Source organism: Rhinolophus hipposideros (genome assembly GCF_964194185.1).
Source record: "Rhinolophus hipposideros genome assembly, chromosome: 2".
In the NCBI taxonomy this organism is placed as follows: Eukaryota; Metazoa; Chordata; class Mammalia; order Chiroptera; family Rhinolophidae; genus Rhinolophus; species Rhinolophus hipposideros.
The window spans coordinates 27,523,352-28,676,784 of NC_138048.1; the positions used below are offsets into that span (position 1 = coordinate 27,523,352).

At 35.4% G+C, this 1,153,433-nt stretch overlaps 4 protein-coding genes and 1 pseudogene across 16 annotated transcripts; 4 read left to right on the forward strand and 1 right to left on the reverse strand.

Moving 5' to 3' along the window:
• Positions 1 to 9,134: 9,134 nt before the first annotated feature.
• On the forward strand, positions 9,135 to 902,719 carry EPHA6 (EPH receptor A6). Its single transcript, XM_081062963.1, is given in 21 exon segments — positions 9,135 to 9,379; positions 9,381 to 9,564; positions 86,959 to 87,023; positions 181,991 to 182,654; positions 377,989 to 378,144; positions 398,900 to 399,235; positions 555,216 to 555,340; positions 595,795 to 595,842; positions 596,256 to 596,418; positions 628,123 to 628,231; positions 632,957 to 633,027; positions 635,994 to 636,119; positions 664,390 to 664,575; positions 718,557 to 718,682; positions 735,007 to 735,068; positions 767,381 to 767,590; positions 862,958 to 863,107; positions 876,340 to 876,533; positions 878,746 to 878,817; positions 888,401 to 888,550; positions 889,534 to 902,719. Coding segments are annotated over 21 exon segments (3,510 nt in total). The 5' UTR covers positions 9,135 to 9,181; the 3' UTR covers positions 889,649 to 902,719.
• LOC308507282 (proton-activated chloride channel-like) lies at positions 815,339 to 816,384 on the forward strand (annotated as a pseudogene). The gene has a single exon. The product of its transcript is annotated as a proton-activated chloride channel-like (transcript).
• A 2,667-nt stretch (positions 902,720 to 905,386) lies between the features above and the next one.
• Positions 905,387 to 943,089, forward strand: ARL6 (ARF like GTPase 6). 7 transcript variants are annotated; one of them, XR_013994832.1, is made up of 10 exons: positions 905,387 to 905,789; positions 905,897 to 905,943; positions 908,854 to 909,003; positions 914,848 to 914,909; positions 915,316 to 915,384; positions 919,378 to 919,472; positions 932,049 to 932,178; positions 936,216 to 936,288; positions 937,879 to 937,965; positions 942,570 to 943,065. XR_013994832.1 is itself a non-coding variant. In XM_081071500.1 (10 exons), exons 3-9 carry the CDS (start codon positions 908,881 to 908,883, stop codon positions 937,941 to 937,943), a joined length of 600 nt encoding a protein of 199 aa, XP_080927626.1. In that variant the 5' UTR covers positions 905,387 to 905,789; positions 905,897 to 905,943; positions 908,854 to 908,880; the 3' UTR covers positions 937,944 to 937,965; positions 942,570 to 943,087. The 7 variants fall into 7 exon arrangements, 5 of the variants coding, with proteins under 5 accessions (XP_080927626.1, XP_080927628.1, XP_080927630.1 ...); XM_081071500.1 differs by having other exon boundaries at positions 936,216 to 936,271; positions 942,570 to 943,087; XM_081071504.1 differs by lacking the exon at positions 905,897 to 905,943 and adding an exon at positions 936,405 to 936,417 and having other exon boundaries at positions 905,394 to 905,789; positions 936,216 to 936,271; positions 942,570 to 942,754.
• An 18,694-nt stretch (positions 943,090 to 961,783) lies between these two features.
• CRYBG3 (crystallin beta-gamma domain containing 3) lies at positions 961,784 to 1,069,607 on the forward strand. 2 transcript variants are annotated; one of them, XM_081077601.1, is made up of 23 exons: positions 961,784 to 962,130; positions 980,389 to 980,455; positions 994,921 to 995,348; positions 1,000,965 to 1,007,163; positions 1,008,763 to 1,008,807; positions 1,009,068 to 1,009,183; positions 1,011,058 to 1,011,205; positions 1,016,024 to 1,016,160; positions 1,017,385 to 1,017,499; positions 1,018,821 to 1,018,856; positions 1,020,972 to 1,021,105; positions 1,024,066 to 1,024,192; positions 1,030,855 to 1,030,997; positions 1,031,105 to 1,031,231; positions 1,032,141 to 1,032,173; positions 1,032,265 to 1,032,318; positions 1,041,859 to 1,041,971; positions 1,045,391 to 1,045,517; positions 1,057,944 to 1,058,083; positions 1,060,729 to 1,060,852; positions 1,065,521 to 1,065,679; positions 1,066,672 to 1,066,831; positions 1,067,620 to 1,069,607. In XM_081077601.1, the coding sequence occupies exons 1-23, from the start codon at positions 961,982 to 961,984 to the stop codon at positions 1,067,706 to 1,067,708; spliced, it is 8,970 nt and encodes a 2,989-aa protein (XP_080933727.1). In that variant the 5' UTR covers positions 961,784 to 961,981; the 3' UTR covers positions 1,067,709 to 1,069,607. The 2 variants fall into 2 exon arrangements, with proteins under 2 accessions (XP_080933727.1, XP_080933728.1); XM_081077602.1 differs by lacking the exon at positions 1,032,265 to 1,032,318.
• RIOX2 (ribosomal oxygenase 2) lies at positions 1,069,284 to 1,094,303 on the reverse strand (the record flags this gene model as incomplete). 5 transcript variants are annotated; one of them, XM_081077628.1, is made up of 10 exons in its annotated part: positions 1,094,228 to 1,094,303; positions 1,089,032 to 1,089,502; positions 1,084,372 to 1,084,491; positions 1,083,124 to 1,083,252; positions 1,078,137 to 1,078,240; positions 1,074,709 to 1,074,811; positions 1,073,857 to 1,074,028; positions 1,071,636 to 1,071,724; positions 1,070,138 to 1,070,224; positions 1,069,284 to 1,069,729 (listed from the first exon to the last, which is right to left on the reverse strand). In XM_081077628.1, exons 2-10 carry the CDS (start codon positions 1,089,461 to 1,089,463, stop codon positions 1,069,571 to 1,069,573), a joined length of 1,395 nt encoding a protein of 464 aa, XP_080933754.1. In that variant the 5' UTR covers positions 1,089,464 to 1,089,502; positions 1,094,228 to 1,094,303. The 5 variants fall into 5 exon arrangements, with proteins under 5 accessions (XP_080933754.1, XP_080933752.1, XP_080933755.1 ...); XM_081077626.1 differs by lacking the exon at positions 1,094,228 to 1,094,303 and adding an exon at positions 1,092,113 to 1,092,206; XM_081077629.1 differs by lacking the exon at positions 1,094,228 to 1,094,303 and adding an exon at positions 1,089,974 to 1,090,082.
• Between the last annotated feature and the right edge of the window lie 59,130 nt (positions 1,094,304 to 1,153,433).

Here is a 1,153,433-nt window from a genome sequence, read left to right on the forward strand (position 1 = left end):
ACTTTCTCTCCCTTTAAAATATATGGACAATCCATCCACTTCCTCCTCACTATACCACTCTAGGACAAACCATTATTATCTCTTTCCAGAATTGCTGCCCAAACCTCTTATTTTTTCTGCACATAGTCTTGCCTGTATTAGAAAGAACAGACAGAGCTCTGTTTAAGATGTAGTATAACCTGCCACTTAGTAGCAAGTAATCTATATGTTTTGGCTTCGTCATTTGTAAAATGTATACAAAAGGTACCTACCTCATAGGGCTGTGATTATTTAGAAACATGTGATAAGCACTTAATACATATTAACTATAGAATGTAAGTTCTATGTGAGCATGCTTTCGTCTGTTTTATTCATCACTTTAATACTCAGTGCCTTAAAAAGCTACTCCATATGGAATGCAAAACATTAATAGCTGAATAAATATGAGCTAGTAGCATTCGGAGACGTGTTAATTAAGAGAAAAAATTTAAGAAAAAAGAGAATAGGTATTCTGCAAGAGTCACAAATGTATAAATGTTGGGCCATGAGAACAAAGAATGAGGTCATTTGGGAACTTAATCATAGTTGGGAAGATTCACTGAAAATATTCCACGACCCGAGCTTAATTTCATAGAATTAGATAAATTTTACCTTCATAGATACACAGATATGCAAACTATATGTGTGCATACTTGCGTACATGTGTGTAAACTTTCTGGGATTACTAGAGAGGCAGCATAGCAATTAATGGCACCGTTTTTGGAGCGAGACTGACTGGGGGTTCATTTCCCTGCTTTATCACTTACTAGCTAGATTACTGCAGGCAACTTTTGTGCTTCAGCTTTCTAATCTATAAAATCGAATAAGAATCATAACTACTTCAAAGTGTTATTTTGAGGATTAATTGAATTCCTACTTGTGATTAGTATTTGTAATTATTATCTGATATTAATATTTGTACTTGGAACAGTGTCTGGCATGCAGTAAATACTATGTAACTCTTTACTAAGTAATACAAAAATTAATACTTTTTACTTCATTGTATTTCCAGATTTATTTAGGAGATGATGACATTTTCATTGGATTCTTTTTTATTACTTTGGTGCTTATGACAAAGTTACAGAAGGATACCATCAAGTGACAAACTTTAGGGAGATATAAATGAAACAGTTGTAAACATATACTCCAGCTTTCTTGTGAACCTTCATAGTCTGAAAAATCTACTATCATGAAAATGGGATCCTGATAATGTTTTTATATGTAAATCGAAAAGTCAAAAAGGTAAACAAAACAAAACAAACAAAAAAGACAAACACTAGAATCTAAATGGAAAAGTCTTGCTGCTTCTTTAACAAATCTCTGGGTAAGAATTAATTTTGGAAACTTCAACTACCATTATTGAGTCCTTCAGGTCACTAATTTTGTGCAACCCAGGCAGTGCAACAGACATAGTGAGCATAGCAGGGTAACAGACATAGTGAGCACAGCAGGGTAACAGACATAGTGAGCACAGCAGGGTAACAGACATAGTGAGCATAGCAGGGTAACAGACATAGTGAGCACAGCAGGGTAACAGACATAGTGAGCACAGCAGGGTAACAGACATAGTGAGCATAGCAGGGTAACAGACATAGTGAGCATAGCAGGGTTGATGACAGCTCCAGAACCATTTTTTTTAATGGCATTATTATGTTTTTTAGGTAGCATCAAAGATTAGACACATTAGGCAAGTAATGCTCTTCAGAATTTAAATATGTTTTAATAATATTCTGAGTTTCTATTAGTGATACTTTTAAAGTCTTCTAACCAACTCAATGTAACATGCAAAAAGCATATCATAGCAGGCTGGCTATGAAGACAGTGTGAACACATGTAGTAGCAGAGTTATTGTTTAAAGTGAGCTTCGTTTTTGCCCATGACAAACATGACTGTGTGTGAAAGAATGTCTATAGTAAGTATAAGCTGTATTTGTAGAAAGTTGTACTGTGTGCACTCCGTGTTTACATAGTTTTCAAATTTCTTATTTTCCCTGATTATCAATGTGGACGTATTGAAAATAAAACTATATATACATATACAAAATATTGTGTTCTCTAATGTGGTAGCCATTGTCCCATATGTAGAGATTTGATTTTAAATTTATTAAAATAAATGGAAACTAAAAATTCAGTTCCTCAGTCACACTAGACACATTCAAATGCTCAAAAACTACATGTGGATGTTGAGTAGTGGCTACTGTATGGAACAGAACAGATATAGGTAGAACATCTCTAACATTGCAGTAAGTCCTATTAGGCATTAATTAGTTCTATTAATATTAATACATACCATTTGTTTTAAATAAATCACATATAACCTTAATATTTTATTTGAAAATTGTACATAGTCTCAATGAGCAAGGAACATTCTTTTTTTCATTGTATAAAAATACTTCAAAAACAATCATGGATACAGTTCATATTTCATATCTATTTCAAACAATGATGCAAAATAAATCAGGAGCAAATAAATCAAGAATTGCAGTTGACTATATTAATACTAATTTAACTCAACCTAACGCTTGTTTGCATTTTTTCATTACTTTGGAAAATTTTATTTTTACCAACAAAAATATCAAAGATATTAAAATAGAATTCCAAATACTATGAAAGTAAGTGCACTTCTAATACTTTGGACCATAAATAGAATGTATCACTGGAATACAAGAGAAGTCTCACATAGGGTCTATAATGGGATTTAGTTCCCTGAGTAGCAAAAAACCATTTTCATACCAGCTCAGAATAGGCACAACATATGTATAATATATATTATTCACATATAATTTATAAAACTATAATGACTCAAGTGTTTATTGATCTTTAACAAGCAGAAATGGGACATCTAGGTACTTTTTTACAGTTGAAATATATAAGTATTAAATTATCCTTTATGAAAAAAGTTAATAATGATGGCAAATTTGACCAAAAAAATATAATTAGTATTAAAACACAATTACTTAGCACATATTTTTTGTGGAGATATAAAAGAAACATGCTCTACTCTTTAAAGACTTTTCAAGGTCCTTGGGAAAATAGGATATGTGAATCAAAGTTAGTCAAGAATTTAAAGAACCATATGTTAATTGTCAAATGCTTGGTATTAGTGAGTTATATAGACTTTTTAATAATCTAATAATTATAAGGCAATATTGAGAAATGTTAATATTCCATGAAAAAATATAAATAGCCATAGTAAAGAAACACACTGTGATTAAAATGCTATAGAACCTCTGACATAAAAGGTAAATATTAAGAATATTAAGTTTTCATTGGGTTGTTATAGATCACTTGGAAATATAATGAGATGTCACTCAAGATTTGTTCTTTTATTTTGTTATAAAGTTCAATATACACCAAAAACAAAAACAAAACTTAAAAAATGCTAACATTGTTCCTGATTTGAAAGTAAACTGAGATATTAAAAACATTTTTATAAAAAAACTTTACCAACAAAATCAAGCTTAAGCAATGGATTAAGGAATCATTTCTCTTCCTCTAGCACTTTTAATGTATCTCTAAATTGACTGGAGTAAACAAACATATTTTGCATTATTTGTATCAAAATAATTAAAATGTTTAGTTCATAATAGTTATTAATATGGATAATGTTAATAAATTTAACATTTAATTATTTGACATACCCAAGTATTTTTATTGCAAAACCTAGCTTTGCTTTTTTCTGAAGCAGGGCATAAAGTATTTTAACACAGGTGTACTATAAGACAAAAAATACCAATCTATTTGCGATAGATTAATTTACACTTGAATAGAAATTAACAGCAGTATTCCTGGTATATTGTTATTCTTATTTGTTATGATGGAGATAATCAGACATATTTCAATATATTATGGTTGTTTTTAAAGACAGTTTTACCTCTATCATAAGCTGCTCCATTTGAATTTTAGAATACGCTCTTTAATGATATTTATTATAATTGAATGAAAACAAAGTTGTTTTAACACAGCTGGTCATTCTGGGGCATGAAAAAACTGAATAATATGTTACTGGTAAAATTGAAATAAATTTAAATATATCATTTTAAAATTTATATAATTTAGCTAAAATTACTTTTTGTGGATAACTAATGCCACACAGACCGTTAAGTAAATATTATTTAAAAATTCCAAGTTATTTGAATCTAGTTGAATTATTAATATTTGGCCTCTGTACATAACCTATAGTATTGTATTTCATGTTAGTAGAAGTCCATACACTAACTTCAGAGAATGAACCAATCTAAGAGTAAGTTTAACTCAAGCAAAAGCGGTAACTGTAGAAATCTATATGCCTTAGAGTGAAAGGATGTGATTCTTTTCCTCTTATGTAACTATAATTATTTGTTACTACATTAGGGGGTCACATAGAATGGTATGTATTGGAAAAATTCATATGTCTGTGCCCTTCAATATAATATAAACTTCTGACTGTTAGGAACTGTTAGGAACTAAGTCCAAATAATCTCTGTACCTTGCCCATAATGCTCAGCACAAATGCACATGAAAATCTCACTTGGTAAATGGTTAATGAATTAAAAAGGTATTAGATAAGATGTCTTCAATAAATTACAAACACACACACTCACATACGTATATAACGTACATAAATGATATGCATATGATATACATATATTTTTCTTTTACTATAAAATACCATCCAACACAACAACAAAGTATACAGTCTCACAGCAAAAGAAACCATAGTACATTTTATGTACTCTCAAATTGATTTCTTTTCCTGTGAGGTTTTTAAGATTTGATACACCAACAATAAAGTAAAATACCCAGCACTGTTTTGAACTTCTTCTTTCAAAAAACAAAAACAAACAAAAAGAGCACATCCTCATATCAAAGAAAAATTTCTGAAGTAAATAATGTGTTTTTTCCCTTGATTGCATATTTTCTTAATGCAAGGGGCCTCAAAATTACTATATTTAACTTTGTGGATTATTTTAAGTTTAGCTGTCCACATGTTAAAACATACAATATAATCTTTTAATTAATTTATATTTTAAAGTTGATAACATTACAACATTGTTTGCAGTGTGTCTCTAAATTTTATATTAACAAAAAGACTTAGACAATTATACCTATTCAAACTACTAAATTAATATTTTAAAACCTCATGTTTTGACATACTTGAGGATAAACATTCTTTTTATGTTTCTTCTACCTTGACCTTAAGTGATGTAAATTACAGATATAAAAGATTAATTTACTCTTTTACCTGAATAAAATACTTAAGACTTTCTCAAGTCTTGAAATATGCTTACTATTAAACAATAATATCCTTTTTTTCTTAAAGGAATTAATTGTAGGTTAATTCCTCCTTTCATTATTTAAAAAGTCTCTCCTCCTTTCATTATTTAAAAAGCAAATAGTATTTGTGAATAGTATTATTTATATTATAAATTAAACCTTAGACTAGTTTCTAGCATCACATATTCTATTTAATAAAAATGTAATCATTCTTACCTGAATCCAGACCACACATATCATGAAGAACAATGGTCTGTGAGAATACAGAAGAATTTTGAACAATATAGTATTGAAAAATGAGACACAAATGTTTTCCTGAATATGGGTATGATTTAAACAGACAAGTGCAGATAAATCTACATGAATATTGCATCTGGTTCATTGAGTGGTTTATAATTTTGAAACTGTCACATGCCAGCAAATATATCAACACTGAAAGAAAATAAAAAAGGAAGTACATTTCTGTTAAGGGCAATTGCTTTTAGCTCACATAAGATAACCATGGCAGTATTTTAAGTAAAAAGTTAGCTTTTAAAAACATTTTTACTCAGATTACCTTTAACTCATCTCTGAATGAAGACACCTAAGCTCGTAAAAAGAGATCAACAAATATTTTATAATAAATACGCATACTAGTATGCTTCTTGTATGTATATGTGTGTATATACATTTGTATGTATATATAACCTAGAACACAATCAAATAGCCACGGTTAATTCTTACAGTCATGGTTTGAAATTGATAATCACGTCAAACCCATGAAATCTCATTATAGACAAAAACTTGATAATTATATTTTAATTCACTGTTTTTGAGATTTTTTACTTGAGGACATTATCTTCTAGACATGCAATAGACAGTATCTAAACATACGAAGCATGTTTTGTTTTAATATTGAGAAACGTCAGATAATTATTTTTTTTTCTTAAAAATCGAAACCAGAATATGACTATCAATGATCTGTTCAGGTAAGTAATACCTTATGTCATACTTGATTATAATTTCTTTAAACAAAGATTGTGAAATGTAGGTAGTGGTGAGGATAGAAACTCAGTTTAATCAAGCTGTTATTGTTACTGTGAAGTAAATAATAGTTTATGTTTCACATATTGTACCATGATTTGTAACTAAGTGTGAATCCTAGACAGGAACCTTAGCTTTTCTGTTTTTCTTTTCCTTCCCCCACCCTTTTTTCTCTCTCTCCCTCCCTCCCTCCCTCCCTTTTCTCTCTCTGTTAGAACCATTCCCTTCTAGCATAATTTTAAAAGAAACTTCTTGGTGCTCTATTTATACTATATTCTCTAAAATACTCAAAATATCACAATTTAAAACTTTGACATTAAAATATTTTTACTCTAGGGTTTTTTTTTAATAACTTCTTTTAAATGGTGTTCCATTTAAAACATCTCCTTGCAAGTCTAGTAGTTAATTTAAAAGCTAGAAGTTTAGAAATGGATTAACATGGTTTCCATTTCTAAGATAATATTACACATTCCTTTAATTTATCAGAATGTAGTATATTTTAGGCATCTAAAAGGAGTGTCTCTTTTGGACACAATTTTTCTCATAGTGAGTTGTTAATGAAGTCTATAACTATTCACTGTAAGTCAATATTTAAAAAATTCAAATTTAATTATAAAAGGTCATGGAAATATATTCTTTGACAATACAGTACATAAAGAGATTATTTTGAATCAAAACATCAGTATAATGAATCACTAAACACATCTAAGAACATTTATTTAGAGATAACGTTTTATATTATAATGTAGCCTTTTAATTTTAATTTGTAAATTGTAAGTTCACTTTGCAAATGCCAATGTGGTCAGTTAACATCTGTAAGAGTGGTAAAATTAGTAACAAAACTCAGATTTTACTCTTTTAAGTACCAACATATAAACTCCATACTTGGTTATCTTGTCAAAAGTGATTTGCATACATTTAAATCGGCGTGGACACCTGTAAAGAGAGCCAGTGTTTGAATTCGTAATGAGAGTGAAAGTACAGTCACCAATAGGAAACCGTCCTCACATTGTTAAAATCACTTGCAGTTTCACATTTCTCTCCCAGCAGCCAAAATAGACGTGGTGCATCTTTTGCTCTCCTTCTCTCTTCGCCTTCAAGTGACTATAATGCAATAATTGAAACCCCTTCAACTACACAGTATGTGACATAAGCATCCAAGGCGGAAACGCGTCGACCGGGAGGGTCTTTTCTCTTCCAGCATTCCCTAAACATGGGACGCTGACCCTTTGCTCTTTCATCTACTACTCTCCCGACTCCTGCCACTGTGCCGTTTCCCGATCCCGAGCCCTTAGCCCACTTTGAAAATATCGTCCCCGCTTTAGAATACCGCTGCTCTCTCTTCTCGGTTCACTTTTTCTCCATTGCCGTACAGATTTTTTTCAAAACATTCCGGTAAATTTTGGGGTGGGCTTTTCAACCTCACTCGACTGTAACAGCCTAAGTTCCTTCAAGAATGAAAATGACGATGATAATAACAGCGAGTGAAATATTACAGGATTCCCTACACTAGCAATACGGGTTCCTCGGCGCGCCCCGAACGCACTCTGTGTAGCCGGAGAGCTTTCGTCCTTCCTTGCGGTCTCCACCTGCGAAGAGTGGAGGCATTTTGTTGTCGACTAACCCCCTCTAGCGCCGAACTGGCAGCAACCGCGCGGGGGCCCCCAGGCTAGCCGAGCCCCGGGCCGGGCAGCGCTCAGCAGCGCTCGCGGCTCCGGCCCTCCCCTCTGCGCCCACCTCCGCGGCGGGGCGAGAGCGCGTGGACCACGGACGCCGAGACCTTCGTGCTGCCCTGCCCTGGGGCCGCGTGGTCCCACCGAGCAGCCAGTCCGCGGCTTCCGACCCGCCCCAGCGAGGGCTGGGAGGGAGTGCGTGCCGCGAGAGGGCGGCTCACGCGCGCGAGCGGTCCGCGCGCCGCTCACTGGGCGCCGCGGTGGATGTAGCCACGCGCAGCTCAGATCTCGGGCTGCTCCGGGAGCGCTGTCCGACGTCGCCACGCCGCGGGCGCTCCGGCATCGCAGCGCCCAGGGAGGCGACGACGCTCGTGACCTCCGCCGCGAAGTCACCGCCGCGCGGAGACCCGGAGACCTCAGTGAAGCCCAGCGCGACGCCCCCGCCCACAACCTGCCTGGTGTGACTCCAGTGCTGCTGGCTCCCTCCCTTCGCTTCGCTAGGACTCGAAGCAGCGGAGGCAGCCACCAAGCTGGGGCGCTCGCTCGGGTGGGCAAGTTTGGCCGACCCGCGCTGATTTGCGGTCCGACGGGTCCGCCGCCACCCAGCTCGCACCGGACGGGGAGCGCTTGCCCACGGCACTCACCCCCTCCAGCGGCGGAGATGTGGAGAGGCCTGGGGGAGGCGGTGGGGACCTGACTCGCCCTAAAATGCTCGGCGCTGCTGGCGCGAAATGGGAAGCAAAGTGCTTGGGGGACTAAGTGCGGCCTCAGAGATAGCCGGAGAGCGGCTGCCAAGGCCGGGGTGCCTCGCAGACGCGGCCGAGTTGGAAGTGTTGGCGGTGCGAGCCCCTGCGGTCGCCATCCAAGCGAGGGGCTAAGGGAACAGTTCGATAGCTCGCCCGGACGAGTCGGGGCCCCTAGGAGCCACGTCATTCGCTTTGCTCGCCCGGCACAGGCCGAGGAAAGTTCCCTTGCCCCCCGCAACACCTCACAGCTGCTGCGCCTCCCTGCTTTAGGCTCTGCGAGTGCCCGCTTCAGTCCGGAGAGGCGCTCCCGCCGCCGCACCTGGTCGTCCCTCCCCCATCCCCGCCGTGAGGCGCCCTCCCCCGCCCTCCGTTCCCCTCCCCCAAACCACAGCCCGAGCTCGCTCCTGCGCGCGCGCTCTCCCGGGCCCTAGTGAATAGTCCTCGCGCGAACGGGACACGGTGGTGGATGCAATTCCGCTCGCCTACCGCCGCCAGGAGCTCCCTGGCGCCGCAGGCAGCGTCCTCCTCCGAAGCAGCTGCGCCTGCACCTGGGCAGCCTGGACCTTCGTGCCCTGCCCTCGGGGCCTCGCGCGGGGGGCGCCCCGGGACACCCCCTGCGGGTCGGGTGGAGGAGGAAGAGGAGGAGGAAGAAGACGTGGACCAGGTCCCCCTCCTCTACACAAAACACCTGGCTGCGCTGCCGTCACTTCTCTTTAAGGGGGAAGAGAAGAGAGCCGGGGAGAGCCATGGGGGGCTGCGAAGTCCGGGAATTTCTTTTGCAATTTGGTTTCTTCTTGCCTCTGCTGACAGCTTGGCCGGGCGACTGCAGTCACGTCTCCAACAACCAAGGTAAGGGACGGGGTGGAGAAGCGGGAGGGGGTGGGAGGAGGCGGGTGCTCTGAGGACTGATGCTCTGAGAACCGGCGCATTGGTCGCCTGCAGGTAACTTCGTCCTGGGGTAGGCTTTTCCGGGCTTCGCCCCACGAGGGGTTCAGGGTGTCTCCTTCACCAGAGCAACCTGTCCACATTGACAGCAGCCGGCGATCTCACCAGCTGAGGTCCTTACTGCTTCCGAAGGTCTTTAAGGGATGCGTGAACATCAGCAACATTTGAGTCCCACCGCTGGCGGACGCGGGACCGCTCTTCGCTGCGCTGCCTCCACGGGAGGCCAGTCTCCGTGGCACAGGCTAAATGGAGACTTCTGGCTCTTGGCGGCCGTTCCTAGCGCTGTAATGTGTGTGTTGGGTCTCCCACACGCCTCAGGAAAGCAGATCGCTCCCGCTCTACCGTGTGGCCAAATGCCAGCCTTTGCCTTCTCCGGTAATTGTCGCCCTTGCCCCATTCAGACCGAACGTACACTTGTTAGAAATTATTCCTAGACTAGATGCCCACAGATCTGTGTTTGTGGTTTCTCTTTCTTGTTGGCACAAGGGAAAGAGGGAGATAATCCTTAAGTGTGAATGGTGAATATCCTAGTTGTGGATATTCCTAAAGTCCAGTCTTTGGCAGATTTTTTTTTTTTTTTTTAGGAAGACTGTTTTTGTAGGTAAAGTGGTAAAATGAATGTGAATAGTGTGTGAAAAGTGAAATCAGGTTTACCAAATGGAATGCACTTAGAATTTTTAAATATTTTCTTTCTTTTTGTTCAAACAATATGAGACAGATCTCAGTGGATTTTTGCTATGATTATTTAAAGATCTATGAAGAAATATAATCAGCATAATCTAAATCCTCTTAAACGAAGCAGCGAACAACCATAAAAGTTTTCTATCATGTACCTGGCTGAATGCTCTCACTGGCAATGTGATGACCACCGATATGTCACCTGTTATGTCACACTTTTCTAAAGACTTCAATTATAGTACTATTTAATATATAAGTCCTCAAAATAATTTCCAGATATAAAAATGGAGATCACATGATACAAAAGTGTGCATTTTTTTTGTGAGGGTGCATTTTGTGTGTGTGTGTGAGAGAGAGAGAAGGCAAGTAAAAACAGCCTTCTTTTTTGTCATTATGACCATTTAATTTTATTTAGAAATATATTATTCAGAATCAATAATTAAGCTCCCTTTTAAACAGTTGGTACTTTTGGCATGTTTCCATAATTATTTGCTTTCTGTTGTTTTTTTTTTTTTTTAACTGCCAGATTTCATTCACAAATGCATATGTAAATTTGGAAATCATACGTACTGGTAATGACTTTGAAGATGTATCACATAAGTGCCCCTTGTAGTCCTGTAGTCTCTTATGGCCTATGGCAAAGGACACCTTCACACAAATCCCTCATTTGTTTTTAAGGGATTGGTGTTAAATATTGAAGAGGTAGTTAACTTAATATACTTCTGTGAAAACAGAAGATTGTTAAAAATGACGTGTAATTATTTACTTGGTGTTTTTACATGGTGAGGAGAGAAAAACAATTTTCAATAACTGGAAAGTCAGATATTTATTTTGCACTTTACCTTAGTATCTGGGATTGCTAAAGAGATATATATACTTTGAGAGTAAAGTTTACCTGACGTATTTGACAGTTCCCATGCAATAGTTTCCCTCAGTCAACATTAATTTATTCATTAAGTGCCTCTGAGACACCAGTAACCACCCTAGAGTCTGTGGATAATAATATTAAATAAAACACATATTTGAACCTGTAAATGACTAAAGTTTCATTCTACCAAAATCTGTCAAGTGTTGAAGTATGGCCTTTCAGATGTTCATGTTAAATTTAAGGGCCTAGAAGAGTTAGTTACTTGTTAATCTGTTGCAGTAATTTTTATTTATCTCTTTTTATGCCTTTACCATACTTTTAAAGGACATTTTACTTAAAATATTTACCAATTATATATAATTTGTGGGTGCTTTATCAATTAGCTTAATTTAATTTTAGTGAATAAGTATTATTCAGTTTACCCATCTGTTAAATAAGGTCATTAAAGATAGTCTACTAAAAGTCTGAATTTGAATTAATATACTAAAAATACGGCTATGTACAAGGTTATAACACTTGGTGTATAACACTTGTATAACATATTACCTAAAGGTTAATTGGGTAAAATTTAGAGGAGTTCTTCAAAAGAAAATTATAGAGAAAATGTGCTCAGATTTTTTTATCTGACATAAATGATTACTTATAAAATGCTTTTCACAGCCTAAATCATAGTGATTAGAAAGTATGCCTTATAATACTTTGGGTAAACTTTCAAATACTGAAATTATCATACTAATGGTTAATAAAATTATCATACTAATAGTTAACTAAATCTCAAACTTCAAAATATTATTTTTATGAACATTTTGGGGATAGTTTCTTAATTTGTAGCTTCATCAATAGGTAATATGAATCAAAATATATCTTACCAATTTTTAAACATTGAAAACATGGGGCTTTACAGAATTATGGTATGTGTATAATATAGAAAGATTAATGTAAAATATAAATTAGATTTCTAACACACATAATAAATATCAGTGATATAATTAATATTTAATTTCAAGGAAATGGTGTTCATTTTCTTAGAAACTTCTCATCTTAAGAGTTATTGGAATTCATGTATTACTGTTAACATTTGTTATTTTATGGAGTGTTGAATTTTATTTTTATATTGCCTTCTGATTAAGGATATTCACACAGTAAAAAATTTAAAGTTATTTATCTATTTTTTACCAAATTAATAAAATCCTCCATGGTTGAAATGAATGCATTTGTCTTCCTACCCCCTCCTAGTTTTCCATACTTAGGCTGAGTAAAATAATGATAATGACAAAAAAGTGAACTGCCTCATTTTTAACATGGTGTTTAACATGGTGCTAAGAGTAACTTCACTATAGAGAGCCATCTTTTCTCTTGTCTTTTAATTGGCTGTGAAACTGTGCACTATAAAGACAAAATAAATCAATTTGACTCTTCCTATTACCCTACCTCCTTGAATTGATCAGAAAGTAGAGTTGCTTCCGATATCACTTCTTCTGTTTAATAAGTTAAAACATGATTTATATTCATATTTCTCTTTATCCATTAATTTTCCCCGTATTTAAGACCACAATTTATTAATTGTTGGAATTTTTATTTAAAAATAACAGATTTTTGCTCTCTCTCTCTCTCTCTCTCTATATATATATATATATATATATATATGTAGTGTATATATATATATACATATATATGTATATATATATACTACATGCATATATATACTATGTATATATATATACTACATGCATAATATACACACACACACACCATGTTTCCCCAAAAATAAGACCTAACTGGAAAATAAGCCGTAGCATGATTTTTCAGGATAACATCTGAACATATGTCCTAATGCATCTTTTGGAGCAAAAATTTATATAAGACCTGGTCTTATTTTCGGGAAACACGGTATATACTTTTATCTCTGAACTGACACTTGGGTGAATATAAAACACAATCTTGTTTCATATGTAAGTAACTGTATATATCAATTATAGTGGTTAGTAGCCACCAGGGGTCCATTTATTCAAAGATTACTCTGCTTTAGCAAATAGTACTGTATAGCCTAAAAAAGTTGATACATCTCTCAGAGTGTGACTCATGTTTCCAAATATCATCAGATACTCAGATAATTCATTAAATCATAATGTGCCTTGGATACAGGAATCTAGAGAGCTCATTTTACTATCAAGATTTTGTAAATTGATCTTTTTTTTCTCTTATTTTTTCCTAGGATATTCAGTGACAAATTAAATAAATAAGCAAAACAAAACTTGTTAGTTTCATTGAATTTATTAATTAAGCTGAATTGAGTATAAAGTCCACTGAGTTGTATGTAAATACAGGTGAACATACTTAAACAGAAAAATATCTGCGTAATAAAATTTATAGCCTAAAATTAGTTGCCATAAGCATTATTCACAAACTGTAATGTTGAATATTGTTTTTATATTTATATAGAGGGAGGAATTGATTTTTTAAGAAAGTTCAAGAGTTAACTTTACTGAAAATATTAAAAATTTTGTTAAATAACAAAAACTGGATGATTTACAAACAGTATCTTTAAAAGACTTTTCACTTTGATACCATTAATTTTCAGGGATAAACTATTCATAGTTCTAAAGGTATAGGGGATTGTAATCACATACCTTCTCGTTAACCATAAGTATAAAAACGACCTAGGACGTAATTTTATTATACATTTACAAATTGAAATGTCATTGAACAGTTAGTTACGATTGGCATTTGAAGTAGAAAGATAAAATGTCATATTATACATTGATCATCTGAGTTTGATCTTGGTTTGGAGTAAGACTATGTCTGAAAACATTTTCTTGCAGAAAAATTATAGTGTTCTTTAAGGATCTCTTCTTCAAAGTATAAGTAACATGAATAAAGCATTTTTTTAAATTAAAGTTTATTGGGGTGACAGTGGTTAGTAAAGTTTCATACGTTTCAAGTGTAGAATTCTGTAATACATCATCTATATATCACATTGTATGTTCACCACACATTATTTGGACTTTCCTAAAAGGAAAAATGTATATCTAATGATAAAAGACAAAATTAATGGTTAGATTACATCCTTTTGCTTTTTTTCATGTTTTCAAACTTTCCTGTAAGGAATTTGTATTGCTGTTTTTCTTACAAAATTAAATATTAAGAAAAATATTAGAGTAGAAATCCTTTTGTTTCTTCACTAATCATTGCTAATATAAACTACAAAAGTGCAAAAGGCTTCATAGATTTCTTGTATTTCATTCTATCAATCCTCTTTCCCTCTCACGGGCACCATATCTCAATTACGCTCTTTCTCTCTTTACACACACAAGTACTTCTGACTATACTCTGTTTGTCCCAAATGGTGAAAGAATAGATTCTATTTTACCCTGTACATCAACCAAACCCCTACACAGTAATAGAAGTTTCTTCGTGTGTTCTTGGCTCAACATCGTGGAACTATAAATATAGTGGAGATCAATACATATAGTTAAGTAATCGAAAATATTTGACTTTAAGGTACACTGTCAATCATGTAATCAAACTAAAGAAGGATTAAATTGTTTGTTCATCTATAGTATCCTTTTTAAAATAAAAATTGCATTAAGGTGTGCAACATATTTTGATATACTGCATCTACAGCATTCTAATCAACTTTTTCATTAGATTGACATTATTTCTTTTAAAACTGGAAATTATATAGCATCTGCTTTTGTCTTATTTTATTGAGTATTGTTTTCTAGAATTTAATATTTAGATGATGGAGAAATAAGGATAAGTAAGGCAGACGTTGTGTATGCCCTCATGGAATTTATTTTTAGTAGGGGAGACTGAGAAAAATGTTAGGTAAAATAAATGATAAAAGTTTTTACAAATGTTGTGGAGGAAACAATAAATGCATTGAACTAGAGAATAACAGGAGGGATCTGCTATTTTAAATGTGGGGAATGCCTATCTGGGGAGTGACATTTAAGCCATGTTCTCAGGGAAGAGAAAGAGCTAATTGTGCAAAGTGAGACAAAGTGTATTTTAGGTAGAGAGAACTGCCTGGGCACTGACTTTGAAGGAAAATGAGTTTGATTCATTTGAAGAACTGAATCCAGTGTAACTGGAACTTACTGAGCAAAGAAGAGAGTAGAACAATGGCAATACAAGGTGTGAAAGATAGCCAGGAGCCAGATCCTACAGAGAAGAAAAAGAGCCATGGTAAGGAGTTGTGTTTTAATATTATTCTAGATAAAATTGGAAGCTGTTGAGAGATTTTAACCAATTTTTATTTTAATAGCACTGTAGCTAGTGAGCAGAGAGATTAGAAGATGGCAAGAGTAGGAGTCTGTTGGAATTGTCCCGGGGAGAGGTTATGGTAGCCTGGCCTAGAGTAGTGGAGGTGTAGGGAAGAAGATGGATTTAAGATACATTTTAGAGGTCGAATTTATGGGACCATCTTATTCTTACAGAGAAATAAATGTAGATATCGAACATTTAAATCATTTTTTTTCAAGGAACCCAAATTTTCTATTACTCCTACTAATAATGGCCTTGCTATATAATTATTGGTAATAGAAAGAGATAGAAGGGATGGGGTAAGTTGCCTGTTTTCTACTTTATTGAGCTCAAACTGATTTAAAATATTTTCATAGTACAGTATTGCTATTTCAAACTGTTGTACATAATGTACAGTCAGATAAACAAATGCAATTTCTTAATGGATTTCTGACTTGAAAACTCACCATTTCAGGGTGAACAATGGTACAGGAGGGTGAGGACATCTTCACAAAGTTATATGGTAAATCCAATAGAATCAAGTTTATAGCTAATAAAGAGCAATATTTGGAAGTTTGGCTTATGCACCAGTTTTATTCATCTTTGTTATAGTCAGGTTATTGTTATTGAAAACCAAAAAATCTGGGTTATAATATGTGTAAAATAGGTCTGTTTTCAGATATTTCCCATGAGTCTTCTTTTTCTCTTTGCATTTGTTTAAATGAAAAGAAACAAAGGTTCAGAAAGCTTATGAGACGAGGGTTTCCAAATTCCCGACATTTTGGAACCTTCAGGAATTGAGAATGGGAAATCGTATTTACTGAGAATTCTCGAGAATTCCCCAAATAATCTTTTTTATTTAATTTTCATGGATCATCTGTAATAATGGCTGTAACAGTAAATGTTAATAAACAGAAAAGCGATAGAGAAGGTGGGGCAACCATGGTTCGTGGCTCCGGGTGCAGTCTCTCAGAGGTTTCAAGAAACTCCTATATGTAAAAGGTCGATGCAAAACTTGAGTAAATAAAATTTCCTAAATGGAAGTCGACGAGAATTTCATGACTAGTGCATCTCTTGCCCTGAGCGCTAAACGGGTCACTACAGTATCATTTTTGCTAGGTTTCTGTTATATTTCAGGTTTTCTCAAAATATAAACAATATAATTAATACAAACTTTGTTAAACCAAACCTTGTAGTATACAGTGAGTTTTTACATGTATTGCACATTGTATTAATATTCCCAATCTCATTTAAGTATTTTATTTATTAAATTAAACATTAATAGAAAACAAAAGCAAATATTATTCATTTGAAAATTTAAAAAGTACTTGAAATAGTTTTTATTTGTCATTTTTAAAATGAAACTTTAACAGACATAGAGCATTAACTACCCTAGCAGACAATCGTGGTCTTCGCTTTGTAACAAATATACTTGATGTGGAAAAATTTCTTTCATATTCTGTAGATATTGGTTCAATTGTTATGAGTGCGTCTAAAAGCATCTTCAAGTTGGGAGTGAGAGAATGCATTGTTTCTTACAAGCTCATTTCCTTCCTTAGAGAAGCAAATATTTTGTCTGCATGCATAGTGCTAGGTTGTGATGCCAAAATTTATATTGCTTTAGTCAATTCACACTTCAGATCAGATTGTGATTTAATGTCAGAACTCTCTGTAAGGACATCCTTTATTTCTTCTCTTGGAACTTCTTCTGCTGTAAATGTTCCTTTTAAAAAGTATTTCTGTTAATGACTTCGCCAATCCTGCAATTTCATTCTTACTTGACAAGGCAAAACAATTCATCCTCTTCCATCTCACGTAGACAACTAACATTGCTCAAGTACTTTGTGAGAGATACAAGATCTCTATTTCTACATTTAACCAATTCAAATTTTATTTCTTTTAAAAGCATAAGGAAAAATTTAAGAAAGACGTATATTGTGCAGTGAATATTTATAGCTAAAAAGTGCCACAAAACATTATGGTATGAGATTGGAAATTATTGTAACATTGGAATCAAATATTAGCAGTGCAAGTTCTTTTTAAATAGACTGACTTACCCACAGCAGCTGAGAGAGCCAAGAACACTCACATACATCACAATTGTCAGCTGCAAACAAACTGTTCAAATGTGGTTGGTATTAACGGCCCTCACTTTGTGGAAATGATTCATCGTGGAGAACAGAAAACAGTTTGTATTTACACAGAGAAATATTTATTTTCACAGCCCAGGATTTGACTACAATGTCATATGAAGGTAAACTACTTTAGGTTTCCTTAGTTAGTTCACCTGAAGATAACTTTATAGTCAAATCCTGGGTTGTGAAAATACATATTTCTCTGTGTAAATACAAACTGTTTTCTGTTCTCCATGATCAAATGTGCTCCGACTTATAAGAGCTAAAATTAGCTGGTCATATGATATCTGATTCTGGTGTCGCATGTGCATGTCTGGTGGCGTGTAACATCGTAACACAGTGTAACTTTAGATAGCGATAAATAGAAAAAAAATATCTCCGGATTCAGGAACGGGAAAGCAAAAAAAGATTCCTGAGAATGGGTGGGAAGGAATTCCTGCCCAGAAACCCTATAAGAGACCCATGAAGTTAGATTTTAGGATATATGGTATTTTTGGTGGCAAGGACGGGGGAAGAAACTGTTCGGTTTTCCAATGAACAACAGAAAATGGCATGTAATTAAAAAAAAAAATCCCTGACCAGTTAATTATCCCTTACTTTCACTTGCCTTTTAATAATTTTATATGACTGCATTTATTAAATATATAGAAACAAAGTCTTAACTTAAGCAACAGTCCTATATACTTAGTGTATATTTAAAAAATTCATACTCTGAGATGCTTCATTTAAACATTTCCAAATATTCTTAAATATATATTCAAACATAGTAAATCTTACAATTTGCTTGAGTGCTTAGAATGTTCTGGAAAATACTATTTTTATGGTTATTTTCAATAAACATTATGGCTTCTTATGAGATACATAATTTCAGTTTTCAATGATTAATATTCTAAAACTGAGTGAAACCATTCATTTTTTTTAACAGATATTTATTGAAGTCCTACTATTTGATAGGAAGTATATTTACCTTATGTAAGGGTTCAAGGAAAACTTTCCCTTCCAGAATATATGATTTAGTGAAGAGTTTCCAGCCTTTTTCCAGATCTGGCAAGAAAACTTTGTTTTCTTAAAATTAGATCCAAAATCAATGAGAAAACCTTAAAAACACATTTGTTAAATATGATAACATATAACAGTATTGAGGATCAACCCTCATAATATAAAACATTTCTGTACCATTTGTTTGAAACTAATATCTATTCATTATATTCTATTTTAAAGTTATTAGATTGGTGCAAAAGTTAATTGCGGTTTTTGCAATTATTTTTAACTTTCTAAACTGCAATTACTTTTGCACCAACCTAATAAGTTCCTCAACATTAAGCATATTAAGCATCTTCTTTGTGTCAGGCATTTGCTACATGCTTAGGCTATAAGAGTGAATTAAACTATAGAGAGGCCAATAAATGTTATTCAAAAAATTATCTCAGACAACTGAAGTTTATTTTTACATATAATGCAGTATCTAAGTAGCTATAAACATACCAAAATGAAAGAAAAGTAGGGATAGGAAAAAAACCTGAATTATGGTACTATTTTTAAAATGAATCTGTTTGGTTAAGGCGTTTTTCTTGTTATGTATAACGATACTCTTTCTTAGATCCTTTAATCTCTGCATTATAGAAGTGTTCATTGATGACAAACAATCTTAGCTAAAAATTTTTAAAAAGAAAATACTGAAAATTTTGTTCCATTCTCCCTCTGGATTTAAAGTATACTCAGATAATATTTATCTTGTGACTGCAAGTGAAAATCGTTCGTAGTCGCCATTAAGTGTTACAGGAAATAGCTGAGCAAAGTAGTAGCTAGCATTGCACAAAATCATTAGAGTTGTATCAGTTTCTAATACTTTGGTCTGCTTGTCAACAATTAGTATAATTCCTGAACAAAAAAACTGAAGAGTGTAATAGCCAGGAAAATTTTAGAATGGAACTTTTAATGAGGAAAGTTCACTGTTACCTTGGCTATTTTTATATGCTCGATTTAATGAGGGAGCAGTCAGAAAGAGATCTCAACTTTTATCCGAAAATGTAACACAACATTTCAGAATTGTTTATTGTTGGAATAGCATATTGCTTAGATAGTTTAAAATAAGTAAAAATTAACATACTCCAATTTTGCTGTTATTTTCATGATGTTATATTAGAGTGAAAAGGTACTGATAGTGCAATAACTTACTGTCTTAATAGTGTTATAGTATAATAACTTCATTTTATAGATTAGAAAAAACTGTAGTTCACTCAGGTTATCAAAATGACAGTTTGGTGTTTTGTTTAATAAAATTTACATATACGAGCCTTTATAATATCCACTAGTTTATAACCAGAAATCTATATATGTATGTGTTGTATTTTAGATTATTCAATATCCCCATTACCCAGTAAAACATAATTAAAATTTAAGAATTTATTGTAAAGGTTAGTATTTTAAAGGTTTAACACGCTTGTTAAAATCAGATTAAACCCTTAAAATCAGATTAAATTGTTAGCCTGTTTCGATTATAAAGTTTTTTTAATTGCAGTGTAACTATAGTTACCTTTAGATTTTTTGTTCATTTTTATTACTTAGATATACACACTTGCATTCTTAATTTATGTGGTTTATTCATATATATTTTCCTAGAATTCTCAAACTATTTCGACAATAAGTGTATATTCATCCAATTTTTAAGTGAAATACATAAATACTATTAAGTTTTTTCATTGTGCTAGGCATAGGAAATACAAAGACAGGTCACGGCCCAGAATTTCTAATAGCTTCAGATTTAACTAATGAGGCTACTTATATGTCAGTGAATAATTAAAACACTAATTTATATATCAAAGTAATATGGATTTAGCTGTTCCATAGATAAGTTCACATCCATGAAATATTGCTTACAGAGATTATAAGAGAAAAGTATTATTTTCAAGGATCTATGAATTGATATATGAAGACACTGAGAGTAAATGTTCATTCAATATACTGGCCATGACCATGACTGCTAGAAATGAAATAAGATGTACCCACCCCAGCCCACCCCTGACTTTACGACAGCATTATGAAATAGAGGAAATACCTGACAGTTAAATACTAACAATATAACAAAAATAAAATGAAGAGAAATGATAGAAAATTTCACAAACAAATAAGAATCTTGAGTTATATATGGGAAATTAAAATGAGTCTCACATTTATCATAATCCATCATCATGAATAAATGAAAATAATAAGAGAATTCAAATGAATGATTGCAGAGACCTCAGTTTTTAAGTCAGTTTTAATTAGTTACTCTGTATTTGAAGATTAAAATTTATTCTGCATATAAATAAAAAATAACTATCCAAGTGAATAATGTTTTAGGTTAGACATAGAACTTTTAAGTAAGTGGTATGACTTGGCTTTTTCATTAAACATTTTGTTAAACTTTTAAAGAAATATTTAATGATGGTGGCTGCTTTTAAACATATATTAACAAAAAATCTAAATTTTAATGGATTATATGTGGTTTTATCTGCTAATTATTTTACCTTTAGATGAAGGTAAATTTGGCAATACCTCTATGGTTTATATTATATGTAACTTAAAAATTAAAAATGTTTCTATAATTTCTTGCCATCTTCTACCATGTTAATTTCTTGTTTATTGTTATTCTCTTTCCTAAACTTATTAAATATTCATTTTTAGCAGTGTTTTATAATTTTGACATTGCTGGTATTCTTTCATCTTTTTCTCAAGAAATTAGGCATTACTGTTTTATAGATCCTGTATTTTATATGTTTGAGAAAGGTGCACATAAAGATAGAAATGGCTGCCAGAACTTGATATTTTTTCAACAGAGAAAAATCCGTAGCAGATTGTCCATGATTAGCTGTTGACATTTAAATTTGTACGTTTACAATGTCAGAAAGCACTGAAAACTATCAATTTAGTTTCTAAATTACAGTGATATTCTTAGTTTCAAATCTATCATTTTATGGTCCTCATCCTTCCCTCACTATAAAGATATATTTTTAAAAATTAATTGAAATAATTACAGATCTTCTGATAAACTGGACTTTAAATGATTGATTAATTGAAAACATTACAGATCTGTCAATAAACCTAATGGATTGCTCATATCTTTGCCTGCATCTAGGTTTGTTGTTGTTATTGTTACGATACCTTAGGTCAAGCATTGTTTCTAATTCATGGAAATAAACATCTTTATGAAATATAAATGTGTTAATATATTTCTCCTTTTTTAATTATGACACAATACCTAGAATATGGTTGTTTATTGCTATGACATAAAAATTATATTAATTCTCTGCCAGACTGTATTATTATAAGTCTTTAAAGTATTTTCTCCCACAGCAAGTGATTTACCTTGGCTGTCAGATTCTGACTTGTTGCCAGACCTTACTAGACTGATATTTTCTTAGGTTTAATATTTTAATTGTAAAAAGTTATGAGTTTATATAACCCCCCCCCCAACCTACTACCCACCCCACACACACGACACTTATGATATGGATCCCATTCTACTAATAGACCACTAGCGTGATTGGAAGTTCTGCTCCTGATGTGGCACCAAATATAGGAAACTATATGTTACCTATAAAACTAAAGGGAAAAAAAACACACTAATTTCCTCTCTAATATATTTGTCACTGATATATTTATTGTCTAGTTCTAAGATTATCCAGTTCATTGCAGTTGCTTTCAGCTTCTGATTTAAAAACTTGCACTTAATTCTATTCTAGTACAAAAGTAGGGAATATTTCATGCAAATTGGCTATTTTAAATTCATATCCTTTAGCTATTCTTAAATTGTAATGATTATGGTTTTTACTTTTCTTGTATCTGAGTTCTTTATATACTGCTTGCATATGTCATGTCAATCCCAAGTATTTCCTCCAAGTTGTCTTTAATATGTTTATTACTGTTTGGATATCAGGATTAGCTTCAGCTTCCAAATTTTCCCACTCATCATTTGTTTCCCCTCTTAAGATTTGCTTCTGAAGACTCATGTACACATTCATCAATAGGCGGTTGGGAAATAAAACACCCCTAATCACTCTAATACTACTTTATATTCCAATAATAAGCTCCTTAGCAAAAGGTCAGTTGTGGAATTACAATAAATGGAGCTTAATCTGAAGTGGGGTTTCATACGTTCCAATTTAAATTTATATCATCCAATCACTTGCCTAATATCTACATGAACAAGCTGATACCATCTGCAGCTTGTAGATGGAAGAGATGAGGAGGGAAAAGTAGGCTCAATCATAGGAACATTAACTCTATGGAAAGACACCATCACAAAAGCATGCGTCTGTGGATTTATTGCAGGTGTGACATTGTCTTGAATCCTCACACACATATACAATCTTCTAATAATGTCTAGCTCTGAAAAAATTATCTTTGGGTGGCAAAAGCTAGAAAGTAGTTGAAAGGAATTGAAGGATTTGAGTAAGAACTAAGGCTGAATCTCAGCTGAGAGCAAGGAAGATTCCTTCTCTCATTTCTCAACACTTAATTTTTTTGGAGAACTTAAAATTTTATGGAATGATGTCTATTGATCTTTTTCTCAGTTAATTTTCAGAGTTTTTTTTTTTTTATATGTAGAAAATCTTTGCACATCCTATTTCCTAGATTTGTTATGACTTCAGATTAATATATCATGCTTCTGAGGATACTATGACAACAAATATTTGTTTTGAAGATGTAAAATATTCTAGAAAGACATTAAGCAAAATGTTGAAAAATATTCATATAGTTGAATCCATTAATTCCACTTTCATGAATTTAAATTCTAGGGAAATGGATAAAGTCAAGCCAAGATTTATATATAGGGATTTTCATCTCAGCTTTATTTTTAAAACTGAAGAATTGGAATCAAAGTAAATGCCCCCAAAGAGATCTTTTTAGAGAAAGTTCTTTTATTTGGAAAATTTTCTTGAATGAGTGCATGTGGCATCAATAGGAGTCCCAAATTCCTCTGTTGTCAGACACTGGGAAAACTTGTTTTGCTACTGAGAGAGAACATAAATGAGATGATAGAAGAACCAGGAACGAGGCTTGCAAGAGGAACAGTCTGATGGAGTTTCTGGGATTGTTTTAGAGCAGCCAAGAGGGCACTTTAGAAATGATGACTGTTGTTCTATTTTGAGTTGTTTGTATGACTGAGATGTTAACTCCCCCCTTCCCCAATGTCACCTGAAAAGTTTATCCAAGTATGTTTTTCTCCAGAAGAATAAGAAGATAGGAAACAGAAGTAAAAATTCTTCCAGGAAAGAAAACCAGTTAGACCACCCCCACAAAAAATTTCCAAAGATATCAGTTTAGCTATTAAGTGAGGTTCTCCCGAGACTGCCCTGTCATCATAGACTGTTAAAGGCATCAGCTAGGTCAAGAATTCTGTTGTCATCTGTTCCTAAAATGAGTTTACAATTCCTTCAGAAGAGGTAACATGGATCTACCGAAAATGACAATATTCATACACAGAATTTCCGGAGGAGAAAAAATTAAAAAGGAAAACAAAAAGAAAAGAAAAGAAAACTAAGAAAAAGAAACATGGTCACATATGTGTGTTCTTTCTCTCTTTCTCTCTTATCAGGAAAACACAGGTCAAATGTGTAAGTGGATTTTAGAGAAGCAAAAGGGAAATTGGTAGCTTTAACAATATGGCACCCTATTACATATGCTTTAAACACACTAGTTTCACTTTCATTTACATGAATACATAAAAAGGCTTGGCCAGCTTTGCTTCTGAAAATGAGCCCTGAAATCAGGTTTGGCCATAGTTTCCAGTCAAAGTGAAAATGGGGAATATCTTAGCAAAAGTGAAAGAGTAGGGCTCTGTCTACCTTCATCTCCTGTTTCATGGATGATAAACACGATCTTATTCCCCCAAACCTCTATATCTCTATCATATTGAGCTTTTCCAAAACACTTTGCAGTGACAGCCCCCAGTCCTTTACTCTCTTTGCTGCCTGATATCCAGCTAAGAGCTGATTTTACATCCTCCCTGATTTTCAGCAACCAGAGGATTAATTTTTATCATATGATATCACTCGCAAGTCAATCTGTAGTAAGGGCATATTTTGAATGACAGCATTTTCAAATTTGGAGGCATTTTAAAAATAGTGACTTATACAAACGGGTTGGGGTTGCCAGGGTCAGGAAATAGATCTCTATATCATCTCATAAACAAAGCTTCAGACTCAGATTATATTTATGGGCTGTATTTTAGAGTTTGAAAGCTATCTTAGCCCAATTCCGTAATGGTTGCAGAAGAAAGCACACTGTGCAATGCAGACCACTTTATTTTAGGCTAATATGTACCTGTAATCTGTTTATTAAGGATACTTTTGCTTTAAAGTTTTAAAAGTTCCTTACTGTAAAAATTTGGGAGAGGGAATGGGATGATTGCTTTCACTTTTGACAAACTAGCTCACGTAGTACAGAGAGGAAGCAACACAGTTACATACAGTCATCTCCTTTGAGTCCAGGCAGTTTGTTTCCTGTCAGTAATCTGTGCTGTCATTGTACAGCAACCATTGTATGATGCTCTTTTCCCAATTAAATTGTATTAGAAATAGCTGAGTTAGAGGGAGTCTCTCCTCTTCAGAAGCGCTCAAAGGAAAAGAGTTGTGGTCATTTGCTTCCTCTCCTGTTCTTGGAAACTACTGATAATTTTTAAACATTTTGGCGTTTAACAATGTGTATTTCTTCTTAAAACTAAATGTATGGCAATCCGTGGCAGTATAAAAGCTGTCATACAATTTCATGGGGAAATACTCAGAAAGGTAGCATCTGCTTCCCGTTCCCTTTTTCTCTATAACATTCTGATCTGATGATTGAAGCTCTGTGTGAAACACTTATGAGTGTAATACATAGGAAATGGAATATATTTGAAATAAATTTTGCATGTTAAGTGCGCATTGTTGAATTCAGTTCAAAATTTAAAAAAAATAGCCTACTTAGCTATTACTATAACTCGTAATACATTTTAGCAGTTATTTCCCCTCTGACCTAATACTATCTGTCTACACACACACACACACACACACACATAATCTGAAACACTAACACTATACTGACACTATATTAATTGCTCTGTAAACGAGTTTGTTTTCACTAGTATGCAGTGGTTCACATAATTTCAAGTATCTCGTTTCAGCGCTATAATTAAAAGAACTGAAATATTAAAGTGTGTGTACATTTTTCTTTTCTACTGTATTCCAAGTTGTATTACATTAAGTATTCCAAATATAACTTGTTTGAGCCTGTAGTTATTAGGAAAATCAGTTCTAATTTAAGTTCAAAATAAATGGGTAGCATCTTTGTGCTTAAAGAGGAAAAACTTCAACATAGTTATGCTCAGCAGTCTTTCCCTTAAATGCATACAGAAAAATGCATTGCATCTCCAGTTGATAGAGAACTTGACATACTAGGAAAAAACAGAGGGAAAAAAAATGCTTTTCAACTGCATATATTAATTTAATTCTATCACTGTTATCTTTTTTATGCCACTTCTCTAAGGTAAGTAAGCAGCATAAATTATTACACTTATTTTACTAATGGAATTTATATGACGTTAAGTTACTTGGAAAAGCTGATAGGACAAATTAATTAGCATAAAAGACCAGAAAGCAGGTCTTAACCCTGTTAGGTCAGTGTATTTTCTAAAGGAGAAAGAGAATTTCAAGTAACTCCTAGATTATTAAAAATGTAAAGATACTAAATTTAAATAGTTTCCTCTATATTAATATTTGAAACTTTCTAAAACACTGAGCGTATATGCCTTATACATAATGGTAATGTTTTAAAATACAGAAGAATTATTTGGGAAAAAAATCTTTATAAAGAAGAACTTTCCTGTACTACACAAATTTATTTTATTAGAAGTTAATACTTATAATTTTAAGTAATAATGTTATTTTTTACATTTTTTATTAGTTTTGGGTATACAAAACAATGCAATAGTTAGACATTTCACCCCTCAATACATTCTTTATATATAATTTTTGAGATTACAAGGTTCTTTATTATGTACTTTTGCTACTCTATTATCTGTTTGTGGACTAAGTTATCTGGTATGTTTAAACTGTTAGACACTGCATAAGCACTCTTATTTTTCTTTCAATTGTTGAAATTCAGTAATATTTTATATGAGTTTCAGGTATATTAGTTTCAGGCATAGTGTTTAGACATTTATATAATTTATGAAGTGATCCCAATTAATCCAGTACCCACCTGGCATTATACATAGTTATTTCAATATTATTGACTATATTCCCTATGCTGTACTTTACATCCCCATGAGTATCTTGTAACTACCAATTTGTACTTAATCCATTTACCTTTTTCGTCTAGGCCATCCAACACCCCCCTCAGCTGGCAACCATCAAAGTGTTCTCTGTGTCTATAAGTCTGTTTCTGTTTTGTTTTTAATTTTGTTCCTTGGGTTCCACATATAAGTGAGATCTTATGGTATTTGTCTCTATCTGTCTGACTTATTTCATTTAGCATAATAAATACCCCCTGGGTGCATCCATATTGTCGCAAATGGTAAGAGTTTTGTTTCCTTTTTGTGGTGTAGTGATTCCATCCTATATATGTATCACATCTTTATCCAGTGATCTATTGATGGGCATTTCACTTGCTTCCATATCTTGACTACTGTAAATCATGCTGCAGTGAACATAGGGATGCATATAGCTTTTCGAATTATTGTTTTGGATTTCTTTAGATAAATACCCAGGAGTGGAATTTCTGGACATAAGGCAGTTCCATTTTTAATTCTTTGAGGAACACCTCCAATCTGTTTTCATAGTGGCTGCATTGATTGCAGTCCTACCAACAGTGCACAAGGGCTCCCTGTTCACATCTTCTCCAATACTTGTTTTTTGATTTATTGATGATAACCATTCTGATGGATGTGAGGTGATATCTCATTGTGGTTTTAATTTGCATTTCTCTGGTGATTAGTGACATTGAGCATCTTTTCATACGTCTATTGGCCATATTTATGTCCTCTTTGGAGAAATGTCCATCAGGTCCTCTGCCCATTTTTTAATTGGATTTGTGTGTGTGTGTGTGTTGAATTGTATGAGTTGTTTATAAATTTTGGGTATTAAGCCCTTATCAGATGTATCATTGTTGAGTATCTTCTCCCACTCATACCAGTCTGGTTGGAGATGACACTTGATATGATTTAAGTCTTCTGAATTATTGAGACTTGTAGCCTAGCGTGTGGTTTGTGTTGGAAAATGTTTCAAGGGCACTTGAAAGGGATTTATATATTCTGCTTTGGGGTGGAATGCTCTAAAAATATCAACTAAATCCATCTGGTCTAATGTGTCATCTAAAGCCACTATTTTCTTGTTAATTGCCTGTCTGGAAGGTCTGCCTATTGTAGTCAATAGGGTGTTAAAGTCCCTAATATGACTGTATTACTGCTGATCTCTCCTTTTAAGTCAGTCAATATTTGCTTTATATAATATATTTATGTGTTCGTACATTGGGTGCATAGATATTTACTAGGATAATATCCATTTATCATTGGATTCCCTTTATCATTATGAAATGTCCTTCGTTTCTTAGTCTGGTCTTTGTTTTAAAGTCTATTTTGTCTGATGTAAGTATGCTACCTCAGCTTCTTTTTTATATCAATATGCATGAAAAACATTTTTCCATTCCTTTACTTTTACTCTATATGTGTCCTTCGATCTGAAGTGGGTCTCTTGTACACAACATATGTATGGGCCTTGTTTTCTCATATATTCAGCTACGCTATGCCTTTTGTTTGGAGCATTTAATCTATTTACATTTAAAGTGGTTATAGATAGATACATAGTTGTTGCCATTTTATTATTCATATTCATGTTCCCCCACCCCCTTCTGCTTAAAGAAGTTTCTTCAACATTTTTTGTAATATTGGCTTTGTGGTGATAAATTCATTTAGGGTTTTTTTTTTTTTTTTTTTTTTTTTTTGGTCTGGGGATCTCTTTATCTCTATTTTAATTTTAAATGGTAGCTTTACTGGGAAGAGTAGACTTGGTTGTAGGTCCTTGCTTTTCATCACTTTGAATATTTCCTGGCAATCCCTTCTGATCTGCAAAGTATCTGTTGAGAAATCATCTAAAAATCTTGTGGGAGTTCCCTTGTAAGTAACTAGTAGTCTTTCTGTTGCTGCTTTTAGGATTCTATCTTTGTCTTAAATTTGGCCCTTTTAATTGTAATGTTTTGGTGTGGGCCTGTTTGGGTTTATCTTGTTTTGGATTCTCTGTACTTCCTGAACTTGTATGTCCGTTTCCTTCATCAAGTTAGGGAAAGTGTCAGTCATTTCTTCCGGTATGTTCTTGGTCTTTTGCTGTCTCTCTCTTGTCATTCTGTGAATGTGAATGTTGTCATGCTTGATGTTGTTCCACAGTTCCCTTACACTATCTTCATTTTTTTGTTGTTGTTGCTCTTTTTTCTTTTTGTTGTTTCAATTGGTTATTTTGCTATGTTGTCTTCTGAATCGCTGATTTCATCCTCTAATCTTATGTTGAATCCTTCTAGTGTAGTCTTCATGTTAGTTATTGTTTCTGACTTTTTTTTATCATTTCTGACTTTTTTTATCATTTCTATGTCTTTTTTTATGCTTTGTTGAAGTTCTATCTAAACTATCTCTTTGTTGAAGTTCTCACTAAATTCCTTGAGCATCCTTAAAACCAGTTTTTGTGTTTTTTTTGTTTTGTTTTTTTAACTCTGTTTTCTGATAGTTTGCTTTCCTTCATTTCATTTAGCTTTTTCTCTGAAGTTTTATTCTGTTCTTTTATTTAGGACAAGTTTCTTTGTTTCCTAATTTTGATTACATCTCTGTGTTCATTTTTATGAATTAGGTAAATCTCTTATGTCTCTCAGTCTTTGCTGAGTGGCCTTATGTAGTGGCCCAGTCGTGCTATCTCCTTGATGACCTACACAGTATGTTCCAGGTATGTCCCTGTAAGGGTTGTGTGTGCCCTCTTGTTGTAGTTGAGCCTTGATTGCTTTTGGCACGTTAGTGAGTGGGATTGATTCTCAGTCTGCATGGATGTGAGGATTTGCCACACCCATAGAGAATGAGCTGTTGCGTGAGGTCTAATTCCACACAGGGGGATTACTCCTAGAGTGCTCATGTGACTGTTGAGACCACCTTTTGGGTATGCCGCTTATGAGGCTAATCAGGTCATGCTCTTTTGTGATCTGAAGGATGCCTTTGGGTGTTTTGATTCTGTGGCCTCTTAGGAGGGGCTCCGGAGCAGGCCAAGGCCAGCTGCTGCCTGTGACCAGCCCGGGGCTATTTGTTAGGAGCTACAAAGTTATGGTTCGTCGTTGCCTGTCTTGGACCTTGAAGTGTATGGTAGAGTGCATTTCAGCTTTGCAAAAGGCCCAGAGTACCCCAAGGCCTGATACTACCTACTGGGTGCACGTAAGGCTCAGTTGCTGAAAGATCTTTGTTTGGTATGCAAGTTGGATAAGGAAGGGCCCCAAGTAGTCACCATGATGGGATGAATATTCACCATGTTAATACAGATTCAGGTTTGGCGCCAGTGTTAAGCGTGGGGCCCTTCATAAAATTGTCAGAGCACATTGAAGTCCTCAGACCCCTGAGAGTTGTCCAGGAAAGACTGTAACATGGGTTGGGGCTGGTTGCTCACCATCAAAATTGCCTTAGACGGTGGCGTGTAACCCATTGCTGGATGTCTGCTGCTGAAAGAGCCTTCTGTGATGAGCAGTGCAGTGCTGGTTGCCTAGCACTGAAAGTGCCTCTGGCTGTGCTGTGCAAGTTGGGTGGGTCTGGGTCTCAGGATTCACCAGAGTGTTGGTAGTGGAGCTCACCAGGCTGATATATTTTCAGATTTGGCCTGGGGGGTAGGGCTCAATACGGGAAGGATAGCAGCCACTTGTAGGTTATATGGGAGGAGAGCTCAACACACCGATAATGGAGGCTGTCCTTCTAGCCCTTGCTCCGAAATCACACTACTCAGTCTTTACCTGTATGCCTCTGGCACCCCTCTACTTGACATCCCTCTGCTGGAGCCTAGGATGAGTGCCTGTGAGCACTTTAAGAGCAGCCTTCTGTCTCACCCAGAAAGATGGAATCCTCACTGATTTTCACAGCCAGGTGTTGTGGGGACTCCTTTCCTGGCACTGGAATCCTGTGCTGGGGATCCCAGTGTAGAGCTGGGACCCCTCACTCTTTAGGAAGGACCTCCACCCCCATGATATCCCTCCCAATGCTTAACTGCTACACACGGGTGTAGGGCCAGTCTGTTTTGCATTTATTCTCCTCTTACCAGTCTGATGTGTCCTCTTCTTTATATCTTTATAGTTCGGTACAGCTAGTCTTCAGATGGTTCTTGAGGTTGATCGTTCTATAATTTAGTTGTAATTTTAATGTGGTCATGAGAGGCGGCAAGTACAGCATTTACCTATTGCCATCTTACCTGGAACCACTGTATAAGCATTCTTGATTAATGAGCAGTAATGACAACATGAGATGTTGTACAGTTTGAATCTTCAGCACCTGACCCTCCTCCATGTGGGCTAGTTTTGATTTTCTTCAATTCTGATCTAGCATAGCAACTATCAAGCATTAGTATCATTAAGAATTGCTGCAGATCTTGTTTAAATGACAGTTTTTGAGTCCCAGTACCAATGAATTGGATATAATGTTTGATTTAATGTTTAGAACTGTTCACTTTTAAGAAACACTCTGCATAATTTAGATGCAGATGGTTTGAGAAGCCCTGACTTAGGGATTCCCATTTGTTTCTTTGTTTACAAGCAGTAGGAATTAAAGGTAGCTAAAATAAAAAGAAAGGAAATTTATAAGATATTGGATGATCTACAAAATCCTAGAGAACCAGTTTTACAAAAGGATGGGAACCTGAGGAAGCATCTGGGATCTAGGCATCAGGAATCAATCATCGGTCTCATTTGGATCAATTTATTTTAAACCCTTTTCTTCCTGAAATTGTGTTACTCCACTAGATATGTCAGTCCTTCAAGAGTGACTCTGATTGACCTAGATTGATTTCATGACTCAGAGTCATGACTCAGAGCCACTGTATTGTAGAGTTGGACCCTTTGATTGACAACCTTACCATATCTGGTCACTATGTGAGACAAGGAATTCCTTAAAAATGCTGTCACTAAAACAGTGGAATGGATAATGGGTATCCAAAACCCAGCACCTCTCGTAATTACTGGATAATATAATCATCTAAATAACTTATTTTAGAATTTTACCCCTTAAAAAGTCAATTACTTGAATATGACTGTCTAATTAGTCTATATTTTTCCTGTTTCAGCCCAGGGGATTTAGGCATCATTTTGCTACCATGGTCAATAGAGTATTAGTAATTTAGGAGGTGTATTATAATAGAATCATGAAGCCAGTCTCCCAAAAGGATAACATATTTGCTTTTACCCAAGTACAATTTGAAACATCTCTTGTTATGATACTACTCTGATTTTGCAGTGCTAAGACAGGAAATATATAGGTGGCCTGAACTTCTAACCTTTTCTTTACAAGAAATTTGACTTTTAGAAAACAGTTTATTATATGTCCAAAATTTCAGTACATTTAAAACATTATACAATATTTTGGTCACTACCATTTGTCTGATTAACGTGAAAATTTGTAACACGAAGTATTGTGGTCAATATTGATCTAACTTCCATACACAATTACTGTACTTAAAAAAAAAATGAAGTGATTCCTAAATTGTAGAGCAAGTTAATATGCTTCAAAGCTTTATATTTTTAAAATACTCAGTAACTGACATTTTTAGGGCATGGATTTTATGATTGCCAATGTTTCATCTTAAAATAATTGCTTTTCTATGTTCCATTTCCCAGAAATAGCTGCCCAAGTGCAGTGGCATAAATTCTGAGTTTTTCACTGCCTACTTTTTGCTAGAGACCATCCTAAGTACTTCAGTGTATTCAATTATGGAATCCTCACAACAACTTGTAAAGTAAATATTACCATTATCATCTTCATTTTATGATTTTAGGTGAGAAAATTAGGACACAAAACAGGTTAAATGACTTACCCACACTAATACTCTGTCACAGTGTTAAAGGGTATTTAGTAAAGTTACAGAGTGTTATGGGTTCAATTGTGTCCCTCCAAAATTTATATGTTTAAGTCCTAACACCCAGTACCTCAGATATGACCTTTTCTTGAAAAACAGGCCATTACAGATGTAATTAGTTAAAATGAGGTTATACTGGAGTAGGCTAGGCTACTAATCCAATATGACTGGTGTCCTGATAAAAGGGAAATTTCCATGTAGACATCCATACAGGGAGACTATTATGTGAAGATGAAGGCAGGTATTGGAGTCATGTATCTACAAGCCATGGATAACCATAGATTTCCAGCAAACCACCAGAAGCTAGGAAAGAGACCAGAACCCGTTTCTCCATTGCAGGTCTCAGAAGGCACCAACCCTGCTGACATCTAGATCTCAGACTTCCAGACCCCAGAACTGTAGGACAATAAACATCTGTTTTTCTAAACCACCCAGTTTGTGGTACCTTGTTTGGGCAGCTCTAGGAAACATAGAGTAAAGATTTGGATGTAGATCTTATGGCTCCAAAGCTTGTAATCTTAACACACTATGTTCTCTCCCTAAAGAATGTGAAAGAGATCTAAACTGAAAAAGATAATCCAGACTAAGAGAGCTAATAACATTTTTTCTGAAGCTCTGAAGTGCCCCTTTGCAAGGATGTTGTATGAGAAAGGAGCCTAAAGTATTACTTTCCTTCAAAACTGACAACAAAAAGGAAACAGAATAACTATGAGTAAATATGGTTTGATAAAAACATGGTCTGAGAATTTAACCATAAATTATAAATTTGTATAGATTACGTTTATTCAAATTTCAAAATATGTGTCTTCCTTAATAAATCTCTAGAGAAAAAAATCTTACAGATGATCTCTGCTGCTCCTGTTTGATGACTGTTTAAAATGATCTCAGTTTGCACAGAACATAACTTTTGCATAAACCGAGGTTTTAAATACTAGTGAATTAAACAGGAAAAAAATGTAGAAGAAAAATAGGACTCTTATTACGCAACGACCATAATGGAGAAATTCTGCATGGCCTTCTGCCCATGGCTTTTTCTAATTAAAATAGACAACTGTGGAATAAAGGAAAAGTCATGCATAACTTACGTTTCTTCTGTTCACAAATTAATGTAAAGAAAGGCAAAATGAGAAAGGACAGTTGGAAGCACGTGGAAAGTACTTAGAAGGTACATTGATACCTCAACTCTGAGATATTAGAAGCAATAATAAGAAGCTCAAGATACCAGAGTTGTTCTGAGTTATCAAGAATAGAGAGGCAAAAGCCTGGACATCCTGGATTTTATTTCCTTAAAACTCTAATAATTAATTAAAAATGAATTAAAGGGAATTGTTTGCTTGGCTTCAAAAGAGGAAATGGTAATTTATAAAGCAGAGATAGCTTACTATTAAAGTTTGGTCAGTACGATGCTTGATTTGTATCTATATTTCTTTAATTTTTACTCTGTTCAGAGCTGTATAATCAAACAGTGCTGGGACTGAATTCCAGTCCTATGCCTCATTAAGATAGAGTTTTGGGGGAAATGGCTTAATATCTTGGCCTTGCTTTAATCGTCTATAAAATAGCAAAAATAACATCTATTCAGTTTTGAGAATTTAGAGATGGAATATATGTAGAAGGGCCTGGCCAAACAACCACAACAATACAGGTAATATTGATCAATTTATTGCTATGTTTAAGGACTTTAGTGTATTATTTTATTCAATCCTTGTATCTGAACTAGGAAGGTCACATTATTCATTCCAATTCAACATTTGAAGAAACTAAGAGAGAGTTTGAGGAATTTGCTCAAGTAGGTTATCTATAGATTTGGAATCAATCCTAGATCCCTACCTTTGAAATAGTACAAACAACTATGAAATATATGACTAGTGGCCCTATATTAAGGATAATAATATGAGTAAACTTAGTTTTTGTTTTTTTTTTGTTTTTAATAAATTTACTGTCTAATAAGTAGAGATAGCCAAATAGGTGGCAATAACTGGTGTAGGTGTGGTGATAGAAATATGAACAGATTACCAAAGCATTCGAAGGGAGAGGTAGTCATGTCTACTTTCAGGCATCGTGTAAGACTATATAGGAAGTGAAACTTGAGCTGAGTTTGAAATGTTAGTAGCTATTCATCAGGTGACTAGTGATTACAAATCATTGCAGATAGAGGGAGTAATAATTACCGGGACATGGAGACCACATGTGATAGCATTGGAGAAGGGAGACTGGTAAATAGTTAGGAAACGGTAAGGACTATCAGGAGGAGTGAGGCAGGATCTCAGAAACAAAAATAGACAGGGGTCAAGATTTGAAGAGTCTTGAATGTCATGCTAAGTGGTTTGCACTTTATCTTGAGAAGCCAGAGGTTCTTAACCCTGGCTGCACATAAAAATCATATTGGGTGTTTTTGAAGAAAATACTCATACTTGGGTTCAACCCAGATCTATCTTTATAAATACATTTTTAGATGAATTTCGAGCATCTCCCCCCTATTCTTATTAAGAGTGTGTTAAGCACGTAGAAGGCCCTCAATAAATATTGGTTGACTGATCTTAGTAGTTAGCTTTTGTTTGCTGTCATAGCCACTTCAGAATTATTTCTAGTTTTTTGGTGAATAATGCGAGGGAAAATTTTAATTTTATTATTGCAAAGTTATATTTTTGTAAGACTGTTCCAGAATAAAAATATGCATTAAGTAAATGATGATCCAGTAGCTATCTATGTGATACGCTGATATATTTATTGATGATTTACTGATAAACAGACAAAGGGTGCGTGATTTGGTGAGCAGCACATTCATATATTCCTCCCCCACCCACACCACGTTAACATTAATATAAGGCACATTGACTGCATTTTTTTCTTTGACACTGAAGCTGATAATCCACTTATTTCCCTATTTCAACTTCTGATATAGTTGAAATTATAATTATCTGTTTTGTTTTTGTTTTTTTGTTTTTGATGATGCTACATGCTGACTTAAAGTTTTTCATTAGTGAGTCAAAGGCAGAAAAGAATAAAATTAGTCTTAAAATGTGATCTGGGAATAAAAAAGAAAAACCATTCAGTGCCAAGTATCAGCAGCTTGTAAGTCACCACTCAGTCCTAATAACAAGTAAAAGGCTGAATAGACTGAAAAATAAACTCTTCTGTAAGAAAGGGGAGGACAAAGGGAAAACTGCTGAACCCAGGCTGAGGGACAGACAGACAAATATAGGGAGTCACTGCTTCCCAGAGCAGAGACTTATAAGCAGAAACAGCCACATGAACCAGTACATTATGTCCAAGTGTCAGAAAAAAAAAAAAAATTACAAGGTATACCAAAATGCAAAACCACAATTTGAAGATTAAGCATCAGAACCCGATATGGCAGAGATTTTGGAATGATCAAATTTGGAATTTAAAATAACTATGATTACTATGCTAAGTACTCTGGTGGTTTAATTAGTCATGATGCAGAAATAGATGGGTAATGCAATCAGAGAGATAGAAATCCTACAAATGAAACAAAAAGAAATACTGGAAATAAAAAAAAAATAGCTAACAGAAGTAAAGAATGCCTTTGATGGACTTACTGGACTGGATATGGATGAGGAAAGAATCTCTGAGATAGAGGATATAAGAATAGAATCCTCAAAAATCAAAAAGCAAAGAGAAGAAAGATTGAAAGAAAAACAAAACAAAACAACAACAACAACAAAAAAAAACAGAAGAGAATACCCAAGGACTATGGAACAACTACAAAAGCTGCAACATACACATAATGGGAATACCAGAAGAAGAAAGTGAGAAAGGAACAGAAGGAATATATGATGCAATATCATTTGAGAATTTCTCCAAATGTTACACTGGACCACAGACGTAGGACGTTCAAAGAACACCAAGCATGATAAATGCCAAACAATAACAATAATAACAACAGTAGTAAGAACAACAACACTTTGGCATATTTTCAAACTACAGAAAAATCAAAGAAAAAATCCTTATAGGAGTCAGATTGGAAGAAAAAAAAATACCTGTAGAGGAACAAAGATAGAATTGTATTTGTCTTCTTCTCACAACATGCAAGCAAGAAGAGTGTGGAGTGAAATATTTATGAAATGTTGAGAGAAAAACACCACAACCTAGAATGCTGTACCTTGTGAAATTTTCCTTCAAAGATGAAGGAGAAACAAAGACATTCTCACACAAACAAAAATTGAGGGAATTTGTTGCCAGTAGACACGCCTTCCAAGAAATTTTAAATAGATTTCTTTAGGGACAAAGAAGATGTTGTAAGTTAGAAATTTGGATCTATGTAAAGTAAGGAAGCACATCAAAGAAGGAATAGTAAAAGTAAAATAAAAAAAACTTTCATTTTTCTCATATTTAATTGATCTAACATAACAGTTTTTTTTCAAAATAATAATGACAATCTATTCTGTATGTATTTTTATGTATGCTCATATGTAAGTGAAATGAATGACAGCAACAATACAAGGGCAGGGGAGGAAGGAGGATTTTGTTGTTGTTGTTGTGATTATAAGGTGCTCACACTACCTACAAAGAGATATAGTTTTATTTGAAAGTGTACTTGCATTAGTTGTAAATGTATATTTAAACTGAAGGGCAACCACTAAAAAAAGTTTTAAAAAGAAGTATAATATATGCTAATAAAGGAGAGTAAATCAAATTACATAAAAGCTTAATTAAAACAACAAAAGGCAGAAAAAGAATGAAGACAATAATAGGAACAAAGAACAAGGGTGTAACAAATAGAAAAGGGTAAAAAATAGTAACAAATATGTTAGATATTAATCCATTTATGTCAATATTCACATTGACTATCAATAGTAATTTGAATGGACTAACTAAAAGATGGAGAAAATAGTGGAGAAAAATATATCATCCTAACACTAAGCAAAAATACATGAGTAGCTAGATTAATTTCAGACAGAAAAGACTTCATAGCAAGGATAGTTATTAAGGATAAAGAAGGGCATTACATAATGAAAAAGGGATCAATTCTCTAAGAAATATAACAATCCATAACATGTATGTCCCTAACAACAGACTTTGTAACTACCAGGAACTGATGGAACTACCAGGAGAAAAATATGAGTATACTACCATAGTTTGAGACTTCAACACCTCTCTATCAGAAATGGACAGATTTATCAGGCAGAAGATCAGTAAGGATATAGTTGAACTCAACAAAACCATCAATCAACAGAATACAGTTGATTTTGATAGACTGTTTCATTCAACAATAGCACGGTATGCATTCTTCTCAAGCTTACATGGACCATTCACCAAGATAGACTGAATTCTGGACCATAAAACACACCTTAACACATTTAAAAGAATAGAAATCATACAGTGTCTGCTTAGACCACAGTGTAATTAAATTACAAATCAATAACAGAAAGATAACTGCAAAATAACAAAATGTGGATAAAAAGAGAGAAGACACTAATTAACAAAATCAGAAATGAAAAAGGGGAAGTTATCACGGACACCACAGAAATACAAAGGATCATCCAAGAACACTATGAAGGACTATATGCCACCAAATTCAATAACCTAGAAGAAACGGACATGTTCTTAGAAACATATAGCCTTCCTAGGCTGAATCACAAAGAACTGGAAAATCTAAATAGACTAAGGAAATTGAATCCCTCATCCGAAAATTTCCCAAAAGCAAAAGTCCAGGATCAGACGGCTTCATTAGTGAATTTTACCAAACATTCAAAGAGGATCTGTCCTACTGTCCAACTTAAACTCTTCCCAAAATACTAAAGAAGCAATAATACTGCCTAATTCATTTTATGAGGCCAACATTACCTTGGTACCAAAACCTGGTAAGGATAACACAAAAAAAGAAAACTACAGACCAATATCTCTGGTGAATACTGATGCAAAAAATCCTAAACTAAATTCTAGCAAATCGAATACAACAATGCATTGAAAAGATTATTCATCATGACCATTGGTTATACATCATAACCAAGTGGGGTTCATCTCAGGGGCACAAGGATGGTTCAACATACACAAATTGATCAATGTGATGCACTACATAAACAAAATAAAGGACAAAAATCATATGATTATACCAATAGATGGAGAACAAGCGTTTAACAAGATACAACATCCATTTATGATTAAAACACTTAATAAAATAGGTATGGAAGGAAAATACCTTAACATAATACAGGACATATATGACAAACCCTCAGATAATATTATAATTAGCGGTGAAAAACTGGAGCCCTTCGCTCTATGTTCAGAAACATGACAGGGCAGTCCCCTTTTACTTCTGCTTTTCAACATAGTATTGGAAGGCCTAGTCATAGCAATCAAGCAAGATAAAGAAAGAAAACACGTCCAAATTGTGAATGAAGTTAAAGTGTCACTTTTTGCAGATAACATGATGCTATATATAGAAAACCCTAAAGACTCTACCGAAAAGCTATTAGAAACAATAAATGAATACAGTAAAGTTGCCTGCTACAACATCAATGTACAAAAGTCCATTGCATTTCTATATCCTAACTATTTCTATATCCTATATCCCAACAATGAAACCCCAAAAAAGAAATTATATATATATATAAAAAAAAAAAAACACCAATTCCTTTTGCAGTTGCAACAAAAGGAATAAAATACTTAGGAATAAACTTAACCAAGAATGTGAAAGACCTATATACTGAAAACTATAAGACATTTTTTAAAGAAATTGAAGAAGACACAGAGAAATGAAGAGACTTTCCTTGTTCATGGATTGGAAGAATCAACATAGTTTAAATGGCTGTATGACCCAAAGCAATATACAGATTTAATGCAATCCCCATCAAAATCTCAATGGCATTTTTTAAAGAAATAGAACAAAACAATCATCACATTTGTTTGGAACCACAAAAAAACCTCAAATAGCCAAAGCCATCCTAAGAAAGACTGAATGCTAAGAACAATGCTGGAGGTATCACACTCCCTGACTTCAGCTTGTACTACAGGGCAGGAATAATCAAAACAGTGTAGTATTGGCAGAAAAACAGACACACAGACCAATGGAACAGAATTGAGAACCAAGAAATAAACCTATATAAATATGGACAGATAATTTTCAACAAAAAAGCCAAAACACACAATGGAGAAAAAGCCTCTTCAATAAATGGTGCTAGAAGAATTGGAAAGCCATGTGCAAAAGAATGAAACTAGGCTGCTATCTGTCACCATCTACCAAATTAACTCAAAATGGATCAAAGACCTAAACATAAGACCTGAAACAATAAAATGCATAGAAGGAAACATAGGCACTAAACTTGTGGACCTTGTGTTCATAAAGGATTTTATGAATTTGACTTCAAAGGCAAGGGAAGTAAAAGCTAAAATAAGTGAATGAGACTGTATCAATCTCAAAACCTTTTATACAGCAAACGAAATAAAGAGGCAGCCAACCGAATGGGAGAACCAACCAAAGGCATGATTTTTGCAAACAACGCCTCTAATAAGGGGCTAATATCCAAAAAATATAAGGAACTCATTGAACTGAACAACAAAAAAATTTAAACAATCCAATTAAAAATGGTCACGAGGACCTGAATATACATTTCTCCAAAGAGGACATACAAATGGCCAATAGACATATGAAACAATGTTCAACATCACTAATCATCAGAGAAATGCAAATAAAAACCACAATGAGATATCACCTCGCCCCAGTCAGAGTGGCTATCATCAACTAGACAAATAGTAAGAAGTGTTGGAGAGGCTGTGGAGAAAAAGAAACTCTCATACACTGTTGGTGGGAATGCAGATCGGTGTAGATGCTATGGAAAACAGTGTGGAGATGCCTCAAAAAATTAAGAATAGAATTGACGTATAACCCAGCAATCCCTTTCCTGGGTATCTACCTTCAAAATCTGAAAACTTGTATCCGTAAAGATATATCTGCTCCGATGTTCATTTCAGCTTTTTTTATGGTGTCCAAGACATGGAAACAACCAAAGTGTCCTTCGATAGATGAATGGATAAAGAAAATGTGGTAGATATACACAATGGAATACTATTCTGCCATAAAAAGGTAAAATAATGCCATTTGCGACAACATGGATGGATCTTGAGATTATGCTAAGCAAAGTAAGTTAGAAAAAGTCGAGAATCATGTAATTTCACCAATATGTGGCATATAAAACTGAAAACAAGAAAGGAACAAGACAAACAAATGAAAAAACAAAAACTCATAAACATAGATAATAGTTTAGTGATTACCAAAGGGTCAGGGGAGGGAGGTGGCAGATGAGGGTAAACTGGATCAAATATATGGTGATGGAAGGAGAACTGACTGTGGGTGGGAAACACACAATGTGCTGTATAGATGATGTATTACAGAATTGTATACCTGAAACCTATGTAACTTTGCTAACAGTTGTCACCCCAATAAACTGTAATTAAAAAAAAAAAAGAATAAAATACCTAGAAAGAAGGCTAACTGAGGAGGTGAAAGGTTTGTACACTGAAGTCTGTAAGATACTGATGAAAGAAATTGAAGAAGACACAAAATCGAAGGATATTCCATATTCATGGATTGACAGAATTAATGTTGTTAAAATCTCCATATTACCCAAAGCAACAGGTTCATTGTAATCCCTATCAAATTTCCAATGGCATTAGTCACAGAAATAGAAAAAAAAATCCTAAAATTAGGATGGAACCACAAAAGATCCTGAGTAGCCAAAACAATCTTTAGAAAGAACAAATCTGGAGGAATCATACTTTCTGATTTCAGACTACATTATGAATAATATAAACAATGTGATATTGGCATAAAAATAGAAACAGAGATTAAAGGAACAGAATTGAGAGCCCAGAAATAATCCATGTATATATGGTCAATTAGTTTACAACAAAGGAGCAAAGAATATACAATGGGAAAAGGGTAGTTTCAATAAATGAGAGGAAAATTAGACAACCACATGTAAAAGGATAAAAGTGGAACTCTTATACTATAAAAAAAAAAAAATCAACTCAACATGGATTAAAGACATAAACATAAAATAGTCAATTATAAAATCCCTAGTAGAAAAAAGTATAGGGGATGACCTTCTTAACAACAGTCAACCACCAGGCAATGATTTTTTGGATTAGATACCAACAGGAAAGGGAAGAAAAGCAAATATAAACAAGTGAAATAAACCAGACAGGGAAAACAAATACTGCATGGTATCACATATATAAAATCTTTTAAAAAGCAAAACTCATAGAAATAGAATGAAGAAAAGTGGTTGCCAGTGTCAGGGGATGGGGAAAAGAGGGAGAGGTTGATAAGAGGGTACAAATTTTCAGCTATGAAATGAATTTGATCTGAGGATCTAATGAATAACATAGTGACTATGGTGGATAACACTGAAATGTATAATTGAAATTTGCTAGGAGAGTAGAGTTTAGATGTTCTCACACACACACACAAAGATAAATATGTGAGGTGGCAGATGTGTTAATTAACCAGATAGGAGAAATCGTTTTACAATGTATACATAAATCATCATGATGTACAATTTACTACATGTCTTACCATTTTGTCAATTATACCTCAGTAAAGCTGAGAAAAAAAAGAAAAAAAAATGTAAGAAACTGAAAACAGAGTAATTGACCTATGGCACAAATTACATGTTAACCTTACAAAGACCTAAGAATAAACCACCTTTATTCAAGAATTATAATATCATACCTTTGCCTCTATATTTCCAAATATATGATATATTTGTATATTATTTCTGAGATGTTCTTTATTCTCTATAATGCAAAAGTTCTAATTGGGAAAAGCTTTATGTTTTTATTACAAAAGTTTTCTCTCTGAATCAAAGTATTTTTATTTAATTTTTAAATTTTAATATTAAAATGTAATGGATAAAATTTTATCTATTTACTTCCAAGTGATATGTTTTTTAAAAAATGGATATTTTTGATATTCTAATCATGGAAAGGTGTCGATAACTGATGTTTTGATTTCTGAATGTAGTGCTGTGGCTTCTTGGTATTATTTGTTTTTATTTGAGAAATTGGATGTATAAAATAGGAATTTAGAAGTAGATGAAAAGCAAGAGATTACTAGGAAAACTCTGTAATTTTGATTTGAGTGAAAGGAGACCAAAAAATATTAGATGACTTGTCCATAGTCAATTAGTAAGTTATTGGCAAAATGAATACTAGAACCATTGCAAGACACTGAAACTATAAGATAGAAAACTGATTTTCATTGATTTTTTTCCCTAAGTGTGGTGAGATAAACTTTGTCATTTCTAAATAGGGATAAACAACTTTGGGAATGCAATTTACACAAAAAATATTGCCAAGAATTTCATAGTATTAAGGGGAAATATATGTCATGATTATTTCTCACACTGTGTAAAATCTATCTTATGTTCTATACAAGGTGTGACAATTAAGTTCGTGAACTTGTTGCAATGATGCTGCTAACCTTTTCTGCTATCAGAGGAGTTATTTATTATGAATTTGTACCAACTGGAAAACAGTTAACCAAGTTTGCTACTTGGAAGTGCTGAAAGGGCTGCATGAAAGAGTTAGACGACCTGAACTTTCCACCAACAATTTATGGCTCCTGCATCATGACAATGCACCTGTTCCCACCGCACTATCTGTGAGGGAGTTTTTAGCCAGGAAACAAATAACTATTGGAACACCCTCCCTACTCACCTGATCTGGCCCCCAATGACTTCTTTCTTTACCTGAAGATAGAGGAAATATTGAAAGGAAGACATTTGATAACATCTATGGTAATACGATGACAGCTCTGATGGCCATTCCAGAAAAAGAGTTCCAAAATTGCTTTGAAGGGTGCACTAGGTGCTGGCATCAGTGCATAGCTTCCCAAGGGGAGTACTTCGAAGGTGACCATAGTGATATTCAGCAATGAGGTATGTAGCACTTTTTCTAGGATGAGTTCACGAACTTAATTGTCAGACCATGTATGATGGAAGTAAATTCTATAAGAAGAAACTCTGAAAAATAGTCTAAATACTATATAATTAAAAACAAAACAAAACAAAAATAACCTGTCAGTGTGTAAGCTATGCAGCACTTAACAAGTAGCTTTAATCTCTGACTTTTTCCATAAACAGGATAGTCATGGATTCCCTTTCTTATTTCCTCAAATAAGAATCACTTTTCTCAATCATGGTTCTGGTGCATGAATAACTACCAGTTAAAACAATTTAGGCAAGTAATATTTAACCTAAATTTTGCTAGTTTATTGAAATCATGGGAAAATATGTAAAACTTAAGGGAGCAAAAACCCTTTCCCAGGCACCAAAAAGACTAATTAAATTGGCTGGCTCTAATTGCTTTTTTTTGTGGCCTTGGGCAAATATTTCAATCTTTTTGAGCAACAGTTTCCTCCTTGATAAAGTGCTGATAATCCTTGAAGTTTTTTTATTTTACAGGTTTGTTGCAATAGAAAATTGTCAAAATGTTTTGAAAATTAAGTGTTGCACAATGGTGTTATTTCCTTACTGTTTCTCAACAATGCTGGATTCTCTTTAAATGTTGTTGATTGAGTCATTTAATCATTCCACATATACTGAACAAACATTAATTGAATTCTAGAAACTATGATTCATGTTTACATTAAAAAGATGACCCATTCTTCCTCCCTTTAAAAAGATGAGCCATTCTGCCTCCCTTTCAAGTCAAGAAGGAGAAAAACAATGGCCGAGGAAAGGGCAGTCGATCAAGTTCTGTTTAGGTATCACTGTGATTGTACTTGTGCACACTTTAGCCCCTCTATAGCATATGACAATGTATCTTAGACTGTGATGCCAGGATAAATATTCTGGTCCTGAGTTATCAAATTCAAATAGGGCAAAGGGGAAAGGAAGTATACTTTTCTGCGTAGACTGTACACACTTGATCAACCCTGGGAGATAGGTACCATGATTGTGACTTTTTCTTTTTTTAAATAAGGAACAGAGAGGTTAAGTAATTTGCCCAAGACCACTCTGATAGGAGAAGAACATAAAAAGCAAACAACAATGTGTGAGGGCATCTAGAATGGGCAATGTAAGACAGGGAGGCAAGAGGAGTTCATGGATACACAGATCAGGAGATAACAATAACTTTCATAATGACTATTATTATATATCAAATAGAAGTGTGTCCTGCACCCTCAAGATGTAATCCAGACTTAGCCTTACCAGAAAACTAAAGATAGAATGACAGGAAATCCTTACATATGAATAATCACTCTAAATGTAAATGGACTGAACTCACCAATAAAAAGGCACAGAGTAGCAGATTGGATCAAAAAACTAAACCCAACCATATGTTGTATCCAAGAGACACATCTCAGCTACAAGGACAAGCATAGACTCAAAGTGAAAGGATGGAAATTGACACTCCAAGTAAATGGTACCCAGAGAAAATCAGGTGTAGCCATAATGATATCAGATGAAACAGACTTCAGAGTGAAAGATAACAAGACACAAAGATGGACGTTTCATAATGGTAAAGGGGACTATACAACAAGAAGACATAACAGTCATCAATATTTATGCCCCCAATCAGGGAGCACCAAAATATACCAAGCAACTACTAACAGAACTAAAGGGAGAAATTGACCAAAACATAATTATACTAGGGGATTAAAATACATCATTGACAGGCATGCATAGATCATACAAACAGAAAATAAATAATGAAATAGCAGCCCTAAATGACACATTAGATGAAATGGACATAATTGACATATATAGAGCACTTCATCCTAAAACATCAGACTATACATTCTTTTCGAGTGTACATGGAACATTTTCAAGGATAGACCATATATTGGGACATAAAATCAGCCTCAGCAAATTTAAGAAGATTGAAAGGATACCAAGCATATTCTCTGATCACAAGGCTTTGAAATTGGATATCAATGGCAAAAAAGAAAGCAGGAAAAAACAAATACATGGAGATTAAACAACATACTTTTAAAGAATGAATGGATCAAAAAAGAAATTAGAGGAGAGATCAAAAGATACATAGAAACAGATGACAATGAAAATATATCCTACCAAAATTTTTGGGAAGCAGCTAAAGCAGTTTTAAGAGGGAAATTTATATCAGTACAGGCCTATCTCAAGAAACAAGAAAAATCCCAAATAAATAACCTCATGTTACACCTTAAAGAACTAGAAAAAGAAGAACAAATGAAACCCAAGGTCAGCAGAAGAAAGGAAGTAACAAAAATCAGAGCAGAACCAAATGAAATAGAGAACAAAAAGACAATAGAAAAAATTAATGTGACAAAGAGCTAGTTCTTTGAAAAGATTAACAAAATTGACAAACCCTTGGCTAGACTCACTAAGATAAGAAGAGAGACACACTAATTAACAAAATCAGAAGTGAAAAAGGTGAAGTTATCACGGACACCACAGAAATACAAAGGATCATCCAAGAATACTATGAAGGACTATATGCCACCAAATTCAATAACCTAGAAGAAATGGACAAGTTCTTAGAAACATATAGCCTTTCTAAACTGAACCATGAAGAACTGGAAAATCAAAACAGACAGATCACCAGTAATGAAATTGAATCAGTCATCCAAAACCTTCCCAAAAGCAAAAGTCCTGGACCAGATAGATGGCTTCACTAGTGAATTCTACCAAACCTTCAAAGAGGGTCTAATACCAATCCTGCTCAAACTCTTCCAAAAAATTGAAGAAGAGACAGTACTCCTTAACTCATTTTATAAGGCAAACATTATCCTGATACCAAAACCTGTTAAGGACAACACAAAAAAGGAAAACTACAGACCAATATCTCTGATGAATACAGATGCAAAAATCCTAAACAACATTCTAGCAAATTGTATACAACAATGCATTAAAAAGATTATTCATCACAACCAAGTGGGATTCATCCCAGGGGCACAAGGATGGTTCAACATCCGCAAATCCATCAATGTGATATATCACATAAACAAAAGAAAGGACAAAAATCATACGATTATATCAATTGATGCAGAAAAAGCATTTGACAAGATACAACATCCGTTTATGATTAAAACACTTAATAAAATAGGTGTAGAAAGAAAATACCTTAACATACTAAAGACCATATATCACAAGCCCTCAGCTAATCTCATAATTAACGGTGCAAAACTGAAGCCCTTTGCTCTACGTTCAGGAACACAACAGGGCTGTCCCCTATCACCTCTGCTTTTCAACATAGTGTTGGAAGTCCTTGCCAGAGCCATCAGGCAAGAGAAAGAAATAAAAGGTATCCAAATTGGGAATGAAGAAGTTAAATTATCACTCTTTGCAGATGACATGATGCTATATATAGGAAACCCTAAAGACTCCACTAAAAAGCTATTAGGAACAATCAGCGAATACAGTAAAGTTGCAGGCTACAAAATCAACGTACAAAACTCCATTGCATTCGTATATACTAACAATGAAATCTCAGAAAAAGAAATACAAAAAACAATTCCTTTTGAAATTGCAGCAAAAAGAATAAAATACCTAGGAATAAACTTAACCAAGGATGTGCAGGATCTACATGCTGAAAACTATAAGACATTTTTGAAAGAAATTGAAGAAGCCACAAAGAAATGGAAAAACATTCCGTGCTCATGGATTGGAAGAATCGACGTAGTTAAAATGGCCATATTACCCAAAGCAATATACAGATTTAATGCAATCCCCATCAAAATCCCAATGGCATTTTTTAAGAAATAGAACAAAAAATCATCAAATTTGTCTGGAACCACAAATGGCCCCGAATAGCCAAAGCAATCAAGAAAAAAGAACAATACTGAAGGTATCACACTCCCTGACTTTAGCTTGTACTACAGGGCTACAATAATGAAAACAGCATGGTATTGGTAGAAAAACAGACACATAGACCAATGGAATAGAATTGAGAACCCAAAAATAAAACCACATAAATATGGACAGATAATTTTTGACAAAGAAGCTAAAAACATACAATGGAGGAAAGACAGCCTCTTCAATAAATGGTGCTGGGAGAATTGGATAGCTACGTGCAAAAGAATGAAACTGGACTGCTGTCACCATGTACCAAAATTAATTCAAAAATGGATCAAAGACTTATGCATAAGACCTGACACAAACTTCATAAAAGAAAACATAGGTGCTAAATTTATGGACCTTGGGTTCAAAGAGCATTTTATGAAGTTGACTCCAAAGGCAATGGAATTAAAAGCTAAAATAAGTGAAAGGGACTATATGAAACTTAAAAGCTTCTGCACAGCAAAAGAAACCATCGACAAAATAAAGAGGCAACCAACTGAATGGGAGAAGCTTCTTGCAAACAGTGACTCCGATAAGGGTCTAATATCCAAAATATACAAGGAACTCATGAAACTCAACAGCAAAAAAGACAAACAACCCAATTGAAAAATGGTTAGAGCACCTGAAGAGACATTTCTCCTAAGAGGGCATACAAATGGCAAATAGACATATGAAAAAATGCTCAACATCACTAATCATCAGAGAAATGCAAATAAAAACCACAATGAGATATCACCTCACCCCAGTCAGAATGGCTATCATCAACAAGACAAATAGCAACAAGCGTTGGAGAGGCTGTGGAGAAAAAGGAACCCTCATACACTGTTGGTGGGAATGCAGACTGGTGCAGCCACTATGGAAGGCAGTGTGGAGTTTCCTCAAAAAATTACACATAGAATTACCATATGACCCAGCAATCGCTCTCCTGGGTATCTACCCAAAAAATCTGAAAACATTTATGCATAAAGACATGTGTGCTCCAATGTTCATTGCAGCTTTGTTTACGGTGGCCAAAACATGGAAACAACAAAATGTCCTTCAATAGATGAATGGATAAAGAAGTTGTGGATATATACACCATGGAATACCATTCAGCGGTAAGAGAAGATGATATAGGAACATTTGTGACAACATGGATGAATCTTGAGAGTATAATGCAAAGTGAAATAAGTCAGACAGAAAAAGCAGAAAACCCTATGATTTCACTGATATGTGGTATATAAACCAAAAACAACAAAAGAACAAGACAAACAAATGAGAAAGAAAAACTCATAGACACAGACAATAGTTTAGTGGTTACCAGAGGGTAAGGCGGGTGGGGGGTCGGAGATGAGGTTAAGTGGGTCAAATATATGGTGATGGAAGTAGAACTGACTCAGGGTGATGAACACACAATCGATTTGTAGATGATGTAATACAGAATTGTACACCTGAAATTTAAGTAATTTTGCTAACAATTGTCACCCCAATAAATTAGAAAAAATATGCAATGTGATATATAGATAACGTATTACAGAATTATATACTTGAAACCTATGTAACTTGGCTAACTATTGTCACCCCAATAAACTTTAATTTATAAAAAGAAAAACAAACAAACCAAAAAGATGTAATCCAGAGATGGATGGAAATAGCTTTTCTAATTAAAGCTCAGACTTCTTGAGCAGATAATGGACAACTATTAAACTAGTAATTATAATTCAATGCAGTAAATATTCTCTAGTAGGAATATGCACAAGATTTCCTGGGTCATGAGAAAGGTGATTTGTCTTACTCTACATGGAGGAATCAGTAAAGGCTTTTCACAGGATTTAATGCTTGTGCAATCTGTGTGTGTGTGTGTAAATATACATAACAAAACTTACTATATTAACCATTTATAAGTGTACATTTAATTTAGTGGTATTAAAGCACATTCGTATTGTTGTGTAACCATCACTCCCATGTATATCCAGAACGTTTAATCTTGCAAAACTGAAACTCTATACTTATTAAACAATAACTCCCCATACCCACTCCTACCAGCGCCTGAGAACCATTTTCTTTCTTTCTTTCCTCAATTTCCCTGTCTCTCTCTCCCTTTTCCCTTTCCCTCCTCCCCCATTCGCTTCCCTTCCCTTCTCTTTCATTCTTTCTTCCTTCCCTTCCTCCCTTCCTTCTTTTTTTCTTTTTTTTTAAGTCACTTCTTTCCCCTGTGCCCCACCCTGTGGTAACCACAATTATATTCTCTTTTTAACATGATTTCAGCTTTATTTTTTCCCCACGTATAAGTGAGACCATGCCATATTTGACTTTCTCTGGCTTATTTTACTTAGTGTAATGTCCTCCAGGTTCATTTATGTTGTTGCACATGGGAGGATTTCCTTCTTTTTAAAGGCTGAATATTATTCCATTGTTCCATTTTCTTTATCCATTTATCCATTGATTGACATTTAGGCTGTTTTCCTATGTTGCCTATTGTGAACAATGCCGCAGTGAACAAAAGAGTGCTGATACCTCTTGGGGATAGTGATTTTATTTTCTTGGAATATATACCCAGATTGGGATTACTAGTTCATAAGGTAGTTATTTTTTTAAGATTTTGAGGAACCTCTATTCTGTTTTCCATAATGGCTGGTCTAATTTACATTTCTACTCAAATGTGTACAAAGGTTGCTTTTTCTCCACATTTTATTATTCTTTGACTTTTTGATAATAACCATTCTAACATATTTGAGGTGATACCTCATTGTGGTTCTGATTTGTATTTCCTGGTGAAAGTGATGTTGAACGTCTTTTGATATGCCTGCTGACCATCTGTATGTCTTTGGAAAAATGTCTATTCAGATCCTTTGCCTATTTTAATTGGATTATTTGATTATTTTTCTATTGAGTTGTAAGAGTTCCTTATATATTTTGGATATTAACCCCTTATTGGATATGTGGTTTGCAAATGATTTGCCCCATTCTATAGGTTGCCTTTCATTTTGTTGATGGGTGTCCTTTGCTGTGCTGAAGATTTTTTGATTGATGTAGTTCTGTTTGTTTATTTTTGCTCTTGTTGCCTGTGCTTTAGGTGTCATATACAAAAAACCATTACCAAGACAAATATGAAGGAGGTGTTCCTCTATGGATTCTTCTAGGAGTTTTATGGTTTCAGGTCTTCTATTTAAGTTGTTTAATCCTCAAGTTGGTTTTTTTGTATGACACAAAATAAGGGTCTAATTTCATTCTTTTGCATGTGAATATTCAGGTTTTTCCAGTGCCATTTACTGAAAAGATTATCTTTTCCCCATTATGTATTCTTGGCACCTTTGTCAAAAGTCAGTTTATGGTGTATATGTGGATTTACTTGTGGGTTTTCTATTCTGTTCCATTGATCTGTGTCTGTTTTTATGTATAGAATCTTGATTGACATTTTTTTATGATGAGGGAGATTCAACGGTAAAGGACACATCCAAAAGACTGAACAGGCCATTCCAAGATACAGAGAAAGTGAAAGAGTTTGGCATTTCTGTAACTAATTTGATACAGATGTCTCTTGGGTAGTGTGGAGGTGGGGGGTAGAAGGAATTGAAAACAGACAAAACATTGAAAAACGAGGTGATCCTGAACTGTTTTTCAGGTCAGCATGTTTTAATAATATTTCACTTTTGTACTTTTCCACTATGATATTATGTCTTTAATACCTTTAAATAATAGTTCATGTAATCATTTTTGGTGTAATGTGACAACTTTGGATAAAGGCATTTTATTTTGGTTATTATACTATTAAAAGTACAATAGAATTAATTTAAAATAAAATAAAAATATAAACAGAATTTCACCTTTTTATGTGATCACATATACTTTTAAGTTAATTATTTTAAGAAATAATTATTTTTCTACAATTCAAAAGTATATTTTAATATACCAATTAAAGTGCATCTAATTGATATGGCATAAAAATCTTAATACTTTAGTACTTGCAATTTATCAAGTTTGCACTACAATTCTTATTGGTTCATTTTTATAATCATATTCTAGTTCTAAATGATGAAATAAATAAGAAGTCAAGCTGCAGTTTCAAGTATTTTATCTGCAAATGACACTTTTTATGTGTTGAAAGCTTCCCCTAAATAAATGGTTAGTTACATACAATCTTACCATATTTTATCTTTTTAAATGTAATTCTACATGAGTATTTTTTATAGTTTCTACTTTAATTGGTGGTCATTTATGGGTAGATGTTTACTACTATGTGACTGAGAATGAGCAATTTCACATGTCTAGTGGAGCCTGACTGAGAAAGGCTGAGTGGTTTATCTCTATAAACTGTCATTAATTTACATCCCTATTGCTTCCATTTTCAAGGGAAAAATTTTAATATTTTTATCTATTGATTTAAAAATACTTATACTAGAAGTCATTATTAAAAGTGTTAATTTGTACACTTAATATTTAGTATGAGATGCAAGGATTTTAGAAGACAATATTTGGGAAATGTTATAATTGATTAGAAACCATTAATTGATTTTAAGAAATGAGAAGTATATAACACAATTAATATTTTAGAATTTTCCTTCTGGAAATGACTAAAATGTTGTGGAGATGAGTCAGTGGTGTCAGTTAAAAAAAAGTTGTTGTCGTAGACTAGAAAAGAGGAAACAATCATTTCTAAGAACCTTGTTAGCTTGATAAAGATTTGGTATCTTGGTCCTAATTGTCAGGTGGATTGTTGATGTGGTAGGTGCTTACTGGGCATTTGTTGCCACGGCAGTGAAACTGTTAGCAGGTGTTAAGTAGGAAAAGCATTAAGTAATCCAGTTTCTTTTTAAAAATGGATTATTCTGACCTCAGATGAACAGTGGTTGGAGAGGGCAAGAGTTGATAATGGGAGAGCAGTGATGACACTATTACCATTATTCAGTGAAAAAAGGAGGGTAACTTGGACTATAGTAGTGGCAATGAGTATTGAAAGAGTAAATAGATTTGAGAGGATCTTACACTAGCCATTCAGTGCTCCAGTTCAGAAATAGTGTGTGACACTTAGCTTAGGACTCATTGGTTCAGCACATCTGGGCCCAACAACAATGGGACAAGAAGTGCAGTTGTGCCATGAGCCCAGAAGTTGGAGATCTGCCTATTTTTCTGAGCAGGAATGATGCCGTCCTTAGTTTTTCCTTCTGGTAACAGAATACCCAACGCATTCTGCTTCTTGTTGGCAGAATACACATTCACCTTGTGGTGGGGAAATTTATTACTACTCTACTCTTGCTCTACTCAGAATAATTCCTTTTCTCTTGACCTGGGAGATTCCACAAAGGTGCTATTGTTTTCATCTTTATTAACAGTGGTCCAGACTGCTCTTTTAGGAAGTTTAAAGAGCCTTTGTTATTCTGGACACTGGACTCATTTTTGTGAGCAAGAGTGTTAACAACAATGTTTTACAGATATGAACAGAAGACAAGGAGAGTAGAATTGATGGGAGAGGGATGACTTGAGGCATGAATTGCATGCTGGTTGACTTGTTTCCTGGGTATACGATAGTGGTGTGATTTTCTTCTTTACTCAGATTTCACTTATTTTTATCGGTGAAGGTGGAATACTGGGAAGGACAGGAAAAATACCAATTCAAAATTAAGGAGATACTGAACCATGATTACTGGATAGTGTCTTGGGGTGGAATGGAAATCAGAATTTTTTAACGTTGAATCATTGGAGTAATTCTTTAGAAAAGAAAGGAGATGTACTTTGTTGGCCTCATTGTAGCAACCAAGGGAGTTAAGAATACTGAATTTATAGAAAAACAACTTTTGTTTCAAAGTTTCAGGGAAACCTATCAGCTATAAAAGTGAAAACAAAAATGATGGTAGTAATTAATACCCTTTGTATAATATTTCTGGCCGTTTTCCAGGCATGTAGTAGGGTGGTATTTTCTACTCGCCTTTGGGTTGGGTGAGACCATGTAGTTAATTCTGTCTAGCGAGTTTAGATTAGAAGAGATGTGTATGTTATATTAAGTACCACTGTAATACTCTCTAGAGGCTTATTTTCCCTCTTCCATGGCAATCAGCATTGATCAGGTTGGTGGCTTCTCATTCAGCTTTGGTTTCTGAGTTATTACCATGAGCAGAGCTTCCCTCCACAGTGGAGCCCGTTGAACTTTTGGAGTTTATTTTCTACAACATAACCAGCATATTTTGGTATACCTAATACCAGTATATATTGGCAAACCTTGTTACCTTTCTAATATATGAGGTAAAAGTTAGTATCATAATGTATGAATTTGAATTTATTTATGAGGGGGGTTTAGTTTTAAATTCTGGCAGCAGTGCCATGGGAATATGGAAGCTGCTACCTGTGCTCCCCCAACCCCACCACCACCATTAATTCTCTCTATGTCTCTTACCATCACTCAGTCAAGATTAAAAAGTGCTGAGCTGGAACATCCCGTTGAGTGCTCTTAGGTGTGGTTCCTGTAATACAGCTGTCAAGAAGCCAAATATCTGCTTTATTTCAGATTCTCTGATGAGTGGAAGCTTCCCATCTATCCTAAGATTTCTCCCTAAAACGATATGGTTCAGGCAGGGGCACTACTCCAGGGCACAAAAATGTCATGTCTGGAAATCTTACACAAAGCATGAGAGAACCAGAAGTATTATCATTCCCATACAGGAAAACGGTAACCTTATCCCAGGCCTCAGCACAAATTAGTGAGGTATGCATCAGCAAGAAACACGACTGTGACTACTAAGCTAAGAATAGGTGTTAGCAGCCCTTTCCCTGGTCTTTTATATGCTGGAAATCAGTGTGGGAGAACAAGGGTTAGAGCTGTCTTCTATGATGAGGAAAGAAATGTAAAGGTGACATAGTTTCTTTACAGATGGTTACAACTGAAAGGTTAGTGTTCTTGGGAAGTATCTCTCCCTTCCCTAACCTTTAATTGTTTCTGTAGCACTGCATTTTAACTGTAACAAGTTTGGATTATTACCTTTTTTTTCTTTAAAACATTATAAATTTCAACTTTATTCTAACATTATTTTAGTAATTACTTCATTACTTAAGGTGATGGGTATTAAGACCTTTATAGATTTATTGCACCTTAACTGGTTTTACTTTCTGTCTTAGAAAATCTTTAATTTTATTCAAGACATAGCCTTCCTAATGTCTTATCCTCTTTCAATATAAGCAGAGATAATTCCCCAGAAAATAAAACCAGCAGTGTCACTTTGTCCATGTTGTAATGTTATAGCTTGTACATCATTATTTATTTAACATCTTGAGGGTGGTTTGTATATATATATTTTTATTGTGAACTTTGCTTTTTGTTTATATTTTATCAGATTTTTTTTTTACATATAGATGCTTTTTAAGTATCTGTGTTAGTTTACCTCCCAGCTATAGTTTTCAATTCAGTGTCTTTAAAATTTGGTGCAATCAGAAAATTTAAGGTGATCGTATGTATTAGAACCCCAATTAAAAAAAACAAGAAATAACAAATAAAAGCGTTTTCTTTATAGAATTCATACTCAGCTTCCAATAAGCATCTCTGGCTATGTGTAAGATTCTCTTTGTGCAAGTCGATACATGTCCTCTCATTTTCAGCTTTTTGTCAAGAGTAGAGCTGTCAGCATACAGAATTCTGGCTGCTCTCATATTTTTATTAATATAAAATTTTGTTTTATATAGAAATATAGTGTCCAGAGGTTGAATTGGACAAAATATTGTTTATCAAGTTGTCGTCGTTATTTCACCTACTGATTAAAGGTTTGTTTGTTTTAAATCTTGCAAGAATATTTCAGGGCTTATTTTTCAGCTAAAAACGAACATTAATGAAAATATTTTGAGCCTTGATAGCTGCGATAGTATGTGAATATATTTGAATATCTGTATGATGTGTATTGTTTGAAACACATGTTTATGTAAATAATGCTCCTAAATGATAGATTGGGAATATTCATAGAATTCTTTTTTTTGGAAGACTCTCTCTCTCTTTATGAATCAATCATTTGAGATCTGTATTTACGGCCTGAATTCCTCATGGAGCATCAGAGCCTTCAGGGAAGAATGAGAAATGATATTGGAGACATCACTAAAATATTTTTAGTGTGAAAATGGCCTCTTTATGGATACAGAAGGAGTTTATGTCCCCATACACTGGGAGGAAGATTCTCTTTGAGCCGGCTAGTTCTTTATTACGCGAACTATCCTTTGCATTGCAGGATATTTAGCAGTATCCCTGGCACTCTTCCCAGTTGTGACAACCAAAATACCTTCATATATTGCTAAATGTATAGAACTCTTCATTTAATCAAATGAGATTTAGGTTAAGTAGGAAGAGAAGGATGTTTGTCAATTTTTTGAGGCAGTTCTGTGAGTGAGACAGCAGTGAACAGGTAGAGTAGTAAAGAAGTTAGATTTTAGACTGCAGAAATCATAAACTTCTTTTCCTAACAAGGGAACTTTGGATGTTAGTGTTAAGAATAAAGGGATTGTTTCGGAATGATTAACAAGGATGCTTATGAATATAATTATCACTGGGCTTGACAGCCAGCTAGAAATGAACTATTTAGAGGGCATATGAATTATTACTTTGAATATACCCTGGAACAGCCTTTGTTTATATGACACCCTGAAGTTTTTTGTTTTTTTTTTTAACAATAATACTTAAAAATAATAAGAAATTTTATTTCTCTTATTGTGTACTTCTCTACACTTTTCATTATTTTTAAAAGAAACTTCAGTAGATGTGCTGTATTTGAATATATTCATATTTATGTAAACTGCACAAAGTGTATTAGAAACATGTAATTCTTTCCCACTAAATCTTTCTTTGCTTGACCTGGATCCATTTGAGTTTCACATGGAGGCACATTTCACCTCCAGGCTAGAGGGTTAGAAGTAACATTGACTTAATAGAAAAGTTTTAGCAGTCTTTAACACAGCAGCAGAGACCTGGTGTTAGGTCTGATTCCAGGCTTCTGTCTTTTTCCTAAGACCAAATTGTAATTTGGTCTAGTGGTGGAAGCTCTGTGTTTGAGTCCTTACTTGTCTCTATAAACTTGGTCCTCACCCAGTGTTTGTGGTGTGCCCTGTGTACCTACAGTTAAACTTGCCATGACTGACCCTTTGACTAGATACACAAATGTGTGTGATACGTTATTTCTTTGCCCTTTCCAGTTATTCATATTTAAATTGAGATTACCCTCTGGATATATGCTACTCTCTCTAATCATGCTCTCTGACATTCACTGTTTTTGCCTCCCAAAGATAAAAATCTTGTTATATCTACTTCGTCTTAGAGACTTCAAAATAATGAAGCATTTGTGAGATTATACAGATTAAATTTACATAGGTATAAGCAAAAATGTGTCTAGAAGATGATCGAGTATTTGGAAAATAATTTTTACTTAAAGGGTTAATTTAAAAAATATATATAGTGATTCTAAGTGATCCTAAGTATCTTTACATAAAACTTGCATTCTTGCTGTACTAAAAACCAACCTGCTATTATTGGTTTGTTCACTTTTTTAAGGTTAAATTTTTGGAATATCTAAGTTATGTTTAGCCAGTTCAGCATTGTGGCACAATTTTGTCTATGAACAATAAAATTGTTATGAAATATAAGAGTGCCAGGTCATGAGGAATAAATAAAAATGAGTAATTTCTGTAAACAATTGCAGGATATAGAATATTGCCCTTTACATAAATAACTGTTACAGAACATGACACATGAAAGAGTGAGAAACAAATAAAAGATTGTATTTTGAAAAAAGGGGTAGAAAACCTGAGAGAGATCAAAACAGGAAGTAACAAAGGGCAATACCAACCGAAATAAAAAGACACCCAAGATTATTCTAGTCTGCATAATTATATTCTAAAGGTTGCTGATCACTAGTTTTTCCAGTATATATATGAGGCCAAATAATTTAGAGATATAAATCATAGACTAATTAAGGGCATCTTTGAACATGTACAGATAAAATAAAGTATATTGTACATTTCATGAAGGTACATTTGTCATGTTCACTATTGTCTTTCCAGCCCTTCGCACAGAAACTAGTATAAATACAAGACAATATTTTTGAATTAATGAGTGAAGTTTTTAAAATGATGAAAGAATAACTTTAAGAAAATAGCTTTTATAATCAAAGAAGAAAATTTCCAGATTTTAATGGATTTCTCCTCTTTAGATAATGTAATTAAATGGCAGCATGTAAAAAAATGTAAGCTATATTTCTCCAAATATACTGTGTAAGAATTCAGGATGCAGTTTGTAAGGAAACTGATTAATTTGGTGAGTAATTGTGTTAGGGTTGGTCTCACTGTGCCTAATTAACTTTCATTCAGCAATACAACTAATGTGCTATAATACAGAGACTTGCTATCTGGATGGAAATGAAAATAAACCCCTCACATCTGTAACTTTGGTGATGTCTCTCTACTGATATTTGTTCATATGTCTTGGTAATTGCCTGCAATAAGTTACCAAATATATTTTTTGTCTTACCTATTTGTTTTGCCTGCCTTAATTTCCTGACAGATATCAATGAATTCTAATAGTGAGTTTCTAATCTTTACCCACAATGAGAAGTAATTTATTAATTATCTCACCTCTTTATCAAGTTTTATTTTATTTGAGTTATAGGAATTGGGAAGCTAGCACATATCTGTTTATTCTTAATAGGTTATAGGTTAAGGAATATGTTTGTATGAAGGGTAATATTCTATAGGGCGCACTGAATTCTGTCGCATCTTATCTGTTCTCCTGATTCTGAACTGGCTGTACTTTGCAGTTCCAATTCTAGGATATACTGTGAATTCCAGGCATATTTAGCGAAACTTGTCATAAGCAGTGGTGATGTATTTGAATGTGTTTGAAATTTGAGTGATGAATTCCCAATGTTTCCCAATATTTGAGAGTAAAATTAGAGTTAGAAAGTTATAACTCAGTGGTTACTTGAAGAAGACAAAATCACAGATCTTACATATATTAAACAATGTTTTTCAAACTGTGTTTTGTGATCTAATAGGGTAATAATTTTTTTTAAATAAAATAAAAGGGAATAAAAATACAAAATTATATCAGAAGTAAGTGTTGTTTTATGAAACTTTGCTTCATTTCTATATTGACTGGTTCCTAATGTAAACTGTATTGTGATTATGAGTATCCAATAAGGTTGAAAGCTGTTGACTCACAGCAGTGATTCTCAAAATGTAGTGCACAGAGAATTTTGTGAGAACTTTTTAAAAAAATAATTGAGAGAGAGAGAGAGAGAGAGAGAGAGAGAATGCTAATTGTCTTTCTCTACCATACAAGATTATGAACAAGTAGAGCTGAGGTGAGGCCCAAGAATGTGCTTTATTAACAAAAATTCCAGATGACTCAAATGCAGGTAGTCTTTGTCACACTTTGAAAATCAGTACTTTTGTGAAAATAGAGGAAGGAGACTATGAGGCTAGAGCTTTCTTCTACGGAAGTAAAGGAAATTATTCTTTATTCTAATTTGTATACTAAAACAAACATATTTGGGAAAACAAGAAATAGAATTAAATCATTAGACAATTTTGTACATTTGATATGTGGAAATGATATACAATATCCTTTAGTGGCTTGAGATATGAAGTTTAATCCAACCAGATTTCTCAGTTAGAATTCTAACTTCAAACAATGAAATTAGAATAAACTAAGAGAGGACTATTTTATTGGATATGGTATAGCAAGCCAGAAATGAAATTTCTTTCTAAATGTCTTTTGGTTACCATTACCCCATCCCATTTCTCCATTGGCAAGGTGGTGATTGAACCTTAGCATAGCTGTAGCTGGAAAAGGACATGATCTTAGTGACTGTTCTTAGACCATGTCCAGACTGTTCTGGGGGCCTCAATGTTTGTTGTTTTGCTTGTAGTCATGGGTGTGTTCGTGGGAATGTGTTGAGTTTTATATCTCACCTGTAAGGTAGCAGCAATCTCTTTTCCTTGATTCTGATGTAGCTTTGTTAGGATGGACCCTACTTCCTGGTTCCTGTCTATCAGAGCATGCCAACTTGTACCTCTCAGAAGCCTGGTTTATCTCTCAGTTTTTCCAAAATCTCAACTAGTAAAGTGAAGGTCTGTTTAGTTTTGCTTCAACTGTTTTATCATGTAATAAGAAACAGTGTTTGATACTAAATATCAAGGAAAAACTATAAACCCAGCCAGATCCCATTAACAAAATTTTATATCTGATTCTTGAAAAATTATTAAGCAAAAATACTCTCAGGAACTAATCCTAAGTAGTCAGTAATTTCTTGCATTTAGCTACCCTCTCACACTTCCTGAAGGGAGATAACTATAAAATAATTTAGGCATTTATCAAACATAGGTTGACACTTTAGTTTTTTTTTTTTTTTTTCTCTTCCAAGATGGTAAGATGTCACAGAAAGAACTCTAAGGAATCCATTGCAATCAAGGTGCATTTTAATATTTTTTTTATTGTGGTTGCACAAAATAGTAAAGCTTCTCTTAAAATGAGAAAATGGACTCTTTTAGAACGGATTGAACATGTCATGCTTAAAAAATAGATAACGTGAGTGTCAACTATAATCCATGAGGTGATGAAAGGTTTAAGCAAAGGCTTCTTGAGATTCCAGGATTATAATCTTTAAGAAAAGATTTATATAAGAAATTATTTTTACTAAGTAGATTAGGGGGTAAACTACATGAAAAAAATGAAATATTTATATATTTTTGGATACCTAGGAATTCTGTAATCTCGTAGGAAGCCAAAATACAGTTCTTCCCATAAAAGATAGATGATAAAGTTATTGCAAATCACTCACAGTATGATTTGGTTGGGTAATATAGAGGTAAGTACAGTAAAAAGAGTTGTTGATTCATTTAGTACACATTATTGATTACTTGTTGGATAGTCTCTGTACCAAATGACAATGTCAAGAACATGGAGAATTTTGTTGGAATATGTCTTATAATGCTCATAGTATATTGGATGTACAAAAACTAGTTGTAGTACTATTAACAGTAGGAAATGTATTCATTCATTCCACATGGGCTTGCAAATAAAAAAATCACTTTTCAAGATGATTTTAAGCTTGCATGTGTATGGGTGAACATTCTTAGGTGTACATATATTTAATTAAATTCCTATTACAAGTCAAATTTTACTATTAGTTTTTAATATACTTTTTTTCCCACCAGTGAAATATTACTAATGAGTATTAAAATCTAAGCAGGTCTGATAATATTCTAGATTGAGTTTTAAATTGTTTTTAATATTTCTACACATCCAATTTTTTGTACGAATACCTAAAAATATATTGAAATAAAGATTTATAAAAACTATTAATGACCATATTGTTATAAAAATATTTAAACCTTCATATTTTAAAAGTTTTATTTGAAAATTTGATTGATACACTTTACCATGCTATATAATACTAAATTATTTTTTAAAAATGCTCAAGATTACTTGATTTGCATTTCTCTGATGGTTAGTGAGGTTGAGCATTTCTTCATATGTCTTCTTGCCTTCTGTATGTCCTTTTTAGAAAAATGTCTCCTCAAGTCCTGTGCCCATTTTTTAATTGGCTGGTTTGTTTTTTTGGAGTTGAGTTGAGTAAGTTTTTTATAGATTTGTGATATTAATCCCTTATCAGATATATCATTAGCAAATATCTTTTCCCATTCAGTAGGATCCGTTTTTGTTTTATTGATGGTTTCCTTTGCTGTGAAAAAACTTTTTAGTTTGATGTAATCCCACATGTTCATTTTTTCTCTTACTTCCCTCGCGCGAGGGGATATATCAGTAAAAATCTTACTCCGGGTAATGTCCATGAAATTTCTTCCTATATTTTCTTCAAGATATTTTATGGTTTCAGATCTTACATTTAAGTCTTTAAGCCATTTTGAATTTATTTTTGTAATGGTGTAAGGAGGTGGTCCAGCTTCATTTTCTTGCATGTGTCTCTCCAGGTTTCCCAACAGCACTTATTGAACAGACTGTCTTTACCCCATCGTACATTCTTGCTTCCATTGTCGTAGATTAGATGGGCATACAGGCATGGATTTACTTCTGGACTCTCTATTCTGTTCCATTGATCTCTGTGTCTATTTTTATGCCAGTACCATGCTGTTTTGATTACTGTAGCCTTGTAGTATAGTTTGAAATCAGGTATCATTATACCTCCCACTTTGTTCTTATTTCTCAAGATTGCTGAGGCTATCCGGGGTCTTTATGGTTCCATATAAATTTCAGGATTATATGTTCTATTTCTGTGAAAAACGTCGTTGGTAGTTTGATAGGAATTGCGTTGAATATGTATATTGCCTTAGGCAGTATGGACATTTTAACTATATTAATTCTTCCTATCCATGAACATGGAATGTGTTTCCATCTATTTATGTCTTCTTTCATTTCTTTCTTCAGTGTCGTATAATTTTCTGAGTACAGATCTTTTACATCTTTGGTTAGATTTATTCCCAGATATTTTATAGTCTTTGGAGCAATTGTAAATGGAATTGTTTTTTTAATTTCTCCTTCTGATATTTTATCATTGGTATATACAAATGCAACTGATTTCCGAATATTAATTTTATATCCTGCTACTTTACTAAATTCATCTATCAGTTCTAATAGTTTCTTGGTGGAGTCTTTAGGGTTCTCTCTATATAGTATCATATCATCTGCATATAGTGATAATTTTACTTCCTCCTTACCAATTTGGATGCCTTTTCTGTTGGTGGGATTGCAGATTAGTGCAGCCACTATGGAAAACAGTATGGAGGTATCTCAGGAATCTGAAGATAGAACTACCCTATGATCCAGTAATTCCACTCCTAGGCATCTACCCGGAGAAATCCAAAACTCCAATTCAAAAATCTGTATGCACTCCTATGTTTATTGCAGCACTTTACACAATAGCCAAGATATGGAAACAACCGAAATGCCCATCGGTCGATGACTGGATTAAGAAGCTGTGGTACATTTATACAATGGAGTATTACGCAGACATAAAGCAAAAAGAAATCTTATCATTTGCAACAACATGGATGGATCTAGAGAACATTATGTTAAGTGAAATAAGTCAGAAAGAGAAAGACAAGTACCATATGATCTCACTTATATGCGGAATCTAAAGAAAAGAATATGTGTATGAACTAATCAGAAACAGTTTTGGGGACACAAAAAACCGAGAGTTGGTAGATGGGCGGGGGGGAGGGTGTTGGGGATGGGAGGGGAGGGTGAAGGGGTTGGGGGGCGGCTGGTGAACACAGGATGGCCTCAGGGTTTTTTGAGAATTACTTTGGGGAACTTATTCAATAGTGTTTGGGGATTTTGTTGGGTGTCCGATGGACATGTGTCCTGTTTGGGAGACCACCTCAGGGATGCTGTGGATGCCTGGTCATGGCATTGTACACCAGAGGCTGGACATTAATGAATGCCAACTATAATTTTATGTGTATAATGTGATGGCTCGGTGTGAGGTCGGGGTGGTGGTGGATGGGGGGAGGGGTGTTCAAGGTGTGAGGGATGTAAAAATAAAATAAAATAAAAAATAAATAAAAAAGAAAAACTGAGGAGCACAGAAATTTAGGAATTCCCCCCAATTAAAAGATGGCAGAACTGGTAGTGAAATTAAAAGCAGTCTGACTGAAATGCCATCATGTTGAACAATAAACAATTGCCTTCTCAAAGTCAAAAAAAAAAAAAAAAGAATTACTTGAAATGGAGTAATTGGTCATGTTTATATCATTAAGAAATAAGATATATGTTATGCCAGACTAGATAGCATTTGTTTTCCTTTTTCTCAGGTCATCTGAATAGCTTTATTCTTTTATTTCTTATACAAATTTACAAAATTAGTAATACAGTTTAGACACATATAAAAATATTGGGGTCCAGACTTAACTGTAATGAATGACCTAACTGTAATTCTGCTTTCTTGTCTAGATAACACAGCTTTTCCCAGAAGAAGTTAAAGAAACGGAAATTTTCTAAGGGAAAATATATGTTTATCGAAAGATAAAGCTTTCTTTTTGAGCAGCCTTCAAAACTGAATAAGACATGAAATTTAGCTTTCGGCAGGCTTAATTCAGATAGTGTGGACCAAATACAAATGTCAATAGCCTCCTGTCATAAGATTTGCTTATTATCTTGGTCCAGTTGTTCAGATTAAGTGTGAAGTATTACAAAACTCAAAAGTAAATACTTAAAAAGTGATGGCTAAAATATTTTTTGTTCAATAGAAATGTGGAAACTCTGACTGGGTATTTGTTCATTTCACACCACAGGAGATAAGGCAGTAAAATGGTACTCCTTATAAAATAACTAAGTTTAAAATCAAATTTCATGCGTTTTTTTTTTATTTCTACAATTCTAAATAAATATTAAGGTTATTATGTGATTTGTTTTATGTTAGGAAAAGATCCACATAAAAATCATGTAAATTTTTATGTCTTGCTGAGTTAATTTTCTTTATAGCTGCTTATTAAAATTTTTTAAATGAAAACCAAGAAAGGACAGGATTCCTGTAAAATCTCACATCTTAGAAATTACTTTCTCTTTTACATGCTTTTTGCATTGCGGGCTACTTCATTTCCCTCTTTCTTAAACTTTCCTTTTCTCTTGTCCTTGGCAAGAGCAGAAAAGCCTTGCATTATAGTTAAGGTATTTTGGTTGTAAAGCAAGACCAGCTGGTATTAAATTCAAATGGTTGTGCCTCTTATAAGCTTTGCTTCCTGGAGTACGTTTGTTTCTTTATCACTTCAGGACTTTGCTTTCTTAACTGGTAAAGTGGAGATAGTAAGAGGAACTTAAAAAAAATAAGTTTGAGAAAAATAGCAAATAAAATAATGCATGTAGAACATGCTTAGCTAAGCGTTTGGCACATAGGACTCATTCAACAAATGTTAGCTAAAATTATTATGTTATAATACAGGATTTTAAAATGTGACTTGTAAATTCTGCTGCCATTTCAAAGCCAACAACAATATATAGGTACAAATAGTTACATATCCTACCATTGGAGATGACCAGGTTCAACTATTATAAGTGATCAAGTTTGGGGAGGTTGAAAGGAATTGCATTTGGGGATGAAGAAGGGATATTTTAGTGCAAGAGACTTTAAAGGGAAAGCTCAAAAGTTAGTATGTGTCCATTGTTAGGGGAGCATAGGATGGTAGGAGACTATGTGGACTGAGATAGGAGAGCAGAGGCAGAGATAGGGCTATACCAGGAGAAAACTCCATAAACTAGTGCCTAGGGGTCAAATATGCATATTTCAATATTCTAAACCTGGGTGATTAAGAAAGAAACTGTTCTAGAACCCTTTAGAAAGAGTGCTGCCTCAAGTGCTTAAATGGTTTCCTGATGGGATGATATAATCTAGGAGCTGAGGAGGGAGTTGAAATTAATTAACTGGAAGAGACACAATTTTCTTCAGAACTGAAGAAAGGAGAAGTTCCTTAATGTGTCCACATAAGGTCTAGTCAGCTTTGACCATCTTCCAATCCCAGGGAGTACAAAAAAACCAGCTCCAGAGTGAATCAGTCATGAAAAACTGTACCACTCTCTACTTAATCACTGTGCTTGACGCTAGTGAGCCAGAAATAATAGTCAGTGGATGGAAGATTGTGAAGAGAATCTAAACATATACCCCTTCCATACTTCTTCCAGGCTTTAAGCAAAATTAAATTGATGGGGAAGTACAAAGTTGTATGCATTTTGAGTTTCGATTATTTTCTTGAACTAAATACTTAAAAATTTTGAAACACAACATGTTATGACTAAAAAGGCATGGTAAAGTAATGTTACCTGCTAGAAATTTCATTGGAGGATGATAAAACTAGCTCACAGAGATTAGTTTGAAGGGAGGATAGCAGAAAGTTAAAATAACAAAATATATACATATAATAAATAATATGAATAAATAAACTTAAATGTAAATAAAGTTAAAGTCCAATTCTTTTAATAAAATCATCACTTAATATAATCTAATATGTATGCCCTTAACAACTATGTGACCTAATTACAGGAGATACATATCTTGATGCCCTCTGGAATCATGAATGCCAGTTACAGAAATGAAATTTTATGGTATAGGAGAAAAAGCAATATACCTCATGAGAGATATGGATGTATGGTCGTAACACTGACTACCTGAATGATCTTTAGTAAGTGTTCTAATATTTCTGGGTCCCATGTTCCTCATCTGTAATATGAAGTTATCTATAATAAGGTAATGGACGGAGAACTGACTCTGGGTGGTGAACTATACACAATGCACTGTAGAGATGATGTATCATAGAATTAGACACTTGAAACCTTTATAATTTTACTAAGCAATGTCACCCCCAATAAATTTAACAAAAAATAATAAAAATAAAAAATATAAATACTGTAAACTGACATATATGGTAAGTTTCCAATAAGAAGCAAACATTGGCTGGACATACTAAATATATTTAGGGGAGGGAGAGTTTACCCTGGACTTGATCAATTGGGAGAATTTTTTATGCCAAGGCTACTGTCACTTCTCATCTGGTCTCTTACAATAATAGCCTTCTGATAAATCATTCAGCTAAGTACTTGAAAAAATAGTTGGTAAACAAACTGACTAAGGTCTGTAGACTTATAAAACGTAGTCTCCTCTGGGAGAGAAGTAATTGGATAGTTACAGTGACATCATGATTTTTGGCTATGGGTGATACATTAATCTAATAAGGAGACTCATTAAATGTGACACTTCCCAACTGTCATATAAAAGAAAAAATTTCCAACAAGAACTGTCGTGTAAACTGAGACCAAGGGTGGGTTGGTAGTTACCAAAATGAAAGAATATTAGTTTGTGAGAAGGCCAAAAGAACTTGATGTTTTTAAGAATGTGAAATAAATTCAGTATTGTCTGCAGCTCTCAGTTGGGGGAAAAAAGCCTTGAGAGATGAATGTCAAGATCCTGTAGGAACATGGAAGCATTCTCACTTGAGAATTGCTCAGAATTTTTGTTGACTTTAGGTAATACTGGAGAAAACATCATCTTCAAGAGGAATACAAGTAAAGAAAGGCTTGGCCAATAAATACATATTGGAAGTTGTGTTTCTTTTTTTTTGAAATTGACCAAATGTTTTAGCTTAGTTTCATCACTACTTATGGTGGTATGGTAGAAACATTTCATTATAATGTATGATACTTTTGAATTGGCCTGGAACAATTGGAGTATTATTCCTACAGAAAACACAAAAATTACACTTCTTGTTAACATGAGTCCAAACTATATCAAAAGGGTGTTCATTGAAGCTTAATCTGGACAGGATGAATTCAAAATTGTTTCCTTAAGTCACTCAGTTTCATAAGTTTGTGTCAGTTTCCTAAATGTTTTCAGCCACCCTGTTTCTCAAGATGTTACTTAGTTTTTGAAGTATCTTGTTCATCTCCAAAAGCATTCCCTAATGCAGAATGGTTTGCTCTCCATCAATCTGACCCATTTTGTTCTATATTTACTTTTGTGCCTGGCACACTTGGGTTTACTAAAAAATAATAGATGGTTGACAGAGGTGATAATGAGGAGGCAAATGACTGTCGGTATTTCTCACTTCAGTACCTTATTTACCTGGGATTGGGGCCTTCGACAGAACTGTTAATATTTATTTAATGGATTTCACTTACAGTTGTTTTATGGAATTCCTTTCAGTCAAGACTATTTTAATGTCATTTTTTTTGTTGTTTTTGCAATTAAGATGACTAGGATATCATTGGCTGAATAAGAGAAGGTATACGAGTAATTGCCTTTGAGTCTATGGTTAGAGTAACCTGCGTCTTGCTCCTCTGCTTAGAAAAGAGAGGACCCTTTTCTCAGTAATAATGAGAAATCTTTACTCCCTAGGGGCTTCCATACTTCCCTACATTAACAATTTGCTCCTTTAAGGCACAAACATGGCATCATAATTTATAATGATGTCCCAGAGCAATACTAGGTATGGGGATTTATTAATATTCTAGCTTATTTTTTGAGGTTTTAATATCTCTAGTCTCTAATAAAAATAGCTTTAATGAAAGTTTGAATTTATATGAAAACCCAACCTAAGAGGAGCTCTACAAAAAGCTATCATTCTGAGCACTTCAAGATGAAAGTGTCAAACCAGTAGGATCCCTATATTTAACTTCAAAGATGTTGTAGCCACTTCTATAGCTCTTTTTAAATGCTTTTTAATACCTTCTGATATTCCTTTCCTTAGCCATTCTCCAACTTCAGTGGCCATGATACATGAACTATTTTGTTTCTCAAGAGCCCCGATTTATTTTATTCTGGGTATATAGTCTGTCTTGTTCACAGTTACTTTTCCTCCTGCATTTGAGCTTATATTTTCAGATTTTTAATATATGTATATATGTATAATTTTTAATATATATGCTTGGTGCAAAAGTAATTGCGGTTTTTTTCAATTATTTTTAACCTTTTAAACTGCAATTACTTTTGCACCAAGCTAATATCTAACTATATATCTATATATAGATTTTTAATATATATAACTATATATAATTATTTAGTTATGTATATGCTGGGGGTGTCAAAAATATACATATAAGTGGACACTTTGGTCAACATTGCTCAAGTAATAGTTCACCTAAATCAGAAGTGTCTGGACACTGATAGTAACCACTTTGAGCACCTCTTGTAATTGCAGAAGTCAAATGTGACTTGTATTCATCTTTTGTTATTGGTATATATTGAGGATTAAAATTTTAATACATTTTTTCCTTTCTTAAAATGTGTATACAGTTTTGGCACCCTCTGTGTACACACACACACACACACACACACACACACACACACAGAGGGTGCCAAAAAATATATATATATCATTTTATATATAAACAGAGGGTGCCAAAAAAAATACACATTTTAAGAAAGGAAAAAAAAAACTGTATTGAAATGGTAATACAATCAATGATGCTAGCATTCATTTGATTAACTCCATCTTTTGAGCGAATATCATGCTACACATTGCTACTGTAATTCAACTTCAAAACGTAATACATAGATAATATCTTTTAAAATGTGTACATTTTTGGCACCCCTGGTATATGTTATATATGTCTGTATATAAAACTAATCTGAAAGAAGATGCCCAAGACTACAAATGTACTTTATTTTATATATATGAAGTTTCCCATAGTAGGTACCCATTGAAATTTCTTTTTTTGAGCACTTGAAGCTCTTGAGTCATTATGATTTCATTTCAACATTTTTTTTCCTTTTCTTCTCATTCCCATATTATCAGGATTTCAGGATTGCTAATGTGGCTTTGCCAGTCCTTTAAGTCTGCCCTGGTGATTTCTTTTGACACAATCTGATAGAAAAGCACAAACTTATTTTATTATTTGTTTAGTTTGGAACATTGAGTTTATAATCATAGGACCTTAACTCCCCTCTCTTCAGTGTCTTCTTCTCAATACTCTGCAGCTACTGCAAGTACACTGTATTTTTTGTTGGTGTGCTCTGAGTTACCATTTTTGACCTTTTGAGCCGTTAGCTAACTGTGGAGTTTTATATATCTAGCTATTCTAAATTCCGTACCTATTGATTTTCATTTTGCTATTCCATTCTGTTATTTATTTTTTTAAATATTTAATATTTGGGAAGATTGCGGGGATTAAAATATCCAGTTCTGACCTTCAAGGGCTTTATTGTCTATGGAAGAACAGTTACACACAAAGAAATACAAAGAAATATATATACATTGTGGTAAAATACAGTAAGATAATTGCTGTTAGTGAAGTCTGTACAAATTTCAGTGGGGCATAAGAGTAAGCATATCTGCATCTTCCAGGGGTAAAGGAAGATTTTATAAGAAATCATACTTAGGCTGAGCCATAAGTAATGATTAGGAGTCTTCTTGTTGGACCAACAGAGTGAGAATAGTCCCAGCAAAAAGGAATAACATGAAATGTGGACAGGTGAGAGGACAAGGTGAGTTTGAAGATTTCCAATATATCAGCGCACTGTAGGGTAGGGATGGGTTACTGCAGATGAAGAAGAAATAGGACAGGTAGATGGGACCAAGCCCAGAAGTGTCTTGTGTGTAATTGAAAGGAATTTGGAGTACATCTTGTAAACCACCAGTTGTCATATTGTGTTTTTGAACATTTTGCTGTAAAATGTTAATGCACATTCAATAGGAAAGAGGTTTTAGTGCCAAAAAAGTGAGGGAATAGTGGGTTAAAAATAATTAAGCAGTGTCTTATTTCATGTTTTTTATAATTCATTATTATTATATAGTTTACATCGTGAATCTAAGAGGAATATAGAAAAAAGTTTACACTATCTCATTACAACTTTTTTTAAGGAAGCTTCCTATTATACTAAAATCTAAATTAGATTCATAGTAATTCTCATTATATACACACACACACAGACATATATATATATATATATATATATATATATATATATATATATATATATTATATTTTGTTTATTTTTTGTTTTTTTACCTTAGATTATAATCACCCTGAAGGTAGGGACTGTGTTATTTTTATTCACCTTTCTACTCAGAACCTGGTATAATGCTCAGTATATATATATTATAAAGAAATAGTGGTACATTTGTAGCAAATATTTTGGGAGAATTTTATAAATGATAAGGGGATCCACTGAGGAATTTTGAGCAGAGTGTTCTTCTAAAAAAATCAGATTTGTAATTTAGGCACATCTTTGAGGCTGCACTGCGGAAGTTAAACAAGTTAAACGAGAGGAACAAGATCAAGACCCGTGTCCACCTGAGAGATGGGATAGGTAAAGAACAGAAAAAAAATGAGAGATTTGGAGATGATTCAGGAAGTTCAGTGGGTTAATTAGGTATTGCAGTTGTAACAGATAAACACAAATTTAGCAGCTTACACAATACAAAGTTCTTCTTAGAGTTTTGTGGTTTAGAAATCTGCATGAGTCTCCGTAGGCTAAAACTGAGGTGTCAGTGGGATTGTGTTCCTTTCTGGAGGCTCTAGGAAAGAATCTATTTCCTTGTCCTTTCCATCTTCTGGAGGCTGCCCACAGTCCTTGGTTTATAATCCTTCCTCCATCTTCAAGCCAGAATGTTGCATCTTTTTGTGCTTTTGTTCTGTAGTTCCATGTACCTCTGATTCCCAATTCTACTTTAAGGACCATTGTTATTATATTGGGTTCACCGGATAATCTAGTATAGTCTTTTTATTTTAAGATAAAATGATTAGCGACCTTAATTCCATCTGCAGCCTTAATTTCCTTTGCCATGTAACAGCATATTCATAGGTTCCTGGGATGAGGACATGAACAACTTTGGAGGGCCATTATTCTGCCTACAACATCCAGTTTACAAACTGATATAGGAGTGAGGGATGAGTCAAGGATCTGATACAGGTTCTTAGTTTGTGCACTTGAGCAGATACTGTTTGTCGGAAACTGAAATAGGGAAATCAGAGATTGGTACCCACTTATGGGAAAATAATGAGCTCAGACACAGCCACGTTAAATTTCAGAGGTAATTGAGAGGAGTGTTGGGTGACGCATAATCTGGACTCTGTCAATAGGAGGCTTCTCACCTCACCCCTGCCTTTGGAAGATACAGTTCTGCCAACTATTCCCACAGTAGGAGCTGTTTCAAGGACATGGCTTTGAGAGAATAAGGTGTTGTTGTGATAATCTGTATGATATATGTCACTGGAACCAGTTGAGGCCTCTATATAAATGTTTAAGATTCTGGTGGATGGGTGTGGAGGTCTAATCTTGAGGTCAAGCCCATTGGCAAGCTTTGTATGTAAGTTCCCTTACTTAAATCAGACCAATTTGAGTGGCCTGCCTTTTTCTTCACTCTCTCCTTGCCCTCCATGTATAAGAGCCAGTTTGCAAACCAGCAAGGGGCCTCTGAATTGTGTCTAAAGCACAGGAGAGAGTAATGTTGGAGATACTGTTTTGGAGATGGACAGCATTGAAATAATAGTTGAAATCTCCAAACTGGTAAATTTTCTCTGACAGGTGTGAAAACAGAGAAAACAGAAAAATTCCTGAAGTATGTACTGATGTGCATCATTCAAAATATGGCAATTTTAGATTATCTGATGAAATAAAGTAAATGAAGCAAGAGAAAACTATTAATATAAAGACAAGTTACTCAGAAACTGTTTACAATTACAATTAAGTGTTGGAGAGGTTGTGGAGAAAAAGGGACCCTCATACACTGTTGGTGGGAATGCAGACTGGTGCAGTCGTTATGGAAGGCAGTGTGGAGGTTGCTCAAAACATTATGAATAGAATTACCATATGACCCAGCAACCCCTCTCCTGGGTATCTACCCAAAAAATCTGAAAACATTTATCCATAAAGATGTATGTGCTCCAATGTTCATTGCAGCTTTATTTATGGTGGCCAAGACATGGAAACAACCACAGTATCCTTCGATAGATGAATGGATAAAGAAGTTGTGGTATATATGCACAATGGAATACTATTTTGCCATAAGAAAAGATGAAATAGTGCCATTTGCGACAAAATGGGTGGATCTTGAGATTATTATGCTAAGTGAAATAAGTCAGACAGAAAAAGTCGAGAACCCTATAATTTCACTGATATGTGGGATATAAAACTGAAAGTAACAAAGGCACAAGACAAAGAAATAAAAACTCATAGATAATACTTTAGTGGTTACCTGAGTGTAAGGGGGGTGGGGTGGTAGATGAGGGTAGAGGGGATCAAATATATGGTGATGGAAGGAGAACTGACTCTGGGTAGTGAACACACAATGTGATATATAGGTGATGTATTACAGAATTGTACACTTGAAGTCTATGTAACTTTATTAACCACTGTTACCCCAATAAACTTTGATAAAATAAAATAAAAGAAATAATGGTTTTTAAGTTTTTAAAATTTTCATTCCTGGTCAATAAAAACAAGGACTGCAGTGGGTTTACCTCTGTAAAGAACCTAAGACAGAAACAATCTGGCCAACCAATTGTGGACTAAATGCCTAAATGTTTAGATTCTTTCCAATATTATACCACTTGGTCAGCAAATGTTGTTCTCCTTCCTTATTTGAAACTACAAAATCAACTCAGTTATTGGGCTTTATTTTATTCACATGTAAGAATCCTTCTTGGAAAAATATATATACTATCTTGTAATTAAAGAGAGTGTACAGATAGAACCAATTTTCTTTAAAATAAATAAAAAATCATGTCTTCCAAAATGTAACTGGTAACAGATAGGCTATAACTGTGGAAACTATAATATGCCTTGTAAATAGTGTTTGAAATGCCAAAGTTGTAGTTGTAAATATGTACATTTGAAAAAGACTTTAAGTAGAAAACTTTTAATTATGTCTTCAGCACTATTCAAAGTTAAGAGCTTTAAAATGGGTAGATAAAATTTGCTATTCCTTAAATAGAAACAGATATAGAGGGTTTAAAAAAGTAAAACAAGGTTACTCCGTTTCAGTAATTTAGTACTTTTCAAGAAATCTTTATAATTTGGTCTCTTGAATGTGTTTTCCTGCAAGGAAGGAGATTCCCTGAGGAGACAAATTATCAGTGAATGAACTGTCCTTTTCATTTATAAATTAGTCTCCTGTAAGCCTGACTGGCAAGAATCAGTCTCCTGAAATATGATTACTTCTCCTAGGAAGGATAAAAATTGAGTTTCTCAGCCATGAAAGCTGAGGATAGAATTTGGATCCTGATGACTTCACTAAAAGAGTTTCTCAACATTTTACATTTCTTACCATAATCCATGTCTTGGGTAATCAATAAATTAAAACTTATCAGTGTCTTATAAAAGCCTGCATCTGCTTTCTTATGATTAATTATACTAGAGAAACCTGTGTTGGATAAAATATTCTTCATTTGCCTAAACGATAAAATGTCATTATCATTTCTATTGCATTTGCTTTATTGCTCAAGATCCTGGTGATAAACACTTTGACAATTAGCCCTTAATGGCTTGTCTTCCCTACAGGGTAATGATGATAATGCCTGTTTTTCGTTTTGTTTTATTTTCTTCTTTATTTTTTTTCTGCCAACAATAAAGCATCCATCTGTCAGTCTTTTCTGTATACTGAAGCCTTGCTGCTCTTGGCACGGCTCACATGTGTAAATGTTTCATTTATGAATCATTCCTCCCCTTGACTCCTCTGCAGTACAGAAATATGCCACAAAAGATCAGCTGTCTTGCAGTTCATGTGCCTCTAAATCTGGAATCATATTTGCTCTGTCATTTCCTCAGTAATTTCCATTTCCAGGAGGAAGTTGTCCTACATAATTCTCATGAATTTATTTTTCAAACAATTATGCTAAAAGCTATTTAATGTGTAAGTGATAGAACTGGTTGTCTTAATATTTTATTTGTCGTCACATTTTTTTCCTGCCCATTTCCTTCGTTGTAGACTTCTGTTGCACAGGCAAATAAATCCTCAGTACAATTCAATTTAGCAATTCAGAAGACAACACACATTCTTTAGGCAGTCAACGATGTTGAAATTATGGTAAAAGGGTTAGAAAATTACATTTTTGCATAAAATATTATTTTGCAGCATCTCCTCAGATGTATATTATTTTATGAACAGATTATCTAGTTTGATGACCTGACAACCTTGTTTTATACGCAACTGACTATAAAGTCTAAGTGTTCATGAACAGTCTAGTTAACTGCTTTACAGAAGAGTTTTCAACTTGGCAACTTGAATCACCTTTTTTGAAGACTATAGGAGTTAAGAGTATGGTGAATATTTCTGAGTAGAATCGGCTGGAGAGAGAGGATGGTAGGAATCTAAGAAAACCACAGCATTGTCCTTAGATCTCTCTTGAGGACTTTAGTAGATAAATTAATAAGAGGAACTAAAAGGGCAAAGAAGAGACAATCATGACCCATCACACTATAATCAAAGTTGTGTTTGTCACTCTTATTTTTATATACTAGGCGAGGCTACCCTAGAAGAATGGCTAACAAAATCAGAGACTGTTGAGAGCCAGATTGGGATCATTACTAAGGTTTAGAGAATTACTTGGTTTAGAGCAGAACAACTCCAAACAATTAATAGGATAAGAATTACGACTTGGCCAAGTTTACTCAAACATGCAATACTAGAGACACATAACAAAAACCAGAAATTAAGTAGAAGAAGATATAATATAAAATGGGGTAATTTCTTTGGACATAAGTTGGAGTTTTATAAATTATCTTTCAGTATATTCCTGTGAGAAATTCCTTATTTGGTGTGATATTAGGTATGCTAGGAGAGAGTCCCAGGTTACTGTCACCTAAAGGATGCTATAATTCAAATTTTACTTGGATAAGTAAATAAATAATGCAAGAAGGAATGGGAGAAATGAGTATTCATAAGCATATTTGTGTGCTGTTTCAGTTCTGATGTTTTCTGGATATGATGGATGCTATCAGTGAGGCAGCAGAAAAGACAGGAGAACTTGAGCGCTGTGCTCTGTCAGAGATGGTGATAGATGTACAGGGTTTGGGCTGAGAGCAGGTAACCCGAGGGCATTTCTTGCGGAAAAAGGGGGTCAGGGTGGAGTTGAGAAGAGGACTCCAAAAGGTACATAAAATGTTTGTTTTTTCAGCATCGATTCTATGTTCAAAACAAATGGCTACTTTGATTATTTTTCCTGAAGACCACTTATTCCTTAACCATATTTCAGAAAGATCACATAAGAATAGCTTTTTGACCTTTTCCATTACAAACTAAGCATGATAGCCATAAATTTCATCCAGTGTCTTCCTCCTCAAAAGAGACTGCACTGATTTTTCAGTAGTTGGTTAGGAATGGTTTTCTCAAGACATGAGTTTCTTGCGCATGATCCTTTCTGTTCACTCCATTCATTCATTCATTTTATTCAAAACACACACACACACACACACACACACACACACACACACACACACCTGCCCCCACATACCCACATGCATACCCTGCCTGACCTTCAGTATCTCATATAATGTTGGCAGAACTAATTTTTAAATTAAAGTAATATTGATAAGTGTGCCTTAATTTGGCCAAAATTTCAATGAACAAAATAATATTGTCTTTTCAAAGTTAATATGTATTTTTTCAAAATTATGACAATGCAATTAAGATTTTTACCTGATATTTTTATTATTTCTGATGACGAAAGCTTGGATTAGAAAAATGCTTACTTCTGATAATATTTACCTCATTTTTTATTTTTATTTCCCACTCTAAGTAAAACTTCTGTCGCCTGACCAATTTAGTAGAAATTTCTTGAATTTAGTATTATTTTGGAGAGTATCCTCCAGGTAGAAAATTGTTTCCCTTCCTGCCTGTTGACTATTGGGATGCATTTCTACAGCCTATTCATTCCTTGGCATTTCCATGGAAACTGAGATAAGTGGGCCAATTACTGACAGTTTGATGGTGATGGTGGTGTGCTATTGGATGTCTGCCCTTCTGGAATAGCAATTTAATTCTACACAGTCTGCTACATAGCTGCAGCCTCTCCTAGGCTGTACCCTCTAAATAAGGGCATTCGAATCGTTCTGCTATTTTTACGTTTGAATAAACTATGGTATGTGGGTGGACACAAAAATCCTATCAGTGGGAGTGCAACTATGACACTAGGTACTCCTTGAGGTAGACATTGTATTTTATAAGCTTTCTAAACCCTGCCAATAGCTAATATGGTCTTAAATATAGCAGGGGTTCAATAAATGTTTGTTGAAATATATCAAAGTGTATTAACGTAAAATCAAGTAACATTTTTTGTGACTCCAAATGTCCTAATGAAACAAGTTAGAAATTATTTTCATTATGTGCATGTAAGTGTAATGGAGGAAAAAACCCACAACATTGTAGGGGAAAATACAAGGGGAAAAAATGATTCTCTTTCACTCATATAATTTTTTCTTAGATTCTAGTAAAATTCATTTTTTCCTTCTCAATGAAAAGCCACTGTTGTTTCTTTCTTATTTTTGTTTTTAATTAAAGTTTATTGGGGTGATAATTGTTAGTAAAGTTTCATAGATTTTAGGTGTACAATTCTGTATTACATCATCTATAAATCCCATTGTTTGTTCACCACCCAGAGTCAGTTCTCCTTCCATCACCATATATTTGATCCCCTTTACCCTCATCCACCACTCTCCTCCCCCCTTACCCTCTGGTAACCACTAAACTACTGTCTGTGTCTATGAGTTTTTGCTTCTTCATTTGTTTGTCTTGTTCTTTTGTTGTTTTCAGATTTATATCCCACATATCAGTGAAATGATACGGTTCTTTGCTTTTTCTGTCTGACTTATTTCGCTCAGCATAATAATCTCAAGATCCATCCATGTTGTCACAAATAGTACTATTTCATATTTTCTTATGGCAGAATAGTATTCCATTGTGTATGTACTCCACAATTTCTTTATCCAATCATCTATCAAAGCAAACTTTGGTTGTTTCCATGTCTTGGACACCGTAAATAAAGCTGCAGTGAACATTGGAGCACATATATCTTTATGGATACATGTTTCCAGATTTTGGGGGTAGATACGCAGGAGAAGAATGACGTATATATGGTCATATTGTAATTCTATTCTTGATTTTTTGAGGAACCTCCACACTGCCTTCCATAGCAGCTGCACCAATATGCATTCCCACCAACAGTGTATATAGGTTCCTTTTTCTCCACAGCCTCTTCAAGAGTTGTTATTTGTCTTGTTGATGATAGCCATTCTAACTGGTATGAGGTGATATCTCATTGTAGTTTTTATTTGCATTTCTCTGATGATTATTGATGTTGAACATTTTTTCATATGTCTGTTGGTCATTTGTATGTCTTCTTTGGAAAAATCCTCTGCATATTTTTAATTGGATTTTTTGTTGTTGTTGAGTTGTGTGAGTTCCTTATATATTTTGGATATTAGTCCCTTATTGGAGTAATTGTTTGCAAAAGTCTTCCCCATTTGGTTGGTTGACTCTTTATTTTGTTGATGGTTTTGTTTGCTGTGCAGAAGGTTTAGAGTTTGATATAGTCTCATTCATTTATTTTAGCTTTTACTTCCCTTGCCTTTGGAGTCAAATTCATAAAATGCCTTTTGAACCCAAGGTCCATAAGTTTCTTCTATGCATTTTGTTGTTTCAGGTCTTATGTTTAGGTCTTTGATCCATTTTGAGTTAATTTGGTAAGTAGTGACAGATAGCAGTCTAGTTTCCCTTTTTGCACGTGGCTTTCCAATTCTCCCAGCACCATTTATTGAAGAGGCTGTCTTTTTCTCCATTGGATGTTTTTGGCTTTTTTGTTGAAAATTATCTGTCCATATTTATGTGGTTTTATTTCTGGGTTCTCAGTTCTATTTCATTGGTCTGTGTGTCTGTTTTTCTGCCAGTACCATATTGTTTGGATTATTGTTGCCCTATCATACAAGTGGAAGTCAGGGAGTATGATACTGCCAGCATTGTTCTTTTTTCTTAGGATTGCTTTAGTTATTCGGAATTTTTCATGGTTCCACACAACTCTGGTGATTTTTTGTTCTATTTCTTTAAAAAATGCCATTGGGATTGCATTAAATCTGTATATTGCTTTGGGTAATATGGCTATTTTAACTATGTTGATTTGTCCAGTCCATGAACATGGAATATCTTTCCATTTCTTTGTGTCTTCAATTTTTTAAAAAATTATTTAAATAAATTAATATAATATAAATTTAAAAAAAAAGTCTTATAGTTTTCAGTATATAAGTCTTTCACATCCTTGGTTAAGTTTATTTCTAGGTATTTTAATGTTATTGTTGCAATTGCAAAGGGATTTGTTTTTTGTTTTGTTCAATTTATTTTTCTGAGATTTCATTACTAGTATATCGCAATGCAATGGACTTTTGATTTTATAGCCGGCAACTTGACTGTATTTGCTTATTGTTTCTAACAGTTTTTTGGTGGAGTCTAGGATTTTCTGTGTATAGCATCATGTCATCTGCAAACAGTGACAATTTGACTTCCTAATTCCCAATTCGGATGCCTTTTATTTCTTTCTCTTGCCTGATTGCTCTGGCTAGGACTTCCAACACTGTTGTTTCATTTTAAAGTAAGGATTTCAATTATGTCTATATTGTTAAAGACGAGATATTTTTTTAAATATTATTACTCAAAGTTAGAAAATGTACTGTGCAGTTTCACTACTTGACATTTGATAACTGACTTCTACAAATAAATTCCAAGGACTGGAAAAAAAAAGTAAAAAAATAAACTAAGGATTTCAAAAATATTTTTAGATTCTTCTTCCGTTACATATAACCGGTTTTGTAGTAAGGTGACCATTATATTGTAAATAAGACTTTCAAATAAGCAGCCGTAATGTCTTTTTACCAGAGCAATAATACCAATTGGTTAAATGAATTTAAAACCTTGAGTTTAGTAATATTCTTAAAAAATTGAAAAGTTTCAAAACCCATGGAAGACAAGTGAGAATTGTAAGAAAGAAAATAACTAGAAAGGCAAGAAGCATCTCTGATGCTGTTTAAGCAATGGAATGGAGATTCAACATTTTGGTCAAATTAGTATATACAATAAATGTTGTGAGTTTCTGTGTGAGATAAGAGAATCATTACATTTATTAAATTATTATAAGACTAGCAAATGTAAGGCTAAAGCCACATAGTCTTTTCTAAGTATAAACTCTGTGTGATTGAAACAAATGGAAATAGTACAGGTCCTAAATGAACTACTTAGCTTATCTGTAGATCAAAGTGCTGAAGATGTCAGATTGGAAGAATTACGTATTGCTGTTATTTAGGAACATGCCAAAATTTCCTTTCCTTTATTTATTTATTTATTTATTTATTTATTTAGTTAGTTATTAAACTCGACTGATAACAGAACAATTAGATGGGGAAAGCACACCTTGTGCAGGGACTCATGGATACGTCTTAATGACCTTGCTCAGATCACTATTGTTTAGTGACCTTGTGATGGATCAGATCCACACCTGAGTTCTCCTTGGGTCTCTGTGGTAAGCCCTCCTGTCTGAGGGAAGGCTTTAGAAATGAACATGTGGCTGAAGTAAGTAAAGCTGTGTGAAGCAGGATAATGCTGTAGAGGTTCTTAGAGCAAAATGGGAAGGTGTGGAGGTGAGGCTGAACACTACTAGTTTTATTTTTAATCAACTATTAACCATTCAGTATTTGGATGATGTTTTCAGGGGAAGTTCTTACTTTATGGTATATCTTGCCTTCTAAATAGTAAACTAAGTTGACTTTTTTTTTGCCCTTTTTCTCTATTTAAGGTGGTAGTGACAAAAAATAATTTCTGGTTATTATAGTTTGTTTTCCATCCGAACTAGAAAAGACTGATAGGTTTTCCAGGAGGGACAGAGACAGAAATATGACCATGCTTTCTGAAAAAAATATATTTTTAGTAGAGTAGGAAGCTGAAGGGTATGAGTTCAGAAGTTCTTGAATTGATTTTCTTTTCTTTTTTTTAATTAAATTTATTGGGGTGACAATTGTTAGTAAATTTACATAGATTTCAGGTGTACAATTCTGTATTACATCATCTGTAAATCCCATTGTGTGTTCACCACCCAGAGTCAGTTCTCCTTCCATCACCATATATTTGATCCCCCTTACCCTCATCTCCCACCCCCCACACCCTTACCCTCTGGTAACCACTAAACTATTGTCTGTGTCTATGAGTTTTTCTTTCTCATTTATTTGTCTTGTTCTTTTGTTGTTTTGGTTTATATACCACATGTCAGTGAAATCATATGGTTCTCTGCTTTTTCTGTCTGACTTATTTCATTTAGTATTATACTCTCAAGATCCATCCATGTTGTCACAAATGTTCCTATATCATCTTTTCTTACCGCCGAATAGTATTCCATGGTGTATATATACCACAACTTCTTTATCCATTCATCTATCGAAGGACATTTTGGTTGTGTCCATGTCTCGGCCACCGTAAACAAAGCTGCAATGAACATTGGAGTACACGTGTCTTAAACATTTAATTTTCTTTTCTAAGCTATACAACATAACTGTGTTCATATTATGTTATCTTTTAAGTAGGATTTCCAAACTCTCATGGTATAGCAATATTAATCATGAATGATACCTATATTAAAACCAAACAACAACAGAAATAAGAAAGCCACAACAAAGCAACGTGCTATAAAAGTATACCTAATGAACAAATATTGACCTGAGTTTTTAGATTAAAGTAGTTTCGTTATTTTTAAGAAGGAGTAATCCTCTCTGGAACATGTTGCCTTAAAAATAATACCAATATACAGAAGGACATACCACTGAAAAACATAATAATCTAACTATTTAAAGCAACATGTTTTATTTTTTAGGAATTAAATATTGATTCTTACTCTATGTGAGAGTAGATACCCATAGTTACAGATATGGAAGTAAAAGCTTTGATATTTGTCATTCAAAAATTATGTCAAAACTAGATTGATGTGGTAACCTGAATGTCATTTTAAATCAGGATCTAAACAAGATGACATTCAAATAGACTCCTGCTAAAATTTATGTATCTATATGTATATATACACACTTGTGTGCATGTTTGTTTATATATCTATACTATTAAGTATTCTCTGATTATATCTGGTCATGATGTCAGAAGTATAATACTCCCTTTGTTTGTTTACTAGGTGTTTAGAGCAATGGGAGGTGGTAGGGTGTGTTATAGTCAGTGGAACATGGAAATAACTATCAAAAGCCTCTACTTACTATGTTGTTATTAAGTGACTTAATAACTTACTTTACTTTTTTGGGCCTTTTTTGTAAAATGAAGGCTCTAAACTGAATGATTTTTATAAAGAAATGCCTTGCCCTTTTTTGTATGAAGCATATTGGAGGCAGTTCCCCAACTTGTGTTTGCTGTTGTCTGAACTTTTAAAGTAACCACAAGATGGCCTCAGGGTTTTCTGAAAATTAATTTGGGGAACGTATTCAATAATGTTGTAAAGATTTTGTTGGGTATCCGATGGACATGCGTCCTATTTGGGAGACCACCTCAGGGATACTGTGGATGCCTGATCATGGCATTGTACACCAGAAGCTAAACATCAATGAATGCCAACTATAATTTTATATGTATAATGTGATGGCTCGGTGTGAGGTCAGAGGGCTAGTGGATGGGGGGAGTGGGGTTCACAGTGTGAGGGATATAAATGATGAACGGCTAAGTATTACCTTGTCGTATACACCTGAAACTAATAAATTAAAAAATATATATTGATAACTCTTTAGACTTAATTCACGTTCTATAAACTTAAATTTTTAGAGTAAAAGTATCATAAAAGAATATGTTTGTTGATTTCTTATTTGTTTAATTTAAAAAAATTATATACAAGTAAAAATCTCATCCTTTTAAAATTGTACAGTTGGAATAAAGATGATCTATTCTATACTATATACCTATATGCTAATTGTTTTAAAACTAATATTCCTTAAATTTACTAAAAGTGATGTAGATAAAGACTTGATGAATTATTCAATGGCAAGATTAATATTGAGCTTTTTTAGTTTTGTTTTTAATTTATTGGGGTGACAGTGGTCAGCTAAACTACATAGGTTTCAAGGGTACAATTTTGTATTACATCAGCTATATCTCACATTGTGTGTTCACCACCCAGAGTCAGTTCTTCTTCCATCACCATATATTTGATCCCCTTTACCCTCTTCTACCATCCCCCTTCGATCATTTTGCTAAGCATCGAGCTTTTTAACCTTAGGTACTCATTACCCTCATATTTAATCTAGTACTATCAACCGTATCTTTATCATTTGATATCTTCCTTTAAAAATACAATGAAGTTTTCTTATAATATCCAAAATAATGAGTAAAGGGAGCACTAATAAATTAAGATATATTTTCAGGAACAGTCATAATGTGCTAGAAATATATTTCTAAAAGTTAATAGGAAAATTGCAGGTAGCTTTAAAAACACATTCCATGCATTATATTGCTTATTAAACAAAATAAACATATTTTCAAAACTTTATTTAGATACCACCAGTCTACCGCTATTTCTATTTGTTTTTGGGTTTATCCAATTTCTCGTTTATTATTATATGAATAAATTATATTTTCAAAGTACTCATTAAATAAATAATAGGTGTTAATCTTGCTCTATTTAAAAACATACCATTAAGTTCAAAATAAAAAAGTATTGACTTTTTACTGAAGTTAATGTTGTTATATATTTTTTTTCTCCTCCTTTTGTTTATAATATTTTTGTACTCTGGTAGGCACAAGATAAGTTTTGTGTAAAGCCAGCAGGAGGAGCTCTCACCTTACTGGGTTCAGTGCAAATGGTGTGCCTGAAAAATCTGAATTTGTGGGGGTTTTATATATGAAACGAATGATAAAATTTAAACATTTATCAAATGAAATAGTATTAAAAATTTCAAAGCCCTCAGTTTTATTTTAATATCAATTTATCATTCACTTGTCTGGAGTGCACATTTGAAATTTTACTTTTTAGGTGAATCTTTAAAAGGTATGATTGCAGCTTAATGAGGAAAATCAAGCAATTATGTAAATCTTGTTTCTTGAAGCTACTAAGAAACAAAAAAGAATCTTCTTAAAGATCTTCAGTGTTGTAGGCATATAGTATGTTCCTTTTTGTTTGTTTTGGAATGAATATACTTTATAGTTTACAAATTATATAAATATTGAGAACCAACCAGCCTAAATATGCCTAAATATTTCTAATTTTTTTTTAGAAAAAACTATATCACCTAATCAATTTGCCGTAATTTCTATATACAATTTATGAAAAAGCAATCTCTGTTGGTGGACTTCAATATACACTGGGGATTTTTTTAACACTCCATAAAAACCTAGATTTAAATGGCATGCTTTGTAGGTAATAACGATAAATTTTCTGTAGAAACCATTGGTGCGAAAAATAGGATAAAAACTTATGAAGATTTAGAATCAGCAAAAGAAATAGTAATGTTTCTCTCCATCTACAAAAATAAAACGAAAACAAATAACAATGTTTTATATTCAAAACTTTAAAAGGTAGAAAGAAAACAGTACTTTATAAAAAGGTTTAGATTTTAAATGTTTTTTTGAAGACATTGTAGCATCAATCTCCTTGGTGGAAATCCAAATCTATTACTTTGTGATTTCAAGAAAAATTACTTAAATTCTGAGACTCAGTTTTCTATCTGTAAATGTGTATTTAAAAAAACAAACAAACAAACAAAAAACAAATTCTAGGACAATGTGGAGATTACTTGAAGAAGAAAATATATAAAAAGTTCTTCCTACATTGCTTATGAATTAGTGTCATTATTTTACCAGCCTGCTAGGGAAATAATGATATATTCCAAAAATATAAATGTGCTAGATGACTAATATTTAGCTTTTGAGTGCCGTAAAGTTGATACTGGTATTACATACTTCTGAATTCTTTTCAGTAGTATATACCAAAAATAAAAAATAGCTTTAATTTGGTAATGAGATAAGCTTATAGTTTTGAATATTTGTTATAACAATATCATCAGCTTTTTTCTCTAATATGTCAAATTATTTTTGTTACACTGAAAGAACTCATATGCTAATATCATTTTGTATATTTGTGTGCATTTTTGTGTATATATATACATATATATATACACAACATAACATATATATGTGTATATATATATATATACATATATATACACAACATAACATATATATATATGTTACCTTCCCTACTGTACTTTCTGTCTGTTATTTCTAGGCTTATTAGAATTGTATGTTGATATGGAGAAAATGAAACTATAAAGAAAGGTTTTTCAAAAGCACTAGCCTTTTATGTCTCCTATTATCTTTTTGTAGCAGCCTTTGGAAATCTTTAGCTAAATATATTAATTCATTAGGATTAGAAAATGGTGTAGCCTAATTCGATCATTCCTTCTTCATGTATTAAATGAAATATTTCACACAAAAAATGAAATGTTACTTCATTAACTATTTATTTAAAAGTAGTTTACATAAAAAAGCAAAATAAATATTTTATTATTTCAGATTATTAACCAGTTTTTAAAATAATAGCATCCTTGTATGGTGGAAAGTTATCAGTAGGTATATTTTATCATCATGAAATTTGGGCATATTTAAAATATTTCAAGCCCTTATAGTCATTAACCTTGTATATGATCAAGTTATTTTTGTTTAGTTGAAGCCAATGAAAGTTGATTCTCTAATCCTTTTGACATGACCTTAGTGGACATTCATATCTTCCCTGTTTTCTGGTAAAAGAGCTATAAAATACCACCAGTGAAGTATGAAAAAAAAAAATGGAACTTGAATCTGATCAAGCCACTTAATATATCTGTTATTTTAAAGAAAATGCAGGAACTGGGGAAACACTGTTCAATGATATCTCATTAGGAAAATCTAGAATGTTGGACAAACAACCTGGTTTTATTCAGGTATATTTAATTTCCAGTAGTGAAAAAGGTAACTAGCTAGCCATTACGGAAGCACATATTAAAACAAGGAGATCCTGCTACACAACAGTTAAAATGCCTTAAACTGGACAATGCCATGTCCTGGTGAGGACGTGGAGCAGTTGGAAAATCATACATTCTGTTAATAAGAATGTAAAACTTCATAGCCATTTTGGAATGTAGTTTGACAGTTGCTTTCAATTTAAGCATTCTCTGTATAACCCAGTAATTCCTATTTACCGTAGAGAAATCAAGCATAGATTCCTAAAAAAAAACTGTAAATGAAAGTCTTTAGTAGCTTTATTTGTAATGTCCCAACTGAAAATAGCCCGCATGTGTATCAACTAGGGAATTCCATGCAGTAGAGTACTTTTCAGCAATAAAAAGAAACTTAACTGATACATGCAACAACATAGATGAGTCTCAAATGTATTATGACGATGTAAAAGAAACCAGGCTCTAAAAGCTACATGCTATATGATTTAATTCATTTGACATTGTGGGAAAGGCAAAACTATTAGGACAGAAATATATGATTTCTATCCTAATAGTTTTCATATTGCCCTGTTAAAAATCATATTGCAAGATGCTGGGTGGGGAAGGATTCACGATAAAGAATCACAAGGGAAATTTGGGGGGCGATGGAAATATTCTATAATTTTATCATGGATGTGGTTAGACGGATGTAGGGGTTTGTCACAATTCATAGAAATGTACACTTAAAATGGGTGAATTTTACTGTAAGTAAATAATACCTCTAACTCTAACTAAAAAAAGACAATAGGGGAACCTACAGATTATGAAGCACCTGTAAATGATTGTGAACTCACTGTAATGTATAGCACTAATTTAGATACTGATATTCTGTTAAAGTTGAGACAATAGGAATATTCAACATTGACTAGATATTTGATGACAGTAAGGCATTACTATTCATAGTAATGGATTAAGATATTGTAGTTATATTAAAAGGAATTTTTATCTTAGAAATACAAACTGAAATTTTTACAAATGAAATAATATGATTACTGGAATTTCCTTCAAAGAAATTTTGTGGTGGGAGAGTAGGTAAATAGGTGTAGATGAAATAATATTGGCCATAAGTTGGTAATTACTGAAGCTGAATGATGAATGCATGAGGGTACATTGTACTGTGTTGTCTTCATGTTAAAATATGTTTGAGAATTTTCCACAATAAAAATTAAGGAATTATAACTCAGTTTTACAAATGTATGTTTAATGAATAGATTTTAACAGCACTGAAAGAAAATTCTCCAACGAATAGAGTTTATTCCAGAAATTTCAGCATGGTTTCATATTGAAAAATCAGTCAAATGTATCACCACGATTCAAATTAGAAAAACCACATCTTTATTTCTTATTTCACATCTGCTGTTTAGTGTATACTAGAATCCTTCCAGTGGACACTAAACAGCAGATGTGAAATAACACACTCCCAATGGCATTTTTTAAAACTACAGATAAAAAACCCACTTTCTTAACTAGATGAAGAGTGAAACTCATGGTGAGAAACCAAAGCATTGTTTCTCAGAGTGTGGTCCACGGCCTGGCATCTGCAGGACTTGGCGGTGGTAGTTTATAAAAGTAAAGATCTCCTGAATCATGAGCCCTGTGCATTTACCTGATGGAAACACTAGAAGAGGGCAAGTGGGATAAAATATATGGTGATGGAAGGAGACTTGATTTTGGGTGAACCCACAATGCAATATATTGATATGTATTATAAAATTAGAATTAGAATTACCTCTGTAATTGTATTAACCAGTGTCATCCCAATAAATTTAATTTAAAAAGACATTAAAATGTTTTTCAATTACCTATTTCATTTAGCATGGTTAAACATAAATTACATATTTTAAAATTGACTTATAAGCACCTCGTGCAGTTTATCATTACTTATTATTCATAATGGTATACACAAATCATTTAAAGTAAGTAATTCAAGTTATTGAAGCTAATGCAATGAATAGTAGTAAGGGTAGTTGACATAACTTTGATAAATAACTGATATATTTTTATATCAATTGTGATATTTATGCAACTTTTTTATTTATTTAATTTCAGTTGTGTTGCTTGATACAACAACTGTGCTGGGAGAGCTAGGATGGAAAACATATCCGTTAAATGGGGTAAGTTTAAATAGCTTTCTAAAATAGATTTTTGTTGTTGTTGTTAGGTGTTTAGGGTCTGTTATAATAGCTGAAGGAATGGTGGATTTTTTATTCTATGTGGTATGCCTTTTCACATATAACTTAAATCCCATAGGAAAGATTAAATACAATGAGAACAGGCAATCAATGGGAATAACATGTAAATATCTTTGCTTTCTTCTAAATTAGTAGTGTTCTTTAATATAGTATTTATATATAGTAATATTAGTGTATCTCTCATATAAATATTTTCTTTAAAAATAAATTTGCATGTTTATATTCAAGATAATTTTCTGTATATATGTAATTAAATTTGGTATCCAGTGAGTGTGCATAAACAAATTTTAGATTATCATAAGTAGATTTTACAGTTACTATCAATTTGGTTTTTATTAGAAACTCTGAGCCTACTAAAGCATTATGTGTTTTTGAAGTTGGCAAAAAAATGCATTATGGTTAGTTTTTTTTTGTTTGTTTTTTGTGTGTTTTTTCTTTTGCTGGGAGTACTTGCTTTTGAAAGGCTTATAAGGATGTGTAATTTACAAAGTACAGTTATTCAGGTACTGACATCATTTTAGCTATGATTAGCCTTGATTTTACATGTGTTTTTATATATTTTGCATCATTTTCACATTACAATGTATTTCTGCTTTTTTTTTTTTTTTTCCAAGTTAAAATAAAGGGTGGTTTGTGAAGCTTTTTACTTTGGTTTTTGTCTACCTAAACAAAATCTTCTATAATGGAGGTAGTTAAATATTTTCAGATATAGTTGGGTTAGCTTTTTTCCTTTTCTTAGAAATTGTATTTTTCTTATTCATCATATTCTTAATTGATATTTTTAAATTTCTTCTTCCATTATATCTACAAATTTAAATCTGAAAGACAACCCAGATTTTATTTTTTAAAATCATTCAAATATTGCTATTTGAATTTGACCTTTTATATTAATAGTTATTTAAGTTATTCATGTTAAACGTGTGTATTCTAATCTAAAAATTCCTATGAAGTGTCAGATCTTCCTGTCTTTGTTTAACAGGCTATTTGGTTTCTTTCTCGTTTTTTTTTTAAGATGTTTGTTTTGTAGACTGGTTTTGTTTTTCCTGAAATTTTTATTTTACTCAAACCATTCATGAGAAATACATGTTTTAAAACTAAGATTATGCTTTAACATTCATTATCTTATTTCCATTGAAACAAATAAACACCAGTATTTGTTGAGTGTATTATGCCACATTTATCACAGCTACTTTCAAGAAGTGAATGAAATTCTTTTTCCTAGAATCCCTTCTAAGATAATACATATCTCCTTTTCTCAGGATGCTGAGTAACGTATAAGAACTTACAAATAATTTACAAGCCCTAATTTTCCATTTTCTGGAAAAAACAAAAAATATTAGAGATCATGTTATCACTGTCCTCATACTGTAATAGCGAAAGAATCATGTGAGGAACAGAAGGATTTATGCCCCTGCTCTAGTGATTGTGGGAGGCCTGATCAGGCTGCATTTCAGAGAAAACTGATAACAAGGCTACCCAAGGACTTACAGATTTGCAAATAAACTTACTGTTATCATTCTTGTGATGATTTTATCATAGTGTTATGAAATGGGGAATTTTTTACTACTTTTGTTGTATTAGTTACAGAGACAGTGGGCAGAATTGTCTAAAAAGCAACTTTTACCTCATGGTTTTCAATTTGCCAGACACTTTACTAAGAATTTTACATTTTCACAGTGGCTCTATAGTGAATGATGGGCTCTAATTCAAAATAAGCTATTTCTGACTGTCAAGCTTGTATCTTTATCATGGCACTGCTAACAGAGAGGAACATTGGAAACTTCATGAAAGGGCATTTACTAATGTGTGACATCTATGTAATTGATTTAGATGTCTCCCCCCACTTGATAAATAAATTGCTAGACTGAGATGCACATTTTGGATGTCAGCCACGCATTAGCTGGAAGAAAAAGAGAAAGAAGAGGGGAAGGAGACTACAATAGAAAAGAAATATGATAGAATAAGGTGGAAAAGGAAAAGATGGTTAAAATCTATTGAGTATTTACCATGTGCTAGGTTTTGTTCAAAGCACATTATTCACATCCGTCCCATAACTCAAGTACAATTTATCCCAACTGAAAGATGTGGAAATTGAGACTAAGGCATATTAAATAAATTTTACAAGGTCACAGAGCTGGGAAGTAGTACAGCAAAATTCTAAGCCAAATATATCCTATTTTTGACACTTATGAGTGGTCATATAGCTAGGTGCTTTTTATTTCTTCTGAAATTCTACCATATAATGACAAAGGCCAATATGGTCAGTATATAGACTTCAGAAGGAAAAACAACACATAGATTTAGGCATAAAAAGTAAATTGAATACTCAATTACCTTGGAATATCACTGTTGGAATAGCCTATATTACTTTTAGATTTCCCCCCAAATAATAATGCATAAATGGTAAGTGTCAGCAGTGGGAATACTTGAAAATAGAAGTGCATGAACATATTTTATGATAGATAGATCACATAAGTACATTTTAAGGAAAATATGCAACTTAAATTTCTCTTTTAATGAAGAGGACAGCTTCCTGACAATAAATGGAGTCTTACTTAATGCTATTTATGGGTTAAAACAAGGAAGGAAATAGTAAGAATGAAGAACTTTGAAAAAAAGGCTGCTATTAATAAATACTGCAAGAATGAAAGTCATATAGGTATTAATACTGGTTAAATCATTTAAAATCTATGGAAACTGTTTATCAGTTTATTACATTTAAACCAGCATGTATTTCTGTATAATAAAGTTGTAGTTATATTTATTTGAAATTGTGTATTTTTTTCAGGTTCTCAGGTTTATTGAGCCATGCTAACTTGAATGGCCATATTTACTCATTTGAATTGCCTTTTTTTCAGGGACACTAATTCAGTTGGTTTTAGAAATATGTCATGGGTAGAAAAGACAACTAGATGATATATTTGTCCATTTTATGATATAAAGTACACTTGGCATTAGTCTAAATAAAATATTGCCTTTGATCTTTTTAATTGATACAATTTTCTTTTTATAAAGAATAGAACTGAAATGTTTTTGAAATTATATAAAGTACTACATAAAATATAAGTGATTTATAGATTTTTAAATTTTACTTAAAATAGCCATTTCATCAGTGGTGTCATGCTGATAGAGTTACAGGAGCAGGCATTCACAGCAAGCCTGTGAACAAAACCATCATTGATTATTGGAGTAGCAGGTGATCACCTCTGGTTAGAGAATATGTAAAGTAGATGAGTAGTCTTGAGCAAATACCTTTTTAGGTTTACAAACATGAAAAGAAAATATATTTTCTGAAATGCTTACTTGTTAAGTCATTTGCACCAACATTTAAAATATATTTTCTTTTCAGCAATGTCCAGATTTCAGTTTAACAATCTTCTATTATCTGTACTTTGTTCCAAGTAACCTTTTAGAGTGCTTAAAACAGCTACCTTAAAAGAGTCTTCTTGCAGTATAGAGATAATTCCACACATCACAAGTCCAAAAAAAGTGTCTTCAGTTAATTTGAATAATATTTTGTGAAATAATAATACAAGGAAGGATTAATTGTGATCAGGGAAAATTGGTAGTAGGATATAATGTATCAGCTCTTTCTTATGAACAGTGAAGGATTCACATACAGGCTGGAAGAGAGGCTAGAAATCACCTTTTCAGCGAAGGAAATGGCTTGAGGAAAAGCACAGAATTCTTAAATGTGTGCATTGTTTTGGAATGATGAGAATCATTTGTGTGGCTAGAGTGGAAGGATGTTGTGGGAAATCAGACTGTGACATAAGCTAAGCCACATTGTGGAAGACTTGGAATTTCAATGTCTCAATTGATCTAGTTGGTTATATCTCAGCCCCAGTAAGTAAAAGGAAAAACTTTCTGGATTCATTTAAATAGACAAAAATTATTGATGCTCTCTTTTATTTAAGGCAGTAATATAGACCCTTGGAAATGAAAGATGCCTTGGAAACTAGATGGGGTGTTCAAAATGTAGATGATATGACATTACAGTCATGTATCACTAAATGACAGGGATATGTTCTGAGAAATGCTTCATTAGGCAATTTGGTCGTCGTGCAAACATCAGAGTGCACTCACACACACCTAGGTGGTACAGCCCACCACACACCTAGGAGGTAAGGTATAGCATATTGCTCCTGCACTACAAGCCCGTACGGCATATGACTGTATTGAATACTATAGGCAGTTGTAACACGGTAAGTATTTGCGGAAAATGGAAAATGTATAGTAAAATACTGTATAAAAAATAAAAAATGCTACACCTATATAGGGCACTTAGTATAAATGGAGCCTCCAGGACTGGAAATTGCTCTGGATGGGTTAGTGATGAGGCTGAGTGACTGTGAAGGCCTACACTGCTGTAGACTTTATAAACACTGTCCCACAAGCCCTCGCTCTGCTTCCTTCCACAGGGTCAGATATAGCACTGCAGCTGTTAATGCTGCTCCATGAACAGAGATGTGGGCTGGATTGATAGGAAATATCCAGAAGAAAGTGACTAATGCGTATATCACCATAATAGTGACTGTCAGGAGGGAGTGAAAGGTGGCCTGAGGATCAGCAGGAATAAAAAATGGAGATGGAGAGAAAAAGGAACACAGGGGATTGTCGTGGCAACGTGGTTTTGGCTACTGCATGTTGGAGCAGTTATCAGATTAAGGAACTCTGTGGTATTCATAAAAAATAGGTTTATATAAAAGCATAAGAAAAAAACAGCTTCACGTAGGGTAGGAATAGAATTGAGGACTCAGTATTTTGACTTTGGAAATTTTTTTTTTTGGTTCCATAGACCGGATCTGACACAAAGGCCTCTCTCTGGCATTGAATTGATGGAAGAAATAAAACTTGTCTATGCTTTACATCATTACAACCTAAAAGTCTTTTCAAAGCACAGGGGCAGGCTGGCTGCACACTACCACAGAAAGCTGTTATTAAAGTGTCAGTGGCACTTAATACTTGTTAAGGAAGCTCGTATATATTCTTGTACAGGATCTCATGTCCTCAACAAAGAAGTTATAGCAGTGTACACTGAAGATCATCAAGGTATGTCTGGGAGGGCTGTAGCACCCTCTGAATATGTAGCACTGAGAGGACAGGCTCCTCTGTGCTGAAACAAGTCAGTGGCTGACTGATTGGGATGTAATCTGTGCACTCAAAATTGAGGTGTTGTGATGAGAGGGGAATCTATTGCCAAGCCCCACAGATATTGGACCCATCAGAAAAGGAAAAAATTCCTCCTAACCACATATTCTTCCATTACATACAGAAAATTCTTCTCTGTTATAATCTGTGGAACTCCTATTGTATACGCAGTCTACAGTTGAACAAAATGCCGTGATGTGGCATATGACTATAGTGATATATTGAGAAATTGAATAATCATGTCTGTATAGAGATTGAAGCTTGGTTTTAGAAAAGAATGAACACATCACAGGATTTGGGTCATAATTCTTTTTAAAAAAAATTAAAGTTGACATTCAATAATGTATTAGTTTCAGGTGTACAACATAGTGGTTATACCTTTATATAATTTATAAATCCTGATCCCACGTGATTAATCTAGTATCCACCTAGCACTATACATTGTTATTACAATATTTTTGACTATATTTCCTATGCTGTACTTTACATCCCCATGACTATTTTGTAACTACCAATTTGTGCTTCGTAATCCCTTCACCTTTTTCACCCACTTCCCTAACCCTTCTCCTCTCTGGCAACTATCAATTTATTCTCTGTGTCTATGTGTCTGTTTCTATTTTATTAGTTTATTTTGTTCTTTAGATTCCACATATGAGATAATATAGTATTTGTCTTTCTCTGTTTGACTTACTTCACTCAGCATAATACCCATTAGGTCCCTCATGTTGCAAATCCTAAGATTTTATTCTATTTTTATGGCCAAGTAATATCCCATTGTATGTATGAACCACTTCTTGTTTATCTAATTGAATATTGATGGGCACATAGATTGCAAATCTGACAGGTATGAAATGATATCTCATTGTGGTTTTAATTTGCATTTCTTTGATGATTAGTGACATTGATCGTCTTTTTTTATGTCTATTAGTAACTTTATGGCTTCCTTGGAGAAATATCTATTCAGGTACTCTACCCACTTTTTTATTGGATTGTCAGTTTTTTGGTGTTGAGTTGTGTGAGTTCTTTATAAACTTTGGATATTAATCCTTGTTGGATATATCGTTGGCAAATATCTTCTCCCATTCAATAGGAGAAGTTTGGCTTTTCATTTTTTATGATGGTTTTCATTGCTGTTCAATAAGTTTTAGTTTGATATCCCATTTGTTCATTTATTTTTTTCTTTTGTTTACCTTGCTTGAGGAGATATATAAAAAAAAATACCACTAAAAGCAATATAAGAGAGTTTACTTGCCTATGTATTCTTCTAGGAGCTTTATGGTTTCTAGTCCTACATTTACATATTTAATCCATTTTGAGTTTATTCTGACATATGATGTAAGAAGGTGGTCTAGTTTCATTTTTTTGCATGTATCTGTCCAGTTTTCCCAACACCATCTATCCCATTTATCCCAGTGTAAATTCTTGCTTTCATTGTCATGGATTAAGTGACCATTGTAGGCATGGATTTGTTTCTGGGCTCTTTATTCTCTGCCACTTATCTATGTGTCTGTTTCTATGCCCAAATCATGCTGTTTTGATTACTATGACCTTGTAGTGTAGCTTGATATTAGGTAGCATGATACTTCGAGTTTTGTTCTTCATTTTCAGGATTGTTGTGGCTATGTGGGATCTTTTTATAGTTCCATATAAATTTTAGGATTATTTGTTTCAGTTCTGTGAAAAATGCCATTGGTATTTTGATAGAGATTTCATTACATCTATATAGATAGCCTCAGGTAGTATGGACATTTTAATGATGTCATTTTTTTTCTTTCTACGAGCATGCTATATGCTTCCCATTATTTATATCTTCTTCAAATTTTTTCAATGTCTTACAGTTTTCTGATTACAGGTCTTTTACTTCCTTGGTGAAATTTATCCCTAGGTCTTTCTTTCTTCCCTTTTTTTATGCAATGGTAAATGGGATTGTTTTCTTAATATTTATTTCTGATAATTTGGTATTGGTGTATAAAAATGCAACTAATTTCTAAATATTAACTTTGAATCCTGTTACATTAGAATTAATTTTTCAGTTTTAATAGTTTTTTGAACTTTAGGGTTTTCTATGTATAGATTTTCACAATTTTTTTTGATTCATAGCATTATTTTTAGCAAAAAAAGTGAAAGATTTTCCTGTCTCATATTTTTTTTAATTCTCCTCTTTTGGCAACTAGTAGGTACTTAAATTTGAAAAGCTCAATTTTAATGTATGCATGGTAAATCTATGCATGTTACAAAGTCATAGTGGACATCGATATAAGCATGCCAATATTCAAAACCAAGTCTTCTTTTCAATAGTGAAGTACACTTTAAAAAACATTGAGAGAAAACTGGATGTTAGGAGAAAAAATGTGCTATTGGATATTAGGACGCATTTTATGTAATCACTACAATTAGAATTTGAAAAATTTAGTGTTTTCCAGATGCCAAATACTGGTTTTAAATAGGGTGTTATTAAATGTATATTATGCATGCTTTGACTTAGATGATTATTAGGGTTTGAATAATGCAAGATCATAAAAAATACATTATTTTATCTTTTAAACGTAGTGAATTGGTATTAGGAAATTTACCCAGAGATATTTAAGAAAATAAGGATATAATTCATTCATGTCTAAATAAAGGCTTTTAGTGTATATTGTGTATGCGATTACTAATTGTTTAATTAAATACTAACATTTAATTTAGATTTAAAATATTATATTCATTATTAATTTAATAGTGATTTTTATAACGAAAACCTAATGACTTTTATAATAAAAGAGGCCTACATTGTAAGTAAACTGAGTAGAAAGATACTTGATTCCATAAGTCACAGCCCATCATTTCTCAATATCATTATTCCGAAGTTGAAACATTAAATATTTATGATAGAGAATGGAACATCTACTAATAATTAATTTCTATTACCGTATTATAAATTATGTGTTTCATATTGTAAGAACCACTTTATCCTAGTAACAGACTTCAGTACTGCATTTTGATTCATTTTATAACACATTAAAAGTATCTAAAACTACATGTATGGGTTTCATTTCTGAAAATACAAAGCTTAATGGTTAATTTTTGGTAAAAATGGATTACTTGAATTATTTTCAAAATTGATATCTAAATAGTTTTTCTTCAGAGAAACTTTATAACCTATGTGGTAGTTTTCTAAATATCCATCATGTTAATTTCAATCATATTGTTTCACATTTCAAAGAAACTGCTTTTCAGTTTAGGAAGTTTCTATTGTCATATTCTGAAACTCAGAGATTCTTTCCTCAGTCATGCCCAGTCTACTAGTAATGAGTCCATCAAAGGCATTCGTTCTTCATTTGTGTTACATTGTTCTTGATGTCTAGCTTTTCTTTTTGATTCTTTCTTAGGATTTCTATCTCTCTGCTTACATTATACATCTGTTTTTGCATGTTGTCTACTTTATCCATTAAAATCCTTGGCATGTTAATCATAGTTTGTTTGTTTTTTTAAATCCTTATCTGATAATTCCAACATTCCTGCCACATTTGACTCTGGTTCTACAGCACCTTCAGACTGTTTTATGCCATTTAGTACACATTGTAATTTTTTTTTATTCAAAAATGGACATGATATCTGGGTAAAACAAACTGTGGTAAATAAATAGTCCTTTAATAATGCAGTGAGCAAGACAGGTAGGGGTAAGGAAAGTGTTCTGTAGTTGTATGATTAGGTCTCAGTCTTTTGGTGAGTCTGTGCTTCCGGAATGTGAACTTCACCAATGTTCACATTTCTTTTCTCCAATGAGGTGGGACAGGATGGCTAGAGGGAGCTGGAATTGGGTATTTCCCTCCCCCTACATGGAAGACTAGAGCTGGTTGGAGCTGGGTATTTTCCTTCCCTCAAGTAGGTTAGGTTCTGATAAAATATTAATAGTTTTTTCTGTGAGGATGCCTTGTTAAGAACAGAAAGCCCTGACATATTTCAAAGTGGTTCCCTTACATTTTCTACTGTCATAGACATCATATAATTAGCTGAAACATTTGTTTTAAACAGTTTTGCAAATTATGATTTTACTCAATTTTCTTTAACCTTCTGTTTTTGTACAATTAACTGAATATTTTTGCTTGCTCTTCATTTCAATCACTATCAGTAGCAGTTGACTTTATTTTCAAGTTCATTTAATCTAAAAAAATGAATCAAGCTTGCATGATTTAGTTTGCATGACATCGCTTTTATTCTTTACGAATCAATAAAGGAAGACTTCAGAGGTCTCCTGTGGAGTGCAGGTTGAGTAGTAGACTATAACACTCCCAGGAGCTCTTGGACATTTAGTTCCACATAATTTGGCTTCACAGGACACCTAATGTCAATTTCTGCCCCAGAATATTCAAATTATGAATGTGTCACGGGTCCACAATAAGAACTGTGCTTAAGCATTTTACATGTTCTTTCATTTAATCCTAGGAATAATCTATATGAAGTAATTACTATTAACACCATTTTATAGATGTAAAAAACTGAATTCAAGAAAAGTTCCATAACCTGCCCAGGTTGTGGTGACAGTAACTACAGGAGCTGGTATTAAAATTGGGTCATCTCAATCCCAAAGCCAGGATTTTTAGCCAGTCAGTGTACTTATAACTATGGACTGATCTTTAACGTTGTAATTGATGTGGTGAAGATGTAAAATGGCCAACAGGTTGTTCAAATGCAGCCTTAATGTGGTTACCATTATGTTAGAATGATAAATTTTGTGTTAAAAAATATGTAGTTATTGCAAAGTGCTGAAAATATTTTCATCTTTGAAGACCAAAAGTTATCCCAAAGCTAATGGTGGTTAATTATTAAGCACAAATGCTTAGTCAGTGGCTAAGAAAATTTTATGCATGTTTAGATTGTTTTGATACTTATTTTTTCTCTTAGAAAGGAAGTAAAGAAATATTCTTTTAGCGTATTTTTCCTGGGTTTATTTTTTCCCCTCATTTTTAATAACTGTCTTAATATATATGTGTGCTACTGACTGTAAGCTAATTAAGTGCAAAGTATGGAGTAGTACAATCCAAAAAATACCCTTATGAAAATAAGTGTACTAAAAATGTTAGAGTGTTTGTTATTCTCACACCATCTTCTAAGTAAATTGACTAGGAGGCTATGTTGTAGTTAGGGCCCTGATGCCCTATTTCCTCAACCATATCTTACTGGGACAAAGGTGGACACCTGATTGTAAGACATCCAGCTCATTGCTGACCAGCTACCTGTCACCCCTAAGATATGATTTTCATACACAGCTACGCTGGTCAGATTCCTCTTTAGGAAATCAAGATTTCTAAGAGCCCAGGGGAATTAGCAATCAGAAACTTTTGCCATAAAAATACACTGAAAGATACACGGAAAATGATTACAGCAGAGGGACTTTAAAAAACCAAAGTCATATGCAAATAAAAGTTTTAAAAGAGCAGGTAAAAAAGCAACCAGTTAGTAGTATGAAGAAAACATAGCACATGCAGAGATAAAGCGATAAGGAAAGGAAAGATTAGGATAGTCAGTACTTTTAGAGCTTACCAGCTTGCTGCTGAACCTCCAGATCAGTTATTAGGTATTCTATTTTTTTAATTAAAGTTTATTGGGGTGACAATGGATAGTAAAGTTACATAGGTTTCAAGTGTATAATTCTGTATTACATCATATCTATATCATATTGTGTGTTCACCACTCTGATTCAGTTCTCCTTCCATCACCATAGGTTTGATCCCATTTACCCTTACTGCTACCCGTTTCCCCAATTATCCTCTGGTAACCACTAAACTACTGTCTGTGTCTATAAGTTTTTGTTTGCTTTATTTGTTTGTCTTTATTTGTTTGTCTTGTTCCTTTGTTGCTTTCAGTTTTATATCCTACATATTAGTGAAATCATACAGTTCTCGACTTTTTCTGTCTGATTTATTTCGCTCAGCATAATAATCTCAAGATTCATCCATGTTGTTGTAAACGTTCCTATTTCATCTTTTCTTACCGCCAAATAGTATTCCATTGTGTATATATACCACAACTTCTTTATCCATTCATCTATCGAAGGACATTTTGGTTGTTTCCATGTCTTGGCCACGGTAAATAAAGCTGCAATGAACATTGGAGCACACATGTCTTTATGGATAAATGGTATCAGATTTTTTGGGTAGATACCCAGGAGAGGGATTGCTGGGTCATATGGTAATTCTATTTGTAATTTTTTGAGGAACCTCCACACTGCCTTCCATAGCGCTGCACCAGTCTGCATTCCCACCAACAGTGTATGAGGGTTCCTTTTTCTCCACAGCCTCTCCAACACTTGTTACTATTTGTCTTGTTGATGATAGCCATTCTAACAGGTATTCTTAAAATGGATTCCCTTTAGCTGAGCTGCCAAATTGTAAAGGCAGATTGTAAACATCGTCGTCATCGTCGTCATTATCATCATCATCATCATAACAGTGATGCAGATTATAAACCTAATGATGATGAGGAGGATGATGATGATGATGATGATGATGGAAAAAGTAAGAGAAGGCAGTGCAATGCTGATCCTATTTTGAGGCACACAAGGAAATATGGAAAGCCAAAGAAGATAGATTTCCTAAAGGAGAACATAGGAACATAAGTCATCCAGAGCTACAGGCCTCTTTTATCAACTCACACACGGGTAAATGACCTCCCCAGAATGCAGGCAGTGTGAGGAAACAGCTGAATGACTAACCATAGTTATTAGAGGCCATGCATTTAAAAATATTTAATAATTTAACACATGAGCAACTATGATTTGTGGCAATTCTCTCTGCTACACTATCTCAGAATATTCCTTCCTTTATAGAATCTTCTGCTAAATAAATAAATAATTAAATATATGTCTGCTTTATTTTTCACCAGTTGAAAGAACATGTGTTGGATAATAATGAAGTTAATTCTATGGTAAGGAAGAGAAGTAAGAGAAAAGCAGGGAACAAAGATTTAAGAAATCAGATGTAAAGTATTTACAGATGTCTGTGAATATGTAATTAGCTTCATATTCTCTGAGCCACTGAAAAATATGTATGCACTTCATTGTATGCACCCTCTGCTGTTATTTAATGTATTGTCTTGGATGGTGTCCTCCCACAAGCATGTGTTTTTGAAAGGTAGAGGTTTATAGGTTTCCTTAAGCCAATTACCCTTGATTTACATAAATCAATTACCCTTCATTTAATCTCTTTATTTTTTACAATGTTACTTATAAAGGTTTAAGTTCCAGTCTCCTATTTTCAAGAGAAGGTTCTAATTTGTTCTTTGAAAATGAACTCACATATTATATAATCTAAGCTAAGATATTGGTTTCATCAGAAAATTCTAATTTTTTTAACTAGAGTCATTAAAAATATTTATAAACCATTTCATTTATAAATGAAACATTCTACATTGAAACCCAAAGCAAGCACATACAAATGCCAAATTATCTTATGAAACTCTAAGTAATTTTTAGTCAAATACTTAATTAGATGAAATATGGAGGAGGGTGCCAAAACAATGTATACACATTTTAAGAAAGGAAAAAAAGTATTAAAATTGTGATACAATGAACGACACTAGCATTCATTTGATTAATGCCATCTTTTATGCAAACGTCATAGTACATATTGCTACCGTGATTCAATTCAACTTCAAAAAGTAATACATAGATAACATCTCTTAAAATGTGTACATTTTTATGGCACCTCCAGTATAGTAGACCAATTATTTTCACAAATTTGTTTTTTTTCTAAGTGATTTACTCACCCTTATGCTATAAAACCAATCGCCAATTCCTGTTCCTAAAGCTTTTGTGAATCAGTTTCTATCACCACTGTATCAGTTTGATTCATCATTTCTTCCCTAAATTACCATGATTGTGTTTAAAATTATCAACAGACATTCAGTGAAACTTTGTTGAATAGCTAAATAGATGTACAAATAACATTACTTTAGATATTTGTTAAAGGCTGTGACTTGCAACACTCATTGGAGCTGGAATAATAGTTTGTTATTAACTTTGGGCAGTCTCGGCTGTAAAAAAAGACTAAATGGTTGTGAAAATTGAACTGTGTTCTTAGCATTGGTCTTGAGTACAGGTAGGAATGTTTATACATTTACTCTCATTTTTGTATTTTAGACAATCCAGTTCATTTTCTCATTACTAATTTTCTTACCAAAACTGAAATTGAAAGGTGAGTGGAAAATGAAATAAAAAGACTGTAAAAGAGTTTATAAGCTATTTAAGCAACACCAGTCAAGACACATTCAAAGAATTAATGAGCGGTTGAGAACAGTTGATTACTTGAATCACAGCTGTGAAATATTAACCCCAGATAGTTATTAATCCTTAACCTTGTTATTAAGATGAAAATAAAAAATAGAACATATGGATTTCAAATGGTTGATAGATGGACTGTAAATTTTAGAGAATTTATACTAACCAGTCAAGCTTTCAAAAAGCATAGGTCAGCATTAAATGTTAAATAGGTTTTTATAAACTGCATCCCAGGCAATTAGTATTTTGAACTAATGTACCATAGTAAACAAAATAGGTTCTTAAAATGCTTTGGTTTTGTTTTACTTTAGCAAAGCAAACCTGTTGTGCCCATAAATGGAATGTTTAACTTAGTCTTCATCTCCCATATAATTAGGTAGCAATGTATACTGAAATATTTCAATGAAATTTAAAAAGTCTTTGAAATAAAAGCATGAAACTGGAATCTAAACACACACACACACACACACACACACACACACACACACACATCCTTTGAATGTTCACCACATTTGCAGATAGAAAATTAAATCTGTGTTGTTGATTTAGATAGCTTGATTTAATAATGTTATTTAATCAAATTATATGCTTACCTTAAATGCAATGCTTTCTGATACACATTAGAAGGGATTTATTTTGAGAATTTCTCTAAGAAATACCCACATTATAAATCTTAACAGTAAAGAAATAGGTACAGTAAATATCTTATATTTTGTATTCTTTGTATTTATAAGCACTATACTAATTACTTGGATGATCCATAAGCCTGGTTTTCCCATAACAGTCCTATTTTATTACGTTGTCCTAGAATAATTATTAATTGTGCCCCCTTTTGTTTTTACAAGTGTCCTTGTTTATACGAAAAATTTTGTAGTCACTATGATATTAGTTCAGGTAATAATATGAACTGCATTACAAATAAACCCCAAATGTATAATAATTCAAACACAGAAGAATATTATTGTCACTCTAGTCTAGTGTATTCCTGGTAGTTAGGAGATCTTCCTCCTCCTCTCAATGGAGAAGATAATCCTCCTTTATAAAAGTTCAGAGTGAGGGTGACACAGAGTACTTTTCCACATATTTCATTGTAAATATGTAAGCCGTTCACATTGCTACACTTAATTAAAAAGGAGGTGGAATATGTAAGTTAGCCTGCGAAAAAGAGGAAATGGATTTTAGCTGAATGGACTACACTACTAGATGTCACCTACGTAATATCAGTTCTCCTTTTTCTCTCATTAACAGAACCCTGATTTTGAGGCAGCAAGGTGTCCAACTAAAAAACCTTACAGTTTCTAGCGTATTTTGCTGGTAGTTGTGACCAAAATACTATGTTTTAGTCAATGAAATGTTAATGGAGGCATTTTGTGGGATCTCCTAAAATGACCTCTTTCAATTATGGGTCAGACTTTTTTGACTGACACATTAGCATTTTGCTAATGCAAATATGTTATCTAGATCCTCAGAGGCCATCTTGAGCCCACAGGTGAATGTGATGATGAGATCATACATTAGGATGATAGAGTTGCCTAGTGTATAACCATTAAAATCATATTTATGCTACAGACTTCCATAACATTGGAATATTGTCCTATATAATATTAAGTGATATAAAGAACAAGACATTTCTAATCTTTATTTTTAAAATCTTTATGCTAGAACAAATAAACATAACAGGAAATAAAACTACATAGTAATGTTTTACTGTAGTTTATGAGAATATGGGAAATTTGGTTTTCTGTTCATTATTCTGTTTTCAAAATTCTCTATAATAAATATACATTTCTGTTAGTAATGGCTTCTCTTTTACAAAATATTGTATGACGATTTTCAATAGCTTTTTAATATTTGAAATCTCTAAGTATCCAATTATGATCAGTTACCAGAAAGAAGGAATAAAATTTGAATGGTGAAAAACATAAAGAATTCACAGATATCGTCTACCTTCTTGTTGGCTTCTGCTCAGTATCTGACATTAATTTCTAGCTCAGAGTAAATAGTCAACAAATATTGATTAAGTGAAAAATTGAGTAACTGATTGAATTGATTGAATTGATTTCATTAATTTTAAATAAGTAATATTATAGATAAATTTACTTAATAATTTTTTGCTGATAAAACAATGTGTTAACACAGTATGTAATAATTCTGACATATTATTTGTTGGATCTAGACCTTATAAGATTATGTTTTCAGTATTTCACTAAAAATCTAAAAAGCAGTTAAAACTTTGCTCATATGAAAGCTATGAATATTGCACTTAAAATGTACTGTTTATATGTCCTTATTTCATTAAAGATCTATTTCCAGCATTTGCTTTTGTTTGTACAAAATTAATAATATAATCCTGGATAGTTTCTTTATCCAATCATCTCTTGATGGCATTTTGGTTTTTTCCATATTGTGACTACTGTGAATAGTGCTGCAATTAACAGGGGTACATATATTTTTTCGAATTAGTGTTTTTTATTTCTTTGGATAAATACCCAGAAGTGGAATTGCTGGGCCATAAGATATTTCCACTTTCAATTATTTGAGGTACTTCCAAACTGTTTTCCATAGTGGTTGCACCAATCTGCAATCGCACCTACAGTGCATTAGGGTTCCCTTTTCTCCACCTCCTCGCCTACACTTGTTGTTTGTTGATTGCCATTCTGACAGGAGTGAGGTGGTTTCTCAGATGGGTACTGGACTTATCAAAGGCATCACTTCATAGACTGTGTAGATGCTTGCTGTACACCTGAAGCTGAAGTAGAATAATATTGTTTGTCAACTATAATTTAAAAATATGTATATATATTTCCTTGTTTCCCCTCCACGGGATGTGGAGTATAGCATAAGGAAGATAGTCAGTGGTATTGTAATAGCTATATAAGATGTCAGAGGGGTAGTAGCTTAGGGTCATCACTTTGTGAGGGTGTAAATGTCTAACTATTATGTTGCTTTGTACACCAGAAACTAATAAAGAAATAATCCTGGATAAAAGGTCAGAGTATAAAAATCAATTTTATTTCTGTATACTATCAACAAATGAAACAAATATTTTAAAGTATAATTTTAATAACATCAAAACCCACAAATACTTAGAAATAAAACTAAGAAATATTTATAGACACACTTTGTATCGGAAACTACAAATAGTCTTTAGGAAAAATTAAAGCAAAAAAAGTCAAAGACCTATAGTAATGGAAAGTATACATGTTCTTGGATTGGACAAATCACTATTGTATAATAATGAATTCTCTCAAAATACCTATAGATTCAGTGAATTCAATGAAAATAAATACCTCATTTAATATTTCTTTGTTTCTTCCCCTTTTAAATAAAAAGCATGGTGAAATTAACCTTACACAAAATTAACCACTTTAAAATAAATCCAGTGACATTTAGTATATTTACTATATTGTGCAACCACCACTTCCAGCTAGTTCCAAAACATTTTCATCACCACAAAAGGAAACCCTATATTCATTAAGCAGTTTATCCTCATTCTCCCTTTCCCCCAGCCTCTGGCAGTGAACAATCTGCTTTCTGTCTGTATGGATTTGCCTATTTGGATATTTCATATGAATGACATCATATAACATATGATCTTTTGTGCCTGGCTTCTTACATTTAGCGTAATGTTTCTGAGTTTTACCAATGTTGTCACATGTACCAGTACTTTATTCATTATTATGGAATAATACTCCATTGTATGTGTATACCATTCATCCATTGATGGACATTCAGGCTGTTTTCACCTTTCAGTCATTAATAGTGCTACTTTGCATATGTATGCATTTTTTGAGTATGTTTTCACCTTTTTTGGGTATATACCTTGTAGTGGAATTACTAGGTCATATGGTAATTCTATGTCTAAGGTTTTGTGGACTGCCAAACTGTTTTTCGCATGGCTGAAGCATTTTACATTCTCACCAGCGATGTCTGAGGGTTCTGATACCTCCACATCCACCCCAAAACTTGTTATTCTCTATTTGTTTTTTTTCTTTTGTGTATGTGGAAATTTTTAAGCCAGTTGTAAAATTTTGTGCAAATTCAAATAGCCAAGGAAATCTGGAAGAACATGATTGTGTCATTTACACCACAAAATTATTATAACGTACGGTGATTAACACAGTCTGATGTTGGTGCATGGTTAGACAAAGTGACTAATAGGACAGACTTGAGAATTTAAACATAGACCCACCATGTATTATATCATCCAATTTATAACAAGGTGACGTTGCAGTAATGTGAGAAAAATACTGTTTTCAATAAATGGCTCTAGGGTCAATTGGATATGGAAAAATGTGTATCTTCATACTTCGCACCATACAAAAAAATGGATTGATGCTCTAGATGTGAAAGACAAAATTATAAAGCTTTTAAAATGAAATTTTCATGAGCTTTGTGTAGGCAGATATTTATTAAACAGGACCCAAAAAGCAATGAACATAAAAATGTAAATTGAGCTACATTAATATTAAGCACTTTTGTTTAGTGAAAGAAACCATTAAGAATTGGAAAAGGCTACTCACAGTTCGGAGAAGATATTTGCAATATAGTCACCTGACAAAGAATTCATATCCAGAATATATATTTTAGAAAAAACATCTACAGACTAACAATAAAAAGACAGATGACATAATAATTGGGCAAAAGACTTGAATGGGTATTAGAGAAAAAAGATAGGCAAATAGTCAATAAGCACATGAAAGGAAGCTCAATTTCTTTGAAACGCATCAAAAATAAAATTTAGGATGGATAGAGGGATTTATAAATATGTGATTTTAAAAAAAAGTATAGTGGGATATTAATTATAGTATCTAAGTGGTAATGCATGAATGTTCATTGTAAAATACTTTGAACTTTTTATGTATTAATTGTTGTAATAGAAATATAAGAAAAATAATAACGATGAAATTTAATATACTGTGTTTCCCCGAAAATAAAACCTAGCCGGACAATCAGCTTATTTTACTATAAAACCAGATCTTTATAATATAAAATAATACAATATAATATAATATAATATAATATTATAATACTAAGTCTTATATTAATTTTTGCTCCAAAAGACGCATTAGAATGGATTGTCCAGTTACGTCTTATTTTCAGGTAAATACGGTGTTAGAAGTCAGCATATTAGTGACTGGAAGATGGCAGAAGTAGGCCTTCTAAGATGTCAGTAATGTTCTGCTTTTGATTTGGGTGATGATCACTTGGGGCTATTCACTGTGAAAATTTTACTTATCTGTTCTCTTAGCCACATACTTGGTTCTTTTCTCTGCAAGAAACTCCTTTGTTTGCTTGTTCTGTGACCTCTAGTTCTGCCTTTGAGAAAGTTTTTCCTCACCCATAATTACAACTCTGATAATTATAATATATTTCTAAAAATCATAGTTTTTATTACAATAAAACTGTAACAACTATTTGTATATGATTTTTTCCCCCTGAAATATTATGAATCTTATTGGGGGAAATAGCTACTTCAATTTTGTGGTAGTTTTTTATTGACTAACAGGATAAAAGGCAGAAACACTGTTCACACTCTTTTTAAAAATATAATCTTGAATGCCTTTTTAAAAAAGGATTCATTCTAATATTTTAAATAGGGGGCTTGCACTTAAAAATTATTCAACTTTAATAAATAAATGAAAAATTTACAAAAACTGAATGGTATCTAAAAGGTCCTTTACCAACAGGCAAGTAAGCAGAATTAATTTCTATCACATGGAATTTCCGGTCAAAGTGATGTCATAATTCCTTGCTTTGGTAGCCCTTCTCTGTTCAACACACAGAAATGATAAAGAAAATGTAAAATTTTTTAAAAAATCGAAATTACCTAACTAGATAAAAACAAGATAAGAGATCCTTGGAATAAAAACTGAACACAATTGCAAAGCAAGAGAGGAGCTGAAGCCATAGGCCTGCTGAGACCTTGATCTGAAAGCAAGTATTGGTGGCTGGTAGTTTGAATTTTTCAGGCAGTGTTAAGAACTAAAATTATTCACATGAGACTTAAGATAGGAGCCAGGCTTACTTGCTTGAAGGCTAATTTACAGGGAAAGTTATTCTTGTGAGATACCTAGATTTTACAGTCCACAGGTGCAGTTTTGGAGCTCCACAGATTGCTTTGGAGTCGAATAGACTTGCCGGTTGCAAGGATATAATTTATTTGGAAATATGTTTTCTTAAAAACACACAGTAAGCTTTGATTAGTTTCTTGTTTGACTAACTGCAGCTAATGATCTTATATATATGTCACATCGTGGAAGGGAGAAAATTCTCTCTCTCTCTCTCTCTCTCTCTCTCTCTCTCTCTCTCTCACACACACACACACACACACACACATCCTCTATGCTTTGGCCTGAGTGTGACACATCTCTTTCTCTAGTGCATGCACTGAAATTACACACATATCCTTAGCTAATATTAATGGGAGACAGATATGTAGGGAAGCTCACAGAATAATTGGTGAGCATTATTGTCTCTGCATCATCTGCTCAGTTCCCAGAATTCACTTTTGATTTGCAGACTCATGGGTTTTTCTGTTTGTTTGTTTTTCCTCTTAAAGTAAAATTCACAACTCTTATTACCTCATGTATTGTTTTCTTCTGTCATAAGACAAATATTGGAACATTTCAGTCTATTCCCTATATTTCTTAATAGATCTTTCATAATTTTAAATTCTTTACCTCCTTGTAGAGATAATCAGGATAAATTATCAGTAATATATTCCAATATATTAATCATTTTTTGCCAGTCTAGTGATTAGTCTGTCTCCTGATTACATACCAATCAAAATATGTGTGTCTGGATATAGATATAGATATAGATATAGATATAGATACAGAGATAGAGATAGAGATAGAGATATATAGATAACATATATACAATATTTCTTATTCTTTTTGCTGTCCTTTTACTTCATATCACTGTTTTTGCCTTCCTCTACTTTTTATTTTTTATAATGGAAGCTATCCCATCATTTATATCATTGACATTTTGAATACATTTATAAACCTTTTCAGATTATATTGTGAAATTATTTTCATCCATGTTTACCTTATTCCACGATTGATTTTATTGGCTCACTTCCCTAGCATGAGATTTCTTCAGCTCTGTTCAATTCTTTGTTGCTAAATTAGAGTAGCATATTGCTCAGCAACTATGTTTGTTGGTTTTTAGCTTTCCTTTGTGTGTCGAAGTGGACACTAAAATGGTGTGAAAAATTAGCCTTCAAGCAAAAATAAGCCTGGCTCCTATTTTAAGTCTCATGTGAATAATTTTAGTTCTTAACCCTGCCTGAAGAATTCAAACTACCAGCCACCAATACTTGCTTTCAGATCAAGGTCTCAGCAGGCCTATGGCTTCAGCTCCTCTCTTGCTTTGCAATTGTGTTCAGTTTTTATTCTAAGGATCTCTTATCTTGTTTTTATCCTGTTAGGTAATTTCGATTTTTTAAAAAATTTTACATTTTCTTTATCATTTCTGTGTGTTGAGCAGAGAAGGGCTATCAAAACAAGGAATTTTAAGTCTCATGTGACATCACTTTGAGCGGAAATTCCATGTGATAGAAATTAATTCTGTTTACTTGCCTATTGGTAAAGGACCTTTTAGATACCATTCAGTTTTTGTAAATTTTTCATTTATTTATTAAGATTGGATAGTTTTTAAGTGCAAGCCACCTATTTAAAATGTTAGAATGAATCCTTCTTTAAAAAGGCATTCAAGATTATATTTTTAAAAAGAGTGTGAACAGTGTTTCTGCCTTTTATCCTGTTAGTCAATAAAAAACTACCACAAAATTGAAGTAGCTATTTCCCCCAATAAGATTCATAATATTTCAGGGGGAAAAATCATATACAAATAGTTGTTACAGTTTTATTGTAATAAAAACTATGATTTTTAGAAATATATTTTATTGCCATTCCCTGCTAAGGTCTTTATAAATACCATTACACTGGTGACAAAGTTTTTTTGTAGAAAAACCAATTGGCATTCTGTGACAATTACCTATTTTATTTTATGTGTTTTATACTGAACTTCAAGTTCTCTCTCTCTCTCTCTTTCTCTCTCTCTCTCTCTCTCTCTCTCTCTCTCTCTCTCCATGTTTATCAAGGTTCTAGATGCTGAGTAGTGATCTTGCCATTTGTGTATTAGCAGAACAAATTTCTCTTACAGCAGTTATTTACTCATTATCTAATTTGCTTTCAAGCAGATCTTGGTAGGTGCTAGCACCAGACCACACTGGATAAAGGCAGAGGGCAAGCTGCCCTTTGCTTCTGATTCTTCAGTTTATACCTAGGAAGTAGAGAGGATGTTAGTCATAAATGCATCTTTCGGTACTTTCAGCCCTGGGCTGACTCTTCTATTCAGAGACTTTCTCTCTGTTTAGAAATGAAGTCTACACTTAGTGTCTTTGAAATATGCTCTTCTGAAGCCTATTCGTTCAATTTAAAACTAAATCTGTATTTTGTCCCTGAGCAGATGTTAACAAATATAATCAGAAATTCTAATGTAGTCACATATATAGAAAGAACAGCATAGTAAAGGGAGGAGAGGTACTAACTAAAATTAAAGTGTCCTTTATATAAGAATTTTTCCAAATAGATTCCAAAATTCATAAATATTTTGTGAGTATGCTGATTGACGATGTGAATGATGTAACAGAAATCTTCACAGCAAATTTCAGTATCTCAATATACATGATTTGGTAATTGCTAGCTTATCTGATGGAAGGTGTAATATGGGAGAGTGAACTAGTCCTCATTAGCGAATTAGCTAATGCTGCCACTTCGTGCTAGTCAATTCTGAAGACAAAACATTTTATCCTTTAATACGCAATCATTTTATCCTAAAACTTTAAGACTTCAAAACCTAAAAATTAATAAAAATGAAAACTATTGATTTTATAATTTTTTTCATTATTTGAGTTTTAAGAAATCAGTGTTGTTGCAGTTACCTGTTTTGAAGTAAATATTGCTAAAGAAAGAAAGCATCTATTGAAACTAATGATACATAATTGCAATTTAACCCTTAACTAGGACAATGCCTAGAAACAAAGTGTGGCCTTTGCATGTTATCATTTTATATTCATTATCCATAGTAATTAGTAGTTTTAATATTAAAATGATTATCTCTGCTTACATATTTTTAATACTTGTAATGTGACTCAAATATTGTTATTGGGAGTCATGCTAAAGACAAGAGTTAGATTTATATTGAAATGGGAAAAACACAGTGGATAGAAGAAATCTGTCATAACATGAACAATAGAAAAGGATAGTTTTACAACCTCAGCAATGCCTCCCTGGCTTCTCACTGCCGCTTACCTCATTTGGGGAGTCAGATTAGTCACTCACAATTTCAAAGGATTCTTCTCTTCCCAGTGTTTTGCTATTCATAAATTATTTAAATATAATCAATGATTTTACAAGCAGTGGATCTCTATGTGTACATGTAATAAGTGAAATTTATGTATAATTTCAATAACCAATTATTTCTAGTTAAATGTACAAACTAACCAGGAATTTTTATATATGATATTAAACACTGTATCATGTATTAGTTTCTTAAAACGGCTGTGACAATTTCCCAATAACAAGTTCCTTCAAACAAGAGGAATTTATGCTCTCACACTTCTGGAGGCCAAAAGTCTGAAATTAAGGTATTGACATTGCCAAACTCCCTCTGAAGACTCTAGGAAAGAATATTTCCTTTCCTCTTCCAAGCTTCTAGTGTTTGCCACCAACCGTGGAATCTTTGGCTTGTAGCTTCATCACTCCACTTTCTGCCACTATCTTCATATGGCTGTCTTTTCTCTGTGTGTTTCTGATCCTTCACATGGTTTTTTTATAAGGACACCAGTAATTGCATTTAGGGTCTACATTAATTCATTCTGACTTCATCTTAACTCGATTACATCTGCAAAGACCCTATTTCAAAATGAAGTCTCATTTGCAGGTTGTAGATGAACGTGAAGTTTGGGGGAACACTATTCAACTCACTGCACGTCAACATATTTTCATTGCAATATAAAAGGTATACTCATGATTTAAAGTAGAGCAATGTGACAATTAAATATGGGTTGATTCAATATGAAGTCAAAACAGTTGTTCAGTGTCTGTCTTTCTTCAAGATTAATATCTGATGTTCTGAGTAAATTCATTCTCATCAAAGAGTTGTTGGAAAGCTAAGGAGAGTTAAACACCCAAGCATTAGTAAAAAAATATTTGATAGTTATGTGCTGGTAATATAATTGCTCTGTTTCTTCTGTCTTTTAATATTTCTTTATCAGCAGTTCTGTTGTCATGGAGGTTGCTGTCTTTAGTGAAATCAAAAAAAATCAGAATTGAAACAAAGTTATTGGGAAAATTTGCATATACATTTTTTTGATCCGAGGATATAATCTTAAATCACAGTTTAAATATGGCCTCCAACAGCCCTTATATAGATCTTGAAAAGTTACTGGATCCATGTAATCATTTTCTATGACTTCTTAGTGATCTTATTGGTGCCTCCCACTGTCAGGCTTTGGTTTGTTTTGTACTATGAATCAATAGCAATTATAGTAAATTAATATCCAAGCTGGTAGCTTTTGGAAATAAAGTGAACACTTTTTAATAATTACTCTGAGACATTAGGTATAAACAGGGCATTCAATCCTGCTAGCTATTAGCAATCTATTGATTTTTTGATTGATAATTGGAATAATTATGCCTCTCACTTAAAAATTATAATTATACTTGTAGATTCAACATAGGGAAAATTAATGATTAGACATAGCTTCTCTCAGTCATGGTTAATGTTTCATAGTTATTGTACGAAGGAGGAGGAAGTGAGATGACTGTAAATTGGTGTTATATGATTTTCATAATCCCACAGAGGGTAGAAACTCATTTGTAATTTCGAGGGAAATGTAAAAGCTACTGTCTATTTAAAATTTCACACGTGACAAATTAAATATTATTCTTGTGCACATGTCTTTTTTTTTATCCCAGGTGCTTGGAGTCCTACAACTGAAATAAAATAATATTGAATGTCATCAGAATATGATTAAAAATATTCTGAAAAGAGAGCTATTTTTTCTTAAAGAAAAAAGCTCCAATAATCTTGATGATACAATTTTTTTTTAAAGGATCAGAATTTTCTTTTTGGGATTCTCAATTTTAAATAATTGCAGATTCAGTTATGTAAGTTCATCTGTTGAGTCTCATTAAGGGATATGTGGAAAGATGTATGTTTCAAAGATATGCTATACAGTATTTATAAGAAAAAGCAAAAAAAGCAAAATAAAAGAGAAAGGAGGAAGAGAGTGAATACAGTGAGCATAAGAATATAGGAAACGAGGAAGGAAAGAGAGGTGGCTTTTGAGGAACCAAGAATGTGGCTACGATAGCAACCATGGAAAGAGATATTTTGTTTGGAAATTCTTTATTATCTACAAAATGTTACTGAAAAAGACGTTTCACAGGGAGAATTTTTGCCACTGGAATAGAGTCTGGCATGTGCCGATGCTGTTAAGCACCCTATTCATCTCTGTCAGTCATGGCCGTTCAAAGGCTGATTTCAAAGAATCGCTTATTATGAGAAGGAGAATATGAGGAAACATTTGAAATAACAAGTGATTAATGGCGTCATTACTGAGTCCCATCACTATTATGCAAAACCTAACAATATTTGTGTAAATGAAGTAGAAGAAAAACCTGGAATATCCATGGATTTCCACATTCTGAATCTTTTACCCCAAATGCATTAATATAACAGGCCACAGGTTGAATATAAACTTGTCTGCCTGGCTGAGTAGGAAATAGTGAATAGTATTGATTCTAACTACACATTTGGCTGGGAATAGAAAATAACTAATATTTCTGTCCCATCAGTTGTGCCATTTGATGTCTAGAGGCAGCATGTTGGGAGTTTTCAAGTGACCACTGATCATCTTCCAACATTCATAGAAATATTAGGCTAGTGCAAAAGTAATTGCAGTTTTTGCAATTATTTTCTTATTGTTGTTGTTGTTTTTTAAGTCTTGTTCATTTATTTTTTAACCGTGCTTTTTATATTATTAGTTTCAAGTGTACAAAACAATCTAATAGCCATTTATACCCCTCACAAAGTGATAACTCCCCTCCCCCAACCTACTACTCCTCTGACATCTTATATAGCTGTTACAGTTCTACCGACTCTATTCCTCATGCTGTAGTTCACATCCTGTGAATATATATATATATATGAAATTATAGTTGACATTCCTTCTTATTCAGCTTCAGTTATTTTCAACCTTTTAAACCGCAATTATTTTTGCACCAACCTAATAGTTGTATTGTAAACTATTTGGATATGTGATCGTATATAATACATTAATTGTGCGTTAATATTTCTGTTCTGCAAAACATCTATTAAGTATGTAAGTTACATAATAACAAAATAAACGTTGGGCATTCTACTGGAAAGTGTTTTTTTATCTATTATGTTTACAAGTAAAGTATAAGGACTTAACACTTCACAATGGTTACGACAGAGAGTAGGATGATAAGGCCACAGTTTCAAAACTTATTGCTAATTTAAAATATCAGAGTATTATAGTGCCAATAGGAAAGACAATAAAAAGATGGGAAAAGACTAGGGACCTCTTAGCATTCCTTAGCGTTTTGTGGGACTGCTGTATTGGGAAGGATGGACACATTTGTAGTTAAATTGAGCAGATATTTGGCAGAAAGTTCTTTCTAAAGCAATGGTGCAGTCTTGTCTAATAGAAAAGCAAAAACCTCCCTAGGTATTGCAAACAGAGGACTTAAAACAGGAAATTGTTTATAACGTGTTAAAAGGACTGACAGAGTAAAATACACATACAGATCAGTAACTGCAGGAAACTATTGCTCCTATGACTGGAGGCAAAAGGACAGTGATTGTCTACAGCCGGTGATGGAGTGCTGCGGTGGCCATTTCTGCTGTTGAAACTACTGACTCTCCATTTTTCAGCAAGCCAGGAGTCACACACCTACTGAGGCTGCAGGGATGTTGGAGCCCACAATCTGGCTGAAGCTCTTGGGCTAATCTATGACATTGCTGGAATCCACATGTCAGTTGCTGCTGCTGCTGCTTTGCCTGGAGCCAGAAAACCAGTGAGGCTGTGCTACGAAGGCTGCTGAACTCCACCCCCTCCCCCCACTCCACTTTGCCAGCCTCTGCTGCCAGAGCCACAAGCAGCATAAGGGAACAAAAATGCCTTTTTTCCTCCTGACTTTAATCTCCCACCCGTGTCTCTCATGGACAATACCTAACTGGAAGTTAGGCAGCAGCAGATTCTGGGATATTGCTGCTACATGTGCTAATTGTATTTTATTCAACAAATACATATTGAGCATCTGCTGTGGGCTAGATACATATTAAGCAGTGGGGACTCAAAAGGGCACAAAACAGACAACGCTTCTGCCTCCATTGTCCTTACATTTTAACAGAGAGAGAAAAAGTAATTACATACATAAGTTACTAAATGTAAAGTGGTGATAAGCACTAAAAAGAAATAAATGAAATAACAAGAGAAGGTATTGATGCTGGAGTTGGGAGGTCTCACTGATATTTGAACAAAACTCTAAAATAATTAAATGCACGGTGAGTCATGTGGATATCAGAGGGAAGAGTGTTCTTGGGAGAGGTATCACTTAGTGCAAAGCCTTTCAGGCTTGGATGATTGACAAGTGGTAGGAAAAATGTGGGAGCCCACAGGCTAAGTTCAAAGGGAGCAAGGGTAAGAGTAGTAGCAGTTGAGGACAAAGTGATGTCATCCCCCTTCCTCCTGCATTAATAACAATTATTAATAACTCATTTAGCTCAGATATTCTGTGGAACCCTTTTTGAGATACTGGTCAAAATGCACAGCAGGAATTTCTAGATATTTGTCATTATTCCATCAGTGGCAATAGTTCTAAATTTGATGTACAAGATAGTAATATGCACAAAACTCCAGCCAAATAAAATTAGCTCTCAAAAAATAAAACTACAATATTTTACAAATTAAAATTATAAGCAGTCAGTAACACTAACAAAAGAGCATTGAAACTAGTGTTCTTGTATATGCTGACAGCACTATATATATTGAAAAGCAAATACCACAAACTATAAAACCAACATGTTTTATGGTGACTTGGGTCTATTAAGGACTCCAAAGTCTTAAGATCTTTCCTGTTTTGTGAATAATTTTGTAGGAATATTTTGTTTTAAAATTCTTTGTGAATTATTTTAAATAGGATATAGAATGTTCTTCCTATGTTTAATGGTTTTTTTTTTTTTCTTGGTTGTAATTTCAATGTTCAGAATTGTTAGTCTGAGCATGCCAATATTCAAGCCATGACACTCGGCTTAATCATTCAGCATCCTGAATTATCTAATAAAGTGTGAAAATACAGATTAAAATAAAATCATATGGAATATTGTTATATCTTTCTACAAAGAAAATAAATACAGAATTAAATTAAAGGTTATTAATGTTATTTAAACCAAACTAAATTTTTCACAATTTTATGGCACTGCATTCTACAATGGTAAAGGTACCTCAACTAAAGTATCTCATGTGTTTTGTCACTTGTAGAAAAAACTTGTAGCTTGTAGCAAAAGCTTGTAGCATGTAGGAAAGAAGACTATTATTTATTCTCATCAGTTTTTTCTGACTATTAGTAGTTCAAAACTCAAAATTATGTCTTATAAAATCTGAATCTTATAGGTCTGCTGAGTATAGATCATATTGAAAAATCATTGAGAAATCCAGTGAATTACCAAAAATGTTAGTTTTTTTCTTTTACAAAAACACCCAGTTATGCAGATTTCATTTACTGAGAAATTGCTAAACATAGCCGCAAGAGAGAGAGGTGGCAGACAGGTAACTTCCATTCCCCCTACTTTTTTCCCCTCTCTCTCTTTTTGTTTTTACTTTTATTTCTGCAGATCCTGCAGTCTCAGATTTCCACTGTGTTCTGAGACCAACACTCTATGTGAAGTGGGTCAAGTGTCAGCCATAATTGGTAAGTTTCACTTAAACAGGGGGTTTAATCTTCCCTGGTTGTCAGTTCCTTTACTCTTGGAACCCTATTATTCATGCTCTAACACCTACTCCACACTGCATTAAAACTCTCTTATCTCACTTATTTATTCAATGAGCATTTGAACACTCTGCCAATGAGGGAACTTGCAGCCCAGCTATTCCAGACATGCCATGTGCCCTGTCATATCTTTCTTTAAGATATCTTTGTGTCTTTCCATCTTTGTCTACAATTTTCAGTTACATCATTCGATCTTTGTCTGTGTTGCTTCTTGGGGTCCATAGAATACATTGTGGCAGCAAAATCCTACCGTTGTTGGCTTAGTACAACCATTGAGTTAGGAGATAAACATTTTTCTCTAGGAAGTTTAGATGAGAGTATGGAAAGATAACAAATTTTGGGTCATTGGAAGTAAGTAGGAGAAACCAGGCCATGGGAAAGAATGGAGATATGAGAGATATGAGAAAGGACACAAGGTTCTACAAGTATTAATATAAATTTATTAGGTCTGGGTTTGTAAGATACTGAAGTTCCAGATGAATGATCCCTGGAATTTGGTTGTAGTGATAAGCAGAGAAAGAGGATGAAATTGGGTACTAATAAAATGGAGATATTAATGAACAAAAGTAGGCCCTGTGTTGGATTTATAAAGGATGACTATCTGCCACTTGGCCTACCCTTGATGAAATATGGAAGGTGATAATTAAAGGATCTGTAGAAATTATAGAAAGGAAAAATAAAATTATAAATAATGTGCTTATCTTTGATTTTGATTATATATCATTTATTAAAATGTTTAGCACTTCTTGAAAATTTTGTTATAGATACCTTGAATGCAAATATTTTAAGATTGATCACTTAAATATTTTAATATATTTTACCTTATTTACTTATTAATATTTACGTGTATCAATTATGTTCAAGGGAGTGATATAGGTACTATTTATTAAATAACCTACTGAAAATTTTTTTTTTGATTTTTTTCAATTATCTGTTCATTATGATCATGGAAAAATTATGAATAAGATTTATTAGCTTCTGGTGCCCTACAGCTATTTCTAGACCTTTATCTATTGTTGGTAACAAGGGAAACATTATTTTGATATTTATTTTCTATTGTTTTATGATTGCCTTATTTTTTATCTGTTGTTTGCATTGCTATTTAATCTTTTGTGTGCATTGATACTCTTAATTTTAGTATCTTTAATATTCAATAAAGATATCAGGTTATAGAGTAGATACAGGGATATTTCATGTCATTGACTTTCTGAGATTAATGATTATTATTGATTTAAAGATATCCAATAGTCCCTCCCCAAGGTAGTGTATTTAGAGTAATTTAACAGAATAATTTACAACGTACCTTGTGGTATGCAACCTTCAGAAAACGTCAAAGTTCAGTACCATTCAAACAAACATTTTTGTTTCCTTTCTTTTCTGAGTCCATGTCACATGTTTATATGTAATTTCTTTCAAAAAGCCAATTTAGTCTTATTTATTTATTTATTTATTTATTTATTTATTTATTTATTTAACAATTCCTATTTTTCCCTATCAATTCAGGAATAAACTGAATAACCACAGAATTTGACAAAATATTTCAGATATATCACTAGAGAATTGACATATCCTATCACCAATGATAGAGTATTGCAAAATGAAATACTTGTATAGTTTTTTAAAATAAGATTGAATTTTATATTGTATGTTTCTCATAATTTTGTATTTGCATAGCTTATTATCTGAGGTCAGTAGGTAGGGTAAAATTATGTTTTTTCATTTTTTCCTATTCATATTTTAGCAATTTTCATTTTATACTCTGAGATAACAATATCTACTCATATCTATTATTAACTGAGCAAGTCAATGAAGTGCAATAAAATCTGTGGGCAACTGGGTACGAGGGTTGGTTGGTTATTAGAGGATCACTATAAAGAGAGAGAAGTATTTGAGTTCTTTTTAAAATTTGACAATAAATAAAATTTGCTTCTGTGTCTTTATAGTTGTAAATCTTTGGTGACTTTGAAAGTGAAAGCTATTTGAGTTTATTTGGAGGCACTTTGAGATGAAAGGATCATCTTAATCTAGTTTTGAGGGGATGGCTTTGTTCACATTAATATACTATGAGCCAGAAATAAAGTTTCAGAGATTTGTAAAAGTAATTGAAGCAGCTGGGAAAGATAAAGAACAGGAGTGAACAGTTTCTTTCGCTTTGTATTGATTCAGTCAGTAAGCAATATAGTTTTGAAGGTTTTAGCAATAGATATAGAGAGGTGTAGATGAATTTGATGGCAGAGGTGATATTTTTTCATGTTCATTTCACTGGTTGTTTTCTTCTATCCATATATTTAAAAAATGAAATAGTTTGGAGAGGTTTTTCAGGACAGAGCTAAATGGCATATTAACTTACTAAAGAATTAGTTTTTAAATTGATATAGTTAGTGTAGATGAGGATTACCTCTCAGATAATTAAGAAAAAAAACATTATTTTAATCTTTATCTAGTCTACTAGATTCATAATTTTTGAATTATTAGTGTTGAAAATTAACAGTGAAAATTTTTGTCATAAAGAAAATATATGAATTTTGTTTCACAAATATTTTTCAATACTTGTTTATTTTTTCTGCTATTTCCCTTTCACTAGTTTTTAAGAATGGCTAATATCCACATATAAGATATTAAACTGACTGTATAAAATATATTGTTTGTAATAAAAATAACAATGTATAGCTGTGCTTTCACTTACTAAATTTATTTATACTTTACCTCTTTCCAGAAGGATATGAGGCCACTGATCATAACACTGTACTTTCTGTGTATATTATTTTATAACTTTGAAACTAACCATAAAATATTTGAAATACTACATTGTAAGAAGCCTTCACAGTGCTATTTATGTTGATGCTACTCATATATGTTTTTGTATAAATGAAGTTGAAAGATATGAGAAATCTCAGTGAACTACATAACTCAGTAGTTATGTGAATAATTGGAATATCGTGGCCTTAAACCTCAATTTTCTTAATGGGCAATTCCGGGTGGGAGTTGGGAATGTTGATTCTGGTGCTGAATTTATGCTCCACCTTGAGCAAGGTCCTGTGGCTCTGGGACTATATTTATTCAATGATACAATGTGGGAGTTGGTCTAGTTGTAATCTAAGCATCTACCCTTCCATCTGGTATCTGTGAATAGTCTATTTATGCTTGTACACTCCCATAAACAGTTTGTTAATTTCTGAGTATGGCCAATTCAACTCTGGATAATTCTGAATGCCAGCAAAGTCCTTCTTCTACTGAGCTAAAATCTGTCTTCCTAAGTTTTGTTCATTCATAAATGTGCTCATTGTGCCCTCCGTATATTCATAGAAATTTTTGATGATATACAGGACTGGACAAGGCATTGTATTATGGTTACATTTTTGAACAACAAAAAATTGTTAATACATTTTTAAATCAGTACCATTTGGACATGGTTATTCAATTAGTAGTAACCAATTAATTGTCCCTGTGGTTCAGCCAACATTTCTGCATTGTGCACAGAAGGACATCACAGGAAATTGAAAGATGCCTTGCAAAATTCTGATCAATTTTGATGGTTGCATTTCCTAGGGAGGAAAGGAGGGAAGGTGGGAGGGGAGGAAGGGAAGGAGACAGGGAGGAAGGGAAGGAAGGAAGGAAGGAAAGAAGGAAAAAAGGAAGGAAGGAAGGAAGGAAGGAAGGAAGGAAGGAAGGAAGGAAGGAAGGAAGGAAGGAAGGAAGGAAAGAAGGAATGAAAGAAGAAAGGGGAAGGAACGGGGGAAGGAGGGAGAGAGAAAGAAGGAAAGGCAGAAGAGTAGAAGGGAGGAAGGACAGAAGGAAGGAATTAATTTACATAGGTAAGAATTTCTCCAAAAGCTTAAACATTTCCATGAAATGTGCTATATCTCTTATGTTTAAAACAATCCTTCTTTGACAATTGGCTATGTTTCATTCCCTCACCTTCTCTATGGTGTGTAGCCAGTGTCTGTTTTCCACTGAAACTGCTTTTATCAACTCTTAAAATTATTAACTTCATGTTGCCAAGTATTTGGGCCATTTTGCATTTTATTTATTCTCTCAGGAAGATTTGATAGAGTTGATCGCTGCCCCTCTCCTCTAGTTTGTAGATGCCTTCACTTGACTTCAAGGTTTTTATATAACATGTATTTTCCTTCTACTTTATTGGCCTTTGCTCTGTCAGTAATGATGGGTGATTCCACCTAGTTGATGACTTAAATAACATTAATTTAGCAGTGTTTATCTTTTTTCTCTAGTGGTCCCTCTGAACTGTCTATCTGACATCACCACTTAGATTTCTCATGGTAACCTCAAAACTCTGTCCATTAAGGATTCATTTCACCCACAATGAATCAAGGATTGATTCATTTCATACACTAAAAATAAAACAAGACAAAACCCCATTTCCCCATTTTCCTAGTCTCAGTAAATTGGAGCTATAATCTACCTAACTGCTTAGGCAGCAACCATAGGAGTCAGCCTTGATTCCTCTCTACCATCAAAATATAGCTTCAGTTTGAACACTTCCTAACATCTTCACCACCACCGTCTTAGTCCAGTCTACTGTCATAGCCTGATAACTGGTCTCTCTTCTTTCTAATTCTTGCCTTGATTTCCCCACAATAACCACAGTGATCCTTTAAAATCATATTATGTCACTGTTTTGCTTAAAACCTTCAGTAGCATCCTTTCACTCTTAGAGCAAAATTCAAAGGACTAAATATACCCTGTAAGGTTCCACGTGACCACGCCGAGCATACCTCTCCAGCCATCATCTACCAATCCCTTGGTTATTCATTTTGCTCCAGCAGTAGTTCTTCTTGCTACTTCTTGAACTCGCCTTTAAACTTGTTATTTCCTCTGTCATAGATGTTCCTTGCTAAAATTTTACATGGCTCCTTCCTACATCATTCAGCTCTTTGCTCTAATGTCACCCAACGTATCTAAAATAACCTTCTGAATCCATCATTCTTTATTCACTTATCCTCCATTCTTTTCACTCTAACACTTGTATATTGTCTGATTCCCCATAACAAAGTAAGCATCTTGAAGTCTGTCTTGTTTACCACGGAATTTCCGGCTCATAGCAGGAACACAGTAATAATTCTGGTTTGAAAGACCATTGCATTTTCTTAAACGATGTCTCATTTCTAGTGTATTTATAATAATTTATGTTTATGTTTATGAGTGCCTTATGAATTGTTTTACTTTGATATATTTACTTAAAATAAAATAATGACATTTCATTCTGTTTTCTGAAAATCAAGCTGTACTTAAGGGGGGGAATTGCTGATAGCTATTACAATGCTAGCCTTATACACATTCAGAAATACATAGAAATACTATTTGTTTAGCTACAATTTTAGAAATTTTTATTAAATCTAACAGGTGTATATTGTAATCATAAAAATTAAATATCATTGTCTATCACCTTGATTGTGGTGATGTGTTCATGGGTGGATACATATTTACAAACTCATCATATTGTGTACATTAAATATGTGCAGTTTTTGGTACATTATTTATGCCTCAGTAAAGCCATTTAAAAATAAATGAAAATTTAAAATGAATATATCAGGCATGAGGTAAATATTTTATTTAAAACGCACTTTTTTGTCATTATAGGTCAGAAAGTGAATTCTGTTTCTATTCATTCAAATTATTTTTTTTTTAATTCAAAGACACTAATACTCCATCTTATTCTTTGCAATTTAATCTTACTTTAATGGAAAAATACAGTCATTTTAAAAATGTTGATGGCCTTAACTTATTAAGAACACTTATTTCAATGGAAGAATTACGGATATATATATATATATATATATATATATATGTATATATGTGTGTATATATATATATACACATATATATATGTGTGTGTGTGTGTATGTATGTATATATGTATGTATATATATATATATATATATATATATATATATATATATATAGCTTCCGAGATCAGAAGAGATCGGGCGCGTTCAGGCTGGTATGGCCGTAGACAAGATACGAGAAATGCACACCAAGTTTAAGAGAGCAGTTATCTTTGAGCATACTTTTGGAATAGAGCAGAGGATATGACCTTTAGTGGTATTTGTAAAATATTACTTTTTTGAAGCAAAAGATATGGAATTAATAAAATCAAGGTTTAACATTTGTTCAAACATGGGGCTGTGCAAATTCTTGTCTGTTTCATATTATTACTTACAACTTTTGATATGTTTTATTAAATACTTTAATAAAAAACTAAACAACTAAACGTAAGAAAATTGATCATGCTGTATCTTTTAAATGAATTTATAACCTGGCAATGGTTGGCTTTATGCATACCTTAAGTAAGTTTGCAGTTAAAGCTAGTACAGATTTTTTTTGTTTGTTTGTTTGTTTTGTTTTAACTCTTTGAAGGATTTTCTCTACCTGTTTCAGTCTCTATATATTTACGTCCTTTTTGTATTTATGACTTTGTTTCTTCTACAGTCACTTGTTTTACTACCTTCTGTTAACTTTCCTTTACTGAATATAGAATGTTGCAATTTATATACCTGGAAAATGGAACACAAGGAATATAAAACAGAAATAAGCCATATTAAATAAATTTAAATACTTTTAGACAGGAATAGAGCATAGTAAATCAAATACACCTAAAAAGGAAAAAAATATGATTTACCTTCAAAAGTTTCTATTCCTTTAACTTCATCATTACTGTCAGTGGTATCAATCTTCTCTTTTTAAGGTTTTTTATTTTGAACCCTTTCAGTCAATCATTAAATATACATAATCAACCCTTTCATAATGCTGTAAGTATACTTTAAAATCCGTTTGACCTAATATATGGTCCCATCATGTTGAAGCGCAGAAAATTACTAGGGAGTCTTCTGAGTATGTCAGGAACCAATTGCCAATCAATAGTGAAAAACAACAGATTTGCCCTTATGGAATGTATAGCGTAGCAGGAGAAAAAGATAAATAAACAGTAAACTCCAATATTATGAGATAAGTGTGTTGATGCAAAAAATAAATAAATAAATAAATAAATAAATAAATAAATAAATAAATACTGGGTGCTATGTAATAACAGAGGAAACACCTACCCTGATCATGGAAGTTAAGAAGAGCTCCGTAGAGGACGTATAATAGCATCTCATGGGAAATCTGAAGCTTCGGTAGGATTCAGCCAGACGAAAAGTGGGAGGCCAAAGTTTTTCAGACATAATCACAAGTCCTTAAGCAAGAGAGAGCACTGTGATTGAAAGGATACATAGTTGAATATGCTAGCGGCAAAGTTTTTGTGAGAGGGAAAAGTAGTGTAAGATGGAGCTGGAGAAGAAGCAAAGAGTTTTGAAAGGCTTTGTGTATTACACATTAAAACTTATGGATTTATTCTAAGGGAGTGACATAATCCAATTCACACTCAGGAAGATTACTGTGGGTGCAGACCCTATGCCATCTTACTATGTATTGTCCACATTAATATTTTTATTAGGGGAGACGTCCCTAACTTCCCTTGCATATGTTCTTTTAGCACTTTGTACTTCTCCTTCAGAGTACATGTTGTAATTATAGTATAATAAATTGTGAGATTAGATGATCAGTGTCTGATTCTCCTCCTGGATCATCATCTCTTAGATAGGAGAGAGAAAACTGTAGATTATTGCTGTATCCTCAGCAAGTGTCTCATCATTGCCTTTTATATAGTATTAGGTGCTCAATAAGTATGTACTGAATGAATAAGCTTTAGAAATCGAATTACTATACATGACATAGTTTTCAAGATTAATAATTAACTAAAGATAACTAAAATTAGTGTAATATCAACCTCTTTTCTTTATTTTCCTTATTCTTAGCTTACTGAATGCATTTAGGCAACTGTTATTGAGGGCTTTCCTATGCCAAGTATTGTGGTAGAAACTAAGGAAGATAAGTGATAGAGTGTGTGAATAATAAATATTTTTAAAAACTAATGGCGAGAGTTCAAGCAGGGTGTATTGTAGAAGTACAATCAGCAATAATAAATATGCAGCTAAAGATACAGATTTCTTCCTCTTATTACAACATTTTTTAAAAGTTTTATCTTTTATGGATCTCTTACATTCCTGAGGCTTTCTGTCAACTTTCAAATGATTTTATTTCATGCCAGAAAGAACTGCCTGAATAAAAGCTTCTTTAAAGTGTAATTACAGACTTGCTGTTAGTAATTTGTTAAAAAGATAAAAACACAGTCCGAAAAGATCCGGAGATTAGATGAATTAGATAAAGCTATTTTTATGCTATTCTTAAAAATCTACTTAATTTTTTGATCAGTGAGAAGTGAGTGCTTCTCTATTTAAGAAAGTGGTAAGTTATATAAAAATAAAATGTTTTTAGCTGGAAAAGTGAATTATTTTAGGCACTGTTAGTAATTATGTTTTCTAAAAAGCCATTCAATTTATGAACAGCCACCATAGATGGTATTGATTGATAAAAGTACCTAACTCAAAGGTGTCTATTTAGAATTTTGGCTTCCAGAGTAATTGTTACACTGAAAATTTTCTAACAAAACTAATTTCAGCTCTTGAAGTCATCGTTTGTCTTTTTAAAAGAATAAGAGTTCCAGAGATCCCAACTGAGTTAAATTTATGAAGAAACTCCTTGGTGATCTTTGACAGAGCTATATGGCAACATGACAGTTTGTTTGATACAAGTTATTATTCAGAAAGAAAAGAAAGTTGAGAGAATCTTTATTTGCCAGGGAAATATGAAGACGTATGCATATCATGAAGTTATTTAGTTTGATTTTGTTTCCCACACATTTCTGTTACTAAAATAAAAATTAAAAGTATGTTTTAACCAAACAGAAACACACTCATAGATACAGAGAACAAACTAATGGTTGCTAGATAGGAGGATGGGGAGCTGGGTGAAAAAGGTGAAGGGAGTAAGAAGTACAGATTGATAGTTACAAAATAGTCAAGGGGAGGAAAAGCACAACATAGAGAATATAGTCAATAATATTGTAAAACTGTGTATAGTATCAGGGAGTACTAGACTGATCAGGAGGATCACTGCATAAATGATACAAATGTCTAACTTCTGTGATGTACACCTGAAATAAATATTAAATAACATTGAATGTCAACTATAACAGTAAAGAAATTATTTAAAAAAAAGAAATAAAACCTAAGTTTCTTGCATTAGACTGGCTTCCTGTCTTTTGGGAGTACAACATAGAAATAAAAGCAAAGTATATTGAAGAAGGTCACCTAAATTCTTTTGTCAGAATGTGAGGAAGTTGTGAGGTAAAAACATCAAATTTCAATTCAGCAAAATTACATATGCAAATAGTGAAAATATTAGTGTCAAGAAGAAACAAAACCTTTAGATAGATAATTCAATTATTTTTTTTGTCAGGAGTATTTAAATATTAAATATGAAAACTGTGTAAAGTACAGCATAGGGAGTATAGTGAATGGTATTGTAATAGCTAGGTATGTACAATGTCAGAGGGGTAGTAGACTTGGGGGCGTTATCACTTTGTGACAGGTGTAAATGTCTAATCAGTATGTTTTGTACATCTGAGATTAATAATAAAATTAAATTAAATCAAACTATGGACTGTATCTAAAAGTTTATAATTATGGGCATACCAAGGCATGGTCTTTTTAAAACTAAAAGCAAGTATGTAAAGAAATATGTCTTCTTTAAATGAAATAAGCAACAAAGTTAAACTTTAATGGCAGCTAACAGTTAAAATTTAATATAAAGAAAATGTCACATATATGCAAATACTTGTTTATCTTATTTTAAAATTTTATATTTCTTTATTCATGTGGGTTGTTTATATTTCTATGATAATAAGAGGTTTCTTTTCTCTAAGTGGTACATAAAGTAATTTAGACTACTCCAATTCATCTATAGTGAAGAAAAGCATTGTTCCCTAATGGGAGATATGGAATTACTGGCTTAATACATAGTAATGGTTAAATTGTTGTTTTTTGGCTAGAATGGGAAGGACAAGGGGAATACATTCCAGGAACACCTGCTGTGTGCCTACTACTTTACATATATTTTGAAATTTAATTCTTACAAAAATTCTTCATTTTCTGTTATTCTCATTTTATAGGTAAGGCAACTGAAGCTTATAAAGTATAAGAAAACATCTTATATAATACCAGAATTTCTCTTCCAGAGGGTCAATATTTGAATAAAAAGGTGTGTCTCTCTCCAATGCATATTCTTCTGTTGATGTTGCCATAGGGGTCTCATCTGATGTTGATAATGGTAACAATTGCAGCAGCAGCAGTAATAATAGCAATCGTAGCACACGTGTATACTGCTTGCCGTGTTCCAGACACTGTCCAGATACATTAATTCTATTTAACTGAAAATTAACACTATGAAATGTGTACTGTTTCTTCCTACTTTCACAGGTGAGAAAAATAATTTGGGATATAGGCGAAACCAGCAATTATAAAGGTGTGTATAGGTTTGTGTGATTCTAGACATGCCTTTGGTGATAGGCAGGCCTTTAATAAATTAAAATTTTATAGCTGGTTTGTATTTCAATGTTGTTTTACATATATGTCATCTTTTAAAATAATTTATTATTTAAATGAAATTAATTGACTCCTGTAAATGTTAGGAAGTATTTAAGTCCCTAAAGAAAGAGAAAACAGAGATATAGATCTCTCCATATCTGTTGATGGGTAAAGAATGATGTGGACATATTTAAACGTTTTGGTTCTAGGGTTACCTAAAAGGCATACTTAAATTTACTTTTTGATTTAGAAGCTGGAGAACAGAGCCATAGGGAACTGATCCACATTGGTTGTCTATAAACAGGTGTCTAACTAGAGATAGACATTGTGATTTTGGTCAGTGTAAAGCAGAAATAAATATTAGCATAATTGATAATTGTCAGTTGTAAATGCAAGGAGTAGTTGGAATCATCTTTTAGGCTTTTCCTGTTTTTGTATCATCTTTACTCCGTTTGGTAATGGTAACATAATAGCATTGTTGCCATTACTTGATAGGTTAATAAAGATCCTACTGTATGTACTGAGGGTCTGAGGGGAAAAGTGTATGTAGGAGTTTTGAAGGAATCATAGAGAAAACAGTGAACCACGGGGAGGACTGAAGAGATATGGACGCTAGTATGGAATGAGGAATGAGTAGGAGATTGAAAGTTCTGTCCTCAAATGGTAGGAACTAAGTTGGCTTTAATATGGCAGGAGGCATTGAAGACTGTCCTTTTGATTAAAAGACTTATTACTACCCGAAGAAACCATTCTTATTATAGTAGATCTACAGAACAGGAGGTCAGTGAGTTTAAAATAATGGACAATCAAGACACACAAGAAGCCACCCAAATTGCAAAGATCCTGATTTCTCAGGATCTTGAATAACTTAAAAAGATTGAATAACTTTAAAAGATTTGCAAAATGAGAAATCAGTATGTTTTATTAATTGATTTGTGTAGTCTTATGCTTAGTAACCTCCCAAAGTATAGAAGTTTAGTATATGTGAATCACTACAATAATTTTTACATTGTAACCAAGTACACACACAAACCTATTTTTAGATAATCATGAAAATAATACTTATTTTAGTTTATATTTTACTTTTTTCTAGTCTCCTTTCCCCTTTCCACTCTCCCTTTTCCATCATCCTCTCCTTTTCCGCTCTTCTTCCCTCTACCTCCACAGTCATTATCCACTAAATTATTTTGAAACCCAGTTTGGCTTGAGATCTGCAGTGAATAGAGCTTGGATCACAACAGATTATGATTTATAGATAGTTATTTCTAAATTTACACATATGCTACAGGTTAAAATAGGTTTGAAGGAAAAAAACAACTAACACCATACTTTTCCAACTGGATGAAATATCATTTTAAATGTACATCCTAAATGTTTTTATACTTAATGTTATTAAAACATAAAGACGTATGCTTTTAAATACATAGCATTAAGATTTCAAGAGCTGTGCTGTAATAAATTGTGAGAAGTTGTAGTATCCGTGATAGTTAATATACAAAGGCATTGCCTAATGGCAAGAATTTCTTCATATTGTTGAGTTCTTTCAGTGATGGAAGGCAGTGTGCAAGGCAGCAGAGAGATGAATAAAAATACTTTAAAAACCCCGCAGTGTACACTTTTATACATTGAGACCTAACTTTATAATGCTTTTTGAAATTGGGATTCAGTAATATTTTAAGTAACTTATGGTTGACTTTAATGTTCTGTTAGCTAAAATAAATACACATTTCACATTTCAAACGTGGGTTTGAAGTGTGTATAATAATAGATGCAGGAAGGTATTACTCCAATTTAGAAAAAAACAGATGATTGAGATATAGTTATGGAATCTAAAAATAACTTAGATAAAACATGTGCTAACAATTCTTTTCAAAGAGGCTTTGAAACAGCATTTTTCTACAGGTTTCCATTAAGAAGGTTCATGTTTGAGCTAATAAAGCAAATGACTAGAGAATTCTACCATACGATTTCAGTTGTACTCTACTAGGAAAAAAATGTTTATGGCTGTAAAACTTTTAAATTACTTATTATTGGTATCACTGAGATACTATGCAGTATGTACCAGGGAAGGTAAACTATTATTAACTATTTTGAAATCTTAAAAAATAATTGAGTATTTTATAGAATTAGCAAAAATTGTCTTGATTTCATGAAATGGTGCTTTCAGAATTATTTAGCATTTTTCAGAGATAGCTTGACTCAATCTATTTTACTAGTCTTTATTCTAATTGAATGAATATTCAGTTGCTTAGTAACATTGATTATTTCTTTTTTAAAAATATTTTGATTCCAGCTTATATTAAAGGATGAGCAAAAAAACCATTGTGATTTGAAAGCATCACATACAAGTTTTGATTCATTATTTTATTTAACATTCTTGTATATTTAAGTTTCTGACTAATAAACAAATTTCTATGGAGACAGGTCTTTTGTGTTTTTTTAATAATACTGCATAATGAATTTAATGTGTCCTGAATTAATGTTTATATTAAATAAATGAGGAAATATTACTTTAACAAAATATCCATGTCACAATTTCTTAATATAAGCCAGCAAATTTTATAGTTAACATAAAACTAAATCTGTTATCTCTCATTCACTATACTACATTATTCATAAATAAAATATGGACCACAATAGAATATATCCATTTGTAATTAGTGTGTAGTTGAAAAAAAGTCTACTTTTTACAATGTTTAAGGATATGTTATATTTTTTTACATTACTATCAACAGTAAATAATTAGATAGTACATTCGAATGCTACTCTGCAAACCAGGTGGAATATGAAATATAACGAACTGCAAACCAGGTGGAATATGAAATATAACGAACTTAAAGTTAATCTTTCTGGGAATGATAAAAGCTCATAGATTCGGGTTTGAGAGCAAAGATTAAATTTATACATCTATACATAAAATATATAATATAAGAAGTTTTAGGAAGAATTCAATTAAAGTTTGTGACAGGATAATAGATTCCATAAAAATTCATAAAAGTACATTAATATTATCTACAAAGGAATGTTGTCTCTTGCTTAAAAATGACTCATTTAGTCACTTCATTTAACTTAGCTTTAGGGAATTCTTTTTTTATATTTATGTCTATTTCGATAAGAGAAACTGTCATCAGTCTATTGAGATGCAGAGATTAAAATTGTCTGCAATAACTTTTAGGTATTGGGTCCTATTTAAAGTTTCATAGATGTAAAAGCCTATGCCTTTGGCCAAAGTAGAAATGTGTGTCCATTTCTAATAATACTTTCCTTCATATTTCTTCATTTGACAAATTACTTTGCTACAAGCTTTTTGTGCTAATAAGTACAGTGGGGAAATTTTTTTCTTTATTTTCCATACAATTTTATTCAAGTGTTATTCTGTTTCATAGAAAAAGAAAAGGAGTGCATAAGATTATAGTACATTTCTAAGTGTAACTCTGTAATTTGTGTTTTCTGTTGTCAGTTTACCAATTTCCCAGTTACTTGATTCAAATAATCATTAAAAATAATTTCTAAAGTTGTAAGCATATGTAAAAGCTAAAATCATAAAACTTCTACCGTGGTCCCCAAAAATAAGACCTAGCCGGACCATCAACTCTAATGCATCTTTTGGAGCAAAAATTAATATAAGACCCCTTATATTACATAAGATGGGGTATTATATTATATTATATTATACCTGATCTTATATAATACTATATAAAACCCGATCTTATATTTATAGTACAATATTTTTTATAGATATTTTTATAAAAATATTTTTTACTATAAAGATCAGGTCTTATATTAATTTTTGCTCCAAAAGATGCATTAGAGATGATGTTCTGGCTAGGTCTTTTTTTCGGTGAAACATGGTAGGAAACAAAAACAACAGGAGACTTCCATGACCTACCAGTAGGCAAAGATCTAATAGAGTACTCAAAATGCTTTCATTACAAATTAAGTTAAGGAAACAAGGAATGGCAAAAGAAGTCTATTTAATATTTTGTTTGTCATCATAACAAGTGATTAGTGGAGGAAAATATAAAAACATTTACCAAAACAGTTTTATGTTTATGTGAGTTTTCTTTGTTAATGACATGTCTTCCTACATCAAAAGATGTTTAAATTTACATTTTAAAATAAAACCAAATTAATTTATGGAAAAAAGTGATTAAGTGATGAAAAGTATCAAGACTTTAAAGGTATAATTCCCATTTACCTATCAGATAAATTAGAAAAATCTCCTTTCATTACACTACACTGAAGAAAAATTAGAAGATAGTAAACACAATGAACACATGCCTTCATTTATTCAGTTCACAACATTCTAAGTGAATACCTATTTAGTGCCAAAGATCTGCTCTTCACGAGTTCTTAAAAGCTAGTGTCAAACTTCTCTTGGTCAATTAAGTTCTATTGACAAAAACAAACAAATAAATTGACAAACATAATTCCATTTATATATCCTTGTGTTGATATGTAGACATTTTTTTTTTGCAATTTAATTATTGCAAAAACCTTTAAGGAAGACTTCCTGTATTTTTATGATTATATGTGTGGTCTATATTATATTTTAGTATGTATATAAATTTCACAATGTATATATATATTGTGTATATATAATGTACATATATATATATATATACATACATATATGTATTATATATATATATATATACACACATATATATATGTATTATATATATGTATATTTGTGTTTTTTAAGGAAGACCTCCCATTTAAAAAAAAATAAAAATACCTCCATAAAATGGTTTCAAATTAAATGAAATTACTTGTTCTCTTCAATGAAAATTTAAATAATTACAACTTACAGACATTGTAGAATAAAAATAACTTGTTTCAATTCTGAATAGAATTTGAGATACTACTTTTATATAGACTTTAAGAGGAAAAATGTTTCCTTTATCCAAAATTTTATGGATTACCAAAGAGCATTGACTTCAAATCATCCTTTGTCCAGAATTCTTATTTTCTTATTTTATTATTATTTTTAAATTAAAGTTTATTGGGGTGACAGTTGTTAGTAAAGTTACATAGATTGTAACTTTACAATCTATAGATTGTAAAGTTACATAGATTGTAACTCAGGTGTACAATTCTGTATTACATCATCGATATATATCACATTGTGTGTTAACCATAATTGTTTAAGGCCATTAGCTGGATAAGAAAAAGAATTATTAATGCTTTTTCTTCTAATTCTTCTAATACATTCTAATAATAGAATGTATTAATTCTAATACAGATATCCAATAATACTGTCTTTGTTTAGACTAATTGTGTTTTACTTTAAGACTAAGGATTACATATATAACTTCAGCTAAATAGGAAAATATACATAATAAAAATTCAGTGGTGACAGTGTTATTATGTGATTTTAACTTTCTTCGTGATTAGCATTACAGTGTGAACACATTACCTTCTAAAAGTGATTAAAATCAACACTTATTTATCTTTCCAGATCATACATAAATGGCTTGAATATTAGTTAACTACATAAATCATTTTACATGTTTAATTGTTGGATTATGTTATTACTTTTTTCACATACACTTATGTTTGGTTAATTTTTTTAAACTTAACAAATGTTCAGAAAAGTAAATGTATCATTTTAAAAATCATGTATTTTTATGATGATTGTTTTTCCCTAACATAGGTTGTTAAAATATTTATGATTGTCATGAATTAACAATGGTAATGTCTAAATACCTTGATAGAGCTCTTTAATGCGAATATGTAGAGAAAGAATAGTAAAATAATTCTTTCTTTTTAGAGAAAGAATAGTAAATAATTTCCAGAGATGACTTTACAATTCATGAAAATGTCCTAACATCTAATGCACTGTGTGTATATTTGTGATAACATGGAAGCCAGATTGATGGAGTTTCTATCGAGCAAGATTGTGAAAATTTAAGTATCAAAAAGAATAATGACTGAAGTTGAAACATATTAAGTATATTACAATCTGTCAGTCTTCCAAGACAGAAAAAAGAGAAGGAAACATGGCTTATATTGATGATAGCAATATCAAACACTTACTTTGAAAATTTGTAATGAAAGAAAAAAATTAAGCATTTGTGCTTTTTTTCCGGTAGGAGCTCTAATTCTAGGTAACTGGATGATCTCAGTTTATGTGTGACAGATCCTCATTTTAGAAAAATACTCCCTATATGAGGAAGGAACAATAGAATTAGAAAAATCACCATTTCCCAGAACTTAATGGAATATTTACTTCAGTAAACACTGTCAAAGGATGTTACAATCACTAGGTGAACTATTTGGGAAAATAGTTGTTCAGATTAAAAAAGAAAGACCAAATGCAACATGTAGACCTTGATTGGCTATGTAAGTAAATTGGAAAATAGACTACATTTTTAGATAACATTAAACAATCAGTGTCAATTTTATTAGGTATGATAATGTTATTATGGTTACTAGAAAACAGTATTTTTCAAAGATGCAGAATAAAGTATTTATAATTAAAATGTTATGATATCTGAAACATTTACACTACAATAATTAAAATAAGACATGTAATGTATTTATAATTAAATCTAAATAATGGCAACTTATGCAACTTTATCATCTCCTGTATCCTTTTCTATTTTAGGGGAAATTTTAAAAAATAAAATCTTTAAAAAGATATTATAAAATGCATATCAATTACTCAGCCTAACGTTTCCATTTTATTGAAAGCTATAAAGAGAACTGTTTTTCTAGTATTTAACATATTTTACATTACTTAAACCACACGAATTAGAAATAATGAAAAAGTGGATGAATCTTCAATAGAATTAATCTGCAGAATGTTGTAGGAGATTAAATTGCCTTAGTATATCTGTACTCTACTAATGGTATATTTAATTATTGGAACTCCAAGTTTCAAAGGTTACGGACCTTTCTGTGTTATTTATCTATTATTAATTTTTTTTAGCTGAACATATTTATGAAAACTTTAAATATGTTTATACTTTTAGATTTCACAATTTGCAACAGACAAATATCTATATAGCAAATAGTCTAATTTCTTAGGATTTTCCTAGCTGTACTTTGATTTTCAAATTTCTCCAAATGAAATTAGTTATAACAGAATTCTCCTGTAAATCTGCAATTTCATTGGCACCTTGCAAGAAGTGGGAAACAGGAGAGATTCAGGATCAAGTAGCAGATCATTATGAAAGTCCGAGACAGTTTAGGACATATGAAATAATTTTGGAAGAGAAAAATTTAGTATGAAATTATAGGAAGACAGAGTAATATGACAATAATTTTAAATTGAAATTAGAGCAATTTTAAATATGTGAAACAACTAATAGTGGATTGAGGAGAAGAGTATAGATACTTGTTTCTATTTTGTGCCACCGTAAACTATACTGTAATGATCATCCTGTCATACAACAGGAAATAACCAGACAACAGTTGTCATTATTTGCAAGAAATGGCTTTAATGCTGTAATGTTTTCTGACAAAATTTTTATAACAGTTGGTGAAAAAGGCTCTGAAGTGAGTTGAGGTGAGTCCATAGTTTATTTTTTATATTTAATATATATACATATTTATTTTATTTTTCAGTTACAGTTGACATACAATATTATATTAGTTTCAGGTGTACAACCAGGTGATTAGACATTTATATAACTTATGAAGTGATAAGTTATCACCCTGATAAGTCTAGTACCCATCTGACACCATACACAGTTATTACAATATTATTGACTATATTCTCTGTGCTGTACTTTACATCCCCATGACTATTTTGTAACTACCAATGTGTACTTCTTAATCCCTTCACCTTTTCCACCCATCCCTCCAACCCTCCTCCCAGCTAACAGCCATCAAAATGTCCTCTGTATCAATTAGTCTGTTTTTGTTTTGTTTGTTCATTTATTTTGTTTATTAGATTCCACATATAAGTGAAATCATATGGCATTTGTCTTTCTCTGTAGGACTTACCCTATTGAGCGCAGTATCTTCTAGGTCCATCCACATTGTTACAGATAGCAAGATTTCATACTTTTTATGGCTGAGTAATATTCCACTGTATGTAGTATGCACCACCTGTTCTTTATTCATCCAGGGATGGACACCAAGGTTGACTGCATATCTTGGATATTTTAAAAAATGCTGCAATGAACATATGGATGCACATGTCTCTTCAAAATAGTGTTTTATATTTCTTCAGATAAATACCAAGAATTGGGATTACTGGGTCTCTTTCTCTACTGTTATTGCCTTTGTTTTAAAGTCCATTTTGTCTGGTATTTGTATTGCTACCCCAGGTTTTTTGTTTGTTTTTCATTTCCATTTTCATGAAACATCTTTTTCCCATTCGATGTGTGTCTTTCAACCTGAAGTGAGTCTCTTGTAGGCAGCATATATAAGGGTTTGGGTTTCTTACCCATTCAGCCACCATATGGTTTTTATTTGGAGCATCTAATCCATTTACATTGAAATTAATTGTCGATAGATATGTAGTTACTGCCATTTTATTGTTTATATATATTATAAATCATCTTCTTCTTTAAAAAATGCCCTTCACATTATTTGTGATACTGGTTTGGTACTTATGAACTCCTTCAGCTTTTTCTTCTCTGAGATGCTCTTTATCTCTCCTTCAATTTTAAATGATAGCTTTGCTGGGTAAATTAATCTTGGTTGTAAGTCGTTGCTTTTCATAACTTTGAATATTTCTTGCCAATCCCTTCTGGCCTACAAAGTTTCTGTCAAGAAATCAGCTCACAGTCTCATGGGAGCTCCCTTTTAGGTATCTAACTGCTTTTCTCTTTCTACTTTTAAGAGTCTCTCTTTATATTTAATCTTTGGCATTTTATTGTGATGTGTCTTGATGTGGGACACTTTGGGTTCATCTTGTTTGGGATTCTCTGCACTTCCTGGACTTGTATGTGTATTTCCTTCATCAGGTTAGGGAAGTTTTTTGTCATTATTTCTTCAAATAGGTTTTCAATTCCTTGCTCTCTCTCCTTCTGGTATGCCCTATAATGTGAATGTTGGTACGCTTGATGTTATCCTGGAAGCCCCTTAAACTCTCCTCATTTTTTTAAAATTATTTTTCTTTTTTGCTGTTTGTTTGGGTGTTTTCTGCTATCTTATTCCAAATCATTGATTTGAACCTCTTTCTTTGTTTGAAAGATTTTATTGGGGAAGGGGAACAGGACTTTATTGGGGAACAGTGTGTATTTCCAGGACTTTTTATTGGGGAACAATAGTATGTTTTTCCCAGGACTCATCAGCTCCATCCAAGTCAAGTTGTTGTCCTTTCAGTCTTAGTTGTGGAGGGCACAGGTCAGCTCCAGGTCCAATTGCCATTGTTAGTTGCAGGGGGTGCAGCCCACCATCCCTTGTGAAAGTCCACTGGCAACCTTGTGGTTGAGAAGACGTGCTCCAACCAACTGAGCCATCTGGGAGCTCCACAGCAGCTCAGCTCAAGGTTCAATCTTAGTTGCAGGGGGCACAGCCCACCATCCCTTGCGTGACTCAAGGAATTGAACTGGCAACCTTGTGGTTGAGAGCCCAGGCTCCAACCAACTGAACATCTGGCCACCCAGGAACTCAACAGCAGCTCATTGACTTCATTCTAGTTGTGGAGGGCGCAACTCGCTGGCCCATGTGGGAATCGAACCAGCAGCCCTGTTGCCCAGAACTTACGCTCTATCCAACTGAGCCACCTGTCCACTTCTGATTTGAACCTCTTCTTCGTCTAATCTACTAATGATTCCCTCTAACGTATTCTTTATTTTACTTACTTATTGTGGCCTTCATTTCTGACTTTTATTTTTTAATGTTTTCTGTTTCCATTTTTATGTTTCCTATCTCTTTTTTGAAGTTCTCACTGAAATCACTGAGCATCCTTATAACCAGTGTTTGGAACTCTGTGCGTGATAGATTACTTGTCTCCATTTTGTTTTGTCCTTTTTCTGGAGCTTTGTTCTTGGGACATGTTTCTTTGTCTCCCCATTTTAGCTACCTCCCTATGTTTTTTTCTATGTATTAGGTAGGGCTGCTATGTCTCCTGTGCTTAGTAGAGTGGCCTTATGTAGGTGTCCTATGGGACACAGTGACAGAGTCTCCCTTGGTCACCTAAGTGGGGGTTCTGCAAGTATGTTCCTTGTGTGGATTATGTTTGCCCCCCTGTTGTAGTTGGGCCTTGGTTGCTGTTTGTACATCAGTGGGAGGTATTGACCCTCAGGCTGCTTGCATGTGAGGACCGGCTGTGACTACAGTGGAGGCACTGTTGTGGAGGGGCTGACCTTACAGAGCAGGATTTTCTTTAGCAAGGGTCTGGGGCCTGCCCAGTCTGTTCTCCAGATGTGTTGTCTGTGGTGGTTCTCTGACATGATCTGAAGCTGGGAGCCGGGTGTGGTATCCCCAGGGGCCCTCCTGGGAAGGGTGCCCCCACAGGCTAAGTTCATCTTTCCCCTGTGCCCTGCCCAGGGCCACTGGGTATAAAGCAATCCAGTAATGTGTTCTACCCACCCTGGTCGTGGAGGTTCCTGGGAGAAGCTAAGCTGTGAACCGAGGCTAGCAGCCACTAGTGACGGGGTTGAGGCTGCTCAACCAGAGGGATGAGGCATGCTGATGTCAGATGCTGTTGTTTGGGTTTGTGAACCTTTGAGAAATTTTAGGAAAGTTCACAGCATTAGCCAGGACAGACCATTTTCATGGCAAAGCCTCTGGAAGTGGCTTGGGTGTGTCTGAAAGTTGGGTGGCTGGGATCTCAGGGAATCACCAGAACGGGACGGACAAATGATGTTAGCCTGGTTGATGGAGAATCAGATATGGTGGCTGCCTGCATCTGTACACCAGGAAGGGGGGAGGGTTTGATGAGGAAACAATGGATTTTGCCAGTACTTTTGTCTGGGAAAAGCTGCTTCTCCAGCCCTCATCCTGAAGCCAGACAATTCAGTTCCTCTCCATATGTCCCTGTCTGCTTTCAAGCTTCTTCCCCAGCACTGGAGCTCAGAGCAAGTGGGTTCATCAGCGAGTAAGTGCATGCTCAGGCCCTTTAAGAGAGATGCCTGTGTCATATACAGCCCTCCATCTCACTCAGCCACAAACCTCGCTGGTTTTTACAGCCAGAAATTATGGGGACTTCTCTGCTGGGCACTGAAACTCTGGACTGGTGAGCCTGGTGTGGGCTGGGACCCCTCGCTTCTCAGGGAGGACCTCTGCATTAGAGATATCCTTTCTGATTTTTTAATCACCACACATGAGTATGGGGACCAGCCTGTTCCACATCTTCAGCCTCCTGCAAGTCTTGATATGGCTTCTTCGTATTTCCTTAGTTATAGGTCTTCTGTTCAGCTATTCAGTCAGTCCTCAGTCATGGTTGTTATGGAGTTAATTGTAATTTTGACGTGGTCATGAGAGGATGCAAGCACAGCATTTACCCACTCTGCCATCTTGACTGGAAATGGGGTGATGTAGAATTTTAATATAGAGAACAAACAAGTTTAAGATTTTTTGCATCGAAAATCACTATACTTACTAATATTTTAGTTATCTGAATATGATAGTGTTTTCTTTTCCCATACCTCCTGCTTCAGCACACACACACACACACACACACACACACACACACACACACACGCTTTCTTTCTCTCACACAAACACACCATCTTGTTTGGTTGTTTGGTTTTCTTGAAGCTGTTAGCATAATTTATATAAATTATTTTTTTAAGAAAGCACTGTTGCAAAATAAAGGTCTAAAGCCAATCACATGAACTTGATAAGGATCAATAATAATTTAGATATTTTCTTCAATAAACCTTAAAAATAAATTTTATTTACATCCAAATAATCTGAAAAATTTCAAGGCTTTTGATACTAATCCCTGCTAGAAGTAGATTGTACAAGGGCAGAGATTTGTATATGCCTTGCTCTAAACTATGTAAAAAATTATTTGTCAAATAACATGAAATTAATAATTACAGTTCCATCAGTACAATATAAGAATATGCTTCACCAAAGATAGTAATTAAAAAAATAATAATGTGAAATCCTACAGTAAGATTGTTTGAAATAATGCAAATATGGGTATTACACATTTGGAAATGGTTAAAATTTATACCACAAGCTCACCCTCATCATTTTATAAACATATCGATGATGCAACCCCACATTTTCTTTGTTTTTGGAACTTGATACACAGGTATATAACATAAATATTGGGTTTTATTATATTAGCCAATTTAATAGACTAAAAATGTTTTGATTTGTAACACTTTGCTGGTTAGTCACTGCAATTGACCATTGGTATTTCTTTTTCTTTAACTGTCTCATCATGCCTTTTACTAACTCTCAGAACTTCTCTATGGCCCATACTTTTTAACTGTTTCTCATGTGTGTTTTTGAACTGCACTACTTCATGAGAGACAGATTCCATATCTTCATCCTACTCTAACACCAAGGTAAAAAAAAAGCAATATCTACAACCACTCCTAAATTAGGAATGGTATGATATGAACAATGATGTTTTAAAATTGTATTTATAAATTGTGCAAAAAAGAAAAGCAACTCATATGCATCACTTGTTCAACTGTAATATTTATACTTTTTAAGAAGTACTTTAAGGTTATGATTGTACTTGTAATTAGATGCCCTATAATTTCAAATAACTTAAATAATTTCTAATATTTTCCAGTATTTAATGCTCTTGGTAATTAATTCGTCACAAACTACTCTTCCAACAACTTTACTACTTTTATAAACCATTTATAAAATAATTCATTTATTTTCAGTTTGGTCCATAACAAATGATTTCTGTAATTAAAATCTCCCAAGTTCAGAGTTGAAAGAAGCATTAGTGTTCTTATTTATTCTGCTTGTAATTTACTGAGCCTCCTGAATCTGTGAGTTTCTCTATGATGAAATTTAGAAAACTTTTTGTCATCATTTTTTCAAATAATGTTTCTGCCCTAATCTCTTTTTCTTCTCTATCTGACACTCCAAAAATATGTATGCAAGGTATCTTCATACTGGTCTTCAGGTCATTGAGATTCTACTCCCTTTTGTTGATTTTTTTTTTTTCTTCTTATAATTTGATGTAGATGATGTCTATTCACCTGTGTTTCAAGTTCACTGATCTTTGTTTTCTGTTTTCTCCAATATGTTTCAATCACATCGAGTGGACTTTTTATTTCACATATTGCATTTGTCAGTTCCACAGTTTCTTCTTGCTTGCTTTGTTTTGTAGTCCTCCTGAATTTTTTTTTTATATCTTCATTCATTAGAGTCATTTTTTCTTGCAGATTTTTTTTTAATTAATTAAATTTATTGGGGTGACAATTGTTAGTAAATTTACATAGAGTTCAGGTGTACAATTCTGTATTACATCATCTATAAATCCCATTGTGTGTTCACCACCCAGAGTCAGTTCTCCTTCCATCACCATATATTTGATCCCCCTTACCCTCATCTCCTTCCCCCCACCCCCTTACCCTTTGGTAACCACTAAACTATTGTCTATGTCTGTGAGTTTTTGTTTCTCATTTGTTTGTCTTGTTCTTTTGTTGTTTTTGGTTTATATATCACATATCAGTGAAATCATAGGGTTCTCTGCTTTTTCTGTCTGATTTATTTCACTTAGCATTATACTCTCAAGATCCATCCATGTTGTCACAAATGCTCCTATATCATCTTTCCTTAACGCCGAATAGTATTCCATTGTGTATATATACCACAACTTCTTTATCCATTCATCTAGCGAAGGACATTTTGGTTGTTTCCATGTCTTGGCCACCGTAAACAAAGCTGCAATGAACATTGGAGTACACGTGTCTCTATAGAGAAATGCTTTCAGATTTTTTGGGTAGATACCCAGGAGAGGGATTGCTGGGTCGTATGGTAATTCTATTCGTAATTTCTTAAGGAACCTCCACACTGCCTTCCATAGCGGCTGCACCAGTCTCTTGCAGATTCTTTAGCAGATTATCATAACTATTTTTAAGTCTGCTCTGCTAATTTCAACATCTGGTTTTCCTATTTGTTTCAATTGACAGATTTTTCTCTTGATACTATGTCACATTTTCCTGTTTCTTCACATGTTTAGTAAATTTTTACTATGGATGATATATTTTAGGGACTCTGGATATTGTAATTTTTCTTTAAAAACTTTTGAGTTTTCTTCTAGCAGACAGTTAAATTACTCGCAGATCACCTTGATTTTTTTCTTTTCTTTCTTTTTTTTTTTTTTGAAGATTTGTTTTAAGGATGTGTTAAGGCTATTTCAGTCTATTATAGTTTTGTACCTAGTTGTACAAACAATCCCTTGTTCTGGAGACAAGTTGTTTATTCCTAAGGCATGGCTTTTCTGGTATTTTAATGGAAACCCAGAGTGTTACAAAACCTCTGTATTTGTAGGGACTTGAGCTGTGAACTGATCTCCCACTACTAAAATCTTTTCTAAGCTCTTTCAGGCCTTCAACTGTTTTCCTCTGGGCTGCTTTTTGTTTTGCTCAGAACAAGAACAGTTTGAGTTAGCTAAGGTTTGAGGAATTTGTATATGCAGTTTTTGGATTTCCCCTGTTCTGGTTCTCCCCAGCTACACCTCCACCCCCAATTTCCAGCTGCTTTGAAAGACAAAAAGTCCAACCTCTGATTCCTCAATAGGGAGGGTGTCAGTAAAGCTGCAACTCTCTGTTTGAGCTGCTACTTTCTCATTCCAGCCACCTCATGTCTACATTATAGATGGAGGAGTGCCCTGAGCATAGATGGGGTATCTAAAATTTGAAATCTCTACCAGTGTGATACTTTTCTTTCAAGGTTCGTACCTCCTTTAGTTTCTGCCTCCCTGAAGTCTCTTCCAGTTTCCTCATCCCCCTCCAAGTTTATTACTATTAGTATTATTAGTAGAAGTCTCAGTCCAACATAAGCTACATACCATTATCAGAAGCTGAAAATACCCCAGTTAGTTTTTTCAAGAATCTTTTTAAAAAAACTGAAAGCTAATCATAACATTTAAAACCTTAGAGTTGTGAAATTTTATTTATCTTTTAAAATTGTTTTTGGGACTCGATGAGGCTATGCTTTGTTTGTTTGTTTGTTTATCTTAGTTTCAGGTGTACAAAACAATGTAATAGTTAGACATTTACACCCCTCACAATGTGATAACCCCCTTCCCCCAATCTGCTACCCCTCTGACATTGTACATAGCTGTTACAATTCCATTGACTATTCCCTGTGCTGTACTCCACATCCTGCGTTTATGTATTGGGGAATATAATCAACAATGTTGTAAAGATTTTGTAAGGTATCCGAGACTATATTTTTGAGGTGTCTCCCTCCCCCTATTTGTCATCTTATCAAGGCTTCAAGTTATTTTACCTTCTGTCAATATTATATGTAGATATTCTTATTCATATCTTTAATTTCTTCTTTTCTGAAGAATTTTGAATGTTTTTATATCATTTAATATCATTTTAATATCATGACATACAACCAAATGAAATTCTTATATATTTTTTCTTTATTTTTAGGTCAGAAAAGCAGTTAATTCATTAGGAGTGCACTGGAGTTATCGATCTAGGATAGAACATCTCCAGTAGGAAAGTCCTAGTGTTCCATAGAGATTGCTGCATATTCCTAAGAGGGTTAAGAAGAGGAGGGGGTTGAGTAGTGTCCTTTCACTCCTGGATTTAAGGACATGGCTAGTTTTGTTAACCCCTGAAAACTTCTCAAAACCAGCAAGCACTTTGTACATATTTTATCCTTGCCCATTCCTGAACTTAAAATATTTGTACTGAGTTGGATTTGGAAATTTACTGAGATACTCCCCGTATTTGTAATGGCAACTCAACGGAAAACGTTGCCATTTTTCTACCATAATTATCTCCCATTGCCACACATTATATTTTTCACTTGAGGTTAATGTTACCTCAAATGTCTGCAGGAGGGATGTCCCATGATGGGTTTTGCTAAAAAATGGAGGCATATAACATATCACTCCTAGTAGTGAAAATGGCATTCCTAAGTTAAAATGGTATTTTAAAGACTGGAATTTTTTTTTCAGTTATAAGAATAAACAATCCAACACAAGTATACATACAACATTTACATCTGATTATGTCAGACTTGCCAAAATTTAGTTCACCAAATGCTTTTTGGCTATTGTAATTTTCTCCTTTTTACCTGCTGCCATGCAGAATTATTTGTATGCTACTATTACATTCAGGATGGTCTCAGAGCCTCCATGTAATTTCACCAGTTTCTTCTGATGATTCTCTGTTGCCCTCCACTCTAGCTGGACTGGGAACTTTAAAATGCTTTAATAACCAGCGAATCGTATTTATTTTATTCTATAATACAGTTTATAATTAACAGTGTTCACGAGCTTGCGCTCATTCTCGTTTCGCTTATCTGAATACTTGAGTATTCAATGCGCTTAGAAAATTTCACCTTTCTCTTAAACTGCAGTTTGACTCTTATACGGTACTACCTTTAAATGCCTAAACTAATTTGATATTTAAAATTTTGCTGATATCAACTAGTATACTGTTCCACAGAGAAAAATGAAGTTGACATTTTTCTCTTGTTACAGCTTCTGTGGCTTCTGAACTCTATATTTAATTACTAAATCATAGAAAATAAAGTTTTCACTAATTTCACCTGTACAACTGTACAACATTCTGGTTTATGTGTCATAACTTTGAAAAGGTTTCTTTTGAACTGTGCTTTTGATCAGCAACAAACTATTCCCTGGTTCTTTTTTCACAGACTGCTTTTTACTGTCTTTTAAATTCTGTTTGCTTGTGCAAAGTGACAATCTGTTGGCCGAAATTTATGAAAATAAAACTAATGTTAATGTTATTGTATGTCTTAACTTTGACATCTTCAAATTTAAAACATATGTTTTAACACTGAATCCTTTATGCACTCTTGTGAACTCTTATGAACTCTTATTTTTGTAGATGAATTGGAAGGATTTCATTTGTTTAAGTTACAACTGATCTTTAGGACATCCTAAATTCTACTTTGTAGACTTATTGTCACATCCAGTAGTCTGGGGCATACTATCAATTCAGCAGGTTTTCTGATTGAATTTTAAATTATTTTCTTTAAATGTCTGCAGTATCATGTTGGTGATCACCTTCAACTTAGAAGTTTCTGTTGTTAAATCATAGTTGTTGTCTTTTTTTTATTTTCTCCACAATATTGCCATAATTATTAAAGAAATTATATTAACATATTTGGGTTTTCTAATATTAGTTGTAAATTATCATTTTCCTAAGTGATAAATTGTCTTTTAGAAACAGTTTTTTAAACATACCTTATTATTTTTTTCTTTTATCTGTGGCTTTGAAATAACCAACTATAGATTTGTAAAATAATTAGGTAAAATATATCAAGCAGAAATAGATATTTCAATTGCTTTTGTGTTTTGTTAAGCAAATACATATTGACTATAATTTTACTGTACATATAACTTTATATGTTATAGTCATATGGAATTGGGATAGGAATATTTGTAAAAATTAATTTATATTATTTATAAACAATGTAAATTATATTATATATAAACAATATAAATTACATTATATTTTAAAATGTTTTCAAATATTAGTGAAGTTTAAATAAAGTTATGAATTTAAAAATGGGCAATTAGGTAAGCAAATAAAATTGATATAAGTATTAACAAATTAAGTACTTAAAAGACTCACATAATTCAAATATCTTTTTCCTAACGGACTACCAGTCCTAAATAAGAAAATACGTGTTATAAGAAAAGAAAATCACTTTACATATGAAGCTGTAAATATTATCTTTGCTCCTAGCATAGTAAAACTTAGTTTTCTTCATTGCTTGTTTTTATATACTAGCATCATAAAGAGTGGTGATACTATTTATAATTTATAATCACTTTTAGTTATAATACAGGTATTCAACTAATACCAGTTCTAAATGTCCACCCAAGCCTGCACAAATGAGCACTTAGAGTAGTAGTTACTGTTTTAGCAACCTCTCCTCCTTAAGTATTTATTACTATGTTCGTTTTCACTAAACCTGAAGACAATACTTTATAGTAACTGCATTTTTATGGATTTTTAGAAAACAACTGCAACTAAATGAATAGTTTTACTAGTTGTCACAGAGTCGATATTGGGAGGAAATCAAGTCAAAACATATATTTTATGTTGTAACTGATTACACATTGAACAAATTAGGGATAATATATATCTGCCAACATACGATCATCTTTTTCATTCAAAGTTAGAATGTAATTAGTGATATTTTTTATTTTTGGTAAACACATACACATAACTTTTATATTATATATATAATATATATACATATAACTAATATATATTATATATATATAACGTATATATGTAAAACAATTCTATATAGTATTCATGGAAATTATTCTTATTTATCTTTATTAAACAGTATATTTCATATTATCTAGACTATATAAAACCATATAATATTTTAATAATTTCGAAAATTCAGGTTATAAGAATAGCACATCAAAAAACTTAGTTCTGAAGCATCATATTTCATTTTGGTAAAGGATACCATCGTAAATATTTCAGTTTTCCTCAGAAATCATTTTTATGTATATGTAATTCTAAGGATGCTTCTGATCTGACTCACATATGCATATATTAAACTATAGCCTTATTTCAGTTAATACAATGTAATTATATTTATCTGGAGGATGTTGTTAATTTTACATGGGAAGACTCATTAGTGAAAATGAATACGTAATGTCGTATCATGTAGCACCTTCACCATGCAACGTTGCTAAAACAGTATGGAAAAATCCTCCTAAGGAAAATTTGATATAGCTTTCCTATGCTTTTCCAGACCTATTTTCAACACTGCTAAAAGGGGGGAAAATTCAAGAAGGCACTGAAGAGACCGCCTCACCAGACCCTGATGTTACTTCTCTGGATGTACATGCTGCAGCTCCATAGGAGCCAGGTTGGAAAAGTTTCTAGGAAAACAACATATTCATTAATAACATATATTTTTAAGTAGAAAGATTCTTCTTTTATGGCAGTTTGTCTTTTTAGGCCCCAGAGTTAAGTATGTTTTACAACATCCATATCTTTAGTTTGAACTTAACATTTGTTTCTTCATTTTTTTTTTAAAGTATCAATGACAAACATCTGGCTTCTCAAAAATATTTTTGAGATGTAATAGCTTTAAAACATGTAAAATTAGCTAATTAAAAGCCGTCCTGGTTCTGTTTTATATACAAACTAAAAATATCAAACTATTATTAATCCATTATAATGATACAGTGTGAAGTTAAATTACTATAAACATTTTTATCAAACTTTTTGAAACTTTTCTGTGTATTCTAATTAAACAGTAATAGTGGTTTCTATAGTGTCCTTTTTTATACTTCATGGCCAAGGAAATGTATATTATTGGTCTTGATTTTAAGTGAAAGTTTAAAAGTAATAAGTATTTATACTATGTTGTTAATTTTATATAACTGGGAAGACTGGAGATAGAGTGAGTTAGTAAAACGACCTTAAATGGGCATTTTTTTTCTAACACTGATCGCATCAGTTCTTAACATTTCATATTAAGCTCAAAGTGCATTGTAATAAAGAAAGGTGATTAATTCTATGAATAGAGTTTACACATAATATTTATGAGTATAAGTAATGCATCTTTTAAAAAACACAGTTGAGACTTTTTAAAGACATAGTTGCCTAGCATAACCAAAGTATATAAACATGAAGAGTGGAAAAATAATTTAATTATGACTACCTAATTTAAGAACTGATAAATGAAGTTAATTAATTTTTAAATTAAAAGAGCTAAGAAAAGCAATTAGGTAATACTGCAGACTTTTTTTTTATTATTCTGAAATAATAGGTACCCAAAAAGTAGGATTTATCTTTGTATATGTATAAGAGCTAATGTTAAAATAATATGTGTCTACATGTCAACTTAAAGTATGGTACTTCTACAGTTTAGGACATCTCTCTGTTTATAATTCTCCTGCTAACTTAAAAAAAAACACACAGTGATCTATACTAAGTTTATAGCTTTATCATATTATTTTTTCAAGGGAAAATGTTTTCATAACACTAAATTACAAACTCCCTGAAAGAAGTGATCACATGTCAATATACCATCCCTGTTTCTGTCTCCTCCACGGTCTAATAAATTGATTTTCAAATAATAATTACTTAGAAAATTTGTTGATAGAACTAATTTAACAAAGTTAGGCTTTAAAAACAAATACGTAGACAAAAAATATGTTTTATTGTTTGAAAATTAGCTATAAGTTCTTAACATTTTGTATTAATTCAGAAGCATTATGAGTTCATCTACCTGGAAACTACAAAGCAACTTTGGCATATGTGGCTACTCTCCTGTTTTAATGGCCTAAGACAATGCTGATTCAAATCAAACTAGAATGGTGGTTCAAATTGTATTGTAAAATTTTAACTTTTTGTTTTCATGTTGCATTGATTAAATACTCAGATTAAATTTTTAGTCATCAGCCTTATTTATACATAAAGTAAATCATGATATAGTGTCTTTACTTTTTATGAGGCAAATTTGGCTGCTTTAAGAGCTTTATAGCATAGTATAGATTAGCAAAACTGAGAAAGACAAGGCAGTAATTTCTAAGAGTAGAAGGGACCAAGGAACAAAATTTTCTTACAGGCTGAGATAGAGAAAAAACAACTCAATCTGTTAATTGGTAAATAATTTGAATTAATGTGTTAAACATTTTTTCAGTGAAGAAGAAAGAGTTAGAATAGCTTTGTGGGTTCATAGTGACAGGTGAAGATAAGCGATACTTCTACAATTATCTGTTCCAAAATGAAGCAAATCTCAAAATAGACCATAAGAACTGATAATAGTCCCTTAGAAACTAATTTTGTCTCATAATAGAGGTTATATTTACATCTATGTGTTTTATATCTGCATATGTCTCTATGTGTGTCTGTGTCTCTATGTGTGTCTGTGTAGTGAATTTAAGATTTGGGAAATTATCACTGAAATTTTAGAAAGACGAATTATGCAAATAAAGATACATATTCTCTGATATTAATAGTGTTATTCTAATGTATCATCATTTGTATTATATACATCAGCATAAAAATTGCTCTAATATATTTTTCACTTTATAGCTACTATGTATTTTTCTATAAAATTTCTTGAAAAATTATCTATCAGTGGTCTCCATTACCTCTCCATGAAAAAGCTGTCTATACTCCCCATTTTCTTTGAGAAAAATCCAGTTGGACTTTTGTCCAAGTGCTCCACCCAACAACTCAATTCAAGGTGATTTGTAACACTCATATTGTCAAAGTCAGAGGTCAATTTTCAGCCTTCACCTTATTTGATTTATCACATGTAATACCTGTTTTTTGAAACAATTAATGTGACTTGGCTTTCATAATATCAATTCATTTTGTTTATTTTCTTACCTCCTCTCTTTCCTTGGCTGGTTTCTCTTCCAGGGATCAATAATTTGACTCACATATATTGCCATTTACTCTCCATATGGTCTTGGTCAGTCTCAAGACTTGAAATATGTTAATAAAACCCAAGTTGATATTCCAGCCTGGACGTATCCTCTCAAGTCACATTTCAACTCCACAATTGTACCTGCTCAGTATGGATGTCTATTGGGCATCTGTCTTATATAATATATCCAAATCTGAATTCATCATCTACTGACCTCAACCTGTTCTTTTGAGTTTCACAAAAGGGAAATCCTAGAATTCTTGTAACTGTAGATAATAATTTGGAGTTATACTTGACTTCACTTTTTCTCAAATTTTGTAATCGATTCAACAGCAAATGTATGTGGCTTTACCTTAAAAAATATACCTTGTTTCCCTGAAAATAAGAAATAGCCAGACCATCACTCTAATGCATCTTTTGGAGCAAAAATTTATATGACTTGGTATTATATTATATTACATTACATTACATTACATTACATTACATTACATTACATTACATTATATTATACCCAGTCTTATAGTAAAATAAGATCAGGTCTTATATTAATTTTTGCTCCAAAAGACTCATTAGAGCTGATTGTCCAGCTAGGTCTTATTTTCGGAAAAACACGGTATTCAGAATTTGATTACCTTTTAACACCATGATTGCAACCACTCTTGTCTGCGGTACCATCATCTTTCCCTAGATTCATAAAATAGACTCCTGAATAGATTTTCCGATCCCTTATCCCCTTAATAGTCTATCCCCCTAATAGTGTGTTTGCCTTTATACAACTGTGCTTTCCAGTATGGAGCCCCAGAGTGGATGGGTTCACTGAAATAGAGTAGTTTTCATTCACTCTGTATTTCATGAATTGTATACGGGTCAAATTAAATGAGCAGCTAACCTGTAAATGACCAAGGCTAATAAAGGTTGTGTAAGTCATATATTGGAGTTATGATATGTACTCAACATACTCTAATAAGTAGCATATATTCCTAGCCGGAAAATATAAAAATATAGGCTTGTATAACTTTGGTCAGGTTATCTAATAATTCCATATTCACTTTCCTCATCTGAAAAACACCTGAAATAATACTTACCTTTGTAGATTTCTTGAGGGTTAAGTAAAAAAATAAATGTAAAGCATTTAGTGCAGCACAAATAAATGTAATTATGGATTAATGTCTCTAATGAAAAGATGAAAAATATATAAATCTATAGTTACCAATAAAATTGATAGAGTTGAGAACTTGAAATACATATTAAAGGCCACATAAAAATGAAGGAGAGCAAGTTTGTAGTCATTAAAATCATTATGGTTCTAATGCACAAGAAATAATATCAGCCCTCAAAATGTGGAGAAGAGAAAATATGGCAAAACTGTAATCAGCATTTTCTCAGTAAAATTCTTCATGGTATTTTAAAACTAAAATCTGTAGGTGTTTTGGATTATTTTTCCTAATCATTTTTGAAAAAATACAAAGGCAAAAATTGGGATTTTTATTTATACATTGGTAATTGTGCATGTCTTTTAAAATACACATATTCACTTAAAAACGGGACTGTTTTAAAGATCAATTGTTTTCATGTACATTTTGTGTGCTTTGTGTGTCCTGTTAGTTATCAAGGACATTTTTTTTCCTCATTATTGCTTGTCAACTACCACATGAAAGAAACTAAGATTCTTGTGACTACTAAATCTATCTTTTGTTACAGTTCATATCAGACCTTAGTGTAATTTTGGATGTTTTAAAATGTATTTCAAAACTTATGGATCAGTACATTCTTTAAACTATAGGAAGATGTAGCAAATTTTATTAATGTTACTTTGTTGCCCTGAAAGTTAGGAGAGATATTAGCCATATCAAAAATCAATTAATTTTAAGAAAAAAATGTTACCAAGTATTTAAAATGTAATTATATTTTAATACAATTTAATTAGACATTTTATATTATAATATAATTTTATGGTGGAAGGAAAATATTAATATTTGGTTAGTGATCTTTTCTCTATTTTCAGACATGCCTCCTTGCACCACAAATTCAAGGAGTTTGTAAGTATATACCAGATCCAAGATAGATGAGAATCTATCCAGGTTTTTTTGAGCAAAACACCTACACCAAATTATAAAGATGGCTTACTGGGTAATAACTAACCAGTATTGAGACACTAGGAAAGTGGAGCTGGGTATAAAAGCTTAAGTAGCCCCAGAGCTGAGCTGATTGGTTTGCTGAAATTAGGTTATCTTCACCCACCCTGCATGCCTCTTTTGACTCTTACGTTCTGAGTGAGTTGGGCATTTGGAAGCCATGACTTGGAGATTTCTGCTATGCTGTTGCCATGTATGGTATTTTGTTGCATGCTTTATAGCCTTTCATAATGCTGAAAGGGGTGTTAGATATAGCCTTGGTATAATAATATTGTATCTGTTGCACTTAATTGTTAATTCAAAAATGAACAATACTGCTGCTTATTTATAGGAACATGCCAGATTCAAGATAAATGAGAATCTGGCCGGGTTACTGTTTGATAGAGAAGGAATTGTAGGTGGTTTTTCACTTCTTTTAAACTTAATTATAATATATAATTTAATTGAAATTATTAAAATGAAAATGATAGCATAAAACAAAAGTAGCTCCTGGTAGTAAAAGGTATGAAATATATAGAAAGGCATTGTAATACATTGTGGATTCAAACCTCTGCTCCATTATTTATTAGCTGTGTAACTTTGGGCACGTTATCTAACCACTGTATACCCGAGGTTCTTTATTGGGAAAGTGTGGTTAATGATAATAAATGACTTCATGGGATTATTTTGACAATTAAGTGAGATATTTTAAGAAAAGTGCATATAACGTGTTATATAATGTTATCTATTAGTATATGAAATTAAACCACTGTATTAATAGTGATTTCCAGGAAATGATATAAGGTGAAAATAGGTAATGAGCTTAATGACTAAAAAACATTTAAAAGAAGGAAAGAGGAATATGGGAAATTTATTTATTTCTAGAAAAGTTTGACAATACAAATACAATTTTAAATTGTATTTATTTCTCTCTCTGCTTTTTCTCTCTCTGCTTTTAAATGTCAGTTTTCACTATTTTTTTTCTTCCTTTTTCCCTCTACTGCTTAAAGTTACTTTTTTGGGGACATCTCATCTATGTTTACCATAATCAGACAGGGCTAGATATTTATCAAATTATTTCCTACGTCCCAGAGCTTTTATGTGAACACCAGCACCATAATCTTTAATAACTACCAGGAAGTCAAGTCTTAACCTTAAATGCTTTATATCTGCTAATTCAACAGTCTAAACATTAAATGCTTTGTGTTCTTCACCTCCCCTAAAATATATCCTTTCCATTCAATGTCTTCTAACTAATGAAGTTCTATTCAGGCAGACCTCAGTTTTAAAATGTCTAGTGACTTGCCATTATATAAAATTTTGGTGTTTAGCAGGCTTTATAGGTTATTGGAAACCTAGTGTGTGCCCACCTTTCCAGCTTCATATTCCTTCTTTCCATCCTATTCCTTATGTTCCAACCACAGCGGACATCTTAGTACCCTATGTGCCTAATTTCTCATGTGCTCCTCTCTACCGACTATGGATTCTCTTCTTTTTCTAATTCTTGGCCTGCTTCAAACTACTCACTCCCTAATTACAATACCAATGTAATGCCTGGTCTGTGAAGCCTAGGACCTCTTAGGCAAGAGTTGGTTAACCTTGGCACTGGTCTGGTTGTCTGTAGTCCTTGTGCAAGATACTGGCAGTATCCTTATTGCTCTTGCTGTACTCAGTTGTGGTTCTCTTATTCATGAATTTACAACTCTGGGAAGTCAAGGACTGTGTCTTTTTTATCAGTTTTTATCTATTAGTTGCTGGAAAAATAACCATGGTCATTGGATTTTTAAATTCAAACAAGTGAACAATGGAAGTTGAACAGAAACAACCAATCATCATTATTCATGGAAGATGGTCTTCCAAAGAAACGCCTTGATAGCTAATTATTTGGCAACTTTCAAACCTCCTGAGTCTATGAAATCATTTTTAAGCATTAATGTTTTAGTGTATATGTCCAAGTTCAACTTTCTGAAGTATATTTTAGTGTTGACTTCTTGACTTTTCCTTTTATTTAATTAAGAACTGCTATCATTGTTGGTAGTGACATTATGATAGTGAAAACAATTTATTTCTTATACTTTAGTTTATTCACTATTTTAAAACTCACTTTCAAGAAAAAAAATACTATGGTGTCATAGTCCGTACATTTATAGCAGTTCAGAAAAAGAAGAGATCCCTATGACCTGGGGTGGTCATGAAAAGTAACATGGTCTCTAGGAAGGAAGACAGATAAGATTTAAAGGGAAGAGTTCACTTACTGTTTCTCAGCAACCTAGGAAAATGATTTACTTGGTTCGAGCTAAAGCAGACAAGATAGGTGAGCCTAATCCTAAAACTTAATCTTTCCTCATCACTCAGGCTGGGTGCTTGTCCCATTGCTCCATTCTTTATCAGGAAATGATCCTCATCATTTAGTATCCCTTAATACACCCATCTAGACAAGAAAGTGAGCTAGTTGTGGTCTAAGATTTCTGTTGAATGGCCTGAAAAGCACTGCTGAACACGGTGACTAGCACTGATAGATATGTTTTCTGAACTTACTTTCTATTAATCAGTGTCAGGGTCCATATTTGAGTTCAGGTTTTTCTGGATTTTTTTATAACCTGTTCTTCTGCCATACATCATGTATTTAGGTTTGCATGCTTTGTTGTATGCCAAATATTTTTTTAAATGAGAAATTGCATTTGGAAATTCAACTTAATATTTATACCATTGAAAAATAATGTATAAGATTTACATTTCTAATTATTAAACCACTATCTCTTGAGAAATAGTATCCAGAAGTTCATTTAGTATTAATATTGAAAATTATATCATTTATCAGAACTCTATTTCTAATTTAAAAACTCATCATACATGTCATCATCTTTTCTTTCTTCCAGTTATGAAGGAATTTTAACATTGCTTTAAAAGTTACAGAAATGATACATGTTAGCAATAAAAAACTCGAATAACACCGAAGGCCATGAAGTAAAATGTAAAAGTTTCCTGCTCCCGCTTCCTTTCTTAGAATTAACTGCTATTTAAACTTGGTATCTATCTTCCAAGTTTTTTAAAAAAATAAAAATGGTCCATTTCTGCACATTTTTATTCAGATTTATTTTATCTCAGTTGACAATATATCATGGGCAACTTTCTATATCAGTATGTGCTGATCTATCTCACATTGCCAATCTTTCTTTCTCATACCCTGTATCCAAATCATTAGCAAGTTCGATCAGGTCAACTTTAAAATATATCTATAGCCATTACATTTGCTACTTCTGTACTAATCTAGGCTCTATCTCCTCTCACTTGGACTGTTAAATAGCATCTTAAGTGTTGCCCCTTCCTCATTTGTCTTCTGCCGCTTATTATCCAGACAGCAAGCACTGGTCTCTTACTACACGACCTTTATTTTTCTCTATAGCAATTTCACTTCTTGTATTTTATTATTTTTTATGTTTCTTTTAACTTATTTTCCTTTAAATAAGCTATCACCTAATAAACGTTCCATGAAAACAGAAACTTCATGTAATATGTTCACTGATATGTAGAACACTGTCTGGCACATAACAGGTTCTTAATAAATATTTAATGAAAGAACTATTGAATCATTTGAATGAATAATGAGCTTATTACCACCCATAACATATTCTAAACTATAGATCAACGACAATTAATCCAGTGACCTATTGTAGATATTTCATTTGTCTCTAATTAGAGATACTGCTCAGTGAACTTGCTTGTGATGTGTTTCTGTAGAACATACTTCTAATACAGTCAGGTGCTGCATAGTGACATTTTGGCCAACGATAGGACTGCAGATGTGACTGTGATTCCATAACATCATAATGGGGTTGAATTTCCTGTAAGAAATGGAACAATATGTAATTCATGAGGAATTATTTTTCTCTGATGGGAGAATATCTGTGGGGTTTGGCAATGGATTCCATCTTGCTCACAGCACCTCAATTTTGAGGGCACAGATTACATCACAGCCAGTCAGCTACGGGCCTGTTTCCATACAGGAACCTGTCCCCTCAGTGCTACATATTCAAAGGGTGATACAGAGCTCCCAGATGTAGCTTGATAGTTTTCAGAATACACAGCTATAACTTCTTTGTCGAGGACCTGAGACCCTGTACAAGCATAAAGGTCCACAGTACCTACTTCAACAAGTATTAAATGCCACTGCAGCGTTAGTAAAACCTAGTAAAACCTTTCTGTGGTAGTGTGCAGCCAGCCTGCCCCTGTGCTTTGGAAATATTTTCAGATTGTAGTGATGTAAAGTATGGACAAGTTTTATTTCTTCCATCAATTCAATGCCAGAAAGAGCCTTTGTGCCAGATCGGGTCAATGGAACCAAAAACAAATTTTCAAAGTCAAACTACTGAGTCCTCAGTTCTCAGTAGCCTCTCTATGTGAAGCTCTTTTTTTTTTATGTTTTTATGTAAACCTATGTTTTTTATGAATTCCACAGAATTCCTTAATCTGATCTCTGCTCCAACATGCAATAGTCAGAACCACGTTGCCACGACAATCCCCTGTGTTCCTTTTTCTCTCCATCTCCATTTTTTATTCCTGCTGATCCTCAGGCCACCTTACACTCCCTCCTGACAGTCACTATTATGGTGATATACGCATTAGTCACTTTTTTCTGGATATTTCCAATCAATCCAGCCCACATCTCTGTTCATGGAGCAGCATTAACAGCTGCAGTGCTCTATCTGACCCTGTGGAAGGAAGCAGAGCGAGGGCTTGTGGGACAGTGTTTATAAAGTCTACAGCAGTGTAGGCCTTCACAGTCACTCAGCCTCATCACTAACCCATCCAGAGCAATTTCCAGTCCTGGAGGCTCCATTTATACTAAGTGCCCTGTATAGGTGTAGCATTTTTTATTTTTTATACAGTATTTTACTATACATTTTCCATGTTTAGATACACAAATATCATCGTGTTACAACTGCCTATAGTATTCAGTACAGTCATATGCTGTACGGGCTTGTAGTGTAGGAGCAATATGCTATACCTTACCTCCTAGGTGTGTGGTAGGCTGTACCACCTAGGTGTGTGTGAGTGCACTCTGATGTTTGCACGACGACCAAATTGCCTAATGACGCATTTCTCAGAACATATCCCTGTCATTAAGCAACACATGATTGTAGTAGAAATAATGTGCCAAAGGGTATAAAAAATTTAATTTTATATGTTTTGACAGGGTTCTGTTCAAAAAGATTGGATCATATGTATCTTTCCAAATACTGAGTGTTTTTATCCTTGGATGTGCTGTATCTTTTATATTTATTCAGGTATCTATGTATTTTTTAATACAGGTGGATACACTTGATATTTATTCATTCTGTTTATGGTTTTTCAATGCCTATGCAAGACGTATTTAAGATATTTAATAATGCACATTTTCCAAGGAGTCAGAAAGAAAACAGGTTTTGGTATGTAAAGAATTTCCACTAAAGTTGTGGAGGTTGGGGTTGGTTGTGTTCAATATTTGCATCAGTATTCCTAGAGTTTTCTTAACTCATTTTTGGTAAATTTCAGAATTAATAGCAAGAAAGGAATATATGACCTAAAAGGATATTATGGTGATGCATCTTCAGAAGCAAGGAGAAATTTTAAAAATACATGTGAGGTTGGTACTTTTTAGTCAATAATCTTTATTTTAACCTTCACAGAAATAATTCAGTGATTTAAAATGATATGTAATGAACAACACTCATCTTATTATCCATGTCAGTAAATCTAATATTTCCCGCTTTCTCACACATTATGCTAATGATTTTTCAGATGAATGCATTTTAATTAAAAAATAGGAGTCACTTGGAAAGTGTTACAAGTAGGAGCAAATACAGACTGCAGTTTGATTTGAAAAATGCTTTGAAGAAATCAGCTGAAGAATAATTTGCTGGTAGCTCTGAGGGATAAAAATGTTTAAAACTCATGTCTTTTTCATAGTTAAGTGAATCCGTTTTCTGTAGCAAATGGAGTAAACATGCCCTCTGCATTTCTGAGCAAATGTTTCTGCAGGTCAGTGTCAAAAGGTTGCTAAGTGGAAAAAATGTTCCATGCTGTAAAAAGAACATAAACATAAGTATTAGAACATTATGTAATACTTGTGAATCTCTTTATATGTGTCTTCCTAAGCCTTCGGAAGAAGTAACAATTCATACACAGAGAGAAGTAGCTTTGAGATTGATAATTAGAAGAAAATGCTCCCCTCTCCTGGAATGTTATTGAGAAACAACTAATAAGAGGCACATAGGTAATAGTAACCAACCCTGCAGAGTGAATCAGAAAGTTTAAGCATGTGAGTATCCAGATAACTATGACCCATTGAGTTGGCTAGACTGCTGTTAACCCAGCATAATTCAAATGCATATAAATAATGTTCTTACCTCAAAGCTAGAAAACAACTACCGGGTTTTTGAGGTTCTGGTAGGAAATTTAAGGGACTCTATCGACATTTTCATTCCTTTTGGTTGAATGTTACGACTTTGGAATAAAAAGAAAGTATGTGAAGTAAACAACAGGTTGCAGACCTTAAAATTCCATAAAAAGGAGTCTTTAACAAGCTAGGAGATACATTTTACAAAGATCTAAATGGATTAATTTGACAGGAGAATTGTCCCTGTGATCAGGAATGCATTAAAATGAAATTCAATAAAAAAAGGAGAAAAAGGTGTCCAGAAAATTCCACAAACCCAGTATAGGAGAGAAAATAAAAGGTATAGAAAATTTGAATCACAGTGATGACAAAAATAAAAATTGGATAAAGTAAAATACCGATGAACTTGACTTTAAGTATATCAACAGAGCAGGAATACGATGCAAAGTGATTTGGAAAATAAGTGAATATTAACAAGGAATCATTGAAAGGAATTTGGATAACAGTAACACAGTGGCATTTGTAGGTCAAAATTTAAGACCCAAAGGGAGCAGAAAGGTGGAAGGATCGAATCAAGAGTTCTGTTTCAACCCTATTTTTGATGACTATTAGACATCTAATAGGTTGAAAAGGCTGTTGTATATATGAGTTTTGAGTTTGGTGGAGGGGTCAATGCTCCAGATAAAAATTTGGAAATTATTGGCATGAGGATGATATTTAAAATTATCAGATTGATTATGATCATGTAGTAGGAGAATGTAGACTTAAAAGAATAGTGGGGATGTCATGATTTTAGTTTCTCCCAGTATCTAATTCCTTTATAAGCAGAATGTCCACATTGCTCTCATGGCCTTTATATCACTCTGTGTAATAAACTTCAGACTTAGTTCCAAATACTACCTGGTCCTCCCACCGACACCCCATCCTGAATCTCATGTTTCTGCATTCATATTTTTTAAAAGAACCTATCTTATTGGCCTACATAAACCTAATAGTTCCTGACAATTAAGTTAGGGGCTTACCTCCCTTCACTAACCCGGATGACATTCTTCTAGGTTAGGGAACATTTTCAATATATACTGCATATTAGATATAATCTATACATTGTACATGTGTTATCTCATTAAATGATTGAAATAACTATGAACTAGGTACTTTTAATTTTATTTCATTGGTTAAATATTGAGGATCAAAATAAATCTCCCAGATCACATAGCTTGTGAATTATGGAGGTAGGATTTGCAAACACGCCTATATAACTCTAAAGTATAAGTGAAGAAGGAAAAGTTGTAAGGATTTAAACCCTGATTTGCTTGCAGCCATGTTTACTTGCATAGAACAAACTTTATATACAGTAAGGTGGACAAAAGCCAATAACAAATGCTGGAGAATAGGACTGAAAATTCTAACATTTGAATTTTAGATTCCATTGCTTCCCAAAGATAAGTTCTATCTCTTTACTTTCTGAAGTACTGTGAATTCCAGTGAATTCCACTTTTTTCTTTAAGATTGTTTAACTTGCACCCAGACCATTTTAAATAACACAGACATGATGTACAACAGAGAAATGATGAATATCATTATTTAATATATTTATTAATATACCATTTAATTAATAATGTAGTTCACATATTGTCAAATTTACCCATTTAAAGTGTACAAGTCAATGATTTTGGTATATTCACAGATTGTGCAACCATCACCACAAAATTTAGAATATGTTAATTACCGCAAAGGGAACCTGTACCCATTAGAAATCCTTCCCCATCCCTTCCCACTTCACCCCACCTGAACCTCCTGCACTAGGCAAACATCAATCTACGTTCTATCTCTATAGATATGAATATTCTGGACATGTCATATAAACGGAATCACAATATATGTGGTTTTGTGACTGGCCTCTTTTACTTACCATGTTTTCTAGAATCATCCATTTTGTTGTATGGATTTCTTTTTAGTCATTTCGCATTTATTTATTTACTGCTTTTTTATTGTTAAATGTTATTCAATTATATGGATATACAACTTTTTATTTATCCATTCATCTATTGGTGGATATTTAGGATGTTTCCACTTGTAGGCTAATATAATAATGCTGCTATGAATATTTATTTACAAGTTTTATATGGAAGTATGTTTTCATTTTTCTGGACTATATACTGAGGAATGAAATATCTGGGTCACATGGTAACTGTTAAACATTTTGAAAAACTGCCTAACTGTTTTCTAAAGTGGCTGTCACTTTACATTCTCACAAGCAATGAGGGGTCCAGTTTCTTTACACTTTTACCAACATTGATTATTGTCTGTAAATGTGTTTATGGCCATTCTAGTGAGTGTGAAGTGATTTCACATTTTGGTTTTGATTTGTGTTTTCCTAATGGTTAACGATTTGAGAGCTTTTCATGTGCGTATTAGCCATTTGTTTATTTTCTTTGGAGAAATTTCTATTCAAATTCTTTGCCCATTTTTTTAAATTGGGTTGTCTTTTTGTTGTCTAGTTGGATGACTTCTTTACATTGGATACAAGTCCCTTATCAGATATATGATTTACAAATAGTTTCTCCCATTCTTTGGGTTATTACTTTCTTCACTATATCATTATCAGCACTGTTGTGAGTGGACATGGCTATCAAAGTAGCAGTCTCACACGTTTGTATCTTTCCATGGTGTCAGAATTATTATAATAAAGCCATTGATCTAGTCCTACTGACTCAGTGTACCGTGGGCATTCACCAAGGCTCTGGCCAGAGAATAGCCATCAGTAGTCGAGGTAGAGCGGTTTCACACAAGAGGATCACACAGTTTTGCAAACAAGAGGGTTAGACAAGGGAAACAGAATCTTACGAAAGAAGGATTGAGAGAGAGAATCCGGTGTTCTAGGCGAGTCCCTTTGTTGCTGGGGTGCATAGTGTTGGGTGTCAGTCTGGGCTGGTGAGATGGTCAAGAGGCGAGGCTTCAAGTGCTCCATCTAGGACAAGTGCAGGTGCAGCGGTCAACTCGTCCTTGAGGCCTGATTGATAAGCCGTCACAGAGCTCTGATTTTATACTCAGGACAGGGTGTGGTGCAGCCATCCGCAGTCCAATAAAACTGTCCAGATGGTCACACTCCACCCTGCGTCTGGGCTTATCTGGTTAGGGCGTTCACTGGGTACGCCTTTCATGTGATGCTCTGACACGACTGTCCATTTTGTGTTCATAATTAATGTTCTATACAAGCACACGCGTTTTTAATTTTGAAGTCAAAGTAGTCTACTTTTTTCTTTTGAAGCTTGTTTCTTCGGGTTCATATCTAAGAAACCATTGACGAGTCCAAAGTCACAAAGGTATACTTCTGTTTTCTTTTAAGATTTTTATAGCTTTAGCTCTTACATTTAAGTCTATGTGTTACTGGTGTAAGCACTCGGTCCTTTTTGCTGATGCAGCAAAGAATTACAGATTAACAAAGCTAAATAAAGCAAGTAAGGTTTAGTGGAATACATTCTAAGGGAAGAACGGGTCAAGTCGAGAGAGACAATGGCCCAGAAAGTTTTGAGGTCTGACGTTTATAGATGGTTTTGGGCCAGCCTGCCTGTGATGTGCTGATTGTGGTCATTTGATTGATGTGTGTGAGTTATATAATCTAGTCCTTTCTGTGCATGTCCTTACCTATAATGCATACAGAAAAACTCATGGGGGTGGGGTTAAAATCACAATGGTAATTTATTGTAATTATATTCTAATGAGGGTAAGGTTAGGCCAAGGTCAGGCTTTGACTTTATACACAAGCGCCCAAAACCTAATTATTCTGGTCAGACTCTACTTCTGTCTTGTCAGGATGTCCTAACCACAAACCTACGTGGCTGGAAAGTCCTGGCGGACGTGGGTGGGTGTGGGTGGTAGACCTACACGGTGCAAAGTACCGGTGGTATTGTCGCCCCTCCTTGCCTGACTTCTGCCTTCTTGCCTGACTTCTGCCTATCAGATGGACAGTTTTACATTAATTTTTGTATACAATGTAAGAAAGGGATCCATATTCATTCTTTTGCATGTAGGTTTACAGTTATCCTGGATGTTATGGTTTTTCTTTTTTTTTCAGTAATAAATACAATACACAGCTCATAAAAACAGGGGGAAAACTCTACTTGGAGAGATTAGGGAAGCTTTATTTAATCTGCGGCATTTGAGAATTGCCTGAAGTGTGAATAGAATATGGATGGGTGAAGAAGTACTAGGGAAGACAATGACAGGCATAGGTGGAAAAGAGAAAGGAATAAGAAAGTGAAAATAATTATTTCGTTTTGGCTGTATAGCATGGTTTGCAGAGAACCTGGAACCTAAATATAAACAGACATTGAGGAAATGGTTTGTTCAAGTGCAAGAAATGTCTTTGGGAGGTGCCTCAGAGTTATACCCACCTGAAGGAAAGTGCACTGTTACATTTGTAAAGCAATTCTCTAGAGTCCTCTTTGGCCTCTTCTGGCATTATGGATAATTTCTTTAAGGGGACTTGTTCTTCAGTTGAGAAGCTTGGGATACGTGAGCTAGTGCAGGGCAGAAAGTGGTCTAGGATAATGACTTCATTGTTAGAGCTGACAGTAGCTTTGATGTCACCTGGTCTTAAAATTCTTTGCTATTTTTAGGTCCAACAGTTCTGTCATTGGTTTCTCACTTCTGGGAACATTATGATCTGTCAGCCAATGCCATAGATCCCTGGGTGTCAATGCCCCCTGGCTGTCATTAGATCTTGGCTGCCTATTTTGGCACCTAGAACAATTACATCCAACTTCCCTCTTACAGTTAAGTGTTGCCATCTGGCCTCCGCTATGTCAAAATCCCATCATTCCTATTGAAACTAGTGAACCAGTTTCATAAGCAGATCCCTAACTCCCCGTTCAAATCTGGACTATAAAAGACAACCAAAGCTCAGTTTTTCAAGATGAGGCTGTTCTCAATAGCACATTCCTTTTTGTTTTCTGGAAGAGTTTGTGTTCAGGGCCATCCCAGGAATGTAGTCAACTGGTGGATTTTCTAGTGTCATTTGCTAAATCTTGTCTAGCATACTCATGTCTCTAAACTTGGACCTCTCATCAAAACTTTGCACATTTTTGCCTCATTTATTCTAGGTTACCATCACCCTCCACCCTCCACCAACCCAATCCCCACTTAAAAGAAGTATCCTAAAAGCCTAGAATGTCTGGCTCCAGGTGTCATTAAATTCTGGGTCATAGGTGAGGGTCCCATATGTATCAACTCTCTTTCATCTGGCCTTTTATTCAGTAGTCCTCAGATCCATTCCCAAGCATAGTTCCGCAATTCCTGCCTGTAGGTATTAGCCTGGGCCTGTAGTTCTTTTGATCATGAATCCCTTCCCTCCCAGCCAAGACAGTATTTCCACAGTTGGTTATACTGAGCATTGACTATAGTTGGCCTAGAATCCTTGAAGGAGATGGAGAGGGAGATCTTGTAGAGGGCAAGCTTCATCTGCTAGACATCTGCCTGAGGTGAGGGCTCTCTCCTTCCTTATCCTGTAAGGAAAAATAGGCTGCCTCTAGCCAGGAGACACGAGCCATTTCTGCAGGCCCACAGGTTTTAGGGAAATCTGGGAATTCAAGTTCTCATATACATATATCTATCACTCTGTATTTTAGGTCTTAGATCCTTCCGCGTCCATGCCTGACTGTAACATAAGAGACTTAAGAGATCCAATAGAGCTGTGAATTTATTCTTCTTTGCAGTTTGCTTCCTTGCACAGTCAGGTCCTGAGCTTAGTTTGCGTCCCTACTGCCTTTCGGTTGCAGGAGACTAATGTTTCCATAAATGCGATTATTTTTTCTTTAAAGCCTTTTATTTGATACCGTGCCCTGAGTTGGGTATTGCCTGAGTTGAGTATGTCATTTTTCATCCTTTAGTGCATTGATGGCTTTTAATAGTAACCACTGTCCTAATAATTACTTTTCCTCCTGCACCGTAACTCTCTCAAGTCCTTGAGGTATTACGTGACCCAAAGCAAACTGTTCACCTTATGCTCTCCCAGTTCACCACAGGTAAGAATGTTAATAAGTGAGCTACTTCAGAATGCCAGGGGTTATCGCTACCCCCACTGATTGCCAGCACTGGACTCCTTGTTGTCACGTGCCCAGTGAGTAATCAGTTTACTGGGGTAATTACTTCTTAGAATCATTTTTTTATACCAACTGTCTTAGTTTTAGTTCCTTTGTAAGCTGATACTGAGACAAGAATTTGAGTTCAGGTAGTGTATTTGGAAGATCCAGGGAGCATGGCTTGGGGAAGAGAAGTTATACAGAAAAAAGATGACATCAGTAAAAGGTGCTTTATTAAGCTAGTTAATACCATGGATCACTGGAGCTTAATCCCACTCACCGGGGCATTCAGGTAAATGGTATAAAACATATGTCTCATACACTAAATTCCATGAGTTATTTATTCAAGGCTTTCCCCCTAGCAAATGTTAATTCCCCAGCACTTGTGACCTGGTCTGTACACAGACAGAGAAGCCTTCTACAATTTAAGGGAATAAAAAAATAGCCAGAGTTGATATTAGAGCCTCCTGAAAGGCTGCAAGAGATGGCAGAGCACTGACAGCATCTGCTGCAGGGAAGAAGTGAAATTAAAGTGAATGTCAGACCATGGAAGGCATTAAATGCCACTCAGGGAAGTTTTTAGACTTGATCATCTCTTGCACAAGAGAGTTGCTCTGAAGTGATATACAGGATAGCCTGGAGAGCAGAGACTGAATTGGGTTGTGCAGTGCAGGGGGTGCGTAACAAGATGAACTTTCTTCTATTTGTAGTTCTGATCAGGACGCGTAGCCGGTTCTAATTACTAAAGCTACTTTTGGAAGGGTTTGCTAAACAGGATAGCATTCTAAGTGTACTTCAGCAATAAAGTTTCATATAAAAAGAGATTCAATTTTCAAAAGAACTGGGAACTTAGAATGCAGGCGATCATTCCAGGGTTACTTTCTGTATTCCATTGTGAAGATTAACAAAAAAACAAATGCTACCCTCACCTTTAAGCTTAAATATCTTGTTTTAGCTAAAACAATTCAGCCTCATTCCATCAGAAGGAGCTTTATGTATGTAGAGGAAATGCCTGCATTTCCTCATCTGCTACACTTGTTCAATCACCTACGTGTGCTCTTTGAATCCTACTTAGTAATTTTCATTCCCGGTAGTAGTTTGTGAAAGACAGGAACAGAAATTAGATGTGTAAGAACAACAACAACAAAAAAAAAAAAAAAAAAAATGAAGAAAGGAGAAAGCACTGAGGACCACTTTTTGGAATAAGCTGAAATCCACTTAGAAACAGAAGAGTAAAAACTGAGAGAAAATGTTGTCATACCTTAATACTAATCTAGTAATATATGCATTAATTTGTCATCTCCACATAGAACATCAGTAGGCAAATTCAAATTAGGCTAACTCAGGTCTTTCTACCCACACACCCTACCAACCCTTGGATACTTCCATTTGTTTCTGCGATTTAAACTTAAAAACTCTCCAACTTTCCAATGGTGAGGTCTTTGTTACTGGGTTAATTATATGTTGGCTTTTTTCTTTCTTTTGGAGGAATTCTCCACCAGTATTCATAGCTGATTGCAACAAATCCAGTGAAAACACTTTTGTAGGGTGAAGCAGATTGTCAGACATATTTTGGTATTGCTGTGCCCACAGTTGAGACAATTTAAGTTCAGTTTCAAAAACCTTATCGTCTGTCATGCAGTACAGTTCTTTCTGTTTTCTCCTGCTTGTTAAACAAAAGCGATGTGCTGATACATGAAGTAGTGAGAAAAAATACTGTGGTTTAAACTGTTGAAAGTCTTAAACTGTTTAAACTCTTACACATGTTTATATAAAGTGAAAAACAACTTCTGTGGTAGTAATCAGTATATATAAATCTCTAGCTTTGGGTAAAATGCCATCATATCCCGAAAATATTATAATCCTGTTTCTCAATTTGCCAAGGTTTTAGAAGGAATCAGACTTTTCCTGTGTGTCATGCGGGGAGGTCTGTGGGGTCTCAGCTCCCGCTCCCCACACAAGAACACAGGATATGGCTAGGCCAAAAAGGAACACCCACGGAGCCATAGGTAGGGAAGTCATACCACCACAGTCTCACTGGAGGCTGGATTCACACGACGTCCGACCTGCTGTCCGCTTTCCTGCCAAGCAACCTATTCTCCTCGACTCCCCTCGACTCACCAACCAGCACAGCCACGGCAGTTATATCAGGGGCCAATTGGCTAACTGGCTACGGCTGACGGCCAACTAGCCACAACCAATGGCCATCTACTACCAGAGTCAGCACCCCCCCACGAGAGGCCAAGAGCCTAGAAACTGCTTTCTGGGACTCTGTCCCCACAATGTGACTCTCTCCTATGGCCCTCTCGCTGATCTCCCAAATTCTAGGATAGTTTATTGACGTATAAGAAGTGAGATTTAGGTAATCTTCCCATTTCACGAGGCTGGAAGAACCAATCATAGCTGCCTTTTAATTCTGGTTGCTTAGTTCAGTGCCACGTTATTATCGTTATTCTATGGAAATACTCTTGTGCTTTATTTATTTAATTTTGCTTTCTACTCACATTCCTCTTCCACCCTAGACAACTATTGTATTGTATTTGAGGTGAAAAATCTTTCATTTGAATATGTTCTTGGACACTGTAAATTGTCTTGTGAATATGTTGTTTTGTTTCCATAAATGATATTGTACCATATATCTAATTTTGATCTTCACTATTTTTTCATTAGCGTAGAGTTTTAATAAATATCTTTGTTGCTGGGTGTACATTTGCTCTTTCAGTACTAACTTCTGTGAATGTAGTATTTTGTTTTTTAGTTCCACTACATTTTACTTACCTCTAGTAACTACTTCTAACCTCCAGGTACAGTTAATCATGTTATGATATTCATATACTTATATATTTCCAGTTATGGACCTGTTGAATATTTCTCTGGGGTCTCTGTATTGGTGAGTGAGTGTGTATGCATGTACATGTCAAAGGATATATGCATGCTTAATTTAAGTACCAGAAGTTTGCCCTCTGTAATAGCTGTGAGAGTCTACTGCCTCTCATCAACAATGTATAAAGCTTTTTACTTGACAATACTTGAAAAGATAGAGCTTTCTCATTTCTGTCAATCTTAACGAGTCTAAAATATTCCAGTACTGTTTCAGTTTCTTTAAGTTTTAATGAGTTTGTGAATCTTTTCATATACTTGTTGGTATGATCCTATATCCTTGAATGCATTTTTATTGGGGTGACTTTTTTTAATAATTGATTTGTAAGAATTCTTTATTTAGTCTAGATATTTTTTTTTCTTTATAGGTGTTTTCACTTCAAAAACTATGTCCAAATCTGTCATTCGTCATTTTTGTCCATCATGTCCTTTATTGAGTAAAAATCTTATTTTTATATACTTACATTCACTGATTATTCAATTTACATTTTGTATTTCAAGTTATTGTTTAAGAAATCTTTCCCCAGCCTTAGATCCCAAAGGTACTTGTTTGTACTATATATTATCTTTACAGTTTTACCTTTTACATTTAGGTCAGTTGCCTTTGGGGATCAACATTCTTATAAGGGATTATGTAGAGATCCAATTTTATTTTTCTTCATATAGTGAGGTGTTTTTTTCTACTGAACAGCTCATCAATTGCATGGTGATTTTGTATACACCCATTATTTTATATTTATACATAAACACGGTTTATTGTTGAAGTCTGTATTCTGTTTAATGATCCATTTTCCTGTTATTGTGCTATTGATAGTATACAAAATTTTATTACTGCGGAATTATAGTACATTGTAATATCAGTAGGGCAAGACTTCACTCTAGGACTTTTATTTTAATGACTTAAATAATTTTGAAATGTTATCCTTTCTTATACATTTTAGAGTAAGTTTACTGAGTTTCCTAAAAACATTGAGCTGGTATTTATACCAGAATTGATTTGAATGTATAGATAAATGTGGGAGAAAAGGACATCTGTACAATATTAAAGTATCCCATCACTATTACAGAGTACAGTATCCCACCTAAGAGCATCAGCTGTGCTTCCACTCATTCAGAATTTGTTTTGAGACCCTTGCAAGGAACCCAGCTAGCAAAACAAAGTTGTGGTTCAAAGAATCCATTCCTAGCATTACAAAGCAGAGTGGACAAGAATTCCTCAAAAACTGAGAGACAATAACTTAATGATGGCTCAGATAAGAATTAACTGTTCTTTACAAGTTTGGTTGAATTTATTTTATTCCTCTGGACTAAGGATTTGGGGCATTTACATTTCTGCTCCCAAGTTAGTTTGAGCCATGTTTTTGTTGCTGTTGCTGTTACTTTTTATAGGGGAGTGATTTGTTGATTTTTGGGTAGTAAATAAAATTGTTATATTTTTATTATCAGAGTATATGAATTTCCTAGAATTTATATATATATATATATATATATATATATATATATATATATATATATCTTAATTATATATATATATGTATATACATTTGTATGTGTACATATGTGTATATATACACACACACATGTTACTATTATTATATAATATTGTTATAACACATGGGTTATATATGTGTAGTTATTAAATAACATAAAATATAAGCATTTTTTCGGAGTGGGAAATGTAGTTAAGTCACTGTTTTGTATCTATTTCTTCACTTAGATATTTTTCTAAACCATTAAATGTTCTTTTAAAATGAATTTTAATGACTAGATAGGATTCTATAATTTTTCTATTCCACAATTATTTTTTTTAACCTTATTACGATAAAATTCTAGAAGTGGAATTACTAGATTAGTGACTTAAGTACCTTCTTAGAATTCTTAAATCTATTGCCAAGTTTTTTTATGATGGTGCTTATCATATGCCAATATTTTTTCTAGGAAGGCAATTTATTCTTCACTTTTTTTTGGATTATTTTGTCTTGTCGTTATCCTTATTAGCAACATGCAGTTGTGTAAAGATTGTTCTTTGGTGTGTGGGTGTGTCTGTTTTAATTGCTGAAAGACCCTTTGTTCTGTCTAAGTACATTGATAGTTTTTTGTATCCAAGTTTGGAAACAGGAGACAGAATAGGGCTGAACACTGAATAGTAAAAGAGATGAATTTTATGTGCTGGAAGAAAATTTGGAACAAAGAGACTGGATCTACAGCTACTATGTGAATTGCAGTTGGATTTTATTATAAAATCTGGGAGTCTTCCTCTTTTAAAAGTGGATGTTAAACAATTATTGTTTAATAACTGACATATATATTTTGTCTTCTGTTAAGAGTTATTATATACCTTCTATTTATATGCTTACAATTTCCCCCCGCTTTTATGATTCACTTTTTAAAAATTTTTTCTATATTTTACTTTACTATATTTCTACTTTTTCAGACATATATATTCATTGATTTTCTTCTATTAACTGATAAACTATTACATTTAACTTAAATTATTACTCAAAAATTAACTATTTTTAGTAAATGTTAGATCCTTCAAATATATGTTAGAAATGATACTGACTTTGAATATATTCTTTTAAATTGTGAGAATTGTATCTGTTTAGGTATACGTAGTTCTTAGCTTAATTCCATGTCCTTTTAATTTTTAGCTGCTTAGGAAATGTTCAGTGTTTTGCTTATTGGATTTATGAATTGTAAACTGGCATAGAAAAAATATGCTCACAGTCATGTTTTAAGCAAATATACTCAAAGCAAATATGTAAGCAAACATACTCAAAGACATAAGCAAACATACCCAAAGACATATATTTTCTATGGATTTTGAGAATATCTTCATATAAAAGTATTTAATAAGTATTTATTTATTAACACCCTCATATTCTTAAGAATATTGGATTAATCAGGAGTATACATGATAATTAATATCCAGTATTTTTTCTGTTACAAAGCATCTAAGCATATAAGTGTAAGTTCATTTGTTCCATATATTTCAGAGCTGAAAGATTTATGTTCTCAACATAAACTTAAAATTCTATGTGATGCATTGCAAGGTTTTTATTACTATGCTAACAGCAATTTTAGTTTATTCTGTGGAATATAATATGTAATATCCAGGGATAGTTTTTTTTTTTTCCTCTTGAAGCTTGAAAGGAAAATGGTTGTTAAGCATTTTTATTTAGTTAATTTCAAATATTTTTTTCCTAAGAAAAGATTAATGAAACTTTTTCCAAAAGTTGTTAGTAATAACAGGGTAAGTTTATTATACTGTCTGGCTTTTTGCACAGCAACGATTGTGTTAAATTCTATTTAAAGGCATGCAAAAAAAATAAAAGCATGCAGTTCTTTTAAACAGTCTTTCAGAAAGCATATAATAGATCTGAACTAATATCAATTAACATTAATAATTAATTAATAAAAATAATAATTTTCTAATATAAATTACTCTAATTTTTCTAAACTAATAATTTTCTAATAATTAATAATTTGTGAGATTAGAAAATTAGACTTTTCTCCTAATCTGTGTAGTAGAAAATTCTCAATTTAGGTCAGCGGTATAGAACTTCTTTTTAACTACACGAATTTGATATTCTAAAATAATTGTTAATAATTGGAAATCAGTACCGCAGAGTTATTTGGAAAGAAAGTGCCTGTGCCTTTGTGATTTTCCCACTGTATATGCACTTACATGCTATCTTTAATAATCATTAAATACAAATATACCATACAAAATTAAATACAAATATTCCATACATAATTAATTAGTGTAACCTATCATAACTTTATTCAAGTCAAACACTCATATATGTCTATCACATGTAATTTAGACCTTTAAGTCAATTAATACAGACACATCTCTGTTAGAAGCTATTGGAGTTTCGGATGATTATTAGATACAGATTTTCACATGTATAATTCTAATGTCAAGCCAGCATTGACCTACCAGGCACCATTCCCATGGAACTGTCCTGGGTAGAGTTATAAGTTTAATTCAGTTGTGAAGGTGTAATATATTTTGAAAAACCAAGCCAAAATAGATCTTCTTGTGAAGTGTTAAATAACATTAATGAGCCAGAACAGAAGCTAAGAAGATTTGTCCAGAATCATCGTACTTTGAATCTCTGCAAATTTATTTTACACGTTACATGTCTGTAATAAGAAAGCGCTCTTCTCCAGATTTCTGGATGAAGATGGTGCTTCTGCCCACATCAGCATTTCATTAAACCATTTCTTGTCGTAGCTGCTATAAATCCTCTGTTATCAGCTCCAGTGGATAATGGACTATCTTTATTTTACTGGCCCTTTCAGCAGCAGTTGATATGCTTAAATACTGTTTCCTTCAATAATCATTTTCTTCTGTGATGTGCATCATACTCTGGGGGCTTGCTTCTTCCAATTTGCATTAACTTGTACAGTTTAAATATTCATTTATTCCATACTTTATGTTTGTAAGAATTACTAATTCATAATTCAATATACTTAAATATACCTTTTAAAGTACAAAGTTAATCAGAGTTAGGGCTATAGAATTTATGAGTAATTAGAGCAAAGATAGATGATCTGACTGGATCAGTAAGTAGTCCTTTTTATATTAAAGTCCTTCTCTATTAAATTATACCTTCTGAGCAGCCTAGATATTATATCGATTGCTCAGTTCACTCTCTCTCCTGATGAAGAGACACGTCTTGATATCATTTTCTTCTCCTCCCTTCATCTTGAAAACACACGCGCACATGCATAGAGAGAGAGAAACAGAGAGAGAGAAAGAGAAAACCTCTCAGTTCTAAACTCAAGTCTTCATCCTAACTTAAAATGTGCACTAATAAAAAATAAAAATACATAAATAATTTAAAAAGGTATGCTAAATAATCCAAAATAAAACATAGTGAGAAAAAGTGAAAAAAATGAAAAATAAAATGTGCACTAGCATAGCGTTTGCAGGCTTCAGTTAAGCCATCTGAGAGGTCCATGTTCAGCTGTTATTATGAATTCTCTAAAATAAGATGATTAGTTTGGGAGATTGTTTAAAGTTTATCTCTCTCAATATTGTGTGATGTTTAGAATCCTGATTTAAGAAGTAGTAAGTTTCCTGTTAATGGAAGCATTCAGAATCATTTTAATCAGAATTCAGTAAATATTAAGAACCAATTACGATCCTAATATTGTATCCCCTCTGGTATGGAGGCTACAATGGTGAATAAAAAACAATGTCCTGCTCTCATTGAGATTACATGCTACTTACATTTATTTTAGTTCAGAGCCTCCGCATGGGCCAATAAGACTTGGCAGATACGTGTGGTGTTGATTCTTCAATGTTCTTTGTACACTTAAGTTAGTTCCCTCCTTTAAATCAGTATCCTCATCCATAAAACAAGGATAGTATGCTTTATTCTATCATACAAGAATGAAATTAAATATGGCTTGTGAGATTATTTTTATATGCTATCTGTATCTGTGAAGTACTGTGGCACCTAGCATGGTATTTATGTTATTGTTGAACATAAGACAGGATTATTAAGGTGAAATTACCATATCTACATTGTAGAAATCCTATTCAAAGATGGTATTTGCAGCATCTTATTCATTGTTTAGGTGAAAATCTCAAGTTTTTATACATATTAGGTATTTTAGACATTCAGAAGATGGACTCTAAGAATTTTTAATCTTCATGAATATATTGTGACAATATTTTTATGAGAAGAATCATTCCTTAATGGAAATTATCCTTCTTGCTGTAATATTTTGATCCTTTTAATAGGATAAATGGACCAAAAGTAATAAATTTATATGTAAAATTTACTTAGTCTCAGCAGTTGTCTTCCCAACTTGACAGCGAGTTCGTACTTTTTTTCATTACTAAATCTTTGTAGTGCTAATAAAAAAGTTTTATGGTTGCCCAAAGTGAGATAGAAATGTATCTACACATGATGCATTTTGCTCCTTTTTTTATTCTCCAAAACTAGTTATTATTTAAATGCAGGGCCTTCACTTTTCTGCTGCAAAAACAGATTTACGTTATTAACTACATGCCTAGAAGCAGAATTCAGAGTGCTAATTTTCTAAGTTTATGTCAGTATATTGACTCAAAGTGAATATTTAAGTCGTGCTGAGGAAAATATCCCATTAGAATAAAAGGCCCCGTTTAACAAGCTTTTCTTTGGTAGAGAATATTTGATGCTTATGATATAAAAATTAGGCCATGACAGCATTGCATAATGAGATGCCTATGTACATTCAATGGATTATATGAGGTAACAGGTAGAATGTTCAGAATAGATCAGATATGTGTAGATTTACCAAATTAGACTTCTCTTCATTCTCAACTATTCTATTTTATCATTCTTAGAATGAAGTTGGATTTTTTTCCCCCCCTGCCTGCCTCCCTTTCTTACTTGCATTTCGTTTACCTTGAGGAATAAGTTACAGCAGCATACTATATAATATGCGGATACTCGGTAACAAGTTATACAAGGGACCTAACTAGGAATTATTCTGTACCTATAGATTTATCATGATTTTGTTGTTTCTTTGTTTTATTTTAATCTATTTTGAATTATCTTTTACTTTTGGGGCAAAATCTGAATAATAATAGGCTATCTCATGTCCCGACCTGCAGGATCAACAACGGAAGACCTGGGGGAGAAATAGGGGCTGGGGGGACAGGGGTACGCGAGAAATGGAGACAAGACAAGAATCTGATCAAGTCTCTCTTTATTGAAGGTAACAGCTTGTATATATAGATTTAGGCACATCAAAGAAACACCTGGTCTCCCAATATGGGGACCGACCAATCAGAGGGTGCTTCGTCATGGCGGGCTGTTTTGAGAAATCGAAAGTTAAACTTAAACAATAGAATCGAAACTTTAAGCTTGGCCCAGGGGCAACCAGGTGCAAACAAGTCCGGGCATGTCTGGGCGGGTCCGGGCAGGCCGGCCCCGGACAGGTCCTCCTTTTTTATTTTGTTTTGAGGAATAGAGAGATGGCCCCTCGGGGACTGCGTCTGTCTTAGGTTGCCAGGATGTGGGGTGAGCAGTGATTCAACCATGAATCTTAGCATTTATGTGACCCTGTCACCAGACATCACCGTGAACCCGACTCCTGGTCTTACCCGTCGTTGACCGTCCAGTCCATCTCACAGGGGAAGGGGGTCTTATCATATATCATTCAATGACAAATATGAGCCACCCTTGTTTCTCATTTCCAAACGGTGGTAATGGACCTGTATGGGTTTGGCCTGGATGGCTTCAATCTGTTGTTTAATGAAGGCTATAAGTTTGTTAAATAAGAAAGGCCCAAGCGAGGCAATCAGCAATAGGGATAGTAACGGGCCCAAAAAGGGGAGGAGATATGGCAATAGTCCATTCAATCCCGTCCATAGTGGATTGGCAGCCAATTCTTTTCTTCTTCGCTCTAGGTCATCTTGCAGCTGTCTGATCTTGTCTCTGACGATCCCGGATTTATTCGCGTAGAAACAGCATTTCTCCTGTAATGCTAAACAGATGCCTCCCTGTTCGGCAGTTAATAGATCTAAACCCCTTCTATTTTGTAAGGTTACTTCTGCTAAGGAATCTACCTGGTCTTGAAGGTCCTGAACGGTACTAGATAAGGTCTGGATATCTGAGATAAGTTGTCTAGATATTTTGGTGTACTGGGTTAAGGAGACCCCCAGGCCAGCAGTCCCAGAGGCTACAGCTGTACTAACTCCCAGGCCTACAAGCAAGGGGATAATTTGTACTGCCCGTTTGGATCTCCCAAACATGTGATCTATGGCTGGAATCGGGACTGGCTCTTCCCCAGGGATGATGTCTATGTCAGGTAGAAGGGAGGCTAATACACATAATCCTGTCCAGTTGCGAGGTAGCTGCGAATAAGCTCTATTGTTTCCACAGACAAAAACTGAACCATTAGGAGCACACAAGGACATAGATATATTGATTGTTTTTATGCAGTTAGTGAAAGCTACGAACCCTACATCAAGCATAAAGGAATCATTAGAGGTGGGGTAACTAAAGCAAGTGGAGTTATAGAACTGGACTGGTTGGACTAAAAGAGGGGCAGTGAGTGGGCAACTGCCGTTTATGGAATAGTTTCCAGGGAGGCTGGGTATGGCAAGGGGAACAGGGTACCCCATCTGCATGCAAAGCCAGCACTCTTCTGCAAGGGCCGAATTAGAGGTGTTAAGCAGATTGTAAATTGTAGTCACACAGCAACCTAGCAGTCTGTCCCCTCCAATCTTTCCTTAGGGAAAGGTGACCCCGCGGGACCGTCCCTCACTGGGGCTGAGTCCACGCCACCCCAAGTCTCCATGTTTGGTCCCTGCAAGCAGGGTCCGCAGTCAAAGACGGGCAAGATCTCTCACGGGAGAAACAACCTAAGCCAGACGGGACCCCCCCTGAGACCCCCATGAGCTAATGTAAAGTTAGGAGGTAGCTGTGCCCCTCCTTTACTGAGAAGCTGCTGACGCATGCCTCAACTGTTGTCCTTTACCCTCAGGTGTAATGGACCCATTAGAACAATAACATCTCGCTCCTCCTGTTAGGCTCATGGGATAATCTTATCTTGTGAGACTTGTATGTACCACACCTTGGTCATTTGGGGGATGGTATGCATCGGTTGCTTTGGGACGATTATGGGATTTGGAATGAAGGATTATTGTGTGGTGTAAGAGTTTCGCAGACCCTGCCCCTTACCAGGGCTAAACCCCTGTCCGGCATTTGTGCAATAACAACTTCATTGGGGCTACACATCATAACTTTCATTTGGGAAAGCAAGTCTCTACCCCAGAGATTGACGGGCAGTTGAGGAATGATGAAGGGCTTTATGAGGCCTGAATTGCCTTCTCTATCCTTCCAAACGAGATATTTGGAACTTTGTCGAGGATTGCTACTTTGTCCAATTCCTCTCAAATTAGTTAATGTCTCTGAGGTGGGCCAATGGGAGGACCAATCCTCTGATCTAATAATACTTACATCAGCCCCTGTGTCTATTAGACCAGTGAAGGGTTTATCATCTAGCCATAATATCAAAGAGGGCTTTTGACTTGTAATTGGTTGTATCCAATAGACATCAGATGACCCAAAACTACCTGTTTCTCTTTTGGGCCGTTGGCTTTTGTGGGCAGTCTTGACCAAAGGCAACAAGACTAGCTGGGCAATTCTTTCCCCACGTGGGATAGAGAGAATATTACTGTCAGCTTTAGCCATGATCTTAATTTCCCCAGTATAATCATTATCAATAACTCCTGGGTAAATTTGGAGGCCTCTCATGGTAACACTGCTCCTTCCTAGAATTAATCCAAATGTTTCAGGTGGTAAGGGGCCATATACGCCTGTGTTTAAGGCTTGTGTTCCCATTTCGGGGGTTAATACTGTGTGGGAGGTGGAACAAAGGTCCAGTCCTGCGCTCCCTGGGGTTGCTCTACTAAGTCCTGAAAAGGATTGTTGGGTGTTGCTGGAACAAAGCTGACTGCCCCATAAGCTTGTTTCGGGGCCTGAGGCTGGCCCCTCCTCCCATTTCCGGACTGCTGTGGCAAAGGCTGACCTTGGGCGTCGGTCTTGGAGTCTTGGATTTACAATCTCGAGCCCAATGTTTTCCCCGCTTGCATCGGGGGCAGAGGCCAGGGAGCTTAGTGGGGACCGTATCAGGGGAAGATTCATTGCTTGATGGGCATTCTTTAGAATAATGACCCAGTTTTCCACACTTGTAACAGCCTCTTTTAGTTTCTGTCTTATTTTTTATGTACTCTGTGACCGATTGGCTGCTAAATGCAGCTGCCATGGCAAGCCCTTGTTGGTAAGAAGGATCAATCTCAGAGCAAATACTAACAAACTCAGTTACATCAGTTGTTCTCTTTTTGAAAGGCCTGATAGCGGCTTGGCAAGCCGGGTTAGCATTTTCAAAAGCCAGCTCTCGGACCAAGTCCATGGCGGCAGCGGTAGTGCCGAGGGACCGCTCTGCCGCAGTCCGTAATCTATCAACGAAATCAGAGAAGGCCTCGTTGGATCCCTGTCTAATCTTAACAAGAGAAACTCCAGCGTTCTCCTTGGAGGGGAGTTTTCTCCAGGCCCTCGTGGCTGCAGATGAGATTTGTGCAAAAAGCCCTGGGTCAGCCTGAAGCTGGGCATTCATGGTGGCATAAATTCCAGTACCAGTGATCATTTCAAAAGTCCAGGGGGTGCCTGCCCAAGCATTGGCTCGGGCTAAATCTCGGCAAAGGTCTTGGAACTCTGTTCTCCACAGGAGGTGATCACGGCCTTTACTAAGGTCTGCCAATCTTGGGGAGTCAGCCATTGTTCAGCAATAGAGTCTAAAATGGTAAGGGTAAAAGGGGCACTGGCACCGTACTGAGAGACGGCTGATTTTAATTCCTTCAGGTGTTGGTAGTTATGTGGTTGGTGGTAGCGTTGGGGCTGTCCCTGAGCATCTTGAGCTTCAACAACCGGGAAGGCGTCGACGCCTCCCAGCGTGCAGGACTGTCTCAAAGATGTTCGAGACAGGGGCATCGGGTGTAGGGGGTACAAAAGGAGGCAGGATGGTGATGGCCTGATTACAGGCTGTAACCTGTCTAGCATTGTTATGGTCTTTTAGATTCATCCCTCTTAGCTGTGCCACTAAGGACTGGCGCCTGGCTTGGAGGCGGACCCTTTCTTCCAAGGCTACAATCTGGGTTTTTAGATCTCGATTAGGATCCATCGGGGCCGCAGGCGGGGCAGAAGCCTCATTGTAGGAGGGAGGGCGGAGCGGCCAGTCAGGGTCATGATTTTTTGCCGCTCTATCAGCCAAATCATCCCAATCTACATCAGAAGGGTCGGGATCTACCTCCCGTGCTAGGAATGTCTGAGGCGATTGCTTATCTCTCCTCTTCTCTTTATTTTGTTGTCTACGGATTTTTGTCTTATGGGAATGTCTCTTTTGTCTTTTTTCATCATCAGAAGAGGAGGAATCCTGTAAGTTTGTTTTAGTCTTGTATGCCCCTGACCTCTTTACTTCCTCCTCTGAATCATTAGCGATAGTCTTTAAAGGGGGGTAAAGTTTGGGTCTAACATCCACTGGCGGGGTATCTTTACTAGGAGGAGGGTTGGCTTTTGCACCCTCTGTATCACTTTCTAAGGAGATCAGGTCTTCCTCGGCCTTGATCGAGGTTTCACCGGGATCGTTTCCGGGGTCCTCCTTTAGCAATTTTTCAGTGTGATGAATAGCGTTTTCAACCTCCGGACAACCTTCCCTTTTTCCTATCATTTCATTAATTAAATTCCAATATGAGAAGGCGGTTACAGGTATTTTTTCAGGTCCAAAGACCTTATAATAATCATTGAGTGCATCCCCTACTCTCCTCTATCGTCTACAGTCAATGGTGCCTTCCTGAGGAAACCAAGGGCATGTCTCCTTAACAAAGTCAAAAAACTTAAAAAGATCCTGACTCTTAACCTTTACTCCTCGCGTCCTGAGCGCATCTTTTACCTGCTTAACATAGACCTCATGATGACTTAATTCCTGTCCCATTTCAGACGCTTATCCTCTTACCTTCTGTCTCGGCGCGGCAGGCTCCCGCGGCGGCAGAACGGTTTACTTTCGATTTGCAGGCCTTCATGAGGCGTCCTCTCCCTCTAGGGATTTTCTCGTACCCAGGCCCCACGTTGGGCGCCACGTTGTCCCGACCTGCAGGATCGACAACGGAAGACCTGGGGGAGAAATAGGGGCTGGGGGGACAGGGGTAAGCGAGAAATGGAGACAAGACAGGAATCTGATCAAGTCTCTCTTTTTTGAAGGTAACAGCTTCTATATATAGATTTAGGCACATCAAAGAAACACCTGGTCTCCCAATATGGGGACCGACCAATCAGAGGGTGCTTCCTCATGGTGGGCTGTTTTGAGAAATCGAAACTTAAACTTAAACAATAGAATGGAAACTTAAGCTTGGCCCAGGGGCAACCAGGTGCAGACGTGTCTGGGCACATCTGGGCGGGTCGGGCAGGCCGGCCCCGGACAATCTCATTGCTTTATTAATTAAGCATATACCAATAAAATTCTAGCCCATTTAACAAGGTGTTTGGTCTTTTGGATTCTATCCCTCTTAAATGATATTTTCTTATATCCTTTTTCCTTTGCATATTTCCCCTTTATCTGTGTATCATAACCATATTTTCAAGAAATAAATACAAAATATTATTTTCACCATGTAATTTATCTCGCTTTTAGATTATAGATGGGATCTGTTACAAATGGAGGCAAAAATAAATTTAAAACAACTAATTTTACTATTAGAGTACATAGTAGTATCGTGTGATTATTTAAAAGGCAGACAGAGTAAAGGGAAGAGAGAAAAGCATGTAACTAGGTACTTACGAATTTAGGAAGCACAAGTAAAGGTAAAAACCAAAATACTTTTCTATAGTTATTTTATTGTTCAATGTTATTTGTGTGCTTCCTTCCCTGGTCCCTATCATCAGCATATTTAACATTGATTTTTTTTTTCTGGATTAACAAACATTTATTTTTAAACTCTGTGCATTTCAAACACAATTTTTTGAAGAAACGTAAAAGAATATCTTTTACATATATAACAAAATGTATACAAATTATTGTTTGGGGAAAGATGAATATGTTGTAACAAAATTAATGCTTTTTTATTATTTTATTTTATTTTATATATTTTTTTATGATTTTAATTTTTTCCCCCTTAAATTAGACAATCTCTGTAGCTGCATAGGGTCCTAAGGTATCTAGGGTGTGATTTTTTTTTTTTTTTATCTTCCTTTTCTCTCTGATGATACAGAGGCGAGCATGTATGTATGAGGATAATTTCTTCTGTTGCTACAAGTTTTCTTAAGGTTTGACCAAAATTTGTGTAAAGTTATCAGGATTTATCACTGCCATTTGAAATTAAAAATAGCTTTCCATCACCCCTTCTATGCTGAGAAAACAGACTGCTATTGTTTTAAAATTTCAAAGATTAAAAAAAAAAATGTTTATATTCCCGTTGAATTCTAAAGATTTTCAAACAGAGGCAGGTATACATTTGAGAGATTTACCTTAGAGCCTTGGGTGTTTGGGTCAATTTACCAGTAAATTATCTGAATATTCTTATCTACAAAGGCTATTTGACTGCCTTTTTCAGTTCTCTGAGAAAAGAAAGCCATATGATTTTGCAATGACTGCTAGTTGCTTTAGGAATTAATTGCCTTGTTCTAACTTTCTAAGCCCAAAAGGAATTCAGCTATTTGGCCTACTTTATTTAGCTCTCTATGGAAACAAAAACTCACTGTGTGTGTGGGTGGGGAAGGGTTTTTAGAGAACCCTTAGGCATAAATGGATTAAGTACTATTCAGAGCTCTTTACACTTCCTATCACTTCTAACAAACATTCCCATTAAATAGCACTCCCCAAGGGATCCATCAGTGGAGAAATATTCTTAGGTGCTGTAAAGCATTAAACTGTATGCATATACTATTGAGAATTTTAGTCCTGTGCCAACTATTTTCCAGTGGGTAAAAGTTCCTGCCCTATTTAAGACAAGTGCGAAATATTCTCCAGTGTGAAATATTTAGATGTATGTAAAGTTTTTAATGGCAGAAATTGCATGATGAAATAATAAAACCTGTCATTATTCTACTATTAAGCTGATGAAGTCTATCAGCTACTTGCTTTTACATAATAGGAACTGAACCTGAAATATTCCAACTCTTCTGTCTCATTTTATTTGACTTTTTTATATTTTAATATAAGATTTAAATACCAATCTATAAAACCAGTCTTTGATGTATAATATAGAAAAGAGCACAGTAAAGAAAAAAAAATACATGTATTAAAAGATAAACTGAAGCATATTAAAATTTTTAAGAGGTTGTTGAGCAAACATCGATTCCAATCAGGCAGCATCAAACCAAAAGTATTAGAATCAGTCTGCTGACAGTAGCTGGGGAAAAGACTGTATAGAGCAGACGTGGAAGTAAAGCAAAGAAATTATGTCGTTTGCTATAGCTTAAACAATTGCCTTATTTGGGATAGTTTAGTTGGCTATTTGTGACCAGTTATTCTTAGATTTTGATTTTTTCAACCTTGATTCATTTATAGGAACTTACATAGAGTTTGCTTATATAGGGTGCAAAGGTATTAGAGTCACCTCAGTCTAACGGCCTCCTTATTTAATGCTTTTGCAGAGTAGAATATCTTACAGACTGTATCTGTTCTTATGGCTAGGAGTAGCAGAACAGCAAGCTTTTTCTGTCCTATGTGCATTTTATGAGTCCTTTTCTTTGGATCAAGGAATGTACATATGAATTACATGTGATGAATGGAAAAGATTTGTCACTTGGAGGATCTTGCGTAATGAAAGCTTTTAGTTAAACAAGAATCAGTTGTCTTCCAAAGGGTTGCCAGGATGAATATCTCATGACCCATATGGGTATTTGTTCTAAGAATATAAATGTTGGATATGGTAGTACATATAGTCGGTGTGGCCACAGGAGGAAAAGCAAGAAATAGACTAGACTTGGAAGGAAGTTTACTATACTCACAATCCATGGGGGCACCACATGCCACATTGTCACAGGGGAATCAGTGTGTTTTGGTCAAGTGGCAGAAGACAGGAGTGAGGGGAAAGCCTGAGCCAGATCCTTTATTGGGGTTTCTGTGGGAAATGCAAGGCAGAGCAAACTGTTTAGGATAGGATAGTTTGAGTGATTCCTGCAGTTTGGGCTGTAAGGGTGATCTCTAGTTGTCTGGCATGACCCTGGGATGATTTAGCACAGTGGAAATATTGGGTTGGGGTATGACTTAGAGAAGGATGTGGTTAGGGCTGGAGACTCTGGATTGATTGGTTTGCATATGAAAGACGTGCTCTAGGCCCAAAGTCCTGCGCTATCTCTAAGAATTGGCTTGTCCTGGAAGGTCCAGTCTCTCCCAGGCCAGCAAGCTGGCTAGCAAAATATAAAAAAAAAAAAAAAAGTCAGAAGGCTTGGTTCCAGTCCTTGGTCTATGCAAAGCTAGGCAATTACTTGATTTCCTAGGTATTAGAATTTTTTTATCAGTAATGTGAAAATGAATATAAAATGAAAGGGCTAATGAGTAAAATAGAAAATGCTTTCTGTTTTACTCATCCAGGCCATAAGAACAGATACAGTTTGCAAGGTATTGTGTTCTGCAGAGCATATATGATTTAATTTTTGCTTTACTGATTTTTTTCTATGTTATATATTGATAAATTATTTTTACATATTGGTATTTTATTTTAATGCCTACAGAAAGTATATATTTAAAAAAAAAAACACGAGCATGAGGAGTCGGAGTATTTTGGGTTCAGTGCCTGTTATGTAAAAGCAAAACTAACTGAATTGACCAACTTAATAGCAGAATTAATGACAGGTTTGATACATATTTTCATCATGCAGTTTCTGCAATTACCAGGTTTATGTATATATAAATATTTCACAGCAGAGGATAAATTATGTGTTTGTTTTAAATAGGGACAAAAACTTTTACCTACTGAATGTATGTGGTACAGGGCTAAAATTTCCCAAATGTGTACATTATATATAATTATATATTATACATACAAATGTGTACATTATATATAATTATATATATATATTATATAATATACATTAATATTAATGAGTATTAATATACTAATAATATATGATATATTATATTTAATATGCATGTATATTTATACATATATGTATAAATATATGTACATATGTGTATAAATATATATTAGTGTTATATATTAATTTCTATTAACTCTTCTCCTTCTGCCTTACTGAATCTTATAATATTTTAAGGTTCAAGTCAAGTTCCTCCTTCTTGGCCAAACCTCTCAAACCACCCTAGTTTATGAGTGTTGCTATCCTTTGAACACTTACTAAGATTCATAGTACGCTAAAATGAAAAGTATTTAAATAGGTAATTTTATGTGATGTTCTCTGAGATTATTGGATCACCTCTGATAAACCAGGGGTGTGTTTGCAAAATTCTATTCACAGAAACTCTCTGTTACTTCTGTAAAATACTCTTTAAATTCCAAGCAATCAACTTACAAATGAAAATTTTAGATACAGAGTATTTTTAAGTTTGCTTTATGGATAATGTAAATTATTTGTGGAAATGTACAGGAGATAATTGACAGTACTTATTGTCACAAGAGTCCTATAGACTGAAGAAAGTAGCCATTCTACATTCACTCCCTCAGTAAGGCCTTCTCTGCACACCCTATTTAAAATCACAACCCTCTTCTCCATTTCCTTGCCTTAATTGTTCCCATTGTACTTTCTACCATATTATGCAAATTACTCATTTACAATTTTTATTTTTATTGTCTCTCCTCAGTCTAAGTAAGAGCCATCAAGGCAGGGAGTTTCTATTCAGCTAATCCACTGCTGCATTCCATGTGTTCAGAACAGTGCCTGATCAATGTTTCTTGACTAAGTCTAAGGTTTATCTAAGTCTATTTTCTATCAAAATAGCCATGTAAATATTTAATTGAATCATAGTAAATATACCTCAATTTGTGGCAAATTGGGTATGAGGACAGATGGGTAACCAGAGTGCATGTGTCATTTGTCTAAGTATTTCATTAGCTAAAGGATGCCATTTTACATTCTTATAGTATGCCAGGAAGCATTTAAATTACTTTACATATATTAATTAATTTATGCCTCACAACAACCCTATGAAATAGGTACATTTTACATTTGAGGAAACTAGAATTTAAATTAAGTGTTTATGTTTTAAGACCAAACACTTTTGGTCATGCAACTAATTAGTAGGAAGGCAAGATGCACCAGGACAGATAGTATGTCCAGAACCCATATACTTAACCAAAAGTTCATGGTTAAAATCTTGCTGCATTATTACTTTGACTTGCTTCATTTGTATCTTTTTTATTAATTTTTCTTGCTAAAGAAGAAAAATTGGGAAGTAATTGTTTCTGTTTTACCACTGTGTTTTATAATCATTTAATTATTATCATTCTTTCTTTTTGCAGTGGGATGCCATTACTGAAATGGATGAGCACAATAGACCCATTCACACATACCAGGTATGCAATGTAATGGAACCAAACCAAAACAATTGGCTTCGTACAAACTGGATCTCCCGTGATGCAGCTCAGAAAATTTATGTGGAAATGAAGTTCACATTGAGGGATTGTAACAGCATCCCATGGGTCTTGGGGACTTGCAAAGAAACATTCAATCTGTACTATGCGGAATCAGATGAGTCCCATGGAATTAAATTCAAGCCAAGCCAGTATACAAAGATCGACACAATTGCTGCTGATGAAAGTTTTACCCAAATGGATTTGGGTGATCGTATCCTCAAACTCAACACTGAAATTCGTGAAGTGGGGCCTGTAGAAAGGAAAGGGTTTTATCTGGCTTTTCAAGACATTGGGGCCTGCATTGCCCTGGTCTCGGTCCGTGTTTTCTACAAGAAGTGCCCCTTCACTGTTCGTAACTTGGCCATGTTTCCTGACACCATCCCAAGGGTTGACTCTTCCTCTTTGGTTGAAGTAAGGGGCTCTTGTGTGAAGAGTGCAGAAGAACGTGACACTCCTAAGCTATATTGTGGAGCTGATGGAGATTGGCTGGTTCCTCTTGGAAGGTGTATCTGCAGTACAGGATATGAAGAAGTTGAGGGTTCTTGCCACGGTAAGAAAAAAACATTCAAATAATTTATTATACATTTAAATTACAGTATTTGTGTGTGTGTGTGTCTGTGTGTTTTAAGTTTAGAACTATACCTTACACATTGTTATGATAATGAAATACCTATAATTTTCAAGATGACACAATGTTTTTTCTTTGTGAATCATTTTATGAGGGCTTAATCTAATAAGCATATACGTTTAAAAATTTTACGTATCTCTGAAAAAGATAATCAATATCAATTGTGTTTGGATTTAGGACTCATAACACAAATATAGAAATATAATTATTGCTTGGTAAATAGTAACATAGTAGAGATAGTTCCCTCTCTGGTTAAATCATTTATAGGTTTGTTTTCTATAGAACATATTGAAGTTGTTGACTTCTTTGTTGATTCTATATTCATATTCACGAAAAAGGATGAGAATAAATGATAAAATTATACATATATATATACATATATGGGTCATGGGTAATGTATGTGCATTTTTAAAGTTTTTATATATTTATAAAACACTTGGGTTCTTTTATGTTGAAAAGTTCACTAGAGCCTCCAATGATGATTATGTTTGGTTATTTGAAAATATTAATATTTGCATGAAAAGTCTGCACTATATTTTTTTATAAAGTATGAGCCAGCTTTCCGCTATTATTTAATCGCTAAAATATGTTTTATTGACGTTTACCAATATAGATTGAATTCAAAATTTGTATTTACTTATAACAAAGACTTAGAATGGAACTAAAATAAGTTACAAATTATCCTTTGGGAGGTCACTAAAATATTTTACATTGGAAAATGCTCTAAAGTAAAATTCACACATATGAGTAATTATTCAATGAGACTGAGGAGAGAGTAAGAGTTTGGGATAAAACATATTAGACATACTAACCATGTAGTTTTATTACATTTTAAATTAGAAGAACTTGGGCATTAATTGGTGAAAATAAAGTTTTAAAAATATTTAAAGAATAATTTTATAATCTAACGATTTATGTGATTAACTATCATTAAATATTTGTAGTTTTTCATATCATTGACCACAGTATGAGAGGTAGTGACAGTCACTGATGCTTAGATATTTTCTTAATATGTTTGTTCTGTGAAATTACATTCTTATATATAAATACCTTACAATTCCTTCCACTGTTTGAAAAATTTGATTTTGGATAAATGATGACTATTATCAGCTTATGAGCTACTGCTAGACTCATCTATTTTTATGGTTTGTTATTTATTTGATTACAGAAATGTGAGTGGGTATAATGCAAATATTCATCATCTTCTTGTAGTGGACGGCAGAAATTGGAAGAATTAAGCTTGAATTCTAAATCTGTGTCTTACTTTGAAATCATAGTTTCCTTATCCAAAAATAAAGTAGTGCTTATAATCAACTAATGGTAATGTACATGAAACACTATTAAAAACAAGCATATATGCCTGGTTCCAAATAATTCAAAAACAATTGCTATTTATAGATACAAGGGGAGTCAGAGTGCATATTGGAGATGTTTTTAGAGATAGGTATCTGGCACTGCCACCAGTCAGTGCCAGAATGTTAGAATATTTAAGGTGTGAGTTTTGGTGTTTTGTTTCATATTGCTCCCTCCTATCTTCTGATAATGATTTTTATCATGAACTCCATTGCCATCTATCAACAAGTTACTTCACAATCAAATCTCTGAATTGCATATAACCTAAACGACAGATTAATTGGAATTTATACGAATACACCATACCTCAAGTAGTAAGGTGACACCATAAATATGTCCTTTTTTTCTTTTAGTCTGCTTTGTTAGAACAATTAATTTATTTAAGCAATTAACATTTTTCAGCACCTATATCTGTTAATTGCTTTGGTAGTTGATAGAGACAAATATAAATAAAGCATATGAGTATGTTTCATTTATCTATCGCTATTGAGACAAAATAGTCCAACACTTACTAGTTTAAAACCACAATGATTTATGATTTCTCAGGGCTCAGCTGGGTAGTTCTTCTGCTTAATGTAGAGTCAACCAAGGTCACTCATGCAGCTGTTTTCAGCTGAAAGCTTGACTGGAGTTGGTATGTTCAAGATGACCTGTCACCTGCCAGGGTCTCTTTCTTTATGGCTTCTCATCATTTAAAAATCTAGTTTAAGGTTGTTACAGTACAATGGCTGCTTCAGAGAGAGTTGGTAACATGACCAGGTATAAAGTGAGTATATGAGGAGACTACACAACGGGTAATATCTGAAAGTATGTTTATAGGGAGCTGCCAGTTTGAGAATATACCACAGTCCACTCTCTAGATTCGCATGATTAATGTCCCTTCTTCATGCACAAAATACCATGCCCTCCCACAGATTTATCCCATATGGCATCGTATTTCAGAGGAGCATCATGGAAGTCAGTCCTGATGTGAATGAAGGTAAAGGTCCTCTTAACCTGGAGAACTAAGAACTGAAAAGAATGAAAAGAATAATAAAAACTAGTAAGTTATTTTTCCTCTCACGCACAGAACACACATGGGACAGGGACAGGAGAATCGTGAAAGATTCTCTCATTCCTAAAGGTGGGTTCACAGCAGTCACTGGTTCCTTGTGATTCTGAAATCCAGCTAGATGTTGTCAGGATCCATTACTGTGGGGCAGGGGGTGTTCTTTGATTGGAGCCCAGTTATGCTGTCTAGGAATGTTCTCTGTGGCTCTTGGCTGCATCACTCTGCCCTCTGAGTCATCCTCCTCTTGTATAAGAACTGCCCAAGTGCTAGTTGCCAGTTTCAACAGCTGAGAAACGTTCTTAATTTGATTCACAACATTCTGAAGTATTTTTTCTATTTTCCAAATTATCACAGACAATATCTTACCGATTGTCCTCTCCCCAAATACATAACATATGTTGACCTTTTAATATCTCCAATAACAATTTCTTTACTTCTCTTCCATCCTCCGCTACTTGCTACCCTTCCAGTCTTTACAGCCTGTTCAGTACAAAAGCAAATGCCATACGTTTACAGCTTTTTATCATAGTGGCACCCCTTGTTTTATACGAATTATTTGCTTACAACCTGGAAATATGGTCTGGGCTAAGTTGGGTGGTTCTTCTGCTGGTCTTACCTGGGGACACTCATGCAATTACCATTATTTGGATGTTTAACAAAGCTGGACATGCAAGATGGCGTCACGCATATGTGGGATATTTGAGACCCTAAGGTTGTTTGCCATGTAAATCCTGTTAACAATTTTAATGTGTTTCACTTAGGAAATTATCCTAATTTTTAAATTTCTTTCTGATATAGCCATTAAAAGTAGCAATTCATCGTAACATTCAAAGGGCTTCACTGTTTGACCTTGTCCTGTTCTTTTCTGACTTTTGCAAATTCTATCTCCTGACTTTATTACTTTTGAACAATCCGTGTATGTTTCATATCTCCTGCTTTTTTTCATATTTTATCTAGCTGCTTGGTGTCCCTAACTTCTTTTTTCTGTGATGGAATTTTATTCCTCCTTCAGAGTCTAGCAAAATGTCATCTATGTGGGTCTTCACAAAGTCAATCGCTCCTGTGTGCTATAATTTGTACTAATTATTTATGTGTCTGTTTCACCAGGGCTGTCAGATAAGAGTATTTAAAAATCATGTGTGTAATGACAGGTAAGAAATTTATTGATGTGAATGATCATAAGACACTCAGTAAAGATAGACACTATTAGTAAACCTATGGAGTGCTCGGTTTCCTTTCATTCCTTGAAATAGGAATGTTTTCTCTGAGAAGGGTTATGGTGTTTTTGATCTACAAAACCTTATTCAATATTTGTTTTTATCCCTCATTTGATGAATCAGGATGTTAAGTTACTGAGAGCAGAATATTATTCCCTGGGGCCATTTAATAACTAATAGTAGGTTGAGAACTAAAGTTTAGCTATTTCTCAAGCTAGTCTTTGTTTACCTTCCATACTTCCCTTCTTTCTCCCCTTCCTCACTTCCTTTCTTTCTCTTTCCATTTAGTATCCTCATTCCATGCCCTTACATTGATGCTTTAACTTCTCCTGCCTGCCAAACAGTGCAAAGCAGCCCTAAGTTAGTGATCGTTAATTAGGCTTTTTTGCCCTGTGTTTATTATCTGGTGTCTGATATGGGCGCTATTAGAACAGTATACACATTGATTCTGAAATTCAGGCTACTGAGAATGATGGAAAAATACATAGATTTTTCTGGCACTTTGTTGTTAGAGATGATAAATAGGAAAATTACAATGAGGTTTTAGGGATGTTCATATTTTATTTGAATGTATTTGAGAATCTTGATCTGCTATGTAACGAAAAATAAATAAACTAGGTTAAAATAGAATAAACATATTTACCCATACTGTCAATATCAAATTAATAATGTATATTTATTTGCATTTAAATAATTTATTGTATGCTGAAGGTTGTACCACCAAATATTTGAACATGTGGTTCCTTTCTCTGCAATATTCTTAAGGTATATCTAGATCCAAATTTTAGAAGCACAATAGAAGGAGACACTCTTGTCTTTGCTATAAATCATGTGTAAATAAACATTAACATTATATTAAGCTGATATGCTAAAATTTAAAACAATTTATGATGAATTAAGTTATTCTATTAAACATAATAAACAGTCCTTTATTCTTGGCTCATATCTCAATTTATTTTTCTTAACTGTTTTTATTTTATTCATGGGTTGATAATTAAAACTATTATACTTAGGCATATCGATGTTATGGACTTAATTTTTAATTTCTTAATTTATTTCACTAAGGGTTTGCATTAAAAAATAACATTGATTTATAAAGCATTAATTTACATCAAATGGTCTTTCACATCATATAGCTATGAATATTTTAACATTATGGGAGAAATAATTGGAAATAATTAGCATGCAATATTAAATGCAATTTTTGTTCAGCTGTGAGTATTGAACTGACATATGAATCCTTAATAAACTTCGCTTGGATATTAATTTGGAATAAATCTCATTAAGGTAGTGGCACTTGTACTCAAAGATATTAGTTAGGGTTTGGGATTTTTGACCTGCTGGGAGTTAAAAAAATATCACATGATAGAATTTAACAAAATAATATTTGGCTATGGAAATTAAACATTGAGAAACATTGAGAATTAAAAAAAAAAAAAAAAAAAACCTTTCCTCTTTCTGGACACATGTTTTTATTTATTTATTTTCTTCTTGTACTGCTTCAAAATTCAGGAGGAAAGAATGGTAGCAAATCTTGGACCACTGCATTATTGTTCACAGAGGTGAATGAGATATACAGGGCCTTGCTGACATAGCTATTGATTTGATGTCCTGAAGAGTGTTGTTATTAAGCTTTCAGGTTCTGTTCTCTGTTGCACTTCAGAAACATTTATGCTCAGTGTTTATGATTTTCTGTCTAATCATGTTATCAGAGATGACTGTGGAAGCAGAGAGGATAAAGAAATTTTGAAACACCAGAATTAACTGGCATTAAATAAGGGACTGAGGATATGATGAAAAGCTGAAAGGTGAAATTGGGATCAGAAAAAAAGGGCAGAGTTACTGGCCCAAATAGTATTTTCACTTGCTAAAGGTTCTCACAAACTAAATATGGACTTTTATAATATAACCTTCAATTCCAAATAAAGCTGCTTTTTTTATGAGGCAATTCCAGATTTTCATTCAGCTTGAGAAGAATATGAAATCTTGGAGGAATAGTCTAAAAATGGGAGGTGTTACTTCCAAGCAAAGCAGAGCAAAGTTAAATAATTATTGTTTGTTTCTTGTCATAAATTTAAAAATAGGTCAAAACATAAACTAGTTTGAAATGATTACTTTTAGTAAATTATTTTAACCAAATTTTAACTTGAATTTTAGTTACTATTTTACTGTCTTGCTGACTTGAAAGCTATAAATCATATTTTGTATGGGCTATGCTTATTTTTTAAAAATATTTTCTTAACACATATATTTTTAAGAGGCGATAAAATTATTCAAAAATTTTATTCTCTTCCCAAACATGACATACCATGGCACCCACTGAAATTGATACCTATCTTGTGAATATTGTCTAGAGTCTTAGTTCTACCTTTTAAAGAAACCAAATTGATAGGCGTATATAGTCAACACATAGATATACCAAGATATATTAACTGTTTATATTTGCTATTTTTCTATCATAATCACCTTTCTTCTAGTTTCAGTATTCCATTTGCTGAAGTATATCCTTTGGTAGATGTTTTGGCAAGGTTCTATAAGTCTTTAAGCTTTTTATTTTGTAGCTATATAAAAATATCTTTATTTTTCCCTCCTTCTTATTTCAACCTCAGCACTAATTTCCACATAAGTTTTCAATTTGACTATACATAGGTAATATTGTACCTCATCTGTTGAGTTGTTTTATCTTCACTAGTTTTTGTTCGTTTTTTTTTTTTTTTTTTTTCATTTCTTATTTGTCATTGTTTTATTTCTGCCTACTCTGTTTCATAATTTACTTTCCTCTTTTAGGGAGGTTATCTTATCTTTATAGATCTTAAAGTCACATTCAAGTTAACTTAGAAAGAAATTGTGTCTAAATTAATCTCCTGGGTGATGTCAGCATCATAGTGAGTGAATCAATCCTTTTGTCTCTCTCCTTTAAATTGCAACCAGTAGGAAATCCATAGCCTAATATAAGATCCTCTGCAGAGCATATCAAGATGCCTGAGAGATCCATGCATCTGTACATCTGAAGGTGGGTGGTTTGGACCTCATGGTGGTAGCAGAACCAGAGGAAGAGTTTCAGTGGAGCCATGATCAGAGATTCCAAGTACCGTGGTGGCACCAACGGCAAGGGGCTTCAGGAACTTGGTGGCACTGGTTAGTCAACAGTGGCAGCTGTGCCTGTGACCTGAGGCTTCAGGAACTGTGGTGGTGCCTAAGACTGGGGACTCCAGGAACAGTCACAATATCAATAACCCCATAATACCAATAGTATCCTACATGTAAATGCAATGAACTCAAAAATGAAAACACACAGAGTTGCTAGATGGAAAACAACAACAACAAAACAAAAACAAAACAAACAAACAAAAAACATGCTTCCTGCAGGAGAGTCATTACAGCTCTAAAGACAAACATAGACTCAAAGTAAAGGGGTGAAAGATTATACTTCAAGTAAACAGTAGCCAAAAGAAAGCAGACAAAAAAGACTTCATGCCAAAAAAAAAGGAAACAAGAGACAGTTGGATACCATATAATGATAAAGGGTACAATCCATCAAGAAGACATACATTTATCAATATTTATGTACCCACCATAGCAACAAAATCTATAAAGCAACTATTAACAGATCAAAATGGAGAAATTCACAGCCACAATAATAGTAGGGGACTTTAGAACCCCACTTACATCAATGGATAGATCAGAGATAAAGTCAACAAGTAGACAGATACCTTAAATGACATGTTAAACCACATGAACCTAATGGATATATGCAGAACATTTCATCCAAAAGCTACAGAATACATAATCTTTTCAAGCATATATGGAACGTTCCCAGGGTTAGATTCTATGTTGGTACACAAAACAAGTCTCAATAAATTTAACAAGATTGAAATCATATCAAGCAACTTTTCTAACCACAACAGGATTAAACTAGAAATCAACTACAAGAAGAAAAATGGAAAAATCCGACATGTGGAGATTAAATAACATGCCAGAGAACAACCATTGGGTCAACAAGGAAATCAAAGAAGAAATAAAAAATATGTGGAGACAAATGAAAATGGCAGCATAGCATATCAAAATCTATGGGATATAGCAATCTATGGGATAAAGCAGTACTAAGAGAGAAGTATAGTAACAATACAGGCCTACTTCAAGAAACAAGAAAAATGTCTAATAATCTTACCTTACACCTAGGGGAACTAGAAATAGAAGAATAAGCAAAGCCCAAAGTCAGTAGAAGGAAGGAAAAAAAATAAAATGAGAGCAGAAATAAATAAAATAGACTAAAAACACAATAAAATGATCAATGAAACTAAGAACGATTTCTTTGGAAAGAGAAACAAAATTGACAAACCTTTAGTTAGTCTAAGAAAAGAGAGAGAGAGAAGGCTCAAATAACTAAAATCAGAAAAGAAAGAGAAGCCACAACACATACCACAGAAATACAAAGTACAATAAGAGACTACTATAAACAGCCATACACTCATTGACAGATTAGAAAAGCTAGAGGAAATTGATAAATTATTATAATTATACAACCTTCTAAAATTGAATCATGAAGAAAAAGAAAATATAAATAGACTGATCACAAAAAGGAGATTGAAACAGTAATTAAAAACCTTCCAAATCAAAAGTCCAGGACAGGACCAGATGGCTTCACTGGTGAATGCTACCAACTATTAAAAGGTTTAATACCTATCCTTCTCAAAAAATTCCCAAAAAATGAAGAGGAAGGATGCTTCTTAATTCATTTTATGAGATCAACATTACCCTAATATCAAAACCAGACAAGAACACTACACAAAAATGAAAATTACAGGCCAGTGTCTCTGGTGACCACAAATGCAAAAATTCTCAGCAAAATATCAACAAACTGAATAGAGCAATGCATTAAAAGGATCATAAGCCATGGTCCAGTTGGATTTGTTCCAGGGATGCAAAGATGGTTCAACATCTACAAATCAATCAGTGTGATATTCCATATTAACAAAATGAAGTATAAAAAATACATGATCACCACAATAGATGAAGAAAAAGCATCTATATAAATATTTGACAATATTCAGTATCCATTTATGATAAAAAGCTCTCAATAAAATCGTTATGGAAGGAAAGTAGCTCAACATAATAAAGGCCATATATGATGAACCCACAGCTAATATTAGATGCAATGGTGAAAAACTGCAAGCTTTTCTCTAAGATCAAGAACAAGAGAGCATGCCTACTCTCACCACTGCTATTTAATGGAGAGTCCTAACTGGAGAAATCAGGTAGGAAAACAAATAAAATGTATCCAAATTGAGAATGAAGATGTAAAACTCACTGTTTGCAGATCATGTGATTTCATAGATAGAAAATTTCAAAGACTCCCAACAAAATCTATTAGAAATAATAAATACAGTAAAGTTGCAGGGTAATAAATCATTATGTAAAAATCAGTTGTGTTCATATATAATAAATTGAAATATCAGAAAGAAAAAATTAAGAAAATCCCATTAACAATTGCAGCAAAAAGAATAACATACCTAGAAATATATTTAACCAAAGAGGTGAAAGACCTGTACACTAAAAACTGTAAGACATCATTGAAAGAAACTGAAAAAAACACAGAATTGGAAAGATATTCCATGCTCATGGATTGAAAAAATTCACATTGTTTAAATGCCCATACCACTCAAAGCAATCTACAGATTCAATTCAATCCCTATCAAAATTACAATGACATTTTTCATAGATATAGAACAAAAAAAAAATCAAAATTTGTATGGAACTACAAAATAACTCGAATAACCAAAGCAATCCTGAGGGGGAAAAAAAAAAAACAAAGCTGGTGGTATCACAATCCCTGATTTCAAAATATACTGCAAAGCTATAGGAACTAAAAACAGTATGGTATTGGCAGAAAAACAGACACACGGATCAATGAAACAGAATCAAGACCCCAGGAATACACCCACACTTTTATGGACAACTAATTTATGACAGAGGAGCCAAGAACACACAGTGGAGAAAGGAAAGTTTGTTCAATATGTCGTGTTTGGAAAAATGGACCTCCTCATGCAAAAGAATGATCCTAGACCACTATTTTACACCATACACAAAAATGAACTAAAAATCAATTAAAGACTTGAATGTTAGACATGAAGTCATAAAATACATAGAAAAAAACATAGGCAGTAAGCTCCTTGACATCAGTCTTAGTGACGATTTTGTGGATTTGACTCCAGGGGCAAGGAAACAAAAGGAAAAATAACAAATGGGACTACATCTAACTAAAAAGCTTTGCACAGTAAAGGAAACCATCACCGAAACAAAGAAGCAACCAACTGGGAAAATATATTTGCAAATCATACAAGAGATGAGGGATTAATATCCAAAATACAGAAAGAAGTTATACATCTTAACACTGAAAAAAAAAAAATAATAAAATAAAATAAATAAATAAATAAATAAATAAATAAATAAATCTCAATTGAAAAATGGGCAGAGAATCTGAATAGATGTTTTTCCAATGAATACATACAGATGGCCAATAGGCACGTTAAAAGATATTCAACATCACTAATTATTAGGGAAATGAAATCAAAACCACAGTGAGATATCACCTCACACTTTTCAGAATGGCTACTATAAAAAAGACAAGAAACAAATGTTGTAGAGGTTATGGGGAAAGGGAACTCTTGTGTGCTCTTAGGAATATAAATTGGTGCAGCCACTATGGAAAAGAGTATGGAGATTTCTCAGAAAATTAAGAATAGAACTACCATATGACCCAGGTATTTTATACCTGGGTATTTATCCAAATAGTACAAAAAACACTATTTCAAAGAATATACCTGTACGCATCCCTGTGTTAACTGCAGCATTATTTACAATAGTCAAGATAGGGAAGCAACGTAACCTAAGTTTCCACCACAGAAGAATGGGTAAAGGAGATGTGGTATATACACATATACATACAGTGAAGTACTACTCAGCCATAAAAAGATGAAATCTCGTCACTTGCAACAACATGGATGGAACTTGAGGGTATTCTGCTAAGTGAAATGTCAGATGAAAAAAGACAAATACTGTATGATTTCACTCATTGTGGAGTATAAAACAAAAACAAAGAGAAAAGAAATGAACAAACAAAGGAACAATGACATAAAAAATCATAGAGGCAGAGAAAGATTGGGAGTTACCAGAGGAAGAGGGTAGAGGAAGAGCGAAATGGGGAAAGGGGATCAATTGTATGGTGATGGATGGAAACTAGACTTTTGGTGGTGAACAAAATGTAGTATATACAGATATTGAATTATAACTGCAGACCTGAAACTTATGTATGTTACAAACCAATGTCACCTCAATAAAACAAAAAATAAATTGATCTACTGATCTTAATATATTGACTATATTTGTAAGCATTAGTGTTGATTGTGTACTTTGGAATTGTAGGCTAACTTGTTTTCTGTTTCTTTGTCTTTTTTTTTTTTAATTTGGAGATTTTGTAGTTGCCTTTATCCTGCTCTTGTAGACAAAATTTAAAATCCCTAATAAGTTTATCAAAAAATTCATGTTAGTATTCCTGGATGACAGGATTTCTAGGGATTCAGAGATCCAGACTTTTTGCATTTAATAAATCAACCATCTCTTAGAGACTTGTACTTTTCTGTGTCCAGCTGAGAGATTGTAAAAGGGGCTGAAGAAGGCAAAATGCTTTTTAACCAACCCAAATCTGAAGACCCATAATTTTCTTTGACACACCAGCAGTAACAACTACTTGTATGAGCACACCTAGCTGCAAATAGTGGTAGGTTGTTGTTAAATGTTCTTCCTGGCTCAGTAGTCACTTTCCAGCTATAATTCTCTATCCTGGAAGAGGAAGCCCCAACTTTTGTACATGTATGGTTATTTATGCAGTAGTCTGCCACATCACCCACAAAACATACTCGTACATGGTCATCCTCATATATAGGGTAATAGAAAATTTTCTCCATCAGGTTCAAATATGTTTTCGATGACCCAAAAACAAAGTGACAGGATATCTACCCCAACACAAAATATGTTTGAAACAATGGTAAAATAAATAGAAAACGCCCATTAAAATAAGAAAAATGATGGGAACCATATGGCCATGAGTGCTCCATAGCAATGATGGGCAGGCATTGTGAAAAACTCAACAGATCTGGACACTGATTCAGTGGGACACTCTTATCCATTGTTCTCAATAACCTTTAGCTCCACTCTCCGTGAGTGTCTTTTATTACTCTTACAATTTCTGAAGTAGTTATTTGTGGCTAAACAGCTTTCATACTTGTTTCATGCTCATCTATTTCAGGGGTTTAATTATCTTTCATATCTATAGGCTCTTTTAGATCAGATTCATGATTTGTTGGCTATGACGTTTCCTAAAAATCATAGTAACTTTTTCCGTTTTTTCATTTCCATGTACCAGAAACTACACATGAGAGTCCACATTCAAAGATCTTTCTTTGGCATAATTGTCAAGTGCATTTTATTTATTAATTTATCAACCTGCCTCTTTATTCACATGCTTTCTTCAGCTTAATGGCAACTAAGTTGATACCATTTTAAATAACAGAGTTCGAGAAGTCTTAGACATAGGTCTAAGTCTTTTTGTTTAAGTAGAATGACTTTATTTTTATTGCTCAAGATTGTTTGTTTGTTTGTTTTAGTTTTTCTCTATTTTATGGTGAAGAAATCATCTTTTCCAATCCTGAAAGCACTAAAGTCCTATACTCTCCTGTTTTGTTTTTTTTCATTATCTTTCAATGCAGCCAGTTATTGCCTGAGCTTATCTGTTTCTGGAAATATGTTGTCGAATACATCAAGTAGCAGTCAACACACAGAAATCAGTACTTGACCTGCCTTGCAAGTTACTGAAGATAATACTTTACCAAGAATGTAACTACTGTATAACATAGGTCTTCATCAGTCCAGTCTCCTGTTACAGTTTTAGAGGTCACCTGCTTCCTGAGTGTTAAGCTAATGCCACATAATTTCGATTTTTGTTTTGGGGGATATACTATAAATGTATAAATATATAAATATATATTTGAGGTAGGATAATATTTAAAGCTGAGAAGACAGATTTTTTTTTTATCAATAGATAAGCTGTAAGTTATATATCAATGTTCCATCAAAGCAGATATAAACTGAACTAATAATGCTAAATTAAACTTTCAAAGAAAAGTTATTTATATATGCAAATTCTATTCTCTTTTCATAGAAGTAAATAGGAATCAACTATTTTGAAGAAGGTATGATTATGTCCATGTAGCATCCACAAAAATCAAAAGAAAACAATCATGATAAACCTTCCACTTGGATAAGATATTGCACATTGAAGATACAATGACAAAACTTTCCCAGAGAAGAAAAGGATCTCACTTTCAATTTTATATGAATACAATATAATAAAAAATATTCTTTTGATATTTCTGTACATAATTCAGATTAAATTATGTTCCAAGTATTATAACAACTATAAATAGTAAAATTATTAAATCACATATCTTAAAAATTGGGAGTAATTTCATATTACAAGGTTTTTTATTATATAGCCACAGCCAGCTTTGGAACTACAGAGGTGCGATTGACTGTTTATCCCCTTATGAACAAAAACGTAATAATTTTCATTTTTAGGATTTCACGTATTTAAGCCCTAGAGAAGTATATTTCAAAGAACAACATAGTTCTAAGGAAAATAGGCATCAAAGGAAAAACCAAAGGAAAAACTTGATACAGAGAAAGGAGTGAGGGAGACAGGGTTGAAGCATAAAGTTTCTGATATAAATATGCTTACCATGTTTATTTTGGTTTAAGATATCTTATTATTATTCTTTGTGAAAAAAGCATTCTTGATTTTATGTCTAAAAACTGTTACAATGATTACCTGAGAGGTCATGATAAACTCAAATACGTATTATGGTGATATTGGGGACATTCATAATATTTTTGACTCCTTTGAGATAATGACTTATGATAAGAATTAAAGAAATTACTGGTGTCCTCAGTTATGCACATGATGGCCTTTTTAAAACGTAGTTCCTTTTTTGTATTTGATGTTTTTCTCTTTTAGCATATATTAATATACCTTGGAAAATTTTAATATTATAAATAGTTCTCCATCATGATTCTGTATGAAAAATAAACTTTGATAACCAGTTACTATTTCCAAGCTGAGCTTAGGACAAACTATCTGTTTTTAGAATGAGTTCCAATATAGTATTACTGAAACTAGTAGTCTCAGTTTTTCAGGGATCCATAGAGTGGTGATAAATTTATAGGGATGGAGATTTCCAGTTGCCAGTTAACTCTATATAAGGACTATCACCATATAAAGAAGCATTTGGCACCAAAATTGATGGGAACTTTGAGAGCACTAAAAAACAAGCTCTGCTTTATCTTTAACAGTACACAAGGAAAAATAATAATTTATTTCCATTATTTGACAGTATCAAAAGTGATGCTATAAAACGTCATGAAAACCTCTTGAAAGATGCAAAACCTGTTTGTTGGAAAGAGATAAACAACCATTGTGTTAGATAGATTGTTTAAATAGGATCACTGTATTTTTTTTAAATGACAAATATCCTTGTTTCTTTGTTTTATTTTTATTCTTGCTTTGAAGGTAACTACTATTCAGGATGTGTCATTTTTTCACCCTACCACAGTGAAAAATCCTATATTCTTTATCTCTATTTTGACCAATTAAATATTTTCAATAAAATTAACTAAAAATATTAATCAGTATAACTTTGAAGTGGCAATAAATATGGATTATATGAGAGCTTCTCTAAGTATTCTCTATTAATTTGCTAATTGCATTATGGCTGAGAGCATACCGTTCTTAAAATCTAATTGTAAATGGATATCTTCACATGTATTTATAGATAGTTAAATGTGAACTATTTTGCCATACACATGAAATACAATATTTAATCATGTGTTTTTCAGAATTATCCTATAAATAAAAAGCATACATTACTTAGATAAATGTTTTTATTCATGATGGTTGCTAAATTTTTCTCAAAATTTCTCTGGCATCTACTGAATCGACCACAAAACTTCTCTATATACTTATTGATGAGATGTTATATTTCTTTTGATGACCCATTTTTGATTCAATAAAGTAAAGGTATTTGGTCTTGTTAGATTATTACTTTAATGTTAAATTATGTATTTTTCTTAAATTTGTTAAAAACTGGCCTGAGGATATTCTATGTAATGCAATGATTTACACATTGGTCATGAGTGATGTAAAGAAGAGTAGAATAATTAGATATACGAGGTGTCATCAAACCTATGGTGAATGTTTAAGTAAAAAAAATATATATTACAGTAAAAGGCACATTGGCATTAATCCCCCTCAAAATACTCCCCCTCACTTCAAGCACACTCATCCCATCATTGTTGCCACTTTCGGAAGTAGTTCTGGGAAGTCCTCTTTCATGAGTGTCTTTAGTTGCACTGTCATGGCTGCCTCGATGTCCTGAACATGTTCACCTTTCATGTTCATTTTGACTTTGGGGAAGAGCCAGAAGTTGCATGGTGCTAGATCCAGTGAATAAGGTGGATGAAGACACACCATAATGTTTTTATTTGACAGAAATTGTCATACCAGAAGTGATGTGTGACATGGAGTCTTTCCGTTGTGATTAGTGAATACTGTGAATGCTGCTGCTGAGTGCCATCCAACAGAAAGGCGGAGATCTTCCATACAGGAAGTGGTGTGTAGAACCTTAGTAACAGTGTGTGACAAGTTTCAACTTATTCGGTACAGTCAGGTGTGAGCTACGATTGAGAGGTGTTTTAAAGTGTGCTGTAAATCATCCTCCATCGTGACAACGCTCCGTATCACACATGCTTCTGATACGGCAATTTCTGTCAAACAAAAACATTATGGTGTGTCCACCTTATCCACCTTATTCACCAGATCTGGCACCGTGCAACTTCTGGCTCTTCCCCCAAAGTCAAAATGATTCAGGACATTGAGGCAGCCATGACAGTGCAACTAAAGACACTCACAAAAGAGGACTTCCAGACCTGCTTCAGAAAGTGACAAGAATGATGGGATAAACAAGGGGGAGTATTTTGAGGGGAATTAATGGCAATGTGTCTTTTACTGTAGTATTTTTTTTTTAATTTAAACATTCACTCTATTGTTTGATCACAACTTGTGTGTGATAAGGAATATAATTTCAAAAGTGTTCAATAGAGGATTTCATATCGATTTATTTTGAGAAACAGATTTTGATTAAAATGTAGAAATATCTGTCAGAAAAGATCATAGTAGAAATTGTAGGGGGTGTGTGTGTGTGTGTGTGTGTGTGTGTGTGTGTGTGTGTGTTTGTGTATTTATTAGAGAACTGTTAGTTCAGTTTTGGCTGTTTGCTTATGGGACCTTTCTCAAGTACTCTGATATTAACTTGTTAATTCTCTCATTATGCAACATCTTTACTAGTTGCCATGGTAGACATTGAAAATGTATTTCTAAAAACTGATAAGTTAATAGTTTACATTCTTTGTGTACAATAATACACATGAGTTAATGGTAAATAAAATCACATTGTCTTTTACTTAGAAATTACAAGATAATAGATTTTGTGTGAGCCATGAGACTTAATTTCAAGTGGGTTCCCATTTTTTTCTCCCTGCATTCAGATTCTATTGAACTTTTGGCAGTGCTATATATGTGTTTATTAACGTGTGCTGTCAGCATAACACACATTTATTTCATATCTGTTACATCCTGGGAAGCTGTCAGTTGCTGAGAATTGTCATGACACCTGCCATACAATACACATAGACTTTGCCACACGTTTAAATAATTGTGCTATTGCTTTTATAAAGGGGCATACACTTACATAGAGCCTATGATTTTATATACTTTGCTTGTTATGTTATAAAATGTATTTAGAATGGGCATTTAAAAAAATTCTCCCAAAGTTGCTGATAATTTTGAACAAGTGTTGTGTTTTTTTTGCAAAGATATTTCTAAAATAAGCAATATATTGTATGTGTTTGAGGTACTAAATAAGAACCTTTCTTTTTAGCTAAAATAATAGTTTCAAATTATAAAGTACGTTCTGTATGCTCTATGTATGCATAGGAGTTTTGGGGATATATATCTTCAATAGTGCTCCTGTATAAATTTATTACTATTGTTTATTGTCATTCATTTGTTTTTATGTTTCTTGCTGCCCTCCCCCCTGTTCATGCCCTTTGAAGAAATCAACTTAAACTAGATGAATATTTATCACGATGTTTACTTATATTTAAGCTTTTTATAGTATACACCAGATTAAACTTCATGTACAATTATGATTATCTTATGCCATTTTTATTATTGTCTTTTAATACATACTGGGGTGCCAAAAGAATATATACAAGTGGAAATTGGTCAACGTTGCTGAAGCAGGAGTTCGCCATAATCAGAAGTGTCAGGACGCTGATGGTAACCACCTTGTAATCGCAGAAATCAGACGTGACTTGTATTCATCTTTTGTTATAGGTATATATTGAGTAGTACAATTTTAATAGTTTTCCTTTCTTAAAATGTGTATACATTTTTTGGCACCTTCTGTATATAGATTACAATTCATCACAACTAAGGATCTGGGAAAAGTGTTTGACATTTAATCTTAAAATATATTTTCAGAATTTCATGGTGACCATTATCATCTATCTTCTTCCTAAGGAGAATCAGTCCACATCATGCTATGATTCACTGTTGGAATAGAGTCTTGCTCTTCAAAAGAAGAACCCTTTCCTCTGTCTCTCTCTCTCTCTTCCTGACCCCTTCCTCCCTTTAACAAATAATTTCCTGGAATAAATATGCAAAAAAATTGACTGGAGGAAATGGAAAAATAATTGCTTAATGTAACTCTTCCACTAAGATTCTCTCTTGTGTATCTGGTATCTTTAGGAAAGGACTATGATCTTTGAACCATAGATATTAATGATCCTTACACAATTTAATGGTTTGCCTGGAAAACATAGCATATTATTATTATACCTACTAATGAAACATTGAATTGAGTCTAGCATTGCATGGGAATTGTCTCTTTCAATGAATATTAGTTTTGTATGTAAGAATTCCTAAAGGAGATAGCAATGCTGTTTTGAGAGAATTTCCTTCAATGTAATAAGAATGAATATTTATTTATTGTCTGATCACCATGGAGGAGGAGCATTTCATGAGAAATGTCTTAATTTTGCTCTGACAGCTTGATTGTTTCCCAGATGGCCAGCATTTCAAATTTGTCTTACATATATTCATAAGCAGATGAAAGTGTTAATTCTAATTAAAATGATGCCAGTTCATTAGTAGGTCAAATGAAGCCTCCAAGGATAAGTAAATTAAACTGAAGATTATTGACAAAAGTTTCATTATTGGAGAAGAAAGTAATTACCAAATCAACTGACCTTTGTTGCTCAATATTTTCTCTCCCTTTCCACAGAAAATTATGAGTTAAAGTCAGAAATTAAAGAAGACAATAGTGTCATACATCAAAAGTATTGTACAAAAAGGCTAACTAGTTGATGAAACCACATATTGTAAGAAAAGCAAGGGTAACATGTTAAATTGGAAAAAATAGTGCAAAGGTTAAAAACTTGAAATGATTTTTTTCCAGCTCTGTCCCTAAAAAGGGCCTGAAAACAGCAGTGGAACTTTTGCCCGTATAATCTGTATACTTTTTGAAAAGATCTGGAGGGCTTAAATTACAGCTAATTCCATTTCTGAATACAGGAGGACTATCAGGATCTGTCTGCATCATCTTAAATGCCAAAACAATGATGCTTTTAGAATAAAAGTGTAAGTGTTGTAAGGACAAAAGAAAAAAAGTCATTAGGGCTTTCCAATCTCCAAGTTGTAACAATTATAATGTCAAAAGAAAAAATATATATAGTTAATTAAAATAAGATGTGTTTGTGAAAGGCTGTGAGCATGTGATAGTACTCAAAAGAAAGAAGGTAAAATAAAACTTTTAGGATGGAAGGGGCTAGGAAGAGCAGTGGACACTGCTGGCAAGGATGGTGTGGTGCTGGAGGGCTGTCCCCACATTCAGAAGGTGAGGCTGCCCCAATACCTTAAGTGGCTCCCAGTGGGTTCACTTGTCTCACAGGAACAATGATTTTTTTTTTTTAATTAGAAACTGAAAATTTGCATTAATAGACCATCTATCAGAAGTGACATTTTATAATTAAAAGAAAGAAAATTAAAGAAATTCAACCCTTTGACATTCCATTTCAGAATGAATTGCCTTTCTTTGGTATACAAGTATTTGCACTACTTGACTATCTTGCAGTTTTTGTCTGTTATTCCCGAAAGTGGGGGAGAGGGCAATACCTCGATTAATCTTAAAGTACAAAAGGAAAATCCCAAAGTGGTGAATGAAATAAACACTGAAGATTTGGGTCTTATTAAAAAGCACCTTATTGTAGGTGTTTCTTGTCTAACAAGTTTCCTGCCTGTGATTGTTCACATAAGAAACACAATGAATTGACAAGAGGCAATGTGAATCCACCAATACTAAAGAAAAAAGAAGTGTCATTACTATTACTGAATAGGGTTAAATTCAATTGTGTACTGTAAAATTTTATAACAGTATTATCTTTGCGTATAGAAAATTTTTCAAATGGTGGTCTTAATTATTGCTACTGGTTGAATAATTATTTCTGCCATTTTATTTTTTTGCTACACTACTATTTAGATTTAATAATTTTTATATTCAGATTATCTTTTATATAGAAATTAAATTGTGCAAGCCACTCATTATGATTTCAAGCAATTAATGCATCTTCCAACAATAAAATCAACACTTCTTATTTTAATTAAGGAAATCTGAATTTTTGGCAATTTTCGTTCAAAGCCATATTTCCCTTATAATCAATATTTTAACAGAATCAATACTTTAAATTTTGCACCCTATGCTTAAATATATTATTGTCATAACTCTTGTTGTGATCACTTGAAGTGATCCTCTTCTGTCCTTTCATTCTTTGTAGATGCATGAAAAATATATTGCCAACAAATATTCCTTGAGTTTTCATAGAGATTAACTCTTTGCTTTATAGAGATTATCACCTAATTAATATGAATATCCCAATTTCATGCAACAAGTAAAGTAGAACTTTAAAGTTATAATAAGGAAGAATTATTTACATTATAAAAGCATTATTTACTCTAAAATGTGTGTAGTTCAGTTAGAAATAAATAAACATAAGACTTAACTATAACAGCTTTATGAAATATAATACAATGAACTGTATTTTAAAGGGTGCCGTTTGCTAAGTTTTGCTGTATGTATATGGCCATGAAATCATCAACACAATCAAGATAATGAACACATTCATTATACCTAAATATTTCCTCATGCACCATTGTAATTTCTCCTTGTCCTTCCTGTAACTAATCAGTGTGGTTCTATACATTAGGCTCTGTATTTTACTTCACATTTTCTAGAATTTTGTATCCCAGGGATCATACAGTATTATGCATTCTTCTTTCTGGCTTCATTAATTCAGCATAATTATTTTGACATTAATCCATGTACTTGCATTCATTACTTTTTTTGTTGAGTTTTCGAACATCATTTGGATATACCACAAGTTGTTTATCTATTCGTTTGTTGATAGTTTGATCATTTTCTGGTTTTGGTTGTTACAAATAAAGTTTCTAAGCATATTCATGTACAATTCCTCAATTGGCCATATGCTTTCATTTCTCTCAGTAAATATTGTGAATGAAATTGCTTGGTCATATGATGACTGTATAATTAAATTTTAAAGAAAATGTCAAGTTGTTTTCCAAAGAAGTTGTTCCATTTTACATTTCCCACCATCAGTATAAAGTTTCAGTGACTCCATATCCTCACCAACGCTTGATGTGGATATTGTTTTTTTTTTTTTTTTTTTTTTAAGATATGCTGAAGCTGTGTAGGGTTATCTTATTGTGGTTTTATTTCTCATTTTTCCAATGTTTTATAATGTTGAACATCTTTTTCATGTGCTTGTTGTTTGGGAAAGTGTCTCTTTAAATCTTTTTGCCCATTTTTAAATGGGTTCTTTGTTTACATATGATTGAGACTTGAGAGTTCTTTATACATTCTCAAAAAAAGTCCTTTATTAAGTATGTGATTTGAACATATTTTCTCCTCATTTTGTGCCTTGCCTTTTCATTTTATTAATAAGATCTTTCAAAAGACAGAAGTTCCTACGTGCAGTCGCATTTTCTTCAGTCAGGAAGTAAATGTCTTCCAACTTTGTTCTTCTTTTTCAACATTGTGTTGGTAGCAATAGTTCTTTTGTATTTCCATAAGAATTTTTGAATCAAGTTGTCAATTCCTACAAAACAAAAAAAAAACACACACACAAAAAAAAACCTACTTGGATTTTGATTGGGATTGAGTTAAATCTGTGAATCACTCCAGGAAAAAAGGACATCCTAGCAATATAAAGTCTTCTAAATTTTTTAATTAAATTTATCTCAGGTGACATTGGTTAGTAAAATTATATATGTATCAAGTGTACATTTCTATAATACATCATCTATGTATTGCATTGTGTGTTCACCACTCAGTCAATTTTCCTTCCATCACCATATATTTCATCCCTTTTCCTTCTTTGAAATCCCCTAACCCCTTTCCCTCTGGAAACCACTAAACTGAGGTCTGTGTTTATGAGACTTTGTTTGTCTTGACAAGTTCATTCGTTGCTTTCTATTCTACCAGGTCTGACAATTAAATTCATGAAATTGTTACACAGATATTGCTAACTTTTTATGATATCAGAGGGATTATTCATTATGAATTTTTACCAACTGGACAGTTAACCAAGTTTACTATTTGAAAGTGCTGAAAAGGCTACATGAAAAAGTTAGACAACCTGAACTTTTCGCCAATAATTCATGGCTCTTGCATCATGACAATGCACCAGCTCACCTGGCACTCTCTGTGAGGGAGTTTTTAGCCAGTAAACATAACTATATTGGAACACCCTCCCTACTCATCTGATCCAGCCCCCCATGACTTCTTTATTTACCTGAAGATAAAGGAATATTGAAAGGAAGATATTTTTATGGCATTCAGGACATCAAGGGTAATATGACCACAGCTCTGATGGCCATTCCAGAAAGAGTTCCAAAATTGCTTTGAAGAGTGGACTAGGCAATGGCATCAGTGCACAGCTTTCCAAGGGGAATACTTCGAAGATATTCAGCATTGAAGTATGCATCACTTTTTCTAGGATGAGTTTGCAAACTTAGTTGTCAGACCTTGTATATCCCACATACAAGTGAAGTCATATAGTTCTCGACTTTTCCTGTCTGTGTTATGTTACTTAGCAGGATAGTCTCGAGATTCACATATGTTGTCACAAGTGGCAGTATTTCATCTTTTCTTATGGCTGAGTAATATTCCATTGTGTATATACTGTGTTTCCCCAAAAATAAGATTTAGCCAGACCATGAGCTCTAATGCGTCTTTTGGAGCAAAAATTAATATAAGACCCAGTCTTATTTTTACTAGAAGACCAGGTCTATAATATAATATAATATAATATAATATAATATAATATAATATAATATAATATAATAAATATAATACTTTGTCTTATATTAATTTTTGCTCCAAAAGACGCATTTGAACTGATGGTCTGGCTAGGTCTTATTTTTGGGGAAACAGGGTATCACATCTTCTTTATCCAGTCATATAGATAGGACACTTTGGTTGTTTCCATGTCTTGGCCACTGTGAATAATACTGCAGTGAACATAGGGGTACCTGTATCTTTACCAATAAGTGTTGTCAGATTTTTTAGATAGATACCCAGAAGAGGGATCGCTGGGCAATATGGTAATTCTATACTTAAATTTTGAGGAAACTCCATTCTGTTTTACATGTGGCTGTACCAATTTACATTCCCACCAGCAGTGTATGTGGGTTCCTTTTGCCCCATAGCTTCTCCAACACTTGATATTACTTGTCTAGTTGGTTATAGCCATTCTGAAAGATGTAAGGTAGTGTCTCATTGTGGTTTTGATTTGCATTTCACTAATAGGTAGTGAAGTTGAGCATTTTGTCTTATGTCTCTTAGCCATTTATATATCTTTTTTGGGAGAAGTTTCTGTTCATGTCCTCTGCCCATGTTTTATTTGGATTGTTTTGTTTGTTTGTTTATGTTGAGTTGTATGAGTTCTTTATATATTTTGGATATTACCCCTTATCAGAGGCATTGTTTACAAATATATTCTCTCATTTGGGTGGATGCCTCCTTTTTTTTTTTTTTTGCTTTGCAGAAGCTTTTTAGTTTGCCATTGTCCCGTTCATTTATTTTAGCTTTTACTCCCCTTGCTTTTGAGGTCAAAGTCATAAAATCCTTTCTGAACCCAAGGTTCATAAGTTTGGTATCTATACTTTCTTCTATATTATTTATTGTTTCAGATCTTATTTTTAGATTTTTGATCCATTTTGAGTTAATTTTGGTATATGGTGACAGATGCCAGTCTACTTTCACTGTTTTCTGCATGGCTTTCCATTTTTCCCAGCACCATTTATTGAAGAGGCTTTTTTTCCTATTCTTCATTGTATGTTTTGGGCTTCTTCATCAAAAATTATCTGCCCATATATATGTGAGTTTATTTTTGGGTTCAGTTTTCTATGTGTCTGGTTTTCTGCCAATACCATGATGTTTTGATTATGTCGTTTTGTAGTATACGTTGAAGTCAGGGAGTATGATAACTCCAGCATTGTCCTTTTTTCTTAGGATTGCTTGGCTGTTTGGGATCTTTTGTGATTCTGTGTAAATCTGATGACTTTTTTTGTTCTGTTTCTTGAAAAAAATGCCAATTTTGATGGAGATTGCATTAAATCTTTATATTGCTTTGGGTTCTGTGGCCATTGTAACTATGCTGATTCTTTCAGTCCATGAACATGGAATATCTTTCCATTTCTTTGTGTCTTTTTCAATTTCTTTTAATAATGTCTTACATCTTTTAGTGTATAGGTCCTTTACATTCTTTGTTAAGTTTATTCCTATATATTTCATTCCATTTGTTGCAATTGCAAAAGGAATTTTTTTTCTTTTTTTTGAAATTTTATTGTTATTATATAGAAATGCAATTGATTTTTATACATTGATTTTGTATCCTGCAACTTTATTTGTTCATTGTCTCTAATAGCTTTTTAGTGGAGTCGTTAGAGTTTTTTATATAAAGAATCATGTCATCTGCAACAAGTGACAATTTAACTTCGTCATTCCCAGTTTAGGTGCCTTTTATTTCTTTCTCTTGCCTGATTGCTCTGTCCAGGACTTCCAATACTATGTTAAATAACAAGAGTGGCAGAGGGCATCCATTTCTTGTTCCTTATTTTAGAGGAAAATACTTCAGTTTATCACCATTAAGTATGATATTAGCTGAGGGTGTTTCATATGTGGCTTTTATTATGTTGAGGTACATGCCCTCTAAACTCATTTTGTTGAGTGTTTTAATCATAAATGGATGTTGTATCTTGTCAAATGCTTTTTCTGCATCTATTGATATGATCATATTATTTTTATCCTTTACTTTGTTTATGTGGTGTATCACATGGTCGATTTGTGTATGTTGGACTGTTTTTGTGCCACGGGGATGAACCTTACTTCGTCATGATGTATAATCTTTTTAATGTACTGTTGTATTTATTTGCTAGTATTTTGTTTAGGATTTTTGCATCTGTGTTCATTAGATATTGGTATGCGGTTTTCTTTTTTTGTTTTATCCTTGCCACATTTTGTTATCAGGATAATGTTGGCCTCAAAATTAGATATGCAGCATTGCCATTTCTTCACTTTTAATAATAGCTTGAGAAGGACAGGTAGTAATTCATCTTTGAATGTCTGGTAGTATTCATAAGGGAAACCATGTGGTTCTGGACTTTTGCCTTGGGAAGGATTTGGATGAGTGTTTTAATTTCCTTACTGTTGATCAGTCTATTTAGATTTTCTGGTTCTTCATGGTTCAGTCTAGGAAGGTTATATATTTCTAAGAACTTGTCTATTTCTTCTAGGTTATTGAATTTTCTGTATATAGTCCTTCATAGTATTCTTGGATGAGCCTTTGTATTTCTGTAGTATCCGTTGTAAGTTCTCCTTTTTCATTTATGATTTTATTTGTGTCTTTTCTCTTTTTTCCTTAGAGTCTTGCCAAGGCTTTGTCAATTTTATTAATCTTTTCAAAGAACAAGCTCTCTTTTATTATTTTTTTCTGCTGTCTTTTTGTTCTCTATTCCATTTAATTCTGCTCTAATTTTTATTATTTCCTTTCTTCTGCTGACTTTGGTTTTCATTTGTTCTTCTTTTCTTAGCTTTTTAAGGTGTAATATCAGGTTATTGATTTGGGTTTTTTTTTGTTTCTTCAGTTAGGCGTGTAATTATATAAATTTCCCTCTTAATATTGCTTCCACATACCAATAATTTTGATACAATGTATTTTCATTTTCATTTGTTTCTATGTATCTTTTGTTCTTGCCTTTTACTTCTTCTTTAACCCAGTCATTCTTTAATAGCATGTTGTGTAATCGCCATGTGCTTGTGGTTTTCTCACTTTTTTTTTTTTTTTGCAATTGACCTCCAATTTCAAAGCATTGTGGTCAGAGAATATGCTTCAGATGATTTCATTCTTCTTAAATTTGTTGAGGCTAGTTTTGTGTTTCAACATATGGTCTATCCTTGAGAATATTCCATGTGCACTAGAAAAGAATGTACAGTCTGTTCTAGGATGAAAGGCTTTGTAATTGTCAATTGTGTCAATTTTGTCTAATGTGTCATTTAATGCTGATATTTCATTATTGATTGTCTGTTTGGGTGATTCATTCATAGCTGTCAGTGGTGTATTTAGGTCCCCTACTATAATTATGGTTTTGTTAATTTCTCCCTTAAGGTCTATAAGTAGTTGCTTTATATATTTTGATGCTCCCTGATTGAGAACATATATATTGATAAGTGTTACGTCTTTTTGTGGTATTGTCCCCTTTATCATTATGAAATGTCCATCTTTGTCTCTTATTACCTTTTTTATCCTGAAGTCTGTTTCATCAGATATAAGTACAGCTACACCCACTTTTCCCTGGATACCATTTGCTTGGAGTACCAATTGCCACCCTTTCATTTTGAGTCTACATTTGTCTTTGTAGTTGAGATGTATTTCTTGGAAGCAGCATATGGTTGGGTTTTCTTTTTTGTTCCAGTCTGCTACTCTCTGCCTTTCTATTAGTGAGTTCAGTCTGGTTACACTTAGGGTGATTATTGGTATATGACTATTCCCCTTTGCAAACTCAGACCTTTACTCTCTCCCCTTTTATAGTTTTGTTGGCATCAGTTATCCCTACTTATGCTGTGAGTTCAATTCTGAGTTGCAGTAGCAAATTGTCTTCTTTTCTTTCTTTATGGTTTTATTTTCCTTACCCTTTAATTATGTTTAAGAGTAAAATACTCTTCTGTAAAGGGGTTCATATTTCCTGCTTCTGTCTATCTGTTAGTAATCTTGCTCACAGGTTTGTATCCTTTTGTCTTTTTCTTTCAGGTAGCATACAATCCTTCAGTATTTCCTGTAATGCAGGCCTGGCAGTGGAAAAGTCCCTCAGCTTCTGTATATCTGAAAAAGTCTTTATTCCTTCTTCATATCTAAAGGATAACTTTGCAGGATATATTCTTTATGGCTGGTAATTTTTCTCTTTCAGTCATTTAAAACGTGATTCCACTCCCTTTTGGCTTGTAGAGTTTATGCTAAAAAGTCTGATGATAATCTAATGGGCTTTCCTTTGTCTTTTTTATTGAGTTTTTCAGATCCAGAATTTCTAATTGGTTCTTTATTGTCTTTTTTCCCTTGGCTGCCTTCAAAATTCTTTCCTTACCATTAATTTTTGACACTTTAAATATAATGTGCCTTTGAGAAGGACATTTAGGATTGAGATAATTAGGTGTTCTGTTTGCTTCTTGGATTTAAGGATCCAGTTCTTTTCATAGGTTTGGAAAGTTGTCATTGACTATTCATGTGAATAGACTTTCTGTGCCTTTCTTTCTCTCTTCTCCTTCTGGTATACCCATTATTCTTATATTGTTCTTTCTAATGGAGTCAGATAGTCCTTGTAGAGTTCTTCCATTTTTTTAAATCTTGCGTCTCTTCTAACATCTGCATCATTCCAGATTTCTGTCTTTGATATCAGTATTCTTTCCTTCATCTGGTCAACTCTATTTCATAAGCTGGCTATTTCATTCTTTGTCTCTTTTATTGAGTTTTTCAGCTCCAGAATTTCTATTTGGTTCTTTTTTTTTTCTTTAAAGTTCAATCTGTTTGGTAAAATATTCATTATGTTAGTTGATTTTATTTCTGAGTTCATTAAACTGCCTGAGTTTTCTTGCATCTTGTTGAGTTTTTTTCAGAACTACAATTTTGAATTCTCTGTCATTTAAGTCATATATGAGGTATGCCCAATAAACATGGTGAATGTTTAAATTAAAAAAAAAAAAAAAATATATATATATATATATATATACATATATATATATATATATATGTATATGTATATGTATATATATTACATTAAAACACATTACCATTAATCCCCTTCAGAACACTCCCTCTCTCTTCAAACACACTTATCCCATTTTTCTTGCCACTTTCTGAAGCAGTTCTGGAAGTCCTCTTTCATGAGTGTCTGTAGTAGTACTGTCATAGCTGCCTCAATGTCTTCAATCGATTCAAAATGTTTATCTTTCATGGTCATTTTGACTTTGGGGAAGAAATCATACGGTACCAGACCCAGTGAATAAGGTGAATGAGGACACACCATAATGTTTTTATTTGACAGAAATTGCCGTACCAGAAGCTATGTGCCACCACATAGCTTTATCACTGCTTCTGCTGTGATAAAAATGCGGTGAATGATGCTGCCGCGTGCCATCCAAAGAAAAGGCAGGGATCTTGAATATGGGAAATGACACGTCGAGCATCAGTAACAATGTGTGACAAGTTTCAATTTGTTCAGTGCAGTCAGTCAGGTGTGAGCTACAGTTAAGAGAAGTTGTGCTTTAAAGTGTGCCATAAATCATCCTCCATCATGAGAATGCTCTGTGTCTCACATAATTTCTGGCACTGCAACTTCTGACAAAAACATTATAGTGTGTCCTCATTCACCTTATTCACTGGATCTGTCACCGTGCAACTTCTGGCTCTTTCCCGAAGTCAAAATGACCATGAAAGGAAAACGTTTTGAATTGATTCAGGACATCGAGGCAGCCATGACAGCACAACTAAAGACCCTCACAAAACAGAACTTCCAGAACTGCTTCAGAAAGTGGCAAGAACAATGAGATAAGTGTGTTCAAAGAGAGGGGGAATATTTTGAGGGGGATTAATGGCAATGTGTCTCTTTTACTGTAATAATTTTTTATTTTTTTTTACACATTCACTGTATTGTTGATCACACATCATAGTACATGTCTTTAAGTTTATTTTCTGGAGACTGTTCATTTTGTTTCTGATCTTCCCTGTTACCTTGATTACTCATGGAAATCAATGCATTATTTCTCTTTCTGACATCTAAGGGGGTCGATTCTGCAGCATGGTGGGCTGCAGCATTTTATTTTCTCTTGAGCTATTCTGGCTTCTCCTGTGATAGGAGATTTCCTTCGGCCATAGTTTGTCCTCTGTGACAGGTAGCCTCAGTCTCAGGGCACCACCCCTGTGGAAGGATGTTGTGGGCGATGGGGTTCTGAGCCCCTGAATTCCCAGTGCTGCCCCTGCAGCCCGATGCAGAGCTGTGCGCCTCAGCAGCCCTGGATGCCCTGCTGGGATCAGGTAGGAAAGATGGGGGCAGAGTGGGCTGGGAGAGGAAGCTGGTGTGTTTGTGATTTTGTTCTCTTCTGAACAATGGGACTGCCAAATGACAGCTTTCTTACCGCTATATCTCCTCCCTCGTCACTGCGATTAGCTGCATTGTGTGTCTGCCCCTCAGAAATTGTCTCTCTAGTTCTCAGGCTGTAGATATTCTGTTGTTTAATCCAACACTGCTACCATGCCTGCTGACTGCTGCGAACACTGGGAGTGTGTGGGAGAAGCAAGCTCTGGTAGTTCAGGGGGAGGCAGCCAGGCTTGCTGGCTTTGTTTTCTACCTGACAATGAGGGCTGTTAGATTGCAATTGTCACACTTCTGTATTTGGTCTTTGACCCCATCACTTGGTTCAGTCGTATTTTATGCTGATCCCTCAGGCAGAAAACCTGGGGCCACAGTACACCTTCCGTCTCAGTCCTCACCTCTCTGGGGACCACAGTGAACTCTGGGCTACGTCCAGTGACCCCCGTCTCTGCACTTTTCCCTTCTCTCCTCCCTTACTCACCCCCATTCGCCCTCTTTCGGATTTTTGAATGCTTATCTTGTAGATGTGTTTGTGTGTTGCATAGGGATTCTTCGTTGAATTATAATTGTTCAATTTCTTGTAAATTCAAGGGTAGCGATCAAGGAGTACCCCTGATGCCGCCATGTTTCTGATGTCTAAGTCTTCTAATTTTAGCTCTTCATATATCTTCTTAATTTCTCTCAGCAATATTTCTTCAGCTTAAGTACTCCAAATATTTTGGAAACTTTTTCTCAAAATATTTAGTATTTTGATACTACAGTAAATACTGTTTTGTTAATAGAGTTCTAACTATTATTCTCATATATAGAAATACAAATAATTTACATATATATATACATATATATATATATATATATATATATCTTTTAATCTTCCTATACTCATTTATTTATTTTGAATATTTATACACAGTCCATAGACATTTTTATTTCCTATTTTTATGTCATCTATGAATAAGAAAAATTTTCTTTCTTTCCAAACTGATATTTGTTTTTATTTCCTTGTTTCATTGTCTGGATCCTTCAGTACAAAGTTGAATAACAGAAATAGTGAGAATACACATGCTTCCTTGCTCCTGATCTTAGAGTGGAAGCATTCAATTTTTCACCATTATGATGTTAGTTGCATTCTTAGGTAAACTCCCTGTTCGTCATGATTTAATATCTTTCACATATATGGTTGCATTCCATTGCCTAAAACTTTTAAATTATTTTTTCCACCTATGTCATGAAAGCTATTCACTTGTAATTTTCTTTACTTTCAATGTCTCTCTATGGTTTTGGTATCATAGTAACACTGCAATATTTGGGAAGTTTTTGTTCAGAATGGGTACTATTTGTTTTTTTAATGTTTGGTAGAATTCGCTCATGAAGCCATACATTCCTATACATTTGCATTATTTCCTTACATGTATGTGTTCATCGTCAGTTAACCAAGTACTTAAAGGAGCCCTCTGAAGACCTTCGAGTTTTTTTCGTTTTTCATCAATCGGTATCCTCTCCAGTTATATATGTGTGTGTGTATAATATGTATGTATATAGATACATACATATTTATAACATTTTTATTTTTCCTAATAAGTTTGTGTCCATTTATCATAGTCATGCACTTGTTTTAATCTGTGTAATGAGAGAAGGGTGAATAGATGTGTGATATTTGAATGTAGGTGTGGCAAATTGAATTACTGGCCCCAGTTCTTCACTTTTCATTATATTCTAGCTCTTTCCTGGTGACTTTGCCATTCTTCCAACTAAAGGGAAAGTGTTTTTCCAGACTCCTTGGCATTGGCTTCTGCAATATGATTTCTATTTTTTGGCTGAAAGAATAAGAGCCTAAGTCACAGTTGCAGTTCTGAGCCTGTGTATCAAGAGGCCAGATTTGGTTTTTGTTTGTTTTCTTGCACCTCTGCCAACACCATCAGAAGAGCTTTTCTAGCATTTGCTAGAGCAGACTGAGCCCAGACTATAATGAGGAGCCAGATCCACAAATTCAAGCAGGGTTACTCTGCCAAGTTTAGGCAAGATCAGGTAACCCCAGCAAAACCCAAGAATAAATACTAGAAGATGAAGAATATTGATATAGCTGAATTCACTGACAATAATAACCTGAATAATGCATACAAAAAGCTAACAAATCTGGTCATTGTATCAAAATGACATCATGTAGCACGTCGTGTAACGCTGGCCAAGCTAGAAAAATATATTGTTTCTAGGGCAGTCCAGTTTACGAGAAACTGAAATGGGCCTGCACAATACCTAAGTCTGTTGGAACATGGATAAAGGGTCATGAAAATGCAGGATGGAGAGACAAAGTGATAACAATGCTTTCAAGGATAGAAACTCAAGAATGATATGATTATGATCATCCATAGGGGTCCTGAAGTGAGAAATGCAAACTCTGTTATCTAGGCTTATGGAGTAAAAGCTCTATGGGGTATCCAGGAGAGTTTTCACAACTACTACTTCTGGCCTGTGGGTCCAGTACAGTAAGTACTTCTAGCCTGTGGGTAAAAAGTTACTTGCAGAATGACGAAAGGTGTTAAGTCCTAACCTTCAGTGCTTTTTTAAAATTGTGTTTATATAATTTGAATATAATCTTCATACAAGTTTGAGCTTCAATCATTGTCAACAATGCTTTTCTTCATTTTAATGAGTCACAAATTATAAAAAAAAAAAAAAACAACCTTTAGTATAGGTATCTAAATCTTGTGGTCCCTGTCTTACTGTTAGAATGAAGACATTTGCAGCCAGAGTTCATAAAGGGAGGTATCTGACACTTTCTTTTCTCATTATCTCATCATGAAGTTCCATAGACCCTACATTCAAAGTTTCCCCCTAATTTCTTGCCTCCTTTTGTCCATCCTCATAGGCGAAGTCTTGCCTGGGATAACCTAATATTTTCACATTTGAACTCCAACAATCCATGTTCCTAGGAGTTATTGGTCTTCTTTTTCATTTTCCGTTGGCTTCATGTTATGTTTAAAATAAAATCTCAACTCATGGTCACGGCCCAGTAGCTCCTCCCTGCCCCGTATTCTAACTCTTGCCTGCTTTTGAAACTTTATCTCCTACATTGGCCATACTTCATGTGCACTCTACTCCTACTCACATCACATTAGTTTTTCAAACTCTCCAAGCTGTTTCCTTCTTTAGGGCCTTTGCATTTCTTCTATATTAAGTATCTCCCTTTCTGTATTAGTCTGCTAGGGCTGCCATAACAAAATACCACAGACTGGCTGGCTTAAGCAACAGTTTATTTTCTCAAAGTTCTAGAGACTAGAAGTCCGAGAACAAGGTTCGAGCAGAGTTGGTTTCTAGTGAGACATCCCTTCCTGGTTTGCAGATGGCCACCTACTTTGTGTCCTCATGTGATCCATCCTCCGTGTACAAGCACTTCTGGAGTCTTCCTCTTATTGTAAGGACACCAGTACTATGGTCTAAGACCCCATCCTTATGATCTCATTTAACCTTAGTAACCTCCATAAAGGCCCTGTCTCCAAATATAGTTATATTCGGGGTTGGACTTCACCTATGATTTTGGGGGGACATAATTCAGTCTGTAACACCTTCTCTCCCTCTCCTACCACTTAGATCATTACATGACTGATGCCTTTTCACTTTTCTGGTCTTATTTCCAGTATCACTTCTTCTAAGACTTCTTCCTTGACTATAGATTATCCCTAGTATAATGGAACTACAGGACTAAGGACGTGTCTAACTCTGCTCACTCATCACCAAGATCACTGTACCCAGACTTGTACTTGGCACATATGAGGCATTGAAAAAACATTCGTTGAATAAAAGCATTCTTCCAGTGTTTCGGTTTATGGGGCATAGTTATATCTGAGTGTGCCACATACTCTTAACAATATATTCCTTGTGCCATTTTTCACAGATACATGTATACACCTGAACTTCACGATCCATGGTGTTATCCAGAAAGATAGACAACAATGATGTCATTCTAGGTATATCACTCAATAGAGTAACTGGCTTATTGAAGAATTACAACCTGTTGTTATTTAAATAAGATATTGTTTTATTTTTTTTCCAACAGTTGCCCCAGCTACTTTATAATAGAATTACCCTCCTTTTTCTCAATTGGGGGTGTTTTCCCTGACATTTTCAGGGAAAACAGTTGTGAACAGATTCTGTAACTTTTCAACCACTTAGGTTATTATTCTATTAATTTTTCATTTTAAAATGTCAATCTCCAATTCCACTCAAAGCTTTTCTACATTTACCATCTGTGCTAACAGCTCTTGTGCTTCAAGAGTACTGGGGGGATGGGAGAGCTTCCAGACAACTCTCTCTCCCATTTCTAGATGCCAGCTTCATCTGCCATGTGACAAAAGTGGACAAATGTATCCATACAGTAGTAAATGAGATTGTAGTCTTCTTTTCGTTAGTTATTACTGCTTCTTAGTTTGACATTCACTCCAGATGTCTTCTGTGTAGCTGGCCTCCAATGCCCATTTTCCTCCTATATGGTATATGTATGCTTTCTTCTGAGAGTTATGTAATTGATGTCTCATTTCTTGGATCACTGAAGAGGCAAATCAAGAGTCACCTTTATTTCTATTATCATTTTATTCTTCATTAAGTGCCACAAAAGACTGCTACTAGGGTGCCTTTTCCTTGTGGTAACTTGCTTGAGTGGGCATTAGCAGGTCAGTTTAAGTCTAGGAGGCTTATTCATATGCACCCCACCCAAGGAAAGTTCATATTCTTATTTTATCAAAGAATGGGAGGAGATCTTATTCATCAGGCCTTCTTATCTCAGCACCACATCTCTCTATTTTGGTCATTATTTTCATATCTGGACAGCATTAAACAATTCATGGATACAATGTCTCATCAACTTTTTAGAAAAGAAACTATATCTGATTTAATAAATTGTAAGAGACATTTTGGGCAACCTTAAATTTATGAGGGATTCTTTTGACCACTTACTTCCTATTACCCCAGAAGACCATTCTCTTTTATCACTCATTATTGCTATGATGACTGGGATTATTGAAAATGGTGAATCCTGATAAACCCTTCCTTGAGTTGGCTGGTCCCAACTGTTAAAGTTTGTGAATTAGGAGTATAGATTACTAGCAATTAATAAATTCAACTTGGGTCTTTGTTGGAATTTCTGGCTGTGGGAAAATTCCCATTCAACATTTAGTTGCAGTAGCATTTTACAGCATAATGTGCTTTACAGTATATACTTACCTAAAATGGGGATTTTATATGAAAAATTATTTCTACTTTTTCTCATTTTCTATTTTTATTTTGTCATTAGTGATTCATATTCTCATTTTGTAAGATTACATTATGTAGAATATTTTCATACTTTTTCCAGCTTTCTAATTTGTAATTTCCATATTAAATAGTTTAAATGTTTTAATTTACATTAAACTTTTGTTTTGCCTTTACTATATTTTTTACAAATTTGAATTTCTTTCTCACAAGGAATTCCTCCCAACTAGAACCTTATTTCAATTTCAAGGATTTTATTCTTATATTACATATTTTTATCTTTATAATTTGCCTTTTAAATTCTATTTTTCATGTTCTCGTTTTACGACTGCATATTTTAACTGTAATATTAGATATACTATAAGCAAAGAAGTCTAAAAACTATCATCAAGGAAAATATATTTTTCAATCTTGTGTTATATAAGCAAAATCTTAGGGTTTTAGGGGTTTTTTTTACAATTTTTATAGTGTTTCTTTCAAAGTTATTTTCTATTTACATTCCATTCTATTTAGATAAAAATTCTTAAATAGAGAAATGTCTCATTTTTTATATTAAGGAGTTATAAAATTCAATTATTCATAAAGACAAATATCTCCCTAAGTAAAGAATAATCTGTAAGATTAGAAGAATTAATCTATTGCAGCATTTACACTTCCTACCCTGAAATTTATTTTTTGTGCATTTTAATGGAGGCAATATTTTGCATTTGAGTACATTACATAGGAAAGTAAACTGTCAGCTTATACCACTGAGAATTCACAGTCTTTCTCCTGTCTCGGTCTCTCTCTCTTCCTCTCTCTGTTAGAGGAATTCTCTTATGAGAATACCTCATGGTCAGTTCATTTCTCATTCTTTTAGAACAGAACTTTGCATATCAAAGCCCTTATACAAATAAACATACACTATGGCATGATAATACTCTGCTATTCTTGTTCTACTGAGACCTATTATAGGAAAATGCAGTAGATTGGAGAAGACAGCCTCGTTTTTCAAATATATACCAGTTTCTTTCAAGTGGCAAAATACTCAAATATTTTCCATATGATTAAATTATTACTTTTTTGAAACTGTTAGAGCCAAAATAAAGTATTGATTCCAGTTGTGGGAAGAAGAGGGGGAGGTGTGATTGTCAGGTCTCTATTGCAGCTTGCTATGATTTCGTATAAAGAACATTGTCATTTTTATGACTATAAACTGGAAGCATGATAAATACATCAACTTTGAGCTTTAGAGTTAGCATACATATCCTGACATATTTTATTTCTAATTGATCTGAAATTCTAGAATAAACATTTTATATTCTCAAACATGAAGAGTGAACAAAGTATGAACTGAACACAGGGATTATTATTACTATTATTATTTTTTTTAGGATCTAAGACTTAAAATGTAAAACCCACAGGAAAATCTAGTCCAGATTTTCAAAATTGAAGAAATTTGCAGGATAAAATTAAATTTCATTTCATCTGCCTTGTCTATGACCCACATGTTATATTCAAAGATACTACCACATTGAATAAGACAGTCTCTGCCATCAAAGAGTTAACATTTGCAAAGCTACTCACTAACTTCTTCCTATCTTCCTATTTTAGTATTAGAGTAAGTGATTCTTGATTCTGATTTATTTGAAAAATTATCATTAAAAACAAACAAAACACTATTTAATACATGCTTTCTGGTTTCTGAAATGACTGCAAAATTACATATATATATGTTTATATATATAATATGTATATATATATACAAATATACATACATATATATACATATGTACGTATATATATGTACATATATGCAAGGAGTTGGTTATGATTTAACTGGAAATGCTGCCTCCATAAGTGTAAATTTTAAGAGGAGGCAGTATGCTTAGTGATGAGGTATGTGGATTCTGGAGTCAGACTAGCTGAGTTCAAAGCTCAGTTCTGCTACTCACAGAGTATCCTGTTCAACCACTGCAACGCGGGAGAAAGCAGTACCTGTGTCATGAGGTTTTTGTGAGGGTTAAATGACATAATGTACATAGAGGATTTAGCATACACCTTTGGCCTTATAAGCATTCACTATGTGAGCTGTTATTCTTATACAAAATTTCAAAAAATGTCTTTTAATAAAAAGTAATTTAAAATCCTACTAGGGAGGAAAGTGAAAAAGAGAGAGTGAGAGATACATTAGATGAATGAGTTGGAACTAAAGAGAGTTGATTAAAATAAAAAAAAAAAAAAGATTTACATTAGTGGTTGAAACAGGACAGAGAAACATACCTACTTCTTACACGTGAAGATATTAATGCTGCCTGAAGAATACTGGTCTCAGTAAAATATTAGCTATTTTTAGTCCATTAATAATTGGCATGAATAATCATTAACAGGTTAATGAAAACTCTGCCTGAAAATACGGGAATCCAGTTGCTTGTTTAATGTACCCAATACTCAACTTTCTAATGCTTTATAATGGTCTCAGTTGCTCTTAGAATTGTGAGGAAATAGCTTCTGTCCCAGAGGTTTACTGCTTTTAAAAAAAGTCTGTTTTTATGAACATCCCTTTGTGGCCATAACTACTATTATGTGGTTAGAGTAAAATATTTGCTAATGACTCATTTCTGTTTCTAATAGTTCTTAATAAAAAAATATATGCAATGTAGACACAAATTTCTTTTCTTTGTAATTACTCCTAATTTCTATATCCTGGTCCCCAAAGTTGAACTTGGTGTCTAGAATTCCTGCTAAAACTGTCAGTGGCCAAATCTTTATTACTATCTAACATTTTAAACATGTTTAGCATCATTTCAGAATTTCGATAAGTTTTATTTTCGTATTCCAAAAGTTGAAACTTAAAATAAAAAAAAAAATTAGAGGATGTAGAGGGTAAGATTAACAATGCTTGATTAGTCCATGGAGGAATGATTGAAGGAACTGGTTTATTTTGAATAGAGATGAGGAAACTGAAGACTAATTAGCTATGAGTATATGGACAATAGAACTAAATTGAAGCTTTTATTCCCTGGTGAATTTGTGGAAATTATTTAACCAATTTAAATAACAGCCTACTTTGCAAGATGAAGGTAATATTTCTTCCTTATGACTGTCAGAAGGTTTAAATGAGACAATATAAATTAAATGTTGAATGTAGAATCTGGTAATAATAGAAGCTCAATAAAAATGTCTTTCTTTTGTCTTCTTTGTAGGTGGTGTGGTCACCATGAATATCAAAATAGGAAATTATAGTTGTGATTCCAAACATTCATAGGCATTATCTTTACTACAGTAGTTAGCTGTGAAGTTGTTCTCTCTGTCTCTCTGTGTCTGTCTGTCTGTCTGTCTGTCTGTCTGTCTGTCTCTCTCTCTCTCTCTCTCTCTCTCTCTCTCTCTCTCTCTCTCTCTCTCTCTCTCTTTCTCCCCAAAGGAAAAATGTTTTTTTGTTGTTTCTTTTCTGGAACAACAACCGTGGTATTCATAATTAAAAGTTGTTTTCAAAAGACCTTATAAAGTGATGATGATGATATTCCAGGTTACTAAAACTGAAAATTTATTTTTAATGTGTCATTTATGGATCTTATTTGATTTTAAGTTATTGAAAAAGGTGTTGTAACAGAAAACAATGTAAGTTAAATGTAATTTCTTATCTAGTAAACACAGCCAATAAATAAAGTAATTATATTCCTATGGATCATAATTAAATGTAAACATTGTCATTTGATAATTTTTTCTAATTCTTAAACTGACAAAAAATTTTCTTGCTTACGTCATTTATCTCAGTCTACATGTCATTTTTTTCTTTTATTATTGAGTGTTATAGACCCATTTAAAAATCAGAAGTGATGACAATGGTTAGTAACATTACAGAGGTTTCAAGTGTACAATTCTCTAATATATCATCTATATATAATATTGTGTGTAGGAAAAATATGGTAACTATGTGAGGGGACATGTGAATTAGGTTAATATAGTAATTATTTCATTATGTATATGTATTCAAATCATGTTGTACACTTTATACAATTTTTTGTTAAAGACAATTTAAAAAAATAAGAATTGATAAAAAATAAAAAATAAGTGAATGAAATATTACAGTTTTATAAAGTAAAAACATAAAGACTGGAAAATTTATTTAGTTCTCATATGTCACAATTGGCAGTTATATTACATTGCACTTTTTGTAAAATAATAATAAAACTCCAGTATGCATGGAACATCATACTTTACTTTTTTTTTAATTGGGGCAGAGGAACAGGATTTTATTGGGGAACAGTGTGTACTTCCAGGACTTTTTTCCAAGTCAAGTTGTTGTCCTTTCAATCTTAGTTTGGAGGGCACAGCTCAGCTCAGGTCCATTTGCCCGTTGCTAGTTGCAGGGGGCGCAGCCCACCATCCCTTGCGGGAGTCCAGGAATCGAACTGACAACCTTGTGGTTGAGAGCCCACTGGCCCATGTGGGAATTGAACCGGCAGCCTTCGGAGGTAGGAGCATGGAGCTCTAACCGCCTGAGCCACCAGACCGGCTGCATACTTCACTTTTTGATTGAATGTAGACCAAAAAATGAGTAAATATTTACTTACTTTTTACATACTCAATTTTCTAAGCATAAATATGAGATCAATTTTATGTGTTTTTTAAATTTTATTCTTATGGCTTCTAACTTAGGATTTAGTTATTATAATAAGAAAAAAAACACATAATTGCATCTTATGTTATTTTTATTTTTTTTTATGTTATTTTTAAAAATGTAAAATTCCATGTGATATCTTTAACAATAGTTTATTTTTATAATGCCAGTTAAAAATGATTTGAAGATAAATGAGAAAAAGGCACAAAATGACATATAAGAGAAATAATGATACTAAATTCTCAAATATCATTATGCTGAATGAAAGAAGTTGGAAAAAGAGTACATACTGAAGTACAATAAAATGAGTGCTGGATATATATAAATTCTTAGAAAAATTTAAACTATTTTCTGACAGTGGTTAATGGCATCTGGGGGGAAAGCAGGGGGGATGAATTCCAAAGAAGCACAGGAACTGGCAGGTTGATGGTAATATTTTATAACATTGTTGTAGTGGTGCTTTCATCACAATTCATCAAGTTGTACAATTGAATTGGATATCTATAGTTCATTTTACAGAAACCATATCTCATCGAAGTTGATTTTTTAAAAAAGAACAAAGACAGTGGTTTCACTTCACTAGTTTTGAAGTAAATAAATATAAGAAAAGATGGAGGTGCTATTTTTTTAACCAGTGGATAAAACAAAACACACATACACATACACACAACCTAACAAGAATGGTATCATTTACATCTAGGAATGATGTGATGACTTTAGCAGTATTATTTGGTATGACTTTTGGATAAGCAATTTGGTAATGCATTTCCAAGGTCATTAAGAATGTCCCTACCTTTTGATATATCAATTCCACTACTGTGAAATTTTTAATGGGATAATCGAGAAAGATAAGGTGGCATACAAAAATACCTTCTTTTCAATGTAGGTTATTTAGTAGTTTTGAATCTTAGCACAGATATTCAGCTGTGCAATAAATATTTCATGTTGTCATTTTCTCCAATCAATCCAAATCTATACTGACAAGGCAGGAATTCAATCTGAGTCATTATTACTGACTTCACTCAATCGTGCCACATTGCTGGAACCTAACTCAATACCCATGAATAAAGGATACCCCTCAAATCATCTATCATTGGTCTCTACTGGATTGCATACCAGGCTGTACTATGCAGGAGCCTGCAACTTTCCTGCCACTCTCTGTGTAAGACACCTGCGGAGAGAATGAGGAGCCCTCTGTCTAGAAGCTAGTCTATTGGCACTCTAAGTGGCCACCCCTTTGGTGTCTTGCCATCATCCAGAGCTATAGCCATTTAATAGGGCTTATAACCCCACCACTTCTATAACCCCTTATAGTCTTCTAATAGTTTTCCTCCCTCTTCTTACCCCTCAAAGTTCTCCTAACCCTTCTTCCCCATTCGGAACATCTGATATAATATTTTCAGTGAGTTTGGCTACTTCTTAGAACTTGGGTGTAGAGATGCGTGTAGTGCCTAGTAATTATTTCCTCATAATTTACTATGATAAATTATTTCAGTGAAGAATTCTCAGCGTACTAAATACCTAGTCAAGGAATGAGTTAGAAAAAAGTACACTTATATAACTCAACAACATAAAAACAATCCAATTAAAAAATGGACAGAGGACCTGAAGAGACATTTCTCCAAAGAGGACTTACAGATGGCCAATAGACACATGAAAAACTGCTCAACATCACTAACCATCAGAGAAATGCAAATAAAAACCACAATGAGATATCACCTCACCCCAGTCAGAATGGCTATCATCAACAAGACAAATAGTAACAAGTATTGGAGAGGCTGTGGAGAAAAAGGAACCCTCATACACTGTTGGTGGGAATGCAGACTGGTGCAGCCGCTATGGAAGGCAGTGTGGAGGTTCCTCAAGAAATTACGAATAGAATTACCATATGACTCAGCAATCGCTCTCCTGGGTATCTACCCCAAAAATCTGAAAACATTTATGCATACAGATATATGTGCTCAGATGTTCATTGCAGCTTTATTTACGGTGTCCAAGACATGGAAACAACCAAAGTGTCCTTTGACAGATGATTAGATAAAGAAGATATGGTATATATACACAATGGAATACTATTCTGCCACAAGAAAAGATGAGTTTTTTACTCCCTGACCTCCAATAAGATGTTAATTTGAACAGAAATAACAAACTAAACCTGCATCTGTTCTTTAAGGAGAGTTTTACAATCTTTGTAATTATCAGCGCCATGCCAATACATTATCACAACTTCAATATTTTCATTTTTATAGACTTAATATATAAAATTATTTTTTGTCTCTGAAAACCCAATTTAGTATACTGTGAATGGTTCACCTAATTTTATAAATAGAAATGTCAGTTTCTATTAGAATCACATTTAATTTCTGCTTAGCAAATATATTCTTTAAAGGGCTTTATCCCTTGTGTTGTCACCTCCAGCAATAAATTATTGTTTTTAAAACATTTAGAATTCAGTTGTATCTGAGCAGATCGCTTTTTTTGGCTTCTCCTTTACCTAATTGCTTAAAATCCTCCAGATTTAGCTATTATTTTCAGTTGATTACTTACACCAGTTGTTTTCAAAGTAGTTTAAGCAACCTACTAAATATAATACACACACAAACACACACACACAGACACACACACACAAGTACTGCTTTTAGGTTCCAAATTGAATTGTGCATGGAACTATAATAAATAAAACAGAGGCAGAGGTCTACTTGTACTACATTTTTAACTTTTCTTGGACTTCAGAACAACTAAGTTTCCTCAAAATGGAGTTTGAAAACTCCATTGGCCATTGTTGTACTATGTGAGTGTTAAAAGAAAGAAATAGAATTATAGTCATATTTTCACATGCAGTTATATTTCCAAAATATAATGCCAGACTTCTGAGAATAATTTAAGAAAAAATGTAAATCATGTTCTTTCTTTTTTAACACACTGTTCCTTGTTTTGCTATCGATTATGATTGAATGTCTACAAAATCCCTTTGGGAACAAGAGAAATAATCTTTATTTGTTTTTTATTAAATTTACTGGGCAACATTGGTTAATAATATTACATAAGTTTCAGAAGTATAAGATTTAGAATATCTACCAATCCCTTAGAAGAAAGAGAAATAATCTTTAGGATAATTCCTTTAGGTTAAAAGCTACACAATTTTCCTCCAAAAAAAGAGCACAAGCACTCCAGCACTGTTCACGGTTATTTTGATGTATTACTCCCGAGTTGTTTTCTCCTTATCTTCTCTTCTTTTTTCTTATGTTATAGCAAGCACCTTACCTTTTGAGCAATTCAAGTTCCTCAGCAAGGGGATAAAATTTATCTTTCGTAGAATACACAGTTGAGAAATAAGCTCTCGTGGTACATAACTTTTATAGCCACTAGGACTTTTTATGTGTTGCCCTTTTATCATCTTCTCTGTCTTAGTAATCCCCCAACTGTATTTTGAAACAGTGATATGCCGCTTCTAGTATTCTAAGAATTACTTGTTTCTTGATACTTTGGTATTTAATTCATGTATCTAGAAATCTTGTGATAACAGCCCTTAAGTTTCCATTTAAAAAAGGAATGGATTTATTTAAAGGGATGGATTGTGTCATAGTGATAAAAAAATCTTCTCTATATATTATTCTATTGGGAATTTAGCCTTCAAAATTAGAGAAATTTTTGTAGCATATTCTGTATTCCAAATAATTTTCTTTATATTTTCAACTCCCTTTCTGTAAAGATGGATGTTTCTTTATTTGCAGTCAGAGATTTTGACTTTTGGAGTTATATCTATTTTTCCCTTCTTTAGTCACTTGTTATATATCTAATTTTTTCTTTATTTGTTACAACAAAATATATGATAGTTCTTTGATTTACTCCTTACTGTATTTCAGTAATTAGGGTGATTTGAAAAATAAAGTGTGAATTATATCATTACATTTATTTATCACTTTCTGAGATATGTTTGCTCTATTTTTCTCATAAGAATTTTGTCCTAGAAATATAATTTTGCAGTGTATATAATTAGATACAAAAATTCATTTTGCCTGTTGTATTGATTAGTAACATAGAGTCTAGTATCAGGCAGACCTGAGTCAAGTCCAAACATGCCACTTCATGGTTTAGGACCTTGAGCAAGACAAAAGTTCTGTGGCTTACGTTTCATCTATTGTATAGGAATAATAATAGTATCTATCCCATCAGGCAATAGAAAGTATTAAATATGAAAATGCCTTCAAAGATTTCAGCACGAGTCATAGGCATGTAGTAAACACCAAAGAGATGCTAGCGAGTATTATCTCCATTATTGATAGGTGATAACTCTTTGTGATGAGAAGAGCAAAATCATTATTAAAAACTGAGTCAGATGTTTTTACATTTTAAGCTTTCTTGTGCTTTTCATGACTAATTTTAAAGGATATCATTGGCAATTAAGTCATTGTTTTTGTCCCCCAGTATGGAGCTTCATTACTTCTCTAAGATCCCCTTTGCATGTACAAAGCAGGATTCAGTGGAGAAAAGGCTTGGTTTGAGAGAGAAAGTCTTGGGGTCCATTCTGGGCAGCAACTTATGCTGGAATTTTTTCCTCAATTAGTCATTTAACTTTCATATTTAATTTCAAAATCATAAGATAGGATGAATAATCATATTAGATGCTTATTTAAGTGAAAAAGTGTATGTAAATACCTGCCTATACTATTTACTGAGCAAGTTCACACATGCCTCAGTTGCTGAGTGTTGGCTGCTAAGGGCTCACAGACGCCCACTTCTCCAAGTGGCCGGGGAAGTCGTATCCCTTGCCAGCCCCTGGAGAAGTCCACAGCCATTGATAGATTAACATGGGGTTTCTCAAGACCAGACTTCTTGCCTGAGTGTAAGAAAAATTTGTTTAATTCATGTTCTATAGTTCGTTGAGAGATTGAGCTAAACCTAGACTCTGAGACTGCATCCTTGCATGGCTTCTTCCACTGTCCTGTCCTCAATCTGTCACATCCCTAGCAAAGACATTCACAATACAAAATATGTGTCTGACTCCTTGTCTTAGGCTTTATTTTTGTAAAACAGACCTAACCAAATATACGTGAAATGCTTTGGCATAATATCAATGTAAACAATTTTGTTTTTGTAACATGACATAATAAACTATCAGGAGGTTTTTAAGAATACCTCCAATTCTGAAATTTCTTTAATAGGCAAAACATTTAAGTTTGTTCATAAAAACAAACAAACAAAAAACTACAGTAGAATCAAACACTATCCAAACAAATGAAATGGTGGATTTCTTTCTTTTTTTTTTTTAATTTAAAGTTTATTAGGGTGACAATGGTTTTTTAATAGTATTTATTAAAGCACCATTATGTGCCAGATTTGTGCTAGTTACTAAGGACAAAATGGTAAGACAGACATTGCCCCTATACTCAAAGACCTTATACTCTCTCTCCCTCCCTCCCTCCCTCCCTCCCTCCCTCCCTCCCTCCCTCCCTCCCTCCCTCTCTCTCTCTCTCTCTCTCTCTCTCTCTCTCTCTGTCTCTCAACACAAAATAGAGAATAACTACAGGTGTAAACTAAGGAAAGACTTTTGATCAGGTGCCACTTTGCCTGAAATCTGACGTATATGAAGGGGCTGCTAAATACCAAAGTACATTAGCAGAGAGAATATCATCTTGTGAACAGGCCTTTATGCAGGTTACATTTGACTTCTGCAAGAGAATCCCAATGTGTCAGGACTTTGGTGAGTAATGGCATGAGTGAGAAGAGATAAAGTTGAAAGTTAAGAAAGGGTGAGGTCACACAGAATTATACTCCTTGCTAGGGAGTTTGGATTTTGCTCTACATGCAGTGGGGTTTGAAACCAACAGCTAAAGGATTCTAAATGCAGGCTGGTGCAAGGGTAGGGAGTGATATGATTTGATTAAAGCACAGTGGATTATAAGGACCAAGAAAGGAAGCAGAAAAACCATTTGACTAGATGAGAGATCACACTGGACAGGACAAGGATAATGGCAGTAAAGAAATGATGAGGTATTTCTGAGATAGTATTTGCAGATGAGTAAATGTGGCAGTTCAGGGGGTAGAAAGTAGAGTTTGTAGGTGGGTGGATTGTTAGGTAAGAGGAGGAAATGGGAGAAATCAAGGATATGATAACAAAAGTTGACGCAGAAAACTGATTTTAGGAGGAAAATAACTTAATTGTGGGCATGTTAAATGTGAAATTGTCACAAGACATTCAAATTGAGATAACTGAGTTTTATGTAATGACCTAGATTCTTGGAAATATTTAATAGTCAACAGCAAAGAGACAGTCTTTAAAACTTTGGAATGGATATGCTCAATTAGCAAGAGTGTAGAGAAAGAGAAGATGGCCTAAGACTCAATAATTCTATAAGTTTTCTCTCCTTCTTTCTTAAATCCTTTCCAGTCTTCTTCCTAAAAAGAAGGAGAGAAAACTTATAGAATAGGATGCCACTGAAGTGGGAAGGGAGACAAAATTCAAACATGTTCAACTATATTGAATGCTGTAACAAGGTCAATTAAAATCAAATTTATGAATGAATATTCCATTGCAATTTGCAACTTATAGGATTCAATCTGATGACTTTAAAATAAAAGTTTGGGATTAGTAGACTTAACCAGTTTGGAACAGATTGAAGAATAAATGGGAGTTGAGGAAGTAAAGATAACATCTATAGAAAAAAATTGTGGAGAAGAGAAATAATTAGTTGAAATAGATTATGGACACCATACTGTATTTTTGTTTGATGTCAAAAAATTTTCAATTTTGAGTATTTTATTCTCAGTTTCAAATATCCTGAAGAAGTAAGATGGTTTTAAAATGCATGTTTATGTAAAATTTAAATGTAGCAGATAGTAAGGAATTAGGAGAAAAAGTGGCACTTTTTTGCTACAAGTTTGCAGCTTTTTATCCTGGCTGTTTTGTTGCAGCCAGGGGACGTTTTGAAGTAACCTGTTAGGCAGTAAGTCCTTGTAATAAAATTGGATATTGATCAAATTTACAGCCTCAAAGTGTGCCCTATACCTTTACACTACTAAGTTCAATAAACTGCAGAAGACAATGAAAAGGAAACATGAAAAAGGAAAGACAACAAAACAACTCACAAGTTGATCTATCATCCAATTGAGACGTACTGTAGACTCCAACGGGAAGGATGGTAGTTAAATGAGAACCACATTTTTTGCTGCTGCCAATATAATAATTAATAATAATAATAATAATAATTCTATTACAAATATATGTATTTGTCAGTGCTGAATTCTTTTTTTTTTGCATTTTTCATTTTGATTTGTAATTTATTTTTTAATATTCCCAATAGGTTTTATTTTTTTAAAGATTATTATTTGGCTAGCATACAATCTTTAAAAGATTTTTATATAGCTAGCATATAATATTATATTAGCTTCAGGTGTACACCATAGTTATCTAACATTTATATACCTAAAGAAGTGATCATCATAAGTCCAGAAACCATCTGACACCTACCACACTATCACAATATATTCCCTATGCCGTACGTTGCAACCCCATGACTTTTTTGTTTTATACCTGGAAATTTGGACCTTTTATTCCCCTTCATCTTTTCTTCCCTTTTTTAATCTTTCAATTACACTTGACATTCAATATTATATTAATTTCAGGTGTACAGCATATGGTTGGACATTTCTATAATTTAAGAAGTGATCCCCCTGACTAGCCTAATACCCGCCTAGCACTATGCATATATTTCCTACGCTGTAGTTTGCATCTCCCTGACTATTTTGTAACTACCAATTTCTACTTCTTAATCCCTTCCGCTTTCTCACCTTGCCCCTCCACCCCCTCCCATCTATCACCCTAATAAATCTAGTACTTACCTGACACCAAACGTAATTATTATATTATTGACTATATCTTTTTTTTTGCTTTGCCCTACATCCCCATAACTACTGCGTAACGACCAATTTATACTTCTTAATCGCTTTTCCTTTTTCATTAACCCCCCTCCCATCTGGTAACCATCAAAATGTTTTCTGTATCTATGAGTTTGGTTCAGTTTTCTTTATTTTGTGTCCACTTGAAAATGGTGGATATAGATCTCCTCTGTGACTGCCTTTATTTTTAATAATTTTCAGATACTATCCATTTGGGTTCAAATCTCAAAGAGTATGGAGAGATACTAATTAAAATATATTCATCATAGAAATGAGCTAATATTATACAATGGGAATTCTGATAAGGACTTTAAATTAATATCCTAAATATGGATCATATTTCATAACATAAAACAACTTTATTATGTCTGAGATTTTATATCAAAGTATGTTGTTAAAGTAAGAAATAAAAGATAATAGATCTTGATTAAGGCGTGCAAGCCATTTTCAATTTATCATGGCCTTTGCTCTTAGGGATAGAAAAGCTTATTATGAATTCTTCTTGTTATGGGAACTTGAACTCCTTGGAGTGTTTTCTGTGTTATTATTTCAACTCTCTTTCTCTGATCAATCCTAATTGATTTTAACATAGCTATAACGATCCAAGGATTCTTGTTCTCCCTGGAGGTGATTCCAGAAATAAAATAATTTAATTCTTTGGCTATGTCAAATCCTTCAGAGATAATTTATTTTATAATCAGTAACACTAGAGAAGTGGTACAGTTGTTTACTATGCAGTGGGGAGCTTAAATTAACCATTTGTTCTGAGTCTTACTTGTATTTCATGTATGCCCACGGATTCAAAATTTTATACATCATTTGTAAATATATTGTACCTATGATGTTTAGAATTTAATGCTGACACTTTTGAAAGAAATAGAACACCAAAAGACCTGTTTATTCACAAATTATAATAACCTTTATTCAGATTACTTGTTCATTTTCTTCCCCCTTTAATTCTTGTTTCCATTTTTGCTTGTTTATAAAAGGTTGAGATGAATAGCATGCTGTATTTAGTTTCTTTTCTTTTCTCTTTACCAAGAATTCTTAGGTAAAAGCACCCAAATACATGATCCCATCACTGTGGGCTTACTTTCTCATTCCTACAATATTACATTCACACCTCTTTTAGAGCGTTTACCTCCCCCCGCTTTTTTTTAATTATAATTGCCACTTGCCCATTAACATATTGAAATCAGAAGATACCCTCCCTGGTCCATGCCAATCCTTGTCCCTCTGATTTAGTGCCTGGGGATTTCAAATGAAACTGAGAATTTTGAGTCTATTGGATATTACTCCTGGAAATCCTGGCTGTTCCCTTCTAATGGTGTATTTGTAATGGTGTAATGTGAATTATATCATTTGGGAGAATTTTTCCTATTTATAACCCAGATACAAACCTCCTAGGAAAGGAGCCCTTGTCTAGGACAGGCTTTCCCCAACCTGCACATAGTTATCTGACTCTCCATGTCTAGGAACTTTCTCTTAGACTGGAAAACCAATGCTAGCTGTTTGTTTCCCTGTGGGTCCATCCTTGGTTCCAGCCATTAGTGAACTCCCTGCTTTCAAGCAGACAAGGTTACTTGACAGGAGAGACTGTGGACTTTTTAAATTTCAAACTAAGCTCCCACTAGAAAAGCGTACACTTTTCAGCATCCAAATATGAGCAGTGAGAATTGACATACTGCCTTGTGTACAATCAGATCAAACTAAAATCTTGACAACCCTTATCATGCACATTCTCTGCAGCAGGCAGTCTAGGGCCTTGTGTGATGGCTTGGCCTGGCAGTGTAGCTCCCTGCCAGCTTCATCTCAGCAGGTGAGCCCTCTGAGCAGGCAGGAAGAAGGAGAGAGCTATAGCTATATAGCTACATATGCTACTATACAGCGAGAGTAGCAGAGGGGCAAAGTGAAGCAACTTCCTGCTGCCATCACTTCTCACTGCTTTGAGAAGTGAGAAGCAGATGAGTACTGCTTTGATCTTGTATTTCATCTTTCTTTTTTTTTTTTGTCTAGCCCAATAACATTGTTCTTTTAAGGTAAAGCAGGCTGGACTTTTATTTTTTGTTTTTGCAATTTTTAAATATGTGGTATTGACCCAAGAGTCTTGCCTTCTGGATATTGTGAGCTAGAGGCAAGATAGCTCAGGCCTTGGTCCTGTGTGAGGGCCAGAGGGAGGTGTGTCTCCACAGAAAAGCCAACGCTTCTTTGGCAGGGACAGCCATTCAGCTTTGTAGACTTAAACCAGAACCGCCTGCTTCCCCCTTTTGGAACTTTGTTAAGCCATATGTCTCTGAGGGATACCCTAACCCTTGAGCAGGAATATAATAGACACTTGTAAAATGTAAAACGTAAGTGGGGGGTCACTCTGTGGAAGACTTTTCCATGAACAAAGGCACATTGCATGCTGATACTCTTCAGCAAGTACTGAGAGCCCTAACGGCCCTTGTACCAAACTGTAGGGGCTACAGTATAGTGCTGCTACATGCAAAGCAGCCTCTTCACTTCACGCCCTCCCTCACGCCTTTAGTTATGAGTCTTTAGCTTATCTGATTCCTCCATGTCCATTGTTTTCTCCAATGTCAGGTTAAGAAACATCTAAAATTTAGCAAGTATAAGACCGAGTATCTTTATTACAAAGTTTATATAAATGTTTCCAAGTTTTTTTTGTTATATATATATACATGGTGACACAAAGAAAATATATCTGTTCAGCACACTGGGATCTACCTTCCGATTTTTTGCTAGAGGTGATTGTTCCAAATGCTGCCCCAGTACTTGCCAAAAGCCTTGGTGGCTGGTGGAATGAGTATCCACGCTGTTTGGGAATCCCTGGTTTATACAAATGTGTATCAGTCAGTTCCTTAGCATGGCACTCGTGCCTTTTCACAAACTATTCACCTATCTCTTCTCTCCCTTCTTTCCCAAGCATCCTACCCTATAGCCACATACAGTCTTTAGTCAATGTAGTTTTAAGCTCCAAACATTTGTAGATGTTCCTTTCCACATGTAGAATACCTGTCCAGTATTTCTTCATCTGGCAAAGTCCTACTTATTATTTAGAATTCAGCCAAATAGCTGTAACTCATCTTTTGCAAAAAGATAGATTACTTTAATTGTGTTTCTTTAGCATTTTACTCATACCACATTGAATTCACATTGAGTGTAATTTTTACATTATTAATCGACCACTCTGAGCAAAAAATGAAATTAGCTTTCAGTTAATCAACTTCTATATGCCAACCAAGTGTGGTGCTTTGTGCTTTCATATACATGATTAAATTAAATCCTCTAAATTCTGTAATTTTGGTTATCTGGAAACCATTTTTACATGACAAAAAGAAAGATATTTACAATCATTTTGCCATTCTCCTAAGGCGAAATATCTGGTAAATAATAAAGCATGGATTTCTTTAGATGTTCTCAAACTTCCCTGGCAATGTCCTTCTCACTAGCACTGTTTTTTTAAACCCAACCTAATATGAAATTTCCTACTAAAATGTCTAATGAATAAAATAAGGAAGGAAGGAAGGAAGGAAGGAAGGAAGGAAGGAAGGAAGGAAGGAAGGAAGGAAGGAAGGAAGGAAAGAAGGAAGGAAGGAAGGAAGGAAGGAAGGAAGGAAAGAAAAAAGGAAGGAAAGAATGAAGGAAGAAAACGATGGAGGAATGAAGGAAAAGAGAAAGAAATCAATGAACGAAACAAACTATAAACCACTGAACAAAAATCTCTGCACTTCTCTGTGATATCGGCTTTTGAGTTGAAAATAATTGTTGGACTATACGTTAGAGCTTAGGGATAGAATAAATAATGAAAATTCGAGTAGACTACAAGAAGTTTGCTGGCCCCAACTTTTTTTTTTCAATTAAAGTATATATATATATATATATATATATATATATATATATATATATATATATATATATATATATATATCAAGGTAAACACCAAGCACTGTCTAATGCAAATAAAAATTGGTAACTCTTTATAAATTATTGAGAAAAGAACTTTTTTCATGTGGATAAACTTATAGAAGAATCCTTTATGTTGTAATTTTATCTAACTTGAATATGTTGAAGTTTAAATACGTAGTTATAGATATATTTCAGTATCTAATATTTTATGAATGGCATTTAATGTATTCCATATCTAAATATGGATGCTAATGTCGTAATAAGTTATGCTATTTTTAAGATTTAAAAATGAATTGACACATAAAATATTTAAAGTGATACCTAAAACATCATGTAGTGAAGATTAAATTCAGTATTGCATAGTTAAAAAATATAGATTCTCTTTCTCAAATCTACCATTTTAAAGAAAAACCTGATACTCATATCTGCACACCTTCTGGAGTTCAATGAAGATTATTTCACTGGCAGATGGCTACATGCAAAGCTAATTACAGTATGATTAAGAAGGATCATAATATCACAAAATGATAAGTTATTATAAATAGAAAAGAACAAAAATCACAGTCAACATTTATCTGATGTAGTGTTTTTAAAAAGGATGTGAAGAACTAACCTGCTTTAACTATTTCATTTTTCTTTGGCTTCCTTGATTTTTTTTCTTCTCAGTAAACAGAAGGTCAAATACTCAATATTATCATAAGAAACACAGAAAAATATAGATAAATCTAGTCTGAAATTCTAAAATGCCAGTTTCATTATTTTCCAATTACAAGGTAAACATAAGAGTTTTTGGAAATTTTATGAATAGAGAATAGCAAAAACAAAAACAGACAAACAAACAAACAAAAAAAAACTATAGTCCCATTACAAAAGATTGTATGCTTTGAATAATTGGAAATATGTGGTTGGACAATTAAGATCGCAAAATCATCCTAGAAAAAGTGCTACATACCCCATTGCTGAATATTGAAGTATCTCCTTGGGAAGCTATGCACCAACGCCAGCACCTGGGCGACTCTTCAAAACAATTTTGGAACTCTTTTTCTAGAATGGCTTTCAGAGCTATCATCATGTTACCCTTGAAGTCCTGAATGTCATCAAAATGTCTTTCTTTCAATATTTCATTTATCTTCAGGTAAGTAAAGAAGTCATTGGGAGCCAGATCAGGTGAATAGGGAGGGTGTTCCAATACAGTTATTTGTTTACTGGCTAAAAACTCCCTCACAGACAGTGCCATGTGAGCTGGTGCATTGCCGTGATGCAAGAGCCATGAATTGTTGACGAAAAGTTCAGGTCGTCTAACTTTTTCATGCAGCCTTTTCAGCACTTCCAAATAGTAAACTTGGTTAACTGTTTGTCCAGTTTGTACAAATTCATAATGAAAATCCCTCTGATATTAAAAAAAATAAAGATTAACAACATTGTTGCAAAAAGTTGGCGTCTTAATTGTCAGACTTCATATTTCTTCAGTAGTTGTGATGATAAAATGATCATGTGCTTGTCAGCAATATTTGATACTCCTTTTCTTGAAACAAGATGGATAAAGATGTAGATACGTGGGTATTTGTAGTGGTAGGAGTTTGTGGACAATCTCTTTTGATTGACTTCATTTTTCCCAATAAAATAAGAAGCAAGGTAACTATCTGAGAGTGATAGGAGGCGGTGATATTGGTGACTTGAAAACAGAGAATGTGAAATAGACATCCAGGAGTCTGGAAATGAATGGACTAGGGAAGCACAGTGTGATTTCTGGGAAGCATTAAAGTCTTCAAGAAACAGAAAATTCCTATTTTATGTAGATTCCTCCACTGATTAAAAAGAGGGCTCTTCCTAACTCATAAAGCTAATATAACCTTACTACCAAATCTACACAGGGTGATATTAGAAAAAAAGAGAAATGAAGCAATTTTCATATTTGAATAAAGACACCACAGTCCTAAAGAAAACAAAAGACTGAGTACAACAGTATGTAAAACATAATGCAACATGACCTAGTTGGATTTATCTCAGATATTCAAGGATATTTTAACAGAAAATCTATTAATGTAATTCATTGCCTTTGCAGGTTAAAGGAGAAATATAATAATCTCAATAGTTGCAGGAAAACCCTTTGATAAGATTCGGCATCTATTCATGATAAAGATTGTTGGCATAGAAGTAATAGAATGGAATATTCTTAACACAATAACAGATTTTTAAATCAAAAACATACTTTATTGTGAAACTCTAGATGCAATGAGAGACTTGACAAAGATATTCTGTAACATTTTGTTCAGCATTTTGCTAGATGCCTACATTGTAAATATAGAAAACATTTAAGAATGGAATTTAAGAAATAAAATTGCTATTATTTAAAGATAGTGTCTATATAGAAAGTCCAATAAAATAGATCAATAACATATACAAATCAATAAGAGGCTCAGTAGTATCACTTTCTTTTTTTATATGTAACTTTTTTTATTAAATTTATTGGGATGACAATGTTAGTGAAATGATATAGATTTTAAGTGTACAACTCTGTATTACATCATCCATATATTACATTGTGTGTTCACCACCCAGAGTCAGTTCTCCATCCATCACCATATATTTGATCCCCCTTACCCTCATCTCCCTCCCCCCACCCCCCTTACCCTCCGGTAACCACTAAACTATTGTCTGTGTCTATGAGGTTTTGTTTATTTGTTTGTTTGCCTTGTTTCTTTGTTGCTTTCAATTTCATATCCCACATAAGTAGAGTCATATGGTTCTCAGCTTTTTCTTTCTGACTTATTTTGGTTAGCATAATAATCTCAAAATCCATTAATTTTGTCGCAAATGGCAGAGTTTCGTCATTACTTATGGTTGAGTAATAATATTTCACTGTATGTACCACATCTTCTTTATCCAGTCAACTATCAAAGGACTCTTTGGTTGTTTCCATGTCTTGGTCACTGTGAAGAATTATTTAATGAACATTGAGGTACATATATCTTATGGATAAATGTTTTCAGATTTCTTAGGTAGATACCCAGGAGAGGTATTGCTGGGTCATATGGTAATTCTATTCTTAATTTTTTTGAGGCATCTCTGTACTGTTTTCTATAGAAGCTATTACATTCCCACCACAGTGTATGAGGATTTCTTTTTCTCCACAGCCTCTCCAACACTTGTTATTACTTGTCTGGTTGATGATAGCCATTATAATGGGTATGAGGTGATATCTCATTGTGGTTTTGATTTGCATTTCCCTAATAGCTAGTGAAGTTGAACATTTTTTCATATATGTGTTGGTCTTTTGTATGTCTTAGAAGAAGTGTCTGTTCAGTTCCTCTGTCAATTTTTTAATTGGGTTGGTTGTTTTATTGTTGTTGAATTGTATGAGTTCTTTATGTATTTTGGATATTAGCCCCTTATTGGAGGTGTTGTTTGTAAATATCTTCTCCCTTTGGTTGGTTGCGTCTTCATTTTGTTGATGGTTTCTTTTGCTGTGCAGAAGTTCTTTTTAGTTTGATATAGTCCCATTTATTTATTTATGCTTTTACTTCCCTTGCCTTTGAGGTCAATTTCATGAAATCCTCTGTGAGCCCCAGGTCATAAGTTTAGTAGCTGTGCTTTCTTGTATGCAGTTTATTGATTCAGGTCTTATGTTTAGTTCTTTTATCCATTTTGAGTTAATTTTGGTGTATGGTGATAGATAGCACTCTAGTTTCATTCTTTTGCATGTAACTATCCAATTTTCCTAGCCCCATTTATTGCAGATTTCTTTTCTCCATTGTTTGTGTTTGGCTCCTTTGTCAAAAATTATTGTCCCGTGTGTGTGTGTGTGTGTGTGTGTGTGTGTGTGTGTGTGTGTGTGTGTGTTTCTGGGTTTCCAATCCTATTCCATTGGTCTGTGTGTCTGTTTTTCTGCCAATGCCTTGCTGTTTTGATTATTGTTGCTTTTGTAGTACAAGCTGAAGTCAGGGAGTATAATACCTCCAGTCTTGTTTTTTTTTCTTAGGATTGCTTTGACTTTTTGGGGTCTTTTGTGATTCCATACAAATCTGATGGCTTTTTGTTCTATATCTTTAAAAAGTGTCTTTTGGATTTTGATGGGGATTACATTAAATCTGTAGATTACTTTAGAAAATATGGCTATTTTAACTATGTTGATTCTTCCAATCTACCAACACAGAATATCTTTCTATTTCTTTGTGTCTTCTTTAATTTCTTTTAAAAATGTCATGGACACTGTAGATGCCTGACCACTGAAGTGTACACCAGAAGCTGAAACTGGATAATAATGAATGTCAACTATAATATATGTATATTATACATATATTATCCTGTATAATATATATCCTGTATGATATATGTGTATATATATGTATATATGTATATATATGTATATTATAACTATAATTATCCTATTATACATATATATATACACACATATATATATATATATATATGTATATATATATATATATATGTGGTCACAGGATGTGGAATACAGCATAGGGATAGAGTCAATGGAATTATAATAGCTATATAGATTTCAGAGGGGTAATAGATTCGGGGAGGGAGGTTATCACTTTTTGAGGGGTGTAAATGTCTATCCATTACATTGTTTTGTACACCTGAAACTAATAAAAAAAAAAAGTCTTATAGTTTTCGGTGTATAGGTCCTTCCCATCCTTTGTTAAGTTTATTTCTACATGTTTTATTCTTTTTGTTGCAATTGCAAAGGAATTGCTTTTTTTTTTTTCATTTTCTAAAATTTTATTGTTAGTATATAGGAATGCAATGGGTTTTTGTATGTTCATTTTGTAAGCAGCACCTTTACTATGTTTGTTTATTGTTTCTAATAGCTTTTTGGTGAAGTCTTTAGGGTTTTCTATATAAAGAATCATGTCATCTGTAAAAAGTGACAGTCTAACTTCGTTCACAATTTGGATGCCTTTTATTTTTTTCTTTTTCCTGATTGCTCTGGTATCACTTTCAATTTTAAAAACCAGTAGTACTTCTACCTACCAACAAGAAACAATTAGAAATTAAAATTGAAAGAATGTAATATAATGTAATATAATATAATATAGTATTATATATAATGTGAATAACAAAATGGCAATGACTATACATCTATCAACAGTTACATTTAATGTAAATGAATTATGCTCCAATAAAAAGATAGGGTGTCTGAATGGATAAGAATACTGCTTACATTTGCTGCTTACAAGAGTCTCACTTCAGATTGAAGGCACAGACTGAAAGTAAAGGAATGGGAAAAAGATATTTCATGAAAATGGAAGTGGGAAAAAAAATCTGGGTTAGCAATACTTATATCAGACAAAGTATACTTTAAAACAAAGGCTATAACAAGAGACAAAGAAGGACCCAATAATCCCACTTCTGGATATTTATCCAAAGAAACCCACAATTCTACCTCGAGGGGACGTGTGCATCCATATGTTCATTGCAGCACTGTTTATGATGGGCAAGATAGGAAGTCTCCCTGGGTTTCTGTTGATGGATGCATGGATAAAGAGGAGGTGGTACATATATACATTGGAATGTTGCTCGGCCATGGAAGGGAATGGGTTTTGCCATCTGTGGCAGCATGGGTGGACCTGGAGAGTATTGTTCTGAGTGGAGTATGTCAGAGAGAGAAAGACAAATACAATGTGGTTTCCCTTATTTGTGGAATATAAAGAACACAATAAACAAAACAGAAACAAGCAGATACAGAGAACATTTTGATAGTTGTCAGGGGATTTGGGGGAGTAGGTGAAAAAGGGAAAGGGATTAAGAAGTACAAACTGGTTGTTATACTGTAGTCATGGGGATATAGGTATAGCACAAGAAATAGAGTCAGTAATATTATAATAACTATGGTGTCAGATGGGTACTAGATTTATCAGGTGACAGATGTGAGGGGCTTGGGAGTCTGGGTGAAAAAGGTGAAGGAATTAAGAAGTACAAATTGATAGTTACAAAATACTCACAGGGATGTAAAGAAAAGTGTAGGGAATATAGTCAATAATACGATAATAAATGTGAACAGTGCCAGGTGGGTACTAGACTAGTCAGGGGGGGTCACTTCTTAAATTATATGAATGTGTAACCACTGTGCTGTACACCTGTAATTAATATAACATAATATTGAATGTCAACTGTAGTTGAAAAAGGGAGGAAAAGCCAAATTTCCAGGTATAAAACAAATAAGTCATGAGATGTAATGTACAGCATAGGGAATATAGTCAATAACATTGTGATAGTGTGGTAGGTGTCAGATGGTTGCTGCACTTATCATGGTGATCATTTCTTTAGGTATATAAATTTTAAATAACTATGGTGTATACCTGAAACTAATACAATATTGTTTGTTAGCTATATATTAATAAAAATCTTAAAAAAAATAAAACCCAAGTTGATAAATATATTGTATTTATTGAAGAGATCCTTCAATTATCAAAATGTAAAAATGTATACCATGAATGTTTACAAACTAACATACGATTTATCTGAATAATTTAGTTCAAAATTTTTATTTATACTTTGACTTGCTTGATCTTGTTTAATAAATTCACATGTACCCTATTATCATATACTCTATTCTTTTAAAATTAAATTTATTGGGGTTACACAGGTTAGTAAAATTATATAGGTTTCAAGTGCACAATTCTGTAATTCATCTATATATTGCATTGTGTTTTCATTCCCCAAAGTCAGTTCTCTTTCTGTCACCATGTATGTGACCGCTTTTACGCTCCTCTACCAGCCCCCCTCCATTCTTTTAAATGTTTGACATGTTTGATTTTCATATTAAATTCCTATCAACCTGGATTTGAATTTGTGTATGGTATGATAAGAGACATAAGGATTTCTTAAACAAGACTCATGAAGATAAACTACAAATAAAAATATTGAACATATTGATTTAACAAGTATATAAATTTCTCTAAGAACATAAGATGCTATTAAACAAGTGAAAATACTGCGCACATTCTGATTTAAGGGATTTGTAGCTCATACCATGTGCCTGAACTCTATAGATAGAAAAACTTTGCAAAGATTATTTTTAAAAATCTTTGGTGCAGTTTTCTAGTATCTAATTGATGTTCGTGAAGTAGTAGAATGGGTTATTAAATTATTGTCTTGCATAACTTTAGTTAAGAGGAAAGAAGTAGTGATCATTGGGAATATAAGTTCATTAAAGGCAAGGCTTATCAAGGTAACTTAATTTTCTTTCTGAAGGAGGTATTGGGGAAATGCTGTAGTTGATGTCAATTTCAGAAAGACATTCGTCAGTCATTCACAATAGTCTTGTAGACAAATGAAGATATAAACAAGCTCTGGGACTATTGAATAATGGATCTGCATCTACTTTAGTGGCATTCTCTAATGTATGTTTCACAGTGCTACTCATAGAAATACATTTTACCTTCATCAATACAGTTGGTAAAATATATAAAATTGTGTTTTTGTAAAAAAAACCAGAATGTAAATATGGAAAATACTAATAATTCAGTAAAACAAGCATAATGCTGCCTAAGGTGAAAATTTATTTTGACAATCCAGATAAAGAGGTTATAAATTAATAGGAATCCTGAGACAAGCAGATTTAATTTTGCTATGGCTGAATCTGCTGAAAGGAGAAACTTATTTTTGGCTGGGAGAATAAAACACTAAGAATGTAAAAACTGAGTAGTGGCTTAATGGAAAAGTACAATAAAAGGGCTTCGTTTTTCAGTCAGTTGGAGATAGGAATCATTGGAGACCTTTAATCAGAGAAGTGTCATGCTCTGCCTTGTATGGTAACAGGATCGCTGTGGCTACTGTGTTGAAAATAGGTAGAAGATAACAGATTGGAAGTTGGAGACCAGTTAAAAGGTTACCAGAATAAGCACCCGGGAGCATTGAAATATTATCCTGGCAATTTATGTTGGAGAAAGTATGGCTATTAATGGGTGATCCAATAAAGCAATTAGGAAGAATACCAGATCTGTGGTAAAGATAATAATGCTGGTGTTGGGTTCAGGCTGAATTTTAAGCGCAGATAGGGCTTTCAAGTGGATTTATTACTCTAGATTTAGAAGTTATCTGCACCTAGAGCTTCTTGGTCAGTATAGAAATTATTTGGAAAATGTGCTCAGTAAAAAAAAAGAAATTTCAAAGGAATTAAAAGAGGAGCATTAGGGGTAAATAAGGGGTAAATATCTTACAGTCATTTGAATACTGTCAGCCAGAAGACAAATCAGATATTTTCTTCTGCTAATCCCCGTGTCCTTTACAAGTGATCTCGAACACTGGACTTGGCCTTAGTCAGGTTTGAGTCAGAGAGCATCACTCTGAGGTTTGGATGAGAACCCTCCAAATAAGTGTTAAATTCAAAGAAAGGAGAGACTCTGAATACAAAAGCAAATATCATGTTCAAGAGATCTTGATTAGCAAGAAGATTTGAAGCAAAAGGTGAGAAGCAAACATGCCACATGTAATTCACGTATCATTTTGTAGCTTGACTCAGTGCCTTATATGCTGTCGGGCTCTGTGTGACCTTGGCAGTAATGTGTCAGAAGGTTAAAAGGCTCAGCCAGTAGTAAGCCTAGGAGCATGTGAAATCCAAAATATGTGTATTATTATAAAATTTCAATTGTATACCAGGTAGGGGATGTTTCCCAAAAAGGGAGTATGTTTCTTCTAGAAGCATTAAAAATTACAGCTAAGGGGTGGCCAGTTAGCTCAGTTGTTTAGAGCGTGGTACTGGTAGCATCAAGGTTGACTGGTCAATCCCCACATAGGCCACTGTGAGCTGTGCCCTCCTTAAAAAGAAAAAGAAAAGAAAAATTACAGTTAAGCTAAAATGCAGGGCTCCATATCATTCATATATATATATATATATATATATATGTATGTATGTATGTATGTATGTATGTATGTATGTATGTATGTAAAGTGGAAATTCAGGCAGGGCTGAGGAATGGATCTCTATATTATTTTCCAATTCTAAAAATATACAGCTATGAAACTGATACTTATTATTTAGAACACAAAGATTGTCTGTGATAGCTGCAGCTTTTTATGATTTTCCCTTTATTTATTTATTTATTTTTGTCTATTTATAACTTCCCATAGCCTTAAACAGGAGAAATTAAGAAGACTGCTGCTCATTTGTTGGATACTCCCCATGCAGAGAACTTTATCATGAAGGCATCAGCATTCTATATTTCAGTCTGACTTTTTAGAAATAAAGTAGACTTAAAAATGTGATCCTCAGCATAACCTTGGAATTCACTCAATAAATTTATGTACTAATATAGAACTTGAATTTACTTAGCTCTGGTATGAAGAATCCTTTTGAATGAGGTTTCTATTGATTGAAAATATGGATCTTGTCAGAAAGAATAAGTTTATCCAGGAAACATGTCCTATGATATTATTTCAGACAGGCTTGTGAGGACCCTTAGAGAATTGTGGAAATTGAAAATGGCAATACCCTACTCGAGGCAATCTGTGAAATAATTAATACGCTATGTGTCATTCATTCATTTATCACTAGATAGCCTGAATAATTTTATTTCTGCTGACAAAATATCTTAAAAACGACCACTGGGACATGTAGAGTTTGGAAAGTGTCACTAGAGAGCTGCCTTTTTTTCTCTAATAGATTGAACAAAAAAATACTTATAGAATCTCCTCTTTAAAGAACTAAGTGTATGAAAAAAAGAATTATAATATGTATATTTATGTGTGGCCCAGGGTTTCTGGTGCTTAAGGCCTAGCCCCTGCCCTCCAGCAATTACTGTTTTGTAGAAAATGTGAATGATGTATATAACAATTATAATACAAGACATATGCTATAGATCATTTAAGTGACATACAGTATTACAGAAGTCTGATTTGCATATCGCCTACATCAGAATAATCTAGAATACTTTTTAAAAATAAAGATCCCTTGGTCCTGCCCAATCGAAAGCCATAAAACCAAAAATTCTGGGTGAGACTTAGGCATCTGTATTTTTTAAAACTCAGGATATTAGATGTGGCACCCCATATTTTTTGATAAGTGCTACAGTATTTCACTAGAGGTAAATCATTTCTAATTATTTGGAATCCAGTGAAGTTCCCTAATCCAGATAGTGGTTCTCAATCTTGGCTTCACAGTGAAGTTAGTTGGAAAGCTTTACTGATGCTTAGGTCTCACCGGCTAGAGAGTCTGATATTGTTCCCGACTGCAGCCTGGGCTTAGGGATTACACAGCCAAACATAGCAGGTGATATGTTCCAAATGTTACAACCTGTTCATAATATCAAACATCTTATACTCTCTCCCCTGGCCACGGTGAACTACTTGGCGACTTCAAAATGATGATGACGATGACAGCGATGGTGGTAATCAAAATAATAGCAATAGTTAACAATTTATTTTATTATTATGCGCTAAGTATTAATTTATTTAATCCTCATGAAAACCCTAGGTAGTAAAATGCTGTTATTATACCCATTCTAATGGGAGAAACAGAGCTAAAGTGACTTGCCTAAGGCCACACAGCTAGTAAAAGACAAAGTTGGGTTTTGAACCCAAGCAGACTGCTCTGTAGTACACACCTGAATGCTGTGTTGCCCATATATGTGTTATTTACGGCCACACTTCTCTCATATCATTGAACTGCCCTATGTGTTTGCCTTGAAAAACCTTGCTCCAGCCTCTTGTATGATAAATGTTTACGATATTCAATTCATAGCTAAAATGTCACTTCTTACAGGATGTTTTCCCAGAGAACTGATATTCCTGTTGTGGCAGTGGTCAGTCTTTTAACTTTTTCTTTTTCTTTTTCTTTAAATTTTTGCTGTGTCCACACTGGTGTATGAGCTCCTTGAGGGAGTAGAGTGTGCTATAGATGTTTTTGTAATTGTCTTAATGTCTGGAATGTAGTAACTATTCAGTACTTGTTGACAAAGTGAATAATTAAATGAAGAAATGCATACTGAATGTATGGGAAAGCAAAAGTGCAATTTTGTTTCATGAGTAAGTTAATGGAATTGACTAAGAGACAAAGCCAAAAACGTGTCAGAAGCAATTATAAAGCTGCTTGATTTTCTGACTTGCAGTTTGGATTTCATGTGAAGATAGTGGGGGATTATTGAAGATTTTAAGAAAGCAAGTGATATGATCCATCTTATTTCCACCAAGAGAACTTAAGTAAACCCAGGGGCACCACCTGGAGATCTGTAAGCAAGGCTTAACATCCCAGATCATCCTGGATACTATCCAGAGAGGATTGCCTCCATCTAACCAAAGACATACTGTGACTTGTGGTAGGGGATGGAAGTGAGGAATATTTGAGGAACGAAGGAATGGTGTGGAGCTCACATCCAGAGGTGAGGTAAGACCATGAAGTATAAAAGGAATTGCAAGGGTAGTAGTTAGGAAGTATAACATACATTATAAGAGAAATAAGAGTAATTCAGAACAGAAGCCAGGAAAGCTGTCCAGGAAAAAGGTCTCCTTTTAGCTGATGCTGGATGAATGGTAAGGGGAGAGCCTGGAGATTCTGGTAACAGGAAAGATTTCCTGGCAACAATGAAAAGAGTGTTTTCTGAAGGTAAACCTGGCAGAGAGTCTAGAGCAAGGGTTGGCAATCTGGAGAGCTAAGAATTTTTACATTTTTAAATGGTAGGAAATGATATTTCATGACATGGGTAAATTATACCAAATTCAAATTTAAGTGACCATACATATGGTTATATTGTGATACAACTATGATCATCCACTTAAGTATTGTTTTATGGCTCCTTTTATTGAACTACAATGGCAGAGATGAGAGTTATGACAGACACATAAGGCCCACAAAGTATAACACGTCTTTCCCCTTGACAGAAAAAAATTGATGAGACTGGAAAAGTTAAAAAGAGATCAATTATGAGACTTATATAAGGTATTACAGTAGCCTCTGAATGAAATAATAGTGATATTTTATCGTGCAGATTTTTCGAGTTGAATCTGTCGAAATTAATATCATTTCAGGGAATAAAAGGCAGGGGTACAAGGCACAAGAGTTAAGAATGGAGTGTTATGATAAGGGCAGGTGTCCTCCACAGTGTGGGCATGCGGGTAAGTCTGGTTTGGACAAGGGCTACGAAGGCACATTTGAGCAGAACTGTGGGACCAAGACGTGAATGCTTTGGAATGGGAATGCATGCCATTGCTAAGGCAGAACCAATGAGTAAGTCAGAATTGGACTTAAAGGAGAGGGTAGGGATCTGTTTCTTTATCACAGTAGGCACTTAAATGATTACTAAATTGACTAAACTAAAACTGACAGGGCAGTCAAGCAATGTCAGAATCCAGGGAGACCATGGAAAATAAGGAACCAAGAAACAGTGCAACAGAGAAAAGCTGTGCAAGAGTGAACACATCCCAAGCAGCCTGGGTTCAGGGTCCTAGCAGCCATCAGCCTTGGTACTGAACTAGTATTTCCTATACAACGTGCATTTGCAAGACACTCAGTGTATTTCTGTGGGATTTTATTTAGACTCCTTACACTAATCTGGTAATGTAGGTTAGACAGAAATTATGCCTTTCATTTTACATTTATCAGAATAGAGAATCATGAGTCTCTCTCTCTCTTCAGGTAAATCTTCAGAGGCAGATTTACCATGTAGCTAATAAAGATTAAGTTTTGGGATCTCTCCTTTTCATGGGTCCCTTCCCAGGCCCTGGTTTCTTTATCTTAAAGGAAACCTCAAACTATGTAATTTCAGGACCAATGAGCTCTTGATCTGCCCTTGCCATTGTTTTTTCTATTGCACCTTGCTGGCCACTCACTGCCTGTGGTAACTTGCGTGGTTAGGTGGTAATCAGTTCCTATGGGGCTTACCCTGCAGACAAGGTAACAACATTGTAAAAAACCAGCAGATGGGAAAAAAGCAGGTAGACAGGGAAAGCAGCAGTTTCTGACATAACTATTTGACAGCCAAAAACAGATGAACTAAACTGCCTGTATCCCTAAGAAGAGACACTTCCTCAAGGCCTACAACTTTAATACTCCTTTAGAATGATTTGTTACATGAAGGTTAAAACTCGGTTTCCAGATTGCCTCTGTTATTCACAGACATGTAATTGTTATGAGGCTACTTAAAATAAATATTAGTGCAGAGAAAAGAATGTTTAGCTTACAACAAATCAGCTTTTCTATTCACTTTTATTTTTCTTTTAAAATAATTTAAGTGCATCATTACAAAATGATATAAAATATGACGAGACAGTCACTGAACAGATTTAAGTGATTTAAATAAACTTAAGTAAGGAGAGGAATAAAAATGTTCACTATGCAAGTATTTATATTATTATGCACCAACATAAGAGTAAAATGTTTGCATTTTACTTTGTGACTATCTTAAATGTAACCAGAATTATCAACAGTCTGCAAGAAATATTTCTTCTAATTACTACTTCAAAAAAATGAAATCCTTTCATTTTCATGATTTTTACCTGATACTTATAATTTTATTTAGCTTACTTTATATGACAAATTTTCATTTTAGTTTCTTTGTGATTTGTTCAAGACAGATATTTTAATCTCCATAAGAATCTATTCACATGTTTCTGTATGTGTATGTCTGTGTGTTTTCGTATGTGTTTAAGCTTCCAGTTTTAACTGTAACTGAGTAGTTGTGGGTTCTTTGCCTTTTTTTATTTCCAATAAAATTTTCCAGGGCAATTGAGACCTTTCCCTCGTCCTCCTATAGCCCTCTTTGGGAAATAATGAGGATGATTCTGTTTAGCTGTGTTTTTGAAACACTGAATTTAAATTGTGTATACTGACATGATTCTAAGTAGTTGAATGGGAACTGGGCCAACATATTTAATTTACTTTCCTCCTACAAAATGTTGCAGACTAACTCTTAAAAAGCATCAAACCAGGGATGCACTCTAGGGCAACCTTCATCAGAGTGAGCCAGATTGCTTATTAAAAATGCAAGTTCCTGTGTCCTAGCCAAAAACTAGTGAACCTGAACCTCTGAGGATATAGACTGGGGATATGCCTTTTCAACAAATTTGCCAAGTTATTCTTGTTCACATTAAAGTTTTAAAACATGTGCTTATATGTAGTCTACCTTATTTAAGTCCCATGAGGGTTGCAAATGTATTATGATGTAGTTGCTAAGAATAAAAGGAGATTCTTCATCCATAAAGAGAACTTGGGGAATCTTAACTTAAAAACCTCTACTAATTAAGATTCATGAGTAGAAATGGTTTATTTATAGAAAGACTTTTGCCTGGGTCATTAATTTTTAGAAAGGTTTATAATCTTTCAAGAATTAGATTCATCTGGAAATACACAGGGTTTGCCGACTGACATTAAAATGAACAGCTGAGTGCTTGCGTGTGGTAAGAGACATTAAGAAAACAGAATGAGTTGTTAGATAAAATGTAATGTTGGGGAAAAACTGTCCTCCAGGCATCTATTTCCTTATAAAGTACTGGAAGATGATTTTTCTTCTGATAACAAATCATATATGCAGATTTTAAGACTATAATTATATTGACTAGCGTTCTCATATTTTTCCCTTAGGACTCCTTTGATTTCTCTATTTTTAAATAAAAATAATACATTTCCTAAGGGTTGGCAATAATGAAACTTGTAGTACTTAAAAATATAGTGAAGGTTAGGAATAGAGCACCTTAGAAAAGTCAGTTTTGCATTTTTAACTTGGGAAAGTTTTGATATGACATAATCAAATATGATAGTTTAATTTGCAAATTTAGTTTTCTATGCAACATAAATATATTCTTGGAACATAATTTTCCTAGTATCAGTAATTTATTTTACTGATACTTTCTTCTGTAAAAGACATTTAATATTATCATAATTAGAATACCACCCTTCCAATACATTAATTATTTAGAGAAAATCGAATCAGTGCTTGATGCAACTATTTGGAAATGCTATTTATCTCATAATGATTGATATCAACAATGAAGTAGACAATGTAGAATCCCAAAACGACCTTAAATCTATTTTAGTTACTGTACAACCCAATATGCCTGGAATAGCTACAGTTTACACCTATTATCCAGGCCTACATATTAATAGTACCCCCTTCACTACTAGTTAACCTGGTTTAGATAATAAATTATCCAAAATTTGTTATCTCCTAAATTTAACATCCTTTTGTAAAAGCCCTTCCTCCCATTTCAACATTTTCACAAACCCTTTCTTTCATCACTATCTCATCATTGGTAGCAGAAACACGGCCACGAGAGATGAGAGGAATGGTCTTCCAATTTGAACTTCCCCCTCATATTGGAGCTGTTTGTGCTCACAAGTCTCATTACTCTTGTTGGTTCCTGGACTCCTGTGTTGTGTACCTTCCCAGAAGTGGGAAAATGTCCAGATAGATATGATGTGGTGCTGGTATTTTGGTAAAAGGAGAATTACTTGGACCTGGACCCAGTCTTCATAGAGCCTTATGTCAGTGGTGCAGACAAATATAAATATAGTGGAAGTATTTTAGAACAGCAATTGAGTACTTACCCTCTAGAATTAAACAGACCTGTATTTGCAACCCAGGATCCTCATTTACTTGCTCTGTGATCTTGGACAACTCATTAAACCTCTCTAAGCTTCAGTTTTGCTGTAAAACAGGTGCATTAAAAGTCCTTCCTGTCTTTCCTTGTATATCTGTGGTGAGGTTTGATTGAGTTAAGACATTAATCACAGTACATTACTTGGGACCTATTATTTTGAGTGTTACTACTACCCCCACAAGTACTGCTGCCATGTTCTTACGTCTTCTAGATAAACTATACACTTCTGATAGGAAAATGTGAGGAAATAGAAGGACAAAAGGGATATATGTGATCAATATCCTTATCTGTTTTCGTGTTCAAAGATAAGAAATTGCAGGACAATGCATAACACATCCATGTATTCAGTCAACAAACACATACATATGAGTTGGAAACAACAAAAAGGAATAGTGGTAAATTGATACTGTAACTTTCAACTAGACACCCAGGATACTTCATCACAATTATTTTTATCTATCCTTCCACTTTTTTCTTCCCCCATATATATCCATATTTATAATAGAAAACTATGATATTGATACTTTATCTCATCCTGCCCAATGGAGGATGTATTAGCCGTAGTCCCTTGTATCAGTTCTATTGCTGACCAACCTACCTGGGTTCATGTAGCTGCATACAGCAGGCACGTCACCTGGAAGCTAAGGAGGCTGGGATAGGGTAGCTGGGGCTTCTTCATGTGGTGTCCATTCCTCAAGAAGACTTTATGTAGCAGTGGCAGTGTTCCAAGAGTGCAAGCCCCGATGTGCAAGGACATTTTAAGCCTTTGCATGGGTCATATTTGATGTCACATTGTTCAAAGCAAATTACATGACCCAGCTCAGAGTCATTGTGTGAGGAAAATACAAAGGGTCAGAGATCATAAGAGTCATTAATAGAAGCACCCAGCTCAACTAGCACATTATAATTATTTTTGAGAGATGGGAAATACCCCTAATATGTGCATAAGAGCAAGATACTTTTGACTACTCTTTATACCTGAGCTAAATATTAATTCTCTCTTCTGCTTCAGGCATGAAAGACCTTTTACCTGTTTTCTTAGAATGGAAGGGAGATTTGAACACGCTTGTAATTTAGCCTTAGTTTAGACCTTGATCTTTTATCATTGATAAACACTAATGTTCTAATGTTTCTATCTTTTTACAAAATATAAGATAAATTATCTACTTCTATTCTGTTCTTCTGCTATACTCATTTTGTACTCATTTTTCCTAAATAAAAATGTTGACTTTTCTATGGGTTTTCTATTTTAATATAAACAATATGTTCATCACATTTTTCAGTTGTAAGAAAATTTGGCTAATTGATAGTATTAAAGTACATTACAGAGGGAAAATTGGTAATGATTTTATCAGTCATTCTAAAATTCAATAATATGTATCTGTTCTTAAAAACATTACCATACATTTCCACATGTACAAAGGTATGTATGTTTATAAGTAGTATACTTGAATATAAACTCACATATGCCTGTACTTGGAAAATAAAGTAGTATAATCTGAGAGAGTACGGAATTTTAATCAAGTCTTTTTTTATCATTGTTTTAAATGTAAGTATTCAAATGGTCAAGAAATATTTTTGAAGGCCTTAATTATATCAGTAGCTTAACTTTTCTATGTAAAGGACCAAACAAATCATACAGTGAATTTCTCTTTAATCATTTTTAGCCTTCAACTGGACATTTAAAAATCATTTAAAGATCTGCATGTCAAGTCTTCTGATTTGAAGAGTGAACTAATAGAGGTAGCTTGAGCAAGCTTTAGTGACTGCATCAGTAAGATTGTTTTTATATTTTCATATTTGAAATGACTTCTCAGAAACACAGAAGCCTCAGGATAATGCTGGAAAGAAAATATTTTTCTGATATTAACTGAAATCTAACCTCAAGAGCGTGAGTTTTTCATTCTATATCTGGGGAGATCTGGGGAAAGGGACAGGGGAATATTATCTGGCCAAACAGTGGAATCTTTAGATCAAACACTAAGAATGGTAGATAAAGAAACAGAAAAGCCTTAAGTAAATATACAAAAGTGAAACAAGTGGAGAATAAGACAACTACTGTTTTCATGGCTGTAGGAGCAAACAGGGGAGCCCAGAAGAGAGGCAAGCCAGTAAATACCCCTAAGTATCCGATTTTCACAGTCATTGAACCCGATATCTGAGAATCAATTTTTTTTGTTCAAATGATTTTTCTTAATAATAATAGCCTATGTAATATAAAACCAACCATCTCAGAGGAAAACACATTTCTTTCTTTTGCATCCCATATGCTCTTAGTTAACTTTAGACACTTTATCTTCTCTTGGGGAAGATAATCATTTTAGGATTTGATTAGTGTAACACACATCGCTATTTCTGCAAGAAGTTTGACTAGTACAGGGTTTTTTCTTTTCAGTCATTAAAATAAATAAATTATTTCACATATGTCCTTATCAAGAGTGTTTTTATGTGGGAGGACAGAAAGATCTCACTTTTCAACTACAGGCATTACTGAAAACTATAAAACAAATTAGGCCATAAATTGGCTGATATTTTCACTCTAACAATTTGGTTGTTGAGAGTTTTATTTTTGATCAAGAATTTAGCAATAGATTCATTATACATGCAACTAAAATAATTAATAGAATAATTGGATTATCACAAATACTCATAATTATTGAGATTTGTTTCTCAAGTAAAATAAAATAGACAAATGTGTTTATTATAAAATAAGAGCTAATATTTATTGAACACATCCTGGGTTCAAAACATTGAAGCCAGTAATTTCACTCTACCATCTAATCCTCTATTAGATGTTATCCTCTTTTTATAGACAAGAAAACTGAGGATGAATAACCAATATGGAATCAATAGTAATACCTAAATTAATTAATTAAGCACCTTATTACATTCTGTGGCTTATAATTTAGGGAAGCTAATGCATTACAGAGTATATATGCAGAACATAAAGTAATTCCATCATTTCCTCAAATAAACATTCATACTAAAATAAGAACTTATACTAACAACAATTGTGCTGGCCTTCTAGAATTAAGTAAATCTATTTTGTGAATGATTTGGATGACCCATATATCAGGAGAAAATGTGCAATGAATTCCTTTTGTTCATAAATTTTCTCTTAGCAAAGAATTATACATTCAAAATGACTAGTTAATTAATATCCTGCATTATTAAAGAAAGTCAGTGAACAGCCCCAAAACGAAGCTAGTAAACTCAGGAATAGAAACCTTGGAATAGAGAAGCAGTTAGTGGTGGTTTGGATGGATTCGAGCTTCCAGTGAAAAGAAAACTTGAAGAATTTTGGTAACAGACAGTAAATTAGGTGAAGAAGAAGTTTCTAAGGTTTCCTTCGAGACCCAATTGGATATGGACTGTGGATTCTAGAGCAGGTGGAGATGGACCTGAAGGTGGATCTAAATGGTTCTAGTATCAATTCCAGTATGTATGGGCGGGAGTTTTCCGTACCACCACGTGATGCTCTGACTCCAGCTGTGTCCTACAATTGAACTCAATTCTGACAGTATCTTACCTGGAGGTAGTGTCAGATGTCATAGGTTAAGAGCTCAAGTATTACGAGACGGCCCTCTCACCACCCCTTCAGATAGCCGTGGAAAGTCCCAGTTGTCACCTGTGCTTGTGACTGACAGGCTGTAGTTTGGGGGTTTCCAAAGACCCCCTCCTTGGGTTTGATTATTTTGTTACAGCATCAAACAGAACTCAGAAAAACATTTTGCTTACTAGATTACTGGTTTAGTATGAAAAGATACAGGAAGAGCCCAGTGGAAGATATGTAGAGTAAGGTGTGGGAAAAGACTGAAGAGCTTCATTGCCTTCTCAAGTTGTCCTACTCTCCCCAAATTTCCAGGTGTTCACCACCCCTAAGCGCTATGAGCCCCGCCCTTTAGGATTTTTATGGAGGCTTCATTACATAGGCATGATTGATTAAATCATTGGCCATTGGTGATTGAACTCAATCTCTAGCCCCTCTCCCTTCCCTGCATGTCGGGGTTGGACTGAGAGTTTAACCCTCTAATCACATGATTTAACCGTCAAATCATAACCAGCCCCAATCCTTAGGTGCTTTCTAAAAGTTACCTCATTAACATAACAAATGTCACTTTTGTTGCTCTCATCACTTAGGAAATTCTAAGGGTTTGGGGAGCTCTTTGCCAGAAACAAGATGAAGACCAAATATACATTTTTTATTTTAAATCATAACATCACAGATGTGGAGCAGGAATTAAACAGGAATGAGAGCTGTATAAGTTCCCTTTTGAACTATAGGATTAGATCAAAATGTAGTTGAGAAAGAGGTTCAGAGAGGGGAAAAGGAACGTTGAACTGGATAGCCAAAGGAACGCGATACTGCCACAGTAAGTAATCATACTCAAGTATTCAAAAAACAGAGTTGCATACTTTGGGCCCAGAGGCAATTGCTCATTGTGTTTTTACATCACAGAAGCACTGAGCAGCTCAACAAGCTGCAAGGAAGAGTCATTCCTGTGTTTCTGGATGCTGATAGAGTTGGAAGGCATGTCCAGAGAACAACATATAGTCAGTTTAAAATGGAAACGATACCACCGATATCTGTTTATAGTGAGGGGAGATTGATAAAGAAACCTGGGGAAAAATGAGAAGGTAAAAGGAAATAAGACTGGGCTTTGGCTATGCCATCTCTGGAGGTCACTTTAATACTGCATGGGATGGAGCCAAGATTAGACAAGAAATAGGAAAGAAAAGGTGACCATTCATTTAACGACTTTTTAAATGCGAACAGTATGTACAGCAAGTCCTCATGTAACTTAGGATCTTGGAAACTGTTCTTTTAGGTAAAACAATGCATGATGAAACCAATTTTACCATAGGCTAATTGATATAAACAAGAGTTAAGTTACTGCAACATATTAATGATGACAAGAACATCACAAAACTTTTAAATAGAGACCCAAGACATTTCTAATATTAAACACTGAAATACCTGGGAGCTACACATAACTTTAAGAGAAGAATAAAAGCAAGTTTAGATAATGATTTCCAGGTCACTTATTTCAGCTTAGGGTCATGGGTGGCTGGAGCTGTAATGACATGAAAAGGCATATTGTCTGCCTTCAAGAGGTCCCTGGCTTGTGGTAGAGGGGAAGTGAAGCAGAAACTATGAGGAGGTACTAGAATCATAGCAGAGATATTCATAGGATGTACGGGAACAGAAAGAAAGGACACTAGTTCAGTCTTAGTCCTTGGGGAGTGGAGAGGTGAAGAATCCCAGAGAATATATTCTTGGTTGTATCTTGAAGGTTGAGTAGGAATTACACAGGTATATAAAGGCAATGAGTATTCCAAGAAGACAGAGTGACACATAACACATTCTGTAGTTGCTATATAGCCATGTATGTTTAGGAATTAAAAATATAGCATTTATGCATTGGTTGCCTGGGGTGTAGAGGAAAGCTATTCACAGAGAGATGTCTCCCTAGAGGTTACAGAACCACCTGTGGAAACATGAGGAAGCCACGGCCTGCTACTGACCACTGTGCACTGCAGGAGTCAGGTGTTGGAGACACTCTCCATGCTGTGGAAACCTGGTGCTGGACAAGGAGACTGCCAACCCTGTAAGAGCCTAATTAATGGTGGAGCAGGTGCTGGACAAGCCACTTACCTTGCGGGAGCAGTCCAGAGCCCTTACCAGGACCAGGAATGAAAACCCTTTCCTCTTCTAGGGCCTCTCTATCGCTCTCAATTGACAAAGCTTAACATTGTCACAGCTGAAAAGGAAAAAAAAAATATTTAAATTCCCAGTTCCATTTTCACCAAGCAAGTGAGGAAGAATGGATTTAGAGTCAAGGAGCAATACATTGGTAGCTGTCACAATGGCTTACAGATTGCTTAGAGGTATTGTGAATGGTGTTGGGGTGGGAAGCCATGGTCAAATGGTTACGGACACATGGAAGGGGTAAGGGCTTGGGGAATACTATGGTATTATTGAATGTGTGAAAGGATCTTGGCTCTGGATCCAGCACCTTATGAATATAGGTCTGTTTGTGCTAATTTTCTGTATATACCTTGAGACTAGAAAGAAATCTAAGGAAGAAAACTTGTGGACGAAATTTATCATGGAGTTAGCTCTATCTTTATTAACTGTCAATTCGTATAGAATCCGCAGTTTCTTACAACATGTGTGACATAATGTGAATATAGGATTTTACCATGAATTGAATCAAATAGTATAAACAAAATGAGCAATGAAGAATGGTGTGCTCCAGCAAAAAGTTTTAGATAAGTTCACCCTCACCCGACAATCCTAGACAGATTCCTTTTTTCACTAAATGCTGTCAGAGTCAACTTCCTTTCCTTCCTAGTGTTCATATTAATTTGTAATTTTATATTAATGCACAGTATTTGATTAAGCTTGTTTTCCCCACTAATCTGAAACCTTCATTAGAAAAGAACTCTTTTTTTTTCTTCTCATACCTTGTACAATGCCTACCTTGCACATAGTAAGACGTCTGTAAGCAATGTTTCTCATCTGGGTTACCCATAGCCTAACTGAACAAATTAGATTTTGTTAAGATGGTCTTGAAAAAAAAAGGGACAGAAAAGTTTCTGTCTGTTTTTCTGAGTGCCATTCAGAGATAATGATATCTTCATTAATCTCATTTAAGTCTGGAGTACTTCTTAAGCAACAAGTGATGCTGGTCAAGGGTTCTCCTATTTGTTTTTAAAATTACATATCAGATGTTTTTATTTCTCCCTCTTCTTCTCAGAGTTGCTATAACTCTGTTTCCCCAAAAATATGACCTAGCCAGACAATCAGCTCTAATGCGTCTTTTGGAGCAAAAATTAATATAATTAATGACCGGGTCTTACATTACAGTAAAATAAGACGGGGTCTTATATTAATTTTTGCTCCAAAAGCTGCATTAGAGCTGATTATCCATCTAGGTCTTATATTCAGGGAAATACAGAATTACTATTCTCAGGGAAGCTCTAAGCACCACACAGCTCCCCTTGCTCTAGCCCCATTTGTTTCACGATTGTGCTTCAGGATTCCTCCTTTAATAACAGTTCTGTATCCGAAAGCAAATAAATGGGAAAAAGAAAAGGCTTGATCACATTCTTCATTTTTTTCATAATTGTTTACTGCTAAACCTATTCAAAATGTATATATTCAAATTTAGGTAAAGTATATTTGAGTTTAAAAACTTTACTGCCATTTGAAAATATGTATCTGGTATGAAAATTAATGCCTTGAGCTGTGAGTGTCAAAATTCTTTGAACTAATGGGCCTTTAGAGGGAGTGCATTATACAAAATAGTTTAAAATATGCAAGTAATGCACAAGGAGATTGATAAAGCTATAAAATTATTCTAAGCCAGAACAAAATTTTCCTGATCTTTAACAGGTTTAGCTATTAATTTTTAAATGCTGAACATAGTTGACATTTCTAATTGAATTGTTACTGAAATAATCACATCATATCCCTTGGTTAAATGTTCAAAATAGAGCCCATGAAATATGCATGTTACCAAATCAAGGCAAAGGGACTGTCTTCTGAAAACATAATTTTTATTTAGATAAATGTTCAATGCCTTTTATTTAGAAAAAAATAATCTTTTAAGAGTAAGATGCACTTACTCTTCAAATAAAATTGGTGTGTGGAACTCGGTGGGTTTATGTAATGTTTATTCTGTAGTTAACTTATTGTGTATCCACTGTTTGTATAAAAGTGAATTTAAAACCTTATGAAACTCAGTTTCTGATGTCAAGACAATTAGACTCTGATGGTTAATATTGGGAAAATACACCATTTCAGTGAAATATCAATACTAGTTCCCAGGACCAAATTTCTCAAAGTGTGGTATGTGTACCTTTATTGCCCTATTAAATGAACTAGTATGTGGTACATGGATAATCTTGTATAAGTTCATTTCATTTTTAATTTTGTATGCCTGCCTTCCACTCAATTCAGAGAATGTGGTACTAGTTGTTTATTTTTTCGATAACCATATAAAATTTACTTGATAAAAAACCTGTTTGTTAAAGAAAATTGTTTTAAAAAAATCATGTAAATAATAATAAATATGGAGCACAGATGTTAACAACCACGAAGTGATTCTCTAAGGATTGATGATTGAGAACAGCCCTAAAAACTCTGATGGTAGGTGTTCAGTAAGTATTGAATGATGATTAATGAATGAGTACTGTGTCTTTTTAGAATTTTATTGTTCTAATAAATAGGATCAAGAGGGGGTACATTTTGTGTACTTATTTTCTCAGTTAATTCTTTGTAATTTGTTTCAAGGAGTGTTTCTCCACTTACCACACACCCAAAGTAGTATTTGACAATGCCTCATTTTCCAGGAACATCTACACCAATTTTTCTGTTGCTGGATCTCTTTTACATAATGTCATGCAGAAGAAAGACTTAAGAAAACATAACATTTACAAAGTGAACTTAAGAAAACATAACATTTACAAAGTAAATTCAAAGGTGCAAATATTTATAATGAAAACTAGATGTATGACTTGCTCAACATATCAATGAAATTTACATTTTTATAAGAGTATGAAACATATATATTTGACTGCAGTTATTAAACAGGCTATATGTACTGGGATTTCTAGGTTTTAAGAATCTTAGGGAACAACAGAAGGGTTTCATAAAATATTTCCAAAGGAGCCCTACAAAAGACATACAAGTGTTCCAAATGGGATGTGTTTCTGTTGATAAAACCCAAGAGAAGTAGATAGGTTTATTTTATCAAAACAGATATCTATGGCTACAACAATTTTCTACAGTTTCCAGTAAATTGCCTCATTGGGGCCGTCTCAGCACATCAAATATCTGGTCAGCTATTTAGGGAGCTGGAGATTGCAGGATATAGATTACTTACACATATGTGTGTTCATTTTTTATTTTAATGAAGCTAATTCAAAAGTCAAATTTGTACATGGCTGAGGTCTAAATGTTTCCTGAAATATATGCAAACCAGTATAGTAGCAGGTGAGACTCAACCAGGGATTAAAAAGAAAAAATAAATCATCACCAGACAATGCAAATTGATCTGAAAGGGTAGAACATATGGAGCAGAGATAGTTTAGCAATTTAGTAGGCTAAGAGGGACAATTTGCCTTTATTTTTTGTAAATAAAAATATTTTATGAAACCCTTCTGTTGTTCCCTAAGATTCCTAAAACCTAGAAATCCCAGCACATATAGCCTATTTGATAATATCTCTCAGAATAGTTGTTAGCACTATGCAGCTATCCAGACTAAAGACTTTTTGTCTTCATAGTACATCTTCCATTTTTGAATTTTCCCCCTCAGTTACTTTCAGTAAATAACAATAAATTTCAAGTGTTTACAACGGTACCTCCCCCTTTATGCACAATTTTGCTTTCCATGGTCAGTCAACTATGGTCCAAAAGTATTAAATGGAAAATTCCAAAAATAAACAATTTGTAGGTTTTAAATTGTGCGCCATTCTGTGTAGCATGATGAAATCTCATGATCTCTCTCTCTCCTGAATGTGAATCATCTCATTGGCCAGCATATCCATGCTCTCTATACACTCATGCCCATCAGTCACTCAGTAGCCAACTTGGTTATCAAGTTCGTTATGAGAGAGAGAGGCACCACACTAGCATAACTTTTATTACAGTATATTGTTATAATTATTCTATTTTATTATTATTATTAATCTCTTACTGTGCCTAATTTATAAGTTAAACTTTATCATACGTAGGTATAGATAAAATCATAGTATGTAGTATTAAGTTCGGTACTACCTGCAGTTTCACACACCCACTAGGAGTCTTGGGACTTTTACAGTGTGGATCAAGGGAAGCTACTGTGTTATTAAGATTATGCTACCTACCACATTCCATCTAATTTAGATGAAAACCTAAATAACTTACTCTGCATAATACCATGTTTCCCCAAAAATAAGACCTAGGTGGACCATCAGCTCTAATGCATCTTTTGGAACAAAAATTAATATAAAAATTAATATATTATTTTATATCATAATTTTTGCTCCAAAAGATGCATTAGAGCTGATGGTATGGCTAGGTCTTATTTTAGGAGAAACATGGAATAGTCTCTTGAATATTAAATTTGTTTAAATAGTATTTATTCAGTGTTTGCCATACACTAGGTTGTGTTGTATCAGGAATACAAAATGAATAATACACAATCCATGATCTAAGGAGCTTCAAATTTAGGAGGGGGATACTAATGTTTTCCATCTTTTAAATTTCAAAGTGAGAAATGTAAAGAGTATAGTTGGACATTTTGATCTGATGCTAAAAAGAGGAGTCTGTAAACAAAGTATAAAGTTGGAATCATTAGGATCTGGGTAATTGATGATGAAATGATGAAGAATGAGATTGCTCAGGAAATACATACAGAAAACAAACAATGGTGGGAGAGAAAAGAGAGTCAAAGAAAGGATGGAAGAAAACCCAAGCCAAGTGGCATAAACAAGTCAAGACAGGATAGTATGTAGTAATACACTACAAGTGCAGATGTTTTCAAGAAGCAGAGAGGATTCAACTTTCTCAATTGTTGCTGAAAGGTAAAGTACACTGAAGACTGAGAATAAGCCACTGGTAACTTAGGCTACATAATATTTGAGAAAATTTCTACAGTGAGGGGAATGGGTTGTGGGAATGAAGAAGGCTGATTTCTGAAATGTGTCGAGAGAGATAAGTGGCGCTAGCTCAATAAGGAGTCATGGATAACAGAAATTTTGTTTAGTGGTGAAAAAATTGTACTCAAGTATTTTTATGAGCAATGGGCAAAGTCAACGGTAAAAGATAAATTGAAAACCCAGAAAGAAAAGCACACAGCAAGGTGTAGGAGAGGGTTGGAAAGGATCCAGAATATAAACAGAGGTGTTCAGTATGAGAAGAAGTCTGTGCACCTCTCCTCAGAAAGGAGAAAGCTCTGAAGGTAACATGTAAAAAATAAACAACCAGTACCACATTCTCTGAACTGAGTGGAAGGCGGGCGTACAAAATTAAAAATGAAATGAACTTATAAAAGGTTATCCATGTGCCACACACTAGCTCATTTAATCGGGCAACAAAGGTACACTTTGAGAAATTTGGTCCTGGGAGCTATTACTGATATTTTGTTGAAATAGTGTATCTTCCCAATATTAACCGTCAGAGTTGTGGATAACTTAGGAGTAAAGCTAGGGAAACAAAGAGAGGTCTGTGATGTGTCAGAGAGTAGGACGATGATAATAGAGGCTTTACAGAAAGGAGCTAATGTGTGAAATACAGCTTAAGAATAGAATAATCAAGCAGCTAGCAATGAAGAAATGCCTTTACCAGAAGCACCTGGGACATGTGTATACGAATGTACATCCACACTATTAATAACGTGTAAAAAGAAATACTTCTTGCCTGAAGAGTGTGTGTACACATATATTTATACATACATGTAACTGTTTATATGTATGTACATATACACATGTGTGTTATATGTATGTAAAATGTTACATACGATGTTAATATAACATCATATGTTATATAATATGTATGTAATATATATGTAGAGACAGACAGACAGACTCTATGAAACTCTAAGGCAGGTATTTCCATGTAATTATTTTGATGTTATTAAAAGTTAGAAAAGTGAGAGCTTTTTTGAGATTAGGAGAAATTTACTTCTAGAAACCCTGGCCACCTTGCTTAGAAAACGAGCTCTAACTATTCCTTAGCAATAATCCATTTAAAGATTTCTTTAAATAGTATCTCTTTGACAGTCTACTGATGTAGCATATAACAGCTGAGAACACATTAAAGTGTTTCTGGCAAAGTAAATTTCTATTTTGAATGAAATATATTACAATATCAAAAATGGGTTTTAAAAATATACTATTTAAATTGCTTATTCTTAAAGTTTGAACTTTTTAAATTATTTTTTATTAAGTTTATTGGGGTGACATTGGTTAATAAAATCATATAGGTTTCAAGTGTACAATTCTATAATACTCGTACATCATCTATATTTTTCATTGTGTGTTCACCACCCAGGGTCAGTGCTCCTTCCATCACCATATATTGGATCCCTTTACCGTCATCTACATTCCCCCTCCCCACTTCCCCTCTAGTAACCACTGAACTGTTATCTGTGTCTATGAGGTTTTGTTTCCTTATTTGTTTGTCTTCTTCCTTTGTAGCTTTCAGTTTTATATCCCACGTATCGGTGAAGTCATAGGGTTCTTAACTTTTTCTGTCTGACATATTTTGCTTAGCATAATAATCTCAAAATCCATCCATGTTGTTGCAAATGGCAATGTTTGTTCATTTCTTATGGCCGGGTAATATTCCATTGTATATATGTTGATACAGTTTAATCATTTTAAAGAAGTTACTGATAGGATTGCTTAATGGTTATTAAATATTATAATTTAACATGTAATTAAATAATAGGACAAATACAGAAAGAAGGCATACTAATAATGTATCTTATATGCAGTGTAATAGTAATAATGATGTTTTTAAGGAGTGTGACTGTCTTTTGTTTTCCAACACCCCTCACTCTTTCAGTCCAGGTGGTCTTGTTCTTGCTCTTTTCTCTTCCTGGAATGTTCTGTCATGGCTGTGGCACGACACACTGTCCTCATTCTTGTCTCAGACCACATGTCAGGGAAACCTTCCTTGACTGTCGGATCTAAAAGAGCTTCCCTTCCACCCCACTAATCACTGTATTGTATCTCTCGGCTTTCTTCAGAGCTTTTATCATTAACCAGTACCCATCATTCACTTGCTTACTTGTTTATTATATGTATTACTTGACTACCACATGATTCTAGGAGAGCAGATACCAAGTGCCTGGACATAGCACTAAATAAATATTGCTGAATTGAGAAAAATTAAAGAACATATGTATTCTGTACTGTATAATTGGCAATGTACTTGGCTAAATGCATTCGTAACACACAGCGTTTTTCTAAAATATGGCTGCTTTCATTTTTTCTTACACCTTTTTGGGATCAACAAACAATGGGGAAAATAAAACAGAGCTGTGAACTTTTAGAAATTGTGCTGTACATTTTACAACCTACAGCATCATTCTCTGAACTCTGGCTATCTAAAAAGTCTCCTCAGTTCCAATAAAACCTCTAAGTACTATTTAATGATTGATAATGGAGCAGTGTTACACATTTTCATACCCATCTCCATAATGGATTAGGGGTTACGACAGACACATTTGGGATTGTTCTCAATATACCATGTTATCAGAATGTCTTTTATGATGTAGAATAATGTATACTTTTCTGTACCTGTGTATATGGGGGGAATTTTTCCATTAATTGTCTGTTGTTTTTTTCTCTACCAATTAGTACAGCCTGCAGCTTCAAGGCAAAATTGAGAATTATATTAATTAGGTAGAGGTGGTGAAATGGAAGCAATTCTGAGAAGCTTAAATTTTACATAATCAAAGAGGGCAAAAGAGAATTTTTAACATACGGAGTATGATATACTGTCATGCAGGGTCTCATGCGGGGTCTCCTCCCCCCTCCCCGCAGGATATGGTGAAGCCAAAAAGGCACACCCACGGAGCTATAGATAGGGCAGTCATACCACTATAGTCTCACTGGTGGCTAGGTTGGAGACACAGGAAGCAGGAGACACAGGAAGCAGGAGCCACAGGATCTGCAACCTGCTGTCTGCTTTTCTCTCCCAACCAATCTCACTTGCTAGCTGCAATTTGCTCTTGCTAGCTCAGCCACTGTCTTCTTGTTAGCCCCCATTTTCTGCTAGCGTAGTCATGGCAGTTATATTAGTGGCCAATGGCTCACTGGTTACAGCTGACGGCCAACTAGCCACAGCTGACGGCTATCCAATCACAATTGATGGCCATTTACTCCCCGAGTGAGTCCCTTTCCACATGAGGCGGAGAGCCTGGAAACTGCACTCCTGGCTCTGTCCCCACATATATTATATGATATTTTACATGGGTGTTGTTTTGCCTTTTTGAATTTTTTGCTCATTTAAAAACAGACAATATTCCTATTGATATGAAAACTGGATAATTAAATGTCACAAGTCCTCTTTTTATTTTTTTTATTTGAACTTTGACGTTTGTAGGTCATATTTTTATTACTGAAATAATTTGAATTTGTATAGGGTTTCTAGGTATTGTGCCACAGTTGAAAATATGTTTAGCTTTTAGAACATGGTAACACTTTAACTTACATGTTTTTATTCCTCAGTGAATGCTAGAGATTTTCAGTTTCAAATTTTCATTATGAAAACCTACTTTCCATGACGTCATATATAGTGGGTAACAAATTATATTTCTCTTCTTTTACTTTTATTATAGTGGGTAAATTAATTTGTCAGTACTTATTATTTGCTACATTTTAATGATAATAGTCTTTCATGTATATCCATGATAACACTGCAGTTAGTGAAATAATGTGACCTTCAGAGACATGGTCATAAAATGGATTGCAAACTCTATGGTATGGAAATTGTAACTTTGCAAATCAAGCTGCTACAAAGTTAGCAGCTTGGGAAAGGTGTGGAGGGAAGCGTGGTGGAAGGGTGGAGATCAATGGCAGCTTATGGAAGCCATTTCATATATTGGTGTTTTCTTTGTAATTACTTTTTTTTTTCAATTAAAACTTTCCTCAGAAAGTAGTTTCTTCATCTGAAACCAGAAAACTCTCTAAACTTGCCCCCTTCACTGTTTTGCAAGAGGCATTTGGAGGGGAATGAATAGTCTATGACAGTGTATAATAAACTTAAATTCAGGATTGTATAAAAATGTGTAATAATAAGAGGAATAGAAATTGCTGAGTCTATAGAAAAACAGTTGATGACTTCTTGGCACTTCACAAATTGAAAACAAAAAAGCAGCTCACACTGAGAATTGAAGCAGAGTTCAGAATACTCTTGGTTTAATCAGGAGTTTAAAAGAGATATTAATGCAGAATAAATGGGTCTATTTACATAAAGCACAAATTGATAAAAGTTTTTAAATATCTAAAAACCATAGAAAAATGAAAAACAAATTATAAATTAACAGATGAAGTGCTGGAGATTTTAACATGTAAAGAGATTGTATAAGTTCTTTTTAAAACACTACGGTTTCACTAGAATATCAGACAAGACAAAACAAGTAGTTCAAACAAACACAAAAAAATTGCAAATGACTAATATGTATAATAAAAATGTTCAAACTCACTGTAATCCAATATAAATTAATATTTGGTGAGATATTTATTTTTCCCTATCTAGTGCATATTTAAACATTAATTACAGTATACTTTTTTTTCTGGTCAGAGTACATTGAAACTGACATGTTTATACACTTCTGATGTGAGTATACCTTAAATTTCAGGACAGTATAGCAGTGTCCATGGCCAGGATCGCAAGAGACCTTTAATAGTTCATACATTTTGACCACGTGATTTCACTTCTATTCATAGGATACATGCACACATATAGATTTGAACTTATGTTTACTATAATATTATTTAAAAAGAAAACAAAGAACTTATTTAGATGTTTAAATATAAGGGATTGTTTATTAACATTATGATATACCATGATAATGAAAGTTCCATGCATCCATTAAAATCATGTTTTAAAATAATGCATGATATAAGAACCTAGAAGGATATTTTAAAATTTGCATCAAAAATTCAAAAAGAAAATTTATCAAAATGCTAGGCATTTATCTTTGTGTTTTGGGATATCATTTGATGTATTCCACATTTTATACATTACTTCCAATTTTTAAAAATGAGCACACGTTTATAACATTTGAAAAATACTAAAATACTATTACAAAATATTTATGAATTAGATATGGGATTCTAATTCCCATATTTCCACATGTAGAAAACAGAAAATTTTGCTAAATAGCCCAAGTCATTTGATTTTTAATATTTATGTGTTATGTAAAATTATATATACCTTTTTCATAAATGTGTAGTACTACAATAAAATTGCTTGCTAAATGTAAATTATTTTTTTATAGTTTTTAAGCTGTTACCAACATTACTTTGTCAGCTATGTTCTTTTTTTTCCTGCTTTCATTCATCAGTATCATATGTTGTTATTATACTAGCCATGCATTCAGATAAAATTTTCATTTAGAAAACCTGTTTTCCAGTTCAGCACAATGAATTTACTGCATTTCACATTAGTATAAAATTCTACATATATACTATTAATTTTGATCAAGACCTGCCCATCTCCTATAAGAATGGGTGGCCATGCATATAATACCTGCAAAATAAAAATACTAATGGAAACTTACTCTCATCTTTGGCCTGTGGCGCAATCAGTAAACATTTTTACTTTTTGTTTGTTTGTTTGTTTGTTTTTGTTTGTTTGTTTGTTTACCTTCTGTCCAAGCTGCCACTACATACCATTATACTTACTGTTGACCAACAACTTTTTTCACACTTTTTAAAACGTAATGTGTTAAAGTTCATAGACTCCTCTCACTGTATGTTGAGAGCAATCTGGTAACATTTAATAGCCCTTGATAGTTCTTTTAGCCTCACTTTTCTTCTCATGTTACAAATATTGAATTAGAAAATGCTTTGTATTTATATGTAATAAATACCTTTGAATCCCTAAGTTTGTATATTCTAATTTAACATTTCATTGTATAAGTCAGATCTACCACATGAAAGCAAACTGTCTAACACCAGCTAATTCTTTTTCATAAGAATTACCAACTATTTTGTACTCAGCCTCCTTCAGTTTATTTTGACAAGTGTCTCTTAGAAAGACAGCTGCTGTCTAAACTCCACTTTCCCTACTACTACTGTATCTTTTGTACCTTTTTAGAAACATGTTTCCACTTTTGCTTCTCTATCTCTGCCTGCCCTTTCCTAATTTATGTCTTCATCATGAGTCTTTAACAAAACCTTTCCTAGTGCCAATGATCTCAGGGCTGATTTCAGTATCCCCCCATCCCCGTTTTTTGTTTTTTGTGTTTTTAAGAATGAAGACTATTAACGTTCAATAATTGAAGATTATTATTCAGTGGTTAGTTTTGACTGTATTTAGAATTTGCTTCCTGGGCAGTTATCTCTTTTTCAGATCACATGCTTATTATGCTCTTCATTTATATTACTTCTACAAAACTTCTGATACATGCTATAACAAGATTTATCCTTTCTATTTCTACCTACTTCTTTTTTTTTTCTACCTACTTCTTTATAGTACTTCTTTTTTTTTTTTCTACCTACTTCTTTATAGTGCTTTATTTCAAGCAATATTTATGTTCATAATTCTTGGGTCTTCTTTCTATTTCTAAATTTGTTTCTGCAACTAAAATCTATACTTCTTATATTCAGTACTACCCACAGATGAATATTTATCACCACTTCAAGTATTTCTTTCAAATATAAATTTCCGGGCTTTCCACTTTTAGAGGTGTATTCAACAATCATGGTCACACAAATTTGCCACCATTAACACACAAAGATAATCACTGAATCATTATTTGTAAGTTAAATAATGAACACATCTAAGAATTACTCAAAAAATTAGTAAATTAGATTATTTTATATACAGCAAAATCGACCAGTGAAAGGAACAAGGTAACTCTGAGGTTGAAAACTGTCCATGATATAGAACAAAACGTTAAAAAACAAACAACAACAACAAAAACAACTGACATAGCAGTGTAACTATTATGAATCAATTTTAATTTAAAATATAAATTGCATGTGTGAGTTATGTGTTTATGTGTGGGTATAAGTGAATATAAAAATGTCTTGACAGATGCATGTCTAACTGTTATAATGCTTCTTCAAAGGCTTAAATAGCAGGAGTGGTGCTTTTTATTTCTTAAAGTTCTTTATATATATACACATACACACACACGTATATGTTATATGTGTATATATACATATGTATGTTAAAATATGTGTGTATATAAACAGATAGAAGAGACCCTATTTCTAGTATTGAGAAAAAAATGAAAACATTTTATTCTAGTAATCTCACTCTCTGTTTCTCTTGATTTTATCTACACTATTCCTATGGAAGCAATTTCATCCTACTTTTCATCCAATGCAAAACATTAATTGCTACATGTACTTGTGTCCTACACAACAAAAATGGCAGATAGAGCCAAATAGCCTTGGCTTTTTCCAGACTATCATTCCTTGTATAGTCCTTATACAACACACAGTCTCTCACCCACTTTTACTACCCTAGAATAAAACAAACTTCTCCAACTTTTGATTATTATGCTAAAATGCTATCATGTGGCGTTCTCTGCCTTCTGCATGCTGTGCAATGCCCTATTCTCACTGAGTCTAATGCAACTAAAGGTAGGACTTCAAACTTATCCAGACATCCTATATTCTTCACAGTTACCATTCTCTCTGTCTGGAATTCCTTTCAATTTCTGTTTGCCAATCGTTTGCTTTTCCAAAATGCAACTAAATACTCATCCAACCAAATTCTTTTCCAAGTCATCCCACTTAGTTCCGATCATGTGATTTGTGCTACTTTTTTGTCCTTGTTTACATGTATTTTTGAGTGTTCTATCTGACGTTTAATCAGTTTTCCAAGTGATCTTGTCCTGTCTTCCCTTTTCGTTGTAAATCCTTTCAGTCTAATTTAAAGACCGGTTTCTTAGTATATTTATGTAATTGCTGTATTTATAGAAAATGTTGATTACAGGATTTTTTTTTTTTAATCTTTGTTTCATTAGTTCATAAGAAACTCAAGCCATGGACTTTTTGAAATAGATGACAGTAACCCTGTAGTGTCTGACATCGTTTTGTGTACTCAGCGACCACAGGATACATACATGATATTGATACAATAAATATGAAAATAATTTACATACCATGCTTCCTTGGCTCTCGTCGTTTACGAACTTTAAGTAAATATTAAAAAAGACCACTGGTAAGTCTAAAGATAATATTTAAAAAGGTCTTGGAATCATTAGTAAAATAATATATTTCATGGTTTGAGTAATTACATAGAAATAGTTGCAGCACTTTAAAGTTCTTTGAATAGTTCTAGTTTACCTTTAAAATATTTTAAGATCACAAGAAACATGATTGCTTCAAGATATTCTATTTTGAAATGTCTTCCAATAACAATTTTAACTGGCTCCTGTACTTAGCATATGACCAAGTATATCCAAATTTTACAAAGAAACATTACTTTTACCAGAAAACAATTTACACAAGTTATACTCGTATGCATCGTTAGCATATGAAAGCTTAATTCTGTATGTAAATATCATTCCACAAAGTCAACTTTAGGAAATGTATGTCTTCTACTTGTCAACTCTCCCTTATGCCCTCAGAAAATCATAGTTTGAGAGATAGAGTTAAAGAACTTTGACAAACTGAGTTATAAAATTTACGTCAAACTTGAGGTAATGCTGCTATAAGCCTAAAGTGATATAGCATAAGGCCAACATGTTCATGCACAGTGATTCTCTGATAAAATGCTGTATGTGACTTTAAGCAAGTTACTTTAAGGGTCCTGAAGTGTTTCCAGTGCTCTGTGATTTACCGTATTTTGCCATGTGTAATGCACACTTTTTTGCCCAAATTTGTGAGGGAAAAATAAGGATGCACATTATATATGGGTGGTACTAATTCTGTATCTATGTAAATGTTTTTAATTCCTTTATTTATACTTATGAGTTCAAAGTGTAACTCTAGAAATCAATAACAATATCCGTATGAAAAATAATACCCTGTATACGATAATCAGTTTTGCTGAACTTACAAGAAACTTGCAATGATGAGTTCTTGGCCTTCTATGATGTATAAATATCGTAAATTTGTTACCGGTACGTAACGTTTCTTGTACCTTGTATCTGCTCATATGTTTTGTAATTGTTTGTTACATAAAATATCTTGTACCATAATATATTAAAAAATAAATGCTAAAATTTCTTTATAATATAAAAACCAAGTACCTAAATGTAAACAAATAAAAATTTGAATTTAAAAATTAAAATGAAATATATTTTCCCTGAAAGTTTGGGCCAAAAACGTGGGTGCACATTATACACAGGAGTGCATTATACACGGCAAAATACGGTATACTTTATATGAGTCAGACACTACCGTATCTTGTTTATAGCCTAATATAATACACTTCACAGACTTCCATTTCATTTATGGACCATAAGAATGTAATCAAAAATAATTTGCTGTATAAACTCAGATAAAATAGAGTAATAAGTTAAATGTTACCGTATGATTAGATTTGTTGTTTCTGTTTCATTTACACTTTACTATTTATTGCAAGACTCAGAAACAAAACTGAGGTTTAATTTGATTTTCATTTTTACCTCTTAAAGTACTTTTCAATTACTTTGTTAGCCAGACTTGAGTATATTTCTCTTATATCAATAAAATAAATCAAGAAGTCCTTTCTTTGAAGTTGAGATAAAATTTAAAATTCCCATTTGAGAGCTTTTTACTTACATGAGGACATCATAAATTAAAGTTATGTTTTAACATTCTCTGGAAATTATTAGATTAATGCAAAATCGGTATATTGTAACTGTCTTAAAATCCTGAGCTATAATATTGTCTTCTTCATGCTCAAGTTTGAAATTTTAGTGTGTAACAAAGGCCTCATCTCCTTCAGTATTTATATTCAACTATAATTCAGATATGTATTAAGCAAGCATTCCTCAAATTATAGCTTACCTGTATTGTACTTACTAAAAATTGATTTTGAAATTCATTGAGTTTTAAAAAATATTTCATTTTGAAGAAACATAAGTATTAAATATTTTAATGTACAGTATATCAAGTTTTAATGAAGTTTTACAGCATTAAAGTTATTATTGTCCTACTTTCTTCAATGATACACTTAGAAAATGGAAAAAGTATTAAATTGCGTGAGCTTACCAGGAAACATAAATATAAATATACATACATACATGTAGATAAACATACATATATACATACATATACACATATATATATATATATATATACTTACACATATGGTTAACATTCTGCTGTTTAATATTTCAAATATTCCACAGATTTCAATATCCACTTGATATTTCAACAAATTTATCCTATAGAGAAAAATCAAAAGATTTTGTACATGCAGAATTTTTATTCATCTCATTTTAATGAATTATTTTTCATATCTAAATAATATACAAATCTATAATTCATACTATTTGAAAGGTTTCTGTTTTAGCCTGTCATCAAATTACATATTATTAAAATTATTTTAAGAGCAGTTAAATATTGTGGAATTATTAGTGGAGAAAGAGGTCGCATGGCTTTTGAGATCCCTGCGAAACATGTTAAATATAGTCCAATAGAAAAGCAGATTTATGTGTTTTTTTCCTGTGGGCATGTCACAAAGGAGCCTTGTCTTCTATCCACTGCCCTTGTCAGAGAAAAGTTAAATGGGTCTTTTTAGGAATGCCTAACCTTTGGGAAGAAAAAGACCTGAATATCTTAAAAAGTAAGAATTGTTCTGGTCCTAGGTGTGGTGAGTGCTTGGAGACTAAGGACATGGTGCAGCAGTTTCTGAGCATGGAGTCCCCATTCTCCCACACCGCAATGGGCACTAAGAATATCCTAATCTGTATTACTAAGAGGAATTTGCTGGAGATACTTCTGTTGGGGAGATAGCTCTGAAGACTGGGCCTCAAATTCAATAGCTTGGGAATAATAGGAAAGGTCCCATCAACTAAATTTAGGATGGGAAAGTGGGCGCGATGATCAGACCAAAGAGACTTGCTTGGATGGTCAGCATCTCAATTGAACTGGAAACTCAGTAAAAGCTATGCGGATAGTGATGGCCTTGAATGAGAAGAAAACTTGATCAGAAATGTTTCTGATATCTTGTCAGCTAAAATTCCTCTTGGGTCTGAGGGAATGAACACAGGGGAGTGGCTACTCACTGCTATGATCTGAGATGAAGCTTTTACTGAGGAAGCAGTTCACGCTTCCGAGTTACTATGCAGACCCCTGCAATGAGTGTTAAGTTTGCTCCACTTTACTCGGGTGAAAAATAAATTAAACCTTTTAGTTTCCCACTTTCTAAATCAATTAAATCTGGCTCTGAATACCCAACTGTCTCACTGGCAGGCCTTTACCCCTTTGTTAAGGTCATAAAGTGTCTCTCACTTCTTACCCAGTCCAGAAATATGGCAAAAGAGATGAGTTTTCAGAGAAGTAAAGTCATGTGCTAAGGTCTTGGAATTAATAAGTAGAAGCCCCAGGATTTGAGTTGAAGTTTATGAGACTGGTAAGTCCATGCTGGAATTTCAGTCACTATAACTTACTGGACAATTGATCTCATCAGCATTTGTGGCAAATACTGAGCAAGAATTATCCATGTGAGAAGGTCTATAGGCCTTCCTGGGACTCATTCTCTCTGTTCTTAGCTAACCAGAGCTGTTCTGTTTGCACTGTCAGGTCTCTGGAGTAGCATACTGAACTCCAGCTGTATAGCTAGCATGTGCTTTCAAGTGCCATTTGTGTCGGTCTTGTTTCTCACAGTTCTCCATTTGACTCACAGATTTCCAGGAACACACTTTGTGTTTGATGTTTTCATTCCCTCCGCCTCTGCTTCACTTCTAACTTCGTCTGTTCCTCCTGCTCTACGGATTATTCCCCACTTTAGATCTCAGTGCCTGCTTGGGAGGGCACTGGGTTTTCTTTACCCCTTTTTGCTTTGATTGTCAACCCCTAATGTCTCCTCCCAGTGTCTGTCTTCCTGGATTCCCCCAAAATGCTAAACACTGGTTCATTTCACCTAGGCGTGGTCCAATCAGCATTCCATATGGAAAAGGTCCTAGCTAAAAGCAACATCTACCTGTAACACTCTGGACACAGAGAAAGTTTGGGAAAAGGATTGCTGGTGGTGTAGTACATAATCTTCTCAAAGACACATTCCATATCTTGTGTAACCCATAAGGCACGGAATGGATACTGGCCTGCTGCGGCCCCGTGCGGCCAGGAGGGCTTGGCCTGACGGGGAAGGGCAAGGAGACTGAGAAAAGACGCAGAGACAGGAAAGCTGGGGTCTGGAGGTCCACCATCCACAGATGGCGGAGCAATGGTGCAGTTTGTATTTCACACACAGTTTTTATACAGTGTTAGAACAGTTGTCTATACAAACAAGTATTAGCAAAATAAGCAGGTATCAGTAGAACATTCTGTTCTATGTATCGGTAAGTTTGTATGTTTGTGGCTGTATTAGTGTTATCTTGTACTTTTCAGGAAGATGCTGAGGCGAGGCTTCCCATGGGAATGACCTTGCAGGCTGCAAGGCCCTTGTCAGCTTACAGCCCGCTCCCTACCATGGCCTTAGGATAAGAGCAGAGTGCTTAACATCTTCTTCTATGTCAGGGTTATTTGCCAGATCTTTGAGAGGTTAGGACAAGAGAAACTAGGATAGAGACCAGTGTGGCAGAGCAGTCACTTAGGAATTTTGGATGCCACGTATTTACCAATTGATAGAGGGGTATTTCATACTTTAACTACCTTACTGTTGTGTTGTTAAGTACTGGCTGAATGTAAGCTCTGACTCTTATGTGTCTGAAAAAACAAAAAAAATATTACTAAAATTGATGAATAAATGTAAAACATGTTAACAAGATGCTGAATATTACATGAGCTTTTCACAATCCACTTTTCTAACTATTGATGAAGTAATTTAATTTTTAGAAATTAAAATATTACCTAAGTCAATGGTCTATGGGCTTATTTTTCTCTAATAATTTTTATTAGTGATGTTTCTAATGATGGAATGTCAACATTCTGAAACTTATGCAAAATAGATTTCCCCTTGATGTTCCCTACAAAATGGGGAGAATTCTAGAGTCTTAAGGGTCTGTCATTTTCTACTTGTGTACAATTGTTTTCAAAGGGAGCTATCCAAACAAATTGAAATCAAAACCATTGAGACCTAGTGTATGGATCAGGAGCTTTGAACACTATGCTATATAAACAGTAATAAAAATATTCTTTGATTATTCACAGACTCCACAGTGGAGCCAGTTTTCACCTTAGGAATGTCCAGAAGTGAAAAAGTAAAATTTTCAGACCATTTGGTAAACCCATCAAACTACATCACAAAGTAAATTCAGTGATTCATAGGTTTCATGTTCTATCTAACTTCAAAAATTGATGTAAAAATGATGTAATGTTGGTTTAATTGAAAACACACAGGAAAGTTGTTTCTACGATTTCCTGAGTAAGGAACAGAACAATATAAATTATATTGAAATTTTGTGTGTTTAATTACTGAGTAGATATAAATTGCACTGCAATGATAGTTTAAGTACTAATTATTTTAATGTAATTATATTTAATTATTGTAATTGGTATTCATATCATACATCCTAATAGACATCAAGGGCTTTTTCCACAAAAGTATTATATTCCCCTCACGCTAGAAAACAGAAAAGGGAATTTATCTTAGTTTAGTTGAAACAAGCTATTTGATACTTATTTCAAAATGAAATGGTACTAATTCCTTCGCCTTTTGATTACATTTTTTGACCAGGGTATTTTGACCGGGGTATTTTACAACAAATGCGGTGAAACACTTTGAAATTAAAAAAAAAAAAAAATGTAGGAAGAGTATGGATATTTTTGTATGAAATTATGGCTTTGAACATTGTATGTACATTTTCTTATAGATCACACATCTACACATCTTTTGTCTCCTGACGGGCATTACAGTATAATGAAAGGGGTGGTTAGACATTGTAATTTGTTTTTTTTTTAATCTCAGTTTGTGATGTATGGCAATATATTCAGCTCAGTAAGCTTGTAAATTATAGCCATATAAGATTTGAAAAATAAAAAAATGGAACAGAAAAGACAATCTATAGTAACTAAAAAACAAATTCCAATTTGTTGTCTCTTATGACTCAAGTTTAATTTGTTTATATCTCACATGGGAAACATCTATTTACCATGTTCTGTTTAATATACTACATGTAAAGCTGAAATACTGGGTTTTAGCTTGGATAATGGAGTCATTACCTCAATTTTAAACATTCTGTACCTAAAATTGGGATTTATGATGGACTCATTGAATAAACAAATACCACAAGTAAAAACAATTTCTAGAAACTTAGGGACTTGATATTTATTTTTTAAATTGCTTTCTTATAGAGTATGGGGAATAGAATTCAGGGAAATTATAAAGAATATGCTTTTAGAACAAATAAAAATATAAATTTATGTTATAGAGAATAAAAGAGCTAGGTATTTGTAACACCTGGCTATAGCCACTAATAATTATAATAATCTCTAACATTTATAGTGTACTTTGCAGGTGCTGCCATTTGCCAAAAGCTTTACATGTATTATTATATTTAATATTCACAACAGCCTAGTGATTAAAATATTACTTTCTCCCATTTTACTGCAACAACAGGCACAAACAACACTTTCCCAAGAAAATTGAGCCATATGGTTTCCTATTCTGACCTATTTTCAGACAGTAGAAGTGATTTGCAAAGTAGGTTTCCCTTGATGTTCCCCACAAAATGTGGAAAATAGTCTCGGAAGTCTTTGTCATTTTCCACGCTGTATATTGTTTCCAAAAGGAGCTAGCTAATGGAAACCAACATATTAAAACCTATTCTGCTGTGTATTACAGTATATCAGTAACCATAAACTCAGACAAAAATGTATGGAAATCTGTGTATACTGGATCATGTTTTTAAGATGGGCCCAATTAGAGACAAGGTTGCCCTAAGAATATAAGCAAATTAGACTATATGGAGAAAGAGTACAATTATTTGTGTTCTGTTGCAAAGGAAGTTTATACAGAGGTTTAAAAGCATAAGCTCTATATCCAAGAGAGAAAATCTGAATGTAAGAGTCACCATTTAATGACTTTATGACCTTGGGAAATGTACTCAACCTCTCTAATCTTCAGTTTTTTTATTCTGTAAGATTAGTTTAATATCTATTTTAAAGAATTATTGTGAAGATTAAAAGGAAAAATGGCCATATTCTGCTTAGTGTGGACCCACTACACACTCATTAAATGTTCTCTACCTATTATTATATCAATATTTTAATTGTATGAGCTATGTATTATTTTATCTGTTAGAATGGCTCTCAGTCTGGTTGTCTTAGCATTATTTGTGGTACTTTAAGAAAAAGAAATGTAATCCCTTAAAAATGATAAATACCCCGGTCCCATCTCTGTAGCTACTGAGTTAGTGGTGTGGTGTGCTTGGGAGAGAAAAAAACAATAGGTTCAGTTGATTCTGATGGGTCGAGAACCACTATAATAAGTAATTTGGTGTTCAGGAATATTCTCAATTAAAAAGTTTTTTTTTTTTTTTTCCTTTTGAATGCATTATTTGGTTGACAAGTTTTCTTTTTCTTAATTTAAAATGTCATCACCACCACATGTAATTAAATAAATAATAAATGGAACATTTTGCCTGGAACCGCATATCTTTGATTTTACAAATTCTTACCAGATTGACTTTTTCTTTAATTTAAATGTGTGTGTACACCCAGATCTTATTTTGTTAAGGAATGGGGATGTCATTGCTGGAATGGGAGTGGTGACAGCAGATAAGGTTATAGACTAAATATTAATATTCAAGCGGCAGTCACAGTTTCAGCTCCATCAATATATTGGTAGCATTTCCTAACCTCCAAATACTCTGCCTCTGTAGCTTGTCCTGGAGGACAAGGTTTAGACCTGAGCAAAAAGGACATGTTTGAGTCTCTCCTTGAATGTCGAGGTCTGGGTTTTTTTGTTCTGTTTTGTTTTGGGTTTTGTTTTCATTGAATTTAGTACACAAATGTATGTCTACACAGTTATCTGAGTCAATTTATTCAACATGTCTATTATTATTGTCATCATAATTATTACTTTGGCGCGTTACTAACATTCTCTTCTCAGGATATATAAAAAGCTGGTTCCTAATGCTATCGGTGCTTTGTTCAATGTGACATGTGGCTCCTCTATGGAAGAAACCATATTGTCGTATTGAACATTTCTATTCAGACCTACCAAGAACATCAGGTGGACATATAAGGGCCAAGTGGGTCTTGGAATCAGACGAATTTAGGTTCTTTTCCTGTTGTTTCACTAACTGGCTATATTAGAGTTACTGTGGGGGAAAAAAAATCCCCAAGGGGCTATGGTGTAATAAAATGACTCAGGGACCTGGGACCCTGCCATTTCATAACTCCAGCCTCCTGTTTAGGGCCTGAGTCTTCCTCATGCAGTTAGTGGAAGAGATAAGAGAACATGAAGAAAGCCCTCTGGCTTATTAAGGATACCTTGACCTGTAAGTGACACAGTCACCCATATTCATTGGCAAGAATCAGTCAACAGCCCTAAAAGTTGGGGGGATGGCGGTAGGGGTGAGGGGCTGAGAAATATAATCACTAGTTGTATAGTAATAATCCCTTCTCAATTGTAACTCTGTATTTTGAAAAAGAGAGTTCAACATTTGGGTGGACATCTTGCCATTCTACCAAGCTAACTGTGAATATAAAAAAAGAATTTCTATCATTCTGATTCCTGATTGAGAAAAGGGAATGATACCCTTGAAAGATAGGTAATAAAGATGAAATAAGATAATGTACTTAAAGTATCTGATATATGGTCAGGCATGATAGGAATTCTCAATATACGGTACATGCTATACTCTGTGCTCTATATACATAAGATAATCACTTAACTCCTTCCTCTCGTTAGTAGAGAGATGTAATATTTCTATCCCATTTATTATGTATGAATGGTGATTAAATCTCATAATTTTATAAAATTACAACTCTGTGTATGCCCGTATTTTATGAGCATTCTTTCCTACAGGAGCTGTAATATCAAATGCGTCCTTTTTACGGCTAGGAGCTCTATCAGGGAAAAACATCGACTTTTCTGGGATTGAAAATAGCTCTTTTTGGTTCATTAGCTTCATTAGTTTTCAGACAAGGCATGTTACAAGCAAATGAGTTTCCACTGGGCTTGCCTAAGTCATGGCCAAATCACCCTCTGTGCTGTGGACTCTTGCTACATCAGAAAACCTGTCCCAGTCAGAATATAAGGAATACTATGTAGCATCAGATTGATTAGGACTTTCAGTAAAATTTATTTTACTCTGTGTTTTAAAATATACAGTTAGTGTTAACACTGTGCTATTTTGATTATGTTATATTCATCTACATAATTTTAAACTACATAGCATTTTTTTGTTTTTGTATGAAAATTCTAAAATGCTAAATAAAGCAAATCCTCGAATAGTTTCTATTAGAACTGTGGCAATAAATATTTCCAAAACATTAGAGAAAACAGTCACTGACTTGAATATTCTTCTTACAATATAAAAACTAAACATTAACTTTTAATCACTTTCCATTCTCATTATAGTTCTTCTCATAACAACTCTCTTCTCTGTTTTTTAAGTGGAAGAACAGCAAGCAACAATTTAATATCAATTGTCCCGGTCTCTTAAAGATTGCATAGTTTAACTTTATTATTTTTTTATTAAATTTATTGGGGTGCCAATTGTTAGTAAATTTACATAGATTTCAGGTGTACAATTCTGTATTACATCGTCTATAAATCCCATTGTGTGTTCACAACCCAGAGTCAGTTCTCCTTCCATCACCATATATTTGATCCCCTTTACCCTCATCACCCACCCCCCACCCCCTTACCCTCTGGTAACCACTAAATTGTTGTCTGTGTCGATGAGTTTTTCTTTCCCATTTGTCTGTCTTGTTCTTTTTGCTTTATATACCACATATCAGTGAAATCATAGGGTTCTCTGCTTTGTCTGTCTGACTTATTTCACTTAGCATTGTACTCTCAAGATCCATCCATGTTGTCACAAATGCTCCTATATCATCTTTCCTTAACGCCGAATAGTATTCCATTGTGTATATATACCACAACTTCTTTATCCATTCATCTATCGAAGGACATTTTGGTTGTTTCCATGTCTTGGCCACCGTAAACAAAGCTGCAATGAACATTGGAGTACACGTGTCTCTATAGAGGAATGCTTTCAGATTTTTTGGGTAGATACCCAGGAGAGCGATTGCTGGGTCATATGGTAATTCTATTTGTAATTTCTCGAGAAACCTCCACACTGCCTTCCATAACAGCTGCACCAGTCTGCATTCCCACCAACAGTGTATGAGGGTTCCTTTTTCTCCACAGCCTCTCCATCACTTGTTACTATTTGTCTTATTGGGGTGAGGTGATATCTCATTGTGGTTTTCATTTGCATTTCTCTGATGATTAGCGATGTTGAGCATCTTTTCATATGTCTATTTGCCATTTGTATATCCTCTTTGGAGAAGTGTCTCTTCAGGTCCTCTGTCCATTTTTCAATTGGGTTGTTTGTTTTTTTGTTGTTGAGTTTCATGAGTTCCTTGTATATTTTGGATATTAGCCCCTTATCAGAGGCACTGTTTGTGAAAATCTTCTCCCATTCAGTTGGTTGCCTCATTATTTTGTCAATAGTTTCTTTTGCTGTGCAGAAGCTTTTCAGTTTCATATAATCCCATTTGTTTATTTTAGTTTTTACTTCCATTGCCTTTGGAGTCAAATTCATAAAATGCTCTTTGAACCAAAGGTCCATAAGTTTAGTACCTATGTTTTCTTCAATGCAGTTTATTGTGTCAGGTCTTATGCTTAAGTCTTTGATCCATTTTGAATTAATTTTGGTACATGGTGACAGATAGCAGTCCAGTTTCATTCTTTTGCACGTAGCTATCCAATTCTGCCAGCACCATTTATTGAAGAGGCTGTCTTTCCTCCATTGTATGTTTTTAGCTTCTTTGTCAAAAATTATCTGTCCATGTTTATGTGGTTTTATTTCTGGGTTCTCAATTCTATTCCATTGGTCTATGTGTCTGTTTTTCCACCAATACCAAGCTGTTTAGATTATTATAGCCGTGTAGTACAAGCAAAAATCAGGGTGTGATACCTCCAGTATTGTTCTTTTTTTTTAATATTGCTTTGGCTATTCTGGGTCTTTTGTGGTTCCAAACAAATCTGATGATTTTTTGTTCTATTTCTTTAAAAAATGCCATTGGGATTTTGATGGGGATTGCATTAAATCTGTATATGGCTTTGGGTAATATGGCCATTTTAACTATGTTGATTCTTCCAATCCATGAGCACAGAATGTCTTTCCATTTCTTTGTGTCTTCTTCAATTTCTTTCAAAAATGTCTTATAGTTTTCAGCATATAAATCCTTCACATCCTTGGTTAAGTTTATTCCTAGGTATTTTATTCTTTTTGCTGCAATTGCAAAAGGAATTGTTTTTCTGTCTCTTTTTCTGAGATTTCATTGTTGGTATATAGGAAAGCAATGGACTTTTGTACGTTGATTTTGTAGCCAGCAACTTTACTGTATTCATTGATTGTTTCTAATAGCTTTTTGGTGGAGTCTTTAGGGTTTTCTATATATAGCATCATGTCATCTGCAAAGAGTGACAATTTAACTTCTTCATTCCCGATTTGGATGCCTTTTATTTCTTTCTCTTGCCTGATAGCTCTGGCGAGGACTTCCAACACTATGTTGAAAAGCAGAGGTGATAGGAGACAATCTTGTCGTGTTCCTGAACGTAGAGCAAAGGGCTTCAGCTTTTCACCATTAATTATGAGATTAGCTGAGGGTTTGTCGTATATGGCCTTTATTATGTTGAGATATTTTCCTTCTATACCAATTTTAGTAAGTGTTTTAATCAAAAATAAATGTTGTATCTTATCAAATGCTTTTTCTGCATCAATTGATAGAATCATATGATTTTTGTCCTTTATTTTGTTTATGTGATGTATCACATTGATGGATTTGCGAATGTTGAACCATCCTTGTGCCCTGGGGATGAACCCCACTTGGTCGTGATGAATAATCTTTTTAATGCATTGTTGTATTCGTTTTGCTAGAATTTTGTTTAGGATTTTAGCATCTGTATTCATCAGAGACATAGGTCTGTAGTTTTCTTTTTTTGTGTTGTCCTTACCAGGTTTTGGTATCAGGGTAATGTTGGCCTCATAAAATGAGTTAGGGAGTACTGACTCTTCTTCAATTTTTTGGAAGAGTTTGAGCAGGATTGGTATTAGATCCTCTTTGAAGGTTTGGTAGAATTCACTGGTGAAGCCATCTGGTCCAGGACTTTTGATTTTGGGAAGGTTTTTGATGACTGATTCAATTTCGTTACTGGTGATCGGCCTGTTAAGATTTTCCAGTTCTTCATGATTCAGCCTTGGAAGGCTATATGTTTCTAAGAAATCGTCCATTTCTTCTAAGTTATTAAATTTGGTGGCATATAGTCCTTCATAGTATTCTTGGATAATCCTTTGTATTTCTGTGGTGTCCGTGATAACTTCCCCTTTTTCATTTCTGATTTTGTTAATTAGTGTCTTCTCTCTTTTTATCTTAGTGAGTCTAGCCAAGGGTTTGTCAATTTTGTTAATCTTTTCAAAGAACCAGCTCTTTGTCACATTAATTTTTTCTATTGTCTTTTTGTTCTCTATTTCATTTAGTTCTGCTCTGATTTTTGTTATTTCCTTTCTTCTGCTGACCTTGGGTTTTGCTTGTTCTTCATTTTCTAGTTTTTTAAGGTGTAACATGAGGTTATTTATTTGGGATTTTTCTTGTTTCTTGAGATAGGCCTGTAATGATATAAATTTCCCTCTTAAAACTGCTTTCGCGGCATCCCAAAAATTTTGGTAGGATGTATTTTCATTGTCATTTGTTTCTATGTATCTTTTGAGCTCTCCTCTAATTTCTTCTTTGACCCAGTCGTTCTTTAAAAGTATGTTGTTTAATCTCCATGTATATGTGTTTTTTCCTGCTTTCTTTTTGCAGTTGATATCCAATTTCAAAGCTTTGTGATCAGAGAATATGGTTGGTATGATTTCAATCTTCTTAAATTTGCTGAGGCTGGTTTTGTGTCTCAATATATGGTCTATCCTTGAGAATGTTCCATGTACACTAGAAAAGAATGTATAGTCTGATGTTTTAGGATGAAGTGCTCTATATATGTCAATTATGTCCATTTCATCTAATGTGTCATTTAGGGCTGCGATTTCGTTATTTATCTTCTGTTTGGATGATCTATCCATTGCTGTCAATGATGTATTTAAGTCCCCTAGTATAATTGTGTTTTGGTCAATTTCTCCCTTTAGTTCTGTTAGTAGTTGCTTGGTATATTTCGGTGCTCCCTGATTGGGGGCATAAATATTGATGACTGTTATGTCTTCTTGTTGTATAGTCCCCTTTACCATTATGAAATGTCCATCTTTGTCTCTTGTTATCTTTTTCACCCTGAAGTCTGTTTCATCGGAAATCATTATGGCTACACCTGATTTTCTCTGGGTACCATTTGCTTGGAGTGTCAATTTCCACCCTTTCACTTTGAGTCTATGCTTGTCCTTGTAGCTGAGATGTGTCTCTTGTAGACAGCATATGGTTGGGTTTAGTTTTTTGATCCAGTCTGCTACTCTGTGTCTCTTTATTGGTGAGTTCAGTCCATTTACATTTAGGGTGATTATTGATATGTGAGGATTTCCTGTCATTCTGTCTTTAGTTTTCTGGTAAGGCTGTGTCTCCATTGTTTCTTTGCCTTTTTGTTGTTGTCTGTTATTTCTGTGTGGTGGTATTCTATGATGTTTCCCTCTGTTTCTTCTTTTATTACACTATATATTTCAGATTTGGATGTTTTTTGAGTGGTTACCCTTGAGTTTATGTAAAAGAAAGTTTGATATTTAGAGTATTCTAGTTTCTTCAGTACGCTTACTTTCTCTATTCCCATATTCCAGTTCAGGCCTTTACGCGCCCCCTTTTTATGTTTCGGTTGCCACAAGTTGTCCCTGTTGATGGTGGTCTAATAACCTCCTTTAGTATTTCTTGTAGTGCAGGTCATGTATTAGAAAATTCCCTCAGCTTCTGTATGTCTGGAAAGGTCTTTATTCCTCCTTCATATCTAAAGGAGATCTTTGCTGGATATATTATTCTTGGCTCATAATTTCTCTCTTTCAAGTTTGAATATTTGGTTCCATTCCCTCCTAGCTTGTAGAGTTTCTGCTGAAAAATCTGATAATCTAATGGGCTTTCCTTTGTAAACTGTTTTCTTTTCCCTGGCTGCTTTGAGGATTCTTTCTTTGTCATTGATTTTAGACAGCTTCAATACAATGTGCCTTGGTGAAGGCCTGTTGGGATTGAGGTAATTAGGTGTTCTATTTGCTTCTTGGATTCGAGGATCCAGTTCTGTCCACAAATTTGGGAAGTTCTCATCGACGATTTGTTTGAATATATTCTGTGTTCCCTTCCCTCTTTCTTCTCCTTCTGGTATGCCCATTATTCTTAATTGCTCTTTCTGATGGAGTCAGAAAGTTCTTGTAGAGTTCTTTCATTTCTTTTAAGTCTCAAGTCTCTTTCTTCTTCCCTCTGTGTAAATTCCAAGTTCCTATCTTCGATGTCACTGATTCTTTCCTCCATCTGGTCAACTCTACTACCTAAGCTGGATATTTTATTGTTAATTTCTTCTATTGAGTTCTTAATCTCCAGAAATTCTATTTGGTTCTTTTTCAAAATTTCAATCTCTTTTGTAAAATGCTCATGGTGTTCTTTGATTGTGTTTCTGAGTTCATTAAACTGCCTTTCTGTGTTTTCTTGCATCTCGTTCAGTTTTTTCAGAATTGCAATCTTGAATTCTCTGTCATTTAAATTACAAATGTCCATATCTCTAAGTTCCTTTTCTAGAGACTTTTCACGTTCTTTCTGAGCTATCTTGTTGCCTTGTTTATTCATGGCAATCACTGATTTACTATTTCTCTTCCTAGACATCTACAGGAGTGGCTTCTGCAACAGGTTGATTGGTATGCGAAGAGCTTTTGGAGTTCCAAAGCTCTTTCTGCACCAGATTCAGAGCCCGTATGTTTCAGCAGTTCTGTTTACTCCTGCAGGGATCCACCCAGATAGGTGAGGCCAGGGGCGGGGTGAGTTGTGAGAGGTGGCCCAGAGAAATGGTGGCGACCACCACCACAGCCAGTCCTGCTTCCACAGCTCCCTCCCCTTTGCCGGAACTAGTTGAGCTGCGAATCTGTGTCTGCGGTCCACAATTCTCAGAGCAGCAAATATTCTGTCCTTTGATCCGACACTGCTACTTTATGGCTTCTAGCACCAGGCAGGTGGGGGCGGGGCGAGCTCTGGGAGGGTAGGGAGGGGGCGGCTAGTCTCCGTGCCTAAGGCTTCCGTTCTCCGCGGGGCAGTGAGGGCTTAAACCACCGATTTCAGCCCTCTATTTTCAGTCTTTGCTCCGAGGTCTGCCGTGAGCGAGCGTTGGGTTCAGCGGTTTTGTATGCTGCCCCCTCAGCCCTGTGGGCCGTAAGCGGAGCCCTAGCAGTCCGAGTCCTTCCCTCTCCCACAGCTGCGGGAGATCCGGGCGCAGCGGGCTCAGAGCACTGAGCTAGGTCTGCGTCCTGCGCCCGCGGGGCTCCGTCCTGCACTTCTCCTCTCCCTCCTCCCCCGCTCGCGCGATTCACCCACCTGGAGGTGAATTCAGTAGTGGGCCTCTTCGTCTTGCTTGTCTGCTGTGCAAGGAGTCCTTTGTGGAGTTTTTGTTGTCCAATTCGTTGTAAATTCCAGGGGAGCATTACAGAGGCTCACCTCACGCCGCCATTTTTTTCCATATAAGCCATAGTTTAACTTTAAATCAAAGTTTAGAAATATTCGTGCCAAGCAACTGTTTATCTTGTTATTAATGTTTCTCAGTTATTAAAATCTGGTTATTTCATTTATGTTTCAATGATTGAAATATAAACAAGAAATAGAGGAAAATATCAAGTGTGTCTCATTCTGATTAGTAGCATAAAGTTCTTTTAGTCTTGCTACGTAAACTCTTATTTTAGACTTTACATTTTAAAAAGTCTTCAACATTTTCATGGGAAAGATTTTCAGGAAAATATGTGGAGGGACAAGAAAAGGAAAGAGTAAAGCTAAGATAGTGAAACATAAGGATAAAGAGTGTGGCCCTCATTAAATAGATGTGATAAAATATAAAGGGAAAAGGACTTTGGGTAATGGAACCTGATTTCTAGGTCTACCTTTTCCCACTAGCCAGGTGTGTGTGATTTTTTGAATAAGAAATCTATAATCTGGGAATCTCAATTTTATCTAAAAGTGATCCCCACTCACAATGAGAGGTATATGATTTAAAAATCAAATAAGGTCAGAGAAAAGGGCTGCCATTAAAATCAATACATATTCAGAAAAATCTCTCTCTTTTTAATCAAAAATATTTTATTTTCCTAACAGAAGTTTTAACGGGGAGGGGGGCAAAAAGCATCCTGCCTTTTATAGTTGTCCCTCCTTCCTCTATAGAATTATGTGACATAGGCTGATAATGTTTCCTATTATTATGGCTCCCCTTAGATTAATGAAATCTTTGCTTTTTAGCTTGGGTTTATTGGTGCTTAAAATATGACTATATTTCCTCACCTTCTTTTCAGCTATGTGTGGCCAGTGAGAATGTGAGGGACAAGGATGTGCGTAACTTCTGAGATACATCCTTTGACCAGTGGCCTTCAAACTTGAGCGTGTGTCAGCATCACTAAATGTGGAGAGGAGCTCAAGAATTTGCATTTCTAACCAGTTTCCAGGTGATGCTGACGCTGCTAGTCCGAGGGCTACCCTTTGGGAACCTTACCTTCTTGTCCTTCCTTCTACTCTAATGCCTGGAATGTGAATGTGGATGTGATAGCTAGTGCTGCTCTGGAGCCATAAATGGAGGGTCCATCCTAGGAACCCAGATGAGAAAGCTGGAAGCCTGCTTGCAGGAAATTGCACAGGTACTGTATTAGCTATGATCTGCCTACATCTGTATTTTTCTGTGAGAGAGAAATAAACTTCTAAATTGTGTAAGTCCTACTAGCTTGTATCTTCTGTCAAATTAAACCAGACATGATTCTTAGTAATCAAATATATTAGACACATTTGGAGCACCACTCTCCTCACTTCCCTACCCGTAGTTTCTGACAGCAGTCTATGATTGTCTTTCACCCAAGCTCCTGTGCCCATCAGGAAATGTTAGGCCTGGTACCTGGTCACCAACTGAGGGGGGAGGACCTAATATGAAATTCATTATATATTGATTAAGACATTTTTGAGCTGGAGAAATAGGTTTTTGCATTAATTCCTGTTATTTCTAACTTTGGTCTGAAAAAGTGATTTTGTATATATCTGGCTATGTGGAAGAAAATTAATTTGTAAAATACATGTTTGTATGTATACGATGCAAAGAGATATAAATATATTCTATATTTGAGTATTGAGTTTTTATAGCAAAACTATATTTAAAGTAGTTTAAAAGTGTGTCAATGTATATGAGTACATGGTAACACCCATATACAATATATATACAGTGTATACATATACAGTTAAAGTATATACAGTGTATACATATTTTAAAACTATGAGCATGTCATAGCAGTAAATATGTTCAAGAGTAATGATTAATAATAAGATTTACTGACTTTATAAATGTGGAGAGTGCTTGGCCTTCACTTCATGCCTTATGTTTTTTTTTCTAAACCACTGAATGTAACTAAAAAGGAGAGTACAACCACGGCACTTAAAATCTCAGTGAGACATATATGAATAGTCAGTATATTTAGGATTTTTTCTTTTTTTCTTTTTTTTTTTTTTTTTACTGAAAGCTAAAATCATTGGTAAACTCTAGCTTTTTTTACACAATTCTTAAAATGTTTTTTAAGGTCTGAATAATCAGGAGTGGTTTAATAATAAAAATGTCAATTTTAACTGAGAATTTAAAACTGGACGTTAGTACTCAATTCTATATAAGGGATATGGAATAAGCTTTTGCTTTTGTATTCAAATTTAGACATTTATTGGGAAAAAATACACAAGTTAAATAAAGCCTTTATCATCTGTTAACCAACTTTTAAAATTATAAGTAACTCAAAATTAAATTCCCACATCTCCTAATGTTTTTTTTCATCTTAGCTCCCTGAGAATATGTATAATCATAAATAATCATTTAAATGAAATTCAAATTCCCACAGAGAAATCCAATTTTCAGACATTGCAATAATGTTTCTCATTAAAACATTTATATTTTACATTATGAGAACAAAGAGAAAATATCACTGAGTAGCTACAATAATTTTTACAAATTCAAGTATTGAGTATTTAAAGTTGTACATAAGTTCCATAAACAATATTAGATGATTTGTAAGACAACATACAAATAAATAAATGATAAAGAAAAATATGTAGAGAAGGAAAATTATAAAGAAAAGTACAAGCTTTTCAAAATGAGGGAAAGAATAATTTTAATGACTGAACCATCAAGATTGACATTATTGCTATATTTTGTTTTCTGCAGTCAAAGCAAACAACATCACAACCAGTTACATAATTGTCATTACTTTTTTCTGAAGGAAGGAGATGCACTAGCTCTTGAAAAAAGAAAAGCTTTTGAATTAAAGCATTGATTTTAAAAACAGAAAAATACTGTCAATGTTAAAATGTTGCTTGTAGCTGAATGATCATCTCAATGAAGATAAAATCACATTGGTTCCTTTTTTAAAATGAAATTATCATGTGACCTTTTTAATATATCACCTATATAATAATTATTTGATTAAAATTTATATCTTCACTGCCACATTAGAAACTGTGAGTACCAAAATATGTCCCATATTTTGTGTCACAATGTCATATATCAAACATGTATCTATAATAGGTAAAATAAATGGTTTTTAGTTGTTGACAAATTACCTAAGTTTATGCTAAGAAATACTTCCCAGTATTTTAATTACATAGCAGATAAATCAGAAGAATACATACAGCTAATATATCTAAAAAGAGATTCCAAAATTGGGAGTGGTTATTAAATTATATTTGTGGATGTGAATAATATCATTAAAAATGCTACATTTCCCCTATCAAATGAAAAATTTGTAGTAACGGTAAAATAAATCTTGAGTTTAGGAATTTGAATTTAGAAAACACAAGTCATGAGATTAGGGGACAATGATAACACTCATATATAGTATTTACAATATAGTGAGTACTCTTCTGAGTGCTTCATATATAGAAATTAACGTACTTCTCACAAAACCCTTTTGAGATGCCATCAATTACTGTCCTTATTTTGTGAAAATGGCCACTGAAGCACAGGGAAATCAGGTCACATAGCTAGGAATCTGATAGAGTCAAGGAGTGAATCAAGTCTGACTGACACCTGGGTGTATGCTCTAATCAGGCCTCTAAAACATCTCAACAATTCACTTTGTTTTTTGGTTTTGATTATTTTTTTGGTATTATTCAATTTCTAGAACTGTTGGCAGTAACAAACTTAAATTGTTGACAACTTTTGATTTGTAAGATTACTTAAATCTTCCTGCTTTTTTGTATTACCTTTCTTTTTTGTCTTTTTTTTAATTATTTTATTTTTTTTTTCAAGTCTTTACACACATTTATTTCTTATTCTTCTCACTGAGTTTCTCTCTTGGTCATTGACATTAGTGGCCCAAATAAAAATATCTTTACTAGTTGCATTTTGATGAACTAACTGCTTTTTTTTTAAATAGTTAAACATTTATCATTTATGTCCCTCACTCCATGATAACCTTTCTTATGCATTAGATCTGGGTAAGCAATGCAATTTGTGGGAGAAACAGAACAATTCCAGGAAAAGCATGCCATGATAAGTTAAAACAGAAGGTTCCAAGTAGATTTTTAAATGTGAGTCAGTTGATGTCATGTCGTTATGGTATATTATGTGAAATATCTTTGCTTAAGTTATGATAAAAAAGTAGTTGGGCCTCTAAGACTGTTCCTGGGGTCTTTATGATAAAGAAGTCAGTAAGGTGGGAAAAGGTCATACTTTTTGTTACAAATCTATAAAAGACAGGGGGTATCTGGAAGACTTTGGAGGCTACACCATAATTTCTAACTGTATAATCTACTATAGCTATCAGGAAAATAGGGGTAAAATTGTTGTGCTGTTCTGTCTACCTGGATGAATGTGTTTGCTGCTATTTGATGATTGCTAACAAATTGGTGGCTTCTGATGTCAGCATTAGTATCAAAATGCAGTTCTATTATATTCTCATTAACATAATGATAAAATTAGCATTAAGAAAACACATGCAGTAAGAATTTATGAGATTCTGTGTAACTAAACATGTAACAATATGGGCAGGAATTTTGCAGAAGACTCTGTAATAATAAATATATATATTAGTCAATGACCTGAGACTTTAAACTGTTGATTGCTGGCTTGTTGAGATGTTAATATGAAGTAATTATTCCAGTGAGTTGAAGCTGAAAGTCAGCATGTATATTTATTAATTTAGTATAAGTTTCCTTATTGTTAATCACAGTTGGGGTATCTATTTTTGACAAACAGATCCACAATTTTCCCATCATGCTTGCCAACCAAAAAATTTAAACATTATTTCTTATCAACTTTCTAATTTCTAACTAGGGAATGGTTTTTGATCATTTAAAATCTTAAACATTTGTTTGTCTCTAAAATTAGGAATTGGTTTCTGTCAGAAATCTGTCCACTGTTGCATATAATTTTTGATATTCACAAATATTTTTACAATTTTTTTTCTGTAAACAGGTTTATTTATTAAAGTATTAGCTCTTAGTATCTTTGACTAATTAGATAGTGTATTTTGTCAGAAACAATACTATGTGTTCATCTCATCCCTCCCATTTTTTCATCTTTGTCACCCACCTGGATGAAATTTTCCAGCATAATTTTTAGATAGGTGGGGTCATGAGACTTATTTCTGGCCACTAAGAATATAGGTTAAAGCAATATATGCCACTTCCGGGCCTGGCCATCATTAGATGACCTTCACTGTTATCTGTGAAACTCTCTTCCATCTTTCTGATCACATCTTAAGGATGAAAACTCAGTGGGGAACTCCAAGGCCCTTAGGTTATGGGGAAGCATAAGATGGAAATAGCCTAGATCCTTGAATGATCATTTGGAGTAGAGTCCCTCTCCTGACGACATTGAACTATGATGTAAGTGAGAAATAAACGTGTTGTTAAATCAACAAAATATGGAAGTTCTTTGTTATAGCTATTGGCCTATCTTGGCTAATATATCTGAGATTAGCAAAGTATTGGAAGTTGGAGAAAATTAAGAACAAACGAGTCTCCCCACATATACACTGTGGGTGTAACTTGTAGGTGGCAAGTTAAAATTCACTATAGGATTCCACAGTTTATGGGAACACTATCATATTGGTCAAAGCAACTATGCTATGAATATAGTAAGAACTGGCGAAACAAAAAGTTAATAAGTAGAATACATTTTTTACTTCAATATTCAATCTCATGTCTCCAGTCATAACAGGGTAAAAGATACAAATAGACAATCATCTAATGATCAGTAGCACAGTGGAGCTTAACGTTCTTTAAGCAATTTTGATGAACACAAGTAATAGTAAAGAGATAATTTTTTTTATGGAATACTGTAGGTTTTTTTCTGATTATCACCCAGACAAATAATAAAGAGAAATAATAATGACATAATCATTCTTTAAGTGCTTCCCAGGTGCCACTATACATTGGGACCCTATTATATACATTATCCTATTTAATGCCTGCAAACTGATTGTAGTGGTGGGAAACAATGTCAGAGAGTCTAGCTAACTTGCTCAAATCATATAGCTGTCGAGTGATAAGGCTGAGATTTACCCCCAGGCAAACCTATTCCAGAGACAGCACATTGTTCAATTGTGCTGTGGGAGAAAATGAAGTTAGTAAATAGGAACCAGGGAAGATTACTGAAATAAACAAAGGCACACATTCCAGATATTTAACTTTTATTTCAAGAAATTTTGAGTTATTACTCTTAGCATTCTCAAAGTGATATTCCAAGAGTTACTTATTATTTTCCATTTTTCTGTTTGGATTGATATTTTTATATATTTTACACATTATTACTTGTGATTCTGTCTCCTTATTCTAAAATTTTGTCAGCTTCAAAATATAACTGCTACCTCCAAAAATTTCCTGTAAGTGAGATATCCAGTTAACAACACACGTTTGCCTGTCTGATTTCCTTTGCAATCTGTGAGTGGGTTTTATTGTGCTTAAACAATACATTACTTTTCTATTCAAAACTATACATATGCATATGAATTTAGCATACTATAAAAAGACAGCATTTCATAAAGTAAGGAAAAGGTGAATTTTTCAGTAAGTGGCTAGAGACTACGAGGTAGCCAGCTAAAATAAAGTCTATTTGCATATCACCTTTCACTAGGGAAAATTTCAGATGGAATAAATAGTAAAATAAACAAATTTTAAAACATAAATCACAAAACAAATTTAAGAAATCAGGAAAACCTTTATTTTTCAGTAATCTCAGATGGTGGAAGCCTTTCAGAAATTGACACAATACCCAGAAGCTGTAAAACAAAAGATAATGACATGCACATTTTTAAAAATCTGTAACTCTAAGCCCACTGTAAACAAGGCAAACAAAGAACCTGGGAAATATCGGAAGCTCATTTCATAAACAAAGACCAAACCCCAAATACACACAGTTCCTGTAAATCAATAAGGAAAGCATTAACAATGCAATAGAAAACTATTCAGAAAATATGAAGAGATAACTCATAGTTAATGAAATACAATTGACTATTAAAGATAGGAAGTGATACACAAAATTATTTATAATGAGGTAAATATATACGTGAAATCTGTATTAAAATACAATTTTACCTATTATTTTGGCAGATAACAAAATGATTGCTAACAGAATGTTTACAAGAATGCAGAGAAATTGGTACCATCCTGCATTATTAGCAGGGATATAAAGTGGTATAGATTTAATGAGGACTATTTGGCAAAATATTTTGAAATAAGTAAATACTTTTATATACAACAATTTACTCCCAGGAAATTATTACTTATTTTTACTCATACAGATAGGAAATAACATATGCACATAGTTATAATATTAATTGCAGCATTGCTTATAACACCCAAATATTGCAAAATAAAACTATATCTCCATCAGTAGGGAATTAGTGCATCCATACAATAAATAAAACATGACTATAAAAATGAGGAAGAGAAACATAATGTGCCCTGATATGAAATAATCTCTAGGATATATTATTCACAGAGATGTAAGTAGCATAACAGTACATAGACTTCTACAATGTCTGTAAAAAATGAGCTAAAGGAGTATCCATGTGCTTTCATGATCATAAAGCATCTCCACAAGGGTTATTGCTACCATTTGTTGGCCCATGGAAGAGGAATTGGGTGACAAACGAGCATGGATGAGAGGGAGTTTTTTTCTTTATAAGCACTTTTATTTATTTTGAATTTTGAATCATATGAATTTATTTCTTATTCCAAAAATAAATTAAGAAAACAGGTAGTTCATCAAAATATGGTTACCATATGACCTAGCAGTTACTCCAAGGTAACTATCCAAGAGAAATTAAAACATATATCCTTACATTTGTATACAAATGTTTATAGCAACATTACCATGTTTCCCTGAAAATAAGACCTAACCGGAAAATAAGTCCTAGCATGATTTTTCAAGATGGCATCCTCTGAACATAAGCCCTAATGTGTCTTTTAGAGCACAACTTAATATAAGACCCGGTCTTCTTTTGGGGGAAACATGGTATCTATAATAGCAAAAACGTGGAAACAGCTGAATTGCTTATCAACTGAAGAGTGGATAAACAAAATATAGTATGCCCATAACTATGGCATATTATTTGGTTAAAAATAGAATGAAAAACTGATACTGTGTTTCCCCCAAAATAAAATCTAGCTGGACAATCAGCTTTAATGCTTCTTTTGGAGCAAAAATTAATCTAAGATCTGGTCTTATTTTACTATAAGAGCAGGTCTTATAATATAATATAATATAATATAATATAATATAATATAATATAATATAATACAATATAACATAATATAATATAATACCAGGTCTTATATTAATTTTTGCTCCAAAAGACGCATTGGAGCTGATTGTCTGGCAAGGTCTTATTTTCAGGGAAACAAGGTATGTGCAAAAACATGGATGAACCTCAAAATAAATATGTTTAATGAAAGAGACCGATCATAAAAGACTATTTATTGTATGATCCCATATATATGAAATGTCCAGAATAATTAAATTTGTAGATGCAGAATGTAGGTTAGTAGTTGTTTAGGGATGGAGTGAGAGGAGAATGGGGAGTGATTGCTAATGGATTTGAGATTTCTTTTTTGGATAATGATAATGGTCTAAAATTAGATTATGGTGATGGTTCCACAATTCTGTAAATACGCTACAAACTATTGAATATTGAATTTCACAATCAATTGTGTAACTTTATGGTATATATCTCAATAAAGCTGTTAAAAATAAATAAATTTATAACTTTCACATTGTTTACAGCGTAGAGTCATTTGTTCACTCAAAAGTATTTTAGGTCTTCTGTTCTAAGCACTGTGTTAATCACTTAGGACGCACAGTAACAGACACGGTCTCTGTCCTGAAATAGATAACTGCTGAAATAGGGAGAAAAACAGGAGCATCCATAATATAAAGTTACATAAAAAGTTCTATAATAAAGGAACAGACACAAGCAGAGAGCAAGTAACACTTCCTGGGGAAGTTGAGGAAAGCTTCATAAGAGAAGGTAACATTTGAGATTTCCTTAAACTATCAGAATTTCTCTAGGTACTGAACAATGATGAGGGAATTCAAGGTAGGGTCATAAAGACCTGAAAGTGAGAAGAAACCTGTGGAAAGTGAGAAGAGCCTGTGGGACTCTCGTGCAAGTAGGCGATGAGGCCATCTGGTGGTCAACGGCAGCCAGATTGGGAAGGGCCTTATGTATTTTACTGAAAACTTCAAGGTTCCTTTCGTGTGATGTAGGGAATCATGGGTAGTTTTAAGAACAAATAAGATGTTTGTTTGAGAAATCATTTTGTGGCAGTGTGAATAATAGATTGGAGCGAGGCTAGATTAAAGGTATGGAGACCATAAAGGAAAATGATGCATTTTTCCCTGGGGAGAAATGATAAAGATATGATCAGGATAATATAAAATTCGGTTTGGACATTTCGCAGCAGAATAAGCCTTGATAAGTCACCAAAGATGTGGCTCGGGAATGGGGTGAGTATTGCAGTTTGACGAGGTGAATAAGGGTGGGTTACCAAAGAAAATGGGTATAGAAAATTCACCATTCTTTTATTTTCTAATCTACCAAGTATCTTCTTTATCCTAGGCTGAGCGAATGGCTGAATAAATGATGGCATTAGTCTCGTACCATACTAGCGTTCACGGTTCTGAAATAATCGTGTAAATAATACTATGTTTTATGTGAGTATTAATAATTGACATTTTCATTGAGCTGTATTTTATATTGGGTAAAAATATCTTCCTGAAGATCCAATAAGTTAATAGTGATGAGAAGAGCTTCTTGCACAGTTTCATCTGGCCTCAAACTAGTTTTCTACCTGGGGTCCCTGCTTCTATCCCTGTACCCTTTCATAATTAGGTCATCTTGGATGACACTCTCTCTTTATGTGTTTGCTAGACATAACTTTCCTCATTTGATTCCTTTGTTCAAGACTGTGTGTTGTTTTCCTGTTGCCTCCTGAATCTAATCTATAGTTCTCTACTTCACTAAAAGGCCTTTCATGAGCTGAGCCTGTTTTCTCTCTTTAGCTCCCGTAAGGATAGTTCTTTATAATTGGCTGAACCTCATATCTGTTCCGTGTATAAATTATTCTAACCCTTGTTTGCATGCTTTTGATCATGCTGTTTCTGTTCTAGAATGCACATCTCCAATTTTATTATATCCATTTCATGCCCACGTCTTCCATAAGGATTTCCTAATCCTGACAGATTAGGAAGGCTGAATCTCTAGAGAGTAAGTAAAGCATATATTGCATTATTTATCACTTAATTAATGTTTTCTTTTGGTATTTCTCATTGTTTTTTTCTGTCTTATTTACTCAAATAGGCTGTTAGTTCTTTTAGCCTAGGGATCTCATTTTAGTTGCTAGCAGGTCATTCCTTTTAAAAGTGAAATTATGTGTTACATGAAACATTTTATTTTAAGGCTTGTATTCTCAGGTTTTCAATTAAAACCACATGATACTTTTCTAAATGCCAGAACTGTTACTGTACATAAGAGACCTAAGTTTCCCTCACTCACAGCACAGCAGGATACCTTTCCTTGTCTCTGAAACCTTTATAATTCTAGCTGGTACTTCCCATGTAGTGCAAACCTAGGTAAATTGCATGTTAGGTAAAAGCTGCCACGGTGTTACCCACCACAGGAAGTGGTAGGAAAGGAGTTTTAGTGGACAGTGGAGAGCTCCATAGGAAAAGAAACACATGAAAACAATATACTGGTTATTATCAGTATTTGACAGCGAGTGTTCCGTGTTTAAAATCAATCAATGAATTCTAAAATAGTTTAGTCAGCATGGAACATTGATATTTGCACATTTTGTTTATTCTTACTCTGGTATGGGATTGGACAGTAAGTGACTCTGAAAGGATTTAAGGAAATGGCACAAACTTTATTTCATTTATCAATGCGACATGCCTATTTCTTCAAAATATAGCCACATTGCCAAGAGAAACACAGTATGCATAGGAAAAGAACAGAATGCTTGGCTCGAAATACCTGTGTAATTGTATATTATATGACGTTACAGACTCATGAGATCTAAGAGTTAAAGGGAGTATTTTTCAATAAGCCTACTTTCCCACTCCATATACTTCTGGTACAAATCACTGCTTGAGATGACACAGGCAGAGAATTTACCATCCAATAAGGTCGCCTGTCTCATTTTTGAACAACTTTGCTCTGCAATTTTTACTTCCCTAACTGTCTCAACAATGTGTAGACAAGGTAAACATTAAAAAACTAGTAAATTTCTGGTACTACTCTCACTCTTTTGAGAACGTGACTTCTCCAAATACCCCTACTAGTCATTCCTGAAAAGTTACAAGGGCTGACATGATGTGCTCTGAGTATTCTTTCTTGTCTCTGAGGTATCGCAGTCAACATTCTTCCAATGTTGATGTCTGAGTCTCTTGTGGACACCAAATGTAGAAGCCATTCCAGTAGCAATTATAATATCCCCAGGACTGAGCATAGGGAAACTAGAGTGACAGGTGGCAGGCTATACTCAGAGTGACTTCTTTGCCCTATTGCACTTGGTGTACTGCTTTGTAACTATTGATTTATTGTCAGTCTTTTCCTATTAGAGTATGAGATCTAGAGAGTAAGAAGTGTGATTTATTTGCTTTAGATTGTAAATATTTGTTGAATGAATGAGTGATTCTAAGATTCCATTTTCAACCAAAATTATGCAATATTCACTTTTCTTTTAGTGAGTTCACTTTTCTTTTCACTGGGAAGTCTGCCTGATCAGACGTATAAATGGACCTCTTGTAGTCTATCTAGATCCCTACAGACATGCATTGCTCAAATTTAGGATGAAAGCTGTTTAGGCTTGAAGTAAACTCCAAGCTAGATTTCTAGATTTGTAAAATTAGTTTTGGTATAAAATGAAACTATATCCCGCGGACCTAGTTTAGATAAGTGGAGCTAAACAGAATAAAACTTCTACCCTTCCAAGGAAAGGAGAACAGCATTAGGGACTCAAATATAGAGCTTGGTAAACACTTTCAAGTTAAATTTTGAACAGAGTTGGAAAAAATAGCTGTTAATAACTCCTTTATTTGCAGTGAAAAAATGAAGATGCTAAGAACTGCTACATTTTCAGCCTTTATAAAATACAGAGTACAGAGGTGTGTGTGTGTGTGTACACAATAAAGAAGGAAGTTACAGTAGGAGCAAAATCGTGCGATGCAGATACCTTGGAGATAAGTATATCAAGAAGATGTGTAGCATTCATTTATTCACTTACTGCAGGATATTTATTGAGCAAGGCACTATGATAAATGCTGACAACAGTAAACTGGATGGATAAATGTTCTTGACATTATGAAACTTATGCTCTAGTGGAAAACAAACAAAAAATTATATATTGTTTTTAATTAAAGTTTATTGGGGTGACAAAGGTTAGCAAAGTTACATAGGTTTCAAGTGTACAATTCTGTAATACATCATCTATATATCACGTTGTGTGTTCACCATACAGAGTCAGTTGTCTTTCCATCACCATATATTTGACCCCATTTACCCTCCTCTGCCACCCCTTTTCCCCCCTTACCCTCTGGTAACCACTAAACTATTGTGTATGTCTATGAGTTTTTGTTTGTTTGTTTGTTTGTTTGTTTTTTTGTCTTGTTCTTTTGTTGTTTTCAGTTTTATATCCCACATATCGGTGAAATCATATTTTTCAAATCATTAATGATAATTGTGGTAAGTACAGAAGGGCTCATATGCCAACCTGACAATTTCAACCAAAATAATAATTGGCACTGAAAGGACTGGAGTTATAGTGGAGGCATCATGTTGAGAAACATATTTTTGACCAATAGAAAATGAAATTGTAGGAGATATTAAGGAACACTGAAATATTCTCTATTATAATACTTCTCGGGGAAATGGGAGGGTAAATTAACCTTATTTTAGTCTTTACCTATATAGGTAGATACTTTACATTTTCATTGCATTTTAAGTTAATACCACTTAGTGAAAAAAGGTGACATTGTCTTCATACATAGGATTAAAGTGACTGAAATATTTGCAGGTGGTATGGGTAATGGGCACAGATTACAAATACACAGTAATGGTTGTACCTCTGTGATGGTAATTTGCCACTTACATAACTCTCTTCTAGGAGAAATGTCAGGTAACTGCCCACAGTTACACAGTTAAATGGTAGTCAGAAATCAAATTCAACTCCATTTGATTGTTGCTTTGATTCACTTTATTTTCAAAAATTATTGTCCGTGTTAAACAACATTGTTCCAGATTTCATTTATTATTAGTGTTGCTGTTGATTTAATTTAGTCCCAGAAATGTTAGCTGTAAACCCTTTGTTTTACAGAACAGCAAATAGGAATTCAGAGATATGTGACTTGCTTAGAATCTTACTATTAATAAGATTGGACCAGAGTTGTAGTTGCTTCCTTCATGATTGTAGGAAGCATTTCAAAATATATAATAGTTACATATATTTATATTTTTAAAATAATTTGTATGCTAGTGAGAAGGCAGTCTTTTTTCTGGGTATTTTCTTATTGGAGAACTGTAGAAAAAGGTTTGGAGAGAGCTTTACGAATGAAAATGAATGCCACCTGACAGCAACAGTGACATCTGTGAAGGCAAATTAAAGTGGGCCAATCAGGAGCAGCTGTGGCCTAGGATAGCTGCTCTAATTACGCCACAGAACTGAGATGTTAATATTTAACTATGATACGAACAAAATGAGAATACAGACTTGGTGAGCTTAGAAAAAAAAATGATACCACCTACTGAGCTTCTGCAACTTTTAGTGAAAATTTCCCCAAACTCAGTCAGGAATTGAAGGCTCTGAGTTACACCCCTAGAGGTTTTTATCATGTACAGTCTTAAAGGTTAAGTTCAGCAGCAACAATAATTTATTTACAAATGTGAAAATTTTAATTTTTACTCATGAATTTCTTTTTTGCCTGTTATAAATCCTTTGACTTGAGTTTTTAAGATCTATCATTGTGGTGTTCATTTGTTGTGAGTGATTCTTTTAAAAATTGTATTTGATATGTACCTAGTTAAGTACTTGTTTTCGGCTTTTAGTATAATAAGCAATATGTGCTATCATAGCTTCAATTTTCCTGCCAAGTAGAGAGTGACAGCTGTGTGGCAATATGTAATGTATATTTTCATCTGCAGATAAATTGGAAGGAAGGAAAAACAGCTTCTGGGTGGGCAGGTCACCATCATTTAAATGAATTGTTAAAAATATATTTTTCCCTGGAAACAAAAATGTAATTGCTTTTCTGGTTAGATGCACAGTGAAAGGCCTTATTTATATTATTGTAACATATTTTATCTCAATTTACAACTTTTCCAAGATCCTTTGGATTTTTTTCATTTTTGTTACTTTTCTCCATTCAAGCAATATGGACTTATTTTTTAGTAAAGATCCATATTTGCATAAATTTATTCCTGAAGGGCAGAACTGCTACCATAGCATTGTAGGTAAGAGACCTTGTTCTTCCACATTCTTCTGACTGGCAAGCGAAGGGATTGAAGCACTAAGTAGAGGCCAGTTAAGGAAGGTCCTCATGCTCACCTCCACTGAGGAAAGGTTACAGCCCCAGGCTCAGTATTTTAGAAGCGCTATATTTTAACTCTGTTTCAAAGTAAAATATCATTAATTTATTACTGTTTCCATTTTATAATTTTATATTGTATCACTACTTGCCAAGCAGCTGTAAGGTGTAAGAATACCTTAACTTTTGCTGCGATGTTCAGATACGGTTTCCTGTGGCTTGCACTATCAACAACAAAGGTGTTTTGTATGCCATACTGTGTAACATTCTGTTATAAATTTTTTTATGTCATCAATGCCATTAGATTCTAATTTATCTATATTTAAAACTAATTGATGCCACTTAGTATGTTTTGAGTATTTTTTGCTACAATTCAATATAATTTGTTATATGGTAAATTTATTACTGTATAACAAAGGTTTCAAATAAAAATAAAGTCATTTATGTGCAAAGCAGCTCAAAATGTTATTAAATGCATAAAATAGTCAAAATATCCACTTTTCATTTTTCATGGATTTTTGGCACATTTTGAAAAAAAATACTTGAAATCAATTAACACAGTAAAAGAGTTAAATACAGAGGATGCCAAAAATATGTATACACTATTTAAAGAAAGGAAACAACTGTATTAATTGTAATACCCAATATATGCCGATAACAAAAGATGAATACAAGTCATGTTTGACTTCTGCAATTACAAGAGGTGCGCAAAGTGGTTACCATCAGTGTCCAGATATTTTGATTACGGCGAACTACTGCTTGAGCATAGAAAACATCTCTTAAAATGTGTATACACCCCCGGTATATGTCCCATTTGTGTTTTAGTGTTTCTGTCTAAAACTTAAAATCCTTTCGTCAGTATTTCATTCTGCAAAATGTGGTTTGTAAATTTATGGTATTCGTTTGATGATTTGCATGAATAGCAAACAAAGTGGAAATTTTAATCTCTATTTTTTTCCTACTCTCGATATGCTTGTATGTAAGTGATATTTTGGTGTTTTATATTCTGGCATGTCTTCATTTTGAAACTTCCAAAGGTTAGCCTGGGATAATAATTTATGTGAGAGCTGTTGCCTACTAAAATAGCACAAATATTCATGAGTTCTTTGATACTCTGAATAAAGTGAATTCCACTTTGGACTTGAATGATGCTAGTTACAATTAAAAGATTGTTAGAGAAATAAGTCTGTTACCTCTGGCGATCGCTTTTACAATATTTAGGCCTATCAGACTGATCAGATTTGGGGACACAAATCAGTTCTGGGGACATTAAAAAGGGGGAGAAATCTAAGTGCTATTTCTCCAGAGTTTATTTGGATTTGAGAATTTTGCTGGTTTAAAGGTGATAATAGTCTCTGTCCCCTAAGTGCATAATAAAGTTAATTTTGTATGTCAAGCTTGAAAAACATAACCTAACTTTCTGGCTGAAGCAATCCACCATGGGGGAATTTCTTCTAGCCTCATCTGATGCTTTAATATACATTTTGGACCTTTTTTTTTTTTTCCCCCAAGCAGCATTTCATAGGTCTTTGTTCAGAGATTTCAGATATAAATATGTGTCTTACTATATAGGCTTTTTAATGCATGCCCCTTTCAGTTTTTTTTTCCTCATTTTGAAGTTTCCACTCTGGAGTTAATACCAGTGTTTCCCCCTAATCATCATTATCAACAACGTACTGGACAGCCTCCATATTTCCTTAATGATTTACATAAGAATCATTGTTTTTCTCTCTATCCCATCGTGTTTGTGAACCTCAGGGTTCAACACCCTAATTTTTCTAGCTCACTGATATTATACTTCTAGCATACCTGACTAGCTTTTGGTTATTCCAAAAGTAGCTCTCAATTTTAGTTTCTACTATGTGTCAGACTACCGTCTCAATCACCTGTGCTTCCCTCAGACTCAGCAGTGTCCTGTAGAATGATTGTATTTCTAAGTTATTGTACTCTGAAGATAACAGTTGTGTTGATTTCTATTCATCCTGTCTTAGATCAGATTCCCTGGGACAAACCCCGAAGCAGCGTTTGTCTTCAGGACATTTACTGGGGAGCCCTCTAGAGAACAATACCTGTGAGGGAGTAAGGGAGGTGTGAGGGGCCAGAGGCAGAAGTTGAATTGAGATGCAGTTGCAAAAGGTGCTTCACCCAACCCCACGGGTTGCTCTGGAGTGAAAATGGCCATTCAGAGTTACTCTTAATTCAGCTAGGGGATCCCCATGGTCCCCCTCATTGACAAAGCATCCATCAGTGTGAGCGGCAGGCTCCACCTTGTGTGAGCAGTTCCCCCTTTTCTTGAGGGTAGTTTCCAGGGAGCTACTGCTGTGTTCCATCAGCAGCCAATACTCTTTGCAGCTGACAGCTGACATAATGAAAGCCTCAGTCCATCAAAGGGGACCTGGGTAGCATAAGATAGCACCTATAAAAACATTTGCCCTAGCATTTTTCTTTTTTCCACACGGGAGTTATACCAATCAGTGTCTCTGTCTATCTGTCTGTTTCTATCAGTCCCCTCCCCCCCAACTCCCTTAGCATTTCATCTATTTTTGTATTGTGATATTTGTTGCATTTGGCCTTTTATTATACTTTTTCTAACGTGTATGAGTTAGATTTATAACTACTAATACAGGGTGTGGGTATTTTAAGGCTAGAGGCTGTGCTCATTATACTTCTTACTGTCATGCGTGCAGAGTCAAATCTTTGAAAAAAATAGCTAGTGGAAAAAAATGTCCCATAAACTTGTTCTTCATATTCACCTTTAAAGAAAATTAAAAAAGAAGACTGTGTTTTATGCATAGCTGAAGTCACAGGAGAGGTTATAATAGATTTAATGACTTTTTATTTCATTTATAGAATAAGTCTATCTGCCTTGGAATACTGCAGAAATATTACTGGTTTTGCCTGGGGTGTTGTGGGACAGATGGGCAGTTCCCAGTTAACATGAGGAGGTGATTACTACTTCTGTCATAACATGTGCTGTACTACGTTGTTCATTCTGAATGTACCGTGTTTCCCCAAAAATAAGACCTAGCCGGACCATCAGCTCTAATGTATCTTTTGGAGCAAAAATTAATATAAGACCCAGTCTAATATAATATAATATAATATAATATAATATAATATAATATAATACTGGGTCTTTATAATATAATAATATAATATAACATAATAGTAATATAATACTGGGTCTTATATAAAATAAGACTCCTTGATGAGCAAGGCTCCTTCTTTTCCATACCTCCAATCAGACAATTTATAAATCTGAGTCACATTCAGAGAAACTTGACACATCAACCATTTTTTATAATAATTAAGCTTAGTTTACATCAAAAGGAATCTGAAATTTTTGATACAGATCTTTAAGTAATAACAAATGACTACTACTTTTTATAAATTGTTATGGATAATTTTTTGTATTTAAAGATTTTTAATTTCACCAGCAAATACCACTGAGATCAATATACATTGGGGCTACTGGATTAATTTCAAATGTCTCTTCTCATTGTTACACCACATCGAAATCTTATCCCATATAAGAGCATTCACTTAGAACATCATCAGTGTTCTTTTCATTATTTCACAATTTCAGAATTTTACTTTGACGATTCTAGGTTTGATATAATTTTATTTTCAAATTGTCTCTTTTCTCAGTAAATAGGAATAAATGATAATCACCAAGCCTCTATATCTCCTCAATATTCTTATAATTATAGCTTATCATAGTTTCCATCATTAAGATCACATAAAAAGAAAAAAATCTTGTGTTTATAGCTATGCGTTCATTCATTTATTTAAAAACCCTTTTGAAGTTCCTTTTGTGTACATTAGGGCTTCAAAGATGAAAAGAGGCATGTTTTCCTTTTCTCTCATAATCCTCACAAGTGTGGTGAGAGATACTTATATATAAGCTGAACTACTATAATTGAATAAATGCTCTCTGGTACTGTGAACAATGCTATTGGGAGCACTGAAAACAGAACTAATTCTTAACAGAAGGTTTAGTGGAAAATAAAGTGACTGAAGAAGTCATATTTGAGCTGATCCTTGACAGATAAGCCTGATTTCTGATCTAAATCATGAGTGTGCATGAAAAATACTTCCACTACTGTTGGGAAATAGGCTATATAACAGTAAAATGTAACAAGAACCAAAATTAAAGTCAGATATTAAAGAGTCTTAAAATAATTTTACCTTGTTTTTAATGGATAACTGTTTAAGGATTTTTGTTTTGTGTTTCTGAGAAAGGGAATGACTTAATCATATCTGTATTTCAGAAAGGAAGTTTTGGTTGTATGCATAGGACAGATTTCAGTGGAAGGCTAAACAGGAGGCAATTTCTATAATCCAGGGATGAAATTGTTGAACTCCAAATGAAGGCAAGGAAAACTATCAAAGATATTACTGCTGGGCAGATTGAGAAAATGTCGGAGAGGAGAGGTAGAGAATTACTGAAGCTTCTAGCTTGAATGGCTCAATAAATGATAATAGAGGAATTCATATAAGGTATGGAGGAGAAGGGTCTGAGAGTGGCAGGAAATATTCATTCATTTGAAAATGTCATCTACCGTGGGACTTTGGCACAACCAGATCACTTTGTTCTATAGGAAGCTGGAAATTTGCATCTGTAACTCAGAATCATGAGTAATATGTAGGCAGCAGCGAAATCACTGAAATGAATGAGGATGCTGAGAAAAAGGGAGGAGAGGAAGGGAGGAAAAGAGAGATAATGAGAGAGAATGAAACGAGAGTGAGTATAGAAAGAAAAAAAGAGTTGAGGACTCATATTCTTTGTGGGCACATGTCCCTTTATGTAGTTGCAATTATTGTGTACACTCATTTAACATTTTGCTCTGAGTACTTTCTTATTTTGTTATAGAATGAAATGCCTTTTAGGATGCCGGAGTTGACTATATTTTAAGGGCCCTGACATTATGTTTTATCTAAATGTATCAAATAACTGCATATAAAAGACACTTTTAAGCAGAATCACCCTATTACCTAACTCCCTGGAAAAACTACAGTACTTAATCGTCTAGTTTCAAAAGACCATCAATTATATAAAGAGTTTGTTTTCGTGTTGTTTGGCTCAAATTTGAGTCAGCATTGGAACTTTTCTTCTTAATTTCCTCATATATCGAAGATTTTCTTCAGTCAGACATATAGAGAGAAAGGGTGAAAAAAAAAACAACTAAGAGACAAATTATTTGCATATATTCAATTTTAAAATGCTAGCTAATTTTAAATATTTTAGATTAGAGGATCGTGCTCTTTCAATAAAGGTTGCAAGCTTTGCTGTGTTCTTTTGCAATCGAATACACATCTAACTCTCGCCAGATTTCTTATGCTAGAAATTAATTTGATCACAAGGAGAAACAGCATTATTATTTTTTATTCTTAAAACAGTTATCAAAATATGCATTGGTAGTTACTTCATATACAATGAACTATGTATTATTTGATGTTATGTACATCTCCTTTAATGTTTGTCACAATGTTAGAACATAGGAATGTCTCCTTAGAAATTTCCAGTGAAAGGAGTATTACATGTTTTTAAATGTCATTTTGATATGCAGATACTCTGTCAAATAATTAGGATGCTAAGAGTTCAAATTCATTCATTTGGATAAAATCATTAAATAATTTCATTGGATTATGATTTAATTTCTAAATTACTGGTCTAGAGCAACTTTGTATACAAAGGATTATTTCAAAGTCTTCACGTTCTTTCCAACCTACTTCAGAGCAGCTGTCATCTTCTGATTCAGAGGGCTGTATAGCTTCAGTATGCATGTTACCGAAACATGCACTGGAATAGCGTGTATCTTTTTTTCTCTTAAGCTTCCTGCTTCAGTTGTGAAATCCTTTCAATCGTAGATATTGTAGAATCAGAGATTTTTTTAGTTTGAAAAATACCTGAAAAATGACCTAGTCCAATCACATGCCTGATGTATACAGTGCATTTGATGTTCATTCAGCCTTTGCTAAACCTCCCAGAGACTGGTAGTTTTTGAAGCATCTCAATATGAAGATCTCATCTAACATAAATCTCTTGCCTCGTCTTTACACATTAGTTCTTTTTTCTGTTATTTTTGTTTTGTGGTTTATTTTTTTTTTTTTTGAAGTAAGTGGCTTCCCATTTCCTCACCACATTCATTTCAGTTTGAATACCTGGATCCATTTGTATAGTGTACAACCCATATGTTTTAGATCATACAAACATGACTGAATGTACTGTTTCCAAGCTTTAGTACCTGTGATTTTAGGAAATTGGCTTAACTTCTCTAACATCCAATTTTATCTTCTCTAAAATGGTACTAGCAACAAATCTCTCGCAGCAGTTGTGAGAATTAAGTTAAAAAGTGTCTAAAATATTCCCCTGCAATACCATAGTAATTTAATATATTTCCATTTCCTTGTCTGACTTCCTGTGGTTACTGGTAGACCATTACTATCACCTCAAATATTCTAGATAGTAAGTAATACAAAAATTGCATTAGCATTTTTGGCAGTCTCATTGTGTTATTTGCTCACAGGGAGCTGTCAAGAAAAATTTTAAGTCATTTTTGTACAGGAGCTGCTAGCTTTCATATCACCCTCATATACATGCCTTGTATTCTCTTTTTTTTAAATTATTAGTGACATGATAGTTGACGTTAGAATTTTTCTATGACTCTAGCTTGTTAAGCAAACTTTGGGGACTTTATTCAGTTATCCAATTTGTTGGTTAGGTTCCTAAATTTGTCTTTTGTGAATTTTATAGTTGCACCTACTTCATTCTTGTACCCGCTTCCAGTCTATCTTACCAGTTTCTGTAGCTGCATGTTGCTTATAAAGGTATCAAGAGGGAAAACTAGCAAATAAATGCCTTCTTGAAATACATAATAGGATTATCCCCATTCATTCCTCTGGGCACAGGTCAATCAGGGTCGTCAGTTAGGGGCTAGTAGTAGGTGGCAGCGTCTCCAGGAAGACCAGGAGCAGTCACAAGAAAACGCTGAACCAGATCATAGTCTTTGTGATGTGTCAAAAGTCAAAACCACAGAATTAGTGTGCCATTGCAGGGCTAAAATCCAGAGAGAAACCCAAAAGCTGCAAACAAATGGAGTGTGAGAAAGTTGGGAGAAAAACAGGAGGACTCTGAGTGATCAATATGAATAGAGAAAAGAAAGTACTTTTGCTTTGCTTGTATGAATGGAGTTGTCTGAACTTGTGAAAAGGAAGGAAACAATGAGCAGATATGCATATACAGTTTCCCACATTTTTGTATTATTTTACTTATTGACTCTTTGTTCACGGAGTGGGAGAGATTGTTTGATCTCTCAAATGTATTTTGATAAGCACACGTTCGTTGGTTTGCCACCTTTCCTCTGCAGAAGCTCTTAGCCATTCCATTTACGGTATGTAATTTCATTCAGGAACAATATATAGCTGGTTTAATAAATGAACCATTTTCTCCCGTTTGAAGGCTGAGACTCATTTGCTCACTTCTCTGACTGCAGCCCTGTCATGCCAGTCTCATTATTTCCCAAAGGTTATTGATAAAATCTTTGACTCACATGCAAGTCTCCCGGTAATACTAGGATATAATTAGTCTGTGTAAGAAAACTTACACTAAATTAAAGTAGTTAGATATCTGCTTCAGATACCTTACCAATTTGAAGTTCAAATTCCCTTTTTGTCAATATATCTGATATTTCTTTTTGGTTCAAAAATTATTTTTTCTACTGATAAGCAAAATATGGATTTAGATACTTAACTTATTTTGTGTTTCATAAGAATCAGTGCTTTGATAAAGTAGCCATCCTATTTTTAGTTTATAATTTGTATAATTTTCAAATAAATCATAACATAGTTCTTGTTTTCCTAGAAACAGTAATTCTTAGAAAATGGATACAGGTAACTCTTATTAAACTTGGTGTGCAAATGTTATATGTTTTTGTAAACAACAACAAAAACTTTTAGAAAACTTTGTGTGGATATTGCTTGTACTCTTTAGTCACTCAACCTTGCATGATTGGGAAAGTGCAGAAGCACTGAAATTAGTAACTGGCCAGGCAATTTAGAAAGAAAGCATGATAATGAACTGACTCAAATCTAGCTGGCGACTGCGAACATGAAGAATGGATTTAAAAAGTCATCTAGCTTGGCTAAAAACCATGGTTGTTTACTGAAAGAGTGTTACTCATTGTCATGTTAAATAAAACAACAACAACAACAACAACAACAAAAAAACGGTTTCTAGGTATTGAGTTTTACCTCATAATTTATCCTTAAGCTGACCTGAAAAATCCAGATGTGTTTTAAAGAATGTTATTTTCTAGATCATAACACTGTGCGTCTATGGTCTGGTGTTTATTAGTGTTTTCTATTATGAACCAGATAGAGTTTCCAGCATTCATGGTATATTAAAAAGTAAGTGTACATGTATCAAATTACATTGACCTAAAATAATTTTATAGTTAAAATTATTTTTGTAAATAAAAACAAATACTGGCTTCTAAATACTAACTGTAAAGGATAGTTAATCTAAATTAACATGATGAATACCTCTTCTTAAATGTTTTTAGTTTGGAATTTTATAAATAACAGAACAGATTCAGAAATCTTAGGTCCTGCCCAGATCACATAACTCTTAAGAGAAAAGGGAGTTGAAACCAAAGTCTGTATTTTTTTCAACATAATAAGCTTCAAATGGAAGAATATACCCATTTCCTTCTTGCCACTTTAAAGAATGAGGCTTAATGATATCAGCCAACCTCACAATACCCTAAGGAAGTAGTTTCCAATTATTTGGAGATAGTAAAACCTTAGTGAACTTGATAAAAAGTTATGTACCCTTGCTCCAGAAAAATTTACAAATGCACATTCATGAGCTGGATTTAAGTCGTGGCCTGCTGAGCAGTTATCCAAGGTGCTAATTTAAGAGGAGCACTAAAATGTCCCTAGAAATATGTTGACCTAAAAGAGATTGCTTTGCAGGAATTCTTCTTAGGGATAATCCTATATACAATAGCTGGAAGGATTATTTGCATCAGTCCATTGGAGAAGCAGAGGTAAACTTAAAGATTAGGCCACCTCTAGCCTACATGGCACTTTGGTGCACATTTCTGCTTCAAGATGGATTCAGTTGGAAATGTTGGACAGCTTCAGAGATCCAAATATAAACTGATCCCCCCTCTCCAGCTTTTCCTTTTGGCTGCATGCCTCTCATAGAGACCTTGCTCAAAGGCAGGGGCTCAGGTAGCAATAAAAGGCCCTGTATCTGTCTTCCCAAGAGATTGGATCCAGTTAACAAAAAGATTCCATTTTTACTGAAAGGATTATGCGAGGTTAGGGCTGTAACCCAGGATAGAAGATAAAGGACGACTTCTGCTGCCAGTGCCCCATTTCTTTACTTTCCTTCAAGCAAAGTGATCTGTTCCAACTCAAATAATGCTGGACAGATACATTGAGAATATATTGAAGAACACCAAATCATCAGCTTCCTCTGCTTTTCAACCTCTCTGGAATGTTTAGGTGCCTTGGTCTGGCCTGAACATACCTGAAATATTTTCTACATATCTTCAGGGAGTTTATAACCACTCGATGCTTATAGATGTTGCTTAGTATTTCAGCATTACTTATTTATTCAATGAGAATTATTCAATATCAAATGGATATTACACGGCCAGAAATTAACCTGTTTTACAGATACGTCTTCAATAGCAAGTGGGATAATGAGCATATAGCATATTTGATAATGCAATTTGTAGGTTATAACTACAAATTATTATAAAATTCACATGAAGTCATTATATCTCATGGAAAGGAAACAAACACAGTGAATAGAAACTTCACTTTCGTCCTCTCTCATTTGAGCTATTCCCTATGGCTTCCCTGATGTCACCAAGTTTTGTGCTTGCAGGAGATGCCACCTTAGAGTTTGTTGTATCTCTCTACTGAACAATATCATCTCTCTTAAACAAAATATTGAGATAAAATGCCTATGGCCTTCAATTGAATTTACACACACACACACACACACGTATTTTAATCAGATTGGTTTAATAGATTTCAGAATTATTTGCTTTTATATGTCACGTTTGTTTGGTAAGCGTGGAAATCTATTGATTTTATGTGTTCCAATTTTCTATTGAGTGTTAATCTGTTTATAAAACAAAATGTATGCCAGTGGGAAGAAATTAAACAGTACAAGGATCTTTAGGCTGACAAAATTCTTCTGGCATCAGAGAAATTGAGTAATTAATTATTAGCTTGTATAGGACATTTCATTGCTGGATGCCTAACAATAATAAAAAGCTGAGAAATGTTTTATTAGAGATTGTATCATCTGGATAGAAAATATGTTTTTGTTTTGTCGCCAATAGCTTTAAAAGCCATTTACAGATAGTGTTAATTGTATAAAATTCTTTATATACAATCTATGAAAGTGGAAAGTATATAATAAAATCAAGTGGTTAAAATATAAATACATGTATAAAGTATATATATATGCAATATTGATAAGTAAATTCTGCTATTTGTAAAAATAAAAGGGATGATGATGTTATTTGTTGTAGTATTTGAAAAAATATTAGTAACACTTTATGTATATCTCTTGTATACAAACCATTGTTCTTATGAACATGTAGATTTTTACCAGAATATTTTTTCTTTATTTGATTTAGAAATAACTGTAACCTATACTACATTTAATATTGATATAAAAAAATTGCTAATGTATGTGATTGTCAGTTCATCATTTATCCAAGGGCAAATGAAAATCACAAATTAGGTACAAATTCACAATATTTTTGGTAGCTTAAAAATGTAAAATAATAGCATATGTAGCTGGTACCATTAGTTGTAACAATACTTGGATTCTTCTCTTTAAAAATTTAGTAATGTATTTATAAATTCACATATACTGCCATAATATATTTCTATGGATAATTATTCATGAATGTAATACTCTGCCTTCTCGTCTTCTTCTTTCTCCTTGCATAATAGTATTCCAAGAAAGTAGTTCAGTCTGCCATAAGCAGCATATGGGTTTGGGCTGTGTGATGTTCAGGTTTATTGGCATCAGCACCTCTACTTCCCTAAATTTATCAACCCATGATGTATAGGCTATGCCAAGAAGGTACCACCTTGAAAAACTAAAATTCGGAGCATAGGCATTAAAATTTCAACTCAGGTAGAGATGGGCCTGGGACAGCAATTTTCAGGCATGTGCATAATGGTCAGTCAGTATAGAAAGCAAACTTCAAAGAGAGTCAGAAGGATAGATTGAACATGTAGAGAGAAAGCGTCAATAGACCATTTTGGCTTAAAGCAATGTTGTATTGAAGTCAGCTTATTCCATTTCCCAGGAATCAGTTTTTAAATTTGGGGGAACTTTTGGAGGCAAGTTGACTTCAATTGGTAGTGTCAAACCTGCCACGGTGGTGTATTTACCCCATGCAACCCGGCAAACAGTCCACATCAGAGCCGCCCTATCCCTGAGAGCTGTTGGTTATAGATTTAGCCTGTCAGACAGGAAAAGAGAGACAGAAGAATAGTTCCCTGGATTGATGAGAGGTTCCCAGCTCTAAATTCTTGCTTTATTTCTGTGAAATGCTTTCATAACCTTCTAATAAACTCCACATTTATGTTATACTTTACTTACTGCTCCCACCCTCTGCCCCCAAAATCTTGACCAAGATAGCTTTAGAAAGGGAGCATCTCAAATGACTAACTGCCACAATTCTAATCAATGTAAATGGTAGATAAAGAAACTGAGGATGGTGATTCGTCATATTCATGTGAAATGTCTCGTATATACAAGTTTAAGACTCTACAAGGTTGGACAACTAAGTTCACAAATTTGTTGCAACGATGTTGCTAACCTTTTTTGATATCAAATTGTTTTCATCAACAATTTATGGCTCTTGCATTATTATGAATTTGTACCAACTGGACAAACAGTTAACCAAGCTTACTATTTGGAAGTGCTGAAAAGGCTGTCTGAAAAAGTTAGACGACCTGAACTTTTCACCAACAATTTATGGCTCTTGCATCAGAACAATGCACCAGCTCACAGGGCACTGTCTGTGAGGGAGTTTTTCGCCAGGAAACAAATAATTGTATTGGAACACCCTCCCTAAATGGTGTTCTGGCCCCCAGTGACTTCTTTCTTTACCCAAAGATAAAGGAAATATTGAAAGGAAGACATTTTGATGACGTTCAGGACATCAGGGGTAATACGACAATACCTCTGATCGTCATTCCAGAAAAAGAGTTCCAAAATTGCTTTGAAGGGTGAACTAGGTGCCAGTGTCGGTGCATAGCTTCCCAGGGGGAGTACTTCAAAGGTGACCATAGTGATATTCAGCAATGAGGTATGTAGCACTTTTTCTAGGATGAGTTCTTGAAAATAATTGTCAGACATCCTATGTTTTTTTATTGACCATGTAATTTAGATTCAGTCCCAACTAATACTGAATGGCAACTTGTTGGCACCATGGTGAGACATTTTTCATGTGCATTTCATTGTTAGTCTGATCATCACCAAGAAGAAATTTAGGGAGGGAGGAATAAAGAGAATAAATGTAGTGTCTTAAAAGATATTTGAGTATTTGATTAATGACTGTATTTTTTTTTTTAATCAGAGCTGTGGCCAGTGTTTACAATCATAGGAATAAGGAGATGTTGGATTTCATTAGTCAGAGAGTCAATCTAATTTTTTAAAAAAGAAAAAAGAAAAGAAGGTTTGGGGACAAAGCCCCAGAAAGCAGTTTCCAGGCTCTCGGCCTCACATGGAAAGGTGCTGGCTCAGGTAGTAAATGGCCATCAACTGTGATCAGATGGCCATCAGCTGTGGCTAGTTGGCCGTCAGCTGTAACCTGTAAGCCATTGGCCACTAATATAACTGTTGTGGCTACGATAGCAGAAAAGAAAATGGGGGCTAGCAAGAAGATGGTGGCTGAGCCTGCAAGCGGCGCAGTGAGGGTTGTGAACAGTGTGGCTCCTGCTTCCTGTGTCTCCAACCCAGCCGCCAGCGAGAATATAGTGATATGACTCCCCTACTTATGGCTCCGTGAGTGTTCCTTTTTGGCCTCACCATGTCCTGCGTTCTTATGTGGGGAGCGGGAGCTGAAACCCCGCAGACCACCCTGCATGACAGAAGGGAAGGAAGGAAGGAAGGGAGGGAGGGAGGGAGGGAGGGAGGGAGGGAGGAAAGAAGGAAGGAAACAAGGAAAGAAAAGACCAGAACAAAGAGTGATACTAACCTGAATTGCTTTTCTCAATTTTTCCTAGTATTGCTTTCACACTGCTTCTTCTAATGTCTTTTAGACTAAGGGTTATAATATCCTGTCAAAATATTTCCTTAAAAAGACTCATTCTTGGACATTATTGAGGAGAGGAAGGCACCATTCCCTTCTCCCTGTTCTATCCTATCCCAGCTGAGCTTCTGGGTTCAGATAAAATGTAAAATTCTGTGATACTGAGATAATGCTATGAATCTTGGCAAGATATATCCAAAACTATGTACTTAGTCCTGGGAATTACTAAACCCCAGCAAGCACCGCAGGTCTTGCTTCAGCCTGTCGTTATTGACCTCAGAAATTTTAAGGTTAGGTCTCCAATGCCAGCATGAGGCACGAACAGTTCCAGATCTATCTTTTGACTGGCTGGAAGCATCTTTACTAAAACACAGTGACTGACCCACTTTTTTAAAGGCTTTGCAAATCTTAATTGGGAGTAGCTTGACCCCCTCAAATGCCAAAGGAAAGATTGTACCTCATTAGAAGAAGTCCAGCTGTATTGCTCAGAGGAATTCAGGATGTCATAAAGGGCTACAGGAAAAAGACATGCCTTTGATTTAAAGATAGAAGAAAACAATGTCCTGCTTGTTTTATTTTGAAAAATGCCACCGGAAGAGACCATTATGTTCCTCCTTGGGCTGAAAATCTAATGATATTTTAGGGAAAATGTTAACCTTTAGCTGAGAAAATACTTAGTTTGGGTTTATATATATATATATATATATATATATATATATATATATATATATATATATATATATATATATATATATAAACATGCTTCTATTGATTGCTTCCTGCATACTGCACAAAGTACAGAGCATGCAGAGATTCCTGTAGGAGAAGCTAATCCAATTCAGCAAGGCTGGTTTTTTTATTTGTTTGTTTGTTTCCAGTTATATTAGTATGAAATTGAAATGCTCCACTATCATATAAAGAAGTAGAAATACTTCTAGAAAATTTAAGATTACATCTGTTGTCACTGTATATATTTTGGGTTACTTTTTCCTATTAATACAAGAATACGGGCAGGTATTCATTGGAGGACAACATGGAGCTGTATAATTTGTTTTCCAGCTTTTAAGAATTTAAAATATGTTACATTTGGTACTTTAATTATCCTAAATTTAAAATAGGTACCAAATTATTCCCTCCTGCTCCTAAGAGAAAGAAAAAAAAATGACCCTAAAGCCCTTATAATTATGTGGTCTTAAAAACCAAAATTCACCTGAGTAAATTTGAAGATCAAATTGGCTTTATTCAGTGATTCATGAATTGGACAGCATTCCATCTAGCAAATATAAGGGAACTCCAAAGAGCTGCAGAACAAGGAAAGGCTTTTAAAGGCAGAGGGGGGTGGGACAAGGAAGTCATAAACAAAAGACAGGATTATTTTGTTTCCTTTGTGGGGTGAAAGGGTTCTATCAAGAGGATTACCTCACTAGTGCCTGCATGGAAATTCTAGATTGAGAGTTTAAGATTACATTACTGGGGAAGGTTGAGAATGCCGTTAGGTTAGGTATGAACGCTAGGTTTGGTGACATGGGTTTAGCACAGGTGAATCCATTTGGGGCCTGTTGTTTTTAACAGTGGATAAATAAATAACTGACGAAAGTGAAATAAATATTTTTAGACATTATTATTTAAAGTGGCTAAGTTTTAGTTATTAATGGAATCATAGGCTGCTGATCAAACAGCCTAGGAGATCACACACACACACACACACACACACACACACACACACACACACACCCCTCTTTCACTGAATTTCAAACCCAGTTATAATGCTCAGATTGTTTTAAAGTATTCATTTCAGTTGTAATAAGGACATACGTAAAGGCAATTATGTAGTTCATCTTTGTAAAAGACTGAGAAAAAGCCTTCCAAGTTACACATCCCACTGTGCTTTGGTTTAGTGAATGGATTACAAAATGCAATTTACTCAAGATCAGATGACAAGCAGGCTTGCATCCTAAGGCTGTGATTAGGTGACAAAAGCCTATCTTAGTGCACAGAAGAGATTTCCTGCTACTTTAGAAGGATTTTTTTTTTCTTTTTTTAGCTTTCACGGTATTGCTGGTCTCTTAAACTTTTGAAAAGACACTGCTGTTTCTTTCCTTGACCCTGGCTTCAGATTTATTGATTTAGTCCTGGTGGTCATGTTAACAAGTTATTACCCCCACTTGATTCTAATGGTCAGGGATTGTAGTTCTGTTGTCTCTGAATCCACATGACAGCACTGGCAGCTTGGAGCACAGCCCAGGAATGCTAACTCCAGGTGTGAAGGGTCAGCTAGCATTTCAAGTACAGAAGAAAACAGTAATTTTCCTGCTTTTCCAAACAGCTGTGTCAGTCTGAAAACAAGCAAAATAAAAATATGAAATTCATTCAAGATTGCTTTATATTTAGCATTTAGCACAAATGACAATACAACTCCTTAAAACTACCTCCAAATAATTACATAAAAATTACATAAAAAGGCATAGTAAGAAATAATTTCTTACCATATTGCTTCTAAACAGCTTTCTCCTGGGAATTTGGATATTGTTAAAGAAAAAGTTGTTCATGACCCTTATTGAAGGTGGTAAGTCAGACTTACTCAAGGGGACTATTGTGATAGGTATACCGAGGCTTACTACAATGGGGCTTTGTCGTAGGGCAGATAAATCGGGCTCAACTCCAAATACAACAAAGAGAAGTGAAAATTGATAGCCAAGGAGCAGGGTTGGGGGTTCAATGGATTGAAATTGCTATGAGGAAACACCAGGGAATATTCTGGCTAAACTGACCTAACAGAATTATTGACTGAACAAGGTCAAGTTGATCGTATTTCACCTGGAGCATGGTGGAGGACAAGGAACACAATCAGATATCAAAGATGATCAGTGATTGAAGGTGGGAGATTCTGGTCAAATTGCCTTATCAGGATTCTTGCTAGAACTGGACAATGCTAAGATGACCAAGGGAGGCCAAAAAGCAGGGGCTAATTTAGAAGAGAGTTCAGAGAAGCCTGAGTAGTTTGGTGAAGGAGAGAATCTTTGTCAATATGCCACACCAAAAGATGACAGACTACATCCCATTACACTCAAATAACTGCTACTAAGTTCTTACAAATGTGATATCCGTTTTGCTTTGTACTCTGTACTAAAAAATAATGGAAATTGGGAACCCTCACTTGTATCAAAAAAGTATTTGACAAAAAAAAAGTATTTGAAATAATACAGGACAATCAAATTAAATCCATCAAAACTGAACTAGTTTATAAACTGAATTCTGATGTTTAAATAATCAGTATTAGTTTATTGAAAAGTACTTCAGTAAAAACATAAAGAAGAGGATGAGCCAATGGGAGGAGCTGCAGGAAAAAGCAACAAAAAAACTTAGATCTCATTGGAAAATAAGGAGTAAAACAAAACACTGATAAGCATAAAATAATAATACAGAAAAGTATCATTGTACAATTATCTTGATGAAAGGGATATGACATTCTAAATTAATCTGCCCCTGTATCACTGTGTATTGGGTTATATACTTGAAAATTCATTTGTTGTATGTAGAAACATTCTAAATCCAAAACACTGAAAAATGTATGTTTGTATTTAGATATTTTTACATTTTCCACTCTTCTACTACCAGAATGTTTGTTGCATTGGAATCACTGAGCTATAATCATTCAGAAATTACTTCTTGAGTGTCTATTGTGTGCAAAGGTACTGTGATAAATTACGTGTTAATTATGTTCAGTAAAAATATAATGGACTTTTGAAGTCTGTTGTTTGATCAAAGTAAATATTATTTGGTGTCTGTCAAAGGGATTTGTATTAATGAAATTATTTCTCATTTTCTTGGATAGTTGTGGTGATGATACAGGGAAATTATCACTCATTTCCTGAACTGAATTTTGTTAATTTCTCGTTTGGATGATGCCCTTCCTACATTCTCTTAATGTCTCCAGTTGTTTCCTCTTTCTTTTTTATTTTTTTTATTTTTCTATTTGTTCTGTAGTTACCATCTGTCAAACCGGATTCACAATTCTTCAACATATGGATAGTTATATCCAATTTGCTTCTATTGTAAATTAGTTTGGCCATAATTCAGATATAATTTTTATAGAATCCTGTTAATTTTTTGTTCTGTTAACATCTATGCCCTAGTTGATTATACAGGTATTTCTGTTACAGGAGTCTCAGTTCTTCCTGCCGTTGCAGTGAAGAATCAAAGGTCAGCAAGCTGATTAATATGCAAGCAGGGTTTATTAGTGATACATTCTCAGGGAAGAGAAAGGGCCTAGCTGAGGTGAGAAAAAGAGGCATACGCCCCTGGTATTAGTGATACATTCTCAGGGAAGAGAACAGGCCTAGCTGAAGTGGGGGAGAGGGGAAAAAGGAGAGAAGGAGGTGAGGAGAGAGAAAGGGGGGGAGAGTGAGCGACAGGGAGTGAGGATGAGAGAGTGTGAGGGCCAGGGAGAGAGAGAAAGAGAGAGAGCCCTTGTCTCAAGGACATAGAGTTTGCTGGGTGGGGTGAGGGAGTTACATATTGATTTGGCTGGAAAAGTGGTTCCTGTTCTACGGGAGGGTGTGACCTCCTAAGATGGGTGGAGTACTATTGACTCAGATAGTTAATTTGCTTGAGGGTACCTCTTGTCCTCAGTTTTAGTAGAAACAGGTAAGTGGGTAGAGGCAGGTAATCAAAGCTAGTTATAAGCTTTTTTTTGTAGGCACTATGGACCCCTGCACACCCCTTCTCTTTGACCTACATTTTCTAACTTGTACCTAACATTTCTAATTGACTCAAATTTTCTAATTCTATCTTGAATGCCATTTTTGTCATCCTTCTATACCAGTTAAAATATAACCATTACTTCAAATAGATTTTACAATATGATTTACAGAATCTTTTACTCATACATATCCTATTTTATCAGTGTATTTTTATATTGACTTATAATTTCAGTTTGATAAGTTCTTTAGCTATTCTCAGGTTAATATGCATATCAATTCATCTGACATTAGGGTAACATTAAAAAGTATAAATATAAACTATGCTATGACATAAAATTCTAATAAAAGTATGTCTAGTCTAGTCAATGTGTGCTTTAGCTCTAACTATGACAAGTGAAAAGTGTATCAATTATTCTCTCTGTGATTTGCTCTGCTTATAGCTTAACTATCTTTTTTCCTACTGAGAAAGACTATTTTTTTTTCTTAGAGGATTTGTTGCTGCAGAAGTTTATTGTTGCTCTGATAATTTTATTGTAACCATTCATGTGCAACTTAATTTGTACAAATTGATCTTTAATAATTTAGTGTTAATTTTTCTATCATGGGGGAAAAGTAAGTAGTGCAGTTGATGTACACCTGTGAAAACCCTGACATTGCAATGGCAGATTAAAATTACCATACCTGAGGAGAAAAAGAACTAATATTTAGAAAAGTAGTGTTATGCAAATTAATTCCCAAATGTGTGCTTTGCTTTAGTTTTAGACATGTATAAATTTAAATATACAGAACTCTATGTTATATGAATGTGATAGTAGTATGTGTGGAAATTTTAATAATATAAATAAAGGTAGTAACATATACATAGGTTTATATAGAAATAAATGGATAGTGAATGAGAAAAGACATGTAGATAATACACACTTGTCAATATCCCCAAAGAACTGTATAAAATAAAAATAGATCTAGCCTACTTAGAGTACTTTAGTTATAATAATGATTAAGTTGAACTACAGTAATATTAAATATATAATAAATGTAATACTAAGTTTTTGGTGCCGGATTCCACTGTAAGATGATAATCTAATAAAGATGAAATATTGGAAAATCTGTGAATGTTCATTATATATTTGTACAATATTTAACACAGAAGTGTAGTCCCTTCCTTCTTCCAAGAGAGAGCAATTATGTACTCATAACCTTATTTGCAAATAGAAAGCTAAACATGACCCAACCAGAAGCCCGGTATATTATATAGGATACCTTCTAGGATATTGACAGCAAACAGGTAATGGATCAGAAAAGTTCTCGTGTCAGTAAAGGCATGTGGAATACCAAATATTCTCTTATTTTTCTATTATTGCTAAAAATAACAAGCAAGAAAGATACTATTTTCATGAAAGTGTTAGGTTGTCAGCTTATACACTGGTATACAGGCTGTGTCAGCAAATCATCCTTTAGCGAGAAACAGCTTCTGGTGGTTTCCACCATAATCTAAATGACCTGTGTTAAAACTAACTGGTATATCTTTCACCAAAGATTAAAAAAACAAACAAACAAAAAAAGATTGGCAAATTTAAGTGTTGAAACCTGTAAGATATATGGTACTAAAACAATGTAATATTACCCATGTATGAAAAATCTGTGAATGCTGTTGTGCTATTTGAAGAAGCTAGACCTCAAAATATTAGTTTGATAATAATGAAAGCAAAAAATATAGTATATAAATACATTTTAATTAGGGATAGAGTTCACTAAATAATCAGAGCTTTTGCATTACAGAGCCCTCATTTACCCATTTTTGAAATCAGTGCATATGTTTGTTTAAAACAAATAATTGATGAGTCTAGCCATGAGTCAGGGACTGTTTCAGGGTTTTGAGATACTAACACAGCACTTTACACAAGAGGTGCTCGGGATGTATTTAAGTGCTACCTATCAAATACTATCTTTAAAGATTTTTTCATATTTTGATCATTTGATTTTAGAGAAATGCTAAATTATGGGAGGTGGGAAATAGAGCAGTGGATAAAGTAGGAAAGTGACTTATGTTGGTCCTGGAATAGTGGATTAAGTCGTGTATATTTGGTACAGTCAACATTTGACAAAGTTGCTCAAATCTTAAGTGACAAGTCTCTTTCACTTGTAAATTGGGAGAATAATTGGCATACAGTAGTTATGACTAGATTTTTCAAGTGTTATTTGTTCAAATCTGCTTTGTCTTCTGCTTTCCTAGAAAAAAAATAGTTCATCAGAATCCTTATAAAATATTTAGATAAGGATTAGAAAAAAGTAAAATTAACAAACATCCTCATACTGACTCTGAAGACTATAAATGCTTACATTCAAGTGTTAGGAGATAGAGTTACAGTTATCAGGAAATATCCCCATGCCTAATACTAGTTTGCAAACATATAGGCATAATGTGTTGTAAAATATGCCTGGAATTATACAAACTAGGAATTCAGAAATTATATTCCTGATGTTGTCTATCTTGGAATGGTATAATGGTGTTCCCTTTTGGAATTTGTATTAAAATTTTACTATTAATGATATTTTAACAGTACAAAAGTGATAAGAATACCATACGAATGCCTATACCACCCACGAGATCAAAAAGGGAAAAAAATGTCTTCTCTAGTAATAAGTTTAATCTGTTCCCAAGAGGGAATTCTAAGTGTTATCCTTTTAAGCATATCAACATAATTCAAGTTATTAATATTATAGTAAATTAATGATACTGAGTATGGTATATAAAATTCTATTAATAGCTCAGAGGGTGATTTTTAAAAAGTAACCTTATATTTAAACTATAGAAAATTGTTTTCATGAAATTAAAGAGCCATATAAATATAACACAATGTAGAAAATGATGAGTCAGATATCAGTTAAAAACAAATGAAGAGTAATTTGATGTAAGATTTATGTTTCATATGTATTATATATAATTATTCAAATGAGGTTCTCCTAGTGGATATATGCTGCATCAACATAAGGAAACAGTAGATCTTTAAGTACACTGTTTCTGCAGCAATGTGTTTAGACTATTTCTTTGATTTTTTTTTCAGATAGAATTATTTGAAACTTTGATGAGTAGCTCCTTAGTGGTTTCTAACTCTAGATAAATGTTATAATCATACAAGGAGCCTTTAAAGTATTTTTTTTTTCTTTTTGAATATACTGATACCTATTTCCCACACCTAAGAGATTCTGAGGTAATTGATTTTGTTAGTGTCTTGGGTGCTGATATGTTTGCAAATCTACCCACGTGATTCTTGTGTGTAGAAATGGTTGCAAAGAATTGAGAGAAATCAAGTATCATCTATTCCAAAATAGGAGAAAATATGTCCAAGATATTAATATTAGATTTTATTTCCAAGCATTTAACCAAGTAAAATTATCTATTATTAAACTGATTGCCTTATTAACTTTTATGCTTATGTTTCATGTTAAAAACTCAAAAAAATCAATAAATGCTTCAAGTTAAGAAGCAAATAACTGTATTATAAAAAATATGTTAATGTCATGAAAAAAGTAAAATAAAATTTACAAATTTACTGATTTTTCCATATATTAAATAAAAAGAAATCAAGTAGAATACAACCAGAATAATGAACAAAAATTTTCAAATAATAGTACTGAATAAATAATTATGATCCATTTATTTGAATTTAGAAATATATATCTTAGTTTTTAACATAACTGTGCACATGAATCAAAATTTTAAATATTTAGATTTATTATTATATGAAATGCCAATTTTAAATATTTAACCAGTTAAGGAAGTAAATTGAATGATATTGTGTTTATTGACATTTCACAGAGCTTAGTGTCATAACATTGTATTTGAAATAAAAACAAAAAGTTATTATAGCTTTTTATTTATGTTACCAAAATACAAATAACTAATTTATTTTCATCTTATCTGGACTGAGCTTAGTTTGTCCAATGATACATTTTTTAACTGTATACAAAATAAAATGAAAAGAAATGAGAACCATCCCCATCTGAAAATTTGAAAAAACATTTCTACTTTAAAAATTTTTCTGACACCAAAAGTAAAATGGGACATTGAATTAGACACTAATTACTAAAAATATGTTGGAGAAATTCCACACAAACTTCAATTTTTATTAATTCATTCTTAAAATATTGAAGAAGTATTTCAAGGTCTTAGAGTCATGTCTTTCAAAGTGCATTCAAGTCACCTAGGAATCTTGTTAAAAATGCAAATTCTGATTCAGATTGTCTCAGCTATGACCTGAGATTGTATAATGTTCACAAGCCCCAAGGTGATGCCAGTGCTGCTGTTTCTTGTACCCTATCTTGAGTAGCAAGATGTAAAAGGACTCACACTTTTAGCTGTTTAAGTAGATACTCTGAGGGAACTTCTGGATAAAATTCAACTAGATCCTGGATTAAATGCAAAAAATAACTTTTATTGCATATTGGTTTGCTAGAAAGTAAAAGAAACCTTAAAAAGTGCATGCGCACATGCATATGCATACCAGTAAGCTGAAACCTTAGCAGGAAGCTGTGAGTTTTAAGTACAAAATGAGGTGGTCTTGAGACCAAAGCTGATACCAGCGCTGCATGGTGTAGGTGAAGCCTTGAATTCTTAGCAAGGTACCAGGTGGACTTAAAATTTCTACATTAAAACAGGAATCCTCAAAGAGAATTAAAGTGATTTCAGTTTGCTAGTACTCACAGACTCCCTAAAGAATTATTTGTGCATTTTCTTTTCAGGAAAGCATCCCCAATTATGCCTTTAGGAATCCCACAAATCACATTCAATGAAATATGCGTTCCTAAACTACAGGTACTCAACATTCATGGAACTAAGCTATTATGAGTCAGCAGAAACAAAAATCAAACAAACTTAGATGTGACCCAGATGATATATAAAATATCTAAAGAACTGAAAGATAAATGTATTTTTGAAAGCAAGGTAGAGACTATCAAAATGAGACAACATAAAAAACTTAAAAATAAAATGAGAGTAAAATAAAACTCAATAGATAGGTTAAATAGGAAAAGATGAAAAAAAAGTGAAATGAGAGATAAATTTGAATGAATTTCTCAGAATGCAATGCAGACAGATAAGTAAATGAAAAATATAAAGACATATAGAATACAATGAGAAGTTACACTGTATAACTAACTATACAGTGTCCCAGAAATAGAGAGTGAAGTAATTAAAATATTCAAAGGCATAAATGACTAAATATTTCCCATAATTGGTAAAAACACAAATCAACAGATTTAGGAAGCACAATATATAATAAGCAAAATAAGTATACATATAAACACACTGAGATGAAATTACGCACTAAGGCGAGAAGATCTTAAAAGCATCCAGAGAGCAATAGGATAAATCAGCTTTGGAAGAATGACTATCGACAGACAGGAAACTTCTCAAAGCTTTGACACTGCTAGACATACATAAAATGGTATATTTAAAGTGCCATCAGTCCAGTATTATCCAGCAAAAGTATCTTTAAAGTATGGTGGTTAAATAAAGATGGTTTCATATGGACAAAATATTGACTTAAATGCCAAAATTTCTTCACTAGTGGAATATGTGATGGACTCATGCTTGCATGCAATAAATAAAATACTATCAAAAGAATTCCTACATCATATAACAAAATTACCTCTGAAATGTAAACTTCTTTAATATTAAAAAGAAAACTTTAAAACAAAAATAGCAATACATAAAAGAAATTCAAAATTTTATATATTAGAATATATAAATCACAATTATGAATTCATCCTGGAGACACGTGGCAGAGACTCACCAATTATCCAATTATTCAGAAGGCTGAGATTTCAGATGTGTTCCTGACCGCCTTTTGTACGGGTTCAGATGGTTGCTGCATGTTGTTCACCTCTTTGGGGCCTTAGATTCTGCCATTTCTGGTCTTTCTGCTCTCTGGTTGCTTGTTCTACATTCCACAGAGTTGGCTCTTACTTGACTAGAACATAGGCTACAAGAGATAGCTTGGAGGCAAATCTGCATCTAACTTTTGCTCTCAGCCACCTTACTCTCTGTTTTAGTTTACACATGTACAAAATGGAAATAGTAATTGAGCATACACAATTGAAATTGTTTTGAGGATTAAGTAAGGTAGTACATGCCAGTGCTCAGAACAGTGCCCAGAATGTGCCAAGTGCTCAATATTGTTTTCTTTAAGTCATGAAGTAATATTTTGATGACTTTAATACATAGGAATTAATTTAGTAAAATCTTTATAAAACTATATTGGTATTCATTGCTAAAAGGGATTAAATTGTCTGCCAAGTGCCAGTAGTAGAATAGCGCTAGAAATTGGTTTAACGTATTTTCTTTTTTTATTTACATCTCCATGAATAATAATAAAAAAAAACTAGTTGAATGCTTATGTTTTAACAGTTAATAATCAAATAATAACTTTTTAAAAAACATGAAATAGTTACAAAATCAATTTAAAAAAATACTGTGTAAAGTAGGTTACAGGTTGCACCATAATCATTTTCATGTGATGATATATGATATAGAAGAGGGAAGAGGTTTTTGTTGTGTTTTGTCTGATCCTAATATACCTTCCAGAGAGAGAACTAGAACAACTCATACAGCAAAAACCCTGCTAAATATTAAATAACACCATTATACTTGAAACAGTACAAATTCTCCAAAAAGTATTATGATCAAGAAACACTACAATATTATAAACATTATAAACATAATATTCCATGGTTAAGTTGATGGTTTCCTTTACCACAAAGTAAATTTGTGTGATTCACAAGTATCCTTGTGAATCCAGCAGTAAGTGTTAGAGAACTTCCTATTTTGTCAACAGAGAGCGTACATGTGGTCTTGTTTTTGCTTTAATTTAAATTTCTCTGATCAAAAGTAAGTTTAAGTAACTCCTCCTTTTTGGAACTGTTTTTCTCTATATTTTCCATTAATATACTTTATACATTTAAAATTATTTCTATGCAAAAAACTTTAAAAATCATATAGGTAGATAAGGTTTACAACAAAAAGAAACCAGTCTCTCTGCAGCCCTACCTTGTTTCTCATCCTGCTACCCAGAGGCAATCAATTTTCTCTTTTTTAGATTTTTTTTCAGATTTTCATCTGCATTTATTTAAATAAAGTGCACATACTACAATCTCAGTATATGAGATATTATCTGTTATGGTAGATTAACATTTTTAGCTAACTTCTCAAATGTTGCTCAATCCATATTCAATATTTCTGTTATGATGCTATGAATATTGTTCATTGCGAGGGTATATAATTTTAGGCCATACAATGTACAATGAAATAAAAATGTTTCTTCCACAAATTTTTTATCCTGGAATTAATCCCACTTTTTAGTGTTTTAAAAATTTTCTTTAAACATGAAAGTAACTTTATCTTTATATCCTATATTCTGTATTTTAATACAATTTTTCATACATTTAAATATCTCATAAAATATATGTCTGTCTTTTTCCCCCCTGTAAACTTTTCTTCATTGAGCCCCATTTTGTTTTTGCTTTAGTTTTAATGTCTGCTGCACAGTTGTCCTGAGACTTCCGTTAGGTGGGCTCTGATGCATGCCCAGTCTTCCCTTTGGATATGTCATCCTTGGAGTGGGCTAGGTGATGCTCAGAAGCAGTTTGGGTGTGTCTGAAAGCTGGGTGGGGCAGGGTGTCTAGGAATCACTAGGGCAGGGCCAATGAAAGGTGATAGCCAGGTTGTTGGAGACTCAGATATGGTGGTGCCTGCATCTGCACAGGGGTTGAGGGAGGCCCCAACAAAGAAACAATGGCTCCCTCCAGCTCCTTCATCCGGGAGAAAGTGGCCCCTCCAGCCCTCACCCTGAAGCCAGATAACTCAGTTCTTCCCATATGTCCATGGCACCCTTTTAGCTGTTGCCCCAGTGCTGGAGATCAGAGTGAGTAAATCCATGTGTGATTCCTTTAAGAGGAGTGCCTGGGTCTCTAGCTATCCTCTGTTTCATTCAGCCATAATCTCTGCTGGTTTTCACAGCCAGAAATTATGGCGACTTCTTTCCCTGACAGGGGAATTCGGGGATGGTGAGCCTGGTATGGTGCTAGGACCCCTCACTTCTTCAGGGTGTACCTCCACAGCTGAGATATCCCTCCCGATTTTTAATGGCCACACTTGGATTTGGGACCATTCTGTGTCTCTGCCCCTCCTACCAGTCTTGAGGTGGCTTCTTCTGTATGTCCATAGTTGTATGGCCTCTTCTGATTCTTCATTCAAGTCAAAACCATTGCCCCAGATTACTTCTAAGACTGGGCCAAAGTATAAGATGGAAGAGCCCAAGCAGAACCTGGCAAGGTGCCCCTGAATTGAGAGCTGTGAGTCCAGAGAGTTCAGTATGGCTAAAGGTTACAAAATAGAATGCCAGAAAGGAGAAGGCTGCACAGAGAGAAACTCAGGTTTTGCCACAAGCTTTTCAAAGGTTTTTAAAATGGTTCATTATCATATATTAGCAAATTTGTCTCAAAACATTAAGTTTAATATATAATGTTTAGTATATTCTCTGATTGCTCATTTAAAATAAAACCAATGTAGACATCCTATGAAAAATTGTTTTTAGACAATGTACCTATAGTAACTGACATATCTATAACTTTGCTGCTGTTGATCTTTCTCAAATTTTTGAATCTCTGTTCCTGAATGTTGAACCTCCATTGTGATTTCTGTGATAAAATTTTCTTAGTTTTATACTACTCTTGCTTGCCATTCTTCCTTAATATCTTCTGCTTCCTCCAGGGCATTAAATGTGTGTTTTTTCTGAGAGTTCCAACAACAGCCTTTTTTTTTTTTTTAATTTTTCTTTTTTTCTCATTCTGTATGCTGCTGGAGAATATCATCTAGTTGTATTATTTCCATTATCTATATGGTAATGTCTCCCAAACTGCATCCTCCATCCAGCTTTCTCCTTAGCTTCATTTCCAATAATCACCAGCCTATTGGGCATCTCTATATCAGGTCCTCAAACTCATGCGTCTTAAACCCAATCTGTTCAAAACTGAAATATTTTCACACCTACCTAACCCCTCACTACTTGTCTTTTATATTCTCTATCTTAGGCAACTCACATCAGTAGTCACTGTATCAACTGAGTAGAAATTCAAAAGTGATACCATCTCTCCTCTTACTCTCTTATTTTCCATATTCAATTTTATTTATATCCTATAGATTCCACCATTCTTTAAAAACTTTCTCCATCCCTATTTTATAACCTCATTATGTTGCCTTGATTATACCAACAGCTTTATGCTTAGTTATGTCCTACATAGTTTTTTGTCTCTCAGTTCCCTCTCCACACAGCTGACAGAATATTTTTTTTTCTAAACTGCAAAGAAGTTTAAAAAAGAAATGAAAAGAAAAATACTTGCAATGTGTGCTATGATTTAAATTGCTCCTTTAATAAAAATAGTTCAATATATTTAAAAATGCAAATCTTATTTTTGGTGCCGTTACTTAAATTAATAGGGGAAATAGTCCTCTCTTAACGTCCCGTCCTGAGTTCAGTAAAGTCCAAAAGACATTTTCAGCATGCTATCATCATAGGCTCCAGCCACACTAAAGCATTTGCTTTCTGTGCATAATCTCCTTTTGCCCACTTTCTCTCCCTCATGAAACCCAACTCATTCTATGAAATTTACCTTGGATATTATCTCTTCTGCCTGAGCTGATATGTTTTACATCTTTTTCTGGTAAAGTGAAGTGCAGGTAATATTTATAAAGCTAAGATATATTTAAACACCTTTTTTTCAGATTTTTAAAATTAATTTCAGGTGTACAAATCAATGTAATGATTTCACAAAGTGATAACACCCCCACACACAGTCTACTACCTCTCTGACATCATATATAGCTGTCACTATACCATTGACTATATCCCCTAAGCTGTATTTTACATCTTGTGACTATATGTGTGATTATATGTGTGTGTGTGTGTGTGTGTGTGTGTTACAGATGTTAATTATAGTTGACATTCAATATTATTCTACATCAGCTTCAGGTGTACAGCACAGTGGTCAGGCATCTACACAGTCTATGAAATGATTCCCCCGATAAGTCCAGTGCCCATCGGGCGCCCTACCAGATGAATAACTGCCTTTGTGGACATTAGGAACTAGGCGTGTCTCGGACTTAAATTCCCACCCATTCCACCAATGTCTTTATGACAATTTTGTTTACTTGACTTTTCCCCTTTCTTGACTATCCTCTTTTAGGAAAGAAAATTGCATCTTTCATTTCTGTGTTCTCCCTACAAAAGTTCATTGTGAGACACAACGTTGGCATTCAATAAATGCTTATAGATTTAATGAATGAATCTCATTCTGATTACTTGTCTTGTTATAGAGCTCTTTGACTAGTACAGAAAGTTTTACCAAGTCTTTCTGGAAATACAACTTTTTCCATTTTAGTAATAAAATGAACGAATGAATTTAATTAAGTGATTACTTATGCACATAGGCAAAACTATTAATATACAAACATGCATCACATTGATGGGATTGAAAAGCAAATGTGCAAGTGCTGATAGGGGCCATTTTACAAGATACCTAGCAGTACTCCCTAATGCTGTCAAGGTCATGAAAATCAAGGAAAGACTGCCAAACTGTCAGAAACCAGGGGGACATGGCAATCAAATGCAATGTGGTACCTGAGATTGGATACTGGAAAAGAAACTGGAAAACTGGTGGACTCCAAATAAACTCTGTAATTTAGTTAAAAGTTATGTACTACTATGAGTTTCTTGGTTTTCACAACTGTACTATGGTAATATAAGATGCTAAGAATGCAGAAAACCAGGTGAAGAGTATATGAGATCTAACTCTTCATGCTATCTTTGCGACTTTTCTCTAAATCTAAAATTATTCAGAAATAAAAGTATTTTCAAAAATGCGATTAAAACTTAACAAATAATTGTTAACATGAGACAATATATAGATTTTCTAAACAGTATGTGCACTCAGGAAACACTTACAATAAAAGCATATCTTGTATTTTAAAACTACAAATCTTTTTCAAAAATTGAATGGAAAGTTATATTTGTTAAAAATGCAAAATTTATTATATGCTACTGCTATTTAAATTGAGGTGATCTAAATGCTTTTATGATGACACACTACGGTGTTAATGATCTGTTTTACATAAAAATTTTAAAACATTTTTTTACCTGTTTCTGTCAATTTTTTTCTGTAAGACTCTGACCTTGAAATCAATATAAATTTATACTGACTTTTGCCTACCTGAATATTATGGATCATTTTCAATTTTCATATTTCTAAAATTGCTCATAGCAAAATATGTTTGAGCAATTGGTCTTTTCATCTATTACAAAAATGAAACATTCCATTTTCTGATATCAGGGGACATATTTGAGGGGTGGGCGAGCATACATTTGTTTTTCCTTTTTATTAATGTTTGGCTGGAGGGTAAATGTCAATGTAGCCACTTTCATTTTTTTTACCCCTCCTGCTGAAAGCTCCTGTAGGGAAATTCTGCACATAGGTTTCTTTGATGATTCTTTTTATTTTTATCTCCTGCTATGACTTTGACAGTCAGACTGGCAGTAGGAGACAGAAATAAAAGAAGAAGCTTTAAAGAAATGTTATAGCCTCATACTGTGAATTTAGAAGAAGACAGGGATTTTTAGCTTGCTTCCTCTGGCCCATGACTAAAAGGAGAACTGTCACCAGGTTACAGTGCTAATGGGAAGTAATGAGAACATATTTTCTCATGCTGGCTACCTAGGGGACTTTGATGCATATGGCCGGCCCAAGTCAATCTGAAACTCTGAGCCAAAAAATTGCCGTATTGCTGGGAAAGAGGCTTGACAATCCTCTGTGTACAGTTCACACAGTAGAGAGATAATAAGCATTTATTAATGATACATGGTGTTTAAATTTGCCTTTCATACCATTCATTGCACCAGCAAGAGTTTATAATCAGTTTGTCTCTACTGTAGCTAATGTATTCTTAAAAACAAGTGATGAAATCAGTGTGGTGGATTTGATCTCATTTTTCTATAGAAAGGTGTCCCCAGTGCTTTCTTAGGCAGCTAGGATTACAGTTCCAATAATGAAAATCTTTAGGGCTACGCCATAGCTAATAATATTTCTAAATAGGAAACTAAAGAATTGCCTCTGAAAGGACTTCAAAATTTGAAATTTCTTAAGTTTACCATTAATCTTGAGAAACATGTAATGGTAAAATGACTTAGAAATGGGGAAGAATTAGTCTGTGATGGTTATAATATGGTCAGATTTATAATCGTTTTAGATATAACTGACCTTTTGAAAAAGTAAGGCAGTCTGACTTATTTCACTTAGCATAGTATTCTCAAGGTCCATCCATGTTGTTGCAAGTCATAAGATTTCATTCTTTTTTGAGAAAGACAAATTCCATATGATCTCACTGATATGTGGAATCTAAAGAACATAATAAATGAGGAAACAAAACAGAAATAGACTTGGAGATATAGAAAAAAACAAAACAAAACACTGGGTTGCTAGATGGGAGGGGGAGACGATTGGGTGAAGTGAAGGGATTAGAAAGTGCAAATAGTAGACACAATATAGTCATGGGGATATGAAATACAGAATGGAGAATATCATCAAAAATGTTGTAAAGATTATGTAAGGTGCCGGATAGGCACTGGCCTTATCAGGGGAACCACTTCATAGACTGTGTAGATGTCTGACCAATGTGCTGTACAACTGAAGCTGAAGTAGAATAATATTGTATGTCAACTATAATTTAGTATATGTACCAGGAGTTTCCAAAAAAGTGTGCACATTTCCAGATGTTATTTATATATTACTTTTCGAAGTTGAATTGAATTACGGTAGCAATGTGTAATATGACACATTTAGGTAAGATGTGGCTAATTAATGTGTTGGTCCATAAGAATGATATGTATGTCAATGATATGTAGTCAGTCTTGTTAATTTTTCTAGAAAAATTTTAAAATATATTTGGAAAACAGATTCTAGAATTTCATTAAATTATGTACACACATTCATATATATTTAAGTGTATATTATAAAAATAACATGGAATGTCATTTAGATATTAAAATGTTTAAATCATAATTCTGAAATTGCACAAATATATGTTCCATGTAAAGATGAAATATTATCTTCTGAATATAATTATTTTAGAATTGGGACCTGTGCAAAGTTGGAGAGAACACAGTTCACACAAGACCACCCTCACTCTTGCAAACCCAGTTGCAAGTTTAGAGATTCCCAAAACCACCCTGAAAATCAAAAATTTGCTAGAAAGAGTCACAGAATTCACTGAAAACTGCTGTACTCACAGTCACAGATTATTACAGCTGAAGGATAGAGATTAAAATCAGACAAGAGAAGAGGGCACAGTAGAGTCCAGGAGAGTTACAAACATGGTGCTTCCACTTATCCTTTCCCCATGTAGTAATGAGGAATGAGTAATGTATCCTCCCAAGGATACTTACCCAAGTTTGATGTCCAGTGTTTTAATTGGGGCTCTACCACATAGGCACGATTGATTTCCCCTGGGACTGATTTGGGTCTCCACCCACTCCAGACATCAACTGATACCAGTCACCCAAAGCCCATCCTGAATCCCGTTGTTGTAACTCGCTGGTTGACCCAAGGCCCCCAAGCAAAGATACTCCTGTCAAACATGACATTACAAGAATATAGAGAATACCTCTTGGAACCAAGGGCAAAGGCCAGATTTCATTTTGGGTAAAATTAAATTATTTACCACAGGACCTAAAAAGTGTGTGGCCATGTTGCTTCTGACTTACTTTTGTTGTTGTTGGTTTTCTGTGATGAAACTTTTGTCTTTTATGGCACAATGACTGAATTGGATGGAGATATCATTTAGCTGCCTACAAGTCAATAGCAAGGGACGGGCCTGTAGAGGACCTCTGCACTTAGAACTGAACCTAAGTTCACTTTTTTTTGTTTTTTTTTTAGTTTCAGGTATACAAAGCAACGTAATAGTTAGACATTTACACCCTTCAAGCTACCATCCCTCTGATATCTTATATAGCTGTTATTATACAATAGCATTGACTATCTTCATTATGCTATGCTCCATATCCCGTGACTACATATATACAAAGGGTGCCAAAAAATTGTATACACATTTTAAGAAAGGGAAAAACTGTCTTAAAATTGTAATACAATGAATGACGCTAGCATTCATTTGATTAACACCATCTTTTGAGCGAATGTCATACTACATATTGCTACCGTAATTCAATTCAACTTCGGAAAGTAATATATAAATAACATCTCTTAAAATGCGTACACTTTTTTGGCAACCCCCGGTATATATATTAAATTATAGTTGACTAATACATTAGTAGAATAGTATAGTAAAATAATACAACATTATTCTACTTCACCTTCAGTTGTACAGCGCATTGGTCAGACATCTACACAGTCTATGAAGTGATCCCCTGATAAGGCCAGTGCCTATCTGGCAGCCTACATAATCTTTGCAACATTTTTGATTATATTCCCCATTCTGTATTTCATATCCCCATGACTATATTGTGTCTACTATTTGTACTTTCTAATCCCTTCACTTCTCCCCAACCCCTTCCCCCTTCCATCTAGCAACCCAGTGTTTTGTTTTGTTTTGTTTTGTTTTGTTTTGTTTTCTATATCTCTGAATCTATTTCTGTTGTGTTTGCTCATTTATTCTGTTCTTTAGATTCCACATATCAGTGAGATCATATGGTATTTGTCTTTCTCAAAAAAGAATGAAATCTTACGACTTGCAACAACCTTGATGGAACTTGAGAATATTATGCTAAGTGAAATAAGTCAGACTGCCTTACTTTTTAAAAAGGTCAGTTATATCTAAAATTGCATACAAAACAAAGAGAAGGAGAAAGGCCACTGCTATATTCACAGCTCAGAACAAAGTACACTGACTCTGATATTCAGTTTATTTGCAAAATTGATTCATCCTGTTATTTTGTCAAGATGCTAGAAACTCTCCTAGAGAGATTTTGAACAGCTTTATAGAGTTCTGTGAATTGAACTCCCACCTTCAAAAAAAGTTACAGAAATATTAAATTCTAACTTAGAATTTATTCTTGTAAGAAGCCAACATTTTCCTCCTAGGTTATGATGAACTTTGGTATAGAAGCAATAAAGTAATTATCTTTTCTACTGGTGTTGGGAAAAATGTAACAAGAAATAGTCTTCTACTCTAGTTAAAACTTTGATCATGGACTAAATAAAAACACAGAACTTCACTAATACAGTAATGATTCAAATGGAATTTTCACTCCACCTCCTAATTCTGGCCTTCACTATTGGGAGACAGTTCTCTATGGGTCTCTCATGTGTTTGTACATCTCACAGCTGCCTTTGTTTTGGACTATCTTTTCAAGGATGTTTGTATAGTTAGCCTTGGATGAAAGAAATAGTCTGTCTCTCTCAAGCAAAGAGCAGATTTGTTCACTGTCCAGTATAATAAAGTTAATGTCTCACTCTAGGGTAAAGTTTTGGCAGCCTTACTACCTTATATAAAAGATTCAGTTTCCTCTCCTGTAATGCAGCCCATTGAGTATGCACACGTCACTTGCCTTTGTGGGAATTGGGGCTTGGGGAACCAATACAAATGCTTATATCTGGTTAGCCCTGTAGCTGTGACTAATAAAGTACTTTTTCTCTGATCTGGGAGTCTCCCGTCTTCTGCCAGTATCCATGAAACTAGCGGACTGATATGTATGCTTGCAAGTAGGATAAATCACAGCCTCTTCACTGTTTTCAACGCTTTCTTTTCTCTCCGTCATAAAGAGTTTCATTTTAGTTTCTCCTTTAATTTCTAACCTCTTTAATTCATCATAATATTCCACTGTATGGTCATTTTTTCTAATGGCCAGTTCTGACCCAAATCTCATGCCTAATCATTTCTTATTGATTAAAGCACAACATTTAATTAATCCACTAACTCATTAATTTATCAACAGTTTAAAGCATTTTTATTCATCTTAGATAAATGATGACAAGCTAGTCATGCAACTGGCCCCCATAAGCTTAAGGATACCTGCAATGCTTTAAGCTAGAACTCTTCAGTATTGGCTTAATGTACTTGCCTTCATATTTTACCCTATAATCTTATGCTCCAACAACCTGGATTGAGTTCAAAAATAGGTCTTATTATTATCAAACCCAATTACTTTGTTCATTTACATACCTAAAATACTTGTTTCAGGATCTCCACCTATTATAATATACACCAGTCTATGCTCTATAGCCCTTTTTCAAATTACAGCTTCTGTATAAATTTTTCCTTTTTATCTCTGCTTAGAAGTGATCTTTTTGTCTCCTGTCATATAACACTCACATATACTGTAATCATTAGATCTGTTCCTTTACCTTGTGCTAGATAATGGCTACCTAAAGAAATAGAAAATATATTTTATGTCTTTTACATCTTGTAATGCCTTATGTTGAGTAGTTGCTCAATAAAATTGAAATGAATAGGAGACTAAATACAGGTATGAGAAACACCCAAAGCCTCACAACCAAACCAACAGTTTACTTTAACCACCATCATCTGCGAGATAAATGCAGTTGATAGATTAACTTTCTTTCTTCACACTTGGCCACTGGAGTGCTAGCGAACCCAAAGCATAAAGCCTGTGATCTGCATTTAGCACTCTCTGGGCCTTATTGGCCTCATTTTGAAGAACTAGATAAAGATTGTGATTAGGTTTTGTGTTTTATTGAGATACTTCCAAGCTCCTGACAAGTAATAAATAACCTGAAACAAATATAGACAGTCATTGCATGAAAACTTTCATACTAAAAATAAAAAATAATTCCCATTTTAATCAATAAACATAACTCTGTGGTATTGTTATCAAAATTACTATAATTTATATTAATATTCTATAATTAATTTATAATATCAATCAACAGTAAGTTTTCATAATAATATAATAATTATATAACACTATATTATGTAATAAAATTGAGTGTTTTTAATAATAAAAATTACTGAGTGCTTTCTATATGTCAGGCATTATGTTAAATGATTTATATACTCATTGTAACATCAACGGATAGATTCTATTATTATTTCAATCTGTAATGTGGCAAGAGAAATTAAAATCTAGAGATATTAAGTAACTTGCCTAGGGATATAAGTAACTTTGAATATTAACAACCATAATGACTGAGAAACAAGATATCAAAAATCAAGTTTTATTTTCGGATTATACTCTTCTATAAATGCTGTGTTTCACTAAGTGTAATCCTTGACAATAGGAGCAGAGAGGAGTTATGATAACAGGGTATAGGATTGTTTCTCCAGTTATACTAACAGTGTTTAGGGTTGTTTCTCCCAGCATTTTAAAATCAGGGAAGGAAAATAGTAATAAAGTTTGTATGAGCAGGTGGAGATAAAATTTAATACTGCAGTAGCTCTCAACAACTCCCTAAATCTCTTTAGCATTTTATAATAAAAATGAATTATGTAAAATAGGTGATTACAGTAAAACCATTTCCCCAAATCATAAACTAATGAATTCACTCACTCTTGAAGAACAACATATACAAAAATTTTAATAAGTAATTTTGAATACTTGAACAGAAAGTCTAAAATATTACAGCACTAACATTAGAAATGTATAAGGAACAAAATTAAGATGTTGTCGTCTCTGGTTTTGACTAAGGAAAGACAATATATGTTGAACAATATGTAAGAGTTTTCATATCACCTTGACCAGTGACTCAACATTTACTCAATACTTGTTCTCCCTTACTTCATTCTGGCCACAGAACTAATGGTTTTTTATGCCAATAATAAGAACAGCTTCAATTATTAGTTCTTTTCTACCTGTATAATTACTTCATTGCCCATTTCTGTCCCTCTACAATTACAGGGCAATAAAAACGGAAGCTGACTCAATGTATTTTTTTCCTCAGGTGAGACAAAGGGAGGACATACTGGGATTAAGATCCAAAATCGTGCTTGGGCAGTGTTTAGTTCAGTTTCTCCTATGAATTTTCTTCTATTATTGCTTCACCTGCCTTATATTACAAGATGCTGTCAAGATGTTTAGAGACTGTCCTATTAAAAACAGTAAATTATCACCTAATGATCAGTCTAGATAGGCACTGGTATCAATTACCTCTGTTAAATACGTAATAAAATTTTAAACTAATGAACTCTAGGATACAATGAGAAAGACTGAGTTTAATTAATATAGTGCATAGATATAACCCTGCCAATCTGATAGCTTTTTTAAAATATCCTTTATGTACACTGTTGTTCACAAAGAGTGAATGCATGTAATTTCTCATGAGATCACGATCAACATGTACCTTTCATATATCATAATTTTTCTTCAAAGTGCTTGACAGGTATTAAATAACTGATCAGAAATATAATTCTGGGCCATTAAATTATGACTGCATGACTAGTTTATCCACTAAACTAGGAAAAATAAAATAATTCCTTCCATTTCACTTAATATAATCAAATTACTCCTTGTCATCATCCACCTTATATGTCCAAAATGGTTATTATTAATATAAAAGCAAAGTGGTGCCTTTGAAGAGTTTTCTGAACACAACATGAATCACTTTCAAAAAGATTGTGAAATAAACATTTTAAATAAGTAACCTAGATAGGACCAACTTTCAAGCATAATTGGTATTTATTTGATTAATGTGTGTTGACTACAAATATTAGTAACAGAGTTTAAAGAGAAAAAAAATGTGGCCTAAGGATGTTTTTCCCCTTAAAATTGCTGGGAAGAATTGATAACTAATAAAATTTCAGATATTTATTTATATCTAAATTTTGAGGAATTGTGTAATGCAAAATTTTGTGGTATTGTTTGGATTCTTCCAACTATGAGAACAACTCTGGACCTGGAAACTATACTGCATATGACCAAAATTAAATTTCTACTTCTGGCTGCACCAGAAATTCCAGTATGGTCAATTCTGATAAACACTAATGACCTCTAAAAATGTTTGCAAACTTAACCTAGCTAATTTTCATATGGTATCTCAGAAAGTTATACCACTACTTTTTCTTCTAATAGAACTTATAAAAATTAATGTAAACACAGAATGAAAAATTATATAAAACCATAATTTAAACTTATTTACTATAGTTATCAAACACATAAAAAGACTGAGATGTTTTTGTGAAAATATTAAATGTATAATGTAGATGAAAGCTGCCCAAGCCATCTGAATTACTTCAGCAGTTGAACTAAAACATACATAATTTATTCATATTATTAGACCATATTTTAATATGTAAATTAGATGATTTAGACATATCTAATGTAAATTAGATACAAGGAAAACAGTCTAGTTCAATATATGATGTAAGTAAAATAGAGATTATACTATGTTGCACATTTCTATACCTTTTCTAGGGAATTTCAATACTTTGACTTCAATGTTCTGGTTATTTTTTTACAATAGTTGAGGGAAAATTAGATAATTAATTTTTTTCTTATCTTAAAAATAGAATAAGTAAAAATTAAATAAAGATTTCTTTAAAATGTAAAGAAAGGTAATATTGAGAAAGAAAATAAAATTCCACCTTCTAACATTGCTCTGTGTTAACAATACTGTCAGGTTCTCTTTTTTTGTTGCAGTGGAAGAATTTAAACTAAAACCAAAAGACCAGGCTATGGGAGAAACAGCACCATATAGTGGATGCTGATTCACAGCATATACACTCTACTGGAGAATCTTGCCTTAACCCTACACAGCATTGCCATCTAGCTGGCACTAAATTTTCAAAAGGCCATTCCACTATTATAACAAGCCTGCTGTTTCAGCATGATGGGGAATAGGTAAGACCAGTGAGTTCTATGAACATGAATCATTGCCACTCTTCTTTTTCTGTGAAATAAATTCTTCGATCAAAAGCAATGCTTTGTGGAATGCTATGACAGTGGACAAAGCATTCTGCAAGTCCACAGATGGTACTTTTGGCAGAAGCATTGTGTTCAGACAAGCCCCATCCATATCCAGAGTAAGTGTCTATTCCAGTAAAGACAAAATGCTGCCCCTTCCATAATGGAAGCTGTCCAATGAAATCAACCTGCTCTCAGTTTGCTGGCTGATCACCTTGGGGAATGGTTTCATAACTCAATGTTGGTCTTTGTTGCTGACAGATTGGGCATTCAGCAGTGGCGATAGCCAGATTGGCCTTGGTGAGTGGAAGTCTGTGTTGCTGAGCCTATGCATAACCTCCATCTCTGTCACCATAACCACCTTGTTCAAAAGCCTGTTGAGCAATGACACTGGTGGCTGGAAAAAGAGACTTATTGGTATACACAGAATGGATAATCCTATTTACTTGATTATTAAAATCCTCCTTTGCTGAGGTCACCTTTTGCTGAGCATTCACATGGGACACAAATTTCTTTACATTTTTTGTATCTCATTCAGAGAGGTCTATTGACTTACGTCTTCCCAAATTTCCTCATCACTAATTTTCCGATCATGGACCAAGTCCCTGAACATCCAGCCAAAACAGTGGCCATAGTCCCTGAATCATGCGTCTGGCCATTTCTCCTTCCAAGCAAAGTGAAAAACCAAGTACACTGCTTGAAGTTCTGGCCAATGGCAGCATCCTTCAGGAAAGTAATCTTTACCACTGTCCTTCAGGGATGTCCCAGAAAGGGTCTGTAGTGCTGCGGCTGACCACTTTTGTGTGGTACCTTCATGTTGTGCAGAAACATCTAAGACCCGGCCTCAATCTTCCTTTCTTTCCCTTGTAAATGAATTGTAGGGAACTTTGCATAGAGCCATAGGCTAAGAAGAAGGCAATATATCAGGAGTAAGAACCATGGGCATTTGGGTCACTTTTTCAAGTACTTGTGCATTTAATACCTTATCACATATGTATACCACTTCCATTAGACGATGGAGTTCTCTTGTGGATGCCCAACTTTATGGCTTAGTGGGTCAGGTAACTGCCCCTCAGCCCATGAGGGGCAGCTCAAGTTACATGATAACCCGGTGACCTATGGTTAAGTGCTCAGTCTGTAATAAGGCCTAGTAGCAGTCCAAGAACTATTTCTCAGAAAGGAAGTAGTTATTCACAACTGATGGCAGTACTTTGCTATGAAATCCTAAGAACCTGCACTGAGCCTGCCAAAGGCGTGAAACAGCATCCCTCTCTGCCACTGACCCTTGAAGCATTATTGGAACTGATAGATCCTATGGCCCAAGTGGCAGAACAACTTGTTTGGTAGCCTGGATTTGTTGTAGAGCCTTTTCTTGCTGAGCTCCACTCAACACTAGCAGCTTTTGGGTCACATGATAAATAGGCTGGATTAACACGCCCAAATGAGGAATAGATTGCCTCCAAAAACTGAAAAAGTCCACTAGATAGTCTCCCCCAGCCCTTTCCTTTTTGTTGTTGTAGGTGGGACCAGATGTAAGAGTTTACCCTTTGCCTTAGAAGGGAGTCTCTCAACTCGCCCCACAAAAGTACTGGACATATAGAAATGTCATCGAGGTAGAAGGTCCCTCGACTGTTGTCACATTTATTTCCTCCCCTCTGATATGCAAATGCTTTACCAAGAAGTCTAGAGTAGTAGCAACATCTTGCTCACTAGGTCCAGTCAACATACTGTCATCAATGAAATGGAGCAGTGTGATATATTGGTGGAAGGGAAAGGCTATCGAGATTACTGAAAACTAAATCACGACATTGTTTTGCTTCCCTTGCCAGCTGCAAGCTAACCCCTAGTGGTCTTTATTGGCAGGGATGGAGAAAAAGGGCATTTGGCATACCAGGTACCAGGGGGTGTATTAATTTTCTCTAGCTATGAAACTATATCTGGTATAACAACTGCAATTGGAGTCATCACCTGATTTCACTTACACTAATCTACCATCATTCTCCAAGGTCCATCTGTCTTCTGCACAGGCTAAAGAGGGGAATTGAATGGGGATGTGGTAAGAATCACCACTCCTGAGTCTTTCAAGTCTTTAATGGTGGCACTAATCTCTGCAATCCCTCCCGGAATTCAGTATTACTTTTGGTTTACTATTTTTCTAAGTGGAGGCAGTTCTAGTGGCTTCCACTTGACCTTTCCAACCATAATAGCCCTCACTGCACCAATGTTAGGGAACCAATGTGGAGATTCTGCCAGCTGCTCAGTATATGTATTCCAATTATGCATTGCAGAACTGGAGAAATACCCCTGGGCCCACTGCAAGGTGGACCTGAGCACTGATCATCTGACCTCCATAACTTTCTACTCTGATGAGTGAACCACAGTGATATTTTGGGTCTCTTGGAATTAATGTCAATTCATCGCCAATGTCCACTAGTCCCCAAAAGATCTGATTATTTCCATTTCCCTAATGCTCAATTACTCTCATAAATGGCCATAGATCCCTTGGGCAAAGTCTGGGAGAAAGAGTAACAATATAAATTTTTGGCAATGAAATCAGGGTTCTTCCTCAGGGGATCTGGCCTCCCTTTTATGCAAGGGCTTCAGGGTCTGTAAAGTGTCTCAAGTCTGAAAATTCAGGGGCCATGACTTTTTTTTTTTCTTTCTTTCTTTCTTTCTTTCTTTCTTTCTTTCTTTCTTTCTTTCTTTCTTTCTTTCTTTCTTTCTTTCTCTCTTTCTCTCTTTCTCTCTTTCTCTCTTTCTCTCTTTCTCTCTTTCTCTCTTTCTCTCTTTCTCTCTTTCTCTCTTTCTCTCTTTCTCTCTTTCTCTCTTTCTCTCTTTCTCTCTTTCTCTCTTTCTCTCTTTCTCTCTTTCTCTCTTTCTCTCTTTCTCTCTTTCTCTCTTTCTCTCTTTCTCTCTCTCTCTCTCTTTCTCTCTCTCTCTCTCTCTCTCTCTCTCTCTCTCTCTCTCTCTTTCTCTCTTTCTCTCTCTCTCTCTCTTTCTCTCTCTCTCTCCCCCCCTCTCTCTCTCCCTCCGTCTCTTCCTTCCTTCCTTTTTTTTTTATTTTTTTCTTTTCTTTTTTTTTTTTTATGGCCAGGCTAGACTTTTCAATTTACCAAGAATTTTTCTGCTTATACAGATCAAGTAAGAATTGAATAGGCTTCCTCTCTGTTTCCCTTCTATATCACAGGTCTGTGCGAGTCAACTATTCTAATTGCCGCTTTGATTGTGCGGTCCATTACGGTACCTACTCCCACCTTGCCTTGGCAGTTGAGTACCACCATTTGGCCCCTACCACTACATGATCCAATCACTTCCATTTATTATGACTCTACTCAAATCCCAGCAGGCCCCTAAAGGTGAGGTACAATGTGTGACCAGTGAAGAGGTGGCTTCACTCCACAAGAGTGAAGTCAGTGAATTTCTCAATTCATGGACTGCAGTCCCCACTGTGATGTTTGGCCCACAGAACAGAGAGATCACAAAGCATTTCAAAGGATGGTGGGGCTCCCTTCAGAATTTATATCTCATAGTCATAGTGAAAGGTATGTCTTCCAGAACTTCATAGTGTGGGTGACTAGATCTAAAATGACAAATCGACTCCAACATTTTGGTATCCCTAAGCCCATGAATCCCTTCCTCTATATTCAACCAAGGCAAGTCTGGTATTTACAGCATGCTCACGGTGGGCCACCTGTTGGTACATATTTCAGCCAAGCAATCAAACTGTTAGAGAGCCCTTTGTAACTTCCTGAGCTGTAATATTAAATTCAGAATACCTGCTTAATAAGCCAAATCAGTAAAGTCATCCTGATCCAACTTTATGTTCCATGATAGTGCCACATTCTTAATATCCATTCCTACAGATATTCCCCAAAGTTCTGTCTGTATTAAACAGCTCAAGTATTTCTTTTGGAATGAAGCCACTTCTTCATTGGTCACACTTTGTACCTCACCTTTAGGGGCTTGCTGGGATTTGAGTAGAGTTACAGGTCTAGAAGCAAAGAGGAGTGATGAGGGTAGGCTCTGAGCAGCCAGCATTTTTTTTGCACAGCAACTACCTCTGGGGAGGCCATTATAGTTTCCTCAGGCAATGCAGGGTTAATTTCCTCAGATTAGGGTGGAAAAGATACTCCTAAGGGGAGTGGGAAGGCCTAGCCCACTGGTAAGTAGGACTCATCAGAATTAGAGGCTCAATGTCCATAGCTTCATCAGGGTCTTCCCAATCAATGCCCTTACTTTAACAGTAGACACTCATCCAGGCTGGGAGTTTAACTTGCAGTGTAATTCAGCCAGTCACAGGATGAGATTCTGCATTTGATTTTCAGCAATCTCAGCCCTGCAGGTAGAGGAGATATGTCTCTGATGGCACCTAGAAACTGTCAGGTCATTTATGTGGCACTTGAGCTGGGAATTTGAATCCCTGAGCTCAGCCTTTCCTTTCCCCATTTTGTCTAACAACTGTAGGAGCAATTAGCCAACTTCCATTATATTTGTTAGTGTGCCCAAAATGTTCAAAGTCTCATACACAGCCACTAGCTCCTTGCTTCTTATAAGTGTTAATTCAAAGGGTCTGCTTGCCTGCACATATCCAAGCCCCCCCAGCCCACCCCACTGCCAATAAAAATACCGATGAACAGGAGATTGCAGCAGAGAAAGTAAAGTTTTATTTAAGAATTGGCGCCAACCCTGTAGACACAGGTGAGGTAATGCTCCCAAACACCTGGCTCCCCGTGGCCTCTAGTGGGTAGGCTATATACTGGAAAAAAATCATTCATCATGTTTCCTATGGGAGTTGGGGTCAGGGGCTTTACTGATTGGTCGGGGCTAAGGTAAGGGGTAATTGATCATGGCTGCAGGTCCTGGTGTCAGTCGTGGCATTGCTCTGTCCTGTTTCCAGGGGCCGTGGTCTGTGGGGCCGTTCTGCTTTCAGGAGTCCAGAGCTGAAACATAACTGAGGCCAAGGTGTTATCTTTGTTTGACTAAAACCTTATTCTAGTTTGACATTTGGTTGCTGTATCTTGGTCATGGTTGAGATATACTCTACTGCCAGATAGTGCCACAGGCAATCAGTACTCTTTTTACTGCTAGAATTACAGTATCTTTACAGGAGCATCTTCACATATATTCAAATCATTTTCTATCCCTATATGTACCCACGTATGGCCATTTTAGACGTGAATTTAGGCATTGGTAACTGGTTCAAATAACTAATACTTCTTGTGGATCTCATTGCAGGAACTGTGTATTTTATAATTCAAACTTATTTTATTATTTGTGTTCTTTATAAACAATATATCAGACAATTAAATCCAAATTTTGAATGTAATATGATAGATACCTATCCTATTTCTGAATTTAACATGTTTCTGTTTGAATGCATTACTCAACATATGCCTTATTCTCATAGTAGTTCTGATCTGACACTGATATTTAACATATGAAGTAAAATATGTCTTTTGATCAAACATCAGTGAAATCCACATGCTATTTTATACTTAATAGTTATTTTGTATTAATCAACTAATAAATATATTTGCACGAGTTAAAATGTCTACCATTCAATCTGAATTTTTTCACCCAGCCTATTAATGAGAATAAAATAACTTCATGCTCTTTTTTTAAGTGTTGAAATCTGTCTATTAACAATACTTTGTCTGGCATCGTTTTGGGCCACTCAGCATCTGAGACCTCTTATATGGCAAGCCCACTTCCATATCGAAGTTGAAATGCCAGGTTGTTTCTTACCAAGACTCTGTTTGAGCTAGAGTATGGCATAATGTCGGTTCTGCAAATGAGATTCACTAGTAGAACTATCAATATTCTTTCTGCTGGTAAGTAGTGGCAACTATGGCAACTACACCTGATTTCCAGAGAAAGCAAAAGCAGGAGTTCTGTTGGCAGTATCCAGTGACCCGTGGTGGTGGTGCTGATGGTTCACACTGTGGCATTGAGTGTCCATCTCTAGCTGGAAGATTGAAAGAGCTTCTGTGTCATGGTTTTGTATGTAGCCTCTAAATCCAGTTATCTAACTTCCCCAAGGATTCTGTGAGCTAACCAATATTCTTTTAATAAATTACTATTCTGCCTATATTAACCAAATTCTGACATGGCACTGAATAAGGCCATTCTACACACATTAATAGAAATTGTGTAGGAAAAAAAAAACACTATATAAATATTGTCATTATTGACCATGATTTTGGGTGATTTTATTTCTTACATATAGACCGTTAAATTTCTATAAGTTTAAATTACACTTCTTTCGTTGCTAATTCTTTTTTCTACTTTGCTACTTTTTAGTGTTATTATTTATTTTAAAATTACACAAGTACAGACTTGGTTTACATATTATTAAAAATTGAGAATTGAGAACACTGAATATTTGGTGTTATCTGAAGTTATATTGTATTAATATGTCATATATGGTTCTTGGCAATCAAATGCTGTTTTGGGAGACAATCTTTTCTTCATGATTAAGAAATTAACTTTATCCTTACCTTCTCTCCTCTCACATCCAATTAGTTGTCAGATCCTGTTGGCTCTGCTTTCATGATGCCACTCACAAAACTTTATTCCTACTACAACCATCCTATTCGAGGGTGTTATTAACACTTTCTGGAACTTTTATTTAATGAATCTTTCTTTCTTCAATTGTTTCTGTCTCCAATCCACTCTGATGCAAATTTAAACTTGTAAGAGCAGAACTATTAGCAATAATCTTTGTTTCTCACCCTGTCAGCTAAGTTGAATATGAAATCCACAGCTTAAAATGTAAGACCCTCCACACTATGGCCTAAGCTCACCTTCTCAAACATATTTGTTACTGCTGTCCTAAATATACTGAACTAGAGTAGAACTAGCCGTTTCGTTCTTAATTAAACAGTGACTTTATTTTTGCATTTGTGTCTCTTTGCTTGTCCTATTATCATTGCCCGTTGCTTCCTTATTCTTGACCTATATCTCCTCTTTGGAGATACCATCCATAAAACAAGATCTCTTCAAATGTCTCCTGATTCCCCAACAAAATATAACCTTCCCGCCCTCTGAAATCTCAGAGGAGTTTGCCTAAACACCTTTCCAGAGACTTATAGTGTATTAAATTTCCAATGTCAGATTACGAGCATTTTTCATAAATTATCCCTTATAGTATATGTTCTGCAGGATGTACATATTACTTTAAACTCACAAGGTGTATAATAAGCATTTCTTAAATTTAATTCATTGATTACAGGTATTTGGTGATTTTCAGATTGCACTGAGATCATGAGGCAATGGGAAATGGATCGAAGAAATTTACAAAGTCTCTAAGGAGGAATGAAAAATGTCTGAGGCTAGTAATGAGCAGAGAAGAATCAGGGTGTGTGGACTGAAGTGAGGAATCTAGAAATGATTGTTATTTCCTGGGATCATTATGACTCTGCCAGTTAAGTTTTCTGCAGAAGGGAATGAAGCTTTCACTGGCATCAATGAGCACAATTGTATGGAACAAATTATCTAGAAAGTAGTAAAGAGCTTCAAATTGGAAGTTAAAATGGTATTATCTTGTGGTGACTGATGATTTCTTTGAAAGTGTATTTTAAGTATTCAGTACAAATTGCCATGTGTTTTTGTCTATAAAAGCAAGTTTGCAATGCAGTCTGACAAATACACTTTTGGTTTTGATTTAAAAGACAAGCACATGAGTAGATTTCTGTACACCTATGAAAACATGAGAAATTACCTCTTCTATTTAAGTTAGGCTTGTCTTCTAAAGGACCTCTATGTTTCTTTAATATTGAATTTGTGTGATTGTTTTACTGTAAAAAGCAATTACTCTCTGAAAGGAAGTTTTTAATGGAACAAGCGTTTGGTAATACCATCTGTTATTATGTGCAAATATATAAATGCTGCATGAAGGACACTAAATATGGCTCTTAATCATGAATACTTACACACTCTAAAGAATTAGTTTTAATTTATAAAATATCTTTGTAGTTTAAAAAAAATGCCTGATAATTAACAAAAAACATCGATGCTTTCACACTTTCTTCGTAGTTAAGGTAGAAAAGCCGAAAACTTGTGCTTTTTTTTTTTTTAACAGTGACAAATTTGTGGATATTGGTTTTTATGAGTAGAAAAATCCCTGCTTGTGATCTTATATATCCTGAGAAGATAGTTTATTACATTGGGTAGAAAAGTTAAATTAGAATAGAAATTACAAGTGTTGTCTCATGATTTTAACAAACATGTATTTGTTCAGATTTGGCAGATATTTTTAAAAGAATTTTTGAAAGAATATTGAATTAGAATGTAGTGGCAAGGCAGCAATGCACAGTTGTTCAGGCTGCAGACTGCATAACTCTATGAAACCCATATTACAATGGGCTACGTAACTTTGCAGTAAAAAATACCCCCTAAACCAGAGTGGATTAGCATAACAGAGTGTTTGTTTGTGTTTGTTTGTTTGTTTGTTTGTTTGTTTTTGCTCATGCTATATAACCACTCCTAATCAGCTACTCTTCTGCTGCATGTCACCTCCATGCCAGTTCCTAGGCTGAAGATGTATCTCCCATTACAAATTTTTTGGTTGTGATGAAAGCAAGGAAAAGAAGCATAATGAAGTGCATCCATGTTCCTAAACTTCCACCCAGAAATAATGAACTTTTGCTTATATTTTATTGGACAAAATAATTCAAATGACTACAGTTAACCAAGGCATGGATGTAGAAGCCTTTCATAAGACTGAGCAGGGAATTTTGGAGAACAATAATATACTCTACCAAAACACCATTCATAGGAATGAATAATGAGGCCTGTATGTTTTCTACTTCATTTAAATTCTGAATTTTTATGTTTGGAGTCTTCCTATATGTTCTTTTAATTTCCTTAAAAACTCTACTGTATGTTGAGGTATGGCTATTCAGATTTTTAAAATGTTATTTAAAAAGAAACACACCCTTATCCAAATTAACTAAAGAATCAGCTGAGACAGGTCATTAATTTTGAAGTTTAAAACCCTGAATATTAATAATGAAGCTAGCCAGCTGATAACTCTCTGTGTTTTAAGTTATAAGGTGTCATAAAATATTACTTTTGTTATCTTTTATGTTATCAGACTGTATAGTGTTTATTGAGATGCTATTCATGAAGAATAGCCTAATATGTCCAAGTCGTGTTAGTATATAATCAGTTTAAAATCAACAATATTATTTATTAATACTTAATTCTAATGGATAATAAGTTTTAAATACTATCATACATAGAAGAGAGAGCTTAAAACTTTCCTTATTAGTTCCATAGCATCAATTTTAATGTTACAAAGCTTTAATTAATTATTTCATTACTACACAAATTAAGATTTTGGAAACCCTGGAAATTACCAACAAGTGACTCTGGAGGAGAAAGAGTATAAAGATAAGAAGAAACCTTGAGGAACTATAGATTAAAATAAAGGAATGTTTATAGAAGAACAAAAAGTCTATACTATCATACAAGCCAAAGCAGAATTATCAAGGAGGAACTACATTCAACATTGCCCAATAAAATATTGGAGTAGAGATTTTAGAAAGGCATTTGGTAACTTGTTTATGGAAGCATTTAAAATGTGTTTTCTGTGAAATGGGGTGGAGTCCAGGTTATAAAGGGCTAAGCAAGTGGTGGGTATTGGCATGAAAATGGCATGTACAGACTGCTCATTTGAAAGTTTTTTGTAAGACGTCGGTGTAACAGAGTGTGTGTGTAATGAACTAAATGGGATATAAGTTTCAAGAAATGTGAAATATTCAGGAGCAGGAACTATATTAGCTATTTTACATCTCCTGTGGAGCTTTGCACAGTTTTTGACACAGAGGAGTCTTAAAAAATAATTGTTGAATTACTGAATAAATGAGAAAGAAGACCAGCTGGAAAGCTATTAACTTTCTTGTCCAGAACCCTGAAACCCTCGTCCTTACAACTATTTCAGGAATAGATAGCTTTAGCAGAACTGTCTAATTGCACTGTCATTCTTACTTTTTGTAAAATCACTGACTAGTACTTACACATGAAAGAAACATGAATTGCTGAGACACAACTTTAAGCAAATAAAAATCAGTCATATAGTTAGACATATTGCCAAATTGTTTTTCTTGTTTGTTTGTTTGTTTGTTTTTGGAATGAATTTTTAACTGTTGTTTCTGACCCAGGAATAATTCTCAATGTAGGTTTTCTGCTTTGATCATAACATTCAGAAAGTATCATGTCCTAACATAAGGGAATTGCTCTAAAACTCAGAGAGATACTTAACTGTTGCATGATCTATCAGTAGCCCAAATGGCTTCCTGTGAATAATGCATCATCAATCCACTGCCTTGTTGCTCAAATGACGAGTTACATAGCACAACCAAACTGTTGTAGTTTTAAGGAATCAAGAATATTTACATTTTTATTGAGAAAAGAGCTTTGACCTTGGATAACTGATGATCTTAAAAGTGATTCATGGTCAGCAACAACAAAATTATTTCATAAGCTTACAGATTTCCATAGAATATGATTTGGTATTTTTGTTTAACTTGCTATATATTGACATTTTCTATTACTTCTCATGACAAATACAATACAAATATATTGTACAGTTTTGAAATGTCATAGAGGTTTTGATTAGACATAGACTTAAATTTTGAGAAGTTAAATAACCCACTAGTGGTAATAAATGTACATATTGTAAACTGATAATCATCTGCAGCAATTCAAGGGCTAACAGAAATCCTCAATTTGGAGTGGGGTGAAGAAGGAGATTTTATTCATTGCAAACACCTAAGTTGTGACACATCACAGCTTTGAAAACAGTTTAACAGTGTTACCGCTCACTTAAGAGAGCACATGGCTGTGGGACAGCATGGCTGTGAGAAGGCCTTGGGGCAAGATGGTCCTGGGGCAAAGTCACTACCTAACTAGAGAGCTCTACTCTGCTGTCAGCTCTGTTGCATTCCAGTCTGCTCTACTATGCCCTCCTCTGCTCCACCTCCTCTTCTGTGTTCAGCTCCAACTAAGGAAACACAACCTTCAGTCTTGGGTGGAAAGGGAAGGTGTGCTCTCTGAGCCAGAGGGGAGCTGACACATATAGAGAGAAGTCCCCACCCCTGGCCCCTGATTGGTCTGTCCTCATGCAAATGAGGATTCCAAATCCTCACGGTCCAAAAGATACTGTCCTAACTGGTCAGAATGTAGCCACTCTGATTGGTTGGTGAAGATGCTGATAAGGATATAGCCGTGCAGGTCTGAATAGACAAGGAAAGCTTCAGTTTTTGTGGTTGAAATACAGTTCAACGCAGGCTTCTCTCTGAAGTGTGGTTTGAGTGAGGGGCCCTGTTTAGAAATGGCTACAAGGATCTGCTTTTAACTTTGAGCCTAGTTAGCTACCAGGAGCCCTTTTTGGTAAGTGTCTTCTTTCTCAGGGTCCACAATATAAAATGTCATAAACTTTTAAAATATATTAAAACTTAAATGTCAAAAGTGACATGCTAGCATATGGGTATTCTGAGAAAGTTCTCAAATTATTTTCAATGTTTTAAATATTCTTTTTAACATATTTAAACAAACATGATTGTATTAATTTGTTAGGGCTGCCATAACACCACAGACTGGGTGGTGTAAAATATTTTGGTTTAATCACGGTTCTGGAGGCTGGAAGTCCAAGATCAAGGTGTCTGTAGATTTAGTTACTTCTGAGACTTCTCACCTTGCAGATGACTGCCTCCTCACTGTGTCCTCACATGGTCTTTCCTCTGTGGGGACCAGGAGTCTCTCTGTGTGTCCCAATCTTCTCTTCTTATAAAGACAGATTGGATTAAGGCCCACCCTAAGGGCCTACTTTTAACTTATCACCTCCTAAGAGCTTCTATCTCCAAATACAAGAGGTATGATCAAACAATATGGTAAATGTTTAAATTTTTTTAAAAAAATTATTACAGTAAAAGACACATTGCCATTAACCCCCCTTAAAATACTTCCCCTGTCGTGAAGGAGACCCTGCTTGCTGCGCCATTTGTCATGCAGGGTGGCCTGCGGGTCTCAGCTCCCACTCCCCGCATAAGAACACAGGATATGGCTAGGCCAAAAAGGAACACCCACGGAGCCATAGGTAGGAGAGTCATACCACTGTAGTCTCACTGGAGACTGGAGTCACACGACCTGCAACCTGCTGTCTGCTTCTCTGCCAGCCAACTGACCGACTCCCCAACCAATGCAGCCGTGGCAGTTATATCAGTGGCTAATTGGCTAACTGGTTACAGCTGATGGCCAACTAGCCACAGTTGACGGCCATCGACTACCCAAGCCAGCACCCTTCCATGTGAGGCCAAGAGCTGGAAACTGCTCTCTGGGGCTATGCCCCCACACCCCCTCACTTCAAACACACTTATGCCAGCATTTTTGCCACTTTCTGAAGCAGTTCTGGAAGTCCTCTTTCGTGAGTGTCTAAAATGACTTAGAGGGTGCCAAATTAATGAACTATTAAAAAGTTTTTAATAAAGTATGTGTTAGCCTAGCCATTAAGTTAATCAGCTTTTGGCACTCAAAACATTTATCTTGGATGTAGATGAGAAACAATTGATTCTTTCAATCCTAGAAGACATAAATCTTGAGGAACTCTTTTTGCAAAACAGATGATTTAGGTTTTTTGCAAGCTCATCTTTTTTGTGTGACTATCAAATACAGCCAAAAGCATTTAAGGTACACTAGTAACATTCAATTTCCCAATCTTTTTATCTAAAATTGCAAGATGTTTTGATGCATGTGGGGACAGAGTCCAGAGAGCAGTTTCCAGGCTCTCGGCCTCACATGAAAGGTGCTGGCTCAGTTAGTAGATGACCATGGGCTGTGACTTGTTGGCCATCAGCTGTTACCGGTTAGCCATTAGCCGCTGATGTAACTACCATGGCTGAGCTAGCAACGGCAGATTGCAGTTAGCAAGGGAGTTGGTTGGTTGGCAGAGAAGCAGAGTGCGGATTGCGGATCATGTTGATCCTACTTCCTGTATCTCCAACCCAGCTGCCAGTGAGACTATAATGGTATGAACCCCTAATCCATGGTTCCATTGGTGTTCTTTTTTGGTGTTCTGGTGTAGGGAGCAGGACTAGAGACCCTGACTGACACATGGCACAGCAAGCAGGGTATGGTGCCGGCCAAAGCTCTCCGAAGGGCAGTGGAGCAGTTTGTGCATATAAACACTCAGTCTCGGGAAGCCCATTAGGAGCAGTGCCGGGAGCAGAAAACATAATCTGCCTGGGAATGACCCCTTGGTGAATTGGTGGTCCTTTTGAGACTCCGGATGGCACACCACCCTATTGGCCATAGCAGGCTGTGCCTGCTTTTTGGTGGTGTGCTACTGTCGTTGGCTTCTGGCATTGTGGACGTCTTGTGCTGGGGCTACCACTCACTCAGATACCTGGTGGGGTGAGCGTGACTCTGGACAGGTAAGAATGATGTCTGACTCTGGGCAGGAGGACATGTGGCCCCCACACAGTGTGTGGTGCAGGTTGGCTGCTGTTCTCATGAGCTGGACCCCCATGGAAGGGTGGGAAGACATGGACAGTTCTCCAAGCAGCATAGGCCAGAGAAAGTGAAGGTCGTTGCAGCCCCGTGGGCTGGGAGGTGCTTGCTGAGGCAGTCCAGGTACTGGACTTGTAGTCCCAGGAGGAAACGCTTGCTGAGTCCTTGGTGGAGGATGCGGGTGAGGTCAAGGTCGTCCATCACCCCAGGGTTGGGGAGAACTTGGAGCCCTCACCCTGCGCAGAGTGCACACATTGTGAGGCCAACGCACAGCCCTGGTGAATGACTGTGGACTATGGGGAATTGCCTTCCATCCCTGATTGATGAACCGTTTGACTGTTTGCTTGGGAACGTACCATCATGTAGTGGAACTGGCAGATGTTTGCTTCCTGAGTCTCACTCTGTCGCCAGCGAGACTGATGCAGGAAGACCCCTTGTTGGGGTCCAGGTGGATGTTTACTTCCTGTGAATTGACCAGCCGCTGTTGAGAATATGTGAGAACCCTGGCTGTGTCCAGGAAGTCTGGCTGTGCCCAGAAAGTAGGTGACATCGAGGGACACCCCCCTGGGACATTACTTGAACTGGACTAAAACTTTTTCTTTTGAGCTGTGTTCCTGACACAGGGCCTCTCGCGGAAGACGCTTGTGTAGATTGTGAGGCGAGACCCTGTAGGGATGGAGTGTAGGGACAGAGTCCCAGAGAGCAGTTTCCAGGCTCTCGGCCTCATGTGGGAAGGTGCTGGCTCGGGTAATAGATGACCATCAGCTGTGACTAGTTAGCCATCAGCTGTAACTAGTTAGCCATTAGCCACTAATATAACTGCCATGGCTATGCTAGGGGGTTGGTTGTTGGTTGGTTGGTAGAGAAGTGGATGGCGGATTGCAGTTAGCAAGTGAGGTGGGTTGGCAGAGAAGCGTTACGGTGGATTGCGGATCGTGTGGCTCCTGCTTCCTGTGTCTCCAGCCCAGCCGCAAGTGAGAATATAGTGGTATGACCTCCCCCATTTATGGCTATGTGGGTGTTCCTTTTTGGCCTCACCAGGTCCTGCATTCTTGTGTGGGGAGCGGGAGCTGAGACCCTGCATGGCAATGCATTATCAATTTACCAAATGATTCACCACTGTATAATATGGTTTGATTTCTCTAGCTCAGTTACTATTCTCTAGCCTGTTACAGGAGACCGTACTACATATTTTATGGTTCTTTTTGTTATTGCAATTTCATAGCCAATTTATGTAATAAGTCTTCTATCTTAACTAGGTTATGTTGTGATAACAAATAACCCAAGTTTATTGGTGGCTTAAAACAACAATGTTTTACTTCTTGTTTACATTATTTTTTAGCTGCAGGTGGCTCTTCTTCATTCTGTAATACAAGTTGAAAGGCCAGCCTTTTTCCTGGATTTGTTATTCTGAGGTACAAGCAAAAGAGAAATGTCAGGATGATGTGATGGCTTTCGAAGCTCCTACTTAGAAATGGAATATATGACTTATGGCCCCGTTACATTGGCAAGACAGAATAAAGCCTAATGTCAATAGATGGATAGGGTGGAGTGGTGCAGTTCTCTCGTAGTTAGGGCAGTAAATGGTTAAAAATAATTATACAGTCTTCTACACTCCCTAGAAATCAAGATAGCGAATAGTTTTATGCAACTTAAATAATCATCAATATAGAATTAGATAAATTACGGTATTTTCATATAATGAGGTACTAAACATTAGTTGCAATGAATAAACTACATCTACATATCAGGATGGATAACTCTTAAAAAGATTATTGGGGGAAAAACACATTTCAGTGGTGACAGTTATCTATCACCATGACATTATTACATTGTATTTCGCTGAGGGTGATGCCAAAAATTGTTCTACAGGAGGTCTATAAAGTCTGGAAATATGTAAATATAATAGTATCAAAGACAACCTCTATCTGTAATAAATAAATAGTTATTGATGTGTTCAGACTTTATGACCACTCTATGAAATGTGCTCCAGTATTAGCCCTAATGAGTGGCTGATGACAATTGGTGTGTAAATACCTCAACTTCCTCATGACTTGCATGGGATAATTCTGAGATTCATGTTCTATTTTTGCTGTCATGGTTCCTCAGCTTGATTCAACTCCAGTCCTTCACCCGGGTAACTGATTTGAAAACATCTTTATGTGCTGCCTTTACTTCCCTGTCTCATTTTGCCCAAGACCCCACTAGGCCCCCTTCCAAATAAACACTTCCCAGATAAGTAATTTATACTGCATTCTTGTTTAAGAACCCAAATGAAGGAAACATTGTTGCCTTTTTATTCTAACTCAGCTTCTTAGAACAGTTTGTGAAGTATCTGCTTGCTGTCCTTAGTGAAATGAGGGAACTCTTCAGTGAAAATGCACCCTGAAGGTGTCCTAGTGTCTGAAAACATTGCTGGAGCTGTAAGGACCCATACCCAAAACATCTGCCTTTGACTGTTTAAATTTCCCTGGTGCTGTCATTGATATCCGACATACCTGTGACTCTGGCTTGAGCTCAGCTGCTAATTCTCATCTCATCTCTCTCAATGAGCCATTCTCATTGGCTCTTTGCACTTCCTGTTACTGAATTCTAGGCCAATAACTACAGAACAACCCCTCCTGGCCCCACTGTTGCCAAGTCTAAACAGGATGTGATAGAAGTAGTGCTTTGGATTGCTCAGCAGCAGCATAGAAGACCTAAAAGGATGAGGTGAAACCAATGAGCGCTTTACTTTGGCCCTTTTAATTCTTGAGATTTTCATTTGGCTAAAAGAACCAAAGCCAAAGTTTACATAGGGATAAAACCTAAAGTTAATAGAATGGAGATTATCTTACTATTATTTCTTTCCTTCGCGCAATGATGTTCTTGAAATAGCAAAGTCACTTATAATGAAAAGTCTTGAAAGCAAAGACTTAACATTGAAAGTGCCAGTGTTGGAATATGTTTTATTTAAGAGTGAAATCAAAACCCAGGAGACAAAATAGTTTTTACTGGCTTGAAAGTTGATTTGGATGTATATGTAATTTTCTTCTGCTTTGATGGTGACTGATTCAGAAGGATAGGGAATTTATCCAGCCTGCTCTGTTCTCTCTGCTCACCCTCTCACCAGCTCACCAGCTGACCAAGCAAGTCTAGTGTTCTTGTTTCCCGAAGGAGTTCACTGGTCAAGCAGAACAGCAGAGCCTTGAGGCAACAGTGTTGTTGGTACAGACATATATGAGGCAAGGAGAAAGTTAGAGAGAGAGGAGAGATTTCTTTTAGCTCCCCTTCCACTCCCAGTGGCAAGCATCTTGTCTGAAAACAATAGCGTAATAATGAATTTGGTTTTGATTATTTTTAAACTCTTGATGAGCGATGGTTGGAAATGATGGCTGTTTTTTCATAGACTGGGTCATGAGGAGACTGAAGGTTAAATTGAGCAAGGGAAATTATTTGTTTTTTGTTTTTTGTTTTTTACTTTAATGTATAAAATTGGAATGGGCTTCTGGGGAACACACGTGTCGTGTCATGGTACTTGTCAATCCTGGCTATATATTAGAATACCTTAGAAACGGTATGGGTACCTGCCCCTCACCAACAATTCTGGTTTAATCAGCCAGGGCAACAGTGTGACTGGGCATCAGTCATTTCCAAAGGTTCTTAGGGGGTTCTAACATGTCCCTGGAGTTGCATTTATAGCAAGGCAATTTGAGTTTTAATCCTGGCTTTGCCAATTTAGGCGGTCTTAACCTCTGTAGGATTATATTAGTTCTTTAAACAACTAATATTTAATTTCAGATAATGGTATATAAGTTTAAATGAAAAAAAAATATAATTACAAATCTGATAGTTATCTCTGACCTCTAGGAACTCATTAGCTAGTGTGAGGGACTGAGGATGACCACAGATTAACTTTAATACACAGATTAATTGATACAAATAAATCGTGGCAAACAACAGTAGCAAGCAATTGTCCTTTAAATAGAAAAACCCCAATCTTGTGAAGACACTATAGTTTGAGCTCAGCTTCAAAGAGGGGTATTTTAGATAAAAGAGCACCAGTTGAAAAGGCTCTGGAGAGTGCAGAGCTTGTTTGGGGAACAAAAAGTAGTTTGGCATGGCTATGTTGGCTGATACAATAGGCAAGAAGTTAGGAAGGCTTCCCAAGACCAGATTGTGAAGAGTCTTAAATACAGGGACTCATTCAAATATAAGAGGAATAATAGAAATATGATAGCAATGTCAAAATGTTGTGTTTTACGTTTTGAGCAATATTGCCCAACTGCTCTTTAGTCCCCAACCTGGGTCATTGCTATAGAGAGGTTTTAATTAGCAAAACCAGGAATCAAATTTAGCTATGAAAGCAGAATCCACGAGGTCTTAAACACCATATTGCCTGAGGCTTTTCATGTATGTTGTAATGAAATAAATCCTTCCTACCTTATAAATTGGCTTGATTGATTGAATGAGATTGTATGTATGACGTTTCACTGTATACTCGATATATATTAAATAAATTATATACAGAGGGTGCCAAAAAATGTATACACATTTTAAGAAAGGAAAAAAATTATTAAAACTGTAAAACTCAATATATACCAATAACAAAAGATGAATACAAGTCACGTTTGACTTCTGCAATTACAAGAGGTGCTCAAAGTGGTTCCCATCAGTATTGAGATACTTCTGATTACAGTGAACTACTGCTTGAGCATAGACAACATCTCTTAAAATATATATACATTTTTTTGGCACCCCTGGTATTTCTGTCTATGGTATTTTTAATCTGGCAGCCTCGATGCTTGTGTTCCCTCCAGCAATACAAGCATGCACACACAGCACTGTTACCTCTACTCCTTTGTTACATTTACCGACAGTTTCCATTACCCAGATTCTTAGTATAATTTCTCACTTCTGTCATCCAATTTAATTCAATAGATATTTACTGAAAGCATACTAGTGCTCAGCAGACCATGTAGGAAGCCCTATGTTAGGTGTAAGGATACACAGATGACTATGGCATACTCTCTGTACTCCAAGAGTCTGCAATCCAGTAGTTGAAATAGACATATTCATAAATATTTAATACCAAGGCCAGTGTGGATATGGCTTTGATCGCCTGCTAGAAGCTGATAAAGGGCAGATATGAAAATCTTTTAGTTCTATGCAGTTTATTTTTTTATTAGGCATAAGTATAGTGGCTCAGGGTAAGTTGGAAACATTTGGCAAAAAGCCTAAGGTATATTTTGCAAAAATAGCAAAACATATTTCATAGAACTGAGTAAATGAAACTTTTGTTTCCTCCAATAAATTATCAAGCAGTAACCTATGTCAGTTTCTCTAATGTTTCAACTCAAATCACAGAAGTAGTTTACTCATTGAAAATATCTATAAAAATGAGAACACTGGAAAACTGTAGAAGGGCGTCTATTGATTAGCACTCGTTCTGATTATTTCTTTAGTCTTAAATGTTTTATTAAATATTTAGGTGTTTTTTTCATAGATATGACCAGTATTGGAAAATTGAAAGTTACCTGAAGCCTAAAATTTATGAATAGTTTTTACAATAACTTGAATTTTTAGTGGGATACTTTTAATTTTCCATATACTTTATGCAAGTCATCTGGTTCACATTAGCTTATTTCCTGGGGAACATGAAACATATAACCATTAGGGCATTATTTATCATTAACGAAAAGTAAACATGTCTAAAAAATATTGTTACTTTATCAGGAAATACAATTGAAAAGAAACCCCCAGAAAGCAAATATTAAGTTCTTTTCACTTATTTAATAATCCTTTTTTCAAGTTAAAGGAGCAGAACTATCTCCTTTTTATGTAACACTAAGATATTGTAATTAGACTGCATGCATCTTTCATCACACTGCACTGCCTCAGGTGTTCTCATCTGTGAGGCAATAATACATATTGAGTGAAGCTAAATTGGGCTCCCAATCCTAATTAAGAAAGTGCTGTTATGTACAGCAACACATAACCCTCACATTTCCCAATACTCAGTACCCAGTGAAGACATGAATTCCTCACTGCCTGAATTAATACTGGTACACAGGCACATAAGGATCAAAATCTTCATTGCTAGCTCATAATTTTTGACACTTATTACTGTGTTTCCCCGAAAATAAGACCTAGCTGGACAATCAGCTCTATGTGTCTTTTGGAGCAAAACTTAATATAAGACCCAGTGTTGTTATGTTATGTTATGTTATGTTATGTTATGTTATGTTATGTTATGCTATGTTATGTTATGTTATGTTACATTGCATTATATTACATTATATTAAAGACCCGGTCTTATAAGACCAGGTCTTATATTAATTTTTACTCCAAAAGACGCATTGGAGCTTGATTGTTCAGCTAGATCTTATTTTCAGGGAAACAGGGTACTTGGCAGGGTACTCTAATTACATACTCTAATGGGTATACACATAACCAAACATGCTAACAGTGTTGCTTTTACATGTGAGGGTTCCAGTGGAGAAAAAGAAGAAGCCTGGAGTAGATGACAGAATAATGGAGAAAATGGCATGTTATCAAGTAAGGAAAATTACTAGAAGGCTAGAAATATATACGAATATTGCCCCACAGATACAACTCTCATATACGAAGTCAGACAATTAAGACCACAAACTCGTCCTAGAAAAAGTGCCACATACCTCATTGCTGAATCTTCGAAGAACTCCCCTCAGGAAGCTGTGTACTGATGCCAGTGCCTAGTCCACCCTTCAAAGCAATTTTGGAACTCTTTTTCTGGAATGGCCATCAGAACTGTCATCATATTACCCTTGATGTCCTGAATGTCATCAAAATGTCTTCCTTTCAATATTTCCTTTATCTTCGGGTAAAGAAAGAAGTCATTGGGGACCAGGTCAGGTGAGTAGGGAGGTTGTTCCAATGCAGTCATTTGTTTACTGGCTAAAAGCTCCCTCACACAAAGTGCTGTATGAGCTGGTGCATTGTTGTGTTGCAAGAGCCATGAATTGTTGGTGAAAAGTTCAGGTCGTCTAACTTTTCATGCAGCCTTTTCAGCACGTCCAGTTGGTACAAATTCATAATGAATAACCCCTCTAATATCAAAAAAAGGTTAGCAACAGCATTGCAACAAGTTCCCGAAATTAATTGTCAGAATTTATATATTCTTTATGCAAGAAACTCCTTTATTACACTAAAAAAAGGCTCTCTTTCTGTGAACAAAGATCATGTTTATTATAGAACTAAGAGAGAAGTATTGAAAGTGATTGAGAACACTGCAGAAATTTGATGTCCAGGGTCCAGTAGAGGTATCCTGATTGAATGAGATTGTATGTATGACGTTTCACTGTATACTCGATATATATTAAATAAATTATATACAGAGGGTGCCAAAAAATGTATACACATTTTAAGAAAGGAAAAAAATTATTAAAACTGTAATACTCAATATATACCGATAACAAAAGATGAATACAAGTCATGTATATACATTTTTTTGGCACCCCTGATATTTGTTGAGTAAATCCATGCTAGAATAGGTTTCTGGTGGATTCACTTAAAACAGGCAGGTTTTCCCTATAAATCTTTAAGATGAGTCAATTAGAGTGGTTTAGAAGGTATGATCTTCCCAAAGGATAAGAGGAGAAATGTTTGTTGGCTATGTTGTACAGCTATCTACTAGACTTATATTTTCTTAAAAGTACACATAAAAATTGGGCATTTATATGTATGTAACTTGGTTATAAATCTTGGACTGACTTCAATAAGCAAATTAGGTTACCAGCAAATTAAATTCACTTGTCGGTGTCTAAAACAAGAACTTTTATTTCACTGAGTTGGAATTATGGAAAGACTTCTTTCTCCTGGGTTACCTTTTGCCACAAAGCAAACCTAACCCATCATTTTTTAAAATTTGGGTTCATTTGGTTTGATTTACTGTGAGGGAATATAAAAGTTAAAAATATCGAGTATGAATATTTGCATAAAAATCAGACATCGCAAAGCTTAAGCCTGTTAATTTCTAAAGTGCTTTTTCTGATTATTTAAATTAGAATATATTTTATTATAATTACAGTATTATACTTTGCATTTTAAATTTCATTTATTGGGAAATGGCAATTTATTTATGATATACATGACTGAGATACAGTCATGTGCCTCTTAATGATGGGGGTACGTCCTGAGTTAGGCAATATTGTTGTGTGCAAACATCATGGAGTACACTCACACAATCCTAGATGGTACAGCCCACTACACACCTCAGTTGTATATGGTATAGCCTATTGTTCCTGCGCTATAAACCTATATATACAGCATGTGACTGGACAAAACAACACAAGATGAAATCAAGCACAGGAGAAAATGACGCAATCAAGATATGTAGTAATTATGAGACGTAGTAAGCTGCTGCTGGTGTAACATGGCATAATGTTTTACAGCAAACACTTTTTATTAGTAAATGAGTATACTCTAAAATAATAATAAAATGTATAGTATAGTAAATACATAAACCAGTAACATAGTCATTTATTACTATCAAGTATTTTGTACTGAATGTAATTGTATGTGCTATACTTCTTATACAATTGGCCGTGCAGTAGGTTTGTTTACACCAGCATCACCACAAACATGTAAGTAGTGCTTTGCACTATGATGTAGGACAACTAAGACCTCTAGGCAATAGGAATTTTTCAGCTGCATTATATAACCTCATGGGACCACTTTCATTTATGCAGTCCGTTAACCAAAATGTTGTTCGTTATATGTCACATGACTGTATTTGGTTAGTCATTACAGCTGTTTGACTAGTTTGGATACAGGAGAGTTCATTTCTTGGCATTGTGAATTTTTGTGGGCAGACTGACCTTAAAACTTATGGATCTAGCTTTTATCCAGTGCTTTAACAAGCGAGGCACCAGCTAAACACATTACATAAATTATAGTGTGCATCTTCCCAACTGGTAGGTCTGTTCTCACTCCACTTAACAGATAAGTAAATTCCAACTTGCACGGGTTAAATAACATACTTAAGACAATATGTTTCAACCAATGGGATTTGAATATGAGATTTCTTTGTCAGAAGTCCCAGATCCTATCCACAATGATACAGTCAACGTCACCGACTTAATTCAAGTATATTAAATGTATTTAATAAGCATGTTTAAACTGAAATTATACCTTGTTCTTTGTCTACACTATTTTTAAAATCTGTTCTCTTCACAATACCACTTTTTCCTCTTTTCAGCACTACCACCTTTGTTTAGTTGTTAAACATTTCTTCTCAGGATCAAGGTCTTGGTCTCCCACCAGGGCACCTCTTTCTTGGAGCATACCTCTTTAATAAATCTGGTACACTGTCAGTAGACTACAGTTTAAATAACTCGTGTACCTTTGTTTAAACACCTCTGTGTACTTTAGTGTAAATATGAAATTCTTTAAATTATCTAAGAAGACTCTTGATAACTATTTCTTCTTAACTACTTTATATCTGTCTTCTTTCCACTGTCAACTCTTCATTTTATCTGACTTGGTTTCCACTCTGTTTAGGAACTTGTGATACTTATCTTCATTTCAACATTTTTTCCCTCATTCTTCTTTCCATTCTACATTTCCATAGGAAAAGACCAGTTAAAATGCCACATCTTTAGGCCAATTTTAGCTACTCCACCTTACATTAATATGTTTCTTCTTGAAACTCCAGCCATTTATTATCTGTACCTTTCATGAGGTATTTAATCACATGGTGCCTAATATTATATAACTCGTGTTGTATACTGATTACCTCTTCAGGGACGGGGTCTTGAATAATCTATACTCCTGCCTTCTCTGTCATATGTTGAGTGAATAATAACTGCCGTCAACTATACTCCTACATTTACCAAAATTGTTCCACTTGAGAATAATCAAAGGTGATTGTACTTGAAATTGCAGTATCAGCTAAATGGTTTTTGCAAAAGCACCATTATTTTTATATTAATTCTCCAGTTTGTGAAAGTGTAAAAAGGGAAAATTACATATGCATTCAAATTAAAATAAACACGGGATGTGCTTGTATTCATCAATATGGCAATTTGAGAAAAAAGCTCTAAAATTCCAGGTTTCAAAATAAAAGCATGTATTACAATTTAGGATTAATTTTCTAAATTGTCTTGAATATGATATTTCTTTGCTAACAGACATAGAAAAATGTTATGTTAATTGGGCAAAAACAGGTGTCTTGCAAGTGTTCTTGCCCCATTAATGAAGTTGTATCAGCATATTTATAATTTAGTAATATTTACTGAATATAAAATTTTAGTTGTGTAGGTCAAAGAATATCAAAGACCACTAATTCATTTTGTTATTTTTTTAACAAATATTTGTTGAGCACTTGATATGTACTAAGCACTGTATTAGAGGATGGAATTTTAATACAATGATATTTCCTTCTCACAAGTGTTCACACACCGTTGTGGTGGTCATGGAATCAAGCCATTACAAAACAAATACCTGCTATAATGGAGGCATGTGCAATGTGCGCTTGGATGAGAGAAGAGACAAACAAATTGGTACATGTTCATAATGCAGTTGTTTTGGGCCCATGGCCTATTTTACCTTAGTATCTAGAGTGCATCCCAACTTAAGGAACTCTGATATACAAATGTATAAAATATATTACAGAGGAAGGTCTGCTAAGAATTGTTCCACTGTGTTTGAACTTGTATACATACATATACAAAATATTTGCACAAAAGACTTTCATAAAATGTAGTATGCGTATAGCTGCTGATTAATAGGATTTAAAGCTCCATAATAGAAAACTGCCTCTTTGTTCTAGGTTTTTTAACAGAAACAGTTACTCTGAGTTCATGAAAGGCTATAACTGATGTTATGAGAGGGGATCCTGCTTGCCATGCAAATTGGATCATCCAAGCACTAGCTTCCAGATCTGCCTGAGTGTAAAATAGTCATTGGGAAATTCAGGCTCAGGCCAATAGCATTAATAGTTCTGCATGTGTGGAACTAGATATGAGCCAAATCAAGAAACCATATTCTGATCAGACACATCACGTGTAAAACCTTCACATCCTAATTTCTGCTGATCACATAGCCATATAGAGCTATTGCAAGAAATGCATTACATATTCTGAATCTTGAGTGTCTTATTGCCACATACAGCATTTCACCCTTGAGTGTGCGCTTGTGATCCATGAGAATCTGTCACATCCAAACTGTGCTGTATCAATATAGGTACTTGTACTGGGTAAAAGATGCTGTTCAAGTTTGCTTCAATTCAATATTTATGGAACATTCCAATGAAATGTAAACGTAGGTTTTGGAAAGCTACTTAAAAATATTAATAGAAATATGGTAAATAAACTACTGTTTAGTAATAGGATTAGTTGCCATTCAACATGCAAATATTAATACTGATACTGAATACAAAGTGAAATACAAAGTATCATTATGATATTTAAGCATTACAGTTGAACTGTAAAATACAGGGATCTTTATTGCAGAAATATATAGGAAGGATCCATTCACATTTCAACCAATGATATACGAGTAAGTAATCATTTCAAGCTTCTCTGGAAAAGAGGAAGATATATTATTTGATACTTGTTTATGGGAAACGATACATTCAATTAAGAAGTTTAGAAGTTGTAAGTCATAATGTAGTATTTTATCTTTACAATTTTTAAGAAAAGCAGATGGTGAATATTTTGCTAAACTTTATTCTGTCACATTCTCACATAATTTTGACTATATTAATTATGTATGTAGGGAATCCATGCAGCTTATATTTGAGCCTCTGCTGTGTCTTCAGTATTGTCCCAGTGCAATGGCATATACAGAAAACTTATTTTTAAGTAATTTGCATGTCTTTTTATATGAAAGTAAGAAATAACATGTGTCAAAAGGCAGAATGCAAATGATAATTGCAATAATAAGTTACAGAGGAAGAGATAAATATACATAAGTATCGCCAGGGATATCTTCATATATTTTACATATATATATATATACATATACATATATGTATATATATATGTGCATGTTTATGTATATGCATATATATTTGTATAACAACAAGATATGTCCTGTATTTTGAGCTAAGGAATCACAGAAGCCTGGCTTCAAATCCTGCCTTGTTCATATATCATCTCTGTGACCTTGAACAACTGTTAGGGGCTTTATCTTCTTATTTGTGAAATGAAGATATTAATACCTACATCACTGATTTTACAAGACTTAAATAGAATAATGTTTGAAAAACATCAATTTGTATTGAACAATAAGTTGTGATGATTATATCTATTATCAATGTTTAGTAACTCCATAAAAAGAAAGTTTATACTTTTCTTATTAGTAAGATTTTACAGTATACAATTCAATAACTTTTACATTAGTTTTTTTGCACAATTCAGCTACAAAAATGCCACCAATAGATGACCACAGGACATTCACAATTGTCGGATTGAAGGATGGATTGTAAATTTGTTGCTAAGCTAGCAGAAGATACAGTTGTCTAACTTGACTGAGTTGTCAGAGCACATGAGACTTTGAACAGTGATCAGTGAGTTTGGTGAAAGTGTTCAAATCATGCATACAAACATTGTATGATGAATCTGTTTTTCAATTGTAGGTTGAAAGATAAAAACATCTTGTTTGCTTTTTCCATGAAATGAAGTGATTACATAAAGCATTTTTTCCTGAAATAAAAGTTGTGGAATACATTTTTATTTCTAACGATCTGAATAAAGTTATGTTTCTTTTGCTTTTTACAAAAAAGAAAGTATCTAAGAAAACTTAGAAACCATTAGTTAAGACCACATCTGTCAATTAAATCTCACAGTAGAGTGTTCTTTTATTACAACAGTTATTTGTAACCCAAATACTATCACCAACTGTCCTTTAAAAGTTGTTGTTCATTCCACTGCTCTAGATTACAAAGTAGTCATGCCGTTCCAAAAACAATGGGTAACCAACGTACTCCATGGTGAGATTATGGATTAGAATGGACATAGGCCGTAACTCTTGGCTTTCCTACCTATGACCTTGAGCAAGTGTTCCAGGTACTCAGTGCTGCATAAGAAAATGCCACCCCTCAAAAAAACTTAGTGACTTAGAACACAACCGTAATTTATTTTGCTTATAAATCTGTAAGCTGGGCAAGGTTCAGCAAGTACAGTTCGTCAGCATCAGCTGAGGTGGCTCCACTGGGCCTGGAGGACTATATTCCTGAGTTTACGCGCCTGGCCAGCAGGTGGTGCTGGCTGCCATCAGGGAGCCCGGCCAGAGCTGTGGGCCAAGGGCCTCAGTTCTCCACAGGAGCCTCTCCAGGCTGCTGGGCCTTACCCTGGGCATGTTGGCTAACTTCTAAAAGGAAGCATCGCAGAACAGACAGCAGCTCCATTGCCTTTTTATGATGTATGTAGAGTGGGATATATTGTTTGAGGCCCTTTTTGGAAATCATAATCTGCCATAGCAAGTTACTTAACATCACTTAACTTCAGTTTCCACATCTAAATAATATAATGTTAGGCCCCCCCTTCTGATCACTTTATACATATTAATTCATTAAATCCTCACAACTTCTAAGTTAGGGTCTATCATTTATCCCCATTTTACAGATGAGAAAAAAATGATTCACAAAAAATAAGTTGCCTCAAGTGACAGAGTTAGTAAAATACAGAAACAGAACTCAAAGCCATGTCATCTAGTTCCAAAGACTGTATTCTTTATTATTCTTTGTAACTAATGTTTGTAAGAATAATTGAAAAATTGTATACAAATGCTTTGCACAGTTTCTGGCTCATTCTGATTGCTCAACATGTATAAATGGTTTTGCTGTAGCTATTATTACTAATATGTCTTACAGTAAATCATTGGGTGTTTTCTCTTAGTGAATGGTTTTATTTATTCATAAAAACAAATTTACTCCTCTGGTTTAAGGAGTATGCAAGAAATAAATATTGAAAGAAAACATTAGAAACTGCCACTACTGGATGTGTACAAAAAAATAGTGAAATAGGAATAAGAATCTCTGATTAGGGGATAAACTGTTAAATAGCATTTTATTTTGTTGTACCTGAAAATATGATGACAGATTCAACAAGCACATTTTTTAAAAGCAGTGCTAAATATAAAAGAAGTAGTATTAATTTAGGCTGAAGTTTGGTTGAATAAAACATACCTGAGAGCACCAAATTAAATACAAATTACTTTAGAAGATGAATTTTTGGAACACAGAAAAAGTGATCTATAGAAAAAATATTGTTAGCTTTTCATGTTATGCCAGGATTATTACCAGATTGTATTCAAAGTAGTAATAAAAATAAAAATGGGGTCTAATCCTGCAAACTACTAATACATACGTTTTGGTCTTCATACCTTAACTCCAGAATAAAATCACTTACCTAACTCTAACACTAGAAACAACTTTAGGATTTTAACTTTGCATGTCACTAGTCTCAGACTACTAAAGTATTTCTGACTATATTCCAAGTAATTTCTTGTCTGTAACACTTGTCCATGTCTTCAATGAATGTGCTTTTTTTCTGATTATCTTTAACATATTAATAATGAATCTATAAATGAGAAAAGATTGTGGAAGATAAAACTAAGACCTATTATATCCACTTTATGCTTGCTAATGGCAACTTACATGGGATAGCCAGTATATATCCCTGTTTATGTTATTGTGTTACATAGTAAAACAAATAAACAAAAACCAGAAAAAAAAATCCCAGTACATAGTTTCTAAGTTGGTGTTCTCTTCTTTACATAACCAAAAGTTTAATACCTTACTGCTGGTCTGAGACCTGGCAGTGGTCTTTTGGGTCAGTACTGAAAGTCTTTGGTATGTCAAATGGGATCAGATCCACATATATGCAGTTTGGCCCAGGAGTTTTTACACAAGTGTAAGGGATTGCTTTCCAAAGCTCCTCTCTCTCCATATTCTTCCCTGTACTTTCTAGTTCCCTATGACTCCTGTCTAATGTCTCTTGGCTAGAAGGCTGGCTGGGGCTTTATTTATTCTACTTTGCGGTGGACTTCTGCAACTAGATCTGCATTAAGGGCCAAGGGAGAGAAGGCCAGTTAGAAAATAAATGTAATGGAGGTTGACTCCACCCACTCAGAACCAGTTTCAGGGAAGAAAGAGGAAGTTTTCCCTTCTTAAGAATTTTGGCTCTTGTGAACTCCCATTATTGGCCACCACCACCATCACATGAATGCTTGAAGTCTAGGCATGAGAAAACAGAGGGGGGAAAAGAAAGGGAGAGCGAGAGGGAGAGAGGGAGGGAGGGAGGGAAACAAGGGGAGAGAGAGAAAAGAAGGAGGAATTTCCAGATTCTCTCCTATTCTCTCCTATTAGGAGTTCCATTTCCCACTTCCACAGTTAAGGTGAGCTCTGTCTGTGACCTGGTTCCACTTTAGCTCTTCAGTCTATTCAGTCCAGACTACAGTTCAAGTGTCGGTTTGGGGGACCGGGGAGTAAGGAAGTCAGTAGTACTTCAGACTTTGGTCTCCAATAGTCCTGCTTTTACTTACTTTTTCAGAGTACTCAAAATATCTGCTGGGGGTATTCTGCCCAGAGTTTATAGATAAACAGGAGAAAGAGGAAGCAGTGTGCTTATTCCATATTTTCCAGAACAAAAGCCCCTTCCTCTGATTCTTTAGGATGAAAGTCATGTAACCAGCAGTATATTCTTTTAGGTCTGATTTTTTTCTGTTTTCTTATTCAAGAGGAAGTCCACTTAAATATTTATTTAGTGGCAGTGAGAAACTGGAATTAGTAGCAGAACACTATATATACATTATCTCATGTGGATTTTATAGTAGCCCCCCAGCAAGGAAGGTTAGGTTGAATATTTTGAAGCATAATCCACAATTTATTATTAATAAACTTGTATTTGGTCTTGAGGTTTTCCTTGGGTTGTTATCAACAGATTTTTCTGAAGAAACACAAAAATTATGTTTACTTATCCTTAGGTTTTAGGGTGTGTTTTTCTTCCCTTTTCTGTTACTTTTTTTTAATTGTCTAATCTCCCCTGCCTTCTCTACTTACATGATGACAAAATTTAATTTTTATAACTACAGAACAGCATCTAGGAAAACAATAATGATACTACCTATCCCAATTTCTTAAATTTTGTGAATTCCAATATTTTGAGAAATAATGTAGATCATATATTTTACTGACACATCATTCAGGTTTATCTGAACTTACAGATTATTGAACATTGATTAGGTAAAGACATTCAATTATATTAATATCAGTTCCTGTCACACAAGACACAGTTTAATATTTCATCCAATAATGAGAATGATTTAAACATTTAATCATTGAATGATTTCATCATTTCATCAAGTGATGAGAACAGCATGATATGCCAACTAGGATTTCTCATGGTCCTTTGTCTTAGAGTTCTCTGATAATAAAAATAAATCTAAAACCATTGCTAGCAATATAGGCCTAGTCATTCAATTTTTAAAATAAAGTATATGTACAATAGGCATACACTTCTTGATTTTGTTTTAGCAGAGACAAAATGTGTGTGTGTGTGTGTGTGTGTGTGTGTGTAAGTACTTTCCAAATGTATTTCACTCAATACCCAGAGACTTCAGTTTTCTGAAGACAATAGTATTTCCAACATTTGTAAGGGAAATCATATTACAAGGTGTGTACTTTATAACTATTATTGGTATTTCAATAACTATACTCATATTGCATGTGCCTTTAACACATGCTTTTCTGTAAAAATTACTTTGACCTTTATAATATGTGTATCCTTTATTGTTACTTAAGCAATTACATAAACATAGGAGGTGTGATCAAAAATACAGTGAATGTTTAAATTTTAAAAAATTATTATGGTAAAAGACACATTGCCATTAATCCAGCTCAAAGTATTCCCCCTCTCTTTGAATACATTGATCCCATTGTTCTGCCACTTTCTGAAGCAGTTCTGGAAGTCCTCTTTCACGAGTGTCTTTAGTTGTGCTGTTATGGCTGTCTTGATGTCCTAAATCATTTTTACTTTGGGGAAGAGCTGGAAGTCACACCGCGACAGATCCAATGAATAAGATGAGGGCACACAGTGAATGAGAACACACCATAATGTTTTTATTGACAGAAATGGCCATAAACCAGAAGCAATGTGTGACACAGAGCATTGTCATGATGGAGAATGATTTACAGCACATTTTAAAACACACTTTCTCTCAATCGTAGCTCACACCTGACTAACTGCACTGAACAAGTTGAAACTTGTCACACAGTTACTAAATTTCCACACACCACTTCCTGTATTGAAGGTCCCTGCCTTTCTGTTGGATGGCACTCAGCAGCAGCATTCACCATATTTTGTTATCACAACGGAAAGGATCCCTGTCACACAAAGCTTCTGGTATGGCAATTTCTGTCAAATAAAAACATTATGGTGTGTATTCATCCACCTTATTCACCACATCTGGCACCATGCAGCTTCTGGTTCTTCCCCAAACTCAAAATGACCATGAAAGGTAAATGTTTTGAATAGATTAGAAGACATCAAGGCAAAAATGACAACACACCGAAAGACACTCAGGAAAGAGGATTTCCAGAACTGCTTCAGAAAGTGGCAAGAACAATGGGATGAGTGTATTCAAAGCAAGGGGGAGCATTTTGAGGACTATTTATGGCATTTTGTCCTTCACTGTAATAATTTTTTTTAATTTAAACATTCACCATATTTTGCAATCATACCTCAAACTTTTGAAATAGAAAACTATATTTTAACTTAGAATATTTATTATAATCTAATTTTATGAGAATATTTATATACTTTGCATTTTATAGATCCACTATTACCAAGTTACATTGTATTTATTCTTTTAACATTCTTGCTACTATTATCAGTAGGTACATGGCAACAAAAAAATGAAGAAATCATTTCACAAATATTTCTAAATATTTGTTGAGGCTGCTTAGCAAGAGGTACAGGACACACCAAAGTGGATGCTGCTTTTTGGGGGTTTGTGAACCTTTGTGAAATTTTAGGAATGTCTGCAGGATGAGCCAAGACAGGCCATTTGTTTGGAAAAGTCACTGGAAGCAGCTTGGGTGGGCCCACAAGTTGGGTGGGGCAGGGTCTCAGGGAATCACCAGGGCCCTGGTGAAGGGTATTAGAAGTGAAGGGTAATTAGAAGACTCAGATATGGTGCTTGCTAGCACATGTAGACTGGATGTGGGAGGACACAACAAAGTAAAAATGGCTTCTGCCAGCACTTTCGTCTGGGAGAAGGCTTCCCCTCCAGCCCTGGCGCTGAAGCCAGACAATTCAATTTCTACCTGTATACCCATGGTGCCTTTCGAGCTGCTTCCTCACCACTGGTGTGGAAGTGGAAACCCTCTCTCCTCAGGGGGGACATCCACAGCCAAGATATCCCTTGATTTTTAACCAACTCACCTTGGTCGCCCCTGTTCTCATCTCTGGTCCTCCTACCGTTCTCTACATGGCTTCTTCTGTATATCCTTAGTTATAGGATATAACTGCTGTTCAGCTAGAATTCAGGCTGTTCTCAATGATGCTGTTTTGCAGTTTAGTTGTAATTTTGGTGTGGTTGTAGAAGAAGGCAAGCATAGTGTTTACCTACTCCACCATCATTGTTTTAGTTAATTTTTATTAAATTTATTAGGGTGACATTGGTTAGTCAAATTATATAGGTTTCAAGTTTACAATTCTATAATACATCATCTATATATCACATTGTGTGCTCACCACCCAGAGTCAGTTCACTTTCCATCATCACCCTCTTCTATCACCCTCTCTCACTGCCCTTACACTCTGGTAACCATTAAACTGTTGTCTGTTTCTATGAGTTTTTGTTTCTTTTTATGTCATTTTCAATTTTACATCCATCCACGTATGAATGAAGTCATATAGTTCTCAACGTTTTCTCTGATTTATTTTGCTTAACTTGGTAATCTCGAAATCCATACACATTGTAGCAAGTGGCTGTATTTCATCTTTTCTTATGACCAAGTAATAGTCTATTATATATACATATATATAATAGGATATATATATATATATATATAAATTGGATAAAGAAGATGTGATATATACATATACATATATATGTATATGTATACATATATATGTGTGTATATATATATATATATATATATATATTTCACATCTTCTTTATCCAATTATCAATCAAAGGATACTTTGCATGTCTTGGCCACTGTAAATAATACTGAAATGAACATAGGGGTACATATATTTTACAGATAAAAGTTTTCAGACTTTTTGGGTAGATACTCAAAAGATGGATTGCTGAGTCATATAGTAATTCTATTCTTAATTTTGTAAGGAGACTCCATAGTTTTACCCATAGTAGCTGCACCAATTTACATTGCCACCACAGTCTATGAGGGTTCCTTTTTCTCCACAATCTCTCCAACCACTTGTTATTACTTGTCTTGTACTGGCAGAAAAGCAGACATACAGACCAATGAAATAGAAATGAGAATCCAGAACTAAACCTATTCCACCTACTTGAAAGGAAGCGTGGGATTGTTCTCTACAGAAATGACAAGTAACCAACTGAAAAAGAAGAAAGGCCTAAAAGGCAATTCATACACAAGTATAACCAAATGGCCAATAAAAACATGAATAAAATATGGACAGTAGTAGAAAGTAGGAAATATCAATTAAAGTAACTGTGATATTTAAATTCACATGTTATTAAAAGATAAAATAATGATTAGCATTAATTATATGTATTACTAGGTGAAAGGTTAGAGTAGGTTAGAGTACTTTCTTACATCATTGTGAGTTTTTAGAAAAAAACGTATTCTGTGCAGTACTGACATGTGTTGGAAAATATTCTTATCATGGGTGGTTTGTTTTTTGGAAATGAAGCTTATTTACCCTAGAAACAGGGAAATAAGAAAGAAATAGAGAAAGAGGATGTACAAAAGCGCAATTTAAAAATTCTCAAGAATTAGGTACTCATATCCCATTTTAATAAAAATACAAACAAACAAAACCTAAGTCTACTAACTGAAAGGATGTATAGAGTGATCATTCTATTTACAGTGTTGTAATCTCATATTAGATATTAGTGAAGTAATCATTTATTCATTCACTCACACAATTTTTTAAGCATTTATAAAAAATAATATACTTGCAATATGCTAAGCATTATGGATGTAAGAATGGGAAGGCTCATGTCTGGCTTGTGTATTTAAAGAAGTTGAGGTGATAATGGGAAACGATAGTCATAATTTAATGTGATTAAAGTAAAAGAAGTTCATGCTGTATACCAATTATGTGTGCTATATAAAAAGAATGTTACTGCCTGGAACAACGGTGGTTTTCTAATATTTTTAACAGCATAGACTTAATTTTTAATTAAAATAACAATCCAAACTCTAATATTAAAAAAGTAGTCATTTTAGAATTTAAGTATATGTTATACATTCAAATTTTTAAGGCTTTCAAAGGCAATTTTGAGGTACACAAATATTTGAAATCAGGAATAGCCTATGGAGCTGCAACACTAATATCCAATTTGTATTTGCACTATTTTACCTGAAACAAAAACTCAGAAGTGTACAAAATTATGAATAAGAAGGCTAACAGACAGACAGAAGCAGGAAATGGCAATCTCTACTCAGAATTAGGTACTCTACACTTAAATATAGCATCAAGTTTAAAGAAGATAAAATATAAAAAAGAAAAAGAAGAAGAAGAAAATTTGCTACTACAACTCGGAAATAAACTCACAGCATAAATAGGGATAATGTGTGACAACAAAATCATAAAATGGAAATGGGATGAAGGTCTGAATTTGCAAAGGAAAATGGAGATAAGATTCTTGCTGAAGAAAAAGGACTACTGTATATATGAAACTATCTTTTACATACACTTAATGGTAAAAACTCAAAAAAAAAAATCCAGAATTGAGACACATATAACATAAAAAAAGAGAGAACACAAATGAAAAAAATCATAGAGTACCACCAAACTAAAATAATACACAGAAACACAAAGGCAAAGAAACAATGGAGACACTGAGCTACCAGAAAACAGAAGATAAAATAGCTATAAAAAATCCTCATATATCAATCATCACCCTAAATGTAAATGGACTGAACTCACCAATTAAAAGGCACAGAGTAGTGGATTAGATTAAAAAATAAAACCCAACCATAGGCGGCCTTCAATGGACACATCAGAGCTGCAATGGCAATTACAGACTCAAAGTGTAAGGGTGGAAAACAATTGTCCAAGCCAGTCGCATCCAGAGAAAAGTGGGTATAGTCATATATAACAAAACAAACTTCAGGATAAAAAAGGTTAACAAAAGACAAAGAAGGACATTTCATACTGATAAAGGGGCAATGCAGCAAGAAGATATAACCCTTATAACTATATATGCTCCCAATCAGAGAGCACCAAAATATACAAAGCAGCTAATAGCAGAACTACAGAGAGAAACTGACAAAAACACAATTTTTGTTGGGGACCTAAATATGCCATAGAGAGCTAGGGATAGATCATCCTAACAGAAAACCGATTAGGAAATATAGCTTTAAATGACACATTAGACCATGTAATCGACATTTACAGATGCTTTCATTCCACAACACCAGACTATATCTTCTTTTCTACTGCACAAGGAACATTCTCAAGGATACACTGTATGTTGGGACACTAAACTAGGCTGAACAAATTTAAGAAGACTGAAATCATACCAAGCATATTCTCCAAATACAAGCTTCGAAATTGGAAATCAACTGCAAAAAGGAAGTGGGGAAAACCACAAATATGTGGAGATTACACCACATGCTACCAAAGAATGATGAGTTAAAGAAGAAATAAAAGAAGAGATCAAAAGATATGTAGAACAAAGTGAGAATGAAATTATAACATATCAAAATTATTGGGATGCTGTGAAAGCACTAATAAAAGAGGAATTTATATTATTACCGGCCTATTTGAAGAAACAACAAAAAAATCCCAAATAAACAACCTAACATTACATCTTAAAGAACTAGAAGAACAAATGAAACCCAAAGTCAGCAGAAGGAAAAAAAATAATAAAAATTAGAACAGAATTAAATAAAATAGAGAACAAAACAACAATAGTTAAAAAAAAAATCAATGCAGCAAAGATCTGGATCTTTGAAATGATTAATAAATTAGCAAACCCCTGACTAGACTCACTAAGGAAAAAGGAGAAAAGACACAAACAAAATCAGAAATGAAAGAGGAGGTTCCGACAGATACCACAGGAACACAATGGATCATACATGAATAGTGTGAAAGGCTGCATGTTACAAAATTCAATAACCTAGAGAAAATGGACAAGTTCTTAGAAATGTATAACCTCCGCTACTAGCCTCCATCAGGAAGAACTGGAAAATCTAAATAGAGCAATCAACAGTAAGGAAATTAAAACAATCATCCAAATGCAATATATAGATGATGCAGTATAGAATTGTGCACTTTGAAACCTATATAATTTCAATAACCAATGTCATCCCAATAAATTTAATAAAAATTAAAAAATAAATAAAGCTCTAGAAACATCAGTTCCAAAATTTAGCATATTGTTTTTAAGCATTGGCCAAAAAGTCATATAATGTATGTTCATAAAGTTACCTCCAACATGTAATAAAATTCTTTATCTCCACCAAGGGGAAAAAAAAATCTGAATTCACATGAATAATAATTTTAATTAGAAAGTTGTTTTTAAACAGCCAGTCTACCTTGCAATATTAGAATGATTATTTATGAGCTCTAGATGAATCACTTTTAAGATCTTTACTGCTTCTATCACTTCCTTTATTGATTAAAACTATAAATTTATAATAAGATGAATTATGCCATGATCAGAACATTCACTGAGTAGACCGGCATCATCCTCTGCAGGTATTTAATTAGCAAAGTACTTACACAGTGTCCATTTCAGTGAAACAAATATGCACTGCACACCTACTTACCAAAAGCACTGTGCCAGCCTGTCCTTGTGGCTCTTATAGGCATTAAACAAGTAATTGCCAAGGGATAACTAACATGGGAATGGCACAGGTACTTCGAGAAAATAAACTGTTCTAGGAAGTCAGGGATGGCTTTCCAAAAGAAGTGAGACTTAAAAGATGACAGGTAGTTAGCAAGATGAGTGTGGGGAATAGAAGGTGGGAGGAATGAAGAGAAGTGATTTTTCAACAGAGAAAAAGGCTAAATAGACAAAAGCATAATGAGCTCATAGAAATTAAAGGAATTACTCAGCAATCCATTCGCCAGATGCTCACTGAGGGCCAAATGATGCCTGGCACTGTCCTAGGCTCTGGGTACACGTATGTAAACAAAACAGAACTACCTGCCCTAACAGAGCATACCTTTAGGGGACATCGCTTGAAAAATTAACATATCCAGTGTCACGCGGGGCGGCCTGCGGGGTCTCTGCTCCCTCTCCCCACATGAGAACGCAGGATGTGGTGAGGCCAATAAGAAACACCCACGGAGCCATTGGTAGTGGAGTCATACCACTATGGTCTCACTGGAGGCTGGGTTCATACAACGTGCCACCTGCTGTCCGCTTTGCTGCCAACCCACCGACTCTGCTCACTAGCTGCAATCCACCGTGCAAACTGCAATCCGCGCTTGCCAGCCACCATCTTCTTGCTAGCCCCCATTTTCTGCTAGCGTAGCCATGACAGTTATATTCGTGGCCAATGGCTTACAGGTTATAGCTGACGGCCAAGTAGCCACAGCTGATGGCCATCCAATCACAGTTGATGGCCATTTACTACCTGAGCCAGCACCTTTCTATGTGAGGCTGAGAGCCTAGAAACTGCTCTCTCGGGCTCTGTCCCCACATCGAGTGTTAGATGTTAAGTTCTTTGGAGACAGAAAAAAGAGTGGATGGTAATACGGAATTTTATGGTTGGATCTAGTGGGAATTGCAATTTAAGAAAGAGAACCTTCATTAACGTGGGAGGGCTTCATTAATATGATAACACTTGAACAAAGATCTGATGTAAAGGAGGGAGCAAACCATGTAGAGAGCAGGGTAAGAGCAAGTGCTAAAGGCCCATCAGCAGGAACATTCTTTGGGTGTCCAAGATTCTAAAGGAGGCCAGTGTGTCTGGAGCAGTGTACCTGATAGAAAAAGAGACAGAAGATGAAAAGCAGAGTCACAGTGCATGGGGTCAGTGCTTGGCAGGCAGTTAATAGGGGAATTGGTTTTACCCTAGGAGGATGAAAAGCCATTGGAAAGCTCTGAGCCCAGTGGTAACATGGTCTGATGTATGTTCTACTGAGATCACTGCCTTTTGGGCTGAAAATAGATTGTAGAAAGGCAAACCCTTAACAGGAGGAGTGTGAGAAGGGAGCAACTTTATCTGATGAGGTTGGAACTGTAGGCAAGGCAAACCCATGGGTGACTTTGTAATCCAAGGTAAATATTTTAAACTTTAACGGTAATAATGATGGGAAGTCATCATTTTTTTTTAAACGAGAATGTTATGAACACATTTACATGTGTTCAAAATTTCTCTATCCAATATGGTAACCGCTAACTACATGAACTTATTTGGCACTTGAACGGTGGCTAGTTTGAACTGTTATGTGCTATTAATGTTAAATACATAACGGGTTTCAAATACTTACTAGAAAAACATTCCAGAAAACTGTAATGCAAAGCATTTCAAAAGCTTGATAACATTGAAATGACAATGTTTTGGATATATTGAGTTAAATTAAAATGTATTACTAAAATTAATTATACCTATTTTTAATGTGGCTACTACAATAAAAAATGTGTATATATGGCTCACTTTATATTATCATTGGACAGAGCAGGTTTAGAAGATTACTCTGTCTCCAGAATATATTAGAGTGGGCAAAAATGAATGCTGAGAGACCAGTTATCAGGATGTTCTCAAGAACAGTTTGAGTATAACTAAGCTATTCTATTTTAAGATATGTTCCAAACACTCTAAGAGGATTCTAAAAGGAGGTGGCAAATTAGCTAAAAACTATTCAGATAAAAAATTATTTAAATTCTTGTTTTAGTTACCAAAGAAAATAAATAAAACAATATTTTGCTGCACAAAATTAAGTTAGAAGTGGCTACTTCATATGCTAAACAATGTTTATGGATGAGATTTGAATGACTGATAACAGAAAACAATATCCGTAGCTCTTGTCTATGTGTCTTGTACGTTTTATGTGGTACTTATAATAAATTTTTATTTTTAATTTTTTCCAGTTTTATTAAAAATAATTCATATGATTTACTGTATAAGGTTTAATGTGTACAGCATAATGATTTGACATATATATTGTGGAACTGTTACCCCAATAGGTTTAATTAACCCCCATCATCTCATATAGGCAGATACAAGAAAAAGAAAACAATTTTCTTTATAAGAACTCTTGGGATCGACTCTCTCAACTTTCCTATGTATCATACAGAAATATTAATTCTAGTGATCATGTTGTATATTTCATCCTTACTACTCATTTATCTTATAACTGGAAGTTTGTACCTGTGGGGACAGAGCCCCAGAAAGCAGTTTCCAGGCTCTCGGCCTCATGTGGAGAGGTCCTGGCTCAGAGAGTGGATGGCCGTCAGCTGTGGCTGGTTGGCCATCAGCTGTAGCCATTAAGCCATTGGTCACTGATATAACTGCCGCGGCTACGGAGGGGAGCCGAGGAGAGTGAAGGAGGAGACTGAAGGAGAGTAAGGAGAGTCGAGGACAGTTGGTCGGTTGGCAGCAAAGCAGACAGCAGGTCGCACGTCGTGTAAACCCAGCCTTCAGTGAGACCATAGTGGTATGACTTCCCTACCTATGGCTCCATGGGTGTTCCTTTTTGGCCTCACCATGTCCTGTGTTCTTATGTGGGGAGCGGGAGCAGAGACCCCGCAGGCCGCCCCGCCAGACACCCCGCAGGACAGTACCTTTGACCACCTTTCTCTAATTCCTCTTTCTTCTCACCCTTCCTTCTGGTTATCACAAATCTGATCTCTTTTTCTGAGTTTGGTGTTTTTTGTTTGTTTGTTTTTTAGAATCCACAGCAAGTTATATCCATAGTGTTTGTCTCCACTAAATGTTTAGTATAGTCCTGTAGCATACATATTTCTAGTAAGTTTATTTTTTAAATGGTCTTTTCTTTCAAAAACTGACTTCAGAGACCTTTATGATAATATTTAAATTATATTTAAAATAATATTGAATGCACAGAATGCAAGTACCCTATTTAAATGTGTACATTCTCTATAAATTGATTGGTTTATTAGATTTATAAATATTTTAATAGATTAGATAAAAATGTTTAAATTTCAAGTTAAGTGCAACATTTTGAGTTGATTGGCAAAGTATTACAAATATATCCTATGGAATATATTCAGTTATTTTAAACTGCATAATTAAGTAGAAAATAATGATTTTTACTGACAAAATATATATAAACTGGATTTATTGAATAGTTTATGATATATTGTCTTGTAATTATTGTCTTAAGATTATATTTAGAAATTAAATATTTTTAAAGAATATTTTATTTAAGAAAATGTTAGTGGGGTAATTACATATTATTTATGTACTCTGCATTTTGACAAGTTTAGAGAAATGTTTTGATGATACAGAGTTTTTTTGATTAGTCATAATAGTATTATAATTAATTTATTAGAAAGTTAGAGAAGAGACTGTTGTTATGTACCACCACTCACAGTTTATAGATATTGAAAAACCAAATTATAATTTTACTTCTCTTGAATTACTAGGTCATTTATAAAAAGTATTTATATAAAATCAAACATAAGCTATCAAAACTAGCATGCTTTTAACGTGTGTGTGTTTGTGTGTGCTTCATTGTTTATGCCTACTAGAAGAAATAGTCAGTGATGCTTAACATATTACTAGTATCAATAGAATGTCAGTCATTTAGATCTATACAAACATTCATCAACATATGTACCTAGAGAAAGATAGTTGTTTTATTGGGACTCATTTAGTTAGGAATTAAAATTACCTCAAGAAATTAAATGGCGTTTTTTTCTTTCTATCCTAAATATATAAGCAGAAGATTGTTTATTGTTGAATTAGGATGTTTGTCTATTTTTAATTAGAGCATTTTGTGAAAATATTTTGGATAGTTTGTTTGAACATTTTTAACATAATCTAGGTCACTGGAAAATTATTCTTCCTTCATTTTGTATGACAGTGTTAATTTAGAACATGGCCAGCAATGGTTTCTTTAAAACCAGAAATAATTAAGCCCCCTACCATTCATAACATTGGATGCACATTTAGCATAGCATCCCTTTTGCTAGGTTTTCCATTTCTGTGAAAATGAACACTGAAAATGACAGCATAGATTTAGGCAAAGAGAAAATGAGGTTCAACAAAACTTTTCATCACATAACTTTACTCATGTGCATGTTATGTTCATGATTTTCTATGAAAATTTAGTTACTTGCATACCATTTTTATGATTTTGCTATATGTATATAGCACATATACCTTAATTACTTAATATTTTGTCTACCCACTTTTTAACTAATTCAAAATTTTAAAGTGAATTTATTTCAATATAATAAATAGAAAAATTATGTGAGCAAAATTTCATCACTGACAATACCAACAAGCATCCAGATTTGGGGTGCGGTGAAGGGGGGAGACTTTATTCAATGAAAACAGTTCAATTTTGAAAGAGCTTGGCCCTGAAACAGCTTGGGTGCGGTGGCCTGGACAAGCAGGCTCCAGCGTCACAGCTCCTGTGTCACAGCTCAGCTCACAGGAGACAGCTCCACTTTGCTCTTGTGAGACTTCTCTGCTCCAGCGTTAAAACTTCAGCAGGGGAAACAAAGTCTTCAGTGGAAACTGAAAGTGTGACTCAACAAGACAGAGAGGCTGACTTATATAGAGGGAGGTTTCCACCCCTGGTCCCTGAATGGTCCGTTTTTATTCAAATGAGAACTTCACATCCTCAGTATGATTTGTCCAAACAGCATTGTCCTGATTAGTCAGGGTGAAACCACTCTAATTAGTTGGCAAAGATGCAAATGAATGTATAGCTATACAGTTCCGATTGGATGTGGAAAGTCTCAGTCCTATTGGTCGAATTTTGATCTTATGAGTTCTCTTAAAAGGGTCGACTCAGGTGGCAGGAGCACAGTGCAGCAGGCTTTGCAGCCCCGTCTGTGGCTTTTTTCAGTGTGCATGAGAGGACTCTGCAAACAGTGGCCTCTGGTTATAAATTTGGCCCCGATTAACCACAGGAAGTCCTTCTTGGCAGGCATATTCTTATTGGGGTCTACCGTTGTTTGCCATAGAAAATAAAAATAAACATGATAAAAATAAAGCAACGTTATCAAACTATGGCTAGATCTTGCTTGCTAAGTAAGGTCTCTGAACATCAGGCCAGCTCTCATTTTGTTATTTTATTTTCATTGTTTTAGCCCTTAAGAAAGGTATTAAAAATACACTAGCGCCACACTGGGACTTTCTCCTTGAGTGCTCATTAGGAATGAGGTAGAAATGGAACAAAATACGTTTTAAACAGTGTGGTTCAATGTTATTTAATATCATCTCCCAGAACTACACAAGGTAATTTCCCTTATTGACAGTTACGAGCGTCCCCACACTTCGGTAACCACTACTATTTGTATAAGTTGCAGGGATGACTTTTAAAATTAGCAACCTCAGGTAAAATGGGAAGTCACTGTTGTGTTACTAATTTTGAATAATTTAGCTCATTAATGTTAACATATATTGACTTCTCTGTGTATTCATGACACTGAACTCTGAGATCCAAAGTGTGTTTAAATTAAAATGTTGCACATGTACAAATAAAAGAACTCTAGCAATAATACCAAAAAAAAAAAAAAATGTTTTTCCTGTTTTTACAGCTTGCAGACCAGGATTCTATAAAGCATTTGCTGGGAACACAAAATGTTCTAAATGCCCTCCACACAGTTTAACCTACATGGAAGCAACTTCTGTCTGTCAGTGTGAAAAGGGTTACTTCCGAGCTGAAAAAGACCCACCTTCTATGGCATGTACCAGTAAGTCTATATTTTGCATTTGGAAATCCTATTTCCAATTCTTTTGGTCTCTTTATTCTAATTTTTTTTTTAATGTACATATACAAAATCCTGTACCACCAGTGGTATTGGTCTTTGATAACTGTCAACAAAAAAATGTCTCTGTTTTCTCAGCATAGTACTTTATTAGCTGCTTGCAATGATTGTATTTATTCCTTAAAATTCACGTTGATCCTTGACATGCAAATGTCATTACTGGTTTGAGGACTTGTATAAATTTTCCCTAAAAATAATCTGTCCACAGGAAATTAAAGCAACTTAAAGCTACCTGACAATTTATCACCAAAACTTCTCTTCTTTGCTTCAACCCTTGACCATATTTTAGGCACATCAAGTTAGGACCCTCAAGTTTACCATGTGGGGGAACTTCCAGATATAATTTTAAAAATCATTGTGCTATTGTTATGCTGAAAACTTTGAGTTTTTCTTGAAGTTTGCCTTTAAAGGAAGGCATTTTTGAGTCTGTTCACATTCTCTCCAATTTGGGGGTTGGAACCAATAGAATATTAAATCTAAATGTTAAGATCATTTAATGCATGCACTGAAAATTTTAAATTATTTGTATATACTCCTATTTATTAAAGTATTGTGAAATATATGTACATTTAAAAAATAAAAGTGAATATATTAATGCATTGCTAAGCTATGCAAAATAAAATATCACCTCTTAGTTATAAAAATCTTGCTATATATATGAATAAGCTATGATAGTGAATAACATATTATAGTGAAAATTTGCCCGTCTTTTTGATGAATTGATGCCAAAAGGTTGTTTATATTATATAATTCCATAGAGGCAAAAACAGATTGAGAATTATGCGATGCCATATATTCCTTAGACACAATGGAGATGTCCCATTTCTTTTACTTGATGCAGTTCATAGATTTGTCTGCATTACTACAGATTTTAGTATAAAATATTTTTATGAACACATTTAATAAAAATGTAGCACATTCAGTAGTAGATGTAATGTTTTTGCTTTTGGGTTGTAAATGCTGAGAGACTACTCTTTGTTTGTTTGTTTGTTTGTTTGTTTGTTTGTTTGTTTCAGAAAATTGTAATCTGGGAAATTACTTCCTAGATAATTTTTTCCCTAGAAAATATTATAAGTTTCAATATAGGAAAAGGAAAATTCAAAATATAATTTATCACCTGACTGTGGAAACAGTTTTGAACAGGAAGTTTGCTCTTGCTATACACATGTAATCCTTGTGCAGTTGTTGTGTATCATTATATTATATTGTGGACAACATACTCCAACTTAGGTAGATGGTAGAGTTTCAAAGTGACTGCAGTACTGCCAGGTAACTATCCCTGAAATCCCATATCAGGAACTGAATGGAGCTTCCTATGTAGGTGAATGATAGAGGAGAATATCCTATTTTCTTAGAAGGCCATAAATAGACAATTGACAAATCAAAGGAATGTAGTGGTTCTTATCAATATAACCCGTCAGTGAGGTAGCAACACAGGTAGTTGGGAAGGCTTACAGTTCTTTGGAGTGAGACTAATTAGGAAAAAATATGGATGCAACATGGTCTATAACCTGGTCTATAATCTGGTCTATAAACCTGGTAAGTTAGTCCATCATTGTTGAATCATCAACTTAACTTTTTATGTTCCTTGGATTTTCTTTCTTTTAAAAAAAAAAATACTTTTTTCATGCTTGGCATTATAAATTACATTTTTTAAATATGTTAGCCTGACTTAGCTATAAGAAGTGCAAGTCGAATAAAGGTTTAATTCTGGTTGTGTTGGGCAGAGCTTTGGACAGGAACCAGCATGCTATGTTGCCATCAGGGATTAAAAGAGAGAACCCCCCCCCAAAATGGTGAAAACTTTGTCAGGTCTCTCTAGTGCAGCCCCAGGAAGCTTCCACTCTAGGCTTCTCTCTAGTCTTTGCTTAAAGACTTCTTTGCTTTGTTTCAGCAAAGACATCCGAATGTTAGTAATTTCACCATCTCTTAGAGTCACTGTTATGCAGGATGTCAGGCGAGGTCTCTAGTCCCACTCCCTGCATAAGAACGCAGGATATGGTGAGGCCAAAAGGAACACCCACGGATATTCTCGCTGGCGGCTGGGTTGGAGACACAGGAAGCAGGAGCCACACTGTCCACTGTCCACTGTCCACACTGTCCACAAGCTGCCGTCCACTTCTCTCTGCTAACCCACCTCACTTGCTAGCTGCAATCTGCTCTTGCTAGCCCAGCCACCATCTTCTTGCTAGCCCCCATTTTTTGCTGCTAGCGTAGCCACAGCAGTTATATTAGTGGCCAATGGCTTACTGGTTACAGCTGACGGCCAACTAGCCACAGCTGATGTCCATTCAATCACAGTTGAAGGCCATTAACTACCTGAGCCAGCAGCTTTCCATGTGAGGGCGAGAACCTGGAAACTGCACTCCTGGCTCTGACCCCACAGTCATGTTATCTGAGTGTGAATCTTGGTTTCAGTGTTTACTAGCAATGTAAGCTTGCACAAGTTATTTAACCTCTCTTAGCCTAAGTTGCACCATTTATAGTATAATAATAGTACCTACCTCATTCTTTTGTTATGATGATTAAATACGTTAATATTTGAAAAGTGCTAAGAACAATACCTACCACATAGTAGATACTGCATAAATGTGTGTTTAATACAGAAAGCTGTTCTCTTATAATTCATTTTGAGATAATTTTTTATAAGTTAGTATTCAAACTATTAAATACTTTATGTTGATACTATTATTCTGGGTTCACAGCTTCCATCGTCTGCTGCGTTCCTACAAACTGGAAAAATAATGTACGGTACTAAATTTTTAAGATACTTCCACAAAATATATTAAGTCTTGTACCGCTATGCCTATCTGCTGTCAGTAAAGATGTTTGAATTACACTCTGATTAGAGGAGAGACCCTTGCTGTTGTTACAATACATGCGAGAATACCAAGGTCCACAAACTCCAAAGTATCACAGCTCATAAAAATTAAAATATTAGATTGTCTGGAAAGAAAAATCAGAAAAATAACAAGGCAGGAGGCCATTGGGCAAGTAGACACTGAGACCCTGGTGTTCTTCAGAACCACAGTAATTTCACCAAGACATAGAACTTTTGAAGCCACAAATCATACAAGTAGTCAACCTTTCCTGTAGTTTATTAACCACAAAAATTGGTCAAGTTTTAATACCTGCAAGCTCCCTTAATATCTGCATCATGTGCATGTGAATTAGCTACTTTTTGTATCACCTTCATTCCAATAGTGTGTTATGCAAAGGTGAGAATTTGGGTCAGGTAAACAGTCAGTTCCATTACTTTCTGATGGTTTTGGCATTTTTAACATTTGAAGCTATGTGTTCAGTGACTCTTCCAGGGATATAAAAAGAATTTTTTCTTCCTTAGTACGTATCGGGGACAGGGATATTCTGAATGTATGAGTTTAAAAACAAGTGAAGGACTGAAATATTGGAAATGACTAACCAGGACATTTGGCAAGTAAAACGCCTAGTAAGGAAAGAGTTCATAGACATATAGTACGTGATTATATAAATAATATCATTTTAAGGACCCTAAGAAGTCTTTTCCTACTTCTTAGTGCCATTAACAACCCTGTAGTTTCTGGCACAACAATGAAGGTAATTTCATCATTCAGAGTTTTATAATTTGTTTGAGTTTTCACTATAGAGATTGGTGTCCTTTTTATTTCAAAATCTGGAGACATATATATGAATTTTTTCACATTGTGATGTTTGTTCAGATTGTATTTTTTAGAACAGTTTTAGATTCACAACTAAATTAAGAGACAGCATAGAGATTTCCATACACCTTCCTATCTCAGATGTGCACAGCCTCCCCCATTATCAACATCTTTCACCAGAGTGGTACATTTGTTACAGCTGATGAGCCTACATTGACACACCATAATCACTCGAAGTCCATAGTTTAGGGGTCACTCTTGGTGTTGTACATTGTATGGGTTGGGACAAATGTATAATGACATGTACCCATCATTACAGTATCATGCAGAGTATTTTCACTGCTCAAAAATCTGTGCCCCGCCTAATCATCCTTCCTTCCCACCAACTGCCGACACCCACTGATCTTTTCACTGTCTCCATACTTTTGGCCCTTCCAGAATATCATAGAGTTGGAATCATACAGTAAGTAGCCTTTTTAGATTAGCTTCTTTCACTTAGTAATATGCATTTAAGATTCTTCCATATTTTGTCATCGCTGGATAGATTATTTGTGTTTTAGTGCTGAATAATATTCCATTGTCTGAATGTACCACTGTTCATATATCCATTTACTTACTGAAAGACAGCTTGGTTGCTTCCCAGTTTTGGCAATTATGAATCATCTGCTATAATCATGAACATGCAGGTTTATGTGTGGACATCAGTTTTCAACTCCTTTGTGTAAATACCAAGAAACATAATTGCTGGGTCATGTGGTAAGATTAAGTTTAATTATGTAAGAAACCATTAAACTACTATTTTGTATTCCCATCAACAATGAATGAGAGTTCCTGTTGCTCCATATCCTGTCAGCGTTTGATGTCAGTGTTTTGGATTTTGGCCATTTCTAATAGGTGTATAGTGCTACTCATTGTTTAAATTGCATTTCCCTGATGACATGTGATGTGGGGTGTGTTTTCATATTCTTATTTGCCATCTGTATATCTTTTTTGGGTGAAGTGTCCACATAAAGATTTTCAGATGTTTCAAATGGCCAAAGTTTAAAATAATTTCTGATATTCAGAGCTAATCCATTGAACAGTTGTTGGTAGAGGCAAGGAAATCTGATCCTTCAGTCTTCTGCTGGGCTTGGCTATTATTGTTATTTTACTTTTTTGATATTTTGTTTCCATTATCTCCTTGCTCACAACATATAAGTATAATCATAATTCTATCATTAAAAAAATGCCCCCAGTCCAATATTTCTTCTCTTCCAAAACAAACATCTTTGAAAAGCAGTCTTAATCAGCTGTGGCTACGTCTTCACTTTTAATTTACTTTTTACTCTATTGCATTTACATTTTTGCTCTTCTCTCTACTGCAATCAGATTTTTCTTCTACCACTTCAAGTAAAGAGTGTAAGAAAAATTCACCAATAATCTTATTTGCTATTTTGTATTAGAAACATTTTTGACCTGTTATTCATGACATTTAATTATGTTGATTACTCCTTTTTTTTTGAAACTATCCGTTCCCTTTCAGTCTAAGGTATGGCAATCCTACCTTCACCTTCTTAATTTTCTGACCATTGTGTTTCTCACCACTGATGGTTTCTTTTCTTTTGCTCACTGTTAAATGTTAATTTTGCTCATGTTCCTTTCTTTGCCTTCTTTTTTGTTTTGTTTTGTTTGTTTTACATGATCTCATTCTCATGGCTTCAAGTAGCACCTGTAAGTAGGTGATGACTATATTTTTATCTATATGCCAGTATTCTCTCCTAAGTTCCAAAGTGTTCTAACCAACTAATTATGGGACCTGACAATCTATGTGTCCACTGGAAACCTGCCTGCATCTCAGATCTTGTCATACCATATTTCCCTTGGTTATTAATCTCATGGACTTCCAAGATGCTGAGCTTGTTCTCATTCTTAGTGCCATCAGTTTCTTCCACTTGAAATGTTTTCCTTCTAGGTCTCATCATGGCTGTTTTCTTTTTGCCATTCAAATGTCAGTTTTTAGTACAGGCATTTCCTGTCCACCTGTTCAAAAATAGAATCCCTCCCAGTTACTCTTTTTTTTTTTAATGTCACATGTTTTACTTTTTCATGGACATCGAAAGTCCAGCCCTGGCCTGTCTCTTCCTCTCCAATTTCAGCTATATTAGGGTCTCTTAAACGGCAATGTATTTCCAAGTTTAGGTCATCTTGATTTTTTAAAAATCATTGCATCATTTTTGCATAAACTGCAATATAATACACACACACACACAAAGAAATTATGAATAAGAAATTTAAAATGAATTACTAAATCTTTTTTTCTAGTTTTTTAATCTATTTCATAAACTCTTAACTTTATTTTCCAAGTGACTCATTAATGTATGTTCTATGCTTTAAAGGATGAGTTGTGAGGGACACTCAACAATATCGTCTTGGTCAATTAGGGCTGCCTCTAAGAGCAGTTCAGAGCACGGGAAACTCTACTGCCTGCAAAGAAGTCTGTTATCAAAATAACTGCCTAAGGCTTTTCCAGTCAGAGGGGAAATTACTCATTGAGGTTGAAGAAACAAAGGAAAATAAGAGTTACTAAGAAAGTACTTGTCAAGCAGGAAAGGCAGAGAGCAGGAAAGATAAAGAAAAATGAAGTGAGCGTCTAATGTATGAATGCATGAAAAGTTATAAAAAATACAATTCCACAGTCATAGCATTTTTACTTTGATGTTTATCATGTGTTCATATCAATAAGATTTTTTTTAAGTTACTGAATAAGTGCCAGAAGATTAACAGATTCAGAAAACATCTGTGTTACCTACTTAGAAAAGTTGAAAAAATAAACTGTAAATCAGATATGTGGGTAATTCTAATGCACGTCATTTTTTGGCGGGGGAGGGTCATCAAAATATGCAATTAAGTATGCTGTGTGTAAAAACAGTATGTTCCAACTTTCTTGTTAGTACAAAGGCAAGTATCATATCTTTGTATCTTTGTATTTGACATATAGTGACAATGATTAGGTTGAAAATGTAAAAGTTGAATTTACTTTTGTTCTAAGGCTAACATTGTAAAATATGGCTTCTTTATTGCTGGGACAGTGATAATCTGAGAAAGTCATTATACTCTCACTCTTATTTGAGTAGAACAGATTGTGTGTGGAGATGCAGCAGGAGAGGTGTTGTTCATTTCCGGGGGCCCACTCGGGTATCTCTCGTCTGGGTGGGTACAGGAAGCTCGCATCCAGGTACTCATGTTCTGCTTGTAATCTCTTCTTTCCTCTCCCCATCTCCTTTGGGTTTTTTTTTTTCTTTTCCTTTCTCTTTCCTAAGCACATTTTGCATAGAGAAAATCATTCTGGATCCTTGCTTGTCCATCTCACAACTGAAATAGAAAAGTGTAACTGATTGGTTAGGTGGCTCGTGGTGAACACGGTGTAGCAGTCACAATTCTGTAGAGGCTAAAGCACGAGAAGTTATAAAGATGAGTTTTATTGCTTCTAGCAGGCTGTGTTACATTCCAGACTTGTCTTTTTGCAGAAAATAACTCTAAATATTCATTCGATGTATTGTAACGGTATAGTTTTAAAATTAAAATGACACTTACATTGCAAAATAGATACCTGTAGGTTACCCCAATACAGATCACTGATGTGAGATGTCACTTGAGCTTCATGGAGTTTCCTAAACCCAAATATTTTAATTTTTATTTCACTGGAGTTTCTTTTACCAAATCACCTGGGAGAAGTGCCTCTGTAGGAAGATATTAAGTGGTCATTCTGCTGATGCTAGAGAATTAAGTTACCACCTGCTTCCAGGGTGAATCTATTTCTGGCCTCCACAGTTGGAACTCAGAATTGTCCTATCAGTGTCATCTACTTGTACACAACAGACTAATTACAAATAGATATCCATAATTAGAAACAGTGCTCATAATTATCCCCACAATGTTATGTATTTTGAGAAAGGTTTATTGGTTTACTTTAATCTATTTGTTGTTTTTTATTAGTTTCAGGTGTACAAAACAATGTGCTACTTAGACATTTACACCGTCACAAAGTGAAAACCCCTTACCTCCAATCTACCAACCCTCTGACAGTATATAAAAGTTTCATTTATTGTTTTGATTTCCCTCCCAAATGATGACAATACTTAGTCTCTTCATATTTTTTCCTTTTTTTAAGTAAAATTTATTGGGGTGACAATGGTTAGTAAAGTTATGTAGGTTTCAGGTATACAATTCTGTAACACATCACGTGTATGTCACATTGTGTGTTCACCACCCAGGGTCAGTGCTCCTTCCATCACCATATGTTTGTCCCCATTTACCCTCTTCTACAACTCCCTCCCATTACCCTCTGGTAACCACTAAACTATTGTGTCTGTCTATGAGTTTTTATTTCATTTGTTTGTCTTGTTCCTTTGTTGCTTTTAGTTTTATATACCACATATCAGTGAAATCCTATGGTTCTCGACTTTTTGTGGCTTACTTATTTCGCTTAGCATAATAATCTCAAGAGCCATACATGTTGTTGTACATGGCACTATTTCATCTTTTCTTATGGCAGAATAGTATTCCACAGTGTATATATATACCACAACTTCTATATCCAGTCATCTATCGAAGGACACTTTGGTTGTGTCCATGTCTTGGCTACCATAAATAAAGCTGCAATGAACATCGGAGTACATATATTTTTATGGATAAATGTTTTCAGATTTTTTTGGGTACATTCCTAGGAAAAGGATTGCTGGGTCATATGGTAATTCTATTCGTAATTTTTCTGAGGAACCTCCACACTGCCTTCCATAGCCTCTGCACTAATCTGCATTCCCACCAACAGTGTATAAGGGTTCCTTTTTTGCCATAGCTTCTCCTACCCTTGTTATTATTTGTCTTGTTGATGATAGCCATTCTAAGTGGTGTGAGGTAATATCTCATTGTGGTTTTTATTTGCATTTCTCTGATGATTAGTGATATTGAGCATTTTATCATATATCCATTGGCCATTTGTATATCCTCTTTGGAGAAATGTCTATTCAGGTCCTCTGCCCATTTTTAATTGGATTGTTTGTGTTTCTGTTGTGGAGTTGTATGAGTCCCTTATGAATTTTTGATAAAGTATTAAACATAATTGACTCAAACACAGAAAGGATTTTATGTAGGTGTACATGATTTTTTCTTTTTTCACAGTGTTATGGAAACTGGATCATATTTAATTCAAAAGACCCAAGGCCAGCCATCTCATTACTTCATTTGTATTTCAGTGTGCTTTTATCATGCATATGGTTCTATCCTTTAACTCTTTTTTTTTTTTTTTTTTGGGGTTTTAGGGAAGGATTTATTAAGATCACGATTTCAAATAAAGCCCCTAACACATCTGCTTAGCCATAACAATGTAGGACGTGATGCCCCTCGTTGCCAAAAAAGGATACTTAGAGTTATTAATGCAATAGGTGTCTGAGGACATGAGCCTAAAAGGTAGATTCACGGTCCCAATTACTTTCCATTTGTTTCTTAGCTTTTGAATCATTTATATTATTTTTATTTTTTTTAATTAATTTTATTGGGGTGACAATTGTTAGTAAATTTACATAGATTTCAGGTATACAATTCTGTATTACATCGTCTATAAATCCCATTGCGTGTTCACCACCCAGAGTCAGTTCTCCTTCCATCACCATATATTTGATCCCCTTTACCCTCATCACCCACCCCCCACCCCCTTGCCCTCTGGTAACCACTAAATTATTGTCTGTGTCTATGAGTTTTTGTTTCTCATTTGTTTGTCTTGTTCTTTTTGGTTTATATACCACATATCAGTGAAATCATAGGGTTCTCTGCTTTTTCTGTCTGACTTATTTCACTTAGCATTATTCTCTCGAGATCCATCCATGTTGTCACAAATGCTCCTATATCATCTTTCCTTAACGCCGAATAGTATTTCATTGTGTATATGTACCACAACTTCTTTATCCATTCATCTATCGAAGGACATTTTGGTTGTTTCCATGTCTTGGCCACCGTAAACAAAGCTGCAGTGAACATTGGAGTACACGTGTCTCTATAGAGAAATGCTTTTATATTTTTGGGGTAGATACCCAGGAGAGCGATTGCTGGGTCATATGGTAATTCTATTCGTAATTTCTTGAGGCACCTCCACACTGCCTTCCATAGCGGCTGCACCAGTCTGCATTCCCACCAACAGTGTATGAGAGTTCCTTTTTCTCCACAGCCTCTCCAACACTTGTTACTATTTGTTTTGTTGATGAAAGCCATTCTGACTGGGGTGAGGTGAAATCTCATTGTTCTGCACAGCTATAACACATTTCTGTAATTCTTATAATTAGTCTATCGGTTTATTTTTTATTTTTATTTTCTGCATTGATGAGGATATTGATAACTATTTTTGGAATTTTCCCAAGGTAAGATTATATCTATGCTCTGTAGCATACACATTTGGGACCAAAATGTTACTTTTCAAGTTTTCAAGAGTCTATGTAACTGTATTTTGAGAAGTTATTATTCCTTACCAATGGGTACAGAGATGAGTGGCTGCCCATTTTGTTATGGGTCTTTATTAGTTAATGTCAGTTGTCGTAATATAAACATTTCTTTCCATTTCTCAAGTGATTTTCAAGTCATGTGGGTAAGGCTTTTGCAAAAAATTAAACCTTGAACTCTGCTTTCCAATATTTGTCAAATTTTGCATTATGTGAAAAGAAATTCTTGAAAGATTGCAAAAAACGATGAGTTCTATTCATTCCCATAGTTAAAGCACATGTTAACCTTTGGATCAACCTGGACCACAATAGACTTGTGTTCATGAATACAAATATTTCAGTGTAATTTGTACATTTGGTAAGTATCAGTCACCTCTTCTATAAAATAAGGATACTAGTAACTATCTTATAGGTTTATTGTGATAATTAAATGAAATAAGTCATGTGAAATATTAAGTACACTCCTTAGAAAAAATTGAGTGCTTAAAAATATTGGCTATATTTCTTGAATACAACAATTCTGCCAGAGGATGAAAGAAATTTGTCACAAAGGCCTTAACACCTTAATAGGAAGATGACAGATGAGTAGGAGTTTTGCTTTCCAGAAAGCAAAAAGAGGTAAAATAGCAGCATGTGCAAAAGCATTGAGAAACAGCAAAAGGGAGCCTAAGAATAAGGGATGAATCTGGTTCTAAAGACACTTGTAGACAAGATTGAGAAGTTTAGATTTTATTCTGGAAGTAAATGGTAGTTAGTCTAGCAGATTTTTAATTTTTTTCTTTATGAGTTTTAGAAAGAATGGAGAATCTAAGAAGATTTATCTTTGTCTTCATTCACAATACTATAAAAACATTAATGGAAAACAAGCCTTAATTTTAGACATCAATTTAGTTCCTGAAAAAGACACAATGATATTGAGGAAAATTAAATTATGTTGAATACAAGGGATTTGAAGTGCACATGCTGCTGTATTTTGAGCATATTTATCTTGAAGATTTAATTTTCAATCATTCTGTACATAAAAATATTTTAAATGCTTTAAGGTAACATTATTAAAAGGAATCTGTTCTCAGAAAGCAATAAGTTGCTCACTAATATGTATGTTTTTAAATTTGTATTTGACAATACTTTCTAAGCAAAGCACTATAAAATGCTTTTCATATTTATTTACCAGACATTTTCTGTCTAAAGGATGAATACAATGGAGTAGAGTGAAAAAAAATAGCTAAACATAAAACACCCTGGGTATCATCCTATCACTAGTGCAGGGCATGACATTGACATAATCACAGTACTTATCTGGGCCTCATTTCTTTACCTGAGTAAGTCAATTTAGTTTCTTCCCAGTGGTAAGGTTGAAGCCCCAGTTTTGTGATTGCTTGTCATCCATTTCCAAATATATAAATATTTTATGAATAAAACTTATAAATAGAGCACAAATTGGTTTAGAGAAAAATATAAAATTCTGCTTACATATGCTCCTATCAAATACATTCTTCAAAAATTACATAGGAAGGACTTTAGATGAGCAATATAGATGTAGATAAAAGTGAAAATTAATTGTGATAATACAAAGAATGAGATGACTTTTAGAGTTTTAAATTATGTAGATCTGACAACATATTTTTGGTACATTATTAGTCTGGAGATGTACTTTTTCATTTGTTCCTATGTACGTATTTATCTTTCTTTAGTAAATTTTACAAGTTGCTCGTTTACAAAAGCATTTACCTAAACATATGTAGGGGTTATATATATATAACCTCACACTAAATATATGTGTGTGTATGCAGTATGATATATAATATATACGTATATATGTATATAAATATATACATATATATACATGTTTATATATATAATATATATATATTATATATTATCTATTATACTGCATGCACACACATATATTTAGTTAATTTTCTTTAAATTTTTTGAAGTAACGTTGGGTAGTAAAATTATACAGGTTTCAAGTGTACAATTCTGTATTACATCATCTAAATATTGCATTGTGTGTTCACCACCCAGAGTCAGTGCTCCTTCCATCACCATATATTTGATCCCCCTTACCCTCATCTACCACCCCCCTCCCCCCTCCCCCTCTGGTAACTTTTTGTTTCTTTGTTTGTTTGTCTTGTCCATTTGCTGCTTTCAACTTTGTATACCACATGTGAGTGAAAGCACATGCTTCTCGACTTTTTCTCTGACTTATTTCTCCTGGCAGAGTAATCTCAAAATCCATCCATGTTGTCAAAAATGGCAATTTTTCATCTTTTCTTATGGCCAACTAATATTCCATTGTATATATGTACCACATCTTCTTTGTCCAATCATCTATCAAAGGAAACTTTGGTTGTTTTCATGTCTTGGCCACTGTGAACAATGCTGCAATGAACATAAGGGTACATACATCTTTATGGATAATTTTTTTTCAGATTTTTGGGGTTGTTACTCAGAAGAGAGACTGCTGGGTCATATGGAAATTCTATTCTTAATTGTTTGAGGAACTTCCATGCTGTTTTCCATTAGCGGCTGCACCAGTCTGCATTCCCACCAACAGTGTATGAGGGTTCCTTTTTCTCCACAAGCTTGTTATTGCTTGTCTTGTTGATAATAGATTTTGTAATAGGTGTGAAGTGGTATCTCATTGTGGTTTTGATTTGCATTTCCATAGTTAGTGAAGTTGTGCTTTTTCATATCTGTTGGCTCTTTTATCTTCTTGGGAGAAGAATCTGTTCAGTTCCTCTGCTCATTTTTTTTAATTGGATTGATTGTTTTCTTGTTGTAGAGTTGTGTACGTTCTTCATATATTTTGGATATTAGCCCTTTGTTGGAGAGGTTGTTGCAAATATCTTCTCCCATTTGCTTGGTTCCTCTCTTTATTTTGTTGACAGTTTCTACTGATGTGCAGAATCTTTTTAGTTTGATATAGTCCCATTCATTTATTTTCACTTTTACTTCCCTTTCTTCTGAGGTCAAATTAATAACATCCTCTATGATCCCAAGGTCAATAGAGTAGTAACTATGTTTTTTTCTATGCAATTTATTGTTTCAGATCTTAGGTTTAGGTCTTTGATCCATTTTGAGTTAATTTGGTACATGGTGACAGATAGCACTTTAGTTTTATTCTTTTGATGTGCCTTTCCAATTTTCCCATCACCGTTTATTGAAGAGGCTTTCTTTTCTCCATTGTGCTTCTTTGGCTCCTTTGTCGTAAATTATCTGCCCATATAAGTGGATTTATTTCTGGGTTCTCTGTTCTGTTCCACTAGTCTGTGTGTCTGTTTTTCTGCCAACACCATGCTGTTTGATAATTGTCACTTTGTAGTATAAATTGAAGTCAGAGAGTGTGATACCTCCGGTCTTATTCTTCTTTCTCAGGATTGCTTTGGCTACTCGGAGTCTTTTGTGATTCCATATAAAGCTGATGATTTTTGTTATATTTGATAGTTTGAATATTTGATTCCAATTCCTCCTAGTTTGTAGAGTTTCTGCTAAAAAATCTGATGAAAATATCATTGTAGGTTACCATCTTCTTTTCCCTGATTGCTTTGGAATTCTTTCTTTGTCATTAATTTTTGACAGTTTCAAGAGAATGTGCCTTGGAGAAGACCTGTTGGGATTGAGGTAATTAGGTGTTATGTTTGCTTCTTGGATTTGAGCATCCAGGTCTTTCCATAAGTTTGGTAGGTTCTCATTGACTTTGTTTGAATATACTCTCTGTGCCCTCCTCCTTCTCTTTTTTTTCTGATATACCCTTATTCTTATATTGCTATTCTGATAGAGTAAGATAGTTCTTGAAGAGTTCTTTCATTTAATTCTCAAGTCTCTCTCTTCCTCAGTCTTTGTCATTTCCAGATTTCTATCTTTGATATAACTAATTCTTTCATCTATCTGGTCAGCTCTATTTCCTAAACTGGCTCTTTCATTCTTTTTCTCTTATTGAGTTTTTCAGCTCCAAAATTTCTATTTGTTTCTGTTTAAAAATTTAAATCTCTTTGGTAAAGTATTTAATTTGTTTGTTGATTTTATTTCTGAGTTTATTAAACTGCCTATCTGAGTTGTCTTACAACTTGTTGAGTTTTTTTCAGAACTGCTGTTTTGTAATCTCTGTCATTTAAATCACATATTTCCTTGTCTTTAAGTTTATCTTCTCAAAATTCTTTCATTTGCTTTTTGAGCTGCCTTGTTACCTTGGTTATTCCAATTAATTGATGGATTATTTCTTTTCCTAGGCACTTATGGGAATGAATTCTGCCATAGGTTAATAGGAAGAGGTCTTGTTGTTGTTGTTGTTTTCTAGTACATATTGCTAGAATGTTTGATTTTCTCTTGCCCTGTTCCATCTTCTAGCAGTGGAAGATTTCCTGAGGAGGTGGGTGTCTCCTATGTGGCCCGGTCACCTCGATCTCTGGGCACTACCCTCGTGGAAGGATATGGTGGGTGATGGGGTTCTGAGTACCTGAAATCCCAGTGTTGCCCCTGCAGCCAGATGCAGAGCTATGTGCCTCAGTGTGCTGAGTGCCCTCACTGGGATCAGCTGGGTGGAGGCAGGGTGGCCTGGGAGAAGCCAATGGTATGTTCATTTCTTTGTTCTCTGAGTAATGGTGAGTGCCAGACCACAGCTTGCCCCTATATCTCTTCTTTTGTCACTGGAATTAGCTGTAGTGTGCATCTGCTGCTCAGGAACTGTCTCTCGAGTTCTCAGGGCTGTAGATATTCTGCTCTTTAACCTGACACTGCTACAGTTTTTTCTGGGGACTGCTGCTAACACTGGATGGGTGTGGGGGGAAGCAGCCAAACTTAGTGGCTTTGTTTTCTTCCTGACAGTGAGGGCTGTTAGAACATAGTCATCACACTTCTGTATTCAGTCTTTGCCCCAAGGTCACTGCCCAGATCACTGGGTTCAGCCATATTATATGGTGATCACTCAGGCAGGAGTGCTGGACCACAGAGAGTGCGCCTACAACCTCAATCCTCCCGTCCTAGTAGTGCAGTGAGGTCCCAACTGTGTCTGCAGCCCCTGTCTCTCCCCTTTTCCCTTCTCTTCTCCCCTGTTCACCCCCATTCACCCACCTTCAGATGTTTCGATGTACAGATCTCTCAGATTTGTTTGTATGTTGCTCATGGAATCCTTTGTTGAATTATAGCCATTCAACCTGTTGTAACTTCAGGAGAAGTAATCAAAGGATGCTCCCTCATGCTCCGTGTTTCTGACATCATTCACTACACCGGGGGGGGGGTGGAGGGGGCAAAAAAATGTATACAAGTGAACACTTTTGTCAACGTTGCTCAAGCAGTAATTCGCCATAATCAGAAGAATCTGGACACTGATGGTAACCACTTTCAGCACCTCTTGTAATTGCAGAAGTCAAATGTGACTTGTATTTATCTTTTGTTATTGGCATATATTATTACAATTTTAATGAAGTTTTCCTTTCTGAAAATGTGTATACATATGTTTGACACCCTCTGTATGTGTTTTAATATTCTCTTCAATATACCTTAACACAGAACTCTTTTCTCTCATTTATAAACTCATAGATAAGAAGAAATTTGCTTTTCATTGGGAAACTGTACTACTACATTCTCAATGGTCATTAAATTAACAAAAACATTTAAATTACATCCAAGCAATATCTTAAGAACTGGTAAAAATATAGTTTAGTAGGTAATAATAGCCTTTCATGACTTGACGTCCTCAATTATTTGGATCACATTTTCGTTGTTATTAAGGTTAAAAAGTGTTTCTACAGGCCACAATTAGCAATAGAGTTAATGGGTAAATAGTTATACTGCAGTCTATATGAAAAAGACCATCTTTGTTTATCAGTTAATATATTTCTAAAATTATAAACATGAAATATATACCTATAGCAATTGATGTAGTAACTGAAATATGAACAAAATTTGTTTGTTCTCTTTCTGTGTCAGCCTTTATTTAAGGATGTTCTGCAGAAAGCTAGTGTTCCCCCAGATGCTTTTTGGAAAATAAAACTCGTATGAACAAATGTTTGTGAAATGGTGGATTCAACAAAGTGAAACAAATTGTGTTACTTGTGTTTCAGCATCATTCTGCCAGAGGAACTTTAATTTGAGAACTGAATTCATTTATTTTCTGTGTGCTATCTCATGGGACTAAAAATATTGCACGGGATATACTGTTCTGTTTAAAAGCATTTTACATGGAAAAACTTGAAATTAAATAAAATAAAACAAAAATCATAGCTCTCTGCTACTCCAAGAAGAAGACGGGGGCTGTAGGGCCACTTGATTTTCTGGGAAGGAAAGAGATAGCGCTGCCATGAATTTCTCATCACTTTACTATCAGAGCACTATTCCTTTATTTTTTAAAAGTGTAAAGGGGAAATCCAAATTGAAGCCAAAAAAGGGAAGAAGATGTTGGAAATATATTTTATACTAGTAAAAATAAAATTGTAGTTTTTATGTAAGATTTATTACATGATGAACTTGGAAAACAGTTATTTGCAAATCAGAGGAATTGCCCTTTTCTTATGAAGTCAGTCTGGAGGGTGAAGTGTGGAGATTGCTTTTCTTCTGTCTGAAGTACTTTTCTTTAAAGAAAAAAAAATCAACATAAGGAAATCCCTGAGAATTTTTAATACATGTGTCTCCAAAAGGGTTATTGCTGCCAGGGTTCCCCTCCTCAATGTGTCACATAATCTTTGTATAATTTATAAATGATAACAAAGCAATCAGGCCACATTCCAGTAATACATAATTTAGTTGAATCTGAGGATTAGAATTAATTGTCTCCTTTTGTTCAAAGTTTTAAATCTTAGTAAATGATTCACTGCATGTCATTACAGCTTAATATTTGCATGAAATCACAGTTTAGCTGGCATAATTTAACAGCAATTAAAAAGCTATTTAATCGTCATGCAAATTGATATGAGGGTCCTTGAGTAAGAAGGGTGTCTGCCTGTTTTTCCTTTTTTAAGTATCTCCAAGCGGACAGTTACATACTTGTAGACATCCATAACATAATTGATAACATTCTTCCTGTTTATGGAAATATAAGTGAATAATAATTCATGTTTTACATTATAAATAAGAGAAAAGAGCAACAATATGAATATGCCATTCTGTAGAAAGACATTATGATAATGATAATGAATCTTTATCTCCCAGGCATCCATCTAGGTTTGCAGGAAAAAGCCACACTTGTCCCTGGGCTTCAGTTTATAATCTCTTCCATATTTTCCTTTCTGAAGGCACACGTTTCTGTAACTCTCTGGAACATGAAATGGCATAAAGCAATGTATGCAGAAACCTTTCAGGAAAACTAACCATCTTATTTCTAGGTATGTAATATACATATGGATGGCTGAGGACCCTGCCCATCAGATGGCTGATATCAGGAGCTATTAAAAAAGAAAAAGGAAAATATATAATAACACTTCTTAAGATCTCAAACTGTAGCATGACTAATGTTCTGCTACTCTGATACTCTACAACAGGTATCACTGCTGAATCCCCTTTACTCATTTAGACTGTTCTTACACTGCAGCCAGAGTGCTCTTTATAAACACATTACTTCCACGCATAAAATCTGTAGTTTCTTCCTGTTGTATGTAGAAAAATATCCAGAATCATTCCAGTGAGCCTAGCAGTCTTGCGTTATCTGGCCCATTCTTGTTCATGAAAACGCACTTCTTGTTTTTTCCTATTGCATTCTACCTACAGTGATTTTCTGCTAGTTCCATGACTATTTTTAGATCTTTCTTGACTAAAGAACTACATACCTTCTACCCCTAATATTCTTCTCTCCCCTCTGTATTTCCTCCTGGCGTCCTTCACAGGCTTTCTCAGAGTGTTTCTCAGGTTGGTCCTCCTGAGAGTTTTCATTTCAGCAACTTTCCCATTTTTTATTAAAGCATAGTTGACATACGGTATTATATTAGTTTTAGGACAATGTAGGTAGTAATTTGACATTTATGTTCCTTAAAGCACAGTTGACATACGGTATTATATTAGTTTTAGGACAATGTAGGTAGTAATTTGACATTTATATTCCTTACAATATGATCACCACAATAAGTCTCATAATAGATCACCATCTATCACCATTCAAAGTTATTGCAATAATATTGACTATTTTCCCTATGCCTTACATTACATCCCTGTGTGTGTGTGTTTTTTGTTGTTGTTGTTGTTTTTTAATAACTGGAGTTTTTACCTCATATTTCCCTTCACCTTTTGCACCCATTCACCTACCTCCTTCCCCTCTGGCAACTGTCAGTTTGTTCTTTGTATCTATGAGTCAGTTTCTATTCTGATTGTTCATTTGTTTTATTTTGTTGGAGTCCACATATAAGTGAAATAATATGGTATTTGACTTTCTCTGTCTGAGTTATTTCACTTAGCATAATACCCTCCAGGCCCATCCATGTTGTTTCACGTGACAATAGTTTGTTCTTTTTTATGGCTGAATAATAGTCCATTGTACATTTTTGTCACATCTTCTTTATCCATTCACCTATGGACACCGATATTGCTTTCATGTCATGGCTATTGTAAATAATGCTGCAATGAACATAGGGTGAATGTATCTTTTTACTGTTTTCATTTTCTTTAAATAAATACCCTGAAGTAGAATAATTGGATCATATGGTAATTCTATTCTTAATTTTGAAGAACCTCCAGACTGGTTTTCCCAGTAGCTGCACCAATTTACAATCCCACAAAAAATACAACAGTGAGTTTTTCCCAAGTCATCTCCTTTCCTTTTCATTTTCATGTTGCACTTATTATACTTTGAATTTTATTCTTCTGTTTACTTGTATGTGTTTATCTAACTATCCACTTAAAATGTAAATAACAAGAAAGTAGGAATAATTCTATCACATTCACTTTAAATCCAAGATCTAGTAGAGTATCTGGCACCCACAGTAGTCACTTAAAAAAGTATTTAATGGATGAATATCTGTATTTTGAATTCCAAAAGGAGCCTGTATCAAAATTTGAATTTCGTTCTATGGAGAGAATGTTGCAGAGAAAAATTTTCCCATCTTTCAAACAAATTTTCTTAATAGCAGAAAATTTAAAAATTGGTTTAGATTTCTTAAAATAATCCTTCTAAAATATGGTGGGAATGTTGTTTCATTTATTTATGCAATGAATTATTTTTCAAACTATATAAGCATAGCCTCTTACAGAAAAGATTCTTTGGTATTTCGCATATAGTATATAGTGCACCGCATGGCACCTAGTAGACTTTCAGTTAATATGTGTTCGATAAATGATGTGAAACTGAGATTTGAAGGACTCAGATATGTATAAAAGGTTATGGACACAATTTTAAGAAAAGGCTGGAATAGTTAAAGGTTTTAAGTATGCTATGCAGTGTGGTTCATAAGGGACAATAGTGAGAAAGAAGACTGAGGGAAGATACTCATCCATTCCTTTGACCAACTTGGTTATTGCGGAGTCTTGATGACAAAGAGGATTGTGTGGGTTTCTTTATCAGCTTTTAAGAACACACTTACTTGTGTTTAATAAAGTTAATATAAATAAAAGTCTATTCATGATATCTTATGTATACTCCCTTTTATCCCTTCCATACAATACTTTTATCTCACAAAATTGGCAAGGCCCTGATAAAAACCTTTGTGTTGCCTCAAATTTCTCTTTCTCTTCCTCTTTTCCAAACTATCCACCTTAAATTTATGGTCATTTATCATCAACCTGTGAGAAACCGATGCTTAGGTATTGTCAAAGGTAGTAAATGGGACAAGCATAGTATGAAGACTGAAAGACTGAACATAATATGTTTTATACACACACACACACACACATACACACACACTCACACATGTCTACCGTGTTTCCTCAAAAATAAGACGTAGCCAGACAATCAGGTCTAATGCATCTTTTGGAGCAAAAATTAATATACGACCCGGTCTTATATAATATAGTAAAATAAGTAAAATAAGACCGGGTCTTTATTATATTACATTACATTACATTACATTACATTACATTATATTATATTATATTATATTATATTATATTATATTATATAAGATCCGGTATTATATAAAATAAGACCGGGTCTCATATTAAGTTTTGCTCCAAAAGACGCATTAGAGCTGATTATCTGGCTAGGTCTTATTTTCAGGGAAACACGGTATATATATAACTATTTCTTTTTAAAGTTTTGAAAAAATTTTGAAAAATTTTAAAATTTTGTAATTATTATTATGTAATTAAAACCCTAAGATAATTTAAAATGTTTGGTTATTGTATATTTTCAGTCAACACACCTAAAAGTATAATTACAATATGTTTTGAAGATGTATAGTTTTTGATGTTAAATATTGACATTCACATGCCAAAAAGTTAGATTATAGGTTGTCTTCACCCCTAAAGACTGACTCTCTTACTGGACTAAATCAGATGTTTTTAATCACATGTTTTTTTATGGCTCCCATCAGAAGAAAGAGCTCAAACTAATATAAAAGACCAAGTGTTTATTGATGGTTTTCAAGTTAGCACCGCAATTCGTTGTCCTATACATGTACATTTGTTTTTTCAATTGCTTTTCTCTAGGGCCACCTTCAGCTCCTAGGAATGTGGTTTTTAGCATCAATGAAACGGCCCTTATTTTGGAATGGAGCCCACCAAGTGACACAGGAGGGAGAAAAGATGTCACGTACAGTGTACTCTGTAAGAAATGTGGCTTAGACAGCAGCCCGTGTGAGGACTGCGGCGGAGGACTCCGCTTCATCCCAAGACACACTGGCCTGACCAACCATTCCGTGACAGTGCTGGACTTCGTGTCCCACGTGAATTACACCTTTGAAATAGAAGCCACGAATGGAGTGTCTGAGCTGAGCTTTTCTCCCAAGCCATACACAGCTATTACAGTGACCACAGATCAAGACGGTAAGTTCCGTTGCTATTCTCTCAATACAGACCCATAATTCCTTTTTGATGCGTAATATCCTCAGTGGGCTTATATTCATTAAGGTGCAGTTGTATACACTATACACTACAGAGGTGATTTTTGGTGGTGGTTGTTTCCGAAGGTGCAGAAAGGTATTTTTGATATTACTTCTTAGTAGTATGATTAATTAGATACATGCTTCTCTCTATTGTCTATGCGTTTTTTAAATATACTCCTATATGAATATATCTGAATGAGTAAGTCCATATTACTTACCAGTGAACATTAGACATAAATAAAATGTTGCTAAATGAATTAAAATTCAGTTGCCCCGCTATGCTGCCATCCCTTTTCCATATCAAATAAAGCAAACAATAAGAATTTGTTAATTGTATTTTATATCTATATTGTAAAAAGATTTCAGCCATCATGCTTAACTATGACCCACTCTGAAAAGAAATAGCAAAAACTGTCCAGAAATGTGTTCAAATGCTGTTGTTTAAGTGCAATTTGTATAAAGTAGTTAAACTGTCATTTAAAAAAAATCCATATGCTTTCAGTTAAATGTTTCCTTTATAATACTATACATTTTTAGTGCAACATAGTTAAGAGCGAATACAGCTATGTATTATGTTTTATACACACACACACACACACACTTATATATATTATAAGTATATATATTCTCTTTAATTCTCCCATAACATAATTCGTTGCAGAACATAATACAAGAAAAGCTTCAGAGATTTTAAAAACTTCCTTTGAGAGGCTTTCCTAAATTACATGGCTATAAAATGATTGTCTTACAGCAGAAAGTATTGTGTATGTACACATATATATGAAATATATTTATAAAGATAAAGCTATTTTTATACACTGTATTTGTTTGCTAGGTCTGCTATACCAAATGCCATAGACTAGGTGGCATAAATGACAGAAATGTATTTTCTCACAGTTCTGGAGGCTAGAAGTCCAAGATCAAGGTCTCGGCAGGGTTGATTTCACGCTGAGGCCTCTCTCCTTGCAGATAGCCATTTCCTCCCTGTGTCTTCATATGGTCTTTCCACTGTACATGTCTATAACCTAATCTTTTGTTCTTATAAGGGGACCATCATATTGAATTAAATCCAACCCGTATGATCTCATTTTACCTTCATTACCTGTTTAAAGGTCCTATCTCCAAGTACAGTCACATTCTGGGGTACTGAGGTTAGGATTTCAACATATAAATCTGAGGAAGGATACAATTCATCCCATAACATAAACCAGTGCGGCATATGATGATACTTTAAATAAAACTATATTGAAAGTTTTGGAATACAACTGAGCACTAAAGAACAAACTATCGATACAAGCTCTTGAGTTAACTATAACAGCAATGTGGTGAGTGTAAAAGCCCATCTCAAAAGTAGGCATACTGTATGATCCACATATGTAACATTTTTGAAATAATATAGACATGGAGATTAGATTAGTGGGGACCAGGAGATACAGATTAGAGGGACAGAGATGTGGCTATAAAGGGTAACAGGAGGAAGTCTTGTAGTGGTGATGCAGTTGATTCTTGATTATGGTGGTAGTTACATGAAGCTACATATGTGATAAATCACATAGGGCTACACACACACACACACACACACACACACACACACACACGAGCCCATGGATTTTACCCATGTCAGTTTCCTGGTTTTGATGTAGTACTCTAGTTATGCAAGTAGTTAACATTGGGGAGAGACTGGGTAAAGGTTGTATGGGACCTCACTGTTTTCTTTTTTTTTTAATTTCTGTAATCTGTAATTACTGCAAAGTAAAAAGTTAAAAACATTTCTAAACCTGTGAAATATACAGGAAGAAAAGTTTGATATTCTACTAAAATATATTTGAAATGAAAGTGACTATTCAAAACATTATACATTAGTTCACCTTGATAATCTCTTCAGATATGCATATCATAAGTAAAGCAAAGACAGATAGTATTGCCCAGTCATCATTTTTGTATTTGCTATGCAATTTCCCCCTTCATTTAACAAATAACTTGACTTCACAGAATTTACTTTGGGGTTGTTCAAATGGAATTCTTATTTCCTCTTTTTTTTTTTTTCCTTCTTTCCCATAGTGTCAACAAAATCTTGTCAATTGTATCCTCAGGATAAAACAGATTAGGGCCTTCTGTTCCTCTCTGCTTTAGCAGATTATTTCTAAGGCTTTTTTGCTGGTCAAAAAATATACCCCAATACAACCATTTTTAACTGTAAGGTAAAATAAGTACATTTTAGAATAAAAACAATATATCTCTGTAAATAAAATACATATGTAAATATGCTACATAATTTCATACACACATACAGCTGCCTTTCATTCTATAATTAAAAGAAAGTGTATTTAGTTTACTTTCCTACTGAGCAGAAAGATAGAATATAAATTATGGCTCACTTTTAAAATGAGGGAATTCATTGAAAGTATGTTTCTATAAGGACAGAAGGTATATTAAGCATGGAATAAGATATAGTATCCATCTATTGAGACTACACATTTTGGAAGGACAGTATTATTAAGCAATCTTCCTAATAAATGCATCTTTGTTAAAGAATGTTAAGAAACAATTATTGCTAATTTGATTATTTTTCACATATAATTAGTAATAAATCAACATATATTTAAATTTTATTTGGAAGGTATATAAAGATCATAAACAGAACTAAAATATTGCCACATATGTACTTAATAAAATATTATGACCAGCCTTACGTGGATAAGTGACTATCTCTATGTCATAATTTTGAGAGATACCAAGAAGGCCCACTCTCCTTTTGCCTAAAATTCTGATATTAGAGAGTCACATCTTTGAAAATGCAAATATTCCAGGTGGATACATTAGGAAATAATTCAACAGTGGATGTATCAGTTACTCTTTTTATGTCAAAAGGGGTCAGATCATAATGTTGGGTAAAAAAGGAGCTTGTAAAAACTGGAATGTCCCAGAACCAAACATCAGGTGTCATGACTGTGTGCCAACCTTGAAAAGATAATAGTTTTACTGCTGCAAATAGAGGAAGGGATTTCTGATCATTTCACTTGGGTATCTTTGGAAATTTTCTTTGAAGGGCCTGAGAGACACTTTCCAAAGTTATATGATAACACATTAAAATTTCATTGGACTAAAGGGACCACAGTAAATGATGTGTTTCATTATCTGAAGGTTACATATCATTGTTTTTATACTAAAATGCAAAAAAGATATTTGTTATTCATAAATTTATTAAACATATATACAATGGTGAGTGAGTCTGTATGAACCTTATATTCTGGTGGGGAGGCAGATAATGAACCAATAACATGACAGGTTTGTAATTTGTACTGTGGGTAAGTCCTCCCACAGAGAAGCTCAGGGCACTCTAACAGCATATATTCTCCAGGTCTGCAGGATGAGGGCTGGTCTTCCTGAAGAGAGAGCGTTTAAATTAAGTTCTGTTCTGAGAGATGACTAGAATGTGACTAGGCAAAATGAGACTGGGAGCAGGGGAAGAATTCTCAGTAGATGGAACCAAGCAAAGATTGAGCAATTGAGGAATTAAGCACTGATGACTACTTAGATCAAGAGTATCTAAGTAATTGGTCTGGTGCAGAGGTCTGGAAGGATTTTAGGAAGAAACTGAAGATTTAACCTAAAATTTGGAGAAATGAATAGGTGTCTGCAACTTAGCCAAGTTAGGGATTTAGCACTTACCACAAAATCCTGATATATTATCAGGGCCACAATTATCAGGGGAGAAGAAAATCAGCATAATAATAATATTGTTCATGAGGAAACACTTGTATAAGTAAGGAAATAAACTATTAGAGACCAAAAGATATAGACAGTTGTATTAATTAGGATTTTACTGCTGTGTGTATGCACCGTGTGGGACATGAAGATAACAAGGACATTTGCATTGAATTGTCTTTTCTCTCATGTAATGAGTATATGTACACATCTTTTCTCATATGTAAGAAATATTAAGGAAAACACTTTAAATAACCCTGACTTAATTGTTTGTGATCTGTTTACCTTTAAACAAATGTAAATTTTCCTTTTGCCAAATCACTTAGAACCACTTAGCTGCAGTTATATGAAACATTCTTTGATTATTCTGATTCTAGTTGGATAAATAAGATTATAGATTTAAGACCATGACTCTCATAATTAGAAATCTTTGCAATAAACCTTAATTAACTGACTTCTGTAATCCCAAAGAGCTATATTTGTAACCTTGTATTTTCAGTCTATTAGGTCTTTCAAAGGGTTTCATTTATATAGCAAAACAAAAAAGCAACACCTAGAAAACATTTGACTTTAATCTTCAGTGCAAAGGAAAACGAATGTGTGGTCCTATGAAAGGAATTATTCTGGTCAGAGACAGTACAGGAAAATGGTAATCATGGAGAGTCAACCTGAAACAAATTGTGTTTGTAGATATCCTGACATGTGCAAAAACCTTTAGGGACCATGTTCAAAGTGAAAGACATGCTAAATTACAAACCAATTCTGCTGATATTTGCTAACGGGTCTTTAAAGCAATTATTGTCAGAAGCAGGTTGTCCAATTCATTGGCTTTTTGAAATATACATTCAACACGCCTATCTCTGCCAGTGAGTGGCTATTCTGTATAGGTCTTGCCATCGGCTCACATTTTGATTTCAGATTTCATGTATTTGCTCAGGCAGCGATAACTAATTGAACTGACATTGAAAATAGACTTAAATCAACAAAAGTATGCATATATTTATAAACTTGAGATGTCTATTTAATTCATAATTCACTGCTTTTTGGAAACAGTTTATTTCAAATGTTAGCCTTTAGCACGTTGCTGGAGTAGTTAATTAGGGACACTGTAAACATTCATTCATCTTTATATCTTTATTTTGATGTACTTTATCTCTCACAGTCCTCACTATGTTTTTAAAATTCTTGACAGCAAACGTTTTATTTTCTAAAATCTGTGCAAATCTATTCAAAATTGTAAAAAATCAGGATAAAACTTTTAATTGCTTACCAAAATCACACTAAAGAAAGCCAGTGGCATGGTAAGTTCAAAAAAGGCAGTAACCATAATTTAAAATAAGACATGCTATACTATTTTTCATATCTCTTAAACATAAGAAAATTACAAATATAAAAACACAGATACCTTACGTTGAAGGTTAAAATTTTCCTATCTCCTTAGGAACAGTGTTTCTCTTCTGAAAAGTGCACTGAATATTTTATTTATGGAGCATAATTGAAACGTCAATCTAGTTAATCATAACCAGATAACTTTGTGGTCCATCTGATTATTAAATTATAATAGAGTCTGGATGATTATAAACTTTGTTCTTACTCCTGAGAAACATCAAATTACTACCAAGTCTACCAAGTCTAGTGCCTTTGTGTCATGCATGTTTTGAGTAAGGGAACGATACAAAAAAATTCCCATAAACCTTAGCAACTAATTCGTTGAGGTTACTCAGTGACTCAACTCTCAGCCAACAAGTACAGAATTGAACTGCTCCTGGTCAGTTATATATATCATAGTACACATGTTTCTACCTCGCTGGACTATCATCATATTTTGTGATAGTTTGCTTTCCTGACCAATATATAAGCTTCTTAATAGTAAGGATGATGTGTTATTTGACTAAGAATATCCTCGACCTGCATTGTCTATAACTTAATATTTCTCTGTTGACTTCTTTAACAGAAATTGAAGATGGTTGGAGTTAATTTTTAATTAATTAAAAAATACTTATTGAACATTTACTATCTGCTGGGAATTGTTCTATGTTCTAGGGATGTAGCAATAAAGGGGGAAACGATTAACAGTGTCCCTGCCTTCATGGAGATTATATTTTGTGTCGAGTAATGAAATGTCCCATGAAGAAGAACTAAGCAGAGTAAGAGAATTGGAAGTAATGAGAAGGGCTTTTTATATAGGAAAACCAAAAACACCCCTCTTGACAGCATAATGCTTGAACAGAGTATAAATGGCAGAGTAAACTGTGAATATATAAAAGAAGACTATTACAGGCAGTGAGAATAAAAAGGCAAAGCCTTAAATTTAACCAGGAATTTGTCTAGAAAGTAACAAGAAAATGTCATTCATAGGTATTCTTTAGCATATACTAAATTTCATTCTCAGGAAATCCTCTGAAGCTATACTTACAGAATTTGTAACAAAATGTTTCCATCAACACTAAGCCATCCTTTAATAGCAATCATGTTTTACCTTGTTGGTCATACATTGCTGGAAAAATGTATTTAAGCCTATACTTGATTTTAAGCAGTTGGTTTTTACAGTCATCAGCTGTTTCTCTGAGGAATTCTTATTTGCACATTTTGCAGGGAAGTTGACGAAGTATTTTCTTTAGTATAAAATAATGAGATATTATTGCTCTTTTGATTACTATTACTACATTAACATTTTTAATGGCATTGTCTATACAAATTGAAAAATAGTAGTAGAGATTATTTATTAAATATTTTAAATCCTGTTAAACTAAACCTGGGTAGCAGTGAAGATAAGTGTAAATGATCACGTTACATTATCTGTATTATATGAAGTAAATTTCTACTTTATGGTTAGACAAATGTCTAGCAAATTGCCCATTTTCAGTGTAGTTCTATGCTTTGAAAATGGAAGTCGATTTAATTTTATTAACTAAATTTTGCCTGTAAAACAAATTGATTTGGATAACTGATATGTGGTTACTATTGAAGATTAGGTTTTTAAAACTATTTTCTAAAAACCTCTTTTACTTTAAAAAATAAATATTAGTAATAATTGGAAAGCCATTAATGTGAAAGAATAAAACAAAGATTTTTAATGTTGACAGGTTATTCTGATCATTATTAAAATGTAAAATGTCTTCATACTTAAAAAATACTTTAATTTGTAAAGATTGAAAACTAATGCTGACCTTTTTAATCAGACCAAAATTCAATTTAGCATCTTTAGATTAAATAGCTGTTTTTTTCTTCCATGTGTTCCTCAGCACTTTTCTATTTGGTTTGGATTCTAAAACAGTCAGTTCCAGCTACATAATTTGTGATGTCCAGTGAGAAATGAAACTGCAGGAACCTTTGTTCAAAAAGCAGGAAAAAAGGGCCATGAAAGGTACTAAAATATAAAGCTTTTTCCATAATTTCTCTCTCTCAGCTTGTTATCTTGCTTTTTAATTGTCATTTAATGTCCTTCTAAGTAAAGAAAAAGTAAAGTTTCAGATTATTAACATAAACTTTACTATTCATCTTTATACTGTTCAATGCTACATTTAAATGTAAATGTAAGAGCTTTAACTCCTATGAAAATCATCAAAATCACACACTTGTTTTTCTGTAGTCCCACCCTCACCTCATCCCCAGTCCACAAAGGTGTCTCCAACAGATTCAAACAGATACATGAGCCAGACTCAGGATGGAAAAAGCAAGAGAGGGTGTCCCCAGAGCACTGAGTCAGCAAAGGGAGCATTCCCACTGCATGGAGATACTTATAGGAAGAATGAAGATGCCCCCAGTTTCCCAGGGCCTTCCAAACCCACAGTGGAATGGAGAACCCAAAGGGTCTTTCAACCTCCTTCCCAGAAACTGTTGGCTACTTGCATGTGGTGGGTGAGAAGCTTGCCCTTGCTAAGATGTGGCCTCTGCAGAAAAGATAGCTCCAACGCGTGCGTACACACACACACACACACACACACAGACACACACATACACACACAGTTCTACTCTCCCCAGGGTTAACTTAGACCTTTCCTGTGCACATACCCAAATCCCCACTGGAGGAAAGGGTTCCAGGGATGTGATCCTCCTCAGAGGTCTACCCAGTCACCTTCCCCAAGTGGAGGGTGGCAGCCATCCAGGGATGAGGCAGGGACTGGAAGACTGCCTGGTGGAGAGCAGGGAAGTGTGCCCAGGAAAACACATCCCAGGAATGTGGAGAGGTGGCCAGAGGCTGGACCTTGCCTAGAGCTGATGCTTTAAGCTCCTAGTGCATGCATGCTCCACTCAAACTTCATGATTGGGACATTCATGTCCCACCAAACTTCACTTGGAAAACATGAGTTCAAAGATAAAAGTATTAATTTCAAGATGGCAGTAGCTGAACATTAAACCTTAAGCAGAATCAGGGAGCCGTGCAATGGCTAAGTCACACACTCATCAAGCCAGCCATGAAAACATTTTACAAAATAGTAGCATCACTGTTTTTCCCATTTACCTCGATGTGTTAGTCAGCAGACAAATATAGTCTGTGACTAAGACGTGCTGAGCGCTGTGCTGTATGCCATGTAGTGAAAAGAAGATGCGTGTTTCAGGGTTTGAGGTCTGGTGCGTACTGTGGAGCAGCCCACAAGCCCATCATTCATTCTCTAAGATTTAGAAGTGAGAGTTTGCCTAAGTAAAACAAACAAACTAAGTGAAATATGATATCTGATTCAATAATATATTTTCAAGAACTGAGTACCTGATATATTACCTAGTACACAAGTCCTTAAAATACATATAAGTAATAAATTATTAAATAGTGATAGGACAGACAGTGAATGTTGATATTTACCTATTTTTATGAAAGAGAACCTAGTTGTGTGACACACATTTATTCTGTTAGGCAGTGAGCAAAGCTTTTAGGAATGAAAAATTAAAAACAAAAAAAAAAAAAAATTGAAATGTAGTTCCATAATTTGCCTGATGCTATTCTACTTATTTTGATATTCTAATAGACCTGAGGGTAGATTTTATAACTATGGATACCTTTGTGCTCTGCTATATATTGTTATACTGAATCATTTCCAAGATATACCCTAAGATAGAAAAGTGGTTCTTTTTCCTCAAACTAATTATGGCATGACTCATTAAATAATTTGTGTTCATCCTTTTAAATCATGATCCATTTTACATATTTCTTAAGTAACCTTTTTTAAAGCAAGTAAGTATTATCAAGGATCATAAATACATCTATAGGGATAGAAATGTACTTTTCCTTTCATTTTTTTCTTTAAAAACTTATTTTACACTTTTACTGAACCACTAAATCTGTAAGCTATGTATTACATTTTACTTTATAATGCTCATGTGCATGGATTAAAATGTAAAATGTCTTCATACTTAAAAAAATTACTTTAATTTGTAAAGATCGAAAACTAATGCTGACCTTTTTAATCAGACTGAAGTTCCATATAGCATCTGTAGATTAAATGGACATCCTATTTTAAGGCTTTTTAATGTAAATAGTGAATGATTGACTATTTTCCGTCTACAAGCTTAGATTATATTTGGATAAATTTATTTGATAGTTATGTCCTATTTCATAATTTGATATTTTAAGTGTTCTTTTATTATTTTTTTTAAAGATAGATGTGTTGGTCAGTTTGAAATATGAATTGCACATTCAGATTCCTAGAAATTGGGAATAGTTTCCTCATTCTATTTTTATGAAAATAAATGTTTAATGTCTCAAACAGATTTGAATATTTAAAATGTTCAACTGCTGTTTTTATTTAGCTGTTTTACAAAAATAGGATATTTGTATTAAGAGAACAATTAAATTCTACTTGAAATTCTACTTAATTATATATTTAAATTTAAACTATAACTCACATACAAAATTATTTCCTAAAAAAATATTTTCCACCATCTGAATTTTATTAACCTATCTGCTTATATTAGTTTTATCTTTATAAGGTGACAATTTCCATAAGCCTTAAATTTTTATACGACAATTTTCATATTATCTCCAAAATATATAAAGAACTCATACAACTCAACAACAAAAAAACCCCAGAAAAATCCAATTTAAAAATGGGCAGACCTGAACAGACACTTCTCCCAAGAAGACAAATGGCCAACAGATATATGAAAAACTGCTCAACCTCACTAATTCTTAGGGAAATGCATATCAAAACCACAAGATATCACCTCACACCTGTTAGAACAGCTATTATCAACAAGACAAAGAATAACAAGTGTTGGAGATTTTGTGGAAGGGAATGTAAACTGGTACAACCACTGTGGAAAACGGTATGGAGGTTCATCAAAAAAATTAAAAATAGAATTACCATACAAACCAAGAGATTTCCATAATACTTTCCAAAAGTTCAGTGCATTGTGTTTGTATATTAAAATTGTCGTCTATTTCTAAGATAATGAAAATGCTACATAAAAGCAAATGTAGTACTGCTCCAATTGGATATGGTATTTTAAAAATGATTTCTTATCCAAGGATATCCCCTTAAAACATGAAAAGTATGTTTAATCCAAATCAACTAATAATTAGCTTACATTTCAGGAATTCATTTGTTTTCTCAGGAAGAAGATAAAAACAGTTTATAATCAAAGGAACAGAAGAGATAGCCTTGAAAAAGTTCTTACTATACAAAAAGATTTAACATAGGATAAAAAATAGCTATGAAATCAACGGGAAAAGTATACATCATTGAATAAAATTTGCTGAGGAAAAATTATTTAAAATATTTCAAGTTATCCTTATATGAGAAAATATCCTAAAACAAATTCCAAATTATTAAACAGAAAAATGTTAAACACAAACTGTTAAGTTAAAGTAAATATGGGTAAACATATAACTAAACAGTGACTGGAGAAACAGTAAAAAAAAAGTAAATTACAAAGCAAAGACAGATGACTTTAGTAGAAATTTCATACATCTGTCTTTCTATAAGTAAGATGAAAATAAATGATAAACTGGGTAAAATACTTGTCATGAATAGACCATTGTAAAAATGGGCAAAGGGCAAGATTTGTCAATTCTCAGAAGAAATAAAATGGCCTAAAATGCATTCAGAAAACAAAAAACTTCATTCTTGCTAAAAACGAAATGAAAATTAAGATAATGATAGGTAATTTTATTCTATTAAAATTGGACTTGTTTTGTAGAGTTTCCTTTGGTAAATGGTGAGGCTTCTGTCAGCTTAGGGTGTGGTTTAGGTAAAACTCTCATACCACAACAGGAATAACCACAAAGTTATATGGCAATATGTTTCTAGCACCTCAAAATTATTATACTCTTTATTTCCATTACTATATATTAATATCTAGGAAAGATAAGACATAGAAAACTAGATGTGTATATAAACATTCATTATAATATGTGTAAATATCCTAAACGACCAAGAATAAATAGTAAGTAAATATATTATGTCTATAAGATAGAATGTTAAACTTAATAAATGAAAATCATGGTCCCAATATGGTAAGTGCCACAGGATTGGGAACTATATATGTGATCACTCAATTATGTAAACAATTGCTATACACATATAGTCAAGAGAAAATGAATAACAAAGGTTTCAAATGCTGACACTGTTTCTGTGTGGTGGGATTGTGGGTGATTATTTCTCTAAAGTGACGTAAAAGATCTTTTATGATCTGGCCCTAATTATCATTTTTCACCTTTTTATATTTCCTTGTCATAGTACTTCCATTATATGTTAGGTGTTTTTTCTGTTTGATTTTTGATAAATAATTATATCCCAAGGCCTAATATACCGCCTGTCACATAAAATCTATGCATTAAATATTTACTATATAAATTGAATCAAGTGTGTGGCTATATACATATACATACATACTTACATAAATACATATATACATACATACGTCTTCCCACACACATGTGCATGCAAACTTCTACCATATACAAAGTGAACCTTTTAAAGCTTTACTATCATAATACTTTTGACCATTAGTAGTAACGTGCTCATTAGTAGTAACGTGAGGGTATCGACAATAAGCATTTTATTTATAGGCTCATTGTCCTGGAATAGACCTACAGAAGGCAGAGGTTCAGTTGTGTAAACCTAAACAGGAATAATACCCTGAAAATATACAGGAGGGATTATTGTCCGTTTGGTTTTATGGATCTCTAGGGCCAGAAATTTCATACCCTATGTACATAGTTTAGTCTGTTGTTTACCATCTTCATAACATCATTATTTGTTGTTTTTTTCTTGAAATGTCCAGTCTTTCAGTCGTATACAGAGAAAGAAAACAGCTGGTCGGAATCTGGTCAATTCTGAGTTCTAGTGTCTAACCTGCTACTCTCTAGCTCTGTAAATATAGGCAAGTTATTTAATCTTTCTGGAACTCAAATTCTTCATCTGCAAAATGAATATATTGCACTAGACAACATGACGAGTATTCTGATATTCAATAATTGCATTGATTAATGTGATAAGCATTCTGTGCAGTCTTTTCATATTTAAAATCAACTTTCTATAGAATTCCAAAGACTCGATCTAATAAAGTAAATGATACAGTTTATACATCTGCACAACTCTTTTTAACACCTCCATTAAAAAGATACAATAAACCTCCTCCTAAATTTTATTGTAAATTTCCATGCTTACACCTGCTACTTTAGGCTTTATACCATAATATTTTGAGGTATTTTTGAAAGCTTGCCATGGTGACTTCAAGTGCTGCAATTGTTTTTAGAAAGTAAAGCAGAAATAGCTCAGTAATATTTCCTTCCCTATTCAAGTCCATATCATTTTATATTTAGCAAGAAAACAATAGAAATCCTTATGATTTTTGCAAAATAAAAAAATGTATTACATTAAGAAATCTGATGATATAAATAGAAACAATTTTCATTGTTAAGCATAGTGTCTCCTCCTTCTCCTTTCTTTTCTTCCCCACATTCATCTATACATCACTTTCAAACTTATCTTTCTTTTTAGCTTACCACTTGTTTTGATTCTATGTTTATTTCCCAAGGTTATACGTAAGTCACTTTTTTCAAAGTGATTAACTTGTGTTCTTTATTCTACCGCTTAATTTCATTTTGTAATAAATTCCAAATATAAGTTGGTCTTTCAGCAGTAGAATTTAAGTTCCATGAGGCTGGGGCTTTCTCACTGTATTTTATTGGTTGGTTCACTCTATCTCTATAGCCTTGAACAGTACTAGGTGTAATGTAGCTGCTCTGTAAATATTTGTTTAAATAAATGAATGAGCAAACATTCTTTACACCACAATGCATGATCCAATGCACTATATTCCATCACATAGTGTAGGTAAAAAAGAAGGTAGTGTGGCTTGGGAAGACAAGGTTAGCTGGCTTTAAATGGCTAGCAAAGAATCAAAGGAAGCATATGTTTGAGTTAAGTGCTTGTAATTGAGCTGGCATACTTCCTGGAGGAGCTTTACCCTAAAGGAAAAATACCATTTGGACTACCCATACAAGGGGTGTTGAGCACTAAGATTATGAAGCCATGCAGGAGGAACACATTTTCACAATTTGTTTCTGGCAGGGTTGTAGAAAAGCGTAATTCTTCATGTGTGTATCTGAAGAATTCTTCACTGAATCAAGATTTACACCATAGTCAGTCTTTGATAAGAAAGTTACAAGTCATGCTCATTCAATTTTGGAGACAATTTTGCATGCAATACTATGGACGAGGTCTTAGTAGCAATATTGTATTGTACTTCCTTAAGTATGAGCAATGTGGGATGAAGAGATTTGAATATCAAAGATGGGATTTGCCAGAGGGAGAGGCTTACTATTGGAGGGGGGTTTCTTTTGAAGAAGCAGCCTTAGCAAAAATATTTTCCATCTGGGAGCAAATTTACATGGCACTGTTACAAGCTGCATAGTTTTGATAGTGATTTATAAATAGCCATTAGAATGGATACTCATTGTCTTCCCACAGCAACATCTCAGAGCACTAAGCACTTTTTGGTCAAACCCCTAGGATTTAACTACAGGGAGCTCAGTTATAAAACCATTTTTCATCTATCTGAGTTGTTGAGTCCTTTAACTGTAGCTTATTTTCACTTTGATTGTGAAATCCATAAATGCCAGTCACAGCACTTAGGAACTAAAATCATCAACACAGGAATTTAAATGAAGAGTGATAAATCAAGGCTGCCAGTGGCTAGTGCCTCAGCCAGAAGCAGACACCACAACCACAGTTTTTAATAGCCTTGCATGCCTAATTTCAAATTAAGTGTGACAAATTAAGCAGGAAGTTAATTACTATCTTGAAACAAATAGTCTGATATTGATTGGAAAGGTCATCATAAAGTTGTGTTTTACCTTAACCGCATACCCAGAGGGAATATTAGAAAATAAAGAGATACAAATAATGATTAGTTCAGGTTAAAAAAAAAAAAAAAAAGTGGAGGGTTAAGAATCTGGTTAGATGAGTCTAGGTATACCAAAAGGGGGCTTCCTCTGAGAATAGCTTTAGTAGTCTAAAAACAGGAAAGGAATTCACAGATGAGTCTGTGAATATTTTTAATCTATTGGTACCAGCAGGATGGATGAAGGAGGATGAGGCCTCGTATCTCTACCACTACTGACAAGAAACTAGAAGACCTGTCAGATCTTCTCCTAGAATTGCAAAAATGAGCTTAAAGTGAACGTGACATTAAAACTCGAAGATGTTATGAATTACAAAATTCTCAACTAGTCCTGCACTTAGTTTTCTGTACCTGTACTACATGGCCCTTATTGTCTTTAGATATTTATTGGACAGCAGCTTCTTCCTTAAGTAACTTCCTACTTCACTTAATGATTTTTCAGTGTTTAAGGAAATGTTTCCAGGAAGAATCTGTTCTTTGGAGTTCAAATGGATCTTAGGAAAGATATAGTTCAACCTTCATTTTTAATCTGATGCAAATTGCTTACTGTGTCAGACACAGTTTCTACCAGTTATATTAAATCATAAAACAAACCAACACAATAGGTTTAATTACAGACATTTTCCAGACGAAAAAAAAAAAAAAAAAACTGACAGGCAGAGAGACTAACTAAAACGTCAGTATCACCCAGTTAAGACATTTTCAAAACAGAGTTTGTAACCAGGCAGTCTGGGTCTATTATGTCACAATGCCTTTTGAAACCTGAGCCTGGAGAAAGCAGCAATATTTACAAAACCCAAGTTACTTAGTTACAACTTATTTACACCAGTCTTTTTGCCTCTCTACTTATCTGTTGAAAATCAGAAATACATATTTATCGGAAGATAAAGATTAAATGCAAAAATTAAGACATGTTTTCAGCAGACTCTATAAAAAATATGGAGAACCACCACAGTACATTTATAGACTCCAGAGCTATTCCTTGGAGTTTATGAGCTTTGCTGCCTCTCATTACAATGTCTGGCCTAAATCGAGGGGGATTATAAATCAAAGGACAATACCAAAACTCAGAATTATCCCTTTCTCCTTAAAAAGTGAATGTTCATATGACTTTCAAGATACTTGATCTCGTTCCTGAAACAAGTATTTTTGCTGTTTGGTAATACCAATATTTTATAAATTTTAGAGAAAAACAAAAAAGACAAATTTCACAAAGAAATGGTTCTTATTTAAAATGCATATATTCTCTGATACACTTCGACATATCCACTTTATACACTTCGACATATCCACTTTATTTTGTCAATTCCAAAAGAAACATTTTGTAAAATTCCACCCTCTCCCTTAGCCACACTAATCTTTTTGCTGTTGCCCTAAAACCCCAAGCACACTTCTGCCTCAGGGCCTCTGTCCTTTTTGTTACTTCTTTCAGGTTTTTGTTGAAATGGCATGTTGTCTTGAAAAATTTTGAAGGCCGTTTTCCTTAAAATTGTAATTTTTCATGTTCAGCACTCCTAACTCTATTCTCTGCCTTTCGTTTTTTTATAACGCTTATCACCATTTCCACTTCATTCAAATGTTTTCTGTCTCCCAACAACTTTAATGTGAGCTCATTGTAGGCAAAAACTTCTCTCATGCTTATTTTCTCTATTCTCAGTGTCTAGAATACAACCTGGCTCATACTAGGCACCCAGGACATGTTTCCTGAATAGATGAATGGATGAATAACTGAATAAGTGAATGTTCTTTGACAGTTATAGTTTCATGATAATTTATAAACTACTTTCTAACTAGACAGTCTAAATATGTCTATAAATAAGGATTAATATAAAATTCTATGGCAAACTAGCTAATGTTTACAGTTCAAATATCTCTTGTATTTTGACATTTTAACTCTAGTCAATTATTAAAATACTCTGTATACTCAGCATTTTGTTTTAAAAGCTAATGTTAGCTCCTAAGCAGAATCAATTTATGTTTATTAATGACCATACCTCCACTATAAGCATGGCCCATAGATGTGTTCTGGGGAACCATAAAACATGTCAAAATTACTGGAAAGAACACACGTTTAAAGGAGCAGTCATAGCCAATCTAAATGGTTCCTACTTAGTAACCAGAAATAAATCTAATTTGTTACTGTATCTTCAAGGCCTCATATAGTGTCTAGCACCCAGGGAATATTAATAAATACTTATTGAATAAAGGGATACATGATTAAATGAAGGAATGCACTTTTAAGTTACATTTTCATAATTCTTTACTAAATGTCTTCTCTTTAGAGGGAATATGTATACCAAGGCATTTAAGCTTTGTCAAATGACATATTCAGAGTACAACTACATTTCTTCATTTATACTAACTAAAATATATAAAGATATAAAACAAGTTATACTTAGGAAATAACTTTAATAAAGAATTTGACAATTTAAATGTCTTTACTAATATGTTTATACAAGATGGCAGATTAAATAAATGCTATGCCTGCCTTCTTCCATGAAGACATTAAAATTACAGCTAAATTATAGAACAGACAACTAGAACCATCTGAAGTCTAACTGAACAGAAATTTTATAGTTGAGTATATAAAGAAGAAGCCACATCAAGACTGATAGGACGGGCGGAGAGGTGGATCAGGCCCCAAACCTCAGCAAGCTGGAAGAGAAATGGGAGGGATATCTCTCTGAGCAGCAAGGTATCCAAGTCCCACACTAAGCTCCCGAGCCGGGAGTAGTACTGATGCCAGGAAGAGGAGCCCCCACAACATCTGGCTGGGAAAAACAGAGGAGATTCTGACAGACCAGTGGGCTGGAAGGCTGCAGGAAACCCAGATGTCCTCTTAAAAAGCCTACACATAGACTCACTGGCAGACACTCACCTTGGGTGCCATCGGGAGGCAGTGACTCAGGGAGTGTCGAAGACATACGGGGATCAGACTGAGTTGTGTGACTTCTGGGTGTGGACTAGGGGGACAGTCAATATTTTTTCTGTGGGGGGTCTTCCCCACATGTAGCCAACAGGTGGTGCCATCTTTCCTATACTGAGCCCTCTCCCACGCGGCCAAATTGGAATTTGATGTGTCTGTTGAGCTCCACAGCTCCACCCTGATGACTCCCTGGGACCCCACCCTACCAAGCTCCCCCAACACTGGAGGCACTTTCTTAGCAAGCCTCCAACCCTGCTCGCATTTCACTGTTTCTTAGAAAATTACAGGGGTCCACAGGCCCTAGGCTTGTGGCAACTGGCCTCAGTGTGCTCTGAGACTTTTGCTGAGTGGCTCCAGGCTCAGCACTGGCACCAAACCAGAATGTACATTAACCTGGTGAACACAGTTCTTCCCACTCTAGTGATTCCCTGAGACCCTGCCTCACCCAACTTGGGTACCGCATGAGGCTTTATCAGCAGCTGAACTTTAAGGGCGGTGGCAGGTGGCAGCAGGCCTCAGGGTATCCTGCCTGTCCTCAGTTAGCAGTGTGGCTTCACTCAATCACCTCCAGTTTTAACACAGGCAACAAACAACTGCAGATCATATTGCATCTCATACCACATAGTTCCCGGCCAGTCTCAGGCAGTGGGTGACCTGGGGTGCACCAGAGCCCCTCCCAAGAGGCCCAGGACCAAAATTCTTGGAGGTTGGCTTACGACCACAACAGAGCACCATGCAATTTGAGTCACAAGCAGCAAACACAAAGGGTGGTCTCAACCGGCACCAGAGCCCACTAAGGTAAATCCCATTCAGTGGGGTAAACCCCCTGCCCAGCAGCCCGTAAGCTGTGGACATGGGCAAACCCCACAGCCAGTCAGCCTGAGGATCAATCCCACCCAGTAATGTGCCAATAACAATAAAGATTCAACTATAATAGGAGGGCACACATAACACACACAGGGGCCACTCCCATAGAACCCAGCTCAGGTGACCAGGGAGACTGTGCCACTGGGCCCCACAGAACACCTGCTATGTAAGACCACCCAACCAAGACTGGGAGACAGCAGACCTACCTAATATATAGGCAACCAAAATGAGGGAACAAAGAAATACACCCCAAATGAAAAAAAAGCAAAAAACTCCAGAAAAAGAACTAAACGAAACAGAGGCAAGCAACCTACCAGGTACAGAGTTCAAAACAATCATTATAAGGATGCTCAAGGAATTTAGTAGTGAGAACATCAACAAAGAGATGGCAAGCGTAAAAAAAGACATTGAAACCATAAAAACAAAAAACAAAACAAAGCAACACTAGTCAGAAGTGAAAAATAAAACAACTGAAATGAAGAATGCACTGGAAAGAATCACCAGCAGACTAGATAAGGCAGAGGATTGAAACAGCGATTTGGCAGACATGGTAGCAGAAAACCCCCAATTGCAACAGCAAAAAGAAAAAAGAATCCAAAACAGTGAGGACAGTTTAAGAGATCTCTGGGACAACATGAAGCATAACATTTGCATCATAGGGGTACAAGAAGGAGAAGAGAGAACCTATGTGACTAAATAATGACTGAAAACTTCCCTAACCTAGTGAAGGAAATAGACATACAAGTTCAGGAAATGCAAAATCCCAAACAAGATGAACCCAAACAGACCCACACCAAGACACATTCTAATTAGAATGGCAAGGTTAAAGACAATGTGAGAATCTTAAAGCAGCAAGAGAGAGGCAACTAGTAATTTATAAGGGAGCTCCGATAAGATTGTTAGCTGATTCTCAACAGAAACTTTGCTGGACAGAAGGGATTGGCGTTTAATATTCAAAGTAATAAAAAGCAAGGACCTACAACTAAGAGTGCTCTACCAAGCAAGACTATCATTTAAAATCGAAGGACAGATAAAAAGCTTCCCAGACAAAAAAAAAAAAAATCTAAAGGATTTCATCACCACCAAACTAGTATTACAAGTAATGTTAGAGGGATTTTTCTTAAGATAGAAAAAGGAAAGATAAAAAATATGAATGAAAAAATGGTAATAGCTACATATCTATCAACAATTACTTTCAATGTAAGTAGATTAAAGAATTCAGTCAAAAGACATAGGAAGAAAGGCTGAGTGGATAAGAAAATAAAATATATGCTGCCTACAGGAGACTCACTTCAGATCTAGAGACACACACAGACTGAAAATAAAGGGATGGAAAAGGCTATTTCGAGAAAATGGAAAGGAGAGAGAGAGAGAGAAAGAGAGAGAGAGAGAGAGAGAGAGAGAGAGAGAGAGAGAGAGAGAGAGAGGAAGAAAGAAAGAAAGTTAGCAAATTTATACCAGACAAAATGGACTTTAAAACAAATGTTATAACAAGAAACAAAGAAGGACCCCAGTAATCTCACTTCTGGGTATTTACCTGAAGAAATCCAAATGCCACTTCGAGGGGGACATATACATTCATATGTTCATTGCAGCATTATTTGCAATAGCCAAGATATGGAGGCAGCTTGGGTGTCCATCAATGGAAGAATAGATGAAGAGCAGGTGGTACATATACACAATGGAAGGGAATGGGTTCTTGCCATCTGCAGTGGCATGGATGGACCTGGAGGGTATTGTGCTGGGTGGAGTATGTCAAACAGAAAAAGACAGATGCAATGTAATTTCACTTATATGTGGAATATAAAGAACAAAATAAACAATATAAAGAACAAAATAAACAAACAAAACAGAAACAAACTCGTAGACGTAGAAAACGTTTTGATAGTTGCCAAGTAGGAAGGGGTTTGGGGCGTGGGTAAAAAAGGTGAAGAGATTAAGGAATACAAATTGGTTGTTACATAGTAATCATGGGGATGTAAAGTGCAACACGGAGAATGTGGTCAATGATATGGTAATAACTATGTATAGTGCTAGGAGGGTAGTAGACTAATGAGGTGGGATCACTTCTTAAATTAAATGTCTAACCACTATGCTGTACCCCTGAAATTAATATAAAATAATATTGAATATCAAAAAATATGTTTATAAAATATGTAGAATAAAAATATCTTTAAGTTATAGACTTTTTCATGTTTCTATCAAAATTGTTTCCATCTTTTGGTTAAAAAGTTACAACTTTTGTTATAAGTATTACACACAAAGTTAAAAGAAGAAGAATTATAAGATGAGGTGTGTGTTGCCAGAGAGGAAAGTATAATGTGGTAGATAGACATGTGACTGAAGATCTACAACTCTTGCTTTTTATTCTGATTCTAGCCACAAATTTGGGCAAAATTGGAACATTAATGTAGTTTTTTGTCAAAACTTTTTCATGACATAAACAGGACAGTTTCCAAAATTAATTCTAAATGAAAAAAATGTGAGCATTCTACATATGTAGATTCCAGATCTTTTCAGGTATCCTTCTACAATCTATCTTATCACCAGGCTCAACAATATATGGATATAACTCAACTGTGTATTTCAGATTACAAAAAAAAAAAAAAGTGAGGTTATCCCCAACCAGAGGAGTATCTTTGAGGTAGGCCACTATATCTTATTTTTTTCTTCCCTATACTTCCCTATACTTCCCTATACTTCCCTATATATCTGATGGCATGTTGCACTAATCACACAGTATGATTTAATATATCTCAAATATTTTACAAAGTAGAATTATCTATTTAATGAACATTAAAGTATAAAGAACTTGCTAAGTCCTCTATCATCACTTTCCTATTAACTGTATTTTTCATTGTTTTAACAAAATAAAACCTTACTGTATTGTTAAGATACAAGGATGAAAAAAAAAAAAAACAACCTATCATTCCAAATCCCCAAAATAACCACTCCTCAACTTTTAGTATTTAGCCTTCCAGCTGCTTTCTCCAAACCTAGAAGTAGAATTATGGACTAGATACTGTTTATACTCATTTAAATATTAATATTGGTTATTTGTCTCAGAATTTCTCCATTATATAATTCCACTAACAAACTTGCGAAAGGTTATCATGAGAAAAACTACAGGTTAGCCTACTGAACACCCATTTTCGTGTGTGGTCTTTAACATCCTTTTCCCCCAATAGGGATTAAAACATACCAGACTTGATTTTCTAGCCTGCTTTGCAGTTAGGAATAGCTTTGGGACCAAGTTCTTACTAACGACGTCTAAGCAGATACTTGTCGGCTATGGTTTGCTAAAAGCTTTTTATTCCCAAATGCAAAGGGACAGGCAGGGGCTATTATTGCCATTTTCTTGTATATCCTTTTCTCTGCCTTGAAAACAGATATGCTGCCTGGATGTGCAGTCAGCACATTTGTAATCAGGAGAAAAGAAGCCAACACTGTTTGTGTGAAAGAGCAGGAAAACAAAAAGATCCTAAAGACATGAACTCTCACTGAATAGTTTAAACACCTCCAGCAAGACTCTACCTTTATTCTTCTTACACGAAAAAAAATAAACTATTTTTTGTTTAAGGAACTCAGTCAGATTTTCAGTTTCTCTCGGCCAATTTCATTCCTAACTGGTAGAATTATTTACTAATCTTTATTCTCCCCATTTGCAGACATAATTCCTTGGGAACTTCTCTATTGCTCAGAAAACCAAGACAACTGTTGACTATCTGTCCTACTTAAAAGAGTAAAAAGGAACACTTACATAACTCTTTCTTGGGCCCAGATTCCCCAAATTTAACCTTACCTCCCTGGGATCATGTTTGGTGATTTTTTTAGACTTAAATGTCTTTATCATCTTCCATTTGTGTCAAGAGAGGAAAATAGAAGCAAAACTTCCTAAGCCAAAGTAAATAAACTGCAAATTTAAAATATGAAATGAAAAAAAAAATAGTAAATATAAATGCAAGTTTATTTTTTCTCATTTATTCATTCACTCATTTAGTCAGTCAACCAACACTTATTTGAAGGTCTATTACAAGACACATACTGTATTTCAGGAAAGATGTGGTGAATGATATTTTCCTGTCATTTCATTCATTCCTTTCTATTGATCATAAACTATTGTTTTAATAGGGGCTGGATTCTGACAGGCACTAAGAAAGTAGAATTAAATTGGATTATATTTCTCCATGTTAGTGGGCACAATTGTCTCAGACCACAGAGGAGCAATCATCTCGGTTTCGAGAAAACATTCCCACCAACATAGAGGCCATAGAAAAAAATAATAATAAGAGGGAAAATACACTGTTTTTTGTTTTGTTTAAATTTACTTGTGGAATCTTTTGTTATTTAATTACTTTTTCAAATCAATGGGATATTCGTGGGTGTAGAAACCCATATTCACAATTTGAATAACCAAACAAACACAACAAAAAATGTAGTCAACTCTATAATAAGCAGCTAAAACTCATATTTCAACATTAAAATCACAAATTGCTGTTGTTACAATACATTAACTACAGATCTCAAGTAGTTCTGCCTCTGCTTCTATTTCCTGACAACACTTCTTTATTCCTATTAATTTCTAGTGGAGAGTAAAATATAAACTGACCTTTACATAAATTAATTTAACTATATGCAAATCATCTCATCTTATGGAAATCTCTGGTGAAAGGTTTGTGTATAGACCCATGTTTAAAAAAATAAAAGCCAAATATCAAAATTTTAACCCTTACTCTTTTTTGTACTATATTTGTACCACACTTTCAGCTAATTCTTACTAGTTTTCCAAGGTTAGTGTAGTTCATCAAGGCAAGGTTAAGAAAAAATGTTATGTGGATAAAGGTCAGTCTTTTTATCTCAATGACTTAAATTGGTTCAATGTTACAGTCCTCTCATGTTGTACCAATCTACCCAGGCTTTTACCAATAGCTCTTGTATTGGATTTACAAAGTGTTTTAAGCAACAATCAAGTAAAGTGAAAGCTAAACAAGTGGAATAAGCTGTATTTGTTAGTGGTAGTAAAATCTCCACAAATTACCCTGTTTTATTTTTATTTTTTTGAACATGGAACTTCGTAAATAATACCCGTGTGGAAATAATTCCTATTAATTGGAAATATTAGAATTTTCCTTATCTCCATTAAATTTAATTTAGTTTTGTTTTGCTCATCCTCAAGTGGAGTCTGCAATTGGAGGAACTAGAGAAATATAAAATGTAACCATTCCCCATGCTAGCTGAGATGATTTTTTTTAGGTAATACTAAAATTTAATTAATTCAAATTATTTTAACCTTATATATGCATTTACATCAAAATTGATCATATTTTTATTTTCTCATTAGTTAAGATTAGCATTGCTTTACACTATTTCATGAAGATTAAAAGCCTTAAGTACCTTTATGTCCCTTTAAATTTTTTTTACAATAAAATTACCAGCTATCTATTTCAAAATGTCCATTCATAAGTAAAAAAAAAACACAAACAAACAAACAAAAAAAACTGTCCTAGCTCTTTGGAGAATCTTTCTTTTTCTTTTCTTCAGATATAAGTTACAGATATATTAATCAAAAGCATCCAATTACTTTATCTAAGAACATAAAGCTTTATCATCTAGGGCAGGGGTTGATAAACTATGACCCATGTGCAGAATCCACTTCATTGCTTGTTTTTATAAAGTTCTATTAGCACACAGCCATGCTTTTTTATTTATGTGTTATCTAAAGGTGCTTTCATGTTATACAGTCAGGGCTGAGTAGTCTGACAGAGAATATATGGCCTGCACAGCTGAAAATATTTACTATCTGACCCTTTACATAAAAAAATTTAGATTGTAGAAGGATATCTGAACAGGTCTGGAATCTACATACGTAGAATGCACATGTTTTTTTTTTTTTTATGTGGAATTAATTTTGGAAACTGTCCTGTTTATGTCATGAAAAAGTTTTGACAGAAAACTACATTAATGTTCCAATTTCGCCCGAATTTGTGGCTAGAATAAGAATGAAAAGCAAGAGTTGTAGATCTTCAGTCACATGTCTATCTACCACATTATACTTTCCTCTCTGGCAACACACACCTCATCTTATAATTCTTCTTCTTTTAGCTTTGTGTGTAATACTTATAACAAAAGTTGAAACTTTTTAACCAAAAGATGGAAACAATTTTAATATAATCATGAAAAAGTCTATTACTTTTTCAAATTCACAAAAGATAAGGAATAACTATTTGCATTTGCTTTGTATGTTTTTAGATAAAAATTCAGGATATTACTTTTTTTTTTTTGCACATTAACTACGTTTGTGATTTTAATGACTCACAGAACACAAAATAAGCCATAGGCATGCAGAGCTACAAAATACTCCTGGTGGCAGACGTTTCCTGTCAATCTCCAGAGACCATCCTCTGTGAGTGCTGAGTGGGAAGGGAAGAACACAGGCTTGCTGCAGCTGATAACCAAAGTCAGCAGCAAATGAAAGACCTTTGTAATAGGTGAGCTGATTAACATTATGCATTTATGTGGCATCTAGGGTTAAGTGTAGACAGCGTGGGATGGAAAGGAGTCTCCTGGCTACACAGATGGAGATGAAAAGGAATGTTTTCTCCCTTCCACTGGGAGCCAAGGGGGCACATGTTTCTCACCGCAGCCCTCCTGAGGTGACACACGTGCACTGCACATCTGGCAAAGCCACTCTGAGGCATTCTGTACCACTTAGTACCTCGCGTGGACCTTGGGGATCAGCAACTGAAAGTAAGGAGCACTGCAGCTAACTTGCACGTTATTGAAAGATCCTGAGAAATTGCAGAGGCCTCCAGAATTAAGGATGGCATTTATGAAACCACAGGTACGTGGAGTGTCTCCACACTTTCTGGCAGTGTTATCTGCTTTTGCAATTTAGTAACCAGCTCTCCCACTGCCTTAGTGGACCCTGTAAAAACACGACTCACCCTACAGAAGAAAAGATGAAGACCAAACCCAGGAGGGACATTGTCAGGAGTACATTATATTTTAGCAAAAATGGAAAAACAGTTTCCAGGAAAACCACATAGGAAAAGCTGCACAAGCCACAAAGGTGTACCAGTGTATGTCCTGATTTCTTTCTCTTTTTTTAAATATATTTTAAGATTTTTATTAAAATATAGAGAAATTTCAATATTATATTAGTTTCAAGTGTATACCATAGCTATTCGACATTTATATACCTAAAGAAGTGATCACCGTAATAAGTCCAGCAATCATCTGACATTGTCCCATGCTATCACAGTATTATTGACTATATTCCCTATGCCGTACTTTACATCAAATGTGTTTATATAATTTATATAATTTAAGAAGTGTTCACCCTGAATAGTCTAATTCCCACCTGGCACTACACATAGTTATTACCATATTACGGTTTCCATATGCTTTACATCCCCATGACAATTTTGTAACTATCAGTTTGTACTTCTTAACGACTTCAACCTTTTTCACCATGGCCCCCAACCCTCCTCCCATCTATCACCACAATAAATCTAGTATCCATTTGACGTCACACGTATGACTAGTTATTATAATATTATTGACTATATTCCTTATACTTTAACCTACATCCCCATGATGACTGTGTAACAACCAATTTGTACTTTTTAATCCCTCCCCCTTTTTCATTCACCTCCAAACCCCTCCCATCTGTCAACTGTCAATATGTTCTCTGTATCTATGAGTTTGTTTCTGTTTTGTTTGTTAATTTTGTTCTTTAGATTTTGCATATAAGTGAAATAACATTGCATCTGCCTTTCTCTGTCTGACATACTCCACTCAGCCCAATACCCTCCAGGTCCATTCATGCTACTGCAGATGGCAAGAACCCATGCCCTCCCATGGCCAAGCAATATTCCAATGTATATATGAGGTATGACAATTAAGTTCTCAAACATGTTGCAACAATATTGCTAACCTTTTTTGATATCAGAGGGATTATTCATTATGTATTTGTACCAACTGAAACAACAGTTAACCAAGTTTACTCTTTGGGAGTGCTGAAAAGGCTGCACGAAAAAGTTAGACGACCTGAACTTTTTGCCAACAATTCATGGCTTTTGAATCACGACAATGCACCAACTCACATGGCACTATCTGTGAGGGAGTTTTTAGCCAGGAAGCAAATAACTGTATTGGAACACCCTCCTTACTCACATTATCACGCCCCCAATGACTTCTTTCTTTATCCGAAGATAAAAGAAATATTGCAAAGAAGATATTTTGATGACATTCAGGAAATCAAGGGCAATATGACGACAGTTCTGATGGCCATTCCAGAAAAAGAGTTCCAAAACTGCTTTGAAGGATGGACTAGGCACTGGCGTGCGTGTGTAGCTTCCCAAGGGGAGTACCTGTAAGGTAACCATAGTGATATTCAGCAATGAGATATGCAGCACTTTTACTAGGATGAGTTCACGAACTTAATTGTCTAACCTATTATGTACCACCTCCTCTTTATCCATTTTTCCACTGACAGACATCCGGGCTGCCTCCACATTTGGGCCATTATAAACAATGCTGCAATTAGCATATGGATGCACATGTCCCCTGAAAGTAGCATTTGGGTTTCTTCAGATAAATACCCAGAAGTGGGATTACTGGGTCCTTCTATGTCTCTTGTTACAGCCTTTGTTTTAAAGTCTATTTTGTCTGATATAAGTATTGCTATTCCACCTTTTTGTTTTTCATTTTCATGAACTATCTTTTTCTATCCATTAGTTTCCATTTGTATGTGTGTCTTTCAATCTGAAGTGAGTCTCTTGTAGGCAGCATATGTAAGGGTTTGTTTTCTTATCCATTCAGCCCTCCTTTGTCTTTTCAGTGTAACATTTAATTCATTTACATTGAAAGTAATAGTTGATAGATATGTAGCTATTGCCATTTTATTATTCATATTTTTTATCTTTTTTTCCATCTAAAAGAAGTCTCTCTAATATATCAGATAATACTGGTTTGATATTAATGAACTCCTTTAGCTTTTTTTTTTTTTTTTTTTTTTTAGGTCTGGGAAGCTCTTTATCTGTCCTTTGATTCTAAATGATAGCTTTGCTCAGTACAATAATCATGGTTTTAGGTCCTTACATTTCATCCCGTTCAATATTTCCTGCCAATCCCTTCTGGCCTGCAAATTTTCTGTTGAGAAATCAGCTGACAATCTTATGGGAGATCCCTTATAAGTTACTAGTTGACTTTCTCTTGCTTCTTTTAGGATTCTCTTTGTGTTTAGCCTTTGCCATTGTAATTAGAATGTGTCTTGGTGTGGGCCTATCTTGGTTCATCTTGTTTGGGACTCGTTGTGCTTTCTGGACTTGTATGTCTATTTCTTTCAACAGGTTAGGTAAGTTTTCTGCCGTTGTTCCTTCAAATACATGCTCAAGCCCTTGATGTCTCTCTTCTCCTTATGGTACCCCTGTGATGCAAGAGTTGTTATGCTTGATGTTGTCCCAGATGTTTCTTAAATTATCCTCGCTTTTTTGGATTCTTTTTTCTTTTTTTCTTTTTCTGCTGTTCTGATTGGGTGTTTTCTGCTACGTTATCTTCCAAATGGCTGATTCGGTCCTCTGTTTCGTCTAGTATTTTGATGATTCCTTCTAGTGCATTCTGCATTTCAGTTATTGTATTCTATACTTCTGTCTCTGATTTTTTTTATGGTTTCTATGTCCTTTTTATGCTTGTAATCTCCTTGTTGAAGTTCTAAGTTCCTTGAGCATTCTTATAACCATTGTTTTGAATCTGTATCTGGTAGGTTGCTTGCCTCCATTTTGTTTGGTTCTGTTCATGGAGGTTTTTCTTGTTCTTCCATTTGGGACATATTTCTTTGTTTCCTCATTTTGGCTGGCTGTCTCTTTGTTTCTATGTATTAGATTTTCTATGTATGCCAGTCTTGGCCAGGTGGCCAACTCATCCTAGAAAAAGTGCTACATACCTCATCGTTGAATATCACTACAGTCACCTTCCAAGTACTCTCCTTGGGAAGCTATGCACCAATGCCAGCATTTAGTCCACACTTCAAAGCAATTTTGGAACTCTTTGTCTGTAATGGCCATCAGAGCTGTCATCATATTACCCTTGATATCCTGAATGTCATCAAAATGTCTTCCTTTCAATATTTCCTTTATCTTCAGGTAAAGAAACAAGTCATTGGGGGCCAAATCAGGTGAGTAGGGAGGGTGCTCCAGTATAGTTATTTGTTTACTGGCTAAAAACTCCCTCACAGACAGTACCATGTGAGTTGGTGCATTGTCGTCGTGGAGCAATAGCCATGAATTGTTGGTGAAAAGTTTAGGTCTTCTAACGTTTTACACAGCCTTTTCAGCACTTCCAAAGAGTAAACTTGGTTAACTGTTTGTCCAGTTGGTACAAATTCATAATGAATAATCCCTCTGATAACAATAAAAGGTTAGCAACATCATTGCAACAAGTTCGTGAAGTTACTTAATGTTCACATAGAAGCATTAAATAATTTCGAAGAACATGTAGGCAAGTTTTATCTGATCTAGAGATGGTAAAGTTAGTAATCCAAAAAGCAATAGAAAAATCCCTTAAGCAAAGATCAGAGATTGCGCGTGTACGCGCGTGCACACACACACACAGATTTAAAATTTCAATACATCTAAATAACAAATCAAAAGCACTAAAATCATGATTTTAATGAATCAAAACATAATTAAACAATTTTAAAAAGAAGAAATCAAAGTTACTTATAACATACTAAAACAATTTCTTTCATTAGTAAGTTATAGAATATAAAAAATAAAAGTGAGTACTTTTACCTATCAAATTCACAGTGATTAAAAAAATACATAACATTTTATACTGGTGAGGATGTTGCACAATAAAATTCTTATATACTGTCCGTGTGAGTTTAATTACATGTAAATTGTTTTTAAAATGCATGTTAGCTATATTTATTAGGACATTTTAAATGTTTATACTCTTTGATCCAGTAATTTTACTACTAATAAAATAATCAAATAAAAATAAATTAAAACATAAATATTTAACAAAAGAAGAATTGTTAAATAAATTATGAACACTTTTGAAATTAATTCTTATATTCTATAGGGGAGGAAAAAAATTTCCCTTCTTCCCTTCTTGGTTCATTAGTAGGTCTAATAATTAAATTGACATAAGGCAGGAGAAAAACCTTTAATTTTGTACACATGGGAGCCCCATAAAAATATGAGAGTCAAATAAGTGACCGAAGCAGGCAGTTTTTATACCTTTTATACAAAGAAACAATAAATTTGTAAACTGACAAGACAGAGCGGTTTGGGCTTGGGGGCAGGTAGTAAATTCGTACAAAAGTAACAAGGTTCATTTATATAGCCTTCTCAGCCCTAAGTTTCCTGCCTCTGATGATAAGGATGCCTCCTACCCTCCTGGTACAGGGAGGGTACCTTTCACATGAAAGATTTATGTCCTGCTTTCCGGGTTGATAAAGTAGGGTCAGAATGTCCTCTTGCACTGGCTGTTTCACAAGTACCTTTAATCAAAATAGCCAATAGGCCAAAGTGACATATTTTAAGTTGGTATATTCTGCTTCCCTTCACACCAAGGTCCTGGTGGATGTGTGAAACAAAATATACAAGAAATAGATGGTGGGTATTTATTCATGTGGTTCAAATAATAGTAGAAACTAAGTAAACTAAGGGTGTTCATTCATAAATTATCTGAAAACCAAATTGTTTCTATAATAACATAATTTTATTTTTTTATTATTTCTGTAAATGTATTTTATTTATTAAAATACGTGGCTATTAACATTTGTAGATCTTTAAATTCACTGCTAATTTCACAATCTAGTATTACATATACACAGAGTATACTTTATGAATCTTTCATAGTTAGAGTTTTGGTTGCCTAGGCATTATCAGTTGTCAATAGGAGTGTAATTTTCAGAAAAGGCTAAATATAATGATGGAATTAATGATAGAATTAAAAAGTGTCAGTGATTAGAATGACTTCACAAGTAGAGAAAGCAAAACTACTCTAAAAATAATTTGAAAAATAATAAAAATATTTTGCAAAACTCTTTCTTCCTATTGACTCTCCTACAAATGCCATCCACACAGTCTCTACTGCTCTAGTTCTAGAATATAAAAAGGGGGGGCTAAGAATTTATTGGTAGAGAATCTCTTTCAGGGATTACTTTCATCCTTTTTTCCTCTGCAAATTAAGAAATCTTTTTATTCTACCAAACCCTCTTTCTGTGCTTACGGCATGTTACTAGCAGTCTTACCAAAAATTAATATGTGTAATCTTGGCTTGATCTAGGGTATATTATTGCATTTGTAATTTTTCAAGATAGAAGAAAATATACTTCCTCTTATTAAGCAAGTCAGGTTTGTCTTAGACAACACAATTTTCTGGGAAACTCCATTCTGCCTTTATGACAGATATGCATTTAAAGCTTCACAGAATAACTGAATTAGGACGTCTTACTCAGCCAAAACAAGGTGGAAATGCATCAACACTGACTGCTTTGCTTCAGTTTTTGCTGATTCTTTGAATGCAGTAGCAGAGTTGCCAAGTTTAGAGAATCTTCACTATATTCTCTGTTGCAACACCTGTAAAGAAAGTCTCCAGTGCAGACTCTGAATGTTTTTCTTTTTCTTTTTAACTTCTGCACTGATGGACAATTGCACAGTATTGCAAGTGCACAGTAAATATCATTATACAACAGAGAGCCTATAAGTCATTCCCTGAAGTCCCAGAATGAAAAAATAGTCTATGGAAAATGGTTTAATTTCCCCAAATCCTATTGGTGCCTACGTACAGGGCCCATTGAGGATTCAAAAGATATATATAGCTGTTCTAGAGCACATCTCATATTTGGGGATCCAGAATCTCATTAACCCCCTCACCTGTAACAGTTAGTAAAGGCCCAATGATGAGTGATAAAGGACTAAATTGACCAATATAATTTATATCCAAGCAGGGACATTTTTAAAATTAAAAAGGAAGCTATTTATAACCACACCATTACACCAGGTATTAACATGGACTGTCCCAGGCAAAGCTCGATATAAATAGTTTAATATACTGGTGAAATGAATGAATTTTTGGATTGACACATTTCTGAATGGGCAACTTTACCCACCAAATCTGTGACTTCTCCCCGAGTGTATTAAAATAAATATCATTACATACTAAATAATTTTAGTGTTTATTTTGTGTACCTTATGTTTTAAATTTCTTCAAAGGTTATTTTTTTTACATTTATTTTTCAATTATAGTTGACAAAAAATATTATATTAATTTTAGGTGTACAACGTAGTGATTAGATATTTATAAATCTTACAAAGTGATCACCACAACAAGTCTAGTACCCATCTAGCATCATACATACTTATTAAAATATTATTGAATATATTCCCTATTCAGTACTTTACATCCCCATGACTATTTTTGTAACTGGTTTGTACTTCTTAATATCTTTCACCCTTTTTTGTTCATTCCCCTCATCCCATCTGGCAACCATCAGTTTGTTCTCTGTATCTATGAGTCTGTTTCTGTTTTGTTAATTCATTTATTTTGTTCTTTGGATTCTACATATAAGTGAGATCATGTAGTACTTGTCTTTCTGAGTCTAACTTATTTCACTTAGCATAATGCCCTCTAGGTCTATCTATGTTGTTTGTAATATCCATGAAACGGTAATTTATTATTTTATATGGCTCAGTAATATTCCAATGTATATATACCACCTTTTATTTATCCAATCATTATTGATGGGCACTTGGGTTGTTTCCATATCTTGGCTATTGTAAATAGTGCTTCAGTGAACATAGGAGTGTTTATATATATACATATATATATATTTGAATTCTTTGGATTTCTTTGGATAAATACCCAGAAGTGGTATTTCTGAGTCATAAGGTAATTCTATTTTTAATTTTTTCAGTAATTCCCGTACTGATTTCCATAGTGGCTACACCAAATTGCAACCCTACCGACACTGCACAAGGGTTCCCTTTTCTCCACATCCTCACCAACATTTGTTGTTTATTGATTTGTTGATGATAGCCATTCTAAAGGGTGTGAGATGATATCTCATTGTGGTTTTGATTTACAGTTCCCTGATGATTAGTGATATTGGGCATCTTTTCATATATCTGTTGGCCATCTGTATGTCCTTTTTGGAAAAATGTGTGTTCCAGTACTCTGCTTGTTACTTTTTTTTTTTTATTCTGGACACCAATTCTTTATTGGTCAAATGAGTTTGAAATATATAGTTACAATTTGTCTTGTCACTCTTTGTGGTGTCTTTTGATGAACAGAAGTTATTTATTTATTTTTAAAGTTTATTAGGGTTCAATTGTTAGTAAAATTACATAGGTTTCAGATGTACCATTCTGTAATGTATCACCTATATATTAATATTACATTGTGTCGTTCACCACCCAGAGTCAGTTCTCCTTCCATCTCCATATATTTTATCCCTTTTAAGCTCATCTACAGCCTCCCTCCCCCCTTACCCTCTGGTAACCACTAAACTATTGTCTGTATCTATGAGTTTTTGTTTCTTCATTTGTTTGTCTTGTTCCTTTGTTGTTTTCAGTTTTATATACCACATATCAGTGAAATCATATGGTTCTTTACTTGTTCTGTCTGACTTATTTTGCTTAGTATAATAATCTCAAGATCCAGCCATGTTGTAGCAAATGGCAGTATTTCATGTTTGGTATGGCAGAATAGTATTCCATTGTGTATATATACCACATCTTCTCTATCCAAACATCTATCGATGACATCTATCGATGGTTGTTTCCATGTTTTGGCCACCATAAATAAAGCTGCAGTGAACCTACGAGCACGTATATCTTTACGGTTAATTTTTTCAGATTTGGGGGAGAGGTATTGCTGGGTCATATAGTAATTCTATTCTTAATTTTTTGAGGAACCTCCACACTACTTCCCATAGCAGCTGCACCAATCTGCATTTTCACCAACAGTGTATGAGGGTTCCTTTTTCTCCCCAGCCTCTCCAACACTTATTATTTGTCTTGTTGATGATAGCTATTCTAACTGGTGTGAGGTGATATCTCACTGTGATTTTTATTTGCATTTCTCTGATAATTAGTAATGTTGAGCATTTTTTCATATGTCTATTGGCTACTTGTATGTTCTCCTTGGAGAGGACATACAAGCAAAAATGTCCTTTTCTAGGTAATTTCTAGAAATGTCCTTTTCCTCTTTTGGAGAAATGTCCTCTGCCCGTTTTTTAATTGGATTGTCTCTGCTCATTTCTTTTTCAGATTTTTTTGTATGGTTTCTGTATTTAAATTCCTTTAAAGGATTTTAAAGAAAAATCCTCCAGAGTTTCTCTTATAATTTATACAATAGTTAAGTTTTTATACAATTTAAATTAAGCAACAATTAATATCATGTATATTTTCAATTTTTCATAAGTAACAGAAAATCAGTGACCACTTCTCAAAGGATGTTCATTAAGCATTAATTGCATTTTCTCTATTTTGATTTCTCATACGTTTCTTTAAAGCAAATGTAGTGAAAATTAAAATCAGAGTTTAGACTCGATGGCTACTAGTTTCTTTTATCATACTAAATACTATAAATATTTTGTATGAAATAACACTACTTTGAATTTAGAACTAGTAATTTTATACTATAGCATTAGACATAAAGATGCATCCAAGACAAAAGGTGACCCTTTAATTGATGTTTCAGTGTATGCAGGCAATTGTATAATTTTTACAACGAGGATGCCTGAAAAATATGCTTTAATTTTTTATAAATTAATCTGTAACTTTAAAGTTAATAAAAGGATTCCCTGAGAACTATATATATTATAAAATATTATATGATCTTTCTACAGACATTGTTTCCTTGAGCCCAGTCAAATCCACATATAAGGATGAAATAGTGATATGGATGGTCAGGCAACCCAGTTTCTAACCTTCATAGAGTGTGACATCACTCACTAAGTTCATGAGGTACGGATGAGAGGGGTTGATATCTACCAGAAGGGCCTCCTCGTGATGTTCAGAGTATTCTCACTTACCTATCAGCATCTGAGGGCACTCGGCCACTGTCCAAAAATGCTGATTCAGGATCAGTGGTTGGGGAAGGAAGGCAAAGAATTGAGCAACCAGCACCTACTAGAAGCCTCGCAATACAGATTCCCCAGGGCCTGATTGCCAGGGACTCCTGATGGGGGAAAATGTGGTTTGGAGAGTTGGGAAAAAGCAACAGAGAATCAATTCTTAATGTGCTTGGCATCAAGGGTATGAGTGATGTTTTCCTAGATGTTATTAATAGCCACTAACTCCTGAAGTCAGGCTTAAAAATATTCCTCTCCTTCACCTTGGTGACCACCCAGTCTTTGGACCCACCAGCATTCATGAGGTTGCTAGGAATTAAGATATCAGATAATCAGAGAAAGTCAAATGTGGTTCAACAATGCTTTGTTTCCAAAGCTAAGTAGGTAGTCTACTAAAATAAATGGAAAATATGAGTCACTACCAGGGTACATTTCATTGTAATCCTAGGAAACATTATAATCACTGTTTAAACAGTTTGGGAACAGAAATATTAAGGTAAGCCAACTTTGCTAGTTTGTTGATTATTCTCCATGAACATATTACCGATAAACCGTTTTTGTTCCTTGATAGGGAAATGTGAATGGTTGTAAAGTGGTTGAGTTTTAATGCACTATAATAATCTATATAACATCTATAAACTTCTTAGTGGATCTTATTTAGGTATTTTAGAATGTTTCTCAAATAGTCAAATCACAAAATGAGAACACACAAATCAGGGTAAGATAGGGCCAGAACATCTATTCCTGGTTTTGTCATTACCTTCAATATAGTCTAAAAATATTTATTTGGACAGAGGTATATGCTGTTTTTAATCTATTTATAGTGTTTATAATTTATTAAGTGTTCTTAATGTGAATGTTAGAAAGATATTTTTAAAAAATTATATCGTATTAGAAAGATATAATTTTATATCTTTATAAAAAGAACATGCTTCTCTAACGAATATGTCTGAGAAGAAAAAATTGAGCCAACATAAGCATCTTTTGAGTGCTATCAGATGGGTCAAGTGAGGAGAATAGGGAGACCTATAAAGCAAAGCAGGTCAGAGCAGGAGAAGTGCAAATTAACATCAAATAAGGCTTAAGTGAAATGAAAGAACACTTTACAAAAAAGTCCAAATCTAGTTACATAATATACCATAGGCAGGGAGCCAAGCAGAGAATCAATAAATACTAGTTAATATCAAGGTGGATTCAAGGATGGAAGAAGATAGCAAAGGGTAAATGTTTGATGTTGGTTCTCACTGAAGAGATGAGTGACATTTTCACTCCCAAATTTTCTGTAGAAGAAAAAAGATCAGATATTAAATCAAACACTATCCAATTTATAGGTGTTGTTAATCCTGTTAAAGAGTAGAATTAACCACAAATAAATTATAGTTATTGAAAACTTCCAAGCATTTTGAAATAATTTTAGGATTATTTAAATTATAAAGTATTTCTCTAAATATTTATTAAAAAAAGGAGCTTAACTGCTGGATTTTCCTATCTGTAAAATAAGACTTGATTATAGTTTTCCCTTGAAGAATTGTTTTTGCAAAGACATGAATAAAATTCTCTGAACAGTTCCTAGCATGTTCTAAGTGCTCAAATAACATTACTGTTTTTGTTATTTAGTAAAACAAAGGAATCACACACACAAACACACACACACACACACGATTAACAAACAAAAAAGTATCGACATACAATAAACCAATAAGACTCACTGATATCTTGATCACAGCTTTTACTCTGCAATCCGTATGATCTTTCTGAAGGCACTTCATTTTGGAGGGCTTTGACTCTGTAAAAACGAAGTGATTGAACTAGATTATCTCTACTGTCTCTTCTAGCACATATATGATTTTTATGGCCTTATGCATCAATAATCTTAACATTTATATTGAATTGAGTTCTATCATATATTCATGTTCTTAAATTATTTTAATTTGTATATTTCCTTATGTATCTTTTTGTAAGACTGAATTTCATATGTTGTACAACCATGGTGGCAATTACCAGTACCAAAAACTTTCTGGGATTCATTCTCAAAGATGAAGTCTTGAGTTAGATTTCTAAAGCCCTTTGATATGTAATTATGAGCATATTAAACATATCCTACAAGACAAGCAATTTGACCATTTCCTCCTTTCAAGCAATAAACCTAACAGATGACATAATCCACATTTGGCAATTACTCCTCTAAATACTGGAGAAATTTAGTCTTTCATCAGTATATTTTCATGTACATAATTCAGTCAGTTGGCAATTTCTGCACTATTTTAAAATTAAACCTTTTTATCACGGTTGTTCGTAAACAAAAGGAATAGATTTTGATTAGTTTGAGTTACCATAGATATCTCACGGAAATTAAGAAAAATTTGAACTATAGATCTAGGAAAGGGTAATAATTGAAGCACTCTAGGAACTAGGAAACTAGGTGTTCTTCAGAGCATTCTTGTTGAGATGACTCAGACCAACCATTTTTGTTCTTTGTCAGTACTACCAGATTTAAATAAACAAAATAAAGATCCTGATGTTCCTCTAGGGTGCGCCATACTTCTGTTTGGCAGTGGAAGGGAAGGCATTTGGCAAATTGCTTCAAGAACACCATGCACAGTCACGGAAAAAGGACTCCTGGGGGAAAATGAGATGGATGAGAAAAGTTAGGTGTTACCATGTAACTCTAGGGAGGTGCCATAAAAATAAAAAGGAGAAGTGTTTTGTTTTGAGTTTGTAAAGATACACTCTAAATCGCAGTCATTAATTTGAAGTGTGTGTGTGTGTGTGTGTGTGTGTGTGTGTGTGTGTGTGTGTTTAAGGTCACTGCTTTATTAGAAATATCAATTTAAATACAATTAACTTACAACTTCTCTTGAGGAAAAGGAAGCATATATGCCAAAGAGAAGGATGGATCCCGCTTTAATTTGTATTTTCACTTACATTATTTTTATTTGCATTTCTCTTTCAATACATAAATTTAGACCATTTTTCATACTGCTGAGGGAGAGCAAATTATCAGTCTCTTTAATCAAGTGTGCTTATTGTCTTAATCAATCTCTAGATCTGATTCTGATTATTTCTACTTCACACTATAGAAAATTACATAGATAACCCAAAAAAAAGCCTGTAGGGACTCAAATTATAAGGCAAATGAAGTAAATTGAGGTTGTATATTATATTATATTATATTATATTATATTATATTATATTATATTATATTATTGACATAATCATTCTTGTGAGTTACAGTTACTCAATGCATCTATGGGCCTGTTTAGAACAGGTACTGTTCTAAAGGCTTTATATATATTAAGACATGTAATCCTCACAACCTTCCTGAATATAGTAACAATTATTCTAATAGCACAGGTGAACAAATCGTGGCACAAGTGAGTTCTTAAGTAACGTATTGTGGACAGGAAGCCACAGTGAGGACAGGATATGGAGAGACAGAATTGTTTCCTGTAGACACAAGTGTAAGACAGGATGCATTTTTATCTCCTTATTTGTTTAATCTCTATGTGTAACAAATCATGTGAAAAAACTGGGCTAGCCTCCGAAAACAAGGAACAAAATTTGGTGGAAGAAATTTCAGTAACTTAAGGTATGTACAGTGTTTCCCCAAAAATAAGACCAAGCCAGACAATCAGCTCTAATGAGTCTTTTGGAGCAAAAATTAATATAAGACCCGGTATATATTACATTATATTATATTATATTATATTACATTACATTACATTACATTACATTACATTACATTATATTATATTATATTATATTTATTATATAAGACCTGTTTTATTTTACTATAAGACCGGGTATAATATAATATAATATAACATAATATAATTAATATAATATAATATATTAATTTTTGTTCCAAAATACACATTAGAGCTGATTGTCCGGCTAGATCTTATTTTCTGGGAAACATGTAGAGAATGACTTTTCATGAAAGTGAAAGAACAAAGTGCTAAAGCACAACTGTATTTGAATATCAAGAACACAAAAGTTTTGATTACAGAGGAAATACACAACTTTAACACAGAGAATAAAGATGTTAAAATTGTTAAATATTCTGCTTACCTTTATTCACTTATAAATTCAAGTTGGAGCCTGCAGCCAAGCAATTAATAAAAGCCTGCTACTCTGAAAAACAGCAATGGCAAAATTAGGAAAGATCCCCAAGAGTAAAAATGTGTCATTAGAGACCAAGTATATGATCATCCAAACACTTTAATCCAAATTACTATGTACAGGTGCAAAAGTTGAACAGTGAAGATGGCTAATAGGGGGAAAAATGATTCATTTGAAATATGGGGTTGGAGGAGAGCTCTAGAGATCACGAGGCCCAGCAGAAAGGAGAAAAAGTTGAGTGCTGGAGCAAATTAAGCCTGAAACATTGCTGCGGCAAAAATGACAGTGAAGCTGTCCTCCTTCAGGCACATCCCGAGAAGGCAGGGTTCTTTGTAAAAGACAGTAATGCTGGGAAAACGAGAAGGCAGCAGAAAAAGAAGAAAACCAAATATGAGATGGATTAACTCTATAAAAGAAGCCCTAGGCATGAGTCTCCAAGAGCTGAGCAGGGCTGTTTTGGACATCAGTCGTTCATAGGGTTGCCAGGAGTTGGAGCCAACTCAATGGCATGTATTACACACAAGGGTTCTAGCAAGAACCACGTGGCCCACTCAATGGGGCTTAGTTAAAAAGAAATTAATGAAGGAATTGTCTATAGAGGGTAGGCAAGGTTCAGAGAAAGCATGGGGATGGTGAGGTTTGAGGCAGTAGCATAGCAGACATCAATTGCCTTTGGGAGCCTGAAGGAGAAAGGAGAAAGAACTTGGCTTCTGTAGACTGAAACTACAAAATGGGCGACGTAACTGTAGAGATGCAGCCACTGAAAGTGATTGGAAGGGCAAGGAGGAAGCAAAGGGGAACAATTTATCCCTAAATGCCACTCCTCTTGCCCCACCCATTCCTCCCATAGGTCAGACCTACCTGAAATCCAGAGGGCAAGGTAGCTCAAGTGTGGTAGTTCACTCAAGTGCCAGCTTTCTGCCGCATCTAATAGTGCATAGATGGACAAAGAAAGGGTATGGGAAACCAACCTAACCAGTACAGCTTAATTATTTGACCTGGATCTCATAGTTGGTGAGTGTGGATGCAGGGCTTAAGTTTATGTTCTGAGAAACTGTCTGCCATGGCAGCCATTCCCATAAAGACCATATGACAGGTTGTGTAAAAATTCTACTCCCACTTGTTCCAGGAAATGGCCAGTCACAGAAAATCTTCACCTCTAACACAGAACAATTCTTCCTCATTTGAAATATTGTGAAACTTGCTTGTTCATACCGTTGTAGCCGGAGAGTACCAAATGTACCTAATGACCAAAGACCACTTCCAAAAATGTCACCTTAATAGCGTGTTTGCCAATCAGAGACTATCTCAGGATTTCCCTTTGTTATTCTATAGCTCTTAGTCTCTCTTCTAACACCTTTGAAGCCTTGCTGAAATATAGCAAATAGGTTCATTTGCAGAAATTTATGAATAATTAGCCTTTGTTAATTGTAGCTCCAACTTAGTCTTACCTTTTTCAAATTAAATTTATTTCGGTGACATTGGTTAATAAAATTATATAGGTTTCAAGTGTACAATTCTATAATACATCATCTATATACTGCATTGTGTGTTCACAACCCAAGTAAAATCTCCTCCCATCACCATATATTTGACCCCCTGCAACCTCTACTTTCTCCCGCTCCCCCATTACAGTTCTTTACTGTATTATATACTACTTCTTCAAAACAGCATTGGTTCTGTAACTAGTAACTTAATTAGAAAGAATGAAGTACAGAAATATGTACAAGTACATACTATACTGGCCATTATGGGACCAATTTGAACATCATGGCCTCTCCATAGCCTCTTCAGCACTTGTTATTACTTGCCTTGGTGATAATAGCCATTCTAACAGGTGTGAGGTGGTACCTCATTGTGGTTTTGATTTGCATTTCCTTAATAGTTAGTGAAGTTGAGCATTTTTCATTTATCTGTGGCCATTTGTATGTCTTCTTGAGAGAAGTGTCCGTTTGGGTCCTCTGCCCCTTTCTTAATTGGCTTGTTTGTTTTTTTGTTGTTGAGTTATACAACAACGTTTTTTTTTTAGTTTTTTTTTACTAGTTTCAGGTGCACAAGACAAAGTAATACTTAGACATTTATCATTTATATCCCTCACACTGTGTGAAACCCGCCTCTCCCATCCACTATCCCTCTGACATCGCACAGAGCCATTACATTTCCACTGTCTGTATTCCTAATGCTGTACTCCATTTCTTGTAAGTATATACATGTACATATATATACCTATGTATACATATATATACACAAACTTGTAGTTGACATTCATTATTGTTCAGCTTCAGCTTCAGATGTACAGTGCAGTGATCAGGCATCTACATCATCCCTGAGGTGGTCTCCCTAATGAGACACGTGTCCATCGGATACCCTACAAAATATTTACAACATTATTGATTACGTTCCCCAAATTAATTTTCAAAACCCCGTGGCCATCTTGTGGTTACTGACTGTTTTCTAATCCCCTAACCTCCCCCCTTATCCTCACCTCCCTTTTATCTAGCAACCCTCAGTTTTTCATCTTTGTCTCCAAAACTGTTTCTGATTAGTTCATTCACTTATTCTTTTCTTTAGATTCCACATATAAGTGAGATCATATCGTATTTGTCTTTCTCTGTCTGACTTATTTCATTTAACATAATGTTCTCTAAGTCCATCCATATTGTTGCAAATGGTAAGATTTCGTTCTTCTTTATGGCTGTGTAATACTCCATTGTATAAATGCACCACAGTTTCTTAATCCAGTCGTCTACTGATGGGCATTTCGGTTGTTTCCATGTCTTGGCTATTGTGTATAGTGCTGCAATGAACACAGGAGTGCATACAGTTTTTTGAATTAGAGTTTTGGATTTCTCCGGATAGATACCTAGGAGTGGAATTACTGGATCATAAAGTAGTTCCATTTTCAGATTTTTGAGATACCTCCATACTGTTTTCCATAGTGGCTGCACCAATCTGCAATCCCACCAACAGTGCACCATCTCCACATCCCTGCCAGCACTTGTTGTTTGTTGATTTATTCATGATAGCCATTTTGACTGGGGTGAGGTGGTATCTCATTGTGGTTTTTATTTGGATTTCTCTAATGATTAGTGAGATTGAGCATTTTTTCATATGTCTGTTTGCCATCTATATGTCTTCTTAGAAAAATGTTTCTTCATGTCATCTGCCCATTTTTCAATGGGGTTGTTTGTTTTTTTGAAGTTGAGTTGAGTGAGTTTTTTATAAATTTGTGATATTAACCCCTTATCAGATACATCATTGGCAAATATCTTTTCCCATTCAGTAGGATCCCTTTTTGTTTTATTGATGGTTTCCTTTGCTGTGAAAAAACTTTTCGGTTTGATGTAATCCCACATGTTTATTTTTTTCTCTTACTTCCCTTGAGCGAGGGAATATATCAGTAAAAATCTTACTCCAGGTAATGTCTGTGAAGTTTCTTCCTATATTTTCTTCTAGGAATTTTATGGTTTAAGATCTTACATTTAAGTCTTTAAGCCATTTTGATTTATTTTTGTATATGGTGTAAGGAGGTGGTCCAGCTTCATTTTCTTGCATGTGTCTGTCCAGGTTTCCCAACACCACTTATTGAACAGACTGTCTTTACCCCATCTTACATTCTTGCTTCCATTGTCGTAGATTAGATGGGCATATAGGCATGGATTTACGTCTGGACTCTCTATTCTGTTCCATTGATCTATGTGTCTATTTTTATGCCAGTACCATGCTGTTTTGATTACTGTAGCCTTGTAGTATAGTTTGAAATCAGGTATCGTTATACCTCCCACTTTGTTCTTATTTCTCAATATTGCTGAGGCTATCCGGGGTCTTTTATGGTCCCATATAAATTTTAGGATTATATGGTCTATTTCTGTGAAAAGCGTCATTGGTAGTTTGATAGGAATTGTGTTGCATACGTATATTGCCTTAGACAGTATGAACCCTTTAACTGTATTATTTTTTCCTATCCATGAACATGGTATGTGTTTCCATCTATTTGTATCTTCTTTCATTTCTTTCTTCAGTGTCTTATAATTTTCTGAGTACAGATCTTTTACTTCTTTGGTTAAATTTATTCCCAGGTATTTTATATCTTTGAATCAATTGTAAATGGGATTGTTTTTTTGTAATTTCTCCTTCTGATGTTTTATTATTTGTGTATACAAATGCAACTGATTTCTGAATATTAATTTTGTATCCTGCTACTTCACTAAATTCATCTATCAGCTCTAATAGTTTCTTGGTGGAGTCTTTAGGGTTCTCTATATATAGTATCATGTCATCTGCATATAATAACAATTTTACTTCCTCCTTAACGATTTGGATGCTTTTTATTTATTTTTCTTGTCTGATTGCTGTGGCTAGAACTTCCAGCACTATGTTGAATAGAAGTGGAGAAAGTGGGCAACCTTGCCTTGTTCCTGATCTGAAGGGGAACAGTTTTAGCTTTTCCTCATTGAGTATGATGTTAGCTGTGAGTTTATCATATATGGCCTTTATTATGTTGAGATATGATCCCTCTATTCCCACTTTCTTAAGGGTTTTTATCATAAATGGCTGCTGGATTTTATCAAATGCTTTTTTCTGCATCTATTGATATGATCATGTGATTTTTATTTTTCATTTTGTTAATGTGGTGTATCACATTAATTGATTTGCGGATGTTGAACCACCCTTGCATACCTGGGATGAATCCCATTTGATCATGGTGTATGATCTTTTTAATGTATTGCTGAATTCAGTTCACTAGTAGTTTGTTGAAGATTTTTGCGTCTATGTTCATTGGCCTGTAGTTTTCTTTTTTTGTGGTGTCTTTGTTGGATTTTGGGATCAGGGTGATAGTGGCTTTGTAAAAAGTGTTTGGCAGCCTTCCCTCCTTCTGGATTTTTTGAAAGAGCTTGAGGAGACTAGGTGATAATTCTTTTTTGAATGTTTTGTAAAATTCACCTGTAAAGTTATCTGGTCTAGGGCTTTTGTTTGTTGGGAGATTGTTGATTACTGATTCAATTTCCCTGGTGGTAATCAGTCTATTCAGGTTTTCTGTTTCTTCTTGAGTTAGCCTTGGAAAGTTGTATGCCTCTAGAAAATTCTCCATTTCTTCCAGATTGTCAAATTTGTTGGCATATAGTTGCTCATAGTAATTTCTTATTTTATTTATTTATTTATTTTGTATTTCTGTGGTGCCTCTTGTCACTTCTCTTTCATTTCTGATTTTATTAATTTGGGTCCTCCCTCTGTTTTTTTAATGAGTCTGGCTATTTTCTTTATCTTCTCTGTCAATTTTCTTTATCTTCTCTAAGAACTAACTCTTAGATTCTTTGATCTTTTGCAGTTGTTTTCTGGTTTCTATTTCATTTATTTCCAATCTGATCTTTATTATCTCCTTTCTTGTACTCCCTTTGAGCTTATTTTGCTGTTCTTTTTCCAGATCGCGTAAGTGTGAAGATAAACTGTTGATTAGTGATGTTTCTTGTTTCTTTAGGTAGGCCTGCAATGCTATGAATTTCCCTCTTAGGACTGCTTTCACGGCATCCCATAGATTTGGGATCGTCGTTTTTTCATTTTCATTTGTCTCGAGATATCTTTTGATTGCTTCTTTGATCTCCTGGTTGACCCATTCATTATTTAGTAGCATGTTATTCACCCTCCATGAATTGGTGTGTCTAGCAGTGTTTTGTTTTTTTTTTTTGTTTGTTTGTTTCCCTGTAGTTCATTTCTAATTTCATAGCACTGTGGTAAGAGAAGACAATTGGTATGATTTCAATTTTCTTAAATTTATCAAGACTTGTTCTGTGGCCTAATATATAGTCTATATTGGAAAATGTTCCATGTGTGCTTGAAAAGAACGTGTATTCTGCAGCTTTGGGGTGAAATGCTCTGAAAATGTTGATTAAATCCACGTGGTCCAATGTATCATTTAAGGCTATTGTTCCATATTGATTTTCTGTCTAGAAGACCTGTCCCTTATTGTCAGAGGTGTGTTGAAGTCCCTTACTATGATAGTGTTACTGTTGATCTCTGTCTTTATGTCAGTCAATATCTGTTTTATATATTTAGGTGCTGCTATGTTGGGTGCATAGATGTTTACTAGGGTTATGTCCTCTTGTCAGATTGATCCCTTTATTATTATATAGTGCCCATCTTTTTCTTTTAATATATTCTTCATTTTAAAGTCTATTTTGTCAGATATAAGTATTGCAACTCCAGTTTTTTTCTCATTTTCATTTGCATGAAATATCTTACTCCAACCCTTCACTTTCAGCCTGTGTGTCTTTTGATCTCAGGTGAGTCTTTTGTATACAGCATATACAAGGGTCTTGCTTTCTTATCCACTCAGCCACCCTGTGTCTCTTGATTAGAGCATTTAATCCATTTACATTTAAAGTGATTATTGATAGGTACATAGTTATTGCCATATTTAAATTTGTAGTTAGATTGTTTTCATCTTTCTTCTATTTACAGAAGTCCTTTTAGTATTTCTTGCAATGCTGGCTTGGTGGTAATAAATTCCTTTAGCTTATTCTTTTCTGGGAAGCTCTTTCTCTCTCCATCAACTTTAAATGATAGCCTTCCTGGGTAAAGCAATCTAGGTTGTAGGCCTTTGTTTTCCATCACTTTGAGTATCTCCTGCCACTACCTCCTGCCCTTCAATGTTTCTGTAGAAAAGTAATTTGATAGTCTTATGGGAGTTCCCTTGTATGTAACCCTCTGTCTTTCTCTTGCTGCTTTTAAGATTCTCTCTTTGTCTTTAACCTTTGCCATTTTAATTATAATGTGTCTTGGTGTGGACCTGTTTGAGTTTATCCTGGATGGAACTCTGCATTTTCTGGGCTTGTATGTTGGTTTCCTTCATCAGGTTAGGGAAATTTTCAGACATTATTACTTCAAATATGTTCTCAATCCCTTGCTTCCTCTCTTCACCTTCTGGTATTCCTATGATGCTCGTGTTGTTGCGCTTGATGTTATCCCAGAGGTCTCTTAAACCATCTTCATTGTTTCATTGTTTTTTATTCTTTTTTCATTCTGTTTTTCTGTTTGGGTGATCTCTGCTAACTTGTCTTCTAAGTCGCTGATTCGATCCTCTGCTTCATCTAACCTGCTGTTAATTCCTTCAAGTGAGTTCTTTATTTCAGTAATTGTGTTCTTTAGTTCTAACTGGTTGTTCATTATGATTTCTATATCCTTCTTTATGTCATATCTAAGCTCCTTAAACATTCTTATCATCAGTGTTCTGAACTCTGTTTCTGGTAGTTTGGTTACCTCTGTTTCATTTGGTTCCATTTCTGGAGGTTTTTTTCTGTTCTTTTATTTGGGACATGTTTCTTTGTTTCCCCATTCTGGCTGACTCTCTGTGTTTACTTCGATGTATTAGGTAGATCCCCTAGAGTTCTTAGTTCTTGCTGGGTTATCTTATGTAATATGTGTCCTTTTTACTTGAGTTGCATCACTTCCTTCTTCTCCTCTGCGTGTGCTCCAAAGGTGACTCTCATGTTGTGTATATTGTCCTGTTAAAGAAGATCTTTAATTGCTTTTTGCTTGTGAGTAGGTGGGGTTAACTCCTAGGCTGACTAGTTGTGAGACTTGGCTCTGCCCACCGCAGGGTGTTCTGTTGCGTGAGCGTTGACCACTTAAATGTGGTTTGGCCTCTATGGGCTCTTGTGCCTGTAGAGAATTCCCTCTGGGTGTGTCACTTGTAGGTCAAACCTGGTAGTACTCTGGTTTGGTCTGGAGTTGGCCTCTGGGTATGTTGAATCTTGTGCCTCTTAAGCTGGATTCTGGTAGGGCAATTTCAGTACAAAGCAAATCACCAAGCACAACAACAATGACAACAACAACAACAACAAAGAAAGAAATCAAATACATTCACATGTAAAAACAACCAACAGCCCACACTCAACACAGGCAAAGGTATCAAAGATATAAAGGCAAAACAAAACAAAGCCAAAAGCAGCTCCAGTCTTGGCTTAACCCCACCAAGTAATCTCCACGTTGTCCTGTGCTGTACCAAAGAGTCCTCTGTGTATTGTGCAGGCAGAGCCGGCCACCTGGTGCCCAGAGTGATATTGGGACTGCAAGTTTAGATGAGTGGGGCTGAGGGGTCTGAAGGGTAGTTTCTACAAAGTCAGTGCAGTTTCTGCCCTTGCCGGCACATATGCGCACTGAGAGTAGCACCACCAGCTCTGTACCCAGTTCTCCTGAGTCTTAGGGCACTTCTTCCATGTGTATGTGTGTGTGGGGGGCGGCAGGTGGAAGATTTCTGAGCTGCTAAAAGCCCAGAGCTGCGTCTGCCGCCTACTGCTGATCCCTGGGAGTGCCTCTGCAGTTGTAATTGCCCTGCCCTAGGCAGGCCAGAAAGGGTGGGGACTGGGGATGGAGGGGTCTTCCCTCTCCCAGCCCAGCCATGTCACACTCTTCCCGCAATCCAGAAAAGGTGGTGGCTGGTGGTGGAGGAGTCTCTTCTCTCCTAGCCCAGCAAAAATCACACTCTTCCCAGCCTCTTCCCTGGGTCAGAGCTGCACGCTGGTCTTCCCAGAGCCTGAGCACTAAGGCTCCTCTGTAATCTGACAGTACTCCTCAGTTCAGGGGCCAGTTTAAGTCTCTGGAAGGATGGGGTTATTGTTGGAAGAGTGGAGGGAGGGGCCCAGCTATGGGGTTTCTGTCCTTTGTCCGACCTATGACCCAGCTGGAGTTCTCAGCTGAGGTTATTGCCTCAAATGCTGGATATACTGCCCCATCGTCGGGAGATATCAGCTGTGGGATGCAGGGAAAGAGCCCACCTCCTGGCTTTTGTGTTCTCTGTTCCATCCTGGGATCCCCTGAGTCTCTGCAGCTGCGGATGCCGGCCGCGTTTTCACCGCCTATGCAGGCCGCGTCTCCACAGCTGCAGATGCGCACTGTGTCTCCACTCAGCTCCCTTGCTTCTTCCCCGCTCGCCCAATTTTGTACAATAACATTTTAATGATCCACAGAGATGACTAAATTGGCTCCAATAGATATAACATGGTTTACATTGGCCTAATTATTAGATAAATTTCTTTTCAATTAATATTTTGAAAACATATTTAAATTTTTTCTCAATTTTATATAAACTAAATCCTACTTTTAGCTCTCTGTGTTATAATTGCTTGTTTGGATTAAGATAATTTAGATCAATCTGTGAAAAACAGCTGATTTTTACTTTTTCGTATATCTTAAGTTGCTTTTATGATAATAAAATCCAATTTTGACTATTGAGCTTTCAAAAGTTTTTCATTTATTGGAATTTGTTATATAAAATACTAACATTTGCCAGTTTTGTATCTGCTTTCCTTAAAGGCTGTCAACATTGTGTTTGTTCATAAGGATTTCTGTCTGATCTTTTATACCAAAACTTGTTTGAATAACATCTTATTATTATCAAAAAAAAATCTAAATTACATTAGAATAGTATAGTATAGAATTGTTTCATGCAAAGAAAAAGGCAGAGTAGCTAAATAAATTAAAGTGTTTTCCAGAAATATTATAGCAATTATGTTACTATCATTACAAAATATTTTGTTTATACAATAAAAAATGTATCCTCAACTTCTTCTTAATTTGCTAAATATCAGTTTAACTAATAGATTAGTGGGTTTCATGCAATCTTCCTTAGTCTTCTGCATGTACAACCCTATTTAATGAAGAATTATGTGAACAGTTGACCCTTGAACAATGTGGGGATTAGGAGTGTCCTCTCCCCATGCAGTTGAAAATCTACGTATAACTTTTTTTGTTTTTTTATTTTAACAACTTTTTTAAAATTAGTTTTAGGTGCACAAAACAATATAATAAATAGACATTTACACACCTCATAAAGTGATAACCCCCCCAATCTCCTACCTCTCTGACATTGTATATAACATTGTATATATCTGTTACAATAATATTAACTATATTCCCTATGCTGTTCATTACATCCCGTGACTATATAGATATGTGTGTGTGTGTGTATATATTTAAATATATATATATATATATATATATATATATATCTGACATTCTATACTCATGATTCTGTACTATGATAGCCAAGGAATGTTTATACCTGTAGTAGTTCAAAAATCGAATACATTGAAATTACATTTCTTATGATCTTTACAGTGTACACATAGGCTTGTTTTCTAATCAAGCTTTTTATAACAGTTATATTGAAAATTGAAGATTTCAGCAAATAGCCAATTTAATGTCAGTCATTATATAAACAAAGGATGCTGGAAGATTCATTCATTTTGGTAAAAAATATACTAAGATATATTATGTAACCAGAATGTTTCATGGTCAATTATCTGCATTATTCCTTATTACTGACTTGGAATATGAATTTTCAAGCTAACAACCAATAATATTAAAGAGAAACAGAACATACTAGTAGGTGAGTCTACATTCTGTAAAGCATTGAGCTGTGAAATCAATTTTGAAAATTGATCTAATAGATTAATATTTGAAACATACGATTTTATTTTATGACATTAAGACAAATAGGAATAAATTTCTTATAAATTATAACAAATATTCATTGCATGATGTAATTATGTTAATCTTTATCTTAAACATTTCCTTTTTTAAATTAACTAATTTGTGAATAAATTAAAAATGATAGAATGTAGTTTTTTACAAATAGCTATTATGTGTGCAGAACAGTTAAGCAAACTAATCATATATTAAAAAATAGTACTTAAAATTACTGTTAAGTAATCATATTTGGACACATTATTGTGATAAAATTTTGTTATGACCAAGAATAACTTCTAAAAATTGCATAGCATCAGATTTCAATCCAAATAATCAAATAGAGACACAAACTAGAGCAAATTTAGTCCTTCTAATTTAAGGTTATATTCCAAGCTATAATCTTTACTTAGAAATGTAATACATTCCATTATCTCATAATCTTATTCTTCTAATCTTAAAAAAATTATTTCAAGAATATGTTTTATACTTTTCTGTTACCCCTTGCTTAACTCCATGCATAGCATTTAACAGAGGATGCATCTTTGAATGAACATCCCTATGTCAAAAATATGTATCCCTACAATTTTTAAAGAAATCTATTTAATGTCTATTCTTTAAGACATTATACACCTTTTTGCATAAAAGTAGTCAGTATTTGTCCCAAAATACCTATTTAGTCCTTGTTGTTTTACTAGCTTTTAAAATATGTATCCTTTTGTTACTTTTGAATAAAAAATATTTCTGAAGTTTGCTTCAAAATTGATTTGCCCCCTGTCTTGTAGGTAGAAACAGGCTTGTTAGCTTAAGAAGTCTAATTTCTTTTGTAATCTCTACTCTTCTAAGAACATCTTCTTTTAAATCTTTAACACGTGTATATGTTTTGTTTCCTTTACCCATGAGTTTTATGTTGCATCACCTCTCCCATTTCTTTTGTTTATAAATTTTAATTGTATGTTCCAGTTAGTACCTCTAGTCCTTTACTCCTGTGCTGAATCAGCTTTTCTACAAACAACATCCAAATATTTGACTGCTGATTCTATACGGTAAGGTAGCACTCATTTCTGAAGTACCAGTTCAGCACTGAATAACATAACGTGAAAAATTTGGACTTTCACAGATTTCATTCTATTGTTATAATAGTGATTCAATACAGTTTCTATTGAGTTGGGAGAAACAAATCCCCAAAGGCACATCTTCTCTTCCCAATGAATACCGATATATCAGATCCATAATTTGCGTACCAGAGCAATAATTAGAGTGATCGGTACACATTAGTTATATAATTTCCATCTTTTATTTTAACTTTCTGATGTTTATGTACTTAGCATTTAAGTGGAATTAGGTGCAATTTAGGGGAATTTCTGACTATGTATTTGTCAAAAACTTGTGAGACCTATGGGATGTTGCCATCTGGTAAACCACTGCTGATAGTTATTAATCTGGCTAGACAGTTGAAATTTAAAACACAACCACTGTTCATTTTTTAAAGATAAACTTCAGAGACGTCAATGATGGTTAAATATCTCTGTTTTGTCAAATGTTATTTAATTACAGAATAATATGACTATAGTTAGGATATTGGATATGTACGATATTATGTTCAAGATGTTGAATTTTTTTCTCCTTTCTGTCATTATTTATAGCAGCAATATGATAAATGTAACTCTCTAAATGTTCATTGTACAGTTATAAAATGTCCAACTGATTTACAAGACCAGATAAAAAAGAATTAGGTATGACTAGATTTCAATCAGCATACTTTGATATGATAGATACAGAAAATTAAATTGAATACTTATGGATACCTCTTAAGAATGACCTAACAATAAATTAAAAGGACATTACATCATGAGGTAGATTGTAACTTTACTTTAAAATAGAAATGTTATTAATAAATTATGAAAGTTAAGAAAAATTTTAGGGAAAATATGCAAAAATATGAGATAAGCTTTTTTAAAAAATACCAAATTCTTTCTCATAGGTCAATAAATTACTCATCTAAGTGAACCTGTTTCATTCATCTTCTAAAATATGACCATTAAGCAATGTATTATAATTGTTATATATTCTAAAAGTATTCCAAAAATGTATTCACATATATACATACATACACATGTATACATATACATGAAATAAAATATATTTAAATATATATATGTATATATTAAATTTTGACAAAAATACTTGAAAAACCATCCTTTCTACCTAATATTTGTGGCTACTCTAATCAACACTACTGGTAACAACTAAATTTTCCTTCTACTAAAGTGGATTTTGATATCAATTTTTTAAGTGACTGTTTTGTCTAGCTATGGATTTAAAAATGAAAATACTGTTTTATTGTAGTTGTATAAAATAAATGAAGTTTAAAAGCAATAGTTCACATAATACTAATATGAAGTCAACAAGAGAATGTAGCAAATAGCAGTAAAGTTTGCTTCCCATGCCCATATCTTGAGATGCATTAACTGTGAGTTAGCGCTGTACTTAGCAGATTATCATTTTGCCATTACAACAGCATCTTGACCTATTTATATTTCAACATTCTTCCTCTTTTTGATAGCTAAATAAATGACTTAATTATTTTAAAGGAGTTTAAAGACAATTGTATTCTATTTTTATTCCTTTCTCAAATGCTTTAACAGATTTTGCATCAAACATAACACCAGATTTGCCTTATCTGACAGATAGTTCAGAGTTTTACCAATGCATTTTATTTCATTTCTTGTCTCTCCTAAATTTGCGCTAGTGATGGGAATTTCAACCAGAGAGATGAGTTTTGATTAAGTTTTATGCCTAATTTCTATAAGGAATAACAAGGTTAAGACTTCCACAAATCAATCTTAGTGTGGCTATGACTGCTTTTTCATGAGCACAAGCATTAGCTAACAATTATCACAATGCCAAAGGAATCACATTTTGTTTCACTCTTACTTGTTTGTTTCTAGGATATGGGAAGCCCTTAGTAAATAATTAATCACAGTGTGAAGACTAGTACCTCACTTGGCAATTCCTTTTAAAAATGAACTATACTCTTGGGTTTTTCTTTAAATAGTTTTCTTAACCTTGACACACATCTAAATTGTTTGTAATGAGATAGGAATGCATGACTTAATCTTAGTTACCAAATATATGAAACAAAAGCAAATAGTATGTTAATTATAGATAAAATAAAGATTATTTAGTTTGTATTTATATTTAGTAATAAATGCAACCATTAGTCACAAAAATCTACACATATATATTGAAATATGTTTGGATTGATTTGCTTCTAAACCATTGTATTCTCCACCAAAGTTCAATAAATACAAGTTTAACCATTAATTTTGTTTCTGAACTTCAGGAAAGAAAAAAAAAATTCATGTACTCCTGATAAATATATAGGACCAATTAGGAATTTGAAATTTAAATTTGAACTTTACTGCAGGCTTTCATATTAACTTGGGAAAAATCACTCAATGCATTTTTTTTTTCTACTCAGTATTCTGATTTTGAAGTGGTTGAATTCGTTTATTTAACATGCATTTTTAAAACACTGCCAATTGATCTTACAAAATTTTTCTCAATATTTTAAGAATAGAATGCTTTTTGGAGTAAAAGTTTACAGTATTTGGTTTGATCATTATTAATACAAAACATATTATATAGTCTGTCAAACTTCAGTTTCTCTTAAAATCCTCATAACTCTCTTTTGGCTGGATAATTTTTCACGGCTGATCAGAGGGTGTGTGTGTGAGTGTTTGTGTTTTAGATCCATTTTTCTTATTCAAGGAATATGTGGCCATATGCAAGCATATCCTTTTATTATTTGAGTAAGCTGTCCCTTTCAAAACTCATGAAAGAACAATAACAACAACAAAAGCCTATTATTTTGGAGCCAGATGCCCCAAGGATTGAAAAACATTGCTTTGCCTAGTACCGGTACAAAAGCCAGGGAAAAATGAAGGAGACTTTTCTTATTTTTAAGTTAGAAAGATCTTTTCGTATTATAAAGCTTCCTAGGAGGACTGAAACTGCCTTTTGAAAAGGGTATAGAATTATTTTTCTTCTTGTTTATTTTTATCTGAAAAAACTTTTTGAGAGCATTGAGTGTCCATCAGTGTCCATCAGTTAGAAACATTATAAGGAGATCAGAGGAGAAGAGGCCCATGATATAGAACATATTTGTATGATTCAATGATTTTGTTACAAAATTATGTATATGGTTTTGTATTCTTTTTATTTAAAAAGGAAATTTATTTTAGGAAATTCTTTCTCTTATTAATGTATTGCCAAATCACATACAGATTTTTTAAAAATCCGAAATAGCAATGATCATTTCAAGTTCCTAAGGTTGTGCCTAGAGTAGAATACAAGTCTTTTATTCAACATATTTCCTGAGGAACTCATGGCCTTTAGGGAACAGCATGGTTGAACTGAACCTAGTCAATAATAGATTGCATACCCTTGGTTAATTTATTAGCCATCTGTTTAACTTTTTAAAGTGTAATAGAAATATTAGGATACCATCACTACATATGTAATATTTTGCACTCTGAATGTGAGATGAATATTTCAAATTAGATAAATCCTCAAGAGTTGAAATTAAAAATAACAAACATTCATAATTTTTTAGAAGATTAGATATAAACTCAGTCTTTTATTCTCTTCTTCATAGTCACCATTTATTTTTTAAAAAATAACAAAAATAAAATAAATGGAGAAAGATCAAACCAAGATCTTGGATTGGCTTAACACCAATACAAAATCACATATTTTATATCACCAAGTTTATATCCAATCTTCTCAAAAGTTATGAATGTTTGTTATTCTTAATTTCAACTCTTGAGATTTTATCTAATTTGAAATATTCCTCTTAACATTCAGAGTGCAAAATATTGTATATGTAGTGACGGTCTCCTAATTTTTCTATCATACTTTAAACAGTTACTACAGTACTTGAAGCTTCATTATATTTGCCTGAATTAAAAATCATTGTGATTTCCAATAATAATGATAAGTTGAATGAAGACAAAAAGTTTGTGGGTATCCTTGATGAAGGACAGTAACATGTCAGCTATTGCTCTTGACTTTCATGTACACAGTGCTCCCACTATGAATCCCACTCCAATCCCTCTAACCAAGTGTGCCCATCCCCACACAATATGAACATACTTCTACAGTATGTAGTAGGCAGTGGACCAAACTTGATAAATCATGGACGTGATTGTGATGATGTGTCAAGAAAGTCGTAATGATGACTAGAGCTTTTGGTACCTAATTTTGCAGTTCTCGATACCAAGAGTCTTCCCAGAGTCAGAACTATTCTGTGAGGTGCACTCTGCAGTGAATTTGGATTAGCTTGGCCTACAGGAGGGACAAGGTACAGGAAAGAAGGCCGGTACACTGGGAACTGGTTTAGAATTGAGCGGCTACAGACAGTGGCTTAACGCATGTCCTTGCACTCTCGAGGTATGACAAAAGTATAAAAGCAAACAAATGAGTAGTGCCATCTCTTGCAAATTTACCCTGGCATTTAGGATTTGCCTAAGCAAGATTCTCAGTGATAATACGTCCTGTGAGAGTCCTGAAATGATGCATTCCCTTTCATTAAGCCCCCGTAAAACACAGTGCTTCTTGCACCATGTGACACCCCGCCATCCAGAATCAATGTCTGTGAGTTAACCTGTCCTGCCCAGCCTTTGAGATTCTAGTTTCCTGCTTCTGTTTATCCAAATAGCAGTTCTAGAAACAGCCTCCAGTCCTAGCAATAGCCACTTGTCCATCTGCTTCCACGACTTTTAGATAAGCTGAACTTGAGAGTATTATTAACAAGGGAATGACAAATGCTAGATAGGAAGCATGCTAGATAGGAAGATGCTAGATAGGAAGTTTTAACTTTAAGTACTTTTTATTTTTCCTACTTATTCTACAATCCAGAATCTTCTTCCCTGCTATTTGTCAAATGCCTACTTGTCTTCTAGTACTTAGTTTTAGGATCCTACTTGTCTTCTAGAACTTAGTTTAAAGATCACCATAAAAGAGTGTGCTGACAATTAGACTTAAGTACTACCTCCTTGATTATTATTTAATATTAACCATTTTATTTAATTTAACAAGCATGTAGCCCTCACTATGTATCAGACAGTGTGCAAATTGCTTTATAAATATAGACTCATTTATCACAGCAAAACTATGAAATACTTAGTATTTTTCATATTATAAATAAGGGAACTGAAGCAGAGAAAGAATAAATGCCTTCTCCATCATGGTCACACAAGTTGTAAATATTGGAACCAGGTTTCACACTCAGGCAATCTGGCTTCAAAGTCTCTACTGTTAGTCACTTTGATCTGTTGCTCTTAATCACATTGTGTTTTGACAATTTGCTCATATCTTTGTCCCTATTTATATTGACATGACCAGTCAATATTTATTAAATAAATGAAAACTATCATGCTATGAATCTCTGTGTTTAGGTGACCAACTAGTGTGCTTTAAAACACTGGCAAAAAAATCATGCTACATATGATTATATTTAACTTATAATTATGCTATGACCCTGATATTTGTCCAGATACTCACAGATCACTCACCTGTATATTGAGTAACATGGCTGCTTGTTTGAATCATAATTTGAATCATGCCATCCTGCAGAGAAAGGGCATAGGAATTAAAACATAATGCTTGTGGTAGAAATAAATAACTAGTAACTTGTGAATGTACAGTATACTCTTACTACCAATTTTACTCCCATTTGCCAATTAAGTTATTTTAAAAAGAGAATTGTTGACTACCTCTCTTGCTTTCAAGTTCATGTTGAAATTTGATGTTTTTGACCAACTCAACATCTGTGAAGTTAATGAGTATATTTCCTTTCCCTACAGTACTTTAGCATAAGTTATTGATAATTTTGAATTGTGTTGTCAATGCCATCACAATTTAAAGATTCTCTTTGTAAAAAGTGAATTTAACATGAAGCTGTGCTTTTATTTTTAAATGTCCCTTTATTCTGCAAAACCTGTCAGAAAGTAGGAAGAAAAGAATAGCTTTTGCCATAATACAGTATTTAAATAAAAGTAACATTTGTCTCTAAACCACTGTATATTATTTCATCCACAGAGGTTTTACTAAGCACTGATATTTTTACACAGGGACTTTCTTAAGTAATGACATTTTTAACTACATGCAATTCTTTTTAGTTACTGTCAAAAATGACAGTTACCTTTAAGTGGTGTATATTGTTTTTGCATAGGAAAGCATTATATCTAGTGTCTTATGACATTAATTATAGGTACCAACATTTTAAAAATAAAATGTCAGAAATGGCATCATCACATTTTTTACCTTCACAATATTTCTGGTTGGCAGACAGTTTGATCTTTGCCTATAAAACTGAAGACTCAACCAGCAAGTTCTGTTGCCTTAAAATTTTTGTTTTGAGAATAATATTATCTTTCTCACTTATAAGAAGAAATTTCCTTATAACATTTTAGAATTTTCTATTCTCAATGGAAATGTTGTTCATTTTAGCCTAAGCCATATTATGGATTCAGACAAAGTAAGCAGTCACCCAACATATATGCCTGAGTCTTTCTGTTAGCTGTATGCCCAGAATTATATAGTCAGACTTTCCAGGAAATGCTTACATAAGACAAAAATGTTATGCTTTTTACATGGTAAAAATAATGACTTCCATATAACTTAATGTTGCAATGAATGGAATCTTCATTCAAAATATAAAGCCAAGACGTGAAGAGAGACGAACAGAGAGAGAAAAATGAACCTTTGTTATACATTACCTGTGGAACCTTAAAGAAAATTCTAATGTTAAAAGATGTTACATATCTTTAAAGAAGTAGAATGTTTCATATTGAAACACTTATCAAAAATAATTAAATAATTTAGAAGATTTTGATACCAGAGAGCTAAAGAAAAACAATTAATTTCAAATTAATTTAGAGTTTAATGCAATCCCAATATAAATCCAAAGAGAACGTTATTCAAAATATAGAAAATTAATTATGGAATTTCTCTGGAATAATATAGGGGCAACAAAAATATTAAAGGAATTTTGAAAAGGAAAAGAAATAAAGAAAAACTCACTGTTTCAGATACTAAGTTATATATCACAAAATAGAGAAATTCAAACAACGTTTTAAATGACTAGAAAATATATTGATCAATAAAAAAGAAATCTATAGAATCTCCATTACTTATAATTCATGATAAATAAAATGTTACAAATGAACAGGAAGGTTAATACTTGTCACAATATGTTGTAACAATTTATTAGCAATTCTGGAAATAATCATGTCAGAATCTTACCTCATAATTCCATGTTTCCCCGAAAATAAAACCTAGCCGGACAATCAGCTCTAATGAATCTTTTGGAGCAAAAATTAGTGTAAAGCCCGGTCTTATTTTACTATAAGACTAGGTCTTATAACATAACATAACATAACAAAACATAACATAACATAACATAACATAACATAACATAACATAACATAACATAACATATCATAATATAATACCAGGTCTTATGTTACTATAAGACCCAGTATAGTATAATATAATATAATATAATACTGGGTGTTATATTAATTTTTGCTCCAAAAAGATGCATTAGAGCCGATTGTGCCATTAGGTCTTATTTTCGGGGAAACACGGTTTTTGTTTAGAGAAAATACAGCTGTATAACTGTAATGGTTAATTTTCTATGTCAGCTTAGCTAGGCTATAGAGTTCAGTTGTTTGGTCAAACACCAGACTATTTGTTTCTGTAAAGGTATTTTTTTAGATATAATAAACATTTAAATAAGTAGACTTGGAGTAAAGTAGATTACCCTCTATAATGTGAATGGGTCTCATCGAATCAGGCAATGGTCTTAAGAGTGAAGACTGAAGTATTTCAGAGAAAAAGAATTTCTCCTCATGACTGCAACATCAGCTTTTTTTTGGATGTCCAGTATGCCAAACTACCCAATTTCAGACTTCCCAGCCCCATAATCACAATAAGACAATTCATTAAAATACTTTTAGTCTCCTATTAGAGATAGAACCAATATGTATCTTATTGGTTCTGTTTCTTTATAACACCCTGACTAAAATTATCACATTTATTGTATATATATATTTATATTTTACACATATATTTATATATATAATATATATGCATATATATACATATATATCACATTACAGTATAGAAAGTATAATTAAATATTTGTCAAACTTCTTAAGTGGATGAAATTTCTATGATTTAAAAAAGAAAAAAACAACAAGGAGGACATTAAAAACTGTCTATTGAATAACTCTCTTTTATGACCTTCCATTCTGACCTCTCTTGCTCTCTCAAAAGAGGGTAAGGAGAGTCAAATATCTGGTGATGTAAGGAGATTTGACTTTGGGTGGTGAACACACAATGCAACATATAGATGATGTACTATAGAATTGTACATTTGAAACCTATATAATTTAATTAACCAATATCACCCCAATAATTTTTTTTCAAGTCATAAATCTTAGGAGAAAAAAAAGCTGTTCTTTTCCATAGATGCTGAAAAACTATTTGATGAAATTTCATATCCATTCCGAATAAAGATTTTTATTATAAGCAATGAAAAAATTCAGCACGGTGACCAAATACAGAAATAATGTACATAAATTAATACATTTATACACTTACAAACAACAGTTAGGTGATACAATGGGAGGGGATAGAGCCTCTTAATAACAAAGGTGATAGATAGATAGATAGATAGATAGATAGATAGATAGATAGATAGATTCATAGATAGATAATCATGAACTTAAATAAACTTAAAGTGAAAATTGATAATCATGAACTTAAATGAACTTAAAGAGAAAATTGAAAGATCTGTATTAAAACAAATTTAAATGTTCCTAGGGTCACAAAAGAAAATATGCACAATGGAAAGATATGTAACCTTTTTCCTCTGAATATTCAATTTCAGAAAGTTATTAGTTCTCTCCATAGTAATGTAAAAATTTACCACAATCTTAATAAAATTACCGATAGGTAATTATATCAAAGTTCTTATGGAAAACAAATAAGAATAGCCAGGAAAAAATACTTTAAAAGAAAAGTAACAAATATATAAACTCAAAACAACAAAAGAACAAGACAAACAAATGAGAAAGAAAAACTCATAGACACAGACAATAATTTAGTGGTTACCAGAGGGTAAGGGGGTAGGGGGTGGGTGATGAGGGTAAAGGGGATCAAATATATGGTGATGGAAGGAGAACTGACTCTGGGTGGTGAACACACAGTGGGATTTATAGACGATGTAATACAGAATTGTACACCTGAAATCTATGTAAATTTACTAACAATTGTCACCCCAATAAATTTAATAAAAAAAAGGAAAGAATATCCATATGCAACATTAAAACTTATCTTAAAGTCTTAGTAGTTGCAGGAACACAAAGAATTAGAAAGATCACTGGAATAAACAGAAAAATCAAAGCTAGTCTTTATACGTGAGAATTTAGTATATGATAAAGGAGGCCATTTAAATCAGGGAATGAAAGATTAATTATCTTATATATTGAAGTAATGGTAAAATCATCTGTTATAAACGTTAATTGGGATCCAGGTGTCACACCTTTCCCCAGAAAAAATTACAAATGGGTCAAGATTTAAGATTTGAAAAATGAAATTATAAATATACTACACAAAATCAAGAAATAAACGTTTTAAGTATCACACTGGGAGTGCTTTTTCTTACTATGACACAAAATTAAAATCAAAAGAAATATTGATAAATTTGACTACAAAGAAATTTTAAATTTTTGCATGACAAAATACACCACAAGCAAAGTTTAAAGGCAAAGATGAACTGATATGCAGATGATATAGATACAAAGAAATATATATATATATACACATATGTGTGTGTGTATATATATATATATATATATATATATATATATATATATATATGACTCAAAAAATAGGCTACAGTTTCCCTGAAATCTGAAAAGACTTTAGGAATCAATAACGAAAATAAACATCCGTGCATTGCTGATGGCAAATTGTGACTTGGCACAATTTCATAAATGGGTGGAAATTTGATTCACTGTGTCTCCAAATCACACACACTATACACACACATGCTTACAACCTTTGATATATTGTTAAATGAACAAGTAAGTTATGCAATGCTGTATAGAGCATACTACTATTTGTGTACAACGGAGACACTATTGTATACAAAAACGCCAAGGAGCAAGTCATATTTCTTGCATTTGTGTGTGTCTATATGCATATGGGAAGGGTCACACAGAGAGACACTCACATTCACACAGAATAAGAAGGGAAACACTGTCACCAACTACTGTATGGGTCTTGTTTCACTGGTTTTTTAGGTGCCCCTACTGTCTCCTAAAATTACCTGAGAATTCTCCACCTGAAGATTTTCTCTCCAGGCCTTCCCTTAGGGCGAAGTAGGCATGGCGTAATGGGCATAATGGGAGCAACATACAGCAGGGACAAATGGAAGTTAGAGGATGACATCCTCAAATTCTTCCCCAGAGGGCAGGCAGACTGAAATTTGTCCTACACCACCTCCCAGGGACTCCAGTGTCATCATGGCCAGTTAACCCTCAGTGCACTGCTCGCTAACATACCTGTACTGGCTTCTTTTCCTTTTCCTTCCCTGTCTCACTCTCCCTGCCCAACCGGGTGCCTTCAGAATCCCTCCCAGTCAATTACAGAAAGGAGAGGCCTCGTCTACTTGTCTGTTTCTTGGGGGGCCATCCTATAATGCTGGGTGACTGGGAAAAACAAGCAAGAGGGAAGTTTTACAGAGCATGCATTCATTTAATTTTGAGTCATAAAAATGTACTAATAAAAATTGACTAAAAATATTGGATAGTAGGAATTGAATAAGCTGCAGCTTTAGATACATTAATATCATGTACACCTGAAATCTATGTAAATTCACTAACAATTGTCACCCCAATAAATTTTTAAAAAATCATGCTTTCTAGCAACTACTGGTTGACTGGAATCTGGATGTCCCTCCCAAAGTTTGGTCTACTAATTATGTAAATAGTCTTTTTAAAAGTTATTTCCACAAATGACTCCTCTTACCTACATTTTTGAGTCTAATTTTTTTAGAGATGTCTTATTTTCAAGTTGTGCAATTTTGCTGTTACCTGACACACCTATTTTATTACCCTCACTTTATATTGTAAATAAAATCTTAATTTCAGTTCCTGATCTATCACATCACTTTGGGCTATGAAATATTTTTTATGAATTGATTCCAGGGGCAGAGCTCATCTAGTTAACAACTCCTTCCGAGCATATTTCTAACTGCATTTTATTTTACAAATACCTGCTTATATCCAAGTCCTTTAGAACCTGTGGCACTTAGTACACCTTTTGCTTACTCTCAGTTTAGATGATATTTTCCTTGGGCCCACTTTTCAAGAAATTGAGGCCAATTTAAACTCCAGGATCTCAAAAGGTCTTGATCCATGAAATTCCATCCAATGGAGACAGAATTGGATGCCCTGTATTGAACGTTTAACCTCACCAATAGTAAGTGACCTGTAGAAACTGATGTGCACCCCAGTAAACGGGATAACTGAGCACGCTCCAGAGGGTTGTTGTTAGCATTAATTATGATGAAGACAAATGATCAGGAGACTGTGTTACTGACCTGTTTTTATCATATGAGCTGTGCATGCCAGAGCCTCATTGGAATAGAATACATACATCTCCCTATACGTATGTGGCATGTGAGCTCTGACAGAGCTCAGACATGCATTTCAGTTTTTATTTTGCAATGCCAGGAAATTCTAGTTTGTCTTTATACTTCCTGTATAAAGTATACTCTTACAGTCAGACTTATGGTGTTTTTTTCTGTCACTAAAGATGACTCTCCATATCTTCAAAGATTTTTGTTTCCAAATGAAAGTACATATTTTCTGTATCCTTCGGATGAAAAAAAAAAATTACAAGACATTCTTAGTGTTAAAAGGCATATTCGAATTTTAAATCTATGAAATCAGTGTTTAAAAATATCAAGAATTAGGCTTCATTTTGGGGGTACTTTCTACCCAGGAGTGTTTTTGTTTTCTTATATTTTTTAACTTCCCACGCTTTCTAGACTGACCCAATGCCTCTTCTTTGCTACCACAGCATGAGCGACATGATGTACCTTATTTCTGAAAAGCACAAAGTGAGTAGGTCTGCATATTGTCTTTTGGCTATTTGAATCCACCTTATCTGGGGTTCTACCAGGAGCTTTGCAGCCAGAGAACATTAGGAGTATATGAGAGAAATGTCATATAGGATTCTTTCTTTGGGAAAACTTCTCATATAATTTTGAAATTCTCAACACTGTGAAGAATGTCTCTGTTCCTGAAATCACCATCTTAGTCCTCTTCCAAATGAATGAAATCCTCTCTTCACTGCATGTTACCAACATTACAACAAATGTCCTAATTTGATTTGTACTAAGTGTTGATATATAGATGTTCACCACATTAACTTCCTGGGATTTTATTATATCTGCAAAACATAATGACAATGTATATAAACAGTTATTTTAAAAATTGTGCTAGCCAGACCAAATATTACACTCAACCTTGACTGCTTGAAATAGTCACTCACAGATTTCTCTCAGGTGCAATTGCCACGATCTAGTAATGGATAGTCCTACCCTAGTGGGATCAGCCTTTCTTTCTCTGAAGAAAAAATATTTACTTCTCCCAAATAAAAAGCAAACACAATGTAGATTTTTCTCATGGGAAGTGTTATGAATTGAATTGTGTCCTCCCAAAACTCACAAGTGGAAGCCATAACATCCAAAATGACTATATTTGGAGATAGGACCTTAAAAAAGGTAATTGACATTAACTGATGTCGTAAGGTTGGGGCTCTAACCCAACAGCACTGGTGTCCTTGTCAGAAGAGGGTGAAACACCAGAAGTACCTGTGCACAGAGAAAAGGCCATGTGAGCACACAACAAGGAGGGAGCTGTCTGCCAGCTAAAGAAAGAGGCTTCTGAAGAAACCAACCGTGTCAGCACCTTCAGAACTGGGAGAAAATAAATTTATGTTGTTTAAGCCACCAGTGCTACTTGTTCTGGTAGCCCAAGCAGATCAAACAGTTAAGATTAATCAGTAAGAAAATGAATTACATTTTTTTTTGTATTCAATGAAATCATTTAATTCATTAATAATAATTAATAAATAAGTGCCAACATATTCATTTTTTCTGCATTCCAGTGGTAGTATTAAGTGTTTATGTCTAAATAAGAGTGCAAAAATCTAATGTAAAAATTGCTTATTATACTTAGAAAATAAATTTTTAAATAAATGAAGTGGCTGTTACCTATACACTAAAAATAGGTACTGAATTAATTTAAGAATTGCTATTTTGTTGGAAACATATTCATGTACTTCTTATGTATTTAATTATCTTTTATATTTTTTTATTACCAGAACTACTCCACTAATTAGATGATAAATTTTAGTATAATTTCAATAATAGTATAAGTACTCAGAGAAAAGTAGATTCAGCAAACACATTTTGACAAAATGAAAACCTTGGGGAAAATGTCTAATAAAATTTATGATGAAGAAACAATATGCTTCTAATAACTACCTTTGTAATTTAGAATCAATATGACAAAAATAAAAGATGGGCATTTTTAAAAAGTCATTTGTCTAACTGTTTACAGTAATCACTATAAGTCATCGAACTATCAAATAATAACTTCACAATACACTTTTGAAAACCATCATATATTCCAAAGAGCTATTAATAAACCTTCAGAAAACAGGTTAATCATGTAATTTTTCTCGTCAAAAGACAGGATAAAGCCAAACTTTTTAACTCCCACCCCACTTCTGTCTGAGAACTCTGTAAAATCTATCCCTCCCTATCTTTCAATACTTTATTAGAAGTACTTATTTTAAATGTCAGAAAAAAACCAACTCAAAGAAATTTATTTAATAAAGAATACTTTCTCAGTCGTGGTTTGCTGGCAGATAATGGGTGTCATGAAAAGTGTTAGTAAACACACATTAACTTGGCGAGAAAAAGTCCTCTTAATCTGTAAAAAGCAAGCCACAACTGACCATCTGATCTCAAATATGGTAGAATTTAGAAGCGAACCATTGAAAAGTTTGAGAAAGAGGACACTAAATGAAAATCAGCTTCATGAAACACGGATAACTTGAAGGCTCAGTGTAAGCATGGTTGATTTCTTTCTGTGGAAATTTGAGAACAGTGTGTACTCAATAATCATTGTTCCCCTCCAAAATTGATACTTAATTAAAAATATGAGTGGAATTGCACTGAGAACCCAGAGCTCCAATGTCTGAGGGCAGGGAAAGATAATAGTTCAAGAGAGAGAACATTTGTCCATCTTTTGCCTTTTTGTTCTAGTTGGTTCCTCAGTGGATGGGATGATGCCAATACCTAGGGTTGAGGGCTGATCTCAAGTGATCTCCCAGAATGAGCCTAATTGACACACCCAGAATTATTTTTATTTTTTAATTCCTATTCCCCAACACCCCACCCATTTTGGTAATTATCAGCTTGTTCTCTATATCTATGGGTCTGTTTCTGTTTTGCTTTGTTTGTTCATTTGTTTTTTTGTCTGTTTGTTTTAGAGTCCACATGTAAGGGAAATCATACAGTGTTTGTTTGTCTTTCTCCGTGGGACTTATTTCACTTAGCTGAATACCCTCTAGGTCCATCCACATTGTAACAAATGGCAAGATTTCATTCTTTTTTATTGCTCAATAATATCTATATATCTATATATCCATATCTATATCTGTCGATATCATATCTTCTTTATCCATTCATCTATTGATGGGCATCTAGGTTGCTTCCATATTTGGCTATTACTAGTAATGCTCCAATAAACATAGTGATGCATATGTCTGTTTTGTTTTCTTTCATTCTTGCATAATGGTTTTGTTTTCTTTGGATAGATACGCAGAAGTGGAATTACTGGATCAGATGGCAGGTCTATTTTTAAGTTTTTGAGGATTCTCCATATTATTTTCCACAGTGGCTGCACTAATTTGCAATCCCATCAACAGTATATGAGGGTTCCCTTTTCTCCACATCCTCTCCAGCACTTGTTATTTGTTGATTTATTCATGATGGCCATTCTGACAGGTGTGAGGTGATATCTCATTGTAATTTTTATTTGCATGTTCCTGATGATTAGTGATGTTGAGCATGTTTTTATATGTCTTTTGGCCATCTGTATGTCCTCTTCGGTGAAATGTCTATTCAAGTCCTCTGCCCATTTTTTAATTGGATTGCATGCCTTTTTGGTGTTAAGTTGCATGAGTTCTTTTTATGTTTTGGATATTAACTCCTTTATATATTTTGGATATTAACTCCTTATTGGTATATCACTGGCCAATATCTTCTCCCATTTAGTAGAGTGCCTTTCATTTTGCTGATGGTTTCCTTTACTGTGTAAAAGCTTTTTTAGTTTCATGTAGTCCCATTTGTTCATTTTTTTTTTGTTTGTTTCCCTTGCCAGAGGAGACACATCCAAAAAGGTATTTCTAAGAGCAATGTCAAAGAATTTACTGTCTGTTTTCTTCCAGGCGTTTTTATAGTTTCAGGTCTTACATTGAAGTCTTTAATCCAGTCTGAGTTTGTCTTTGTATATGGTATAAGAAAGTGGGACGGTTTTTTTTGCATGTATTGCATGCAGAATTAATGTTTTAACCACTGTCGGTGCCTCCTTTAGCCCAGCCGAGTCTACACATACAAAATTAATTATCATAGGAGAATTCTAATGACTATGGTCTCCTGCATATATTAGACTTGAATTTATCTCAGCAATATTTTGTAGATTCAGTACTGAGGTCTTAACACATCTTTCATTTAATTTATTCCTATCCAATTTATTTTTTAATTTCATTTCACATTTCTTCATTGCTGTTATATAGAAATACAATTGATTTTTGCACATGGACCAGGTATCCTAGAACTTTACTAGATTCACTTATAAGTACTAAAAGTTACAAGATTCCCTTTTTACCCCCAATGTATACAATCATAGGTTTACATCTTCCTTTCTAATGTTTGTGCCTTTTATTTCTTTTTTATGCCATATTACATTGACTAGGAACTCCAATAAAATACAGAACAGATATGGTTAACAATGGACATTAATGTTATTATATGTTCTTGATTTGGGTGGGGAAACATCACTACTAAGTGTGATATTAGCTGTATATTTTTTGTGCATATACTTTATTAGATTGGGGAAGTTTCTTCCTATTTTGAAAGTTGTTTCCCCCCCATAAATTGTGTGCAATTTTATCACTTTCTTTTTCTGCATCTATTGATATAATAATATGTTTTTTTCTCTTTTATTCTATGGTTAAATATTTTGATTGATTTTGAATCTTTACCTTGCATTCCTGATTTTTGACTGCTAAACCAACCTTTAATTTCAGGGAAAACCCCAGTGAGTTGTGATATATTATTGTTTTATTTATTTCTGGATGATATTTGCTAAAATTTTGTTGAAGATTTATAAATTAATATTCAGGAGGTATTTTGGTTTCTAAATTTCTATTCTTGTAATGTCCTTGACAGATTTTGGTATAATGGTTATGTTAGCCATATAAAGCCATTTGGGAAGTATTTTATCTTTCTTCTCTGAAAAAGTTTCATTTTTGTTGTTTTTCTCATTTATATTGGTACAATATTGGATAGAACTCTCTAGTGATGTCATATGGTCCCAGAGAGTATTTTATGGAAATTTTTTTAATGACAATTCATTTATTTAAATGCGTATAAGATTATTCAACCATTCTATTTCTTGTGATTGTTTTGAAAGTTGTTTTTAAAAGATATTTTTATTCTTTTTAATTGTCAAATGTATTGGAAGAAAGTTGTTCAAAATATCTATTTTGATTTTATCGCTTATTGTATTTCAGCAATTGGTAATTTGTGGGGTTTTATTTTCTTAATATTGCTAGGGGATCAGCTATTACGTTCTTTTTTTTCAGAGTACTGCAATACTTTGGGTTTAGTGAAAATCAACAGTTCTTTATCTGTTATATGTAATTTATATCTATGTGTTCATAGCTGTTTTCCTTTCTTATTTCTTTAGGAATAATGAACTTTTTTGTTTGTTTGTTTCTTCTTGAGTTGAAGGTTAAAGGGTTTATTTTAACCCTCTCTTCTTTTCTACTATCAATATCTTTTTGGATACTTTTTTTCTTTTTGTTGTTTCAATAGAGTATTTTATGCTACCTTTTCTGCCAAATCACTTATTTGAGTCTCTGTTTCATCTAGTCTGCTGGTGATTCCTTCTAGTTCGTCCTTCATTTCAGTTATCGTATGCCTCATTTCTGATTGGTTCTTTTTTATGGTTTCTATGTCCTTTTTTATGCTTTCTATCTCTCTGTTGAAGTTCTCACTAAGTTCCTTGAACCTCCTTGTAGCCATTGTTTTGAATTTTGTATCTATTAGGTTTCTTGCCTCCATTTTATTTAGTTCTTTTTTCTGGAGTTTTCTTCTGTCCTTTCATTTGGAATGTATTTCTTTGTTTCCTCATTTTGATTGCCGGTGTTTGTTTTTATGTGCTAGGTAGATCTGCTGTGTCTCCCAGTCTTGGCTGGGTGGCCATGTAATAGGTGTCCTGTGGGGCCCAGTGGCACAGTTTCCCTGTTCACCTGAGCTGGGTGCTCTAGGAGTGTCCCTTGTGTGGGTTGTGTGTGCCCTCCTGTTATAGTTAAGCCTTGATTGCTATTGGCACGTCTATGGATGGGTTTGACCATCAGGCTAACTGGCTGTGAGGTTTGCCCACATCCACAGCTTATTTGCTGTTATGTGGGGGGCTTACCCCAGTGACTGGGTGTGGGGACAGAGCCCTAGAGAGCAGTTTCCAGGCTCTCGGCCTCATGTGGAGAGGTGCTGGCTCGGGTAGTAGATAGCCATCAGCTGTGGCTGGTTGGCCGTCAGCTGTAACCGTTGAGCAATTGGCCACTGATATAACTACCGCGGCTACAGAGGGAAGCTGAGGAGAGTGGAGAAGAGTGGAGGAGAGTGAAGGAGAGTGAAGGAGAGTGAAGAAGAGTCAGTCGGTTGGCAGCAAAGCAGACAGCAGGTCACACGTCGTGTGAACCCAGCCTCCAGTGAGTCATACCATAGTGGTATAACTTCCCTACCTATGGCTCCGTGGGTGTTCCTTTTTGGCCTCACATCCTGCGTTCTTATGTGGGGAGTGGGAGCAGAGACCCTGCAGGAGACCCCACACGACAGTGGGATTCTCCCCCATGGGCTCTGGTGTCTGTTAAGATCACCCTGTTGGTGTGCTGTTTGTGGGGCTAATGGGGTGGTGCTCTGCTGTGATCTGAAGCCAACTTCCAAGTATGTTGATTCTGGGAACTCTTGGGAGGGGCTCTGGTGCAGGCTCAGGTCAGCCTGCCTGTGACAGGCTGGGAACTACCTGATAGGAGCTACAAAGCAATCTGTAGTTATTCTCTTCTTGTGCTAACCCTGGAAGCATGTGCAAGAGGCCACGCTGTGAACTGAGAACAGCTGCCACCCTTACCTGGCCTGGGGTAGCTCTGCAAAAAGCCAGGACACCTGAGGCCCTCTGCCACCTGCTGGCTCCCTTAAGTTTCAGCCTCTAATTGATTTTCCTGCAGTATGGAAGTTAGGTGAAGCAGGGTCTCAGCAAGGCACTAGAGTGGGAAGTGTTAGGGTCACCAGGTTAATGTAAATTCTGGTTTGGTGCCAGTACTGAGCCTGGAGTGACTCAACAAAAGTCTCAGAGTACACTGAGGCCAATCACCACCTGCCTAGGACCCGTGGATACCAATCGTTTTCCTAGAAAGAGTGCAATGCACGTGGGGCTGGCTGCTTGAGGATAAAGTGCCTCCAGCATTGGGGAAGTTGGGTAGGAGAGTTCCCAGTGAGTCAGCAGGTTGGAGCTGTGAAGCTCACCAAACCAATTAGATTCAGATTTGGCCGTAAGCATAGGGGGCGGGCTCAACACAGGAAAGATGACATCCTCCTGCCAGCTGCATGGGAAGAGGCCCACCTCACAGGGAAAATGCCGACTGCTCTCCAGGCCTTGCCTCAAAGCCACCACAGACTGCCCTCTGTATACCTCTGATGCCCCCTGAGTCACTGTTCCTCTGCTGGAGCCCAAGGTGAGTGCCTGCAAGTGATTGAATGTGTTCTTTAAGAGGATGACTAGGTTTCCCGCAGCCTTCTGTCCCACCTGAACACCCAGAATCCCCATTGTTTTTTACATCCAGATGTTGTGGCGGTTCCTCTATTGGGCACCAGTACTCCAAGCTGTGGAGGCTGGTCTGGGGTCAGGGGTCCCTTATTACTCCAGGGGGGAACCTCTGGGGTTGAAATATTTCTCCTGATTCTCAACCACCACCCGAAAGTTTGGGGTGCATTCTGCATCTCTGCCTCTCTTACCAGTCTCAACATGGCTTCTTCTTTATAATTTTAATTATAGTACTTCTGTTCGGCTAGACTTCAGATGGTTCTCCTGATTGATTGTTCTATAATTTAGATGTAATTTTAATGTGTTCGTGGCAGGAAGCAGGCACAGTGTTTATGTATTTCGCTGTCTAGTATCTCTCACAGTATTGCTGTGAATACTCTTCATGTCTTCAGTGTGTTTCTGGTTTTTTTTCCTCTGCTTGTTCTTTTAAACAATGAGTAAGGTGAGTTCGGATCTCCAACGGTGATAGTTGATCTGTTTGCCTTTTAACTTGTCATTTTTTCCTTTATGAATTTTGAACAAATATTAGTTATGTACATATATGTGATTATCTTCTTGTTGAATTGACCCTTTTATTATATAGAAATTACTTGCTTTATTTCCGTTAATTAATAATCTTATCTTCAGTCTGTTTTGCCTTATATAAATGTAGTCGCAGCAGCTTCTTTCATTAGTTTGTATGTCTCTTCTTTTTTCATTCTTTTATTTTCAACTGTCTTCTTATATTTCAACTATGTCTCCTATACATATCATATAGTTAAGTATTGTATTTTTATCCATTCTGATAATCTCTGCATTTAAATGGAATATTTAGATCATATATTTAACATAATTAGATATCATTGGGTTTAAGCCTACTTTCAACTGTTTTCTATTTTCTGTTTATTCTTTGTTCCTCAGTTCCTGCCTTCTTTTGTATTAATTAGATTGTTGTATTTCATTTTATCTCCCTACTGAGATTTTTTTTGTACTTTTAAAGTAGTTGCAGAGATTACCACATGCTTCTTTATCTTATTACAGCCCATGTTGAAATAATATTATACCACTATAATAATCATTTTCAACAGTATAAGTTCTGCCTATCCAGTGTATCAGTTTATATATATATATATATATATATATATATATATATATATATATATAAATATATATATGATATATATTTATATATATATCATATATATTACATGTTATATGGTTTACATATAATATATAGCATATATATTATATATATACTACAATGATTTGTTATATTTTATTTTAAATACTCATTAGTATGTTAAAGAAAACAATTAATGGTTTTATATTTATCCATGTATTTACATTTTCCAGAGCTCTTGATCCTTTTCTAAAGTTCTAGATTTCCATCGGGGGTTATTTCTCTTCAGCTCAAGGTACTTCCTTTAACAGTTTTTAAAGTACATGACCTGTTGCTAACAAGTCAGCTTTATTTCATCTGAAAATGTTTTCCTTCATCTTCTTTTGGAAAAGATAACTTCCTAGTTATATAATTCTCTGTTGACTTTTTTCCTTCCAGCACTTTGACAATATTATTGTTTTCTGCCTTCAGTATTTTCTGATGTAACAGTCATTCCTGTTTCTCCAATAGGGGATATGTTGGCTGTTTTAGGTATTTTTCTCTTTATCATTGGTCTTCAACAATTTGAAAGATTATGCTTATGTATGGGTTTCTTTCTTGTTTATCCTGCTTAGGGATTATGAACTTCTTAGATCTGTGGGTTAAAACTTCCATAAATTTTGAAAAAAAAAATTATTATCTTTGTTGTTTCTTCTGCTCAGTTCTCTCTCTTTTCTCTTACTTGGCTTCAATTACACTATGTTAGAGTAGATGTTATTGTTCATGTCTCAAATGCTGTTTTCTGAATATTGTCATTATCATTATTGTCATCTTCACTATGTGCTCTGGTTTTGATCCTTTCTATGATCTGCCTTTAATTTCACAATCCTTTCTTTTCCTGTGTCCAATCTACTTTCAGATCCATTCTCATCTCCTGCTGAATGGTATAGTTTATTTAGAATTTTCCACATGCAAATTGAAATAAGAGTACCTAAAACCTTATGTGCACAGAGTTTCATGAACTTCTCTTCCTTTATACTTTTAATATTCAGATATATAACATTCCTAATATACTGTATGTATCCAGTGAAAATTCCCAGTATTTATTTATTTATTTATTTATTTATTTATTTATTTATTTTAATTTATTGGGGTGACAATTGCTAGTGAAATTACATAGATTTCAGGTGTACAATTCTGTATTACATCATCTATAAATCCCATTGTGTGTTCATCACCCAGAGTCAGTTCTCCTTCCATCACCATATATTTGATCTCCCTCCCCCCCACCCCCTTACAATAGTTACAATAGTTTAGTGGTTACCAGAGGGTAAGAAAATTCCCAATTTAATGTGTATTTGTGCATGATAACTTTCCTTTTTGATATCCAACAGATTTTTTCCTTGAATACTCAGTGGCTTAATTAACACAAGAACAATAAAAATATAGTGACTGATCTTATTTCATAGCATCATTTCTACTGTTATCTAACCAGGAATGTGCATGTAATGTTAGAATTCAGTAATAGAGAAGAATGATTAGATAGTGGATTTTGATTCACTAGGAACTATGGTATGGATGATAACTAAAGAGTTGTTTTCCAGCAGTGGATCTTTAATTCATGCTGAGTTGTTCTGCTTGGTTCAGTATACAAAAGCTGAATAGCTGAGACCACCCTCACACTGAAAATCTTCATGCTGAATCACAAGGTGAAATATGAGATAAAGATAACTTACTTTTTATAAGCCAGAGAATATAAAATTCTGAAGTGTTTGTAAAAAGTTGGAAGAAAAAAAAAGCAATTGAGTAGCAGAAAGAAATTAAGTAGACGTTAAGTTGGTGCTAGAAGTAGGAAGGGAAAAAAAATTAGAAGATGGATAAAACGAAGTGATGAAAGGTTGATGTGACTACTTTAGAATCCTAACTGGCATACACTGCTAACTAATATCACATACACACACACACACAAAAAAAAATATTTAAATCGTTATCACTAACTGCCTCGTTATCAAGAGTTGTTTCACTGGATGCTTAAAGAAAATTATCTCATATATCCAAAGCATCCTATAATGACTAAAACCATTACTTTGAAAGTATTTGTGACTTCTGCTTGCATGTCGACCATAAAAGAAACAGATAAACCAGTATGGACCAAACTGATTGTGTTCTTCCAAGGAGGAAAGACTTCTCTCTGTAGGAGGTTGCGTATACAACAAGTTAACTACAATTTTAATGATCTTGTGAGGAAAATCTACAGACTCATATTTTAAATATATATGTTGTCATTTAAGTAATTGACACCAAGATATAGCACACCATCCCATTTCTGTTTCATTTTTTTCAAATCATCAAACTGGGTGGGGTGGGGTCAGAGGGTACAAAGTATATATGAATAAAATAAGGATTGAAAAAAAAAAGTACAACCATATACCTATAGAATTTATTAATTGCCTGGCATACGTCATGGCATTAAGAAACAACTCATACTTAAATTTCTTGTCCTGCCCAAATGAGATGACTTTAATGTATCTTCACTGGTCTCTGTAAGAGAAATTTGAACAGGAAATGTGGTCTACTCTGTCCAAAAACTTGTTTGTAAACCAGAAAAGGCAATAGAAGAAGGGAAGAAATAGAATCAAAAAAGATGCAACGTAGGAGATACATAGCTTTGATATCAAATAATGAACTTTATTTGTGTGTAATATTTCTTAAAAGTGGCTTTGAATTAGTAAGACCAGTAATTATTATCAGAATATAAAGAATTTACTGATGAGAATTATGTGCATTTTAAATGGGAATTAAAACCTGGGAATTAAAACCTTTCATATATTAATTTTTATAAAACATCTGTAATATATATTTGATGAAAAACACGCTGATAAGGATTTTTCTTGTTTTTATTAAAAATATTACACTTTAAAAAAAGTGGCTTTCAAATGGGTTAGATGACAGCATTAGTGAAACGTTATTGGTATAATGTCATATGCATAGAGTGGTTTAGAGCATTAAAAAGTTTTAGTAGTAATATTGTTCAATTCTTTAACACCCTATGAGATGTTTGTTACTACCATTTCACAGATTTAAAATTTGAGGTTCATATGCTGAAAAGTGCCAGAGCCAGTATTGAACCTAGGCCTTCCTATTTCACATCCTATTTTCTTTCGATCACATTTGTATCTTTCTGTAAGTCTCTATAAAATTCCAAAGCAAACTACAATTATAATGATATTCTATGAAGCAGCATTTCATTAAACTCAAACCTATTAGAACTGATTTTACATTAAGAATCTTTATGGAAATTTCCTTGCTTAAATATATAGCTAATTCATTGTATATAGTTAATGATTTTCAAACACCTCTTAGAATTCTAAATTATTGAGTCATATTCTATAATTGCTGTAAAATGATTTGATATTACAATGACTAAGTTCCATTGACTACATTTCCCTCCAGATATGGGAAAATATTTAGCAGTCTTCCTAGCTAGCTAACTGTTTTTACATAAACCAAGAGAGAGAGAGATGAAGAATTACATAATAATTGAGCCAAAATCATTATAGTTTCTGTGAATTAAAAATTAAATCAATATTGACAAATTTCATTTTCTAACATTAAAAAATGTTAAAATGAAACACCCCACAGGGGTGCACTCATATACATTGCATTATGCCCCCCACCCCAGAAAAAACAATCAAGAGGAAATAAATAATAACTAGTGTTCTAGCTAGAAGGAAAAAACTCACAAGCAAGGCTTCTTTCCAGAGGCTGTTGCATTTTCTAAAGTGGCATGTGTTGTATATTCTAATGTCCCCTTAAGAGCATGGTGTTATACTCTATACCCTGATGCTATAAAATACAATTTAATATTCACATTCAGGTACAGAGCTATTTGAATACCCTAGTGAATTTATTCCACTTATCTTTAGATTCATATTTCTTTACATATTAGAATTATTCAGATTTTTTCAGATAAAATGTCAATTCTACTATGGAATCAACTTTGTTTTTAGTTTTATTTCGCAGGTAGTATTACATTAAGAGTGGAGAAAACCAGGAAAAATGGGAATTTCATAAACGTTTTGATTTGGGAGGTTTTGAGTAAGTCTTTAATTTAATTAAAATGTTTATAATTAAAAAAACAGATTCTTAATGGATGCCAAAAGACAAGAATAGCCCAGATGTTATTATATATTTGTGTGATCCTGGAAAATTAGAGTAAACTTTCCAGCCCCCAGTTGTTTATCTATAAAATGAAAGAGATATACTATATAAACTCTAGAAAGTACTGTTTTCATCTCTAGAATTTAACTACTTGACTCATTAACATATTTAACTAATTTAACATAATACAACGTTATAATACCTAAAACAGCAATGAATATATAAGTTGTAAACTAGAGTAGTGTTTAGGGTTGCCTTCTTAGAACAGGGAGTTGATCTCCCAGAAAAGATCAACAAAATCCCTGTCACTTTTTAGAATTCCTGGAGATGACCAGTTTTGCATCACTTTCTACCCACCCATTTCTTCTAAAATTTCAATTATAAGAAATGCCACGTAACTATGAGCCAATTCTATTTTGCCCTCCTGTGTAATCCAACCACGTGGATGTTTTAACACACTACAAAAATGCATTTACTTTTACTTCCATGACAAAATTACAGTAATCATAATAGAGTAACAAAATTTTCCTGGAGGTTATTTTACATTTATTGTTGTTGTTGTTGTTGTTGTTTTTACCTTTACTTTTCTTAGAGTCACCCCTTGGATTGAACTCGTCCTAGATTCTTTTACAAACTCATAACTTCGGGATCTTTTTTTATGCTTATCATTATACTGGAGTTATTTTTTTTTATAATGTATGTCCTCAATAAAGCTAAATTCCTAATAACTATACCTATTTCTAATGCACAGTGTCTGACATTCATCCAAAGAATCCTTTAGAACAAACAGAAGCAAATGATAGTTATGGGGTATGAGATAATTAGGCACAGGAACTGCTGGGTCTGTAATGATTCCTAGATCTGCATGGAGATGGGCCTTCCCATTTCAAGAGGAGAAGAGGAATGACAAGGTACAAGGCAATACAGAATCCCACGGAGCAGTCGACATAGAAACTGGAAAATAACTGTTGTTTATAATATATGTGGAAAAGGGACCAGGTTTGCCAGGGAAGAGACTTAGTAGAATGTTCTGTAAATTATCTCCTCTTGTATGCAAAAGATCCAAGAGCTAAAGTTCTAGGTCTCAGTATATAGATATGTAATTGAGAGTTTTAAAGCATCAGAAGCTAAGGTTTATTTAAGGGAAATACATAAGTCATAGAGGAATCACAGGCTCCAACTAAAGCAAAATAATACCATCATGGAGCCTTACAATGTTGAAGTCCAGAACAGTTTTAATACTCAAAATGTAAAGATGACAAATAAAAGAGGACAAGGAGGTATAATTGAAAGTGTCCTAACAAACTAATGAGAAGACATATTTATTCCATTTCATTGACGAAGAAACTTAGGCTTACACTGTTTAAAGGACTTGCTTAAATTAGTAATTTAGAGGCAGAGATCCAATTACATAAAAATTCCTAAATCTTAATTCACTTGAAAATAAAACATTCTCTAACATCTCGGTTCTAGTTGGAACTCATCTCCATTGAGTGCCCATCCATCCAAAACTAAACAATTGAAAGTTGAAAGTTAGCCTATTCTTTTATATTTAGAGTTCTCAACAGAGAAATTCTCTTATAATATCAGTTGTGCATTTATCATTACAGACTTATTTGTGTACAAGTTATTTAATTTTTTACTTCAATTTAAAAGTATTCATCTAGTTGCATCCTTTGTGAAAAAAAAAAGAGTATGGCTCTTAATTCTTTCTTCACAATAAAACGTCAATCAAAAGGCAATTTTAAATGTAAATAAAATTCTGTTTTTTACATTGTAAAATTTAAATACTAGCTTCTAATTTTCATTATTTTATCACTTCAGTATTCCAGATGTTTTCAGCATTTCCATGACATTTTCCTTCCTTTTAAATATGGAATTAAAAAATATACATACTACTTCTCTTTTTTTAAAACAGGAAAAGAATTTATTTTATATTTAAAGTCTATAATTTTTTTTAATATTATTTAAAGTATTTCTATATCCTGACCCAATTTAAAAACAAACTATTAGGTAAAATTAATGAGACAAACTTTTAAACAGAAAATACAAAGTGTGACTGCACCAATTATGTCATAGTTGTAGGTATTGTTTAGATATTAGCATAAGTATTGAATTACTTGAAAACTTCTGATGACTTTGGGATATCAATTCATTTTCACAAAACCTCATTTTAAAAACTTTCACTAAAATCAGGAATAAGTGATTTGTTTAGTTCCCCCCTCTTACCCTTTCTTTTCCTTTCCTATTTCTTCTTCTCTGTCATCAATATTTTCTTTCAAAATTGTCAAGGGTTCATAATCTTACTAAACACAATCAAAAAATAATTGCATCATAATTCAGACCAGAGAATACAGAACAATTTAATGTAACACAATAAATTTCATTACTAAACTAAATCTCCAGATTATCCAAGAATAGGGCAGTTTAACTGAAACAGCCTTTCCTTTTATTATTTATTAAATTTATTGGGGTGACATTGGTTAATAAAAAGTATATAGGTTTCAAGTGTACATTTCTGTAATATATCATCTATATTTTGCATTGTGCGTTTCAGTTAGCATTTTTATAAGTGCTTTTTAAAAAATCTGTATTAGTTCCTCTTTGCAAACCAATGTTTCACTTTCGATTTTTCTTAATGCTTTGTGTCATCTTCTTTGGTCTTTACTTTTGCATTTATCCCTTATTGTGTAAGACCTTTAAACAAACACATGCTACCAATATTTAATGGGTGAAACAGTAATTAAGGCCTTACCTATTATTACTTGACTACACTAGTTTTGTTACTTTCATATGTGTGCCAATAAATCAAATAATGAAAAGAGAAAAAAACAGAATGGAGCATTTGAAAGATTTCTATAATCGATAACATCCTGTGTGATATAAACAAACACATTTTAAGTAAAAAAGTAGAGGTAGGATTGTAGTTTTCTTTCTCTGTCTTAAAACATTAACTTCTTTTTTTAAATTGAAAGCAAATCATGAAGAAATATACTGAAGAAATGGCATCTGCAATATACTAAATTACTAATCTGCTGGCTAATTTATTCTGTATTCTCTGGAGTGAAGTAGAGGTTAGAATATTTTCCTTAAGAGAGACAAGGAGCAAAATGATACCTGGAGAGAAATACATTATCACATTCCCCTTCCCCTTTCAAAAACAGGAAGAGGGAGAAGGTCTCCTCACCCAAAAATTGAATTCTTTTTCAACTGCGTAGGCCTCCCGACTACATATGTTTGTTGGAGGTTTGGAGGAGGAGCCAATACAGTCTTGATTCTGTGGAAGGCAGATAGCTGAGAACTAGGAAATGGGGAGAGAAATGGCTCTTCTTTGGACCAAAGGGCTGCTTCTCCTCTTCTGGACTTAGAAATCTAGCATGTTTCTGACCTTGAAGGGCCATCTTATTTACCACATCATTCTGTGTTCTCAAGGGGGAAAAAAGTATGAATTTAATTATATCCTTGTCAAGAGGTAATTCCATCTCAGAAATTAATTTTCAGTGCTTTGGAGCTATTGCACATTAAAAAATATTGCGACACCAAAAAAACATGGGTGACCTGTCACAAACATTATGAAACTATTGACCTTACATAGCTTCATCTGCACAACTATTGATTTTTTTCTGTCTTTATTTTGACATTTCATATGATTTCATCTAAGATTCATCACTGTGGAAATGTCAGGTTTAAGAGTGTGCTTTTATTGTTTGGGGAGAGCAATCTTAGAAATAGCTTACTACTTATCTATTAGAAGCAGTAGGCTGTATTCATCAATGTTGAAATGATTCAGCATCAAGTTATCACACTTATTTTGCCAGAGGTTTCCAGAGTGCTCTTATTTTCCCTCTTGAGAAGTGAATTGGGTTGTCACTTTGGGTTTTAGATGTCAGTAATTTCTTAAATGGACTTTATAACATTAAACCCAATGGATACTTTTATTTGAGGACTTCTGGGGTATGAGCAACACAACTGTTAACTCAATACAACTTCTGTTGGGAAGGTGATGGGGCACTAATACATTTCCAAATACGAATTACTCAGGACATAGTAAGAAATCAATATTTTAAAGCAATTTTATCATATAAAGGTTTTGTCCAAATTTTTAAATAAATTCACATTGTCTTCCCTAATACCATGAGACATCAATGAAGTTTTAAAGAACTTGAATGGGATCTGTGACCAAAATATGTGAAAATATGTATCTCTCTTTTGTTTGGCTAGTTTTTTGTTTTGTTTTGTTTTGTTTTTAATGACATTTGCAGTGTGTTAAAAAATAAACCAAGGACTTCAATTGAACAGTGAATAACTTATTGTAAATAGATAGACTTCTATTAGTATAAACACAGTAAGAAGAATCAACAAATTATTTGTGTTACTATAGACTATTTCAAACCAGTCAACATCAGATAAACATCAAATAATCATTGATTTAAAAGGAAAGAATTATAATATGACTGTGTCTTATTTATTAATGAAACATTTTTCCATTGGCCGGAAAAAAATGTTACTAAATGAGATCTTATGCTGTAAAATACATTTGGAGACTTACTCCATATGATTCTGGAAGTCTGAGTGTTTGCAATGACTTAAAACCAAATCCTGTCCTAAAGTGCGATTACGTTTTTAGTGGCATGAGTTTTGTTTTGTTTGTTTTTCCTTTTAGTTGAATGGATATACTAAGATTTTGTTTTGAATCTTTAATGTTTTACTTATGGTACTTGATTCAGTGAAGAACAATTCTCCTAATGAGATCTGGCCTCTTTAATGACATTGATCAGTGTATTATTTAGCTAATCAGATTTTTCTTTCAATCCCAGCATTTACAACATTCTTTTACATATTCAAAGCAGATGATGTTATGCTAGCATGTGTATTAATGTTAATTGAAGTTATACAGGTGAATGACAAAGAAAATTAAGCCCCTCAGGGTATCATCTTCCCTTGTAGTTTAAAATAAAAAAAGTTTCAAGAACAGTATATATAAATTTGAACAAAATACTCCACATGCCACTGTAAATTTTCTAAGCTTTGATCATGGAAGTGAGAATGTCTCTGGCAAGATATGTTTTATATAAAAGACTTCAAATAATGAAATGGGTTTATAAGAAGAAATTCTACAAAAATGCTGAAATATAATTTTCACTATAAAATCACAAGGAAAATATTTTGATAAGTTTGTTAATTTTGTTGAGAAAAGTGTTTTTTTGACAAAAAAGTATGGGGTAGGAAAAGAATACATGCATATATGAAATGAAAAAAATAAATATATATATATATATTAAAAACATTAATGAACTGATGTGAGTTACATTTCAAATAAAGTACATATACTTGAGAATGAAAGATGGAGGAATATTGGAAGGAAAAAATCTCATTGGTTTAGTTAATGCGTCAAATAGTCATATATATATATATTAATATATATATATATATATATATATGACTACTGTTTTATATATATATATATATAAAACAGTACTCAGATCTGTTCCTAAACTGTGGATCTTAAGAGAAAAGAAACACTATGTCTATGAAACTTGTGATTTAAATTTTTTTGTACTCTATGGAAGAGAAATTTCTAGAAGTCTGTCTTCCAAAGCAAGTGTTCTATATTCAAATCCACACATAAAAAAATACTTTAAAGAGAGTTCTGATGAAATTGCAAAATAGAAACGTATCTATTGACTTTAGGCAAAATAAAACTGAGAAGAAAATAGCCTTTCCCCCAATAGTACCACAAAGAGCACAGAGAGAAAAAATACAAGTCCAAAGCACAAGAGGAAATAAGGAGAGCAGTATTTTACTGAAAATATTAAAAGCTGAATACAACTGAAGAAATATAACAACTGACAAATAGTTTGCTATCTGCTAGTCTAAGAATTAAAAAGTTTTCATTATTCTCTCATTTAACTGAAATTTTAAGCTTCCAAGAATCTCCTATTTCCTCAACTCTGTTGATCAAAAATTTTAATGTACTTTGCTTTAAATTGCAAAGCACTCTTCATTACCACAGAATAATTCGATAGGAATGACTAAAATATAAGAGATTCAAGTAGTGTGTTAGAAATGTATGTAAAATGTCATATATATTGTATGTTCATTATAATGTATGAGAAAGACTTACTGATCTGAGCTAATAATAAAATACTGAAAATTGTTTTACCCTAGAATCACTGTATTCAGAATAGTTTGTCACTCTTAGAGAATTCCAGATAGCACAAAAAAATGAAAAAAAAATCATTCAATAGACATATTGTAATCCAGAAATATTCACATGAAATTTCCTTTAGTTATTATAACTGTGTCCAATACATGAGGGGTTTTTTGTTTTTGTTTTTGTTTTTATGTACAGAGAGGGAAAGGCAACTTCTGCTAATAGTTTTTATAGAGTTGCATACAATATTTAGAGTACTCTGTCTTTGACACTGTAAATCAGCCACCTTTTTTTATTTTCAGCATATTGTTTATATTGAAAAATACAAATCTTTCATTTTTATTCTGAATAAATGGTTCTAGCTAGCTCAGTAGTGACGAGCAAGTGCAAAAAGGAATTAATCAGGAAAATAATCTGACCAAGATATGAAAATTACCCCATCTGCAGAGATTTAACTGCCCACAACCTATTTCTGAGGAAAAGTGAATTAAGGATACTCCCTTAGAAACCAGTTAGAACTTAAGAACCATAAACTTTTATAACATAAGATGGAAATGTGTGCTCTTTATAGAAGCTGCAGTTTTTCAGTCTTTATTCAAGCAAATGCTATTTGGTAGAAATTGGAAGTACACAATCATGAAACAGCAAAAACCTCTTCCATAGCAAAATAAAAAATACTTTTAAACAAATTGTTGAAGTGCTGTAATTGTGGGAAAATTACTGGACATCTGATGATATTGGAACAAGTGTGATTTGCCTTATTGCAGGTACTCTGAAATTAAATGAGAAATGTCTTAATTTGCATTAAAACTGCCTAACCAATCCACAGATGCGCCTTAGAATGATATTGTGTACCAAAGTTTTATGAATTCAAACAAGGACTATACCAGTAATTTCCCTATGAAAGAGGAGATTCCAAGTGGCAAGTGGAGAATTCAATCCTCCCAATACTGCAAGTAACACTCTTGCAAGTGAGACTCTCATCAGACTGTTTTATGAGGAACATTGAGGCTAGAACTCTTCTTATTGTTACTTCTAGTTAGCTACATTTTGAATGAACTAGGAAAGTTCACTGCTAAAGTTTATACACAGTAAATTACATTACAAAATATAAAAATATCTATTTTATATATTTACTAGTTATAAGTTTGTATATTATGTTTTCTTAAGTCCAATTCTTGTATACCATCCTAGAAAAATAATTTGTCCATTGCCTTCTCTGAAATGCACTTACTGGTTTATTTACACATATTCACATAAGTAAAGATTCTATATTTAGTAAAAGGTATTATCCTTTTGTTTTGTGAACACAAAAATGCATAATTACTTTATAATTTATAGTAGTATGTCTTAGTATAAACAGAGAAAGAAGTAAATGATGAGTAAGAGGATTCCACATTTATTTTTTAAATATGTATTTATTAGTCCTTGTAGTAATAACAGTTGTCTCATTACATGCCGACATAAATAACATCTTTATAAAAACCACTGTATTTTCCAAAACAAAATCATATTTACCAAGAAGAGTAATCTTGGTTTATATTTTTAATTGCTAGTATTTTTACTGAAATGATTGTGGATTCACTTGCAGTTGTAAGAAATTACAGCGAGATCCTTGTCTCCTTATATATTTTGTCCAGTTTTTTCTAGTCACTGGAAACATTTGCAAAACTGTCGTACAGTATCTACACCTGAAAACAACATATATAAAAAAAATTATAGCACAATATCACAACTAAGATATTGGCATTGATATAACTGGCCAATTTTATTCCGCTTTCTCCATTTTTACTCGTCCTCATTTGGGTATGTTCATGTGTGTGTTTTAAGTTCTATAAAATTTTATCAACTGCATAGGTTGTGTATCGATGAGTTTGGTTTTTTGTTTGTTTGTTTTGTTCCTCTGTAGCTTTTTGTTATATATTCCACATACGAGTGAAATCATACAGTTCTTGTCCTTTTCTGTCTGACTTATTTTACTTAGAATGATACTCTCAAGACCATCCATGTTGTAAATGGCAATCATTTTTTATAGCTGAGCAGTATTCCATTGTATATATATGATATATGTGTATATCATATATATACCATTATCTTCTTTATCCAATCATCCGTCAAGATACCAAATAGTACTAACACCACAAAAATCCCTTGTGTTGCCCTTCTCATCTCCTTTCCTCTGGCAAACATTAATCTCTCTTCCATGTCTAAAATTTTGTCATTTAAAAAATATTATATAAATGGAATCATATAGTACATAACTTTTTGAGCCTGGCTTTATCACTCAGCATAATTTCCCCCATATATTCATCCAAGTTGTATCAATACTGTATTCCTTTTTATTGCTGAATATATGTATCTCAATTTGTTTAACCATTCATCTATTGAAGACCATCTTGGCCGATTTCATTTTTTAGCTATTACACATAAAACTACAATGTATATTCATGTATATGTCTTTGTGTGAACATAAATTTTCATTTCTCTGAGATAAGGGCCCAGAGTGGAATTACAGGGCCCTATGATAATTGCCTATTTAGGCATATAAGAAACTGCAAAACTGGTTTCTAGAGAGCCTGTACCATCCTACATTCCCGCAAGCAAAACCGGAGTGATCCAGTTTCTCTGCGTCCTTGTGTTACATCCCATCACTAGCTTTTATTTTAGCTGTACATTACATGTGTATCTATGTCTCTTTGTAGTTTAACTGTGCTTTCTCCTAATGGTTAATGTCCTTTTCTCATTTTCTAATTTGATTCCTTTTTTCATTGTTCAGTTTTGAGAATGATTTATATATCTAAGTATTACTCCTTTGGCAGATAGTAGTTAGCAAACATTTTCTCCCAGTACGTAGCTTGTGCTTTCATTCTCATGACATGGACTTTCACAGAACAAAATGTTTTAATTTCTTTGAAGTCTAATTCATCAATTTTCCTTTTCTGGATCATACTTTGGTGTCAAGTCTCAGAATTCATTGCTGAGCCCTAGATTCTAAATATTTTCTCCTATGCTTTTTTCCTAAACTTTTATGTTTTACATTTCAGTAAATTTATATTTACATTGTGTGTAATTCACTTTGAGTTGGTCTTAGTTTTATGTTGAAATTCACTTTTTTAACTATGGATGTCCTCTTGTCCAATGTCATTTGTTGAAAAGGCTATATATTTCCTCTATTAAATTGCTTTTGAAATTTTTGTCAAAAATCACTTGAGCATATTTATATAGGACTATTTCTGGATTCCCTATTCTGTTTTATGCATTGTATGCAATTATGCATCTGTATTTTCTCTACTACCACACTATTTTCATTATTATAGCTACAGAGTAAGCCTTAATATCAGGTAGAATGTTTCCACCCTCTTTAATCTTTTTGATCAAAACTGTTTTAGCTATTCTGGGGTCAATACATTTTCATATTTGTTTTTGAATAAGCTTGTCTATGTCTACAAAAATATTTTCTGGGATTTGATAGAAATTGCATGAATACTGTAAATTAATTTGGAGAGAATTGAAATTTTTGCCAGATTGAGTCTTCCTGTCCATAAACAGAGTATATCTCTGCATTTATTTAGATCTTACTTGATTTCTTTTTTCAACAGTCTATAATTTTCAACACACCAGATTCTGTACATGTACTGTTACATGTATCTGTTAGTATTTCATTTAATTGGAACAATTATAAATGGTATTGTGTTTTTAATTTTGTTTTCCACATGTTTATTATTAGTATATAGGTATGCGAATGATTTTTATGTGTTGATCTTATAACCTGTGATCTTGATGAACCCACTTATTAGTTATAGGAGTTTTGTGTATATTCTTTAAGATTTTCTCTGAAGATAATCATGTCATCTGCAACCAGAGATAGTTTTATTTCTTCCTTTCTACTCTGTATGCTTTTTGTCTCTTTTTGTTACCTTCTTGTCATTAGGACTTCCAGTACTGTGTTGAATATGAGAGGTGAGAGTAGACATCCTTGCTTTGTTCTCTTGGGGGAAAACACTCTGTTTCTCACCAGTAAGTATAATATTACCTATATGTTTTTGTAAATGCTCTTTATCAAGTAGAAGTAATTCCCCTCTCTTCTTGTCTTGCTAAATGTTTTCATCATGAGTGCATAGTCAATTTTTGAATTTAAGTTCATTTAAGTTCATGTGGGTTTTGTTTGTTTGTTTACATTAGTATAGTTTTGTATTAGGTTAATACTGGCCTCATAAAATGAGTTGGGAAGCATTCCCTCCTCTTGTGGAAGAAGAGGTTTTTCTGAAAGATATTGTGTAAAATTGTTGTTAGTTAATATTTTGTAGAATTTCTTAGTGAAACCATCTGGGCCTGTACAGTTCTTTTAGAGAGATTTTATTTTATGATTCAATCCTTTTAATGATTAAAGGGCTGTTCAGATCATCTGTTCCATCTTGGTTGAGTTTGATAATTTGTGGTTTTTGAAAAATTGGTCCATTTCTTATCAGCACAATGTTCGAAATAGTAAGTTTTATTAAATAAAATAAAATTGAAGGTTTAGTTAATAAACCAGTAGGTATATCACAGTTGATACCTTGAGAATTTAAAGTCACTATTTAGGGTTGGTTTCTAATGTATGAATGTAGTCCTCTACTTGGGTAGCTTAACCATCTAAAAACTAAGAGACTCAATGAATCGGATAAGGGGACGTGGGTTCAGATTGAGAAAGAAATCAAGAATGACTCACAGATATTTAACTCGATGGTGTAGCCATTAGCTGAGAAAGGGAAGACTGACAGTGCAGTGGTTTTATTTTGGCCATGCTCAATTTGAGATAACTCTCAGATTTCCAAATGAAGATGGATATATGCATTTGGAACTCAATGGAAAGACCATAACTGTGGAAGTATAAGGAAATCTCAGATAATAGTTGTGGGTTTTTATTCCCCACAACACATAAAATCTATTAGCCTTTGAAGACAATCCCCTAGGATTCTCTGCCCACATAGCCCTTCCACATTACATAATTCTTCATGTTTATCTCAGATTGGATCTTATGCCTGGGTCATAGTTACAATGTCTGATTACAGTAGCTATGCAATTAAAGCTTAATGAATGAAGCCAGAAGGGCATACAACAGCCATGTAATATATATATATATATATATATATATATGTGTGTGTGTGTGTGTGTGTGTGTGTGTGTGTGTGTGTGTATGTGTGTGTATATATATATATATATGTACTATATATGTATATAGTACATATATATGTGATATATATATTATATACATATATATATATATATATATATATATATGTCACAAACCTAATATTTATTGTGTCTAGGATGAACTGCTTGGCACCTGTGGTATCTCTGAAATACATCCTTACACTACCCTCTCATCCTCTCTCTCTTAATATCTACAAAGATCACAGACTGAATTTTCATTTATTTTTTGTACTGTGCACTGCTGTAGGCCTTGCTTGCACACCGATCCTGTTCCGCTGTGGTTTTGCCTTGAGGACACCAGACTTCTATTTCAACTCAAGTGAATCATTCTCTGAATTTAAGAAACTAGTATGCTGTCAACCCCATCATAGCTGACTCCAAGTATCACCACAACCTAGAAACTCTAGAAGCCTTACAAACACTCAGCAAATACCTGAGCTTTTGTCACTTGCCCAGGTTGTAACTTTGTCATATTACTTTGGAAACTGTGGTTTACGATCAAGGTGTTAGCTGTGTTACTCAGCCTTTGAAGTCTACTGTAGTCAGTATTATTTTAGTGCCAGTGACAGAAATGCAAAAAAGTTTAGGTGAGATTTAATGGGAGGGCACTGGGGCATTTCACATAATCAAAAGGTTTACCACAGGAAACAGTCTTCTGGGTATCTGAGGGATCGGAACCAGAACTCAATTGACATTATGATTGATTGTCTCTCAATCTCTGGCTCTCTCACTTTCCCTACTCATTCTCTACTACTGCATACAGGCTCTTTCCAAAAAGTTAGAAACAGGCTTTCTACTGATCCAGCCTTAAATCATCTCTGCTTAATAATCTCAGAGATGGGAGGGCAGACCTCTCACTGTCTTCAGTGAATTAACAATCCGTGATTGTCCTGACATGAGTAACATATCCACTCCCTGACCATTCACTTAGTCAAGGGAACAGAGTAGTGTAATGGGCAGTCGTACCAGAATCAAGCGGAAGTGGGAGAAGCTAGAGGGTGCTAACATATGAGGAATGGGAGCAGATATACTGAGCAGATACCAACAATGGAAACCTCTCTAAGGTCTTAACATGCTTCCTCACTGGACCCCTAAAGGTCTCACACATAAATCATCAAAGATTGCATTAGCCTGATGTTCACTCTGACCCCTCAGGCCTCTGTCCCTGCTTCACTCCTTCCTAGTCTCTCCTTTAAGGTCATTTTTACCTTATCATGGAGAGAGGAGAATAGTATCTGAGCATCCCGTCTATCATGTAATATTTCCACATGGCAGTAGATTGAAATATTTAACAACATGGGTTTTGGGGTGAGGCTGATCTGAGTTTGTATCCTTACTCTACCACTTATTCTCTTGATGACCTCAGACAAGTTACCTCGTATCTCTGTAAAACAAGGATGCCAATACCTACCTTAGGATAATTCCTAGGATTAAAAGATTTACGGAGGGCTTTTCACAGGGCCTAGGGCCAAAACAACATGTACTGCTATAGGCCTAGGCCACAAAACAGTAGTAGAAACAACACATACTGCAGAGACAAACAGCATCTTACAGATTGTACCTTGGCATGACCCTGCCTGACAGAAACAACCCACATCCTGGACTGAGTGACAAGGGTTCTGTCGTGGACAGGTTGGCTTCACTGATTCCACAAAAGGGCATACAACAGAATGGAGCTCTGGTAGCTTAGCTCCCATTGAGCTATTTATCAAACCTCATTATTTTGTGCCAAGAAAAGGCACAGGCTGGGCTGGAGCCAGCTGGCTTGTCACAGGGATTAGAGTCTGTGTAAAATAGTAATAACCTAAATATTTTTTTTCCAAGTGAAATTTTAGAATAGACTTAAAATTTATGACGTGAATATTTATACTCTTTAAGGACAAGTGCTACCAAAGATAAGACTCTTATTCCCGACAATGTATCATGGAGTATTTAGGTTAAATATTGAGGAGTTTTCCAATGGTAAAAATTGTTACTCATGCAGTTTGTGACCAAAAGCCTTTGTGTGTATATACAGACAGTCTGTAGGACTCTCGTACTCCCACACCCACCCATAGTTGAATTCATCACTGTCACCATCACTGGAGCTCTGGTAATTGGGATATGAGCAGGTAGGAATCCAACCAAGTGACAAGCTGGAGAAGCAGGTTTGGTATATGCAAAAGTTCAGTGAAATCATTAAGAACCCAGATTCTTTCTCTCTGATTGATATCCTCAGCATGTCAGCTTTTGCCCTCAGGTTTTTTTCCTTCATGAACTGAAGATACCTGTGGATACTCCAATCATCACATTTTCACACAGCCATGTCCAAAGCCTGGAAAGCGAAAGTGGATGCTTTCTTTATGTACTAGTCTTCAAGGGCTGCCATAACAAACTACCACAGACTGGCGGTTAGAAGTCCATGATCAAAGTGCCATCAAATTCCATTTCTAGTGAGAGCTTTCTTCCTGGGTTGAGAACCATCACCTTCTCCCTGCCATTTCACATGCATTTCCTTTATGCTAGTGTGGAGAGAGAGAACCTGAGGTCTCTTCTCTTCTTATAAGGACACTGGCCCTATTGGATTAAGAGCCCACCCTTATGACCTCACTAAACCTTTATAGCCTCCTTGTAGGCTCTATATCCAAATATAGTTACATTGGGATCAAGGTTTTAACATATGAATTTGAGGGGGGCACAATTCAGTCCATATCATCTTACTCATGTCCCTATTGAAGTGTGAGAAAAATCTTTCCCAGAATCCCCACATCACCTCCTGAATTAAATCATTCACTAGCAAGGGGAATAAAATTACCACGATTGTTTCCTTACTTGTTTGTCTTGTTCCTTTGTTGATTTCAGTTTCACATCCCAACAAATAAAGAAACAAAAACTCATAGTTTAGTGGTTACCAGAGGGTAACGGGGGCGGGGGTGGTAGATGAGGGTAGAAGGGATCCAATATACGGTGATGGAAGGAGAACTGACTCTGGATGGTGAACACACAATGTGATATATATATATATATATATATATATATATATATATATATATATATATATATATATATATATATATATATGATGTATTGCAGAGTTGTACACCTGAAACCTATGTAACTTTCTAGCAATTGTCACCCCAGTAAACTTTAATTAAAAAAAAGTTACCAGCCTCCCCTTAAGCACCCCCCAAGAGTGCATGAAATCTGGCGGTTAGCAAGGACTAAGGAGAAAATGCCTGTGTGGAGGTAACCAACAGCACTACGCACAGTGTCTGTCATAAAAACAATGAGGAACTTAAAAGCTTTGGTGCATTTAAAATTAAATAGGAAAAAAAAAGCCTGAGAGAAGAGAAAACAACTTGGAAGAGCTGGCCTAACAGCTGGAGACTCTTGTAATGCTACAGTGCTGTGCTCGCAGATAAAAAAATTAGTGTTTTTTCTCTCTGTCTGATATTAGTATTTTTTTAATTAAAGTTTATTGGAGTGACAACTGTTAGTAAAGTTACATTGTTTCAGGTGTACAATTCTGTAATACATCATCTATATATCATATTGTGTGTTCACCACCCAGAGTCAGTTCTCCTTCCATCACCATATATTTGATCCCCTTACCCTCATCTCCCACCCCCTCCTCTCCTACCCTCTGGTAACCACTAAACTATTGTCTATGTCTATGAGTTTTTGTTTCTTCATTTATTTGTCTTGTTCCTTTGTTGTTTTCAATTTTATATACCACATGTGGTATATATACACAATGGAATACTATTCTGCCACAAGAAAAGATGAAATAGTGCCATTTGCGACAACATGGATGGATCTTGAGATTATTAATATAATGCTAAGCGAAATAAGTCAGAAAAAGTCAAGAACCATATGATTTCACTGAAATATTAAATTTAATATGTAGTATTTAACATTAAACTATACATATTTCAATTGCTTTGACGTGCATTGATGACAGCAATTAAAGATTAATTTTAAAAGACATATTCTCTTCTCTAAAGTATCTTCCTATGTTCTGCACCTTCATGTATTTATATTAATTCAGTAAAATCCATTTCCCCAGATACATTGTTGAGAAACATTTCGCTGACAGATGGAGATTTCCTTTTTGGGAAATGGTGAGAAAGTAGACATTTATAAAGCATGAAGTATTCCAGGACAAAAAATGACCTGCATTGTAGGACACATGTTGGAACTAAAATGTTCCAAGAATTTTAGAAGCTAGAGAGAAAAGCAACAGGATAGGAAGATATATAAATAAAAGAGGAAAACTAGCTACAAAGGTAACTGTGGCTCTTTGCAAAAACTTAGCTATAATTAATTTTAGGCGAAGAGCAGAGAAGCCTCTTTCCCTTCCTTCTGCTTCCTACCTTATATATAGCTCTGTGTTCACAGAAATAGAACCCAGAGCAAACGTAGTTTATGTCTGTTTTTTATGAATAAATCTTACCTTTGATCCTCATTTTGAAAACTGAGGTAAATTTACCTACAGTAAAATTCATCTTTTTAATTTTACTTTGGTGAGTTGACAAATGCATACAGTTGTGTAACCACTACCACAACCAAGATACAGAACACAGCTGCCAACTTAAACAACTTCTCTCATGGCCCTTTGCAATCAACTTTCCACCCATAACCCAGGCTCTGACATCCAATATTTTGATTTCTGTCTCTATGTTTTACCTTTTCCAGTATGTTGTACAAATGGAGTCATACAGTGTATAGCCTCTTAAGTCTGGCTATACTGCCTTTGAGATTCATCCATGTTGTTGCACGTATCAGTAGTTTGTTTATTCTAGTTGTTGAGTAGTATTCCATTGAATGGATTTCCTATAATTTGTTTATTCTTCAGTTAGGGGATTTTTGGGCTTTCTTCACCCATATTGGGCTATTTTTAATATTAATAATATGAAAAATGATATGAATAATAATACACTCAAATACAGTGTTTGTACATGAGTTTTCAATTCACTTGGGTAAATACCTATAAATAGAATTGCTGGTTCATATGATAAGTGTGTATTTACCTTTATAGGAAATTTCCAAGTTGTTTAAGAGTGGCTTTATTAATTTGCGTTCTCATCAGTAGTCTATGAAAGTTCCAGTTTCTTTATGCCATTGTCAACATTTATTGTTAGTCTTTTTCATTTTAACAATTCTAATAGGTGTGTAGTAGTATCTCCTTATGATTTCAATTTGTATTCTGTAATGGCTTATGATGCTATATAGACCTTGGAAAGGTTATAATGAATTCTATGGGGGGGGGTCGGCAAGAGGAGAGAGAGACAGAGAGAGACAGAGAGAGAGAGAGAGAGAGAGCGAGAGAGAGAGAGCGAGAGAGAGAGAGAGAGAGAGAGAGAGAGAGAGAGAGAGAGAGGAAAAGAAAAGAAGGGGTAAAGGGAGAGGGAGGAGAGAAGAAGGAGAGGGAGAGGAAGAATAAACGGAAGGAGGGAGGGAGGGACAGAAGGGAGGGAAAAGAAAAGCACTGGACTTTTCTGCCAAATAGTAAGTTTCGAGTAAATGTTTGAACCTAAGCAGGAATATAAATTCTGGACTTTTACTCCAAGTAAGTCCAATGGAAAAGCTAGGGACAGTAAGAAAGAATGTATATGTTTGTTGTCAATGGATACTAATTTTTGTCTCAGGTAAGATAAAATGTACAAGCTCCCCTAGGATAAGAACCATGTTTTTTTGCTCATTATTACATCTCCAGTGCCTATTATGGAGAAAATATACAAAAAAATAATTACCAAATGAATTTAATAAATAATTAAAAGTAAGTAGAATGAACATTTTGATTTTTTGGGGGGGGGCATTCAGGGTAGAACACTGTATTGTATTCATTCACACAATAATTCTGATGAGGGTAATGTACTATATGAAACTGACTCAGAGTCACCAGTGGATATGAATTTGAGGATGCCTCTACTGAGTTCCCATTCAAGAAGAAAAATATTTGGAGTGGAAAATGATCATGGTTAAATAAGTCATGTTTATAGAAAGTAGAGTAGTAATTCTTAAAGAAAGTATAATTGTGAGTCATTGCTTTGACAGTGGTGTTGCAGCTTCCTTACTAAAATTTTGCATGCTTTTTTGAAGTGTTTTATCAATTGAAAATAGTCTCCCCCTAAATTTCAGTATTTCAGAGATGAATTTCTATGTCAAGTATATTTTTCCCATTTCAGGATTGAATTAAAATTTGAATTACTTGAGAGCCATGTATCAAAATAAAACATTTTTAATTAGAGAACAAATTACAAACATTGATAGGTAATCATTCTATGGTTTTATTTGATTTTCTAAAATTTTATAGTACCAACAAAACTGCTGTCCTTTATTTAATGCACTAACATTTCAAACTTAATTTTTGAGCAATCATATGTTTGTGTTTGTACGTGTTTTATATACATTCTTCCTATGCTAATGTTAAAGAGTAAAATAGTATAAAAATGACAATGTACAATAGAATAGTATATGATTCCTTATAAGGAACAGAATGCTACAGGCCAAATATTGCTTCTAAAATTCTACATTTATCCTTGAAAAATATAATTCTTATTGTCGTGTCCTGTGCAACAAAGGCTGTAGGAAGGCGAGAAGGGGCGGCTTTGGGTTAAGCTATGATAAAGAGACAGAGACTCAATACAGTTAAATTACAGAGGACCAGGGGACCCGAAGTATCAGAGACTGGGGCCCCGAATGGGGCTGATTGTCGGTATTTATTGATTTTAGACAAAGAAATCACATGAATTAAGGATTTAAGGATTTAAAGCATGGTCTGTGAAACTCTTATACCACATAGAAAGAATGATCTCAAAACCCAATTATTTGTCCCAAAACAGCCGAGGCATCCAGTCCCATGATAACTAAGGTGTGGTATGTACCTCCCTGGGGTAGGGAAAGTCTCTCGAGGTAAAACAACCCATTGAGCTGAGCAGAAAGAGCTTGATCTTATCGCTCTAATAGTCCTCTCTCACAATTAGGTGAGAGAGAGAGAGGCAATAGTCAGCAGCAGCTTTTCTCAAACAGGGGTAAGGAATGACAAAGCCTCTTCCCATCAATCTTCATACAGCTTATAGGGGTCTCAACAGCGTCCCATTTGGCTTAGGTTGTTTCTCCCGTGAGAAATCTTACCCATCTTTGACTGCAAGACCAGGCGGAGAAGACCAGGCCGAGAGACACAAGGTGTAACAAACTCAATCCCAGAGAGGCACAGTTCCACAAATCCTTCCTTTCCTAGGGAAAGGCATGGGGGGACAGACGTCTAGGCTGTTGTGTGACCATGCTTATAATAAAGATTACCTTGATATGTATTGCAAATTCAGTTGACTATGATAGCCATATACTGACTCTGGTGTAATTATTTGACTTTACAAATAATTTTTTCTTGTCTAACTCCAAAGTTTAAGACCAAATGAATGTGCATGCATATCAAAACTTGGCAGAAATAAATGCCAGATCTTTCTAGATTTAATCTTATTTTTGTCCAAGTTATTTAAAAACAGGCTTGACTCCACACGTAAGGTAGAATGGATATTTTTTTATTATGTAGTAACTTTTTCAGATCGCTTGAGAATTATTAGTATATTTGAACAGGTAATTTATCATTATCATACTCAAACAGGATTTATTAAGCAACTAATTGTGCATAACTGGGCGAGGTGAATACAAAGATAGTTACATAAATGAAATTTATAAAATTGAACAAGTACAGGAAACTAAAAGAGTTAGATAAAATATTAAACAAATAATATTAGAAAGATATATCCATTAAGTTTATCATAAACATATTAATATTAGAAAGATATATCCATTAAGTTTATCATAAAGTAAGCCATAGAGCTGGAGAGTTGGGGAGTATATTCATACACAGCTTGAATGGGACTCATGAATAATCATAGTTTTTTTTTTCTTTGGTGGCTAGCGAAGTAGTATTTATGTAAATGATGGAGTGAATCTAGCAGTACTTTTCAGGTTTAGTTACAATGGTAATATAATTTTACAAAGTGGATAATTATCAGAAAAATTAAAACCTTAACAAATGAGTTAAACATTTCAGTAGCTTTTTCTGGTACTTTCCTAACTATAGTGCTCTTAGACTGCCTATAAAAGGAGTTTATATAACCTAACATTTATTTAGTACTTATCTGAATATTGAAACATATTTCCCACTGAAGTTTCATGTAGTCTTAAAATTGATCTTGGTATAAGTTTCCATACATTATTAAAACTCCCATCAATTTATTTCCTATCAAAATTCCATTTTACTCTCATAAAAGGTTTTTATAAAAGTGAGGAGTGTTACCCTCAGACCTATCTTTGATCAGGATTTTAGTTTTTAAAAGCTTCAAAGGTAAATAAATATATGGTGATGGGAGGAGAACTGACTCTGGGTGGTGAACACACAGTGGGATTTATAGACGATGTAATACAGAACTGTATACCTGAAATCTACGTAATTTCACTAACAATTGTCACCCCAATAAATTAAAAATAAATAAATAAATAAATAAATAAAAAGATATAAAAATTAAAATTAAAAAAAATTAAAACAAATTTTTAAAAAAAGATCCAAAAAAAAAAAAAAAGCTTCAAAGGTCCATTATATGAAACACAACAAATCAAAGTTCAGGCCCATGATAAAACTTTTGAGCAAAGCTAATTTCAAGTATGTGAGTCATACTTTGACTCATATAATCATCAGTGTCTACGTAAGCAATGTCCAAACCTGTAGAGAATTTTTATAAGTTCATTTGAGCCAAATTGATGACGTGACAGAAAGCAAGACCTCACATGCTCCCGAAAAATGACAGTTTTGCAGTTCCTTTTCTATGTTTGGAATTGAGGAGGGTAGGTAAGAAAAATTACATGAAGGTGGGAGAAAGCAAGGCAGAGAAATCTCTCTGATTGGTTGGGAAGGGGCTGAAAACACCAGATTTTGTGTTTACCTTGAGGGTGGTTATGCCTTCCAGGGGTCTGAAAAAGACAACTACTCTTGGCATTTTAAAGGTGCGTTTAAAGTAGATGTACAAGAACAATTGGTAGGGCTTGCTTAAGGCAAAATAAAAACTTTTTATATTCCTAGGGCATGACTACCCACCATGATCTGCCCAGTTAGGAATTTATGATTAGATCACCCTGTGAGGTTACTTTTGGTCACTGACCTTGTGGGATTCATCACAGAGCCCCTTTTTTGTTTACACTGGATATACTTATATTTCTCTTCACGCTAATGTACCACCCCTCAAAAATGTCATTGTCAACGTGGTCAACCAATATTTATTGAGGCAGAAATATAGAGCACTGTGCAAAACAATAGATATCAAAGTGATATATAATATCTTCCCCCAGGTAGTTACATTTGTTATGCATGCATTCCCTTTGTGGTTTCAAAGTTTTATTAAAGTAAAGGAATGAGTCATGTAGAGAAAGCATAAAAATTGTGGCAGATACAATTGCTTGCCTCCCACAATGCATCATTTTTTTCTTACCATCATAAATGCAGTTTTGTTCAGGCAGAAATGGGCTCAGCCCCAAGAGGTAGTACCTTTTTTACCTAAGCTAATGTTGTCAATGAGACTTGAAACAGAGTATCTTCGTTGAACACGACTTTCTGCAGATAGCACCTTGGCCCCCCACAATTGAAGTTCAGCTTAATGTCCCAGGCACAGTGACAATTAAAAAAAAAAAAAGAAAAACCCTCAAACTTTTCCAAATACCCCTTAGGAAGCAGTACCACTCCTAGGTGGGAAACAATAGTCTAAATTAATTACAGTTGTCCTGTGTTCCTTTGACAGTTTTTGGTCTAAAAGCAGCCACATAACCTAGTTTTCACTGCTGTTATGTCAAGGCAATTATTACAAATTCTTTAGAGAAATTTTTCACTTCTTGACAAAAGACATAAGCATTGGGGAAAGAGTTTTGCCTTGTCACTCCCACCCTTACAGCTTTGGATACTATTGAGAGAAGATGGAATAACTGGAATGTTAGCGGCAGTTTTATCACCTAAATCAAAAAGCCTGACCATAAAGAGTCTTCACATTGAGAATAGTGGACCAGAAGGATAAAAATCCCTAGGGCCTTGAAGCCATTACTGAACTGCTAGAACATGCTAAAAAGATATGTAAAGGTTTTAATTGTTTAAGGCTTGATTAGCTAAATTATCAGTTACTGCAAAGCAACTTAAAATACCTATCCAACGCATTTGTTGTATTGAAATGTTGCTTACATCATTTTTAGATTATTTCACAAATACAGGCGTATCTCAGAGGTATTGTGGGTTCAGTCCAAGACCACTGCAATAAAACGAATATCGCAGTAAACTGAGTTACACAGAATTTTTGGTTTCCCAGTGCATATAAAAGTTATGTTTACACTATGCTGTAGTCTGTTAAGTACAATAGCATTATGTCTAAAAAAGCAATACACATACCTTAATTAATAAATACCGTATTGCCAAAATTGCTAACTATCATCTCAGCCTTCAGCAAGTCATATTCTTTTTGGTAGTGGAGGGTCTTGCCACTATTTTGATGGCTTCTGACTGATCAGGGTGATGATTGCTAAAGGTTGGGGTGACTCTGGCAATTTCTTAAAATAAGACAACAATGAGGTGTGCCAAATCAATTGGCTCTTCCTTTCACAGTTTTCTGCAGCATGTGATGCTATTTGATAGCATTTAGGCACAGTTGAACTTGTTTCAAAATTGTAGTCAATCGTCTCAAACCTTGCCATTGCTTTATCAAATAAGTTTATGTAATATTTTAAAACCTTTGTTGTTATTTCAACAATCTTCACAGTATCTTCACTAGCAGTAAATTCCATCTCTAGAAATCACTTTCTTTGCTCATCCCTAAGAAGCAACTTCTCATGCATTAATTTTTTTATCAGGAGATTTCAACAATTTAGTCACATCTTCAGATTCCACTTCTAATTCTAGTTCCTTTGTTATTTCCACCACTTCTGCAGTTACTTCCTCCACTGAAGTCTTGAACCCCTCAAAGTCATTCAGGAGGGTTGATCTACTTCTTCCAAACTCCTGTTAATGTTGACTTCTTCCCATGAATAACAAATTTTCTTAATGGCATCTAGAATGATAATTTATTTCCAGAAGGTTTTCAATTTGCCTTGTCCAGATCCATCAAAGGAATCACTATCTATGGCAGCCATAGCTTTATGAAATGTATTTCTTGAATAATAAGACTTGAAAGTCAAACTTACTCCTTGATCCATGGGCTGCAAAGTGGATGTTGTGTTAGAAGGAATGAGAATAACATTAATCTTATTATATACCTTCATCAGAACTCTTGAGTGACCAGGGGCATTGTCAATGAGCAGGAATATTTTGAAAGAAATCTTTATTTCTGAGCAGAAGGTATCAACAGTAGGCTTAAAATAGTCAGTAAAGCATATAGTCAGTAAAATAGTCAGTAAACTTATGTGCTGTCATCCAGGCTCTGTTGTTCCCTTTAGATAGCACAGGCATAGCAGAATTAGCATAATTCTTAAGGGTCCTAGGATTTCTGAAACGGTAAATGAGCTTTCGCTTCAACTTCAAGTCACCAGCTCATTAGCTCCTAACAAGAGATTACTATAACAAATATAATAATAATGAAAAAGTTTGAAATGTTGTGAGAATTACCAATATAAGACAGAGACTCAAAGTAAGCAAATGTTATTGGAAAAATGGCACCAATAGACTTGCTCAATGCAGGGTTGCCACAATCCTTCAATTTGTAAAAATGCAGTATCTACCAAGCACAATAAGCAAAGTACAATAAAATGAGAGATATGTATAGTGACCCCAAGAAAAGTATTATAGAAAGGCCACAATACAAAATAAATAAAAATATTTATTTTAATGTTTTATTAAAATAATATATTTTTATACCATGGGTATACAGTGAAGGGAACCATAGAGGACACCTCACCTTAGAGATTCAACCCCCATCATTTACTTCTTTTTTTTTTTATTATTATTGTAAGTATTTCTTCAAATGGTACAGCTTCAGCCAAAACACTTCCATGGCCTAGAGCTTAATTACCTCTAAAGCATCCCATTCCATGTTTGGACAGCTGTCGTCATTAGAAAATGTGCCTCAGTCCATTTCAAATCAGACTCCTTATTGTTTCTCCTACATTGGTTTCATGATTAAAGCCCTATAAAAAAAAAATACCTAAAATATCTAATCTCTCCATTTTGCTGACAGGTGCTAATTAGGCAAGGTTAAAAACAGAAAGACAATAATGACCTGTGGGTAGAAACTGATGTCAGAGAATTTCAACCTGGCACATAGTCCTTGCTAAATAACCTTGTACATCTCCTCCTAACACTATTTGGTCTGCAACTCACCATCCATTCATTGTCCTTTTAGTACCATTAAACCTGCCGTCCTCAAGTTCTAAAAATGAACATCACACTGCATAGTTTGTAGTTATTTTACTAGGGACATAAAAGTGACAGAAGTCCATTCTTCTGTTCATGCCAAAGTGTAATTTGTTGATCAAAGGATGTTAGTTGGGAAGGGGCTGAAAAACTCTTCCGGCATGCCAACATAGTTCTTATGAAATGATTTGAAATTTTACAAGTAGACTATGGCTAACTTTCAATTCAGAGGTGACCTGGATCAGGTTATGTAATGCGTATAAAATAGCGATTAAATATATTATAAACATCATTACATAAACTGAAACAAATGTCTAGAATTCTGTACTAGACTTAATCAAGACAATGACAAGAAGCCCATTGGTTAGATATTTAACAGGTCAAATTAATTGTTCTCAATTTTTTACTACATTACAAGTTTGTATAGGTAGTGTTGTCTTGTTCAATATTTCACACGTTTAGGAGAATGATTATTTCCCTTAAAACACTCTTTGTTTATTGAATGAAGAAATAAATGAATGAACAGAACACTAATGAATGAGAAAAAATGCACATTAATAATGTGGGTTTTAAGTTAGCATTAAGAACACTGCCTCTAATAGCTGAGTAGCTTCTATTTAACCAGTTGTTCTACAGATACCAATGATAAATTCTAGATAAAATATTAAAAAAATAAAACTACTACCTGAAGGCTCTGGAGATCTACCGAAAGGAGACAGATGTTGGAGTAGGTTAACACCTGCAGGAAGAGAACTGCTCAAGACAAGTTCCTATTTTTATATTTTTTGCTTGATATCATTCCTTAGTCTGTGCATGCTGAACACTTAAACTAGGAGAGAAAAAAAACACTATCTTACTAGCACACAGAACCAGAAGGCAGAGTTTGGAGTAACAATAGCAACTGGAAAGTGAGAGGCGAGAAACACTAGCAAAGAAATGTCACAGAGAGGAAACCCTAAATTCTGTCTATAGACTCCACCACAATCTCTGGAAGATCCCCAAAATGCATATCTCTGGGACAAAGTCCAAACAGCCCTGGTAAAGCTAAACAACTGTTCTTAGATTTTAAATGACACCCACCACAAAGGAGAGCATTTGCAGTGTGAATTCAGCCAAGTTCTCTACTTCCAAAAATAAAAATCAGTATGTTAAGAGAAATATAACAGGACACAGAGCCTCACAATGTATCATTCACAATGCCTAAGATACAATCCAAAATTACTTGACATAAGAGAAATATCCCAATGTTGCTCAAACTCAAGAGGAAATACAATTAATGGGGACACCCCAAATGACTCAGATTTTTAAATAACATAAGTATTTTTTTCAGTATCCACTGAAGTTTTATGTGATACGAATACTTTACCAATATGCTGCCATCAATTTCCTCCCTTGTAAATGGGACAGACAACATCTTCCTGTGGGTTTCCGTGAAAATACTTCAGGGCCATAAATGCAACATGACAACAACATGATTGTCACAGAGCACGTGGGAAAGTAATGCCCCATTCATTTTCCCACTAGGCGGATCATAGCTTTTTATTATTATTATTATTATTATTATTATTATTATTATTATTATTTTTTATAGTTTCAGGTGCACAAGACAAAGTAATACTTAGACGTTTATCATTTATATCCCTCACACTGTGTGGGCCCCCTCCCCCCATCCACTATCCCTCTGACATCGCACTGAGCCATTACATTTCCACTGTCCCTATTCCTAATGCTGTACTCCATTTCTTGTAAGTATATACATACATATATATACATACATATATATGTATGTATGTATATATATGTATATATATATAAAATTATAGTTGGCATTCATTATTGTTCAGCTTCAGGTGTACAGTGAAGTGATCAGGCATCTACATCATCCCTGAGGTGGTCTCCCAAATGGGACATGTGTCCATCAGATACCCTACAAAATCTTTACAACATTATTGATTATGTTCCCCAAATTAATTTTCAAAACACTGTGGCCATCTTGTGATTATGACTGTTTTCTAATCCCCTCACCTTCCCCCTTATCCCCACCCCCCCACCCATCTAGCAACCCTCAGTTTTTCCTCTTTGTCTCCCAAACTGTTTCTGATTAGTTCATTCACTTATTCTTTTCTTTAGATTCCACATATAAGTGAGATCATATGGTATTTGTCTTTCTCTATCTGACATTTCACTGAACATAATGTTCTCTAGGTCCATCCATGTTGTTGCAAATGGTAAGATTTCATTCTTCTTTATGGCTGCATAATACCCCATTGTATAAATGTACCACAGTTTCTTAATCCAGTCATCTACCGATGGGCATTTCATTTGTTTCCATGTCTTGGCTATTGTGTATAGTGCTGCAATAAACATAGGAGTGCATAAAGATTTTTGAATTGAAGTTTTGGATTTCTCTGGATAGATACCTAGGAGTGGAATTACTGGATCATAAGGTAGTTCCATTTTCAGATTTTTGAGATACCTCCATACTGTTTTCCATAGTGGTTGCACCAATCAGCAATCCCACCAACAGTGCACAAGCGTTCCCTTTTCTCCACATCCGCGACAGCACTTGTTGTTTGTTGATTTATTGATGATAGCCATTTTGACTGGGGTGAGGTGCTATCTCATTGTGGTTTTTATTTGCATTTCTCTGATGGTTAGTGAGGTTGAGCATAGTAACATAAGTATTTTAAAGCTCTTATTATAACTATGTTCAAGATTTAAAAAGAGCCCAATAGAAATTATATGACAAAAACATAAAATATATAAATTAAATTATTTCCTGGATGGACTTACCAGTAAATTGGACATGACAGAGTCAGTGTACTTAAGAATAGATTAATACATATTATTCCAATATGAATATCAGAGAAAATAAAAGATTAAAAAAAAAAAGGATTGGTGCCTCAGGACCTACGGACAATATCAAAAGAATATTTGAATCTTGGGAGGAGAGGAAAAAGAAAATAGACCAAAATAATAATAATAATAATAATAATAATAATAATAATAATAATAATAAAAATAAAGGCAAAAATTCCCCAAATTTGATGAAAAACAAGAATATACAGATTCAAGATGATCCACAAATCCCAAGCAGAATAAATACAAAGAAAGTCAAACCTTGGCATATTATTCTCAAACTATGTAAAAAAGATTAAAGAAAAAAAGAAAATATTGGAACCACAGGAGAAAATATAATAGACCATATGTTGTGCTATAAAACAAGTGTTAATACATATAAATGGATTGAAATAATCTAGCAGATATACTCTGACTAAAGTAGGACTAAGTTATAAATCAATAGCAATAGGATACTCAGAAAAAAATTGTGTGGGAATTGTACAACACACTAAATAATCCAAGGAATTTTCAAGGGAATTATACAATATTTGGAATTGAATAGTTATACATATCAAATCAAAATTTGTGAGGTGCAACTTAAACAGTGTGTAGAGGGAAGTGAGTTTTAAATGTTAATAGTATAGAAGATGAAATGTCTAAATCATTTCTAAATACCTTAACTTAAAGGTATTAAAATTAGAAAAAATATCAAGATAAAGCCAATGTAAGTATAAAGAAGAAACAATAAAAATAAGAGCAGAAACCAGTGAAATACAAAAAAAGAAACCCACAGCACAGAAAATTAACAAAGCCGAAGCTGGTTCTTTGAAAACGCCAACAAAATTGATTCACCACTACATAAATAAGCACTAAAGAAATTATAACAAGGGAGTATTATGAACAATGTTATGCCAAAAACATTCAACAACTTAGATGAAATGCAGCAGTATGTGAAAAATTAGGCAGTTAAGAGGCAACTGGATATGTACAAGGTGTTATCAAACAATACAGTGAATGTTTAAGTAAAAAATATTTATTACAGTAAAAGACACATAGTCATTTGTCCTACTCAAAATACTCCCCCTCACTTCAAACACACTTATCCCATCGTTCTTGCCACTTTCTGAAGCAGTTCTGGAAGTCCTCTTTCATGAGTGAGTGTCTTCAGTTGTGCTGTCATGGCTGCCTCGACATTCTGAATTGATTCAAAATGTTTACCTTTCAAGGTCATTTTTATTTGGGGGAAGAGCCAGAAGTTGCACAGTGCCAGATATGGTGAATAAGGTGAATGGGGACACAACCCAATGTTTTTATTTGACAGAAATGGTAGTATACCAGAAGCGATGTGTGACATGGAGCGTTTGTCATGATGGAGGATGATTTACAGCACACTTTAAAAAACACCTCTCAACCATAGCTCACACCTGACTGACTGTACCAAACAAGTTGAAACTTATCACACAGACTCGACATGCTGCTTCCCATATTGAAGATCCCTGACTTTCCGTTTTTGACACTCGGCAAAGTATTCACCATATTTTGTGATCACAGTGGAAAGATTCTGTGTCACGCATCACTTCTGGTATGGCAATTTCTGTCAAATGAAAACGTTACAGTGTGTCCTCTTCCACCTTATTCACAGGTGTGACTTCTGGCTCTTCTCCAAAATCAAAATGCCCATGAGTGGTAAACGTTTTGAATTGATTCAGGCCATTGAGGCAACCATGACAATCAAGTTGTTGGCTTGGCTGTGTTCCATTTTGGAGCTCAGGGAATTCTTTTAAACGCATGTGGTTGTTGGCAGAATTCAGTTCCTTGTAGTTGTAGGACCAAGGTGCTCACCTCTCTGAGGGGCTGCTTTCAGGTCCTAGAGACCCCTGCAGTTCCTTGACATTTGGCCATCTCATGGGCTCTCTCACAGCAGGGCACCTTTCTTTTTCAAAGCCAACAGAAGGCTCTCTTGCTCCAGTCAGCCAAAAAGAAGTCTTACACAAAACTCTGTGTAATCATAAGAGTGATATCCCATCACATTTGCCATATTCTATTGACTGAAGGCAATCATAGGTTTCTGCCCTCACTTAAGGGTAGGGTAATTATAATGATTGTGAATCACTGGGGTCCTTGTAGAATTCAGCCTACCACAGTTCTCAAAAATAAATCATTACAATGCTTGAATACTTAAAGTTAACACAGCCTCCCCACTTCTCCCCTGCCTTATGCAGTTTTGCTTTCTGAGGTTTCAGTTACTCACCATCAACAGAGATCCAAAAATATTAAAATTTCCCCAACCATTGACATTGTCTCTTCTTGACGTCCAACCATCCACATAGTCGTGGTTTGATGATCCAGGACCACCCAAAACAGTTGATCCATAGTAGCCCAATGCTGCATCACAACACCTACATCATTCACCTTCATCTCATCACACAAACATTTATCACCTCACATCATCACCAGAAGAACAGTGACTGTTGTACAAGAAGATATTTGAAAGAGAGTGACCACACTCACATAACTTTCATTAAAGTCTATTAATTGTCCTATCTTATTAGGTCTTGTTAATCTCTTACTGAACATAATTTATAAAATAAACTTTATCATAGGTTTGTATGTATAAAAAAACACAATATACAGAGGGGTGCCAAAAAATGTATACACATTTTAAGAAAGAAAAAACTGTATTAAAATTATAATACTCAATATATACCAATAACAAAAGATGAATACAAGTCACATTTGACTTCTGCAATTACAAGAGGTGCTCAAAGTGGTTATCATCAGTGTAAGTTTAATATTGTTTTTTCCTTTCTTACAATGTGTATACATTTCTTGGCATTCTCTGTATATAGGGTTCTGTACTAGTTGTAGTTTTTACTTTTTTTCAAATACTGTCAATTAAGTTAGTCAGAAATTTGGAACATTTTCAAAAAAATTGTGTGTTTGTGTGTGTTTGCACTCTTGTGTGTGCTTACGTGTGTTGTGTATTCGTGTGTGATTAAAAGAATGGATGATGTCGTATGTTTGTTTCACATCGTAAATCTAATAAGATCCTGACCACAGAAATTTTGCTCTGCGTTATTTAACTTACACTGCCTTTGGTTAACATACGTTGAAAAAATAAGATTTATTTAAAAGGTAATGTATGTAACTCTAAATAATGTCAAAGGAATCAGCAATATAGGATATAATCTCAGATGGTATAATTTATAATATAAGGAGAAAAGTAGTTAAGTAAGCAAACAGAAACGTATAATTTACTTGTCAATCTTTACTATCTCCCCTTAGGTGTGCTCTAACTCCTTAGATAGTGACCACACTAAAATGCTTCTTTGTATACTTATTCATAAGGCCCTGTTAGCTCAATGAAGCTCACTGATGAAAGTGTCTCCACAGGAGACATTACTCAGTGCCTTCTATCAATAAGATGTGCCCTTTTGAGTTGTTTTCCCAATACTGTAACTATGATGCACTGTGCTATCTTCCATCCAATGGGGAGAGCAAGGATTGCTTTCTTGTTATACATCTAGTAAGAGCCTCATTCTTTTTTGTGTGAACAGCACAAATATTTCATAGTTATGCATGATTTTTGGCACAAACTAGTCAGCCTGCCTCATTAATGTGCACACCTAGAGTTGCTGTGACTGTCAGTAAGAAGCGATGTTAAATAAATGGCTTTGTTTTTTCACCTGCTAGGCTCTAATAGCATCCCCAAAGTAATCTTGGTATAACAGCTTGAGTCTTTTGCAAAAGCGATCAAGTGATCAATTCTTTTTAACACTAAGGGATAAACTTCAGCACTGTGTAGAATGCCAGGTGCAGAAACAGTTGCCGTGAATAGCAGCAGAAATTTAATATGAGTCAGGCAATTTAGCATGGGTAGCCACTAACAGATTTTTCTTTTAACTTGTTACAATATGTCTGAAAGAAATGAGGTAGTGGGCCTAAAGGAAATCAGGCAGTTGATCTAAAAATATGTTTTATATATTCAGAAAATATTTCTTAAACATATAAGATTCAGTAGGCTGTGCTAGGCACTAAAAGTAAATCGATAAATAGGGTTGACATGGTAACTGGTTGCCTGTAATGTACATTTTGGTAAAGGAGAGAAATAAATCCATGCAAATAGCATCATTTAAGTACAGTTTGATACGAACTGTGATACAATAGAATACTTCAATGTGCAATGACAGCAAATACTTTGGAGCTTTAAGTGTGCCTCATTTTCACAGAAATTAATGATTGTGAATAACTTATTGAATTTGATAGAGGTTAATGTGTATATATATTAAATTATAATTAAATTACATATATATATAATTTTATTATTTAGTATGGCAAATCAGCACATCTGTTTTTGAACATGCCCATATATATTTTTAAAGAATTCACTTAAACCATATGCTTCTGATAAAATCACAATATATTATAGTTCAAAAGTCTTTGTGATTACAAATAAAACCTTCACATGAAATATTTGTCATTAAAATTCAGAAAATGAGAAAGTTAATGTTTTTGTAATATCTAGTTATCATTTCGTATTTATTATTTACACATTTTTAGGCCAAATAGTAATTTAAGAATGTGGTTTGTATATTATGTTTATGGGCTAATAAGACAAGATTTCATTTTTACTATTGCTGATTTTTTTTCCTTTAGTTTTGTAACCTTAACGTATTGTGTTAATTTCATTTAGAGGAGTTATATCTGGGAATTTAAAAAATATGGATGTATACTATTTCAGCTATTTTGTGAAAAACACAAGAACCCTATGGGTTAATTGAATCCACAGTCAAGCATTCACACATTAATTAACTTGAAGGAAAGTCTAGTGAAGTATGTAAACCTCCAAGTCAAGGTGTCAATTTCATTATTATTTTAATCAGATTGTCTGATCTGTGCAGGTGCTTATGGTCTTAGTAAACTAGAAGGACCTGTGGAAGATCATTAAAATTGCTGTAATGCTTCTGCAAAAAAAAAAAAAAAGAACAAAACCTATGTTTCAAATGGAAGTAATTTAATTAGTTATTTATAAGATTCAAGGAGAATTTACTGTGGTTATAGTTTGTAGATTTTGCTTTTTGTGTGACTATGACTTACTACTGGAAGCAATTTGGAGGTGTTAATCCTAAAGTTTATTCTCTACAAACAACAGCAGTAGTTAAACTACTGCCGGGTTTTTCAGTAGAAGATATCAAAAGCTATAAATGCCCCATATTGCCCCTGCAATGTATATCAAAAAAAATCTCAAATGCTACAAAGACATAAATAAATTATTCTATAGGTTATCCAAGCCTATATTTTCTTCTAAAAAAATTAAACAGTTTTAAGCACCAAATTGAAGTATGGGTATGTGTGACAACCATTGGCCTGGGAATCAGGAACCAGGGTTTGTATTTCATTATAAATAATGGAGAAGTTTAAAAATTAACCTCAAGGCTTTTCTAGCATGAAAGCCTACAATCCACAGTGGGCACATAAACTTGTTTTTTTCTTCTTTGATTTTTATGCATTTTACTTTTTAAAAAAGCCCTGAACTAGCTATGGAAAAGAGTATGGCAATTTTCTAAAAATTAAAATTAGAATTACCTGATGATCCAATAATACCACTTTTAAATATATATGCACAAGAATTGAAATCAGGGACTCAAACTGCTATGTGAAGCAAGTTCCTAGCAGCATTATTCACAATAGCCAAAAAGTAGAAGCAACCGCACTATCTATTAACAAATGAATGGATAAACAAATATGATATGTATGTATATATAATATACAACATATATAACATATTTATTATAACATATATGTTATACATATATATATATATATATATATATAAAATACACACACACACACACACAAAATACAATAGTATTCTGCCTTAAAAAGGAAAAAAATCTGACACATGCTGCAACATAGATGAGCCTTGAGGATATTATGCTAAGTGGAATAAGCCAGTCACGAAAGGACAAACATGAGTTTGACCTCAAAGGCAAGGGAAGAAAAAGATAAAATAAATGAATGGGACTATATCAAACTAAAAAGCTTCTGCATAGCAAAAGAAACCATCAACAAAATAAAGAGATAACAACCTAATGGGAGAAGATTTTTCCAAACAACGCCTCCCATGAGGAGCTAATATCCAAAATATATAAGGAACTCATCATACAACTCAACAACAAAAAGCAAACAATCCAATTAAAAAACGGGCAGAGGATCTGATTAGACATTTCTCCAAAGAGGACATAAAGATGGCCAACAGACATGTGAAAAGATGCTCAACTTTACTAATCATCAGAGAAATGCAAATAAAAACCACAGTGAGATATCACCTCACACTGGATAGAATGGTTGTCATCAACAAGACAAATAATAACAAGTGTTGGAGAGGCTGTGGAGAAAAAGGAACCCTCATACACTGTTGGTGGGAGTGCAGATTGGCAGCCACTGTGGAAGGCAGTGTGGAGGTTCCTCAAAAATATTAAGAATATAATTACCATATGACCCAGCAATCCCTCTCCTAAGTATCTACCCAAAAAAATCTGAAAACATTTATCCATAAAGATATATGTGCTCCAATGTTTATTGCAGCTTTATTTACAGTGGCCAAGACATGGAAACAACCGAAGTGTCCTTTGATAGATGACTGGATAAAGTTGTGCTGTAGGGCCAGCCCGGTAGCTCACGTGGTTGGGGCTCCATGCTCCTAACTCCGAAGGCTGCCAGTTCGATTCCCACATGGGTCAGTGGGCTCTCAACAACAAGGTTCCCAGTTCATCTCCTTAAGTCCTGCAAGGGATGGTGGGCTCCATCCCCTGCCACTAAGATTGAACACGGCACCTCAAGATAAGTTGCCGCTGAGCAACTGGATAACTCAGTTGGTTGGAGCGTGTCCTCTCAACCACAAGGTTGCCAGTTGGAGTCCCACACGAGATGGTGGGCTGTGCCCCCTGCAACTAGCAACGGCAACTGGACCTAGAGCTGAGCTGCGCCCTCCACAACAAAGACTGAAAGGACAACAACTTGAAGCTGAATGGCACCCTCCACAACTAAGATTGAATGGACAACTTGACTTGGAAAAAAAATAAGTCTTGGAAGTACACACAGTTCACCAATAAAGTTCTGTTCCCCTTCCCCAATTAAAAAAAATTTTTAAAAAAGGCAATGTTAAAAAAAAAAAGAAGTTGTGGTATATATACACAATGGAATACTATTCTGCCATATGAAAAGATGAAATAGTACCATTTGGTACAACATCAGTGGATCTTGAGATTACTCTGCTAAGTGAAATAAGTCAGACAGGGTCGAGAAACATGTGATTTCACCGATATGTGGGATATAAAACTGAAAGCAATAAAAAAGCAAGACAAACAAAGAAACAAAAACTCAAACACATAGATAGTGGTTATTAGAGTGTCAGGCGGGGAAGGGTGGTAGATGAGGGTAAAGGGGATCAAATACATGGTGATGGAAGGAGAAATGACTCTGGGTAGTGAACACATAATGTGATGTATAAATGATGTATTACAGAATGGTACACTTGAAACCTATGTAACTTTACTATACATTGTCACCCCTGTAAACTTGAATTTTAAAAAACGACAAATAGTGAATGATTCCTTTACATAAGGTACCTAGAGTAGTCAAATTCATAGAGACAGATATAGAATGGTGGTTGCCAGGGGCTGGGGAAGGGAAGTATGATTAGTTATTGTTTAATGAGTACATGGTTTGAGTTTGAGAAGACGAAAAGTTTCTAGAGATGAATGGTGGTAATGGTTGCACAGCCATGTGAATGTACTTAATGACACTAAACTTTACATTTAAAAATGTTTAAAACAGTGAATTTTATGTTATGTGCATTTAACTACAATAAAATAACCCTGGATTGATGGAAATTTTTGAGAAAAATTCTGAGGACGATTCTGAAGGGATCTAATACCCAGCATTATTATTTGGGGGGATTGTATTTTAATATGATAGACCCTAGTTAGTGTTAACCTAAACCAAGTTTTTGAAGTTTTAGCCTTTTTTTTCTTTTGCAGTTGACCTAAACTAGTTTTCTCCCCAATCTGTTACAAATATTTCAGGAGTCATCAAGAAGGCAGGGCGAATTTAAGACATGGACAAGGAGAGGACACAGGATTATTTGTCATGTGACAATGGTCCTTTTGATTTATTCAACTACTAGCAAAATTTCAAAGAAAGAAACTAATCTTTCTGATTAGGATCATGTTTTAAAAACATATGCAAAACAGTTACATCAAAAACATAATTTAATACTGTGCAACTCTGGAGCCTTGACTTTATAGAATATTAATTTACATCAGCAACTGATAATTATTTGACCTTAGCAGAATCAAAAGCCACTGATTTCTCACAATTAAAAAAAAAGTCCTTTTAAATAATGTGTAATTTATTTTGGAATGTTTTTGTTTTTCACTTTTAAAATCAATTGGCTCGATTATGTGGAAAAATCATTTCAAAAGATTAATGAAGCAAAAACTGAAGATTTTAATTTGGGATATCGCTCTGAGACTATCACGAGCAATTATTTCAATCTAAAGAAATACCTTCTCTCAGCTTGATGTAGGCTTCAACAGAAGGCAATGTTAACATGATTAGGTTTCAAAGGACTTCACTCAACACAAAGGAAAAAAGAAATTTATATATTAACAAAACTAGATATTACCAATATCTTGGGAACTAGAGCTACATTGCTAAAACCTTGACATATAAAATATATTCATGGAAAATTGAACATGAAAATATATCCATTTTACAGTAATTTGAAAGACAAATAACTTTCTTCCATTTTGTGTTAAAAACCATGTAATACCAGTAATTTATGTCACCAAATACTTGTTAAACAGTTGTTGTTTACCGAGCAATTACTTAATTCTAGGGATACAAATCTGCATTAGCCAGACATTGTCTTAAATAGCATTGAAGGACGTAAGTTGTTAACAAGTATAATATCTTCAGGAAGCTACAAGGTTCTGTGGAACTGACAGAAGGGAAATGTAATCCATTCTAGTAAGGTCCACAGATTTTCCCAGAAGAGTGAAATCTAAAGATAAACCTTAAAAAAAAAAGACTAGAGTTTAAATATAAAAGCTAATAAAGGTAAGGGGGTGATAAAGGTATTAAGGAACAGAAAAGAGAGAACTGCTTTAAAATCCATAATCTAAGTTACATATATACTGGGAGTGCCAAAAATATATATATATACAAGTGGACACTTTGGTCAATGTTGCTCAAGCAGTAAGTAATTCACTGTAATCAGAAGTGTCTGGATGCTGATGGTAACCACTTTGAGCACCTCTTGTAATTGCAGAAGTCAAATGTGACTTGTAGTCATCTTTTGTTATCGATATATATTAAGTATCACAATTTTAATACAGTTTTACTTTCTTAAAATGTGTATACATTTTTTGGCACCCTCTGTATGTGTGTATATATATATATACATATATATACATACATATATATACACATACATATATATGTATGTATGCATATATATACACATACATATATATATACATATATATATGTGTATATATATATATAAAACCAAAACTTATTCAGTATTTATTTAGAACTTCTATATGATACTGAGTTTACTTAGAGATGGTTTCAAGACATTCCTTTATTTGAAATACATTCCAAGCAACTGAAGTCTTGGCAATAAGTGAACTTCAGGTTTTATAATATTCTATTTTATTTCTTCTAAACATTACCCTAGCCATCATTAATAAAACATTTAAAATGATAGAAAAAATTATGAAGACATTTCAATAGATTACATTTTTCATTCCTCTATTTCTAGTAGTGGACAGAAGTTCCCTTCACATAATTCTATGGTTTTTCATAGAAAAATGAAAAAAATCTATGGATCATTTAAATAAAAGGTTATTTGAGGTTTGTTAGATTTTATTTGGTTGTGTTTTTCTCCCCCAGATAGATCTGTTCTATTTTAATTATCCTTAGGTAAAGGGTTTTACTTTGTTTTTCAACAACTATGTTTTGTAAGATAAAAAAGAATCTCACTCTTTGTGGGAGTTTTGCTCAATGGACTAACACTCTAAGTTGCTACAACCTGGATTCAAAACCTACCTTTGCACCATCAACATTTCTCCCTCAAAATCGTTATGGAAAGTTACTGAAATTTCTGCATGCCTTCTCTAAATCGGCCTGAGAAAGTCCAGCTTGGTATTGTTGTTCTGGCTTATATTGAAAGGCCACATTGATTTAAGGTCTTTCTAACTATAGAAACCTCACACTGTGATTTATTGATTTTTCTCTTCATTTCCATCTAAATCTAGGTATTTTCATTTTCCTGGTCTTTAGTATTCTAGGCAGGTCATTCTCTCATAGATCAGGAAAAGCAATATATTAGGTAGGTGAAGCACTTTTATTAATTAGTTAATTAATTCAGCAGATATTTGTTCAGCATCTATGTACCAGGCAGCATCCGTGGTGCTGACAATAAGGCACGGACTACACCCACTAGGCAACAATTTAAAAATTTCCAGTATTGGATATTTAAAGTGGTAAAGAAGTTAAGTGTTAAATTGAGTCATTTAGATAACTAATGAAGAAGGCGCGGTGGTCATATGCACATGTATGGAAATGCTATTTCTGAGTAGGTTTATTGTTAATAAAATAGCTAATCTCAAATTGGAATTAATAGCACGTGAACATGGAATCCACCTTTATTTTTCTCACTATCCTGTGAAAACAAAGAGTGGGGAAGAGCGATAACAAGACTGATAGTGAGAAAGTCAACAAGAAGTGTGTGTTTGGAAAAAAATCTAAACAAAGCAATAGACCATGATTATGTAATTATGTAGAATATAAGAAGCATTGTATTGTAAGTTAGAAACTTGGGTCATGTGCTACCTCTCACCATTGTTTGAAAACTATGACCTGAACTCCCTTGAGTTCGTTGAATTTCATTTCTGACTCTATAAGAAGGAAACAAAAGAAGGGCTGGCATTTACTAAGTATTTACCACATGCTATGTACTATTCTCAGTGCTTTAAATGTATTGATCATTGAATCCTCACAACACCCCAGGAGGACGTATTGTCACGATTCCCTTCTTACACATGAATAAATGATGGCACATAAATTAGAAACTTGTCCAAAGTCACACAGCTGATGAACCCAGGAAGATCTGCCTCCAGAGCCCATGCTCTTAAGCTGGGAGTGTTTCTATGAGGCCACACACACATAAGATTACAAAAATAAAAGAGCTTTGTATTCTATTGTGTGACATACACTGAAGTATAGATATATTATTATTAAACTATGAATGATTAACACATGACATGTGTGTTGTTTTGTTGTTGTTGTTGTTTTTAACTCATCTTTAGAATAAATTAAGTTAACCTCCCAAATCAGCTAAAACAAGGTCGGGTGCTCAGACTCAGCCCTCTGAGAAACTGTATGGGAGAGCAGTGAGGAGAGTGAGGTCCTGATGGTTATTTCCCAGGCTCCTTTTGTGCAGGGTTATTTCTGGCTGCCTGTGTTTCTAGCTGGCAGGTGACTGCTCCTGTCTAGGCAGCTTCTTTCTGACTCTTTCCTTTAGCTTTTTCAGGTTAACTGCTGACTCCCTTCCGTTAGACACAAAAATAGTAACAGTTTTGTTTTGTTTTTGAAGGGGAGTATGATTTTTTTTTTCCGTTTTGAACTCTGTGGTTCCCTTACACCCTGTTCATACCTGTGTAAGAATTCTCCTTTATAAACTCTTCCTACAGTATTCAAATTTGAGTGTATGATCTGGTTCCTGTTGGCAACCTAATTGTCCGTGTACATTTGCTGTTAGGATGCATTTGGGGAGTTTTCAGATAATACTGACAGATGAATACAACTACTAACAAAAACATCTATGTTAAAGAAGAACAATGAACATGTTCTAATGAAAAGTCTGTCTTCACTTTAGATACAATCTCATAAACTATTTAGTACATTTAAAATACACCAGACTAAAACCAAGAAGCAATATAGCATGCCCGTGCACATCGAGTCTGACTGTGATTTTTTTTAACTTACTTTCTTATACTACATAGCATTACTTTCACACTTCTTAAATAATTCATATATACTTTCACAAATTCACTGTGGTGACTTCAAAGCCCAAAATTTACATGTTCTTTGTTTGACAACATTACCATACGTTAGTAAACACTGAACCCTCTGGAATATTGTAAGCCTTTTCCTAATAATATTGTTAAGAATCAAATACTAGAAACTACCTATTTTTCTGAGACAAATGACAGCTAATCTCAATCTGAAGACATATTTTAATTTCTATGGTCTTCATTATATTTTATTATTTGAAAAAGAAAAACAGACTAGTTGACATTTTAAAATGAGAGCTTATATCATTTCTGCTTCTACTGAAATATTGTGTTTGGATAATTTTGAAGCATATTTACTTCTTCATAAATATATATATCAATATAGCAAGAGAAGTCAAGAATACTTCATCCTGTAGAAATTTATTGAATTTGAAAATATAAATGCCTATGCAAAGATAAGTAACATTTTTATTTTCCTGAACCATATTGTATAATGAATGGATTCTTTTCCTTATCTTGTAAACCATATACACTAGTCAAAGCTAATAAAATATTTTTATTGAATATATATTTGCTACATTTTTGTTCATTGAAGAATTTATCCTGTTTCAATGGTGGTATGTTTTCAGAATGAATAAACTAGTGAAATGAAATATAAAAGAGATGCATTTAAAAAAATTTTTTTCCCACATTCCAACTTGATCTGCCAGTTAACCTCTTTTAAAATATCTAGATAGGCATGCAAGTAAGCCTTCATTTATCCATTCTTTGAACACCCATGTATCAGTTTCTTATATTCCAGGCACAGTCCCAGGTGTTTGGTGTAATGATCACTATATTCACGTGGGAAACATGAAAAATAAGTAAATGAAAAAATAAAGGTTTTGCTCATTGTGATTGCTACTATAAGGGAAATAAAAGACAGGATGAATCTGATATGGAGGTCAAAGAAAGTCTGTTTAAAGAATTGACATTTAAGTGTTATCTGAAGAAGGAGAATAAGCCAGTCATGTGAATGACATTCCAGAAACAAGAAAAAAAAGCCTATGGCTGTCAGCTGAGAAAATTGATACAGTGATACATCTCATGGCTATAATTTAATTTTTCTGTCTTTATAACATTTATATATTAATACTATGTGCCCTTCCTATATTTTGTAGGTTGTAAATACTATCTAGAGTTATAGCTCCACTTATTTACCAAATTTGGAGTATGTTACTTTTATTTTCTGGCTGCTAATCTATAAGCTACCAGCTGGAAAAAAAATCAGAATTTTCAGTATTCTGTTCTCCCCATAAAAATGGTGGTTTTGTGAAAGCAGGAACCATACATAACATTTTAATCTCCACAGTGGCTAACCATAAGAAACAAAAAACTGTTGATTTGGAATTGACAACAAAACATTAGTTTGATCCTTTCACGCTGCCCACTGCCCCCTCCATCACCTCCCATTTTCAGCCACATGGCATTTGCAGCTTGTATGGTAGGAAACGCAAACCAAACTGATGTTTGGAATGTAGGATTTGCTACTTGTGATAACTGACACGAATAGAGACTTTAGTGCTTCCATTGCTGAAGAAGGTTATTTGATTCTGCCAAGGAATACTTTCCATCTCAAAAGTCAATTTTCCTGAAAATTAACACGAGAAGAAATATTACTAATTGTTTTCATTCATTCATTCATTCATTCATTCATTCATTCATTATATAAGAATGCTGACTGTGTGCCAATCTTAAGCAAATAAATATGAATGAGAGAAAGTTCCTGACCCCAAATAGTTCATAGTATAACAAGGGAAAAAGCATAGTCCCAACATACTAGTCTGCTACATTTTTTCTCTGCCACTCTTATAAATAATGTTGCTATATAATGGATGTATCCAGCAAGTTAGCTGTACTTTGTACTTTTGTACTTTGTACTTTTAATTTCTATACCATTTAAGGTGAACATGTATACAGAGGGGAACATTAGGATTCTTGTTAAACAATATTTATTAAATGATAACATGTCATGGTATTAGTTTAAATGCTATGAAATCTGAAGTACAGCAGGAAATACATACTGACTATTGTGTAGTAAAGGATTTTTATTTTATTTTATTATCTTTAACATGACAGTTTGCCTAACTTCATACAGGAAGACAAATGAACATTTTCTAGCACTTAATGTAGGCGAAGAACTGTGCTTTGTGTATTAAAAATGTGATATGAATTACATCTTTGAAGCAATATTGTAAGGCTGCAGTTACAATCACCAGTTTCAGAGGAGAATCTGAAGTTCAGAGAGTTTGAGTAAGTTGTACAAGATGATGTGTAGCTAATGAGAGGTGAAGCTGGGATGTAAGGCGAACATCGTGTCTAGAACTAGGATATAAGTCAGTCGTTTGATTTTTTTTTTCCTCTCTTAGTTACCAGAGAATTCTAATTCCTTCTATTTCTGAGATCATGAGTAACAGTGGCAGATGAAGAGCCTGATCCTATCAATAACTGAATTTTACTGTAGCTAAATATATTTAATCCCTGCAAGAAAATCCACAATTACTTGAGGGATTCCTGGGTCCTAAAACAAGTTCATTATATAAGTATTAAATTTAGCATAACATTTTAGCTAATATGTTTTATGTTAAAGGTACAGTAAATTCAACCTTTGTCAATTTTTAAATTCACTTCTATAAAATAAGCATATAGAGAAACACGTAGGGAAAGGGAAACTCTCATACATTGTTGGGGAGCATATCAGTTGGTACAATAACTTTGGAAAGGAAGATAGTGTGAAGATGTGTATATACTTCCTATAATCTAGCAGTTTTACTTTCAAATTCACACTTTAAACAAATTCTCATATGTGCCCAAGGAGATGTATGCAGTAATAACAATAATTTGAAAAGGACCTATATTTTTATTAATAAAGGAACAAGTAAATAATTTTTGGTATAGTGATGCAATGAAATATTAAACAGTAGTTAAAGTGAATGAACCAGATGGTGCATTAAAATAAATACATTTAGAACTTTAGAAAATGAAACATTGACTTAAAGGCATAAGACACATAAAATTATTTATTTTAAGTAAAGTTTAAAAACACTTCAAACAACGTATTATGCTATAATACATTTCATATATAATATACAATACAATATGTAGTATTGTTACATAACACAAATAACATTACATTATGCATTTTTATTTATGCATATGCTTATAGTAAACATAGGAAAACATTGATGAAAAACCTTCCAACTTCTGGTTAATGGCTACTTTTGGGGTAAAAAATGGGAATTTGATTAATAAGTTTACAAAAGAGACTCATTTATCTGGAACTTTTTGTTTTTAATTACACAAAAACAGATGCAAACTAAATCGTTCAAATGTTTCTATCTGTTAAAACAAGGTGGTGATATATGAATATCCACTACATTTTTGAACTTTTCTGTTTGAGTGATGAAATTTCATAATAAGGAGAAAGCTTGCACTGGAAATTCTCTTCTTAAGAACATTTTTTGTTATTTACATTATAAAAGAGATTTGTCTTTCCTTTTTCGTTAGTAATTCCTATTTATGAAATGTAATTTTGGAGTGAAAAGTATATTTCCAGTCTCTCTTTGAAATGTATGCTTTTATATTAAATGTCTAGAACAAAATTAAGAACAATTTGGATGACATACAGTTATTCTTTTTTGTTTTTATTCTTTGCAATTTTAAATGTGCACCATGTCTGTGATCTCACATTTCTGAAATTCAGTCTTTTGAGACAGCTTGGTCATCAAATATCAATCACAACAACAGACTGCAAGAATAAGCTGGTGACATTATTCTTTTCCGATAAGTCAAGTAGTTGAAAAATTTGTAAGTTCCCAGCTACTGTGATCAATCTATGTCTTTATTAATAGGGAAAGTAAATCATTTTAAAAGATAAGGTAAAATTAGAATATTATTACACAAGTCATTTGTTTTTGAAGTCAGAAAATTGATCCAAGAATGGCTTGTTACATGAATTCATCAGACACAATGTCAGTCACTATTCAGCCCTTTAGGAAGTAGTACCAGGAATAAGAAATACTACTTTTGAGATATTGTAATGTGACTTGAATGATAGAGATGATCATTTTTAAAAGACAATGCCATTTGATTCTGAACTTATCTTTTATTACTATCTTGGTTTATTCCATTATGATTTCATATATTGTAGTCAATTTTACAAGTCATGCAACTAACTCATTTTTTACCCTAGTGTAACAGAAACGTTTTCTTCTCTACAGAAAATTCTTTTGCCTGTGTTTTATTTTTACAATAAATCAGCTGATTTATTTTTTTACAATAAATCTGTGTAAAATTATTGAAAAATAAGTTGTATGAAGCACTTGTTGGGTATATAATTCTTAAAACAAAAGAAAATTATTTTTTTAAGGTGTGTTACTAGTGTTAGACCCATGGCTTTTGTTTTTCACTAGAGGTAAAACTTTTCAAAGCTTTTTCAGAGACCAAAATATGTTCTCCAATTTTATTTTCCTTTATGTAGGAAAATAATAGCTATTTGAACTCCTGTTTCTCTTAATACTCTATATATTATAGGCTCATTTCATATTTTAAAGCCCTAAAGTAAAAGTTAACACAAAATTCCAAAATTCATAGACCTCCCACTCCTATTTCCAAATTAATTCCTGCTTCCAGCTTTCTACATTCATAGGTTCTGTTTTAATACTCCCAGTCACTCAGACACAAAACCTTTTCTCTCCTACCCTTTTCTTTTTTCCCTTTTAAGATCCTCACTCTTATCTACCAATCAGTAATCAGTTACCACATTAGCCATCTTCTTTTGATATCTCTTATTACCACTCTTTCCCAGACCCCCATTGCCTCAAGCCTGGCTTACTATGTTAATCTTCTAAATGTTCTCTTTGATGCTATTCTTCTCTTATCTTGACAAAATGCACACATCCTCTACCTTTTTAAATATTTACCCTGTTTTCTACTGATATTTAAAACTTCGTATTTTCTGGCTTTTGAAACTTTGCATGGTTTTGTTAATACTTCTTATAAGACCTAATGCTTTTACAGGACAGATATTTATTGAGTACCTACTATGTGTTCCACAATAGTGAACAAGGCAAAAATGGTTTTTCCCATACTATCCTTTCTAGTCTCTTATTTTTCCTGTTTCTCCACATAATGAAAGGCATCTTTTATTCTCAACTAACAAAACGTGACAGCTCATCAAGTTTGGAAAATAGTTAACTATGATTTCTACATACACTGGTCACCCTGTTACATAGGACTTTATTTTTCTCATTGCACAATAAAATGGAGGGTATTTTTGAAAAACAGTTGTCTTAATCATTAAACTACACCCTTCCACTTTTGTTGTTTCAGATTTAAGATTAGTCTCTTTCACATCACTGAGAAAATACCAGGGAGAAGAACTCAGTGAATTACATAATTATTATTGGGTTGAACTATGTAGCTAAATAGTAACTTTACTACATTCTATTCTCAACTCCTGAGTCAGGACAAGAAGGAGGAAAAGACTGAGGTGGCAAAAACTATTGAGCGAAATTTATTAAAGATACATTTTCTTCTTATTTTATTAATTTAAGCAACAAAGCAAATTAGTATTTTTCTAAATTTAACTGTAGAGAATTAAGGACCTAGTTTATAAAAAAAATATTATCAGTACATATTCTAGGTTAATTTCTGCTTAAATTCCTGAGAAATTCTAAATATCATGTAAATTAAAAAATTATTTAAATATTTGAACCTTACTAAAGATATAAAATTAATGCTTGAAAAAATTAGTAATGGAAGTAGTATCAGCAGTTAAAAGGAACAAACTACTAATACATGTACCAACATAGATGAATCCCAATTTATTATGCTGAAAGAAAAATCTATACCAAAAAAAATTACATACTATATGATTCATGTATATAAAATTATATAAAATGCAAACTAACCTGTAGTGAGAGAAAGCAGATCAGTAGTTGTCTGAGGACAGTGGCGGAAGAGGAATGGATTGCAAATGTACAAGAGGACACATTTTAATAAAACAAAAGTATAGAATCACTTTACAAAGGTAAATTGACCAAAAGTAGAAATAATCAAAATAAAATAAACTGGCTTCTGATTGGAAGATCATCTGGCTAGTAGAACTGGTAGATCGATTTCTCTTTAAAATGTCCATAAGGCACATATCAAAACAAAATTACAGAAGGGAATATTCCCAAGTGTGTAGTCAATTAGGACCAATAGCATATTGGCAGAATCTGAAAGAATTCTGTAAATCTCCAAGGCAGAAAGAACTGGATTAAATAAGCTTATTTTTGGTTTACTTTTCTGAAAGTAAAGAGAGCTTTCAGTCTTTCCGACTGTCTTTGATACACATAAAATATTTATATAAGTATACATAAGCATATATCTATGTAAGCATACATAATTGAATGGATTGTTACTATTATTATTTTGAAAAAAATATCTGTTAGATCAATTAGGAATAAGAAAAATAAAATGTTTTATTTTATTTTTCCTTCATTTATTTTTTCTTCTTTGGTCTTCCTTTCTTTTTCTTTTTTTAATTAAAGTTTGTTGGGATGACAATAGTTAATAAAGTTACATAGATTTCAGGTGTACAATTCTGTATTACATCATATATATATCATATTGTGTGTTCACCACCCAGAGTCAGTTCTCTTTTCATCACCATATATTTGATCCCTTTTACCCTCATCTACTATCCCTTTTTCCCCTTCCCTCTGGGTCTTCCTTTCTTTATGAGTTTCTAACCTAAATTAATTATTTTCTTCCTCTCTAAAGAACTTCTTTTAACATTTCTTGCAGGGCAGGTCTACTAACAAGAAATTCCGTCAGTTTTCATTTAGCTGAGAAAGTCATTGCTTCTTTTCACTTTTGAGGAATAATTCTGCAGGGTACAGAATTAGAGATTGGAGGGGGTTGTTTGTTTTTTCTCTTTAAATATTTCACTCCACTCCCTTCTTGCATGGTTTCGGAGGCGAAATCATATGTAACTTTTTTTTTTTACCAAATATGTGTTATTAGGTTATCAATTTTAATAGCATTTTCTTTTTTTATTATTAGTTTCAGATGTACAAAACAAATAGCAATTAGACATTTGAACCCCTCACAAAGTGATAACCCCAACATGTCTACTACACATTTGACACCCTACATAACTATTACAATACCATTAATTATATTTCCTATATGGTACTTTACATTCCATGAATATACATATCTATAGATATAGATGTACGTATACATGTATATATGTATATATATACACATATGTGTATATACATATATACACATATATATACACATGCATATATATGTATATATATATTAATTGTAGTTGACATTCAATATTACTTTTATTAGTTTCAGGTATACTGTGTAGTGCTTAGGCATCCATATAATTTATGAAGTGATTCCCCCCAACAAGTCCAGCTCCCCTATAACACCAAATACAGTCTTTACAATATTGTGACTATATTTTCCATAATGTATTTCATATCCCCATGACTATTTTGTAACTACCAATTTGTACTTCCTAAGATGTAATTCTGAAAGTGTTTCTTTCGTTTGGTTTCTTTCAGGATTTTTTTCTTTGCCTTTTATTTTCTGTAGTTTGAAAACTATATGCCAAGGTATAATTTGGGGGGAACATTTATCCTGCTTGGTGTTCTCTGAGCTTTTGGGTCTGTGGTTTGCTGTCTGACGTTAATTTGGGGAAATTCTCAATCTTTACTGTTTCAAATATTTCTTCTGTTCCTGTCTCTCTTCCTTCTTCTCTGGTATTCCCATTAAGCATATGTTATACGTTGTGTAGTTTTCCCACAATCCTTGGATTTTTTTTCCAGTCTTTGTTCTATTTGCTTTTTGGTTTTTAGGATTTCTATTGATATATTCTCTAGCTCAAAGAGTTTGTGGTTGTTTTTTTTTTTTTTTTCAGCTGTATCAAGATTACCACTAAGCCCATCAAAGACATTCTTTATTTCTGTTACAGTGTTTTTCCTCTCTAGTATTTATTTTTGGTTCTTAGAATTTCCAGTTCTCTGCTTACATTGCCCATCTGTTCTTTCATGCTGCCTACTTTATCCATTAAAGCCCTTAGCATATTAATCATAGTTGTTTTAAATTCCCAGACTGATAATGCCAACATTCTGACATGCTAGGACATGTCTGATTCTGATACTTGGTCTGTCTTTTCAAATTGTGCTTTTTGCCCTTTGGCTTGCCTTGTAATAGCTGCACATGATGTAGTAAGTAACGGTACTGATGTACATAGCCCTACAGTAACGTGGTGAAGTGTGGAGGGAGGGTAAGTGTTCTGTAGTCTTACTAGGGATGTTAGGCCTCTAGACTGTGAACTTCACAAGTGTTTCTCAGGTTGTTGTTTTTTCTCCTCTTAAGTGGAACAGGATGGATAGAGTGAGCCAGAGTTCAGTATTTTCTTTCCCCATGTCATTTAGGCTCTGATAAAGTACCAACAGGTTAGGATTTGTTTAACTTGTTTCCCCTACAGGCAACCTTTGTTAAGAACAACAGAGTATTCTGGTATATTCCAAAATGGTTTATTTTCTCCTACCCCTCCCTGAATATGAAGGGGTTTTTCTCCAATAATTATTGTAGGAACCTGGTCAAGAATCTAGAGGTAAAACTTAAAAAGTGTGGGGGTCCCCTGTAGTTTGTAACTCTCAGAGTTGTCCACACTGAGCCTCCAGAAGTTTGTCAATTACAGTCTATATTTTCCTCCCCTGGAACTGATTGACATGTTTTCAGCTCAGGAATCTCTGCTCTGGGAAGTCACCACTGCCTGTCATGTCTGTGTCTCCAATTTGGGGGCAAAGGATTGCCCTGTGACCTCACCTCTTTTATAGATCCAAGAACAGTTGTTGATTTTCCAGTCTGTTCAAATTTTTACTTGTTATTAGGATGGGGACTGCCAAGCTACTTACATGTAGAACCAGGTCCAGTGTCTTTATTTTGATTCAGAAATGCAAGGTACCAGAACGTTAGGGAACTATTTCTGCCCTGGTGGGTGCTCTATTTTTGATATGGTGAGATTTCTTTCCAGCACTATTAGTTTCTACATTTATTGAAGGATTCATACTCATCAGAAAATCAGGAAATAATGACAACAATGCCAACAAATGATGAACTATACTGGAGGTGGGCTGGGGAGACAAGAAGAATATAAGTAACAGTTTATGATGCAGGTTCCATGTTGTCAGCCTGCCAAAGACTCCAATAATGAGGATAGGTGACTATTTAGTAGAACTACATTTGATAAAAATCATCCAGAATCTGAATATCCAAACACATCCACCTATTTTCCAACTCTGGATGTAAGTATGTTTACACCAGTCCCCACATGGACAAAAATGGAACAAAGATTTCTCTTGTACTATGTGTTGCCAATCTCTCAGATGGGAGAGATTTCTTTCATTTGAAAGATAATTAACAACATCATGTGACCATTTTAAAATACTTCATAATCAAGAAAGAGAACATCATATACCATGTTTCCCCAAAAATAAGACTTAGCTGGACAATCAGCTCTAATGTGTCTTTTGGAGCAAAAATTAATATAAGACCTGGTTTTATTTTACTATAATTGATATAATATAATATAATATAATAATATAATATATTATATTATAATATAACATAACATAATATAATATGTTATAATATATAATATATAATTATATATTTATGAATTTATATTTATTGTATTTATTTATAATTGTATATTTATTATATAATTATATATAATATAATGTAATATAATATAATGTAATATAATTAATATAATATAATATATAATACCGGGTCTTATATTAATTTTTGCTCCAAAGCACACATTACAGCTGATTGTTCAGCTAGGTCTTGTTTTTGGGGAAACAGGGTAGATGAAAGCTTGGACTTTTTTTTTTTTACTGTAGAAGCTAGAAAGTGATTTTTTCAAAAGGATGTGCTTAGATCTCATGTAGGAAGAAAGCATAAAGTGAAAAAAATGTTGGATATGAAATGCGAGGTTGACACACTAATTAGAGGCATTGGAAACACAATACATGATAAAAATAATAATTACTGATATGAGAGAAAAGAAAATGCAGACATGAAACTAAATAATATGGTATACGAATTTACAAACCTCATTCAGCATTTTTTAGGACTAAATTAAAGCAGTAAGACAGAAGTTCATGGGAGGATAGAGAGCAACTCTAGCACATTGGAGCTTCTTAGGAAGTATCCAGAAGATTAGAGAAACTGTAACTGAAGACAAGATTGAAATAGTCATCTCAACATTTAATACCTGATCTATGGAATGAAAAGACCTTCTGCATTTATATTGCCTGTATATTTTTTTCCTTCAATATAAGGATTTTAAAAAATATATCTTGCAGGTTTTATGATAGAAAAATTGTTATTGACAAAAAGATAAGTAGATCTGTATACAGAATAAATCCTAGAAGGTACTCTCCATACATGACCTTTACTTTCGGCAGTCACTGGCCACTTGGAAAAATACATATGCATGTGTTCTGATGTGCACGGAACTGTGCTCACACGTTAGGGAGATTCACAGTCTACCTGAAGAATCAGACATGGACCTTCTTAGCCTTCAAAGTGTACTCGGTGTTTATGGGAAAATATTATGACACAGACTTTTATGCCCAGATAAGTTGCATTTTTTATGTGAAGGAAATGAGTAGTCTAAGATATTCAGTGACTACTCATATACTCTTAATAGGAAAAAAGTACTCACTGACACATTTCTACTATGAAGTGAATCCAATGTAAAACTCAAATGGGCTAGTCACAGAATATTTAAAAAGTATAACTTTTGTAAGAATTCATTATAAAGAAATAATCCAATTTATTTACATAGGAAAATAACCATCTTGATAATATTATGATAGTGAAAAGCTTTAAATTTACTTTTTAAATGTACTGTCTGAAATTTCCCATCATTAAAGCAACATCTACTTCATAATTTATTGCAATTTCAAAGATTACTACCTACAATGTGTTAGTTTTGTTTTAGCATAGTTTTATTTTATTCATGATTATAAAGGAAACTTCCTCTTCATATAGATGTCCTTTCAATCTAGTCAGTTGTTCTTTCAAGAGTGTGATATTTTTTTCCTGACTTTTATGAATTATTTTAGACTATGTTGGCTAAATATGACATAGGATTTCTGTTAATTTTGAAGAGGTTCTAATTCTCCTATAATGCAAATATCTTAGCTTATATTTGCCAAATCAAAATAAATAAAATGAAAAAAATTTCCAATGGCAATATACCTGTAAGTAATTAAGGTAAATGAAATACATAAGAATTTTTTTTCTCAAATATAGCTATTATGTAAAGTCTCTGAAAAATATTAATTAGCATAATAATAGAAATAATATCCTATTTATTTATTTATTATTGATGCCTATTATGTCCTAAGTACTGAGCTAGTCACTTTGTACAGATTGTTTCTCTAAAGTCCCACAAAAACTCTTAGTATATACTATTAGTATTCCCAGTTTATAGACGAAAGAATGTGGTATAGAGAAAACAAATGAATTACCAAGAGTTAAACTGCTGAGGCAAAATTCAAATTCAAGGAAATCTAACTCCAGATTTGACTTTTTAAAATCCTATATTATACGACCATATTAATTAGGCCACATCACACTTACGGAAATAAATGTTAAATGAAAAAGTTAGAGACAAACATTCTGCTTTTACTCGATTTTTGTGTCTTGCTCATGAGAACAATCATGTGAATACTCAAAAATAGTTTCTGTTGTTCATCAAGTGAGAATATTACCAGGTTTTGAGGTTTTCACTAATGTGTATATTATATGCAAATGCAACATTTTTAAAGACTTAGACATAAAACACATATGCTGGAACATTAAATTATCATGCCTAAATAAATAAACTTTAGTAGGTTGTGAGCTGTAGTTAGTTTTTGGTTGACTACCATTTAAGGCCCATGAGACTGCTTAGCACTTACTTATCCTAAACATTGGAAGCATTTGTAAGATATTTGGTTCACATTCAGATAAAGAGAATTAAGTCACTATTATTTTATTGTTATTTTTCCAGTAGACTCTCAGATTTATATTAGAACAAAAGTATGTAATTACAAATAAAAGAAAGAAGAATCTGATTTTTTACATAAAATAAATGCCTATAATGATAACTATTTAGAAATGTATTTTTTACATTGTATGGATAATGAGCATCTTGTAAATGAAAGTCATATAAGCATATTAGCAAAAGATTTAAATTACAGTAACTGATTTTGACGTCCTCAGTAAATGCCAAAAAACATAGCTTTTACAGCAAGTTCATGGAAATGTTCCGATAAAATATTCATGAATTCTCTGCTAAAAGAAAAGCTTTTTATGGTCTTGTTTGACAGAGGATGAACTTTGCTTCAATAAGTTTCCATCTCTGCTGTAACTTAGTGTTTAGATAGATGCCCTGCTTAGATGAATAGAACACTACTTTTGTTTTTTGTGTTTTCTAGTATATGTGATAATTAATAAAAAGGAAGACTTTTAAGTTTTTTAAATGAAGTAAATGGTTTAAAAAAGGCATTAAGAAATCTTTGAAAATCAATTCCCCAGTAGGGAATTTGTCAAAGCAATTAGGATCCACAGATTTGGGCAAGCACAGCAGTGCTCAATTGGTGTGTTCTTTCAGATAACTAAAGCACTTTTAACTTTCGTTATCTGCACAGTCAACCTCCTGATGCTTTATACAAAGATGGATCAATGAATCAGTTATATATAAAAAAGCTTTAGGAGGGCAAAATCGGTCAAATATGCTATAGTTTCTAATATCGTGAAAACAAAACGAACAGAGAAACATGAATTGGGTAATTTTCAACCAAATATAGATTCAATCTAGGTTTAATTTTAGTATTTGTCCTTCTAGCATTAGTTTTTCATTCCTTGCGAAGAAAAGACAGTATTTTTTTTTTTAGTGAAGCATATTCAGAAAATAATAGCAATTATGATAAACAAGAAATAATCTGTTCATGCGTGTCCTGAAGATCTGAAAGTGTGCTAAAACAACCATCTATCCCACCATGGCCTTTTAGCAAATGAGGTATTGTCTGGCACAAAAGAAAATGCCACATTAATTTTTGTGGTCATACATAGGACATCATTGATGCATTTAATCAGTAATTCACTTAAAGACTTGACCCAGAGGCAGGAGTTTATTCTATAATATTAATATATTATTGAAAAATTAATTAGGACCTCAATATGTAGATGTAGGGAATAAAGTATGGACTAATTAATATTTTTTATAATGATATCTCTGTGTAATGTCACATGAAAATTTGATTTTAACAAAGACAGTGACATGATATGTCCTTGGACAAGGAGTGATTGTGCCTTTGTTGTGGAAATTATATATATCTTTTTGCCAAAACTCTCTGACATATACTGGACATATCTAACAACATTGGAAGAAGGGCATTACACGTATTTGGTTAACAATTATTTATGACATAAAAACAAATGCTAAATTTACATAATTGAAATTGTTCATTGAAAACATATGCACTTAAAATTAAATTATGGCATATTAGCACGATTTCCAGACTAGTGTTTACAGTTAGGCAAGCACTAATGGGTGACATGAGATTCATGGATGTTCAATTATGTACAATTAATGTACTCTAGAGAATTCCAAGCAAGTATACTAGTTGAATAAACGTTTTAGTTTCCTGGGCTTATCTTGTAGATCAGCAGTCCCCAAAGTATTCCTACAAAGGATTTGTCTTATGACATGTTCTTCAAAAAGTGGGTCCCTTGATCAATGAAGTTAAGGAAATGTGCATATTATATGACCTTCGCTACAGATGGTCCTGAGTTATGATGGTTCGATGTGATTTTTTAAGTTTATGATGATGTCAAAGTGATATGCATTCAGTCAAAGCTGGACTTCAAATTTGGAATTTTGATCTTTTCCTGGGCTAGCGATATGTGGTACAATACTCATTCATGATGATGGGCCAAGGGAACAAGATTATTTTGTCCAACTGTAGGCTAATGTAAGTGTTCCAATATTAAATGCATATCAAGATTGCCTATATACTGATGGGATTAGAAAAAAATGGCGGCGTGAGGTGAGGCTCTGTAACGCTCCTCTGGAATTTACAACGAATCGGACAACAATAACTCCACAAAAAACTCCTTGCACAGCAGACAGGCAAGACGAAGAGGCCGACTACTGAATTCACCTCCAGGTGGGTGAATCGTGCGAGCGGGGGAGGAGGGAGAGGAGAAGTGCGGAGACGGAGCCACGCGGGCGCAGGACACAGACCTAGCTCAGTGCTCCGAGCCTGCTGCTCCCGGATCTTCCGCAACTGCGGGAGAGGGAAGGACTCGGACTGCTAGGGCTCCGCTTACGGCCCACAGGGCTGAGGGGGCAGCATACAAAACCGCTGAACCCAACGCTCGCTCACGGCAGACCTCGGAGCAAAGACTGAGGGAAGAGGGCTGAAATCGGTGGTTTAAGCCCTTACTGCCGAGCGGAGAACGGAAGCCTTAGGCACGGAGACTAGCCGCCCCCTCCCTACCCTCCCAGAGCTCGCCCGGCCCCCACCTGCCCGGTGCTAGAAGCGATAAAGTAGCAGTGTCGGATCAAAGGACAGAATATTTGCTGCTCTGAGAACTGTGGACCGCAGACACAGATTTGCAGCTCAACTAGTTCCGGCAAAGGGGAGGGAGCTGTGGAAGCAGGACTGGCTGTGGTGGTGGTCGCCGCCATTGCTCTGGGCCACCTCTCACAACTCACCCCGCCCCTGGCCCCACCTATCTGGGCGGATCCCTGCAGGAGTAAACAGAACTGCTGAAACAAACGGGCTCTGAATCTGGTGCAGAAAGAGCTTTGGAACTCCCAAAGCTCTTCACATACCTATCAACCTGTTGTAGAAGACACTCCTGTAGATGTCTAGGAAGAGAAATAGTAAATCAGTGATTGCCATGAATAACCAAGGCAACAAGATAGCTCAGAAAGAAAGTGAAAAGTCTCCAGAAAAGGAACTTAGAGATATGGACCTTTGTGATTTAAATGACAGAGAATTCAAGATCGCAATTCTGAAAAAACTGAACGAGATGCAAGAAAACACAGAAAGGCAGTTTAATGAACTCAGAAACACAATCAAAGAACACCATGAGCATTTTACAAAAGAGATTGAAATCTTGAAAAAGAACCAAATAGAATTTCTGGAGATTAAGAACTCAATAGAAGAAATTAACAATAAAATATCCAGCTTAGGTAGTAGAGTTGACCAGATGGAGGAAAGAATCAGTGACATCGAAGATAGGAACCTGGAATTTACACAGAGGGAAGAAGAAAGAGACTTGAGACTTAAAAGAAATGAAAGAACTCTACAAGAACTTTCTGACTCCATCAGAAAGAGCAATATAAGAATAATGGGTATACCAGAAGGAGAAGAAAGAGGGAAGGGAACAGAGAATATATTCAAACAAATTGTCGATGAGAACTTCCCAAACTTGTGGACAGAACTGGATCCTCGAATCCAAGAAGCAAATAGATCACCTAATTACCTCAATCCCAACAGGCCTTCACCAAGGCACATTGTATTGAAGCTGTCTAAAATCAATGATAAAGAAAGAATCCTCAAGGCAGCCAGGGAAAAGAAGACAGTAACTTACAAAGGAAAGCCCATTAGATTATCATCAGATCTTTCAGCAGAAACTCTACAAGCTAGGAGGGAATGGAACCAAATATTCAAACTATTGAAAGAGAGAAATCATGAGCCAAGAATAATATGTCCAGCAAAGATCTCCTTTAGATATGAAGAAGGAATAAAGACCTTTACAGACATCCAGAAGCTGAGGGAATTTTCTAATACACGACCTGCACTACAAGAAATACTAAAGGAGGCTATTAGACCACCATCAACAGGGACAACTTGTGGCAACCGAAACATAAAAAGGGGGAGCGTAAGGCCTGAACTGGAATATGGGAATAGAGAAAGTAAGCGTACTGAAGAAACTGGAATACTCTAAATATCAAACTTTCTTTTACATAAACTCAAGGGTAACCACTCAAAAAACATCCAAATCTGAAATATATACTGTAATAAAAGAAGAAACAGAGGGAAACATCATAGAATACTACCACACAGAAATAACAGACAACAACAAAAAGGCAAAGAAACAATGGAGACACAGCCTTACCAGAAAACTAAAGACAGAATGACAGGAAATCCTCACATATCAATAATCACCCTGAATGTAAATGGACTGAACTCACCAATAAAGAGACACAGAGTAGCAGATTGGATCAAAAAACTAAACCCAACCATATGCTGCCTACAAGAGACACATCTCAGCTACAAGGACAAGCATAGACTCAAAGTGAAAGGGTGGAAATTGACACTTCAAGCAAATGGTACCCAGAAAAAATCAGGTGTAGCCATAATGATTTTCGATGAAACAGACTTCAGGGTGAAAAAGATAACAAGAGACAAAGATGGACATTTCATAATGGTAAAGGGGACTATACAACAAGAAGACATAACAGTCATCAATATTTATGCCCCCAATCAGGGAGCACCGAAATATACCAAGCAACTACTAACAGAACTAAAGAGAGAAATTGACCAAAACACAATTATACTAGGGGATTTAAATACATCATTGACAGCTATGGATAGATCATCCAAACAGAAGATAAATAACGAAATCGCAGCCCTAAATGACACATTAGATGAATTGGACATAATTGACATATATAGAGCACTTCATCCTAAAACATCAGACTATACATTCTTTTCTAGTGTACATGGAACATTCTCAAGGATAGACCATATATTGGGACACAAAATCAGCCTCAGCAAATTTAAGAAGATTGAAATCATACCAAGCATATTCTCTGATCACAAAGCTTTGAAATTGGATATCAACTGCAAAAAGAAAGCAGGAAAAAACACAAATACATGGAGATTAAACAACATACTTTTAAAGAACGACTGGGTCAAAGAAGAAATTAGAGGAGAGCTCAAAAGATACATAGAAACAAATGACAATGAAAATACATCCTACCAAAATTTTTGGGATGCCGCGAAAGCAGTTTTAAGAGGGAAATTTATATCATTACAGGCCTATCTCAAGAAACAAGAAAAATCCCAAATAAATAACCTCATGTTACACCTTAAAAAACTAGAAAAAGAAGAACAAGCGAAACCCAAGGTCAGCAGAAGAAAGGAAATAACAAAAATCAGAGCAGAACTAAATGAAATAGAGAACAAAAAGACAATAGAAAAAATTAATGTGACAAAAAGCTGGTTCTTTGAAAAGATTAACAAAATCGACAAACCCTTGGCTAGACTCACTAAGATAAAAAGAGAGAAGACACTAATTAACAAAATCAGAAATGAAAAAGGGGAAGTTATCACGGACACCACAGAAATACAAAGGATCATCCAAGAATACTATGAAGGACTATATGCCACCAAATTTAATAACTTAGAAGAAATGGACAAGTTCTTAGAAACATATAGCCTTCCAAGGCTGAATCATGAAGAACTGGAAAATCTTAACAGGCCGATCACCAGTAACGAAATTGAATCAGTCATCAAAAACCTTCCCAAAATCAAAAGTCCTGGACCAGATGGCTTCACCAGTGAATTCTACCAAACCTTCAAAGAGGATCTAATACCAATCCTGCTCAAACTCTTCCAAAAAATTGAAGAAGAGTCAGTACTCCCTAACTCATTTTATGAGGCCAACATTACCCTGATACCAAAACCTGGTAAGGACAACACAAAAAAAGAAAACTACAGACCTATATCTCTGATGAATACAGATGCTAAAATCCTAAACAAAATTCTAGCAAATCGAATACAACAATGCATTAAAAAGATTATTCATCACGACCAAGTGGGGTTCATCCCCGGGGCACAAGGATGGTTCAACATTCGCAAATCCATCAATGTGATACATCACATAAACAAAATAAAGGACAAAAATCATATGATTCTATCAATTGATGCAGAAAAAGCATTTGATAAGATACAACATCCATTTATGATTAAAACACTTACTAAAATTGGTATAGAAGGAAAATACCTCAACATAATAAAGGCCATATACGACAAGCCCTCAGCTAACCTCATAATTAATGGTGAAAAGCTGAAGCCCTTTGCTCTACGTTCAGGAACACGACAAGGTTGTCCCCTATCACCTCTGCTTTTCAACATAGTGTTGGAAGTCCTCGCCAGAGCTATCAGGCAAGAGAAAGAAATAAAAGGCATCCAAATTGGGAATGAAGAAGTTAAATTGTCACTCTTTGCAGATGACATGATGCTATACATAGAAAACCCTAAAGACTCCACCAAAAAGCTATTAGAAACAATCAATGAATATAGTAAAGTTGCTGGCTACAAAATCAACGTACAAAAGTCCATTGCTTTCCTATATACCAACAATGAAATCTCAGAAAAAGAGATAGAAAAAACAATTCCTTTTGCAATTGCAGCAAAAAGAATAAAATACCTAGGAATAAACTTAACCAAGGATGTGAAGGATTTATATGCTGAAAACTATAAGACATTTTTGAAAGAAATTGAAGAAGACACAAAGAAATGGAAAGACATTCCGTGCTCATGGATTGGAAGAATCAACATAGTTAAAATGGCCATATTACCCAAAGCCATATACAGATTTAATGCAATCCCCATTAAAATCCCAATGGCATTTTTTAAAGAAATAGAACAAAAAATCATCAGATTTGTTTGGAACCACAAAAGACCCCGAATAGCCAAAGCAATATTAAAAAAAAAAGAACAATACGGGAGGTATCACACTCCCTAATTTTTCCTTGTACTACAGGGCTACAATAATCAAAACAGCTTGGTATTGGCGGAAAAACAGACACATAGACCAATGGAATAGAATTGAGAACCCAGAAATAAAACCACATAAATATGGACAGATAATTTTTGACAAAGAAGCTAAAAACATACAATGGAGGAAAGACAGCCTCTTCAATAAATGGTGCTGGCAGAATTGGATAGCTACGTGCAAAAGAATGAAACTGGACTGCTATCTGTCACCATGTACCAAAATTAATTCAAAATGGATCAAAGACTTAAGCATAAGACCTGACACAATAAACTGCATTGAAGAAAACATAGGTACTAAACTTATGGACCTTGGGTTCAAAGAGCATTTTATGAATTTGACTCCAAAGGCAATGGAAGTAAAAACTAAAATAAACAAATGGGATTATATGAAACTGAAAAGCTTCTGCACAGCAAAAGAAACTATTGACAAAATAATGAGGCAACCAACTGAATGGGAGAAGATTTTCGCAAACAGTTCCTCTGAGAAGGGGCTAATATCCAAAATATACAAGGAACTCATGAAACCCAACAACAAAAAAACAAACAACCCAATTGAAAAATGGACAGAGGACCTGAAGAGACATTTCTCCAAAGAGGATATACAAATGGCAAATAGACATATGAAAAAATGCTCAACATCGCTAATCATCAGAGAAATGCAAATGAAAACCACAATGAGATATCACCTCACCCCAGTCAGAATGGCTTTCATCAACAAAACAAATAGTAACAAGTGTTGGAGAGGCTGTGGAGAAAAAGGAACTCTCATACACTGTTGGTGGGAATGCAGACTGGTGCAGCCGCTATGGAAGGCAGTGTGGAGGTTCCTCAAGAAATTACGAATAGAATTACCATATGACCCAGCAATCGCTCTCCTGGATATCTACCCCAAAAATATAAAAGCATCTCTCTATAGAGACACGTGTACTCCAATGTTCATTGCAGCTTTTTTTACGGTGGCCAAGACATGGAAACAACCAAAATGTCCTTCAATAGATGAATGGATAAAGAAGTTGTGGTACATATACACAATGGAATACTATTCGGCGTTAAGGAAAGATGATATAGGAACATTTGTGACAACATGGATGGATCTCGAGAGAATAATGCTAAGTGAAACAAGTCAGACAGAAAAAGCAGAGAACCCTATGATTTCACTGATATGTGGTATATAAACCAAAAAGAACAAGACAAACAAATGAGAAACAAAAACTCATAGACACAGACAATAATTTAGTGGTTACCAGAGGGTAAGGGGGTGGGGGGTGGGTGATGAGGGTAAAGGGGATCAAATATATGGTGATGGAAGGAGAACTGACTCTGGGTGGTGAACACACAATGGGATTTATAGACGATGTAATACAGAATTATACACCTGAAATCTATGTAAATTTACTAACAATTGTCACCCCAATAAAATTAATTAAAAAAAAAAATAAAAAATAAAAAAAAAAGATTGCCTATATACTAATAATTCTATCAATAATTATTTAAATGTACTCCTATCACAAAAGAGCATTATAAAGGAGTCTATAATAAAAGACATAATATACACCTAGGCAGGAAAAAACCCAAAGGGAAAAGGAAAGAAAAGAGGAGAAAAATTTAGATCCAGGTTTATTTCAAAGAAATGCTATCTATAGATATTTGCTTCCTAAACTGTGTACTCTATGGAGTTCCCTCTAATAACTTGCAAATATCCCTTTAACTAAACTTCCTTTATATATTACCATAAAATAGCACATTGATATGTATAAACATTTAAGTCAGACTCTAATGAAGAAAAACACCTGACTCAATGATACCATTCACAATTACAAATGATCCCCAACTTACAGTGGTTCAACTTAACGATTTTTTGACTTTATAATGGTGTGAAAGCAACATGCATAGTAAATTACATGAGATAGTCAATACTTTGTTATAAAATAGGCTTTCTGTTAGATGATTTTGTTCAAGTGTAGTCTAATGTAAGTGTTCTGAGCACATTTAAGGTGGGCTAGGCTAAGCTATGATGTTGGTAGGTTAAGTGTATTAAATGCATTTTCAACTTATGGTATTTTTAACTTAGGATGGGTTTATTAGGCTGTAACCCCACGGTAAGTTGAGGAGCATCTGTATACTACCAGCATTGAAGCTATGCCCATTTGATTGAAACTGTGAAGAAGGAAAAACAATTCCTCTACCTTCTTTTGTTTATTATTTGGGGGTCTGCATATTAAATAGACAAAAGGCTGATTGCCAACAGAAAAGACAGATATTTATTCATGTACATAAATTTGAGTTCACAGAAGAACATGACTGAAGAAATGATTAGAATTTGGGACTTACTACACATTTTTACATGGGAAGAGGGAGGGTTAAGTTTAGTTATAGGAAAACAAATGACTTTTAGAAAAGGTGAATGAGCCCTAAGGAGAATAGACGGGAGATATGAGTTTTGTGAGGATGTCTCTTTAGGTGATTTTTTTTATTCTGGTGCAAATTTCTCCTCTCTGGTGATAGAAGTTAGTACTCTCTGGTTGCAAAACTCCTGGAGAAGGGATTTATGACGGTTGAATTTTGGAAGGAGGCTCTACTTTTAGACAGATAAGTAAAGTTTAGGAGAAAAAAAAAATCATAGTGGTATATTCTGAGTCCCTTCAAATTTCAAATGGACAATGACATGTATAAATAAAGTGCAGAAGACAGTAGAGCAACCCAATATTTAGGAAACATAGTAACTAAAGTAAGGAAAGTGACTGAGGCAAATTATTCTCAAGTTTTTCTGAAGCACAGCTTCAAGCAAGGAAACATCACTATGGGTATCTGGGAAACAACATGTCCAACAAACAGAGGTCATTTATTAGTGGGTTTATGATGTGGGTCAGTGTTAGACTGATAGACAAGTTCTCTTTGAGCAAAGATTTGATTTCCCTGGGAAGCAGGCCAAATTATTCAACAAAAGGCTACAAGGATAAATATATACAAATTAATATATACATAGTAAAAAAAAAAAAAATTCCCCATCAATTGAAATTGATCTCTGGAAGCAAAGCAGAAGACCATGATAAGAATTACAATAAATGACATAATTCTAAAATTATGAAGGACAGTAGTACCTACATTCATGGTGATACTTAAAATACTTAAACATTTTATGGCATAGGCATTAACCCAATAGATGAGTGCTGGCTGTACACCATTGATATGGCCATGAGAGTGTGTGCCTGCTAAATATCAGCATTGCAACATGAGATATTTTTAATTTATTTGTTCCTCCATCATTTCCCTTACACAGACATAATGTAATCTGAATATTCAGAAATTCTATGTTGCTGAATTCCAAAATTTCTTTTTTGAAATTAACATTATATTTTATGTATTTTCATAAATATTGTACAGTTGGTTATAATAATGATAAGAAAATAAATAATACTTGGTTGCATGAACTCACCTTGCAAATTTGTAGACTAAAATAATTCAGTGTCATCCATATACTGCTTTCCCTAGAAATAGAATTTAGGAGGAAAAAAAGATTATTTTGCACATCATTTTGCATTTCAGATGAAGTATAAAAATGGGGCCAAGGAACTGCTAGAGGATTATACAGCAGTGGTGGCCAATGGTGCCCTGGGAAGCTTTCAGTGCTGGGCGATAGACCCAGCTTGTGCTGCAGCATTTTGGGGGCAGCTCCCATGATTCTGTAGGCCCACTGCAAACAACAGTGTCCATGGTGTTCTCCAGGAATTTTTGTGGAGTGAACACAGGCTCAGTACTGGTGCAATAACTAAATCTGCATAAACTTTATGAAAACCACCAGCAACAACCCATGAATCACTGGGACCCTGCCCCACCCAACTGGGCGGCATCACCAGGCACACTGTCAACATCAGGTCAAACAGCACAGCCCACCACCTAAGAGGGCTCTTTCAGCTGCTAAGCCTAACAGGCAGCAGGCGGGTGACAACAGGCCAAAGGGGGATCTGGGCCTTTTGATAAGCTGCTCCAGGCCCAATACTGGTGGCAGCCAACTTTGATTCACAGTGAGGCCAGCCCTACACACCTCCAGGTCCAACACAGGCAGGAACTAATTACATATAGCTTTGTAGCTCCTACCGGGTAGTCTAGTCACAGGCAAGGCTGAAATTGTCCTGTACAGGAGCCCCTCCCAACAGACACAAAAAGCAAGACACCCAGAGGCCAGCCTCAGACCACAGCAGAGCACTACCTGATTAGCCACACAAGGGACACACCTGGAACACATGCCCATGTGATCAGAGAAACAGAGAAACTGCATCACTGTACCACATAGGACACCTACTATATAAGACTACCCAGCAAAGACTGAGAAACTTAGAATATATATCTATATATATATATCTATATATATATGTATATCTATCTATATCTATATCTATATCTATATCTATATCTATCTATCTATCTATCTATATATATATATATATATATATATATATATATAAAATATAATTTATGTGGAGAGAGTGAGGCAGCCAGAATGAGGAAACAAAGAAACTTATCCCAAATAAAAGAATGAGAGAAATCTCCAGAAAAAAAGAACTAAATGAAATGGAGGAAACCAACGTACTAGAGACAGAGTTCAAAACACTGGTTATAAAAATGCTTAAGGAATGTCCACAAAGAAATAATAAGCATAATGAAGGACACAGAATACTTAAAAAAGAACCAGTCAGAAATATAAAAAATACAACAACTGAAATGAAGAATACACTAGAAGAAGCCAATAGCAGATTAGATGAAGCAGAGGATAGAATCAGCGATTTAGAAAACAAGGTAGCAGAAAACACCTAATCAGAACAACAACAACAACAACAACATCAAAAATGAAGATAGTTTAAGGGGCTTTCGGGACAACACCAAGTATAACAGCACTCGCATCATAGGGGTACGAAAAGGTAAAGAGAGAGCGTAAAGGATTGAAAACTATTTGAAGAAATAATGACTGAAAACTTCCCTAACCTGGTGAAGGAAATAGACAAACAAGCCCAAGGGCAGAGAATCCCCAAAAACGGTAAAACCAAACAGGCCCACACCAAGCCACATTATAATAAAAATGGCAAAGGTTAAAGACAAAGATAACATCCTAAAAGCAGCAAGAGAAAGACAATGAGCTACTTACAAGGTAGCGCTCATAAGGTTGTCAGCTGATTTCTCTACAGAAACTTTGCACGCCAGAGGGAGTGGCAAGAAATAATTAAATGATGAAAGCGAGGCTACAATCAAGTACAACAAGACTACTCTACCCAGAAAGGTTATCATCTCAAATTAAATGAGTAATAAAGAGCTTCACAGACAAGAAAAAGCTAAAGGAATTCATTCCCACCAAGTCAGTATTACAAGAAACGTTAAAGAGACTACTTTATGGAGAGGAAGGGGGGGAAACAAACAACCAAAAGAAGATAAAAAATATGAATAATAAAATGGCACTAACTACGTAGCTATCAATAATCAGTTCAAATGTAAATGAATTAAAGGCTCCAAGGAAAAGACATAGGGTAGCTAAATGAAAAGGAAAACAACACCCATACATATGCTGTCTACAAGGGACCAAACTCACATTGAAAGACACACATAGACTGAAAGTAAAGATGTGGAAAAAATGTTTCATGCAAATGGTAATGTAAAAAATCCTGGGTAGCAATACTTATATCAAACTAAATAGATTTTGAAACGAAGACTATAATAATAGGCAAAGAAGGACACTACATAATGGCAAAGGGATCAATCCAACAAAAGGACATAACCCTAGTAGACCTCTATGCACCCAACACAGGACCACCCAAATATATAAAACAAATATTGAATGGCATAAAGGGAATGATTGACAGTAAAATAATCATAGTAGGAGACTGGAACACCCCAATAACATGAGCAGACAAATCTTTCAGACAGAAAATCAACAATAAAACACAGGTCTTAAATGACACAATAGAGTAGATGGATTTAGTTGATATTTTTAGAGCATTTCACACCAAAGCCATAGAATATACATTTTTTTCTAATGCACATGGAACATTTCCCAAGATAGACACATGTTGAGCCTCAGAACGAGTCTCAGTAAATTTAAGAAGATTGAATCATATCAAGTGTCTTCTCTGTCTGCAGTGTATAAAACTAGAAATCAATTTTTAAAAATCTGAAAAACACACAAACACAGGGAGGCGAAATTGAAAGATACCTTGAGACAAAGAAAAATGAAAACACAATGACCCAAAATCTATGGAAGAGGGTAAAAGCAGTCCTAAGAGGGAAATTTATAGAAATGCAGGCCTACTTCAAGAAACAAGAAAAATCTCAAATAAACAATTTAACTTTACATCTAAGGGAACTGGAAAAAGAACAGCTAACAATGTCCAAAATGAGTACAAGAAAGAAAGTAATAAAGATCAGAGTGGAAATAAATGGAGTTGAGGCTAAAAAAAAAAAAAAATATGAAAGATCAATGAAACCAAGAGCTGGTACTTTGAAAAGATAAACAAAATTGATAAACCTTTAACCAGACTCATCAAGAAAAAAAAAGAGAGGACCCAAATAAATAAAATCAGAAATGAAAGAAGAGAAGTGACAACTGATACCACAGAAATACAAAAAAAAATTAAGAAATACTATGAGCAATTATATGCCAACAAATTGGACAACCTGGAGGAAATGGATAAATTCCTAAAAATATACAGTCTTCCAACACTGAATCAAGAAGGAAGGAACAGAAAATCTGAACTGACCAATTACGACTAATGAAATCGAATCAATAATCAGCATGCTCCCAACAAACAAAAATCCTGGACAAGATGGCTTCCCAGGTAAATTTTACCAAACATTTAGAAAAGAATTAACACCTATTTTTTCCCAAACTGCTCAAAACAAATCAAATAGAGGGAATGTTCCCAACTTATTCTGCGAGTCCACCACTATCCTGATTCTAAAAGCAGATGAAGATATTACCAAAACAGAAAATTATAGGCCTATATTCCTGATGAACATAGATACAAAAATCCTCAACAAAATATTAGCAACCCAAATTCAGCAATACATTAAAAAGATCATACATCACAATCAAGAGGGATTCTTTCCAGGTATGCAAGGTTGGTTCAGTATCCATAAATCAATTAACATGATACACCATATAAACAAACTGAAAGGTAAAAATCATGTGATCATATCAATTGGTGCAGAAAAAGCGTTTGACAAAAATCCAGCATACATTTATGATACAAATGCTCAGCAAAGTAGGAGTAGAGGTACATATCCAACATAATAAAGGCTATATATGACAAACACACAACTAACATCATATTCAGTGGAGAAAAACTAAAAGCATTCCCCTTAAGATCAGTAACAAGATATGGATGTCCACTTTCACTTGTTTTATTTGACATAGTACTGAAAGTCCTGGCCTCTATCAGACATGAAAAAGAAATAAAAAGCATCTGAATTGGAGAGGAAGAAGTAAAGCTGTCATTATTTACAGATCATATGATACTATATATAGAAAAGACCAAAGATTCCACCAAAATTCTATTAGAACTAATAAATGAAATTTATTAGGATACAAAATTAATATTCAGAAATCGGTTGGATTTTTCTACATCAATAACAAACTATCAGAAAGAGAAATTCAGGAAACAATCCCATTTAAAACTGCATTAAAAAATAAAATACCTATGAATAAATTTAACCAAGGAAATAAAACACTTATACTCAGAAAATTATAAGACACTGATGAGAGAAATTAAACAAGATACAAGTAAATAGAAGCATATACCATGCTCATGAATAGAAAGAATTAATATATTTAAAATGTTTATTCTACCCAAACCAAAATACAGATTCAATTGTAATTCCTATCAGAATACCAATGGCATTTTTCACAGAACTAGAACAAATAATCCTAAGGTTTATATGGAGCCATAAATGACCCTAAATAGCCATGGCAATCTTGAGAAAGAAGAACAAAGATGGAGGTATTATGCCACCTGAGATCAGACTATACTAAAAGGTCATAGTAATCAAAACAGCATGATATTGGCATAAAAATAAACTCATAGATCAATGGAAGAGAATAAATAGCCCAGAAATAAATCCATGCTTGGATATATGGTTATTTAATCTATGAAAAATGAAGCAAGAATATGCTTTGGGATAAAGACAATCTATTCAACAAATGGTGTGGGGAAAACAAAAAGACATCCTATTGAATGGAAGAAGATATTCACCAGTGATACATTTGATAAGGGATTAATATCAAAAATCTGCAAAAAACTCATAGAGCTCAACATTAAAAAACCAAACAATCCAATTAAAAATTAGGCAGAGAACCTGAATAGAAATACCTCCACAGAAGACATACAGATGGCCAATAGACATATGAAAAGGTGGTCAATATCACCACTCATCAGAGAAATGCAAAGTAAAACCATAATGAGGTATTACTTCACACATGTCAGAATGGCTATCATCAATATTAACAACAAACAACAACTGTGGGAGATGATGTAGAGAAAAGGGAACCCTTATGCCCTGTTAGTGGGATTGCAAATCAGTGCAGCCACTATGGAAAACAGTATGGCGGTTCCTCAAAAAATTAAAAATAGAGCTACTTTATGAACCAGCAATTTCACTGTTGGGTATTTATCCAAAGAAAACTAAAACACTAATTCAAAAAGATATATGCATTCTTATGTTCACTGCAGTACTGTTTACAATAGCCAAGATATGGAAACAGCTGAAATGCCCATCATAGATGATTGGATAAAGAAATTTTGATACATTTATACAATGGAGTGTTATTCTGCCATAAAGAGGAATTAAATCTTACTATTTGCTACCACATGGATGGACCTTGAGGGTATCATTATGCTTAGTGAAATAAGTCAGATGATTAAAGACAAATACCATATGATCGCAGTTATATGTGGAATCTAAAGAACAAAATAAATGAACAAACAAAACAGAAACCGACCCACAGATATAGAGAACATACTGATGGTTAATAGATGGGAGTAGCTTGGAAGGCTGAGTGAGAAAAGCAAAGGGATTATTAAGAAGTACAAATTGATAGATACAGGAGAGTCAAGGGTACGTAAATTACAGTATGGGGAATGTATTATAATATTATAATAGTATTATAAATAGTATTATAAATATATAAAATATAATATACAAATATATAAAATATAATACTATATAATACAAAAATATAATACTATATAATACAATAGTATTATAAATCTATGTATAGTGTCAGATGTGTAGTAGACTTATTGGGGGATCATGTCATAAATTATGTAAATGTCTACTATGTTGTACATCTGAAACTAATGTAAAATTATATTGAATGTCAACTATAATTTTTAAAAAATAGTCATGGGGATGTGTAGTGCAGCATGGGGAATATAGTCAATAATCTAATAACTGTACAGTGTTGGGTGGGTAGTAGACTTGGGGTTATTTGTGAGTTATGTAAATGTCTGATCACTATGTTGTTCTGTATGCCTGAAACTAATCAAAAAATGTGGCAGAGATTTGCATTATTCATTATGAATAATAATAATTAGATCTTTCTCAGTTTTAAAAATCTTTGTAATCCTAGTAACTTCTACAATAAATATGGAGCAATGCCATTTGGCTTGTTAACAGAGTAGTCACAAAAATCAGGGGGAAAAGTGTAACATATGCACTGAACGCCTTTGAAGTTACTGTGAGAACATGTAGACATCATGAGCTCACAGCCAACATGAAAAAAAAACAACAAAAAACAAGCCTTTTCTCAGCAATCAGTCAGTGATTTTTAAAGAACAATTACTGACTAGAGAAAATGAGAGGAAAACACATTGCCCGGCCAGGTGTTATTTTACAATGGTGATTTACTCTGCTATTTGATCACTGATGAGAACAAAATCATCAATATCCTCAGGAGCCATGAATGTTTCAAGGCAGCTGTGGGAGCACCTGGCTACTTGTCCTATGCATAGACAACCTCCATCAAGGAAGAATAAAGATTTATTCCTCTTGGCTTGAACCAGAAACAGTGCCAATGAATCTGCTGTTGCATTGCATTCTTTCTTTAAAGAGAGAACACAAGCAGTTTTGCAGGGCCATTTCTGGTGGATTGGCAGGAGTATACTTTCATCCTCCTGCAGCAGTGGGACAGAACCATTCAACTTTCCCTCTGGTGGCCTGTTGTATGAGTACTCTCTCCCTTTCTTTCCTTTCTGGAAATGCGCACACACACACACACACACACACACACACACACACACACACACACACACAATTATGAATATAGCTTTCACTCCTAAAGAGTAATAGAAAGAAAAAACAGCTTTTTAAATACTTAACAATTAGATTATGTAGGAAATATGTAGAGTCTTAGGGGTATATCCTACAAAATCTACAGAATCCAGCAGAATTTCACTTACCAAGAGGTGTTACACTGTGGCTTGGGAAAGTGGGAGCACAGCTTATGGAGTGGAGCTGATGTAGAGACAATGAAAATGGGTTTAGTGAACAATCAATGATAGGAGCACTCAGTCATCAAATAACTGGGAATATTTTTTGTTTTGCGTTTATTTCTCAATTGAAATATTTTTTTCAATGAGATGGTTAAATAATGGAAATATTAAAAATTCAAGAAACTAAATCAAGACAGATTTTAATATTATACAATTAAATTGTAGCATAATGTTCATTTTTGTCAGTACCATGTGTTCAAACTCTTATCACTTTGCAATAATCTTTCTTTATTTTCTGGTTTATTTTTACTATATTATTATTATACATTACAAATTATTATTTTTACATTAATTCTATTCTCAGAAAATGATGGTCATATGCCTGGAATATATGAATTAATTGGACAGTGTTCATATGGTGCCATGAAGGAATTAACCAAATAAAACCACGGAGAGCAGGACAATTGTCTGATTTAAACAAGTTTTCAATAAAACACTTATTTATAGGAAAGTTTCCTAATGTGTTCAGATCTTCACATGTGCTACAGTCACTGGGGAATAGTCCATAAATGCTAGAGTTACTCTGGAGTCCACACCGCCGTACTTCTCATGTAACTGTAAATTGGTTCCAGTCTAATCCTATTTCCTCATCTTTAAAACTAGAATAACTGTTATCTATAGTAAAGTTACAGTGTATGTATAGTGATTTAATGAATGTGAAAGAGCATGGGAAGTTGACAAGTTAAGTACAATATATTATTTTATATTCTACAAAGAAGAATAGCAAGAGCTTATGATAAAGACAGTCAATTGCTCGGTGTCATGAGGACCAGACAATAAATGTTTTAGGAGTTCAGACATCAAAATAAATTCCATCTGAAGTGATCAAAGAAGTATTAAGCTAGTCCAGGCTCTCTCTTAAGGGAAATAATGGTAATTGCTGCTATTTATCTTATATTATGAATGGACATCCTTAAATGTGAGTCACTCTTCTATAATTCCCAAGGTTATCCATGAGTTGTTTCACAGCCCCACAATGAGACTGAAATTGTCTTTGTATATGCAGCTTAGGAGCCATTACAGAAAAGGACATTTTATTTTTCCCTTCTTGAAACATCCAATAAGTAAATCCATAACACTTAAAAGACTAATTTTCATAAAGCTTCTTGGTTTAAAATACTTTTGAACTTAATGGTCTTTCAACTAGCTTTCTCTGCAATTTTTTTACCATCATATAAATTCAAGGATGACAAAAGTACAGGGCAAGACTAAACTTTAATGACTCCTCAGTAAGCTGCATGTATTACTTTATGATCATAGCTTATAAATATATTCACATTTTGGGTTAACTTTTTAAAATATGTTAGCATTTTGAATTGCATTTTTGAAACAATCTTCAAAATATCACAGGAGATACAACACACTAAGATAAGTTAGGCTATTTAAAATAAAATCATATCCCTTTTAAAAGTTTCAAAAATGATGGATAATATAATAATTTGTTATTGTAACTTAAAAATCAGTAACTACTGGACAATTAGATTTATTTCTGCTTTGCTTGTTACATGCAGTTTTACTAGGCTACCATGGTATACCACTTCTAATAGTTTAATGCTATTCCAAAAATATAAATCTATATATTGAATGTATTCATTATATATATATATATATATATATATGTTATTTTTTTATAAATAGAGAACCTGTAGTTCAGTTTTATTCAGAGCAAAGAAAAAAGAAACTTTTTATTACACTAGAAGAATCTCAGCAACAGGCTGGAGATCTCTACTCAAACTACACATACAATGAGGACAGTATTCTGCTAATACAATTAATTTGCTGCTGCATTTGTTTACTGTTTATCTAATGTTAACAGTTATAAACAGAGCAGTGCAACTAATACTTGGAACACTGACAGCATTGTTCCAATGCTGACAGCATTGCAGTGTCAGAAACATTTCAGTTCTCTTCCCACCCCTTCTCTTTGTACCTGGGCTTTCTCTTCTTCCTTAAAGTCATTTTTGATATTGAAGATGTTACAAATCTCAAGAGTTTTCCCATTGATCTTACTGGCAACAGTCTTACATGCAACATCAAGCAAACCTTTGATGTCTAAGTAGTTTGCAGCCAGAATAAGTTCAAAAAGTGTTCCTTGGTCAACTATCAGAAATTTTTAGTCCCCAAAAGCGTCGGTTTCCTTTTTTTTTTTGGTTCTTGTTATCCTCCGGAGAAGGGTCATCCTTGTGGTGGGTGCACCATGGATGACCTTGTGTATATGGCTGAATCAACATTTGGTAGAGGAACTGTGTTGTCTCCTTCATCATGCATTCCCAAATCTTCCAACACGGTCTTGTTAGTTATACAACTTGCTTATACAATTCGGGATTATTTGATATTTATCAAAAAAAAAACAATTTTGAATCCCGGCATGCATGTTATTTTACCATTTTGTTTTGGTCACTTTAAAAACTGTGCTTATTTTCCCATACCTGTATATCTACCTGATTTTAAAATAGCTTCATTGAAATCTATTGTATGGATGTTTTTTTGTCTAAATTATTTTTTAATGAAGCAATAAAATTTGCCTGTAAAACTTTTATCTATTCATTGTATTATTTTAAAAATTTATTTTTGGAAGCTTTATCACTTTGGTGCTTCTTTTCCAAAATACTAGTTAAGATGATTTTAGACATTTACTTCTAAATGATTTCCTGGTCATTGTAATAGAATTTTTTCTTTCTTTCTTGTTTGTTTGTTTTTTCCTTTTTTCTTTTTATGACATTTAAGATGGCTCATATTTTTCTATTCCCGGTACAAGAAGAAAATTATTTTATGAATCAACTAAGGCCCAAAAGTGACAAACTGCATTCAAGTAAAAGTAGGATATATTTAAAATCTACTTATATATATTTTATATATAATTCAGATAGTTCAAATAATAATACTTTACCTAGAAGAATTACTAGAAACCAATATTCTTGATTTTAATATAATAAAATGTTATGAATAAGGAAATTGTTTAAAGTTAAGGTGAGAAGGGACAAATTCTTGATTTTTTTTCCAGGGCTAGGCCTACTTTCTGAGATTTTGGTGAATAGCATGTTAAATTCATAGAAAATCCTGGTACAACATATATTTTTTACTGTCACTTGACAGGTAATAATAATGTCAGCACAATCTCAGACCAATCTAATTTAAGGATACTTTTTTTCCCTTATATTTAAAATAAACTGCATTTTATAACATCTGTCATAGAAACAGTTTCTCCTCAAATGACTCTGGAATGATATAATCATCAGTAGAGGTGTATGATATAAATTACTCAAAACAGTAACCTACTAAAGACAAGCTCAAGAGTGAGCACGTTAAATCAGCTAGACATAAGACCAATAAAATAGAAATCAAAAAGCTACAGATTATGCTGAAAAGAACTTTAAAGATAATGCTTCAGGTCTTTCTCTGTGTAATTAAGTGCTGACAGTACTGCATTATTTTGAGCCATCATTAATAAAGTGATTTTTCCCTGTGGCCTCCCCAGGAAGTGAGAGTTTTCTGTGCAAATATTTTCACACATTTTTCACTAATGTCTTTCAAGCCACCTGCCTGCATTATATTGATATGAGAGAACAAAGCAGAAAAAGAGAGCAAGCTTTATGTTACCAAATGTATTTCCCTGGGAAAGATGCTCGGAATTCAAAGCTAAAGGTTTAAAAAAAAAATAGAATAACTCTGAGGAAAAACTGGGGAAAAATTAGTCCTATATCACTTATAACTTAAGGTGATTTAATCAGAAAGAAAAAAACCTCTTTTTTTTCTAATGAGAAAGACATACAAGAGAAAAACCTGACAGACTATAGATTAAACAAGGAAAATCTGTAGGACCGAGATATTTAACATATTTTTAAAAGAGGTGGAATACTTTTTAAATGTAATAAATATATCAAATGAGTTAGGTAATTAAATAGATGTCTTTTTCTCACTGCTTTCGAAACTTAATTTTTAAGTTACCCATTTTCCTTCTATTCCTTCTCTCTTCCACTTCTGCATTCCTTGCTTCACAGCCTTTTCTTCTACAGACAAGTTGCTCCTGCCTCCCTCTTATAAAGACACTTGTGATAACATTGGGCCCACCTGGATAACCCATCATCTCATTACCCACATTATAATTTTGATTTCAATCTCAAAAAGATATATTTGTAATAGTCCTTTGTGATTTCATTAAAAATATCAAAAAATTACAGACTCAAAGGCAACAAGGACATTTGTGACATTGCCTCAATCCTGGTTTCTAGTTTTGAGACAGATTTTAATTTTGTACCTATTACAACACTAAGTAAGATTAATTTTTTGCACATTGATGGAAATTAAGTATGTAAAATTATAGTACACTTTTTATAACTGTTATTTATAAGTACCTGCTTCCATTACCCAGTTCACATTCCCTTTCTCTTCAGCAAGCACCTCAGCTGGTCGTGCTTCTTTGCCTGGTTGGAATAGCCTAACTTTTATTCCTGAAAGTTTTGAGGCATTAGTAGTCTTTCTTGGATTCGTTCTTACAGTTTTCCATGGACTCTTATCACAGGGCATGGCTATACTAAGATATATACTAAGGAATCTTCTGAATTTCAGGGTTCCTTTACCTTTGTTGTGGAACAGCCGACCAATTACACTTGGTAATGAGGAACAGTCAGCCCAGCCAGTACAAAATTTCATTCTTTTCCTCTTGATTCAAAGGCAAGAGGGCACCAAAGTAGCCAGGAGGGGAAATGCAGCAAAATGTGTGTGTGGTTTTTTTTTCCAATTCTTTCTTGACATTCTGAGTTAATGTTAAAATTCACATTCACATCTTATCATTAAACTATTGCTGACACTTCTGAGCTTTAGCTTCTTCATCTTTAAAACAAAGAGAATCCCACAGATTAATTAGGAATAAAATAATTAACTAGAATAATTTACTATTTCTTCAGGTATCTCCACATAAGCATAAGAAAATAATGCTCATCTAAATATGAATGAACTCTCTTTTGTCAACTAACCGTACTAAATACTGTCATTTTTTTAAAATATTATCATTATTTAATAGATAGATTCAACTTCATATATAAAACATTGGACTATTTATTCCATTTATATTTCTATTTACACTGATCATCTTACAAAAGATTTTTCATTTGATATACATGTCTCAAGATTATTTTTTTCCCTTTCTTTGGAACAGGTTGATTATTATATTTTCTTATTTACAATGTTTTCCCCCGGCGTTGTCTAATTTGTTTTAGTGGTGAACTTGGAGATTATATGTACATCTTTGCATTATGAGAGTAATACAAATTTTGAGAGTAGTGAAAATCCAAGTATTTATTTTTCCTCTTCCTAACAGTACTAGAAAGTTAAAACACTATATCACATGGGCTCTACTCAGCTTCTTTTGTTTCATTCTTTTGTTTGTTTGTTTGTTTGTTTTTGTCTTTAAGTTTTTATTATTATTAGTTTCAGGTGTACAAAACATCATAATGATTAGATATTTACACCCCTTACAAAGTGATAAACCCCTCCCAGCCTACTATCCCTCTGACGTCGTATATAGCTATTACGATACCAATGACTATATTCACTGTGATATACAACATATATATGTATATATATATATATATATATATATATATGAAGTAGGACAAGTTCACGAACTCATCCTAGAAAAAGTGCTACATAGCTCATTGCTGAATATCACTAAAGTCACCTTCGAAGTACTCCCTTGGGAAGCTATGCACAGATGCCAGCACCTGGGCCACCTTTCAAAACAATTTTGGAACTCTTTTTCTGGAATGGCCATCAGAACTATCATTGTGTTACCCTTGATGTCCTGAATGTCATCAAAATGTCTGCCTTTCAGTATTTCCTTTTTCTTTGGGTAAAGAAAGAAGTCATTGGGGGCCAGATCAGGTGAGTGAGGACGGTGTTCCAATACAGTTACGAGTTTACTGGCTAAAAACCCCTCACAGACAGTGCTGTGTGAGCTGGTACATTGTTGTGATGCAAGAGCCATGAATTGTTGGCAAAAAGTTCAGGTGGTCTTAACTTTTTCACGCAGCCTTTTCAGCACTTCCAAATAGTAAACTTGGTTAGCTGTTTTTCCAGTTGGTACAAATTCATAATGAATAATCCCTCTGATATCAAAAAGGGTTAGCAACATCGTTGCAACAAGTTCACAAACGTAATGTCAGATCTCGTGTGTGTGTGTGTAAATATTATTCTATATCAGCTTCAGGTGTACAGCGTAGCGGTCTGAATCTACACAGTCTATGAAGTGATCCCCCCAATAAGTCAAGTACCCATCCGGCACCCTACATAATCTTTACATCATTGATTATATTTCACGTACTGTATTTCACATCACAAGACTATTTTGTGTCTACCAATTTGTACTTTCTAATCCCTTCACCTTCTGCCCCATACCCCTACCCCCTTCCCATCTAGCAACCATCAGATTTTTTCTCTATCTCTGAGTCTATTTCTGTTTTGACCAGTCATTTATTCTGTTCTTTAGATTCCACATATATGTGAGATCATAATTTTCACATATTTGAGACCATAAAAAACATTACTACTAATATTTTAAACAGTCCATGTTCATTTATATTTACTCACATATTTAAGCTTTACAATGTTTTTCAGTGCTTCATGCACTTCCAAGTTTTTATTTAGAATGATTTTATTTTTGTTGAAGAATGTGCTTTATATTTTGTTTCAACACTTTAAGATGCTAATCCACTCTCCTCTGGTTTCTTCCTTACTGTTTCTCCAATGAAGATTTTTTTTTCTGACTATTCTCAAGATTTTCTCTTTGTCTTAGGCTTTAGACAGTTATTTCAAAGCAACCATTGCTTGATGGTACAAGATGAATGCATGAATATGAGATCCATTCAAAGTGTAATTTGTGTCATTGGATTTGAATGTAACAGAATACAAAAAGTTTGGTGTGTGCTTTCATATACCGTATTATCTTTACGAAACTACCTCTTATCAATATTTTGTATATCCAAGAAAAATAACCCCCCTATCCGAAAAGATTATCTTTACCCAATTTTTCTCCATTTTCTTACTACATAATTGTATGAACCCAGATTTTCTTTATATACTTTTTATCTTTTTTTATTTTAAGATTTTTATTAAAATATAGCTAACATACAATATTATATTAGTTTCAGGTATACACAGTTATTCAACATTTATATATCTAAAGAGCTGATCGCTGTGGTAAGTCCAGCAACCATCTGACGCTATACCATGCTATTACAGTATTGTTGATTATATTCCCTAAGCTGTACATTACATCCACATAACTTATTTGTTTTATACATGGAAATTTGTACCTCTTATTCCCCTTTACCTTTTCTTTGCTTTTTAAATGTTTCAATTACAGTTGACATTCAATATTTTATATTAATTTCAAGTGTACAGCATAGTGGTTAGACGTTTCTATAATTTAAGAAATGATCCCTCTGATGAGTGCCCACCTGGCACTGTACATAGCTATTACCACGTTATTGTCTATCCCTGTGCTTTACTTTACATCCCTGTGACTACTTTGTAACTAGCAATTTGTACTTCTTATTCCCTTCACCTTTTTCACCCTGCCCCAGAAACCCTGCCTATCTCCCTGCCTAACAAATTTAGTACCCATCTGAAACTATTCATGGATATTATAATATTTTTCACTATAATTATTATATTATACCCTAGATCCACATGGTTATTGTGTAACAACTAATTTGTACTCTTGTTCTTTCATTTGGGATGTATTTCATTGTTTCCTAATTTTGGCTGCCTGTCTCTTTGTTTCTATGTATCGGGTAGATCTGCTATGACTCTGTCTTAGCCAGGTGGCCTTATGTAGTAGATGCTCGATGGGACCCTGGTACAGTCTCTCTGTTCACATGCCCTGAGTGCGCCAAGCATGTCCCTTGTGTGGGTTGTGTGTGCCTTTGTGTTATAATTGAGTCTGGATTGCTATTGGCACATAATTGGGTGGGATTGACCCTCAGGCTGATTGGCTCTGGGGTTTGGCCAAGTCCATTGGTTACAGGCTGCTTTGTGGGAGGCTTATCCCAAAGAGTGAGATTCGCCTCAGTGAGCTCTGGTGTCTGTTGAGATTGCCCTTTGTGTGTGTCACTTGTGGGGCTAATTGCGTGGTGCTCTGCTGTCTGAAGCCAACCTCCAAGTACTTGGTTCTGAAGTCTCTTGGGCGGGGCTCCAGTGCAGGCCTAGGTCACCCACTGCCTTTTCAGGCAGGGAAGTACCTGGTAGGAGCTACAAAACAATCTGCGATTGTTTGCTTCTTTTGTTAACCCTGGAGGCAAATGGGAGAGGCCAGGCTGCAAACTGAGGATGGCTGCTGCCGATACTGGGCATGGGGTACCTTCACAAAGCCTGCTGCCACCTGTAGTTTCCTTTAAGGTCCAACCCCTGTTAAAGCCTTGTGTGGTACATAAGTTGGGGGAGGCAGGGTCTCCGGGCGTCACGAGAGTAGGAAAAATTATGATCACCAAGTTAATGTAGGCTCCGGTTGGTGCCAGTGCTGAGCCTGGAGCTACTCAGCAAAAGTCTCAGAACACACTGAGTTTTTCAAGAAGGAATGTGATGCAGCTGGGGCTGGCTCCTCTCAGAGAAAGTGCCTCTGGTTTGGGGTGAGTTTCTCGTATTGGTCCCTTCACCAATCTTGAGGTGGCTTCTTCTTTTTATCCTTAGTTATAAAACTTCCGTTCAGCCAGACTTCGGATGGTTCTCCAGGTTGATTGTTCCATAATTTAGGTGTAATTTTAATGTCTTCATGGATGGAAGCAGGCACAGTGTTTATCTACTCCACCATCTTAGATCTCCATCTGCACTTTTTGTTATATAGTTTTTGGTAAACTATTTGAGATTCAAAAAATGTAATTATCAGAAAGATTTGTATTAAAATCATTTTCAAGAATGTGGTATTCTCTTCAACCATCATTTATTTTAAAGGTCAAAGTTAAGACTTTGAAGGCTTAAGAAAGGATGTATATCAGAAATATAATTCTACTGAAAACTATATTAAATGCATAATTTTTATTCAGGAAACATTGCTCAAGTCTTCAAGTCTTCAATTAGCCTCTAATCTGACAAACTCCAGAAGACATTATTTCTTTACCTATTTCATTCCTTTTCCGACTTTTTAGAATCACAAGTAAAAATTAATTCTGTGTTTTAAATCAGTTTTTCTTATGTGAATAAATAAATGTATTTTCTACTTTATATTTTGTCGTACTACAGTGTTGTCACAATATGCCAAATTCAGATGTTATATAAACTTGAGTTATTAAGAATCAAATTCATTAACTAACTTCAAAACCAATACTTGAGGTTTATGTATCAAAGCCTTATTTAAAACTGAAATTTCATACAATGTTCACCTTCTCTGAAAACAGACAATACAGCATTTGAAGTGTATATTGACCTATAAATTGTATCTCACATCCTCTAATTTAACTCATCAACTATTTAAAATGTGTGCCTAGTGTATATTGACACAGCCCTTTTTAAAAGCAATATACTAAGACATAGTATGGCTCAAAAAGTCCAAATTATATGAAGTATTTTTCTCTATAAAAGATTTAACATAATCAAAAATTTGTCTATAAAATGTACTAACTCTAACAACAATATTGGAAACTTCAACATCCAACATTAAAGAAATGACTTGATAAAATGTCAACATAGTTTAATATTTTAGTCATTAAAGTAATAATTATGGAAACTATGTCAAAATATGGGATAGGGGTTTTACAAGATATGGTTAAAAATAGAATTATGCAAAATTATATATATTTAAAAGCTATGTAAAATATGGATATTTACCTATGAAAGGAATGTGTAAAAGTGAAATGATTTTTTGGGGGTTTACATAGTTCTTGGACCCTGAAGTCCATGTATGAGTGAAGAATCTATGTAATTAGGGAATAGATTTTCTTTATTTCTATTTTATAGAAGTATAGGAGAGGACTCATAAAATTTAGGTGATGCACTTGTACAATTAATTAACTGTTGGAGAATCAGAAATAGAAAAGATAGTACATATTTTTTAATTGTTATTGTAATATGCTACTGCCATAATTGAATTTCTTGTAAGTTTTGCAAGAATTGATTCATTTGACTTTGAATGCTAAATAATTATGAAGCAAAATGTCATACACTGGTAATATTGCTATATGACATTGAACTTTAAACTGAAAATTAACCACAATATTGTATACATATGACAAGGACGTTTTCAAAATTTTTAATGAATTGTTATACTTAAATTAACTTATACTTTGTATGATTTACTTCAGAGTTTTAATTTTACCGTAAAGCACCATTTAATACATTGTTATACTGTAATTCAAGAACATTGATAAAGTTTCCATAAGTGATACATTGATTAATGGTAGTTTTTTAGTAGTGAAGTGACTCAATTTAAATAGTGAATTATCTAAGCACTTGTTCTTATATACCACATTATCCATTTCTGTTTTAGCTTATATCACAAACTTTTCTGTTTCTTAGCAATTTCCATGATTATTGTTCATGTTTAACAATATATTTTAGTCCAACAATAATGCTTTTATTGAACATCTGGAAAGAGTTTTAAATAAAGTTTCTAAAGTATTTATTTCCTTATGCAAACCAAACGGCGGTTCTCACAAATTTTGAAAAAATACTTTCAGATAACAAAGGCATTATTCAAAAATAAAATACCAAATTTAATACTTGAGTTTTTCTTAGAAATTTAAATTATATTCATCATAATCATAGAGAATCAATTTTCCTAAATCTTATTTTCGCTACAATTGATACATTTGAATGGATTTCTGAAAGTGAATGAGAAAGATACCATAAGTTCATATAATATTTCAGGTGAGTTTACTACTGTTGGCTTTTTACTTGCTTACTTCATTGATCTGACGTCTGTATTTCCTTTCTCTCTAGGGAAAAGAAACATTCTAGGTCTCAGTAAAACCAACATAATTACTCAGTAACACCAACATAATTACTCATCCCTCAATATACACACACAGGTTCAGAATTACAATATACCAACACTACCATCAATGATATCATTACTAAAAACAGTTTAATAATATTTAAAGTTGTTTTGATCTCTAAAATATATCCTTTTTTGAGTTAATTTTTGTATATGGTAACAAATAGAAGTCTAGTTTCATTCTTTTGCATGTAGCTTTCCAATTTTCCCAGCACCATTTATTGAAAAGGCTATCTTTTCTCTATTGTGCTTCTTTGGCTCCTTTGTCGTAAATTATCTGCCCAAATATATGTGGGTTTATTTGGAGGTTCTCAGTTCTATTCCATTGGTTTATGTGTCTGTTTTTTTTGTTAATACCATGCTGTTTGGATTATTGTCATTTTATAGTATAAACTGAAATCAGGGAGTTTGATACCTCCAGTCTTTGCTCTTTTTGCTTAAGATTGCTTTGGCTATTCAAGGTATTTTGTGATTCCATACAAATCTGATGATTTTTTGTTCTTAAAAAAACGCCATTGGGATTTTGATGTGGATTATATTAAATCTGTATATCGCATTGAGTAGCATTGTCATTTTAACTATGTTTATTCTTCCAATCCATAAACACAGAATATCTTTCCATTTCTTTGTGTCTTCTTCAATTTCTTGTAGTAATGTTTTACAGTTTTCAGTGTTTAGGTCCATCACATCCTTTGTTAACTTTATTCCTAGGTATTTTATTCGTTTTGCTGCAGTTGCAAAAGAAAGTGGTTCTTTTCTCCCATTTCTTCTTTTGAAATTTTATTGTTAGTATGTAGGAATGCAATGGATCTAAGACCTAAGCATAAGACCTTAAACAATAAATAGGTACTCAACTTATGGACCTTGGGTTCAGGGAAGATTTTCTGAATTTGATCTCAAAGACGAGGGAAGTAAAAGCTAAAGTAAATGAATGGGACTATGTCAAAGTAAAGTTTTCTGCACAGCAAAAGAAACCATCAACAAAACAAAGAGGCATCCAAGCAAATTGGAGAACATAGGGTGTTGCAAACAATGGGTATTGCAAACAACACCTCCAATAAGGGGCTAATATCCAAAATATATTAAGAACTCATACAACTCAAATAAAAAAATCCAATTAAATAATGTTTATCCTTCTTTTTAAATTAAATTATTGGGGTGACCATGTTTAGTAAAATTACATAAGTTTCAAGTGTATAATTTTGTAATACATCATCTATATATCACATTGTGTGCTCACCACCCAGAGTCAATTCTCTTTCCATCACCATATATTTGACCCTCTTTACCCACTTCTACTATTCTCCTCTCCCCTTACTCCCTTACAGTAAACTATTGTCTGTGTCTATGAGTTTTTGTTTCTTTGTTTTTTTGTCTTGTTCCTGTGTTGCTTTCAGTTTTATATTCCACATATGAATGAAGTCATATTGTTCTTGACTTTTTCTGACTTATTTCACCTGGCATGATAATCTCAAAATCCATCCATGTTATCAAATATGGCATTATTTCATCTTTTCTTATTACCCTTATATTTTTTTATACATTTTTCTCCATTTTTTTTTACTTAAAAATATATCCTGAAATAACAATACCGTAGTATTTATAGATAGGTAAAATTTCTGTTTACAGCATCATAATTCTCTGGTGGATGTAGCCTAGTTTTTCAACCAGTCTCTTACTGGTGGACTTTTAAATTGTTTCCTATTATTACAAACAATTCCCAGTGAGTAGTGTTATAAATGTGTCACTTTGTATTTGTGCAGTGTATTTTTGGGATAAATTCCAAAAAGCCAAAGTATAAATGAATATACAATTTGCCTTAAATTGTTTAATTTTCCTTCATAACAGTTGTGCCATTTTCATTCCTACCAATGATACATTAAGTTATTTCTGCACAACAGCCTAGCAACAGACATCCTGGTATCAGGTTTTGGGATTTTTTTTATTTTATTTTATTTTTTTTGCCAATCTTATAGGAAGGGATGATTAAATACACAATCTTCTAGGAAGGGATGATATCAGTGTATTTAATTTGTATTACTCTTTTTATGGGTGAGTTTTAACATATATATTTTAAAAAGTTAAAAGTTTAGAAAACTTAAAATGAAAAATATTTTGTTAGAGAAAAGCATTTATGACATTACACTGCAGGTAAATTTTTGGAAATTTAACACAAGTTTGTTTTAGACTAAAATTGGATTGTTAAAACAATGTTATATAGGAAAAAATGATAGACATGATTTCTAAAAATAAACTTCAGAATTTAAATGTTTCAATTTTATTCACATACCACAGAAACCATACAAGATGAATAATCCTCACATTGGTAAACAATAACTTACTGTAGTTGAAAAGTTTGTGATATAAACCCTTATAAAGTACTAAGACTTTATAAAGTACTAAATCTTGAAGATAAAGCAAAGTCTATAAATGATCTTGTAATTGCAGAGGATTTTTCTATAGAAGATTTATATTTGATAAAATATAGCAGCCAAGTGTATAATACTTCATGTCAAAACCAAAGCCAGCTTAAAGAAAAATGTCATCTTCTAACAAAGCCAAAGATGAGGAGTTCTGGCCCTTATTTTTTGGACTACATAAATTTTTCCTATGTTCCCTAGCAATATTTCAAAACATATTTTAATACATTATTTGGATTAAGTAGAGAAGATCCTAAGGCTACCTTGTTAATTTGACATCTATACTTGATGTCCTACTCAACAAGAATTATGTTTTTTTAGAAAACAAAATATTAAAGAAACGATTATGGAATATGATTCCCACCAATTAATTCTTAGTTATTTTCTTTCCTTTCAGCACCTTCCCTGATAGGTATGGTAAGGAAGGACTGGGCATCCCAAAATAGCATTGCCCTATCCTGGCAAGCACCTGCTTTTTCCAATGGAGCCATACTGGACTACGAGATCAAGTACTATGAGAAAGTAGGTCTTATTTGGAGCTTCCTAAAAACTTACATATACATATATATGTATATATGTATATATTGAGCATGATGTTATACTATATTATTTTACTTTAAAACCTGTTTTTGGCCTAACCACGTATCTACTGTCTTTGAAGACTCTCTAATTTACTATTGTGCTTATAATTTCTTAATTAAATTGTCTTGTTTTATGTCAGATTAAAGTAGAAGACAGAAGATGTTCATCTCTGTCATGACGCACTCTAAGGAATTTTAAAATGTAGTAAGAAGGAGTAACTCCTGCAACTTACAGTTTAGTTGACTAAATATTTTTTTCTTAATTCACTTGGGAAGATATGGTAAAATAGAATTACTATAACCTAAAGCAAGTTTATGTATCCTTTCACCAATGAGTTTAAAGTCATAGGCCACTATAATTTGGAAAGGATGATTTAAGGGATAAATGGAAATAGCTGATGATTTAAAGTTTTTCTTTACATTTGAGACAGCTGTTTTATTTTATGAGAAGATAGCAAGACAAATCTGGTTAACAAATCATTTATTAACCTTAATATCTATTTTTATCATTTAACATTGTTCTCAATTGCTATGTTTTCCTTAACTATACACTTATTTACCTTTATTGTTTTCACACACTTTTTTTACGCTTCACCAACTGCATTCCTCAACATTATTATAATGTTGCTATAGATATTACAGCAGACCATAAGTTTAATTCTGATAGTATGTCTCATTGCATTAATACTACTCTGGAATATTGAAAAGGAAACATTAAATTTTAAAAAATAAATATGATAATCATATATAATCTCTAGTGGTATAACTATAATCAGAAAGAACTTCTTGCACTTCTTTGACTTACTAGATGCAAAGAAACATCATAAATAAGTTTAACTAACCTCTGAAGAAATGTAGGCCAAGAAGAGAAGTAGAAATCTTTTTCTATTCTACTGCTTCTGAGCAAATGTAAGTTTGAAAAAGGGAGAGGAAACTCTGTAGCATGGCTGTATCCATTTTAACACTCTAGTAATTTCAGCATTATGTAGTCAATGAAAACTGTCATTATCATTAACTGATATGGATAAATCCATAGTCTAAGGAAGGAGGAATTCACTGAATTTTAATTGAATTACAGATTCTGCATGTTAGGCCAACATGTGTTCAGAAATATTGTTGGGGTATTCTTTCAGATGTTACAACATTTAGCATGCTCACACAAGAATATACATACCAGTGGTGCCCAAAAAATGTATGCAAGTGAACACTTTGGTCAACATTGCTCAAAGCAGTAGTTCACCGTAATCAGAAATGTCTGGACACAGATGGTAACCTCTTTGAGCACCTCTTGTAATTGCAGAAGTCAGACATGACTTGTAGTCTCTTTTGTTATCGGTATATATCGAGTATTATAATTTTAATACAGTTTTTTTCTTTCTTAAAATGTGTATCCATTTTTTGAGCACCCTTTGTATATTCGGTTCATTAATTTGATAGGTCTTCATGTATTCATAACTTCTGATTACATAAAAATCAGTACATACACATATGAGCAACTTTAAGAATGAAAATATGTCTCTGTGTTTTATGAAGGTTATATTTCATACACAGCAAGTCACTCTTATTTTATAGCCACATCTAACTCATACATTTGAAGATTGAGATAAATTGCAGTATTTCTAATTAAGGACATACAGATTCCATAGAAAGGGAACCACATTCATCTAATTGAAATTTTAGTAATAAATAAGATTCTGAAAGATGCCAATCAACATAATATTCACGTTTTAATGATGGAATAAATAATATTTTGAAGAAATTTATTTGGTAAAAAAATGGCAATGATCTAGTGCTAATGGGTTAAACATGGAGTTGGACGGCAAAGATTTCTAATTCGTGCTCTGACGTTGCCTCTTGTTATGCTTGTGGCCAGGAAAAAGTCAATTCATCTCCCTATGTCTCAGACTTCACATTTACAGAATGGAAATAAAGATATAAATCCTTCTAGAGAGTTGTAAAGGTTAATTATAAATGGATCTAAAGATGAAAAGTTTACTAAATCACTATTAAATATCGTTTAAGTGAGCATTAGTGAAATATTTGGTACGTAACATAAAAGATCACAATACCATGGAAATTGTGTACAAACTAAATGAAAATCATTGTCTTTTCATACATAAATACATAATGTATACTCCACCAATCGAAGATGTTAGAATATTGAACCTTTCAGAGAGAGTGTAAAATGATTGACAGCCTTAAAACTTTTCCCCACTATGACTTTAAATTCTAACTGTACATTTTACATATCTGTATTTATTAACATGGCTCTCCTTCAAAGAAAATATTTTTATATAACACATATTGGAGTGAATTGGGATGCACAGTGGAAGTGAGGCAAGGAAGAGAGAGGGAGGTAGCAGTATAAATAAATATGAATGGATGAATGAATGGATAGATCCTAAATAGCTTTGGTGTTTAGATCAAGTGGTCTTAGATCAAGTTGCGCAAAAGCAGACCCTGAGACAGGAATTTGCATGCAACTGATGAATGAAGGAAGCTTCACCAAGAGAATTGATAAGAGAATGGGGGAAGCAGGACTATGAAGGAAGATGCCAATCAAACTCAAAGTGACTGAAGGGAGCTGAGGGATCTAAATTACATCTTAAAGTTCCTACTGTGGAAACAAGGAAGCCAAGCTTCTGTACTGTGACTCCAATCAAACACTGGCTATAGGCCATAATGGAGATGTATGTGTGCTATGCAGAAAAGAATCATAGGCACTTTTGGTTCTCTGTAATGCTTCCAGAAGCCCAAATTTAGGTCTTTAAAGATGGTGGCAGGCACAAGCCTTTAAAAGCAGAACCCACAGAAGCTGGGGGATGGGAGCAGGCATAAATGAAGGTAATCCAAAGGTACCTAGTGGTACAACAACTTTCAATTAAGGTACCTTAATACTCAGAGAGCTCGGGGAGAATATTAATTCTCAGCTCATTGTAATATTCATATTCTACTCAGTCTTTGATATTGCTGCCTCAGTCTTTCGTGTATGTCATTTAAAATTCCATTTCCCTTTATACAAGGTTACACTGTGTTGCTAACTCATAATTAATCCACAGACAATCAATATTTCCACAAGTTCTGAGGAACTCATGTTGTTTTACTAAGTTCTCATTTTGTTAAGAGCTTTATTCTGTAAACCAGGAAATAAGTTAAGCTGTTTAGAATGTGAAGTGTGTACAACTATCTAAGTTCAAGCAACATACTATTGTTACCAGTGACCTTTGCACAGAGAATATGTAATATTACAAGACACTGGCCTGAGTGTTCAAATATTTGAGTTTGGCTCAGACCTGTTTTCTCATCTATAAAATAAGATTTAGAAACATAATTGCTATACTTCTAGCTGTTTCCAAAAGCTAATATGTTTGTGTCTATACAGTATATAGATAGGTTATCCCATTTCTCAAATAACCATATTTTTTCACTTATGTCTACCAAAATTAAATACATAAATACGCACATTTTTAAAAATACTTTAGCACAGGGAACACTATTTTTCACATAATTATATATAAAACTTAAGATCCTGTCATCATTGTCTTCTGTATGTGTGTGTGTATATGTGCATGTTTGTGCACACGTGTGTGAAAGATAGGTGGGTTATAGAGAAGAAAATACATTACATTTGGTTATAACTACACTCCCCCAATTGATAGATACCGTTCTCTTTCATACTCAAAAAATGTTTCATTTTTTAAACTCAAATGACTATAGTTTGAATATGAAAAGTCACTTTAACAAAGAAAGTTAAGTGTATGTTATCAACAAATTTTCTATTTCATATTTACGTGCTAACTATGATTTCCTCCAAAAGCAAAGCCTACTAATAATGAGAGAATTGTTTTTTAAAAACTGAAGACAATTTAGGTGATATAGATTTTATTTAACACTTTATAAAGTGGACAGTCTCCTTTTGGAGAACTGCAAAATCAAGTGAGAAAGCAGAAAGTTTTTATAGAATAAGTAACAAGAAAGAGAAAAATAGAAAATATCTGATTGCCTGGGGCCATAGTCACCCTTGTTTAGTGTGAGAAGGACTAAGAAAGATGGTTGAGCTCAGAGTTCGCTTGGCGTTTGGGGTCAGGTGACTGGATTGGATATACTGCGGTTTCAGTCCAGCAGAGGATTTACAGAAACATGAAAGTTATCTAAATTTCAGTTTGCTGACATGCCATGCCAGGGAGGAGTGGCTTCATCTTGGGGTTAGACAGCTTTTTTTCAATAGAACTAAGACCATCTGCTCTCAACCCCTCAGTCTCCACCTTCAAAATGTTGGAAACCCTATTACTGTCACAAAATATCAAAAATCTCTTTGAATATCAAACATACCCTTCCATTATCTCTACTCTCCCCTTTTTTTACCCTTTTACTTCATAGTTTTAATTTTTCCTCTCTTTGTTTTCTCTGCTCATGGTACTCTCCCTTGCTTCTTTGTTCTTTTATTATATTTATCAAAATTAGTATTAGAGTCATTTATTTGAGTATTTGATTTCTTCACTATTTTGTGAGCCCTGAAGAATTGAGATCATTTTTGTTATCTTTGCCACCCAACCCTCAATCAGTGACTAACCCAACTGTGTGATTTAAATCTAGAGAAATTAGTCAAGTCCTCTCTTTGTTAAGAACTCATTCACAGGAAACTGAGAAAAGTCATCAGCCACTATGAAATTGCCCCTAGAAATTTTAAAAAAAGGAAAAAAAAACATCCAGGACTTCCTATTTCTACCTGTTTATAAGAAATATATCCATCAGCTGAGAGAACTCTCTATTAATAACTAGAATGTTAGCTCATGAGGGCAGGGATTTCTTCTGTCCAGTTTCATATCCCCAGCACTAAGAAAGGCACACACGAATAATCTATAGAAAACAGTTGGCCAATTATACACCAGGTACTTTTGAAAGTGTTTTACACTGATTAAATAATTCAATTCTAATAACCCTTTGAGATAAATACCATTGCTCTTCCATTTTACAGATGAAGGAAGCAAAGTATTGTTTCCCAAATTACACAGCCAGTAAGTGGTTGTTAACACTGGCCTCGGTACTTGCATCACAGCTGGACTTCTCAGAAAAATCAGTGCTTTCTGCTGATGCTGCTTTTCTAGGTTCCCTGAGGCCAAACACTTCATTACTCTCTGATGCCCATTTTGCATCTGTAAAATGTCAGCAATAAAACATACCTATCTCACCAGGGTATTGTACAGCTCCGCTAATTACCAACTGGTAGCTCATTTTGCAAACATGAATCTCCCATAACACTTCATTATTCTTATATCCAGGACTTAAAGACACTGTGACTGGTGAAGTCTTTTCCTTAAAATTCTCTTGTTAATTTTTACCACAGTCAGCAGTTTTTAGATTGTGTTCAAGAAAACCCATCATGAGAATGGAGACATTCTTAATATCCAGATGGCCCTGATAATTATCTATATAAAACACTGAGTTAATATAACCTGCTATTGTTTCACATAGTCCACTAATTATAGAATAAGGTACCTATGAGTTTTATAGAAAATTATATATAATTTCACGTCATGAGAACTGTATATTGTTAAAAAGGTGAGGAGATTTGGGGGAACCTTTTCATTATAGGAAATAATTTCATCACTTGTGGATGATTTAAAATTGTCTCTTTTGAGGGAAGGCTGAATTCATGGTGCCCTTTATGAAAGTCATACACTTCTCAATACGTAGCATTGTATGTAAGTTTCGTTCTCTGCTCCTCTCTTAGTCTACTTTTTCAGGATAGTGCTTTCCCCAGATAACAATTCAATAAATATCACTCATTTTTCTAAAGATATAATAATCAGTAAATCTGTATCTTTATTGGATTAAAAATATATGAAGCAGTTATTGTAGAAACAATCAACTGAAGAATGAAAAAAAAAGAATCCTTCCTTATGAATGGTCAATAAGCCGCCATCACTCAGTAACCTAGGGGGATTGGTTCTAGAAACTCCCTCAGATACCCAAATCCCCAGATGTTGAAGTCCCGTATATAAAGTGGTGTAGTATTTGCATTTGTCATCTTTTGATTTCTAATAATGCCTAATACAATGTAAATGCTATGCAAATAGTTATTTTACTGTATAGTTTAAGAAACAATGACAATAAAAGAGTTATGTACATATTCACTACAGACAAAACCTCCATAGGCCTAACTACATAGTACACAAAACCAACCATGTAACATTTTTATTTCAATTATTTTTGAACTGCGGTTGGTTGAATCCTCCATGCAGAACCCATGGATACAGAGGGCCAACTGTATTTCCTTCACTTCGGCATTTGCCCAAGGGAATAAGAGTTTTCTCTTCACTTCCACAAGTGCTACACTGACCTCTACCTACTATTTAGGTACAGAAACGTATCTCCTTTATTCATTCTCTGCATCCTCCTTCTCCTGTGACCATCTAACTTGCACATTTTGTAACCTAAATGTAAACGTGCTTATAAAGCTAAATGTGATTATTATGCAGGCACTAAGAATCTTGTGATTGAGGAAAAAGTGAGGATCTTGTTGAAACGCACATTATAATTCAATCGATTGGGTGTGAATTATGGGGGGAGGGGCTGAGGATTTACATTTGGAATTAGCACCCCAGGGAATGCTAGCCCTGCTGCTCCAAAGACCACAGATATGTAGGTCTGTAAAGACCCAGCTTCTTCATTACCCCATTTTATCAAGTGTGAATAGAGGGGAAATAATCACAGTCCTCTAAATATACCACAAACTTAAATATTGCACCATCTTTATAAGTGGCTAGGACCTCTGTAGATGTAACATCATTTGTATGGTATTAGAACTAAAATACTAATCTGAATCAAAATGCAGTAAATAAAAGACCAAGTGAGTGTCAGATACAATTGAGTATTTTTAATGGAATCAGGAAATTCCTGAGCTGGTAAATAAAGTTTTGTGTTCTTATTTTTTTTTTCTTTTCATAATTCTTATTTGTTGTGATGTCCAACACAGAGAAAATAGATATGAGCATTTGGTACTAATTAAAACCACATTATCTGATAGAATATGGTCAGCAAGGGAATTTACTGATAAAAACCACTCATGATAGAGATTTCCATGTTGTGCAGCAAACGCCACTGTTTAGAAGCCTGTCTGGTTTGTGAGCCCAGGGAGTCTTCATGTGCCCAGAGCAGAGATTCTCATGGTATCAATCCTGGGGCTGGTGCTAGTACTGCATCATAGCAGCATTTGTATTGTTTGAATGTATCAAAATAGAAAAAAATTAAAAAGATATTTACTCCATTACATCAAACATAGAGCCTGCATGCACATGAAAATTGTGTCTACTAACTACTTACCCTTTCTTTAAAGTGTGTCCTCTTTCATAGAAGTTATACTATCCTTTGTGTAATTGAAAAATGGATTTCTTTAAAATTATAGAATCTCAATTTAGTAAGTCAAAGATTTGCTACATCCAAAAACAGGAAAAATTAAGTTGGTAGAATTAGGTACTCTAAACATATTTCATTCAAAACTGTAGAATATACCTAAATTTATAGACTAAAAATAAGGTTATAAACATAATGAGAATCAAAAGCTTATGCCCTGGTTTCCGAGAACAATAAAACAATACCTTGCTCACCATGCTCAAATGGCCTGCTATTCTTCTGGTGGTATGTAGTCACCAGAAGTGCAATCTTAGGCCAGATGTTTTGTGTAATATTAGGTAAGGCTGAACATTAATTACACTTCTGCCAACTTGCCAATACATATATATTTTAATCAGTTATAAATTTCACAATGTTTTAATTCAATATTATATCTTATAGTAATAATCAGTTGCTTCTATATTCCTGGTGATACTTAAATTGCTTCCTCATCACTTCTCTAAATTCCATGTCTTTATCTCTTTTTTGATGAGGTTACAATAAACTAAGTTGTTTTCCAATTCTAAAATTTGATGATCACAGAAACTAATTATTTTCATTATGTTTTGCCTTACTATACAACATGATAGGAAATAGTCAAGTAAAAGTAATGAAGGAATGAGAGATTTGATGTTTCCAATGAAAATATGAAATAGAAAAAAAATACAGAAAAATACATAAAAACCTAAGGATAAAAGAGTAATTTAATTTCTCCAACAATCTGGAAATCTATATACTTTACAGTCAAGTTTTGCACTTCTAAGAAAAGAGAAAAATATAAGGATATTTTAAAACGATTAATAACATAAATTTTCATTTCCTCTTAAAAATTATAGTTTGGAAGTAAAAAATAACACTATGTAACACATGGTTTAGAGTAGAGGATACAGAATCCACAATATCCAATTATCAGGCAATCACAATATCCCTTTAGGTAAGAGGAGGTGATGGGATGAGTATTAGAAACTATTCTAGGTAAAGTATTTGGGACAATGCCCATCAAGAATCAGTGAAGCCATGGAGTGTGCAAAATTTGTATTTTTCTGTTATATTTTCATTCCTTCAGGAATTCCTCCTGGATAGTAATAAGGATACAAATCAAACTTTCTCTAAATTTCTGATCTAGCTTGGTGAAAATCAGAAAAATGAAAACCCCACAGACAGGCACCAATTATTCAAAGGTAACAATGCCATGAATTCAGACTGCATTCAGTCAGCCTTCATAGAATTATTCTTCCATTAATGAAAAATGTAAATATCCCATTGCTACTTTTTAGTTGTTGTTGTTGTTGCTACTTTTGAAAGCCAAATATGTAAGTCTAACTTTCTATCGAAAATAATGAAAGAGTTAATACTACTATATAATGCCTATAGGTAAATCTTGGCAAATTTTCTAATATAGATTTGAAGCTAAAAGCTGCAACTAGCTTTTGTTTTCTGACCCTTAACAAGTTTCTCATTTATACACTGGCCTCATTAAAGTGTTGACTGAGTCATTTTCCCTGGAGAGAAATGTAGGATTTGCTCATTTCAAATGCAGAAAAACACAACCACAGTTTTGCCTATTTTAAACAATTTTTACCATTTGAGGACGGAAGTACAGAAATATTTAGCAATTCATAAATTTCTTTTTGTCTTCTGATACTCTACTGTTTCTCTTTCATTTGGCACTTAATAAGAAAATCTATAAATTGACCGAAGATGCATTTATTTCTTCTTAGGATTTTGAAGCCTGTAATTATATGAAAAATCATGTGATGTTATCTTGAGAGATTTCCTATACAAGATGAGGTGGCTGTTTACAGAATGTACTGTTTGGCTCCGTTTTCCTTCAGAGGTTTATTAGAAATGCTAATAATCCAATGTGGATTGTACAGTGTATGGCAGAATAGCAACTTTCCTTGGTAGACAACAAGGAATTTGGTGGGGTTTTCCTCCTGGAAATAGTTCACTCCAGTAAATACTTTTATGTGAGGTGTGTATGTGTTTTTAAACTGTGCTTTTTAAAGTACAGATTTTATTAGGCTCTGTAGATTTCAAAATATTGTAATATTATACAGAAAATTCAATCTTTTTATAAAAAAAATTCCCTTAAGAAATATGTGAGCTGCTGTGTGCCTCTGCTTCCTGACTCAATTTACAGGTTATTTTACTGCCAGAGGGGAGGTCTAACATCCAAGACTTGTAGCATATCCAGAGTTAGGAAACCTGCCCTTTTGGAGCAAGAGAACATTTATTTACTGTAAGGCCAAGGTTTGATTTTATTGAAAAAATTAGAAAAATAAAAATGAATTGGAAGCTAAAATGTTTGTTTGCACATTTCTAATTCTTGACACAATTGCTATCTTGAATGAAGGTAGAAAACAAAATCTTGGAGTTGATACCTAAGTTGGATTACGAAAAAAACAAAAGTAATACTAACAGTTAACTGACTGCATTTTACCTGTATTAACTCATTTTAGGGCAAGTTAATTAGCTGCTAGCTAATTGAAAGACTACCTACTTCGTGATTGCCACTTAGATTTTAACTTCCAACTGGCAACTTAAAGAAACTATAATAAAAATATACTTAGATATTGATGGAACATTAAAAATAACTAGACTATTGCTTATTCCATTATTCTTCTGTTCCTTATTTAATTCTTGGTAGTTCACTAGTCAATTCACTATTTGACAAAAAAGGAAAAAGAAACGTACTATAATTTAAAATCATAAAGCAACTGAAATAAAACTGAACAGGATAGTTCTATCAGCTCTGTCTCTAACTGGTTGTAGACCATGGACAAGCCCTTGAACCTCTTTGCTTAAATTTCCCTCAACCAAATTAAGAATGACCTTATTATATTATTTTTAAACTACTTTTCAGCTCCTTGAGAATCAAGAAAGTAATACTCTAGTCGTAATATATTTTGACAGACCTGGGTTAGAATTCATGCTTTGATACTAATTAGATGTGTAACAAACTAGTTTTATTCTTAATTTCCTCATCTGTTAGTAAAGAAATGATAACAACTACATAAGCTATTATGAGGAATAGATTAAATGAGGCTTAAATGTAAATCATTTCATTTACTACTTGGAGTAAGCATTCAATACATATAGCCTACTAAAATTGGTATTAGTTTTAAATTGGTACTAGCTTTGGTTTTAATGTGGTTCTAATCCCTGTAGTAAAGGTCCTCTAAATTTTTGTTACCCAAACAAAATGACATTTTACACAAACTGTAAACATGATCATGAAAAGGATTATTCTGTTGTACAGACGATATGATAATAAGTCAAAACAGGTGAAAAGATAATAAGTAGCTAATATATAAACTGCAGGACAGAAGAAGTTCCTACATGAAAAACTACCATCCACATCAATATTAACCAATTGGTACCATCCTATAATATTATTTTATTGTCACTTAAGAAGTTTTAATATAAGCATGTGATAACATTCAGATTTGGAAACCACAATTAATTTCTTAAAATATGAATTTCATAGTTTATGAACTGTAAAACATTTAACATTAAATAAGAGACAGATTGATATAAATGTTCAGTAGTGTGGCCATAAACATAGAAAAATAGTTTCATTATTATTGTACTTTCTAAGTACATATTAGGTATGTTGATGACAACACAGGCTGTATTTTCTTTGAAACAGGATTCTTGCTCCTTTATAGGACAAGAGTTTTTACATATGAGAACAGTTCATGAACATGATGTTCATTTATTTTGGCAGATTTTATTTTTTTATTACTCTCTAGTTGGGGTAAATTACTTTAACGTGCCCACCTTTTCATCTTTTCCCTCACAGTGCTTATCTCCTCTGGCATTCTTCCTACTTCTTCAAGGCCAAAGCAGATTATGCAGAGGATATACAATATCCAAATATCCCCTTTCCCTCATTTACCATTTTTTCAACAGCAGTCTTCAATTTCTAACTATTAATCATTCATAAAATTAGAGATATGTGGAAAAGCAGCAATGCCAAGATAAATTATTCAAGATTTCATTTACAAAGAGAGTCCCAAACTGAAAGCATGAGAGCCCTCTTAGAATTATAGAATTTAAAAATACGAATCATCATTAAAGCAATTTAGTCTAACTCTGGTATGCAGAATAATTGTGGCTTGTGTAATATTGGCCAAGAGCACAATCTAGGTATCCTACTAAGTCAGTTCTCTTCTTCTTGCCTCTTCTTAGAAAGCACCACCAGTTGGAAGAGGTTATTTAATAAGCTACCCTTAATAGGAAAAGATACTGATCTACAGACCAACCATATTCTTTTTCCATTTCTTCATAACAAGTTACCCACAAATTTAAAGCAGCTTAAAAACATGAATAGGTATTATCTCACAAAGTGTCTTAGAATCAGGAATCTAGGGGTGGCTCAGCTGAGTGGTTCTGGGTTAAGGTCTCCCACGGGGTTGCAGTCATCTGGTTGTGGGCTGCAGTGGTGGAAAGCACAACTGAGTCTGGGGAATCTTATTTCAACTTCACTCACATGACTATTGGAAGGAAGCTTCAGCTACTCATCACGTGGGCCTGATCTAAAACAGACTGCACATTTAAGATGAAAAAGGCAGTATCTTTTATCACCTAATCTTACAAGTTGCTATCACTTCTGTCATATTGTATTGGTCACACAGACCAACCCTGATATAAAATGGGATGAGAGTGCATAACAGAGTAACTGCTAGAAGGGGTGGGGGTTCATTAGCGTCAATCTTGAAAGGTGTCCACGATGTCACAGATCTTGGAAGAATCTGTGGTGCTTCAATTTGACTTAAACAGAAAAAAATTACCTGTGAAGAAATGCTGTGTACCTATTCTGAAATGCCAATGATTTTTTAAAAATATTCTAGATAGTTCAGTCCATTTCATTTTTTAGAATTTCTCTAGAAGATGGACTATGCTGTCCAAAATTCACCATATAAACCTTAACTTCAGACACATAACAGATCTCTTTTTTTCCCAAATAAATAGCCCATTTGGTTATTTTTATTTCTCTAAAATAAGAGTAAATTTAAAAATCTAACTACATTTCCAAGTAAGCAATCCCATGTGTACTCCTCATTATGAAGGTTAAATAGAAAAATGTACACCTTTGACCTTATATTCAGCTATAACCAAGGATTTATGTTGCTGTGATTCTTGCAAAACCTCTAAAAATTTTGACAGTTAAAGTAGACCAAATCCCATGAGAACACAAGGCCTTGGCTTTTCAAAAGGATGAAGTCACCCTTGGAAACAACGGCAGTCTTCTCTCCCTATATAATCACTCCTGGGTAGTAAAGGAATATAGGAAAGTAGTTAATATTGAGTAAATAATTAAGGTCATTAAAAATAAAATATTTGAACTTTCCCCAAATCAATATTGAAGTATCAAAACCAAGTAGTGATGGGATGCATGGTTGTATAAGAAGTCATTGGGAGATTACCAGATTCACTCATGGTATGGAAAATTCAGCCAAAAAATTAGCATCAATCTTTGCACGTGTGCATGTGTGTGTGTGTGTGTGTGTGTGTGTGTGTGTGTGTGTGTGTGTAGAAAATTAAATGAAGATAGACTGTTTCCAAAAATTGTGTATCTAGATTTATATTACCTAATGTATTCAAATAAATTTCTTAATATAGGCATGGCTAAAAAGTGAGGCATTTTCCTGTTTCAACGAATCATCTGCGCTCTGCTGTTTGGCTCATTGTTTCTAATTGTTAATCAGTACCTCTCTTTAAAAAGAAATTTCTTTGATAAAATGCCTGAATTTCTTAATTTAGAAAGATACTTAATATCCTCAAAAAGTGCATCAGACCTTTAAAATTTAGAGAAAAAAGATAATGACTACAAAAATGGTTTGGGAGTTAAAGTACTGCAGCAAAACTCTTTTAGCTTTTTCCCCGCATAGTAAGCGATGTGTAGTAAACTGCTTCATTTCCCGGCTCTGTTATTATTATCCTGATTCCCCAGGGGAAGGCTTAAGTGTCTTAGATTCTCAAATGGGGTGGGGAGGGGAGGAGGACTAAGTCTGTATTCTGCTTCAAATAAGTAGAAATAATTACGAGGCTTCTCTGACCAACATAATTTTTGCCTTGTAGAGTAAAGCAAGGCCCTTTGCAACAGACATTATTAATGACACTGATATAATTACTCTTTGAAAGAAGGAAATCTGCCCAGAAAAATCAATTATAAACCACTAAATGTTCTTTGGACTTTTCAGAGAGGTTCTATGCCTATTGTCCCTCACGACCTCTCCATTAAGAGACTGGTTGGCTATACTCCTAATGGTTGCCTTCAATTATTTAGAGGGGATTTCTAAGCTTTTGTACCGCGTTTTACTATAAGACCAGGTCTTATAATTTATTATAATATAATATAATATAATATAATATAATATAATATAATATAATATAACATAATATAATATAATAAATATAACATAATATATAATATAATACTTGGTCTTATATTAACTTTTTCTCCAAAAGACGCATCAGAGCTGATTGTCCAGCTAGGTTTTATTTTCGGAGAAACACGGTATTTCATATTAAAATGGCCTGAAGAGCATTCTCTTATTATCTTTATATTGGAGCAGAAGGGTCATTCCGGGGAAAAAAGATAATAATCCAGGTGGCTTTGCTCTGAAAAGGTAACTCAGAATTCTCTCCAATTAGCACTATTTGTCATGCAAACACTGATGCTCATAATGTGAAGCAAACAATGTATAATGATGTTGCTGTCACTGAAAAATTACAGGAAAAAAAAGTTTAAAAAGTCATCAGGAGTAGTTATCTGTAATCTAAGGCAAGGTGAACTTGGTTTGAGCATCTACATTTATCAGCTCCTTTAACGTATCACATTGTACTTGTCTTAACATTGGTGGATGTGTCTCATTATAATCATCTAATATTAATGAGTCTCCAGATGTGAGTGGTGTTTTGTAATTCTGTCTTATCTACTCCTTTGACACCTTGAAGCTCGTAAAATTTTATAGAACAAAATATAGCTGAAGGCAAAATTTGAAATGAAGACAAACTATATAAAAGAGTATAAATTATCCCAAGTACAACGATACATGATGAGGTTAGGATATGAATTTGTGAAAGGGCCAAAACAAGCTTAAACAGCTCCATTGTGCTGGTCACCAACTTGATCATATATACATATACACATCTTTTGATTAAAAAAAAAATTCTACCAGGTTTTTGACAAAGTCTGTTGATTGTTGACAGGATGTATTTTTCTTGGTTTTGTTAGAGGAACTTACTAAGGAAGTGATCTTTGAATTGAATGAGATCTGTGGCTTGAGGAAATTTATTTAAGGATTTATTTATAGCAAATCACACAGTGGACATTTCAAACACATACATGTGCTGTCTCTGATTTCTATTCCTTTGTTAAATTAAATGATCAGAAACAAAGTGTCTGTAACACGTTATCTATGCCTCTTGAAAAAAAAATTACTCCAATCAATTAAAATTCAATAAGATGCCTGTATTCTGCCTTCGGAAACATTGGTTAAAATTGTTGTCTGCTGATTTATTCAATAGATTTTGTTTCAAAAAGCACGGTATTTTCATACTTAAGTATTATTTGATGAAAAATCTAATTTTCTGACTTTAGTATTATAGAGTTTATTGTCGAAAAATAAAATATGTTTCTCAATTTCACTTAATTGCTAGATATTTTGATCTCATTTTTAGCCCAAGTACTGTAATTTGCAGAATACAGAATTTTAAAACACCTTCTTATTTGTATTCTCACCAATTAACACCACACCTTGTATTAATATTTTGTTTACATAGAAAAAAGTGAAGAACAAAAACAGGAGGGCAAAACAGGGAGAAACTAAAGTATGTTAAGTACCCTTTATGTGTCAGGTCCTGAGCTACACATTTTTACTACCTGTCTGACAGCAAATCCAGAATTCTTTCCTTCTCACCATGCTGTCCCCAAAAATTAAATCCAAGATTCCTTTGCAATCTAAAGTTACATTAGAATTTAGAGTTAAATGAATTTCTATAATTAAAATTATTTATGGACACAACTTTAAATAACTAAAGAGGTAAAACATTTTCATTTTCATAGGTACTAACCCATGATGGGGAGATATTTAATATTAAAACTGTGGCAAAACAGGAAGTCAAGAGCATTTCAGGCAAAGGCGATACTTGCATGAAAACCCAAGACAGAAAGGAATCAAAGAAGTTAGCAAGTTCAAGGAAGAGACAGTTTACTATGGCCTGATTACGTAGTAAAGGAAGAAGAGATGAGGCTGAAACAGTGTGCAGAAGAAAGTCAAGTTTACTCTTCCTCCCTCTTTTCCTCCCACCTACTGACCCTTCCTTTTTTTCTCTCCTCATTCAACAAACAATCTATTGAGCATCAACGTCTATGCTGTTTAATGCTGCAGATTCATGCTAAGGATGATTTTTTGAATTTGAAATGCTTTATTATATTTGGTTTCAAATGTTTTAGATATGATTAACTCTCGTTAAAAATGTTTTGTCCTTCATGATTGCAGAATATCTTCATGTCTTTCATTAATATCATTTTGACATTGAATTATTATTATCCAATCCATGATTCAGGAAACTAATCAATTTTATACCTCCCATTCATTGATTTTCCTTTGTAAATGCTCAAATCAAGATAGGTATCTATAAATGTCTTTCTTTAAAATGTTTGCAATCATAATAATAGTACATTGATTCATAAATTTATTTCCCAAAATATTTAGTTTGGAATGAATCTGAAACAAAATATTACATTATCAAAATAGTAATATTTCAGAAAATGCATGTCCATGCTCAAGTGAGTATTTAAAATAACAGTAGTCCCATATGTCTCTCATTGCAATTTTATTTTATTTTAAACGTATATATCAATTACTAAATATATAAGATTTTGCAGGAATGAAAGGGAATTACAAGTTACTGCAGACCTTTCTGTGAACATGCTTGTCTCCCATGCTAGATTGTGAGTTCCCTGGGGATCATAGCTGATATATCTTTGTATCTCCAGCAACTAATACTTTGTTGGACATAGTGTAATAATTCAATAAAAATTGAGAATAAGTGATTGTATGAATGAGTGATTGATTTGATACTCCTAAACCTCCATTTCATTTCACCTGTATTTTTTATTGAAGAAAAAGTGCTGTGTCATGTAGTTGTGGTAGAAAGTGGCTTATTGGCTTTTAGAATGATTCCAGAGTAGGTATTCTGAAAGATTCTTCTTTTGCAAAAATAAGTAGGTCTGAAAAAGGCTTACTCTTGATAATAATTTTGGTTTCACAAAAGCTAAGGGAAAATTTCAAGGACTCACCTTTCCCTGTCAAAAAAAAAAAAAAAAACTGAGTATAAAGGAGCAACACAGTTGTCAGTCTGGGCTCTCTCTGAGAGAAGATTTCTCAATGCTTTGGAAGAAGCATTGTAACAGAATATGGGGCCACCAACTAAGAAGGGGAACTGATCTGGGGACTCATGTGCAGTCAGAATGCTAAAAAATAAAAATAAAAAATAAAAAACTGAAATGACACCATTTCAGCAAAACCTCTGCCTACTTGCAGATATAAGTAATGCTCTCTGGAGAGAAGTTCTCAAACTTTAGGACTCAGAGTTCAGATTGTGATCAGAATATCACAATAAAAGACACCAGGCACAGGAAAAAGCAAGACATAAATGAGTCCGAAGAAATAATCAGCAACAGATTTAGAATCTCAAGGACTGCATATGTTAGAGAATTATGCATAGAACAGTTGTATATAGACTGTATAAAAAATAACAAGTGCAATCATGAAAATGAGAAAAAGATGAGAAGAATAGGCAGATTAGGGGAAAATAGAACTAAAATTTTAAATATGAAATTATTTTAGAGAAAAACCAATGGATTAAACAGTCATATTTTATATTTTTATATATGATAAATAAAAATAAAGTGAGGCATTTAGCAAACTTGAAAATGTATCTGAAAATATTGCCCAGAATTTCAGCACAAAGAAACAAGAAAAAGCAAAATATAAAAGATGAATATAGAAATATGGAAGATATAATAGCAAAATCCAACATAAATAGCTAGATTCTACAAAAGAATAAAACCAGAATGGAAAGCATGTAATACTTACATGAATAATAGCTCTGGATTTTCTAGAATCAATGAATTCACAAAGTATAAGATATCAAAACTAGGAAAACTATGAACTCACGTCTAGAAACTTTATAGTGGAATTGCAAAATATAAAAGAGGTAAAGTAAGAGGACAAATTTAAAATTAGACATGTAGAAGAGATAATTGGCAAGGAAATGACAACTAGAATTAAAACAGACTTTTTAGCACAACAGAAAACAGAAATTGAACAAGATTAACTTTAGATTTTTGATAGCAAATATTTGTCAACCCAGAATAATCTATGAGCAAAGGTAAAACAAGGACATTTAGAGATTAAAAAAAGAGTTTGTCACCAAAACATCCATCATAAAAGAACTTTTAAAAGGATGGACTTCAGTAAGAAAGAAAAAAATTCCAAAAGGATAGTATACAAAGCAAGATATGACTAAATTAAATAGTAAATATATACATAAATCTAAAAAAACATTACCTCTATAAAATAAGATTTCAAGAAGAAAGCTCAAGTCATGGAAAAAAATAGCATGCATGGGTCAAAGAAGAAATCATAAAGGAAAGTAAATTACTTCTAATTGAATTATAATGAAAATATTACATAGCAAAAGCATGCTATGCAGTGTAAAGAGTTCATAAATGACAATATATCTTTCCATATTATAATATAATAAAGTCTAAAAATTAATGACCTAAGTATCTTACTTATGAATGTAACAAAAGAAAAATAAAAAAGAATAAACCCTGGGCAAGTAAAAGGAAATAATTACAACGAGAGCGGAATTAGAATACAAAACAAAGGTACATAAAGAAATCAAATAAAGAATCAAATAAAGAAAATCAACAAAACTAAAAGTTGAAAAGGTATATATAAAACTTTAGACTGATCGAAATAAAAGAAATGAGAAACTAAGAATTAATAATAACAATTGAATAGAACAAATATTGTGGAGATTGAAAGGAAGAGTTTATCAAGATCAACTATATGTACATAAATGTTAAACCTTGCATTAGCTAAACAAAAATTTCATTAAAATATTATTTACTAAATGTTGCAGAAGAAATATATAACCTGAATATTTATTTAAGTAGTTGTTTACCTAATAGTTATTTAAGTAATATTTCAATCAATAGATAAAAATTGTTCTAAAATTAAGAGCTTGGGTGGTTTTAGAAGTCATTTCAATGTAACTTTACTAACCATTATCTGTCACCCCAATAAACTTTAATTTAAAAAAAGTCATTTAGCCAAACTTTCAAAGAATATTACTTCAAACATATGCAAACTCTTTCTATGAACTGAGAAAAAGCGGGAATTCTCTAAAATGCATCTTACAAGATCTGACAATTAAGCCTGCAAACTTGCCACCGTGCGCTTACATTGGCAGCACTATACAAACAGCTAGGTACGATTTCATAACCCTGGTATATCAGCGTCTCACAGTGGTGTTCAGGTCAACATGTGGCAGTGTCCTGCTGAGTGGCATTCATTATTGTTGCTGCGTGTTTTTGTGTATTGTCGTGAGAATGTCTCAGCTTGAATCAAAGAAAAAACCAAACATTAAATTACTTGTAAAACTTGGCAAAAGTGGAACTGAAATCAGGGACATGTTAGTCCAAGTTTATGGGGATAATGTCATGAAGAGAATGGCAGTGTACAAATGAATTAAACATTTTTTTTGAGGGGAGAGAACGCATCACTGATGAAGAGAGGTCAGGGCAGCCAGTAAAGAGCACAACTGATGAAAACATAGCAAAAATTTGTCGAATTTGTGCATCAAAATCAGCAGCTTACTGTGAGAAGCATAGCAGAACAAGTAAACACCAATAGACAAACAGGAAAATCTTAACTGAAAATCTTAGCATGATAAAGGTGTGTGCAAAAATGGTCCTGAAGGAGATCACTGAAGAACAAAAGCAAAGGATAGCCGAAGTTTGTCAAGACCTTTTGGAGGGGCAAGAAGATGTTTCAGGTTGTGTTATCACTGGTGATGAAACATGAGTGTACCAATACGACCCTGAAACAAAGCATCAAAGTGTACAATGGAAGTCAGCCAATTCTCCACGACCAAAAATGTTCTGTCAGTCCAAATCAAGAATCAAAAGGATGTTGCTAACCTTTCTTGATATCAGAGGGATTATTCATTATGAATCTGGACAACTGGACAAACAGTGAACAAAGTTTACTATTTGGAAGTGCTGAAAAGACTTCATGAAAAAGTGAGGTGAATACAATCTGAACTTTTCACCAACAATTTATGGCTCTTGCATCACAACAATGCACCACTCTCATGGCACTGTCTCTGGGGGAGTTTTTAGTCAGTAAACAAATAACTGTATTGGAACACCTTCCCTACTCACCTGACCTGGCCCCCAATGACTTCTTTCTTTACCCAAGGATAAAGGAAATAATGAAAGGAAGACATTTTGATGACATGCAGGACATCAAGGGTAATATGACGATAGCTCTGATGGCCATTCCAGAAGAAGTCCCAAAATTACTTTGAAGGGTGGACTAGATGCTGGCATCAGTGCATCGCTTCCCAACAGGAGTACTTCGAAGTTGACTATAGTGATATTTAGCAATGAGGTATGTATCACTTTTTCTTGGATGAATTCTCGAACTTAATTGTATGACCAGAATAACCTCCTAACTGAAATAGAACAGCAGGAGAAATAATATCTGCAGTCAAATCTCACTCAGAAACATAGATACAAAATCCCAAATTAAATATCAGCCAACTAATACATCAGATTATTTTTTTAATGACTAAATAAGATTTATTTCAAGAATTCATGGGAGTTTTCAAAGTAGTTAATTTATAAATGAAATTTACCATATTAGTAGATTAAAGAAGAAAGCTCTCAATAGATGCAGAAAAGGCATCTGATATCTAACACCTATTCTTGAGTATAATTCTTAGACAACTAGGAACATAAGACACACTTCCTTAAGGTAATTAAAATCAAGCAACTATCCTTCTTAGTGGAGAAATATTAAACTAAATCTCCAAAAGCAGGAACTGCATGAAAATGCCTGTTATTATTGCTTCTACTAATACTGTAGGACATTGGCATTTCAGTTAGATTAAAATAAAATAAAATCTTATGAGTTGTAAAAATAAAACTCAGATTATCCCAGATGATATGATTCTGTGCCTAGAAATTCTCACCAAATTTACATGTTAGTATTTAAATAAGATTGTAGCAAGTTCACAGGCTGTAAAAATTCAACACACCAGTAGCACACAGAAAATACAATTTTCAAAGAAATTACATTTACAGTAGCAACTTAATCTGTAAAGTATTTGGGAATAAATCTAAAATATTTTTCCATATATGCAAAACAATTTTAAAACTTTATGGAAAGACATTTCCACAAATTAATGGAGAGTTTATATTCATGGATAAGAGAGACTATCATAAAAAGATCATTTTCCCCCCAAATATATGTAGACTCAGTGCAATTCTAATAAAAATTCCAGCAGGTCTTTTTGCAGAAATTGACAAACTGATTCTAAAATTGATAAGACATAGGAAAAAATGGGCATGAATGAACAAGACATTTATGACAAAAATAAGTCAGGGTTATATGCCTGCCTTGACAGATATCAAGTTTCTCTAAAGAACAGCCATTACGACTGAATGATAATGCTGCAGAATGAGACAACTTGACCACTGAATCATAACAGAGAACTGAGAAACAGATCTACACATACATGGACCTTAAAAATATGACAGAGGTGGCACAGCAGATCATTAGGAAAAGTATGGTTTATTCATTACATGGTGGTGGACAAGGTATATTGGGAGAATGAAAGAAAGGATGGAAGGAAGGAAGGCAGGAAGGAAGGAAAGAAAAAGATGTGGGGAGGGGAGAAAGAGAGAGAGACAGAGAGAGAGAGAGAGAGAGAGAGAGAGAGAGAGAGAGAGACAAAGAGAGAGAGAGAGAGAGACTGGATCCCTACCTCAAACCATTTATAAAATTAAGTCCAAATGTTCTAAGGACAGAAATATGATTGGAAATCTTTTTAAATTTTCAAAGAAAAATGTGGAATAATGTCTTTTTCACATTGGCTAAGGAAAAATTTTCATAAACAAAATGTAAGCTCTTACCATAAAACTCGGTAACTTTAATTACATTCATTTTAAGAATTCTTTCTTTCAAAAGACCCTATTAAGATTGTAATAGGCAAGCCACAAACTGGGAGAAGATTTTTGCCATGAATACAACTCACAAAGGCTTATTATCCAAAATACATAGACTAATCCTGTAAACAATTTTTAAAAAACTCAGTAGAAAATGTCAACCTATAGAAGAAAAGATACTCAGCTTCATTAGTAATAAGGAAAATGTGAATTAAAAACACAATGAGATAATACTATATACATACTAGATTGGCAAAAATTAAGAAATCTGACATTTCTAAGAATTAGAGATGATGCGAAAAATAGGATCTCTAACATTGCTAGGATAAGTGTAAGTTGAAAAATCATTTTGGAAAATAATTTCACAAATTTCTACATTTTCGTATCCAGGAATCCAATAATTCACTGCTATGGATATACTCTAAAAATTTTACATGTGTTATCAAGAAAATGTCCTACAATGTTTACAGAAGAATTGTTCAAAAATCCAAATTTCCATCATTAGGAAAGTGGGTAAATAAATTGTAGTATATTGAAACGTGAGGAATGTATGTTAGGGAAAATAAATGAGCATTATATACAAGTGTACATGAATATTATGTACAAATGAACATTATGAACAAAGGAAATACCACAATATGATAAAGCTTAGAAATATAATGTGGTCCTGGAAGATTACGTACAGTATAACAATATTTGTAGAAAACTCAGACATACAAAACTAAACAATGCATTATATATGCACTCATAATCTGTGATGACTCTTATTCTTTAAGCAACGATAAGATCAATACAAATTCAGGATAGTAAATACCCCTCTGAAAGATGTAGTGGATTGGATAGAGAAGGAACACAGATATATCTAAGTTAATGGTTCCATTGTTATAGAAAATAGTTTGTACAATATTGCTCGTGATATTTATATTAATTTTGTATATCTTAAACTAATGTTTCCTGAAGTATGTACTGTATGTAGATCTAGTCTCAGTGGATGTTTTTGTTTGTTTGTTTATTTGTTTGTTTGTTTTAATCACCATAGGGTTGCATAGTCAAATCAATTTGGAAAATGTAGCATGTATTTTCAACCTCTGGGGTTTAACAGATCACATGGACATATATTAAATACTCAAGGAAAACCTGCAGCAAAGTAACCTACTTTATTTAACACAGTGGTTTTCAAATTTATTTGACCTCAGTGGCAGCCATGAGACTACACTCCTTAGATCTCTCTTCAAGAGAGAACCTGCTGCAGAAAAGGTCTGAACTGGTGAGCCTTTAGCTCTCCTTGCCTACTTGATCTCTTTCCCATTTTATCTGAACAGGTATTTCCCTCCATAAATATCTTCACTTTCTACTTCATTTTGGAATCTGTTCCCCAGAACTCCCAAATTTACACAATCATAAAGCTTTGTTTTTTTTTCTTTTTTCTTTTACTATAACAACACATGTTCCTTGGAAATAATGTTTCATGGAAAGCTCTTTGGGAAATGGCTGTTTTAAGCTAAACTTTATTGCTACCAAGTGAAAAAATTATAAAAACATAAATGTTTATTCATAAGTTTTAGCTCATTCATACATTTATAGTAGGAAAATATTTCAAAATGATGTATGTATCCTTTTTTTCCTCTGAATCCTTTGTTCTTTACTTTCAAAATGATGGCTATGGAAAAACAATCCTAAGTGCCAAAGTAAATTGCTACAATATTTTTTATTAAATAATTTTGCTGTTCTGTTTGCCACTTTGTTTATTTCACTCAAGCATTAATTTGAAGCAAGACTTCTAAAGAGAAAGAAAAAGTAAATATGTTTTGTTACCTTTTATTAAATTTTAAATATTACATAGCTTCATATATAAATCAAAAATCACTATTCCCATCTTATTCAAACTGATTTTAAAAATCGACAAAGTAGTTGTTGCTTATTGGGCATCACAAAATATTTTATGCTCCATAATTAACATATAACCAAAAACATTTTTAACAGCTTCATTCATTTTAAATTTAAAGAAAATTTTAAATGATTTAAAAAGTGTGGCAACTATCGGGAAAAAAATATTTCTAATAAAATAACAAAACCAAAGTCTCTTTGACTTTGAATCCTATACATAGAGGTATGTATAGGAATGTGATTTGAGGGAATCAAATCACAAATAATTTTTCCAAGGTGAGCAACTAAAATGTCAATAATATATAAAATACCTTAGGAAATCATTCATTCATTCATTGAAATAGGCTTATTAAACTCTTAGATGGTGGATACCTATGAGAGGTAATGTAGATTTTTGAGGAATGAGCCTCAATTCCTGGAATTTAGAATTCATTTTCAAGTTTTTACAACTGGAACATATTTGGTTTGAAAATTATTATTTGATTTTTATTCAGCGTAATTAAATAATTATTTTGGATGGGCATATTCAAATCAAGATGACTAAATTCATTACTTTAACGAGAAGTTTAAATAATCCTCTCTTCATAAAGCATTCATACTGGATACTTTTAAAAATGCATTTGTCATAATGGTTTCAAAATGCCCTTCCTCAGCGCTCTTGTAGGGGAGGCTGAGTTAACAGCCTGTCATTATGTACTCCTTACTGAGCTGTTAATAGCTTTACACTCTTTCAAAGAATACACCTGCTGCTCGTAAAAACATTTATGTTGCTACAGATGATGGCTGTGTTTTAATATCATGTATTTGCAGTGACCTTGCAGAAGCCATACTAATTTGATTTTCTTCGGGGAAATAAACAAGAATAGACATCTGTCAATTTATATGAGTATGTCTATGGGAAAGTAATAAATAATTTGATTATTATAAGGGTTCTAATATTTCAAAAGCTGTTTCACTTTAATAGTTTAACTTCCTTGGTAATTTTTATACTATTTGTGTTTAGATTCTTATTCTTGAAATTTTGTTTTCTCAATTTGTATAAGTTAAAAAATATTTATAATCTTATATATATATATATATATATATATATATATATATATATATATATATGTATATATACACACACACACACACTCACACAGAGGATGCCAAAAAAAGTATACACATTTTAAGAAAGGAAAAAAAAAACTGTATTAAGTTGTAATACTCAATATCTCAATATATACCAATTGTGGGGACAGAGCCAGGAGTGCAGTGTCCAGGCTCTTGGCCTCACATAGAAAGGTGCTGGCTCAGGTAGTTAATCGCCATCAATTGTGATTGGATGGCCATCAGCTGTGGCTAGTTGGCCATCAGCTATAACCAGTGAGCCATTGGCCACTAATATAACTGCTATGGCTACCCTAGCAGAAAGGGGGGGGCTAGCGGGAAGATGGTGGCTGGCAAGCGTGGATTGCAGTTAGGACGGTGGGTTGTGGACAGTGTGGCTCCTGCTTCCCGTGTCTCCAACCCAGCCGCCAGCAAGAATGACTCCCTTACCTATGGCTCCGTGGGTGTTCCTTTTTGGCCTCACCCTATCCTGTGTTCTTATGTGGGGAGTGGGACGAGAGACCCCACATGTCACCCTACATGATACCAATAAAAAAAGATGAATATAAGTTATGCTTATACATTTTTTGGCACCTCTGTTATGTGTGTGTGTGTGTGTGTGTAAAATGATGACTTAAATACCATTAGAAATCTCAACATTTCCATAGAATGTTTGAAAAAGGACAAATGTTACATTAATTTAGATTCTCCTTAAACCTTTAGTAATAGAAAGTCGTAAGTCTATAATGATAGACTTATGTAATAATAACTGTAATAATACAGTTTTAGCTGAGGATGTATTCTTCAGTTCTTCCTGGTTGAATGTAATATAAATTAATTGTTTTTGGCAAAGTTTCAGTTGGCAAAGGCAGATTGCTCTCAGAACCTGTGTTGGATCCTTCTGTTTCACACAAGGGCATTTACAGAAGGCAATCAGTGCAATCATTGTTTCCATATGTCCCTTGATTCTTGTGATTTTATGGGTAAATCACAGCAGGTGGGTGGATGAAATACTTCTGTCCTAATTTAGTTATGCCTGAATGTGTATAGCCATTACAACTGCTGTTATCAACAACTTCTTGGTAATTTTCCTCCTATTTAGTGAATTATGCATTCTAACATTTTTATCTTAGCATGTGTAACAAGTTTATATTTTTAAAAGACCACCATATAGGTTTTCTAAAAGCTTATTAGTTCATGTTAGTTAGCACAGCAGTGAAGGTGTTTTATTAATGTTCATCTGCAACATGGTGTGGGGACAGAGGTCCAGAGAGCAGTTTCCAGGCTCTCGGCCTTACATGAGGAAGTGCTGGCTCAGTTATTAGATGGCCATCCACTGTAATCAGACAGCCATCCACTTACCGGTTAGCCATTAGCCACTAATATAACTGCCGAGGCTACGCTAGGGGGTTGGTTGTTTGGCAGAGAAGAGGACTGTGGATTGCAGCTAGCAAGTGTGGTTAGCAAGCGGATTACTATTAAAAGTGCGGATTGCGGCTAACAAGTGGGGTTAGCAAGCGTGGATGGCAGATTATGGATCATGTGGCTCCTGTTTCCTGTGTCTCCAACCCAGCCGCCAGAAAGAATATAGTGGTATGACTCCCCTATCTATGGCTCCGTTGTTGTTCCTTTTTGGCCTCACCATATCCTGCATTCCTGCATGGGAAGCGGGAGCTGAGACCCTGCATTACATATGGCAAATAGACTGAGGTAGCTGACAGAAGTATCGTCTCTCTTAGCTCCAGAAACATGTCACATTCAAGGATTATTACAAACCATTATTTTTAGTCTGAGAGTGGTCCCGTTGTACCAATGAAGGTTACATTAAAACCTAGTTAACTGGTCCTACACACAGGTACAAGTAACTGATTAAGGACTAAATAACTGACTCTAAAGGAGGATCTGTCATCTGAAGAAATCTCTAGATATTGATGTTATTCTCACATATAGATCTCAACTGCACACTGAATCATGTAAGGCATCAGACTCCTGGTCATTTGGCTGATTTGTTCTATGAATTTTTTGACATCTAATTAGAAGATCAAAGCTCCTATAGTTCTGGACAATTAATTTATTAAATAACCAAATTTAGTATAAATTAAATAATATAATTAATGATGCAATTTCCATCACTAACTCAGAATATAGCTCATTATTAAAATATTATGTCTTACTCTGACAGATGGTTCCACAAACTACATGGACATCTATTTAATAACATCAACAGCAATAATTATTCTGTCTTATATTTGAAAAAGATGTTCACATTTTGAAATCACTTTCATATGCATTCATATTTAATCCATCACAACAATATTGTGAGATGGATGGAGCTGAGGAGGGTTTTGTGTTCATTTATATATTATTAATTGAATTTATTGGGGGTGATAATGGTTAGTATAATTACATAGGTTTCAAGTGTACTATGTTCACTTTTTGTCTGAGTAGGCTGTTACCCAGTAATGTTCTGACATGTTTAAATTCATCTGTCTTGTGAGTGACAGAAAGATAGCCTTGTTCCTCTAAATTCCAATCCAGTGTTTTAATAAAGTCACTCAGTTTATCAGTAAATATAGAAGATTCTGTTGAAACTAGAACAGAATTAAAAATCTCAGTTTAAAGCCTTGAAAAGCTTAGTCTTTTGATCTGCAGCATAGATATCCCCCTAAACTTGTGATGATGGAAAAATTGAAATCAAAGTATAAATAAAGGAAAATAGTTTATCTCATTCTTTCTAGTTTGCCTTCATAGATGAGCTTAGATACACAATTTAGTTGTTCTGATAGAAGAAATAACCATTTCATTGTTCCTAATGAGCCTCTTTCCTTACATTGTAAGAGGAGGTGAATAGGTTCTTTGATACTGGTGGCACTTGGTAAGCACTCAAAATATCAAGAAATAGTAACAAAACATAATCTATTTAAACTTTTGTTAGGCTAAGTACTTTGAATTTCTAGTTTCTTGTACCATGATTAGAACTGTGGATTATTCATGATACATAGAATCTACATTAACTATTTTTACATCTGTGTCAATATAGTAATAAAAAGGGAGTATAAAATCTAACGTACTTAATATATAAAGTTCTTAGTGATATGTGACTGTACTGAAATACTTGGTGTTGGGAGCTACATAATGTAATAAATAACAGCTCAGAATCTGGAGCTAAACTCCGTGGATTCAAATCTCTACTTTATCACTACCATATTTCCCTGAAAATAAGACTGGGTCTTATATTAATTTTTGCTCCAAATAATGCATTAGGGCTTGTGTTCAGGGGATGTCAGCCTGAAAAATCATGCTAGGGCTTATTTTCCAGTTAGGTCTTATTTTGGGGGAAACACAGTAACTTATTGACCATGGGCAACTTACCTGGCCTCTCTGTACTTCAGTTTTTTCATCTATAAGACTTACTTTATAGAGTAACTTTGAGGATTTTTCTGAGTATTGGGAGTGCATGTATATTGACAGAGCCTGCAACATAGGAAGTACTATCAAAGTGTTAACAGTAATTTTTTTTAACTACATTATGTACTGTTTTTACTTTCAAATAATTTTTTTAACTAATATAACCTGTCATTTTAGGCTAAAAAAAGTCATAATCCTTCCAAAGAATCAGATAATTGGAATATTTAAGTTGATTAAGTTTTATGTGTTAAGACAGAATCTTCAAAATTCCATCAGCCAACCTAGTGACAAAATAATAGGATCAAGTAACTATTACATATTGGATTGAGGACTAGATTGGGAAATGCAGATTAATGTTCAATCTCCTTGTTTCAGTTACCTATTATGACATAACAAAATACCCCCAAAAATGTAGGTGACTTATAAGTATTATATCTCATAAATCTATCGATCAGGTATTTGAAACAGACACAGCAGGGACAGCTCATCTCTGCTTTACAATTTCTTAGACCTCAGCTAGGATGATAGGAAATAGGCAAAGAAGTGTAAAATATTTCAGAAATAATTTTTAAATTGATTACATGAAATGATAATATACTACATATAAGGGTTAATTTCAATACGTTACTAAAGTTCATTTCACCTGTTTCAAAAAAAAAAAAAGAAAATAGGCAAAGGGCTGCAACACCTGGGACAGGAAGTGTATCGTCATCTCTACATCATTTCCTCTTGCTCCTCCTTCCCCTCTCCTCCCCCACCTTACCACCTCTCTCTCCAAAGCTACTCCACCTGGTTTTCTTGGGCTTTTACATAGCTTGACAGTCTCGTCATGCTTCTGGAATTGCAATGCAGAGCTCCAAGACAAAAGTGGAAACTGCACCAATTTGCAATCCTACCAACAGTATACAAGTGTTCCCTTATACCTGAATTCTCGCCAACACTTGTTTGCTTATTTGTGATGATAACCATTCTAACAAGAGTGAGGTGATATCTCATTGTGGTTTTGATTTGCATTTCTCTCATAATTAGTGATGTTGAGCATCTTTTCATGTCTATTAGCCATCTGTGTTCTCTTTGGAGAAATGTCTATTCAGATTCTCTGCCCATTTTTTAAATTGGTTTCTTTGATATTGTTGTTTTCACGTTAAGTTATATGAGTTCTGTCTAAATTTTGTATATTAACCCTTATCGGATATATCATTAGCTAATATCCTTTCCCATGCAGTAGGATATTTTTGTCAATGGTTGCCTTTGCTGTGTGAAAAGATTTTAGTTTGATATAGTCCCATTTGTTTATTTTTTTAAATTTTTTCCCCTTGCCCAAGGAGATATATCCAGAAAAATATTACTAAGAGCAATGTCAAATAATTTACTACCTATGTTTTCTTCTAGGAGTTTTATAGTTTTGGGTGTTACATTTAAGGCTTTAATCCATTTTGAGTCTATTCTTGTATATGGTATAAGAAACTGATCTAGTTTCATTCTTTTCATGTGTCTGTCCAGTTTTTCTAACACCATTTATTGAAGAGACTGTCTTTACCCTGTTTTATATGCTTGCCTAATGTATGATACATTAGTTGATCATACATCTGTGAATTTATTTCTGAGCTCTCTATTCTCTTCCATTGATCTATGTGTTCGTTTTTATGCCAGTACCATGCTGTTTTGATTATTATGACCTTGTAGTATAGTTTGATATCAGGTAACATGATACCTCCAATATAGTCTCACTTTCCCAAAAAGAGGGATATCACTTATAAAGAAGGTTTAAAATCTCTCTCCAACTATGTTCCTTAAAAATTAAATGATGCATTGTATCTTTGTAGGTCAATCTTAATAGATATCTTTGTTTTGATTTTGAACAAAACAAACATACCTATCATAAGATCACAATTAAGACCCATAAAAAATATTAAAAGTATTAATAATCCCCCATGGTGACAAACTACATTTAAATAAGAAAGATAAAAATGGAAAAGAAATCTTCAGAAAGTGTTTTTGTTTTTTGTGGGTTTTTTTTTTTTACTGTTCTGAATGAGGCTAAGGAATTCTTATGCTTGTACATTTCAATAAATTTCTGATTTCTTTTCAATGCAAGAAGCAGCTCTTACATAACCATATTTTGTGGCTGATTTGGACAAATGTAAGTCTTGCAATTCACAAATGATTCCATTTTTCAGTGAAGACTTTTCTACAAAACAGTTTCTCATATTTTACTGGCATTTTCACTGTAGTGAAATTATACCCATCTTACCTTCCTTATTATTCATTTAAATTTAATTTTTAATCCATATTCCACAATTAGGTAGAATTAATCAAAGCAATACGTACGTGCATTCTTTCTAGTTTATGCCACTTCATTCAGCTATATAGTTCTAATGATTTAACTTTGAAAACATTCAGTTGATACTTTGAGAACCATTTATATTTGAGAAGTCGGCATATGCGTATAAATGTTTCCAAAGATGCTTAATGTGTTTTCTTTTCTCAGTGGATTTTATTGATGACTTACCCTAATTTTTATCCTAAAAGTTGTTTTAACTAACTTTTATGTAGCTATTTTACTTGACCTAGACTACGCACATGAGCAAGAATTTGCAAACTTCTCTAAAAATGTTTAGTTTAAACTAAGTGTAATCCTTAGTCTTGATTATGATTATGATTTTATTCATTTTCTCCCTGTTAGATAAAATAATGTATCCATCCTAAATATTCCTATAAATAGGAATTCCTTAAATGGTTTGTTCTTTGCTATGTATATTTCCTCCTTTTTCTATCTGTATGTTATTATTATTGTTACCAAATTTACACATGGTTTTAAAATTCTTATAAATTATTAAAGAAATATGAAGAATGAATGACAAACTGCAAGTTGTTTGCCTATGATACACTTTTAAGAAAATTATTAAGGAGTTTTGGATTGGAGATACTTTCTTCAGGATCGGTATCAAGATTTAAACATTTAATTTTTATTTGAACACCATTATAAATATTTACAGAGCCCAGAAGAAAAAAATTATATCCCATCTATACCTAGGTAGGTTTCAAGAACACAGATGGGAAAGTAAAAAACTGAATAAATATTAAGACATATGTATTAAAAGATATTTCAGCACAAATCTGAGGGTTTTTTTTAAGCATACTGTTTTGTAAAATATTTTTTGGCAAGTAAAATCTTGGGTGTTCTCCACAATGTTCCTAAGAAAACACTGACATAATATTATTGCATTTTGATTACAGAAGTACTAAAGGCCAGCCAAACAATTTTTCTCATCTCTCATTTGAATTGTCATTATTTAAAACTAATTTTAAATTGCTATAAATAATATATATATATATATATATATATATACACATATATATATATAATTTAAAAACTAATAGAGCAACTAATTTATTAATTTATTTACTCAATCATTTGGCTAATATATTGTGAAGGCCTACAGTATGCTAGCCACACTGCATTAAGCAGTGGGAACAGGCAAGCAAAAGACATACAACACCTTTAAAATGACTTGTCACAGCATCTGCAGCTTACCTTATGGCACAAACCTATCACTGTCCTGGATTAAAGGTACTGCCTATTGATAATAGCTCCTAAAAGAAAGAAATAATCCTATCTTCTACATCTTCTAGAGCCTGTAATAGGGTTTTACATGTTATTTTGTGTGTGTTTTTCTTAAATCAGGCCTGATCCTTTGAGATGGTGTAACCTATTCAGTTTTCATAGGTGAACTGACTAAAATTAGGATTCTATTGATTTTAACCTATCATCAGTATTTTCTAAAGGTCACACTGTGATAATTTAGCCATTTTCCCTAACAGTAAATTTAACTGTTATTTCAAGCAGTTGATTATCTACACATGTTATCTGTTTTCTGAAAATCAATTATGAATGCCTAATTCCAGATCAATATTCTTCTATCATCAGGTTTACCTTCGTACCATTTCCTACTATTGCTCAACATTTAATATTTGAGGAATGCATTTAATTTTCATTTTAGGTGAAACAAGATACACATCAGAAGGAATGTAAGAAAAAATTCATGAATACATTTCAGAGTGATTTACAGTTATCTCTTATTTTGGATTACTGGGGATAATCAAGAGTTGATTGTAGTAAATTATAGCCATGGTGTACTAAATGACACTTCTCCAAAACAGCGCAGTCAGAAAGTAGTTGTATACTGAGAATATCTACTTCTATATTTTTCTTACTTATGCATAATTTGTCATTTTGTCACAGCAGCAGCCAATTTTCACCTAAGAAAAATATTTCAGAATACCCTACCTACTAGCTTTGAACAACCTGCCAACTAGCTTCTTAACCCTGTCTCCCCCCAAATTAGAAACTCCATCTATGTACTTAAATGATTGTGAGTAAAGAAAGCAACTCTCTTGGTTACCAGCAACAGAACGCAACTCTGATAATTAATGTGCCAAAACATAAAAACCAAGGCAAAACAGAACATCCCAGCCTCAGGAAGGTAACAACCAGGAAAGATGAGTTTATACAACTTCAGTGTAGTTTCTCTTCCTGTATCTCTCCTCTTCATTATGAATTCAGTCTCATCGGTGAAGAAATCTATAATCATTCTAGCTTGCTCTTATCTCTGAGGCAATCAGCGTTGTTGGGAACCAGCCCCATCTTCCGCTGATGGTAGTGTTAACTTAGATCTGGACACAGGAGAATCAGTGTGAGCTGGAAGCCATCCCAGTCTGTGCTCCTGCATCGGAGCAGCAGTTTTAGTAGTCCAGCTCCTGATAATATGTGACCAGAGCTGCACCAGATGCACCCTATGTTAAATGATCTAAATTTTCCTTTGGCTATCAATCAGTAGGCATTTATTAAACACTATTCAGCAAGTCATTTATGTCCATTTTTAATATTGTGTTTTCTCAGGAATCTATAGTTTCAGTCGCCTGGCCAGTAGAACAAGAGCTTTATCATTGGCTTAATTAAGACATTGCTTAAAAAAAATGATTGTGGCAGTACAGTGCTAATTTCTAGTAGCACTTTCATATATTCCTGATTATTTTAACTTGGTATGACTTAAAAGGATAAAGAAAAATCCAACAATCTTTTAATCTGTCCTCTTGGTTGTCTTCTGTGAAAAAAACTATACAGGGTAACTTCATACATCAGAAATCCTAGAGGAATCTCCTGGACTTTATCAAACAAATTCTATTCCCAGCCCTGAATGAAAATATTCCATGTTCCATGTAAGATTGGGTGAATTATAAGCCCACTGTATTGCCTAGAATCTGTCTATATAACACAATAACAAAAGAGAATACAATTAAAAGCAGAATGAGTGGATATGTTAACCTTAGGAGAAAATAATTTTATCTTTGAAATAACTAGTTAAAGTCTTTGGTGCTGGGAATTGCTTCCACCATTGAGGAACTATTTATATAAAAGTATTTTAATTCCATCAATTCTATACGGTTCACAAGCTCTCTTAAATTTAAAGTTATTTCTAGTGATTAGATAGTCAAGAACATAAAGTATGAAATAAATGACTTTGGCTCAAAGTCTAATCTATAAACATATTTTCCCTTGACATATCTTCCTAAATTGAGTATAGTGAAAAAACACAACTTGAATAGAATCCACTGACTAGTTATATGACTTGCTGTGGTATATTACTTATTCTTTCTGGACTGGTTTTATCATATGCTAAGTGAGAATAAAAATATTACCAGTTCTTCCTGCTTCACAAGATTATTTTAAGTACTACAAAAAGACTGTATGTGAAAACACCTCGTAACTTGTAAAGCATCATGTAAATCATGCCATTACCTTATGATTGCTGATATTTCTTTAGATGTGTGTCTGTGGAAAAAAAGACTGCAACATAATTTTTAACTACATAGTCCAATTAATTTAATTTAAAAATATAAAATAAAGAGGTAACATTTTATAGAAATCCTACTGGCACCAAGGACTATAAGAGAAAGTAAACTAGCTAAAAGATGGCTGCTTTGTGAACCTATTGAATCTACTTCCATAACTGACAATGGTAATCCCAAGAGAGTGAGATGAGGAGTAATGAGAATGAGTCACAGCAGAAGAGAGACTTGTATTTCTCACATAAAAATATAGAACTTAGGTAGAACTTTGGTGATTATGTAAACAAAATCTACTAGAGTGTCCTAGAATCTTACACATAGTAAGCATTTAATGAATCTGTGAAATAAGTGAATTTTCTGTGTGACTAAGCCAAAGTCTTTAAGGTGACTTAGCAAAGTACATAACAGAAGAACCAAGATCAAGCAAAAGACAGGAGAATTCCAACCCAGAATTCTCTACATGCTACCTTCTGTTGATATAGGCCATGTTACCTCTGATTGTAGAAAGAAGCAACCATAAGGACTGGACACCTGAGCCTTTCTTTTCACTAAATTATAAGTTTCACTAAGTTTCAGATTAAATGCTAACAGGGTCCAGACTCTTGTAAGAGCATCTCTTTTAGTTACTATGAAGAGTTGATATTTACAGAGATAAAGCTAGATTCAGAATTTTAGGTAAACAAAAAATTCAATGTGACATTAAGATTAAATTCCCAGAAAAGCTTTGATTTTTATCAACCAGGAAGGAGCAATTGAATTTAAGGTGCAGGATCTTCCCATAGGAAGAGAACCATAAGAAAAGGTCAACATCTCTAGACAACAATACATTCATCTGCTGTTTGACAGTGCCCTGTATTCATACTATTTAGTTCTGAACTATTTTTTTAAATGTGGATGACCTATGTAACTTTACTAACAATTGTCACCCCAATAAACTTTAATTTAATATATATGTGTATATATATATATATATATATATATATATATATATATATATACACACATACATATATATACATTTGTATCCATATATATGTATATATGGACACAAATATATAAAATAGGAATTATACATATATTTACTTTAGGAAATAATAGACATAACAATATATTAAAGTGCATTGTTACTAAATGTTTTTCCCCACAATTTAGTGCCATTATCCATGTTTCTCCAAGAAGTAGTAAAAGCTGTTTCACTTTCAGCCAACAAGCATTAATGCAGAAGACTGTGAGTGCCTTCAGCAATGAGCATCTATAACGTGGGCGGAAATAGAGGGTATCATCCTCTCTCTAATGAAATAAGTCAAACAGAGAAAGACAAATGCCATATGATCTCACTTATATGTGGAATCTAAAGAGCAGAATAAATGAACAAACAAAACAGAAACAGACTCATAGCTACAGAGAACAAATTTATTGTTACCAGATGGGAGGGGGTTTGGGGGACAGGGTGAAAAAGTGAAGGGATTAAGAAATACAAATTGGCAGTGACAAAATAGTCATGGGGATGTAAAGTACGGAATACAGTCAATAATATTGTAATACCTATGTATGGTGCCAGGTGGGTACCAAATTTTTAGGGGAGATCACTTTGTAAGTTACGTAAATGTCTAACCACTGTGCTGTACACCTGAAACTAATATTGAGGACAACTGTAATTGAAAAAAAAAAAAATCTTGCACAATGAAGGAAATTACTGGCCCCTCCAGGCTAAGATTTTATATTTGGAGGTAGGAGGGGTGTCAGCATGGTCAAATGGGGAGGGTCTAGCCCAGCTCCTCTAGCATGCCTTCCCCCCAGTGCATGTTCAACCCCAGTAAAAACAAAAATTGTATATTTGAAAAGATATACAGTTCACCCTGGAACAACTTGGGTGTTTGAGGTGCTGACCCTCAGGAAGCCGAAAATTCTTGTTTACCCTTCTACTCCACAAAACTTAACTACAGCCTTTCCTTGGTAAACAAGGAGGATTGGTTCCAGGACCCTGTGGATACCAAAAAAGGATACTCAAGTCCCTTTTACAAAATGACATTGAACAATGGCAACAGTGAGCCCTCCACATCTGAGGATTTCCAAATGCAGACTGAAAATACTGTTTTCAATCCATGATTGGGTGAATCTGTGATGCGGAAACCCAGTCACATGAAGGCCAACTATTTACTGAAAAAAATTTGAGTGTAAGTGGACCTGTGCAGTTTAAACTCATGTTTTTCAAGGGTCAACTCTGCTGACAATTAATGAGTTAAACGTGAAACATAAGAAGTTAGAAGACAACATAATTAATACATATAGAACATATAAAGAAGAAAAAATAATTTATAGGAAGAGCAGAAATCAAATGTAGTACAAAGCAAAGAAATAATTAGATAAAGCCAATTCAAACTTCAATTTCAAAGAAATAATTAGATAAAGCCAATTCGTCAATTCAAACTTCTGGAAAACTTGATAAAGAAAAATAAATAAAACACAAAAATAAACAATATTAGGAATGAAGAGGGGATTTTATTATGGCTAAGGCAAAGATGAAAAATCTGTAAGAGCGTTTTATTATCAAAGCCGTGTGTTCCCTAGCAAAGTTGAAGGTGTGAGTGCCATTCAACCAGCAATTCCATTGGCACAAGCTCCAGAAAGACTCACAAACCCTATTCAAGCATGTTCAGAATTCAGCCTGCCAGAATGAAGGAGGAGATCTAGGTGGCTCTGTGGCAAAGCATAGCTTCTCCCTGCTGACAGCTACTTTGAATTGGAGTTGATGTGTCAGCAGAAAGGCAATTAGCCAAAATTCTGGGACAACAGTGCCCTATGCCTGTCATGGATAAGTGCTAGTTTGATTTCCCAAGAGCTTGGAAACACCAGGAGTAGAGAGGGCTGCTACACAGTGGGAGGAGGGACTTCCATGATTGGTGCTTTCTGAGCCCTCCTCGGCATGCTCAGTGGTGGCAAGATGTAAGACAAGGCAACAGCCACCATACCACTGTTATTGAGGCCGAGGAACCGTGTAAGCACTTCCTACCTGAGGATTTTTAGTCCAAGGATGTGGCTATAGATACACTTGTGTATGTTACAGCAGAAATGCAAAACGCTGTTTGCAGAAGGTTTCCTTTACTCCCTGTAACTTTACTGAGCAAGAAATTATTATTTAGCTATATTTTGGTGAAGCAATGAAGACATAATATGTAATTATTATTCCTTTCTAAGCGTAAATTTTTGAGACTATATCCACTCTGAGAATAGGACTAATTTCTTTTCTCAGGCTTTAAAATTCTTCTCTCAGTCATCATTGCATATTGTGAAACAGCACTCAAAACACACCATAAGTTTTATTATGTTGCAAAAAATTGTGTGAGATGTGGAATATTCTCTTGTATGTGAGATTGAACAATCCAAAAGGTTTAGCACATTTCTACCAGAAAAAATATCATCTCTTCTATTAGCACACATTATTTTCACACAAGTCCCCTAATTATAAAGGACTTGATCTTAGAAAGCTCCTTCTTTTAGTCCTTAACAGATGACTCTTACTGTCAATGAGTTTATACACTTTATTTCCTTGGATTCAATGCCAGGTGGATATTTATTTACTTTCTAATCTCAAAACTACCTAGAAATAAATATAAGTTGCAATTTGTCTGTTTTGTCTTTATAATTTGAAATTTGCTGTTATTAACTCATTTTTTCTCTGTACTTTATGTTTAATAAACAATTCTATTATTGGGAATATAGATGGCAAATTCAGTGCCTCAGCTAGACACAGAATAACCATGTAGCATATAAAAAATGTAGCAAATAAGGCCATAAAGATTAAAAATGGTCCTTAAGGATTTTTTTCTCAAAAGTAGCTTAAGGGAAATAATTTCCATAGTTCTAAATCTTAAAGCATCACAAGAAAATAAATGCAATTCAACACATTCTATACATGTGTAGATTTTTGTAACTTAATTTGTTAGTTTGGAAGTTCTCCTGAACAACAGAGATTTTTAGGCAAAGGCTAAATGAAATCTTGTTGGAAATTTTCTAGGTAGAATTTAAGCATTAAATGAGTGATTCAATTAATGACTTTGAAAGCCACTTCCATCCCTAGAATCTCTATCTGTAGATTTATAGTGAGAATAGTGGATAATTAACTTAAGGGTCTCGTGGCCTAATTTGACCTATGGATTTAGAAGAATTATTCATGCAAATAAAATATTTTGCACATTCCCTATTAAAATATCATTATAAAGCTATTGAACAATAACACTGCAAAAACAGTGTTTAATTTATCATATCACCAGCATATTGTTGATAGTCACTTGTATGCACAGGTAAAATGAACTATCCTGTTCTGAAGTGGTAAGCAAGAGAGCCCACTTAAAAGACCCTGGCAATGTAATCAAATGAAGATGGGGATGTATTGGATTGAGGGGGAGGGCTTACTCCAATGTGAATGGTGTCCTTATGAGAAGAGGAGAATACATAGAAACATAGGGGAAATGTCCTATGACTATGGAGACAGAGATCATAGTGATGTTTCTTTGAGCCAAGGAATGCCAAGAATTGCTGGCAACACTGGACACTAAGAGAAAAGACATGGCGCTAACAACATCTTGATTTCAGACTTCTAGTCTCCAGAAATGTGAGAGACTTCAGTTCTGTTGTTTTATGCCACCCATTTGGTGGAAGTTTGTTATGGTAGCCCTAGGAAACTGATATATCATGATGATACCAAGGAAGAACATGAGGAAGAATGGGCCGGTTTAATGTTTTGGATGGTCTGAGGAGAAAGCAGTCTCTTCTATAGAGGGCTCATGGTGTATTGAGAGAAGTTTCATGGGTGAGTCCTGGATTTTGAGGTTTAGGAAGGTTTGAGCATCTAAGATGGCAAGAAAGAATAAATTATACATTTAGGAGTTAGTATAAGCAAAGGCATAGAACACGAATGGAACATGGGTTATGTCCAGGGAGAATTAGGTGATTTCATTTTACTAGAGAATTTTGTGATTGCAAAAAATAATGGAAGATGAGCCTGGAAAAGGAGACTTGGATTAGACCATGGAGGGAAGATCTTCACTAGCAGTACCAGAAGACCTTTCATCATTTACTCAATAGTCAGAGAGAATCGGAGAGTAGAAGGTAACAGAAGTATGTGTGCGTTGGGAAGACTGATCTGACAGTACTCTATTGAGCAAAGATTCTCAAGCTTGAGTGTGCACCAGAATCCCTGGAGGACTTATTATAATAAGGACAACTGGACTCCATCCTTAGACTTTTTCATTCAGTGGCCCTTGGGTAGGGCCCAAGAATTTGAATTTCTACCAGGTTTTCAGGTGATACTGGTGCTAGTAGTCCAGGAATTACCCTTTGAGGACCACTGGTGTAGAGAGGTGGGAATTTAAAGAGACAAGAAGCCATTGCCCTTTGAAGCTTAATGAGATGAACAGACAAAAGATAAACATGAGCTGGAGGAGTCAATAGGCATGAAGATGAGGCAAAAGGTTTCCACCAGGTAGGTCTTTGCATCTCATCAAATGTACAGGCTTAGGAAGAGAAGAGGTAATAGTTATTGCGATTCCAAATCCTTGACTCTGAGAAGTTATTATAATGTTTTCTGTTTCTTGTGTGTTAACCTTACTATTCTCACCAAATGAAAAACTCCCTGAGGATAGCAACTATATCATTTGGCAAGTTTATAAAAAAAAAAATAAATAAATAAAACAAAACAAAACAAAACTCTTTGTATTTGGTATGATAATTACTAACATTTATCCAATGTATAATGAATGCCAGGCACTTTACATAGATTACCTATTTTAAATTTCATCACCGATCTTTGATTTTCATCACCGATTTTTAATTTTCATCACTGAGTTGGGCATCACTGTTTGTTTTATACAGGAAGAAACTGAAACTAAGAGAGGCTGAGGGGGCACAACAACTAAGGGACTTAACCAGGATTTGAACCAGTTTGCCTGATACCAGAGGCGACATGCCAATCTCTACATTATAGCACCTCATTGGAGAAGAACTAGGTGCTTAATAGATGCTAGGTTATTATATCTACTTATATGACAACACATAATCATAGAGGAAAATTAGATGATACAGTTAATTATAAAAACCTAAATTAACACATAAATCCACTACACAGTGATAGGTACTGTCAACATGTTAGTATATATCTTTTCAAATTTCTCTCTAAGTCTGTATTTATACATATATGGATCACACAGTACTGTTTATCCTGTTTTATAATTCTTTAGAAAATTAACAATACCATGAGCAATTTCTTTGTCAATAAATATACTCATAACATAAAAAAAAGACCCTGCCTGACAGACTAGATCATTCAGTTACCTGCAGCAAATACATGTGCAAATATTTTTTTTATCATTTTATGCCTTCCATTGACTCACCTTGAGTTGCTACAACGGGGAATCACTGAGTTTTAGAACAAAGCAATTGATTTGAGATAAAAGATTTCAAACTTTAAAAACCAATTAATTTATTTTTCCTTTCACCCACAGGTCTACCCACGGATAGCGCCGGCATTTTGGCACTACCTTGGGGTAGAAGTGAGTAGTGGATACTTGAATTCTCCCACCCTTGCTCTTTGCTCTCTGCTGGTGTGGTCTGATCTGATGTGCCCATTTTGCTTAAGCTGTAGCTGCCATTCTGTGTACACATGCTCTCACACCACCACCATTCCTCAGAGTGGGATGAGAAATCCAAATCACCAAAAATACCAGTTCAGTTTATATAAAACTAATCATCTGTCTTAATGAATTTCCAAATCAAGGCCATATCATCTGCATCCATCCTAATGATAAATAACTAAATGCCAAATTATGGGAGATCATGCCCTCACCGCCTTTAAATCAATACTTTTGATATTCTGAGCATAATTCCTCAGCTTAACTTTGGAATGTCTCTCAGAACAAGTAGAATAACTCTGCTTCATTTCCATTCTCTTCTTTTCTGTCCCCAGGAGCATGAGCAGCTCACCTATTCCTCCACGAGATCCAAAGCCCCCAGTGTCATCATCACAGGTCTCAAGCCAGCAACCAAGTACATATTTCATATCCGAGTAAGGACTACAACAGGATACAGTGGCTACAGTCAGAAGTTTGAATTTGAAACAGGAGATGAAAGTAAGTTTCACACAGGATATAAAATAAGGTGTTAATCAAATACCGTTCCAATAGTTAAAACTCTAATGTCCTGATAGTTAAAACTCCAATGTCCCAAAATTACAATAGTCTTATCAAACCGGACTCTGTAAATAAGCATACAGTCATTTCAGTTAATATTCTGGTGTTATCGTTAAATACTTCCATGAAGTACCTTGCAATACGACTGTTGTAATGTGGCCCAAATGTGTCTGCTTGTGCAGAATTCGTCACTTACGCTACGACATAGACAGCTTCAGTGAGTGGTCTTAGCCTGATTGTTCACCAGTGTTGGCATCATAATAAGATATTAATGAAAACTTGGAAGAGAATAAAGCTATGAGCAAATTATTTTAGCAGTTCAAAATTGTGCAGCTTTGGCTTGTTATCTCATTTACATCAATAAAAACAGTGGCAAGAGACAGGCTCCACTGAAACGCGCATTTTAACTTTAAATATAGATTCATGGACTTAATTAGAAACTCAAATTAATTATATAGCTCAACGCACTGAAAACCAAAATGGGAGGTCAAGGGAGGGATGTGTTCCAACGTCATATAATACAGGCTTGAAAATGCCTTACTGATTCTAAACCCAGCCCCGCCATTGAGTTCTTTTTTTGGGGTTCCATCTCATGCTATCTTTGTAAGGATAATATGGGAGGCTTTTGCAATGTTCTTGATTAGAAAAGTGTCCAAATATATAATTGTAATAAAATTTTGTCCCATCATTGATAAAATATCTATAGTTATATAAGAAATCAATAATAGAAAATTAATTATAAAACCCTTTATGAATAATGGCAATAATAGCTACCATTCATCGAGCCTGTAATAAATGCCAGAAATGATGTGAAGTATTTCCATGTATGCATACTATCTCCTTTAAACCTATCAACATTCAATGAGACAAGTATTATTTTCCTAATTTTGTTTGTGAGAAAACAAAAGCCTAGAGAAGTTGAGCCATTTATCCAGATTAATGCAGCTGGTAAGAAGCTAAGCTAAAATTTGATGGCTGTCTTCTGTAGTCTTAACTATTCCATCATCCTGCCAAGTCCTTTCATCTGAATTGTTATAAATGCTAATGGTGAGACCACTAAATAGGCCAGTTTTTCTCCCATTTATCACTTCCTCAAAATGAAGCTACTTGGGTTTCAAATTCTGTGACAGAACGAGTGTTTTGTTTGTTGTTTTTACGTTGATGAACAATATTGATCATTAGGAACTTTTTTGTTACAATTATATCTAATGAAAAAGTGAAAAGGTACTGACATATTTAATTAGGAAGGAACACAGCTTAGGGAGAGAGAGTAAACTCATGAATAAAAAGAATACTTATAACCTGGATGTTTAATATCAGTGATAGTCATTTATAATCCTGCTGGAGACTTGTCTTTTCAAGCCAGAGATGAAATTATTGAGACAGAGTGTAATTATCACAAAACATAACAACATAATCATAAACGATATTAAAATATCCAAAGAAGTGTTCCTGGTATATATTCTGTTGACTATGTTTTTTTTCTGAACAAAAAGCCAGGAGTGTAATTCAAGGCAAGTTTGGTCCAGCAAAAAGTTACATCATTTTCTTCTCAAGGCTGCATTTATTCCATCCCTGCACCTCAGTTCTTTTACTTTATTTTACAGTGGAAGAAACTCACCTAACTTTTTAAAAGTATGATATTTTGTGTTTTATGTCATCAAGTTTGAAATGCACTCTCAGAGAAAGTCATAGGGCTAAATCTAGGTAAGTCGTTTGTGTTCATCTGGGATTTCTGGACAAGGCTATCTAGGATAGTGAGAAAACAATAACTTCTTATCTAAGTATAAAAAATTTGATTTTGTTATAACTCTAAATTTCAACTCGTATTTTCAGGGCTAGAATTTTTTCAGATGTTATATAAAAGTACTTTGAAATTCCTTAGCAGAAAGACCCAGTACTCGCCAATGACCCAGTACAATATTTATTCATTTGGCAAAAAGTGTATAGGACACTTAATATGTACCATAGTCTGAGAGAGAGTCTCGGGATAACAATGATAATAGCTGCAGCCTTTGTCTTCACATAATTTATAGCCTAGATTTGTGGAAGGAAAATGAAAATTTGAATAAAAAACACAATATTGGATGACAGGTACAACCATAAAGGTATGCAAAAGGAACTGTGAGAACAGAAAAGAGGCCTTAATTCAGCTCGAAATGGTTCATGAAAGGTTTCCAGAGGATGAGAAGTGGGGACTCATTCTTGAAAGTGGATCAGTAAAGGAAAAGCAAAAGCACTGAGACTTGAGACAGTATGAAAAACTAAAAAAGAACAAATAATTTGGCATGGCTCCAGTGAGGAAACATGAGAGGAAAAATGGTGGGAGCTAGAAGTGAAGAATTACCGAGGGACCACGATGAAGGGCCTCTTCTGGCCATTTTAAGGAGATGGGTTTAGGAAGATGTGGAGGATCCCTAGGATGATTTTAATGAGTGTCATGAGTCCAGAAACAGGTGTAAGGCTCTATGCTCAGTAATTTACACAAAGTGTTCTTTTAATTCTGACAAGATTCTATGTCTTTTTAGAAATGTAAGTAGCTTTACCAAAATCTGACAACCAATGAGTGAAGGTGCAAGATTAGAACCCTGGAATGTCATCAGCAGACAGCAAAAAGCCACGTTCTGAATTACTGATTTGTAACTGTCATGAAAGGGACTCTATTAGACCCTTGAAGAGACAAAATGTCTGAGAAGAATCTGAAAAATATGTTTATCTAAACCTGGAGTTTGGGTACACAGAATGACTCCCAAGTCAATTTATAGCCTAAAGGAAAGTCATTCAAAGGATCATTTTTTATCTGGTTAGATTTAAATTGCATTTTCAAAGCATGCTGTTTACAACCAAAAGAGAATTTCAATGAATAATGTCATCGTAGGATATGGATAGGTTTACTATAAATTCAGGAATATAATGATATGAATCCCAATCTACAGCATCAGTCTTTTTCTCTTCATACCCTCCTAGCTCATCCTTAAATTTTTATAGCTTTTGTTTCTCAAGTAATGTCTGAACTATTGTAATGTCAACTTTATTATTGTCATCCCTTGTGTATTCTGTTTAATTAAGTAACTTTATATGCATGCATACAGATGGGGTGTGAGGGGAGGAGAGATTAGGTACTCTATCATTTGATGGCCTGGTTCAAATTATTTAAGTAAACAAAATGAAGTAGTTTACAATTTAATTCTATTCAGCCATACCTATTTTATTCTTCAGCTTAGTTTACTAACAACCTATTAGACAATAATATAAAATATGAAATAATTTATTTTCAAATTCATAATGTTCTTAATCAACTACTTGCGCTCTATAAAACAATCATAGTGACCTCTCTTGCTCTTCCAGACCAGTGCTTGGATATTTTTCCAGAGTCTGAATATGCTAGTGTAAACAAATATATAAGGGTTACTGATTATGATTGGTATTATTATAAAAGAGCCACTTTAGAGCTATTGGTTTCCTTTCTCCCTAAGTCTAGAACAACCTCATTACGTAAGTATATATGGAGATAGATACAGGTAGGTAGGTAGGTAGGCAGGCAGGTAGGTAGTTAGATGTTCACACATACATAGTCTCAGAAGATTTTCCTTTTGTGTTTTAATGCTGATTGATATTTCATGTCTGCTACTCTCTCATAGGACTGAGTGTATAGCTAAATATTAGATCCACAAATAGTATTCCTTGAATGCCTATTGTGTACTGGCTATTTTATTAAATACTCTAATTGATTCCCCTCACTTTCTTACAATAGATTTAACAAAATTACAATAAACTACAGAATCAGCAGTAAGAAAATAAGAACACATAAATATTCTCTGTGGATCTTCTTGAAAAAAATCAAAGACAGGTGTTAGTTAGAAGCTAATATAAGAATTTTCTCAGAATTAAAATTTATATTGTGCCTCAAAATATCAAACGCAAACACACATATACACATTAAGTACAGGTCTTTTTGGCATATATGGATGAAACAACAGGAAATGTTTTTAAAGATTTTTGTTAATATATATTTAATGTACAATATTATATTAGTTTCAGGTGTACACAATAGTTATTCAACATTTATATACCTAAAGAAGTGATCACATAAGTCCAGCAACCATCTGACACTATACTATGCTATCACTATATTATTGACTATATTCCTCAGGCTGTGTATTACATCCCCATGACTTATTTGCTTTATACGTGGAAATTTCAACCTCTTATTCCCCTTCACATTCCCTTCCCTTTTTATTTTTTTTCAATTACAATTGATATTCAACATTTATATTAATTTCAGTTATACAGCATAGTGATTAGACATTTATATAATTTAAGAAGTGATCTCCCTGACTAGTCTAGTACCCTCCTGGCACTATACATAGTTATTACCATATTATTAACTATACTCCCTGTGCTTTACTTTATATCCCTGTGACTATTTTGTAGCCTCCAATTTGTACTTCTTCTTGCCTTTACCATTTTCATGCCGTCCCCCAACCCCTTCCCATCTATCAATCCCATAAATCTAGTACCCATCTGATACCATACAGAGTTATTACAATATTATTAATTATATTCCTCTGCTATACTCTTTGACATTTTAATTATGATGTGTCTTGGTGTAGGCCTCTTTGAGTTCATTTTGTCTGGGACTCTCTGCACTTCCTGGGCTTATATATCTATTTCCTTCACCAGGTTAGGGAAGTTTTCAGTTATTATTTCTTCAAATAGTTTTTCAATTCCTTGCTCTCTCAGTTCTCCTTCTGGTAACCCTGTGATGCAAATGTTGTTATGCCTGATGTTGTGCCAGAGGTCTCTTAAACTATCCTCATTTTTTAAATTCTTTTTCCGTTTTGCTGTTTCGATTGGATGTTTTCTGCTACCTTATCTTTTATATTGCCGTTTAGATCCTCTGCTTCATCTACTCTAGTATTGATTCCCTCTAATGCATTCTTCCAGTTATTGTAGTCTTTATTTCTGACTGGTGTGTTTTCTGTTTCCTTATCTCTTTGTTAAAGTTCTCCCTGAGATCACTGAGCATCCTGATAACCTGTGTTTGGAACTCTGCATCTGGTAGATTGTGTGGCTCCATTTTGTTTAGTTCTTTTACTGGAGCTTTGTTCTGTTCTTTTATTTAGGACATGTTTCTTTGTCTCCCCATTTGGCTGCCTCCCTGTGTTTGCTTCTATGTACAGGTAGAGCTATTATATCTCCCAGTCTTAGTAGAGTGGCCTTATGTAGTAAGTGTGCTGTGGCCCCTAGTGTGGCCTCTTTGGTCACCTGAGCCAGGTGCTCCAGGTCTGTCCCTTGTGTAGGTTGTATGTGCCCTCCTGCTGTAGTTGAGACTTGATTGCTGTTGGCACATCAATAGGAGGGATTGACCCTCAAGATGATTGGTTGTAAAGACTAGTGTTACTGCAGACTCAAAGGGGTCTGCTTGCCTGTGTGCATCGAAGCCAAAAGAAAACACGAGCAGGAGTTTGCAGCAAAGGAAGAGAGGTTTATTTAAGGAGTTGGCACCAAGCCCAGAGACACAGGTGAGCTAATGTTCTCAAAAACCTGGCTCCCTGATGGCTTCTAGTGACTAGGTTATATAAGGGGAAAATCATTAATCATGGTTACTGTGGGAGCTGGGGTCATAGGCTGTACTGATTGGTCAGGGCTAAGGTAAGGGGCAATTGATCATGGCTGCAGGTCCTGGTGTCAGTCATTGTTCTGTCCAGTTCCCAGAGGATGCAGTTCTGAGGGCGTTTCTACATTCAGTCTGGTTTCCAAGGGATACAGGATATGGTCCATGGGGCTGTTCAGCTTTCATGAGTCTGAAGCTGAAACATAACTGACTCCAAGATGTTGTCTTTGTTTGACTAAAACCTTATTCTAGTTTGAGGTTTCGTTATTGTATCTTGGTCATGATTGATAAGACATGAAGCTTTATTCTAAAATAAATTTGGTGTTTACCAGAACCTAATGTCCTAAGGACTTAATGATTAAAACAAGCGGACATACAATATATGTACAGGTCGGAGGATCTGGGAAAAGAATGCAAGTGAGTCAAGGTTCTGTTAGGCTACACAAAGCTAGCTTGGATTAAAGCATGTTAAAGAAATGAAGTTCATGTATAGTTATACTGGCTGTGACTACAGTTGAGGAGCTGTTGTGCAGGGGCTGACCCTACAGAGCAGGATTCACTTTAACAGGTCTCTGGTGCATGCCCAGTCTGCCCTTTGAGCTGTGTCACCCTTGGAGATGGCCAGGTGATCCTCCTTCTGTCCCAGTTCAAAGCTGGACACTGGGCCTGCCAGCCCCAGGGCCTCCTGGGAGGGGAACCACTGCAGGCCAAGTTCAGCTGCATTCTGCGTTTTACCCTGGGCCACGTGGCATGAACCACAAAGGAATCCAGAGATGGCCACCACCTGTGCTTTGCTTGGAAGTGCCTTGAGAGGCCAAACCACAAACCAAGGCCAGCTGTCACTAGTGCCAAGCTTAGGACTGCTCAGCCAGACACATGGAACATGCCAAAGCCAGATGCTGCTTGTTTGTGAACCTTTGAGAGACTTTAGGAAAGTCCACAGTATAAGCCAAGGCAGGCCATCTATAGGGAAAAGCCACTGGAAGCAACTTGGGTGAACCTCAAACCTGGGTGGGGCTTGGTCTCAGATAATCAGGGTGGGACAGAGGAAAGGTGATAACCATTTTGATTAGCACTCAGATATAACATTTATGTGCTTGCATGCATCCACATGCAGGGTGGGGGAGGGCTCAACAAAGAAACAATGGCTACAACCAGCTTCTGCATCCAAGAGAATGCTGCCCCTCCAGCCCTCATCCTGAAGCCAGATGATTCAATTCCTCCCAATATGTCCCTGACCCCTTATGAGCAGCTGCCCCAGCACTGGAGCTCAGAGCAAGTGAGTCCGTCAGCAGGTTAGTGCACACATGGGCCCTTTCGGGCTCTTTAAGAGAAGCAACTGGAAGTACAGCCACCCTCTGGCTCACTCAGTCACAATCTCCACTGGTTTTCATAATTAGAAGTAATGGAGACTTCTCTCCCTGGCACTGAAAGCCTGGGCTAAGACCCCTCGCTCCTCAGGAGAAGACCTCCACAGCTGAGGTATCCCTCCTGATGGTCACACACAGGTGTGGAAACAGCTCATTCCACGTCTCTGCCCCTCCTGCCAGTCTCGAGGTGGCTTCTTCTGTATGTCCATAGTTGTATGGCTTCGGTTCAGCTAGACTTCAGGTAATTCTCAATGATGATTGTTCCATGGCTTAGTTGTAAGTTTATGATCCTGTGAGGACCCTTAACTCCACCATCTTGACCCTTAACTGCCTTGTAATTGTTATTGCTGTACTTATTTTCTGGAGAAAATGTGCTTTTCAATGGAGAAAAAAAAAGAGAATTAAAAATTTGTCTACATAACCAATAATAACATTCATATCCTTATACACTGTTTGAAAAATATTTGATTGGATGTTTAATAATTATTAAAATTACACCCCACATTTGCCCCCTTTCTTCCTCCCCCCACCCCCCAACACTCCTGTTCAAGCCATTGTTTCTCAGTCTAGTTGTGAAGGACACAGCTCCCTGGCCCATGCTGGTTTTATGAACCTTGTGCTCCCCACAGCTGAGGCAGTTGGTCGCCAGTTGTCAGTCAGCCACTCACAGCAGCTCACAGCAGCTCTTGCCAGCTACTGGCTGCTCACACTGGCCACCAGCCGCTCCTGGCAGCACACGGTAGCCCATGGCAGGTTACGCCAACCTCCAGCTGCTCACGGTAGCCCAGCTCCAGGGAGAGCTGTTGTTCCCAATCTTAGCTGTAGGATGCAGCTCATTTGCCCATGTGGGAATGGAAACAGTGACCTCGGTGTTAGGAGCACGGTGCTCCAACCACCTGAGCCATCAGGCAGGCCTTACACCCCACATTTTTAAAAAACAGATACAAATAAAAATAAGGAAGTCAAACATTTGTTTTTATTTAAAATATCACCAAGATTTATCTAATACTCAAATGTGTTTTACAGTAAGAGAAGATAATTTTGTGTGTGCATTTTTAAAACCAAAATAAAATACATCCAGCTAGATTACAGCCAACTTGAACATGTTACTTAAATACTGAGAAAGAGCTTGTGACACTATCAAAAGGAGTAGAATCTATAGCTTAAAGCAATGTTTGTTAAAGAAAACTGAAATTTTACACATAGTAAATTAGCAGTTTACCTCTTTCATTGCCTTAATGGTTATCCAAATGACCCTGGAGAAATACTTTGCCAACAAATAAGCCATGCATTCCTTTTCTCTGAAAGATCAATTATAACTTAAGTTTTAACAACATGTAAATTTAGGTTTTCACCTGTAGGCTACATAGAGTATTTTGTGGCACAAAAGTTATATATGTTAACATTTTGAAATGTATTACCTATCAAAAGCAGTCACTGTGGATTAGATTTATATCACACAAAATTTTTTTTAAAAAACACAAAAATTATCATAATCAACATTAACCAAGCAAAATGTAAACTACTGAATCAATTTTTCAAAATAGAATCTTATATCATGTCTTGCATATTTATATAAAAACATGATATAGATACAAATAAATGAATTTAATCATGTAATTATTTTGAAAACATCCATAATATTTATCTATTTTTAATTATTTCATTTTTAAACAATTTGATTAATCTTAACAATCTATAGATGGGAAATGATCCTGAAAATTAAGGGGCAAGATTGCATCTCTAGTTCCTCTTCCCTAATCTATTCTTTATGTCCCTGTTTGACTAATTGTTTTATACACCACTTTGTACACTTAAAAACCCCAAATCATTGGGTATTTTCAACTGAATAAAATGTGAATTTCTCAACAAATATTCAATTCTCCCTCCAAAAATTGACATTGTGTGTGCCCTTTCTCTAGTTAACATATACTCTGGGAAAAATGTATGGATGCCTCATACAAAAAGTGTTCTTCATCTTCATTTCTAAGCTTCTGTTATGACTTCTAACAGGAAGATTCAGAAACCTGTCACATTACAAATGGTTAGTCCAGCTCACATGCTGCCCCTCCTGAATGAAGTGTTCTTGATCAGTCCAGCAAGAAATCATCACCCTTTCCTCAGACTTTCTAGAATGTTTGATTCTGCTAGGGCTTAATTTTTTTACTAAAGTGTTAGTAGCTCTTTGAGGTCAAAAACTATTGTCTGTTTATCTTTGTGTCTCAAAAGATTTCTTGCACATAATTAATTTCCAATATGCATTTAATCAAATAAATGGAGAACATATCATTTTCAAGAGTCTAAAATATTAATGAATAGCATTTTGCCTACCAGTCTAAAAAGAAGGAATCAAGTATTAATATTTTTATTTGCCACAGATAAGCAATGTTGCTTGCTTTATTTTGGGTAATAATCTATAACTGGCTTGAGTCATGTAGAAACCATTTCAATTATAAGTTCATTGTTAATTCTAAAATTTTAGGCATTTTAGGTAAAGTTAAATGACTTTTTTGTCATTTTTAATACATTATCCTCTTTAAACTTCTTTTTTTTTAATTTCTATGTTTGATCCAGCGTATTTGTTGAAACACAAAAAAATTTGTACTGCTTCACTTACTTAACATGAAGTCAGCTGCATCATTAGTAACAGCAGCCAGACATTATGGGATGATTATTAATGGTGAAGCACGAAACAGAAAGAGGACCAGCTGACCCTCGTGGAGTAATAAAAAAGTTAATTAATCAAGCAAGAGGCAGATTTCATATTTATGAGTCTACCCTGAGAGGACGAATTCCAGTATATAAAACTTTAATTTGAAATAATCTCCAATCAATAGCACACTTTCAAGTTGGCAGCCATAGCTATCTAAATGCAAACATCAGTAGAAAAGAAGAATTTCTAACAGTTAGATGGTCTGAATGTAAATTAGCCTAGCTTATGAGGTAAAGTAGGCCCCTCATAATAAGTTTTTGTTGTGAAGCTAGTTGGATTCTTTTGGCATGTGATAAGAGAAATCCCTGCTATGTTTAGTACGTTGTAAAGAAGTTTAATATAACTTCTAACATTGAGATTTCATAACAACAGATAATATTTATTGAGTTCTAATTCTGATTCAAGCACTATTCTTTTCTTTATGACTACTTAGACATTTAACAATCTTTGAAGTGGGTACTATTACCATGATCGTTCTATGAATCATTCTATGATCATTCTATGAACAGAAGCATGAAGAAGTTTAGTAACTTACCAGTTTCCCACAGCTAGGAAGTATTGAAATGGGGGATATTATGGCATAAGGCCCTTTTCATACTAAAGCTCAGAAGCAGGACTGAGTTCTCTTTGGACCCATTCATTTTTTTTTATATTTCTTATTCAGCTTCATCATTACTTCTGATTTTCTACATGATTATTTTTCATTCTTACCTCCAATTCTTCATATTCCCTAAGTTATATTTCTTCTTAGAATAATGAGTGTTTGAATATAAACATAGATTTTCAGAAGACTATAATTATTTATAAATGGCCATGCATTATGTTAGAGCTAGAGAGCTCTAGCTATGTGTGTTGTAATGGAAATTTCTAGGTGGATGTACACACAGTACACCAAGTGTAACACTCTAAAGGGGCAAAATAATGCAGTTAGTCTGACTATCTTAAATGTGCACGGATTTGATTAAGAGGAACTATGTGCGTAGAAAATGGAAGTCTCCTTTTAAGAAGCCTGCATTGGCAAAACAACAACAAAAAAAACAAAAAGATATTTTGCTTTAGTTTTGCCTAGGTCAAATAAAGATTTTAAATGATGGAATCCAGGTTTATCTACTGTAAGATGGATTGAAGGCCTTAACTGGAAAAATAGTAAAGATTATAACTTTGCTAAATGAGCTGGAAGGAAAATCATTAACTATTAACAGGACCTTAGATTTGTAAAATGTGCATATCAATGTGCAGTGCTATAATTTGGTTCATATCTAAAAGGGAACTTACAAACTGAAGTGGGTCTATTTCTTAAACAGAACACAGGTTTATTTTTATGTCAATAATCTACAGTAACATATAAAAAATATGGGATATTTGTTTGTTTGGGATATAAGCCATTATCATTTGACTGGAAGATTTATTGAGATAAGGAGCCATTTCTTATTCATTTTTGAACTTTCTACATTGCTTTACATGTGCCTGACAAATGGAAGGCATTCAATGAATATTAAATGAATTAATGTTATCCATTAAATATTCAAGGAACATATATCTGCTGCTCCAAATGACATGCATTTTATTATTCTACCTATATATTTTCAGTACCTTACTTTTATTTGTTTGTTTTGTGCATATATTAATAACCGTATAATAAGACCAGCTTAATACTGGTCAGTGGGTACAAAGTTTCAGTTATGCGGGCTGAGTAAATTCTGGAGCTCTAACGTACAGAATGTGACTGTAGTTAATGCTGTATTGTACACTTGAAATTTGCTAACAGAGTAGATCTTAACTTACCACACACACACACACACACACACACACACACACACACACACAAAATAACTATGTGAAGTATTAGATACGTTACTTAGCTTTATTGTGGTAATCATTTCACAACATATACTCATATCAAAACATCATGTTGTACACTATGTATACAATATATGTATAATATATGTGTAATTTTTGTTTGTCAATTATATTTTAATAAAGTTGGAGAAAAAGATAAAGATACATAATTTATGTTGTGTCTTAGAGAAACTCACAACTAAATCACACTAGAGACTCTTATAAGAATTCCTTATTTATGTCATTCCCAAAGTCTAATTTTAAATTGGCATGATTTGAGATGAGATGGATTTTTTTCTATCAGCCATCACATAAATTGCCTGCATTTTTCTGTCAAGCTATTTGCCTTTACACCTTGAATTCTTCTAGGGAGCAAAATGTTTCTCAGACATTTCAAATTGATCCAAATAATAGTACTTGAGGAATCAGAGCCATTCTTAGGACTGTACAAATCAGCTTTATTGACTTATGTTTTAAAGCGGCATCTTTTAATATCATATTTTAGTTGTTAGAAAAGCATCAAGGCCAAAGGGAAGAAAACCTAATATCTTAATAGAACCACGTGGAGCTGATCTGTAACTGCTAGCATGATTCTTAATTATGGTTAACTTCTCACCCTTGTCTCCTTTATGATAAGGTACTAAATTCAAGACAGATTCAAGAGTATTGTGTTGGTCAGTAGTTACTTTTTGGAATAGGGTCTTAGAGCATTAGGGGAGTTTCAGCTAGCTATAGAGTAACTCTAGTAGAGTTACATAGATTCGTATAGGGAAAGGACAGAATAAGTGATGCTGGGATAATATTGGCCTTTGGGAAGTTACAGACTGCCAGGATGGGACAACACAGGGTCTTGGTTTCTTTTATAGCTTTATTTTCTATTTCCCAATTGAATTCTATCTACGTGGTAATCCAGCATATTCCAGAGCTGAAAAATTTGAGGAGTGAATAGAGGAGTTGTCAAAACACCCAAATCAGGTGAAAAGTATTTTATATAAAATATATAAATACTATGACCTGCCTATGTAAAAACATGGAGACAGTCTTAACTTTTTATTTGCACAATACTAGTGTGCAATAAAGCAATTTTAAATTATGTAATGTAACATCTTTTAAATTTGTATTAACCCAGTGCAAGGAGTCTGCTTTTGCTGTATCTCATTTTGAAGTCACAATACTGAATGGGCAGATGTGTATAAAATAAACCCAGCCAGCTCTACCAAGGCCTGTGTGAAGAATTAAGAAGCAGAAGAATTAAGTTGGGTTACAATTTTGCTTTTTCAAGGGAAACAGTAGTTCAGTGAATTTAAATTGAGTAACAGCAGTTCTTGGCAAAATAGCAGGCGCCCGTTAAAAGATTTAGCTGTGTGTGCACAAACCTGAGCATGACATGGGTGAGCACATTACTGTACTATAAAGATAGGCAAAAGAGTAGCATAAGGCAAACTTACCAACAGATATAAAACAGCTGATTCACAGCAAACTGTATTTCATATTTTATTATTCCTTTGGAAAACCGAGAATCCTTTAAAAAATGTTCTTGCACTACAGTTTTTTTTTAAACAAATAATTACCTTATATCTGCTGGGTACAAAACCAGAGAAGATTTAATGGTTTTTTCATCAATTTTAGTATTTCAGTAAACAATAAACATTGCAATGTTACTTATTGAAGTTAGCATACATATGTACATACATACACGTACACTGTCTGAAAATTAACTTGGCGAACTCATCCTAGAAAAAGTGCCTAGAAAAAGGGTCATCGTATTACCCTTGATGTCCTGAATGTCATCAAAATGTCTTCCTCTCAATATTTTCTTTATCTTCAGGTAAAGAAAGAAGTCACTGGGGGCCAGATCAGGTGAGTAAGGAGGGTTGACTCCTTACTTATTTGTTGACTGGCTAAAAACTCCCTCACAGACAGTGCTGTGTGAGCTGGTGCATTGTCGTGATGCGAGAGCCATGAATTGTTGGCGAAAAGTTCAGGTCGTCTAACTTTTTCATGCAGCCTTTTCAGCACTTCCAAATATTAATAGTAAACTTGGTTAACTGTTTGCCCAGTTGGTAACAATTTATAATGAATAATCCCTCTGGTATCAAAAAAATGTTAGCAACATCGTTTCAACATGTTCACAAACTTAATTGTCCAACCTCATATATTTTATATTCATACACACTTCCTATTCTCATTCTAAGATGAAGAAATGAAATTGGCTATGTTTTCAATATTTTTGGATAAACTGTTACCCTTGGAAATAAACAGTGTTTATTTCTAAATTTGACATAAAATTTGTTCCTAAATTTAACATAATGAGAAAGTGAAGAACACTTGAAGGGAAGCAGCAAAAATGAAAGCAATCTAAAGAATGTTTAATTGTTCAATTTATTTATTCAATCCTTAACTCAAAAAAATACTAATGGTTAGTCCAGATATAGAGGTAGGCACTGGGGATTCAAAAATGGAAAGGATACACTTATTTTCTACTTTCACAAAAGCTAGTGAGAGATTCAGAAAATTTAAAAAGATTACAAGGTTATGTGTGATGTTTTGGGGAGCACGAGGAGAAAAACCTAAACAAATTTGTGTCGAGGAAAGCTGCCAGAAAGAAGTGATATCTTAAGAGACTTTGAAATTAAATAAAACTTGGCCGTGAAAATGATGGGGATGGAAGGTGAGGTGGGGGTGGGATACACAGATTAGGGAGCTTTTGTTTTCTCATATGTGCTTTTATGCAGGTATAGAGATGAAAGAGAATATGGAACTTTCTAGTAAATGAAAGAATTTCAATATGGCTGCAACCATGGTTCTCAAAATATGAGCCGTGCACCAGAACTATCAGCAACACCTGGGAACATATTAGAAATGCAAATTTTACATCCCACCTGAGATCTACTAAATCAGAAACTCTGGGGTGGGATGCAGAATTCAGTTTTAACAAGCCCTCCAAGAGTTCTGATGCTCACTGTAGTGAAAGGATCGGCAGCTTTATCAGAGAGGACGAGGGTAGGGGAAGGGGTGATGAGGGTGATGATCTCGGTACAGCAAATAGAAGACATGGGTGGGAGTGATAGGCAGGGGCCATGCAATGCTGCCCCTTATCTTGATACTGAGACTAAAACCCTCTTGAATTTTTATTTTTCTTCTGGTTACCTGTAGTTTGAGAGACAGGCAAGCAGTCAGGGTATGTTCCCCATAACTGACTGATATGGAACCATTGCTAACACATGTAATTATTTCCTCACCTTCATTTCACTTACACTAAAAATAAAACCTTCCAAATATCTTTTTTATTGTCACACCTATAGCTGTCATAACTTCCAAATTCCTTAGAGAATATTTGAGGCTTAAGAATTCACCTACTAAAGGTGATGGAACTTTCGTATTTATTAAATTCTAACACATGCTTGCTCTCTGCCAGCAGGTAAGCCTGCATATTTCTCCTTGACAGTTCATATTTGGTCTCTGTACCTTTGAGACACAGTGAATTATAACCTTCTCACCAGAGCCTCCTGAGAAAACTGGAGCTGAGCCATCCCATGTCAAACCTTCAACAAACATTGGTCAGTTTCAGAAATCCTGGAAATTAAGTTATCCGGAAAACTTCATGAATCTCCATATCATAGAAGTAAAGGTGATTTGTCAGCAAAGCACCGTTACCCACCAAGGCTAATAAGTCACACAAAATTTCACAGAGCAGTCCCAGGCTAGGTTACTTGGTTGTGTTATAATTGGTAAAGGCAAAATGATACTTTCAATTAGGTAATTCAGGTGGTATTTTGACTCATGAGGATTCTCCTCTCCAGCCATTAATTTCTCATCAATAAAGGAAGGTGCTAAATTATCCTCCCTTGCTCTAAAAATAGGAAACTTCCTCATGAAGTTATTAAGGACTTGGGCCAGACAAAACTCTACCATACCCTAGATATTAAGACCCGAGGAAGGAATTTACTCTATTTAAACTTTGGTTACCCCCTCAGAAAAATAGAAATTTATTCATTTGTTTGTACACTGATTCATTCAGTGGATATTTGTGAGAATCCACTCGGTACTGTGTACTACGTGCTGATGTACATGCTACGGATATATCGAAAATAGACAAAGATGCTTGCTATCCTACAGAATACATTCTAGAGAGGAGAGAGACAGTAGACAAACAGTAAGTATGTAGAATGCCAGGCGATATAGAGCTATGGGGTATTACCCCATAGCTCCTTCAGGACTCAGGCACTTAATTCTCTTAGCGGGAGTGCTGTCTGCTGCAGGCTCATAGCTGAATTCCTTCCCAGACATTGCCTCTGTCCCAAAGAAGCTGTGTTCCTTGGAGTCATTTCCTCTACCCAGGAACAGGCAGAAGCTAAGATTAGTCAATGTGAGATACAAAGATTAGTCCCATCGTTCAATTCAGGACAACTCAAAAAGACCATCTCAGCACAGAACTCCCGGACAACTGCTGAGGTTTTGTAGCCACCACACCACATTATCAGCTGCTCCATTTTCTCATTTCTGCTTCCCTCACTTCCCCATCTGTCCATGCTGAGGTCTCTCCACAATAAACCTGCTGCATGCAAAGCTCCATTGCAAGGTCTGGGTCCCAGGAATTCCCATCTAAGACAGATGATGAGAGGTGCTCTGGAGAAGTGCAAAGCTGAGTATAGGGCGCACCTTCCTCCTAATGTGATCATTAAATGTGATCACTATGATCCTAATATTACTGCGAGCCAGGCAGCTGGCAAAACTCCATGGAAGAGGGCCTAAATCTTGGCCTTGAAGACAAGGAAGGACATAAATAAGCCAGAAGAAGAAACACGTTTTTCATGATAGCAACTGATTGGTGCAATTCAACTTCATAGGTTCTCCACAGATAAATAGACAGCTAAAGGGAACTAGAGCAAAAGAATTTTAGTTAAAAACTCAAGCTTTGGCGTTTACCCTGGATTTAGATCTTGACTTTGTCACTCCCTGAATATCAGACTTTGGGCAAGTCAGTTAACCATCTTGTGCCTCAGTTTCCACATATGGAAAAATGGGCATAGGAATACCACCCACTTACTAGTGTTCTTGTACATATGCAGTAATGCAATGCATTTAAAGTGCTGAGCAGACTGCCCAGTACTTATGTGGTTAGAGCTCAATAATTAATATTAATTAATAATCATGATTAATATTGATATTCTTGGTATTAATTTTCAACCCCAAAATTCCATTCTAACAACTTCAACATTCTTTTAAAAAATGAAACAATATCCTTCTTGCATGTAGAACTACTATAGCAATCAAGTCATTCTCTTATTCTTCCCTTCGACATTGATCTTTCATGCTCGTAAACTTACCATTGGGACTAGTGGGCTAGTCTTGGTGTTAGTTTTTGTTTAATTTTTATAGGTGATGTATAAGGATGAGTGGGATTCCCCAGGATAAGTTGCCCCCCACCAAGTCTTAAGCTCTAGAGACCTGGATGCAGCCAAGAAAGGTCCACACTTGAACTTTCCAGATACCAGGTCTTAACTAGCGCAGCAGGCAAGTCAGAGAACCTCCATCCATCCCATTCTAAGAACATCATTTTGTGGACCCAGAAACACTGTCCCTCCTCTTTCAATAGTGATCAAATTACTTATGGGTTGGGTCACTTTTAAATACTGAAATCATAAAAGGCCTCAGTACCAACAAACAATATACGTAGTGGTTAGAAACTCAAACACTGGAACTAGACAATACTTAAATTTTGGTTCTGCCACTTCTGTCTGCATAGCCCTGGTAAGTTAATTAACCTCTCTGTACCTCAGTTTCACCATCAATAAGTAGAGATAATAATACTACTATCTCATATGATTGTTTTGAAGATTGAAAAGGTTAATACATTTCAAGTGGCGAGAACTGCAGATGGCACACGTAAGCACTCTAAAAGTGTTGGTTATTATAATCATGACTACGCTTCTTCTGAGGGTGACTTCTTCACTGAGTCCAACATCATTTTTTGAACGAGGCTATGCTGTGAATCAGCTGCCACTCATCTCCATAAAGAAAGAAGAAGAAAATTAAAAAGACAAAAAAAACAATGTAAATCTCCCTTAAGAAACCTCCCTTAGGGTACCCTCTGTCGAACCCTCTTTAGTTTTCAAGTGAAAAATGGCAAGACTTATGTCTACCTACCCCACTATACATTTTTAAAAATTAAATAAATAAATATCTCATTGATTTGCACAGAAATAAGCAATCAAAAGAAAATCAAACTTAGTGTATATTAAAAATTATAATTTGGCTCAGAATAGGTATTAGTTATGCTATAAGTAATAAGCACCAACTATCTTGTTTGAAGAAGGATATTACTTTTTCAAATTATGGGATAAGTACAGGTTTGAGACTATTTGAACTTTCATAAAATCACATTTTTACCTTGCATAATGACTGGAAAGAAAGCTGCTCCATTCTTTTACAAATTAACCCAAGTTGCTCAGCAGACAAAAAGAGCACAAAGTGGGAAACGTACTGAAAAGACTTGAGGTTATCCAATTGCCTTTAGTACCTTCCTTTTTTCTGTCAGATTCTGTATTGCAGCTCCAAATGCCTTTTGAATTCTTATAAATCATTATGAGCTAATTCTTGTCCATTAGAGACCCATTTCTCACAGTTTGTGTTTATCCATCTTAGGAGCTGCATGCATCTTTTTGTAACTAGCTAGCTGTCTTTTTGTCATTTTTCTCTCTTCCTGCTTAAATATCCTCTGGGATGATCGATTTCAAATTGTATTAAACAAAAACAGTTAAGATACTCAGTTAACACCCATAGTGATTATTTGTTGTTATATACCTTTACAATTATTTCTTGCTTGAATTCAGCAATGGTTTTAAGGGTTATAAACGTATAGCATTCATGATCATACTCTACCCTACCCTTGAGGTTATTAATAGAAGCAGGTAAGATAAATGTAATGAGTTTTCTTTTTATTTTTTAATCTTCTGCACTTGAAACTGTGGCTGTCATAATTTTACCCAATGCTCTTACTGCTTAAGATGAAGGAAGAGATTCTTTACTGGAAAGGAAGGTAGAAAGTGAGTAAATAAGAAATTGATGGCATAATTCACCTTTGCATTGATCACTGAGGCCCCCATGGCCTGAGAACTTGCATATATAAGGAGAGGTGGAACATCCCACATGAGCCATGACTGGGAAGACAGTTAAGGAAGTCTCATATACATCCTTAGCTTAAGACTTCGAATAACTTATACTTTAGAAATTGGGAGATCAGGACATGTGAAGAACAGCAAAGCTCAGTTTCAAAAATAACAGTTAGAAAAGTATTTTTTGTCAGTCTTCAGAAGAGGAGCAGATATATGCACCTCTATTGCAAAAAACAATGCAAAAGAACTTAACACACGAATTAGCCAATCCAGTAAGTATATGGAATTTAGAAATTTATGTGATTTAAAAAGGGATAGAAGAGACATCTATTACATTTTTGTTAATCATCCAGAATTATTTAAGCAAGAATTTTAATAGGACACACCCAAACATATATATATATATATATATATATATATATATATATATATATATATACATATATATATATATACTATATATTAATAACTAAGTCATTAATATCACATACTAAAAATAAGGGTATTACAAGTATAGTCAAATTTCATGTTCTAGGAAGCAAGCTGAATACTTTAAGCAGTGAGTGGCATGACTTTTCCCATATATATGTTGACACATGTAAATTGCTCTTAATTTTTATAGGGCTGCTTTCTCAGAAAGCTTGACTAAGCAGAGGGATGTTGATTTTCACTTGAATTTCTCTTTTTCCTAAAAATATTTCAGGCAGTTTAAGACACATATATAAAACTAGACGTAGAAGTAGAAAACTGTTCCATCACAACAAGAAAGAACAAAGTCTCATTTGGTAATTATTACTAGAGATGCACCATTTCTGTGAAACTTCGGCAATAGCCAGAGTATAGAGAAGTGATCAGGCCCTCATGACATGGGGCACAAATGCTGTAGGAAAAACAGAGAGCTTTGAGGACAATGGCCTGAAGCAGAGTTTTTCAACAAATGCATAAATATATTTGTTTATTTCATATGATGTTTTCTAGCCACAGCTTTTGATAAAAGGAGACCCAGGGTAAAGTGTCACGAACTGAAGATGATTTTTCCATGGTAGGAGTGAGGGGAGGGAGAAAAGAAGGTTACTTAGTACATCACATGCATAAAGTATTCAAAAGAGAAAATATATCCAGGAAGTGAATGCAAAGAATCACACTTCAAATTTCTTTTCTAAATATTTTTTCGTTTGGTTAGGAACTGAAAATTAGAATACCCCAAACCTTTAATTGCAGATACCAAATATGTCATAAGCTAGGTTAAACCAAAAGGGATACAAGAATGTCCCAGACAGGACCGCAGTGGAAACGTGTAATAAACCTAGGTTTCAAAAAGGACTGAAACAAGAAATTAGAAAACTCTCAAATTGAAAGGCAGCCAATCTTTTTCTTGGTCCAAACACCATTGATCTCTGCTTCTCTTTCTAGACTGATTTTAACCACATCTATGTTCATTTAGGAAAAGATGTCTAGTATCTGCCCCATGGCTTGCAAGTTCATGTTTCCCCTTCATTTTAACCATCCACCCAAACCTCCAAACTGACTGAATCGTAATACGAAATTCCTGGAAAAGAGAATGTGGTTGGCCCAGTGTTGGTCAGGTCTCCTTCCCTAACCCAATTCATAAGAGGGGAGCCAGAGAGAACAGTCTTCCAACACCCTCACCTGGGTGCAGACAGTTTTCAGAGACAGGCTAAGCAGATACCCCAGAAGATGCTTGCTAAGAATTTTGAGGTTTGTCTTAAATAAGGGCTTAGAATGTGAATTCTCTGTTTTCATAGACAGATGGTGCTTTAAAAATAAAGATATACAGAAGTTTTCTACAGTTAAAGCCGGGATGCCCAACCAATATTTTTGCCCATGTAAAAATAAAACCTCCCCATATCTGCACAGAAATAGGCTGCAGGCAAAGCAAAGATTGTCCTTAGGAAGCAGATTTGTATCTGCTCCACAATTAGGCATACTCTAGATTGAAAGCACCGAGTTCCACACCGCAGGATACAATTAAAAAAAAAAAAAAGATGATTTTGGCCTGTAAAATTTTCAAAGCAGGTGTTCCAAATCATCAAAAAGACACCCTAGGAGTAATGCTCCCATGGAAAAAGTTATATTGAACTGCATAGTCTGCAGCAGGCTTTCCAGGATACTCTATGGGAAAAAAGTATGCTTGTACCAAATGGAATAGGTTGTCTTGTTTTGTAAAGTGTTGATGCATTGCCTTTGGTCTCCAAGAAAATGATTTTAGTTTTGATAAAACTGATGACATACAATTCTTTCTGGCAGCAGTAGGATGGCAGAAATCAATTCTAGTTGAAAATTAAACCCAATCATCAGCATATAGGAAGAGGCTTATCTTTCTATATATCAAGATGGCACATAGCCAGTTTGTCTATAATTAGTATATCATAGCAATATTAGTTTAAAAGATAAATAAATAAAACACTACTCTTTAATGTTACATGACATTGTTAATGGGTATGTCAGGAAGTTCTACCCCTTTAGTTCATTCTTAGAGGGGTGTTTACTCCCACATTTTCATATTCACTTTTGAGTCAAAACTTAGTGAAAAACCAACATGCAAAGCAAACTTTTATTTTCTTGAAAGTAATAGTAGTAAGTGGTAGGATAATACTGTTTCTGAAACCATCTTGCTTCTAATACAAAATATTTAACTTGGAGACCTCACACATGGTTTAAGGGAAAGAATAGCATGAGGAATTGAGGGGACACAGAAAATTGATCAAGCCATAGTTGTGTGGGACTAGAGGTTTGGCCCTTTTAAAACATAAAGTAGGCTCTTTGAGTCTTTCCAGAATCAATTGTAGTGATTGGATAGAAGTTGAAGCAAACAGTTTGATGTTATTCAGAACAGGCTTCAGACAGTTTTAAAGAATGATCCCAAATCTTCTACAACTTACTCACTTTCAGGGGGTGGTTGAATGAGTTTTGGCATAAGGAATAACAGGTCTCTGTTAGATACCTGGGATCTAAATTACGTAAGGCACTTTGCTTGGGTCCATAAAGATGAGAGAAATTGCCTCCACCCATCTCTAACATTGTTGGTTATCTGTGCTTCTATAAATATTAAGTTGGTGCAAAAGTAATTGCAGTTTTTGCCTTTTAACCTTTTAAACCACAATTACTTTTGCATCAAACTTATATAATACTTCCACTGAAGTCATATAAGGGACAAGTATAGCCTCCAATCTGCTTTATTATTCACTGTGGAAATAAAGTAAAAGTCTTCCACAGAAACTTGTTTAGCCCCACATTTGGTGGTAATGAAGTTATAATTGGTTGCGTTTCAGTTACATTCCTCCATCATCTGATTTTAACCTGCTGTCTTGCTAAACTTGCTAGAAATATCTGTTCATTTGTTTTTATTATTGGCTTGTTGGTTTATTTGTTTTTACATCCATGCAGTTTTTATTAAATCAGTGCATGCCATACATTAAATATACAATAGACAGGACTGATTTTTCCCCTGACCTGTCAGTTTATTAAATAAAAAATTAAAAAAAAAAAAAAAACACAAAAGGAATCATTCCAGGCAGAGCATTTGATGTTGTTTTATAAAAGCACCACACCACCACCACCTTATTTCACCTTATCCTTCCAATCCCAACCAGTTGTGGGGGCAAACAGATTCAAGAGGCATCAAAAACCAAAAAAGATTTTTTTAATAGTAAATTGAGATAGAAAACATCAAGCTTATGCAACATAATAAACAACGAAAGTTTACTAGTACCTCATTTGGAAATATTAAGACCCATTTACCCTCCCTTCCACTTATATTAGGATATGAATATGGATAAATACAGTCAAATTCTTTACTCCCTGGTTCATAATATTAAATTATACTCTCAATTTCAAGTCACAAAAAGTCAACTGGCTTAATGAAAAGTGGGACTATATTGCTCTGTATAACTGCAAAGTCATGGAGTAGTGTGAGATTCAGCCAAATTCAGGCTCCCCAAACACGTCCTCAATACTTTCTCAGTCTCAGTTCTGCTTTCTCCAGTAAAAATTGAAATTCTGAGTAAACACGCATCTCCGTTTACTCTACTCCTGAACCTGAGAATGAATGGTAACTTAAGGGATAAGCATGCTGACTGAGATCACTTTTAATTGTCATGGTCCATTCCTTGCCTCTCTCTCCAACTTCCTATTTCACTCTTGATCTATATTACAGACATCTCAACGTCCTTATAAACAACTTTCGAAGATGTGTTTTTTGTATCTCCATATTTGTGATGTTACTTCCAACTAGGATGCCCAGTATCTATTATCACCTTAGTGACTTGCAATTTAGTTTTAATCATTCCAGATTTAGCTTTAAAATCACCTTTATAAACCTTCCTTCATTTCCTCCTCTGGTGATTATCCTTCATCATCTTCACACATACTTCCATTTTAGAAACAAGTTTACTGTATTACAGTTAAAGTTTACTTATCTATCTCTCTGACTAACGAAGTTTTCTTTACCTCTCAAGTCCCTATATAACAGTTTTTAGCAAATTCTAAATGATTAATATTTTTGTTGTGTTTGAATGAATGATGAATTGATGAATGAGAATTTCCTCAAGAAATTTTCTAGAACTTTTTCTAATAATCAAGGTCTGTTTTTCATCAGGATAATTTTCTTTTAATATTTTCTTATGAAAAATAGATTCTCAGGAATTTTTTGTGTTTATAAGCCTTATGAAATTTGAGATCTCTAATGGTTAGCTATTTACCTCAAACTGCACTAATGGTTATATTAAGAAGTATAACCTCAGTGCATAGATATGCCTACCAATACGCAAATACCCACTATTCATATTATGATACATGTTGAATAGTATTTGAAATTGAACATCATTTGATCTATCCATGTCAATGATCCAGAGAATTTGTGAAATTTGTAAGGAAATTCTATTTTATGCTAGATCTTAAAAAAAATGAAATATGTATGTATGAAAACATGTTTTTCAATTGCAAAAAATGTTATTAAAGACCTATCTCAACTGCCAGTAACAATATGAAATATTGACAATTACAAATTAAATACTTGACATTTAGAATGTTAGTAGCTCCAGGTGTTTAAATGCCTCAGTCTCTTTTCTTTGTTCTTTGATATTTGTGACATGAAGCTTACCTGCAGCAAGGCGTCTTGTCTGTTTATTAATGCATACAAAAATCTCTTTAAAAAAAGACAAAGTATTTCATCATGCTGAACTACTTATGTCTACTTCCGCCTCTCCATCAAGTTGTACCAAACTTACATTTTCCAATTATCCCTGTGTCATTTGGCATTTTTATCTGACAAGTAAATTAAGGTCATCAAGAAGAGTGAATCTTGAAATCTTTTGTGTCCCAAGGTCGCCATAGTTGGTTGTACTGTTGTACATTGTTTTGGAGAAGTGGCAGGGCAGTGGCACAAAGCACAGTTGTGAAATCATGTTCTGAAAAAGGATAATCCCAGCTCAGGGTCTCTTCTTCAACAGAAATGATCCATGAGGTTTGTTTCCATCCATCTGAGAATTCAGTAACTGGCTTACTTGAGTGGAACAGAGAATCTCTTGCCATTCTCTCTCATTTTTTCCCCCTATCTTAGACATATTTTTCCTCTTCCTAGATGGCATCAAATATTGAATGAATGTAAAAGAAATGTTAATAAAATACCAGAACAATACCTCTTCCTTTAAATATCTACTTCGTTCAAAGCCTAGGCTCATATATATGAGTGAAAAAAAAAATTAACTCACACTATTTCTATTAATTTATCTCTGAACATATTAAATGCCAAAATACTAAAGTAAGAATCATTTACTAGTGTAAATATTAGTGTAACTAATACTAGTGTACTAGTGTAAGTAAATACTAGTGTAGTAATACTAGTGTAAAATACTAGTGTAAGAATCATTTACTCGTATGTAACTAGAACATTTGTAAGCATTAATATTACCAAATAAATCACATGTGAAAACTCTTCTTTAGCCAGGGGCATTTAATTCTTATATCTAGAATGTGTTCTTTATCTCTTCTGCAAAAAAAAATATGACTATACTGTGTAAGGCACTATGCTAATTCCAGGGGATGTAGAAAATTGAAAGATATTATTTCTGACCTCAAGAAGCTTATAGTGTAGTTGAAATGTACAAAAAAAGAGAAAAACAAAGAAAAGAAAGAAAGTCTCTGAAAATGAATCACAGTTTGATAGTTGAAGTTTTCAGACAGAAATTTAGTCTTAAAAGTACTAGTTTTATAATTTTTAAATATTTCAGAGACAAAATATTTTTCTAATCATGCACCCACAAACTCCTGCCCTTTAAAATAAAATATTTTAGACATATCTCAGCATGATTTAATTGACTTTGGATGATAATGTTAATTTACTAAGTTGAAATAGTGAGTGTTTGAATTTCATATGGCTATTTGATCCTAAATTCCTGGTTTCTGAGGAGTGTATCGATTGGAATCTTACGTCAGATTTCAGTTTCCCCAGTTCTTTCAGTCAGCCTAGTCATGTACACTTTCATTCAACTCCCTCTCCTCACATATCTTACCTCTGGCCTTAACGTACTTCACTTACTTCTGTTTTGTGAACTTGGAACTCAATAACCATGTCTGAAGTAAGAGTGAGAGGCATCGAAGGGTTTTTTGGAGTAAATTATGTGTTCTCTAATATGAGCACATCTGTCAGATGTCTCTTCAGAGGCTCTTTTTGTTCATCTTGTTTGCCATTGCTCCACTGCATTCTGCATAATTGAAGTTGTTATGTAGCTGAATTAATATGCATGTGATCGGAGAAGCATCTGAACAAATAAAATAACTTGGGGACAGGGGAAAAATGGGGTTGAATCTAAGAAATTCTTAAAGTTTAGGAATGACAGGATTGATCAACCTGCAGGCAAAGGAGATGATTGTATGAGGGCCAAGTCTAAAAATTCAGGCGTGGATATCTTTGAGAATGGTGGAACTGCTTCAGTGGGATGATTTTTACCCTCTAAGATGCTGAATATTTTAAATTGTTATTTTGAAGACTAATTATTTGGGCACACAATGTGGGATGAATTGGAAAGAGACATTGTGGAAATGCCATCTAGTAGAAAATTATACAACTAGCCTACTCATGTGAGGCGGACACCTAAAATGAGGCTGTACCCATGTAAATGACACAAAGTAATATATTACGTGGTAAAGATTTGACTCTGGATGTGGAGTTGTAGGGAAAGGTAAAATCAATGATGATCTCACTTTTCAAGTCCAGGTAGCCAAGAGAATAACATTATCTACATAATCACCAGATTTTGTTCATCTAGAAGAAATATTTCCTCAGCTTCCATTCATATCTCACACGCTACATGACCATACTTATGTGTTGAGATTCTACAGTTTGATTAGTCTCCAATATATATTGCTACATCTTTATATATATGCTCTATTTCATAGGGTTACACCATTCCTGATTACAATATATGACCTGGGAGGGGATATTTTTTCTGGGGAAAATAAAATGTTAAGAATTTCCTATATTGGTTGTCAATAAATCTTAAGACTAATTTACTGGGTACTGACAGTCCATTACTTTATTGAGATTTCTGCTGTACTTTAAAAAATCATTTTGGTGAAATGATGATATAATATCATTTGAAATTTTTACATGTCATCAGGAATTGGGAGTCATAAATAAAACATGTGAATATGAAGCAAATATACACTATTTATTTCATTGGGCAGCATTTTGAGAAATACTTTGTCCCTCCTAAAAAAACCTTGTAAGTGCTGTCTTTAATAACTTTTTTTAAAGTTTCATAACAGAAAAGAGTTAACTTTAAAAAGCCATTCCAAAGAAAAATGACACAGAATACAAATAACAGATTTTACTTTGAAATGGAAATGTGAACTAGAATAATCTTGATTACAGAGAGACAAAATAGAATGCCTCCATAGAAGAAAATTCTTTGGTTAAAAATAGCCAAATTGCTTTTCTCTCATACTTTCCTAAATACATGAAATCTACTTTTGAATCATTTTTTAAGTATTTGGAATCCAAGTAAAGAACTTCACTTTTTTCTCTTTAAATAGCAGCAACTAAAGTAAACCTCACTTAATGTCATCCTGACTTATGCCAAGCATTGGCTAGCTGCTAAGTCTTTGTTCGTAAAAATTTTGCAACTCTTTTGGGAAATCTTTTCCTCTTAAGGAAGTGTGCTTCTTTCCAAATTCATACAATGAAGTATATCATTTTACTACACTTGTATTTTTCTAAGACTACAACCTCATTCCTTTAAGCAAAGGGACATTTTTAATCAACTAGTCACAAATGCATTTCTCTTCTTACTATGGATTTCGTTGTTTCTTTATAAGGACAGTTTTGCTCTCTATGGTGCAGCTTAATGTGAGTAAATTATACTATACATTTCCTTTTACAAAACTAATTAGAAACAGTCTTCTCAAGATTGAAAAATGTATAAATGGTGCTAAAAGACAAGTTTCTCGACAGAGGAATTTGTAGCTATACTGTATTTTTATGGAATCCAATTTGTAGATGATTTTATGGTTTATTTGTCTAAACGTCTGTTTAAATTAATCAAGTCTTTGAGGCCTCTAACCAAGGAACAGCTCACCCCCACTCTCCCTCCTCTTCTCTTCCTCCCCTTACCCCTCCTCCTCCTCTTTCTAACACACTATATTTCCAAATTCCCACTCTGCTGACTCATGGCCAGGGGCTGCTTATTCTCTCCGGAGCACCCTGAAATTTCCCTTTTGTAACATTTTTACACTTGTAATTATTTATTCATTGTCTATCTTCCCCAGTGAATTGTAAATCGAGGAGGGCAGTAACTGCTTTTTTTCTTCATCCCTGAACCCCCAGTGTCTACCGCAGTGCCTGCCATGTAATAAGTGCTCAGTAAACATTTGTTGAATGAAATAATAAATTCTTAACCTCGGATTCACATTTCTAAGCTTAATCTCCTCAATTGGTTTAAATGTAGAAGTCTGTACTTTCTAGTATCTGCTGCCTTCTGGGAAGCATTATCATTAAGCATAGAGAATAACAGGATTCCTCAGATTAAGCTTTTAAGGTGAGTAGATTTACTTCACATACATTGTATACTTAACTTCAGGATAAATCATCTTTAACTATCACTTGGAAAGTGAAGATACGGATTATCCCTAGATTAATCTGATGTTTTCTTACCAGAATCATTTAATGTAAATAATCATTCAATCCATACACGAACAACTATTTGTTGAGCTCCTACCATGTATCAGGCCCTATAAATTGAATACTAGAATAGTTTGTTAGGGCTACTATAACAAATTACCACACACTTCGTGGCTTAAAACAACAGAAATTTATTCTCTTGCATTATGGAGGCCAGAAGCACACTCTGTCCTCAAGTTCTAGGAGAGAACCCTTCCTTGGCTCTTCTAGCTTCTGTTGTCTCCAGCATTGTTTGGCTTGTACCTTCATAACTCCAATCTCTGCCTCTATCTTTACATGGACTTCTCTTTGTCTTTTCTTCTTCTGTTTCTTATAGGACACTTATCATTGGATTTTGACACACCTAGTTAATCCAAGATGATTGATATTCTTAACTTAATTACACCTGCAAATTTTTGGGAGGACTGGAGACAAAGGTAGAGGGGATGTCAATAGTAATTTCAATAAAATATAATAGAAATTTATTGGTAGAAATAGTAGAGTCTGTGGGAATATATCTGGGGACCTAAACAAATCTAAACAATGAGAAAAAAAGATTCACAAATGATGCCATGTTCCTGTAGGAGGATTGAGTAGAATTCACCATGAGAGCAAGTTTGGCACAATCAAAGAAGTGGAAGAAATTCAGCATGTTTAGAGAATGATAAGAGAAGAATCGGGAGATATATACTAGAGCCATTTGTAGAGAGCCTTTTAACAAAGTTAAGAGATTTAGACTTTATTCTGAGATAAAGATAGAGCTCTATGATTGACCAACACTAATATGATAAAAAGGCAGAAATTGTCCTTGTCAGGACAAAGAGCTGCAGGAGGTACTAAGTGTTCTTCTTATTTCCATATAGCACAGGTAGAGTGTTCTTATTTCTATATGGCAAATCTGTTCTTCCCAATATTTGATTTATGGCTAACACTCTTGCAGCAAATTTGGTCCTGTCCAAAATGTTTACAAAGATATTTGGTCCATGCCAAAAGGTCTTTGATATTTGTTCCAAAAATGTGCATTCTTAGAACACAAATCATAATAAGAATAACAAATAAAATTTTAACTGAGTTAAATGTGTTATTTAACAAATCATGAACAGATGTCTCCATGGATGTTTTGGACAGGACCAAATTTGACTAAATATCAAGGACCTTTTGGCATGGACTAAATGTCTCAGGGAACATTTCAGATAGGACCAAATATCAAGTAGCAAATCAACAATACAATATCATAGTAAAATTGCTCTGAAAGACTGTGACAACGATATTTAATTCAACATTCTCATTTTATAGACATGAAACCAAAGTCAAGCAAGGCTATGACACAAAAGAACTGGATTTTGGCAGTGATTCTGTTAGTGAAAATGGTGGTATAAAGGACTGTCAGAAGTATGGGCTTGGAGCTTGACAAATCAGGGCTGGATTGCTAGCTTTCCTGTGTACAAGGAATGGGACCTTAGCCAAGTAATATATGTAACCACTTAAAGTAGGAATAATACTAGAATCTACCTATTGAGACTATTGTGCAGATAAATTTTATAATGAATTTGAAGCACTAAACATAGTGTTAAAGGATAGTTTCCCATTAAATAAATAATGGCTGTTGATGATGATGATGATGTCTATAATGTTTTCATAATTATCTAGCTCATCATCCATTGCATTTTACTCTCAGTATAATAGTGTATTACATTATACACTCTTATTTTCAAATGACATGTATTTATGTATGTTTTTCTCCACAAAGAAGATTAGAATTTAGGATTCCTAGTACAAAGGTTTAAGAAATAATTAGATAGGAATATGCATTTTTCAGCGTCACAACTTAATATTGTCGTATCCAATTAAAATTTTAGTTGAAGCAAAGATCATAAATATGTAATCACAAGAGCGAAAAAAAAATTTTAGTAAAATGGGCAGTTTACTAAGCTGTTATTTAAGTAAACAACACAGTTTTCTATAAAAAAATAATCTGATTTTCAAAAGGCATGAGATTACATAATTTTCTCCTCCATCTGAACTTTGAATACATGGTCTTAATAAATTACTTGTTACCTACCAACCATGAAAATATATGCTTTAGGCTTAAAACTCTTAAACTATATTATATATAACATTTGCTGAGTAAATAATGTTTTCTTTTAAAATGCCATTTTCTTTATCTTCAAAAAGTTAATGTTGTTTCTGTAACATCTATTTCTTACAATTTGTTATTCAATAATTTTCAATGACAAAATGTGACATTTTACAGCAAATATTAATTCATGTGATGTCAAAGCTCATTTAAAGATTAAGAAATTCAGTGAGGACCTAAAAAAAAAAATCTTTCGTACATTATTTATAGGGTAAGATGCAACTATTTAATTTCTCTCTGTACTAATTATGAGCTAAAACTTAACATTTAAATAGATTGCCTGAAAATATCTTGATTAAATCCTAGTGACTAAAACCTAATTCCAAGGTTTAATACACTTCTTGCTGAAAACTGAATATAAATGATTTTTGTTTTTATTTATATTTAGATTTCTTAAAAGAGATCTTAAATGCTGTGACTGGTTTCTTACTGACTCCATAATAACACTTAAGGTTTAGATATTCTCTAGTAAATATATCATTTTTATGAGGACATTCCTCTGAATATAAATTTGCATATAGTATACTGCAAGCTTGGTTCCCAGGGAAAGATCTACTTCTGTGGAAACCATAAAGTAATCAAGTTTAATAAATTAATATGATAGAGAATTAATTGGTTTACTTGTCAATTATATTCTTTCTTTGATTCAATTTGCTACTTATAACTGATTAGATTAATAGACTTTTTGTAGTGGTCAAAATAAAATTCAAGTTTTATTCAAGTTAAGGGATATTAGAAGGACAGATTGATTTAATATTTTAGAATATTGATAACTAACTGAATTATTACTATAAGTTATAGTATAGGAAGGAAAAATGAACCAAAAAAATTGGAAGCCTGAATTCCGATGATAATCAAGTGTGAACTTAGGCAAGTTCTTTAACTTCTGTAGGCTTCAGTTTCCTTACCTCTATTGTTAAGCAATTACCCATATCCTATTCCATAAAAATTATATCTGATTTAAACTTCATTAATACACAGGACAGTGCTAAATAATTAATTGAACTAAGGAAACAGGAAACATGCAGACCATACGGTTTTAAGTTATGATTTTTTCAATGAGAGAAACAATATGTTGTAACCATATATTATCTAGTCTTTTCTTCAGAAAAAGCTTTTAAGTATCATTTTCTTACTGCCAGTCAAACATCTGAGCACCAACTAGTACACTCTTGTGCTGTAGTGGTGGGAATTTATAACTTTAATGTTTGAATTAAGCTCCATTAAATATAAAGAAGGTCATTCTTAAAATGAATTGTCCAACAGTCTTTCCGCTTTGTGGAAACAGACACCAAACAGTGTGCAAAGCCTAGTCTGTTGGCCAAAGCATTTAAGAAAATAAATTAGCAATTATATAAATAATATCCTTTAGGCCATTTATCTGCTGATTTAATTTTATAACACATACTTAATCTTGAAACATGGGGTACTAAGAATCCTTCTACTTTATTGGTAATTTTGTTAAAAAACAGAAAAGGGGGTGATGCTGTGGGTTATGACCTGGACCTTCAGCCCTTATTTTGGGTTTGCATGCCATGGGCCCAATAAAGGGCAAATGTGATGGGGGTTTTTTTGGTATTCATTACCATATTTTCAAGCATATACTAGGTTATAAAATAATTTTGGTAATGAAATGTCACTGAGGAAAATTTTAATATTGTGTGTGTTTCAGCTTCTGACATGGCTGCGGAACAAGGGCAGATCCTCGTGATAGCCACCGCAGCTGTTGGGGGATTCACCCTCCTCGTCATTCTTACCTTGTTCTTCTTAATCACCGGGAGGTAACTGAAATACACCAGATTATGTCCAAGTTTTGTGCATATTCTTTTCATACACTGTGTAGTCAAATGCTTTTAAACGTAACACCTGAGAGAAAATGGGATCAGGGTAGATTCTGCTCTGACAGTGAACTTTGTAAGACAACAGAATCACCATGATTAGTTCTCTGTGTCAACAAGTCCCTTAATATGAAGCAACCAGAAACTTGAAAAAACACTTTGAAAGCTGTGAATTATAAATTTCTACTCAGTAAGTAAATTCTAAGTTTTTTTCATTTACTACAATTAAATAACACCATGAAAGGGATTAAAAAAAATTTAACCGAGACATTGAACAATTTATATGAAAGTTCATTATAAACTCAGTGTTACAGAAATGTGTCATTTTTTAATCCATTAAATATTGAAAGTATCTATATTAGAATTATATTAATTGATTATAAATCCAAAATTTCTCAACTTTAGAGTAATATGGATAAAAATTTAAAGTAACTACATTTAACATAGCAAAAATTTGAATCCTGACTAGTGACTGGCATAACCCATCTAAACCTTAGATTTCATACATATTATCTTCATACACATCTTGTATTGTTGTTCAGTGCTAACAACACAGAGATATCAATGAAGGTAAAATGTATGAAATTATTTAAAAGAATGTGTTACTTTTATTGAACTCTTGATATTAGGCCCAGACTTTTATCAGAAATTGTATCTTCAGATCATATTTTCATTCCTACAAGGTTAGAAATATTCCTTCTAGATTATCAATAGGGATACAGAAGAATACCTTGAGAGTTTTCTGGATAATCTAAAACACGCACATCCTGAAAAATTCCAATGTTGCTACTTAAAACTGCAATAAGAATTCCAGTCAAACAATACCCATCCATACTGACTCTAGCTAAAGTACACCATCAATCCTAGAAAACTTTAATAGTTGATAATAAATGGAAATAACAAATAATGACCTTCAGAAGCAGTAGTTCAGTGAACTAGAAATACCCTTTGTGTTATTCATTTTTAAAACTCTACTTATATACATATTTTATTAAAATTTATTTAAAATGACAGAGCATATGCATATATGAAAATTATCTACACTTTTGACAGCAAAAGAAAGGTATAGATCAGTAAATTGGCAGGGACTTGGAAGGTACTTACCGTGTTTCCCTGGAAATAAGACTGGGTCTTATATTAATTTTTGCTCCAAAAGACGCATTAGGGCTTACATTCAGGGGCTATATTCATTATATATTATATATTCAGGGGATATATTCATTATATTCAGGGGATGTCATCCTGAAAAATCATGCTAGGGCTTTTCTTCCGGTCAGGTCTTATTTTCGGGGAAACACAGTACTAAAAGCCATGTATGATAAACCCACCGCTAACATCATACTCAATGGGGAAAACTAAAAGCATTTCCCTTAAGATCAGGAACAAAACAAGCATTTCCATTCTCACTACTTTTATCCAACATAGTTCTAGAAGTTCTAGTCACAGAAGTCAGACTAGAATAAGAAACAAAAGGCATCCAAATTGGATAGGAAGAGTAATACTGTCATTAGTTGCAGATAACATGATGTTGTATAGAGAGAACTCCAAAGATAGCACCAAAAATGATTAGGATTGATAAATGAATTTAGTAAAGTTGCAGGATACAAAATTATTCAGAAATCAGTTGCATTTGTATACACCAATAATGAACTATCCAAAAGAGAAATTAAAACAAATCTCATTCACAATAGCATCAGAAAAATAAAATACCCAGGAATAAATTTAACCAAGGAAGTAAAAGATCTATAGTCATATACCTAGAAAATTATAAGACACTGATGAGAGAAATTAAAGATATAAATAAAGGGAAGTGTATACCGTGCTCATGGATAGGAACAATAAAAAATGTCCACACTGCCCAAAACAGATTCAATGCAATCTCTATGAAAATACCAATGACATTTATCACAGAACTAGAACAAATAATCTTACATTTTATATGGAACCACAAAAGACCCTGAATAGCCAGAACAATCTTGAGAAAGAAGAACACAATGGGAGGTATCATGCTACCTGATATCAAACTATACTACAAACTGTATTATTCAAAACAGCAGGGTTCTGGCATAAACACAGACACGTAGATGAATCTAACAGAACAGAGAGCCCAGAAATAAACCCACACCTATATGGTCATTTAATCTATGACAAAGGAGGCAAAAATATACAGTGGGGTAAAGATTGCCTATTCAATAAATGCTGTTGGGAAAACTGGATAGATATATGAAAAAAATGAAATGACTACTTTCTTACACCATATACAAGAATAAAGTCAAAATGGATTAAAGACTTCAGTGTAAGACCTGAAACCATAAAACTCCTAGAAGAAAATATAGGCAGTAAATTCTCAGACATTACCCATAGGTAGTAATGTTTTTACTGATATATCACTTAGGGAAAGGGAAACAAAGGGGGAAAAAAGAAATAAAGAAATGGGACTACATCAAACTAAAAAGTTTTTGCACAGCAAAGGAAACCATCAACAAAACAAAAAGACCGCCTACTGAATGGGAGAAGATATTTGCTGTTTATACATCTGATAAGGGCTTAATATCCAAAATTTATTAAAATCTCACACAACTCAACACCAAAAAAACAAACAATCTAATAAATGGTCAGAGTACCTCAATAAACGTCTCTCCAAAGAGGACATACATATGGCCAATAGACCTATGAAAAGTTGCTCAACGTCAATAATCACCAGAGAAATGCAAATAAAAAGTACAATAAGATACCATCTCATACCTGTCAGAATGGTTGTTTCCATGTCTTGGCCACCGTAAATAAAGCTGCAATGAACATTGGAGCACCCCTGTCTTTATGGATAAATGTTTTCAGATTTTTTGGGTAGATACCCAGGAGAGGGATTGCTGGGTCATATGGTAATACTATTTGTAATTTTGTTAGGAACCTCCACACTGCCTTGCATAGCGGCTGCACCAGTCTGCATTCCCACCAACAGTGTATGAGGGTTCCTTTTTCTCCACAGCCTCTCCAACACTTGTTACTATTTGACTTGTTGATGAAAGCCATTCTAACTGGGGTGAGGTGATATCTCATTGTGTGGTTTTTATTTGCCTTTCTCTGATGATTAGTGATGTATGTCTATTTGCCATTTGTATGTCCCTTTTAGAGAAATGTCTCTTCAGGTCCTCTGCCCATTTTTCTATTGGGTTGTTTTTTCTTGTTGTTGTTGAGTTGTATGAGTCCCTTGTATATTTTGGGTATTAGCCCCTTATCGGAGGCACTGTTTGCAAAAATCTTCTCCCATTCAGTTGGTTGCCTCTTTATTTTGTCGATGGTTTCTTCTGCTGTGCAGAAGCTTTTAAGTTTGATATAGTCCCATTCATTTATTTTAGCTTTTACTTCCCTTGCCTTTGGAGTCAAATTCATAAAATGCTTTGAACCCAAGGCCATAGGTTTAGTACCTATGTTTTCTTCTATGCAGTTTATTGTTTCAGGTCTTATGCTTAAGTCTTTGATCCATTTTGAATTAATTTTGGTACATGGTGACAGATAGCAGGATGTAATTTTTAAGTTACATTTATATGTATTTGTGGAATGTGATTCCGCAAACAATGATACAAATAGCACATACACATGCAGGAAAGCATTCCATTACAATATTAGATAATATTGCCTTAACACATAAATATGAGAAACTTAAAAGAAGACATTACAGTCATTCTAAGTTAAGTAATTTTGACCTAATAAACTTGAGAGATGGGATCAAATGTTATCTTTATTTGGGATTCCTGAGCAGAATTTGAATACCACTTAAAAAGAGAATTTAATAATGAGGATAATTTTGTACTAAATTATTTTCAACTTTCTATTTTCATGTTTACCAATTTATATAATATCAGAAACTGCTTTAACATTCGACATACTGGGGAAAATAATTTCCACTGCATAAGATAAAAATAATTCATTTTGAAATATCTCTTAAGAACTTTGGTAGGGGAGCATTCATTGGAAATTATCCTATGAGAACTATAAGACATTTCTGAGTAAATACTCAGTTTGCCATAAGATCTGAAGCAAAATTCACTTTGAAAGAATGGATCGTGTACCACAGATATATTCTATTGAAGCATTTGTAATTAGCAATTGGATGAACTATCAGATCATATGGATGTTAATGAATTTATTCATGTTGAAGAAGTCGTGGGAGACTAGCACCTGCCTCTGTTCTTCGGAGACGATTATCCTGAGAGAGAACAGAACATACCTCTGCCAAATTTCTGACATTAAAAAAAAAAACAATCATACTGTTTAGCACTGAAACTGGAAGACAGTTGTCTAAATTTCTGAAATTCTGACTCAAAAATATTTTTTCATTTTGATTTTTAATGTTTTTCACCAACTCTAGGTATTAGAAGTCATATAAGGAAGGACATGATGTTATTGCTGATTATAAAATATTTTGGGAGACTCCTATCATTTGGATCAGTCCGCTTGAGAGTATTTTATTTGTATCTAGGGCTAAATGTGATGCATACACACACACAAAGAAATCTTCAATAGAGTATTTTCACATGTTATAAAATGTCCTTAAAAGTGGTCTTTATGATAAGGATTTTGCCTATGAGTGATACGTATTTTCATTGGTTTTGGGTCTCATCCAGCATAATTCTAAATATAAGATTCTGTTTACCTCTTTTAAAGGTGCCAGTGGTACATAAAGGCCAAAATGAAGTCAGAAGAGAAGAGAAGAAACCACTTACAGAATGGGCATTGTAAGTAGTGCAGTGACTCTCTTCCATTATTTTATATTATTTCAGCACTTCAAGAGTTGTTTGCAAACTTGGATCAGTGAGTTGTGAAAACCAAAACCAATCACTTCCAACTTTTAGCATTAAGAGTTTTCCTCTGGTTTCCAGGTTTGTTGGTAGAAATTACACCTGCTTCTCATTAAATGATACTGCCTTTTTCCTAATTCTACTTGCTAAAAAACACAACAGACTGAATATGCTAAAAATACAAGATGACTGAGTATGTCTAGTTATTTACTACTCAAAATGTCTCCAACATATGAGTTGGTTTTATTTAGTTGAGCATTAGCCATAGATATATTATGGAACCCTCATTCCTTCTTGTAAAGACTGCCATTTAAACATATAACAAATCAATTTACAATTCATTAACACTAAAAAAGAAAATCAGCTCTTTAACTCTTAGAATATGTATGAAATCCTTGAGCTGACTACAAGGTTGTATTCATTTAAAGGATCTCTTTCCAAGCAAGCTGTAATTATCACTATAGTTGGTTTGATAATTGCCACCCTCCCCTCCCCAACGCCCACCTCCACCTCCAAATGTCAAACGACTTTGTCAAGACAGTTTCTCGTTGGTGAAATGCTGAATTAACAAGAAAGGGATTTCTCTAATTAACCGCAGTATAGAGATAATATGTGAGGCAAGTTGTGTAACTATTTAAACTTACTTTCTACTTCAAATTGAGCAAAAGGAAAAAGGGAATTTTCAAACTATATCACCATCCAGGGAAGGAAAATGATTTAAGTAGGGAAAGTATAAACTAGAGGGATGGTTCGGGGCTATTTCTAAGGTTCGCATGATTTCTCAGAGTGGTCTAAGGACCACTTTTGCATATTCCATGCTTCCTCACCAAAGTTCTGAAACAGGATGTCCAGCGTAGGGCCAAGACATGCATTTTTAGCAAGGTTGTTCTTTTGTATATTAAGTTTGAGTCTCACTTGCACTGGCAGGGAAGTGAGAGCTGAGACAGCCGATACCAGGCATGGGATGTGTTGGAAAGTCTGGAAACAGATGCACAAACCTGGATCCAAACACCTGGACAGATAGCTTATGCTGAGCAACTTTAAGATTCACTGTGGGACATTTAGAACTGAAATACAGAAGAAAGAGATGCTCCTGAGGCATTTATTATGTGTTTTCCCAACTAGCAATTTAGCATAAACTAAACCAGATGGGCCCAGCAAGAAGCAAAGAAACTAATTCGAGGCAGCCAAGTAGGTAGAAGAAAGATAAACCAATGTTTAAGAAGTCTTGGATAAGTTAAATGAGTAACCAGTCAAATTTGGAATTATTAGATTGGTGCAAAAGTAATTGCAGTTTTTGCAATTATTTTTAACCTTTTAAACCTCAATTACTTTTGCACCAACCTAATAAGTTTGGGTTTTTTTCTTATACACATATATTGTGTTTACTAGAAAAAAAATGATATTAACTAATCAATTTAGTCCTAAGAAGTGTGTATCATCTTAAATAATTGAATGGCTGAATTGTTAAAACCATGTATGAATTAATAAATAATAGTATTTCCCCCAAAATAAGACCTAGCCAAACAATCAGCTCTAAAGTTTCTCTTGGAGCAAAAATTAATATAAGACCCGGTCTTATTTTCCTATAAGACCAGATATTTATAATATAATATAATATAATATAATATAATACTGGGTCTTATATTAATTTTAGAAGACAGTAGGCAAAAAGTGAAAAAGAAGGGAGCAGGCATACAAGAACTCATAGAGCAAATTATTGCTAATAATGGGCATTTCATTCCCCCTCCTAAACTCACTTTATTACCTTTTGTTTGTTTGCTTTTGAGATTGTTTTTGAAAGAGCGTGTTTCTAAGGAGACCTAGACAACACTTAATTCAATATGTTTTATGGTTTTTCTTAGATGTTTGTCTAAGAAGCAACAAAACCAGACATCATCCCCTATGCCACAAGTTTGCATTGATCTTTTAATCCCTACTAATTCATATTTGGTAAAGGCTTGCTGTGTGCTTATTACCTATAAAATCATAACTAAGGTATTTGGAAAAATACAGAGATGTATAAAAAATGATCTCCTGTCCTCCAGGAGCTAGCAATCGAATGTGAAACACATAAACCAATGAGTAAAACAGAGGAATAGCCACAGGCAGTCTGGAACTTCTTCTGATACTGAAGTGGCAAATAAATATGTAACCACACATTCAAGTTTGCCAGCCATCCCTCTTTATTGTCCTAACTGTCCATGGGCTGTGAGCAATTGACCCCTGCGAGAGGAGTAGTGGCTCCACAGCCAGTGACCAGATTCATACCTTTGATTCCTGTCCTTCATGAATAGACAGGGGTCCTTTCCAGGACCATCTGCATTCTGACCACGGTGGCAAGTACAAGAACAGAGGAAAGGTACTGTGTACAACAGTGTCAGTACACAGTGTCATGGGGGGTCTATACTTTACTGCCTGAGAGTGTCTGGAAGGGGAAAAACCATAAGACTGGGGTGTAAGCTCAGGAAAACCTAGTGCCTTAGGATAAAAGGATCCAGGAGGTACAATAATAGCCTCCCCTTGGCTGAGGGGAGGGAGGGAGGCTTATGTCTCATTTCCCCCAAGCCCTGAGCTAGATTACATGTGAAATGTGTGGGTTGTTAGTAGATAAGTGAGCTGATTATATTTTTTTTAACAGAAATACAGTTAAAATATCTGCTCACTTGCTATCAAACCACCAGGTCATTTTACATTAACAGGTAGATAAAATTTTTATTCCAACTGCTCAAAGCTTTAATAGAGTGGGGGCAGGTAGGTGGGTGGGACAGGAAAGCAGAATTGAATTTAAGTAATTAACAGGAATGACTACTTCAGTATATGACTCCTCATTTTAAATATTCACAAGATGTGTAATTACTAAGAAAACTCTTAAACTAAGCCAGTCTTTTCTTTTGTTGCAGTACGCTTCCCAGGAATTAAAACTTACATAGATCCAGATACATATGAAGACCCAACCCTAGCAGTCCATGAATTTGCAAAGGAGATTGATCCCTCAAGAATTCGCATTGAGAGAGTCATTGGGGCAGGTAAACATAAAAATCTACGCTTATGAATATATGATTCCTTAATGGTTTTATAACTGACTTATCAACATAAATTTTAAATCTTAGCAGTTTTAATCATTGAAAAATTTTTAAAAATGAGAAGTAAAATGGTCTTACATATGTTACGTTACTTGTTTTAAGTATTTTAAGTGCCTTGATTCAGTTTCTAAACAATGAGAAAAGTCACAAAAGTTATTTTTACCATCCTGTAGTCTTCTTTCAGTATGGAGATAAATTACAATAAAATGAGAGTGATTCAGGAATTTATTTTAAAAATGCAACTTCAGTAATTTCTTATAGGTTATTATAGATTTACTCAAGCCCTAATGCCTATAGACATATACTGTAATTAGGATTTATATTGATGACCTCAATGCGAGAGATGGAGAAGTGTTCTAAGAATCACTGGGGATAAAATTAGGTTCAATATAGTTTTGTATCATTTTAATGTAAATTTGTAATTTTCTCTATGTAGAATGTTCAAACACTCAAAGCACTATATTATTCAACTATTCTGGATAAATACCAATTTAATGTGAAGCATTCTGTGCGTTACTTAGGGCAGAGGCTAAGCCAATGTAACAAAGAGACCCCAGAATATTGATTCCTCTTTGCAGTCCTTGACCCAAGGTGAATAATCCATCCTGGCAGAGGCACACTCATTCAGCTCTTGAAAGGATCCGAGTTCCTTCTACTCTTTGCTACGCTTTCCCCTAGTGTATTATCCTCCTCTGAAAGGTCAAAGCTGCCTCACCTGCACGTCTATCTTCCAACCTGTGAGAAGCAAAGAGTTCAGTCTCTTTGGCTTTGTATTTAAGGCAATTACCTAAAAATTGAAAATATGTCTATTCACATCTCAATGGTCCAAAAACAATCTCATGGACACACTTAAATGCAAGAGTTTGGAAATGTAATCTCTGACAAGGCAGCCAAGCATAAAGGTAAAAAGGCGAGAGAGAATGCATTACCAAGTAGAAAAAGGAAACTAGATCCTGAAGGAGGATATTGGTCTCCTCTAGATGGTGGATACCTATGCAATCCTTTGGAGAAAGCAGAACATACCAAAACATGATTATTCATGCCAGATATCATGTCTATGCAAACGCCGAAAGAAAGCACCTGATTATCCCTTGTCCCTTCCAAAGCCTTTCTCCATGAAAAGGACCAGCTAAATGGTTTGCAGGAACCAGTGCAAAATGAAACTGTAGAATCCCGTGTTAAAAAATTATCAAGACTTTCAAGACAGTTACAGCAAAGCATTAAATCAATGGCAGGGCTCTTCTAGGCGCAAGGCTCTGCCTGACAATGCCCAATGAGCTGACTCTGCTTCCTAGGGACACCAAGAACTAGCCCTGTGTACAGTATTCCAGGGACATTTGGAGAGAGTCCTTTATGTCACTTGATTCCCTATGCACAGTGAGTGAGCTCCTACATGGCCCAGGTCTCCCTCCGAAAGCTGACACAAGGGTTCCGTACACTTAATCCTAATGCTCACAGCCAAAAAAAAAACGCTGTCATATCAGAAAGATTAAGAACCTGGACCGCAACCACAATCTCTGCCCTCTTCTCAATACAAAGCACATCAACAGGCATTAAAGCTATAATTGAAAAGAGTGATTGCATTATAGTCACTTAGTCTAGGGGTTCGTTTTTTTCAGGCAGTAGAGGAAGACAAAAGAGAAGTTGAATAATTCCATCACACCCTATATTTGGCATTTTTTTTCCCCTCTGGCATGTCCTTTTATACTGCAGTATTCAGTACGCTCCTAGATTCATTAGAAGCATTTTCTGATGTAGCCCTCTGTGCATAAATTAAGTACCAGTGTCAAAAATCATGTTGAGAGATAAAATCAAGCATGTAAAGTGTAAACAAAGAAATTAAATTTTCTTTAGTTTTGGGGTTTTTCAATAAAAATATAAATTTTGCTCTAAAAATGTGTAACAGATACTGTCAATCTAAACAATAACTATTCATGAGACTATTTTAATATCATATTCCCCTTGCTCCGTTTAAAAGTTGTGATGGGATTCTTCTCATTTGGCAACGATAATATCTAAACCATGCAATCAATCTTGCAAATCAGTGTCTCTTTTTTTTATATTTACTCACCTTTGAGTATTTCATCTTTCAAATAATATACTAAACGTCCTTTTACTGTGCATGTTTAAAAAATCATACAAATGAATGCTTTATAGGACAAAGCTGTTATAACTTTCTTCTTTGTACCTCCGGCCAGTACTGCTCTGTTAATTAACCCTATTAGGTCATGTTCTTTAAAATCTCTAATTGCATGTGAAAAAAACTCATGAATGTGTGGACATTTCCCATAGCAGCAATGTGGAAAAGCATTGTTGAGTCAAACTAAAGAAGAATTAATAGAGTTATGTAACATCTATGGCGTATTTGCAAAACTGGTTACTTGCCCAACTTTTTACTGTAAATACCTTCCTTGGGTTGTTCCTTTATTTTTCCCCCACGTATTTGCTTGTTTCTTCTCAGACTCCATTTAATCATCATCTGCATGTATTAGGTATTCCCCTTGTAAGTGTAAATTAAAGGACTTAAGTGGCAGTAGAGATGCTGGACGGAGGTGGGTGATGGGAGAAAGAAGCAAGATATCAGGTCTTAATAATTGTCAGGTAAAAGATAGTCAGGTTGAGTAAGGAATTGAGAGTGGCGATAGATTCACAATTCATTGCTAAAGAAAAATCTACAAAACCTGCATGATTTTTAGCAAAGGAATAGGTAAGACTGTTTCCCAGGTTTCAGTTGGGAGACACAATATGTAATCATTAAATATTCCTTAAATGAGTTATTAAAAAATGAACTGCAGAATAGCTACATTAATTTTTTTAAAAAAGAAAAGAGCATGGAAAATGATATTACATCTAACCCATGACACTTCTTAACATGTTCACTGACAATGTTTATGAGTTGGCTAATGTCTACTTATAAAAGTCACTGTGCTAATTAGTTTTTTCATATTAAGTAACCTTGCTCATCAAAGACATAGGGATTCAATGTGTCTTCCACACTCAACCTCTATCCTGGGATTTTCAACTTTATAACCATCCAAATATTATGTGACAAATCCTTAGAAAAATTAACTTATCCAATATCTAGACTATATCTATATTCTTAAAATTCCCTATCTTTCACTATAAATTTTACTGTTTGTTTGAATGGGTTTTCTAGGACACTTTTTTTCTTTTTTGTATATCACTGTTCTATTTAATAGGGGCAGCTTATCTTTGTTCATCAACACAGACCTGGATTTCCATGAGAATGTACATTTCCATTTAAATGAGGTGAGCAGCTCTGTTGCATAGGAGACTATCAAGATCATCTATCTCCTTTGACTTTTTGCATCATAAAATGAAATACTGCGGCCAGAGGACTATAAAACAGAAATTCCCAGGCTACGAGAGCCAAGTCAGATTAGGGTAGAATCATTATTTTATACATATCTTGAGATAATGAGAAAACTGGTAAACTGAATTTTAATCATGGGGTGGAAAAGGTCATAGAAAGGCTATCCCTTTTTCAGGGTAGTACTGAACCTAAACCATTATAGGAAAAATTTGCCTAGCAGACTATCTATAATTTTGAAACATTATTCCACTGAAAAAAATCATTCTTGTATCTCTAAGCCTATAGGACACTCTTCTTATGTTTGACCTTCCCTCTTTCCCTAGTTTCAGTGGAAATGCATAAAATCTCCCCAGTCATTCATTCTATCCCTTTATCTAGACAAAACTCATTATTGCCTTCACTGTCAGCCTTATCTTCTCCTGGCTTAGTGTCACCATATTTTTTTCTCTTCCTAGAATAGTCCAGGAAGTTTTAACTGTTGGTTTCTCAGCAATCATCTGCAGGTAAAAGCAAGTCAAAAGGACAACAAAAAAGATATAAAAGTGAGTGTCAAACCAGTGATTTATTCAGCCTAATATTTGATTCTGATATTGCCATCTTGTCTGAGGTCAGAGTTGCACTTGATGATATAGCAGGCAAAATTCTTTCTTTATGTACCTCTCCTGATTCCCCTGTTATCCCCAGACAGCTTCTTCTCTCTGCTCTAGAATCTGTTATTTTTAAGTTATTTTTTTAAAAATACTGTCATTGTCTTTATTATTTTTTCCTCTTTTATAGCTATATTATGTTTTCTTATAACATGACGATGAGAGATGTAGACAGTATTCTAGATGTGGTTTCACAATTTATTTTTTTCAAGAAGAAAGTTGTGTTTATGGCCTACTTCCTCTCTATTTAGATGAGATGATCTTATCAGATGGAAATTTTGTTCCCATTTATTAACTTTAAGGATTTTGGTAGAGATCAGATTAATTTTCTTTTCTATTCTTGGAAACTTCTTTGCCTTGTTAATAGATTGAAAGTAGGACCAACAACAGATTCTGGCAAAATCTTTGAGCCTTTTACTCAAGAATTTCATAGGTTTCTAAATGAAATGATGTAATGGAAGATGAGCTTTATCCATTCTCTATGGACATTATGATATGCGTTAAAAAGACACAAACTGAAACCAGACAGACCCAAGCTTGTGTCACAATTTGGGTACTAAATAATACTGTGACCTTCACAAATTTAGTAATCTTTCAGAACTTTTCTTTGCTCCTCTATAAAATGGACTCACAATAACAATAGTTATATTGCAAGATTAATGTAAGAAGTAGAGATGACACATATTGAGGAGTAACTTAGAAATGATATCTATGATTTTCAGAGTTAGTTGAAAATTAGTAATTAAAAATGAAGTTTCATTTTTGTCTTTAAATGCTTGTTAAATAAATAAATAAATACCTGGTTATCAACAAATACCTAATGTGGAATAAATTAAAGTACAACACAATTAAAATAATAGGAAATAAAATGCATAACACATATAAAATAAAAATAAACTAGAGTAACAAATTTATAGAGGACAGGTGTGAATTATAGTAGTTATAATACTTTATATTAATAATTTGCTTGATAAATTAAGCTCAAATTATAGAACTCACTATATACTTTCTATTTACATAGTGAAATATAGAATATTACAGAAGAGATTACATTGAGAATTTATTTTGTATTGAGTTTGTATAACAGACAACGTAATCATGAAGAGTTTTGTTTTTTTTAACAATTTACAAAAGGCATAATAATTTTTCAAAATTTTTTCCTTTGTTTTTTTCTTTTAATTTGTGTACTAAAATATTTGGTGTAATGAAGGAAACTTGACATTTATTTTCATAAAAGCACTCCAAGGAGATAGGGGAAGACTGGGTACAGCTGGCATAGAAAGAAAAAATCAATACATTCATTCTCTTAAGGCTAATAGCCAAAAGAGGGGAAAAAAGACTCACCTATCAACTGTGATAATTTTTATACCTTACATTACTGTTGCATAATAGTTATCTCTTTCTACATAACTAATTAGCCTAAAATTTCAAAACAAGAGCATTCACTCTCAGTTTGTGTGGGTCAGGATTTCAGGCATGATTCTGCTCCTGCGGGGTTGCTCACAAGGTTGCAATCAAGGTGTCACCTAGTACTGTGATCTCATCTGAAGGCTCAACTGGGCAAAGGTCCGCGTCCAAGCTCATTTATATGACTGCTGTCAGGCTACCATCCCTAGAGGGTTGCTGCACTGAAGGCCTTAATTCTTCACTGCCAGTTGCCTGTCAAACACTCAGATTCCTGCTAAGTGCGCCTCCCCAGCATGGTAGCTTATTTCATGAAAGCCAGCAAGCATGTGTGCTAGCAAGATTGAAATCATAATCTGTTGTAACCTAATCATGAAAGTGACATCACATCACCTTTGCCATATTCTGTTGGCAACAAGTATAATACCAGATACAACCCACAGGGACGGGGAGGAGGTCACACGATGGCATGAATGCCAGGGTGCAGGGATCGCTGCAGGCCATCTTACAAGTCTGCCTACTACAGATACTAATTTTCCAAAGTTGAAGTTCAGTTAGAGTTTTAAGTATAATATAAATGTAATAAAGATGGTAGGCACTTATTCAAAATACAATTTGGGAGATAAGGTGAAAATTTGATATAGTTCTGAATTCTCTTTTGCAAAGAAGCAAAAGGATGTTTATGCCCTACGATTATTAATAATGCCACACACTCAGGAATGCTGCCTGAAAGACCATGTACACTCTACACTGGTGAATAACAAGATGTGAATTACGGCCATCGATTTGATTGTATGATTTGCTTATGTCACTATAGTTCATCTATCATGAGGTAATTAGTTAATTGTTCCCAAGTGATATTTGTGTTCTCATCCTAATTGCCTATTTATTTAAGTAATGACTTTTGTCTTTGTAGCCTATGCAGGTTAGCTATTGATGTATAACAAGCCATCCCCAAACTGAAAATCATTTCATTTATTCATAATTCTGTGGGTCAGCAATTTGGGCTGGGCTCAGCTAGAGCTGTGGGTTTTGTCTTCTGGTGTTACCCGGGGTTACTCCTATGAATGGTGGCTCAAGTGGACAGTGTTACTGTGAGATAGGTGATCTGAGTGTGTAGGGTCTGATGAGGGGTGACTTATCTCTGCTCCATTCTTTTCTCTTTCCTCCACCAACAGGCAAGACATGACAGTCTCAAGACAGTGTTCGAAGCAGATAGGAGAAAAAGTTACATAGCCTTGGCTCTAAACTCCTACAATGTAATTCTTATACTTTACCTCATTCAAAGTAAATCACATTGTGTGCGTTGGTGGTATACTGGTAAGCATAGCTGCCTTCCAAAGTAAATCACATGGCCAGCCCAGATTTAACGAGATAGAGTAACAGATTCTACCTCTTGCAAAGCCAAGGAACATGTATACAAAGATGGGAGAAATTTGTGGTCATGTTTTAAAATCTGTGTCTTGTAAAACACAAAGTGAATCATTTTTCAAGCCTGCTATGGATAACAAGAGTATGAATTTATTTGCTATTTTGCCTCTAAGTCTATTTTTGCTGTGCACTCCTAATGAATGATATTCATGTTTTCTTTGTTTAGTGAGTACTAGGTAATCTGCTTTGAGTTAGGTACTATGTGGTTTACAAGTGAAGGGGCTCAGGCTCAAGAAGGAAACTAAGGAAGTACAATATATAAGGTTTTAAAAAAAAAAGGAGATAGAAAGACAAGGTAGAAAGAAGAAACATCATGAGTGAACAGAAGACATATATATTGCTAATTGAAATTCAAAGAATCTAGAGATCACTGCAGACTAGGTGATCAGATTGCATCACAGAGACAGCATTGGGAAGCTAAGGAATGCCAAGATGAGGAACAGGCAGGTTAGACAGGGCAAGACAGAAGTAGTAAAATAAGTAGTAAAATAAGAGCTGTGGAGATTATGAAGAGGAATTTTAGACAATTTCGAGAGATTTTAGAGTTTCATGACACAGGCTCTTCATTATGTCTAATTTTTCTTCGAAGCCTAAGCTTTTCCTTTTTCTGGGTGCAAATCTAACTCTAGCTCTGCTTCTTGGCTACTAATAACGATCAGTGCCTTTTAAATTTGGTGACGTTTTAGTTTTTAATCACATAGAGACTTTTAAATAATTAAAGAAAAGAAAAATGAATTTTGCTTTTATTGGGCAAATAATTAAAATAAAAATAGAACTGCTTTGCCACTTCATGATTGTTGTGAGAAGCAAATGAGATAAAGCATCCAACCTTTATCAGAAGTCCGCCATTGAATGTGTTTGCCACCTCACCAGGCAGCCCACTCCTTGGATACAGTTCCAATAAATCAAGAATCTTTGCTAGTAAAAATGTGCTTCCTTGTAACACTGTATGTAACCTTATAACACTACCCACTAGTACTTGTTCTGCAAAATTGAACTTACACAAAGTAAACCTAATCCTTCTTCTGCACTACACCTTGATCCTTCGAATATTTGAAGATAACATGTGAATCTCATAAATCTTTCTTTTCATGGCTAAATTGCCCAAACTTTTCAACCATTTTCATCTGACATGATTTCTGGACACTTCATCATACTGAAACCATTCCTCGGGAGAACTAGAGGTTTTCTCTAAGTCCTTCCAGAATTGAACCCAATATTCCAATTATTTTCTAACCAATGCAGAAAACATGGGCTAGCCCCTTTCTTGCGGTGCCTCAATGATTGCAGCCTGAGTTTGTGCTTGCTTTGTGAAGAGCTGCCACACACTGTTGGCATAGAGAGAGCTTACACCAGCTTATCCCCAGTGGTCTTTCTCAGATGAGTTGCTATTAAACCAGGCCTCTTTCTATACTTGTCCAATTGACTTTATGATGCTGAGTACAGGCTATATTTTATTTATACGCCCACACTATGTATCTGTGTCAACCATATACTGTGCTCTCTGTATAGCTATCCAAGGATATATATTTTTTTCATACTCTCATTTTATAAATATTTCTATTAAATTTTGTCATGTTTCTATAGGTGAATTCACCCAAACTGCCCAGGTCCTTCTCTGTCTTGGTTAGATCAGCCAGTGGAATTTTCATTCATATCATCCCTGAGTTGTGCTGCCTTGCAGGTTCGTTATGTGTCTTTATCGTAACTGAGCTCAGAGCTCTCTAGGAAGCATTTATTTAGTATGCTCTTTAATTTGTTTCTCATTTGGATAATTGCGTTGGCATTGTTTGAATTCTGTGTTTTATAGACACCTATCCCTCACTATATAGAATCGTTGATAATGAAATTGTACCCAATCCATGTACATCTTTTTTAAACTACCACCCTAAAGTTTAATATCTACAACTATGGCCAAGGCTTTTTTCTGGGCTGTTAGGTATCTCAAAATGAAAATGATCATTTTTTTCCCCAAGATCCCACCCCCTTACACCTCGTAGGTCTTTATTCAGAATTAAGTCCAAATAACAGTTTCTGTTGACTTTTTGAAAGATAGAAACAGCAGCTAGGCAAGTACTTATGATCTTTTATAACCTCTCATTTATTGCTTTCATGGTGGAGTAAATAAATTCACAGGATGAGAAGGTGTGTAAATGGAAAACTTTGATAATCTGTTCCTCCCAGAATCTTTTTTATTGTTCCCTCCCTTTCTTCATCCTATCTGGAAAGGTAGCCAGTCTCTCTTTGATATTAATAGTAAGCAAGAGTTATTAAATGTTTACATGTTTGAAGCAAGCTTTACTTGTATGATCATCTCTTTCAATCCTCACAAAGCTAAGAATCACATATGAACATTTTACAGACAAGAAAACTAAGACTTAGAGAGATTAAATACGTGGTGAAAGAGATTACTATTATTATTATTACAAAGCTGGTTAGCTTGTAAATAATAAAGGCAAATTGAACCCCAAAGTAGTCTGCGTTCAGAGTCATGCTCTTAGTAACTGCTACTTTATTGCAAATAACCTTTTGTATTTGTGAATGTATATTTCCTCCATAAGAATGTCTTCTGCTAGAACTTGTGCAATTGCTATTTCTTAAACTACCCTTCATTGCCACACTCTCCACCTATTTTAGGTAAATTGTACTGTATCTTGCTTTAATTCCAGCCATCTGTCAAGCTATGAGAAGTCACTTCTCAGCTTTATGGTGTGAAGACTGCATACTAGCTGCTGATCTGTTTCAGTGATTTGTAGGGGTAGAATGGATTTTCATTCTAAGTGCATTGTTACAAAAAAAGCCAAGTGCTTGAGCAGGGCTGACATTAATTTGGATATTGACTATTGTCATAAGGTTATTCTTTAGGGTGAGAGCACATATTTCCCTCATCTGAAGCATGATTCACAGGTTTTCATATGCCACGTCAATCCATCAGCAAACCCTATCAGCTCTTGCTTCATAATCTATCCCAGTTTCCAACCATTTTTTACCACTTCACAGCTACAACGCTGGTCCAACCTATCAGCACATCTCCTGGCCTCCTTTCTCCTATCTTTGTGCCTCTGTGTTACCAGCACCAGAAGATTTCTTGAAATGTAAACCAGATTGTGTCACTCTCCAATGACTTCTTGATTCACTCAAAGTAAAAGCTCTTTGGAAACAATGGCTTCCTTGCTCTTCTGCAAACATCCTTCCTGCATTCCCATCTCAAGACCTTTGTACTTGACATTCCATCTGACTTAAAAGCTCTTCGTTCCAGTAACACCATGGCTATTTTCTCACTCCCTCACTCCCTCCAATGTCTAAGACATTGTTACTTTATCAAAGACACTTTTTAGGAGAGTAGCAACCTTCCTCTCACACTCCTTTTTCTCTCTTTTTCTGTATCAGTTATTACCAGCTGACATATGCTTGTTTTGTTTTTCTTATTGTCTGTCCTATCTGACTCTCCTATTCACTGCTGTACCCTCAGCCCTTTAAACCATACTTGACATGTGATACGGTATTTGCTACACAAACTTTAATGAATGGATGTAGAATTCACAATTTACAAAAATGATGAAAGTATTTATTTATTCATTAAATGACTTTTGTCTTCAGAAAGCTTATCGCCTAGTGTAACGTTGGGGTGAAGAAAGAGAAATAGTAATTCACCTTATACATCCCCAGGGTTAAGTGTTATCATGGAGGCACGATAAGGATTCATCATCCTCTAGGAGAAAAGTTGTACTAGTTAAATTGAGGGATCAAGGAAGGCTACCCAAGAGATGACTGCATCCTAAAGGGACTGAAGAATAACTGAAGAGTGTGAGGAGAATGATATACTCAGCTTTGCAATTGAAATGATCACTCTGATATCTTGTGGAGGAAAGAGTTCAATAAGCAGAGAAACCAGTAAGAATGCAGGAAATCAAGAAAGCAAGAAACAGCACAAGTCTCAGTTTTCTGACCGGAATGACTTAAAGAAAACAGGAATATTTAGAAGATTGGCATGTTGAGATCTGTGTGGAAAAATCCAGAAGCTTTCAAGCCAAGAATGAAAGTCTAGCTATTTTGTTGGTGTTCTATTTATTTGTATTTTCTTTGTGAATATAATCTGAATCCTCAATTTTAGAGGGTTTTTACTTCTAAGTCTGTACATTATGTTTAGATGTTATGACAATGACTTCTACAAAAGGATGAAAATCACTGTGCTCTTGATACATGAAATAACACATTGTATCCCATTTTCTATACTTCCTATTAAGACAAGAAATTACTGAGACGTTATAAAGAGGTTAGTTGCAATGTAGAGCCATGCCCCATGGGAAGCAAATCCACAAAATCCAATGCCCTTTTTCTTAATGTGCATGAGCAGGACAATAAGAGAAAAGTGAACAGTCAGCTTTTCCCAAGAGTTGGCAGGAATGCCCTACTTGAGAAAGTTGTAAGTAAAATTCAGAAGGCTTTGCTCAACTTCTTGTTGGGTTGGGTAGTGGGCCCAGTTACTGCAGAATCCAAAACCTGACTAAGCATAGAAAAATGAAGAGGTGAGGGAAAAGAATTAAATTTCTTTTCTTTTAAAGTAAATTTGAAAAAAAGCAATAAATGTGGTGTTGTCTTACATTTGATGTATTAGCCTGTTAAGATTCATTTGTTGACTGATGGAACAAATGCCCAGAGTACTGGAGAACAGGGGCAACTTTTACTCAATAGCATGTTCCCCAAAAGCAGAGTCAAAAAGAGAATGCCAGATTTCTATCATAGTCATAAAGACTTCTTTATTTCCTCCATATTTTTAAAATTTTAATTTTTAAAATCAAAGTGACTTGCACATATCTAAAATTATTTTTAGAGTAGAGGACCTCTAATGAAATGCACAAGCATACATACCACTCTTTCCCGGCTCCTCATCCAACTCTCAGTCCTGTTCATTTGTGACAATACTTTGTAACTGATTCTGTTTTCTAATTCCAATGGTTGCTTCCATCTACATTTAACACTACACTTTGTCTATTGACTTCCTGTTATCACAGATAAAGATTGAGCTTCCTTACAACACTCATCTCTCCTTTCAATATAGCTATTATTATTACAATCGGTTACCTTAGTATCGGTTCCTTAAATACTATATTTGAGTCTCCATCTATTGTTCCAACTAATACAGGCACTAGTTTTAATACATACAATCAAATTGGAAATTGAAAAAGCTTATTTTCAAAGTATTATATTAATGTTTGTGAAATGTTTTGGTTCTTTCTGGTAAGATTTCTAATATGGGAGCTCCTGGTATTGAGATGTCATTTTTTGCTGAGCTAGAAAGAGAGAAAGCTTTGGCCTTACTTAACCTGACTGCTGAATTGTGTAGGTGCTTGTCACGGACACCAGCTTCTCCAAAGTAGGTTTGCTCTTCTGATGTTTTATTGGTAATGCTGCTGGAAATTCATGGCTGAGTTTCTCTAGAGCAGAGTTTGGCAAACTATGGCCCATAGACCAAATTACCTGTTTTATTGAGACGCAGCCCTACCCATCGTCTACTCGTTGTCTATAGTTGCTTTTGTGCTGAAACTGAAGAATTAAGTAGCTGCAACAGTCAGAATTTTCCACAAACCTAAAATATTTATTATCAGGCCCTTGACAAAAAAAGTTTGCCAACCCCTGCTCTAGATTGCTCTAAACCAGAACATTATTCAGTATATCCAGCCAGACTCTGTGCCATGAGTGTCTGCATTCCTAAAGTCTGCTCTCCTGCTTCCATTTGGACCGAAGCATGGGTCTCATCCTTTGTCCTGGTCATTTAACTACTATGGAGCCATTATTTCCTGTGGCCCGTGATCTTCCTCTCTCTTAAGTTACCATCTTCACTTTGTTGGAACAAATCCTCCATTGAACTTTCTAACTAAGAGTGGAAAGCTTAGAAAGGAATTCGTTTTCTGGATTCTTTTATATCTGAAAATGTCTTTTTAATGAATAAAATACTCAAAACATATCATTGTAGGTTAAAAATATTTTTTCCTTTGAATTTTAAAGACTTCACTCTACTATCTTTTAAAGACAGCGCTACTGCTGACCAGTGAAATGCTGGAGGATTCTACCTGGAATTGAATGTGAAGTGCTACACACATGGAGGCTCTTTCAGGCTGGAGATGTTTGCTCTTTGGAAACCTTTTTTTTTATTTTTTCCCTCCCTTACTTTCTTTTTTTTTTTAATTAAAGTTTTTTTGGGTAACAATTGTTAGTAAAGTTACACTAGTTTCAGGTGTGCAATTCTGTAATGCATCATCTATATATCACGTGTGTTCACCACCCAGAGTCAGTTCTCCTTCCACCACCATATATTTGACCCCCTTTACCCTCGTCTACCACCTCCTCTCCCAGCTTACTCTCTGGTAACCACTAAACTATTGTCTGTGGCCATGAGTTTTTGTTTCTTCATTTGCTTTTTTTGTTCCTTTGTTGTTCTCAGTTTTATACAGCACATATCAGTGAAATGATATGGTTCTCAAAAATCTTTACTATTATTTCTGTGCAACTCTCCTCACCTGAGTTCTCTTCATTCTCTCTGCTATTTCTATTAGTTATTTGTGGAATCTCTGAATCAAGTTTTTACCACTTTAAGCATTAAGCTCATATTTTTGGTGTCTAGGCTTGTTTTTTGTAAATGCACATTTGTTCTATTTCCTATCAGACTTCCTCAACTAAATCTACATATGTTCCAAGACTCTTATTGAGTACATTTTCTATCCTTTAATTTTCAAATATCTGATTTTCTTATTATTTCTTTCTTTCAGCATCCATATCTTTGTTAATAGATGAACTCGTTACACAGTATCATTGTTGCTTTCAGTTTTCTTTTTTGTTTTATTATTTTTGCCTTTCCTATTGAGGACTCTTCTCACTTGTCTGGTGAACCCTGGCTTTTCATTCATATCCAGTCAGGCACTGATTGAAGGCCATATGTGAGAATGCAGGCGTGTCTACAATGGGCATCACTTTGGGTGGTTAGGGGACTGTTTTAGTGGGGATATTCAAATGTCAATATGCGGTTTGTATATTCCCTGGGAACATTCATTTTTTTCCCTCGAAAGGAATCTTCTGATATTTTATAGGAATTAGTGGTCAACTTTTCCATGTAAAAGTTTCAAACTACACCCTTGCTCTGTTTGGGGCCCATGTCTCATTTCTGCCCTTTGCTATACGAGTGTATCAAAGCCAGGAGTCCATCTATGGTTCCACCTTGTCCCTTGCTCTGCTTTCAACAAAAGCAATCTCTTCTTTCCCTTTTTATGCCCTACTACACCCATTAAAACCTCCCCAGTCACCTTCTATCCTAAAAATTTTACTGAATTCTCATCCACTGGAGTCCCATCTCCTGTCATTTGTCCTTAAGGGTTAGCACTTTTTTTCCTTTTCTGTTATTAATGGAGCAAAAGAAAATAAGCGCATGTTTACACTATCATCTTTAACCAGAAGCCAGGCCTACTACATTTGCAACAGTCTATAAAATGAGACAAGCCTGGCAGATCCTCAAAAATAGAGATACTCTTCTTAAGTGTCTTCTAACATATATTAATTTCTGACTTTCCTCCTTATTTTGAACCCTAAACCATATCCATGTCAATTTGCACAACATGAAATAACACTACTAGAATTGTTTCCTGTGTATCTTCTGACATAAAATTTAAACATTTACATTAAAAATCAATTCATGATCCATATTATTCAAAATATTTTATTTAAAGAAAACGTTGTGCTTACACTGAATTAAATAAAACATAAAAGCAAGTAATGGATCAAAAAATAGTCTGAGCTGTTTTTATCTCAAGATAGCAGCTACCGTGTGGAAATAATTTTTTTATAATTTCTCAAATAAATTTTTTATAATTTCTCAAATAAATTTTTTTCTGTATATGGGCAGATTAAATGCAATGTATTTTACTCTTTAGTTGTGGATTTTTTTTCTGACTGTTTTTCTTTTCTAATTAAATAGAAGCATAGCATCCATGACAAGTGATATGCAGCTCTCATTTATTCCACTAACATGAACATGAGCACTGTCATATTTTCCCTGATTTATGACTTTCTGTGTAGTAAAATGCAAAACAATCATCTGACCTTCCGTTTTTCAAAATAAAGAAAAGAAACAACAAAATAATATTTAGCATCTCTCTCTACTCTGCTTGTAGTCTTATATGCCTGCACAGAATGCTTTTTAAAAGTTTCTGAAAATTCTTTACTAATCTCAATTTCACAGAGTTATATGATGTAGTTTCACACTATTACAAGTGAATTCTCTTAATTTCTATCTTCAGTTGGCCTATTGAGATTTTAAAATTCAGGTGTTTTTTTTGTCTTTCGATTTCAAAATACAATGTGGCTAAAATTAAAAAATACTTGAAACTTATGAGACTATTGCAGCTGTCAACCATTTTTTGAGCTTTTAATCTAATAAATAAGATTAGGTGTTGTTTATGTGGTCATAGCAGTTACTCTTGCAAAGTTTAAGTCATTTTATTTTCTTCATTTTATTTTCTTTTAGACATGATATATTGTGCCGTCAAATCTTAGGTGGCTGCAGCTATTCATGACTAAATTTTTTCCAGTTTTATTGAGAAATGAGTAACATACATCATTGTATAAGTTTAAAGTGTATAGTATGATGGTTATGATTGAAATGATTACAAAAAAGATTTAGTTAACATCCATCATCTCGTATAGATGAAAGAAAAAGAAAAAGAAACAGAATTTCTCTTTGTGATGAGAACTCTCAGAATCTACTGTCTTAAAATCTTTCCCTGTATATCATTATTTTCATATAATAGGAGGCAATGAGTAAAAGTGTATTAAGAAATAGCAATTTTTTTTAGTTTTAAAATGGTCGTGCTCAAGCTCAAAGGGTTACCTATTTTAATACTTTGTGAGCTGTATCTTCATAATTTTGAAGGTAACATTCAGTTACCTTCAGAAGCTAAAGCCCAGAACTGTTAGAGATAACAATTCTGGACTTTAGCTTCTTACATCTCTCAACAATTAGGTCTACAAAACCATATTCCAAAAATGGGAAGCAAAAGTTGATAGTAGTATTACAATCAGAAATTGATAAATGTGCCAATATAGTATGATTTTTGATTCACTTCCTTTAATAATTACTAAATCAAGTAGAAAAAAAATCAGTGACACTAGATGATGTGAGGAATACAATTATTAAATTCTATCTGATGAATATACAGAGAGAATATCTCAAACCTGCAAAATCATATTATTTTCAAGTACACAAAACATTTATGAAAATTGACCATAAAGCAATTTGCAACAAATAAGATTTTTATGCACTATATTTCTGCCAAAAATACAATTAAGTTAGAAATAAATAATATAAAGATAACTTAAAAATTAGAAAGTTTAAATGTGTTTTAAAATAGCTCATGGATTATTTTTAATGTAAATAAATAACTCATGGGTTATTTTAATATAAACTATAAAATCCCTAGAACCAAATAATAATGCAATAACTACATCTTAAAATTTATGGGTCACAAGTAATGCAGTACTTTAAAAGTGAACATATAGCCTTAAAATGCCTATTTTAGAAACAAAGAACTGCTAAAAATTAATGAATTAACCATCTAACTTATTTTAGAAAAAAAGGAAATAGAATAATCACAAAGAATGTATAAGGTGGAAAATACTAAATAAAATGTCAAAACTACTAAAATAGAAAAAAAAATAGCAACAAAAGCAGAAGTTTATTTACATATTTATTTTTTATCCATAAGTATTATGTGTAGAATATGAAACCAAGGGAAATAGCTATGTCAGAAGTCACATTGCCAGTCAATGAGTAAACAATTATTTTTCTCACTCTATCTATAGATATAATTATACAAATATACGTAATAGTATTTTTCTTTTGTATTTTTATATTTAAAAAATTTGTATTTCTATCCCCCCACCCCTTCTTCTTTGGAAACCAGAAAGTTGTTCTCTCTCTATGTATATGGCTCTGTTTCTTTTGTTTATTTCTTTATTTTGTTTTTTAAGATTCTGCATGAGTGAGATTATATAACGTTTGTCTTTGTCTTACTTATTTCACTTAACATAATACCTTGTCCATACATTCACGTTGTCACAAATGTCAAGGTTTCATTCTGTTCTATTGCTGAACAATATTCCATTATGTATACACATATACATTCCACATCTTTATCCATTCATCTATTGATGGACATCTAGGTTCCTCTCCTATCTTGACTATTACTAGTAATGCTGCAATACACATAGTGGTGCATATTTTTTTCAAATTTTATTTTTCTTTACTTCAGATAAATATCCAGGAGTGGAATTGCCAAATCATAGAACAGTTCTATTTTTAATTTTTTGAGGAACCTCCATACTGTTTTCCCTAGTGGCTGCACCAATTTGCAACCCTACTAAAAGTTTAAAAGGATTCCTTTTTTTCCCACATCTTCACCAGCACTTAATATTTGTTGATTTATTGATGATAGCCTTTCTGACACGTGTGAGGTGGTATCTCATTGTGTTTTTTATTTGTATTTCCTGATGATTAGTGATGTTGAGCATCTTTTCATATGTCTATTGGCCACCTGTTTGTCCTCTTGGGAGAAATGTCCATTCAGGTCCTCTGGCCATTTTTTAATTGGGTTGTTTGTTTTTCTGTTGTTAGGTTGTGTGCGTTCTTTATATATTTTTGATAATAACCCCTTATTGGATAACCACTTGCCAATATTTTCTCCCATTCAGCAGGTTGTCTTCCTTAAAATATTAATAAAGTTATAAAATTCTGACAAAATAAAGAAAAATATAAGGCGTAAGTCAACAATATAACAGACAAAAAAGGAAATGATACACTACTGATAAAACGAATATTTGAAAATTAGTAGGAAAATATTATAAACAACTTCAGGACAATAAATGTAAAAACTGGATAAAAGAGACAAGTTTCTAGAAATTGTGTATTAGAAAAACCTTAGAAGGACTATGAACCTAAATTTTCCTATATTCATTACATAAACTACCAGTATTTAACAAATTTTTCCCACAAAGGAAATTTCAGACCCAAATTTCAAGGATTTTTTGGCAAGTTTTACCAAACACATAAAAAAAAAAAAAGATAAATCCAATTTTACACAAACCCTTTCAAAGAATATTAAATTTTTACTCCTCAAAAGTATGAGCTGAAAAAAGTTTATTGACTTATATTTTGGATTAATGAAATATGTGCTGGACATTTTTCTTAGGTTGTATATATATCATTGAACAAAAATTGATTTATCACTTCTTTTAGCTTTGTTTCAATAAGAATATTGTTAAGTCCTTATTGTTCAGTTAGTGCAATGGAATTAAATTATAACAAATTTTAAATTGCAAAAGTATAGCTCTCTAATGCTTATAGTAACTCATATGATATTTGATAATAAAAGCTGTTTTTTAAAAACTAATAGAAAAAATAGGAATGATATCAAAGCTCTTTCAAAAGGGATTTGTGAAATATTATATAGAATGGCATAGAAACTGCATATGCCATAATAGTAAGTGAATATAAAAGGGTCTTAAGTATACACATAAAAATACTATGTGATATGACTACAAGTTTATGAATAAAAAACTTTATGCTTAGGAAATAGGTTAGAAGGATATACACCAAATGAGACTGTGTTCCAGTTATTCAGCCTATGGGTGATTTTCTCCTCTCTTTTCAAGTTTTGCTCTAGTAAATTTTTTCATTTTAATATCACTGAATTTAGGCTGCCTTTTTATAGTTAATAGCAATCACAGTTTAATTAACAGCAGTGTTTTCTTCCTGTAATACATATAATAATGGTATATATTGCAATCTAAGACTTGGTGAAAAACAATATTTTTTGAACAAATAAAATAATGAAGCATAATCTTTTATGAAGATAAAATATGACTGTCTTCTGAAAGACAAAAACTGAATAAAATTTTACCTAATATAATAAGGTTTACATTAGTGAAAAATAGCACTTACACATGAAAACAAACTTTTTAATGTTTTTTTATTAGAATATCTGCCTGTTATTATCCCTTGAGAATATATAAAATCAAATTAAAATATCTACAATTCTGAATTATGGTTCAATTTACAGAGGTGCTAGTGATTTTCTACGCACATTTTCTTTAGTTTAAGATAAAATGATCTAATATAGTTTTATTTATAAACCCGTGGTATATTAAAGCTATGTACATTCTTTATTGCTATTAAAGACTTGTTTAATACCATTTTTAATAGTAATTTAGGACACTCACTGGCTTTTTTCATCAAAATAATTATCTGTGTATTTTTGGAAAGATCCTTTTTCTCCCATTTTTGAAAACATTTTGACCACTACAGCTGACAGTCCACTAAGTGTCTCTTAGTCATGCTTGTCCAAACAGAAGCCCTCCACTGTGAATACTGATTATTTTTATTGCCTGACCGAATTCCAAAACGTTATATTTGTGCTGGTGCAGGAAATCACACATACTGGGTAAATGATACTCTCTCATGGTTGCCTTCTCAAATGACACTTGGAACATGTTCATGGATACTTTCACATAGAGTTAAATACTGATGATGGCATCTATCATAAGGATATCTGTCCAGTCATGCATTCAGTAAGCATTAGTTACCCATGGTGTTCACTATAATAGGCACTGACAATTAAAACTAAGACAAAATCCCCGTGCTCAAAATGTTCACAGGGTGATGGGAGAGATAAATGAACAGAAACTTGCAACTAATGAGAGAAGTGCTGTCAATAGCACAATGTAAAAGGGGCACATTGTAAAAAGGGGCACATTGTAGGGTAATAAGAAATTATGCTTAAAAGGAGGATACCATCCAGCCTCCAATGGAAACTAATATTTGAGAACTCTCTCTGTCCCAAGCCCTGTGTTAAGAGCCACTGTGTACTATCACAAATTAGCGGCTTAAAACACACACGCAAGCACACACACACACACACACACACACGCACAGTAATTATTTTAGTTCTGGAAATCAGAAGTCCAAAATCAGTCTCAGTGAATGAAAGTCAGGGTGTTGACAGTATTGATTCATTCTGAGCACTTCAGGGAAGAATCTGATTGCTTGACTTTTCCAGCATCCAAAAGTCACCTGCATTCCTTGGCATGTTTTCTTTTCCATATTCAAAGCCAGCAGCATAGCATCTTCAAGTCTCTCTCTCTCTCTCTCTCTCTCTCTCTCTCTCTCTCTCTCTCTCTCTCTCTCTCTTGTTTCCATTATCCTATTGATTGACTGTCCCTCTTGGTTTCATTTCCTAAGAACACTTGTGATTACATTGGGCCCACCTGGATCATCCAGGGTACTCACATGTCAAGATCATTAACTCAGTACATCTGTAAGTTCCCTTTTGCTATCCAGGCATACCTCATTTTATTGCACTTCACAGGTGTTGCATTCTTTTACAAACTGAAGGCATGACCCTCCACTAGCAAAAAGATTACAACTCGCTTTAGTGCGATGCTCACTTTATTACAGTGGTCTGCAACCAAGCCCATAATAGCTCCAAGATATGCCTGTATAAGGAAATATATTCACAGTTCCTGTGCATTAGAAATGTGAACCCTAATTTCTTTGGGGAGTCAATATTCAACTAACCACACTACTTAAATGAATTAAGAGATAAAGATAGGAAAGTGGGTTTAAGACATGCTAAGGACTGAATTGTGCCCCCCAAATTCATATGTTAAAGCCATAACCACCAGTGTGGCTATTTGGGAATAGAGCCTCTAGGTTTTAATTAACGTTGATTACGGTTAAATTAGGTCATAAAGGTGGAGTCCTAATCTGATAGGATTGGCAGCTTTACATGAAGAGGAAGAGAGATCTCTCTCTCTCCATGGCCTCTGCCAAGGAAAAGCTATGTAACGACACAGTGAGGAGGTGCCTGACTGCAAGCCAGGAAGAAAGCTCTCACTATGAACTCAGTCAGCTGACACCTTGATCTTGGACTTCTCAGTCTTTAGAACTGTAAGAAATTAAATTTCTGTTGTTGAAAATATGCAGTTAATGGTATTTTTTCACAGCGGCCTAAGAAGACTAATTCAGAAGATGATGATACGATGGCCCCTAGCAGACTTCCAGATGGTTATACAAGTTTGGAATTCAAGAGAGAAGTCTGAGCTACAAATGTAGATTTGGAACTTACCAGCCTAAAGGCAGTTAAGTAGTTGGTGGTAGTGAAAGACATTACCCCGAGATAGTATGTAAATGGAAAGGGAATAGAGCTGAGAAAAGAAACATATGTTTGTAGTCACACTGCTATCCAGTGCAGAGTGTTCAGCAGCCTGATTGTGGGAGAGGAGACTGGCAGATGGTGGAACTGGCCCTACGATTCATTTTCAGAAGGGGGATGGCCGAAGGGTAAGTGGAATAATAATAGGAGCTGCCAGAGGCAGGGCTGGGTGCTTTTACTTACTGTAACTGCAAAACAGGTAGTTACATTTTGTAGATAAATATTAGGTTGGTGCAAAAGGAATTGCAGTTTTTGCAATTATTTTGAACATTTTAAACCATAATTACTTTTGCACCAACCTAATAGATGAGGGTAAAAGGGATCAAGTGTATGGTGATGGAAGGAGAACTGACTCTGGGTGGTGAACACACAGTGTGATATATAGATGATGTAATACAGAATTGTGCACCTGAACCCTATGTAAATTTACTAACATTGTCACCCCAATAAACTTTAATTTAAAAAAGGCAGCTGAGACTCTAAGACATTGAATAAGTTTCTTTAGATCAGAGACACTTTTTAATTAGATTGTATTTATAATATGATTCATCTGGTGGCAGAGTAAAGACTCAGTTTTGATAGAGCATCAAGCAGAGTTTTGAAATACAAATATGTTTTAGTCTAAAGAGGCGCTCTTTCAATGCACCTTGAGGCAAAAAAGTAGGTGGTAGGAGACCCATCTGGTGGAGGCTGATACACTGAATTAAAAAGGTTCTAAGAGGAGACATATCAGTGAATTTGAAAAGTCAAAATATTACAACAAGAGTATTCAATAAGTAATATAATGGACTTTATGATATAAGAGGCAGGGAAAATTTTAGTCTCCTTGAGGATAGTGTTATATTTGAGAACATTTTTAACAGAAAAAGAAAAACTTGCTCAAAAAGAAAAAGAGGCTGTTTAATATTTGGAATATTGGTATACAAAAAATGAATAATATATTATTTAACTCTCACTGAAGAAACCCTTATTTATCTTTTTTTTTTTTTGAGATTCTAATTTCAGTACTTTTTTTTTAATTTATTAGTTTCAGGTGTACAAGACAAGGTAATACTTAGACGTTCATCATTTATATCCCTCACACTGTGAACCCCCTCCCCCATCCACTATCCGTCCAACCTCACACCGAGCCATCACATTATATATATAAAATTATAGTTGGCATTCATTATTGTTTAGCTTCTGGTGTACAATGCCATGATCAGGCATCCGCAGTATCCCTGAGGTGGCCTCCCAAATAGGACACATGTCCATCGGATACCCAACAAAATCTTTACTTGCTCCAAAGACTATAAAATACTCTTATCCATCTTTTGATAAGGATGTTTAAAAAAACTCATTCTCAAGTCTTAAAGAAATCCTGCTTCCTGGCCTAAACTTTTTAAGAACCTAGAAATGAAGGGTAAATTACATATTTAGCATATCTTCTGCGCTCTCAGTATAACGTTAAGTCTCAGTGGTTACATGGCACTTTTCTAAAACAACTTTGCAAATATTTACATATTAATTTTTATCTCTCAAGAAATAGATGGGTGATGGGTATTAAACCCACCCACAATGATACTGAAGCAAGAAAATGTATTGTGACTTTTTCTAATACCACAAAACAGAATTAGTGGTGAAGCCAGAAATAGAATCCCTAACTTCTAAGAACCTGTCCTCTCCCATTTCTTGGTCTAACCCTCCTATTGACGAGCCTTGTTAAACAAAAAAAACTTGCATTGTGCTGAACCTTTCTGTGAAGTTGTATCAGAAGCATTCAAATACCGTTTCAACAGGTGTGAAAGACTGTAAGTTCTCTAAAAAATGTTGTTCTCTTTCATTTGTAGAAGATATGCTATGTATCTCGAAGAAATCAGAATTAGTCATAAAGATTCTGGTATTTTATCCTTGAATGACAGACAGTGAATACAACTGGATGGGTGATCTTCCTAATAACGTTAATACTAAGGGAATTTATAGTAAAACCTCAAGAGACAAATATATCCCTCTATAACAGAATTAAAAATCTGTGATGTTTTTCCTCTATGTCTCTTCTTTTTAACTCTTTCTTTTTATGACACTCTAAAAATATTTCTCCTGTTGTCATTATACTTAGGAAGGAAAGTAGATTATGCACAGTTAAGTTTTAAAAAACTAAATACCACAGATACTGAAGCATCTTTTATCTGTACATACTGAAAGGAAAGCAAAAGAAACTGCAAATTAAAAAAACCGGCTAGCATATGGGAAAATTCCCCAACCTAACTCTAGTCTCAGATATCCCAACTTTGGGTCTAGAGTTATTTTATTTTTCCCCCCATTCATTTATTTAGTTCATGCAGCAAATATTTTAAAAGTTGTTTATTATATACTAGGCACTGTGGATACAACAGAAAATAGAGATAGTCAAGGCCCATATCTTTCTGATTTAGATTACAGTTGACAGGCCAAGATCAGAGGAGATATTGAAATGGAGCAATAGTTAATAAATGAGTAATAAACTAGTTAAAATGTAACTTCAAAGACAATGTCAAATAGTCAAAATTGCTATATAATAAATATGCTAATACTTTCAAGCGAAAGATCCCAGGAATACACTATAGTTGAAAAAGATGGATTTATTGCTCGTTTTGGCAAGGGAATACACACAGCATGCAAAATGATGTGTCACTAAGTGTGTGTCAGTAAGAAGGTTTCAGAAGAAATCTGTTATAGGATTTGGACTTTGGTTGGGTGATTTGGGAGGACTAAGGAAGCAGAAGTTTAGTCTGGATTAGATGCTATTAGAAAGCAGAGGCAATTTTGTGATTGAGTATCTGTTTTAATTGCCTCCTATTCACCGTGTTGGTGATGGAGGGATTCCGACCTTAGGGTTATGAGAAGGATGGATGCACTACACCCTACATTAGACAGAAGAGATTGGCAGATATTTGTTAATTACATATATTTGCAGCCCAGAGGGAGGAGGACACCACACATGGCCACATGGGAGTTGCACTTGGGAGCTGAGTGAACAACCAGGTGAATGACCAGGAGCTGCTGAAGACAAGCTTCATAGTATCAAGTGGGTGAGGTGCCCCTGGTTCCCTTAGGATGTGACTGGCTTATTTGAATCATTCCACAGGCTAGCAGGAAAGTGAAACCCACTATTCAGGAATAAGGAGGAACTGCATCTGATCCCGTTGATAAGGAGGGTTGTTCAGCTGCAGGGGTGTCCAAACTGCGGCCCGCAATCCATTTTTAATCGGCCCGCAGCAAATTCCAAAAATATATTTAGTTTACGTAAATAAACCAGGTGAGGCAATACGTACTTCACCTCGAGTGAGTGGCCCAGCTGTTTGTGTATTTTACCGCATATGGCCCTTGGTAAAAAACGTTGAAAAAAGTTTGGACACCCCTGAGCTAGAGCATCTTATCTGTGGGAGCAGAAGGGGGAGGAAAATCTGTGGTAAGACCATTTGAGGTCCTCCCATTTTCCTGTAGATATCAAAGCAGCACATACTACTAGGCCTTAATTTTAGGACTTTAATCACAATATCTTAATTAAGATATTATGATTATCTTAATAAAGGAAGGGGAGACTAGAACAAGGAGAAGGTTGTAATTGAAAAGAAGTAGCAGTCACTCATTTTAGCCAAGAGTGGAGGGATGTTTAGTAATTTTGGCTCTGTGACCTTGCCTTTGTCTGTGCTTGAGCAAAATTATGCAGTGGCCTTGCTCTGTCTCATTTTATCATTGTTCAGAGTAACCTGTCAAGGTTGATATAATGTCTGATAGGAGAATAATATAGCCCAGCTCTAAGAGCAAGGGCAGCTTTTGATCATAGAGCTGCTAGTTTTTTCTTCATTGTTTAGAAAGACCTGACGGTAGTGAGGGACTAAATCAGATGGGTTGGTCAGAGAAAGTTTTCTGAAGCGGGGAAACTCAAGAAGAAGCCATCCACATAGAGAAGGACTGAGGAGGATGGAGACAAGGGAGGGAGGGGGACAACTTGTGTACAGCATTGCCGTCAGAGAGAAACTGCGAGTGTGAAGAAAGAAAAGCACCTCATTACACCTGAGAGCCATGTTTTAAGAAAACATCAAGAGGGAGACTGTGCTTTAGAGACTCTCAAGGGGTTGGAGGTGGGGGAGAACCAGAATCGTGGAATGTCGGGAGTAAAACTGTGGAAAGCCTCCAGGGGATCGTGATGTGACAGTTCTCCAAGACAGATTGTCCCTCACCGCTTCCACCGTCCTCTCACACTTTTAGTTCAATTATACGGGCTTTATGTGGAAAATCTAATACTAATTGGTATTTTAATATGACTCTGCATGTTATACAACAAAATTGCTTGTCCAGAAAGGTTTTACCACCATCCAAGGAGATAGATGGGGTTTTTAAATAGTGAATGGGCTGTCAGTGGCAGAAGATCAGTTATCCTACATATAATTTTCTTTGTTTATTTGAAACTAGACTATAGTAATTTTTTCTCCAGACTACTTACTATTTGAGCTAGGTCTCCATTTTTATTTTGTGGTGAAGGATTGCAAGTATACAGCTTTGTCATTCCATTCACGTGTGCATCTCCAGCTGACATTCTTGAACGCTATACGTTAGTTGATTTAAAGATACCATTGTTACCAGTTGGGAATTTAGCATACTACAACCAGAAAATACTAACAATGATAAACATTTCAGACAGCAGAGAATAGTAGTTATAAGCAAGGAATCTAGAGCCAGATTGCCTGGGTTCAAATTACAGCTCTACCATTTTCTGGTTACATCACTGGAGACAAGTTACTCTGCTCATGTGCCTCAGTTTCCTCATCTGTATAGCAGGGAAAATACCCACCTCAAAGGTTTGTTGTCGAAATTAAAATATATATTTAATTTCTAGACCTGCATCATGATAAGCACTATATGTCTTTACCTTTGTAATGATAGGGATGATGTATTTTTATAGAAAAGAAAAAAATTTGGTTAACACCATATTTCTACAGTTGGTGAGCTGTTGAACTAACTAATATATGTAAATGTTAACAGATCTTATTGAGGAATTATTTATTTTACTTATGGTAATACACATGGGCCTCCTCTCTTGCTACAAGGACAGTCATATAATGAATCAGTCTTTCACACTATCTGAAAGTATACATTTAATCTAAAATATTTTTTCCTTTCTGCCTGATATATCCAGACCTACCATGGATAGGGGTTTTAACAAATTCTGTGACTGAAGTTTTTGGACTTTGCCTAAAGATTGCACAGATCTTTAATTGAGGCAACCAGATTTAGTGTCTCTAAAGTAAGTGTGAGAACAGCTTGATCATGCAAAACTTGACAAAAAAACACCTGCCTGATGTTAATAAAATACATGAATTTAAGACAACAGAAAACCAAAGAAAATGCCTCTATGTCTGTCTTGATAAAATACCAACACGGTTCTCTATTCATTTCGCTATATTCAAAAGTTTATTTGAATTACTAAGAAATGTTAACAGAAAATCACTTAGATTATGGGGTCCTGGCAGTCGATGAGTTTTAAAACATTGCTGAAAAATTATATGTACTAACACAGTTATTAAGGCACTATAAAAGGAAAAACAGAAAAATATTTCTTTTGTTCTAGATGTTTATTATAAAAAACCAGACTGATTTGAGAAGGAATTTCAAGTATCTTAGTAGGCCTGGATGTATTGGACATTAACTTCATAAGTACCTTCATATATATTATCACTTTTGATCTTTCCAGTATCCTTATAAGGAAGAGACATCATAGAATTATGGGAGGCTTTATTATTATTTTTATTTCATAGATGAATGAATCGGAGATCAAGCATCATGCTCTTATGTAAATGTAGGTAATTGGCCCTAGATAAATTAAGTCTTGAATTTCAAGATTTACTGAATTTATTCCATGGCTCTTAGCAAGTCTCTGAGCTTCTTTCCCACAGTAACCCCTCAGTCAGCCCTGTATCCTTACTACATTATGTCCACAATATTCATTTTACTATTACTGATCTTTGAATCTTTGTCTTCACTTTCCTCATGCCTTTCTGTCTGGACTGCTGCTGCTTTTCTTGAATATCTAAATCGTATTCATCATTCAAAGACCAGCAAAAATTTCCACCTCCCTGAGGCAGTATTCCAGGTCTCACTATTCTTAATTAACACGGCATTTACAGGAATTGGTCTTACATTCTTAAGTTGTTTCATTTATGTTCATCAAATTCTCCTACTAGACTATAAGCTCCTGAGAAAAGAGACCAAGTCTTATACTTCTTTGAAACTCATAGCACCCTAGCAATGGATATACAGAGGGTGCCAAAAAAAAATGTATACACGTTTTAAGAAAGCAAAAAACTATTAAAATTGTAATACTTAATATATACTGGTAACAAGAGATGAATACAAGACACATTTGACTTCTGCAATTACAAGAAGTACTCAAAATGGTTACCATCAGTGTCCAGACACTTCTAATTACAGCGAACACTGCTTGAGCAACGCTCACCAAACTGACCACTTGTATACATTTTTTTTGCAACCCCAGTATATGTAGTAAATTTATGATAAGTATTTGGATATTATTTAATTTGTCCAATGGAGCCATTGCTGACTGTACTGTGTTTGTATTCCAAACATATGACTTGTAATTTACCCTGTGTGATTACTTATTGTTGAGTTTAGTGTGGTCTTTTCAATATGTTCATATACGAATTGACCCTAGCATTGATTTCTATGGCATTGAAGCCCAGGCATGTGGCCTATGGGATCAATTCAACTGCATATGCCTGATGGATTCCCGGAACATAGCAGACATTTGACCCATGTATCAGTAGGAGAAGAGGAACAGGAAATGTTATTCACTGACTGCTTTTCTATAGTATTACATTAGCATCATTATTCTGCTCTTCATAATTTCTCAGCAGATCAGGGATATCTATTGATGGTAATTCCTGTGATACAACATATGCGTTGTTATTCATTATAAATGATGCTGATCAAGCATATTGTCATTACAAATTTAATTTTTAAGAAATATCCATGTGAAAATGACACACTTGAGATTCGTTATGTTAAAAAACAAAAAGCTAGTGCTGTATGACAACTCAATTCTTCCAGAATATAAGCATTCTTTTTAAACAAATAACTATGTTTGTTCATATTTTAAGGCGAATTTGGAGAAGTCTGTAGTGGACGCTTGAAGACACCAGGGAAGAGGGAGATCCCAGTTGCAATCAAAACTTTGAAAGGTGGGCACATGGATCGGCAAAGAAGAGATTTTCTAAGAGAAGCTAGTATCATGGGTCAGTTTGACCACCCAAATATCATTCGCCTAGAAGGTGTTGTCACAAAAAGTAAGTACTGATTTTCTTCATTACTTTTTATATATTTCATTCCTTTAAAAATAAAGCTTAATAGCAATAAGCTTAAGAAAAATACCACAGCCATTAAGGGGATAACAGTTCAGATATCATCTTCTGATAACACCCCTCAGAGTCTTGATGTTAAGTGATGACATTATCAGAGTTTGCATTGGTCAGCAAATAGCATTGGAATGTATTTATTATCTATGAATCATTTACTAATTTAACTTGAAGTAATGAATCAAGAGTAAAGGGTTATATGGGCCAGCCCAGTGGCTCAGGTGGTTAGAGCTCCATGCTCTAACTCTTAAGGCTGCCGGTTCTATTCCCACATGGGCCAGTGGGCTCTCAAAAAAATAAATAAATAAATAAATAATGGATCCTCAATAATTATTAAAAAAAAAAAAAAGTAAAGGGTTATATATTCTTTTCTAATTTCTCTAAGCCATTCATTTCTACTAAAGCTGTCTAAATTTCAACATTTGTAGAAAAAAACTATTGAAATATTTCAGGTAATTAAGGTAAAGTACTTCTGTTTGAAAATCAATTTCATATACAAATATAGAATACTTTATCTGAAGTAACACTTTTAAACAAAAAATTCTGTATGGAGCCCTTCTGCATAAATACCATCAGGACTAAATTATTTTCATTTATATAAAGTGAAGATAGAATTATAATTTCTGAAATAAGAATCCTGTTTTTATAGAAATAGTGGGATGAAAGCCATTTTTTTGAAAAGGAATTTCTTACAAATCCAAAACTAGTCATATATTCTAAGAAATAGATTGCTATATGTTCACTTTAATTTGAATAGTGATGGAGCCTAAAGATTACCTCTATTTCTTCTTATTTTATTCACTAATTAATTATAACATATTAAAACCCAATACAGAATGGCATTTAAAAATGCATTAAAAAATTTAAATCTTTGAGAGGCATTTTTCTTTCATAAAACTGAAATTTCTTTTAAAGTCATTTATATAAAATTGAAATTTTCTGTCACATTTGGCAGCAGGGAAGTGTGAAAGTGTACTAGAAACGTAACTGACTGCATGTCTGAAACTCCAGTGTCGTAAGACACTGCACAACATGCTGCCCAAGTGGAGCAGAAGATTACTAATAGCTGTGATAGTTTGGAGGATTCAAAAGAGTGCTTTGGATGACAGCTGTTGTGGTGGGCTGTTACATTAGTGGCCTTCATGGGACCTTCCAGTATCCATGCCCTTGTGTTGTTCAATCCCACATTGATTCTAGGCTTGTCCATGTGACTAGCCTTGGCCGTTAGGACAGTAACAAGCATGATGCAAGTGAAAGCATCTCACACACTTGCATATTGGAGCTTGTCCTCTTTCAGAATTCCTTCCTATAACCGAGCCTCCATTGCTATGCAAAGCCAATGCATATGGTGGAGCTAAATACAGTAGTACTCCAGCTGACAGCTCTGTCTGAGCCCCAGTAGTCATCACTGGATGTTAGCCGTGTGATGAGCCATCTCAGACATAGCACCCCCACCACCACTACCAAATGCTCCAGCTGTAGTTGACATCTTGTGGAGCAAAGAATCACCCAGTTCAGTCCAGTTAACCCATAAAATCATGAGAGATAAAGAATGTTTGTTGTTTCAAGCCATGGAGTTTTGGATAGTTTATTACACAACAGTAGCTAACCAAACAGGTGGACCCCAGTTAGAATGCTGCTCCCACCACGTAGGACTTGTGCAGGTTTGGGTAAATTATTTAACAACTCTGTTCTTTACTTCCATCTACAAAATAGGGCCAAAGTAACTCCTAGTCCATAGGAATGCTGTAAGGATTACAATTGTAAATGTATACCGCAGTTAGCGTAGTATGTGGCTCATAGTAAGCCATTATTATTGGTACTGTGTGCCAGGCACACGTATAATTTGCCAGTTCATTCTCATAGCAGCTCTTTGGAGTATCATTATCCACTGAATCTCAGACAGGTTAATTAATCTACATAAGGACCTCTAACTTATAGTAAGTAGTATGGCTGGTGTTAGGTCTGTCTGACGCTAAAATCCATACCTTGTTTATTGTTTGTCTGCTTTTGTTATATCACAGTAAATAAGTCATAATTTTATACTCTATTTTATCTGAACTAAATAACATAAATAAATAGGAATCAGAAGAAAAATAAGATTTCTTATTAAAATAAGAAAAATATTTAGGTGAGTGAAATAAATTACCTCTAAATGTAAAATTTGGAAAGATCTTGCTATGCTGCAATGCCTAGCAAAAATTATCATCTAAAAGAGAGAGGAAATCACATGTCAATTAGTTCTTTTATAGTGTCTGACTTCCTTGTCATTAATTTAGCAAGAACATTTCAAGTTATCCATATTGTTTTGTATCTCTAGGGAAAGAGAAAGATAATTTTAATGTTGGGTTGTGAATCATTGCAAAGCATTTAAAATAAAAATTTAAGTATGATGTTGAAGTCCTCGTATGTGTATTTACGCATGAACTATGTGGAAATAAGTGTCCAACAATAAATTGAAAGGCTGGAAAGTATCAGATCTTTATTTCACCCCTCTGGTAAGACATATTATATGTGGCTTTTTAATTTGTTCCTATGTGTTTTATTTACATGTGTTTAAAACATGAAAGCATATGAAATGGAAAAAGATTTATTAGCACTATGAAGTAGTAGGAATTATTCATCCTAAATCAATTGAATAGGTTTAATGAGATAGTCTGTGGTCCTTGTCTACCAGTTTGAAGTACTCAGTCTATTTCATATAAACAGCCAACCAACCAACACAGGGAGGGATTGCTTTATATCTCTAACAATCTTGTCTAAAATTGGGACCAGTAACCTCTACGTAGCCAAATTTGTATGATTACAAAGTCAAAGTTTCATTTCAATGTTCCATTTCAAGCAAAAGAAAGAAAGAGAGCAAAAGTGAGGGGGATAAGAAAAGAAAGGATAATTGAGAAAGGACAGATTCAATATGCTTTTGAGTGTCAAAGATGGTTATAGTTTTGTTTTACTTTTTTTAATTTGTAAGAGTGAGCCCCTTATAAGGGTGTTGTGATGTTGCTGAGGTGGCTGGTGGAGATAGAGAAAGGAATAATTCCTGCAAAGATAAGTGGGTACATGTATACTGTTATCTTCTTGACTCAAGTGCTATGGGATTTTTAGGAGAAAGGCAATAAATAAATGAATGCCTCATTCCCATAAATACATGGTAATTGTTCCAAGATTGCCCTTAAGTAGCTAAGAGATAGCTAGCAATTAATGCTCCCTAAGGACTATCATATTGCATAAAAGATAATACTGACAAAGATAAAAGTGTAATATAGGTTTACACAGTCATGTTCGCAGCATATCCTGGGGTTCTGAGAAACAAATGCACAGACTCTCAGTTGAAACTAATGCAAAATTATAGATCAAAATCTTCACCAGATCCTTTTTATAAATTCTTAATATGCATACTTTTTATCTTATTACACAGTTTTTTTTTTTCTCTGAGAGATACATATTACAAAGTTCTTGGGAACACTTTTACTCTTTCGTATTTGGACATATAACTTTTTATTTTATATTTGAGAGTTAAATAATTAAAAACTATATAATGCAAAAAGTGTATCTGATAAAAGTTAAACCTGTTTATTTGATCCACATCACAATTTCATTAACCTGTTAAGGTTTAACTGATATAAAACAGATTGATCAAGCTAAGCCATGTGCTTAGCACATACTTTTTATCCAAGAAGCAATAGAAACCATCAGCTAGAGAACAGACCTGTAGCCTTGTAGCACCATGGAGAGTAGCTATATATTTGTAACAGATAACGTATACACCAATGTCATTAACTACATAGCCAAAAGAGACATACTACCCTTTAATAAAAAGATAAGAATTATGGTTAAATGACAAAGAAATACAGTTCAGAAACCACATTCCAGAAGACTGACCCATGCAATTTGAAATGATGATGGAAGACCCAAAAGGAGAGAGGGTGAAGTACCTATATCCCATCTTAGTAGGTCACAACTAAATTTAGATATACTGACTCAAATAAATCATAAATCCAGTAAGAAGAAATAGAATCCAATCAGGACAGCAAACAACTTCCCCAATATGACTTCATTTCATCATAGAACATTCCTGAAGACTTCTCGGAATAATACAGAAGCTATAACAGAAAATGCTGGTCCTGCCCAACCCTTTTTTAAACACTCCAGGACATTGTAGGTCCCTTCTAAACAGTTTTGATGGGTCCAGATGGAATCAAAGTCAAAGTAGATTCAAGTCAGGTAAATGCTTTGTACATTAAATGCACAAGACCTGCCTTTCTGCTTCCAAAATTGCATTCTGTTGGTGAAGTAATACAGTACCTAATATTGCAACTGTTACTGTCACCACCTATTTGACCTCTGCCCTCCACCTGGTTGTGGATACTGCTTCTAGACACAAGAGACTTAGATAAGTCACTCAGCATCTTTAATAAGTCACTGAGCATCAAAAATCACCTCAATTTTTGGCTCTGCACAAAAGTTTGAAAAGTGCAGATTGGACTAGAAAACAATAAAAATCAAATCTAGCCCTAATATTTTTATATGTCATTCCTTTGCCCAAAAAAGACAATTGAGATATTGGTGAGGAAAATGTGTGCCAGTGGTAACTTATCACCCCACCTCCAACTTAACTTCAGATTCATTTCAGTGATCCAAGAATAAGATGGAGAGGTTCAGGAAAAAACAAAAAAGTGTCTTTAATACAGTTTTTATCCTAACAATCTGTAAAGTGGAAAAAGATAGATAAAATTTTCCTGTAAGCAAAACCAAGGCTTGGCTATATGGAATACATGTTGTAGGGGGTGAAGTATTCTTCAAATCTGATTCTAAGGAATGAAATTAGATGGTTGTTTTCTTCTGGAATTCAGCTACCCTACTAGCTAAGGTTTCATTATATTTTGTTTTGTTTTCCAAGAAACATTTGCTTAGCATCACTAGGTGTTAGATGCTATTGCTGATTAAAATCTAGGAATACAAAAAGCCTCAGTGCTCTCGAGAAACTCTTTTGTGGAGACCGTCCGCTGGGAGCATCAAATAAGTAGGCCAGTATTTCCCAGTATGGTGTGGTGTGTGCTATTTTGGATACAATTATTCATTAATTTATTCATTTATGTTTTTTTCTTTTTTTTTTTTTTTTTTTACCTCAGTTTTCTTTTTTTTTTTTTTTTTTTTATTATTATTTTTTTTATTTATTTTTTTTTTAATTTATTTATTGGGGTGACAATTGTTAATGAAATTACATAATTTCAGGTGTACAATTCCGTATTACATCATCAATAAATCCCATTGTGTGTTCACCACCCAGAGTCAGTTCTCCTTCCATCACCATATATTTGATCCCCCTTACCCTCATCTCCCTCCCCCCACCCCCCTTACCCTCTGGTAACCACTAAAATATGTCTGTGTCTATGAGTTCTTCTTTCTCATTTGTTTGTCTTGTTTTTGGTTTATATACCACATATCAGTGAAATCATAGGGTTCTCTGCTTTTTCTGTCTGACTTATTTCGCTTAGCATTATATTCTCAAGATCCATCCATGTTGTCAGAAATGTTCCTATATCATCTTTCCTTAACGCTGAATAGTATTCCATTGTGTATATATACCACAACTTCTTTATCCATTCATCTATCGAAGGACATTTTGGTTGTTTCCATGTCTTGGCCACCGTAAACAAAGCTGCAATGAACATTGGAGTACACGTGTCTCTATAGAGAAATGCTTTTATATTTTTGGGGTAGATACCCAGGAGAGCGATTGCTGGGTCATATGGTAACTCTATTCGTAATTTCTTGAGGAACCTCCACACTGCCTTCCATAGCGGCTGCACCAGTCTGCATTCCCACCAACAGTGTATGAGGGTTCCTTTTTCTCCACAGCCTCTCCAACACTTGTTGCTATTTGTCTTGTTGATGATAGCCATTCTGACTGGGGTGAGGTGATATCTCATTGTGGTTTTTATTTGCATTTCTCTGATGATTAGTGATGTTGAGCATTTTTTCATATGTCTATTTGCCATTTGTAAGTCCTCTTTAGAGAAATGCCTCTTTAGGTCCTCTGCCCATTTTTCAATTGGGTTGTTCGTTTTTTTGTTGTTGAGTTTCATGAGTTCCTTGTATATTTTGGATATTAGACCCTTATCGGAGGAACTATTTGCAAAAATCTTCTCCCATTCAGTCGGTAGCCTCTTTATTTTGTCGATGGTTTCTTTTGCTGTGCAGAAACTTTTAAGTTTCATATAGTCCCATTTGTTTATTTTATCTTTTACTTCCATTGCCTTTGGAGTCAAATTCATAAAATGCTCTTTGAACCCAAGGTCCATAAGTTTAGTACCTATGTTTTCTTCTATGCAGCTTATTCTGTCAGGTCTTATGCTTAAGTCTTTGATCCATTTTGAATTAATTTTGGTACATGGTGACAGATAACAGTCCAGTTTCATTTTTTTGCACGTGGCTATCCAATTCTCCCAGCACCATTTATTGAAGAGGCTGTCTTTTCTCCATTGTATGTTTTTAGCTTCTTTGTCAAAAATTATCTGTCCATATTTATGTGGTTTTATTTCTGGGTTCTCAATTCTATTCCATTGGTCTATGTGTCTGTTTTTCCGCCAATACCATGCTGTTTTGATTATTGTAGCCCTATAGTACAAGCTAAAGTCAGGCAGTGTGATACCTCCAGCACTGTTCTTTTTTCTTAAGATTCCTTTGGCTATTCGGGGTCTTTTGTGGTTCCAAACAAATCTGATGATTTTTTGTTCTATTTCTTTAAAAAATGTCGTTGGGATTTTGATGGGGATTGCATTAAATCTGTATATTGCTTTGGGTAATATGGCCATTTTAACTATGTTGATTCTTCCAAGCCATGAGCACGGAATGTCCTTCCATTTCTTTGTGTCATCTTCAATTTCTTTCAAAAATGTCTTATAGTTTTCAGCATATAAATCCTTCACATCCTTGGTTAAATTTATTCCTAGGTATTTTATTCTTTTTGCTGCAATTGCAAAGGGAATTGTTTTTTGTATTTCTTTTTCTGAGATTTCATTGTTAGTATATAGGAATGCAATGGACTTTTGTACGTTGATTTTGTAGCCAGCAACTTTACTGTATTCATTAATTGTTTCTAACAGCTTTTTGGTGGAGTCTTTAGGGTTTTCTATATATAGCATCATATCGTCTGCAAAGAGTGATATTTTAACTTCTTCATTCCCAATTTGGATGCCTTTTATTTCTTTCTCTTGCCTGATGGCTCTGGCAAGGACTTCCAACACTATGTTGAAAAGCAGAGGTGATAGGGGACAGCCCTGTCGTGTTCCTGAAAGTAGACCAAAGGGCTTCAGTTTTTCACCATTAATTATGAGATTAGCTGAGGGCATGTCATAGATGGCCTTTATTATGTTGAGGTATTTTCCTTCTATACCTATTTTATTAAGTGTTTTAATCATAAATGGATGTTGTATCTTGTCAAATGCTTTTTCTGCATCAATTGATATAATCATATGATTTTTGTCCTTTATTTTGTTTATGTGATGTATCACATTGATGGATTTGCGGATGTTGAACCATCCTTGTGCACCGGGGATGAACCCCACTTGGTCGTGATGAATAATCTTTTTAATGCACTGTTGTATTCGATTTGCTAGAATTTTGTTTAGGATTTTTGCATCTGTATTCATCAGAGATATAGGTCTGTAGTTTTCTTTTTTTGTGTTGTCCTTACCAGGTTTTGGTATCAGGGTAATGTTGGCCTCATAAAATGAGTTAGGGAGTACTGACTCTTCTTCAATTTTTTGGAAGAGTTTGAGCAGGATTGGTATTAGATCCTCTTTGAAGGTTTGGTAGAATTCACTAGTGAAGCCATCTGGTCCCGGACTTTTGCTTTTGGGAAGGTTTTGGATGACTGATTCAATGTCTTTACTGGTGATCGGTCTGTTTAGGTTTTCCAGTTCTTCATGGTTCAGCCTTGGAAGGCTATATGTTTCTAAGAACTTGTCCATTTCTTCTAGGTTATTAAATTTGGTGGCATATAGTCCTTCATAGTATTCTTGGATGATCCTTTGTATTTCTGTGGTGTCCGTGATAACTTCCCCTTTCTCATTTCTGATTTTGTTAATTAGTGTCTTCTCTCTTTTTATCTTAGTGAGTCTAGCCAAGGGTCTGTCGATTTTATTAATTTTTTCAAAGAACCAGCTCTTTGTCACATTAATTTTTTCTATTGTCTTTTTGTTCTCTATTTCATTTAGCTCTGCTCTGATTTTTGTTATTTCCTTTCTTCTGCTGACTTTGGGTTTCACTTGTTCTTCTTTTTCTAGTTCTTTGAGGTGTAACATGAGGTTATTGATTTGGGATTTTTCTTGTTTCTTGAGATAGGCCTGTAATGATATAAATTTCCCTCTTATAACTGCTTTCGCCGCATCCCAAAAATTTTGGTAGGATGTATTTTCATTGTCATTGGTTTCTATATATCTTTTGATCTCTCCTCTAATTTCTTCTTTGACCCAGTCGTTCTTTAAAAGTATGTTGTTTAATCTCCATGTATTTGTGTTTCTTTTTGCTTTCTTTTTGCAGTTGATATCCAATTTCAAAGCCTTGTGATCAGAGAATATGCTTGGTATGATTTCAATCTTCTTAAATTTGCTGAGGCTGCTTTTATGTCCTAATATATGGTCTATCCTTGAGAATGTTCCATGTACACTAGAAAAGAATGTATAGTCTGATGTTTTAGGATGAAGTGCTCTATATATGTCAATGATGTCCATTTCATTTAATGTGTCATTTAGGGCTGCAATTTCGTTATTTATTTTCTGTTTGGATGATCTATCCATAGCTGTCAATGATGTATTTAAGTCCCCTAGTATAATTGTGTTTTGGTCAATTTCTCCCTTTAGTTCTGTTAGTAGTTGCTTGGTGTATTTTGGTGCTCCCTGATTGGGGGCATAAATATTGATGACTGTTATGTCTTCTTGTTGTATAGTCCCCTTTACCATTATGAAATGTCCATCTTTGTCTCTTGTTATCTTTTTCACCCTGAAGTCTGTTTCATCTGATATCATTATGGCTACACCTGATTTTCTCTGGGTACCATTTGCTTGGAGTGCCAATTTCCACCCTTTCACTTTGAGTCTATGCTTGTCCTTGTAGCTGAGATGTGTCTCTTGGAGACAGCATATGGTTGGGTTTAGTTTTTTGATCCAATCTGCTACTCTGTGCCTTTTTATTGGTGAGTTCAGTCCATTTACATTTAGGGTGATTATTGATACGTGAGGATTTCCTGTCATTCTATCTTTAGTTTTCTGGTAAGGCTGTGTCTCCATTGTTTCTTTGCCTTTTTGTTGTTGTCTATTATTTCTGTGTGGTGGTATTCTATGATGTTTCCCTCTGTTTCTTCTTTTATTAGAGTATATATTTCAGATCTGGATTTTTTTTGAGTGGTTACCCTTAAGATTATGTAAAAGAAAGTTTGATATTTAGAGTATTCCATTTTCTTCAGCACGCTTACTTTCTCCATTCCCATATTCCGGTTCAGGCCTTTACGCTCCCCCTTTTTATGTTTCGGTTGCCACAAATTGTCCCTGTTGATGGTGGTCTAATAGCCTCCTTTAGTATTTCTTGTAGTGCAGGTCTTGTATTAGAAAATTCCCTCAGCTTCTGTATGTCTGGAAAGGTCTTTATTCCTCCTTCATATCTAAAGGATATCTTTGCTGGATATATTATTCTTGGCTCGTGATTTCTCTCTTTCAATAGTTTGAATATTTGGTTCCACTCCCTCCTGGCTTGTAGAGTTTCTGCTGAAAAATCGGATGATAATCTAATGGGCTTTCCTTTGTAGGTTACCGTCTTCTTTTCCCTGGCTGCCTTAAGGATTCTTTCTTTGGAGTTAATTTTAGACAGCTTGAATACAATGTGTCTTGGAGAAGGCCTGTTGGGATTGAGGTAATTAGGTGTTCTATTTGCTTCTTGGATTCGAGGATCCAGTTCTGTCCACAAATTTGGGAAGTTCTCATTGACAATTTCTTTGAGTATATTCTCTGTTCCCTTCTCTCTTTCTTCTCCTTCTGGTATGCCCATTATTCTTATATTGCTCTTTCTGATGGAGTCAGAAAGTTCTTGTAGAGTTCTTTCGTTTCTTTTAAGTCTCAAGTCTCTTTCTTCTTCCATCTGTGTAATTTCCAGGTTTCTATCTTCGATGTCACTGATTCTTTCTTCCATCTGGTCAACTCTACTACCTAAGCTGGTTATTTCATTCTTAATTTCTTCTATTGAGTTCTTAATCTCCAGAAATTCCATTTGGTTCTTTTTTAAAATTTCAATCTCTTTTGTAAAATGCTCATGTTGTTCTTTGATTGCGTTTCTGAGTTCATTAAATTGCCTTTCTGTGTTTTCTTGCATCTCTTTGAGGTTTTTCAGAACTGCAATCTTGAATTCTCTGTCATTTAAGTCACATATTTCCATATCTCTAAGTTCCTTTTCTGGGGACTTTTCACTTTCTTTTTGAGCTGTCTTGTTACTTTGGTTATTCATGGCAATTACTGATTTATTATTTCTCTTCCTAGACATCTACAGGAGTGGCTTCTTCAACAGGTTGATAGGAAGAGGTCTCTCTGACACAGTAGTGCTATACTTTCTCTGCACTTTTCCAGCTTCTCACACAATGGGGGGATTTCCTGGGAGACGGGCCTCTCCTCTGTTAACAGTTCACCTGGGTCATAGGGCGTCACGTCCCTGGAGGTGAATTCAGTAGTGGACCTCTTCGTCTTGCCTGTCTGCTGTGCAGGGAGTCCTTTGTGGAGTTATTGTTGTCCGATTAGTTGTAAATTCCAGGAGAGCGTTACAGAGGCTCACCTCACGCCGCCATTTTGATCCTTCTATTCATTTATTCATTCAGTGAACATTTGTTGGTGCCCACTCTTCTAGTCACTGGTAATATCGTAGTATTAAAAGAAAGAGCTTCTGCCTACTGGAGAGAAAATAAAATCTAAATATATACATATCATCTTAGAAAAAGAGAAAAAGACCTAAGTGAAGTAAAGGGACAAGCCATGCCAATGTTTGGGAGGTGAGTGTCCAGGCAGAGGAAACGAAGTTCTATACCTTTGTCCTAAGAAAGAATTTGCCTTGTTAAAGAGCATCCAAAATGGCTGAAGCAAAATAATAACAGTACAAGTTACATATTGAAAGAAAGAACTAGAGGCAGAGAAAAACAGTAAGGAAGCTAGTGTAGTAATCTAAGTGAAAAATAGTGTGAAAACAGATTAAGTAAATAAAGATAAAAAGAAGGCGCAGATTTAAGAGCTATTTCCCAGGTTAAATTAAGAGATTTCCGTGACTGTATATGAGGATAGTTTCAGGGGACTTTCAAGTTTCTTGTTAATATAAGTAGAGAAATAGAGAGGAAATTCTGGAGAAATAATAGAGTTAGAGGGAAAATAATGAATTCTGCCTTGGACATGAGTTTGAGGTGCCTGGGACATTTAAAGATTGGAGCCTGGGTGGAGGTCTGGGCTACACACCCAAATTAAGGAGTACATAACGGATGAGTACTAATGGGTAGGTGAAGCCATGACCCAGAAGGTTTAGGAGAACTAGCCTTAACAGGCAGACAGAAGAAAACAAAGGCACAATCTGAAAGGACAGATTTCTAAGAATGAGGGAGAGGTCAAAAAAATGAAATGAGCTGGGAAGCCAAATAAGATAAGGGTTGAGAAGCATCTGTTTGATGGCGTAATTCAGACGGGACAGCCTACTACAGTACAGGATGGAGGGCAGATTGCAGTGGACTATAGAGTGAATGAGGTATGTATGCACTGCAATCAGATTGATGGGATTAAAAAAGCAAATTAGATTGTGTGGATTTCTTCCTTAAATTCCAAATGCTCAGCATTCTTTAAGTTACTCATTAATACTTATTAATGAGTAATATTTATTAATATTAAATATTAATAAAGTAATATTTATTATGTCCCTAACTACTTTGTGCCAGGCACCTATCTAAGCATGAAGTATTTGGCAGTGAATAAGAAAGCCAAAATACCTGCCCACATAGGTTAAGTCCCTGAGTCTTCCTCCTCTAGTTTTATTCTTCACCATTCTCTTGAATCCTAGATTGTATTCATGCTGAATGAGAAAAGCATCTCAGAACTGACTCTGATTCCTCCCATGCGTCTCTTCCTTTTCTAAAGCCCTGAGGACCTGAAAGAATATATACCAAGATGACCGACCCTAAATGGGTGCATAGATAGCTATGATATAAAACAGCTGTTGGTACTTCGTGGACCTAACTGCCTCTGAAGTTCCCAGCCTTCCTTTCTTCAGTGATGTCAGAGGCAAGATCATTGGCTGAGATGAAGGGTAGAGGGCTTGGAGTATTAGTGAATGTTTGAAGCCCCTCCTGAGGAAAGTGTGGAAGAAAATTAATCAGAAAAGATTAGAAAGATTGTGGGTATCTCTGAGGACACAATAGAACTTGAAGATCATGTCAGAAGCTGCTGCCCCAAAGAGCACTGTTGCCAAATGAGGGAGAGAGCGATAGCATGAAAATGAGAAGAGAGTCATCCCAAGGGAAAAGGAAAGATGAGAGGCAGCAAAAAGAAAAGAAACCATGGCTCTCTATTTTCTGTCTTCTCCTACCATCCTTAATATTTATTATTTCCTGTTACTGAAAAAAGTGATGAATTATTCTTGTGCTATTTCTGGAGTCTCAATGGATTTTTGGGATATTTATGACAAAGTATTTGCCATTGGGAATTATAATGTATACATATTGATAAATGGAAAAGAAACCAAGTGTAACTGTAACACATAGTAACAAGATGATATAGTCTGGTGTCCCTGTGTATCACAGTCTATTCAAGTAACACTGGGGTTAATTGGGATCACCAGCTTATTTTCGTTCTGCCAGAGTGTACTTCCCTTTTTATAAGAGAGAACACACTTCTGTAGTCAGGAGGAATTTATTCTTGTCCCCTCAGTGTTTAAGTGTCTGGGTTTTCTCAAGGTCATTCACTCTAATAACCTCCCGAGATTGACCTCTAACTTACTATGTCCTTCCTGTGGTTGCCTCTCTTCCCTAAATAGGCCAGCAAATTACTGGGTAAACTGTAATAAGAAGTAACAGGTTAAAAATTCTAGTAACAAGTTGCTTAGTATGAATATAATGCTGTAAACTATAAGAACTAGGAGAGAAAAGGGAATATGAATACAATTTTATGCATATATAATATTGCCTTTTAATACCTCTAAATAAAACTGAATAGAGCCATCTAGAGTGTGAAGTCTTACTCATTTAAAAAAAAAAAATTCCTTCCAGATCGTTCATAATGCAATTTGTTCTGGTAAAGTGTTTGATGGCTCTGAATTTGAGAAGGGCAATAGATAATCCTATATTATAGACATGGATTTGCACCATGAACTCAGGAGAATGAGACACATCCTAACAGTCTGAACCATAAAGCAATCACTCAGTCATTTCTGGAGAACTTTAATCCAAGTTCCTGCTGGCCTGATTTAGGGCTGGATAAAGGCAAGTGGAAGTCTCATCACTGAAAATAATATGCCCCCACCCCCATATATGTGATTTCTAACTTAAAAAAAAAAAACTATTCATAAAATTAATGAATAGAAATCTAGCAAGCGCCTTACTTAATCCCATGTTCACATTTTAGTGCTTATTTTGTTGTTGTTGGAAGATATTACTGTGATGTTCTTAAGTTTTTATTTTGAAATGATTTCAGACTTACAGAAAAAGGTGAAAATAATACTGTTCCCATATAAACTTGACTCATTTTCCCTCGAGATTAGTGTTTTACATAACCACAAGACTATTATCAAAGCATCAGTGCAGTACTATTTACTAAGCTACAGATTTTCATTCAGATTTTGTCAATTTTTCCACTAATATCCTTTATCTATTCCTTGATCCCATCTGGGATTCCACACCACGTTTCATTATCACATCTTCTTAGTATCTTCCAACTGTGAAAATTGTTCAGTCTTTCCTTGTTTTTCATGACCTTGACACTTTTCAAGACTACTAATCAGTTATTTTGTAGAACATCCTTATTTTGTGTGTGTCTGTTGTTTTGTTTTGTTTTGTTTTGTTTTTCTCATGATTTGATTTGTCATTATGCATTTTTGGCAGGAAATTCATAAAAGATATAGACCCTTCTCAGTTCATTATACCAGGGGGAATATGACATCCACATGCCTTATTCCTGGGAACGTTAATATGTATCACTGGATTAAGGTGGTGTCTTCTAGATTACTCCATTATAAAGTTACTTTTCCCATTTTGTAATTAATGTATATATTTGGGGGTAGATAATTTAGACTATGCAGATATCCTGTTTCTCCTCAAACTTTTCCCCACTAATTCTATCATTTAGAGTAGATCTTGCCTGTAACAATTATTACTATTATATTCTAATGGTGACTATTCTATTTATCTCTTTCCTTCTCTATTTATTAATTGGAGCACTTCTTTAAGGAAGAGCTATATTTCGGAATGTTTTATGAGTGGAGTTATACAGTATGTAGCCTTTTGAGTCTGTCTTCTTTCTCTTAGCAGAATGCACTTGAGATTCATTCATTCTGCTTATTGTTATCGCTGACTGGTAGGTATTCCTTTACATGGATGGACCATCATTGGGTTCTGTGTTCGGTGGTTGAACGACATCTGGGTTGTCTACAATTTGGATGATTATTAATAAAACTTCTATGAGCATTCATATTAGGTTTTGGCATAAACACATTTACATTTATCTTGGGTAAATACCGAAGTATGGAATGTCTGGATCATATGGTAAATATGTCTAATTTTTTTAGAAACATTCAAACTGTTTTCTAAATTGGATGTACTAAATTGGATGTGTCATAAATCCCACTAGTAATTATGAGAATTTCATTTTCTCTGCATCACCTATACATTTTAAAAATATTTCAGCCATTCTAGTGAGTCTATATTAGTATCTCATTGTTATTTTAATTTGCATTTCCCTAATGACTCTTGATTTGGACCATCTTTTCGTATGCTTATTTGCTAGCAATATATCTTCTTTGATGAAGTATGTCTTCAGGTTGCTGTCCATGTTCTTGTATTGTTTGCTTTCCTCAATGTTAAGTTTAAAATTTTTTTTGTTTTTTTAAATATTTTCTGGATACAGTCCTTTGTCAGAAATGTGATTTGGAGATGTTTTCCTTTTATGGATTGGGCTTCTTGTTGTGGTATCTGAGAACTCTTTACCTAACCCAAGGTCACAAAATTTTTTCTCTTCTACTGCCCCCTAGAAGTTTTATAGTTTTACACTTGACGTGTAGATCTATGATCCATTTGGAGTTAATTTTTGTTTAAAGTGTGAGGTAGGGGCCAAAGTTCATTTTTTTGCATATTGATCATTTCACCATTTGTTGAATTCATTTTGTGTGGTTTTTTTATATAAAACTTTTTCCTCGTTTTTAAGTTCCCATCTTTGTTTAAAATCCTTCAGTGGCTTTTCTTCACCTACAGTACACAATTCATGCACTGAATAGAGAAATTCAAGGTTCTGTATGATTGGGTCCTGCTCACAGCATCCTTTAGCCTCATCTTCTGCCTTCTCTACCTCTTAGTTTATAGTCTATTAATCATAAATCATTAGTAATGCCGTGAACACACCAAGCTGTTTCTTACTTCACATACTTGATCATACATGGCCCTCTTGGGAAGCCTTCACTCTCTCCCTTTTCCCTTCCTCCACTACCCTTAACTTACCTTATGAGGAATTTATATGCAACATCCTTTCTTAATCTCTGTACTGGGTTAGATATCTACATTGCACTTAACATCTTGTACTATGATTACCATTTATACACACGGCCCAAGAGCCTACTGTTTTCTTAGTCCTTACCCATACTAGGACCTCAGCACCCTTTTCCAATGCCCCTGAGTTTTTTCTGGGAACATCTCACCAGTGTGTTACAGCAAATCAACATCTGGACTGTCTTCTACCCCTGTTCTACCCCTCTCCCCTACACACTGCCTGCCACTGCCCTTGAGAGGCTCCACCAGCCCAGCCACTGCCCATCAGTAGAACAAAACTACCCTGCCATTCATGCATTTATCCAGAGTCTTCAAGACCACACAATTTTGGTGGGCCCTATGCCGAGGGAAGCAAGGAGACAGGCTTTCTCTATCCACTTGGTACCTCAGTTTTTCAGTTAGTTACCAAAGCTGTTTTCATGTACTCAGAGCAGCCAGTATCTCTCTGAGACAGTTTCATTTGGTTTATGATGATTCTTAGTTTCCTGATAATAAGGGACTAAACTCAGTGTACTGGCCATCCCATTTTCTCCACTTAATCTTAATTTTCTTTAATACTCTAGCTCACTTTACTGTTTGCTTCATCTCCCCGGTCCCAAAACTCCAACATATACCACCTGATACATATTTTAAACTTATTTTTGAATAGAAAGGGATATCCTATATTATATTGATATCGGAGTTTGTAGACATTCTGATCTGTTGAGGACATTGTTTATTTTATTCATTGTGGTACCTAGCATTGTGCTGAGCACATGTTAGACATATGTTCCTATGGAGGAAGGAAAATGGCAAGAAAAGATGGAAAGAAGAGGGGAAGGAAGAATGGGAAAAAAGAAAAGAGGGAACCTAATTTTCAAGGACTTCAAGCTCAATTCCAAACATTAGCATTCTCTTATGTTAGTTACATTTAAATGAGATTGGCAGCTTTCTCATAATTTTGCTTCTCTGTACTTTTGCTGTTTCTTCCTCCTCTGAAGAGCAATCATATTTTGCTGCTTTTTTTCCTCTGAAAATTTAACTATGTACATTACATTATAGTTATTTAGGTACATGTATTTTTCTGCTATAGACCAGAATCAAGTTGACAGTAAGACTACGACTAATTCATCTTTATATATACCCGTGCATTACCTAGTCTGTATCTCATATGTTATACACTCAATCCCAACTTTGAAATGGATTTAAAAAACTACATTATTGTGTTTCGTAGGCCTGAGAAATAAAAGTAGGCACACCTTAGTCTATTGGTGATTGAGATACAGCAACAGAATGATGTGAATTTACTGACATTTTTATTAGGTTACATCAATCACTATGAGTGAATTTATTCATTTTTTCACTCATAACAAATGTCAACCAAGACATCAGTGATTTTTTTTCCTCCTTTTTCTTTCAGATACAATGATTATGTCAGGATTCTTAGCCCTGAAAATAATGCATTGACCTTTCCCCTAAACATTAATGGTATGATTTGCTTGAAATAAGATCAGTTTTCATTTTCACATAACCATTTATTATATGGAACATGCTATTGTATTTGGCACAGCAATCCATAAATACAAAAGGCTATAGCACCTCTGTGACTTTGTCAGTATTTCACATACCTAATTACTGAAGTATTCCATTACGTTGAAATGAAAGGATACAAATGGCCTTCTATTAGTTAGAATTTCTGTGATTTAATTTTTTTAATGTAGATTATACTTCATTGCAAGAATTTCTAGGATATTCTATGGGGGAAACAGGTCTGGGAATGAAGTACATATAAGGCTGCTGGATAAACTTAAGCAAAGTGAGGGGCTGCTTAAAGAGAGAAAGAATCAGGGGTGAGCCTACTGGGGTTTCTTAGTTTTGTCCAAAAAATAGAGAAACTAGTTATTTGTTAAATGAGGATTTCTAATTAATATAATTGTTTGTTACATGTTAGGTAAATAAATTTACTAAAACAAAAACAAAGATTTCCCTTATATCAACTCTAATGTTCTAAATTTTCCTGCTGGCATGAACAATATTTTGAGGTCATAGAGTTGGTAGGTAACAGACTCAGAAAATATTTCCCACTAATACCTCCAAGTAGAACATCTGAAAGAATACATTTATCAGATTATATAAGTTTTAATTATACAACATGTAAAGTTTAAAATTACTATATTTTTTAAAGAGGGAACAAAGGAAACAGTCTATAAAATAATGTTGCCAGTCCTTTTGTATAATCTCCAGATTTTAGCTACAGGGAAATTCTTAATTGCTAAGGAGGCCCACTTTTCAGTCTAATTACAGTGGCCTCCTTTTCTTACTAATTAAGAAATTGAGAATTGGCCAGGAAAACCAAAAGAAAAAACAACAACAATAACAACAAATGATCATTAGGGAAGCTGATATGAATGGAGCAAACCCCTTTCTAAATCAAATTTGAATCCCTTCAATGGCTGTTGAAGAACCTAGTTGTAAATTTCATGCACTAAGGGATATACTTTTGCTTGTTAAAGATGTTTCCATTAGAATAGGGAAAAAAACTCACTTTAAAAATATAATATATTATTCAGAAACATGAGAACAGCCACGCTACAGTTTAGAATCTTGATAAATCAAACATGGAAAGGCAAAATAAAGGTACTACTTCAATCAGTAACCTTAGTGGGTAATGTTAGAGGTAAGTAGTATAGTAAATACTAGTTTTGTAATTTAAAGTTTTTCCCCCAAATAGCCCTTCATTGATGTAGAAATAATAAAATAATGATTATCTAGTTACAAATACTATATATTCTGATTTTTAAAAGCTGCAACTTTTGTTTTTCTTTGTGTCTCATAACCTTTTTTCCTCCCATAATTGAACCTTGTCCTACAAAACCTTGTGTACAAAGGTCAGGTTAAATACAGTTATAGAACACACCAGAGAACCTGTTAATGTCTAGTTTCTAGCACTCTAATACCTTGAATTAAAGAAATGTTCCACAGACAAATGCAATTGCCTCATAAGCTGCTCTTCTTTTTCACTCTTGCCCTCACCACAACCCATTCTTCACACTCATCTAGAATGATTACTGTGAATTTTTTGCAAATTTTACTTAGAAAACAACAATCCAAAGTCTTTACTTTGGCCTACAAGGTCTTTAATGATCTGGACCCTGCTTCCTTCTCTCAGATATTACCGTCTACTTCCCCCTCCTAGTTCTCTGTGGTGCTTCAAACCAGCTGTGTGCCTTCAACTCACAAAACTCACTTCTGCCTCAGGGTTTCCATGTGTTGTCGTGTACCGCCATGGCACGCTCAAGGATCCTCACCCTTCTTCTCAACCCCAGATATGTTTATCATATATCTGTGTTCTGTTTTCTTGCCTTGCACGTGTAATTCTATGAAATCATGTAGGCTTTGTTCCCATGTGCTCAGAATATACTGCACTAAGGAAAGTTCTAGCATATTTGGAAATAAGCGCTCCATAGAGTTGCTTTGTAAAAGTATAAATTATTTTAACCTAAATGATATTAAACCAATACCATACTAGCATTTCGGAAATTTCCAGTTTCACTAGTTCCTTTATTTTGGAGCATTACCAAATACAGATTATATAGACCTAATAAACTATTCAGTTTAAATTTTGAAATATTTTAATGTAGATGAAATAATTTAATGTATTTGAAATAAAATACCATAGATGAGAGGAGAACTGTGTTTCAGTAATATATTTTAATAGTATATCAAATTGGATATGATAGGATTCTTACCTTTTTATCATTATTTATAAAACAGATATATAATACTCTGGAATTGATATTAAGTACTAAATAATGGAATAACCAAACACTACATATGTTGAGAATGATACAGAGAAGTCCTTCCAGTTTAGATAGATTAGGTTGTTTACAAATTAGTTAATAAAATTATCAAATATATGGTGATGGAAGGAGAACTGACTCTGGGTGGTGAACACACAGTGGGATTTATAGACGATGTAATACAGAATTGTACACCTGAAATCTATGTAATTTCACTAACAATTGTCACTGCAATAAATTTAAAAAAAAAAAAAACTTAAAGCAGGACATTTTTTAAAAGTAAGTTAATTTTAGAAAGCATGTTTATTAGAAGGCAAAGTGAATATTTTAAATTAAATGGATTCCCTCAAATAACAAACTTATAACAATAGCTTTATTTAGTTCAATAAAATTATTTTCTAAACCAAGATTGTTGTTTGAGAGAGAATACACCAAAAATATAATAATGTTTATCTTTGGATGACAGCTTTGGAATAATTTGTTTGTTTTCATCTTTGTATTTTTGCATGTTGTCTATGTTTCCTACAATAAATAAATACTGTGTTGGTATTTTGATTATAAGCTACAATGAAAATTGTCTTTATATTAAATTGAACATCCTTATTACATTGTACTTTTGAGGTCAAAAGTTGTTGAATGTAGGGAATTTCATATGGTTTTTTCTAAAAGTTAGGTTTCATTTCTAATAAACTTAATTTTTAGGTGACTTGGCCAACTAACAAATGGAATCCTATGTGTATGCATATTTTTTTTTAATAACTGAACCCTTGAAACAATTGAGGGAAACATTCTACCAAATAAAATAGTAAATTAACCAGGGACATAAACCCAAGTCATACTAATTTAAGGAAAAACAAAAGTAATTTATTGGATCACATAACTGAAAGTCCAAAAGTAATCCAAGAACAGCTAGATGCAGGGTCTTAAATGTCAATACAAGCACACACACACACATATACACACACACAAATCACCTCTATTTTTCTCCACATGTTCTCCTTCGCTTCCTTTTCAGGCAGATTCCACAATTTGGGAAAAGCAGTTCTCTGCAGATCTAGTGACTAAGTTGTCCCTAGTTGGGCCACATGCCCATCTTTGATATGACTGTATCCCTAGTGGGAGTTCCTCTCATTTGTTTTAACTCTCAAGTCTTCTCTTCTGCCATCTGCATCATTTCCAGATTTTTATCTTCGATATTACTAATTTTTTCCTCCATCTGGTCAGTTCTATTTCCTAAACTTACTATTTTATGCTTCATCTCTTTCATTGAGTTCTTCAACTCAAGAATTTCTATTTGTTTGTGTGCTTTTTTTCAAAATTTCAGTCTCTTTGGTAAAATATTCATTTTGTTTGTTGATATTATTTCTGAGTTTATAAAAGTGCCTATCTGAGTTTTCTTGCATCAAAAATGAACTCACAGCCTAAACAGGGATAATTTATGACAAGAAAAACTTAAATTGGGACAGAGTAAAGGTCTGAATTTGCAAAGGGGAATGGAGATAAGATGCATGCTAAAGAAAAAGGACTACTATATATATGAAACTTTATTTTACATAAATTCAATGGTAACCACTTAAATAAAAAAAAAACCTAGAACTGAGGCACGTAACATAAAAAAAGAAGAAAAAAATCGTAGAACACCACCAAACTAAAATAACAGATAGAAACACAAAGGCAAAGAAACAATGGAGACAGCGAGCTACCCGAAAACAAAAGTTGCTATAGGAAATCCTCATATTTCAATTATCACTATAAATGTAAATGTATTAAACTCACCAACAAAAAGGCGCAGAGTAGCAGATTGGATCAAAAAACAGTCAGCAGAAAGAAGGAAATAATAAAAATTAGAGTAGAACTAAATGAAATAGAGAACAAAAAGGCAATAGAAAAAAGTAGTGCAACAAAGAGCTAGTTCTTTGAAAAGATTAATAAAATTGACAAATCTTTGTTGTACTTTATAATAATAATGATAATTCTATTACATAAAACTTATAAATATAAAATGTTATATTATGATATTGTATTATAAAATATTAATATTATACTTCATTTTTTCTCACAATAAAATTTAAATTTATTGCAGAAATTACACATCTTAGATAACTTGCACTGTTTTACTGTAAACAACCATAACAAACATTAAAAATAGCATATTCACAAAAATGGGCCATAAAGCCAGTTTAGCTACAATAAAGTCAAACTTTTCATACTGTTCTTAGCATCTGCATGCCCAATACACTGGTGCAGGGTGCACCTTAGACATTTAAAGAAAGAATAAATACATAAAAATTGTCAATCATATTGAGTATTAAAAACCATGATACATAAGTCATAACAAAAATTGCCATGCAATATTTTTTCCCAAAAGGTAAACAATTCATACATAATGGATGATGTACAAGAAAAGAAAAAGGAAGAAGAAAATAGAAACATTTTGTTGGATTTGATCAATATAGAAATTTACTATTAAATGTGCAAAGATCTCTGAGGCAAATGTCAAATCTGAAAAAGTTATCGGCAACTATTATACCCTTTAATAGCAATTGCTGCATAATCAGAGGTCATAAGAAAACAAAAGCTTAGCCATGTTCCAAGTAAATGTCTGGTGTATACAACACCTTAGAGGAATTAAAAATCTTGGAAAATACCATTCCCGATGTCAGAAAAGAGAGTAGAAAAAGAAGGATAGAGGTTGACTCTCGTTAGCATAGAGATGGTATTCATAATATCCAGTCCATAAGCCAACGGAGAAGTGGTTTACAGAGAGTATTAAGACCAGAAGTGAGCCTAAGGATTCTCCTGCCAAAATTCATAGAGTAAGACAACATTGTTTCACAGGCACATAAAGAAATCAATTGAATAAATATCAAAAGGAATCTGAGCATCAAGAATAGCTCCTTGAGGGCCGGCTCGGTGGCTCAGGCGGTTGGAGCTCCGTGCTCCTGACTCCGAGGGCTGCCGGTTCGATTCCCGCATGGGCCGGTGGGCTCTCAACCACAGGGTTGCCGGTTCGATTCCTGGAGTCCCGCAAGGGATGGTGGGCTCTGCCCCCTGCAACTAAGATTGAACACGGCACCTTGAGCTGAGCTGCCTCCCAGATGGCTCAGTTGGTTGGAGCACATCCTCTCAACCACAAGGTTGCCGGTTTGATTCCTGCAAGGGATGGTGGGCTGTGCCTCCTGCAACTAGGGCAACTGGACCTGGAGCTGATCGGCGCCCTCCACAACTAAGATTAAAGGGATAACAACTTGACTTGGAAAAAGGTCCTGGAAGTACACACTGTTCCCCTTCCCCAATAAAATCTTTAAGAAAAAAAAAAAAAAAAAAAAAAAAAAAAGAATAGCTCCTTGAAGCCCTCTACATTAGCCAGATGCCATGATGTATAAAGCACATTATAAATATTCAAGGAAAATTAGCTTAAAGAAAAAAAAGCAAATAGTTGTGCATTTGTAGTAATATTAAGACTTATCATTACAGATAATCATTATAACCTATAATTATAGCTTTTGAATAGAGAGGAATCTGTCTTGGGATAACTGTGTATGATTTACAAATTCTGAAGAACTTGCAGTTTTTAAATTCTGCTTTCTATATAATTCTAACTTCAACAAGCCATAGTCATTAAGCTTTGGTGGTAATTATATCTCAGAATATACCTTGAATTGTTTAGATATTAATATAATAAAAGGTCATAATTTATAAATTATGAATACAATTATATATATTCCAACATATTTATTAAGATTTTTAAATTTTCAAGTTCTTGCCACTGGAAGACCTCACAAAGAAAGGAAGAGCCTTTATAGAATTTACCAAGTAAATACTGGAAGAGAATCTCAGTACTAAACCTACCTATCCAAACCCCTTCAATTTCAATGGGAAACCAGAGACTCTAGATAACGATTCTGCTAAAGATCATATACTAATTATTACTAATGCTAGGATTATGTAATAGCATTAATTAGAAATCTAATTTTGGACAATGATGACTTGAACTCAATTTATTACATTGATTATCCAGGTTTATTTGCAAAATATAAATTCAATCAATTAAATGTCAGGACAGTTTTGGTGCGAAGTCATAGATATTTAAATCATAATGTCTTAATCCAAAGAGAATGTATTGACGCTTATAACTAGAAATCCAGAATCATTTAGCTGCAGGTATGGCTAGATCTAGGATTTTTTAAAAAGTTGTTTTCAGTCTTTTATCCATGCTTTATTCTATAGTGGCCTCACTCTCAGGGTAAGCTGTTGTTTTATGACACGCCCTGTATCTTGAGGTTACCTTTTACCTACTTCAATTCCTATGAATAATAGCTTTTATTCCCTAATAACTTTAACAAAGTCCTGGAATTGAACATCATTGGCCTGATATGCCATAGACTTACTTCTGGGGCTCAACAGGAATGGAGGGGTAGATTTCAGCCCCACTACTACCACATAGAAACCACATGAAATGAGAGAAGGGAAAGGTGGTTTTTAATGAAAATCAATGTGCTCTCTCAAGACCAAAGGAAAATAGGTTGCAGACAAGCAAAAGCAGACTCTACTATTTTCAATTGGGTTCACATTTTATTCTGAAGATGACACCACATTTGGCACACTTAATATTGTAGTGTTGTAGAAGGAGAATTAGGAATGGAGGTAGGGAGATTGAATTGTATGACCTTGACAAAGTTTGCCAAGTCTTTATGAATCTACTTTCTTTATATGTATATCATTTTAAAAGTATGTTCATCATTGTAATTCTATAAATGATGTGATGGGGTAAAAAGAATCTGGTAAATAAAAATTTATGTGCCAAAAATAAATGCAGGCGTGCTGTAGTACACAACCTCATAGGACATCATTCACATAGGATACAATAGAAGAAACCCAGCAATGTTATCTATAAAATGGGGCTCATAACACTTCCTTTACAGAGTGCTATGAATATTTAATATGATAATGTGTGAAAATGTCTAGTGTAGTGTTGGCCACTGTTATTGATTGACTTGTGTCCCCAGAAAAGATACAGTGATGTCCACCCTGCCAGTACCTCAACATGTGACCTTATTTGGGAATAGAGTGGTTGGATGAAATTAGTAAAGATAAGGTCGTAACGAAATAGGGTGGGCTCTTAATTTAAAATGAAGAGGAGAGACACAGGGAGGAGTGTGCCATGTGAAGACAGAGACACATAGGGAGAAAATATCCATATGAGGCGGAAGCAGAGATTGGAGCAATGTAGTGACAAGCCAAGGAACGCAAGGGATTGCCAGTCATCTCTAGAAGCTAAGGGAGAGTCATGGAACCAGATTCCCTCTCAGGAGGAGTCAACGCTGCCAACACTCTGATTTTAGGCTTCTAGCCTCCAGAACTGTGAGAGAATAAATTTCAGTTGTCTCAAGCCATTCAGTTTGTGGTACTTCATTACAGCAACTCTAGGAAACTAAGACAGCCAAATTGGAGTCAGTCATGATCAGTTAAATTTGAAAGTATTCTAATATTTTATAAATATAGCATTACTCACCTCTTTTAAGTCTATTGATATTTTGAAAGTAAGAATATTCAACAACCATTGGATTAGTTTTGGTCATCTCATTTTAACTCTTTATAATACTTGCCACTTTTGTTGATTCCCTTCTAGAAAGCCTCACACATTACTTCATCTCTTCCTCTCCCAGCTTTCTTCCTATTCTTCTCACTAAACTATTTTCTGTCTTTTCCATGTCCTTGTTTTCCTATGCTCTTCAGTTTTGTTGGGGTCCAATATTTGTCTATCAACCCTCTTCTCTTTACTATGGGCACCAATGACCGTTCATGGATTACTGAATTCATAGCTGCAACATCACTCTCCTGAGCTCCAAATATGCAGTGGCTGGTTGCTTGTCTCCATGTAGATGTCCAATGCACAGCTCAAGCAGAATATGTTCAGGACAGAACTCATATCTTTCCCTTGGATATGTTTCTGCCCCAGCATAGACTCAGGAGTTATCACATACCGCCCCTTTGCCTTCCTCTTCCCATCTAATCCAGAACCAAGCTCTCTTGTTTCTAATTTCTTCACTCATATCTATCTCCCCCTTTCTTCTCCATTACTAACTTATTTAAATCTCTCATCATTCCTTTCTTGACCTATAGCAAATCACGTAACTTGTATCCCTGCCTCCATGTTTGCTGTCCTCCAATTCATCCTACCCACTGCTACAGGAGTGGTCTTTATAAAATGCAAAACAGATAAAATGACTCCCCTGCTTAAAGATCTCCCAGTTTTCCTCAGATTAATGGAGAGAATCTAAGTTCTTTGGCATAGTATTCAAGGCCCCTGTTGACCCTGCACTTGTCTCCTCTCTAGGATCATTTTTGCTAATCGCTGTGATGCTCCAGCTTCTATTTAACCACGTGAAGCTCCTAGAGAGCACCACACCCTCCAGAGCCCTACTTTCTGCCTGGAATGTCCTCTTGTCCAGTGCAAATACTTTTCCTTTTCAGTGTCAAATCAAGACTTCCCTTTTCCATATAGAACTGTGACTCTCTTTTCTCCCTACTCACATTTGTCTTATTATAAATTATTTAATTTTGATTTATTTTATTTCCTACTCAAATACCTAACATAGCACCTAAAACACAGTGCTGCTGGTATTATTTTATACATGTTTGTATCCCCAAGTACCCCATGAAGACAGTGATTCTCCATGATGTATCTCAACATATGGCACATAATAAGTGCTCAGTAAATGTCTGCCAAATTAATTAAGAAAAATGAGAAAATAAAATGATAAATGGATGAACAAATGTAAGAGTAAATATTGAATGAGCCCAACAGTTCCCCAATGAAGTATTTTACTTGAGAGTTAATAAATGCTTGATTCTATATGCATTGGCAACAGTTAAAAGCACAGACTCTAAAGTCAAGTCAATTGGATTCTCTACTTGGTCAATTATTTAGTTGACTTTGGGCAAGTTACTTCATTTCTCTGCAAAACTTAGGATGTAATAGCTCTTTCTTCACTTGGTTGTTAGGAAAATTAACTGAATGTATATATTATTAAGAATGAATTATGAAGATTAAATAAGAATATAGTAAATGTATAAGCATTGTTGTTAAAAATACTTTTAATGACACAAGATTAGAAGCAAGACTTATAATTGGAAAGAATTATTTTTTCTGTCTGCGTATATTGAAAATTCTGAACTTATTATTAACAGTATTTCTGTAGCTCCTAGTACTTTCCAACATATACATAAAAATACACCCACTTATTGAAAATAACAAAGTTATCTCTTCCCTGGTACATGTTGAACAAATGCTTTCTGTGATGTTTTTACTCCCTAATGGCTTTTCTCTGTACTGGGATGCAGAGATTATATGCATATGTCATCATGGCTTTTGTGGATTCAAACCCTGTTGAATTCCACATGAAAAAAAAAATATATATATATATATTCCTTTAATATTCAGAATTCACTGGAACTGTTACTGGACTGCACTATTAATTTTTATTTTACCTCAGCTGCCATCAGCAATTTTATGGTTTAAATCCATAATAAGTAGAATAAAAAATAAATTCAAATAAATGTGTGATACAAATACAAATGTGAGGGATCCATAGAAATGAGTGGTCAGGAAACCTCTCTGGAGAAAGAAAGCCATGAATTGGGAGTTAAAGGATACCTGGGACTTGAACAGTCACGGAGATGGTATGGGAGGCGCGCCAGGTGGGGTAGCTGTGTGAGAAAGGGCAAAAGAAGAGCATTCCTGCATTTTTGAGATGGGGGCACCTCAGACTGCCTTAAACATAAGGTTAATACGAGGAAGAATTAGGATATAAACTGGAAAGGTGTGTTAGATGGTACTGTGGATAGCCTTAAAGTATGGCATTTTAACCCTACCCAAAATGTAACACAAAGGTGTTTTGAAGATTAGGAGGTTTAGAAGAATAGAAAAATGACAATTCTTCCTGAAGGGGATGGGGTACAATATTGCTAAGATAAGCCAGAGGTTAAAGTCAGGCCACAATTCAAGGAAATAATCTCCTTCTGCCAGTAATTATAGAGTCTAGAAGCCAGGAAGTGACAGCAAAGAAGTCGCCTTTTCTGATTCTCTTAAGAGCTCAAGGGTCAGCAAGAGGAAGGTCAGACTAAAACGGTTCACATAGAGTCAGGGGGAACAAGTTTGAAACTGAAAGCCTAAATTCAGGCGTAGAGTCTGGGATGGGCAGAACTGGGCACCTGGTGGAAGGAGCCCAGGTCAGATGACATTATCCCATACAGACATATCAAATGTGTCACATCAGGAAGTTGTCAATTGGGGTAGCAACCTCACTTGTTACAATATATCACTGCCAGGATGGCAGGGAACTCAATAAACCTGAATCGGGAAAGAGTAGAAGAAGCAGAGGGACCAATTAGCAGCCTGTTGCAATAGTCAAAATCAAAGGTAGTAAGAGCCAGAGGTAAGATGATATAAGCAGGATTTTATGCCTTGACACAAAGAAGATTCAAAAGAAAAACACTCCTTTTTTTAAAAAGTTCTAATGTTAAAAGATTTTTTTTGAAGCAATTGCATTTGTTAGGTAATTTCTCCAAAATTTAAGTGCTAATTGATAGATTCTGAAGCTAACTCATAAGCTAAATTCTTGTACTTTTAGAAAAGTCACTTTCCCAGTGACCTGTCTACTGCGTTATCATCTCAAATGTCACTTTTTCTTATTATTTCATTATGATGTAACCTTCAAAGGACAAAAATTACATGTAAGTTATAAATCTTCTTTCCCTAAGACCAAAAGAAAGTCAGTCTTGAAACTCATGATAAAGTGTTTTCCTCTATTTCACACTACACAACAGATACACATTAGACCCCAATTTTTCTGTTACTCTGACTCACTACAAATTTACTGTTTAAATAGCTCTTAATTGAGCTCGAACATTAGGAACCTACAAAGAACTGAATTCTCAGTTCACAAAAGACTAATTGCCAAGCCCTACAGCATTTAAAAACATCAAAGTCAATGTGAAATGTAGGTCAATGAAACTTGCAAAAGAGCTCTGGACTCAGAATCACCACTGCAACGTATAGCACACTAGCAGTTTTTCAGTGTATATCTACTCCACTCTCTGGGAAACCACAAGGTTATTTTGATCCAGTTTTACTTTTTCCTTCATTCAGCATTTTATGCATATAGGCAAGCTGTCCTTTTAATCTTGTCAATTTAAAGTAGAAGATTTCTGGGACCAAAAATCTATATGGTTATAATTAATACCTGTGTCACCTTAAACACTAATCCCTCAGTTGCTCCTTTTTTCTCTTTTCTGATTTTGTTTTATGCTGCTATTTTTAACATGATGATTAGTTTATAAGACAGTCATGGTAATACAAGACCTTAACCAAGTAATTGAATACAATCATAATAAATGATAGCCCACGGTGTTCTTGGCCTTCTGGTTCCCAGATTTTAAGTGTTATATATGATACGCATGTTCATGATACATAGGTCATATATATATATATATATATATATATATATATATATATATATATATATATGTGTGTGTATGTATATATATATATAAGATGTATGTGTATATATATTTGTATACACACACATATGTATATATGTATATATACATATATATATAAATTTTAGGATTCCTTTGTGTTGTTGTATAGTTGGCTCAGGAGACACCAGCTTTCCTAATGTGATTTCCTTCTCATTTGCCTGTTGTCTGCCTACCGTGTGCCAGATATTATGCTACACATTTTTCATAACTAGTTTTACCAATTTTCACAAACACTACAAAACTAATTAATGTTGTTTTCCCCATTCCACAAATAAAGAGCTTCATTCAGAGATGTTAGTTAACTTGTTCAGTATCACCAAGCTCATAGATGGCAAAGTCAGGATGTGATCCATGTCTGTCTGACTCCAAAGCTAATGCTCTTTAATTATTTATGTCAGGTTAAATCTTCTACTTTCTGCCCAGATCTTCATAACAAAATCCATATAGATTATATTACACCACTACATGTATGATACTGATGAGTTAAGAAAAGAGTTAAGTTTCTTATTAAAAAACAATACCAAACTCTTACTACAGCTCTTTAGTACAACTGTGTCTACTCTGTTGAATAACTATGCCTCCTAATGACTTGGATTAGAAATTGTTGTACTATTTGAAGGGTAGAGAGCACTGATGAGGTTCTTAATTTTTTTCTTACTGCGTACAAGGAACTGGACATGCCTGACAAGGGCCAAAACAAGCAAGAGAAACTTTAAAAAGTATGCTTGTAAAGCAGTGTGCTTTTAGATTATTATATTAAGTAGAGCAAGGCTTTAATACTGGTCATCTGAAAAACACCAGTGGATTTAGTTGACCACAAGTTCAGTGCTAGATGGCAGTGTGACATAACTATTTCAAAAAAGCTAACTACATTTTAGGTTCCATTTATTTAAGAAAAGGACCGTTTTTAAGAAATGAAAGAGTCCTTTTATAGCCTACACCTGGAGTACTGTGACCAGTTTCAGATGACACATTTTAAAAGTAATATTAAAAGTAATATTGAGAAAGTATATTTTTTACAACAGTAGGGTAACCAGGATGGTGAGATTTTTTGTTTAAGTGTCTGGTAGATCAAGATATGTTTATCCTACGGTCAAAATGTAGGAAGAAAATGGAAGGAAAAATAATAGGTCTCTACGGATATCATTTGTGTAGTTACATGCAGCTAGTCAGACTAATGGATGGAAGTTGCATGAAGACAAACTTTGTATTGATTTTATATTAATTAGGAAAGCCCAACAATGAGACAGACTGACATGCCATGCATAGTCACAGAGACGCAAATAGAACAGTGAAAGAACATCCCAGGATGTTCAGACTCTTCTCAATTCTAAGATAACTTGCTTGAATGACAGCCATGATATTTTTCTTTCTTTCTTTTATCTTTTTTTTTCTTTATTTAATTTTTTAAAAAAATTATGGCTGACATTCCATATTTTATATTAGTTTCAGCTGTATAGCAGAGTGGTTAGACATTTATATAACTCATGAAGTGATCACCCCTATAAATCTGGAACCTACCTGGCTCCATACCTAGTTATTACAATAGTATTGACTATATTCCTATGCTGTACTTTACAAAATAGTCCCTTTACCTTTTTCACCCAACCACTCAACCCCCTCCCATCTGGCAACAGTCAGTTTGTTCTCTGTATCCATGGGTCCATTTCTGTTTTATTTATTTATGTTGTTCTTTAGATTCCACATTTAAGTGATATCATATGGTATTTGTCTTTCTCTGTCTGACTTACTGCACTTAGCATAATACCCTGTAGGTCCGCCCATGTTGTAACAAATGATTTCATCTTCTTTTATGATGAGTAATATTCCATTGTATATATGTACCATATATGTACCACTTCTTTATCTACTCATCTATAGATGAGCACTAAGCTTGCTTATATATCTTCGCTGTTGTAAATAATACCACAATGAACATTGGGATGCACATACCTTTTCAAAATAACGTTTAGGATTTCTTCAGATAAATACCCAGAAGTGGATTGCCGGGTCATAATGTATTAGGTTGGTGCAAAAAGTAATTGTGGTTTAAAAGGTTAAAAATAATTGCAAAAACCTCAATTAATTTTGCACCAACCTAATATAGTTTTAATTTTTTGAGGAACCTCCATATTGTTTTCCATAGTGGCTGCACCAATTCGCAGCCCCACCAACAGTGCCGGAGGGTTCCCTTTTCTCCACATCCGTGCCAGCACTTGTTGTTTGTTGACTTATTAACGATAGCCATTCCGACAGGAGTGAGGTGGTATATCATTGTGGTTTAGATTTGCAGTTCTCTGACAATTACTGACATTGAGCATCTTTTCGTATATCTATTGGCCAAGTGTCTGTCTTCTTTGGAGAAATGTCTATTCAGGTCCTCTTCCGGTTTTTTAGATTGTTTGGTTGTTGGTGTTGATTTCTATGAGTTCTTTATAAATTTTGGATATTCACCCCTTATCGGATATATCATTGGCGAATATCTTCTCCCACTCAGTCGGTTGCCTTTTCATTTCGTTGATGACTTTCTTTTCTGTGCAAAACCATTTTAGTTGATGTAGTCCTAATTGTTTATTATTTTTTTTTGTTTCCCTTGCCCAAAGAGAATTATGTGATATTTTTCTTACATTTTATTTATTAACCTATCATGTAATGTGTATCGGGTCACTTTTACTCACCTTTTATTTAAGCAGCTTAAAAGAAAGTAATTATTTAATTACTTTGAGAAAGAGTTGTGGGTTCCTCTTGGAGAAATCTGTATGTCATTATCCAGTAGAGGACTGGTTTTAATAATGTATACTAAAGGCTGAATTTATAGAGGCAGTCAATCTACAAATACATATTGATCAGCTAATAGGATGTTCATCTAAGGCTCAGTCTCTACTCCCAAGGAGTATATCAGTCTTGTAGAAGTGACAGAGAAGTGCAGGATTAATACTTTGGTACAGCAATACATGACAGACAAGTGAATAAGGTTCAGGGTAAGCAGATCTACGTAAAGAAGAATGAGAATAAAGGAAAATGCTCTAAAGGAAATAACACTTAAGCAGGGTTTTGAAGAATGAGTAAGAGTTACGTTGGTTATAAAGATGAGGAAAGAATATATTATTAGCACAAAAAGCATGTAAAAAGAAGTTACAGAGTATGAAACAGGTTAATAAATTTACAAACCTACAAGCATTTTTTTACTGTGTGAGCAAACACGTATTACACCAATTTTGGTAGATGTGACCAGAGTGATTAGCAAGTTGCAAAGCAACTAATAGAAAAATCACAATATTTATTAAACAAAGGATTAATATGGAAATTATATGATAAATTCCTACAAATCATTTTTAAGGGACCCCATTATATAAAATGGGGAAAAAATATGGGCGGCCAATTTGCATAAAAATAAGTATGATCAATAAATATGAGAAAATATATTCACTACTAAAATATTTCACTATTATCAAGTAATAAGCAAGTTAAACCAAAGTAAAATCAAGTAAAAACCAAAATCAAGTAAATCAAGTAAAAACCAAAAATCAAGTAAATCAAGTAAAAACCAAAATTAAATCATTAGTAATTAGTAAAAATTGAAGCAATTGATAATATCGATGCTACAGAGGGGATAGGGAAATGAGAACATACTTGTCATTCATTATTGATAGGAGTATAAATTGACGCAGACTTCTCCGATGGACTATTTGAAAGTCTATCATATTTTAAAATGAACATATTGTTCAACTCAGAAACTCCATAACTGTGTAACTAGTGTGTGTGTGTGTGTGTGTGTGTGTGTAATAAACTAAATTGGTATATTTGTACTAGTGAATATTATGATGTAATTATAAAGGATAGATCAATATCTTGAAGGTTCTCTAAAACACGTAATCAAATTTAAATATAAAAAATATTAAGTACAAGATATATACTATAATCTCATTTATTTAAAAAGTTCACAAAACAAAACTATTTTCATATCTATATATATAAACATACATGGCACACAAAAACATCTGAGAGGATACACATCAAAATGACAGCAGTAGAGGCCAGGATTAGAGGAATAGTGAAAGGGGATTTTCATTGTTCTAAATTGTTTACATTTTAATAAGAATACATTTGTGCATTACAGCATAATTTAAATTGTAAGCATTATTCTTAAATCTGTGGGGAGCTTTTAAAAGATTTAAAAAGAAATAAATGTAAATACATTCACATCTTAATAGTACCCTTCTGCCAGCTGAATATAGGGGGCTTGGAGAGAAATTAAACTGGAGATGGGGATGTTAAATAAAAAATGATGGCAATAATCCAGAGTAGAGAAAAAATGGTGGATGTAAATAAAGTTGTGCAGTTGCAGTGAATATGGAAAGAAGGAGATGACTAAGAAGTATATTTGTTACATAGAATCCATAGGACATTGTCCTTTAGGACAGGAAGGTGATCATAAGAAAGAAGTCTAAATGACCCTCAAGTTTCCAACTTAGCAATTAGCTGAATGGTCAAGTCCATTTACTAAGTTAAGGAAGTGTGTGTGTGTGTGTGTGTGTGTGTGTGTGTGTGTGTGTGTGTGTGTGTGTGTGTTGGGGAATGGATTATAGGAAGTGTGATTCTTAGATCCCTGCTATCCTGAAGAATTTGGGGTTTTGAATAGGAGGGCTATCTGAAAAGATTTTCTTCTTGTCAATTTTTTGTTTGGAGACAAAAAGTCCCCATCCTCTATAGAAGGGGTCAATGGCATAGGAGTTCCATCAAAACATAATTAAATTTCTATAACGTTTCAAGAAATTTCTAGATGCCACAAAAAGTTGTTCAGTGGATTTTTCCCAAGTAATCAATCCCAGGAGCAGCTATCTACCTGTAGTAGGTATAGTACCATTGTAGCAGAAAGTACAAGTATATTGGTCGTATCCATTAATGGGTTTGTACCCCTCACACTTTCACTCCATCCCACTTATCAGCCAGCCTAACTAACTTTCAGATAGAAGCCCAAACTTTGGGGAATGTCTTCTGTCAGAATAATCTAAGTATACACTGACATATCAGTCTTGACAAGCTTGAATTCTTTGGGTCAGCAATATTTTTTGCCCTCAAGTTGATCCCAAAGTTATAGAACTTCAGTGGAAATAAAATCCAATTCAGGCAGACTGCTTGTTTTTCTAAGTTCAAAGCACACCATCTTTATTTAATCTATATACTTTGTTTTACTATTGAAAACTGAAAATAAAAACTCATGTCTAAAACTTCAACATTGTAATTAGATTGCAAATGACCCATGAGATGTTTCCATTTATTAATCAAAACTCATCCTTGTCATAAGTAAAAGGTTTATATCTAAATAGTGGTAGAAAATGTATGATAAGAAAGATTCATTGTCATTCATGCATTTCTAAATGCTAGGGATGCAGTGAACAAGATCACATGATATTGGCCTCATAGAAATTACAGTGTAATGATGGAGATGTAGATAGAATCATTTAGAACAGCAAAAATGATCATTTTGAAGGCTGTTTCAAACTCAAAGCGTGAGATGGAATCATCATAGGATATTGATGCAGTTAATTCAAGGACCAAGCATGGTAAGAAAGGACAAATCAAACTATCAATTTATGGTTAGATTCTGTTGGGAGTGACAGAAAACCCCAGTGGATCAAAAGAATAAAAGTTATTTCTCCACATATAAGCAATAATCAGAGGTAAGCAATCTATGGCTGGTAGGACTGATTCATGATTCTTCAAGACTCTATCTGCTTTCTTGAGTGGCCATCTTTAGCACACTGCCCAGGATGATAGCTTAAACTCCATGCTTCAGAAGGAGGGGGTAAACACGGTTGTATTTCCTCCATTTAGGAATACCCCCTTTATACTCATTCATCAGAACTTAATCATATACCTTCATCTGGATGTATAAAGAAGCTGACACATTCTGGTCAGCATGTGTCAGCTCAAAGTCAGGGGTTTCTCAAGCTCAGAAGAAGGGAATAGATATTTACGGGTGGCCACTGTGTATGTCTGCCACCATGATGTCAGATCATGGCTAGAGATGAAGGAATGTCCTTGGTTATCAACTATGAATTGAGGTTGTTTCCTTTTGTGGGATACCCCGTGTGTGTTGTAAGCATGTTAGCCTTTAAGAGTTGTTTCAGGTGTAATATTTTCACATAGCGGAGATTATTCTTAAGTGTTTTTTTTCTCCATATAATACAAATTATAAATCAAAAAATCTAAGGAAAATGAAATTTTTGTTTCATTCAAGACTGAATGTTTTAAAAAGTCTTATACACTTATTGTATAAAATTGTGCTAAAAGTTTGTTAAATCAATACTCTATAAACACGCACATGCACACACACACAACTTTATGCAACCATTTTTCTTTGATATACATATACCGTTTACCCCCCCAAAAAAAATCTATCTCCTCTTCACTGTTTATTTCTTGACACACCCATCCCACTATCTAGTATTTATCTTTGCCAACACTTCTTTTCTATAAATATAGTTTGCTAGATTGTAGCTAAATCTATACTTAAATACAAACCTTCTGGGACTCTCCCCAAACTCAGAGTTTGTGATTAAAGTCAAGCAATGACATTGTCACTTCCTTTTTCCTTCCCTGAAAATACTTCATCTCCATAGGTCTCTGCCATTCAGTGCTGTGAAAATGTGATTTGAAAAGCAAGTTGAAATGGGGCTTTCTAATTAGGCCACAGTCATTTATATTTTCCCAACCTTGTACCCAGGTTACCTCGGAGTTATATGCACTCAATTAAAGAACATTAAATTTGAGATCTATAAGCCTTTGAGTATGAATGGGTCACTCTCAATGATTGAGTTTGAGCCAACTGCTCATTCAGCTGAAGTGAATTAAGTCTTCTAGATCACCGGGGTGCCATTTAGTAAATTAGCTCATCCAGCACACTAAATTTGCCTCGCATGGGTGAACAGCTTTCTTCCAGGGAGTAGTTTCATCACCTTAAGTCTTCACTGGCCCCACCTCATTGATGCTACAGGGTGATTCATATGACATAATACCCACAGCCTCAGGCAATAAGACTACACAGTGATGTGCTCCATTTAAGAACACATGTGCCAGTATTTAAATGGTAAATTAGAGAGCTGTTTTGTTTGGATTTTTTAATAAATCAAAGATAAACAAACAAAAGTGCATTATTGTTCCCTAAACCCTGAAACTGTAAAATTTGGGTAATAAATTCACCACTGTATAATAAAATCACTTGTCCCTCTAAAAATATCAGTAAATAAGCATCTTCCTCTTTATTAACACATGTACACTAAATGAGTGTGTTTAAATAGCAATAAAATTGAATGCAAGTTTTTGTTTTTCACTTGCAAATATAAATGTTCTTTTAATTTTAATGCAGTTCTGTCCTTTATACGTATTAACTCCATACATTTATTGGTTCCTCTTTTGAAAACTAACATCCAGAACATAAAATACTTGTTTTGCGATGCATTAATTTGTTAAATAATGCTTTGAAAGTGGCTGGGTGCCATAGAGCCTATATAGAAATAAAATGCACTCGAACTGCTTCCCAATGTTTTTCTCTCCACATATGTCAGAAGCTGCCATTTCTCTCATACTGTCACTATATCCAAGAAGCTACCATCATTCACCACCACCACAGAACATTTTTGCAAACTAGCCAAATTTACATCCAAGCCAATACTCAAAATGTAATAAAAAGCATGTATGTTAAGTAGATTAGTAATCTAATGATAAAAGAGTCTGAATTTTTTTTAGAACTAGCTCTGAAGAATACGAGTACATTAATAACATTTTCAACAGTGAATAACACCTGCTAGCTCACTTTTTCTCACTATTTTTCTTTATAAAATCCATGAGTTTCATTCAACAATTTTCATGGAACAGGATGTACTTGCACCCTCATTTTGAACTCAGTTCAATGGCCTGTCAAGCATAGCCTAATGGTAAGCAATAGTGAAAGTGGTGGCACAGTAAGGGGCTGGACAATTGTCGATGGAGATATTATTTCAGGCATTTTTGATATGCCCAGTTCATGTAGCTTAAGAATAATAAAATCAGGCTTCTTTGAGTCGGTTTCCACTTCTCCTTTATTATCAGGAGTGAGTGTTATCTCAGATCAAACCAGAAAGTTAAATTAATATAGGCCTCAAAGGTATCAAGCTTAAAAAAAGTGATAGCCTCCATAAAAATTAAAAGATACATTAAACTGGATAATGCCTGATTCTTTTCAAGCCCATTTCACACTTATGGCTTTATTTGAAAATAGAGCCCAACACACTGTTGTTAACTTGCTTTAGGCCGTAGCTGACTTTGCTGGCTCATATCTCGGAGAGTCAGAGCCACAGAGAATGAACCCTGAGTTAATGTCTCCCCTCACAGAACGTCATCTCTGGTTCTGTGTCTCACTTTTCTCTTGGGCTTAAATGGTTCAGATTGATCTGCCCTCAAGATCTTCGGAAATAAATGAGAGGGCACATATGCAAAACTGAAAGAAATGAAAGAGAGAATATGTGTGCAGGCCCTATGTCTGGCTGTTGGTGTCATTCGGTGTCCATCTATCCATCTGTTAAAGAACATATGAGCTAGTCAGAGTGGCTTTGCATGCCATAACATTATGACTCTAATGATATTTTGACCAACTTGCTAAACCAATTGTATGAATTTTGTCATTTCCCCATTAGAAGATTCTATGAAAACCAACATTGTCATAGATAAGGAAGACGTAGATATGCTTCCTGTTTTTAAGTTACCTTCACAAGTGACCCCTATATGCAACATACCATGCCAAGTTCTGTTCGAAATATAAAAATGAGAAACTCTCCAAGGAACATATTATAATATATGTCACAAATAGAATTATACTACAAGGGAAAATGTAGCAATGTTTTAAGTGAAAGAGGAAAAGAACCACGTAAGGTGGTGGGTAGGGAAACACTCTTGAGTGACTACTTTCCACCCGGCCTTGTGTAAGCACTATCTTGAATAACTGTCTTCATAACAGACTACTGCCACACATTGCCAAATTAAGAGCTGAGGTTCAGGGAGTTCTAGGGACTTTGCATGCAGTCATTCAGCAAACTATGGTTCAGCAAAGTTTTGAAATTGGCTCCCTCTGACTCCAGCACCTGTGAGCTTCTGATGACAGCTATGCTGCCTCCTGAGGAAGCACAGGTGAGGGCAAGTTTATTCTAACAGCAGCAAAATGGAAAGCCTCTTAGAAGAGGTGGCGCTGGAGCAGGGTGTTGAGGATGGGCAAGGCCAAGATGAGGCATTTTCACTTTTTGCTAGGAGTGAGCAACACATTCCAGTAACAATGAATATTCTAGTATCTTTGGAGTAAAAAGTGAAGGATTTTGAAACAATTCTTATGTTTTGGGTTTGTGTTCAGCAGTAGGGAGATTTTAAAACTTTTTAACTGAGGAGTGACGTGCTCTGAATTGGAAGGACTCAGGGTGTATTCCCTTAAGTGTTTTCACCGTACGTGGTTGCAGGTAGGGACATGGAAGGAAATCTTACACTCACGTCAAACAAAAAGTGGTTGCCTGGAAAAGTGGATGTGTCTTTGCCACCCCCACCACTGTTATGGTGCCATCCCAATCATACATGTCTGGTATCCGAATTGATGTTAAGTCATTAGGGTCTTGATTAGTTTTGTTCTCTGTTGGCTACTCTCAATTATTTTCAAGACTAATTGTGTTCCCAAATAATTTTCAAGGTCAATCAAGTTTCACAATGGTAATTACTAAACTAAATTCTCCTGCCATCTAATCTATAGCATGTAGTTGCCAAATGAGTATCCTTCTGACCTGAAAAAGCTAACAAAACTTTGAAAGCAATTAAAATACCTAAGCCTGAAATAAGAAATGCTTGGTCTGTAAACACATTTGTTTGTAGATATCACTGCCAAAGGTGTTATCATCAATTGTCAGAAGGAAAACTAAACCCAGAACATTGTCTCTTATACTTTGTGTATGAGACAGCAACAGTGTGAGGTGCCTGACAGCAGGATACATTCTAGCAACAAATGGCCAGAGTAGTCTGTAGGCTGCCTTGGAAAATTACAGAGGCAGATGCAGACTGCCTGGTGACCTCTTTATCAAGTGTGCTAAAGGTACCAGCCTCCCTTTAATAATGTGACAGGTATACCCACAGTTCATAAATATTAAATACATCACACACTTTGGCTGTGAAGCTGAATAGATCTGGCTCTCATACATGTTGATAAATGCTGCTTAATAGCTCCTTAGCTGACTCCTTGGCACCTGAGGTGTAAAAGCATTTTTTACAGAACATATAGTTTACAAGTCTGACCTCAGAAAGAAAAGACTGCGTAGGAATCCACAGACTAGGGCTCCATGTGGCAGCTTCATTGCAAGGATATACTTTTTAAGTTTAGTGCATTCTTTCACCACTGTTTAGATAAAAGAACTGGAATTTTAGAATTTTTAGAATTTTAGTCTGTCTCTGTTTCCTGAATACTGGCTCTTCATAAGCATTTAAAGTGCAAAGTCATAAATCTCATTGGACTTTAATAATTATACACAGTTTTGAGAATAGACTGTTTATATTAGAGTATGCATGGTTTTAAAAGCTCTCACGTTACTCAGACTATTACTTGTCCAGATAAAGTCAAAGTGCCTTTGAACTATTCATTTAAAGATGACTTTAGTTCAACTCAATAAAGCTCCTACTATGTGCAACCTCTGGACTGGCCATATAGAGGACGATAAGATGTGCACCACTCATCTCTGTTCCTAAGGGACCACAGCCTAGTGGGGAAGACAAACACATAAGACAAAAGTCGCCAGCTGGCAGCAGAAAGGCTGAAATCAGCTAAGAGGTGTTTTATTTGATTTCTGCAGTGTTCTTTTAAAACATTTGATTTTAAATGTTTAACAGTGTCTTTATCCAGAACTTTTATACTTCAGTTAGACTTAATGTCTTTGTCACCAACTTGAGATACTTATTTATTGCACCTGACGGGCCCCTAAAGGTATTTTAGTTTGCTATCATGAAATTGTAAACAAATAAATACTGTACATATGATACTGTTGTATCATACATATGATACGTATGTCAGGTACGTTTCGACAGAGACCAGAGACAAGAAGGGCCTTCCAGGCAGAGGAAATATAGAGGTATAGAGACGTGAAACGGTAGATCAAGTTTAGGAAATTAAGGTGGGGAAGGAGGAGAAATATTTATCCATCATTTATTAAATACTACTATCAGGCACTAATTGGTACTTCCTATATGATCCATAATAAACCAATATGTGGTAGTATATTGTTCACTCCATTTTTCAAATAAAAACCTCAGTATCAGAGAAAGTAAATAAATTATCCAAGGTCAGTCAGCTAGTGAATGATAGAGGCAGAATTCAAAGTTCTACGTGGCCTGAAGATTAGGCATTTTCACTATTAAACCTAATGGATGTATTAGCAGTTTGCAGATTTTTTTAGGACACCTTTTTGGTAATTAATATTCCAGGTCTCACCGAATGTAAACATAGGTAAGACCACTGGACATAACCCACAGTTGGGAGAAATATAGCCTCAATTCATTGTAGCAAATAAATAAAAATATGTTAAAAATATGTTTAGAATTTAAAGGAAATTCTAGTCCAGGTTCATTGTTTTACAGGTAAGAAAACTTGGGTATTTAAAATATTTGCTTTTAAAATGTCAAAGAACCTCTATTTTAAATATAAATTAAAATGTATTTTTCAATAAATGGCTTACTCTTAAGCAGTTTAAAAATATTTTCATTCTCTTTGTTAATTAGCTTTAGTTTTAAAAATTAATTTACAGCAACTATGGTTTTATTATATATCTACAAATTTAAAAATAACTTGGGGAAAGCCAAAAATTTATTTTTAAAAGCAATGAAGAAACAGCTCATAAAAATATAGGCATGAAACTGCCCAAGGTTTTTTTTTTTGCTTCAATACTTTTATTGTGACCTGTTGAACAATAACAGGATGAGAAATCTGTAAAATTCATATTGCAGGGACCTGAAGGATAAAAAATAAAACAGTAATGGTTGGATGATCTCTAAACATTTGGTGCTGAAGAATACGCATGGAGATTAGCAGGGCAGGTAGCTAAAAAGGAAAATATTAGTTTAATTTTAGACCTATTTCCATTTATAAGAATGTAGGAAATGGACAAAATTCTCTAAGTGCATCTTTGGTTTAGCTTAGTGAGAATCATTTCCTGAAAATAATAGTGTCATATCAAAATTATTCAGTTTCCTATTTTTGTATTAAAATGTGGGTCATGGTACCAGGTAAAAAATAGATGTCTCAATAAATATTTACGAAGTAAATGAATAAGTCCACGAATGAATAAAAGGATAAACAAATGAGCTATTCATGAATAGAATAGTTCTCTTTCACATTCTAAACCTAGTTGAAAATTAGCTCTCTTCTAGTTATTAGAAAGTGACTATTGGCCTACCAAGCAATTGAGAAGCCAGAGCACTTCCTTAGATCCTAGGAAGATATTTGCCTAAGCAGCAGTTTGTCACTTTTCATTCAATCATTTGTTTATCTACTTATTCAACTTGAATTTGTTGGAACGCTACTCTGTGCATTTTCTAACCAAGGTAGGAGGAAGCGTGTTAGGCTTCCAGCTGGCTATCTCATGCATCACAGTGAGGCAGGAATATTTTCTCTATTATACTAGACAGAGCAGCTTTGTTGTTCCTTGACTGCATGTTATTGTGTGAAAAGACCCAAAATGAAGGTCTCCATGGAGTAACAGAAGCATTCTTCCAGTGCCATATATGAAAATGATTCTTTTTTTCTATTGTTAGTCTTCCTCCCTTATAATGTAACTGTTAGAGTTTGAGGTTTCATTCACCATACTAGAAAACTAAGACACATATGCTCAAACAGATATTATGGGCAAATGGTTTTCTTCTCTCAGTGGAGGAAAGAATGTGTAAAGTTATAAATTATTGTAACAAAAATAGAAGAGAGAGACAAATAGGAGAGAAAACATGAGGTACACAAGGAATGGAGGGAAACAGTCTGACAAAGAAAGGACAAGTGAAATTGATAGGTAGGTAGGTATGTATGTAGACAGGTAGATATGAGGTGTGATCAAAAAATACGATAATGTTTAAATTAAAAAAAAAATATTACAGTAAAAGACACATTGCCATTAATCCCCCTCAAAATGCCGCCCCTCGCTTCAAACACACTTATCCTTCTTGTCACTTTCTGAAGCACTTCTGGAAGTCCTCTTTTGTGAGTGTTTTTAGTTGCCCTGTCATGCTGCCTCGATGTCCTGAATCATTTTGACTTTGGGAAAAGCCAGAAATAGCACAGTGCCAGATCCAGTAAATAAAGTGGATGAGAACACAACATAATGTTTTTATTTGACAGAAATTGCCACATACCAAAAGCTATGTGTGACATGGAGTGTTGTCATGATGAAGGATGATTTACAGCACACTTTAAAACACACCTTCTCCAATAGTAGTTCACACCCAACTGACTGTATGGAGCAAGTTGAAACTTGTCACACAATGTTACTAAGGTTCAACAAGCCACTTCCCGTATTGAAGATCCCTCCCTTTCTGTTGGATGGCACTAGGCAGCAGCATTCACTGTATTTATTTTTATCACTCCTGGTAGATAGATAGATAGATAGATAGATAGATAGATAGATAGATAGATAGATAGATAGATAGATAGATAGATAGATAAAGTTAGAGAATCTTGGACGATCAGAACTGAACATTCCTCTGGGCAAACAGCCCTTGGCACAGCATTTAGTTTAACAGACTATGTTATCATTAAACTTTGAAGTTATTCACATTGTATCTCAGAAGTACCATCATTAATCTAAACTACTCAGTTATAGAATGGCTACTATTGTGTATAGTTACACAATAACTATTGTGTATAGTTACAAAACTCAATACTGAATACTTAAGAATTAAGAAAGGATTTCTCCTTTGAACACATACATGCTCAACCCTCAGCTCTCCAAAATTTTAGTCATACCCCTATCAATAAACATTTTGAGCCAAAACTCTATTATATGAATACTAATTTATGTCATATATATATATATTTTGTTTTACTGTGTTACAATTTTTATTTATTATGAAAAATTACAAAATATAAAATAAAAGGAATAAATGAAATTGAAATATTTTAAAATAATACTCATTTTATATATCAATAGTGCAAAATTTATTAATTTAAGGTCTGATTGTAAGTTCAGTTTATTTCAATACTTGACTTCAAATATTATTCACACCACAAACAGGCACAGTATACATAAAATGCTACATATTTAGGGTCTGGTTAGTTATAAATGGAAATCCATATTTTTAATACTGTTGGCAATGACTTTTTGTGATCTCTTTTCAGATCAGATTAGATCATTCTTGTAATTCATATTGTAGTTGACAAGGAATTTAGGATTAAAGACGTGGGTTTTCCATAGTCCATGTGTGTGCTTAGGCCCTTATTAAAAATTTCCTAATGTTCATCCATGGTTGAGAACCACTAGGTAAGGAGCAACATGGTCTTCTAGGATCATGTTCTTGGGCCAGGTGAAATCAAGCTCTGCTCTAGTTGTTCGTATCTTGAATAATTTACTTCATGAGTATTTTGGCATTTCTCACTTTTATTTTTGTTTATTTAAACAAGTGATCTCCAAAATTCATTGATCACACACCTCTAGCAATAAAATGTTTGAGCACCCTCCGCCGGGAGTATTATCAGTATATTTCATTTATAATTTATTTAATACACAAACATGTGTGCATGTATGGAAACTTTTCACTTCTAAAGTGTTTGTCTTTAATTAAGCCTGTGTAGTCTTTGCCCTCATGTAGATCAAAATGAGCGTCTGCAAAAACACAACCTCATGGAAACAATTGGAATGAGTCATATCTTAAAGTTCTCATTAGAGGGTTATTGCCCTTATTAAACTTCTAGGCATCAAAATTCAGTTATTGATACATAGTCTTCAAAGATGGGATTTCTTCTATTGAGGATTTGTGTATTTTCACGGGGGAGGGTAATTCTGCATTAGAAAATTTAATCGATATTTATTCAATTTCAAACTGAAAAAGGTTTCTTTTCAAAATATATCACTATTTAATAATGTTGTCTTATAGGTAGGATCATTTTACTTTCATTTTATTCTCACAAATGGCCCCAGGAGATAAGGACCATTATTAGTTTCACTTTACAGATGAGGAAATTGAGGCACAAGTTCATAGTTAGTCATCTAAACTCTTGTTTTTTGAATCCTTTGAATTTTTTTATTAGTTTCAGGTGCACAAAACAATGTAATAGTTAGACATTTATCATTTATATCCCTCACACAGTGACAACCCCCGGCCCCCACCCACTATCCCTCTGACATTTCACACAGCCATTACATTTTCACTGTCTCTATTTCTAATGCTGTACTCCACTTCTTGTAACCATATACATGTATAAAATTGTAGTTGACAGTCATTATTGTTCAGCTTCAGCTTCAGGTGTACAGTGCAGTGATCAGGCATCTACATCATCCCTGACGTGGTCTCCCTAACGAGACAAGTGTCCATCAGATACCCGACAAAATCTTTACATTATTGATTACATTCCCCAAATTGACTTTCGCATCCCCGTGGCATCTTGTGGTTACTGACTGTGCTTTCTAATCCCCTCACTTTCCCCCTTATCCTCACACCCCTTCCCATCTAGCAACCCTCAGTTTTTCCTCTATGTCTCTGAGACTGTTTCCAATTAGTTCATTCATTTATTCTTTTCTTTAGATTCCACTTATAAGTGAGATTATATGGTATTTGTCTTTCTCTGTCTGATTTATTTCACTTTACATAATGTTCTCTAGGTCCATCCATGTTTTTGCAAATGGTAAGATTTCACTCTTCTTTATGGCTGTGTAATACTCCATTATATAAATGTACCACAGTTTCTTAATCCAGTCATCTACTGATGGACATTTTGGTTGTTTCTATATCTTGGCTATTGTCTATAGTGCTGCTATAAACATAGGAAAGAATAAATTTTTTTGAATTAGAGTTTTGGATTTCTCCGGATAGATACCTAGGAGTGGAATTGCTGGATCATAAGGTAGTTTCATTTTCAGTTTTTTGAGATACCTCCATACTGTTTTCTATAGTGGCTGCACCAATCTGCAATCCCACCAACAGTGCACAAGTGTTCCCTTTTCTCCACATCCTCACAAGCACTTGTTGTCTGTTGATTTATTGGTGATAGCCATTTTGACTGGGGTGAGGTGGTATCTCATTGTGGTTTTTATTTGCATTTCTCTAATGATTAGTGAGATTGAACATTTTTTCATATGTCTGTTTGTCATCTGTATGTCCTTTTTAGAAAAACATTTCCATGTCCTCTGCCCATTTTTTAATTGGTTGCTTGCTTGCTTTTTTGGAGTAGAATTGAATGAGTTTTTTTAATAAATTTTGGATATTAATCCCTTATCGAATATATCATTGACAAATATCTTCTCTCATTTAGTAGGATCCCTTTTTGTTTTATTGATGGTTTCCTTTGCTGTGAAAAAACTTTTTAGTTTGATGTAATCCCACATGTTTATTTTTTCTCTTACTTCCCTTGCCGAAGGGGATATATTAGTAAAAATCTTACTCCGGGTAATGTCTGTAAAGTTTCTTCCTACATTTTCTTCTAGGAATTTTATGGTTTCAGATCTTACATTTAAATCTTTAATCCATTTTGAATTTATTCTTGTATATGGTCCAGCTTCATTTTTTTGCACGTGTCTGTCCAGGTTTCCGAGCACCATTTATTGAACAGATTGTCTTTACCCCACCGTAAATTCTTGCTTCCATTGTCGTGTATTAAATCACTATATAAGCATGGATTTATTTCTGGGCTCTCTATTCTGTTCCATTGATCTATGTGTCTGTTTTTATGCCAGTAACATGCTGTTTTGATTACTGTAGACTTGTAGTATAATTTGATGTCAAGTATCGTTATACCTCCCACTTTACTTTGTTCTTATTTCTCAAGATTGCCGAGGCTATCCAGGGTCTTTTATGGTTCCATATGTCATCTAAATTCTTAATGGTACTTCATTTCCAGTGTAAAATTGTTTCAGAGATATTGCTGCAGTATAAATTAAAAATGCAATTTTGTTTCATAGGGTTTTTGTTAAATATATTTTATTACAATTCTTTGAAACTTGGTAACTCTACAGGTCATATTGCTTACAGATAATCCGAGTAATCACAATCCTCCATTAATTGATCACACCAGCAGTGAGAATGCAGGCCATGTCAACTACTTTTTTCATGTTGTGGTCTCATTATATGATCTATTGACTACCAAACAGTTTTTTGTTGTCGCTTATTAGTTTTCAGATGTACAAAACAATGTAATAGTTAGACATTTACACCCCTCACAAATTTGCACCCCCAACCTACTACCCTTCTGACATTATATGTAGCTGTTACAATTCCATTAACTATATTCCCTATGCTGTACTCCCCATCTCATGAGCATACATATATATGTGTATATATATATATATATATATATATATATATATATATATATAAAATTATAGTGGACATCCAATATTATTCAGCTTCAGGTGTATAGCACAGTGGCCAGGCATCTGCACAGTCTATGAAGTAATCCCCCTGATTAGTCCAGTACTCATCTGGCATCCTACATAATCTTTACATCATTGATTGTATTCCCCAAACTGTATTTCATATCCCCATGACTATATTATAACTAATTTGTACTTTCTAATCCCTTTACCTTCTCCCCCATCCCCGCCCCCATCTAGCAACCATCAGTTGTTGTTGTTTTCCCCGCATGTATCTGAGTCTATCTCTGTTTCTTTTGTTCATTTATTCTGTTCTTTAGATTCCACATGTAAGTGAGATCATACAGTATTTGTCTTTCTCCATGTGACTTATTTCACTTAACATAATATTCTCTAGGGCCATCCATGTCATTGCAAATGATAAGATTTCACTTTTTAAGATTATTTATTCTCTTACGAGTTTCTCAGCAGTTGTTACTAGCATTTTTAAGAGAGAATTCTCCTATGTGCAGGGAGTATACCACTTATTGCAATGGCTTTATCATGCATCCTGATGCCCACTCACTAAACACCAGTAATATCTATCCCCACTCAAAAACTGCAATGCTCCTTAAAAGACATTGAGAACCACTGACCTCATGAAAGACAGATAAAGCATTGATCCATGCAGCCAGTGACTTACAATAATTTACCTTACACCACTAGTTAAGTGTCTTTTGTCCATCTGATATCTGTGTTTGAAATTAAATTAGGGTAGGGTTGCCAGATTTAGCAAATAAAAATTCAATACATCCATTTATCTGATAACTCTATACCAAAAACAATATAATGCAAATATCACGTTCTGGTCTCTCTTTAACCCACCAATGGAAGATTGCTAACAAACTGTAAACTCAAGTATTTGAGATTTAGAAAAACAAGGTAAATGACACATCTTATACTTACAACTTGTAATGGCTAGAGCAATACTCTGATCACATAAAAATATAATTTATATTAACAAATATGTAGTCTACTGAATGTGACTAAACACAAAATACTAATAAAAATTTATATTTCTCCTGCTACAGACATTAGACGTTTATCCTTCAGCTACAGTTCCACAATATCAAATCCCAAAAGGTTCATGAATTTAATTTCTTGTGGAGTAAGAGATAGGGGAATTATAGCAAAGAATAATTTCAGTTTACCTGACTGAATTGTGAAAATTTAAGAGTCGTAGAGTTTCATACATTCTCTATTGACATGTGACCTTAAGGAGGAGAAAAATGATAAGGTATCATTATTACATGATGTGATATCTCAACTAAATGTGCATTCATGTACACCAATTTTTTTTTTTTTTTGGTTTAAAGCTCATTTATTTATTTATTTTTATTTTTTATTTATTTATTAGTTTCAGGTGTACAAGACAAGGTAATACTTAGACGTTCATCATTTATATCCCTCACACTGTGAACCCCCCTCCCCCCATCCACTATCCCTCCGACCTCACACTGAACCATCACATTATATATATAAAATTATAGTTGGCATTCATTAATGTTTAGCTTCTGGTGTACAATGCCATGATCAGGTATCCACAGTATCCCTGAGGTGGTCTCCCAAATAGGACGCATGTCCATCGGATACCCAACAAAATCTTTACAACATTATTGAATACCTTCCCCGAATTAATTTTCAAAAAAACCCTGAGGCCATCTTGTGGTTACCAGCTGCTTCCAAATCCCTTCACCTTTCCCCTTATCCCCACCCCCCACACACACCCATCTAACAACTCTCGGTTTTTTCTTTGTGTCCCCAAAACTGTTTCTGATTAGTTCATTCACATAGTCTTTTCTTTAGATTCCATATATAAGTGAGATCATATGGTACTTGTCTTTCTCTTTCTGACTTATTTCACTTAACATAATGTTCTCTAGATCCATCCATGTTGCTGCAAATGATAAGATTTCTTTCTTCTTTATGGCTGTGTAATACTCCATTGTATAAATGTACCACAGCTTCTTAATCCAGTCATCTACCGATGGGCATTTCGGTTGTTTCCATATCTTGGCTATTGTGTAAAGTGCTGCAATAAACATAGGAGTGCATACAGATTTTTGAATTGGAGTTTTGGATTTCTCCGGGTAGATGCCTAGGAGTGGAATTACTGGATCATAGGGTAGTTCCATTTTCAGATTCCTGAGATACCTCCATACTGTTTTCCATAGTGGCTGCACTAATCTGCAATCCCACCAACAGTGCACTAGCGTTCCCTTTTCTCCACATCCGCGCCAGCATTTGTTGTTTGTTGATTTATTGATGATAGCCATTTTGACTGGAGTGAGGTGGTATCTCATTGTGGTTTTTATTTGCATTTCTCTGATGGTTAGTGAGGTTGAGCATTTCTTCATATGTCTTCTTGCCTTCTGTATGTCCTTTTTAGAAAAATGTCTCCTCAAGTCCTCTGCCCATTTTTTAATTGGGTTGTTTGTTTTTTTGGAGTTGAGTTGAGTAAGTTTTTTATAGATTTGTGATATTAATCCCTTATCAGATATATCATTGGCATATATCTTTTCCCATACAGTAGGATCCCTTTTTGTTTTATTGATGGTTTCCTTTGCTGTGAAAAAACTTTTTAGTTTGATGTAATCCCACATGTTTATTTTTTCTCTTACTTCCCTCGCGCGAGGGGATATGTCAGTGAAAATCTTACTCCGGGTAATGTCCATGAAGTTTCTTCCTATATTTTCTTCTAGATATTTTATGGTTTCAGATCTTACATTTAAGTCTTTAAGCCATTTTGAATTTGTTTTTGTATATGGGTACACCAATTTTTTGTTTGGATGTTTGTTTCAGACATAAAAGAAAATGACAGTTCCTTAAGAAAGATATGCCACAATAAATGAAAGACCTTTTAACCCTAGTAAAGAAACATAGTAAAGCCATTATGAATGATGTAGCAAGTTTAGGAAAATGAAAGCTGCTATTAAATATGACAGGCTGTCACAACAGCAAAACTCCGTGTAATCATAGCTGATACAAATAAAACAATATTGTGTTTAATTTCTTTCAAGGAATTAAAATGATGGAAATCTTTTCTAAGTTAATAGTGTTGAATAATGTTGCAAACAGCAAAAAACTCAGATAAAAATCTCTAAATGTAAAACATATTAACATTATTTAAAGTCACTCACTGCTCTACCTGCTTTTGTTTTTCTTCGAATTTCCTTTAAGATAATTACATCTATGTCCCTTTTTTATTTCCTGTGCATGATTGTGTTATTCTTTTCTTCATAATCTAGTATTCTTAACCAGGCTTCCTGTTACTTGGCTTCAGTAAATCCATACTCAGCTAAAATTGGATTATTTTTGCTTTTCACACCATATAATAAAATCTGAATTTCTTGTAATTATTTTCCTTGTTGTAAAATTACCATTTCTTTTATAACTTTAAAGAAGAAGGTCATATGAATGTGTGATATAATTATCTCCACCTGGCATTCAGTGAAGCTCCATTGTTATGAGCATTTTTTTAGATAGTGATGGAACATTGCAATGTGGAAAATACCTTGTGTGGAAAACATTGCACGTGGACACATACTAACTTTGTGCTCAGTGATAATTATCCCATGCAATAACAAAGGAGAAATTAGCTTCACTGTTTGTGGAAAGTGACCTCAGTGAAATATCTGGCCTACCACTTGGCACTTTTGCCACACCTCTTAATGTTTAAGGGACTTCAGCCCTGCTGGACGATTTTATTAAAGCTCCATAAAATCAACAACAAAACCAGTTTATCCACAGTATATGATTTTCATTCTGTACTATCTTTAATCCAGTGCACAATAGTACTCACCCATTAAAACCATTCTTTGCAAATTTGCTCTTTCATAAAAACATCTCTAAAGATCTAAGAAATGTTAGCTTTAGTAATAACTTTAGTAAAAATTTTCTCCATAGAAGCAAGATGTATAAAGATGGTACACAAAATTCCTTTAATCCTGGTCAACATACAAGACGCCTCAAATTTTAATTTACGGTATTTTGCCATGTATAATGTGCTCCTATGTATAATGTGCACCCACATTGGCCCAAACTTTCAGGGGAAAAAATCTTTCATTTTAATTTTCCAAGGGATTTTCCAATAAGTTTTATAAAAATATCAACTAGATTGCTAGCTCCTGCCTAAAGTGTACAAAGAGAAATGTCATGCTGTTCACCCTGTGGGAATAAAGTCGGCATCACCTATCTTATCAAGTCAGAGTCACCTACTCTGTGGACAATAAGACGTCACTCTTCATCTCATTTTGTTGAATCTGTGGCCAAAATTACTGTCATTGCAAGTTCATTGTAAATACAACAAAACCAATTATCATATTCTAGGGTATTATTTTGCATACAGATATTATTGATTTCTAGAGTTACGGTTTTAATTCATAAGCATAAATAACAGAATTAAAAACATTTATATAAAAAATTTAAAAAATTATATAGGTATGGAATTAGTACTGCTCATGTGTAAAGTACATCCTTATTGTACTCTCACAAATTTGGGCAAAAAAGTGCACAATATACACAGCAAAATACGGTATATTAGGTGCAAACTTTGTGTCAGGAAAGAGAGTGCAGTCTCTTCAAAAATAAAAGACTTCATATGGTATCTCTGTCTGGCTTATTTCACTTAGCATAATATTCTCTAGGTCCATCCATATCATTGCAAATGGTAAGATTTCGTTCTTCTTTATGGCTGCATAGTACTCCATTGTATAAATGTACCACAGTTTCTTAATCCAGTCGTCTACCGATGGGCATTTCGGTTGTTTCCATATCTTGGCTATTGTGTATAGTGCTGCAATAAACATAGGAGTGCATAAATTTTTTTGAATTAGAGTTTTGGATTTCTCCGGATAGATACCTAGGAGTAGAATTGCTGGATCAAAAGGCAGTTCCATTTTCAGTTTTTTGAGATACCTCCATACCATTTTCCATAGTGGTTGCACCAATTCCACCAACAGTGCACAAGGGTTCCCTTTTCTCCACATCCTCGCAAGCACTTGTTGTTTGTTGATTTATTGATGATAGCCATTTTGATTGGGGTGAGGTGGTATCTCATTGTAGTTTTTATTTGTATTTCTCTAATGATTAGTGAGGTTGAGCATTTTTTCATATGTCTGTTTGCCATCTGTATGTCCTCTTTAGAAAAGTGTCTCTTCATGTCCTCTACCCATTTTTTAATTGGGTTGTTTGTTTTGGGGAGTTGAGCTGAGTGAGTTTTTTATAAATTTTGGATATTAACCCCTTATCGAATATATCATTGGCAAATATCTTCTCCCATTCAATAGGATCCCTTTTTTGTTTTATTGATGGTTTCCTTTGCTGTGAAAAAAAAAGTTTAATGTGATGTAATCCCACATGTTTATTTTTTCTGTTACTTCCCTTGCCTAAGGGGATATATCAGTAAAAATCTTGCTCCCGGTAATGTCTGTAAACTTTCTTCCTATATTTTCTTCTAGGAGTTTTATGGTTTCAGATCTTACATTTAAGTCTTTAATCCATTTTGAATTTATTCTTGTATATGATATAAGGAGGTGGTCCAGCTTAATTTTTTTTGTATGTGTCTGTCCAGGTTTCCCAGCACCATTTATTGACTAGACTGTCTTTACCCCACTGTACACCAGAAGCTAAAGCTGAACAATAATGAATGTCAACTACAATTATATAGATAGATAGATAGATAGATAGATAGATAGATAGATAGATAGATGATAGATAGATAGATAGATAGATAGATAGATAGATAGATAGATATACACATACACACATATATATATATATATGGTTACAAGAAGTGGAGTATAGCATTAGGAATAGAGACAGTGGAAATGTAATGGCTGTATGCGAGGTCAGACGGGTAGTAGATGGGGGAGGAGAGTTATCATTGTGTGAGAGATATAAATGATAAATATTTAACTATTACATTGTTTTGTACACCTGTAACTAATAAAAAATGTTTTAGAAAAATATCTACCTCACCGTGTTGCTATAAGGATTAAATAAATTAGTACAATCAAAAATAAATAAGTAAAATAAAACATAAAGTACTTGCGAAATCAGAGTGTGGGAGGAGACACCTTAGGTCTATATATCTAAAAACTGCTGGGCCTGATGGGGTTTCAGAGGGACCATTTCTTGCAGCAATCAATGTAACTTTCTTCTAGGGTACTATTGTGATTTAAACTTAGACACACCACATCAAGTACCAGTCCTGCTCATGCACTAGTACTGCATGTGTATTAAATTTTCTTCTGAATAATTTTAGTGTCTTTAAGGTCATTGAGAAACCAAATTATAATGCTACTATTATTCTAAAGTGCAAGACTTCTAATTTATATTCAGAGGAGTGCAATCTCCCAAATAGGAAATGGATCATTTTTTATTTTTAATCTATAGTGGAAAGATTTTGTCCTGGGAGTCTGACAGCTATGTGATACTGTTTCCCCATGACAGGCCTCAGTTTCCTGGTCTGTAAAATGAGGATGTTTTTAACTAGATGATCTCTGAAGTCCTTTTTTACTCTGATATTCTTTTATTCTTTGATTCATTATATAATTTCATGGATAAATTTACAAGTAATTTACTTTGTGGTTGTTTTTTTTTTGGGGGGGGGTGCTTCAAAATTACCTCCTTAAAATTGAAAAAGCATGTGGTTTCACCTTTGCAAACTCTCATGTCTTGTCCCAAACAGAAAAGTGTAACAAATTAAGAAAGGTGTATGTTGATTTTCTTCCCATTATTTCAAAAATATATGTAATTACTGTATGGTATAAAAGTTTTCCTCATTTTAAGCACTAATACTGATACACCTAAAGCAAAACATTGATTCTTCTAGTGCTACATAGATCTCATGTCCTATTGTAGTTACTTCCTGCATGTTTATAACTCACGTGGACATGTATTCTGCAAATAGGCAATGTCAGTAACTTGCACTTATATCCCCTTTGTCAAATGTAGCTTTAGAAATTTTATCATAGCATTCTAATGCTTCTAAACTCTCTTTAATTGTAACTGAAGTAACTAAAGTAGCTTTCTTTTCAAAAACTAGGTTATTTTTTTTTAATTTATGAATAAAAATGCATTCCATTTTTTACAATTTCATAGCTTCCTTGTAGATATCTTTGTTGATTACAGGTTTTATTCCTATTAAATGATCAACAGCTTTTCCACACATTTTGATTAATGTCAATTTTTATCTCTTAAAAGGATCCTTCCCGGCCATTGGGGTGGAGACGTTTTGCCCCAGCTTCCTGAGGGCAGGGTTTTTAAATAGCATCCAGGCCCCGAATCCAGTGCCAGGGGGCGGATCTTTGCCCGCCAGGATTCCTGCTGGTAGGTATTTCAAGTGAAATTTTCTGCCACCACATACAGCAGTAGCACTGTGCTCATCACTGATAGATTCACAATACAAAATTAAGTCTTTCTAAAATATAGTGTTGAAAGAAATGCAAGCAACTGTTTTTTTTTTTTAAATGCAGGAACCACATGTATGATACCCAACACTGTGAAAATGTTGTAAAGGAAGTAGAAGAAAGATCTGTAAGCTGAGTATCCAGTTAGCATAGTGCTGCCTCTTCTTCAGGGAACGTTTTTACATAAATAAGAACTAGAGCTTCAGTTCCCAAATTTGTAACTCAGGAATAGAACAAGGATGAATTTAAGCCACTGTAATTGGCTAGAAAAGAGAATTAAAAACTGAGTGTTATTAACAAAGAAAGTAATTCCATATCTGGTGAGTTTATAGAGATTTAGTTAAAGTTCCATTTCACAAAAGAAAAATGACTTTAGCGAAAGTCAGAAAGTAGCAAATTTGAAAGAAAGTTTGAGAAAGAAAATTAATGCACAATTCTACCTAAAAATAGCAATCTGATCAAAGCCGTATTTTATGAATGAGAGAAACAAAATATACGCTATTGAATATTTCAAAATACAGTTTTAAAGTTTAGTAAATCACTCTGTGTGTTATCCATGGTATTATTATAATCACATATTTCTGTGTTTTCTCTGTCATTTTGTAAAATATTCAGCTGCCTTCCTCCCTTGTACCTGAAAGATGCAAACCCACTATGTATTTTATATATGTCTTAACAAAATAGCATTAGGATATTGATTGTTGGAGTTTTTAACCATAATTCTTGTCTTTTTATCATAATTAATAATTATGCTACAAATTATGGTGATGACACCAATGTAATCAGGAGGACTAGCCCAGCCAGCGATATACTGGGAACATTTAAAAAGACTGGGAAATCCAATAAAAACAGAATCCCAACATGCACATTTCTTGCTTTTCTTAGCAAAATTATACCAACAAAGCTGAAGATTATTATATTGACATTTTTGTATTACCTTTTTAATTACCCTTGCCCACTGAATTAAAACATGCAAAAAGTAACAAACTCTAAATCTGTTTCGATGTCATATGGTTTTTATCCCTGGATAAAAACTACTGACATGTTTTGAGGCTTTGAGGCCAACAGTGCCACTGATAGAGTAAGAACCAAAATTATGGGAATTAAAAATTAGCAATTTTAACTCTAATGAGAGTTTGCCACCTTTTTTTCTCTCCCTGGAAACAAAAAGGATATGAATTGCACATGAATTTTATTGTTATAAAAGATTGGAAATAAATATCTATAGAAGAGAAACTCTCAAAGTTAACTACAAATTTGAAAATGTTGCTTTCATATATATTATTAATATATCTGTGATTGGAATTAGGAGCTGAATGGATTATTTTTAATTTAATGGCTTAATCCTTAACTCTTAATGACAAATCTTGGTGCATTTGGGTATGTTTGGCAGAAATGACATAACAAAGTTCAGTACAGACTTGAATTATTCAACATCACTAGTAAAAAAATATAACCCTTGTCGTTTAGCTGCTGAGAATGATAGAAGCAAGGTGATGTTTCTATAATACATACACAGAAACAACTTTCCAGAGAGGGATCTAAAAGAACACTCTAGCACTCTATTCTTCTAGGCTTTAAGCCAATTTTGCCTCTAGCTTTCATATGAGAGAAAACTCAGTTCAGTTTTCATGACTTACATACAAATCAGGTGTAACAAAATTGCTTCATAAAAAGTTTATAGGTCTAAACTTGTTCTTGTTCCCTCAACTGAAATTAGCTCAGCTCACTTTTCCTGGCTTATACCACACTGATAAGTGATCCCTATACACTTTTTCTGTTACTTTTCCGTAATGACTGCTGTGATTTCAAAGGTAATTTTTATCCTTTTCCATTCATATCTATCTTATTTCCCAAGAATTCCCTTTATAATTTTGTGTAAAGAGGAATGAAGCTGTAATCATGAGAAGTTTTCTTTTACTGTTTCATATTAAAAAAAAAAAAAAAACCCTAAAGTATTTCTTTGCCATACTATAGCTGAACTGAAGTCCCTTGAGGTTTAGGACATCAATTTGAGGGCAGGAAGCAGTTCCTCCCTTGACCTTTACCATGGCAATGTAAACACTTGGCCAAAGGTTGACGTTAGTGGGCAGCAATTAATTTTCTTTCTACCAATTTACAATATGTCATAGTTCTTTGAGGGTCTCAGAAGACATTTGCTGTGTCCTTCAAAAAAAATCACAAAACATCTTCGAATGGTGGTGCTAATTTAGTTCTCAGTTGCTTATCTTAATCGAATTTAAATGAGTTACATGATGATGGATCTTATATAAAATAATTTATTTGTATTCACATCACACTAGGGGTGATATTTTTACAATACTTACTTATTTTAACACTAACTGTAATAATAAGACAACCATTGAATCATGAGACCCAGAAAGTAGACAAGCCTGAAATCAGTATTTATATAAGTTGTCAATTAATTGTTCATATTGTTTACAATCATCCCTCCACATTTGAAGGTTTTGAATCCCTGGATTCAACCAACTGCAAGCTGAAAATATTTGGAAAAAAACAGAAAGTTCCAAAAAAAAACCAAAACTTGAATTTGCCACTCACCAAGCACTATGCTGAGTTCATGTAAATGAAGTGCTCTGTAGGCAGATCCAGCTGTAGCCTATATGCAAATATAGGTTATATGCAACTACAGTCTATTTTATATAGGGGACTTGAGCATCATTTCAGTATTCTTGGGGGGCCTGGAATCAATCCTGTGTATACCAAGGGATGACTGTATGTGCCCTTTCTCACTTCTGAAAAGGTCATAGTAAAGGCTTAGTTTCAAATAGAGAAAAACACCAGGAAGTAATTGGCTGAAAGTTGAATAGCAAGTATATTCATATATTTAATGCAATGTCTTTCATATAGTAGTCACCCAGTGAAGTAAGAAAATCACAGGAGAGAAGAAGAGAGGAGAAAGAAGGTGGGAAGAGAGGAGAGGAGAGCCAAGAGATGAGGAAAATAGAGGAGAAATTGGAATGACATGACTGAAATTATATTTTTTAAAATCAAAGTCTTGCCCACTGCATTTCTCCCTATGAAAACCAAACTGTATTCCTTGAAAAACAAATGATTGTGTCTATTCTAAATATGTTATCAGGCATAAACACTAAAATGATAATAAGCTTGCTCTCTTTGCTCCATCTAGTTATTTTTTAATTTCATTATTAGTCAAACAGTATTTCAAAGTGGAATAGAACATTTTCATATGCCATACAATACTGATTATACATAGGGTCTTAGACTGATGACTCGCTTTATAACAGATTTCACCTCTACCCAAAGCCTTTACATGTTTGAGGGTTTCACATGCTTACCATCCACAAATGAAAGCAGAATTATAAAGTCCTTGAGAAATAAAATTACACAAAGATAATAATAGTCATACATGGAAGTTTCACTGATTTGGTTTTCTCTGTCACTTCATAATAACTATGTGACATCATATGGTATCTTAAATTTACATAAGGTCCAAACATTAAAATGTGTCTTAAAAATTAAACTTATTTGTAAAATGTAAAGGAATATTTGTTATCTAATAATTTCTCAGAAAATATCCTAGATTGAATATGATTAGATCAAGAAAATTCTAGCTTACGTTTTTCTGTCAGTTTTCTACCAATTGTGGGAGACTAGAAAATAGTATTTTTCACTAAAGAAGTAATTCATATATATATATATATAGATTGGATTTTATATATATTGGATACCTTAAATTAACAAGCTTTGTCAATTATAAGTGAAGTGTATGAAAGAGGAAACAATGAGAACAGGCAGCATGTAGGATTTAGAAACAGATAAATTCTGAAAAAATAAAATCAATGTTGAAGATCTCTCCCTAATACTTACTTTGTGGTTAATCATGGAAGCTCTCTAGTTATTGAGAGACTGTTCTGAAATTGCCTCAGTCTGCCTACACTTTAAATACAGCACTATATGTATAACATCTCTTTGGACATTTTTACCTGAGCTTTTCATTGCACGACACATGTTAGGTTCAGAGTAAATGGCAACAGTGGAGTGAATGGTTGTCTTCACCTTGTTGCTTTGGCAATACCACGAGACTCCTTCTATGTTTCTTCTGAATCAAATAACAGGAGAAATATGAATATGCGGGGATTCAAAAACAAGACTTTCAAATACTAAGTATATAATTAATAATTATGTTTAATATTATTTATGTCTTTGCCCCATGAAAAGCGATTTGAATGAGTCTTAAACTCAAAAGCCAGACTTTTTTCTACCTTTATTACTGCCCCCTGACTAGCAATGTTAGGAAATGAATTCATAACCCAGTTTTCTATAAACTGGTAACAGATCCACCTAAATCATTCCTATAGCAGAGGGCTTACAGTGCTGAGCCAATAGTAAAATGTCTCCAAAGTCCATTAACAATGATTATCAATATTATCCTTTCCATAGTTCATGTGAAATCCTATCTGATGTGGAGTCAGGGCAAATATTGCACGCATTATTATCCAGTCAAATATGTTTTTTATTCAGAAGGCATATAATTTAGATGTTACAAATAAGCCAGGAATGACAAATAAGGTTGGAGCTGCAGAGAATCTAGGATCTAGTGAATATGATATTATCAGGTTTTAATGCATACAAAGCACTACAGAAAAACAGTAATACCAATATATAAGTAGGTGGCAGACTTTGGAGGAAAGTATGATGAGTTAAGGAAACTTGGCATGAACTCAGTATGTCAAGGGAAATCGGCAGTGGAAGAGTATCTATGCCTTTTAAATACAATCAAACTGCAGTACAGAAAAAAATCAAAGTAAACCATTTTATTTCTTTATGTAGTCAAACTTTGTAGAAAAGTAACTTTGTTTTAAGTTCACAATTTGACATTTTAAAATTAGTCACTTTTGATGAGAGAATTTCTATTGACTGTAGTTCTTCTGAGGATGATTATTTTTATATTTTTGTAGTACTTGTGACAATTTATCTATTTTATCTTTAACAAAATGTTGTAATAAATATACACAAATGATAAGAGACAGTGGTTTCCTTTTTAACTAAGAGATCTTCGGGGGGGGGGGGAATCTTCTTTGATTGAAAAGTATATTTCACCCATTTCTACAGTTGAAAATGTTGCCAGTTACCCTGAATGGGGTATGTATGAATGAGTGTGTATGTGTACCTACTTAAACCAAAAGCCAATTATAAACGGAATAAGTAAAACTGGACATTTGCGAAGTAAAATCCTGAATAAATGATTCAAAATATAAACTGTGATGGAAAGAAAAACCTTCACCTAGATTCCTGACTTCTGGTTTCTTTCATCTTTGCCATGTGTGTGATTTCAATCCCAGGAGGATACTTAGTACCCATCAGCCCCGTTCTCCCCTAGAAAACTCTCTTTCATGAAAGTTTGTGCAGCACAAGCTTTAGAAGGAAACCTGGCATAATTACAATGATTAAAAAACTAGATTGGGGAATCAGGGAGAGATCTGAGCAGAAGGCTAAGATTATTCTACTTCAGGAATCAGGATAGGCATAGAGGAAAGAAGGTCACTGAGAAAATGACACAGAGAACACACCCAGCCAACAGAGGCACAAAGGTGACATTAGTGATTGTATTTTTAGTCATACACCCATAAGCAACCCCTTAAAAATATTTGCAACATTGATAGTTCTAAATTAGAGAGTCAGTCAAGAACACCTTTAGAAGCTACTGCTAGCGTCTAAACCCAGCACAAAAGGGGCGAAGCAGATAATGTCAAAGTTGCTTTCAATCTGCTTCCTCAGTTGCTTAAAACAAGTGAGTTCCAAAAGGCATGCACATCATCCTTTGGTTCTTCGACTTACTTGAGGAGAAATACACAAAAGGTTAGAAAATGATTTAAAACTTAAGGAAGACAACTTGAAGATACCAATTGGAATAAGAAAAGTTGGTATGGAGCATATACATAACTGAAGGTATAATTTCAATGTTCAAATAGCATTCACTTTGCATAAACGTTAATCTATTGCAGAGTTTATGAGTTTAAGAACTCCTGTGGACAGATGGTCCTGATGTTGAAGTACAGCTCATAAATCAGATTCCTTATGGATTAGACTTTCTTTCTTGGCCAAAAATAACATTGACTCTCTTCCCCAAGAAAATGGACATACGATCATATATGTCAATGTTCGCATACAATTTCAGGAGGTTTTTGTACACCCAGAAGTCCATAAAAAAAAGAATCTCAGGTTCTAAAGAACTAAATGTTCTATATATAAAATTATATTTAACTGACATAAAAGAGCATCATCTTTATATAAAACTCATAGTGCATTAAAAAGAAAAAGAACAGAGCTGCAGGATGCATTTGATATTAAGTTCTTGAACATTGACAAAGAGAATTTTGATTTTTTCTTTTTTTTTAGAGCTAGAAAAACATGAAAATCTTAAAAGAGCCTTTGATTAATCTCCCGATTTTTTACCATTCTTTTTACTTCTCTATTCTCAGGTTCTTTAAATAACTTTAGCCTTTGACCTTAGCTATGCCTTCTTACTGGCATAAATGTTTCTTTTAGTATCATTTGAATAAGTTTGAATCTTAAAAATTCTGTATCATATATGACTGTTTAAATCTCACTTGAGAATGTATCTACAACCCCCACACACACACCCCAGAAATCTTCTTGCTTTATTATTACAAATTGTGCCATCTATTTTGGTTCTAGCCAAAGAAACTATCAACACTTTCAAAAGATTCATCCAAGAATTTTCTTCTCACAGAGAAAATTTCTGAAAAGACTGTACACAGTTTGCTAAATTAACTGAGTCTCCACATGGATCAGCGTTTAATTTTTGTATTGGTTAGGATTTTTGTGTCAGTGTTTTCATTTTAATTGGAAACAGGACAAGAAAGTGAACAGCTCAAATGCCTCTTCCTCTCTGGAGAACCACACTGATTCTGGTAGGGCAGCACGCATGCCCTCATGAGCTGCTCAGCCACTTAACAGCATAAAGAAGGTGAGGATAGAACAGTCCTGTTACAAAACTTGTCTCATCTCAGCATTCATTCTTTTACCTTGTAGGACAAAGGACAGTGGAAGTTGCCCCATGGCACAATGTTAGCTTTTCATAGTTCTATTCTCAGAGGTCTGAGAGTGTATTTAGCAAAATTGAATTTAAAAAATAAAAATTTAACCTCTTGCAAGATTTGCAGAAAAGAATAAACATAAATAACTTGTCTTTCCTGGAAGGAAAATAGTTGGTAGTTTAATTTATAACATATGTATGATTTATTTAACAAATATTTCCTCCATTATAATTAAAATCTCACATAAAAACCTGTCTATATCCTATCTAGATTTTAAAAAATTTTCTGTTGATTGTCTTTTGATTAGTGAATAATACAAAAGACCTGAAAGTTAAATATTTGATCACTTCTGTAACCATAAGACATTTTGAAGCCAGAACTAAAGCACAGTGTTTGAAACACTTCTGGAAAATATGATACTTTTTTTCCCCAAAAGCTTCAAGACTCTTTCCTAAAACATTCAGAATGTGTTAATAGTTTCCCAACTGTCTTCTCCAGAGGGTTTACAAAAAGATATCATTTTGCTACTTTTAAATGTTCTCATGCATGCCTTTTACAACTGAAATTTCAACAGGTGAATTTCTGTCCTTTTAATCCATAAATGAAAATATTAGGATCATTTAAAAATAAATCAATTTTTAAGGGAACCTTAAAATCGCTATCATAAACTGATGTTGGGAGATGGGGAAAGCAAACTCTAAAGTTCTTTTTTAGCAGATTTCCTTAGTACATATTTCCTGTTTATGTAGAACATGACAGGGCTTTAAAATCCTAGAACTTCTCAAGGACAAACATATTTGGGAGTGACACAGTACCCAGTCCATACGCCTTTCCAGGGTATGTTTGTATAGTGAAGCATTGAGATTTAAGGTAATACTGTATCTTCTCCATAATTACTAATGGAGACCCAAGTATTATTTTGGAGTATAACAAGACAGTCAAGCTCTCCGACTCTGGAGCCAGATTGCCTGGCTTTGAGCTCTAGCTCTGCCTATTGGTCATTGTGTGTCTGGAAAGGTTGCTTAAACTCTCAGTGCATCGGTTATCTGATCTGTTAAATTGAACTCATAATTTTACACACCACAAGGGTTGATGTGAGGACTAAATGAGTTAACACATGTAAAGCCAATAGAACAGTGCCTAATACATTGAAGAACTTATTTTTTAAAGTCAGTTGTTATTACATACTCTTAATGTGCTGATTTAGTTATGGTATCTATTTCTAAATCATCTACCCAAAGATTTTCACAGAAAGAAACAAAGAACAAAGGCAGCATAAAATTATTTATTTGACATGCAGTTTAATTTGGTTTTGAACTTAGACATTACATAGTTTTTCAAGTCATGAGACTTCTCTGATGCGTTTTGCTCATTGCCACCTAAGGATAATTAAACTATTGATTATTGCATAATCAATTATTTTATAATAATTGGAAAGCAAAAAGTCATAAATCAAACAACTTCAAAATAAGGGATTTTAAGTTGATCAGGATCGTCACATTACTTTTATAAATATGGGTGGAATAATACTATATCAAGAAAGCCATTCTTTAAAATTCATGTTATTAACATTTTGCCATATGGTTAGTCTCTTATAGTGAAAACACATTCTAGCATCAGGTATCTTTGGCAGTAATTTTCTTTGTCAACAAGACACTTATAATTAAGAAGAAATTCTTTCCGTACGTAACTTTCAGTAGAGAGAAGGACATTGCTGACTATTACTGAACTTAATAGATGCAGATGTCATGCCACTGCTCTCCGAAACTGACAGGAAAATTATGTTTTGTTTCTTCAGCCTCACACCTTCTATTTACTCTAAAACCAATCTAGATTAAGAAATGCTAGTGCTTTCCTAAATACAGATCACTCTTCCTAATATCTGCTTGGCTGTTTTATTACCAAATAAAATAATTTATTCTTCAGCATTTCTCCGAGGACATTTGGGTCACCTCTAAATTTAAAAAAGCAAAATAAAGAAATTAAGAGAAGCAAATCTCATAGCTATTAAATAGTTATAGGGGTTTCAAAAAGCACTAAGGTTAATATCAATTCCAGATTCACCATAAGACCTGTTGTTACAGGTACAAATCTATAAATAGAGTATAAAAGACACAACATAGCTTGTTGGGTAGAAATAAGAATCTACTTCCTACAGAAGCTATTACTAAATACTACATGTTATAGGATGATATTTACAGTAAGAAAATACCCATTCTGATTATTTTACTCTAGGAGAATCCATCTTCATTAAAGTAACTTGAAACCTGTTGCTTTCGTGTGAAGGATGTAAAATGACCTTTAAGAGCGTTCAGAAAGCTTCTAAATATACTTACCTTAGTCATTTTTAGTAATGAACTTTTTTTTATCCTGAAAGCCACTTTTAGATTAGGATTCAGCATCTAGTCAGTAAAGTAAGATATAATCCTCGTGTTTATCCATTCATTCTTTAAGCTGCTATTAGGTGATTTAATATTTAGTATTAGGTACTATTCTTTGTATTTTAAACACATTATCTCATTTAACCTCATACTCAGGCAATGGAGGAGTTAATTCACCTCCTGTTATTGTGTAATAACATGCAATATACAAATACTCAAATGAGCAATATATGGTATATAAATGAGGAGACTGAGGCAGTGAGACATCGATAAGTGAGTTGTGAAAGTTCACATGCCCGAAGTGGAAAATTTCTTCAATATCCTGCTATCTGACTCTAATCCCATAACTTCTAAATGCCCTGTGCTGAGTACACAAGGAATAAGGTAACCAACCATCCCAATTTGCCTGGGACATGAGAATTTCAGTGCTAAAACCGGGAGTTTACTGTATCATACAAAACATGTAATAGCAGTCGTATTTACTTTGCCATAGAATATGAAAGAATTTTCATGTCAATACCATACTACAGCAAAATATGAAAATGACCCATTTTTATAAAACTATTTTTTGCTCCAGAGTGAACGAATGTAATAAGAGAGAAGTAGGTAATTGCACCAAAGGGAAAGAAAGTACATGTACAACCACATTTCTAAGTGCCAACTAGTGCTAGACACTGTAATAACTATATGTTTTCTCATCTAGTCCTTTGAAAAACCGTATGTAGTATGTAATATTATCTTCATGTTATACATGCAGAATCTTGCCCAAGGTCATACAGCTATTAGGTATCCGAGCTGAAATTTGAATTCTGTTTTTCCTTCAAAACCATGTATTTCACAATGCAAATAATTTAGGATTTATTGATGTGCCATTCCATTATTTCAGTAATTCTTTTCTTGGTCTAGAATTATTCTTAGAGAACTCCTTTATGTTTGTGTTCATTTTGGCATTCCATTCAAAAATATGTAATTGAGTACCTACTCTGTACCTAGCTCGTTGCTCAATAGTGAGCTTTCAGTGAAGAATTAAGCACCAGTCCTGGCCTTAAGGGCATTTTAGAGTGGGAGGCAGACACCTACCTACCTAACATCAACACCATACCATTAGTGTTATACAATTTTTTGATTAAGATGTAAAGGGAGGAGAAAGTAAACATTAAGACTTCCTAAAACGGAAAGTGGTTTACAGGAGAATTGATAATGGAGAGGGTATTTAAGCCGCACTCTTTTTTTTTTTTTCAAGTATATGAATTTACAAAGTGGAGATACTAAGAAGTTAATCTTCCAAAAAGAAGAAAAAGGTATAAGTCACACTTAGGGAATTATGAGTTGCCAAGAGAATTTGAAAAACAGGCTTCAGGGGATGAGGGGGAGATAAAAGATGACCCTAGAAACAAAGGTAAAGGAGAGATTGTGAAGGAACTTCACTGCCAAGCATTGTGGACTTTAATCCTGCAGCAAATAATACAATAAGTAAAACAGTCTTTATAGGAGAGGGTAGGGCTTTAGCCCTTTATAGTAACTGTCTGCTTCCTTATTTTCATCCCCTTTCCACTATGCATTCCATGAGAATAGGGATTTTTGTACTGATTGAGGATGTTGCTCCAGAAACCAAAACTGATCCATACTAGGCATTTAAAATGTATATCGAATATATCACTGAATGTTCAAAATAATGGCTGTACAAGTGTTAGCAAGTACAACCAGTAAAATATTTGTGTAATAAGTCAAACAAAGGAAAACAAAGGCAGAATGTGGGCAGTGATAATAGATTTTCTATGTAATCAGCATAAATTAATAATTTGTGGACTAACAGAGGTCTGATAAAGTGAGAAATTCTATATTTCAATAGGGTTTCAAACCTGGGTAACTATAGATGAGTGGCAATGGTTTAATCAAAACAGGAATTTGGGAGGAAAAGAACATCCTGGAGAAATATGAAAAGTCTGGATTGAACTCAGCGAAGCTAAGATTTGTTTGGGACATAATCTGATCATCACCAGGCAACAGTGTAAGAGGAAACAAGTCCCCAGTTTTAGTACTTATTTTGTAAATAAAAATTGCTTAATATATTCTAATTGTGTTCAAATGTATGTCATCATATCTTTAGAATGCCTTAGAGGGGTGAGAAATCTATTTTATTCATTATCAAATCCATTTGAAATCACATGTCACTATCTGTAAACAGAAACAGGGGAGGAGGAAATAAATTAAATAACTGCTTTAAAAACTCCTGAATTGCACCTGGGAGAAAAAAAATACAGGCAATCTGTCAATCCAAGTTATTACCACAAATTTAATTACCTGTTAGACAAAATATACACATGATATAATGTTAAAAAAAAAAAAACTAGAATTGACTTAAATCTGTAAGAGAGTTTTGGGGTTGTTGAGTTTTGTTTTAATTCTTGATAATACTGACTGCATAGTAGACATTGCAAAGCTGATACAAAATACTATGTCCAGCACAAACTCATTACTTATATGAAAATGTTAAATCTCTGTAATCACCTTTTTTCACAAATCATCGCTGAGGCAAAAAAGAAAAAATATTTCACTAGCAAAATATTGTCTCCAAGATTTAAATAATGCCTTTCTTTTGTTTTCTTTAACAACAGCAGGAGCAAAGTAGTGTCATCATATGGTTTCTTAACACCACCTGTATTAAAGTCATCTTAAGTATTCGGAAGCTGCAAAGTGTAGAAAGATTCATTAGTCAATAGGTCATAAAAGTTCCAGTTAAAGAAAAACAATTGTTCTCTACAACAGATGAAAATGACCTGGGATTTTGTGATCCACTGTATTCAGAATATCAATAAGTGATTTCTTACAGGATCTTGATTCCAGTGCAGTTTACAATATAACCATTTCTGGGCTATTTATGAAGAAAACCCAAAGACATGCACTTTTTGTGTGACTTTGTGTGAAGATCTCTTAAACTGATGAGGCTTGTATAAAAAGATCTGTGGATTTTGAGACTTGACTGACATTCAAGAATCCTGAAGTCTGTCCGTTGGCTGCAGAACAATGCAAACACTAAGGTAATTCTGTGACATGAGGCAGTTGGAGTAAGTGGCAAAAATTGTAAAAAAAAAAAAAAAGGAAATAAGCTGGAACATTTTAAAATGTAAAAAGAATCAATCACCTCCAAATATATTTTCCAAGAGCAATAATGCAATATATAATTTTATATATTTAAAAATAAGACAGAAAAAGCACTGTTACCAACAGACTTCTCTCCCCTAAACACATAATTGAAGAATACCACCCTAATTTTTTAAATTCCCTTAGACTTACCTATTTTCTTAATTATAAAATGTAAATCATGAACTGTAAAGTTGCTTGTAATCTTCACAGTCTAAATTCCCTATAGAAAACCCCTAGGAAACAAATTGCAGGTTAGATGCTACCATGTTTCCCCAAAAATAAGACCTAGCCGGACAATCAGCTCTAATGCATCTTTTGGAGCAAAAATTAATACAAGACCCGGCATTATTATATATTATATTATATTATACTGTACTGTACTATACTATACTCTACTATACTATGCTATATTATACTTTACTATACTATACTATATTATATTATATTAAGACCCAGTCTTATATTATAGCAAAATAAGACCGGGTGTTATATTAATGTTTGCTCCAAACGACGCATTAGAGCTGATGGTCCAGCTAGGTCTTATTTTCGGGGAAACACAGTAGCAGTATTCTGAAAAAACAACTCCTTAGTTTAATAATAGCTGCTTTCAATTGATGCTACTGGACAAAATACAAAAGATGCAGGCTCAGGTGTGAAACTTCTAATTCACAAGAAACCGAGGGAGTTTTCATCTGGCTATTATCTTTAATGAGAACATGAAAGTTGTCACCGATGAATTTTAAGATTACATAAAGTATCTCCCCAGGAGTTATAGATAGAACTAATTTCAAAATACTGTGTATTCATGTAGATCAGAATCTTGTGAAATACTGCAGGGTTACTTTTTTAGGAATTGTGAAATTGATGCAAAAAATCAACTTGTTTCTACGAAGCCCCTTCTCTGCTCAGCTGTGTGGGAGAAACCCAGTGAATGGGAACACAAAGCATGTATGAGATGATAAGAAAGAAAAACAACCTAATATGAAACCAGGCATAACATTTCATCGTGCAGACAAAGATGTGAGGGGAGTGCAACTATAGGAAATATAACTGTGGGAGACTTTGAAGGAGCAGGTGCAATGTATATATTCTAGGGAGCCATAAGGTTAAGAGTAGGGAGAGGAACATGTGGGGGTATAAATCTGGCAGGTGGGGGTATAAATCTGGCAGGGGAATACCAAAAAGATAGACGGAAGGAGACAGGAATGAACAATTACAGGCAATAATGACAACTGATACAGCCGGAGATGATAAGGCTAGTTAGGAGAAATCAGGGTTGACTAACAGAGCCTTACTGCTTTGACCTATAAATAGTGGCTGAGAGGCACATAAGGCATCAAGTTTAAGAGCTTAAGTTCTGAGACACACTGCCTGACCCTGCCACTTACCAGCTGTTTGACTTTTGGCAAGTAGTTTAATTTTCTATCCCTCAATTTTCTTATCTGTGTAATGGGGGTAATAACAGTATGAATCGATACAAATAAAACACTTGCAAGCTCTTTTTTATTCTAATCAGACTGATATTTTGGGGGAGAGGATAAAATTTTCTTAACATATTTTTTAAAAATTAAATATGTTTCTCTAGCTCCAGTGGTCAAGAAGGAAAAGTTGTGGGGCCGGCCCGGTGGCTCAGGCGGTTGGAGCTCCATGCTCCTAACTCTGAAGGCTGCCAGTTCGATTCCCACATGGGCCAGTGGGCTCTCAACCACAAGGTTGTCAGTTCAATTCCTCCAGTCCCGCAAGGGATGGTGGGCAGTGCCCCCTGCAACTAAGATTGAACACGGCACCTTGAGCTGAGCTGCCGCTGAGCTCTCCGATGGCTCAACCACAAGGTTGCCGATTCGACTCCCACAAGGAATGGTGGGCTGTGCCCCCTGCAGCTAGCAATGGCAACTGGACCTGGAGCTGAGCTGCGCCCTCCACAACTAAGACTGAAAGGACAACAACTTGACTTGGAAAAAAGTCCTGGAAGTACACACTGTTCCCCAATAAAGTCCTGTCCTCCCCCCAAAAGAATGAAAAGTTGTGATTATGGGCAGAAGAAAGACCTCAGGCAGTTATTTGTAGTAACCCAACTCTTCACCTTAACATCCATAATCCATTATAATTCAAACTGCAATACTGGTTTCAGAGTTTTTATATTGAAGTATAAAAATGACCTTTTTATTTTTCCCCACCTTGCTAACCAAGTGTTTGCAGCAGGCTCCTATCTCCAAGCTTTTTAAAAACCAATGGCTAAATAAAAGAGTTCATAACAAACTTTCAGATTTAATAAATTTAATTTTTAAGAAATCCGATCTTCTAGACCATTACCTACAGTAAAGCTGACAGTTCATTTGACCTCAGTATTTTCTGATAAAGTTCTTAGTCTGTATTTGGGTGAAATTAATGACTTTGAGGAACATTACACAAATCCAACAAAATGGAGGTCTTCTTTGGGTTCTAATTCTTTACATGATAAATTAGGAACTTTATTACTACATTTAACCTTTAGCATAGCTTTCTTTAAAATATAGATTCAAATGTAAAATCTAGCATTTGCAGACATTGTACTAATTTGTTACCATTACCTATTCTAACCCCTGAGCCTTTGCATTCATAAAAGGGACATGAATTACAATATGAGATATAATATTTCCAGCATTGGTACACATAGTTGCTTTCCACGTCTCCTTTGTGCTCATGAGGAAAAACTCTGTGTACAATGCAGATTGAATTGTTAAAAAATTCCAATCAGAATCAAGAAATAGAGAAGTAAGAAGTAAATAAATGTCATACATGTTTATTTCAGGTAAATAATATTTTCCCTTTGTCTGAAATGAGTTTATCTTTTAAATTTGGGAAATTAGGCAGAACAAATAGATTCTTTTCTTTGAAACAAATCAAAGTTATTTATGTCAAATATTCTACATAATGGAGGTATTAGGAACTAACGACTGCAAATAGACATGATAAAAAAGAAATAAAACATGTTCAGTTTCAGATGTTAGCTTCTGCACTAGACTATGAAATCAGTTACTTATTTTTCATGTACTGCCGTCATTGTTCTGTTGATCTAATCTATGTCCAATAAAGAGATGATCGAGAATTATTACAAACCCCACCAACTGTGTATCATTCATCTGTCTACTGACATTTTTTTTATTTAAAATCCCTAAAAGAAGGCTGTGATCAGAGGTTTATAATGTCTTAAAGAGAATTTATGTATTTCTCTTTTCTGCTTTGCCTTAGGAATATTTCAGAAATGCCCAGTCTAACAAAATTTCACCATAGTTACTGCACCACTACAGGAGAAGTTGTACCACAACTGCCAAACCAGCTACAGTAACTGCTTAAACCCTGACTTTAGCTTGTTGATTGTCTTTTAAAGAACAGCTGAGAACAAAAAAAAATATATATATAATCTAAATAAGTGATCACAGGGCTTTAGAAAAGGAAGTGCTTAATTCCTTTGTAATCCATGTTCTTATTATGAACTCAAAAGAAATAGTGCTATAAAGACTTGGAGAAATGCATATGTATAATCTTTTATAGAAGAAGCATGTTGGAAAATGAAATTCCTATTAATAAAATACAAACAATTTAGCTGCCACAGCTGGAAATCTCTAACTGCACTGCATATTTCTGTATTGCTCTAATCTTTGTGTGTTTCCTTGCTCTTATTTGGCAGGCCGACCAGTAATGATTGTGGTGGAATATATGGAGAATGGATCCCTAGACTCCTTTTTGCGGGTAAGGTGTTTTTTTCTGATGACATTTAAATAAGCTATTCTGAGTTCTAAATTTAAATCATTTATCATAAATTAATTTTTTTATAATGTTATTCATGGATTTTTCTATGAAGAATAGCAGCATTTTCTCTAAGGTGCATTTCCCTGATACTGTAATATATGAGGGTGTTACTAAGGGGAGGGTATATACACATAATATAATCGATTCCTCCTATAAGTTCACTTGCCGTGTTAATATATATATTTCAAATGATTTTATAAAGAGAGTAAATGAAACTCAGTTGCTTCACACAGCCGTTCATTTTGCTTTATATCTCACTTAACTATTTAGTATATTTTATACATTCTCTATAATTCTGAACCCCTTAAATTGATGTATATTTATCAATAATTAAGAGTTCATATCAGAAAACTGGTTTTATCCTCTTGAGTTCATTTGGCTGACTATTCAGAAAGCAAAACGAAAAAGAATAAAACTAGCAGGGATTTGTTCTAAAACAAAAACCTTTTAAGTACCCTTTTTTTAAAGTAACTTATCCTTAACAGTATGGTATATACAAAAATCATTTGTTTTATATACCTCAAAGCTATCACGGCTTCAGTTCTAGACCATAACAATAAAGAAAATACTGTGATAAAACTTATCACATGAATTTTCTGGTTTCCCAATGCATACAAAAGTTATGTTTACACAATAGTCTATTAAGTGTATGAGAGTATTATGTCCATAAAAACAATGTACATATCTTAATTTAAAAAATGCTTTGTTGCTAAATAATGCTAACCATCATCTGACACTTAAGCAAGTCAAAATCTTTTCGTTGGTACAGGGGCCTTGCCTCAATGTTGATGGTGCTGACTGATCAGGGTGGTGGCTGCTAAAGTCTGGGTTGACTGTGGCAATGTCATAAAATAAGACTACAAAGTACTCACATCGATAACTCTTCTTATCACGAACAGTTTCTCTGTAGCATGTGCTGTTTGATAGCATTTACGCACAGTTGAACTACTTTCAAAATTGAGTAAATCATCTCAAACCTCACCACTGCTTTATCAACTAAGTTTATGTAATATTCAAATCCTTTGTTGTCATTTCAACAGTCTTCACAAAAGCATCTTCACCAGGAGTAGATTCCATCTCAAAAAACCACTTTCTTTGCTCATCCCTAAGAAGCAACTCCTCATCCATAAAAGTTTTATCATGAGATTGCAGCCATTTGGTCACATCTTCAGATTCCAGTTCTAAGTCTAGTTTCCTTGCTATTTCTACCACTTCTGCAGTTGTTTCCTCCACTGAATTCTTGAAGCCCTCAAAGTCACCCAGGAGAGGTGGCGTCTACTTCTCCCTAACTCCTGCTAATGTTGATATTTTGTCCTTTTGCCATGAATCGTGTATGTTCTTAACGGCATCTAGAATGGTGAGTCCTTCCAGAAAGTTTTCAAGTTTCTTTGTCCAGATCCATCAGAGGAATCACTATCTATGGCAGCCATAGCCTTATGAAGTGTATTTCTTAAATAATAAAACTGGAAAGTCAAAATGAGTCTGATCCATGGACTGCCGAATGGAGGCTGTGCCAGCAGGCATAAAAATAACATTAATCTCATTGTATGTCTCCATCACAGCTCTTGGATGACCAGAGTCATTGTCAATGAGCAGGAATATTTTGAAAGGAATCTTTTTTTTCTGGGCAGTAGATCTCAACAATGGGCTTAAAATATTCAGTAAACTATACTGTAAACAGATGTGCTGTCATCCAGGCTTTGTTGTTCCATTTATAGAGCACAGGCAAAGCAGAATTAGAATACCAGCAATTCTTAAGGGCCCTAGGATTTGGGGAATGATAAATGAGCTTTCACTTCAACTTCAAGTCACCAGCTCATTAGCCCCTAACAAGAGAGTCAGCCTGTCCTTTGAAGCTTTGAGCCAGGCATTGACTTGTCTCTAGCTATGGAAGTCCTTGATGCCATCTTCTTCCAATTTAAGGCTGTTTTGTCTACATTAAAAATCTATTGTTTAGTGTAACCACCTTCATCAATCACCTTCATCAATCATTTTACCCAGATCTTCCAGATAACTTCCTGCAGCTTCTACACAGCACTTGCTGCTTCGCCTACACTTTTACGTTATGGAGATGGCTTCTTTCCTTAAATCTCATGAACCAACCTTTGCAAGCTTCAAACTTTTCTTGTACAGCTTCCTCAGCTTTTATAGAATTGAAGATAGTTAGGGCTTTACTCTGGATTAGGCTTTGGTTTAAGGGAATGTTGTGGCTGGTTTGATCTTCTCTCCAGACCACTAAAACTTTCTCTATATCAGCAGTGAGACTGTTTCAGTTTTTATTATTCATGTGTTCACTAGAGTAGCGCTTTTAATTTCCTTAAAGAACTTTCCCTGTGCATTCACAACTTGGATAACTAACACAAGAGGCCTAGCTTTCAGCCTATCTCAGCTTTGAAGTTCCTCACTAAGCTTCATGATTTGTAGCATTTTATTTAAAGTGAGAGACATGCAACTCTTCCTTTTGATTGAACACTGAGAGGGTGATTAATTGGTCTAATTTTAATATTGGTGTATTAGAAGGAATAGAGAGGCCCAAGAAGACGGAGAGAGATGGAGGAACAGCAGTCAGAACACACACAGTCTTTAACATTTAAGTTCACTCATTGTGACACCCCAAAACAAATACAATAGGAACATCAAAGATCACAGATCACCATAACAAATATAATAATAATGAAAATGTTTTGAAATACTGTGAGAATTACCAAAATGTAACACAGAGACATGAAGTGAGCAAATGCTGTTGGAAAAATGGCTCTGATAGACCTGCTCGTCAAAGGGTTGCCACAAACCTTCAATTTGTAAAAAGCAGAATCTGTGAAGTACACTAAAGTGAAGCACCATAAAATGAGGTATGCCTATAGTGTTACAGAATCACAGTGCGGAGAAGGCACCATGACGTTATCTTTCAAAATATATTTATAAATCTTTAACATTTAAAAAGCCATGACATTCAACAAAAAACATTCACTAATAGGGAAAAATATGTATATATATATTTTATTATATATATAATATTTATATATTATATATAATTATATATATTATATATATATATAAAATAATCACTAGAGTATTTTTTTATCCCCAGCAGAGGTAACATATTTAAATATCACTGTATTCTGTAGTATATATCTATCTACAGAGACAGCCATTTTTCTTATAAACTGGGCTTTCACTACTTGGAATGTTTCATATTTTTTTTCTTCTTCAGTTTCATGAGAATAAACAGTCTGAGGCATTGTTTTTTTCACTTCAATTTTTGTTCCATGTTATTTGGACAAGTTTTGTGTGTATCTCACCTCTCTTAATCTCATTTTCATTTATTTTTCTTGATTCCATGCCCTCTTCTTTTAACTGTTCTCAATATTAGCAGTGATGACACATTTACACTGTGACTGGACTTGATATCCAGATTCAATGCCAGAAGCTGAATTCAGCAAAATTGTCAAGTTATTATAAAGCAATACTCTTCGCACAATGTAAAATGAAATTCAGGTGTTTGAGGACATGAACTATTTGTTTTTTTCTATTGCCATTCTCAGAATATTATCTTACAGCTTGTATTCATTTCTCCTGTAAATGTGCCAAATTATTTTAGAATAATTTATCAAGACCACCTATGGTACTTGAGATGCAGATACACTTATGCCCTTCCATTATATTTATTCAAAAACTCATTTTTATCAGATATATATTGTTATCTAATGATCCTTGGGATAGGTTTTTATCCTAGAGCTGAATATAATGGCAAATAATGTAGCACAGACTCAATCTAAATTGCTGCTGAAAATTGGATCAGATGACTGCCACAAGCAAATTAGTAGACAAATGTTATCTTCAGATATACTTTTTATCCTGCCGAATCATGAATTAATTAAAATATGTTATAAAGAAAAGATAATAAGTTATAAATAAAATATTTACATATAAACATCCTACTGCATGTTTATAGTGATATATTTAATGATTTAAAATTTAAAAACTAATATTTCTTATGCATCATGTAGGTAAGATACCATAGAGTCTGGGAGGGAGTAAAAGGTCAACTGGATGATGGTGACCATTACTGGTACTGTGAGAACTTTAACATGTATTTTCTCAGCTCACCTTGGCTCTGCCACTTATCAGCTCTGTGACCTTGTGACTTTGGCAAATGACTAACTTCTCTGTGCCTCTATTTACTCATCTATAAAATAGGAATGTTAATAGGATCTACCTTACACATATGTTATAAGGATTTATTGAGTTGATTACTAGAATAATTATTATTGGAAAAAAGCTTGTAGACTAATGCCTGACACATTGTAAGTGGTAGAAGATTCAAACTCAAGTCTCTGACTTCAAGAGCCATGTTCTCATACACTATGAATTTTATCTTTTCATTAAATTACTCATTACTTCTTCTTTTAAGTCCACTGCCAACTCCCCATGTGGTTTTGTGTGCCCTCTGCACATAGAATTTCTGTTGCAATAAAAATGGGAGGGAAATAGGGCCAAATACTCTCTTTTTACCCTTCTTTAATATTCTTACCATTCTTTGTAATCATATCTTTTTTATCACAGAATCTCAAACTGCCTAATAAACTTTATGTCAATAATAACAGACATTCAACTCCCCACGGCAAGCAGAAATAAAATATATAAATATAAATATATATATATATATATACATATATATATATATATATATATATATATATATATATATCCCACAAATTCTCAAAAGCGAAGTCATTTATCAAACTGATGCTATAGAATTTGATAATCGCAGCTTCTGTGAGCACAGAAAAAGGAAGTGGCTAAGTGTATTGCATAGTAAAGAAGCTGTCCATGGTTCATTAATAGCATTCTGGGCTTACTGGAGGCAACAAAGATTTCCCTTTGGTCTCCCACACTATTTTAAAATCACTTCAGTTTACTGTTTTATATAAAGGAGTAGTAGCAGAACTAAGTATAAGTTTACAATCTAGAGCCAGTGGCGGTGGCTGGCTGGCTGTGATATGGCACCGGGTTCATAAATCTTCTACTGGTTGGGATTCTTATTGACATTCCTCCAGATATATATTGGCAGGGGTGGTATAGATAACTGCATATGTTCGTGTGTGTGTGAATGTGTGTGTGTGTGTGTGTGTGTGTGTGTGTGTGTGTAGAACCGGTGTGGATTCATATGTCACTATGTGTGTGCATTTAATTTTGAAATAAACTGCATTGTGACTTAAGTGGAGCATGAGCCTGTGCAAAGTTTAAGACCTTTTCCAAGGAAATACACTATTGTGAATTAAGTATAATCTTGACTATCATCCCTATATTGTCTTTCACCAACTGTACAAAAGATTTCATAAACACTTTTTGTGGCATTTGCCTGACAACTGCTTGTCCCTAAATCTTTTGACCTCCATTTTTATAGCAATATGAACTAGCAATCCAAATAAAAATTGTTATAAAATATTTTGAAACTTTGAGATATAATATGTCAACCATAAAACAGTTTTCCTTTATTTTATAACATTTGTTGAATGTGGATTTGTTTGTCATATCATAAAATTCAGTTTTACAAAAATAAAATATCACTGGTCAGTTCAAGATGGTATATTATGTTTATGTTCTAGCCTCCTGCCCCCACCTCAAATCTTTTGACATGAGAGAAAAGATATACATACATTATTTACAAAGCACAATCACATGAGCAAACAGGAAGGAATGTCATCCACAAATAACAAATATAAAAAGAGAGAAATTGGTAAAGACAAAAGCAAATAAGATTGGAATGAGTAAATAAACCAGCATGTTTTTGCTGAGAAAAGGATGCTTGGGAGTAAAGAGATTGTGTGAAAGGTGGTGCTACCTACAGAGGAGGACAGGATGGGGTCGTAGTTGGGAGAAGATGATGAGTTTAATTTGTGTCATGTTACATCTGGGTTGCCTATGGGACATGCAGTGAAAATGACCAGACAGCAATTAGAAATATAAATCTGAAGCTCTGTGGAAAAATCTTGACTAACGTTAAAGATCTTGGAGTTGGTAGCACAAAAGTGGTTATTAAAGCTAAACCATGATATTTCCTAGGTAGAGCTTTTAGACAAAGGAAAGGAGTTGAGCAAGGTTGAAACTGTGGCATGCCAACGTGAGGAGTTAGCAGGATGGCATCCCCAAACGTAATGAAGAATGAGTGGTCAGAGAAGAGCAAGGGGGAGAAGGGGACATGGACTCCCAATCTAAGGGAATAGAGCGTTTCAGGCAGGAGGAAATAAGCAGTTGTATCAAGTGCAGCAGAGAAATTCTGAAAAACAGAAACTGAAAAAATATTCCCTTATTTTATAACATTTGTTGAATGTGGATTTGTTTATCATATCATAAAATGCAGTTACATATCTATGGGATTTAGCATTTGGGAGGTCCTCAGTGACTTCAACAAGAGCACTTTTAAGGGGTTGATCCCAAGCAAAAGCTAGACGGCAGAGGCAAAATGAGAACAAAAGATAAATGGGATTTATTTGGTAGGTGGAGACCATTTTTAGGGAAAAAGTGGGTGAGAAAGCAAAGCAGGAGATAAATCACATGCTAGTAGACAAAAAAGAAAAATCAAGGGTATTTTTTAAGACAGAAAAAAATGTACACAATTTATACACTGAAAGATAGGAAATTAAAGGAAATACATTGGTCAGGCAAAAATATCTCAGGAGAAGGGAAGGTACAAAAATCAGGGACCCTGGTGGGAGAACTGGCTTTGAATAGCAGAAGCCTGCACATCTTCCAAGACTGAAGGGACTGTGTGTTGTGGAACTAGAGAGATAGATGAGGAACAAGCACTAAACTGAAGAAATGATACCTGATGAAGTTGCATTTCTACATGAAGTAAGGGGACAATATATGTGAGAATTTGAGGACAAACTTTCATTTACAGTGAATGTTTGGAATAATTGCTGAAGTTAAAAAGAAAAGTAGCTGATCAGAATAAAAGCAGGACCATCGGAGCAGCTTCTACTCCAGGAACACAGTGTTTCCTGCACCTCAGAAAGTGCAAACAGCTAAAAATCTTTACAAAGATTTTTAAGGACATGCTATGTAAGTGGCAGGAAGATCTCGGGACTGCTGGCCCAATAATTTTTATTTGTTACATGAACTCTTCTGGCACTCATGCTAGACCCTGTCTTTGGTCATGGAGAAATTAAACTAATTAACGTGTCCTGCTGATACCTAGGTGATGCTGGAGAACGTCCATATGCTCTAGCAGCACTGTGCATGCTTCCATGTTTTTTTGCAGAAACACTCAACCCCCAAATGTAAGAATGGAGACAGTGGGTGCTATGGTTTGTAGAACAGGTACAACAGAAAAACAAGAGTTAAAAAAGGTAATTGGGTGGTGGTGAGGAACTTTTAGGAAAGCAACTGGTGAATCCATGCTAGATAAAGAAGGAAATAAAGAGGCTGATAGGCAAAATAGAAATTTGATGGGCTGGAAGTGCTTTCTTATGTAAAAGAGGAAGTGTAGTTGTGTATGGGGGTGAGAGAACTGAAGAAAAAGAAGAATGTGGTCACAAAGTAGCATATTGGCAATGGTTTGTTAGAGCCAGAACATACTAGCTTGCGAGAGATGACTATTAAATAGTCAGAAATGTGGGGAGCTGTTTGTTAAACTGTTAGTAGTCTGAAATTGGCCATGATGGGAGTATTTACAACACAGAAATTGGTAAATGCTACAAATCAGGGCCTGTTTACCAACACACTAGATTGATATTTCAGATTTCTGAAGTGAGGCAGTTTTAGGGATGACAGCTCCCAAGTGTGGACCTAGGAATTAGCAGTTAAAGTAAAAATGAACATGAGTATCTTTAATTAGCTAATGTAGATAACATTTATGTGTACTTTCTATGAGTCAGGCATTATTTCAATCCCATACATTAATTCACTTAGTGCTTAAAATGACATTATGGGGTAAATGTTACTATTATCCCATTTTACCAATGAGGAAACTGAGGCAAAGCAAATTAGATAACTTGGCCAATGTCAAACAGCTCAAAATAGTTTGTTCATTTATTTATTTATTTTTGCACAAATATAACTTCATAGACTATAGTAGGCCATGCACTGTTCTGGAGCCTGGAATACAGAAGTGGACAAAACAGAAATAAAAAATCTAGTGGGAGGAGAAATAAAGAATTCTGCAAAATATATAGTAGCTCAGAGAGGAGAAAAACACAGCAGGAGAAGCACAGGTAGGAGTGAGATTCGGTTTCAATATTAAGTTGAGTAGACAGGGAAGGTCTCACTGAAAGTGGCACATGAGTAAATATGGAAGAAGATGAGGGAGCACACCAAGTGGATACCTGGGGAAAATATCTCAAAGAGTTATTAATAGAATAGCAAGTGCCAATGCCCTGAGGTGGGAGCATTTTATACCCGTAGAAGTGTAAATTCAGTCTTTATGCTCTAATACTATATGCGTGTTGCCGAGGGCAGTGCTGATTCATGTCCATCATCTCTTCATAATTATTAATGGTGACTCTTTTACTCTGCAGTTAGGATAATAAAATATGTAGTTACCCTATCATTATCTCTAGAGTACATAAGGGATGAAGATAAAGCCAGAAAGTCGATGGAGGATGAAAGAGGTTCAAATCTGGAGGGAAATGGTTCTCAACCTTGACTGCACATTGTAATCATTAAATTCAGAAAGCTTTTAACAATCCCAAGTTCCAGGCTGCACCCCTGATATATTAAATCAGTCTCCTGGGGTGGAATACATGCATCAATATTTGTTCAAAGTTTCCTCAGTTGAGTCTAATATGCAACCAAGTTGTAAAACTACTAAAGTGGGACCTTGTAGACTATTGCAATGACTTTGATGTTTCTCTAGATAAAATGAGAAGCTGTTGTAGGGTTTGGAGTAAAGACACAGCATAATCTATTTTTAAAAAGAATTACTCAGTCTCATAAAAAGAATTACTCTGATTTCTGTATTGAGAAGAGACTGTAGTGAGGTATAGAGGAATGCTGGGAAATTAGGAGGCTTTTGCAATAATCCAGGTAAGAAGATGACAGGGAATTGGATGCGGATAGTTGCAGCTGACTTGAAGGAAAATGGTAGATTCCATATTGTATTTTAAAAGTAGAGCCAACAGGATTTGGTGGTGGATTGCATAAAGTGTATAAGCGAAAGAGAAGACTCATTCAAGGACTAATGCCATCCATAAAGCAAGGTCAATAATAGGCAATGATTACTTCCTGCAGTTGTTGTGAGTGTAATAGCATTAAATGGCTAAAACTCCTAGCATACTGTCTGGCATATATGAACATCTCCATAATGTTATCTATAATTATTATATTTCAGAAGATGTCACTAAGAGTTTTTAAATTGTATTTCTGTTACTTCCTGGTCTGTTTTTTCTAGTGGCTAAAAATAGTTTTAATGTATACCATTTAAAAAATCTAGATGTATCTCACTAATATGAGTATTTAAATAATACATATAAGTACATATCAACATTTCAAAAGCAGTGTGAGTCATTTAAAGAGTTTCCCTGAACAAATGCAAAGCAAATATTAATTTAAAAAATTAAAGGGATCTTTTAAATATTTATGTACTCAAATTATAAATCTAGTAAACATGGCATTTTACCTTATGCTAGTTATATATTAATAATGAGAGCTGTGTTTTACTAGCACACTTTTCTTGTAAATTGTGTTGTATAGAGTTATATTTGTGCTGGTATATAAAAGCAAAATTAATCTACATTACATTATTTTATATTCAATAGTGAAAAACAAAAAGTGAAGTTACATTTATCCACCAATACCTGTTTTCAAACCATAAAAATTATAGTTGTATTACATCCCCTTAATTACATTTTTCAGAAAAAAATGTATGTGAAACTTCATGTAGATGAATGTTATTATTTATCATGCTTGTGCCAGCTTAATGCCAAACACTATTCTAAAAATAATGTGACACTACACATTTAAATATATGAAAGTATGGTGTGCCTGGAACCCAGCATAGGCTGGCTGAGCTTTTTATTTTTTAATTAGAAGTTAGAGCACCAAGTTCTAATAGCCTAAATTTATCTCTTTAAACATTTTAGTAATGCAAATGTGTTGTGTCACCATTTTCCCTGTGTGGGGTACCATGAAATTGTGTTTTATGATTTTCCTTATTAATTCTCCTTTTGCATACAAGACTTTACATTAGTGTGTAATTTGTAATTATACTGATATATACAGAAATTCCATGCATTTTCCTGAACTCCTCTGTGGTTATTCCTATATTCCTTTTTGGACCATACAGGAGCTTTGGATTTACATAACTGAACATTACACTCAAAACTTGTGCTTCTCAACTATGTCTGCTAATCAGAATCACCATCCTAGGAAGATTTTACAAAATACATCTGCAGACCCAAGCAGGTTTATTTTTCAAAAACTTCCCCCAGGTAATTCTGATGCACTCTAATGATGCTTCATCAAAACTTTGGCACTCTGTGACACCCTGCCCCAGATTCCAAACAAAAAATTTATATTTTCTTGGCTTTCTATAACTGCAGCACACAGTAGCTAGTGTAGATTACCTTCATACAAATCTAAGCAAAAAGAAAAAGTCAAATTCAGTAGTAAGCTTTATAAGCTAAGCTGTATTATATTCAGATTCATTTTAAGCTCTTAAAATGTAATTCTGAAATCCAGCTGTCAAGTTTCACAAATCCATATCTACTTTTCTTCCTAGCCTTTTTTAGTTATATTAGAAATGGCATTTTTAGTTTCCTTATGATTGAAATTTCTGATTCCACTCTTGGGGGCCTCTCCCTTCTATCATTAAAAATATAATTCTGCCAAGTTGAAGTCCAAATCTATGATGATTGCAAAAGAAAAAAGAAAAAAAAGCCTTGAAAGTTTTAGAAAATATATTATGGGAAATTATAGTAAGATTTTCAACTGGGGAGACCACAAGAACCAAGACTTAAGTAAAAAGGAAATATTGACTCTTATTCAATGGTTATTTTAAAACAAGAATAATTTGGTCCTTTCAAATCTATAAATAACTTTAGCCATTGATTTTTCAAATTGAGGAGCATTTTTAAAAGTCATAGAACAATCAACTTTCTGATTTAGAGACATACAAAAACTGAGTTTTAACCTTAAACTTAATTTAAGGAAGTAATTCTTTCAAGGACTATTTCCTGAAAGAAATAAAAACATAAATAAATTCATGAGAACTCAGAATGCATTTTCCCATAAATATTTTGTTTAAAGATATTGCTTAAGTCCCTGGAAAAATCCATCAAAGCCCCTTTAACACATACTACAGCTTCAGGATGTAACTTCCAATACAGAACAGGGCCAAGAGTTTCCTTAATTTTTTTTTTTTTTTTAAAGTATGGATCCGGGGATCCAACACTGTGCCAATACATTCAGACTGCAACTACATTTCTTCATTTATAATAACTAAAATATATAAACACATAAAACATGTTCTACTTAGGAAATAATTTTAATAAGGAATTTAACAATCTAAATTTATTTATTAATATTCATACAAGATGGCAGTCTAGATAAATGCTGTGCCTGCTTCCTCCCATGAACACATTAAAATTACAGCTAAATTATAGAATAATCAACCTGGAGAACCATCTGAAGGATAGCTGAACAGAAGTCGTATAACTAAGGATATTAAGAAGAAGCCACATTGAGACTGATAGGATAGATGGAGGAACAAAATGAGCAGTCCCTAAACCTTCATGTAACAGTTGAGAATCAGGAGGGATATCACAGCTATCACAGCTGCATGGTTCCCCCATCCCCAGAGGAGTGAGGGACCCCAGCTCCATGCCAGGCTCACCAGCCCAGTATACTGGTGCTGGTAAAAGGAGCAACCACATCAGGCTGTGAAAAACAGTGGAGATTCCAACCATCCAAGTGAGATGGAAGGCAGCAGGAAACCCATATTTCTCTTAAAGGAACGTGCACAGACTTGCTCTCAAGCACTCGCCCTGTGCTCCAGCAGAGAGATAGTGACTTGGGGGGCATTGGAGACATATGGAAGGAGACTGAGTTGTGTGACTTTGAGGTGAGGACTGGGGGGACAATCACCATTTTCCCTGTGTGGGGTCCTTCTCCTGTGCAGCGAGCAGGCAGGCACCATTTTTTCCATCTTGAGCCCTCTCATGGTCAAATCTTACTGAATTGGTCTGGTGAGCTTCATTCGCTCCACCATGGTAACTGTCTTAGACCCCGCCTCACCCAACTCACCTACCATTCAAGGCTTTATCAGCAGCTGAAACTTACAGGAACCAGCAGGTAGCAGTAGGCCTCTAGGTGTCCAGGCTTTTTGAACACAGAGCTACCCCAGGCCTGGTACTGGAGGCAGACTTCTTGATTTGCAGCATGGCCTCTCCCGTGTGCCTCCAGCTGTGGCCACCAACTGTGGATAGCTCTGCAGTTCCTACTAGGTAGTCCCTGACCAATCATAGGCCGTGGCTAACCTGGGCCTACACCTGAGTCCTCCAAAGAGACCCCAGAACCAACATACCTGGAGGTCAGCTTTGGACCACAGCAGAGGACCACCCAATTAGCCCCACAAGCAGCACACAACGGGTATTCTCAACAGGCACCAGAGCCCATTGGGACAAATCTCACTCTGTGGGGCAAGCCCCCTGAATAGCAGCTCGTAAGCTATAGATATGGCCAAACCCTATAGCCAGTCAACCTGTGGGTAAGTCCCACCCAATGATGTGCCAATAGTAATCAGGGCTCAACTATAACAGGATACACAGAACCCACACCAGGGACACTCCTGGAACATCCAGCACAAGTGACCAGGGAGACTGTGTCACCGGGCCCCACAGGGCACCTGGTCAAGACTGTGAGACATAGCAGATCTATTTAATACATAGAAACAGAGAGGCAGCCAAAATGAAGAAACAAAGAAATACATCCCAAATGAAAGAACAAGAAAAAACCCTAGAAAAAGAACTAAACAAAATGGAGGCAAGCAACCTACCAGATACAGAGTTCAAAAAAATGCTTTATAAGGATACTCAAAGAATTTAGTTAGAACATCAACAAAGAGATAAGAAGCATAAAAAGAAGGACATAGAGACCTAAAAAGAAACCAGTCAGAACTAATGAATGCAACAACTGAAATGAAGAATGCACTAGAAGGAATCATCAGCAGACTACATGAAGCAGCAGACAGAATCCATGATTTGGAAACCAAGGTAGAAGAAAGCAACCAATCTGAACAGCGAAAAGAAAAAAGAATTTTAAAAATGAGGATAGTATCAGGGTCCTCAAGGACAACATCAACTGTAACAACATTCTCATAATAGGGGTACCAGAAGGAAAAGACAGAAAGCAAAGGATTGAGAATGTATTTGAAGAAATAATGATGGAAAACTTTCCTAACCTGGTGAAGGAAATGGACAAACAAGCCTAGGAAGTACAGAGCATCCCTAACAGACCCACACCAAGACACATCATGATTGAAATGGCAAAGGTTAAAGACAAAGAGAGAATCCTAAAAGCAGCAAGAGATGCCACTGTGTACTTACAATGGAGCTCCCATAAGTTTTTCAGCTGATTTCTTAACATAAACTTTGCAGGCCAGGAGGAATTGGCAGGATATAGTAAAAGTAATAAAAAGTAAGGACATACAACCAAGACTACTCTACCCGGAAAAGCTATCATTTATAATTAAAGGACAGATAAAGAGTTTCCTAGACAAAAAAAAAAAAAAAAAAGCTAAAGGATTTTATCACCCCCAAACTAGTATTATAAGGAATGTTAGACGAACTTCTTTAAGATGAAAAAAATAATAGTAATAAATATCAATAATAAAACGGCAATAACTACATATCTATCAACAATTGCTTTCAGTGTAAATGGATTAAATGCTCCAATCAAAAGACATAGGGTAGCTGAATAGATAAGAAAACAAAACCCTTACATATGCTGCCTAGAAGAGAGTCACTTCAGATCAAAAGAAACACATATGCTGATAGTAAAGAGATGGAAAAAGATATTTCATGAAAATGGAAACAAGAAAAAAGCTGCAGTAGCAATATTCATAGCAGACAACATAGACTTTAAAATAAAGACTATAACAAGAAACAAACAAGGACCCAGTAATCCCACTTCTAGGTATTTACCCAAAGAAACCCAACATGCTATTTCAAGGGAATTTGTGTATCATGTTCATTGTAGCATTATTTCAATGGCTATGATGTGGAGGCAGCCTGGGTGTCCGTCAATGGATGAATATAGAAAAGGACAGGTGGTACGTGTATACAATGGAATATTGCTCGGTCAGAGAAGGAAATGGGTTCTTGCCATCTCCAGTAGTACGGGTAGACCTGAACTGTATTGTGTTGAGTGGAGTGTGCCAGACAATGAAAGACAGATGCAATGTGATTTTGCTTATATGTAGAATCTAAAGAACAGAATAAATAAACAAACAAAACAGAAACAAACTCAAGATAAAGAGAATATTTTGATGGTTGTCAAATGGGAAGGGAGATTTGGAGAGTGGGTAAAAAAGGGGAAGGAATTAAGTCCAATTGGTTGTTACACAGTAATCATGGTGATGTAGGGTATAGCATAAGGGATATAGTCAATCATATTGTACAGTGTTAATAATATTGTCTATATGGTGTCAGATAGGTACTAGATTTATCAAGGTGATAAATGGGAAAGGAGGTGGGGGCCGATGTGAAAGGTTGAAGGGATTAAAAAGTACAAATTGGTAGTTACCTAATAGTCATGGGAATGTGAAGTACAGCATAGGGAATATAGTTAATAACAGGAAATAACTATGTGTAGTGCCAGGTGGGTATTCGACTTATCAGGGGTATTAATTCTTAAGTTATATAAATATCTAACCACTATGCTGTACACCTGAAATTAATGTAACATAATAATAATAAAAGAGTGTGTTTTCCTCCCCTCTACATGACTTCCTACATGGCCAAAAAATTTTAAAGACAATTTTTCTGTCACATCCCCTTCTTTCTTCAAGTTATCTTGTAGCAGCATACCCTCCCCACCACCTCGTACACCCAGGCCAGGCCCTTTTTCCACCTCATAGAATCACCTGTAACCTGGACCCTCCTCCACCCTACTCTCAGCTTCCACTCTTTCATTGCCATAGATCTTAGCAGGATATAAGGTTAGATTACTTCATACCAGCATGTGATTCACAAATACTATTTAATTATTTCGTATGATTTTTGCATCTTTTACATGAACTTGTAAGCCCAAATAGAATTTATTTTATTCTGGTAATAGCACAGCATGAGATCTACTTTCGTGACAACTTTTTACGTGTACAATATGCACTGTTGACTAAAGGTACAATGTGGTACAGCAGGTCTCTAGAGCTGATTCATCTTGCTTAACTCAAACTTTATGTTGTTGATATTCCCCTCCCCCACCTCCACCTATGAATCTATGAATTTGGCCCAAATAGAATTGAAAAAATTGAATTTCAGGTAGCAAAACAAAAAGAAGTGACTGCTTGGCAACAATAAAACAAGACAAACAAAAAGTTATAGAACACAGACCATAGTTCAATGTTTACCAGAGGAAAAGTGGGATGGGAGGTGGTGGAAGAGGGTAAGGGGGCTCAAATATATGGTGACAAAAAGAGATTTGACTTTGGGTGGTGAACACAATGCAATATACAAATGACATATTATAGAATTGTACACTTGAAACCTATATAATTTTATTAACCAATGTCACCCCCGATAAATTTAATAAAATTTTTCAAAAGTGAGAACAAGCAGACAATGTGGGTGAGGATGTTTGGGGACTAAAGGACAATTAGGAACACAGAGGTTAGCTCTTCTCTGTTGTTGTAGCTCTTCACAGATTCTCATCTTTTGTCCCTTACAAACCCACTGTGTTTCTGACATCTAGTTTTTTCGAAAAAGCCTTTAGCAACACAAAAGTAGGGGAACAAGAGGCTTATAAAGTGTCCACTGATCTTTTGTAAACTGCTTAGTAAAGTACATTTCCTTCATAGCCATTTCATAGCTCAAGTCAGCGTTCTGGAAGTAATAATTTTACAAGGCTTCAACTAACCCTTCTATTTTTGTCATTGTTATGAAAGGCTGGTGCCATTTCTTATAATTCACAGTTAGTGAACCAAAACAGTCTTTTGACATGCATGTGAGCCAAACTCATTCTTCATTTTAAAGCATAGATTGTTATTATCCAAAAGTGTTTATTGCACCAAATTCATGAGGAATCTTTGGGAAATTTATTTCTTGTAAGTAAACAAGACCCTGCATAATGAATTAAATTCTCTGTAAATGTTTGTTAAATGAAGATGTGCAATTTTTATGAATTTTACTCTAGTATAGTATTGTGTATCACTCACATTTAATGCTTTCAGGACACTGAATCACTATAATTATTTACTGTATACAAAGGCATATTGCACTTTTTTCAACAAGAAAGTTTGAAGGCACTGATTTATACTGTGGTCCATAGAACTTTGATAGTTTTTAAGACTATTCTGTTGGTGGGCCAACATTCCTATGATCCTCCAGTGACAACCTAGGAAGAAATATAGCAGAAATCTGTATAACATGCTTAGCCCACTTTTCCTCACTCTGCAGCGAATGTATAAGGATGTGGTGGTCATAATTAGAGTCAGACCAGAGTCTTGCCCTCAGAAGTGAAGATGGTTGCAAGTGTATTCAATACTTCTCATTTACTCATGATTTTCTCAGAAAATCTCTTACAGTAAATCTAACTTGCCAAGAAAAATACTCCAAGAATATCTTACTACTGAATGAAAGCTCGCAGTACTACATTAAGAGAAAAATAAATAAATTCAGGTCAGTCAATCCGGTGAATATCTGTTGAGTAATCTCCTGTATGCCAGGCATGAGTCTAGGCCCTGACATTTCAGATGAACAAGATAAAGTAAGCTTATTGCCCTAGATAAGATTATGTTCAAGCCAGTGGAAGAGGCAGACACACATGTGGTTCTAGCCAGGGTTGATGAAGACAGGATGCTTAAAGAAAGAAACCTCATCTAACTTCATTTCTCCCCTTTCCTAACACATTTCCCCTTCTGTACAATTTACTACAGATCCTGCTGGCTCTGCTGCTAAAATAGATCTCAGACCTGATTTCAGCCACCAGTTTCTCTCTCCTGTGTTACTGTAATAGCTTCCAAGTTGATCTTTCGGCTTCCATTCTCCATACACAATTCAGAGTATCTCACTCCCCAATTAAAATTCTTCTCTAACTTCTCATTACTTGTAGAATAGATTTCAAACTCTTCACCTTGGCTTACAAGGCCCTACCTGATTTGGCCTCTGCCTACCTCTTCAGTCTCCGTCTTCCTCCCTCTCACTCAACAAGCTCCAGCCTCATTGACTTTTATTTCTTAAGCATGCCAAACTCATTCCTGACTTGTCATTTTGTATGTGCTGGAAGCTATCCACGGGCTCCATCATGTCTTTCTCTTTTACGCACATTTTTTTTATTTTATATTTTCTCATTAGTTGAAAGTATCTTATTTATTTTTTACCTATTTTCTGTCTCCCTGCTTCCAATTAAATGTAAGTAGAACTGGAGCAGGCATCTTTCTTTTTTGCTTACCTTTTTGACTCCAGCAATTAGAGCAATAACTGGCTCATAGTAGATGCTCAATGAGTACGTTTAAAAGAATGAACTTAAGGATTCATCAAGGACATTTTAGAAGAGATTATACTTATGAAAAAAGCTCAGTTGACAAAAGACTAGAATAGCATTCCTGAAAGAGGGAGCAGTGTAAGCAAAGCATATTAGAGATGAAGTAACATGTTGTAAGGGTGAAACAGACACACACAAAAAAATTGAATCAGAATTAGGTTATGAAACTAGATAGAAGCAAGATTTGTATTATCCTGTACTTTATATTCTGTCACTAAAGGTCATTGAAGGTGTTGAAGCAAATGAATGACAGGATGATATGTGTGTTTCATAGGAAATATGTGTTAAATATATTTTTTTTATGTAGAATATATTCCTTTTTTAAAAAATGTTGTTAGACAATAATGTGAAGACTTCAGGACAGCATGGCACTCAAATCCTGCATTTGCTCTAAGCACAGGCTAAGTACCTGAGATCAACTTAAGATGAATGGAGGCTGAGAGGCTTAAAGTATCCATGGGGCACAACTCACAAAGCAGGGCCTTGACAACCATCATCAAGAGCTTGCATCACTGTGGAGACAATGTGACATGCCAGGGACTTCTCAGATCTGGTGGATGCTGTGCTCTAATGTCAGGGTCTGGTAGAGCTCGGCAGTTTTCAAAGCAACAGACATTATTATGTATAGCTTTCAGAAAACACCGTCTAATCAGACTCACCCTCTCTGTCACTTAGAGGTTAAGCTCCAGGTTTCTCAGCAGTCAGGGTGAGAGAGCAAAGAAAAAAAAAGAATGAAGACAAACTGAATTCTAGCTACTAAGCTCTGAGATGCAGTGTGTAAATATGCCACATTCACTCTCTTTCATTTGAATCTGCCTTCCTGGGAAAATAACCATATGTCATAAAAAAATTCATAGTTTCTTTTTGATTAATCTCTAGTTTGAAACCCGAAGATATTAAATCTCAGTGCTCTCACATTTTTCTCCTCCCCTTATAAACAATTCAATTCAATTTGAATTAATGTTTATCAAGTGCTGACACAAGCCATGGCAATATAGTGGATGCTGTGATAGAACCGCTACATAAAAGGGGGAAAAACTGTATGAAACCTTAAAAAAAGAAAACAGTCTTTTTTACACAAGACAGTAGGAATAATATTAGCAATAGCAACTGGTGCTCTATAAGGTAGTATCAAAGACTATTTAATTCAGTCACCATTTATTAACCATCCACCATATTCAAGAAAACCAGGATGTCCTAAACTACACTTGAGGAGTCTATATTGACAAGGACTAGAAAAAGGAATATAGATTTTGTATAGAGGAGAGAGTTGCATAACTTGTAGAGAAATAGACTTGTGCCCTACCTCATGTATGAATAAATGGGGCTATTCCTCTCAGCCAGACATAGATAAATAAATCATTTGTTGGTTTAGCTGTAGTGTTCTTGTTTGTTTTTTCGATTTAATACTCTCAGAGCTCTGTTATACCTTCCTTTGTTAAACCAAATTATGCTGCCCAAACTAGCCTAAACTGAGTCATTATGGCAAAGGTTCAGCCAACTCTTTTTCAGACAACCCCAGTTAATAAAAATACAGGCTCTGGAATTATACTGCCTGGATTCAAATCCTGGCTTTGCCGTTTACTAGGTTATTAAATATCTTTGTCCTTCACTTTGACCATCCATAAAATTGAGATAATAACTACATTTATATCACATAGTTATCACAAGGATTAAATGAGGTAATACCTTTAAAGAGACTGTGACTGGTTTGAAGTGTTTAAAGAATGTTAATAGCTGTTTTTTCCTCTAGAATAATATGGCAACAACTGAGATATAAGTTTCCAACAACCATACAGAATTATTTTTGGACTTTCTTTTCACCAAGTCCATATTTTATAAACACCATATAGATAAATGATAGATTATAGATAAGATAGATAGATCGATAGGTAGATGATAGATAGATAGATAGATAGATAGATAGATAGATAGATAGATAGATAGATAGATAAATAATCCCAGGTTGGGGTCCCTGGAAAGTGATTCTTAAAAGGAGATTTGCATGAAGAAGTTTTCTTGGGGACAACTCTCAGGATAAACCCCTTTATTCCTATAGCTTCTGGAATTTTGAAAGCTAATAGTTCTTAGCTGAGACCCTTTCTGGAAAATGCCATTGACTAGAGAAAATCATTTTCCAAGGCCATGACACTTTTACAAGGACAGCCTGAATTCAATCATTAATGTGGGAGTATTAGGGCCCAGGCCCTTTTCTTCAATTTGGACCATCTCCAAAGAGTTATCCTCAATCCAGAACATTTAATGGCATATACCAAAGCCATTGGTGTGAATACACTGCACTTTAATTTCTGCTGCTGCCCAATCTAGCTTTCCTCTGTCACTCAGAGATGTTGATCTTGAGAGTGTGTAATCAATGATCAACATTTAACAAAATTAATGGTTTTTCTGCTTCACCAAGTATATTCTTATATGAAACTATTCTTTTTTGTTAGTTTGTTCATCTGACAGAGAAGACCATGAGGATGCTAGTACAGTTTGGTTCGGTGCTACTAATTTGATTTGTGATTTCTGCAATTTTACCCCACAGTTTTATACCATTAGTGCCAATGTCAGCATAGTAAAAAACAGCAGATGCATGTCTTAATGCTGTTATAAAAATAGTTTTTAACTCATGGACCCCTGAAAATGTCTTGGCCATGTGAATTAAAAATAAATATACTACACTGTATAGTCTCATGAAAAAACATAGAGAAAGTGGTTTATATTCTTTTCAAAAACCAAAAACTAATTTTTAAATGATACCACTTACTGTAATTAGAACCACGATTGCTAAGTTACTGATAAGAAAGCAATTAATTCAAGTCTATTCAAATATTGGTAATAAGAATAGTTAAAAAAAATTTTTAAATAACTTGCATGAAATGGAAAAGGACGGAATAGACCCAAACTTATTTTACAAGGCCACCTTTACCCTGATAACAAAGCCAGAAAAGGACACTACAGAAAAAGAAAACTACAAGCCAATATCTCAGATGAACATAGATGCAAAAATCCTGAACAATATATTAGCAAACAAATTCAACAGTACATTAAAAGTATATGCAACATGGTCAAGTGGAAGTTATTCCAGTAATGCAAGGACGGTTCAACATCCACAAATCAAAGTGATACACCAGATTAACCACCACATTAATGAAGGATAAAAAGTCATGATTGTCTCAATAGATGCAGAAAAAGCATTTGACAAATTCAATATCCATTAATGATTTTTAAAAATCAAAAAAGTGGGTATAGAGAGAACATACTCAACATAATAAAAGTCATATGTGACAAGTAAAGAGCTAACATCATACTCAACAGTGACAAGCTGAAAGCTTTTCCTCTAAGACTAGGGACAAGACAAGAGTAGGGACAAGACACTCGCACCACTTTTATTCAACAGTATTGGCAGTCTTAAAGCAATTAGGCAAGAAAAAGAAATAAAATGCATCTTAATTAGAAAGGAAGCAATAAAAATGTCTCTATTTGTAGATAACATGATATTATACATAGAAAACTCGAAAGACTCCGCACAAAAAAACTGTTAGTAATAAATAAATTCAATAAAGTTGCAGGATACAAAATCAATATACAAAATCAATTGCATTTCTTTTTGTTTGTTTTTGTTTTAATAGTTTCAGGTGTACAAAACAATGTAATACTTAGATACTTACACCCCTCAAAAAGTGATAATCCCCCTTCCCCAATCTAGTACCCCTCTGACATCATATGCAGCTGTTACAATTCCACTGACTCTATTCCATATGCTGTACTCCACATCTCATGACTATATATATATATATATATATATATATATATGTTTAACATATATATATTTATATATAAATATATATATGTTAAATTATAGTTAACATTCATTGTTATTCAGCTTCAGCCTCAGGTGTACAGCACAGTGGTCAGGCAACTACACCATCCCTGAAGTGATCTCCTTAATAAGAGAAGTGCCCATCTAACACCCTACAAAATCTTCTCAACATTATTGATTATATTCCCCAAACTGTCTTTCATATCCCCGTGGCAATCTTGTGGTTACCAATTTGTGCTTTCTAATCCCCTCACCTTCTCCCTCATCCCCACCCTTCTCCCATCTAGCAACCCTCAGTTTTTCTCTGTATTTCTGAGACTGTTTCTGATTAGTTTTTTTAATTTATTCTATGCTTTAGATTCCACATATAAGTGAGATCATATGGTATTTGTCTTTCTCCGTCTGACTTATTTTACTTAGCATAATGTTCTCTAGATCCATCCATATCATTGCAAATGGTAAGATTCATTCTTCTTTATGGTTGAGTAATACTCCATTGTATAATTGTACCACAGTTTCTTAATCCAGTCATCTACCAATGGGCATTTCAGTTTTTTCCACGTCTTGGCTATTGTGAACAGCGCTGCAATAAACATAAGGGAGCATACATTTTTTTTGAATTGGTGTCTTAGATTTCTCTGGATAGGTACCTAAGAGTGGAATTGCTGGGTCATAAGGTAGTTCCATTTCCAGTTTTTTGAGGTACCTCCATACAGTTTTCCATAGTGGCTGCACCAATCTGCAATCGCACCAACAGTGCACGAGGGTTCCTTTTCTCCACATCCTTGCCAGCACTTGTTTTTTGTTGATTTATTTTTGATAGGCATTCTGACTGGAGTGAGGTGGTACCTCATTGTGGTTTTTATTTGTATTTCTCTAATGATTAGTGAGGTTGAGCATTTTTTTTATATGTCTGTTGGCCATCTGTATGTCTTCTTTTGAAAATTCTCTTCATGTCCTCTGCCCTTTTTTTAATTGGGTTGTTCGTTTTTTGGTGTTGAGTTGAATGAGTTTTTAATAAATTTTGGACATTAATACCTTATCAAATGTATCATTGACAAATATCTTCTCCCATTCAGTAGGATGCCTTTTTGTTTTATTGATGGTTTCCTTTGCTGTGAAGACATTTTTAGTTTGATATAATCCCACGTGTTTACTTTTTCCCTTACTTCCCTTGCCCAAGGGGATATATCAGTAAAAAAATTGCTAAGGGTAGTATCTGCAAATTTAATTCCTGTGTTTTCTTCTAGGAGTTTTATAATTTCAGATCTTACATTTAAGTCTTTAATCCATTTTGAATTTATTCTTGTATATGGCATAAGGAGGTGGTCCAGCTTCATTTTTTTACATGTCTGTCCAGATTTCCCAACACCATTTATTGAATAAACTGTCTTTATCCCAATATAAATTATTGCTTTCATTGTCATAGATTAAAGGACCATATAGGTATGAATTTATTTCTGAGCCGTCCATTCTATTCCATTGATCTGTATGTCTGTTTTTATGCCAGTACCATGCTGTTTTGATTACTACAGCCTTGTAGTATAATTTGATGTCAGATATCTTAACACCTCCCACTTTGCTCTTATTTCTCATGATTTCCATAGCTATTCGGGGTCTTTTATGGTTCCATATAAACTTTAGGATTATAATTTCTATGTCTGTGATAGGAATTGCATTGAATCTATATATTGCCTTAGGCAGTATGGACATTTTAACTATATTAATTCTTCCTATCCATGAGCACGGTAGATGTTTCCATTTATTTGCATCTTCTTTAATTTCTCTCTTCAGTGTTTTATAATTTTCTGAGTACAGGTCTTTCACTTCTTTGGTTAAATTTATTCCTAAGCATTTTGTAGTTTTTGAAGCAATTGTAAATGGAAGTGTTTTCTTAATTTCTCCTTCTGATAGTTTATTATTGGCGTATACAAATGCAACTGACTTCTGAATGTTAATTTTGTATGCTGCTACTTTACTGAATTTATTTATCAGTTCTAATAGTTTTTTGGGGGGAGTCTTTGAGCTTCTCTATATATAGTATTATGTCATCTGAATATGACAATTTTACTTCCTTCTTTCCAATTTGGATGCCTTTGTTTCTTTTTCTTTTCTCACTGCTGTTGCTAGAACTTCCAGCACTATGTTGAATAAAAGTGGGAAAAAAATGGGCAACCTTGTCTTGCTCCTGATCTTAAGGGGAATGGTTTTAGTTTTTCTCCATTGAGTATGATGTTAGCTGTGGGTTTATCATATATGGCCTTTATTATGTTGAGATATGATCCTTCTATTCCTGCTTTGCTAAGAGTTTTTATCATAAGTGGCTCCAGATTTTGTCAAATGCTTTTTCTACATCTATTGATATGACCATATTATTTTTATTTTACATTTTGTTAATGTGGTGTATCACATCAATTGGTTTGTGGATATTGAATCAACCTTGCATACCAGGAATGAATCCTACTTGATCAAAGTGTATGATGTTCTTAATGTATTGCTGAATTCTGTTTGCTAATATTTTGTTGAGGATTTTTACATCTATATTCGTTAGGGATATTAGCCTGTAGTTTTCTTTTTTTGTAATGTCTTTGTCTGATCTTGAGATCAGGGTGAAGGTGGCCTCGTAAAAAGACTTTGGGAGGCTTCTCTCCTTCTGGATTTTTTGAAATAGTTTGAGTAGAATAGGTGATGATTCTTTTTTGAATGTTTGGTAAAATTCATCTGTGAAGCCATCTGGTCTAGGGTTTTTGTTTGTTGGGTACTTATTGATTACTGATTCAATTTCCTTGGTAGTAATCAGTCTATTCAGATGTTCTGTTTCTTCTTGAGTTAGCCTTGGAAGGTTGTATGCTTCTAGAGAATTATCCTATTCTTCCGGATTGTCTAATTTGTTAGCAAATAGTTGCTCATAGTATTTTCCTAATTTTTTTTGTATTTTTGTGGTGTCTGTTGTCTCTTCTCCTCTTTCATTTCTGATTTTATTAATTTGGCTCCTCTCTTCTCTTTTTTTTTTTCTTTTTTTTTTTTTTTGATGAGTCTGGCTAAAGGTTTGTCAATGTTGTTTATCTTCTCAAAAAAAAACAGCTCTTGCTTTCATTGATATTTTGTATTATTTTTTTGGTCTCTGTTTTGTTTATTTCCACTCTGATCTTTATTATTTTGGGCTTGTTTTGCTGTTCTTTTTTCAGTTCCCTTAGGTATAGAGATAGGTATAAAGACTATTCATTTGAGATTTTTCTTGTTTCTTTAGGTAGTCCTGCATTGATATGAATTTCTTTCCTAGGACTGCTTTCTCTGCATTCCATAGATTTTCGGTCATTGTTCTTTCATTTTCGTTTGTCTTGAGGTATCTTTTGATTTATTCCTCAATCTCATTGTTGACCCATTCATTATTTAGTAACATATTATTCAGCCTCCATCTATTTGTGTGTTTTCCAGTTTTTTTTTTTCTTGTAACTGATTTCTAATTTCATACCACTGTGGTCAGAGAAGACATTTGAAATGATTTCAATTTTCTTAAATTTATTGAGACTTGTCTTGTGCCTAACATGTGGTCTATCTTGGAAAATATTCCATATGTGCTTGAGAAGAATGTATATTCTGCAGCTTTGGGGTTAAATACTCTAAAAATATTGATTAAATCCAACTGATCTAATGTGTCATTTAAGGCCATTGTTTCCATATTGATTTTCTGTCTGGAGGATCTGTTCCTTGTTGTCAGTGGTGCGCAGAAGTCCCCTACTATGATAGTGTTGCTGTTGATCTCTGTCTTTATGTCTGTCAATATCTGTTTTTATATATTTAGGTGCTCGTACATTGAATGCATAGATGTTGACTAGGGTTAGGTCCTCTTGTTGGATCGATCCCTTTCTTATTATGTAGCGCCTTGCTTTGTCCTTTATTATATTCTTCATTTTAAAGTCTATTTTGTCAAATATAAGTATTGCTACTCCAGATTTTTCTCATTTCTACTTGCATGAAATATCTTATTCCATCTCTTTACTTTCAGCCTGTGTGTGTCTTTTGATCTGAGCTGAGTCTCTTGTATACAACATATGTAAGGGTCTTGTTTTCTTATCCACTCAGCCACCCTATGTCTTTTGATTGAAGCATTTAATCCATTTAAATTTAAAGTGATTATTGATAGGTATGTAGTTATCACCATTTTCTTATTTGTATTTCTGGTCTTCATTAGTTAGATTGTTTTCATCTTTTCTCTGTTTAAATAAAGTCCTTTTAACATTTCCTGCACTGCTGGCTTCATGGTAATGAATTCCTTTAGTTTATTCTTTTCTGGGAAGCTGTTTATCTGTCCTTCAATTTTAAATGATAGCCTTGCCGGATAAATCAATCTAGGTTGTAGGCCTTCGTTTTTCATCACTTTGAATACTTTCAGTCACTCCCTTCTGACACGCAAAGTTTCTATAAAAAAGTCAGCTGAGTCTAATGAGAGCACACTTGTAAGTAACCTGCTGTCTGTCTCTTGCTGCTTTTAGGATTATCTCTTTGTCTTTAACCTTTGCCATTTTAACTGTAATATGTCTTGGTGTGGACCTGTTTGGGTTCATCTTGGTTGGAACTCTCTGCACTTCCTATGTCTATTTCCTTCACCAGGTTAGGGAAGTTTTCAGTCATTATTTCTTCAAATATGTTCTCAAGCCCTTGCTCCCTCTCTTCTGCTGGTTTTCCTATGATGTGCATGTTGTTGCGTTTGATGTTATCCCACAGGTTTCTTAAACTGTTTTCATCGTTTTTTTTTTTTCTTTTTGTTGTTCCGATTGGGTGATCTCTGCTATCTTGTCTTCTAAATCACTGATGCGATCCTCTGCTTCATCTAATCTGCTGATAACTCCTTCACGTGTGTTCTTTATTTCAGTTACAGTATTTTGTAGTTCTAACTGGTTGTTTTGTATGATTTGTGTATCCTTCTTTATGTTCTCACTAAGTTCCTTAAACATTCTTATAATCAGTGTTCTAAACTCTGTCTCTGATGGTTACTGCTATTTCATTTAGTTCCAATTCTGGGGTTTCTTCTGTTCTTTTATTTGGGACATGTTTCTTTGTTTCCTCATTCTGGCTGACTGTGTTTTTTTCGATGTATTAAGTAGATACCCTAGGTCTCTCAGCCTTTGCTGGGTGGACTTATGTAATATGTGTCCTTTATATTTGAATTGCATAGTCTCCCTATTCTTCTGTGTGTGTGTCACAGAGGTGTCCCTTGTGTTGTGTGTATATTCCTATTGAAGTTGAGTTTTAATTGCTTTTGGCTTATCAGTGTGTGGGATTGACTCCCAGGCTGACTAGCTGTGGGAATTGGTTATGCCCACTGTGTATGAGCTGCTGTGTGAGGGTTGACCCCTCAGATGAGGCTTGGTCCCTATGCGCTCTTGTGCCTGTAGAGAATTCCCTTTGGGTATGTCACTTGTAGGTGAAACCTGGCCATGTTCTGCTTTGGTCTGGAATTGGCCTCTGGGTGTGTTGATTCTTGTGACTCTTGAAGCTGGGCCCTCATCCAGGACGATTTCAGAACAAAACAAACCAACAAGTGCAACAACGACAATGACAACAAAGAACAAATACACTCACATATGAAAACAACCAACAATCAACACTCAACACACAAAAAAAATATCAAAAATACAAAAAACAACAACAACAACAAAAAAACAGTAGCAACATCAAAAAAAATCAATACAGAAAAATGGAAAGGAGGAAATGCAGAGCACGGAAAAGAAAAGAGAAAAGAAGAGAGAGAAAAAGGGGAAAATAAATACATACTGTGTTTCCCTGAAAATAAGACCTAGCCAGACTATGAACTCCAATGCATCTTTTGGAGCAAAAATTAGTATAAGACACGGTCTTATTTTAATATAATATAAGACCAGGAATATAATATAATGTAATAATATAATATAATATAATATAATATAACATACATAATATGATATAATATAATATAATATAATATAATATAATATAATATAATATAATATAATATAATATAATATAATATAATATAATAAATATAATATATAATACCAGGTCTCATACTAATTTTTGCTCCAAAAGATGCATTAGAGCTGATGGTCTGGCTAGGTCTTATTTTCTGGGAAACATGGTATATGTGTATATACACATATATATAGCAAAATGATAATAAAAAAATTAAAGTCCACCAAGCTATCTCCAGGTTATCCTCTGCTGTACAAAAACTCCTCTGTGTCTTGTGGAGGCAGAACGGGCCACCTGGCACCCAGAATGACCCTGACAATGCAGTTCCAGATAGGTGGGGCTATTGGGTGTAGTTGGTAGTTTTCAGAGTCAGTGCAGTTTGTGCTTTCACCTGCACAAACATGCACTGAGAGCACCACAGCCAGCCACTGGGAGGTGGGCTTCTTCCCTGTGCACAGGTCTCCTGGGTCTTAGGGCACTTCTTCCATTGGGGTGTGTGGAGGGTGTGAGATTTCTGAGCTGCTGAAATCCCAGAGCTTCCTCTGACACCAACTGCTGACACCCGGGGGTGTCTAGGCATCTCTAATTGTCCTGCTGGGAGGCTTTCAGAAAAGGTGGGGGCTGGGTAGTCGGTCGCCTTTGTCTCCCTGGCCAGTCTACCACCAGTGTCACACTCATCCCAGCCTCTTCCCTAGGTCACAGCTGCAAACTGGCTCTTTCCAGTTCTTGAGGGTTGCAGCTCCTCTGTAATCTGACACTACTCCTTCTTCCTGATCTGGGACCAGTTTAACGCTCTAGAAGGACGGGGCTAGGGAGAGCTGTGGGAGGGTGGGGGGAGGAGTTCTAGGTATGTTGTTTTCTTTGCTTTCTGTCTGACCGAGAGAAACCAGCCGCAGTTGTCAGCTGATGTTTCTGCCTCCAACGCTGAGCACTGCCATCCTCTATGCTGATCTCTGGGCAGGGCCATGGGGTGCAGGGAGGGAGCCCACATCAGGCTGCTACGAACTGCAGTCTGTATCCGGGGCCCAGAGTCTCTGCAGCCATGGATTCAGGCTGGTCTCCACACCGCTCCCTTTCCTCTTCCCCTGCTCACCGAGTTTGCCCCCTTCAGTTAATCCTCGTGCATGTCTCTTTGCCGTTCTGTGTGATGAGCAGAGAATCCTTTGATGGGTTATGGATGTTCAATTTGTGGTAACTTCCAGGGGAGAACTCAAGAAGGCTGCCTCGCCAGCACCATTTCTATAACATCACTCCTCAATTGCATTTCTATACACTAACAACAAACTATCAGAAAGAGAAGTGAAGAATTTTATCAAAAAAGAATAAAACACTTAAGGATAAATTTACCAAAGGAGGTAGAAGATCTGTACACTGAAAACTATAAGACATTGGTGAAAGAAATTGAAGCAGATAAAAATAATGGAAAGATATTCTGTGCTCAGAATTGGAGGAATTAATATCATTAAATTGTCCATACTACCCAAAAGCAAGCTACAAATTCAGTGCAAACCCTTTCAAAATTCCAATGGCATTTTTAACAGAAATAGAAAAATTAATCCTAGAATTTGTTTGGAATAACAAAAGACCCTAAATCACCAAAACAATCTTGAGAAGAGAGAGCAAAGGTGGAAGCATCACTTTCTGATTTCAAAATATATTACAAAGCTGTAGTAATCAAAAAAGTATGCTATTGGCATAAAACAGACACACTGATCAATGGAACCAAATAGAGAGCCCAGAAGTAAACCTATGCATGCATGGTCAATTAATTTAAGACAAAAAAGCTAAGAATATACAAGTATCCTGAGGAAAGGATAGTATCCTCAATAAACAGCCTAGGAAAACTGAATAACCACATGCAAAAGAATGGAAGTAGACCCTTGTCACGCAACATACACAAAAATTAATTCATAATGGATTAAAAATTTGACCATAAGACCTGAAACCATAAAAATCCTAGACATAAGAAGTAAGCTTCTTGACATTGGTCTTAGCAATGATTTGGGGGGATTTTTTTGGATTTGACAACAAAAGCAAAAAGAAACAAATGTGACTACAACAAACTAAAAAGCTTCTTCTGTACAACAAAGGAAACTATCAACAAAATGAAAGGCAACCTATGGATTGGGAGAAAACATTTACAAACAGTATATGATAAGGAATTAATATCCAAAATACACAAGGAACTCATACACCTCAATAGCAAAAAACATAACTCAATTTTTTAAATGGGCAAAGGACCCGAATAGACTTTTTTTTCCAAAAAAGACATATAAATGAGCAATAAGTAGATGAAAACATGTTTAACATCACTAGTTATGAGGGAAATGCAAATTAAACTACAGTGAGCTACCACTTCAGACCTGTAAGGATAGCTGTTATCAAAAAGACAAGAGTAAAAATTGTGGTGAAAATGTTATGGATAAAAGGCAAAACTTGTACACTGTCGGTAGGAATATAAACTGGAACAGCTCCTATGGAAAACAATACGGCGGTTCCTCAAGAAGTTAAAAATAGAACTACCATATGATTCAGCAATCCCACTTCTGGATAAATATCCAAAGGCAATGAAACCATTATCTTGATGAGATGTCTGTACTCCCATGTTCATTGCAGCATTATTCACAACAGCCAATGTACAGAAGCAACCTAAGTATCCGTTGATGGATGAGTGGATTAAGAATATGTGGAATATAACAATGTCGATTCATCATTTGTAACAAATGCACTACTCTGGTGAGGGTTGCTAGTTGATAATGGGGGAGGCTGTGAATGTGTGTGGGCGGAAGGTATATGAAAACTCTCTGTACCTTCCTCTTAATTTTGCTGTGTACCTAAAAATGCTCTAAAAAAGATTGTCTTTTTTTTTCTAAGAAATAAATTGGTGCTTTGTGCCACCCTCAGAATAGATAGGAAATTAAATTTCAGCCTGGTATTAAGAACTATTTCTCTTTATGATGTAAAAGTTTATGTTACCAATTGGTTTTTCAGGAAAGTGAGAGAATTGTCAGATTCATATTAAACTTACAAAAACTACATGTAATTATAATAACAAGGTTTTATTAAATAAATAATAACTGTTATTAAATAAGTCAGGGCTCCTCTGTGTTTTGTGTGTGATTCTCACTACAACTCTGACTTCGATTATTCTATTCCCATTGCACAGATAAGGAAACTGAGGCATCCCTTCCTTTTTCAGGTGGTCCATTAACATTTCCTACTGTGCAAAAATTCTGCATTGACAAGAACTGTGACACCAGGCAACTTCATTTTCAATTATTAAAAAAATGGCCTCTTTAAATTTAGAGTAATGTGTGCTTTCAATTCTACTCAAAGGCTTTGAGATCCCTAACAGAGGAGACGTAGGTAGAGCACATGATAAAAGAGGCAGATTTCATCTAATAGTGCTCTGTCTAAGAAGATAAATTGGAAACATAAAGAGCTAATAACACCAAAGATTTTCTTTGCTAGGTTATCTTTTATACATTAATTATACAGAAGAACCTACTTAAATGGATCCTCTTGCTGTAGAATATTTCTTTTAAGAGAGAGTTCTTTGCCTTACTCTGCACTTGAGTTGGGTGATATTATCAGAGAGCTGTCAAGGAGATAAGTTGATATCGTAAGAAAAGTTTATTTCATTTGTAATATAAGCTTATTATTTAACTGACCAATGAATCATCACTGTGTAGGAGACTCTGTCACTGTGATATGGTCAAATCATCATTGTGTTTAGGCTACTCTATGGTTTTAAATCGGGTACCCATGAAAACTGCTTAATTTTGCAAAATTTAAGATACTTGTTTATGGTTCTACGACACTGTATAAGGCAATATAGCCCTATAATCTCTTACTATTAATAGGTATGACTTTTTTAAATCATTCACAAATAAATGTTACTTTATGTGTAAAACCAACTTGAGAATCTTTCATGTTTCTCCTTATCTCCATTAAACACAACAATCTCCAAATAAGTAGAACAATATGCATTGTTTTTCAAACTTAAAATACACATCTTGCATGGATGACCATTGGATATTTTCCCCCTTTTTAAAAAAAAAATACATATTCTCTTTAAATCAAGGCAAGAGGAATAGTCAAGGGGTTGACTACATGCCAGTGCTGTGCCTGGCTTGTTATTTATATTTCATTTACGCTTTCCAACTAGGAGTTAAAATAGTCCTGTTTTCAGTCAATTGTCAACAACTTCCTTTCTGCTCTATGTAATGCAACAATGGGGAAATCTAGTTATTTTCTGTTCATGTGCAATTAATTTTTCTTTTTCCTGAGTGATCATTTTTCATCATATTTCGAGTTATCACAGTTTTGACTAATCCTCAGTTTTGCTGCCCTTCTGCCTACCTGTATGGCTGGTTCAAACTCACAAGTATGGAAAGTGAATTCTGCTTTTTGATAGCCATTGCTATTACCTTCTTTGACTTTAGTTTCCTCTTGTTACTTAAAGTTTTCGAAATTATGTTTTCTGGGAGTTAATTTGATTGGTTCCCTTTTATCCTTAGTTTGTTCTCCTTCATCACTTCCAGCTAGATTATCCTTTCCTTTACATGTCAAGCAAATTCTTATATTTTGGTAGGAACAATATCAATGGTCAGCAAACTAGATGCTTACATTTATTGTATCCAACAAAATAAGTTGAAGGGTCTTATTTAATACTGGAAACACACACACACACACACACACACACACACACATGCCTTCACACACACTATCTTAACATAAATCAATGTGAACATTTGTGATTCTCTTTCAGAAACATGATGGCCACTTCACAGTCATCCAGTTGGTTGGTATGCTCCGAGGCATCGCATCAGGAATGAAGTATCTTTCTGACATGGGTTATGTCCATCGGGATCTAGCAGCTAGGAATATATTGGTCAACAGCAACTTAGTATGCAAAGTTTCCGATTTTGGTCTTTCCCGGGTGCTGGAAGATGACCCAGAAGCTGCTTATACAACAACTGTAAGTTTCCATGTTCTTTTCCGATATAGTTTGTTTACTTTTACTGTTTTTAATGTCGGTAGAGTAATTCTATTTTTGTTTTCCTAATTTTCTGCTCTCAGTTCTCATTTTCCCAATTTAATACCATTTTATTTAATTGGAAAGTATTTGCTTTATCTGAGTGCCAGGTTTACAACAAAACAAAACCTTCTTAACTGTTTTCTTTCTTCCATGGTATTGGGACTTTATTTTAACATCATGCTTGAGGTCCATGCCTTCTCAGCAATCTGCCTTTGCCTGATGAATTTTTGATGCTTGAATACTCATCTTCTTTCATTGCAGTTTTGTGCATAGAGGAATGGTGCAGTCACTTAAGTCGGTGATAGTGAAGAGTCAGTGGTTAGGAAATGACATTTTTCCTCACAGCAAATGTTATGGAATGATCTGATCATACTTAAAAATGAACAATATAGGTTTCTGTAGAGATATACGAGTATAAGTATACCCTACACATTTTTTTGAATGGTACTTGGGAAAATGTGAGCAAGAATACAAGGTTAAAGCTTTAGAATCAAACTATCATATGTAAATGATATGCTCTCAATTCATGAATAGTTTATGCATTTCCGAATGTCTCAAGACCAATTCATCCCACTGATTGTTTCAAGTAGTTCAGCTCAAAGTCTCTCTTCAGTTATCTTAAAGCTAATAATTTGTAAAATTGTACTATATTCTGTAATTTTTTTAAACAAAACCCTCACCATTGGCTCATTTGATAGTCAGCTTTAATGGAAAATGTCAGTAAAACGATTCTAGATGTTCTATTTTCTTCTCTTTTTCTAACATACACATTATTTTTAAAAGAGGCAAATCCATTATTTAGTTCCCTTTTATTTCATTTTCTATGAGATTTTTTTTTGAAACTTCATTATATTCAATTACTCCAGAATGGATGCAAGTTCAATATGAAACATGTTATACCCTTACTATATTTCCTTTGTAGAAATGCTCTATATTAATTTATCAATGATATTTTCACTAATTTCTCCAACAAAGAAATACTGTTCTAAGGAAAATAAATTAATATTTCAGAGTCTGATATATAAGGTAGCAGTTATCTATTGATCTTTTTATTTGACCAATAAGCTTCGTAAAAATAAAAGTCTATCAAGTCTAAAAATAAATTGTATATTTTAGAAAAAACAGTATTTTCAACACCATTTTCTAATTGGAAACTGTCATAATTATTTTCTTTTTTTCAAGGACTTTATTTTCTTCTCTTTTATTTTTATAGCTATACAAGTTGAAGCACATTATTGATAGCTACTATTATACGTATTATTTCCAACCTTGGAGAATAGTGTTTAAAGTTTTATATAAATACTATAAAGTATAAATTTATAAAGTTTGCAACAACTGCAATCTACAAAAAGAATAACATAAGATAGGAAATGAAGCATAAAATAGGAAATAACTGCTAGGCTCTTTGAATGTATGCTTATATAGATACACTTGAAATCCCTTATTAAACAGTAGTTTAACTACTATTTAAAACTGGAATCTGATAAATAAATTTAAGATACTAATAAAATTTGGAGGGTAACCCAAGTCTTGAATTGTGTGTGTGTGTGTGTGTGTGTGCGTGCGTGTGTGTGTGTGCGTGTGTTTTGTTGGGCATGTTCTTTTGTCTTATATGATTATAGAGATTGAGAGGCCTAGAACAGTGCTGTTTTAATATAAATCTGACCACAGAATTAAACATCAAATTAAGCAATCAGAATATTAACACTCTACAAAGTATCTCTTAAAAGCAATAGATTATATCTCAGTTAAGAAATAGGTCTCTGAATTTAACAGATACCAATTAAATGGTAAATGATGTGATAAAGCACATTAAAAAAAAACAACTTAGAAATACCCAAGAACCAGGGGTACAAAATATCATACACTGATTACTTGACTTCAGAATGAACATGGATGCTCAATATTTAAAATATAGAGCTCTTATCTTTAAAGAGTTTATCCTTTGACTGCATGTACAGACTAGTGCTTCCTTGCAGTAAGTGTTGCCCTAAAGTTCTGGAAAAACAATATGGAAGTACCAGAAAGTAGAGGTCTGGGGAAGGCTTCACAAAAAGATAAAATTTGAACCAAATATTGAAAATTTTCATTAGGCAGAGAGTGTGGAAAAGGTTGGAATGGAGGAAACAGAAAGAGGAAGACATGGAAATTGGGGGAAGGGAATGGGCATGTTGGTGGAAATTGTGGACAGTTGGAATGGGGCTGAGGAGCAGTGGAGCGTCCAGGTTGTGAAGGTAGTTGGGTGACACTTCAAGAAATTTCGAGTTTTTTCTACGGCAATTAAGAGGCATTGATTGATTTAAATAAGGGAGTAATAAAATGTATACATGCCTTAGAAGATATTATTGACAACAATGTAAAGGATGGAAAGAAGGATTGAAGGTCAGGAGGACTGGTAACTGGGAGACCAGGCAGGGCAGTATTGCTACGGTCAGCAAGGACATATGGCTTTAATTGGAGAGTGGTGGTTGGAATAAAAAAGAAAAGAGAGAGTTAAAAATTAGTATGAATTATTATGAATGTATAATTGATAAGCCTCAGTAACTAATTAGATATTAATTATAAGGAAGAGGAAGGATTTACAGGTGACACCAATATTTATATATTGAGCAACTAGTTTAATGGAGACGCTAGTAATCAAGACAGAGAATCCCTGTTAGAGAAGGCCTGGCTAAAAGCATTAAATTACAGAGCAAAATTACAACAAAAGATCACGGGTATTCTGTCTCAAAGTCATCAAGATACTGCCAGATTGAGCACTGGCATTCTGTTGAAATTTTGTGTAAAATTTTTAGGAATTTATATAAATATACTTAGACCTCAAATACTTTTTTTTTATTTCCTGTTAAGATAAACTAGATGTTTAGAAAACTTTCTCAATTCAAGCAAACCCTGTATAATAAAATACAGAATAATGGTCATTTATTTGAAAACTATTTTTTGTTTTATGAAAACATTTACATGAAAATAACTTTGAAGAGCAAGCTCCCTTGGTATCTTTTTTTTTTTTTTTTAAAGTATGATGCCATTAATGAAAGTTATATTTCTTGGAACATATGTTTTACCTTAAGTGATTTTGATTTTTTTCTCTTGCTATGTAATTGCTATTTCCTCAGAATTTATAAATGTTTGTTGTTGTTGTTTTTTAAATCTGTCATGAAGGGGTAGGAGGAAACAGAGGCTTGTGAAGGGTTTTAAAACCAGGAACATATTATAGAGAAAGATTATTTTGCAGTCTTCAAGAAAATATTCCTTAGGATAGTATGCTACATAGAAACTATCCCTTCCCAATCAAAGTAGGGGCAGAATAAATAAACACTTTCCATTAAGATGATTTCACCAATTTAGAGAGCCACATATCACAGAAAAGAGCAGTAACTGGTTAAAAGACAGGCTGCAAAGATAGAGTGACTGGTGTGAGTCTAGTACTGGTGGCTGTAGTACTGAACTGGTCGGTCAGCATGTGACAGATGAACAGAATGGCCATTGGAGCCAGCGTGGCCAGAACAGAAAGTGTTGTGACAAGAGAAATTACTCTGCCAAACTCTGCTAATGTGAGTCCACTAGTACCCAACGTAAAAGACATGTACATGTAATATATACAAATATATTAACTGCATTATAAAATACACTAAAGTAAATAAAAGGACAAGATTTGAAACTAAACATAAGTAGAAATTCTAGAATTTTTCCTACAACCTAAGAGTATTTTGCATATCCTGCTTTAGATCTAAGACCTATTTATTCAACACATACTCAACATAATTTATTATGAAGTGACCATATTAAAGGTCTTATTCCGCAGAGGGCCAATAACCAAAAATAAAGGGATTCTTGAGATCAGATAGATGACTATACAGAGAAAGGACCAGGAGTAAGCAAATACAGTGAAGTGTAGTAAAGCCAGTATATATGCAGACACCAAGAGTGGGCAATGCAGCATGAATGGCTACAATAGTAGTAGCAGATTCTCCAGGGATGCCCTCTACTAAAATGCATCAAGCTTTTGAAAAGGTGCCTTAAGAACTGGTAATGACATGAAAACCAAGAAATGTATATTGTGGGCTAAAAATAAAGGAAAAAACAAATCACAAAAGTAGGATCTAGAAGATGACTGAAGCCTTGCTTTTACACGCCAATTCTATGAAAGTGTACTAGGTACTTAGTGAGGGGAGACTGGGGAATAATTATGAACCACACCGAACAATACATATACGAATAGTGATATATGGCTAACTTAATCTGCATGAAACTTGGTGAGTCTGGATTGTTGTCAATTGATTATGGTCTCCTATCCAATTATAATTTGAATGCTAAGAAATCTCTTATTTCTCTAAGTCTGTCACACATTTACATGGGCAACTGTTTTAAATCCATTTGCAAAGCAGGGACTCTCATTTGAATATTGCTAAGTAACCAGTCTTAAACTTACATTGAGAATGTTAAGCCTCTTTGATCTCAAATATGAAAATGAGGTTATATTTACTTAAAAAGAACATGGAAATATATATTATAGCTCACACTTATCTGTTTAAAGAGGTAAGTTTTATTTAATATATAATGGCAGTTACTCTTCAGATTTTTAAATTATAATGAGTAACTCCTTTTCTTACATTTTAAAGATCAAAACAAAATGGAAGTATCATTTTATCACAATATTTGCTAAAAATTAAGATTCTTTGATTCTATTTTTCAGTTGTGTACATGTGCCTTTTCCAAAGCAAATTCTGCTTTTTAAATTTGACAACAGAAATTCCATGTAACTTTTTAGTTAAAATACAGAACCTCACATTGACAACACATAATCTGCATAATCACAGTTCTGTTAACACCTGTTAATTCTTTACTTTGCATTCATTCATAAAACCTCTTCCAAACTTCAACCGTTAATCTTCCCTATTCTACATAAGATCTGAGAAATGTCAAATATCCTCTCAGTCTAAGAAGGCGGGGTCTATACCCAACCGGGAGATAGTTATAGAAATAATATAGTAGTATATGGGGGACATATTTACATGTGTATTTTAAAGTTGAGGAGAGATCAGAGCAATCTTCCTCCTTTACCTAATTCAAATGTTTATAAATTTGCTTGACTTTCTGACATGAATTTTTAAATATTGAGACATGTCCAGGTTGAATTACAAATAATTTTAATAAAAGTGAGAATTCAAGTTATTTTAGATCATTCACTATTCTGCCTTTAAGTACATTAATTTAACATGAGTAACTGAGATTTGCCTGGAGATTACACTTAACCTGCAAGTAAAACATACTCAGAATTTTCACTCATTATTGTCTCTTTTAAATTAGAGTTAACTATAAAAAGTTATGTAGTAAGAAAGAATTTTAAATGCTTTCATTTAAAATCATATAATAACTGAATTGTACTGAGAAATATTTCTGGTTTCTTGGATTTAGAAACATAAAACTTTAACCTTTGACATCCTACCACAGGATTCTGTCGATCAGGTTGATGCCAACAGAACGAAGCCCCTGGAATGGGGACTCTGGGCCAAGAAGGTTCTTGGGCTTCACATAGGAAAGAATTCAAATGTGAACCAGTATAGAGTTCAAAGTGAAAGCTAGTTTGTTTAGCAGAGAGTGAGCAGGAAAAAGTCACCCACAGACAGAGTGGCGGTGAGACCGGGTGGAAGAGGGACCCTTTCCATCCTTTGGGTTGGGGTTTATACGTGTTTCTTGTTTTCATGGAAAACTTCTTGGTATGGGGAACTTCTGCAAAATACAGGAAGAATAGAGGCAGGTTTACCATTAACTTTGGTAAAGTACAGCCTGTGACTAGTTTGTAATAGGTTTAACTATGAGAATGGTTATCGCAATGGAATCCCTTTGCTCAATAGGCTTCGAATGGTCTGTTCTGTGTGATTGAATACCATCTGCCTATGCTCTGTGTCTGGTAGCACGTAGGTAGCAGGCTTGGAATACAATTTCCTAGTTCCTTATTTTGCAAAAATCGTCCTCATGCCACTTCCCTACATTAAGGTGGTAGAGTTGACACTGTGCTAAGATACAGTATGTGATAAAATCTGTCCTATGCTAATTCTATCCTAGATGAACCAGGGCCAACCTGAAGAATGACTTTTACTTTAATTGTTCCTAAGATTTAGCCAAGCTGTAAATGGGGGCAGGGTGGGGTATGACAGCTTCAGGCACAAAGGCAGACCCTTAAGTAGAGGACCACGAAAAAAACTACTAGCCACCAAAAAGCTCAATATCATAGCATAACTAGAATGTAAGTACAGGCTCCTGCAGAGAATTCACTGAAAAATTCAAGTAAAGTAAATAACAGTTTCTTCTAGTCATGTGTAAATTCAGTGGCCTGAGTTTAAAGAAAAACAGTGAGAAAAAAATTGCAGTGCTATCAGAATACTGTAACATGAAGATTTAAATAACTTGGTTTTCAATAAAAATGCGGTGAACATATAAATCTTGAAAAAATGAAGAAAAAAAACAGTCGAATCCTGGTCAGATGAACCAAATTCAGCACTAAAAAAGGAGCTATACCATTTGGGAAAAACAACAAAATGACTCCTTATTAAAAAAAATAAATAAATAAATAAAAAATCATTACTTGACACATACCATGATAGCAGTCAATCAAAATCAGCCAAATAGGCGTGAGGTGAGCCTCTGTAACGCTCCCCTCGAATTTACATCGAATCGGACAACAATAACTCCACAAAGGACTCCTTGCACAGCAGACAGGCAAGACGAAGAGGCCGACTACTGAATTCACCTCCAGGTGGGTGAATCGCTCGAGCGGGGGAGGAGGGAGAGGAGAAGTGCGGAGACGGAGCCGCAGCGGGCGCAGGACACAGACCTAGCTCAGTGCTCAAAGCCCGCTGCGCCCGGATCTTCCGCCACTGCGGGAGAGGGAAGGACTCGGACTGCTAGGGCTCCGCTTACGGCCCACAGGGCTGAGGGGGCAGCATACAAAACCGCTGAACCCAACGCTCGCTCACGGCAGACCTCGGAGCAAAGACTGAGGGAAGAGGGCTGAAATCGGTGGTTTAAGCCTTCACTGCCGAGCAGAGAACGGAAGCCCTAGGCACGGAGACTAGCCGCCCCCTCCCTACCCTCCCAGAGCTCGCCCCGCCCCCACCTGCCCGGTGCTAGAAGCGATAAAGTAGCAGTGTCGGATCAAAGGACAGAATATTTGCTGCTCTGAGAACTGTGGACCGCAGACACAGATTCGCAGCTCAACTAGTTCCGGCAAAGGGGAGGGAGCTGTGGAAGCAGGACTGGCTGTGGTGGTGGTCGCCGCCATTGCTCTGGGCCACCTCTCACTACTCACCCCGCCCCTGGCCCCACCTATCTGGGCGGATCCCTGCAGGAGTAAACAGAACTGCTGAAACAAACGGGCTCTGAATCTGGTGCAGAAAGAGCTTTGGAACTCCAAAAGCTCTTCGCATACCTATCAACCTGTTGCAGAAGACACTCCTGTAGATGTCTAGGAAGAGAAATAGTAAATCAGTGATTGCCATGAATAACCAAGGCAACAAGATAGCTCAAAAAGAAAGTGAAAAGTCTCCAGAAAAGGAACTTAGAGATATGGACCTTTGTGATTTAAATGACAGAGAATTCAAGATCGCAATTCTGAAAAAACTGAACGAGATGCAAGAAAACACAGAAAGGCAGTTTAATGAACTCAGAAACACAATCAAAGAACACCATGAGCATTTTACAAAAGAGATTGAAATCTTGAAAAAGAACCAAATAGAATTTCTGGAGATTAAGAACTCAATAGAAGAAATTAACAATAAAATATCCAGCTTAGGTAGTAGAGTTGACCAGATGGAGGAAAGAATCAGTGACATCGAAGATAGGAACCTGGAATTTACACAGAGGGAAGAAGAAAGAGACTTGAGACTTAAAAGAAATGAAAGAACTCTACAAGAACTTTCTGACTCCATCAGAAAGAGCAATATAAGAATAATGGGCATACCAGAAGGAGAAGAAAGAGGGAAGGGAACAGAGAATATATTCAAACAAATCGTCGATGAGAACTTCCCAAACTTGTGGACAGAACTGGATCCTCGAATCCAAGAAGCAAATAGAACACCTAATTACCTCAATCCCAACAGGCCTTCACCAAGGCACATTGTATTGAAGCTGTCTAAAATCAATGATAAAGAAAGAATCCTCAAGGCAGCCAGGGAAAAGAAGACGGTAACTTACAAAGGAAAGCCCATTAGATTATCATCAGATTTTTCAGCAGAAACTCTACAAGCTAGGAGGGAATGGAACCAAATATTCAAACTATTGAAAGAGAGAAATCATGAGCCAAGAATAATATATCCAGCAAAGATCTCCTTTAGATATGAAGGAGGAATAAAGACCTTTCCAGACATCCAGAAGCTGAGGGAATTTTCTAATACACGACCTGCACTACAAGAAATACTAAAGGAGGCTATTAGACCACCATCAACAGGGACAACTTGTGGCAACCAAAACATAAAAAGGGGGAGCGTAAAGGCCTGAACTGGAATATGGGAATAGAGAAAGTAAGCGTACTGAAGAAACTGGAATACTCTAAATATCAAACTTTCTTTTACATAAACTCAAGGGTAACCACTCAAAAAACATCCAAATCTGAAATATATACTGTAATAAAAGAAGAAACAGAGGGAAACATCATAGAATACCACCACACAGAAATAACAGACAACAACAAAAAGGCAAAGAAACAATGGAGACACAGCCTTACCAGAAAACTAAAGACAGAATGACAGGAAATCCTCACATATCAATAATCACCCTAAATGTAAATGGACTGAACTCACCAATAAAGAGACACAGAGTAGCAGATTGGATCAAAAAACTAAACCCAACCATATGCTGCCTACAAGAGACACATCTCAGCTACAAGGACAAGCATAGACTCAAAGTGAAAGGGTGGAAATTGACACTTCAAGCAAATGGTACCCAGAAAAAATCAGGTGTAGCCATAATGATTTCCGATGAAACAGACTTCAGGGTGAAAAAGATAACAAGAGACAAAGATGGACATTTCATAATGGTAAAGGGGACTATCCAACAAGAAGACATAACAGTCATCAATATTTATGCCCCCAATCAGGGAGCACCGAAATATACCAAGCAACTACTAACAGAACTAAAGGGAGAAATTGACCAAAACACAATTATACTAGGGGACTTAAATACATCATTGACAGCTATGGATAGATCATCCAAACAGAAGATAAATAACGAAATCGCAGCCCTAAATGACACATTAGATGAATTGGACATAATTGACATATATAGAGCACTTCATCCTAAAACATCAGACTATACATTCTTTTCTAGTGTACATGGAACATTCTCAAGGATAGACCATATATTGGGACACAAAATCAGCCTCAGCAAATTTAAGAAGATTGAAATCATACCAAGCATATTCTCTGATCACAAAGCTTTGAAATTGGATATCAACTGCAAAAAGAAAGCAGGAAAAAACACAAATACATGGAGATTAAACAACATACTTTTAAAGAACGACTGGGTCAAAGAAGAAATTAGAGGAGAGCTCAAAAGATACATAGAAACAAATGACAATGAAAATACATCCTACCAAAATTTTTGGGATGCCGCGAAAGCAGTTTTAAGAGGGAAATTTATATCATTACAGGCCTATCTCAAGAAACAAGAAAAATCCCAAATAAATAACCTCATGTTACACCTTAAAAAACTAGAAAAAGAAGAACAAGCGAAACCCAAGGTCAGCAGAAGAAAGGAAATAACAAAAATCAGAGCAGAACTAAATGAAATAGAGAACAAAAAGACAATAGAAAAAATTAATGTGACAAAAAGCTGGTTCTTTGAAAAGATTAACAAAATCGACAAACCCTTGGCTAGACTCACTAAGATAAAAAGAGAGAAGACACTAATTAACAAAATCAGAAATGAAAAAGGGGAAGTTATCACGGACACCACAGAAATACAAAGGATTATCCAAGAATACTATGAAGGACTATATGCCACCAAATTTAATAACTTAGAAGAAATGGACAAGTTCTTAGAAACATATAGCCTTCCAAGGCTGAATCATGAAGAACTGGAAAATCTTAACAGGCCGATCACCAGTAAGGAAATTGAATCAGTCATCAAAAACCTTCCCAAAATCAAAAGTCCTGGACCAGATGGCTTCACCAGTGAATTCTACCAAACCTTCAAAGAGGATCTAATACCAATCCTGCTCAAACTCTTCCAAAAAATTGAAGAAGAGTCAGTACTCCCTAACTCATTTTATGAGGCCAACATTACCCTGATACCAAAACCTGGTAAGGACAACACAAAAAAAGAAAACTACAGACCTATATCTCTGATGAATACAGATGCTAAAATCCTAAACAAAATTCTAGCAAATCGAATACAACAATGCATTAAAAAGATTATTCATCACGACCAAGTGGGGTTCATCCCCGGGGCACAAGGATGGTTCAACATTCGCAAATCCATCAATGTGATACATCACATAAACAAAATAAAGGACAAAAATCATATGATTCTATCAATTGATGCAGAAAAAGCATTTGATAAGATACAACATCCATTTATGATTAAAACACTTACTAAAATTGGTATAGAAGGAAAATACCTCAACATAATAAAGGCCATATACGACAAGCCCTCAGCTAACCTCATAATTAATGGTGAAAAGCTGAAGCCCTTTGCTCTACGTTCAGGAACACGACAAGGTTGTCCCCTATCACCTCTGCTTTTCAACATAGTGTTGGAAGTCCTCGCCAGAGCTATCAGGCAAGAGAAAGAAATAAAAGGCATCCAAATTGGGAATGAAGAAGTTAAATTGTCACTTTTTGCAGATGACATGATGCTATACATAGAAAACCCTAAAGACTCCACCAAAAAGCTATTAGAAACAATCAATGAATATAGTAAAGTTGCTGGCTACAAAATCAATGTACAAAAGTCCATTGCTTTCCTATATACCAACAATGAAATCTCAGGAAAAGAGATAGAAAAAACAATTCCTTTTGCAATTGCAGCAAAAAGAATAAAATACCTAGGAATAAACTTAACCAAGGATGTGAAGGATTTATATGCTGAAAACTATAAGACATTTTTGAAAGAAATTGAAGAAGACACAAAGAAATGGAAAGACATTCCGTGCTCATGGATTGGAAGAATCAACATAGTTAAAATGGCCATATTACCCAAAGCCATATACAGATTTAATGCAATCCCCATTAAAATCCCAATGGCATTTTTTAAAGAAATAGAACAAAAAATCATCAGATTTGTTTGGAACCACAAAAGACCCCGAATAGCCAAAGCAATATTAAAAAAAAAGAACAATACTGGAGGTATTACACTCCCTGATTTTTCCTTGTACTACAGGGCTACAATAATCAAAACAGCTTGGTATTGGCGGAAAAACAGACACATAGACCAATGGAATAGAATTGAGAACCCAGAAATAAAACCATATAAATATGGACAGATAATTTTTGACAAAGAAGCTAAAAACATACGATGGAGGAAAGACAGCCTCTTCAATAAATGGTGCTGGCAGAATTGGATAGCCACGTGCAAAAGAATGAAACTGGACTGCTATCTGTCACCATGTACTAAAATTAATTCAAAATGGATCAAAGACTTAAGCATAAGACCTGACACAATAAAATGCATTGAAGAAAACATAGGTACTAAACTTATGGATCTTGGGTTCAAAGAGCATTTTATGAATTTGACTCCAAAGGCAATGGAAGTAAAAACTAAAATAAACAAATGGGATTATATGAAATTGAAAAGCTTCTGCACAGCAAAAGAAACTATTGACAAAATAATGAGGCAACCAACTGAATGGGAGAAGATTTTCGCAAACAGTTCCTCTGATAAGGGGCTAATATCCAAAATATACAAGGAACTCATGAAACTCAACAACAAAAAAACAAACAACCCAATTGAAAAATGGACAGAGGACCTGAAGAGACATTTCTCCAAAGAGGATATACAAATGGCAAATAGACATATGAAAAAATGCTCAACATCGCTAATCATCAGAGAAATGCAAATGAAAACCACAATGAGATATCACCTCACCCCAGTCAGAATGGCTTTCATCAACAAAACAAATAGTAACAAGTGTTGGAGAGGCTGTGGAGAAAAAGGAACTCTCATACACTGTTGGTGGGAATGCAGACTGGTGCAGCCGCTATGGAAGGCAGTGTGGAGGTTCCTCAAGAAATTACGAATAGAATTACCATATGACCCAGCAATCGCTCTCCTGGGTATCTACCCCAAAAATATAAAAGCATTTCTCTATAGAGACACGTGTACGCCAATGTTCATTGCAGCTTTGTTTACGGTGGCCAAGACATGGAAACAACCAAAATGTCCTTCGATAGATGAATGGATAAAGAAGTTGTGGTACATATACACAATGGAATACTATTCGGCGTTAAGGAAAGATGATATAGGAACATTTGTGACAACATGGATGGATCTCGAGAGAATAATGCTAAGTGAAACAAGTCAGACAGAAAAAGCAGAGAACCCTATGATTTCACTGATATGTGGTATATAAACCAAAAAGAACAAGACAAACAAATGAGAAACAAAAACTCATAGACACAGACAATAATTTAGTGGTTACCAGAGGGTAAGGGGGTGGGGGGTGGGTGATGAGGGTAAAGGGGATCAAATATATGGTGATGGAAGGAGAACTGACTCTGGGTGGTGAACACACAATGGGATTTATAGACGATGTAATACAGAATTGTACACCTGAAATCTATGTAAATTTACTAACAATTGTCACCCCAATAAAATTAATTAAAAAAAAAAAAAAAAAAAAAAAAAAAAAAAAAAAAATCAGCCAAATACATAAACCATTATAATTAGCTGAAGAGGAAGAAATTGATGTGCCAATATTAGGCTTCCTAATTTCAAAGGAAAAAAGTGCCCTTGAACCAGCAAGTGTTTGATGGACTGATTTATGAGGAGAAAATCTGACAGTTTGTATTTACCTCTGTTGATAAAAGTTTTTGGTAAAGAAAATTCTAACAATCTAATGTATAAAAGCCATATTCTCAGAAGTTGGTGTCTTCACACTTTGCACCCAAATGCTGGAAGACAAATCCACAACAATGGAGAGGAAAAAGCCACAAAGCTTTATACTAAACCAAAGAGAACATAAGTGAAATTCAAAGCAAGAGTCATCTTCAATTACTGTTCAGAAGGTGAATACCACATACACCATCTTGTATCACAGACCGACAGACCCAAAATCTTAGTGGTAGTTATGGGGGATGGTGGTATCAGAAGGGCACAAAACTTCTTTGAAATGTACTTCTTAGGTGAATTGACAATGGCAAATCTGGAGTTTAAGATGGAAATGGGAATCAATAATACCAGAGGAAATTAATACCTGAAGAATCATTTCCTTAAAAAGCTCCATATTTAAAGCTTGGGAAACAGTGATTTGTGATCATTACAGAACTTTTGCAGTAAATGAAAAATATTTGGAGATTATTATGCACATAGGAGAGAAGGACTAAAGAAATGCATAGCTCTATCAGAAATCTGGAAGACAGAGAGAGAGAAAACCATCTAGCTCAGTCATGCATACCATGAAGAAGCCAAGCCATGCTTTGGGAAAACCTCCATTTGTCATGTGTACAAAACATATTGCAAAAACAAACACTTTGTACTTGTAAGTCCTGTGTCCTTCCAAAATGCATTCTAAATCAAGGACCCTAAGGCCTTAGACCTGGGAAGGTATTATTGAAGATAAGAGACCCTGAAGAAACTCTAACTTTCTATTCAGCACTCCAGATTTTGTGTGTTACTTACAAGTAGCTGCGTTTTGGTTTTGTTTTTTTTTTTCTAAAAATCATAAATCCCTTTAGATTTGTGTAAAATTCTGGAGAACAGGAAATTTATCTTGTACATTTTTAAAGCTTTTCAGCGCCTATAATACTACACTACTTAATGACTGCTTAATTAATTGCTGATAACTAAACCAATAAGAAAAAGGTAGAAAAAAAGTGATCAAATATATGGTGATGGAACGAGAACTGACTCTGGGTGGTGAACACACAACGGGATTTATAGATGATGTAATACAGAATTGTACACCTGAAATCTATGTAATTTTTCTAACAATTGTCACCCTAATAAATTTAAAAAAAATTTTTTTAAACTGTAAGAACACTGTTTTCAGTAAAATTACACTTATTTCTTCTCTGATATCACTGTTAATCACAACCCACCAAATGACTGGCCCTAAAACAATCCTTAATGCATCCTAAAGAGATTTTTAAAAATTGCAGTAGGAAGCCCCAAATTTAACAAACATTGAAGCACTTGTAACAATTAGAGAGGGTATTCACAAACAGAGGGGAAAATTGTGCTTCAAAGTCTCTGTAAATATTCTACCAATGCTTTGAAGACAAAAGGATGCCTACAGCATGGGTAAGATCCAAGACAAACATTTCACATCACATAATATTACAATACCTACAAACACCTGAAATTCATCCAGTCCTTCTAACCGAAATGCTGATCAGTGAGGAATAATCAAATGCCAGTCACAGTTCTCAAGATATTTGGCATACACCTTGATGATGTGAACCACAGGAAATACCAAGGGCTTTTGTGTTTGTGTTCGCAATATCCAATACTGTCTAATTCAGAGTTACCCTCCCTGCGCCCAGTGACTTTAGAACAAACCCAGACTAAATTGATTTACTGGGAAGATCAATCAGCAGATGTTTAGCAAGCAGAAAGTACAATGCTCATTGGCCATCTTGCTTGTGCAGAACAAAGACCATGTAAGACGCTGAACACAAAGCTGCTGACTTTAGAGCTAGAATTTCAAAGGTACCACCTGAAGAAACGTAGTTATTATGAAAGCGAAATTGTGAATTTCATCTCTGATATTGAAAGTATGCTTTTTTTCCATTGACAATAAAAACTGGAAGGAAAACATTATAAATGCAGGATAAATTGCATGAGAACTCTATAGAAAAGCTAACTTATTCCCAGTGTAAAGAGAGTCACATCAATGGCAAATAAATTGAAAAAGGTTATCAGTTATTTTTATGCTATTTGTGGCAGAGTATGTTAGATGCCAGCCCAATTTGTCTTGTCATCTCTTCCTTGCTAATAAAAAACCCTTAGTTTAGATGTTTGTAATGAATTTAGATCCAATAAATAAATCATGATTTCTATAAGCTAGTTATATTTATACCATTCTCTTTTTTTTTTTTTTAGATTTTTTTTTATTGGGGAAGGGGAACAGGACTTTATTGGGGAACAGTGTGTACTTCCAGGACTTTTTTCCAAGTCAAGTTATTGTCCTTTCAATCTTAGTTGTGGAAGGTGCCATTCAGCTTTAGGTTGTTGTCCTTTCAGTCCTAGCTGTGGAGGGCTCAGCTCAGCTCCAGGTCCAGTCGCTGTTTCTAGTTGCAGGGGGCGGAGCCCACCATCCCTTGTGGGACTCGAGGAATAGAACTGGCAACCTTGTGGTTGAGAGCCTACTGGCCCATGTGGGAATCGAACCGGCAGCCTTCAGAGTTAGGAGCATGGAGCTCTAACCGCCTGAGCCACCGGGCCGGCCCCCTATACCATTCTCTTTTAACACTAAAATTTTATACTTCAACTGATCACTTAAATGTAAAGGGAAATGAGATTGACAACTTCTGGAAAAAATTCTGCTTGAGGTCTACCAGAAATAGACTTGAATGGAGAGCTTTCTGGTACTGGCCCTTTCTTTTCTTTATTGCCTTGAATATAGTTTTGGAAGGATGTTACGCTTGGAGCTGTGACAACCATCTTTTAGTCACGAGGCAGCAAGCCTAAAGAGACAAACAGAATGCTGAGGATGGCCAAGTAGAAAAATCAAAAGAGCCTGATTCTCTGACGAAATTCTTGAGCTTTTGCATCAATACAGAAACCACTTACTCCAGTTATTTGTTTAAATAAATGTTTTATTTGCTTGAGCTCCTGAAAATTGGGCATTCTATGACTCTATGACTTGTGTCTAAAGACATTCTGATATGGTAATGAACATATAGAAAAACTTCATATTAATAGATAACGTAAATAGAAAAATGACAAAATGAACAGTTTAGGTGAAATATCGCGTCAGTCATGCAAACTGACTATGTTATCTAAGAAGACTATAAATATACAGTTAGTTTGAGGATGCAATAATCATAATTTATTCATTTAACATGAATTCTTTAACATTATTGGGCAACAAGTTAGATAATGGAGATTAAAGTTCTTAAAAATTGGGGAGAAGATAGGCATTAAATAATCATGCTATTGAATATGCAATTATAATCTGACATTTTATACAACACATGTGGTGTATTGAGTGCCTGCTATGTGCCAGATTATTCCGGGCATTGGAGATATTCCAGTAAATAAGTTTTTCTTATGGAGCTTGCAGTCGTAAGTATGATGGAGGAAAAGATAATAAAGTTAAAAGAAAAAATAGAGGGGCGACCATTTGGCTCAGTTGGTTAGAGCGTAGTGCCCATAACACCAATGTAGCCAGTTCGATTCCCACATGGGCCAGTGAGCTGCGCCCTCCACAACTAGAATGAAAAACAACAGCTGGACTTGCAGCTGAGCTGCCAGTGGGTGGCCAGTTGCCTCTGTGGTTAGAGCATAGTGCTCGTAACACCCAGGTCTCTGGTTCGATTCCCATGTGGGCCAGCAAGCAGAGCCCTCCACAGCTAGATTGAAAACAACGACTTGACTTGCAGCTGATGGGTCCTGGAAAAACACACTGTTCCCCAATATTCCCCAATAAAAAACTTAAAAAAAAAAAGAAATCTCATTCTCAGATACTGATAAATACTGGGTATATAGAAATAAGTAAATAAATAAATAAAAAAAGAGTAGTTACCTTAGAAAGCATGGCCAGGAAATACCTCTTTATTGAGGTGGCATTTGAAATGAGACTTGAAAATTATAAGGAGAGCAATCAAGAAAATGTCTGAAGTCAAATGTGGTAAGGTGAGGGAAAAACAAATATAGATGGTAAGGTAAGGACAAGCTTAGGACTAGGAATAAGACCAGGATGGCTGACATATTGAGAGACAGAGGAGGATGGTGGGAAATGAGGACAGAAGGTCCCGATCCTATAGAAACACCAAGGTCATAGAAAGGAGTAGACATTTTATTCTAACTACAAAGGAAAATCGTGGAAGATTTTAAGCAGATGATGACTTGACAGAATTGTGTTTTTAAGACCTCATTCTGGCTTATATGTTGCAAATGAATTGGAAAGGTTAAGGAGAGAGATCACAGAGACTCATTTACACCACCAGAGACAGGAAATGATGGGAGCTTGTTGTAAACTGGGTAATAGGAAAAATGAGAGTGATAGAGAGACTTGGGATATCTTGTGTCAGTAGCTCCGCCTACGTGTGTGTGTGTCTGTTTAAAAGAAAAGATAGGAAAATTGAGGCCCAAAGAAATTAAGCAATGTGTACAAGTCACATGGCAATTACATTGGAAACAATGTCAATTAACTTTTGCAGTAATGGCTATGTTAAGGGAAGGTGTCTATCCCTCGGTTGAATTCTCTTCTTCTTCCTCTTCTCCCAGTATTCCACAGTGCAAATTTTTTTCTGTCATAATCAAACCCCCTTCTGTCTCTCATCTCTGACCCCCATGCAGTAGGCATGGATAGCATTAGTTGAAATTCTTCTAAGACTGAGAAATAAAGAGAATGATCTCTTAGTCTTCGGTGATATGTATTACAGATGCAACATATCTCAAAGTGTTTCTTTCCTTTTGCTTATCAAACTTTTCAAAATTATTCTGCAATGAATATTTTACTTTTATGATAATAGAAAAAACAGTATATGTTATAAAAATAGAGAGAAATAGCTTCTGGCAAAGTTCCAAGATATCTTTCTGACCAGTTTACTTAAAAATGTCTTTTTCCTGATATTAGGCAGTGACTAAACAACATGTTTGATTGTTTTCATGTGACTTGTCTAATCAAAAAGATGGCTGGAAGTCATTTCACTGGGCAGCATTTATTTTTAAATGAAAGATAAGGAGATTAAGGAAACAAACATTACCATTACTGATTTTTTAAATGGAAATCTGGGCAATAGTCCAAGAAAGCTCAGATTCTTCCAAAAAGTTTCAAATTCAATAACTATCCCTCACTGTCACCCCAGGGCCTTCTATTAAGCCCCTCAATCATCAACTTTTCCAAAAGATAGAGAAAGCACTCCAGAATCTTGAACTGTACTTTGAAAAGACATAAAATTGAATTTCAAATATGATAAAAATTTATGAGCACCCTTGTTAAGAAATAAGTTTTTTTCCCAATTACTCTATATTTTCTCACCTGGCTATTTCTTGGTTGGCTTATGCTAGCTAGTTGCCAATCACACTTTCATAGGACAAACATTGCAGCCATGGTTCGTTACAGGAAAGCAAAGGAAGGCCACTGAAAAGTAGTTGCAAAGAGTTTTCTCCAAACTCTCCTTTGGGTCTTTCTCTGTGTATAAGGAACAGCTCTCAAGGGGCCATGATCTATCACTATTTTCAAATAATCAGATCATGACCTCTTTGAATTAACAAAAACACACCCAGTTTCACTGCACCTAGTTTTGCTTCTTTAAACTTGCAGTTAAAACAGGATGTTATTATATGAAGCATGCACATGTTCAGCTATTTAACCATACTCTTAATCAATGTATAATATGTGTCACAAATAGGCAGCTGCTAAATGAATTATACATAAAGACAGTTTTCTAGATTACTCTTGACTAGATATGTTGCATAATTTAGGTTCTAACACATTCTGGTCCTTAAATATTTTTATAGAAACTGAATCATTACCTTCTTTGTAGTGGTTCAAACATTTGTTTTTCATATATGTTATAAAAATAAAATCTCTTTAAGGTAGGAAACATTTTTAATTTAAGTGTTTATACTATATTTTTATTAAGGCTGCGATTTTTTTTTTTTTAGAAAAGTTGTCTGGGTATGGGTCTTGTTAGGTTGCAACTACATTTGCTTTTAAAAATAATTGCACTAATTCAAAGGTATAGATTCTTTTTTTAATTAAAGTTTATTGGAGTAACAATTGTTAGTAAAGTTACATAGATTTCAGGTGTACAATTCTGTATTACATCATCTATAAATCCCATTGTGTGTTCACCACCTAGAGTCAGTTCTCGTTCCATCACCATATATTTGATCCCCTTTACCCTCATCTACCACCCTCCACCCCCCTTCCCCTCTCGTAACCACTAAACTATTGTCTGTGTCTATGAGTTTTTGTTTCTCATTTGTCTTGTCCTTTTGTTGTTTTGGTTTATATACCACATATCAGTGAAATCATATGGTTCTCTGCTTTTTCTGACTTATTTCACTTAGCATTATAATCTCAAGATCCATCCATGTTGTCACAAATGGTCCTATTTCATCTTTTCTTACCGACGAATAGTACATTCCATTGTGTATATATACCACAACTTCATTATCCATTCATCTATCAAAGGACATTTTAGTTGTTTCCATGTCTTGGCCACTGTAAATAAAGCTGCAATGCACACGTGTCTTTATGGATAAATGTTTTCAGATTTTTGGGGTAGATACCCAGGAGAGGGATTGCTGGGTCATATGGTAATTCTATTTGTAATTTTTTGAGGAACCTCCGCACTGCCTTCCATAGTGGTTGCACCAGTCTGCATTCCCACCAACAGTGTATGAGGGTTCCTTTTTCTCCACAGCCTCTCCAACACTTGTTACTATTTGTCTGGTTGATGATAGCCATTCTGACTGGGGTGAGGTGATATCTCATTGTGGTTTTTATTTGCGTTTCTCTGATGATTAATGATGTTGAGTATTTTTTCGTATGTCTATTTGCCATTTGTATGTCCTCTTTGGAGAAATGTCTCTTCAGGTCCTCTGCCCATTTTTCAATTGGGTTGTTTGTTTTTTTGTTGAGTTGCATGAGTTTCTTGTATATTTTTGATATTAGGCCCTTATCAGAGGCACTGTTTACAAAAATCTTCTCCCATTCAGTTGGTTGACTCTTTATTTTGTCAATGGTTTCTTTTGCTGTGAAGAAGCTTTCAAGTTTGATATAGTCCCATTCATTTATTTTAGCTTTTATTTCCTTTGCCTTTGGAGTCAAATTCATAAAAATGCTCTTTGAACCCAAGGTCCATAAGTTTACTTATGGTCCATATGTTTTCTTCTATGCAGTTTATTGTTTCAGATCTTATGCTTAAGTCTTTGACCCATTTTGAATTATTTGTGGTACATGGTGACAGATAGCAGTCCAGTTTCATTCATTTACATGTGGCTTTCCAATTCTACCAGCACCATTTATTGAAGAGGCTGTCTTTTCTCCATTGCATGTTTTTTGCTTCTTTGTCAAAAATTATCTGTCCATATTTATGTGGTTTTATTTCTGGGTTCTCAATTCTATTCCATTGGTCTATGTGTCTGTTTTTCTGCCAAGACTATGCTGTTTTGATTATTGTTGCCCTGTAGTACAAGCTAAAGTCAGGGAGTGTGATACCTCCAGCATTGTTCTTTTTTCTTAAGAAGGCTTTGGCTAGTCAGGATCTTTTGTGGTTCCAAACAAATCTGATGGTTTTTTTGTTCTATTTCTTTAAAAAATGCCATTGGGATTTTGATGGGGATTGCATTAAATCTGTATATTGCTTTGGGTAATACGGCCATTTTAACTATGTTGATTCTTCCAATCCGTGAGCACAGAATGTCTTTCCATTTCTTTGTGTCTTCTTCAATTTCTTTTAAAAATGTCTTATAGTTTTCAGCATATAGGTCTTTCACATCCTTGGTTAAGTTTATTCCTAGGTATTTTATTCTTTTTGCTGCAATTGCAAAAGGAATTGTCTTTTGTATTTCTTTTTCTGAGATTTCATTGTTAGTATGTAGGAAGGCAATGGACTTTTGTACGTTGATTTTGTAGCCAGCAACTTCACTGTATTCATTGATTGTTTCTAACAGCTTTTTGGTGGAGTCTTTGGGGCTTTGTATATATAGCATCATGTCATCTGCAAAGAGTGATAATTTAACTTCTTCATTCCCAATGAATGAAGATGGATGCCTTTTATTTCTTTCTCTTGCCTGATTGCTCTGGCTAGGACTTCCAACAATATGTTGAAAAGCAGAGGTGATAGGGGACAGCCCTGTCGTGTTCCTGAAAGTAGACCAAAGGGCTTCAGTTTTTTACCATTAATTATGACATTGGCTGAGGGCTTGTCATAGATGGCCTTTATTATGCTAAGGTATTTTCCTTCTATACCTATTTTATTAAGTGTTTTAATCATAAACGGATGTTGTATCTTGTCAAATGCTTTTTCTGCATCAATTGATATAATCGTATGATTTTTGTCCTTTCTTTTGTTTATGTGATATATCACATTGATGGATTTGCGGATGTTGAACCATCCTTGTGTCCCTGGGATGAATCCCACTTGGTCGTGATGAATAATCTTTTTAATGCATTGTTGTATTCAATTTGCTAGAATTTTGTTTAGGATTTTTGCATCTGTATTCATCAGAGATATTGGTCTGTAGTTCTCCTTTTTTGTGTTGTCCTTACCAGGTTTTATATCAGGGTAATGTTGGCCTCATAAAATGAGTTAAGGAGTACTGTCTCTTCTTCAATTTCTTGGAAGAGTTTGAGCAGGATTGGTATTAGATCCTCTTTGAAGGTTTGGTAGAATTCACTAGTGAAGCCATTTTGTCCCAGACTTTTGCTTTTGGGAAGGTTTTGGATGACTGATCCAATTTCATTACTGGTGATCGGTCTGGCATTGTTTTATAGATTTTCCAATTCTTCATGTTCAGCCTAGGAAGGCTATATATTTCTAAGAACTTGTCCATTTCTTCTAGGTAATTGAATTTGGTGGCATATAGTCGTTCATAGTATTCTTGGATGATACTTTGTATTTCTGTGACATCTGTTATAACTTCCCCAAAGGCATAAAGTCAGCAGAACTGTTGTATTCATACCTAAAGTAATAACTAACACATCTTGGGGTAAACTATTATACCCTCATCTTCACCCCACCTTCCACAGAGTTTCATAATCAAGGCATTTCAATAGCTCAATATGTATATGAAATCATTAAGTAATGGAGATGATATTATATACATAATATGGTAGAAAAAACAATGGATTATAAACTTAGAGCTATAATTTTAATCATAGGTTGGCTATAATTCAGTGAATAAGCGTGGATCATTAGTTTAAAATCCTTGTGACTCAATTTCCACATCATGAATAAAATTAATAATAAAACTTGTCCACTCTCTACAGAAATGCCATAACAACCAACAAGATAATAAGCTAAAGTATGAATCATAGCCACTATTGAGACGGACACGTAAGAATCACCTAAGGAACTTATTTAAAATTCAGATTCCCAGTTTTCCGCCCCAGATATTAATTTTTATTCAGTAGATGTATCTGTTGGGGGGAGGGATAGCAAGTTATGATCAGCAAATCTGAATTTTTAATAAATACCCAGGTGATTGTGAAATAACTTATCTAAAAGCACCATCTTGATTTGCTGCTCTAATACACTTGAGACATATATCCAATAAGCTCCTTCTCCAGCCTTACACATTACTAAATGAGACAGAAGTCACAAGCAGATAAAAGACTTGCCAATACAGTGGACGGCTATGTCAGAGGAGGGGAAGGGTGTGGCATGTACAATGGGAAGTTAGAGTTGTTATGGTTACACTTATGAGAGAATATACCAAACAACAAAAATTAGTTTCTGACATTATTTTTCAAATATGTATTTCATGTAGCCTGAGTATTTTGTTTATCATATTCAGAAAACATAGTTTCAGTGAAAAACATGTTTAATAATGAACAGTGAAATTATTAGCACTAATATTAATTTTTTTCTGGTGTTACACTTGTAATGGATTCAGTAGTCTTTTCTTTGCTACCTTCTTGTAGTTTCTTCTCTTTAAGATATCTGTGACTGATGTCCAATATTGACTGATGTAGAAATGTATGCCCCTCTCCAGGCACTTATTGAAGACCTGTAAATTTTTGTGAAAATACTTTGAACTGTTATCTAATTATAACCTGTGGCCAAAACATGAACATCTTTTCTGAGAACAAAGTCATTTATTTGCCCAGGTGCTGAATTTTATCTCAGAGTCTTAAAAAATTATGCATAAATACAAATAATGCCATTGGTTTAATATCTATAAAGGTTATGGGGTTTTAGGGTACTTGGAAATAATTAGATTTTGCTTGAACTTCAATATGCTTTATGGGAAATAGAAGAAACTACTGCGATTGCGGTTTCTAGAGCATTGATCTAGAATTCCTCTTCTGGTTCTAAAGTGAAAATCATTCTCCACACTCAACATTAGAAACTACAGTAGTTTTAGGATCACTTTATAAAAACTATTCATGCTAAGAAAATAAAAGACATGGTAAAACAAAACAAAACAAAACCTTCATGAAATCAGCATCAACTGATGCTACCAAAGGATCATGATGCATTTGTACAAATTCGCCCCCTTGTGGTGAGTGAACAGGACATAGGACATTTGAAAATTTTTCTGAAAATCAAGGAAGAGCACCTTTGGTTTTCTTAATTTAATATATCTGAGATAATTATATATTGATAAGGTGGGAGAAGGTAAATAAAAACCCAACAACCTGAGTAAACCTCGATTAATGAAAAAAGGAACAGTCAAAGAGTTAAACCTGAAAAGAATATTAAAATACAAACTACTCCAGTGAACTTTCTATTGTATTAGGAAAATTACCAGAAATAATAATAACAATTATAGGCACTACTTAGAAAATATATGGTACTTATTTTATGGATATGTTTTCTCAAATTTACTTTGGATAGGAGGATTAAGGATAGTAATACATAAATTAATTTTGAGTAAAATAATTCTATTTTCCTGCATTGCCACAGATTATACTTTTGGTTATATAATCAAAGAATTTAGACCACATCTGTTCAAGTAGGAATGTAAGAATTCCCCCCATCCTGCCAACAGTATTACAATTTATTCAAGTATTGGAAATAGCCCATAAAACTATAAGCCATGTTAGCACCTCATAAGATTATATGGGAAACTATATGTCAGTGGTTATTTTCCTTTTCCTGAAATGAGGGGATATAAGAAAGTCTCAAGAATAAAGCAGTACTTTTTCTGTGACATTTTGAATTCTGGTTCTGGCTAAATATTCTTTTTTTTTTTTTTAATTCCTACCCTTGAAAACTTATAAAACATTGACAAAAAGAGGATTATAATAATAATCTTAAAATACACTACCATTCTATATATTATTTGGCACTGTTCTCTGGATTTTAAAAAATATTACTATATAGTAATATTTATATATATATATTATACATTTATATTTTATGTATTTTTATATATTATATATTTTATATAGTAATATATATTAACTTTCCTAGCTTTCTAATTTTAAATTTTTGAGGTTAAATCTAGGTCACATTTCCACCAATACAGTTTCTAAGAAAAGGTTTTAAAAATTCCTCCCGTCCATCTACTCTCTAAATCGTAGCCATGTCTTCCATTCACACTGGCAGGAAATGCAGTACAAATGAATCTAAGCTTTGTAATTTGAAAGGTGTTGAGACTAGACTGTAAAATCCCCTGTCCCTTACTTTACATAGCTTGAATTTGGCTTGCCTAGAACAATGCAAGATGGAAAAGAGGATAAGTGAAGTAGACCACAATTTACAAGATAGACAAACAAGAATAAGAAAAACAAAAATGAAATATGAATGTGGCACAATGTGACAGAAATATGTCCCATTAAAACAGCATTCTGTAAGGTGTACTCCCTGCATGATTTTTGTTGCACTGGCCCAGAATTTTAGCTGTAGTCAAAGAAGCTCTGCCAGGAAAGGGATCCATAAATGGCAGTATCTGCGGAGTAGTCTTCAATTCCAGATTTGCTGGGATAACAAAAGAATTCTTTAAAATAGCCTGAAGCCATGTTATGAAAATAAAACAAAATGCATTTTACCTTATATTAAATTAATCACAGGTCTACTCAACATGCAAGAAAATGAGATCCTAATATTAAATCCCAGTTTTTTTCCCAATAAAAATTTCTAAAAAGACATCCAAAACAATAGTTCTATTTTGGTCTAATCTGCATTCTTCCAGTTTTCAATGACTCCCTTCTGTATCTTATCATTTCTATCAGTACATTTGCTCAAAGTTCACTTTAGGTGCAGTCTTTTTCACTATATTTCTCAGGTGAGTTACTTCCTCTAATAAAGTGCAAAATACAATTTGTTTGCTGTTTTTATAAATCAAGAAATGAGCTCTCTGCATATGGTGCCATACACAGAAAGAGATAGCCAGTCTCTTTCTGAGTCCTCATACTATACACTGCGTTTTTCATATGAATGGAAAATACTGATAAAGATATGTTGGTATAACATTACAAAAAGAAGTTCAAAGAGAAAAGAAATATACGAGGTCTAACAATTAAGTTTGCAAACTTATCCTAGAAAAAGTGCTACATACCTCATTGCTGAATATCACTACGGTCACCTTTGAAGTGCTCTCCTTGGGAAGCTATGCACCCATGCAAGCGCCTAGTCCGCCCTTCAAAGCAATTTTGGAACTCTTTCTGGAATGGCCATCAGAGCTATCGTCATACTACTTTTGATGTCCTGAATGTCATCAAAATGTCTTCCTTTCGAACTCATACAACTCAACAACAACAAAACAAACAACCCAATTGAAAAATGGGCAGAGGACCTGAAGAGACATTTCTCCAAAGAGGATATACAAATGGCAAATAAACATATGAAAAAATGCTCAACATCACTAATCATCAGAGAAATGCAAATAAAAACCACAATGAGATATCACTTCACCCCAGTCAGAATGGCTGTCATCAACACGACAAATAGTAACAAGTGTTGGAGAGGCTGTGGAGAAAAAGGAACCCTCGTACACTGTTGGTGGGAATGCAGACTGGTGCAGCCGTTATGGAAGGTAGTGTAGAGGTTCCTCAAAAAATTACAAATAGAATTACCATATGACCCAGCAATCCCTCTCCTGGGTATCTACCCAAAATTCTGAAAACATTTATCCATAAAGACACGTGTGCTCCAGTGTTCATTGCAGCTTTGTTTACGGTGGCCAAGACATGGAAACAACCAAAATGTCCTTCAATAGATGAATGGATAAAGAAGTTGTGGTATATATACACAATGGAATACTATTCAGCGGTAGGAAAGGATGATATAGGAACATTTGTGACAACATGGAGGGATCTTGAGATTATAATGCTAAGCGAAATAAGTTATACAGAAAAAGCAGAGAACCATATGATTTCACTGATATGTGGTATATAAACCAAAAACAACAAAAGAACAAGACAAACAAATGAGAAACAAAAACTCATAGACACAGACAATAGTTTAGTGGTTACGAGAGGGGAAGGGGGAAGAGGGGTGAAAGAGGAAGGTAAGGGGGATCAAATATATGGTGATGGAAGGAGAACTGACTCTGGATGGTGAATACACAATGGAATTTAGAGATGATGTAATACAGAATTGTATACCTGAAATCTATGTAATTTTACTAACAATTGCCACCGCAATAAACTTTAATTAAAAAAAAGTCTTCCTTTCATTATTTCCTTTATCTTTGGATAAAGAAAGAAGTCATTGGGGGCCAGATCAGGTGAGTAAGGAGGGTGTCCCAATACAATTATTTGTTTACTGGCTAAAAACTCCCTCACAGACAGTGGTATGTGAGCTGGTGCATTGTCGTGATGCAAGAACCATGAATTGTTGATGAAAAGTCCGGGTCATTTTCGTCTTACTTTTTCATGCAGCCTTTTCAGCACTTCCAAATAGTAAACTTGGTTAACTGTTGGGTGGTACAAATTCATAATGAAAAATCCCTTTGATATCAAAAATGATTAGCAACATCATTGCAACAATTTCTTGAACTTAATTGTCAGACCTGGTAGTTAAAGCTGTGCTCCCTAATACTGGTCAGCTTGCTTGGAGAAGTCTCTAGTCCCTGTGTTCATCTTAAGAAATATATTAACAAAGTTCAAGTGCTCCTCCAGTGGCTTCAGAATTTCAAGAAATTTTATAGAACATTGAAGTTTATGATGAATGGGGCACTATTACTGAGACACTTTATACTTCATAAAACTTTGGTTTTCAAAGTACAAATTCTGCAGTTGTTACCGTGTTTCCCCGAAAATAAGACCTAGCCAGATAATCAGCTCTAATGCGTCTTTTGGAGTAAAAATTAATATAAGACCCGGTCTTATTTTACTATAATATTACTATTATTTTATTATAATATAAGACCGTGTCTTAATATAATACAATATAATACAATATAATACTGGGTCTTATATTAATTTTTGCTCCAAAAGATGCATTAGAGTTGATTGTCCGGCTAGGTCTTATTTTCGAGGAAACATAGTAAGTATAGGTTGGTACAAAACTAATTGCAGTTTAAAAGGTTAAAAACAATTGCAAAAACCACAATTACTTTTGCACCAACTTAATGGCATAGCCAGGTTTGTGGACATCCAGACTAAAACACCTATTGGGAATTTTGTCACCCCAACTTTTAGTCAGCCACTTGGGCTGCCATAACAAAATACCACAGACTTAGCTTAAGCAACAGCAATTTATTTTTCACAGTTCTGGAAGCTGGAAGTCCTAAATCAGTTGGACTATTTTTCAATTCCCTAGTAAGGAGTCTCTTCTTGGCTTGCGGACAGCCACCTTCTCATTGTGTCTTTATGTGGCTGAAAGACAGCTCTGGTCTCTCTTCTTCTTCTTTTCCTATAAGGACACTAATCCCCTCATGGGGTCCCCACTGCCATGACTTCCTCTATACCTAATCAATTCCCCAAAGCTCTATTTCTAAATACCATCACATTGGGGGTTAGGGCTTTAACACATTAGTTTGGGGAAGATACAGATATTCAGTCATAAATACTAACCAATCAATTAAGAGCTGAAAACTGGGAGAAGCATAAAATTCTCCCTTGAAAGAAGATTAGTTTGTGTTTTCTCTGGTGGTTGTTATATGTTGGTTGGTTATTCTTAAGCCAGGCCATTAAAAAGGAAATTCTAATATTTGAGTAATAGAATCCTAAAATTAAAATTGTTATGAAGTTTGCTTTCATTTCAGGGATCCTCCTTAAACATGACTACCCAATCACATCCTCCAAAGTTTCTTTTTTGGGCTTACACAGATGTGCATAAGTTGGAGGTTTACACAGTAGGATTTCCGTTCATGGATGTCCCATAGTCTTTCTCTACATAGCGTATGAGCTGCACGTATAATATGACCACTGCTCTGAGATTGCTCCTCAGCTATTTGTGAAAGTACCTTGCTCTTTGGATGGAAAACTACTCCCGCTGTTATATGTCAAAATGTCAAAAGCATTGCTTATGTATGATTTAAGCTGCCAACTTATCGAACAGGGTTTCCTTTTAGATCCTGGAGACCACCTGGAATTCAAATAGGAGACAGAGATGATTTTAGTTCCTCAAAAGCTAAGAGCTGAGAGAGTAGAGAGAGGAAGGATATGAGGAAGGAAGAAGAGATATCAAGCCTTTTTTGCTTTAAGCTCCAGCAATCAGCCTGCTCCTTTCTGCAAATATCTCCTGATGCCCACTTTGAAAAAAACTTTAAAAAAATAAATATTAATTAAGCAAGTGAGAAAAAGAGACAGTAAAGATGAAACATGTTTTAAAACATTAAACAACATAACCAAGGATAAAGCAAGATATAGACTGGGAGGTTTAAAAGGGCTTGGAAGTACTCTGGGAAATGGAGGATTTTCTGTGATGAGGGTCTCTTAGGAGGCCAGGACTTTAGCCCTCTTCCCTTTGGCCCACACTTGCTGCACCCAGACTGAAGGCATTAAAACAAGATTCCCTCTGTGAGAAGTTCTAGCTCATCTCCTAGCTCAGTTTATCTCTGACAAATCAGAATAAACAGTCTCCCTCCCTTCAGCTGATTTCTCAAGAACTTTATCAGAGACATATGACATCTTAAATTGAAACATAAAATAAATCTTTAGGACATTCTTAAAGATGCCTGTTTTTTATGGCATACTCTTAGCATTTACTGTTAAAAACTAGAATAAATATTCCCTTAAATTAAATGCTCACCAAGAAAATAGGTGAAGTGTGATGTATTCATGTGATGGGATATGTCTCCGATATTGACAATGTGCCTTTACTTCAACAGTCAGTACCTGCAGCTTTATCAGAAGGCTGCCCAAAAGACTGCCGGCACCCACTTTGCCTGCAGTCAAAAAGAGCTGGAAAGCAATTTGTAATTTACAACCCCCGAGGGACAACTTTGGACCAATAATTGGCAGGGGCAGAGGTATAAAGACTCCAGCCCTCTGGTGTCTGAACTGCATGACAATGGGGGAAATACAAAAAGGAATACATGAAAATGATAAGCACCAAATTCAGAGTAGGAGGTATCAGGGGGTGGAAGTCCAGAGTGAGAATGAAATCTGAAAGAGGAAATCTGGGGCTTCAACTTTATTAAAGCCAGGTGGTCATGATCATTGTTTTAGTCTTTGTGTGACATTTGTGCCTCAAATACTGTACAATAATTTTAAAGAATTATTATAATAATGTATTATAATTTATATAATAATAATTTTAAATAATTTTTAAAAGATTGACAAGATAATGACCACATAATTTTTGTTAGAATTAAGACATATATTGACGTATTAAAAATGATTAAAAGATCCAGCATTCTCACATTTGTCCTTTAAAGAGGGCACATCTACCCAAATTCAGAGCTAAAAGAGTAGAAGTTCTTAAAACAAAATTCTATAACCACTTAATTTTCCACTTCTCCCACTGATCCCACCTTTCCTATTCTTTTTTCCAGTTTTACTGAGAAAAATTTGCATACATCACGGCATAAGTTTAAGGCAAACAGCATGATGGTTTGATTTACATATATTGTGAAATGTTTACAATAGGCTCAGCTAACATCCATCTTATTCTCCTACAATAAAAAGAAAATGAAAAAAGGGAAAAAAATTTCCTTGTAAAGAGAACTCAGGATTTACTCTTAACAGCTTTCCTGTACTGGTATATCATATAGCAGTGTTTAGCTACGGTCATCATTACATCCCTAGTATTTATTTATCTTATAAATGGAAGTTTGTGCCTTTTGACCACCTTTCACCAATCCACCCTCCCTCCACACTCCACCTCTATTAACCACAAGTTACTCTCTTTGTTTCATTTGGTTCATTTTTGTTCTGTTTTGTTTATAACAGCCCACAAATATGTGAGGTGTAATAAAAAATATATAGTGCGTGTTTAAATTTAAAAATGTATTACAGTAAAAGACACATTGCCATTAATCCCCCTCAAAATACTCCACCTCACTTTGAACACACTTATCCTGTGATTCTTGCCACTTTCTGAAGCAGTTCTGGAAATCCTCTTCCCTGAGTGTCTTTAGTTGCACTGTCATGGCTGCCTTGATGTCCTGAATCGATTCAAAACGTTTATTTTTCATGGTCATTTTGATTTTGAGGAAGAGCCAGAAGCCTCATAGTGCCAGATCCAGTGAATAAGGTGGATGAGGACACACCGTAATGTTTTTATTTGAAAGAAATTTCTGTACCAGAAGTGATGTGTGACACAGTCTTTCCGTTGTGATCACAAAATACGGTGACTGCTACTGCCAAGTGCCATCCAACGGAAAGGCAGGGACCTTCAATATGGGAAGCAGCACGTGGAACCTTAGTAACAGTGTGTGACAAGTTTCCACTTGTTCAGTGCAGTCAGTCGGGTGTGAGCTAGTTGAAAGAAGGTGTGTTTTAAAGTGTGCTGTAAATCATCCTCCATCATGAGAACGCTCCGTGTCACACACTGCTTCTGTGGCAATTTCTGTCAAATTAAAACGTTACAGTGTCCTTATCCACCTTATTCACTGGATCTGGCTCTGTGCAACTTCTGGCTCTTCCCCAAAGTCAAAATGATTCAGGACATCAAGGCAGCCATGACAGCACAACTAAAGACATTCATGAAAGAGGACTTCCAGACCTCCTTTAGAAAGTGGTAAGAACGATGAGTGTGCTCAAAGTGATGGGAAGTATTTTGAGGGAGAGTAATGGCAATGTGTCTTTTACTGTAAATATTTTTTTTGAATTTAAACATTCACCATATTGTTTGATCATCCCTCGTATAGTATTTATCTTTCTGTCTGACTTATTTCACTTAGCGTAATGCATTAAAGGTCCATCCATGTTGTTACAAATGGTAGGTTTTCCTTCATTTTATGTCTGATATGTATATATGTATTATATGTATATGTATTATATATGTATGTAAAATGATCTCACAACTGCTTTATCCATTGATGGACATTTAGGTTGTTTCCATATCTTGACTATTGGAAATAGTACGGCGGTGAACATGGGTATGCAGATATATTTTTGAGTGTTTTCATTGCCTTTGGATATACTATTCCCAGAATGGAATGGCTGGAACATATGACAGTTCTAGTTTTAATTCTTTGAGGAACCTCCATTCTATTTCCCACAGTGGCTTTACCAATTTACAATTCCACCAACAGCACACAAGGGTTCCCTTTTCTCCACATCCATGCCAGCATTTATCTCTTATCTTTTCGATTAAGAGGTGTGAGGTGATTCCTCATTCTGGTTTTAATTGACATTTTCCTAATGACTAGTGATGTTGAGCATCTTTTCATGTACCCCTTGGCCTTTTGTATATCTTCTTTGAAGAAATGTCTATTTCAGTCCTTTGCCCATTTTTTAATTGTTTGGTTTTTGTTGTTGTTGTTGTTGATTTGTATCAATTCTTTATATATTTTGGATATTAACCCCTTATCAGAGATATGCTTTCCAAATATTTTTTCCCATTCTGTACGTTTTATTTTCACTTTGTTGATATTTTCTCTTTCTGTACAGAAGCTTTTCATTTTCATGTAGTCCCACTTATTGACTTTTTTATTTTGTCACTTGTGCTTTAGGTGTCATATTCAAAAAATCATTACCAAGATCCATGTCAAGGAGCTATATTCCTATATTTTCTTCTCGGAGTTTCATGGCTTCAGGTCTTACTTTCAAGTCTTTAATCCATTTTGAGTTGATTTTTGTGAATGGTATAAGATAGGGGTCCAGTTGCATTTTTTTACTGTGACTATCCAATTATCCCAGTACCATTTATTGAAGAAACTCTCTTTTTTCCATTGAGTATTCTTGGCTCCCTTGTGAAATATTAGTTGAACATATATGCTTGGGTTTATTTCTGGGATCTTGGTTCTGTTCCATTGGTCTATTTGTTTGCTTTTATGTTAATACCATACCGTTTTGATTCTTATAACTTTATAGTTAGATTAAAATTAGGAAGTGTAATGCTCCTGCTTTGTTCTTCCTTATCAGGGTTTCTTTAGCTATTTGGCATTTTTTGTTGTTCCATACAAATTTTAGGACTGTTTTTCTGCTTCAGTAAAGAATGTCATTGGAATCCTGATAAGGAGTGCATTAAATCTTTAGATGGCTCTTGTAGTACTGACATTCTAATTCATGATACTTTTCCATTTGTTTGTCTCTAATACTTTTTTCATCAATGCCTTGTAATTTTCAGAGTACAGATTTTTTCACCTCCTTGGTTAAATTTATTCCTAAGTATTTTATAATTTTTGATGCTATTGTAAATGAGATCAATTTCTTTTTCAGAAAATTAACTGTTAGTGTATAGAAACACTACTGGTTTTTGTATGTTAATCTTGTATCCTTCAGCTTTACTGAATTCATTGATTTGATCTAATAGTTTTTTGGTTGAGCCTTTAAGATTATTTCATCTGCAAATAGATGGAACTTTACTTCTTCCTTTCCAATCCAGGGCTTTTCTTCATTTGCAGATTTTTAATTGCTTATTCAATCTCCTTAATAGTCATTGGTCTATTCAGATCATCTGTTTCTTCTTGATTCAGTCTTGGTAAGTTTTACATTTCTAAGAATATTTTCCATTTCTTTTAGGCTGTCAAGTTTATTGGTGTATACCTGTTCATAGCAGATATGGAGAGTGGATCATCTAGATACCACTGCTTTCTTTTGGTTACCATTTGCTTCAAATGTCTTTTTCCATTCCTTAATTTGCAATATATGAGCATGTTTAAGGCTAAAGTGAATGTCTTGCAAGCAGAAATATTGTTGGATCTTGTTTTTTTTTTAATCCATTCATCCAAGTAATGTCTTTTAATTTGAGAATTATTTTGTTTACATTTAAAATAATTATTGATAGGTAAAGACTTACTATCACCACTTTTGTTTTGTTTTGTTTTCTTGTAGCTTTGTAGACATGTTATTTATTGTTTTTTATCCTGCATCTTTTTTGTTTTTTGGTGTCTTTTGGTATGAGCATGCTGCCACTTCTCTATCGTGCTCTTTTATGTAATTACTACAGGATTTTGCCTTGTGGTTACCATGTGGTTTATGTAAAATCAAGATTCCTATGGATTTTTTAAAATACCTTAAACTTATAACACCATATATTAAACTGATAACTTCAATAAAATTCCTAAACTTTACACTTTTACTTCTCCTCTCCCTTACATTTCATGTTATTGCTATCACAATTTACTTGTGTTTCATGTTGTGTAACTAATAACAGATTATTATAGTTATGATTAGTTTTACTGTGGTTATTTTTTTCAGTTTTCAAATTAGAGTTGTATATGAATTAGGCACCACTATTACCTTTTGCAGAATCTAACTATGACTTTATATTTACCATTGCCAGTGAAATTTACACTACCTTTTTATGTTTTTATGATGTTAATTGGCATTACTTACTCTCAAAGAACTTCTTTTAGTATTTGTTGTAAGGCACGTATGTGGTAATGAACTCCCTCAGCTTTTGTTTGTTCAGCAAACTCTTTATCCCTCCTTCATCTTTGAAGGACAGCTTTGCTAGGTATAGAATTTGGGGTTGACTCTCATTTTCTTTCAAAATTTTGAATATCACACATCCCATTCCTTCCTGGCCTGTGAAGTTTCTGTTGAGAAATCTGTCTATAGTTTTTGAGGGTTCCCTTGTATGTAACATCATTTTTTTTCTGCTGCTGCTCTTACAAGTCTCTCTATGTGTTTGACTTTAACAATTTAATTATAATGTGTCTCAGTGTAGCCCTATTCAGGTTCAAGCTATTCAGGGCCCTTTGAGCCTCATGGATCTGAATGTCCATTTCTCTCTCCAGGTTCAGATAATTTTCAGCCACTATTTCTTTAAATATACTGGATGTCCCTTTCTCTTTCTCTTCTCCTTCTGTAATTCTATGAATATTGTTTCTTTTCGCTCTCATAATTCCCATAGGCTTTTCTTCAGTTTTTTTCATTCTTTTTTCTTTTTGCTCTTCTGACTGGGTAATTCCCAATATCCTATCCTCCAGGATTCTGATTCTTTCTTCTGTGTAGTCAAGTATACTTTTGCAACTATAGAATTCTTCATTTATGTATTCTTCAGTTACTGTATTTTTCAACTCTTGGATTTCTGTACGGTGTGGTTTGTTGGCTTGTTTATTTGTTTGTTTTGTTGGATGGTTGTATTTCCTTGTCAAAGTTCTCATTCTTTCATTCATTTTTTTTCCAGTTTTATTTAATTGTCTGTGTTTGTGTTCTAATAGTTCACTAAACTTCCTTAAGAGGATTATTCTGAATTCTTCGTCTGACAGTTCATAGATCTCCATTTCTTTTCAGTCAGTTATTGGAACTGTATTAAAGTCATATTTACCTGATTTTTCATGATCCTTTATTCCTTACATTGGTATCTCCACATTTGAGTGATTAGGCTCCTTTTCCAAAATTTTACCGGTTTGCTTTGGCAAAGGTACATCTTCACCATTGAGCTCAGTTTGGGTTTATGGGTGTATCTAATGGTAATATCCTTGAACAGGTGGGGCCTACTATTATGTTCTATTTAGGGGCAAGACAACTGTTTGAGTTCTAACAATGGGGATGAGGAGGGGTGCCACTGGCTGAGAATATTTGGATAGGACTGCAGCCTTATTTCCCTACCCAAGTCAGGCTGTAGGATGGGCTGTGCCAGTTGCCTGGATTCTCTGGTCAGGCTTACTAGCTGGTTGGGACTGGGTACTATATTCAGTAGTAGATGGAGCTATAAATTAGCTTTCCTATTGTGGCAGGGCAGCAAGATGGGACACAGGGGCTATAGAGATCATTGTTTGGAGACTCAAATTAGACGACAGTGTTCACTAAATTCCCTAGTCAGGTGAGGCCAACAGTTCTCCCATGGCAGACAGGGGAAGCCATGGGCTATCCTCTTTGTTCAAGTGCCACTATACAGGGCTTTTGAATGGACTATACAGCTTTCCATATGCCCTGGTTAGGTTCTTTGCTAGAACAAGATGAATGCTGTATTCAGAAATAATCAGGACTATGGATTAGATTCCCTGCCCAGGCACAGCAGGAGAAATAGCACTGAAGCCAGTAAAACCCTTTGTTTGTTGTCTTGACTTAAAGTGACCCACAACCCAAGTTCCCTGACTGAACAGGGCCACTGGCTTTTCTCTAGAGACTATGAGCTCTGCCTACCCCCTCTCAGCTCAAGTGCCAGTGGACCACACTGCTGCCAGGAGTTGTCACCAGTCCTTCTTGTCAGATGTGAGTGGAAGACGCTTTCCACAGCAGATGGGGCTGTAATTGAGCTCCTTGCCTGGGCAAACCAAGCTCCAGGGCCAGCAAAACTCCTCAGCTGAGGATCCAAATCTGGCAGATCTATAACCCGTCTATTTCTCTGGTCAGAGTGCACCCATGTCTTGGTTCTGCAGATGAACAAAGCTGCTGGTTGGGATTACTACTTCATCACTGCAGGTATGAACTTGGTCTGCCAACATCCATGTGCTAGTTGTTACAAACCCCTCATCCCTTCTCCGTCACAGTCAGATTCCCAGTGGTTGAGCCCCACAGATTCCCCTACTATCCCTGTAGTGTAAGGTCAGAGTAGGAGCGTCTACAAAGTGACCCACAATGCTGGGGGATGGCTGGTTTTCCCCCATCCCAATTCTCTTTTCCCACCAGAGTAACCAGAGGCACAGGGGAGAGCTTTCCAACTGGTCTATACTGATCTTGAGGAGGTGCTATGCAGTTACCATGTAGCCACCTCTTTGCCCCTCCTAATGCAGTCTGTCTGGGTCTCTCTTGTACAGGGGCATGCTTCAGCTTTACCCCTGTGTTCCAGGATTCTCTCAGTGGTGCTTTTCTTTTGAATAGTTGTTAATTGTTCTTCTTGTGAGGGAGAGCAAAGTCAGGAACAAACTATGTCACCATCTTGGTAATGTCACTCTCCACTTTTCTTACTCTTAATGTAACTCACCAACACACCTTTCTGCATTATTTTCCCTCACTTGTCTTCCCAGCCTTGATCCCATGGTCAGCCATTTCAAGAATGCACATTAATGCCCTGAATCATCTGTCCCTTTCATCTTCAACCTCATCAGCCCTGGGTAACACATTTTTCCTTTTACCTGTTTCTGTTTCCAGTCTTCTGAATGTTAATATTTAAGTGACAAAACTCTGCCAATAGAATTCTCTACTTTTACAATAAAACAACTGTTTGTAGGCACTTTGAGGATAGAGATTGTGTCATCATTGTTATTTTTATCCCTGTATTAGTTGGCTAGGGCTAGCATAACAAAGGATCACAAACTGGATGGCTTAAACAACAGAATTTACAGTCTCACAGTTCTGGAGGCTAGAAGTCTGAAGGACTCTACAGGGCTGGAAGGAAATGTTCCATGCCTCTCTCCTAGCTTATGGTGGTTTGCTCGCAATCTTTGATGTTTCTTGGCTTGTAGAAGAATTACCCTTATCTCTGCCTTCATGTTTACGTGGTATTCTCCTCCTGTGCATGTCTCAGTTTCCAAATTTCCTCTTTTCATATAGATACCAGCTATATTGGCTTAGGGGCCCACCCTACTCCAGTATAATCTCATCTTAATTAATTACCTCTGCAATGACCCTATTACCAAGTAGGTTCATATTTTGAGATATGAGGGGTTAGAACTTCAACATTGAAATTTTGCAGAGACACAATTTAACCCATAACAGTCTCCTATATCTGAGATCAGAAGCAATGAGAAGTTATCTTTCCGTGAACTAAAAACAGCTCTCTGGAGAAGAGGTTTTAATTTGTTAGCCAGTAAATATTTCTTGAACTCAAATAAAAAGAATTGAAGATACTGTCCTTTCTCTTTCAACTAAAGCCCTTTAATTCAGTCGGTGTCCTGTTGCCATATGTGATATTCCACCTAGTTTGTCTTTTAAATATTCTCTTAACTACTTTTTTCCATTAAACAGGATGGTGCTTTGTTGCATAAAATAGAGCTTTGGAATACTACTATATTAGTTTCCTTAATGGGTTTTTCTGACTTACAAATGCCAGTTTATTTTGGCTTGAATCTGAAGTTGATTTCATGTTTTCATTATTGATTTTCCCTTCTGATTTATTAATCACAACCATGATATCTCAAAATGATAATTAGCTGGCAAATGGTAACAAACATATACAAAGTTATTTATAGATATCTCCCAGTTTTTCTCTGCATATTAATGTTGTCTAGTAAATCATATATCTGTAAAAGTGACAGAATTGCCAGACTAAATCTCTTACTTTTATTGAAAGTGTGACATTTTAGAGTAACATTCTTAAATAGTCACAATGTTTATGGTTTAATTAATCTGCTGCTCCAGAATTTGACTTTTCACTATTTTGAAATGACTTCATAGGTATTTTTACCATTCAGCATGAAGGGTGTTGGGTTATATGTTCTGAATTTATCTTATAAAATTGCAGCTCAGAAAAGATGTTGTTATAGATATATGGATACATTCATTTCCATTTTCCCATTTACAGTTTCACTTATACTGTAGAAAAACAAATTACGGTGTGACACATTTGAACATTTTCATATCTGAGTGCCTATATATAAATAAATGTGAAAAGTATTAACTGATGACTTCTTTTCTAGGTGGATATGCTGAAAGCATCTGATTACTTCAAAATATTTAAGCAGGAGAAATTGGGGAACATACAACTACATCTTTCTGATTAGCTTCTAATTCTTTTATTATAATTTTTTTAAGCAGCAATTACTTGGGGAGCAGGAGGGATTAATACTGTCAAAATCAGGGAAAAAAAAAAGTGTCTTTTTTGTAGAGAATACCCTGGGCAAGATCTAAAATAACATGGAGATCATGGCCCATTGGAGCGCACAGTGGACCACTGTCTGAAATGTCAAAATTCTATCCCCTTTTCCCATATTTGTTCTTTTTCATGGAGCAAACTGAGAAGTTAATGACCCAGCAGAAACTATATGCCTTTGGAAGCTACTTCTATTCAAGCCTCTGTTGACCCTCTCATATCTTTTTGGGGACCAGAAGATCAGCATAATGAATATACTTGTTTTACAGAGAGAGCACAAAAACTGTAGTTTTTCTCACAAGAGAAAGATCACCAAGAGAAGAGTCACCAAATTTCTCTCCCAATTGAAGTTGTTGGGGTGTTTGTTTGTTTGTTTGTTTGTTTGTTACATTTATGTTGAGAACTGGTCTATGCCAGTTAGGTCGTGACAACTCATAAAGTCTTTTTAGTAGATAGCTATACCAACCAAAACACTTGAGGTGACTGAGAATGAGCAAGCACCCTCAGGAACATGTTTCGAGTTAAAATTAGATCAAGTCAGAACAATTCTGCTTCATGTATCGACATTTATCATACAAACATTTATTAACAAACAGGACATCATATAACTTCTTCTATAAGATCAATGAAGTCCCAACTCTCCATTCTTATAGGGGATCCCTAAACATGTTGCCTGACAAAATATCATTCAAGAAAGCTTAAATAACATCTCAAAGCCAAGATTCTGCAGCCTTATAGGCCAGGCAATCAGATATCTTCAGATTCATTATCTAAACCATTTAAGTATTATTGAGAGATTAGAATTCATCCTTTAGGTGACAACATAGCTATAGGCTTGTCTACATTCCTATACCCTGACTATACAAGAAAAGGAAGTTATCCCTAAAATATTTTAGCCAGTCCCCATATCATGAATGTCACTAATTTCACCAATGAGGGCCCACTTCTAACATCCATTACGCTGATTAACAACCCATCAAGTTAACCAGTGGAATTCCTTTTCCTGACATTCATACTAATCATTAAAGCTTCTGGTATCGATTCAATATAAATAGCTAAATCAGCTCCCTCTGAAGTCTGGGCTTCCTTTTGGAATGCTAGTGAGCTGTCACTGAGCTGTGAGATTCCAGTACTGCTCACATTTAAAGTGCAGCATACACTAACTGTAAGTAATTTATAGTAAATTACAGATATCATAGCATTATAGCAATCTCTAAGATACTAAGATCTTTTATAGTACCAGTATTCTATTATCCATCTTCCTCTTTCTTTGTCTTTATGCCCTTGTTCTCCTTTATGCTAATAAGCATCCCTTTGATGTCGTCTCTTCAGTTTGTAGGTCACTTTATCTCTGATTTCTTCCCTTACACCTCTGATTTCTTTATCTCTGACTTCTTCCCTTATGCCTTATGCCTAAATAAACTTCTCAGGCCACTACCTACATTGATATTTTCATCAAGAGATTTCTCTATCTACCTGCTTCAGAGACTACCTGCTTCAGAATCATCTGAGTTAACTTGTTAAAAATCCAGATTCCTGAGGCGCACCTATGAAGTTCATCTAGAAATATGCAATTTTAACAGACATGCCCCTCCTCACAATTCTCATACACACTGAAGTTTGAAAACGCATTCTATTTTGCGTATTCAAGTCAAGTCGTAAGATCCATACTAAACGTAAACTGTGTGCAGGTAGGTTTTATTTGGCATTTTTCATTTGGTGCATCTGCTTTTCAGCACATTGTGGAACCTTCATAAATACTTAATGTAAAGCAAACTCTCAATTATTCAGGTGTGAATTAACTAGCTGATGGATTATCCAGGCTCTGAGTTTCTTCTGTGTTCTCCTTAATGCCTTTTGGCTATTTCTCTGGGGAACAAATCACTTATCTGTTTCAACTTGTTAGCAAGTTTGATGAAAGGCCCAGTTCCTAGGCATATTGAAATGTAGTTGGATAATTTTCTGTGCAATAAATATCCTACCCAAAAGGACCATCCTTTCTATAGATAATGAAGACCTGGCTATAATATCCACCAATGAACAGGACAGAAAAGACTGACTTTACCCATTTACTAAAAAATAAAATACTTCATAATTAGCTTTACAAGTTACAATATATATTGCTAAATATCCATGTAAAACACCATAAATACAGCTAGATTATTGGGTAATTAAACATGAGGTAAAAAGAAGTATTTCCCACAAAGGTTTGAAAATGCCATTGACTGGTATCCTACGCCAAAACTGGGAAGAAATTAGACCAAAAAGCGACACACTCTTTCTTCTCAGACACATCTACACAAATACAATAAAAAAACAGATTACTTGACCATCTCTAGTACCCACGTAAAAAAGATATACCTACTTTACCACTTTTTCTGTCTCTTGTGCCATCTTTTTTTCCATAAGGTTTTCTCAGATCTCCTGGGATATTACTGCCTTACGATGTGATTATAAGCACATCAAGTTTAGGACTTTTCTTACCCAGTGGCGGATTCTTGTATGTCTACAATTGGTCATGCAATAAACAGGGCCTTCATCATTCTCTTAGGTAATTTAAGGTCAACTTAACGTGCGGATTCATAATGCCTTTAAACAGAAAACAAAGAATAATTCTTTTTTATTTGAACAATGTCTAACACTTGTACCTTCATGAAGTTTTGGCACTTGGCGTACTCAGACCACTCTGGTATATCCATGGTCTACACAAGTCCTTCATGAATCTACCACCACCATCACACACAAACTTCTATGTCTTTCTTCCAAATAAGTATTGTGAAAGATTGTCTAATTTTCTTTTCACTCGACAGCCACTATTCATTTACTCAGGATTCCTAGGCCTTCCACAAATCAGGGTTTCACTCATCAGATCTAGGAGCTGTGGATGGCGAAGGACCTCTATCTAACACCTATGTTTAAATTATCATAGGGGATCTTCTAGAGGGTCCAGATTGTTTCTTTCAGGATCCTTGGTGGGCTCTATGTGGTGTCAACTCAGTCACTGACCATCCACTTTTTAGTATATCACTCCGAGTCTCAGTTTTCCCATGTGTGAAAATGTAAATGATACCACTTATGCGGTTCATTTTAAACCCAGCCTGTCTATGGCTTCCTCTGAACAGAAAGCTGGCTGACAGTGGGAGACATGAGGTTTGAGAACAAGTTCCCAAATAGCCACTCTATTCAATTATCACTTTCCCCTTTCTTTCAAGTCTATCATCTGAGAAGTCTGTGTCAAAGTAACGTAGTGGGAAGGAAGGGAATAATGACAGATGACATGTGGACTTCTATATACTGTATGTTCGTATATAAGAAGCAGGTGAGATAAATTCCTATCCAGCCACTGTAATACTTCTTAAAAGCCTGGTTCAGTTTATTGTTGCTTGATTGCAGTGTAGCTTATGAAAGCAAATGTGTTGGGAAGTATGGATTTATGAGAGCTTATTCATTTGGATTATGCAAGTGGCATAGTCCTTGATGGAAGTCAAATATAATATGCTTAATTCTCACATTGCCTTATTATTCTTTAATATCATGTCTCCTTGCTGGAATTTTGGTATTGTTTGCATGGAAGATAGTACTTTAAAATGCCTTTGACTTTGGAAAGACTCAAGCCAAAATGATTTAATGTCTTTTTTTTTTTTTAAGTGCCCTGTATAAGTAGGAATTGATAAGAAACTGCTGCAGGAGTTTTGGGGGAAAAGATGAAATCCTCACATAGATTTTCAATGTCAAAAATGTAAAAAGTAGGAATAGAAGCTATGATTTTGATAATTTTCTATCCAAAACGTTTAACCTCCTTCCCTACACATATTACAAAGCTGTTTAGATTCTCATTTCAGTTGGAATACCTTTGATTTCCCTACTGTGGCTGCTGAGAACTTGATTTAGGATACACTATGCACTATCGAATTATGCAGTCCATCATTGTTCCTGATAGGATGAGCACTTTGTGCTTTCCAGATGAAAAATGGAAAAGCTTCAAAGAATCTGGTTAAATCCCAATTAAGTTTAGACCCAAAATTGTATTGTTCCTTTCCTGGCCAAAGGGACTAAATTATATAATAAGTCTTTTTCAATTCCAATTTCAAGTTCTGGTTCTTACCTATTAAATCACTTAAAGTGCATTTACAGGTCTATCAAATAATACTCCAACTTCCCACTCTAAAGAATGCTACTTTCTGCTGCATACTTCTTGCCTTTATAATAATAACCCCATGTTTTTCTCCCTGCGTCTCCCCCCTTAACAATGTTTTGCCATAGCTAACTAGTCCTTTTGCCAAATTATTCTTATTTCTGCAAATTAGGTAGTTTCATTGACTTTCAAGAACAGGGATTTACTTACTATAATTCTTTTTACATGTTGTGGGGATAGTTAGAGGAAGTTTAGGTAGAAAAGAGAATTGCACTATAATTGAAAACAGCGAAAGTCATATGAAGGCTAAATAGCCAAATGCGTGGAAGCAAGTGGAAAATATACTGTTTCATTCCTAGCCTACTGTTCTTTAGTTTTAAAATAAAGCAGGAAAAAAGGAGAAAAAAAGGTGGGTGCGTGGGTGGTGGAAAGAGAAAGAGAGAGGGAGGAAGGAAGAAGGGAGAGTAGAAAGGAGGCCTCTTTAGGAGGGAACGAGGGAGTGAGCAAGGGGGAAAAAAATACCTTTGACCCTGTGGAATGAGTCCTCAAATCCTGGTAAGATTGATTTCACTGTTACCATTTTGCCTAAACAACTACTCTCAGGGTCACGTGAGAGCAGAAACTCATCCCTTACTCTAAAAAGACTAAGTATATATTTTTCCTTATATAACTGATTTTGCTGAAATGTATTTTTTATATTGAAACCTCAGCTTTGGTCCAGTCATATTCCAAAGTGAAAATGACCTGGGTGGTGAGAAGGAAATAGAAACTTCACCAGGTAAAACTTCCCCGTACCTCATGGTAGAAGGGTGCAGAACTGAGTCTCTGTAAATCAAATGCCTGTGTATCTGACTGTAAATAAAGTCCCTAGGGAAGCTGGCTATTACCAGAACCCCGTGTTTTTAAAAAGAATTTTCTTTTTAAAAGAAGAAACCTCTTCAAAGATTAATTCTCCTCATACCACTTCCTCAACACTAGTTTCTGTTTGTTTTCTTGAAAGTCAGAGTTGCACGTAAGTTGGTTTGCAAAAACCCATTTCTGAAATGTCCTTTTCATACCTTTAATGTGAAAAAGCTTAAGAGAAGAAGGGAAACTTACGGACAAGAAGAGGGAGAAAGAGAGAGAAATAATTGGTATTACCCAGGAATGGGAGTGGCACACATATTCCTGAAAATTTCACATAACATTCCCATCCACTTTTCACTGATGTACAATGAGCTAAATTAGCAGCTATTGGAACTTGAAGCTCCTCTGTAATTATCCAATCGCGTGTTGGCATGTGTTGTCAGCAGCCTAAGCGAAGTTGGTGGGAGATTGGTAGGATCAGGTTGAGGCTATGAGCCCCACTCTAGGTCATACGTGAGGACAGCTTTACTACAATTTGAGGACCTCAAAACAATCTTTCCCAAGAAAAGACTCCCAATTCAGGATGAACCTTGTTCCATAGGCATGTATAGACTGGGCCCATTGATCAAGTCCATCTTTTTCAGAGTTTGCTCATCAGCGCTTGATGCACATCTGAGTGCACTGACCAGCAAAGAGCTCACGCCCCAGGTGACAGACCAGGGCCACAGTAGCTGACAGTGGCCCGACATGTCTCTGACTGGTCTAACAAAACACCTTTGCTTCCTGTGATAATTTTTAAATTATAGCTTTATCTACTAGTAACAAGAATATCGTTTTACCCTGGATTTAGATGCTATAACTTATATAGTAGTAGGAGATAAAAGTTTTCCCAGAAATCTTTTAAAAATATTCCAAAGGAAAACAGCCTTTTGTAAGAAAGAGCTATACTTAAAGTGATGTGTATGCAGAAAAGCAGAAAGAAACCTAAAAGCTAAGCACAACACTGTATCAAGAAAAATAAAAACCTACATGATCAGGTAGTGATTCATTGCTCGAGAAATATTGTCTATGTGAATGGTAATGGAAGCAAATTAACAACACTGTGCTTCTTTTCTAAGTACCTGGAACTGCATTTCCCACCAAGTGCACACATTGTCTCAATTCTGCTACCCACCTAAGGATTTTAATGAGGCTACATTGATTCAGACCAGCTTGCTTACTAATGCTGCATAACACACTCCGGCAAGAACAGCCGTATTTCTTTTCAACAATTCAGTTTTATCTGAACTGAGCATACAGTTTTTAAGAATATCTGGGTACCTCTTCTATACAAAACAATTTTTTCTTTTTAGGCAATAAAATAAGTTACCTAATCATTTTATTAATTAATGGACCCATATTCTGCATTTTCAACCTAAAGAGGATGAAAATAAATTTTCTCTAGACTGGACCAGCTACTGCTGGTTTCTGCTGGTGCTGTAGCCCTTGTGACTTAGAGGAATCGGGAAAATGTAATTACTGAGTTTGAATCAAATCCTTGAAAGTATAGTACCATGGCTTCTGCTTACTGCAACCACTTTAGGAAATGAGTCTAATAACTGACTGATTCAATTAAAAGGATACAGGAAAACCACTTACTGAAGCAGACACTCTGTTGTTCACTGCTGTCAATTAAAACACATCTCTGAAACCACACACTTGTATGCCAGTGGGCCTTCATCTTTTCCCAGCCTGGTCTAGTTGAAGATATAGCACAACCCATTATTTACTCACTCTGTCCATCAGGAACTCTCAGTCAGGAGGTAGGGTGTGAGATTACATCAGAGTTTGGGGTGAGATTTCGTGCCCAATTAGAACCTCGCAAGATTTTTTTTCTTTTTTTTTAATTTATTGGGGTGACAATTGTTAGTGAAATTACATGGATTTCAGGTGTACAATTCTGCATTACATCATCTATAAATCCCATAGTGTGTGCACCACCCAGAGTCAGTTCTCTTTCCATCAGCATATATTTGATCCCCCTTACCAATATATTAAGATACGCAGCCCATATGGGATTCTTGCTTCCAATCGAATAAAAATCACATCTCTGGGGCCTGGGCTTTGCAGGAGACGAAATAAGGAATAGCAGTACACTGCTATTCATTTAATTCATAACAAGAACAGCCGGAAGCAATCAGAGACCTGTTTCAATTCTGGTTTTATGGTTAAACCAAACCCGCAGGTGTTGGGTGGGAAGTTTACAGAGCAACAAAGACCCAATAGAAAGTGATATCCAAAGAATCTACATTGCATCACTCTTGTTTTAGACCCTACAAGACCAAAGCCTAACTTCATCAGTATAACTTTGAAATTCCTTTTATGATACGTAGGGCGATAACCTTATCTGAAACATTTGTTCTCTATAATCTCTGAGTATATGTTTATACAGCTTGCAAGAACAAAAACTAATTTATTCCATCAGATCTTTTAATTGAACTTCAGGAATGCTAACATAGATAAATTGAAAGTTACATCAAAAATAGACTACTGTTATAATGGATGTCATCCTGTAGTCTTTTAACTTAAAAGGCCAAGGAATGACTACCTTCTCTAAATTCTAAAGTGTATCCAGGCATACCAAAAAAAAAAATGGAGGTGATTAAAAGTGATCCAATTCTGGATATATTCTTAAGGTAAAGCCAACAGTATTTCCACTGTGCTGGATATGAGAAAAAATAAGGAAATGTATAAAGGACAATTCCAAGGCTTCCTAGGAACCTGAAAGGAAATAATGCATGAAGGAGTAGTTAGAGAGGGGAAACAATTGCTTGATTTTGGGTCTGTTAAGTTTGATGTGCCAATTAGATACCCAGTGAAGATGTTGAGCATACTCAGATGTTGAGTATAAGGCTACAGTTCAGGAAAGAGGTCCAGGCTAGAAATATAAACTTGAGAGTCACTGGCGTATCAGTGGTTCTTAAAGCCCTGAGAGTGGATGGGATTGTCAAGAAATAATGACAGTCCTGGGTCACTCTGAGCCAAGTGGTTGAGAAGAAGATGAGGAAGATACTGAAAAAGGAATGATCATAAAGTCATGGTGATTAGAGTGTGGGCTGCTCGAAACTGAGATTACGTAGGTGATTCAGTTTTGGTAACAAGGTCTAGGGTATGATCATAGGAGTGAATGACTGATATAAGGTGGAGAAGAGAGGAATTAAAAGAACTGAGAGGCCAGGAATTGAATTACATGTATAAATAAAATCAACAATAATTAAGACAGGAATAGTATTGGAGAGAGAGACTGTAATCCAGAAGCAAAGTCTTCACAAAATGAGGGGTGGCGATTTGGAGTATTGATAGATTACCACAATGAAAAGGGTGGCGAGTGGAAATTCTTGTGACTTGAGGTTCAAAATTGAAAGTTTTAAGGTAGGATGAGGGTAATGTCATATAAGACCAGAAAACTAGCCATGACATGAAAATTGTACACAGGATGACATGTGATCAGGCAAATTTAGATTTTAGTTGACAAGAAATGCGTAAAACATCACAGAAGAGACTGCTGATGGACCATGATGTCAGAAGGCACAGGGGGAGGCCTTCAGAGTTGAACAGAATGTAGGAGGTAAGGGTTGACCAGGGAGACTGGTGTTTCCTGTCGTGAATGACCTAGGAGGATTAAAGGGCCAATGAGACTGGTTCTGTGTTTCCACTGCAGGTTGTGGAGGTAAACCTGTGAATATTGGGGGTGTCTAGAGCCTCTCTTCACTCCTGCTGTGGAGGTAAAGAATCCCAGGAAGGTGATTTCATTGTTCCTTTACTAGACTTTGACCCTGAAAGCTTAGCATTTAAACTAAAAGAAGTAAAATCTTCCATGTGATTATGTTTCTATCCATTTGTCCCAGAGTTTAATAGTTTTGCTTTATACATTTTGGTGTTGGCTATTTTATATACAACATTTTATAACTATTATCTTCATTTTTTTATATGAATAGTGCAAACCTCAATCTCCCTTTTGTTGTGGTTGACCAAAAATATTTTCATACATTCTTTTATATTTAACCTAAGTGGGTCATTTTGTTTCAGATATATATCTTGCAATTAACATTTAGTTGGGAGTGCATACATATGTGTATGCATGACTCAATCTACGAGTCTTTATCTTTTAATAAAGAATTTAAACCATCTCCATTTATTGGGGTAACAGATATGCTTACTGTTACTTCTGCCATCTCAGTTTTCCAAATCACCTTTTTTATTTTCCTAGTTTTCCTACATTAATCAAAATAACTCAGTTTATTCATTATTCATTAATGATTTAGAAGTTTTCTACTAGGGGGCTGCCCCCTGGAACCGGTTGCGCCTCACGGAGCTAAAGGGTCCAGGCGCTGCAGCCACGGTGCTCGCCTCGCTGCTCCTCCTGGGCTTAGCGGGCTCGGGTGTGCCTTAGCTCTGGTCTGTGCCATGATCCGGCAGGAGCTCTCCACATCCTACCAAGAGCTGAGTGAGGAGTTGGATCAGGTGGTTGAGAACTCAGATCAGGCTGACGAGCGGGAAAAGGAGGCAATCAGAGTCCAGGGTTCAGGAGTCTTACCAGTCCTAGACAGCGAGTCCGCCTCCAGCAGCATCCGCTTCAGCAAGGCCTGCCTAAAGAACGTCTTCTCGGTCCTGCTTATTTTCATCTACCTGCTGCTCACGGTGGTCGCCGTCTTCCTGGTCTACCAGACCATCATGGACTTTCGTGAGAAACTCAAGCACCCCGTCATGTCGGTGTCTTACAAGGAGGTGGATCGCTATGATGCCCCAGGTATTGCCCTGTACCCGGGTCAGGCCCAGTTGCTCAGCTGTAAGCATCATTATGAAGTCATCCCCCCAGTGAGGAGCCCTGGCCAGCCCGGAGACATGAACTGCACCACCCAGAGGATCAACTACATGGATGGACCCTTTCTCCAATCAGACCCTGAAATCCGCTCTGATTGTGCTGGGGCCCCGGGAAGTGAAGAAGCGGGAGCTGGTCTTCCTGCAGTTCCGTCTGAACGAGAGTAGTGAGGACTTCAGCGCCATCGATTACCTCCTCTTCTCTTCTTTCCAGGAGTTCCTGCACAGCCCAGACAGGGTGGGCTCCATGCAGGCCTGTGAGAGCGCCTATTCCAGTTGGAAGTTCTCGGGGGGCTTCCGCACCTGGGTCAAGATGTCGCTGGTGGAGACCAAGGAGGAAGACGGGCGGGAAGCAGTGGAGTTCTGGCAGGAGAGGAGTGTGGTTAACTACATTGACCAGAGGCTGGCTGCTGAAAAAAGGGCTCAGTTGTTTTTTGTGGTCTTTGAATGGAAAGATCCTTTTATCCAGAAAGTCCAAGATATAATCACAGCCAATCCTTGGAACACAATCGCCTTCTTGGCATTATTTAAAGCAGCAGAGTTTGCCAAACTGAGTGTGAAATGGATGATCAAAATGGAAGCGATACCTTAAAAAAAGAGGTCAGGCAACGAACCACATAAGCTGAAGTCGCCTTGCGGTGTTCGTAGAACTGCCCATGTTAATGGAAGTTCTCATCACTTCCACTTTGATAAACTGAGCTACCAGAAATTTGTACTCACCTGAAGAAACGGGCCCTGCTGGGAGGAACAGCCTAATGCAGCAGATCAATGGATAACCTGCAAGTTATTTAAGTACTTAAGTTATGGAACATTTTTTGAATATGACAGATACATAGGGTTTGTGGAAGAGGGAGTTAGATATGCATCTGGTTTTCTGAAGGTTTGTAGAAGCTGCCTTTCTTCTTGTTTGGTTTGGTGTATAGTTCAGCTCTAACAGGATAATTAAGGCTCCGCTGTTTACCTTAGGTTTTTTTTTCCCCCCCTGAGGTTTTTAAAGTGGATGGAAGAGGGTGTGATTATCCAGATGTGTGGGTCATGCTTTGGAAACTGCCTGTCCACAAAAAAAGGCAAAAACCCTTATGTTTCTGGCATCACCTGCCGTTTCCATTGTCCAGCCTGACAAGCTCTCTCATTTGTTAAATGTTAAATGAGACTTTTTAAGCTACTAGAAACAAGTAATTAGAATTCCTGTGGACTGACTAGCCACCTACCTGTCTGGTTAGAGTATTTGTTGATGCAGGTATGAGAGTTTAGTGCTTAACATGCAAAAGCACTAGTACGTATGTACATAATAGGTGCCTACTCATTGTATTTTGATGATTTCATTAACAGGTCAATAAATTTAGGTTAATACAAAGGATAAAAAAAAAAGAAGTTTTCTACTAGTATTACCTTTAAGTTGCTTTTAAAACTTATTGTATGTACCTACCAACTCTCAGAAAGAAATTTTCCTGGATTTTACATCTCTTGTACCACCACTTACAAGATTTTAGTAGTTAATCTGGAATCTATTTAATGCCTTTTCTCATTTCAGTGGAAATTTCGGATGTGCAAGGCTTAGTTTCTCTCTCTCTCTCTCTCTCTCTCTCTCTCTCTCTCTCTATCTCACACACACACACACACACACACACACACTCACACACACACACACACACACACACACACACACTCAGTGAGGGGATTTCCCTGAACTACAAGACCATCATGAAACACTATGTGTAACAGTATGCAAAGTGTATTGGTTCCCCAAAGTGCCTAAACCTATAAATCATTGCTTCTAATATGTGAGATGCATTCTATGGTACTGGTGGGCATGATAAACAAGGTTGCAGGAAGCTGTTTAAAACTAACACTAAGTATCTCATGCCTGATTAATGTACTAGAATATGGCACATCTTAATGAGAGAATTATTACTGGCATATAATTAGATGTTTAATCCAGTCCCTAGTCAATCATTTGCTTGTAAATACACCTAAGAGTAAATAACTCAGCTCTTTTGGTTTTTACCTTCATCTTGTCTTGAATGTAGACAGAGGGGATTCTGTGGCATGTTCATAGAGGTACTAGACCCTTCCCTGAGACACCACAACGAGGGTGTATTTTAAGTTATTTTGAAAACTCTATTTGTCGGTCACTGATTCACCGAGGCACTTAACTTATTAAAGGCTCTCAGATGGCTCAACGTTAAGATATCTGTTGAACCCTTTGTGACCCAAAGTTCTTTGACTATACAAAATTTTACTTATCTTTTATTTGTAATTTATTTTCAGTGGAACCTATTTTGGGAAATGCTACTGCCTGATGTTCTGTTGTAAAATGGTTAGAGGAGTCACTTTCATTTCTTTAGAGTTACACTTGATTACAGAGCTTCTAAAATATTTCTTGTATCTTTGATGTCTTTTAGAAATATTTTTCCCAGTTTTGATTTTCAGCTCCCCCTTCCTCCTTCCTTACTCAGGTCTATAAACAGCTCCAATATAAACCCAATGGTGGAAATAGAACAAGAAATTACAGCCACAGGCCCATATACTCAAACTCACCCCTATTCTCTAATGTCTAAGGAATCAGTAACATGTCAAACTCACAATGCTTATTCCCTTGTCCCTTCTGGTGCTTTCTCTGAGAGAATTCCCTTGTGGAACCAGACTTCTGGCAGGCCAGCCCCATCAGTGTACCATGTACCCAGCCACAGCCCATATTCCCTGGGATCTCTCTACAAATGTGTACATGTCTGTCTCTCTGGTTAGACTCTCAGTTCCTCGTGGGAGGCATCTAAAACATATGTATTTTTATATCTCTACTGTTTGCAATATAAGTACATGAGTATTACTAAATTATTGAGTCACACAAATGTGAAAAGTGAAAACTGGTTGGGTTCCCCACCTTCTCAGCAATTTCAGATATAGACATTTAACCTAAAATTGCCAAGACATGACTTTAACTATATTTCATGGTGTGTTTACATATCAGTGTCCAAATATTTGGCACACTGAAGTGTTTTAAATGAAAGGAAATATGACTCTCTTCTCACTTTCAAAGCAATGACTCTCATTAATATATTGGCACAGCACTGACTGGCCTGCCTTCTAAAGAGCTGCCAGATTTCTCCATATCACCTCTGCTTGAAATAGAATGTGCACTGACACCAGGATCACAGAAAATTCTGTAAAAGCTGCCTGATTCTCAGAATGCTGAAAAATGCACTACATAAAACGATCACTGAAAAAATATTGGCAGTCCACAGGAATAGCTGATAATAGGTAATCACCAACCAATAATTTGGGGGAGGTACATCCAAGGACTCAGGACAGTGACACAGTAACACCAGCAACAGAGATGAAGTGCTGGGCATTCTCATTTACACTATGGCTAGGGCCAATCATAAAAAACAGCTAACCTGTAGAACCACCTGAAGACTAGCTGAACAGAAGTCTTATAACTAAGAATATACAGAAAAAAGCATGAAAAGCCACATTGAGCTGGTAGGAGGAGCTAACACACGGAATGGACTGGTCCAATTACCCACATGTGGCAGTTGAAAAATAAGAGGGATATCTCAGCTACAGTGGTGCCCCCAGAGGAGTAAGGGGTCCCCACCCTACACCAGACTCCCCAGCCCAAAGCACCAGTGCCAGCAAGAAGAGCCCCACATCATCTGGCTATGAAAAGCAGTGGGATTTCATCCATCCAGGTGAGATGCAAGACTGCTAGAAACACAGGTGTCCTCTTAGAGGGCCTGCATACAGATGCCCCCTCTCCCAGCAGTCACCCTGGACTTCAGCTGAGGGACAGTGACTTGGGAAGCACCAGGGACATACAGGAAAAGACTGAGTTGTGTGGCCTGAGGGTGAAGGGTGGAGGGACAGCTGCAATTGTACCTGTGCTGAGTTCTCCTCCCCTGCAGCCTACAAGCTGGGGCCATCTTTCCTGAGACCTCCCCCTTCCCCACATGGCCAAATCGGAATCTGCATTAGCCTGGTGAAATCTGCTCACTCTACCCTGGTGACTCCCTGGCACAACACCCCACCCAACTAGTGCACTGCTGGTGGTAGTTAAACAATGGGCAGCCAGCTCTGCCTGCATTGCAATCTTTCTTATACAACTCTCAGGGGTCCATGGGTCCCAGGCAGGGAGAGGCTGGCCTCATACTACTCTGAACCTTTTGCTGAATATTTGCGAGCTGAACACTGGCAACAAACCTGAATCTGCATACTTCTTGCCCCACCCTGGTGACTCCCTGAGACCCCATCTCACTGACTTATATACTGCTTGAGGCTCTTTCAGCAGCTGAGCTTTATGGGCAGCTGCCAGGTGGTGGCATATCTCAGTGCCCTGGGACATTTGCTGAACTGCCCCAGGCCTGGTACTAATGGCAGCCATTCTTTGTTCACAGCCTGGCATCTCCCACATGCCTCCAGGTCCAGCACAGGAACCCACAAACCACAGATCACTTTGTAGCCCCCACCAGGTAGAGTTGGGCTGGCCATAGGCATTGGCTGACCTTGGCCTGCACAGGAGCCTCTCCCAAGGGCTCCAGAGGAAACACCCCCATAGACCGGCTTCAGACTACAACAGAGAACTATCCAATTAGCCCCATAAGCAGCACACCCAAGTGGTGGTCTCAACAGGCACTAGAGCACGCGGGGACAAATCCCACCCCCTGGGGTCAGGCCCTGCACAACAGCTCGTACACTGTGGGTGTGGCCAATCCTCACAGACAGTAAGCCTGAAGATCACTCCCACCCTTTGATGAGCCAATAGCAATCAGATCTCAACTATGACAGAAGGGAACACAAAACCCACACAAGGGCCACTCCTGGAGCACCCAGTACAGGTGATCAGAGAGACTATGCCACATGGCATCTACTACATAAAGCCACATAGTCAACACTCAGAGACATAGAAGAACTACCTAATGCATAGAAACAAACAGAGAGGCAGCTAAAATCAGGAGACAAAGAAACGTGTCCCAAATGAGAGAAGGAGAAAACTCTAGAAAAAGAACTAAACAAAATAGAAGTAAGCAATCTACCAGATGCAGACTTTAAAATAATGGTTATAAGGATGCTCATGGAACTTAGTGAGAACTTCAATAGAGAGATCGTAAGCATAAAAAAAGGATACAATCTAACCTTATATTTAAAGGTGCTAGAAAAAGTGCAACAAAGTCGAAAGTGTGTGGAAGGAAGGAAGTAATAAAGATCACAGCAGAAATAAATGAAATAGAGACTATATAAAACAATCCAAAAGATCAAAGAAACCAAGAGCTGGTTCTTTGAAAAGATAAACAAAATTAACAAACCTTTAACCAGACCCATCAAGAAAAAAAGAGAGGACCCAAATAAATAAAATCAAAAATGAAAGAGAAGTGACAACTGACACAATGATACAAAAAATTATAAGAAAATACTACAAACAATTATATCCCAACAAATTGGACAATCTGGAAGAAATTGTTAAATTCCTAGAAACATGCAATCTTCCTATTAATTAATTTGGGAAATTAATAAAACACAGAAAATCTGAGCAGCCAGATTACTATTAACAAAATAATCAGTAATCAAAAAACTCCAATCAAAAAAATGTCCTGGACTGGATGGCTTCCCAGCAGAGTTTTACAAACATTCAAAGAAGAACTAATGCCTATTCTTCTCAAACTATTCCAAAAAATTCAAGAGGTGGGAAGGCTCCCGAGCTCATTTTACAAGGCCACCATATCCTGCTTCCAAAACCAGACAAAGATATTACAAAAATGAAAATTATACGCCCATGTCCCTGATGAACATAGATGCAAAAATTCTCAATGAAATATTACCCCGTTGAATTCAGTGGTACATTAAAAAGATCATATACCATGATCAAGTGGGATTTATCACTGGGATGCAAATTTGGTTCAGTATTCACAAATCAATTTACATGATGCACCACATCAACAAAATGAAGGATAAAAATTATACGATCATATCAATAGGTGCAGAAAAATGATTTGATGAAAACTAGAATCCATTTATGATTAAAACACTCATCAAAGTGGGAATAGAGGGAACATACCTGAACATAATAAAGGCCATGTATGACAAACCCACAGCTAACATCATACTCAATGGGGAAAGCTAAAAGCATTCTCTTTAAGATCAGAAACAAGACAAAATGTCTACTTTCACCACTTTTTTTCAACACAGTATTGGAAGTCCTAGCCATAGCAATCAGACAAGAAAAAGACATAAAAAGCATCCAAATTGGAAACGAAGAAGCAAAACTGTCAATATTTGTAGATGATATGGCACTATATAGAGAGAACCCTAAAGATTCCACCAAAAAACAATTAGAACTGATAAATGAATTCAATATAAAAACCCGGATACAAAGTTAATATTCAGAAATCTATTGTATTTTTTACATTAATAACAAAATATCAGAAAGAGAGATGAAGAAAACAATCTTATTGACAGTTGTATCAGAAAATGAAGTACCTAGGAATAGATTTAACCAAGGAGGTAAAAGACCTGTATTCAGAAAACTATGACACTGAAGAAAGAAATTGCAGAAGATACAAATAAATGGAAGCATATATTGTGCTCCTGGATAGGAAGAATTGGCGTTGTTAAAATGTCTATAGTACCCAAAGCAATCTATAGATTCAGTGCAATCCCTATCAAAATACCAATGGCATTTTTCACAGAACTAGAACAAATAATTCTAAAATTTATATGGAACCACAAATACCCTGAATAACCACAGCAATCTTGAAAAAGAAGAAAGTTGGAGGTATCGTGCTACCTGATACCAACTATACTACAAGTCTATAGTAACCAAAACAGCATCATACTGGCATTGAAACAGACACATAGATCAATGAAACAGAATAGAGAACCCAGAAATCAACCCATGCCTATATGGTCATTTAACCTGTGACAAAGGAAGCAAGAACATTCAGTAGGGTAAAGACAGTCTATTCAATAAATGGTGTTGGAAAAACTGAAGAAATACATACAAAAACATTGAAACTGGACCACTTTCTTACACCATATACAAGAATAAACTCAACATGGATTAAAGACTTACATGTAAGAACCAAAACCATAAAGTTCCTAGGGGAAAACATATACAGTAAACTCTTTGCTCTTAGTAATATTTTTTAGATATATCTCCTCAGGCAAAGAAAATAAAAGAAAAAATAAACAAATTGATAAATGGAACTATTTCATACTAAAAAGGTTTCCATAGCGAAAGAAACCATCAACAAAATGAAAAGCAACCTACTGAATGGGAGAAGATATGTGCCAATTATACATAAAATAAGGGGTTGATATCCAAAATGTATAAAGAACTTATACAACTCAACATCAAAAAAAAAAAAAAAAAAAAAAACAATTTATTTAAAAACTTGGTAGAGGACCTGAAAAGACATTTCTCCAAAGAGGACATACAGATGGCCAATAGACATATGAAAAGATGCTCAACATCACTAATCATTAAAGAATTGCAAATAAAAACCACAATGAGATACCACCCCACACCTGTCAGCATGGCTATCATCAATAAATCAACAAACAACAAGTGCTGGCAAGGATGACAAAGGAATTCTCATGCAGTGTTGGTGGGATTGCAAATTAGTGAAACCACTATGGAAAATAGTATGGAGTTTCCTCAAAAAAAAAAAAATAAAAATAGAACTACCTATGACCAAGCAATACTTTTGGATATTTATCTGAAGAAATACAAAACAGTAATTCAAAAAGACATATGCATCGCCATGTTCACTGCAGCTCTGTTTATTAGGTTGGTGCAAAAGTGATTGCGGTTTTTGCAATTATTTTAACCTTTTAAACTGCAATGACTTTTGTACCAACCTAACTCAATAGCTAAGATATGGAAGCAACCTAAGTGCCCATAAATAGACAACTGGTAAAGTAGTGCTTCAAATAAACAATGGATTATTACTCTACCATAAAAAAGAATGAAATCTTACCATTTGCAACCACATGGATGGACCTAGGAGTGTATTATGCTAAGTGAAATAAATCAGAGACAGACAAATACCATATGATCACACTTTTATGTGGAGTCTAAAGAAAAAAATAAATGAATGAAACAGAAACAGACTTACAGATACAGAGAACAAACTGATGGTTGCCAGAAGGGAGCGGGCTTGGAGGGCTGGGTGAAAAAGGTGAAAGGATTGAGAAATACAAATTGGTAGTTACAAGATGTAAAGTACAGCATAGGGAATATAGTCAATAATATTGTAATCACTATGTAGAGTGCCAGGAGGGTACTAGATTAATCATAGGGATCACTTAGTAAGTTATATAAATGTCTAACCACTATGCTGTTCACCTAAAATTAATATAAAATAATATTAAATGTCAACTGTAATTGGAAAATAAAAATAATTTTTAAAAAAATGAAAGGAAACATTAAATTGAAAGCACTGAAAAAGTAAAAAGTCTTTCTATTTTTACTTTTGTAATGAAAATGCGTTAAACATATAACTACTTTATCGCATGCACTCATAGGAAAATATAGAGTATCAGCATCAGTATTAACAAAAGGAAAAGTAAATAGGTATAGACAAAAATGATAAGATATTAGGTTCATGGATCAATAAGAAAAAAGCAGATAGCCAAATAGAAAATATGGGGGAAAATAAGGGCAATTCACCAAAAATGAAACACAAATGACAGTAAACGTGAAAAGTTGCTCAACCTCAGTAGTAATCAGAAAAGTGCAAAGTAAAACAAGATTGTATTTTTAACCATCAGACTGGCAGAAATTAAAAAGATTTACAATATCCAGAGCTGACAGTGATAAATGAAAATAAGCACTTTCATACACTGTTTGTGGGAATATAAATTGATAAACCTGTTTTGAAGAGCATTTGGCAGTATCTCAAAATTCCAATTTGCAATTTTAGCCAACTAAGACTCTCTTCTACAGAAATACTTTCACATGAGAACAAAGAAGTATTGCAGGGTATTATTAACAGCATTGTTTATGATAGAGAAAAATTGAAACAAATTAAATATCCTCCAATACAGGAATTTTAAATTAACAATTGTACATTCATATCATGAGATTCATATCATGAGATACTATGCAGGCAATATTTGAATAATGAAGAATGAAGAATAATGAAGCTGACTTTCATGGATTGACTTGGAAAGACCTCCAAACCATTTTGTTAAATGAAAAAATTAGAAGCATATTGGAAATTTAAAATTTGAGCATAATACTATTTATATAAATTTGTGTATGTTATTGAATGAATGACTCTGTGACTTGCAAAGGCTCTTTAAGCTACTCAAGTATCTGGTACACTGATCTGTTTTGAATGAAATGCTATATTACAAATGAATAATATGCTGAAACAGTTAGTATGATATTCACCAAACTCAACAGTTATTACTGCTTGGGAGAGAGAGGAAGAGGAGCTAACGTGTTTTATACTATGTAGTTCTGTATAATTGAATCATTTATAACAAAATTGTATTACATATATAATTTTAAAACTACATTTGGCCTGTAATAACCATAAGATTTGTTAGAGCCTCACATCAAGCCTGCTTAATACTTATATGCCAGGCAGTTGAAAGTTTATAATAACTGATTACAGAGATGTGAGCAGCATTTCATGCTGACTCTTGGGAGCAAAAAGCAGCCAAATTGTTCCTTAATAATGGCCAGGCTGTCTAATTCAATAATTTAAATTAATAAAGTCTATTCCTTTCCTACTTACGTAGACTACTTCTCAGATCACCTGGTAGGCTATGAGGTAGAAGCCAACCCTCATATACAACTCTGACCTATCAAAGGAAAGTGACTGATGTGGTGGAAACTGTCATGACTGTAAACAGGTCACAGGAGTAGAGATGATGGTGAAATGTTTCAACTCTGAGCCCTCATTTTTCAAAGCATCACTGAAAGCAAAAAAATAAGATGATGCCAGGAAAATAAATAACCTCCAAGAATTAACAAAGATCTCAAGAAGTGTTTGTTAGTATTTACAACGCACCTGCAGCTTGCCCTTGTTTTGATTGACCCTTCTACTTAATGACATAAAGAAAACAGACAATATCTACCTATACTACCATACAATTTTACAATGCTGAGCAAGTAACATCTCAATTTCCACCACAGACTATGACTCTTCATTGCTCATCTTAAAAATCCTTTTGCAGAAGTAATGATCTCCCTATTAAATTGTGGCTGAATCATTTATGCTCAATAGAGGGTGCATTTAGTTCAAGCAATACATTTTCCAGCAGGGTGAACACTAACACAGACGCTCACTGTGCACAGTGGACATGTCACATGGCTGTTTTTCCAGTGAAGGATACTGAAAAACTATTTAAGAGCTCATTTTCCTCTTGATCTGTCATCTGTATATTCTCTAGACAGCTTGTCTGTCACTACTCAGTTGTTCAAGACAAAATCCATTCTCCCATACTGGACTGTAAGAATTTATAAACACAGAGATGACCCACCTGGTTACAACTGAAACGTAACACATGTCAGCCGCTGGCTGTAACCTGACTACATCTTAATAACAAACAACAAAATCTTCCCTTCCATTTTGAGTGCATTCTTAAGAATTTATAGAAACTTCTTTTAGTGCTTTTCCGGATATGATTTATATTGGACGTGTCTGTGTTTTTGAGTCAGAAGCCTTTAGATATATGTTTCCTCTTTAAGAAAAAAAGAAGTCTTAAAATACATTCAAATTACAATTTTTAATTAAGCTAAATTTGTCTAATGTCAGACAACTCAGCCTTTATTGACACCATGCCCTTGTGAATATATACAATTTTAATTGCATTAAGCTGATATTTTAGTTCCTGACCATTGTATAAAATAGGTCTTTTCTATAGATGTCTGCCTTACATTCCTACATGATCTCTGATGTATGCAGCAACATTCATTCAGCAAAGATATTTGCTGGTAATAACTGTTAATTGGGAAAAAAATTACATAAAATAAACAGCATAATAACGCCCAATACGTTAGTGCAGATGTAATAACTATAAAAAGAATAATCAAATCACCCTCTGAGGTATTGAGTTGCGTTTCATATTTTACCAGAATTAAAGTAATGAAAAATGAAGTTACAATTTTACAGAGAGGAGCGTAGCTGGCAAAAATAGCTTGCCACAGTTTAATTTGAAGTTTTCTGGCTTATTAAAAATTTTCTTTTTGAGTTCTAAATTCCCTGAAGCATTGTCAGTCCAGGGGCAGAGTAGCTCAAGGGTTGATTAATTCAGCTGCTCACCAACCCCACGAAAGCCTTACGTGCTTCTTTCCTTGTTACTGCTCTGCCTCTCTGTGTTCAGCTTAGCTTTCTTTCTGGTTGCAAGATAACTGTCTCAATTCTGGAATCCCATCCAGACTTATTTTCAAAGGAAGAATAGGAATTGTGCCCTAAGCATTCCCAGAAGCCCCTCAGCTGACTTCCCCTTATATCACATTGGCCAATGCCCATTCCTAAATCAATCACAGGCAAAGAGAGTAGGATTATCACCAATGGTTTTATGAACATGATTATATGAATTACCCAACACAATCTGAGTTCTGCTCAAAAAGAAGGAGTTTGGTGAATGTTTATTGGGTAGACATTAAACAGCATCTGCTATTCTCTGGATTTACTGCTTGTTATATATTAATACATGTCCACCTCTCCATGAAAATATATGCTCACTGAGAATGGATACTAGTTTATATGCACATTTGTATCTTCAGTTCATATTCATTTATATATTCAGTTATATATTCATAAATATTTGTTCAGTTAATGAATGGATGAATGAATGAATATAAGAACAAATACTTAATCCACAGGAATAGAAAAAAGTTTACAGTGAAGTTAACAAAGCTTAATTTTTAGGGTCCCTTGTAAGAACCTAAGAAGCGCTATAGAAATGTGTTTGATCATCTAGTGTTATAAAATTTGCAAAAGTAACTGCAATTGGTTAAATTTGCTGACACCACTCTGACTGACTAACCTCCATGACATTTCTCCTGTGTTGGAGTGACCATGAGCTTTCTGGGAATTCAGTTATCAGAAAGTTGAGTTGGGGATACATTTAATTTTGTTTCAGTGGGATATATTCATGTGTTTTTCAGTCATTTCCATGTATAGTGATGTTATTACTAACCGCCTGGTATAAGAATGGTTTTCTTCACTCACCATGCTGAATTGCTGCCACAACACTAATGCCCAGGGCTAGAGACGTTATCATAACTGAACAGGCCTTACAGTACCCATCTCTGAAAAAATGTTAGTAGCAAAGGAGGAACAAGGATGAAAAGGGAGGGAGCCAGAAACTGGTCTGTTCAAATTTTTGTCAATCATTAGAAATGTAAAATTACAAGTAGAGGATTCAGTTCTTGTCACATTTCAATCAAAACAGATCTGTCTCATCAAAAATATAGCTGCTAATGCAATGTACAATTTTTAAAGCACCATTCCTATTTTTTCACTTTTAATGGGTATTGCATGAAACATAATTTATCAAAATTCCTGTGTCTGTAGGGCACAAATTCATAATAGTACTGCAATAGCAAGTTTGCCTATAACAACTCATATATTAAAGAAACTTGATAGATTTTTCCCAAATTTAGCGACCATAAAAATTTACATGACATCACCCATAAAAACTTATGAAGCTGAAATAAATTTTTCCAAACTAAATATTAATAAAACCAAATTTTGACCAACCATGCTAGAGGAAAGATGGAATATCCATTGTATTCTCTTTTTTTAATTAAATTTATTGGGATGACAATGATTAGTAAGATTACATAGGTTCCTAGTGTACAAATCTATAATATATCATCTGTATATCACATTGTGTACTTACCACCCAGAGTCAGTTCTCCTTCTGTCACCATATATTTGATCCCCTTTACCCTCTTCTACCACGCCCCTCCCCCTTACCTCTGCTAACCACTAAACTATTATCTGTGTCTACGAGTTTTTGTTTCTTTGTTAGTCATGTTCCTTTATTGCTTTCAGTTGTATATCCCACATATGAGTGAAGTCATATGGTTGTCAACTTTTTCTGTCTGGCTTATTTCACTTAGCATAATAATCTCAAGATCCATCCATGTTGGTACAAATGTCAGTACTTCATCTTTTCTTATGGCCGAGTAGTATTCCATTGTGTATATATACATCTTCTTTATCCAATAATCTATTAAAGGACACTTTGGTTGTTTCCATATGTTGGCCACAGTAAATAAAGCTGCAGTGAACATTGGAGCACATAGGAGGTCTGACAATTAAGTTCGCTAACTAGTTGCAACAATGTTGCTAACTTTTTTTGATATCAGAGAGATTATTTATTATGAATTTGTACCAACTGGACAAACAGTTAACCAAGTTTACTATTTAGAAGTGCTGAAAAGGCTGCATGAAAAAGACTACCTGAACTTGTCGCCAACAATGCATGGCTGTTGCATCACGACAAGGCACCAGCTCACACAGCACTGTCTGTGAGGGAGTTTTTAGCCAGTAAGCAAATAACTGTTTTTGAACACCCTCCCTACTCACCTGATCTGGCCCCTGATGACTTTTTTCTTTATCCCAAGATAAAGGAAATATTGAAAGGGAGACACTTTGATTACATTCAGAACATCAGGGGTAATACGACAACAGCTCTGATGGTCATTTTAGAAAAAGAGTTCCAAAATTGCTTTGAAGGGTAGTTTAGTTGCTGGTGTCAGTGCATAGCTTCCCAAGGGGAGTACTTCAAAGGTGACTGTAGTGATATTCAGCAATGAGGTATGTAGCACTTTTTTCTAGGATGAGTTCACCAACTTAATTGTCCGACTTCATATACCTTCACTAAAAAATGTTTTCAGATTTTTGGGTAGATACCCAGGAGACGGATTGCTGAGTCATAGGGTAATCTATTTTTAATTTTTTGAGGAAGCTCTGCACTGCCTTCCATAGCGGCTGCACCAGTCTGCATTCCCACCAACAGTGTATGAGTGTTCCTTTTTCTCCACAGCCTCTCCAACTCTTACTAGTTTTGTCTTGTTGATGATAGCCATTCTGACTGGGGTGAGGTGATATCTCATTGTGTTTTTGATTTGCATTTGCCTAAAGCTGGTGAAGTTGAGCATTTTTTCATATAGCTGTTGGCCCTCTGTAAAACTGTGGTCAAATGAAGAAGTGAGCAAAGTTACACTACCAAAAGCATAGCCAATGGGTATGCAGTTCCAAAGCGGCAGCGGCTTAAAATAAGAATAACAGCTAATTCCTAAGAACGCTTTCTAAGGATGTTGCATGTGTTTACTTCTTTAAATGAATTTTCAACAACTCAGTGAAGAAGTTACCATATCAGCAGGAGGACTAGGTTATACAGTAGTAGCATATAACTGCCCAAACTTCAAGTGGCTTATAAAACAAAGGTTTATTTCTTTCTCACTCTTCATATCCTATAGCTAGAAATTGTGCTCTGCTTGGTTGTCACTTAGAGACAGTGTGACAAAGCCTCCACCATCTGGAATATCTCCAGTCACTGTAACAAGTAGAAAGGAAATGACAAACAGCACATTGACTCTCAAAAGTTTTGACTACAAGTGACACCCATCATTTGTACTTACATTTTGTTGACCAAAACAAGTCACATGGCCTGCCTAATTTCAAAGACATGGGGGGGAAATCTCTCCATTTCCTTAGAAGGAGAACAGATATTTGTATACAACCAATGATTATTACAGGTACTAAAATCACCAGTTAACATATAGGAAAGCCAAAGCATCCACAAAATTAAATAAGTAGCCCAAGACTGTACAAATAATAAAATGCAAGGCCATGATTTAAATCCGGGCTCCAGAGTCCGTAGCTTAACCACTATGCAGCTACCTCCTTTGATGTGAATTCTTGAGCAAGTCTCTAAACCCTGGAAGAGCCCATGGCATTACCACCAGCATTGTGTTCTGGCTGCGAACCTGTGATGAATAACACAAGCAAGATACGCACATTTTGGAGTGTAATGAGCAATATAGCTTAAGCTCTCAATCATTCTAATCATTCTATAAACATTTCCAAAGCACACTGAGAAGTTATAAACGAATATAGCTATTTATTGATGATGGGTCGTCACATCAGTTTCATGAATAAAGATAAGAGGAGGAAAGTCCCCTACAACTAAATGGAGGAAGGAATTATCTGGAGATTAAAGGGCCACCTATTGGATATCTAACAACTATAAATACTCATTGGCAATGATCAATAGCCTGCTCTTCCTCCCTCCCTCCCTCCCTCCCTCCCTCCCTCCCTCCCTCCCTCCTTTGCTTCCGCCCTTTCTCCTCTCTTCCTCCCTCCTTTCCTTCCTTTTTTCCTTCTTCCCGTACTTCTTACTTACCACTTTCTCTTTTGTAAAACTTTATTTCATTCTTGGTAGATGGCAGGTATTAGGAATTGGAGATAAAAACAGGAATAAGATGTATCCTCTGTCCCCAAGGAACTCACAATCACAGCCATAAATGAAATGCACAAATGCACTGCAAGATTCAATGAGATGTACTGAAACTCTTCCAAAATTCAAACTCTACACATATACCTGATTTTATAGGAGCAGGACCAGACTATAATTTGCCAAGATATGGTTATTAAAGCTCTCAGCCTGTGGATTTATTAGCATCCTCTCTAATGCATAAGACTTTTGGTTTCACTCACGATGTGTTTACCGCTGACATGCACTATGTTTCCTGACTTTTGTACCCACATTTGTTTATACTGACACATGTTGCTATAGCTCTATGCCTAGATAAAATGTCAAGTGTTTTCAGTGAAATCACGTAGAATTATAGCAAAAGGAAGCATTTATAACCATCAGGACACACTGGATCTTGGATTCTGTGTTCTTTGGCATCTGTTAGTAAATATCTTCCTACCTTCACTGGCTTTAGGTTACACATTGTTTACCTGTTGGCACAGCAGAAAACATCTCCCATATTTTGTGGGGAAAATTCTGTGTCTGGCTCTCAGGGTTCTGAGAGTTGTTTACAGCCATCTAGCAGAAAGTCTTACTTGTACTTCACCTGCAGTGATTTGTGTGTTAGGGTTTTTGTCTCTTACAGAGCATGAAGAGGACAAACGAAAGTCCTTTCCCCTGCAATATCTCTCCTGCTCATAAAAGTTACTTTTCTGAACTTTAATTACTAGCGTGATATTCTGCCTCCATTCTTAGTGTCACAGGTCTTATTGTGCTTTCTTTTCCAATTAAATAATTTTCAAGTGCTTTAGGTATTTTAGTCTGCCATAGATCCTTCATTGTAAAGAACAAAGATAACATCCATGCTCTGTTACAACTGGCTAGTCTCTTATCTCAGGCTGCATCTTCACTTTTCTGTATAGAGATACAGGTGGTTGTATATTTGTTAAAATATTGGTGGATACAGTATATGTAATGGTGTTTTTTTAAAAAATGGTAGCATTTTGCAAAAAGTTTAAACTGTAAACAGATATTTTGTTTCATTTTAAGTTGTCAGAGATTGTAATATAATGAAATATAATAAACATATTCTCTATTTCAAAATGAGGAATTGTGAAAATGGATTCTGCTTTAAGTTATTTTGTACTTTTGTATTATTTTCCTTTCTGGGCATGACTAACACCTTTTCCATGTAGTTTCTTTCACAACAGATGCTACATAATTTTCTTGAAACCATCAACGTTTTTAGTGTTATAGAAAAGTCTGGGAAAACAAAGCAAACAAAAAAGAGCTGTAGTAGTGCTGCATAATAAGCAGCCTCCCCCAAATCTCGGTGCCTTACCACTAGCTTTCATTTCTTACTCACAAGTCTATAAGACAGCTGGGGCAGCTCTCCTTAAAACATCAGTTAGGTTCACATTTGTCCAACATTTCTCATTCTGGGACCCAGGCTGAAGGAGTTCTCTGGAGCGTGCTCTTCTCGTGGTGTAGCGCAAGAGTGTCAGAGTGATGGTCAAACAATGCAAGCATATGGATGGATGTGGCATGTTACTTCACTCACGTTACATTGGCCAAGCAGGGCTTCTGCCAAGCTCAGAGTCAGTGAGACAGGGAAGCACGCTGCACTCACAGCAATCGGCCAGGGCAGGGAGGACAGGGAAACCGGTGACCAAATAATACAATCTTCCAAATGTATCAATTAGGACTCTGTCTTCCCCATATGGAATATGATAATTGCCAATAGAAATATCAAATCATTCAATGGACTTCAAGAAAAACTACCTTTATTTCTTGGAGGATACTTCTTCTGTTCTTTGATATATCGTTGTTATTTTTTTCCACTTCTATTTATCTTTCATGCTGTTAATTTGGGTCAAAGATATTATATGCTTCTATTAACCATAATTCATTGGAATTGATATAAAACTACCTACCAATATGGTTCTTTTCCAAATGACATTATCAACATTTTTTTAAAGTAACACGCGCTTCTATCCACTTCTCCTCTAAATTAGATTATAACTTTTTAAAAAACTAACTTAAGCTGTGACCCATTTCTAAATATAAGAAAGAAATAGTTCATTAAAAGAGTAAAGCTCCTTTTATCTGTAATAGAGCCATACCCTCTATCCCAAATGAAGATTTTCATATATCTTCTGTGTACTTACATTTATTATTACTCATTGAATAAACCAAAATATAGATTATACCAATGTTTTAAATGCTCAGTATAGTTTTACCTTTATTTTTTCAAAGTTCTCTTTCCCTTTGAAACTTGACATGTCTTATATAATTTCTATAACATTGTAAAACTTGGAATAATCAAAAGATTTAAAAATCTCTGGTATAGTTTTGCACTCATAACAACAGATATCATGTGAAGTAAATGTATCTTGCCAAATAGTACCATCTGTAGGTAATGGGGACTTAGGAAATCGTATGAAAGTTCACAGAATAAAAAGTAAACTTTCATGTTTGTATTAGAGATTGGCCAACTGATTTGTATTCATCCAAACATCTGTGATGTTCAGTGACTCACAAGTCCCAGGAAATATCGCTCAGCCCACAATTTGTCCTTCCAATGTCATAGTTAAGATGTATGTTCAATCCCATTAAATCAATGATGGGCTGAAAAATATGTTTGATTTTGGCTAGATATAAAAGAATCCATTTTCTTCTGGAGGCTAGTTTTTGGTTGTTTGTTTGTTTTGCTATTGTTTTTGTTTTCTGCGTGCCAGCTTTGAGAGATGTGGTCTACAAGCGAGGTGAGCACAGTTTCCACAGCTACAACTCCAGCAAATGTGCAGCCTCCTGGGCTCCTCCTGGCAGCTCATTCGGGGCTGCCCCTGAGCAGCTGGAAACTCAGACCCTAGTCCCAGGAGCTGACTGAGCTGGTCATCATATTCCTGTTTGGCTTATAACAACTTGATTGATATATACTTTATATACCACAAAGCTCACTCATTTAAGGTGTATAATTCAATGCTTTTTCATGCATTTATAGAGTTGTGCAACTATCACCATAATCTAATTTTAGAACATTTTCACCATTTCCAAAAGAACCCCTCCCCCACCCACCCATTAGCCCCTTCTCACTGTTCTGCAGCCTTAAATAATCACAAATCTACTTTCGCTCTCTATATATTTGCCAGTTCTGGGCATTTTATACAAATGGAATAATGCAATATGTGATCTTTTGTGGATGGCTTATTTTGTTAAGCAAAATATCTTCAAAGTTCATCTATGTTATAGCACGTATCAATACTTCATTCCTTTTTATTGCCAAGTAATATTCTGTTCAATAAATATACCAAATTTTGTTTGCCCATTCATCAGTAAAGGACATTTGAATTGTTTTCACTTTTTGGCTATTATGGATAATGCTGCTATAAACTTTTGTGTATAAATGTTTGTGTGAACATATGTTTTCATTTCACTTGAATGGCCCATAGTCTTTCCTTTGATCTGAGTTTATTTTGATAACAAGGGAATTAAGAAGAGACTTCCATAGTGGACATATCCCTAGGATTTTAATAGACTCACTTTTTCATTTCCAAAGTTAGAGAATTTATACCTCAAAACATGGAATCCACTGTCAGTACCTTTTCTATTGCCTACGACTTTTTAATTTTCCTACAATCTGTGGTTAAAACATATTATTTTCATATGTCTTTCCTCTTCTTTTTCTTAATAGTTAAGCAAAGTTTTTCTGATTGAATCTAATTAACTCCCTCATTTCTTGCCTAAGTCTTTTTCAATGATAGCTTATTAAGAAATACTCTGGCTAATGTAGTAAACCTTTTGCAAATAATCTATATTGGATCAAAATTTTTAAAGAAGATGTTTGGAGGACATTTCAAAAACAAGGTTTTTCTGACTCACGCCTTTTTTATGGTAGAATTGCCAGAAATACCATAAATCTTAAAAAGGCCATTCTTGTCCTAAACGAATTGACCCTTCAGTGCTGAATACTCAGCTAGCTCAGGCGTTCTGCTGGACCTCACTGCCATTTTCTGAATAATTTATGTGATTTACAGTGCCTTGTAGAAAGTACTGAAGCATCTCTGTGTGTGACTTGTTTGCTTTTGATTTATAGTGACATCTTTTCATAGTCGTGGAAAGTTGCTGAAAAACTTTTCTGAAACATTATGCTTTTCCATTCATACTCAGATGACTGTGGCTCAGTTTTCAATGACCTCAATTTTCTGCCCTGTTGTTTTTCAAATTAAAAAGTACATATGGGCAGTCTCTTCACAAAGTCCCATATTAAATACCATTACCCAGTAGACATTATCCTGCATGCACTCTGCCATTACCAATGGTTACCTGACCTTTAGAAATAAGGAAAGCATTATGAGCATCTATTGAGATATTAAAAGCTGTACTATTATTAACGTGTCTTAGGATCAGCTGGAATGTTTACACTGCAGCTATGATGTTGACTCAGAGAGTGACATGTGTGGTTGGTAAGTGGCCCTTGTCAAGGCTTCATGATGGCCTGATAATAATAAAGAAGATAAATGAGGAAAATATTGTCTGGTTCAGTGAGACAGGCATTTTGTAAAGAAGACTGAGCACACGCGAAGCACTCTGCCCTACATAGAACATAAAGAGATGCAGAGGCCCTGCCAGTGTGGGTGCCTTATCATTTAAATTAGGCAGCCGGGGAAAATGCTGAAAAGCACCAACCAAATAGGGAGAGGCATATAAATTGTTGGCAGAGAAATTCAGATGTGTAGATCAGCAGCACCAGTATATATATGTTTAAATAAAACCATTTTTTTAATAGAAAGCTGGAATAAATAAAACAAATCATGTCTAGCTTTTCTTCTGAGGAAAAATTGTTTCTACTAGTTGAAGAACATAATTAGGATGATTTCATGGATGCAATTATAAGCCAAAGTGATTGCATAAAAGACATATGAACTTTGTGTGCTTCACCATTGAACAGGGATTTTGTATGGGAGAAGAAATAATGTTGATAAGAGTGTATATGCTGATTTAAGACCATTGTTTTCTGGAATCTGTGTCTCAAAGCAAATGTTTAGGTAAATTGAAAAAGCAAAATAAAGTAATATTTGCAAGATATCTATCAAATATCCAGTATATACTCAGTATGTGTTAGTTTCATCATCATCATCATCATCACCATTACCATAATCATAATTATCATGGTTGTAGTTGTGCTCAGTCAAGAAGACACTGATTTGCATGACGGTCTTCATCAAAGCAGCATAAAGAACTCTTTTGTACTCAGCATATTATCTCCATACTTGTACCTTGTTTTAGCTATTTAATTTGCAAATGGTCCACAATTAGCTTTCGTTATTTTATGTCGAGCACTAGAACAGTTATCAAAAAATCTAATTTACAGTCCTACTCTACTTCTCATTATTATGTGACCTAGAGTAAGCCTTAGTCCCTCTAGGCCACAGTTATAATAGATGATATCTATGAGTCCTTTTCATATGTAATATTCTCTAGGGTAGCTCAAGGGGCAAAATTTCAGGAAAAGTATTGTAATAGATTGCATTCAGTTTTAATCTGTCCTTGGAAGTCACCTCACTTCTGCCCCCAGCCAGCTCCACATCTTGTTTAGGGGTGTCATTTCACTGAGTAATACTGCAGGCTGCAGAAACTTCTATTACACAATGTCAGTGCTTTGGATATTAAATATTTACTAGGGATAAAAACCTGTCTTAACTTACTTGGAACCCAAGATTAAACTTTTAGAAACTATTCTATATCAGAGAGATACCTGTTGTCTTCAAGCTATGCTTTACTATTTGTAGTGCCTTTGACCTTCAAGGGAATTCTATACCAAATGAAGTCAAACTTTTTCAACTGTTTATCCCTGGGCAGTATCATCTGATATGAATAGTATTCCATCAAAATGTGTTTTTTTCCTGTGGAAGTCTTGCTGTAATACATCATCAGAGTGACAGCTAGTGTATTGTACACTACAATAAAACATCCCCAGAGCAAAGGTACATGTGATGATAAATTATGCTAATATATTCTTGTCATCATGTTATCAGCACTCTGAGAGTGACTTAGTGAGATACATCATCAGGGAGAGATTATCTGATTTCATATTACTCAAAGAATGACACCATCATGGAAAACCACAAGCAGATTCTGTTGATTAATAGGGTTGGTGATATTCTAGTGCCAGAAGTCATGTATAGTGGTATATTAAAATGTCCTTTAAAACTGAAAACAAGTTAAAGAAAGATGAGTCCATGATGTGAGGTTGTAAAAGCACTGTCAATTTTAATACTATTACTGTAGACGGAATGCATAGTTAAGTATAAATCAGAAGTCGCCTTTGTCCTTTATTCAAACATTTGACAGAGATTTAGTTCTACTTAATTATCTTTAAGAAACCCGAGAACTTCTTATGAGGAGCTGTCTGTTGTATGACCACTGGTTACCCTTTATACCTACAGTCTAAGGTGACACTTTGTAATGATATATTATGCCCCAAGTCACGGAACCAACCAGACATATGACAAAACTGTAGTTGAGTGACAACTAATATATTCAAGATATATGTTAATCACTTTTGTTACAACATCTTCTTTTTCACAGAACTTTGCACACATTAGGCCCTCAAAAGAAACTTGCTCAATTGAATTAATGGTTTTCTTATAACTTTTTCTATTCAAACCCACAAAATAATGTCTGATACCAAACTGTTAAAAGCCAGACACCATGGATTGCAAATAGAAAAAACATAATTTTTTCTGGCACTGCTTATTCTGTCATGATCTTCAAAGTTCGTACTTCTTCCTCAAAGCTTTCTAGCTAAGGTCTCTGATCCATTCATAGTCAGAGGGGCTATGGGGAGAGGAACAAGTTCCCAGCAGGATAGCTTTCACTTGATTGGTACTCTTGATCTGGCATTGATGATATGAGCTTGCTGCGTAATTAAAACTGACTTTTTGTCTCATAGAACACTTTCATAGGTTCTTGGGGGACCCCTTCCCAATCATTACACATCTCTTTTCTAAAGATTTCCTGGCAAAGTCTGTGCCTTTCAGAACTTATGATCATTTTTTTTACTCTCTACTTTCCTGGTTGTTTACCTCTCTTTAGGCTTCTTACACTTTTGAACAAAGTCCCTGGAAAAAACATAAGCTGGCCTCATCCTACAAGGCCTATATCTGATACACAGGGAATACTCATATATCCCTCTGCCTATTGTCAGTGAAAGCTCACTGAATACTAATGTAATAATAAATATAATAACTAACTTTTACTGAGTGCATACTATGTATGGTCCAGGCATTGTTACATGTATTAACTTATCAAACTTCCCCCAAAAAAGAAGTGTGGTGTTATTATCCTCATTTTACAGAGGAAGAAACTGAAACATGGAGAGATTGATTTACCCAGTGATGAAAGAGACCCAAACAATGAGAGACAGTCAAGACTCAAGCCTTAGTGTTTATAGCTTTACTCTGCCTGCTCTTAGCTCTGATACTATATTGTAGGTTTAGTATTAGCACTAAACACTACATCCAGGTTTCAAAATACAGGCTAGTAGTCTCTCATTAGAACAGGTACCAACCAACCAATGTCGCACCTTTTCCTTTTTCATTCAATTCATTGGGTGACATTGGTTAGTAAAATTACGTAAGTTTCAAGTGTACAATTCTATAATACATCATCTATACATTGCATTGTGTGTTCACCACCCAAAGTCAAATCTCCTTCCATCACCATATATTTGAACCCCTTTACCCTTTTCCACCATCCCCTCACCCCTTACCCTCTGGTAACCACTAAACTGTTGTCTCTGTCTCTGAGTTTTTGTTTGTTTGTCTTGTTCATTTGTTGGTGTCAGTTTTATATCGCACATATGAAAGAAATCATAGGTCCTTGACTTTTTCTGTCTGACTGATTTTGCTTAGCATGATAATCACAGGACTTATAAATGTTGTCACAAATGGCAGAATTCAGTTTTTCTTATGGCCGAGTAATATTCCATTGTATATATGTACCACAGCTTCTTTATCCAATCTTCTATCAAAGGATACTTTGGTTGTGTCCATGTCTTGGCCACTGTGAATAATGCTGCAATGAACATAGGGGTATATGTATCTTTACAAGTAAATGTTTTCAGGATTTTGAGGTAGATACCGAGAAAAGGGATTGCTGAATTGTATAGTAATTCTCTTCTTAATTTTTTGAGGACCTCCATACTGCTTTCCATAGCAGCTGAACCAATTTACATTCTTACCAGCAGTGTGTGAGGGTTCCTTTTCCCCACAACCTCTCCAACACTTATTACTAGTTGTCTTGTTGATGATAGCCATTCTAACAGGTGTGTAATGATAGCTCATTGGGGTTTTGATTTGCATTTTCCCAACAGCTAGTGAAGGTGAGCATCTTTTCATGCCTGTTGGCCATTTGTGTGTCTTCTTGGGAGAAGTGTCTGTTCAAGTCCTCTGCCCATTTTTTTAATTGGATTGTTTGGTTTTTGTTCTTGTTGTTGAGTTCTATTTCTTTATATATTTTGGATATTAGCCCCTTATCAGAGGCTTTGATTACTAATCCCTACCTTCAAGCTTTTCCAGCCCTGAATTCAAAGCAAGTGCCTTGTATTTCCCCAAACTCCAATAGCAAACAAAACCTTTCTGTTTTCCTGTCAAGGTCCCTCACTGTCGCATCTCACGGGCAGTGAGAGAATGAAAAGGGGAGGCAAAAGTTAAGAAAGAAACTGAAATCAAGAGATTTGTGCACTTGGGGCCAAGGGTCTCACAGCCTCAAAGGACTGAGAGCCCTGAATCGGGCCACCTTGTGGCTTTTATTGATGTACACACAAGGGAGTAACATTGTTTTCTCCACGGTCTGTGAATTTCATACATTATACTAGGAAACTGATTCAAATCACTCACCCTTGCCTGCAAGCAGCCGGAACCTAAAAGTCCCAAAATGTAAGTACCTCCCAAGGGACAAAACCTTTATGTTGAAACTTATTGATAAAAATGGAAGGAGAACTGATGTTATCACATCATTGAATCTCTTCCCAAGCAGGTTGTGGGAAGGAATATAGCCACAGAGGCAGAAGCTCTCCTTAGTCGGGGGAAGGTGGGGGTCTATGCCTACCTCTATCAACCCCGTGAGTTCTCCTGATGGCTCCTATGTGACTGTGTCTGGCCTAGGTTGTTCCTTCCTTGAGGAATTTTACCCGTCATTGATTAACCAGCCATCCTTTGGGGCCAAACAGGGAGATATAAGGTGTAAGCACAAAGGTGAAGCAAAGTCCCTGAAAGGATCAGTCTCTCAAATTCTTCTTTCTTTAGGGGTAGGCCTGAGGGGACAGATGGGTAAGCTGCTGCATGACAACACCTCACTAGACTAGTCATGAGGGGTGCCACAACTACATTCTCCAAAAATGATTATTTTCATCCCAAACTCTGTGATTTGGGTACTGAGCAACTGGTCGCAAAACCTGTACTTTTGTTTCCTTGTTCGTAAATCTCCATTTCAAGCCTTGGAATAATGTAGGACAGATTTGTAAGGTAGGATACGTACTATGTATTATTTTTTTATCCTTGGCCTCAGCTAAAAATTAAAACAGGAGGAGCTCTACTTTAATATCCTTTTACAAGAATAAAGTCTATTTTTTGTCATTGAAAAGACAATGATACAAAATTGTATGACTTCTAGGAATGAATGGCTAAGTGTCTTCATCAGTAGTAAATGCCTTAAAAGATGAATGTGTTCCAGACCTCAAGAAAGGTTTCAGGGTCATGAAAGGAGTTTTTGCTTCAGCTGATTTATGTGGGCAATTTCAACAGGGCAGCCTATTCTAGAGTGCTTCCAAGGATCCACTGGTTAGATCATGATGAAGTTGGTATCAACCTGTCAGTGTGCAATTTGGCTTAGAGGTATGTTATCAGTTTCCAGAGAATCTAACATATTTGACTGATCCAATGGGACGTTGGCACTCCGTGTCTCAGCAATCATGGTGTCAGGCTATCCCACACTTCAGGGTCCTGTCAGGGCTGCCAGCCATCCTCCCCAAACTGCTTCCATTTAAAACTTTCCAAGAACACGCCAAAAATTGGTTGAATGAGTGTACTCACCTCATTGTGCCTGGTCGTAGTTTTATTTGCATGTTAAATGAAGTAAATTATTAATGAAGTTTTAAGATAAAATCAAAGCATTAAAAATAGCCGATGTATATTAGTTTTATTCATCTATTTACTAATAGATACAGTTGTCTTAAAAAGAAAAAAATAGTAGTGACAAGCAAGCAGCATCACAACCTAATTCTTGACATAAAGTCTTTTTTGTTTTGTTTTGATTTTTGGTTTTTCGTTTTTTTATAACTGTGATTTGCTGCTTATAACATTCCTATTCCTTGTGGGAAATTTACCTCAACTTGTCTTTTGCCTCTAGAAGTTGAAAGAGGAAATTCTAATGCTTAAAAAGGTGAAAAAATAAATTTCAGTATAACCATAGAATGAAGTTAATATATAAAGCTCTTTCCATTTATAGAATATTTACAATATTCTATATTCTAAAAAAATTCATAGTACTTTATTGAATTTTGACAAAGGGAGAGCAGTATTATATAATGGAAAAACCACTGGTTTGAAGGCAGAAGCCTATACCCAAGCCTTAGATCTGGCAGTTTTGCTGGCCATGTTGCTCTGGACAGTGTTCCTGCCTTTTCTGAACTTCCTGCCTTTTCCTGCCATGTTCCTGCCTTTTCTGATCTTCATTTTCTTTGTCTGAAAATGGTGGCAACTGTTTTTAATTAACCATAAGTAAACTGAGTACAGACAAGATCTGTGCCTTACCTATTTTTATGTCCACAGGTCCTAGCCCAGTATCTGGCAATAAATGCTTCATGATGAGTAAATAGTCTGTGAGGAATTACTATCTTCCATTTACAGACAAGCAGAGTGAGGTGCAAGAAGTTTCAGGGACTTTGTGTTACACAGCCAGTAAGGAAAATACCATAGTAGTTTGTGAGAATACTGTAGGATCAAATTCTGGAATTCTGACATCTGTGGAGTCCAAAAATAAAACATGATAGTCATGATAGAAGAGAACACCCAGGTGTATATAGACAAGTAGGTTTCAGGGTGTTCCACTGAAGAACTAATTTACACCCACTCACTCCCTGCATATAGTTACAATTAACAACAAATACTCTGATGCTGTCCTTCTTGGTGGTGAAAAAGAATATACGTATAACATGTATATCACAATTGCCCCTCTTGGTCGAGATAAAGAATATGCATCAGTTATAGCACATTGTTTCCTTTTTAGAAATGACAGAAATTGTTCTCATTAGTACTGTGTTTCCCCAAAAATAAGACTTGGCCGGACAACTCTGATGCGTCTTTTGGAGCAAAAATTCATATAAGACCTAGTCTTATTTTACTATAAGATCGGGTCTTACATAATATAATGTAATATAAGATCGGGTTTTATATTAATTTGTGCTCCAAAAGATGTATTATAGAGCTGATTGTCCAGCTAGGTCTTATTTTAAGGGAAACATGGTATCATCTGCACAGTGTTTAGAACAGACACTAAAGAGGAAAAGAAATAATACTAGTTATTATTCTTAAATGAGTACAGCACTATTGTGAGAATTTTAGATGCATTCTTTAATCCACAAAACAGCCCTATAAGTTATTATCATTATCTTTACTTTATAGATGAGAAAACTGAGGTATGAAGAAGTAAGGAAATTTGCCAAAAGACACAAAGCCCCTAAGTAGCAGAGGTAGGATTCAAGTCTAGACAGTGTGACCAGAGAGCCTGAGCTCTCCGGGAGGTTCCTCTAAACTTTACTGCCTAGGATAGTAAATAAAGAAATATAGGACACACAGAAGAGAAACTGATATGCAATTTCCAAATCTGACAAAGAAGTTAAAACTTAACAAGAGCACAAGACCTGGAAGTAATAATTATGTCTCACAGAAACATGAAGGAATGTGTAGAAAACATCCAAAAATTGATTCCTTTTTGCTGCTATTTCCCTTATGCCACAATTTTCTATAACATGTTCAGATAAGCATTTAAGTAAATATATTTTGTCTGAACTTGCATATGCCTAGAGTAAATACTCTGAATTTTCAAGGGATGGCAGAAATATTGATTCTATGGCAACTTTCTTAGCCCAGGTTCCCTAGAAAACAGAGCTTCAGAAAAGAATTTAAAACGATGAAGCTCTGTTTGGGAGGTACAGAACTAGGGCAGCTAGAATGAGGGAAAGGGAAAGTGAGGCTAGGAAGAATGTGAGGTAATACCATGATATATTACCATGCTTGCTACTTCTTCACACGGACCATAAAAAGCCATAGCAATTAAGAGATAGGTCCACTAACCATGCTGAACTTCTCCAAATGGTTGTGCAGAGAAACCATGCTTTGAAATCATTCATAGGAAGAAGGAGTTTCTGTGCAACTCCTTCCCGTCTCCTGTTTCCCACTGGCCAATGTTGGCCAGATTGTTAGTTAATTCCCCAGTGATTCCAAGTTGAGTGAACTGGCAACTTCAGTGACCACACGAGATGTCAGGTCTCACATTCTTCAGTGTGGGGTATCACATAAGTCCAGAGGCGGTGGAAGTCACAAATTCTGAGCCTACAGCTGATGGGCCTGAATGAGTGGACATGGACTTGGCATTCCCAAGACAAGTACCGGTCAGCTCTCAGAGATGGCATCATGATCCTAGAGGCAGTTGAGGCTGATAGAAGCTGACACATTCCCTGATATTTGTGTAACTTTTAGGGTATCAACTTCTTCAGCTCAGCTGAACAGAATATCAGTTGTCAAAGCCACTAAGAAAGAACTGTTTTCTTTAAGGTATGACAACCTCTAGGGTGTGGGGTGTCAAAAACCAAATTCGGCACTCTGAATAAAAAGAGCAGAAAGATGTGTTTATTACAAGGATTTCAGCCTGCCAGCTGGGAAACTCAAGGCTGTGCAGGAATGAGTTCCAAGTTGCTTACAGACTAAGGGATTTTTATGGGATAAATGCAGACTTTATTTGGTTTTCTCAGCTGATTGATTGCCTGCCGATCTTCCTTCTTATTTAGATCAGAGTAGCTAAGTCAGGAGAACAAGAAAGTCCACACAGAGCACAAACAGACATGGCATTTGGGGATTGGCTGGTGTCCTCTGCTGCTTTCTGAGAAGAGCTGTAAATTCCTGTTAAGTTAGGTTAAGTTTTTTTTATGCACCTGTGTTGACCATCTCCATTTTGTCCCTGACATAAGTGACTCCATTTTGGTTTGGTTCTACAGGGGTATAGAGGAAAAAGAAAATACACACATACGCACACACAATACACATATATAATATATGTGTATTATATGTATATAATTTCCTTCAATCTCACAAAGTATTCAGCCCTGCATATTATAATCCAAGTACACCAATTGATTTTCAGGAATATAATTCTGAAAAAACATGGGTTTTCAGAGACAGCATTCCACTGGTGGTAGACCAGGGCAGACCAGCCCTGCAGGGAAAAGAGGAGAAAAGGCATTAAGGAGTAGAATGTTAGGAAACCTCACACAGGTCATACCACAGGCCAAAGGCTGAGGCAGGTGGGTTGTATCGGGGTGAAGAAAAGGGTTTCACTGTTGGTGGGCAGAGTGTAGTATCTAGAGCATCTGGCAGCAGGTAATGAGTAGTAGTCCAAAAAGCCAAACAATCTGTGCTAGACATAGTTTATGGATTTTAGGAACGAGAATTCTAGTATCACTTTTCTGATAACATCTACATACTAGATAAGTGGTAGGACAAGCATCCAGGTATGAGAACTAGACAGGGATTAATCTCAAAAAAAAAAATAAGCAGGAACTATTGGACAAGGAGGATAGCCACAAGCTGATTCATTGTTGAGTTTTACAGCTTTAGGGAATCCCTGACTAGATAATAGTGGTCCCAGACCCTAAGAGAGAGAGCTTAGTATGGCAGTGATGGTTGAGTATTCCTTCTTGGGGAGGTCAGAAGGCTGTGGGACAGGAAGTCACATTAAAGAGTCAGACAAACCATTTAACATTACTAACTTTTCTGAATTACAGTACATTGACAGTTAACTATATTCTTTCAGCAAAAATTTATTTAGCACTTACTATATCTGATATTTAATACATATTCCAGACTAGCAAAAAATATAAAAATTCTATAATTTGTTGTGGATTTGACAGTCTACTTTAACATATTTCTACTTTAACATTTTTCTCACAATCACAGTTACACCTTATATATATGTAATCTATAATATATATAGTTTCTTTTGTTTAACTGAATTTAATATTACTATTTGAATCTGTCCAATGATGATTACCTACCTTCTTGACTGTTACACAGTATAATTTATACTTATTTAACATTCACCTTCACTTGTAATCCCTTCCTTTTTCCTTTCCATTCCCCACCAAATATAATGCAATCAAGTCCTTACATCACGGGTGCTAGAAATAATGTATGGAGATACCTAGCCATTTGTCAAGTTTATAAACTGAGTGTCAAGTTGAAAATGATGTCAGACATCTGCACTCCTAATTCAATGTTCTAAGGTAGCCCTTCTGACAACTGGCAAGAGCATCCAGCTCTCACAGCCCGACCCTCACATCCCAATTAGACATAAAAACAGGTCTGAATCTTTTTCACCCAGCTGTATTGTCAAGGATAGTATAACTTGACTGTCATATAAAGCTCTTTAAATCAGCCTGCCAAGAAAATATGATTGTAATACAGATTTTAGCATTCAGAAATATTCACTCCCCTTTCACTTACACTGATTTTGAGGGTCAAAGCCATGCATTTTTATCAGATATTTTATCATCTTTCAACCTTTGTGAAGATCAATGTATTAAAATAGAGGAAGAACTTTTCTCCTTTAATGCTGAAGTGATTTGGTAAAAGGGAAATAATAATGAGGATTTCTATTACTTATTGAAAATTCCCATTGGACAAAACGAGAAAGTTTTATTTTTTAAAAAATGGATATAATTAAATTCTATAACACTTTTGAAAATTAAGCATTTGGTCAAAGTAGTTAATTAAGCATTTAGAAAAGAGATGAAAATGTGGAATCTTGAATTTTCTTAGAAACACGATGCTTCCAATAGGAGTTGCAGCGTGTTTCAGCAAAAATTAAACCATAAGAACCTTGATTCATAAATATAAGCAAAGAAAGAAACTTTTAGGGGATTTTTCCATTTATTTTTAACATAATATAGTTCTTATTATAATACCTAATGATGAATTTTTAGCATTTTTTCTGTCATATAATGGATACAGCAAGCTAAATGCTATTTACCTTATCACTGTTATCCCAATGTTTATACTTTTAGGAGGTGGCATACAAGTCATTTTGGCTTTAATTCCTATGGGTCGATTGTATCACGTTTTTTTACAGGTTAGATCATGAACTCCGTCATTTGAGAGCTTGAACTATTAATATATCTAGGACTTTATCTTCAGACAAACAAACAAACAAAAAATCCTAAATAAAGAAACCCAGGTTTAATACATTTTATCATCAACAGCATGAGCACTGACTGTACTAAATGTAAGATGTCTCTTTTTCCTTAAATTATGAAAGTTAACCTTTCCTTTTTAAGAGCTACTTGGGAGTGGGAGAGCGGGATCATCTTAGGGCTCAGGAAAGTGAAAGATTGACAGCACTGGCTGAAATCAGGCAGAAAGCAGTCAGCCCTGGGGAAACATTGCTGATAGCCATGTTAATGCACTGCAATGCTGACATGAAACTACCTCTAGATTCCAGAAAGAAACTATTTGGTGAGAGCCTGTCAATAATGTAATGCCTGGCCAAATGGTTCTGGTTGTGGACTGCTAGCAAATGTCATGCAAGACTAATTGGAGATGACCAGACCCATATTTCAAATGAAAAATAAGAGCATAGCCTTCCTCAAATGAAAGAAATTTCTCTGAAAATTAGGATTTTTTTTTTTTGAGTAACTCATTAGGTTTAATATTTCAAGTACTTTTTTACAAGTAGATATTTTTTTTCTTCCTGAATTCTCAGGGCTCTGCTTTAAGTTCAGTTTTGTTTACCAGAAAGATATGAGAACAAGTTTAATGCTGGAAAAGATGTTTACTTAAGCCATAATATGACATGCATACTGAATATATAGCAACTTGCACATCACAGGGAGCTTTCCAGCCAGCACTGGCTTTAAAATCACCAGTGAACTAAAAAACAGTATAAAAATCAGAATGAAGGTATAGATGAAAACCACCATGTCAAAAACACAATCAAATAAATTATTTCCTTTTGTGCTTAAACAGTGGGTAAAGCTGTGGTAACTCTAACTGCTGTTTTTGATGCCTGTATTTCTTCAGCAAGTTCATCTTGGCTTTCTTTCTCTACAGTATGACATTGAGCCCATGTGAAAACCTTTTCCCTGAGCAAATTTGTTGTCATGTGAGGAAAAACAAAGAAAAATTGATTCCATAGGATTTTATAAATGACAACGCTGAAAAACAACCATTTTGAGTGAATGTTCTTTCTTCTCCCCAGTACACATATATCTACATGAGAGAGCAAAGCAAAACAAAACAAAAAGTTGGACACTTGTCCTCCTTCCTCGTCAGGTAAACTACTTAAATTATAAATTTAACATGGACTGAGTCACACAAAAACGATTATGCATTAAAAGGGAAAGGTAAAAGGTAGATTGTTTTTTAAACATGGCAATATTAATTTTAAATATTATAAGAAATCTTTCTAGACTAATTAGCAGGTCTGTAGAGGATTTGCTCTAATACATAAATTTAAAGTGTATGTAAATGATGCTTCTGTAGTGTATGATGATCCTTTAGAAGAGAATTTTTCAAACTTAGTTTTTGAATATTCCTCTCTCCACTTTGTTTACATGGTTTATTTGGACACTCCATTTAAATATGTTAAGCAGAATAAATGTCATTCCATTCTTCTCTGGAATATGGCAAATATCTAACCAGAGGAATTGAAACAGATGGCTTTAACGTATAAAAGTTTGATATCATATGTGATTATTAGAGAATTATTAAATAATGTTACCAACTTCCTACACATGGCAAGATTTTTCTGCTTCTACTCTTCCCTCTATTTTTCTCCTACTCCCCATCAGCAAGTTATAATTCAGCCAAAGTGATCTAAAAAATAAAACAAAACAAAACCTCTAATTTTATCACACCATTGCTTGAAGCATTTCAATGACTTTCCATTGCCACAAGAAATGGTCCAAATTCTTTACATGCCTTAGGAAGCATTTCTCGGTCTGTGAAGTCCTTTGTGATCTCTACCCTGCTCACTTTTCTAGCCTCGGTCTCTCCCCACTCCCCCATCTCACACTGTACTTCTGATTGCACTCAACTTCTCTCAGTGCCTCTAAATGTTATGCTCCCTTTCAAACTGGCTCTTCTCTCACCAGGACCAATCCCTGATCTCCTCCTCTCTTTCACGTCTTTTATTCATCTATTTTCAGTCTTCCATAAGGTCCAAGCCTAGATATCATTTTCTCTTGGAAGCCTTCGCAGATTCTCTCATCTCATGGCACCTACACACCTCAGAGCAGCCTTTATTATGTATCAGTGTCACCCTTTCATGACCTTATGCTACATCTGCAACATTCCTTTAACGAATATTGAGCACCTATTATGTTCAGACTTATTTCTAAGCTCTGAGAAAATTGCAAGGAACCAAGCAAAGTTCCTGCCTCAGAGAACTTATATTCTGCACACAAGTGAATATTTGTTGGTGAGAACAGAGTAAAAGAAAACAGGGCAGTAAGAACAATAGAAAAAGAACAGATCAAGAAGATTACAGAGTGAAATAAGAAAGAGTCAGAAGACATACAAGGTAAAAATGGAAAGGGCTTGTAGAAATCCAAGTTGATCTCTTAAAAGACCCCAACCCATGATATGATTGGCCCTCTTTTATTTAAAACTTTGCCGTTGGGTTATGATACTATTTGAAGATGATAGACATCATTCTCTGCTTCATTCTAGCTGCAGCCAAGTACATGGGATTCTGTCATGTTATGCCATTCAGCCTTCCAATGATGTCCTCCAGAGCCATCTGCTGTCCACAGTGAGCAAGGCTTCAACACCCAAGTGATGCGCTGAAACCTAAGCAAAATGAGCTAGAGGCTATTTTCAAAGCATTGCTTTCCCCAAATTTATTCCCAGGGAAAATCTGCTATAAAACAGTGAATATGTTATGCAAGTAAAATCAGACCTTTCAACCTGCTGGGAATGATGCATGATTGCACACACTTATTGCCAGTGATTCTGCCAGAATTAAAAGTAATTTTATTGTTTTATTAGACATTTTGTGCACAAGGTCAAAAGAGAGGGTTAGGGTCCCTGTCATCCTTTTATACTTAAAAAGTAAAAAGACTTATTTACACCACTTTTTTATCGCATGATGCAGACCTTTAAGCCACAACAAAATCAGGGTGAAAACAAAGAAATCAAAACAAATTGTATATAATGCAACATACAAACAGAGTGTCAGATGCATCCCACATCGTTAAATTCTATTTTCTCTGAGCACATTTCAACTTGCTGTGACATTGTGAAGTCCTGTTGCCTACCATCCTAAATGTCTAATCAAGCCTTTAGTGACACAGCTATTGCTGATGTCTCCCCTTTCATGGCCACTGGTTTCCTCCATGGACAGTGGCCTCTAATCAGCAGCAGTTTTAGGCAACATGCAATTCCCTAGACACACGATGCTGTTCACCCCTCTGTGACTTTGAACTGACCCTTCTCTCGGAAGGGATGTCCCAGCCTCTTTGTCTTACTAGTCAAACTCCTACTTTTCTTTTAAACTCTACCTAAAACATGACCTCAATTGTGATGCCTCTCTGCTTCTCCCCATAACAATCCAAACAGCTGGTCCTTCTTTTTTGCCACCAAATGAATCTTGTACAGACTTCCGTTAGAGCACCTACCCTCTGTGATGTCATTATTTGTTTACGTTGATGTGTCTCCCACTGTAATGTGATCTCCCTGAGGATGAGGAGGGTGATTTGTGACTCAAGCACCAGGCATGTGAGATGTGTTTAAAAAAATGTTTGATTGGAAAAAAAAAGTGAATGAATGAATGAATGCCACCAGTGACCTTGAGTGCCCCTCTGGGTAATGAATGCCCTTAATACACTGAAAATTCAGATTGGGAAATTTCCCTTTCTTGTTTTCCTTATCATTAACCAAGTTCATAATGATGACTAAGGAGGAACTAAAAAGCAAAATTTGAATTCCACTTATACACCATGGTGCTGAGATTGTGCTATTCATTTTACATCATTTGCCTAATTCATCTCATCCAGTCATCCCTTCAGCAAATAATTATCAAATTCCTATTATAATCATAGCACCATGCTAACTACTGTAAAGTAGAGTGCAAAGAAGAATAAAAGACCTCCAAGATTTTTATTTCCTTACTAGGAAGACAGTACATCTGCATTTTAAAAAGCCAAATAGTAGTGCATAGAAGGTCTATGATGCTCAGTGCCAAATGAGTGAGGCCGACAGTGGGCGTTAGAGGCAGGCGTAAGAGGAGTGATCACGTTAGTCATGAGTAAAATAGGAGTTAAGGGAAGAGTTGACAAGACAGTATTCCATGTTGGAATCATGGAATGAACAAAGGTTTTACTGTGTAAATTTTCCCAGCTAAGACCCTAAGGCTATAAGATAATTGTCCTCCATACTTTAACCAGTTTGTCCCAACATTAAAACTTATTCAAAAGTACTAGCATTTCAATATTTTACTCAGCCAAAGTCTACTTTTAAAATAGATTAATTTGTATTAAACACTTTTTGGCATTTCAAGCTCCAGGTACTTCCAGGCTTTTCTCAAGTTCCTACCCACCTTTGGCTGTGAGCGCCTGTACCCCGTCTTTCCCACAGTAATGCTTCCTCAGACTTTCAGAAGGCTGTGCCCCCTCCTCTGTTGAGTGTTTATCAGTCTCAGTAGCTGGATCCAAACAGACTGCCTGTAAGGATGTCATATCATCTGGTCTCTCCTCCTCGGGTTACACTCAGAGCTAGCCTTTCTGACAATGGGTAGTTTGAGGTCACAGTTCCACTCTGAACTGATGTATCACGACAGTACATGCCACAGCCACAAGAGAAGACCTGCTTCTCAGATACGTTCAATCAAAGCACTGTGGAGCTGTCAGGAAGAGTCTGATTTAATGTATAAAGTGCCTGTGGGCATAACAATGATGCAGAAAGCAACTGAGCTCAGCACTAACCCTTTCTGTCTACATTTCCTTAGGCAGAAGTGGAATTTGTTTCTTCTTCTGTTTTAACTTACTAGGGTATTATGTGTATTAACACATCATAGAATATGAAACCCTCACATGAACTGCAAAAGCACACAGTCCACACCCCTCAATTTACAGAGAATCTGTAACTTGCCCATGGTCGCACAACAAATCAGTAAAAAGAGGAATTAGAAGCCAGATGTTTTGCTCTAAAATCTCTTTGTCTATCCACATTGCATATACTCTCTCTAAAGTAAGCACCCTTGGGTTTATGAGAATCACTCCTATGTAGGCCCCAAAGTCCTATCTACATATTTTCTCTATCCTTTTTGAATATTTGTTTTCAAACAGCCCTTGCAAATAATACTAGTATAAATATAGACATACCTCATTTTATGCAGTCTCTTTTCCTAATGACAGGATCTGAAATTTACCCCAAATAAGTAGCATCTACTTATGGATGGAAATAAATGATAGAAGTATTACTGCTTTTTATTAGTATTATTCTCACAGGGCAACCTGATAAGAAACCAAAGTATTCACTCTTTAGTGATTTACATCAATTCAAGGCCATTCAGATAAAAATGCTTTGTAAACACTCAAATAAATGTTATATACATGAAGAGTATCATTTTATATATTACATTAGTATTTAATGTATTAAATATCTCCATGTGAATGACCCAAAATAATGAATCCTTCACTCCCTTTTTTTGATTTATGTGGTACAGTTTTTTAAACTATTATTTCTGTACTGATTTTCAAAGGTTTGGGACATAAAAACTATAGATGATAACCTTTAAAAAACTTCATTAAAATACACTGAGGAGGTATAGAGGGGTAATTAGTCTTCCATAGAACTACACTAAAAAGGAAAGAGAGACAGAGAATAACTGAAGAGAGATGATATAGAGAAGAGTGGTACTGTTCAGAGAAAATGAGAATTGTATTTTTTAACTCTTAGTATCAGCTATCCCTTTGAGACTTTACCATACAGTATATTTGTAAAACCATAATGAATGATAGGTTGTTTTCAAAAAATTCTCTGTATTGTCAGTGGTGTTTAAGTATCTGCATTCATATACAATGGCAGTCCTCATAATAATATGTGTGTTTACTTCTCACACATTACAGTAACATTGTGTCCTCCTTTATCTACCCTATAGGATGAAGTAGAAAATCTAATTTAACAGATGTCCCCCAGAATAGTGTTATTCACTTAATGATGTATCACCTACTTTCTCAATGAGATTTAGTACTGAGAAAAGACAACTATGAATTATTTTCAGGAGCAATTAAGGAGGAAGCAGGTCAAGAGGATTCTAATTCTTGAGGCTTTGAATAGCACTATAAGCTCTTTTTTATTACAGGAACAAAAACTTAGTATTCAGTGAGCTTTTTATCCTTTTTTTCTGTTCAATAAATTTATAACATATGTTTATCCAGCTGATTGCCACTCAAATCAAGATATGCACCATTCCCATTCCCTTGGGTAGACCACTTTTTTTTGTCTCTCATATATATTTTATTTATTTATTTATTTACTTACTTACTTATTTACTTATTTATTTAACATTCAGTGTTATTTTATATTAATTTTAGGTGTACACCATATTAATTAGACATTATATAATTTAAGAAGTTATCCCCAGATCAGTCTAGTACCCACCTGTCACTATACATAATTATTACCATATTATGGACTGTATTCCCTATGCTTTACTTTTACATCCTCATGACTGCTTTGTAACTACCAATTTGTACTTCTTAATTCCTTCACCTTTTCACCTTGCCCCCTGATGCCCTCCCTTCTATCACTCCAATAAATCTAGTACCCATCTGGCATCATAAATAGATATTATAATATTATTGACTATATTCCTCATGCTATACCCCACATTGCATGCCTCCAATGTAACAACAAATTTGTATTTGTTAATCCCTGCCCCTTTTTCACCTACCCCAGACCCCCTCCCATCTGGCAACCATCAAAATGTTCTCTGTATCTATGAGTTTGTTTCTGTTTCATTTGTTTATTTTGTTCTATAGATTCCATAAGTAAAACCACATGACATTTTTCTTTTTCTGTCTGACTTACTAAACTCAGCACAATAGTCTCTTGGTCTATCAATGCTGCAAATGGCAAGATTTCATTCTTCTTTTACATGTGAGTAATATTCCATTGTATATATGTACCACCTCCTCTTTCACCATTCATCCATTCAGAGACAACCAGGCTGCCTCCATATCTTGGCCATTGTAAGCAATGCTGCAATGAACATATGGATGCACATGTCCCTTCAAATTAGTGTTTTGGGTTTCTTCAGATAAATACCCAGAAGTGGGATTACTAGGTCCTCCTTTGTCTCTTGTTTGTCTTCTTTGTTTTAAAATCTATTTATTGTGGTATAAGTATTGCTACCCCAGCTTTTGTTTGTTTGTTTGTTTGTTTGTTTACATTTTCATGAAATTGCTTTTTCTATCTCTTTACTTTCAGTATGTGTTTTCAATCTGAAGTGAGTCTCTTGTAGGGAGCATATACATGGATATTGTGTTTTGTTTTGTTTTTTATCCATTCAGCCACCCTATGTCTTTTGATTAGAGCATTTAATCTATTTAAATTTAAGTAATCGTTGATAGAGGTGTAGTTATTGCCACTTTATTTTTCTATTTTTTATCTTTCTTTTTTTTTCATCTTAAACAAGTCATTCTAGCATTCTTTGTAATACTGGTTTGGTGGTGATAAACTCCTTTAGTTTTTTCTTGTCTGGGAAGCTTTTTATCTATCCTTCTATTCTAAATGACAGCTTTGCTGGGTAGAGTAATCTTGGTTGTAGGTCTTTGTTTTTCACCACTTTGAATATTTATATCAATCCTTTCTGACCTGTGAGGTTTATGTTGAAAAATCAGCTGATAGTCTTATGGGAGCTACCTTGTAGGTAATTAACTGCTTTTCTCTGGCTGCTTTTAAGATTCTTTCTTTGTCTTTAACTTTAGGCATTTTAATTATGATGTGTCTTGGTGTGGACCTGTTTGAGTTCATCTTGTTTGGGACTCTCTGCACTTCCTGGGCTTGAGTGTCCATTTTTTTCTCCAAGTCAGGAGAGTTTTCCATCATTATTTCTTCAAATCAGTTTTCAATTCTTTGCTCTCTCTCTTCTCCTTCTGGTGTGATATGAATGTTGTTACACTTGATGTTGTCCCAGAGGCTTCTTAAACTGTATATTTTCAGATTCTTTCTTCCGTTTTCTTTTTGCTATTCTGTTTGGGTGTTTTCTGCTACCTTATCATCTAAATTGCTAATTCTATTCTCTGCTTCATCTAATCTACTATTGATTCCCTCTAATGTATTCTTTCTTTCATTTATTGTAGTCTCTATTTCTGACTGGGTTTATTTTTATGTTTTCTGTCTCTGTTTTTATGTTTCTTAGCTCTTTGTTGAAGTTCTCTCTGATCATTGAGATCATTGAGCATCCTTATAACCAGTGTTTTGAACTGCATCCTGGTAGATTGCAATGTCTCCATTTTGTTTAGTTATTTTTCTGGAGCTTTGTTCTGTCCTTTAATTTGGGACATGTTTTTTTATCTCCCCATTTTGGCTGACTCCCTGTGTTTGTTTCCTTGTATTAAGTAGGGCTGCTATGCCTCCCAGTCTTAGTAGGTATCCTAAGGGGCCCAGTGGTACCATCTCCCTGGTCACCAGAGTTGGGTCCTCCATTTGTGACTCTAGTGTGGGTTGTGTGTGCCCTCCTATTGTAGTTGAGCCTTGGTTGCTGTTTGCATATCAGTGAGAGGGATTGACCTTTGGTGTTATTTGTTCTGAGGACTGGCCATGACTACAGTGGAGGAGCTATTGTGCAGGGATGTACAATATGAAGCAGGATTTGCTTTAGCAGGGCTCTGGTGCCTGTCTAGTCTGCTTTTGGGTATGTTGTCCTTGAAGGTGGCTGGATGATGCTCTCACTGGGTCTGAAGCTGGCCACTGAGTGTGCCAGCTCTGGGGCATTCTGGGTGAGGACCCACTGCAGGCCAAGTTCAGCCACAGCCTTGCCCTGTCCAGGGCCATCTGGCATGACCAAAGTGATCCACAGATGGTTGCTGCCTGCATTGTGCTTGGAGGTGCCTTGAGAGACCAAGCTGCAAACTGAGATCAGCTGTCACTAGTGCTGGGCTTAGGGCTTCTCAGCCAGAGGTATGGGACACACTGAAGCCAGATGCTGAGTATTTGGGTCTGCAGTGTTAGCCAAGACAGGCTATTTGTGTGGAAAATCCACTGGAAGCAGCTTGAGTGGGCCTGTAAATTGAGTGAGAAAGGATCTCAGAATCACCTGGGTGAGGTGAATGAATGTTAGCCAGGTTGATGTTAGCCAGGAGACTCAGATATGGTGGTTGCCTGCGTCTCCATTCCAGGGAGGAGGGCTCAACAAAGAAACAATGGTTTCTGCTAGCTCCTCAGTCTGAGAGAAAGCTTCCCCTCTAGCCCTCATCCTGAAGCCAGACAATTCAGTTCCTCCCCGTATGTCCCTGGCACCTTTAGAGCTACTGCCCCAGCACTGGAGCTCAGAGCAATTGAGTCCATCAGTGAGTAAGTCCATGTTTGGGCCTTTTAAGAGAAATTCCTGGGACTACAGCTGCTCTTGTCTCACTCAGGCAAAATCTCTGCTGGTTTTCACAGCCAGAAGTTATGGGGACTTCTCTCCCCTGCACCTAAATCCTGGATTGGGAAACCCTGGCTGGGACCCTTCACTCCTCCAGAGGGAACCTCTGCAGCTGAGATATCACTACCAATTTTTAATGATCAGATGTGGGTGTGGGACTAGCCTATTCTGTTTCTCTGCCCCTCCTACCAGTTTTGAGGTGGCTTCTTCTGTATGTCCTTAGTTGTAGTCCTTAGATTCAGCTAGACTTCAAGCAATTCTCAGTAATAGTTGTTCTGTAGTTTAGTTGTAATTTTGATGTAGTTGTGAGTGTAGGTAAGTACAATGTTTACCTACGCCACCATCTTGACCAGAAAATTGAGTTGTTTATACATTTAGAGAAGGAATAAAAATGTAGTATAGTTCCAGGTAGATACTGTAAGGAGTGGAGAATATCTTTCCATAGTTAAGAATTGTTTTTTAGGGAGTGGAAAACAAAGTGCGTTAGCTATTCATGTTTATTTGAAGTCATTTTATAAAAATCATCATCTAGATAAATTTCAAAATTAGATAATTATTTCATAATCAGAACAGGGATGTTGGGTTAAAGTTAGAGTGGGGGAGAGGCAACAGCAATGTCCACAGGAGCCAGGAGGATAATGTAAATAGGTCAAGTATGTCTGATGAAAGACTTAGTGAGATAGTAAAGTGGAATGGTGGAACTCTGGAGAGCCTACATTCTGTATAAAGACATTTAGAGTCACCTTAAAAAAAAACCAAAGTAGTCATGAATAACATAACTGCAGGCCTATCTCAGTCCAAGAGCAAACAGTTGGTAAGCTCTGGATTTATAAAATCAAGACCCTGAGACCTCAGTAAACACCCACACAAAAGTCCTTGGATGGGAAATGAAAACCTGGACCAAGAAACAATGCTAGGAAGTCTTTGTGTTATATAAAAGTATAAAAACTATTTGTTTCATCTGTTTGTGGCCTAAAACAATGCTACTTACCATAGATTTCTACAGTGCTTATCATCCTGTAAAAGCTGTTATTAAGAATCAATGACTTATATTTTTAAGCTATGCCAAAAAAGGATCTTTTGCTTACAGCAAAAGTATCTTACTCTAGAATCTGTGAATTCCTTGATACTGATGCAAAATTGTGTGTGTGTGTGTGTGTGTGTGTGTGTGTGTGTGTGTGTGTGTCTACATGTGCATTTTTTGAGGGGAGAAGATTTGTAGCTTATCCAATGTGTCACAACCCCACAAAGAGAAGAGAAATGCTCAAAAAAAGGCAGGAAATCCAGAAAGAATCACTATCAGGCAGATTCAGCTATAGGAAGAAATCTGGCTGCCAACATTCCACCATAGATAATGTTCTTTGAGGACAGAATTCTACCTGTGAAAGAATAAGATAAATGAGGTATGTCTTCAGGCACAGGTGAGACAATGGCAGGGATATAAGCATGGAACCAAACTCACTAGACCAAGGCACACAGATTTCCTCAAACTAGACGAGACAAGATCTAAATTACATGAACTGAATTAGAGCTTGTCCATCAGCAGAATTGATTTGGTGCTTCTGGCTCCTGAAAGCACTTCTTTGAGAAGATTAGTCCTGAGTCTGGGCAGTGACTCTAGATGAAGGAATTGGGATGCTGGTCTGGGCTAAAAGTCAAGGAGATCTCCAAAAAAAGGCAAATTGTAAATACATTAAATTAAGAAAACAAATAACATTTGCTGAGTGCCTACCATGTTTTGGTAGCTAAGAGGTGCTTCATGTGTACTATCTCATATAATCCACTTAATAAATGATACCTAGAAGCCAAAATATGAGAAGTTTCTCGACTACAAATCAATTTATTCCATCATAGCCCTGTCTTTCTTTCTTCAAGGAAGAACAGATATTATCCTCATATTTCAGAAAAGGATAAAACTTCACACAGTACCAAAATTGCCACAGATCAGTAAACCTCAATGAAAAAAGGGAGTACATGCCCCTCTGGGGTGGGGGTGGGGGGACTTAGTTTTAAAAGTGTTATACAATCTAATATAGTTGCACATTATAATATTATAATTTGTTGATTTGGGAATACAAACTAAAAAGAAATGCTCAGAGACAGACTTATTTCTCAAGATCAGTAATTTTCAAAAGAAAAAGAAATACCCCCCTCGGTGAGGGTTGTCTGTGTCACTAATATGTGTGTGATCTTTCTGTGATTTGCCGTGACTTCCCAGGACACCATAGTAAATTAAGACAGAAGATCCCACAATGCTGATTCCTCCACCAATACTCCCAAAACCAGACGACCTCGGCCACTGATAAGAAATTCTAATGTAAAGTGATCTTTCACTGAACACATTAATGCCTCTTTCGTCGACATCAATAAGTCTCCATATAAAGAGTTTTCCAAATAACCAATACTTCCCCATTAAGAGTTAAAAAACACAAGGGGAAAAAAGTCAATGTCCTGGTTCTGTACCTTCTAAGATGTATTATTCATGGTGATGCCTTCTTTTGAAAAAAGCATTTGAGTTATTCTAACTCTTCCTTAGGATGATAACTGTGACCATTAATTACTGGCCTGGATGTAAAACAAGAGTGTGCTTGTCTCCTTTACTGTCTGTCATCAAGCTACCTGTTCACACAGTCTAAGTACCAACTCATATGGCCTATTTCTTTAACAATTTAATGGGAGCTGAGATGCTGTAGGCAAACATTAAAACATTTACCATTTTATGATCATTAATTCAAATCTCCTCATTTGGCAGATCTGAAATATAAGATTCAGAGTTAAGACTTGGCCAAGGTCACACAGTGGATTATAAAAGAGTTTCATCTCACTTAGAGTTTTCAATTCATGAAAAAAAATATTGTTTAGTCAAAACTGTCATTAGAAATTCCTTAAATTAATCATTAACCATAGTATATGTATTTTCTGTACTATAATTCTTATAATCACTGACATTTAGGTACTACAGAGATAGACTGGGGAAATAAGAAAAGCAAAGTCTGCAGGTAGATTGTTGTCTATTCAAACCCATTGCCTTTAAGATAACCATCAATCCAGTAATGAGAAAATACGAGATTTTTGTGTGTGTTCTTGTATCTCAAAAGAATTTTCCATCTGGCTTCTGTATTAAACCTGTGTAACCTTGCTGTTTGTGTCTTCAACTGATTGTGTCCTCTGTTGAAGATTAGAGGGTTAGGTTCTAAAACTCAGATGTTAGTTCAATATACCTAGAACTCTACTCCTGGGGTTTAGGGCTTGCAGGCATACAAGGCTCCTTGTTCCCTTTTCAGCACTTTTTCTTCTACAACCTCACTACATACATACTAGACAACAAGCCCTGAATATGACTTGAAAAACAGAAAAAAAGTTTTGCGAACAACATTTTCAGTGGCAGTTTCATTGGCTTACTTCCTGTTTCTCATTTGTTTCCTAAGTGATTAAACTTGCTGCAGAAGGGAGGTATTAGTAAATGAGAAGCCTTTTGAGTTCCATTCAGTCATTAAATTTGATCAGCATCTTTGGTAACTTTTTTTTTCTCATAAGTATATGGTAAAAAAAAAGATGAAATGTTCCAACAATTGTAATTTCAAATCTAAAGTACTGTTTGTTCATTCCTGAAGCCAGAAAAAAAACAATCTGGTAGTTTATGCTTTGATAAATGATACCTTAGTACATGACCTCTGTCTATGAGTCAAGATTTGGAGCAAAAATAAGTAGATGAGATTAAGCCACAAAGTTGGTCCATTCAACAAAAGATAAAAGAAGAAGAATTAGGCTTCTGCGCTTCCTCTGAAGTAGGAAAAGGGATAGAAATCATGCAGTAATCTTAAGGACCTCTCTCTACCCTTCTGTCTCATCTTGCACTTAGATATAAACTATATCCCGTATATGTACTCCCATTAGAAAACGAGTTTTGAATACTTCCTTATCTCCATCCATATATGCTCAAAATTATTCTAGTTTGTGCACACTGTCAGGTTCATGTTACCATGCATTTTTGTTAATTAGAATTGTATCTCTTGTATCAAAACTGTGCCAATTTTTCATCCTTTGTTTTAAGATTTTTTTTCTAGCTCTCACTTTCCATTACAAGATGACACTAGAATAGAATTTGAAATAAAGATGTACTGTCTGTTTTGCAGTGTTGCTCATCTTAGGAAAAATATTTTTGGTTTTTTTTGTTTGTTTTTTAACAGGAGTAGTATTATATGTTAGTGTACTATGGCTGCTATAACAAAATACTGCAGACTGGGTGGCTCAAACAAATACAAATTTATTTTTCACAGGGGCTGGAGGCTGGACATCCAAAATCAAGGCGTCAACTGGTTTGGCTTCTCCTGAGGGCTCTCTCCTTGGCTTGCACGTGGCCTCTTTCTTGCTGTGTCCTCACACAGTCCTTTCTCTGTGCCTGCACACCTCTGGTGTCTCTTCACTTTCTTATAAAGACACCAGTCATACTGGATTAGTACCCACCCTCAGGACCTCATTTAACTTTAATTACCTCTTTAGAAGCCCTGTCTGTAAATACAGACACATTGGGGGTTAGGGCATCAACATATGAATTTTAAGAGAACAAATTCAGTCCATAACAGATAGCAATACAATTAACCAAACATTCTATAATACCCCTGCCCTTAAGGGGAAAAAAAAAATCCTAGGAAATAAAGTGACAAAGTAACCATTTATATGTGATCACAAATTACATGAAATATAAGTTTATATGTGAATCATTTATATGAGCTACCTATCATTTAAAAGTGAACTCACATAAAATAACCCTTAACTTTGAGTGTTCTTGTCCTCTCCTGAAGTGCAGACCACAACAGTTTTTTCAAAACACTACTTTATGTTCTGTTGGATCATTTACAATGTTCCCATTTCTGAATTTTTTAATACTCTGGGTTAGGATTGCCAGATTTAGTAAATAACTATATAGCACACCCAGTTAAATTTCAATTACAGATAAACAATATTTTTAGTACAAATGTCTCATGCAATATTTGGAACATACACACAAAAAAAGTGCATTCCTTTAGAGGATATACTTATACTAAAAAAAAGTATTTGCTATTTATCTGAAACTCAAATTTAACTGTGGGTTCCATATTTTATCTGGCTACTCTACTTTGGGTTCAAGAATGAATCTTCCCCTCTCTCTTCTTCCCCTGCCCACCTCTTAAACTAATGTCACCAACTCTGTAAATTTAATTTCCTGAACTTAATTTGGAAAATTTGCTGCCCCAAAACATGAAAACCCCTAGGTTTCAGGCTTTCTTCCATTATACTACTCTGATAGTACATGGTTATGGATACTCAGTGTTAAAACATTAAAGTTGTGGCCCAACTTTTCTTCCATGCTGAAGTATTCACATCTTTATATCAATGCCCCATAATATTACTATAGCATTAATAGAGATTATATGCTTAATAATGTGGAGAGGAATCTCTAAACTTCTAAATCTCTGTATCTCTAAATCCTGGGCTCAGTCTACTCACATGTAAAATCAGGGAATTTAATTCAAGGTATTTTCCCAAGGTTCCTTCTAACAATTCTTAAATTCTACAATTCTTTAAAAAGAATTTTCCTCTAATGCGCTCATTTGCCTTGTGAAACCTAATTGTTCCTATTTCAGTTGAATCCCTTTTCTCATCAAGTAAGTAGTTTTTAGATTATTAAATAAGTAGTGTTTAGATGTCTGAATTAATGGCTTCACCTTTAAAGATGTTGGGCCTAAATTCCTCAAGGGCCAAAGAATGCACCCTTTATTTCCTTCCAACCCCGCTCGCCCTGACACCAGACTTTGCACACAGTGGGTGATCGGATGAGATGATCCTAAAAGTGTTGATAGTGTTGAGACAATTCCGTTGTGGTGGGTTCTGACTGTCAAAACCATTTGCTGGGAACAGAAGCCAGCTCAGCGGTGATACCGAAGTCTGGGAGCAACTCGTCGTTCTCTTCCGCCATCTAGTGGCATCAGGGTTCTCTCGTCCGCTCATCTGTTCAGAGCTGCAAAGATTTCAGATTGTAAATCGAATGGATGAATTGTTTTATTCTTGTTATTATAGTAAAAAGGGATTTATAGAATACTTAAAGAGATAAAATGAAATAAATGCTGATAAAAAATAAGTATAACACAATAGCCGACTATAGTACCTGAATAGTATAATTTAAAGTTATGCAATTTAGTTTCTTTAATATGTTCAGGTATTAAATTGAACATAAAGAACAAAAATAAAAACTAGTCTAAAGTGTTATAAAGAACGATTATCCTTCTCAGGTGCTCTTGTTTAATGTTAAAGTATTTTTTAACTTAAAATAAATGTAATCACAGCAGATGAAAAGGAGAGAAAGGGAAAGGAAAGTTCTGATAAACATTGAATTGGTAAAGAATGCCTCAGTTCCGTGTTTAACCATTTGCCTTCAATTAAGTTAGAACTTATTATCATTATTATTTATACATGCAATACAATGTTTAATGAATTCTGAATGAATTTAGTTTTAATGTCCTATAATCTGGAACTTTCTTCAAATGGAATGATAGTGAGTTTAATTGTGTGAATCTAAAGTGAAAATAAATTTCTCTAATGAATGAAATAAAATATTTCTGAAGTGTGACTTATTTCCCATTAAAGCTGTTTCCACTGATTAACTACTATAGGAAAAATATTTCTGACATTATGATATTATTCTGGTTTTCTTTTTCTTTTTATTTAAAGTGCCAACACTATCATGCAGTATATAGGTCTTCCTAAGGAAATACATTTAATTGGAATGCCATTTTGTTTTTAAATACCCTGGTGAGCCAGCTGAGAAACCTCCAATTTGTTTTCCAGGGTGGGAAAATCCCCATCAGATGGACAGCCCCAGAAGCTATTGCCTACAGAAAATTCTCCTCGGCAAGCGATGCGTGGAGCTATGGCATAGTCATGTGGGAGGTCATGTCCTATGGAGAGAGACCTTACTGGGAAATGTCTAACCAAGATGTAAGTACCACCGATAGTTGAACTGCCATTTTTGTGAGCGTAAACGCATTAGCACTGAGAGGGAAATATGCCTTTGCCCTAACTCAGATTAGGCCTGATCTTCCTGAGAGTCCTCCAGGGCCTGTGGCGGAGTTTGCAAAGCTAAGTAAGTAACCTTTCCCTCTGAGTGGTATTTGGCGTCATAGGAGCCAGCTGGTGGGCTTTGCCGCACGAGTTCCGGATCCACATCCTGTATCTGAGGCTTTCATACACATTGCTCTAATGCAGTATAACTGCTTATGCAACAGCCTTGACCTACAAGTAACAAAGAAGAAAGAGTAATGTTTACCAATCATTTCTTCCTTAGGGCAATTTAATGTCCCACTGTAAAGAGCAAAGTAATTTAGACTACATATTGGTTAGTAGAAAAAGATTGAATGCTTTCAGGCAATGTATTGTCAATATATGTCATCTAGTATGGTTCTTTTAAAATATGTGCATGACCCTTTATGCAATCTATTTTGTTTCTGTTTTATCTACTAAACTTACCTAGGTGGTTAATAATACTACAGAATCAGATAGTTAACACACATTTGACCTCTATGACCTGTCCAGAGTGATGGACACATTAGCCAGAAAATGCAAGTACCCTAACAATGTAAATAAGTGTGCTGTCAGAACGGAAAATATATTTTAATTTCCTTCTTCCTCATCTCAGAATTCAGACTCAGTCCATTCACTTGCCTTCCTCGATGTACCTAATGGTTTCTGAGACAATGCCAATGAGAAATCACCTCTAATATAATTCTGAATGTTCATAGGTGAAAACAAAGACAATGTAACTATACAAAATCTCCACACACTGAGAGTACACTTACTGTCACATCTCCTTTCTTTTTTCTAGTCAATTGCTTCAGCAGCCCCTCCTCACCTCTCACCTCATTGCTGCATCCCAACTTCTTACTCCAAGTATCGTAAGGACTTATTCAGTCACAGAGAAAGTTTATCCTTCTCTAATACCAGGCAGAGAGAAGACTGGGTTTGGGTTTGCCCACCATGGCTGTTGTTTCTCCCTGCCACAGAGCATTAGTTTCAAAGCCTCTTCAGTCCTGTTCAGTCCTTGCGTGCCTACTGACTCTGTGCAGAATGCCATGTTCACAAACCTGCATGGTTTCCTGCCCCCTGGATGATTGTCTTATGATCTGTGGTACACTGTACCACAGATTTAGTAACCACAGCCATCATTATGTAGACTATGAAAGTCAATTAACTTATCAAAGTGCCCAAGTTTCATGACCAATAAATACAATGAAAGGACTGGGTTAGATGATTTGTAATGGTAAAATGCTATTGTTTTGCAATCCCTGGAAAAATAATTATCACACCATATCAGCTAAAGAATGATTCAAATTATTCTTTTGAAGTTTAGGACATTCCTGAATCTCTGTAGAGGGGACAAAAATGAGGCAGACTTCCAGAGAGCAGAGCAGGTACAAGTGAAGACCTCAGACAACAAGACAGATTTTTTAAAAGAGCCTCCTCTGAAAAAAAAAACAAACAAACAAAAAAACCCAAATGTGTAGTTTCCAACATAGACCACCAAGTGTTCTTAATTGTTGCCTGGAATAGTCCAAACCCTGTTGTCAACCCCTTTCTTCCAGGACCTTGCCCATCAGTTTACCCAGCCACTCTGGCCATGTATATCAATGAACTATGGCCAAAATGGCCATTTAGAGAGCGGTTTTGTCTGCTAACTCTCATTTGGCCACAAAGACTGTCTCTAGAACCAGAAGAAGCTACTGCAGCCAGGAAAGGACTCCCAGCAGTAAGCCCATTGTCACTCATTCAGGATGGCTAGTTGCCCACAGCATGAGGCTGAATTCTCCCTCCACCCAGAGTTTGGTTGTTTTTCCAGGACCACGTGGGGGTTAAGCTGGCTGTTTTCATGGTCTTTGAGTAGTTACCAAAAACTATTCAAGCAAGAATCTGAAGATAAGAGGAAGAACAAAACGTTTGGGGGGGAGTGGGGCAGGGTGGGTAGCCAAACCCTTGAGGTCCTAAAATCAAGACTAGAGGAAAGTAGTAACAGCTAAAATTTTTTGTGTATCTTGTGAATATTTTTTGCTGCTGAAGGCAAGACAGTTGAAGTTCTGTTGAACTTCACATAGTGGAAGTCAGCATATCTGTGGCATATCGTGTACCTGGAGTTTCTGTTTGAAAGCAAAACTAGCTTAATCAAAACTTTCCCAGCTGCTCCTCCACAAATGCTGGTTATTCCCTATTTGTCCTGTATTTCTTATTTGTTTGGTCAAAGTATGGTATGATGTTTGACTTTTTTGCAACCAAGGTGCATTTTAAATAAGAAAAGTAATGTTTCAGACAATAAAAATTCAACTATATCTGCTTGACTATTTTATATTTTTACTACATTTTGGTTAGTTTAAGCTATGGGCTTAGTTAAATATGGAACGTTAACATGCTTTATGGTTTTAAATGAGTTTAGGAAATTTCAGATAGTTTCTGGGGAAAAGTCCCTCCATTCTACAGACTGTGGCATACTTTATTACAATGAACAAATCTGAGTTTGCAGAATCTGTTTTAGTGAATAATATAATGTTTCCCAAAGGTCAATGGTATTGGACATTAGGGAAAGGAAATGAGGAAATTAGAGTGCACAGTACTACTCCATAACAGGCTTAACAAACGTAACGACCATCCAGCAGTTAAGTTACTAAACACATGCCAGTCATTGGGCCTGGTGTGCAGGTGGGGGGGATTGAGAATTAGAAAATCCAGTCCTCACTCTCAAGGAGCCCACTGTGGAGGTGAGGAGATGAAGTTTTGACACTTGTAAATCTTTCCCTGCCTCTAAGTAGAGTGTACATACCTCCAGGGGAGACCTCATGCCTTCTATCTTTTTTTATTTTAAATAGAGATAACATTGTGTGAATGAAAGCTTGATATTTTTTAAAAATATATATGCCAATAAAGGCATGCATTCTCTGTTATTCAGGGTTCTTTTGATTATAAATGACAGAAACTCAACCCAAACTAACTTAAGTAAAACTAAATTGTTTTTGTTCATGAGACTAAAGAGGTCATTTAGCAATGCTGGATCTCGGGGATCATGCAGTTTTCTAGTGCTTTTCTGGATCCTTTGACCTCATTTTCTCCTACTGCAAAGGTCTTCTTCTTTGCTTTATTTTTTACACTCCACAGCTCAGCATTCCAGTTCAGCAACCTCAGCGGAATGAGACCTTCTCTCTGTGAAAATTCATATACCAATCCCAAAGAATTCTGATTAGCTCTGGTAGAGTACTGCCTAACCCTGAACCAAAACCATGACAGGAAATGGAGACGTGATTGGCCCAGCTAGGTGTATGTGCCCGCCCGTGCACTCGGAGGTGGGTGGGCACTGGGATTGGCGATTTCCCCCACATCACATGGACTGAGGGAGCCAGTCCCCAGAGGAAAGTACTTGTGCTACCGGAGATATACTATATTGTCCTTTTCCCGTATACATTGTTTTCAAGAGCAATTTTATTTATTGCTATATGAAATGGCACCAAGTTATTAACTTTGTGCATCACTGTATTCTATAATAGTTAGGCAGCAGGTGGATTGGCAAGATGATGAGAGCTTTAGAGCAGGGTTTCTCAGCCTCAGAAATATTGACATGTTGGGCCAAATAAATCTTTGTTGTGGGGGTTATGCTGTGCATTGTGGGATGTTGAGCAGCATCCCGGACTCTACCCACTATATGGCAGCAGCACCCTCCAAGTCATTACAACCAAAACTGTCCCCAAGCATTGCCCAGTCAGAGATGGGACACAAAAAGCACTGCCAGTTAAAAGCCAGTGCTTTAGAGCTAGAAAGATCTGGGTTCAAATCTCAGTCCATGATTTACTGGCCATGTAATCTTAGGCAAGTGGTTTAGGCTTTCTGAGATACCATCTGTAATGGGACTCAAAATACTCAACTGCAGGATTTGAATTACAGATAATTGTACATGGACAGCGTTTAATCGATGGTAATAATCAAAACTTGCATTTTTCTGAGCTTACGGGCCAAGTGTTTTAGATGATTAGCTCATTTAATCTTTAAAATAATTATCTAAGGTAGATACTATTATTACTAGATAAGAGAACTGAGGCTTTCTAGGAAGTTTAAGTAACTTACCCAATGTCACCAGCTAGTTAATGGTAGAATTGAAACTCAAGCCCCCTGCTTACTCCAAAGTGCATGCTTTTACCCTCTATGCTATCCTGTAGAAGTCTAAATTTCAAAGGCATCTCCAAACCACAGACATTCTACATCATGAGATCAAAGCATCTTTAATTATGTATGCCACTCTGTTAGAAGAGAAGTGTTTTCATTGTTTCCTATTAGCAAAAGAATGTGTATTGACTCACTGTTGTTTGCAACTATAAATCTTTTCTGCAGTATTTTGTGTCGTGATGTTAAAAATTTATAAAATGTACCATATTTATTGAATTTCTTAAAAATAGTTAAGGCAGTTGCTTAAAATCAAATTCTAATGATCGGCATATTTAGCCTATTACCAAAAACGTCACAGGCACATCGAAGGTATACAAATCCTTGCTGTTTTCTAGCATTTTTGTTGTTGTTTTTTTTTTAAGGTATTACAGGGGAATATATTTTATTTTCATCCTAGTTCAAAATAATTGTTGTTTACTACATAATGGGAGTACATTGTAATGCTCGGAGCTACACAAGCTCCAAAGATGACACCAAGGGCACTGCAGTTCTTCCAACATTTACACTGTATAATGTGCTTAACAGAAGAAAATGCAAGCAAAACATGAACAGCAGGCAACATTAAATAAGCAAATCCCCACAGAGCTAGTATGTAGGGGAAAAACTAGCACCACATAAATGAGAGGCAACTTGGCTCGAACTAATGATCTGAACGCAAGGCTAGAGACTTGGGTTTGGTTTTGCTTTTCCCTGACATGATGCTGTTTTACAAAAAAAAAAAAAAAAAAAAAAAAAAAAAAAAAATCACCTTGAAACAATTTGAAACCCAAATGCCTCTTGGGTATGGTATCATTTAGGCATATGCTACTAAGGTAGTTCAGTTTCCCAAAAAGAGAACCACTAGCAGGGAACATCTCATTTGAGGTTTACTAAGAAATATAATGCTGCTTCAATATTTTTGTGGTTTGTTTTTCTCCTTATTTTTCAAAAGCTTTTATGAGTTTTGCTTTAGATTGCTTTCGGAAGCTTAACTGAGGAAAAAAATTAGAGTTTATCTTTAGGATTTTTTTTTTTATAGGTGATGTGGTTGGAAATAATCTTTTGACCTTATCTGAATTGATTCCTTTTTCAAATTTAAGAAGGAATCAAATAACCTTATACCATATCTCTTGTTTGCCCTCATAATTCTATAACCTTTCTCAGTTATAGGTCAACATTTCAGCCAAAAATGGTAGATGTGTAGAATCCACTTACCTAGAAATGCAGTATGATTTTATGACTTGGAGAGTCCAGTCATTTCCAATTTTTGTCTCTGATTAGATTTTTCTAACTCTACATTATTATGTAATGGTCCTTGTGTAATGATCTGTGTAAGATACAGTAAATTGCTAAAGGTCCATTCCTATTATTTCAACTTTCCATATTACAGAGGGAATTTTTGCACTTATTTGAATATGTATTCTACCAAAGCAATTTTCAAAATGGCCTTCTTTTTCTCAGTTTTTCAATAATCTCTACTATTGGTACATAAGCAATAGCAATCTTTTAATTAAATCTATACTGGTTACACTGGCATGATACATGTCTGCTACAGAGGCAAGAGTAATAGGGGATATTATGAGATGCAATCAATCACTATTGTAAATAATTCAAATAGTAAAGTTCCAAGTAGAGGAAACCAATAACCAATATGCTATTACCACGTGTAATTTTCAAGGGAATTTTTTTTAACCAAATGCCACAAAGCTAGAACATATACACATATCAGCAATGTTATCATAAAAAAGGTAATTATACCTTCAGTTTCTGTTTGGGAGAAATGTATTCACAGTCTTTTGCTCTTAGAATTTTTATTCCATCTTTTGTTCTTTTTGGAACATTGACAAAGAAGACATTTTTAAATCACCTTTTCTTTGTACTCGTAAACTATCTTTCCATAGCTTTTATGTATTTTAGTGGGTCCAGGAAATGTATTAGAGTTGCCTAAGATCTTTCTAAAATCAAAATGATGCACCAGCGAAGAAATATTTGTGTGGTTTTTTTTTGTTTTTTTCCAAGAAAGTACTTGGGGAAATGATCCTGAGTTTTAAGAACATTATCTTCTTAAAGGAAAAAACAGTTTCAGAAAAGTAGATTTGGAATGTGTCTTTATAGTTCCAAAAAGTAGAATTTATTGGAGGGGAACTGGCATAATAAGGAATATCATGGTTCCCAAGGCTTCCTGGTCATCATTTACCAGGATATACTATGGCTCTGTCTGCATTCTTGTCTCCCAATGCTTGGAGCTCTGTGGGAAACAGTCCTTTCAAGGGAGACCAAGTCCAGATCTGGAGGTTACAGAACCTTGAGATCCAGAGATGGTACCAAACGTCCTGCAGCTTAAGCCTTCAGTTTAAATGACTAGAAACACAGCTTTGTGAGGTGAAATGATGTACTATTGCAAGCACTGAATCCAGATCTCATTTCTTTATTAATGAGGAGACAGAGACTTGGCCAACATCAGAGCTTATTAGTGACAGTTTAGGATTTTGATGCAGTTCACGTTATACCTTCACTAATGTTCTTTCCACTGTTTACACACTGAAGCATAGTTTCATGGAAGGTGATAGTTATCTCAGTCTCAAGGAGTGTGGATTTCAACTGTGAGGGGGTAAAGATTTTCCAAACGATAAATCATATCATCAACACCCTTTTAACCTATGAGAGTCCCACACTTCATGCTGTTCCCCATTTTGTCCACAGTCTGCAAGGTGGTAACTGACTAAGGACAAATACTCTCCATTTTTACATCGATTATAAATGCTATTTACTTATAACCACTTCTTTCCTTTCTTTTTTTTTTCTTCCCTATGCAAACACAATCTTTATATTGCATGTCAGGAAAATACATTGCTAGTGTTTTTAATATTACTGTATTATAAATCTAAGTATCTTCTATGTATAAGTAATTATTACCACAAAAAGTAAGTGTATACTGGGACCCTTTGATGCACCTCACCCTTCTACCTGAAATTATAGGTTTTCCACAAAACAGTGATGACAATTTAGAGGGAAGATAAAAATAAAATCATTTCCCATCCCATTACCTACTGTACAGTTCAGTCCTTGCTAAAATTTTGAGACAGCTTCTTTTAAAAGAAAATATGAATAACTAGATTCAATGTGCTTCTCTCTTGGAGATAGTTAGTAGTCATAAAAATGCACGGTCCAAGCAGTCCTTGTTCTATGTATCGTTCAAGGATGTCTCAGCATCTTCCTATTCACTGTCTACTCCTTGTTTGCCTGGTTTAATAAAAGGTGCGCATTGCCTGCTTTGATTCAGAAACTGTCAACACAACTGGAAAACTCATCAGATTAAGCAACAGCAGAACAGTCTGTTACGTGCCCCAATTCAGCCTTATGTTGATTCTAGGCTGCTAAAAATTGCAGTGTCAATGACAAGGCACCAGTATGGTCTATTTAGAATAACCAACCAGGTTTTAGATAATAATTTCTGACAGAATCTAATTCCTTTTACCTCTGCATGGAAATTATCTCTGCAGTCATTTTCATATTTTTACACTTTATTTTCATTTTCTCCTTACATTTTTAAATAAGGGTATAACCTTGTATAACTCTTCTCTGAAAGATGACAGCCTACAACTATCATAAAACAAAACTGTTAAAAAAAAACTCTCTAGTTAATTATCACCCCTTCATATCCTAAAACAACAAACCTCAATTAGTCTTTTAGACAAAGCACCCCATATGCTCCTGATTCCCTATCAGTCCTTAATTAAGGAATCAGAAAAAAAACCCATAAAGCAAAACTTCTCACAAAGGAAATGTTTCTCAATATAAAGGTTAATACTTCAGGTTTTCTCAAGCTGCTCCTAAAATACAACTTTCATAAATCACATATATGACAATTGGACCTCTGTCCTTTGATTTGACACAGACATTGTGCTAGATGCTGGGAACAGATGGAAAAACGAAACACTTGCTGCTTGTGAAGCACTCAGCTTGCCCAGCTGAAGGACCACAAGTGTTTTTGTAGTGGCCAGACTGCAGGGGCAAATGGAACCCAGGCAGAGGCAAGACCTGAGCGCCAGGCATGGTGAGCCACTGCAGGATTTCAGATGTGGGAAGAACGTGATCACAGTTCCATGCAATAGGATTGCATTGGGTACACCTTGGGAGATGATTGAAGGAGGGAAAGGGGGGACAAGAACACTGATTAGGAGGTTTTTACAGTGATCAAAATGAGCGAAGAGAGAATTAAGAATCAAATTTAAATTTAAAATATATGAAGGTGGTAGAATCAGCATGATCAGTGAATTTTGAGTGTCAGGAAAGCCAGGGCCCCTAATGACCCCTGATCTCACTAGGAAGAACAGTGATACCCTTTGCAAAGGGCAGAAAGCCCAAAGGAGAAGCAGGGTTAGTTTTGAACAAAATTAATCTCAGGCACCTGTATGACAGCTTTATGAAGTGGCATGCCCTGTAACTGATTGGTACAGAAATCTGGAGAGAAAGCAGAGCTAGAGCTGCGGCAATGGAAGTCATAAGAAAATACTAGGTGAGAATGAAAACGGAGTGTAAAGGAGGGATCAAGATCTAATTCCGAGGAATGAGTCAGGTATGTGGCTCAAGACTTAAAACAAATCTTCTCTAAAACTACCATGATTCAGAGGCTAGCAACACTTGTCTGTTCTTCAGGGAATTACTAGATACGTGATATTGACCCAGTTTGTTCATAAGTTTGAGCTTCAGTTTTCTTACCTATACAATATGCATAACCATACTCACATACTAAGGTATTTTAAGACCTTAATAAATTAATCTATGTTAAAACACCTTGCCCAGAACCTGGCACCTAATAAGCTCTCAAAGTTATATATGTTTCTTGAATCTGAAATCAGAAAGCTCATAGAAAATTGAACTCAATATCACTCCAACCCTAAAATTGCTTCTCCTCCTGGGTCCTCTATCTTTATCGGTTGACCAATCCAAAAACGTAGAAATTTTTCTTGGTTTCCTCCCTCTACTGCCACATCTAATCTCACCCCAGTCCAGTACTCCTGCCAAATCGGTCCACTTCTCATACACCACAGACTCTGCCTCCATTAAGGCTGTCCTAATCTCTCTCTCTCTCTCCTGGGTCACTGCAAGCCTCTTTCCTGGCCCCCTCTCCCTGACATGCACTCTCCACATTGCAGTCAGAGTGAACTTCCAAAGAGCAAATCTCATGTCATTTACTTGCTAAAACCCTTTTCCCTTTGCAAAGAGTTTTTTGGTAGCAAGCAAAATCATCCATAATCTCAAGAAACATAATTTTTCCTTAACCTTCCAGTTAAGTAAGTAGCACCATTTCTTTCTTTGAAGACTCTATTCTAGCCACACGAATCTAATTTTATTTCTGGTTAGGTCTTCTTTTCCCACCTAGTTGACTCTGCTGCCAGATATAGATGATATAGATATAGATGTAGATGTAGATATAGATATAGATATAGATATAGATATAGATATAGATATAGATATAGATATAGATATAGATATAGATACAGATCATATAATATATACATATCCTTTAAGGTTCAGCTCACCTCCTCTGAGAAGCCTTCCCAAGTATGGATTGGGTTCTCCTCCCACCTGTTCCCATAGCTCCCTGTCCTACATGGTACTTATCTCTCCTAAAGACAAAAATATTTCTTACTCATTATGTTGTTCTTTTATGCATGCAAATCATTTAGAGCTCTTGGGTACAAATCATAGGTACCCAAGAGCTCTTAATAATTATTAGCTGTTATTATTATTGTCACCTTTATTATTGTTGTTATTACTGTTCTCCTATAAGGTGAGACTCTTCATGCTTGACACCTGTCATGAACCAGGGCTCAAGACAAATTTCATAAGGTCACAAGTTAAAAGACTGAGGAAACTTAAAAGACAGAGGTCAGTAAGAAAAACGTTCTGAACCCCAGGTTCTTTCTACTGTCCCCACAGAAGGGCAGACACATTCTGAACACATCATGGTAAAGGTTTCAGGCGACGGACCACACTCCCTTGTCACTTATTCTCTTTACAGGACAATCATGAGAGCAGCTTTGTCAAAAAAAGAATAAACAGTCAGTTTGGCACCGCAGTCTGGATTTGGGTGTCAGCTGTTTACAGGAGTTACAGGGAACATCAGCTCCCCAGGAGCTAAGGACTTTGGGCATATGGGAGATGGTAACCTCTCTGGACAGGAGGAAGAAGCAGCTGATATTACAGGAATGAGTTTAGGTCCAATCACTCTCTCTTAGAGAAGAGCAAGCCCCAACCTCACCTGGCTCATTCCGCAGGCAAACCAGAGCGAGATCATGAGGTCGTTTTGGACACTGATGCTTGATGCACTGGTATTTTAGTGTTTCCTTCAGAAGGGAGTTTAAATGCTGCCGAGCTTGTGCTTTGAATCCATCTTGGGTACCTTGAGCCTCCAAGTTCTCTAAGAACGTGCTCTTCTATCAAGACAAATCCAAAAATTTCTTCTACTAGCTTTTGTTTAAGTCAATACCATGTATTAATGTGCCATGCATTGTACTAAATGATGAGAATGCAAAATCTAGCAAAATAATTCCTGTTTTCAAGTATGTATAGCCTTAAAAGAAAGGCAGATGAAAAAATTACAACACAACGAAATGCATGCAATAATACACATATGCACAAGACTCAGAAGCATTCAAAAATGACTATGTTCAGCCAGAGATTACAGTTTGCAAACTATGAAATAAATTTTTTTTTATTTACCCAGAATATTAAACTTAGGGTCCAAATAAAAACACTGAAGTACAATTAGCAGTTGCTATGACAGAAGATAACATGGTACTCATTCCTAAAATTGTGTGAGTTAATACAAAACTGCAGAGGAAGATGTTATATGATGAAATCTGAAAAGCATTTCTGGGGGGATGGCCAGAAGAAAAGTTTGGAAGCTGAAAGGAACTAAGTTCAAATTCCAGCTCTGCTACCTATGCTGTGTGACTTTACACAAGTTTTCTAACCTCTGCAAGTCTGAACATTCTCGTTTAAGAATGGGGATAATAATAACTTCCATACTGAGTTATTTTAAGCATTAAATGAAGAAAAATATGCAAAGCACCTAACACATGATAGATGTTCAGTAAAGGCAGCTAATTTTTTTTTTCCCTCAGAATATAACCTCACCTGTCATCTATTTTATTCTAAGCACCTATAATTAGGTAACTGTGGTAAATTGACTAGAGAGCTCTCCTAGGGTGGGATTTTAGAGCCTTTCTATAATGGAATTTTATTCCATTTCTCTTAGTACTTTTCAAAACTATCCACAGTAGTTTTGGCGCATTACAAGCATTTTTACACACAACCTGTTTTACTAAAATGTGTTGCAAAATGTCTTAAAACCCAAGCCTAGTTGGTAGCAAAGATAGTCAGAAAACAGATAAGAAAAAAGTCTTGTTCGATAATGGAATGTAAAATGAACAGAAAAATGCTAGTATCCTGACAGGTTAAAGCGTTCTGGTCACAAAGACACTGATGGGATTATGAGAAATTCCCTGTTACTTTAAAAGCTAGAGCTTAGCAGTTAAGAGTTTCCTGAAGACATATTACTGCTCTTTTTTACAAACTGCCTCTAGCATAAATTACGGCTATTTTAGAGTCATGTCAAATAGTGTCAATTTAAAAAGAAATTAAAATGAGATGTGTTTTAAAAAAAATACAGAAAGCATGTAGATGGTGCTACAATAAAGAGAATTCTTCTGTTAGCAAGATAACACTTGCATTTTTATATTTCCGTTGGCAGAGAGCGCGCGCAAACTATGAAATAAATGTCTTCCTATTTACCTAATAAGGAAATGAGGTTGAATTGTGCTTATCTTTAAACATTAGTCTGTTCCTCAGTTTTACCACCTCAAAAATGGGAAAATAAATGCTTCCCATTGTCTTTCTCCCAGAGATGATATAAGAATAAAGGCTCACAGGAAAAATCTTTGAACACTTCATACAAAAATAAGCTACTTAAATTCAGGGTCTGTTTTATCACACTGGTAGGAAATTCCCAGGTGGGTCATATATTAAACAGATAAATAGCTTGCCTTGTCTTACGTGTGACTTCCTAAGTACCAAAACAGACAAACAAATGAAAAAAAAAAAAAATGTGTCATCTTGTTGCTCTTAAATCCAGCTTCTTATAGAGAGTTTTTTCCTCAGCACCACACTGTTTCATAGGTAGCTACTACCACTTGTGCCTATTGAAATTTAAATTTGAATTAAGGTGAGCTAAAACTGAAAATTCAGTTCCTCAGTTGATACCACTTTGGACAGAGAAAATGTTTCCATCACTACAGAAACTTCTGTTGGAGGGCGGTGGCCCCGAGGGTACCCAGGCTGAATGCTCCCTTGCTCTGTGGCCTTAAGTTGGCCATTGATGAGATTTCAAAGATTAAATGACCTTAGAAGTTATGAGAGGACTTCAAAATCACATCAGTGTCAGACTCAGGAAAAGCCAGAAATAAGTGAAGAGGAAATGAATAGGTAATAAAGAAGAAAGACGAAATGATAACTAGAAAAAGAATACACACTCACCTTATTATAAAAGAATAAAAAAAAATGATTCAGGAATTCAGTGCTTCAGCAGAAGTACAATTTTACTTAAAACATTTGTCACACGTTTTTCAATGTGTGACATCAATCTTATGCTGACTTTATGATGTACTAATTGGGTTTTGAGACGTTCCAGCTAAATCGCACAAAAATTATTTCTCAACATTATGATGAAATTTAACCTCCCTTCCATTCGCCATATGTTTAAAATACATATTTTCCTCTTAGGAGGGTCAGAAGATGCTATGGAAATACTTGCAATTCTTGTTCACAAATTTTATATTTATCCCTGTCTGGACCACTTGAATTCACAGGTAGTTTTCATGCTTACCAATATTTTAGCTTCTACTTCCTGTACAAAAAAGGAATTGTAACTTAGCATATGTATTATTTTTCCCCAAAAGTAAGAGAATAACATGTATGCTTCCATTTAGGTCATTCTGTCCATTGAAGAAGGTTACAGACTTCCAGCTCCCATGGGCTGTCCGGCATCTCTACACCAGCTGATGCTCCATTGCTGGCAGAAGGAGAGAAATCACAGACCAAAATTTACTGATATTGTCAGCTTCCTTGACAAACTGATCCGCAATCCCAGTGCCCTTCATACCCTGGTGGAGGACATCCTTGTGTAAGATGCATGATGTTGATTTTTCCCCCTTGATAATCATAATTTCTTTCAGGCTGTAGACAAGACTAACGGAGAGGAGAAATTTTGCCTTGATAACCATCTAGTTGTCGAGCTTTTAGAAAATTGTGTATAAACCATATTTTATTTAGTTGAAAAGGCAATTTATTAACATTTTAGAAATTGACTTTTTTTCACAAGAAAAAATAGGTTCCCCTTTTCTTTCCTCCATACCTAATCTTTCTGAAGTATTCTTTATACTTTTCCTTTGGGGGTCCTTGGTATTTATATGCCCTTTCTGTATTTACTGATCTCACCCCTCCTTTATAAGTAGAATATGTGCGTGTCTGCTGTTTGAATTTTCTTGTCCATTCATTTCTTGTCCCTCCATTTGAAATGGCAAGCAAGACAGGGGCAATTTGTGAATCAGCCAGGAGCAAGGATGTTTCCTGCTGGTATGATCACAAACAGCTTTTGTTACTTTCCATTCCTAAAACCAGAGAAAGACAGATGACAAGAGAAGAAAATAAAGGCACTCACTCACCATATGAATGTCAGTAGAGTTGAGGAGATCTATTCACCTCTCTCTGAAAAACAATTATAAAGGGAAAAGTAGACGTAAAAAAATACTATCATCTATGCCTGAAAATATTACTTTTAAAATTATTAAGTTAAAAACATATTTCTTGATTTAGGCCAAATTGGACTTAAAAAATAACGACAGTGTTTCCAAAGCTCGCTTTCCTGACTCAGGGCATGGACAGCAGAATATACAGTTGTTCAACTTTAGGTCACAGGCTCAAGTCAATGCATGCTTTTAGTGACAATGAGCCCAAGGCTCTCCAAGGACTGCTTTAGACAGTGCTCACAGTGGAGCATGGAAGAGGTCACCTCTAAATCAACAACTGGCAGCTTCCAAAGCAAAGTCAAGCATGAAATAGCCAGAGATTGAACTATTACTCTAGCCCATCTTCCCTAAAGCAGTCTAACACAGGAAGCAGTGGAGTGGGAGTGCGGGCAGGAGAGAAGGCCCTCTGGATTTTATCATAAAAGCAACGGACGGCCATTGAGGGTTTTTCAGCAAGAGAATGGCATGTTCACATTTGCTCTCTGAAAGATCACTCTAGGGATGATTTAGACTAGGAGTGGAAAGCAAGGAACAAGACTAGAAACAGAGACAGTTATATGTTTGCAACAATCTAAACTAGAAAAGAGCAGGGCCTGACTTAATGAAATAGAAATAAACTTGGGGTCAGGAGCTAAGAAAATGGATTTATTATTAGACAAGGAAGATGAATGTGTCTTGGTCATTGGTTGAATATGGAGGGAGGAAAAAAGAAAAGAATCAAGGATGTTTGTCAAGTTTCTTTCTTAGACAAGCTGGTTGATGGTATTACCACTAAGAGAGAGAGGAAAAAGGACAACAAGTTTTGGGAATAGAAATGAGACCATTGCAAGCATGCTGACTAGAAGATGCCTGTGGGGCACCTAAGTGGTGATATCCTATGGGCAGTTATATTAATAGGTTCAAGCTCAGGTGAAAAGATCCAGGCCAGAGATGTAGATTTAAAGATCATCAGCATACAGATTGTAGCTGAAGCTTGACGTGTAGTTGAGCTAACCCAGGGAGATTATAAGGAATGCAAATTAACAGGAAAGGAATGCAACCTTCTGGAACACCAAAATTCAAGAAATGAACTGAAGGAGAATACCCGAAGGAGACTGACAGAGAGGAGCCAGACAGGGAATGAGAAAGCCGGGAAAGCGCAGTATCATAGAAGCCAAAAGGGGAGAGGGTTTCAAAGAGTGCAGTGTCTAAGACGCCACAAACCTTCAGTAAGATAGAAAGTGAAGTGTGTCCATTGAATTTAGCAACCAGGTGCTCAGGTGTTCATGGGCAGTCTTTGCAAGAACATTCTCAATGAAGTTGTGTAAGACAGAGTGCAATGGAGGAGAAGTGAACATGAGGTCAGAGAGAAGAGTAACACAAGTCCAGTATTGTTTTTATCAAGAAACCTGTCTCTGAAGAGAAAGAGAATGGAAAATGTCTCTTGGTTTTTGTCTTTATATATGTTATTGAAGAGACAGGCATGCTTTAACATTGAGGGGAAAGAGCTAGTAGAAAGGACTCATGGCATGAGTCTGCAGTAATGCAAGAGAACAATGGTACCTGTAAACCGAAATAATTTAATCCAGGCTTCTTGTTATGGTATAGGGTTAATGGACTCCACAGCCAATGCCCATCAGCAGAGCTCTCTAACTGTTCTATGGCTGTACAAGCAGACAGGTAAGAGTCTTCTTTTTGAAGAAAAGCACATAAAATCATTTCTTCCCTGCTTTTTCAAGATTATGAATGTCCATTGTATTTTGAAAATACTGATGAAGAATCTAAGATGAGAAAATGCCAAAATGTCAAAACGATCAGGAGGTAAAGTCAAGATAAGGGCTCATGTCTGAGAGCCAGAGGTTTATGGTTGAACAGAGTGTGCAATAATCAGTGGACGGGCCAGTGAATGGCAGGTTCTGTGTTGACACCGCCACACGTGGGCCAGGAGTTGGGTACATATATAGAGTTGGCAGTTTGATCCAATCCTCCAATCCAATCTGTGGGTGACCAAATGGAAACTTTTGTGATTGATTTGCTGTCCTTGTTTCTGACAAAGACACGTGCTATTGTTTTTGCCCTTAATATACTTTTGTTTGAGAAACAAAAGGAACCACAGTTCTAAGGGTATCATGCCTGAACCTTTTGTCAGCATTCTTATTTTCACAGTCACCTGAATGGGTTCCCAATGTCCACACCCTTTCTCCCAATACCACCCACTCACCCTGTCTCTGATTCCAGGGAATTGAGACTGTTTAGGGAGAAGAGACATAGCAGATTAAAGGATAGCACTGTTAGCTAAAGAATGCCTGGTTTGTTTTATGCTTATAAAATTGGAACACTGCCCCTCCACCCCCAAGTCCCAAAGCCCATTCATTAGTTTATCCCAGAGTGATACTGGATTAAGGAAGCATGACAGTGTAAAATTTCAGTCTTTGCTCCCATGTACATAGCTCTCAAACAGGTAAAGGAGTCTAAGTGTATAACCCACAGTTACTCATTAAACTCTCCTGCACTCTCCTTTTCTCTATTCTCCCCAAACTCCCAGGGTTCTCCTGGGTTCTCTCACACTTTTATACTGACATAGCTTTCTCATCCACTAGGTCCCTGTGATTTTTTTTTTCTACTCTGATGGCTTATTTCTCAGGAATTCACCTGAGAAGCTTTTATTCTTTCTCTTGAGAGAGTAGTAAGAGGGAAAGAAATTAAGGCCCCAATGGGGTATGAGGAAGGCTACGAAACCCACAGCTTTATAAATTCATACTAGCATATTAGAGAGTTCATAACCTTATATCTGTAATCTTTCCTTTCAAAACATGGAACACCCAATAGAAATAATGTTGGTCAGAGAAGTCTTTCATTATTTGGAGCAGCCACTCCAAATAATGCTGATATTCTTGTGCCCGACAGACTCCCATGGAGCATTCAGAGCTCTGTACATTTCCCAACCTTCTTGCTTTCACTCCTACTCAAGAAGGTATGTGGATAAATAAGTGAACATGCCGATATTTTAATTACAACCTTAAATCCAATTGATTGTAAAAAAATAATTTTGCAAAAGTACTTTAATAATATGGGTAGCCCTTAGTAAATGTGAATTTCAAACTACCTCCACTTTCATTTATTCGTCAGTGATGCCTTATAACCTCCTCGCAAAGAATTATTTGTAGCTGTCACGTGATGCACAGCCCCTAGGAGATACAGCCCAGCCTGAGGCCATGTATGGAGAATGACGTCAGGAGCAGTGCCTGGCCATGGCTTTTGAAACACCTCTTGTTCCCTCTCCCCTGACCCTCATAATCAATTTGGTGGCTACTCTCAGCCCCAAGTCACGCATAGTCCCAATGGAGCCCAGGGTTATATCTGGCATCAGGTAGTTTAATAACACAAAGTGGACTTGGGACTATATGGTGTCCATTTATTTATCCCTTCTTCCCCAGCCCCACCCACACTGTCCTACACATTCATTCTCCAACCTCTTCCACTCCCATCCCTGACTCCTCCACACACTGCAGCCTACTGAGTGAGCCCAGTTGAAGACAGCTGACCCATGTCCTTTTGACCAGTGCTGCAATGTAAGGGGAAAATAACACTTTCCCCCAATCTCTACTCCAGGTCCCCAGAATGTCACTGTCAAAGAATTTAACAGTTGATGGGCTCCTTGACAACATCAGCTGAAAGGTGGCATCCAGAGAACGGGCATTGGTTGGCCAGATAGACCCCTGCCTCAAAGTCTGTGATAGGCGCCTGCTCAAAAATGATGTTCTGCTCAGGCCACGGCACTCAGGAGTGTTCCTACTCCCCACTTGGCCATAGTTCAGGATCTTATCATAGTTTAGCTCTTAGGAACTAGAACTACCAATTTCCATAGTATATATAAATCTATTGCTGAACTTTTAAGTACTTAGCTTCCAGCAATATGTGAATCGTGACAGTAGGATGAAGCTCAAACCAGTATCTTAATTCAGAACTTGTGCTCTAGAGAACTGTAGGCTAACATTATGCGACTACATGGTATTCTCTCTCTCCATCCAGTTAATAAAGCACCCATAATTCTGTCTTCTGAGGGCAACAATTTGACAATAATTTTTCCATTCATTTTAAAATGTTGTCTAGGCGCTATTGTAATCAGCACTTGCTAAATTGTTTATCTCCATATACCAAGTCGTGGACAACTTCTTTTGTTTGACTTCTGTAACTAACACTTTGAATGTTTTTCATGACAGAGACATAACTGGCTGGACAAAACCAGCATTGAATTGAGGGATTAGCACAGCTTCATGGAAGTATGACAGAACGTTAAATAATCAATTAGGAAGTGTGAAACTTCTACCCATTAGAAAATCTAAATTCAATTTACATGAACTGTTCGCACAAGATAATAATACTAATGTTAATACCAATACTAATGCTGATACAAATTCTAATATACTTATCAACAATAACTTTTACTGGCATTTGTTGAGAGCCTACTATGTGCCAGTCATTGTGCTAGGCACTTTTATCTGTTAAGTCTTTTAATCCTCACTATTATCTCCATCCCTCAGATAAGCAAATGGAGACTCAAAGAGGCTCTTTCCCAAAGGTACACAGCAAGTAATTAGTAGAGCAAGAATTTGAACAATGTCCACTGACTGCAAAGCCCTTGTTCTTTCCACTGCACAGTTCACAGTCACACAAAATGACAAGATTTTTCCCAATATAGCACTGTTTCAAAAATGTGATTAGAGAAGAAGAGGTACATTTTTACATTTCCAGATAGATTTTCTCTGGGCTAATCAGACTTCATAGATGGAGTATAATAAAATCTCAAAAAGAATTTGTAGTGGGGCACAAACTACTATCTAATGTTCTGTTAAGCAAACACAAGGATGTAGAGTACTTGCCATTATCCATGGGAATATATAGCAAATGCGTAGTTCGTATATTCCCCCAATATCTTCCTACAATGCTCAGCCACTTGAAGAACATTAGTACTTGAAAAAAAGAAAGGAGTAACTACAACAAAATAGAGAAATGAGGAAAATATGACAACATAGTTCCAAAATTACATCCTCAGGCATTTTTGTAGATTGAATTTTTCCAGTGTTGGCAAATATATGCTTTGCTTCTTTTCCTTGCTATGGCAGACATAACTAATCAGCACTTTCCCACTGAGCCCAAATGCTGCCTCGGTATTCTTCTCAAGACCACATTTTGACAACCACTGCTAATGAATTCTAGTTGGCATGCGATATGAAATCTATTTCAGTTCCTGTCTTATTTCCTCACAAAAATAGGCTTTCCCTGAGGTTCAGTAATCTATTACTCTGGCTATAGGGACCATGCAATGGGCACTAAGCATTATGGGAGGTTTTTAAACAATATTATTCCTACTCTGCATCTCTCCCTCCTAATGTTCAAGCACACCTATAATTTTAAGTTTTGCTTTAAATTTTATACCTTCATACTTTCCATCAATTATCAACCTTACTCTGAGAATTAAATAATCATATCAATGGGGGGAAAAACTGAAAACTTTCTCAACATAAAAGGCTGACAAAAAATAATTCATACTTCCAATTTAATACTGTGGAGAGTCAGATTGTTTGAGACAAAAAGATATTTCCCACACGCATAAAGACTCACAAGATATATGGCATAGTTCTCTGGATTTTATGACATTTTTGAGTAAAATTACACTTCAAAAATGTTAAAAGAGTATCAAAATCCTTTCATTAATTTGACTTGTGTTCAAGTTGACTATTAGGCCTAATTGTAGAGAGGGCAATGTTTTCTTTTTTATCTGATTAAATAAATTCTTTCTTCAAAGTTTAGGTAGGAAGTATATGTACTAGAATATTATTTTATAGATTAACTAAATGGTGTGCAGCGTAGTCCCTGAGTCATGAGAGGAGAAACTCATGTAAAAGCAGTGATATTGAACAAGGTGAATGCTGCTGTTGTGGTCCTATGTCCCTTAACCCTGTGCGCTACCTCACTTCCCTGTACTCTGTAACTTATAAAGACACAGCTAGGCAAATGCTTTCACAATGCAAGGAATAAGTTAAACAGCATATGCATTAATAGACTAACCATTGCATCAATAGGCACTTACTCTTCCATTTAATAGAATTAAATGAAAATATATTATTCAATATGGATCAGCCATTCTGTCATGGACCAAATTTCTGTAAAGAATATTCAAGTCTAAATCATCACTTATTTAACAAATTTCTGTAATACTTTCAGCATTGTGCTAAGGCCTACAGGAAATAGAAAGATATGTGAGATATAGTTCCTGCCTCCTCTTGCCTCATAGAGGAGTTTTAACTTACTCTTTAGGAACTCTCTTTTTTCTGTCTTATGGATTTTTCTCAAGGAAGTAATTCAGCTAGAGCAAAAGGATGCATGCTTTAAGATTGCATAATCATCTATAATAAAAGACTGTTCTTAGTAATCTAAGAGTCTAACTTCAGGGAATTAATAATTATTTAACATTAACATATACGCTGTTATACACTCATTTGAATAGTAGTTATGAAGACTGTTGAAATATGCAAAATATTTATAAATATGTTAAATAAAAGGAATATAAAATAAAAATGGACTCTATACAGTTCTGCTAATTGTATATAAATAAGAAGTGTGATCAAACAATATGGTGAATATTTAAATAAAACAAATGTATTACAGTAAAAGACACATTGCCATTAATCCCCCTCAAAATACTCCTCCTCACTTTGAACACATTTATCCCATCGTTCCTGCCACTTTCTGAAGCAGGTCTGGAAGTCCCCTTTCGTGAGTGTCTTTAGCTGTGCTGTCATGGCTGCCTCCATGTCCTGAATCATTTTGACTTTGGGGAAGAGCCAGAAGTCACACAGTGCCAGATCCAGTGAATAAGGTGAATTAGGACACACCATGATGTGTTTATTTGACAGAAATTGCCATATACCAGAAGCGATGTATGACATGGAGCCTTTCCATTGTGATAAAAAATAAAATACAGTGACTGCTGCTGCTGAGTGCCATCCAACGGAAAGGCAGGGATCTTCAATATGGGAAGTGGCACATTGAACCTTTGTAGCAGTATGTGACAAGTTTCAACTTGTTCGGTGCAGTCAGTCAGGTATGAGCTGCAGTTGAGAGAAGGTGTGTTTTAAAGTGTGCCATAAATCATCCTCCACCATGACAATGCTCTATGTCACATATCGCTTCCGGTATATGGAAATTTCTGTCAAATAAAAACATTACAGTGTGTCTTCATCCAACTTTTTCACCGGATCTGGCACCATGCCCAAAGTCAAAATGATTCAGGACATCAAGGAACCACAACAGCACAACTAAAGACACTTATGAAAGAGGACTTCCAGAACTGCTTCAGAAAGTGGCGAGAATCATGGGATAAGTGTGCTCGAAATGAGGGGGAGTATTTTGAGAGAGATTAATGGCAACATGTCTTTTACTGTAATAAATTGTTTTTTATTTAAACATTCATTGTATTATTTGATCACACCTCGTATAAGAGATAGGGAAAAAATTAATATTAAAATAGTAAGGTGAGAAAAGCCTTTAAGCACGTCATGGTTTCCTATTAAAATGAGATCTTACCTAGCAATCATTCTTCTCAAACACTACTTTCTTGAATCATTTCTAATAAATCCATTACTATTATATTTACACAATGAATATAAAACATGGAAAACTTTTGAGGATTAAAAACCTTCTTGCTTTTTAATGGCAGTTTTGATACCTATTAATAACCTATTTAAGAACTTTCTCAATCAAAAGCCTAGTACTGTTGTGACCTCAAAGAGCTCGTTAAAATAAAAACGTCTTGGCTCTATCAGTACTATTCTTCTTCACATATTTATGTATCAAAAGTATTTATTTATTGCACCTTAAACTGTAACATTACCTATTCTAGCTATACTCCAGCCTTTTATCTAATCTAAATTGACCAAAATTTATACCTGAAATTTCCTAATTCTACTCCTTTCTCATTTTTCTGAGAAAAGTAGTTGACCCTTGACCTTCTGTACTACAATATGTACTTTTTTTTAATGTGAGCTGCAGGTTTTGCTTTAAAGACATTTCTCAGGTGGGCAGCTCCCACTAATCACAAAAAAGCAGAAATTTCTACATGCTCAGCAAATAACAGACTGAATTTATCATTGCACATGGCTAATAAGAAAGGGCATTTATTGTTTATTAGGTAATATTCCAGAGAATTCATGTGAGGGTGAAGGTACCCAGCTCTCAAAGCTAGAAAAAAGGCAACATTTTTCAACTTGGTTATAACGTAAGGTGAAAAAAAAGAGTTATTGCACAGTGGCTGTAAACAATGAGGAGACCCTGACCTTACTAAATCAACTGCCAGTGCAGTCATATAAAGGCCAAAGAGTAACTAGGTTACTAAAGATATGTGGAGAGAAAGACGATTACAGTATTGAAACATTCTCAGAGCAAATGCTTTTCAACAGAGAAATAGTCCATTTAAGTCACTCAGTATACAAAATGACCTTCCATGACCTTTCTATACTAAGGACATAAAATTAGCCAATTACAATTCCATACACCAATACTATGAAATTGTGAAAGCTCAAAAGTTATTCCAGCGTTATCTCAGGAGAGAGAAAAATGGAAGTCATCTAACTATGTTTGTGTATCGAGAATGGAATAGGAGTATGAAGGGAAAGTTACTTAAATACATTCTTTCAATTTTATTTAATTTCAACAAACTTCTTTGATAAGTAAATAAAAGATATGAGAGCCACATTGTTTTAAAATAAGACATTCACTTTTCTAAATGTGTGATTTTATTAAGGTACCCTAGCCATGTGGTATTTAAACTTAGTGAAGTTACTACAGCAGTGTTCTGTAAAGCATGTTCCATAGAAACTGGTCAGATAATTTAGAAAAGCAATGTAGAAGCTAGTATGAATCCTATTATATATTCACACTGGACATTTGAATAGTGAAGACTCTGAGAAATGCTACAATTAAAATCCCTGTTTAACTCTGTTTTATATGGAGACCTTTATTATTTTGTATTTATATATGAATTTTTATTTATTTGACAATACTTATTAATATGAACACCTCTAGGAAATTAAGAAATATAGCAACATAACTAATCTTTGGACATAACTAATCTTTGTTTAGGGTCAAACCATGAATCATTCTAATATAATTAGAATGAAACAGACCACAATCAAATAACATTGCAATTTATAGTACAGAAAAGAATGTGGTTTAACAGCCTCTAAAGTAGGAAATATGGTAACAGAAATTGAGTAGTGGTAAAAAGTACACAAGTCACTGTTAAGGGTAACCAGACGCAGTATGGACTACAGTGTAGTCACAAGATGCATGCGTTCAGTTTATACAAATTCCAACTTTATATAAAGAGCAAAAACCCCTGAATTTCCCTGTCATTCCTCTTTACCCCCTTCCCCACTTTCAGTTAGACCCCCGTTTAGGAAAAGGGAAGTCAATGTAGTGATCCAAAAAAACCAAAGAAATTAATTCGAGGCCTTTAGAAGAGACTCTGTCCTGAATGGTTCCAAGGGTCACCTTTCAGAGTCTTTGGCAGTCGTACACTGTTCAACTTGTACAGCCACACATAATACCTCTGGCTGTTATGCCCCTAAAGACCTAGGTCCTGGTTACCTAAGGGTAGTTTACAGGATTTTTATAGGTAATTTTGGTTGTTAGAGATTCCCTTTCAATTTTTACCTCAGGCATGGGACTTTAGTACCTAACTCCCACTCCCATAATTTTTAACAGAACAATACCAGAGTTAAATAGAATGCATATGTGTTCATACACTATTGATTTCTAGTTAAAGCGGAAATTAGTTCAAATGTGAATGGTAAAAACATTATAATGATATATTCCAAAAGTGAATGTTAAAAACTATGATTCCAGTTAAGTCTCTATGGATTCTTTCATTCTTTAACTTATAAATAATTAAAAGCAAAATACATGAAAATTGGATTAACTTTCAGTATTCTAATACAAGTAATTCAGTGGTTCCCTTCTAATGGGAAAGTTTTTCATTACTTAGAAAATACTGATTTGACTCAAACATCAATCATTTTTTAAAAATACTGCTTTACTATTTAATATAGACTCTAGACCTAGTAATTTTTTAAATGATATATTTATTAGTCTAGAAAGCTGATAAAATACTTATTACTATCAAGTATTTTTAAAAGCACTTTTACTATCAAGTATTTATAAAACCATACAAAATATTGTTAAAATTAATTTACATGTTCTTCTGTAAGGAAAATAATATAGTTTATTGCCAGAATGGCTTAAATACACAGATCTGAGTTATTTTTATTATAATTTCTAAAGTTAATTCCATTTTATTCTATCTGACTTTAACCTATACAAAACTATTTTGTGTATATATATATGTGTATATACATATATACACATGAGTACACATACATAAGTATGTATGTATGTATACACACGCATCCCCTATCCTTTCCAAAATAATAGCTTTAATTATTTTTATATTAAAACTATCCTCAACTGGAATGCCCTTTGCATTATATCTGAAAAACAAAAATGCAGATTCCTGTATCACTTACTCTAAAACCCATCAATGCTGGATTCCTTTATCTTGTTCACCCCACCTTGCATCGATTTTGCTTTGTTTTGTGCCTTATTAATATCTGTGCTGTGGGCTGTATTATCTTATGCTTGGATGTATATAAATCTTGTTTACACAATTGAGCTCTATGACAGCAGAAATTTTTAAATAATAAATACTTGTTGAATGTTTGAAAACAAATAAATGGAGCTTCGATCAATGAATTCACCATAAAGAAGAGAAGGGACTACTATAACAAATGTGATAAAGGCAACAGCCTTTTGGATTCAGCAGCACATCAGAAAGCATAAGAGTGAACATCCTCTGGATATTCTCCTTGTGGGCGATATTCCTCAAATTTGGAAACACAATTTTATACAAGAGGAAAAAGTAAAGAGAAGTTAGCAAGATGTGAGCTTTCTCAGACTATATCAAGTATAAGACCCAGTAGTGGAAAAAAAAAAAAAAAACAGACAAAGAGACAAGAAACTGACAACTAAAACTGAACAGATAAAAATGGCTGATTGAATATGATGAAAAATTAGAGATTTTTTTAAATGGAAGACGGAAACATTAGACATAAGAATATTGTAAAAGGAAAAAATAAAGGTATTTTGGTGTGTTTTTGCGTTATCTGGCTTTAAAAAGGTCTCCATGGTTTTTTTTTCCTTGTAGAATGCCAGAGTCCCCTGGTGAAGTTCCTGAATATCCTTTGTTTGTCACAGTGGGTGACTGGCTGGATTCTATAAAAATGGGGCAATATAAGAGTAATTTCATGGCAGCAGGGTTTACGACTTTTGACCTGATTTCAAGAATGAACATCGAGTAAGTGGTACTGGGGTTATTACTGGATTTAGATACTCCACCCGCAATTTTAATTTTTATTATAAATTCAAATACTATATTAAGACCACCATAGAAAAACTACCTTTCCTAAGGCTACCATGGCATTTCCAATCTTTCGTCTCCATTTCCAACTATCATTCTAGAAGTTGGACATTGTACTTTTAACTACTATTCTTTGAAATAATGTATTTAATTCGAATAGCTATTTAAATTTTTTTAATTATTTCTAAAATGCATATTATTCTTGTTCACATCATAAACTTTACATCAGCACAGTTTTACTTCAGCAAATTATTTGTAACTCACATATGCTAATCTTGCATGGTCAGTTCCCATTATCTTCATAAAATGTAATAATTGAAATATGATATGATCATGTCACTTCAGAGTTCCTTCTCTGTATGACTTTGACCAGGCATTTTTCCACTGTCTCAAAGATTATCCTTTGCCTAGGTGCAATTTTGTCTGATTCAACATAATACAAGGGCATTCTTTGTCAGATTATTGAAAGACCATGAGAACTCAAATGGAGTCCACATTATACCTTCTATAGTACTACATACTATTTTGCTGAAACTGTTGAAAACTTACCTAAATAATTACCTAAATTATATAACCTTTTGTCCTATGAACTATCTGAACATTACATAAGTGACTGAGTTTTAAATTTTCCTTGTACCTTTAAATTTGAGGTTAACTGAGTATATTCTCCGGCACTAGGGAGAAGAAAAAAGTAAACTCTTAATATTCACTTATATCTCTGCTTAAACTCTCATTTTTCTGTTATACACTATTTGGCAAATTTATAAAGCAAATTTGACATGGTGTATATTTGTTATGTCTAAATGTTTATTTCCTCTCTCTCGCATACTTACCAGATCTAAATGTTCACATTCTCTCTATTCTCTCTCCCTCCCCCTCCCCTTCCCCTCCTCCTCCCCCTTGTCCTCCCCCTCTCTCAGTGACATTAGGAGAATTGGAATCATACTCATTGGACACCAGAGACGAATAGTCAGCAGTATACAGACGTTACGTTTACACATGATGCACGTACAGGAGAAAGGATTTCACGTATGAAAATACTTAAAGCACCGGTGTTTTGTGCCTCAGCATTTCTATAATGAAAGATATCCTCTCTACTACCCTTTCTTCTGATTCTCCAAACATCACTTCACAAACTGCCGTTTCCTGTTCAGTCTATGGAGTACACACCTTTTGTTTATGCTTCCAACCTGGATTTTAAAATCGTGCTTCACAGCTCCTCTCTGAACAACCTGCAAATAAAACCCTGGCCCACTGCAGATTATCTCTACACGATGGTAAATAACTCAGCATGGATGTGTAACTTTATATAACAGTACTTGGGAAGTGTTCAGGGACTTAACCCAAAGAGTTTGCCTAGATGTGGCTTCCGTAATGATGTATTTAGAGTTTGACGGTAGATGAAAAAGAAATAGTTGACTTTTTTTTCATACTTTGTGATCAAGTAGCTTCCAAATCGACATGAATATTTATTTGTTAGGTAACTATATTCAACTCTATGGGTCGTATTGTTACTTTATTTTATAATATTTTCACTGTTAATGCCTGATGTTAGATTTTCAGGAATGAACAATGATTTTACGTAGTGAATTCTTGTCAGGTGTGACTATGGTGAGAAGGGGGTTATTGGGGAGGGAGAGGGAGAAACATACTGTGCGTTCAACTTTTCTAAGGCTGGGTTTGTCTATTTTTGTTAAATACACTTCATAATGTCCTGCATATGTCACCTGCATAGGTGGTAGTTGAGAGGCTTTTCCCCCCTAATTTATACTAAGTACAGTACATTTCTTTACTACGTTATGAAGCATACCCCTGGAAAGACAAAGAGTGAGTTCATTGCTCTAAAGGCTTTCACAGAGCAAAGTATGGAATAAAACAATGACTATTCCCTTGGTTTTTCTTCACAAGTTTTCAAAAGCAATTATCAAAGCACCGAGAAAATTAGTTATTCTCAGTAGAGTTGCTTTGAATAAAAGATCTAAGATTATAGCCTTGAATTTAATGTAAAAGTTTAATTAATGTAAACAGAATTTTATAGCTATACGGTGGCTCAAGAAAATAAACACACCTACCTGACTGTTTGATATTAGTGCATTTTGCAAGTTTAAGAATTCTTGTTTTGTTTGTAAAAATAAGTTACATGAACATGCTGAGCTGTTTTCCAAAACTTCCAAAAGACAAAAGACATTGCAGAGTCCAATGAGGACATAAACGGGTCTAACACCTGAGCATATATAAATTGTGTGTTCTCCTGGTTTCATAACACAGTAATATAAAAACGTGACCATACCTAAGGTACACTGTTATCATGTTTCCAGAGGCTGCAAAAAAAAAAAAAAAAAAAAAAAGGCAAATATAGTTTTAGTGAATTAAGCTGAGTCAGTTTATCAAAATAATGCTGTTTTATAAACAAATTCAGTTATAAAATGAATTCCCTGTGAAACAAAAAAAAATGACTGCTGTGCTAGGTGGAAAAGTAAGGAGAATGTATTAAAGGAGAAAAGGAAAAAAGACCAGGTTGTACCAAGATGCTGATTTATTAAATCAGTTTTTATTTGTTCTCAGAGATAAAGGTACCCTACCCACATTCTCAAATATTTACCTAAATTACATTTTGTTTTTGGTTGAAAGTAGCTTTCTCAGTATTAACGGAGCCTCACTTTTTCTTTTTCTCTTATTTTGAGATTTGTTGATTGTCCCATTAAAATAAACCCTTCCACATATTCTCTTTGGCTGATTTATCTCCGGATTTTTGCCTACCTCAGCTTAATTTTTCTCATTTCAAAAAAATAGAGAGATAGAGAAAGTCTTTCAAGTATTCTTTGAAGTATACTAAAAAAAAAGAAAAAAGTGAGCAATCCATCACTTTTTAAGTAAGTGTGTCAGAAATAGCAACATTTTCCAGCCATCATCTGCATGGTTACGCACTCTCATAAACGGTCTGCAGTTTGCTTGATACATTTACACAAATCTGAATACATTTAGAGGAAATAGAAAATTTCCATATTTACCTGTCTTCAAATATATATTAAATAATAACAGATGTAAACAGATTAAATTTACTAATCATATATATTTATTTTTATAATACAATTTAAAAAGGTATTTAGGAAAATAAGAAATAGAATAATTGTGTCTTCCATAGGACTCTGTCAGCAACATCTATATACTTTGATGAAATGAATTCTATAAAGTATTTAAATTTCTATGGGATGGGCATTCAGTGCTTGCAAGATTGAAGTTCTCTGTTAAGAATTTACTTTAAAAATTTCCAATTCTGTTTATATTTGGTTAATTTATACTTCTTTTTTTAATCCCTAACATCTTTGTCTAGTTTTATAAAACTGCCTTTTCACTTTGTCTCTTACCCCAAACCTCTTTAAAATTTCTTTAAAATTATGTTTACATTTTTCAGAATTATAAACATTATAAACTTAAGAGTGTAATTTTGAACCTCATTATGGTTAAATCAAGGTTGAAAAGTGTGAAATATTAAATAGAAACATTTAAAAATAAGGATATTTATTTCTTTACTGCCTGTCAATCACAGACTCCATGATCTTAAGGATATTATAATATCCAGGAATATTAACAGTTAAATTACCAAATTCATTTGTAAATTTTACATGAAATATTTTGAGATTTATTAATGCACATATTCAGTAATTAAAACTGTTGAATATGCACAAGCATAGAACTTAAGTATAGGAAGAAAATGAGTAACTTCCATAAATCACAAGCCTCCAGGAATGATCTTTGATAACTAAAATATGCGTATACATGTACCTGTTTTATTTTAAATTTTATAATCTATACTACTGAGGGGCATTTGAATTTTGAAAATCAGACAGTTGAAGAAACCATTTTCATTTTATTTTCTGGCTGGTCAATTTCCAGTCTATAGTCAACTCACTATCTTATAATATAAGGCATATCTGGAAAAAAATTTAAAACAAGGCACAACCAAGAAGAGAGGTTAGGTATGTAAATCATCAAACTAAAAAAGCAATCAGAAATTATAAGCTCTTGGTTTAACAAGAATAAGAATTACAGCATTTTTGTACTCTTATAACTGTTGATAAATAAGTTAGGCATGCCATAATCAAAATAATTTCTCTTATTTCACTCCGTATTACTCTTTAAAATCTATCCCACTATCACCTGAATAAAACAGCTACAGCTTTAAGGCCTATCTCAGCCTATGAATGGAAAACAAATCCAAATCCAATCCTTGAAAAGCAAAGTCTTTACAGAAGGTTTTCTGACGGAGGTGGTGAAGAATGAATTACATTATCTGTTTCCCAACCTCATTTCCTGAAAAATTCATTTTTATTTCTTTCCCTACCAAATTTCTACTCTGTAAAGCAGTCAGTTAAATCTCTTATCTCAAAATTGTCATGAATGCTAGGTCTCTCTTTCTATTACTTCATTCATTTTTCTAAAACTCCCTTTCTCAGCCTCTTCTGTTCTCTTTTTATTCTTCCATCGCTTTTCATTTCTCAGCTCCTACCACTCCACCCCTTATGCCTATCAGCAAAAGAAAAATAGCACAGCAAGCCAAACACTATCATACAAATCTCCTTAGAAAAGGCTGAGGGTGGAGGGAAGACAGAATGTTGCAAAACTCATACTTTAATATTTTGGGTTCTATCACAGCTAAATGGGAGCATTTGCACTCACAGAGGGTGAGTTTTGACTTTTCATTAACTGCAAATTAAGTGCTTTGGAAGGTAATTTCAAAATGGATGATTACGATCCTTTGCTTTAGCTTTAGCTAAGGACATTTATTATTAATCTAAAATAAATTAGTATTTTAAGAATCAAAAACTGTTATTTCACAGTTGATGTACATGTCTCAATGTAACACAGAGATTAGAGGCAGATATTATCACTTCTTTCAGTATGATCATTTTTAACTTTTCCAACCTCAAATTCCATTAAGTGAGAGACTCATTACCCATATTCAATTCAAAAATATTTTAATGGTTTTTATATGAAGACTTCAAAAGGTAGAGAGTTTACTGGGTCAAATTGATGGTATTCTTCCATTAGGGCACGAGGCACTGAAGTCACCTAACTTTTATGATCAACATTTTCAACAAATTTTCAATCTTTATAATGTTCAATAAAAGCACTACAAACTTTATTTAGTTCAATTTAACAATTTTCTATGCAATGTGTCCTCCACACGTAAAATGTTATGGCAAAGATGAATTTGGCTATACTGTTCTTCCTTTCAAGTAATTCTAAAGCCTAAGACTTAGAGGCTTGAGCGAAAGATTAAAAATACATTAAATAAATAAATAAAACTTTGTCTAGTGTGAATTGGATTTGCAATTTCTCTTGAAAGAAAGAATTTGGACCTCAAAATTCTCTTAAAATACTCCACACTTCCTCTGGCAGAGAAGAGCAGGCTTTCTGGACTCTCTAAAGTAATCTCTCTCTGTAACAGTTGATCCTCCTTAGGAGTCACAGATTTTTATTGTCCAGTAGCAAAATTTTCAGTTCATGCGTAGATTCACCACCTCAAAGTTCCTTCCAATTAGAAAAATTCAGCCATCTTTTCAAAAACAATTTCGGAGTAATCTCTTGCCCAAGCCAATATCATTGTTCTTAGTAAATGTAATAAGTATGAACCTGCAGTGGTTGCATAAAATTCTGTCACACATGATATATTTAACAAGGGAGAGAGATGATTACTCATGACTAGATCTAACATATTACTAGATGAAATAAAGGAAAATGAAAATCTTTATTGCAGAAAAGTAAATATCCCATCTTTCTCTTACTGTTCCCTTGAAAAAGGTATTTCAAAGACTTGTTGGGATTAAGAAAAAAAAAAATGTTATAATGGGATGTGTCTTCTGGAAAAAAAAAGTCAAAAGATCCAGATGACACAGGTCATCAAAATGTAGTTTTAACTAATTCTCTTTCTTCCAATAATTAGACTCAAATTTCAAATTATTAATGGATTTATATAGAATGTATTTAAAAGGATATTTGCATCTTAATTGAAAGACTTGAGTTCTTTGCTCTTAATTCAAAAGAGAAAAGTTTTTTTTTTTCATTGAATTGGCATTTGCTTTTTTAGGATTTTAAGACTAGATTTGAAAGTTCAGCTTTAGCTTATCAGTGTCGATTTAAAATTACTGTAATTAAAAATGAAACAAAACTTTTTTTAAAATTTCAGTTACTGGTAAAGAATAGACTTCATCTGCTAAAGAAAAGAATCTGGCAGATACAAAGTTTTGTGTATCTGTTAATGATACCAAGTCACCTGCATTTTATTATATTTTTGCACTTTCCCATTGAAAGCAAAGTTCTTTCTAAACAAAACAAAGGAAGGGTCTTGCTTGAATTTCCACACTGGTTATTCAGAGTATTAAATCTCTAAGAGATCTTTTAATTAAGATAATTTTTTATTTGTTTCATTTAAAGGGGAAAATCTCAAAGAAGAATTTCATACCTTTAGACATACCTAATTCATCCTTAAGAATAGCAAAGGCATTAAGGAAAAACTACCTGACAGATGAGGATGAAAGATAGCTTTTAAATGTAATATAAAGATGTGGTTTCTACTTTTGATTAGAAAATAAAATACAGATTAACAAGACTGTTTAAATTAAAGTTAGAAATTAAAGTTAGAAAATTAAATTAGTAAAGTATCAGAATTAGTGAAAATATCTCAAGTAAAGCTCTGTTCTTATCCATGTTTCTCCACTATTTACAACATTTGGCTGTCCTTAATTTCTCATTATAAACTCACTTTTGGTTACGATAATAAGTTATCAACTCAAAAAATAAGTCAGAAGAACTGAGATATGGCTTTAAAGTGTTCTACAAAATAGTAAAAGGACAACCAACCCTACTTCAGGATTCCTACTTAGTTAGCATCAGAGCCTCTATCTCATTAGCCTTCTTTGAAGGGAGACCTATCTTTATTCCTAAATAATATGTTACTATAAAGAAAACTCTAAAGACATGAGAACCTTCATTTTTCATATATCTATTTCAATTTTGTATTTAGGTATTATTAACTTTGAAGATAGATGTCCTTTTCATGAGTTAAATGTGAGCTTACATGAAAAGCAACATTGATGTGAACATTTCTACGTACATTTATAGATCATCATCCCTAGAACAGTCTTAATTTGTCTCTGTTCTAGAAAGACTAAATAGTATTTAATTTTTTAAAATCATAATAGAAGGAGAGAACAGTGCTAAATTATAAAGATAAGTAAACAATACACTCTCAAGATTTTTACCTAATTTAAAATGTCCTCTTCTGTTGCTTTTATAATAAAAGTCTCTTTTCCACATTTGGTAATTTGTAAAATGAAATGTACGCATTTAGATAGAAATTGCTTTTGTTAAATTTTCACTTAATACATCTTCACTCATTTAGTTGGAGAGAGAGAAGCCAGAATGTAATTAATTCTGTTAGCTCGTTTTTCATAAAATACTAACTGTTGCTGTTTAGAATTATTTACCCAGTAATATCATTCTTGAAATTGTAATGTTTTTCTTTGACTGTACATGCTTTGTTTATTATCACATATTAGTTTTGTCTTTAAAATAAATCTGCTTAAACCTGTGGTCTTTAGAAGTTCTATGACAAAATCTATGGCCACTCATTTGGTAACAAACGTGCAACTGAACAAGCTCTGTTTTTGGTCAATGTGATTGATGTGAGCATTGCTAATTTTAACTTGTTTGAAAAACTAGTGGTACTTTATCAAGAGTTATTATTGCATATCTTCAAAAATTTCTTTAAAACAATACTGAATTTCATAGGCAATATAATAAATAATGATTGGGGCTTTTTAAAATTTCTGCACTGCTTGGAAAATAAGGTTTAATGTGCATAAATATTTGTCACTGAAGTTTTTAATTTAATTTAATGTGATGTTTCTTCCAATGCCATATGTATGCATTCAACGAAAATTGTAATAATATATCTATACTATGCAAAAATCTCATTTTCTACTTAAAAATGTGGAGTTTGATGCAATTTTAGGTTTTTTAGTCCTCCAAGAGAAAATTTCAGAAAGTAAAGTGGGAGCTTTTTCGGGGCACAATAGCTAGTCAGTCCTAATAATATTAGTATGCATAACATTTGATTTTAAATATTACTATATGTGCTTTATTTCTGATACATTATTAATAATTTTGATAATCACACGCCGTCTTAGATTGTGTCATTGAAAATTTGAATAACTATAGGATATAAATGTCTTTGGACATTTTTCATAAACTATACTTGGGTTTCATTTTGTATACAGTGCAAAATTCAACATCTTAATTTTGAATTTTGAAGAAATAATCAGTAATTAACAGTCTATGTTTCCTAAAATGTTAGTTACGTCATACCTCCCATAATAGCCTCACTTTTTAAAAATCAAAGGCAGAGCATAAATGCAGAATATGGAAACAGACCAAGTTACATTAAAATTGAGGAAAAGACAAAAAGGTAATACAAGAAGGAGTTTATGTTAAAACTATTTATTACCTCATTTAAAAATAACAAAAACACTATTGAAAATGTACACTTGAAACCTATATAATTTTACTGACCAATGTCACCCCAATAAGCTTAATAAAACATATTCTATTAAAAACAGGATCCAGGGATACAAATAGATTACATTTGTGTATAATAGCAAATGAACTATTTCCCAGAAATTCTAACCACACTGTCATTGACTGCAATGCTGTAAAACAAATACCGTATCAAAAATGTGTAGTTTACATCACAAATAACTTGTTTTTCATACAACACAAAGAAAATTATTTTCCATATGGTTTCAACACCAATGTGAAGTTAATTCTCCGTAAGTTATTCATTATGAATTATACAGATATTAATCGAGGGTTTCTAATAGTTTCAATCCACTAAAAGGAGCACTAGAATTTAATCCCAGAGCTACACTTTCAACTACAGTAATTTTCTAATAGTGAAAGAGAAATATGAGAAAAGAACATTTAAATAATAGTCCATTTTTGCTGCTTAATTCTTGGGAAAATATAAACCATTATGTTAATTAAATTACACTGTAATACTACATAAATTGTTTAAAGAGGACGATGTTGAGAAATGTCAGCTTTTCTGGATTTCACACACAGAATCGTCCAATTAACTAACTTTTAATACCTAAAGTGACATTTTGTCCCAGGTGGACACAAATTTCATGGTTCAACTGATATTTTGATGATGGTTAATATGACAGCATTTTTTCTAAAGGGAGTTGAATTCTTCTCAGAATGAGTCAGTTTGTTTTATGAAACCGTGTTTTTCTTTTGAGATATGTATTTTTTAGCAAAAATTAATATTTTCTAATAATAAACAAAGCTGCTTTCAAAAATAAAATTACGTCATGTTACTATTACTGGTAATTTTGAAACTAAAACGCATTTTGAGGATGGGAATCTCTAATACAAATAAGTCCACTAATATTTGTTAAAATACATATCAATGTATAAAATTAGAATGGAATCTTATCAAAATATCAAAAATAGAAAAAATAGAAATTTATTTCTAAAAAATATTTAGTAGACCACATGATCACAATTATTAACACTTTCATACTACTAGTTCTTTTTATTTTTAAGAATTTGACAAAGAATAATACATTGAAAATTGGACTGTCGAAGCACTTTACACATATTAATGAATCACTCCCATTAATAATTAACAGTTCTTTCTTCTGCTTTTTTTAATTTAAAACAGTAAGCATATGTGATTCAAATAAAAATAATTAAAGGGAAATCTTTTAGAATCAATTTATGTTTTTATGCAATTACATAAATTTTACACATTTAAACATATAAATGTTTAAAATTATGGTACCTACATATTAATTTTATGTTATATCTGATGGTAGCTAAATGTTTATATTCTTTCAAGGAGATTGATTTCTCATTTCAATTATTTTAAATGTTTCTTTTTTTTTAAAAGAGCTACTTTAATTTTTATATTTCCATACAGCCTCATAATGCTTGTAACTTTCTAATTCTCAAAGAAGTTGAAGCCAAATATCTTAACTTAGTGGGTAGAAGTTATTACTTTTAAAATTACTCTTCTTACCAAATATTTGTCAGATATCCCATAAAGTCTGCTGGAGAAAGCAAACTTTTTACTTTTTCAGAAACAGAAATACAAAAAGAAATATTCCATTGGATTGTGTGTATTCAAACTAGTAAGCATATTACTTTTATAGTTACTTTTCACTGCTTAATGTTTGTTCAATTTTTTAAATTTCATCAAACAGGATACTTCAAACAAAAGGAAAAACCATCTCGTTTTTGTATAAACTGCTTATTTTCTTCAGAATCTCCAAAAATCCCTTTGAGGAAGCAAAACATTACCTTTCCCACTGTACAATCTTAATCACTTTACTATTAAATGAAATAGATATCTATACTTCAATATAAAGAACAATAACAACAACAAATCATGATTTGTCCAAAGCTCTTTACACTATGGGGAATAGATATAACAAACAAAAAAATTAGTCATGTCTATTTGCTGATCCAAAATTGTATCTTTCCTAAATTTTAAAACTAGTATACATACTTATATACTGATTTATCTTAAATATATATATATATATATATATATATCCGTATGTCCATTCATTAACTAATGTTTATTGAACACTATTATGTATCAGTGTCTTGTTCTAATACAGGGTGACCAAGACAAGCAAAAGCCCATCTCATGGAATTGACTTTCTAGTGATAAAGATATAATATAAAGAAATGGTGATATGTGTTATCCTGATAATTAATAATGTCACATAGCATGACTGTGGCTTCTTTATATTCAGTGGTAAGGGAAATCATCTCTGAGGATGTCACATTTAAAATGATATCTGAAAAGCATGAAGGAACCAGTCATGAGAAAATCTGGGAGACCAGCATTCCAGGTAGTGGGAACACTTAATGTGTGGGAGTATGGAATGGTTGAGGGTAGAGGGACAGTGTGCTCGGTACACAGTAGATAAGCCAGCAGAGGCAAAAATGAAATGAAGTCAAACAACCTACATGAGACTACTGCAATAGGTCAAGAAATAAAATAAATAAATAAAAAAAACAGGTGGCTTTTGCTAAATTGGAAGTAGTAAAGATGGACAGAAGTGGATGGATTTGGGATATGTTTGAAAACAGGGCTTGCTAATAATTGACTGGGTGTGAGGACTGAAGAAGAGTGAAAAATCAAAGATAAATTCTACATTTCAAGAATAAGAAACTGAGTTAATGGTGGTGCAGGAGAATTGAGTTTGGATGGGGAAAATCAAGTTTGGTTTTAGCCATCCAAAGCCTAAGATGCCCATTAGATATTCAGATGGAAATGTCAAGCAGACAGTTGTACATGACTTGCAAGGAGTAATCACGGCTAGACATCAATATTTGGAAGTCATCAATATGTACATGGTATTTAAAGTTTTAAAGTCACCTAGGGAAGGGCTGTAAGAAAGAAGTAGGCCTCAACTGAATTCCAGGGCATTCAATGTTTAGAAGTGAAGCAGAGAATTAGAAGCCAACAGAGGACACTGAAACGTATAAAGTAAGGTAGAGAAAAAAGAAATGCAATTGGTCACCTGAATTAAATGCTTTTAAGAAGTTGAGATTAGGACAAAGAAATCGCCATTGGATTGGCAACATGGAAGTTGACTGATGACCTTGAGAAGGGCAGTCTCTATGAAGCAGTGAAGCCAAAGCCTGACTGAAGTGATTAAGAAGATATTTTCAGAAAGAAGGTGGAGTCAGTATCTATAAACAACTCTTTCAGGAAGTTTTTCTGTAAAGAAAGCAAGAAAAATAGGGCAGTAACTGGAGGGAGATGTGGGGTCAAGACATGTTTTGGCTGTGTGTGTGTGTGTGTGTGTGTGTGTGTGTGTGTGTGTGTGTGTGTGTAAAGGAGACTAGAGCATCTTTATATACTAAGAGAATGACCTGGGAGAAAGAGGGAAACTGATTATGCAAGAGAATATAATTATGGAAAGGCCTTGAGAGGTAGAAGGGTTAGAATTCATAGCCTAAGTAGGGAGGTTAGTTTTTGATAGATGACGCATAGACCTGCAATTGGAGGGAAGGCAATGTGTAATATGCATATAGTTTGGTAGATTTGTGGTCCAAAGGTAAGGGTGTTACTATTACTATATGAGTAGTTTTATTTTACCAAGAGGAGATAAAAGTCAATATGGGAGTGGGAAGGGAGAATAGGTTGGAGGAGAGAGGTATAACTAGTTGGAAAGGGGGAAAGTGAATATATATGAATATATGTATGACTACAGATACACATACAAACATATATACATATATATGTATATATGTAAACACATAGCCGATGAATATTTGTGTGTATGTATTATATCACAGGGAAAAAGACCTATTGTATAAAATATTCTAAAGCCATTTTTACTAAATATCTTGAGGCATCTTATTTGGAAGATCTGAAACTGAATTCTGATAACAGTCTTCTTTTCCATAATGTAGAGATGAAGTGAGGACTTCTGAATACCATAAATACTTCTCATGTTTTGTTATTTATTTTTGTCTATTACAGAGTAAACAGAAATATATCTGTTATAATTCAAAGCCTATGAAAATTAAAAGTAGTTGAATCCTGAGAGATGTGTATGCATATTGTATACGCAAGCTGTCAGTTTCTCAAAACACTATTTTGGAGGGTTTGAGGCCATATCTGAATTGAAAAAAGAAAGAAAGGAGAAAGAGAGAGAGAAAGAGAGAGTGAGAGAGAGAGAGAGAGAGAGATAGAGAGAGAGAGAGAGAGAGAAAGACAATCAGGCTCTCATGGCTTATTAAAACAATACTTTTATTTTGTTTTGTTTTCATATGAAAAATGTCAATACCATCTGTCATTTAGGGAAAAAAAAGGACGATTTTTTTTTTCTCTCTGTTAATTGTGTTCTCCCTGTCCTATAGGAAGGATGTGTGGTCTTTTCATTGTGCTTTAAGCATTGTTTCTGAATAGGCTGTATGTAATTCAATTTGTTGGAATTTATAGGTGCATATTTATTCTTTGGATTTATTGTAAAATTAGATTGTGAACAATGGAGTAAGGTTGCTCTCCATTTTTTTTTGCCGTTTTAGCATAGCCAAAAATATAGATTATATGTACATATAAATATGTATTTGATTACACAATTAATATTCAAATGGCCATGTCAAATATTAAATGGGAGATGTCAACAGTTACCGCCATGTATTCAAAATTGTTATAAAAATATTTGCAGCACAAATCCTTAAAAGTTTATTAATTTAATACTAAATAGTACACTTATACAAAATACCTAGATAACATCTGTCTAAATTGAGACATTTAATCCCTCATAGAGCAATATTTGACTAATAAAAAACTGCAGCTGAAAATATTTTGCCTTCCTATAAATATGAATGTGCTTTTAAAAATTTCTTTGTAACCTCTCGTAAAGTTATTTATCATTAATTATGGATTTAGCATTTTACCCATCTACTTTTGCAAAAGAGGGAAAGATCTGTGAGAATAAACAAGTGTAGCACTGTTATTTTTTTCTCTTTGGTATTACACCATTTAGAGCTACTCTATGCCTTCCACTCAGGTTCCTTACACAGCCTATGTTCTCTTTCTGGTTCTATCACAATATAGTAGAGAGATAAACACAGTAAAAGGGTATTAACAATAGAACTGCAATCCTACCTATTATCTACTTCACTATAAGAGTGAAGTAGTCCAGACTTACTTGAAGGTGGTATCGTTTTCATCTTATAAAAATCTACTGTAATATTATGATGTTCCATGTAAATTTTCATGTGCTGGCATGCTTACAAATTAATAGTGTTATAGAATGTTCAGCTCTCAATGAGGGATTGTGGTGTATTGATTACATATATCATCTATCTATGTGCTGAAAGAATATGGTGTTTAGCAAAACTACCTGCTAAGCAACATAATAAGATTTTTGTACAAAGTACAAATTACTAATTATTGTATTTTATTTTTCTATGATTTCCTAAGAGGTATTATCAGGATCTTACAGATGAAGTAAGCCTGTTTATTAAAATATCTATTAGTAAATAAAAGTTACAGTTCTGGTGGTTGAATTTGTGCCTTTTTTTGGTATTGTTGTACTGTCAGTATTTTTTAGTCTATTAAATCTAGATGCTCTTTAGATATGTTAGTAATTCTGGATACAAAATCATAGCTGTAATTTTTCAAAATAACATAATTAAGGTCAAGACAATTACATTCACATAAGTTAATATAAATAATTGGTATATATTTTTATACTGATTTTATGTGAGCAAAATGTTTTGTCAAGTAAATTGTTCATTGCAGAGATACTACGGTATACAAATTGCAGATGACGAAAAGATATATATAATGTCCAACTGCTCAAACAGCTTTAAACCATCAACATTCATTCCAAAACCTTCCAATAAATTACGAATCAGGTATTTCCTATATTATTTTAAAAGTTTCTGGTAAGAAAAAATACAAAAAATAACGTGAATTAATCAGAATAGTGCTATATTCATCATCTCTCTTATTTCTTACAATTCTCCTACTTCAGTTCCAAAAGCCAGTATGAAATTAAAACTGGTAATAAAGTACCTGAAACTTTCTTCCCTCATACAGGTATCTTAAGTAGTCGTAAGAAAATCATATACCATTTTTAAAGCTTCTTATTCTCATAATAAAATGAAGAGAGACAAACTAACTTCTTAAATCAAGTGAAACAGTTTTTTCTCTGAGCCTTGAATCAACTCTTGGAGAAATGTTTCAGTTGTCAAAGCACCAAAATAGCAGATTCAACCATATAAAATATTTACTTTTCTTAAGATTGATATGTTCAAAACTGGCATTTTCTAGATTATTAAGGGTTTCATAATCACTATTCGTCTCTAATAACTATAAGCCATCACATCAACGACAATGATCTATGATAACTTAGTTTTCTTTTTGTTGTTTTTTTTTTTTTAGTAGAAGAGTAATGTCTGTCTAAATTTACTGAAAAGTTAAATATCCAATCCCTTCATTACATTTCCCGTTTTCACCAAATGTTTTGCTCTAACTAAAAATAGGACTCAACCTGGTGGCAGAAAATATCAACTCCTAATAGGAAAAATCAAGTCTGTCCATTAAAATTTTCTGAAACATAAGAATTCTTCCTAGCTCTAAGAGAAAAAAATGCCAAATTATAGCTTTAAATAAATTTGCTTCCATCTCATCAAAATGAGTCACAGTGCCCAGTCACACAGAAGAGTAATCAACATCTTCCTCTAAATGCATTCAGAATCGGAAGTGAAATAACCACCAACTTTAAAAATCTTATCCAGGGCAGCCGGGTGGTTCAGTTGGTTAGAGCGGTAGCCCTGAACAGTAATCAATTCCCGCATGGAATGGTGGGCTGCGTCCCCTGCAACTAAGATTGAAACCGTCAACTGGACTTGGAGCTGAACTGTGCCCTCCACAGCTAGATTGAAGGACAACGACTTGGACCTGATGGGCCCTGGAGAAACACACTGTTTCCCAATTAAAAAAGAAAATTAAAAAAAAATATATCCATATAACAAAAATTTCTGGGTGAAGACAGGAAATTATTGAACACCTCCTATATGCCTAATATATATACATATAATTGGCCTTCACAATAAGGAAGAATATATTTCCATACTCCATCATTATAAGGACATTTGTAAGTCAATTCTTTTGGATATACAACTATATAGTGGTTTTTTGTTAGTGTTTGCCTTTCAATAGTCACTAGCCCAGAACCACACTTTTTTTTCATTCTAAAAACAACATAACTACATCTGAAAATTTGGAAAAGTAACAAGAAAAATCACCCCATAATCATACATGTACAAGCCTCACCCCCATCATTACTTTTATATAATTCCTTGTAGTTTCTTTTCACCTTCCATTTAATAGACTAAATTACCATGCCAAAGCAGGTACTAGGATTGTAAACATAATACTAAGTAGTTGGAGGGAGGTATAAATCCTATACTCATGGTAACAAGGTGAATGAGAGATGAAAACTCAATGAGGAAAGTCTAAATCATGAACGGCATTCACTGAGGGAATGAGGCTGGTGAGGCTAGGCAGGAAAATCCTAAATCTTTAAAATTACTGCATCTGTAATCTTTCCGTTGGATAGCACAGTAACAAAAAATACGGGGAAACGTGTATGTCAAAATATTTTCAGTTGGAGGGTTTGTTACTATACAATCCGGGTGCCATTTAAGAAGGTGGCTAACTACGCCTTCAGACTATTAATTTCTTTTCTGACCACCTGCCGATTTGATGCTGGGAATGTAATCTTATCACAGGAGATTACGCCTGGTGGAAATCTCTTCAGATCAGACAGCTGAGAAGCCAGATACAGGCCTACTGCTCTTGCCGAACAATGCCTTTGAGCTTATCTTCTCTCCCTACCTACATTAACAACTTTACTTGGCCAGGACTCCAAGGTCTCAGGCCTATCAGAGCCCAAAGGAGGGTCAGTGCCCAAGGCAGCGGGGCAACTCTGGTGCACATCTTGCCCCAATGGGCACAGTGGGTCCTGCAGTCGTTGCCACCACGCTGCGCCCATAACCGGCAACGACGCAGTCTCCTCAGTGCTCGGGGCGCCATCCTGAAAGCCCGCTCCCGGGAGCTGGTATTCCTGCGAGGATCCGAGAGACCAGGGCCAAGAGTAACACCCTAAGCAAAGGCCGTCCCCAAACCCTTCCCAGCAGCCTGTGCGCAGGACTACAATTCCCATCATGCTCCACCGGGGAACTGCAAGGCTCCTCGCAGGAACGCGGCAGTTCACCACGCCACGCGTGCTCACACCTTCTTTAATGTTCCTCCGTGTGCTTCTGGGGTCTTCCAGGAACTCTTATATCCGTTAAGTCAGAGCACGGCGGCTGACTTGCTAGGATCTCCGAGGAAGCGTGGCTTCGGGACCGGAAGCACCTCCGGTTGCCGGGGGAACGCCGCGCGCCTAAGCGCCGGCCCAGTTAGTGATGCTGGCGCTGCGGCTGAGGCTACCGTTTCACCCAACTCGTAGACGCGGGTTAGCTCAGGACCAGTGATCCTTCCTATCGAGGCACAGAGAGGAAGGCTGGGAGACTCACGCGTGAGTGCATCCATCCATGAGGCCCGCAGACTAACCTCAAAAACCAGGTATTTGCCCACCGACAATTCTGTCGCCAGCGGCGCCCCCTCACATTCCCCTCCCTGCGGCCCCCAGTTTTAGAATCGCTCTTTTCCGTGTTTTTCACTCCGTGTAGTCGTTCCTAATGCGTGAGAGGTGGAAAAGGAGAAGTGAGCTTCTACGGTGAGTACTGGCAACCCCCACAAACTCATTGAACTTGTTTGACGGAATTTGTGTTTCTTTGGTTCGTTTTAACACTACCCAGTTTGGAAGTTTTTGTTTGGTGGGTGGGAAGTGTAATTGAAATTTCATTATCAAAAACTGAAAGCCAAATAAAAATGTTTGTTTGGGGTAGTAGGAGTGTGCTATCCACTTCACTCTGGAGACATCTTTGAAGTTTACAAAGTACCATTCCTGCTATTTTCTCTGCTCGTCCATTATGTCTGGAGCTTATGTTCCAAGTTCTTACCTGGATAACATCCTAATTCTTCAGGACTTTTCTGTCAACAAGTAGTCCTTTAGAAGGCAATTTCTCACATAACAATCAAGAGAATGTGACTGGTGGGCAAAGAGAGAAAAACAGTAAGATAAACTAGAAAGGTAGATTGGCACCAGATTGTGAACAGCCTTAAAAGTTACACATGCAAGTTTGGACTTTATTCCGAAAGCCAGTAACTCCCAGTAGTGACAGTACATCAGAAATACTGTGTAGCTTTTTACAATACAGATGCCCTGATCCCATCTTCAGAAATATCAATCCAGTCGATTCCAGTAGGCAGCCAGGGTTGAGAATGAAGGCGGAAGGAGTAGGGAGCTACAGAACACTGTAATTGTATCTCCCACTGTTCACTTAGGACATGATACTTAAATGTTGAGGGGCTTGAATTATTTTTTATTTCCTTATTTCATGCATGCAAAGGTAAACTTACAGAAGTGTGTAGTTACTAAGGAATAGAAGCATACGTAAGGCCATGTGAGTTGTTTATAAAGCAACTTCAATGAATGTAATTACATCTTTTAGAACAACTGACTTCTCTTTTAAATTGTATGCCCCAAAATATTTCAATAACAGCATTAGGTGTTTGATAATCTATGAAAAAGGGATGGAAAGTCACAATCCACATTTCTTTGCAAAATGAATATTCAGGTATCAAACTTCTGACGATCGATGTTTTATAGTAGATGTCCAGAGGAGAATAATGTGAAAAGTGGTCACATTTTTAAAAATCTGTTCAAAATTGTATGGAAAAGGGAATATGTAAGCCTTTATATTAGTATTTTTAGTACAGTAACAAAGTGAGTAAAATTTACTTTGGATTAAAATTGTGTGAATTGTTTTATGATACCAGAAGGCTAGCTTAAAGTAGATTCTACAAATGCTTATCCTTAAGCTGGGATACAAAGGAATGGATTGAGTGAGATTTTAATCTCCAACACAAGGGGAAAAGTCGATTCAAGTGAAACAAATGGAGTATCTGACATCAAACCCATTCCTTGGGTAAGACAACTGTGACTCTTGTTATAGCTCCCATGCTTGGATGGGTCACTGCACGTTTTTTTTCGGAACATCATTAAAATTCAATTTGGAGATTTGTATCCTTAATGATCTCCTAAGGGTCCTAAGCAAAACTGATGATGCAGCCTCCTTCCAGATACAGTTGTCTTGGAAGCCTCTTATCGTGTAAGTTGCTGCAGCCTCACATCCTTCAAGGTATGGCCTTGTCTGGGCAGGTGTAGGATAAAAAATACTGAAGGAGCTGTAAGATGACAGGCTTCTGGAACCTGAGACAGCAATGAGAATAAATCAAATAAATGAGATTAATATTTAGAGAACTTTGAAAATGATGGTCCAGAGAGTAATAGGAAATGTTTGGAACACAGGTGTATTGTAGTTGCTGCTGTAGCAGTCCGTTTGGCAGTTGAGGGCTGGCAAAAGGGGTATCTTTTTCTCCCACCACATAATAATATTTTGGTAGGTGATGGACTCAAAGGGAACACCTTTGGAAAGTTTCATGTGGAGGAGACCTGACTTCTAATTTTGACGGTACCTTGGAAGGATAAGAAGAGCCATAAAGACAACACATAGCAAGCAATATATCATTAGCAATTTTATATGACTGCAAAATACTTCTATTTGGATTGATAATGGAGTTTTGTTTTTTAAGTTTGAATTGGAAGTATTTTTTTCTTCCAAAGAAAGAATTGGTAAAGAAATGAACACTTCAGGGATGCGTTAACAAAAGAAACATTTACAATATTTGAGAAAACTAGATTAAAATCTAAAATTAGTATTTACTTTCTTGTTCTTTACAAGTATACTAAAATTCTTTTAAAGTAATACTTAGGATATTTCAGCTGAATTACAGTTTAAGAAAACAGATATTTATTAAGGTTCAATAAAATTGTGTTTGTATATGTGTATTTTATACATAACCTTCTTCCCAAATGGATTTGTAGTGACTTAAAGATATATGTAAGGACTAAGGGAAAATTAAGATAAATGTATCAGAATTCTGTGTTTCTGCTGATAGAAACACAACCTAAATTGGATATAATCAAGCAAACAAAAAGAGTGAATTTAATATTTATTACTGAAAAGTACAACAATGGAGCTGGCTTCAGAAAAAGTTTTAGCCAGTTGCTTAAGTGATATAGCCAAAATCTCATTTTTTTCTCTGTTTTCCTGGTCTGCCTTTTAATATCTTAGCTTCAGCCTTAGGCTCTACATAAACCCCATTGCCCATTGTTCCAGATTTCCAGAAACGGCTGCAGATATTTTCAAGTATCACAAACAGCAGACTCCACATGAATTTAACCACATTTTGTTCTTAAGTATTACAATATTACGATGAGAAATATACAGTTATTTCAAGGGCATTATTCTGTGTTGCCAGGGGTCGTAAGCTGTCAATTTGCATTTCAGTTAAGGCTCCTTTCTGGTAATCAGCTTATACTCTGTTTACTAAGTGCAAAGCTACATTGACTTGGTTTTCGTAACATCATTGTGTCTTTATAATATTAATTTTTTTACATACATGCTCATTTTCCATACTTCAGGTGCTTGTGTGTAATTTGTTTTTTCCTGACTTGCAGCTTTTTTATAAATATTTGAATCACATTATGGGATTGCTAGACAGACTTTCAGGCTTGCTTGGCCTGAAGAAGAAGGAGGTTAATGTTTTGTGCCTTGGGCTGGATAATAGTGGCAAAACAACAATCATTAACAAACTTAAACCTTCAAATGTAAGTATCTTTGTTAGATGCTTTATGTATTTTCTGCTAGAGGAAGTTAATATGCAGAATTACTTTGTTTGCTGTTGTAGCATCACATAGCCATGTTATGAAATATGTTAAGTTTGTAGAACCTTAAAGTAATAAGTATCAGTCAGCCATAATTTGCAGTGTTTTATGCAGGTATATAGGTAAATCTTGATTATTTAAATTGTAATATTTGCCAAATGTCTTTTTTCCTCAAAAGATCTTCACAGATTTGCCAAGTTTACTTTCAGGTAGCATTGCCTTCTTCTGGGCTCTCTTTAGAAGAGGTGCAAAACAGAGGGAAAGGTAAATCATTTTTATAGGCTCTATGGATAATTAGACAGTGTCCCAAGAGTGTGGTATGCATATCAGTAGTAGTAGACAAGATGACTTTAAGTCATTTAAGTAATAAGTACATTAATATATTATTTTAATAACTGAAAAATATGTAAAGCTAGCATATCCTACACCATATGAAGCACAAGTTAAAGCTAGGTTCTACTGCATATAAGGAAAACCCATGTACCAGTGAACTAAATAAAATAGAGGCTTCTTTTTCTGTCATCTGAATAATTCCAGAAGAGGTATTCCAGGGCTTGTGTAGCAGCTACACGGCCACAAGAGATCCAGGCATCTTCCATCTTTCTTCCATCTTTGCTCTGCGTCTTCCATCTCTTTCTGTGACTGGTTTTTACCCTTTTCATATCTCCACATGGTCACTTTGGTTTTAACTATATGTCTAGATTCTAAATCACAGGGGAGATGAATAGGGAAAAAGAATAGGCCTTCTTGCTAAATAAGCCTCTTTAAAGAGCTTACCCAGAAGCCCTGACTAATGACTTTTATTTACTGTGTTTCCCCGAAACTAAGACCTAACTGGACAGTCAGCTCTAATGAGTCTTTTGGAGCAAAAATTAATAAAAGACCTGGTCTTATTTTACTATAAAACTGGTATAATATAATAATATAATATAATACCGAGTCTTATATTAATATTTGCTCCAAAAGACGCATTAGAACTGATTGTCTGGCCAGGTCTTATTTCCTAGGAAACAGGGTACATCCCACTGGCTATCCCACTCTATAAATGAGGCTGGATTTGTTTGTAAAGTAGGGCATATTACTGCTTTCAGCATTAATAGGTATCCTGTAGGTATGGAAGAAGGGGAAAACCATATGAGGTAGATACCAGCATTTACTATTGTAAATAGATTTATTTAGGTAACAACCATTAGTCAAATAATGAAAAATGTTGAGTAAAAAGATAATATGGACTGCACAGACAGGGTAAAAAATAGGAAGCTGGTACTCTTAATGACTGAATGAATTGACAATGGGAAATATTGCTCCTAAATATGGTAATTAAAGGTAGACTTCATTGCCTCTAAGCAGTGCTTCAGGTTGGGCAGAATGAGAAGAAGCCTTACTGCTCCATTTCTTTTGCAACAGCTTCAGTGTTACTTCTGTTTAGTTGGAGATTGCTTTGGAATTACAAAAATGCCATTGTTTCTTTTCTTCTAGTCATTATTGCCTTCTTTTATATAGATGAGTTTACCATGTGAAAATAACTGGCTCCTGGTGTATTTTCAGGTGGGAGTTAGGTTGAGGCAGCCGGGATAAGATGAAAATGGATTTGGAAGGTAATTTAGATGTTTTAGGGGGCATCCCCCACTGAGTTGGCAGTCACTTGAGATATGCATGCTAAAGTCAGGCTTTATTGAAAAGATTGATGTTTGGAGGGCAAGGTTTAGGTCTGGCCAGAGGACTTGCTAACACTCTCTTGAATTGAGATTAACCTCCCAAAATTTCAAGGTTTCCTCCTCGGGGACAGATGCAATTCTAGGTTTACTGCATAGCTAAGAACAGATGAGAATGCATGCTTGCGATAAGCGTGTGGCTCTCAAATGAGAGAGAGACAGAGAAGCAGAACCAAGGATATTCAGTTTCATTCTACAAACTGAGCAGTCAAAGTCATTTTTCCCCCTATGGCGAGAAATCAATTGGGAAAGAGGAGATAGAGAAACTAGGAGGGTCATTTTAATGGAATTTTCTCTATGTGGAAACAGGAAAAGAGATTGTTCTCCAATAAGGAAAAGAACAGGTTAAAAAGCCGACATACATTGCAGTCTGACTCCTGACCTAGGTGATTATAATAAATTTATTTATCAGTCCTCAAGAGGAAGATATAGCATGTTACTCAATTGGATGGGGTCCAGAATTGAATTTAGAGAATAGTGCATATATTGTAAAAGCAGAACCATACCCACCTGTGCCTGAAAGGTATTTTTTTTTTTAAAGAGATCTCAAATAACTACAAAATGATTTGAATCAGAGCCAGAGTTAATAGCCCACAAATGGACCAACCCTCCAGTGCCCACTATACTCAAATTGGGAGAAATAACATTCAAAGAACAAAATAGAAATTGCAGTCTCTTCCTCTGTCATTCCCAACAGGACAGTGATCTTCTGTCCCCAGACATGGTTATTAATATAGGAATAATCTTTTATATGGATGGGAACAGCTTTCTTCCAAAAACAGAATTGGTTTTTTGAAGACACTTGCTCTTAATGGAATTTTTTTTCATAATTTCTTCTGTCATTTCTAGAGATTTGGGGCAAAAGAGGAAGGAGGCAGCATGTGCTCACTCTGTCATCATAAAATATTCTAATTCTCTCCATTTCAGAAAGACCTAATGGAAGACCACTACTGACCCTGCCTAACACATCACATTAGGGAGAGCCCCCAGAAAAACCAGGGTACACAGCCAATAACTAAAGCTTTCTAATTAATATTTTGTTACTTTCCCACATCCCTGTATCTGTTACCTCTGGTGCATTGTGGAACTAGCCTAGACTAGCTCCATGGCTATTCTAAGGAAATCACCTAATTTTTGACACCGCTTCCTGAGCCTTAATCTTCAGGCAACCATCCTTTCTCTGAATAATTGACCTCTAGATCCTCAGAGAGTCAATTGCTTTGATTTTTTAAAAACACTTGGTGATAATTGCCGAGAAGCCACTCGAAATAGGACTTTTTAAAGACCCGGAAACCTCTGTCACTCAGGGGGTCACTATAAATATAACACTTGCTTCCTCCATATCTTTGAACCCATGAAGAGGCTCTTGTGAGCTTAGATTCACTATTAGAAACATTATTTTTAATGAATAAGTGAATTATAGAAATCTACAATACTCTATCAGAAAAGTCTTACAAAAAAAATTGCAAATCTCATTTTATAGTAAAGTAGTCTCTTATTTTTTTGTGCATAATATCAGTTTCTAGGTAGCCAGATACTTCCTGGACCCAAAATGGTTTTTAATATTAAGCTGTCCCAATGTTTATTATTTATATATTGAGATTGCTGGTGTTTTCTAAACTGATGCAGAGAGAGAGCGGGAACATTTTAACCTGATCACTCTTTTCAAGAATTTGGTCTTAGCTGTCATTTTCTTAGAAATGGATTCTAGAAACACGTTTCTGTTAAAATTCCCATTTTTCCCCCATTCCCCAACATACATGCTCTCATTCTATCACATCATCCAGTTTTATATTCTTAGCGTTTAAAACAATCTGAAATTATGTTGCATATTCAGTTGATAACTTGTTTATTAAATGTTTCTTCATTATAAATTTAAATTCTGTAAGAGCATAAATCTTATATTGTTCAACACTGAATGCCAAATACCTAGAATATTGTTTGGTAATTAATATATTTTTGGACAGATGAACTGATCAGTGATTATTTTATTTTCATTTTTGATCAGGGAATGATTATTGATTAATTTTATCCCTATAAAGTAAAACAGGAAGTTAAAGGGGACCTTCTGTGGAAATGAAGAGTTTGTGAAGAATCTGGATCATTGTGGGGAGGCTAGACAAATGTTTTAATTACAATTCAGTGAAGACAAGGCTACCGTTTTCTGCTATTTTTTAAGATCTTTAACTTTCTCACTTTTTTACTGTTGGTATGTTTTTCCTAATAATAATAGCTGATGATTTACTCACAAGATTGGCACATGAAAAACCCTTAGATTCAAAAGGGGGGTATTTGGGGACAATAAAAATTAGGAAACTCTTCATTCCAAAGTTTGTTGTGAGGCACAAATCCAAGTACCAGGAAATAAATTCTGTCTAACATAAACAAAAAGAAAGATATTTTTGGAGGAATACTAGGCAGTTTATAAGATGGAAGGAAAAGCTGAATAAACAAACTTCAGAAAGGCAGAGCGAGGGCTGCTCTGAGAATTCCTTTTCAGTAGCAAATTACTATTAAGGTGACCAAGCTCCAGTGACTTTTCAGCTTCTGTCTTTCTATTTGAATTTTAAATTTCCAGAAGTAGACTAGCAATGTGAGTGTAATGTGAGGCAACAGTTTTCCCTTTACTCCTCCTGTTTTCATATAAAAGCAACAAGATGAACTGAAGGGGGATTTTTTTTAAAGTTGTGCTTGTGGGAGTATAGAAACTTGGGGATAAGAATAAAGTCAGTGAGAATATAATTATAATAGCAAACGTTCGTAGGGTATTACTGTGGACCAGACACTGTGGGGAGTATTTTGCACCATTAACTCATTTAATTCTCATGATAACTTTATGAGTTAAGGATAGTAATACAGTTCACATTTGAGAAAACTAAGGCTTAGAGAAGTTCGGTAGCTTGTCTAAGGTAGAATATTAGCAATTTGCGGTAATTAGGAGTAATTCGGAGGCTGTTACAGTAATTCAAAGCAAGAATTGATAAGGGCCTGATCTAAGTTAGTGAGACAGAGCCAGTAAAGCTTGGAGGATGCTTAAATAGAGAATGTTAAACAGGGAGGAGTCAAGAATAACTCCTACGCATCTGGATCAGAAAGTGGACGATTTTTATTCAAAAGGAAGGACAGTTTTGATGGTGGAAGTGTGAGGAGATACCTTGTTACGTACTCTGTATGAAGCATTTCTCTTGCCTGTGGGATTTGTCAGCAGGTCTTCTGCTGTGCTCTTGCCCACTTGCAGTCTCTGCTCCACAAAGAATTCCCTTCCATGTCCTTCGAGACCCTACCTCCCTTACTTCATTACATGCAGCTCTTTCCCTTACGCAGTATACTCTAGACATACAGGCCTTCTCAGGGGTGAGTTTCTTCCTGTCCTAGGCTCATTGCGCTAGCCAATTCTTTTGACTAGAATGTTCTTTGCCAAGATCTTGTCATAGCTTTTCTCTTCTTGATATTCACTCCTGGGTCAGATGTCACCTCCTCAGCAAAGCTTTCCCTGAGCACCCTTCTTCAATGCCTCATACCAGTTGCCTCCCACCCCCTAGTCAACTTTCATTGCACTCATCACTTCCCCAAATTGTGTTCATTTGTAACTTAGCTGTTTATTGCTGTTTACCTCCTCTAGATTATAAACTCCATGAGAGCAAGGACCGTGTACATTCACCATCTGCTCGTGAGGAGAGTTCCCAGGGCCCATATGAGCCTAATAAGTATGTGTTGAAAGATTAGAAAGTCCTATATGTGAACTCGGAGTGACTTCTCAAACCACTTTAAATCCATGATAACTTGCAGCAAGCCACAAAATGTGAATTAATACAAACATGTTATACAAATTCATAATTAGTAAACCTTAAACTTCTATAAAGAATTTATAATCACTTCTCGGCCTTTTGGCTAAATTTGAGTGAAGAATTTACAGTGATTCCCATTGCAAAAATTATAATTTTGTCAAATCCTGTCGTCTCCTTAGTGGCAGATTTTAAAATTGGAAAATCTGGATGCCTTTTTTTAACCTGAGGAAAAAAATTCATCTTTGATAATTGCAAATTTCTATACTTTGTCTTTTCTCTTAAAGGCTCAATCTCAAGATATAGTTCCAACGATAGGATTCAGCATAGAAAAATTCAAATCATCCAGGTAATTCACTTTATAATATGTGACTAAAAAGTTGTGGGTGAAAATGATATTAGATCTACCTCGTCATTCCTCCTACGCTTAGAAATAATAATTTGTTGTTTCAGAAGCTCGTACAAAATATGTTTATGCCACTACCTCTGAATTATTTTTCAGAATATAGAGGTTAGACAAACTCATATCACTAGCAAAAACAAACCATTTTTTTTATATGTTGCTCATTGCAAAACCATATTTCAATAAATTTATTTTATGGCATTTGTACTTGAAAATTGGCCCAAGATGAATATTGTATATTCAAGAATGGTTTCTTAGATTGAAAGCAATTTAAATTTTTAAGTGAAAGTTACACGTTAAAGTTAGTAGCTTACAATGTAGTCACGTTTTTTTGTTGTTGTTGTTTTTGTAGTTTGTCTTTTACAGTGTTTGACATGTCAGGTCAAGGAAGATACAGAAATCTCTGGGAACACTATTATAAGTAAGTATGTATGTGAATTTTGGTTAACTGGATGGGTATATTTTAATAACAAATAGATTAGACAGTCAAATGATTACATGGAGTGGGTTGTAGTGTTCATTTTTCATATAATTTAAGCACATTTCCTAACTTAAAAAAAAGTGCAGTCATACTTTACATTATTTCTCAAATGCGTGAAATCCTTCATAACCTTGAGCCTTTGCATGTGCTGTTCTGTTTTTAGCACCGGGTTCTACCCTACCTTTCTGTAGTTTCAAGTTAATATAGTCATGCCTTAAGGACTAGCTCAAAAGTCACCTCCTCTTTGAAATTCACTGTTTTGCCCCATTGTTCTGTCACCAGTGTTCTCACAGTACTTTCATATCCTTGTAATCATACTTAGTTATGTCCTAAAGTCATATAGAATAGCCGCCTCCCTAATGGGATTGGGAATTCCTCAAGGGCAGGGTTTATTGCTCATTCAGATTATTTCTTCAAGGCCAAGTAAATATTTATTGAATAAATTTAGTTAAAATAACAGTGCTGTCCAACAGCTGATCCATTTGTCCTACAAGCAATTCTAAACAAGATATTTTTCAGCATATGCAGATCAAGTGCTCACTAAGGATGTTGGATCAACAGCTGTCAAGTTAAGGATCCAAATGTATCTGAAGGGCAGTATAACTCACTTTTGGAGTCTGAAACTTAAAAACAGTATCCCTTGACTAAATGCCCTTTTGTCCTTATGAACTCTTATCTTGAAATGGTATGCGATGACTGCCAGATCAGATTTTTATTTTTATTGATTAATTCTTTCCTGCTAATGTGGGAATGAACATTATATTTCTCAGATATGAACCAAGGAGATTCATTTCAGATATTCTTTTCAGTGATTGCTTGAATAGATTGAAGGCCTATTTAAATCATACATGTACAGGTGACCTCTGAGGTAGAAGGAAAAGAGGGCTTCAGATCTGAGAGTCACTTTGGAAAAGGAAAAGTGGCATGTTTCTGATATCCTGCATTAAACTTCCTAGGGAAATGTGAGTTGTTTTGTTTTTTAAGGAAACCTGAGTTTTCCGTATACGATTTTTTAATTCCTGCTCCAATTAGTAAAAATTCATTTAAAAAAAAAAATTTACTGTGAGGCATGGCCAGAGGAATGAGTCACGGGCAACCAAAATTGGTTTATTACAATTTATTTGGTGTGTTTGAGCTGCAGGTCAGGCTAGAGAAGACCATAATCTCCCCAAGCAGAGAGGGGTATGGAGTTTTATAGGAGGGGGATAAACAAGACTGTTCCCCCTTTAATGCTTCAGGGGTTTTTCATTGGCAAAGGGTTTCAGGGCATGACCAAGCCCTCCGGCTCCACACCGGGGCCCCAGGTCACTGTCCGGGGACCTGACCTCCCAGGCCCAATGATCACTGGCCCCTAGGAGATAAAGCAAGACAGGATCCAGACAAGATGGCTTTTATGATAAGGTTTTTTGCTCCTGGCCTAAATATGGCTTAACATTTACTTTCACTACTTTTATAAAAATAACATTTTTTTTAATTACAGGAAAAAAATACGTAGAAAAGAGTACTTCAAAAAAAGGAAACTTTCTGATTTTAACTCCTTTTTCTTCAAAATCTTTTTGGAAGAAATTACTGAATTCAGAAATATTATACATAAATTGTAGATTGAATGGTGAGGAATCTACAATAATAGTAAATTTATTTCTTGTAGCTCTATACTTTCATGATTATTAAAAAACAAGCTCATTTTAATCTATCAGACTGAAAGAGATTAAAAAGATTAATTAAGTCTACTGTAGGCAAAAGGAGTCACTTTAGTGGGAATGTTAATCTTTTTCAGGATAATTTATCAATATCTGTTAAAATGAGAAATGTTTGTGCCCTTCAGCTATCATTTTTGCTTTACGAAATGTATCCTATGACTAAAACTAGTCAGTCAGAGATATGCATAGAAAGATGTGTTGAGCATTATTTATAGTGACATTTTTTTCACATTGCAATTATATAAAGGAAAATATTCTTAATAAAAATATGTGCTTAGTTTATATAGAGAGAAGAGAGTTGTTAGTGAAATATGCGCCAAGCCATTAATAGCATTTGTTTTGGAAATAATAAGATTATAAGGGAAATTTACTTTGTCATTTATATGATTATGTAATGTTAATTATTATATAATTTCTGCATATTACTCTTACAACATAAAAAAGTTATAAAATTAAGGAGTGTACACTTTTTAATGTTTAAAAAATACAGAAAAGAATATTTTAAAAGCTCCCCATAAATATCTCTCCTAATAAATTTACCATTGTTAATCATTTTGCTATGTTTCCTCTTTTTGGAAATATATAATATATACTTAATATAATTGCGAAAGGAGCCTTCTAAAATTATGTACAGTATGTAGTTTTTATTCTACTTTTTCAGTTAGCATTCTATGATAAGGGTAAATCAGACAAAAACATACAAAGAATATAACGTCAGTGGCTGTCTAATATTTTTTCATATGCCTGTGCCAAAATTTGCTTAATCATTTCTCTGTTTTTGGATATGAAGGTTTTTCTCAGTTTTTGAAGATTATAAACAATCCTTCAATTAACACCTTGCTGCATAAATCTTTGTCACAGTTCATGTTTCCTTCGAATAAATACCAGAAATAAAATTACTGTCTCAAAGTGATTGATTATACAACATTTTAAAGCTGTTGATAGATATTTCCAATTGTACCAGTCTCTATTTCCACTAGGAATTTATGATTGTGATAATCTGCATTCATTTTTTTAAATGATAGGAGAAAATGGTGTTTAAAAAGTTGTTTTACTTTTATATTTATATGATTACTAATGACATTGAACTCTAAACTCTTAATGTATGACTGGAATAAGTGAACTTCACTAGCAATTAATGAAATACAAGTAAAATAATATGTTGTTAGAATGGCAAAAATTGAAAAGAAAGAAAAGAGCTATGCTGATCAGTGGGTAGGAAAAATGCTGGTGGTAGTATAAATTGATACATTTCTGGAGGACAATTTCTCAATGTATATCTAAATTTTAAATTTTATATGTATTTCTAGAAATTTTATTCATAAGAACAGATGATAAAGTTTCAAGAATTTTTAGAAATGTATTTAGGACGTTGTTTATCTTGAAGTTTTACATACTAATGAAAATTGGAAATAACCTATAAGTCCAACAATTGAAGTTTGACACAGCCTTTGATGACACATCCATGCAGCGGAATACTTTATAACCATTAAAAAGAAAGTGTGCAGAGACAATCAGTGATTTTTGAAGTGCCTCCTTTATCTATAAGTGAATCAATCCTTAAACTAGTTCAGTGGCTGGCTATCAGCTTTAAAAAATCAAATGGAATAAAATAAAAGCTATTTGTATTGTTTTGTATTGTTTCGGGATTTATTTCAAATATATACTTATGTGTCTGTTTTATCTTAATAGAAAAATGTATGTCTCGCTATGGTTATGTTAAAAATATTTGAGAAACACTAGTGTGGAGCTTTAATGTTTCATATAAAAGTACTTCAAGCTATACTGCAAAAGATATCAAGGAAATGTACATATACATCAGAAAGGCAGGGTATAAAACAGGATTCCGTTCATACAGGTGTAGAGATTCATATGTGACTACACAAAGAAAATGTCCAAAGTGATTTACATGAAAACATTAATAATGATTATACCTGAGTAGTAGGGTTATGGTTGAACTTGCAATTTTTTGTAAATTATGAAACAAGTTGTTACATTTACCCTACGGGTATTATCATGTAAGTGAAAAGAAATTATTTTATATGAAATATCACTAATGGTTAATATATTAATCACTCATGAACGAATAAGAAACAGCACCAAAGCCATGATAAATGGACATAGGACTTGAAGAGGTAATAATACACAGATTAAGATATACAATTGAATAGGAAACATAGAAAATTGTGTAAGTTTATCTTTAATTTTTCTCGTTCTTTCTATTACTATACAGAGAAGGACAAGCCATTATTTTTGTCATTGACAGTAGTGATAGATTAAGAATGGTTGTGGCCAAAGAAGAACTTGAGACTCTTCTCAGTCATCCAGGTACATGTGTGTCTGTCAGTCCACGATGACTGTGCTTGGGCGTCTGTTTGCATATGGTACTTTGTTCTTTGATGTCAACAAAAAGTGGTGCTTTCACTGTGTAATTATCTTTTATTTAAAATTTTTTAATTAGAAAACATTTGTTATGCAGAACTCATAATATCTTTACTTATCGCATCACATATTTTTTAAATTGCAAAGCTTTTTGCAGTGTTTTCCAGATCTGTGATGTTTATTTTTCCCCAAAATAAAAATGGCCTTTTTTCTGATTGAATAAATAATGTGTCAATAGCCAAAAATGCAGACAGAAAAAAAGAATAAGAAAGTAGAAATCCATATATTTCACACTCATTAAAATGATTTTGGTTATCATATTTTCACGCGTATATGTGTGTATGTATGTATAATCATAGCATTTCTTGTATACATATTGTGGGAACTCTTTTAAAAAATATCTTTTCTCTTTTAAACTGCAACCCCCCCGCTTTCAAGATACCACTATTAACAATTTGGTATTTTTTGTGTATATATATATATATCCTTTATATATCCATATACGTATCTATAACTACTATCTATATTACACACACACATTTGCGTCATACCTTTATATATCCATATACGTATCTATATCTGCTATCTATATTACACCCACGCGTGCGCACAGGCACACATGCACCAAAGGCATATATAGGGTGGGGGCTATGAGGACTGTCATTGTTATTTGCTAAAATAGGATTATATTCTATACTTCTGCACCTCCCTAACCTCAAACACTACATGATGGAAATCCTTTCAAGTCAGATTGTATATATATAATTATTCTTTTTAATGATGCCTAATATGCCATTCTATGAGTGTATCACGGTGTATTCACCTATTAGTGGATATTATTCTTTTTTTTTCCACACTGCAAACAATGCTCCAGTATCTATTGTATAACTACATTTCTTGCCTTACTCATGTCTGAGAAAAGATTTTAAGTGGTCTTTTTGCTAGAACTTTTAGAAAAGCATGGTGATTTAAAAGAAATGTGGATTTGTTAGAAATGGAGCAAAAATAGTGTGGGTCTTTATAACAGTTCTTGCTGTTTAACCACAATATCTTAGGTATTTTTATTAGAAAACCTCAAGCTTATTCAAATATTTTTGGGGGAAAATTACCCAGCCTGTGCTTTTTATGTGACTTTTTCACTTTAAAAAAAATAATAATGGTCTTTTATCTGGGTTGGGAATGCATTTTTTAATATGCATTACCTTTGTGTTAATCTTTCCACTTTCTCCTCAAAAATTTGTTGTAATGTTGACCAATAAAATGAAATCATTCTTACAAAATCTGCTTCACATATAATGGGAACCTTGATTTTTTTCAAGAGAAGCTTTGTCTGTGTATCTTTATGTACTGATGCATTTATTTTATGGGATAGATTCCCAAAGGAGGGATTTCTCAGATGAAGTGTATATGAACTTTTTATTGAAGTATAAGTGGTATACAGTGAAATGCTCAGATCTTAAGTATATATATAGTTCAGTAATTTTGACAAATGAATACACTCATGTGACTACACTCCCTATCAAGAAACAGAACATTTTCATCACCCCAGAAAGTTCTCTCATGCCCCTTCCCAATCAATACCCACAGCTGATGCTAAAGGAACTACTAATCTGATTTCTGTTACCAGATTATTTTTACCTATTCTGCAATTTCATATAAGGGGGAAGGAGTACATATAATTTTGTGCATAGGTTTTTTTCATTCAGCATAATGTTTTTTGGAGTCACTCATGATGTTTTATGTATCACTTGTTTATCCCGTTTTACTGCTTTGTAATATTTTATCATATGAATATACCACAGTTTGTTTATCTACTCTCCTTCTCTCAGTTGACATCTGAGCTGTTTCTACTTTAGGGCTATTATGAATAAACCTGCTATGAACATTTTTGTAAAAGGCTTTTTGTAGACATATGTTTTTATTTCTCTTGGATAAATTCCTAGTAACAGTAATGCTGGGTCATAGGGTAGATGTATGGATAATATTTTAAGAAACTACCAGATAAATTTTCAATGAAGTTAATACTATCTTGCGTTTCAATAGCAATATAGAAGAGCTTCAGTTGTTCCACATCCTCTTCAATGAATGATGTTAAGGTTCTTTCATTTCAGTCTTTCTCCTGAATGGAGAAAGGATCTAATTGTACTTTTAATTTGCGTTTTCCTGATGACTAATAATGTTGAGCACTTTTTCTTGTTCTATTGGCCAATCTTATACATTCTCTTAAATGTCGTTTTAAATCTTTTGCCCATTTGTTTAATTAGGTTGTTTGTCTTCTTATTGATATATAAGATTTCTTTATGTATTCTAGATTTAAAGACTGTCAAATATATGTGTTTTAAAGGTATTTTTTCAGTCTGTGACTTCCTTTTTATTTTCTTTACAGTACCTTTTATGAATAGATGTATCCAGTTTTTATGAAGTCTAATTTATCATTTATATATATATATACATTTTTTCTATGTACTCTCTAAGAAATCTTTGCCTATTCTAAGATTGCTCAAATATTCTATGTTTTCTTATAATAGCTTTATAGTTTTAGCTTCTATATTTAGGTCTGGAATCCATCTTGAATTAATTTTTGTGCTTTTTTTTTTTTTGTACGCATACCCAGTTGTCTCAGAATCCATTTGTTGAAAAAATTTCCTTTTCCACTAAATTACTTGTCAAAATCGCTTGACTTTCAACCTTTATCAAATATAATTTGACTGTATGTAGGTAGATCTGTTTCTGGACTTTGTTCTGTTCCATCGATCTCTTTATGTCCTTTCACACTGTCTTGATTATTATAGATGTATAATAAATCTTGAAATCAGATAAGATAAATTTTCCAACCCTGGTCTGCTTTTGAAAAATTATTTTGGTAGTTTTAGGTCTTCCATACTTTTAAATAATTTTTAAATCAGCATGTTAATTTGTAAAGAAAACCCAGCTGAGATTTTATTTTTATTGCTTTTGTGGATAATTGATATTTAACATTAGACTTAACATTGAATGTTTCAACTCATGAGCATGGTATGTCATCTCATTTATTCATGCTTTTCTAAGTTATTTAAGTTATCTTTTACAGATTTCTATGTAAAAGTCTTACACATCTTTCATTCAGTTTATATTTTTTATATTTTGAAAGCTATTGTAAGTAGTACATTTTGTTTCATATTTTAATGGTTCATTGCTAGTTTGTGAAAATATCAACTTTGTATTCTAGGATATTGTTAAATTTATTTACTCGAATCATTTTTCTGTACATTTCTTAGAATTTTCTGTGTATAAAATCATGTCTTCTGCAACAACAACAAGAAACATTCTGCTTCCTTTTTAGTTTTTTTATCTTTTTATTCTTTATCTTGTTTTATTGCATTGGCTAGGACCTCCAGTACAATGTTGAATAGAAGTGGTAAGTCTCGTTGTATTCCCATTTTTTTGTTGCTGTTGAGATATAATTGACATGTAACATTATATTAGTTTCTTTACATAGTCCAGATAAAAGACCATTATTTTTTTTTAAAGTGAAAAAGTCACATAAAAAGCACAGGCTGGGTAATTTTTCATAACAGGTATGAAATAGTATCTCATTGTGGTTTTGATTTGCATTTCCCTAATAGCTAGTGAAGTTGAACTTCTTTTCATGTATCTTTTAGCCATTTAAATGTATTCTTAGGAAAATTGTTCAGTCTTCTGCCCATTTTTTAATTAAATTATTTGTTTTTGTTGTTGTTTTTGAGTTGTATGAGTTCTTTATATATTTTGGATCATAGCCCATTACCACAGGTATTGTTCTCCCATTGGGTTGATGCCTTTTTGTTTTGTCAATGGTTTCTTTGGCTGTGCAGAAATGCAGAAACTTTTTAGTTTGATATGGTCCTGTTCATTTATTTTTGCTTTTACTTCCCTTGCCTTTGGAGACAAATTCATAAAATCCTCTCTGAGACCAACCTCCATAAGTTTAGACCTATGTTTTCTTCTATGTATTTTATTGTTTCTTATGTGTAGGTCTTTGTGCCATTTTGAGTTAATTTTTGTGATTGGTATCAAATAGCAGTCTAGTCATTCTTTTTCATGTAGCTTTCCATATTTCCCTTTAATAAATTTATTAAAGAGGTTTTCTTTTCTCTATTGTATGCTTTTGGCTTCTTTATTGAAAATTAGTTGCCCATATACATGTAGGTTTATTTCTGGGCTCTCAGTTCTGTTCCATTGGTCTCTGTGTTTGTATTTCTGGCAATACAATACTCTTTTGATTCTTGTAGCTATGTAGTATAATTTGAAGTCAGGGAGTACGATTGCCTCCAGGTTTGTTCCTTTTTCTCAAGATTGCTTTGGTTATTTGGGGTTTTTTGTAGTTTCATACAAATTTGATGATTTTTTTTTGGTCTATTTCATTGAAAAATGCCATTGGGATTTTGATGGGGATTGTATTAAATCTGTCTATTGCTTTGGGTAATATGGTTATTTTGACTATGTTGGTTTTTCCAACCCATGAACACAGAATATCTTTTCATTTTTTTATCTTCTTCCATTTCTTTCAGTAATTTATTGTAGTTTTCAGTGTATTGGTCCGTCACATCGTTTAAGTTTATTGCTAGGTATTCTTTTTATTGCAATTGCAAATGAAATTGTCTTTTCATTTCTTTCTCTAAAATTCCATTGTTAATATATAGGAACATAGTGGATTTTCTACATTGACTTTGTATTCTGCACCTTTACTGCATTTTTAAATTATTCTAATAGCTTTTTGGTGGAGTCTTTATGGTTTTCTATATAAAGAATCATGTCATCTGCAAAAAGTGACAGTTTGACTTCTTCATTCCCAATTTGGATGTCTTTTATTTCTTTCTCTTGCCTGATTGCTCTGCCTAGGACTTCCAATACTGTGTTGAATAACAGTAGTGAGAGTGGTCATGCTTGTCCTGTTCCTGATCTTAGAGGAAAAGCTTTCAGTTTTTCACTATTGAGTATATTAGCTGAGGATTTATCATCTGTGGCCTTTACTATGTTGAGGTACTTTCCTTCTCTACCTATTTTATTGAGTGTTTTAATCATAAATGGATGTTGTATCTTGTGAAATGCTTTTTCTGCATCATTGATATGATCATATGATTTTTATTTTTTATTTTATTAGTGTAGTGTGTCACATAGATCTATTTGCAAATGTTGAACCATTCTTGCGCTCCTGGAATGAACCCCATTTGGTTGTGATACATAATTTTTTAATGTATTTGATTTGCTAATATTTTGTTTAGGATTTTTGCATCTGTATTCATCTGAGATACTGGTCTGTAATTTTCTTTTATTGTGCGTCATCCTTGCCAGGTTTTGTAATCGGGGTAATGTCTTCATAAAATGAGTTACGAACTATTGCCTTTTCTTCATTTTTTTGGAAGAGTTTGAGAAGGGTAAATAGATATTAAATCTTCTTGGAATGTTAGGTAGAATTCACTAGTGAAGTAGTCTGGTCCTGGACTTTTATTTTTGAGGAAGTTTTTGATGACTATTTCAATTTCTGTACTATTGATCATTCTATTTATATTTTCCAGTTCTAAATGATTCAGTATTGAAAGGTTATATATTTCTAAGAACTTGTCCATTTCTTCTAGGTTATCAAATTTGGTGGCATGTAGTCTTTCATAGTATTCTTGTATTTCTTTGTATTTCTGTGGTATCCATTGTAACTTCTCTTTTATTTCTGATTTTGTTTATTTAAGTCTTTTTTTTTCCTTTAGTGAGTCTAGCCAAAGGTTTAATTTTATTTATCTTTTCAAAGAACCAGCTTTTTGTTGCATTAACTTTTTCTACTGTCTTTTTGTTCTCTATTTCATCTAATTCTGCTCTAATTTTTATTATTTCCTTCATTCTACTGACTTTGGTCTTTGTTCTTCTAAGTTTTTTTAAGGTGCAATGTTAGGTTGTTTATTTGAGATTTTTCTTGTTTCTTTAGATAGGTCTATAATGATATAAACTTCCCTCTTATTACCACTTTAGCTCTATCCCAAAAATTTTGGTATGTTGTATTGTCACTCTCATTTGTCTCTATGTCTCTTTTGAGCTCTTCTTTTATTTCTTTGATGCAGTTACTGTTTTGTAGATTGTTGATTATCCACATATTTGTGGGTTTTCCGCTTTCCTTTGTCAGTTGATTTCCAATTTCAAAGCACTGTGGTTGGAGAATATGCTTGGTATGATTTCAGTCTTCTTAAATTTCTTGAGGCTAGTTTTGTGTCCCAACAGTGGTCTATCATTGAGAATGTTCCACGTGCACTAGAGAAGAATGTGTATTATGGTGTTCTAAGATGGAAAGCTCTGTAAATATCAGTTATGTCTGTGTGGTCTAATGTGTCATTTAAGGCCAATATTTATTTCCCTTTTGATTTTCTATTTGGATGATCTAACCATAACTGTTAATGGAGTATTTAGGTCCCCTACTATAATTGTGTTTTTGTCAGTGTCTCCCTTTAGTTCTGTTAGTAGTTGCTTTATATATTTTGTTACTCCCATGTTGGGTGTATTTATATTAATAAGTTATGTTTTTTTAATGTATTATCCTCTTTATCATTATAAAATATCCATCTTTGTCTCTTGTTACCTTTTTTATCTTGAAATCTATTTTATCAGATATAAGTATGGCTACACTGCTTTCCTCTGGATGATGTTTGCTTGGAGTATCATTTTCCACCCCTTCATTTTGTTTTGAGTCTACACTTGTCCTTGAAGCTGAGATCTGTCTCCTGAAGACAGCGTAGAGTTGAGTTTTGTTGTTTGGTCTAACCTGCTGCTCTCTGACTTTTAATTGATGAGTTCAGTCCATTTAAATTTAGGGTGATTATTGATATATAATGATTTCCCATAGCCATTTTATTTCTTGTTTTCTGGTAACTCTGCACTCCTTTCTTTTCCCTTGTCTTTCTGTCTGTTATTTTTATCAGGTGGTATTTTATGATTTTTTACCTCCATTTCCTCTTTCTTTACGTTATGTATCTCAGTTCTAGATTTTTTTTGGAGTGGTTACCATTAAGTTTATGTAAAAGAAATTTCATATATATAATCGTCTTTTTTCTTCAGCATGCATCTTATCTCCATTCCCCTTTGTAAATTCAGACCTTTACCCCTCCCTTTCATGTTTTTGTTGTCACAGATTATCCCTTTTTATGCTGTGAGGCCATTTCCACATTGTCTTTTTTTTTTTTAATTTTTTACCTCCTTTAACCTTTATGTTATATTTACGTGTTTAATACCCTTTTCTGAACAAGGATTGCAATTTCCTGCTTGTGTGTATCTGTTAGTTGTCTTGCTCATATTTTTATTTTCTTTTGTCTTTTTGTTTCAGGTAGAAGAATACCCTTCAGTATTTCCTGTAATGCAGGTCTTGTGGTGGCAAATTCCCTCATCTTTTGTATATCTGGAAAAGTCTTTATTTCTCCTTTATATCTAAAGGATAACTGCTGGATATATTATTTTTGGCTGGTGATTTCTCTCAATAATTTGAATATTTGATTTCACTCTCTCTTAGTTTGTAGTTTCTCATGAAAAACCTGATGATAATCTAATGGCATTTCCTTTATAGGTCACCGTCTTCTTTTTCCTAACTGCCTGGAGAATTCTTCCTTTGTCATTAATTTTTGACAGTTTTAATGTAATTTTCCTTGGAGAAGACCTTTTTGAATTGAGATAATTATGTGTCCTGTTAGGTTGTTGGATTTGAGGATTCAGTTCTTTTCATACTTTTGGGAACTTCTCATTATTTGTTTGAATAGCCTCTCTGTTCCCTTCTCTAACTCTTCTCTTTCTAATATACCCTTTATTCTTATATTGCTCTTTCTAATGTAGTCAGATAGTCTCGTAGAGTTCTTTCTTTTTTTTCTTTTCCCTCTCTATTCTCTCTCTTCGTCCACCTGAGTCATTTTGAAATTTTTATCTTCTATGTCACTAATTCCTTCTTCCATCTGGTCAGCTCTATTTCTTTTCTCAGTAATTCATTCTTCATCTCTTTTGTTGAGTTCTTCAGCTTCAGAATTTCTGTTTGGTTGTTTTTCATACCATGTTTTCCCGAAAATAAGACATACCCAGAAAATCAGCTCTAATGCCTCTTTTGGAGCAAAAATTAATGTAAGACCCAATCTTATAATATAAAACTGGGAATAATATAACATAATTAATATAATGTAATATAATAATATAACATGGGGTGTTATATTAATTTTTTAATGTAAGACCCACTCTTATTTTACTATAAGACTGGGTCTTTATAATATAATGTATAGTAAAATATAACATAATAAGACAATATAATACTGGGTCTTATATTAATTTTTGCTCCAAAAGACACATTAGAACTGATTATCCGGCTAGGTCTTATTTTCGGGAAAACATGGTAGTTTCAGTGCCTTTGTTGAAGAACTCTTTTTGTTCATTGATTGTGTTTCTGAGTTTGTTGAATTGCCTTTGTAAGTTTTTTTTTGTGTCTTGTTGAGTTTTTTTTAGACCTGCAATCTTGAATTCTCTGTCATTTAAATCACATTCTTCCATGTGTTTTCTTTTTCTGGAGATTTTTTTTATTTTCAGTATGAGTTCTTTTGTTATTTTGGTTATTCATTGTGTTTGATGAATTAGTTCTCTGGGCATTTGTGGGAATTAAAACTTTTTTAAGAGTTTGACGCTTCATTGTTAATCAGGTTGATAAATACAGTTGTTTTTTTTTTGTTTTCCAGAAGGTGGCGCTGAAGCATAATTTTTATTTTGTCTTACCTGCACTTCTAGGGTTTGGGGGATCTCTGTTGGGCAGTGTCGCCTTGGCTGTGGTAAAGCCTCCATATTCCCCAAGGAGGTAGGCGTCCCCTTTGCGACCTGGTCACCTCAGTCTCGGGGCACCATTCTTGTGGATTGAAAATGGTGGACTGTGGGTCTCCTGTGTGTTCCCGCCTTCCGATAGCCAGAATCTGCCAGCAGGGCTGCTCCCAGTTGACCCAGCTGCCTTTACCAGGCTGTGCAGCAGTGGGTAGGAGTTTGGGGGGGGGGGGGGAGAGGTGGCGATTTTGCGTGTCTGTGCTTCTGCTATTCCTCATGGGTTTAGCCACAGCAAGTACAGACCACTTTGCTTGTAAAGTTTTTTCCCAACCCTTTCGCTATCTGTCAAGTGAGGATTTTACTGCCAGGTGGGCCACAGGGGATTGATTGGTTCCCACATCTGCAGAGTCCTTTGTCCTGCAACTTGTTTTCACCATTTCTCTGACACCAACCTGGGCCAAGCCTTAATGTGTGCTAGCCACCCAGACCTGATTGCTGTCGCTGCCGGTCCAGTCTGGTGTGCCTAGTAGGGGCTGCACCCAAAACCTTCACTGCTGTCTGGAGTGCCAGGGTGGCAGCGAGCCCGGGCTGCTGCTGCACGTGGCTTGTGTCTCTGTTCTTCCCTGCTTCCTGTCAGCTGGTTGTTCAGATTAGCCCACCTTCAGCTCTCGCAATGCGCAATGTCTCAGGTGTCTGTGTGTGTTCAGCAGGGAATCCTTTGCTGAATTATAGTTGTGTATCTTGTTGTAACTTCAGGAGGAGAGACTGGAAGTCCTCTCATGTTACTGTGCTGCTAATGTCACCAGTTTTTGGTTTTCATTTTCTTATAATGTCCTCATCAGGATTATAGAGGCCTCATAAAATGAGTTGGAGAGTATATACTTTTTTTTACTTTTTGCTTTTTGGATTTGTGTAGAATTGGTATTGTTTCTTTCTTAAATGTTAGGTAAAATATACCAGTGAAGCCATCTGGGTCAGGATTTTGTGTCTGTTGGGGTGAGTGGAGGCGTGACTTAGGAATGCTAATCCTTAAATGATATAAGGTTATTCAAGTTCTATATTTCTTCTTAGGTCACTTTTGGTAATTTGTGACTAAATTAATGTATCTAAGTTGCCAAATTTATTGGCATAACACTGGTTATAACATCTTCTCCTTATATTTTTAATGTCTCCAAGATCTATCTGATATAACTTTTTATTCTTGATGTTGGTAATTTGTTTCCTTCCTTTCTTGCTCAATCTTTTAAAGAGTTTATTGGTTTTATTAATATTTAAAGAACTTCTGGCTTTGTGCTCTTGATTTATGCTCTTTTTACTTTCTGCCCTTGATTTATTATGAACTGTCTCTACTTCCATAGTATTTCATTATCTCTTTTTCAGATGGAAGTGGAAATCATTAATTTAATATCTTTTCTGATATAAGCATTTAAAGCAATACATATTCTGTAAGGATTTAGCTACATGTCACAAATTTCAATAATTTCATTTTCTTTATTATGTGGTTCAAAGTGTTTTCTAACTTGTTAATTCCTCTTTAACCCTTGGATTCTTTTGTAGTATATTATTTAATTTCCAAAACACTTAGGAATTTTGTAGGTATTTTTTTGTTATTGGTTTCTAGTTTTATTCCATTTGATCAAAGAACATATTCTGTATGATTTCATCCTTCGAAATACATGGCCCTGCATTTGTATGATCTAGCTTGGTGAATGTTCCATCTGCAATTACATAGAATGTGTATTTTGCTGTTGTTGGGTGAAGAATTCTATAAATGATAGTTGATAGTGTTCTCATCTTCCACATTCTTACTGATTCTTTGTCTATTGTTCTGCCAGTTTCTGAGAGAGGAGTGAATATGCACGTGTGATTGTGGATTTTTTTGTATTGCCCTTTAATACTGTCATGTCAAATTTTGCTTTATGTAACTTGAAGCTTGTTTATTAAATATATACACACTTAAAATTGTTTTATTTTCTTGATTGATTGACCCTTTAGAATTTTTAATGCCTATCTTTTTCTTTAATAATACCCTTCATTTTAATGCTACCTTGTCTGACAGTAGTGTAGGCATGCCAGCTTTCTTACACTTATATGTAGCATAATATGTTTTGCCATCCTTTCACTTTCATCTTGTTAGTGTATTCAAAGTATGTTTCTTGTAAACATCGTAAAAAAACATGTTTTTTATCTGTTCTGACTCTCTGCTCCAGGATAAATTCCAACTGGGCTAAATATTTAAATATAAAAATTACATTATCACAGCAGTAAAAGAAAGTATGGGGAATTTTTAAAAATAATTTTGGGTTAAGAGGAGGCTTTTCTAACTATAACAAAAACCCAGAATCTTAAAAAGAGATCAATGACTATGACTACATAAAAAGTTTTGAATTGCAGAACAGACCATGGGCACACAAAGGCAAACGACAAGCAAGGGAGACTATTTATCATTCGGATCATATATAGCTGAAAGACTTATTTCTTTACTACTTAATGTATTCTTACAAATCATTACGAAAATAAAAACTTAATTGAAAAAAAATGGCAAATGATATGCCAAGATAGTTCATAAAGGAATTATAAACATCTTTTGAATACATAGATTCTTAACTTTTCTCAAAACAATGTAAGTAAACACTGTGATAATACTTTTTACCTGTCAATGGAAACACTCCTTCTTATACATTGTTCTTTAAGTGTGAATTGACACAATTTTTAAGGGAAGGCTATTGATAATCAATATCTATCAGAATAGCAATTTATATATCTTTTGACCCTGTAATTCTACGTCTCAAATTTACTCGGCAGATGTACTGGCCAATTTACAAAATTTACTTTGCACAAGCTTATTCATTACAGCATTGTTTGTAGTTATAAATATTGGCAGCAACACACATATATCTCAGTTGAGTCCTGGTTAAATAAATTATAGTATATGGTACTAAAAGAGTATATCACAATGTTAAAATAATGAAACTGCTCTAGATGTACTGATATGGGACAATCTCCAATATATGAAATTACGTGAAATGCGAAAGGTATAATAAAATCGTGAGAATAGTCTGCTACTATTTGTATTATATAAAGGATAAAAATATATTTGCACATGTGTAATATTTCTAAAAAGATGCCAAGAAATGGATGATATAGGTTGCCTATTTTAGGGAGGAAAAATGGATGGCCTGGGACAAAGGAGAGAGGGGAATATTTTTACTATATGCCATTTTGTGTCTTCTGAATTTTGAACTATTTAAATGAATTGTCTATTCAAACCAGTGAAAAATGTTTCCAAAATTGTAACAAGATAAAAATATTTTGTTAGATCGTCGGGCTTTTTACTTATAACACTGTGACTAAATTTTAAAATCGGGTTCCAATTTATCTTCTTTCTACTTCTATTTAAAGTTTGCCTCCTTTCTGTTGATGGTAAAACGAAACAAACAAAATATTTGACCTTTCTGTAGGTGCTGCTCAGTAACTGCTTAATGAGCCCCCAACTTCCACCTCACTCGTCTCTGTTTTAAAGCTTGAACCAGAGGGCAGATAGTCTTGCAAAAAGTATTTTTTAAATTCTCATATCATTCAAATACATGCCTGACAGTATATGTTTTTAAATGTTTATTATGTATATGTAATATAGAAAGAAGTGATTGGAAAACAATTTTAGTGAATTTCAATTTTAAGGACTGGGGGGAAGTGACCAAAAAGCTGGAAGTGTGATGATAGTTTCATTTTCTCTTTCAGATATTAAGCACCGTCGAATACCAATCTTATTCTTTGCAAACAAAATGGACCTTAGAGATGCAGTGACATCTGTTAAAGTGTCTCAGTTGCTGTGTTTAGAGAACATCAAAGATAAGCCATGGCATATTTGGTAAAGTTTTAGATTTACTTTTCATTTTATCATTCTGAAAAAAAAAAAATCAAGCTTCAGTGTTTCTTTTCTATTTTATAAGTGACCTAACAAGGTAGGATGTGAGCTAAGGATCTTGTTTTGTAGAATGTGGCATTGCAGGTATTTGTTAATATATTGCTGTTAAAACCTTTTCACATCTTTTGGAGGATAGAAAAACAGCTCTTTAAAAGAATAACTTAGCCTATTTACTCACCAACTTCACCCACACTGATTTCCTCCTGCACATTGAACCAGCCAGCCACCGTCCCATCTCAGGGTATTTGCATTTGTTACTCCCTTTGTCTGACTCATTCTCCAAAACAATTTTCCTGACTTGCTATTGCCCTTCCTTCAGGAGAGAGACCTCTTCTGATAACTCTAAAATATCACTATATCTTACCCTGCCTAGTTTTCACTTTACTTTGCTTTGTTTTTCTATTGCCATGTGACCTCTTCTTTATTTTTCTTTTTGTTTTATAGTCTCTCTTGTCTCTCTTCTCACTAGTGCATTAGTGCCATGACACCTGAGGTTTTACAAACAGTTTTGTTCACTCTGTAACCCTTGGAATAGTAGTAGTACATAGTACTTAGTAGGTTCACAGTAAATACTTGTTTATATGAATAAATAGAAATGGAAATATTAAACTTATTTGGATATATAATAATGTAGAACTCATAAATAATTTGTGTCTGAAATTATTATACATTTTTAATTTGGAAAACCATTTCTTACTAATATATTTAACTCCAGTGTCTAAAATATTCCCATGGAAATAACCAGAAGTTATTAGGTAGTATTTAGGTAGTATTAGTTATTAGGTATATTAGGTAGTGTTTTAGTGCCTATTACTACCTATATTAAGCTCCCTCTACCCACCCACCTACCTCCCCCTGCTGCAAGATGTCCTTCTCTTGCCAGTTTTCCCCCTTTTTATTTGACGGTATCTATGGAGAAAGACTGAACGCTAGAAGCCCACTGCCTCTAGAAGGAGAAACAGAATATGAAGCAGAAGGTGGTAGTGCTCAGGGAAGAACTTTAAGAGCTAACCCTGGTGCTGAAAGAGTAATAGTATAGAAGAGAGCTTGAAAACGCCCTGAAAACTCCTCAGTACTCAAGGCCTCCAGCACCACTATCCAGGAATGAAACACTGCATATCTTAAGTAAAACCCTCCTTACTTTGGAATCAGAGTAAAAGTCAATGTTTATTAAATGATTCTTGATTTAGAATTTGAGGTTCTGTAGTATTTTGTTGGGAAAGAGAGGAGGGATTTGGGTTGGAGAATTATGTTCAGATGGAAACTGCATTTCTCTACATCATTTAGGTAAATCGTATCTAAATTGATAACATCTTAAGTAGAATAATTTTTAGTTTTTGCACTGTAGTAATAAGCATTGTGAGTACTTTGTTAGAAAATGCAACATTCAAAACTGTGGGTCTAATTAGGAAAAGATACAGTTCTACTTTTGATTTTGAAGTAGAAGTTAATTTTCCAAATGGAAACATCTCTAATTAAAATAATTAGCAATTAAACATTAATGAATGCCAACTATAATTTTATATATATAATGTGATGGTTCAGTGTGAGGTCGGAGGGATAGTGGATGGGGGGAGGGGGGTTCACAGTATGAGGGATATAAATGATGAACGTCTAAGTATTACCTTGTTTTGTACACCTGAAACTAATAAATAAATTAATTTAAAAAAAAATAATAATAATAATAATTAGCAATTGAATTTTAACAGATGTATTTATTCATTTGTGACATTAAATATTTTTCAGTGAGAGAAAAAGTAATATCCTGATGCTCTAATATCCTGATGTAGAATATTGTATTACCAGTTTCTATGTTTACTGTGTAACTTACACAGTAAGAATGCCACATATTTCTCTTAACAGAAGAATGCCACATATTTCTCTTAAACGTGTCTACTATTTTGAATTCTTCTTAATTCAAACTGGATATCTCACTGCCAGTTAGTGCTTCATTTGTTAAGTTTTTATTTTTGCAATATTTTTAAAGCGTGTATAAAATTGAAAATACGTTTATCCTTTTTTCCAGTTTTAGAGATAAAGGAAATCACAGCAATACAGAGATAAAATACTACATCTCTCTTGCCTTAAGTACAAACAAATTTATTGGGCAATAAAAAGATCATAGAGAATTACAGTGTGGAAAATTAAAGGAAAACTTTTATGGTTTATTTTTGACTATTATACTAAACATATAGTCAACTCTGATTGTCAGGATCAGACTGCAGTATTGTGTGTTCTTTGACTCAGTCCCTGGTGTGATAGGTATAAATTTTTGCTTATTTACTATCTTGTGAGGGAGACAGATAATAAAACAGGTAAATTGCTGTATAAAATGTCAGCTGGGAGAGTGAAGAAAAATAAAGTAGGATAATAAGATAAACAATGAGAGGTAATTGAGATCTAATTGAAGTCAGGGAGCAGTGCACTCAAAGGTTGGGAGCAATAGCTTTCCAGAATGGCCAGCAGGTGAGAAGGCTTTTGGATGAGAATGTGCTTGGTGTACTAGGAATCGCAAGAAGTCCAGGTTGGCTGAAGCAGAGAGATCTAGTGGGAATTTGTAGGAGCTGAGGCCACTGAGAAATAACCAGGAGCCATATCATGTAGGGCGTTGTAGGACATGGTAAAGACTGTGGCTTTTATTTAGTTGCAAAGAAAGGAAAAGTAGAATTCAAACATTGGGGTTGTTAGGAAAAGATACATCATTTTTAGAAATACTCTACCAAAAGGGAAGTATTTCTTCATTATATTGCTTGTTTGGTACTGTAATCTTGTTTGCATCTATAGGTGTGTGGTAAAATTGATACACTGATATTTTTTGATGTATTTCGGTTACTGATGTTTTGCTATTGCTATGGATAACCCACAGTTTGATTTGAATATTTGTATATCTCATACTGTTTTTTATCTTTCTATTTTAAAATATTATGATTAGTCATGTTCTTAGTCTAATAAGTAATTCCCATGAAGGAATTTTTGTTTTGATTAGAATCAAATTAACTCTTTCAGATAATTTACTACATTTTAAAATCATGCTTCAGCACAGTACAAGGAACCCTAATTCAGAAAATCTAATTATACTAATTGCTATTATGTGATTATCTTTTGAAAGGAATTGACTAAATCAGTAACATGTTACGGGAAACTATTAGTCTGGGTCTTGGAAAAAATGATTTGATACTCTAAAAATCCTTTGCATTTTATTATTTTAATTTATATAATTTAACTATGATTATAAAATAACATTGCAATGAGGATCTGAGTTCATTCTCTTACAAATGGAAAGACCATGAAAAGACCCCGATTTACGTGTTTTATATACATATCCCAATTATTTAATTCTCATAATGACCATATGAGGTCAAGGGTAGTATTCCCCCATTTTACAGATGCTAAAACTGAAGACAGAGAGTTAAAAAACCTTTCCAGATTCCTGAAGCCAATAAATATAAAACTAGTGTTGAAAGCTACTGGGATTTTTTTATCCTACCAATTTGCCAAAGATATTACAGGTTTATACCCTAGAAATATCAATTCCATTTCAAATAAAATCACTCTATTCTATGGCTAAGTTAGAACCTAAATCAAACATTTCTAATAAATGCAATAGATTTCTCGGGGCTGGACAAAATAAGATGGTGGACTCTCTAAAACTTTTCCACCACTAGAAAAATAATTCAAAGTATATGTTTTGTTAATGTCAGTCTGAGTAATAGTTCTAGAATAACTTTTTAGTGATACACTTTTCCAAATGTCATTCAAGTTGTCAATAATACCAATGCAAATATGAGTAATTTTCTCTAGTCTTGCTCCTGAACACTCAGGCTTTTATTTTTTGTATATTCAATTTCAATGCTTAACCAGTTTTGCCCATATATGCTACTAGAATATATCATTGCCATATGGCAAAATTTTAATTATTTATTCTTATAGTTCTATGATGTAATGATATATGGGTATGTTTCTTATGGATTTTATTTCAGTGCTAGTGATGCCATAAAAGGAGAAGGATTGCAAGAAGGTGTAGACTGGCTTCAAGGTACATCACAAAATACTGTATATCTTCAACCTTTATTTCCTTTCCATTCACATTTTTCTTTGCTTTTATAACATTTGATTTTTATTTTATCATTGCTTTTTACCTTCTTGTTTTCATTTGTTTCTGCTGTCAGAAAAAACCTTACAGTAAGTATCTAATACCTTGCTGCATCTACTTCTATTACATTTTTCTAAAGGATTTATTTAAATGTTTGCATTTTTGTCATCAATATATACATGATAACTTTAGAAAAATTTTTATTTATAGCAAAGATTTCCTATCAGATCTAGTAATAGAAGTACATTTGAAGTTTAGGACAAATTTTAGACCTTACTGTCAATAGCCAAAAATAAGTCTGTATAGCATGTATTTTAAGAATCATGTTATACTTCGTATATATCTCCATTTATACATAACATGTTTATACAACTTTTAACACTCATATTTAGTATTGTAAATACTGGTATTCTATTAATGTTTTGTATATTGTGGTTCTATTTATTATTCATCAAAATAACTATGATAGGTTGGTGCAAGGTTACTATATCAGGGAATAAATTTTCCCCATGGTTACACTGTCTACTAGCCACAGAAATGGCTTAAAGCACAGTGACCGACCCACACACAGAGTAGTAGCTGTGAATGAAATCAAGTTCTATAGGTTCTTATTATAGGACCCTGAGGGTCAGGCCAAAAAATTTCCGTTTGTGAGCAGAACAACTGAGGATCATTCCTACTAGAAGTCTCTGCTCTGAACAGGGGTGAATAGCAAGATATTATAGATTCAAATTTTAGTCTGTTGGCTGTCAATTTAATTTTTTCTGCACTCATCTTTTATGTCAGTTATGTGTGATTTGTTTGTTTGTTTCTCCTCTGCATGTCACAGTGGATCAAAGAGTAGCCTGCTTGCTCATACAAAGACATAATATTTTGGGGGGTCAAAATACTAAATGTACATGTGAAATATTTTTATGCGTTATGGTATTTTATGTAAAATATGGCATTTTAGTTTACTTCACAGACTATTGTATTTCTTTTTCTTTTGTATTTATGTAGTCATGACATGAAGTTTACTGTTAAACTTCAAAGAACATTCATATTTTACAATTGAATCAAACTTAATTGAGTACCTCTAGTTCTCAGAAGAACTACTGGAATTTTTCTGTGCACACACCAACTTAGTTTCTTAGACTGTGGTAAAGAAGTGGTCAAAGTTAAGGGACTGATTCCCACATAAAACATAGGTTACTGAGGAACATTCCAAAGAAGACACCAGAAACATTTTTAGCCTGGATTTCTTATTTTACAAGTGCTTATTATTGCTTATGGTGAAGATATAGCATGGATGGAAACCCTATTATTGCTTATAATAAAGCGCAGGACTTACTAAATATAGATTGATAGTCATCGGGATTTGAAATTGTACCTCTCTTTTTTTTTTTTTTTTGGTTTTGTTTTATTTGGGTTTTATTTCATCTGGAACAGTGAGGCCACTAGGTGTCAGTAACAATCTAACTTCACAGCAGTGTCACTTGCCAACTCTGGTCCTGTCACCTAATTTTTGTGTCTGACTTTTCCTATCCATTCTTTGCATCTTACCTCCCAAGTTTTTGTAAGGAGGATACATTATTGGAGATGTTTTTGTGCCCTTGTGTTGCCATATTTTATGTAACCTTTACAACAGTTCTCTGCAGGTAAGTATAGTATCCCCATTTTATTAATATGTAAGCAGCATGGAATTGTAGTTAACTAGCACTCGTGCTTTTGAGACTGGCAGATTCATTCCACTACTTATTAATTATTAACTAAAATTTCTTTTTTTTCTTTTTTTTTTTTATAAACTTTATTGAGGAATGTTGGGGAACAGTGTGTTTCTCCAGGGCCCATCAGCTCCAAGTCCTTGTCCTTCAGTCTAGTTGTGGAGGGCGCAGTTCACTGGCCCATGTGGGATTCGAACCAGTAACCCTGTTGTTCAGAGCTCGCATTCTAATCAACTGAGCTAACCGGTCGCCCCCTAAAATTTCTTATTGTGAAGATAATTTTATTCATCTGTAAAATTAAAAAATAAAATGTCAAAGTTGTTGTAGATTAAATGAAACACTGTATGTGTTAAAGTACCTAACATATAAAAGCACTCAATAAACGTTAAATTTTCCCTTTTACCTAACTGCTCTGTCTAACAGAGAAGGAAACTTAGTACATAGATTAAAAAGTGTTTCAATTTGGCTTTAAAAAGGAGATGCTTTGTTCACATTTCCTGTGAAATAGTAAATTTACATTTTGATGCCCATGTGTGTCTGGATTTGAAAAGAGGCAAAAATCTAATTTACAAAGTAGGTAGCAGTATATCGGAGACTAGTCTGTGCCTATTACTAACCTATCATTCAAAGGTTTTCATGGAACTCTAACTGTGAAAGATATTCTGAACTTGTATCTCTTCATTTTGCTTCCAGAATTCTGAAATTTCCTAGCATGATAAACAAAGAAGGCTTTGGGACCAATTTAATCTTATTATTTTAGATTTAAAGTTGAAAAGTTTGGGGTAAAATATTAAATGACATATTTTGTGCTATGATTCCATTCTCTTTTGGAAAGCATCCCAGTAATTACCTAAGTATTACAGCCCAAAGACAAGAACCTCTGAGTAGACGGTGAAGTATTATCTAAAACTAACAGAGAATATACAGAAACCATTGCAGAGATGTAAATTGTTTATATTTATAATAGTGATATATTTATAAAAAGAAATTCTCCTACATGATTAATGAAACTTATTCACTCTGTCACTTTATCTTTATGGGAAAAGCTAATGCTTTTAGGTTTTAATATTAGACTTATAAACTATACTTCTGGGTGTTCCAATGAAAGATAGATGATTGGACACACACTTAGTTTCATCTCTTCCTCAAATTTCACTAACAGTAAAGAGACTTTTATTTAAAGACATTAACCCACAAGGTCAGAAAGAATGGGAGTGACAAAAATGCCAGCCAGAAGCTAGGTATCTGATGACTGTTGAATGATTTAACAGATCTGATGAACGTTGAATGACTCAACAGACTTAAAGGCCTTTTCTCTTAACAGAGAAAGCTGAATTCTAAGCTAGCACTGGGGAAAGCTGGAAAGCATTCTAATTTTCATTGCAGAGCCCCTCAAAGACTCAGATATTGATGGAATTTGGAAATAAGGATGAGGTGAGGCTGAAAAGAGAAGACACAGTTATACGTTCTCGCCCTAAAAGTAGATTGAAGGTTCATTCTCTGCAGAGTCAAGCGCAAGTGTGTGTGTTTGGCACTGAACTAAAAATGAGGAGTAACTGAAAGTTTTGATAACTGAGTATTATGACCCTCTTCTGCTTTCTCCTACTTCTCCCAGAAGACACTATTGGAAAGAAAAAATAAGGGGTCACGTTTAAGAGGCCCAGTGTCCAAATAAAAGGAATTTCAGAAAGTGAACAGAGAAATAGAGGGGGGGAAAATCACCATATAAGTCATCAGTATTTTCCAGAACTGAATGATGAATTTTTAGTTGAAAAGCCACTTGAGAGCCCGGTGCAGTGGATGAAAATATTCCCACCAAGGCACATAATTATTAAAATTCAACACTGACGACAGTGGAAGATTATACAAGCTTCCTGAGAAGAAAATAAGAGGTTTCATTAAAAGAATTAGGAAACAGAATAGCTTCAGACTTCTCAACAGCGACACTTGGTAAGATAAATGAGCAATGCCTCGGAGTCCAAGGAGAAAATAACAGAATTATATTCTCAAGCAGTGTCGATGTACTGTGACTGTAGAATTAAGACATCTTCAGCCATATAAAGTCTCAAGAATTACTTTCTATACCATTTACTAAGGTATCCACTGAGAGGTGTAGTCCTCAAAAATAAGGTAATAGGTTGTTGGAGAAAGGAGAAAGGAAAGTGTGAGGAGTCAGTGCCGTGGTCACCGAGCAGGAGCAGTGGAGACCCCGCCGCCTTCCTACCACTGGTCCGGCATCCTCGGACTCGGTCCAATGTCCTGCTGAAACATGATGGATTACTACCAAGTTCTAGGGGTGCAGACATGCCTCAGCCAAGGAGTTTAAAAAGGCATACCAAAAACTGGCACTGAAGTAGCATCTAAATAAAAATCCTGAGTAAAACACAGGAAATTCCAGTAGCCAAGGTGTATGAAGTTCTATCAGATGCTAAATAACGGGACATTTATGACAAATACAACAAAGAAGGATTAAATAATGGAGGTGGAAGTCATTTTGACAGTCCATTTGAATTTGGCTTTACATTCTGGTACCCAGATGAATTTTTGATGGAAGGGACCCGTTTTCATTCTACTACTTCAAAGACCCATTTGACGACTATTTGGGAATCAAAGGGGCCCTCATGAAAGCACGAGCTGAGGCCCAGCGTCTTTCTTCTCTGCCTTCAGTGGATTTGTGTCTTTCAGGAGAAGGGTTTTCTTCTTTTGATACAAAGTTATCTAGAATGGTCAAGAAAGTGTAGAAGTTGAAGAAGATGGCCACTTAAAGTCCTTAATGGTAAAATGGTGTGGAGCAGCTGCTACTCTTGAATAACAAGTAATTCAACACATGCGCCTAACAGAGATGTTAACTGTAACATTTACCATTTCAGGATTAACAGGAATATTTTTTTTGAAGATTTCAAATGAACCTGACTTTCAGTATAACTTACCTAAAGTATTTATATGCAGCCCTTTCAAGCCCTATTTGTCATAGACTTTGGAATTTATTGTTGGGACCACATGATAGGACCTTTTATTTTTTTGTCTTTAAAATTATAAATCTCTGATGCACTTTACTTTTGTTTTAAACTGAGGTGGCTGTCACTCTTTCATACACTACCAGTAGCATGGACCTGCTTTTACTTTGTGTTTGAAACGTGAGCCAAGTAGTGATAGAGCTTGCTGTGAAGTTAACATTGCCAGGATGAATCTTTCACAAAAATAATTTGAATTTTTTTCAGTGTTTAGTAGTGAAAGATATTAATATATTAATGGTAATATAGTTCTGATTTAATATAAATTGAGGATGTTTTCTAGTTGTGCATGAATTGTTGGCAACTTAGTAAGTTTTGACAATTGTTTAAACATGTCATGTTAGACTTAAGTTTAAAAAGTAAAACTGGTAAACTGGGTCTTTGTCATTTGCTTAAAAAAAAGATGCGAATGTGTTTGGTGTTTTCTGAGTGGATGGGACAAATAAATGAATGAATAAATAAACAAACAAACATACAAACAAAAAAGTAAGCAGTAATGAAACAGGAAAACCAGCACAAGAGAATAGGGGGAGGAATTCCCAGGATGATATGGAGATCCCAGAATGATAGTGAAAAATCTCATATAAAAATAACTGGGCAAGCATAGAGAACAACTGGTCCAGATCAAAGAGTTTTAGAAGACCAGTGGAGAGTTCTTTAAGAAAGTGGAATTGATAGACTATGTAATGTGTTTCATAAAAATAAAGGTTGAAACAGTGTGGGAATTACACCTGAAACTAACTAATATTGTATGTTAACTATATTTTACTTAAAAATCTTTAAAAAAATAAAATAAATGGTAGTTATTTTTGACCTCTTCAGAGGAACGTGTGAGGACAGAAAGAAAACCCGTGTGAAATAAAAATTCTACAATGGACAGCACAAATGAAAAAAAGAAGAAAACAGTATGGGAGTACTGGTATTGAGGTAGTATTAAGTACATTTAAAAAAAAAAAAACAAGCAGGGAAGCAGGGTTGGGCATGAGGAAAAATTATTAACTCCGGGAAAACAAAATGTATTTGAAAACAGGAAAAGTAACGGGTATACCACCTGTCTCAACTGTGAGTAGCATTACAGAGTCAGCATATTGATATTAACTATTACTATGTTAGGAGACTAGGAGTATTGGAAGAATTATGAGGGATGCAGAGAGTATCTTAGGAGAGTGTAAGAGCGGAAGCCTCATATTAAATAGAAGGAACTGATATTTCAACAAGTAATAAAGGTATATTATTTAGAGATATAGAGGTAGTCACCTAAAGGGGTTGGAAGTAATTGCTTATGAAAGGAGAAAGGAGATGAGGCAAGGGACTGCTATTTTTTATACAGACCTTGTAGAACTGGTTGACTGACTATGCATGTACAACTTTGATGAAAATAAAACCTATAGTATCAATTGTGCTTTAAAAAAAATAGGTGTGTATATGTGTTTCTACTATGTTCTTACAGATTTGTCTCAGCTTACGTTAGAAAATAGATTTTGCCCTGTAGAGACTGATAATTTCTTGTTTGTTTTTTATCAGATCAAATCCAGGCTGTGAAGACGTGAAAAAATAATATTTGGAAACCTCAACAATTGTCAATTCATGGAATGTATCTTAAGGCAAACTGAATATTGTAAACTTTTTTAAAAGATGTGTGTGCATCTAAGAATACTTTATAATATTCTGCTTGTATTTATGGACTCTAAATGAGCTTTATAAGAACATAGGACTTCAGGTATGCTAATCTGGCCATTAATTACATGAACACTAAATCCTTAGAAGGGCTCCCCAGAGTTATCAATTTCTTAGTAAAGGTCTACATTTGATTGTAATGAGAATGTTTAAAGTCAGATTTAAAATCCATCTCAATATCTCATCATGAATTATGATATCTTTGTGTATTTTATTTCTAAATTGTCTTCTGAAAATTTAGTTTAGGGTATGACTTTGCAGTAGGATTGTGCTTGTATAAAAGAACTTTATAATGCACCGTGGATAATTAATGTATATTAGATTTTTACTGTATGTCACCATCAATAAAACATAAAATATAATGTACAAACTAGTGTGCTTTCTTTATGCTGAAAAGACTAATGCTGTGTTAATAATGTTATTTGGTGTTTTGCTGTCAAGCATTTGTAAATTATCTGAGACCAAGTTACACTGAATTTATCCAGTGAATATGTATTGAACGTCTCTATACCTCTCTGTATTAGTCTGGCATTATCGTACACAATGGTGATAGAAGTAAATAAGACAAATTCCTTATCCTCAGAGAACTTAAAATTTAATGATGGAGAATTTGAGAACCTTGTCATACATTATATCTAATTTTACTTCATTGGCTGAATGAAAATGTTGCCTCATTAAGAGGTATAAAAATGAATTAATGTATGATTCTTCAATAATTATTATAACTGACTTCTTCCTTTAAAATGCTTCCTTTTAAATAGTAATTTGTTAAAATAGATTGTGATTCACCAAACTATGTTTTTTCTGAACATAAACTGCTACATAAATGTTCTTTAGAATTTTAGATATATCTCAGGTATCTACTGTATGCAAATTGTTGTTCTCACAATTTCCTTAGAGACCACTTATAATTGTGAACTCTAGATTGAAGTTTTGATTTTAAGGTAATCACTGGGAAACAGTGTAGAGAGCAATGACGTCAATTCTAAAAAACATTGCATATATAGAAAAACATAATATACAATGTGTAACATCTTAAACATCCTTAGCTGTGAAAATGATAGAAACAGAAAGCAAAAGGTAAGTGAGTAATAAAGATGTTATAGTAACTGTAGTAGTGATATGCTTTAGAAATTTGAATAAAACAATTTTAAAACTACAGTAAAAGTTCTGTAATCCAGCTTCTCATGGTCAAGAAATCTCAGTGATTTGGAGTTTGGCAGATTCAAAGTTATCCAGACTAATTGTCCAACATTTTAAGCTAGCTTGCCAGCCTCTCATAAATTGTTTTGATGAGAATAAAAAGTGAGATTGTCATTAATCTAGGGTTGACTCAAATATAAAAAGAACATGATGAAAACTCTGTGATTTAACAAAAAGCTGGTTTGCTGTAACTATTTTAAGAGGATGGAGAAAAGGGGTGTTTAAGAGAATTCAAATCATCTAACATATGGTAATAATAACCATATAATTACTATATTTTGAGCAAGATATTATTACATGTGTGATTCTTATATCATTTAATCCTCACAATAACCTTACGTGGTAGGTTCCATTTGTTTATAAACAAAAAATACTGAGGCCTGAAAAAGTTAAGTAATTTGCTAAAAGTTATAGAGCTAGTACCATGTTTCCCAGAAAATAAGACTTAGCCGGACCATCAGCTCTAACGCGTCTTTTGGAGCAAAAATTAATGTAAGACCCGGTCTTAAATAATGTAGTATTAAGTACGTTATATAGTACTTACTTTAATATAAGACCGGGTCTTACATTAATTTTTGTTCCAAAAGACGCATTAGAGCTGATGGTCTTGTTAGGTCTTATTTTCGGGGAAACATGGTAGTAAATGGTGATGCTGGGATTCACAGCCAAATAATCTGTTTAAAATGGATGATCCAAGAGACAGCATTGTTAGAAATATAGAGGTATCTGCCATAAGAGTAGCTAAAGGGATTGAAAAGGCTGTCACTGGGCAGGGAGACCCCGATGGTTTGTGGGGAGATCAGAGATAATGGACTACTGTTTTTTTTTTTTTTTGCTTGTTTTAAATGTATTAACATTTCAAATTTTAAACTGGGCATAAATGACTGATAAAAAATAACTCTTAAAACTATATTGATACTAACTTAGCATTCCACAAGCTAAGCTAATTCATACCTATTTATATTAAGAAGAAAGAACACTTTCTCCTTTGTTTTCAAAATCTCCAAATCTAAATGGTTTATAGTCTGTAAACTATAACATCCATTCTTACTCTACACTTTCGTGTAAAGATTCTCTAGAAGCAGGTTGGGCAACGGTAGTCACAGGATGCCGTATAAGTGTATGAGCTGAGGTTGTTGCACGTGCATTTAACATATGCAATTAAATTGATTGCATTAAAGCTCAATCAGGTGTTTTTCATGTTTAGACATCACTGTTACAGAGTTTAATTCATTAAGCTCTACATTTCAAAATAACACCTTATATTTTATTCCAAACTTATCCTATTGTGTGTTTTGCATTCAAATACTTATATGTGGCCTGTGCTTTGTAAATTACAAAAGGGCTGAGTTTTATATATTTGTTTTTCATTTATAGGTTGTCTGTTGAAAATTATGAATTATCTCCTAATTGCTTAAGTTATTTTCTTCCTTTGGAATTTTTAGCATACCACGTGATTTCCATAAATACATGTAGTTACTCTTGCAGAAAGGCAGATACATCTTGCATGTAACTGGTACTTTTAAAATACGATAGCATTTTAACTGACTTGGTGCATATTTTCTTTCTAATTATTCCCTCTTAGTTTGAAAAATAAATATGACTGATATTAAAAGTTCACTTAAATGGATGTTAAAATAAGTTTGTTTATTTCTGTGGCTGGAGAGAAATACTATAGTGATTGAGAAATGGTTATTATATTTAATTGACTGTTTCAGGTAACACTCCATTTTCATAGTAAATAAATCTCATTAAGATTTAATGAGGATGATTAAATCCTGCCAGGGTTTGCAAGGGACTGCCTCAGGACCATTACTCTTTCTTCTGATCACTGGATTTTAATGCCACACTTGGGAGTCTTCATCAACACACAGTGTTCAACTTTTTTCTGGTGATTTAGAATAAACAAAAGAAAAAACTAAATCCTTCTCCATATTTCAAGTCACCAAGTAATGCTAGAAAGTCATACAGGAATAGCAGGTATTTTGAAAATAAAATTTGGTTAGAAATATAGTAGTCATAATAAACATTTTTATGGCTCTTCCTATTACATGCGTCAAGCACTTTTTAAGCACTTTACACATACAGGCTTACCTCCTTTTACTGCACTTTGCTTTATTGCCCTTCACAGATATTGCATGTTTTACAAACTGAAGGCAAGACCCTCCTCCAGCAAAAGGATTATGGCTCACTGTATTGCGGTGGTCTGGAACCCAACCTCAGTATCTCCAAGGTGTGCCTATATTTCTTTAATCCTCGTAACACCTTATGAGGTAGATACTGTTATTATCTCTGTTATACAGATCTGGGGTCGCTAACTTCCAGTCTGTTTTCATATGGCCCTTAAGCTAACAATGATTTTACATTTTTAAAGGATTATTTAATATATATATAGCTACTGTAGGCAGTCCACAAAGCCTAAAATTATTTACTGTCTGGTGCTTTACATAAAAACTTTGCCCACCTCTATTGTAGATGATGAAAGTGAGGCAAGAGAGGTTAAATAATTTCCCTATGATCATACCACAAATAAACAGAGGACCCCAGATTTTGAGCCTAGACAATCTGGCTTGAGAATCTGTGTTCTTAACCTCTAAAGGCTTCTCAAAAATTTAAGACTAAAATGGAATAAAACAAGTTGAAAACACTTCTTTTTAACCAATTCTATGAGAGATGAAAAAATGCAAATGGCTGAAAAGTCATGCTCTTTGAAATCCTTTGTTTTTCCCCAGTACGATGGATGTCTTGGCCTTCTGAAGTCTTTTTCCTTTTATTTAAATCGGTGGCAATAGATGGGGCGGATTCTGAAACATCAGACATGTTAATATTTTAAAGTAAATCACACATGCAGATTATCTTCAAGCATTTGGCTCTTCAGATTTCATGATGTTTACCAACATTTTGAGGCAAATGATTAGTGTTCATAGTCTTTAAATGTATGTGGTAAAATGTCGGTGGAAACATCATTCAATTTGTGCATCGGCATTTTAAGTGACCACAAGTAACAACTATAGCTAAGAATATTTTTTTTAATTACAAACATTTCCTGGTTATACCTCAGGGTTCTAAATTTTTGCCATTTGACTGGAGGAATAGCATATATCCATAAAGTAGTAGGCCCAGAAATCTGTCTCTCTTATTCTCGGGAAAGTTCATAAACCCAAATATTTTATGAAATACCATAATGTTATGGTAAAATGTCACTGAAATAGGTTTGTTCTTCCTCCAATTAAATGTAATCACTAAAGTTGGAGTTAAAATCAATTTCACATTCCAGCTCTTGTCTTCTGAGGCGCAGTGCAGTGTGTGTGTGTGTGATTGTGTCTGGATGCACCATCCTAAGGTCAAAAGAAACTCACACTCACTGCAGTGATCACTAACTTTTCTCCCAGGGCTTCCTAGGGCAGATTTATATATACATCCTGCAAATACGTTATTCTTACCATGTTTTAGGGGGTTTTATTTTGTTGTTTTTTTTGTAACTCTTTAAATGTGACGTGTCATTTCATCAGCTTTTGCCACTTCTGGGAACTTTATTCTCTATACTTTTTAACGCATTTTTTAGATTCTGGATTATTAGTATCTTAAATACGGTCCACTAATTCAGTGAGTTCAATTTATAGTTTTACAAAATACCACTTATCCCTTTGCACATTGTAAAACCACCATACTGAATAACCACTTTGTTTATACATAGCTGGATGAGATTTTCAAAGAACAAATAAAAAGATTTCCAAGACCTTATAGCAACACATATCTTGTTAATGTTAAAATTTGTCTTTTCTAATATGACATATCTAACATAGGACTATTTTTTTTAATTTATTGGGGTGACAATGGTTAGTAAAATTACATAGGTTTCAAAGTGTACAATTCTGTAATACATCATCTATATATAACATTGTGTGTTCACCACCTAGAGTCAGTTCTCCTCCCATCACCATATGTTTGACACCTTTACCCTCTTCTACCTCATGATATGTTTGCTGATTAAAAGAGGGCGTTAGTCTCTGTGTAGGCCAGAGGCACTATTTTTCTGCTAATTAGATAATCCAGATATAACAAGTATTCTCAACATTGAGCTTGTCTATGTGGGAAGTGGGAAGAAACTTAAGAAATACACAATAGCTCTTTGCAGAAAGAGATTGGGAGGAGCCCGAGGCTTCGGTACTAAATGGGTAGCTCCTTAGTCTTTCTGTGAATAGGGCTTGCCCTACAGTAGAACAGCATTCAAGCTGCAACTATGTTTAGGAAGCCTACAATTATATTTCCTTTTAATATAACATCAGAATTACGAGCACCTCAGAGAATACCTTATTTAGCTTTAAAGGGTATACAGTACTCTGTATTTAACTTAATTACATTCTGATTTTTATTAGGTTTATTTAAGTATCTAATGCATTCCACCTCCCAGAAGCAAATTGAGAGAGTATGTACATGAAAACCATAATACTAAGTGTCTTATTCTAAGAAAGACTTGAAATTATTCAATTAACTCCTTTTTAAATTTTTTTCATCTTTTTTCTTTAGCCCTACTTCAAGTTGTTCTTCAAAAGGCCTAAACTCGTATCAATATATGTGCATCTATTAAGATAGTCCTCTAATCAACTGCCATCAGAAAAAAATAATAACAGTGTAACTACAAGTGTAAACTCTCTAATTACAAAGAAAGCCTAAATCTTTATCTCTCTTTCTCCTTACAGAGAATGCGTGGAATGGGAGGGGGCAGGGCAGTGGTGCCCTGAGTACAACTGTGATCTAGTCTAAGTTGCAGAAAAATCACGATTTCAGATTGCTTCCAAGTCTCCGAAGCCATCAATGAGTAAATGGCTCTCTAACAGTACATTTGCTTATTCCAGTGAGCCCGGGGCACAGCCTAGAAGCCAGAAAATGAACACGTAAAGGACTTACATGGCTCTGCATAATAACGTAAAGATTTCTCAGACTATTATATTTAGAACATTGGTTTTTGTTTTCCTCCAGTCATTCCAGACTGACTCAATATTTGTTTTAGAGAGATGTACATGAGCTTGTTTTTCAACGGCAACAATTGTGCTTTGAATGTCTTTTCTATAATCCTTTATTGAGGAAGCTGATTCATTTCATCTTTCATTTATTTATTTATTTATTTATTTATTTATTTATTTATTTATTGACTAGTGATTCTTAGCTCTCTAGTCTTGAATATCCAACTCGCTATCTAAGACCCTATTTTCTGCTGACTTAAGTATTTTCTAAACAGGTACAGTAGGTCCTAGGGTTCCCTATAAAAAGTCTTAACATACGTATTCTATTAAATTGAACCATGTGACATTGCCCTTTTGTGGGCCCAAAGCAGCTGAATGAAAGCACTTTTATATGGTTCAGTTGAAATCACCTGGAAACTTCTGAATGGCTTAATTTTCCCTTAAGGTCCAAAGAAATTCATAGGGAATACGTAGGCAGCCAGAACCTAGCCTGGGTCCCCAAAAAACTTGTGGTGCAATGGATAGCCACAATACTTTGTAGTTCCATAACACAAACTGAGCCAGTAATCTGAGAAATTTCTTAACTTTTTGAAATATTGTTTTAGACACGTTTTATGAGTCATTTCAGATTCTCTCAGGCTCACCATCTCTGGTTTCACCTGCCACTCCTTGTAGGCTCCAGCCAGCTATGTGTAGGTGCAATTTGGTTGTGCTCCACATCTCTCATTTCCTGTTTCAGACCTTCCCTATATTTGCTCCCTTGCCCCTACCAGTGCCATTCATACATAACCCAGCAGGGGAACCATTGACCAGTTGGAGACAAGGCCAGTGAATAAGTTCTTCCCTCTTTCTGTTTCCCATTAATTGTGGCAATCTTAAGGCTCAATACATATTTGTATAGCTCCTGGGATGATTCCTCTGAATCTAACAATTAGTCATACTTAGCAGCAGCCAGTTCAATAACACATCCTCATATTACCTTTCTCCTAACCCGCTTCATTTTCCTTTTCCCTAACGTTACTCCCTAATAAAGTAATAGCACAAAATCCTTCTGCTTCAGCAATACTTTCTGAGGAACCCAAGTTATATCCAACACTAGTTCTCAAATTTTGATCAGTCACTTGTGGTAAATACATGTGCAGAAGTTTGAGAGGCATTTCCCTAGTACTTTTTTTCACTTTCATAATAGACTTTATATTTGGAGCCGTTATAAATTCACAGCAAAACTGAGTAGAAGATAGAGATTCTCCACATACTTTTACCCCCACATAGCCTTCCACACTATCCACATCCTGATGCCTGAGGATTCTGAAGCACATAAACATTACCCTCAAGTAAACATAGTGATAATCAGTTATCAGAAGCTACTGTTTGGTTCTGGGTAACCTGGAATGAGCACACTCCACTCTCTCTCTCCCGTGGAATGCAACTACACAGGCCAGCTATTTGAATGCATGGACCAGCTACTTGAGGACTGCGAGAAGTGAAAAACAGGCAGATTGAAGAAGATCAGGAGTTAACATACCACCAGTCCAGCGGTGAGTTTGCCTTTTTTTTTTCCCCCCTTTGGTATCTACCTCTACCTGGGTGTAAGGCTACTTAAAACCCAGAACTGGACATCTGTGCAGAGCTTCCGGAGAAATTCTCTAATTCTGGCTGAAAGAGTAGGCAAGGAGTCTCGTAATGGTCAGTGAAAGGAAAGGAAATACTCTGTTTTCCTTTTCTACATTTTCTTGTGCCCCAGCCCCCAAGCTATCTGAGGTGTCAGCAGCAGCAACAAGAGCAGCAGCAGCAGTGGGGAACCCACAGACACCTAAAATTCTGGGCAAAAAGAACCTTCCTCTATAATCAGAGGAGCTGTGGTCCAAGAGGATGTGGTAAATCCTCACTGCTTTAGTTCTGCGTCTTCCCTTTGCTTGGCCCAGAGGGGGCGCCTTCACAGGAAGTGTATGGGGGTGGTGGGGAGAGTATATAAAGCCCCAGCTTTCTAGATGGAGGATCTTAAAAGGAGAATCCAGAGAACTGCAAAGCATGGAGGAGACATTGGGAGAAGGAGGTGATTGGCAAAGCAAGCCAACAGTTATTTATGGATTCTTAGCCTTACCCTTAGTGTGGGTCTCAGTCTAAACTTTGAGAACTTTAAAATTTTAATTTTAAATTTAATTTTAATTTTAAATTTAAATTTAATTTTAATTTAAAATTTTAAATTTTGAGGCTTTGAGAACTGAAGATCAACTATGTCCCAAATCCAAACTGGCCACTGAGTGGCACATACACATGAGCAGATCTGAATGAAACTGAAAAGTTTTTTGAAAACAAGTAATATTGAAACTATAGTTCCAACAAGGCTGGTTGGAAATTTTGAGCTGAATCCAACCAGATTGAATGCCTGCTAAAACAAAATTATCAACAATCTCCATAGAATTGAAATAGATTCAGACTCTCATAATATTCAAATGCTCAAGATAGAAAGTTGCAGCATAGGTCTAGAACATATAACAAAGGAACAAAAATTTTTAAACTGAAAAATACAATAACTGGAATAAAAACTCACTGGATGGATTCAGTTACGGAATGAAAATGACAGAGTAAAGACTATGAACTTGAAGGTAGATTAACAGAAATTATACAATCTGAATAATAGAAAAAAATGAATAAAAAAATGAACAGAGCCTAAAGAGTCTGTAGGACAATATCAAAAAGTCTATGTTCATGTAATTGGTGTTGCAGAAGAAAAGGAGAGTACAGAGCATAAAAGGTATTTGAAATAATAATAGCTAAAAACTTTCCAGATTTGGTGAAGGGCATAGCCTATAGATTTCAAAAACTCAACTTGAACGCATCCAGAGAAAATGATGTATTACTTATAGGGAAACAATAATTCAAATGACCGCTGATTTCTCATTAGAAATCATTACGTTTAGATGGAAGTGGCACACTGTTTTTAAAGTGCTTTATAAAAAAAGAACTATCAACCCAGAATAATATATCCAGAAAAAAATATCCTTCAAGAATGAAGGTGAAATAAAGACACTGTCATAATAAGAAAAGCAAGAACATTTATTGCACCAAATCTGATCTAAAAGAATTCTTTTAGCTCTAAAAGGAAGTGTTTCAAACAAAAGGGAATTGATACCAGAAGGAAACTTAAAGAACATGTTGTATTCTTTAAAATGTGTTTAACAAGTTGAAAACATTTCATTATGGGTGTTTCAATGTATTTAGACATAAGACAATTACAAAATAAAGGGGGAGAATAAAGGGTCAAATATGGTGCTTTCTAACATAACTCATGAAATGGAATTCCACAGTAGACTATGAAAGTATGTTTATTGAATATCTAAAGAAGCCACACACAAAGGAAACTATACAAAGGAATGTAGTCAAAAACATAATAAGTTAAAATGGAATACTGAAATACATTCAAATGACCCAAAAGAAGGCAAAAGGAGAAAGCAGAGTGACAAAAAATGAAGGGAACCAACAGAAAACATAAACTGTAGACCTAAATTTTAAAATATCAATAATTTAGTAAATGTAAATGATCTAAACATACCAATTAAAGGAAATAAATTGAATGGATAAAAGCATTACAAACTATATGCTCTCTACAAATAATTTACTTCAAATGTAACGATACAGGTAAGTAAAAAGGTGGGAAAAGATTTACTAAGCAAACACTAATCAAAAGACAGCTGGAGTGGCTATATTAATCTCAGACCAAGTAAAGCAAAGAAATTTACCAGGAATAAAGATGGGCATTACATAATAATAAAAGTGATACAAACTACTATGGATTTCTTACCAGAAATGATCTATGCCAGAAGATGGTAATATAATATCTTTAACGTGCTGGGAGAAAAATTGTTGATCCATAATTCTAAGATAGGAAACTAAAAAAATTCACCAGCAAATTTGCACTACTGTAAGAAATGTTCTTCAGGATGAAGGAAAATGATACCAGAGGGAAACATTTTTAGAAAGCAATGAAAAATGAAATGGTAAATATTTGAGTAAATATAACAGACTTTTTTTCTTAATGTCCTTAAAGTCCATGTGAATGTTTACAACAAAAAGTATAGCATATTCTTATGGGGTTTATAATACACATAGATGTAATACGAATGACATATGGCAACTGCAAGGTAACGGATGGGGGAATCATGAAAGACCTAAACAATTGCAAAATTTCTACATTTTACATGAAGTGATACAATAAAGTTTCTAGTAGAGAGTGTAAACTAAGGATGTGTATTGTCATTCCTAGAGCAAATATTTTAAAAATGTAAAGCGGTATGTTAAACAGTCAATACATTAAAATGGAATTTATTGAGTGATCCAAATTAACATCATCCATAATGGGACAAATCGATATTATGTACCACAAGCCATGAGAATAACATAACATTACTTTTGTAATATTTTTGCTAAAAATGCATAGTCTGAATCTAACCATAAGAAAACACGAGACATACCCAAATAGAAGGAAGTCTCCATGCCCACCACCCAAAATGGCCTGTAATGTTCAAACTTGTAACAGTCATAAAAGTCAGAGAAAGATGGAGGAAATTTTCCAGAATGAAGGAGACTGAAAAAGACATGGCAACTAAATGTGACCCATGATTCTATACTGGATTACTTCGCTATGAAAGACATTAATGAGACAGTTGGGAAAACTTGAACAGAGTTTGAGGATAAGATGGTAGGATATAGCAACATTAATTTCTGATTTTCAGGGTTATATTATGGTTATTTAGGATTTTAGGAGAATCGTCATGTTTGTAACAGTTATACATCAAAGTATTTAAGGATGATAAGATATCCTTTTGACAACATACTTTCAAATGGTTCAGGTGATAAAAGATGTTCTTTGTACCTATTGTAATTTTTCAATAAATGTGAAATAATTTCAAAATAAAAATTATCTTTAGATAAAAATAATTTTATATGAAATAATATAAAGCAAATGGCATTTTACATAAGAAATAATAGAATAGACGAGAATAGAGTACAGTAAATGAAAAATTTATTTTCAAAAACAAAAGTCTGAAATTGTATCACTCTTATAAAAATCAACTGCTTAAATGGTTGATAAGCAACTAGTATGGGAAATGTAAATATATACTCATTATTTGAGTTACAGAATTCTTAAACTTTGTAGATATAATATAAAATACAGTACTGCTGCCAGTTTTTAGAAACAAAAAACACCTTGACCACTAATCATAAAGATGGACCAGGTGACTGTCTGGATTTCATAGTACTAATTATATAAGCCTGAAAACTTTTATTTAGAGTGAGTGCCAGGTAATAGCTGTGAGAAAGGCAATTTGTATAAGAATGTCAAACAGCTGTCAAAATGTTTGATTCTTGTATACACTTGATTTGGGTCCTAAATTAGATATTTGGTTAGTAGTAAGACTTCTCCAGCCTGAGTTACTGGTCTAACCTGTCTCAGTTGGTAATTGGCAGCTGTAAACTCAGATTGTGTAGGTTGCTTTAGGATCAGCAGCAGTTTCTCTACCTGCATATTTCTCATACATTATTATTGTTATTCGCTTTTTACTTATGCAATTATTTTAAAGAATATAGCAAAGAGTTCACTTAAAGGAAGTTTCATATTAACATACTAAAGCTCTTGAATACCTTTATATAATATACGTAGTACTTAATGATTCACAATGTAATAGCACCCATTTACTGCAATATTTCCTCACTGAATCAGACAGAAAACATATTAATTATATGTTTATTGTTGGCCTGGTATTGTGTGCACTCCTACTGAGCCTTGATATCGTTCTTTGACCAGTGTGATATTCCTAATATAAATCTGTTTCAACAGGTGTGTTAACTGGTGTGTTGTGGAACTTTCTGATCGATACTTCTGGAGTAGATTTATGAAATCTATTACTGAGGCCACAGTATATATTCCAATCACCAAACACAGTCAATAGTCAATAAATGTATGCTGAATATGTGAAAGGCTGTAAAATAACCTTGTACATGGGAGATTGTTATTTGTTTATTTTTAGATATGCATTCATTTCACCAACTTGTGTAACGAAATTTGGAGCAGCTAACATTACAGGAATAAATACTAGGTCGATGATCTTTAAATTCTAGATATTTATTTCAGAATTCTTCATTTTATTGTTTTCAGGTTTTCTGTTTTGTTTTTCTAAAATGTAGACTGGTTAATAGACTTTTCAGTAAATTTATAAATTTTAATTTCTGACTACCTCTCTGACTTACCAAAGGAGAGTTTTGCCAGTAGCCACTTGTTAAGTTTCATTTAAAGATTCATTTTTTTTAATTATGTATTTTATTTAAGCTACAGAAACCAAACATACCTACAGAATGTCCTTAAGTGGCAGGAAGAACTAGAATGAAGATGAAAGAATTTAAAATGAGTAAGTTAATTTTTGTTCCCTTCAGGCTGTGGTTGATAATTTTATAGACAAATTCTGTACTGTGGTGTGGTCAGCTACTTCATTTGATGGTGTACATGATTGATCATTTGAAGTGGAGTTCCTGTCTAACCAGATAGAAGCTAAAACATCATTTTTTAATTAAAATTAATATCAACTGTGAGGTTCATAAAACAATTTATTTAATTGTCTTCTAGACTTCATAATTCAAAGTAATACATTTACCTGTATGAGAAGTAAACCAAATGACATGTAATGGAAACTGACTACCTTACTTGTGGAGCTGAAAGAAAGAAAAATGAAATAGAATATAAAATATAGAAATGAATGAAACTTAAGAATGGTTATTAATATAAAGTCAATTATGAAAATTATCTTTTTACTTCAATATTTGAGTCAAAATACTCCTATTGTAATTTCTTGTCTTCTCTTCTACCTCCTTCGTAAGTAACTCTTTTTTTCTTTACCAATGAAAGTTGATTGGAAGAGGTGAGAAAAGAATTCAGTTGCTAAGATAGACTGATGGAAATGTTTGATGTAGGGTGATTTTGTTCATTATTTCCAAAACTAGTTAATGAATGTGGGGTCATTGAGAAATGCACTTGCTACATTTTTAAAAAATTAAAATTATATCCTCTACAGTAACACTTGATTTTATAAGCTCCATATGGATTTCTTTTTGTTTCTACATTTAACAATATTTTTAAATGAAATTTTCTGAAATTTTGTTAATGATATTTATCTATAACGGAGTATGTAAGATTTCTATAGTTAAGTATGCCAAGTTTATATTCAGCACCACATTCAGTACTTCATCACTCCAGATTATAAGCAAAGTGAATAGACTTCAATTCCATTCTAAACAAAGAAAATTCGTGTAATGGAAATAATGCTAATCTCAATTTTAGATTAGGTGAAATCCCCATGTGAAAACTGTGGTTCATCTTATATGACAGCACGTATCATTTCCAGCTGCTTTCTTTCTCTAATCAAAACATTTGCTCACAATAACAGCTGCCTCTATGCCTTGTTTTTAAGCCATTTGCAGCAAATCAAACTGGGAACAACATGTCCATAGTAAGAAAACTCAGGATTCTGAGACATGAATGTTCTAAAATTTAAAAATAAGCCAATTCACAAGCCAATTATCTTTTTACTCCAAAGCTTTGTTTCATGAAACCTTAATAAAATTTACAATCAACAGAAATATAGTGCAGTCCAGAAATTTATAAATAATTGTTCTTTACAGAATAGAGCCATTTAAGATTACATATCAGATATGTACTATACAGTACATAGTTTATGTACTCAGATGAAATATTTTGGGAAAACATAATATAGGAACTGAGTTTCTCATATAGTAGTAAATTATTATTCTGAACTATTATCTGTGCCATGATTATGAAGCTGCATTAATAAAAGTTAATATCCTACATGACTTTATATTTTAGATAGTATCCAACTCGAACAATACATCACACTGAATTGGTGTATATAACTATTTTGGAATACACCTTATAATCTATGTTTGCCAAAGAAATCCTTCTTCTATTTATACTTTTAAGAATACAATAGCTTTGTTATTGGCACATTTTGCACTGTTTGAGAAGTAAATATTTAGTTGTTAATAGTAATATTATATTTTTGTAAAAAACTCATTTCCCTTTGTAAGTATCATCATCATATCAAGGGAAGAAAAGAACAGTTTAGGTCAGACTAACACATCTTAATTTAAGCATTAAAAGATGTGTGTTTGAAAGATCTCAATCTCGTCATGTTCTGGAAATAAAACCAGACAACACAATAAAACTTCATGCATCCCATAGAAGTCTGAATAACCAATTACATACTTAAAAATTTCACCATCTGCTCTCACTGAAGCAGCAAGACTGAGGCACTTTCCCGTGTTACAAACCACGATAATCAGAATGTAACAGAATGAGAAATGCAAACCTCTTCCCCCCCCCCACCCTTCTAACTTTCTGTGGTGGTTCCTAATGAAAACTTGAGCTATGCAAACAAAGGAAAGGGGAGGATACTCCCCCGCCCCATCTCCTAATTGAGTGCTTACATCCAGTAATAGCTTTTTTTGCTGTCCTGGGCAGCATGACATTGCCTCATTTGGCCACACATAGCCATTATTCTAGGAGGCATCTAGTGAAGTGTTCCAATCCATCTGCTTGCTTTTCATGGGCTGGTGCTTTCCTCGATGTTGACAGCTGTCTTAATATTCCTGGGCCACCTGCCACATAGTAAATACTGTGCTCAAAGATATATACAGAAGTTTATCTCTCTGGTGGACTTCTCAGAACAAAAAGCTCAGCATTTCTAAACTATACTTGCATCTTTGTTCAAGTGCTTCCGGGATCAGTTTATTCCTATACTGTTGAGGAGTATAGTGCTTATGATTTTTGAACCTCCAGTTTTCTCACGTATCAAATAAGCTATTGAATTTGTGGAAGTCGTGGTGGTCACAGAAGGTGGAGAGGAAAAGAGCATACTGACAATTATCACTTCTACGGTAGTAAGCCTTCCCGGGAACTTCTAGACTAAATTGGGGGTCCAGCCTATATATTTCTTTAGAAAGATTTCCCGTCATACCCCCCTTTGCTCATGTTTCCTCCATTAAACTTGCTACTTAAGAGAAAGCATTTGGTTTTATTCATTACTGTATCTCTAAGAATGAGCATGTGTCTGATACATGGTTGGAACTCAGGGACAGATCCAAGTTTTGTGGAATCTGAAGATTTTTACAATATGGGGGGGTTCCTCTTTGAAGAAAAATGGTTTAACATTAAAAATGAAAATCAGATATAAAAGTGGATGAAAAATAAATCATGCAAATTACCAATTTAAAATGGTTGACTAACATTACAAATATCACGAAGTCTAGAAAAACAGTATTTTTTCCACTAATTGCCCGGCATAGGTTTATAATACTTTTTTTTCTTATATTTTGGTAGTATACTCTTTGACAGACTTTAAAAGACAATAAGTTTCTAATATCATATAATGGAAAGAATTCAATCTTTCCCCAAGTTTGGTTCAGCATATTTATTACTGATAGAAGGACTACGTAAACACGTGACACTTACACACTCACACAGATTCACTGTTTGTGGCATTGCTACAGGTTTGTGCCTACAAATAAGAATCCTGATAAATTCTGTTTTACATGATTTGTTTTTAAAAAAAAAGTTTGGTGCACTTATGGTTATAAAAATTGGATACATTAAAAAAAAATTGGATACATTGCATTATTGAATATATATTGTTATGAAAGAAATTACATCAATTAAAAGTGGGTCTTCCTTTTTTAGTCTTGTCTTTTGAAGCTTGGAATAATTTTCCACAAGTCACCTTCTGCTATTGTACATTTCAAATCTTGTTTCACCTCTATTTCCCACATATTTTCAGTGTTAGAGGCCTTAGGATATGTTTATATCTTGAATAGGGCCTCTGGTCCTACATCTTGGGTAGAATGCTTGGGGAGTTGCACAATGGACAAATTGGAATTTATGTAACAACTTTGGAGAAGTTGACAGTCACATAAATGTATCCCGCCAAATCCAAACTAAACGTATTCCCAACTCAAATCCCCATCAGATCCCAAAATGCCCCCAATAACTCCAGCACCAACTGACTATAGGAATAGTGCGATGGATGGAAAATCCAGGAAGAAAGAGATTGTGGTTTTAGTCAAATGCAGTTAAAACATTTACTTTTGTAAATTTCACAAAAACACATGTACATGTGATCACATTCCTGAGTTCACATTGGAAGAGACTGTGCCAGGGAGGGGGCCTTGAAGCTTTAGCTTAACCAGCTTCTACTGTTGGTACTAAATGTCTTCTGAACAATTGAGTTAATAAAGACCACTGTACTAAATTAGCATCTCTAATATCCTCACAACTCTGAAATTCAACATTTTTACAGACTTACTAATGTAATCTTAGAACGTAGTATTCAGAAATATGTAATTATGAGTTCATAATCTAGGAACTGAGAAATATGAGAAAAGTAAATAAAGAAAAATTTAGGTGTCATTGTTTTATGGTTTTAAGCTAATTTTTCATAGACAAATTTTGCCTTGAATGGAGGCAGGGCACCATGTGTAATTACAAGTCATTCAAGTGCTTTGTTCAACCATTGAGCAGAGATTAGAGCATAATTATATGTTCATTGTTTCCTTCACAAAGTAGTTGCTTTTGAGAAAAAAATATATATATCAGCAGTGTGTAGCGGCCCAACTGTTTAGTTGAGGTGCCTCTAATAACATTTACATTATCTTATACCATTGCATACTATCCGTTAATAGAAGGGATTCTAGCTGGATGAAGATTTGCGTTATTTTTACTATTTGTACTATCACCACCAATACTACAGAAAATTTCTATGTGAAACACTTTATATATAATGATTCTGATGCCTTCTCACTTAGCAAGGAGGTTGGCTATTAAAGAAATCTGACTATTACAGCATTTTCCTTGAGAGATACTTTTTAGAGAAATTCTTATTCTTAGAGAAATGTTATTAGTTAAAACAATAATTCAGTAATAAATCTTACTGGTTCCCACCCACTTTTATCCCCAGGAAGACTTCCTGAATAATGCACCCTCTGAATAGGCCTTAGGGGTAGGGCCTGCTTCGGTCACAATACAAGTGGGAGACACATCTGGTAGAACATTCCTTTGGGGAGATAAATTATTCTCTAGGCCTTCTAGCTGGAGGAACAGATTGCTTCATACTCTCTACTTTCTTATTCTCTGGGCTTTCTGGTAAGTGGAACTTTAATGGAGATTCTCCCCTAAAATAATACAGTTAGAATTGGAAACTTGTCTTATTCTAGCTTTTTCCTATTTTCTCAGGCTCACAGAGAAGAAGGAAAGATTTGCAAAAGAGAAAGTGGTAGTCAATCATGAGGGATAGTCTGTGATAAACCTACTTGAGGCTGATTTAACTTTGGTGGGTTAAATTGAGCCAGAACAAATTAGGGTGAGTGCCTTGGGCTCTGCTGCTGTTAGTAGGGGCTGAAGTGCTTCTAGGAGGCAGCTGTGGGGTGGCTCGACAGCCACCAGTCGGTGCTGAAATGACCTAGGGCTTCCAGATGCACAAATGTACTCATAAACAACCTTCTTCTCCTCCAGCATTCCAAAGCCAGACATGGGATAACCCCAACGTGTATTTCTTCCCCTCCACAAGTCAAAACTGCCTTGGACATTTCATTTTGATCTCATTTGTATACAATTTTTAGTGAACAAGCATGTCATATCACTCTCCTGTTTCTACACCCTCTCAGGGGTAGCTTGGCTTTAAAACAAACCAAAACACCTGGGGTGAATGGCCCTCACTGTTTTCTGTACTAGCCACTAGGGTATAAAACACTAAGGAAATCCATACTACTGCATTAGTGAGATAAGCAGAACGAAAAGTATATGATACGATTTATTTGATGAATCTAAAACAGTCAAATTTGTAGACGTATGAAGTGGAACGGTGGTTGTCAGTGGCTGGAAGAAGGAGGAAAGGGAAGGTGTTAGTCAAAACGTACCAAGTTTCAGTCATGCAAGTTGAGTAAATCCTGGAGTTCTACTGTACATTAAAATGCCTATAGTTAATAATACTGTATTGTATACTTAAAATATGCTAAGAGGGCAGATCTTATGCGAAGTGTTCTTATCACAAAATAAGATGGGAGGAAACTTTTTGAGGTGATAGATTTATAGCGATTGTTGATGACGGTTTCACAGGTGTACATTTATCTCGCAACTCATCAAGTTGTATACGTTATGCACGGCTTGTATATGTATAAAAATTTTAAATAAAAACTAAAAACAAAACAATACAAAACAAGTCCATACTACTGAATTGTTTCAGCACTTGCAAGTTTGAATCATACTTATTTTTGATCGTGTAGTTTTCGTAAGAGGATTCGCGGAGTAGCATGTAACATGGAGTATGAGAAATTTAAAGCACCATCTGGGTTAGGAAAAGTTACTCCACACGTCAGCCAGCCAAACAAGGGAAGAGTTGTTGACAGACCTAGACAGACACCTCCTTCACTTCTGAGGCTCGGGCCTGGGGTAACCTCATGGGTTGCAGCCCCGGTGGAAATTGCTTTTGAGTAGCTGTTTGTTAGTTGCAAGGCAGCCCAAGGCACTGTGGTCCTGCTGTTTACCAGGTGCTTGCACAAACTTGAGTTCGTTAACCTCTTTCAAAAGTCTGAAAACTTTTACCGTGCACTGACTGAGCGATAGAAAACAACTCAGTAAAAGAAGGGCAAAACTGAGCGCAAAGCTAAGTAGGCTGCACCCTGAACTCGTTTGGGCGCGTAGCCTGGAGTCGGGTCGCGGGTGGCGCTTTCCCGGCTCCGGGTCTCGGGGGCGACCCCGCCAGCCCGGCGGACGGCGGCGGGGGCGGGGCCGCGGCCTTTGGCTCCTCCCTGGGGCGGGCCGGCGGGGGCGGGAGGAGGTGCCGCCGCGCAACAGTAAAAGCAGCCGCGCGGGTGGCTCGTCGTGCCCGCGCCGCTCCCGCCCGGGATGGACTGAGCCTCGCGGGCGGCCCGCGCCGAGTCGGTCCCGCCTGGGCCGGACTCCGGACGCAGGACACCGCCTTGCGCGCTCCCCGCAGACGGCCCGGGACCGGCAGCCTCGCCGGGGAGATGTCCGGCGGCCGGAGGAGGGGCGGCGCCCCCTGGCACAGCCTCTCCCGGTTCTTCGCTCCTCGAAGCCCTTCCCGGGACAAGGAAGAGGAAGACGAGGAGAGGCCGGGGCCGAGCCAGCCGCCCGCTCGGGGCCGGGGCGCTGCCAGGTGGGAGCCTGTCGGGACGTCGGGGGGGCCCCGCGCGCACGGGACTGGGGCTCCCGGCCCGACCGCCCGCTGCGGCCGCCCGTGCCAGGAGGCACTTGGCTCGCCCCTTTCTGTTCTCCTTCCTCCATTGCTCAAGTTTCCTCCTGCTCCCCAGTTCCCGGGCCGCTTCGCTCCCCTCTCCTGGGTTTGTGCAGTGTGTGTGAAGTTGGTGGCTGGCGGCCGGCTGCGCCCCCGGGCCCCGCGCAGCCCCGCGCGCTGCCCTCCGCGTGCGGGATTCGGATCCCGCGATCCGTGCCACGCTCGCGTCTGCCCGCCGAGCTCTGGGGCCAAAGCGAGTCCCCCGCGTCCGGTCGGCAGTAATGGGACACAGTTGTGAGCCAGCAGCCGGGGCACAGAGGACGCGACCGGGACACCACGGGGGTGGGGAAGGTGACGCTTTGCAGCGCCACCTCTGCAGCTGGTATTTTGCCATCTTACTTTTAAGTTTCCTCAAAAGTGATTGTTTTTGTTTTTTAAATTGTGAGACTGAGTTCCCAAGGCGTCATCCAAATAGAAAAACCTCGCTGGTTTTGTTTACCATTGCCTGGACGTGGAAACGATGCCGCCCTTCTTTTTTTTTTCCCCATCTCTCTTGGGAAACATCTCCCCCCAGGTTCCCAGATTCCAGAAACCAGGATTTGCGCTATCTTGGTTTCAGTAATGAAAACGTGCTCCTTCTCGGTAATCTTGTCTCCTTCCTCCACCTGTTGTAAAATCGATATTTTTTTTTTTAGACGTGTCGCGTTAAAAAGCCCGTTTTTGAGTCTTTTTTATCCGTTCTGAAGGATGAAAAGGGATTTATGTCCGTACAACTTCTCGTTTTAAACTTTTGGTGAAAAGAGAGACTTAAACTCCCTCAAATTGCACTACAAGAGTATGTCACCCATGTGATTAGCAGGACGGGCTCCAGAACGCTATGTTTACTTCAGGTTTTAAAGACTTCCTGGAGGGCGTCAGAGAAAACTGGATAGGAAACAGAACTGTACTTGTGACTGAGCTGATTCCATTAGTATTCAGGTTTTGTGATTTGATTCTAGTCGGTAGTGTTCCTCAGTTTCCCTACTTGTAAATATTTGCAATATGACCGTCTGTTAATAAAATCCCAGGTCCTTCCAAGAAAGCTCCTACTAAATTTGTAAGTTTCTCCTGGAAGGTTTTTAGCTCTTACTGCCCTGTTAATGGAGAATTCAGAATTCAAAGTTGCACAGTAGTTAAAAATAGCTTTGAAGTCTGACAGGGCTCAACCAGAATGTCAGATCTGCTAGTGTGGGCAGAGAGCCTGTGGTGCCTGCCATCCGGTAACAACACTAACAATCTTGGATAATATGGAAGAAGTGTTTAAAAGAAATCCTAAGTTGACTCAGCAAAAGTTGGAAACTTGATTCAGTGTTGGAAAGGAATAGATAGGCCAATTTCAGGTTCGTATCAGAATTGTCCTGAAACCTTACCTGTCTTCCTGCACTATTTTGGCTTTTTTAGGCACTTATCAAATCTAATCTCTCTCTCAGGAGCTACCCTTTCTTCCAATTAGTCTCTTGTCTTCTTACCATTGCCCTATTCTCATTATCTCCAGACAGGCACAAAGTATGGCTTTTGACAATGAAAATTTTAATTGTGCTTATATGAATACTCATTTTTTCCTCTTTTTTTAGAACTTACCAGATGTTAAAGGAATAGCAGATAATCCTTTGTGTGGGTGTTTTACCTTTTAAAAGAGCTTAAGTCCTTCTTTTCAAGGATATAAACACAAACAAAGCCTTTATTGAAAGTTTAATGAAACAAATGGAAACACTTAGTGGTACCAAATGTCCTAGTAACACAACACCCTGGTGTTAACAAGATTGGAAACAATTGTGATTTGTCACTGTGATCTTATTTCAAAATGAAAGGGTATTTTAGCTGTTTCTCTTAGGGGCAGTTAAAAACTTTTAGTTTCAGTGGGAGCCTGTTTTACCGTCTGTCCTGGTGGTTTTGGATGCAGAGGACTCCATTCAGCAGACATTGGAATGGGAGGCTTGGAATGGGAGGGATGTAAAGCTTTCACAGTGTGCGGGAAGTTATTGGGCTTCATTTGCTGTGAACACATCATTTGTGTATTGAGTTTGCTGCTGTTCTGTTCTCATAAACCTTAAGCAATTAAAGAAACCTATTGACATCAACGCTGAATTGCTTTTCAGAACTCATATCTTGGATAGTTGGCTAGATCCTGTAAGTGCTTATATTAATTTAGTTTACAGTATATAGAAATGAAAACTGCAATTGAAGTTGGCATAGGAAACTTGAGAACTCTGAGTTCTGTGGCCCCCATTTTGAGAATCACTGTTATAATGTTTAACCCAGTTTATGGCTCACAAGGAATGGACTCATTAGAAGCGAAAGGGGAGAGCAGGGAGGGCTTCATGGTTGAGGTGCTTTTTAGTGGGCCTTCAGAGCATCAAATCACATTACTTAGCCAGGAACATAGGAATTGGGAACAAATCTTTCAGGCTGAGCAAAGACCTGCAGGAGGTTATAATCTATTAGGGGGACAGATTGATGGGACAGATTGAAAGACCCAGTCAGTAAGTTGGATTGCAGCTGAATGGTAAAGGTCTCCTGGCAGTGTTTGGCTTTCGATCTGAGGTTTAAAGGATTTTTGCAAAAGCCTGTTAAACAGATACTACTGAAATGTGACATTTGGAGGACACCTGCCTTCTAATTCTCTCTGCTTTAAGGAAATGATTGCTCAGCTTTGTTTTTTTGCTGTACCACCCATGAAGGACCTGTTTAAAATGAGCTCTGCACATTTGTCACTCAGGTGGGGGATAAGAAGAAGGTGACTGTGCACTTAGTTTTTTCAACGGTTGACTGTGCACTTAGTCCTGGGCTGGTTCTTTCACTTGCAGCTCATTTAAACCTTACCCTCAGCCTGGAAGTTTGGTATGCTTACCACTGTTCTGACAATTGAAGAAACTGAGGGCAGGAGAACTCTTAGCGGTGAACACTGTTGGCGTCTTGGGTGCAACAGTTTTGTTGAACTGGACTCTTCTGTCCTTGACCAGCCATTGGGCATCTGTGATGCCACCCACTAATGACAATAGTATCCTCTAGTCATTGGGATAACCCAAAACACCTCCACCCAGGTAGGCTGGAGGGAGAATGATACCACTTACAGTGGAGAATTATTTACCCCAAATTATGAGAGAAATAAGGTCCAGGAGAGAGATTTGAACTTGGATTTTTCTGACTCCAAAGCTCTGGTTCTTTTTCTCACACCGTCCTGCCCACCCCCCCTTCTGAACTGTGCTTCAAAACACATCTGAATACAAAGTCAATTGGATCTTTCCTTGCTTTGTTCTAGAATGGGAGACAGTGTGGCCCATTTCAGATTTATTCTTTTAGGCTGTTCCTTTGAGTGTCCCAGTATAGTGTTATTGATAGAAAGAAGGTAAGACTAGACCCAGAAGAAGGTTCACTAGACCCAGCGTGAGGTGCTGTGTCATATTCATCTTGGTGCCCCTTTTACCTGGCTGAGATGAGGAGTGAATGAATCTCTGCTGATGGAGATTAAAGCACTTAGTGGTTTTCAGCTACGAGTAGTATAGCCCCATCGTCAAAGTGGACATTTAGAAACATGGGGCATCTTAAAGGTCACTAGACAGGCTTTGCCTCTCAATTTAAAGTTGAGAGAATTACTGCTTGTCACTATTAAATGGGTAAAGCCAGGATGCTAATGGCTTGTTGTGTAGGAGATATTCTCGTAAAAATTGTCAGTGGTGCCACTGATGCATGAGATCTGTTGGCCTTCCAGTTAAAGTGCCAGTGTTGACCAAAGCCTCAGCTATATGAGGAAAGGGAGCTTTGTTCTCTGGATTTTTACGGTGACTGTATTTTCATTAATTTGAAAGTATTATAGAAAGTAATTAGTAACTAGGTTAGTTGAATAGGAGATACCTGTGTGGTGTTGAAGAACCACATCTGCCATTCATACCTGCAGTAATTAAAGATGACTGGAAAATTCCAGAAGTCCTCAGCAGTGTGTATTTTCTGAGAATCTTGAGATCACAGGTTCACAGGAAGCACAGCACCTACTCTTGGCAGCGGAGTAGAAGTACAGACCGTTTTAGAGTGTTGAAACTACTTTTTTTTTTTTCCCCAAGTGAAATATCTGTCTTTTGGGTTTAACAGGGTGTATGAATGCCAGATGATTAATTTGAGGATTCTGGTTCTTAGTGAGTTCATTCCTTGAAAACTCACTCAATTATGCACTAAATGTTTTACAGTTACCCATGTACCTCAAATCAGCCTGCAGTAAATGAAGTAATCTGGACCTCTAATTGTATTGAAACAGTGATAACATTTTTGTTTTTATAATTAAAAAGAAAAAAATATTCACTCAAGATAAAATATTTTATTTCCCAACCAGAGTTCTGATGAAATACACTGAAGCCAAGATACACCAGAAACGCTAATACAGCTGTGGTCGCAAGCAAACTTAAATTTAAACTCAGGGAAATAATCCAGGCTATCTCCTGAAAAGAGGATCAGCGTGAAATAAAAGTTCAAGAGGTTGATTTTTGAGTCTTTTCAGTCCCTTATTTTGAGTGGCTGCTGTGTGTCAAGTACGGTGCTAAGTAAGCAGTGGGGGTACAAAGATGAAGAATGACCAAAACTGTCCTCAACAAGGTCATAAATTAATGGACGAGATAAACATGTACGTCTCTACTATGCTCCCGGTGAGCTCATTAGAAGCCAAACATTTTTGGTGTGTGTGATTTGTTTGATTCAGAACATACATACTGTTTCGTGGCTGTCAGATATTGTATGAGAACTTGAAATAGGCTTTGAAAATATCTTCTCACATTATTACCTTTTCTCGGAGCATAGTTTGATTTGCATCCTTCGCCACCCAGTACAGTGGGAAGAAGTGGGGGGGGGGGCGTTAGGAAGGGGGGATTGGAAGTGCTTTTCCTTCTAGACTCCACGAGCAGAAAAGCCCATCCTCTCAGGAATCAAATTCCGAGTGGAGATCCTTACACTCAATAGCTTGATGGTGATGGAGAAACAAACTGAAGTTGTGTGAGCAGAAATAACTCATTCGTAATGTTTGGTTGGAAATGGTGAATGAACAACTAATGTTTAACCCCTGGGGGGTATTTAATTGGAAGTATCCCAAAGCAATGAAGCAACTGTTTGCGTAGTAAAGTGTTGTGTTTTTTTTTTTTCCTTTTTTGCCTAACAGATTAGTAATGACAAAGCTAAACCACCCTTTATTGAAGCCTTAATCAGACCCAAGCCCTGTGTTGGGGCTTTAAATATATACAGTGGTACCTCGGTTTTCTCTGTAATCTGTTCTGGAAGACCGTTTCAGTTCTGAAACATTCAAAAACAGACAGCAGCTAGGCCGCAGGATCTTGCATTTAGCGGAAGCCGCGTGACATGTTCAACTTCCGAGATGTGCTCAAAATCCGAAGCATTTACATCCAGGTTTATAGCGTTTGTAAACCGGAATGTTCGTCATTGGAGACGTTCAAAAACCGAGGTACTGCTCTACATTCACTGAATCCTCAGAGCAATTTTGAGTCCATTTTACAGGTACCATTTTACAGGTATGTAATTTAAGCCTTGGAGAGGTCCAGTAGCTGCTAATGAGAAGTCTCACATCATTGGAGGGAGAGTCAGGAGTCATAGTCTCCTTCCTGAATTCAAAGGCCACAGCATGATGTGGCAGCCTCCTCTGCTTCACTTGGGAAGACCCAGAAAAGAAGTTGGCCTTAGAAAAGGGTTTTGAATAGAATTAAAAGACAATGGCACGCAGCTGGGTGTCTGCTCAGATGGCCTGGGCCCATGCTCTGTACAGTAAAGAATTTATAGTCCTGGCAGTTGAGAAAGAGGAAAATAAAATTATACATTTGTATCATTTATAATTTTATATTTAAACACATAAAAAAGATCAGTCTCCTTCAGAAACGATACAAATTGAAACTATAGCAAGATACCATTATTTCACCTATTTGATAAGCAAAAGGAGCTTGATGTGGGGAAACCTGGACTCGATTCATGCACAACTGGTGGGAGTGTAAATCGATACACTGCTTTGTAGGGAAATTTGACAAGTTCTATCAGTTTTACATATTCACATGCTCGGACTCACCAGTTCCCCTCTAGGAATTCCATCAGACCCACAATTTGCAGACAGGTCCAGAGTTGCCTATACATGTCTAGCCATTGCAGTGTTGTTTTAATAAGCAAACGATGAACAATAAAAACTAAAGTCACATCCCAGTGACAGTGGACTAATAGGTAAGTTATGGTACACCCATGTAATAGAATATTACATAGCTGTTAAAAAGAATGAGAAAGCTTTTTGTGCACTGATAAGGAAGTATCTCCACAATACATTAAATAAAAACAAGATGCAAACCATTGTGTATAGTATGCTCCCATTTGTATATAAAAAATGGAGTATGAAATTAGTCTGTTACTGGAGTTCTAACTATTTTGGGAGGATGGAAGACTGGGTGAAGGAATAAGGAACAGCAGGGAGAGTTTTTATACCTTACTAAAAAAATTATGTGAATTAACTATTTCAGAAAAAAAAAAGACTGGTTTAAGACCTAGTGAATATTTGTGTATAAAAGAGGGGAAAAAACAAGAGAATGTATGATCCTGAGTTGGCAAAAATTCTCCAAAGAAAGAGCGAACTCCATTAGCTTGTTCAAGTGAGAAAAGTTATGATTAAGGCTAGAAATACATGGAAGTAATATTTATAATGCAGAATAATTTGATATTTTGACACTTTCTACAAGTATGAGTTAGGCTTATATGTTACTAATCTGTGATGTGAAACTGGGTGGTGTTAACAGCCTCAGAAACATCAACTCCTTTTTGTGAGATTATCCCCTTTGAGTTGTAGTGTGATTCTGGGCAGGTCGTTAGCCGTCTCAGTATCTTTGGTTGTCAAGCTAGGGAGATGGCCGTCATCTCTAAGATCTCGTCAGCTGCAGCATACCAGCCAAAAGTCCATAGCATATACAAAATACAGAAGTATGCCTTATAGATGAGGAAGACATTTGTTTTACTGGAAAAATCACATATGAAAATGCATTGGTTAATTCCTCTATGTGATCCTTCATTTTGATCATTTGATTTGAAAACTTCACCAATGTTTACCAAGAATTCATTTAGGACCAGTCGTGCCAGGAACACAAGGCAGCACGGTCTCTGGCTCCAAGCACTCGTGCAGTTTTGTGGGAAAGGCAGGCATCACACACATCTTTCTTCCCCTCGTAAAGTAAGTACCAAGGTGACACGCAGGGGACTGGGGAGCATTTAACAGGGGTGGGCCCATTCTTCTGACTCTTTTCTTAGAGGGCACTGTTTTAATCTCATTTAAACTGTTTCTTGTGTTTATGTATGTGTATGTAATGCTTTAACTCTTTTTTTGATGTATAAACTTGAGACAATTTATATTGACTTCTGGTTATCGTGGATGAGAACTTAGCTATTTTACACCTATTTCCATTTCCCTTTACACATCCAGCCAAAATAATTGTTATAATTTTGGCATTAAGTAAAAAGTTAATTTTTAGATTTATGTAAAATACAGTTTTGGTTTCATTAATGTAGCATGTCTTTAAGGAGAGTATCTTTTATGTATGCTTTATGACCAGTAAATGGCAAGAATGGCAGTGCCAGAAATGACATGAAAGTGGTATTTGAGTGCCCTCAGAAATACTAGTTTCATGCAATTTCTACCAAATATGTATTAGAAATTCCTGCTTTACTCTTTGTATTAAAATTTGTATAAAACATGGATACTTACTACCTTAGTGGCAGATCGTATTTTTTATAACTGCCATGATTCTTATGACAAGTAATGACATATTTCAAACATTACATTTTGGTAACTGGGAATAGTTTAAGTGAGATATAAACTCTGTCATTTATTGTCTTGGTTGTTAAAGCCACTAAATGAGCATACCAAGGAGCATACCGTGGCTGGAGGGGTGTGGCATTGTGCTGTATTAGTCAAAACTGAAAATGTGTATAGTTAACCCTTTTGGTTGTTTCATTGTTCTAGGTAGGCAGATAAGGGTCTTATTTGTCAATGTTATATATGTTATACAAAGAAATTGCCATTATATACCATGTTTCTCCAAAAATAAGATCTAGCCGGACAATCAGCTCCAATGTGTCTTTTGGAGCAAAACTTAATATATTAAGACCCATCTTATGTAAGATAAGACTGGATCGTATAGTAAAATAAGACCAGGTCTTATATTAATTTTTGCTCCAAAAAGATGCCTTAGAGCTGATTGTCTGGCTACATATTATTTTCGGGGAAACATGGTATTTGTAATATTAGTATTTTATTTGTCTATTTTAAATTTATTGCTTGCATTTTTCCATAAACTTGTTATTTGCTTTTTAAATTCAAATACAGTACTTTGTATTTTTTATCTTTTTAGAGATAATGTAAAACAGGTTATGACATTATAAGTAAATCAAAAAGATAAAAAGCATAACTCATAACCCTGCCCTCTCAGAGACAAATACTCTTCTTCTAGATCATTTTCTATGTGTGTGTCTCTGTGTATACATATTTTTACAAAAAGTTAAAGGATTTTGAAATTTGAATCTTTTTTCACTTAACAGTGGTGCTTTAACATTCTACCATGGTACATATATTTGTACAACTGGTAAAAATAATTTAATAATTTAAAAAATCTTAGATGTGTCATCACTTTTCACAGTCTAGTTTGAATAGCTAAATGTGTTTCTGCTTACATTTGCATTTTAATGGGAGAGGGCAGAAAATAGGCAAGTTACATAAAATATAGTGTGCTTTGAAGTAAAATAAAGCAGGGCGAAGGAATGGGATGAATGGAAGTGGTGAATGAGGAGTAAGGTGTGGATAGGATGGTCGTGGAAGGCCTCTCTATTGGGTAACATCTGAGCAAAGACCTGGATGGTATTTGGGAGTGGGACATGAACAAATCTGAGGAAAGAACTTTCCAGGCCGAGGGAGCAGCCACTTCCAAGGTCATGAGGCAGGATTGTGTTGACACAGATACCAGAGGGGGCAGAGACAGCAGAATGGACGAGAGAGCGGTGTCCATGATACGGGGAAGGGAGCCAGGGGCTAGAAGAGGTAGACCATAGTAAGGAGTTGAGATATTTCCTTCTTGAAAGTATCCCTTGGGATGAAGGTGTGTATGTTTATGTATTTTCACATAGATTGTTGCTTTGTCAGTGTCTGGAAGAATTGACAGAGGAAGAAGGATTTGAGTAACAGAGTGGAGGCGAAGTCAGCCTCCGTCAGGCTCTCGGAGCTCCGGGAAGGCACCGCCCCACGTGTCCTTGGATCTCCAGTGCCCCTCTGTCAGGACCGTTGGTTGAATGGGACATGAATGAGTGACCCATTTTAGAAGGCAGCTGGACTGCTGTTTGAGTTGAGGTTATGGCAAGAGATTCAGGGTGTGATTCTTGTGCGACGGGTCCCAGATGTTCCGAATCTGAAGGGTATGAGGCAGAGGAGTTCGGGGCGTCGAGCAGTTACTCATGCCGTGCACAGGTAGACCCTCAGGCACACATCACACTCACTGAGACTCTCACGTGGTCGCCTGTGATTGAACTGTAATTGTGGGTCTTGGATTTGGGGGCATGAGATGGGGGTGGGGGCCAGAAGTAAATTAGCCTCAAGGAAAAAACAACTAAATTATAGGACAGGGGCCGATATCATGGGGGAAAGGCTGGCAGAAGAGTCTAAGATTGCAAAGCAATAGAGCTTCATAGTCATGTTTATTACCTTTCCTCCCTCTTCCTGATTTTTCTCCAAAGACTTCTGAAATTCCAGTGCCAGATGTTTGAGCTAAAATACATGCTGTTTGATTGCAGCTTTTAGTTACCTTTTAATTTGAAGACCAGAAACAGTGCCATAATCACCTGTGTTATATTCTGTTAATGGTCATTAAAACAATACAAGTACTGCTGGCTGTCGCCATTTAGGAATGGACAGTTTTCCAGATGGTTGTTTGTAAATTGTCCGTGTGGAACTCTGTCTCTATCCCCATAGAATCAGGGTTGGAGATGGCTGGATGGGGCTCCAGGCCAGTGCAGAAATCAGTTTGATCCATAAAGGAACAAAGTGTAGTGTAGCATAGAACAAAGAGAACGCTGGGCTCATCATGTGAAGCTGTGTTTCTAAGAAAGAAAACCCTGAAGTAGTGTAGATGATTCCCAAGGCATGAGCATACCCTTAGGGAGATGAAACCCACACTGTATTTAAGGACCTACCTGACGGCTGAGAAGGAGGAGTCTAGGGAAACAGAGGACAGGCCCAGAGGTGGCCTCAGTAGCTTTAAAATAACGGACAGATTAACTTTGATTCTGAGTTGGTTTCTTGATCATAGCCTCCTTCTTCCTTTACCTCAAAAGCCTCAAGATTAGTCTACCTTTTTCTTTTTCCACTCACCCTGCTATTGGAGGATCACATGAGATTTTAGAACTGGCAGAGAGTTTTTTCAAGTTACGTATTTGAAAAATCAGATCCAAAAATCAGGTGCATTTTTGTCCCTAAGGTGCTATCCCTAAAATAGACACGTGTATTTTGAGTTTTCGCAAAGCATTTTGCTAGGAATGACAGTGGGAAAGGGAGTGGGTAGGTACCAGACCCCTGTTCCATGTTATTTTTTCATTGACTCCTTCGAGGTAAAGTCCACACCTGCAGGAATTAAGTACGATGTGAACACATTTCAAGGGAAAGCCAGATTCTGGCTGCTTCTAGGGTTTCATCATAGGAGTTGTATCAGGTGGGCTCTAAGGTGAGGAGCAACATGCCAGGAAGGGAGGCCTAATGAAGTGGCCGCAGAGAGAGGGGCTGCTTCATGGACCAGGCCACTGGAACCTGCAGAGTTGTCTTATGTTAGTGGGGGAGGAGGACATGATGGAGAGGTTTGCCCTGATTCTCTTTCCCTGTCTTCACCAATATTGCCATTTCCTCTACTGCACACCGCACCTGTACAGGGGAAGTGAAAGTTGAGAGTGGGAAGATAATTTGGGGCAGCCTCAGGCTGAGTGGGAGAAGAGGAAGGAGAGAAGGGAAATCCTCAGCAAAGGATCCTGGCAATGGAGGAAGGTCCCTGTGGACAGTGGGCTGGGGGGCAGGGCAGCGGAGTGTTTAGATGTCGGAGCATTCCCAAATATAAGAAGGGACTACCTTTTGCTAAGTGACCTTGTGTTTAGGGGTGGCCGGAATCACTGCCAGTGATGTCATCAGCACCGAAGGTTGCCTCCTTTCTGGAAATGGCAAGAAGTCATAGATGCCCATATCCGAAGAGAAGTGGGCAAATGTCCAGAAGGCAGTTATGGAAGCTGTATTCAGTTCCTGAACATTTCCAGATTTTTCGGATACTGTCACAGTCATGATGTGTTCCAGGAAAGGGAGGAGGGAGGAGCTTGACTCTCCTCACGGTGCCTGCACCCTGTCCTCGGAGTATAGTGTGTGACTGCCTGCCTGTCTCCCTGTTGACCATGTAGGAAGTTGCATTCTTACCACATGAGGAACTGACTGTGGGAGGGGCCCAGCAGCGCCCCTGTGCTTCAATCTGTGGTAAGCGCTGAAAGAAGGGTTTTTCCTTGTTGGTCCCACTCTGTATTTGTGACACTCAGCGTGCTCACTGGGGCAGCAGCTCTGCTGGGCATCGGTGTTAGAAGGTGGGTCCTGTTACACAGGAGTGAGTTTTCTAAATAATTTATACCTGCCTTTAAGTATCAACAGGTAACACTTTTAAATAATATGAAATGGAGATCCTTCCGACCAGGTCCTTCTCTTACCTGTACACCTCGCAGTTGTTGGCTTCTGCCGAATAGAGAGAGGCTCTCGGACCAGTTTATCAAGACTGTGGTCAGAGAGCCCGCTGCATCAGAGCAGCCCAGGAAGGGGGAGTAGGCCGTTGAAAACGTACATTCCTGGGCCTCACTCTAATTGACAGTCAGACCCAAAAATCTGTTTTAGAAACACAACTGCCTGGGTGATTGTGGTGCATGTCGATAAGGGTTCTGAGAGTCAGGGTGAGGATTTTGTCTGGTCGGACACCACCACTAGCACCAAGCGTGCAGTACCTGCCTGGTCCGTGCATGTGCACGTACTTGGGCCGTTTTTCTGCTGTTTAACTGCTGTGGGTTATGGAAGCTTGTTAGAATGTATTAAAAAAATGAAGAGTATATCTTAAATGACAGGATGGGGGAAGTCTTCTGTGTGAATTATTTGAACTCTAGAATGGTAATGTGTCCCGATTTTTCATGGCCCAGAGGTTGGTTTTATTTTATGTTGGGCATAAAATAAGTAGATAATAGCTATATGTTGGATTCCTGGTTTTCAGCTATGGTTTAAATAAGGCTGCTTCAAAACTGAGGAGGTTCTGTGTTCCTTTGACCTTGATATTTATCTGGTATTTTTGGAAAGATTAATTTCCAAAGTTCTGTTAGCTAAAGAAGATATGGCTGTTTAGAAATGCAAGGTAGTATTATTTGTAGCCTACAGGTGATTGTGAGCCCTGCCCCTCACCCCCTGCCGTGAGCAAACTGTGTGCTTTCTAAAAATACTGCTATTGAAATATTCCCAGGTCCCAAAGGGGGTTAAACTGTGAGAACAATAGAAACAGCTTGTCATCTTTCATATGATTTTAGATTATCTGAATTTGAACTTGTTTGCTTGCCCTCATATTTTTAAGAGTCTACGAGTAACATTCCAAGCCTTTTGAGTCTTTTTTGTTAATTTTATTTTCTTTGCTAGGCAGATGTCTGAGAATCGAGTATTGGTATCTACTCTCTTGTAATTTTTTGCTGTTGTATTTTTAAATCAACTGAAAATGACCTTGTTCCTGTTAACTTAATTTTCTTCCCCCAGCCCCACTCAGTCCTTATACCTTTAGAGAAAGATGATGTGGAATGAGAGTGGATGGTACATTGTTTCAAGATATATATATATACGCACACATATATACACATATATACGTATATACACACACACACATATACACACATACATACACACACGCATGCACACACACGGTGCCAAAAAAATGTATACACATTTTAAGAAAGGAAAAAACTACTAAAATTGTAATACTCAATATATATCAATAACAAAAGATTACTATAAGTCACGTGTATACATTTTTTTGGCACCCATGGTATATACATATACACACGTATACATACACACACATATACACATGTATGCATATATACACACATATATACCTATACGTGCGTGTGTGTGTGTGTGTGTGTGTGTATACACAGAGGGTGCCAAAAATATATATATATATACACATTTTAAGAAAGGAAAAAACTGTATTAAAATTGTAATATTCAATATATACCGATAATAAAAGATGAATACTAGTCACATTTGACTTCTGCACTTATAAGACGTGCTCATAGTGGTTACCATCAGCATAATTTTAATACAATTTTTTTTCCTTTCTTAAAATGTGTATACATATTTTTGGCACCCTCTGGGTATATATACATATATATACACATACACAAGGTTGGACAGTTGAGTTCGCGAACTCACCCTAGAGAAAGTGCTACACACCTCATTGCCGAATATCACTACGGTCACCTTTGAAGCACTCCCCTTGGGAAGCTATGCACCGATGCCAGTGCCTAGTCCACCCTTCAAAGCAATTTTGGAACTCTTTTTCTGGAAAGGTCATCAGAGCTGTCGTCATATTACCTTTGATGTCCTGAATGTCATCAAAATGTCTTCCTTTCACTATTTCCTTTATCTTTGGGTAAAGAAAGAAGTCATTGGGGGTCAGATCAGGTGAGTAGGAAGGATGTTCCAATACAGTTATTTGTTTCCTGGCTCCAAACTCCCTCACAGACAGTGCCATGTGAGCTGGTGCATTGTTGTGATGCAAGAATCATGAATTGTTGGCGAAAAGCTCAGGTCCTCTAACTTTTTCATGCAGCCTTTTCAGCACTTCCAAGTAGTAGACTCGGTTAACTGTCCAGTTGGTACAAATTCATGAGTAATCCCTCTTATATCAATAAAAGGTTAGCCATCATTGCAACAAGTTTGCGAAGTTAATTGTCAGACCTCCGTATATTCATTAAGAAAAAATAAAGAGGATTATGTATTATTACATAGTTCCCAGTGGAAAAGTGTTTTCTGATTTAGGTAAGCAGGCACTAATGGAGAGCCTGTTTGATACCGATTATGTTTTTATTCATTGAAAAATGATATTTGAGTGCCTTCACAGTGCCAGGCATAATGTGGGGCTCTGGGATAAAGAGAGAATGATACGGTTTCTGAATGTAATGGGTTCAAATTCTAGTTAAACTAATGGTCAAGCAGCCATTGTGTTAAAAAGCAGAAATGTATGTGGGGTACCGCTGGGTGCAGTGGGAACACAAAAAAAGTACAGGTTAAGATACAACTAAATTGTGTAGGATTAAGAAAGAGTTGGACAGGATGGGGAACGATGTTGCAGGCAGAAGAAGAAAGTGGTTTGCTGGTGTGTGAATGTGGTGTATTTTATGAATAGAAAGTGGTTTTATGAGACAGGTGTATCTGGGGCCAGGTCACGAATTTCTATATCTATGCTAAGGACTCTTTTATTCATCGACTGATAGAGAATTGCCGAAGGATGTTTTGAATAGGAAAGTGTCATGATCAGATTAAAGATAGCTTTGAGCTGGAAGAATGGGTTGAAGCAGAGCAATCCGGAAGATGCCAGAGACCAATTTAGAAGGGACTCTAGTAATCTAGAAAAGAAGTGGGAATGCTTTAATTGAAGCAGTGATTTTTATAGCTAACCCAAAATTTTAAAATGTGTTGTTTGCTTTAAAACTCGATACATTTTGAAATTTTTGCTTAGCAGTAAGATTCATGAAACTTAAATGTAGGCTGTACATTTCAGAAAGTTTTATGAAGTTTCAGGTATTACTTCTTTAGGTGATTTCAGCTTTAAATTCTTCAATTGTTTGCTCAACACGAAATACTTATGCACTGATTTACAACAATGTTTTTCTGGCTTGGTGTGTGTTCGTAACATGGAAGTAATTACGTGAAAATACTGCCTTAATCCCATGGACTCAGAGCTGCATTTTCTGCAGAACTTTTGTATTGGAAAAGAAACTTTTACCATGTTCATTTACAATCACACTAAGGCAATCAGTTTATAGAAAGTACTGTCAATAACTCCAAATAAGTAGAATTTCGGGAATCTTGAAGCAGGAACTAGAAGACTAAAATTAAATGCTTATAGATAGAAACCTGGTCGTTAAAACTCAGTAGCTTGGCTGGAGGACTGTGTCCAGCATCTTTAAATCCTTCCCATCCCTTAAAGAATAGCTGAGTCATACATTCCCCAGAAAGGCTACTATCATACCCACTGCTGAGTTCCTAGAAAAGATATGCGTCAGTATTGCTAGGTACCATTTATAGAGCTGTGCTTTTCTCTTCAACAATAGAAATACAAGCATTCATTTATTTTTTATAAAATAAGGATTTGTGATTTCTGTGTCATGACTGCTCAGCAAAGGAGGGATAGAAGGAGTAATGGAACTGTCTTTGAAGGCAAAGATGATTTTAAATTCCTTTTTCCCATCACACATACTCGGTACTTAAGAAATACTTGCAGAGCTTGGCTGGCTGGGCTGCACTCTTTCATGGAAGTGTATTAGTCAGATATTGCTACAATAATGCTGGGTAACAAACCACTCACACTCAGTTGCTTTATATCTACAAGCATTTGTTTTTCTCACTCGCACTCATGGGTTTGAGGGTTGGCTGGGTGGCTTAGGTTCAGGCTGCAGGTTTGGTTTGGGGCTTAGGGTCACTTCTGGGTCTGCTCCATGTTTCATTGTGGGGGCCAGGCTGAACGGTAGCCTCTGGTTGCTCCTCTCGTGGTAAGTGAACAAGTGGGCAGACAAGACCAGGATGAAGCAGATGATGCCTCTTGTGGTCTCAGTCCAGAACTTCCATGCTGTCATTTCCATCCACATTCCCTAGCCTATAAGTCAAGGGTCAAGTTCAACATCACTTGGAGTCCCTATAAAGGCATTCAAAATAGACTGTAGTTAGAGAAGACACTTATGACATTATCAAGGTCAGTATTATTCTTGATTACACGTCAAATCCTTGTAATGTGCTCTGTTTACTTGTATTTTGCCAGTCTCTTTTTTTAATTTGAAGTTAAGTAGACCAGTATCAATTGACATTTAATTTAAAAAGAAAAACTGAATTGTAAACTTTGCGAAAAGATAAAGCTAGAAAACTAGGTAAAAAGAGAGAAGCCATTTACTTTAAAAGTAACAGCTATTTGAGGCAGTGTTTTATAGATACGCATAAAATAAGATCTGCATATATATTGTGCAATATTTTCCACTTTTGTCCTTCGTTTTTTCTGTGTAATTTCCATGTGCTAAACACACAGATGATATATTTGTCTTGTTTACATGCTTGCTTTTCTTATTGACATTTAAAAGGATTAAGAGCATGGCTGTATCTTGCTGGTCCCTCTGTTTCCTGCACTGAGTCTCAGACTTAATGAAATTTTTATGATCGATTATATTTTTTAGGTATTCATGATCTTTCTTTTTTGTGTGTCTTTTGATCATTGCCATTGGTTCCTTGGATACTCTGCATAATTGAACTAGATTTTATGAATGGAAAATCTAAGTAGCGTAAATTATGTTCTCTCTTTCCATCCCATTTCTTTTAGGTGGCTTTTACCTGATCTGAGCTGCTGCCACCTCCTTTCCATTGCCTCTGGCACTGTGAATCCTCATGATTCCACAGTGTTTTTCCCCACTCTGTCATCCTCCTGCTTTATGCTTGTGCCCTGCTGAGTGCCAGTAGGACAAAGACCAAGTTCTGTAACTGGCCAGGCAGGTTCTTCATAGTCTGACATCCACTGACCGCTGGTCTCATTCTCATCTCGAGCAGGGTTACCTCTGTCCATCACAAGTTCTTGTGCCCCAGTCTTATATTAAAAACAAACAAGACATGGTTTTCCGAAAATGCCATATTCTCTATTCCTCTCACCTTTGGACCTCCTCTGTGGGCACTTTGCTGAGCAGGCAGCTCTGTTGTTCCTTGATTCCTTTTTGCTCCACAGCATTTTGTTTATTTTGCAGTTACAACATGTACCAAACTGTACTCACAGCTTGTTTGTGTGTCAGTCTCTCCTACTAGACTGCATTTTCCAAAGCCCCTGATCAGTTGTTCTCACATCCTCGAAGCCACACACAATCTCCGCCGTAATCAAGACACTCATGATGCTCTAGAGTGGTGCTACTCAATTTGTCCAGGATTATGGAAGTATGAAAACAAGATACCTTGCATAGAGAAACACATTTTCTCTGAAATGCTTATATGCCTAATAAGCAAAGTAGTTTATGATGGGGCATAGGGCATCTGTGAAGGTATTCCAGATAAGACAATTTTAATTGACTGTCTGCAAAATTAGATTCTTAGGGTGCCATATGGGGTACATTTGGGATTAGGTAAGCCTGCATCTATTTTGAGTATTCCCCAAACTCGCTAGATGACCCTCCATGTTTAAAAAGCTTGCTGAGTAGAAATGTATTCCAAATAACACTCAACCATCGGCATTCCAAAAAGATCAGGCCGTGGAGAGCCTTAATATAAATAAAAGCAGAGTGCTAATACTTTCCAAGATTATGGTAGTTGTACACCCATGCTTCTTTGGTCGGGTACATTATTTCTGTGATGCTGGTTATCAACGTAAGAAAATAGAATGCATAATTAGCTCACGAATTTCTGATGCCTGAATGAGCATTTAAAGAAAATTTTCAATTACCGTTGACATACAATGTTATGTTAACTTCAGGTATACAACACAGTGGTTAGACATTTATATAACTTACGAAGTGATCCCCCAATAAGTTTTGTACCTATCTGACACCATGCATAGTTATTACAATATTACTAACTATATTCCCTATGCTGAACTTCACCTTCCTGTGATAACTGGCAATTTGTACTTCTTAATCCCTTTCCCTTTTTTTGGGTGAGCATTTTTTAATGTATTTTTCAAGTGTAGAGATTCAGACCAACATACTCTGACATTTTGTATATGAATCTTTTGAGCATTGCAGGTAAAGGACCTTTCAATTTTGCTTTAAACACAGAAACTGTATGATTTTGATAATTCTATTTTAATTTCAAAAGAAACTGTGGTTTTTATTTTTCAGTGTTGAAAATGAACCCATGAGTACAAGTCAGAAAAAGGAAAATATACTTTCATCAGAAGCAGTAAAGGTATAGTTTTAAATTAATACTACTTTATATTAAGCAAATATTTTTCTTTTAATTTCTGCTCATTCTTCTACTTTTAGATTTTGTCATTTCATTTTACATTCCAAAAAGTGCACCATATTATTACTTTATGTGGAAATCCAGCCCAATTCTATCAGTATTTGCATTTTGAGGTGGGGTAGAGGTTGGGGGAGAAGGGCACTGAGAATGTTGATGGTGAGTGTGTATTGTTATTCCAGCTCTGCCACTAACCAGCTTTGTGGCCTTCAGCTGGGACGTTGAACTTCTTTGTGCCTCAGTTTTCTAATCTGTAAATTGGATCACCTGACTTCCACAATCTCTTTTCCCTAGGAAGATCTTTGATCTATGTCAACTTTTCTCAAATGCTGCTGACAATTAATAGTGCTCTTGGAGGTAGAAGTTAATAACACGTTCACACATGTCATTAGTATGTAATGATATGTTTGGTCAGCTTACATATGAAAGTATATAAGCTACACACCTACCTAGTTATTGATAAGTGTAGTTAAAAAACCTTGAAAGTCACTAAATGTTGTACATTTCTCTTTACTCATAAATGATTTTCTATAAATTAGGTGTTTATGTTGTTTGGTAACGTGAGGCCAGGTATGTGATCAAGTTTTGATAGCTGTCCCACATTCGTAGAGTTTGGCCCCAGTTGTTTTGTTTTTTACATGGTTTGTGACAGTCAAGGAGAAAGCTTGTACTTTCCAGGGATTTCCGGGTAAGTTAGCTTGATCAGTGGAAAGACCAGGAAGTCATCCAAATTCTTGACTACTGATGTGGGGCACGTTTAAACATTACGTAAGGTTCAAAGGCATTAAATATGGTCAAGATAAAGCTGTTTTCATTCTTTCATCCCAACTCCCATGTCATCGTAAACAATATAAATTTTTTTAGAAAGAAAAAAATTAGGATCTGATTTTTTGTTTTTTAACTTTATTGAAAGAAAAGAAATCAGGATCAGTTTGCTTCCCTTATCTTTCTTCATTCTTTTGTGAGTTTGGCTACAGAATCCTGCTCCCAGGTTTTATAACATCTTCCATCTACTCTTTTGCAGCCAGTTATTAGCCTGCTGGCTTATCACTGTAGGAGCTCTACTGCTGCTCTCTCCCTCTCCTTCTGTTCTTACATGTCTTGATTTGCCCTACTTCAAGTTTTTCACATCTAATGCTATACATACATACAGCCTTGCCCTTGAACTGCTTCACAGGAAATATGTGTCTTGTGAGGGTGCAAACTTCGAAGTTGCTTTGGCTGCCAACTCCTGTCATTCCGTCTCTTAATCCCTCATTGCCTCACTACCCACCCTTAACCTTCACCAAACCTTCCTGCTCTCCTTGTTCCCTTCTCCTCTCTTGGTCTCCACTGGTTTCTCCACTCGGCCTGTAACTGATCGTGTACTACTTCACGATTATTTCACTTTTAAAAACCTTCAGTCTTCGAACTTGGCCTTCAGACTTTCATTTCCAATAGTGCTACTTTCTACCTGCAGAAATTTCATCTAGAAAGTCAGATCTTTGTGGATTTAGTAAATACATATTGTGGGCAGATATAGTAGTGGCTGGGCCTGCATGATTACAATCTTTTCTATCTACTCGTATTCGTAATATCTTGTTTTAAATACCCAGGTTAATTTCAATTTAGGATCTGGGTTCCCAAGTAAATATGGTTCCCAGTCATGAGACTGTTTCTCTTAGGATTTGAGGCCTATGAGATTACTTACACAGGGGCCGTTCAGGCAGCCCCTAATAGAAAGGGCCCCGTTGTCCTCTCAGTGGGGTGGCCGCAGCATTTTGGCCCATGTAACCTTTTTTATGTTCCAGAAACTAGTGGTAGGATTTCTTCAAGGACCTGTTGCTGCCTGGCATCCAAAATATGTATTTTGATAACATCAATAGTCAGCGCTATACCTTGAGGGAAAAAAAGGTTAGCAACAATATTTATGATCTTGTTATTTTAAATAGTCTCAATTTAAGTTTTTACATTTAGCAAATGTCTTAAAACATGCATTTGTTTTCTTTCTAATGAATAGTTTTCTGAAACATAGCACTCCATTGTAATGTGACATTTTTTGCCATGATTCCATTCTGGATTTTGCCTTTGTGATAAGAAAAAAATGTACAACATTTTTCCTCTTGAGTCTAAAACATGACAGAGTTATGTATAATAAATATTCTTACACATTTCTTTTTGTGAGTATTTGACTTTGAGATACCAAATCAAGATGTCGAAGGTTGCTTGGTTATAAGTTTAAGCTACAAAAATTAATTGTATTTTTCAAACAACTAGAGATTATGGAAGCTTTATATTATCTTTGGATATCATTAGATTCTTAGTTCTTAAAATGTTTATATGCTATAAAGTCACGTACCACTTAACGACGGATGCATTCTGAGAAATGCATCATCGGGCAATTTTATCGTTGAGCGAACAGCATAGAGGGCACTTACACATACCTACCTGGTAGGGCCTACTACACACCTAGACTGTGTGGTGGTATCTATTCCTCCTGGGCTACAGGCCTGCACAGCATATTTCTGTGCAAAACAACACGAGATTAAATCAAGCACAAGAGAAGATGATGCAATCAGAAGACACAGTAAACACCAGATGTATAAGGCTGCTGCTGGTGTAACGTGGCTAAGTGTTTTATGGAAACCCTTTTTTTTTAATGAGTAGAAAGAGGATGCCCTAAAATAACAATAAAAAGTGTAATAAATACCTAGAACAGTAATATAGTCATTTGTTATCAAGTAGTATGTACTGTACGTAATTGTATGTGCTATGCTTGTACATGGCCAGCAATGCAGTAGGTTTATTTACACCAGCATCACCACAGACGACGTGAGTAATGCCTCGCACTACAATGTTATGAGGGCTATAATGTCTCTAGGCGATGGGAATAGTTTGACTCCGTTATGCACTGTCAGGTAGTCAGCCCATTGTTAACCCAAACACTGTTAATGCAGCACACGACTACGAATTTTGCTGTTTTGCTAATATTGGTAGCTATTTCTAACACTTGCATCTACCATTCCACTCTAATATAAATACCTTTTATGTTGATCTGGTTTTTATATCTAGCTGGCAAAACTTCCAGTTATTTAGTTCACATTCTGCCTTTATATTTCTGTGCCGTCTGCTCTTCTATTGTAACCTTTTAATTCTTCATGTGTTCTAACCTGTCTCTCCCCTCATTCCCTCAGACATGGGAAACCTTGTCTGTGCTTGGCACACGTGTCATACATACTCAATAAGTAGTTGTTAAATGAGGAGTCATTCCATGAAATTGGTGACTTTTTGCTAACCACATTCAAGGGCCTTTACTAAGTTCTTATTTAATCTGTTGGGACACTTGATTTTCCAAGTCTTCTCTCCTTTCCAGAATTTCTTTTTTTATCTTTGCTTCCATGATACTGTACTTCATTGTTTTAATTCCTTCCTGTCTTTGACCTTTTTCTTCTGTTTCCTTCACTGATTCTCTTCTGGCTAAATTACTTTTCATATAGCTGTTTCTCAAAGCCCTCAGCCCTCCTCAATATCAATCTTCCAAAGTAATGCTTCATCTTTTGGCTCTCAGCTCTCTACCCAACATCCTTCTTGAGCTCTGGCCTTGATTGTCAGTGTTTCAGACATTTCCACACAGACGGCCTTTGTTTGATACCTCAAAATCAGTCTGCCCAAAAGTCTCAGTATCTTCAGAGATGTTCTTGCTATCTATATTTGGTTGGGAGGTGGAGGTGGTAGAAGGTAGGGAGAATCATTTAACTGCTGGTGATGAGGGAAGATCCTGGGGGCTCAGGTACTCCATTTGGAGGTTTTCAACGAAATTCTTTACTCCCACGTCTCACACTGCTTCAGTGTCTTCAAATCCTGAGCTTTCACAGATTGTCTGTGGGGTGGATTATTTGTCTTGTGGGCAGAGTTCTCCATTGCAGACAGTAGTGGGGTGGAAGCTTTCTCCAGTCACTTACTAAGTCTCCATCTGCCTTTGTCTAAAACTTTACTGAAATGTCTTACCTGCTAGTATGTATTATCTTCCTCTTTTTGCACTTGTAACTTAGGAAAAAAATCCCCTTATTATCATTTTAGAGTACTTTTTACAGGAGAAGAAATCAGTGTCTGTGGTTCATCTACAGTGTTGATCGGAATTTTTATCTCTGTTTTATAATCGAAGATGGTGAATCTCAGAGATTGTCACTTGAAAAAACTCACACTGTTAGTGAGAGGAGGCAAGAGAATTCAGATTCAGTTCTGTACCAGAGGGCTTCCCATTTGTGAAACTAAATTTACCAAAAAGAAATCCTATTGAAAAATTAAAAGAGCTGTGGCTGTAAATCTGTTTTCAGAAATGAGTCATGAGCTAAATAAAATAAATTAAATCTGAACCACGGGTTATAGATTCTCCAACCCAGGCCTAAAATTGATGGTTATTAGGCTTATTCTCAATAGATTGGCATTTGCTTTTTATAAAATTTAACTTGCATCCCATTTTAGAATTGTTGCCCATATCTAATCGTGATGGAGGTTCTGGCATCTTACAAAAGGCAATAGTTCATGTATGCCTGTGTGTTCCCATGGATAATCAAGGAGTATCAACCTAGTACACGTTACTGGTAGTTATTTATGATTCATAACACTCACTTTTAATCTTACCATAAGTAAGTCATTTGCTACAAAGAGCTACACGTTTTTTTATTGTTGCCGCTGTTTACTGATATATAAAAAAGGAAGAATTATAGTTCAAGATTATTGCTCTGAAGAAAAATAGTCACTAATTGTTCTTCACAGTAATGCTCGTGTTGAGAGTACAATACTGTTTAGTAAGATGAACATATTAAATGTATGCATCTGTTCATACTTTGATTTATGTGACTCTTATTGGTCTTTCTCAGCCAAAGGTGAAATGGTAGTCAAATTTAAATGCATTCAGTGTGCATTGTCCTGGTTAGGGGAAAATTTACTTAAAAAATAAATTATGATCTTAATAAATGCTTGCTATCGGTTTTTCTCAGTGATACAGATAAGAGCAATATGACATCAATTTAATATAGAGATTTTCAGTTTTCCTTTTTTAAATGTGCACTCTTTTTTTAAAAAAATTTCAACTATAATTGTTCTTGGAACCCTGTATATAAACAGATTAAAGCAAACCTCACCAGTTGCTGATGGGAATGTTACCTGGAGCCTCACAACCAGCTACTATTCTCTGCCTCTGCCAACCATGCACCTTTTTGAAACATTTTCAAATTTATATGTGCAATGATGGAAAGAACACAGTCTTTGGAATCAGATATATCTGGGCTGAAATCCCAGATCTCCATGTGGTAACTTTGTAACCCCAGAAAATGCCTCAATCTCTCTGAATTTTGGTTTGCTTATCTGTAGTGGGAAGTGTTCAACCCTTATTTCATAGAATTCTTTTTGAACTAACTGAGATAACGTGGGTAGCACTGCACTGTGCCTGACACAAAGTAGGTACTCAGGAAGAGTTGCCTTCTTGCCATCTAAATTCTGGCTCAAACTTAGAAATAACCCTTTGCTTGAGAATGGTGCTGACTTTTTTGGGTGAATACTATAAAAATCAGCTATTAGAAACATTCATTGTCTGTAATATTTGAAAAGAAGGCATACACGAAGGTATACGTATTGAACTTTAGCTAGAAGTCAAAAATTCCTACCCCCTCGATTCTTTCTATAAAGAGCTACTGCTGTCAGGACCCCTGAGATGGAGATTGCACTGCGTGCCACTGTGCAGTCCAGACAGCGAAAAGGACAGCCAGGAGTTAGGCCTGTCAGTATGGCTGGTACCGGTCTGAGGCCTTGCTATGAGATATCAGGGTGTTGACATGAGGTATCTGGGTGTTGAATGTATTGTAAGGTATTTGCTTTGATTTGCAGCAGCGCCAGCCTGTCGTAGACCTAGAAGGGTCTTTGTGGTATGATGGAGTACTTTATCAAAGTGGGAACTGAGTACGAAGGGTCATGTATCTACTCTAGATTTTTGTGAGTAAATTTGCCTCCACGAGTGCCAGATGTTAATTTGAAAGCATCAGAGGGGGCTCCAAAAAAGCTCTCATAGAATTACAGGCATTTATTATTCTGTCCCAGGGTTTCCATTGGATAAGTCTTTATACCATAACAGGTAGGAATGAATAGCTTTTCTCCTGTCATGCCATCTTGTTCCTTTCTCTTCTCACCTCAAACACCTGCCCTGGTTGACTTGATTTCTACCTACATCTTAGCCTGTGAGAAAGACAGTCTGTGCCTCCAGCCCAATGTGTTCCCTGAGCTTCAGGGTGACAGAGCCAGTTCTTCGGTGGACCTTTCCTATGGGTGTCACTGGGTATGAGATTTGACGTACCTAAAAATTTGAACTCCATGTATTTTATCCTCATTTCTTTATTCCCTATCCTGCTAAACTGTCCACAAGTTACCCAATCTTGACATCTGGGAATGATTCTGCCATTTTGTTTTTCTCCCCATTGTGCCAAGGCCTGTCAGCCGCCCCTCTTTCCTGTCCATACCCATTTCTACTATGTAGCTCAGACTTTTCTTATGTAGATCAGCAGTTTTTAACCTATTTCTTTCTCTGACACATATGATAGATGACTGTCTCGAGCCACCTATGGTTAAAGGCACTTATTTAGTACACTATATGTAACTACATTCCTTTGGCAGAAATTACGTGAAAATGAAACACAGAAAATAACAACACAGACATACAACCTTAATTCCATTCTCGAGCATTTTTAAAAAGTGAGATTTCAGCTTTTTAACTAATTTTGGTAACAAATTGTGCCATCTCAGAACGGATCACAGCACTAGTGTGTAATGATTTAAAAGTTGCAGATGACTTAATTGTTTTGTTAAACAGTGACTAGCTGAGTCAGATCTATGGCCAAGCTGCTTGCCTGTTCTAATTTTTTAGGGGGAAAGTAATTCTATAATAAAAATACATTGTTATCTTTCAAGCAGAATTACTTTAACAATAGGGTGTAAATCGCTCATCTTTGCATCTTAACATTAGTAGTGAAATCCATTTATTGAAAAATACTGTTGAGGGATAGTGGATGGGGGGAGGGGGGTTCACAGTATGAGGGATATAAATGATGAACGTCTAAGTATTACCTTGTTTTGTACACCTGAAACTAATAAATAAATTAATTAATTAAAAAAAAAAAGAAAGAAAAATACTGTTGATGTAAATATGTGTCATTAGTGTATATGGAGTTAATCAGACAACCTACCACAAACTAAATCCGTTATGATAAAGGTAAATAGTGATTTTGATTTAAAATTGCAGCACTACTTAAACTGTAGCTAACTCAAGATATCAGCAAAAATAAACTGATGAAATTTCCTCAATTTTGAGGAAAATAATAACTGTTGGTAGTGGAATTTCAAATATTGGCAAATTTGCCAAGCAGTGTGTTGTGGCCAGGTGTTACTAGAATTCTCTAGTCAGCAGCTGGTTTTCATATATGAATGGCAGATTTTAGTAACTGTTAATAATTTTAGGTAACAGTACTACTCGTGATAAAAGCTTGTGAAATTGTTTGCCTTTACCTTGTGGTGAAAACCAAAGGTGTTAGGGATGTCCATTGGAAGAACATATACAGACAATTTCTATTCTGAAAAACTTGAGTTGTAGGAATACCCCAGGCAAAGATGATGAGAGATAAGTGGTCTCAGCAGTGGGAATGGCATTGTGCAAAGACATACTGTAGTCAGAGAGAGAGAGAAGAGCGAGGAGATTGGGAGAGAATGAATGAGAGTTCGCATGATGACATTAGACACTGCAAGTATAGTGAGTGGGAGGAGATGAAGTCAGAGAAGAACATAAGAGTGGATCCACCAAGACCTTGAATGCCGTGGCGGGGAGTTTGGATTTTATCCTGATGGCAGTGCATGGCCACTGAAGGATTTTAAGGATGATCAAATTTGAATTGTAAAAGATTGCTCTGCTTTTTGTGTAGAGAATAGATTGGGAGACAGGAATGGAAGCCAGCAAACAAGTCAAGTCAATGCTGGCAATATGCTAAGGGAGAGGTCATGGTGTCTTGATGTTTGTCTGACTTTTTAACAGGTGGGGATGTAATAGGTTACAGAAAGTGGAAGAATGGAGACACAGCGTGGTCACGTGTCATTTGGGATGTACTAAGTTTGAGGTTCCAATGAAACATAAAGGTGGATATACAGTCTGAGCTGAGAATACAAATCTGGGAATCGTCTGATTAATTAAATCTGTGGGAACTGAGATCTCAAAAGATTGTGAAGGTGAATCGGGACCAGGCTGGAAATAGGAAAAACATGATCTACGAGGGATGACTAGAAGGATGGAACTTGAAGGAGACGGAGAGAGTATTGAGGGAGGAAGAGGGAACCCTCAGAGTGAGGCCATGGAAGCCAAAGGAAGACTGGTTTTCAGGAAGAGATTCAGTCTCACATTCTGCAGGCACATCGTCAAAGACCGGGACAGAAAAAAAAAAAGTACATTGAATTATTAGGTGGGACAGTGCCTCTGAGCAATTGTGGTTAGAGCCTGATTGGGGAGGAAGCCAGATTGCAGGGGCTTAAGGAGCGATTGGGAGGAAAGGGAAAGAAGATGGTGAGATTTAGTAACTCCTGTTTAAGGAGCTTGGTAGTAAAAAGATAGGCGCTGCCCCTGGACATACAGTTTAAGTTACATCTATTGGGTGTGTGTTTGTCTTCTTTTGTTGCTTTTAGTTTTATATGCCACGTAGGAGTGAAGTCATACGGTTCTTGACTTTTCTGTGTTGAATGGTGGGCATACAGAAGGAGCAGATGTGCAACTGAGGTTCCTGATGAGACATGAAGGATTACAGAGTGGTAGCCTCGTGGAGGAATTAGCCTTGCGAGGAGGAGTCCTTCCACTCTTCATTGTGAGGGTGAGTGAAGGAGGTACCGTGGGACAGACGGCACTGCTGTCACGCGGGTAGAAGAGAAGTGGAGTCAGGAACTGAAGGAGCGTCGCCATGACATAAAAGGTCGGGTCCTCTACTGAGAGAGGGTGTGAGACAGTGGGGGTGGGGGGTAGGTAGCCTAAGGGATGTGGGAAAGGTTTGAAATAGCTGTGGAAAAGGGGGGAAAGTTGCAGACCGATTTCCTATAAAAGCAGTAAATGGTGAATTGTCATGAGTCTGAATCTGCATATAGCTGTGCATATCCTTGTGGGCTTTTAAAGCAAGACTCATTTACGTGGAAAAGATAAACCTGGAATTTTTCTGGGTGGGGAGTTTGGTCGTGAAAAGAACATCTGTGGGAACTGAAAGGGACAGAATAAGAGAGGACAGGAGCTGTAAAGAGGCCGGAGAACACAGGGCGGGGACAGTGGGGTAAGAGAGCTGGAAAGATGAGAGGTTGGGAGCCCTCGGGAAACCTGAGTTTGAGGTTCACAGGTGGGGTGGTTGCGGGCCGATCAGCCCAGGGTTAGCCCGAGGGGCAGGCAGAGTGGAAGCGAGGTCGTTGTAGTTGACGGGGCTAAGGAATTGGGGGACCAGGGTGTTCTGAAGGGTCAGCCTCACTGCGTACAGTGACGGCAGAGGGTGGAGCCTGAGGTAAAAAGATGACCAAGGCAAGTGCTTGAGGAGTCGCCTGGCCCTTCCCTACTTTCCCCTCAATAGTCTTTGTTTAACAACAGTCTTTGCCCCTTGACCTTCTTGACTTTGTTCCCTGTGCCAGTCCCCATCTTGAGACAGCACCTGCCACCTGCTACAGACGAGTGGATGACAAACTAAGGCCAGTTAGACCTACAAATTAGTTCTTAGGTCACTAGAACGTAGGCTTCGTGAAAGCAGGGCTCTGGGTGTATTTTTTCACTGTTGCGTCCAAGCACCTAGTGTCTTGCTATTCGTTGTTTAGTGAGTGCGTGAATGTTTTCAAGTTTGCGTGGACCCTCACCGCGGCTTGGTATACCCAGTTTCAGCCTATTGCTGTGTTTCCCAGAAATCCTCTTCCAAGGCTCTGTGCTTGGGGAGCCCAGGTCCAGCCCCACCTCTGCACCCCTCCTTTAGATTCTCATCTCTCCTCCCACTTGACTGAGGTCAGGGCCACTTGTCAGACCTTCCCCGTTGTCTTCATCACTTGCAGAATCACTCAGGCTTCAGGCCCTACCTTGCCACTTGACTTGGAAGAGGAAATGTCCCTACTCCTCTCCAAGGCCAGTACGTTCCCTTTATTAGAAGGATTCAAAACTATATTTGTCTCTATCTCATCACCTTCTGCTCTTCTTTCTGGAACCTGTCATCCTTTTCTTGTACGGCAGTCTCCCTTTCTAACATGTGTAGAGCTGATCCACAAAACAGGAACAAAAGGCCCTTTCTTCTGTCTTTGACCGTAAGCTGTCATCGTATGTCTTTTTTTCTAATTAAAAAAATCTCTCAAAAATGTTCCCCTCTATTTGCGGACTGTTCCTGATTCCTTGCTCCCTACTTAGCACCTTGAGTTTGGGGGCCGCCTCACAAATTCCCAAGCTAGTATGACTGTTTTTCTTGCATTCCTAGGGCTTCTCTGTACTCCTTCCTTCGTTTATTAATCCAACAAACATTTGACTATTTTTGGCTCTTATTGTCAGGTTCTTTTCAAGGTGCTAGAAATACGGCAATGGATAAAACAGACAAAAATCCTTGCTTTTGTGGCTTTTACTTTCTTGAGGAAGAAACAGATAGTAAATAATTGTGTGTGTGCGTGAGAGAGAGAGATTCTGAAAAGTACAAAGAAGAAAAAGCAGAGAAAGGATATAAGCCATTTCAGAATGGAGGAGTTTATTCTTTTAGATAGGGTGACTGGGGAACCTTCCAATGAAGAGAGCCTTTAAGTAAAGGTCTGAAGGAGCTGAGAGGAAGCGAGTCATATAGCTGTCTGGGAAGAACATTCTAAGCAGAGAGAAGAGTGAATGCATGGTTCCCCCGAAGGAGTATATGCCTGATGCTTTTGAAGACCAGTGACCACCTTTCTTGTCCTCACAGTGACGTTTGGCATTGACTCCCTTTTGCTTTTGGAAATGTTCTTTTGCCTTTTGCCTTTGGAGACTAGTATTCCAAGTGGATGACCTGGTCTGATAGTGGCCTTCTCTGTCTCTGTCACTGTTTTCTTCTTCGTGCCTGCCTTTTAATCTTTCTGCTCTAGGGCTCTTTGGCTGTTGCCCCTTTTGCCCCTGCACACACTGTGTATTGCCAAATTGCATTCTTTAACTGTGTTTCTGACTGCTTGCCAGGTATCTCAACGTGTGTATTCCCCAGGGGACCCAAAATTCAACATATTTGACATCTAAATAGTTTGTTGCCCTCCCCGAACTCCATCTCCACAAAGGGCCCAATCTCACTGATTTTCTGTTTTCCATGTCCAGTTTTGGCTTCCATACTCAAATAGACGCCCAATTTAGAACAGTCATAGTCTTGTATGACTATGTTATTGCTCATCCCCAACTTCTAACTGATCGTCTTATCAACCTCATTCTCTATGCCCTGTGCCTCAGTCGTCTTCAGCCATATCCATGCCCAATAAACACATTTCACACTGCTGTGTTTTTGTACATGCTATGATTGTGTCTACAATGCTCTTCTAATCCTCAGATGTTACCTTCTCTCGGCAGGGGCTACTCCCCATCCCCAGTCAAGTTACTTGTGCACATGTCTCTTGTTAGCCCCACACAGCAATACAACCAGTATCTCACTGGCCCATGACCTTGAAGCCGTAGCTTTCTTGTTAGTCAGTGTATCTGATGCTTTCCTGTATTTCCCTCTATTGGGCATATAGCAAAAAACAAACAAACAAACAAACAGAAAACAGATGGATGAATTTGGATCTAAGAGTACTGCATTACAACATATTGAGTATGAAGGGAAAAAATTTAAATCCGTAAGATGCACATGCTTCCATGAGTAGCCTTACTAGGTTATTTGCAGAGTACCAACATCGTGGAGAACAACTGGAATCGATGTTTTCTTAATGTTTGCTTGAATCCTGAGTATGCTCATTTGACTCACTTATTGGAACGAGTGGCAGACGGTCCTCTTGGTGACATTGGCGCTGGTTTGTGACAGGCCGGCCGGACTTGGTTGTCTAAGCTGAAGGCAAAGAACAGCTTTCTTAGATCAAACTTAACGTTTAAATTATATCAGCACATAATTTATTGTATTTACTTTGAATATCATTGTTCTTTTCTGCTAGTTTTTGTTTCTAAATTCAGATACTTTTTTCTGGTTGAGGGTATTTTAATGATACAAATTTCCCATAAGATCATTTAGGGAAAAATTAAGACATTTTAGGAAACTGAAAACTATGCTCTTGAGTAAACTGAGGATATTGGAATTCTAGAAAAGCAAAGCAGCTGAAAATGTGAGGGGAATGAGAAACCAGTGATTTAAAAGGTATATATGTGTATACATATGTGTATGTAAAACTCTAAAAAGGTTAAATGTGAAGGCTTTCATTAGTTTAGCAAAATGTAGCTTCCTTATTTAGAAACCAGTCTATTATACTTTGAAAGGAATTGTCAAGTAAAAACTAATGCAGTGAAATAAATACCATTTTTGACAGAAATTACTTGTCTTGAGATTTTATTGATAGTCAAAATGTTCTCGTAATTTCCTTGTTCTCCTAATTTTCCCTTTTTAAATCCATTGCTCCAGTTTTATAAGACTGTTTGTGAATCTCTAAAGCTTTTTAAGAATGTTTATGGTATTATAATAAGTAGCTACCCAACATGAGTTGTCATTCATACTAGTTATAGAAACAAGTCACAGTTCTATTCATGTTACAGTAACACTGTTCATTTTGACTCAGAAAGGAATATTGTGGTTGGAAATTACATCATATTAAATGCAGTAAGGGAAAAAAATGTGTGTCTTTCACACACATGAGCATTTTCAAAATGTCACCTAGCATATCTTGCACTGCCAAACAGAGGCCATTTATGCGATTTATACGAGGAGAGGGTGCAGCTCCCATAATGAGCAAAAGGTTGGCCGAATGAGATGGAGGTGAGTGAGATCAAGGTATAGTTGAAACCAGTAAAAGATGAGACTTTGAGTGACGTTAGAGGGCTGGTGATATTCTAAATGCAGAGACTCATAGGTTATATTAAGGCCCTAACACATAAAAAAAATGCTCTGTGTTTACTTAAAAATACCATCTGATAACCTAAGGTGGGAACAAACTTTAAATGCTGTTGGTTTAAAATAAATTTCCTGGGCTAATGGATTCTAAACATTTTTCTCAACTTTTCATATGCTAAATTTTATTAGTGGTTAATGGAACACTGCTTTAAACTGTTTTGCATTTGGATGAAAACATGGAACGAGGTGAACAAATGACAGTCTAATTGTGATGCTCCTGCCTTTTTAAAGATCAGCTTCTTACAAAATGTTGTCATGTGAACCTGCAGCGCCCTAAGGTGGTTTAATCTCGGTGTCCTGATCTTTTTCTGACTCACACTTGAGCTTTCCTTCTGTGAGCACCGACCGGTGAGCATAACATCTGACAGATAAAGTCAGGCGCACATTCCTTTTACAAGTAGGTGAGTGAGCATGTTTGGAAGGCAGGGAGAGTTGGCATGCTGGCCTCAGCTAATGAAGCTTTAGGGAAGAGCGGGGGTGGAGTTGCCAGCATGCTCTTTGATATAGCAGGTCAGTCTTTCCTCACACAGAATGTACATGGGTGGGTTTGATTTACTACTATTTAAAAGGCACCTCTGCAAGTGCTTACCGTGTGCAGGAATTCCCGGGGCTATGCACGCTTTGCAGTAATGCACATATCAGAACTCTGTTACCGTGAAGAATTCAGAGTGGGCTTTTCCTCTCAAGTGATGCACCATGTTGCTGTCTTTCCTTAAGAGGGACAGTTTTGCATAACTGTGGCAACTTTATGGGTTAAGGCAATGCCGAAATGATGAAGTCTGTTTAGGTGTTATTTGTCTAATATGCCAAATGTTTGCAAATACGGTCCATTAGCTCTGCAATAATAAAGGACAAATTTAAATACACCTAAGGTTGGTCACGATCTGTTCTTTTACTTGTTTCTCCATACTTACCTCTCACTCTTCTCATTTTGTAACCTATCCTAGTTTTGTAAACTAAACTCCTTAGAAGTTGCTACCGTTAAATACTGAGAAGGGCAGGAGGAGGAGGGAAAGGGGTGGGGGAGAGAGCGGAGAGGGGGAAGAAGGTAGAGGAGCATCACATAGTCATTGTTTAGGTCTCTTCCGAGGGCACTTCTCTGTTCTCACCGCACCACATCTGAACTAGTTACCCCTGTTCTGGATTCCCACGTGTGCAGTACCTTTCTGCTTGTAACATTTACTATATAGCTTTGTTCAAGTTTGCTGACTAGTCCCTCCAGTAAACTGCCCAAGGGAACAGAAGCCATCCAGTCTTATTCTTAAATGGTGATGCTTGTTATTCTTTATTTTGTTTTCAAAGATTCCCCAAAGTGAAGACAAAAGGAATCATGCTGAGAAGCTAATCACTCTTCCAGTGCAGGAAGATTCCAAAAAGCCAAATGACCTTTCTGGTTCCACTTCAGATAGCAAAATAGAAAGTGATCGACAGCCAAAAGAAAGCTTTTTTCAGTTTCTTGGTAACTTATTCAATATCTCAGGAAAATCATCTCTTGGTGAAGCCAAGCAACCTTCTTTAAAAGATGACCATGACAAAACTGAGAAAGGTGTACGAAATCCCAGTGACCGTCATGAGGAAGGGGTCAAAAAGAAGAGGGCGATTTCCAGCGGCTCCCTGGGAACCCAGGCACTTCCAGCAGAAGAACAGGAATCCAGTTCCACTGAACTCTCAGATGCCTTTTCTTTGGATACAACACAAGACAGTGAACAGGAAACCAGTGACTTGATAAAGTAAGTTTAACATTTACTTGAGGCAAAAATTTGAGCTTTTGGACCTAGCTTTTGATCCTTAGTTACACTCCTATTCTTTAAAGGGATTGGGAAAAGTATTCTGTAATGTTCCTGCAACCAGGTAAAAAAAAATTGTATGATTCTGTGTACAATACATGTAATCTAGGGCCTTTTGAGCTATTGTTGGGGGTGATACTAATACCTTTTAGGGGGCTTTGTCGTAGTACAAGACAAGATTTATTTCTAATTTAAGACTTCCTTGAATGAGTATTTTCTGTTTGAATTTTCCTGTATTAGGTCAGGTAATGTGTTCAGTGTCTTAATTTTGGGAACAAAAATGGTCCTAAGGTTTGTATTCATATTATGTCACTATCTTTTCTTTATGGAATGTAATTGTAGAGGTTAAGAAAAGAAATTAAATTGACTCTATTTATAAAACTAGCCTTATGAATCTTTTTCACAGCTGTAAGAACCTGACGTCTTGCACAAATTTAAGGAGCATTTCATCACCCTTTTTCCTTTGATTAGCAAATAACCACTAACTTATTTTTCCTTTACTCAGATGAGCTAAAAGGAATATTTCTTTTTCAATTATAGTTGACATTAAATATTAGTTTCAGGTGTACAACATAGTGGTTAGATGTTCATATAACTTACAAAGTGATCCCTGATAAATCTAGTATCCACTTGACACCATACATAGTTATTATAATATTATTGACTATATTTCCTGTGCTGTACTTTATTTTCCCATGACTAATTTGTAAATGCCTATTTGTACCTCTTAATCCCTTCACTTTTTTCACCCACCCCTCCAATCCCCCACCCATGTTGTAACCATCATCAGCTTGTTCTCTGTAGCTGTGAGTTTGTTTCTGTTTTATTTGTTCGTTTATTTTGTTTTTTAGATTCCACATATCAGTGAAATCATAGGGTATTTGTCTTTTTCTGTCTGACTTATTTCACTTAGCAAAATACCCTCTAGGACCATCCATGTTGTTGCAAATGGTAAGATTTCATTCTTTTTTAAGGAAGAATAATACTCCATTATATATAGGTACCACATCTTCTTTATCCAGTTATCTAGGTTGCTTTCATATCTTGGCTGTTGTAAATAATGTTTCATTGAACATAGGGATGCACATGAGGTCAGACAATTAAGGTCACAAACTCATGCTAGAAGAAGTGCTACATTAACCTCATTGCTAAATATCATTATGGTCACCTTCAAAGTACTCCCCTTGGGGAGCTACGCACTGATGCGTAGGTCCACCCTTCAAAGCAATTTTGGAACTCTTTTTTTCTGGAATGGCACTGTTGTCACATCACTCTTGGTGTCCTGAATGTCATCAAAATGTCTTCCTTTCAATATTTCCTTTATCTTCGGGTAAAGAAAGAAGTCATTGGGGGCCCAGTCAGGTGAGTAGGGAGGGTGTTCCAATACAGTTATTTGTTTACTGGCTAAAAACTCTCACAGGCAGTGCCATGTGAGCTGGTGCATTGTTATGATGTAGGAGCCATGAATTGTTGGAAAAAAGTTCAGGTCGTCTAACTTTTTCACGCACCCATTCAGCACTTGCAAATAGTAAACTTGGTTAACTGTTTGTCCAGTTGGTACAAATTCATAGTGAGTGATCCCTCTGATACCAAAAAAGGTTAGCGACATCATCGCAACAAGTTTGTGAACTTAATTGTCCAACCTCGTAGGTATTTTATCTTTTCAAATTCGTGTTTTGGATTTCTTCAGATAAATACCCGGAAGTGGGATTTCTGGGTCATGTGGTAGTACTATTTTTCAATTTTTTTGAGGAACCTCCATACTGTTCTCCATAGTGGTTACACCAATTTGCAGTAGAAGGAATATTTTCTACGCCCCAAAATGTTTACAACAATGTTGAGTCCATTAGACCTTTTGTGTAACAAAAGTATTTATTCATAACCGGAAAGGATCTGTTTTATTGATTTTAGTTTAACCTCTACCTGTGAATTATTTTTATTATTTGAAGAGGTCATAATAATAGTATAGTCAGATATAGGTGACATCTTAGAACTATGTAGTTCTTTGTAGTTTCAGCGTGTGTTCATGTATGTGCTTTCAGTTAATTCCTTGTAGCAAGCTTATGAGGTAGCCACAGAGCCATCTTATAGTTATAGAGAACTGAGACACCCAGATAGGTTTGTATTTGCCTGTCAAAAGTGGTATGGTGGGGAGGGCTTGCCCTACCAGATGTTAAAATGTACTAATAAAGCTACATTAGTTGAAAGCATGTCATACTGGTGTAATAATATTTGCTAGCCATTTAAATGGAACAGAATAGACAGTCTGGAAATAAACCCTTGTATATTTGTGTTTTGAACCCTTGAATATGGCGATATTATATCCTTTTACAGTAGAAGGAATTGGGGAAATTGGTAAACAATTTCAAGGAAAAAAATCAAAGCTAGATACTTATCTCATTTTTATATTAAAACTAGTTGAAAAGGAGTAACAGATGTGTTAAAACATACAGAATTAAAAAATGTGAATTATTTTATTTTGGGGAGAAATAGTTTTCTAAGCATGATAGCAATAAAGGTATCAGGAATCGCAGATCAGTAGGTTGGATTACTTCCAATTTTCAAACTCACTTATATCAAACAACATACATTAAATTGGCTATGAGAAAATTATATATGAAAAATGTCTGAGTGTGCTTTAACTGATTAGCATTTTAGACACTAACTTACCAATAGAAAAAAATGGACAAACAATTTAAACAAATCATTCAAGTAAAAGAAATATAAACTGGTAATAAGTAGGAAAAAGGTTTGTTCTCACTAGAAATCAAGACAATACAAACTATTAAATTGATAACTAATAATAAATGATAATACTCTATGAGTCATGTTGAAAATGGCTAATGCTCTGATGTACTAGTGTTAGGAGTGGAGGACACATTTTTAGGACAATATCAAGAACCTTAAAAAGCTTGTAGATTATTTCTAGTAATGTACAAAAGTGTTTATTGAAACATTATTTATAGAAATATATAATTGGGAACAAACGTCGAACAGCAAAAAAAAAAAGATTAAATTGGGGTACATCCTCAATAAAGGATTGTCTAAAGCAGTGCTATTCAAAGTGTGGCCCTTGGGGCAGCAGCACAGCATCACCTGAGAGTCATTAGAAATGGAAATTACCTGATTCAGACCCACTGAATCAGCATCCGTGGGCGTGGGGCCCAGCAATCTTCTAACAGCCTCTCCACAGTGACTTTGGATCCGAAGTAATTTACAATGGTAGGGATTTTGAGGCTGTTATATGGGAATTGGGTAGAACAGAAAGCTTGTGCTTTTTCTCCTTTGGTTTAGATTAATAGGTCATATTAAACAAAAATAAAATTTAACTCTCATGAGTCTTTTTAAACGAAAAGGTTTGTTAGGCCATTGCTAGCAAAAAAAGACGACCGGTCTTGGGGCACGGAGTCTAAATCACTGGCAGCATGGCTCGGTAGAAAAGATAACATGTCCATCCTCTCGGCCTTCGTAAGCATTTTTATACGTCAAGTAGGGGGAAGAGGGAAGAAAGATGTACACCATCTGAAAGATATAACATTTCCCTATAGGCAAAGGAGTGGGAGAAAGTGAAGCAGGGCCAGTTCAGGGAGAGGTGCAGAGCCTGCAAAGAAATGTATACTCCTATGGATTGTCTGTGGGCAGCAGTCTGAAAAGCCCACGTGTAAGCAAAAAGCGGAGGCTTCCTGGAGTTCGATGGTGTCTGGCTAAAATAATCTGCAGAAATAGCCACCTGGAAATTAATCTGAAGTTCCAGCAGATATACAGGAATTACAGGAATGTGAGCAGCCATTTGTTAGAGCTGCTCCACAGCTATTAACAGGCTGTCTATTCTCTCTTTCTTTCACTCTCTGGCCACTGTAATTTTAATTTATAACATCTCAGAATTTTCTCGTCAGTCAGGTTTATTTCTTTGGGTACTAGAGAGAGGGAAATGGAAGAGGACATTATGACTCTTAATTCTCGTTATTAAAGTCCTCGTTGTTAATAGGATAATTAAGGAAATTCACCAGAACCACCTCAACCAAGAAAGGTGATTTCTTTTTTTTTGTTGTTTTGTTTTCATCTATATTTCTTTTCAAATAAGGAAACAAAGCTCAGAAAGTTAAGTAACATCCCCCAAATCGCACAGTTAATAACAATAGATAATAGGAATTAATAGCAATAAGAACAGCTGGTAGACACTATACAAGAAGTTTCGAACTCCTCCAAAGTCCAATTTCAAGGGTAGACACTGTCAGTGGGACCCAAGAGCACTTGGTTATATTGGAAAATTCCACGGGAAGAAATTCATCCAGCGGCCACAACTACTGCAATCTTTAGATCTTTTGTTTTACAACTGAGAAAAGTGATTCTTAAGAGGAAAGGAAAAGACCACTGGATTCCCAGTTTGACTGAAATAACAGGTTTCTTCCAACCCAGCTTTAGAAATCTTACAGATTGTCATGTTTTGAATTACAGTTTCAGTAACTTCCTGTTGTCGATTGTCAATTTGTTAAGGAATTATCATATGAAAGTTGAATACCATTTTGGTTAATAGTTTATTTTGATGGTATGGTTAAGGACTGCTTGTAACCGATATTTAGATATTATTTAAATAATATACCTGGAGAAGATATTTATTAATAATTTTGAGAATCTACATTTTTAGTATCAAAGTTGTTCCTTTGGTTCTGTGATACGAATTTATTGCAAGCAAGGGTAGATTTAATTGTTTTATTGAGATCATGAGAATATTTCAAATATAAAATGTTATTTAAAATTAAGAGTCTGTACTGTTGAAATTATACTGGATTTTAGTTTCACATAAAAATTTCAATTATTTTAAGAAAGAGTGAATTAACTGAAGGTTTTGCATTGTCTTTGTCATGTAAAAATGCCCCTAATTTTTTTCTTCATAGTTTTTTTTAATAATCAGGGTGTATTAAAAAAAGAGTTAATAGTTTAATTTAGACAAGTTAATAAAATAAACTGTGCTTTATAATGCTCTCCATTGCTATAGTGTCAAATATGTTTTTGATCACTTTTATCATGACTAACACAGTTTTGAAAATTTAGACAAGTTATCTGTATTTTGAAGTATGTTTAAAAGAAATCCTCATCAAAAGGCATTGTAAGTTATTTCATCTTCACTTAATTAAAAATAATAAACAGCTTTGTAATTGTTTTTATGTATAGTCGACTGTGCAGATTTCCTATTTAATATCTATAAAGCGTTTAAGTATACCTGTGGGGAAACATTTTTTTAGATTGTTTTCTATACATTAACTCATGCTTCTGGTGTAATTTATATAGGAAGCAGTTCACTGTTGGGTTGAAATTCTTTTTAAAAAATTGTATAATTCTTATATTTGCAAAAATTTATATATATCATGGGAATCTACTGTCAAAGCTTTATTATGATTTGGAAAAAAAATAGTGTGCTGGTTTTATAGTTTTTCTTTACATAGAAAAGTTAAAATCCATTCCTATTAAGAGATACACTTCACCACAGTTTCTGGGATTACTGTTAAGTGTTACTAATTATAGTTCCTGATACTCCCATGCTGTTTCTTTTTACAGACAAATGGATGGTAAACCAGAGAGGCCTTCAGTAACGTATGCAACATACCGAGGCCCCAGACAAATTAGGAAATATTTGAAACAGCAGACCATGTTAGAAACTGTGACTCCCTTGGACAGAGAAAATGAAACCTCTGACTCTAGTATAAGCACACACATTGTCCCTGGGAATGAGATGGAGGCTGTGACGCTGCCGTCTTTGTCATCATCTGGCACAGATGTATCTATGAAAGGACATACGCTGGGAGGCCCATTAGAAGACTCAATAAATCTCAACACAGAAAGCCATCTGACAAACAATCCAGAAGTGCCAAATATTGCCTCTTTTAAGGATGTTTTGAATAAAAATGATCCTAGGGGACCTGAGAGAAGTAGGTCATCCCTTTCTGTGACTAACTCCAGCTCTGCTGTTGGACAATATGACGCACAGCCCCATTTAAGTTGTGTACCAGTTTCTCAGACTGACAGAAATTTGGTACGTTCAGGGTTATTCACAGGGAGTAACAGTAGCAGCGTTCCTTGCCATCCAGACTTTCAGAGGGTAACTACAACAGAAACCACGCTAAAAGAGAGCAGCTCTGTGGTGAGTGATGAGATGCCAGTGCCACGAGAAGAGCCTGTGGAACCTCAGAGCCCTGATGCTTCTGACATCTCTTGTAGTAAATCTGATGGAAGTGACACTACCAAACAGGAAAATGCAGATGTGCCAAGTCCAAATAAATCAATTAGACATGAGGATCTGCAGTTGCCAGAGAGTAAGCATCCTGACAAGCAAACCATAGATAACTCATCACAGCAGGCTGCCAATCACACCGGCAGCACTGCTCTTCAGAGACTTGCTGTGACAGACACGGAACTTGTAAATGAAAGTAATAGGTTGTCTGCCCCAGATGCTCAGGAAAATGTGGCTGGTACAGAAATCAGGCAAGAAACAGACAGTGTCTCAGTTGGTGAACTCACAACTTCAAGTCATGTAAAAGCTCCAGATGGTAGAATTGAGTCACTACCCAAAGATACTGACCAGTTGTTTATAACGGAAGCCCAAAAGCTTGATTTGGGGCCACCTGGCAAAATGCCTCCCACTTCCAAAATAAGTCAAAAGGACCCCGCCGCTGTAAAATGCGTAGGTGAATCAGTAGTTGTGGCATGCTTAGAAAACCACATAACCCCTGAACTGACTTTTGACCTTCACGAAAATAACATTTCAGAATCTCTTCTTGACTCTGAGAGTCCTCAACGAACCAAAGTATCACCCGATACCAGAAAGTCTCTTACCCTGAACTACACAAAATCGAATTTCGATGCTTCATCTCCTACCTTTGTTTCTGGAGTTGGCATGCTGAGCAGGTTGGATGTTCCTGTTTCAAAGAAGGAGGAGTCTTCTGGGTTCATTGAAACTGGGGATGTCAACATTGCTGGAATTTCCTGTGAGCCTACTAAGTGTCAAGGAGAAAATGTGAAGCATGTTGAGGCTGCAGATGGGAAGAGTCCTCCAGCTGGCCTTCACCTTGAGCATGCATCTGCACTTCTTGAATCCAAGGAAGTTCTTCCTGATAGTGAAAAATGCCAATTTCCACTCGATCTTGAAGCCAATGACACCCACTTAACTGGAGTGGACTCGAGGTTGGAGTCTGAAAGCCTCTCTGAGTACCACAGTTCCACATCATCTCAAGACCCTAATAAAGCAGAGTTAATGCTTTCAAACACTAAAGCAAGGGAGAGTGCTATCGAGAAGTCTGATTCCCTTTCCTTGGAAACCAAAACTGATAACATCGCTGAACTTTTATCAAAAGCTGAAGTTGGTGGTCTGAACAGTGTTCCTGTTGAGTCACATCCGGGAAGAGAAAAACCTATAGCCCTCTGCAAGATACCTGTTTCTCAAACAGAGCCCAGAGACGTATCTCAGGATAAAGTTTCTTCTCTATTTGAAATTGCAGATATGCCAGCAGAGTCTGTTTTATCTGAATTAACTGCCCTAGAGGTTGAACAGGATAAAAGTTTTCAATTGACAGATCGTAATGAGATTAAAGAGAAATACTCAGATGCAGGGTTTAGAGAGACTTGCCAAGCTGAGGTTCCTCCTTCTGTCTCCAAATATCAAGGTATACGGGAAACAGAGGTAGAAGCCTTAGGTTATCCTGCTTTACTCAGAGGTAGTACATCTGGAATTTTACCTCCTGTTCATGATGAAAACGTCACCAGGCAAATGGCACAGAATTGTGAAGCGAACAATTATGTGATTTGTCAACCTTCAGATATTTGTGGGTCTGAAAAGGTTTCTGGCTTCTCAGAAATGGCAGAGCTCAACTTAACTAATACTTCTCCGAAAGTCCAAGAAACTGACAGCACAAAAATAAATTCACCTTTCCTGGGCTCTGATACCAGTTTGGGAAAAAAGCCTTTTGCATCCGAGGATTCAAGCTTTCTTAACGTTCCTTCTGTGTTGAGATCAGAAAAGAAAGCCTTATCTCACAGAAAGAAAGAGAACAGTCCTTTCCTAAGTGGTGGTATTGATAGCTTGTCTTCCTCTAGTAATGCTGAAGAAGGCAGCATGGTTACAAGTTCACATGATTCCCCAAATAATTTTGGTTCTATAAAAGTTACCACAGATGTCACACCTGAAGGTGCCTCCTTAACTAACCCGCTCTACCGTGATAGCTCTTATTTGGAATTTGAAACATCTGTCCCAACAGAGGCAGAAGTGACACCATTTCAGGAACATTTTGGGAATCATACTGCGAAGGTATCTCTGGATTTCCCAACTGCTGCCCAGTTTGACAGTCCCCGGGAAGAAGAGACTGGAGCAGTTGCTGGGGCTCCAGCGTCAGTTAACAGCTCCAGGCAGCAGTGTTCTGAAACATCTATTGAGCATATAGAAGCAAGGAGGGGAGTGCAGGACCAACGTTTGGACCTCGAAAGTGGTTCAGTTAAAAAGGCTGATACATTGTTTGGTGCAAGTTTTAGTTCTGTCAGGGAAGAACTAAAATCCAAACACACAGCTGATGCCTGCCATGCGTGTATAGCCCTGGACGGCGTAATGAATCCTGATACCCTGAAGGAAGACATCCCTGAGAAAAACCCATCAGAAGGGACATTAGCAGGGATCCAACTGACAGACCATTTGGAAGAGGAGGACATGGACAACATGTCAGAAGTTCAAGGGGAAGAAAAGGCCTGTGTTTCACCTACACCTGGTGAGAAGAGCCCCCTTTTTGATTCTGAACGAATGAGTGTATCTTGTTTGTTAGAAGATCGAGCTAGGGAATTAGTCAATGAGGTTATTAATTTAGCCCGAGAAAATATAACAAATGATGCTCTTGAAGATACTCGGCATACCCGGGATTCTGAACTTCAGGCTAATACTTCAAAAATTCTGAATAGTGGTGGTGTTAAGCCTCATGATATGGTAAGGGAGTTCTTGGTGTCAGAACAGGAAGTAAATCAAAGCACCTGTGAAATTAGTGAAAATAAAGTATTAGGTCAATTCTCTGCAAGTAACTTGTTTAGTGATACAGAGTCAATTAAAGGAAGAGAAATTGTTCCCTACCAAGAATCCCCATTTTCTGGAAGTGGAGCTGGACAGTCTGAAGGCATTAACTTGCAGGAATCAGATACTGTTTTACTTGCTGAAAACGTGTCCCATAAAGAGTTAGATGATAGGGTAAAAACAAATTTATTTCTCAAAGAGGACTCTAAAGATAAAATGGAAATAGTGTGTGTGGATAATCACAAAAAAGGGACAGAGGATACTAGAACTCTTGTATTAAATTTCAAATGGCCTCCATTTCCGAATGATGACATCCATGGACCTGGGACATCCAAAAGCAGTTTGTCTGATAGTCTTGTGTGTGTATCTGAAAAAGCCTTGCCAGGACACAGTAATAAAAGCACACCACTTGCAATGTCAGAAGTAGGGAAAGTACACAGAAAGGGTCCTGACGTACATATAGGACAAATAGAGCTCATACCTTCCATGTTAGAAATGGGAAAAACAAACAAAAAGGATGCTGAATTGAATATTATGAAAAATGAGGCAGTCCCTCCTGTGTCAGAATTGGGAGGAGCACATAAAAAGGATGAGGAATTGACTATCGCAAGAACTGAGCCAATAACTGACAATTTTAAAATTCAAGAAGTACAGCAAATGGCTGCTGAGAGGTGTATTGAAAAAACGGAGGGTTTGCCTGCCATTTTAAGAATAGAAAAAGCTAAGATGGGGGATACTGAAATGGATATTGGCAAAACTGACATAGTGCCTGTTGTGTCAGAAGTGACAAATACCTATCAAGAAGATGCTGAGGGGATGAGTGTAAAGACTGAAGTGATGCCTGCTGCATTAGAAATGGAAAATATTTACCTAAAGCATGCTGAAGGTGATGTTGGCAAGACCAGGGTGGCACCGATGTTGTCAGAAATGGGAGATGTCTACCAAAAAGATGCTGAGGGGATTACTGAAAAGGCTGAAGTGGTACCTGCTGTGTTAGACACAGAAGATATTTACCAAAAGGATGCTGAAGGGGATATTGCAAAGACTGAGGTGAGACCTTTTAAGTTAGAAATGGAAAATATTTACCCAAAGGACACTGAAAGAGATATGGACAAACCGGAGATGATGTCCATTATGTTAGAAGGGAATGTCCACCATAAAGATGCTGAGGGGATCACTGAAAAGACTGAGAGACCTGTGTTGGATATGGAAAACAGTTACCAGACGGATGCAGACGGGGTTATTAGGAAAACCGAAACAGTCCGTTTTGCATTCGAAGTACACGAAGCCCACAAGAAGGCAGTCCCTGCCTCCTTAGAAATGGAAAAACCATGCAAGAGGGATGCCAAAGAGATGACTGGAACAAGTCTGTCCATGCCCTCTGTGATAGAAATGGAAAGAACATCCCCAGAAGATTCTGATGGAGCTGTCAGGAAACACCAGAAGTTGTCTGCAGTGGGAAATGTGGAGAAAGCATATGGAATGGGTCTGGAATTGCCCATTCCACAAGCAGAGGCCATGCCTCCCATATTTGAAACTAAAAAAGCACCCCAAGAATATGCCAAAGGGAATATTGGAGACATGGAGGAAAAGCCCACTGAAGAAAAGGAAGATTTGATAGCGCGTGACAGTAGACTTGCTTCATATTTCAGGGGATGTGAATCACCTACATTAAGTAAGGATTATGAAGGCTACCCAGCCTTAGCAATGCCATATTTTCAACCTGCAGATACCATGGGAAGGCTAGACAACAGAACATATGTTACTGCAGTAGATAACAAAACAAGACATCTAGGTGATTATAGCGATGAAAAAGGACAGTCTAACTTAGCCTTCATTTCTCAGGATGAGCAAGAAAATTCTTCCTTTACTATATTATATGAAGAACCTCTTCAAGACGAGGACAAGTATGCTACTGCAGAAATGAGAACACACTCCCTTTCGTCTCCTGATACATCCACTGACAGCATGCCTGTTCTCACTTGTGAAAGGTCAGAGAGTAGAACTGACCTGGTCCATCATTTTGAAAAGGATACTAAATTAGGTGAAACCTTTGATAGCGATAGTTCAGAAATGTTCCTGTCAGTGGAGGCCAAAAGGTACAAAATTTATCCCTTAGCTTTGTCTCCCATTTATGAGGATGACAGCTCTCAGGAGGACGTTCTATCCAGCGAGGTCTCACCTGGTCATCATGGCTCCACCAAATCTAGAGAGCACGCAAACCAGCCCTCTTCTGTTTTATCACTTCTCCAGTCGGTATCAGAGCGTTTGAAGATGAATTTTGATGAGGACGACAGGCAGGAGTTAGGGGAAGAGGAGGAGGAAGAAGAAGAATCATTGCATAAAGGAAGTCAGAGAGCTAGGAGGAGGGAAACCGTTATGTTCAAGCTGCCAGGTCCTTCCAGCACGTTTTACCTGGATGATGATGAGGAAAGGACTGGAATTGCTAATAATTCATGTGTACAGTCAAAGGAACCTCCTACTTCCAATCTGCAAATTGGTCTGTGGGCAGAAAAGGCCTCAGTTCCACAAAAATCTGACCTTACTTCTAAGCTACATTCTTCTTTAAGGAGTGCTTATCATCAATATTTGCAGACTTCTAAAATCCAGTCCTCAGAAAAAGGAGCCAGATTTGGTGGGACTTTGCAGGAACCAGTGTCAAAATATTTCCGTACTCAAGACAACTCAGGGAGATTAAACCCATTCACAGAGGTAAGTTATTTTGATTAACTAGTGAAGTAGTATTTTGGGTCATGAAGTGATGTAAAAGCTTATTAAGAAAATGTTTTGAGGTTGTGTAAAGATTGTTTTAAGAAAATATCAGAGGTTACTTTATTCTTTGGTTGAAGTGTATCATAAACTCATGTATTTTAGCTGAACTGTTACATTGAGAAAAAATTGATCACAATTTAAAGGCAGAGAAGGAAGTTATTTTCCAGTGCTTTGCTATATTTAGTTTTCAAACTGACAACATTCTGAATTTCTCAAGGTACTGTGTGTGAGAAAATTGATACTACTTTCAATTGAGCTTCTGGGTCTCACGAAAACATTTCATAATAAAAACATTTTAAATACTTAAAAATACTTTTGTTTGCTTGACAGCAACCTCTCTCTTTAGTAGGTCATGTTGTTCATGCAAAGCAAGACAATAAACAGCTTAATTCAGAGAAAAAGCTGAAAACATTATAGTTGGAAAATGCTTTGAAATTCAGTTTACATTTTTCTTTGACTTAGAAATATTTAATAGTCTAATGTAGAATATTCATTGAACCTGGGACTTTACTTTCTGGCGTTCCCAAGATTATGGAACTTTCTCTAGGATTCCCAAGACTTGCATCTTTACCTGGACTAGTCTTAGGAGCAAATAGTAATACTTGAATACCAATCAGTAGCTTGCAAGGCAAGTCATTTTAAAAGAAATGATGGGATTTGAAGAAATGTTTCTTTAACAGTTCTGCATTGCCTACCAAATCGCAATCCCTTTTCTCTGTATTACAAGGCCCCCAAAATCTGTTTGTCCAACTTGCCTCCTTATGCTCTGGTTACACACCCTGTGTTTCCTATGATACTTTTTCTCAAGATGGTTCTCTTCCTGGAATTTTTTTCTTTACTACTTTGATCCCAACCTGCTACAATTTTCCCTTGTTGAAATCCTGTTTTTCAAGGTCTTCTCCACACCATTTCCTCAGACAGGCCTCTTCTGAATCTCTGCCATCACCTTTCGTCCATGTTGGTGCCATTTCCCTTCACTTCCATAACCTGGTGTTTTCTTTCTACTTTACCTGTGGGTTTAAATTAGTCCCCCACTTACGAAGAAGAGTCATGTGAGTATAATTGTCTGTTTTTCCCTTCTAAGCTATAAGCTTCTTGAGAGCAGAGACAACACATTATTTTTCTTTATATTGACCCTTATATTCTTTGTAGTACCTAGAGGTGCACTTTGCCCATACCCTGTTTCCTCGAAATTAAGACCTAGCTGGACCATCAGCTCGTCTTTTAGAGCAAAAATTAATGTAAGGCCCGGTATTATATTTTATATTATATATTATATTATGTATTTTATATATTTTATATCTTATCTTATAAAACCGAGTTTTGTGTTATAGTAAAATAAGACCGGGTCTTATATTAATTTTTGCTCCAAAAGATGCATTAGAGCTGATGGTCCGATTCGGTCTTATTTTGGGGGAAACACGGTAGCATCACTAAGTAAATATGTGATATATTGGATTTGTAACTGCTAAGAAATTGAACTGTTATCTTTCAACTAATGTTCCTTAAGGCTTACTTCTTTTACTTTTATTATTTCAGAATGTTGACAGACAAACTCTGAAGTGCAACCCAAGACCTGGGAAGGTAAGCATAAATTTCTTGTATAGGTTAAGATACAGCATGAAAAGTTACAGTTACTTTTAGGTTTAAAAGTTACAGTTACTTTTAAGTTTAAAGTAAATACTTTTAACTGATTTAGAAAAGGATTACTTTATTCAAGGATTTAACATCTAAAGTAACGCTTACTTTATATATTTAGGATATTTTCTGTATTCTAGGACGTTTTTAGAATTTTAAATGCATTCTTAAAATTAGTTATTGTGTTTACTTTCTATATGTTGCAGATGGTTATCTATGATCTCCATGGAAGTAAATATAAACAAGAGGTCTATTGTAATATTCTTGACGCTACATTGTGGTCCTTTCCGAATGGGGTCCTGATAAAAGTTGTAAGGGGCTGGTAAGAGATCTCTTAAAACTTTATAGCGTTCCCCCCCCCAATTAAATATGCTTTTTTTTGCCATTTATGCTTTTATATTTTTTTATTAAAGTCATATTCCCTTTCCTCTAGTTTTTGACAGAATATTTTGAAATATTTATAACTTAACTGTTCTTTTTATTTACTGGGGCAGATAACACAGGCTTTTTTTAGTGCTTAAAGTCAGCAGTAAATAGTAAGACCTAATATGCAAGGTGTGATTAAACAATACGGTGAATGTTTGAATAAAAATATTTATTACAGTAAAAGACACATTTCCATTAATTCCCCTCAAAATACTCCCCTTTGCTTCACACACACTCATCCCATCGTTCTTGCCACTCTCTGAAACAGTTCCGGAAGTCCTCTTTCGTGAGGTTCTTTAGTTGCACCATCGTGGCTGCCTCCATGTCCTGAATCATTTTGACTTGGAGAAGAGCCAGAAGTCACATGGTGCCAGATCCGGTGAATAAGGTGGATGAGGACACACCGTAATGTTTTCACTTGACAAAAATTGCCATACCAGAAGCGATGTGTGACAATGGTGTGTTGTCATGATGGAGGATGATTTACGGCACATTTTAAAACACACCTTCTCTCAACTGTAGCTCACACCTGACTGCACCGAAGAAGTTGAAACGTGCCACACATGTTACTAAGGTTGGATGCGCCGATTCCTATATTGAAGATCCCTGCCTTTCCGTTGGATGGCACTCGGCAGCAGCAGTCACCACATTTTGTGATCACAACAGAAAGGCTCCATGTCATACATCGCTTTTGATACGGCAGTTTCTGGTCAAATAAAAACATTACGGTGTGTCCTCATACAAATTATTCACAGATCTGACACCGTGCCACTTCTGGTTCTTCCCCAAAGTCAAAATGAACATGAAAGGTAAACGTTTTGAATCGATTCAGGACATCGAGGCACCATAACAGCACAGCTAAAGACATTCACGAAAGGGGACTTCCGGAACTGCTTCAGAAAGTGGCAAGAATGATGGGATAAGTGTATTCCAAGTGAGGTGGGGTATTTTGAGGGGAATTAATGGCAATGTGTCATTTACTGTAATAATTATTTTTTTATTTAAACATTCACCGTATCTTTTGATCACACCTCGTACTATCAGTACCATTGTATACCTGCGTTATTAGCAGGACAGATTTGGCAGGCTGACCTGAGGACTTCAGGTGAATGAAGCATAGCTTTAAAAATGAGTTCAAAGTTTGCGGGGTGCTAAGGAATGTGATGGCCACATACTTAAAGTAGCTGACGTGCTGAAGAAGTGAAGGATTCTTCGTATGGTGTAAAACTGAGGGAAAACCTCATTTGTTCTTATGGAACATGTCCCATGGACATGCTGGAGCCAGAATTTCTTTGTCCAATATTTCTGTTACCCACTGGTCAGCATTCACGTTTTGTAAGCAGTATGGTGTAGTGCAGTGTTCATGTAATAAAATGGGACACATGTGCTCTGTTATCCAGTGACAGGAAAATTAGGGTAGAAGAGGAATTTGGAATTGGTAAGCTATTGTTTTTAATATACATACATGTACAGCTTTATGTGTATAACATCTATAAAGTGCATGTATGCATAAATATTGGCATAGCTATAGTAGTACTGTGTTCAGGAAGTATTATTTCCAAGTAGTTATGCATCTTTATTCTCTCTTAACACTGTCTATATTTAAATTAGCATATATGATCTTTTCAAAAATAGGATTATATGCTAATTGTAGAATCATTTTTAAATGTAAATAGATAAGATGGTCTGTGACTTACTTAGTATCTTTAGTTTTATGCCTCATTTCTTAGAAAATTAATTATAACTGGTCATGCTTTTCTGTTTGTTCAGTTGGATTTTATATGAGAAACCACATTTCCAAGGTCAGAAATGCGTGTTAGAAGGAGGGGAAAAGGTGTTAAATCATGATTGGATCCTTCAGAACAGAAAGCATCCACAAAGAAACTTTGTATTGGGTTCTATCAAACGTGTCTTAAAGGTAACAGAACTGTTGATTTTCCTCTATTTTTTATTTTATTTTGTTTGTCATGTAGTAAAGCTGTACTTTGACCTAGCAATGTTTAGAAATGGTTGCTAAACTTTGTACTAATTTTATTAATCTTCCTTATTTACATGATAATCTTTTTACCTTACATATATAAAATATTAAGTGAATGTTAATTTAAAATATTACCTATAATCTGGCCCATAAAAATGTGCATGATCTTTTATTTATATATATTATATATATGCTATATACTGGGGGTGCCAAAAAGATGTATACAAGTGGACACTTTGGTCAACGTTGCTCAAGCAGTAGTTCACCGTAATCAGAAGTGTCTGGACACTGATGGTAACCACTTTGAGCACCTCTTGTAATTGTAATAGTCAAACGTGATTTGTATTCATCTTCTGTTATTGGTATATATTGAGCATTACAATTTTAATAGCTTTTTCCTTTCTTAAAATGTGCATACATTTTTTTGGCACCCTCTGTGTGTGTGTGTGTGTGTGTGTGTGTGTGTGTGTGTGTGTATGTGTATGTGATATATATATATATATAATAGAAGGAGTATACCATCCAGGTGTCTTTAAGAAAATAGTTGATATTTCCAAATATTAATATATCTTTTTCTGATGTAGGTTTCTACTCCTTGGTGTAGCTGTGTGAGTGTGTGTGTGTGTGTGTGTGTGTGTGTGAGACTGAGAGAGAGAGAGAGAGAGAGAGAGAGAGAGAGAGAGAGAGATGAGTGTTAGGAGAAATTAGAGACGGAAGGATGGGAAGAGGAATGGAAGGTGCATTGCTTTAATTTTCTGTTTAGAAAGTATTTAATGCTAAAATGAGGATGGTCTTTCAGTATTAAATGTTTTGTGGGAAATGCTGTGGTGGTTTAGAGGAGGCGTGAATTAGTGATAAGGACAGATACCAGATAACGAGAGAATTCTCCCATGTATTCTTAAGAGTTCCTTTAGTCACATGGCACATAATTTAGTGCAATTACCCCTATGACAGTCATGGACATATATTTTTTCAAATTATGGAGATTTCATTTGCTTAAAATGTGAAAATTGAGGTGGACCCTATCATGGTGATTTGGATTGTTGTTATTAAACCCTTGATAGGTGTGGATAGCACACAGAAAAACTCATAAAGGGGTGTCTGCATGTATTTTATGAGAATTAATACTATCTACAAAACTGTGACGAACCTGTGTCTACAAATATTTGTGTCTGTTTTTGGACCCCATCCTGTGATAGGCACTGGGAGTAGAAATACAAGTGAGGTGGTCTCACTTCAGGTTGCTTAAAATCTAATGGAGAAACAGCTGAGTCACATAACCGTCTGATGTGAGAATTGCGCTGCATGGCCCTCCGGGTGCGCCACAAGGAGACACCCCACCCAGAGGAGGTGGCACCTGGTTGGAATCCTGGGAGAGGAACCAGGAGTTAGGGAGCACTGAATGTGTGAGGGAGCGCGTGGCAGAGCCCCCTGAGTTAGATACAGAGACGGCCACAGCCTAGAGGGCAGGGTCCCTTTATAAGGGTGCTCACTTCATTAGCTCGCTCAGTGGAAATGCCTTGAAATGCATCATCAGTTTGTAGGTGGAATCTTCTAAGATGTAAATAACTTATGGTTTTGTGCTTTCCTCATGAGTGTCAGGACTATGCCGGGCCTGGTGAGGGAGGGAAAAGCAATGAATAAGGGATTGTAAGCAGCAACCTCCTCACCCCTCACTCACCCCACTCAAACAACAATAAACTCAAACAAAAAACCTCAGTCTGTTGAGCATGGATATATATATATATATATATATATATATATATATATATATATATATATATATATATATATATATGTATGTAAATGGGTATTAGCACATCCGCCATTTGCTTAGAATGTATTATAAGAAAGACTAAGTCATATTTGCATTTTTTCTGTTTCCATTGTTTGTTCTTGCAGTCATTTTTCAATTGCCGCGCGTTACTGCCCACATATCTTAAAACAGGCTAGCAAGTCTTAGTGAGGAAGGAAAATGAGACTATTGAGCATTGAATGGAAAAGGCATTAGTATTGTTCTAAATATTGTACAAAGTAAGAATCAAGCATCAAACTGCGTCCTTTCTGCAACCTTGTCAAAATTCTGGCTGTTGATGGCTTCACTTCCATGGTGGCTGTTGCAGACCCACCTAGACCAACGCCAGCTTTATCTTGTTTCATTCTGTTCTCCTTCAGTTGCTCTATTCTGACGTGTCAAAATTTTAATGTTCTTTAAAGGTAATACTTTCATGACATCTTCACTTTGCTGTGAGTAGATACAGCAGACACCATCAGTTATCAGCAACTGTAGATTCTGCTCCAGGGCCTCTTTGCCCCCTTGGGAATAATTGGGGGTGGGGTAGCAGTGCAGTGAATCTTGAGTCAAGTGCTTTCTTTTTTCAAATAGAAGAAATGAGTATTGCAGATTATTAGGGTCACTGTGCATTTAATATATTTTTTTAAAGGAATGACATTTTTCATATGGCCTGAAGTTACTTAGGTTGTATCCTCGTTAATGAGCTAAGAAGAGAGAGATCCGTTGTTAGATCAGTAACTGAAGTTATTTTATATAAGGTGGAGACAAGTAGATTTTCTTATTGTTTTGTTAAACTAATTCATTCCTGTTTTTCTCTCATAGCTTTGTCTCCCTCCTAATTGCTTCAATAGTCTAAGCTTGCAAATTCTACCAAGATATATTTGTAAAGTATAACATGGCTAGAAAAGTCTGGGAGGAAGCCATATAAACTTTTCTTTACTGAGAGTAAACTGTTTATTGTTGCTAGGCTACTATAAAGCGCCCTTGAGTTGCTAGTGTGTGCTGCCTTTCGCCATCAAACGTTATACAAGTCTTGCGAAAGACATTTTTCTGTGAGTAGCCACCATGAAGATAGTGAAATCTGTTTCAGTCAACTAGAGAAAAAAAAAAATTGGTCCTCAAGTAAAGATAGTTGAGAAAAGAAGCGTTCTTATTTTTGTTTATTTTCCATTTTTTAGCCATTGTCATGCTTTTTCCATTATGCTGTTTCCTCTGTGTTATGGTAGACTAGAATGCCTCTTAACTTTTTCCCTTTTAAAGTACACCACCCAAACATTGTTTGTATAATACAATGCAGAGGAAACTTATTTGTGTGAGACACTTAGTTATGTATTCTGTTACTGTACCTCAGATCCCTGGGGGAACATGAATATGGCAGCATTTTAAATAATGTTACTAGAACTCTATTATTAATAGCAAACAAAAGAGCCTTGAAGATTGGCAGGTGACTATTCTGGACATTTCTGGCTGTTTTTGAAATGAAACTTTAGAAGGAAATACATTTTTATACTTCAAAGAATATTTTAGTAAAGAGGTTGTGCCTCTTTCCTATATTGCATTTTAGAACTAACTTTCTGAAAATAACATGCATCAACTTACTTTCTTTTACATCTTAATAAGAATGATTGATGATTAATAAGAGAACCCAGTTTGGAAAAAGTTTAAAAAATCAGAAAATCGCAGTTTTACAATTGTAAACGTGATTATAATAAAAAAATACAGTTATTCAGTTCAATAAATGTCATCTCTGATTGTTAACGCATTTACCTATTTCATTAAAGCATAGTCATTGGAATTTCACAATGTCCTAGATGAGAATTAACACTGACACTTAAGTTGTATAATTAGACACTCATGACAAGTGAGGTAGATTTTGTGTTTAGACAGGAAGCACATTTGTAATTTCAGAGAAGGGAAAAATAACTGTGGTTTTAATTCTCTAGGAAAAACTAAAGTCATTTTTGAGTTAGAACTTGACTATTAAAAGTTTCTTGTAAGTAACAGAGAATTCTCTCTTGAATTGCAGTGGGGGAAACATTTACAAAGTGTAGAGAAGCCAAAGCGGGAGTGGAGATAATACGGAGACCCGTATGACTGAGGCGCTGTGAAGAGTTAGTATAAATCACTAGTTGGTACCATTTTGCAGAAAGGGAAACAGAAATATGAAGTCAGTGTACGTGGATCCTGAGCCAAGGAGTGTCACGGGGAAAGTGGTGTTCTAACAAGCCCAGCTGTATGAAGAGTAGCATAGTACTTGATTGGTGATGCAGGCCCATAAATCAAAGTCTTGGCCTTGACGAAGGGACTTGTCGGTGGGAATACAGAAGAGACACACGAGTGAAATTTTAAAGGAAGGTTTGACAGGACATGGTAACAGTACATGTGTGACGGAGTGCAAAGTCAAATTTGATAATGCCTTTTTCCTTCAAACCAACTTGTGCTAAAGAAAATAAATAGACTACCTCAAGTAGGAAGACAGATTTCCTTTCCCCTCACCTCTAATTCCTACTTCTTTTGTCAACGTAAATTAGATAACACTCTGAGGGTGTAGTGCCTCTCTGTTATTTATTTATGTCCCCCATGAGATCAGCTTTCATTTAACTCCCTTCCTCCCTATGGCTTTATTGTGCTTCTAAGAAGGAAGGCTTACAGACTTTTGGCATTCAAGTGGTTTGGTAACTCTGAACATTGCTTAATGGAACAAGACTTTGAAAAACAAAGCAGAAAAAATTGGGGTCATACTTTTTCAATCAATAATACTTAATAATTTTCATGTGATCAACGTAACTTCTTAGAAAATTTTGTTTTAAAAACCTGATACAGAGAAACAGTATTTCCTTTATGTTGTTCTTGTGAAGAAATTCAGCTGAACAATGAGAATAATTGTAACTGCACATGCAGAGTGTTGAGAACACTGGACTGGGTGTATCTCTAGATGATTACAAAGCCATTTTTCCCCCCAGCATTGCAGTGTTCCAGAGATAGAGTTTTGCCTACAGTCTGACCCGGCATGTTGTCCTGTGTACATCCAGCGAGCAGTCCCCAATTTGGAGGAGCTGAACCTCCCCAAATCCGTGTCCTTCACTGTGAAGTCGGGAGTGTACGTATCAGTTTCTCTTTATTACACTGATTGATGGCCACCAAAGGTAACGTTCCGTTTCGGATTTTGGTAGGTGACCTACCTATTCCTGAAGTTTTACTTAATTTCATTTATGTTCGTGGATACCCAAGAAAGGCTCTTGCAAGGGTTAAGCAGGTTCTATCTTTCTTTGGATCCAGTTAAGTCCTGGATGGATAGCTCACAGGAGCAGGTACAGATTCTCAGACGTAGTTGTCGATCCATTGTCCTTTCATCCTCCCCATTGGAGGGCTGAGGAATAAAACCGACTGTCCCTGCCCTAAAGTTCTGGAGCCTGAACTATTTCTAGAGAGTCTCAGCACTGATAGTTGCTGAATGCCAGGCACATGGCACATTTGTGTTTATTACTCCTCTATTCCTACAAGGCAGGTAGAGCTCTCATTTTATAAATGAAGAAGTTAAGTGGTTTGCCCCAGGCTAGGCCTTTCCAGTTCCCGAGGTATCTTCAGGGCTGTAGGTCTGAATTCAGCCGTCACGTAGTTCCAGAATGGCTAGAAGCACGAATTTTGTGATGCCATAGATCCCTCTTCTCTTGTGCACTATTTTCATCTGCTCTAACGGTTGTGGTATAGGATTTTGGGGTCGTCATAGGACATCTTGCTTCCCCAGCCATGGATTAAGAACTCTTGGGCAGACCCAGCAATTGACCCTATCCAGGAGAGATGTCTATAATTAATCAAGTTTTCCTGGAAGTTAGGTGGGTCTTTTGGGAATGTTATTTCAAATACTGTTCTTGAGGCAGCCAGTAGAACTGATATTGATTCTAAAAATGTAGGTCAAAGATTAAAATGCCTGATGGAACCCCTACCTCTGATTGCCCCAATTTTAAAAAGAATGGAATATAGTGGAATGGTATGGATACTTGAGTTATACTCTATTTAAATTAAAGGGCTCACACCTTTTAAACATCGGAAAATTTTTAGAAAAGTCATGCCTGTTGCTTGGAAAACAGAGAATAGGATAGGACTTAATATATGATAGGTAGTGTTTGATTACAAGTACTTAATAACATGTTAATTTGTCGTTCTGTGCTGTCTGGCAAAGTCACTCTGAGTGTGTCTTACCAGTGTAATTCCATGGTGGGTTTTTGTTTTCATGTTTGTAGCCCTTTTCACTTTTAACTTTCACAGACCCAGACTAAGGTATTTCTGTCATACTTCAATTAACTATTCATTTCTTTTTTAGTTGGCTTGCCTACCCAGATATTAATTTTAAGGGGCAAGCTACAGTTCTGGAGGAAGACCAAGGACTCTTTGAGATTTCTACAGCAGAAATGAAGTCATTGCAGCCACTTCAAATGGTAAGCAAATTTAAAAAGAAACTGTTTTCCAAGTACACAGGAATCCAGAATTAACTAGCTGTGATGATTGCTCATGCGTCTGGATCTTGAGAAACGAATATGAATACTACCGAATTAGCAAGTCATTAATACAGTGATTTTCCGTTTCTCTATGTTGTAGAGAATATCTATGTGGAAACATTTTTTTTCCCAGGTGACAAATGTCTGAATTTACTTGGTGCTAATTTTATCACAATACATAGTTTCCTTATAAGTGTTGCTCTGTGAAAGTTCTGAATATTTTATAAAGTTCTGAGTCTGTTTTTTATGCTTATTAAAAACAAATCTTTATGCTTAATAAAAATTTATGCTTGTAAATTATACTCTTCCATTGTTGAAATGAATGATAAGCTCAGCATTAATAATAAATCAGTAGTTGTGTCAGTGGTTGCTTTCTGAAAGATAAGTGCCTGCAGTGTTTATTTTCTTGCATGGGAAAAACTGTTAATTGTTACCTATGTGATAAACCATTTTTGATTGTTTAGTGCCTTTTTTAAAAATTTAAAACTAGACAAACTAAGAATTTTTAAGAAATATCATAATGCGGTGTAACATTCGAAACAAGGAAATTATACAGTTAGGTTTTTTTGGAGGGGTTAGGAGGGTACCTTTTATGCTCGACAACCTTGATGTCACAAAAACATTAAATGTGATCAAAAGGATTGACAAAACTCTCTCTAATTTAGAAAGCCCAAGCAATTGTAGAGAAGGCATTCAGTGGTTTAGAAGTCTCTGGCAAATGAGATTTTTAAATCTAGCAACCCCACTCTTCTTTTTTAAGACACTGTAGTGGAATTAACTCTTTAATTGCTTACATGTGCTTAAGGACTAAAGCTCAGTTTCCTTCCTTATAGTTACTGTAATCTGGAAAGTATCTTTTTTTTTTTTTTTTTTATTTTTATTTGGTTAGGGTTAGGTTTTGGGTTAGGGTTAGGGTTAGGGTTAGGGTTAGGGTTAGGGTTAGGGTTTAGGGTTAGGTTTAGGGTTGGTGTTAGGGTTAGGGTTAGGGTTAGGGTTGGGGTTAGGGTTAGGGTTAGGGTTAGGGTTCGAAAGTATCTTTTTAATATCTCTTGCCCCATTTACACTGATGTAGAGCAGTCTGGCTTGATTTTAACTACTGGAGAGTGCTATACTTAAAATTTTAAATTTACCGCAACTTAAACTTGACTGGTACATAATGTTCACTAATGAGATTTTTATATAACTTATATCTGTCAAATAGTTACTTTAAAATATTTTAACTATTTATATATCTAATATTAAAATTTCTTCTCATCTTAAGGGTGGACTAAAAGTGGAAATGCCTATGAATTTAAAGGTAAGTCTTGAACAGACTTTTGTAGTAAGCTAAAAAGTTGGAGTTTAATTTTTAAGTGTTTTGAACTATTAAAATAGAAAACAATGACCTGAACGTATGCTAATAATGCCTGGCTCATGGGTGTTGGGAAGTGACTGCATAGAATGATTGCTAGCAGCGCAGGCTATGAGCGGGGAGTAGGGTAACAATGCAACCCAATCGAACCCGATAAGCACCTTCTAACGGGGGATTTTTGCTTGGGAGGGTAGGTTGGTGTGGCAGCTACACTTTCAGGTGGAGATATCTAGCAGGCATTTGGGAGTGATGTTCAAGAAGGAGATCGAGGATGATCAGGAGGTGTAGAAACTCTTGTTAGATAGATACCAGTGTTTTAAGCACGAGTATCTGACTGGAAGGGTAGAGGCAATGAAAAGGAGTGGCACTAGTGCCAAGATTAAGTATATTTTGGGAAAGAACGGAGGAAATCGAATTATAAAATGTATGTAAAGAGAGGTAGGAAGAAAAAAGTGCAGTGACCAACAATGCAAACAGGCCTCTGTTTATTGGATCACAGTATCTCCAGAGGTAGGTACAGAGACAGAGAGTCATCCATTCTTCTCTCCTCCAAAACAAGACACAGCTCTTCCAATCTCCCCATTTTGGGGCTTCCTAATTTATGGAACTGAGTACCGTTCTCTCAATTACATAGATGGAGTCTTTGGAATTTAATATCTGAGTGTATCCAATATATCTTGACTATATGATTGAATCATACATATCTGAGTTTAAGAAAAAATACTTATGCCTGGGTTCCACTCACAGATACTGTTTTGGTCTGGGGTATGGTCAAAATTTTTCAGAGCTCGACAGGTGATTCTAACATGTGACCTAATAGATACAGAATTATTAGGTCACTGAGTGACTCAGTGTCCTCGTCTGCTGAATCAGAACTTCAGGTGTGACAGGCTGGGTCTTCCTTGAACATTTGCAGTTTGACAGGTTGCAGAGGTGTATGAATGGGATGGCTCTCATACAGTCACAGTTGTCAAGTTGTTAGATGTTAGTTTATGGCTTACTCATCAAAGAATTATTGCTTCTTTCTTGAATGTGTTCAGCATCTGTAACATGTATTAAACCCAAATGAAAATTCATCACTTTAATATAGCACCCCGTGAAAATTTAATAGGTAGAACACAGCAGGAGTAGTGCTACATGTTTTTTTCAGTCTGTATGGTTTTATTGGTTTTTGTAAATAAGAGCTATCGTTGCTGGTTCAGTGTGTTTAAGCATGAGATTTTATTCACCAAGGTCATAGGTTACCAGTTGTACACAAATTTTGCCATTAGCCACAAATAACCAGGTGATAGAGTATATAGACAGACCAGCGCTGTTATCACTGTTACCACTTCCACATACTAAGGGCAGCTCATCCTTGGGAAGTGAAGAGCATCAAAATGATAGAAGAGAAATACTTGTACCAATCCAATTTTGAAGTAAATGAAATGCTGGAAATTTATTTCCTACTACACTTACCTTCTCGCCCCCAATTTAAATCAAATATGGAATAAAAATAATGTTTTCAATCATTTATTTATAGGAAGTTTTGTACTTAAATTCAAGAACTTGCATGTCTATTGCTTCTCACTGAACAGTAATGACCCTATAGAAGCAGTGAGTGTTATAAGAAACCACATATGTTTTCTCAAATCAACAGATAATTTATCGTTATGCCCTAGAACCTCAAGAGAGTTTTTATTTCTTATAGGGGGAATTCAGTAAACATAAGGCAGGTCTGTATTCTAAACATAGTTATAAACAGATCATTCAAGCACTAGTTAGTTATAAGACAGTTTATCCTATGAGATGGTCCTAGGATTTGGGTAACCAGAACAATAATCATACTTGAGTATATGGATATGAGAGACGTGTACTATTAATTAAGATATATTACCCTTATGATGATAAAAGACTCATGTATTCCTTGTGAATATCAGACACTGCTATATTGTAGTATATATTAATGAAAAAACAGACAGTGGCCCCTATTCATGTTGTCTTGAGTATCCCTTCAGTAAATCAGTATGTATCTATTCTAAAATACGAGCATGTTAAGTAATTTTCTTTCATATTTTTCAGGTTATTATTTATGAAAAACCTCAGTTCCACGGACAGGCCAAAGAGTTTAGTGAACATATAGATTCTGTCCCTAATTTTTTAAAGAATGATGAGGACTTTCATGGAATCGGATCAATTCGTGTCATCGGCGGAGTGTGAGTGTCATATTTTCAATTGATGTAGTTGATATAGTAGTCTATTTTTGAAGATCAGCCCAAAATATATGCTAAGCAGAGCAAAATCAACCTGCCTTGATCTGAAGATATACATTTCCTCTGCAAAATGGGAAACAAAAAATATTGCTAATAGCTTTTTGTGAACGCTTCATATTAGAGATTTTGAGGTAGACTAAATGTAGAAAATAGTTTCTAAAACTTTAACACTTAGTATTTCCAAGCACAATATAGAAACAAGAATTGCAAATCAAATTAGTTTTCCCCACAGATTATGAACATGGAGGAGAGCCCCAGCTTTTGCCCTCTATTCTGTAGATCTTAGTTGACTTTCTGTCCCGAGGCCATTGCCAGTGAGCCCTCCGTTGTCACGGAAGTAGCCTGGGTTATCTGTTTCAAAGTGAAGCATTTTTGATATTGGTTACCCTCTGGCCCTGAACTGCTTTTGAGGAAGCCCTCTAAGAACTAAGTATAAACCTAAGTGTAACCATCATTGCTACTAACCCAGTCTCAATCAGCCGTTTCCGGGGCAGGAAGCCCAGAAAAATCTGTGACCAGACTGGGTTGTGCCTTTTATATTTGTATTCCAGCAGATGACATGGAGAAGGAGCTTTCCTCATAGCTTACCTGCCAGTGTCAACCCAGTACTGGAATCCCTCCGTAATTCCAGTTGATTTGTTGGTTTATTTGCAATGTAGGTTTGTTTTAATGTAAGTATTGATATCTTTTGATATTGGCAGTGATATCATATAATTTGCTCATGCTGTTCTAGCAAATGACTTGTTTACGATCACTCAAGCATCTGCATTTAGAGGCTTAGACTTTGCAATTTCTGGCAGAAAAATCGTGATGGCCATACCAGCCAAAATGGAAATATAAAGGAGACTATGCAATTTGCTAGGTCATATCCATAATTGGTCTGACATACTGGGAATCATTTAATTTCTTATTCTTGAATTTTAAAATCTTAGTAGGGGCTTGAAGAACAAATATGTTATGGATAAACACATTTTTATTGTGTTGTATTTATTTGCAGTGTTCTCTTATTTGTGAACACACATGCTTCTTGTTAATCCTTCATTAAATATTTTTGCCTTTTCTTCCCATTGGGATCTGAATGTTTTTTTTTCCCATTAACTAGATTGGAATTTGCATTGTTCTTGTCTAGTTTTTTTTTTACAATTATTTTACAAAAATCTCAAGAAAATATTATAGCTTGTAATACCACATACACACTTCTGTTTTTATGTGGCAACTGCAGTAGAAAAATGTGATGCTCCTGTTTAAAGATGAATAGCTGACTTCATTATTTTCTTCTGTGTTTCTACTATTTTTCACTTTTGTTAGCTGTTTAACTTTATCTATATGTAGTGTGGACTCTTTCTCATCTCTGTCTCAACTTGAGGAATCCGAGGAAAGTGAGGTTGATGTTTCTTAATTTTTCTCAGATAACATCTATTTTTAAATATCCCAGATTGTTATATAAATTGAATGTTAATCAAATCCATTAAGAAAAACTGGGCAGATTTTTGAACTGTCATGTAATAATTTACTGATCTCTCCTTTAATAATTAGGTCCTCTATACCTTCTATTTTTCCCATTCAGATATGTTAAAGGTATGTTTTGAGTAGCCACATTTACAAAAAAGAAAACTTAGAATTTGAAAGGTTTTTTGTGAAATTTATTTTCACATAATTTAAAAAGAAAATATTAGTTTCTTTACATATTACAAATATACCAAAAAGTATAAAATATGTTTATTTCAACTTATGCCCTCACCTTCCACCCCCTTCTCCTGCTAGATGTACACCTACGTACACAGAAAATGTATGTATGTACACCTACGACACAGAAAATGAGAAGGGATTTGTGATTGATTACTGAGCGGCTACTGTAGTCTTACATCCTATGGAAACAACTCTGAAATATTTTTTGTCTTCACAACTATAGTAGGGGTGGAGAAAGGGGGAAAAAAAATAGTAGTCAACCCTAGCAGGCTTCATTTTGTCAAGCTCCAGAATCAGAAGTTCCCAATCCAGAATTCCAAAATTGGTCCCTGGAATCTGCCTGTGGGAACGGGTCCCACTCTAACTACACAGTGCACCTGAAAGCAGATTTTAGCAGGCCAACATGTATTGTGAACCATCTCTGCCAACACTGCATTAGCTACTCGGATTACTCGTAACATGCAAGTTTCATGGAGGAGTTTCATGTCTAATGGTATGTATCGGTGTTTGTCCTGACAGTTTTAGATTAGAAGTCAAGAAACCTGTGTCCCTGAAAGGTACTCTGCCACCATGCTTCCGTCTTCCCGTTTCCTTTATCACCACTGACAAAACGGTGGGGGCAACATTTCCCACCGTAAACATAGAAGATGTTGGGTAGATCTAAGCCACCAGGACGAATACCAGCTCAGCTGCATTTCCCAGTTCCTCTTTGCTAAACCCACCTATAATGTGTTTTAGATCTCAAGCCTGGTGAGAGTTTCCTTTAACTTAAACCCTAAATAAATGTTTAATAGAGTAATCGTTCTGTGATTCCAGAAGGGCTTCATCAGTTGAATAAGAATGATTTTCTTTAAATCTCAGTGTGGGCTTGTCACTTTTCTCTTGCCTATTTGTGCTTTCCATTACTTTTTACTTGCTTGACAAACTTTCCTCCAACCATTTTAAGGTGTGGTATCAGGTCACGCCACAAACATTTAATGAGCATTGCAATTCTACTACAGTTAACCTTTGGCTGGGGAAAGCCTCCAAGCTATAAAAATTATTGATCCATGAAGCACACACCATTTGTCTCTTTGTAAATGGTAGCAAAACAAATGTGTTGCTTTTTAAAATATGGTGATGTGCAATAGGTGCTGTATCATGATTTTTTCCCTCTTGTTTTCTTGACTGCAGTTTTATTAATGGCTCTCGGTTGGTGTCCTTTGTATTTCTAGGTGGGTTGCCTATGAAAAAGAACATTTTAAAGGCCAGCAGTTTTTGCTTGAAGAAGGTGATTTTGAAGACAGCAATGCCTGTGGGGCGTTGAGTGGCCCCATCCTGTCTTTCCGGTACTTGCAAGCTGTGAGTTGGTTTCTGAATTCTTAATTTCTATCTGTCTTATCTTTCCATAAAAACTGGACATGACCTCTAATAAAACACGAGGTTATAAGATGTTTCTAAAGCATCACACTGACTGCTTTTGTGACTTGCCTGTTTTTCATAACTGCCATGATTATTCTAGAATATTCTGTTTACTTTTCATCTGTTGATTCCACAGTCATTTTTTGAGCATCTGCTCTGGTAGCTGTGCCGTGCCAGGTGCTAGAGAGAGATAGCGGCCAGGGAGTCTGTCCCTGCCTTCACAGGGAAGGCAGCCTGGTAGGGTAGATAACACTTATATGAATGTTTGACATGGTTTGGCTGGGATTGGATTAAGCACAAAGGGTTCAGTGTACCCAGAAAAAGGTCAGTTACTTCTCGAAAGTAAGAGGAAGTTCAGATGACAGCTGAGCTGAGATTTCAAGTTCAGGAGTTAGCCAAGTGAAGAAAATCAGGACAGAGTGAAGGGGAAAGGCAGATGCTGTTTTAGCAAGAGATTGACATGCATAATGGCAAGCATGTGAGCCAGTGGTTCTCAGCTTGGGGTGATTTTACCCTCTGGGGAGCATTGGCAGTGTCTGGAGACATTTTGGCTTGTCCTGACTTGGCAGGGATGGGGGATGCTACTGACATCAAGTGTAGAGGCCAAGGATGCCGCTGACCCCCTGCAACTCACAGGCCAACCCCCCTACAACAAAGAAGGAATCATCTGGCCCAAAACGCCGATAGTGTTGAGGTTATGACATCGTTGCGAGAGTGGAAGGGGGCGTGTTTGGGAAATGCAGTTAAGTCAGGGTGTTAGGAAGAACTTTGGGAAGATGAGTCCAGAGCCAGGTAATAAAGGGCCTTATACTGAAGAGTTCTGATTTTTTCTTCCCTTGACTATGAGCCAGTAATGGATTTTAGACCTAGTGAGTATGATTAGGTAAGCGGTTTAGAAAGATCTTTTTGTTGACTGTATCAAGAAATGGCATGGAGTGAAGGGTTAAGTCTGGAGAAAAGAGGACTAGAACGTTACGGGACACCAGATGGAGGGTAATGAAGGCCCAGAGAAGAGGAGATAAGGTGTTAGAGGGTTCTGTAGGGTATCAGGGCTCATCAAATGTTGCTCATTTCTCTGACTAGCTCTGGAAATTTTTTAATGTGTTCAGAAGGGCGTCCTTTCTTATGGTTTAGGAGTTACCACTGTAATATCTTTCCAAAATAATCTTTACCCATCTAAACCTTAAACTATCCGGCATAGACTCTAAAACCTTCTTTGAAGGAACTGATAGTGAAGTGAAGGGTAGTTACTGGGTCCTCGTTGTACTTTGATTAAGCACCAGGATTGAGTGCTCTGGCCCCTTAGGTTTCTGTCTGTTGGGGCCACCAGTAGCTCTGTTGCAGCCCCCTCTTGCCTGGTTAGACAGGAGGAGCCAGAATGGCAGAAGCAGCACAGGGCACAAGGGAACATTTCTTTTCATGAATGATCCTTGTCAGTAAGAAAGTGCTTTGGAAACCAGTTGTACCTGGAAGAAATACAGGACAGTCCACTGAAGACCAGGCACTGGGTTAATTTGAATAATGGATAGATAACTTTGAAGGTATTTAGACCACAATATACAAGGACCACAGGTTTTCTCTACCTAGCTACTCCTTACTTGACCTCTAAAAGGCAAGCAAGACAAAACAAGATAGAGCTTCATCTTTCTTTTTTTTTTTTTAAGTTATTTTGAACACGTGCATTGAGGTAACTATGGATTATGATTCTCATGATTGAAAGCATCTTTTACCTAGTATGAAACAATCTGCTTTTCCCTCCATATTTAAAAAAGAGTTGAATGGAAGCATTGCTGATCCTAGGAATGTTTAGCAATGAATGTGATGGTATCTTCCAAAGATGACTGTGACTAAGACAAGCAAACAAACAAAAAACAAAACCCCAAGTCACGAGCCGAAATATCCCAAAAGTAGAAAATGTGAAAAGATGTGACTATTGTAACTATATAGTTAAGTAATTATGAAATAATTGATACAGTCTATGATAATGTACATTGGAAAAATTGGCATAAATCTTCATGTTAATTAGTGTTGCACATGAAAGTTTGGGACATTTACAAAAATGATGACACAGTTTTTATATAAATAAGTAAAAATGCCCTTCAAAGAAAATCTTCTGTTCTCTTTAAATTAGATTTTTTAAATTAAAAGATTAATTGTTACAGTTAAAGATGTTTTTATAATCCTCATTATAATCTAACATTAATCAAAGATTTACTAATAGCTTTATTACATACTTGCACTTAATCTCACAAAGATGATGAGATAGAGACTCTTCTGATTCCCATCTGACAGATCCAGAAACTGAGGATCTAGGTTAGGCACTGTGCCTGAGTGTAAAGCTGTGATTTGAGGGCAAGTCTGCCTTGCTCTGGGGCCCATGCCACATAGTGCATTCTTCTCTGTTACAGAATGATTAGTGGAAAAAAGCACCTGAACGACAGAAAGCTGGATCTCATCCAACCAAAGGTTTATCAGCATTTCATTTGTAGCTATCAGTATATGGTCACATTGCAGACCAATACATTTATGTAATAAATAATTATTTAGGTGGACTTTCAGACAGTTTATTTATAATTTAAATTTATGTTCACTAAAATATTTTCAGGTGAAATATCCTAAAAAATCTATATATTGAGAAAATTCAGATTTTATATATGTATATATTATGAAAATGCTTTGAAAATTTGCTTATCAAGTTATACTTAGAAATATTTTACATTCCTTAGATCTAGCATATAATTGGAAAGGAGTTCTTTTCCTTAAAAACCACTTTACTGAGTTAAGGTTGATATGTAAAAAGCTGTACGTATTTAATGTATACAACTTGATGAGTTTGGGGATAAGTTACACCCATGAAACGATCACCACTATCAAGGCCATAGACGTATCCATCGTCTTCTAAAATTTCTTGCTGCCCACCCTGTATTACTTTTGTGTGTGTGATAAAAAAACAAGTCTACCCTCTTTGGAAAATGTAAGTATATAATACAGTACTATATTTAAAGCTCTGTGGTTGTCACAGCCCTACCTAAGAGAACAGGTAGAGTTGATGTGAGACATCTTTTCCGCACCCAGACTCTCAGATGTCTCTAACCTTGGAAAGAATGAAGCACTGCATTTAAGATCTAAGTTGAAGTAATATAAAAGAAGCAAGAGGATACATAGGAAAGTTGCATACTACAGTACAGTTTTCTCATGTCCTGGCTCCCGTGTGCGGAACACTCTGGATCTACTGCGGTCAAATCCTGGATGTGTTCCTCAGGGATAACGTGATCTGTGTCCCAGAGTGCTTTGGAGAGCACAACCAGAAATATGTTCCTAATTCCAAATGAGTCAGGCAGATGCACTGACTTGAAGTTGATTATTTTTTTAAAGGAGAATACCAGAAGGAATATAGTATTTAGACTCCAGGGATTGAACAGGAATTTTTATTCCTTGGCTTCCTTGATAAAAGTTCTTTGGTATGCTTGTTATTCCTCAGTTTTGGATTTGCTTTTGTTACGATTTTCAGACTTTGGGCCTCTTTCTTAGATCTCAGAAACCAGGTGGAATGTAGTGGAGACCAGTATTTCTCCTAAATTAATGGATACACCAGATCCCCACTGGTGTTTCACGTTCCGTTGCCCACAAGAGCTGTATCGTAAGAGCTCCAGGATCCAGTCAGCTGAGGGATTTTATGGAATTTAAAAAATAATAAAATTACTGATCCTTAAGACTTACTCTTTGGTCCTGCAGCAACTGCTCGTTACTTTTCTCTAGCAATGGGCACACTGTATCTGAGACTATATTAAACTATCCAGATTTTTCAATGGATTTAAGTACTTTAAAAATATAACATGGAATACAGATTTGAGCCCATTCCATCATTATTCATTTTTCTCAAACAACAGAGCTCCAAGTTTGACTTTCGAAGTTATTTAATTATGCCTAGGAAAGTGGGGATGATACTGACCTAGTAACCTAATAAGCCTTACTCTGGACATGACTGAGTGCCTTTTGTAATCACCTGAACTAGGCAGTTAGAAGATTTTTTTCTTTCATTTATTTTTTATTAGTTTCAGATTTTTTATTTTTTAAAAAATATTTTATACCATGCTTTGTACATATGACCCTGTGGGTTTAGCTTCAGGTGACTGGAGTTGCCTTAGAGTTAGACTCTGCCCGGCAGGGGTACCATATTGATGGCAACTACTCAACTAGGTCAGATGAGGTATATTTGGTAGGTGTGAGTGAAACTGCAGAGAGGGTCAAGACTAGTTGAGTGGTTCGAAGGGTACTTAGGAGAAGATGGAAGGCAAAAGCCATAGACATGAAAAGCCACGAATAAACAAAAGCAGAAGATGGCAAGAGGAGAGCGACAACACTTGGGAGACTCTGCAGTCCTTAGCCAAGTCTCTGGGAATGGTGGACAGAGTAGGAAGGACACAAACTCAAGCCATGTGAGTCAATTTAATTGTGAACTCATATGCTGTCAGCACTTGTACTTGGCAGTGGACCCTGCGACAGTGGAGTCCTACTCTGCTCAGCTCTGGGCTGCATTGTTGCCAAGTGCCTGTGTCTCCAGCCTGCTTCCCATCTCACCCTCCTCCCTGCTGTCACTCCCACACAACACACACAGGATCATTTGTGCAAATCATTGCTCCAGTAAAGCATCTGACCTCAAAACACAGGTTATTTTTAATGAAAGGGCACAAACACAGCACACATGCATGTGTCTTTATGTTTTTGTCTCATCCCATTTGACTCCAACATAACACAGTGACCCAAGGTATATTTCAGCTTATCCTTGCTCCCCTTTTCCTACAACCCTAATGGAGTAGATGAAAGGTAGGTAGTTGCACAGGCAGAAGTAGAAGCAGCGATGGAACATTCCGGTGTCACCAGAGTGAGGGGAGAGGTCCATGTAACTGAGAGCTGCTGGAGACGGGCCCACTATGGTTGGGCCTGATTTGACTGGTGGCCATTGATAACAGTTCCTAACCAGGACCCAGACTGGGCCCCCTCGAGCCATCATCATCACATTGTATTCTCACAACAACCGTGAGCTAGTTACGCATTTTCAGGTTGCAAGAGACAGGCATGCTCATGCTTCTATCCTCAGGTGATAGAAGTTTATGTTGTCAATGCAGCCAGGTTTGTTGATGTGGCACCCAGGCTGTAAACATCATATTTCAGTCGGGAGGCTTGGTCTCGGGACTTGAAGGCAAATCACTTAGACGCTGGTAAAGCCTTGATTCCCTCATCTTTAAAATAGCTGATGTATGTGTGTATACCGTGTTCCCCGAAAATAAGACTTAGCCAGACAATCAGCTCTAATGCGTCTTTTGGAGCAAAAATTGATATAAGACCCGGTCTTATACAAGACCGGGCTTTATATTAATTTTTGCTCCAAAAGACGCATTAGAGCTGATTGTCCAGCTAGGTCTTATTTTCAGGGAAACAGGGTAGTACACATATACACATACACATAAATTACTTAATATATATGAATATATATCACTCAACATATAGTTTACTGAAAATAATTATATATTACTCAATTTCCTTAGCTGTAAAAGGGGAATGATAGTAATATAATCTCATGCGGTGGCTCTTTTGGAAATAATGCATGTAAAGCTCTGGCCAGTGGTAAGTGTAGAATATATTTCACCATTGGCTTGTTAAAAACTGTTCTTAATTAGATTTCTTCCATCAAGTAGTGGATGCATAAAAGTTTATCTTTATACATCTTTTGGAAATTTACGTTATTTACGGCTCTTACTATTACAAATATTGCATCTTTGCATATAAGTTGCCCACTATTTAGTTTCTTTAAGAAACTTTTCTTAAATAATTTCAGGTTCAGAGAGTATGTACAGTTTCAGTTTTTTAAATTTATCTCTAAATTATTTTCTAAAATAGTTGTCCAATTTATATTTCCACCAGCAGTGTTCCTTGACAAAACTAGAGTTTTAGATCCTTCTTAGCTTAACTTTAAAAGTGAAAATTGTATCAGTTGTTTTCATCTTAATTTCTTTATTTTTAGATATTTGCTTGTTTTTAATTTTTTGTGAATTTTTTTTTTGCTGATTTATCAATTTTGGATCTTATATTTTCATCTCAAATATGTTGTCAGACTAAACATTGTCTAAGTTTCCTATCACTTTGATTTTTTAATAACATTTTTTTGTCAAACAAACTTTATTTTTTCTGTTACGTTTAAGCTCATAAAATTTTTTCCCACATTGCCCACAGTACCTTGTATGCTTTCTTTTGTTTCATGCAGCTTTTGTTCTCTAGGCACAAGGTAGATATTAGTTCTTCTACAATTAAAGTTAGAGATGGTGGCCTGTAAGTTCCAGCAATTTACCAACTGTTGACTAATTTCCATTTATATAAAAATGTCATACTGTCCTGATTACAATAAAAATTCAGGTTTATTTTTTTTTCTTTACTGTTTAGGAGTAATGACTATTGAAATTCTTTTCAATACCATTTAAAATTCTTCCCGGAGTTATTTGTGTGAAAATTATTCCACAAGTATGTGAAAATTGTGCGAAGATTTAGCAATCCAAAAAACAAAATGCATATATTTTCCTAAACTTTGCTCTTCCTCGTTTTAGAATTTTATAGAATCTTCCATCACACTGTATGAATCTGACCTGGAAAATGGGAAGTTTATTGACATTACAAATCAGGAAATTTCTGACTTAGAAGAAATCAGCTTTGGCAGTGAAACAAGATCCATTCACGTTAAAAGTGGAGTGTAAGTTGTCTCCTACTCTGAGAACCTTGAAAGATTATTTCGTTTTTAAAATTGTCGCTTGCTCGATTCTACATCACCTCTGTTCTTTTTCCTTTTTTCCCTACCAGGTGGGTTGCCTACCAGCAGAAGTTCTTCTGTGGAGAACAGTACATTTTAGAGAAAGGGAAATACAAATGCTTTTTTGACTGGGGAGGATCAAATAATACAATAATGTCAATACGGCCTGTCCAACTGGTGAGTTAAGTATGAACATAACCAATGCCAATGGCATGTAATGGCATACAGTTGAATATGTGGAACAAGCTTTTTTAAAGTGGAATTGTTGAATTATGTTATATGTGTATGCAGAGGAAATGGAATAGTGTGTGAATGTCTATAGACTCCATAGAGAACTCATGTGACATTAGCACATGGATGAAATGGCTGTAGTTTGATCAGTCACTTCACCCAGCAGCATTATTTAGTGCCTCTGGTACTCCAGACACTGTACTGATTCACTGGAGATGCAAGATGAGTAAGACTACCCTGATGGGTCTCAGTCTGTTTGGGGAGATAGATGTGTGGACAGTTAACTAATAGGATGACTAGTTAGTGACAAAATAAAGTGTGTAGGCAGTGCTAGGGGAACAGGCATGGGAGCACTCAGAGGCTGGGGACCTGGGGACCATGCCACGGAAGAGAATGCATTCAGTGATATCTTAAGGCGTAAAAGCAATTTTTCCAGGCAGGAAGGTGGGCCAGAGGGGCCTTCCAGAAAGAGGGAATAATCTCCTTGTGTGCAAAGTCACGAAGCTGGGAAAGAGTGTGGCCAGCTTGGGTAATAACAAACTGCAGAGCAGTATGGGGTCTTGTGCCATAGTTGCAGGAGAGGGAATAGTGGGAAGTTCAGATGCTTTCATTCTAGGAGGTATTGGGGCACATTTCTCCTTCAGCTACAATATTACTCAAAATAAATTAGGTAATACTAAAATTATTATTGTAAGAGAATTCAGTAGGTTACGAGTCACAGCCAGTTAAAGGAATCTAGTAAATTGGATAGACCTTTTTTTTTTCCATTTTTCAAAAGATGTTTGCCAAACTTTCAAGAACACAACTAAGATGACATGATTATAATTTTTTAAATGTTTTAATATTGTTTTTCAGGAACCACTTGGAATAAATGAGCCTCCACATTTGGTATGTTGAAATACAGCCTTACCATGGAATTGTTAAATTGTTTACTGAAAACATTTCTAGCCTTTCTCTCAAATCTTTCTCTTCCCATCAGATAACCCTTATGCGTCTGGGGGCAGGACAATTCTACTATAGTGCACCTGTAAGCGTAAGCATGCCGGTCTTTGCTATGGGTTGTTCTGGCCTGGAGTTGTCCCAGTTCATTTTCTCCTGACAGAGCTTCAGCTCTGACCACTTTGGGGTCATTTTGAACCTCTGCCACTCTTTCTTTCCTATTGCCCACCTGTTCTTCAACATTTTATTCTTATTGAGCACAGTATGTTATGTCTTTGGAGGCGCAGGCTTACCATGGAGAAATGGCTGTCTTGGAATGCTTTTGTAAATGTATTTCTAATACCTAAATCAAATATTTTTTTAAAAGCACCATTAAAATTACAGCTTTCTTTATTTCTAGTGTGTTAATGAATTGGAGGACTGAGCAGTACTCTGGAGCCTAACATTATTATCCATTGGATAATGGTTATTATCCATTGAGGGCTAGAAATTATGCTTATTTGGTGCTTCTCAGAACTCTGTGAGGTCAGGATTAATCCCATTTATTGATAAGCAGACCAAGGTTTAGAATTTGTGTCATTTCATACAACTAGAAAGAGCAAATAGGTATTTTCTAGTATGTGAAGCCACTTCACCACATTTTCAGGATTTTACATCAAAGAATGATCTGAGCAGTACAACCATAGAAGGAAAAGGGGATGAGAGGCATTGCTTCCTCTCTCTCATTTTAAATAACAAATTCAGAAAAATTTCTGTTAAAAAGCCCAAAATAGTGATTAATTTTAATTATCTGACATTTCCTAGCTTTACATAACGCTGAATCTCTTGAGTGTGTATGTTTTTCATGTTCATGTCAGTGTTTACACATTTCAAATCAGCTTAGTTCAACTATGTTTCTATTCACAATGCTTTCAGGTTTTATTATTTTCTGATTAGCTCAGGCCTATTGGGAACATTTCCTTTCTGAATATAATTGAGCTGTTGTATTTGGAGACACTTCCTGCCAGATCTTTATTTTGAATCTTTTCAAAACTCCAACTGTGAACTTTTAAATCACTTTTTCACATGAATCAACACAACATAAATAGTTAAAGAATTAAATGGGTAATTCCTAACTGCACATTATCTGAGTTTTAAGTGCAGAGAAAAAGTCACATTCTTTTAAGCTCTGTGTTTTCCCCTCCTACATCCCTGTTCTTTTTTATGGACGTCCTTGTTTGGGGCCCATAGCTCAGAGGATTTTCTTCATAGTATTTCCAGTCCAACTTGAGGAGAAGGGAAGTAGCAGAAAAAGCCCAATGGAATCAGCCCCGTTTTCTTTTTCTGGACACGGCTCACCTATTGCCTTGTGAATTAAACGTTGCTGATAGGTAGACGATATCTGGATATTTGGTAACATGCAAACAAAGCCTCCTTAGTTTACCCAGTATCAAAGCTCTTATTATTTCCATTGAAGCAAATTTTCAGAACGTTTTGCTTGCTTTTACTTTTACTTACTCAAATAAAAACAAAGGGATCTTGGCTGACGCTCTGGTTCAATTCAGTAACTAGAAAGTATATTCTTCTTTACAAGTAGCTGTGATAGTCAGATTGATAATTCAGATGCTGTGTTCAGATGAGGTAGTTATTTTCTCTATTTGCTTTGGAATAAGGAGGAAGTTACATCTCAGAGTTGAAGTCAAGAGACAGAACTCTTTTTTTTTTTTGAGAATTTTTTTGAGTTTATTTGAGCCAAACTGACAACATATGCCAGAGAGCAAGATTTCAAATGCTCCTCAAGAGACAGAATTTTTTAAGCTGATGATTTGAAAGGGAACCTCAAGCATCCTAAGAAAGTAAAAACCACAAAAATGTATGTCTATTGAGATTAATGTATATCATGAGACTTATGCTAATGAAAATATTATTACTAAAGTATAAGCATATTATGTATGATGAGATACTTCTTTTTTGGGGACACAGAACCTCCTTTATTGAGGAGATTGTTTGCTCAAAATATACAGGATCATTATAGAGTCATTAATAATTAGGTGGCATTTTGTTTTTGTTTTTCATTTTCTTCCCCCAAACCAAACAAAAAAACCCAGAATATGGATCTTGTTCATGATGTTATTATTGTTGTCGTCATTATCCCTCACTTCCTGCCCCCACAGCAAGTCCAAATCAGAAATTTCACTAGATTAAATCTTATAAAAGTGAAGTTAGTTTTCAAGAGGTTGCAGTCAGTCACCATTCTCTGGAAATTGTAACCAGTTTCCCTCTTTGATCCCCCATGGACTTTGCTTTCTTAGAACGTTTTTTAAGTCTATTTGCAAATATAATTAGAAATTTGGATTTCTTTAAATATTGAGCCTCAGTTCTATTTTATGCATGATTTTGGCTGAGAAAAAGCAACCCGCTATTTTCTTATATTGGATAATTTGGCCACGTTGAATTTTAGAGTGATGACAGGATCTTTCATAGTTGTGGTTACTGTTATCATTGATGAGGGATAGAAAAACAACAGTTTTAGTCAAATATCAGTAAGATTCAAGAGCAGTAGGGGAAAATACTTCTTCATGGTACCATAGCCAGATCATCTCTATTGAATCCAAAGGTGAGAAATACTCAGGAAGTACTACTTCTTCAAGTAAAGAAAGCTCTTCTGTGAGTTATCAGGGAAAGACAATTATTCCATCAAGACTTGTGCTTGATGGAAGAAGTACACGATGCTTCAGTATGAGGTAGTGTGATGTAACAGAAGATTGGAAACGAGACTGTTCTTTGTTTAACAATCAGCATATTTGTATGAGGGAGCTCTAAAGGGCTCCTGCAACAAGAATGTCTTATTGACACAGGATAGAACGTTTCTCATAGAAATTATTTTAGCGTTGGAATAGTAAAATTATATACAAAATTATTCTGATATTGTGGAAAGGATTGAGTACAATTTTTGTGTTTGGTTAGTAAATACTTGTAAGATCTTGAGTTTATAGTTTGTCATATTAGATTATATTTATTCGTGTATAGTATAAATGAAAAGAATATAGAGAAAAGAGTTTCTGCAAAATTTTCATCATAAAGTGGTGATAATTTCTGCCTCAGAGTAGTTCTAAAGGAGAAAGGATATATGTGAAAAGGCACCTTGGAGACTAGTGGTATGCAATCTTTTTTTCCTTCCATACTGTTCCATTTGGGAGGCTGGTAGGGATGAAGTCATGCCAGAAGGCACTGAGGGATGGGTGTGTTTTGAAATAAACTCTTTTTTTTTTTTAAGTTTTCTTTTTTTTAATTTAGTTTTTAAATGTTTTTTTTCAATTACAGTTTGTATACAATATCGGTTTCAGGTGTACAGCATAGTGGTTAGACATTTATATAATTTACGAAGCAGTCTCCCCAATTAGTATAGAACCCACCTGACACAATACAGTTATTACAATATCATTGGCTATATTCTCTGTGCTGTACATTACATCCCTTTGACTATTTTAACTGCCAATTTGTACTTCTTAATCCCATCACCTTGCTCACCCAGCCCCCCCAACAGCCCTCCTCCCATCTGACAACCATCACCTTGTTCTGTGTATCTATGAGCTTGTTTCTGTTTTGTTTGTTAGTTTATTTGGGTTTTTTTTTTGTTTGGTTGGTTGTTTTTTGATGTCACATATGAGTGAGATCATACGTATTTGTCCTTCTCTGTCTGACTTATTTCACTCAACATAATAACCTCTAATAACCCAAATGGTAAGATTTCATTCTTTTTATGGCTGAGTAATATTCCACTGTATATACAGAGGGTGCCAAAAAAATGTATACACATTTTAAGAAAGGAAAAAACTGTATTAAAATTGTAATACAATAAATGAGGCTAGCCTTCATTTGGTTAACTCCATCTTTTGAGTGAATATCATACTGTATATTGCTACTGTAATTCAACTTCGAAAAATATATAGATAACATTTCTTAAAATATGTACATTTTTTTGGCACCCTCAGTATATACCACTTCTTTATCCAGTCGTCTATCAATGGACACTTGGGTTGCTTCCATATCTTTGCTATTGTAAATAACGCTGCAATGAACATAGGGATGCATATATCTTTTCAAATTCATGTTTTGGATTTCTTCAGATAAATACCCAGAAGTGGAATTTGTGGGTCATAAGGTAGTTCTGTTTTTAATTTTTTGAAGAACCTCTGTACTGTTTTCCATAGTGGCTCCACCAATTTGCAATCCCAGCAACAGTGCACGAGGGATCACTTTTCTCCACATCCTCGCCAACACTTCACTGTTGACTTATTAATGATAGCCATTCTGACAGGTGTGAGGTGATAGCTTATTGTGGTTTTAATTTGCATTTCTCTGGTGATTAGTGACGTTGAGCATTTTTTCTTAGGTTTATTGGCCATCTGTATGTCCTCTTTGGAAAAATGTCTATTTAGGTTCTTTGCCCAATTTTTAATTGGATTGTTTGTGTTTTGGGTGTTAAGTTGTTTGAGTTCTTTATAAATGTTGGATATTAACCTCTTGTCAGATGTATCATCAGCGAATATCTTTTTCCATTCGGTAGCTTATCTTTTCCTTTTGTTAGTGATATACTTTTCTGTGCAAAAACTTTTTTGTTTGAGGTAGTCCCATTTGTTTATTTTTCTTTCGTTTTCCTTGCCCAAGGAGACATATCCAAAAAAAGTTACTAAGAAAAGTAGGAGTTTACTGCCTATATTTTCTTCTAGGAGTTTTGTGGTTTTAGGGCTTACATTTAAGTCTTTAATTCATTTTGAGATTATTCTTATATATGGTGTAAGAGAGTGGTGTAGTTTCACGTATGTGTCCAGTTTTCCCAGCACCACTTATATAATAGAATGTTTTTACCCCACTGTATGTTCTTATGTCTTTTGTCATAGAGTAATTTGCCATATAGGTGTGGGTTTATTTCTGGCCTCTACTCTGTTCCTGTTAATCTATGTGTCTCTTTTTATGTCAGTACCATGCTCTTTTGTTTACTATAGCCTTGTAGTATAGTTTGATATCAAGTAGCATGATACCTTCAACTGTGTTCTTCTTTCTCAAAATTGCTTTGGCTAATCAGGTTCTCTTGTGGTTCCATATAAATTTTAAGATTATTTGTTCAGTTCTGTGAAAAATGCCATTGTTATTTTGATAGGGGTGCTTTGAACCTATAGTTGCTTTGCATAGTATGGACATTTTAACGATGTTAATTCTTCTTATCCATGAGCATTGTATATATGCTTCCATTTGTTTGTATCTTCAGTTTCTTTCTTCAGTGTCTTATAATTTTCCAAGTATAGGTCTTTTACCTACTTGGTTAAATTTATTTCTAGGTATGTTTTGATACAATTATAAATGGGATTGTTTTTTTAATTTCTCTTTCTGATAATTCATTATTGGTGTATAAAATGCAACCGATTTCTGACTGTTAATTTTGTATCCTGCTACTTTACTGAATTCATTTATCAGTTCTAATAGTTTTTTTGGTGGAATCTTTAGGGTTCTTTATATACTATTATGTCAAACTGTAAATGACAGTTTTACTTCTTCCTTCCCAATTTGGATGCCTTTTATTTCTTGTCTGATTCCTATGGCTAGAACTTCGATACTATGTTGAATAAAAATGGTGAAAGTGGGCATTCTGGTCTTATTCCTGATCTTAAAATAGTTTTAGTTTTTCACTGTTGAGTATAATGCTAGCTGTGGGTTTGTCATATATGACCTTTATGTTGAGATTTGTTTCCTCTATTCCCACTTTGCTGAGAGTTTTTATAATAAATGGATGGTAGATTTTATCAAATGCATCTGTTGATATGATCATATGGTTTTCATTTTTCATTTTGTTTACCGTGTTTCCCCGAAAATAAGACCTAGCTGTACCATCAGCTCTAATGTGTCTTTTGGAGCAAAAATTAATATAAGACCCCATCTTATTATTTTTTCTTTAAGATTTTATTGGGGAAGGGGAACAGGACTTTATTGGGGAACAGTGTGTACTTCCAGGCCTTTTTTTTTTTTTCCAAGTCAGGTTTTGTCCTTTCAATCTTAGTTGTGGAGGGTGCCATTCAGCTTCAAGTTGTTGTCCTTTCAGTCTTAGTTGTGGAGGGCGCAGATCAGCTCCAAGTCCAGTTGCCGTTTCTAGTTGCAGGGGGCGCAGCCCACCATCCCTTGCAGGAGTCGAACTGGCAACCTTGTGTTTGAGAGGACGCATTCCAACCAACTGAGCCATCTGGGAGCTCAGTGGCAGCTCAGCTCAAGGTGCTGTGTTCAATCTTAGTTGCAGGGGGCAGAGCCCACTATCCCTTGAGGGATTCAAAGAATTGAACTGGCAACCTTGTGGTTGAGAGCCCACTGGCCCATGTGGCAATCGAACCGGCAGCCTTCGGAGTTAGGAGCACGGAGCTCTAACCGCCCGAGCCACCGGGCCCGCCCGACCCCATCTTATTTTAATATAATGTAAGATCATGTCTTATATAATATATGATATGATATGGTATAATATAATACCGGGTCTTATATTAATGTTTGCTCCAAAAGACTCATTAGAGCTGATGGTCCGGCTAGGTCTTATTTTCAGGGAAACATGGTATGTGGTATATCACATTGATTGATTTGTAGATATTCAACCAACCTTGTACCTCAGGAATAAATCCCATTTGGTCATGGTGTATCGTCTTTTTAATGTATTGCTGAATTCAATTTGCTAGTATTTTGTTGATGGTTTTTACATTTATATTCATTAGGGATGTTGGCTTATACTTTTCTTGTTTTATAATGTTTTGGTCCTAGTTTTTAAATTGGGTAATGCTGACCTTGTAAAATGAGCTTGAGAGCCTTTGGTCCTCTTGAATTTTTTGGAATAGTTTAAGAAGGATAGGTATTAATTGTTCTTTGAGTGTTTGGTAAAATTTACTTGTGCAGCCATCTGGTCCAGGAGTTTTGTTTTATGGGGAATTTTTTTTTTATTTCTGATTTGATTTCTTTAATAGTTACAGGTCTGTTCAGATTTTCTGTTTCTTCTTGACTTAGTCTTGGAAGATTTTATGTTACTAGGAATTTATCCATTTCTTCCAGATTACCCAATTTAATCACATATAATTGTTCGTTGTATTTTCCTATAATCCTTTGTATTTCTGTGGTGTCTGCTGTCACTTCTCTTTCTTTTATGATTTTATTTGAATGAACTCATCTTTTGTTCATCTTGACTACTTTTATATGTTCCAAACCTATCTGACTTGTTTTGCATATTTATTCTACTTTAATCTAGAAAGGAAACCAAGAGAGTTATCCAGCTACCTTTTCAGAGGACTTAATTTTACCAAATCACTGTCACTTTATTTTACCAAGAATAGAAACCACAGTTTAATTATTGCAATGAAGTGCAGAGTTGGTTTCTGTATGGATCATCTTCAGGACATTGTGAGAATTGTTCTCAGACATTTGTAAGTTAGTCAGAATGAAGTGTTACTTTCCTAGGGTTGGTCAGTTTTGGATGAACCATATTTCATTTGGGGAGTGAAAATAAAAAAACTAAGATCAGCCTTAAACCCAGTATTTCAGTTTAGGTAAAAAATGTTTTAACCCATAAATCAAAATAATATTTTATGGCAGATTGTGTGCATGCGTGTGTGTGTGTGTGTGTGTGTTTTAATTAATGGTTCTGGTACAAAGACTGAGACTAAAAAGTAGAGGTGACTACTATATAGAGAGGGTGCCAAAAAAAACGTATACACATTTTAAGAAAGGAAAAAACTGTATTAAAATTGTAATACTTGATATATACTGATAACAAAAGTTGAATACAAGTCGTGTGTACATTTTTTGGCACCCCTGATATATCATCTGAAATATGCTTAACTTGCATTGTCAGTTGTCCAGGATTTGACAATTCATGAATGACATCATGGTGAAATAATTGAAGTAAAAATCTGAAGCTTAACAATATGAAAATAATTAATTCAATAAACTGGGAATACAAGTAGTGATTGAAACAGCTGTGATCTCTGTTCTCATGAGGTTTTTCTGTTTCTTATTGTGAATTAAGATAATATTTGTATGTAGGAGAAATTTTTCTACATTTTTGGAAGTTAACTATGATTTACTTTTGGACTTGTGTTTTATAAACCTTTAAGTTAAAAAAAAACATAGCATGAAAAACCACTAACCAAAATATATGCTCTTATCAAGGAATTTAGGGGCAGGTTGCCTGGACATGTAGAATTGTTCTTATACGGGGAATGGTTCCAGAGGTCTCTCTTGGTTTGGAATTCCTTTTTGTTGCTATCCTCTGTCTCTTCCAGAAGGACCATGGTAGAAACTTGCTGGGTCACACCTCATTAAGACACGCCTTGGTGTTTTAATGCTCCAAATACAGCCTGCTTCATAGTAGGAAGTCATGTTGTGCAAGCTGCATTTGGTCAGGGAGAATGGGTTCTCTCTCCTTCCTGGTTCTGGCTGATTGTTGATATAAGACTAAGCAAGGTCAGAGCAGAATTAGATAGTTAAGAAACAATTCTTCATAACTCAGAGACCACCAGCCTCTAAGAGTGCCCTTGGGAAGATGAAGGAGGCAAACATCAGTTGCTCAAAGAAGCCTTGTACTCTGTGACAGCGTGAGCAGAAGAGAGGGTGATGCTGCAGATAGTTCATTATAATGCACTCTTAGCTGCAGTGCAGGCCTGTCAGTGCATGGTGAACCTGTGGGCCATGTTATTTCAAGGCACCGGTGGATTATGAAATATTTTATAGGGCTCATTAATTTTTTCTTAACCTATTATAGATCTAAGGTCACTAGAGGGGCAGATTATATCTCTGGTCTGAAGGGATTTTATAATTCAGATTTCGTGGACTTTTCTTGACCAAAAGGACAGAAATAGGATGTATCTGTGTATAACTGTAAGCTGTACATTCAAAGTATTCTTATCAGTCAACTGAAGCCTAGAAACTGAAATGGGTGACACAGATATCTTTCTCTCTTTACCATGAGCTTTCCACTAATCCCATCATTATCTTCTTCACCATCTGCTCCTGCATTCTCGCAGGCACTGTCACGCTTGCTTATGGGCATGTGTTCATGCTCTCTCCTCCCTTTTCTTAACTGAATCAGGAAGACTTGGAGAGAGAAGGGGCATACCACCCACCCCTCATACTAATGCAAAGCTCCTTCATGTTTAGTGCTGAATTACTTCTTGTTTTATACCTGTAGTCTCACCGCAGGGGATAATAATTGATGATATACTAGACAAGGAAATTTTAATGGAGGAAAGATTATGATTTACAGGTAGAATTGTTTTCTGGGCTTCTGTGCCCAGAATCTGATGTAAGAGATAGATGAAAATGGTAAGAATCGGGGTGCCAAAAAAAATGTATGCACATTTTAAGATAAGCATCTCTTAAAATGTGTGTACATTTTTTTTTGGCATACTTTGTTGTACCTCTGTATATGGTGACATTTTTGGAAACATATGAGGAAAAAAATATGAGTTTAAGGAAAATGCCATTCTTAACATGGATTCCTTGATGATAGATAAAACATGAGTCTAATATTTTGCTCAACTTTTTATAAGGACATAAAACTAAAGGTGTTCTTTTGCTTTTGTAATGATGTCAAACAGTTGTTTTTCTGTTTGTTGTGTTGTTTTTGTAGCTCAAAGCATTCAGTAAACCCGGGTTCCAAGGTGAATGTATAGATTTTACAAAAGAAATTTCTGATTTGACTTCTTCATTCACTCCATGTTCTTTTAAAGTTCTGCGAGGTTGGTAAGTATGCTTATTGAGTGCGTTCTACTGTTGGTTAACAACTAAATTTCTTTTAAATTCATGAAGATTTGACCTATCTTTTTTTGTATACATAATGAAATAAAATAAATAATCATTGGTTAACTGCTTATTAGCCTATATTTGCCCAATACAAGCAATTGTGTAATAGAAACAGTTGGCTACATAATTAGCCAACTTTGGGAGCATCTTGGTGATTTTTTTCTTACCGTTACATGATGTTTTAAAAATATTCTGAATGTTTGTATCGTATGTTTATTGTATAGCATAATAGAATGCTGTAAAAATTAGTGTTTTTGTTCAGATAAGACATTCCTAAATTAAAAAAAAAAAATCTTTCTGTTTGTTAAGGTGTTTATCGTCTGCATTTCACAGGTAAGAAGAGTTAGGTTTTCCCTAAGATCGCACACCAAATGTCAGACCCAGTATTGCTTTGGTCATTTTTTATGAAGTCCTATGTTCTTCCAGCTGCAGCCACATACTGGATCTTCTGCACATGTATAGGAAACTGTATATGATTCTCAACGCTAATGTATAAATTCCATCCATTGACTTTTTACTGTGGTAAATATACATAATGTGAAAGTTACCATTTTAACTATTTTAAGTGTACGGTTGACATGTACGGTACACAGTAGCATCTGTGTATGGAATACCTACCTAATAACTCATCACATTTCCAGTATTGGTTCTTAAAGATACCTTGTATTCATCAATTGTCTTTGCTCTCTTGAATCAGTAGGGACTAGGATCTCCTATTTTCCATTTGAGGAACTTCAGTCCAATTAACTCTGCTCCAGTATTGTGTCACTTCCATTCTTTACCACAAACCAATCATGGCCCAATTATTTGTCCCAAAATCCAGTTTAATATTTTTATTATTCTGCTTTAAATCCCGCAGTCATTCTATAATACCAGTCAGATAAAGTTCAAACTCCTTCATTTCCATGATTCACCATCAACTAGTCTCATTTTCCCATTCTATCCATTCTCCATTCTATTCTTATGCTGTCTCCATCCTCCCCTCTTCCAACATTTACTCAGCTATGTATTTTCCCCCTTAACCTCAATAGCAGGGGTCAGCAAACTTTTTCTATAGGTAGTAGCCAATATTTTCAGCTTTGTGGGCCATACAGGCTCTGTCTCAACTATTCAATACTGCCACTGTAGCACAAAAGCAGCCATAGACATAAACGAATGGTCAGGCTATGTATCCAGTGAAACTCTATTTATGGACATTGAACATTTGAAGTGTATATAATACTCATGTGTCATGAAATAATCTTCTTTTAACTTTTTAAAACCATTTAAACATACAAAAACCAGTCTTAGCTTCTGAGCTGTACAGACACAGGCAGTGGGGGTGAGGTTGGCCCATGAGCTAACAGCAGATGTTATTTGTTTGGCCTCCACACTATGTTTTTAAAAAATTTTGTGTCAATACTTCAGGATATTTTTCAGAAGAACCTGTTTTCCACTTTCTCTTTAAAAATTAGAAGATTTGGAAATTCTGGCAAAGCATTTGCCTTTGGCAATGATTAACTGGTGTTAGGTAGATGGCATGTGTGCTCTCAATATGCCATGCGATATAGTCCCTTTTTTTATATATATACCTGGTACACTACTTGGTACACTACTCACATTACCTGCCTGACCTCCTGCAGGTATGTACGTTCATGATCCCTGCCTACTACTGACCAGAATATATCTTTCAGTTTCAGTCCATTTCCTTAATTTTCTTTCTTGATTAATCCTAATTCAAGCAGTCTTTTCCCTCTCTATCTATAGCTCTTACTACTCTGAACCGCTCTGTATGTGTTACTATTTTTATACTTACTTCCAAAAAGGATATGAAAGTTTTACAATATTAAAACACATAAAGTAGGACACTGTAAATTAAAAATATTTTCTGCAACTCTTTAGTGAGAGAGAAATATACACATCAAAGACCTGAAATAATTTTGTTGCTAGTATTTGGCTCTGAGTCTTTTCTCTATTAAAATAATATATCTTGCAAAATATTTTCTTTTATTATTTTCTGATAAAAGGAAGCACTGATATTTTTCTGGAGGAAATATTTTTCCTGAAACTGAAGTCTAGGAAAAATTAGTCACGTAATGTCACTTCATATAGGGAATAGATATTTATATAAATATATATACTTTATATATAAAGTTACATTTTATATTTATAATAATATACATTATATTATATTTACTTATATTTGTGTGGAGTTTATTAAACTACAGTTTAATAATAAAAGAATACAAGAAACATGGCTATTCTTCAGTATCTGGAATGCTTGAAAGATCTGGGTTTGAGCCCAGTTCCATCACTTCCTAGCTGTGTAACCTTAAACATATTTGGATCATCTCTCTGAACCTCAGTTTCCAAATCTGTAAAGGAGGGGTAATAATAGTACCTATCACAAAGGATTCTTATAAAGACTAAATGAAAAATGCACATGGAGAGCTTAACTCCATGCTTGACACATTGAAAGCCTTTGATAAATGTTGGCTATAAAATGCTTATTACATAGAAGACATGACAGTACATTATAATGTCTCAGAGCATTTCTGTCGTTTCCCAAAGTTAACCTGGTGTAGCTAGAGTACAGTTCTGGTGATCTGCAAATAATAGGGTTACAACTTAAACATACCGAAACTGAAGCAGCAACAGCCAATTCATTTCTCCCTTGGGCTCCTTCTTTTCAAAAGGGCTTGTCTTAACCAAGCTTTTGATGAGTGCTATATTGAATATAATTCAATATCGAAGATTCTAAAGAGCTTATTTCTTTCTAAAAACTTCTGTTAGCTATCAGATGTGCAGGGGACAGATTTTATATATTGTTGTGTGATTTTAGGAGTTTAGCTTCTAACTCACCCAGATGAAGGGCAAACTCATTATCAACAAGGATACAAATTTTTATTCACCCCCCCCAAAGAAACGTATAATCTGTTCAAGAACTTAATAATCACTATAATTTGATCCTACACTTTTGTATTTGAAGGCACTGAATGAAGCTTAAAGCAGATGTCTTCTCATTTCAGATTTCAGCTCTACATTTAATAGTTGGGGAGAACTTGGGAAAATCACCTCATCTTTCTACGCCTTCATTGTGTTGCCTATAAAAATAAGAACGTTTCTATCTCAGAATTTTTGAGGGCTCAGTGAAATAATATATGGAAAGTGTTTAGCCTATGTCTGACACATGATAAGCAGTCAATAAGTGGTAGTGATAATGGTTTTTATTTTTATTTTAAACTGATGATGTGTATTTGCTGCTGGTCAGCCCCGTGACTTTTATGTTGTACCCCTAGCCTGGTTCCCACAACACGAGAAAGAGCCTATACTGCCAACTGCTGCGGTTTGACTGAATGTCTCACGGCTTGTCTTTTTAGCTGGCTCCTGTATTACCAAGAGGGCATGTCTAATAACCAGTGCGTGTTAGAAGAAGGCCTCTATGCTGACCTTACTTCCTGTGGCTGCTTAACATCTAAAGTCAAATCCCTCAAGCCCATTGACTATGTAAGTACTTTGCTGAATGCATTAGACTTTTTCTCGTCTAGTTTAATTACCATGAATGAGAATGTGAAGTTGGAAGAAATGATATATGAGCAAATATAAAAATTGGAATAATTTACTTATGGATAAAATTAAGATTCACTCATGAATTCCACCCAAAATGTGACACTGATGTTTTCCTTTTTTTTAAGCCTGAGCTTAAATCTCAGTCTGCTGCTTAACCAGTTTGGGTGACGTTGGCAAACTTACTTAGTTTCCTCATCTATAAAAGATAATAGTATTTTATAAGGCCACTGGTATATTAAATAAGATGATGGTTGTAAAATGCCCAACTGCTGGTGAACACTTGATTGTTAGCTATTAGTATAATGGTTGTAATTGTTATAGCTGCTTAATAAAAATAATAATCTCATTGTTTTATTATTAGATAACTCACATAACAATTAGTCTGCCTTGCAGGTTTACAATGTTACTTTAGGGCATGGACCACCACTGGTATTGATTTCAAATCTTGTTTGGGGGGAACTAGGGCGTTCCTGCCTGTTGTGTGCACAATTGTCTGGGTCACCTTGGAGGCCCACATTTATAGAGTAAGTGGTTTCTCCTATCTGTCATACTTACTCAGAGTTATGAAACATGTGAGAAAAACAGGATCGCTACTCTGGGGCGTCAGTTCTGGGCTCCTAGTTAGTAGTGTGTGTGCAGAGGAAGTAGTAAGGATTTGGAATATTTTCAAGATGTCTGGTTGTGAGGATTCCCTAGGAGCATTTGGTGAGAACTAAGATTTACACCGAGATGTTTCGCAGCCCTACACTGTGATTGGAGAGACTCAGACCCTTCCGCCACAGCTGTCTTGAAGGGTAATGACCATATTCGGGATCTTTGATCACAACCCAAGCAATGGAGGCTTATGTCACAGGGCATTCCTGGATAGAGTATTCTTGGTATCCGGCTAAAAATAGAGTCTTGGCTGAGGAACAAGAATGGAAGTAGAATCCTTGGTCTTTCTCAATGTCCCTTAGACACTTGGAAAAACTAAGTGGTTACTGATGCTTCCTATCTGTGGGAGGAAAACTGGTGGGAAAAAGAATGTGGTCTGGTCAGTCTTCCCAAGTGTTGATGAGGCTGAAAAGGGCATTGCAAAGTAGTCCACGTTTACTGGGAAAGGAATTTTCTTAGGAATTTTTAGTGGTCAAACCAGCAGACAGATAATTATTTGGTATTAACTCGAAAAGCAAAACAGGTAGTTCAAAATGTGAAAGTACCATCTTGAAAGGATGTTACAGGACTAATTCAGTGAGCTAAACCCACAGAATTTCTAAGGAGCGCGTTTTAGGAACAGAGTCAAAATGAATGGGTATTACTGTTTTTCTTTGAAGTTATTCTTTCACATCCATGAAGTCAAAAATGAATAATTCACATTAGTAGTGAAAATAGAAATGTTTTTATGTAAGCTGTGTTGTTGCATGTCCCAGTCTTGGTCCAGTGGAATCCAGGTAGTATAAGCGAAGGTGCCTCCTGGGAAGGATTGGAGAGCTACAGCCTTTGCCCTCCAGGAACTGATCAAAGAGTGTGTTCATTTTATAAGGACCGCACTTTCATTTTCTCAATGCCTGTGAATGGTATGTTTTAACATGTTTACGCAGTAGGTTTGGTGTTGAAATGGAAGGAGTATGAGGTGAGGTTGGGCATCCAGCAAACACCCACTGATTGACCCTGAAGAGGCCTTAACAGGTAGCATTTCCTTGGTGAAGCCACCGTGCTTTTCCCTGGTGGCCCCAAAGCCCCAAGTTGATCGGACCTAAGATACTGATACGTATACCAGGAGGGCGGATTCTAGTGACGGAATTCTGTCTTGACATTTTTCTGACTCTGGGAGAACATGGGAAACTGACTTAGTTGTCAGAAGGTTTATTTATTAAGCATAGATTTGGGTAAAATGAAGTAGATGTCTTGAGATTAGCTGACCTGGGCTAACATTCCCCACAAAAGACATTCCTCCCACTCCCACAGGTCCAATCGCTCACTTTCTCCCAATTCTGTGTCTTCTTTCCCTGGAAAATATTAGACACATTCTTGTCTATCCTGCTTCTCTGATTCCTTCTTCATCCCGTCTCACCCTACTGTGTTCTTACTTACGGATCGATAACACCTTTTTCTGGTAGACTTGTTAACACCACTCCAGTGTGATTGTGGATTCGTTCTAGGATATGTTTCCGTCCAATTGAGCTGACTTTCCATATAGATGAGCTAACTCTTTGACCTCACTTGTATTAGTTAAAACTGTAGAATTCTCAGGCTGTTGGCATGCCCAGACATGCTGTGACTTCATGCTAAAGTGTCCTAATGGAGTCTTAACGACTTTATCTTCATACAATATCAGTGTGTTTTGCAATGACGGTTTGCTTCAGGCTGCTTGGTCTTTGTGTCAACATATGTCAGTTCCAGAGGTCCCTGGCTGCATAATTTGCAGTCATTTTACAGTGAAAAAAGCTGGGAGCGTAGTTTACAGTTTTGCTTCTCACTAATGTGACCTTGGGCAAGTCAAGTGATTGCACTCAGTTGACTCAGATGTAAATAAACTGTCAAAACAAGTATTTTCAAGTCTTTGACAGCCTCCAGCTCTGTCGCAAATAAGTATCCTGGCAATATTTCTAATGGAAAATGAAAAGGAATGTCTATTTGGCCTTAGGACTCACATGATCTGAGGGAATAAGATGGTATATTAGCTTTCAATAAGGTTACACCATATAACAGTCCCCAAAACGGGATTAGGAGCTGGAGGTGGGTGGAAGAACTAAACAAAATGTTTTAAGCATTGGCCTAGTAGCATCTGGGGTCACCTGCTTTTACCGTGTTTCCATGGGAGCAGCGGAGCATGCCCTCCTTCTTTACTGTCTCCATGGTGGCTTGGCATAGAAATTGGCTGCCTTTGAAGTAATAATCCAGTTCTGGCAGCTGTAAGCAGGCACAGCAAAAGAAACATCATAACAAGAGGCTGTAGAAAGACTTCAGATGAAATTATGATGGTGATGACATAAATGATCTTACGAAGTACAATAGGAATTGGCAGGGCATGCTGTACAAGAGCACGGAATAAGGTACACAGCTATAAATAGAAGACTGTCGACCCAGCCACAGCATGAAAGGAAGCGATGAGTTTATAAAGTGGGCAAGAGTGGGCTTACTAGTAAATTTTCACCTGAACCCACATAATATTTAATATTCACCGTTGTGCACGTTTTGAAAATGAAGGCCAACAAACTTACAGTAAATAATCAACTTCCTCGTCAGACGTTTGAAGCATTTCCCTTTAAATTCAGGCAGAGGACGAAGATCTATCCTGTCTCCACTTCTTTTCAACGTTATTCTGGAGTCCTAGCCACTTTAATAAGATTAAAGCAAAGAATAGTATAAAGGAAGAAACAAAATTGTCAAGAGTATCTACATATGACTTATTAAGGTCTTATGAATTTTTAAAACTTGCAGATTACAAGATAAATAGCAATTAAACCACAGGATACTTAGGGATAAGTCTAACAGAAGGCAAGTCCTATATGGGGAAAATGATAAAAACTTCATTGAAGAATATAAAAGATGGAGAAATAGAAACTTTTATAGATGAAAAGACTCAATAGTGTTGTGGTGTTCCCCCAACTAATACAATTTCAGGCAAAATGCTTACAGAATCTTTTGTCTTTTTTTACGGCGGGGGGAGGGGGGATGTAGGGTGGGGTGGTAAAATATGACAAGCTTATCCTAAAATTAATTTGAAAAAAAATGACAGTGTAGAATAGCTGAGATATTTTTTAAGAACAGGCAGGATCACTTCCTCTATTAAATACATATTTCCTCATGTATCAATTAAGATAGTAGGTATTGGTACAAGGAAAGGCAAATAGAGCAGTGTAACAGGGCAGCATAGAAGAAACTGACCTAACATAAATAAGGGAATTTGGAAGGTGACAGAAATAGCATTGCAGTGGACTGTTATGAACTGCTAAATAAATGGTATTGAGACAATTGGCCCTTTACATGGAAAAAGATACAGTTAGAATGCTGTTTTACTCCAAACACAAAAATATATTCCAGATGGATTAATAGCAGCCTAAATGTGAAAAGCAAACTTCTTCTAAGTTTTCTTTAAAATTTGGAAGAAAATATAGGAAACTACCCTAATGATACTGAAATAGGATGGATTTAATCACAAAACGTACAAAACAGTAAGAGAAGAGAAAATGCAAATATATCAGTTTTCTGTTGCTGCTGTAATAAATTACCACCAACTTAGTGGTTTAATGGAAACTATCTTATAGTTTTGTCGGTCAGAAGTCCAATAAAAGGGTCTTCCTGGGGTAAAATTAAGGTGTTGGACTGCATTCCTTCTGGAAGAGGCTGGGGTGGGGGTGGAGACTGTTTCCTGACCTTTTCCAGTTTCTAGAGGCTTCTGTGTTCCTTGGCACGTGACCCGCCTCCATCGTCAGAGTGCATCACTCTAACTTCTTTCTATCTTCTCTCTCACCCTCCTGCCTCCCTCTTAAATGGACTCCTGTGATTATATTAGGCCCATCTGGATAATCCAGACTAATATCCCCAACTCAAGATTCTTAACTCTTAATCACATCTGCAAAGTCCCCTTGGCCATATTGAGTAACGTATTCACGGGTTCTGGGGATTAGGATGTGGACGTTTTGGGGCGGCGGGGGTAGACGTGGGAGAACACTAATTATGCAATGTACCACAGCAAGCCACAGACTAGGAGAATATATGCGCAGCCGATATAACCTGCAGAGCTCTAGTGTGCAGAACATAAAAAGAACTATTTTAAATCAGTGGCGGAAAAAAAATTCTGTTTTAACTCGGCAGAGGATGTGAATACCTAGGCAGCTCAGAAGAGAGAAAAGGTTACGGACATTCAAAGGATGTTAAACTTCACTAGTGATCAAGTAAATGTAAATTAAAACAACAATTAGGTAACGTTACCTACGTTACATACAAACATTTGAAAATCTGGCCACATCAAGTTATGGTTTAGTGGTGGAAAAGAGGGATTATTCATACACAGCTAGTTAGAGGAGTGTCATTTGTGACTGTGGGGAGGAAAAATTAGGATGTTTGTTACAGCGCTGATGGATGAAATAAACTGCAGCAGGATCCTGTAAGGAAATGCAACACAGTAGTTACAGTGAGTGAAGGTGAGCTACTTGTATTACTAAAGATGTTACAGTAGGATCAGTGTATACAGTAAGATACATTTCTGTGAAATCTAAAAACAAAGACTATATAACCATTAGTAAAGTATAAAAACATGAGCTGGAAGGATTCACAACAACTTCAGCATAGTGGTTACCCCGAGGGGTGGTGGTGGGGGAGTTAAAATTCAACTGTACCTGTTATGTTTTACTTCTTTATACAATTTGATACAACTATACTAAAATTAAGACGCATCACTTTTGGGTGTTGGGTACATGGTCATCTGTGTATTATTTATTCTTTTTGAAATGTATTATAACTTTTTTTAAGAAGGTGAAAAAAAGGACCAGTTAGGTAGATATGTAGGTAGATATGTAATGCTACTGATTTTCTAAGCCAAATGAAAGAGGCTGTATGAGGGTTATAGTTCACTGGCGAAGAGTTTGGTTTGGGAGTCCGACAGACCATTACTTGTTGTTAGCTGAGTGACCTGGGCATGCTTTTGACCACTCTGTGCCTTAACTTTCTCTTCTAATCAAATGTGAGGATTAAATGAGCTATTTCAGTTTAAGCCTTTAGAACATAAGCACTCGCTATTATAACAGCTCGTAGATGACAATTGTTGTGCAACATCAAGACTTGATAGGCTGAAGGTATTTATATGATTTTGGTTTAAATAGGCCAAACTTAGAAAACTCCATGTTAGAGTCTTATTAGAGATTTATGAGCCTTCTATTAAATTTTCATTATTTCAAATAACTTTTTTTCCCAGCACACTGTTTGGTATTTCTCTGGAATGGAATGGTATTGGAGGTGTACATTATGGTTACTTTCCTAGAATTCAGTTCATTTACTCTTAGCTTTTTAGCCGTGATGCGTTTGGCAGAGGTTGGGGTGCCATGATACTGTCAAGCTGTACAGATATGGCTGTTCCGAGTGGCTGATTGCTAGGTATTCTAAAAATGATGTACCATGTTATAGATAGACTCTAACCAATTAACGTAACCCTGAGGTACTGTCAACCTTTTCCATACAGGCGGTGATTTGAAACCCAAAGAACTTTCCAGTGCCAAAGTACAAGTCTGTGTAGTTTTAAAAAAATGTCAAAACTTAGTAGTTACTCCGATGTAAAAGTTTAATTATATTGAAGATGTGTTGGTAGAAATGCAGTCCTGCTAGCGGGGTACTCGTACCAGGGTCTCAGCTTCCGAGTGAGAAGCCAGGGTCTCACTCTCGTTGAGCTGATAGAGTAGCTAAGAATAGGGGTCACATGTATTGCCCTGCTGAGCAAGATGAAACCAAGTGCTTCTGATAATAGCACACCTGCCAATCAGAAACAGTCCACACGATGAAATTGCTGTTACTTAGCACATGTTAGAACCATGGTGTAGGCGGTAAGAACACAGGCTCTGGGGCCATACTGTCCAGATTAAATGCCAGCTCTCCCACTGACTGTGTATGTGACCTGTTCCTCGATTCTTCATCCACCAAGTGGGGATAATAATGGTACCCACGCCACAGGGAAGTGGTATGGATTAAATGAGTGAAGACAGGTCTGCAGCCCCTAATCTGAATGTATTTTGGGATTTGGAATTTTTCACATTTTAAACAGAAATATGGTTCATATATGGCATATACGAAAACACTCTCAGAAGGGTTCTGGGCAGCGTCCCGTAATTAGACACGTTCCTGTTTCTGTAGTAAAATATAGTCATAGCTACACAAATTGAATAAATATTATAAATAGTTCTCTACGTATATTCAGGTCAAGTTTTGTTGCCAAATGGATTAGGAAAAAATTGGGGTTTTAGAGCTTTTGGTGTTTAGAACTATACATAAGGGATTGTGACTAGATGGGTGTGTGTGTGGGTGTGTGTGTGTGTGTGTGTGTGTGTGTGTGTGTGTGTGATGCCCAGCACATATTAAATGACAGATAGGTTAGTTATTACTGTTATTGGCATTTAAAATATTACTTTATGGGATGAGGAGGAATAATGAGGTTTTTTTTCTTATTGAAAGTTCATTTACATAATTTTTTCAAATATTTTTTTTCTTTCCTAACCACATCCTCTTTTGAGAAACTGTATCCTCTTTGCATGGCTTAGACTTGACCCGGCAGGAATGTCCTGTTACTGCTGACACCTAAGAAGAGCCTTTGGCCCCACACAGTTGGCCATCTGCTAAGTTAACATGGACTGACGCCAAGAGATTTGTAGCACTCAAACTGTAATTAAATTCTGGTGGTTTCTATTGTCCTTGAAAGGTTCAGGTTACTAGGACATCTTCGGTTTTGAAGACTACTCATAGTTTATGAGTAGTTCCTACTTTAGTGTTTGAAAATCTATCTGAAAAATACGATTTTAAAATAGTTCTTCTTAATGATTACCCATTAATCATCCCCACCATCTTGCCCTCATGGGCACTTGATGTTGACCCTCATAATCTTCCTATCCATTAAGTACATTTGTACAACAAGTATATTTATAAATTGAAGTACATCTATAAATTAATGACCATTTAAATCAAAGCAATTTCAATAGACAAATATCAAGTTACATATATATCAAACCTCTGGTGGGAGGAAATGACTCTAAGCTTAGAAACAATAGATGTTCTCAAATGAGAATTTAGAAAGATTGGACCACCGACGACACCCTGCTGTTGTTGCTGCTAAGAATGGAGGATGAGATGTTTGTCTACATTAGTCAGTAATACGTAGTTTTTCCTTGGTTCCTGCTATTGGTTTATGTTCCTTGCCCCTGTATATATTGGATCACTTAGAGCACCCTTTGTGGTTTATATAAACTCATAAAAATATTATCTCAGTCATTTTCTACAGTTCTTTCTCAGACTTCCTGCATATCATTTTTAAATATTTTTTGTGATCCCCTCCATCAAACTTTTCATTGTTTCCCTAAGATAAATTTCTAGATGTAGAATTTCTAAATCGTCTTTGACTTGGCAGTGAATTTGATGGAGTTGGAGGGATTATGGCAGCCTTTTTAAAAATGTCTTGGTGGGCATTCTGCGAAAGGAAGAGGAAAATGTACACAGGTACTATTTTTCTTAGAACAGTGATTAGCATTGAAATTACGTTTTCATAATCTGTTCATTTTTTCCCACTGGAATTTAAGACAGTTACACTATGTCAGTACTAAATGCCTTTAACGTAGGTGTCTGTCACTCTTAACCACAGCGAACGCTACAGGGCAAGTGTTGCTGACGGTTGGTGTCAGCCCTGTCCAGGCTCCTTGCCTGTCTGCCCTTCCTCACTATTTGAAATTCAACACGTAGTAAAGAGTGGGAAGACACAAGCTGAAATGCTGTCTAAAAAGCTTAAGGGAGAAGATGTTGGAAAAATCCAAGAATAAAGTCAGGGGCTTATCTGTGGCCAGTGATTGTTCATTCATTTTCAGTCACCATCTTCGGTGCGTAGTTTAAAGTCTGCTGTTGGCCGCATTTCTAACCTGCTATTCTGGACTCCTATAAGTATATTTATTCTATGAACTGTTGGGATGCTTCCAGTATTTTTATTTTGCAGATAGTAAAAAGACGCCTAATCTTGTCTGCGGTCACTCAGTAGCAACTTAGCAACTAGAGATGACTTCCTATTTCTGACCCACTTGATGGCACTTACTGAAGGAAAATTAATGCTCCTGGGCAGCCTTCCGACGCTTAGCTTTCTGTCTCACTGTGCACAGTGATTGTTACCTTCTTTTCCAGTATCCTCTAATCCCTAGCTCAGCACTATCCAGTGCCCTAGCACTAGCCTTGTGGTTATTTAAATAAATTAAAATTAAATCAAACGAATTCAATCTCTTGGTCACACGAGCCACATTTCAAGTGCTCAGTGGCCACATGTGGCTAGCAGCGATGTACGGAGGAGCGCACATAAACAACATTTTTGTCGCTGCAGAAAGTTCTGTCTGGACAGTGCTTCAGACTTCCCTGGATCAGCAGGCAACCTTTGCCACATAATGTCAAGAGAAAATTACTCACTCACTTACCTGTTTTAAAGACCTGGGAATGTCTCGGCATTCTTTTTTATGATTTTATTCGTGGATTGATCCAGTCACAGGTTCTACGCTGATGGATTGGACCTCTCACCCTTCCCCAGAACCATCCCTCAGTCTTGCATTTTTCAGCTTCTTTCTATTCTATTATCACCTTCCACTGAGCTTACAGTGTGCTCCTAGGCCACTTGCCTATTTCCCTCCTCCTCTTCACCCAACTCTTCTAATTAATAGCTTGTGCACCCCATTTACAGTTTTTCACCACTCATTCATTCCTCTGCCCTGACAGCCTAGATTGTACTCATCATCTCCTACAAGCCACCCAAACAGTTGTCTTGCAGGTTACCAGCTGCCTCCTGATTGTCCAACCTAACCAGCCTCGTCGCAGTCACCCTCTGCCTCAGACCCGCACAAGTGTTTGCTGCTCTTTTCTTTCCCCTTTCCTCCCATGGTGTCTTCTCTCTTGGCTCTGCTCTCCTCGTGCACGGGTGCAGTCAGCTCCGCAGGCTCCTCGCTCATGGCCACCCATCTCTTGTCTGTTGGCGCAGTTCCCTCCTCCATGCATTTCCATTTCCTCACCCACAGCTGGCTCTAGTTGCTACCCAGCTTCTGAGAGTTCCCCAAACTTACCTTTACAACTGATTTTTCCCTGGACTCCAGATCAGAAGGTCCAGTGTTTTTTGGACATCTTTGTTAAGAGTATCCTACCTCTACCTTAACATGAAAACACCTGTTTCTAGGTATAAGTCCTTAGCTCCTGGACAAGAATTTATATATGACTAGTTATAGAGGACAAGTTATACCACTTTCCCCCAGCCACCTCTTCACGGTTTTCACACCTTTTCCCTCACTCATTCCATTTGTTTATCATGTCTCAGCACTGTGGTGGTCTTCCTGGCCATCCCTTCCTCACCATTCCTAACCTTCCACACCCACCCCGCTTGTGACGTCTGGGTCTCTGTCTTTGGCCTGGAGTATTCTTCCAGTGTGCTGGCACTTGCACTTCTATTCTCTTCTTCACTTATGTCGTTACCAGATACAGTTCCTGGAGGCCATTTTTTTAAAAAAGTACACACAAATAACACATATACATGCAAACATTTGCATAACAATGACCAATTTAAATTTTTGAATAAGTAGTATATTCTTGTGTTTCAAAAATGAGAAAGTACTAAAAGGCGTGCAATGAACAACCTGGCTCGCACTTGCCTTTTATTCTCTCACGTCTGTCCTCCTGATGGGAGTCATAGTGAATTTTTAAAAAACTATTTTTAAAGAAAAGTTTTAATGTATATACAAGCACATACGTATATGTTTGCATGTGCATAAACTTTCCCTTTTCGTCATAGTAGCATAGGAAGTAGGCTCTTCTACACTTGGTATTTGCCTCTAAAGAATATCTGAAATACTTTTCATAAAGATCTCTTCGTTCCTTTTCATAGCCTCTGTGAATGTACCCTAATTTATATAGTCAGTCCCTTCTTTTTTTTTTTTTAAGATTTTATTGGGGAAGGGGAACAGGACTTTATTGGGGAACAGTGTGTACTTCCAGGTCTTTTTTCCAAGTCAAGTTGTTGTCCTTTCAATCTTAGTTGTGGAGGGTGCAGCTCAGCTCAGGTCCAGTCGCCGTTGCTAGTTGCAGGGGGCGCAGCCCACCATCCCTTGAGGGACTTGAGGAATCGAACTGGCAACATTGTGGTTGAGAGGATGCGCTCCAACCAACTGAGCCATCCGGGAGCTCAGTGGCAGCTCAGCTCAAGGTGCTGTGTTCAATTTTAGTTGCAGGGGGCACAGCCCTCCATCCCTTGCGGGACTCGAGGAATCAAACTGGCAACCTTGTGGTTGAGAGCCCACTGGCCCATGTGGGAATCGAACGGCAGCCTTCGGAATTAGGAGCACGGAGCTCTAACCGCCTGAGCCACCGGGCCGGCCTAGCCGGTTCCTTCTTGATGGACATTTAATTCATTCCCCATCCCTTGCTATTCCAGACACCCCTACAAGGAATAAAGCTTTCATAATTCACTTTGCTTGCTTGAATGTGTAGCTGTAGGTCGCCTGTGAGTCAGCTGTTGGACTGTTTAGTGGCCATTCATTGACCATCCACAGTTCCTGCTGCTGGTGCTCTGCTTCTCATGCACCAAGTTACAGGTGCCTCAGCCCAGCCCACATTAGTCCAGAAGCCTTTAAGGACTTCCCACTGGCAGTGAGTTTCTCTCTTCCCTGTCAGTGTCAGAAAAGAGGCAGGCAGCTCCATAGACGTAGCAAACAGTGGGAGCGCTTGAAGCTGTTTCTGTTGGACTCTGTAGTCCAACTAAGTGGGTCCACTTGCCATTCCCCTTACACGCCCCATGCAGTTGTCTCCCTTCCTTTGCACAGAGTGCCTTCCCTCTTGGCCTGTCCGAATCCATTGCTGTCACGCTACCACATCCACGAAACTTCCTTGATTCCTGCTCTTGCCTGCTAAAAATAATCTAGCCTTCCCCTGTGTACTTTCACAGGGCATATCCTCTCTATCCTGGATTACATTATAATATCTGTGCAATTCTCCTAATTTAGCTAATGGCTAGTATGCTTCGAACACAAAAATGGTGCTTTGTTTTGTTTTCTCGTCGTCCAGAAGTCTCCTAGCATGGCGTCTTGCACATACTAATGAATGAAAGAGCAGTATTGATTCAACTCTTGTCTGACATGAAGGTTTGGGGGAACACTTTAAATGCAGGCATCACCCACCCGTCCTTGTGAATTCTGGCTTATTATTGTTAAATTAAAAATGCCTTTTGCTCCCTCCTAGGAATGTTTAAGGGCTTAGAGCCATAAAGTCTGCATTCTTAGTGACTGCTTGTGTGGCCTCCTGGGAAATGAGGGTGCCGTTCCATTCCATGTTTATTCTGTTGCCAGCTAAATGCATTAGGATCGAAATGTGGTCCGTATTACAGCACAACCAGCCCTTAATATGTGATTGGAACCAGGTGTCCATTTTTATTATGAGATTAAGATTGTTTTTCTGAAATTTCAATTTTAATTGACAAAAAAACTGAGTAAGAATTAATAGAATCTGATCTCACCACTGCAGTTTTGGCTAGAGCATCTTCAGAGACTGGAGCAGAAAACTAGATGCATTTGAGAGTACAGTGGATCCAGGGTATTACCTGCCTTCTAACTGGAATGTCACTGAAGAGAGGTCACCCCGTATGGTGACGCTTTCTCTTTTTTGTGCCGTTAGGTTTTTGAAGAACCCTCCATCAGCCTTTTTGCTCTGGAACACTGTGAGGGAAGAGAGTTACATCTAGAAGAGGCTGTGAACTCTGTGCTAAACAAGGACCTGCACTTCTACACCCAGTCTGTGTGGGTAAAAAGTGGACTGTAAGTATGGGAGAAGGGCTTGGGCGGGTCCCGTCGCTGCTCTAGGTCAGAGTTGCGAAGTTGCTTTTTATTCCCCCCCTTTTGTTTTTGATCTGATGGTGCTCTTACAACTCTTATTTCTCAATGTAATAGTAGTAGTTTCTGTTTAAATAAGAGAAAGCTGTGGACCATGTCCAGTATGTAGTAGTTTGCGGGAAGAGCCTTTTGGGAGAGAACGGCTGCCATGTGTTCAGAGCATGTGTCATAGAGTAGGTCAACCAGATGACTGTAACAAGTTGAACCCACTTTCCTTTCAGGAGAAACCTAATTAAATCAGCAACTTTGGTTGAGGCTATTATTGGTTAAGACAAGTGACTGTAAGACTAATAATGTTTTGCTGTACTTTGATTTGACATCTTGTTTGTTCTAGAGATGTTTGCCCCAGGGTACTCGTTTTCATGCTGTGCTTGTCTGGGTTTGACCTGGCCTGCCGACCAGTGATCTTCTGGTTGTCAGTCAGGGTGGATCCACGTCGTGTGGAGCCTGCACTTTTTTTTTTTTTTTACAATCTGGAGAGACTACTTTAAGAAAAGAAATGAGTAAATTAAGGATACATAAATTAGGCATGAACTTTGCGTGTTTATTTAGAACAAAAGTGGTAAGAGGCGTTGCAAATGATTGGCCCTGAAGCTGAAGCTCAGTTCTCTTCCTGAAAAATCTGCCTCTCGAGCCTTTTCTGGAGGATGGCATGTAAGCCTGCGCCTCTTCCTGCACTATTGGTGTGTTGGTACCAAAAGTCAGTGAAAGAGCATACACAAGTCTCGATGATTAATATAAAGATGACTGGTTTTATTTCTTGGAACTCTCGAATTCTGTGATAATCAACTCACATTTAGATATATGGGGATAATGAAAGAAAAAGCCAAGAATATAAATTGATATGAAAATTAAATCAACTATTATAATAAATGGTTTTCATATTAATCACATATATAGCAGTTTAAATTTCTTTCTGCCAAGCATTGCACATGGTTTGGTGTTTATTAAGTGTAAATTGATTTACTCTAAGGATAATAATCCCCATATTATATTTCAGTATATTATTTACCACTTAACTGTTTGAATTGAATTCCGTATCCCTGTGATATAAAACTTGCACAGCGTTTTTATACATTTCTCTACTTTATATTCCTAAATGGAATTGGTATTTATTGGCTCATCTCTGAAAACTTCTCACTGTCTTATTTCACTCTTGTAGAAAACTGGTGCCCTTTTACCTTAACTTTCTTACTACTTTATTTTATTATTCAACTACTCTCACTGTTCTGGACTCTCTGTGAGAGAATTGGTACAGGGAGTAAGGAACAGTGAAGGCTGTCTGCAGGTTTTCCTAGGCTACAGTTGGTTTATAGACTACTACTTATGCACAGCCAGCTAGCTACCCTCAGTGAAAAGTTTTGTTGAATCCCTGTATCATTCCATCTCTCTGATCGGTGATGTAGAATAAGAGCCATGCTTTACCATCCCACACAGCTTTTCAGCTCTGCAATTCATTTAGATCAATATATAATGAGGTACAGTTTACTAAAATCTTGCCTAGGTTTTATAACTGACACTTCCCTACCAATTGAAAGCATCTGCAAAGCCAGAGAGGTGTAAGCCTTTCCATGGTCATGCTGTTCATCTGCCCATCATCCGGCCAAGCCTGATCTCAGTTATGGACAACAGGGTGCCTGGTGTGGACCAAGCAAAGCAGCTGCCTTGTTCTCTACACACTTTATTTCTGAAAGTGCTGTTTGAGGTGACCTTGAGTCCTGCTGAGAATTTTAGATCCTCTTGGCGATCCCTGCTTACCCTCCTTACCCATCCAGCTCGATAACCACTTCAAGCAGGGCTTGGCAGAGCTTTTCCTGTGAAGGGCTGGATGGTCTTTTCAGTTAGTGGGTCGTCTCTATCACAACTATTCAACTTGTCACTGTAGTGGAAAAGCAGCCAGTGGTAACCCATAAAGGCCTGGTGTGACCAGGACCCATTAACTAAGTCTTGAGAATCCAGACACTCACCTTGAAGCTCTGTACACTTTTACACACTTGACCATGGCCTGAGGGGAAGGCCCCCAGGGTACTGAGAAGGATGTGCAAAGAAGCCAGGCCTTGAAGGAAGAGTAAGACAGGATTTCTGTGGATGACCTTACATGGTCCTCGGGGCGCAAGAGAAGCTTGGAAGGTGTGTCTGGAGGGGTCACGGAGCCACCCAGAGCAGCCCCGAAGGAGGCGTGATGATGACCCTACGAGTGGACGAGGAAACTAGGGTCTTTTAACTGGGAGGTACTGAGAGGTTATAGTCTGTCTTTGAATATGAAAATGTTTTTGAAACAATGACTTAGTATTACCAATAGAACACAGAATTTTAGAGCTGGAGGGAACCTTGGTTTGGAAGTAAGGAAACCAGAATCCTAACTGGAATCTCAATCTTCTGAGCCCTAGTCCACTGGGCTTCCTCCTAGTCATTCCTGCTTCTTCTGTTAAAAATAGAATTACATGTTTTTCTTAAAAAAAAAATCTACAAACCTAGATGTTTTAAAGAATGAACCCTGTGTGGTATAATATAGGGATTATCTTTTGTTGGGAAGTACCTCACTTTTTTTCTCTCCTGCTCTCCTGTAGGTGGATAGCTTATGAAGGACCCAATTTCTTAGGAAGGCAAATCCTACTCGAGCCTAATGAGATCCCAAATTGGACAGCATTCAGTGGATGGAAAACAATTGGTTCCCTCCGTCCTATGAAGCAGGTAAGGAGAAAAGAACACGGGATCCAAAATAGCTTGATTTCCTGGTAGAAATGCCATAAACCATAGCATCTGAAATAATGACCATTTAGTTTGCCATTTTTGTAGCAGGGGGAGTAGATTAGGATGGAAAACACTGCAGATTTAAACCAATTCATACAATTGTGTGTAAGCTCAGTGTTGGATTTTAGCCTTAAGTCCAAAATGTTATTGACCATGTTCACTTTCCATAGGAAATTAAGGCATCATAAGCGCTGTGGCAAGCCATAGAAACAAGAAAGGACTCTGAGACTGCTATAGTTTTGTTTTCTAAGTACTATTTGGATTTTCCCCCTCTACTTACATAATACTCAGGATGGATTCTGGCAATTTAGTTAAAATCGTATTTATTGCACACCTACTGCTTGTCAGTCTTCTGTTCAAAAGCTTCCCACTGCACTTAGGATTCAGTCTGAACTCTTCCGCGTGGCCATGGGATCTGGCTCCCCACTGCTTCTCCAGCCTCATCTCCCCTGGTCTCCTCCTCACTCACATGGCTGTCTCACACACGCCAATATGCAGAGTGCTTTCCCACTCAGCCTCTTAACACAGGCTGTGCCCTCTGTCTCAAAGGTTTTCCCCTCATTCTTTGCCTGGCTATTTCTCATGCGTCTCTCGAAATCCAGCTTATGCGTCAGGTCCTCAAGGACGCTCTTTCACCCTTTCTCCCAATCTAAATTAGATCCGAAAAGACCTGTGTTTTTTTATACAAGACACTGCATGTGGCTTGTAACCGTATATAGTTGGTTGGGGTGCTTTCTCGGTTGCAAGCCGCGTGAAAGCAGGGGCTGTGCACATTGTGTTTACTGCTCTACCCCTAGTGCCTGTCACAAAGTCCGGCATATCGTAGGACCTCAGGACTATTTGTCTGATGAAGGAAGGAGAGTAAAAATGGATAAATGAATGTTGGACATTATGCAAAGAATTATGGAAGGTATAAGGACAGACATGATTTCTACTTTATCGATGCTGACATTTTGGGATAGACCATCCAACTCGAAACAGAAACATCAAATGCAAAACAAAATGTGTAATCATCACAAAGCCACAGGCAATGCCTGGTTCAGAGAAGGGAAGTAGGAGCGTGTGTGGGAGTGGTGGGAGGTTTCAGAGCATGGGGAGCCCACGCTAGGCTGTCAGGGGTGCAGTGGCCGATGCCACTTAGTCTTCTCTCCGTCCCTTTAGGAACCTTTTCTCACTTGATTCCAACAACAGTCCTTTAAAGTAGGCTTATTATTCCATTTTCTAGATGAAAAAATAGGCTCAGAGAGGTAAAAAATTGGCAAGAGTCATCCAAGTGTCAGAAGCAGGATTTGAACCCAAACCTACCATGCTCTAAATTCCGTGTTCTTAAGCAACCACACCCTACTTTCCTCCAAAATAAGATCAGTCTTTTCAGAATGCCACCTTATGTTCCAGGCACCGAGATCGCTGTAGCATAGCTGATACGAGTGCTGAGGCTCTGATGTGCAGATCTGGCAGAGTAAACGTTAAGTAGATGATAGCCAGTAAACAATTAGCCTAACTGGTCTTGCTGTCTCTCTCCTCTCCTCCCCTCCCCTCCCCTCCCCTCCCCTCTCCTCTGTCTCTCACACGTATCACGCTCATTCCTACCATTGTTTCTGTTGATTCAAATCCTAGCTCTGCCACTTGTGAGCAGTGTGACATTGGGTGAGTCACTTCATTTCCTGGCACCTCCAATTTCAGCTCACTGGTGAGGCAGTGACTGCGTTGCTTACCTCTCAGTGTCATAGTGAGAAGTAAGTAAGTAAGGTAGCGTATGTAAAGAGCCTGACACAATCAGGCTCGTGTTACTATGACAACACATGTACTCTGAAAGTTTCTTATTGACAGTGTCCCTGGAGTGAATCAGAGATGCTCTTCTGAGACTTACTAAACATTAGTGGGCTTTCCTGGCAGAGTGTGTGGTACAGGATTTCATGACTTTCACGTCTTGCTTATTGCTTATTGCTCACTCCTGTCACATGGGATGATGGATAATCTCCCTAAAAAGCCATGGGAAGAAGCAAGGCAGAAATGAGAATTCCATGTAACTTTTGCCAACTATATAATAATGCTTAATGCTATGTGGTTAGAAACTTTGTAAGTTGGATGCGGAGAGTATTTTTCTCACTTTTAAAACTCACTTTTGATTCCTTGCTGGGGAAGGATGTCTCTGCCCATTGTTCAGGATCCTGAGAATGAAAGATAGGTAGAACAATAACCACCAATTTTACACAGTTTTTTTGTTTTTTTCTTAAAGATTTTATTGGGGAAGGGGAACAGGACTTTATTGGGTAACAGTGTGTACTTCCAGGACTTTTTTCCAAGTCAAGTTGTTCTTTCAATCTTAGTTGTGGAGGGTGCCGTTTAGCTTCAAGTTGTTCTCCTTTCAGTCTTGGTTGTGGAGGGTGCAGCTCAGCTCCAGGTCCAGTTGCCGTTGCTAGTTTCAGGGGGCGCAGCCCATATCCCTTGCAGGAGTCAAGGAATCGAACTGGCAACCTTGTGGTTGAGAGCCCACTGGCCCATGTGGGAATCGAACCGGCAGCCTTTGGAGTTAGGCTTCGGAGTTAGCATGAAGCTCTAACCACCTGAGCCACCAGGCCGGCCTTACACAGAAGTTTTTTTCGAAAATTAATATTTTCTGTGTTGTTATTCTTGCATTTGTGCTTTAGAAACTACCTGGTTCCTATTCTGGTGAAACATTTACTTTCAAAATAATATTTTAACAGACACTATTTTCTCTATTGTTTATTTAGGCCACAGCTTTGAAACCTAGCAAAGGAATGTGGGTTTCTAAAACAGTATTATAGGTCATATTTCCTTTTTGGTAAGGTTGTTGGTATTGCTTTAGTTCATATTCTTGTCTAGAAATTCATTTAAATAATCAAAACATGATCCTCTTTGTCGTTGGGAATTAGGAAGTCGCTAAGGCACTTATAATGCGTATCCGTGTTTTAAGCATAATTACAGAGGAGTCAGACTACAAGTGTGTAATAAGGGTAATTAATACCTTGCTTGACTTAATTGATTAAAACTGTGATGTTTGTTCCTAACATAATTGGAACTCTGTCCTCTGTGAAGGTCACGCCCATTTTCTTACATGTACAAGGTAAGGAAACTAATAAAGATACACTGAAGCCTCAAGAATTAATAATTGCAGTGGGAGACCAGGCTACGTTATAGAAATTTAAGTACATTACTGTTGCATTATAAGCTTGGACGCTGTGGTTTGAAACATTTCAAACTTTTTGCCAAGTAGAGGTCTTTTCACCTGCTTTAAATAATCAGGTAAAAATGTGTCCATTTGCGTTAAGTGCTCAGAATGTTTATTTCCTTAGGAAGGCTAAACATAGCAGCAATTTACCAAGGTTCACCTGGCCTCATGTTGATCTAAGTTTCAATATCATAGAATTGTTATAGTCTTACCATGATACGGTGTTGAATTTACCGAGCACTGTGTTTCTCAGTGAAAGTGCTCCCTTATTAACTAACAGACCATTTGTTACTATTCAGCAAGGTTTTCAGTGGGATGCCAATGCCCGATCCACGGTAAGGGTGTTGGGTTTTCTGACATGAAGACTAGAGGCTTAAGTCATGGGGATGAGAACAGTTTCTGTGGAGCTTCGATCATGTGCTGTGCTTTCGTTGTATGTGATTCACACTGGCACCTTTGGAATTGCTCTTATTCAGTGTCCAAGAGGAACGAGTGCATTTCAGCACCTGCCTTAGAGCATCTGGTTAAGAGGGAGGGTTTTGGTGCAGACAGACTTTGTTTCCCCACATCTGTGTTAACCTCATTTATAAAACTGGGGTCATCATTGTACTTTCTTAAAGGGTTGTTTTGGTTATCAAATCTAGCAGATGATACAATGGCCCAGAAAGCATTTAGCACACTGTCATATACTACGCCCTCAATAAACACTAGCTAGTATCCTTAGAGACAAGTCTTAGGTTTGACTATTTTCTTTTAAAACTTCCCATATATAGTCCAGGTCCAGGGGATGAAGTTACCCAGTTTTTGAATACCTGAGACGTTAGTAAACATTAACTAAAGCAAGGTCTCTTCCTTTGAAGTATAAAGGTCAACAAAGGATAAATATAAACAAAGAGATTACCACAGCCACTGGGCTCCTCGGCTATCTGGCTCTTTAAGACCTCCGACAGCAGTCACCCGGCACTCCGTCACAGCTCAAAGCTACATGTCCGATTATTGTACTGTCTTTGCTAAGTTGTTCTTAGATCCTTGTGGGTGGTACCTTGCCCTTACTCCTACTCCTCCGCCTCCCCAAGCACAGCGAGGGCACAGGAGTTATTGAATTGAACTCGTCAAGTCCCTAATTCTTCACCACCCTGTGCCACATGCAATTCTAGCAAATGAAAGTGTTACCTTGACTCATCCGAAGGACATTTTCTAGGAACGTATACTAGAGATTGCACAGTTTATGCTTCATGCTCAGTGGTCTCAGGGTTTGCCAACAGAAAATATTAATACATATTTGCTAAAGGGAGTAAGATCGAAACCGATAAAAAGGAAATTCCATCACCTCCAAGCTTTCCCTCTTTGGGAGGACTGATTTCCAGATTCAGAAGGTTTTTGTTCCTAAAGTCGTCTGTCTCTCCCCCTCACAGCCTGCAGTGTACATTAGAATAAGGAACCGAGCGCAGACGGAGTACCTGACGGTCACCGGGAATGTTGCAGACACACCGGCCACGTCTGTGTGCGTGTCTCCCTACAGTGGGAAGAATACTCAAACCTGGTACTACTGCCGAGGGCTCTTCAAATCCAAGGTGACTAATACCGTACCCGCTGTCTGGTCTGGGCTTCTTCTCTTGGAAACCAGAATTTTGCCAAATGAAACGGCATGATAAAATAATGCAACTCCCTAGGAACAGTTTTGTTGCATGATTATATAAATATGTATACTAACTTCTAAAGCATTGAAGTGAACTGACCTTAGAGAACTTTTTGATCTAGAAAATCGTTTCTGTTTTAAAGTAAAAACTAAGGTGATCACATTCTATGGAAATGCCTAAATGATGTTTTTTTTCAAACCAATGATAAAAGTCACTGGATCCAACTTGAACAGTGAGCTTTTTTGGTGAGAAGTTCCTTCATGGCCTGGATAAAAGCAGCTATCTTTGTGATTCTAAACATGGTGAAACCTCCTCCTTTTCAAAATATACAGTGAAATAATAGAAGAAAGAAGCTGCTGTTGGAGAAAGCCTAGAAAATGAAACTTAGATTTCTGTTTTTCTGTAACCCCTCCATTATGTTTAATGCTACGGAGAATAGAATACCAGTTTAAAAACATTACAACTGTGTTTTATTGTCTCACTAGTAGATTACCTGCTTTGTTCTCATGCTTCAACAAAAATGAAAAGCATTTAAAAGTAATTATTGTCTGGATATGTAGCACATCACCCAGTGTTTTTATAAGAAAACCAAGCTCAACCTAATACACTTAAGCTAACAGGGACTTAACATTGAATTCCAATTCAGCAAGCATTTATTGAACATCTGTTGTCAGATGTAGGTGTCCTTTTAAAAACAAGTACCTCTATTTCAGGTTTATTTCTGTACCATTTCCTCCTTTCAACCATAAAGAAAACTTAAAAAAAAAATAAGCTGACTGAAATTATAGTTAGGCTGTATATAGTATTCTTTTTAGATAAGACGTAGTTACTTAATGTCTATGATTTGTTCACATGAAAGAAAAGGGACCCAACTCAATTTGTTTTAGCAAACACAGTGCTACCGATGTATTTCTTAACCCTTGTAGGCCAGTGATACGTGTCTGGATGTCATTGGTGGCCGGGACATGCCCGGAGCTAAAGTAGCCCTGTGGCCTGAACATGGGCAGTTCAGGCAGAAGTGGAGACTGAACAGAAACGGAACCATCAGCTCCTATCTCAGTGACCAACTTGTCCTTGATGTTAAAGGTGGGCCTGTGATGAACCCCAACGTACTGTGTTTCTGGAGACCATTTTAAGTTCCAAACCTCTTCCCTCCTTCTGAGTACCAGAAATCCGTATGTATAAGGGAAGTATTCAGTCATTTTAAATTGTGCTTGAAAAAAATTAAGACATGCTGTTTTAACACAAAAACCAAGTTCCTATGTGGATCAAGCAGGAAAAAACTAAGGACAAAGTCGTAAGGTTTTTGTTCATTAGTACAGCTGTAAAATTTTTATTTGCTCCATGATCTTGGAGAACAATTTTAAATTCGAACATCAAACCATAAAATAGCATGTTTCTTAGAAAGAAACATCCTTGACTTTTGGCCATGAATTGCTGTAGTCCTTAAAAGCCTCCAGGTAAAACTTACTGTAGGTATTTCCACCTTGTTTTTGAACGCAGCAAGGACAGGGCCAGTATTCCTCAGGGATGTTGCTCTGATTGGGTTAGTCCAAGCTACCATCGGTGTAGAAACAACACACAGAACCTGACAGTCAGCCAGAGCTCTCAGCACTTGTTCTTCAGACTCTCTGTTAGGGCACACTGCATGTGCAATCATCTGTTACACCTCTTCGTTTTTCCATTTTAAGTCATAATAAGGTCTGATTTGAGGTGAATAATAGCCAAGCCCATTTAAACTCAGAGTCCCATTTCAGACCACTTTGTAAATGACATATTAATCTTCCCAGTGGGCTGACCAACAGTTTGTGGAAATGGTTATGCACCTGTGCAAACAAATTAATTTTTTCTTTCGGAATTTCTCTGTATTTTAGGAGGAAATTATTATGACAAGACTCATGTCATTGTAAATCAGCCCATAGAGGGAGAAGAAACCCAGAAATGGGACATTGAGATATTGTGAGAGAACCTGCAGCATAGCATCCCTAGGAAGAGCGAAGGGAAGAGGAACCTCACGTCCCAGATCACTGACTGAATTTCTTCCCAAGATAAGACTGTTACTGTTAACCTTGGGAAAAGCTCAGAACGTTCTCACCGGCTGTTGAGTGTTCCCTGTCAAGACTATGTCTGTCGTGACTTCTGGGAAAGGTTCTACTCCTGCTTGATCTTCACTTTTGGTGAGCAAGTTGACTGAAGTCTGTGTTTTCTCTCCTACCCACCAAATGCAAATCCTGTTCCGGACCGCCATCACATAGGACACTGGTGGTGCCGTCATCCTGCTTTAGTTATTAATAGCCTAGTAGACGCATGTATGAGTGCAAGGCACAGGGAAATAAATTCCTATAGGTCGAGTCATACTTCCGCAAAAAGATGAGTAATTTTTTAGCAATGTTTGAAGACATATTTAATAAACCTTACTCTTAAGCTGCTATATTAGCTACACAAAGGTTCTCTGTGGAGGCTTTTATAACTGAAGCACCGTAAGTATTTATACTTATAGCTTGATCCCAGGGAGGGACCTCAGCTTTATTAGGAAAAGACTCAAGTACTAGAGTATTTCCTGTAGCCATTCTTTGCTCAGTCCTTCAAACTAAAAAAAGCACAAATCCTTGCACTCTAAGTATTAACAGAGACTCCCTTCTGGGCAACAGCACTCTAACCATGTTTACCTATCCTGGTGCTGAGACTTCACGCTCAATGTTTTTGCCTGATCTGCCCTCAAAAAGTGTTTATAAAGACTGTGTCACCTACCTATAAGATAGTCAAATTTGTCTTTGCCTGAAGTAAAAGGAAATTTCAAATGTTCAAATTAAAACCAAGTAGTAGTTGAGTCTTGACTATACCATGTTAGTAAAGGTGGCGTTGATTTCTCTGTGAAATGACAGAAAAATCACTTTCACTCCCGTTTTAAATAGCTTTCTTTTGAGCAAAATCAGGTAGGATGTCATCTGGGACTTAGTTTCACGTAATCATTACCACCTTTATACAATTTACAAGCATTTTTCCCTCCTGAACTGGTTTTATGCTTATGTTGAGACAACTATTTTTTTTTATCAGCTTTTGCCAGAAAGCAGAAAAATGTGTATCCTATTTTTATATAGAAACATTAAGTTGTCCAGTGGTATTTTTAAAAATATCAATCTATATGCACTTTAGAATGTAAAATAACAGTGACTTGTTTAAGCTCAAAGACCAACTATTTTGAGTATTTTTTATATAGACATGGTATTCCCATGTTAATATTATAGGGTTTTCTTTTTCCTTCAATCTCAGGCTCTTTTGTCATCTCTCAAGCAGCATCTGTAAAACTCCCTTATGAGTGCTTCTCATTAGTGTGGCAGTATTATTTAATGAAACTTACAGGAGTAACTTTATTTTAAAGGGAGGGCTTATGTATACACAAAAGTATGTGTATTTTCATTGTTAAAAAAAAAAAACACGTTAACTTTTTTTCATGTTAATTGTTTAAAATTTTTCTAGAGCCAATGAGGCTCTTTAAAGAAGTTTCTTCCAAAGACAAAGCCAGGTAACGACATCTAAATTTAAATGATACATTTATTGTAGTTGTGCCTTTTCTACCACACTGGATTAAATAAACTTGTCAGAAATATGGTTTTGTCACTTCCTGGGACACATTAATTTGCCCTTCTTCCATGTGCCTCTCTGTTAGTACATACAGCCAACTGCCCACCTGTAACAGGTATAACTCACACCTGTAAGGAAAGTTGTGTATGACCATTCGGCTCCCTCGCACATAAATCTTTGCTTTTCGTGTGTGTGTGTGTGTGTGTGTGTAAAAAGTAGACACTTGATTCTGTAAAGGCACTAGACTACCTGGATTAAACATTCTGTCCAGAGGGATAATACCAGGCTTTCCTTTTCCTCGTCTGTGGTAAGTTTCAGGTCCTTGACAGAAATAGCTGAACTGTTCCAAATCTGTTTCAGTGCATCCACGTGAGATAAAGGAAAGCGAAGTCCATGACACTGAAAAAGGAAAAGCTAGTCTGATGAAAAATGTCTTTTAGTGGCATTTTCATATAAACTTCCACAATTCTCAATACATTATTTCTGATACCCTTCACAAGTAGGAAACTTGTTTCAGATAGCCTATTTACAAAAACTAAAATTAGGTAATTCTGAAAACCTAGACTTCATGAAAGGCATCCTAATGTAAATGTTTTACATTATACGTTTCCTACAGTTCCAGCTGGTATCTTTGAAAACTGGTCTATGTGTATCACAGACCTGGCTGACTTCAGCACCCCCGTGCAAGGGGGTGTCAATTGTATGAAATGTTAAGCCCACCTGCAGTCACAAAAAGCACATTACCCATAAACCAAAGGGAACAGGTTCTTCCCAACCACCACCACGTCACATGTCCCATCAACATACCTCTGTTTCCTCATTTCCCATCATGTGTAGCGCTCTCCTATTCTTTAAAGAATGATAGACATAAACCATCTTGTCTTGAGTTTCATCCTTTAAAGAAAAAAAGCATTAAGTCATCAACAACAGTGTCCAGGGGCTTCCCTACTTGGAGGGTTTTCCAATCGTATAGGTCAAGAAAAAAAAGCCTTGGCGCTTAAATTTAATGTATTCAATCAAGAATCCTTTTGGCGAAAAAGTTATATATATTTTATTATATAGTTCTCACAGATTACTATTGATATGTAACAAATAACAGGCACTGTTAATCATTTTTTAAGGTAAAACTATACACCTGGTATATCTTCAGAAACTTGATTTGATTAAAAAGCAACCATTTGTCTATCAACTTATCAACAACACACCGAAGTTTCTTCATTTAATCACACCTGCACTTTTTTGCATCAAAACTTGACATTCCCAGGTATACATAAAGTGACAGTTTATGACCAACATGGAGTGAAGATCACCTCTTGAGAAAATACCAGCTATGTGATCTATAAAAATTTTCATTCCAATTACAGTAGCCTCCCAGATGGTCTCTGCTTCCCTCTCCATACTACACAGTGCAGCTAGAACCTTTAGTCATTCCTTGTCACCTCTTAATAAGGCTCAAACAGCTTGGTCTGATAACAGTGTGTCCCAAAACTGATTGGTTATCAGAGTAACTAGGATTTTTTTTTTTTTTTTTTTTTAAATGAAGATGTGTACTTTTGTGGTTTTGTGTATATTAGAAAGCAGTCCTCGCCAGGTCTGGCCCTGATGCTGGAACAGTCTGGTTTTGGAGACATCTAGTGGCCCTCACTCTTGTCTGCTGCAGTCCTTCATGGGGTCCCCTGTCCACAGAAGCTGATTAGGAGGAACAGGGTAAATCCACAGGCCATGCAACTGTTCCCAAGGTCCTTAAAACTGTGGAGGGAACTTTACTAATACATGCGGAGCCTCCAACCCAAACCAGATGAAGCCCAGAAATTTCTATTCTCAAAGTTTTCCAGCTGATTCTATGATCAGCCAGTCTGGGGAACCTCTGGGCTAGGTGGCAAGGTTATGGAATATAGGTTATCTTCCTATAAGATAGAGATTTTTTGAAGAAGAAACATCAAGAAAACTATGTAGAGAGAGCTGCACAATGGACGGGATGGGAGAGGGACAGATGGGGGGGTGCACAAACGGGGCTGCCGTTGTCTGAGCAATAATGGCCCGAATCAGGACAGATGCCAAGACCAGACATGAATCACTCCACGAGAGGAATGCCGAGGGTTCTGTGGGGGTCAGCGCAAGCCCTCAAAGGCCCAGCAAGCAGGAACAGTGAGGTCTGGGCATTACCTGCTCTAAAGCGATGGCATTAAGCTGTGAGGACCGGTGGGTTCCCAAAGGAGGAGGACAGGGGGCATCTGTTAGTCTGATAACCTGAGACAGAAATGCCCAGCGGAGACAGGAAGCCTCTTCCCCTCTGGATACTCACAGAGCAACTCTGATCCGGCCCCACCGTGAGGACGACGTGGTCTTTAAACTGCAGCCTCACTACGCTGTCCAACCTCGGCACCTGTCCGCCTAGAAAACCCACAGAGAAAGCCAGCTTTCAGAAGCGGAAACCAGCAGGCGCCAAACGGTTTGCAGGTGCAGCTGTTTCAGAACCACATTGACTAGCAATTTGCAGTGAATCCAAACGTGGGGTGCCTTCTCCAACCCAGGTAATTGCCTACCCTCACATTTATAGTGATTAATGATAAAGTATGGTTTACATCCTATGGATGGAGCCTATTCTCATCATGAAGACAGATAGACACTCAGCTAGGTAACAACAGGGGTTGACAAGTACATTAAACAATACCTCCAAAGCCCGGCTGCTGTCACAATACAGACGGGGCCCCCTGTCCTGCACAGGATACTCCTGTCTCCGGTTTCTATCCTCTGTCGCTTCTTGCTCTACACATAGACTCTGTATATGTGTAGAATACCTAAGTTCAAATTGCACCACCCCACCAATTACGAGTTGTGTGACCATGGAAAATTATCCGGTCTATGGGGCTCAAGCATAGTGTCCTATAAACACCACCTAGTAAAGTTCACAGGAAAAAAAAATCCAAATTGAATTTAAGTGAAAAAGCAGCCACTAGAGACAGACTAGCTTTCCATGGTCATCTGGTTGGGGAATCGTAGCTTTATTGACGAGATCGGCTAAAACAAGGAAAATTTAGATGACTATTACGGGCCATTCACTGATACTCAGAAAACTGGCCTGTTAAAGATTAAAATGTGAGCTGGTAGAACATTTGCTATTTTGAGTAAATGCAATCAGAAATCAATCCTACACTTCCCCCCAAAAAGTAATAAAAATATAAATAGAATCAATGTTAGAAGGGACCTTTATTTTAGTGGTTCTCAACTGGCAATAAATAAGGCTTTTATAAAAGTTAGTAAAAATAATATTCTCACTCAACCCGACTGACAAAGAGACACGCGGCCTGAAAGCGGGCCGAGCACTCGTAGCTGTGCCTCGGTTTCTAGGGCACATCAGACAATTCTATAGAACACCAATATAAACAAGGCCACTCTGCCAGAGATGGAGACAAAAACAAGAGCACTCCATAAACATGTCAGAAGTCGGGAAAGAAGAACACCATCCAAACTGCAGAAGTGGCCACACAGTCCCCTACCCTGGCTAATCTGAGTGACCGCTGCCACTTGAGCAGTTGTAACTTCCGCCTCATATCTTTACTCTTGCTGCTGTTATATAAGGTACACCAGAGAGCCAGTCATAGAATCCCTCCTCCTTCCTGACAGCATCCAACCCAGAGCAAAGCCCTACTTCCTCGACCCTCTGGAAAATCACTTGACTCAAACCCAGATCCTACAAAGCATTTTACAGCAGTACCTCAGTTTTCAAATGCCTCCGTTGACGAACACTTTGGTTTACAAACACCATAAACCCGGAAGTAAATGCTTCAGTTTTCCGACACTCCTCGGAAGTCAAACATGTCACCCAGCTTCCGCTGACTGCAAGATCCTGAGGCCTAGCTGTCGGCGGTTTTCAAGTTTCAAAACTCGAACGGTCTTCCGGAACGGATTACGTTCAGAATCCGAGGCAGCACTGTACTGAGACGTCCCCCCGTTGCCACTGCCATGCAGTCTTCAGTGTGGCAACAAGTCAATAAACCCGACTTTGTCCAACTACAGGATTGCGGTGCTGCCACAGGACAGTGAAATCACCCTCCACCCGGAAGTGTGCTATGTCATTTGTAGCCTAAATCTGTCCCAAAACAGTCCCCTGGGACTAGGGGAAAGTCGGTGACAACCTTGGGCACCCTTGTATTTCACCTGCTGATGACATTTTACCCATCTGAGTTCATTCCAATGAGATTTCAATGTTCAAATTGTGAAAACTCCCTGAAGATGATGAATACCAGCACACCTATACATACACATATTTCTCACGCCAATCACGGTTCTCACTCCCCGTCATGCTGGCATGCAAGGGCTTTGCAGGTGACCTGTGAGATGCAGGCCGCTAGTGGCTGTGTGCAGCACGTGCTGTCCAACCGTAACATTAGGGACAGATCTAGCTCCACGTTAACCTCGAAAATTCCTCAACATTCCGTCCACTCAAAGACATGGCCACCCAGGAAAGCCTCCAACTATCCCACGTTAGCCCACAACCACCTAGAAGAAAACAGCCACTCCACCTGGTGTTGAAAGCTCTGCTCCATCTCCCTCAGAGTAAGGTGGGAGTCTGTTCATAACAAAATCCTTCTTCATGTCTGATGAAAGCAGCATATCGGTGCCTTCCAGCCGGTCTGCGAGCTTCCTCAGAAAGCCACTTAATCTTCTTGTCGCAACAGCTGCGGTTTCCACCTGCTAGAAACAGAGAGGTGAGCCCTGGCCCAGACCCCAGCAGAACTCCCTGCCTAGCTCCCAGTCTCCCGAGTAGTGTTGCAGGGAGCTTACAAACATCCCATTATTTCCTTGTAACCACTGTTCATCTTAAGCTGCCCACTGTTTGCAAAAAAAGTGTTTTCAGGATTTTGCCTGGAAAGGGATTCCCTGGAAATGTCCAGTCTTGGCTCTTGCCTTTTGGAAAACAGGTCACTGTCCTAAGGTGACTGCTTTGGACAGGGAAAGCAACCGTTGCCCAACTCAGCATTAATTCATGCATCTCCTCAATCTAGCCAAACAGTGCTGCTGTTTCCAATGTAAACCCAGGATGGACAAGAAAGCAAGGGAGTTCACGAAGGCCAGGGTCTCCGGCGGGCCTCTGCTAATGAGGAATGTCTTGAGTGCGGATCTCCGGTTCTCTTAGCCATACTATGTATTCAACCATGAATTCAGCTAATATTCCTGCAGTGCCTGCTAATGCCACTGTGCCTCAGTTCTCTGGGTCACACATAACGTGCAGCACCCCGTTTGTTCTGCAAACCACGCAGCTCAGCAGGTCAGCACAAGAGCAGAGAAGGACCCTGGGGTCCCTAGGACAGACCATGCTTCAGCTGGCCCAGGCCGCGGGTCCCACTGCTTTTTCACCCGCCTTAACTCCTCACCAGGAGCAGCTGCCGGGGGATGCCGGCTCGGAACTCCATGTCCTCCTTTGCAGTGTCCAACACAAGCCCCGAAATGGTGTCCAAAAGGAAATCTCCCCATGAACTGGAACACGCACCAAGGAAAGAAACAGTAAGTGCACACAAAATATACAGAAAACACTCATGACGAGTAAAGCCAAATGCTATAAATGAAAGTTTCCATTGTAGTCCAACTCCCCTGCCCAGGCATTTTGAGTTCAATTAGTTTGACATTACTCAGTATAAAAACGTAAGAGTTTCAGCAATCACATTGCTTCTCTCCCTCCCCATTCCCAGACATGCACGTGGAAAGTTAAAGGTGGCAAGCTAGGTTTTATTCATGATTTCTCTTAAAGATACCAGAGAACTAATCATACACTGTCATGAAGTAGGAAGTTCATGGGACCAATTTTTTTGATGTTTTCAACACAAATATCGATAAGGAGAGCTTTGTAGGAAATTTGAATCATAGGACCAAAAAAAAAAAAATTCCTGTGTAAAAAATCCAAAAGCAATACATTGAGGGTAATAGCCAGGGACCTGGACTGGCTGATGTGCACAGTTACACGTTACATTTTCCTTTGTCCCTTATAGAAGACGGACACACTTCCTCAGTAAAATATCCATCAACATCAATTTCAAAACTGACCCTACAACTTACGAAACTCCAGCAATGGTTTTACTGGAGTAGGCAGAAGCCAGTGGCCCAAAATACCAAGCAGGGATGTGCGTCCATGCTCAGTTACGTTTGCTTTCTTGGAGACGGTTAGAATCGGCTCATTCCCAACTGGGTGCCAACGAGAGAAACACACTGTCTGGGGCTGCTCTCTTTAGGCAGCTCTTAGTTGTTTAAAATTTTCCTGTGTCATCAACAGATTTCAAATTGCCGGCTATGTGCAAAATGGAAATTCACAGTATGCTCTTTCCTTCTTACTCAGTAAGCAAAACTAACACTTTCATGGTTCCCTCCTGGGGACGTGGCAAAGACAGGCAAAAGCCACGTGCCAGCACTTCCCCCAAGACGTCACTACAACCTGGTGGCCTCACCGCTCTGCGACTCAACGTTCCACCCAACCTCCCATCTGTGATTGAACTTCAACCTGGAGGACACATGCACATCCTTCAACAGCACAAAATACACTCTTCTATTGCAGGGCTCTAAGTGGAAGCCATGTGGCAATAGCTCCTGGAGGAATTTAACTACAGTTAAACAGAGCTCTGTGCTCTTCTAAGAGTTAGAATAGATCGTGGGCCTTTCCAAAATGTGGGAATACCACCTCCTGAGTTCACTTTGGGAAAGCAATCAAATCAACCTGCTGCTGTCCCACACAGCAGGCCCCAAATGTTCCAGCAGGCCACGCTTAAGAGGTGTTAGGCAGAGGCCCCAACCCCTCCCCCAGTGCCTCGAGGACCAAAGTACAGGGACACCTCCAGGGTGAAGCCCACGAGGTGCATTTCTCCCTTTCTGGCTCCAGCACCACGGACACAGATCCCAATCCAGCCCAGACGCTGGTCCTGGTGCCCATGCACAGCCCCAGGCAGGCAACTAACTCACTCAGACCGCTCTTCCCCAGCCCCAGCTGACTGGAGAAGGGGTGGGTGGGACCCAAGGGACCCAAGGGCAGGCTACCAGATCTCCATTCTCGGGACTGGGAAACAGCGAGTCAGGCAGTTAGCAGAAGCAAAAGCTAATGGGTTCAGTGAGCTAGAGGGAAACAGAAGTGATGACGGCTTATGAGGAGCCAATGTTGTGAGTAGACAAGCTGAGGAAGGAAAACAAGGGAGCGAAAACCAATTACTACAAAACCAGTTGGTGGCAATAAGAGAAATGAAAAAGATGAGAACCTGGGAAAGCGGGAGTAGCTGAGCAGTGTCAATGGCGGGACACCATTAATACGCTCAGGGGCCAACTCTGTGGCTGCCAAGACGCAGAGCTCCTTTGGGTCCAGAATGAACTTCTGGCTGCAGTCTCCCTGTGGCCTGTCCTTCTCTAGTTCCTACGACCCACTCCTAAGTTGCCCCCACTCTTCTTAAGGTGGCCTCGGTGACTTTCCATTCCTCACTATGCAAGGAACCTAAACACAGCGACAAAGGCATTTTTCATAAAGGAAGGTTAAGACTTCCTTTATGAAAAATGCCCTTGTCACTGTGTAAAAGAGACCCAGAGGTTTCAGTGGTCTTGTACATATGGGCAAAGACAGCCCCAATGTTATCCAGGCTCCAGCTAGTTCCTCCAGTGTCTTAATTTCACACCAAAATGCCAGATGAGGAAGCATAAGTATGCTTACTAACTTGTTTTGCGAGTTACAGCTTTGAAGGTAGGGAATTCCTGTTCCTCAGGCCTGGGCCTGGGCCTGGAATGTCCTCTCCTCCTCCGAGCTTCTGACCTGCCTTCTATTTACTCACCAGTTAAGTTTCATTTGCATGTGGGTCATTCCTGAAGCCTTCCCTGAAGCCCCCGCTTTGCTAAGTGCATTCCTCTATGCTCCAAGAGTCTCCTCTGCAAACCTAGGATGGGATCTGTCAGTTTGGTAACTGTCTCCCTCCTACCACCACTTCCACAGTGTAAGTTCTCTCAAAGCCCCTTCAGTACAATGCCTGCATTCCCAGCAACTGGCACAGGGTCCAGAGCCTGCATGCTGAATAAATCAATGCCTGGTGTTTTGAGAGGGATTTGAACTAGCAAGGTCACTGCCATTAGCAAATCATTCACCAGGTGCTACCGCAGCCTAGGGCTTGTCACGTGACCAGGCATGTGCCGAAATTTAACATGGTTTTCACGCCAACTGTTTTCTGTACTTGTACATTTAGGTCTGACTGTCCCAGACTGCCTTTGCTGCTTTAATTTCATTAGGTGTAAAAAGTCGAAACCTTAAAAGAGACCCAGAGGTTTCAGCGGTTATCGAGTTTCTGTTTGGGGTGATGAAAACGTTTTGGAAACAGATAGCGGTGATGGTTGCCTAACAGTGTGAATATAATTAATGTCACTGAATTTTACGTTTAAAATAAGTTAAAATGGCATATTCTATGCTATATATGTTTTACCACAAAATATTTTAAAGAGAAAGACACAGACGGCAGACAGAGACGCACGGTAAGCTCAGCCTGGCATCACTGACATACTGCCACACCTGCAGCTGTGGCTCCTTCTTCCCAAACGGTGGGAGCCTGTATTTGGGGAGCTCCCAGTGTTATATAGTCAGGTGTATGATATTCCCGGGAGGAAGCCCAGAGGGGCCAAGGGCACAGAGAGGGCGCTAAAGGAATATGAAGTCAGCAAAGGATCCTGAAACACCCCTGGGCTTGGTAAGCAGGAGGGGAGGGGCCGACTCCCTCGTGCCCCTCCTGAATGTGTGTGGGCCACAATTCGGAGCCATCCTAGGAACGAGGCTGGGAGGCAGAGTGCTTACTTGTTCTGGTAGGTGCTGATGGTCACATGAGTGGAGTGGGCCAGCCCCGGAGGAGTGTCTGCTTGATGAATGGTCCCTCTGGGAAAGTACAGCAAATCACCAGGCTGAAGGAAAAAAAGAAAAGGGAAAGGGGTTAATAAGTGTATCTTCTCAGGCCCCTGTGTTTTACGGAGACAAATATGGGCTTTGAGTTTCAGTTCTCCAGTCTAAAAACCTCTACTGAGTGATTTGAGGGGTGGTCTGTATGCTCCTGGGGGGTAGTGCTGGTTTTGCTTCACTGCCAGTGAGCCTGTCCCTGTGAACCCCAATCCCAGGGAGGCTTTCAGTGCCTGAAGTCACTTTCTTTATACACAGACTAAGACCAGATACACCTGAAATTGTCCTGTCCAGACCCAGGGATCAGGGAGGTGACCTTCTGGGGCTGGGAAGCCTGCTCCCTCCCTCTCCACCTTTCAGTGGTGCAGGGAATAACATACAGACTGCGATATTTAGCTGCCGGTAATCCCAGCAAATTACTTAACTTCCTGAAGCCTCAGTTTCTTTATCTGTAAAATGGAGGCAACAGCCCCAAATCTCAGGATTATTTTGAAAATTAAAGGAGACGCCATAACAAGAGTTCTTGGGGCAATAATGGGTGTGGAGTTGTACTATAAGTATTATTTTACCCACCAGTCCCTGACCATTTGTGACCTCTTCCAGGCAGGTCTATATACACCTTGTATTCCCAGAGCCTAAACTACCAAAGCACACAACAGTCTCAAGAAATGTTTGGACGAATGGATGAGAAAACCATATAACCCTTCCCTTGAACCTAAAACCTAGATGAAAGTAAACATCAGGAACTTTTCGGGGCAGATGAGCCCCCACCGTCCTGTCCTCCTTTTCTCCCCAATCACTCCTGCCCTGAGCTACCTCCTCCCTAATCCTGCCCAGACGAGACATGCTGTGTAGCAGCTGCCTGAGGAGAGAGGGGACCCTGGGAGCCACTTAGCTCCCCTCTGCAACCACAGGAAGCAGTCTGGCTCACTGGTTAAGAGCTTGGGCCCTGGAGGGAGAGCTCAAGAAATACCAGATTAAAGACACTTACTTTTTAATGTTAAGATTTGCCTTAAAGCAAGAAATAGTATACAATTATATATATTCGAAGAGTTATCTTGCCGGCTTCTTTGCCATGAACCAAACTGACAGGAAAATTAGTACTTCAAGTAAATAAATGCTTTACTCATAATTATAGCTCTCGTTTGCTGAGTGTCTCTGTGCCAGCCCTCTGAATGAGGCCCTCACATCTACCTACCTACCTTCCTTCCTCCCTCCCTTCCCACAGACATCTGCTTAACGCTTCCCCACCCGCCCCCATGCCAGGCCCCATGTTAGGCACTGGGGATAGAGCACTGACCTGCCCTTACTCAGTACATTCCAGAAGAGAAGATAAACATTTGAAAAGGGAGAAGAGGTAGTAAGTACAACGACACTGTGGTGGGGGCAAGAGAGATCAAGTAAGTAATGTCAAGTGGTGGTGAACGCAGTGCAATTAGAAGGAGGGGATGGATGCTGATGGAAGTCGGGGGCGGAGTGTGCCTGGGGTAAGAGGTGCGATTATACAGGATGGTCAGTGAAAGCTCTCTGCTAGAGGGACATTTCAGTAGAAACTTTAGGAAATAAGTGAGCAAGCCATGTGACCACCTGAGGGGAAAGGAGTCCAGGGGGAGGAAAGAGCAAGTGCACAGGTGCTGAGGCTACAGCATGCTTGGCATGTTTGAGGAGCGTCAGGTAGACCAGTGTGGCTCAAAGTCAGTGAGTAAAGATGGAAATGATGGGGGTGTGTGGTGAGAAGGCAGCAAAGAGGCCAGATTACAGGGCCTTTTGGACTGCTTTGGCTTTTATCCTGAGTTTAATAGAAAGTCACTGGAAGTCTGCACAAAGAGTTCACTGGATCTCAAAAGGGTCGTTATGGCTGTTACATCAGAAAAGTCTGCAAAGGGGATATCAGATAGGAGATGTTAGTATAAACCTATTCTCAAGGGTTTTCTCCTGAACAAACAGAAGAATGCTGACACATTTACCGGGAGAAGGAGGCTGGGGACAGGGTTGGACATGGGATTCTGAGTTGGGGAATACTAAATTTGCGATGCTCTTTACCTTTCCAGTGGAGACATTCAGTAGGCAGTTAGATATGGGCCTAGAGTTTAGAGACATGGGCTGGAGAAATAACACAGCACTTACATACTTAAAATACATCAGTGTGAGGGTATTAACAACTTGGGAGTGGCTGTGGGTTGAGAAAAGAGGTACAGGAAACGAGCCCTGACACCCTAACCTACAGAGGCGGGAAGACTGAGGACAAACAGCAAAGGAGCATGACTAGGACCAGGCAACAGGTAGAAGGAGAGCCAAGAAAGGGTGCATTCCGGGAGCCCAGGGGAGAAAGCAAAGTGACCCATTGTCACATGCTGCTGACAGGCAGACCGAGATGGAAACTCAGAGCTGACCACTGTCCTTGACAACATAGAAGTCACTGGTACCCTGAGGGGTGGTTCTGGAGGAATGGTGGTGAGGAGAACCTACAGCGAGGGGCTACTGAGAGGAGGACAGGAAATGAAGACAGGGCCTTGTGGCAGGGTCCCCTAAGATGTCTAGATCCCACTCCCTGGCACCTGTGAATATTTAAGTTACACAGACAAGGTGAACTAAGGTTGCAAACAGAACTGAGGTTGTGGAAAGGGAGATTATTCTGGATTGATTATCCAGGTAGGCCCACTGTAATCACAAGGACCATTAAAAGTGGAAGAGGGTATCAAAAGAGAACCAGAGAGACAGCAGTGTGAGAAAGACTAAGTTCCACGTTCACGGCTGTGAAGATGGAGGAAGGGGCCATGAGCCAAGGAACGCAGGCGGCCTCTAGAGCCTGGAAAAGGCAAGGAAACAGGTTCTCCCCCAGAGCTTCCAGAGGGGACGCGGAACTCCTGACACCTTGATCTCAGCCAAGTGAGACCCCTTTTGGACTTGTGACTTTCAGGACTGTAAGATAATAAATTTGTGTTGTTTTAAGCCACTGAATTTTGCGGTAATTTGGTAAATTGCAATAGACTGGCATAGAGCTATCTCTTCTAAGGAATTTCATTGTAAAGAAGGCATCCGAGTAACATTTTTCAATCCTTACAAATTACAAGGTAAACATGATGATCTCCATTTTAATAAAGAAGCTGAGACTTAGATAAATCACTTGCCCTGGGACACACAGCTCCTAAGTGACAGCAGAGGAATTCAAACTCAGATTTGTCAGATGCCCAAGCCACAGAACGGTGCTTCCATCCCAGGGGTGGTGTTCATCCCCAATATCCTGAATTTGGCACACATACCACCACGGCTGCCACTGGAGGAGGAAGACGGATGAGAAGGGCTCCAGGCAGCTCATCGCAGGCCACGTACCCACCCCCACCCAGAGCAGCTCAGCTTTTCTATTTCATATACTGGGCATTTGAAGAGTTTCACCAATTAAAAACTCACGTACATACAAGTTGAAAAAGCCTGCACTACATGCTGCTATCCTTCTCGCAGGAGGCTCGGGGCTTTTCTTACTGAACTGTGATCAGGACGGTTGTGATTAATAGGCAGTGCTCCATCTTCACCAAGTCCCACACCACCCACTCTGGAGACCACTATGGAGCCCGACCTCTGGGGCAGGGTGAGTAGCCAGTTGTCAGTCTGGGTAACTAAACCCTGGCCTCAGCCACCGTGCATGGCTTAGTCGTTAGCCTAAAGATAATCAACCAAGAGCCTAAATAAACACGCTTCCCCAGGAGCTGGGTTGCCAAACTTTCTGTAAAGGGCCAGATAATAAATACTTGTGGTTTGTGGGCCACGTGGTCTTTATGGCGCCTAGCCCACTCTGCAGTGCAATGTGACGGCAGCCCTCGACTGTCCATCAGAAGTGAGTGGGGCTGTGTTCCAACAAGCATAATCTGTGAAAACAGGCCCCAGGCCTTATTTCTGACCCACGGGCCAGTTTGCTGACTGCTGACCAAGTGCATAAAAAATGCAGGGTAGCTTTTTCTTATATTTAAGTCTCCTACAATATAGGCACCCATCCTAAAAAGGGACGTTGCTGCCCCCCAGTTACTGGTAGGCAGGCAAAGTAGGTAAAATGAAGAAAGGGTCACAGGCACTGAGTAAGAATTAGACACTAATTATAACTTTAAGACACAAGAAATAAACAGAACTATGTGCAACAGTATCAGGTAGGCAGAATCTTTGGAATGATTTGAATTAATTATTATCTAATGGCCACTGAAGGAAATGACATTTATATGTTGTAGGAGATGGTATAAAGTTTAATGATGGAGTTATTCTTTCCCTCTAAGATTTTTTTGTCTCAACAAACTTACCTGCTAGGGTGACTGGCTATGATCACGTCCAGGCTAACTGCAAAGACACTTTCTCAGCAAGATACCAACACACCAGCGCAGGATCAAGCTGCCTGGCTTCTTAGAGGACTGAAGGGCTTTCATAACTACTATTCTTCTAGTGACGATAGGCAGGGGGAAAGGAAGTGAGTGCAGAAAGAGTCAGCTGCACAAGTAAGAGGAAAATGGGTCACACTGGAATTATACCAACAAGAACACGAAGGGGTCCCTGGCTGTGCTCTGCCGAAGCAACCCACCGCCCAGGGCTGAGCATGTCTTAGATTCAGCACCTCCTACATTTACCTGAGAGAAGTCAGAGGACACTGATTTCATAATTCATTCCTGTTGAACGTGGATTATAGGCGGAGACAAGTTAGACGGAAAACAAACTGAGCGTTTCCTCACTTGCTTCTAGAAGTACAAGACACCAAGTCTCCTTGGGAAGTTATATGTGCTGGCTGCCTGGAATGACAGCCACCCCGCCCTGAAATTCTTGGATACCTTCCCCCGGGGACTATTACACGAACACTACACCTCACCCTGACCTGGTCTCTGGAGAGGTGCCCACAGGGGACGTCCCTTACCTTCAACGTGACCTCGTGTGTTGGCCTCCCAATCCTGTCCTCTGCCTCCACGCTGTACTCCCGCGCCAGGGGCACAGTCGGGTGGTAGAGGCGCCAGTGTTTCTCCCCCTCCAGCTGCAGGATGAAAACCTGCAGAGAGCCACAGGATCGGAGCATCAGAGAGCTTCCTGACAACTCACAAAGCAAAGAGCGTCTAGAATATGAGTCCTCCGAGAGCTTAGATGAATTACAAGTTGCAGACAAAAAATAGAAATAAAACATCAAAGATACATTTCACTCCACACTTAAAAGCTGCCTCTACTGGTTTTCACTTTTAAAAATAGGTAATCATGAACCTTGATACTAGAAGTATATTCATTCTTTTCATGTTCATGAAACCTCACTGAGCTCTTTACATCCCACTAGATACACACTATCTCATTCCTTTAAATCCACTATCAGACAGCTGAAAGCCCATCATCGCTGATGGATAAGCCAAGCCTCAGGTATGAGTGAATGTCTAAAATCCTCAATATAATCTATGGCAGATAGGAAAGCTGTAAGTTTCTTTATTCTTCATTCAGCCAAAGATATTTTAAGGCTCTGTTAAATTTTTTTTTTTAAACCAAAAACTTTTGGCAAATGTATTGATATCAAATTGCTCTCAAAGGGGGGAAAAAGGACTTTTTACTAATTACCCTGTGTTCACACCTTATGTTCCTACAAAAATAAAACTACGAAATACTTCAGCTAAAGAGTTAACTTTTTTTGGCAGCCATAGGACAGTGAAATCAACACTTGTCAAGGCGCCAGTGCTTAAGTGAAACCATGACCTTCATTCAAGCTGCCCCAAGATTTTCACAAGGAAAAGGAAAAACGTTCTGGGCAGCTACAGCAAAAGGACCAAATGAAAGCAGATGTAAAGATTACTTGTGATCTCACCTTATTAAAGACCATACGCTGTGAAATTAAAGAAAAAGCCAATCACACTTTTCTGTAGACAAACTCAATCAATACTTGTTTCGTAGGAATGTGTGGCTCTTTGTATTCATCAGGTTGGAAACAACCTCTTCCCTTGGAGAACGGCCAGGAAACCCGTTTGGTGGGATGGATTTTGGCCCAACATCTAGGTGAGGTCAAGATCTCCAGAGACTGCACAGGAAGAGTAGACAGAGATCTGGCCCGAGAGCCGAGATGAACCCTGACAAGGATCCTACCCCAGGTTCACAGCAACGCCTTCCCGGAGTTGAGCAGTCTTTCTTCGCATACCTCAACGTCGTCATAATGGGGTGGCAGGCCCTGAGATCCAGCGGGTGTCATGTACACATTCGAGCCAACCAAGGAGCCAAAGTAGCATTCCAGCTTCTCCTGGATCTTCCAAAGCTCATCCTTTAGGGGGGGAAAAAAAGAAGAAGAAAGAGTGGTGGGGGGAGGTGAACAATATATGAGTAGTAAGACGAGGAACATTTCTTATTTGCTTCCCAAGTCTCTCTGCACAACTATTATGTCCCAGACACCAAGAATTAAGCAGTAAAAGTACCAACGCCGTTGCTCTCAAGAAGCTTCTGTTCTAGTGCAGACACCACAGACAAGATGCGAACACATGAATGAGATTGGCTAGGCAGGCAATCTGGACTCACGCAGGATTTTAAGCGGGAAAATGATAGCAACCAATTTACATTTTTAAAAGCTCACTCTGGCTATTGTGTGGAGTATGGACTGTAGAAAAGCAAGAGAGATCAGTCGGGAAGCAATTAAGGCAGCAGCCCAGGCGAGAAATGAGCAGGGTGGTAGAAAGGTTGAGACGCATCTGGAAGTAGCACTGACAGGACTCACAGATGCACTAAATAAATACAAAGGGTAAAGGAATGGGAAGAGTAAAAAAATATACTGCTGGGTTTTTGCCTTGAGCAATTAGTTATCTCCCAGTGCCATTTCCTGAAATGGGAAAGACTTGTTAAAGAACACGTTTTCAGAGGGGAAAAATGAGTTCTGTATTAGAAATGTTAAGTTTGAGCTGCTGAGACCCACCCCCATGTTGAGATGTTTTTAAGTAAGCTTCTGGCTGTCTAAGTCTGAAGTTCTAGCAAGAAGTCAGGGCTGGAGATTTACATTAGGGAATTCCCTGCACAATACTGGTATTTAAAGCAATAGAAGCCAAATGATAACCTAGGAAGAGGATATAGACAGAGAAGGAGGAAATAGGTAGCGATAACCTCCCTCTCTCCAGTCTCTAATTAGCTTATAGGGTGTAAATCAGACTAAGGGGGCTAGAGAGGAGCCATATAGTCCTGCAAGAGAGAAAGAATCTGATTTTCCCAAGGAGATATGAAAAAGGGAGGCAGCAATTAGGCCACATGATATCATCGGCACTTTCTAAGTGCCAGGCACTGTTTAAGTGCTTTACGTGTATTAATTATATTGCTCTACCAACAACCACGTCTCAAATGGTGGGGACTATCATTAGCTCCAGTTTACAGAGGAGAAAACCAAGGTATGAGAACACACAGCTAGTAAATGATGGAGCCAGGATTCAAATTCAGGCAGCTGGGCTCTACCCTTTTTTTTTAAATTTATTGCACTTTTTATTATTATTAGTTTCAGGTGTAAGAAACAATGTACTAGTTAGACATGTCACCCCTCACAAAGTGATAACCCCCTCCCCCAATCTATTGCCCCTCTGGCATCGTATACAGCTGTTACAATTTCACTGCCTCTATTCCTCATGCTGTGCTCCATACCTTTAACCATAACTCTACAACCATCTCTCTAAGGAATTATCTTAAAGAAAGACAAGTCAAAGGACTTGGAAGAGCCCAGTTTCAGGCATATGAATGTACAGTGACCAGCACATAGAAAACACCAAAACATATTTAAAGTATTTGCTGGATAAACCACTGACCATAGCTTTGGAGTGAATCCTACCACTGAGCTGAAAAGGGGTCTACAGTATTAAAAATATCAAGTGGAAAAGAATTGGGTCAGTATGAAGAAAGCTTTGGAGACATCTTTATAAAGACCATTGGGCTACTCTACAGATCTCAGGGGTTCTACTTAACACAGGAAGAATAATTTCATGGCGTCCGAACAGCTCCAAAGAGTTAGAACTCCCAAGGAGTCTAATTTATACCAGGAAGGGCCAGCAGGACCTGGCTCTGTAATTATGTTTATATGGTGACTAGAACCACTGGAAAACCAGGGCTCCTCTCTTCTCTGATGGCCTGAGAGCTGTCTCAGGACCATATGGGTGGCTTTAGGGATCCCAACTCAAGCACCTGAGTCTGTACTTGATGAGTGTGTGTGTGTGTTTTTTCTTTTTAAAGGGCACTGAAAACCTTATCAATTAAACAATTTTCCCATCTCTCCTGTACTTTTAGCTGCTGAATCTGCCCAGTGTGGCCTAATACAAAGAGATCTGGAGTCAGACCATCTCAGTCCAAGTTCTAATTACAAGCTACGTGACTTCAGCTTCTTTGTCAAAGGAAGGCTCACACTCTAAGGCTGTGGGGAACAGCATAACACAACTTATTTCCCATCCTATTTAAATTACAAAGCAGCACACAAGTGTTCCTGCTTCACCGCAGTGACACAGGCACAACCACAGCCCCTGAAGTGTGTCTTCTCCTTAACTCATGACTCCCAACTATGCCTGCAGATACGAAGGAGGACCCCAGAACGATGACAAAGGGAAGATGGAAGCCTCTCTCCTGGCTGGATACAACCTCCTCTCTCCACTGCCCACCCACAGATGCAAAACTGAATGTCATAGCTGAGACCAGAAGCCCATGTGTACGCGGAAAGAAAGGCAAAGACAAACAGGCCAAAAGTCCTTCCTTTCAATTAACATCTTTAAAAGTATAGTAGGAAAATACCTGAAACTTGGAGTCAGAAGTCCTGACTTAGCAAGTATGGAAAAGTCACCTCTGTAAAAGCATTTTTTTTCACGTGTAAAATGGAGGCCACAATGACTGCCTTAACTATTTCAAATGTCTGCTGGAAGATTCCAAAGTTAACACATATAAATATTTGGTCAACTCACCCAGACGTTTGATCTACGGATTACAAAGAGCAGGTGGGGAACCACGATGGCTCTCTAGTTAACTCATTTCCAGACTAGCTGCAATAAGCTGTGCACACTGTGAGACCCAATAAACAAGAGGCTGCACTGCCTCTAGACTTTTTCTATCCTGATACGTATTACTATGTCCATTCCTAAACTAACACACACCACACTACAGCTCCTCATCCCGTAATAGTTAAAACCCAGTTTCTAGTGTAAGAGGGTGAGCTCCAACGGCTTATAGGTCTCTCAACTACTGGCGACATAAAGACAAAAAACAAAACAGGGCGTATCCTAGCCTAGCCTGGGGGCTGAGTTTAGACTGAGAAAGCTCATCCTTATTGCTTTTATAAACATGGCTAAAGAGCTGAGTCGGGGAGGAAGAACGCACAGAGCTTAAGTAGATGCGCAAAGCCCATGATGATTCTCAAGTACAGAAATAAAGCCAGAGGACACCACACATATGCCAAATAACTTTCTTTTGGTCTGTAACCAAATTGCATGTAATCAACTTCACTGATCTTTCCGAGGTGTCTAAAACCCACTCTTAAAAAAAATAAAAAAGTGCTGCTTCTAACCAGGTAGAGTGAGTCAGGGACGGGCTCAGAGAGAAGCACCCTGGTGTCCCTATTTTCTGAATTCATATCATGTCTTGGTCTGGCAAGCGATTTATATATTCCTGCTGGGTGCTGAGGCCAACAGGCTGGCATTCCATGGACATTTCCATATCGTATGACAGCCTGAGATGGAATATCTGAAATCAGGACTTGTACTGAAAAATCTAAATCTAGTTAAATTTTATTTATAGAGCACAAATAGGTTCAGGATCCTTCAGACAAGAGAGGGAATCATTCTCCAGATGATTCTCCAGATGAGATCGAACAAGGCAACTCTGGAGGTCAGTCATGAGAAACATTGTTGGTAACTGATCACAAAGTCCCAGGAGCCCCCAACACAGCCAGAATCTACCCCCTGCACATGGAACCTTGTGAACCGCTCTTCTTCTCCTCCCACGCTGCCACTTTGATTCAGCAGTGGGTCACTGCAGGGATTTCTGAATGGGATAAAACTAAGACTCAGGCCACCAGGTTGTTTGGGGCCATCTGTCATGTAAAGATCTCAAACCTCTGCAAAAGCAGATTTGCTCATCCTGAGTCTGCATTTTGTAAATGCAAAAACTAAGCACAGAGGAGGCAAACTACTTCTTAACTCTTCACTGATGTGGAAAAAAATGAAAAGTTAGCCAATATTCTGGATTGCACATCAAAGCTATCCTCCATGTATGACTGCAGCCCCAGGAGCAGTTGCAGGACCCAGGCCCTCACGGCCACACAGGTTGGCTGCCGTTTATAAAGGTGAAATCTCTTTCTTGAACAATCATCTGGAATGTGATCCGGTCATGGCTCTGAAGCTTCTATTTAGGGAGAGGCAGGCAGTATGAAAGGAGTCAACTTCAACAAGAAAATGACCACCTTGATAATGACAGGACAAAGCAAACAGAAATGTCGACCATATACGAAAACACAAACAAGCCCACAGAACATGCTTCTGGAGGCTTAATATTCCTTTCATGAACTTTATAAACAAGCAATATAATTTAGTTTCCGCAGTTTGATGACACCCAACCACGTCCACCCTGAACGTTGTACATTTTCTAACAATTCAGCCAAAAGGTAACACAGAATCTCCCACTTTGGAATATATTTAAAGTCCAAACCGGTGCCACTCCTCGGGCTGGCAGGAGGAAAATGATCATCAAACCACAGGTTCAGCCATGAGCTGATCTGTGACCAAATGGAAAGCACTTTAATATATTCGTATTTTCAGAGAAACACTGTACAAGAATTCTGAGTGGGAAGAACCTGTTACCTTAAATCTCTGAGGTTGGTGAAACTGAATTGTTGCCCTTTTATGATCAAAATCTTTTCTCAGCTGAAGAAAGTGCACTTTGCCATCTTTATTTAAAACCTTCTTCTTCCCATTGACACACCGGCAGACATTTACGTCTCTTCCATAGTACATACCCCGGCTGCACAGACTCTTCAGATCTGACAGCTTGAACAGGGACTGGTAATACGTGGCCAGTGCAGGGTCATCTCTTTGAATGACAAGGGGCTTCTGCTCCCAGAATTCCTTGAAAAAAGTATCTGTCTTGATGGGCGAGATGAAACTTTCAAAGAGACTGCTGGGGCGGTTGAAGTTTAAAGCCGAGGGCCCCCCGGCTGCCTCCATCTTCAGCTGTTTACAGGGAACAGGCCCCTCTTCCTTCCCAGTCCCTGCAGGCTTTGCTTTCTTTGGCATGGTTCTATCTTCAAGACAAAGCAGTGAGGAAATGAAAACCTACCAAAAGAACAAAGAACAGGTATTGGTGTTAGCAGATCGTGCACACATGACTAACTCCCACTGCACGGTTAAGCCAACACCATTTTTCCCCAAAATATGACTCAGCCTCAAACACCAGATTAAACATTCAGCAAAAGGACAGCATGTTTTCCTTGTACACATGCACGAAGTGGTGGAATTCACTGTTTGTTTATTAGGAAGCGTAAATTATCCTAAATTAAACGATTCAACTATCTTTGCAGTTCCTAGTCAGAGCTTTAGCCAATAGCCATTGACAAAGCAAGTCAAAAATCTTTCATTTGGCTTCCATCAGCACCAGGTCCCAAGTCCAGTTAGATGCACTCTGAGTTACACACACTTGACTAAAGAGCTCCCAACAGCTGCCTACTACAGGGGCTCCCCACCACTGCACCACCCCCAACTGCTGTTCAGCAGAACAATCAGCGTGCCCTGGGCCAGTGGTGTCACCTGGTGGCTGGAGCAAGGAGCTGCCTGTTCCCAAGTCTCTTCAAGCACCTGCACCTCCTCACTTCCAATTCTCAGCTTATTCCTGAAAATTGCCACTTTATCAAAAACCCCTCCCCTATTAAAAAAACCAAACTAGTTAGAGGCTGAAAAGAGGAAGCTAAAGATAGTTCTATCATACCAAGTCTTTAAAAAGCTGTAACTGTTAAACTCAAATAAGACACAATAAAATACCAACCTCTAACACAGCACTCCTCCATCTTAAATGTACACACCTGGGCTAGGTCTGCAGTAGGGCTGAGATTCTGCATTTCTAACAGGCTCCCAGGTAACACTGCTGCTGCTGGTCCACAGACCACGCATGAATAGCAAGAGGTACCAACCCTGCCAAGCCTCTCTCAGAACTGCCCCCAAACCACAACTACTGTCATCCTTATAATGTAGGTGTCCCTCATCTGGGGTTCAAGAAGGGTAACTCAAATATATGAATTCCCTGAACTGCAAATTTCTATTTTAAAATATTTTTTCAGGGGTGAGGGTGGGGGACGTAACATTGCTTTCACCAGATTCTTAAAGGAGTCTCTGTCCCCCCAAAAGATGATAAAGATGATTGAAACCTGAACTTATAAAAACCAACTTTTCCCAGAGACCATTATTTACAGATGTTAGGGTTTCTATTTTGTTGGGCTATCAGTATTGCAAGAACACTGTTTTCTGCTCCTTTGTCTTATAATTAAACTATGTTCCAGCTACACTGCTAAGTAAAACTAGTGGTCTGGCCTGGGAAGTAAGCTCCCTGGAATGTGTTACACATTGCAACAACTAATTTATAAGTGAACATTTAGAATTCAACCTGAATGGAAAATGAACAAATGAGGAAGTAGAAACATCAAAATATAAAACTCCCTAGTGGCCTCATTTTAGCGTCTAAATTTTGTACCCACAAATAGCTTTGATCAAGGGCTTTTGATAGAGGCCTAAGGGCTTAAGTTTTGAAAAAAACTAAACTTTAGTGTTTTCAGGTATGGAATCAATGAGACAATTTTTCTGAAAATGTTTCCTATTCTTTTTAAGCTTTCCAGATCATTCTGACTTCTCAGCTAAAGAACCAAGGCTTCAGTGAGACAGAATATTGCTAGTACTTGGGACTTAGACATGAAAACAGATTTGTAAAGCACTGCTTGTGCAGAAGTTACCTGCGTTCCTCTGAAAGGCCAGCTTACAGCGGACATCTGGGAACTTCAATGGCGCATTCCCATTGAAGTGGGAGCATTCCCACCGCCATTAAATGATAAGAGTGCCTCACTGTGCCTGAACTCTTTGTGCAAACCATGTGGTTTATATGAACATCAGCTTTCCTTCTGGGAGTCTGGGATTTTGGTAGTGCTGGGCAAAGGGTGTCCAGGTGACCAGCCCTCAATTTAAAAAAAGAAAAGAAAATTCTGAGCAGTGAATGTCTAATGACCCTCCCTGGTTGGCAACTGGGTAACTGCTGGTGCAAAGAAGCATTTCGTCTCCTTTTGCTGTAATCAATCAGCTGGGAGTCTGAGCAAGCCATTGAATATATGGATGGTTTTGGGGACCCCCGACACTTTGTTCACACTTAATTTTTAAAAAGTTAGATTAGTTCAGAAGGCTTGTATCATTAAAAATACCCTATGATGAAACAGTAACTTCATATTCAGCCACACATCTCTTATCCCTCAAACTGGTTTAAAATTTATGGGATGGAAGAGGCAGGAAAACGCAAGTGAAAGGCTTGTGATCTCTAAGCACAATATCTGAATACAGTATAATAAGCACATTCTCCAAGAAGTGTGGTTAAACAAAGTACGCAGAATACTTAAGCCAAAAATAAATCGCTTAAAACATTTTCCCCATCTACAATCACTAATAAACCCCAACACTGCCTAACAAATGCTTTCATTAGAATATACATTTCACTACTTATGTCACCAAAAGTTACATCATTTATTGTTTCTCTATGTTCACATTGAAATGATTAAGATCAATTAATTGGAAGCTAGCTTAGCAGTTACTGGGAAAATACACTATTTCTCTGATTATCACACTACCCATATTATAAGACAACGATTCTTTTTAACAATTTTTTGGGGGTAGAGGGAAGAACAGATGACATACCATACCACACACAACATATAAAAATCGTTAAGATGTCTCACCATTTCAGAAACTGTAAAAAGTAAAAAAGCATGACTTAGAATCTAAGAAATACAGTAATTTAACAAGAGAATGCTTTGTCTAGAAAAGGCCAACGCAAGTCTGCCTATAAACCTCACAGACCACCCAAACAGACATTAAATATTTTTATAAAGCTACAGGGGGGGAAAAAGCAAGATTTTAAAAAGCAATTGTTACCATTTTGCAATATATACAAATACTGAATCATTATGTTGTACACCTGAAATTAACATAATGTTACATCAATTTTATTTCAATTAGAAAAAGTGAAAAAAAAGCAATTGTCCAATTGAATTGATTACAAGCATTAAAATGTAAAATGATTAAGTCAAAAGAAAAGATTCATGGTTCCTATTTTACTAACTGCCCACAGATAAAAACCACCAACTAACCTAAATACATTTGAAGGATTAAAACTGTACAAAATAACCAATATTGATATCCATTCAACAGCCAACAAATATAAACAGCTTTTATATTTTTGTGTCTTAATATTTTCTATAGAAATAGTCACTGACAAGAATTCGTAACATGGCTTCTTGAAGTAAAGGATGGCTATATGCACATTCCCAGAGCCTAGCACAGAGAGTGGCACACTGGAGGTTACCAAGAAATGTTTGCTGAATGAATTTTTCCCCCTTTTAATCTCTTGTATATAATTTTAGGGGAAAATCTCAAAAGTCTTACACAAAAGACAAAGTTGGAGAAAACAGATGGTTTGTTTTGTAGAGTGGGGATTATTCTTCTGATGACAACTGGCCCTTAAGTGTTCAACAGCACTGTCAGAGCTGACAGGCACCTTAGCCATCAGTGCTTCTTAAGAATCAGGGGCTGGAGGTATGTCTTCATGATCTGCAAAGTGTTTGTATAGGGCTTACCAGGAATGCTTTTGAACATGCAAATGTCTTGGTCCTAGCCTACCGCAATTAGCACTTCTGGTAGCTGGGGCCCCTAATTCTGAGTTTAAATGGTATGTTCTCTAGGTAAATTTTAGATCCACTAACTTAGAGGACCATAGTTAAACTCAGCTCAGTTACTAACACACAGACACCCCGCTACCTGACAGAAATGATATATTCCCTATAACAAGTTTGTTTGCCTAACCTGACCGAAAACATGTAAGGGCCAAAGAAATATTGATCAATTCTGAGAGGGAAAACTGATTCTCCTGCTGACCTACAGCTGTGATTGGCAGTTATCTTTTTAGTTCTATTTTAGGAAAAAAAAAATAGATTACACCTCTTTAATGTATTGTAATGATCATGACGTTACAAAGGATGAGACCAAACAGGAAAAACCCATCCAAGCGATGGTGGGAAAAGCTGAGTCAACCAGGCTCCTCCACGTCTACATGAGCCCAGTGAAATCAAAGGCCTGGCACCGAATTCATAGCTAATTAGTGGGGCAATTAAGATCCTGTGACTCCCAGGACTTCCTGAAAACACAACGAACCACCTGGTCTTTCTTATTAACCTGTGGGACAACCCAGAAATGCGTGGTGGCGAATGAATGAATAGGAAGGGTAGGCTGTAATTTTAAAGTCCGGCAGGGACAGAGAGACGCCGCTCTCCTGCCCCCAGCCCAGCTCTCCCAGATGTCACGTCTGTGCCTCAGGCCCGACCAGGGGGAGCCCTGCCCACGTGGTGGCCGCGCGGGGAAGAAGGCGGGCCTCGCGCTCCCCGCCCAGCCTCAGACTTGCCGCGCTCGTCCTCGGCCCGGAGACCAGCGGCCGCGCACGTGGGCCACGCCCGGTGCCGGGCCATCCGCGAGCCGACGCCCGGTGCGCAGCCTCGGGCTCACGGCGCCCACCCCGTCGGGGTCCCGGAATGCGGCAGCGCGTCGGCGCGCGTCCCCGGTCCCGCAACCACCAGCTCACCGGCCCAGGCCGCACCTACGCTCCGGGCCTGCTCCCCGGGGAGGCCGCCCCGAGCCTGCCCCCGCCCCCAGCTTCCCCACCCGCCCCGGGGCTCGGTCGCCCTGAGCACGCGCGTGCCCCCGCCGCCCGCAGCAGCAGCAGCAGCAGCGCCGGGCTGCAGGCGGGTCCGCTCCACTCACCGCGCTGGGCCAGCTGCGCGCGGCCGGGGAGCCCCGGGTGGTGGCTCCGGATGGGGCGGGGCGTGTGCACACGCTCTCGGCCGCGCGCTCGGGCTTCTGCTCGGCTCCCTCCCCCAGCCACGTGGGTCCGCAGGGGAGGGTGCTTCTGGCCTGGGGCACCCATAGGTGCCAGGTAGTCACTCCCGAGGGTTTCTTATATAGGGGAGAAACGTCCAGCCTAAGAGAAAGCTTAGGTTTATTTGAGCTAAACTGATGACAATTGCGGGGAAGCAAAATCTCAACAGATTGAGAAAATGCTCCACGAAATGGCGGTTTGTAGCTTGTTTTATACATAGAATCAAAGGAGGAAGGTTAAGTGAGATCCACTGATGATAGATTGAGGGGGTGAGAGAAAGCAAAGCCGGGAAATCTTTGGGATTGGATAAAAGTAAATTGGAGAGACAGGTGCTTCTTTTACATAGCTGGGTGCAGGATAGTGAACAGTTCGTTGTTTGCAGCACATAGAGATGGTAATCATGAGACAAGCATAATAATGAGGGACTTCGCAGTTTCCAGCCCTGGTCCGGGAAAAGGATTATGGACATTCCAAAGATGTTATCTTAGGTGCAGAAAGACAACAGACAGGCCCAGTGGAAGGCACAGATTTATTTTATAAAGGAAGTTTAAGATGTGACTTCCCGTCATGGCCCACTTAGTTATGAAATTTGTATGCTCACGCCATCTTATGTGGTTATTTTCAGTCTCCTGAGCTTGTCAGGTTTAATATGTGGCCCCTTTACCATCCATACTTTTTTTGGTGTTAAAGGAAATAAATTTGTTTTTGAGTTGGGGGAGGCATGAGGCTCTGGATTTGGGGATGTGTTCCTTTAATGAGGGGAGAAATTCAGGCCCGGAAAGATGAAGCAAGCTGCCCAAGTCTAGGGAGCTGGTGGTGCCGGAGCTCCCATCGCTTTCTTTTGAGCTGTATGCTATACCGTGCTGCTTTCTACCAAGTCAACTGTAATTTTTATTACTTTGCTCTGGGAGAGAGAATCCTGGTTTAAAGGATATTGGAAATTCTTTGTTACTGTGGCTGTAGACTCAAAGAACAAAAGCAGTTGTTTAAATAATTTAGGCCTACGGCTCTCTCCTTTTAACTCTAATTTGGGTGGGGAGGCTCAGCGAGAGTGGGCAAGGGAATCAATTGCACACCTCTGCTCTGGCCTATAGCCTGCTTTGCTCTGTAGACAAGCAGAGGAGCCAATGGAAGCTATTTCGTTCTGTCAAGATGTTTGGGACCTATGGCTGTTTCTTCTGGTTCAGTGACACATGAGCAAAGGTGAACAAAGTATATACCCTTGAGTTACACTTGTCCCAAACTAACAATAGCAAGCCTTGAATTGAGTTTTTCAGGTCTGTCAGGCACTGTGCTTGCTACATAGGTGTTTCATAGACTCCTCACTTCATCCTCGCCACAACCTTGATTACCTCCATTTTAAAGTTGAGGAAACTGAGTCAGGAGAGGTTAAATAACTTGCACAAGGTCACACAGCTAGGAAGTAGCAGAAACAAGATGAGAGCCAAACCAGTCACCCAACTGTTAATCCTTTTTTACTGTGTGAAATGCCTTCCACAAGATCACACAGTGAAGATTCCTGTCAGATTCCAGTCAGAGAAACTCAGAATTCACATCAAATTCTGCTCTTTCTGAAGACTACAAATAAACCCTCTAATCTACTTAACATGCTATTGGTAACATACTTTCCTCGTACTTTCCTCTTTCGTTTGATTTCAAAACATTGACAAGGTAACAGAACATTATTGATGTCACAGGGATTGAGAAAATGTGTAAATTCTCAGACATGTCCTTTACAGGAAAGCTGTACTTTTTGTCTGTCATAAAAAAAAGTTCCAAAGTTCCAAAGTTTTTGTGTGTTCCAAACACACAAAAAACATTTTCCAGCATATAGAAAAGTTTCTAGGATGTCTAACAGAACCAAAGTACATATTGAGGTCAACTCTGCAAGAGAAAATCATACATCTTGTATAGGCGTTCCCTTGTGGCAGGATTAGTCTTTCAATGTGTTCTCGGTGATATTTTCATTATCTTCCAGATTTCTTGGCATGGAGTGCAAAAAAAAATAAAAAAAATAAAAAAATCATGTTCATTCCATCTTTGGATCTAAACACAGGGCCTGTCATGTCTCTAAAGAAAAGGAGGGAGAGAAAGTTAGGAAGAGGGGACTGAGAGTGAGAAGAGCCCATTATTTGGCTCAGGGAGCTTCTAGAATCTATGACATTCCTAATATACTGTTTAGAGTACTTTGGTTTTTTGTCTTTGCTTTTAGTCCATTGACTTTAAAAGCTCGTCCAGAGAACAAGAAGCAAACTACTGCCCCAGTCCCCAAGTTGTTTACTCCAAAGAAATTAAAAAGTCAGTTATTTTCTTTCTGTAATTCATTTTCTCAAGAAAACAATATCACAGACAGCTCAGTCCTTCTAGCCACTGGACCAACACTGCTGTGCCCTGGCCAGAGGTGGGGAAACCAGTCTCCCTGATGAACTGGTCATGGCCAAATCCCCCAACCCACAGTAGATGTGTGAACCTTAGCACATTGCTACCTTCCAATCAGGGCGCACGTGTCACAGAGAGCCTCACCTTTGGAGTTTAATGCCATGCAGTCACCATTTTGAAATTTTTAATAAGGTAATCTTTTAATTTATTTTGTTAGTGAAGTCTGTTGAAACAAGGGAGCAGGCAATAGGACCTGATGTGTGCAGTTTCTGCCTCCTGCCCTGTGGAATGGGTTCTGGACCTCCTTTCCCCTACTTCTCTCCCAGCCCCGCCCTACTGCTGCCCTCCATTCCTGGCATGGGGCCTGTACACAGATGCAGGAAGGGTTGGCTTGGGATAGGGCACACACCCCATGGTGTTTCTCTGCCCTGGACTGGCAGAGCTGCAGTGTGTTTAGAGGGTGACTGGGCTGGAGATAAGCCTCCTTTCACATTGATTCACCATTTAATTTAAATATAAGCTCAACCAAGATAACCTAATTAACAAAACGTATTTTAAATTATTTTTGGGTGGTATGATTGCTCTAAATATTTATTTCATGTGTGGGTTTGTGTTTATAACACTTCTTTGAAGTGTAAAACACTTGAAACACCAGCATTAATGTTCTCCAAAGAATCAAGAGAAGAAATGAAAGTGGGTTCAAACACTTCCTTTAACATGCCTCTTTCAGTTAGCTATTCTTGGAAAGATTAGAACCTATATGTTTTTTATAGGATGCTGGCTTCTATATCAAACTTCAGAAAGTCGTATTACTTCACAATAGAAAATATGTTTAAAAAGAGTTGCTAAAGACATTACAACTTCATCTACTTTTAATTCACTAAGGCAAGGAGTGATCAGCTACGGTTTTGTACAAAGCCTTTGAAGTCCTCTTGAAGAAAATAAGTTTCTATAAAGTATTTATCCTAGGATTAAAAGTAGTAGCTCACCCTTCAAATCACCTAATATAGTTCAAATTTCTTATAATGAATTAAGTATCAATATTTTTAAAAGCAAACTATTATTACTTTTCTCAGTGACTCTGAAATCTCTCTTCCATACTTGGCCCCATCGTGGGACAAAAAGCATTATGAGTTAGCAATTGATTGAAATGCAAGAACAACTGACAGTGCTGAACTTTAACGAGGCCCTGTGTTCCTGGTAAGTAGCAAGAGTGGAAAAATCCCCCCACCATTTTGTCTTCTGAGAAATGACCACCTGCTTTCATATATTCTGAGACCCACCGCTACCCTTCCTCAGTGAATATGACTCTCTTGTTTACTTGCCTCTTTGGATTTCTTGATCCCTTTCCTTTACTTTAAGAAGTTCTTCATTAATGAATGTCGTACCTATCTATTGCTTTAGCCTGGTAAAACCATCTCCTTAATTATCCAGTGCATTTTTTTCTTTGACAGTTTTTTTTTAAAAAGAGAAAAAAAATGTTCAAGTTTTTGGTAAAAACAACGAAATCAAATTGCAGTTGGAAATTGATGTGACTTTGATAATAAGCAGGGCTGTACGTTTTGATAAACTTTTTTTTCTTGTTTGTTTTTATTAAGTTTATTGGGGTGACAATTGTTAGTAAATTTACATAGATTTCAGGTGTACAATTCTGTATTACATCATCTATAAATCCCATTGTGTGTTCACCACCCAGAGTCAGTTCTCCTTCCCTCACCATATATTTGATCCCCCTTGATCAACTGTTTTAAAGCAATGTTTTCAAGGACAGAGTAGGTGGCTCCATTCCATAAATGAGGTAGATGAAGTCTAACGCTGACTGCTTTGCCTAAGGCCTTGCCAGGAAATACCAGCAGCACCAGGTACGGAATTGTAGCTGAAATAGCAATTTCCTTACCACCTTTCTCTTGCTTGAGGGTGTTGTTTAATCTCATTGGAATTTTGACCTTAATGATAATTACAGAATTGGATATAATTCCTTTCCTCATTAATCTCCATGTTTAAAAAATTTTGTGTATCTATGTGTGTGCTTTTGTGATTTTAACAGGCTTTTGAGTGGCACAATGTAAAATGATAGACCTTACTCATGAAAACTAACCCACCTGCCGGGATTAAGACAATGGGATCATAAATTATGATTTTCTAGCAGCCCATATGCAAATATTTGCAACCTCTGTTACTCTTCTGCTTACAAAGACTTGTGGTGGTAATAACAATCATAGAAGGAAGCAAGTTTTAAATAAATGGAACTGCTTTAATATACTCCTAGGTATTGTATACAATGCTGAAACTTCTACTATATAAATGGAATGCCTGTGGCTAGCCATAAGGCTTTTTGGGGGGAGAAAAAATGAAAACGTTTCTTCAGTGACAGTAATGATTACCCCAGAGCTTCTGGATAGACAAGTGAGTGAGCCTGACATGATAGATTCTAGTGGCAACGGGGATTCTTACAAAGAAAATAAATGCTGAAATTCAGATATGGATAGAAATTATATTTCTTTCTAACATAATTTTACATCTAACTATTCTTTCTGTTGCTAGTTATAACGCGTTATAATAGCACACAATAGGAAAGAAAGCAAAAGTCCCCAGGAGGAGATGGGATAAGTAAACTATGGGACACCCATTCAGTGGACAGCTCTGCAGCAGGTAAAAATTAGTTGGGAGGGGAAAATGGCATAAAAATTGTTTATGAGAAAATTGAATAAAATAGAAACTTGTTTATGATCCAGAGAAGAATACCTGAGTACAAATGGCTAAATTTAGATATAGTCCTGAATAGAATGTACGTTCAATAAGTCGGGGACTAGGTCCATCTTTCGTTACTGTATCTTCAGCACAGTGTTTGCTATAATATGTGTTTAAATGAATACATGTAAATATATACAGAATGGTTCCATAAGAAAACTATATGTTATGCATAGAGAAACTCTAAGAAAATGCATTAAAATATTAACTTTAATTCCAAATGGATGCTTCTTCCTTTACCAATTGGTATTTTTAATTTTTATAATAAAATTGTATTTCTTATGTAATCAGAAAACAATAAAATAAAATTAAAAATATATCTCTTCATTGCTTTTCCAGAGCACTACCTATAAAATAGCCTATTTCTATATTTAGGCAGTTTATAGAGCCAGGCTGACATTTTCTTAATCTTAGAAAGCAGCTTATTTTCTGAAATCCTTGCATTTTATCCAGGCTTACCCCTCAGTGAACAATCACACACAGTCTGTTTCAGTAAATGAACTGAAAATCAAATGAGGTAACTATTATATGCTGTCTGTCACTCATATGTAAATGACATTTCATTCTTTTAGAAATAAGAACCAAAGGAGAACGCTTGTTGCTCCCTAGCAGAAATGAAGCCCACAATAGCTCTGTTCTCAGTCTTCACAAGCCACTGATTTAAGAAGAAACTGGCTGAAATCCTAGGAGCTCATTCCAAATGCTCTAATAATTCCCTTGAGCAGTAAACATATTTTATTTCTCAGTGTTAGACATTGATTACTGAAAAAAACAATGCCTGCGTTTCTAGACTCTAACAAAAGTTATGTTTGATTGGCCAGCAATTATGCATTAATTCCTCAAGAGGAATGCTGAGTGTATGTGTGTTATGATAGAGACCCATTCTTGTAGCCTAGATGGCCAAATGTATTCAGTGATGCATTTGATTTAAAATTGTGAAATGAATATGCCCAGGGGAAGCATTAGACATCCTGAATGTTATAGTTCAAAGAAGGAGGAAAAAAGCAATGTCTGAAGAACCAGAGTTGGAAGAAGGGAACAGTGTAGATTTGTTCTGTTCATTTATAGATTTGTCCTTTTTTAAAAAACACCAGTTATATACAAAGTATGTCAGATTCAGAAATGTTAATCCAACTATAGTACTCTGCTTAAATAATAGCAACAAATTCCCAAAGAACCATCTAGGATATTAATCTGTTCTGTATTTTGAAAGTAGAATCCTGAGAAAATACTATCCCTTTTAAGTCAAGCTTAAAAACTATTAAATAAATAGTTTTAAAATTTATTTATGGTCTGTCTACAATTAAATGGAGAAAGGTTTTAAATAAATTACATTAGCTCAATTTTGGACAGTTTCCTAGAAAAATATAATCCTTGGAAAGTTTTGAAAGAAGTGGAAAAGTTGTATTAAGAAAATAAAATGAAGTATCCCAGAATTAGCCTGCCCATAAGGGAAGTCATAATAGAAAAAGAATTTGCTTTTAAATCTTTTGCACCCAATGGGAAGATACATTTCTAGAACCCTGTCATTCACAGTAGAGAATCAAAACCAATGTTACTGGCAAACAATGAGGAAGTTATTCGTCTCTTTACCTGGCATGAAATAATTCAATTCATTATGGTTCACTTTATGGTAAAATGAATGGCAATACACTGCAAATAATACACTGTTTAATTTATTTCCCTTAATTCAATCTCAGCAATCAAAATAGGAAGGGAAGTATTTCACACTTCCCACAAAGAATTATCTCTAAATGGAATCTTTTACCACAAAATATTCAACACAAAAGCACCACCAGTCTACAAAATGAATGCTAATCATTGGAGGTTTTCCTACTTAACAAACATCTACTTAATATCCCCATTCAACCAAAGTTACTAAAGATTACTAGTGGATATATAAATTTTATTCAATTTTTCACTCAATACCTTGTCTGGAAGCACCTTCGGTTATTTGTAAACTGAGAGCCCACCTCCCATGGTGGGATCGATGGGCATCCCATTGTTCTTTTCCTTCGTTTGGTACCCCTCTTTAGACCTCAGGCAGCATAGTGTATATAAGTCTAATTTAACCTCCAGTACATTTGTTATGTATTATAGCTACAGTTCACTGTTCCTGCTAGACTGTGACTCACTGATGGCAGTGAAGAACGTTATTTTGTATTTCTTTTTTTAGTACATAACACCTAATAAGATGTATGGCACATGTAGGAGGTCAATAAACCTTTAGTGAATAAAGTAACTAATTAATTAAAAACCTCCAAAAAGCGATGAAAGCTATATACCTCAACGACAAAATAAAAAGTGCTCTTATTGAAGTGTGACATATTAATTTAACATTTGGATGGGAAGACTGAGTGAAGTTTACAGTTTTTTGTCTCCCCTTGGACTCGACAAGATATGAAACTTATTAGTGACATAAAAGACTTGAGATGGGAGAGGGAGGCTCTCGATGGGAGTGTCAGCTGTGTGAGTGTCCATGGGACCACCATCAGGCTGATCTTCTTCCTCGGAGGATTTGGCTGTTAGGCCATTAGGCACTTGGCTAGCACTAAGGGACAAACTGTCCTTGCATTATTGTCATGATCCAGTGTTATTCCTAAGTTAAATACAGAAAATTTACATTTATAAAGCATGGAGGGTCCAAATGAAACAGTCACAAAGCTCTTCCCTATGAAAATTGTTTTTCCGTAATATACAGGCCTGCGACTCTTATTTATGAAGTCAAACTCTCCTATGTCCTTAAACTCTCCTGGATGTAAGTCAGTTAACTTTCAAATCTTTTTTAGGCCAGGAGACACTGGCTGACTCTCAGTCCAATTTATATTCAAGAGTTGTTTATTTTTGTCATTGTTCAATATACTCTGACTCCAAAACAAGTTTTATGCATTGGGAATTCCTCTTCACACGTACATACCACAGTAAAACAAATTAAATATAATATACACAACGGGAAATAAAATCCTGGAGTAAGTGTCAATGACATGGTTGTTCTCCAGAATGACTCTACCAACGTGGCCTCCTCGGGATTTTCTTCTCTTTATCTGAGCAGAATCTGCACTGGGGCTGCCAGTGAATTTTCCGCGAAGAGTCCTCTTCTGAGTGGAGAGAAAGGGAAGTCTGATTCATGTCAATCTCGCTGTCATGGTAACAACCATCAAAGGCCATAGCTTGAACTGCACGAATATTGTAGATTCCAGAAATCTGATAAAAAAGACTTTTGTTAGTAAGTCATGAATATGGTTTTATGAATAGGAATTATGGTAAAGATCTAAACAATCAGGTTTTCAGAATAGTTTCAATTAATGCTAAGAATGTTTTGCTTATTTTAAAGAATAGAATTCTGGTTTTGCTTCTTGTGTCTAACTAAAAGTTATTTTAAATAATAAGTGGAAAACATTATTTTTGAGATCCATTTTTAATAGGTATTTAACAAGGTTTATAGTTATTTCCATAGAGATATTTGACCATTATACACATAAATGTTACAAAACTACAATGTCAATATTTTCTGATTTAGTACTGGTCTGACAGACTTTTACACTCAATGCGTGTTTCCCCAGAAGGAAACAGTTTCAAGTTTTCCCCTTTGTTTCTGAGTAGTATGAAATGTTTGGCATAAGTTTGTGACATGGAATTGAACATGATTTATCAGAAGAGCAATCTAAGCCAATTGGATTTGCTTTTCACTGTATTTTTCCTTTTTAGAGAAAACATAGCAGTGTGCCCAGTCAGTGTGCTTTTGTCCAAAAACAGAACAATATCATCTGGGGATCCATTTATGCTCTAATTTGGGCTGTGGGTAGGGGGTGACTTTTGACTGTTCTTTTAAAATGCAAATTAGCCAAACCTTCTCATTTTTGCTGAAAAGTACCTATAAATGATGCTAACAACCCAATTAAACAAACTTGAAATTGACTTATTTCAAGGAGCGGATTATCAATGCTTTCTGGCTCCAGTGCCTGATTGAATCTAAACTACCATTTCCCTTTAAGTTTTTACTCTGAGGGAGATAGCGGTTCTCACTGGTACAGAGCTGTGTCTATGAAGCAGCTGTACTAATTGCTTTCTGAGAAAACAAAATCACTTCTTGATCTATAGGGAAATTAAAAAATGAAGAAATATGAACTGGCTACTATTGGATGAAATTATTCAGAATTCAAATTGGAGGCAGGAGAGTAAATTCTGCCAAAATGTATATTTGGTTCATAGTGATTTAAAAACTGACTATTTTACTAAATTCAAAAGACATGGAGACTAGAAATAATTCAGAGAACGACGAATACCAGATGATTTCACTTATATGTGGAATCTAAAGAACAAAATAAATGAACAAACAAAACTGAAACAGACTTCTAGATACAGAGAACAAACTGATGGTTGCCAGATGAGAGGGGGGTTGAAGAGCTGGGTGGAAAAGGTGAAGGAATTAAGAAGTACAAATCAGCAATTACAAAATCATCACAGGGATGTAAAGTAAAGCTTAGGGAATATAGTCAACAACATTGTAATAACTGTATATTGTGTCAGGTGGGTGTAAGACTTATCAGGGGGATCATTTTGTAAGTTATATAAATGTCTAACCACTATGCTGTACACCTGAAAATAATATAATATTGAATTTCAACTGTAATTGAAAAAAGTCTTTTACATTCAACCCCCCCCCAAAAAAAAACCCAAATTAAAAATAAAATAAAAAGACATGGAGACTACGTATTCTGTGTAGTCAGTAAACTAACTAGGGACCCATAGCAAGTTATGTTGTCCCTTTTTGTTTTAATTGTAGAAACTTTCCATAATAAAATGAAAATGGACAAAATACACATGAAATGAGATCAAGACTGAATAATTAACCTCAGATGGCCAAAAATAACATTAATAATATATTCAAATCTGGATCTGAAGATAGGATACCTAGCCTAGCCTATAAATAAGACAATCAGCTCTAGTGCATATTTTGGAGCAAAATTAATATAAGATGCAGTATTTATATTATATTATATTATATTATATTATATTATATTATATTGTATTGTATTGTATTGTATTGTATTGTATTGTATTGTATTATATTATACTATATACCCGGTCTTATAGTAAAATAAGACAGGGTCTTATATTAATTTTTGCTCCAAAAGATGCATTAGACCTGATTGTCTGGCTAGGTCTTATTTTCAGGGAAACACGGTAATGACAACTACATATTGTTTTTTAATAGAACATGCCAAGTGGTGAACACCTTGAGTTTGATATGGTCAGGACACCAATCTCAGTAAGAACTACACATTTGTGTAGCACTTTATAGTTTGCAAAAGTTTCGGGCTTATTTAGTATATCATTTGAGCCTCATAGGTAAAGAGGTAAAGAGGGAAGAATTCCACAATTTTGCAAATGCAGAATGAAGTTTAGGAGAAATAGCCTGGAAATAAAGCTAGGAAGTGGTAGAGTTAGGTTTGTTATCACTTCTTCTGACACCAAATCTTGTGTTCTTCCATTTGCCCCACAATTATATGAATGTCAGGTAGGGTATATCTTTGAGATAATTGCACCTTTAAAGGAGGATGTTTAGAATAGTGGTTTCCAGAAGCTGGAGGAGTGGGGGGAAATGTGGGAGTTTAATGGGTACAGAATCTCAGTTTTTCAAGATGAAAAATTTCTGGAGATTGGTTGCCTAACAATGTAAATATATTTAACAGTATTTAACTGTACACTTAAAAAGGGTTAAGATGGTAAGTTCTATGTTATATGTATTTTACTACAATTAAAAACAAAAAATAATTTTTAAAATGGATAATGCTAATTAACCCAAAATAATCTCTTCCTAGTGGTACAGAGGAACATGAAGATTGTGTACAACCCCATGACGTTAAAAAAAGAAATTCAGTAGGGTTAACCTATGTGTTGTGTGGCAGATTGGGGCAAGGAGACATATTTTAAAGTCAAAGGTCTAGATGGGTCAAAATTACTTTAGTACCTCTTCCTTAGGTTAACCACTCCCCACATAAAAACAAAACAAAACAAGAACAATAAATTCATTCCCTTGTGACACATTTCTCTGTCACCTTTCATTTCACAGATGACCTAAATCACTGTGGAAGCAATAGATCAGCATTTGGGGTTCTTTAGAAATGCAGACTCTCAGGTCCCACCCCCGACCTACTGAATGAAAACTGTGACTAGTGCCAGGTGAGGTGTACACACTCATTACTGCATACTTGTCTATACCCTTCTGGTTTTCTCACACCTGCATAGCAGTCACTATGGGGGACATACGTGGCAGGGACACACTATCACATACAAAAGAAATGGAAGCATCTGCAATAAAGCAAAAGCAGCTCCTATTATAGCTTTGACTCAAAGGGTATACAATAACAGAATGAAGCTAGCATTGTAGGAGAACTGAATTGCAATTGCAGCTCTGTGGGCTGTGAATCTTTAGGCAAATCACTTTACTTCTCTAAAACTCTGCCTCTTTATTTTTAAAATAGAGATCAACTCTACAAGACCTATATGAGGGTTCAGTTGGAGAAGAAGGTATAAAAACATTCTGAAAAGCATGAAATGCTCTCACTAAAAGTATAAAAATATAAAATAATGTACTGTTTTGGGTATGTATAAATGCTAATATAAGAATTTCTTAAGTCAATGTGAATATATTACATTAAACTTACATGTCTATATCTATATCTGTATAGATCTATATCTATATCTATCTATCTATACATACACACACACACACACACACACACACACACACAAGGTTGCACAATTAAGTTGGCAAACTCATCCTAGAAAAAGTGCTACATACCTCATTGTTGAATAACACTATGGTCACCTTCGAAGTACTCCCCTTGGGAAGCTATGCACCGATGCCAGTGCCTAGTCCCCCTTCAAAGCAATGTTGGAACTCTTCTTCTGGAATGGCCATCAGAGCTATCATTGTATTACCCTTGATGTCCTGAATGTCATCAAAATGTCTTCCTTTCAATATTTCCTTCATCTTTGGGTAAAGAAAGAAATCATTGGGGGCCAGATCAGGTGAGTAGGGAGGGTGTTCCAATACAGTTATTTGTTTACTGGCTAAAAACTCCCTCACAGATAGTGCTGTGTGAGCTGGTACATTGTCGTGATGCAAGAGCCATGAATTGTTGGTGAAAAGTACAGGTCGTGTAACTTTTTTATGCAGCCTTTTCAGCACTTCCAAATAGTAAACTTGGTTAACTGTTTGTCCAGTTGGTAGAAATTCATAATGAATAACCCTTCTGATATCAAAAAAAGGTTAGTAATATCGTTGCAACAGGTTTGGGAATTTGTCAGACCTCGTATATACAGAGAAGGTGCCAAAAATATATATATACACATTTTTAAAAAGAAAAAAAACTGTATTAAAATTGTAATACTCAATCTATACTGATAACAAATGAGGAATACAAGTCATGTGTATACATTTTTTGGCGCCCCCGGTATGTGTGTGTGTGTATATATATGACTGGAGAGAGAGAGAGAGAGAGAGAGAGAGAGAGAGAGAGAGAGAGAGAGAGAGAGAGAGAGAGAACAGAGAGAGAGATCTGCTAATCAAAGCAAGGCAGTCCCTTTCCTGTTTTCCTCAGTTGCTTCTGTTCTTCCCCTGTGGTGAGGTAGTTCACGGCTGCGTAGTCAATGATTGACAGGAACACAAAGAGGTAGCTGACCCCCAGGTCCACATCCACGGCCGTGATGTAGGACAGCTGTGGCGTGGAGGCAGTCATGCCTGAGATGATGGTGGACATGGTGAGCGTCATGGTGATTCCTGCCATTGGAGAATAAAGACATTCTCAGTGACATAACCATTTGGTTCTGGATCTGCTGCAGGATTACATCAGGGGACACATTTTCAGAACAATATCAATCTGGTGACCAAAGGGCAGTGCCGGGAAGGAATCTCTGCCTGTGAACCTAGCTCACATCTTGAGCCTAAGCAAGAAGCTCTCCTAGGATTTCTTTCTACTTCTTTTTCTTGTCCTCCACCCATTGTCCGTAACGTTCCCTTCCCTCCATCTAAAAAGACTTCACAGTCAGACATATCTTTCAGGACTCAGTGCTTCTCACCCTCAGGCTATCTTCTGCTAACCACCCCAAAAAGGCAAAAGTATACTCAATTGTAAAATATATTTCTAGGATAGAAATCCCCAAATCATTATTACTACCGTTCCCTATCGTTTCACAACTTTAACTATGAAGAAATTGTCTTAGTGTTCTCCTTTAATCTTTCATTCTTTGAGGAGTGATCTTTGCAGCATTAAAGATTGCTGTTCTCCATATTTTCCTTTCATGTACCATTCCTTACAAGTCATTATCATTGCTATACTTTGTCCCCTGTTACAGAAGCTACAGCTCAAGTGAGATTCAGATGGAAGGGGGCCGGTGGGTGCTTGGTTGTGTAGATATTTACCAAGCAACTGCTCAGTGCCAGTTCCTTTTCTCCCCTGTCCCTCCTTCCCTCCCTCCCTTCTCCTCCCGTCTTCCATCTCCTCCCTCTTTCTTCTCTTCCTTTCTTGTCCTTTCCCATTGCCTTCCTCTTCCCTTTCCTTTTTCTTCTCTTTCTTTCCCTTCTGTATTCTCTGGCCTGAGCATCCGTGATAAGAGATTTGGGTTCTGGGGGACAATAGAGAAAGAAGTGACTCTGAGATTTCCTTAATAAAATGTTGGCCTTTGGGAGGACTATTCGGTGTCTACACTAATTTCTCAGACGGATGCTGCCAAAGTACTGCCTGGAGAGAAAGTACAGTATTGTAAATATTTGAAAGGTACACTGGCTGGCATGGTTTTATTTCTTAACTTCCCACCAGGGAGGTGCAAATGGAATCCTTAATGATTTTTATAAGTTGTGAGGACATTTTAATGTCAACAAACAGAGTCCTGAACAGCAGGAAGAGCACCATGATTTACTCCTAAATGTACAGACACAGCATGTGGACAGCTTTCACTGATGCATTTCTACCCTCTCCACAATAACTCTGCTCATCGAAGGGAGGCCCATATTAAAGACAATGACAACTCGACAGAGCTATTCAATTTCAAATGAATTTTTTCCAGTTTTGTGATCAATACCAACACAATCTGGCAATTTGACAGTCACCATGGGAGGGCCCGGCCCTGGAATCTCACCTTCGCACTGATGTGGACTCCAGAAAAAGAAAGCTAACTGCTGTTCTAGCTCTTACCATTACACACAGGCCCCTGTCTCACTGGGTTTCAGGTTTCTCTAATGCAAGAAAGGAGTGATATCCACAATTTGCATATTAACGGATGTTGTTTGCATTCCTTGCTACATAAACCTGGAGATGTGAAATTTTTATTAACGTTACAGATGTTTGCTTGGCTGAAGCCAAGATTATTAAATAAAACTTGCTTTCCTTTGTGGAAGGCTTCCTCCCCACAAACTTAGATAAATATTATTAGCCACATGTTGCAGAAAAGCAAGATGAGCTGAGAGTGGCTAAATAATTAGTCTGAGTTTTGGCAGGAGCAGGATTGAAGCCTTTCTCTCTGAGTGTAGAACTGGTTTCTTACCTGCAAACATGCTGCCTTTTCGTTCTAGACCTGTAAAGAGAATTTCCTTTTGTTTTTAAGATTATAAACCAATCTCTACAGAGGAAGCATCTCTGAGACAAGACACTATAAAATTGAGTGTAGAATTATCAAAGGAAGCATGAAAGTACTTTGTGCTTTGCAACAGGCCAAAAGTCTTACTCTCTTCTGAATTTCACTGGTAAAACTGAATAAATCCTAAACTCATGTTTCTATTTAGAACATGAGTGTAGCTTACTGCATTAGTCCAAAATTTTAAAATGCCTTTCTTACTCATGTTCTAAGACATGGAAGATAGAATTTGATTCTTTTCTTAATGGACAGTAACGTGGAACTTAATGGACAAAATAAAGATTTAGAAAGAACACAATAGTTTACAAAGTAGATAGGCCTTGTCATGTATTTTAAATTGACTGATGGACCAATAAAAGGAAACTGCATTATCTATATTTGCCAGAGAGCAATAAATAATCAGCTGTTACCTTTAAAAGGTGCTTAGTCCAACTAATATAATACATATAGCTTTATTTATTTTGAAACCAGCGTACTAGATTTTCCTTGTTTAAAATGAGCAGTAAGAAAGAAATAGAGAATGGGAGGAGGAATTGTTAAGTACCAGGAGAAAAGGATGACGAAACTGAAATATATATTCCTCAAGCAGTAGAATTTGGAGTCCAGGAGTATTACAGCTACCTTAAGCACATTATGTCTTCTTAACATTCTGGTTGATGAAATGAGAGTATACGTATATAAAGTGTATACACACACACACACACACACACACACACACACACACACACACACACACGAGGTCTGACAATTAAGTTTGCGAACTTGTTGCAACGATATTGCTAACCTTATTTGATATCAGAGGGATTATTCATCATAAATCTGTACCAATTGGACAAACTTAACCAAGTTTACTATCTGAAGTGCTGAAAAGGCTGCGTGAAAAAGTTAGATGACCTGAATTTTTCCCCAACAATTTATGGCTCTTGCATCACGACAATGCACCAGCTCACACGGCACTGTCTGTAAGGGAGTTTTTAGCTAAGAAACAAATAGCTGTTTTGGAACACCCTCCCTACTATCTGATCTGGCCCCCAATTACTTCTTTCTTTACCCAAAGATAAAGAAAATATTGAAAGGAAGACATTTTGAAGACATTCAGGACATCAAGGATAATAGGACGATTGGCCATTCCAGAAGAAGAGTTCTTTGAAGGGTGAACCAAGCACTGGTGTGGTACTTTGAAGGTGACCATAGTGATATTCAGCCATGAGGTATGTAGCACTTTTTCTAGGATGAGTTTGCGAACTTAATTGTCTGACCTTCATATGTATATAAAGCCCTTCTGCTTACAAAGTATGGTGCCTGTCTTGAGCAAAAGCAATCAGGCAATCGAGTTGTGAGCAGAACATTGGGCAGGTTTTTAAAGAGAACACCACTTTTACTGGAAAGAACAACTGACAAAGTACAGTTGTTCAGATTTGGATAACCAGTATACATTTCCTCAAAATTGAGTAAAGTAAACCTATCTCTTGAAGTAAAACAACTATTGGTACTTGTTGCTAAATGATAAAATTCGAACTTCCAAGCCAAAACTAGAATGATGTTAAACTTGTGTCCATCACTATGAGCTTGAAAGCGTCCCACCACTCAAAAATTTTGGATGAGATTAGTGGTGATATTAACGAATGGGATTTTTTAATATTGTGTAATGAATTCTGTCAAAATTGGGAAGATCTGTATAACTCGGTGCCCCAATATTTTCCAAATGACCAATGCCTAGGTAAAAAAATTTAGTCAAAGTGCAAAATAGATCAATGGATTTTAATCTAATAGATTAGATAAAATTTATTGATATGGTTTCAGATTCCACATTGCGACTAACCTTTAAGAAACTGTCACTTGCTGAGTTTTGATGCAATGTCAAAGAAGATTATGCACAATTACCTGAAAACGCTATAAAATATGATTCTTTTGTCCAATGCCAAGTCTGGTATATCTGAGTGAGGCCAGACTTCTTCCTCTATTTCAACTAAAACCTATTACAACAGATTGAATGAAGAAGCAGAGGTGAGAAGCCAGCTGCCCTCCACAAGCCAGATGTTAAAGGTTTGCAAAAATGAAAAACAATGCCACGCTTCTCACTAATTTGTTTTTGTTTTAGAAAAAAACAATTGTTTTTCATACATGATGACTTGTAATGAGTTTAGTATTGCTATTTTTAAATGGATTATTACATATTTTCAAAAATTCTATTTTAATAGCAACAATGGCTAATAATGATAAATATAACCCACAAAACAAAAGCTCTCTCGGGTCCTTCATAATTTTTAAAGTATAAAGGGATCCTAAGACTAGAGTTTGAGAACCACAGCCAAAGTCTAAGGAGGAAATAGAGGGTGCAAATATGAAAGACTCAACAAATTGGGGGCCCTGAATAGAACGAGGAAAGTCAGGAAAATAAGTAGGCTTTGGGCGAGGGGGAAAGAGTAATGTTCAGTTTTGAATGTGCTGAGTGCCTGTAGACCTGACAGTAAAGTTCAGCAGGCCGCTGGAAATACCTATCTGGAACTTGAGAGAAAGATTTAAGATAAGGACATAGATTTGGGATTTATTTCACAAGGACAGTAATTGGAAGTAAGGGGCTTGTTTCATTTGATGAGAGAATCAAAAATGAAGAAAACTTTGAGATGAATTTACCTATAGTTAACGAATGGAAGGAAGAAGTAAAAAGTGGGAAAGAGAAATGAAAGAAAGGTCCGAAGAAGGAGAAAAAGTAGGCTAGTGCAGAGTAATGAAAACAAATGTATTGTTTGTTGGTTTGGTTGGTTTCTTCAAAAACTATAGGCCAGGCATCAGCCTAGGCAGTTGACATGAATGCTCCCGTTTAATTCTCACAGTGACCTTTAGAAGACAGTATTAATAATCTCATTTTGCAGATGAGGAAGATGAAGCTGGGCTCTTGCCACTACACTTTGTTCTGAATTTGGAGAGTTATGCTTAATCATGTAAAATGCTTCGGAGAAAGTGAAGAAGAGCAACATCGGAGAAAAGGCAAATGGGATAGACAGATGGTCTGAGGGAGCTGCCACCGAAATGGGTAGCCCAGCATTTGAGAAGAGTGGGTAAAGCAGAGGGCAAAGTATTTTGGAAAAAACTCGAGTGTGGTAGGAAGCAAAAGCCTGAGAGGATAGCAGTGTTGGAATACTGCAGTTCTCTTTATTACAAAAAGGCGTTGGGGGGAGGACACACTTCTGATTTGTATGTTATTTTACATTAATATGCATAGCAATTTCCTGACCTTGGATCAAATGTAGATGCAAGAAGCGCAGAATTTCAGGGACAACTTAAATGCATTTCAGTGTTCTCCATTTTCCCCAGTCTCCCCTGGAACCAGCTTTTATTACTGTCATTTTCAAAGTTTAAGAGCTAAGCAGTCAGATTCAGGAATCGGATTGAAAATCATGTTCATAAATAGTTAGAGACAGAATGCCTTTTTCATCCTGTCTCAAGAGCCAGAAACGAGTCTGTAGTCTTCTCTTCGGGTCTGTGCTGTCCGACTGCCATACTTAAGTCAGGGCACTGCAGCTCTGATGTGAAGTAATAGCCACAGTAATTGAATTATTCATTCAGATGGTGTTTTTTCCCTTGAAGATATTCAAGCCTTAAATGCTTATAGGTTGAAGCTTTCAATAGGGGAAAGAGGTGAACAAATTATTAATATTAATGACAATTTATGTCTTTCAAATGATCTTTTGAAGTATGCATATAATTTGTGAACATTAACTTAGAAATCACCCTTTCTGGGATGAATTGTGTGGTAATTACAATGATTGTGAACCACTTATAACAATCTTCTCTCTAGATAGAGTACTATAGGTGAAAGAACAAAAATCAATCAAAAGGAGGGAGTTCTGCCCTGAACCAGCCAAGAAGGCAAGTGGGATTGACTCTGGGGTTCTCATTAAGTCACATGTCATCTAAGTGCTTAGCACCTTCCACTTTGTAAGGACTCACTAACAGCTAAGTGGGTCTGAAATGGTTCTCACAAAGCAATCTGTTTGACAGTGGCATATAACATGTCAGATGGAGTAGATAATGACACCAGTGTGGAGACTTAATGAGCTGACGTCTCTCCACCTGAAATCTCTTGCCAACTAAAGTGCCACAATACCGAAAATTCCACTGCGGTTCATTCTGACTTTGGCAGTTAGGTTAAGCCCCGATTTCCGACTGGAACTCAGGTTTCCAAATTCAACATCTCCCCTCCCCAAGAAGTAATTTATTAAGACACCAAAAGTACAGTGTGAATTAGTTTGAAGTTTCTTTCTTCTATGATGTAAGGGTTTGTCAAACAAACTGAAATGGACTTGGGCAAGGGACAGGGAGGTTTCCCTGAAAGGGAGAAGAGATAGGTTTGTAAAGGGAGGCTCTTTATGCTTCATAATTCCCCCCTCTCTCTTCACTACCATCCAGCAATTGGCCAGTTGGTGCAGCCTTCATACCCACTGTCTGGGTTCCCAAGGCAAGGGTCCAATTATGATGTGCCCTTGAAGCTGTGAAGATAAACACTGTAAGCCGAGTGCACAGGAGTAACTACTCCTACTAAACCTTCCCTCTCTTTTCCTCTCCACTTATCACCCCTTTTTATTTACCTTCCTTGACTTTTCTCCCATATTAACATTTCACAAAGGTGTGGAAAGACTTACCCAGGGAAACTCTTCGGTCAATCCAAAATGAAACCCTTGACAGTATTACCATCAACACAACTGGGAAATAAGTTTGTAGCATGAAGAAGAAAATATGCCTCCTTAGTACAAAGTTGATAAAAGGTCTATTGCACCAACCTGGGATAAAAAGGTAGTTTTTATTAGAACAGGCTTCCTCATGGAAACATCACACTTAGTGAAATGACCTGCTTCTTTAGATTCCAAGCTCTTAGGAAACATGGAACTTAACACACTCACGCTTGTTTACCCAGCACCAGCATAAGACTTTGGTCTGGTACTTCATCAATATTTGTTGAATGAACTGAACTACAGTCTGTTTAATTATGTGACTCAGAGATCCCCCTTACATCTTATATCTGTCGTTCAGGGATGAATGCTAATTACATTTTGTGGGATGGCCTTTAAAGACCTTTCTCCAAAATATATTGTGTTGGCAGTGTTTCTACAAGTGGGCAAGTCTTCAATACATGACCAATGAGTGCATGCAATAGCCAATAAATCATTTATTAGCTATAACAAATGAAATGAAATATTTTATCTGAAGGAAAAGATTCATAGTAGCTAGTAAGTCATTGGATTCCAAGTTCAGATCTAGACAGCTAGAAATTCAACGAGGGGGTGGGGACAAGAAGTGTCCTTTAACTGTTTTTATTATTTCAAAGTTTCATGGGCACCATTATTTATCTATGATAAATTTGCAAAAAAAAAAAAAAAAAAAAAAAAGTAACCAAACAGTGATGTTTCTTTGCTTCTTGTTAGAATTATATAAACTCATGTTGGTAATATTAATTTGTGCTGATCAAAAGCACCAATTGTGGCCATGTCCACACACATATTTGGTTCAGGTTTCCCTTTTCTCATTGACTGTGAGGAAACATCTGTAGGACTTCCCTGAGTGCCATTCTCTAGTAACCACACACTAGAGTCTATATAACACCTTATCCTTGCTTTTCATGTTTCTTTCTCACACATTTCTAATTCATATTATCTTGCTTTATTTCACAATAACTGTGGTGTCAATATTATTAAAAATCTTTATTAAAATAAGGCATTGAAGAATGAAATATAAAAATAAAAATATGAATTTTTATGAATAAGTGCTCAGATTAATTTTTCTATGATAAATGCAGCATACTTTGAGACAAAATTATTCAAAACGCCAGGCTTATAGGTTAAAAATTATAAAACAAAATCATAGGTGTTGCAAAGTTAGAGAATCATTCTACTAGTCTCAGAATTAATTTGTTAGGAAACCCAAGATGGCAAGCTTATGAAATTGATCAGGTCAATATTTAGGCATTAAACCCAAGTCATACACCCAGCCAACCCACACAGAATTGGTGGAATACTCCTAGTATTCTATTCTCAGTTAAGTGCTGATTATCTTCTCTTCTCTACCTGTCCTGAGGTTTTCTCTCACTATCAGTTGACATATGTTTCAATAATATCAAAGAATTTCATTAGCAAGTGTAATAAAAGATATATTACAGAGCACATTCTAAAGTCAAAATATGCACTACATTTTAAGCTATTCATTGTCTCAAACTATCCATGTCACAGGCCCAGTTTGATATTGTGTGAATTTAAGAATTTTAATTATGGCTGTACAGGAAAATAATTGCATCTCTGATGTTATACCTTCATATAATTATTGTGGATTAAAAGAGATAAGAAAAAACTGTGAAAGTACTTCATAAAGAAAGACACTGTTAATGTATATGGTTTTAAGTCTTGAAATAAATTTAGGTAACAAGGTCCTTTTTATGCATAAATTTCTGAATATTTTTTTAAAAAAATTTTTCTGAGAGGAGAACCAAGCAGGAGAAATGTTGCTCTGTCTGTGGTTCTCCAGGGAAGGGGAGACTAGGGTGGTATTGTGGTTGAAGCTGTAGGCCAGAAAGAGCTCCCTTTACCAACCAGGAAAGGTGGTGCTGCATTGGAAAGATGTGGAACCCTCATTTTGGGTAGTGAAATAAAGAGTCTGGCTCCAGTTTTCATATTTAACTCCTGGTCATAAATAACCTCTCTAGCCTCACTTTCCCCTCCTCCCACACTTGTGAAAGTTAATAAGAAAGCTAGGTGCTCCCTCTTTTGATGCCCAATATGAAACCATGCAGGCCCTACCCTGTGCAAGGGTACCCTCACCCCAGCCCCACCCTCTAACAATGAGAAAACCCCAAGCCAGTCGCCAAGTATTGCTACCCCAGCTTTTTTATTTTTTGTTTCCATTTTCATGAAATATCTTTTTCCATGCCTTTACTTTCAGTCTGTGTGTGTCTTTTGATATGAAAGTGATTTTCTTGTAAGCAGCGTATGTAAAGGTCTTGTGTTCTTAACCATTCAGCCACCTTATGTCTTCATTGAGCACTGAATCCATTTAAAGTAATTGTTGATAGACATGTAGTTAATTTCCATTTTATTATTCATATTATTTGTTTATTTTTAATCTTAAAGAAGTCCCTTTAACATTCCTTGTAATGCTGGTTTGGAGGTGATGAACTTCTTTCACTTTGTCTTGTCTGGAAGCTCTTTATCTGTCCTTCAATTCTAAATGATAGCTTTACTGGGTAGAGTAATCTTGGATTTAGTTCTTTGCTTTTCATCACTTTGAATATTTTGTGCCAATCCCTTCTGGCCTGCAAAGTTTCTGTTGAGAAAACAGCTGACAGTTTTATGGGAGCTCCTTTGTAGGTAATCAACTGCTTTTCTTTTGCTGCTTTTAAGATTCATTGTCTTTAACCTTTGGCATTTTAATTATAATGTGTCTTGGTGTGGGCCTCTTTGGGTTCATCTTGTTTGGGACTCTATGAGCTTCCTGGGCTTGTATGTCTATTTCTTTCACCAGGTTAGGGAGGTTTTCTGTCATTATTTCTTCAGATAGGTTTTCAATTCCTTCCTCTCTCTCTCTCTCCTCTTTCTGGAAACCCTATCCTATGATGTGAATGTTGTTATGCTTGTTGTTGTCCCAGAGTCCCCTTAAATTATCCTAATGGTTTTGGATTCATTTTGCTTTTTGCTTTTATGATTGGGTATTTTCTGCTACTTTGTCATCTAAATCACTGATTCAATCCTGTGCTTCATCTAATGTACTGTTGATTTCATTTCAGTTATTGTATTCTTCATTTCTGACTGTTCTTTTTTTATTGTTTCTATCTCCATTTTTATATTTCATATCTCTCTGTTGAAGTTCTCACTGAGATCATTGAACATCCTTATAACTAGTGTTTTGAATTCTGCATCTAGTAGGTTGCTTATCTCCATTTGTTTAGTTCTTTTTTTCTGGATCTTTATTCTGTTCTTTCATTTGTGATACGTTTCTTTGCCTCATCATTTTGGCTGCTTCTATGTGTTAGGTAGAGCTGCTATGTCTGCTAGTCTTAGCAGAGTGGTCTTATGTAGTAGGTGTCCTATAGGACTCAGTAGTGCAGTCTCCCTGGTCACTAGAACCAGGTGCTTCAGGTGTGTCCGTGTATGGGTTGTATGTGCCCTCCTATTGGAGCCTTGGTTTCTGTTTCCACATCAACGGGAGGAGTTGATTCTCAGGCTGATTGGTTATGAGGACTGACTGTGACCACAGTGGAGTAGTGGAGTAGCCATTGAGCAGAGGTTGACCTTACAGAGTAGGAGTCACTTTAGCAGGGCTCTAGTGCCTATCCAGTTGGCTCTTTGGGTGTGTCATCTGTGGAAGCAGCCAGGTGATATTTTGGCTAGGTCCAAAGCTGGCCACTGGGTGTGCTGGCCTTGGGGCCTCCTGGTAAAGTCCCCATAGCAGGCCAAGTTTATCTGCAGCCTGTGCCCTGCCCAGGACCACTTGGCACAAGCCACAAAGCAATCCACAGGTGGTGACCACCTGCACTGGGCTTGGAGGTTCCTTGAGAGGCCAAGCCTTAAACCAAGACTAGCTGCAACTAGTGCTGGGCTTGGAGCTGCTCTGCAAGAGATGTGTGGCATGCCAAGGTCAGATACTGCTTGTTTGAGGTTGTGAACCTTCGAGAGATTTTAGGAAAGTCTGTAGCATGAGCAAAAACAGGCTGTTTTTATGGAATAGCCAGTGAAAGTGGCTTGGGTATGCCCAAAATTTGGATGAGGTGAGGTCTCAGGGAATCACCAGGGTGGGGCAAATAGTGTTAGCCAGGTTGATGGAGACTCAGATATGGCAGCCGCCTGTGTCAGCACACTGGGAAGGGGGCGGGGCTCAACAAAGAAACAGTGCATTCTGCCAGCACTTCTATCTGAGAAAGCTGCCCCTCTAGCCCTTACTCTGAAGCCAGACAACTCAGTTTTCCCCTGTATGTCCCTAGCTTCTTTTGAGCTGCTACCCCAGCACTGGAGCTCAGAGTAAGTGAGTCCATCAGTAAGTAAATCAGTGTGTGGGCCCTTTAAGAGAAACACCTGGGATTTCAGCAACACTCTGTCTCACTCAGCCACAATCTCCACTGGTTTTCACAGACAGAAGTTATGGAAACTTCTTTTCCAGGCATGGAATTCTGGGCTGGAAGCCTGGTGTGGGCTGAGAGCCCTCACTTCTATGGGAAGCGGAGGTACCTCCACAGCTGAGATCTCTCTCCTGACTTTTAATGGTCACACACAGCTGTGGGACCATCCTCTTCCACGTCTCTGCCCCTCCTGCCAGTCTCGAGGTGGCTTCTTTTGTGTGTTCTTAGTTGCAGGATTTTGGCTCAGCTAGACTTCAGATGTTTCTCAATGATGGTTGTTCTGTAGCTTAGTTGTAATTTTGATGTGGTTGTGGGAGGAGGTGAGCAGAGCATTTACCTACTCTGCCATCTTTTTCAGTAATCCTCTTTATGATTTTCTTAACATTTTCCTTTCTTTAGCTTATTTTATTTTAAGAAAACAGTATATAATACATATAATGTACAAAATATGCATTAATCAATTTTTTATGTTATTAGTAAGGCTTCTGGTCAACAGTAGGCTTTTAGTAATTAAGTTTTGGGGGAGTCTTTATGCAGATTTCGACTGCACGGGTCAAATATCTCTAAACCATGTTGTTCAAGGTAAACTATGTAACTATACTTGTGGCTCTTATAACCAGAGTCAGAAGCATAGTTTTTATTGTCTGTAGAGCTGATTTGGAAATGGTGTTGATGGTGGTTGTTGTCAAGATAGGAATGAATATAAAATATAAAAAAAATTTTTGATGAAGCTAATATGTTTAATACTAATTTGAGAAAAACAATTGAGTTTAGCTCTCAAGAGACTACATTTAATAATTCGTGAATAATGTGTGGCAGAACTATCACATACTTGTGAACTAAAATAAATTTCTAAATGTTGAGCCTTCTGAAACCTAAGAAATGGTTGAATAAGCCCAGATATAATTATTAACTTGATATTTGCATACAACTTTCAAAATGATTAACCCTTGTATTTTTTAATAATCTTAGAGCCCATTTTAATCTTTCTCATTTAAAAATGTGTATATTATAATGAATTAAAAATATAAATTAAAAGTGTTGAAATAAAATTGATAATTTATTCAATGTATACCCACTTCTCAGAGGCATCTATTGTTCATCTTTATATACATTAAATATATATATATATATTTGTAGATGTATAAATTCTTTTTAAAATAATGAATATTTTCCTATAACTTGGTTTTTTAAAAATTCAATTTATTATGTATAACTATTAATGCTACACAAACCACATATATTTGAATTGAATTCTTTTGTTTTCATTAAAAAAAACCAAAATGCTATTTCTTAAAAATGTAAGTACACTGGAATGTTAAGAATTTTAGAGCATTTAAAAACACTGAAAATCTTCTTTCTGTGCAGTGTATTTTTCAATGCAAATATTTTGTCTTTCTTTTGTCAGACTCTAAAACATGACCAGAAGAAGACAATAAATAAACTAGTGTGGGTCCTTCTTGGTGGGGCTCCAAAAGTCTGACAAGTACATCTAAAGAGACAGCAGAGCCAACAGAATGGCTTATTGGTGAAGTGAGAATTTGGAAGTGAAATTTAACCTCTTCTTTTGAAGAAGATAGTGGATATGTATTAATGGATACTTATGCTTCAAAATCTGAAGAAATGTCATTGCTATTATTATATATGTTGTATATATTATGTACAGGAAAGAATTCTCTTGAATTTCTATGTTTCATACACATCACATTTTAGTAACATCAACCACATTGCAAAGTCCTATTCACAATTTATCGGGTGCTGAAGTTATTTTGTCATAACAAAAATAAAATGGAAAAAGCTATAAATTGTACTTTAATATGTATCATTGTTCATTGCATGCATTCTTTTGTTTAAACACTGAAATAATTTAGGACTAAGCTTTAAAAATCCTGATTAAAAACATATGCATATTCATTTAGATTGAGAAGACAAAGAAAGAAAGCAAGGAGAAAGAGGAAGAGCAGAAAATATATCAAAATAGTTATCTTTATGAGGTGGAATTACAAAGGCTTTTTCTTTAAACTTATCTAATTATTTTTCCAAATTATCTATCATTTATTCATTCATTCAACAATAGCCATTGAGCATCTACCATGTGCCATGGATTTACAAATGTGCAAAACATATAACTTGGTAACTTATGGAATCAGTAAAGCAAATAAGTATTATTATAATTGTTTGCATCATCTGCTGAATCTCAAGCAATGTAGACAAATAATGAAGTGAAATTATTCAGGATCTAAGTAACTGAACGGCTGTTGGTCCTAAAAGTCCTTTAGCTTCTCTGATGTAAATTTTGGTTTCTCTCTTAATGATGCAGGCTTTTAGATTACAACTCTATACTCCCCTCCCAGGACTAAGGACAGAGTAAAGCACCTTTGGGGAGAAAAGTCACCACTATCAAAGCAGAGAGGGTATGAGGATTCTAGCCAGGGCAGCTCTGAACCCTAAGGGCAACTCTTGACACACTTTCTGGCTTGAGAGTGACTTAAAGAATCTAAAATGGTATCTTATAGGGGTCTGCCTGAAATCACCCAGAATGCTAATAACCAGAGAAGAAACGGTTACTTCTAAATTGAGTTAACAGGGATCAAATATAATTTAAAAGAGTACCTTAGATAAACGCTGCCAAACCAAAAATATGTCTGTTATAGTAAAGAGGCCCAATTTCAAATAGATTTTTTGTTTGGGGCAATGATATACATGATTGATTCATTCATTCAGCTAATATTTTTTGAGCACCGATCATGTGCCAGACACATTCCAGGGGCTGGAAAAGAAATGGTGAACAAGGCAGACAGATTCCTCACCTTTTTTCTAGTTCAGCACTCAGACAATAAAGAGGTAAATATGAGGGGGAAAAAAAATGGCGGCGTGAGGTGAGCCTCTGTAACGCTCCCCTGGAATTTACAACGAATCGGACAACAATAACTCCACAAAGGACTCCTTGCACAGCAGACAGGCAAGACGAAGAGGCCGACTACTGAATTCACCTCCAGGTGGGTGAATCGCGCGAGCGGGGGAGGAGGGAGAGGAGAAGTGCGGAGACGGAGCCGCGCGGGCGCAGGACACAGACCTAGCTCAGTGCTCGGAGCCCGCTGCTCCCGGAACTACCGCCTCTGTGGGAGAGGGAAGGACTCGGACTGCTAGGGCTCCGCTTACGGCCCACAGCTGAGGGGGCAGCATACAAAACCGCTGAACCCAACGCTCACGGCAGACCTCGGAGCAAAGACTGAGGGAAGAGGGCTGAAATCGGTGGTTTAAGCCCTCACTGCCGAGCGGAGAACGGAAGCCCTAGGCACGGAGACTAGCCACCCCCTCCCTACCCTCCCAGAGCTCGCCCCGCCCCCACCTGCCCCGTGCTAGAAGCGATAAAGTAGCAGTGTCGGATCAAAGGACAGAATATTTGCTGCTCTGAGAACTGTGGACCGCAGACACAGATTCGCAGCTCAACTAGTTCCGGCAAAGGGGAGGGAGCTGTGGAAGCAGGACTGGCTGTGGTGGTGGTCGCCGCCATTGCTCTGGGCCACCTCTCACAACTCACCCCGCCCCTGGCCCCACCTATCTGGGCGGATCCCTGCAGGAGTAAACAGAACTGCTGAAACAAACGGGCTCTGAATCTGGTGCAGAAAGAGCTTTGGAACTCCAAAAGCTCTTCGCATAACTATCAACCTGTTGCAGAAGACACTCCTGTAGATGTCTAGGAAGAGAAATAGTAAATCAGTGATTGCCATGAATAACCAAGGCAACAAGATAGCTCAGAAAGAAAGTGAAAAGTCTCCAGAAAAGGAACTTAGAGATATGGACCTTTGTGATTTAAATGACAGAGAATTCAAGATCGCAATTCTGAAAAAACTGAACGAGATGCAAGAAAACACAGAAAGGCAGTTTAATGAACTCAGAAACACAATCAAAGAACACCATGAGCATTTTACAAAAGAGATTGAAATCTTGAAAAAGAACCAAATAGAATTTCTGGAGATTAAGAACTCAATAGAAGAAATTAACAATAAAATATCCAGCTTAGGTAGTAGAGTTGACCAGATGGAGGAAAGAATCAGTGACATCGAAGATAGGAACCTGGAATTTACACAGAGGGAAGAAGAAAGAGACTTGAGACTTAAAAGAAATGAAAGAACTCTACAAGAACTTTCTGACTCCATCAGAAAGAGCAATATAAGAATAATGGGCATACCAGAAGGAGAAGAAAGAGGGAAGGGAACAGAGAATATATTCAAACAAATCGTCGATGAGAACTTCCCAAATTTGTGGACAGAACTGGATCCTCGAATCCAAGAAGCAAATAGAACACCTAATTACCTCAATCCCAACAGGCCTTCACCAAGGCACATTGTATTGAAGCTGTCTAAAATCAATGATAAAGAAAGAATCCTCAAGGCAGCCAGGGAAAAGAAGACGGTAACTTACAAAGGAAAGCCCATTAGATTATCATCAGATTTTTCAGCAGAAACTCTACAAGCTAGGAGGGAATGGAACCAAATATTCAAACTATTGAAAGAGAGAAATCATGAGCCAAGAATAATATATCCAGCAAAGATCTCCTTTAGATATGAAGGAGGAATAAAGACCTTTCCAGACATCCAGAAGCTGAGGGAATTTTCTAATACACGACCTGCACTACAAGAAATACTAAAGGAGGCTATTAGACCACCATCAACAGGGACAACTTGTGGCAACCGAAACATAAAAAGGGGGAGCGTAAAGGCCTGAACTGGAATATGGGAATAGAGAAAGTAAGCGTACTGAAGAAACTGGAATACTCTAAATATCAAACTTTCTTTTACATAAACTCAAGGGTAACCACTCAAAAAACATCCAAATCTGAAATATATACTGTAATAAAAGAAGAAACAGAGGGAAACATCATAGAATACTACCACACAGAAATAACAGACAACAACAAAAAGGCAAAGAAACAATGGAGACACAGCCTTACCAGAAAACTAAAGACAGAATGACAGGAAATCCTCACATATCAATAATCACCCTAAATGTAAATGGACTGAACTCACCAATAAAGAGACACAGAGTAGCAGATTGGATCAAAAAACTAAACCCAACCATATGCTGCCTACAAGAGACACATCTCAGCTACAAGGACAAGCATAGACTCAAAGTGAAAGGGTGGAAATTGACACTTCAAGCAAATGGTACCCAGAAAAAATCAGGTGTAGCCATGATGATTTCCGATGAAACAGACTTCAGGGTGAAAAAGATAACAGGAGACAAAGATGGACATTTCATAATGGTAAAGGGGACTATACAACAAGAAGACATAACAGTCATCAATATTTATGCCCCCAATCAGGGAGCACCGAAATATACCAAGCAACTACTAACAGAACTAAAGGGAGAAATTGACCAAAACACAATTATATTAGGGGACTTAAATACATCATTGACAGCTATGGATAGATCATCCAAACAGAAGATAAATAACGAAATCGCAGCCCTAAATGACACATTAGATGAATTGGACATAATTGACATATATAGAGCACTTCATCCTAAAACATCAGACTATACATTCTTTTCTAGTGTACATGGAACATTCTCAAGGATAGACCATATATTGGGACACAAAATCAGCCTCAGCAAATTTAAGAAGATTGAAATCATACCAAGCATATTCTCTGATCACAAAGCTTTGAAATTGGATATCAACTGCAAAAAGAAAGCAGGAAAAAACACAAATACATGGAGATTAAACAACATACTTTTAAAGAACGACTGGGTCAAAGAAGAAATTAGAGGAGAGCTCAAAAGATACATAGAAACAAATGACAATGAAAATACATCCTACCAAAATTTTTGGGATGCCGCGAAAGCAGTTTTAAGAGGGAAATTTATATCATTACAGGCCTATCTCAAGAAACAAGAAAAATCCCAAATAAATAACCTCATGTTACACCTTAAAAAACTAGAAAAAGAAGAACAAGCGAAACCCAAGGTCAGCAGAAGAAAGGAAATAACAAAAATCAGAGCAGAACTAAATGAAATAGAGAACAAAAAGACAATAGAAAAAATTAATGTGACAAAAAGCTGGTTCTTTGAAAAGATTAACAAAATCGACAAACCCTTGGCTAGACTCACTAAGATAAAAAGAGAGAAGACACTAATTAACAAAATCAGAAATGAAAAAGGGGAAGTTATCACGGACACCACAGAAATACAAAGGATTATCCAAGAATACTATGAAGGACTATATGCCACCAAATTTAATAACTTAGAAGAAATGGACAAGTTCTTAGAAACATATAGCCTTCCAAGGCTGAATCATGAAGAACTGGAAAATCTTAACAGGCCGATCACCAGTAAGGAAATTGAATCAGTCATCAAAAACCTTCCCAAAATCAAAAGTCCTGGACCAGATGGCTTCACCAGTGAATTCTACCAAACCTTCAAAGAGGATCTAATACCAATCCTGCTCAAACTCTTCCAAAAAATTGAAGAAGAGTCAGTACTCCCTAACTCATTTTATGAGGCCAACATTACCCTGATACCAAAACCTGGTAAGGACAACACAAAAAAAGAAAACTACAGACCTATATCTCTGATGAATACAGATGCTAAAATCCTAAACAAAATTCTAGCAAATCGAATACAACAATGCATTAAAAAGATTATTCATCACGACCAAGTGGGGTTCATCCCCGGGGCACAAGGATGGTTCAACATTCGCAAATCCATCAATGTGATACATCACATAAACAAAATAAAGGACAAAAATCATATGATTCTATCAATTGATGCAGAAAAAGCATTTGATAAGATACAACATCCATTTATGATTAAAACACTTACTAAAATTGGTATAGAAGGAAAATACCTCAACATAATAAAGGCCATATACGACAAGCCCTCAGCTAACCTCATAATTAATGGTGAAAAGCTGAAGCCCTTTGCTCTACGTTCAGGAACACGACAAGGTTGTCCCCTATCACCTCTGCTTTTCAACATAGTGTTGGAAGTCCTCGCCAGAGCTATCAGGCAAGAGAAAGAAATAAAAGGCATCCAAATTGGGAATGAAGAAGTTAAATTGTCACTTTTTGCAGATGACATGATGCTATACATAGAAAACCCTAAAGACTCCACCAAAAAGCTATTAGAAACAATCAATGAATATAGTAAAGTTGCTGGCTACAAAATCAATGTACAAAAGTCCATTGCTTTCCTATATACCAACAATGAAATCTCAGGAAAAGAGATAGAAAAAACAATTCCTTTTGCAATTGCAGCAAAAAGAATAAAATACCTAGGAATAAACTTAACCAAGGATGTGAAGGATTTATATGCTGAAAACTATAAGACATTTTTGAAAGAAATTGAAGAAGACACAAAGAAATGGAAAGACATTCCGTGCTCATGGATTGGAAGAATCAACATAGTTAAAATGGCCATATTACCCAAAGCCATATACAGATTTAATGCAATCCCCATTAAAATCCCAATGGCATTTTTTAAAGAAATAGAACAAAAAATCATCAGATTTGTTTGGAACCACAAAAGACCCCGAATAGCCAAAGCAATATTAAAAAAAAAGAACAATACTGGAGGTATTACACTCCCTGATTTTTCCTTGTACTACAGGGCTACAATAATCAAAACAGCTTGGTATTGGCGGAAAAACAGACACATAGACCAATGGAATAGAATTGAGAACCCAGAAATAAAACCATATAAATATGGACAGATAATTTTTGACAAAGAAGCTAAAAACATACGATGGAGGAAAGACAGCCTCTTCAATAAATGGTGCTGGCAGAATTGGATAGCTACATGCAAAAGAATGAAACTGGACTGCTATCTGTCACCATGTACCAAAATTAATTCAAAATGGATCAAAGACTTAAGCATAAGACCTGACACAATAAACTGCATTGAAGAAAACATAGGTACTAAACTTATGGACCTTGGGTTCAAAGAGCATTTTATGAATTTGACTCCAAAGGCAATGGAAGTAAAAACTAAAATAAACAAATGGGATTATATGAAACTGAAAAGCTTCTGCACAGCAAAAGAAACTATTGACAAAATAATGAGGCAACCAACTGAATGGGAGAAGATTTTCGCAAACAGTTCCTCTGATAAGGGGCTAATATCCAAAATATACAAGGAACTCATGAAACTCAACAACAAAAAAACAAACAACCCAATTGAAAAATGGACAGAGGACCTGAAGAGACATTTCTCCAAAGAGGATATACAAATGGCAAATAGACATATGAAAAAATGCTCAACATCGCTAATCATCAGAGAAATGCAAATGAAAACCACAATGAGATATCACCTCACCCCAGTCAGAATGGCTTTCATCAACAAAACAAATAGTAACAAGTGTTGGAGAGGCTGTGGAGAAAAAGGAACTCTCAGACACTGTTGGTGGGAATGCAGACTGGTGCAGCCGCTATGGAAGGCAGTGTGGAGGTTCCTCAAGAAATTACGAATAGAATTACCATATGACCCAGCAATCGCTCTCCTGGGTATCTACCCCAAAAATATAAAAGCATTTCTCTATAGAGATACGTGTACTCCAATGTTCATTGCAGCTTTGTTTACGGTGGCCAAGACATGGAAACAACCAAAATGTCCTTCGATAGATGAATGGATAAAGAAGTTGTGGTACATATACACAATGGAATACTATTCGGCGTTAAGGAAAGATGATATAGGAACATTTGTGACAACATGGATGGATCTCGAGAGAATAATGCTAAGTGAAACAAGTCAGACAGAAAAAGCAGAGAACCCTATGATTTCACTGATATGTGGTATATAGACCAAAAAGAACAAGACAAACAAATGAGAAACAAAAACTCATAGACACAGACAATAATTTAGTGGTTACCAGAGGGTAAGGGGGTGGGGGGTGGGTGATGAGGGTAAAGGGGATCAAATATATGGTGATGGAAGGAGAACTGACTCTGGGTGGTGAACACACAATGGGATTTATAGACGATGTAATACAGAATTGTACACCTGAAATCTATGTAAATTTACTAACAATTGTCACCCCAATAAAATTAATTAAAAAAAAAAAAAAAAAAAAAAAAAAAAAAAGAGGTAAATAAACATGTATTTCAGGTAGTGGAAAGAGCTGTGAAGACAAATGCAGAAAAAGAATGGTACGGAAAGAGGCCTTTTTTAGATGGGATGGTTAGGAAATCCTCTTTGAGGAGATGTTATTTGAATAAAGCCCTGAATGAAACGAGGGAGCTGGTCATGGGAAGACTGGGAGAAAAGCACTCCGGGCAGAGAGAGGAAATGGCCAGAGCAGAAGCCCTGCAGATGGAATGGGATGGGTGTGTTGAAGGACAAGCAAAGAGGTCAGTATGGGGAAAGCAGAATGTTGTGGAGGGTCAGGGGTAGTGGGTGAGGTCAGAAATAGATGAAGGAGGGCCTTGCGGGTCAGGTTGAGAATTTTGTTATGTGTGATGGAAAAACATTGGAGGTTTTTGAGCAGAAGAGAAATGTGATCTTTATGTTTTCAAAATATCACTCTGCTGTATTTAGAGTAGTCTGCAGGAGCCAAGAGTGGAAGCAAGGCATCTAGTTAGAAGCGGCTACACGAGGAAAGAAATGGTGTAATGGAAAGGTGGAGGTGGCTGCCTATAAAAGAAGGATGATGTTATTGGCCAAATGTGACCCTTGTTGGGATTCAGATCTCTTCACGTGTTGCTTTGCAAACAGCAGACGAGCAATAAATTCTTATGACTTGTCCACATAAAATAGTTTACCTGTACTGCTATAGAAGACAAATCCACTGGATGCACTGAACTCCTCAGTGGAGAACTTGAGAAAGGGAAATATGCTGATCGGTATTTAAGGACTTGTTTCCATGTTTCCAGTACAGCATGAGATCCTCTTCATTGTGGGCATCTAAAACAAAAAAATAATATTCTTAGAATAAGCTCTTGTGAGCTCCATGAAGTCTATAATCATGTTTTATACATCTCTGTATCCCCAGTACCTGGTGCAATGACACGTACATATTAGGTGCTAAAAAATATTTGCCAATACTCATATCTACCACACACACAATAAAATCTCCAAAAATTAGACTCTGATGATCGGCATAGTGTGGAGGCTTTTCTTGTGCTCACATGATGAGTTAAAACTCCCCAAATAGCTGCCCCCATATCTGTCAGTGTGGCGTGATGTCACATCACTGCCTTACTGTCACAGGCCTGACCCCAGGTCTTTAGGCCCCTTTGGTTTTGTAGATCTCGTGGATGAAATTCCAAAATGAGCTGAGATCGTACAATTTTCTTCTAAAATCAAGTAGTGTTATAGAATGTTACTAGTGAAATTTGGGGAGGAGCATGCCTGTAGCAGACATCCATTGGGATTCCCCACATTTTAGCCTCATTACGAAAAATTGCATTTCGCTTTTAAGATTTCTTGTCAAAAATAGCTGATGAGTCAAAGTGATTGACAAGGAGCTGGCTCAGATGCCCTTTGACAGAGCTTTCATTAGGGAACTATGTCTAGAGCTGGGCTTTTCTGGGGAAACCAAGTACACTTAATGGAAGATTGTGACTCATATGGAAACATGAATTCTAGACCTACCCAAATTTTGGAAAGTCTGTGTCACTCTACATTAATAACATTAGCAAGAATATACCTTTATAGGGAGTTGTTCCTTTATAGCCATTGTGGAAACTGCAAATATGTAATTATCAAAGCATTTCCCCCCCTGAATCTTCTCATTTGAGAGACAATTTGCCATCATCCTTAGCAAAACAAACAAACAAAAAACAAAACAAAACAAAACTACATATTTTGGATAAATATATTTAACTTATACCAATATTTATAATCCTTGTTAAAAACATGGTTATTTACATGCAAGTTTGTGATGGTATATTCAGATCATGTGTATGTACTCCATCAGGAAGTAAGACTTACAGCTTTCCAGTTCAAGGGAACAATTTTGAGTGTCAAGAGGAAACCTGCTGAAATCTATAAAGCACATGGCTGAAACAGTTATCCTGTAAAAAGGACAAGAAAAAGAAAACTGCAGATCATTTAACCATATGGCCAAATAAGCATGCAATAGCACAGCTCTGTTACTGTTTGCTTGTTTTGTGTGCCTTTCAAGAATAACGCAAAACAGGCATTGCCATCTTCTGTCCAAATAATGTATAAGGAAGCAAACCCAGGAAGGTGGGTGATTTGCTTAAAACACAGAGTTATTGAATGGATTCCTGCCCTAATAATTGCTTTTGATCTCACCATTTTCTGGTCAGCTGCCTTTATTCAGAGGGTGCCAAAAAATGTATACACATTTTAAGAAAGGAAAAAACTGCATTAAAATTGTAATACTCGATATGTACTGATAACAAAAGCTGAATACAAGTCATATGTGTACGTTATTTTGTCACTCCCTGTATTTCCTGGCTCTGGTTTTCAGAAAAACACACTTCAAAGTGAGAATACTTTTAAATAGATTTAAATATGTCCTGCTTTTGGAAGATCCAAACTAAAATAGTTTCTAGTAATAAAGGGCTGGGATAGTGGTAATAAAAAAACCATGGGTAAAGGTTTCTCTCACAAAGCAAGTTTACTTGAAATTCTCTTTCCAGGAGTGAAGAAAAAGCCCAGAGCATTTTAAGTTATAGATTTATGTGCACAATACATAATTCAGGTACTATTAAGTTGAAAGGCTTGCATACTGATGAGGATTGTTTTTTTCAAACTTTTATATCCTCCTAGATTTTCCTCAGGCTGCTGTACCTCAAAGTAGAAACTCTGGTACCCACAATCGCAGACCTGAGGTCCATAAAAGGTCCCCGAGCAAGTCTGCAAAAAACACAGGCAACAGCTGCCGCTACTCATGGTGCTCGCAAGTTAATCAGAGAAGTAGAACTATTTTATCTTCCGTAGGTTGAATTCTACTGTCAATAATCATGGAGCAAAATGCCATGCGAGGGAGGTGTCTGGATGACTTTGAGTCGCAAAACATACTCACTTTGGCACATTCCTAGTACTTTAAAGTGGGAAGGGACCTCTGAAGTCTTTGAGTCTATCTCCTTCATAGTACATGTGAACAAATGAACAACCAAGGAGGTCAGCTGGGTGATGTTAAAGAAAACATTATTCACAACACTTGTTAAAGAGCAGTAAGGAAGACTTTATTGAGGGCGATTGCTATTATGGGTTTTTTAAATCAGGGATAGCGATTGGGCTCAACTCCAAATATAACAAGGAAAAGTGGGAATTTATAGCCAAGGAGCAGCATGGGGAGTCAGTGGATAGAAAATTATTCAGAGGAAACATCAGGGATAAGGGGAGATTCTGGCTAAATGGACCTAACAGGATTCTTGCTGAAGGCAGGCCAGGGTGATCAGACATCATCTGAGGGATGATGGAAGATGAAGAACCTGATTAGATACTGAGGATGGGAGATCTGGCTAAATGGACTTTTCAGAGACAATCACAGAAGCTCAAAAGTTAGGGTCTAGATTAAGAGACAGTTCAGAGGAGGCTGAGTACAGTTTGGTATTAGAACCAAGCCTGGAACTATGTGACATGGCTCTGGGCTTGGACTCTCAGCTGGAATAGCTGTAGAGACAACTATTTTGTGTCCTCCTGTGTTCAGGGATTCCCCAAGACCACTCTTAAATTCAATGATTAGCTAGAAGGAATCATCAAAAACTGTTATATTAACAGTTAAATTTTATTGCAATACAAGGATACAGATTAAAATCAGCAATGGAAAAGGTACACTGGGCAGGGTGCAAGGTATATCAGGAACAAGTTTCCACTTGTCCTGTTCTAGTAGAGTTACATGGACAGTGCTTCATTCTAACAATGATGTGTGACAACATGCATGGAGTATTGCCAACCAGCGAAGCCACTGAGCTCTTTCTGAGTTCTTTCTTCCAAAGAACTAATGAAGGATTGGTCACGTAATCTGACTTTGATCTCTAGCTTCAGATCCAGAAGTAGCATCACATGCCACCATGCGGCTCAAGGCCCCATCATAAATCATATAGACAATCTGGTGTGGCCCAAGGCCTCTGGTAAACAAAGACACTCTTATCTGACTGGATAGTCCAAGGCCGTGGCAGTTACCTTCCAGGAGATAGGCAAGGGCTCAGTCTTTCTTTGGAATGGGCATGCTATGGAAAATTGAATGAGTTAATTCTTTAATGGACATCCCTTCACCAAAATAATTAAGTTAAAACAGTTCGTTCTTGACTGCTTGCTGCCATTCTGCTTCTGATTGCTACCACGTTTCCCTGAAAATAAGACCTAGATGGAAAATCGGCTCTAATGCGTCTTTTGGAGCAAAAATTAATATAAGATCTGTTCTTATTATATTATATCATATTATATTATATTAATTATATCAATTATCTCATATTATATTATTATATTATATAAGACCCGGTCTTTTTTTATAGTAAAATACTAATTTTTGGTCCAAAAGACGCATTGGAGCTGGTTGTCCAGCTAGGTCATATTTTCGGGGAAACACGGTAGTGAAGCTTGATTTAGGCACTTTAGAGTCCTATGTCACTCCTGACTTCAAAGTCCTACTAAAAGTAATAGTTTCTTTAATTCCATTTTTAAAAACACTGACAGCCTTTATGAAATGTCTGGCAATAACACCTTTATATTAAAGTCAGCAAGATGTTTTTAAGGAACAAAAAGAATTTGTATTATTTTCCTGTGGCCACTCTAACAGATTACCACATACTTGGTGGCTTAAAACTACAGAAATTTGTTCTCTCACGGTTCTAGAGGCCAGAAGTCTGAAATTAGCAACACTGGACTGAAATCAAGGTGTCAGAAAGGCCCTGCTCCCTCCAGAGGCTCTGGGGGGAATATTCATTCCTTGCTTCTTACAGCTTCTGGCAGCTGTCAGCATTCCTGGGCTGTTGGCTGCATTCCTCCAATCTCTGTCTTAATGATCACATTGCCTTTTACTCTTCTGTGTGTGAAATCTTCCTTTGTCTTTTTCTTACAAGGATACTTACTATTGCATTTAAATCCCAACCAGATAATCCAGTATAATTTCCCTATCTCAAGATTCGTAACTTAATCATGTCTGCAAAGATCCTTTTTCTGCCATATCGGGTAACCTCGAGAGGTTCCAGGGGTTAGGACATGGGTATTTTTGGAGGAGGCATTTTTTTCATCTTAAGCTTTGGTATCTTTCTGGGATTTCTAAGACATGAAAAAAGCTAAATTGCTTAGGCTTATCAAATATTTTTAGAATTACCTATGATAAGCTACTCAATATGCACAGGGCTCATTAGGCTAAAATGACATATGGTACATTAAAAATGGAGGGCTGTTAAAACAGTGTCAGCACTAGTGTTTCAAACAAAAAAATATGAAAAAGGAAGTGAAGAAATGAGCAGGAACTTGTATGATGACTGCTTTCCCCTGAAAAATGAAGGAGATGGTTAAGAAAATTATTTAGCTTTATCCAACATTCTAAGACTGCGTGGTAGGGGGCAGAGGTGGGGTACAGTTGGTGAGGAGGAAAAGCAGTTTTGCATACCTATAAAATTGTGTGCCAGACTTTTCAGGATTTCCATAATTTAGCTCCACTCTATTTGTCCAACCTTATTTCCTATCATTCTCCCACATATGCCCAGAGTGGTTTTTGTTAGACTAGGAAACAATTCTTTAAAATCTGGAAGTTAGAACTAGAAAAAAATCACATCTTTTGCTTGTGTCCCAATCTCCAGCATCACTAAGCACACAGCTGAAGTGAGACCAGCTTTGGTGTAGACGACCATGGTACAGGAAGCCAAAGGCAGCAGACAGCTCTCCTCACCTGAGACTGAAGAGGACGTTTCCCTCAGACTGTACACACAGCGTGATATTTTGCACGATCATATCAAGGGTGAAGGATCTCTTAGAATGGACAAAAGTGATATCAGGTACCCAAATCTTTCTGATCAATCTATGATCGAAGGTCATGCTGTTTCTTTGTTGTGCTAGGAAAAGAGAGCCTTTCATCTTTCCAATAATGCATGAGATAAAAAGTCATTGTAAAGCCCTAGGTGGAGAGAAAAGGAGACAAGTCAGGATGACCACTCAACACGATGAGTCCTGGATTCATTGCCCATGGCTGTTAATGACCTGTAAATAAATGGCTTATATTGTCTTTTCAGGTATATTTAGGATGAAGTTAGTGAGCTGTAGTTGTAGAGCCTCTCCCTCACCTGGACTCCAGTGAATGTTGAGAGTTTCAGGGAATTATAGAGCATCCAAGTTGGGGAAGAAAAGCCAGTTATAACCAGGAGACATCTCTATGTACTCGTAAGCACTCTGGTAAACCACCTAAAGAGATCTCAGAAGAAAGGGATCTGAAACTCCATGCTCTGTTATTTTATTTCAATCTCTTTTCTCATTGTGAATGAAGATTCACTTTATAACTGATTTTATATCCATAAATTTTGTTATTTTTGTTAAAGACCACCCCCCTCTTCCAAGTTGAATAAACCATGGTCCCACAAAAACCTGGATACAGCATTTATTAGAGCTGTTAGTGGACAGAAAATGGCCAGAGGTGCTGGGACAGAGGCAATGATATTCGTCAGCTTGAGAGACAGAAGGTACCATGAATGGGTGGTTCTCAAATTCAGGAGTATGAAAGAATCACCTGTGAATTTTTCAAAATGACACATTTCCCAGCAGCCAGTTCCCAGAGATTCTGATTCAGTATTGCTTAGGGACTCCAATTGTTAATGTGCGTCCCAGTCATAAGGAGGTAAGGATTAGGGGAAAAGCTATGTTAACATCATGTTAGCAGAAAAAAAAATTGGTTAGTCAATAATTTGAATTTGTTTGACTCTCAGATGCTACATCTAATATTTTGTTTGAACAGAAACTCTCCTAGTTTCGTCCAAGTCATTAGGTGTGGACAATGACAATTTGTTTCACTTTTCACAACTGTTTACTTCTTACTATCATTTATTTCCCAACAATACTCAAAATTTTCTTGAATTAACATATATAATAGAACCTTGACATTTATTATGCAAGCAAAGGACAAGTCTCACTAAGCTACAAATAAGTCGGCAACTAATTACCAGCTAGTTGGCTCTTTTTAGGTTCAGAATAGAGGTACATTGTACTATTTCTCTGGCTTAATCTGGGAGTATCAGCCATGTGTAGTTTTGAATTAGGATGAGGGTGAATGAATGGAATGATTCATTCACTACCATATCACTACTCTACAGGGAATTGTGTGGGTTACTGCGTGGATTGCTTTAATAAACATATTTAGAATCAGATGCTCAACTTGATCTGAGGTCACTGGGCAAACACTGAGCCTGTGAAGTCCAATGGCAAGCAGTGGTGTGCGTCAGTGATACGTCATTGTCACCATTGGCTGGAACTACCATGAGAAGCAGGCTGAACAGCATGTTGGGAGGGGAGTGGGACAAAATTTAAAGGGGTTGAAAGTGAATTTGGGGTGAGATAAGAGAGCGTGGCAAGATGATAAATGACAAGCAAAAGAGGCCAACACTGGGGTCACTGTGAATTAAAAAGCCTTCTGAAGTTGGGCATGGAGAACCCAGTCCAGTTTTAACTGATGGGGGGTACCAAAGCTGACCTCATTCAGGGGAGAAGGATGAGGTTCAATTTTGGGGTCAGTAGGATGGAGACAATATGAATTTTCTATGCAGACTGGATCTAAGTCATTCAGGGATGACTTAGATTATGCCAGAAAGGGGAAATGAGAGCCTTTCCTAGAGCACAAGAGTCTCAAGGAAATGCCAGTAAAAGCTTTTTTGGCACGGAGGAACCAACACGTCTAAAAAAGGCATTTTTCAATATGCGTACTGTTGTTGCTGTTCCCTTTAGGAGTAGGGTGGTTAAAATGAAAGAAGTTTCATTTGAAGCTTGATATTGAACTGAAATAAATATTAAATTAGGTAAGGATAAGGACTAGAAGAACATTAGCTAAAGACTGAAACAAGATATAATGGGTCATAGAAGATTTTGTTTAGACCTATCTGGAATTTTTAATGTATCCTGTGATTTTTCATTCAGTTACTGTGTTTCCCTGAAAATAAGACCGGGTCTTATACCATATTTTCCCCAAAATAAGACTGGGTCTTATATTAGTTTTTGCTCCAAAAGATGCATTAGGGAGTATTTTCAGGGGATGTCTTATTTTTTCCATGTACAACAACCTACATTTATTCAGATACAGTCATATCATCTTCTGGAACATCGCCATATGTACTAAATGTATCCGCCTGATGATTTTAACTGGGGCTTATTTTGGGGGTAGGTCTTATTTTTAGGAAAACACAGTAGCATTGGATGGCAAGAACCAGTTGGAGTAATTATAAATAAAAATATTAATTAAAATACATATGAAAAGAGTATTTGACCTTACAATGTAAATAATATATAATTTCTAGGTCCCACTTCCTTAAGAGATCCCTACTTTGTTCTCTTTCTCTCTTTTTCTTTGTTTACATTTTTATCTTTAATTATGGTATTTGCACAGTACAAAAATATTATATGGAATCTAAATTTTAAAACTTAAGTCCATGAAAAACACTATGTAAGCTACAGTTGATATATCAAAAATAGTTTTATTCCAAAAAGTATCCCAAAGCAACTTTTGGAAATTTCACAATACACATGTAAAAGATTCCACAAAAGGGAATGACATGCAAGGCTTAATTTACATCACACTGTACATGAAATGACGAGATTGGATAAACAACAAACTAAATCTTTCCAGATGGAAAATGGAGTTTGAAACGAAAATAATTTAAATCCTCCCTATTCATGGAAGAGGTATGTCTTGGTTTTATTTTTAACACTGCCCCCCAGCTCGCCCCCAAGAAAAACAACAACCTTCCATACTTAAAGTAGAAAATGAAGGACAATAAGCATTTGACTAAGGTTTGCAGCCTCCAATGACCGCAGGACCAGGTGGGCAACATCAATGAACAGGGCAGGATGAATCTGAAAGAAAAGCCAGGCATGGGTCCCAGAGCAAACTGGAGGGCACAAACCTCTCTAAAGGCATTCACAATTAAATTGTTCAATGCTTTTGGGGAAGGTGGGAACAAACCTAAAATTCAAACCAAATCCAAAATTGAAACCCAAACCAAACATATTCAACACTGCATCTGACCCGTGAGTACCTGTTAGGGCCCTTGTCATTTACAGTTGTACCTCGTGTAGTGTGGACAGGAAACAAAAATGCAACTATAGGAAATGATGGAAAAGACAGCGTAATTGACAGGAACACAATTAGATGGAAAGAGTGATTCATATGTAAAAATACATATCAATTAGGTAAGAACAAGAAATGGACGTTGAAAACTTGAACTATAAAAGCACTCTATTTGGCATAGAAAAATATACTTACATGAGCTATACAAAGCTCTGAGACATTAACAAATTAACAGAATAGTAGTAGGTAAAAAGGAAATATATCTGAAAACACATAATGTATGTGTTTGTATATATGTTAGGCATGGTCTGAGGTCTGACAATTAAGTTTGTGAACTTGTTGCAAAAATATTACTAACCTTTTTTTTATATATCACAGGGAATATTCATTATGAATTTATATCAACTGGACAAACAGTTAACCAAGTTTACTATTTGGAAGTGCTGAAAAGGCTGCGTGAAAAAGTTAGACAACCTGAACTTTTCACCAACAATTCATGTCTCTTGTATCACGACAATGCATCAGCTCACACAGCACCGTCTGTGAGGGAGTTTTTAGTCAGTAAACAAATACTGTATTGGAACACACTCCCTACTCACCTGATCTGGCCCCCAATGATGTCTTTCTTTACCTGAACATAAAGGAAATATTGAAACTAAAACAAAGAATGCAGGTCAAGTCCTTAGCCTGAGTCCATTCAAATATCTTGACAACCACTCATCTAATGAATCAATAATACCTACAACGCATGAATAACAACAATTTCATAAATACTACTAACTCTATACATAAAGTATTTGAAATATAGTAAAAATTAAATAAATATTAACCATTATGACTACAGTGTTGATTTCCCAGGATCACTAACTAAGTAATAGCACACACATTTATCATCCTTTTTATATACATAAAGGTAGATCATCAACCTGGTTTGTATACACGCTGCGATAAGGAGAGTTAAATGAAAGTTAGACATCTTATTTGTATAGTGCATTTAAAATATAGTTTGTGATATATTATCTTATGTTATCACTACAGCCATTTGGTAGTTAGCTAGATAGAACCAACATGAAGAAACTCACTCTCAGAGAGGTTAGAGAACTTGTCTGAAATCTAAAGCTAGTTAACGCAGGAATATAGCCAGGTCCTTCTGGCTCCCAGTCTAGTCCTCCCTGCTTGACAAGCAAAGACTATACCAGTGGCCTTTACAACTTGAGCTTTTGTCTTAACTCAGTAGCCAGTGTCTAGATGCTAAACTGACTTCATTTTAAAGAAACAAAGAAATCACCGTCTATAAGACTAAAAAAAGCCCTTAGTTATGGGAGATGCACAGGGTAGGGAAAACATAAATAAAGAAAACGAGCCACAATTTATAACCCAAGTTAAACAAAAAGCTCCCCTAAATTTATATCCTCCTGTTTCCACATAATGAGTCAATTAATCTTCTAATGCTTTATAAAAGTAAAAAGCACTGCAGTAGCAGCTGGTTTTAATGTTAAAGCTAATTAGAAAAACACATTAAGGCAAGAGAAGTGCTGAAGTTACATTTAGCTTAAGAGAAAAGGAGTATGTGTGTGTGTTTGTGTTATGGACAAATATAAAGAGAAGATAAATTAAAGCTCGTCTTTTTTTTATCCTGCAGTCTCATTGCCTCAAGAAGGCAGCCTTGAGAGAACAGAGAAATGGGTCACTGGTATAAAAAGCTGTTCTGAGAAGCTGTTCCAAGACAAGAGAAGTTTAAGGACTATATTTCACAGAGGTACCAGACTGACACTTCTGACTGGATTTATGGATTTTTCTGCCTGAATACACAAGCCATTTGGACACCATTTAGCCTCAGTCCATGATTGTCAGAAAAATTTCTTAATCGTGGAGTGATTTGCCACCTGCCATTAAATAGCACATTTTAATTGCATTTTTAATAACCCCACAAAGTAGCCTCAGGGGAAAAATCGTTTTTAAAAAAGCATTCTCACTTGAAAACAAACAAACAAACAAACAAACTTTACCACATATCTTTTATACATCAAGAGAATTGGAAATTTGATAGAAATGGGGGCTAGCAAGAAGATGGTGGCTGGCAAGCGTGGACTGCTGTTAGGCAGATTATGTAGATCCTGCTCCCTGTGTCTCCAGCCCAGACGTCAGCGAGAATATATTGGTTTGACTCCCCTACTTATGGCTCCATGGGTGTTCCTTTTTGGCCTTACCGTGTCCTGCGTTCTTGGGCGGGGAGTGGGAGCTGAGACCCTGCACGACAAATGGCGCAGCGAGCAGGGTCCCCCGCGTGACACATGGCGTAGTCGGCAGGATACGGTGCTGGCCAAAGCTTTCCGAAGGGCAGTGGAGCAGTTTGTGCGTATGAAAGCTCAGTCTCAGGAAGACCAGGAGGAGCAGCTGCCAGAGAGCTCGATTCCCGTGGAGGGGTGGAAAGATGTGGATGGTTCCCCAACCAGCAGAGGCCGAAGAAAGCGGAGAAAGCGAAGGTTGTTGCCGCCCTGTGGGCTGGGAACTGCTTGCTGAGGCAGCCTGGATGTGGGACTTGTCCCAGGAGGAAACGCTTGCTGAGTCCTCCTTGGGAGATGAGGGTGAGGTCAAGGTCATCCCTCACCCCCAGGACAGCCCTGGCGAATAACTATGGACTATGGGGAATTGCCTTCTATGCCTGATTTAATGGACACTTGACTGTTTGGGAACATACCATCATGTAGTGAGACTGGTGGATGTTTGCTTTTGTGTCTTGACTGGCCGCCATTGATAATATGTAAGCACCTTGATGTGAGCCGCTGTTGTTCCAGCACAGTACCCCGAGAGGCCCAGAGAGAGAGTGGCAGTGCCCTGAGAGCCCTGGCTGAGTCCAGGAAGTCTGGTTGTGTCCAGAGAGAGTGGCAGTGCCCTGAGAGCCCTGGCTGTGTCCAGGAAGTCTGGCTGTGTCCAGAGAGAGTGGCAGTGCCCTGAGGCCCTGGCTGTGTCCAGGAAGTCTGGCTGTGTCCAGAGAGAGTGGCAGTGCCCTGAGGCCCTGGCTGTGTCCAGGAAGTCTGGCTGTGTCCAGAGAGAGTGGCAGTGCCCTGAGAAACTCTGGCTGTGCCCGGGGAGACAGGTGGTACCCTAAGAAGCCCAGGAAGTCTGGCTGTGCCCAGAAGTACTGTGGTGGTGCCCTGAGAAAACCTGGCTGTGCCCGGGGAGATCGGTGGTACCCTAAGAAGCCCAGGATGTCTGGCTGTGCCCAGAAGTACTGTGGTGGTGCCCTGAGAAACCCTGGCTGTGCTCAGAGAGCCTGGCTGTGTTCAGGATATTGCATTCACATCCAGGCTCCTCGCACAGGGCCCCTCGCAGAAGACGCTTGTCCCGTAGATTGTGAGGCGAGACCCTGTAGGGGTGGAGTGTGGGGACAAAACCCCCAAAAAGCAGTTTCCAGGCTCTCGGCCTCACATAGAAAGGTGCTGGCTCGGGTAGTAAATGGCCATCAACTGTGATCAGATGCCAGCAGCTGTGGCTAGTTGGCCGTCAGCTGTAACCCGTAGGCCATTGGCCACTAATATAACTGCTGTGGCTATGCTAGCAGGAATAGAAATGGGGGCTAGCAAGAAGATGGTGGCTGGCAAGCGTGGACTGCTGTTAGGCAGATTATGTAGATCCTGCTCCCTGTGTCTCCAGCCCAGACGTCAGCGAGAATATATTGGTTTGACTCCCCTAAAAAAAAAAAAAAAAAAAAAAAGAGAATTGGAAATTTAAGGTCAATTTTATGTTTTTTCTGGGGGATGGGAGTAACAAAGGGAGGGAGAATGAAAGCATAAATGTTTCAAGATAAAAGCAGAGGGTGGGCACTTAACCTACAGAAGTGTTTCTCAAACTATAAAGTGTATTCACATTACCTGGGGATCTTGTTAAAATGCAGATTTTGATTCAGAAAACCTGGGGTGGGGCCTAGGCTTCTGCATTTCTAACTACCTCCCAGGTGATTCTCCTGCTGGTCCTTGAACCATTTTGAGTGACAAAGCCTTTCCAGACTGTTTCAAGGTCCAAATTCAAGGACAGTCATTTTTGTCTCAATCTTCCTGTCTTTCAACGGTCTAAAACAGACTCATAAAAGCCCTTTCCTCTAGAATAGAAATTCATTTAATTGAGGAGCCTAACCGGACAGGAATAAGGCAGCTTAGTGAATTGGTGTTCAAGAGAGCATACTAGACTATACATCATTTTAGGCCTGTAACTAGTGCGCGGGAGAGGCCAGTTCCAAGAAATTCCTGTGAGACTGGCGCCCCCTAGTGGCTCAAAGACCCACAGCCTGGCAAGTTCACCTACATACGATTTTCTCCAACTAAAAGATGGTAGGGGAAAGATTTCAGAAACTTTTTATAGAATCATAGAGACCAAGATACAGAACACCTCCTCGATAGTTGTAGGGTATATTATCCAAACTTTGAGCAAATTTGGTTGGAGGAAAGAAACGGGTCTATTGAGAATGGTAGTTAAGTCAGGCATCTTTAGGAGAATTGTGGTAAGGATGACACATCTGAGTAGTGATCTAAAGAAAAAAAGATAAATAGTTTGAGAAGTAAAAAATTGACACAGCTTTAAACTTGAACAATTTTGAGGTTCCTAAGGTCTTAAATTAGATTCAATCACTGTGAGAAATGCTCTGAGAAAAAAACAACACAAAAAATTAAACTCACCAAGATCTAATGTGATGCTGATAATCTAATTGAGCAGTTATCAAATGTGGTTCTCAAACCACCAGCAGCAGCATTGCCTGGGAATTTGTTAGAAATGCAGATTGTTGGCCCCATTCAGACCTAGTGAATTAAAGTCTCTGGGATTGGGGCCCAGTAACCTGTGTGTTAAGAACCCCCCAGGGATTCTGATGCCCACTAAATCTGAGTCATTAATCTAATAAAATCAAAGCCAGGCCCTTAGAATCGCAACCCAGTAGATTCCAGGAAATTAAAAAATAACAAACAAACAAACAAACAATGCTCAACATAACAACGACCTGGCATACTTTTGAATTTTACCTGTTAACAAATTGGTTCTCTAGGGCATCTCCATGGGAAGCACAACACAAGGGAAGCGTGTTGTGCTTCCCTTGGTCATCATCACAATATAATGACGATCAAATCTGCCCACCCCATCCTAAGCACTTGAAGGATTAGTTATTTATCAAAAAAGCTGAACCCACGCCACTGCTGGAGGATCCTGCCTTTTCACCCTCATATCCACTTTTCTTCTGTCCACATCTCTAATATTCGGAAAAGTTCAATTCAGGAATTGTGGGAGTGGGAGACTTTAGGTCAATGACCGAAGAGTCAGGATGAATTTAACACTAAGGTGGAGAGTGAAGTTTCACCGGTTGATTTCACCACACCCTGTGTGTGTCTGGAAGAACTGATACTCTCAGTGATGCCACTATACACAGAAGAAGTACACAATCCAATGGAAGGAGAGATTTTGTTCCAAGTATGTATGCTGTCAGGCGGGGTCTCTGCTCCTGCTCCCCGCAAGAGAATTCAGGATATGGCGAGGCCAAAAAGGATCACCAATGGAGCCATGGATGGGGGAGTCATACCACTTTACTCTCAATGGTGGCTGGGTTGGAGACACAGGAAGCAGGCCCCACATGGAGCGCGATCCACCATCTGCTTCTCTGCCAACCAACCAACCCCTTGCTAACTGCACCCCGCACTTGCTAACTCAGCCATGGCAGTTATATCAGTGGCCAATGGCTAACTGGTTACAGCTGACGGCCACCTACTGCCTGAGCCAGCACCTTTCCACGTGAGGCTCTGTGGGACTCTGCCCACGTATGCGTTCTTCTAATATCGACTTCTTCTGCCATCCTTACCTGGCATTGCATCTTGGTTTCTCCACCTACTGCTTAACCTCTCTAAGCCCCAGTTTCCACACTGGAATATTCGGGATGGTGACAGTGTCTGCATCTTAGGGTCACTGGGAGGGTGGAATGAGCGAGTGCACAGTGCTTGGCATGCCAACATTTAGATCAACTTTAGTTGTTAAAAGTGATAAAAAGAAAAAACCTCAGCAGAGTTATTTCAGAGGGAGCCAGGCATTTGGCATACTACTTCTTCCATGCTAGCCAGGTGTTCCAGTTTATAAAAATATTCAAGAGATTTTATGACTATCATCATGTAATCCAATTTACAGATTTTAACTGAAATGTGTTGTACAGGCAAGATATATCCATTCACTATTATTTGAACATATACTATTTACGATTAGTACACTGTAAATGGATATTTACTAAAAATATTTATCTTTCCTTTTGGCCAATTTGAAGTGCATAAAAACAAAATTAATTATCAATTGTTCTCATTCAAGAGAACATCATTGTGAAAGGTTTTTCTGTTTTTGTTTTTTAAAATTGTCTTTACTGGTGTTTTGGTCTTAATTACTTCAAATTTTCTACTCCATTTTGACTCTTAGGATTATGACCTAAGGGTTTTGTGAAAGTAACACTCACCTCCAAATCCAGGTCTCATTGCAAAATTGTGGTGCTCTATGTGGAGAAGTTGCTCATATTTCAGGGGCCACATTTTCGTACTGTCGTCTTTCCTCACTCTGGTTTCTTGTTTGCTGTCCCTCCAAAGGGGAAAAAATAATTCTGAGATACGTGTGCTTCCAAATATTTTGATTTAGGTTATCCTTCTGCTTTTAACATGGTACGCTCTGAAATATATACATAACAGCTCGTTTTCTCAGTTCAGATTACACACAACCAAGCTCTGCCAACATTTAGTCTTTATTATATAAGGGTCGGACAGGTGTGGTAAACCAAATTTTGGAGCACCTTAAATGGCAAACTGAGTTTGGATGTAACGCACTGACAGGCAATGATTCTCAGAACGTGGTTTTCAGACCAGGAAAACCTGGTCACTACCACCTGGGTGGAGGTGATCAAAATTCAGACCCATGGACTGCACCCCAGATCACCTAAACGAGAATCAAAGGAAACGGCCTAGGAACCTGCATTAAGCATGCTACCTAAGTGATGTTTGCAGTCCCTGAAGTTAAACTACTTCTGCCCTAAGACAGTAAAAACACAAGACCCCTGTAAAATTGTAAACTGACGAAGATAGAGTTTTACAAAGACAAAATGAGCAGAAAGTACAGGTGCAGGTTGAGATTAGAGGTAGAATCTCTGTTGTAGGTTCTGAAACTTGGCAATGGGAATGGAAAGGAATCCAAAAACAAAACACAAAAAAAGGATGGATTTGACAATTGATTGGGCCTGATGCCGGGGCCAGATGTGAAGGAGGGGAAGTCTATTTTCATCTACAGTTCTCTAGGATAAGGCAAAGCGGGGAGTCGTTTCTCGGTGGCGTGCAGTGTCCTGATCTTGGAGTAGAGCCCTGTGACTCCCTGTGAACTTGGGCAAGTTGTGGGCTTAGCCTCCCTGACTCATTTTTGGTCCCATGACACATACTTCCCAGCCATATTCTAAGCGTGGAGGCAGAATGTGAGTGAACGCACAGCCACTCTGTAAGTGACATGAAGCCATCTTCTCATCCCAGGTGCTGGAGGCTTTGCTCAGTAACTCCTTCTAGAAAAGCATGTTTGTTGTCACTGTCATCATCGTTGTCAGCAGCAGCAATAACACAAGACCCCGAGGGGTCTACTAGATGGATTCTAGTTACTCTGCACTCCTGATATGCTTTTGCTTTAATGCATGTCTTCTCCAGCAAAGAGATGCAAATTTTAACAGAAGACATGTGGATGCAATTTCTTAATGCAGGAAAGTGACATTGATGGTGAGAATTTCACATTCTCAAGCAGCTGGTTGAAGAAATATGTCCAGGCTTATGGGCACCTGACATCAGTCAGTATGTTCTTTCAGTAGGGAAGCTTCTGGCTGAAACCCTCAGAGACTTATATATGTATTTTTGCCATTGATAGAAATGGGGAAGCTGGAGGAAGAAATCTGTTTGGGGAAGAAGACAATGAGTTTGATTTTAAGCATGTAAGTTATTATATCCTGTGAATAATTGAACACATAAAAGAACTGTTTCTTCCAAGGATATAGAATTAACTAGAAAATTTCTTTCTAGGAGCTAAACTGAACTATCTATTGAAAAAGTAACAGCAGCTAGTTTTTATTAAATACCTACTGTGTTCAAGACCCCATACCAGATGTTTCGTAAATATTATCTCCTTTCGCATGCACCTGAATCACCTGGTTTGCTGGGCCCCATGCCCAGAGTTTCTGATTCAATACCCTTGAGTTATGAGAATTTGCATTTATAACAGTTTCTCAGGTGGATCACTGGTCTGGAAAATAGTAGACATTTAATAAAAGCTAACTAGCTGTTTCTATTTTAAGAAAAATGAAATGTAACTTTGGGTGAAAACTCATGAAAATTTGTGAACTCGTATGGTAATAAAATACAACTAAATGGCGCATCACTAATGTGTCGTTTCAGAAGCACAACTCTCCATGAGATTGGAAAGAATAAAACTAATTAAGAATTCCAAGAACACTGATCACAGAGCCTGCTATGAAATGCATTCTTGGTAGTACCTGAAAACACACACACCTGTCCTTACCTGAGGGCTCTTTCTGATTCAGTGCGATGTCCCATGTTTATGTATATTTGAACTTACGTGTATTTATACTGCATCTATTTCTCAAGAATGGTTATGTGGCTTATATATTATCTAAAAGAATTTTGAAAATCTGTGTACTCCTTCCCACATATTTAAGCAGGCATCCACAATTTTTTCATCATAAAATTTAAAATTACTTATTATTAATAATTTAAAATAAAACGTGTATTCCTGGTTTTAATGTACCCAATGACTCTAAATATCCACATTATGCATTTGTAAGTTGATGAATATGCTCTTTAAAAATCAGAAATTTCACCTCATTCCTTGTTTTCTTTGAACTTGCATTTCCATTTTATTTTCTTCCTAGAATTTTATCACCCCATCATAGTTCTTTGCAAGAATATTTGTAGACACATTGAAATTAACTTTTTAAAGCTTCTATGATGATGACAAATGGAGCAAAACATAACACATAAATGTTGATAAATACTTATTAAAATTATGAATAAAATCTTATTGGAAATGTAAACCTTAATGAAGTGATGGTGCATTATCCCCAATTATTTTCTGAATCTATATACAGATATTACTCATTGCTACAATGAAACCAGATTTAGCATAAATTCTATTACTAATTTTTACCTCAAAAAGTTTTTATTATTATTGAGGTATAATTGACATGATATTAGTTTAGGTGTACAACATCATGATTCGATGTTTGTATATATTGTGAAGTGATCACCATAACAAGTCTAGTTAATATCCGTCACCATACATGGTTACAAAATTTTTTGTTCCTTCCTCTGAGGACTTTTAAGGTTTACTCTCTGAGCTACTTAGCAGCACAGTATTAACTGTAGTCACTGTGCTGTACATTTTATATCCCCATGACTTATTTATTTTATAACTGGAAGTTTATATTTTTTGACTCCCTTTACCCATTGTGCCCACCCCACCTCCTGCCTCTGGCAACCACCAATCTGTTCTCTGTATCTATGCTCTTGTTTTTTGTTGTTTTTTTGTTTTTAAATTTCACATTTCAGTGAGATCATATGATATTTGTCTTTCTCTGTCTGACATAGTTCACTTAGTATAATGCCCTCAAGGTCTATCCATGGCACAAATGGCAAGATTTCATTTCTTTATGGATAAATGGTATTCCAGTGTGTGTGTGTATATGTGTGTGTGTGTGTGTATGTGTGTGTGTGTGTGTTTACCACATTTTCTTTATTCATCCATTGATGTACACCTATATCTTGGTTTTTTCCATACCTTGGCTGTTGTAAATAATGCTGCAGTGAACATAGGTGTGCATAAATCTTTTGGAATTAGTGTTTTCATTTTCTTTGGATATATACCCAGAAATGGAATTGTTGGATCATATGGTAGTCCTATTCTTATTTTTTTTTTTTTTTAGGAACCTCCATACTGTTTTCCATAGTGGCTGCACCAATTTACATTCCTACCAACGGTGTGCAAGGATTTTCTTTTCTTCACATTCTTACCAACACTTGCAATTTCTTCTCTTTTTTACAATAGACATTCTAACAGGTGTGAGGTGATATCTCATTGTGGTTTGGATTTGATTTCTCTGATCCTATTTTTAAATTTTTATAGATGAGAATATTGAAAAACGTTGTTCATAGATATGTAAATACATGGAATTTGAAGAAATTTTGTTTCAGCAATGTAACTTATTATTTAGATTCCTTCTTGTAGTCTGAAATTCACATTGTGATCACCAACAACTATTTCTAATGATTTGTAACCTGGCAAATTAATTAAATTCTTCCTTCAATTTTGTTGGGGAAAAATAAAAGGAACTCACCCAGTTCAGACAAGGATGTATTATTTAAACTAAAGTCATCCCCTACCTCAACAACAATATTTATAATGGTCTCTTTGTACCCGGAGGATTTTATACACGGGGGCAATGCACATAGTAAGATTCAGCAAGAGGGAGAGGTATGCATTTATTTTGCTAAGTGAGACAGAGTAATCATTAAAGGAAGGCTGGAAAGGAGAGTTTTCAGGTGAATAAATTTTAGGAAAGAGGTCAAAAGAAGTCAAAGAACCAGAAATGATCATTTAAAAACTATTCAAGTCCACATGCCCCTCTGGTAGCATGCATGTACCCTAAGGAGTACATTATACTCCAGGATTGTAGGTGCCCTATTTGAAGACCCTGTTTATAAAACTGAAATAAAGACATAAATAGGAAAGTTAATAAAATGAGGACTGAAATAGAACAGACAAACAGCAAATTTACTTAATAAGGGGGTTAATTTATGATGGAGCCTCAGATTTAGTTCAGAGCTTTCTGGTCACATTCTATATATGTATCATTTTAAACTACTTTGTGCCTTTTGCTCTCTCCCCTTTTCTAGAAAAAAAAGTAATTTCATTTTTGGTAGCTACTGAAAGAAAACTTTTGGAAACTTCTGTCTGAGTAGAGGGCCTTGTAGGGGGCCGAGTCTTGATGGGATAGAGCAAAGAAATCTCAAGTCGTGGAAGGGTCTACAGCAGCGTTATCAATCTTTGTCTTTTCCCACAAAGGAGCATGAACATTGTTTGAGAAATAGTAGGTTTAAGTCTTGGTAATAGTGATCATTTTTCTCTTTGAGTTAGAACGTTTTCTTTCTTGGATGAAATAAAGGAAACATATTTCTATGTTCCCCCTTCTTCTCAGTATGAGAAACTCCACTATAATCTTGTGGCTAAGAAAGCAGGAGTCTGGGGGGAAGGAAAGGCTGGATTTTGACTGGCTTTAGAGGACTAAAGAGGTCTTTGAAGAGGACATATCTGGCAAAGAATTAAAAAGTACTATAATTGGTTGAGGAAAAGCAGATACTGTACCGTGTTTCCCCGAAAATAAGACCTAACTGGAAAATAAGCCCTAGCATGATTTTTCAGGATGATATCCCCTGAACATAAGCCCTAATGCATCTTTTGGAGCAAAAATTAATATACGACTCAGTCTTATTTTCGGGGAAACACGGTAAAGCTAAGTCATTCTGATGCATTGGAGTTTAATAAGTGGAATGACAAAAAACTCATTTTAATTGAGTCACAAACACCTAGTTGCTTTACAAAACTGCTTTCCCAAGGGCCTATATATTGGATTAGTTTACTAGGATCAGAACTTGAAAACAACTAGGTCTCACATGAATAGACTATTTATACAGGAAGATATAATCAATAAGCATACTAAAAATATTTAATCTAGAGGGTTAACAGTGAGATACCAATTAAAACCCTATCTACCATTTTATACCTATTAAATGAGCAGAAAATGAAACCTCTCAGTACCCAGTGTTATAAATGGGAACATTCATTTTGTATAGGTGGCAGTATAAATATTGGCAAAACCACTTTAGAAATCAATTTCAAGAGTTATCAAGATAAATTACATGCTTTGACTCAGTAATTCATTTCCAGGATTACTATATTTTTTATTGGTAAAGGAAAAATTACATGCATGAAGATATTTATTGCTGTTACTCATAGTAGTGCAAACTTGAAAATAAATGTTCAATAATAGAGTAGGTAGTTTTAGTCCTTTAATTCAAAGTAATTACATGGAGTAATTAAAAATACCTTTATTATGTCTGTGAAACAATGTGTAAAATGCTTAAGTGAAGAAAATGCAAAATAGTTTCTACACTATACTTTTAAACATGAAAAATAATGTAAGTACATGAATACAAATTAGAAATAAACTTGGAAAAGGAAAAGCATAATTGAGATTCTCTGAATTTTTTTCCATGTAAAAATACAGTATCGGATTTGTATAATAAATGCTTTGTAAGTTATCTAGACCAAATTGAACTTGCCATCTCGAATCGATCCAAATTTCCAAACAGGATCCATTTCCAAATAAGGATCCAGTCATGACTTTCCATCTTATCATTCCATTCTCCATGTCCTGCTTCTAACATGGACCCTTTTCTACTTAAGTTCTATTAGGAACGAGTGCAACCAGAAGCCCAGCCTGCAGTCTCAAATAATGTGAAGGCAACATTTTAAAAAGTTTTTGTACATTGATTATTTTCCTTTAGAAAAATATGAAATGAAGCAAAAATGTTCCATGATATGATATGATGTATGATATAATATGATATAATTTTAGGGTACGATAGGATAGAATAAGACAGGATAGGATAGGAAAAGATAGAATGGTATGATACAGTGTTGTATTTCCACCATACAAATACAATATGATGTAAATAACCTCAAGAACAATAGCTAATAGTAAAATACAGTAAAGTAATTATGAAGTGGTGAGTTTTCAGAATTTATTGCCTTAATTTTAAAAATAATTTATTTAACGGTATGTTTATAAGATTTAATTCTTAATAAGAATTAAATGTTTATTTTTAACAGCCAGCTAATAGATTTCCTGAAAATGTAACACTTGGCTCTTGCAAGCTGATTTAAGCAGACTCCACACTGTGCTCATTATTCTTAAGGCCAGAGACAATGTATTAATACCCGGATATCTCTAACCCCCAACCTAGCAGCTGGCATATAAAGGGCACTCAATACAATTACTGAAAGAGTGAATTAATATTCAATGACTCTACATGTCTAATCCTCTTTGTATCACTAAGGAGTCCAATCTCTTCCATGGGCAAAACAGGAACATTTTTCTCCTACCATAATTTAGTTTATTCACCACCACCACCCTCACTTTGTTTTTAAGAAACAAAGGGAATCTTTGGATGTAAGATTTAAAAAAATGTTTGGATAAAAGAGGGAGTTTGGGGGTAAAGAGTAAGATTATTGTCTGAATGAAAATAGTTAATAGCCAAGCATTTAGGGGCCTGATTGTATGAAAACTGACTCCAAATTATGCACATAAATGTGAGATAATGCACATAATTTTATTTCAGAATTTTCAAAGAAAGATCATGCCTTTCTTCCATATTCATTCTATTAGTTCTCTTGAGCTATGAAAAGAGTGGATTCATTCATTCATTCATTATTTAGTTACTAATAATCAGATTGGATCCACACAGTATTTATGCACATACTGAGGTCTGAAGAATCCTGGGCTCCTTGCTCTAGAAACTATCCTATACAGTAATTTTTTGTCAAAATGACTTCCAGTCTGCATGACAGTGTGCCTAGTGACAGCCCAGAAATTGGCTGACTGGATTTCACTGTTCACTTAGGGAAAATGCCTGGCTTTCATTCTAAGTGGCTACTTCTGAAACAGGGTTGATGGTTTCCTTAATCCCTCATGCCCTAGAGGACTTTTTTTTGAAGAAAAAAAGAAACAGAAATAAATTTTAATGAATCCTATGCTAGCTTATTGCTGAAAGGGGTACCTCAGGGTATACAGAGAGGTGAAAACAAACATGTTTGTCCCCATGTAGCAGAAATCCTGGGTTCCCTCTTCTTTTAAATAGGGTCTAAAAATGAGATGCCTAAGAAAAACACCTCCTAACCCAGCACAAAAAAAAAAAAAAAATTAATGTTCTTCTCTTGCTCCTTAAATGATACCTAAAAATACACATAGTAGATTTTTGTGCAGCACCTCTGCCACTGATAGTTGGGCTGGTGTGATGGATTAGCTCCTATGACAATCTCCCGTCTCATCTACACATCCACCAAACAAACTGGCCAAATTTGTTTGAGTAGTAAATGATTCTTTAAGCATTCTCCATCTATTTCAAATTTCGATAAAATATACTACACAGAAATTATAAGCAACCTGAAAAAAATATAGTTTGCTGGTATAACCCCACATTTCCCAAATACTGCCCTGCCTAATTGCCTTGAAGAAGACTCAGAAAGACTCAGAAACTTCCTGTCACCTCAGATCTGGGTGTGGGGGCAGAAGCATGGAGGGAAAGTGTGGGAAATTTTCCAGAGCAGTGCAGGAGTCAGGAATCTAGTAATCTCTTCCACTCCTCACCCCACGTCTCTTTAGTTTTTGGTCATTAAATTTGGTCATTTGAGGCTTCAGAAGGATTTATTAACATTTTCTGTTCCCTTTCCTGATCTTTTGTGAGTGCTTCATAAATATTCAAGCTGTGAGGGCAATCTGGCTGAAACATCTGTCACCCCATTGATTGCCAAGGTTGGCTGGTTGATATTACTCTCATTCCTCAATTTCTCCTACTAGTTCTTTTGGGAAATCTAGGGGTTGGTGAAAAGGAAAGGAGCTAATTGTTTGGGTAATAGGGAAACAGTTGTTTCAGTTTTCCTGGGACTGAGGGGATTCCTTGCTCATTTAGTGCTAAGACCCAAACGGGGATGAACTAGTCACTCTAGTAGTTAGCTATGCTCCTTTACTAGCATGTCCAAACATGCTCTCAATCATTGATGATAGATAATAATGATGATGCGATGATGTTTCAAAGGTATGGAAACTATTCTTGAAAGACAGCAAATGGCTTTAAAGCTTTTCAGTACTATCTCATCAGTATATGAAACCACATACCCTGCAAGTACTAGGAGTTGGTGCTTAGACTACTCCTCAAAAAAATTGGAAGAAACATTAAGTTTCTTAAAGTGTTATTATTAATAATAAATGTGTTACTTGTTGAGGAACTATATTCCCTCAGAAAAGATCCCTATATGAGCCGTTTAACTGTCATCTCCAAAAATAAGCATACCAACGCCAGCAGAGATCCAAGATTCTGCTCTTTCTGATGCCGACCGAAGTGATTTGTTTTGGTAAGTGAAAGCTACCTCTGGAGACAATCCCTGGCACAAAGATGTGCTCCCATCACAGATATGTACGTCTGCGGCAGCTGATGGGAGAAACTGGGTGATAACGGCATACACTACAGACTATGCTCTGGATATCGCATCTGACGGATCTCTTACCGGCTCTGGTTCACTGAAGAGCAAAACTGGTGGGGCTTCCTGATTTCAGCAGCAGCAAAAGCATGTGGCACCAAAGGGATCCAGAAGCAGGTGAAGAAGAACAACTGGGACGCCAGCAGCATCTCTTCCAAAAGACAGGAATGCAGGCAGAAGCAACCAGTACTGTTATCAATATTGCTAAAAATAAATCCTGTCCCAGGTCAAAGGTATCTGTGTCTTTTGTTTGAATAGAATAAATAGACTCCGCTTACCTATAGGCAAACATCTGTCTGGATCATCGGCAATTTAGGGAAAAGAGAGCAGGTTATTTTTTATTTTCAGTTTGCATCCTTTGGTTCCCTTTTCCAGGGTAGGTTCTTAGTGAGATGCTTGATCCTCTGCTCAATAAACTCAGCTGCAGTCCTCAGCAGATAAAGAAGTGAGGTTAGGCATTAAATCCCCTTAATCCAACACAGTATCATTTGGATATACTTAAGGAGTCGGCAAAATGATATGCTTAATGAGAAAAAAGATGATTAATTGAATGTTAATTACCCATTAAAAGATTTAATTACACATTTAAATTACGCTTTATCTCATGGCTCCTTTTTAATCCAGAAAGGACCCTTTCCCTCTCCAAATGCATACAGATTGCTATAGTACAAGCAAAAAAAATTAAATGACTACTTTTGTCAAAGAAATAATCATATTTTAACATGTTGGTTTATGTCATTGATATCAAAAGTGGTTCACTTTTAAGTATAATATTGTAAGCAACCTGATAAATAAAAGAGAAATTTGCCTTGGGCAGTAGGCAAGGAATACACTTCTCCCTGTTGAATTATGGCCACACACTCTCCTAAGGGTACTTTGCATACATGGAGTAGAAATAGTCCCTGAAACAGTCCCTCTCTGTAAGCAAAGTACCAATGAATGGGCATGCCAGGGAAATTAGTTTTCTCTTTGGAATATCATAATATCATTTCTCTTTGGACAATACAGCAACAGCTGACCTATTTACTGGGACTTAAGAAGAATGACATTTTCTTCCCAGAAATATCATGTGAAGGAAATCCTTAAATTACCTCAAATTGATTTGTCCCCTTGACACCTGGTATATTGTTTGATTGTTTTGTCACATTAATTTATTTTGACTTGGGTTATATCTTCTCTTAGCCCATGGATTAAAACCTCCTGCTGTTTTTTAGTCGTGTCTTTCCTCTTTAACATATGTTTAATATAAAATCATACAAATGTGCAGAATGATGTAATAAATCCTTGCTTCTTCCCTTTTCCTCTATTTACTGTTTACCATCATGTACAGTTATGCCATTGTTATATATGTATTCATAAATAATGTACAAACTTTCTGCATGTTTCAAAAAACTTTATCAAAATGGTGTCATACTTTTACTCCTGCAACCTACTTTTTCTCTCCACATTATGCTTAGAGATTTACAATGCTAATAAATGTAGCTCTAGTTAATTCATTTTTAACTGTTACATGGTGTTTCAATTTCTAGATACCTAACATTTTATTTATTTATGTATTTGTTGATAGACATTATTTCTCACTTGTCTATCATTAAAAAACAAAAAAAACCTATTACAAGCAATCCTGCAGTGAATTTTTGTAAATGTTTTCTCA

Bases quoted from the DNA above. Each gene is read 5' to 3' on its own strand.
- ARL6 (XM_081071504.1), top strand. From the start codon at position 908,881: ATGGGATTGCTAGACAGACTTTCAGGCTTGCTTGGCCTGAAGAAGAAG. The intron at 914,910-915,315 runs GTAATTCACTTT...TTGTTTTTGTAG, and splicing joins GAAAAATTCAAATCATCCAG to TTTGTCTTTTACAGTGTTTG. The intron at 932,179-936,215 runs GTAAAGTTTTAG...ATTTTATTTCAG, and splicing joins GATAAGCCATGGCATATTTG to TGCTAGTGATGCCATAAAAG.
- CRYBG3 (XM_081077601.1), top strand. From the start codon at position 961,982: ATGTCCGGCGGCCGGAGGAGGGGCGGCGCCCCCTGGCACAGCCTCTCC. The intron at 1,030,998-1,031,104 runs GTAAGTTGTCTC...TTTCCCTACCAG, and splicing joins ATTCACGTTAAAAGTGGAGT to GTGGGTTGCCTACCAGCAGA. The intron at 1,032,174-1,032,264 runs GTATGTTGAAAT...TCTTCCCATCAG, and splicing joins TAAATGAGCCTCCACATTTG to ATAACCCTTATGCGTCTGGG.